Below are 1,153,433 nucleotides of genomic sequence, written 5' to 3' on the forward strand. Positions count from 1 at the left end.
GCGCTGAGAGAGAGCGGTGCTAATCACTGTGCTGCCCCGGGAAGGGAGGAGGAGTTAGTAATATTGAGCAAATTCACACCTACAGGACAGGGCTTCAGTAAGGGTGAGAGGGTAATGTCGTCACAGTCCCAGATGACCATAGGCGGCTCTCAATTTGGTTTCAGATAAAACTCGGCACAACATCGTGGGCCGAAGAGCCTGTTCTGTGCTGTACTGTTCTATGTTCCCCTTTGAGTGGGAGAGCTGACTGGTGTTGATTTAACCTGAGGATCACCACACCTCAGCTTGGGGGCAAGGTTGAGAAGGCAGGGCCTTCATGGGCAGCACTGTGGCACAGTGGTTAGCACTGCTGCCTCACAACGCCAGGGATCCGGGTTCAATTCCAGCCTTAATTTGGTCACTGTGGGTGAAAGGAGAAAAGTTTAAAGGGAATATTAGGGGGGGCTTCTTCATGCAGAGAGTGGTGGGAGTGTGGAATGAGCTGCCGGATAAAGTGGTAAATGCGGGGTCACTTTTAACATTTAAGAAAAACTTGGACGGGTTCATGGATGAGAGGGGTGTGGAGGGATATGGTCCAAGTGCAAGTCAGTGGGACTAGGCATAAAATGGTTCGGCACAGACAAGAAGGGCCAAAAGGCCTGTTTCTGAGCTGTAATTTTCTATGGTTCTATGGTCTGTGTGGAGTTTGCACATTCTCTCTGTGTCTGCATGGGTTTCCTCCGGGTGCTCTGGTTTCCTCCCACAGTCCAAAGATGTGCAGGTTAGGTTGATTGGCAATGTTAAATTGCCCCTTAGCATCAGAAGGGTTAACAGGGTAAATACATGGGGCTATGGGGATAGGGCCTGGGTGGGATTTTTGTCGGGGCAGGCTCGATGGGCTGAATGGCCTCTTTCTGCACTATAGGGATTCTATGATAACCTTAGCCAGGGTACGGGAATTGAATCCACGCTGTTGGCATTGCTCCACATCACTAACCTACTGTCCAGCCAACCCCCTTATTTAAGGGTAAATAAGTGGATACTGTAAGAATATAAATTTAACAAGTTGGGTTTTGGGTTTTGCTTATTTCTGCTGATTATGGTTGGTGCAATTCTGGTGGAATCAGCACAACCAGTGCAGAAGATTGGGGAATTCTACAGTTGCTCCCTAAACCATCCACATTCATGTTTTAAACATCCTTTTGTGCTGATTAAAGATTCAATTTGTGCAAATCAGGCTCTGCTCGCCTCATCTCCAGAAAACTATCCACAGGCGTGGAGATCATTGACGGAACAGGCAGAAAATTGTTCTGTCGAAGTGCCGCCTTCAATCCAACACCAAGGTCACTCCAACCTCATCACTGAGCTCCAGTATGGAGGTGGCTCTTGTGTGTGCGCGCACTCAGTCACTGAGCTCCAGGTCATTGTCAACTTCTTCACGGAAGCATACAGAAAAGTGGGCCTTTTGCTTAAAAACCCAGAAAACTAACATCCTCCTTCAACCAACTTCCAGACCCCAATGTGCCCCTCCCCCCTCCCACTCCCCCCCACAATCACTTTGATCCAAGGTGAGATCCTGGAAAATCCTGGACCATTTCCACATTTTGGGATCTTCCTCTCTCTCGGCGGACTCAAACATAGATGGCAAGATTCATCATTACCCTCAATATACCAGCTCACCCTTCATCTGACTGAGAAAAAAAAGAGTATTTGAGGACCAGATGGAGTTTAGAATGATGAGGGGGGATCTAATTGAAACTTACAGAATACTGAGAGGCCTAGATAGTGTGGACGTGGAGAGGATGTTGCCACTAATGGGAGAGACTAGAACTCGAGGGCACAACCTCAGAATAGGAACGCTCCTTTAAAACTGAGATGAGGAGGAATTTATTCAGCCAGAAGACAGTGGATCTGTGAAACTCATTGCTACAGTGGGCTGTGGAGGCCAGGTCATTGAGTGTCTTCAAGACAGAGATAGATAGGTTCTTGATCAATAAGGAGATCAAGGGTTACAGGGAGAAGGCAGGAGAATGGGGATGAGAATCATATCAGCCATGATTGAATGGCGGAGCAGACTCGATGGGCCGAATGGTCTAATTCTGCTCCTATATCTTATGGTCTTATGGCCTTAAAGAAGAGACTAAGGTGATGGTTACTGGGCAGCATTCCTATATGCTTGAGAGACTTGGACAACCTTCAGGTTGAGGGGAGGTAGTGGCATTGTCACTGGCCTAATAATCCAGAGACCCAGGGTAACACTCTGGGGCCCAGGATTCAAATCCCACCATGGCAGATGTTGAAATTTGAATTCAATAAAAATCTGGAATTAAAAGTCTAATGATAACCATGAAACCATTGTTGGGTGTCCTAAAAATCCATCTGGTTCACTAATGTCGTCATATCCTTTCCCTGGTCTGACCTACATGTGACTCCAGGTTAACTTTTGTATGCTCTTGGTAACTTCCAGATTGCGTGAATGAAAAAAACAAGTATCTTCAAGCACCAGCAGTTTCTTCAGAAAATCCTCCAAACCTGTGGCAGAAAAGACAGTCCAACAACAATGTCCTCTCCCAAGGCCATATGCACAGCAGCTCCACCAAGTAGCACATGCCCTTCATATGCCTGACACCAGGCTCCCGAAGCAACTTTATTCATTCATGGGACATTGTCGTCGCTGGCCGGCCAGCATTTATTGCCCATCCTTATTTGCTCTTAAACTGAGTGTCTCGCTTGGCCATTACAGAGTCAACCACATTGCTGTGCCTCTGGAGTCACATGTAGGCCCGGCCAAGTAAGGACGGCAGCTTTCCTTCCCTAAAGGATATTAGTGAACCGGATGGGTTTTTACGACAATCGACAATGGCTTCATGGTCACCTGCAGATTCTTAATTCCAGATATTATTTCATTGAATTCAAATTCCACCATCTGCCGTGATTCGAACCCAGGCCCCCCCAGAACATTAGCTGCGTTTCTGGACTAATAGTCTAGCGATAATACCACTACGCCATCGCTTCCAACTGCTCTACTTTGGTTACAGGATATCGGAACCGTTTTAGGGATGTCCTCAAGTCGCTGAAAGTGTCCACGCTGATTCCTGGGAATCCCTGGCTCACGATCAACCAGAATGGAGAAGGTTCATTCAGGAAAGCACTGATCACCTTGAGGGATTTCCTTGGGAGCAGCCACGCACAAACCGCCAAACAATTCGTCCACCCCACCCTTCAAACATGTGGCAGGGTCTGCAGCACATGCATTGGACTGAACAGCCACCTAAAAGCCCACTGAAATGGAACAGAAGCAAGTCACCCTCAATTCCGAGGGACTGCCGAAGAAGATCTTTTGAATCGGGTTACTCACAGGTGAAGGACCGGACACCCATATTGATCATGTTTATTTTCACTGAATAGCCATTTAATATATCTGCAATAGGTTACTGCTCTTAAATACATCAAGGTATACTTGAAAAAAAAGAAAGTCACGATCAGATTCTATAGCATTAGTCACGGAACATCTTGCCTTCATGATTAATGAACTTTAACTGAAAATTTGAAGCCGAACTTAACCAACACAATTTCCAGCACATAACAAGCATAAATTCCCAATTACATCTGAAGTGGCAACTCTACCCAGTAAAGGATACTCGACTGGTGGGAGTTGTCTACAGATCTGATGTAGTGGCAGAAGTATAGAGATGGAACCACACAACAGAAACAACGCAGCTATAATGGTTCTAATTTGCACACAGACTGGAGGAATTGGAATAGAATCAATTGAATGGTTACAGCACAGAAGGAGGCCATTTGTGTTCGTGCTGGCTCTCTGGGGTGGCACGATGGCACAGTGGATAGCCCTGTTGCCTCACAGCACCAGGGACCTGGGTTCAATTGCCAGCTTGGGTCACTGTCTGTGTGGAGTTTGCACATTCTCCTCGTGTCTGCGTGGGTTTCCTCCGGGTGCTCCGGTATCCTCCCACAGTCTAAAGATGTGCGAGTCAGGTGGATTGGCCATGCTAAATTGCCCCTTAATATCAAGGGGGACGAGCGAGGGTAAATGTATGGGGTTATGGGGATAGGGCCTGAGTGGGATTGTGGTCGGTGCAGACTAGATGGGGTGGCACGGTAGCACAGTGGTTAGCGCTGCTGCTTCACAGTGCCACGGACCCAGGTTCACTTCTCAGCTTGGGTCACTGTCTGTGTCAAGTTTGTATGTTCTCCCCATGTCTGCGTGGGTTTCCTCTGGGTGCTGCGGTTTCCTCCCACATTCTGAAAGACGTGCTGGTTAGGTGCATTGACCCGAACAGGTGCCGGACTGTGGCGACTAGGGGAATTTCACTGTAACCTCATTGCAGTGTTAATGTAAGCCTTACTTGCAACTAATAAATAAACTTTTACTTTAAATGGCCTCCTCCTGCACAGTAGAATTCTATGAATAGCAACTCATCTAGTTCCACTTCCCTGCCTTTGCCCCATAACCCACTGTTCTTTTTGATTCAAATAGTTAACCAATTCTATTTTGAAGGCCTTGATTGAATAAACGTCCATCACCAGCTCAGGCAGAGCATTCCAGCTCCTAGTGGCGTAAGGAGGTTTTGCTTCATGTTACTCTTGCCAATCACCTCAAATCTGTCTCCTCTGATTCTCAACTCATTCACCAATGGGAACAGTTTCTTCCAATCTACTCTGCACCCCTCACTATTTTGAAAACCGCTATCAAATCTCCTCTTAATCTTCTCTTCTCCAATGAGAACAACCCCAGCTTCCCAGGGCAGGTGGGGATTGCCAGTGATCTAATGGGATTTTTGGTTTGATTTATTCATTCACGGGATGTGGATGTCATTGCCTAGGCCAGCAGCTGCCCTTGAGAAGGTGGTGGTGAGCCACCATCTTGAACCATTACAATTCATGTGGTGTACATACACCAACAGTGCTGTTAGGACGGGATCAGTTGCAGTAGACTAATCTAATTGAAGTATGAAGATGATGAAATATTTTGATAAGGTAGACATACAGTGGATGCTTCCTCTTTTGGGGCAATCTAGAATGAGAGATCATAGTTTTAGGATAAGTGGATGGCAGATTTTTGTAGAAACCCTACTGTACAGAAGGAGGCCATTTGGCCCATCAAGTCTGCACTGACAACAATCCCACCCAGGCCCCATCCCCCTAACCCCACATATTTACCCTGCTAATTCCTCTAATCTACGCATCCTGAGAACAATGAGGGGCAATTTAGCATGGCCAATGGACCTAACCTGCACATCTTTGGACTGTGGGAGGAAACCGGAGCACCCGGAGGAAACCCACACAGACACGGGGAGAATGTGCAAACGCCACACTGACAGTGACCCGAGGCCGGAATTGAACCCAGGTCCCTGGAGCTGTGAGGCAGCAGTGCTAACCACTGTGCCACTGTGCCGGTTTAAAACAGATATGAGAAGAAACTACTCTTCTCAAAGGGTTGTGAATCTATGGAATTCACTACCCAGAGCACGGTGGGTACCAGGCATTGAATATATTTAAGGAGGAGACAGACAGATTTTTAATTAGTAATAAGTTGAAGGGTTATGGAGAACAGGCAGGAAAGAGGAGTTGAGGCCAAGATGAGATCAGCCATGATTGTATTGAGTGGTGGAGCAGACTCAAGGGGCTTTATTGTCTACTCCTGCTCCTAGTTCTTATGTTCTTATGTTCTAGTGATCTTAATAGAATGAGGGGATTAGTGGTGATTGAATTAGGAAGATTGACATTGATTCAGTGGAGATGGAAAGCAACTGAGAGGGTGGATTGGTGATGTTCGGGGTGGCAAGGTAGCAGCAGATCCCTACATGCTTTGAACATGGTCTTAGGAGAGCTGGTCAAACTGGTCAGTAATTTTCCCATTTTCCTTTCTGTCTGACAGCTTTCCACCACTGTTTAAATTCTGGGAATGTCAGACTTTGTGGCTTTGTACCTGGAAGTCACTCATTTTCCCACCTCTGTGAGGTTCTGGATCCTCTCGGGGCTCTATCTCCAGGTTCTAGGCACCACACTCCTGCTGTTGACTTTCTCAGCCACTTTCATCTATACCTGCTTAGCTGGAGAGGCTAGCCTCTTCCACCTCTCCTTGGCAAAATCACCTCATGTCACTCCTTCAGATTTCACAGCACAGCCTTTAGTTTAGAGGTTGAAACCTGGGATAAATCCCAGCTCTCCTCTCCATTCCTGTATAAAAGCAAATTACTGTGGATGCTGGAATCTGAAAGACTTGCTGGTTAGGTGCATTGACCCAAAAAGGCGGTGGACTATGGCGACGAGGGGAATTTCACAGTAACTTCATTGCAGTGTTAATGTAAGCCTTACTTGTGACTAATAAATAAACTTTAACTTGGAACCAAAAGAGAAAACGCTGGAAAATCTCAGCAGATCTGGCAGCATCCGTAAGGAGAGAAAAGTGCTGACGTTTCGAGTCCAGATGACCCTTTGGCAAAGCTCTTTTCTCTCCTTACAGATGCTGCCAGATCTGCTGAGATTTTCCAGCGTTTTCTCTTTTGTTCTTCATTCCTGTGTTTGTTGAAGCCACGGAAACTCTAACCAAGGCAGCAAGAAACTACAAAGGGCTGTGAACGAAGCCCAATCCACCACGCAAATCAGCCTCCCATCCATTGACTCTGTCTACACTTTCCGCTGCCTCGGCAAAGCAGCCAGCATAATCAAAGACCCCACGCACCCCGGACATTCTCTCTTCCACCTTCTTCCATCGGGAAAAGGTTACAAAAGTCTGAGAACACGTACCAACTGACTCAATAACATCTTCTTCCCTGCTGCCATCAGATTTTGAACAGACCTACCTTATACTAAGTTGATCTTTCTCTAGCTGTGACTGTAACACTACATTCTGCACCCTCTCCTTTCCTTCTCCCCTATGTACTCTATGTATGGTATGCTTTGTCGGTATAACGCACAAGGAACAATACTTTTCACTGTATACTAATACATGTGACAATAATAAATCAAATCAAATTAAAGTATGGATTCAGCCATTCCAAACTGTGTCAGGCCTGGAAATACCTTCCTTTTAACAGGTTTGGTACACCATCACTCCCACTGCTCTGATTGGGTGGGAGGCTGGAAAGCAGGATGTGAAAGATGTGCTTGAGTTAAAGAGAACAACTAAACAAATACCATCGACTATTGACTTTCCCACTCGGTGCAAGTCAGTTTAGGTAAAATTTGGCATTTCCTGTAACAAAATGCCTCATATTCTTTAAAAAAAGTGATGGATTGAGATAGCTGGTGAGTGCAGTGAGGTTGACGTAATGTATCTGAATTTCTAAAGGACATTCAATAAAGTTCCACATGACAGACTTGTCAGCAAAATTGAAACCCATGGAATTAAATGGTCAGTGGTCGAATGGGTACAAAGTTGACCAAGGTACAGAAAGCAGAGACTAGTTGTGAACTTTTGCTTGTCAACTTAGAAGAAAGTGTACAGTGGCATCCCCAGTGATCAATATTAATACCACAGCTATTTTTGACATGTAAAGAATGCAGACGACAGTAACAGACCTCAAAATGACCGAGGCCCGAATTCTCCAGTCTCACACACCCCACTGCCATGGCCAGCAAGAATGGAGAATTTGGCGCTTAGCCAAATCTCCATTCACTGTAGCAGGACTGGAAAATCCCAGTTGCAGGAGAGGTCGCAGAATCCCGGCCATAGTCAGCCTGGTGTAATGCATGAACATGTGGCAGTTTAACGCTAACACAGAGCAGTGTGAGATGATGTCTTTTGAAAGGCAGAATGATGTGAGGGAATATAAACGAAATGTCTTAATGAGAATGCAGGAGCAGAGAGACTTTCAGGTTTATGGATAGAAATCTTTGTAGGTGGCATGGCAAATTGAGTTGGCTCTTAAGAAAGCATCTGGGATCTGTTGGGATGGTGTTGATTACAGAAATTGGCTGTTAAAGGAGTTGTCGCAGTTTTCTGAATGTTAACAGCAAGTCTTTATTAACTACTTGTAACTATATACAGATATGCAGTAAAGGATACAGGCATAAAGCTCTCTCCATCTTAGGTCTTAACACGTCTCTGGTCAGCACCACACTGACCCTAGATCGAGGTTATGTGCTCCCTTAAATCGCTCTGTGGGTGGTAAACTGTGTCCCACATTGATTCCGTATGTGCCAGGCCCTTCTGTTATGGGATCTATGGATTTATAATGGAGACACAGAGTACAAAAGCAAGAAAGTATGCCAAACCTTTATAAATCTGTGGTTGGTCCTCAGCTGAGGCAGCGTGAGCAAAAAACAACTGCTCACCACGACTCTCGTCATGTACCAATCGACACAAGAACAGCTTCTTTCCTGCTGCCATCAGACTTTTGAATGGACTTACCTTGCATTAAGTTGATCTTTCTCTACACGCTAGCTATGACTGTAACACTACATTCTGCACCCGCTCCTTTCCTTCTCTGTGAACGGTATGCTTTTTTTGTATAGCGCGCAAGAAACAATACTTTTCACAGTATGCTAATACATGTGACAATAATAAATCAAATCAAATCTCTTTTCCTTGTTGTTCAGCCAACTTCATATCCATGCTGCCACTGTCCCTTTAATTCCATAGGCTTCAACCTTGCTGACAAGGCTGTTACGTGGCACTTCATCAAATGCCTTTCAGAGGCCCATATACTCTACATTAACTGCATTGCCCAGCAATGTGGTTCACTCTTAAATGCCCCCACAAGGGAAATTAATGATGGGCAATAAGTGCTGGCCCAGCCAGCGATGCCCACATTCCATGAAAGATTTCAAAAGACAGATGCATCTGTCCATGATAGTTTGGGAGGAGTAATTAAGTCTCTATTGTCTCACCATGATGAGTGGGATAGATCTGGCAACTTAAACTGGGCACCAATGAGGTGCTGTGGGCGATTAGCAGCAGCAAAATTGTATTCAACCACAATGTAACCTTATGGAAAACCCCTCACTCTAGCATTAGTAGAAAGCCGGGGGACCAATCCTTGCTCAATGAGGAGTTTAGCAGTGCATGCCAGGAGCAGCACCAGACATACCTAAAGATCAAATGCCAGCCTGGTGAAGCTGACCACAGGAAACAACATATGATAGACAGAGTTAATGATCCCACAACCAGTGGATCAGATCGAAGTTCTGCCGTCCTGCCACATCCAGTCATGAATTGTTTTTTTGTTTCTCTTCCTATAGCTAGTGGTTCACAAGGCAGACTTTCAGCTGTTCTCATAACCAGGTTTTCTTTTCCCTGGAACAGGTCGCTACCCTGTCACCAGAGGCCGATAGAAACATAGAAACTAGAAGCGGGGAGTAGGCCATTTGACCCTTCGAACCTGCTCTGCCATTCATTTTGATCATGGCTGATCATCGAATTCAATATTCTGATCCCCCCTTTCTCTCATATCCCTTGATCCCTTTAGCCCCGAGAGTTATACAAAGAACAAAGAACAGTGCAGCACAGGAATGGGCCCTTCGACCCTCCAAGCCTGCGCCGATCACTTTTACCTATCTAAACTATTCGTCTATATCCCTCTATTCCCCGTTTGTTCATATGCCTATTAGGATAAGTCTTAAATGTGGGGAACGTAACCTCCTCAACCATCTCACTTGGCAGTGCATTCCAGGCCCCCACCAGCCTCTGTGTAAAAAACTTCCCCCACACATCTCCACTGAACATTTCCCCCCTTATCTTGAACTTATGCCCCCTTGTCTTAGAAATCTTAGAAACCCTACAGCACAGAAAGAGGCCATTCGGCCCATCAAGTCTGCACCGACCACAATCCCACCCAGGCCTACCCCCATATCCCTACATATTTACCCACTAATCCCTCTAACCTACGCATCCCAGGACACAAAGGGCAATTTTAGCATGGCCAATCAACCTAACCCGCACATCTTTGGACTGTGGGAGGAAACCAGAGCACCCGGAGGAAACCCACGCAGACACACGAGGAGAATGTGCAAACTCCACACAGACAGTGACCCAAGCCGGGAATCGAACCCAGGTCCCTGGAGCTGTGAAGCAGCAGTGCTAACCACTGTGCTACCGTGCCGCCCTTGTAATTGTCATTTCTGCCCTGGGAAAAAGTTTCCAACTGTTCACCCTATCCATACCTCTCATAATTTTATAAACTATCAGGTCGCCCTTCAGCCTCCACCTTTCCAGGGAGAACAATCCCAGTTTATTCAATCTCTCCTCATAGCTAATACCCTCCATACCAGGCAATATCCTGGTAAACCTTTTCTGCACTCTCTCCAAAGCCTCCACGTCCTTCTGATAGTGTGGTGACCAGAATTGAACACAGTATTCCAAATGTGGCCTAACCAACGTTTTATATAACTGCAACATAATTTGCCAACTTTTATACTCAATGCCCCATCCGATGAAGGCAAGTATGCCATATGCTTTCTTCACCACCTTTTCCACCTGTGCTGCCACTTTTAAGGATCTGTGGACCTGCACTCCCAGATCTCTCTGTGTGTCTATGCTCCTGACTGTTCTGCCATTTATTTTACAGCTCCCAGTTTGAGGTCACCACTCTGCATCAAGCATGGCTGACCAGGAGTCTCTCCCATTATTACTTCCTACCATTGGCGTGTTGGAAGGATTTTGCAAGTTGATACTCAACCAGTTTTGTCAGATTATGAACACACTTTCCTTGGCCATCAAGTCCTGGGATAGGACTCAAATCCAGAGCTTCTGTCTCAGAGGCAGAAAGGCTACCCACTGCATGACGAGACCTCCTCCAGTCATGAATGATAGTGGACAAGTAAACAACGGACTGGAGGCTTTCAAAACATGCCTATTCTCAATGCTGGCAGACTTGTGCTCTGAATGTAACTCCTCCCTTAGCCAAGCAGGTGCAATATAGCTACAACACTGGCATATACTGTTCCTACTCCCAATCATCATCAAAGTGATGTAAGTCATTGACAGTGTCATCAAGCGGCATTTACTCCGCAGCAACACGTTCAATAATATTGAGTTTTGATTCCATCAGGGCCACTCAACTCTAGATCTTATTAAAGCCTTCATCCAAACATGGACAATAGAACTGAATTCAAGAGGTGAGGTAAGTGCAACAGCCTGTTAAGGCAGCTTTTGGCCAAATGCGGCATCAAAGTCTTCACTACTACAGCCAGGATGTTGTCAGAGCTTATAGCCTTTGATATATCCAGTGCCTTCAGCCATTCCTTTATGTCACTTAGAGTGAATCAAATCAGCTGAAGACTAACATCAATGATGGTGGGATGTCAGGAGGAGGCTGAGATGAATCATCCACTCAGTGATTCTGACCAAAGCCAGTTGCAAGTGTTGAAGCCTTGTCTTTTGTAAGCTAACATGCTGGGCTTTGCCAATTTCAAGTATAGAAATGTTCGATTCTCCCAGCAAAATTGAAGTCAATGTTTGCTCCTCCTTAAGTACTGAGGTAGTCTGTGTTCCTGTGCAACAAGACTTGGACAACATTTGAGCTTGGGCTGATGAGTAGAAAGTGGCTTTTGTGCCACACTAGTGTCAGGCAAAGACCATTCAAATCTAACAATCTTCCCTTAACAGTTAATGGCATTACCATCTCTGAATCTGCCATCATCAACATCCTTGGGGTTACCGGTGACCATGGGCGTCACGGTGGCACAGTGCTTAGCACTGCTGCCTCACAGTGCCAGGGATCTGGGTTCGATTCCCGGCTTGGGCCACTGTCTGTGTGGAGTTTGCACATTCTCCCCGTGTCTGCGTGGGTTTCCTTCGGGTGCTCCGGTTTCCTCCCACAGTCCAAAGATATGCGGGTTAGTTTGATTGGCCATACCAAATTGACTCTAGTGTCAAGGGATTAACAAGGTAAAATATGTGGGGTTACAGGGAAAAGGCCTGGGTGGCATTGTAGTCAGTGCAGACTCGATGGGCCGAATGTAGCATTCAAAACAAGGTAAATGAGTTGACAGCACAAATCATTGCGAACGAGTATGATTTGGTGGCCATTACAGAGACAGGGTTGCAGGATGGTCACGACTGGGAGTTAAATATCCAGGGGTATCAGACTGTTCGTAGGGACTGACAGGAAGGTAAGGGAGGTGGTGGAGCTCTGATATTTAAGGATGACATCAGGGCTGTAGTGAGAGATGATATAGGTTCTATGGAAAAAAAGGTTGAATCCATTTGGGTGGAAATTAGAAATAGTAAGGAGAAAAAGCCACTGATAGACATAATCTATAGGCCACCAAATAATGACATCATGGTGGGGCGAGAAATAAACAAAGAAATAACTGATGCATGTCAAAATGGTTGAGCAATTATCATGGGGGATTTTAATCTACATATCAATTGGTCAAACCAAATCGGTCAAGGCAGCCTTGAGGAGGAGTTCATAGAATGTATCCGCGATAGCTTCCTTGAACAATATGTAATGGAGCCTATGAGGGAGCAAGCTATACCAGATCTGGTCCTGTGTAATGAGACAGGAATAATTAATGATCTTGCAGTTAGGGATCCTCTAGGAAGAAGCGATCACAGTATGGTTGAATTTAAAATACAGATGGAGCGTGAGAAGATAAAATCCAATACCAGTGTCTTGTGCTTAAACAAAGGAGACTACAAAGGGGTGAGGGAGGAGTTGGCTAAGGTAGACTGGGAGCAAAAACTTTATGGTGGGACAATTGAGGAACAGTGGAGGACTTTCAAAGCGATCTTTCACAGTGCTCAGCAAAACTAAGGAAGGACTGCAGAAAAAGAGATGGATATCTAAGGAAATAAAGGATGATATCAAATTGAAAGAAAATGCATACAAAGTGGCAAAGATTAGTGGGAACCTAGAAGATTGGGAAATCTTTAAAGGTCAGCAGAAAGCCACGAAAAAAGCTATAAAGAAAAGTAAGATCGATTATGAGAGTAAACTAGCTCAGAATATAAAAACAGATAGCAAAAGTTTCTACAAATATATAAAACGAAAAAGAGTGGCTAAAGTAAACATTGGTTCTTCAGAGGACGACAAGGGGGATGTAATAACTGAAAATGAGAAAATGGCTGAGGCATTGAACAGGTATTTTGTGTCGGTCTTCACAGTGGAAGACACAAATAACATGCCAAAAATTGATGTCAGGAAGGCTATGACAGGTGAGAACCTAGAAACTATCATTATCACGAAAGAGATAGTGTTGAGCAAGTTAATGGGGCTAAAGATAGACAAGTCTCCTGGTCCTGATGGAATGCATCCCAGGGTACTAAAAGACATGGTGGGAGAAATTGCAATTGTGCAATTAGTGGTAATTTACCAAAATTCGCTGGACTCTGGGGTGGTTACCGCAGATTGGAAAACAGCAAATGTGATGCCACTATTTAAAAAACAAGGTAGACGAAAGGTGGGTAACTATAGGCCAGTTAGCTTAACTGCTGTACGAGGGAAAATGTTTGAATCTATCATCAAGGAAGAAATAGCGAGACATCGGGATATAAATTGTCCCATTGGTAAGACGCAGCATGGGTTCATGAAGGGAAGGTCATGTTTGACTAATTTGGTGGAATTCTTTGAGAACATTACATGTGCAGTGGACAATGGGGAACCTGTGGATGTGGTGCATCTGGATTTCCAGAAGACATTTGACAAGGTGCCGCACCAAAGACTGCTACATAAGATAAAGGTGCACGGTGTTACAGATAATGTATTAGCATGGATAGAGAACATAGAACATAGAACATAGAACACAGAACAGTACAGCACAGAACAGGCCCTTGGCCCACGATGTTGTGCCGAGCTTTATCTGAAACGATGATCAAGCTATCCCACTCCCTATCATCCTGGTGTGCTCCATGTGCCTATCCAATAACCGCTTAAATGTTCCTAAAGCGTCTGACTCCACTATCACTGCAGGCAGTCCATTCCACACCCCAACCAGTCTCTGTGTAAAGAACCTACTTCTGATATCCTTCCTATATCTCCCACCACGAACCCTATAGTTATGCCCCCTTGTAATAGCTCCATCCACGCGAGGAAATAATCTTTGAACGTTCACACTGTCTATTCCCCTCATCATTTTATAAACCTCTATTAAGTCTCCCCTCAGCCTCCTCCGCTCCAGAGAGAACAGCCCTAGCTCCCTCAACCTTTCCTCATAAGACCTACCCTCCAAACCAGGCAGCATCCTGGTAAATCTCCTCTGCACTCTTTCCAGCGCTTCCACATCCTTCTTATAGTGAGGTGACCAGAACTGCACACAATATTCCAAATGTGGTCTCACCAAGGTCCTGTACAGTTGCAGCATAACTCCACGGCTCTTAAACTCCAACCCCCTGTTAATAAAAGCTAACACACTATAGGCCTTCTTCACAGCTCTATCCACTTGACTGGCAACCTTTAGAGATCTGTGGATATGGACCCCAAGATCTCTCTGTTCCTCCACAGTCTTCAGAACCCTACCTTTGACCCTGTAATCCACATTTAAATTTGTCCTACCAAAATGAATCACCTCACATTTATCAGGGTTAAACTCCATTTGCCATTTTTCAGCCCAGCTCTGCATCCTATCTATGTCTCTTTGCAGCCTACAACAGCCCTCCACCTCATCCATTACTCCACCAATCTTGGTGTCATCAGCAAATTTACTGATCCACCCTTCAGCCCCCTCCTCTAAGTCATTAATAAAAATCACAAAGAGCAGAGAACCAAGCACTGATCCCTGTGGCACTCCGCTAGCAACCTGCCTCCAATCTGAAAATTTTCCATCCACCACCACCCTCTGTCTTCGATCAGACAGCCAGTTACCTATCCAATCGGCCAACTTTCCCTCTATCCCACATCTCCTCACTTTCATCATAAGCCCACCATGGGGGACCTTATCAAACGCCTTACTAAAATCCATGTATATGACATCAACTGCCCTACCTTCATCAACACACTTAGTTACCTCCTCAAAAAATTCAATCAAATTTGTGAGGCACGACTTGCCCTTCACGAATCCGTGCTGACTATCCCGGATTAATCCGCATCTTTCTAAATGGTCGTAAATCCCATCCCTAAGGAATGGATTGGTTAACTAACAGAAAGCAAAGAGTGGGGGTAAATGGGTATTTTTCTGGTTGGCGATCAGTGACTAGTGGTGTGCCTCAGGGATCAGTGTTGGGACCATAATTGTTTATGATTTACATAGGTGATTTGGAGTTGGGGACCAAGTGTAGTGTGTCAAAATTTGCAGATGACACTAAGATGAGTGGCAGAGCAAAGTGTGCAGAGGACGCTGAAAATCTGCAAAGGAATATAGATAGTCTAAGTGAGTGGGCGAGGATCTGGCAGATGGAGTATAATGTTGGTAAATGCGAGGTCATCCATTTTGGTCGGAATAACAGCAAAATGGACTATTATTTAAATGGTAAAAAATTGCAGCATGCTGCTGTGCAGAGGGACCTGGGTGACCTTGTGCAGGAATCTCAAGGAGTTGGTTTGCAGGTGCAGCAGGTAATTAAGAAGGCAAATGGAATTTTGTCCTTTATTGCGAGAGCGATGGAGATTAAAAACAGTGAGGTTATGTTGCAGCTGTATAAGGTGCTGGTGAGGCCACACCTGGAGTACTATGTACAGTTTTGGTCTCCTTACTTGAGAAAGGATATACTGACACTGGAGGGGGAGCAGAGGAGATTCACGAGGTTGATTCCGGAGTTGAGAGGGTTGGCTTATGAGGAGAGACTGAGTAGACTGGGACTATACTCATTGGAATTCAAAAGGATGAGGGGAGATCTTATAGAAACATATAAGATTATGAAGGGAATAGATAAGATAGAAGCAGGGAAGTTGTTTCCACTGGCGGGTGAAACTAGAACTAGGGGGCATAGCCTCAAAATTTGGGGAAGCAGATTTAGGACTGAGTTGAGGAGGAACTTCTTCACACAAAGGGTTGTGAATCTGTGGAATTCCCTGCCCAATGAAGCAGTTGAGGCTACCTCATTGAATGTTTTTAAGGCAAGGATAGATAAATTTTTGAACAGTAAAGAAATTAAGGGTTATGGTGAGCGGGCGGGAAAGTGGAGCTGAGTCCACAAAAAGATCAGCCATGATCTTATTGAATGGCGGAGCAGGCTCGAGGGGCCAGATGGCCTACTCCTGCTCCGAGTTCTTATGTTCTTATGAATAGCCTCCTTCTGCACTGTAGGGATTCTATGATTCTATGAAATTTTTAACTGGACCAACCATGTAAATACTGTGTTTACAAGAAAGGGGCAGGGGCTGGGAATTCTATGGTGACACCCCAAAGCTGTGCACCATCTACATGCACAGGTCAGGAGTGTGATGGAACACTCTCCACTTGCCTGGATGAGTGCAGCTCCAGCAACATTCAAGAAGGTCAACATCATCCAGTCAACATCATCCAGTTCAAAGCAACCCCCTTGATTGGCACCCATCCACTGGTTTAAGTATTCATTCCCTCTACTACTGGTGCACAATGGCAACAGTTTGTACTGTATACTGGATGCACTACAGCAACTCGCCAAATTTGGCTGTAGCTTCCAATCCGACAACCTCTACCCAAACCAACTTCTCTTCAATGGTCATCCAACATTGTTCCACTACAGTTTTGTCTTCCAATTTCCCATTCAAATTTACCTGGGACAAATCCATTCCCAACCCACTAAGATGCCAACCTTCCTTCATTAAGTGTTTTCATTCTAGATTGTTCCTTGTCCTTTTGCGTAGCTAATCTACACATTATGGTGTTATGATCACTCTTCCCTAAATGTTCCCCTACCTGCACTTGATCCACTTAGCCCACCTTATTCTACACCATCAGATCTAGCAATGTCTCATTCCTCATTGGGTCAGAAATGTACTGCTCAAGAAAATTCTCCTGAAGTCACTTCAGAAACTCTTCCCCCTCTCTGCCCTTTATACTATTACTATCTCAATCGATGAGATTAAAATCAGCAACAACAAAAAAATAAATTGACTAATTTTGAGGTTTCTTTTTAAAATCCAGGCACAAGGGCAAGGGTGAAGTAATTGGGCTTGTCTGAAGAACAGCATGTCGGCTGGTTCTGCCACAGCAGAGATACAGTTATTTCCATCTGCAATATATTAGCTCCAGATTTAGAATTGGCATTATGAACCTGAACTGCTCTGACTCTGACTGCTACAGTTAAAGCTGCAAATAATATTACTGCAATGGTTCAGTCACCTGGTGAGGTGGGACGCTGGGGAAAATGAAGAGACTTTTCACTGCTTCTGCTCAATAGTAGAAGCAGGATGGACTAATTTGGAAGGGTGGCAGCTTTGTTTAATGTCTGGGATGTGAAGAGAAACAGAAATAGCACAGTGCTATGTTGCATTTCTGAGAATTCTGGCAGTGATTAATTGTTCCAGACTGAAATTATCAATTAATAAGGTGGCACACATCAACTTAAAAGTCTTTAGTTTCCTGCATATGTTGGTTTGGAGTGGTGAAAATGTAAACCAAATACACCCTTCACCGTTAGATATTCTTCAATGTCTCAATTATTCATCCACAATGATGGAAATTCAGAGTTGGCTCATGGGGGCAATGAATATATCTGTTACATCGTGACTCACCTTAAAGCACAACCATACGCACCATATGACCAGACACATTTTATCATTAAAGGTGTTACAGCAACAAATCTGAGGCTTGGATGGCTCCAGAAGCGCCCTGTAGTAAATGTGATGCTTCCTGTTAACAGTTATTAATGGATTTGGCTCTTGTGTGTACAGTGCTCGTAGCTCTTGTGTATCGCTAATAGTGGCATTGCTTTTAAGATTACCACCATCTATCAATTCCTACACTGGCCTGTGAACAATAAAAGAACTGGGAGGGTGATAAGATTCTGAATTAAATTTAGAGGCTGATACTCTGCTGCTGCTTCGACAACTGTGAGGCAGGGAAGTGACTGGAAATTTCTGGATGGCACACTGGGTGGGTGACAACCCTATTTCCTCAGGGATAATGAGGAAAATGATGGTCAGAGTCTCTGTGATTTCCTCCTTTAACAGCTTGGGATACATTTTATTTATTAGTGTCATAAGCAGGCTTACATTAACATTAACACTGCAATGAAGTTACTATGAAAATCCCCCAGTCACCACACTCCAGTGCCTGTTCGGGTACACTGAGGGAGAATTTAGCATGGCCAATGCACCTAACCAGCACGTCTTTGGGACTATGGGAGGAAACCGGAGCACCCGGAGGAAACCCAGGCAGACACGGGGAGAACGTGCAGATTCCACACAGACAGTGACCCAAGCCGGGAATCGAACACTGATCCCTGGTTCTGTGAGGCAAAAGGGCTAACCACTGTGCCACCGTGCCACCCATTTAAATCAGGCTTGGCAATTTATCTACTTTCAAAGATACTAACCCCTTTGTATTTCCTCTCTCACTATGTTTATCCCATCCAGTATTCCCCATTCCTTGGGTGGAATTTTCTCATCCCCCCGCCACAGGAATTGTATTGAGCGGGACACAGTGCATGCAAAGGTCCGTTGGCCTCAGGCGAGCTTTTCTGGCTTTGGGGCGAGCAGGGCCTGAAAATCCTGCTCTTTATCTTTAACTGAAATGTCTACATCCTCACTCTCTTCTGTGAAGATACACAAAGAACCACATCCACATCTTCTGCCTCCACATGTAGGATTCTGGTATCGAATGGGCCTGCCTCCTGCCTTACTCATCTTCCTACTCTCCTTGTATTTATAAAACATCATTGGGTTTTCCTAGATTTCAATTGCCAATACTTTTTAATATCCTCTCTTTACTTTCCTAACTCCCTTTTTAATTTTACCCTTGCACATTCTATACTCACCCAAGCTTTCTGCAGCATTGAGCTCTCAGTAGCTGACACAGGTTCCCCCTTTTTTTGCTTTATCCTACCCTTTGTGCTCTTTGACATCCAAGGGGCCCAGAGTTTGAGAGACCCATTCTTCTTACTTTTTGGAATATATTTGTTCTGAATCCTCAGGATTTCTTCCTTGAATGCTTCCTACCATGACATTGATTTACCTTCAAGTAGTTCTTTCCAATCCACTTTTGTCAAATCACATCTCGGTTTAATAGTATTGACTATTGACAATTATCCCAATTGAGAGCTTTCACTGGCCAGAATTTTCCCATCCTGCCCGCCACGGGAATCGAAGCGGGTGTGGGGCGGACCGTGCAAAGGATCATTGACCTCGTTTCGGGACGAACAAGGCATAAAATCCTGCCCTTTTTCTCTTTTGATTGGCATGGCCACACTGTGTTCACACCATCTAAAGCTCTCAGTTTCTCCCCTTCTATTTGCTCCATTCAAACACTTCTTAAAACCTACCTCTTGGATCAAGCATGTGACCATCTTCCCTAACACATCGCCAAGCAGTTCAGTGTCAAATTTTGCTTGGTAGCGATCCTGTAAAGTGCCTTGGAACAATTTTACCACATTAAGGGTGCTACAGGAAAATCTCTGTTATCCAGCATGCTCCAGAATTGGGAAGTGTGGAAAATCAAAAATGCTGGCTGACTGAGATGTAAAGTGAGGTCTGCCATTGTCACGCAATGGTAAAGCTCCAGGATGATCAAGCGGGTTTGAAGCCATAGAATCCCGACGGCCCATTTGAAGACCATTCAGCCCATCGAGTCTACATCAACTCTACTATCAGACAAACAGTAACGGAGAGACCCTCTGTTGAGGCTGGTGGCTTCAACTGTTTTCCTTGTCCACTGCACCATTCTGCCGAAAAATGGGAAATTTCTGCCCAAAGCATTTGTTTATTTTCATTGCCATTTCCTTATTCCCATTATAAATTCTCCTCTTTATGCCTATAGTGGGCCCACATTTATCTCTGTTGATCTTTCCCTTTTTACATACCTTTAGAGTCTTTTATAATATATTTTTATGTTTCTCGCTAGTCTACTTTCACATTCTATTTTTTTTAATTCATTGGTGGGACATGGGCATCGCTGACTGGCCAGTATTTATTGCCCATCCCTAGTTGCCCTTGAGAAGGTGATGGTGGGCTGCCATCTTGAATCGCTGCAGTCCACATGCTGTGAATTGACCCACAATGCCGTTAGGGAGGGAATTCCAGGATTTTGACCCGGCAACTGCAAAGGAACGGCGATATATTTCCAAGTCAGAATGGTGAGTGGCTTGGAGGGGAACTTGCAGGTGGTGGTGTTCCCATGTATCTGCTGCCCTTGTCCTTCTAGATGGAAGTGGTCATGGGTTTGGAAGATGCTGTCGAAGGATACTAGTCTGTGAGACAGCTCTCCCGATTTTGGCATTAGCCACCAGGTGTTAGTAAGTAGGGCTTTACAGGGTTGACAAAGCTGTTTGTTTTGCCATTGTCTTTTCCGGTGCCTAGGTTGATGCCAGGTTGTCCGTCGATTTTACTTCTTTGTTGAGACTTTGTAGCGATTGATACAACTGAGTGGCTTACTAGGCCATTTCAGAGGGCAGTTGATGTGACTCCAGACCCATATTGCTGTTACATATAGGCCAGACCAGGTAAGGGCAGCAGATTTCCTTCCCAAAAGGACATCAGTGAATCAGATGGGTTTTTCCAACAATCAACAATGGCTTCATGGTCTGCACCTGGGCAGGACTGGAACCAATGTCCGAGGGGGAGTGTTTGCTAGTGCTGTTGGGGTGAGTTTAAACTAATGTGACAGGGGGATGGGTACTGATGCAGGAAGTCAGAAGGAAGCCAGGTGGGGACAGAAACAAGAGGTAGTAAGAGGTAAAGAGGAAGGCAGAGAAACCTAAGACAAAAATCAAAAAGGGCCATAGCACAGAGTACAGAGACTGTGGAGAACTCAGTGAATGGATCCAGGAAGGCGAAGAGAAATAAAACAAAGGGAGATTGTACAAAACATGACAGGACAGATGGTCTGAGGTGTGTTAACGCAAGGAGTATGACAGGTAAGGTGCTTGAACTTAAAGTTTGGATTGCTACATGGAACTATGATGTTGTGGAAATGATGGAAACTTGGGTGAAAGAAGGGCAGGACAAGCATCTTAGCATTCCAGGATTTAGATGCTTCAGGCGAGATAGAGAGGGTGACAAAAGAGGTGGGGGTGTTGCTTTACTGATTAGGGGGAATGTCACAGCTATACAGAGGGAGGACACCTTGGTGGGATGATGCAGTGAGGCCATATGGTAGAACTCAGGAACAGAGCGGTGCAATCACACTGTTGATTTTGGACTACAGACCTCCCAACAGCCAGCAGATTATGGGAAGATGTATAAACAACAGAGTTGTTGTGAAGGCAATTTTAACTTCCCCAACATAAACTGGGATTCCTTTAGTGTCAGGGGCTTGGACGGGGCAGAGTTTGTTCAGTGTGTCCAAGAGTGCTCCCTGAGCCAGTATGTAGATAGTCCAACTCAAGAAGGGGCTATCTTTGACCTAGTTCTGGGAAACGAGACCGGACAGGTGATTGATGTCTCAGTGGGGCACCATTTTGGGAGCAGTGATCACAATTCTATAAGTTTCATGATAATTGTCAGAAAGAATAGAAGTAGGCCCAGAGTGAAAGTACTAAACTGGGGGAAGGCTAATTATGACTGTATTAGGTAGGAGCTAGAGAATGTAGACTGGGGGCAGCTGTTTGAGGATAAATCCACATCTGATATGTGGGAGTCTTTTAAAAGTCAGTTGTTAACAATTCATGACAAGTATGTCCCGGTAAAAATGAAGGATAATGATGGCAAGATTCGGGAACTCTGGATGACAAGAGAGATTATGAGCTTAGTGAAAAAGAAGGAGGAGGCATACATAAACTTTAAAAAATTGAAAACGGATAAGGCTCTTGAGGAATACAAAGATAGCAGGAAAGAGCTTAAACCAGGACTTAGGAGGGCTGAAAGGGGCCATGAAATGTCTTTGGCAGGTAGGATTAAGGAGAATCCCAAGGTTTTTGTGCATTTTTAAGGAGGAAGAGGGTAGCTAAGGAAAGGGTGGGTCCACTCAAGGACAGTGGAGGGAATTTGAGTGTGGAGCCAGATGTGGTGGGTGAGGTCCTTAACAAGTACTTTGCATCAGTTTTCACAAAGGAAAGGGATGTGGTGGATGGTGAGTGCAGAAAGGAGGATGTTGACATTCTAGAACATGTTGAGATTAAAAAGGGAGGAGGTATTGGAGGTTTTGAAAAACATTAAGGCATGAAAACTGCACGCAATATTCCAGATGTGGCCTCACCAATGCTCTCTACAATTGCAGTAAAACATCTCTGTTCCTATACTTAGATCCTCTCGCTATGAAGGCCAACACAGCATTTGCCTTCTGTACCTGCACAATTACTTCTAGACTGTTGTATGAGGACACCAAAGTCTCGCTAAGTATCCACCTTTCTCAATTTACACCCATTCAAATAATAATCAGCCTTCCTATTTTTGCTCCCAAAGTGGATAACCTCACATTTACCCACATTATACTGCATCTATCATGCATATGCCCACTCACTCATCCTGTCCAAATCATGTTGAAGCATCTCTGCATCCCCCTCACAGCTCACCCTCCCACCCAACTTTGTATCATCTGCATATCTGGAGATAATACATCCAGTCCCTCATCCAAATCATTAATATATAATGTGAACAATTGGGGTCCTAGCACAGATCCCTGTGGTACCCTACTAGTCACTGCCTGCCAATTGGAAAAAGACCCTCTTTGCTCTTGTCTGCTAACCAGGATAAAGGGATTATCAACACCCAGCCTTCTCTTAATGCTGCATAAAGATTTTGGACAAACTGGAGTATATCACAGATCGCTGCCTTAAATCTGCCTCTTATTTTCCCTCCAGCACTTTGCCTCTCCACACCTTTGCTAAGGGTGTCCTCCAGGTGACCTGGCTGAACGTTTTCTGAGATTCCTGTTCCTCAGTGGACTTGCATGATCTGTCATTGACCTTACTTCAGCATGCTTTCATTCACCTGCCGGAGCATCGAGTATAATAATTACAAGTTATGTTACGGCGCATTTGGAGTATTGCATGCAGTTCTGGTCACCACACTATAAGAAGGACGTGGATGCTTTGGAGAGGGTGCAAAGAAGGTTTACCAGGATGTTGCCTGGTCTGGAGGGTTTTAGGTATGAGGAGAGGTTGAATAAACCAGGATTGATTTCAGCGGAAAGATGGAGGCTGAAGGTTGACCTGATCGAGTTCTACAAAATTATGAGAGGCACAGAGAGGGTGGATCGTCAGAGACTTTTTCCCAATGTGGAAGGGTCAACTACAAGAGGGTACAGGTTTAAGATCAGAGGTGGTAAGTTTAGGGGAGATGTGCGGGGAAAGTTTTTCATGCAGAGTGGTAGGTGTCTGGAACACACTGCCAGTGAATGTGGTGGAAGCAGGCACATTAGCAAAATTCAAGATGTATCTTGGGAGACACATAAACGGGAGGCAAACAGAAGGATAGAAACCGTGTACTGGTGCAGACTTGGTGGGCCGAAGGGCCTGTTCCTGTGCTGTACTGTTCTTTGTTCTTTTCTTTGTTCTTTGTTCTTTTTAGCAATCCATAGTGTCTTTCAATTGAACTGGTGCACAATATCACCCGACACCTATGCTTCACATTATCAGGACAAGGTAGTGGAAGACAATTGCCTTGCAGTTTGAAAAGGCTATAAAAGACCAATAGGAGCCTAGAATTTATAGAGACGTATTAAATATTAAACCAAGAAAGCAATGCTGAATTTATATTTGTTTGGTCACAGTTGGAATTTATTTTTCTTCATCCGTGGGACATGGGCGCGCTGGCTGGCCAACATTTATTGTAAGAAGTTTAACAACACCAGGTTAAAGTCCAACAGGTTTATTTGGTAGCAAAAGCCACACAAGCTTTCGGAGCTCTTAGCCCCTTCTTCACCTGAAGAAGGGGCGAAGAGCTCCGAAAGCTTGTGTGGCTTTTGCGACCAAATAAACCTGTTGGACTTTAACCTGGTGTTGTTAAACTTCTTACTGTGTTTACCCCAGTCCAACGCCGGCATCTCCACATCACAACATTTATTGCCCATCCCTCGTTGCCCTTGAGAAAGTGGTGGTGAGCTGCCTTCTTTAATTGCTGCTGTCCATGAGCTGTGGGCTGACCCACAATGCCGTTCGGGAGGGAATTCCAGGATTTTGACCCAGCGACTGCGAAGGAACGACGATATATTTCCAAGTCAGGATGGTGAGTAGCTTGGAGGGGAACTTGCAGGTGGTGGTGTTCCCATGTATCTGCTGCCCTTGTCCTTCGAGATGAAAGTGGTTGTTGGTTTGGAAGGTGCTGTCTAAGAATCTTTGGTGAATTGCTGCAGTGTATATTAGAGATATTACGCAATGCTGCTACTGAGAGTCGGTGATGGGGGGAGTGGATGTTTGTAGATGTGGTGCCAATCAAGCGGGCTGCTTTGTCCTGGATTGTGTGTTATTCAGTACATAATTGTCTACACTTCTGTGCAACCTTGAATAGGAAGGATATTGGAAAAGGGATTGAAAAAAATTATACCTCCCAGAAATTGGAAGTTTTCATTCTGCTCAACAGTTGTGCCTTTCTTCATTGGAATATGAGGTGATCAGGGAGGACCTAACGGAGATTTTGAGGGAGTATTGCATCAGTTGGCTCGCAAATGATAAAAAACAGTCACAAAATGCGGATTATTATGCAAAGAATGGAGAATGATGTTTGAAGAGATATTCTATAATTATGACATGTAATCCTGTACTAGAAGTGGCTGTTAAAACATTGATTACAATGATTTAAAAGGGAGTTAAGTATTTGAAAATTAAGAATATAAATGAATATGGGGAAGAAGTGAAGAAATTAGATTACCCTGAATAGCTTCATTTGAGGAGTTGCTGTACAAATTTAATGCCTCTTTCTGTGTTGCGATTGTCTCTGCTGTTTCAGATAAATGTTTACAAATTGAACAAGCATTAACAATGCTTCCTATCTGATATATGTCTTATTTTTAATTAAGTTAACGAGTGGAGCATGAACACTGTATAGTTATAATTATTGTGGTATTAGCAAAAGAAATGTTGATTGCTGAATTCTATTTGCATTTGTATATTTTCTCTTGCATAGTTCCATTATCTTCAGTTCTTCAGATAACATCTGTTTTGCGATGGTAGCTTCTTGTACTTAAGATGTTATTGCTGATAGGCTTGGAAGAAAAACTGAAAATTTATTGCATCATCCAGTGCAAAATACTCTGTGGGGAAATCTGCATTTCAAATATGTTACTCACATTATTCTTTTTATCTTCCTTTATACGGCATGAGTAACTCCACACCACATTCAAACATTTTCCAGTTGATGCAAAAAGTGCTGCAAATTTCCAATGTTATGATCTTTGTGGAGACCAGTTATTTTTAAAAAAAGATGATTTTTCCAATGACCAATCGAGAGAATAATAGGACAGGTTTTCACATTTTAAGACTTGTGCTGTAACAAACAAACTAAACCAACAAAGACTAAGCATTGCTTAACAAGCAACTAATACTCCAAACTAAAGAAAATGTACTTCCCCATCAACTGAAAACATTCCTACCTTATGCCATGCTACCAGCAGATGGGTAGCCTGGAAGATAAGCTCTAAACGCCTCCTTGCTTTTCAGCAAGCTCCCTTCTCCCTGTCATGCTGGGGCAACTATTCTGGTTTCCCTCGAAAATCACTCCACTTAGTCTTCTGTATCCTTGAACTGGCTTCCAACAGAAAGGCTCACGCCAGTGACTCCTGGTTCCTTAAATCTCCACAAGTCCTGGCTTTTCGAATAGAGAACCAGTTTTCACTGGCATCCTGCTTGGTGGCTAACATCAACAGTATTTTTCACTGATTTTCACAGCAGCAGCTGTTTCTGACTTCTTCTCCCCGTCTTTGTGTCAAGAAAACCAACTGCCCTTATTTGTGTCGAGGTGCGAAAGCTGTCACTTGATTTTCTATAGGTTTCAGTTACAGATCAGTTTTGTCAATTTTGTTTTGATGATGCTCCTGTGAAGCACTATGGGATATTTTGCTACCTCAGGATGCCAGATAAATGGCTGCTGTTGTTGGCACAATATTCAGCACCATTCGCGACTCCTCAGATAATGAAGCAGCCTGTACCCAAATGCAAGATCTGGACAATGCCCTGCCTTGGGCTGACAAGTGACAAGTAGCATTTGCACCACACAAGTGCCAGGCAACGATCATTTCCAACAAGAGAGAATCTAACCATTGCCTCTTGACATTTAGTCACATCACCATCACTGAATCCCCCACCATCAACATCCTGGGGGTTACCATTGACCAGAAACTGAACTGGATTAGCAACTTAAATACTATGGCAACCAGAACAGGTTAGAGGGGAGGAATGCTGTGGTGAGTAACTCACCTCCTGACTCCCCAAAGCCTGTCCACCATCTACAAGGCACAAGTCAGGAGTGTAGTGGAATACTTTTCCCTTGCCTGGATAAGCGCAGCTCCAGCAACACTCATTAAACTTGACACCATCCAAAACAAAGCAGCCCATTTGACTGGCAACCCATCCACAAACATCCACACTCTTCATCATGACGGGCAGTGGCAACCATTTGTACCACTTACAAGATGTAATGCAGAACTCACAAAGAATCCTTTGATAGAATCTCCCAAACCTACGACAGCTACCATCTAGAAAGACAGGGCAGTAGATGGATCATCACCTGTAATTATCCCTCCAAGCCACACACAATCTTGACTGTCACTGGGTGAAAATCCTGGAAGTCCCTCCTTTTGGATGTACCTATACCACATGGTCTGTAGTGATTTTAATTTGATTTGAATTGATTCGATTAGATTTGTTTTATTATTGTCACGTATTAGTATACAGTGAAAAATATTGTTTCTTGCACGCTATACAGACAAAGTAGACCATACATAGAGAAGGAAAAGAGAGAATGCAGAATGTAGTGTTACAGTTATAGATAGGGTGCAGAGAAAGATCAACTTAATGCGAGGTAGGTCCATTCAAAAGTTTGATGGCAGCAGGGAAGAAGCTGTTCTTGAGTCGGTTGGTATGTGTCCTCAGACTTTTCTATCTTTTTCCCGACAGAAGAAGGTGGAAGGGAGTATGTCCGGGGTGCGTGGCATCCTTAATTATGCTGGCTGCTTTTCCAAGGCAGCGGGAAGGGTAGACAGTGTCAATGGGTGGGAGGCTGGTCTGCGTGATGGACTGGGCTTCGTTCACGACCCTTTGCAGTTTTTTGAGGTCTTGGACAGAGCAGGAGCCAGACCAAGCTGTGATACAACCAGAAAGAATGCTCTCTATAGTGCACCTGTAAAAGTTGGTGAGAGTCATAGCAGACATGCTAAATTTCCTTAGTCTCTTGAGAAAGTAGAGGCGTTGGTGGGCTTTCTTAACTATAGCGTCGGCATGGGGGGACCAGGACAGGTTGTTGGTAATCTGGACACCTAGAAACTTGAAGCTCTCGACCATTTCCACTTCAGCCCTATTGGTGTAGACAGGGGGCTGTCCTCTACTACACTTCCTGAAGTCAATGACCATCTCCTTCGTTTTGTTGACAATTGAGGGAGAGATTATTGTTGCCGTACCAGTTCGCCAGATTCGCTAACTCTTCCCTGTACTCCGTCTCATCATTGAGATCCGATCCACTGCAGTGGTATCATCAGCAAACTTGAAAATTGAGTTGGAGGGGAATTTGGCCACATACTCATGGGTGTATCAGGAGTATAGTAAGGGACTGGGGACACAGCCTTGTGGGGCACCGGTGTTGAGGATGATGATGGAGGAGGTGTTGTTGCCTATGCTTACTGATTGCGGTCTGTGGGTTTGGAAGTCTAGGATCCAGTCACAGAGGGAGGAGTCGAGGCCCAGGCCATGGAGTTTGGAGATGAGTTTTGTAGGAATAATGGTGTTGAAGGCTGAGCTGTAGTTGATAAATAGGAGTCTGACATAGGTGTCTTTGTCATCTTGGTGTTCCAGGGTTGAGTGTAGGGCCAGGGAGATGGTGTCTGCTATGGACCTGTTGTGACGATAGGTAAACTGTAGTGGATCCAGGCAATCTGGGAGGTTGGAATTTACTCGTGCCGTGACTAACCTATCGAAGCACTTCATAATGATGGATGTCAGAGCCACCGGACAATAGTCATTAAGGCATGCTGCTTGGCTTTTCTTTGATTCCGGGATGATGGCAATAGTGGTTCAAGAAGGCAGCTCACCACCACCTTCTCAAAGGCAATTAGGATGGGTAATAAATGCTGGCTTAGCCAGCGAAGCCCACATCCCTTGAATGTGTAAATAAAACATTCAAGTTTGCTTTTCGAAAGCCAAAACCTGTTCAATCTTTCCAGATCGCTGTAAGTTCTCAGCTGTGGTACCATTGTTGTAAATCTCTTGCATACTTTCTCCAGTGCTTTTGTGTCTTTTTGATAGCACTCTGTGTTATGATCTGGCAGATGGTAATAGCTATGTAAACCAAATCCCAAAGGGAAATCTTAGCAAACGTATTACAACTCTTTTTTTAAATTTCAACCATGCGAAGATATGTTTACTGAATTCACAAGTTCCAATAACATTTTTTGGATTTTAAATATTAAGTTAAAACACTTATTAACAAAAAAAACTTAAACATACACGATTACATTTACACAGCTAAAATTAGTCTCATACAACATTTCCCCAAAAAGAGTTCCCACTTGACCAGACTCACAACTTAATAACCATTAGGCATCCCTTATAGATGTTTAACTATGAAACTCAAGTGGTATTATGCCCAAGGCAGAACTACAGACACTTTAGTCAGGCAAATCACACGATACTTAACTTCAGCTTCCACTCTGCTGTGTAACTTCAAATTTCAGATACCAGACTGCTGTTTACAGCTCCAAGACATTTTTGGCTTAATTAGGGAGCTGATTTCAAACTACTTTCTGAAAAGCAGACACTTCTCTAGCTAGGCTGGAAGGCTGCCTCACTTTACCTCTTCACAGCTATTTTCCCAGCACAGAGCGGCACCCCAGGAGATCTCAGATGGCCACTCCAAAAACAACTCTCAACATCCATAGATCTCTGAAGGTTGCCACTCAAGTGGATAGAGCCGTGAAGAAGGCCTATAGTGTGTTGGCGTTCATTAACAGGGGGTTTGAGTTTAAGAGCCGTGGGGTTATGCTGCAACTGTGCAGGACCTTGGTGAGACCACATTTGGAATATTGTGTGCAGTTCTGGTCACCTCACTACAAGAAGGATGTGGAGACACTGGAAAGAGTGCAAAGGAGATTTACCAGGATGCTGCCTGGTTTGGAGGGTAGGTCTTATGAGGAAAGGTTGAGGGAACTTGGGCTTTTCTCTTTGGAGCGGAGGAGGTTGAGAGGAGACTTGATAGAGGTTTATAAGATGATGAGGGGGATAGATAGAGTGAACGTTCAAAGACTATTTCCTCGGGTGAATGGAGCGGTAACTCGGGGGCATAACTATAGGGTTCATGGTGGGAGATATAGGAAGGATGTCCGAGGTAGGTTTTTTACTCAGAGAATGGTTGGGGTGTGGAATGGACTGCCTGCAGGGATAGTGGAGTCAGAAACTTTAGGAACATTTAAGAAGCTATTGGATAGGCACATGGAGTACTTTGGGATGATAGGGAGGAAATAGCTTGATCTGGGTTTCAGACAAAGCTCGGCACAATATCGTGGGCCGAAGGGCCTGTTCTGTGCTGTACTGTTCTATGTTCTATGTTCTGTCTCTCCTTAAGTATCCTTTTGCCCCTTCCATGTTTGATTCCATTGTCCTTAACCCCTCTTTGATATTCAACTTTCCCAGAATATAATCTCTTGCATGCTCTCCCTATTGTCCCCATTTTCAGATTAAATACAATTTAATAACCTTGCCTTATTTATTTATTAAAAAATTGCAAGCTATAAAAAATCTTTTACTCCTCCTTGAAATCAAAACAACAAATCTCCTATTTGTCTCCTAATGCAAATCTCTACCTGCTGCTTGCTTACTTACAGAAAATTCAACTTGGCCATAGTTACTTCAAGTGCACGTCATAGAGTCATAGAGGTTTACAGCATGGAAACAGGCCCTTCGGCCCAACTTGTCCATGCTGTCCTTTTTTTGTTAAATCCCAAATTGCCCGGATTTGGCCCATATCCCTCTTTACCCATCATACCCATGTAACTATCTAAATGCTTTTTAAAAGACAAAATTGTACCAGCCTCTACTACTATCTCTGGCGGCTTGTTCCAGACATTCACCACTCTCTGTGTGAAAAAATTGCCCATCTGGACCCTTTTGTATCTCTCCCCTCTCACCTTAAACCTATGGCCTCTAGTTTTAGACTCCACTACCTTTGGGAAAAGATATTGACTATCTAGCTGATCTGTGCCCCTCATTATTTTATAGACCTCTATAAGATCACCCCTCAGCCTCCTACGCTCCAGAGAAAAAAGTCCCAGTCTATCCAGCTTCTCCTTATAACTCAATCCATCAAGTCCCGGTAGCATCCTAGTAAATCCTTTCTGCACTCTTTCTAGTTTAATAATATCCTTTCTATAATAGGGTAACCAGAATTGCACACAGTATTCCAAGTGTGGCCTCACCAATGTCTTTTACAACTTCAATAAGTCTTTCACAATTAGACTCCTTTGATGTCCTAAATATTGTAGACAATCAATCCCCAGCTTAATTACACACACACATACACACACACAATAAACCCCCAATATACAATATCTTTCATCACAAAAGAATAACAACATGCACCTTTCTTCTCATTGTTACTCCTATTTCTTCATTAGTATCCCAGTTCCTTAACTATTATGCTGTCCCTTCACCATTACCACTGTCACATCACTATTACAAATATCTGGAATAAGGTGACACTGTCCATTTTGAATGGAGTATGATCTGGGAAAATATATCATTGTTCATTTTTGCAGGACAAATTTTTTAAAGCATATTTTATAAATTGTGTAAGATTGCAAAGCTCTGAGATTCAGAGGGATCTGGGTGCCCCAGTGAATGAATCACAAAATGTTAGTATACTTGTACAGGAAATAATTAGGAAAGTTAATAGAATGTTATCATGGGTGGCACAGTGGTTAACACTGCTGCTTCACAGCGCCAGGGACTCGGGTTCGATTCCCAGCTTGCGTCACTGTCTGTGTGGAATTTGCATGTTCTCCCCGCGTCTGCGTGGGTTTCCTCCGGGCGCTCTGGTTTCCTCCCACATTCTGAAAGACATACTAGTTAGGTGCATTGACCCGAACAGGCACCGGACTGTGGCACCTGGGGGAATTTCACAGTAACTTCATTGCAGTGTTAATGTAAGCCTAACTTGTGACTAATAAAGAAACTTTACTTCACTTCATTTATTGTGAGGGGGGGGGGAGAAATGGGTACAAAGTAGGGGGGTTATGCATCAGTTGTACAGGGCACGAGTGAAACCACATTTGGAGAACTGTGTACTGTATTGGTCACTTATTTAAGGAAAGATGTAAATGCGTTGGAAGCAGTTCAGAAAATGTTTACCAGACTAATTAGTGAAATGGGTGGATTGTCTTATGAGAAAAGGTAGACAGGCTAGGCTTGTAACCTCTGGAGTTCAGAAGAGTAAGGGGTGACTTGATTGAAACCTTTAAAATCCTGAGGGGTCTCGACAGGGTGGATGTGAAGAGGATGCTTCCACTTGTGGGGAAATCTGGAACTCGGGGTCGCTGTTTAAAAATAAGGGGTTGGTCATTTAAAATGAAGCTGAGATCACTTAGAGGGTTGTGAATCTTTGGAACTCCCTTTCTGAGAAGGTTGTGGAATTAGAGTCTTTGAATATTTTTAAGACAGAGGTGGATAAAATCCTGGTAAGCAAGGGGGTATTAATTTATTAGGGGTATGTGGGATGCAGATTTGAGGTTACAATCAGATTAGCCATCATTTTATTAAATGGCAGAGCAGGCTCGAGGGGCCGAATGGCCTATTCCTGTTCCTTGTTTGTATGTTCATTTAACGGGGAAATAGGGTCAGAGCTCTGATGAAGGATCATCCGGACTTGAAACATTGGCTCTATTCTCTCTCCACAGATGCTGTCAGACCTGCTGAGATTTTCCAGCATTTTCTGTTTTTGAACCCTGAGTAGAAAGGTTTGAATCGAAAGACAGCTGAGGACAACATTCTTCCTTGACTTGGAGATACTGCGATTGTGATCAAAGGACTGACAGTGGTATATAGAAAAAAAAAATTGAAGCTCTAACGCAAGCCTGCCTGAACACAGTGCTGGAAATAAGCAGATAGGTGTTTGGGACAAAGTCCCAGGAATAGATTTATTGTTGCAGGAAAATATAAAAGAATGTCTGGGCTTTTAAATTACATGCAATCAACCAGCACTAATCAGAATTGCTGTCGCACACAGAACATGCTCATTATTGAGTTATTTTTGAAAAGGTTAGATTGAGAAACCTTCGAACTTCACCATCAATTCTATCTGATGTTGAGCCAGCTTATCAGTCACTCGCAATTACAGAAATAACTCCAATAAAACCCTTATCTTTTTATAGAATAGAATCCAGACAGTGCAGAAGGAGGCCATTCAGCCCATTAAATCTGCACCAACCACAATCTCACCTAGGTCCTAGTCCCATAACCCCATGCATTTACCCTGCTAATCCCAGACACGAGGGCCAATTTAGCATGGCCAAACAACTCTACCCACACATCTTTGGACTTTGAGAGGAAACAGAGCATCTGGATGAAGCCCACACAGACACGGGGAGAATGTGCAAACCCCAGACTGTGACCCGGTTCCTTGGCAATGTGAGGCAGCAGTGATGACCACTGTGTCACTGTGCCACCCATTGCAGACGCCATTTCTCTGGCCCTGCACTCAACCATGGAACACCTAAATAACAAGGACACCTATGTCAGACTCCTATTTATTGACTACAGCTCAGCCTTCAACACTATTATTCCCACGAAACTCATCTCCAAACTCCATGGCCTGGGCCTCGGCACCTCCCTCTGCGACTGGATCCTGAACTTCCGAACTCACAGACCACAATCAGTAAGGATAGGCAACAACACCTCCTCCACGATCATCCTCAACACCAGTGCCCCACAAGGCTGTGTTCTCAGCCCCCTACTATACTCCTCATACACCCTTGACTGTGTGGCCAATTCGATTTTCAAGTTTGCTGATGACACCGCCGTAGTGGGTCGGATCTCAGACAATGACGAGACAGAGGACAGGAATGGGATAGAGAATCTGGTGAACTGGTGCGGCAACAATAATCTCTCGCTCAATGTCAGCAAAATGAAGGAGATTGTCATCGACTTCAGGAAGCATAAAGGAGAACATGCCCCTGTCTACATCAACAGGAACGAAATAGAAAGGGTCGGGAGCTTCAAGTTTTTAGGTGTCCAGATCACCAACAACCTGTCCTGGTCGCCCCATGCCGACACTATAGTTAAGAAAGCCCACCAACCCCTCTACGTTCTCAGAAGACTGAGGAAATTTGGCATGTCAGCTCCGACTCCCACCAACTTTTACAAATGCACCATAGAAAGCATTCTTTCTGGTTGTATCACAGCTTGGTATGGCTCCTGCTCTGACCAAGACTGCAAGGAACTACAAAAAGTCGTGAATGTAGCCCAATCCATCACGCAAACCAGCCTCCCATCCACTGACTCTGTCTACACTTCCTGCTGCCTTGGCAAAGCAGCCAACATAATTAAGGACCCCACGCACCCCAGACGTTCTCTCTTCCACTTTCTTCCTTGAGGAAAAAGAAACAAATGTCTGCGGTCACGTACCAACCGACTCAAGAACAGCTTCTTCCCTGCTGCTGTCAGACTTTTGAATGGACTTACCTTGCATTAAATTGATCTTTCTCTACACCCTAGCTATGACTGTAACACTACATTCTGCACTGTCTCGTTTCCTTCTCTATGAACGGTATGTTTTGTCTGTATAGCGCACAAGAAACAATACTTTTCACTGTATGTTAATACATATTACAATAATAAATCAAATCAAATCAAATCATTGCATCACATTACATCTTTAAAATTACTTCCTTAAATTTATATGCTTTCTTCCACTCCCTTTGCATTAAATTTTAGTCCAAAGAGCAGTAAGGCAACTTGTTGCTGAGTCTCTATCAAATACCACTCTGTAACTGGCTACAGAGAAATACATATCAGTAGCATCAAGGAAGGCTGACTTTTATCCAGTGCCGTGCCTGGGATAGATTTTGAGGAGGCCCATAGGTTTAGTTCCAAGTTTAAAATGCTTTAGTCACCCAGATAGACTTAAAGATCTGATTCTATGTAGTTAATAGAATGGTCTCCTTATCTGAAGAAGGATGTCCATGCTATAGAGGAAGTACAGCGAAGATTTACCAGGCTGATTCCTGGGATGGCAGGTCTGCCTTGTGAGGAGAGTCTAAATCGGTTAGGATTATATTCACTGGAGTTTAGAAGAGTGAGGGGGGATCTCACAGAAACACATAAAATTCTAACAGGGGTAGACAGGGTAGATTCAGAAAGAATGTTGGGGGGTCCAGAACTAGGGGTCATAGTTTGAGGATAAAGGGTAAATCTTTTAGAACTGAGGTGAGGAGAAATTTCTTCACCCAGAGGGTAATGAATGTGTGGAATTCACTACCACAGAATGTAATTGAGGCCAAAACATTGTCTGATTTCAAGAAGAAATTAGATATAGCTCTTGGGGCTAAAGGGATCAAGGGATATGGGGGGGAAGGGGGGATCAGGATATTGAATTCAGCCATGATCAAAATGAACGGCAGAGCAGGCTAGAAGGGCTGAATGGCCTACTCCCGCTTGTAGTTCCTCTGCTTCTATGGTGACGTGATTGAGATCCACAAAATAATGAAAGGACTTGAATGTGCAACAAATGAATTCAGTTTGATGAAGTGGGGAGGACCCGGAACTCACGCATATGATTAACATGAGGAAAGAAATAAGTTTAGATTTTTGACTTCAGGTGGATCTTTACCCAGAGACTAGCAGACCCATGGAACAAGTTGCTGCTTTTGTATTCTGAGTGTTTATTCACTCTGTACTTTCGGAGAGGGCTGGACTGGTCCCTTCATGAGGAGAATGCATCATACAGGAGGTAGGTGCTGAATAATACACAACATGATCCTAGAGATAATTTGAACAGCCTTGGGAATGGCGAGGAATCACCGGATCCTTTTATTTCCCAATTGATTGTGGGGTTAATACTTTGTTTTTTCCCCAGGAGATTATATGACATCTCGGGACATGCTGAATCCCATGTCATGGTGCATAAAGCATCATACTTGTATGGGACAGCCTAGATGCAGAAGCTTTTTAATATTGTATACGCCTGAATGTGTCTTATTTCTTTATGTACAATGCCGATTCACATTCATGTAGAAAATAGTTACATATAGTCATACTTAATTTCTTAGAATCCCTACAATGCAGAAGGAAGCCATTTGGCCCATCAAGCCTGCACCAACCACAATCCCACCCAGGCCCTATCCCCGTAACCTGCTGGTGCCCCTAAGGCACTAAGGGGCAATTTAGCATGGCTGAAAAACCTCACCCACACATCTTTGGACTGTGGGAGGAAACAGGAGCATCCAGAGGAAACCCACGCAAACACGGGGAGAATGTACAATCTCCATGCAAGCCAGGATTGAACCCAGGGCCCTACCACTGAGAGGCAACAAAGCTAACCATTGTGCCACCGTGCCGCCCATGCCATTACATAGATTTGAGGTTATGGACAGGAGGTTTAGGGGAAATTTGAGGAAAATCTTTTTTCACCCAGAGGGTGGTGGGAGTCTGGAACTCACTGCCTGAAAAGGATGGTAGAGACAGAAACCTTCATAACACTTCAGGAGTATTTCGATGTGCACTTGCGATGCCAAGGCATACAAGCCTGTGGGCCAAGTGCTGGAAAATGGGATTAAAATAGTTGTGTGGTTTGGCTTTGACAGGAGCAAACACACTGGGCCGAAGGGCCTTTTTCACTGCTGTAGACCTCTATGACTCTATGACATTAGAGTGATCCAAAATTCCAAGTAATAAGAAAACAAAAATAAGAAAAGAGAAATCAAAAATAAATTGCAGGAACTGGGAAGTCGAAACAAAAATAGATAACGGATTATACCTGGAATATGAACTTATTTTTTTCTCTTTCCTGACAAATGATGCCAGACCTGGAATGAATGTCCAGCATTTTATATCAAGGAATATACGGATTTCTGGTAAAGCTTAACAAGGGGAAATTGGATAACTTTGACTTACCAATTCATTGAGCATTCATCCCTCGCTCCAACATTAAAAATGCTGCCTAATCCATTTTTGTTACCTGACCTCTCAATATCATTCTGTACTATTCTGGTGCGACACTCTCAGTAACTCATACTAATGGCTCCCTGCATCCCCATTGCTACTTTCAGATCAATTGTGATCTCATTCAGTGTGCCCCAGGATGACATCAACTAAATGAAGTTGTCCTTGATTTATGCAGAAGGTTGTCCCAAATAACTGCTGGAGGTATCAAATTACTTACTCAGCACTGGCTTAATCTTTTGATTTCAACACCAAGTCTGCACAATATTTGCGCTGACTATTTTATATGGTTGCAGTGTAGGACAAGTGTGCTTTAAAGATGAAAATTTCTACTCTGAAACCTGAGTCTGTAAATCACTCCACGCACCCTTTACAGCTGCCAATTTCCTGTGACTGTTTTGCAAATCCAAAATAAGTGCAGTTCGTACCAATTAATAGGAAACATTAGTGCTATGGACACAATCATCTTGGAATTTAAATTGAGGCAGGACAAGTGTTTTTCATCAGTAGCCTCCTGATAGATCATATAAAATAGATTGGAAGCAGTAGGTATTCAGCTGGGTTGTCCTCGCACGGCCTTTGATGTGCGCTGACCTGTGAGATACTTGGCTCCCTCGCTGTACCAGTCCCTCTGCCTGTGTTGTGTCCTTGGGCTTGATTTTGATTAATGTTGAACTGCCTTTAAGTTGGCATGACCCAGTGAACCAAAGGGGATATGCCAACAAATATGCCAGCAGGCAATAGCAGGAAATGCCGTCAGGTGAGGTGATGCTATGTTGCCCCATATGGAAGTGTTTAAAATTTCTGCGACATTTATGTTCAGCGATTTATCATCCAGTGGAATGATACGAGTGCACAGCAGGTCTGTCCGCATCTGAAAAAAAGGGAAGGATAAATATGGCAGGAAAATTATAGGCTGATGATGCTAATCTCCCTGCTGTACTCTCCTTGCCTGTGCCAGGAGCACTGAAGCAGGAAATCCTGGTCCTGTAATCCAATCGGAGGCATTGGATAAGCAGTAAAGAGCGTGGATTCTGGTTGATGCATTTCTGCGCTTGGCTTAGGTGACAGCAGTGGCTCTCTGGTAAGCTCACATCTCTGACCTATAACATCATGGGTTCATATCCACTTCATTGACAAAATATAGGTTGCAGAATTAGGTGGGGGGCATTTTGATGATGGAAGTGCCATTTCTTTGGATGAGACTGAACCATGTCTTAGGGGAACGTAAAAGATTCCATGGAATTCCAACCACTGCCGTAAATATTCACTCCATCCACTGACGCACAGCAGCAGCCGCGTGTACCATATACAAGATGCATATCAGGAACTCACCAAGACTCCTTCAAATGCATCTTCCAAAGAAACAGGTATTTTTAAAATTCATTTATTCTGGCTACATGGCTCCAACATGTTCAGATGTTTCCCTGAAGTTGAAAGCCTGAGGTTTATCGTCATTCTTCAGTTGGACACCAGCATGTTTTGCCCACCCCTAGTTGCCCTTATTCAGAAGGCAGCTGAGAGTCAAATACATTGCTGAGGCTCTGGATTCACATGCAGGACAGACCAGGAAGGGACGGTAGATTTCCTTCATAGAAAATCATAGAAACCCTACAGTACAGAAAGAGGCCATTCGGCCCATCGAGTCTGCACCGACCACAATCCCACCCAGGCCCTACCCCCATATCCCTACATATTTTACCGCTAATCCCTCTAATCTACGCATCCCAGGACACTAAGGGGCAATTTTCGCATGGCCAATCAACCTAACCCGCACATCTTTGGACTGTGGGAGGAAACCGAAGCATCCGGAGGAAACCCACGCAGACACGAGGAGAATGTGCAAACTCCACACAGACAGTGACCCAAGCCGGGAATCGAACCCAGATCCCTGGAGCTGTGAAGCAGCAGTGCTAACCACTGTGCTACTGTTTCCTTCTTTAAAGGATACTAGTGAACCAAATGTTTTTTTTTCCTGATAATCGACAATGGTTTTATGATAAATTCTTAATTCCTGATACTTTCTATGGAATTCAAATTCCCCCATCAGCTGTGGCAGGATTCGAACCTGAATCCCCAGAACACTAGCTGAGTTTCTGGATTAATAGTCTAGCAATAATATCACGAGGCCATTGCCACTGTGCAGGATTTGTCTGTCTAATTTGTACACATCAGCCAATAATATCTGCGTGCACTGCTCCAATGTGATCATTTTGAATGCTGCCTATCTAACATTGGTCCAGTTTATACTTGCTACGTGGCTCTGACATGTTCAGGTCTTTCCTGAACATGAAAGCCTGACCTTTACCGTCATTTCCATTTCTCAAAACCTTTTTGCGTTGTGGTGTTTAATCCATCTTCAGTCTCTCTCTCTTGAGATATCAGATTTGTGTCCTTGCAGAGTGATCCAGCAAGGGCAGCAGAGCGGCGACACTGATTGGCTGTTGCGGGGAAGATTTGCATAGGCGCAGTCACTGCTTCCAGAAAGTGGACCTCCAGAAGACACTCTCTGTGTTTGTAAAGGAGTAATCCAGTAAGGGAGATGGGGGAGTGAGTGAAGGCAAGTATCCAGTAAGGGAGATGGGGGAGTGAGTGAAGGCAAGTATCCAGTAAGGGAGATGGGGGAGTGAGTGAAGGCAAGTATCCAGTAAGGGAGATGGGGGAGTGAGTGAAGGCAAGTATCCAGTAAGGGAGATGGGGGAGTGAGTGAAGGCAAGTATCCAGTAAGGGAGATGGGGGAGTGAGTGAAGGCAAGTATCCAGTAAGGGAGATGGGGGAGTGAGTGAAGGCAAGTATCCAGTAAGGGAGATGGGGGAGTGAGTGAAGGCAAGTATCCAGTAAGGGAGATGGGGGAGTGAGTGAAGGCAAGTATCCAGTAAGGGAGATGGGGGAGTGAGTGAAGGCAAGTATCCAGAAAGGGAGATGGGGGAGTGAGTGAAGGCAAGTATCCAGTAAGGGAGATGGGGGAGTGAGTGAAGGCAAGTATCCAGTAAGGGAGATGGGGGAGTGAGTGAAGGCAAGTATCCAGTAAGGGAGATGGGGGAGTGAGTGAAGGCAAGTATCCAGTAAGGGAGATGGGGGAGTCAGAGGCCAGCAATCAGGCTGTCCTGTGATCTGGAGGCTGTCAATGCAGGGCTACTGTGCATATGCTAACCTTGGCACTGACAAATCAGTGCATGTGCAGTGGCCTGCTCAGCACTATGCTGCTGGCCTCTCCAGTGGGAATGGGCCCCACCACTGAGTTTCAGTATAAATCATGCTAGGGCTCTCTGCAGTGCTCAGAGTGTCGGAAATTCATTCTGAAAATCCCATTAAAATAATCGGCAGGAGTTACTCCAGTTTTCGCACAAATTTGGCACTTAGAAATTTTTGGGAGAATTGCCCCCTGTATGTTTTCGCGAAGCAGTTGGACGCAGCACTTGAGGCAAAGGGGATCAAAGGATATGGGGGGAAAACGGGGGATTAGGCTGATGAGTTGGATGATCAGCCATGATCATAATGAATGGAGGGGTCTTCTGCTCCTATTTTCTATAACTCTATGAGAACAGGCTTGGTTTATTTTTGGGATCTGTGGGACAGGTGGGTTTGATGTAAGGTGTAACTGATAGCAGAGCTGTAGCTGTGAATGTCTGTGAATAAATAATAAGAATACCTTCCAGAAAAGAGTTATCGCTGTAGCCTTATTACTCTGCTGTGCAGACCCCGACCATATTATAAGGATAGCAGTTCCACTGACAGTTTAAGTACCGCAGCAGAACTAAACATCAGCTCTATGTAAAAATCAGAAAATAGCACCTTTGGGCTGAATACAAAGGGGACTAAGTTTCACAGCTCAGAAATCAGCTCAGCGCAATTTAGTAATATGTCAGAGCATGATAGAGTGTTCCTGCTGTCAACAGTGGGAGATTGAGACAGGGCACTTTCCCGAGAGAGAGGGGGACAACACCAATTGTTGCTATTCATCGCAGTCACGCCCTCCTGGACCCTGAACACTGACCAAAGCAGAAGATCCTATCCTCAGGATTGTGACTGCCTCCTGGTACAAAGCATCCAGGGAATTTTCCCCCTCCCTGATGTGTCGCAGTGTCTGCAGCTCGGCCTCCATCTCAATGACTGAGCAAAAACTCCTTGAACCTCAAACTCTAACTGCAAACAGGATTTGCCCTGGATCATCCAGGAGCTCCCACATGCTGCAGCTGTGACACATCACCTGTTCTGCCATTAATGTGTTTCAATTAATTACTTAATTACATTACTCACTTATTCATTTTTCCTTTTTTTATATATTTCATTCAACTTACTCCCAATTTCTATACTATTTTAAACCCTAGGAATGGAAGAGGTTAAGCATTTAGCAGAAACTTACCAAATGGCTAGCTTATTTCCCTGTGGTAGAATATAGAATCATAGAATCCCTACAGTGCAGAAGGAGGCCATTTGGGCCCATCGAGTCTGCACCGACCACAATCCCACCCAGGCCCGATTCCCATAACCCCACATATTTACTCCGCTAATCCCCCTGACACTAGGGTCAATTTAGCATGGCCAATCAACCTATCCTGCACATTTTTGGACTGTGGGAGGAAACGGGAGCACCCAGAGAAAACCCACGCAGACACGGGGAGAACATGCAAACTCCACACAGTGACCCGAGGCCAGAATTGAACCTGGGTCCCTGGTGCTGTGAGGCAACAATGCTAACCACTGTGTCACCATACCGCCCAGTAAGGATACATTAGAGCTATCAAGAATGTAGCATTGACTACAGCTCCACCTTGTATCTGGGGACAAATAGAATGGAGACATAATAGTACCTTACCCTGGAACGCTCTCCCTCCATCGGCAAATCTGGAAGTCAATGTGGAGCCATTGGGCTCCCCTCATTCCAATCATGGCATCCTCAGGCCACCCCTCGTAGGTGAAGGTTCAAAAGTGGCTGAACATCCCCTTCCAGCATGATTGCACACTCTCAAAAGAGCTTTGATCGAGGCCAATACAGCCATGTGTTCTCACCCTCAGCCTGCTTCCTTTAACTTCGGCACTGGCCCAGCTGCACTGCAAGCATTGTGTCCTGTTAGCCATCACCATTGAAATGATTATGTGGGGCCTTGTCTAGAGCGTGTTGTTTATATGCAAGAACTATGGCCCCTAATTGTTTGCAACCTTCCCTCCTTACGGACATGCGGGCAATCGAGCCAAATCTAATGTTTCCCCAACAGCTTCTCCCATGAATGCAGTCCATGGGTTAAGGTAGCAAACTGCTTCAACTGGCATCAGACACACGTTAACATTTGATTTTTTGATTTGATTTATTATTGTCACATGTATTAGTATACAGTGAAAAGTACTGTTTCTTGTGCTATACAGACAAAGTAAGTAGTCTCACAACACTCGGTTAAAGTCCAACAGGTTTATTTGATAGCACGAGCTTTTGGAGCGCTGCTCCTTCATCAGGCCCCTTCATCACTAACCTGATGTTATGAGACTTCTTACTGTGCCTACACCAGTCCAATGCCGGCATCTCTACATCATGGCTATACAGACAAAGCATACCGTTCACAGAGAAGGAAAGGAGAGGGTACAGAATATAGTCTTACAGCCATAGCTGGAGAAAGATCAACTTAATGTGAGGTAGGTCCATTCAAAAGTCTGATGGCAGCAGGGAAGAAGCTGCTCTTGAGTCGTTGACAGATCTCAGTTAAGTCATGATGTGAAAGTTATTAGAGTGCCTCTTGAAATGGCCCAAAATTGCAAGTCGTTGACTCCTTGCCTCCACCCTCGGACCCCACCCACCCTCAGCATCTTTCCATGCTTCATTTTTAACTGTGTCATTCCAGCTCCGACTCATTGGGGCTGCACCCTCCCCCTCCTACCCTCCAGGTCCCCTCCTATCCTCCTCCACCCTCACCACATCCAATATCCCCTTCCACTCATTATTAACCTACCGCCCACTATAACCATCCAGCCAATCGTGATTGGTAGTTGAAATTCCTGCCCTCCTTACTGAAGACTTTTCTGTTGATGTCCCAAAGCCTTATATCGGCCTAACCTCTCCCCTACATGAGGCCACAGAAAGTTTATTTATTAGTCACATGTAGGCTTACATTTACACTGCAATGAAGTTACTATGAAAATCCCCTAGTCGCCACACTCCGGCGCCTGTTCGGGTACACTGAGGGAGAATTTAGCATGGCCAATGCACCTAACCAGCACATCTTTCCGACTGTGGGAGGAAACCGGAGCACCCGGAGGAAACCCACACAGACACGGGGGGAACATGCAGACTCTGCACAGTTAGTGACCCAAGCTGAGAATCGAACCCAGGTCCCTGGCGCTATGAGGCAGTAGTCCTAACCATTGTGCCACCGTGCCACTCTGCACCGTTTAACCTCCCCCCCGATTGAGATGCTCCAATACCTGCCCATGACTTACCAGCTCCCCACTTTGCCAGATGCAGACACATCTCCTGATCATTACTGTGCCATCTGTTTCCCAATATGAACCCTCCAAACCCCAAGACCAACCTCTGAGGCACACTGATCACACTGCATGCTTTGCTTGCCCGCCACTGCTCAGAGAGGCCTTTCCCCTCCCAGACCTGGGACCAAGACAGGTATCCTATGCAGAGTCTCAAGCATGGACTACTCAAACCCAGGACTGCCTTCTGATTCTGCCCAATCCCCGACAATGTGGCCTCAGCCCCAAGGCAGTCTTGCAGTACTACCCTCAAACATCAAACCCAACCTTCCCCCCACCCCCAGATGTGCCTCTGCCCTTCCCCCTTCCCTCCCTTACTCCACTCATTGTCCTTCCCAGTCCTGCTTCTGCCCTCCACCTCCCAAGTGCTATTGCCTTCCACACAGCTGCCTTGTCACAGCTCCTTAGGAGCATCGAGATTTCACAGCAGCACTCTGAAAGCTAAGTGAAATAAATATCTAGAAGCCACAGAGTCGTGAGTGAAGTGAAGGTTGCTAGGAATATGCCCCTTATACACTGTCGTGAAACAGGCAGTTCCAAATATCCGTGAGTGGGGCATTTAAATTTGGAGGGAAAACGTGATTCCGATGAGTTGTATTTTTAACGAGCATCCAAGGGATACAAAGGTGGTTCCTGACACGGATCAGTGGGAAACTCAAACTGCCATGAAAATTAGGAGAACAAAATTCCAAACTAATTTCCCAATGACGGGAATGGGATGTTCCAGCCCCGCTGCTGCCAGGATCATCCAGTCCCGCCAAAAGCCTATGGACCTTGGCTGAGCTGCCGAATCTCTCATGGTGGGTCCCACCACAACGGGGATGGAAAATCCCAGGGTGTGTTTTGTGAACTCAGTGACGTGTGATGTGGCCGTGTTGTGAGTTCCGGTGAATGCAGAAACTTTGTCGGGAAGAGTTTCACTGCCAACTGACACACCAGAAATCGCAATTACGATATTTTAAAAAATAGAATTGTAATAGTTTTCAGTCTACTGCAGTTATTACATGCATGGGTGGCATGGTGGCACAGTGGTTAGCACCGCTGCCACACAGCGCCAGGGGACCTGGGTTCAATTCCGGCCTCAGGTCACTGTCTGTGTGGAGTTTGCACGTTCTCCTCGTGTCTGCGTGGGTTTCCTCTGGATGCTCCGGTTTCTTCCCACACTCCAAAGATGTGCGGACTAGGTTGATTGGCTATGATAAATTGCCCCTCAGTGTCAGGGGGATTAGCAGGGATAGGGCCTGGGTGGGATAGTTGTCGGTGCAGACTCGATGGGCCAAATGGCCTCCTTCTGCACTGTGGCGGTTCTATGATCTGGGAATTGCATTGAAAAAGTGCCGGCAAGTTAACAAAGCTCTAACTCGCTGCTTTCAATAAATCCACATTTGAAATATTTTTTTCAGAGTTCCTTTCTCCCACCCCACAATTAGACAATCGGTGGGAAGTCACTCGGCAGAATAGCGAACACAGGCCGGATCGACATTTCTGACTTGAGGTGGTATTTCTTAATTACTGTAAGTTAGTTAGAAGTCGATGTAAGCGATTGATTGTAAATGTAGGACACAAGAGGTTGAAAGTTGTTCGAAGAGAGGGAGAGTCATCATATCTGTCTCAGCACTGAAACGTGATAAACCCTTTGTGGCCCAGAATTCTCACCTTTGAAAGTTGGATTGAAAGGGAAATATGCTAAGAGGTTGACTCATGACATATTTGCGAGTCTCAGATGGCTTTGCAACATTACATTCCTTTTACAAAAATCTGCTTTAAATTATCTTGTAGGCATGAGAGTGTAACGAACATATTACCAACAAAGGGAAACTCAATATTGCATCTTCAAATTTCTTGTTCTTTTCTGTTTTTGCCTTTGCTTCTCCACTCTGCTATAGATTGTGTCATGCAACTCCAGAGGCAAATACAACTCTTGGATAAATTACTGAAGAGACCATTCTTCATGTGTGAGAGTATGCAGTGAATATTAGCAGACGAAATATGACAATGGGAAACATCAGACCCAAACACGATTTGCCCGTCTTTTCAGGAGACACAGCGTAACAAGTGGGAGCACAAACCCTAACTGATCATATTACCCTTAGTCTTTAAAGTTTATTTATTCGTGTCACAAGTAGGCTTACATTAACATGGCAAAGAAGTTACTGTGAAAATCCCCAAGTCGCCACACTGCGGCGCCTGTTCGGGCACACTGAATTTAGCATGGCCAATGCACCTAACCAGCACGTCTTTCGGACTGTGGGAGGAAACCGGAGCACCCGGAGGAAACCCACACAGACACAGGGAGAACGTGCAAACTCCACACAGACAGTGACCCAAACCAAGAGTCATAGAATCATAGAATCCTACAGTGCAGAAGGGGACCATTCGGCCCATCCAGTCTACACCGGGCACAATCCCACCCAGGCCCTATCCCTATAATCCCCATGCATTTACCCTAGCTAGTCCCCCTGTCACTAAGGGTCAATTTAGCATGGCCAATGCACCTAACCTGCACATCTTTGGACTGTGGGAGGAAACCGGAGCACCCGGAGGAAACCAACGCAGGCACGGAGAACGTGCAAACTCCACACAGACAGTGACCCAAGCCGGGAATCGAACATGGGTCCCTGGTGCTGTGAGGCAACAGTGATAACCACTGTGCCACCGTGTCACCCCTTAGAAATTTTAGAAGGGCCAAGGCCAATTTAAACATCTCAGCTGCCACCCTGGCTGGCTAAGCTAACTTAGCACAGACTTCGGGTCAAACCTGGGATCCTTCTGGCCCAGTATCACACCATCAAAACTCCAAACCAATCAACAAGAAATGATTCATCTACACTTGAACCGTTGACTCTGTCTCTTAGCAAATATCTATTTCTCACATTATCTGATTTCATCACAGTTTCCAGGATCTGCATTTCAAAAACCAAAAATCAGCCAACCCTGCGTTATGTGATTTCTGTATCAAAATACCCTACGGTAATTAAACACAGAATAGTTTGGCACATCCGTTGTGGCAATGGGTTGCTGCTTTAGAATCCATCATGGGAATGTAAGGGCTGGCTACGTGGAATAATTCAGATTCCAGGATCTGTACTAATTGTCTTTCGTTAATACTTTGGCTTTGATGAAGTGTTAGCTGGGGAATTCAGAAAAAAAAAAGATATTTCACAATCGACCACCAAGTCAAAGTCTGGCAGGAAAAGTGAGGACATTTCAAGTTGTAGATCAATATGAATTCCACTCTTGTTTACCTTTCAACTCAACACACAGTGCCCCCTGGCAGTGCATGGCTAATTATGGAGGGTTAGAAAAGAAGAAAGAACAGACTCAGATCAGATCTTTATTCTGTAAAATTGTCCATAGATTGGCAAATATCTCAGCCTTAAATTATATGCGTTTCTAAGTTCTGTAAGTCAATCAACAATTAAAGTTGCTGCTGATTTAAGCTTCTGGGACATAAATCAGCACAAATGTCAGATTCTAAACTGCTTGGCATTGGCAAATTTGTGCAACTTTTTAGAATCATAGATTCCCTAAAATGCAAAAGCAGGCCATTCAGCCAGTCAGACCTGCACTGACTCTCTGACAGACCATCCCACCCAGGCCCAAACACCGTAACCCCACCTATTTATCCCGCTAATCCCCATAACCTATCAATCTTTGGACACTAAGGGGCAATTTAGCACTGCTCCGAAAGCTCGTGATTCCAAATAAACCTATTGGACTTTAATCTGCTGTTGTGAGACTTCTCACTGTGCCATCTTTGGACTGTGGGAGGAAATTGGAGCACTCAAGAGGAAACACGTGCAGACATGGGGAGAACGTGCAGTCTCCACACAGACAGTGACCCAAGCCGGGAATTGAACCCGGATCCCTGGCACTGTGAGGCAGCAGTGCTAACCACTGTGCCATCACATTGCCAGCTTTTTGAAAAGTATCATGTAGTCATAGTTAAAATGTTACTGGATTCAATACAAATGAAGCAATGACGGAACAAATTCTACAGTTCCTGTCTGGCTGCAGAAACACTTGTGACCCACTGTGAGTTTAAGGAGTGCGGGGGAGCTCAATTCAAAAATTATCCCTGGGCTGGGAAAGAACTGAGATCAAATCATTAGATATTCTTGCAAGGAGCTCTTAAGGAACCTAATGACACCTACCAACCCCTCTATTTTCTCTTGGGGCTCAGTAAATTTGTCCACTACGACTCTCACCAATGTTTACAGATGCACCCGAGAAAGTATCCTTTCCTGATGTATCACAGCTTGGTATGGCTCCTGCTCTGACCAAGACCGCAGGAAACTACAAAGGGTTGTGAATGTAGCCCAGTCCATCACGCAAACCAGCCTCCTATCCATTGACTCTGTCTACACTTCCTGCTGCCTCGGAAAAGCAGCCAGCATAATCAAGGACCCCACGCACCCTGGACATTCTCCCTTCCAGCTTCTCCCATCGGAGAAAAAGATACAAAAATCTGAGGTCACGTGCCAACCGACTCAAGAACAGCTTCTTCCCTGCTGCCATCAGACTTTTGAATGGACCTACCATATATTAAGCTGATTTTTCTCCGCACCCTAGCTATGACTATAACACTATATTCTGCACCCTCTCCTTTCCTTCTCCCCTATGCACTCTATGAACAATAGCGCACAAGAAACAATACTTTTCATTGTATCCCAATGCATGTGACAATAAGAAATCAAATCAGCTTACCTTCATTTTAATGGAGCATCATTGAGGTAACACAGCCATTACCTAGGTAACCAATCACTTTGTCGATGAATTCACACGTAGCTGCACTTGTTTTCCAGTGTGCAATTGCCAACAACAATAACAACTTTGGCTGAATTCTCTGACCTTACCTGCGTCTGAGATTCTCCAGTCCCGCTGCAAATTCTCTGTTCTCGCTGGCAGCGGTAGCGGGGCGTATGAGACCTTTATTTATGTATCACTTTGAATATCATGAAACATCCCAAGCCGCAGGAGCATCGTAAAACAGAGTATGATACCCAGATGTCTGATAAACCAGGACTATCAACCCTGTTGCTAACACGCACTGGGCAGGATTTTCCAGCTACGATTCCCATGGTGGGCGGGACGGGAAAATTGCCCCCACTATCTGCATGCTGCAGGGGCACAGGGGATAAACCTGCCATCAGGAAATTGAGTGCAAAATGAGCTGCTCAATCCATTTGTCAAATGTTTGAAGAAAGAAATGAATCTGAAGCCAGCCTGTACCTTAACAGCAGTTTATTTCCAAGACTGCAGAGTAAATACACAGACTCTTCCAGTTCCCCCAACACCTAGTGGGAACATGTATTTGTTTTTTAGGTTCATGGGCGGTGGATTTAATGTTTCTTCTCCAGTTTACAAGAACACTTCAGCCTGAATACTTCACCTACTGGGGCCGGATTCTCTTAATTACCACTGTAAAGCATCTACTGAATCGCAGCAGAGTTTCAACATTCACACAAACTGCCAGTTCAACATTGCCATTTGTACCAATATCAATCCTGGCCAACAGCCCCATATCACTGAGTCTGAAAATCTGTCCGGAATAATTGCAAAGCCATTTGATAAAGACATAGGTAAAGATTTCAGAGGACAGATGGAGTTAGGACTGGAAGTGGGACAGAATGCAGAAGCAGAGGTCTTGGTAAGAATGTGGTTTTTAAGTTCATCTCAAGGCCAAACAGAAGATTGTAAGAGGGAGAGAGATTGATTCAGTGGCCAAGATGATGGAGGATGAAGAGAAAGGATTTTATGAATATATATGAAGGATACGAATGGGGAAGACAGGATGGTGGTAAAGTCCGAGGAGATGGAGGTGGAGAGTTGAGGTGTAGGTTAAAATCGCAAAGGAGTAGGATTAGAGACTTTGGTACAGTGTCTGAAGAAAGGGAGAAAGATGAACATCTCAACAAGGGTATCAGAGTGGACTCTGGGGACAATCAGCAGCAAGGGCCAGAAGTTTCCGGCCGTTCATGCCTTGCTGCCGCTGCCAGCGAGAACAGAGAACTCGGCACTCAGCCAAATCTCCGTTCACTGCAGCAGGACCAGAAAATCTCACCGGCATGAACACCTGGAAAATTCCGGCCCTTTTTAAAAAAGATTAATGAGAGATGGAAAAGATAAGATGATCAATGAAGCAGAAAGTGCTAGAGGAGGAAAGGTCTTTGTGAGGGGACCACAATGTTATCATGACAGTTTGGTGTGACTTCAAGCCAAAAGTAAGCTAAGGTGAGACGGGGGAGTTTCTGAAAGGACATTGTCGGCCCAAATGTATGTTTCTGTCAGAATAAAAATGTCAATAACATTAGCCACAATCAAGTTGGTGAACGGCAAGAGTATTATTTGCCAGTTAGTAAAGATCTGAAAAACTATTATTTGTTGTAGTTTTGGCGAGTATGAAGAGTTGACCAGAGGAGTTTGGCAGAGGAGTGCCCAGGGTAACTTGGTTGCTGGGAGGGAAAGATGAGCCAGTTTGTATTTCTGCTCTTGGACAGCCATCGATAGCTCCCTCAGTTGACTTGACAACAAATGTGAGGAGAGGCACAGAGGGAAGCAACGATAACTTCCTTTGGAAGAGATTGAGCATGTGTCAATGGCAGGAGAGAAGCTAGTCTTATGAAATAGTGATGGAGCAGATTGAGTCCCAGGAAACCGTGAGCGCTCCAGGCACCCATGAGGCCAAAGAGCAGTAGGAGCTCAGCCAAGGAGATCATGTAATGGATGAATAAATATGAAGAAGGGGAGAAAATGGCAGATGGCTCAACTCAGCAATGTGGCAAGTGATCAATACAGAGTAATCTTTCTTTGATTAACTATTTATGTAGTCATTTAGAAAAGCAAATGAATACTAATTGCACACTTTCACAAAAATAAATCTACACCCCTTGCCAAAGGCATGTTAATGGATTGGAATGCCTTTTTATTCATGAAATGGGAGGCAGAAGGGATTGGGGCCCTAATGATCATTTGCAAGCAATCATGGCCTGAGCTGTTGAAAACCCTGTCATGATAAAAATTCATTGCTGTGGATTTCTGTGGGGGGAATTATCGAATGAGATTCTCCTGTCAAACAAGATATCCATTAGCTGCTTGATGCATTGGTCCAATGCTGCTTGGACGATTTGGTTTATATTCTTTGCTGTTGCTTGGAAGGATCCTAAGGCATAAATGTTCAAAGCACTCGTCACACCGATCGCTTAGCCATGCCTCTCCTAGAACTGTTCTGTGAAATAACTCCTCAGAGGCTGGTGTCCCTTCACCAGATTTCCTTTATTTACAAACTTATCTCCGCTCCTAACAGTGCTTCAGGTACAAAGCCAGAATCCAGAGTGTCAGTAGACCTGACACTCCTCATTACATGCACGGATGAGACTCCATGATAGGGCAAGCAGTCATTACCTCAATCAGGGAGCTCATACTCTGAGGGTCAACCTCATGGACCTCGTAATGGAGGTCATTACATATTGGCTCCGGACAGTACATATTTATGTCATGAGCTTCCTTGTGAATTGTAGCCATCCAATGGTGATGTTCTTTGGTGCATCAAGATCAGTGTACATTCATCTCTACACGAGTGATTGGATAAAGGTAGGTGAGACATGGCCATGAACGGTGTAAAATTAGCTCCCTTTTATTCCTCCTTAGATTCTTCTCTTCCTCCTCCATGTCATGCATCGATATTGATTCTTGGTAGCTTCACTAAGCACTTTGTATTAATACATTCATGTATTCACCGGAAGTAACCTCACAGGTCGCTCACGCAGGAAACTATCAGAGTGAAGAAGCAGCCAGATAGTGAACGCCACCCTGTAAATAAAGCTCCACTATTTCCATGCTTCCTGGCATCAATTCTCCAATATACAACACTCTGGAACTAGCAAAATTGTTATTTTTATTTTTTAAAATTATTTTTCTCAAGATGGTGCCGGAGCGTGGAGACGTCTTGCAAGCTATGCTCGGCCTACCTTCTAATTCTATGCCTTTTAGCTTTGACAAAATACTGCAGATGCTGAAATCTGAAACAAAAACAGAAAAAGTCGGAGAATATCTGACAGCATCTGTGGAGAGAGAATCTGGACTCGAAATGTCAGCTCTTTTCTCTCCTTACAGATGCTGCCAGACCTGCTGAGATTTTCCTGGATTTTCTCTTTTGTCTTCTAATTCTATCTTTTACTCTTGTTCTTTGCTTCTAAAACTTCATTCTAATTATTTTAAACTCTCTAACAATGCTCTAATTAAATCTTTCTCCACACCCTAGCTATGACTGTAACGCTACATTCTGCACTCTCCCCTTTCCTTCTCTATGAACGGTATGCTTTGTCTGTATAGCATGCAAAAAACAATATCACTGCATGCTAACACGTGACAATAATAAATCAAATTGTTGTGGAGTAGCCAGTGATTTTTTTTTATTCTTTCATGGTATGTGGGCATCACTGGCCAGACAGGATCTGGAGTCACATGTAGGCCAGACCAGGTAAGGACGGCAGATTTCCTTCCCTAAAGGGCACTAATGAACCAAATGGAATTTTCGACAATCAACAATGGTTTCAAGGTCATCATTAGACTTCTAATTTCAGATTTTTATTGAACTCATATTTCACCATCTGCCGTAGTGGGATTTGAACCAGAGTCCGCAGAATATTACCCTGGTCCTCTGGATTACTAGCCCAATGACAATGCCAACACGCCACTGCCACTCCTAGGCAGACATGATCCTATTTAGGTCTGTGGTATCTGTGGTAAACTTGCCAAACACCCATCCATAAGAGAAAAGGGGCTGGAATTCCCTAATCTTGTATGTCCTGCTACCACTGCCAGCGTGAATGGAGAATTTGACGAAGAGACAAATCCCCATTCACTGCAGCGGGAGTGGAGAGTCCCAGCCCGGGCAAGGTCGGAGAATTCTGGTCAGGGTCTTGATTGAAAATACCAACAATTAATGTGATGGGGCAAAACTAAAAAATGACAAATGCATCAGGCAAAATAGCCATGCCAGCATTGGACTGGGGTGGGACACAGTAAGAAATCTCACAACACCAGGTTAGAACCCAAGAGGTTTCTTTGGATGCCATGTTTGTGAACCCAAAAGTTCGTGATTCCAAAGAAACCTGTTGGACTTTACTCAGGCAAGATAGACAGGGAAATTTTAATTCCCTTTAATAAAACGAGTTCCAAAATGGCTGAAGTGACTTCTGGGTAGTGTTCCTCTCACATGATGCATGAATAAGTGCTATTTGTTTCTGACACTGATCCAGCATTAGGCTGGAAATACCTCCTCTATAATTTGTCAATGGCTTCGTGAGAGGAGTGCACACTGTGTGTACCTGCCCTCTGCTCCTCTGTCGCTGTCAGACTACAGTATGGCATGTTCAGCGCTTTAGGAAAATGATCAGCTGGGACCTGACTGTCTGATAATGCAGATCCCACTTATCATAGAATTACATACAAATCACCACATAGAAGCAGTCTGAGTTGGTATTTATCATAGAATCAAGCGATTCCCGGCTTGGGTCACTGTCTGTGTGGAGCTTGCACATTCTCCCTGTCTCTGCGTGGGTTTCCTCCGGGTGCTCTGGTTTCCTCCCACAGTCCAAAGATGTGCAGATTAGGTGAATTGGTCATGATAAATTCTCCCTCAGTGTACCCGAACAGGTGCTGGAGTGTGGCGACTAGGGGGTTTTCACAATAACTTCATTGCAGTATTAATGTAAGCCTACTTGTGACTAAGAAATAAACTTAAGTTTAAGAATCATGAGTTAGAGAATCACTACAGTGCAGAAAGAAGCCATTCAGCCCATCGAGCTTGCACCGACAACAATCCCACCCAGGCCCTATCCCGTAACCCCATTATTTATCCTGGTAATTTTCCTGATACTAAGGGGCAATTTAGCATGGCCAATTGACCTAACCCGCACATCTTTGGACTGTGGGAGGAAACCAGAGCACCCGGGGAAACCCACGCAGACATGGAGAGACAAAGGCAAAATACTGTAGATGCTGAAATCTGAAACAAAAACAGAAGAAGTCAGAGAATATCTGACAGCATCTGTGGAGAGAGAATCAAGCCAACGTTTCAAGTCATGATGACCTCTGGTCAGAGTTGGGGAGAACGTGCAAACTCCACACAGACGGTTACCCGCAGCCGGAATTAAACCTAGGTCTCAGGGGCTGTGAGGAAGCAGTGCTACCGATTGTGCCACCATGCCGCCCAGCTTTTACATGAACAATTATCTTTGTAACTGTCGTCTATTTGCAAGTACGAAGGTATTGGGGCACGTAAATTCCACCCCACTACCTACCTGCTGAAATTTTATGGGGATGGGGATGGAGATGGGGATCAGGTAGTCTGACCATGCTTGGACCTATTGAAGCCTTTAAATAGCCAATTACTGGCCACTTAAGGGCCTCATCCTGTTGCTGGGAACTCTCTAGCTCAGCTGGGCAAGCATTAGATTTTTAACCTGAGGATCCAGGGTTCCAGTCCCTGGCTGGGTGCTGCTATTGGCTCAAAGTGTTCAATTCCATTGTCCTGTTTTGTACACGGAAGTAAAAGAAGTATTTCTTCAAGTTGCAAAAAATCCTGCCTGGTTGGTATTTTACCCTTGGCAGCGGGAGGCACACATTATGCAGAAAGCCCAGCCAGCTTTAGCTGATGTCAGGCAAGGGATGGCCTTCTTTGCAAGTGCCCAGAGCCCAACAGAGGTACTCCTCGCCTAAGGTCACCCCTCCCTTTACCCCTCCCCACCAGCCCCCCCCATGCCCCACAGCTCCCTTGCTGAAACCCCTAATTGCCTGGGGTCCTCGGTGTGGTGGGCCTGCCTGTAGTCCCAGCAGTGACCACCACTCCTGGCTAGTGCTGCTGGGACAACAGAACTGTTGGCTATCTAATTGGCCAGCAGGTCTCTGAGGCCAGTGTTCCCCCTGAGAAAGGGACAGGAGTCTCGCCTGAGGGCAGTTAATATTGCTGGATGCAATATTAACTGCAGTAATTGGGACAGCCATCGGGGGATCATGGGTGGTTTTTCTCCAACCTGTTAGCTGGCTCCCCTTAAAATTCAGCCTTTTGAGACGTCCAGTGGTCATAAATTAAAGTCTTTATTTACATTTTCTTATCTCACTGAAGTTTGTATTTTATAACCTGTAACCTGACCCTTCAGAGATAGAGAATCTGCTGAGACATGGGTTCACTTGGTCCCAGCCTGTACTGAGAGTATTCACAATGCTCTCTCAAGGGCAGAATTCCAGACAACTAAATAGCCGGAATGTTACCACCATTCATGCCAGCGGGATTTTCCCATCCCGCCGCAGTGAACGGAGATTTGGCTGGCCGCCAAATTCCCCAGCCTCACTGCAACAAGAACATGGCATGAACGGCAGGCAAGATCATGTCCAATGTCTGAAATGTGCCATTGGGCGAGACTTTCCCCAGGATGCATAGATTCGAGGAATTAGCAGGGTGAATATGTGGGGTTACGGGGAGAAGGCTAGATGGGATTGTTAATAGAACATAGAACATTACAGCGCAGAACAGGCCCTTCGGCCCACGATGTTGCACCGACCAGTTAAAAATTAAAAAAAAATAAAAAAACTGTGACCCTCCAACCTAAACCAATTTCTTTTCGTCCATGAACCTATCTACGGATCTCTTAAACGCCCCCAAACTAGGCGCATTTACAACTGATGCGGGCAGGGCATTCCAATCCCTCACCACCCTCTGGGTAAAGAACCTACCCCTGACATCGGTTCTATAACTACCCCCCCTCAATTTAAAGCCATGCCCCCTCGTGCTGGAATACTCCATCAGAGGAAAAAGGCTATCACTATCCGGTTGTCGGTACAGACTCAAAGACCGAATGGCCTCCTTCAGCTCTATAGGGTTTCTATGATTCTATGACTTTCAAGACGCGCTCAACCCAAAACCGGAAAATCCTGCCCGAGGTCAACGGACATTTGCAAGGGCCAGCCTCCCCGCCTGCTACGATTCCCGTGGCGGACAGGACAGGAAAATTCCAGTCATTGTGCCTTGGGCTAATATCACACAAAATTAAATGTGTTGATCTTCCACTGATCCCACATATGCCAGTGAGGTCAACATGGAGGCCTGGTGCAGTTACCTGGCACAGTTAATCAGTAATGGAATCAAGAGTTTTGGGGATAAGCCGGGAAAGTGGAGTTGGGGATTATGTCAGATCAGCCATGATCTCATTGAATAACAGCAGACTCAAAGGGCTGAATGGCTTACTTCTGCTCCTATATCTTTTGGTCTTATGATTGTAATGAATGGTGGAGCAGGTTTGAAGGGCCAAATGGCCTCCTCCTGCTCCCATCTTCTATGTTTCTATGTTACTTGCCATGGAGTCTGTGGCGAGGTCTTGCGCATTGACGGTTTTGACTCTATCACTCTTACCACCTGCCATGGGGGTATCGGGTGGATTTACAGTTCGACAATCAACTCCTTAGTCTCCACGAAGGCATTTTCCGTGACCATCAGTTCCTGGGATGGAATGCGAATGTGAAGGCTGCATTCCAATCATTATTCTGTAAATTAAGTTTGTGTCTCTGTATGCCCTGTTTGTGAGCATTTCTCCACTCCACCTGACGAAGGGGCAGCGCTCCGAAGGCTAGTGGCGTTTGCGACCAAACCTGTTGGACTTTAACCTGGTGTTGTTAAACTTCTTACTGTGTTTACCCCAGTCCAACGCCGGCATCTCCACATCATGGAATGCGAACCCAGGGTTTCTGTCTCAGAGGCAGTGATGCTACCCACTGTACCACAAGAGCTCCTAGTGTATCCTTCAGATTCTCAGGGGCGAATTTTCCTGTTCCCCCTGCACGGGAATTGGAGCGGGCGAGGGGCGGACCATAGAAATGTCCGTTGACCTTGGGCGGGATTTTCCAATTTTGGGGCGAGCGCGGTTGGAAAGTCTCGCCTCAAACAATGTCTCCTAATGCTCTGGTGGAATTCCTTGGGATAGTTTACTATGCTTAAAGGTGTTATATAAATGCAGATTGTTGTGTTGTTTTAAAAGTAGTAGAACCGTCAGTAACTTGCTATATTTTTCTGCTCCAGGAGTCGATGCCTTGTAAATAAAAAGGGTGAATAATCATGTTCAAAGATGCCGAGGTGCATCCCACACAAAGAATCAATTGAATAAAAGCGACCTTGCATATTTATTAATGCTTTGGACGAGTCTAATTAGATTAACACCAAGGACAAAGTGACCTGACTCCTCTGGAGATCAAAGAACCTGCCTGCATTCTTATAGACTGCCGGTATCCATTTTGATGGTTAGTCAGTGAAAAACACAGCTTCCTTCTCAACCCTAGTTACTTTTAAACCAAATTTGCCATGTTTAGCTGAAAAAAGTACAAAATAAAACACAAATTTCTTTTCCTGTTTGGTCCAGGGGAAAACGCACTGCTTTTCTCAAACGCAATATCAATTTATTCAGCGCCTACTGGAACGGGTTTCTGCCCCAGGGGCTGAACTATATCCTTATTAAACAGTACAGCGTTAATCCGTTAAATGAAACTGTTTTTAATTTTCTATCAGAAAGGTGCGCTGATCCGTAATTAAACTCGAGGTCATTTGAACAAGTCCGCTTTTGTTTGCACTCTTTTACTTCCTGGCACCAACTCGAGATGTGGGAATACCTGTTTTAAAACTTGTCAGCTCCAAGAGAGTGGAGAGGAAGGACAAAAGGGCTAGAATTTGTCAAACGGAGTCTGGCCCGCTGGTGTTACATGCACTGCTGCCTCACAGCGCCAGAGAGCTCGGGTTCGATTCCCAGCTTGGATCACTGTCTGTGCAGAGTCTGCATGTTTCTCCCTGTGTCTGCGTGGGTCCCCTCTGGGTGCTCCGGTTTCCTCCCACAGTCTGAAAGATGTGCTGGTTAGGTGCATTAGCCATGCTAAATTCTCCCTCAGTGTACCCAAACAGGTGCTGGAGTTTTTTGATTTGATTTATCATTGTCACATGTAGTAGTAGACAGTGAAAAGTATTGTTTCTTGCGCACTATACAGCCAAAGCATACCGTTCATAGGGAAGGAAATGAGAGAGTGCAGAATGTAGTGTTACACTCGTAGCTAGGGTGTAGAGAAGGATCAACTTAGTGTGAGGTAGGTCCAATCAAAAGTCTGATGGCAGCAGGGAAGAAGTTGTTCTTGAGTCGGTTGGTACGTGACTTCAGACTTTTGTATCTTTTTCCCGACGGAAGAAGGTGGAAGAGAGAATATTCAGGGTGCGTGGGGTCCTTAAGTATGCTGGCTGCTTTTCCGAAGCAGCGGGATGTGTAGACGGAGTCAATAAATGGGAGACTGGTTTGCGTGATGGATTGGGCTACATTCGTGATCTTTTATAGTTTCTTTCGATCTTGGGCAGTGCAGGAGTGTGGTGACTAGGGTATTTTCACAGTAACTTCACTGCACTGTTAATGTAAGTCGACTTGTGACACTAATAAATAAACTTGAACTTAAACACGGGGCAGACCTGCTACAATAAAGTGTCCTTAAGGCATTGCAGTCAGCATTGGGCCTTCTCCATAATTGAGGCCCTCGGCAGAGGATGTCCCACCTGCTGAGAGCTCCAGCCAGTCAGAGGCCAGCAACTTCTACTCGCCACGGGTGGGAGCTGATAGCACGACACCCACCACAGGCCCAGGCATGTTGTGGGCCCCAGCCCAAAGGCGAGTGAGTGAGTTAACCTTGGCATCTTATAGTCTGCCGAAGGAACCAGGTGATGGAAGATATAATAAGAGTTACATGATTGTACTGTGTGGTACTGTATAACATTGTGAATGATATACTGTTGGAGAAGACAGCATGCAGAGCTATTGCACGTACTGTTGCAGAGTATGCAGAATATCTAAGGATTGTGTTTACTGTTGCAGAATCAACATTGTGAAAGTATTGTATGTACAACTGCAGGATGCACCAGAAGACACAATGGTTGGAATTGTACCAAAACAATTCGAAGTGTCAAATTCACATGAAAATTGGAATAAATCACGCTGGTTTTTTTCAGCGTGTTCCCTGAAATGAATCTCCCACAATGTGTGCACTGCAGAGACCACCAGGGGGATTATCATTAAAAACCAGGGGACAGGGCCTCTTCCCACTGAAAAGGCTGAAATCAGTGCGATGAGCGGGACCCTGCGCGTGCGCGCATCTCTGGGGGATCGCTAAAAAGACCTCCCAGCATTGAGATCGCTGGCCACAACCCCCCACAAACATTGCTGGCCTCTCATCTCCCCCCATCCCCCACGGACGTCGCAGGTCTCTCTCTGCCCCCGTCCCCCCCACATACATCACTGGCCCTCCTCATCCCCCAGTGGTCCTAACATCGCTGGTCCTCTCCATCCCCCAGTGACCCAGACATCGCTGGCCCTCCCCATCCCCCAGTGACCCAGACACAGGCATTGCTGGCCTCCTCATCCCCCATCCCCCTCTCCCCACTTCACACATACTGGCCTCACTGCTACCTTGCACACAAATAGCGCTGTGCTGCCATGCACACCCCCTGCCTGTGAGCATTCCCCCTTGTTGAGTGAGAGCCTTCAGCATTGCACCCCCTCCCCCCTGGGTGCAGTACCTTATTCAATGAGAGCCAGTCAGCACCCTGGCAGATGGCTCACCCTCAATTGAAGACAGGTTGCCTGTACATTTCTCACAATGAATTGTTAATAACAGGCCCATGACTGGCCCAAGCTAACTGCACCTGGACTGCCTCTCCCTGGAGATCACATGGTCTGGAATGGGGTGGTGGGGGTGAGTTAATAGGTTGTAATGAACAAAGCATCGTAGCTGTGAGGGACAGCTCGGTGGATAGGATTTTGGTATGTAGATAGGCTGGAAAATTGGGCGGGGATCCTGGATTCAGGATTCAATCCTGGACCGGGGAGCGGCGCGGGCTTGGAGGGCCGAAGGGCCTGTTCCTGTGCTGTATTGTTCTTTGTTCTTGTTTGTTCTTTGCCCTAACAGTGGAGAGGATCTCCAAGAAGATCGCACATATCGACACAGACATCAAGTTTCTACCATCATGACTGCCCGAACAGGCCAGAGCTGTATATAAGCTGCAATAATGGACACACAGCCAGTCACGCCAGGAAGGTGGCTGGAAAGAAACCAGCCCCGAGGTTCTGCCAGGCTGACTGGGCCTGCCTGATGGACGCAGTGGAGGAGAGGCGTCAGCTGCTGTTCCCCACTCAGGGCCATCGCCCAAGGGGTCATGCCGCAAAGGCATTCTGCGGGGAGGTGGCAGCTGCAGTTAATGCCAGGACCCTGACATCTCGGTCTGCAAAGCAGTGCCACAAGAAACTGAACGACCTTCTTTGGGCAGCAAGGGAGAGTGGGCATCCCATTCTGAAACCTGCACAGACACCTGAAGGGCATCCAACAACAGTGCCCCCCCTCTGCCCCCCCGCCCAGAACTGCATCCAACCCTTTCCCCCCGCAATTAGCACTCCCAGTGGTGACCCATTTCTCCAAAACAACCAACACAAGCTCCAAAACTCAGGCACACAGCAACCCATGCACTTCAATATATCCATGCTTTCAATCCCCCTTATGACCCACAGGAGAAAACACGCACAACCAGCGAGAGAGGGCACAAACTGGTGGCGGTGTGCATGAGCTGCGGCACCTGACGGTCTGTGAGCTGCTTGCCCTGGAGCTGGCACGGGAGACGCCTAGAATGGTGACCGACAGCCAGGTTGGTGTCCATCATGCAAGTGAGCATCAGCTTAACCCTCTTCCTAAGTCCTCTTTGAAGTAAGTGTTATGCTGCGTGGGCTGTTTTCCATCCCTTCCCTTAATGTGAGTTCTTTGTTACAGTCCTGGACCCTGAGGAACCAGGCCCTTCAGGTGTCGGCACCCCCCCTGCTACTCATGAAAAAAAACCCCAGGACACCTCGGAAGACACGTCGGAGGGAGGCCGTGAAGAATCCTCCGAGGATAGCACCAGTGAATCGGCACAGGCATCTACCACACAACACACCAACACTGACATTATCATGACGGTGGGTCACGTTAGTGCTGAGGCTTCTGGGTCACTTACTGGTGAGCACATCACAGAGTCTGATGCACATCGGATGGAGGGGAGCACATCCGAGGGCTCGGGCACATGGAAACCTGCCGAAGGTGAGGAATCAGCTGGCCCCAAGCCAGATGCCAAACCTCAGGTTTCGCTCATCCCAAGGCTGGTGGAGATGCGTCAGCAAACCCAGGGAGTTGTGAACGGACTGTCAGCAACCATGCTGCAACTGCAAGGCTGGTTAGAGGAGTCAAACAGAGTGCTGTCGCAGGAGGTGACAACCAGGCCAACACTGCAAGGGTGGCGTCCGCAGTGGAAAATCTGGGTCAGGGATCAGGCCTCATGGGTGACAGTGTCCAGGTCATCCTGTCGACACAGCGTGCCATGGCAGATACCACAGCGGGCCACGGCAAGGGGTATCGCCAGCATCCAGGGGGCACATTGGTCTGTGGCCATGGGTGTCGGGGGCATGTTGGAGACACTGGTGGCCATGGCTGCGACTCTCGCTGGCATTCTGCAGACAAAGCAGGCCATGGCTGTGAGCCTCAACAACTTAGCCCAGGCTCAGAGGGTTAATGCTGAGATGCTCCAGAGCCTGGCTTGCTCACAGAACGCTGTGGCGGAGAGGCTTCAGAGATTGGCACAGTCTCCGAGGGCTAGAGCTGAGGGATCACAGACCATGGAGCAGATGCATCTTGGCCACCAAGACTGGCAGAGTCAGGTGAGGCCGGAGCTTCTGGAGCTCAATCCAGCTACCCTGGCAGCCCATGGAGTGTCCCTGAAGTCTCTGGGCACCCTGAGGAAGGAGGAAGTGCTAGAGCCCATGCCGGGGCCTTCCAACCTGGAGACTCCGGACATCCCGAGACCTTCCAATTCCCCCCTTCCTCACACCGGGACATCTCGGGGTCAGCTGGATGAACAGGGTGGCATAGAAACAGTGTCATCCACAAGTCAGCCGGGGCCCTTCAGGTCTCAGCCACCCAGGGAACGGCCACTAAGGGCATCACAGGCAATGGGGTGCGGATCACACCTGGACACCTCCAACTCTGATGTGCATTCTGGGGGAGCGCCGAGACGAAGCAGTAGGCCACACAAGATTAGAAAGTTGTAGGTTCACTAAGAGGGCATGGGTGAAGGTCACCAGTAGTATATCTTTTTAACCAACCAAATAAACTAAATCAAATTAACTGAGGAATAATTTAAAAAGGGGAGTTCCCAAAAAGAAGGGAACCGTCCGAAACAAAAGACAAAGTAGAAAGGAAACTTAAAACATCAAACTAAAATGTGATTAAAGGGATTGATAATACACTCCAGCCCCTGCGGTGCCCAACGAGCATGGAAGAACCCGACAGTGCCTCGGACACCACATGTTCTCTCTCCAGGGACACCCGGCCACGAACGTAGCCATGGTAGGGGGGCAAACAGTTAGGCCGAGGTCACCAGTAGTGAATTTTTTTGACTAAACAATTAAAATAAATTAAATTAATGAGGGACCAATTAAAAGGTGCAGCCCCCAAAAAGAAGGGAGCCGCCCAAAAAAAAACCAAAGTATAGAATGCACATTGTATTTTCTTTGTATTATCTGTTGGAGAATGCACAATATGTAACCATTAGGTACCACTGCAAAAGTGCACTGTTTACACATTACGGTTTTGAAATTCCATTTTTTGTACATGTCCTGCTATAATTGTAAACAGCAACCCTGGAAAATAGCAATAATTGAAATGGATGGGATAGAGATTGTTCAGTGACAAAGGGCGTGACCTACCCGCTCCTCTGTAACCCTGTGGTAGGGTTACAGAGGAGAATTTTCCTTGTATGTACATAGTAGAAGGGGTATTTCAAAAGACTGATCCTGGCGTAAAAACAAAACCTGGAAGTTTTTTTTCACACTTAAGATTTAGAGAACATTGTGTAACTGGGTTTCATACAGTTTAGATAAATATAAGTTCACAAGCCCATATTTCAGCATGTTTGCTATGTAGAGGTTGGAATCTAGGAATTATGACCTACTACATTCCTGAGTGTCGTATTTTTACACAAATAGTTGGTAAATGAGTTAACACCTATTTAAAAACAGCCACACAGGAATGCAGCAGGAGTGCGTTAACCATTCACACGTGAACTTGTCAATGATATATCTACACTTCAGTTTTCAATGAAGTCCATTTTAAAGAGTGAGGTAGTTTTACTCAGTGTTACCTTGACATCTGCATTGCGAAGTGTTTGAGAATTTTCACTAATTATATTCTCATGTCGGTGCAGACTCAATGGGCCAAAGGGCCTCTTCTGCACTGTATGATTTTCTGATTCTATGCATGCAAGGGATGTCAGCGCAGGGGAATAGAAGCTTTTGCATTTCAAATGTGGAATAATTTCTGTGCCAACAATGTGCAGGGTGAGGGGAGCAGTTATAACTCGAGTTAATGGGTGGGATTCGGATGGGGAAGGGGAAGCTTAAAAATAAGATTCCCGAGGCAAACACGTCTCCAACACACTCAATTCCAGCTTTAACTGAAGAAGATGGGTGACCCCCCCCCCCCCCCACCCACTTCACCATTGAACCCCCACCAACTCCATTCCCACCATGGGAGCCAACCCATCAAGTCCCCTTTGTCCCCCGGCATGAAGTTATCTTGTCCGGCTCAACGTGGAGGGAATCTCCGACCTTGGATTCCCCATGACTCTCAACTCCAAGCATTGATGGCTGGTCCGGCCAGTAAAATTCCGCACCGACATGTCTCAGTCTCATATTCAGAAGAGTATCCCTTCCTGACCAAGTTTCCATTGTCCACACCAACAATCTTGTGGTATGATTGAATGGGGATGGAGTGTTACATTTTGCAGTGGCAACATGCACTTTTATATGCAATGTTGTTCTCTGGAGCCATGGATAGAGACAGTAGAGACTCCAACATTATTTTCATCACATGGTTGACCAGGAATCTCTTCTGCTCTTACCACCTGTGGTTAGGAAGGATTTGCAGGTGGACAATCTACCTGTTTTGTTGCATTACAAACTCATCTTCCTTGGCTGTCAAGTCCTGGGGTGAGATTTGAACCCAGAGTTGCTAGCTCAGAGGCAGCAACCCACCGTGTCACCAGTCCTCCATGCCGCTGTGTAAACATGTCAAATTAATGTCTTGCGCTGTGGCCCCGCAGTACCATTAGGAACTGGACTGAGATTGGTCAAATGTAACTAATTAATGGAGAGCTTTAAGTTTCTAGGTGTCCAGATCACAAACAACCTGTCCTGGTCCCTCCAAGCTAACAGAAAATCCACCAACACCTCTACTTTCTCAGGAGGCTAAGGAAATTCGGCATGTCCGCTACGACTCTCACCAACTTTTACAGATGGACCATAGAAAGCATCATTTCCAGATGTACCGCAGCTTAGTATGGCTCCCACCAAGACCAGAAGAAACTACAAAGGGTTGTGAACGTAACGCAGCCCATCACGCAAACCAGCCTCCCATCCATTGACTCCGTCTACACTTTCCAGTGCCTTGGAAAAGCAGTCAGCATAATCAAGGACCCCATGGACCCCGGACATACAGTCTTCCACCTTTTTCCATCGGGAAAAAGATATAAAAGTCTGATGTCACGTACTAACCGACTCAAGAACAGCTTCTTCCCCGCTACCATCAGACTTTTGAATGGACCTACCTTGTATTAAGCTGATTTTTCTCTACACCCTCACTCGGACTGTAACACTATATTCTGCTCCCTCTCCTTTCCTTCGCCCCATATACTCTATGAACAGTATATTTTGTTTGCATAGTGTGCAAAAACCAATACTTTCCACTGTATCCTAATATATGGGCAGCATGGTGGCACATTGATTAGCACTGCTGCCTCACAGCGCCAGGGACCTGTGTTCAATTCCTGGCTTGGGTCACTGTCTGTGTGGAGTTTGCACATTCTCCCCGTGTCTGTGTGGGTTTTCTCTGGGTGCTCTGCTTTCCTCCCACAGTCTGAAAGACGTGCTGGTCAGGTGCATTGGCCATGCTAAATTCTTCCTCAGTGTTACCCGAACAGGCGCCGGAGTGTGGCGACCAGGGGATTTTCACAGTAACTTCATTGCAGTGTTAATGTAAGCCTACTAGTGGCAAATAAATAAACTTAAACATGTGACAATAATAAATCAAATCAAAGAGGAAACTTTCATAGTTTCAGCCTTTAACTTCCGCCCCCGCTGCGTAAAAGACAAATGTTTGAAATCACTTTTTTGAAACTGAAGATTCCAATTTAACAAAGCCAACTAACTGCTTTTGTGAAAGTTCTTTTGCTCTGCATTTCATTATTGCTGGCTGATATCTGTGGAGCTGACTGTTCAGAGAGAAAAAGCTGTTAAGCTCCTTGCCAATGGAAATCTGTGGAATATTATCCCGGCAGTTTTTAATTTCCCTTGCGTCTGCTGTGGTCAAATTCTCACTCTGAGTCAGAGAGTTCATAATGCCCACTCCAGAGTCCTGAGTGCAAAATCCAGATTGACTCTCCTGTGTAGTACTGAAGAGGAAGTGCTGTACTACAGGAACTCTGTTCGGATGGACCACTCTCATATGCTGCCCAGTGCATCAGAAATGATGATGTATGAAATGGGTAAAAAGAATTTCTAAGAATATACTTCCTTCTCAAAAGTTGTTAAGGCACATTACTCAACGGCTCAACCTTAACGTGACATGAAGTGCAAAACAGATCAGTTGTTTCTCGTACAGTACGAGATATATTGAGGTGCCTTGCCACACTTGCAGTAATGGGTTATACTTACAATATTCATTTCATGTTAATCGTACAGCTCAAGATGCTTTAGACGATAGGTGGTGACACAGTGGTTAGCACTGTTGCCTCACAGTGCCAGGGACCCGGGTTCAATTCCGGCCTCGGGTCACTGTCTGTGTGGAGTTTGCCCATTCTCCCCGTGTCCGCGTTGCTTTCCTCCGGGTGCTCCGGTTTCCTCCCACAGTCCAAAGATGCGTGGGTTAGGTTGATTGGCCATGCTAAATTGACCCTAGTATCAGAGGGATTTGCAGGATAATTTTGTGGGATTACGGGAATAAGGCCTGGGTGGGATTGTGGACAGTGCAGACTCGATGGGCCAAATGGCCTCTTTCTGTACTGTAGGGATTCCCATGGCCTTTTAGACCCCTGGCCTTTTAGCTAAAATCAAGTGTAGGATCAAGCCCGAGATCAGGTGCAAAGTCTGTTCTTATCAGTTTTGATCTAGTATGTCTCTATTGTGGGGACCATGAATTGGATTGAATTTGAATTTTTTTTGGAGCAAGCAATGAGATGAATTAAGGGTTTTCCTTGTCTACTCTGTGCATTGGATTTGTAACTCTGAGAAATGAATTAAAAAATTTAAAAATTCCCAACCCCTCATTTTCTGACAGGAGGGCCTCAGATTTGTGCCTTCCTCTGTTAAGCCTTTGCAGCGGATGCCCCGAGCTTTACAGCATGTAGTCTTAGTAAGCAAGTCTCACAACACCAGGTTAAAGTCCACCAGGTTTATTTGGAATCACGAGCTTTTGGAGCAGCGCTCCAAAAGCTCATGATTCCAATAAACCTGTTGGACTTTAACCTGGTGTTGTGAGACTTCTTACTCTGCCCACCCCAGTCCAACACCGGCATCTCCACATCATGTAGTCTTAGACTTTGAAATGTGCCAGTCTGCAACACTTTCACTAGAAGACCAGCAAGTTTCAGGCAACCAAAAGAGCAACTTTTGTCGGGTCGTTGGTCTTCAAAATGGATAAATCGCTGATGAAATGATGCAGTTTATGTCTAAACGCTGTATCCCAAGTAGCTTTTCACTGGTGGTTGCAGCACTCATTCCTCTATTATGCACACCATCATTTCTGATGCATATTGGTGACCCCGTGTGGCACTGAACAACCAACAGAACATTCCAGTGGCTCGGTCATGAGGAAGACAAGCTGTGCCACGTAAACTGCTGGTCCAGAGGCCACGGGTATAAGAAGTTGTTCAGGAATCGCGTCTTGACAGCTAAATGATAAAAGGCAAAATCTGACTGCTGATAAAATATCCAGATCTTCCCTTTTCACCCACGCAGAGCTCAGCACTCCCCCATCGCTGGCAGCCAGGACACAGAAGCAAAAATGTGCAAAACATTTACATGGTCTGAGGTGAAGTGGATCGTCAGGAATTTAAATCACTCCCAGTCACGTCTTTGAATTTATTGTCCAGAGAAAAAGTAAAGGCATTAGATGAATTCTTTGCATAGATATAGTTACAGTGAAGGATCACTTGCCGCTACCTGATCCTGTGTAGAAAAAACATGTTCACACCTAAAATTCTTTGCAGTTCCAAGAAAAACATTGCATTCATGATGGGCCAAAAGTTCCAGACCAGTATCTCTTGCAAGGGTTTTTGCTGAACCAGTTTCCTTTACCAATAGATCACAATGAATCCAAGTGCAAACTGAATGTTTCTTTAAAAATTGAGGAACCTTCCATCACAATTACATGGTTGCCATGGTGATTTGGATTAGGTATTGGCTCCATTGCATAAGAGGTGGAAGGCAACTGCAGCCTACTAACATGGAACTGAAGTTTTGATTTCTCATTTTAATCACATGTGAACTGAGAATTTAAATGGACAGTTATTGTAGTAGCCATTGAAGGAGGGCGGGGGGGCATGTTCCGAGGACCACATGACTGGCGAGGACCCTGTGGATCGCTCCGGCAGGAAGCTGAGCCAATCGGCAGGGAGGAGCGGACAACAGGCCGAGGAGCGACTGGCAGTTGGAGTCCAGAAGAACAGTTGCTCTTGCAGTCTAGTCTTACCTTGCTCTACATGTAAATACTCTGCTGGCAATAAAGCCTTTTTAGTTAAAGCTGCATTGAGTCGCCCACAATATTGGCGACAAGGATGGGATCAAAGACGTCAAGGCCCGCAGTGTCCAATGAGAGGGGGAGGAGACTTGAGTGTCGAGAGTAAGAAGAAGTAAGGTACACTCATTTCGCAATGCCTATGATATGAAGGATCAAGCCATTCGACCCAGAGGTCGATGACTGGGAACAATACATGGAAAAGCTGCAATATTACTTTCTTGCAAATGAAGGAACCACGGAAGACAAGAGGAAGGTTATTTTGTGAACAGTCTGTGGCTCACAGACTTACAGCTTAATGAGAACAGTAACATTACCACGTACTCCAGACATGAAGTAATTTGACCAGATTGTGGAGCTGGCCAAAAATCATATTAACCCCCTGCCCCTCAGTCATTATGTTGAGATACAAATTTCATACAGCAATCCGTGAGCTAGGGAAATAGAATCCTACAGTGCAGAAGGAGGCCACTTAACCCATCGAGTCCGCACCGACCATAATCCCACCCAGGCCCTAACCCCATAACCCCCTGCATTTACCCTAGCTAGTCCCCCTGACAGTAAGGGGCAATTTAGCATGGTCAATCCACCTAACCCACATATCTTCGGACTGTGGAAGGAAACCGGAGCACCCGGAGGAAACCCATGCAGACATGGCAGGGGGGAACGTGTAGCCTCCACACAGACAGTGACCCAAGCCGGGAATCCAACCCGGGTCCCTAGCGCTGTGAGGCAGCAGTGCAGATCATTTCAGGTTTTGTGGCAAGATTTAAGGGATTGGCAGAACACTGCGTATTCGGCCCAGAATTAACTGAAATGTGAAGGGACAGAATAGTCTATGGGAGAATCAGCTCAATAATTCAAAAGTTACTGGCGGAGACAAAAATCACCTTCAAGAAAGCTGTGGAGCTGGCCAAGTGACTGAAAGCCCGAAACAGGGAGTAACAGAGTTGTAAGTTTCGCAAGGAGTGCCGAACGAGGTATATCATTTGTGGCAGGAAATGGCTGGGGTGCAAAGCAGCCCAGGAGAAGGTGCAAGAGTGTCTGATAGAAGAGGTGCAACATTGAGGGCTGAAATGTGTTTTCGATGTGGGGGCGAACACGCCCAAGAAGCTTGTTGATGTAAGAACTATGTGTGCTTCAAGTGTAACAAGAAAGGTCACTTAAAGTCATTGTGCAGAGCAGATCAATCAGGGAAGTCAGCGCAAAAGGGAAAAACAGCAACTGCTAGCTTAGCTCCTGTAACCAATCTGGATGGGAAGTCCAGCAAAGGATTTGAGTCAGTCACCCTAAACCAGGTCCCGCTAAACAAAATGCCCCAACAGAGATAACTTTGCTGGTAAATGGCAAAGCATTAAAAATGGAAGTGGACACAAGGGTGGCTGCCACAGTCATAGGGGAACAGGCATTTTGTTATCTTCAAAAAGGACTCCTACCATTGAGACTAAGGTGCTACTTTGTCCACATAAACTGGAGAGTCACTGCAGACTTTAGGTGCAGCAAGAGTATCAGTGGCATATCAGAACCAGATGGCAAAGCTGCTAGTATTGGTAATCGAGGGCCACAGACCTTTTCGGAATGCGATGTGATTGGTTAAAAGAGATACGGCTAAACAGGTTGCAAATACTAAGGCTGAGGAGGAGAGCAGTAATGGACCCAGGAGATACCCAGCTGATCCTCACAGTTAGTTTGTGGCTGCCAAGTCTGGCTACTGGAATTTCGATGGAGAATATGAGGCCCTGAGTATTTCCTGATGAGAGATGGTGCAGCCTAAAGCTGCCAAAGAGCCCCTAGATCCAGGATTAATGAGCCTGCGGTTGTCCTCTGTCCCCACTTGCCCTATATATGCAGCTAAACCTGCTACCGAAGTGAGGCACTGTGACGGAGCCAGGATGGCCCCAGACTATTTGAACCTTTGAAGGGTTTTCCTGAGGTTTTCTGGAGACCCTTTTTGTATAAGAACCTGTGATGCACCCGCTAATGTTGTTCTTTGTTTCTCCTGAGCAATGTTTCGGGTTTTGGAGGGAAGGAGTGGAGTGGCATGGTTCTTAAGGGGGGGAGGGGCATGTTCTGAGGGTCACATGACCGGCGAGGACCCTATAGATCGCCCTGGCAGGAAGCTGAGCCAATCAGCAGGAGAGAGCGGACCACCGGTCGAGGAGGGACATAGAACCCCTACAGTGCAGAAGGAGGCCATTTGGCCCATGGAGTCTGCACCGACAACAATCCCACCAAGGCCATATCCCCACATATTTACTCCACTAATTCCTCTAGCCTATGCATCCTAGGACACTAAGGGTCAATTTAGTTTGGTCAATGTACCTAACCCACACATCTTTGGACTGTGGGAGAAAACCAGAATACCAGGAGGAAACCCACAAAGACACAGGGAGAATGTGCAAACTCCACACAGACAGTGACCCAAGCCGAGAATCGAACCCAGGTCCCTGGTGCTGTGAGGCAGCAGTGCTAACCACTGTGCCACCGTGCCGCCCCTATAACAGCACCTCTTTTGTGTTTGTAATTTTGTAATTAATTGATTCAAAATAATTTCTGGTTAATAATCTTTCCTCATTGTATATTCTTCACAAACATTTTAATAAGTTCGGGTGGCCCTGCACTGTTTATGTAAGTGTGGCCCTTGCTCTTTTCCCCGGGGTTTTTGGACATGCAGGCCGGATTGCCTCTACCTATAAGTGCAGATCACCAATACCCATCCCAGCCATACCGAATTCACCCTTTCTAAAGTGGAATGAATCATCCAAAGTCCAAGGTGAGTTGAAGCAGTTTCAAAGATATTTAATTCCTCAGATATCACTGTAGCCTCTTGATACCAAAGAAGGCAAGGAATAACTCTGCAAATAATTACTTTATTCTGGTAATGGTTTAAGGCTATAGCAAAGAGATTCCTGCCAATTCTCAACTGGCGTGCTCTGCCAAGACCTTTCAAGGGCATAATCGTAGGACTTTGCCGCAGGGGCGCAGAACTCCTCTAAACATATTCACTTGATCAGGAAAGCATGGGTGGGAAGATTTGCCATTGTCCGATAACAGGAGTTTGAACAGGGTGGAACCCTATCCATATTGAGCTCCCCCAGAGAGAAAGGGAAACACCTGCGCCCAACTCAAAGATTTCCAAATAAAAGACTGTTAAGCAATTATCTGGATGGGACAGCAATTTGTGACAAATTATTCTTTTTTCAGGATGTGCAAAATGCTTAATCATAGAATCTTACAGTGCAAGAAGGAGGCCATTTGGCCCATCGAGTCTGCACTAACAACAATCCCACCCAGGTCCCATCCCCACATATTTACAGTCCTAATCCCCCTGACACTAAGGGGCAATTTATCATGGCCAATCAACCTAACATCTTGACTGTGGGAGAAATCCGGAGCACCTGGAGGAAACCCAAGCAGTCACAGAGAGAATGTGTAAGCTCCACACAGACACCTGAGGCTGGAATTGAACCCGGGTCCCTGGCACTGTGATGCAGCAGTGCTAACCACTGAGCAGCCCGAATGGGGATGGACATTAAATGAATGCTGAAGAAAGTTCAATTTCTCGAAATAATGAACAGAATCATTAAAATGGATGCCTTGAGAGATCTGATGAAAAGGGAACATACATATGCTTGTGGGAGGGTGAGCTGTGAGGAGGATGCAGAGATGCTTCAGCGTGATTTGGACAGGCTGAGTGTGTGGGCATCTGCATGGCAGATGCAGTATAATGTGGATAAATGTGAGGTTATCCACTTTGGTAGCAATAATAGGAAGACAGATTATTACTTGAATTGAGAGAGGTGGATAGTGAACGAGACCTTGGAGTCCTCATGCATCAGTTGCTGAAAGTAGGTGCGCGGGTACAGTTGGCAGTAAAGAAGGCAGATGGTATGTGGGCCTTCATAGTGAGAGGATTTGAGTATAGGGGTAGGGATGTTTTGATGCATTTGTATATTGTGTTGGTGAGGCCACGCCTGGAGTATTGTGTGTAGTTTTGGTGTCCTAATCTGAGGAAGGATGTCCTTGCTGTAGAGGGAGTACAGTGAAGGTTTACCTGGCTGATTCCTGGGATGGCAGGTCTGTTATATGAGGAGTGAATAAGTCAGTTAGGATTATATTCACAGGAGTTTAGAAGAGTGAGAGGGGATCTCATAGAAACTTATAAAATTCTAACAGGGTTAGACAGGGTAGATTCAGAAAGAATGTTCCCGATGGTGGGGGAGTCCAGAACTAGGGGTCATAGTTTGAGGATAAGGGGTAAACCTTTTAGAACTGAGATGAGAAGAAATTTATTCTCCCAGAGAGTGGTGAATGTGTGGAATTCACTATCACAGATTCCAGTTGAGGCCAAAATGTTGTCTGATTTCAAGGAGAAATTGGATATAGCTCTTGGGGCTAAAGGGGGTCAAGGGATATGGAGGAAGGGGGGGGGGATCAGGATATTGAATTCGATGTTCAGCCATGATCAAAATGAATGGCGGAGCAGGTTCAATGGGCCGAATGGCCTACTCCTGATTCTAGTTTCTATGTTTCTATGCAGTGGGAACATGTACTGTCATTCACTAATTTAAGAAGAATGACCTTACCAGAAATGGTAGTGGATGTTCATTTATGATAGCTATGAAAAGATGAACAAGTAAATAATTAGAAAAGATAAAAACAAGAGGAATGAGACTACATTGGTTGCACTTAGTGAGTTAGCACAGGTATTTTGGGCTGAATGGGCTGTTTCTGTATTACTTTTTCTCTCCCGGCCCCGTCTACTTGTGCTACTAAACTTACCAAATGGCAGTCAGGATACTCACATCATTACTGAAAATATCAGTTCAACTTAGAATCACCTATTTTGCTTTGAGTTACCGATGTATAAACAGCCTGTCCCCTGGTGCAGTAAATGCAGACTCATTCAGAAAGGGGATGGGATTTACTCACAATTCGACAAGGAGTGGAGGGTGTGTACAGGAAAAACATTTTTTATTGAACGGTCAGTTTGGGAATAACTTCACAAAGCCAACAAATCAGAAGAATGGAGTGAACTGAAGTAAATGAAGTGAACAGGAAGAAGGAGCTGAGAGGAATGAATGGCCTTTCCTGTTCCTACATTCTTGGCTTCTAATGTAACGCAACTTGCATAGCACAGCACCTAGGTGTGGTTCAGTTATTTTTGAATATGGTAAACAAGCAGCCTGATGAGCATGGGTTGGTCATTTGATTGGTTGCTCATTCACCAAAGGCATGAAAGGTATGTGCCAATCAACATGAATGAACATCCCTTTGTATAGAATCATGTGGCAGAACTTTCCCGTCCAACCCGCCACAGGAATTCTAATGGGAGGGACACGGGTCATGGCAAGATCCGTGGACCTCGGGCGGGATTTTCCGGGTTTGGAGCGAGCGCGGCTGGAAAATCCCGCCCATAAAATCAGAGAATCCCTCCAGTGCAGAAGGAGGCCATTTGGTCCATCAAGTCTGCGTCAACTCTCCGACAGAGTATCTTACTCAGGCTCTATCCCTGCAATCCCACGTATTTATCCCGCTAATCCCCCTAACCTATATATCTTTGGACACTGAGGGGCAATTTAGCATGGCCAATGCACCTAACCTGCACATCTATGGACTGTGGGAGCAACCGGAGGAACCTCATGCAAGACACGGGGGGAACGTGCTAACTGCACATAGACAGTCACCTGAGGCCGGAATTGAACCCGGGCCCATTGAGCTGTGAGGCAGCAGTGTTAACCACTCTGCCACTAGTCCATCGCGTCAGGAAGCAGCAAAGCACTTCACAGCAGAATCCTTTCGAAGTGAAGGCGCCATGCTTTGTTGTCCAACAGGGACACAAGCACTGAGGGATAATTGTTAAAAAGGACACCTGTCCCTCTATATATATAGAGAGAGGGAGAGAGAGAGCAACTTTCACAACTCTGAAGTTTTTAATCTCCAATTTAACACCTTTGACGTGCAGTCACTGTTGTAATATAACAAATAAAGCAGCTAATTTTAATTATTTTTCTTCTTTACTCACTCTTGGGATATGGGTATCACTAACAAGGCCAACACCTTTGACCACCTTTAGTTGCCCTTGAGAAGGCGGGGAGCTACCTTTTTGAACCTCTGAACGCCGTGTTTTGTAGGTACATCCATGGTGCTGTTAGGTAAGGAATTTTAGCATTTTGACCCAGTGATGGTGAAGAAATGGCGATATAGTTTCAAGTCAGAGTGATGTGTGACTTGGAGAGGATTGCAGTTGACACAGTTCCCAAGCACTTACTGCCATTGCCCTTCTAGGTGGTAGACATCAAGGGTGGAATTTTCCCATCCCGCCCACCATGGGAGGGGCAGTGGACCATGCAAAGATCTGTTGACCTCGGGCGGAATGTTTTGGTTTTGGGGCGAGTGTGACCGGAGATTTCTGCCACAAGAGTTGGAAGGTGCTGTCAAAAAAGCCTTGGTGAGTTTCTGTAGTAGATAGCACACACCACAACCACAGTGGACTAGTAATGGAGGGAGTGAATGTTTAACGGCGTGTATAGGGTGGAGATCAAGCTTTGTCCTGGATAGTGACAAGCTGCTTGAGTATTGTTGGAGCTGTGTTCATCCAGACAAGTGCAGAGTACCTTGAATGTGGTGGCGAAGCAGCGGGGAAATCAGGAAGTGAATCACTTGCCACAGAATCCTCAGTCCCTGATCTGCTTAGAGAACATAGAATCCCTACAGTGCAGAAGGAGGCCATTCGGCCCATTGAGCCTGCACCGACCACAATCCCACCCAGGCCCTATCCCCATAACCCCACATATATACTCTGCTAATCCCTTGACACTAGTATCAATTTAGCATGGCCAATCAACCTAACCTGCACATCTTTGGACTATGGGAGGAAACTGGAGCACCCAGAGGAAACCCACACAGACATGGGGAGAATGTGCAAACTCCACACAGACAGTGACCCGAGGCTGGAATTGAACCCGGGTCCCCGGCGCTGTGAGGCAGCAGTGCTAACCACTGTGCCACCGTGCTGCCCCATGTGCTTTAGCACTCATAGAATTTGAGTGGCTAATTCCATTAAAATTCTAGCCAATGTTGACTCCTAGGATGCTGATGTTAGTGGATTCAACAATAGCAAAGCCATTGACGTCAAAGGGACGTGGTTGGATTATCTCTTGTTGGAGATGGTAATTGCATAGTACTCCTGAGTCATAAATATTAGTTGTCACGTATTTTCACAAGCCAGGACGTTGTCTAGTTTTGCTGCATGCGGGCATAGATTACTTCATTACCTGAGGAATTGAGCATGGAACTGAACACTTTTAAAAAATTCTTTCCTGGGATGTGAATGCCACTGGCAAGCCGATCCCTCATTGCCCTTGTGAAGTTGGTGGAGAGCTGTCTTCTTGAACCGTTGCAGTCTGTGTGGTGTCCTTGTTTTTCTAGGTGGTAGAATTTGTGGGTTTGGGTGGTGCTGTTGAAAGAGACTTTAGGAATTGCTGCGATGCATCTTGCAGATGGTACACACTGCTGCCAATGTGTGTCGGTGGTGGAGGGAGTAAATGTTTAAGGTGGTGCGGATGGGGTACTGATCAGGCGGGCTGCTTTGTCTTGGATGGTATTGAATATCACGGCGGCACGGTGGCACAGTGGTTAGCACAGCTTCCTCACAGCACCATGGACCCGGGTTCAATTCCCAACATTGGACACTGTCTGTGTGGAGTTTGCACATTCTCCCCGTGTCTGTGTGGGTTTCCTCCAGGTTTCTTCCCAACGTCCAAAAATGTGGGGGTTAGGTGGATTGGCCATGCTAAATTGCCCCTTAGTGTCAGGGGGATTAGCTAGGGTAAATGCATGGGGTTATGGTGATAGGGCCAGGAGGGATTGTGGTTGGTGCAGACTTGATGGGCCAAATGGCCTCCTTCTGCACTGTAGGATTCTATGATTCTTGAGTGTTGTTGGAGCTGTGCTCATCCAGGCTAGTGGTCAGAATTCTGTCACACTCCTGACTCGGGTCTTGTAGATGGTGGACAGGCTTTGGGGAGTCAGGAGGTGAGTTCCCACCGCAGAATTCCCCACCTCTGACCAGCTCTTGTAGCAGTTGAGGAACATCTGCAATGTCTTGGGACTGAGGTGATTGGTTTCCAACAACCACAACCTTTTGAGTTGAGTATGACTCTAACCAACGGAGATTTTTCCTGGCAATTTCCATTGACTTCAATTTTACGAGGCCTCCTTGATGCTAAACTGGATTAAACGTTGCCTAGCTGTCAAGGGCAATCACTCTCTCCTCACCTCTGGAATTAAACTCTCTTGTCCATATTTGGACACAGGCAATAATGAGGTCCAGAGCTGACAGACTGTGTGCTTATGAATGTAACACTGCCTTTGGAGGAATATGGCAATACCTTTGCAAGATTAGGATTCTCTGGAACAGCCTGATATCGATACAGGTGTGGTACTGAGACTGAAGAGGAAAGTATAGTGGTAGATAGGGAGAGGGGCGTTACAGATGCTAACATGACGTGAGGGAGGACTGGAGTGAAAGTTGTTAGTGAGAAGTGAAAGAAGCCAGCATAAACTGAATGGCAACAGAAATAAAAGTTGTAGAGGGCTAATATCAACTGAAAGGAGTGAGAATTGGGAATCTGGGGAGAAGGTTGCGAACTTAAACAGGAAGCTCAAAGGGATGCTAGGCTTTTGTAATGAGGAGGTGACAGTCAGAAGCAGAAAACTCCTCTTGAACTGAAGTTAAAGTTTATGACTTACATTAACACTGCAATGAAGTTACTGTGAAAATCCCCCAGTTGCCACACTCCGGCACCTGTTTGGGTACAATGAGGGAGAATTTAGCATGGCCAATGCACCTAACCCCAGCACGTTTTTCGGACTGTGGGAGGAAACCGGAGCACCCGGAGGAAACCCACGCAGACACGGGGAGAACGTGCAGACTCTGCACAGACAGTGACCCAAGGCCGGGTATCGAACCCCGGTCCCTGGTGCTGTGAGGCAGCAGTGATAACCACTGTGCCACCGTGCTGCCCACGGAAGGAAAATGGATAGAGGGAGAATGCCTTTGTGAAGGAAAGAGAGTGATTGTTAAAGTATTATTTGATGGTTGGGTTCACCTGTAAAACATGAATATGGCAAACACCATTCATATCTTTCCTATTACCATTACATTTAGAAAATCAATTGTTGAATAAAAATCAAGCCATCATTTTCAATACAAAAGCTCTCTCTGGGTGCATGACCTCAACCAAGTTAAAACAGAAAGTGCTGGAAAAACTTCACTTCTGAAGAACAGTCAGATTATAGACGAAACATTGGGTACAGAGTGTTAAATCAGACAAGAAAAGCGGTGTGAAACTCGCAGGCTTGACAGCTGCATTTTCTCAGCTGGTTTAACAGCACTCTGCAATTTCAGAGTGCTGGCGAGGATCACACAGCCAGCTGGAGGGGCGGGGCCTAAACATGCCGGCGATACCAGGATGCTGAGATTGGTGGGGCGGGCAGGTGGATGGGAGGGCGGAAGTAATGGCGCTAAGCCCATTAATCATAGTTAAATTTATTATAATTTGTGATAACCAGGTTCAAGGGTGGGGTGGGGGGGAGATCGCGCTCAGGATTCTCTCTGGTGGAAATCCCGTTTTTGGCCCCTTGCGATACTTACCGGTCATTAGAGGATTTGCGCCATACCACTGCTACTAAATCACAGCCCATCACTCTGTTTTTCTCTCCACAGATGCTATCATAACCTGCTGAGTTTTCCCAGCCGTTTCTCTCTTTATTTCAGATTTGCAGCATCCACAGTATTTTACTTTCATGTCCTTGTCCGGAATGCGTGAATGCAACTTTATATTTGCTGCATGTGACCTGGATTTAACCTGGAGCCACTGTTACCTATTCAAGGACCCCACGCACCCCGGACATACTCTCTTCCACCTTCTTCCGTCAGGATAAAGGTACAAAAGTCTGAGATCACGTACCAACAGACTCAAGAACAGCTTCCTCCCTGCTGCCATCAGACCTTTGAATGGACCCACCTTATATTAAGTTGATCTTTCTCTACACCCTAGCTATGACTGTAACACTACATTCTGCACTCTCTCCTTTCCTTTTCTATGCACACTATGCTTTGTCTGTATAGCGGGCAATAAACAATACTTTTCACTGTATACAAATACATGTGACAATAATAAATCAAATCAACTTAGGTAGGTACTGAGTAAATTCAATGAGCTATATTGTGGCTTATTTAAAGTAAACAGTCAATGGTAAAGAATAGTTGATTCATGGAATCTTACAGTGCAGAAGGAGGCCATTCGGCCCATCGAGTCTGCACCAACCACAATCCCACCCATGCCCTATCCCCGCAACCCCATGCATCTACCCTCGCTGGTCCCCCTGAAATTAAGGGGCAATTTAGCATGGCCAATTCACCTAACCCACACATCTTTGGGTTGCAGGAGGAAACTAGAGCACCCAGAGAAAATCCATGCAGACATGAGGAGAACGTGCACACTCCACACAGACAGTGCCCAGGCTGGGATTCAAACCCAGGTTCCTGGCGCTGTGAGGTAGCAGTGCTAACCACTGTGCCACCGTTACATTAGCATCTAATCATCAACAAACTTGCCATTCAATTCCATAAACAGGAAAACCTGTTTTGGTTTGCACCATGCCAGAAGATATTGGAATCCAGTCACCATGCTCACTGAATCTGTTTGAGAAAGACATTTCTCTTAGTTTTTTTGCCTTCATACAGACACCCACATACTTAGAAATCTGAGGCTCCTTAACAAATCTTTCTTATCCATTCAAAAGGTGTGCCGAAGCATCACTAACATGATAGTAGAAGGTTTCTTTTTCTTCCAAGGACAAATTCAACCTTTTGACAAAGAAGCCAGTGTTACCAAGTATAAATCATTCCAGTCTGAGCCAAATTCAACTCAATGATGGAGCACCACCTACTGGCTTCTGGGAGACTCTTACTCATGATTCGATGTCGCAGTTTATGGCTAATTTCAAGTTGCTTTGAATCTGACGATTTGAGACAATATTAAACTTCAATTTCACTGCTAATTTTATTGTTCAGTTTGTAGTATCAGATCTTTCAGTCTTTGCCTCAAAAACAGCTCAGGAATCGACTAGTTCACTCAGAACTTCAAATTAACATATTTATTTTCTCATATAATTTAATGAAATGATAAAATCCCAAACAATAAGGTAATTCTGATCAGCCCATGCACATTTAAATCAATTCTTGGGAGGTGTTTGTCACTGAAATATAAAGAGAAAATGCTGGTAAATCTCAGCAGGTCTGGCAGCATCTGTAAGGAGAGAAAAGAGCTGACGTTTTGAGTCCAGATGGCCCTTTGTCAAAGCTTTGTCAGCTTTGACAAAGGGTCATCTGGATTCGAAACGTCAGCTCTTTTCTCTCCTTACAGATGCTGCCAGACCTGCAGAGATTTTCCAGCTTTCTCCCTTTTGGTTTCAGATTCCAGCATCCGCAGTAATTTGCTTTTCTTCTGTCACTGAAATGTGTTATCTTGTCCCTGATTGCCCGAGGTGAAACTGGTGAACATTTTCTCAAACTGCTGCAGTCTGCGTGACGAAGGTACTCCCAGGGTGCTGTTGGGTAGGGAGTCCCAGGATTTTGACCCAATGGTGATATATGTCCAAGTTGAGATGGCGGGTGTACCTCATCACTCCCGCTGCTCTTGATCTTCAAGATGGGGGAGGCCATGGATTTGGTAGTCGATGGGAACAAATTGGCAACTCGGCGTTACTTGTGATAGTTAGAATCAGTTCTGGTCACCCTATTATAGAAAGGATATTATTAAACTAGAAAGAGTGCAGAAAAGATTTACTAGGATGCTATCGGGACTTGATGGTTTAAGTTTTAAGGAGAGGCTGGATAGACTGGGATTTTTTTCTCTGGAGCGTAGAAGGCTGAGGGGTGATCTTATAGAGGTCTATAAAATAACGAGGGGCATAGATCAGCTAGATAGTCAATATCTTTTCCCAAAGGTAGGGGAGTCTAAAACTAGAGGGCATAGGTTTAAGGTGAGAGGGGAGAGATACAAAAGGGTCCAGAGAGGCAATTTTTTCACACAGAGGGTGGTGAGTGTCTGGGACAAGCTGCCAGAGGTAGTAGAGGCGGATACAATTCTGTCTTTTAAAAAGTGTTTCGACAGTTACATGGGCGAGGTGGCTATAGATGGATATGGGCCAAACGTGGACAATTGGGACTAGCTTAGGGGTTAAAAAAGGGGCGGCATGGACAAATTGGGCCGAAGGGCCTGTTTCCATGCTGTAAACCTCCATGACTCTGTGACTCTATGATCCTAATCACTGGAGAAAGTGTTTCACCACACATCCACACACTGATGAAATGCACAGCCACATGGCAAATGAAATTCAATGCAGAGGAGTGTAATAAGATACTTTCTGGTAGTAAAATTGAAAGAGAGCAATGTTAAATCTTTGGTCATACTGCACAAAGCAGGCCCTCTGGCCCACCATGTCTATATCAACCATTAAATGCTAATCTATACGAATTCCATTTACCAACACTTGGACCATAGCCAACTGTGTCTTGGAGATTTAAGTGCTCCACCAGATGCTGCTAAAATGTTGTGAGAGTACCTGCTTCCACACCCTCTCAGGCAGCACATTCTATATTTCCACCACCCTCTGGGTGAATTTTTTCCCCTCAGATTCCCTCTAAACTCCTCACCTTAAACCTATGGCCTCTGGTCTTAGGCACCTCTGCCATGGGAAAAAATTCTTACGATGTACCTTCTCCGTGCCTCTCATAATTTTGAATACCTCTATCAGATCCTCCCCCTCAGCCTCCTCTGCTCCAGGGAAAACAAACCCAGCTTATCCAGTCACTCCTCATAGTTGAAACTTTCCAGCCCGGGTAACATCCTGTGAAACTCCCTCTGCAGTTCCAATCACATCCTTCCAAAAATGTGGCAACCAGAACTGTACACAATATTCCATCTGTGGTCTAACCAATGTTTTATATGGTCGTACCAAGACCTCCATTCTCCTATATTCTATGCTCCATCTAATGAAGACAAGCATTCCGTATGTCTTTTTTATTACCATATCTACCTATGCGGCCACCTTCAGGGATCTACGGACTAGTGCACCAAGGTCCCTTTGTTCCTCAATACTCCCGAGGGACCTACCATTCATTGTGCATATCCTACCTTCATTAACTAAGAAGAAAGAAAAGTATAGCACAGAAGCAGGCCCTTTGGCCCTCCAAGCCTGATGCCCTAACTTAATTTAAAAAAACTTCTGGCCTTACTCGGTCCATATCCCTCTATTACCTTCCTATTCATGTACCTATCCAGCTGCCTCTTAAATGTTGCTAATGTGCCTGCTTCCACCACTGCCTCCGGCAGTGCGTTCCAGGCACCCACCACTCTCTATGTGAAAAACTTCCTCTACACATCTCCCTTAAACTTCCCCCTCTCACCTTGAATCTGTATCCCCTTATAATTGACACTTCCATCCTGGGAAAAAGCCTCTGACTATCAACCCTGTCTATGCCCCTCATAATTTTGTAGGCCTCTATCAGATTTCCCCTCAGCCTTTGTCTTTCCAGTCAAAACAATCCTATTTTCTTCAACCTCTCCTCATAACCAACACCCTCGAGACCAAGCAACATCCTGGTTAACCTTCTTTGCATTCTCTCCATAGCTTCCACATCCTTCTGGTAGCGTGGCGACCAGAACAGCATGCAATATTCCAAATGCGGCCTAACTAAGGTTTTCTATAGCTGCAACATGATTTCCCGACTGCTGTACTGAATGCCCTGGCTGATGAAGGCAAGCATGCCATATGCTTTCTTAATCACATTGGCCACCTGTGTTGCCACTTTTAGGGAACATGATCTGCGCGCCCAGATCCCTGTATATGTTAATGTTCCTAAGGGTTCTGCCATTGACAGTTTAATTCACACCCTCCCAAAATGCATCACCTCACACTTATCAGGAGTAAATTCCATCTGCCATTCTCTGCCCAACTTACCAGTTGATCAATATCAGTCTGTAGCCTAACCCCTCACTATCAACAACACCACCAATTTTCGTGTCATCTGCAAACTTACCAGTTATACTTTCTACATTCACATCCAAGTTGTTAATGTTTATAACAAACAGCAAGGTTCTCAGCATCGATCCTTGTGGTACACCGCTGGTCACAGGCTTCCAATCATGAAAGTAATCCTCCTCCATCACAATTTGCCTCCTATTAACAAGCCAATTTTGCATCCTATTTGCCAACTTGCCTTGGATCTCATGGGCTCTTTGGACCAACCTTCCACGTGGGACCTTGTTGAAGGCCTTACTGAAGTCCATGTAAACCACATCAACTGCACTATCCTCATGTATTTATGATGTATTTAGTTACCTTTTCAAAAAACTCAATTAAATTAGTTAGATAGGATCTCCCAACAACAAATCCATGCTGACTATTCCTGATCAATCCCTGTCTTTCCAAATGTTAATTAATTCTGTCCCTCAGAATTTTTTCCAATAATTTCCCTACCACTGACGTTAGACTAATTGCCCTGTAATTACCTGGCTTGTCCCTGCTGCCCTTCTTGAATAAAGGGCATTAGCTACCCTCCAGTCATCTGGAACTTCACCTGTGGCCAGCAAGGTTTTAAGTATCTCTGTCAGGGCCCCTGTAAACTCCTCCCTTACCTCCGATTGCAGCATGGGATACATCTCAATGACTCTGGGGATTTATGCACCTTTATACCTGCTAAAACATCTAATACTTCCTCCTTATTGATCTTAACATGCTCCAGAACTTCACTGTCCCATTTGAAATCTCCAGCGACAATGTATTTCTCCTCAGTGAATATAGGTGAAAAATATTCATTTAAGACCTTGCCCATGTTCTCTGGCTCCACACACAGATTATTTTAAAGGAGGCACAGGAACAGAGAGACCTGGGGATATATGCAGGTTGAAAAGAATGTTAAAAAAAGCATGGAATCTGTGGCTTTAAAAGCAATGAAGTTACACTACAACACTATAAAACACTGGGGAGGTCTCAGATGGAGCATTGTGTTCACTTCTGGGCACCATACCTTGGGAAGGATGTCAAGCCCTTTGAGGCGGTGCAGCAGAGATTTGCTCGAATGGTACAAGGAATGAGGGACATCACATCTGTAGCAGAATGGAGAAACTTACATTCTAAGCAGTGTGCTGTGACCTGTGGTGAGGTGCCTGAAAATGTGCGGAAGCAGCCACAAAATAACTTTCAAAAGAGGTAAGTACTTGAAGGGGAAACAGTTAGCAGAGGTGTTAGGAAATAGACAGGGAATGGAACTAATTGGATCACTCCACCAAAGAATCATTGCTGACCTGAGGGGCCAAATGGTCCCCTTCCGTGCTGTATCGTTCTATGACTCTATGTTTGGTGACGACCAGATTTTTAAGACTCCTAGATTATGGAATAAGTAAATATCTCCAGCAGGGTGTTATTTTTCCTGGACAGTTTTGAATAGAAAATTCCTTTTTGTAGATTGGGAAAACAATGGCCAGGATTCTCCCAAAACATTTCCAAGTGTCAAATTTGCGTAAAAACTGGAGCAAATCCCGTTGGTTTTTTCAGCAGGACTTTCAAAATGAATCTCCCACACTCTGTGCACTGCAGAGTGCCCTAGCGTGAATCTCGTGAAAAATCAGTGGGCGTGGCCTATTCCCACTGGAGAGGCCGGCAGCATAATGCTGAGCGAGCCACTGCGCATAGGCCGATCTGTCAGCACCGAGATTGGCGCGTGCGCAATAGCCCACACTGCCGGCCTCCTGATTGTTAGCCAGCTCGATTGCTAGCCAGCCCCGCAACCTCCGCATCGCTGGCACACCACATCCCGATCGCTGCCCCCAGACGTGTCCAGACCAGCCCCGACCCCCCACCCCTTCCAGGCCCATGAGCCGCTCCTCCCCTAAAACTCAACCCCCTCCCTCCAGAAATCTAGCAGCTGGAGCCTTGCGGAGGTTGTGGTGCCCACCGGGGAGCTCGTGAAACGGCCTCTGCTTGAATCTCCCTGCTTTAGCAGTGCAGTGGGCTGGGAGAATCCCCCCACTCCCCGCCATCATTTTACATGTGGAAAGCGATTGCATTATCTGGACCTTGAGTTTTTTATTTGAAGAACGGTCACAAGTTCAGCTTTGGACTGGGTGCAAGCCTGTATTCCCCAAAAAATCATCTGACCCAGCATGGTACTTGATGGGGAAGTGCTGTTTTGAACTGCAATCACCTTAACTAATGGGGAAAAATCTAGCAAAGGCTAGTGATTTACAGTGAATCACATGACAGAGACAAGTTTTAAGATTTGGACCTGTTGTTTTTGAAGCAGTGTGTTTTGGGGAATAAGGAGGAAGGCTGCCCTAACACCCTGCCTTACCTGAAATTGATGTGGAGTTGCCAGCATTGGAATGGGGGTGGGCACAGCAAGTAGTCTCACAACACCAGGTTAAAGTCCAACAGGTTTATTTGGTAGCACGAGCTTTGTTTGTTTGTGAACCAAACTCTTCACTCACCTGATGAAGGGGCAACGCTCCGAAAGCTCGTGCTACCAAATACACCTGTTGGACTTTAACCTGGTGTTGTGAGACTACTTACTGTGCTTACCTGAAATTCCATGTCTCGTTATCAATCTGCAGTCAGAGAGAATCCTCATCTGAATATAACCTGCTTGCACTTGGAACCCTGCAAAGCCGAGGTAAGAAGAATTGATCCAGCTCTACATTTTCCTCCAGACCGAAGCTGTATTGGTGAGAATATCCGGCCATCTACTGGTCATTACACGAGGGAGATCCAGGTCAGCAGCATCAAAACCCTGCAAAAACGTGCGAGTTAGGTTGATTGGCTATGCTAAATTGACCCTAGTGTCAGGGGATTAGCAGGGTAAACATGTGGCGTGACAGGGATAGGGCCTGGATGGGATTGAGGTTGGTGCAGACTCAATGAGCCGAATGGCCTCCTTCTGCAGTGTAGGGATTCTATGATTATCCTTTATTTTCTAAAGCCTATCCTCCAAAACCCAACTCTGCAGAGAACATAACTGTTTACCCTTTGTTTGTGTGTATCTGTGTTTGTGTTCGTGCTGGGGTACTTTTGACAAGGGATAGATAGTTATACTTCCGGAGTACCATTGTGTGTTAACCAGTTCTTGAAGTTTTGGTTTATAATAAATCAATAATTCTGATTTTATTGAAAGAAGCCTGGTTAATGTTTCTTTTATCCTGGGTCTAACAGCAGTGAAGGTAAATAATTGGTCATTTTGTTGAGTGAATTTAACTGCTAAACCAATAGTGTGACCTGTGGATGAGCGAAATTCAGGATTTGAATCTTGCAACAACGAATATTTGCGATTGCTCTGCCCACTGTTGCTCAGTTTCTGTATGGCAAATGCTGCTCTTCTGCCCAGTAACTCTATAAAGCTATCAAGCCTGTTGAATACTCCTCCCAAATCTGGAGAAGCAGCTCTAATGTTGCTGTCACATAGGAATTAGGAGCAGAAGTAGGCAAGTTCAGCCCTTCGAGCCTGCTCCGCCATGGCTGATCTCTCCCTGGTCTCAAATCCACCGCCACACCTGTTCCCCATCTCGCATTCCCAAAGATTTCATTTGACTCAACCCCCAACTCCATGTTTTGCCGTTTTCCACCCCCTCTCCATGCAGACTTTTCTTCTCTCCCTTTATTTTATCATGATGTGGACTTGCTGGCACTGGACTGGGGTAGGCACAGTAAGTAGTCTCACAACACCAGATTAAAGAGCAACAGGTTTATTTGGTAGCACAGGCTTTTTGAGCGTTGCCCCTTCATCAGGTAAGAGGTGACTCAGCTGAGGAAGGAGCAACGCTCTGAAAGCTCGTGCTACCAAATAAACCTGTTGGACTTTAACCTGGTGTTGTGAAACTACTTACTTTATTTTATCAACCATTCAGCTTGTTCCTACTAGATTCTGCTCTCCTGACTGTGCAGAATTTAAAATGCATCATACAGAATCCTGTTGGAAGATAACCTCTGGAATATAAAGACTGTGGAATTTGTTCCCACAGATGATAAATCCAGATGTGCCACAACAATCACATCTGCATCAGCAACACAGGGAGCAACTTGAAGGGGCGGGGCTAAGGCCTGACCCCGCCCCTGTACAAGCGGCTAAGTAAGAAGTTTAACAACACCAGGTTAAAGTCCAACAGGTTTATTTGGTAGCAAAAGCCACACAAGCTTTCGAGGCTCTGAGCCCCTTCTTCAGGAGCCACTCTGGCCCCGCCCACTGAGCGAGCAGCTCAGACCCCGCCCACTGAGCGAACTACTCCGACCCCGCCCACTGAGCGAGCAGCTCAGACCCCGCCCACTGAGTGGGAATCTCCTACCCGGCCCACTGAGCGAACTACTCCGACCCCGTCCACTGAGCGGGAATCTCGGACCCCGCCCACTGAGCGAGTACCTCCGACCCCGCCCACTGAGCGAGTACCTCCGACCCCGCCCACTGAGCGAGTATCTCCGACCCCGCCCACTGAGCGGGAATCTCGGACCCCGCCCACTGAGCGAGCAGCTCCGACCCCGCCCACTGAGCGAACAGATCTGACCCCGCCCACTGAGCGGCAATATCGGACCCCGCCCACTGAGCGAGTATCTCCGACCCCGCCCACTGAGCGGGAATCTCCGACCCCGCCCACTGAGTGGGAATCTCCGACCCCGCCCACTGAGCGAGCAGCTCCGACCCCGCCCACTGAGCGGGAATCGCGGATCCCGCCCACTGAGCGAGCAGCTCCGACCCCGCCCACTGAGCGACCAGGTCCGACCCCGCCCACTGAGCGAGCAGCCTTGACCCCGCCCACTGAGCGGGAATCTCCGACCCCGCCCCCTGAGCGAGCAGTTCTAGCCCCGCCCTCTGTGCGAGCGCGGCCCCGCCGTTGAGCGATCCGCTCCGCCCCCTCTGCAGATCGAACGGCTCTGGCCCCGCCTCCGAGCGGTCTGCCCGCCCCTCAGCGTTGGGCCCCGCCCCTCACCCCTCAGTCCTGGGCCCCGCCCCCCACCCCTCAGCCCTGTGCCCCGCCCCCTCCGCGCTGGGCCCCGCCCCCCCCTCCGCGCTGGGCCCCGCCCCCCCTCCGCGCTGGGCCCCGCCCCTCCTGAGGGAACCGCCATGATGCTTGGTTCAAATGGTGGAGAGGAGGAAATTCCCAGTGAAATCCACATGGAGAAAGATTTCAAACCGTCCACAAATCACAGGTAAATTACTGTACATATATTAACATGCTGACTTTTACTGTAACTACAATGCATTTCAGTTAATGTAAGGAAGTAAACAGAAGCAGAACATTCTGGAGACGTTCAAGCAGGTCTGACTATCTGTGGAGAGACTGGAGTCCGCAGGATCATCCTGACTCCAAATGATGGCTCCATTGTCTCCCTACAGATGCTGCCAGTCCTCATAGAATCCCTACAGTGCAGAAGGAGGCCATTCGGCCCATTGAGTCTGCACCGAGCACAATCCCACCCAGGCCCTATTCCTGTAACGCCACATATTACCCCACTACTAATCCCCCTGACACTAAGGGGCAATTTAGCATGGCCAATCTACCTAACCCGCACATCTTTGGACTGTGGGAGGAGACCGGAGCATCCGGAGGAGACACGCGGAGAATGTGCAGACTCCGCACAGTCACCCAAGCCGGGAATCGAACCTGGGTCCTGCTGAGACTTTCCAGCATTTTCTGTTGTTTCAGATTCCAGCATCTAGTATTTTGCTTTTAACATCTAAAAGGAGACTTGGTGATTGTTTTGACAGGGAACTACAGGTAACATTACTTTAAAGTTTATTAGTGTCACTGGTAAGCTTACATTAACACTGCAATGAAGTTACTGTGAAAATCCCCTAGTCGCCGCACTACAGTGCGGGTACATTGAAGGAGAATTTAGCATGGCCAATGCACCTAACCAGCACATCTTTTGGACTGTGGGAGGAAACTGGAGCACCCGGAGGAAACCCATGCAGACACGGGGAGAACGTGCAGACTCTGCACAGACAGTGACCCAAGCCGGGAATCAAACCTGGGTCCCTGGTGCTGTGAGGCAGCAGTGCTAACCACTCTGTCACTGTGCAACTGTAATAAACTACAAATCATGCTTGAAAGGGAGGTAAACTACAGTAAATTTTCTTCGGTAGTCCCAAAGGCTTGACGATGACTTCCTCTCTATTCAATGGGTTCTGAGATGGCTGATAATGTGTGATCTGCTGACTGTGCCTTGTTGTGCTCGGAGCCTCTGGTGCGTTAACTCCACTTGTGTGTGCTCTCCTAGTGATGTCTCTCAATGTATTTAGTTCCTTCCTCAATAAACCTTATCTATTTTAGAATCATAGAATCATATCATAGAATCCCTACAGTGCAGAAGGAGGCCATTCAGCCCATCGAGCCTGCACCAACCACAATCTCACCCAGGTCCTATCCCTGTAACCCCATGTATAGAATCATAGAAACCCTACAGTGCAGAAAGTGGCCATTCGGCCCATCGAGTCTGCACCAACCACAATCCCACCCAGGCCCTAACCCCTTATCCCTACATATTTACCCACTAATCCCTCTAACCTACGCATTTCAGGACACTGAGGGCAATTTTAGCATGGCCAATCAACCTAACCCACACATCTTTGGACTGTGGGAGGAAACCGGAGCACCCGGAGGAAACCCACGCAGACATGAGGAGAATGTGCAAACTCCACACAGACAATGACCCAAGCCGGGAATCGAACCCAGGTCCCTGGAGCTGTGAAGCAGCAGTGCTAACCACTGTGCTACCGTGCCGCCGATTTTGATCAATCACAAGCCAGGGACTCCCAACGAGTCAGTGGGGATTTTTGGTTTCTTCAGCTACTTTGTGGAATTCAATGCCAGTAAAACCATTCTTGGCTGGGGACGACAGCATCAACAGAATTCCTCTCTTCTATTTTTGAAACTCCACCCTAATATGTGCTTGGTTTGTTTTTGCCATGTCTGGAGACTGAATATTGCAAGGATTAGGAAATTCTCCCTAAAATTCAGTGGTTGGTATTCTCCAACTGTTCACGCCGGCGGGAGCTTTTGATCCCACCAACTGTGCACCCCTGCTGCAGTTTCCTGGCGGCATGCGTGCGGTCATTGGGACATCCCATTGACAACGGTGGGAAGAGAACATCCTGCTGCCAGCGACTGGCACACTGCCTCACACTGTGGGGCGTCTGGAGAATCCCACCCTCCCCAGTATAAATGGGATAATTTTGACTGACGATTGTTATTGACTTGAAGGGAATGACAGTATACACATTCATTTAAAGCAGGTTTTGCTGGATCTACTCAAGCAGGTGAATCAGCGTTTGAAAGAAGATTGGTTAATTTAATTAATTCAAAAGCTTCCTTGTTAAGATTCTTCAGGTCGGCACGGTGGCACAGTGTTTAGCACTGCTGCCTCACAGCACCAGGGACCTGGGTTCGATTCCCAGCTTGGGTCACTGTCTGTGTGGAGTTTGCACGTTCCCCCCGTGTCTGCGTAGGTTTCCTCTGGGGGCTCCAGTTCCCTCCCACAGTCCAAAGATGTGCGGGTTAGGTGCATTGGCCATGATAAATTGCCCTTTAGTGTCTCTGAATGCGTAGGTTAGAAGAATTAGTGGGATAAATATGTGGGGCTACGGGGATAGGGTCCAGGTGTGATTGTTGGTGGTGCAGACTTGATGGGCTGAAAATCCTCCTCCTGCTCTGCACGGTTTCTATGATTTCTATGAACCTGCAGTATTTAAGTTCCTTTACCTTTCTACATGATGATGAGTTTGCTCCGTAATTCCAACTTTCTTTTGGCTCTATTTCCGTTTCCTTCCAGACTTGGGTCTGACCTCCTGACTTTTTGGAAGCTAAATGCAGAATCTTTTCAGTGGCACGCCATTCCTGGCGGCGGAACTGGAAGTGTTCCCCACATCCACTCTCTTTCTTTTTGCTGAGCCCCACATATAACAAATTAAAATTTAAAATGCTTGTGGTGTGCACAGGAAGACAGATGCAATCACATGGCAAGGGGTGCATTTCAGTGATGAGACCTATACAGCAGGTACAGGGCAAGCTGTACAAAAGCCTCCAGGCCAACATCACAGTCACAACTTCCCTGCCCAGCTCCATTGCTGTGAACGTGAGACTTGAGAGCATAAAGGAGAGCATGGGAGTTTTTCCAAATTAAATTTCACTTGTAAATATTTCACATCATATTGGCCTCACTTTATTCATGGGTGCATCATCGCTATTGATTAAAACTAGCTTGGTCAGAGAGTTAACTGTACTGGCACACCTCATGGTTGGCATGGATTGATGGTCACAGGGGAGTTAAGGACATGTCCTTTCTTGTGGAAGAAACATCGATGTGTTTTATGTGTTTACTGAATGTTAAAATTTGTGTTCCTTGTTGTATTTGTCACTTCGTGGGACATGGCTGAGCCTGCAGGCTCAGCTGGTCCTACCTTCTATGCATTAGACAGGGCATTGATTGAGATCATTCTCAGCAAGGAATAATTGAAATGTTGTTGGTGAACTCGAAGCCCTGTAAACATTCTGTCATGATGTGGAGATGCCGGCGTTGGACTGGGGTAAACACAGTAAGAAGTTTAACAACACCAGGTTAAAGTCCAACAGGTTTATTTGGTAGCAAAAGCCACACAAGCTTTCGGAGCTCCAAGCCCCTTCTTCAGGTGAGTGGGAATTCTGTTCACAAACAGAGCATATAAAGACACAAACTCAATTTACATGAATAATGGTTGGAATGCGAATACTGCGAATTGTCTGGAGACAATACACATCTTTTTAGCCTGTCTTGATGCTCTCTCCACTCACATTGTTTTGTTTCTTAAAGACTTGATTAGTTGTAAGTATTGTGTGGCTTTTGCTACCAAATAAACCTGTTGGACTTTAACCTGGTGTTGTTAAACTTCTTACAACATTCTGTCAGCCAACACCCTGAGATGGAACCACATTGATGGGATTCACCTTTTCCTTTGGGCTCCTCAATTTCTTGGCTGACTGTTCCCAGCACACCCAGGGTGCCAGGCTCTTTCCACTTCATTCTCCATGCCCCCACCGCACCCTCTGCCCTCCCTTGGAACCCTCTTCCACTCCTCCAATCTCCTGACTCCATTCTACACATTCCCTCATCATTGATCCACTGTTGTTAGTCCAGAGTCTCCATGCAATCTGACGTTCTCCTGCTCCGTTCCCTTGTGCCACAGAGTTCATCAGGGAAGACTGCTGACCTCGGACACAACAGCACAAAGCCAAGTGGTGCACGGCACCGTTAAACAAGTGTGGTGATAAAAAACAGCACAAGGCTCGTAGCCTCAAATGCACCCCAGACTTTGCGCTTTGACAAAGGGCCGTCTGGACTCGAAACATCAGTTCTTTTCTCTCCTTACAGATGCTGCCAGACCAGCTGAGATTTTCCAGCATTTTCTCTTTTGGCACCCCAGACTTAATCTCTGCATCTCAACCTGCTGTCGGGAAATCAAAATCTCTCAACCTGCCAAATTGTTTACAATTTACATAGATGATTTGGAGTTGGGGACCCCAAGGGTAGTGTGTCAAAGTTCGCAGATGACACGAAGATGAGTGGTAGAGCAAAGTGTGCAGAGGACACTGAAAGTCTGCAGAGGGAAATAGATAGTTTAAGTGAGTAGGAAAGGATTTGACAGATGGAGCACAATGTTGGTAAATATGAGGTCGTCCATTTTGGTAGAAATAACAACAGCAAAATGGACTATTATTTAAACAGTAAAAAGTTGCGGTATGCTGCTGTGCAGAGGGACCTGGGTGTCCTTGTGATGGAGTTTAAAAACAGCGAGGTTATGTTGCAGCTGTATAAGGTGCTGGTGAAGCCACACCTGGAGTACTGTGTACAATTTTGGTCTCCTTACTTGAGAAAGGATGTATTGGCACTGGAGGGGGTGCAGAGGAGATTCACTAGGTTGATTCCGGAGTTGAGAGGGTTGGCTTATGAGGAGAGACTGAGTAGACTGGGACTATACTCATTGGAATTTAGAAGAATGAGGAGGGATCTTATAGAAACATATAAAATTATGAAGGGACTAGATTAGATAGAAGCAGGGTGGTCATTTCCACTGGCGGATGAAACTAGAAATAGGGGACTGGAAACTAGAAATAGCCTGAAAAAATAAGGGGAAGCAGATTTAGGACTGAGTTGAGGAGGAACTTCTTCGCCCAAAGGGTTGTGAATCTGTGGAATTTCCTGCCCAGTTGAAGCTACCTCGTTGAATATTTTTAAAGCAAAGATAGATTTTTGAACAATAAAGGAATTAATGGTTATGGTGAGTGGGCAGGTAAGTGGAGCTGAGTCCACAAAAAGATCAGCCATGATCTTATTGAATGGCGGAGCAGTTTGAAGGGCCAGATGGCTTACTTCTAATTCAGTTACCTCTGTTTCAGATTTCTAGCATCTGCAGCCTTTTGCTTTTATTTTAGTGTTTGATTCACTGCCACTTTTTTTTCCAGAATTGCCTTCCCTGAAGATGATCTGCTCTTTTCTCTGACAGGATTTTCAATTTTCTCTTTCACCATGTTTGCCTTCATTGCCTATCCTTTGCCTCCTGCTGTTTGATAAGGTGTTTATACCTTTGTCAAATCTCTCCGAGCTCCCTGACCTTCTATTTTACTCCACCTGCTCCACCCTCTCTTCAACAGTATAAGATCCATCACATTTCTCCCTCTCTACAGCTCTGAAGAAGTCATATGGACTTGAAATATTAACCCTGTTTCTTCTCTCCACAGATGCTGCCAGACCTGCTGAGTTTTATCAGCTTTTTTTGTTTTAATTTCAGCTACCACACCCACAAACTGCATTCCTGCTCTTGAGGGCTCCATAAGATCCTCCCCCATTCAAACTCATTGCAGTAACCAAAAGAGAAAATGCTGGACAATCTCGGCAGGTCTGGCAGCATCTGTAAGGAAAGGAGCTGATGTTTCGAGTCCAGGTGACCCTTTGTCAAAGCTTTTACAGAGGATGGAGAACGTTAGGGACTCCAGCTTTGACAAAGGGTCATCTGGACTCGAAACGTCAGCTCTTTTCTCTCTTTACAGATGCTGCCAGATCTGCTGAGATTTTCCAGCATTTTCTCTTTTGGTTTCAGATTCCAGCATCCGCAGTAATTTGCTTTTCTTTTAGACTCATTGCAGTGTCCTCCTCTAGCATATTCTCTCGATCCCAAAGCCTATTGTACTCGTTTCCAATGTATTACCTTGCTCTCACATCCCATTTGTGTTTTTTCTTCATCCCCTCCTTGTTTCTTCTACAAAGTATAAATTATTGAAACTGTTGAAGAATCATTGATCTTTAAATCAATCAGCTCATTGTGTACCAACACAATAACACACGAATAATATGTGAGTAATCTAACAAAACTGCAGCATCTGCTAACAGCTGAATTGAACAGTCCCTAACTGAAATTTTAGATTATTTTTCTCTGCGGGTGTTCTGTGAAGTTCCAGCATTTGTAGTTTTTTTTTCCTCAGTGTTTTATCTCTGAATTGAGTGACTAACGGTTGGATTTTCACAGCTTTTACAGAGGATGGAGAACGTTAGGGGCTGATTTTCAATTGCTTGTCACTGCTCACCAGTATAGAAGCAATCCCATGTGAGGTTCCCTGTGATTTATGCATGTTTGTCACAATAGCTCTTGTATTGAATAATGCAAAATCAAATTAGAACAGTGGCTCAACCAGTGCATGAGTGATGAAATTGTATTTAATTTCACAGGGGTGATGCAGGACCATGCAAAAAACGGGAGGGGTACATTGAGTGGTCGGACTATTTCATGGCAGTTGCTTTTCTATCAGCTCAGAGGAGCAAGGATCCAAACTCCCAGGTAAAAGTCAATGAAAATGAGGACCTTCAGCTCACAAATGGTGCTCAACTCGCACACAATGTGGGATTCAGTTGCTTGCTCATTTCACTGTCTTTGGGCAAGCTGTGAGCAATGACTATTTATTTTTGATAATGACTTTTGTTGGAGATTGTTGCCTGGGCATTTCCTCTCTTGTCTCTCTCTCTCTCTCTCTCTCTCACTCTCGTTCTCATCTCTCCAGTTTATCACCACTGTTATGCTCAGAGCTCCTCTGAACTTGCTTTTTGAGTTCCTTGAACGTGCTGTTCTTTGTGCTTTTTCCATCTCTTTGCATCTCGGTTAAGCAGTCAAAAACCAGTTTGATCCACACCAGTATATTGATAAAGTATTTGAGTTCAAATCACCAGTTTCAATTTAAAAGCCTGGCCTTGACACCTGAAATTCAAAAAGTACAGCACAGGAACAGGCCCTTCAGCCCTCCAAACCTGTGCTGATCATGATGCCCTAACAAAACTAAAAAAAACCTCTGCCCTTATTCAGACCGTATCCCTTTATTCTCTCCCTATTCAAGTACCCATCCAGATGCATCTTAAATGTTGCGAATGTTCCTGTTCCCAGCGCATTCCAGGCACCCACCACTCTCTGCGTGATAAACTTCCCCCGCACATTTCCCTTAAACTTTCCCCCTCTCACCTTGAACCTGTGTCCCCTTGTAATTGACGCTTCCACCCTGGGAAAAAGCCTCTGACTATCCACCCTGTCTATGCATCTCATAATTTTGTAGACATATATCAGGTCTCCCCTCAGCATCCGCCTTTTCACTAGCCACTGCAGCATATTCTGCAGAGTAGAATTGGCCAAGATGAGGTGACTTGATTTTTCAAAGCAAACTATGATCTGGAATGCACTGTCTGAATCTGGAACTTGGGTCTTTCATTAGCGAGCTTTATTGTTCCTGGGTAGATATGAAATGATGGCGTCAGATGGAACTGTTTTACACAAAATAAAATGTGTGCTATGGCTGCGCAAAGAGAACGAATGTTTCACTGAATGCTAATAACCATTCTGTTTACTATATCATTATAAATCTCATTGTTTAAATAGACTGGGTTATGAAACCTCTATGGTGCATATGAAATATGACGTCACATTATATCGACACAACTCTACCAATGTGATGGTGATCAATATTTGATCCAAATGCAGGTTGGCGCTTGCATCGTGAACCCGGAAAACAAGATAGTCGGCATAGGGTACAATGGGATGCCAAATGGATGCAGCGACGACATGTTACCGTGGACAAAAAATGCTACAAATAAACTGGACACAAAATACATGTATGGTAAGAATTGTGAAGACGAAAGAGATTATTTGGGACTGTTTCTTCATAGAATGGCTCCACAGAATGATTGAAAATAATAACAAGGGTCGAAGAAAGGTAGCCTTGTACTGGTGAAGAATTAAGGCTGATAAAATACAATGGGGTTTCATTAATCTCCATCTGATTCTGTTGTCCCAAAGCCAAATGGTGTTTAAGGGTCTAGGGCAGTGGTGGGCAAGCTGCGGCACTGGAGCCACATGTGGCTCATCTGTGTTCTGAGAGTGGCCCACAAGACATTTTGTTGACTATTGCCCATGTGCAGCGTTGCTGCATTCAGCTGATCTCTGTCTGGGCAGTTTTTTTCCTACTGGGATGACTGAAGTGATCCGTACACAGAGCAAGGGCAAGTGAAATGAGGTGCATGCTGATTACACACAAAATTGAATGAGAGAACCGTGTGCTCCCTCTGCATCCAAAGTGTAAATATTTCTTTATGTTTTAGCCATTTGAAGTTGATCGTTCTATTAATGTATAAATGATTAAGCATTTTCCATTACTCGTTATGAAATATTCGGCATGTGTTAAAGGTTTATAATCTTATTGATGGGGTCATAGGAACAGAAGTAGGCCATTCAGCCCATTGAGCCTACACCACCATTCATAAGAACATAAGAAATAGGAGCAGGAGTAGGCCATCGAGCCCCTCGAGCCTGCCCCGCCATTAAATAAGATCATGGCTGATCTGACGTGGATCAGTACCACTTACCCGCCTGATCCCCATAACCCTTAATTCCCTTACCGATCAGGAATCCATCCATCCGCGCTTTAAACATATTCAGCGAGGTAGCCTCCACCACCTCAGTGGGCAGAGAATTCCAGAGATTCACCACCGTCTGGGAGAAGAAGTTCCTCCTCAACTCTGTCTTAAACCGACCCCCCTTTATTTTGAGGCTGTGTCCTCTAGTTTTAACTTCCTTACTAAGTGGAAAGAATCTCTCCGCCTCCACCCTATCCAGCCCCCGCATTATCTTATAAGTCTCCATAAGATCCCCCCTCATCCTTCTAAACTCCAACGAGTACAAACCCAATCTCCTCAGCCTCTCCTCATAATCCAAACCCCTCATCTCCGGTATCAACCTGGTGAACCTTCTCTGCACTCCCTCCAATGCCAATATATCCTTCCTCATATAAGGGGACCAATATTGCACACAGTATTCCAGCTGCGGCCTCACCAATGCCCTGTACAGGTGCATCAAGACATCCCTGCTTTTATATTCTATCCCCCTCGCGATATAGGCCAACATCCCATTTGCCTTCTTGATCACCTGTTGTACCTGCAGACTGGGCTTTTGCGTCTCATGCGCAAGGACCCCCAGGTCCCTTTGCACGGTAGCATGTTTTAATTTGTTTCCATTGAGATAGTAATCCCATTTGTTATTATTTCCTCCAAAGTGTATAACCTCGCATTTATCAACGTTATACTCCATTTGCCATATCCTCGCCCACTCACTCAGCCTGTCCAAATCTCTCTGCAGATCTTCTCCGTCCTCCACACGATTCACTTTTCCACTTATCTTTGTGTCGTCTGCAAACTTCGTTACCCTACACTCCGTCCCCTCCTCCAGATCATCTATATAAATGGTAAATAGTTGCAGCCCGAGTACCGATCCCTGCGGCACGCCACTAGTTACTTTCCTCCAACCGGAAAAACACCCATTTATTCCGACTCTTTGCTTCCTGTCGGATAGCCAGTCCCCAATCCACTTTAACACACTACCCCCAACTCCGTGTGCCCTAATCTTCTTCAGCAGCCTTTTATGGGGCACCTTATCAAACGCCTTTTGGAAATCCAAAAACACCGCATCCACCGGTTCTCCTCCATCAACCGCCCTAGTCACTTCTTCATAAAAATCCAACATGTTCATCAAGCACGACTTTCCCCTCATGAATCCATGCTGCGTCTGATTGATCGAACCATTTCTATCCAGATGCCCTGCTATCTCCTCTTTAATAATGGATTCCAGCATTTTCCCTACTACAGACGTTAAGCTGACCGGCCTATAGTTACCCGCCTTTTGTCTCCTTCCTTTTTTAAACAGCGGCGTAACATTAGCCGTTTTCCAATCAACCGGCACTACCCCAGAATGCAATGAGTTTTGATAAATAATCACTAACGCATCCACTATTACCTCTGACATTTCTTTCAATACCCTGGGATGCATTCCATCCGGACCCGGGGACTTGTCCACCTTCAGTCCCATTAGTCTACCCAGCACTGCCTCTCTGGTAACATTAATTGTATTAAGTATTTCTCCTGCTGCCAACCCTCTATCGTTAATATATGTCATGGTACACATCGGTACAAATGACGTAGGTAGGAAGAGTGAGGAGGTCCTAAAGAGTGAGTACAAAGAGGTTGGAAGGAAGTTAAAAAGCAGGACCCCAAGGGTAGTAATCTCAGGATTGCTACCTGTACCACGTGCCAGTGAGGGTAGGAGTAGGATGCTTGGGCGGATAAACACGTGGCTGAGGAACTGGTGTAGGGGGCAGGGTTTCCGATCCTTGGATCATTGGGACCTCTTCTGGAGCAGGTGGGACCTGTACAAGAGTGACGGGTTACACCTAAACTACAAAGGGACCAATATACTTGCAGGGAGATTTGCTAGTGTTATTGGGGAGCGTTTAAACTAGATTTGCAGGGGGATGGGAACCAGAGTGCCAGAGCAGATAGTGGAGCAGGGGTAAAAAGACAGGTTAGTTTAAGCAAAATCACAAATGGAAGGGTTGAGTGTGGTGGAAATAACCTTTTGAGGTGTGTCTATTTCAATGCCAGGAGTATTGTGGGGAAGGCAGATGAGCTGAAGGCGTGGATAGACACATGGAAATATGACATTATAGCCATGAGTGAAACTTGGCTACAGGAGGGGCAGGACTGGCAGCTCAGTGTTCCAGGGTTCCAATGTTTCAGGCGGGATAGAGGGAGAGGGATAAAAGGTGGCATTGTTGGTCAGGGAAAATGTTACAGCGGTACTCGGGCAGGATAGATTAGGGAGCTTGTCTACAGAGGCCCTATGGGTGGAGCTGAGAAACAGGAAAGGTATGACCACATTAATGGGGTTGTATTATAGACCACCCAATAGTCAGCGAGAATTGGAGGAGCAAATCAGCAGAGAGATAGCTGACAACTGCAAGAAACACAAAGTTGTGATAGGGGATTTTAATTTTCCACATATAGATTGGGACTCGCATACTGTTAAAGGTTTAGATGGGGTAGAGTTTGTCAAATCTGTTCAGGAGAATTTTCTACATCAGTATACAGAGGTGCCAACTAGAGAGGATGCGATATTGGATCTCCTATTGGGAAATGAGTATGGGCAGGTGATGGATGTGAGTGTGAGGGAACACTTTGGATCCAGTGATCATAATGCCATTAGTTTCAACCTGATCATGGATAAGGATAGATCTGGTCCTCGGGTTGAAGTTCTGAACTTGAAAAAGGCCAAATTTGATTAAATGAGAGGGGATCTGGGAAGTGTGGATTGGCACAGGCTGTTCTCTGGTAAGGATGTAAATGGAAAGTGGGAGGCCTTCAAAGGAGAAATTTTGAGAGTGCAGTTTGTATGTTCCTGTCAGGATTAAAGGCAAAGTAAATAGGAATAAGGAACCATAGTTCTCGAGGGAGATTGTAGCACTGATTAAGAGGAAGAGAGAGTTGTATGAAATGTACAGGCAGCAAGGAACATATCAGATGCTTGAGGAGTATAAAAAGTGCAAGAAGCTACTCAAGAGGGAAATCAGGAGGGCTAAAAGAAGACATGAGGTTGCTTTGGCAGACAGAGTGAAGGAAAATCCAAAGAGCTTCTATAGGTATGTTAGGAGCAAAAGGATAGTGAGGGATAAAATTGGTCCTCTTGAAGACCAGAGTGGTAGACTGTGTATGGAACCAAAAGAGATGGGGGAGATACTAAATGGTTTTTTTGCATTCGTATTTACTGAGGAAACAGGCATGGAGTCTACGGAAATAGGGCAAACAGGTAGGGAGTTCATGGAACCTTTACAGATTAAAGGGGAGGAGGTGCTTGCTGTCTTGAGGCAAATCAGAGTGGATAAATCCCCAGGACCGGACAGGGTATTCCCACGGACCTTGAGGGAAGCTAGTGTTGAACTTGCAGGGGCCCTGGCAGACGTATTTAAAATGTCAGTATTCACGGGGGAGGTGCCAGATGATTGGAGGGTGGCTCATGTTGTTCCGTTGTTTAAAAAAGGTTCCAAAAGAAATCAGGAAATTATAGGCACCTCTATATACTGATGTAGAAAATTCTCCTGAACAGATTTTACAAACTCGTCGGTGGTGGGCAAGTTATTGGAAGGTGTGATAAGGGATAGGATCTACGAATATTTGGATAGACAAGGACTTATTAGGGAGAGTCAACATGGCGTGGTAGGTCATGTTTGATCAATCTATTAGAGTTTTTCGAGGAGGTTACCAGGAAAGTGGATGAAGAGAAGGCGGTGGATGTTGTCTACCTGGATTTCAGCAAGGCCTTTGACAAGGTCCCTCATGGGAGGTTAGTTAGGAAGATTCAGTCGCTAGGTATACATGGGGAGGTAGTAAATTGGATTAGACACTGGCTCAATGGAAGAAGCTAGAGTGGTTGTGGAGGATTGCTTCTCTGAGTGGAGGCCTGTGACTAGTGGTGTGCCGCAGGGATCGGTGTTGGGTCCACTGTTGTTTGTCATCTATATCAATGATCTGGATGATAATGTGGTAAATTGGATCAGCAAGTTTGCTGATGATACAAAGATTGGAGGTGTAGTGGACAGTGAGGAAGGTTTTCAAAGCTTGCAGAGGGATTTGGACCAACTAGAAAAATGGGCTGAAAAATGGCAAATGGAATTTAACGCAGACAAGTGTGAGATATTGCACTTTGGAAGGACAAACCAAAGTAGAACGTACAGGGTAAATGGTAGGACTCTGAAGAGTGCAGTTGAACAGAGGGATCTGGGAATACAGGTACAGAATTCCCTAAAAGTGACGTCACAGGTGGATAGGGTCGTAAAGAGTGCCTTTGGTACATTGGCCTTTTTAAATCGGAGTATCGAGTATAAAAGTTGGAGTGTTATGGTAAGGTTATATAAGGCATTGGTGAGGCTGAATTTAGAGTATTGTGTACAGTTTTGGTCACCTAGTTACAGGAAGGATGTAAATAAGGTTGAAAGAGTGCAGAGAAGGTTCACAAGGATGTTGCTGGGACTTGAGAAGCTGAGTTACAGAGAGAGATTGAATAGGTTGGGACTTTATTCCCTGGAGCGTAGAAGATTGAGGGGAGATTTGATAGAGGTGTATAAGATTTTGATGGGTAGCGATAGAGTGAATGCAAGCAGGCTTTTTCCACTGAGGCTAGGGGAGAAAAAAACCAGAGGGCATGGGTTAAGGGTGAAAGGAGAAAAGTTTAAAGGCAATATTAGGGGGGGGCTTCTTCACGCAGAGAGTGGTGGGAGTGTGGAATGAGCTGCCGGATAAAGTGGTAAATGCGGGATCACTTTTAACATTTAAGAAAAACCTGGACGGGTTCATGGATGAGAGGGGTGTGGAGGGATATGGTCCAAGTGCAGGTCAGTGGGACTAGGCAAAAAATGGTTCGGCAAAGACAAGAAGGGCCAAAAGGCCTGTTTCTGAGCTGTAATTTTCTATGGTTCTAAATAAGAGTGAAAAAGGAAGTTTGGGGTGAAGGAAAGCCAAGTGACTAAATCATGTTTAAAGACACTTCCAATAAATACTGACAGCTGTTGTTGCACAGGAATATATTGAAAAAAGCCTTATGGAGACTCCCTGTAAAATGAATATCGAACATAACCTTCATGTAGCCGTTAAATTGACTTCCCATTCAGCTTGAACCTTGCATAAAATGAATTATTAAGACATTTTAATTTGCTTCGGTGGTGCAGTCTAATAAAGAACAAGGCTCGTTAAATCAGGCCATGCAAATGGTTATTTTATACAGTGTGTTACAACCTTAATGCACTTTATCTGATTCCTTTGAAAACTTCAACAGGCCACTTAAGCAAAATGAAAATATAAATGACTGCTTGTTTTTATTATGAGAATGGCCTCATTCCCGATTTCTCGAGGATATCTGACTGTTGTGACACTTGTCTGTTTTCCCCCATCAGTCCTCCTGCGTGCCTTCCTGAGCAACTGATTCTTGGTGCCAAATTGGGGGTAAATACCTGTCTCATGCAAGGCCACATCTACTCAATAAGGGAGTCTGTGATCTCGTCTGTCTGAGCTGGATTTAACCCCCAGTAAGAAGTTTAACAACACCAGGTTAAAGTCGAACAGGTTTATTTGGTAGCAAAAGCCACAAGCTTTCGGAGCCTTAAGCCCCTTCTTCAGGTGAGTGGGAATTCTGTTCACAAACAGGGCATAGAAAGACACAAACTCAATTTACAGAATAATGGTTGGAATGCGAATACTTACAGCTAATCAAGTCTTTAAGATACAAACAATGCGAGAGGAGAGAGCGTTAAGACAGGTTAAAGAGATGTGTATTGTCTCCAGACAGGACAGCCAGTGAGACTCCGCAGGTCCACGCAAGCTGTGGGGATTACAGATAGTGTGACATGAACCCAATATCCCGGTTGAGGCCGTCCTCATGTTTGCGGAACTTGGCTATCAGTTTCTCCTCAGCGACTCTGCGCCGTCGTGTGTCATGAAGACCACCTTGGAGAACGCTTACCCGAATATCAGAGGCCGAATGCCCGTGACCGCTCAAGTGCCCCCCAACAGGAAGAGAACAGTCTTGCCTGGTGATTGTCGAGTGGTGTTCATTCATCCGTTGTCGCAGCGTCTGCATGGTTTCCCCAATGTACCATGCCTCGGGACATCCTTTCCTGCAGCGTATCAGGTAGACAACCTGGACCTGCAGAGTCTCACTGGCTGTCCTGTCTGGAGACAATACACATCTCTTTAACATCTCTTCACTCACATTGTTTGTATCTTAAAGACTTGATTAGCTGTAAGTATTCGCATTCCAACCATTATTCTGTAAATTGAGTTTGTGTCTTTATATGCCCTGTTTGTGAACAGAATTCCCACTCACCTGAAGAAGGGGCTTAAGGCTCCGAAAGCTTGTGCCTTTTGCTACCAAATAAACCTGTTGGACTTTAACCTGGTGTTGTTAAACTTCTTACTGCGTTTACCCCAGTCCAACGCCGGCATTTCCACATCATTTAACCCCTTGTCCCAGAGCGAAGAACCAGTAACTTTCCTGCTTTCCTCTGCAACCAATTTGAGGAGGTTTTTCAGCTTTGCTCTTTCTCCATGGCAAAATAGACCCTTGATATTTCTGCATCTGCAAGGAGTTGAGTCTTTGCTGTGCTCGCAGTCTGACACCCTTGTTTGTTTGATGGATATTGCTTTCTTCTGTCTCACTTGTCCAGTGCCTAATTCAGATCACCAGTAGAGGCCACTGCTGCATCAGGCTTTATGTTGAGTTGGCTTTTTCATTGCACGTCTCTCAACCAGCAGTGTGTTTAGAAGGGTGGAATTCAGGTCAGTGTTCGGGGCTGCTGCATGGTTTTCTGCAGCCATGGCAAATCAGCGGGCATTTTGTTGTTGTTTGGAAGTCTTGTCGATCACTGCTACAGTTCTCAGCAACACGTCCGGATTTAAGGTTTTAGTCAGTTGTGAAAATGTGGCGAATTCTCCTTTCTGATGAATGTTTTAAAAATCAAAATGAGAAGTGTTTATCGGGAGCTTCATGATCAAAAGTCTGAGAAAAATTCTCAGTTTGCTTTGTTTAATGTTTAGCTGCAAAAAGTGATCAGTGCAGAATAAATTTCCCTCTCTCCGCTCGGTTGGAATGATAGCAGAAGGCCAGAATTTGCTGGCAGCATAACAGTTCAGCAACGCTCACCATAATCCATGTGTAAATTGTCCAAGATTTTGTTGCGAGCGAGAGATGGGGCATGAGTTGTCAAATTGATGGACAAATTTTGCCTTGTGAGAATTGGTGCTCATCCTTAACACTCCCACCTGCCACAACTTCAGGAAATTGCTGCATTTGCACATTAATTACCAATTAAGCTCTGCTTTTTAACAGTGTATGTGTATCTTTTTAATCAGATTTATGTTCATTTAATGTCACTGAATTTCCCGGGCCCAAAAAGAGAACAGTTGACACAGTGAAGTCTCATTGCTGTTCGCAGTAAAATTTGCAGAAATTATTTGCACTTAAAATTGAATACTTTAAATGTTTTTTCTTACTTTTCCTTTCTCTTTTGCTGTTTCATTCTTACGCTCTTTTCATTTTGATTTCTGATTTGATTTTAATTCCACCATCAATGACCTTCAGCAACCTAATCCTAAACATTAGTTACCTAAATCCTAAACCCTGGAGTTTCCTCCTTTACATCCCTCCACCTGTCTTTCCTTCTTCAGGATGATCCTTACCTCCTATCTCTTTGACAAAGCATTTGGAACCTGCCTTCATAAATTTTTTTAAAGTTTATTTTATTAGTGTCACAAGTAGGCTTACATTAACACTGCAGTGAAGTTACTGTGAAAATCCCCTAGTCGCCACACTCCGGCACCTGTTCGGGTACACTGAAGGAGAATTTAGCACGGCCAATGCACCTAACCAGCACATCTCTCGGACTGCAGAAGGAAACCGGAGTACCCAGAAGAAACCCACGCAGATACGGGGAGAATGTGCACATTCTGCACAGACAGTGACCCAAGCCGGGAATCGAACCCCGGATCCCTGTTGCTGTGAGGCAGCAGGGCTAACCACTGTGCCATTGCTCACTACATATGTGGCTTGGTGTCAAAATGTTGCTTGATAGTGTGCCTAGGAAGCGCCTCTGGATGTTAATGGTGCTATCTAAATAAAATTTGGTGCTGACACTAATTCACTCTATTTCCTTCTCCATCATTTCTCTGGTTCTTTCTTAATCTCTAAATTTCACTGGCTGGAGAGTTACCCAATCGTTATTGGTAACTTTGTCCAAGGTCTCATATGCACTTTTTACCCCATTGCACTTTATCAGCTCAAAATCCAAGCAATTTACAGAACAAATATGGGCATTGCTGAGTAGATCAACATTTGTTGATTGTGGGGATTCAGAAATGGTAATGGCATTAACAGTCATGGGTAGATTGTTAGATTGTTTCTTGATGGATGTGGCCATTGCCTGGAACATGTGTGGCACAAATGTAGCTTGCCACTTATCAGCCCTAGCCTGAATGTTGTCTAGCTCTTGCTGCATATGGACATGGACTGCTTCACTATCTGAGACGAGAATGGTGTTGAACATTGTGCAGTCATCAGCGAACATCCCCACATCTGACCTTAAGATGGAGGGGAGGTCAATGATAAAACAGCTGAAAATAGTTGTGCCTGGGGCACTACCCTGAGGAACTCCTGCAGCATTGTGCCCGGGTTGTGATGAATTGCCCCCAACAACAACCATTTTTCTTGGTGCTGGGTTTAACTCTAACCCATGGAGACTTTACCCCCTGATTCCTATTGGTTTCAGTTTTGCTTAGGCTGCTTGATGTTAGACTCGGTTAGCTGCAGACTTGATATCGAGGGCAGTTGTTCCCACCTCACCTCTTGAGTTCAGCTCCGTTGTCCATGTTGGAACCAAGGCTGTAACGAGGTCTTCTACTTGGCAGAACCCAAACTGAACATTGGTGAGCAGGTTATTGCTGAGTAGGTGGGGTTTTTATAGCAGTGTTGATAATACCTTCAATCACATTGCTGATGGCTGAGAGTGGAAACAGCAGCTTTTGTTTTTGGTTTGCATATCTAATCTATAAATGATTACAGGAAATAACTTTATTTGCCATTGTTCCCCTCTCAGTGAGACAGTAGGACATCTAAACCGGGTGGACTGTGAAAGCTCAGAGTACCTGGTTAGGGATTGCAGTGTTATCTCTCGGCCTCCCTCGCACCAGCTTTTGAAATCAGGAAACAAACCCTAGTTACTGACATGAAATCCAATTATATTTTTCTCCTCTTCCACAGTTAAGATTTTAACTAGTAAATTTGTGGAAAAGGCAATTGGAGAAAATCCAGAAAGTGCTCTTAATTTTGAGTACTTACTTAACATCTCATGTTTTGAATTGCAGCTGCTCCATGGTTTACACGTTCCCCTATCATCCTCCAGCTGTTTGCCTGGTGCGTGTCATTGTTAAGTTGCTCTTGCTTTTCTTTGCAAAGTGGCACACCACGCAATAAGGTTTAGCAGCCTCACACAGTCCTCATAGAGTCTCTGGTGGAATAAAGCTGCAGAGATAGATGGAGCTACCATCTCTGTTGGAAATCACTTGGGATTTTTTTCCGTGAAGAGATAAAACTGCATTAATGTTAATGGCTTGGTATAAATGTTGCAAGACATTGAAAAATGATATCTACTTTTTCTAGGCTGCCTTAAAATGTCATTAGCAGTTGCTTTTACAGCGCGAGTCAGTGCCTTCATGTATTCTGAGGTGGGTGTGTGTATTTGTATTTTTTCCTTCTGTTGCCTTCTTCACAGCCACAATCCTCAGGAGGATTTGGTGGTTGCAGCACTCAACTGCTGACAAAGACATTCTGAATCCATCGGAGCTGACACTCGAACTTCCTTCCCCGGCAGGACGAGTGTCTGTGGGAAGCTGAGTAAATTCTTGGGGCGGAGGGGAGAGAAAGATGGAATACTGCAAATTGAAAGCTTTAACAGACAATGTGTAAAAATTACAAAATGGCCACTGTATTTTTGATGAGATGGAAGCCAGAGATAGTGGGGAAGGAAACTTATGCATCCAGATGGTAACCCTTGTTTAGCTGGAGAAGTAAGGAGGAATGTGAGGAAAGGGTGTTTTCATCTGAGCTCAGTCTTACTTTCAGCATTCAACCTCAGTTAAAGTTTAAAGTTAAAGTTTATTTATTAGTGTCACAAGTAGGCTTACATTAACACTGCAATGAAGTTACTGTGAAAATCTCCTAGTTGCCACAGTCCGGCGTCCGTTCGGGTACACGGAGGGAGAATTTAGCATGGCCAATGCACCTAACCAGCATGTCTTTCAGACTGTGGGAGGAACCCGGAGGACCCACATAGACACAGGGAGAACGTGCAGACTCCGCATTGACATTGACCCAAGCCAGGAATCGAACCCGGGTCCCTGGCGCTGTGAGGCAGCAGTGCTAGCCACTGTGCAGCCCCTATAGCACAGCACATTGGAAACCCGTTTTTGGACTGTACATTTCATGATTCCTGCTACATACTGGAACATGCACTACCAGTGGCAGAAAATAAATGCTGTTTGAGCAGGTCTATAAATGTTAGCAATATCATGAGAGCGAAATGCTGTGGATACTGGAAATCCAAAATAAAAACACAAAAAGCTGGATCAACCTATCAGGTCTAGCAGCATCTGTGGAGAGAGGAACGGAGTTAGCATTTCGAGTCAAATATGACACTTCTTCAGAACACTAAACGTTAGTATTCTCAGTCATCTCTGTTAATCGCTGAGTTCAAGACAAACTTCAGAGGCAGACAACCCAGTACTATACTGAGAGAGCTTAGCAGGAAAACAGTGGGTTTTTAGTCGAAGCATGAACTATAAGACATTAAGATATAGGAGCAGAAATAGGCCATTCGGCCCATCAAGTTTGCTCCACCATTCGATGAGATCATGACTGATCTGATATGATAATCTTCAACCTCACTTTCCTGCTTTATCCCCATAGTCCTTGATTCCCTTACTGATTTAAAAACTGCCAGACCTGCTGAGTCTATCTTGGGCCTTGAACATACTAAACAAACCAGTGGATAAATATTTCGCATTTTGCAGAGAGTCGATCTAAGTTCCTTGGCTGAGCTGTGGTTGAGTTCCTGATCATAGCAAGCTGAAGAGGTAGTGAACGGCAGCCTCCTGCTGAGAAACCTTCTGCTGTAGAAGGAGGACCATTGGCTCGAGCTGCTGTTGCCCATCACCGAATGTCATCTTGAACAATGGTGATGGAACCCTTGACGTTGTTCACCTCCCACCTCTTCCAGTATCTCAGGATAGCTTGCGGGGATTGGAGGAAAAGAATCTTGGACTTTCAGCTAACATAAAAGGGAATCCCAAGGTCTTCTATAAGCATTTGAATAATAAAAAGGTGGTAAAAGAAAGAATAGGGCCGATTAGGGATAAAAAAGGGAATTTGTATGTGGAGGCAGGAGAAATAGCAGAAGTAGTTACAAATACCTCGCATCTGCCCTTAAAAAGGCAGAAGCTGCTACCCAAGCCGAGGTGACAGAGGAGGTAATTGGTACACTAGAAAAATTTACATTTGAGGAGGAGGAGATATTAGAAAGATTATCTTTATTTAATACTGATAAGCTACCAGAACTGGGTCAGATGCATCCAAGATTACTGAGGGAAGTGAGAGTGGAAATATCAGAGGCATTAGTGATAATTCCCAAGCTTAGACACCAGGGTGATGCCAGAGAACTGGAGAATTGTGAATGTTACACCCTTGTTCAAAAAGGGATTCAAGAATAATGCTAGCAGCTACTGACCAGTCGATTTGACTTCAGTGGCAGAGAAACATTTGGAAACTTTAGTTCAGGGCAAATTCAGTAGTTACTTAGCCAAGTGCAGGGTAATTAAGGAAGGCCAGCATGGATTTATTAAGGGAAAATCCTGTTGAACTAACTTGCTGTCGCTTTGTGAGAAGGTAACAAAGAAGGTTGATAAAGGCAGCACTGTTGACGACAGTGCAGTGGGTGTATATGGGTTTTCAAATGGTATTTGATACAGAGCCACACAACAGACTTGTGAGCAAAATTCTAGCTGACGGGATAAAAGGGAAAGTCGGCACTTGGATACGAAACTTGCTGAGTGACAGGAAACAGAATAGTGATGAATAGCGGTTTTTCAGATTGGAAGAAGGTTTGTAGTGGACAGGGACCAGTGTTGGGACCTTTGCTTTTCCTGATATATATTAATGACCCAGACTGTGGTATATAAGGCATAATTTCAAAATGTATGGATGACATGAGGATTGGAGACGTTGTCAACTGTGATGTGGATAGTCTTGAACTTCAAAAGGACATAGACATGTTGGTGGATTGGGCAGTCAAGTGGCAGATGATGTTCAATGCAGAGAAGTGTGAGGTGATTCATTTTGACAGAAATAATATGGAGACTCAGTATAAAACGAAGGGAGAAATTCTGAAGGAGATGTCGGAACAGAGGGACTCAGGGTAGAGTACATAAGTCATTAAGATGGCAGGGCATGCCGAGAGAGTAGTTAATAAACTATGTTGTATCTTAGGCGTTATTAACAGGGGCACTGAGTACAAGAGTGAGGGGGTCATGTTGAACCTGTATTAAACAATAGTTAGGCATCATCCTCAGTACTGCATCCAGTTCTGGGTGTCATACTTGAGGAAGGAAGTTAAGGCATTGGAGAGTGTATGGAGGATATTCATAAGAATGATTCCTGGGATAAAAAACTGTAGCTATGAGGATATATTGAACAGATTGGAACTGTTTTCCTTGGAGAAAAGAAGGCTGAGAGGAGACGAGGTAGAGGTATTCAACATTCTGAGAGGTATGGACTGGGTAATTAGTGACAACCTGTTCCCATTCAAGAGAGCATCAAGGACTGGAAAGCACAGAATCAAAATAATTGACAAAAGGAGTAAAGTGATGTGAGGAAATTTTATTTTTCCACCCAGAGGGTGGCTGGAGTCTGGAACAAACTTCCTGAGAGGATGGTGGAGGTAGGTTCGATTGAGGTATTAAAAGGTAGAACCTGATCCTCTCATCACATGCACTTTCCAGCAGATGGTCACCAGATAGTGGGGAGTGGAACCCTGACTGACCCTATTTTAATCCATGATTTCAGGGCACTGTGGTTCATCGTATTGCATCTAATGTCAGAGAGCTGGTGCAGACTCAATGGGCCGAATGGTGTCCTTCCGCACTGTAAGGATTCTGTGAATGACTTTGGCTGGTGATCTCTGTTGGTTGGCCATGTGGTAATGGGTTTTGACCATCATAAAGAAGGACAAACATCCTGCTAAAAAATGTTTAAGACAGAGACTGAGATGTTAAATAGACCCAAACATCCAGAAATGTTTTTTTTAGCAACTACATAAAATTGTTTCCAAGTGGTTGCCATCCTATGTAATTGATAGAACAAATTGTCTGCTTACTAAAAAGCAGGATGGAAAATGGGATTTTGTTTTTAGATTGTCTTTTGCAGTTTATATGACCTTCTGAGCCCCTTGATCTCTAACGAGAATGTAAGGAACTAGTTGTTTAATTCCAACTCTGACAGAAATCCCTCCTCTTCAAAGGTTGTGTGGAAGCACAAGGCCAGATGAGGATTAATTGGAGTGCTGGCTGCTTTGCTTATGCATCTTATTTTTAATTCTCTTATGACTTTTTATTCTCTCCTCCAGTTTGTCACGCAGAATTAAATGCGATTCTGAACAAGAACTCTGCTGACGTTAAGGGATGCACGATGTATGTGGCCTTGTTCCCCTGTAATGAATGTGCTAAACTCATCATCCAGTCAGGTAAGGATTTGCAATTGCTCCACTTTCGATTTGCTGCGTTTATATACCAGCATGTAGCTCAATATCTCATTATAGAGCAAGTATTTTTTTAAACTGATAGCGTTTGGTTCAAATTAATCATACAATCAGTTGTGCAAAAATTATCCCTTGCTGTCACTGAGCAATGTCAGGTTCCCAGTGACTAATTGCTCCATGCGCGATCCTTAACATGTTTTTAATTTAAATCAGCAACCTCCTAAAACATGGACTGCCAAATAAGAACTCAAGCCGTGCACATAATTAATGTCAGGTTCGTGTGCTTTAAAGATCCTGAGCACATCTTCGAAAGATTAATGGCGAAACTATAGTTGGAAACAGATTCCATTGACACATGACCACTTTCTGCTCCATTCAGGATGTTGGTAAAGCAGGTAAGATATGGTCACTTACCCAACCCCATCCAATATCATCATCTCTCCCTGAAAGTGTTGACTGTTGTTGGGGGTAGGACTTCCTTTGGTAACTGACCCAAGTAAGCCATTCTTGACAAGTGAACTTTGACTTGTGATTGGTCCAGGCTTATTAAACTATGATGGACATCAACAGTTGAGCCTGATCCTCTCATCGCATGCACTTTCCAAATAGTGGGCAGCGGAACCCTAACTGAACCCATTTCTTTTAATCCATGGTTTAAGGACGCTGTGCTTCATTGCCCTTCACCTTGTGTCAGCCTGGCTAAGGTTAGCAGAGTTGTTTGCAACCCAGGCATCAAAGCAGCTGCCTCCCTGGTTGGAAATGGTCGAGGGTCTTGCCAGGTGGTGCAATTCACCCACTGTACCGTTTGGAACTAAACTGTGATGTTAAGAGGTACAACCTGTGTCTGATATCCATTTTTTCATTCACTGAAAGAATACAAGGGTAAATCATGGCCTGTTGCACTCCCAGTGGAGAGCCACACACGAAGGATATAGAATGGGCCCTCTAGCATTGCAGCCTCATCTCCATTCAAACCTTCAAAGATTCCTATCCACTGGGAGTGCGGCATCAGTGAATCTGATCGTGCACTGCAGTTCAGAAGCTAATTTATTGAGAAATAGCTTCCCCTGTAATGGTGTTAAAGTTTGACGAATTCTTGGCATTTACAGACGGTTGTGAAGTGATGTTGGATAAGGATTTGCAGTGGTAATGATTGAGGCTATTAATCTAGTGACGCATTCACATTGTTCAGCGATATGCCCAAGTGTCAGAGCAATTTACATCTAACAAGCAGGCTTCCATAAAAGTGAATGGATAATATCTTTGCTTAAATGTTGTAGGCTCTTGCGATGATTTAACTGATTAAGGAAATAAGGAGCTGAACCATTAAAAACAATGACACTCAATCCCTAGTCTGTGCTGTCTGAGCTAGTTCATCTCAGTAGGGCTAGTGTCAGGGATACTTTAATTGGTGGCTGCCCCCGAATTAGGAGAGGACTGTTTATCCGGGTCCCCTTTCTCATTCTGCTGTGCAGTTAATCTGGTTGCTAATGTGCATGTGGACGCTGGCTAAGAAAGGTTAGGTTAGGACATCCTGTACGTCTGGTGAAGTTAGGAGGGCTGGAGAGGGTGATATGGGTGTGTTGGGCTGGCATTTAAATATTGTGCTTGGACCTTTGAACCCACCGGGTGGTGGTGAGTGGACGAAACAGCTACCGACCCGCCAGGAGATTTGGAGGGAAACTCACCTGTGCATAATTAATAAGGTTCCAAGCACAGAATCTGGCACGGGGTCCTGCCATTCTTGCCAGTGGGAAAGGTGCCACCAGAGCCTCCCATCCTGCACTTAGTCACAAAAATGGAGAATTCTGTCATTTATTCCAGTTGTATAATAGAGACCAGAACTGTACAGAGTATAAGTGTGATCTATCCAAGATTCTGTACAAGTTTAATATAATTTGTCACAGAGCCACAACAGGAGACATTATAGCTGATGACCCAAGGCTTGGTCACATGTAGGTTTCAAGGAGTGTCGTCAAGAATGGAAGAGAGCCAGAGAGGTTTCAGGAGAGAATTCTAACATTTGGGGCTTGAGCAGCTGAAGGCAGTGGTGGAGTAATTGAAATCGAGGATGCGCAAGAGACCAGCAATGAGCGATGTCACGATGATGGAGAAAAAAAAGAGTAAGAAGTTTAACAACACCAGGTTAAAGTCCAACAGGTTTATTTGGTAGCAAAAGCCACAAAAAAGAAACATGGAATTGTACATGGAGATATTGGATTTTGAAAAGACCTGAGTTTTATATTTTAAAATGAACACAAACCCTGAAGATTGCTGAGAATATACAGCCAGCCACTGATAGGAATGGTTGCGGGGCGATTGTCTAAGGGACAATGGAACCCCTCCTGTTTTCAGACAAGGTACTCCTAAAAACACCCAGAGTCTGATTACCATCGCCAGTAAAGACAAAGATATATAATGGCCATCCCATCTCAAAAGATCCTGTATGTAATGCCTAGACGGACCAGTGGATTCCAGTTTCCACTTGGAATATACAAAGAAGGGGCTAAAAGCTAGCTGAAAGAACTGCCCCAGTGCCAGTCTGTCCGGGTGTGCTGTAAGAATGAGTAGTTGGAAGTTGTCCATACTGAAGGTGTGTGATACAGTAAGAGAAGCAGGAGGTCTGCAAAAATAGCCGTCTTTCGCAGGTATATTTCGAGTCTCTCTCTCTCTCTCTCTGACTGTGGAAGTCAACCAGCTACAAAAGGATCACAGCAGGAAAGAGAACGGAATTCTCTCTACTAAAGCACAGAACACTGGAATTGAAGAGTTAACCATTCACCTCCAGAAGTCAACTCTATTGGAATCAATTTGTAACAGCCGCACACTTCTTCATCTACTCCTTGCAAGTCAAAGACTTTCCGTATAACTTTTCATTTACATTTACTTACTGTTGGACTGAACTGGGGGAGGCAATGGCCTCGTGGTATTATCACTAGACTATTAATCCTGGGATTCAGCTAATGTTCTGGCGACCTGGGTTTGAATCCCACCACACCAGATGATGAAATTTGAATTCAACAAAAGATATCTGGAATTAAGAATCTACTGGTGACCATGAAACCATTGTCGATTGTCGGAAAAACCCACCTGGTTCACTAATGTCCTTTAGGGAAGGAAATCTGGCATTCTTACCCAGTCTGGCCTACATGTGATTCCAGAGCCACAGCAATGTGGTTGACTTCCAACTACCCTCGGGCAACTAGGGATGGACAATAAATGCTGGCCAGCCAGTGACAGCCATGTGCCACAAATGAGTTTAAAAAAAAACCTCACTTGTAATTTGTATGGGTATGTATGCATGTGGTTCGCCATTTTGTTCATTCCTTTTTAATAGTGATTAAACTCGGTCTATCTTTAACTCAAGAAAGCCTGGTTGAATTGGCTTTTTTAAAAACATAACTATTGAGTATGAAAAAGGACCCACAGGAAAGGGAACCTTGTTGCTACCAGCAAGGCAGAAAGGGGGAGGACGGGGAGAAGCGGGATAGGGGTGTTGAACAACAACAGGACTCCAGTCACCTCTCCTCACTCCTGGTTTGTAACAATTTGTGGCTATCCCATCTGGATGGTGACAAATTGAAGGATCTCTCTTCGATCAACAACTTTTGGGGAACTTCACTTGGGGGTGGTTGCAACAGCGAGCATAGGTATCTTGGAAGGGGAGGATTGAAGTGCTGGAGGAGATTAAAGACATGTGGGGAGCTGATGATGGGATGGGTCATGAGGCCACAGAGCGATTTGAAAAGCAAAATCGAGTTGTCGTTTAACTGGGAGCCAATGTAGGTCAGCAAGTACACAGATGCTGAGTGAATGGAACTTGGTGCAAGTTCAGACACAGGCAGCTCAATTACCTCAAATTTACTGAGGGTGGAACTTTGATGCCATCCAGGAATGTGTTGGAATGGTCATATCAAGTGTATAGATTAATTTGATTTCAAGTTATTTACTGATTTCTTTGATTATTTATGTATGGCAGATTCTTATTAAGTCCAAGCAGGAATCCCTTTACTGCTGGTTTCTTCCACTTGGTTCATTTTCTCCCCTCATAGATATTTATTCTGTTTACCTAAAGGATGTTATCCTCTTAATACTTAGATTAATGATAAGTTAACCACTTATGTGGATCTCCAATTAGGTTGTGCTGCTACCACCTCTGACAATCTCAGGCTGCCACCTCTCCCACTTGCTTAGATATCACTGTGGATCCCCATTCTGCTAAAGTGGAGGCTAAACTCCAGAAATATTCAAGAGGCATTTAATTCCTTTGATGAGGACCAAGGGTATTGTAGGCATCTATGGATAAATGAGACAGATGGGCTGACTGGCTCCTCTCATCTGACCTGGTTGTACGTCTCGGGTTAGCAGGCTGTTGGTAAACCCTTGTGTGGTAAAGATGTCTAACCAGTACCAGTTGGTTAGGCAGCTGGGAATTTGCCACAGGTTTATACATTCCTACCTCGGAACAGAGGCGGAATCCTGTTGGATATTTTTTTTATTCATTCATGCGATGTCGGCCTTGCTGGCTGGGCCATCATTTATTGCCCATCCCTCAGAGTTTAAGAGTCAACCGCATTGCTGTGGATCTGGAGTCACATGTAGCCAGACCAAGTAAGGATGACAGATTTCCCTCCCTGAAGGACATTAGTGAACTAGGTCGGTTTTTAACGACAATCAACAATCTTTTCATGGTCATCATCAGACTTTAAATTCAAGACTCAAATTTCACCATCTGCCATGGTGGGATTCGAGCCTGCTCTCCCCCCCCCCCCCCCCCCCCCCACACACCCCCCCCCCCCTCTTTCCCCCCCCCCCCCCCCCCCCCCCCCCCCCCCCCGGCATTATCCTAGGTCTCTGGATTACTAGTCCAGTGACAATACCACTACGCCACTGCTGTCCCTTGACATTAATCGGTCATGTCATTCCGTTCAGGGCACAGGGTGAACATCAGCCCTGAGGGAGCAGATGGAGAGGAGAGTCGTCTCCAGGCAGCTGAAGCGATGCCGTTTACTCTGTGCTGCTAAGAGTTCGGGATCACGAGGGTTTAGAAGCTGTTGCTGGCAGCTACATGGCTGAGAAGCTGGGACCATGCCCGTGTTTAGACTCTGGAGTATAACCTGGCCAACACAGGGGCGAATGCAGTCTCAGTAGGAGGTCAGTTCAGCTGGAAAGGAAGATTAAGAAGGCTGGAGCTGGGAACATATGCGAGAGAGATCTGGAATAGTGTGCTTTTTGGGTTAAGATTATACATAGAACAGTACAGCACAGAACAGGCCCTTCGGCCCACGATGTTGTGCCGAGCTTTATCTGAAACCAAGATCAAGCTATCCCACTCCCTATCATCCTGGTGTGCTCCATGTGCCTATCCAATAACCGCTTAAATGTTCCTAAAGTGTCTGACTCCACTATCACTGCAGGCAGTCCATTCCACACCCCAACCACTCTCTGCGTAAAGAACCTACCTCTGATATCCTTCCTGTATCTCCCACCACGAACCCTATAGTTACGCCCCCTTGTAATAGCTCCATCCACCCGAGGAAATAGTCTTTGAACGTTCACTCTATCTATCCCTTTCATCATTTTATAAACCTCTATTAAGTCTCCCTTCAGCCTCCTCCGCTCCAGAGAGAACAGCCCTAGCTCCCTCAACCTTTCCTCATAAGACCTACCCTCCAAACCAGGCAGCATCCTGGTAAATCTCCTCTGCACTCTTTCCAGCGCTTCCACATCCTTCTTATAGTGAGGTGACCAGAACTGCACACAATATTCCAAATGTGGTCTCACCAAGGTCCTGTACAGTTGCAGCATAACCCCACGGCGTTATAACCCCATGTGGAACTCAAGCAGAGTAGAGCTGCTGTCGACTACCTTTTGAAAGAGAAAACCTTTGGGAGGAAGACAGAGTCTTAAATATTTTTAGTGACTCACTGACATTCGGATGTTGCTGGGGTAATTGGGGTGACTCAGTCTTGGTTGTGTCCTATTTGTCGTGTGTGTTCGCCCACAGTTTGCCTGTTAATTCATGTTTACCCCATGTTAATTCTATATGTTATATGATAAGAATATAGAATGTTTGTTTTGTTGATCTTTGTACAGTAATTTTTTTTTTCTGTTCATTTGAAACTGTGAGAATCCTTCGGTTTTATTCTTAGTAACTGAGCTTTCAGATTTACTTTACTTTAACACAGAAAGATTAACTAACCAGATTGTAACAAATTTTTGGGTCTCATCTGGGAACGTAACAAGATTCAGGAATTTGGCCTTGGATTGCAGTGTTCAGACAAGTTAAGTTTCAATTGGGAAGCAAACAAATGCTTGCAATGGGCTCACCCGAGGTTGTTGACAACTTCCCAGCTTCCCGGCTCCTAATCCCAGTTGATCAGCTGTTTTATCTGATACCTTTCCCGATTCTTTTGGCCCTTCATTTCTATATATTTTGATTTCAAAAGAAGAAACCGAAGATGGAACGCTGTCTGTGGATGGTGAAAGGTCATGAGGAAGCCATCGGATATTATTGCATGTGCGCTGCTGAAAGATGGGAGATAGAGTGGGAATCAATAAATAACACAGCCCGTTGAGATGCTAACTCTGACCCTGTGTATTCAGGGGAGTGTGAAGTGAGCAGCATTTCCACTGCTCTGCCACTGTGCCTGTGATCAGCACAGTTGTCTCTGGGGGAGAGATGCCAAGAACGGTAAATGTAGTTTTAAAAAGAAATTGCACATTAGCTGTGTGAGGCATAACAGTATCTGTCAGCTAAATATTTTCTTTCTAGCATAACAGTTATAGCATCAAAAGTAAATTCTTACGTTTAAAAGCAATCCTTTTTAACCGGCCGTTTCTATGTAAGCCATGGGTCAGGATTTTCCGCTCCCTTTTTCGACAGGCGGATTCGGTGATGGGGTATAAAATCTCGTGAGCTGTCCAAATCGTGCACCTTACCGAATGGCTTTTAGAAATCCAAGTATACTACGTTCACAGGTTCCCTTTTATCTTTCCTATTAGTCACACTCAAAAATAAATTTGTTAGACACAACTTTCCTTTCATTAAAAACCTTGTTGACTTTGATCGTACTTTTTTTAGGTGCATTGTTAGACTTCCTTAATTATAGATTCCAGCAATTTCCTGATGTCTTTCAGGTTAACTGGTCTGTAGTTCCTTTTCCTCTCTCCCTTCCCTTTTTCTCTCTCCCCTTCCTTTCTTGAATAGTGATGTTACATTTGTGAGCTTTCATTCTTCTGGGACCGTTCTAGCAAAAGTCTACGGTTGCGTACCTATCGACTCAAGGACAGCTTCTTCTCTGCTGCCGTCAAACCTTTGAATGGACCTACCTTGCATTAAATTGATCTTTCTCTTCACCCTAGCTGTGACTGTAACACTACATTCTGCACTCTGACGTTTCCATCTCTATGAACAGTATGCTTTGTATCGCGCTCAAGAAACAATACTTTTCACTGTATGCTAATTCATGTGACCATATTAAATCAAATCTAGGGAATTGTGTAAAATCATAGCCAACACGTCCACTAAAGCAGCGGCTCCAAACTATTCCTTTATGTCATGTTGCATTTATATCTGGTCTGTGTTGGCTGTTCTAAGTGGAGCTGGTATGCATACACTGCAACATAGCAATCGCTCACTGGCTGCTTGACCTAATGTTTCAATTGACACTGAGCCATGAGGTTTGCAAGCATGGCACCAATTAATACAATTGTATTTATTTCCTCGATCTTGACATCTCTGTTGCAGATAAGGCATTTAATGATGTTTGTAGACCGACAAAGCTGATACTGGGGGATACAATTTCTGACGGTCTTGATTCAATGCACAGAAAATACATGGGACAAGCACGGGAACTCCTGCTGTTAAATCTTTGCATGTGAAACAATTGAGATCCGAGGTCAGAAAACAGCCTTTGAACATAAAATGTGTGAATCTCCTATTTTGCACACTAATTAATTCAACGCTGCATTGAAGTGTGAGCTTTCGTTACCAGATCATTAATTACAAAGGGAAAGGCATTCTTTTTAACAGAAATATCCCCCCCACCACCACCCCACAATGCCCCCTCTCCAAAGAGCTGGTGTTTTAAGCTATCTGTTAAAATCCAAGGTTGTTTGCTCTTTGCAGCTGAACGCCAAAAAGTTAACATGAATAGAACATTACAGCGATGTGCTGGATGATTTAAAAGGAGTTATTTTACTTGTCTGATGGACCTCATAAATCATTAACACTGTTTGTCAAGTGAGTGATGAGCTCTCTGCAGTATTGACAACCCAAGACCACTTTTCAGTATCTGCTAGCACTTTGATCTTTTAATAATTTCAAAATGAAACCGCAACTGTCACACTGGGTTTGGAAGGGGCGGGGGGGGGGGGGGGGGGGGGGGGTGTTGGTATTGGTTGGTTGTGAGAGATTTTGCCCAGCATAGTGGAGTGCAATCTGACTGAACAGTGGTCTCATTTATTAGAACGTTTTTTGCATTCCTTCTTCTGCACAGCTCGACCCCCCCCGCCCCCGCCACCACCACCACACCCTGCCCCACTAAAACTAGTTATTCACTTGCACTCTTGGAGCCCCTTGAATCAGTGGCTGTGATCATCTTGTTTTTTTAGTTTCTGATCGAGCCATGATCTCTTTATTTCTCTCTATCTAATTGGAATCAGCGCCTACAGATGACAGCGTTTCCCTTTAAGCTGTCTCTTTGTAGACTTATGTAGCTCGAGAAAATGTATGAGTATTGTACATGAATTAAGCAAGTGAGATGTCACCTGTTGAAAACTTAATCTCGTAATGTCCAAACTGGTGTTTAGCAACTGCTTCTGAGGGAACTGAGCTACCGTTTGGGTTTCAAAGTGTGCCGTATTGAATTAACTTTGTTAAGTAATGAGCATGGTATCTTTTGAGCTCAGAAGACTAGGTTTCAAAATGCAATGCAAGAGCACAGAATTGAGGCTGACACTTCAGTGCAGCACTGAAGGAGGGCTGTTTTATCAAAAGGCTGCACTTTAATTGAGCTTTTAAACCGAAGCCCTGCCTGCCTGTTGTACGAGCTTACCCGGATGGTACCGCTCCAATCTCAATCTTTGGAGAAAGGGCAGCGAGTTTGCCTGGTGTCCTGCTGAACACTACAACGACAAATTGCATTTATTTAGCATCTTTAACATGGTAAAATGTCCAAAGGCACGTGAGCATTATCAATCAAAATTTGCCATTGAAGCACACAAGGAGCTATTAGGACAGGTTGGTTCAAGAAATAGGATAGAGGGGTTTACGGAGTGAGTTCCAAACCTTGGGCCTAGACAGCTGAAAGGATAGATGCCATTGGGGCAGGGCAATGGGGGATTGAAATCGAGGGGTGCGCAAGAGGCCCGGATTGGAAGATCTCAGGGTTAGTTGTAAGGCTGGGGGAGGTGCAGAGATAGGGAGGCAGGTTTGCTGGATAAAGCTGCCATGTTTGTCCACATAATAGGAGTTACTGAACATGTCAAAGAAATTCAAAGAAAGAACAGTACAGCACAGGGACAGGCCCTTCGGCTCTCTAAGCCTGTGCTGATCATGATGCCTGCCTAAACTAAAACCATATGCACTTAGAGTCCTTATCCTTCCATTCCCATCCTATCCATGTCTGTGTCCAGTTGCCCCTTAAATGCCGCTATCGTATCTGCTCCCACCACCTTCCCAGGCAGCGCGTTCCAGACATTTAACACCCTCTGTGCACCTTTAAACCTATGTCCCCTAGTACTTGACTTTTCTACCCTAGGAAAGAGCATCTGACTATCCACTCTGTCCATGCCACTCATAATCTTGTAGATCTCTATCAGGTCACCCCTCAACCTCCGTCGTTCCAGTGAGAACAAACCGAGTTTATCCAATCTCTCCTCATAGCTAATACTCTCCAGACCAGGCAACATCCTGGTAAATCTTTTCTGTACCCTCTCCAAAGCATCTACATCCTTCTGGTAATGTGGCGACCAGAATTGTACACGGTATTCTAAATGAGGCCTAACTAAGGTTCTGTACAGCTGCAGCATGATCTCCAATTTTTATACTCAATGCCCCGACTGATGAAAGCAAGCATGCCGTATGCTTTCTTGACTACCTTGTCCACCTGCGTTGCCACTTTCAGTGATCGGTGGACATGTTCGCCCAGATCTCTCTGCCTGTCAATACTCCTAAGGGTTCTACCATTTACTGTATAATTCCTACAGGCGTTGGACTTTCCAAAATGCATTATCTCACACTTGTCCAGATTAGGCACAGTAAGTAGTCTCTCAACACCAGGTTAAAGTCCAACAGGTTTAGTTGATAGCACGAGCTTTTGGAGTGCCGCTCCTTCATCAGATGAGTGTGTTGCTGTTTCCTCCGACAATCCTCTTCACGATCCACAACTCCGCCAATTTTTGTGTCATCTGCGAACTTACTAATCAGACCAGCTACATTTTCCTCCAAATCATTTATATATACTCTGAACAATAAAGGTCCCAGTACTGATCCCTGTGGAACACCGCCAGTCACAGTCTTCCATTCAGAAAAACACCCCTCAACTGCTACCCTCTGTTTCCGATGGCCAAGATGTGGAGATGCCGGCGTTGGACTGGGGTAAACACAGTAAGAAGTTTAACAACACCAGGTTAAAGTCCAACAGGTTTATTTGGTAGCAAAAGCCACACAAGCTTTCGGAGCTCCAAGCCCCTTCTTCAGGTGAGTGGGAATTCTGTTCACAAACAGGGCATATAAAGACACAGACTCAATTTACATGAATAATGGTTGGAATGCGAATACTTACAGCTAATCAAGTCTTTAAGATACAAAGAACGTGAGTGGAGAGAGCATCAAGACAGGCTAAAAAGATGTGTATTGTCTCCAGACAAGACAGCCAGTGAAACTTTGCAGGTCCAGGCAAGCTGTGGGGGTTACAAATAGTGTGACATGAACCCAATATCCCGGTTGAGGCCGTCCTCGTGTGTGCGGAACTTGGCTATCAGTTTCTGCTCAGCGACTCGGCGCTGTCGTGTGTCGTGAAGGCCGCCCTGGAGAACGCTTACCCAAATATCAGAGGCCGAATGCCCGTGACCGCTGAAGTGCTCCCCAACAGGAAGAGAACAGTCTTGCCTGGTGATTGTCAAGCGGTGTTCATTCATCCGTTGTCGCAGCGTCTGCATAGTTTCCCCAATGTACCATGCCTCGGGACATCCTTTCCTGCAGCATATCAGGTAGACAACGTTGGCCGAGTTGCAAGAGTATGTACCGTGTACCTGGTGGATGGTGTTCTCACGTGAGATGATGGCATCTGTGTCGATGATCCGGCACGTCTTGCAGCGGTTGCTGTGGCAGGGTTGTGTGGTGTCGTGGTCACTGTTCTCCTGAAGGCTGGGTAGTTTGCTGCGGACAATGGTCTGTTTGAGGTTGTGCGTTTGTTTGAAGGCAAGAAGTGGGGGTGTGGGGATGGCCTTGGCGAGATGTTCGTCTTCATCAATGACGTGTTGAAGGCTCTGGAGGAGATGCCGTAGCTTCTCCGCTCCGGGGAAGTACTGGACGACGAATGGTACTCTGTCCACTGTGTCCCGTGTTTGTCTTCTGAGGAGGTCGGTGCGGTTTTTCGCTGTGGCGCGTCAAAACTGTTGATCAATGAGTCGAGCGCTATAACCTGTTCTTATGAGAGCATCTTTCAGCGTCTGGAGGTGTCTGTTGCGATCCTCCTCATCCGAGCAGATCCTGTGTATACGGAGGGCTTGTCCGTAGGGGATGGCTTCTTTAACGTGTTTAGGGTGGAAGCTGGAGAAGTGGAGCATTGTGAGGTTATCCGTGGGTTTGCGGTACAGTGAGGTGCTGAGGTGACCGTCCTTAATGGAGATGCGTGTGTCCAAGAATGCAATCCGATGGCCAAGCCAGTTCTGCATCCATCTTGCCAGCTCTCCCGTGTGACTTCACCTTTCGTATCAGTCTACCCTGAGGTACCTTGTCAAAGACTTTACCGAAGCCCATGTACACAACATCCACTGCGTTTCCCTCATCGATCATCTTTGTCATTTCCTCGAAAAAGGACTAAATTCAGTGGTTGCATGTCAGCGCATTGAGACATGAGGCAAGATCTAGAATAACAAGTCCTTCTTCATATTTGATTTGGTAACTTGGGTTTTCTGATTTCTATCTTGGCATTTTTCAGCTTCACCTAAAACAAATTCTGGGAAAAGTTGTCAAAGGAAAATAGAATGTTTATTTGACATAAATCTGACTTCATGATAAATATTACAAAAACAGTGAACATTGTCAACCAATAGCAGTCTGATCAAATGGTCTACTGCATTCTTTGCTTCCAAATGGTGACTGGATGGTTCCAGCAGTTATAACATTGTGTAAATCATTAAAATGTGCTATTTCTGTTGTGTAATGCTTATTTGGATAAGTATCAATGCCTATCCTGCTTCTTGTGAGCAGCTTCAGGGTTGGGGCTGTGGGTCCCACAGGGCACTTTAGTAGTTTCTTGAGAATCATTTTCACGTGATCGTGCGGCGAGTATGTTATCATCGTTAGTCCAGATTTCCTTTGTTAAAGTTTATAAAACACACAGAGCCTGGTCCGCAGGATCATCAACGTGGGTGGAAAATTCAGCGAGAACCGGAAAATGCAAATCTCATAGGTACAATTCTAATTTTCAATTCCCTCCCCCCCCACCTTTGCGGCAGACTAACGCAAAAGTGACATGGAAGACTGGAACCTCAATTTAATACATACCATAGCATTACCAAGCACTCACTCTGGACATTACTGAATGTGATGTCACCCTCACTGAATATTCAGCGGGTGCCAGCATGATGTCACACACTGGCACCATTTACAACATCTGAATAAAAGCGAGAACCTGGCAACCTCACCTGCGAAGGGGATACCGGAGGTAAGCGCTCAGGTCGCCATAACCCTCCAGGGGTGCAAAGGGGGACAAGGAGAGGATGTAGTGGATCCAGATAAGTTCAACTCTACGGTGGTGCGGGGGTGGGGGGTTCAGTTTTGATCAAGCCACGTTTTATTCTTTTCAACTCTAGTGAATGCAGACCTAATTTGCCAACCTCGTAAGATAACCTACCTGTTACAGAATGTTCTTGTGAGCGCTTCTCACTTCTGAGCCTGTGCGAGCTCTGGACAGGACTCCAGGCTGCAAGAGGTTCCTGCACACCTGTTCTTGTGCTCGCGGAAAGCTTGGAGCAAACAGAGGAACATACTTACATCTTCCTGTGGCAATAGGAAGAGGTCGGGTTTGTTTGGGTATGATTGGCTCAGCAAAATTCAATTGAACTGGAGTGATATCAAGCACACAATGCTGATGGTTGTCAAGAAGTATTCAGACGTATTCAAGAATGAACTGAGTACACTGCATGGTATGACTTTGGAGTGGCCTCTTATCCATTAACAGGGGAGACTAGGACGCGGGGGCACAGCCTTAGAATAAAAGGGAGTCACTTTAGAACAGAGATGAGGAGAAATTTCTTCAGCCAGAGAGTGGTGGGTCTGTGGAATTCATTGCCACAGAGGGCTGTGGAGGCCGAGACGTTGAGCGTCTTCAAGACAGAAATTGATAAATTCTTGATTTCTCGAGGAATTAAGGGCTATGGGGAGAGAGCGGGTAAATGGAGTTGAAATCAACCATGATTGAATGGTGGAGTGGACTCGATGGGCCGAATGGCCTTACTTCCGCTCCTATGTCTTATGGTCTTATGGTCTTATGGCCTGACAGGCCGTGGTCCAAACAGCATGTGGACTTTGCGGGACTTTTCGTGGAACACATGTTTTTGGTCATGGTAGATGTGCATTCGAAATGATGTGGAAGCACATATGAGTAATAATATAGCTCCTGTGACCATAGAGAAACGACATCAAATTTTTTGTAACCCATAGGTTACCGGATTCACTTGTTTCAAATAATGACACTCAGTTTGCAAGCGAGGTGTTTCAGGAATTCATGCAAAAGAATGGTACACGCCATGTGCACACTGCGCCGTTACATCCAGCTTTGAGTGGTTTTGCAGAGAGCGCTGTTTAAAATCTGAAGGAAACATAGAACTTAGGCGCAGGAGGAGGCCATTTGGCCCTTCGAGCCTGCTCTGGTATTCATTAAGATCATAGCTGATCGTCCAACTCAATAGCTTAATCCTGCTTTTTCTCCATAACCTTTGATCCCATTCGCCCATTCCAGCCGCCTCTTGAATGCATTCAATGTTTTGGCATCAGCTACTTCCTGTGGTAATGAATTCCACAGGCTCACCACTCTTTGGGTGAAGAAATGTCTTCTCACCTCCGTCCTAAATGGTCTACCCTGAATATTCAAACTGTGACCCCCACCATCGAGAACATTCTCCCTGCACCGGCCCGAACTAGTCCTGTTAGAATTTTATAAGTCTCTATGAGATCCCCCCGTTTCGTCTGAACTCCAGCGAAAACAATCCTAAGCGAGTCAATATCTCCTCATACCTCAGTCCCGCCATCCCCGGAATCAGCCGTAGGGATTGAAGAGAATGGAAAGTGATACTTAGAACATAGAACAGTACAGCACAGAACAGGCCCTTCGGCCCACGATGTTGTGCCGAGCTTTATCTGAAACTAAGATCAAGCTATCCCACTCCCTATTATCCTGGTGTGCTCCATGTGCCTATCCAATAACCGCTTAAATGTTCCTAAAGTGTCTGACTCCACTATCACTGCAGGCAGTCCATTCCACACCCCAGCCACTCTCTGAGGAAAGAACCTACCTTGGACGTCCTTCCTATGTCTCCCACCAGGCACCCTATACTTAAATAACAAAGCTCTCAAGATTTTTATTTCACTTAACATAGATGATTTGGAGTTGGGGACCAGGTATAGTATATCAAAATTCGCAGATGACACTAAGATGGGTGGCAGAGCAAAGTGTGCCGAGGACGCTGAAAGTCTGCAAAGGAGTATCGATAGTCTAAGTGAGTGGGCGAGGGTCTGGCAGATGGAGTACTATGATAGTAAATGTGAGATCATCCATTTTGCTAGGAATAACAGCAACATGGACTGTTATTTAAATGGTAAAAAATTGCAGCATGCTGCTGTGCAGAGGGACCTTGGTGTCCTTGTGCAGGAATCTTAAGGAGTTGGTTTGCAGGTGCAGCAGGTAATTAAGAAGGCAAATGGAATGTTGTCCTTCATTGCTAGAAGGATGGAGTTTAAAAACAGCGAGGTTATGTTGCAGCTGTATAAGGTGCTGGTGAGGCCACACCTGGAGTACTGTGTACAGATTTGGTCTCCTTGAGAAACGATATACTGGCACTGGAGGGGGTGCAGAGGAGCTTCACTAGGTTGATTCCGGAGTTAAGAGGGTTGGCTTATGAGGAGAGACTGAGTAGACTGGAGGCTATACTCATTGGAATTCAGAAGAATGAAGGGAGATCTTATAGAAACACATAGGATTATGAAGGGAATAGATAAGATAGAAGCAGGGAAATTGTTTCCACTGGCCGGTGAAACTAGAACTAGGGGGCATAGCCTCAAAATTTGGGGAAGCAGATTTAGGACTGAGTTGAAAAGGAACTTCTTTACCTAAAGTGTTGTGAATCTGTGGAATTCCCTGCCCAGTGAAGCAGTTGAGGCTACCTCATTGAATGTTTTTAAGGCAAGGATAGATAAATTTTTGAACAGCAAAGGAATTAGGGGTTATGGTGAGCGGGCGGGTAAGTGGAGCTGAGTCCACGAAAAGATCAGCCATGATCTTATTGAATGGTGGAGCAGGTTCGAGGGGCCAGATGGCCTACTCCTGCTCCTAGTTCTTATGTTCTTATATCACGCTACAATCCACAACTGGCTCTCTCCTGCGGGATTGTTGTTCGGCCAGAGGCTGAAGTCTCACTGGGACCTGCTTCATCCAGATTTCAGAGTGAAAGCAAACAAGGGACAAGAGAAACAGGAGGAGGGACATGATTTCCATTCCAAAGAGAGGCAGTTCAAACCAGATGATTAGATTTGCATCAGATGTTTTGGCAGTAACCAGTGGTGGTTATCGGGAATTGTTTCAAACCAAAGTTGTTCAGTATCTTGGGTAGGGAGACTGCAAAATGGAAGAGTTGTTCACATACACCAAGACCATATTCACTTGGGGTCTGACCCCCGAGTCAGGAAAAGTTTCAGAGTCAGCAACCATTACAGATAACATGGCAGAAGGTAATGTTGCGCTGGACGTTCACCAGGAAGTGGTTCCTGTGTTTCCAGGTTTGCCAGTAGACTCTGCTTGGAGGAGGAAGAGGAATGTTCATGTACAGATTCTCAATCTGCCTCTTCACCTATGACTCCAAATCCACCAGTGGTATTGTGTAGGTCGCAATGCAACCGCAAAGCTCCTGGCAGACTTTCATATCGTTAAGACATTACTTTTGTTGTATTTCTGTCCTAACGGGGGATCGAAATTTAAGACGGAGAGTGTTGCAATATTCTTAAAAGCCTTCCTCTCTTCCGAGCTTGGGCGGGGCTTCAGTCTGCAAGAGAGTCCTGCAAGTCCAGACTTGTTCCAATGCTCCTGTTTTCTTTTGTTTGCTCCTGTTTTGTTAAACTTTGTTATTTATTTAAATAAATAAGATCCTCTTTTTAACAAAGCATTTGAGGACTCAAAGTTACAACACTACCCGTTCTTTGTATTAGTCTAGTGTAGCTCCTCTGAGTTGCTTCTAATGTATTTACAATTTTCCTTATTTAAGGAGACCAATACTGTGCACAATGCTCCAAATGTCTCAACAATGCCCTGTACAACTGAAGCCTGACATTAAGCGGAAATTTATCCTGGCTAATCAACCTAATCTGCTCACCTTTGGACATCATTCCCCTCGCAATAAACTATAACATTCTTTTAGCTATCCTAATTACTTTTGTAATTCATGCACTAGGACACCCAGATCCCTCTGCACCTCAGAGCTCTGCAATCTCTCGCCATTTAGGTAATAAAACTTTTTTATTCTTGCTGCCAAAATGGACAGTTTCACATTTGCCCACATTGCACTCCATTTGCCAGATTTTTGCCCACTCATTTAACCTACTTTCCTCTGTAGCCTCCTTACATCCTCTTCACAATTTATTTTCCTATCTTTGTGTCGTCAACAAATTTAGCAACCATACATACCTTCAATCCCTTCATCAAGTTATTGAGATAAATTGTTAAAAGTTCAGGCCCCAACACTGACTCCCATGGCACACCACTTGTCACATGCTGCCAACCAGAAAAAGAGTAAGAGTTTTAACAACACCAGGTTAAAGTCCAACAGGTTTATTTGGTAGCAAACACCATTAGCTTTCAGAGCGCTGCTCCTTCGTCAGATGGCGTGGAAATGATTTTACATCAAAAGACCCATTGATGCCAATTCTCTGTTTCCTGTTAGCTAGCCAATCTTCTATTCGTGCCAATATTACCCCTATATCATGAGCTTTTATTTTGCGCAAGAACCTTTGATGTGGCACCTTATCAGTTGCGTTCTGGAAATCTGATCTAGTACATCCACCGGTTCCCCTTTATGCACAATGCATGTAACTCTTTCAAAGAATTCTAATAAATAGGTAAAACATGATTTCCCTTTCACAAAACCATGTTGACTCTGCGTGTTTACCTTGCAGTTTTCCAAGTGCCCTGCTATAACATCTATAATAATGGCTTCTACCATTTTCTTTATGACCGTCTTTATATTACTGCCTAGCTTCCTCTTGTGCTCTATTTTTTCCTCAACAATCTTTTTGTCATTTTTTTGATGTTCCTTTTATTCTTTCCACCACCTTCAACTTGTGTCCCCTCGTTACTGACCCTTCCACTGAGGGGAACAGCTGCTGCTTATCCACTCTGTGCATGTCCCTCATAATCTTGTACACCTCGATCAGGTCGCCCCTCAGTCTTCTCTGCTCCAACGAAAACAACCCAAACCTATCCAACCTTTCTTCATAACATAAATGTTCCATCCCAGGCAGCATAGAACCATAGAAAATTACCGCTCAGAAACAGGCCTTTTGGCCCTTGTCTGTGCCGAACCATTTTTTGCCTAGTCCCACTGACCTGCACTTGGACCATATCCCTCCACACCCCTCTCATCCATGAACCCTGTCCAAGTTTTTCTTAAATGTTAAAAGTGATCCCGCATTTACTACTTTATCCGGCAGCTCATTCCACATTCTCACCACTCTGCGTGAAGAAGCCCCCCCTAATATTCCCTTTAAACTTTTCTCCTTTCACCCTTAACCCATGCCCTCTGGTTTTTTTCTCCTCTAGCCTCAGTGGAAAAAGCCTGCTTGCATTCACTCTTATCTATACCCATCAAAATCTTATACACCTCTATCAAATCTCGATGAATCCCGGTGAATCTCCCCTGCACCCCCTGTAATGCAGTCACCACCCCAATAACATGCCCTTCCGCCTTTCGAGATCTACGGACAAACACGCCAAGGTTCCTTTGTTTCTCAGAATTTTCTAGTGTCATGCCATTCGTTGAATATTTCCTTGTCAAATTACTGCTTCCAAAGTGTATCATCTCACTCTTTTCAGGGTGAAATTCCATCTGCCACTTCTCGGCCCATTTGACCATCCCGTCTATACCTTTCCGTAGCCCAAGGCACTCAACGTCACTGTTAACCACCCGGTCAGTCTTTTGTTTTTTCCGCAAACTTACTATTCCTACCCCCCCACATTGTCATCTATGTCGTTAATATAAATGACGAATAATAGGGGACCCAGCACAGATCCCTGTGGTACGCAATTGGACACTGGCTTCCAGTCACTAAAGCAACCTTCTGTCATCGCCCTCTGTCTCCTACAATTGAGCCAATTTTGAATCCATCTTATCAAATTACCCTGTATCCCATGTGCACTTACCTTCTTAATAAGTCTCCCATATGGGATCCTGTCAAACTGAATGTAAAATTCAATTATATGATAATCTTTGCTACCTAGGGGTGCCTTTACCATCAATTAGTTATCAATGAATCCTATCTCATTGCCCAATTCCAGGTCTGGTATAGCCTGCCCTCTGGTTGGCTCCAGAACGTACTATTCTAAAAAAACTATCTGAAAACATTCAATGATCTCCTCATCTACGCTACTTTTTCCCATCTAATTTTTCCAGTCTATATGTAGATTAAAATCCCCCATGATTATCACTGTGCCTTTCTGACAAGCTCCCATTATCTTCTTTTACACTCTGTTCTACCATGTGGTTACAATTACAAGACTTCTACGCTACTCCTACAAGTGGCTCCTTGTCTTTATCATTTCTCACCTTAACCCAAACTGCTCCTACATCCTGATTTCCTGAACTTGTGTCATCCCTCTGTAATGTGTTAATACTGTCGTTAATTAGCAGAGCTGCTCCTCCACCTTTTCTTAACTTCCTGTGCTCCCTGAATGTCACATACCCCTCAATATTTAGGTCCCAATCTATGTTATCCTGTGGCCATGTCTTTGCAATGGCTATCAGATCATACTTATTAATTTCCATTTACACTGTCAGTGAATCTGTTTTGTTTTGAATGCTACGTGCATTTAGATACAGAGCCTTCAGTTTTGTTCTTTATTATTTTTGTAGCACCTAGCCTGACCCGATTTACTCCTAGATTTCTACACTCTGTCGCTCTCTGCCACGATCTGTTTATCATTTCCTATAGTAGGACCTGCCTGTCTTGCCTTGTCTCTACTCTGGAATACCACATTTTCCCAGATTTAATTGCTTGCCGCCACTGTTCAGTTTAAAACTCTCTCTACTTCCCTAGTTATGTGGCTGACTAGAACATCCGTCCCAGCAGGGTCTAAATGTAGACCGTCCCAGTGGTACAAATCCTACTTTCCCCCGCACTGGTGCCAGTGCCCCATGAACCTGTACCCACTTCTCCCACACCAGTCTTTGAGCCTTGTATTCATCTCTCTAATCTTATTTGTCCCATGCTGATTTGCATGTGGCTCAGGTAATAATCCAGAAATTATTACCTTTGAGGTCCCGCTTCTTAGTTTGGTGCCTAGAACATAAGAAATAGGAGCAGGAGTAGGCCATCTAGCCCCTCGAGCCTGCCCCGCCATTCAATAAGATCAGTTCCACTTACCCGCCTGATCCCTATAACCCCTAATACCCTGACCAATCAGGAATCCATCTATCCGTGATTTAAACATATTCAACGAGGTAGCCTCCACCACTTCAGTGGGCAGAGAATTCCAGAGATTCACCACCCTCTGGGAGAAGAAGTTCCTCCTCAACTCTGTCCTAAACTGACCTCCCTTTATTTTGAGGCTGTGCCCTCTAGTTCTAGCTTCCTTTCTAAGTGGAAAGAATCTCTCCACCTCTACCCTATCCAGCTCCTTCATTATCTTATAGGTCTCTATAAGATCCCCCCTCAGCCTTCTAAATTCCAACGAGTACAAACCCAATCTGCTCAGTCTCTCCTCATAATCAACACCCCTCATCTCTGGTATCAACCTGGTGAACCTTCTCTGCACTCCCTCCAAGGCCAATATATCCTTCCGCAAATAAGGGGACCAATACTGCACACAGTATTCCAGCTGCGGCCTCACCAATGCCCTGTACAGATGCAGCAATGCATCTCTGCTTTTATATTCTAGCCCCCTTGCGATATAGGCCAACATCCCATTTGCCTTCTTGATCACCTGTTGCACCTGCAGACTGGGTTTTTGCGTCTCATGCACAAGGACCCCCAGGTCACTCTGCACAGCAGCATGTTGTAATTTATTTCCATTTAGATAATAATCCAATTTGCTATTATTTCTTCCAAAGTGAATAGGTTTTTGCGCCTCATGCACAAGGACCCCCAGGTCCCTTTGCACAGTAGCATGTTGTAATTTTTTTCCATTTAGATAATAATCCAATTTGCTATTATTTCCTCCAAAGTGAATAACCTCGCATTTGTCAACGTTATACGCCATCTGCCAGATCCTCGCCCACTCACTCAGCCTGTCCAAATCTCTCTGCAGACCTTCTACGCCCTCCACACGATTCACTTTTCCACTTATCTTTGTGTCACCTGCAAGCTTTGTTACCCTACACTCAGTCCCCTCCTCCAGATCGTCTATATAAATGGTAAATAGTTGAAGCCCCAGTACCGATCCCTGCGGCACGCCACTAGTTCCTCATACTGACTATGCAGAACCTCCTTCCTCGCCCTGCCTGTGTCATTGGTACCTACATGGATCACAACCACTAGATCCTCCCCCTCCCACTGCAAGTTCCTCTCCAGCCCGGAGCAGATGTCCCGAGTGCCATTGTGACAAATGTGCATAAATCACGGGGAGCCTGGCATGGGATTGCTTCTATACTGGTGAGCAATGACAAGCAATTGAAAATCAGCCCCTAACGTTCTCCATCCTCTGTAAAAGCTGTGAAAATCCAACTGTTAGTCACTCAAGTCAGAGATAAAACACTGAGAAAAAAAATACAAATGCTGGAACTTCACAGAACACCCGCAGAGAGAAAAATAATCTAAAATTTCAGTTAGGGACTGTTCAATTCAGCTGTTAGCAGATGCTGCAGTTTTGTTAGATTACTCACATATTATTCGTGTGTTATTGTGTTGGTACACAATGAGCTGATTGATTTAAAGATCAATGATTCTTCAACAGTTTCAATAATTTATACTTTGTAGAAGAAACAAGGAGGGAATGAAGGAAAAACACAAATGGGATGTGAGAGCAAGGTAATACCTTGGAAACGAGTACAATAGGCTTTGGGATCGAGAGAATATGCTAGAGGAGGACACTGCAATGAGTCTGAATGGGGGAGGATTTTATGGAGCCCTCAAGAGCAGGAATGCAGTTTGTGGGTGTTGTAGCTCAAATTAAAACAAAAAATGCTGATAAAACTCTGCAGGTCTGGCAGCATCTGTGGAGAGAAGAAACAGGGTTAATATTTCAAGTCCATATGACTTCTTCAGAGCTGTAGAGAGGGAGAAATGTGATGGATTTTATACTGTTGAAGAGAGGGTGGAGCAGGTGGAGTAAAATAGAAGGTCAGGGAGCGAGGAGAGATTTGACAAAGGTATAAACACCTTATCAAACAGCAGGAGGCAAAGGGAAAGCAATGAAGGCAAACATGGTGAAAGAGAAAATTGAAAATCCCGTCAGAGAAAAGAGCAGATCATCTTCAGGGAAGGCATTTCTGAAAAGGAAATGGCAGTGAATCAAACACTAAAATAAAAGCAAAAGGCTGCGGATGCTAGAAATCTGAAATGGAAGTGACTGAATTAGGCGGGAGGAGAGATTTTGATTTCCCAACTGCGGATTGAGATGCAGAGATCAAGTCTGAGGTGTGTTTGAGGCTATGAGTCTTGTGCTGCTGTATGCTGGTTTCCAATAATTCATACTCATTAGCATAAAACCTTTAAAAAATAAAGTCCTATCTCCTTGATAAAGACAACAGTGCATGCGAATGAGTAGTTGAGGATCGTTGTGGGGTTTGGAGGGGTGTTAGGATGGGATGGTGGAGTGGAAGAGGGTTCCAAGTCAAGACACAGGATGGGGTTGGGGTCATGGTGGAGTGAAGTGAGAAGCGCCTGGTGTCCTGGGATATTAATGCTGGCCCAATTTTCTCTGCCCTAGTTTGAAATTCTACTAGGTATCTCGAATGTGCTTTATTTTTCTCTGCAGGCATACATAAAGTCATTTACATGTCAGACAAGTACCATGACAAACCAGAAATGCGGGCCTCCAGGCGTATGTTGGACATGGCCGGTGTAGCATGCAGGTAAGTAGATGGCATGCAGCATTGTAATCTAAGCTCCACATACAACTTCGGAAATAAGTCAAACAAGAAATTTCTGCAGGAATAATGCCTCACTGCACTAATATTATACATAACGTATTATATATGGGCGACATGCACAGTGGTTAGTTGGCACTGCTGCCTCACAGCGCCAGGGACCCAGCCTTGATTCCAGCCTTGGGTGACTGTGTGACTTTGCACGTTCTCCCCGTGTCTGCGTAAGTTTCCTCCGGGTGCTCCGGTTTCCTTCCACAGTCCGAAAGACGTGCTGGTTAGGCAGATTGACCATGCCAAATTGCTCCTTAGTGTCCCAAGTTTTTTAGGTGAGATGGATTAGCCGTAGTAAATGTGTGGAGTTATGGGGATAGAGCAGAGGAGGGGGCCTGGGAAAGATATTCTGTCAGAGAGTCGGCGCAAACCTGATGGGCTGAATGGCATCCTTCTGCACTGCAGGGATTCTATGATAACCTTTTTCATGCTGAAGTGGCATTAAATGACAGATTTAATACAGTCACAAAATTGTCACGGATTGTGGTTTACGATTTTAATGAGGTGATGTTCTGTTTCACAAACTGCTCGTGGTGTGAAAGATTGATCACATGATTCAGGTTTACCATCCAGCACTGTCCATCTGTCTCCCTCTCCCCTCCCCAGCCCCTGTCGATGGTATCCTGGCAGTTCTGAGGCCACAAGATAAATCAGTTCATTCGCCTAACTGATTTGAGGCGCTGCACTCCAGGCCAAGCAATTGTATCCTTTAAAGTGTCTGGGAACGTTTCTGTCAGATGATCTCTTGACATTAATTTGACCTAGTTCCTTTTAGCCCGTTACATTTACTCCATCAAACCACAATTTCCTAATACCTTCCAGCTGTATCACTAATCCTCTGTGGAGCTTTCTGCAGTTTCTGAGTTCCTTTGCCTGTATGCTTCAGGTGACACGAGCTGTGAGAAATGTACATTGTGCAGACCGCAGCACTCCCTCCATGTGAGGATGCAGTGCTTCACAACCCAGTGAGGGAGGCATCGCGCATTCTGCCTTTGGCCGACTTGTGAAAAATTCTAAACCGTCAAGAAGCCATCTGCATTCTCCCCTTTTTAAAAAATATAATAAAACTATTCCACACCAGCTGGATTGACTTTACTCTTAGCACATTCCCCATAGATTTGCTTTTCTCTGTCAGTTCAAGTATGTTGCTGCTGCTTTTCCTCTGCTTTGGAATTGTACACAGCTTCCTCATGCTGATATTGACACTCCTTTCCCTTACCCTTGTATCTACACTGATTCTTCTTGCCATCCCTGTTCCACTTGAATTAAACGCTCACGAGTTTACTTTGAGCTTCCCTGCTTTTGTGCTTTCTGCTTGTATTTCTGGCTAGTATGCATATATTACATAGTATTTACAGCACACAAATAGGCCATTTGGACGGAGTTCTGTGTCACTGTTTATACTCTATTTTCACACCCCAATTCACCCAGTGCAAGCAACGCATCCTTCAATTTCTTTCTCCCTCATGCACTTATCTAGTTTCCCCTGAAATCCATCTATGCTCTTCTCCTGAACGAATTAGACTTGATGGGCTGAAGGGCCTCTTCTGCACTCTATGATTAATCCTCGTAGTAGCAAGTTCCACATTCTAACCACTTTCTGGGGGAGAAATTTTCTCCTGAATTCTGTAGTGTATTTATGAGCGACTTCCTTTATATTCCTGGGCCGTATTGTTTTGTTTTAAAAAAGCAATGCACTGCTGAACTTTCCTATAATAGCCTTTAAACCAACTCTAAACATCAGGAACATGGTAGTGGCGAGCTACATGATCAGACAAATCAACAGCAGTCTGCACATATGAGGATGGATTTATTATTCTAAGTGTGAGATACATCCAACTAGGTGACATCAAAATGATCATATCTCATTCCAAATGAGTCAGAATCCTACAGTGTAGAATGCGGCCCATCGAGTCTGCACTAATCACCATCCCACCCAGGCCCTATCCCCATAACCCCATTCATTTATCCAAACCAGTCTCCCTGACACTAAGGGGCAATTTAGCATGGCCAATCTACCTAACCTGCACATATCTGGACTGTGGGAGGAAACCGGAGCACCCAGAGGAAACCCACGCAGATCCAAGATGGGAATCGAACCTGGGTCCCTGACGCTGTGAGGCAGAAGTGCTAAACGTGCCTCGGCCATAGAATGGGAATTGATGGGCTTGTAAATTATTTGATGAACTTGCTGCTTTGGATAGGTATCACTAACAGCAGAAATGTGTAATACCTCAATGCCGCACATTCGCAGCAAGGTTGTGTGTTTGAAATTCAGCTTGGTCTCGAGAGAATCTGCCTGTCCATTTGATGGTTCCTCAAATCTCTTATTTTTGAAGTGTCCTGCGGTCGATCTGTGAGGCTTGTTGCTATGAGTTGCACTATACCAGCGGTGCTTCATCTTTTGATTTTACTCACATGGGAAGATGAAGTACCCCAATGTGTACGAAGGATTTTTTTCCCCCCCAGCACCAACACTAGTCCGGCTGATGAGATTAAACACAAAAGGTAGCTCCATGTAAGTAATGTCAGGCACTAAGATGCTTTCCTCAGATCACAGTTCTCTACTTTAAGGTGTTAGTGCAAGATAAGCCTGTAGCATAAATAGCTGCAGTGCACAGAAAGCTGATGTGGACATTTCAGTTTCTTCCCGAGGCCCCTCTCTGAGTGGGGAAGAGAAAGCGTCAAGTGGTCAAAACATCTAATTGAAATCACGTTCTCCGTTGTAAATTTTGCAGATTTTGTTGCAAACGAAACTGTTTGCCCTCTTCCTTTGACATGCAATTCCTCCCTTCCAAACCCTGCTCATTGACAAATTCACATCGGCTGGGCGTGCATTTTAATTGCAATTTGTGAGAACACTTTCACTTTCAGATGGGGCATCACGCTGGCACAGTGGTTAGCACTGCTGCCTCACAGCGCCAGGGTCCTGGGTTTGATTCCCAGCTTGGGTCACTGTCTGTGTGGAGTTTGCACATTCTCCCCGTGTCTGCATGGGTTTCCTCCGGGTGCTCCAGTTTCCTCCCGCAATCCGAAAAATGTGCTGGTTAGGTGTATTGGCCGTGCTAAATTCTCCCTCAGTGAACCCGAACACGCACCGGAGTGTGGCGACTAGGGGATTTTCATAGTAACTTCATTACAGTGTTAATGTAAGCCTATTGTGACTAATAATAAATAAACTTAAAATTAAACAGATTGGCAAGAGCTCCTGGCGAATGTTTGGATTTTTTGAATGAATATTAAAACCGAACTATTTGGCTCATCGTACAAAATTGCCTGTGGTTTTTAAACAATTTCACAAAGTGAGTTTTTATTTGGTTGAGACTTGAAAGTATTGATCGAGCGCGTGCGGGTTCCACATTCAAAACGAACGAAGAGCTTTCCAACTTGGACTGGTGCAATAAACAAAGATCGATAGTCCGCTCACGCTGCAGCCACCTCCCAGAGGTATAGACAGATTGTTGTGGCCTTTTATTGTCAGGGCTGACATTTCATTCTGGCCTAGGGATGAGTTCTTCACCTGCTTGTAAAGGCTCCGGAAGACAGTTTTAACGTTGCTGCCTTGTGGGGGTCTTCATATTATGTCAGTTTCACAGAGCTTCAGACAGCTGTTTGCATCTTAGTGAATCCAACCCGCAGTATTAATGTGGATTTGACAAGCTGGATCCAGCCAGACCGCATTGTGATAGTGCTTCCACTGGAATTAGCCCCATGATGTCAATCCCAAAGGGCCACCATTGTGATTCAGTGAGGTGGTTAAATCACTGAGTCCGAATTCACTCGTTTTCTGTTTTGGTATAAATGAACTCCCCCGTGACAAATCCTTTCCACAAATCAAGCGCCGGTCGAGTTGGCAGGCAGCTTTGTTAGGTTGCTCAACAAAAAGCAGGGAGTTCTGATGACTGTGTAAACAGAAAATGTTGAAAATACACAGCAAGACTTGCAGCATCTGTGGAGAGAGAAACTGTTAACAGCTGGAATCCTGTACCCTCCCTGTGGCAGGTTTGGGTAGCATGGGGCGTTTAATCAAGTGTGAGGCTGGTGGGTAGGGACCCAACCGCCTCCAATCTGTTTAAGTCCACAACGGGAAGACCTGTGGATGGTCTTCGTCGCTGGCATTAACTCAGCAGTGGGCATACCATGCAGAAGTGGCCTCGGGGGTGGGGGAGATGGGGGGGTTGCCTTGGGTGGATGTCTTGCCAGCAGCTGCCACTGCCTCCCCAGTGGTGCTGTTGTTCAATAGCTCTCAGTGAGCGAGCCCTCTGACCCCAAGGGAAGGTCCACCACTGACCAATCAAAGTGCCTGAGTGGAGCAAAACTCATCAGTCCTTCCCAAAGAGGCGATACTGGGCTCTCGCCAGCTCTCCAGCCAGTGGCCAAGACCCCTATCACCTCCGCAAGTCTCAGACTAACATTACAGGTCAGTGAACTTTCATTAGAACAGAATAGACCTGAAACATTAGCAGGCAATGAGTCAAGGTCCTGTTTTCAGACCCATGAATGAATAAATATTGTATAATATATGTATCTGTGTGTAAATAATTACGTATCTGTGTGCGTTGGTTTAAAAACTAAAACCATATATATGTACCAATCTACTTCTTTCTTTTGTTTTGCAGCCAATTTACTCCAAAGAGTAAAACAATTACCATTGATTTTGATTCAATAAACAGAAGTGGAAGTTGTTAGGAATGTCCCAGCCTGCTTCAACAGCATTGCCATGAAGCTGAATCCTGGAGAATGTCATTTTCTACTTCCATACTTACAAAGTCTTTTTTTTCTGTTCTTAGTCTTTTAAGCTGATGTCCTATAAACATGAAGCTGCTGACAACCTATATTCTAAACGGTTCAGATGGATCAGTGCAAGTATCCCAAATATGTTACAATCTATTTTTTTGCGGTTAACACTGAGCTGCTATTTGTGCTTCAAATTTTCTGTTTCTGCATTTAGTTAGTTTTCTATGTTTGCACAAATAAATCTTTGGTAAGTCATTAGTCACCAGAAATCTTGCGTTTCGCGGGAAGACAGGAATAAGGCAAAGTCCTGACCTTTCCTAGGAGTTCTATTTGGGCTTCCAGATTTAGTCTGGACACCTGGATGCTCTCAAATGTTTCTTTCTGCCTCCCTTAAGAAACAGGGTTGATGGGCGCATTAGGGTAAGAACAGCACTGCCCCTCCTGTAACTAGCACGTTCTGTTGTGGTTTGCAGCTTCCTGGGCAGATGCACCCCTTGTGGTGTGGGTAGCCACCCAGAGCTTTTTAAAATGAGGTCTCCTCTCTAACATGCGAACCCTAGGTCAGGTTTTGGTTGGGCTGTTTATGCTGTATCCCTGGGTTTTCCACTGGCTTCCTGACAAAATTGTGGCAAAGAACTCAAGTGGGATTTGGGGGCCAATGAATCAGTCACCCCAGACAGCTATTGCCTGCAAACCATCTTGCATTTAAAGACACTCAACAGCCCTCAAGCAACGAGGGATGGGCAATAAATGCTGCCCAACCAGTATCGCCCATGTCCCACAAATGAGTAAAAAATAATATTGATACAGGAAATCAATCCATATGCCCCTTTGAACTATTACTAATATAACAATATGCTGTTTTGGCCAGACAGTTTGAATTATCCCAGCATCTACAGCCTTCCAGGAGAAGACTATTCCAGATCTCTCCCACTGTTGTGAGAAGCTGCGTTTCCTCATTTCACCTCTGAATGGCCTGGCTCTGATTTTATATTTATGCCTCTTTGTTCTGGATTCTCCCACCAGTGGAAATAGTGGCGAGGATTTTCTGGCCTCTCCTCAGCATGTTACTCATGGTAGCTGGCAGAAGGATGTTCTGGTCCCGCTGCTGTCAATGGGATTTCCTGTTGACTGCACTTCAGGATGCCCGCGGTGGGGGTGCGCTGTCGGCGGGACCAGAAGATCCCGCTGACGTGAACAGCTGAAAATTCTGGCCAGTTTCTCTCTTGTCAAATCTTTTTAGCATTTTAAACACTGCAGTTGGATACCCACCTGGTCTTCTACACTGAAAGGAATGCAAGTCATAACTTTACCCTTTATGTCCCCATCTCATTCTGAATCCGGCTGGGCTTCATTCTGTCTAGTTGACCATTGTATTTTCTATTTTGTATTTTTCTCTCTTTGGTTCTCCAAAGGTGCCTATACAAAGTACAAAGAAAACTACAGGAACAGGCCCTTCGGCCCGCCAAGCCTGCATCGACTGTGCTGCCTGACTGAACAAAAACCCCCTACCTTTTCGGGGACTATATCCCTCCATTTCCATCCTATTCATGTATTTGTCAAGACGGCCCCTTAAAAGTCACTATCGTATCTGCTTTCACTACCTCCCCCGGCAGTGAGTTCCAGGCACCCACCACCCTCTGTGTAAAAAAACTTGCCACATACATCTCCTTTAAATCTATGCCCCTATACTTGAGGGAATTCATCTCTTCCTATAGAATGAACTTCCAGTGATTCTGTGACCATTGGGCAGAAAAAATAAGCAATTTGTTAAGTAATCATTGTCTCCGTCTTACTTTAATTTTTTTATGGATTGTTCTTTAACTCGGGTTTAATAAATCCTTTGTTTCTGGATGTGCGTTGGCTTTGGTGTGGCTATTTAAAAGTGGGGTGCTTCTACCACAAATCAATCTTGTCTCTGTGTGAGATTTAAGAATAGAAAAATGCAAAATCCTTTCCCCATATGTTGGGCGGCAAGGTGGCACAGTGGTTAGCACTGCTGCCTCAGAACTCCAAGGACCTGGGATTGATGCTGGCCTCGGATGACTGTGTGGAGTTTGCATGTTCTCCTCGTGTTTGCGTGGGTTTCCTCCGGGTGCCCCCATTTCCTCCCACAATCTAAAGATGTGCAGATTAGGTGCATTGGCCATGCTAAATTGACCCTTAGTGTTCCAAGATGTGTAGATTATGTTGATTAGCCATGGTAAATGTGTGTGGTTATAGGGATAGGGCGGGGGAGAGGGCCTGGTTAAGATACTCTGTCGGAGAGTCGTTGCAGACCAGATTGGCCGAATGGCCTCTTCTGCACTGTAAAGCTTCTGGGTGGGATTTTCCAGCCGTGCTCGGCCCAAGGCTGGAAAATCCCGCCCGAGGTCAACGGAGCTTTACTTTGTCCGTGTTCCGTCCGCTACAATTCCCATGGCGGGCAGGATGGGAAAATTCCACCCTCTATATCTGAAACGTATGCTTTCAGTGATCTGCAAATCCACCTGCATTCAGTCCAAAAAAGGGCAAACATTGTGCTTGACACTTAATGTTCCTCAATGAGCACCTCCTGTCTGATACAAAACAAGTGAAATTTTAATCTCTATATATTTGTGTTTGTCAGTGTACTGCTCGAAATGGTTCCTAAACTGCTGATCAGAAGAGCAACAACATTTATTGTGTTTAAGGATTTCAATACTCCAATAATGCAGCTGCCTCTTATTTAAGAGGGCTGCTGTATATTCCAAAAACAAAATGAGCAATTATTGGAAAGGGATCAATTCCGAATAACCCTTTGTTTCCGAGAAGTTTAAAAAAAAACCCTCTTAAAGCTTAATAAATAAAGTTAATACATTTAAATAGCATGCATCAATCCAGATAGACGTCATAACCTGACACCCTCAGAAAGGCTAAATGACATGATAATCATTTTATCCTCACCATCAAGCCAAGCCATTAAGATCCTGGAGAAGGAAATGAGCTCTCTGGGGAAATAAACATGTTTCACTTCTAGCTTTTGTTTACCGTTTCATTATAATCTGAGTGATGCGCAACCAGGGCCAAGTCTTTGCAACTTCAGCAATCTGTTAACAACGCTGGATAATCATCTCCCTTTTTGTCTTCAATGTACTGAGTGCAGGCAAAATGGAAACTCTTTGCATATTTTGTCTAATCTACTCAGATTGCCTCCTGGCCTATTGGGGGCTTTCATTATATACGGCAATTGGCATATGAACTGTTGATGATAGCTTTCATATTCCATCTAATCTGTGGATTGCAAAACAGCTTTCAATTCATTTTTGAGTTTCAGTCTCGAGTACGTTTTTTTCTTGGACCGATGTCAGCTTATTAATGTGTAACTTTTCCGGTGGCAGCTCCGAAATGCCAGCAATGATCAGGCTCATGCGATCAAAGTGCTTTTGCTTTTCAGTATTTCAATTCACGAGTTTAAGAACGCATGTTCCGTGTATTCTTTGAATTCCAATAATTATAGTATGGCTCTCAAGATACTCAGTCAAGCCTTTTCCTCATGTAGTAATTAGTCTGAATTTAACTTGTCAGTGCTACTTCACTTACTATTTTCCTCTGAGGCCTTTATTTAAAAAAAAATCTTTCTGTAGTATATACAAGCTTCAGAAGTGTTGGCAGTGTCTTGTGGGAGTTTTGTACCCAAAGATTCTTGCAAACATTGATAAATGGTAGTTATGCTTTATGTGAATCCGTCACTCGATTCCTCTGTAGAGTGTTAGTTATGTCAGATTTCAGATCCAAGTCGGATGGGGGTGTTGGTAGAGGCAACAGATCTTTTCTGTTAAAATGTAAAGGGAGATTTGCATTTATATTACAGCTTTCATCATGTCCCAAAGTGCATTACAGGCAATTTTTGAAGTGCAGTTGCTATTGTAATGTAGGAAACACAGCACTCTGGGAACTCCCACAAACAGCAGTGGAATAATGACCAAATCTGCTTGACGTTTTCATCTGAAAGACAGCACCTCGAACAGTGCAGCACTTCCCCAGTTTGATTTTTATTCATTCGTGAGACATGGATGTCGCTGACTGGCCAGCATTTATTACCCATCCCTCGTTGCCTGAGGGCAGTTGCTGTGGTTCTGGAGTCACATGTAGGCCAAACCTGGTAAAGACGGCAGATTTCCTCCCTTAAAGGAAGGACATCAGTGAACCAGATGGGTTTTTCCGACAAACGACAAAAATTTCACGGATATCTGTAGATTCTTAATTCCACATTTCTTTTCCATTGAATTCAAATTCTGCCGTGACAGGATTCGAATCCGGGTCCCCAGAACATTAGCTGAGTTTCTGGATTAATAGTCTCGCACGAAGCCATCCTGGACCAGGATTTACACCCACAACTTTCTGACTCAGAATTGTGTGTGCTACTCTTCCTGTGCACTGCCGACTGAGTTATCAGAGCCATTTGGAGGGATCAGTTGGAGTGGCCAAAAACTTGTTCAAGGAAATGGGTTTAGTTAAACATGAATATCTCATATTCAAAGAATCGCATTCTGCCGGATTGATCCACTTATACACTTTGACCAGTGCCACTAGGGACACAGATAATCTGGTCATCTATCTCCTTGCTGTCTGCAGGACCTTCTGTACAGCACGGCTAAACTTGAAAAATAATTCGCCTTGAAGTCGAGGAATTTTGATTTGATTTATTATTGTCACAAGTATTAGTATACAGTGAAAGGTATTGTTTCTTGCATGCTATACAGACAAAGCATACCGTTCATAGAGACAGAAAGGAGAGGGTGCAGAATGTAGTGTTACAATCATAGCTAGGGTGTAGAGAAAGGTCAACTTAGTGCGAGGTAGGTCTATTTTAAAGTCTGACAGCAGCAGGGAAGAAGCTGTTTTTGAGTCGGTTGGCGCATGACCTCAGACTTTTGTTTCTTTTTCCCAACGGAAGAAGGTGGAAGAGAGTACGTCAGGGGTGCGTGGGGTCCTTGATTATGCTGGCTGCTTTTCCGAGGCAGTGGGAAGTGTAGACAGAGTCAATGGATGGGAGGCTGGGTTTCATGATGGACTGGGCTACATTCACGACCTTTTGTAGTTTCTTGCGGTCTTGGGCAGAACAGGAGCCATACTAGGAGATTGTGAAAAAGCACAATGTGAATGAAGGCTCTTGCTTTCCCATGCACTTTCTCAGTTTGTAATCTGTAAGTAGGCAAAGTTTGAGTGGCAAAGTATTGCAAAGACTTTTCTATAGATGGAGTAACATGCCCTTAACACAAATAATGGAAATTATATTAGTTGCTGAAATTGACTTCCTGTAAAAACTAATTTGCCAGTAGATTACTGTTTACAAGAGCGGTTGTTGGATTGTTTTGCTTTTTATGAGCTTTAGCAATAACGGAATAATTTTAATGACTTTAATTTTTGTAAAGGCAATCCTGAATAAGGGAGAAACTGCTAACAAATGTGCGGCATAATGAAATTTTTTACAAAAAAATTTAAATATTTAAAACTCCCCCGTTCCGTGATTTAAGAAATAATTGTAATTTTTAACTTGCTGTCTTTTTTAACTTAATTCCTATTTTGTTGGATCAGAGCCGCCATGAATATTAAAGAAGAATAAACACGAGCTGGTGCCTGCCCCACAGAGACGACATCCAAATAGACTTTCATCGTGCTTTGCACTCTATTATTCTTTCATTATATCAGCAGAAGATAAAGCATCTGCCCAAAATCCAGAGGGAAAGAGTAACTGTCTCCTGTAATGGCTGTGGCATAAAAGCGGAGGTTTTTAGTGAGCTTCAGTGCCATTGTAGGTGAATGGCAAGTAGTTGATTTTCTGCAAGTGAGTGGAGAACGGACAGTTTATTTATTAGTGCCACAAGCAGGCTTGAATTCACACTGCAATGAATTTACTGTGAAAATCTAGTCGCCACACTCCGGCACCTGTTTGGATACACTGAGGGAGAATTTAGCATGGCCCATGCACCTAACCAGCACGTCTTAAAGACTGTGAGAGGAAACCAGAGCACCTGGAGGAAACCCACACAGACACGAGGAGAACAGTGGCCGGGAATTGAACCCGGATCCCTGGCGCTGAGAGTCAGCAGTGCTAACCACTGTGCCACCGTTCCACCCAATCATAGCATACCAATTATAGCATGCCTCAATCATAGCCAGCCTGCTCAGATTGAAGCCCTTTACAAACTCCCTCTTTCTCCGTGCCCAGGTAGCTGGCTCTGTTGCAACACATCATATGGTTGGTGGTCATTTAAACCCTATTAATCCTTTAAATCCTATTAACCCATTTTTATTATTGTATTCTTATTATCATTGTTGTAATAATTCAGGAAGCCAACTGGAAAGGAAAGGTTTTATTTTATCAAACAAAAGTTTAAACCACAAGCCTGTGGTGTGTGTACACAAGTCCCATCTGGAACGCTATAATAAAGGCCCGCATAGGGGCCCGCTTTATAAAGGGCTCTGCCCACTTTACAAAGGCATTCCACCTGTTTAGGTCATTACCTATCACTGCAGGAACTTGTATTCTACGAGTCCTACTGGGAGGTCAATCAGGGATTCTCCATGTAAGTCCTGTGGGTTATCACCATTTTTAATTTTAATTTCTTCCATTGTTTCATTTGTCCACTTCTAAAGCTCACTTTCCATTTTGTTCCTTCCCCCACCCCCACCCCCATTCCCCTCCCACCCCTGGCTAGGGCCATCTGCCACATGCCTCAGGTTGTCCTGAGACACTCTGCATCTTTGTTCTGCCACTTACACCTTCTGATCTCTTAATGGATACTATTAGCACCATCCTCAGCCTTTAACACCACCATTTACCCTCCCTTTGTCTTTTTGTCTATGACATCTTGGTCAATTACACAAACCATCCCCACCCCGCCACACACTCCCCTCACCATTGCAGTATCAATCTCATCCTATTTTCTTTGTTTTCAATTCTGACAAAGGGTCATTCTGACTCAAAACATTGGCTCTATTCTCCCTACACAGATGCTATCGGACCCGCTGAGGTTTTCCAGCGTTTTCTGTTTTTGTTGTTGTTTTGTCAGAACGAGTGGGCAATGATGGTGCTCCCGATTACAGTCACTTAGGGCTGAATCTTCTGAAGAATGATAATCACCGTCTGACCACTCCCCTCGACTATTTTCTTATGCAATGCCGTAGCTCCACATTTCTGGTTCAGACTTCTGAACCAGACCTCTTCAGGAATGCAGGGAGCGTACCTGTTCTCCTCAGAGTTTAGGATAATCATAGGAAGTCAAACCACACTCCAACACTCCCCCCCCGCCCCCCCCCTTTCCCATTTACCCTACCTGCTGTCGTAATCTGATAGGTTTTCATTCACTAACTGAAGAGCTTTGGGCACAGCAAGAAGTTTCAAAGCACCAGGTTAAAGTTCAACAGGTTTATTTGGAACCACGAGCTTTTGGAGCGCTGCAGTGCTCCGAAAGCTCATGATTCCAAATAAACCTGTCGGCCTTTAACCTGGTGTTGTGGGACTTCTTACCGTGCCCACCCCAGTCCAACACCGGCATCTCCACATCATGAAAAGCTTTGGGACATTTAAATAGCTTTACAGTGTGTCAATAAATGAGTGTGAGGTAGGTGGGTAGATGGCAGAGAGGGTAGGATGCCAAATGGGTAGGGTGGCAGAGTCGGTAGCGTGGCAGGGTGGGGGGATGGAATGGTGGTGGAGTGGATCATTGATAGGGTGGGTAGGTGGTAGTATGACAAGTGGCAGAGTGGTACATGTTGTGATATCACCAGTATGCCATTGTAATTTCCCCTTGTGGAGGAATCAATGACCAAGGGGCATAGATCATAGAATTCCTACAGTGCAGAAGGAGGCCATTTGGCCCATCGAGTCTGCACTGACCACAATCCCACCCAGGCCCCATTCTCACAACCCCACGTATTTACCCTGCTAATCCCCCTGACACTAAGGCCAATTTTAGCATAGCCAATTAACCTAACTCGCAGATCTTTGGACTGTGGGCGGAACCTGGAGCACCCGGAGGAAACCCACATAGATATGGGGAGAATGTCCAAACTCCACACAGACAGTGACCCGAGGCCGGAATTGAACCCGGGTCCCTAGCGCTGTGAGGCAGCAGTACTGTCCACTGTGCCACCATGCCACCCATAATGTAAGGTAAGGGGCAGGAGGTTTAGAGGGGATGTGAGGAGAAACCTTTTCACCCAGAGCACAGTGGGAGTCTGGAAGCCTGAAAAGGTGGCGGAGGCAGAGACCCTCATAATATTTAAGAAATATTTAGAGGTGTACTTGCAGTGCAAAGGCATACAAGGCTATGGGCCAAGTGCTGGAAAATGGGATCAGAATAGTTAGGTGGTTGTTTTTGACCGGTGCAGATGTGATGGGTGAAGGACCTTTTCTGTGCTGTAGACCTCTATGACTCTATGACTTTTGGATCTTGTATGTCTTTCTTGTGGCAATCATGAATTGGATTCAATTTGAATTATATTTGGAGCAAGCAAGGGGATGGATTAAGGGTTTGTCCTGTCCACTCTGCGCATTGGCTTTGTAACTTTAAGGATGGAGTAAAAAATTTTTAAAAGTCTGTTGACAATTATTACAACAATGTTATTGTAAATGTGTTAAATCAGTTGAACAGAGGAATTTTATATACAATCTTTAAAGTTGGGGAGGCGATGGCCTAGTGGTATTATCGCTAAACTATTAATACAGAAACGCAGATAATGTTCTGAGGACCTGGGTTTGAATCACGCCACAGCAGATGGTGGAATTTGAATTCAATAAAAAACATCTGGAATTAAGAGTCTACTGACCATGAAACCATTGTCAATTGTCGGAAAAGCCCATCTGGTTCACGAATGTCCTTCAGGGAAGGAAATCTGCCGTCTTCACCTGGTCTGGCCTACGTGTGACTCCAGAACTACAGCAATGTGGTTGACTCTCAACTGCCTCTGAAATGGCCTAGCAGGCACCATCACCTTCTCAAGGACAACTAGGGATGGGCAATAAATGCTGGCCAGCCAGCGACGCCCATGTCCCACGAATGAATTTTTAAAAAGTGCTTGTTTCTAAAATTGAATAATCTCAACATCACTGCCCGCCCCACCCTCAGCTCAAGAGCTTTGCAAAGTTGGATCTGAGCAGTGGACTGAGAATAATTTGGAATCAGATGAACCCCAGATATCTGTTTTAACAAAAGAAGTGAACAGCAATATGTTCCAGATTGACTGCTTCTTGCTGTCGAAGCAGCCCCGTCTCCGTGAGAATGTTTTCAGAGCATATCAGTGGTAGTGCATCTCACTATACAGAAGAGTCGCAACATTATGGGGGGTTATGACAGGCTGGAGAGTGCGAGAGTGAAATGTCCTTCTGTGCAATGCTACTTTGAGTAAACAATCTTTCTCATCGCGTCAGCCTGCCTATCTAGAGTTGCTGCGACAGCAGGAAGCTGTGTTTCTTAACGCTGCATAATGGAATAGGACAAACATACACAAAATATGGTGTGTGTCAGCGTGCCAGAGCACACAGACTCAAGCATGACAAATGGCTGTTAGTGCAGTAAACCACAAGTTCAGTAGGAGCTATGAAAGGTGATAATAAACATCCTGATTATTACCGGCGCAGAGAGCTGAGATGCTTCATGTCCTTTGTGAGCAGTGTTCATATTTCCATCTAATGTTCTCAATTTCCCACTTGGCGCAATTCCATGAACATCATCCCATCAAAGGTAAAACAAAGGTATAAATAATGTTGCGCCCTCTCATTCTCCATTAGCCTCTGTTGTCAGATAATTCACACGCCTGATGTTAAGTTCCGTCAGCAGCGAGTTACCCTGCAGGAAGAGTGACATAATTGTCTTAGACAACACATCTGTTATTTCCCATTTATGAACAAATGTGCTGCAAAAAACACTTCAGATCATGACAGATACATATGGGGCAATAAAATTCTCTTGCTGCAGCTATGCTAACAGCTTTTCAGTTCGTAATGGAGTGCACTATTTATATCCATTGTCAACAATGAGTGCCAGATTCAGTGGTAGCCATCTTGAATTCAACAATTTCACCCACAATGCATTACGATTGTCATCCTGACTTCCCCCCTTACCCCCACAGCATGCATCCAATGTTAAACAGTGTAAGATTAAATTAAGATCTGCATCTAAATCGCATCTGTCAACACCGAGGGGCTGCAGTGAAATATCCGACCAATTCTGATCACATTTACATTTAATTGGCAGAAATCATTTTTTAAGTACTTAAGTTACTCTGTGCAGCTTTTCAGAGCACTTCATAGAATTAATTATTATTTAGAATTAGTAACTTTAATACTATCTAGTTAGTGCACTCTGGGGCGGCACAGTGGTTAGCACTGCTGCCTCGCAGCTCCAGGGCCCCTGGTTCAATTCCGGCTTTGGGCCACCGTCTGTGCGGAGTTTGCACGTTCTTGCCGTGTCTGCATGGGTTTCCTCCAGGTGCTCTGGTTTCCTCCCACAATCCGAAAGATGTGCGGGTTAGGTTAATTAGACATGCTAAATTGCCCCTTATTGTCAGGGCAGGGTAAATATATAGGGTTACGGGGATGGGGCCTGGGTGGGTTTGTTGTCGATGGGCCAAATGGCCTTCTGCTTTGTATGATTCTATGAACTCACAGCAATGAGGGCGGCGGAAGCAGAGACAATCAATGATTTCAAAAGGAAATTGGATGGACACTTAAAGGAAATAAAATCTGCAAAGCTGTGGGGATCAACCAGGGGACCGGGACTGATTGGTTTGGTCTATAGGCAGCTGGGATGGGGCCAGGTGGACTGAATGGCCATAAATGACTCTATGACATTAAAAGTGAAATGTAAAAAGACTACCAGGCGATAATTTTAAACGTTGGCGTCATAGCAATTCCAGTATAACCAGCAGTGAAGGCAAACCGAGAACCAGAGGGAACCAAGTTAATGTGATTGGCAAAGCAAGCAATGATGGTGTGAGGAAAAGCCTGCTTTTACACAGCGAGTGGCTGGGACCTGGAGTGCGCTGGTGGAGGTGGATTCAGTCGCGGCTTTCAAAAGGGAATTGCATTAAAAGACAGGGCTGCAGCAAATAGGACAATGACACTAGATGAATTGTTCTTTCAAAGAGCTGGCACAGACACAGCGGGCTGAATGGCCTCCCTTTTGTGACTGTTCTCTGATTCCTTTCCATTAGAATGAACTTGGCTTTACAGATCTTGCCTAAATTTGATTTGCACGACTGCGTACCCAAACTACCAGTGAAAATCAAAGGACAATTCTGCAAATGCTGGAAATCTGACTTAAAAACGGAAAATGCTGGAAAACACTCAGCAAGCCGGCAGTGTCTTGGAGAGAGAAAAATGCCGGCATTGGACTGGGGTGGGCACAGTAAGAAGTCTCACAACACCAGGGTAAAGTCCAACAGGTTATTTGGAATCACAAACTTTCGGAGCGCTGCTCCTTCATCAGTTAAGTGGAGAGGTGGTTCACAAACATGGCATATATAGGCAAAGACACAATTGCAAGATAGTTACAGATTGGAATGTGAAGTATGGTTGGAATGCGAGTCTTTACGGGTAATCAAGTCTTGCAGGTACAGACAGTGCGAATGGAGATAGGGCTAATCACAGGTTAAAGAGGTGTGAATTGTCTCAAGTTAGGACAGTTAGTAAGATTCTGCAAGCTCAGGCCAAATGGTAGGGGTTACATGTAGTGTGACATGAACGCAAAATCCCGTTTGATAGCCATGTTCCGCACGTCCTCATGCATGCAGAACTTGGCTATCTGTTTCTGCTCACCGATTCTGCGTTGTCATGTGTCTTGAAGGCCACCTTGGAGAACACTCACCCGAAGACTGGTAAGCATTCTCCAAGGCGGCTGTCAAGTCACACGACATGACACACGACTGTCTGTATCTGCAAAGTCTTGATTACCTGTAAAGACTCGTATTCCAACCTTTCTTCACATTCCAATCTGCAATTATCTTGCAATTGTGTCTTTGCCTATATATGCCGTGTTTGTGAACTAACCTCCACTTACCTGATGGAGGAGAGGCGCTCCGAAAGCTTTTGGTTCCAAATAAACCTGTTGGACTTTAACCTGATGTTGTGAGACTTCTTACTGAGAGGGAGAAAGAGAGAGAGAGAGACAGGGAGAGAACGACAGAGTTAACGCTCCAAGTCATTGACCTTCCATCAGAAATGTGTAAACTAAATTATACCATATTCCTCAATGCCTTAATTCACCCTGATTAAACCCCACATCTCTTTGTCACTGGGAGTGTTTTCTTCCACATCCAAAGAAGTACCCATTATGCCTCTACTTCACTCCCATGGTGGCTGATATCTATACCCCTCATCTTCTCAGGTGCTGGCCTTCCTGACCTTTTCTTATCAAAGTTACACTGGGTCAATTTTCAAGTTGCTGCCTGGTGTAGAATCTGGTATTTAAGATTGTCCAACGTCTGTGGAAATTTCCCAACTCTCCTTTCTCCACTATGCCTAAGAACTGTAAACACACTGGCCCATGTCCTCTGAGAAAATGTATACCTCTTTCCATGATCACACAGTGCCCCAACAGATTCATTTCAAGGTCTTTGTTAAAAGAACTGTCCTCACCTGAAGTAATCTCGAGTTGTTCGCTCCAATGTGGCATCCTCCTTTCTTACAGCTGCAGATAATCTTTGTTCCCTACCTTCTCTACTTCACTGCCACCCACTCACCTGCCCTTTCAGAGCCACTTAATTTCATTAAGATCAGCACTGTCAAACTTGCAAATGCTTGGAACAAAAAGCCATGTGTCTAAAAAAAATTTCTAACCACCAAAAAGGCCAGTTAAGTACTATTAACAGTTTGTATTCTCACAATACATTGTTCAGAGATAGGCAGAGGGACGTGCACACAACTAGCATGATTAAATGTTCATTTATAGGTCTACTTTCGCACAACAATGCAGTTTGAGAAGAGAGTCGATATACACTTACAACAACTCCTCCAGCCCGCAACACACACCCACCTTTTTGGCTGGAGGTGGTGACCGTGAGCTGGATTGCTCTTCTCCAAGCAGTTAGGGTTTAATCTTGGACACTCCCTGATCCTCAGCATTGCTCGAGTGGTCTGTTCAATTAGTTTGGATTTTATCTGTACACCTCCTGAAATCTAGATGACCTCATTGGGGGAGCTGATGGCCTAGTGGGAACATAGAAATCATAGAATCCCTACAGTGCAGAAGGAGGCCATTCGGCCTATCGAGTCTGCACCAACTCTCTAACAGCATCTTACCCAGGCCCATCTCCGTCCCTGCCCTACTCCCACAACACCACGCATTTACCCTGCTAATCCCCTAACCTACACATCTTGGAATACTAAGGGACAATTTAGCATGGCCAATGCACCTAACCTGCACATCTTTGGACTGTGGGAGGAAATCGGAGCACCCGGAGGAAACCCACACAGACACAGGGAAAAACGTGAAGACTCCACACAGACAGTCACCCTGGCCGGAATCAAACCCGGAGCTGTGAGGCAGCAGCGCTAACCACTGTGCCACCGTGTCACTGGACTAGTAATCCAGAGACCCAAGATAAGGCTCTGGGAGCCCAGGTTCGAATCCTGCCACAGCAGATGGTGAAATTCAAATTCAATATCAATCTGGAATTAAAAGCATACTGATGACCATTAAACTGTTGTCGATTATTATAAAAACCCATCTGACTCACTGTTGTCCTTTAGGGTTGGAAATCTGCCGTCCTTACCCCATCTGGCCTACATGTGACTCTAAACCTACTGCAATGTGGCTGACTCCTAACTGCCCCCTCAAGGGGTAATTGGGATAGACAATAACTGGCCCAGCCAATGATGCCCACATCCCATGGACGGGTATAAAAACAGCCTTGACTGTCAGGGAAATGGACCGAAGAGTCCTGTGTACAGGATTATCATGGGAACAGATGCATAGCCAGTAGGCCACTATGTAAATCAGACAGTTTGGATGCACACATCAAAGGAAGTGAAAAAGGAAAAAAACATTCCCAAGTACTGATCATGATACTGGAAGCCGGCAAAACACCGAGCCACAGAAATGTTTGTCACAATTGCTGCACGGTGTCTTTGATGTGCAGATGGGGTAACTGGAAAAATGCCCACTGCTTACGTGACGATTTGACTTTTCTTAAGAAAAAAAAGCACCGACTCACGCAAATCATTGGCACTGAACCAAATATTTCGGAAGCAATCTGAATCTCCCAACTCAGGTTCGTCAGGTTTAGAATTGTTTTCAATGATACCTGAAGACACAGTTGCAGATGTGTTGTCCGGAATAGAATTGGACATACAGTCCACCCACCCCCATCCCACCACCCGCCCCATCCCCCGCTCCCACAGCTGATGAATCAGTACTCCTCCATGTTAAACATCACGTGGAGGAAACACTGCAGGAGGCAAAGGCACAGAATGTATTCCAGTTGGGAGACTTCAAAGCCCATCACCAAGACATTTGGTATCTGTGCTTGGCTGAGGAGCCAATGGTGCGAATGACTGAACGCTTATAAGAACATAAGAAATAGGAGCAGGAGTAGGCCATCTAGCCCCTCGAGCCTGCCCCGCCATTCAATAAGATCATGGCTGATCTGACGTGGATCAGTACCACTTACCCGCCTGATCCCCATAACCCTTAATTCCCTTACCGATCAGGAATCCATCCATCCGCGCTTTAAACATATTCAGCGAGGTAGCCTCCACCACCTCAGTGGGCAGAGAATTCCAGAGATTCACCACCCTCTGGGAGAAGAAGTTCCTCCTCAACTCTGTCTTAAACCGACCCCCCTTTATTTTGAGGCTGTGTCCTCTAGTCTTAACTTCCTTACTAAGTGGAAAGAATCTCTCCGCCTCCACCCTATCCAGCCCCCGCATTATCTTATAAGTCTCCATAAGATCCCCCCTCATCCTTCTAAACTCCAACGAGTACAAACCCAATCTCCTCAGCCTCTCCTCATAATCCAAACCCCTCATCTCCGGTATCAACCTGGTGAACCTTCTCTGCACTCCCTCCAATGCCAATATATCCTTCCTCATATAAGGGGACCAATACTGCACACAGTATTCCAGCTGCGGCCTCACCAATGCCCTGTACAGGTGCATCAAGACATCCCTGCTTTTATATTCTATCCCCCTCGCGATATAGGCCAACATCCCATTTGCCTTCTTGATCACCTGTTGTACCTGCAGACTGGGCTTTTGCGTCTCATGCACAAGGACCCCCAGGTCCCTTTGCACGGTAGCATGTTTTAATTTGTTTCCATTGAGATAGTAATCCCATTTGTTATTATTTCCTCCAAAGTGTATAACCTCGCATTTATCAACGTTATACTCCATTTGCCATATCCTCGCCCACTCACTCAGCCTGTCCAAATCTCTCTGCAGATCTTCTCCGTCCTCCACACGATTCACTTTTCCACTTATCTTTGTGTCGTCTGCAAACTTCGTTACCCTACACTCCGTCCCCTCCTCCAGATCATCTATATAAATGGTAAATAGTTGCGGCCCGAGTACCGATCCCTGCGGCACGCCACTAGTTACCTTCCTCCAACCGGAAAAACACCCATTTATTCCGACTCTTTGCTTCCTGTCGGATAGCCAGTCCCCAATCCACTTTAACACACTACCCCCAACTCCGTGTGCCCTAATCTTCTTCAGCAGCCTTTTATGGGGCACCTTATCAAACGCCTTTTGGAAATCCAAAAACACCGCATCCACCGGTTCTCCTCCATCAACCGCCCTAGTCACATCTTCATAAAAATCCAACATGTTCTAAGTCAGAAGCCCGCCTAAAAGTTGGGAGACTTCAAAGTCCATCACCAAGAATAGCTCAGTAGAACTACTACTGACTGAGTTGGCCATGTCCTGAGGGAATTAACTGTCAGATTAGGCATGCGGCAGGTGAGAGAACCAATGAAAAACCTACTTGACCTTTTCCTCATCAACCTGCCTGATACAGATGTATCTCTCCACGACTGTATTCATAGAATCCCTATAATGCAGATGGAGGCCATTCACCTCTTCGAGCCTGCACCGACAACAATCCATAACCCCACAAATTTACCCAGCTAATCCCCCTGACACTAAGGGGCAATTTAGCATGATCCGTACACATCTTTGGAGTGTGAGAAGAAACCAGAGCACCCTGAGGAAACCCACATAGACACGGGGAGAATGTACACACTCCACACAGTCACTCAAGGCCGGATCTGAACCTGGGTCCCTGGCATTGTGGGGCTAACCACTGTGCCACCATGCCAGCCCTTGTCGAGACAGTCCTTGTGGAGACAAAGCACTGAGGGCATGTTAGAACATAGGAACTAGGAGTAGGGGGCGGCACGGTAGCGCAGTGGTTAGCACTGCTGCTTCACAGCTCCAGGGTCCCGGGTTCGATTCCCGGCTCGGGTCACTGTCTGTGTGGAGTTTGCACATTCTCCTCGTGTCTGCGTGGGTTTCCTCCGGGTGCTCCGGTTTCCTCCCACAGTCCAAAGATGTGCGGGTTAGGTTGATTGGCCAGGTTAAAAATTGCCCCTTAGAGTCCTGAGATGCGTAGGTTAGTGGGATTAGTGGGTAAATATGTGGGGGTAGGGCCTGGGTGGAATTGTGGTCGGTGCAGACTCGATGGACCAAATGCCCTCCTTCTGCACTGTAGGGTTTCTATGATTCTAGGAGTAGGCAATCTGGCCCCTCGAGCCTGCTCCAAGATATTGTTTGGAATTACCACTGTGCTAAATGGGATAGACTCAGAACATACCCAGAGGCTCAAAACTGGGCACCAATGACGTGCTTACAATGAACTCTGTACCAATCTTCCAACTCTGGTTCAATGAGGAGACTAAGAGAGCAGCATCTGGCATACTTAAAACCGAGGTATCAATAAGGTGAAGCTACAACACAGGATTGTATACATGCTTAACAGTGGAAACAGAATGCTATAGACAGAGCTAAGGGATTCCATAAACAACAGGTCAGATCAAAGCTCTGCAGTCCTGCCAAGTTCAGTCATCAATGGTGATGACAGTTAAACAACCAACCGTAGAGCGAGGCTCCACAACTATCCCCATCTTCAATGATGGTGGAGTCCAGCACATCAGTGCAAGAGACAGGCTGAAACATTTACAACCATCTGCAGCCAGATGTGTGGGTGAATGATCTACCTTCAGCCTTCTCTGGGGGTCCCCAGCTTCATTGATGCCAGATTTCAGCAAATTCAATTTACTCCACATGATATCAAGAAATGGCATGAAGGTTACTGCAATGGCTAATAGTCATTGAAAACATTTTGTCAGTGCTACTGAAGACTTGTGCTGCTGAACTAGCTCACCCTCATCAATCTGTTATAATCATAGAATCCCTATAGTACAGAAGGAGGCCATTCGGCCCATTGAGCCTGTAACGACAACAATCCCACCCAGGTCCTATCCCTGTAACCTCATATATTTACCCTACTAGTTCCCCTGACACTAAGGAGCAATTAATTTATCATGACCAATCCACGTAACCCACACATCTTTGGATTGTGGAAGGAAACCAGAGCACCCGGAGGAAACCCATGCAGTCACGGGGAGAACATACAAACTCCACACAGACAGTCACCCGAGACCAGAATTGAACCTGGGTCCCTGGCACTGTGAGGCAGCAGTGCTAACCATTGTGCCACCGTACCGCCCAATAAATCTACAGCACTGGCATCTGCCCAACAATGTGGAAAATTACCCAAGTATTTCTGGTGAGCAAGAAACCGGCCAATTACTAACCCATCAGTCGACTCTTAATCATCAACGCTGCTATGGAAGTTGTTATCGACACACCATTCAGTGGCACTTAAAATAAATTGCAAAAAAACTGCTCACTCAAGCTCAGTTTGGGTTCATGACACACAACAAAGGTATATCCCTGTGAGGAAGAAGGATTCCAGGAAGGGGATAAATTCACCATGGATAACGAAGGAAGTTAAGGGTAGTATTAAACTGAAAGAAAAAAGACACAATGTGGCAAAGATTAGTGGTAAGGCAGAGGATTAGGGAAGTAAAAACAAAGCAACAAAAGATAACCAAAAAACTGATAAGGAGGGAGAAGATGAACCATGAGGTAAACTAGTAAGTAATATAAAAACAGACATTAAGAGATTCTGTAAATATATGAAAAGAAAGCGAGAGGCCAAAGTGAACATGAGCCTTAGAGAATGAGACTTGGGAAATAATAATGGGGATCCAGAAAATGACAGAGGAGTTAAATAAATACTTTGGGTGGGACTTTGTAGCTTCATTCGTCCCGAAACCATAAAATCCTGCCCGAGGTCAACGGACCTTTCCATGGTCCGCCCCTCGCCCGCTCTGATTCCTGTGGTGGGCAGGATGGTAAAATTCGGGCCTTTGTGTCAGACTTCACATTAGAAGACACTAATAGCGTTCCAAAAATACTAAATGAGGGGCAAAAGCAGGGTGGAAATCAATACAATAACTATAATTAGAGATGATGTGGAGATGCTGGCGTTGGACTGGGGTGGGCACAGTAAGAAGTCTCACAGCACCAGGTTAAAGTCCAATAGGTTTATTTGGAATCACGAGCTTTCAGAGCACTGCTCCTTCACTCACCTGAGGAAGGAGCAGCGCTCTAAAAGCTCGTCATAGAGGTTTACAGCATGGAAACAGGCCCTTCGGCCCAACTTGTCCATGCCGCCCTTTCTTTTTTAAAACTCCTAAGCTAATCCCAATTGCCCACATTTGGCCCATATCCCTCTATACCCATTGTACCCATGTAACTATCTAAATGCTTTTTAAAAGACAAAATTGTACCCGCCTCTACTACTCCCTCTGGCAGCTTGTTCCAGACACTCACCACCCTCTGTGTGAAAAAATTGCCTCTCTAGACACTTTTGTATCTCTCCCCTCTCATCTTAAACCTATGCCCTCTAGTTTTAGACTCCCCTACCTTTGGGAAAAGATATTGACTATCTAGCTGATCTGTGCCCCTCATTATTTTATAGACCTCTATAAGATCACCCCTCAGCCTCCTACGCTCCAGAGAAAAAAGTCCCAGTCTATCCAGCCTCTCCTTATAACTCAATCCATCAAGTCCCAGTAGCATCCTAGTAAATCTTTTCTGCACTCTTTCTAGTTTAATAATATCCTTTCTAAAATAGGGTGACCAGAATTGCATACAGTATTCCAAGTGTGGCCTTACCAATATCTTGTACAACTTCAACAAGACGTCCCAACTCCTGTATTCTATGTTCTGACCGATGAAACCAAGCGTGCCGAATGCCTTCTTCACCACTCTGTCCACCTGTGACTCCACTTTCAAGGAGCTATGAACATGTACCCCTAGATCTCTTTGTTCTGTAACTCTCCCTAAACTAAGTAAGTCCTGCCCTGGTTCAATCTACCAAAATGCATCACCTCGCATTTGTCTAAATTAAACTCCCATCTGCCATTTGTCAGCCCACTGGCCCAATTGATCAAGATCCCGTTGCAATTGGAGATAACTTTCTTCACTGTCCACTATGCCACCAATCTTAGTGTCATTGCAAACTTACTAATCATGCTTCCTATATTCTCATCCAAATCATTAATATAAATGACAAATAACTCGTGATTCCAAGTAAACCTGTTGGACTTTAACCTGTGTTGTGAGACTTCTTACTATAATTAGATAAAAAGTACAAGGGAAATTAATGGGCTAAAGACTGGCAGGTCCCCTGGACTTGATGGGTTGCATCCTCAGATATTAAAGGAAATAGCTACAGTGATGAGGGATGCACTGGTAGCAATCTTCCAAGAATTCATAAAATCTGAAAACGTCCCAGAGGATTGGAAAACTACCAATGTAACAGCACTCTTATTCAAAAAGGGAGGGAGACAAAAAACAGGTAACTGTAGGCCAGTTAGCTTAACCTCTGTCATTGAGAAAATGTTACAGTCCATTATAAAGGATGTAAGATCAGAACATTAAAAAATATATAATATAATTAAGCAGAGTCAGCATGGTTTCATGAAGGGGAAATTATGCCTGACACATTAATTAGAATTCTTTGCGGTGGTAATGAGCAAAATAGATAAAAGGGAACCAGTAGATGTAATATACTTGGATTTCCAAAAAGCATTCAGTAAGGTACCGCACTACTGAGTAATTTGAGAGCCCATGGTGTTGGGGGTAGTACATAAGCATGGGTAGAGAATTGGCTAATTGATAGAAGGCAGAGAGTTGGCATAAGAGGGGCATTTTCAGGATGGCAACTTGTAACTAGTGGAATGCCACAGGGATCCGTGCTGGGGCCAGTAATGACTTTGACGAAGGAAGTGAATGCGTTATTACCAAGTTTGCGGGTGATACATGAACAGGTGGGAAAGCAAGTGGTGAGGATGACACATAGAGTGGAATTTTCCCGTCCCACCCGCCACAGGAATCGTAGCAGGTGGGGGCCGACCATGCACAGGTCCGTTGACCTCAGGAGGGAATTTCCGGTCTTGGGGTGAGTACAGCCAGAAAATCCCACCCATAGAGTCTACAGAAGGATACAGATGGGTTAAGTAGGTGGCTAAAAACTTGGCAGATGAAATATAATGTTGGAAAATGTGAAGTTATGCACTTTGGTAGGAAGAATAAAGAAGCTGAGTCGTATTTAAATTGAGAAAGACTGCAGAAAGCTGCAGCCGAGTGGGATTTGGGGGTCTTTGTGCATAAATCACTAAAAGCCAGCATGAAAGTTCAGGGGATAATAGGGAAGGTAAATGTAATGTTGGCCTTTATTTCAAACGGAATGGAGTATAAAAATAAAGAAATCTTGCTAAAACTATACAAGGCAATAGTTAGACCACACCTGGCATACTGTGTTGTTCCACTTATCTAAGCAAAGACATACTGGCATTGGAGTCTGTCCAAAGAAGGTTCACTAGGTTGATCCTGGGTATGGACAGATTTTCTTATGAGGGGTGGTTGAGTATGTTAGGCCTGTACTTACTGCAGTTTAGAAGAATGAGAGGTGACCTTATTGAGACATACAGGATTCTCAGGAGTCTTGACAGGGTAGATGCTGAGAGATTGTTTCCTCTTGTGGGACAGACTAAGACCACGGGCGTGATCTCAGAATAAGGGGTCGCCCATTTAAGGCAGAAGGAGGAATTTCTTCTCTTAGAAGGTAATGAATTTGTGGAATTCTTTACTGCAAAGAGATGGAGGCTGGGTTGTTAAGTATGTTCAAGCTGAAATAGACAGACTTTTAATCAGTAAGGGAATCAAGCATTATGGGGATTAGGCAGGAAAGTGGAGTTGAGGATTATCAGGTCAGTCATGATCTCATTGAACGGCACAGCAGACTTGATGGGCAGAATGGCCTACTTGTGCCCCAAGACGTTTTATGGTCTTATGATCTGGCTGGAGGTAAAGATCTTTCGTTCAAAGTACTTGTATTAATTTTAAACTATGCACAAGATTACAGAACATAAGGAGATAATTACAACTCCTCTCTTAGGTTCTTCTCACTCATCTCTCTGAGTGCTATCATAATGACATTGCTCCTTATGTTCAGTAGCTATTATTAAAGTAGTGTTAGTTAACCCTTTAGTCTCAATCTACACCCAAGTCCTTAACTCATCATTATTATATACACATCCTCTTACGCCTCTTTCCAAAGTCTCAGGGTGGGATTTTCTGGCCGTGCTCACCCCGAAGTTAATGGACCTTTGCATGATCCGCCCCCCCTGCCCCCCCTCACCCCCCCCTCATCCCCACCACCCCCCACGCCCCGCCCGCCCGCTACGATTCCAAAAGCAGGTGGAACGGGAAAATTTCCCCCTCAGTTTTTAAAGGGCTAGTCTACTTAGTGGTTTCACTAATCACCTTGAGAACTGTGTTCCCTTGATCCCTTTAGCCCCAAGCGCAATATCTAATTTCTTCTTTTGGCCTCAACTACATTCTGTAGTAGTGAGTTCCATAAGTTCACCACTCTCTGGGTGAATAAATTTCTCCTCACCTCAGTTCTAAAAGGTTTGCCCGTTATCCTCAAACTATGACCCCCAGTTCTGGGCTCGCCCACCATCGCGAACATTTTTTTTTTAATCCACTCTGCCTAATCCTGTCGGAATTTTATAGGTTTCTATGCGATCCCCTCTCACTCTTCTAAACTCCAATGAATATAATTATAACCGATGTAGTCGCTCCTCATTTGACAGATCTGCCATCCCAGGAATCAGCCTGGTAAACCTTCAATGTACTCCATCTATAGCAAGAACATCCTTCCTCAGATAAGGACACCAAAACTGCACACAATACTCCAGGTGTGGCCCATTGCCAGAAATGACAATATATGGAGTCTTGCATGTGGAAAATATTCTCTTTAGAGAGACCAGTTTCAGGGGTGAGGCCATGTAGCTTTTGCGCCTCTACCCAGCGGGAATAATAATCAACAATGATGAGAAACACTTTCCCTTTGAAGTCACATAGATCCATTCCAAGGTATTCCCATGGCCTGGTTGGGAAAGACAAGGGCAGACATGTTTCTTTCTGATGCAGGTGATGCAGATGGAGACCATGTCTTGAAAGAGTGTGAGATACCTGGCCACCATATGGACTGTTGTGCCCTGGCACGACTCTTGGGATACAGAATGTCCTTGGTGAATCATCTGGAGGATTTACAGGTGGATGCTCATGATAGCGCCAATTGGTCATCCATGATGCTGATGTGACAATGTTATTCAAAGTACTGCCTCAGGGCAGGGTTATTACGAATATACAGTGACCATCCATCAAGGCAACATCTACAAATCTGCCCACATTCATTATTCGCTTTTGAGCCTCTCAAAATTCTATCAACTTATTTTTTGTTGCTTGCAACTATCGAGTGGATGTCATGAAGGTTTCAATGAAAGCTTTACCTTTTTGTTCTGGGTAGTTTGTTGTCATTCATGAGGAAGTTAAAACTAGAGGACACAGCCTCAAAATAAAGGGGGGTCGGTTTAAGACAGAGTTGAGGAGGAACTTCTTCTCCCAGAGGGTGGTGAATCTCTGGAATTCTCTGCCCACTGAGGTGGTGGAGGCTACCTCACTGAATATGTTTAAAGCGCGGATGGATGGATTCCTGATCGGTAAGGGAATTAAGGGTTATGGGGATCAGGCGGGTAAGTGGTACTGATCCACGTCAGATCAGCCATGATCTTATTGAATGGCGGGGCAGGCTCGAGGGGCTAGATGGCCTACTCCTGCTCCTATTTCTTATGTTCTTATGTTCTTATGATAAAATGTTGGCAATAGTTTGGTATTTACTCTGCACATAACCACAATGTTTACAAAGATTCTGAGCCTGATTGACAGCTATGGTTTCTTCAAAGGGAATAAGTGGTCTGCAAAAGAGAAAGTGAGACCACTTAACCACTTTGAAGAAACCACAGCTGTCAATCAGGCTTAGGATCTTTGTAAACATTGCGGTTAGGCACAAGGGGGATACTTGAGATGCATTCAAGCGTAGAGGGAAAGGTAAATAGTCACAGCTGACTGGAGGCTGAGTAATAAACCATTAGGCTGTCAATCAAAGCCTATTTCAAAGCACTGCACAAGGAAATTGAAAGAGATCAAAGCTTTTCAATGGAATCGAGGGGGTTTCAAAGCATTTGAGCTTTCTAGGAAGGCTCAGAGACTTCAAATAAAATCTGTATGAATAGATTGGGGTTGAGTGAACAGCTGTGGAGAAGCAACCCTCCTGTGATGATATTGACATCTCCTCTCTGTCAAAGGACTTCACAGGGATCCGGTCACATGTGCAATTTCTGACAGAGAGGATGGGAAATCCATGTTGCAGAATGGAGTGCTGCTGTGATTTAAATGTCTGCCAGTTGTCTAGGAAGCATGGGGGTTAAAGTGACCAGGCCATTTCAAAGTTTTCACAGCTGAGAGGCAGGAATGATGTTGATCACTGATCTGCCTGAAACCACCATTCCAGGAGTGATCTTCAGATCTGCCAGGGCGAGAAGGGGCAGTCCAGCCATGGAACCCCCATCCCAGGAGAGAGTGACAAGAGCAACCCCTTGACCCCAGCCCAAGCCCACCCATCCCCGGGACCCTTGGGGACCCTCCCTCTACAGCCTGGCAGCAGCAGAGGGGCAAGTGACCACTGGACCTAGCTCCTAGAATGCCCTTATTATCCAGCAAGTCAGATCCATGCTGGTCATTGCCAGCACTGAAGCCTGCCCAATGCAGTTCATGCTGGGGAGATGGGTGAATGTCGTGAGGTCACTGCATCGGGGTTCCATCCAGATAATGAAATTGAAATGAGAGATTTGGAATAATAATTGGGTTGTTGCCTGCTCTGAACGGGAACCCGATCAGGGCCAGTGGGGCAGTGAACCCTGATTGCCTTCATGCCTGTCCGGAATCCCAATTTTTGGCCAACGCCCTATTCGACAGGGCATCAGATTCTGCCATGGCCATCTGATGAGTGTGGAGAAATGCCGCAATATCTCAAAATATCTCCAATATCTCAATTTTGTTTTGATTCGGTCAAATGTTGATGTTGGTGCTTTGTCCAGCACCACGACCAATCTAGTGGCAAGAAATTTCCTCGCGGCTCATTGATTTAGACCATAAGACCATAAGACACAGGAGAAAAATTTAGGCCACTCGGCCCATTGAGTCTGCTCTGCCATTCAATCATGGCTAATATTTTTCTCTTCCCAATCTCTAGCCTTTTCCCCATAACCCCTGGTCCCCTTATGAATCAAGAACCTATCTATCTCTGTCTTAAAGACACTTAATGACCTGGCCTCCACAGCCTTCTGCGGCAAAAAGTTCCACAGATTCGCCACTCTCTGGCTGAAGAAATTCCTCCTCATCTCTGTTTTAAAGGATCGTCCCTTTAGCCTGAGGTTGTGCCTTCTGGTTCTAGTATTTCCTACTAGTGGAAACATCCTCTCCACATCCACTTTATCCAGGTCTCACAATATCCTATAAGTTTCAATAAGATCCCCCCTCATCCTTCTAAACGCCAACGAGTACAGACCCAGAGTCCTCAACTGTTCCTCATGCAACAAGCCCTTCATTCTAGGGATCAATCTTGTGAACCTCCTCCGGATCTTTTCCAAGGCCAGCACATCCTTCCTTAGATGCGGGGCCCAAAACTGCTCACAATACTCCAAATGGGGCCTGACCAGAGCCTTATACAGCCTCAGAAGTACATCCCTGCTCTTGTATTCTAGCCCTCTCGACATGAATGCTAACATTGCATTTGCCTTCCGAACTGCCGACTGAACCTGCACGTTAACCTTAAGAGAATCTTGAACAATGACTCCCAAGTCCCTGTTTCTGATTTCCGAAGCATTTTCCCATTTAGAAAATAGTCTATGCCTCATTCCTCCTTCCAAAGTGCATAACCTCACACTTTTCCACATTGTATTCCATCTGCCACTTCTTTGCCCACTCTCCTCACCTGTCCAAGTCCTTTTGCAGTCCCCCTGCTTCCTCAATACTACCTGTCCATCTGCATATCTTTGTATCATCTGCAAACTTAGTAACAGTGCCTTCAGTTCCCTCCTCCAAATCGTTAATGTACATTGTGAAAAGTTGTGGTCCCAGCACTGACCCCTGAGGTACATCACGAGTCACCGGCTGCCATCCTGAAAAAGACCTCTTTATCCCCACTCTCTGCCTTCTGCCAGTCAGCCAATCCTCTATCCATGCCAGGATCTTATCCTTAACACCATGGGTTTTTAACTTAGTTAACAGTCTCCTCTGCAGTAGGAATTTTCCCAGTTGCTTGACCATACCCATAAAACGTTGTAATTCCATGTCATTCCGGGGCAGCAGGAATTCCCTTATGGCATTTGTCCTCTGCCTGCAGGTCTCCAGTGATTCCTGCAGCTGAGATAACGTGGCCTAGGAACTTTATCGTTATTCCGGAAAACTCACACTTCTGGTTGAGTGTTAAGCCAACAGTGTTCTTTATACTTACTCTTTTCTCATGTTCTTCCTTTGTTGAGTCATGGGTTCAAATGTCTTTCATATCTTCCATACCTTCTATCATGTTGGGCTTGGTCCATTTCTGACATGGATGTGATACCAAAAGGCAGACGGTTGTAATGGTAATGTCCAAATCTAGTTATGAAGGCGGCTAGAAGTTTTGATTCCTGATTCAACAGCCACTGCCAGAATTTCTCTTCTAACTTTCATCTCATTCTAGTTCACCGACTTTCAGAGTCAGGTTCAGAGCTATACAGACATTTCTGCTCAATGAGTCACATTCCTAGTCCTGAATGATAAAGAGGGCTTAAAGCTATTATGGAGAGGTGGTCAGAGTTGGAATACCACTTAAGGGTTTCGCCTCTCTCTGGAGATCACATGGTCTGGAATGGGGGGGTGGGGGTGAGTTAATAGGTTGTGATGAACAAAGCATCGTAGCTGTGAGGGACAGCTCGGTGGATAGGATATTGGTATGTAGATAGGCTGGAAAATTGGGCGGGGATCCTGGATTCAGGATTCAATCCTGGACCGGGGAGCGGCGCAGGCTTGGAGGGCCGAAGGGCCTGTTCCTGTGCTGTATTGTTCTTTGTTCTTTGTTCTTTGTTTAATGTCTCATCTCTTACCTGGAAATATTCTCAATCCTGTCTCACCTGGTGGCACAGTGGTTAGCACTGTTGCCTCACAGCACCAGGGACACGGGTTCGATTCCCGTTTGGGTTACTGTCTGTGCGGAGTCTGCACGTTCTCCCTGTGTCTGCGTGGGTTTCCTGTGGGTGCTCCGGTTTCCTCCCACGGTCTGAAAGATGTGCTAGTTAGGTGCATTGGCCATGCCAAATTCTCCCTCAGTGTACCTGAATGGGCGTCGGAGTGTGACGACTCAGGAATTTTCACAGTAACTTCATTGCAGTGTTAATGTAAGCCTACTTGTGAGACTAATAAATAAACTTTTTTAAAAACCTGACCTTCAGACCTTCTATGTTTCTCTAGGGCTCAAGGGAAATGGGGGAATGGGGGGATCAGGATATTAAATCAGCCATGATCATAATGCATTGCAGAGCAGGCTCAAAGGGCTGAATGGCCTACTCCTGCTTCTAATTTCTATGTTTGAGGCACAGGCCTGGTTATTTTTTTAAAAGACATGGGAACTGAAAGCTCAAGAAACAAGAAAAGTTGGCTGCATTTGTAAAGAAAGTTTTTGAATGGTTTGCCTGGAGGTTGTTTACGTTTAGTTAAGAACTCACAGTCAGTGAAATTTTACACTGTGTTTATCTTCTCTGCTTAAATAAATCTTCCATTGTTAATTTATCCTCCTTGCTGTGAGTGTTTTCACCAAAGATGAGATAATGTTGAGACACCGTTGAGATAATGGGCACCAAACTGGCAGAGACTGCATCGCTCCGTGTTTGTAACAGAAACATATTCATTTGTAAACAAATTCACTTAATTACTTGCAGTGATGTAAAACCTTGTAAGGATAGGAGGGACATTAGGAAAATGAAGCAGGATTCGCAAACTGGATTCATTTGTACGGACTCCCAAATATGCAAGAATGAGTTGAAATAACTTGGTTGTTAGCTGTAATCTGTCGCCAATCTTAGAGGTGAAAATACCCCCAATTTAGTGCCACTAGCTGGAAAGTCAAATGCTCCTCAAAAGAATTTTAGAGGCTGGATAGGCTGGGACTTCTTGCCCTGGAACTTAGGTAGATGAGGGGTGACCTTATAAAGGTTTATAAAATCACGAGGGGCATAGATAAGGTGAATAGCTATGGTCCTTTCCCCAGGGTAGGTGTGATGACTTCAGCCAGGCCAATGAGGTTGGCTTGCTAGAGTATGAACTCCCTGATGAGTCCCCCTTAAAAGAAATACCTGATGAGTCCTCCTTAAGTTAATTTGAGTTTGTTTATTTGTTTGGTCTTTAAAAGAGATACCTGATGAGTCCGAATTGATGGTTAAATCAGGGAGCCTTATGCTCCCTATTTAAAGCAGGTGTGTCAGACTCCCAGCCTGCATTCAGCAGAGGGCAACTGGACAGCTGGCTGTGCACAGATGTATGGTGTAAATAAAGTAACTTGGTGATAGGACTTTCGCCTCCGTGGAGTTATTACAGCAGGGGAGTCCAAAGCTAGAGGGCATAGGTTTTCGTTGAGAGGGGAAAGATTTAAAAGGGACCTGAACATAGAACATAGAACATAGAACATTACAGCGCAGAACAGGCCCTTCGGCCCACGATGTTGCACCGACCAGTTAAAAAAAAACTGTGACCCTCCAACCTAAACCAATTTCTTTTCGTCCATGAACCTATCTACGGATCTCTTAAACGCCCCCAAACTAGGCGCATTTACTACTGATGCTGGCAGGGCATTCCAATCCCTCACCACCCTCTGGGTAAAGAACCTACCCCTGACATCGGTTCTATAACTACCCCCCCTCAATTTAAAGCCATGCCCCCTCGTGCTGGATTTCTCCATCAGAGGAAAAAGGCTATCACTATCCACCCTATCTAAACCTCTAATCATCTTATATGTTTCAATAAGATCCCCTCTTAGCCGCCGCCTTTCCAGCGAAAACAATCCCAAATCCCTCAGCCTCTCCTCATAGGATCTCCCCTCCATACCAGGCAACATCCTGGTAAACCTCCTCTGCACCCTCTCCAAAGCCTCCACATCCTTCCTGTAATGTGGGGACCAGAACTGCACACAGTACTCCAAGTGCGGCCGCACCAGAGTTGTGTACAGTTGCAACATAACGCTACGACTCCTAAATTCAATCCCCCTACCAATAAACGCCAAGACACCATATGCCTTCTTAACAACCTTATCTACTTGATTCCCAACTTTCAGGGATCTATGCACACATACACCTAGATCCCTCTGCTCCTCCACACTATTCAAAGTCCTCCCGTTAGCCCTATACTCAACACATCTGTTATTCCTACCAAAGTGAATTACCTCACACTTCTCCGCATTAAACTCCATCCGCCACCTCTCGGCCCAACTTTGCAACCTGTCTAAGTCTTCCTGCAAACTACGACACCCTTCCTCACTGTCTACCACACCACCGACTTTGGTGTCATCAGCAAATTTGCTAATCCACCCAACTATACCCTCATCCAGATCATTAATAAATATTACAAACAGCAGTGGCCCCAAAACAGATCCCTGAGGTACACCACTTGTAACCGCACTCCATGATGAATATTTACTATCAACCACCACCCTCTGTTTCCTATCCGCTAGCCAATTCCTGATCCAATTTCCTAGATCACCCCCAATCCCATACATCTGCAACTTTTGAGGGCAACTTTTTTACACAAAGGGTGGTACATGTATGGAATGAGCTGCCAAAGGAGGTGCTAGAGGCGGCTACAATTACAGCATTTAAAAGACATTTGGACAGGTACATGGATAGGAAAGGTTTAGAGGGATATGGGCCAAACGCAGGCAAATGGGACAGGTTCAGTTTAGGAAACCTGGTCAGCATGGACAGGTTGGGCCGAAGGGCCTATTTCCATGCTGTATATCTCTATGACTCTATGACGATTGAATTTGGACCACATTTTACCAAGCTGCTGTCTGACCCAATAGGTAGGTGTGGGAACTGATCTGCAAGGAGATTGGCAAGGCCAGCAGGGTGTGTTTTGTGCAGCCTTAGCTGGGCGGTCGTTGAGGGCAAACACTTTGCCAAGCTAACAGGAAAGCAATAGGTATAGATGGTAATTATACTCAATTTTTGTAACTTTTTCTGTTTGAGGTGGGAAGGGGATAACACACAAACTGATAAATGAAAGATAGTTGTGCACTGCATATGAAGGCACTGCTAAAATCAATAAATCAACCATTTACATGTTAGTGGCAGTGGTCACGTTGTTTGATCGTAACATCTGCTGAGTTCAGATCAAGAAGTTCAAATACCCGGCAATTTCAGGAAGCAGGAAAGATTGCGGATACATGAGAGGGAAGGAATTCCACAGTTGGTGGGGGGTGGTGGATAGAACCATCTGGACTATGAACACAGTCTGATGAGTCTGGCTTGCCACAGGGTGGATGTGGGAAGCGACAGGAACTCATCCATTGACACCATTGACATGCATTGACTCCGTCTATACTTCCTGCTGCCTCGGAAAAGCAACCAGCATAATCAAGGACCCCCCACACCCCGGACATACTCTCTTCCAACTTCTTCCGTCATGAAAAAGATACAAAAGTCTGAGCTCATGTACCAACCGACTCAAGAACAGCTTCTTCCCTGCTGTCATCAGACTTTTGAATGGACCTACCACTTATTAAGCTGATCTTTCTCTACGTCCCAGCTATGACTGTAACATTATATTCTGCACCCTCTCCTTTCCTTCTCCCCTATGTATTCTATGAACAGTGTGCTTTGTCTGAATAGCACAAGAAACAATACTTTTCACTGTATGTTAATACATGTGACAATAATAAATCAAATCAAATCAAATCAAAAATTTGGAGAAGGATTTCCCAAGCTTATACCCCCTAAATTGGCATTGGATATTTCATGCATTGTTTTAAAATTTTCCCTCTCCATGGGCTTTCCAAAGCTTGCTGATGGTTGGCTTGAGAGTCCTGATGCATGATGCACCCCCATTGTGTGGGGCTAGGTTCAAAGGACCAACACCCCTTTTCCTATCTGTTATTTCCTCATGTGTGCATGAGTACACTGGGTGGAAACAACTCAGATGCAAAAGCACAATGGGTCGTTCAGCACAGGAAGGTGAGCTTTGCAGAAAAATCATCCGCGGACTGTTGCATAAGCATACAGGTCGGAACTACCATTGTACGAGCACCGATAGATGATGTGCCCATATAGCAGGAACGTAATAGGGCTTGAGGATGCTAGAGGGCTTCAGGCAATGTTAGAAACTACGAGATAAAAGTTTGAACACTTTATAATTATAATCTTGGACACACTCCCAGACATGTTTTCATTTTATCTATAGCTAACATGCAGACGTTTTTCTGCATTAGTAAGCTATCTCTGTTCAGTGTGAATAAGAATGCTCATCTTTTTTCTGTTAACATCATCAATTTTTCTATATTGCCACTTTTTCATTTTTTGTTCAATGACAAAAAGAAAGATTTTATTGCAAAATGATGCACTTTATTTTCCCTGGGTCAGGATGTTCATATATCTGGAGACACACACATACCTATATATATATATCTATATAAAAAACTGTGCATTAAATAGGAATTAGCTGCACTGATCACTTTCAATTTACCTTCGCTGTTTCTCCAGTTCTGATTTTCTCATTATTAAATTGCCGGTGGAGACCCAGGGATTTTGCCATAGGTTGCCAATTTTGTTTCATTTTACACAAAATGTGAGCTTTCCACCTTACATACAAGCAGACAAACATCCAAAATAGGAGCCATTCGGCCCCACCAGTCTGCCCTGCCCTTCAATATGATAACGGCTGATCCGTTTTTCATGAGGAGTGAAAAGTGTGAGGTGATGCATTTTGGAAGGAGTAATTTGACAAGGAAGTATTCAATGAATTGTAGGACACCAGGAAGTTCTGTAGAACAAAGGGACCTTGCCGTGTTTGCCCCACAGATCTCTGAAGGCGGATGGGCATGTTAATAGATTTGATTTTGATTTGATTTGATTTATTATTGTCACATGTATTAACATAGAGTGAAAAGTATTGTTTCTTGTGCGCTATACAGACAAAGCATACCGTTCATAGAGAAGGAAACGAGAAAGTGCAGAATGTAGTGGTACAGTCATAGCTAGGGTGTAGAGAAAGATCAACTTAATACGAGGTAGGTCCATTCAAAAGTCTGATGGCAACAGGGAAGAAGCTGTTCTTGAGTCGGTTGGTACGTGACCTCAGACTTTTGTATCTTTTTCCTGATGGAGAAAGGTGGAAGAGAGAATGTCCGGGGTGTGTGGGGTCCTTAATTATGCTGGCTGCTTTTCCGAGGCAGCGGGAAGTGTAGATAGAGTCAATGGATGGGAGGCTGGTTTGCATGATGGACTGGGCTACATTCACAACCTTTTGTAGTTTTGGGTGGCTAAAAAAGCAAATGTGATAGTTGCCTTTATCAATCAAGGCATAGGTTACAAAAGCAGGGAAGTCATGTTGGAGTTGTTTAGAACTTTGGTGAGGCCACAACTGGAATACTGTGTACAGTTCTGGTCACCACATTATAGGAAGGATGTGATTGCACTGGAGGGGGTGCAGATGAGATTCGCCAGGATGCTGCCTGGGATGGAGCATTTAAATTACAAAGAGAAGTTGGGTAGGCTTGCGTTATTTTCATTGAAGCAGAAAAGACTGACGGGCGACCTGATTGAGGTGTACAAGATTATGAGGGACACGGACAGTTGAAGGGTCAGTCATGAGGGGACATAGGTTCAAGGTGAGGGGCAAGAGGTTTAGAAGGGATGTGAGAAAACCTTTTTTATTCAGGGCTTGGTGATGGTCTGGAATGCGTTGCCTGGGAGGGTGGTGGAGGCGAGTTGCCTCACATTCTTTAAAAAGTACCTAGATTAGCACTTCGCACATCATAACATTCAGGGATATGGACCAAGTGCTGATAAATGGGATTCGGTGGGAGTTCAGGTGTTTCTCGTGTGTTGGTGCGGACTCAATGGGCTGCAGGGCCTTTTCTGTGCTGTATGATACTATGATCCTATGATTCTATATTTGTGTTTCAAATTCCACATTCCTGACTAGCCTTGATAACCTTACTTGATTGATAAATATGATTGGAGCAGTCAAAGAAGAAGAACGGAGTATAGGTAATCTTGGGGTGGTTGGAGTTACTTTGACTTGATTATTAATTCAATACCAACATATTGGTTAAAATGGTCAGTTTGATTTTATATGAATGTCTTAAAGCGATCAATCAGGAACTTGACCCAGCAACAGTGAAGGAATGGTGATATAGTTTCAAGTCAGGATGAAGTGTGGCTCCAAGGGGAACTTGCAGGTGGTGGTGTTGCCATGCATCTACTGGCTTTGTTCATTGAGGTTGTATAGGTTATGCATTTGGAAGATGCTGTTGAAGGAGCCTTGGTGAGTTGCTGTAGTGTGTCCTGTAGGTGGTACACACTGCTGCCACTGTGTGTCAGTGGTGGAGGGAAGGATTAGAACATAGAACATTACAGCGCAGAACAGGCCCTTCGGCCCACGATGTTGCACCGACCAGTTAAAAAAAAACTGTAGGTGTGGTGCCAATCAAGTGGGCTGCTTTGGTGTTGAACTTTTTGAGTGTTGTTGGAGCTACATTTACTCAAGCAAGTGGAGAGTATTCCATCACAATCCCTGACTTGAACCTTGTAGATGGTGGACAGGCTTTGGGGAGTTAGAAGGCGAACTACTTTCCCAGCCTCCGATTTGATCTTGTTGTCGCAGTATTTATAAAGCTAGTCCTTATCTGAGGAAGAATGTCTTTGCTATAGAGGGAGTACAGCGAAGGTTTACCAGGCTGATTCCTGGGATGGCAGGTCTGTCATATGAGGAGAGACTAAGTCGGTTAGGGTTATATTCATTGGAATTTAGAAGGCTGAGAGGGGATCTCATAGAAACTTATAAAATTCTAACAGGGTTAGATTGGGTAGATCCAGAAAGAATGGTGGGAGAGTCCAGAACTAGGGGTCATAGTTTAAGGATAAGGGATAAACCTTTTAGAACTGAGGTGAGGAGAAATTTCTTCACCCAGAGGGTGATGAATGTATGGAATTCGCTACCACAGGAAGTAGTTGAGGCCAAAACGTTATCTGATTTCAAGAAGAAATTAGATATAGCTATAGAGGCTAAAGGGAACAAAGGATTTGGGGGGGGGAAGGGGGGGGATCAGGATATTGAATTTGATGATCAACCATGATCAGAATGAATGGTGGAGCAGGTTTGAAGGGCCGAATGGCCTACTCCTGCTTCTAGTTTCTATGTCCAGTTCAGTTTCTGGTCAATGGTAAACACCCCCAGAGGGGAATTCAGTGATGGTATTGGCATTAAATATCAAGGCAGATGGCGAGACTCTCTCTTGTTGGAGACTTGTGTGAATGTGATATGCTACTTATCAGCCTAAGCCTGAATGTTGTCCAAACCTTACTATGTGTGGACATGGACTGTTTCAGCTCGGGCTGGAGTGGCTCTGAATCTGAGGTGCTCAAACCGTCAGAAAGGGTTCAAAAATTCATGTTCCCAGGACCTCATTGCGCAGAAACAAAGACAAGCTCTCTGTAAATCATCTGTAAATGAAAAAGCTCCAGTAGGTGGCATAGCCAGAGCACAAGGATATCGGAATGGAAGCATCCATGACTGGGGTCGAACGTGTTGAACTGTACCCAAAGCTCAGATGGAAAGTGAAAATCAGATGAGTGGTTCAGTTACGTCTGGTACATAAAGGGTTAGTGCGAACTGAGTACAGTACCGCCCACACAGTGAGGTAAGGAGCACATGGCCCAGGGCCAGGGTCAGTCCAGAGATGGACAGAGATGGGTAAAGATCTAGGATGGAGTCTGCTCTATAACAGTTCTATAGTGCCCTATACTCTATAGGGCGGCACGGTGGCACAGTGGTTAGCACTGCTGCCTCACAGCTCCAGGGACCTGCGTTTGATTCCCAGCTTGGGTCACTGTCTGTGTAGAGTCTGCACATTCTCCCCATGTCTATGAGGGTTCCTCCAGTGCTCTGGTTTCCTCCCACAGTCCAAAGATGTGCGGGTTAGGTGCTTTGGCCATGCTTATTTGCCCCTTAGGATGTACAGGTTAGAGGGTTTAGTGGGGTAAATATGTGGGGTTACAGGGATAGGACCTGGGTGGGATTGTTGTCGGTGTAGACTCGTTGAGCTTAATGGCCTCCTTCTGCACTGTAGGGTTTCTATGATTCTATAGCTGTACCTTCTGCTGTATTTATGTATATTGTTATGAGTTGTTAATAAAGACTTGCTATTAATATCCTCCAGATTACAAAGCCTATTTCATGGTGTTTGAAGGAGGTGACAGCTTCTGGATCAAAAATCCTCTTCCTCACAAGAAAGCAGAAAAACTAAGAAAGAGGGACATCTTCAATGGATTCTGCACTGAATCAAACTCCTCACCCAAGCTACAGACGGAGAGAAAACTCATCAGGAAGAAATAGCTCCAGAGAGAGAAGAGTCTGGAAGACAAAACGTAAGAGTTTTACTCCAGCATAAGACTCTCTTGGAAATCCAGCTTCAGCAAGCAAAGCTCATAGCCCGCTTGGGTGAGATACATCTTTTTAAAATACCAGCTCAGCCAGTCAGGGAGAGGTATCGTTTGAAAGAAGCCTTTCTCCGAGTCTCAACACAATATAAAGAATTAATTTTATCTTCTTTGGGTACCTCGATGATTAGGAGAACCCGAAGGCGTTCTATAAATATGTGAAGAGGAAAAGGATGAGACGTGACGGAATAGGGCCGATAAAAGGTGAAGGCGGGAAAGTCTGTACGGAACCAGTAGAAATGGCAGAGGTGCTCAATGAGTATTTTGCCTCGGTTTTCACAGAGGAGAAGGACCTGGGTGGATGTACTGCGGGCGTGCGGTGGACTGAAAAGATTGAGTATGTGGACTTTAAGACAGAGGTTGTGCTGGAATCTTTGAATGGCATCAAGATAGATAAGTCGCCGGGTCCGGATGGGATGTACCCCAGGTTACTGTGGGAGGCGAGGGAGGAGATTGCAGAGCCTCTGGCGATGATCTTTGCGTCGTCGATGGAGACGGGAGAGGTGCCGGAAGATTGGAGGATTGCGGATGTGGTTCCTATTTTCAAGAAGGGGAATAGGGATAGCCCAGGTAATTACCGACCGGTGAGTCTAACCTCAGTGGTTGGGAAACTGATGGAGAAGATCCTGAGGGACAGGATATATGAGCATTTCGAGAGGTTTAGTATGCTCAAGAATACTCAGCATGGCTTTGTCAAAGGCAGATCGTGCCTTATGAGCCTGGTGGAGTTCTTCAAAAATGTGACTAAACACATTGACGAAGGGAAGGCGGTAGATGTGGTTTACATGGATTTTAGCAAGGCGTTTGATAAGGACCCCCTTGCAAGGCTTCTAGAAAAAGTAAGAGGGCATGGGATCCAAGGGGCTGCTGCCCGGTGGATCCAGAACTGGCTTGCCCAAAGGAGGAGTGGGTATAGATGGGTCTTTTTCTAAATGGAGGTCGGTCACCAGTGGTGTGCCCCAGGGATCTGTTCTGGGACCCTTGCTGTTTGTCATTTTCATAAATGACCTGGATGAGGAAGCGGAGGGACGGGTTGGTAAGTTTGCCGACGACACGAAGGTTGGTGGGGTTGTGGATAGTCTGGAGGGATGTCAGAAGTTACAGAGGGACATAGATCGGATGCAAGACTGGGCGGAGAAGTGGCAGATGGACTTCAATCCAGATAAATGCATTGTGGTCCATTTTGGTAGGACAAATGGGATGAAGGAGTACTACATAAAGGGAAAGACTCTGAGTACGGTAGAGGATCAGAAGGACCTTGGGGTCCGGGTCCATAGGACTCTGAAATCGGCCCCGCAGGTGGAGGAGGTGGTTAAGAAGGCGTATGGTGTGCTGGCCTTTATCAATCGAGGGATTGAGTTTAGGAGTCCGGGGATAATGAGGCAGCTATATGAGACCCTCGTCAGACCCCACTTGGAGTACTGTGCTCAGTTCTGGTCGCCTCACTATAGGAAGGATGTGGAAAAGATTGAAAGGGTGCAGAGGAGATTTACAAGGATGTTGCCTGGATTGAGTGGCATGCCTTATGAGGATAGGCTGAGGGAGCTCGGTCTTTTCTCCTTGGAGAGACGAAGGATGAGAGGAGATCTAATAGAGGTATATAAGATGTTGAGAGGCATAGATCGGGTGGACTCTCAGAGGCCTTTTCCCAGGGTGGAAATGTCTGCTACGAGAGGACACAGGTTTAAGGTGCTGGGGGGTAGGTACAGGGGAGATGTTAGGGGTACGTTTTTCACACAGAGGGTGGTGGGCGAGTGGAATCGGCTGCCGTCAGTGGTGGTGGAGGCGAACTCAATGGGGTCTGTTAAGAGACTCCTGGATGAGTACATGGAGCTTAATAGGATGGAGGGTTACAGGTAGGTCTAGAAGGTAGGGATGTGTTCGGCACAACTTGTGGGCCGAAGGGCCTGTTTGTGCTGTAGTTTTTCTATGTTTCTATGTTTCTATTACCCTCTTTCTTAAACAGCAAGCCTATGGTTCTTTTTTGCATGCCCAACTCGCAATACCGCTGATTAAATTAAGTCGGCAACTAGCTAAACCATGCGGCCATTGCGGACCCAGTGTGCAGAAACACACTGTTGTCATTTTGAAAGCATGCCGAAAACCAGCAAGCACAGGAAGATCCACTCTTTGGCATTGAATGGTAACACGGCGGAACAGTGGTTAGCACTGTTGCCTCACAGCGCCAGGGACCCGGGTTCCATTCCTGGCTTGGGTGACTGTCTGTGTGGAATCTGCACATTCTCCCCGTGTCTGCGTGCGTTTGCTCCGGGTGCTCCGGTTTCCTCCCACAGTCCGAAAGGCGTGCTGGTTAGGGTGCATTGGCCATGCTAAATTCTCCCTCAGTGTACCCGAACAGGCGCCGGAGTGTGGCGACTAGGGGGTTTTCACAGTAACTTCATTGCAGTGTTAATGTAAGCCTATTGTGACACTAATAAATAAACTTTATATTTAAACTTCAAACCATCTTGGAAGCCTCTAATCTCTTAAAGCTCGACCAACGCTTGTAAAATCTTCAAAATGAGCCACAAACCAACTCACTGGGCCAACACAAAGCCCGAATCAACAGGGCACTTGGCATCATGGAGAAGCAATTTTTCACATTACTTAAGTACATCAGACCTCATTAAAATTCTTTAACATTAAAACTGCTTTACTTAAACTGATTTGGAGATCTTGAGGCTCTCGTTCTCCTGATGCAAGGCACTGATGAATCCAAAGCTATCCTTTGATTAATATTTGAATCTCCATCTGAGGAGGAGAATTCAGAGCTTAAATCCACAGCAAAATGATGGAAAGGCAAAAGACAGCACACGAGCGAACTACACAAGAGCATCAGAGAAATGTGGATCTTTCCGGAAGCCCCGGTGATTTATTTTCATGGGGAGCCCAAGGCAGAAGCCCCACAGGATTTCCTTTTCAAAGATGCGGACAGATTTGGAGAACTAGACCAGTGACTGGCAATGAACAACAAGGAAAAAGCCCTGTGCCAGGTGCACCAAGAAAAAAAAGAAATTCACTCAGAAAATGTTTGCATCAAAGATGAGTTGGACGAACTCGACCTCAAGTATAGCTCGGCATGACAGCAGACAAGAAAGCCTCTTGCAAAACTCATCACCTTGAAAGACTCTAAGGCGAGCCAATACGGGCACCTAAAAAAACCCAAGGGCTGGAATTCTACTGCCCCGCCCGTCGCGGGAATCGGAGTGGGCAAGGGGCGGACAGTGGAAAGGTCCATTGATCTCAGGCGGGATTTTATGGTTTCAGGACGAACAAGGCCGTAAAATATCACCCAACGAGTTGGAAAAGATAGAATCCCTACAGCACAGAGGAGGCCATTCGGCCCATTGATTTCTGTACTGACCACAATCCCACCCTCGCCCTATTCCTGTAACCCCACACATTTACCCCGCTAGTCCCCCTGACACTAGGGTCCATTTAGCACGGCCAATCAACCTAACCCACACATCTTTGTTCTGTGGGAGGAAACCGGAGCACCCAGCGGAAACCCACACAGACACGGGGAGAAATTGCAAACTCCTAGGCTGGAATTGAGCCTGAGTCCCTGGCGCTGTGAAGCAGCAATGCTGACCACTGTGCCACTGTGCCGCCCTGATGGTAAAGGCTACTTCAGAATGAACCGTGTTCGAACCACCTTCAATGACAAAGCGATACACAGATTTAGAAGGCAAGAACTGAACTAGAAAATAAACAGTTGAAAGACCAGCTAATTGTCCTTCAAGATCAAACTCAAAAACAATCCGTTATCCTTCAGCAACACAAAGGGTGGCACGGTGGCACAGTGGTTAGCACTGCTGCCTCACAACACCAGGGGCCTGTGTTCGAGGAGATTTTCCACAGGAACTTCATTGCAGTGTTAATGTAAGCCTAATTGTGATGCTAAGAAACAAAGAACAAAGAACAATACAGCACAGGAACAGGCCCTTCGGCCCTCCAAGCCCGTGCCGCTCCCTGGTCCAAACTAGACCATTCTTTTGTATCCCTCCATTCCCACTCCGTTTATATGGCTGTCTAGATAAGTCCCAGTGTGTCCTCCTCCACCATCTTGCCTGGCAGCGCATTCCAGGCCCCCACCACCCTCTGTGTAAAATATGTCCTTCTGATATCTGTGTTAAACCTCCCTCCCTTCACCTTGAACCTATGACCCCTCGTGAACGTCACCACCGACCTGGGGAAAAGCTTCCCACCGTTCACCCTATCTATGCCTTTCATAATTTTATACACCTCTATTAAGTCTCCCCTCATCCTCCGTCTTTCCAGGGAGTTTAAAGAACTTTAAAGAAAACCCTGAGGAACAAAATCATGGAAGAGCAGAACAGGCTGCTAAATTATAAGAAAACTCAAGATGACGTACTAGAGCTTTGCAATGAAAGGGAAAACCTTTGTGGGAGGCAGTAGCACAGTGGTATTGTTACTGGACTAGTAATCTAGATTCCCAATGTAGTGCGCTTGGGTTCTGGGTTCGAATCCCACCATGGAAGATGGTGAAATTTGTATTAAATAAAGTTCTGTAATTAAGTCGAATGGTCAGGGGCAGCATGGTGGCACAGTGGTTAGCACTGCTGCCTCACAGCGCCAGGGTCCCAGGTTCAATTCTGGCTTCGGGTCGCTGTCTGTGTGGAGTTTGCACGTTCTCCCCATGTGTCTGTGTGGGTTTCCTCCGGGTGTTCCAGTTTCCTCCCACACTCCAAAGATGTGCGGGTTAGGTTGATTGGCCACCCTAAATTGTGCCTTAGTCTTAGGGGGATTAGCAGGGTAAATATGTGGGGTTACGGGAATAGGGTCTGGGTGGGATTGTGGTCGGTGCAGACTCGATGGGCCGAACGGCCTCCTTCTGCATTGTAAGGATTCTATCACTGCAAAACCATTGTCAATTGGGCATAAAAACCCAGCTGGTTCACTTCCCTTTAGGGAAGAAAATCTGCCATCCTTACCTGGTCTGGCCTACAGATCTACAGCAATGTGATTGGCCTCGCAATCCTCTAAGTTTAATAGCAATTCAGGATGAGCTTGCCAGCCAGCGACGCCCACATCCCATTAGTATAATTTAAAAAAAAACATGCTACGTTATGAAATGAGACAAGATGAATTTAATGCCACTCTGAAAGAACTGACTTGGCTTTCAGAGCAGACTCAGGAATGTTGACTATTCCGGGACGAAGCCGAGAAGGTTCAGGAATGAGACTGCAGCGCTGAAGGAAACAGGTGCAAATATGGAAGGAACCTTAGAAAACATTACATTTCCAAAGAGGCATAGGAAAGATGAGAGTGCAGGGGGGAGGCGGTTGCCTAGTGGTATTAATCCAGAACGTTCAGCTAATGTTCTGGGGACCCGGGTTCGAATCCCGCCACGGCAGATGGTGAAATTTGAATTCAGTAAAAAAATCTGGAATTAAGAATCTACTGATGACCATGAAGCCATTGTCGATTGTTGGAAAAACCAATCTGGTTCACTAATGTCCTTTAGAGCAGGAAATCTGCTGTCCTTACCTGGTCTGGCCTACATGTGACTCCAGAGCCACAGCAACGTGGTTGACTCTCAGCTGCCCTCGGACAATTAGGGATGGACAATAAATGCTGGCCAGCCGGCGACACCCATATCCCACAAATGAATAAAATAAAGAACATGGGATGGCAAGTAGAGGTGGAGGTTTTCACTCAATGTGAGGTCTTCCAAAAACAATTGGCAGAAGCGAAATTACAGAATGTGATCTTGAAGATTAGCACAGAGGAATTATATTCTGCCAAGGATAAATTGATCTGTGGAGAGAACACAATGTGGAGCAGCAAACTAATCTTTGTACATTGTCCAGAATCAGCCTTTCTCTTCTGAGCAGGGATGCGAGTAGTCCTAGGTCTCCTTCAGATGGCAGATGTCAAGACTGCCACTGTTGTTAGCCAATCAAAATGACACTCTCCTGAGTCCTCAAGCCTGGGATTTTCAGGCTTGAGGACTCAAGTTATTTGCATTGAAATTTTCTGAAGCCCAGGCAAGCAGGCGGGCGGGAAATGATGGGTAGTGAAAGGTTACCTCAGAGTTGGAAGCTTCAATGTTAGAACAGCCATTGGTGCTGAGGTGGGAGGGGGACTCCTTAGACCATGGAGTTTCCGTCAAGGAGGGCCTCCACTCCAAGAACCTGCTGGGATGCCATCATGGGTGGCACAGTGACACAGTGGTTAGCACTGCTGCCTCACAGTGTCAGAGACCCGGGTGAAATTCCGGCCTCGGGTCACTGTCTGTGTCGAGCTTTCACGTTCTCCTTGTGTCTGCGTGGGTTTCCTCCGGGTGCTCTGGTTTCTTCCACAGTCCAAAAGTGTGCAGGTTAAGTGGATTGGCCATGCTAAATTGCCCCTTAGTGTCAGGGGGACTGGCAGTGTAAATACGTGGGGTTACGGGTGGGATTGTTGTCGGTGCAGGCTCGATGGGCCAACTGGCCTTTCTGCAGTCACCCCATGCAGTGGCAGGCCCTCACAAAGTGGATAATATAGCCCCGGGAGGCACAGGAAGTGACCCTTAATTAGGCCCTTAAATAGCTCAATTGGTTGTCCAGTAGGCAGCCACATTGCTGAGATTCCCACTGCTGGTCATATGGCAGGGGTGAGGGGACTTTGGGCTTGTCTCACAATGCCTGACTAATTTATAGGGTCACAATCATTTCTGTAATTTTAGTAGATTTGTTCATTTATGGGATGTGGGTACCACTGGCAGCCATGTCCAGCCTCCTCTCAGAGGCTCACAATATGATAGCAAACAGTCAGTTTTCAGGATGACGTTGAAGAAATGGTGGCTGTTTTTATTAAGTAAGGGTCTTAATGGTTTCTTTGACCATTTGAATTCTGAATTTCCCCTCTGCCACACACAATGCTTCATACCATGAGTGAACACACATTCCTTTCTTTTCAGCATTGTTAGGGTGCCAGTAATGGACATCTTTTGCATGAATAATCTGCCTATTTTTGGGTACAGGAAATCTGCATCCTCTGTCATTCCTGCCAGAAAAAATCTGGGAAGTGGCAGGGACTTGTGGAACTTGCAGGGAAGGATTGGGGGTGGGGGGGGGGGGGGGGGGGGGGGCGGTGGTGGCACAGTGGTTAGCACTGCTGCCTCACAGCGCCAGGGACCCGGTTTCGATTCTTGGCTTGGGTCACTGTCTGTGCGGAGTATGCACGTTCTCCCCGTGTCTGTGTGGGTTTCCTCCGGATGCTCCGGTTTCCTCCCACAGTCTGAAAGACGTGCTGGCTAAGTGCATTGACTCGAACAGGCGCTGGAGTGTGGCGACTTGGGGAATTTCATAGTAACTTCATTGCAATGTTAATGTAAGCCTTGCTTGTGACTAATAAATAAACTTTAGACTGGGAGAAAGCCCAAGGAAAGGCTTGGGAGGAATTTGTTGCCGCAATCCAATGTTAAATTTAGGGAATTGTTTGTGGATTCAGCTATCTTGGAATCATACATTCATTGATTAATGCAGCGCAGAAGGAGGTCATTCAACTTATCGTGCCTGTGTTGGTTCCTTGAAAGAGTTATCTAATTAGTCTGATTTCGCCACTCTTTCTCCTAAACGTGCAAGTGTTCCCTTTCAAGCATATATACAGGGCAGCAGGGTGGCGCAGTGCTTAGCACTGCTGCCTCACAGCACCAGGGACCCAGGTTCAATTCCCGGCTTGGGTCACTGTCTGTTTGGAGTTTGTACATTCTCCCTGTGTCTGCATAGGTTTCTTCCAGGTGCTCCAGTTTTTTTCCCACAGTCTGAAAGACGTGCTGGTTAGGTGCATTGGCCATGCTAAATTCTCCCTCAGTGTACCCGAACAGGTGCCGGAGTGTGGCGACTGGGCGATTTTCACAGTAACTTCATTGCAGTGTTAATGAAATCTATTTGTGACAATAATAAATAAACCTTCAACTTCCTTTTTGGAGGTTACTGTTGTATCAGTTTCCATCACTCTTTGTATAATGCACTCTAGAAGCTAAGAATATGCTGGGCCATTTTACGATGTTAAGGCTCTATATAACTCCAAGTTGTAGTTGTTCATTAAGAGGGATTCTCCTCATCTCCCTGCTGTTTCATTTTCAGTTGTATGAAGGAGAAAAATGGATTGAAGCAATTAAATACTAATGATGATTCAGCTTTGAATGGGTTGCATGTGTATATCTCTATCACCAGATGTCTAACAGTATCAGTACCGAGCGAATGATACCCAGTTCATAGGAACATAGGAATTAGGAGCAGAAATAGGCAATTCAGCCCTTCGACCCTGCTCCGCCATTCAATCAGATCATGGCTGATCTCTCCCTGGTCTCAAATCCACCTCCCCACCTGTTCCCCAGATCCCTTTAACCCGTTTTTTTATCAGAAATATATCTACCTCCTTCTTGAAACCATTTAATATTCAGACTCCACTGCACTATGGAGCAGCGAGTTCCACAATTTCACCACCCTCTACAAGAAGTAGTTCCTCCTCATCAGAGTTTTAAATCTACCACCTCTCAACCTATGCCTGTGACCTCTTGTTCTAGACTGCCCCACGAGGGGAAACAATTGGGCCAGTATTTTACGACCTCTCTCGGGCGAGACCTGTAAAGTCCCGCCCAAGGCCAACAGAGAATTCTGTTCTGCAAGCCGCGCCCACTCTGATCCCGGGGCAGGCGTGGGTGTAAAATTCCAGCCTTGGTCTTCGTTTACTCCCTTTTAGAATTTTATATACCTCGATCAGACCCCCTCCCATCCTTCTGAACTCCAACGAGTATAAGCTTAAACTGCTAAATCTCTCCTCATACGTCAACCCTTCCATCACCGGAATCAATCTGGTGAACTTCCTCTGCACTGCCTCCAATGCCACCATGTCCTTCCTTAAATAAGGAGATCAAAACTAGACACAACGGCTGGAATCTTACCGGCACGCCTACCCTGGAATCAGCACGGACAAGGCTCGCAGAGCGGCATTCTCTGTTGGCCGCGGGTGGGATCTTACGAGCCTCGGGCGGGCAAGGCAAATTCTGGTGAATATTCCAGATGTGGCCTCACCAACACCCTATACAATTGCAACAACACTTCTCTTCTTTAATACTCCAATCCTTTTGCACTAAATGCCAACATTCTGTTTGCTTTTATATTACACGCTGCAACAGCATACTGACCTTCTGCGATTCATGAACAACCTGAGTCTTTCGCTGAAAGTACCATATATTTGGCCTTTAAAAGAACATTGTGGGGAAGACGCATTGAAAATCATTTCCAGGAAAGATGCGATGCTACTTTATATTGTTCACAGACAGCTGCCTTGTCCAGTGGGACAGCAGCAGTTAATACGATGATGCAGGGATGTGTGGCACTTTGGGCCAGGTGCAAAGCTGAAATAAAATTTTATTGCAAAGACTATATTACCTTCCGAGCTGATGGCCCCTCTTCATTTTTCATCTCTTCAAAAATGATTGTGAAAACAGCCTAATGGGTGCAATCATTCCAAGGCATGAGAGAGCTATTTGTAAATTAGAAACAAAAAGATCACAGAGAGGTAAGTTTCAACTTCATTTTCTTTGAGTTGAGGAGGCTGGGAGATTTCGCTGGAAGGATTGCAAGCGCTATTTTTGTGAGCCATCCCTTGGGTATTACTTTAATTGCCTTGATTGTAGCATAGTATCTGCAGTGTATAAAAACACCATAAAATCTTCACATAATTACTTCTGTACTATTGGGTTCCTTCACAATTACCATTAAGCTACTGCTGTATTACCATTTAATTACCCAGTTTTGACTATTCAAGCTGGAGAAAATTGTTGTGGAATCTCTACATAATTACTTTTGGTTCATCATTTACTTTATTCATAATTGCCAGAGTCAATGATGAATATTGATTCAGTCACCATGTTTCCCTCACTCAGCCACCTTGTTTTACAGACTTAAATTCTTCTTCAGTTTGTGATGAGTCCCAATATTTATTGTATTTATAGAACAACCGGTCCTCGACGCAATTTTTTTTCTCTGCGCCAGCCACGAATTTGCATTGCCAGCAACTCCGTTATACTTAACACCCATTGCAAATGATTTCTCCTGTTATGTCAGGAAGACATGGTTGCTTCAGGTGACCCTTAAGATTCTGCGTCAACTCGCAGTACACAGGCAGAGGACAGGTTCACTGCTTATTCATCATATCTTCGGCTGGTGGGACTCATCCGAATAGTATCATCGCCTAGAACTCTTGTCATCTTACACAGGAATATGAATGTGGAGTCAGGCATTAGTTGATGAAGCAGACTTGGGGCAGATGTTTTAGGTTAAGTTTGGCCTTGACACTCTGGCTGAAATTCTACAGCCATTCAATGCTGTCATCATGGTACCACAGTGGTTTGCACTTCTGCCTCACAACACCAGGGACCCAGGTTCAATTCTGGCCTTGGGTCACTGTCTGTGTGGAGTTTGCACGTTTTCCCCGTGTCTGCGTGGGTGTCCTCCGGGCGCTCCGGTTGCTTCCCACAGTCCCAAGATGTGCAGGTTAGGTGGATTGACCATGCTAAATTGCCCCTTAGTATCCCCAGATGTGTAGAGTGGATGGATTGGCCATGCTAAATTGCCCATTAGTGTCCCAAGATGTGTAGGTTAGGTGGATTGGGCATGCTAAATTGCCTCTTAGTGTCCCAAGATGTATAGGTTAGGTGGACTGGCCATGCTAAATTGCCCCTTAGTGTCCCAAGATGTGTACGTTAGGTGGATTGGTCTTGCTAAATTGCCCGTTAGTGTCCCAAGGTGTGTAGGTGAGGGGGATTAGTGAGGTAAATATGTGGGATTACAGGGATAGGGCCTGGGTGGGATGCTCTCTCGGAGAGGCAGTGCAGACCTGGTGTGCTGCATGGCCTCCTTTTGCACTGTAGAGATTCCATGATTCAATCATTGGAATTAAATTCTGTACACACTAAATCTGGCTTTGGTGTCATTTACTTCCAACTGCACCACATTGCTGCAAATAGAGACAGCAATATAAAGATGACATACTTTGATCACTCTTCATCCGATTTGTGTTGACAAGTGAGTGTAAATGATAATAGTTGTCTCCATGAAGTATAGAATCATAGAATCCCTATGATGAACACAATATGAACAGTCAGTCCAAAATACTCAAAAAACTGGTGTCTTTCCACCTGCTTAATCACAAGACTGGACTCGGGATTCACTGGGATTTTTATGTTTGTGGCTCTTTGCCTAAGGAAGGATATACCTACCTTGGAGGTTGTGCAATGAAGATCCCACAGAATTGATTTCTGATATGAGAAGGCTGCTGTATGAGGAGATACTTTGATTTGATTTGATTTGATTTATTATTGTCACATGTATTATTATACAGTGAAAAGTATTGTTCCTTGCGCGCTATACAGACAAAGCATACCGTTCATAGAGAAGGAAATGAGAGAGTGCAGAATGTAGTGTTACAGTCATAGCTAGGGCGTTGAGAAAGATCAACTTAATGCAAGGTAAGTCCATTCAAAAGTCTGACAGCAGCAGGGAAGAAGCAGTTCTTGAGTCGGTTGGTACATGACCTCAGACTTTTGTATCTTTTTCCCGAAGGAAGAAGGTGGAAGAGAGAATGTCTGAGGTGCGTGAGGTCCTTAATTATGCTGGCTGCTTTGCCGAGGCAGCAGGAAGTGTAGACAGAGTCAATGGATGGGAGGCTGGTTTGCGTGATGGATTGGGTTACATTCATGAACTTTTGTAGTTTGTAGATAGGTGCCTTTATTCGTTGGAGTTTAGAAGAATGAGAGGTAATCTCACCAAAACCCTGTGTAATTCTTAGAGGGCTTAACAGCGACAACATGGAGAGCTCTAATGCCGCCTTGGCTGCAGAGTCTAGAATTTGGGGCATAGTCTTAGGATAAGGAGTTGGCTATTTCGGAGTGAGATGAGGAGAAACTTCTTCGCTCAAAGGGTACCCCAGAAAGTTGTGAATGCTTAATCATAGAATCTCTACAGTACAGAAGGAGGCCATTCAGCCCATCGAGTCTGCACCAACCACAATCCCACCCAGGCCTTACCCTGTAGCCCCACATATTTACCCTGCTAATCCCCCGACACTAAGGTCAATTTAACATGGCCAATCAACCTAACCCACCACACATCTTTGGAGAGTGGGAGGAAACCGGAGCACCCAGAGGAAACCCACGCAGACACGGGGAGAACGTGTAAATGCTACACAGACAGTGACCCGAGGCTAGAATTGAACCCGGTCCCTGGTGCTGTGTGGCAGCAGTGCTAACCACTGTGCCACCGTGCTAAATCATTGAGCGAGAATTAGGTGGGAATGAAATTGCTTGATATCTGAGGGAGAATCGAGTTGATAACTCAGGAAAGTGGAGCTGAAAGTGAGCTGAAAGTGCCACGATCTTATCGAATGGCAGATCAGGCTCCCGGGGCAATTTGTATTTCTAACATTGTTATGCGTGTCAGACATTATCGCGTATAATGAATAAAAATGGAGGATTTCTTAGCTCTTGTGTTTGTTGAATAGCCTGAAGCTAGTGGTTTTTTTTGGACTGTCAGGAGAAGTGCTGACCTGTTTCAAGAGTGATATGCTTCAAAAAGGTCAGTCACCAAAATTAAGCTGGGTTGCTCCAATTCTGCTATGCAAGTCAAAATACATTCCTATCTGCTGCAGAAAGGCAAGCGAGTAATGGGGAGGCAGTGGTGTGGTGGTATTGTCACTGGACTAGTAATCTAGAGACCTGGAGCAATGCCCAGGTTCAAATCCCACCAAGTCAGATGGTGAAATTGGAATTCAATAAACAATCCGAATTAAAAGTTGCATGATGACCGTGAAACCATTGTCGATTGTTGTAAAAACCCATCTGGTTCACTAATGTCCTTTAGGGAAGGAAATCTGCTGTCCTTGCCTGGTCTGGCCTACATGTGACTCCAGACCCCCCACAGCAATGTGGTTGCCTCTCAAAGAACAAAGAACAGTACAGCACAGGAAACAGGCCCTTCGGCCCTCCAAGCCTGTGCCGCTCCTTGGTCCAACTAGACCAATCGTTTGTATCCCTCCATTCCCAGGCTGCTCATGTGACTATCCAAATGTCTTCTGAAATGGAGAACAGTTAGGGACGGGCAATAAATGCTAATCCAGCCAGCCATACTCACTGTTTTTTAATTCATTTTACAGGGAAAATCATGCCCTGTAAAATGAATTAAGAAAAAAGATGCCTTATTGCATGGCAGAGCTTTCGCAGAGGTTCAGCACAAAAACTTCAATACATTTTCCAGTGGTATCAGAGCACAGTAAAGCTCAGCGATATATTTCTTCACATCTACAGTGATTCTTTTAACTCCGAGTAAAAAGCATGCATGAGATTACGACGCATCACGTACAACTGTGAGCAATTATTCTGTATGTGAGGTGAGCAGATGTTGGAGGAAGTTGACACTGGCACCCACTCCTCCCATTAAAACAATAAAAGATGTGAGTGCTGATGCAGAAGTCATTCTGCCCGAGGCAAGATGCACTCCGTTATTGCTCGGATGTGTTATAAAACATAAATATGTCAGGCACTGTGTCTGATTTTTGCTGCTGCGTGGTCGGAAATGTTGCTTAATGTTTGGGGAGACCGGATCTCTAGAGCATTACTCCGTCCGAGGCTGTTTAATCAGTGCGGCAAACATGGTGGAATGAGACATGACTTGTAAAAACCAAATATTAACCTGCAGTTGGCACTAAATGGCTTCCCGAAGCTTGTCGACGCCTCACAGTGAGGCCTGCGTCCTCCTTTGCCAGTCAAGCAGTTTAAATGTCAAATGAGGCAAGATTCTGGAGCACTTTCTGAGCTTACATTAATTTTTGTGTTCTCATTACGGGCGCGGAACGACTCTCGGGAGATGTGTTTCTGCAAACTGAGAGCGCTTTCTAGACCGTAAAGTAGTTTAAAGATAAAGGAAGATGTCCCCTGTGGTTTAAAGGCATCATGTAACATTCCAGTTAATATGCCTTTTTGTTGCCCTGTTAAGGCAATTAGGATCTCACCCTTTACAGCTTCAGAATGGACTTTTGTACACAGGATCGTACACCTGCCCTCATTGTTTCACATCCTTATTTTTTTTTTCAAATGACTGTATACCTTACATGGTACATGTGTTAAATTATTTGTGTTCAGAGAATAAGTGCAGCTTGTTACCAGGCTTCAAATAACATTTTTTTTTCCTGATGCTTCGCAGAATGTTCAGCACATTCAAAGCCACTGAGGGATTTCTGTACAAAATACAGCGGCTGCCTGAAATCTGAAATAAAGACAATGTTGGAAATACTCAGTAGGTCTGCCCGCATTGGGTGGAAAGAGAAAAGTGGAGTTAACGTTTCAGGTCGCCACTAAGAGTTCAGAACATCAGTTGCAAGCAGTGGTTGTAAATTTAAGGTTGTTTGGGTTTCATACCTCTTATGTGTGTTGGGTTGGTGGGTGGGTTTAGCTCAGTTGGCTGGACAGTGATGCCGAGCGACACCAACAGCACGGGTTCAATTCCCGTACTGGCTGAGGTTATAGAATTGTAGAATCTTAACAGCGCAGAAGGAGGCATTCGGCCCATCGAGTCTGCACCGACCACAACCCCACCCAGGCCCTACCCCTGTGACCATATTTACCCTGCTAATCCCCCTGACACTAGGGTCAGTTTACCATGGTCAATCCACCTAACCCGCAAATCTTTGGACTGTGGGAGGAAACCAGAGCACCCGGAGGAAACCCATGCAGACACGGAGAGAAGTTGCAAACTCCACACAGACAGTGACCCAAACCGGGAATCGAACCCGGGTCCCTGGCGCTGTGACGCAGCAGTGCTAACCACTGTGCCACCGTGCCGCCCCTGAGCGATGATGGTCCCACCTTCTCAACTTTACTCACTCACTTGAGGTGTAGTGACCCTCAGGTTAAATCTCCACCAGCCTATGGTCATCTGGGCCAAAGAACTTTACCTTTATTGTGAGTCCGCTTGGCTCAGCTGATACCCTGACTCAGAAAAGAGCAAAGGGTCCATCATCGTAGGTTTCGACTGCCACGTGTTATGCCACTGGGCTGCATCACTGCGATGCGTGAGGCTTTGGGGGGGATTTTTGCCAAGTTGTAATGGCTCGGGAGCCCTTTAGAAATTACAGGGGGGAGGTCCCGATTCCAAGATTCCCAACCCCATTCCTGGTTTTTCTGATTTACAGGAATGCTTTTGAAGGGTTTGGGTTGGTTCTGGTTGTGAGCCTCTACTCTGCACTCCCGAACTGGCCGGCTCCACTGTGGGACAGGCAGCTTTTTTAAGAGTCGGAGGTACCGTGGACCATAGTGTGTATGAGGTAAGTTCAAAAGGTGCCCCCCTGCCCCAAACCCACCCACAAGGCAAGCTATGCTCCAAGACAATCCTTATGGCCTCATGTCCTCCGTGCTAAGCTCTGGCACTTCTATGCCCATTCACCTACTATACATTCCATAGGACCAATGAACATCATTGTGATGCTAGAATGTGTAAAACAAAACTTAAGGAAAACACAATCATTCATTGATAACTTCCACTCTTTTAATGAAAATTTCCTTTATGTCACAGGCCATTGATGGTGGCACAGTGGTTAGCACTGCTGCCTCATAGCACCAGGGGCCCGGGTTCAATTCCCGGCTTGGGTCACTGTCTGTGTGGAATCTACACGTTCTCCCCGTGTCTGCATGGGTTTCCTCCAGTTGCTCCGGTTTCCCCCACAGTCCGAAAGACATGCTGGTTAGGTGCATTGGGCATTTCTCCCTAAGTATAAAACTTAAAAGTTTCACTTTTTAAAGCATCAAAAGCTGGAACTGCAAGCATTAGAAACCATTACATTGTGATAGCTGGAGCTGCCAGTCAAGCAATGTTTCCCTCGGGGCTCAGGTATTTCAACAGGCCCGTGGAGCTCTCAGCCGAAACTCATTATATATTCCTGGCTGTGAACACTTTCACCCATTAGAGTACAGAAACACCTGAACCCCAGGGAAAACATTGCCTGATTGACAGCCTGTTTTAAAATTTACACTGAGGTGCTCACTTTCAATCATCGAGCAAGAGACTTTTTTTTATTTGAGAACTGGGAAACCATCATGGCTGTGAGCTGTCAGACAGTGTTTGAAAACTCTGTCTCCCAGTAAATTCTGAGTTGGAAAATAGAGCACATTGGATTCCAATTAATGAATCGGTGATAAATCCCTTTTTTAAAAAAAGTTTTCACATTGAGTAATGTGAAATGACAAACATGTTGCTGACAATCAGTTGCTGCTGTAAATGTATATTGTAACACATCCATACATCACTATATAAGGTAGTTTGAATTGCCAGAATGAGACACCTTTGTGCTTTTGCCAGCATTCAAATAAGCCACAGGGGGCTCATCTTACCAGAAGTGTTGTCAACATTTTTAAACACAATGTGTGCCCATTTCCCCGGTGTGCAACTTAAATATGTACAGCAGGCTTATCTATTATTCTCAAGTTGATTTACATAAGTAAACTCACACAGCTTTAGGCACCTGATTGTCTGTGGAGACTAAGCATTGGTAAGAATTCTATCAACAACAACTTCTTTAACGTCCCAAGATACTCACAGGAACTCTATCAAAAGGGAAACGCCAAGCCACATAAGGAGACATCGTGGCAGATGACCCAAAGCTTGATTAAAGAAGTAAGTTTTAATGAGCGTCTTAAAAGCGGAAAGAGAGATAGCAAGATGGAGACAGTCATGAAGGTAATCCCAAGGCGTGGGCCCTGGCATGTGAAGGCATGGCTGCTAATGGTTAAAATTGGGGGTGTGCAAATGGCTAGAATTGGATGAGTGCAGCTATGTTGGAGGATTAAGGGGCTAAACAAGATTACTTCTGATTAGATTTGATTTATTACTGTCACATGTATTGGGACACAGTAAAAAGCATTGTTTCTTGTGTGCTATACAGAGAATAGATGGGGGAAAGGAAAGGGTGCAGAACATAATGTTGCAGTAATAGATAGGGTGTCGAGAAAGGTCAGCTTACTATATAATAGGTCCATTCAAAAGTCTGATGGCAGCAGGGAAGAAGCTGTTTTTGAGTTGGTTGGTAAATGATCTCAGACTTTTGTATCTTTTCCTGGATGAAAGAAGGTGGAAGGGAGAATGTCCGGGGTGTGTGGGGTCCTTGATTATGTTGGCTGCTTTTCCAAGGCGGGGAATTGTAGATGGAGTCAACGGATGGGAGGCTGGTTTGCGTGATGGACTGGGCTACATTCACAACCATTTGTAGTTTCTTGCAGTCTTGGACAGAACAGGAGACATACCAAGCTGTGATACATCCGGAAAGGATACTTTCTATGGTGCATTTGTAAAATTTGGTGAGAGTCGTAGTGGACATGCCAAATTTCCTTCACCTCCTGAGAAATCATGGAGATGGGGTGAGGCAAGGCCATAGATGGATTTGAAAAAAGGATGAGAATTTTAAAATCAAGGTGCAGCTTAACTAGGGAACTAATGTCAGCCAACGAGAACAGGGGTGATGGATGAATGCACGGTAGAGAGTTAAGAGGTTGGTCAGGAGTATTTGGAATAGTCAAGTCTAAAGGTGGGGGTTTCAGCAGCAGAGGAGCGGAGCCAGGGCCAGAGTTGGGCAATGTTATGGAGCTGGAAATAGGTGGCCTTGGTAATTCTGTAGCCAGAAGATCCTCTCAGGACCATGGTTGTAATCTCTCTGGTTCAACCTCAGGCAGTCGCCAGGGAGGGGGCTGGAGTCAATCACTGGAACACAGAGTTTGTGCAGAGTTGGCTACATTAGAGTGTCATGTGGTGTGTAACAGAACCAGTTCTAACCAGTCCTCCTTTTGGACAAGACAGCGCGGCAAATATTAATCCTAAAGAGCTTTCATCTTTCCAAGCTTAAAGTTATTATTACCAACATCCAGGAACCAATAGACAACAAGAACACAGCATGACAGTAAATGTCTGTGAGTAAACCTGAAGAATTTAAAATTAATTCAGTGCTGATTTAAAGAATCGACCCACATTAGTGCCTGAAGAAAATCTGAGCGAATTGTGTGCAAAGGAAAAGCGAAATGTTGATGGGCACAGCAATATATGTGTGCACATCTGTGGAAGCTGGTGCTTCAAACACATTTACAAAGTTTAACCAAAAATGAGAATAAACAGAGTCCATATTCGACCTGCACCAGAGATAGCGAAGCAGCGAAGACCAGCTACAACACTGGAAATATTCAGGAGACAATGTTAACAACAGCACCAGTTTCAGTCTCAGCAGGTCTCCTCCTTGTTCGGAGAATGTGTTCCCTGGTTCTAGACTTCCCAGTAAGAGTTTTAACAACACCAGGTTAAAGTCCAACAGGTTTATTTGGTAGCAAATGCCATTAGCTTTCGGAGCGCTGCTCCTTCGTCAGATGGAGTGGAAATCTGCTCTCAAACAGGGCACAGAGACACAAAATCAAGTTACAGAATACTGATTAGAATGCGAATCTCTACAGCCAACCAGGTCTTAAAGATACAGACAATGTGAGTGGAAGGAGCATTAAGCACAAGTTAAAGAGATGTGTATTGTCTCCAGACAGGACAGCCAGTGAGATTCTGCAAGTCCAGGAGGCAAGCTGTGGGGGTTACTGATAATGTGACATAATCCCAAGATCCCGGTTTAGGCCGTCCTCATGTGTGCGGAACTTGGCGATCAGTTTCTGCTCAGCGACTCTGCGCTGTCGTGTGTCGTGAAGGCCGCCTTGGAGAACGCTTACCCGAAGATCAGAGGCTGAATGCCTGTGACCGCTGAAGTGCTCCCCCACAGGAAGAGAACAATCTTGCCTGGTGATTGTCGTGCGGTGTTCATTCATCCGTTGTCGTAGCGTCTGATGCAGGAGGGATGTTTCTCCTGGTGGGAAGTCTAGATGTGGAGATGTCGGCGTTGGACTGGGGTAAACACAATAAGAGTTTTAACAACACCAGGTTAAAGTCCAACAGGTTTATTTGGTAGCAAATGCTAGGACAACCGATGAATGAACACTGCTTGACAATCACCAGGCAAGACTGTCCTCTTCCTGTGGGGAGCACTTCAGCGGTCACGGGCATTCAGCCTCTGATCTTCGGGTAAGCGTTCTCCAAGGCGGCCTTCACGACACACGACAGCGCAGAGTCGCTGAGCAGAAACTGATAGCCAAGTTCCGCACACATGAGGACGGCCTAAACCGGGATGTTGGGTTTATGTCACACTGTCAGTAACCCCCACAGCTTGCCTCCTGGACTTGCAGAATCTCACTGGCTGTCCTGTCTGGAGACAATACACATCTCTTTAACCTGTGCTTCATGCTCCCTCCACTCACATTGTCTATATCTTTAAGACCTGGTTGGTTGTAGAGATTCGCATTCTAATCAGTATTCTGTAACTTGATTTTGTGTCTCTGTGCCCTGTTTGAGAGCAGATGTCCACTCCATCTGACGAAGGAGCAGCGCTCCGAAAGCTAATGGCATTTGCTACTAAAAAAACCTGTTGGACTTTAACCTGGTGTTGTTAAAACCCTTACTGTGTTTACCCCAGTCCGACGCCGGCATCTCCACATCTAGACTTCCCACCAGGGGAAACATGCCTCCTGCATCAGTCGTTGAGCCCGATAAAAATTTTGCATTATTCAATGTGATCACCTCTCATTTTTCCAGACTCTCGTAAATACATGGAATCATACAGTGCAGAAGAGGCCCTTCAGCCCATCGAGTCTGCACCGGCACGTGAGAAACACCTGAACTCGCACCTAATCCCATTTACCAGCACATGAATGTTAAGATGTGCCAAGTGCTCATCCAGATACCTTTTAAAGGATGTGAGGCAACTCGCCTCTACCATCCTCCCAGGCAGCGCATTCCAGACTGTCACCACCCTCTGGGCAAAAAAGTTTTTCCTTACATCCCCCCTAAACGTAGGATGAGAGGAGACCTAATAGAGGTATATAAGATGTTGAGAGGCATAGATCGGGTGGACTCTCAGAGGCTTTTTCCCAGGGTGGAAATGGCTGCTACGAGAGGACACAGGTTTAAGGTGCTGGGGGGTAGGTACAGGGAAAATGTTAGGGGGAAGTTTTTCACACAGAGGGTGGTGGGCGAGTGGAATCGGCTGCCGTCAGTGGCAATGGAGGCAAACTCAATAGGGTCTTTTAAGAGACTCCTGGATGAGTACATGGGACTTAATAGGATGGAGGGTTATAGGTAGGCCTAAAAGGGAGGGATATGTTCGGCACAACTTGTGGGGCCGAAGGGCCTGTTTTGTGCTGTAGTTTTTCTATGTTTCTAAACCTCCTGCCCCTCACCTTGAACCTATGTCCCCTCATGACTGACCCTTCAAGTAAGGGCTTCAATTTCAATACAGAACCAATGTCCTTAATCTTTCCTCATAGGACAATCCTACCATTCCATGAACCAGTCTAGTGAACCTTTGTTGCACTCCCTCTGCGACAGGTATATCCTTCCATCAGTAAGAAGATCAGAACTGTATACAGCACTCCAGGTGCAGTCTCACCAAGACTTACCCTTGTATACACTTATCACCTATTGTTATCTGACCCATTTGAGCGGTTATGTCTCAGACCTTTGCATGGGGTATTGAAAGGCTATTTGACTACATGGGGCCTCAAAGCCAAGTGAATTCCTATTGTTAACCCATGTTCATAACTATACACTTTTTAATAAGGGTCACCAGAGAATAAGAACCCTGGCTAATATTCTCGGAAGGGAAACATAGACTAATTTTCAGCATGCTACTGTTAGTCTGAGCTCAATTAACACAACATAGGTTCGCAACACTAACTCATCAAATCTCGCTGGCAAGTCTGAATAGTTCGGCTTTAAGAATGAGTGCCCAGCCACCATTTTCCTACGTTGGAGCTTGGTATTTAAGCAGGGCAGAGGTTTTCTGCCAACAAGAACCAATCCACCAATGATTGATTCTAAATCCTACCTGTTCTGTAGCTGTCTGCTGATGCAGGACCAGGAGTGGAGCATGTATACACGTAGCAGGGCCTTGTAAGCTTTGGCTAAGACACTTTGAGATGCCCTCCCCATCCTTGCCTCAGAAGTCCCCACCCCTCACAATGAGTGGGCCGGCAGCATCAAGAGTTCATCCACTGTTCTTAGTTTGATTTGATTTATTGACACATGTATTGGGATACTGTGAAAAGTATTGTTTCTTGTGCACATGATACAGACAAAGCATACCGTTCATAGAGTACATCGGGGAGAAGGAAAGGAGAGAGTGTAGAATGTAGTGTTACAGTCACAGCTAGGGTGTAGAGAAAGATCAACTTAATAAATGGTAGGTCCATTCAAAAGCCTGAAGGCAGCAGGGAAGAAGCTGTTCTTGAGTCGGTTGGTACATGACCTCAGACTTTTGTATCTTTTTCCCAATGGAAGAAGGTGGAAGAGAGTATGTCCAGGGTGCGTGGGGTCCTTGATTATGCTGGCTGTTTTTCCAAAGCAGTGGGAAGTGTGTATGAAGTTGATGGATGGGAGGCTGGTTGTATGTGACGGACTGGGCTATGTTCACACCCTTTGTAGTTTCTTGCGGTCTTAGAACAGGAGCCATTTCAAGCTGTGATATGTTTTTGATTTGATTTATTATTGTCACATGCATTAGTATACAGTGACAGACAAAGCATACCGTACATAGAGAAGGAAAGGAGCGGGTGCAGAATGTCGTGTTATAGTCATAGGTAGGGTGTTGAAAAAGATCAGTGGTTAGCACTGTTGCCAGGGACCCGGATTCGAATCCTGGCTTGGGTCACTGTCTGTGCGGAGTCTGCACGTTCTCCCCCTGTCTGTGTGGGTTTCCTCCGGATGCTCAGGTTTCCTCCCACAGATTGAAAGATGTACTGGTTAGGTGCATTGGCCAAGCCAAGCTGTGATATAACAAGAAAGAATGTTTTCTATGGTGCATCTGTAAAAGGTGGTGAGTTGTAGCGGACATGCCAAATTTCCTTAGCCTTCTGAGAAACTAGAGGCATTGGTGGGCTTTCTTAACTAAAGTGTCGGCGTGGAGGGACCGGGACAGGTTGTTGGCGATTTGGACACCTCGAAATTTGAAGCTCTGAACAGTTTCATCTTCATCCCCGTTGATGTAGAAACTTGCATGACATCCACTACGCTTCCTGAAGCCGATGACCATCTCCTTTTAGTGACATTGAGGGAGGTATTATTGCCACCGCACCATTTCACCAGATCCTCTGTGTCTTTCCTGTACTCCGTCTCGTCATTGTTTGAGATCCGACCCACTATAATGGTCTCATCAGCATTGAAAATGGAGTTTTAGCGGAATTTGGCCACACAGTCATAAGTGTATAAGGAGTACATTAAGTTGAGAGGACACAGGTTTAAGGTGCTGGGGAGTAGGTACAGAGGAGATGTCAGGGGTAAGTTTTTCACTCAGAGGGTGGTGGGTGAGTGGAATCGGCTGCCGTCAGTGGTGGTGGAGGCAAACTCGATAGGGTCTTTTAAGAGACTTCTGGATGAGTGCATGGAACTTAATAGGATTGAGGGGTATAGGTAAGCCTATATATAAGCCTAGGTAGGTAGGGACATGACCGGCATAACTTGTGGGCCGAAGGGCCTGTTTGTGCTGTATTTTTTCTATGTTCTATGTTCTATTAAGGAGCTGAGGACACAACCTTGCGGGGTGTTGAGGAGGATGATCGTGGAGGAGGTGTTGTTGCCTAGCCGAACTGATTGCGGAGTGTGGGTTAGGAAGCCTGGGATCCAGTCACAGAGGGGGGAGCCGAGCCCCAGGCCACCATGTTTGAAGATGCGTTTTGTTAGACAAGCCAAGATGTGGCCAATTTGGAGACAACCTCTGGTAAAGTCACAGAGCTGATGCTGCTGCCTGCGATTGCAGGTTCGAGGACTCCCACTCTGTCCTGGCAGCAAGATCCCGAAACCCGCAGAAAACTTAGCCCAGTGAGTCATTGCAGAAGGAGGTGGGATGAAAGGTGGTGTCGTGATTGGAAGGAGAGGGAAGGCAAGTGGGGGAAGGGAAGAATTCAGGAGGTGAAAAACAAGAAAGACAGAACAGAACTAAACTCTCTGTCCCTTGCACTCCCAGTAGTGTGCTATTTCAGATATGTGTCCAATCTTCCATTAAATGATGTCTATGGTTCTGCCAATCACTGTAGCAAAACATGCTATGCTCACACAATCCTCCGTGTAAAGATATTTCTTCTAACCTCTCTCCTCACTGTCTAATTGATCCCTTGCAACTGACAATACAACCAAAGGAAATTGCCATTCCATATTCGGTCTATCAAGACGCTTTATTGTTTTAAACACCTCCATTGGTTCCTTTTCCCCCATTTATAACAGACTAAGTATCTCAGCTATCTCAAGTTTCTCATGACTCTAGATTGCCATCCCAGGAGTGTGATCCTGATGAAACATTTCCATATGGACCAACATAAACTGCACACTGTACTCTAATTGGCTAACCATTACTTCATATTAATGTGTTATTTTGTACTCAATGGGCCCGATTTTATCATCAAGTTGCGCCCGTTTTCAGGCGCAAAAACTTGGTAAAGGGTGTGAGGCGAGTAGTGCGAGCCGTGCCCGCTTCTGTGCTGGTTCCCCCTTTACTAACGCCCAAAAATGGCCATGATTGGGACCACGCCCAAAAATGGGCGCAACTGCCATTTAAATGAACATAGAACAGTACAGCACAGTACAGGCCCTTTGGCCCTCGATGTTGTGCCGAGCTTTGTCCGAAACCAAGATCAAGCTATCCCACTCCCCATCATTCTGGCGTGCTCCATGTGCCTATCCAATAACCGCTTGAAAGTTCCTAAAGTGTCTGACTCCACTATCACAGCAGGCAGTCCATTCCACACCCCAACCACTCTCTGAGTAAAGAACCTATCTTGGACATCCCTCCTATATCTCCCACCATGAACCTTATAGTTATGCCCCCTGGTAACAGCTATATCCACCCGAGGAAATAGTCTCTGAGCGTCCACTCTATCTATTCCCCTCATCATCTTATAAACCTCTATTTAAATGCATCCATTTGCATACATTTAAATTGACTTAATGGGCTGCACGCCCAACCTCACTGGCACTTCCCCCTTTATCACCGCATTCGCCCATCCAGAATCAGCACGAAACAGACGTGCTCCACAAAAGTCCGATTCGGGTGCTCCATTTAGTGAGGAGGTAAGTGCCAAGCATCCGATGGCTCTCTGCTTGAGATCAGTGTGGGGGGGGGGGGGGGGGAGTTGGGTCTGCTGCCACTCTGCTTGAGATTTGTGGGGGGGGGGTCTGCCATCGGTCTGGGTGGTGTGGGGGTGGGGGGGATAAGGGAGTCAGTAATGTTGGGGGGTGAGGCAATGTCGGGGAGGCCAGGGGGAAGCATTATCCGGCCCGGGCGGATGTGGCAGAGGAGCCGCATTCTATCATTTTTTTTCTGCGCATGCGCAGTTAGAGCGTCCAATGCAGGACTTTGGGCGTGTTAAGCCCCGCCCACAGGCTTGTGCAGCGCGATTCGGAATCGCTGATATTTTTTCAGGCAGAGTGCGTATGGGGGCACCTGAGAACGGGTCTAAAAGCCGGATCTGAAACACTCCCAGTTTCAAGTCCGCCCAACACTTAGGGTCTGATTTTACCATTGTGTCGCGCCCGTTTTCAGGCACAAAAACGTGGTAAAGTCAGGTGTGAGGCCATTAACGCGATCCGCGCCCGCGAAGATGGCCACTTTACCGAGGCCCGGGAATGGCCGCGATCCGATTCGTGCCCGGAATGGGCGCAATGGCGATTTAAATACATTTGCATGCATTTAAATTGAGCTTCCAAAGGCTCTCTAACTCAGATCGGTGGTGGTGGGGGGGGGAAGGAGGCGGGCCAGATTATTCTCTGGTGAGGGGGGGTGAGGGAGGAGGGAGGCCCGATCGTTGTCTGATGGGGGTGGGGGAGGTGGAGGTGGATCAGATGTACTCTGGGGGGGCGGGGGCGAAGGGTGGGGTGAAGGGAGGCCAGATCATTCTTTGGGTGGGTGGGTGGGTGGGTGGAGGGGGTGGAGGGAAGCCAGATCATTCTTTAGGGGGGGGGTGCACTCTGTGGGCAATCGGTGGCAGGGGAAGGGGGCAGGGGGTCTCGATCAGTCTGGGTAGCGGAGGGGGGGTGGGGGACAGTGATGTCTGTGGAGGTTGGGGTGATGTCTGTGGGGGCCATCGCTCCCGCTTTTCGTTCCCGGGCTGCTTTCTCCGCTTTCTGCAGCTCGGGAGTGATCTGACACGGGCGCGCTTTTTCAAATTTCTTTCCAAGTGCGCAAGCGCAGTTCAGAGCTCCAATCATTTCAGGCGCGCTAAGCCCCGCCCACAGCATGATTCAGACCTGCGGTTTTTTTTTCAGGCTGAGTGCGTATGGGGGCGCCTGAGAGCAGGTTTCCAAGTCGGATCTGAATTGCGCCCAGATTCAGCACTTGGAATGAAAATGGTAAAATAGGGCCCAATTACTCCATTTATAAGCCAAAATGGAAGTCTCATGACTTTATCTAACTGTAATCACACTTGCAGTGAATAATATATTTCAACACTTAAAGTTTCTCTGTTCATCCACTTTGTTCACTATTTTTTCATTAAGCATCTCATCCAATTTCTTGCTTTTTCTTTCAAAATTACCTCGCATGTACCCAGAATTAAATTGCATTTGCCACCTGTTTGCCCATTCTGCTAACTAGTCTCTTCCTAATTTTTTGCAGTCCTCCTCACTGCAAAGTTTCCAGCTTCTGTGTGGGGTGGTGATGGCCTAGTGGTATTATCGCTAGACTATTAATCCAGAAACTTAGCTAATGTTCTGGGGTTCGAATCCTGTCACAGCAGATGGTGGAATTTGAATTCAATAAAAAAAACTGGAATTAAGAATCTACTGATAACCATGAAACCATTGTCGATTGTCATCAAAACCCGTCTGGTTCACTTCAGGGAAGGAAATCTGCCTCCTTACCTGGTCTGGCCTACATCTGACTCCAGAACCACAGCAATGTGGTTGATTCTTAGCTGTTCTCAGGAAACAAGGAATAGGTCAATCAAGTGACGCCCATGTCCCATGTCCAGAGTGGTCCCGGAACAAAGTGATGATGTGGCTAAATACTCATATGACAGGAGCACGGGAGTCCTCCTGTGATCTTGGGTGGGGCACAAGTACAGTCTGTAGCTGTTGAGCTTGGGAATGAACTGTCTTTGTTGGAAATCCTTGGTGTCAGTGATTTGAGGAACCCACAACATTCTCCAAGAACAAAGAACAATAACTGTTGCCATACACTACCATCACTTTTCTAGTTTGAGCAGTACCCATTTACCCTCCGATTCCTACCCATTAACCAACTTTCTACTCTGCCATTCGCTACTATATTTCCTCTCATACCATCCGATCAATTTTGACAAACCTCTTTTGAAGCTCTTCATTAAACATCTTGATAAAGGTCCTCTTGAATGAAGGCCCTAGTTTAGTGCAAATCATCTGCAAGTCTAAGGTAGATTGAGCGTCATTGAATCTACGGCACGGAGACAGGCCCTTCGGCCCAAACTGGTCCATGCCGATCAAAATGCCCATCTAAGTTAACACCATTTGCCTGCATTCAGCCCATATCCCTCTAAACCTTTCCTATCCATGTATCTGTCCAAATGGCTTTTAAATGTTGTCAATGTCCCTGCCTCAACCATTTCCTCCGGCAGCTCAATCCACATACATACCATCCTCTGTGTAAAAAATGATTCTCCTAAGGTTCCCATTAATTCTTTCCCCTCTTAACTTAAACCTATGCCCTCTAGTTCTCGATTCCCCAGCCCTAGGAAAAAGACTGAGTGCATTCACCCTATCCATACCTCATGATCTTACACACCTCTATAAGATCACCCCTCAATTTCCAAAGAAAAAAGTTCTAGCCTGTCCAATCTCTCCCTATAACTCTATCCCTTGAGTCCTGGCAACATCCTTGTAAATCACTTCTGCACTCTCTCAAGTTTAATAACATCTTTTGCATAGCAAGGCAACCAAATCAGCACACAATATTCCAGGTGTGGCTTCACTACCGTCCTGTACAACTCCAATATAACTTCCCAACTTCTATACTCAATGCCCTGACTGATGAAAGCCAGCATGCCAAAAGCCTTCTTCACTGCCTATCTACCTGTGAGTCCACCTTTCGAGAACCATGCACCTGAACTCCAAAGTCCCTCTGTTCCACGGTACTCCCTGAAGTTCTACCATTCACTGTGAAAGTCCTACCTTGATTTGACTTTCCAAAATGCAACACTTATCTGTATTGAACTCCATTTGCCATTTCTCGGCCCATTTCCCCAACTGATCAAGATCCTGCTGCAATTTTTGATAACCTTCCTCACTGTCTCCAATACCACCTATTTTAGTTTCATCTGCAAACTCACTGATCATGCCTTGTACATTCTCATCCAAATTGTTGATATAGATAACAAACAGCAATGGGCCCAGCACTGACCCCTGAGACACACCACTAGTCACAGGCCTCCAATCCGACAAGCATCATTCCACCATTACCGTCTGCTTCCTACCATCAAACCAATTGTATTTCCAATTTGCCAGCTCTCCCTGGATTCCATGTGATCTAACCTTCCAGAGCAGCCTACCATGTGGAACTTTATCAAAGGCCTTACTGAAGTCCATATAGACTACCGATTACATCTACCTTCCTGGTCACTTCATCAAAGAACTCTAACAAATTTGTAAAGCATGGTCTCCCATGCACAAAGCTGTGCTGACTACTCCTAATCAAACCCTGTCTTTCCAAATGCCTGTATACCTTATCCCTCAGAAGCCTCTCTAGTAACTTACCCACCACAGATGTTAGGCTTACCGGTCTATAATTCCCAGGATTTTCTTTGCAGCCCTTCTTAAATAAGGGCTCAACATTTGCTACCCTCCAGTCTTCTGGTACCTCATCCGTGGCTCACGATGTTGCAACTATCTCAGCCAGTGCTCCCGCAATTTCTTCTCTAGCCTCACACCGTGTTTTTGGATATACCTGGACAGGGCCAGGAGATTTATTCACCATGCACACACGCACAGCTTTTCCACTTGGAGAATAATGGGAGCGAGTGGTGGAAGGATTCCTGAGCTGCTTATCAGCCTATTGAACACTCCTTCCATGGCCAATAAGTCCTGGCGTTGGACTTGAACCCAAAGCATCTGGTCCAGAGGTAGGGGCACTACCACTGTGCCACAAGGCCTTTCTGCATGATTCATTAACCTCTGCAGTAGTCAAAATGATTGGGAGTTACGAGACAAGGATATGTATTAGGCAGAATGGAAACTCTTTATGCAGTAAAGAAAAAAATGATTTCTATCACAATCTCAGGTTGTTCTAAAGTTCCTTACAGCCAATGAAGTATGTTCATCACAACTATAGGGCAGGAAAGCTGTGCACAGGAAGGTCCCACCTCCGAGCAAAGATTAAAACTGGTTTTGTGGTGTTGAGTGAGGCATAAATATTGGCCAGGACACCTGGAGAGCTCCCTTGCTCTTTTATGGAAAGAGCATCCGTGGAATATTTGACACCCAGCCGAGAGGGCAGAATAGACCTTGGTTTAAAGGGCGGAATTTTATCGGCACATCCACCCAAGGTCCGTAAGATCCTGCCCGAGGCCAACGGAGAATGCCGTTCTCCGAGCCTTGCCCGCTCCCAGAATTGGGGTGGGTGTGCCAGTAAAATTCCGACCAAAGTCTCACTGAATAGATGGCACCTCCAACTGTGCAGCACTCATACCCAGGTGACTTGGTAGGAAATGAAATATAAGATAAGTCACACAATTAGTGATTTACTTATAAATGACTTCGAACAGTGGCTGGCATAAATTGAACTAAGTTTTATCTTTTTTTTGCAATTACTCTGTACAAATTGAGGAACAGTTTCTGCATTATTTGCTCCGATCTTCCATGGTGCACGTTCCTTTTCAGATTCGAAAACTCACACCAAAGGGCGCGATCTCACCTGCCATTCACACCACGCTCCCGCTGCCAAAGTCGGAGGACTTGGCGGCCAACCAAATCTCCATTGACTACGGCAAGATGGGAAAATCCCACCAGTGTGAACGGTGGTAAGATGCCAGGCCAAATCTTTCATGAACATCAATGAAACTATACCTCAGGCACTATGTTTAATTTAGCAATGGAGTTTCCTCATTCTGTTTTATTTCCAGAATAAATCAAGATTGGTTTTAAGAGGTAATAAAGGGTGACAGATTTGAACCTGGAACTCTGTAGTGAAAAGGATGGGATCTCATTACCCCCTTCCATATAATTAAAAGGCAGGTTACAAGGCAGCATCTGTATTTTAAAGATTTTATTTTCAAGTATAAACTTCTTTGAAACACTTTACATAAATTAACATCTTTTGAGACTAGTATCTGATGAACAGTAAATTGGAATTCATATAAAAACTCCATAAGGTACTGGTCTCACACACTTTACAAAAAAGAAAAAAAGTATTCCTTCGCTTTGCTGTGAGGGCGATCTTGTCCGTCGCGTAGCTTCCCAAAGGCAAAACCCCATGGCGTTGCAAAATGGAAAAGAGTAGTTTTCTGTGGGTGCCACAGTCAATACTACTTTGCACAAAATGTCATTGTAGAAAGCAGCACGGTTGAAAGCAAGGGGGGGAAGAGACCCTCCACTCCACAGTACAGAGATAAAACCGCATTGTTTCTGTTCGGTGCCCCACGGGTCCAATGTGTGACACTGCTGACTTGTGAGGAAAGATTAAGACTACTTCTGGTAAGCAAAGGTTACTCATGTCATAATACACAGTTTAGTTTCTGTATCCCGGACACTGATTCTAATGCTTAATACAGTGTTTCTTAAACAACAGAAAACAGTCAACAGATTTGGCCAAGTACAAAACAGTTAAGCTTTTTTTTTACATGTTAGTTCAACCTTGGGTCTGAGTGTAGTGGCATTCAACTGTAAACAATTTTTTTTTGAAGCAGTTGACAATCCTGTTTATCGAGAGTGATTTGAAGATTCTTTTTGCAGTAAACCACCTTTGTAGGTTCCAGCTGAGCAGGAAAAAGAAGAGTTCCACCAAGTCCGACAGCTCTAAGAAAGAACTTGTGCTACAGATAGATTTGAATAGAGGTCTAGCTCAGGCTTCAGTTATATTTCAGTTTCCTCAGTTTACCATGTGGTAACGAAGGGCAGAAAAACTAATATCCTGTTCTCCCAGAAGGAGAAGACAGCGTTAAGTTTATTTCTTTGGCAGCCACCAACTCGCCTGTGTGTTACCTCTTCCCGATTTCGTTCTGTCTTAAGAACTGAATATTGTTCGCACTGTCTGCCAGCTCTGGGTATTGCTCCACGGAGAGTACATAGTACCCATCATATCCTTGCACTTTGGCAGCGCTCAGCAGCTGTCGCTTTTCTCCTTCTGTCCATAACCTGATCCCTTCTTCTCCATCTCTCACCCGCTGCTGCTCCCTGATCCACGCGCTCACCAGTGCCCTCTGCCTGGCCTGCTCCAGGACGCGCGCCTTCTCCTCGTCCAGCGTCGTCCCGTAGCGAACGTGGAGGGACAACGCACTGTACTGCATCTCCACGTCGGCAAACCTGCGAGTCCTGCCATTCACCACAGTGGTGGACTGGGAAACAGTGACGTTGATGCCGTTTTCTAAGGCCTTGCGCCCGCTGGTCAGCCTCAGGGTTCCGAGGTCACTTTCGGGTGAGGCAGCTTTGATGAAGTAATGGGTGTCCTTGCCCTCGATGGTGTAATGCAAATTGTCCAAGTAGTACGCTCCATTGAGCACGGCCGCAACCTTTATGCAGTCTTCGTTCGCAATGTTGAGCACGTTGGTCGTCACTTTTCCTTGACTGACTGCAAGCATGACCCCCTTGCCGACCAGGGACTTGACCGTCCCGAACCAGAGCCATGGCTTCTCTCCACTGGCCTTGTGTTTGCCAGTCTGAATTTCTGGCATTTTTCCCAGGCCCATAAAAGCCTTTGCTTGTCTTGCTACAGTTTGTTGCACGCCAGACAAAAACTAGAAACAAGATCAAAAAAGGCTATGAGAATTACCTTGTGAGTGAGCGCAGCAACAGTTGCCTATCTGTCCCGTAACATCACAGAATAATAAAGCTGAACATTTTTAAATTAAATGTAGTATTTACAAGGGAGAAACATTTCCAAAAAAAAAGCAGATCTCAAGAAAGGTCAGTGTAATTTGGTAAATGTAAATCAGTGCGTGAGGATTGTGAAACCATCCAGTTTCGTTCTAAGAAAGACAGATCAGAGTATTTTCTAAATTATGAGAAGCTCAGAACTGTGGAGCAGAGAAGAGATTGGGGGATAAAGGCAAATGAGTGAACTGAAGAGACTCAGAACTTTGGCTCTATCTCTCTCCATAGCTGCTGCCGGACCTGTTGAGATTTTCCAGCATTTTTCCTTTTTAGAATCATGGAATCCCACAGTGCAGAAGGAGGCCGTTCGGCCCATCGAGTCTGCAACGACCACAATCCCACCCAGGCCCGACCCCCATAGCCCCATGCGTTTACCCTAGCTAGTTGCCCTGACACCAAGGGGCAATTTAGCATGGCTAATCCACCTAACCTGCACATCTTTGGGCTGTGGGAGCAAGTCGGAGCACCCGGAGGAAAGTCAGAAGCTTTATCCCAGGGTGGAAGAGTCAATTACTCTTAGCTTTAAGGGGATAGCTTTAAGGTGCGAGGGGCAAGGTTTAAAGGAGATGCACGAGGCAAATATTTTACACAGAGGGTAGTGGGTGCCTGGAACTCGCTGCCGGGGGAGGTAGTGGAAGCAGATACGATAGTGACTTTTAAGGGGCATCTTGACAAATACATGAATAGGATGGGAATATAGGAATGTAGTCCCCGGAGGGGTAAGGGGTTTTAGTTCAGTCGGACAGCATGGTCGGTGCAGGCTTGGAGGGCCGAAAGGCCTGTTCCTGTGCTGTAATTTTCTTTGTTCTTTGAAACCCACGCAGAGGAGAATACGCAGACTCCGCACAGACAGTGACCCAAGCCGGGAATCGAACCTGGATCCCTGGCACAGTGAGTTAGCAGTGCTAACCATTGTGCCGCCGTGCTGCCCTTTTTTTTCATTTCCAATTAGAAACCAAACTGGCCCAATCAAAGTCCCGACAAGAGAGACGTTACAGATCCAAGCTGACAAGACAGGCCCCACTTTTCCTGTCTTGGGCTTGAACAACAAGATCCAAGCTGATAGGAGGAGACAGTACAGCTCCTCCTGGGTTTGATCTGAGCTTCATCTTAGTCAAAAGGCCTCGATGGTTGAAGAGATTCAAGGGCCCATGTATAGAACTCACTAACATCTAAAGGACAGGTACAACAAATAATGTAAATGGTGAATTCAATGATGGCATTTACCTAAAGGGGACAGAATTACAAAGGAGTTGAAGTTGTGCCTTAGTTGTTTAAGGCTCTCCTTGGACCCCATCTAGTGTACTGTGTCCCATTCTGAGATGGGCATTTCAGGATAGGCCTTGGAGGGGCTGCAGTGCGGATTCACCCGAAGGGTACCGGGATTAAAAGATCTATATTACAAGGATAGGCTGAGCAGGCTAGGCTTGTGCCACCTGAGTACACAGGTTTCAGCGTGATTTAAAGGATGTGATAGGGTAGATTGAGAGAAACTATTTCCTCTGCCTGGGGGAAGTTCAGGGCAACCGGGCATAACCTTAAAATGAGAGTTCAGCTGTTCAGGGATAACGCCACATCTTCACACAGAAGCTGGTAGCAGTAGAGGTGCAACAATAGAACCATAGAATAGAACCCCGACAGTGCAGTAGGAGGCCATTCAGCCCATCGAGCTGCACTAACTCTCCGAAGATACCCACTCCCCATCCCCGTAACCCTCTGCATTTCCCATGGCCAATCCACCCAACCGACACATTCCTGGACGCTAAGGGGCAATTTGAAATGGCCAATCCACCTAACCAACACGTCATTTGGACCGTGGGAGGAAGCCGGAGCACCCGGAAGAAATCCACGCAGACATGGGGAGAACGTGCAAACTCCACACAGACAGTAACACAAAGCTGGAATCGAACCCAGTTCCCTGGCGCTGTGAGGCAGCAGCGGTAATCACTGTTGCCATCATGCCACCCTTGGGAGAATGTGGGCATTGATCCCACTACCTCTCACATGCAAAGCGAGCGGTCTACCACTTGAGCTAATGATACACTTCAGTGTACGCGGGCCAGGAGAGAGCTCCTGCTCTCCATCAAGTAATATCATGTCGGGTCAGGCCAAGATGCGCATCCTCCATGGCCGAATAGCCCACTTGCAAAAAAACACTCAATGCCCACACATGAACAGCTGCCATTCGAGAAGGCAATGGAAGGGGTGCCAGTTTTCCTTCTGAGTGAAAAATCAGCGAGACATCACAGCATTCACTTCAACAATCAGGACAATCAATAAATGAATCATCCATTGAAAACTATGGATAGAATCATTTCTAAATGGGCAGCACGGTGGCACAGTGGTTAGCCCTGTTGCCTCACAGTTCCAGTGACCTGGGTTCGATTCTCAGCTTGGGTCACTGCCTGTGCGGAGTTTCCACATTCTCCCCGTGTCTGTGTGGGTTTCCTCCGGGTGCTCCGGTTTCCTCCCACAGTCCAAAGATGTGCGAGTTGGGTTGATTGGCCATGCTAAATTGCTCCTTAGTGTCACGGAATGCGTAGGTTAGAGGGATTAGTGGGGTAAATATGTGGGATTACGGGGATAGGGCCTGGGTGGGATTGTTGCCAGTGCAGACTCGATGGGCCGATTGGCCTCCTTCTGCACTGTAGGGTTTCTATGAAATAAATAGAGCACTTTAAAAAGATCAGTGAAAATAACTGAACATCTGTTTTGTCAGCAGCTGATGTGATGCATTATTTCACTAATTGAAAAGGAAATGATGATGTTTCAAACATTTAGAGTACATCTGCATTATTTTCTCACAGTTTTGGCTACTGGGGAGAATTTAAACTAGATAGGTTGGGGGGAGGGGAGCTAGAAGAGTTGACTAGGATCAAGGAACTAATTGATGGGGGGGAGGATGCAGGGGTAAGGGGAATTACAAAATTAATGGTAGAGGAGAGGGTGCAAGTGAATGAAGGCGGTAATTTAGATAAGGGAGTAGAGGGAGAGGGTGTTCGCGACTCATCAAAGCGGGTCCAGATAAAAGCTGGAATAAGGACACTTTGCCTGAATGCACGAAGCATTCGGAACAAGGTAAATGAGTTGATGGTGCAAATCAGCACAAGTGGGTACGATCTAGTGACCATTACAGAAATGTGGCTGAAAGGTGACCAGGACTGGGAGATGAATATCCAGGGGTATCAGGTGTTTAGGAAGAATAGACAGGAAGGAAAAGGTGGTGGGGTCGCGCTATTAATAAGAGATAATATCAGGGTAGTACTGAGGGATGACATAGGCTCTGAGGAACAAAACGTGGAATCATTATGGGTAGAGATGAGGAATAGTAGAGGGAGAAAGACACTAGTAGGTGTGGTATATAGGCCCCCAAATAATAATGTTGAGGTAGGGAGGGCTATAAACAAGCAGATAAGGGATGCGTGTAAAAACGGAACGGCAATAATCATGGGGGACTTCAACATGCACATTGACTGGCAGACTCAAGTCGGTAAGGGTGGAATGGAGGAAGAGTTCTTAGAATGCTGTCGGGATAGTTTCCTTGAACAGCATGTTACGGAACCGACGAGGGAACGAGCTATTTTGGATCTGGTATTGTGTAACGAGGTAGGTAGAATTAAGGATCTTATTGTGAAGGACCCTCTTGGGTCTAGTGACCACAATATGGTCGAATTTCTGATTCAGATGGAAGAGGAGAAAGTTTGGTCCCAAACCAGTGTCCTCTGTTTGAACAGAGGGAAATATGATAGGATGAGGGATGAATTGGCTAAGGTAGACTGGGAGAGCAGGCTGGCAGGTAGGATAGCTGAGGAACAGTGGAGGATTTTTAAGGAGATCCTTTTCAGTTCTCAGCAAAAATATATTCCAGCAAAAAACAAGGATTGTAAGAAAAGGGAGAACCAGCCGTGGATAACGAAGGAAATAAAGGAGAGTATTAAAATAAAAACAGCTGCGTACAGAGTGGCCAAAAATAGTGGAGAAACAAGTGATTGGGAAAAATTTAAGAAACAACAAAGAGAGACTAAGAAAGCGATAAAGAAAGGAAGGATAGACTATGAAGCTAGGCTAGCAATTAATATAAAAAATGATAGTAAAAGTTTTTATAAATATATAAAAAGGAATAGAGTGGCTAGAGTGAATGTTGGACCCTTGGAGGACGAGAGGGGGGAGTTAATAGTGGGAAATTAGGATATTTAAATAAGAGATAATATCAGGGTATGAGTCTTTAAATAAGTTTTTTGTGTCGGTCTTCACGGTGGAGGACACAAATAGTTTGCCAAATATTAACGATAGAGGGTTGGCAGCAGGAGAAATACTTAATACAATTAATGTTACCAGAGAGGCAGTGCTGGGTAGACTAATGGGACTGAAGGTGGACAAGTCCCCGGGTCCGGATGGAATGCATCCCAGGGTATTGAAAGAAATGTCAGAGGTAATAGTGGATGCGTTAGTGATTATTTATCAAAACTCGTTGCATTCTGGGGTAGTGCCGGTTGATTGGAAAACGGCTAATGTTACGCCGCTGTTTAAAAAAGGAAGGAGACCCTGGAGTTTTCACTCTGGGTTTTCGCCTCTCCCTGGAGATCACATGGTCTGGAATGGGGGGGTGGGGGTGAGTTAATAGGTTGTGATGAACAAAGCATCGTAGCTGTGAGGGACAGCTCGGTGGATAGGATATTAGGATGTAGATAGGCTGGAAAATTGGGCGGGGATCCTGGATTCAGGATTCAATCCTGGACCGGGGAGCGGCGCGGGCTTGGAGGGCCGAAGGACCTGTTCCTGTGCTGTATTGTTCTTTGTTCTTTGAGACAAAAGGCGGGTAACTATAGGCCGGTCAGCTTAACGTCTGTAGTAGGGAAAATGCTGGAATCCATTATTAAAGAGGAGATAGCAGGGCATCTGGATAGAAATGGTTCGATCAATCAGACGCAGCATGGATTCATGAGGGGAAAGTTGTGCTTGACGAACATGTTGGATTTTTATGAAGATGTGACTAGGGCGGTTGATGGAGGAGAACCGGTGGATGCGGTGTTTTTGGATTTCCAAAAGACGTTTGATAAGGTGCCCCATAAAAGGCTGCTGAAGAAGATTAGGGCACACGGAGTTGGGGGTAGTGTGTTAAAGTGGATTGGGGACTGGCTATCCGACAGGAAGCAAAGAGTCGGAATAAATGGGTGTTTTTCCGGTTGGAGGAAGGTAACTAGTGGCGTGCCGCAGGGATCGGTACTCGGGCCGCAACTATTTACCATTTATATAGATGATCTGGAGGAGGGGACGGAGTGTAGGGTAACGAAGTTTGCAGACGACACAAAGATAAGTGGAAAAGTGAATCGTGTGGAGGACGGAGAAGATCTGCAGAGAGATTTGGACAGGCTGAGTGAGTGGGCGAGGATATGGCAAATGGAGTATAACGTTGATAAATGCGAGGTTATACACTTTGGAGGAAATAATAACAAATGGGATTACTATCTCAATGGAAACAAATTAAAACATGCTACCGTGCAAAGGGACCTGGGGGTCCTTGTGCATGAGACGCAAAAGCCCAGTCTGCAGGTACAACAGGTGATCAAGAAGGCAAATGGGATGTTGGCCTATATTGCGAGGGGGATAGAATATAAAAGCAGGGATGTCTTGATGCACCTGTACAGGGCATTGGTGAGGCCGCAGCTGGAATACTGTGTGCAGTATTGGTCCCCTTATATGAGGAAGGATATATTGGCATTGGAGGGAGTGCAGAGAAGGTTCACCAGGTTGATACCGGAGATGAGGGGTTTGGATTATGAGGAGAGGCTGAGGAGATTGGGCTTGTACTCGTTGGAGTTTAGAAGGATGAGGGGGGATCTTATGGAGACTTATAAGATAATGCGGGGGCTGGATAGGGTGGAGGCGGAGAGATTCTTTCCACTTAGTAAGGAAGTTAAAACTAGAGGACACAGCCTCAAAATAAAGGGGGGTCGGTTTAAGACAGAGTTGAGGAGGAACTTCTTCTCCCAGAGGGTGGTGAATCTCTGGAATTCTCTGCCCACTGAGGTGGTGGAGGCTACCTCGCTGAATATGTTTAAAGCGCGGATGGATGGATTCCTGATCGGTAAGGGAATTAAGGGTTATGGGGATCAGGCGGGTAAGTGGTACTGATCCATGTCAGATCAGCCATGATCTTATTGAATGGCGGGGCAGGCTCGAGGGGCTAGATGGCCTACTCCTGCTCCTATTTCTTATGTTCTTATCCCATAGTGTCAGCAACTAAACCGACCTCTGACCATGGAAGATAATAATCTGGCACCATAATAAAACAATTCTAAGAGCACTGTTGCAAAGATGCTATTGGCTCAAATCAGTCCATCTCTGAATCAAACACTCTTGTCTGTAAGGTTATATGTGTTAGGAAAATAAAGATAGTTTAAGGGGATTAATATTTTATTGATAAACATTAGAAATAAAGTATAATTTTAAGTGGGTTTAATGCAATGTTTCTGTGAAAGGGAGGGTAAAATGTATAGTTGGATTCATGTTGAACAAAGGTGTTCGAATGTGTAGGGGTTGGTTTGAATTCCATCTGTGCTTCTATTGTGCTTAGAGAGGGATATTGCGTGAAGAGTAAATAAGCCAACAGAAGCATGTGGGCATGCTTAGCAGCTGGGGTTTTCTTTAAGATAGAAAGGTTTAAAGTTTATTTATTCGTGTCACAAGTCAGCTTACATTAACACTGCAATGAAGTTACTGTGAAAATCTCCTGGTCGCCACACTCCAGCGTCTGTTCGGACACACTGAGGGAGAATTTAGCATGGCCAATGCATCTAACCAGCACGTCTTTCAGATTGTGGGAGGAAACCCGAGCACCCACCGGAGAACGTGCAGATTCTGTGCGGACAGTGACCCAAGCCGGGATTGAACCCGGGTCCCTGGCGCTGTGAGGCAGCAATGCTAACCACTGTGCCACCGTGCCACCCTTTTATTGAATTTAATCTTAATTGGATCTAGTACAGTTGAAGGAGCACACCAGCGAGGGAACATCTCTCAACTCTGCCAGGAGAAGCTGGACCAGATAGGCGAGCTGCAAAGAGGCAGACATCCCAAAGAAGCAGATGCAGTCCTGATAACTAGGGCATTAGGACAGAAAGAATTCCTTAAGAAGACTAAAGTTAAGAGAACAGAGACCAAGGTATTGCTCAGGAGTATTCAAGAGAGAAATGGACAAAGTGTTGTAAGTGAAAGAAACAGCTGCTGTAACTAGAATTAAGGTAGGAAAGTAGACCTCAGAGGTAAATCAAAAGTTTGATGCCACCTTAATAGAGTCTGGGAATCGAGAGTTAAAGCAATTGTGAACAGTTTGTACAGCAGTCAAGACAAACAAATCCTGAAGGGGAAGGTGTAAAACCTAGATACTGGATTCATTGTTTAAAAGTGGAATGGAAGCTTTGTTTAGAAGAGTCATTTGGAAAACCTGGACTGGATTTAGGAATGCAAACCACTGATGGAAAGTAATCATGTGACAATCATCTGCGGCGGGGGGGATGGGGACGCGGCAAACATGAACTTGGGTTCAGAGTGGAGAATATCTGAAACAGCCAGTCTGTGAGTTTAAAGGGATTTTGTGTCACTGAAACCGTTGGAGCTTAAGATACATTTTGTAATTGGTGTTAAACTTAAAATTTATGTGCATTTGTTAAGCTAAGGAGTAGTAAGGGAGTATTGCATCATAATCTAAGCTTTCATGTTTATTAAATGTTTTATTAAATGCTCCTCCAAATTAAAAAAAAGTTAAAGTTACGGGACCGAATTCTTCGGCTGTTCATGCCAACGGAATCTCCGGTCCCGCTGGCAGTGCACCCTCTCCCGTGGGTTTTCCGGCGGAGTGGGGTGAGATTATTATCTTCAATGAGAAATGTGATTGACAGCAGTTGAACCAGAGAATCTCGCCGCCAGTGAACAGCGTGTTGTCTCCGGCTGCCGAGAAACACGTGGATGGAAAGCCGGAGAATTCTGCCCACGGTCCTCTGGGCTCCACTCTGGGATCATAACAGTATGCGTGACTGATAATAGAAAGGAATTCTCTGGAGCTCAGATTTGATGTGGACTAACAGTGCAGGTGGATGGGAGGGAAATCCGCCATTTGCATGCGGCAGGAGGGGAAGGAGCTACCTCTGGTAAAACTGGTGGCAGCCAGGGAAAATCCAGCTCAATGGTAACACTGGTCGCAATGTCCCAGCTGTCCCTCATTCTGAATCCTCTGCCCAAGGACAGCACGGTGGCACAGTGGTTAGCACTGCTGCGTCACAGCACCAGGGACCCAGGTTCAATTCCAGCCTCAGGTCACTGTGCAGAGTCTACACGTTCTCCCCGTGTCTGCGTGGGTTTCCTCTGGGTGCTCCGGTTTCCTCCCACAGTCCAACGATGTGCGGGTTAGGTTGATTGGCCATGCTAAATTGCCCCTTAGTGACAGGGGGGCTATCTCTGGGCTTACAGAGATAGGGCCTGGATGGGATTGTTGTTGGTGCAAGCTCGATGGGCTGAATGGCCTCCATTTGCACTGTAGGGATTCTATGATTCTATGAATCCAGGCCTAACTTTACTATGAAGCAGGGACAGGTTGGTTGTACCCAGTCGTCTATTTCTTTTTCCGACGGATACTTGAAGCTGCTTCCTTCTGGTATTTTATCTCACAATTCCACAAAAAGGGGAGGTAACAATGGGGTTCAGGAATGGGGTTATCGTCCCATCTCCTCCTTGACACCGTCTCTGCTCTCAGGGGACAGAGGGTTTGTTCTATATATTGTTTAGTCAAGTTGTTAACAGTATTGACCAATCTTACCGGTACATCATCCCATTCTTGACTCCTCAAGAGCTCGTATGAAGGTTCCTCCAGCCCTTGCTTGGGCACAGGAAAACCAGGAATAACATTGTGGAGCTGGAACCCAAACATCAGTAGCCAACTGTTGACGTCTGTGGAGAGAAGATCATTTTGAGAAGAGAGATGCAATGAAGGTGTGGTACATTCAGCACTTTCAGAAGCAGGTGATTCACACACTACAAACAGAATGCTTATCTTTATACACACTCGAAACACCAGCGTGTTTGATGGGTAAACTCCTCCATTATACAATTTACAATCACAACCATTTTTGGGAACAATGTTCCCCTCCAGGCTTCACACAACTCTCCTTTGTTAATGGCTGAGTATAAACTTTTAAAAATTAATTTATGGAACATAGGTGTCACTGGCAAGGCCAACATTTATCGCCCATTCCTAGTTGTCCGTGGGCAGTTGAGAATCAACCACGTTGCTGTGGCGCTGGAGTCACATATAGGCCAGACCAGGTAAGGACAGCAGATTTCCTTCCCTAAAGGACATTAATGAACCAGATTGGTTTTCCAGACAATCGACAGTGGTTTCATGGTCTTCGGTAGATTCTTAATTCCAGATATTTTTTATTGAATTCAAATTCCACCATCTGCCATGACGAGATTCGAACCCGGGTCCCCAGAACATTAGCTGAGTTTCTGTGTTAATAGTCTAGCGATAATACCACTGGGCCATCACCTTCCCCAAATGGGAAGTATGATGGCAGAAGGAGATGTGGCAGGAGGGGTGTGACATTAAGCAGTGCAACATCAGGGGTGTGGCATCAGTGTGTGGTACTCGGGGGGGGTGTTACATTGGTAAGGGCTGCGTCATTAGGAAGTGTAGCATTAAGGAGTACAGCATTAGGATGTGTGGCAGTCAGATGTGTGGCAGTGGGAGTTTATTTTTATTCATTAGTGTCACACGAAGGCTTACATTAGCACTGCAATGAAGTTACTGTGAAATTCCCCTAGTCGCCACACTCCGGCGCCTGTTCGGGTACACAGAGGGAGAATTTAGCATGGCCAATGCACCCAACCAGCACGTCTTTCAGATTGTGGGAGGAAACCGGCGCACCCGGAGGAAACCCACGCAGACACGGGGAGAATGTGCAGACTCCACACTGACAGTGACCTAACCCTGGATCCCTGACGCTGTAATACAGCAGTGCTAACCACTGTGCCACCGTGCTGCCACCGTGTTGTGCTAGGAGTGGCATTCGGAGTGTGGCATTTCTTAGGGGGTGTGGCTTTATGGGGTGTGCCATTAGTTACGAGTCTTGCACTGGGGTTGTAGCATTAGTTAGGGCTCTGGCATTCGGAAGTGCGGCATTAGATAGATATGTGGCATTAGTTTGGGATGTGGCAATAATTCGGGGGTGTGGCATTCGGGCTCTGTGGCATTAGTCATGGATCTGACATTAGAGGGTGCAGCATTAGTTATGTGTCTAACATTGGGGGTGTGGCATTAGTTAGGGGTCTGGCATTACTTATGTGTCTGGAATTGGGGGTGTAGCTTTGGTTGCGGTCTGGCATCAGGTGACAGCACTAATTAGGGTCTGTGGCATTAAAGGGCGCAGCATTAGCTCGGAGGTGATGGAGCGTGGCATTCGGAGATGTAGCATGAGAGGGTGTGACAGTAGGAATTTGCCAGTGAAGATGTTAGGAGGAGATTTTGCATCTGACCAAAGACTGTCACTAATTCCATTTTACTCGCATAGTTTTTTCTCTCCAATTGTCTCAAATCCATTGGCTCTCACTGATTTGGTATCAAATGGGGCTCTTCATCCTAGAGTTTCTCACTCAATTGGCCATTTCCACATGGGAGCCTCGAAAGTGCGGATCTTCATCACAGTTGAAGCTATTTCTATCCTCATTTGGAATATACATATAACCGTTAGCACATTCTGCAGGGTAAATATATATATATGTATACACACACAAACACACACACACATACATACACACACATAAACACGCACACACACATGTACAGAAATACACACACGCAAAACACACACACAAGCACACCTGCACATAGCCAGCATCAGGGCTTACAGACTGGAGAAGAAATGAAGACCAATTAGCCTCCTCTATTTGAGAGCACTTCAGCTAATTGTAAGGATTAGATTTTTAAAAATACATTTTTACGTTGAAACAAACTGCAGTCAATGTTTGTATCTTTTTATTTGGGCTTCATACTAATCCATGGTTTAAACAAATCCACCGCTGTAAGTGAAACGTCGATAAATGCTTGAATGCAGTCAATAAACTATTGAAAATTACCGTGCCTGGATGCACAGCACTCGCTGAAGCTTTCCTTATGGATAAATTTCCAGGTATATTGTGGGGTGCTCAGCGACAGGTTCGCCTGGCTGCAGCTTTCTCCTCGACTGGTTAAGGAGGCTGCAAAACCACATCTCTGTCAATAAAAACTGCGACTGACTCAACCCAGAATGGAAGATTTGTTCATCCGACAACTGTGCCAGGCAGGGGTACGTTATATACAGAGTGTGGGGGAACAATTCATCAGACAGCCTGGCTCACTAGTCATAGAATCATAGACTCCCAGGCTGGAATTTTACCGGCACGCTCACCTGAGACTCGTAAGGTCATGCCCGAGGCCAGCGGAGAATGCCATTCTGCGAGCCTCGCCCGCGCCGATTTCAGGGCGGGGCATGCCAGTAAAATCAGGGCCTTAGAATCCCTACAGTGAGAAGGAAGCCATTTGGCTCATCAATCCCACCCAGGCCCTATCCCTGTAAGCCTACTTATTTAGCCTGCTAATCCCCCAACTCTAAGGGGCAATTTACCACAGTCAAACTTGAACATCTTTGGACTGTGGGAGGAAACCGGAGCGCCCGGAGGAAACCCACGCAGAGACAAGGGGAACGTGCAGACTCAGCACAGACAGTGACCCAAGCCGGAAATCGAACCCAGGTCCCTGGTGCTGTGAGGCAGCAGTGCTAATCACTGTGCCACCGTGCAGCCAGTGACATCGGTGTCAGTAGCCCTATCACAAGGGGGGAGATAACCCTGCCAAGCAGTACTTCGATGGGTACAATGATGCTGGTTGGTCAAGTAGCAGGAAGTGACATGTTCCCAGCAGCATCTCTGTGTCTCTAGGTCTAAGCAGCTTACTGACATGCATCGGAGCCCGTTGCACTCAGGCAATTCAGGTGGGTTCTTACAAGGAGGGGCTTCAGGGAGGAAGCTTTATTTGTGTGGCAGACACACAGCTGATCATAACTTTGCCCCACCCACATTGCTTAAATATTTTGGACAACAGTAAAGTTTATTTATTAGCGTTGCAAGTAGGCTCACATTAACACTGCAATGAAGTTATTGTGAAATCCCCTAGTCGCCACACTCCGATGCCTGTTCGGTTACACTGAGGGAGAATTTAGCACGGCCAATGCACCTAACCAACACATCTTTCGGCCTGTGGGATGAAACTGGAACACCCGGAGGAAACCCACACAGACACAGGGAGAATGTGCAAACTCCTCACAGACAGTAACTCGAGACCGGAACTGACGCTCTGAGGCAGCAGTGCTAACCACGGTGTCACCTTGCCACCCAATAGTGGTAAATGGGATTAGTACAGATTGGTATTTGGTGGTCGGCATAGAAATGGTGGGCCGAAGGGCCTGTTTCTGTGCTGGATGACTCTTATGAAAATCTATAATGGCAGCTACACTAAATTCACCAAAATAGTCATTCAATTTTTTTCTCACCGTGTGATAACCGCATCACTTCATTGTGCTGCACAGATTTTGACGGTAACCATGGTAATCTGTTCCAAATAAACATGGAATATCATGCCCTATTTGTGGTCAACAATTTCCTCTGCACAAGATGATTTTCCTTTGCTGCATTTTCATGTATAATACAGCACATCTAACAGTTAAGGTCAAATCCTGTTCCAGGTTCAGAACTGCAGACTCTAATCTCAGCATCGAGCCACTGAACATGCTCCTATCTCAGTCTACCACTTTATCTCTCAAATTCCAATCATTCGCTGTTGCCTCACATCAGAGAAACATGAGGAAAAAACCCGCTCAAAATCTAAAAACCAAAAACAGGATGGGCTCTTGCGTTGATGTAAAGTTGATAGTACAAAGCCATTTTAAAATTAAATAAGGTTCCCGTGGTTTCTGTAAGCTGCCTAAGAGATGTCCCTACCTTGCTATTACACAGGGGAAGAGATGAGGGATAGAATTTGAGCTTTGGAGATGTGAGGCGTTGCTCCCCACACAGGAGGCAGAATTTTCAAATCAGAGTCAGGAACCGGACACCCAGATTAATTCCAGGTTTGTTTTTTTATTTGATTTATTATTTTCACATGTACTAGTATACAGTGAAAAGTATTGTTTCTTGCGCGCTATACAGACAAAGCATATCGTGTACATAGAGAAGGAAAGGAGATGGTGCTGTAGTGTTACAGTCATAGCTAGGGTGTAGAGAAAGATCAACTTGATAGTGCACAGCTATTGGGTTCACTGCAGGGCGAAAGAAAAGTTCTTCTTATGATGGTAAAACGTGTGGGGTCCGAAAGTGATCTCAGCTAAAATGGTTTTTTTATTCATTCGTGGGACATGGGTATCACTGGCTGGCCAGCATTTATTGCCCATCCCTAGTTGCCTGAGGGCAGTTGAGAATCAACCACATTTCTGTGGCTCTGGAGGTAAGGATGGCATTCATAAGTCTGATGGCAGCAGGTAAGAAGCTGTTCTTGAGTCGGCTGGTATGTGTTTTCAGACTTTTGTATCTTTTTCACAATGAAAGGAGGTGGAAGAGAGTACGTCCAGGGTGCATGGGGTCTTTGATTTTGCTGGCCACTTTTCCAAGGCAGCGGGAAGTGTAGACAGAGTCAATGGATGGGAGGCTGGTTTGCGTGATGGACTAAGCTATGTTGAGACCTGCCACTGCCTTGCCAAAGGGAGCAGCTCATCAGAGGGCCAGGAGGATAAATATTGACTTGGAGGTTGACCAGGCCAAAAGTAACGTGGGAGGCAATGGCCGAATAGTATTATTGCTAGACTATTAATCCAGGAAACGCAGCTGATGTTCTGGGGACCCGGGTTCAAATCCCACCACGGCAGATAGTGAAATTTGAATCCAATAAAAAATATCTGGAATTAGGAACCTACTGATGACCATGAAACCATTGTGGATTGTCGGAAGAATCCATCAGGTTCACTAATGTCCTTTAGGGAAGGAAATCTGCCATCCTTATCTCCAGAGCCACAGCAAAGTGATTGATTCTCCACTGCCCTTGGGCAACTAGGGATGGGCAATAAATGCTGGCCAGTCAGCGGCTCCCATGTCCCACGAATGAATGAAAAAAACATTCCAGCTGAGATCACTTTTGGACCCCACATGTTTTACCATCACAAGAAGAACTTTCCTTTTGCCCTGCAGTGAACCCAACAGCTGTGCACTAACCTGCACCAAACAGTATTTGTTCGCTGAAAATAAAATTTACAAATGCCTCCTTGAAGGCCCCGGGTCTAACGGGCTGTGAATTGGTGGTGAGTTGGTTCCCTCCCTTCCACCCCACTTTGAAAATTTGAAACTATCTTGGAGACACTGGGATCCAGTGGGTGAACTTTGGGGCCTGCACTAGGGCCCTGAGCCTGCTAAAGTTTGAAAAACCAGCCCAGGGTGACACCTGATGAGAGCATGAACAGCAGAACCAAAGGTCAACACAGCCGATCAACTTAATATAAGGTAGGTCCATTCAAAAATATGATGGCAGCAGGGAAGAAGCTGTTCTTGAGTCGGAGTCCAGTGGGTGAACTTTGGGTCCATGCTGTCCTGAGCATTCTGGCATGGTAAGCTCCAAGAGAGTGAGGTTCCACACCGTGAGTAGAGTTTTGCCATTTCAGATCTTCCGTGTTCTCTTGGCATGAGTTTTATGCTCCCCACCTCCCCCCATCGGTGGACTCTGAAGCAAGGGTTGGGGCGGGGAAAAGGGGGCGGGGGAAGAGGGTTTTAAGACTCTGAACTGGCAACTTAACTGCCACTTGAGGGCCATTTTCCACCCAGCCTCAATTGTTAGGTTGGCTGGTGGATGACAAATTGGGGTGGGCAGGGGGCGGTGGGGGTGAAGAGGGGGTGGGTGTGGGTTGGGAGGACTACTGGAGTCGGCAGGAATGTGTTCCCTGCCAAGAGCGTTCAAATGGTTATTGGATAAACATATGGATGATATTGGAATAGTGTAGATTAGAGGGGCTTTAGATTGGTTCCACTGGTCGGTGCAACATCGAGGGCCGAAGGGCCTGTACTGCGCTGTAATGTTCTATGTTCAAACTCTTCAGATGAAAATTCTGACACTTGACTTTTCTCATTTTAATATTCATAAAGTACCTTTACATCACATTAATTTGCTCCATCAACCTAATGGCTGTAAAGCTACTTGCGATGTATAATGCCAGGAAAACCATCACTGTAGAAGCTTTCTTCTCCTCATCAGGACTACCTAATGCCTCCTTTTTCATTATTAAACAGAGGTAAAACATCAGTGACACCAGCCAAAGTAAAATCAGTCAGTGAAGAGTTTTTCTCAGTGGGTTAGAGGATTAATGTACACAAATATCGAACCAATTCATAAACACCCAGAAATTCCTCACGTTCCGATCTGCAGGAACTTAACTGGGATGCCAAGTGGTGCTGCATTCTCAGCTTAGGAAACAAGAATCAGTCAAGGTGCGAACTTTATTAGTCAGGATTATAGAAGCACACCCATTGGAAAATGCCCAAGACCGCAAGGAACTAGAAAAGGTCGTGAATGTTGCCCAATCCATCATGCAAACCAGCCTCCCATCCACTGACTCTGTCTACACTGCCCGCTGCCTCGGCAAAGCAGCCAGCACAATTAAGGACCCCATGCACCCCGGATCTTCTCTCTTCTACCTTCTTCCGTTGGGAAAAAGACACAGAAGTCTGAGGTCACGTACCAACTGACTCAAGAACAGCTTCTTCCCTGCTGCTGTCAGACTTTTGAATGGACTTACCTTGCGTTAAGTTGATCTTTTTCTACACCCTAGCTATGACTGTAACACTACATTCTGCACTCTCTCCTTTCCTTCTCTATGAACAGTATGCTTTGTCTGTATAGCGCGCAAGAAACAATACTTTTCATTGTATACTAATACATGACAATAATAAATCAAATGTGTCTGTCGGCATCTGAAATGGGCCTAGTTGTAATTGTTTATAGTACACTACATTTAGAGTATCGCTCATATGCAGAGTGTGGACACTGACACAAACAACAATAAATTAGATTTAAGTACGGCCTTTCATGTCATAAGAAGATCCCAAGGCACCTCGCAGGAACATTCTAAATCAAAATGTGCCACTGAGGAGATCATAAGGCCTCTGGCCAAATGAGGTCAAATGGCTGCATTTTAAGGATCGTCTTAAAGGAGGACAATGGGATACTGAGGCAGAGAGGTTTAGTGAGGGTAGTTCAAAGTTTAGGGCCTAGGTAGCTGAAGGTACTGACGGCAGGGCGATTGTAGAAATCACGGATGCTTGAGGCCAGAATTAGAGGAGCAAAATATCTTGGTGGGGGATCTGACATATCTGTGAGCAACGAAGGGGTGGCATGGTAGCATAATGGTTAGCACTGCTGCTTCACAGCTCCAGGGACCTGGGTTCAATTCCCGGCTCGGGTCACTGTCTGTGTGGAGTTTGCACATTCTCCTCGTGTCTGCGTGGGTTTCCTCCGGGTGCTCCGGTTTCCTCCCACAGTCCAAAGATGTGCGGGTTAGGTTGACTGGCCATGCTAAAATTGCCCCTTAGTATCCTGAGATGCATAGGTTAGAGGGATTAGCAGGTAAAACATGTAGGGATATGGGGGTAGGGCCTGGTTGGGATTGTGGTCGGTGCAGACTCGATGGGCCGAATGGCTTCTTTCTGCACTGTAGGGTTTCTATGATCTGTGATTGCGGGCCCAGAGGATAGATTTGAAAACAAGGGTGAGGATTTTAGAATTGAGGTGTTGTTCGACCAGGAGCCAGTGCAGGTCAGCAAGTTTGGGAGTGATGGAGGAACAGGATTCGATTCAAAACACAGTTAAATCCATTTAATACAAAAACATGGATACCTAAGCAGTGGCACAGTGGTTAGCATTGCTGCCTCACAGTGCCAGGGACCAGGTTCAATTCCAGCCTTGGGTCAATGTCTGCATGGAGTTTGCACATTCTCCCCTTGTCTGTGTGGGTTTCTCTTACAATCCAAAGATGTGGTTGATTGGCCATGCTAAATTGCCCCTTAGTGTCATGGGATTACAGGGATAGGGCCTGGGAGGGATTGTTGTTGGTGCAGGCTCAATGGGCTGAATGGCCTCCTTCTGCACTGTAGAATCAATCTATGATGATGATTCTAATGCTGACATCAATTGGGTGTTAATTGTAATTAGACGATGGATATTACCTGGGGGCTTGGGAAGAACAGGCTGGGAGGGGATTTGTTTGTTGGAGGTGCACAATGCGGAATGGGTGTGTGTAAGTCTATAAATAGAAGTTCGTGAGCACAAAAAGACTAAGGGGTGAACTTTCCCATTCTGCCCACCACGGGAATTGAGGGAAAGATCCATTGACTCGGACAGGATATTCCGGTTTCGGGGCGAATGCGGCCAGAAAATCCCGCCCTAAGGGTGGGATCTTCCAATCCACCTCTCAGCGTGGGTTCCCTGGTGACGGAGTGGGTGTGCCCCATAAAACGGTGTCGACATCGGCAGGACTGGAAGACTCTGCCGGCGACCAATGGCGAGTCGCATCTGCTGCTGGAAAACGCACTGCGTGGCGGGGGTGGGGGGGGTGGGAGGAGGAGGGGGAGAGGGGTGGGGGGAGGCAGGAATCGTGTCGAGCCAAGTTCCAACTCCTAATTCCAGAATCACTAACGTTTGGTAGGAAGCAAACAAATGGAATGATGCCAGCGCTGCCTTCAAATGGTTATGTGTACACCAAATGATGCAGTCTGTCTGTGGCAGGAAGGTGGGGGATCTGACATATCTGTGAGCAACGAAGGCACTTTGCTTTTTAACTCAGGCTGGGTTGTAAACAACAGATGTTTTTATTTCCTCTCATAATTTCAGCGTCAGATTTCCTGCAGACCTGTTGCCCTGTCTAGTAAATTACAACCAATCCTCGCTATGCTAAAATACACATCAATCCCATCTTACCATCTCAGCAACAATATGCGTATCGCTCAGCCCTCTCTCACTGTGTCTGTCAATTATTTCCCATCTCCAGGAACTTTTATTCAACCCATTTATACCACCTGCTCAGATGATCTCGGATGATAGGGCGGCACGGTGGCATAGTGGTTAGCACTGCTGCCTCACACCGCCAGGGACCCGGGTTCGATTCCTGGTTTGGGTCACTGTCTGTTTGGAATTTGCACGTTCTCCCCGTGTCTGCGCGGGTTTCCTTCGGGTGCTCCGGTTTCCTCCCACAGTCCAAAGATGTGCTGGTTAGGTGCATTGGCCATGCTAAATTCTCCCTCAGTGTACCCGAACAGGCACCGGAGTGTGGCGACTAGGGGATTTTCACAGTAACTTCATTGCAGTGTTAATGTAAGCCTACTTGTGACGAATAAATAAACTTTACTTTTTACTTTATCTTCACATGACATTTACTTCACAATTCTCCCGCACCCCCATTCTCACTCAAGTCATTTCTAACTCGTCTGATGTCCATACTGAACAATTGGCTTGGTGACATTTTAAAGTTTATTAGTCACAAGTAACACTGCAATGAAGTTACTGTGAAATTCCCCTAGTCGCCACCATCTGACGCCTGTTCGGGTCCATGCAGCTAACCAGCACATCTTTCAGAATGTGGGTGGAAACTGGAGCACCCGGAGGAAACCCACGCAGACACGGGGAGAACGTGCAGACCCCACACAGACAGTGACCCAAGCCGGGAATCGAACCCAGGTCCCTGGCGCTGTGAAGCAGCAGTGCTAACCGCTGTGCCACCGTGCCGCCCACAACTCCTTTTTGCCAGCTCCTCATTCAGTAAACGTGGCAGGTTTATCCAAATTACTTGGGTTCGGTTGACCTTTCTTACCTGTAATGTAATCCTTGATATTCTCGACTTTGCCCACAGGGTTGTTGTTCCTGAACATGTACAGGTTGAATGGCGCCGGGTCGCTGGCCACCTTCGTCCAGACGGTGATGTCGGGCGTCGTCCATCGGCCAGCCAGGATATCGTAGTCCCTCTCTCCGAAGTGAATCAGCTTGGTCAGAGGGTCGTAGAGGCCGCCGTGGAACCCTATCACCAGCTGGAAGTCAGGGTTGGAGTCCAGGTAGGTTTCTCCGTAGGCGGTATACTGAATCTGCTTAATCATCAGGCCATTGCTGCTGAACACGGCCAGTGGCGTGCCAGTGTTGTCCGAAGCAATGTAGAACTCCTCCCCGCTGCTGATCTCCATGGCAAAGACGTGGCCCTGAAGGTCGTAATAGAGGGAGGTGATCTCAGAGCTGGAGTGATTGTAGACGTGAGTTATCCGATTTGGGTAGTTCAGATCGGCATAGAAGAACTGGAGGTGCTGCCCAATGCTGGTCTTGCTGGACACACGTCGCCCCAGGCCATCGTAACGGTACTGTATGTTCCAGCCGCCAGCCTTGCTGTAGACCCTGGTCAGAAGTCCCTTGGAATTGTACTCAAAAATGTCACCCCCTCGCTGATGCAAGAAGCCATCTTCGTCCATCCTGTACTGGACATCACCTAAGCGAGTGATTCGGTCCCGTAGGTCGTAGCGTAGTGGGGTCAGGCGGGCGCTGCTCCCCGGGTTTAGCAAGTGCAAGTTGCCGTTCAGGTCGTAGTTGTAGCGCCACATGATTTTGTCATTTAGGTAGACGGTCTGGAGCTGCCCGTCTACATCGTACTCGTAGCCGTACTTGGTGGTGTTGGCGAAGGGGCCGATCTTCATTTCACGCTTTGTCACTCGGCCCATGTTGTCGTACTGAATGGTGATCCAGTACATCAGCGAGCGGAAGATCTCGTACTGGATCTCCTTGATCCGCCCGTGCGCGTCAAAGTGCTTGGTGTACGTCATCACGGCCGTCGAAATGATCTGGTTGATGTCGTAGTAGATCACGCCAAACTTCCCGAACTGCTCAAACTTGCCCGAGATGTCGTCGAATTGGTACAGGTCGATGGGCAAGGGCGTCTCGTTGATGACCGCCTGCATGCTGGTCACCCGGAAGTTGTTGTCGTAGCTGTAGTCGAAGCGGGCATTGACCATGCCGTCTTCGCTGAAACGGAAGATCTGCCGGTCAATGAGGGGGCCAATTTGGCGGTACCTGATGGTGCAGATAAAGCCCTCGGTCTGCAGGTTGACCGTCTTGAGCACCCCGGCGGTCTCGTCGTAGGTGAAACTGACGCGGGTGCTGTCGTACAGCAGTTCGGACAGCTTGGACATCCGCCGGTACTTGTAGAGGACCCGTCGGCCTGTCCCCAGGTAGGCCGTCTGCAGGAGCAGCCCTTCCTCACTGTAGTCCACAATCATGGAGGCGTTGCTCTCTGGGGGGTTGTAGATGTTACGGTAGTAGCCGATGGAGCGGATGGTCTGCATGGTGTGACGGGCAACGCTGGGCATCGTGACTGCGGACAGACGATCCAGTAAGTCGTACTCAAAAATATACTGGCGTTGGCTGTGGAGAAGTAGCACCATGGACTGTAAAAGGGAACAGAATATAATCGCACACTTAGGAATGGAAATGCAAATTAGATGACAAAAGAAATTAACATTCTGAATGATGATGCATTTGTTTAATTAAGTCATCCTTGACCTACAAGTCTTTAGCAAAGCTTGGCATAATCTACTTGGACATGTAAATGTGAAGCTTCAGATTATTTGCTTCAACTACATAATGTATAACTACACCAGGCTTAGCTACACTTCATTTTGTGTCAGATACACTTAAGAGCACCTGGGTGCCGTCAAACCCTGCCGCATTGAGCAGGTGCTCCCCGTCTCCCTCACCTTGTCGAGGTACGTGTAACTCCAGGTCTTCCCGTCGTTCAGTACGCGGGACACGATCCTCCCCTGGGCGTCGTAATCGATTCTCTCCCCCAGCGGGCCCCGCTGGATGCCAGAGATTTGGCCGGTCGAGGAATAAGTGATGTTGACGGCAGTCAGCCGGCTGCTCGGAAGCCAGAGGGTCGGGTGGCCAGACGGGTCGTAGAGGATCCTCAGCTGGAACTTACGGTGATCGTCGTAGATCCTCTCGGTCCGGGTGGTTCGGTCGAAGTCGATGGAGAGGAGGTTCCTGCCGTTCACCTTATACAAACATATCCAGGATAAATCAATTAGGAATGTTCATGTTCCCACCCCCTTGTAGCCTTGCAGACAGGTTGGCTGCTTTCTAAAGAGTGTTCAGACTGATTGATTCTTCCTCGGTGCAAATTACTTGACAGACCTCTTGATGTCAATGAAGAGTGAATTTATCTGTCTTTTAATATGTTAAAAGGCCGCTTGGCTACTGTTCAGGCCTGTTCCACATTAAACTGCTGCAAGTTGACTGGCGCATTATTAGCAAAAACATTTATTAGCACTAAATCTGAGATTGTCCACTTTCAAGTCTTCCCAAGACACCAACCTGCCTGAGATCCATCAATATCTATAAGGTTTATTCATTTTAAGACAAAGAAGTAAGGTTTGATCTATTACCCAATTTGATTCACAAAGAATAAGGATGTTCCAGTGCACAGAACAACCACAGCAATACCTTGCCAACCATAACCATGAACCAACACATGGAAGTCCATGGTCACCAATGCCCTCTTAGGGCATGATGCCTCAAGAGAATAGAGTACAAAGAGTAAAGTTGGTCAGTGACATTCCCATCGGATTAATGGTGGTTGGGGAGGGCGGGAGGAGGGCAGCCGATCGATGTCAGCTTCACTGTAACATAAATGTGAGGTTAGTGAAATGCCACAAATGGGGGATTGATATTGGACAATCACAATCTCATGATGATGATGCTGTAACTCCAGTGCCTTCGAATATCGTTATAATTCAGCTGCCAATGCCCCAAACCCTGGAATTCCCTTCCTAAACCTCTCTTTTCAGTTTTAAGATGCCCTCTTAAAAACAAACTCCTTGTCAAGCTTTGGTCAATTGCCCTAACATTTCCTTATGTGGTTCAGTTCTCGAGCCTTCATTTTATAACGCTTATGTGAAGTGCCTTGTGACAAATTACTTGGGCACTATCCAAGTACAAGCTGCTGCTGTCATGTGGATCAGTGATAACGTGGCTTCATGAGAAGGGTTTGGAGGGGCTGTCCGAGGTTAGTCAGTCACACTGCTCCTGCAATCTACACTGAAGAGTTGATGATGTTCATTGACAAGTTGATGTTGAGTGAGTGGCACTTTGAGTGTAATATGCATCAAAATGTAGTGCATTGTTCATTATAACTAACACAGGTGTTGCATGACAATGTATTTTTCATTGCAAAAAACAGCCATTGTCTTGAACTTCCAGCTTACGGCATGTATGAAGGGTGATACCACTGAAGGGTGGTTGTTTAAAATTCAATTGTTGCAGGTTGTCAAAAATCGGCCAACCATTATTTACCCAACTACACAAAAACTGGATCGGTGAGTCTTATTTATTTTTCATGTTCGTGGTAAGCAGATCTTCTCCCATTAACCTACTCTCTCAGAATCCTACAGTGCAGAAGAAGACCATTGGGCCCATCGCGCCTGCACCGACAACAATCCCACCTAGGCCCTAGCCCGCAACTCTGCGTACTTACTCAGCTAACTCCCCCCTAACTAAGGGGCAATTTACCACGGCCAATCCGCCTAACCTACACATCTTGGGACACTAAGGGGCAATTTAGTATGGCCAAGTAAACTAATCTGCACACCTTTGGACTGTGGGGGGAACCGGAGCACCCGGAGGAAATCCACACGGACACAGGGAGAATATGCAAACTCCACACAGACAGTGACCCAAGCTGGAATCGAACCCGGGTCCCTGGCGCTGTGAGGCAGCAGTGCTAACCACTGCGCCACCACTCTGACCCGAAGGCCAACACCCCTGCTCTTCTTCAAAATAATGCCACTGGATCTTTTACAGCCAGTCGAGAGAGTAGGATAGCTTGGCCAAAGACACAGCCTACATTGTTGTCCTCAAGTACTGGAGTCGGACTTGAACCCACAATGTTCCGACTTAGAGCCAAGAATGCTACCGACTGAGCCACAGCTGACACAAAGGGTTTTCTTCACAAATTGGACCACCTGCAAATGATGAACAGTGGAAAATCAGAGGAGGGAGCGCACATTCTTGAAGGAGCCCTCCCTCTTCTGTGGTCATTGAATTAATGGCTGAAACATCAGGCTGGTTTTGATAAGGGTTGTCTGTCCCCTCCCTGCCTACTTTTCCTGCCTCTCCTAGTTGCAGGAAGTCCAATAGGCCTTGGCGCAGGAATAGAAATAAATTTGCCCAGCTGTGTGATTTAAGGGCCGGGATTCTCCCAGCCCGCTGCATTGCTCGAGTAGCACAGCGGACCAGGAGACATCAGCAGGGGGCCTTTAGTGGGACTCGCGACCGGCATCTGGCTGATTGCAAGTCTCCCAAGCCCTTTTCTTTTTGGCGTAACCAGTTCCGCGCTGGAAATCTCCCATTTTCCCACCCATTGGGCACTTAGGCTTTTTTTGGGGGAGAATCCCGGCTAATGAATTTACAACAAGAAGTGTAGATGCTGGCATTGAACTGGGGTGGGCTCAGTAAGAAGTCTCTCAGCCAACAGGTTTATTTGGAATTACGAGCTTTCGGAGTGCCGCTCCTTCATCAGGTGACCTAATGAAGGAGCAGCGAATCGAAAGCTCGTGATTCCAAATAAACCTGTTGGACTTTAACCTGGTGCTGAGAGACCTCTTACTGTTTACAACAAGAAGACATTTCAGTTGCTTAACATCTAACCCATTTAAAGAATGGGACGTTAACAGGAGGCTGCTTACCCTCAGCTTGCGCCCAAAGATACTGATCTTTCCTCTGGTCTGTTCCTTTCTGAACCGCCACTCCACCAGGTTCAGACTGTTTTCCACAGGGAGCGTAATGTTGCGCCTGGCGATGATTGGATTCACTGTGCCAGCCAGGATGTGGGGCTCAGTCTGGAAGTTGGTGTCCATACCATTGGCGTACATGACCCGGAGGGAGCTATCATAACCAACCTGGTAACTGTTTCTCAATTGATCTAAAATACAATAGAAAATTAATATTAGTCAAACTGTAAGCGTATATCTAAACATTAATATTCATGCAGTAATAACACAGCCAATTTAAAAGGTGCCCCCGCCACAAGTCTACATTTTCATTTCCAAAGTATCATAATTCTTAAAGAATACAGTTGAAAAATGATTTTTGGTGATGTTATCACTTAATGCCTCTATTGGAGGAACTGGATTGAAATACATTAAATATTTATGTAATTTCTATTCTTATATTTTGCTGCTTCAATGTAAATTGACACTATACCATGTTCAGTTTGAGATTGGCCCCGACTCTTATCAAATCCATCATGTGAATTCAGCATAATTACTTTCGAAACACAAGGGTTATTTTCTCATAGGCCACACACTGGCAAGTCTAACTGGAATCTCAATGGCTCTTTAAATACTTGTCGTGTTTCAACATAATGAAGACCCGATCTTCAGAGACTAAATAACTGAGGGGAAAGACGAACATGAACTGACACAGAAAAGATACACAGAAAACTGGAAATACATTTCAGGATCCAGGGGTGGGATTTTGCGGCTTGCTCATCCCGAAATCGTAAAATCCCGCCCGAGGTCAACGGACCTTTCCATGTTACGTCCCTCACCCATCACTTCCCGTGGCGAGCAGGCTGGTAAAATTCCAGCCAAAGTGTCTCATGCTGCACTGTTAGCTGCTGAACTCACCATCATTATTACTCTAATATGAAGACAGTCAATAGGTGTTTTTGACACAAATTTCTTAACAAAATCCTTTCATAGAATCCCTACAGTGCAGAAGGAGGCCATTTGGCCCATTGAACCTGCACCGACAATAATCCCACCCAGGCCTTAACCCCGTAACTCTTTCTAATTACCCTGACTCTCTGGAGCAAATGGGCATGGCCAACCAATCTAATCTACGCATCTTTGGACTGTGGGAGGAAACCTGAGGACACCCACACAGACACCAGGGAAATGTACAAACTCCACACAGACAGTCATCCAAGGCTGGAATTGAACCCACTTCCCTGGCGCTGTGAGTCAGCAGTGCTAACCACTGTGCCACCATGCCGCCGTTACCTGCGTCACTCTTTTTTCCCATTCCCATCTTACCGGTGACCAAATAATTGGAGCCAAGGAGAAAAAAAACGAGAGAATTTAGGGGCAGCAACAGTGGTTAACACTGCTGACTCAAAGCGCCAGGGACCTGGGTTCGATTCCTGGCTTGGGTGACTGTCTGTGTGGAGTCTGCACATTCTCCCCGTGTCTGCGTGGGTTTCCTCTGGGTGCTCTGGTTTCCTCTCACAGTCCGAAAGATGTGCTGGTCAGGTGCATTGGCCATGCTAAATTCTCCCTTTGTGTACCCAAACAGGCGCCGGAGTGTGGCGACTAGGGGGTTTTCACAGTAACTTCATTGCAGTGTTAATGTAAGCCTACTTGTGACAATAATAAATAGACTTTAAACATCCAGCCATGCTGACTTCTCAGTTTCCCTACCGTTAAGCTGCTGTGAGCAATGCAGACTTTTATAGCTGCCTTAATATTGTAGCAACAGCCTAATCACAACTCTCCCGTCTGACTGACTTTCAAGGGAAGGCTGAGGTGTCAGGAGGGCTGGTACTGAGCTGCTCATGGTATGAACTTCACTGCAACACGAAGAACGAGAGGATTGCAAATCCATCGGGTTGCATTAACCCCAGTTAATATATTAGCATCAAGTCCCTGGGTGGGCATTTCAGAAAAAAAGTTGTTGATTCATTTTTGACAGGTTAATGACTTTGTTAAGGAGTATGCACCGGGATTTCAATTTCAACCCCAGTACTCCAGGGTCTGCTCTTTATATATTTAGAATATGCCCAGCTGTGCTTTATTCTCCTCAGTATCTCTCCCAACTACCGCTGTTTATTTCTTCAGTGCTTTTCTGGTAACAAAAGTGGGAGAGTGGGAAGGCCTTGGAAACCACATGGCTCTCTGAAGGTGAATACAGTATAAAGAAGCTTGTTGACTTATACCTGGTATTATCGCGAAGCTATTAATCCAGAAACTCAGCTGGTGTTCTGGGGACCTGGCTTCCAATCCCACCACAGCAGATGGTGGAATTTAAATTCAATTAAAAAAAGTCTGGAATTGAGAATCTACTGGTGACCATGAAAGCATTGATGTCGGAAAAACTCATCTGGTTCACTAATGTCCTTTAGGGAAGGAAATCTGCCGTCCTTACCTGGTCTGGCCTACATGGGACTCCAGAGCCACAACAATGTGGTTGAATCTCAGCTGCCCTCGGGCAACTAGGGATGGGCAATAAAATCTGGCCAGCCACTGACTGGAGCCCCCGTAGGAAACGCACGCAGACACAGGGAGAACGTGCAGACTCTGCACAGACAGTAAGAATCAGAAATAAGATATTAATCTTTCCTGATTTTTGACACAACTTTTGCTGCACTTCTGCGTTGCCAAGGAGCTCCTGTTTAAGTGGCACAGGCAGGAAATTCCACATGGTTCTCCCAATCTCCCACAATAACAATAAGTTACTGTGAAAACCCCTTAGTCGCCACACTCCGGCACCTGTTCGGGGACACTGAGGGAGAACTCAACATGGCCAATGCACCTAACCAGCACCGGAACACCCGGGGGGAAACCTCGCCCTACGATTCCTGTGGCGGACGGGACGGGAAGATTCCGCCCCATGGGCCTGACCATGACTTTTGCTGAGGCTGATGTTAGCAGTGTGCGGAGTATGGCCACTGTACCTTGAACAAGGGTGTAGAAGGCATCCACTGAAGAGAGATTGGTGGTGATGGTGACATCATCCTCCCTGTTGGACGTTTCAATGTTCACAGTTATCGCCTTCTCCATCTCCCCATGGAGATTCGCGACCACTCCGGTGGGAAACGTAACGTTAGTCAGTCGGCCCTCACTGTCATAGCTGGAGAAAACAGTGCAAAGAGCGGTTCTTTTAACAGAAAGATTTTAAAGGGTTTATTTTCTAAACGCTTTTCCCTCCAAGGCAAATGGCCTTCCCGAAAAATAATAACATTCCCTTCACTTTTGCCTTTGAAAAGCAAACTCTGATAATATATTTTTCAAAGACCCTTTTAAACTCACCTCGAACAGAAATTCTCTTATATAACACTCAACATGCAGAACACTTCCACTGACTGACCTAGAATTTCAGTTGAGATCAGCCCAATGGAGCATGTACAATCTATACTGTCATGGAATCTTCCCGATTTCTTTAACCTCCTGAGGGAGGTGAATAACCACAGGCAACACATCCAAGAATATCAAACCAAAAATTCTCACTGACCTTGAACGCAACTGAGTGAAAAACCTCAGCTGACACAGCTCAGTCTGTCCCACTGTAATAATGTGCAGGGGGTGGGAGGTGGATTGGACAGGGCAAACAAGTCGCTATCACCTACCTTGCTCTCCTGCCGAAGAGACATTTCCTCAGCAATATTCTCTGCGGTCTGAACAGGACTGGCATATGACGGGCAGAGGCTGCCCATCAAAGGCAACTACAAAGGAGACTGAAGAGCCTGGCATGTACCGTCACCACCATCGCCTGGGCTGGCTGGTTTGCCAGCGTGGTCTGGCGTCTGGGCCGCTCCTGAAGGAGGTTAGGTTGGGGGTGCCGCCCCCCAGACCACTACTCGAAGGTAAAGCTTGGGCCCCTATCCGTGCGGAGTCTGCACACACTCCCCGTGTCTGCCTGGGTTTCCTTCCGGGTGCTCCGGTTTCCTCTTACAGTTGGAACGACGTGCTGGTTAGGTGCTTGGCCATGCTAAATTCTCCCTCAGTGTACATGAACAGGTGCCGGAGTGTGGGGACTAGGGAATTTTCACAGTAACTTCATTAAAGTTTAAAGTTTTATCATTGTCACAAGTAGGCTTAGATTAACAATGAAGTTACTGTGAAAATCCCCTAGTTGCCACACTCCGCCGACTGTTCGGGTACACCGAGGGAGAATTTAGAAGGCCAATGCACCTAACCAGCACCTCTTTCGGACTGTGGGAGGAAATTGGAGCACCCGGAGGAAACCCACGCAGACACGGGGAGAACGTGCAAATTCCGCAAAAACAGTGACCCAAACCAGGAATTGAACCCGGGTCCCTGGCGCTGTGAGGCAGCAGAGCTGCGCACCATGCCACCATGCAGTGTTAATGCAAGCCTACTTCTAACACTAATAAATAAACGTTAAAACTTAAGCCAATTGAGGGCAGCACAATTTTCCAATTGGCAGCTGGTCCCCATGTGGTGGCTGAAACATGGCCAGTGAGAGGAGGCGGTCTCTTGGTAACAAGCTCCCCTCATCCCCGGCTGCCGATGCAGCAAAATGGCTATATCCGGAACTGAAATGGTTTCGAGGGAGAATGGAGTAGAACAGCACAGTGTGTGTCCCTACACCACATGGACTGCAGTGATTCAAGAAGGTAGCTCACTACCACCTTTCCCCAAGGGCAAGAAGGATGACCAATAGGAGACCCTCATGTATCCAGGAGTCAGCCCACTGGCTGCAATTGGACGGCAAGCACTTCCTCTGGCCTTTAGTCGACGAATCAAACAGAATTTGCATTAGGTGTGAATAATGGGAGTAGGGAAGGGAAACCTGTGGCGTTTACAAATGCTGCTGCAAAGGGGATAGAAATTGCTGTTCCGAGGGCCTGGAATAGAACTCAATTCCCTTTGGTTGAAGTCTGATGATGGGCTAGATGATGGGCACAACCTGTGCTTGCTAGTTTATGATCAACCAGCAAGTAAAGGCAGAATATTGGGATCTGATGGGTGTAAAAGTTGAAAAATGTCCATATTTGCACATGAGGAAAGGGCAAGGATGTGGATGTCTACCTGTTGATCTGGAACTATGTTCCAGCAAATGGCTTTCACTTTCAGGAGGGTAGGAAGTCTAATGGAAGATGAATGGAGTGGAACAGCACTGTGGGTGTATCTACACCACATGGACTGCAGCGGTTTAAGAAGGCAGCTCAGTGCCACCTTTCCCAAGGGCAGTTAAGGATGGGCAATAAATGGTGGCCTGGCCAGGGAAGCCCGCATCTGAAAAACTAACAAGAACGAAGAAAAAAGCACTAGAAACTCAAACAAAAGTCAACATCAAAATTCACTTATAAGACTTCAAACTTAGTAATGCAAAAAAATTCATCCCAAGCTAATAGGGCCAAACCTTACACTCTACCCATCTTCTGAAAGACACAGTTTTACAAACTGAAAACAATTTAATGCTCTACTTTTTTTGTTTAGTTTTACAAGAAGATAAGGAGACTCTTACTCAAAGAAAGTTGTCCAGCCAGTCTTGTCGCTTTTTGTTGCCAAGAGGCCACTGTAGCTGTGGTAGGTGAGTAACACTAACTCCTGACCCTGGGCTGTCATGCCCTTCAACCCTCCATTGGTCCCAATAGTCAGCCAGATCACTTGGTTGTCCGGCGACACAATCCGCACCGGCATGCGGTTGGGATCCCTTCGGATCCGCAGGGTGTTCCCATTGTTGTCTGTCATGGCGGTGACGTCATTCTCGTTGCTGTAGCTGAAGTTGTAGAGGTAGTCATTGGTGATCAGGCTCTTGGTGTACAGGTGTGTGCCGTTGACGTCAAAGATGTACAGCTCCTGTTCTGAAGGGGAGGCCACCTTGTACAAATTCACCGACGTCAACACCGGCTTGTTCTTGGAGGCCGCTCGGATCCGAATATTCCCCATGTCGGCAATGTAGAGCGTGCCATCTGGGGAGACAGCCAGCGAGGACGGGGAGTTGAGCTTGGCGTCTTTGGCATAGCCGTCGCCAGTCTGGTAGCAGTCGCAGTTGACGTCGTTCTTGCAGTCACAGTCTGAGGGGGCGCCGGCTAGGAGCGCGATCTCCCCGTCTGTGGTTACCTGCCTCACGCGGTTTATTTTCTTTTCATCGGTTTCGGCGATGTAGAGGACGCCGCTGTAGGACACAGAGATGGCACTGGCTGATTCGAGCGCTGTGTGGACCGCTTGTTTCCCCAGTGTGTACTCAACGCCGGGGACCTGGCAGTGCATGGGCCGACCAGCTGCAATGCGCACCTGATGGTTCTCCGTGATCTGCAGCACAATGTTGTTGTCCAGCACGTAGAGGGAGTTGTCCATCGGGTTGATAGCAAGGTCTGTTGGCCACTCCAGGCGAACCTGACATTGGAAACACATTTGTTTTTACAATTGTACACATCACAAATGTATATTAATGAAGATCTCGGCACAGTGGTTAGCACTGCTGCCTCACAGCGCCAGAGACCCGGGTTCAATTCCAGCCTCAGGTCACTGTCTGTGTGGAGTTTGCACGTTCTCCCCGTGTCTGCGTGGGTTTCCTCCGGGCGCGCCGGTTTCCTCCCACATTCCAAAGATGTGCGAGTTCGATGGATTGGCCATGCTAAATTGCCCCTTCGTGTCAGGGAGACTAGCTAGGTTAAATGCATTGGGTTGTGAGGATAGGGCTTAGGTGGGATTGTGGTCAGTGCAGACTCGATGGGCTGAATGGCCTCATTCTGCACTGTAGGGATTCTATGATTGATTCCTCCTGAAAGGATGAAATTGTTCTTTAAGCAAGTTTATCATTTTGCCATAAGAAATTTTCACCCATATGACTATACATAGTGACCGAAGACATTGTTACACCAAGAAGCACCATGCCTTTCAGCTCTGTAATACATTTCCCTCCTCTCCTGAGGCACAGGCTCATGCGTTTGTTTTTAAGGATCTCAAGGGGAAGGCAGTGGTCTAGTGGTACTGTCCCTGGACGAGTAATCCAGAGACCCAGGGTAATGCTCTGGGGACCCAGGTTCGAATCCCACCACAGCAAATGGTGAAATTTGAACTCAATAAAAATCTGGAATTAAAAGTCTGATGGTGACCACATTGTGATAAAACCCCATCTGGTTCAGTGATGTCCTTTAGGGAAGGAAATCTGCCATTCTTACCCGGTCTGGCCTGCATGTGATTCCAGACCCACAGCCATGTGGTTGACTCTCAAATGCCCGCATCCTATGAGTGAATTTTAAAAAATAGTCCTCCGTCGGAGACCATTTCGAGTCACAGATACAGAAAGGGAATATGAGGGGCAAACACGAAGTGTCCTGAACAATTTTGTGGTACTGGATTGTTAATTCAACGTGTCTGGTTCGTGAGGAAGGAAGAGAGAAAGAAAAATGTTCTTTCTCTTGCACAAACCAACAGGGCAAAATTGTGCAATTATTTTAAAAGCACAACAAGTGATGGATGTGGAAGAGGCATCATAGCCCAATCCTCTCGCATCTAACATTCACTCATGCACAATATGTATCAGAGGTCAGCAAACAATGTGGATGTACTTTAACTGCAGTAGAATGGCTGATTTTACTTTATTTTGTTAATCATTCGTGGGAGTTGCTGGCTGGCCAGCATTTATTGGCCATCCCTAGTTGCCCTTGAGAAGGTGGTGGTGGTGAGCTGCCTTCTTGAATCGCTGCAGTCCACGTGCTGTGGGTTGACCCACAATGCCGTTAGGGAGGGAATTCCAGGATTTTGACCCAACGACTGCGAAGGAATGGCAATAAATTTCCAAGTCAGGATGGTGAGTGAGTTGGAGGGAAACTTGCAGGTGATGGTGTTCCCATATATCTGCTGCCCTTGTCCTTCTGGATGGAAGTGGTGGCGGGTTTGGAAAGTGCTGTCTAAGGATCTTTGGTGAATTGCTGCAGTGCATCTTGTAGATAGTACACACTGCTGCTACTGAGCACCTTTGTTGGAGGGAGTGGATGTTTGTGGATGTGGTGCCAATTTTTATACACCTTGATCTATCAACCTAAGTTCGAAATGAATCTGAGCATGTACCGGTAAACCCATTGCATTTTATTGACCTTCACAATAAATTTTCTTTCAATACACAAGTATACAAGATAGTAAGTGCACCTGAACCATAAAAACAACTCACATCACATCGGTAATTTATGACGTGTAGCAACCTGAAGCATTGTATTGTCCTCTGAGGAAAGGTATAAATTTATATCTATCATATAGGGTCTAAGTGATGTTTGTGGAGGATCTGGTTACTGTCTGGCACTGAAGGACTTTTTAACAATAAAACAACCTTGTCCCAATACTTTGCACTATTTTGTATTTGATGGGGGAGGTACAAAAGGCTGCAAGTGAGCAACGTTGGAACTAAGTGCACCCAAATATTTGACTCAAATTCCTCTGTTTGCTATTTTAATGAATGCGGTTTGATTGAACGGACCTTAATGGATGTTTTATTTATGTTGCACAGGCGATGGCCGAGTGGTATTATCGCAAGGCTATTAATCCAGAAACTCAGCTAATGTTCTGGGGACTTGGGTTTGAATCCTGCCATGGCAGGTGGTGGAATTTGAATTCAATAAAAAGTATCTGGAATTAAGAATCTGCTGATGACCATTGTCGGAAAAAACCCATCTGGTTCACGAATGGCCTTTCGGGAAGGAAATCTGCCATCCTTACCTGGTCTGGCCTATATGTGACTCCAGAGCCACACCAATATGGTTGCCTCTCAACTGCTCTCTGAAATGGCCTAGGAAGCCACTCAGTTCAAGAGCAACTAGGGATGAGCAGCAAATCCACCAGATCCAGCCAGCAGCGCCCATATCCCATGAATGAATTTGTTAAAAATACAATGACAACCAGCAGAGAGGGTGGGCAAGGAAAATGTGTTCCCAATGATGGAGAACTAAAATGAAAACAGTTTGATTTGTGGATTGCGCAGCAGCAGGATTTGGGCAGGGCTTGGCTGGGATGGGGCGGAGGGAGTGGCTGGTTCACTCCCTCATCTCCACTTAGTAGGTTGCCCTGTCCGAATGTAGTGAACAATGATAGAATTCTACAACCTGGGGATGGTTAGGAGAGCCCCCAGCCAGTATTGAGCATGAGTCCATTGTCAATTATCAATTCAGCACCCTCCACTCCCTTAAGAACATAAGAACATAAGAAATAGGAGCAGGAGTAGGCCATCTAGCCCCTCGAGCCTGCCCCGCCATTCAATAAGATCATGGCTGATCTGACGTGGATCAGTACCACTTACCCGCCTGATCCCCATAACCCTTAATTCCCTTACCGCTCAGGAATCCATCCATCCGCGCTTTAAACATATTCAGCGAGGTAGCCTCCACCACCTCAGTGGGCAGAGAATTCCAGAGATTCACCACCCTCTGGGAGAAGAAGTTCCTCCTCAACTCTGTCTTAAACCGACCCCCCTTTATTTTGAGGCTGTGTCCTCTAGTTTTAACTTCCTTACTAAGTGGAAAGAATCTCTCCGCCTCCACCCTATCCAACCCCCGCATTATCTTATAAGTCTCCATAAGATCCCCCCTCATCCTTCTAAACTCCAACGAGTACAAACCCAATCTCCTCAGCCTCTCCTCATAATCCAAACCCCTCATCTCCGGTATCAACCTGGTGAACCTTCTCTGCACTCCCTCCAATGCCAATATATCCTTCCTCATATAAGGGGACCAATACTGCACACAGTATTCCAGCTGCGGCCTCACCAATGCCCTGTACAGGTGCATCAAGACATCCCTGCTTTTATATTCTATCCCCCTCGCAATATAGGCCAACATCCCATTTGCCTTCTTGATCACCTGTTGTACCTGCAGACTGGGCTTTTGCGTCTCATGCACAAGGACCCCCAGGTCCCTTTGCACGGTAGCATGTTTTAATTTGTTTCCATTGAGATAGTAATCCCATTTGTTATTATTTCCTCCAAAGTGTATAACCTCGCATTTCTCAACGTTATACTCCATTTGCCATATCCTCGCCCACTCACTCAGCCTGTCCAAATCTCTCTGAATCCTTTTATGCATTTAAAGCCATAGGTGATTTTGAAGCTCATTCTGCCTCTTATAGTGCATCCCACGTTCTCCCCATGTTTGCAGCTCCATTGCTGCCGGAATCCCAGGCAAAAACAGAAGGGGGCAAAAGAGAACTAACATAGAAAGTGGGGCAAGCTGTTAAGAGGATGAAACGAGGGAGAGACGGAGAAAGGGGAAATAGAAGCAAAGGTGAAGGTGTGGGCGATGCAAGTGAGGGAAGAGGAAGGGAACAGCGAGAGGATGAAGAAGGATTTTGACAGTTACATGGACAAGATGGGTATGGAGAGATATGGGCCAAACCCGGGCAATTGGGACTTGCTTAGTGGTTAAAAAAAAGGGTGGCATGGACAAGTTGGGCCAAAGGGCCTGTTTCCATGCTGTAAACCTCTATTACTCTAAGAAAGTGAGGGAGGAGAGGTAGACGTGAGAGTGAGGTGGAGGCGGGTTCAACTGAAGCAATCGAAAGGGATTTTTATCAGAAAAAGCAGAACGTGCAGGGTTACGGGGAGAATGGTACTCGGTGAGTTGCTGGTTCCAAGAGCTGAAGGAGACATGATGGGCCAAATGGCCTCCTTTTACTCTGTAACAATTCTGTGATTCTGTGAAGCGAGAGGAATCGCCAAACAGAAATGATGGAGGGAAAGGTTTTTCTCTATGGTCACCAGTACAGCAAGTACACTTGCCTAAAAGGAGACTGAATCTTTTTGTACAAGGCCCGCCCAAAAGGGTTTGACAACCCTTGAATCCTACAGTCTTCCTCTCGTGCAGTGGTTCCCAAACTTTTTTCATTGGGCCGCACTTTCGGAATAAAAATTTGCTCGCACCACACCGAATTTTTTATTGATAAGAAATACATTCAAAAACAAAAAAAAAACAACTCCTAGCAGTGCTTGATTCATAACATAGAACACAACTACTTTATAATATGATCATGGGACATCCAGAAAGTATAAAACAATGCTTGTTTAAACCGTGTTTAAACGTTTCTTTGATTGCCCTTGAATCTTCCCGCCACACTTGCCATCCTCTCTCGCCGCACCAGTGTGGCGCGCCGCACCCTTTGGGAACCACTGCTCTAGTGCATTGTCGTGAATGACAAATTGGTTCGAGGGACTTTTGAGTGAAGGCATTCAAGTAGAACATTCACGTGGCTGGCCTGCTAACATCTACAAAGCTGAGAGGTCAGGAAGACCTTGGGGATCATGTGCACAAAACCACATCTGGATTTCACTTTCACATTTTTTTTAAAGATGGAAGGGCAAAAACAATCCTCTTCCAGCGCAAGTCAGAGGGAAATTGTTGGCAGAAGTTACACCAATTTACCAGGAGGTGGGGCTACAGCTACACATATAAAAACAAAAGGGAGCAGAAAATGGGTTGGAAGGGACAGAGAGTTTAACAGTGTTGCAGCGTCAGTGGATAAGGTCTGTGCAAAAAATTGTGCTTAAACAACATCATTAAAGATTTTAACTGATTGCACAGGCATTTCCAATGAGATTAGATACACTAGCGGCAAAATAGAGATAAATGGATTTGATCTAATCATCATTATAGATGAGAACAGTAAGAAGTCTCACAACAACAGGTTTATTTGGTATCATGAGCTTTCGGAGCGCCGCTCCTTCATCAGGTGAGTCAACATCATTACAGATGATGTGGAGATACCGGCCTTGGACTGGGGTGGGCACAGTAAGAAGTCTTGCAACATCAGGTTAAAGTCCCAACAGGTTTATTTGGAATCACGAGCTTTCGGAGCGCTGGTCCTTCACAGCATGAGACTCACCTGAAGGAGCAGTGCTCCGAAAGCTCATGATTCCAAATAAATCTGTTGGACTTTAACCTGGTGCTGAGAGACTTCTTACTGCACCATTTCAGAGACATGGGTCTAAGGTGAGCAAGGTGAAATAAAATATTCAGGGTATACAACAGAATGGAAAAGCGGGGAGCTGTAGCTTTGATGGTAAAGGATGTCTTAAGGACAGCAGTAAGAAAGGATCTTGGCACAGACGATCAGGAAACAGAATTAGCCGAGGCTGGGGATTAGGAATGACAGAAAATGTTGGTGGGACTAGCCTATGTGGGCCCTTACAGCAGTTATATGGACAGAACATTGAGCAAGAAAGTATCACAGTTTATGACAATTGCAATGTGACAATCATGGAATTTAAGCTTCATACGGATGGAACAGATCGAACTGGCAAAGGTCGTCTGAAAGGTGAGCTTGTAGACTGCTTTCGCTACGGTTTCCTGGAACACAAGGTTGTACAAGCAACTATGGCTAAACACTATTTTAGGTCCAGTACTGTATAATGAGGCAGGGTCAATTAGTAATCTCGTGGGTTAAAAGGTCTGGGAGAAAGTGGTGGAATTCCTGAGTTAAGTTTGAAAGCGACCCTACTTGTGCCCAAAACTGAGCCTCAAACATAGAAACATAGAAGATAGGAGCAGGAGGAGGCCATTTGGCCCTTCGAGCCTGCTCCGCCATTCATTACAATCATGGCTGATCGTCCAACTCAAAAGCCTAATCCTGATTTCTCCCCATAACCTTTGATCCCATTCACTCCAAGTGCTATATCCAGCCGCCTCTTGAATACATTCAATGTTTTGACATCAACTACTTCCTGTGGTAATGAATTCCACAGGCTCACCACTCTTTGGGTGGAGAAATGTCTCCTCATCTAGTCTTAAATGGTCTACCCCGGATCCTCAGACTGTGACCCCTGGTTCTGGACACACCCACCATCGAGAATATCTTCCCTGCATCTACCCTGTCTAGTCCTGTTAGAATTTTATAAGTCTCTATGGAAAATGGGGAGGTGTAGCCATTCCGTAGATATGAAAGGAGAGCTCGCTAAGGTTGGTTGGGAAAATAGATTGAAAGCTATAGCAGTAAACAAGTGGTGGAAAACATTTAAATAAATTATTAAAAATCTCCAAGGAAGGAAATCGATTTTAAAAAAAACTTCATCCCAGGGGGTCAATTTTAAATTTCGGATGACTCATTGCGGGGGAACACCACGAGTGCACCCAGCCTGGCAGTGAAGAAGTCCACCTCATTTTATGGCCTGGGCTTCATTCAAACAGAACTGGCGAACCAGAAGCATAAAATGGGCATCCTGTTGCAGCTTGCTGAGATGGTACAATAGTGGGTGCACAGCGGTCGCGGAGAGGGAGAGACCGTCATGGTTAAGGGCTAAGGTTATAGAGCCGGGAACACCCCTTCAGCTTCTTCTTGGCCCCACAAAAACACATCGAAAACTCACCTTTCAGGGCCTCGCCAACTCTATTGCAACTCGGAGAGTGAGTGCCACACACCTGAGTCAGTCCTATTCTCAAGTGATAATGGAGGGCGGCACGGTGGCACAGTGGTTAGCACTGCTGCCTCACAGCGCCAGGGACCTGGGTTCGACTCCCGGCTTGGGTGACTGTGTGAAGTTTGCACGTTCTGCCTGTGTTTGCGTGGGTTTCCTCCGGGTGCTCCAGTTTCCTCCCACAGTCCTAAGATGTGCGGGTTAGGTGGATTGCCCCTTTGTGTCAGGGGGAGTAGCTAGAGTAAATGCATGGGGTTATGGGGATAGGGCCTGGGTGGGATTGTGGTTGGTGCAGACTCAATGGTCCGAATGGCCTCCTTCTGCACTGTAGGATTCTATGATTCTATGAGTCCTATGTATGTCGCAGGACAGGAATTTGCCTACTAATAAGACCATACCACTCGCAAGAGTGGGAAGCACTTTGGTCCTTGTTAAAATGACGGATGGTTAAACTGTGGCATAACTCGAACGCTAAAACAATCAATCCCACTTCGAAGTCTTTAGTAACAATTATGCCAAATTAGAATTGACTTGTCGGACCTTGAGTGACGCTCTAACAAAACAGTTCAGTACTAGGGGAGTAGAATATTGACTTTCAGATGAAAGAAAGAAACAGAGGCTCTCTTCAGTTGGATGTTTCTTAAAAAAAAACCCAATAGCTTCACAGCTCAGGGAGATATTCTAGTCTTTTGGTCAAAAGTCTGTCAACCAAAGCTGTCACAAAGTGAGTAACTGTTCATCGATCATATTTGTCGTTCTGATGTTAGAGATACTATATGTTCCTTTTCTCCTTTTCGCACAGTTCTAAGTCTGGCTTTGATGCCTCCTCACCTCATAGAGTCAAAGGGTAGGATTTTACGGCCTTGCTTGGGCAAGATTGTAAAATCCAGCCCAAGGCCAACGGAGATTTCCGTCCGGCCATGGAGTCTCTACAGTGCTGAAGGAAGCCATTTCGCCCATCGAGTCTGCACCGACAATAATCCCACTCAGGCCCTCTCCTCGTAACCCCATATATTTACCCTGCTAATCCCCCTGACTCTGAAGGACAATTTAGCATCCCGCACATCTTTTGGACTCTGGGAGGAAACCAGAGCACCCAAAGGAAAACCCACATAGACACGGGGAGAACATGCAAACTCCACACAGACTGTCACCCAAGGCTGTGAATCGAATCCAGGTCCCTGGTGCCGTGCTAACCACTGTGCCACCGTGCTGCCCACATAGATGTAAGTTTTTTTTTTCATTTCTATGCAGGATTCTGGTATTTGGGGAAAGTCTTTCCAACCCTATCAGCGTTGATCACACACTGTTTCCTGCACCTTCTCCTGTTTAAATGATGAACCATTCCTCAGCACCGTACCTGGCTTATATGCATGGTGGTGTCACAGGTCAAGGGTCGAGCTGACGTGAGGTCATTGGAGCCTAGCAGTGTGGAAATGATTCCATTCTGATCCACCTTCCTGATCATGGTTCCATCCACAAAGTACATCAAACCGTTCTTGTCGATGGCAATTCCTGTCACCAAAAAACAAACATCACTGACACCGACAGGCCTCAAAGCAGGGCGAGGAGAGTCTGCCTTTAGCTCACTCTCAAATAATCAAGCCTTTTATGACTGCTACATTAAATATTGATGTAGTTAAATTAAACAAGCGCCTCATGGCAACTGATCTGCTCGGGCTGGAGGAGGAAGTGTCAGAAAGTGGTGTCTATACCAACTGGGTTTCAGTGTTTTGAACAAGAATGTCCAACTATTCCCCATTCAAGATGTCTGAATTACAGACAAACCGGCAGACAAAGGTTTTGTGATGTATTGGGTTTTTCCTTGAATTCCCCAGCCTTTATACCCAGTTCATTGTTTTGCCACTTCCCTCAGTTTGCTAATATCAAACTGAACATCTCCGAGTGCTTTTATGAAAATTCCATCCAATTATAAGACTCACTTGTGTCACTGAGGGTCTCGGGGTGTTAATGTGGGAATGCTCGCGATCCTCATTATAACGCTCTCGCTCATTGCACTGTCTTTGTTCTAAGGCTACTCCCACTGTGACTCCTGACTCTTGCATGTTCTGGGACATTCACCGCAGCGCAGGTCTCATTATAGCACAGCAACACACAGGTTTGATGGTTTCAGCTCTCGACGGTGAAAATATAAGGCAAAGGTACAAGGGCTGGCACATTCCTCATTTTTAAATTCACTCTCTTAAATCTCTGAAGCGTAACAAGTGATCATAACTCTGGCATCTCCCTGGGTATAATTCAGTCTGCACTAACTCTGCCAATGGGAACGGAGAATTTGGCGCTCAGCCAAATCTCCATTCACTGCAGCGGGACTGGAGAATCCCAGCTGCGGGCGAGGTCGGAAAATTCAGGCCAATCTCAGTTTGGTTTAAGAATACAGAACTTTGCTAGCAAAGGAAGGTTTTTATGAGCGTTGCTATGTGAGTGTGTGTACGTTTGTGGTTTTGAGTGTGTGAATGTTTAGTGTGTGTGTGAGCTTGTGTCTGTGTGCGCGCACACGAGTGTGTGTGTATCTGCGTGTATATGCATATGCAACATACCTTTCGGACTCATCAGTGAAGCTTCTACAGCTTTGCCTCCATCTCCACATCGAGCTTCATCAAAGGGCAGGCATTGCTCTCCAGTCCCTGCTACCACTTCCGAGTTAGCCGTCAGATCCTTCGCACCAATCAGGGATTTTGGGTGATAGATCCTCCGCGTGTTGGTATCTGAGATGTATAGATCTCCAGTGACTGGGTCAGTTGCCAGGAAATACCTATGTGCTGGGTTATTGCTGTAAAAAGAAACATGTTTTAAAAAATAAGAGGTATTTTTTAGAGTATTGAATACAAACGGAGCGATGACCCAGTGGTACTGTTTGCAATGGCCAGAAAAAGCAGTGGAACCTCCTCTAGAGCGGAGAGCGGATGGTACACAGCATCCTTTGTCATGATTCTGTTGAACATTTTAACATATTTTTACTGTAATAGAGGGCAGAAAACTAATTAAGGAACAAGTTGAAAATCAGGTTTAATCATCTTAACATCCACAATGCTAAAGTAGCACTCTCCAGAGTGTTCATTACACCATTCACACAGAGGATTACAGCAAGAACCCCTTCATAGTAGCAGTTTAAGAAATCCCCAAGACTGTTACTCCCACCGAGTGAATTCATTCTTCAAAGTCATTCCTCGTCTCCAGATTACTCCAGTTCTGTAAATCTTCCTACTCATAGCTTCTGCACAGCATATCGTGGGTCTCTTTGATCAGAGATACATGGTGCCTCTTTCACATACTGCTGTTTGTTCTGGGATTTTGGCAATAACCAAGCTTTTTTGTGGAGTGCAGAGCAGCATTGAAAGCTGTCAGAGTTTTGCCATTAGCTTATGGTCCTGAAAGGTTCAACCTAATGGCGAAGGTGTAGTTTCTTTCTTCATAGGAATCATAGAAACCCTACAGTGCAGAAAGAGGCCATTCGGCCCATCGAGTCTGCACCGACCACAATCCCACCCAGGCCCTACCCCCATATCCCTACATATTTACCCACTAATCCCCCGAACCTACGCATCTCAGGACACTAAGGGCAATTTTTAGCATGGCCAATCAACCTAACCCGCACGTCTTTGGACTGTGGGAGGAAACCGGAGCACCCGGAGGAAACCCACGCAGACACGAGGAGAATGTGCAAACTCTTAATTGATGTTCCCTATTTGTCCAGCATCAAGCCTTGCTCCTAGATGTGGGCGTGTAGATTCCTCTCCCCAAATATTTTTGGGGGAGAAATGCTGTTCTTGACTACGGAGGAAAATGATAGCAAAGTATTCTTTAAAGGTTCAAACCAGTTTAAGAGGAATCAAATAGGCAGACGGGGTGAATTTGTTCTACCCCAGAATCACAATGCAGACTTACAGCATTGTATTTAATTTTCATTAAGGGCAATTTGCCATGAGCCTGTTTTGTGCTAACATTTACTTATTAGTCATAAGTAGGCTTACATTCACACTGCAAAGAAGTTACTCTGAAAAATCCCCTAGTTGCCACACTCTGGCACCTGTTTGGGTACACTGAGGGGGAATTTAGCATGGCCAATGCACCTAACTGGCACTTCTTTAGTGCCCATAGTTCTCTCCGTGCCTGCGTGGGTTTCCTCCGGGTGTTCCAGTTTCCTCCCACAGTCCGAAAGATGTGCTCCCAGCATAATATAGAACATCGAACATAGAACATGACAGTGCAGTACAGGCCCTTCGGCCCTCGATGTTGCGCCGACCAGTGAAACCAATCTAAAGCCCATCTAATCTACACTATTCCAATATCATCCATATGTTTATCCAATAACCATTTGAATGCTCTTAATGTTGATGAGTCCACTACTGGTGCAGGCAGGGCATTCCACGCCCTTACTACTCTCTGAGTAAAGAACCTACCGCTAACATCTGTCCTCTCTCTCTCACCCCTCAATTTAAAGCTATGTCCCCTCGTGTTAGCCATCACCATCCAAGGAAAAAGGCTCTCACTATCCACCCTATCTAATCCTCTGATCATTTTGTATGCCTCTATTAAGTCACCTCTTAACCTTCTTCGCTCTAACGAAAACAACCTCAAGCCCCTCAGCCTTTCCTCATACGATTTTCCCACCATACCAGGCAACATCCTGGTAAATCTCCTCTGCACCCTTTCAAACACTTCCACATCTTTCCTATAATGCGGCGACCAGAACTCCAAATGTGGCCGTACCAGAGTTTTGTACAGTTGCAGCATGACCTCCTGGCTCCGAAACTCAATCCCTCTACCAATAAAAGCTAACACACCGTACGCCTTCTTAACAACCCTATCAACCTGGGTGCCAACTTTCAGGGATCTATGCACATGGACACCCAGATCCTTCTGTTCATCCACACTACCAAGTATCTTACCATTAGCCCAGTACTCTGTATTCCTGTTACTCCTTTCAAAGTGAATCACCTCTCACTTTTCCGCATTAAACTCCATTTGCCACCTCTCAGCCCAGCTCTGCAGCTTATCTATGTCCCTCTGTAACCTGCCACTTCCCTCCGCACTGTCTACAACTCCACCGACTTTAGTGTCATCCGCAAATTTACTAATCCGTCCTTCTACGCCCTCATCTAGGTCATTAATAAAAATGACAAACAGCAGTGGCCCCAAAACAGATCCTTGCGGTACACCACTAGTAACTGAACTCCAGGATGAATATTTCCCATCAACCACCACCCTCTGTCTTCTTACAGCTAGCCAACTCCTGATCCAAACCACTATATCACCCTCAATCCCATGTGTCCGTATTTTCTGCAAAAGCTTACCATAGGGAACCTTATCAAACGCTATCACTGCAGAACAGCTGGGGTTCAGGTGTGGGGAGGGGAGGGGAAGGGCATCCAACCAACATTTTCCTCCTAATCTCCAGCCACAACAGAACCGTGGATCTGAAGCAAATTGCAACAGTCAGACATCAAAATCAGTCACCAGTGACAAGAAAGTGGGCACAGCAGCAAAATAGTTCCCTCGACAATAAAACAAATAGCAACATTAATGTGGGGACAGTATAATTTATGGAAGGTGGAACGGACTTTGACTCGTTAAAATGTGGCATATATCTGAGCCACGGTAAGGTACACCACTTAAGGTTTCAAGTTGAAACAGCCTGAGCATTCAATGTTGCACATTGTAAGATCAAACTTCAACATTGACTTCAGGAGAACACGGCCCTGTTTACATAAATGGAGGCAATGTAGAAATGGTCGAGAGCTTCAAGTTTTCAGGTGTCCAAATTGCCAACAACCTGTCCTGGTCCCCCCATGCCGACACTATAGTTAAGAAATCCGACCAATGCCTCTACTTTCTCGGAAGACGAAGGAAATTTGGCATGTCAGCTACGATTCTTACCAACTTTTACAGGTGTCCCATAGAAAGCATCCTTTCTGGTTGTATCACAGCTTGGTGTGGCTCCTGCTCTGCCCAAGACCATAAAAAACTACAAAAGGTCGTGAATGTAGCCCAATCCATCACGCAAACCAGCCTCCCATTCATTGACTCTAATCCCACTGATTTAAAAAGCAGCCAGCATAATTAAGGACCCCACGCACCCCGGACATTCTCCCTTCCATCTTCTTCTGTCAGGAAAAAGAAACAAAAGTCTGAGGACACGTACCAACCAACTCAAGAACAGCTTCTTCCCTGCTGCCATCAGACTTTTGAATGGACCAACCATGCACTAAGTTGCTCTTTCTCTACACCCTAGCTATGACTGTAACACTACATTTTGCACTCTCGTTTCCTTCTCTATGAACACTATGCTTTGTCTGCAAAGCACACAAGAAACAATACTTTTCACTGTATACTAATACAAGTGACAATAATAAATCAAATCAAATCAAATTATATTTAACAGGACATGCATTTATATAGTGCTTTTCATGATCACCAGATGTCTCAAAGCTTCTTCCTGTCAATGAGGTGTTTTTGAAGTGCAGTAGTTGTTGTATGTCGGAAATGTAGCAGCTAATGTGAGCATGGTAAACTCCTGCAGACAGTAACGTGTGAATGACCAGATAATCTGTTTTTGTGATGTTGATTGAGGGATAAATATCAGGTAGGACACCAGGGATCTTCATCACTTCCTGCTTCTTCAAAAGAGCACCATCGGTTCTTGTACATCCACCTGAGCTGGGACCTTGGTTCAATGCCTCATCCCACTCTCTCAGTGCCACAGTGGAGCCAAAGCCTCCATTTTGAGCTTAAATTCTAGAATGGGACTTTAACTTGGATCCTTATGACTCAGAATCATTCATTCGTGGGACACGGGCGTCACTGGCTGGCCAGCATTTATTGCCCATCCCTTGTTGCCCTTGGAAGGCAGTTGAGAGTCAACCACACTGCTGTGGCTCTGGGGTCATATGTAGGCCAGATCATGTAAGGACGGCAGAGTTCCTTCCCTAAAAGCCATTCGTGAATCAGATGGGTTTTTCCAACAATCGACAATGGTCTCATGGTCATCAGTAACTTCTTAATTCCAGATATTTTTTATTGAATTCAAATTCCACCAACTGCCATGGCAGGATTCGAACACGGGAACATTAGTTGAGTTTCTGGATTAACAATCTAGCGATAATACCACTAGGCCATCGTCTCCCCACAAGGCGACAAAATGATGATATTTAAGATGAGTTTAGTCCCTTTAGCTATGATGGCATTGTAGAAATCTGCTAGACGCAGGCAAGAAATGTTAGGGAGGTCGCAGGTCCTTTAGAGGACGAGAAAGGGGATGTAATAACTGGAAATGAGAAAATGGCTGAGGCATTGAACAGGTATTTTGTGTCGGTCTTCACAGTGGGAGACACAAATAACATGCCAAAAATTGATGACAGGAAGGCTATGACAGGTGAGGACCTAGAAACCTTCATTATCACGAAAGAGGTAGTGTTGGGCAAGTTAATGGGGCTAAAGGCAGACAAGTCTCCTGGTCCTGATGGAATGCATCCCAGGGTACTAAAAGAGATGGCGGGAGAAATAGCAAATGCACTAGTGGTAATTTACCAAAATTCGCTGGACTCTGGGGTGGTGCCCGCAGATTGGAAAACAGCAAATGTGATGCCACTATTTAAAAAAGGAGGAAGACAAAAGGCAGGTAACTATAGGCCGGTTAGCTTAACTTCTGTAGTAGGGAAAATGCTTGAATCTATCATCAAGGAAGAAATAGCGAGACATCTGGATATAAATTGTCCCATTGGTAAGACGCAGCATGGGTTCATGAAGGGCAGGTCATGTTTGACTAATTTGGTGGAATTTTTTGAGAACATTACATGTGCAGTGGACAATGGGGAACCTGTGGATGTGGTGTATCTGGATTTCCAGAAGGCATTTGACAAGGTGCTGCACCAAAGACTGCTACATAAGATAAAGGTGCACAGTGTTTCGGGTATAGTATTAGCATGGATAGAGGATTGGTTAACTAACAGAAAGCAAAGAGTGGGGGTAAATGGGTGTTTTTCTGGTTGGCGATCAGTGACAAGTGGTGTGCCTCAGGAATCAGTGTTGGGACTGCAATTATTTATGATTTACGTAGATGATTTGGAGTTGGGGACCAAGTGTAGTGTGTCAAAATTCACAGACGACACTAAGATGGGTGGAAGAGCAAAGTGTGCTGAAAGTCTGCAAAGGGATATAGATAATCTAAGTGAGTGGGCGAGGATCTGGCAGATGGAGTACAATGTTGGTAAATGTGAGGTCATCCATTTTGGTAGGAATAACAGCAAAATGGACTGTTATTTAAATGGTAAAAAATTGCAGCATGCTGCAGTGCAGAGGGACCTGGGAGTCCTTGTGCAGGAATCTCAAGGAGTTGGTTTGCAGGTGCAGCAGGTAATTAAGAAGGCAAATGGAATTTTGTCCTTCATTGCTGGAGGGATGGAGTTTAAAAACAGCGAGATTATGTTGCAGCTGTATAAGGTGCTGGTGAGGCCACACCTGGAGTACTATGTACAGTTTTGGTCTCCTTAATTGAGAAAGTATATACTGGCACTGGAGGGGGTGCAGAGGAGATTCACGAGGTTGATTCCGGAGTTGAGAGGGTTGGTTTATGAGGAAAGACTGAGTGGACTGGGGCTATACTCATTGGAATTCAGAAGAATGAGGGGAGATCTTATAGAAACAGATAAGATTATGAAGGGAATAGATAAGATAGAAGCAGGGAAGTTGTTTCCACTGGCGGGTGAAACTAGAACTAGAGGGCATGGCCTCAAAATAAGGGAAAGCAGATTTAGGACTGAGTTGAGGAGGAACTTCTTCACACAAAGGGTTGTGAATCTGTGGAATTCCCTGCCCAGTGAAGCAGTTGAGGCGACCTCATTGAATGTTTTTAAGGAAAGGATAGATAAATTTTTGAACAGTAAAGGAATTAAGGGTTATGGTGAGCGTGCGGGTAAGTGGAGCTGAGTCCATGAAAAGATCAGCCATGGTCTTACTGAATGGCGGAGCAGGCTCGAGGAGCCAGATGGCCTACTCCTGCTCCTAGTTCTTATGTTCTTACCTTAACACAATGTCATAGAAATATAGAAAGGATATCAAGGAGGCTGGCAGGAAATAGGTTTGGCGACAAATTGGATGTAATAAGGAGTGAGTGAATAGTAATTAAACATGACTGTGCATTGGTGATAGATTCAAATTTATTGAATCTCGTTTACTTCCATCATTTATCTTTCAGATTGCTTTAATATCTTATGTTGACAACCAAGTGTAATGTATCGTTTAATGGCCGATACAAATCATTGGGGCTGCCTGACCCTTTTGACTATGAAGCATCAAGGTCTTCCAACTTTTTTTATCTCAGCTTTTTGGCTTGGGAAGAGTCAGCAAATTGCAGCGTCTGAGGAGTGAACCACAGGTTAAAGATTTGTCATTTGTCCAGACGTCAGGTCAGGACAGACTGGCCTAATTCTGCGCCCAATATCTTATATCTTACGATAGCTGATATTTTGTGCTAATGATCGATTATTGCCAAATCCTTCATAATATCCTCATCTACTGAGGTCACTATGAACATCGACAGCTACAGAAAAGATATGTCAAGGGACGGCACGGTGGCACAGTGGTTGGCGCTGCTGCCTCACAGCACCAGGGACCCCGGGTTCCATTCCCGGCTTGGGTCACTGTCTGTGTGGAGTTTGCACATTCTCCCCATGTCTGCATGGGTTTCCTCCGGGTGCTCCGGTTTCCTCCCACAGTCCAAAGGTTTGCGGGTTAGGTGGATTGGCCAAGCTAAATTTGCCCTTAGTATCAGGGGGACTAGCTAGGGTAAATGCTAGGGGTTTTGGGGATAGGGCCTTGTGGGGATTGTGGTGGGTGCAGACTCTTTGGGCCAAATGGCCTCCTTATGCACTGTATGCTTCTTTGATCTGATTTATTATTGTCACATGGACTAACACACAGTGAAAAGTATTGTTTCTTGCACACTGTACAGGCAAAGCAAACCGTTCATAGAGAAGGAAAGGAGATAGTGCAGAATGTAGTGTTACAGTCATAGCTAGGGTGTAGAGAAAGATCAACTTAATGCAAGGTAAGTCCATTCAAAAGCCTGACAGCAGCAGGGAAGAAGCTGTTCTCGAGTCGGTTGGTACGTGACCTCAGACTTTTGCATCTTTTTCCCGATGGAAGAAGGTGGAAGAGAGAATGTCCGGGGTACGTGGGGTCCTTAATTATGCTGGCTGCTTTGCCGAGGCAGCAGTAAGTGCAGACAGAGTCAATGGATGGAAGGTTGGTTTGCGTGATGGATTGGGCTACATTCACGACCTTTTGTAGTTTCTTGCGTCTTGGGCAGAGCAGGAGCCATACCAAGCTATACAACCAGAAAGAATGCTTTCTATGGTGCATCTATGATTCTAAGTGGGAAAGTGGGTGCAATTACTGTTACACGCTGTTTATAACTTGACAAGGAAAGTGATGAAATTGATAGAATTCTACATTGTTAATACTGTCAGCTCCCGGCAAGTGCATAACTGATCCCATCTTCTAAACAACTTCCAATCAGCTTGATTGAAAAGAACTGCAATCCAAACAGAATGCCTTGATAAACAAATCTACCCGCTTATAAACAGTTATCCTTTGACCGGGGGTGGTGTGGGCGGGGTGCTTGATTCTTGACACACAAGCTAAATCTACCCCTAGCTCTCACTGTGAGACATCAGCAAGTTTGATCAGATGGAACTGTGCCTTAAAGTGGGGACCATTGAATAACAGTGGTTTTAATGGTTGAATTGATCAATCCATTTCAGCATTAAAATAAAGTGACCAAGGAATGGTGTGTGTCAAAATTCAATTTCAAGGCACAAGTCTTTCATTTTATCCATTTAGATTGCAGTGCAAGGATTAAATCGTCCAGGATGCAAAGGCTGTTCGCTTTTTTTTAGCATTTAGCAGCACCATCATTATCTTACTGCTCTTCTAATATCCTCGCAGTTAAGTTGCACCTCACAGAAGGATTAGGTCAGTGAGTTGGGTCTATACTTATATCACTCCACTTCTGGCCTCTGTCTGATGGATCCTCCTCTGGATTTATGGGATCATAAGCAGTTTCGTCAACGAGTTAACAGTGAGGGCGGGGAAAGAGCAGAGACATGTACAGCCACCTCTGTACTCTGAGTCTGTTCTGAGTACAGACTCAGAGTACAGTCTGTTTGATTCGATCAGACAACCATTGGGACGCACGGTCCACATCCCTGGCACCGGACCTGCACTGAAATTCAATGATTGGCTGACTGAAACAAACATTGTGTGCCTCTGGCTGCTTGCAATAGGCAGTGTCCAGACTGTGTTCAAGCAGCCCGCTCTCACAAAACCCAAAGCAAAATATCCACTGTTAGGTGTGTTTCTGCAAATGGGCAGCACTTGTTGAACAATCCTGAACCTGTACCCCTAGATCCCTTTGCTTTGTAACTCTCCCCAACGCCCTACCATGAACTAAGTCCTGCCCTGGTTCAATCTACCAAAATGCATCACCTCGCATTTATCTAAATTAAACTCCATCTGCCATTCGTCAGCCCAAGTACACACCATCCTTTAGGAGTCTGCACGTTCTCCCCGTGTCTGCGTGGGTTTCCTCTGGGTGCTCCAGTTTCCTCCCACAATCCGAAAGATGTGCTGGTTAGGGATTGGCAATGCTAAATTCTCCCTCAGTGTACCAGAAGAGGCGTCGGAGTGTGGCGGCTAGGGGATTTTCACAGTAATTTCATTGCAGTGTTAATATAAGCCTATTTGTGACAATAATAAATAACTCTAACCCGAAACCAGAGTGGGAACCCTTATTTCCGAATGGGGCTTGTTGTGTGACAATGTTCTGTGTTCATTGAAAGGATCCAGACTATTTCTTTCTGAGTGGGGTGGAGGGTGTGCTGATCTTGGCTCTCTGTTCAAACAAGTTATTCAACATTTGCACAATATTTTTTTAAAAATCCCCAGTTCGCCAATCACTGTGGCAAGAGGTCGGCTCCGAAGCAGTTGCTATTCTCCTGGTCAGCAAGAGGTGGCGCATGAGAGCAACTCTGGGCGATCACCTCGAATCTTGCTTCTTCCATCTGACCCCTGCTCACCGAGTTCCCTGCAGATCCAGCTTTGGTTTTGAATACGGTACATCTTACACTTCCATGTTGCAGTATATTGCAGCACCACAGAGCTTTGTACCTGGCTCAGGAAACAGGATTCATGGCGTACGGCAGTGCCAAATAAGCCGAGGTCAACAAAAAGGATATTTTATTCCTCAAACAATTTTAAAATCATCATTCCATGTTCTGTTCACTAAGCTGTTTCAGGCCGTTTGCATCTTATATCGACATTTATTCTGCACGCTGATAAAACAATGCCTATTTAAAACTCACTTGCTATTTGGAATTCGTCCCAGCTCTTTGTTCACCACAGGAGCAAAACAAAGTCTGCCAGTGAAGCAGATTAAATATTGCTGCTGATAAAAGCATAGGGAGGCTGCTGTAGCTGTACAGAAGTTGTTCATCGAAATCTGTTAATTCAGGGGCTCCACAAAGTTTTGAGGGGAATTGACTTTGTCAGGAACACAAGGACGGTGGCACAGTGGTCAGCACTGCTGCCTCACAGCGCCAGGGACCCGGGTTCAATTCCAGCCTCGGGTCACTGTCTGTGTGGAGTTCGCACATTCTCCCCGTGTCTGCGTGGGTTTCCTCCGGGTGCTTCGGTTTCCTCCAAAGATGTACGGGTTGGGTTGATTGGCCATGATAAATTGATCCTAGTGTCAGGGGGATTAGCAGGGTAAATATGTGGGGTTATGGGGATAGGGCCTGGGTGGGATTGTGGTCGGCACAGACTTGATGGGCTAAATGGTCCCCTTTTGTACTGTAGGAATTCCATGAGTCTATCCATGAATTCCATGAGTCTATGGATTTTAGTAAGGCGTTTGATAAGGTCCCCCATGGTCGGCTTATGATGAAAGTGAGGAGGTGTGGGATAGAGGGAAAGTTGGCCGATTGGATAGGTCTGATCGAATCAAACAGACTGTACTCTGAGTCTGTACTCAGAACAGACTCAGAGTACAGAGGTGGCTGTACATGTCTCTGCTCTTTCCCCGCCCTCACTGTTAACTCGTTGATGAAACTGCTTATGATCCCATAAATTCAGAGGAGGATCCATCAGACAGAGGCCAGAAGTAGAGTGATATAAGTATGGACCCAACTCACTGACCTAATCCTTCTGTGAGGTGCAACTTAACTGCGAGGATGTTAGAAGAGCAGTAAGATAATGATGGTGCTGCTAAATGCTAAAAAAAAGCGAACAGCCTTCGCATCCTGGATGATTTACTCCTCACACTGCAATCTGTGGTAAACCACTGTCGTGCCTTCGGCACGGTTGAGCTGTATATATTGTTGCCACTAGTGTTCATATATGAGACACTCCCTGACACCTTTAATTCGGCTGCACCCTTAACTGGATAGGCTGTCTGATCGAAGACAGAGGGTGGTGGTGGATGGAAAATTTTCGGACTGGAGGCAGGTTGCTAGCGGAGTGCCACAGGGATCAGTGCTTGGTCCACTGCTTTTTGTGATTTTTATTAATGACTTAGAGGAGGGGGCTGAAGGGTGGATCAGTAAATTTGCTGATGACACCAAGATTGGTGGAGTAGTGGATGAGGTGGAGGGCTGTTGTAGGCTGCAAAGAGACATAGATAGGATGCAAAGCTGGGCTGAAAAATGGCAAATGGAGTTTAACCCTGATAAATGTGAGGTGATTCATTTTGGTAGGACTAATTTAAATGTGGATTACAGGGTCAAAGGTAGGGTTCTGAAGACTGTGGAGGAACAGAGAGATCTTGGGGTCCATAACCACAGATCTCTAAAGGTTGCCACTCAAGTGGATAGAGCTGTGAAGAAGGCCTATACTGTGTTAGCTTTTATTAACAGGGGGTTGGAGTTTAAGAGCCGTGGGGTTATGCTGCAACTGTACAGGACCTTGGTGAGACCACATTTGGAATATTGTGTGCAGTTCTGGTCACCTCACTATAAGAAGGACGTGGAAGCGCTTGAAAGAGTGCAGAGGAGATTTACCATGATGCTGCCTGGTTTGGAGGGTAGGTCTTATGAGGAAAGGTTGAGGGAGCTAGGGCTGTTCTCTCTGGAGCGGAGGGGGCTGAGGGGAGACTTAATAGAGGTTTATAAAATGATGAAGGGGATAGAGTGAACGTTCAAAGACTATTTCCTCGGGTGGATGGAGCTATTACAAGGGGGCATAACTATAGGGTTCGTGGTGGGAGATATAGGAAGGATATCAGAGGTAGGTTCTTTACGCAGAGAGTGGTTGGGGTGTGGAATGGACTGCCTGCAGTGATAGTGGAGTCAGACACTTTAGGAACATTTAAGCGGTTATTGGATAGGCACATGGAGCACACCAGGATGATAGGGAGTGGGATAGCTTGATCTTGGTTTCAGATAAAGCTCGGCACAACATCGTGGGCCGAAGGGCCTGTTCTGTGCTGTACTGTTCTATGTTCTATCACAAACTGTACAGAGGCAGGCAGGCCACCGACTGTCCCAGACCCATCATGTCTACAATATGTCTTCAGATTGTCTTCTGCCTAAGAGAGGACTCCACCCCTGGGGTGATTACCCACTCTCAGTCCCAATTGGTCCCTCAAGCCAGGTGATCCTCCCTTCTGCTGTGTTGCCCTTGAAAGGAGGATCATCACAGGAATTATATTTTGGGATGGCATGCTCAGGGATCAGGTAAAAACGTCCATGATTGCCCTTATACCATCTCAATTTTATTTCAGGTGTGATAATAACTGGGAAAGACTGCTGAACATGAGAATGAATACTGTGACCAATATGGGCTACAGCTAGTTTGGGGACAGTATTGGAAGTTGATGATTGGTGTCAAACACGCACAAACTCATTTCTCTACATTCATGCAAATTTGGGTTAAGGATTAAGGAAAACGCATCAAATCATTATTATGTCCAATCTTGCTGCAATCATTCAATTTTGCAACTGGAGAATGGTTTTTCACAGAGCTTGGTTTTGGTGTTTGTTGTATAAATGATTTAGGCTTAAATGTGGGAGGCATGAGTGGGAAGTTTGCAGGTGACACAAACATTGACCATGTGGTTGGCAGTGAAGAGGATCGCAGTCGACTCCAAAATGATATCAATGGGTTGGTTGAGTGGGCAGAGAAGGAGCAAATAGAATTCAGTCCAGAAAAGTGTGAGGTAACATTTTTGAGGAGGGCAAACAAAGCAAGGGAATACTCAATAAACGGGAAGACATTGAGACGGGTTGATGCAATCAGAGAGCTTGGAGCGCTTGTCCACAGATGCTTGAGAATGGCAAGACAGGTGGATAAGATAGTGAAGCAAGCATACGGAATCCTCCCTTTATTGGACAAGGTATTAAATACAAAAGCAGGGATGTGATAATGGAACTGTACATGGTGGCACAGTGGTTAGCACTGCTGCCTCACAGCACCAGGGACCCGGGTTCAATTTCGGCTTGGATAACTGCCTGTGTGGAGTTTGCACATTCTCCCCCTGTCTGCGTGGGTTTCCTCCGGGCGCTGCGGTTTCCTCCCACAGTCCAAAGATGTGCGGGTTAGGTTGATTGGCCATGCTAAATTGACCCTTAGTGTTATGGGGACTAGTTAGGGTAAATGGTTATGGGGATAGGGCCTGGATGGGATTGTGGTCAGTGCAGACTTGATGGACAGAATGGCCTCCTTCTGCACTGTAGGATTCTATGATAAAACACTGGTTGGGCCACAGCTGGATTTTTGTGCACAGTTCTGGTCATCACATTACAGGAGGGACATAATTGCTCTGGAGAGACTGCAGGTTTCAAAGAAGAACAGAAAATCTTCTCCAATCTTTCTACCTAACACACTGGTAAATCTTCTTTTTTGACAGCCTTCCTGAGATTACAGATAAAATCATTTCATTGTTCTAAAATTAATTCTGTTTTCAAATATTGGGCTGGATATTCCGGCCGCACACGCCCCAAGACTGGAAATTCCTGCCCGAGGTCAATGGACCTTTAACACGGTCCGCTGAATTCACTGCCCCGCCCGCTACGATTCCCGCAGCAGCTGGGATGGGAAAATGCCTCCCATTAAAGCCTCAGTCAGACTGCTTATTCATTGCTTATAGCAACAGTGTGAGTGGCGGCTCTCTACAGAAATTGTTGTGCCGTAGGATCTGCTTCACTTCGATACATGAACTCAAGATACACGCATGGGGTCCCAGCACTGGTGAGAATCCTCTTGAATCAAAGAAGCTGCTCAGGGAGTTGTCTGGCTTTTGATTGGTACAAAACACAAAGCAGCCCCTTCTATGCCCAAAGGTATACCAGCGCCAGCCAAAACCAGTATTGTTAGCCAACACTAGTCACATGAGCAGCCTGGGAATGGAGGGATACAAACGATTGGTCTAGTTGGACCAAGGAGCGGCACAGGCTTGGAGGGCCGAAGGGCCTGTTTCCTGTGCTGTACTGTTCTTTGTTCTTTGTTCTTTAACACACTTAACATCTCAACAATGCCAAGAAAGGACAACTGTGCGGGAAAGAATAATCCCAAAATCGTGAGCAGTTGGTAATGCATCTTTCGTGTGGTAAGGGCTTCCAAAAGTACTTCACATAGCCAAATCAGTATTTTTAAACGGTGGCCTCTGTTGTCATGTGGGAACATGTGACAGTCAACATTCACACGGTAAGGTCACCAACCATGAGGAGGCTGGTCACTTAATCTGTTTAACTGGCATTGCCTGAGGGAGGAACATTGGCCTGGGCAATGGGAAAATGTCCTGATATTCTGAAATAGAAAGGCTGTGGAATATTTTTTAACCCCCCGCGCCCCCCCCTCTCTGAAAATGCCTTGGTTCACATTAAAATTATAACATAGCATCTCTGACAATCCAGCTTCCCCTCAGCACTGCATTGGAGTGTGAGCCTAGGTTATATGTTCAAGTCTATGGCGGGGATTCGGAGGACGGAGTGGGACCACCAAACCAAGCTGGCATTTAAAAGGTGACGTACAATGAATGCAGGAAATAAAATGGTGGGGATCCATGCGTAGCGCCTCAGCCACATCTGTTACTCTGAACACACAGGGGGAAAGGAAATGGAATTGGAAGAATTGAACTGACCCAACTGCACAACATCTCCAACAGCCAGGAATTAAGCTTCAAGTCTCCTGACACTGATGGTGACAGAAAGGGTTTAATGGTTCTAGTAGGCCCAAATTTGATCATGTTTTTCTTTAATGCAGCAATAACCATTCAGCAACTGGCTGGACTCTAACGGGAAGGTACTTCTCAAAGCTGAGGGAAGTGAGGAAAGGTGACAGCTCAACTGACACGAAAGAGAGACCAAAGAGAGCCAAAGCAGTGAACGGTAAAATGGAAAAACAGAGCATAATAAAACAAGCAGTTTCTGACGCAGAAACATTCAGAAAGCTGGAAGAACTTGAAATTCTATGCTTCACACGAGGGACTTGAGTTGTGCAGAGAGGCTAAAATTCTCCTCAGAACAGAGAAGGTTAAAAGGCGAGAACTAATAGAGGGTGCATGAAATCATAAAGGGCGTTGTCAAAGAGACTAACGGAACAACTGTTTCCAGTGGCTGGATGGTCAGTAACCAATGGACACAGATGTAAGATGATTGGTAAAATATTCAGAGAAAAGATAAGGAGGTTTTGTTTAAAAATTCAACGAGTTGTGATCAGCAATGCAACGCCCGGAAGGACAGGAGCAGGTTCATAATTTAATTTCAAAAAGAAATTGGATATACACTTGAAAGGGAAATACTGAATTTCTCATAGGGTTGGCCAATAGTGGATAGCCTTTCTCATGCCTTTGCCCCACAGAACCTTTCAAATGTTTTGCCCCACAGAATTTGAAATATTAATCTTAAATAGAACTGAAAATGATTGGCTGTTCTCACTTCTTGTGTCCACATAAACTAAACCAAACTTGCATACAATTCTGGTCGCCACACTACCTGAAGGATTTGGAGAGGGTACAGAAAAGTTTTCGCAAGAGGTTGCCTGGTTTGGAGGGTATTAGCTATGAGGAGAGATTGGACAAACTTGGTTTTGTTTACACTTGAATGTCAGAGGCTGTGGGGCGACTTGATAGAAGTTTATAAAATTATGAGCGACATGGGTAGAATGGATAGTCAGAGTCTTTTTCCCAGGGTAGAAATGTCAATTACTCGGGGACTTAGGTTTAAGGTAAAAGGGGGAAAGTTTAAAGGAGATGTGTGGGGCAAGTGTTTTACTCAGAGGGTATTAAGTGCCTGGAATGTGTTGCCAGAGGAGGTGGTAGAAGCAGATACAATAGCAACGTTTAAGAGGCATCTTGACAGATACATGAAAAGGCAGGGAATGGAAGAATATAAAGTAAAAAGTTTATTAATTAGTCACAAGTAGGCTTACATTCACACTGTAATGAAGCCACTGTGAAAATCCCCTAGTCGCCACCCTCAGGTGCCTGTTCAGGTACACTGAGGGAGAATTTAGCACAGCCAATACTCCTAACCGGCATATCTTTGGACTGTGGGAGAAAACCCGAGCACCCAGAGGAAACCCACACAGACACGGGGAGAAAGTGCAAACTCCACATAGACAGTGACCCAACTGGGAATTGAACCTGGGTCCCCTACGCTGTGAGGCTGCAGTGCCAACCACTGTGCCACCGTGCCGCTCCACGGACAGCATAGAGGCAAAAGGTCTTTAGTTTAGAAAGGTGTCATGTGTTGGTGCAGGCTTGGTGGTCCTAAGGGTCTGTTCCTGTGCTGTATTGTGGTGGGATGGAATTTACCAGTCTCCCCGACTGTGGGAATTGCCACAGGGACAGGATGGGAAAGACCGCTCTCCAAGTTTTCCTGTCCCATAAGATCATAAGACAGAGGAGCAGAATTAGGCCACTCGGCCCATCGAGTCTGCTCTGCCATTCAATCATGGCTGATATTTTTCTCATCCCCGTTCTCCTGTCTTTTCTCCATAACCCCTGACCCCCTTATTAATCAAGAACCTATCTATCTCTGTCTTAAAGACACTCAATGACCTGGCCTCCACAGCCTTCTGCGCCAAGGAGTTCCACAGATTCGCCACTCTCTGGCTGAAGAAATTCCTCCTCATCTCTGTTTTAAAGGATCGTCCCTTTAGCCTGAGGTTGTGCCCCCTGGTTCTAGTTTTTCTTACTGGTGGAAACATCCTCTCCTCGGCCTGGCAGTATACTGTAAGTTTCAATAAGATCCCCCCTAATCCTTCTAAATTCCAACGAGTCCTCAACCATTCCTCTTATGACAAGCTCTTCATTCCAGGCAATGCCCGCCACTGGTGGGACTGCAAAATCCCAACCCAAGAGTCTGTTTCTGTCAAGGGTTCATAGAATCATAGAATCCCTACAGTGCAGAAGGAGGCCATTTGGCCCATCGAGTCTGCCCCGACTCGTCGATAGAGCATCTTTCCCAGGTCCCATGCCTGTAACAGCACACATATACCCCACTAATCCTCCCCTAACCTACACAACTTTGGACACTAAGGGTCAATTTAGCATGGCCAATCAATCTAACCTGCACATCTTTGTTATAGAGCAAGAGCAAATATGTGCATGATTAATTGGATAACTCTGTCAAAGATCTAGGTGGGATAAATGCCCCCCTTCCGTGCTATACGATTCTATAAGCGAATGTAATAAGACAAGCTCAAGTTTAATTCTTGAATATTTAAGGAAAGCAATCAGGCTTTGTTTCTGTGTTTTTACGATTTTAACAGTGAAGATGTTGATTTAGACCGATGGCTCCTCCATGGTACACTCTCTGTCTCTGCCCATCCCCCCAAACCCCCAATAGATTATTGAAAGCAAAGACTGATCCACCAGCCCTGGGTGAGTAAAGTTGGGACTCAGACACGATAATGAAAGGACAGTTTATAACGGAGGAGAAAGTTAATTATAACATAGAAGATGCTGCAAACGTAGTCAAGGATACAACAAGAGTTCTCGAAACTTACCTGTGTCTAAAATCTTTATTTCTTAGTACGTAGCAAGAAAGGAAAAGAGAAGAGAAGTGTGAATTAGGTGTGGAACACAAACAAATGAGTCCAGTTTGAATACAGTGCATCTATATCAGTGTGTCAAAATGGTTCAAACTGTTCACGCTGTATTAGAGGAGAAGCCGTCACATCATCTTAATATCATGTGAACACAGTTTCCAGGCAAATCAGTCTTGCTTCACTACAAGTGCACGCTAATAGCAATCTGCAACACAGATTGACTTTGACGTGTTGGCCAGTGCACTGGCCAGACACTTGTTCATTTTATCCTTCATAACAAGGCAGATAAAATTTTTGAAGGCGTAACCCCTTCATAGCAACGGCGCTGTGTTAATGGTTGCCAGCGGTGACCCACATGCAAGCAACGGCAATCTAGATTGCTGTCCGCACGGCAGAAGAAATTCCCATTGAGCCAATGAACTTTCACACCACCTGACATTCCATGAATGCAAATAGCAGCGTAATTTAATGGGCAGTTGAACAAAGCCATACAATAATTTGCGCACGGATTATTCAAATTGTACAAATTAATTTCACCGTGTCAGTTATATATTTGCAACTGTTGAGCTCTGGAAGTGTTCTTTAAAGAAACTGCATGCCCAATTGTATTCTAATGAGTGTGCTTTGAGATGCTGCAGGTTCCTTGCTAGAAAGGGGACTTGAAGCTAATTAAAGCATTTGGCAAAGACCTTATGCTTTAAGTCAGCTCTCTTCCACTCCGCAGCAGTGAACCGTCGCATTCAAATATTTCTGTCAAATTAATCGAGACAGGCACCACTCAAAAGCAACTAAAGTCTACCCGGATCCAATGCTGCAATAGTAGCTTTGTTACTGCCATCTTGACTGATGAAGGGGTAGTTAGACTTTCTCTTGTGTTTTCCCCCCCTCATAGAATGTCAAATGTTAACCTTTAAGAGAGTGGAATGTTTGACTATTCTTTTCTTGTGTCTATTCAAATAAAATCAACACACGAGTTCTACCGAGGTCTGTGTCTACATTAATGTTAATCTTATACTAGGGTGGGTGTTTTAATTTTACTCGTTCATGGGATGTGGGCATCGCTGGCTAAGCCAGCATTTATTGCCCATCCCTGAGGGCAGTTAAGAGTTAACCATATTGCTGTGGGTCTGGAGTCACATGTAGGCCAGACCGGGTAAGGACGGCAGATTTCCTTCCCTAACGGACATTAGTGAACCAGATGGGTTTTTACAACAATCGACAATGTGGTCATCATTCGACTTTTAATTCCAGATTTTTATTGAATTCAAATGTCATCATCTGCCATGGTGGGATTTGAACCCGGGTCCCCAGACCATTACACTGGGTCTCTGGTCCAGCGATAATACCACTACGCCACTGCCTGCCCTTAAGTGGGTGGGGTGGGGTGATGGGTCTTTCATTGGCACAAAATTTGATGATTTTACTTTGCAGGGCCGCTCAGATTCTCTGCCTTGGTGGGAGAGTAGGGGAGGGCAAGGGTTGGAAAGGAGAACATTTCCGAAGCCGCAGCACGCAGGGCAGGTTTTTGTTGTCCTAGACCTACCTCAGCTCGAGAATGCTGGTCACATTTCCTGAAGGGAGGATGCGGCGGATGTAGTTGAAATCACCGACGTATAAGCTGCCATCGATTCCGCAGGCCAGGGCCACGGGCGCCAGGAGCTTGTTGCCGTCCGATTGGCCATTGCAGCTTGGGCACGAGATGCTGCGCCTTCGCCCATTGCCCATGATGCTGTTGATCACAGCCGGCTGCTGAGAGATGAACTGGTTTTCCCCGTTCCCTTTGTACAGGATCCCTAATAGGAAGGTGATAATACTAACTTTATCACTGTCACAAACAATGAGGCATTTTCCTTGATTGCAAAATCATCATCATAAATCATAAAGCCCAATTTAAATTTCACATTAGGCCACACCAATCAAAATAATTGATTAAGACAGGTCGTACCTCCAGCAGTCCTGGAAAGAGAATACAGATTAAATCACTGTTGAATGTCAAGCCTGCATCAATCTCTAAAGGTTAGAATCATTTGACAGTCACCTGTTGCTTGATCAGCTGAAGTATAAACACAACGATTAGATCTTAGCCATGTCTATCAAGCATTCTGGATGAAGTCTGACTTGTTACTCAGGGGAAAGAGGTTAGATGAAAGCAATTTTGTAGCTGATGACTGCTAATTATAAACATTTATTTGGTTATCCTTGTACGGTGGTTGAAGAGCTAGTTATAAACAGCTCTCCCATCTCTCCCCAGACCCACCATGTCTTCCTCGCCTTGACATATTTACTTATTCTTTCCTTAAAAGATTTTGCCTCAACTTGGTCGTTGGTCACTCAGTCCAGTCTCGCAGAATGGATTCCACCAAAGTAAACGTGATAGTAAGGAAAGGATTTGATTTGATTTGATTTATTATTGTCACATGTATTAACATACAGTGAAAAGTATTGTTTCTTGCGCGCTATACAGACAAAGCGTACCATTCATAGAGAAGGAAACGAGAGAGTGCAGAATGTACTGTAACAGTCATAGCTGGGGTGTAGAGACAGATCAACTTAGTGCGAGGTAGGTCCATTCAAAAGTCTGATGGCAGCAGGGAAGAAGCTGTTTTTGAGTTCCCCCCTGTGAGTTCTACAAGCACGGGTTGGCAGGTTTTTAAAAAAAGTATCTTCATCATCCCAATTTTCCATTGTTCTACCCCAAGGCCATGATAGACTAGATTACACTTGCTTGGATACTGGTAGTCCTCTTTTTTGACATTCTGCATTTAGTTGCGACACGGTGGCAGAGTGGTTAGCACTGCTGCCTCACAGCACCAGGGATCAATTCTGGCCTTGGGTCACTCCCCGAGTGGAGTGTGCACGTTCCCCCCTTGTCTGCGTGGGTTTCCTCCAGGTGCTTCGGTGTCTTCCCGCACTCCAGAGATGTGCGGATTAGGTGGATTGGCCATGCTAAATTGCCCCTTAGTGTCAGGGGAATTAGCAGGTTAGATACATGGGGTTACAGGGATAGTGCTTGGGTGGGACTGTTGCCAGAGTAGGCTCAATGGGCAACATGGCCTCCTTCTGCACTATTCTATGGGTGGAATTTTACTGGCACGTCTGGGTTTCGTACGATCCTGCCCAAGGCCAACGGAGAATGCCATCAGGCTGCAAGTAAGGATTATTGGATGGCAATTGGAATCAGGAGTAATGGATGATTTCTTTCTATCCCGTCTATAGTTGGATGTATCAAGGCCAGCCACAGCTCTCCCACATTGGCTCCAACTGAGGCCTGCAGATTCAACATGGTTTGGGATCAAACCCACCCAACATCCTGCTGGCTGCACTGTCCGCACAAGGTCAGGACATTGGATAATAAACTTTACAAGAAGGATGTTTAAAATAAAAACTAGTTTGCATTGTCCGGTATCAGACCACATTTATCCACTGCACCTTCAGAACTGCTTTAATATAACAAGAATGCCTGGAATTATTAACAAACTGTTTCAAAATGGCACTTATCTTTCATTTGATCAGATATCAATATGGCTGATGAAAATACAGCAGATTGTTCTTAGAATGCTGAAGTATTTTGGAAGGGCCTGTTGAATAACTTCGCTGGTCAGAATGAATGAATTGTGCCTGTTTGGGCTGGCGACTAGTTCATAAATTCATAAGATATAGGAGCAGAATTAGGCCATTCAGCCCATTGAGCCCACTCCGCCATTCAATCATGGCTGATATGCTCCTCATCCCCATTTTCCTGCCTTCTTCCCATAACCCTTCAACCCATTACCAATTAAAAATCTGTCTAACATCTCCTTAAATTTACTGATTGTCCCAGCATCCACCGCGCTTTGGGGTAGCGAATTCCATGGATTCACAACCCTTTGGGAGAAGTAGTTTCTCCTCAACTCTGTTTTAAATTTATCCGTAGACCTCTCATCCTAGAAAGCCCCACAAGAGGAAGCATCCGCTCCACGTCTACTTTAGCCATATATTTTATCATCTTGTTTACCTCAATTTGATCTCCTCTCATTCTTTCTAAGTTCCAGAGAGTATAGACCTAAGGTGTTCAATCTCTCTTCATACGACAAACCTCTCATCTCTGGAATCAATCTAGTGATTGTCAGTACTCATTTCAGATCTTAATTTTTGTGCCCATCCCGGGCTTTGACATTCCAGCAACAATTACAACGCTCACACTGTATTACATACCGAGACTGACTCTGTGGGTTTGATTAGAAATCATAGAAATCATAGAAACCCTACAGTGCAGAAGGAGGCCATTCGGCCCATCGAGTCTGCACCGACCACAATCCCACCCAGGCCCTACCCCCACATATTTACCCGCTAATCCCTCTAATCTACGCATCCCAGGACTCTAAGGGGCAATTTTTAACCTGGCCAATCAACCTAACCCGCACATCTTTAGACTGAATGCAACTTTAGAAATGAACAAGTCACAGTAACAACTTTCCACTTCCTGCACTGAATGCATTTATGTCTGTAATTGGGCATGCGTAGGTGTGAAGTACCACGCGCAACACTGTATCCCCGACATTCCAGGATTCGAATCAAACTGACCCCTATAAACATCTAGGTTTGGATGGGCGAATGCGGAGGAACTGATGGTCGCAAGTGGTGAGCAAGCAAAGTTGAAAGTGGGAGCTTTTAACCAACTAGCGTTGAAACACAAAGGGTGAGATTTGACCTGCCATTCATGCCACGCTCCCACTGCAGCGAGGGCGGGGCATTTGATGCCAGCCATATCTCTTCTGTTCACTGCAGCGGGATGGGAAAATTCCATCGGTGTGAACGGTGGTAACATTCCAGCCAAATAGTCATTTTTGGAAATATTGACTTGCAATTTCTTATTACAGCATTTTGCTCTGACTGCAAGAGCTTTTAGATGTATATCTGTATTTATTGATATGTAAAAGTCCAAAGGTGTGCGGGTGAGGTTGATTGGCCATGCTGAATTGACCCTTAGTGTCAGGGGGACTAGCTAGGTTAAATATGTGGGGTTTCGGGTCATGGGGCCTGGGTGGGATTGTGGTTGCTGCAGACTCGATGGGCCAAATGGCCTCATTTTGCACTGTAGGGATTCAATGGGTGGCCTGAAGCAGGAAAAGGCAAGTTGGAGTGCCACTGAGAAAGTAGTCATGTAGGAAGCTACATCCCTGACCTCATACAACCCCAAAGTGTTGAAACAAAAGCCGGGGAAGCTTCGCAGTTCAGTACATTCACATCTATTAGCTTCCCTTGTGGGAACCAGCTGAGCATCTGTCTCTTTCTTCCATGGGCTTGGGGAGGAGAGGTTAATGGGAGGGAACATTTACAGGCAAGGCGAGTGCTAACACGCAGAGTTGCAGCTGATTACATTAATGGGCAAATGTGGGAAGAAGTGTGCGAACTGTTGTGGGCGGTGGGACAGGAAATCTGAAGGTTGCACCTTGTTTTCATCTTCAAAGGAGAACTTCAAAGTCAGAAACACTCTCCTCACACTGTTAAATAATTTATAGCGAACATGATGTTTGCATCTCCAGCCAGCTTGATATTAGCGCTGTTATTTTTTTATTCCCTAAACAGAACAAGGACTGCACATGGAGCCCTGCTGTGTGGCCAGTCTAGTTTAAATTTAGCATGGTTCGTACAGAGGCGGACAAGTGTATAAAACAAGGAAAGGAGGATTGTAACATACTAGAATCTGTGCTCTTCTGCAGCTTAAAGCAATGGCCTAGTGGTATTATCGCTAGACTATCAATCCAAAACTCAGATTTGATTTGATTTGATTTATTATTGTCACATGTATTAACATACAGTGAAAAGTATTGTTTCTTGCGCACTATACAGACAGAGCATACCGTACATAAAGAAGGAAAGGAGAGAGTGCAGAATGTGGTGTTACAGTCATAGCTAGGGTGCAGAGAAAGATCAACTTAATGCAAGGTAAGTCCATTCAAATGTCTGACGGCAGCAGGGAAGAAGCTGTTTTTGAGTCGGTTGGTATGTGATTTCAGACTCTGGTATCTTTTTCCCGACGGAAAAAGGTGGAAGAGAGTGTGTCCAGGGTGCGTGGGGTCTTTGATTATGCTGCCTGTTTTTCCGAGGCAGCGGGAAGTTGATGTTAATGTTCTGGGGACCCAGGTTCGAATCCCGCCACGGCAGATGGTAGAATTTGATTTCAATAAAAAATGTCTGGAATTAAGAATCTGCTGATGACCATGAAACCTTAGTCCATTGTCAAAAAATCCACCTGGTTCACTAATGTCCTTTAGCGAAGGAAATCTGCTGTCCTTACCTAGTCTGGTCTGCATGTGACTCCAGAGCCACAGCAGTGTGGTTGACTCTCAACTGCTCTCGGGCAACTAGGGATGGGCAATAAATGCTGGCCAGCCATCCTTTGTTCCATGAATGAATTTTAAAAAAGGTGCATTGTAGCTCTGAAGCAATAATTTTCCTGTGCAACTTTCAAGTATTGAGAGCATCCATATTATGTGAGATAAGTCTTTTGTGTGGAACAGGGAAGTCGCATGTGAGATGTTATGCTCTGGACAAGTGGGGCATTATTGTCGTAGAATATTTTTTAAATAAAAAGAACTCACCTGGTGACTATCCTGCTCTGATATTTTGCATTCTTACCATCAAACGTAGACTTAAGAGGCTTTCTTGTGATGCAAATTGCTTAGGCCTGTTTTCATGGCGAGTCTTTCCTGGAACAGGTCACTAACCTGCCACCTACAGAGGCTATAGCTTGAGTGTGACCACTCTGCACGAAGCATGGCTGACTAGGCGTTTCTCCTGCTCTAACCGCCTGTCCTAAGTGTAGTGGAAGGAATTCGCAAGTTGATAATTAACCTGTATGACCGTGTTATGGATGCACCACACCAAGGGGTGGGAATCCCAGCCGGAGCTTCTGGCTCAGAGGCAGGGATGCTGCCCGGTATACCACAAGCCCTCCCTTATCATTGGCCAGGAATCCAAAGTCAACAAAAACCTTCCAATCTACAAATGCAACTTTAATTGGCTTCACCTTCCGGTTATCTAACTACAATTTAGACACGGTGGCGTGAGCAGGACCCAACTCTGCTTTTGCAGCAGGATAACATATTGCAGATTATATGGATAAAAACACACCTTGTACATCATTAGACTTACTGGGAGTAAATGCCAGGGGTAGTCCACTGGTTCACGATATTTGAAAACATAATAACCGCAACTCTTTGTTTAATTAAATCAACGTGACAGGTGAAGGGTCAATTCCTGCAGGATTTCTGCCAACTGCTGTAACCTTGGCAGGACTCCTGCTAAAAGGCCAGTTTTGGGATCCCTTTTCCATGCTGGTCAAAAAACCTAAACAGCTGCTTTTACATGTTGGGGCCATGGGTCAGTGACTTCAGTGGAGAGGGGAGAAAACCGAGGGAGTAAAATCCATAAATAGGCCATCAATGGGAAAATTACACAGGGCCTTTGACTGTTTTACAGAGCTATAATTCAAGTGTATGGGAAATTTTCATGCTTCACTCACGTCGGGCCTTCATAGATTAATCTATCCCACAGAACAGCTTTAAAACAAGCTATAACAGCTTTAGTGTGCATTTACAACACCCAACTGTGACAATTACTTTCCCCAAATAGCTAAGCGCTGTAATGTTCATCAAAGAATCCTTCCATGTCAGCATGCTTTGTTATTACATCTGATACATTGTCATTATGATGAGAGATTACTACTTTACAATTTCCCTCCATAAAATACAAAGAGAGCGATGAACAATATTTTATCTCCATTAGAATATTGATCACCATTTTTCTGGGTGTCCGCACAAACACCTGTCAGTGTCTGGATTCTGCTCGGGAATGAATCCCTCCAGCCTACACAGCTTGTCGTCACGACTAATCACTGTGTTTATTCAATTAGACACAATTCACTTCAGAAAAGTTATTGCCTGTCACCGCACATCCCAGAATAATTCAAAGGATCGATTCACCGGCACAATGCTTTTTTTTTGAGAATTGACTTGTGCTAATTTTTTTTTTAATTGCTCCATCCCGCATGTTCTTCAGATCACGATTCAATTAGCCCTTTGTTCCAACTGAACCATCGCTGATGTGGCAAAGTAAAAGCTTCAATTAGGGAAATTGGTAGCCTTGTACAACAAATGGATCGACCGTAGATTTAATCCGCAGTCAAAATGGAGAGAAATGGATGGCTTTTCCACGTTTTGTTCAACTCGGGCCACGTTTGATTCATCTATCCCACTGAACAGTTTTGAAGTAGACCCCATCCACACTTCCAGCTGCCTCGGAAAAGCATCCAGCATAATTGAGGACCCCACGCGCCCCGGACATACTCTCTGCCACCTTCTCTTTTGTTCTCACTGGAGCGACGGAGGTTGAGGGGCGACCTGATAGAAGTCTACAAGATTATGAGAGGCATGGACAAGAGTGGATAGTCAGAAGCTTTTTCCCATGGTGGAAGAATCAATCACTAGGGGGCATAGGTTTAAGGTGCGAGGGGCAAGGTTTAAAAGAGATATACAAGGCAGATTTTTTACACAGAGAGTAGTGGGTGCCTGGAACTCATTGCCGGGGGAGGTAGTGGAAGCGGATACGGTAGTGACTTTTAAGGGGCGTCTTGACAAATACATGAATAGGATGGGAATAGGGGGATATGGTCCCCGGAAGAGTAGGGGGTTTTAGTTAAGTTGGGCAGCATGGTCGGTGCAGGCTTGGAGGGCCGAAGGGCCTGTTCCTGTGTTGTAATTTTCTTTGTTCTTCTGTCAGGAAAAGTTGCATTAAGTTGATCTATTTCTACACCCCAGCTATGACTGTAACACTACATTCTGCACTCTCTCCTTTCCTTCTCTATGTACTGTGTGCTTTGTCTGTATAACGCGCAAGAAACAATACTTTTCAGTGTATACTCACACATGTGACAATAATAAATCAAATCAAATCAAATCAAGGAAAAGGATGCAGAAGTCTGAAATCACATACCAACCGACTCAAGAACAGCTACATCTTCTTCCAAATCATTTATATATATCACAAACTGGATAAGGCATTCTGTCAGAGACAATTGATGCAGATTTGATGGGCCAAGTGGCCTCCTTCTGCACAATAGGGATTCTATGATTCTATTCTAATAACTGTTTAAAAAAAAAATACAAGAACTGTCACGGATTATCTGGAACAGTTCCTGGGACATCATTATCCCCAAGTTTCTCTCCATTCTGACTTGGACATCTGCAGCTGTTCATTTATCGTGACCACTTAAAAATCCTGGAATTTGTTACTTAATGGGAATATGGGAATGCCATCACCAGAATATATTGCAGTTGTTCAAGACAAACACCACGATCACCTGTGGCACATCTGGCCACATCCCAAGCAAGAAGGTAACAGATAAAATGTTAACGAATACAAGTGTCCTCCTGGTGTTGTGGCAAATATTTCTCCCTTGATTAAAGGCAGCAAAAATAAAACCCTAATCAATAGGTATATTTGCTGTTTGTGGAAGGGTCCTACAGTATTCCCACGTTTTCCTTCAAAAGAGTCAACAGTTGGCATTCAGCATGAAAGACACTTTGATGTGATAGCCTGTTACATAGAGACAATTTTTTTCTCCTTTATTCTCCCATGCTATGTCCCTGACGACTCGGGGGCTCCAATGACCTCCGAGCACCCCCCACCCCCAACCTGTGGAGACCAGTGGTCATTCTGGGCGGCTTCCCATTGCGCCGGCTGGTCGGTGAATACCGGAACACCAGGTGAATCCGACTAAAACCTGGAAAATCTGGTTCATGCCCTTGCTTGGCGTGAAGCAGTGTACATCGTTAGCCGGGGGAAGGGTGATTCCCTAAAGGGGGTTCCCCCTGCCACAAATCACGTCATGGCCCCTCTCGCGAAATTTGACGCTATTTGCGCCTGCACGTGGGGGCCAGAGAATCGCCTCCAATATTTATACCTGTCATGAGGAACTGAAGAAGCGACAAAATGCATTCAACATAGGGTTTTTTTTAGATGTAGTGAGCAAATCTGTCTGAGGCAAAATGTTAGAAGCTATTATTAAAGATAATAACATGGCAATTTAGATAAATTCAAGGTAATCAGGCAACGTCACTGTGGCTTTGTGAGGGGAAAATCATGTTCAATCAATTTCTTGGAGCTGTCTGAAGCTTTAACATGTGCTGTGGATAAAGGAGAACCACTGGCTATACTTGTATTGTGGAGATGCCGGTGTTGGACTGGGGTAAACACAGTAAGAGTTTTAACAACACCAGGTGACGAAGGAGCAGCGCTCCGAAAGCTAATGGCATTTGCTACCAAATAAACCTGTTGGACTTTAACCTGGTGTTGTTAAAACTCTTACTATACTTATATTTCCAGAAGGCACTTGATAAGGTGCCACATCAAAGGTTATTATGGAAAATAAAAGCTCATAGCTTAAGTGGTAACATATCGGCATGGATAGAAGATTGGCTGGCTAACGGGAAACAGAGAGTAGGCATAAATGGGTCTTTTTCTGGTTGGCAAAATGTAGCAAGCGATGTGCCACAGGGATCAGTGATGGGCCTCAACCTTTTACAATTTATATCAATAATTTGAATGAAGGGGCGAAAGATATGGTCACTAAATTTGCTGATCACAAAGATAGGTAGGGCAAGTATGTTATGAAGAATACATGAGGAGGCTACAAAGGGATATAGATAGGTTAAGTCAGTGGGCAAAGGTCTGGCAAATGGAGTATAAAGTGAGAAGACGTGAAATTGTCCATTTTTGCAGGAAGAATAAAAAAAACATATTGCCTAAAAGTGAGAAATTCTAGAGCTCTGAAATGCAGAGGGATCTGGATGTCCTAATGCATGAATCACACAAGGTTAGTACACGTGCAGCAAGTAATCAGGAAAGTTAGTAGAATGTTATAATTTATTGCAAAGGGAATTGGATACAAAAGTAGGAAGGTCATGCTTCACTTATACAGGGCACTGGAGAGACCACATCAGAAGTACTGTGTACAGTATTGGTCACCTTATTTAAGGAAGGATGTAAATGCATTGAAAGCAGTTCAGAGAAGGTTTATTAGACTAGTACCTATAAGAGTTAAAGTTTATTTATTAGTCACAAGTGGGGTTTCATTAACACTGAAATGAAGTTACTGTGAAAATCCCCCAGTCGCACACTCTGGGCGCCTGTTCGGGTACACTGAGGGAGAATTTAGCATGGCCAATGCACCTAACCATCACGTCTTTCAGACTGCGGGAGGAAACTGGAGCACCCGGAGGGAACCTAAGCAGACTCGGGGAGAACATACAGATTCTGCACGGACAGTGACCCAAGCCGAGAATCGAACTTGGATCTCTGGCACTGTGAGGCAGCAGTGCTAACCACTGTGCCACCCAAGAGGCAACCTGATTGAACCTTATAAGATCCTGAGAGGATTTGACAAGATGGATTTGGAGAGGATGTTTCCTCTTGTAGGAAAATCTAGGACAAGGGGGTCACTGTTTAAAAATAAGGGGTCATTCATTTAAGACAGAGATTAAAAGAATTTCTCTCTGAGTATTGAGAGGGTTTGGAACTCTCTTCTTCAAAAGATAGTGGAAGAAGAGTCTTTGTGTATTTTTAATGCAGAGGTCGGTGGATTCTTAACAAACAAGAGGGTGAAAGGTTATTGGGGGTAGGCAGGAGTGTGGGGTTGAAGCTACAATCAGATCAGCCATGATCTTATTGAATAGCGGAACAGACTCGATGGGCTGAGTGGCCTACTCCTGCTCCTAATTTGTATCTTCCTATGTATGTTTGCATTAATCATTACTCCATTCAATTCATTATTTCAATAATTGCCTTTTTAAATCAGCCAATAAGTGCATTAATCTGATATTATTAAACGCAGATAGCGATTTTTTAATTATTAGATGCAGTCGTAAATGAACCAAATACGCTAAAATCTGTACATGTTAAAATGAAGGTTTGCTTTTCTGTCGGACGTCATGAGGTTTGAATATTTATTTTCCAGTATTTACAATGCGATATTACTGAGTTCTAGAGAAATCTAATCATCTTGCTTCTGAGAAAATAAATCTAAAAATACATGTGGTTATTGATTTGGGTCCTGAATTTAGACTCTTAGAGTTACTCTGCTTTCCCTCCTCAATTTCAGTGCCTTAAATGCCTGTTTACACCATTTCTCTGGGAAGTTCACCAACATTTACCAACAAGACCGTGGCAATCCTTTAGGAAACCCACTACGTCTTCCAATTTACCAATCGGTAATTCAAGCACAGGTTTTGCAATCAGTGGTGAAGTGATGGCCCCAAAGATCTAACCATCTCTGTTGGGTGGACTTAAGATCCTGAGGGGTCTTGACAAAGTGGATGTGGAGAGAATGTTTCCTCTTGTCAGAGAATCTAGTCCTAGGAGTCAATGTTTAAAAATAAGGGACTGCTCATTTAAGATAGAAGTTTGATAGAAGCCTATACAATTATGAGGGATATAGATAAGGTGAACAGTTGGAAGCTTTTTCCCAGGGCAGAAATGACAATTACAAGGGGGCGCAAGTTCAAGATAAGGGGGGAAAGGTTCAGTGGAGATGTGTGGGAGAAGCTTTTTTACACAGGTGGGGGCCTGGAATGCACTGCCAAGTGAGGTGGTTGAGGCAGATATGTTAGTGACATTTAAGACTTATTTGGGCAGACACATGAACAGGCAGGGAAGAGGGGGACACAGGCGTTTGATCTCGATAGGACAACATGATCAGCGCAGGCTTGGTGGGCAGAAGGGCCTGTTCCTAAGCTGCATTGTTCTTTGTAAGACAGAGATGAGAAGAATTTTTTTCTCTCAAAGAATCATGAGTCTCTGGAATTCTTGTCCTCAAAATGCAGTGGACGCAGGGGCTTTGAATATTTTTAAGGCTGACTGAGATAGATTCTTAGATAATAAGGGGCAGGTGAAAAGTTGGCAGGGGTAGGAGGAATGTGGAGTTGAGGTAACATTCAGATCAGCTCTTGACCCTATCAGATAAAGGAGCAGGCTCGAGGGGCCAAGTGGCATTCTTCTGCTCCTAATCCGTATGTTTATATGGATCTCCCGTCATTAGTTGTGTCAAGTCAAAGGGATCTCCAGGTGGCCAGCAACAATGCTGTTGGCAAGCAGGTTCATCAGCCAATTACAATGAATCATAGAATCCCTACAGTGCAGAAGGGGGCCATTCGGCCCATCGAGTTTGCACCAACCACAATCCCAGCCAGGCCCTATTCCTGCAACCCCACACACTTACCCTGCTAATCCCTTGACACTAGGGTCAATTTAACATGACCAATCGATCTAACCTGCACACCTTCGGACTGTGGGAGGAAACCGGAGCACCCGGAGGAAACCCACGCAGACATGGGCAGAATGTGCAAACTCCACACAGACAGTGACCCAAGGCTGGAATTGAACCCGGGTCCCTGGCGCTGTGAGGCAGCAGTGCGAACCACTGTGCCACCGTGCCGTGAGAAGAATTCTCACAGACAACAAATTGGGATGGCTATCTTCTCTTTTAACTAAATTTTACAGGGAGTGCAATAGTTGATTCGGACATCTACGTGGGATTCAGGCAGAAACTGAAATATTATAAACAAACTATAAAACAGATGTTGATTTTCATCACAATGGTGATATTTGGCATTGCACAAACATAAAATTGGTTTTTCAAGGGCAGTAAAGCTGTCCGGCAGTAATGGTGAACAGAGTACATAATTGAAAACCCTGTTACAATGTCACTCAGTAAGTTATCAAGGGCTTTTACAATGAGATTCGTAGCAAAGAGGGTAAGTTTTCATCAGTTCAGTAATTTCTACTTGATTATAGCCAGAGGAATTCCACCCACTCCATAGAGCAGTGGTTCCCAAAGGGTGCGGTGCGCCACACTGGTGCGGCGAGAGAGGATGGCAAGTGTGGCGGGAAGATTCAAGGACAATCAAAGAAACGTTTAAACATAGATATTTTTCCAAAGTAAGAGCAAGGGCATCAAGTGATGCTGAGGACGATGTCCCAGGATCATATTATAAAGTAGTTGTGTTCTATGTTATGAATCAAGCACTGCTAGGAGTTGGTTTTTTTTGTTTATGAATGTATTTCTTATCAATAAAAAATTTGGTGTGGCGCGAGCAAATTTTTATTCCGAAAGTGCGGCCCAATGAAAAAAGTTTAGGAAGCACTGCCACAGAGAATCCCTACAGTGCAGAAAGAGATCATCGGGCCATCAAGTCTGCACCGACTCTCCGAAAGAGCATCCCACCCAGGCCCTCTCCTCTGGCCTATCCCCGTAACCCTGTGCGTTTCTATCATGGCTAATCCATCTAACTCTCACATCTCTGGACATGAAAGAGGAATTTAGCATGGCCAATCCACCTAATCTGGACATCTTTGGAGTGTGGGAGGGATCTGGAGCACCCGGAGGAAACCCATGCAGACACGGGGAGAATGTGCAAACTCCACACAGACTGTGACCCAAGGCCGGGATTGAACCTGGGTCCCTGGCGCTGTGCGGCAGCAGTGCTAACCACTGTGCCACCGTGCCACCCTCTGCAAAGCTGTTCGGAAGGCTTCAGCAACTGGATTTTCTGCAGATTCCTCCTCCGTAGAGCCCACTGATTTGGATGTCCGGGGAAACCAGAAACCAGATCCTTGTCAGAATGGAAAGGAGGCCTTTCGACACAATGGGGCCTGCTGAAGATCTTTAAATTAGATGATGTCGGGAATGCTGGAAGTTGAGGGAGTGGAAGTCAGGGTCAAAAAGCTGGATTCCCAGCCAACTTCCCTTATGTTTCTGCAGAGGGTCTGAGCATTTTTGGACCCTTTCCAATTTAACCTTCGATCTTGTGGGGCTCCAGTCAAGAGATAACAAATTTCTTTTGGGGTGATGCTGGACCTTATAAAGCTCCATCTTGTGGCATAAATATGGAGCTGCAGGTGTGTCTGTGTGTTAAAGGCAGGAACCCAAATAAGGAGTGTGTGACAGGCAGACAGACAATCAGTGTGTGTTTTTTTTCACTATCTGAATGACTTACCATTTTGAACGTCTAAAACGTGGTGTTTGTTGAGTGACCAGCCACCCATGTTCGAAGAGTCCAACTCATACCCTTGCAGAACAGCTGTTCTCTTCTCCCAGAGGATGAGATCCAGACACGACTCGTACTCATAGCCAACAGAAACTGGACAAAGAGAAAGCTATCATTAATTGACTGGTGGGGCATGAACATTTTCTTTCAAAATTCATCCGGCTGAAAGATAAACAGGAAGCACTTCTTTGCACCAAGCGTAGTAGACATTTGAAACCTTCTCCAAAAGATCATTAAATCCCTACAGTGCAGAAGAGGCCATTTGGCCCATCGAGTCTGCACCGACTCTCTGACAGAGTATCTTACCCAGACCCTCTTTCCCACCCTATCCTTGTAACCCTACACATTTCCTATGGCTAATCCACCTAAGCGACACATCTTGGAACACTAAGGGGCAATTTAGCATGGCCAATCCACCTAACCTGCTCATCTTTGGACTGTGGGAGGAAATCGGAGCACCCAGTGGAATTCCATACAGAATGTGCCAAACACCACATAGACAGTCCCCCGAGGCTGGCATTGAACCCAGGTCCCTGGTGCTGTGAGGCAGCAGTGCTAACCACTGTGCCACCGTGCTACCCCAATACCATGTCAACTGAAACTTTTAAGACTGAGACTGTTGTTTGCTAATGGTATCAAGGAATAGTCAATCAAAGGCATGTAAACAGTGTTGAAATACGAATCAGCTGTGAATTTCAGAGGGACAACTTCTGTTCCTGAGATCCAATGAAGCAAAGTTGGACTTAGGTTTCTCCTAACTGGCATCAGCACAATTTTGGCTCTAGGTTTGATGGAAAATCAAAGCGAAATACTGATTTTCTTCAAGTCTTTTTTCTGCCACTAAGCAGCCTTAGTAGGATAAATAATAATGATGCAAGTTGCCTACAACTCTGGAGGCTTCTGTGTGCTGCAATTTTAATGTGGTATTTGGCACAAAGTAAATACTTAATTGCTTCTTTCTTTCCACAGAGCTGTAGATATCATAGGATCATAGAATCCCTACAGTGCAGAAGAAGGCCATTCGGCCCATCGAGTCTGCACCAACCACAATCCCACCCAGGCCCTATCTCCATGTATTTACCCCAGCTAGTCCCCCTGACACTAAGGGGCAATTTAGCATGGCCAATACACCTAGCCTGCACATCTTTGGAGTGTGGGAGGAAACTGGCGCACCCAGAAGAAACCCATGCAGATGCAGGGCGAACATGCAAACTCCACACAGACAGTGACCAAAGCTGGGAATCGAACCTGGGGTCCCTGGCGCTGTGAGGCAGCAGTGTAACCACTGTGCCACCATGCCGCCCCAAACATAGCTACATAGGAGGAGATCATAAGGTATCTTGTGCCTGTGCTATTAGGGTGCTCGCTCTCCTTAGAGTAGAGAAGGTCAAGTGGAGATTTAATAAAGGTACTCAACATCATGAAGGGTTTTGACAGGTAAATAAGGAGGCAGAAGGGTCAGTAGCCAGATGACACATATTTAAGATAATTGGCAAAAGAACCAGGGGTCAGATGAAGAGATTTTCTTTTTTACACAGAGAGTTGTGATCTGGAATGCACTACCTGAAAGATTGATGGAAGCAGATTCAGTCATAACATTCAAAAGGAAACTGGATAAATGCTCGAAGAGGACAACATTGCCAAGCACTGGGGACTAATTAGATTGCTCTACCAACGAGGGAGGTGGTGGAGTAGTATTTTCACTGGACTAGTCATCCAGAGACCCAAGTTAATAATGCTCTGAGGATCTGGGTTCAAATCCCACCCAGATCAAAAAATGTGGAATGTTTAGTGCAAGAAACCATTGTTGATTGCTGCAAAAATCTAATGTCCTTTAGGGAAGGAAATCTCCTCCTATATGACTCCATTGTGGACATTAAGAGGATGTGTTGGAAATTTTGAATAGCATCAAGATACATAAGTCGCCGGGACCGAATGGGGTGTACCCCAGGTTACTGTGGGAGGCGAGGGAAGAGATTGCAGAGCCTCTGGCGATGATCTTTGCGTCATCGATGGAGACGGGAGAGATTCCGGAGGATTGGAGGATTGCGGATGTGGTTCCTATATTCAAGAAAGGGAATAGGGATAGCCCAGGAAATTACCGACCGGTGAGTCTAACCTCAGTGGTTGGTAAGTTGATGGAGAAGATCCTGAGGGTCAGGATTTATGAACATTTAGAGAAGTTTAGTATGCTCAAAAGTAGTCAGCACGGCTTTGTCAAAGGCAGATCGTGCCTTACGAGCCTGGCAGAGTTCTTTGAAAATGTGACTAAACACATTGACGAAGGAAAAGCAGCAGATGTGGTTTACATGGACTTCAGCAAGGCGTTCAATAAGGTCCCCCATGCAAAACTTCTCGAGAAAGTGAGAGGGCATGGGATCCAAAGGGCTGTTGCCTTGTGGATCCAGAACTGGCTTGCCTGCAGAAGGCAGAGAGTGGTTGTAGATAGGTCTTTTTCTGAATGGAGGTCGGTCACCAGTGGAGTGTCCCAGGGATCTGTTCTGGGACCCTTGATGTTTGTCATTTTCATAAATGACCTGGATGAGGAGGTGGAGGGATGGGTTGGTAAGTTTGCCGACGACACAAAGGTTGGTGGTGTTGTGGATAGTTTGGAGGGATGTCAGAAGCTGCAGCGTGACATAGATAGGATGCAAGACTGGGCGGAGGAGTGGCAGATAGACTTCAACCCGGATAAATGTGTAGTGGTCCATTTTGGCAGGTCAAATGGGATGAAGGAGTATAATATCAAGGGTAAGACTCTTAGCAGTGTAGAGGATCAGAAGGACCTTGGGGTCCGGATCCATAGGACTCTTAAATCGGCCTCACAGGTAGAGGAGGTGGTTAAGAAGGCATATGGGGTGCTGGCCTTCATCAATCGAGGGATTGAGTTTAGGAGTTGGGAGATAATGATGCAGCTTTATAAGACCCTCGTCAGACTCCACTTGGAGTACTGTGCTCAGTTCTGGTCGCCTCATTACAGGAGGGATGTGGAAATTATTGAAAGGGTGCAGAGAAGATTTACAAGGATGTTGCCTGGATTGGTTGGCATGCCTTATGAGGATAGGTTGAGGGAGCTCGGTCTTTTCTCCTTGGAGAGATGAAGGATGAGAGGTGACCTGATCGAGGTGTACAAGATGTTGAGAGGTATAGATCGGGTGGATTCTTGGAGGCTTTTTCCCAGGGCTGAAATGGCTGCTACGAGAGGACACAGGTTTAAGGTGCTGGGGAGTAGGTACAGAGGAGATGTCAAGGGTAAGTTTTTCACTCAGAGGGTGGTGGGTGAGTGGAATCGGCTGCTGTCAGTGGTGGTAGAGGCAAACTCGATAGGGTATTTTTAGTGCGTGAAGTCTGAAGAGATAGGAGAGGCACTAAATGAATATTTTTCGTCGGTATTCACACTGGAGAGGGACAGTGTTGTTGAGGGGAGTACTGAGATGCAGGCTGTTGGACTGGATGGTATTGATGTTCATAAGGAGGAGGTGTTAGCAATTCTGGAAAGGGTAAAAATAGATAAGTCCCCTGGGCCGGATGGGATTTATCCTAGGATTCTTTGGGAGGCTAGAGAGGAGATTGCAGAGCCTTTGGTTTTGATCTTTGTGTCGTCATTGTCTACAGGAACAGTGCCAGAAGACTGGAGGATAGCAAATGTTGTCCCCTTGTTCAAGAAGGGGAGTAGGGACAACCCTGGTAATTATAGACCGGTGAGCCTTACTTCTGTTGTGGGCAAAGTATTGGAAAGGATTATAAGAGATAGGATTTATAATCACCTAGAAAGGAATAATTTGATTAGGGATAGTCAGCACGGTTTTGTGAAGGGTAGGTCGTGCCTCACAAACGTTATTGAGTTCTTTGAGAAGGTGACCAAAGAGGTGGATGAGGGTAAAGCGGTTGATGTGGTGTATATGGATTTCAGCAAAGCGTTTGATAAGGTTCCCCATGGTAAGCTTTTGCAGAAAATACGGACACATGGGATTGAGGGTGATTTAGTGGTTTGGATCAGGAATTGGCTAGCTGTAAGAAAACAAAGGGTGGTGGTTGATGGGAAATATTCATCCTGGAGTTCAGTTATTAGTGGTGTACCGCAAGGATCTGTTTTGGGGCCATTGCTGTTTGTCATTTTTATTAATGACTTGGATGAGGGCGTGGAAGGATGGATTAGTAAATTTGCGGATGACACTAAAGTCGGTGGAGTTGTAGACAGTGCGGAGGGAAGTGGCAGGTTACAGAGGGACATAGATAAGTTGCAGAGCTGGGCTGAGAGGTGGCAAATGGAGTTTAATGCGGAAAAGTGTGAGGTGATTCACTTTGGAAGGAGTAACAGGAGTACAGAGTACTGGGCTAATGGTAAGATACTTGGTAGTGTGGATGAACAGAGGGATCTGGGTGTCCATGTGCATAGATCCCTGAAAGTTGGCACCCAGGTTGATAGGGTTGTTAAGAAGGTGTACGGTGTGTTAGCTTTTATTGGTAGAGGGATTGAGTTTCGGAGCCAGGAGGTCATGCTGCAACTGTACAAAACTCTGGTGCGGCCGCATTTGGAGTATTGCGTACAGTTCTGGTCGCCGTATTATAGGAAAGATGTGGAAGTGTTGGAAAGGGTGCAGAGGAGATTTACCAGGATGTTGCCTGGTATGGTGGGAAAATCATATGAGGAAAGGCTGAGGGGCTTGAGGTTGTTTTCATTAGAGAGAAGAAGGTTAAGAGTTGACTTAATAGAGGCATGCAAGATGATCAGAGGATTAGATAGGGTGGATAGTGAGAGCCTTTTTCCTCAGATGGTGTTGGCTAGCACGAGGGGACATAGCTTTAAATTGAGGGGTGAGAGATATAGGACAGATGTTAGAGGTAGATTCTTTACTCAGAGTAGTAAAGGCGTGGAATGCCCTGCCTGCAGCAGTGGTGGACTCGTCAACGTTGAGAGCGTTCAAGTGGTTATTGGGTAAACATATGGATGATATTGGAATAGTGTAGATTAGAGGGGCTTTAGATTGGTACCACTGGTCGGCGCAACATCGAGGGCCGAAGGGCCTGTACTGCGTTGTAATGTTCTATGTTCTATGTTTAAGAGACTTCTGGATGAGTACATGGGAATTAATAGGATTGAGGGTTATAGGTGAGCCTATATATAAGCCTAGGTAGGTAGGGACATGACTGGCGCAACTTGTGGGCCGAAGGGCCTGTTTGTGCTGTATTTTTTCTATGTTCTATGTTCTATTGTGGTTGACTCTTCAATGATTTAGCAAGCCACGCAGTTCAAATGCTGGCCCAGCCAGTGATGCCCACATCCCCTGAATACAAAGAAGAGCTGATTCTAAAACCGTCCGCATGAAGAAGCTTCATTTAATCCCTTTTAACGTATTGGTTCATTGATCATTTAGAACTCTTCATGTAGAAGCAGAAGACGTGGCTAAAGAATTAAATGATTACTTTGCATCTGTTTTCACAAAGGAAGCTGATAATAAGAAGGTTACACTTAAAGACAAAAGGGAAGCTGTAGATAAGATAGTAAAAGATGGAGAAAATGCAATCAAAATGTTATTACTGAAAATCAGCCTGTCCAGATGGAATGCATCCTGGAGTTGTTGCAAGAAGCAATGGTAGAAAGTGCAGAGTCAGTAGTCATAATTTATCAGTGCAGAGTGGTATAGGACTACCGCTGGACGACTGGAAGAACATTAACATTAGATTAATGGGCGGCACAGTGGTTAGCACTGCTGCCTCACAGCACCAGGGACCCGAGTTCGATTCCAGGATTGGGTGACTGTCTGTGTGGAGTTTGCACATTCTCCCCATGTCTGAGTGGGTTTCCTCCCAGTGCTCTGGTTAGGTGGATTGGCCACGCTAAATTGCCCCTTACTGTCCCAAAATGTGGGAGATTATCTGGGTAAATGTGTGGGTTACGGGGATAGATAAGATGATCCTTCGGAGAGTTGGTGCAGGCTTGATGGGCTGAATGGCCTCCTTCTGCAGTGTAGGGATTCCATAGAAAACACGAGTCAAGAAGGGGGAGAGGGAAAAATCAAGAAATTACGGGTTAGTCAACCTAGATTGGTGGTGGGGAAATTATTGGACACCATTATCAGGGAGGAAATGAACTTTCATTTGAAATGGCATTGATTTGTTGAGGAGAGGCAGCATACAAATCATGTCTGGGAAACTGGACTGAATTATTTGATCAGATAACACAGATTGATCAAGGAAATGTCGCAGATGGTCTTATGGACAGACTTTCGACAGAAAAATAGCTCATATGAGGCTAAAGAAGAAGATAAAAGCTGATGGAATTAAACGGAGAGCGCATACAAAATTAGTTATTTGACAGGAAGGCATGGAGCTCATTCACGTTCGTAGAATCCCTACGGTGCAGAAGAGGCCATTCGGCCCATTGAGTCTGCACCGACTCTCTGACATAGTATCTTAACCAGGCCCTCTTCCCCACCCTATTCGCGTAATCCCACACATTTCCTATGGCTAATCCACTTAACCTACATATCTTGGGACACTAAAGTGTCAATTTAGCGTGGCCAATCCATTTAACCTGCACATCTTTGGACTGTGGGAGAAAACCCTAGCATCCAGAGGAAACCCATGCAGACACGGGGAGAATGTGCAAACTCCACACAAACAGTCACCCAAGGCCGGAATCAAACCGAGGTCCCTTGAGCTGTGAGGCTCAGTTCTAACCACTGTGCTGCTCTCGTGCTGCCCAGATATTTTTCATAGGGGGAGGTGGGTTTACAGTGGTGTTTTCCATGGGTCAGTTGCCCATCCATTGCTCGCTCATTGTTATAAATGACCTAGATTCGGGTATGGGGAGCAGCATTACAAAATTTTCCGATGATATGAAAGTTGACAAAGCAGTGTAATAAATGGTGAAGAGGATAGTTATAGGCTTAAGGGTGAAACAGACAGGATGGCAAAGTGAGCAGAAGCGTGGCAGATGGAGTTCAATATGGAGAAGTGTGAAGTGATGTGCTTTGGAGAGGCGATGATGGAAAGACAATGTACTATAAATGATTCTATTTATTGCAGCGCAAATTGGTAAAGCATGTACAATACAGCACGTGGGTTTTTGGGGTTTATGAATAGGCAACACGGTAGCACAGTGGTTAGCACTGTTGCCTCACAGCGCTGGCGACCCGGGTTCGATTCCAAGCTTGGGGCACTGTCTGTGTGGAGTCTGCACGTTCTCCCCATGTCTGTGTGGGTTTCCACCGGGTGCTCCAGTTTCCTCCCACGGTCCGAAGGACGTGCTGGTTGGGTGCATTGGCCATGCTAAATTCTCCCTCAGTGTACCCGAACAGGCGCCGGAGAGTGGTGACTGGGGGATTTTCACAGTAACTTCGTTGCAGTGTTCATCCAGGCCTACTTGTGACACTCGTAAAAAATAATAAATAAATATAAGCGATCTTGGTAGAAATTCATTATTCATTGGGTAGGCTGCAGCTGGAGCACTGTGGAGAAGCTGGGCACCACATCACAGGGAAGGTGTAAAGGTTTGGAAAAACCTTTTCACGCAGCGAGTGGTTGGGGTCTGGAAAGCACTGCCCGGAAGTGTGGTGGAGGCAGGTCCAATCCCGGCACTTAAGACAGCATTGGATAATTATTCGAATAGGAACAACGTGCAGGGATACGGGGAAAAGGCAGGAAGGTGGCACAAAGTCATGATGCTCATTTGGAGAGCTGTTGCAGACTTGATGGGCCAAACGGCCTCCTTCTGCAACGTAACAATTCAGTGGCTTTAGAAAACATATAGAGGCAGGTTTACTTGGATGCTACGGGAGAAACGGGGCTTCAGTTACGGGCAAAGATTGGAAAGGACTGTTCACCTTGGAACAAGAAAGAATAAGAGGTTTTCAAAATGATGAGAGATTTTTGCTGGAGAAATAATTCCCTTTGGCAATTGCGTCAATAATTCGAGGTCACAAGTTCAAAATCATTGGCGAAATATCAAGTGGGGAGGTCAGAATACAATTTTACACAGAGGGACAGTAGTCATGGTTGGGAAGCGCTACCTGAAGAAATGTTGGAATCAGATTCCACAACTAATTTTAAAAGAGCATTGAACAGCTACTTCAGGATGAGAAACTTGCAAGGTTATAGACAAAAAGTGGGCATGTAAGCATGACTATTCTTTCAAAGAGCCACCACATGCATGTTGGACTAAATGGCCTCTTTCTATGCCGTAAGTGTCTATGATTCTATGACTCCGGAAAGAGTTAAAACAGTCTATTCACCATATCAAAATCACAGAACCCCTATAGTGCAGAAAAAGGCCATTCAGCCCATTGAATCTGCACCAACTCTCCAAAAGAGCATCCCACCCAGGCCTTCTCCTCTGCCCTATTCTTGTAATCCCATACATTTACCATGTCCAGTCCACCTAACCCGCACATCTTTGGACTGTGGGAGGAAACCGGAGCACGCAGAGGAAACCCACACAGACACGGGGGGAACGTGCAAACTCCACACAAAGAGTCACCCAAGGCCAGAATCGAACCCGGGCCTCTGGCGCTGTAAGACAGCAGTGCTAACACTGTGCCACCGTGCCACAGTCTGGTTGGATTTTAAAGGCTTAGTTGAATCCCCTGCACTTTTTATGCGGCAGTAGAAATTGTTTAATTATATTTTTTGCATTAATTTGTTCATGGGATATGAGCGCCATTGGTAAGGTCAGCATTTGCTGCCCATCCCTAATAGTCAAAGAACAAACAAAGAACAAAGAACAATACAGCACAGGAACAGGCCCTTCGGCCCTCCAAGCCCGCGCCGCTCCCTGGTCCAAACTAGACCATTCTTTTGTATCCCTCCATTCCCACTCCGTTCATGTGGCTATCTAGATAAGTCTTAAACGTTCCCAGTGTGTCCGCCTCCACCACCTTGCCCGGCAGCACATTCCAGGCCCCCACCACCCTCTGTGTAAAATACGTCCTTCTGATATCCGTGTTAAACCTTCCCCCGCCTCACCTTGAACTTATGACCCCTTGTGAACGTCACCACCGACCTGGGAAAAAGCTTCCCACCGTTCACCCTATCTATGCCTTTCATAATTTTATACACCTCTATTAGGTCACCCCTCATCCTCCGTCTTTCCAGTGAGAACAACCACAGTTTACCCAATCTCTCCTCATAACTAAGCCCTTCCATACAAGGCAACATCCTGGTAAACGTCCCCTGCACTCTCTCTAAAGCCTCCACGTCCTTCTGGTAGTGTGGCGACCAGAAGTGGACGCAGCATTCCAAATGCGGCCGAACCAACGTTCTATACATCTGCAACATCAGACCCCAACTTTTATACTCTATGCCCCGTCCTATAAAGGCAAGCATGCCATATGCCTTCTTCACCACCTTCTCCACCTGTGACGTCACCTTCAAGGATCTGTGGACTTGCACACCTAGGTCCTTGAACTGAGTAGTTTAATAGGCCATTTCAGAGGGCAGTAAGGAGTCAACGACATTGCTGTGAGTCGCATTTGGCCAGACTGGGTAAGGATGGCAGATTTCTTTCCCTAAAGAGGACCAGACGGGTTTTTAACACCAATTGATGATAGCATGGGTACTGTCAGTGAGACTGGTTTCCAATTCCAGACTTCCTTTGTTGATCAAATTCAAATTCCACCAGCTGCTGTGGTAGCATTTGGACTCATCCCTCCAGAGCATTAGCCTAGGCCTCTGGATTAGTAATCCAGTGACACTGCCACGCCATCACCGTCTCCCCACTGCAGTTACCTTATATCAGTCCTTCTAATGATAACTTACAGCCGGCAACTTTCTTGGTGATCTGGTTGAGAATATAGACGTGGCAAACGCACAGAACATAAACTTTGTTACACTGATTAAATCACAGTGAGTCCGCTTCCTACTTCATCAAGTGTTGGAATCAGTCAGTGGTCAGCGATCACCAATGGCCGGAATTTTACCAGCCCGCCCGCCCGCCCACCACGGGAATCGGAGCGGACGAGAGGTGAAGCACGGGAAGGTTCGTTGACCTCAGGTGGAATCTTACGGTTTCGGGATAAGCGAGGCCGGAAAGTCCCACCCAATATCTCTAATAATGTGACAAAAATAGAGAGCAGCCTTCAGTGAACTCATTTCTGACCTTCCAATTCGACCATAATGCTGGGAGTGAGGGGGTTTAACTCGACATTTGCTGTGGCTGGTAGGGTGATGCCATGGAAAAGGGAACGTCCTTTGACATTAATTTGAAAGTGGCAGAAAACATCACAGCACAGACTTTGAAAAAGCAGAATTTCTTTTTAATAACCACGGGAGTTCTTTTACAGTGAAAAGCTGGAGCTAGTGTTTGCCTACGGAACCTGTATATCCTCTCGCTCTCTGTAGTCTAAAGCCATTTAATTTGAAAAGGCTTACTCGGTTTAATAACATAAATATTCCCTCAGAGATCCTGTGCACTCAATTCTTGTAGTTCATGCCATTAATTAACATGAATGATAAAATCAACTTTTTTTTTTACTTAGAGTTTGGTATTGCTGCAGGGATCTGGGGACCCCCGATGAAAAATGTTTAGTTTGAGCTCTCCTGACTGCGGTGAGTGGAACTGAACCATGCAGAACAATCTAGGTTGACTCAATAAGATTCCGTCAAGACAGTAGTCAGTGCATTCCCAAAGGCACATAGTGTTGAGGGAAGACACTATGGTCTTTAGGAGTGGTGAACACTGCTGTCTCACAGCGCCAGGGATCCAGGTTCAATTCCGGCCTCAGGTTACTGTCTGTGTGGAGTTTGCACATTCTCCCTGTGTCTGCGTGGGTTTCCTCCGGATGTTCCGGTTTCCTCCCACACTCCAAAGATGCACAGTTGGCTGGATTGACCAAGCTAAATTGCCCCTTAGTGTCAGGGGGATTCGCGGAGTAAATATGTGGGGTTATGGGGATAGGGCCTAGGTGGGATTGTTGTCGATGCAGGCTTGATGGGCCGAATGGCTTCCTTCTGCACTGTAGGGATTTTATGATTCTATGAATTGCAGCTAAAGTGCTGTCTCCTGTGCAACGCACCATTGAGATAGTATGGTAAAGATGGGAGAAGCATACATCAGGGCTGAAAGACTTTAGTTATGAGAAGAGGTTACAGAGGGGAGGGGGGGGGGGCTCCTTCCATTAGGGGAGATCCGATCGAGATGTTCAAAACCAGGAGACGTTTTGGTGATGTGAATAGGGAAACATTCGTATTATTGGTCAGTGAGTTGTTAATGAGAGGACAACAATTTAAGATCATTAAAAGGAGCAAAAGGAATGGTTGGGAGAATTTCCTTTAAGCAGTGTCTTGTTAGCCTGCATTGGAAATGATGGTGAAAGTAGAATCCAAACCAGCTTTTTAAAAAAAAAGTGGGATATGTAGAAAGGAAATAAAAACTGAGATGGGATGAAGTGAATAGTTCTTTCAGTCACAATGAACCAAATAATCTCCTTGAAAGATTCTATGATCATAAGCTCTTAGCTTCCTATTATTATGGAAATGATCTCTACTGAAAGCTCACGAGTGGAGATTGAGGGTGAGGGTGGTATTTGGAACTAAAACGATAAATGTTGGAAATACTCGGGAGGTCAGGCAGCCTCTGTGAAGAGAGAGACAGGGTTAACGGGAGAGATTCTCTGGCATCCCCTTTGCATTTTTCTCGGCAATGGAAGTTGGCGCGCTGTTCGCTGGCGGCGGGATCCTCTGGTCCCACCGCTGCCAATTGGGATTTCCCATTGAAGCCACCCCAAATCCGCCGGGAAACCCACAGCAGGGGATGCGCCTGCTACAGGTGGGACCAGAAAATCCTGCCGACGTGAACAGCCGCAGAATTCTGGCCAAGATTTCAGGTTTATGACCTCCCATCATCTGTTCTCATGAAAGGTTCCAGACCTTGAGCAAAGAAAACTACAGCACAGGAACAGGCCCTTCAGCCCTCCAAGCCTGCACCGACCAGGCTGCCTGCCTTAACTAAAACCTCCTACCCTTCCAGGGACCATATTCCTCTATTCCCATCCTATTAATGTACTTGTCAAGATGCCCCATGGAAAAGCCACTACCGTATCTGCTTCCACGACCTCCCCTGGCAACGAATTCCAGGCACCCATCACCCTCTGTGTAAAAGATCTGCCTCGTACATCTCCTTTAAACCTTGCCCCTCGCACCTTAAACCTGTGCCCCCGAGTAATTAACTCTTCCACCCTGAGAAAAATCTTCTGACTATCCACTCTGTCCATGTCTCTCATAATCTTCTATCAGGTCACCCCTCAACCTCCGTTGTCCAGTGAGAACAAACGAAGTTTCTCCAATCTCTCCTCATAGCTAATGCCCTCCATACCTGGCAACATCCTGGTAAATCTTTTCTGTACCCTCTCCAAAGCCTCCACATCCTTCTGGTAGTGTGGCGACCAGAATTGAACACTATATTCCAAGTGTGGCCTAATTAAGGTTCTATAAAGCTGCAACATGACTTGCCAATTTTTAAACTCAATACCCCGGCCGATGAAGGCTAGCATGCCTAATGCCTTCTTGACTACCTTCTTCACCTGCGTTGTCACTTTCAGTGACCTGTGTACCTGTACACCCAGATCCCTTTGCCTATCGATACTCTTAAGGGTTCTGGAATGGGAACCGTACCTCTCTCTCCACAGAAGCTGCCAGACGTGCTGACTATTTCCAGCATTTTCTCCTTTAAATCAGATTTCCAGCACCAACAGCATTTTGCTTTTATTTTGTATGAGGGCAATATTGGGTTTGCTTGTATTCTTCACTATAGTCGATGTGCTGCTAGCAATCATTGAATCCCTAGAGTGCAGAAGGAGGCCATTCGACCCATCGGGCCTGCACCGACCACAATCCTACCCAGGCCCTATCCCCGTAACCTCACATATTTACTCCGCGAATCCCCTGACACTAGGGTCAATTTACCATGGCCAATCAACCTAACCCGCACATCTTTGGACTGTGGGAGGAAACCGGAGTACCCGGAGGAAGCCCACGCAGACATGGGAAGAATGTGCAAACTCCACACAGACAGTGACCCGAGACCGGAACTGAACCTGGGTCCCTGGCGCTGTGAGGCAGCAGTGCTCACCACTGTGCCGCCCTGGTGATAGGGCCAGAATTCAAGGATGTTGAGTGTGGTGTAGCAGGGTCCAATGCTACCTCTTTGTAACTTCAGATGCAGCAAAGAGAAAGCTGGGGGTCACACAATAAGCAAATACGCCAAGGCAAAGCTCCCTTCTCAACTCACCCACTGCTTCAGACAAGCCGTAGACCTTTTGATTGTAGGCATCGGTTTTGTCCCATATGAAGGTGTACGACAGGTTTGGTGACGCCGGGAACCATTTCTGGAACAGCCTGCCCACCACGGCTACCATCAGGTGAACCTTCATCAAATTAAACGGCACTGTGCTCTGGGTCATCGTGATTTTCAGAACCGGCTTGTAGCCGGTAGCACGTGAGCTCAGGTAGGTCAGCTTCAGGTCGGTGCCAGGAATCTCTGTTTCTTCATGAAGCACCTGAAGGAAATATCAGAGAGGGAATCAGAGACAGAGAGAAGATAAAGATAGAAACAGAAACATAGAAGATAGGAGCAGGAGGAGGCCATTTGGCCCTTCGAGCCTGCTCCGCCATTCATCACAATCATGGCTGATCATCCAACTCATTCCTGCTTTCTCCCCATAACCTTTGATCCCATTCGCCCCAAGTGCTCTATCTAGCCGCCTCTTAAATACATTCAATGTTTTGACATCAACTACTTCCTGTGGTAATGAATTCCACAGGCTCACCACTCTTTGGTTGGAGAAATGTCTCCACATCTCTGTCCTAAATGGTCTGCGCTGAATCCTCAGACTGTGATCCCTGGTTCTAGACTCCCCCACCATCGAGAATATATTCCCTGCATCTACCCTGTCTAGTCCTGTTAGAATTTTATAATTCTCTATGAGATTCCCCCCCTCATTCGTCTGAAGTCCAGCAATCCTAAGCTAGTCAATCTCTCCTCATACACCAGTCCCGCCATCCCCGGAATCAGCCTGGTAAACCTTGGCTGGACTCCCTCGAGAGCAAGAACGTCCTTCCTCAGAAACGGAGACCAGGATTGCACAGAATATTCTCGGTGTGGCCTCACCAAGGCCCTCAGAGGGAGGGAGAGAGAGAGAGATAGAGAGTGAGAGACTTTGTTTACAGCTGAAGTATAGGCCATGATAAAGCACACAATCACTGGGGAGAATTTATGACCAAAACAAAGAAAAAAACTCAAGTTATTTCATTTTGATTGTGATTTCTCCTGGGCAGGCATTACCATCAGTCCATTAGACAGTACAGATGGAGCCATCAATATGGAACGGGAAATTTGATTGAAGAATGTAATTATGTCTGTACGCAGTGCCACAAAGTTTGTGTCAGTACAAGAGCCCAGGTGTGTGAATGTAAACCTTGCAATGAAACAATGTCATAGCGCTAAGGTGACAGGGTGATGCTGCACGCTGGACACGTGGCACCAAGACGGAGAGGGATTTCCCCAATCTCCACCGTGTTGGTGGCGACAGACGGTAAGAACAGATGTAAAGAACCTCCACTGCTGCAGGCCGGCTGAGAGAAAGAAGGGATTATATAGCAGCAGTATTAAAAAAAAATGACCTGCAGATTATAAAGTTTTACAAGACGAGAAATCTCCCCAGTTTCGGTGCTGGTCTGCGAGAGGTTAGCTGTTTCAGCAGTGAATGTAGTTTCCACTTGTTTGGGGGGCCCAAAACTAAGGAAAACAAATGTAAGAAAGCCACTATTAACTCCAATAAAGAATTCAGGGGTGCAACAACTTTGAATGGAAAGTGGCAGGAATGTAGAATTTGGTACCTTGAGGTGAATCACGTTGACTCATTTAGGTGGAAGCTATGCAAGTGGAAGAGGAAGAAAGGCAGAGGAGCATATGGAGAGGGTGAGATGAAGTAAGGTGGTGGTGTGGGGGGAGGTGGGAGTGGGAGGATGCTGGGGTGCTCATGTGGAGCACGAGCACTGACGTAGACCAGTTGGGCTGATCTGCTTCGATGCAGTAAACCCCATGCAACATAATTCTGTGTCAAGGTGAAGGGGGTGGACAGGATACACAAGGCTGCACTGTTGAGAACGCAGCATGGGTTTTCCACTGGCTTTTTCTCACCAATCTTTTCACACTTTGTATGACTTCCATGTGCACCCAGTGGGTGAGGAGGGGATCAGAGACCGCAATCGCTGTTTGAGCAGCCTGTTGGATGTGGTGACGTATGTAAACCATTGAGTGAGGGGTCTGCAGGCGCCAAGTGTGGAGATGCCTTGAGGGGAGCAAATGGAAAGAATGGAGAGAAGGGGAAATACGACAGATGGGGTTGCTGGAAGTGATGGTCTAGTGATATTATCGCTCGATTATTAATCCAGAAACTCAGCTAATTGTTCTGGGGACCTGGGTTTGAATCCTGCCATGGCAGGTGGCGGAATTTGAATTCAATAAAAAAAAATCTGGAATTAAGAATCTACTGACGACCATGAAACCATTGTTGATTGTCGGAAAAATCCAACTGGTTCACTAATGTCCTTTAGGGAAGGAAATCTGCCGTCCTTACCTGGTCTGGCCTACATGTGACTCTAGACCCCCCACAGAAATGTGGTTGACTCTCAACTGCCCTTGGGCAACTAGGGATGGGCAATAAATGCTGATGTGGAGATGCCGGCGTTGGACTGGGGTAAACACAGTAAGAAGTTTAACAACACCAGGTTAAAGTCCAACAATGTTCTAAACATTTGACTTTTCCCTTTGGCTTTACAGGAGAAGAATGTGGGAACCATCTACCTGTGTCTCAGGAATAATAGGGCTCTCTGAAGGAGATGATCGGAAAAAGGTGGACAGAGGAGAAGCTAGGATGATGGGATTCGGCCTCACAAATCCGCTCAGGTCGCAGCTGGGAATCTCATTCTCTTCCTTCTTCATGACCATGGTGTCCATGACGTAAAACACATTCCAGGGAATCCACACCGTGTGGTGCTGGGTGATGAATGGGACACGTTCGAAGCACAGGGTGAGCGAGGCCCCACCGTTTGCCACCAAGTCAAACCTTGATCAAAAGAAGAATTACAGAGGTAAAATCAATATTACTCAAGGCATCAAACTACATTATCGAGCTGGGCTTTATCTTTAGGATAACAGAGCACGGCACTTTGAGTCACTCAGTCACATTAAAATCATTCATCATTGTTACCCTGGCTGCGACAACACTACAACAGAATAGAAAGTGGTCATTTTCTTGAGTCTGGCCTGCAAACGAGAAAATACAATTTGCAGAAACTATTCATGTGATTACGTGACCGAGGGCAAAAGTTAAAGTTTTATTTATTAGTCACAAGTAGGCTTACATTAACACTGCAGTGAAGTTACTGTGAAAATCCCCTAGTCGCCACACTCCGGTGTTGTTTGGGTACACTGAGGGGGAATTTAACATGGCCACCATGCAGCTAATCAGCATGTCTTTCAGACTGTGGGAGGAAACCAGAGCACCCGGAGGAAACCCACGCAGACACGGGGAGAATGTGCAAACTCCACACAGACAGTAACCCGGAACTGAACCCAGATCCCTGGTGCTGTGAGGCAGTAGTGCTAACCACTGTGCCACCGAGCCGTATCAGTGAATAAACTGGGCTTAATGTAACTGTTATGTGGGGAATTGTAGAATTGTTTGATCCACAAATATGCAGAGCGGGACCATGGAGGTCGGGAAATTTCAAATTCCTTTCCTGGCTTCCGTGGAGTTAAGCAGCCTCAGCAGTATGGTAACAGAGTACCTACATCTGACCTCAGCGCCCGTACGTTGACCTCGAGGGTTGGGTGGGTGGGGGGCGTGGGGGAGGGGTCCCTCAGTTCGTCAAGTTGACCGAGGGTGGAACATATGAAACCTGCCAGCAATGTTTTAGAATGGTCAAATGCGAAGATACCTAAAAATGGAATATTGTGTACGACGTTGGTCACCCTGTTATCGGAAAGACATTGATAAACTGGAAAGAGTGCAAAGGAGATTTACGAGGGTGTTGTCAGGACTAGTGGGCCTGAGTTATAGGGGGAGGTTGGCCAGGGCTAGAGCTTTATTCCTTGGAATGTAGGAGAATGAGGCGTGACCTTACTGAGGTGTAGAAAATCATGAGGAGCATTGATAGGATAAACGCACATTGTCTTTTTTCCAGGGAAGGGGAATTGAAAATTAGAGGGCGTAGGTTTGAGCTGAGAGGGGAAAGATTTAAAAGGGACCTGAGGAGCAACTTCTTCATGCAGAAGGTGGTGGGTATATGGAATGAGCTGCCAGGGAAAGTGATTGAGGCAGATACATTGGGAACATTTAAAAAGCATTTGGATAAGTACATGGATGGGAAAGGATTAGAAGGAAATCTGCAACCCTGTACCATTCACTGCAGTCGCAATGTCACATCTCTGGTCGTCTCATTCTGTCTTCTGCCCTTACTGTGTCAATGAATTGCCTGAGGCTGACAAGCCAAAAGTCCACCATGAAACCAGAGTATGTGTCTGCAATCCAGCATACTGGGCATTGGCATGACCTTCCACTCGGCACTCCCTGTGAGCATAGTTCCCATATGGGAACATGGGGTCACAGAATCACCCCTACAATCCTAACAGCTAAAACATAACAGGAAATCTTTGTTTTAAACGCACACTACTGCTACACTGCTTTGTCCTTATTAGCTTTATCAGTCCTAAGGTTCTCAACAACATTTCCCAGCCCTGTGGCCTTTGCCACCAAGGAGAACAAGAATTAGGGAACACTTTCACTTCCGAGTCCTCTTTGAACTCACACAGTTTGGACATATCTGAATGTTCCTTCGCTATCACTGGGTCAAAATCGTGGAGTTTCCTACCTAGTACCATTCCGAGTGCACGGTGGCACAGTGGTTATCACTGCTGCCTCACAGCGCCAGGGACCGATTCCCGGCTTGGGTCACTGTCTGTGTGGAGTTTGCATGTTTTCCCCGTGTCTGCGTGGGTTTCCTCCGGGTGCTCCGGTTTCCTCCCACAATCCGAAAGACGTGCTGGTTAGGTGCATTGGCCATGCTAAGTTCTCCCTCCGTGTACCCGAACAGGCGCCGGAGTGTGGCGACGAGAGGATTTTCACAGTAACTTCATTGCAGTGTTAATGTAAGCCTACTTGTGACACTAATAAAATAAACTTCATGCAAGGAGTGCAATAGTTTAAGGAGATGTATGATCACCTTCTCGGAGCAATGAATGCAGCTTTGTTAGCTTTGTTCAGTAGGTCTAGAGGTTCTCCTGTCTCCTTGGGGGTTAATAAATAAACTCATTGTGCTCTCAGGGGAAGTTCCTCAATCTGACTTTCGCCCCTTCCCAGATGGCGACCATAACATCTTTGTTAGGCCATTAAGCGCTGTGCAACTGGATCTCTCCCCCACCCTCCAGAAAACTCTGTCCCTGGGGAAAGTCTGTCTGAGGAGGCCAATGAATTGTGGGACATCATTTTGTTCAGCATGCCTGATCCTTTGTAGTAGTTTTTACTTAGGGGGCATGCGAAATAGGATCAACATTTTGAGATGAAAAGGGAATACTGCAAATACTGGAAATCAGAAAAAAAAACACCTTGACAAATTTACATTTCAGACAGAGACTCTGTTAGAACTCAGATCAACTTTCCTTTCATTTTTCCCATAGAGAAGCAGATCATAGAATCCTTACGGTGCAGGAAAAACCATTCGGCCCATCGAGTCTGCACTCACTGTCTGAGAGAGTATCATACCCAAGCCCTCTCCCCCACCCTATCCCTGTAACCCCACACATTTACCATGGCTAATCCAGCTAACCCACAGATCTTTCGACTGTGGGAGAAAACCGGAGCACCCGGAGGAAACCCAACAGACACGGGGAGAACGTGCAAACTCCACATAGTTACCCAAGGCTGGAATTTAATCCGGGTCCCTGACACTATGAGGCAGCAGTGCTAACTACTGTGCCACCATGAAGCCCCAGATCATAGAATCATAGAATCCCTACAGTGCAGAAGGAGGCCATTCGGTCCATTGAGTCTGCACCAAACACAATCCCACACAGACCCTATTTCCGTAACCCCTCACATTTACCCTGCTAATCCCCCTGACACTGGGTTAATTTACCATGACCAATCAACCTAACTCGCACATAGAATCATAGAAACCCTACAGTGCAGAAGGAGGCCATTTGGCCCATCGAGTCTGCACCGACCACAATCCCACCCAGGCCCTATCCCCACATATTTTTACCCGCTAATCCCTCTAACCTACACATCCCAGGACTCTAAGGGGCAATTTTTAACCTGGCCAATCAACCTAACCCGCACATCTTTGGACTGTGGGAGGAAACCGGAGCACCCGGAGGAAACCCACGCAGACACGAGGAGAATGTGCAAACTCCACACAGACAGTGACCCAAGCCAGGAATCGAACCTGGGACCCTGGAGCTGTGAAGCAGCAGTGCTAACCACTGTGCTACCGTCTTTGAACTGCTCTTCTGAAATGGCTGCAGGTGGACATTTTACAGTGGGTTCAGCACAACTGAAGCACTATCTGCAATGCTAAACACAACAAATTGGGTCATATAAATTGTGCTTGAAGGGGATTCAAGAATTTGGTGGGGTAGGCGTGGCTAACTATTTCCTCTGCTGGGAGATGTCCAGGACAAGGGGGTCAGAACTTTAGAATGAGATTAATGGTGATCCAGGAAATCTGGACCTCTCTCTCTTGAAAAGCTGCTGAGGTGAGGTCAACTGAAAAGTTTTTAAAAAAAGCTGAGATAGATTTTCTTCAGGGAATTGTGTATAAAGGTAGGAAACAAGAGCAGGTAAATAGTGTTCAGATGAAGATCAGCCATAAGAAGGTTCACCAGGATGTTGCCTGGTCTCGAGGACGTTGACTATGAGGAGAGGTTAAATAAACTAGGGTTATTTTCACTGGAAAGACAGAGGCTGAGGGGAGACCTGATAGAGGTCTACAAAATTATGAGAGGCATAGACAGGGTGGATAGTCAAAGGCTAATTCCGAGGGGGCACAGGTTCAAGGTGAGAGGGGGAAATTTTAAGGAAGATGTGCGGGGGAAGTTTCTCACGCCGAGTGTGGTGGAAGCTTGGAACGTGTTGCCAGAGGAGGTGGTGGAAGCAGGCACATTAGCAACATTTAAGAGGCATCCGGATGGGTACATGAATAGGGAGGGAATAGAGGGATACGGACCAAGTATGGGCAGAAAGTTGTTTTTGGATTAGTTAGGGCATCATAATCGGCACGGGCTTGGAGGGCCAAAGGGCCTGTTCCTGCGCTGTACTCTTCTTTGTTCTTTAAAATCTATCTGAAGAGAAGAGCGGATTCCTGTGACAGCATGACCAAATTGTGTTGATATGTTTGAGTGCTTAATTACTGGCCGTCGCATCAGTGGCCGAAAGGGGGACATGCTTTGATCACTGCAATGAAGAAATGGCTGCAGACAGTACTGAAACATTAAGTAATTGTTTTAGTGGCAGAGACTTAAAAGGACAGTCATCAATGCTGGAATGGAACAACCACATTAATATGATTGCTATTCTTGTTCCCATTTCATGGGCAGTTCCAATGCCTTTCATCAGAAGATTACCTCACCAGAAATATCAGTCAGTCACTTGATTGCAGAGAACTTGAATGTTGCTGAAAAGAGAGACGTGTTGTCGAAGCTTTTTGTTTTGCATTCATCAGGACACATGCAAGAATGGCAAATTTCAACCAATCACAACAATTCATACTAGAGGGAAAAGGGGTCCTGACTAGTTGATAGGTCGACTCCGATTGGCTGAAGTGTTGCTCATGGAGAAAGCAACAGGAAAGACCAAACAATAAAACACTAAATATTATAAAACACTAATATTATTTCAGATATTGTGATTTAATGCAGCCATTCCCCGACAACTTATCAATATATATACAGCTCCATTTCCCTGTATTAGAACCATAGAAATGTTACTGTGCAGAAAGAGGCCATTCAGCCCATCGCAACTTTCAAAAACAAGGAAAAAAAGAAACTTGCTGTTCATTTTAATCCTACTTTCCAGCACTTAGTCCACAGCCCTGCTCATTGCAGCACCTCAGCAGATCGAGGTACCTTTTAAATGAGTTGAGTGGGTCAGCCACAACCACCTAATCAAGCAGTGAACTTCAAATGTTCACCGCCCTCCGGGTGGAAAGGTTTCCCCTCATGCCCCCTCCTATCCTTCTACCAATCACCTTCAGGCTGGAATTCTTCAGCTGTTCAGAAAATTCCAGTTGTGGCCCAACCAACATTTTATATAGTTCTCTTATTACATTCCTACTTTAGTATTCAATATCGCACCCAGCAAAGGAAAGTATTCAATTTGTTTTCTTTACCACCTTTTTCACCTCTCCTGCCATGTACAGGGGCCTGTGGACAAGCAAATCAAGGTCTCTTACTTTCTCAACCCCTCGCAATATTTTCCCGTTTATTGATTAGATTTATTATTGTCATATGTATCAACATACAGTGAAAAGTATTGTTTCTTGCGCACTGTACAGACAAAACATACTGTTCATAGAGAAGGAAAGGAGAAAGTGCAGAATGTAGTGTTACAGTCATAGCTGGGGTATAGAGAAAGATCAACTTAATGTAAGGTAGATCCATTCAAAAGTCTGGCGGCAGCAGGGAAGAAGCTGTTCTTGTGTCGGTTGGTACGTGACCCTCAGACTTTTTCTTCCTTTGCTTTGGTTGCCCTCCCAAAATCATGACCTTACATTTTTCCAGATTGAATTTCATTTGCCAATTCTCTGCCCACTCACTTTCCTCTTCACGATCAACTGCACAGCCATTTTTTGTGTCATCTGTAAATTTCTCAATGCTGCCTTCCACATTTAAGTCCAAATTATTAATACATATGAAAAACAACAAATCTCCAGGTCACCCCAGAGTACTTAAGGAAATGGCCCTAGAAATAGTAGATCTGTTGTTGGTTATTTTCCAAAATTCTTTGGACTCTGGAATAGTTCCTACAGATTGGAGGGTAGCTAATGTAAGCCCGCTATTCAAAAAGAAAGGTAGGGAGAAAACAGGGAACTATAGACCTGTGAGCCTAACATTCGTACTGGGGAAGTTGCTTGAGTCTATGACCAAGGATTTCATAACTTGGCATTTGGAAGACAGTGGTATAATCAGACAAAGTCAGCATGGATTTACAAAAGGGAAATCATGCTTGATGAATCTATTGGAATTTTTTGAGGATGTAACTAGTAGAGTTGACTGAGGAGAGCCAATGGATGCGGTTTATTTAGATTTTTAGAAGGCTTTCAACAAGGTCTCACGTAACGGACTATTATGTAAAGTTAAAGCACATGGGATTGCAGGTAATGTCTTGACATGGATGGAAAGCTGGTTAGCAGCTTGGAAGCAAAGAGTTGGCGTAAATGGATCTTTATCTGATTGGCAGTCAGTGACTAGTGGGGTTCTGCAGGGATCTGTGCTAGGACCCCAACTGTTCACATTATATATGAATGATTTGGAAATGGAACTGAATGTATTATCTCCAAATTTGCAGATGATACAAAGTTGGGTGGGAGGGTGAGCTGTGAGGAGGATGCAGAGATGCTTCAGCGTGATTTGGACAGGCTGAGTGTGTGGGTATGTGCATGGCAGATGCAGTATAATGTGGATAAATGTGAGGTTATCCACTTTGGTAGCAATAATAGGAAGACAGATTATTATTTGAATGGGTATAAATTGAGAGAGGTGGATAGTGAACGAGATCTTGACTTCCTCATGCATCAGTCGCTGAAAGGAAGCGCGCAGGTACAGCAGGCAATAAAGAAGACAATAAATATGTTGGCTTTCATAGCGAGAAGATTTGAGTATAGGATAAGAATGTTTTGCTGCAATTGTCTTGGGCATTGGTGAGGCCACACCTGGCTTGTGTGCAGTGTTGGTGTCCTTATCTGAGGAAGGATGTCCTTGCTATAGCGAGAGTACAGCGAAGGTTTACCAGGCTGATTCCTGGGATAGCAGGTCTGTCATATGAGGAGGGATTGTCAGTTAAGATTATATTCACTGGAGTTTAGAAGAGTGAGAGAGAATCTCATAGAAACTTATAAAATTGCAACAGGGTTAGACAGAGTAGATTCAGAAAGAATGTTCCCAATGGTGGGGGTGTCCAGAACTAGTGGTCATAGATTGAGGATAAGGAGTAAACCTTTTAGAACTGAGGTGAAGAGAAATTTCTTCACCCAGAGGTGGTGAATGTGTGGAATTCACTACCACAGAATGTAGTTGAGGCCAAAACATTGTCTGATTTCAAGAAGAAATTAGATATGGCTCTTGGGGCTCAAGTGATCAAGGGATATGGGAGGGAAAGGGGGATCAGGATGTTGAATTCGACGATCAGCCGTGATCAAAATGAATGGCGGAGCAGGCCCGCAGGGCCAAACGGCCTGCTCCTGCTTCTAGTTTCTATCACTCCAAGACTGAGCCCTGTGGAACACCACTGGAAACTTCTTTCCATTCGCAAAATCCACCATTACACCCCATTTTCTGTCACTGAGCCAATTTTGGATCCAACTTGTCACCTTTCCCCCTGTCCCACAGGATCTTACTTTTCTGACCTGTCTGCCACGTGGGACCTTGTCAAGTGCCTTACTAAAATGCATGTAGACAACATCTATTGCACTACCCTCATCAATATTGCTTGCCTTCCTCAATAAATTCTATTAAGTTAGTAGGACACGATTTTCCCCTAACGAAACCATGCTGACTATCCCTGCTCAATTCATACCTTTCGAAGTGACGGTTTACACTGTCTCACAATGGTTTTCAGTCATTTGCCCACTTCTGAGGTCAGACTGACTGGCCGATAATTTTCTGGCCTACCCCTTGCACCCTTTTTAAATAATGGCACAATATTCGCAGACCTCTACTCTTCTAGCATATTGCCTGTATCTAATGAGGTTTGGAAAGTGATGTTATTTCCTCCCTGGCTTCCTTTCACAGGCTGGGATACAATGCAACTGACCCTGGTGATCTATCCCTCTTCAAGGATGCCAGTCCCTCCAGTATTTCCTCTCTCATTACACTTGTTGTATCGAATATTTCACACTCCTTCCCTTTAACTAAAAAGACTGCATCGTTCCTCTCTCTAGTGAAGACAGAGATAAAGTATTCATTGAGAACCTTGTCACACCTTCAGCATCAACGCATAAGTTACCACGCACATCTCTGATAGGCCCTATCCTTTACCTAGTTATTCCCTTGCCCTTAATGTACTGGTAAAACACCTTTGGGTTCTCTTTGATTTTTACCTGCTATTATTTTTAATATCCTCTCTTTGCTTTCCTAATTTCCCTTTTTAACTTCAACCCTGTACTTTCTGCGCTCCTCCAGGCTTTCTACAGCATTAATCTTTTTCTTCAATATTGGCCTATCATTTTTATTCAGATGCTGACTACCCTATTAAAGTATTCATTCCTCTTTTTACTATGAAATATAGAAAGTAAAGTTTAAATCATTAAACATAGTCAGTGATTTGCATGGAGCTGTGAGAGAAATGATCCCTATTAGTTCATTCATTTGGTCTAATTTTGCACCATGGTGCAACTTAAACATTCCTTCTTTTAACCTAATGTCCAATTTTAATACAAGAGAAAATTGTTAAGCATTTCATTCAAAGGCCTGTCAGACTTGCTGCTGTGAACAGGTATGTAGTGAATAGCACGCAGGTACAGCCAGTGGTTAGAAAGGAAAATGGAATGATTTGATTTGATTTATTATTGTCACATGTATTAACATACAGTGAAAAGTATTGGTTCTTGCGCACTATACAAAGCATACCGTTCAAGGGGAAACGAGAGAGTACAGAGAGAGAAACAAGAGGAATGTCGGTGTTTGCTGCAAGAGGAATGGGAACATAAAAGTTGGGAAGTTTTACTTTTTTATTTAGCTTTATTTATTAGTGTCACAAGTAGGCTTACATTAACACAGCAATGATGTTACTGTGAAAATCCCTCAGTCGCCACATTCCGGCGCCTGTTTGGGGACACTGAGGGAGAATTTAGCATGGCCAATGCACCTAACCAGCACGTCTTTCAGACTGTGGGAGGAAACTAGTGTATCCAGAGGAAACCCACGCAGACACGGGGAGAATGTGCAGACTCCGCACAGACAGTGACCCAAGCCGGGAATCGAACCCGGGTCTCTGATGCTGTGAGGTAGCAGTGCTAGCCATTCTGCCACCATGCTGCCCGCAGCTGTAGCTGTACGGGGCCTTGGAGAGACCACATCTGGAATGCTGTGTACAGTTTTGGTCTCCTTATTTGAAAATGGATATAAATGCATCAGAAGCAGTTCATCGAAGGTTTACTTCACTCATTCCTGGGCGGAAGTAGGAAAGGTTGAGCAGGTTGGGCCTCTAACTCCCCATTGGAGTTTAAAAGAATGGAGGTGATCCTGAGGGGATTGAAGAGGGTGGTTACAAGAAGGATGCTTTCTCTTATGGGGAAGACTAGGGGTGAATTTTCCCGTTCCGGGAATCATAGCGGGCGAGGGGCGGACCATGGAAAGCTCCGTTGACCTCGGGTGGGATATCCTGGTTTCAGCGCGAGCGCGGCTGGTAAATCCCACCATAGAGTTGGGGGACACAGTTTAAATTTAAGAGCTCTTCCTTTTAGTATGGAGGTGATTTTTTTATCACCTATGGAGGGTTGTTATTCCTAGAATTCTCTTCTCCAGAAAGCAGTGGGGGCTGGATCACCGAATTTATTCAAGGCTGAGCTAGACAGCGAGCAAAGGGAGTCAAAGGGTTATGGCAGGAAGACAAGAAAGTGGAGTGGAGACCACAATAAGATATAGGCAGAATTAGGCAATTCGGCCCATCGAGTCCGCTTTGCCATTCGGCTGATATGCTTCTCGTCCCCATTTTCCTGCCTTCTCCCCATAACCCTTCAACCCATTACCAATTAAAAATCTGTCTAACTCCTCCTTAAATTTACTCACTGCCCAGGCTTCCATCACACTTTGGGGTGTCAGATCAGATCAGCCAAGTCCCTTTCAAACAGCAGAGCAGGTTTGAAGGGCCAAATCCTGCTCCTAAGTCCTCTGTCCCTATGTAACAGGGCAATGCAGAGGTGGAATTTCAACTGGTTTCTTCTGCGATAGACTGTACACTACAGGCTGATCCTCACCGTCTCGGTGGGGCAGTAGCAGTCTGAAAATCGCAGTCACAGGATTCACCTCACTGTCCTGTCCTCTTTTCAGATGACACACTTATCCAAGCCAGCAGTGAAATAGCGTTCAGTGGAACTGCACAATTTCACACAGGATAACAAAACTTAAAGCACAGCTGGCTCATGGAACAGGGGTGGCACAGTGGTTAGCATTGCTGCCTCACAGCACCAGGGACCCGGGTTTAATTCCCAGCTTGGGGTCTCTGTCTGTGTGGAGTTTGCACATTCTCCCCGTGTCTGTGTGGGTTTCCTCCAGATGCTCCGGTTTCCTCCCACAGTCCGAAAGATGTGCTGATTAGGTGCATTGGCCATGCTAAAGTCTCCCTCAGTGTTCCCGAACAGGCACCAGAGTGTGGCAACTGGGGGATTTTCACAGTAACTTCATTGCAGAGTTAATGTAAGCCGAGTTGTGTCGCCAATAAATAAACTTTAAAACTACAAGAAAGTATTTGAATACAAAACATGTTGCTATTCTGATCAGGTTTAATTCCTGATTCCTGCCTCGAGGGCTTAAATCACGCGCAAGCTGCATCTTATCTCGACCCGTGTAAACTCACATTCCGTCCTGGCGTGTGATGGTGTAGCCATATTGTGGGTAATGCAGAAAGGACACGTTTACTCCAATGAGGGGTGTTCCGTCTGCGGTAAGCACTTGCCCTCTGATGACGGAGCTCAGGCTGTGAGGGGTATGTCAGGGAAGAGAAAAAAAGAGAGGGGGAATCAGACATCTTTCAAAGGAGTTACCCACACAACAGAAATCTTCCACCTAAAAACATGTTCTCTCTACAAAAGAACCATCAAATCAAATGCGATCAAATAATGCCAGCAAAGCCATTGTAAAATAATTCATCTTCATGAAACACTAATATTATTTCAGATATTGTGATTTAATGCAGGCATTCCCTTGACAACTTATCAAGCTCAACATGAGCCATGTTTTATAGTTGGAATATATACAGCACCATTTCCCCATGTGCTTCAATTTCATATGCTATATTTCAACTTAGCATGTGAATAAATAATGATTTGATTATTGAAATTTCCAGCAAATTTGCAAATGAGGTAGGTAGCTGGTGTAGTGAGGGGGGCGGTGGGGAGGGGCGGAAGGAGAAGAAATGGGTAACAGATAGGAGAGAGGAAACAGCCATTCTACAAGCCTTAATTAAATTTAGTGGCTAAGCTACATCAGGGCAATTTAAATGGCTGGAGTTTCTGCTGTACATCAGGTGCGTGTGCACTGTGAATGCACCCGCCGGTTTTGCCTGCATTATATTTCTAGGTCATTACAAATTCATAAAAAGCGCATTAAATAATGTGTGCCCCAGTTACCGCACTTCGTTAGAGAATTGATTAAATTTGCGCCTTACTTCATTAGTCTGCTTTTGAAGTACCTAACGGACTTTTAAAGAGTTATCCATTTAGCCCGAAGCAAGGGAATCGACCAGAGTAGTGGTGGATTTACAATGGATATGCTCCCATCAGCAATCTGACGGCTATGGTACTCGTGCAATTTGAAAATCAGTGTCTGAAGGTCCTGCGATTGTAACTGTTCTGATCATTCTTTAGCAACGTACACACTTTCTTTCGATTCTATTTTTTCTCTCCGTGGAACACATTCTATCTTCCGAGTGAAACCCGTTTACAGGCCCCTATAATCCTAGCTAAAGACAATTCCTCATTCTGGAATCCAGGTGTCGTTTGCTCTGATATTGTTTCCCACTGTTTCCTTGGTCGGGAGATAGGGAGGCTAGTCTCTGTGAGGGTGTATTTAAAAGTCAATGCATGTGCAAAAGCAAATAAGGCTTTCTCCCAAAATGGCACAGCTGTGGATAAGTCCTTGCCATCTCGATTTGCTTCATGTGCTACCATCACATGTATTCAATTTACCCATCTCTTGTAGCCAGCATGTGGCCGAGCAAATACATGGCTCCCACATCCCTCTCTCTAATTTCAACTGAAAGGGCACTACGTCTAAATGTCCACAGTCACCATGAGTCGTCTGACCTGATCATCACAGAGGAACAGCAGGTAACATAGCCCGGATGTCTGATAGAAGAAAAATAACTCCATCTTATTGTTCACAATCACCATGAGATGCGTGACCTGCCAATCACACTTTCACAGAACAGAGGTGGCACTTGATCTCCATTTTGAATTCATGAGATGTAGATAAGCAAGTTCATTTTCTCCCATCTACACACATCACAAGGAGAAGCCCAAAGGCACGGTGGCACAGTGGTTAGCACTTCTGCTTCACAGCGCCCGGGACCACGGTTCGATTCCCGGTTTGGGTCACTGTCTGTGTGGAGTTTGCATGTTCTCCCCGTGTCTGCGTGGGTTTCCTCCAGGTGCTCCGGTTTCCTCCCATGGAGCAAAGATATGCTGGTTAGGTGCATTGGCCATGCTAAATTCTCCCTCAGTGTACCCGAACAGGCACCAGAGTGTGGCGACCAGAGGATTTTCACAGTAACTTCACTTCATTCCTAAATGTAAGCCTACTTGTGACACTAATAAGTAAACCAAAAACTAAATCAAATTCAAGTGGGGAACTTATAAAAAGTCATTCCTAACACAGCAGATTTTAAAGTGGGTCCCAGCTTAAACTAACCCTTTAAGCAAATTATATGCACATTACTTCACACTGCATTGATGAAGTTTCATATAATATGGTAGTTTTTATCAAGCAGTTTGCTGATCATTCAATCTAGTTTCAAAGGTTTTCCATTCTCTGCTGATTCTCATCCCTCCCTCCCTCCTCCAGATTTTCCCCAGTGGTGCTAATGTACTTCTCTCTGGGCTCAAGACAATCTTTTTCTTTACGGACACTGACTTGCTGGGTATTTGCAGTATTTCCTGTTTTATTTCTGAAGTGTTTGTTTCATAAACTGATCGTCCCTATTAGCCAAGACGCAACTTGTAAAACAAATGAGTGGTGCATTGAATATCCCTATGGTGCGCTTTGTGATCAGTTGACTCCGTGCTGTGCACAGTGTGACTTGGTGGTGGGGCAAGGCTGTAGGTCGGGGTAGTGGGTGGTGGACATGGACGAACCACCAAAGCCAGGCCAGGACATACCTGGGGCAGAATTTTCCCCCAAAATTCTAAGTGCCATATCAGCGTGAAATGGGAGTCCACCGCGCCAGTCTTTTCAGTGAAGACGGCACTGGAGTCTTCCGGCACTCTGCCAACTTTTTTGACATCAAGGAGCTTTGCGCCAGTAGTGGGGGGAGGGGGGAGCGGAGCCTAAATACACCGGTGAAGCCAGCTTCAGAACATTTGGCCGCCATTGCGCAGTGTAGCCTGAACTCCTACTGGACCTGGAAATCCACCCCCTCCCCACCCCACAGATATCGGATCACCCCCCCCCCCAGCCCCCAACATCATCGGTGGCATTGTCACCCCCACCCAAACAGCAACACGGGTCGCCGGCATCAGGTCAATGATCAGGCAGGTTGATCTCCCTGGCTAGGGTGGAGTCAATGATCAGGGGGGCTGACAAAGTTTAACCGAGGCGTCGCCTGATGCAATTTCACAAAGCCATCTCGGCCTTTTGGCGAAGGCCAAGTGTCAAATCAAGCCCAAGATGGGGCGCCATGCCTTATCCTGTCAGCTTGGATCTTGTTTGACTCTCTCATGGTGACCATGAGTTGGATTCAATTTGAATTTTGCGTTTTGGATGGAATAAAAAATAAAATAAAAGACCGTCTGATTCACAAGACAAGAGTGCTGCCGCTCAGAGCTTTGATATAGGGGGCCAGAAGTGACATAAAGCAACAATGAAAACACACTTGCAGAATGAAAAATGGTGGCACCAACTCCACTCTCCCAAAATAGACAACAAGCTACATCATAGAATCATAGAATCCCTGCAGTACAGAAGGAGGCCATTCGGCCAATCGAGTCTGCACTGACAACAACCCCACCCAGGCCCTATGTTCATAACCCCATGTACGTACTCTGCTAATGACAGGGGCAATTTATCATGTCCAATCAACTGGGCGGCACGGTGGCACAGTGGTTTGCACCGCTGCTTCACAGCACCAGGGACCCGGGCTCAATTCTGGCCTCGGGTTACTGTCTGTGTGGAGTTTGCATGTTCTCCCCGTGTCTGCGTGGGTTTCCTCCAGGTGCTCCGGTTTCCTCCCACAGTCCAAAGATGTGCAGGTTAGATTGATTGGCCACGATAAAGCGTCGGGGGACTGGCAGGGTAAATGTGTGGGGTTACGGGAATAAGGCCTGGGTGGGATTGTGGTCGGTGCAGACTCGATGGGCCAAATGGCCTCCTTTTGTACTGTGGGGATTCTATGATTCTATGAAAGCATTGATGAGGCTTTCAGCAACACCTTGAGCTGAGATGAGCAACCTAACCCGCGCATCTTTGGACTGTGGGAAGAAACCAGAGCACCCGGAGGAAACCCACACAGACACGGGCGACAACATGTAAACTCCACACAGACAGTCACCCGAGGCCGGAATCGAACCCGGGTCCTTGGTGCTGTGAGACAACAGTGTTAACCACTGTGCCACCCATCACTGTGGGATTAGATTTATCCGCGTCATTTCAACACTGACGGACTAACCTCCTGTTGAAGGGGTTTTCCCCGGGGAGGATGTGGCTGCTGTCTGGTTCAATCAGAAACTTGATACGATCGTGGAAGGACTGGGCAGCTTGCTGAGAAGGTGGCTGCTGGCTTTGACCAATGATGTCCAGTGGGTCGGGAGATCCGCGGCAATAGGGCTGGTTCTGGCAGGTGCCGTGTAGGCAGCAGTCCGGATCCATACAATCGATCAGACCATCTGCAAAACGGAGAAAGCAGTCGAGTGAAAAAATATCTTCGCGCCGTTCTTCAACTACACGTGAAGAGCTTGAACTGTCAGCTTGCTGCCTCAACTCGAGTTCAAAAACTGCTGCGTAGTGCAGCAAAGCGTACAGTTACATAAATATCCATTTGTCGACAGCAACAAAGGCGTCAGGTGAATGTTAGTTTATGCACATTTAATAACTCACAAGCAATTCCTTTGTTTGCTGTTTGAACCCACTTTGGTATACCGGCCTGGTTAAAGGAATGGAAATGGGTTATCATTGCTGATCATCTTCACATTGGCACCCTAGTGAGGAGCCAGGCTGCATTTGTAAAAATTCTGACATGGGGTTTTACACAGGAAGCAGTTCTCTCATTAACATCTCTGTGGGGTGCAGTCAAGCAGCTTGCAGAATGCGAAGCCCTCCTGAAATATTAATCTCTCTCTCTCTTGCTCTCAGATGTAGAACAATGTGAGTTGAGGTGCGTGTGTGAGAGCTGGGTGGGTGGGGCAGGGGAACGTGGAATGCAGGGCAGGGAGAAACTCTCATTCTGTTGTCAATTTTAGCCAGAAGAAAAGCCAGAGGGATTCTTCTTCTTGGGTTTTCTACCCAAAGGGAGGTTCGACCCATCGTGCCACCATGGGTTTCAAGTTTATTTATTTAGTGTCATAAGTCGGCTTACTCAATGAAGTTACTGTGAAAATTTCCTAGTCGCCACACTCCGGCGCCTGTTCGGGTAGACTGAAGGAAAATTTAACATGGCCAATGCACTTAACCAGCACATGTTTCAGACTGTGGGAGGAAACTGGAGTGCCCAGAAGAAAACCCACGCAGACCACGGGAGAATGCGCAGACTCCGAACAGACAGTGACCCAAGCCAGGAATCGAATCCGGGTTCCTGGCACTGTGAGGCAGCAGTGCTAACCACTGTGCCACCCTGCCGCCCAGTAAGGAGGGAGTTCCCAAATCCAGCCCAGCTGCAAACGGCAACGAACACCATGCTGTTGCTACCAATCTGATACACACTGGCCATCCTTCCAACTGAGCCAAACACCCCCCCAAGGAATTTAATCACCATGGCAACATACATTTTGACATGTTGTAGTCTGGAGCTATGGATAGGGATGGTCGAGGCTCCGATTTCTTTCCATCACATATCTTCCATTCTTAGCGTCTACCATATGTTGGCAGCACTTGCAAGTTGATACTTGACCTGTTTGGCCACATTATGAATGGCCCTTCCTTGGTCAATAATTCCTGAAGTGGGATTTAAACCCCAGAGCTTCTGGCTCAGAGGGAGGGACGCTACCTACTGCGTGCCGTAAGACTGCCCCAAAGTGATTACAAAAGAGGAAATTACATTTTGTATTCACATCAAATCTTTTGCCAGAATCATCACCAAATTCAGTCTGCCATTCTTCCCCGCGTCTTTTGTTTGTACTTCAAGATTGTGAGCATTGTGCTTTTTGCTTTATTTTGTTGAGATGTGAATCACAGCCTTTGATTCAAGTGAGGCTGATGACACCTTTCAGGTTTTCTCCCAAATAATCCAAAGGCACACGGTGAAAAATCATTGACTGATGTGCCCATAATTACAATGGATTCTAATAAGAAATTCTATCCTGATTCAATGCAAGTGATTTCCATAAGATATGGAGAGAGTTGCGGTGCCTCATGACGACTGAAGGCTTTGTGATATAGTGAGTGGGAGCTGGTATTTGCCTAGATTCAGATTTGCAAACATCCATCTGTCTTACTCCCTTCAAGACCTGCACTTCAATTTGGAGGACATTCCTTGCCTAAGGTTGGAAAAAAATATCGAGATGATCACAGGTTTCCTCTGAGATAGAGCCCATAGAATCCCAGCTTATAGAATCCCCATAGTGCAAAAGGAGGCCAATTGGCCCATTGGGTCTGCACCAACTCTCTGACAGAGCATCCCACCCAGGCCCACCCCCTATCCCATAATCCCACACATTTATCTCACTAATCTCCCTAACCTACACATCTTGGGACACTACGGGACAATTTAGCTTGGCCAATCAACCTAACCCGCACATCTTTGGACTGTGGGAGGAAACCGGAGCACCCGGAGGAAACCCGCGCAGACATGGGGAGAATGTGCAAACTCCGCACAGACAGTGACCCAAGCCGGGAATTGAACCCAGGTCCCTGGAGCTGTGAAGCAGCAGTGCTAACCACCATGCTACCGTGCCGCCCCAACGTGCAAACTGCACACAGATAGTGACCGGTAATCGAAACCGGGTCTCTGGCGCTGTGAGGCAGCAGTGCTAACCGCTGTGCCACCGTGCACGCTGATAATTCGAAGCTGGAGCAAGAACCATTATCCCAGCCTTAAAATTTTCCTTCAATTAATTATTTTCTAACTGAAGACTATTTGGGGACATCTTCTGAGCTGGTGGTAGGGAAATTCATTTCCTCAAGTGCATAGTTTAAAAACTATGGCCCAGATCTTCTGTCCCCCCACCTCCGGTCCCCGCCAATGAGGTGGCGCTCCATTGCCTGCTGGTGGGATCTTCTGTTCCCAGTGAGGCCTCAGGCATTTTATGACCTCACTTGTCCCGCTGTCAGGGCGGCACGGTGGCACAGTGGTTAGCACTGCTGCTTCACAGCACCAGGGGCCCAGGTTCAATTCCAGTCTCGGGTGACTTTTTGTATGGAGTTTGCACGTTCTCCCTATGTCTCCATGGATTTCCTCCGGTTTCCTCCCACACTCCAAAGATGTGCGGGTTAGGTTGATTGGCCAAGCTAAATTGCCCCTTAGTGTCAGGGGGACTAGCAGGGCATCTGTTTCTATTGCTTCAGAGAAGACCTGGGACAAACGGGGGGCAGTAATGCAGTGGAGTAGTCACTGGACTAGTAATCCAGGGAACAAGATCTGGGGACCCATCTTCAATTCCCACCAAGGCAGATGGTGAAATTTGAATGCAATAAAAATCTGGAAATAAAAGTCTAATGATGACTATTGTCGATTGTCGGAAAAACCCATCTGGTTCACTGATGTCCTTTGGGAAAAGAAACTTGCCGTCCTTACCTGGTCTGGCCTACATGTGACTCCAGATCTACTGCAATGTGGTTGACTCTAAAATACCCCCAGGGATGGGAATAAATGCTGCCCCAGCCTGTGACACGCACATCCCTTGAATGAATATTAAAAAAATATGTGGGGTTATGGGGATAGGACCTCGGTGGGATTGTCATTGGTGCAGGCTCGATGGGCCGAATAGCCTCCTTCTGCACTGCAGGGATTCTATGATCCTGCCATGGGGAGTCACCTTCGGCGGGACCGGAAATCCCGCCAGCAGGAAGGGCTGGAAAATCCCGCCCTGATCCCACAGCTTCCATTTTGTCTCAGGGAGCATTGTGTGAACTGAATGTTCAATATCATCCTTAATCTCACTGCGGTTATGAAAAAAGTTGCCCCGATTATGGCAGCTGTCTTTTTTTCCCCCCACTCTAAAGAGAGATGTTGGCTGCAGCGCTGAGAGAGTTAAAAGTTCTTTCGCAGCTCGGCTGCTACACAGTCCTCTCTCCCTCAGGAAATACAGAAGGGGAGAATGAAGCACACTCAAATTTAGTCATTCATCTTTGTTAGTTTATGTAAAGCAAATGTACATCTGGCACGTAGTCTGCAGGTCATAAAACAGCAAGAGATTGACACCCACAGAACTAATCAGCTGGAAATGCATTTTTACAAGCTGCTCTGGAAACATCAATCAGAAACAAGAATCTCATTTTCAGCTGCTCGGAAGAAGCCTGAAGTACTTGGCTATTTTTCCATGGAGTTTATCAACTACTTGCCTGAGTGAGTGACGGATGACTATGAAACTCTTTTCCCATGACTTGAGAACTTATTCTTCATTACTTGATGCCCTCGTACAGTCGACGTTATTTATTGTTACTCACTCGATTGCACATTGCTTATTGGAAAGTCTGGCCGCTGCTGGCAATGGATGGCTAGGGATCTCTTATTTACCACCAATTGACAGGGTTCCTCCTGACGCCCCCCCCCCCTGCAAAATCTGGTCATAATCAACAAAACACCATCTGAGCTCAAGCACGGCGCCCCTATGCTACTGATCTGCACATCAGCACCAACTGACATGGTGCTTCACTGGGTGTACAACTGTTAGTGTACAATTTCTTTTGTTCTCCAAAGGATTCGAGCATTGCTGGCAAGGCCGGCATTTGTTGGCAAGACCGGCATTTGTTGCCCATCCCGGGTTGCCCTTTAGAAGCTTGTGGTGAGTTGCCATCTTGAACCGCTGCAGTCCATGCAGTGTACCCACAGAACAGGGGAGGTTGGAGAAGCTTGGTATGCTCTCACTGGAACGATGGAGGTTGAGGGGCGACCTGATAGAAGTCTACAAGATTATGAGGGGCATGGACAGAGTGGATAATCGGAAGCTTTTTCCCAGGGTGGAAGAGTCAATTACTAGGGGGCATAAGTTTAAAATGCAAGGGGCAAGGTTTAAAGGAGATATATGAGGCAGGTTTTTTACGCAGAGGGTGGTGGGTACCTGGAACTCGCTGCCAGGTGAGGTAGAGGAAGCGGATACGATAGTGACTTTAAAGGAGCGTCTTGACAAATGCATGAATAGGATGGGAATAGAGGGATTGGTCCCCGGAAGGGTAGGGGGTTTTAGTTCAGAGGGGCAGCATGGTTGGTGCAGGCTTGGAGGACTGAAGGGCCTGTTCCTGTGCTGTAATTTTCTTTGTTCTTTGCTGCTAGGGAAGGAGTGCCAAGATTTTAACCCAGTGATAATGAAGAATCCACCAGATAGTTCCATGTAAAGATGTAACTCGAGGGGAAATGTGCAGGTAGTGGTGTTCCCAAGGTGCTGTGCCCGTGTTCTTCTGGGTGGCAAAGGTCATGGTTTTGGAAGGTGCTGTCGAAGGAGCCTTGATGACTGGCTGCAGTACATCTTGTAGATGGTACACACTGCTGCCACTGTGCATCAGTGGGGGATGGAGTGAATGTTTAAGGAGGTAGGTGCCAATCATGCGAGCTGCTTTGCCTTGGATGGTACTGAGCTTCTCAAATGTTGTTGGAGCTACACTTATCCAGACAAGTGGAGAATATTCCATCACACTCCTGAATTATGCGGATGGACAGACTTTGGAGAGTCAGGTGGTCAGTAACTGCTGGATTCTCAAACTCTTAGCTGCTCCTGTTACCACTGTATGGCTGGTGCAGTTAGGCTTTGGATCAATCGCAAATGCCAGATCTTAATAGTGGGGAATTAGTGATGGTAATACCATTGAATGTCAGGGGAAATGGTTGGATTCTTGCCATTGCTTGGCATCTGTATGACAAAAATGTTACTTGCCACTTATCAGGCCAAGTCTGAATGTTGTCCAGCTTTTGCTGCATGCGGACATGGACTCACTGCTTCATTATCTGAAGAATTGGAAATTCTACTGAGCATTGTGCAATCATCAATGAACAGCTATTAAAATTCAAGGCTGTGGGCCAAGTGCTGGTAAATGGGATTAGGTCAGGTATTTCTCACGTGTCGGTGCAGACTCGATGGGCCAAAGCATCTCTTCTGCACTGTATGATTCTATCCCCACTTTGATCGTCCGCCCTGTCCCTGTTACCATGGCTAATCCACCTGACCTGCACATCTTGGGATACTAAGGGGAAATTTAACATGGCCAATCCATCTGATCTGCATATATTTAGAGTGTGGAAGGAAACCCAGAGGAAACCCATGCAGGCACGGGAAGAACATGCAAACTCCAACAGACAGTCCGCAAGGCTGGAAATGAACCCGGGTCCCTGGCGCTATGAGGCAGTCCCCCCATTAAAAAAAAAATGTTATTAGTATCACAAGTAGGCTTACGTTAACACTGCAATGAAGTTACTATGAAAATCCCCTACTCACCACATTCCGACACCTGTTCGGGTACACTGAGGGAGAATTTAGCATGGCCAATGCACCTAACCAGCACGTCTTTCGAACTGTGGGAGGATACTGGAGCACCCGGAGGAAACCCACACAGATACAGGGAGAACGTGTAGACTCCGCACAGGCAGTGACCCAAGCTGGGAATTGAACCAGGGTCCCTGGCACTGTGAGGCAGCAGTGCTAACCACTATGCTACCATGCCACCCATTTTAAAGTTGTATGTTTATACTTTGTATAATTATTTAGTTTCATGGTGTCGCTTAAAAGGAAGCAGCAAAGTCAAAGAGCCTCATTTGATCGTGACGAGGGGAGTGGGAAAACTGAGGCACAACAGCACCACTGCTGACAGGAGGGTCTATACACCATAGCCAACTTGCATGTGAACGTAGACACGGAACATCACAGAATCCGAAACATTAATAATAACAAAAGCTGACACAGGATAAGGACGCAGGTGTTGGACTTTTAAAATATAATCACAGATGTTTTTCTGGAAGGTAATAGGCAAAAGATGATAGTATGAAAAAAAGTTATACCTGCAAAAATGGGAAAGGCTTTTACTGGAACCTATGGATTTTAAAAAATATAACTGAAAGAAACTAGATAATTTTGTCACTAGTGTTACTCATCGCCTTACAATATAGCACTAAATGCGTTTGTGATGTAGGCGTTATTGGACTGCCCTGAATAAATATCGTGAGAAGAAAGACATGGGGTGGAATTTTCCTGTTCCGCCCGCTATGGGAATCAGAGCAGGCGGGACAGGAACATGCAACGGTCCGTTGATCTCGGGCGGGATTTTCCGGTCTTGGGGGTGAGCGTGGCCGGAAAATACCGCCCGTGGCATCAGGACATCCCAAAGCACTTGACAATCCAATTAAGTTTTCTTGAGGCGTAGCCATCATATTGTAGGAAATAATCTTGCCAATTTACATGTGGTGAGATTCCACAAACAGCAGTGAGATAAATGGCCAGATAATCTGTTTTAATGATGTTGATTGAGGGATAAAGATTGATCAGGACACTGGGGAGGGTTCTGCTCATCTTCTTCAAAGTGGTACCATCGGAGCCTCATGTTATCTGGCGGCATGGACCTCAGCATAACATAGAATCCCTACAGTGCAGAAGAAGTCCATTCAGCCCATCGAGTCTACACCGACCACAATCCCACCCAAGCCCCGTCCCCGCAATCCCACCACATTTACTCTGCTACTTCCCTGATACTAGGGTCAATTTAGCATGGCCAATCAACATAACCCACACATCTTTGGATTGTGGGAAGAAACCAGAGCACCTGAAGGAAACCCACGCAGACATGGGGAGAAAATGCAAACTCCACGCAGACAGTGACCCGAGGCTGGAATTGAACCTGGGTTCCTAGTGCGGTGAGGCAGCAGTGCTCACCACTGTGCCACCGTGCCGCCCTGGTGATAGGACCAGAATTCAAAGACATTGAAAATATGAAACCTCCGACAGCGTAGTACACCAGCAGCAGTGCAGTGTGGATTGTCAGTCCAGATTATAGGCTCAGAGCTCTGGAGCGGGGTTTGAACCTTCAGCCTTAGAAACAAGAACGCGACATCTGCACCACAGTAAACAAGGAGATGTTATAAATTGTGGCAGAAGACAACCCAAATCGAGCACATGACAAGTACATCTGGCAACCTTGAAATGTGCTGGCATATTCTAAAGAGACTAAAAATAAGAAATAACTGTTAAATGTCATTGGCAAGCCCAGCAGTGGTCGGGAAGCTGTGCTGAGTTGAAATTGACCGGAGGGAGCAAATGCATCTGCTGTCACTCCATTGTCATATTCAAAGTAAATTGACATGATGTTACTTGACTCTTACTGGGTTAGGTTGCAGTTTTATGCAAAACCATATCTTGCATACTATTTATACATGTCAAATTCTTTATTTTCACGAGTCACTTTATTTTATCTCTGTGTTTCCCCTCCTTCTCTCCTTGTGGTTCACTCCTGTATGCGGTACAGTAATCACGGACCCCATTCACCATTTTGCTAGACTTGCCACGAATTCATAGAATCCCTGCAGTGCAGAAGGAGGCTGTTAAGTCCATCTAGTCTGTAGCGACTCTCTGACAGAGCATCTCACCCAGACCTTCTACCCCACCCTATCCACGTCACCCTCACACATTAACTGTGGCCAATCCATCGAACCTTCACATCCCAGTCTTGATAGTGAGCTTCGATAGTCAACGATGGCAGGCTTTTTGACTGTGGGATCCAATGCAGGAGAGTTTAATCCTGCCCCAACCTCCACAGATTTGCAGTAGAGGTGATTAGGCAGTGATCAGAAGAAGAGAAGACTCGGTGAACGTTTTCTACTCCGAAACCAAGGGATGATGAAATACTTTGCCTACCCGTCCTGGATGAGGTCACAAAAGTCACTACAGACTGTGGGTAAACTTGGGACTTTGCTAGTCTGGCATTTGGGTCCCAGTTGCCTCAACTGGGACCCAAATGAGGAGGAATTTCTTCAGCCATAGAGGGGTGAGTCTGTGGAACTCTTTGCTGCAGAAGGCAGTGGAGGCCAGGTCATTGAGTGTCTTTAAGACAGAGATAGATAGATTCTTGATTAATAAGGGGATCAGGGCTTATAGGGAAAAGGCAGGAGAATGGGGATGAGAAAAATATCAGCCATGACTGAATGGCGGAGCAGACTCGATGGGCTGAGTGGCCTAATTCTGCTCCTATGTCTTATGGTCTTATAACTTGTTATTGGGAGAGCTCCTAACTTTCATTGAATCAAAATTTCAGATTGAGAGGTTAAAAACATAGATATAATGCTTCTGGAATAAATGTAACCCTCCTTCAATTATTTTTCTTCTAAAAACAGAGAATTCTGGGACTACTCTCAGTTAGTATTTGTGGAGAAATGTGGAGAGTTACCGGATGGGATTTTTCTTCCCCACTCGCCTGTGGTGGGATCTTATGGTCCTGCCATTGTCAACAGTTTTCTGTTAAATGCACCCCTTGCCGCCAGGAAACCGATGATGGGGGTGCACACTCAGTACCGTAAGATACTGCTGGCGCAAACTCAAGCAAGTTTTTGGTCAACATTTCAAGTTGATGATCTTTCGCCAGATACTCATTTTCTGTATTTCCAATGAGAACAGAGACAAGTGCATGAGCAAGTGTACTCTGATCTTACCTCAGGATTCTGGGTTTTAACCAAGCCAAATTAATGGGATGACTACTGTCAGTGTTCCGAGTGAAACAAGTCTCATGCAGGGAAGCCAGAAGGGTGGTTGATACAGGCGGCACGGTGGCACAGTGGTTAGCACTGCTGCCTCACAGCACCGGGGACACAGGTTTGATTCCGGCCTCGGGTCACTGTCTGTGTGGCGTTTGCACGTCCTCCTCATGTCTGCGTGGGTTTCCTCCAGGTGCTCCAGTTTCCTCCCACAGTCCAAAGATGTGCGGGTTAGGTGGATTGACCATGCTAAATTGCCTCTTAGCATCAGGGAAATGAGCAGGGTAAATACATGGGGTTATGGGGATAGGGCCTGGTGGGATTGCTGCTGGTGCAGGCTCAATGGGCTCTTTCTGCACTGTAGGGATTCTATGTTTCGATTCTATGATATGGATATTTCTAAAGGTACACTGTGCATTAGAGGACGCTCCTCTGTAATTGGGAAAAAGGCACACTTACTAGGAATTGTACAGATAATTCTCTACACCTAACCTGGCATCAATCTGCTTGAGAGTTGGGGGTGCTGGAATGAGGACAGTGGGTGACAAAGGCAGAAACTTGCTCTGACCTTAGCACTGATATCTTTTCACTTAGTGAGATAACAATACAGAACAAGCAGAGGAAGATCGTGGCGAAAGACTGCGATAAAAGTTAAAATGTAATTTATGGTTTATTGAGTTGCTAGCTTGCTACGATTCACCTGAACAATCTGCCCGGTCTGGATGCCTATGCAGCAACACAGCAACCTTGAATGAACTGTGAACCAGAAAGTGCTTTTAATCTATTCATGCATCAGCGCAAAATCAATGCCGATGTTCTATCTCGAATCAGTCCTATCTTACATTTATAGGGCAATGGAGGGTGGGGAGCGGACTAATTGGATAGCTGTTTCAAAGGGTCACCCACAGGCTTGAAAGGCTGAATGGCCTCCCTCTGTGCTGTAAGCTTCTAGATCCCTTTGTTCGGATATCTTACATCACAGGTAATGAACTTCAGAGTTTACTTTGATCAGAAAGCATCCTTTGGTGTTTGGCATCCTGTGGATATTTGCCAGCCAGGCATAATCAGAAAGGATAAATAATTGAGATGCATAGTTCCAGGTAGACCTTCAGAGGCGTTAGGAAACATAAGCTGAGTTAGCAGGGGGAGACGGGAAACTTTGTTGCACACAGACACACGCACACACACACACGCGCACCCACACACACGAAATGTAGGGACTATTTGCTTCCTTGAATCGGAAGGAATCGTTGTGTTTTTTTTGTAAATAGCAGTCACACAACAGTGACCCCATTTCAAAGAAGCTCTTAATTGGTTGTAAAGCATGCTGGGACGCATTGAGGGTATGAGAAACGCTATACAAATGGAAGCCGTCCATCTGTTGTTTCCCTTTGTTACTATTCAGTTCAAGGTCAATGTCACTTGCTTGGTTTGGTCTATTCCAGGGCTCTCTGAAGTCAGCGAGATCACAGGTGAGTACAAATGCTAAGAGAAAACACAGTGACAAAAGGCACCTGACCTTGGGCTCACCCTTCGTACCCAGGTATTGGACAGACAGAGCTTGAGGAGTATTGGGCCAAGGCGACAAGACAAAGGCTCCGTTCGAGGTTTTTCACAAAACAGTGAAGGAAACGGAGATGGAAAATTGGAATACCATTATGATGTTACAGAAAGAAATGTGTTGGTTACTCTAAGGAAATGGGAGGCAGGAATACAGATGATGCTGACTCAGTCTCAGGAGTCAGCGCTGGCTCAAACGCGCAAAAGCCTTACTCTTCAAATGTTGGCAGTTATATTAATTGTTTCCACTGAAGCGTAACACCAACTTGTACTAACGGTGGATAGGGTTTGCAATGGTAAACAAATCGCAACCTTTTTTTTAAAGCCTACTTATTAGTGACATATTTAACACCAAATAAAATTACATGTAAGCAGCAACGATTAATGGTAATTGTACACACTGGCAGGGAAGATTAATGTACTGTACATTTATCATTGCCAACCTTACTGTTAGTCAATGGATTAGGAAATCTGGATTACCACCCCAACGGGCAAACTGTTCATCTGTTTCCAATTAGCAAAGTGACATTAATCTACTTCTCTATGCATTTGTACGTGAGTTGCTGTCCTGTACAACTTGGAATGAAGTGGTTCCCTGAATCTGCAACAATGAACAAACTCACTCTGTTGAAACTATTAAGGACACAGAATCATAGAATCCCTACAGTTCAGAAAGAGGCCATTTGGTCCATCGAGCCTGTACCGACAACCATCCCACACATGCCTTACCCCTGTAACCCCACGTATTTACCCTGCTAATCCCTTTGACACTGAAGGGCAATTTAGCATGGTCAATCAACCTATCCCCGAACATGGGAGCGTGGGAGGAAACCGGGGCAGCCGGAGGAAACCCACGCAGACAGGGGGAGAACAGGCAAACTCCGCACAGACAGTGACCCGAGGGGGGAATCGAAACTGGATCCCTGGAGCTGTGAGGCAGCAATGCTAACTGCTGTGCCACCGTGCCGCCAAATTTTACACCATTTTACAGCTGGGAGTAAAATACCTGTGATGGAGTTACAAGACATAATTCCAACCTCCACATTTTACAGTTCGCTAATGTCACACTATCTCTTCGACACACTGCATACAGTATTCCTATGATCTGGAAACTTGGGGTATGATTTCAATCCAGCTCTTTGTCTTCCGAGGACTCAGCTAATGTCACAGGTGTGACTTCACAGGGATGCAGCTATCCCCGTCGTAGTTAATGAGTGCACTAATTGGATCAATAAGCAAAGGTCAACATCCTCCTCAAAATCAGAAATAGTTTTGTGAGGCCCAACCAATATTTACAAAATATTTAGTCAACCTGCCACAGCGATGATGTTCCTCAGCCAGCACAAAGAGTGGACAGCTGATCAAGGGCGGGGGAGATCCTCTTTTAACAAATAAAATGGGTCTATTTTCTTCCATCATTTAAAATATGTGAACAAATTCACACTCTCAAAAACTCACACTTTTCAAAGTTCTGCAATCCCATAATTGCATTAGTGACTCTCAAGGATAAAACCAACCACTCTTGTTTTTAATTTATACTTTTGTGGTATGTGAAAATTGCTGGCTCGGCCCAGCATTTATTATCCATCCCTCATTGCCCTTGAGAATGTAGTTTATTAATTTATTTATCAGTGTCACAAGTAGATTTATATTAACACTGCAATAAAGTTACTGTAAAAATCCCCGTGTCGCCACACTCCGGCACTTGTTCGGATACACTGAGGGAGAATTTAGCATGGCCAATGCACCTAAACAGCATGTCTTCCGGACTGTGGGAGGAAAATGGAGCACCCGGAGGAAACCCACGTAGACACAGTGAGAACATGCAGACTCTACTGAATTAAATGCTAATATCTGTCAGGGCCGAGCTTTGGGGAGTCGGGATATGTGTTACTTGCTGCAGAATTCTTCGCCTCCGACCCGCTCCTGTGGCCACAGCATTCAAACGGTTGGTCAATAGTAACAGGGTGATGATAGTGGGGCATTCAGCGATGATAATGCCATTGAATGTCAATGGGAGAGGGTTAGGTTCTCTCTTGCTGGAGATGGTCATTGTCTGGGATTGGGGTTGTGTTAATCTTAATTGTTGTTAAAAAGAAAGAAATCTGATTAATTAATTTCCTTCAGGGCAGGAAATCTGGGGTCCTTATCCCATCTGGTCAATATCTAACTCCAGGCTCACAGCAATAAGGCTGACCTTTGTTGTCTTCTGAAGTGAATGAGCAAGCCTTTCAGTTGCGGTCACCACCATCTTCCCAAATGCAAGTAGGGATGAGCAACAAATGCTGGCCTTTTTGATAATGCCTACATCTTATGAATGAACAAAGAAGACAGTTCCAGTATGGGCATGATGGGCTGAATGACCTCCTTCTGTACTATAGTGACTCCAGTGAGGACAAGGGATGCACTTATCAAAAAATAATCCCTCTTTGACATTTGAATGTAACGAGGTTGTGACTGGTGAGGGTCGGGAGAAAATAATGAGGTTTTGAAATTTGGTGAAATTGCGGACTTAAATCCATTTTTTCTGTTGCTTCATCATTCTTTACCGCTCATTCCTATATTCCTCCATACTTCCCCCCCTCCCATGTATTAAATTGCATCTGCTATATTTTCAAATGAGCTGCTCTTTCTATTTTTCTTCATGTTCCCTATCAGAGTGCTGAATGCCATATATCAACCCAGTTAATCACTTCACCAGGACATTGTGTTTAATGGAGAACACTCACCATGGTACTAAGTTCTGACTGATGTGGATTTGCGTTTGTAGTTTGCCTTTCCTTATTCATTTTTAAAGGCTTCATTCACTGAGTCTGTTTCATGCGTTCTGTATTCCCAGTCTGCCACGCAGATTTGAAGATTTATTGATTGCAAGGAGAAGGAGACCAGCACTGTAAACCTAAATATACATTAACACTATCGCGGAGTCAATTTATTAGAGTCAATGTATCTGCTTTATTCACAATGCCGCTAGGAAGAAGTTGGAATAATCTCTGAGGCTGGAAGCTAAAGGAATGTTAAGAATATCATGAATAATACAGCTTGTTCCACTGTTCATGACACCACTAATATGCCTTTTCATTGTAATGTCCAAAGATATTCTGACCCTCTGCTAGAATGCTGCATCTGGGAATGGAAAGCAAAATTGGCTGAAAGGTAGCAGTGTGTACTTGTTAAGAGGAGTAACATCAGGGCAGTGGGCATGTTCTGAATTGACTGCCTTGGGATTGTGTTGAGACCATTACAGCTGCTAATTTACAACAATGGCTTGGAGTCAGAATCTCCGTGAAGACTGATCAAATTCTATACTGTACCAGAAAGCTTGGAGAATCTGAAGTACAAAACCGACTGGACAGATCGGTGAGAGGGAAGATGCAATGGCATATGGAGTTCAATATGGGCATGTGTGAGGTGGTCCAAGCTGGGAAAAAGCAATGGTCAACCCGTGTACCTCATGAATGGGCCTAAATAACCTATTTAGGTGGCACGGTGGCACAGTGGTTCGCACTGCTGTCTCACACGCTAGGGACATGGGTTCGATTCCCGGCTTGGTTCACTGACTGTGTGGAGTCTGCACGTTCTCCCCATGTCTGCGTGGGTTTCCTCTGGTTTCCTCGCACACTCTGAAAGACGTGCTGGTTAGGTGCATTGGCCATGCTAAATTCTCCCTTCGTGTACCCGAACAGGCGCCAGAGTGTGGCAACTAGGGGATTTTTACAGTAACTTCATAGCGGTTTTAATGTAAGCCTTACTTGTGCCACTAATAAATAAACTTTAAACTATTGTGAAGTTGAATAAGATCATGGCATTTCAGTCGACTTGGCCCTCAACATGTCCGCTCACTGCGGAGCCACAATCAAGAAAGAGAATAACGGCCTGAATTTTCCTCCAGCCCTTCCTGCTGGTGGGATCTTCCATTCCCATCAACAGCGAACCCCACCCCCCCCCCCACCCCCTCAACCCCCGCACCCCCACAGTGGCATCCCCGGCGGCACGACTGGTGAACTTTGCAAAATGCCATTGACACAGTCATAGTAGTAGAGAACATGCTGGGGTTTGTCATTTTGCAGCCATTTACCAATGAATCCAGTTTTGGTCATGTGTCACTTCAGGGAAACATTCAACAAAACAGATGCACAGGAAAGCTAAAGTCAGATTGTCAGTCTCAGCTCACAGCCCCAACACAATATATTAACCCTTAAAATGGTGGGCAGCGGGGAGGGAGTTGGGGTTGGATGAAGTTTAAGGATCACAAACCTAGTCCAACCTGGCCAAATCTGGTTAACACAGTAAGAAGTCTAACAACACCAGCTTAAAGTCCAACTTTAACCTGGTGTTGTTAGACTTCTTACTGTGTTTACCCCAGTCCAACGCCGGCATCGCCACATCAAATCTGGTTAAACAGAGATGGAACAAGGGCCAGATAGCAAACTCACTCCCAGGAGGCAGGTCGTCCATTTAAGCATTACAATAATGGACATCGATGCTTAACTTACTTTACAAATTTACCACTGGTTGGCTGGTTCTCCCAGGCCTTTTGAAATCTGCCAGGTGCCTTTGTAGAGACTTGAAATGCTTCGCAGCACTGCTTGTGGGGTAGGAGGAGCAGCAGTGATTCCCGCTAACCCAAAAGCTTATCGCTTTCACTGGAGTCACTCCATCGCATGCCCTCCAACAAAGGTCGGGGCCTAAGGGGAAGGGCAGGGCCTAAGGGGAGGAGGTGGGGTTTGAAGGGAAGGCTGCGCACAGTGAGCTGCACACTCTGCAGTCGGGGATTGCTGAGATGGGGGGCAATCGACCAGGGTGGCCGGGGCGGGGGGAAGGGGTGGGTGACAGGTTGTCAACGTGGACAGCGTTGGCCGGGCAGTGGAGGGGTGAGTGGGATGGGCTGCAATGTGACCGGGAGGAGGGTACGTGATCAGTGGGGAGGGCGGAGCAGTCGGGGTGGAAGGAGAGGTGATGTCCGGGGGAGTGGGATATAATACACAGTGCATTGGGAGATCAGGCGAATGAGCAATAGTGCCCTCTAGCAGTCAGCAGCCTTCCCAGTGAGAATAGACTCTGTCTACTCCCCCTCCTGGCGAGAATCACACTTTGCTTCTTTTTTTCTAGGTGCCATAAGATAGCAAATGGGTGCAAATCTCTCCTGTTTTCACGCTCGTTTGGCACTTCGAATGTTTTTGGTAAGATTGCCCCCAGAAACTTTATAATCACATCTGTAACCTTTCCTCTGCCTACAACCTCCGACCACTCCACGATGCCCCACCAACAGCAAATGTGATTCTCCTGACTCCAGCCTCCTGTTCGCATGTTCCTTCCTTTGCTTTGCCATATCCGGCTGAGCCTACGATCACCTAGGTTCCACTCCCTGGAACTTGCTTTATAAATCTCCATCTCCCCCTTTCAGACCTTCCTCTGTGATCAAGCTTATGGCCATCCCTCCTCATCTTTCTTTCTTTAGCCCAACATCAATCTTACTCAGGCCTTTGCTGTGTTAAAATGCTGCTAATGTTACACCAGTAGTTTTGGTTTTCCTTATGGATGGATGAGCCTGTAAGCTGCTTGGCTTTCCTTATCTGGGTGAATCATGCAAACTGGAGTAGATATATTAGGGCATCTTGTGTCAAGTGTTCTAGACCTGTAGCTATTAGCATGCAGTCTAAGGCTATTGAGCCACACAGATCGGAGCTTTCAGCTGGCAGAGACAAAAGCCAGCGATTGCTTCAAGGGTTCTCTTGATCAGTCACCATTCATACAACGTTTCTGCCCATCTTCCGGTGTGAGAATGGTATTTGATCAGAAGAACATCCAAGGAAATCCCTGCCAGTTCTTTTCTCCCCATCGGCCTGTGTTTAACACAAACACAACCCGTCAGAGACTTCAGCTTAAATATTTCCCACGTTACCATAGTGACTGCACTAGAAAAGTACACCATTGGTGAAGCATTTTGGGATGTCTTAAAGTGGTGACTGCCGCCAAATAATTGCAACTTCCTTCTTTCATTCTTTCTTCTTTGAAATATAGATCAGGCTTTCAAGAAAATGTCCAGTAGTTACTTCAAAAATATTTCGCAGTTAAATAATTCTAACTAAAATGAAAAGAAGACACGGTGGCACAGTGGTTAGCATGGCTGCCCCACGACACTAGGGACTCGGGTTCGATTTGGGTCTTGGGTGATTGTGTGGAGTTTGCACATTCTCCCTGTGTCTGCGTGGGTTTCCTCCAGGTGCTCCGGTTTCCCCCCACAGTCCAAAAGATGTGTGGGTTAGGTGGATTGGCCATGTTAAATTGCCTACCAGTATCAGGGAGATTAGCAGGGTGAATATGTGGGGTTGCAGGAATAGGGTTTGGGGGTATTGTTGTTGGTGCAGGCTTGATGGGCTGAATGGTCTCCCTCTGTACTGTAGGGATTCTATGATTCTATGGTTAAGACCAAGTTAGCAGTAACTCAAACCAGCTATTTTGGAAACTTTGCATTATTAATTGGAGTCAGGGCGACTTGCCATACACATGTCATGAATGCAAATTGTTGAACTAATTTCCAAATTAACATTGCAGTCAAGTGTCTTACTTCAAATAATTACCGGCGATCATTTCTGCTGGAAAATCTGTCCACAAGCAAGCTAGCAAGGGAACAACAAAGTGACGTTCCTCACGTGGAGGAAAGCAATACAGTAACACGACTACATTCCACAACATTGGAGCTCATTTTCCAGAGAGCTGAGTTTGCGAAAACTCTGAAGATAGTGACCATTTTGGAAGCAAGTGGAGCCCTTCCCATATCATTTCCAAGATAGACAAGTGTCAGATAACCCTATTCATTAAAATGTATACTTTAGAGCTCCCCTAATGTTCAGAACAAAGAGCAAAGAACAAAGAAAATTACAGCACTGGAACAGGCGGCACGGTAGCACAGTGGTTAGCACTGCTGCTTCACAGCTCCAGGGACCTGGGTTCGATTCCCGGCTTGGGTCACTGTCTGTGTGGAGTTTGCACATTCTCCTCGTGTCTGCGTGGGTTTCCTCCGGGTGCTCCGGTTTCCTCCCACAGTCCAAAGATGTGTGGGTTAGGTTGATTGGCCGTGCTAAAATTGCCCCTTAGTGTCGAGATGGGTAGGTTAGAGGGATTAGTGGGTAAATATGTAGGGATATGGGTGTAGGGCCTGGGTGGGATTGTGGTCGGTGTAGACTCGATGGGCCAAATGGCCTCTTTCTACACTGTAGGGTTTCTATGATTTCTATGAGGCCCTTTGGCCCTCCAAGCCTGCACCAACCATGCTGCCTGGCTGAACAAAAGCCCCCTACCTTTCCGGGGACCATATCCCTCTATTCCCATCCTATTTATGTATTTGTACAGATGCCCTTTAAAAGTCACTATCGTATCTGCTTCCACTTCCTCCCCCGGCAGCGAGTTTCAGGCACCCATCACCCTCTGTGTAAAAAAACTTGCCAGTGGGTACCTGGACAATGATGAGGGTGGCCATCCCAGTTTTGATCCCCATTCTGAGCTGATTTCAGCTAGGCTAGTGGATGTTACACATGGCTTCAGTACATATGAATAAAGCATCAGAGATCTATGTGACTCATTGTCTTTGAGAGAAGGTGCTGGAAGCATTTCTGCCGATGGCAGATGAGAACAGGACAAGGCTTTGACCGTCTGTTAACGCTCAATGTTAATTGATATGAGAATAATGGCCACTTGGTTACAATATTAGTTGATGATCAGTGCCTATGGGAACTGAACCCAATGAAGGATTTCTGCTGGAATTAAGAGAAATGTTGCATTTATGTACTGCTGCTCATGGGAATAAGGACTTGGTTGAACATGAAGGACTGCATTAGACTGGACTGGACAGTTAGGGCTGGAGGAGATAGCGAGAACTGCAGTAAAGTTTTAAAGTTTATTTATTAGTGTCTCAAGTAGGCTTACATTAGCACTGCAATGGAGTTACTGTGAAAATCCCCTAGTCGCCACACTCCAGCACCTGTTTGGGTACACTGAGGGAGAATTTAGCATGGCCAATGCACCTAATCTGCATGTCTTTCGGACTGTGGGAGGAAACCGGAGCACCCGGAGGAAAGCCATGCAGACACGGGGAGAATGTGCAGACTCCGCACAGACAGTGATGTGGAGGCTTTGGAGAGGGTACAGAAAAGATTTACCAGGATGTTGCTTGGTATGGAGGGCATTAGCTATGAGGAGAGGTTGGAGAAACTTGGTTTGTTCTCACTGGAGAGATGGAGGTTGAGGGGAGACCTGATAGAAGTGTACAAGATTATGAGAGGCATGGACAGAGTGGATAGTCAGAAGCTTTTTCCCAGGGTGGAAGAGTCAATTACTAGGGGGCATAAGTTTAAGGTGTGAGGGGCAAGGTTTAAAGGAGATGTCCGAGACAGATTTTTTACAGAGGGTGGTGGGTGCCTAGAACCCGTTGCCAGGGGAGGTAGTCGAAGCGGATACGGTAGTGACTTTTAAGGGGCATCTTGACAAGTACATGAATAGGATGGGAATAGAGGGATATGGTCCCCGGAAGGGAAGGGGGTTTTAGTTAAGTCGGGCAGCATGGTCGGTGCAGGCTTGGAGGGCCGAAGGGCCTGTTCTAGTGCTGTAATTTTCTTTGTTCTTTGTGACCCAAGCCGGGAATCGAATCCGGGTCGCAGGCGCTGTGGGGCAGCAGTGCTAACCACTATGCCACCGTGCTACCGTGGACTAGACTGGAACATTCGGGTTGGACATAAGAACATAAGAACATAGGAAATAGGAGCAGGAGTAGGCCATCTAGCCCCTCGAGCCTGCCCCGCCATTCAATAAGATCATGGCTGATCTGACGTGGATCAGTACCACTTACCCGTCTGATCCCCATAACCCTTAATTCCCTTACCGATCAGGAATCCATCCATCCGCGCTTTAAACATATTCAGCGAGGTAGCCTCCACCACCTCAGTGGGCAGAGAATTCCAGAGATTCACCACCCTCTGGGAGAAGAAGTTCCTCCTCAACTCTGTCTTAAACCGACCCCCCTTTATTTTGAGGCTGTGTCCTCTAGTTTTAACTTCCTTACTAAGTGGAAAGAATCTCTCCGCCTCCACCCTATCCAGCCCCCGCATTATCTTATAAGTCTCCAAAAGATCCCCCCCTCATCCTTCTAAACTCCAACGAGTACAAACCCAATCTCCTCAGCCTCTCCTCATAATCCAAACCCCTCATCTCCGGTATCAACCTGGTGAACCTTCTCTGCACTCCCTCCAATGCCAATACATCCTTCCTCATATAAGGGGACCAATACTGCACACAGTATTCCAGCTGCGGCCTCACCAATGCCCTGTACAGGTGCATCAAGACATCCCTGCTTTTATATTCTATCCCCCTCGCAATATAGGCCAACATCCCATTTGCCCTCTTGATCACCTGTTGTACCTGCAGACTGGGCTTTTGCGTCTCATGCACAAGGACCCCCAGGTCCCTTTGCACGGTAGCATGTTTTAATTTGTTTCCATTGAGATAGTAATCCCATTTGTTATTATTTCCTCCAAAGTGTATAACCTCGCATTTATCAACGTTATACTCCATTTGCCATATCCTCGCCCACTCACTCAGCCTGTCCAAATCTCTCTGCAGATCTTCTCCGTCCTCCACACGATTCACTTTTCCACTTATCTTTGTGTCGTCTGCAAACTTCGTTACCCTACACTCCGTCCCCTCCTCCAGATCATCTATATAAATGGTAAATTTCATCATTGATGAATAGAAAAGTAAGGCTGACCTCTTTGATTCTTACCTTCAGCTGAATAATATGTCTACATGTTGGAATGGGGGCATAGATTTAAAGTGACAGGTAGAATTGAATTGATTTATTGTTGTCACATTTATTGGGATACAGTGAAATGCATTGTTTTTTGCGAGCTTTACAGACAAAACATATCGTTTATAGAGGACATGGGGAGGAGGAAAGGAGAGGGAGCAGAATATATCTAATGTCCTTTAGGGAAGGAAATCTGCTGTCCTTACCTGATCTGGTTTACATGTGACCCCAGATCCATAGCAATCTGGTTGACTCTCAGGTAACTAGGGATGGGCAATAAATGCTGGCCAGCCAATGACGCCCATGTCCCATAAATGAATGAATAAAAAAAATATAGTGCTGCAGCTACTGATAGGGTGAAGAGAGAGATCAACTTAATGTGTGATAGGACCATTCAAAAGTCTGATGGCAGCAGCAGGGAAGAAGCTGTTCTTGAGTCAGTTGGTACGTTTTTTCAGACTTTTGTATTTTTTTCCCGACAGAAGAAGGTGGAAGAGAGAATGTCCGGGGTGTGTGAGGTCCTTGATTATGCTGGCTGCTTTTCCGAGGCAGAGGGAAATGTAGATGGAGTTAATGGATGGGAGGCTGGTTTGCGATAGGAAGATTAGAGGGGAGATGGGGATAGATTCTTTTCACCCAGTGGGTTGCGAGGGTCTGGAACTCACTGCCTGAAAGGGTAGTCGAGAAAGAAACCATCAATGCATTCAAACAGTGACTGGATATACACCTCAGGGCTGTGTAACCCTGCGGGGCTATGCAACAAATGCTGGAAAGTAAGATTAGGCTCGATGACTCATTTCCAAGCTGGCACTGACACAACGGGCCAAATGGCTGCTTTCTGTGCCGTAAACATTCTCTGATTCTATAAAAGGTTTTACCACACTTCTGCAAAACCCTTTATTTGTTTTTGCTGTGAAACCGTATTTGAATTGCACATTGTTTAACTCAATCACCTATTCTAATTCCGTCTGCTTAACATGCATGAAAGGCTCCAGAAAGTATCAAACATTATTCCAAAGCTCGAGTCAGTTGGCTGTAAATCTGTACCAATGTTTTGTGTCATTCATTGTTAACCTTTTTTTCGGGCGTGGACAGTGGCAAGGGTCAAATGTCTGTGTTCTTACCTCCTTCGTTGTCCTTGCTGTCAGAGCATGCAGTCTCCATGGCAACGTCGCACCCGGCTCCTCTCCACCCCATCTGGCAAACACAATGCCAGCCATTTTGGTCCAGGGTGCACCTCCCATTACTATTGCAAAGGCCAGGGCAACCCTCTGGGAAAAAAAATACAGAGAATAAATGCTAAAGATAAACCTCTGTTGCTGCGGTATGCAAATAAACACTCATGGGGGATCACTAGCTCGAAGCCTTTTATTGAAGCACAGATACCATAATTTCACATGGATAAACCGTACCCTTCTGCATTAGAAATGATGAATATTTGTCACTCTTTGAAAGGCACAAATATCTTTCAGTCCATAGAAAATCATTGTGTGGTAATTGCAGTATCATATCCAAATGTGTAATCTATGCAAATATAGTTGGCTGAAGGAGTATGATGAAGTCACATTTTGATGAAAATTATGTTACACCCAGGAATCTTATAAGGAATTTCAAATTATCCATAATTCTCCTTCGTATTATTATGGTTACCAGGGAGACCAAATATGTGCCTGTGGAGGCCTCCAGTCAGAGTGAAGATTCAATAGAGAGACAGCACAGAAAATAATGGAAAGAAGTGTGAATTGTAACAAAATGCCTTTTCCAATTACAAGAAGGTGAAATTCCAGGTTAGGTCCAGTAAAGGTCAATTCAGTTCCTGTGAAATTCACTGAGATTTCCTCAGAACTGTGGCCCATAACTTTGCCAACATGGTTTTCTGTTGCTCATCCAGTGGAATTATGGTGATGGAGCGGGAACAGTTGCGAGGAAATTCCGCACCAGGGTGCCTCTGGACGAGATGGCGTGCGAGTACACAACATTGTCCCTTTTACCTGTCAGGACTAGATGCAAGTACAGTCAAGGCAAGGAGACAAAAATTCCATCACTCCGTTGCCTGTTAAGAAAGGCAAGTGAATTGTGGTTCAATCCATTACCCAATGGACCAGTTCATAGTAAAGAGATGATCCAAATTCACCACGACTCCATGGTTCTGAGACATTCCCAGAGCAGACAGACTAATTGCTAGGCTGAGTCGTAGGTGCATGATGAGGAGTGGGGGGGACATTCTGTCCTTTTACTACTCCTGATAGAAAGCCTTGACTGTTCACTAGACATAAGGGGCGAGATTTTATGGCCTTGCTTGACCCAAGACTGGAAAATCCCAGCCAAGGTCAACGGACCTTCCCACTGTCCGCCCCTTGCCCGCCCCAATTCCTGTGGCGGGCGGGGCGGTAGAATTATGGCAAAAAGCACGTATGCATTTTAAAATTTGATGACTCCCGTTAAAGTTTGAAAAGGCAATAAAAGCCTTGTAACTAATTACAATTTTTAGAACAGAACACTGGCTGCCACCCAAAGATTCCTTTCCCAATGAGTTCCCTTGAGTCTGATCTCATTGAGGAACATCTGGGAAGGTGAAAGAGAGGGAATTTTGTTGAAATTTTCCTGCATCTCCCAATTACCTTCGGTGGAGGCATGGGAACAGGTCTTCACTGTCAGTGACCTGCAGTGTGGCAGGGCATTAACAGGGAAAAACATTAAGTTGGGGCGGGGGGCGGAGGACATTAAATTGCAACACAAGATAACCAAGAACAACAAATGGTTGGTCAGTGTGTCTAATGTGTTTAGTCCTTATGAAACTAGGCAAGATGTATGAGGAGAGATTGACTAGCTTAGGATTGTTTTCACTGGAGTTCAGACAAATGAGGGGGGGATCTCATAGAGACTTATAAAATTCTAACAGGACTGGACAGGGTAGATGCAGAGAGGATATTCCCAATGGTGGGGGGTGTCCAGAACCAGGTGTCACCAGTCTGAGGATTCGGGGTAGACCATTTAGGACAGAGATGAGGAGACATTTCTTCACCCAAAGACTGGTGAGCCTGTGGAATTCATTACCACAGGAAGTAGTTGATGCCAAAACACAATGTATTCAAGAGGGGGCTAGATATAGCACTTGGGGCGAATGGGATCAAAGGTTATGGGGAGGAATCAGGATTAGGCTATCCAGTTGGACGATCAGCCATGATCGTGATGAATGGCGGAGCAGGCTCGATGGGCCAAATGGCCTCCTCCTGCTCCTACCTTCTATGTTTCTATGTAAGTGCCAGTCAAACTGATGGAATGATCTGTTTGCAGCTACAGGCTTAGCATGTGAACTACGTCGTTCAGGCTTAACCTGAAGAGACGTCTTACCCACTGTAAATAAGCACAGAGTGCCCAGATTTTACACTCGTGCTATGATCTACCTGCCTTCCTGATGCACCAGGAACTGATGATCCTGGATCAGCAACCCTGCCACTGAGTGTTCATGCAGTAGCAGCGTAGTTTCTTATCACTCCACTCAATTTCTCTCCTCCTTTTCTCAAAGCACTTCTCCTCAGCTGTCAGAAGGTTCTGCAGGTGCCAGTCCTCCCCACCCCCTAAGACCTCATTCCGGTCATTCTTTATGCATGAGGAAAAATAGTTAACCCTTAAAAATGGAACCTCAGCCTCATCAAAATCCTCTTCCAGCAAGTGTCACTTGTGATCCATTGCGTATGGGTGATTATATATGGTGATCTAATTGAGGGTATTCAGATGGCCAATGAATTGAATAGGGGGGATAAAAAGGAAGTATTTTCTCTAAAAGACATAGGCATCATCTTAAAACTAGAAACAGGGATGATGTGAGGAAGCACTTCTGGACCTAAAAGATTATACAATTCTGGAACTGACTCCAATTAAGGCCAAGTCAGTTGAAAATTCCAAAGCTGCAATGAGTAGATTTTTGTTAGGGAGGTATGTTAAGATACCAGCCGGGTAGATGGAGTTAATATGCTCAGCAGCCATTATCTACACAGAAGATAGGACAGGTTCCAGGGCCAACCTTGTTCCTCTTAAGGAATCAAAACCTCAAATACTTTTCCCATTCCTAGCTGAGGAATTCTGAATTGCAGCCTTCAGTTGCTGTCTGTGTAGAGATGAGAGCACGGAGAACAGGTCAGGAATTCAATCTGGCTCCATGTGGTTCACATCTAAACCGGACAGTGCTTTACACTCAACCAGTTAAACATCTGAAGGGCTTTGTTAGGCCTCATTTAGAATATTGTCTACAATTCTGGTCACCACACTACCAGAAGGATGTGGATGCTTTGGAGAGGGTACAGAAGAGGTTTATCAGGATGTTGCCTGGTCTGGTGGGCATTGGCTATGAGGAGAGGTTGGATAAACTCGGTTTGTTCTCTGGAACGACAGAGGTTGAGGGGGTGCCCTGATAGAGGTCTGCAAGATTATGAGTGGCATGGACGGAGTGGACAGTCAGATGCTCTTTCCTAGGGTAGAAAAGTCAAGTACTAGGGGGCATAGGTTTAAGGTGTGTGGGGAAAAGTTTAGAGGAGATGTGCGAGGCATGTTTTTTACACAGAGGGTGGTGAATGTGTGGAACGGGCTGCCTGGGGAGGTGGTGGGAGCAGGGATGATAACGGCATTTAAGGGGCAACTAGACGAATACATGAATAGGATGGGAATGGAAGGATATGGACTCCGTAAGTGCATACGGTTTTAGTTTAGGCAGGCATCACGATCAGCGCAAGCTCGGAGGGCCGAAGGGCCTGTTCCTGTGCTGCACTGTTCTTTGTTCTGAAACCTTGGGATTTGTTTCCGAAGAACGAATAGACCTGGCATGCATTTTCTATCCATTTTCCTCTGCTTTCATCCTCTTGTGGACAACTCTTCAGCACAGGACAATGTGGATTGCCGGACAACTCCCCCGCATATAAAGATTAGCACACCAATTCGGCATGAACCATTTGGAGGCAAGGACCGTATCTGGTTCTGTCTCCAGCCACATTCCCCCCCCCCCCACCGTCCCCAAACCATCCCCACCACCCCTCCCACACTTCAGACAGAATCTCCTGCTTCGTGGGCCTTTCCAGTTGGTGCTTATTCATGTGAAATCATGGTAACTGAAATAGATGAACAAAGTATAGGTAAGGTGTCGATAACTATACTTTATTGTATTTAAAAAAAAAACTTTTTAAGCTTGAAAAATTCACATTCCTTTCAAAGGAGGAAGCAAAGGCCAGGAAACAAGTGAGCGCTGAGCACCTAATCAAGGCTGCGGATGGGCTGAACGGGACAGACAAGGTATTCAACAGAAACAGCAGCTTGGCATGTTGAACGACTTAAGACGGACAGAACGCAATAACCATAAGAACCACAATGAACATAGACTAAAAGCCTGAACAGAAAAAAAAAGTCAACCAAAGAAACGTGAAAATGGGAAAAAACAAAATCACGCTAAATGACGTGCTTGAAGACAGATAGCAGAGAGGGATTGTCCGTAACAATCTCCCCGGGGCTTTTGTCTTTACCTTTATATCCTATCTTGTCTGCTATTATGGACAAGGAGGAAAATTGTGGAAAACATAATTAAAAGTAATGGCATATTCAGAATCTGTATTCATACAAAACAGAAGAAAAAGGATGCTCGCAATTACAAAGATATGAGTGAGTCGAACAAAACTCCTGCCCTTAATAATGAAGGCTGGTTTTACTGTCAAAGCTATCAGTTTAAATAAGACACGGCTGGAAATGCGGCTACAGGAACGTTCCTGCAAGCTAAGTAACATATTTCAGAAATGCTGTTGAAACACATAAATACTATTGATGAAAGATGAGGAGGTGCCACCATCATTAAACTTGTATCAAATTTACCCCGAGCCACTTAACAGTTTCACAGATAGCCACTAACAGTGCTTGATATTGTTACAAATGATTTCTTCCTGCAGGATGGAATTAATCCTCAAACATTCTGCGGCTCATTTTTTTTCCTCCTGCGTCGACTATTAATGTGTAACGGGGATGAACTGCTCTCAATTACTTTTGAACAATTTTGCGGGTGCCACAGTAGGTGAGTTAGAATCTGTGACAACAGCTACAACGAGAGAGCAAATGAATCTCACGCAAATCTATTTGCGCCTTGAAAGTTTATCTATTAGTGTCGCAAGTAGGCTTACATTAACACTGCAATGAAGTTTTACTGTGAAAAATACCCTAGTCGCCACACTCCGACGCCTTCTCGGGTACACTGAGGGAGAATTTAGCATGGCCAATGCATCTAACCAGCACGTCTTTCGGATTGTGGGAGGAAACCGGCGCAGACATGGGGAGAACGTGCAGGCTCCGCTCAGACAGTCACCCAAGCTGGGAATTGAACCCGGGTCCCTGGCGCTGTGATGCAGCAGTGCTAACTACTGTGCCGCCCAGCTAATTGCCTTTAAAGATTTTCAGGTACTAATTGCTGTAACAAATATTGCAGACATAACTCAGTATAAATGCCTCATTAATGCGTTATCTGACAAAAGCTTGAACAATGAAACCATGATGCAAACAAAGAAAAAGTCAGTTACTTATTTACTGTATATACAGAGACAGCATAAAAAGAACAGCAAAAGAAAACATGCAGTACCTTTCACTATCTTATCCAGAAAGTGTGCTTTGGAAATAAAACATACAGACATTTAAGAATAGCAACATACAGTCCAGGGAAATCTCTACATTCTTGACTTTCACGTGTATTCTCAGAACTGTTTTATGTATATACTCTTAAATTGCAGTTGTTCCCTAGGTACAACACATTACCACATATTGCATGCAGTATACAAGATTCTGGAGGCCTGAATCCCTTTCAGGGCTTAATCTTAAATTCAAGCTACACTGCTTCGGGGTGATGTCAGGAAGCACATTTTCACACAAAGGAGAGTGGGGTTCTCCGAAGGCAGGTGGATACAGTTAGGATACAGATCAGTGATGATCTAATTGAATGGTTGAATAGATTCGAAAGAATGAATCTACTCTTGTTCCGCTGTTAGGATAGTAATCCGGAGAGAGAATTGCTGTTCATCTTTTTCCTAGTTGAGGGATGCTGAAAGCAAGTGAAGCCTCCTGTTGGTTGCCCTGCCAAAATCACAGAATGGGGTAGCAGGTCGTTCCACATCAGTCCTTGAAAAGTGACCCTGGGTGTCTTACACTGGAGCATGACAGCTATAGAGCTGGTGTGTTCAACAGGACTAGCAACATAGATGTGGTACTAAAGGAGGATATGGCAGGCAAATCAAATTCAACGTGGCTTTTTGGTTTTGCACAGTTTTATGAGCTTAGTTTAGGTGCGAACAAGCTATTTTCACAAAGGATAAACAAGTAAATGATTCGTCAACTGTAAAAGGCTTGGCAGCTACATTAAAAAATTGCTTTGGACAAAACCGGGGAGGTGAAAACAGTCTGTGGAAGATTTTGCCTTATTGTTAAGCGTTGGTGGTATCATCAACACAGCAGGAAGATTCCCTCTGATCAGTGCCTCTAGCTAAGAGCTAAAAGGTATTTTAAAATGCAGAAGGGAAAAGCTGCTGCAGTCACCAACAAGATATATCATCATCGTAAATCCATTCTTAATCATATGTATTTTTAAATAATAAGTGATTAATCTTTGAAAAGAATTTGACATCCGTGTCACAATTTGAGATTGCTCTGGTATTTTCACCGTTGTGACACTTAGGCCGGAATTCTCCCATGTCGCCTGCCGTGGGAATTGTTGCGGGTGAGACAGAAAATTCAGCGGACCATTAAAAGGTCCGTTAAGCTGAGGCATGAACTTCCGGTCTTGGGCGCGCACGGCTGGAGAATCCTTCCCGTTCCGCCCGCCACACGAATTGGAGCAGGTGAGGGGCGGACCACGGAAAGCTCTGTTGACCTCGGGTGGGATTTTCCAGTTTTGGGATGGGTGCAGCCAGAAAATCCAGCCTTTAGTTTTTCTTTTGAAAAATTCCACCCACTTGTGCACGCCAGGAATGCGCTGCCTGAATGTGTGGTGCAGGCAGGTACAATCGAGGCCTTCAAAAGGGAATAAACTGTTAATTAAAAAGGGACAATGTGCAGGGTTATGGGGAGAAGGTGGGAAGAGGCACTAATTAAACTGTTCACTCAGAGAGCTAGTGCAGACACAATGGGCCGAATACCCTCTTTTTGCCATGAATTCTGTATTCAGCACTGTTTCTTTAATAGATTTGTGTCCTAGCGAATCATATTTTTAACAATTACAGAATTCTCTTTTTAAGATAGCGCTAGTGCCTAGCACATCTACTGTGTTGCATAACATATAAAAGTGGAATGCTGATGGTATTCATGTTAAAAAAGGAACTATGGCCTTAATCCCCCCAAACCTCATAAAAGATTGAAGTATCTCCAGTGGCTTTTTATTTTTATTAATTTGGGTCCTGGCTACAATAGAACATAGAACATTACAGCGCAGTACAGGCCCTTCGGCCCTCGATGTTGCGCCGACCAGTGAAACCAGTCTAAAGCCCCTCTAACCTACACTATTCCAATATCATCCATATATTTATCCAATAACCATTTGAATGCTCTTAATGTTGACGAGTCCACTACTGCTGCAGGCAGGGCATTCCACGCCCTTACTCTCTGAGTAAAGAACCTATCTCTAACATCTGTCCTATATCTCTCACCCCTCAATTTAAAGCTATGTCTACTCGTGTTAGCCATCACCATCCGAGGGAACAGGCTCTCGCTATCCACCCTATCTAATCCTCTGATCATCTTGCATGCCTCCATTAAGTCACCTCTTAACTGTCTTCTCTCGAACGAAAACAACCTCACGTCCCTCAGCCTTTCCTCATACAATCTTCCCACCATACCAGGCAACATCCTGGTAAATCCCCTCTGCACCCTTTCCAATGCTTCCACATCTTTCCTCTAATGTGGCGACCAGAACTGTACGCAATACTCCAAGTGCGGCCGCACCAGAATTTTGTACAGTTGCAGCATGACCTCATGGCTCCGAAACTCAATCCCTCTACCAATAAAAGCCAACACACTATCTGCCTTCTTAACAACCTTATCAACCTGGGTGCCAACTTTCAGGGATCTATGCACATGGACACCCAGATCCCTCTGTTCATCCACACTACCAAGTATCTTTCCATTAGCCCAGTACTCTGTATTCCTGTTACTCCTTCCAAAGTGAATCACCTCACACTTTTCTGCATTAAACTCCATTTGCCACCTCTCAGCCCAGCTCTGCAGCTTATCTATGTCCCTCTGTAACCTGCCACTTCCCTCGCACTGTCTACAACTCCACCGACTTTAGTGTCATCCGCAAATTTACTAATCCATCCTTCTACGCCCTCATCCAGGTCATTAATAAAAATGACAAACAGCAGTGGCCCCAAAACAGATCCTTGCGGTACACCACTAGTAACTCCAGGATGCATATTTCCCATCAACAACCACTCTCTGTCTTCTTACAGCTAGCCAATTCCTGATCCAAACCACTAAATCACCCTCAATCCCATATGTCTGTATTTTTTGCATTAGCTTACCATGGGAAACCTTATCAAACGCTTTGCTGAAATCCATATACACTACATCAACCGCTTTACCCTCATCCACCTCTTTGGTCACCTTCTCAAAGAACTCAATAAGGTTTGTGAGGCACGACCTACCCTTCACAAAACCGTGCTGACTATCCCTAATCAAATATTCCTTTCGAGATGATTATAAATCCTATCTCTTATAATCCTTTCCAAAACTTTGCCCACAACAGAAGTAAGGCTCACCGGTCTATAATTACCAGGGTTGTCCCTACTCCCCTTCTTGAACAAGGGGACAACATTTGCTAATCTCCAGTCTTCTGGCACTGTTCCTGTAGACAATGACAACACAAAGATCAAAGCCAAAGGCTCTGCAATCTCCTCTCTAGCCTCCCAGAGAATCCTAGGATAAATCCCATCCGGCCCAGGGAACTTATCTATTTTTACCCTTTCCAGAATTGCTAACACCTCCTCCTTATGAACCTCAATCCCGTCCAGTCCAACAGCCTGCATCTCAGTACTCCCCTCGACAACACTGTCCCTCTCCTGTGTGAATACCGACGAAAAATATTCACTTAGTGCCTCTCCTATCTCTTCAGACTCCACACACAACTTCCCACTACTGTCCTTGACTGGTCCTAATCTTACCCTAGTCATTCTTTTACTCCTGACATACCTATAGAAAGCTTTAGGGTTTTCCTTGATCCTACCTGCCAAAGACTTCTCATGTCCCCTCCTGGCTCTTCTTAACTCTTTCCATACCTTTGCCAATGGCTCCATCCCCCTCATTGACCACTACCTCAGTGTATGGCAAATTGGTTTCCTACTCAATGCCATAGCTTCTGTCTTCAAATCCCCTCCATCAGAAAGATTGCCTATTCCTACCCTTGTAACATCATCCACCATTAACTCAATCCATTATCCACTGAAATCCTCCTCCAAGCAACATCTCTAATGTATTTGATCCAATGCCAGTTCACTGCCCAGCAGATTCAGGCTAACCAGTCCTCAATGCTATTAAGGGCGGCACAGTGCCACAATGGTTAGCACTGCTGCCTCACAGCGTCAGGTACCCAGGTTTGATTCTGGCCTTGGGTAACTGTGTGGAATTTGCACATTCTCCCTGTATCTCTGTGGGTTTCTTCAGCCTCTGTCTTTCCAGTGAAAACAATCCTAGTTTATTCAACCTCTCCTCATAATCAATGCCCTCGAGACCAGGCAACATTCTGGTGAACCTTCTTTGCACTCTCTCCAAAGCTTCCACACCCTTCTGGTAGTGTAGTGACCAGAACTGCACCCAATACTTCAAATGCCACCTTACCAAGTGTGGTGAACCATTGTTGGTTCCCACCAGGTAGTGCTGAGCCAGGGCCTGGCCAGTACTATGAGTCTGTATATATGTTACTGTTGGGGTTAGGGTTGGGCTGTTCTACATGTTACTGTTGGGGTTAGGGTTGGGCTGTTCTACCTGTAATATAGTTCTTATGGTACATCCCAGTCGGGCTCCACCTCCTGGGAGAGGTATAAAGGTCACTGCTCTGTCTGGGACCCTTTAGTCTGGGATCGTGTATTATATATGGTAGCTCTATTGTTGTAGTCAATAAAAGCCTTTATTTCCCCAAGTACCTCTAGCCTCGTGAGTTATGTCGCGCGTCACCAAGGTTTTATATAGCTACAACATGATTTGCAAACTCTTGTACTCAATACCCCAGCTAATGAAGGCAAGCACGTCATACGCCTTCTTAATCACCTTGGCCGCTTTGTTGCCACTTTTAGGGAACTGTGGACCTGCACGCCAGATCCCTCTGTATGCAAATGTTATCTTCTTTTTTGCTATTTGTCTTTTACCACTATAGTCCGAAAGCTTATGATCAGACATTATAACATTCAAGTGATATGTCAGTGCTGGACACTGAGTCTGAGCCTTTGGTTCGTTGTCTGATTTCAAGAAGAAATTAGATATAGCTCTTTAGGCTAAAGGGATCACGGGATATGAGGGGAAGGTGGGATCAGGATGTTGATTTTGATGATCAGCCACGATCAAAATGAATGGCGGAGCAGGCTCAGAGGGCCGAATGGCCTCCTCCTGCTTCTATTTTCTATGTACCAAGTCCAACACTGAGGTAAAACAAAGTGTTAAGAATATTTTTCCCTTCTGTGGATGACTTCCTTCACAGGGTAGTATATCATTATAATAACATTTGATTTAGTTCAGCTCCGAAGTTGAGGGAACACAGCATCCATCACTCCCTTGTTAATCTTCTAGCACTGTAACTACTGCTGTAAGAATAAAAAATAAAACACTGATATGTCTTGAATTCAGTTCTTAAGGAATTGGAGATTTACTGCCAAACAGGTTTCTAATTTCAACCTCATGAACAGATTCTTAATTATATTATTATTCAACTGATTTTATTTGGTTGCTTGTGCAGTTTGGACTCTCGAGTTAGTCCGACTAATGCATCAAATAACTCACTGGACTGAATTACATATTTTGAGTGCCTACCCTCGAGTATTCCATTATCATTTCAAGGCATTTTCGCAGCACTTCAGTTTTGTACATCCATACAAATCAAGGTGCAGCAGATCTAAATTTAAAATTTATCAGCATGTTGTTCTTAGCAGGTACCCACTGTGAATTACAACAGGGAACACCATATGGTCCAACCAGTGCTGTTGAAGGAACCTCGGCAGATTGCCACAGTGCATCTTACAGACTGCTACTACGGTGCGCCGGTGGTGGAGGGCATGAATGTTTACCAGGCTGATTCCTGGGATGGCAGGTCTGTCATATGAAGAGAGACTAAGTCGGTTAGGATTATATTCACTGGAGTTCAGAAGAGTGAGAGGGGATCTTATAGCAATTTATAAAATTCTAACGGGGTTAGACAGGGTAGATTCAGAAAGAATGTTCCCAATGGTGGGGGAGTCCAGAACTAGGGGTCATAGTTTGAGGATGAGGGGTAAACCTTTTAGAACTGAGGTGAGGAGAAATTTCTTCACCCAGAAGGTGGTGAATGTGTGGAATTCACTATCACAGAATGTAGTTAACGCCAAAGTGTCTGATTTCAAGCAGAAAATAGATGTAGCTCATGGAGCTAAGGGTAGATTCAGAAAGAATGTTCCCGATGGTGGGGGACTCCAGAACTTAGGGGTCATAGTTTGAGGATAAGAGGTAAAACTTTTAGAACTGAGGTGAGGAGAAATTTCTTCACCCAGAGGATGGTGAATGTGTGGAATTCATTACCACAGAACGTAGTTGAGGCCAAAACGTTGTCTGATTTCAAGAAGAAATTAGATATAGCTCTTGGGGCTATAGGGATCAAGGGATATGGGAGGAAGGAGGGGGATCAGGGTATTGAATTTGATGATCAGCCATGATCAAATTGAATGGCGGAGCAGGCTTGAAGAGCCGAATGGCCTACTGCTGCTTCTAGTTTCTATGTTAGGCTGGTGGATGGAGTGCCGATCAAGTCTTGGATGGTGTTGAGCTTAAGTATTGTTGGATTTGTACTCTTCCAGGCAAGTGGAGAGTGACATGTACCTTGCAGATGGTGGAAAGGCTTTGGGGAGTCAGGAGATGAGTTGCTCACTGCAGAATCGCCAGCCTCTCAACTGTTCTTGTAGCTACAGTATTTATACGGCTGGTCCGGTTCAGTTTCTGGCCCATGGTAACCCCAGGATATTGACAGCAGGCAATTCAACCTCATGAAGATAGTTAGGTTCACTCTTGTTGGTAATGGTTATTGCCTGACTTATGTGGTGCAAATGTTACTTGACACTTAACAACCCAAGCCCAAATGTTGTCCAGAACTTGCTGCATATGGACATGGTACGCTTCAATTACTGAGGGGCTGTGAATTTCTTTTTTATTTATTCATTCACGGGATGTGGGTGTTACTGGCTGGGCCAGCATTTATTGCCCATTCCTAATTGGCTTGAACTGAGTGGCTTGCTAGTCCATTTAAGAGTCAACCACATTGCTGTGTGTCTGGAGTCACCTGTAGGCCAGACCAGGTAAGGACAGCAGATTTCTTTCCCGAATGGACATGAGCAAACTATAGAATCATAGAATCCCAACAGTGCAGAAGGAGGCCATTCAGCTCATCGAGTCTGCACCGACTCTCTGACAAGAGTCTCTTACCCAGGCCCTCTCCTCCGCCCTATCCCCGTAACCCGACACATTCACCATGGCCAATCCATCGAACCTACATATCTAGGAACACTAAGGTTCAATTTAGCATGGCCAATCCACCGAACCTGCACATCTTTGGAGTGTGGGAGGAAACTGGAGCACCCAGAGGAAACTCATGTGGATATGGGGAGAACATGCAAACTCCCCACAGAGAGTCACCCAAGGCCAGAATTGATTTGGCCTGCTTTCTGAGGACAGGACATACCTGGGCAATCTTCTCAGGTGGATGCCAGTGTTGCACCTTTGTTGGAACAGCTTGGCTAAGGACATAGCCCTTGCTATCACTTTGACTTGACTTCTATCAGTAACTCTCATTGTGCATCATACAGCCTCATCTCCTGCCTTCTGATTCAAATATTTATTTTATATTTATTCTCATATCAACGTTTGTGCTCCTGTTCCAGAGGACAATCTTACAGTCTCTCTACAGTGTTCCATCCATTCAGAATTTTAATCACTTCTACAAAATCATCCTGTAATCTGAGATTTAAACACAAACTGCCCTCAATTTTTAAAGTCTTTCTTGGTTTTATCTCAATACAGAAAGCATTTGAGTGAATCTGTACTCTGTCTCTTCCATTGACGCAACATTTGCGCGGCATGGTGGCACAGCGGTTAGCACTGTTGCCCCACAGCGCCAGGGATCTGGGTTCGATTCCCGGCTTAGGTCACTGTCCGTGCGGAGTTTGCACGTTCTCCCTGTGTCTGCGTGGGTTTCCTCCGGGTGCTCTGGTTTCCTCCCACAGTCCAAAGATGTGCAGGTTAGGTTGATTGGCCATGCTAAATTGCCCCTGAGTGTCAGGGGGATTAGCTAGGGTAAATGTATGGGGTTATGGGGATAGGGCCCGGGTGGGATTGTGGTCGGTGCAGACTCAATGGGCCGAATGGCTTCCTTCTTCACTGTAGGATTGTATGATATTCGATGATATTTGTCCATAAGTTACAAGCTGGGCATGATACTTCGATGGATGTTTTGCGAAGGTTATATAGTGCAATGGATTGATGGCAATGAGTGCTACAGATCATGGTGTAACTGACTTCAGCAGTCATGTGCTAAACATGCGGGAGAGAGGATGGAACACATGAGCACGATCTTACTGGCCGTTCACGCCACGCAACCACTGTAGCGAGGTCAGAGAATGTGGCATCCATACAAATCTCCATTCACTGCAGCGGGATGGGAAAATCCGACCGGCATGAACGGTCGTAAGGTTTCGGCCTCTGTACTCTGCAACCTGTTTTATTCAGACCTACTCTCTAACCTGTTTTATATATAGCCTTAATAACCCAGTTTGAAGTAACTCCCTGAGTCAGGCCAATGATGAAGCTGAGTTAGACCAGGTAACCAGCATATGAAGCAATACAGATTCCCCACGGTATCTCAACTTTGGCATTCTATTCTTCCAGCCACATATTTGTATTTCAGTGGCTTGTTACAACCTCATCCGTTTGAGGTCTAACCTGCACACTCAAATCCCTTGCGCTTCCAATTTTAATTCATCTTAATCAAAATGCACCACATAACATTTACTGGGGCGGCACGGTGGCACAGTGGTTAGCACTGCCGTCTCACAGCACCAGAGATCCGGATTCGATTCCAGGCTTGGGTCACTGTCTGTGTTGAGTCTGCACCGTGTCAGTGTGGGCTTCCTCCGGGTGCTCAGGTTTCCTCCCACAGTCTAAAGGTGTGCGGGTTAGGTGGATTGGCCATGCTAAATTGCCCCTTAGTGTCAGGGGGATTAGCCAGGATAAATGCATGGGGTTATGGAGATAGGGCCTGGTGGGATTGTGGTCAATGAAGACTTGATGGGTGAAATGGCCTCCTTCTGCACTGTCAGATTCTATGATTCTATACTGACATTGAGCTTCACTGGCCACTTCTTCGGTCATTCTCCCACCTTGTTATCCCCTTGTTGTTTCTGTCAGCCCTCAGAATTATTGGCTATGTTCCCTATTTTTAGAATTGCCTCCAAATATGGGTGCCAATCCCTCCCACACTCAATTCAAATCATTCTTGTACACAGTGAACAGAAGCAGTCTCAGGACAAAGCCTTGCACCACTTCTCGCCACTCTGAGAAACTAAATTTAACCCTTACTCTTCCCTTTCTTCTGAAATCCAATTTCCTACTCTACACCTAACACCACACTCCATAATAGAATCCTGTTTGCAGTTTGCCAACAGGTCTTTGAAAGTTCAAATGCAACATGTCCATGACACATACCCATCCATCATTTGATTTGGTTTGATTTATTATTGTCACATGTTTTAGTATAGAGTGAAAAGTATTGTTTCTTCTGCAGACAAAACATAGAGAAGGAAAGGAGAGAGTGAAGAATGTAGTGTTACAGTCATAGCTCGCATGTCGAGAAAGATCAACTTAACGCAAGGTAGGTCCATTCAAAAGTCTGATGGCAGCATTCTTGAGTTGGTTGGTACGTGACCTCAGATTTTTGTATCTTTTTCCCAACGGAAGGAAATGGAAGAGAGTATGTCAGCGTGTGTGGGGTCCTTGATTATGCTGGCTGCTTTTCCGAGTAAGTGGGAAGTGTAGACAGTGTCAATGAATGAGAAGCTGGTTTGCGTGATGGACTGGGCTTTGTTCACAACCCTTTATAGTTCCCTGCGGTCTTGGACAGATTAGCTCTGTCACCTCCTTCAAAAGCTCTATCAGGTTTGTCATGCATGAGCTTCCTTGTTGAAATCACTGATGACTGCTTCTAATTATCACCTCTTCATCTAATAATTTTCACTTTTTAATTCTCTGACCATGGGTGTCATAGTAACTGCCCTAGAATTCCAGGGTTCGATCAGCTTCCTTTTTTAGAGAATGATTTTTCATTGGCTACTTTCGAGTTCTTTGGGCACATATCCAACACAGCCCTGAAATATAGGGCTCATTACTGTAGTAACTGGCCCCATTAAGGGACGCCCACTGGGTGAGTCATGTAACCTGGTTACCCAATAGGGAACAAGTGCGGGGGTCTTGGTGCAGAGCGCGGGCTTTTGCAACCAAAGTAGATCCTGGAGTTAGAAGTGATAACATCGTGAAAGCACTCTATATATTTATCTGCTTGTACATAAACCATTATAGTTCGTTAAACTAACTGGTGGTTGCCAATCCTTCCACTTATTACACTGGCGAAGAGGTAATGCACCATAGAAAGCATTCTTTCTGGTTGTATCACAGCTTGGTATGGCTCCTGCTCTGCCCAAGACCGCAAGGAACTACCAAAGGTCATGAATGTAGCCCAATCCATCATGCAAACTAGCCTCCCAACCATTGACTCTGTCTACACTTCCTGCTGCCTCGGCAAAGCAGCCAGCATAATTAAGGACCCCACGCATTCTCTCTTCCACCTTCTTCCGTCGGGAAAAAGATACAAAAGTCTGAGGTCATGTACCAACTGACTCAAGGACAGCTTCTTCCCTGCTGCTGTCGGACTTTTGAATGGATTTACCTTGCATTAAGTTGATCTTTCTCTACACCCTAGCTATGACTGTAACACTACATTCTTCACTCTCGCGTTTCCTTCTCTATGAATGGTATGCTTTGTCTGTATAGTGCGCAAGAAACAATACTTTTCACTGCATGTTAATACATGTGACAATAATAAATCAAATCAAAATCAAATCAAATCAGAGCCAAGAGAAAGTTGTTGCAACACTGCAGAGTGAATCAAATCGATCCCAGCCTGTAAGGGAGGGAGCAGGCATGCTCTCTTTGGGATGCAAGATGCCTTAGTTGTGACCACTGGCAATTGGAACGGTTGGAGTTTTTTTTCAGAGCTAATGAAGTAAGTACAAAGAAGAAAAGTACAGCACAGGAACAGGCCCTTCAGCCCTCCAAGTCTGTGCTGATCATGATGCCCTAACTAACAAAAGCCTTCTGCCCTTATTCAAAGAACAAAGAAAAAAGAAAGGGAAAGTCAGAAGAAAGTCAATTTGCGCCATCTTCCAGTGAAGGATGGAGAATATGTTGCAGGGTTTACCCAGAGCTGTTTTTTATTCGGATTACATCCTCATAACAGGGTCCACTGAGGAAAAACATTGGACAAATTTGGATCAGGTTTTGAGGAGATTCCAGAAGGAATCTAAAAAGAGGAAAAATTGCACCTTCCAATTAGATAAGGTGGCTTATCTTGGTTATTGGGTCGATGCTCAAGAGTTACACCCAATGGAGGACAAAGTCAGGGCGATCAAGGAGGCACTGTTCCTTAGAAACACCACAGAACTCAGATCCTTCCTTGGGATGGTCAACTGTTGCAGGCGGTTCCTCCCAGATCTATCAACATTACTAGCACTGTTGCACATGCTGTTAAAGAAGCGCCAGAGATGGTGTTGGAAAACACACAAAAAAGAGGCTTTTAATCAAGTTAAGCAGACACTTCAATCTCCAAGTTTATCAGTGCATTTTGAGCCCTCTAGGAAGATAGGACTTACATGTGATGCATCACCGTATGGGGTTGGGGCTGTGTTATCCCATACAATGGATGATGAGTCTGAGAGACCCATTGGAAGAATCTTATCAGATGCGGAAAGAGGATATTCCCAGATAGAAAAGAAGGCCTCACTGTTATCTTCAGCATCAAGAAGCTTCATACATATACGGGAGACACTTTACTATCATCACAGACCACAAGCCACTTTTAGGGCTTTTCAGGGAAGACAAAGCGATTCCACTAATTGCCTCTGCTCGAGTACGACGATGGGCAATGTTCTTGTTGGCGTAAAACTATACCTTCAAATATTGGCCAGGAGCTCACATAGCCAATGCTTTAAGTCTTTGTTACCAGAAAACACGCCACCCCCTTTAGCACCGCAAGAGATTGTAATGGCCTGAAGCTTTCTGGACTCTTTGCCTGTCACAGTACAGCAAGTCAAGTACTGGACTAACAGGGACACTTTGTTGTCAAAGATTAAATGTATGATATTGGGCCATGTGACCCGGTCTCCCAATGGGGAACAAGTGCGGGGATCTTGGTGCAGAGCGCGATCCCAGAGCTGGAAGTGAGAACATCATGAAAGTACTCTGTATATTTATCTGCTTATAAACATACCATTATAGTTTGTTATGCACTAACTGGTGGTTGCCAATCCTTCCAAATACTACAGTTACATTCACTACTCATGCGGAAAACAATTAAGGTGTGGCTGATCCATTTGGTCTTCTCTATATTGATTTGAATGGAATTACCAGGCAGAATAGTGACTATTGCAATGCTCAAAGTGCAGGTGGTGCTATAGAGGGATACCGAGGGTATTAGAGGGATTCATTTCAAAGGGTGAATTGGCCTATTCTTGACATTTTTAATCTTCTTGGTAAAAAATACTTTCTCCTGATATATTTATATGAAATTTATTTTCACCAATTTCTAATTCTGATCTCTGTCCTACATTTCTGATGTTGAAGTAATAATGAGGGTACCTCATCTGTACCATTTATTAATAATATTAGATGTACTTCACTGAGGTCATCCCACCTTGACACTGGCATTTTTCTGGGCTGGGGAATTTGCGTTCGTTAACCTTCCCACAGTTTTCATTAATTTCCAATTGGGAACAGCCTTGTGGGTTTTTTTTTTGCTGGACTCTTTCAGATGTATGTCTATCAATTTTGTGATGTAGGATTTTGAGGGAATAAAATATAGATGACTTTCCATTTTGGATTTTTACCCTCCTGATTCATCAAAGATTATTTTCCCTTCAAATATGCGCAGGATCTGAAGGCCATCCTCGAGTTAATTATCTTCCTGAATGGCCAGTAAAGACTCTTCATTAACAATTAACCTCACTCTTACAGCAATCTTTGCAATGAATAGTAACGACTGTCATTAATGCTCCATTAAGGAAATAAATAGACGGAACTCATCACCAGACCCAGATTATTCACTGTCAGATATTAATAGGTATGATGAAATGGTAATAATGTACAAGTGGGTATGCATTAACTGTGTTCAGTTCAATCATTGAGCCCTGAATCTGATTAAGTTGCTCAAGTGCTGCTTCTTCGTCACTTAATTATTATTCATCACACAATTCTGCCACTTCGCAAACACAGACACATTTATAATAAATTATTTTTTATTTTGCACATATTGAGCAATTTTGTTCTCTGAAAATTATCAGCCAATCTTATTAGGCTCCTTTTCAAGTTCATCTCTTTCCATACATGGTTGTATTCTGCATTATGATCAACATCAGCCCAGATTCATTTATGACAGTCATCTCATCTGAATCCTTTTATCACTGTCCCAGCGCCCGATTTAGCTTGCTGCTTGAATCTCAAAAGGTTGTTTTTCCTTCATTTAACAATGACACTAGTAATTAAATGCGGAATTGATGCTGCAGTGTGACAACTGTTGTAATGTTGTAAGATGTAATAGATTTTGGTAAAATGAAAAACAGGCTAACATGGAATAAGTTTGTACTATAAGTGGTCCAATATGTAACAGAAACTGTAATACAACAGGCATCGGAAGATCATGCACAATGCCGGAATTCTCCGGCCGTTCACGCCAGCGAGATTCTCCGTTCCCCCCAGCAACGCACCCCCTCCCGCGGGTTTCTCGACAGCGTGGGGTGACATCAGTGGGAATTCCCATTGACAGCCATGGGACCAGAGAATCCCATGGCCAGCAAACAGCACGCCGCCTTCCATCACTGGGAAACACACGGCTGGGAGGCCGGAAAATCTCGCCCTTATGTGCTGCTTAAATTTAAAATCCGCATCCTCGTGTTTTTGTGCACGTCCTCTCCCTTTATCCCACCATTGGAAGCTGTGCCGTCAGCCACCTAGACCGGTGTTCTGGAACTCCTTCTGTAAATCCCTCTGTCGCTCCACATCCCTCCCCTGCTTTGAAACCTTCCTATCTCTTTGACTAAACATTCAATCAATCCTACCATTACCTCCATATTTTTGATCAGGCTTCTGGTGAAGCACTCTGCACGGTTATCTAGCGCATGAAAAAAAATTATTAGTCATAAGTAGGCTTACATTAACACTTCAATGAAGTTACTGTGAAAATCCCCCAGTCGCCACACTCTGGCACTGCTCAGATACACTGAGGGAGAATTTTGCATGGCCAATGCACCTAACCAGCATGTGGTGGGAAACCAAAGCATCCGGAGGAAACCCACACAGACATGGGGAGAACGTGCAGACTCCGCACAGACAGTGACCCGGGAATTGAACCTGGGTCCCAGGTGCTGTGAGGCAACCACTGTGCCACCGTGCTGAGCTGTTAAATAAATTCAAATTGTTGTCAAAAGATTGGGAGGGACAATTTTAAGAGAGTCCATTCAGTACTCTCAACGTGACCTAACATGTCATATAATCCCTACAGTGCAGAAGGAGGCCAATCGGCCCATCAAGTCTACACCGGCTCTCCAAAACAGCATTCCACATAGGCCCAAATCAGGAACCACCTTCAGGGTACAGGACAAGATGTAAACTACAGCAAATGCCGCTACCTTTCATTCTGCTCAGAATAAAGAGGAAAATGTGAAGTTTAAACACCACTGAACTATTGCTTCCAATAACCACAGGGGGGAATAAATAATAAAAACTACAAGGCTGACATTTCGCGACAGTTGCGAGATTGGTATTTAACCACCCTGTTTCCAAGTACACGTACATATATGGGTCAAAATATTAATTCTAGTCATGGCCGCACTCTTCCAAAGACGAACAATGAAAGAGTTCGCAGTTAGTACCTCACAATGTGAGTAAAAAGCTTCAGGCTGATTATACAAACAGATGGTATCAACCTCCCTTGTTTGATGTTAAAAACCTTTATTTTAAAGCAAGATTGACAGGCCACAACAATGAAGCAAAGGACTGTAAATGGACCCATTTGCATGTAAAATTAGTCCAAGTTTTAGTCAGCACTCAGGCAAGGAAAGTTACAGCACACTGGAGAATGGATCAGTTTTAGTGCAACTAATTAGGTTTAAGTTTTAAGTTTAAATTTTAAGTTTATTTATTAGTGCCACAATTAGCTTACATTAACATGGCAATGAAGTTACTGTGAAAATCCCCTAGTCGCCACACTCTGGCACCTGTTCGGGTACACTGAGGGCAGTGGGCGTGAAAGGATTTATTAATCATTGTTCCAATATAATTTATGTTAGTTTGATAAAAAGTAGTCCTATCTCCAATGGCACAGTGCTTCTATCCGGTGAATTGGATCAGCCTTTCAGATTTCACTCTCTGTGTTGAGTTGGGTGGTCTCAGTTGATCAGCAATGGGGGTGTTACAATTGCCCTCAGCCTCCCTGAGTTAATGAGATGAAAATTGGCTTGGATTTTCTTGTCGTGATCATTGTGGAAGAGCTCCAGCTGGGAAAATTACATGGATGGGTTTGAGCGAGAACCGTGTCCTATTCGGTGAAGATTTTATGAACAAACAAATACTCTTTATCGCACTATCGATTGTCAACCAGTGAATGGGGAACTATGCAGAAAGTAGTCAATGCCTCACGGCGAAGAGGACAGGGCAAGGGAGAAAATTCCAAGAACAATTGCCCATTTTATCATCACTCCGCAATATGTGCAGCAGATAGCCCATAGGAACTCAACAAGTGTCAAGTGCAAAACCAACTAACAGGTACTGAGAGCTCCATTAACATTCATTCTATACCATTGTGAGTTGTGTCCCCGTATGTCAGTTTACTGTGGTGTGGAGATGCCGGCGTTGGACTGGGGTGGGCACAGTAAGAAGTCTCACAGCACCAGGTTAAAGTCCAACAGGTTTATTTGGAATCACGAGCTTTCAGAGTGCTGTACCTTCCTCGGGTGACTCACCTGAGGAAGGGGCAGTGCTCCAAAAGCTCGTGATTCCAAATAAACCTGTTGGACTTTAACCTGATGTTGTGAGACTTCTTACTGTGTCAAATTACTGAGTAGATAAGCAATCGTTCTCAGCTCAATAAAAACAAGGAACCCAAAGCCATAACTTCCACTCAACGAACTGGCCACCACATTAATGTCACAAACTGAGTACTAATTGGGAGAGGGGGAGTAATGACAACTGCTTCACAGGGGACATTTTTTGATCGACCGACTGACTCAACCTCACTTAAAGTGGAAGGGATCTGCTTCATGAAATGATCTGTTAAATGAGGAAATTCATCCTAACCAGGAAATCCCAATTAATGACTGTTGACTGCACCCTCCAGAGTTCTCCTCTCCTCCTCAATGAAAAATGTAACCAAAGAGCGGTCGCAAGGAAGGGCATACTGTAATAATTATTAAAAAACACACCTCTGGCCCATAATAACTTCCAAACACGGAAGGTACTAATGTCTCCCTGAACACCATGCGTGCTAATGTGTTACTGATGGATCATTCAGCACCGCTGGCTGTAACTTTGTCAAAGAAAACAGATCAGCTCCTTGCCTTTGTTAACGATCCGGTTCCCCGCTGCATCGAAGCGTTAGAATGAAAGCAAGATTGCTGACTGTATTCCCCACCTCCCCCCTCCCCGGCATCACCTTTGTGCACAGCTTAAAGGAATTAGGATCTCCCCGAGGCCAGGGCCTGTTTCAATGCCAAACTGACGAACATGGAAATCAATGTCAGTCGATAAACATGAAAGTGGTGAAGGCACTTAGGGGAAGTGAGTGCCAGAACAGGATTCTCACTGAATCAAAACATTTTTTTTTTGTAAATAAGGGAACGTTTGTTGGCCTTCCCAGATTGCAGCTGGTGCAAGAACATGCTGTGGAGTGGAGGAGTTGACAAGTAATGGAATAGCACATTCCGAGCTCACTCACGTAAACTTGCCCATTTCCTGCGACTGTACAGTATGATTTATGATGTAGACAATATGACGTAGACAATATGATTCTCTACATCAATGGGAACGAAGTAGAAATGGTCGAGAGCTTCACGTTTTTAGGTGTCCAGATCACCAACAACCTGTCCTGGTCCCCCCATGCCAACACGAGGTTTAAGAAAGCCCACCAACGCCTCTACTTTCTCAGAAGACTAAGGAAATTTGGCATGTCAGCTACGACTCTTTTACAGATGCACCATAGAAAGCATTCCTTCTGGTTGTACCACAGCTTGGTATGGCTTCTGCTCTGCCCAAGTCCGCAAGAAGCTACAAAAGATCGTGAATGTAGCCAAATCCATCACACAAACCAGTCTCCCATCCATTGACTCTGTCTACACCTCCTGCTGCCTCGGAAAAGCAGCCAGTATAATTAAGGACCTCACGTGCCCTGAATATACTCTCTTCCACCTTCTTCCATCGGGAAGAAGAAACAAAAGTCTGAGGCTACGTACCAACCGACTCAAGAACAGCTTCTTCTCTGCCGCCATCAGACTTTTGAATGGACCTGCCTTATATTAAGCTGATCTTTCTCCCCACCCAGCTATGACTGTAACACTACATTCAGCACTCTCTACTTTCCTTCTCTAGCATGCAAGAAACAATACTTTTCACTGTATACTAATATATGTGACAATAAATCAAATCATTCAAATATGATTTAGATTACATTGATCGGAAACTGGTGGTACTTTCAGTCAGTGGGGTGGGGGGAGAGGGGGTGGCCATGAAGGGATTTGAAAACAAGGATGAGAATTTTATAATTGAGCCATTGCTTAACTGTGAGACAATGCAGGTCAACGACCACAAGACTGATGGGTGGGTGAATTGGACTTGTTGAGAGTTTGGGCGTGAGCAGCAGAGCTTTGGGCTAGCCTTATGTTTACGCAGGGAGGCCATCCAAACATCGACTGAACGTCCTTTGCAGATGGGGAGTGACGAGGAGAAGATGTCAGATTGGAATGTGATGATATAGGCAGTGGGTAGGAAGGCAGTGTGGTTTACTGAACTTCCAACATGTTCCGTTAGGGATACAGATCGCTGGCGTCATGGAGTGGGAAGGAGGCAGATGGTTGGAGCAGCAATCGCTCAGGTAGGGGAAAATGGCACAGGGAAAATTAATTTAGAGACTTCAGAAGCCTATGATGATTGGCTCAAAACAGGCAATGTAAAATTTGGATGTTGAATGCAACTTGCTTTAGCCACTCAACCATCAAATTTTCTGAGCTTTAGCGAGAGATAAAAGAGAAGATTGAACCAACTTGATTGAAGTCTCCAATAACAATTTTTGACCACTCTTTGCGAGGGATCTTTCAGTTTATTCACAGACTCAAAAATGACTCCGTTTTGAGAGACATTGGAAGGAAAAAAAATTGCAGTATAGCTTTCCAGGACCAAACTTCTCAAAAGGTCACGGTGATAGCCAGATATGATTCAACGCATTTCTACAAAATTGCTAAAACTGTCATTCTGAATTCCCTCTGACATAATGGGTGATATTTAATGGAGGTTGCAGGGATCTCGCCCACTGGCGAGAGCCACATGTCGCCTCCTTCTGTGAAGGTTCATCAAATTAAGTACCACTCAGGCACTTGACAGGCTGGGGGTGAGCCTCCACCTCAGGTACCCCAGCAATGGAAGTCCTGCCTGCCAAGGACACCAATGCCACCCAGGTGGCTACTGCAGGTACCCACTCATCCGAGGCCCAGGTTTGTGGATGGACCCAAGTCACAGATGAATGATGGCGGGTGGGCATGCACAGGATGTGAGTCACTGGGGAAGGGTAAGGTTAGGGTCAGCAGCAAGGGCAGGGAGTTGTCTCTCAGCTGCACCCTCCTACCTAGTGCCAGGTCCCTCGATCAATCATTGAATGCCTTTGATCAAGGGACCCCTCTGGCAGCAAGCAAGCAAGTCCGCACAGATTTGCTCGCCATATTTCTCACATGGTGAGCTCCCCGTCTGCCTCTGCATTAATGTGGAGGCTTTGCAGAGGATGCGGAAAAGGTTTACCAGGATGTTGCCTGGTTTGGAGGGTATTAGCTATGAAGAGATTGGACAAACCTGGTTTGTTTTCACTTGAGTGTTGGAGCCTGGGCGGGGGGGCAACCTGATAGAAGTTTACAATATTATGAGAGGCATGGATAGAATGGATAGTCAGGAGTCTTTTTCCCAGGGTAGAAATGTCAATTACTTAGGGGACAAAGATTTAAGATAAAAGGGGGAAGTTCAAAGGGGAAGTGAGAGGCAACTTTTTTTATTTTCTATGCACATACTTATATATGGATATGCTTTCTGAGGATAAAGGTTATTTTCACAACCATTATTTGCAAAGGAAAAATTACTGTCAGTCTGTTGTGTTGAATACTATACGTAGTATGGACATCCAATGCTTCAGGGAGAAACCGCTTCCCCCACCTCCCCCAGTGATAGCCATACAGAAGTTTCACTGTGTAGCTTTGATGAGATTTTCCATGAAAATTAGGAAAAAGAAAAATGTCAATTCAACCCAATGCTCTTATAAAACAAAATATATTGTATACAGGTGTCAGAAACAGTATGAGAGTTACCACCGAACATTCTCATTACTGCACCGCAGGCGTTTCTATAGTACAAGATGGCATAATCCCCAATACTCTCAACTAAGGGCCTACCTATGGTGCAGTGTTCACCGTTCCAGCCCTGGTTGCATTCACATTTGCCATCTTTGCAGGTTCCATGTTCCAAGCAGCGGGGGTGGCATGCTCTCTGGTCACAGGCTGCACCCGTCCAGCCTTCCTCACAGCGGCAGGCACCCGCCAGGCAAACGCCGTGCGTTCCGCACTCCACGGCACAAATTTCTGCGGGAGAGAAACAGACCCAGCATAGTCAGCGCACGTTCCAATTTCAACCAATGCACAAATGTTCGCGGACGGTACTAGATTTCTTGCTAGATTCCTCGAATCAAGCTTGTAACAATATACCATTCAAGCTTGCATGTGGTACAACAGATTGTTCACGAGTAAAGAAAAATATTGCACTTAATGTTCTTCCATCAACACCACCCAATTATTTTACTATAAAAATACTCCTGTTTCATAATAAACACAGTAATTATTTCTTACCAATTATATGCTTACATTTACAGATTTTGTAATTAGCTGGCGTAAACCCACATTAGGTTCCTTGACTACATGCTACGCACCAACAGATGTTCGCGGCTACCAGACAGCCTGCCTCGTTGTTGCACCATGCCTGGGAGTATGGAGGAATCCATAATGTGCATGGCATCAGCACTCTGAAGCTTCCCATGGTGTGTGTGTAGTCGCCTCAATGGATGCTGAAGTCAGGCTGCGTGATAGTATCTCTTCCTAATCTGATCAAAGCTCAAACTGGTGTCACTCAGGCCCTGAGCTTGACATGTCTGTCACCTCCGTAAAGCTGGAGGCAGCCTGATAGGGGCTTCCATTGCATCCCGGATCTCAGAATTCTACAATTCAACCGGAACATGGAGAGAAATCGCTCCCCCCACCTCCCCTGGAGATAGCCAAACAGAAGTCTCGCTCTGTAGCTTTGATGCGTTTATCCATGAAAATTAGGAAAAAGAAAAGTGTCTCTTCCACCCAATGCTCTTACAAAACAAAATAAATTGTACGCAGGTATCAGAAACTGTATGAGAGTTACCACTGATTTTCCGGTCTTGGGGCGAGCGTGGCTGAAAATTCCCACCCTCTATTTCCTCTGACATTCACCGAAGACAGTTGTTCCGGTATGACTATGACCTCAGTGAGATGCAGTAACTCAAAACAATCCTCTTGTTACATTTGATCTGTAAGGTCATGTTGAAACTTAATCGCAAAAAAAAACATGTATGGGCCGTGCATTTGACTCTGGGAATGCAGTTCTGTCAAAAGGAATCAGGTGCAGTGATCTTCAGGATCAATGGGAATGCTGAGTCACAGCTTTACGCAGTGAGGGACGGGGTGGAGGGGGGTCTTTCTCTCTGTAAGGATGACAGCACATCTTCTCCCACGTCAACCCTTCCTATCACTGACCAGGGCTGGGCTGAAATGCTGAGCACTGCGGCTGGGCCCTCTTTGACCTGAGCTCCTGGAGGTTGCTGACTATGAGCATGTCAAGGCCCCTCACCTGAGCATCAGTCGCTTTCTATCATCCACAACGAAACCAATGGAGGAGCAAAAATGTAACTTGATAAAGGCACGATGGGCCAACAATAATGTTCAACAGCTATTGTGTAAGGCACTAAAAGTCATACTGTGATGGAAATGATGTCTCAATCTGCAAGCTGGTTCTATAGGCCTTGCTGAAAGCTGCAATGTCAGGTTCTGTACATATTCGTGTTAGTCAATGGTTGGAAATACTCAACTTGAGGGTAAGAATAACTGGAAGGAGATGTGGATCAAACACCACGGCAAGAGGGAGTAGTTCAGATGAAGCAATGTTGATCGACTATTGCCAAAGAGATATGGCTGCTGGTGCGGCTGCACCTCTGCTCAATCATTTTTTTTGAATTCATTCGTAGGACATGGGTGTCACTGGCTGGCCAGCATTTATTACCCATCCCAGTTGCCCTGGTTATTACTACATTGTCACTATCCAAGTACAGTCTCAAGGCTCAAGTACAGAAATGAGATAGAGAATCTGGTGAACTGGTGCAGCGACAATAATCTCTCCCTCAATGTCAACAAAACGAACGAGATAGTCATCAACTTCAGGAAACGTAGTGGAGAACATGCTCGGTCTACATCAATGGGGATGAAGTAGAAAGGGTCGAGGGCTTCAGGTTTTTAGGTGTCCAGTTCCCCAACAATCTATTCTGGTCCCCCCATGCCAACGTTATAGTTAAGAAAGCCCACCAATGCCTCTACTTACTCAGAAGACTAAGGAAGTTTGGCATGTCAGCAATGACTCTCATCAACTTTTACAGATGCCCCATAGAAAGCATTCTTTCTGGTTGTATCACAGCTTGGTATGGCTCCTGCTCTGCCCAAGACCGCAAGGAATTACAAAAGGTTGTGAATGTCACTCAAACCAGCCTCCCATCCATTGACTCCGTCTACACTTCCCGTTGCCTCGGCAAAGCAGCCGGCATAATTAAGGACCCCACGCGCCCCGGACATTCTCTCTTCCATCTTCTTCCTCAGACAAAAGTCTGAGGTCACGTACCAACCGACCCAAGAACAGCTTCTTCCCAGCTACCATCAGACTTTTGAATGGACCTATCTTGCATTAAATTTGATCAGCAGCCCGAGAAGGCCCAACCTCCAGCCTTAGCAACGACACACCCGGTCAGCACTGCAACCATTGTGCGTACGCTGCAACTCTCAGCTGATGCTCAAAAGCCACACACGAGATGCTAGAACCTTTGATTGTTTGATTTGATTTGATTTATTATTGTCAAATGGATTAACATACAGTGAAAAGTATTGTTTCTTGTGCGCTATACAGACAAAGCATACCGTTCATAGAGAAGGAAAGGAGAGAGTGCAGAATGTAGTGTTACAGTCATAGCTAGGGTGTAGAGAAAGATCAACTTAATGCAAGGTAAGTCCATTCAAATGTCTGATGGCAGCAGGAAAGAAGCTGTTCTTGAGTCGTTTGGTACGTAGTCTATGACTTCTGTATCTTTGTCCCAACGGAAGAAGGTGGACGGGAGAATGTCCGGGGTGTGCTGGCTGCTTTTCCGAGGCAGCGGGAAGTGTAGACAGAGCCAATGGATGGGAGACTGGTTTGAGTGATGGACTGGGCTTCATTCATGACCCTTTAGAGGGCAATTGAGAGTCAACCACATTGCTGTGAGTCTAGAGTCACATGTAGGCCAGACCAGGTAAGGATGGCAGATTTGTGGATAGTTTGGAGGGATGTCAGAAGTTGCAGCGAGACATAGATAGAATGCAAGACTGGGCGGAGAAGTGGCAGATGGACTTCAACCCGGATAAGTGTGTGGTGATCCATTTTGGCAGATCCAATGGGATGAAGCAGCAGTATAATATGAAGGGTACCATTCTTAGCAGTGTAGAGGATCAGAAGGACCTTGGGGTCCGGGTCCATAGGACTCTTAAATCGGCCTCGCAGGTGGAGGATGCGGTCAAGAAGGCGTACGGCGTACTGGCCTTCATTAATCGAGGGATTGAGTTTAGGAGTCGGGAGATAATGCTGCAGCTTTATAGGACCCTGGTTAGACCCCACTTGGAGTACTGCGCGCAGTTCTGGTCACCTCATTACAGGAAAGATGTTGAAGCCATTGAAAGGGTGCAGAGGAGATTTACAAGGATGTTGCCTGGATTGGGGGGCATGCCTTATGAGGATAGGTTGAGGGAGCTTGGTCTCTTCTCCCTGGAGAGACGAAGGATGAGAGGTGACCTGATAGAGGTTTACAAGATGTTGAGAGGTCTGGATAGGGTAGACTCTCAGAGGCTATTTCCAAGGGCTGAAATGGTTGCTACGAGAGGACACAGGTTTAAGGTGCTGGGGGGTAGGTACAGAGGAGATGTCAGGGGTAAGTTTTTCACTCAGAGGGTGGTGGGTGAGTGGAATCGGCTGACGTCGGTGGTGGTGGAGGCAAACTCGTTGGGGTCTTTTAAGAGACTTCTGGATGAGTACATGGGATTTAATGGGATTGAGGGCTATAGATAGGCCTAGAGGTGGGGATGTGATCGGCGCAACTTGTGGGCCGAAGGGCCTGTTTGTGCTGTGGCTTTCTATGTTCTATGTTCTATGTTCTATTTCCTTCCCTGAGAGGGGATTAGGCTTTTTATGACAATTAACAGCCACTGTCATGGTCACAATCATTGCTGAGACTAGCTTTCAAATCCAGATTTTATTAATTGAATTTAAATTCTCAGAGCTGCCACGATGGGATTTGAACCCCTGCGCTCACAACATTAGCCAGGGCCTGTGGGATTACTAGTCTAGTGACAATACGCTTGTCACCACCTCTCCCCCCTGCCCTACGATAACATGCAGCTATCAGGGGGCATAAAAAGCAAAGTCAAATGTCTAACTGAATGATCTGAAAGAAAGATTTCACTCAAGACGGGCTGCAGTCCTCGATTGCTTCATTCAATGATCAGTAAAACCTATCCAACTGGGACGAGTCACAGCTTCATCAGTTGCTACCTCTTGCGGTGCTTGGGGAATGGACTGCCTGTTCCCTGCACTTCCAACAATTTCTTTATACATACTCCGCTCTCTTCTGAATCAAGCTTTCAATTAAGGACCTCGGATGGGCTGATTAACCTCAATGCAGCAAAATATTAACTCGGCTTTGCGAGGAGAAGTTTTTTAAAATATCCTGAGCCTTGTTTCTCCTGTGAATCAATCTAATCAATTTTTCATTAGCGCCAAGGTGTTTATCAGCCTTTAACACACCACCTTCCAGCACGGTCATGTCAATCTTCGCTACAAACTTATTAATTGGAGTGCATTTAATTGAAGCAAAATTGTGCAACTAATTAATAGCTGGTCTTCTGCGTAAAGATCAAATAGTGTTTCGGCAACATCAGTTTCCTCACGGAAGACTGCGGCATCGTAACAGTGCCTTGATGGAGAGACAGTGGGAACTGGTTTGTGCCAAACCGGTGGGCCTGATTAGGCAATGGTAGACGGAGCTCAACAAGCAACCTAAAACTGAACCCACCCATTTCATACAGGCCAGGACTCCTCCAACTGCAACAGCCAATTCTTTAACCTTCGTGTAGGATTGAGGACAATTGATGGGTATGTGGGTTCAGATTGATACATCCATTATCTGGTTCCCATCATTGCTTCCCTGATGCATTCGAAAGAAGTCGAAAGGGGCGGCACGGTGGCACAGTGGTTGGCACTGTTGCCTCGAAGTGCCAGGAACCTGGGTTCAATTCCCGGCTTGGGTGGCTGTCTGTGTGGAATCTGCATGTTCTCCCCATGTCCGCGTGGGTTTCCTCCAGGAGCTCCGGCTTCCTCCCACAGTCCAAAGATGTGCAGGTTAGGTTGATTGGCCATGGTAAATTGCCCCTTCGTGTCAAGGGATGTTAGGGAATACCCCAATTGCCCCGTAGTGATGAATATGTGGGATTACAGGGTTAGGGGCTGGGTGGGATTAATTGTCGGTGAAGGCTTAATGGACCGAATGACATTCTTCTGCACTGTAGGGATTCTGTGAGCCTCATCATGAAGATATTACTGGCAAAATGACTGTCAATTAGTCAAATGGCCGCAACTGCTTACATTTGATTGGCGGCGTAGCCTACAGGGATATATTTGCTCTCTTGTTTTATCACTGTTGCTGTTCCATCCTGACTAAATATTGTGTAAACATCTATTGCTCCACTTGTTGGATCTCTCCCACAAGTTGTTTCTCACAATTCCATCCCTGCAATTGAACTCAGCCAGATTCTGAAATCAAAAGATCCTTCGGCCCATCCAGCTGGCTCTGTCACTCCAGGTTCAGCCTTGGGTTTCCCTTTCATCTTTTCCTCCTGCCTTGCACTCGGTCCTGATATAATGGGCAAGATTCTCCGGCCTCCCACCCACGTGTCTCCCGCCAGCGGGAGGTGGCGCGTTATTTGCTAGCGGTGGGATTCTCATGTTCCGCCGTTGTCAATGAGAATTTGCATTGGATGTCATCCCACACTGGCAGGAAACCCACGGGTGGCAGTGTGCTGCCGGCGGGACTGGAGAATCCCACCGGCATGAATGGCCGAAGAATTCCGGCCAACATATGGCCTCACGAGTCCTGTCCTTATATTTCCTAAATCCTAAATTGATACTAAACTATCCACAAAGCAATTTATAATTTCATGACACACTACTCATTTCATCCAATAAAGTTGGCAAAAGGAATCTTAACAAACTTTGTCTAAACTGAAGCACACCATCTGATGGGGAGTCAATGGCAAGCTCGATGCAAATTTTCCTTTCCAAGTGGGCTTCCTTTTGGGCGATGTGTTAAATTCAAAAGATTGCCTGGTTTTAAACAAATGACTGTGCATGTATCTCCCAAAACTCCTTTCACTGCTGATGCACACCAGAAACCCCAAACCCATCAAATTCCAACGTTAAAACCTGGAATTAAGCAGCAAATCGTTCAACGCAGAGGGAGAACAGGATACCCCAAGTGATGACCAGCATGAAGAAACCGTAACAGTATGGAAATCACCAATCAGAATCCAAATTGTTTGGAGGTCCAAAGATGTGCAGGCTAGGTTGATTGGCCATGTTCAATTCTTGCACCATGGAATCCCTAAAGTGCATCAACACCATGCCGAGAGCGATCCCGCCCAGGCCCCGTCTGTAAACCCATGCATCTACCCTGCTCATCCCCCTGATAGTAAGGGGCAACTTAATATGGCCAATCAACAGATCTTTCGTTCTGTGGGAGGAAACCAGAGCACCCGGAGGAAACCCACGTAGACACGGGGAGAACATGCAAACTCCACACAGTCACCCGGGTTCAGAATTGAACCCGGGTCCCTGGCACTTTGAGACAACAGTGCTAACCACTGTGCCACCGAGCCACCCTAGTGTCTGGGAGATTAGCAGGGTAGATGTGTGAGGTTACGGGGAGAGGGCCTGGGTGGGATTGCTGTTGGTGCAGCCTCGATGAGCCGAATAGGAAGGCGATGACCTAGTGGTATCATCACTGGACAATTAATCCAGAAACCCAGCTAATGTTCTGGGGACCCAGGTTCAAATCCCACTACGGCAGGTGCTGAAATCTGAATTCAACAAATAATACCTGGAATTAAGAATCTACTGGTGACCATGAAACCATTGTTGGAAAAACCCACCTGGTTCACTAATGTCCTTTAGGGAAGGAAATCTGCCGTCCTTACCTGGCCTGGCCTACATGTGATTCCAGGGCCACAGCAATGTAGTTGACTCTCAATTGCCCTCTGAACAATGGCAACTAGGGATGGGCGATAATTAATGGCCAGCATGCGACGCCCATGTCCCACGAATGAATAACAAAAAATGCACTGTAGTGATTATATGATTCTGATTAGCAGGGTAGATGTGTGAGGTTACGGGGAGAGGGCCTGGGTGGGATTGCTGTTGGTGCAGCCTCGATGAGCCGAATAGGAAGGCGATGACCTAGTGGTATCATCACTGGACTATTAATCCAGAAACCCAGCTAATGTTCTGGGGACCCAGGTTCAAATCCCACTACGGCAGGTGCTGAAATCTGAATTCAACAAATAATACCTGGAATTAAGAATCTACTGGTGACCATGAAACCATTGTTGGAAAAACCCACCTGGTTCACTAATGTCCTTTAGGGAAGGAAATCTGCCGTCCTTACCTGGTCTGGCCTACATGTGATTCCAGGGCCACAGCAATGTAGTTGACTCTCAATTGCCCTCTGAACAATGGCAACTAGGGATGGGCGATAATTAATGGCCAGCATGCGACGCCCATGTCCCACGAATGAATAACAGAAAATGCACTGTAGTGATTATATGATTCTTCGAAAAATCCACTCAACAGAGGGTTGGGGGAGGTTCTATTATAACTGAGCATCAAACTTATCTTAAGGAAGAAAATTCGCATGAGACATGTTCAGTTTCAGCTTTTCATTCAGAAGACCACTTAATTTCCTCACAGCTGAAGCCTTATCACGTTGACATCTGTACGAGCAACATTATGATTAATTGATATTTCTGCCATTAATTAAGTGCGTTGGGATCCACTAAACTTTTTTCTGAGTTCAGTAATTATTTTTTGTTGTAGTCATTTCCCTTTACCCATTTCCTTTTTTTTGCGTGTGTGTCTGATCTTATTTTCATATCTGACCGTGGAGAGATAAATTTTTAAAGCATATAATTTTACAATTCAGCGAATTTCAAAGCTGCGCTTTTTTTCTTATTGTTGCTTCGACCAACTCGTCAAGACGTCAGCGGCAAGCAGGACCTGAAAGCAGATTTCTTCCAATAATACCGTAGCAAATGGCTTCGAGGGAGGTAGAGTTATTCTGTTTCAAGCAGCAAGCCACCGCAAGGAATTTTACCGAGTGCTTTTTGTCTTCAAACTGGGAATATATTGAGTATGTTACAGATCACACATGGAGCGGGGCGAACTGCGGGCACAACCCTTATGAAGGAAGGAAGTCCTCAGGACATCCCAAATTGTTTTACCGCCACTGAGGTACTTTTGAAGTCTAGTCACTGTTGTAATATTCAAAATGCGGCAGTCAATTTGCAGGCAGCAAACTCCCACACAGCAATGTGATAACAGCCAGAAAATCTGTTTAGGTGGTATTGGTTGAGGGATAAATGTTGGCCCTGGCATAGAATTGTAGAATCAAAGAATTCCTACAGTGCACAAGGAGACCATTCAGCCCATCGAATCTGCTCCGGCTCTTACCTAGGCTCTATCCCCGTAACCCCACGTACTAATCTCCTAACCTAATCTTGGGACACTAAGAGGCAATTTAGCATGGCCAATCCACCTAATTTGGACTGTGGGAGTGAACCGGAGCACCCCCCGAAGGAAACCCATATAGATACGGGGAGAACGTGCAAATTCCACACAGACAGTGACCCGAGGCCGGAATCGAACCTGAGTCCCTGGTACTGTGAGGCAGCAGTGCTAACCACTGTGCCACCGTGCCGCCCCTTATATATAACTCCCCTAGGGGGCATAACTCCCCTACTCTTCTTCAAAATAGTGCCATCGAATTTTTTTCAGGGCATACGGGTGTTTGGTTTAATGCTTCACTCTGACAACAGCACCTCCTCAATACCGCACTGGAGTGTTAGCCGAGAAGTGATGCTGTAGTCGCTGGAATGGGGCTTAAAGTCACAACCTTCTGATTCAGACAAGAGATTACCGCCAACTGTGCCACAATGGATAGCAACGGGCATCCTTGAAGGATACAACTCAATGGAAACTTGACAAAGCAAGCAGAATTTAAAAAAAAGAATTGCTGGTTAAAAATAAATATTCCAGTTGTTCAGTTCCCGGATCAGCGACTGAAATTTAATGCCTTTAAACAACACAGAATTGGGGTTAGACTAGGATTTTTTTCTGTAATGGAATTTTGATAGGTTCACTGGCATATGGAGAATTGATAACAATGAATGCAAAGTATGTAGACTTAAGGTGACATTGTCAGAAATGCCCAGCTTGCAAGCTGGAATATTTACAGGCAAGAAATCGTCAGATTGCAGTATTAATATTAATAAGGAGAAAATAAAACCAGTACCACTTTTACAATAAAGACTCTTCCTCTGGCATAGACTACCCTGAGCAGGAGCTATCCTTCAGTATCTTGGCCAAATAGTCAGCAGTAATGTGCGGATCTTTGACAGTAACTGGAAAATATTCAACCATTGCACCTAAGCCCAGTCCTAACTCGAACATGGACTGCAGCAGTTCGAGAAGACAGCTCATCATCACTTTCTCAAGAGCAAATAAGGATGGGCATTAAATGGCGGTCTAGCCAGCGATGTCAACATCCCATGACTGAAGTAAAATGCATTGTAGCAAGGTTCACTGGGGAGTGGTCATAAACAGGCAGACAAACTCTCACTAACCCAGAGAGAGACAAGCCCAGTTGCCTCAGAGGTTCAGCACAAGAGAGCACTTTGTCTCCTGTGTGCCTTAGTAGCAGGCCAGCTGGCAAATTGACCCACCTTCTCTCGGGCAATTAGGGATGGGCAATAAACGCTGGGCTTGCCAGCGATACTCTCTTATCATGAATGAGTAATTAAGCGAAACCATGGCAGGAACATCTTGGGAACGTTGTTCAAAAAGTGCATAAACATTTTTTAAAAAACAAAGGAAGATCTTTATTGCATAGCCCAGACTTTGAAAGAAAAGTAAAGTCTATTTATTAGTCACAGTGGGCTTACATTCACACTGCGATGAAGTTACTGTGCAAATCCCCTAGCCGCCACACTCCAGCACCTGTTCGGGTACACTGAGGGAGAATTTAGCATGACCCCAATTCACCTAACCTGCATATCTTTGGACTATGAGAGGAAACCGGAGCACCCGGAGGAAACCCATGCAGTCACAGGGAGAATGTGCAAACTCCACACAGACAGTGACCCAAGCCGGGAATCGAACCTGCGTCCCTAGGGTTGTGAGGCAGCAGTGCTAACCACTGTGCTGCCTAAAAGTAATTGTACTGTTGACTGGTTGCTGTTTCTAGAAAGAGGTTTCTCACCTGCCCACTGCAAGAATTTGGCCTCTAAAAAAAGAGAGAATTTGCTAAGTACCTCAGACCATTAAAATGAATGATGGATATGCCGGGGTAACCTATCCACTGATAACGAACATCACCAGGTTACTGTGTAACTCAGTAAGTACGCTGCTGCTGCATTAGACCCTTTGGGACTTCAGGCTCTCAACATTTCACCACTTATGAGCTGATTTGCCAAGGTATCCTCTGTCTACTAACCCGCTGAGCAGTCTGTGCCTGTCCAATTTGGATCACAAGTGCAGGAACCGCTCTCCTGAAGGTAGGTCCCGTGGCCAGAGCACTGATCGGGACACATGGTTTTCGAAGTCTCGCAGTTTGCGCCGCCCCATCCCGAACTGCAGTGGCATTCCCCGTGGATGCAGATCCCGTGGTTCGAGCAGGTGGGATTGTAGCAGTCCGCTGGAAGAAAAACACAAAATCATCCTTTTGCCCGAGGAGATGAGAAATAGCAGAGGCTGGCAAGACTTGGTCCTCTAATTCACTTTAATGTGCTTTAGATGATGAGATCTAATTTAACAATTTGACTCAATAAAACTTTACACTTGTAGGGTCAACGACCTGAAAATTTAATCTGTTCAGCACTAATTGCCTTACTGTATGAACAAAGATCAATAAAATCAATATTTCGGGGGTAGGGAAATTGGATTTTGCATTTGAAAAATGAACTGATCTTTCATAGCTTCCTCCTCAATACCATGATTATGATAGAAGAACAAAAAGGTGACCAATTGTCATCACAATTTACCAGCATCAGCTATCTTGTCAGTTCTTCCCGCTGACTGAATAACTACAGTGCATGAGAGTCGACTATCAATATATTTGGCTGAGGCAATTCTTCACTCTGTGATGTGAAACAAATATTAATGTCTCCTCATTGTTTCGTCACCTCAAAGTGAAGAGCATTACTCAGACTTCCTTCAGTACCTGTACTAAAAGAAATGGCGGGGGAAATAGCAAATGCACTCGTGGTAATTTACCAAAATTCGGGTGGTTCCGGCAGATTGGAAAACAGCAAATGTGACGCCACTGTTTAAAAAAATGAGGTAGACAAAAAGGCGGCTAACTATAGACCAGTTAGCTTAACTTCTGTCGTGGGGAAAATGCTTGAATCTATCATCAAGGAAGAAATAGCGAGATGTCTGGATAGAAATTATCCCATTAGAAAGACCCAGCATGGGTTCACAAAAGGCAGGTCGTGTTTAACTCATTTACCGGAATTCTTTGAGGACTTTTCGAGCATGGAGGACAATGGGAAACCTGTGGATGTGGTGTATCTGGATTTCCAGAAGGTGCCAAGCATTCGATAAAGGAGCACGGTGATACGGGTAAAGTATTAGCATGGATAGAGGATTGGTAACTAACAGAAAGCAAAGAGTGGGGGTAAATGGGTGTTTTTCTGGTTGGCGATTAGTGACGAGTGGTGTGCCTCAGAGATCAGTGTTGGGACTGCAATTATTTACAATTTACATAGATGATCTGGAGTTGGGAACCAAGTGTAGTGTGTCAAAATTCGCAGATGACACTAAGATGAGTGGCAGAGCAAAATGTGCAGAGGATGCTGAAAGTCTGCAAGGGGATATATATAGTTTAAGTGAGTGGGCAAGGGGCTGGCAGGTGATTACAATGTTAGTAAATGTGAGGTCATCCATGTTGGTTGGAATAACAGCAAAATGGACGATTATTTAATTGGTAAATAAATGCTGCATGCTGCTGTGCAGAGGGACCTGGGTGTCCTTGTGCATGAATCGCAGGTCATAGAGTAATAGAGGTTTACAGCACGGAAACAGGCCCTTCGGCCCAACTTGCCCATGCTGCCCTTTTTTTAAAACCCCTATGCTAATCTCAATTGCCCGCATTTGGCCCATATCCCTCTATATCCATCTTATCCATGTAACTATCTAAACGCTTTTTAAAAGACAAAATTGTACCCGCCTCTACTACTCCCTCTGGCAGCTTGTTCCAGACACTCACCACCCTCTGTGTGAAAAAATTGCCCCTCTGGACACATTTGTATCTCTCCCCTTAAACCTATGCCCTCTAGTTTTAGACTCCCCTACCTTTGGGAAAAGATATTGACTATCTACTTTATCTATGCCCTTCATTATTTTATAGACCTCTATGAGATCACCCCGAAACCTCCTTCACTCCAGAGAAAAACGTCCCAGTCTATCCAGCCTCTCCTGATAACTCAAACCCATCAAGTCCCAGTAGCATTCTAGTAAATCTTTTCTGCACTCTTTCTAGTTTAATAATATCCTTTCTATAATAGTGTGACCAGAACTGTACACAATATTCCAAGTGTGGCCTTACCAATGTCTTGTACAACTTCAACAAGATGTCCCAACTCCTGTATTCAATGTTCTGACCAATGAAACCAAGCATGCTGAAGGCCTTCTTCACCACTCTGTCCACCTGTGACTCCACTTTCAAAGAGCTATGAACATGTACCCCTCGATCTCTTTGTTCTGTAACTCTCCCCAACGTCCTACCATTAACTGAGTAAGTCCTGCCCTGGTTCAATCTACCAAAATGCATCACCTCGCATTTGTCTAAATTAAACTCCATCTGCCACTTGTCAGCCCACTGGTCCAATTGATCAAGATAATTGGTGCAGAGGTAATTAAGAAGGCAAATGGAATTTTGTTCTTTGTCTGGAATGCGCTGCCTGGGAGGGTGGTATAGGCGGGTTGCCTCACATCCTTTAAAAGGTATCTGGATGAACACTTGACACATCACAACATTCAGGACCATGGGCCAAGCGCTGGCAGATGGGACTAGGTAGGAGTTCAGGTGTTTCTGATGTGTCGGTGCAGACTTGGTGGGCCGAAGGGCCTCTTCTGTGCTGTATGGTTCTATGATTTAGATAATAATCTGCGTTTTGAGTCCTCCTACCAAAATGCATGACTTCACACTTCCCCACATCAAACTCCATTTGCCAGATTTTCGCCCAGTTACCCAACCTATCTATAATCCCATCACAGAATCACAGCATCCTCATCACAACCTGTCTTCCCACCTCCAAACTCTTGAATAACTGTATAGTACTACTAGACAAACCACTTCTTGTTGGGGAGATTTTCAATTTACTGCCTCAGCGTTAAGCTGATAACGCGACGGGCACCCTGTAGAAACTGCTCAATTTTCATTTCCAAATTGAAAATGTATCCGTTTCAATGTGCATTGAACTGCTTTGCGAATGGCCCAGTTATTCCAATTACCTGTTACTTCTCATTCCCAACCTGGTCACACAGACATCTCCACCCTCTCAATGACTGACTCGTGAATTGCTTTCAGCTAATAAGCCGCAAAGTCACCTCCACGTCACCTTACTCTTTACTGTGAGCCTCCGCTTACTCTGGGCACATCTCCGGGATGCATATATTTCCACATGAGAAGAGAGGGGAAAAACGGAGACAAACCAGAATCTTAGCATTGGTTTCTCTCAACTTACACTTGTCAGTTAATGCCCAGTGGCTGTATTAAAAATACTGCCTTGGACTTAGAGTTCACACAATGCACGTTTAAACAGTGCTCACTTTATATGAACTCCCTACCCCTTTAAAACAGCAACATTTTGGCATTAAGGTGTTTTGGTTAAGCTTCAGTTAGTTGGTCATGCCATATTTGCTCTTGGGGGCACTCTCGACACGGGCTACTGGAGCAGAACAAAAGTTCCATTCTACCCTGCTCAAGTTACTTTTAAATAGCAGCCAGCTTTTTGGGCGGGATAGATGCGCTGCTTTTGGAGCCACCACCACTGCAAAATGCCAATGTTGTCGAAAGCATTATCATCCTCAACTTGGATAACAAAAATTCCCATGATTGTTCTCAATGGTGGGGGAGTCCAGAACTAGGGGTCATAGTTTGAGGATAAGGGGTAAACCCTTTAGAACTGAGGTGAGGAAATTTCTTTGCCCAGAGAGTGGTGAATGTGTGGAATTCACTGCCACAGAATGTAGTTGATGTCAAAATGTTTGATTTCAAGAAGGAATTACATGTAGCTCTTGGGGCTAAAAGGATCAAGGGATATGGGGGGAAGGGGGAGGGGGATCGGGATACTGAATTTGGTGATCAGCTATGATCAAAATGAATGGCGGAGCAGGCTCGAAGGGCCGAATGGCCTACTCCTGCTTCTAGTTTCCATGGTTCTGTGAACTGGTCCTAATGAGGGCTAAAAAGGAGAAGCACCACTTCGGTTGCTGAAAACAAAAGCTGCAAATTCGGAGGTCTGTTCGTATTTGTAAAGGGAAGTGTCTATCCTTTAGTTTTAAATCTGACTGGAAATGTTAGCTTGCCCTTTTCTCTTTCCTGATGCTGATGGGTCTGCTGTCTACTGCCAGTGTTTCAGGTTTGCACCGTCTCCAGCCTCTTTCTCTCCATCGCAGCCGCTGTGACTTTCTTAGTTTGCAGTTTAATCCCAAGGTTTAACAGAGTTTTAACAGTTTCCAACCAGAACCAGCTGGGTTGAAATCTTTAGTACTCAGAAAACTCGCTGCCCTACCTTACAATATCCACTAACATTCAATCAGAATTGCCTTTTTATTTAAAAGAGTCATTGCATTTTTTATTTGAATCATTAATAGCTCTGCTACAAAGAGATATATGTAAACAGGGGTCACCAGATGATTTATTTTGAACTTATCAAAATGTCCAGCTGCAGAGGTAAAGATGGCTAACATTCATAGAATTCTTATAGTGCAGAAGGAGGCCATTTGGCCCATCAAGTCTGCACTGACCACAATCCCACCCAGGCCCTATTCCAGTAACCCCATAAATTTACCCTGCTAATCCCACCGATCTATGGTCAATTTAGCCAATCAACCTAATCTGCACACCTTTGGACTGTGGGAGGAAACCGGAGCACCCAGAGGAAACCCACGCAGACATGGGGAGAATGTGCAAACTCCACACAGACAGTGACCCGAGGCTGGAATTGAACCCGGGTCCCCGGCGCTGTGAGGCAGCAATGCTAACCACTGTGCCGCCCACCCACTGACTGACCAATGCATCAGCCTCATTATTAAGACAGCAGTATCTTACATATCTAAATTTCTACACAGAAGTGAAGGCGGAGTTTCTGACCTCACCCACGGCTGGGATTCTCCAGTCCCGCTGCTGTGAATGGAGATTTGGCTGAGCGCCAAATTCTCCGTTCTCGCTGGTAGCATTGGGGGGGGGGGGGGGGGGGGGAGCGTGTATGTTTTTACGACCGTAAAATTCTGAAGAGACAGATTTAGAAAGATTGAAAATTTACCACCCCACCCACACACATTTGGAAAAGAGACATTCAAACCCATTGCTTATTGTATCCTGGATAATGGCCACAACATTTTCCAGTAATTCAACAATAGGTTATTTTTCTATAATTTAGCAATAGTCTGCAATTCTCCTGGCTGCACAGAAATTGATTTCACAGGGGAGAAAAAAAACAGCTGCTCTATAAAATTTATAGTATAGTACACAGACAAATAATAGGTAACCCCACGTAATTACAAGGCAGTAAGCCTGAATTGACATGACAATTAAAACAAACACTTGAGGTACAGTTGACGACAACATCTGAACTCTCGTTTATATGACTGCATAGTAATCACTCTCAGTTACCCGTTAATCTTTCTATAATAATTATCCTAATATTTCATACATGCTAGTGACAGGACTAAACAAGTGAATAAGGAGCTTTGGAATGAAACACATGATTCTGGAGATATGCCCTTGAAGGTTTCCGCTCTGCCATCAGTCTTGGCGAAGTTACTTTCCAGCTTTTAGCAAAATGAACACTAAAACGGTCCAGTTAGCTGAGATGTTCTTGCGTTTGCTCCACAAGACAAGCTCCTCATTTGAACTAATGGAGCATGTCTCATTTTGTGGTGGGATTAATTGCATTGGGTTCACGCCATGCTGGCAGAGTCCAACTCACCTGTCTGTGAGTGATATTAAATAATCTGTCTTACAGATTGTTCTCATTCTTTGGAAAGGGCTCATCAGCTGCATGCAAATAACTGGAAGTAACATGGCAACTGACGGAAGACTATTCTCTGATTTTATTTTATTCATTGTGGATGTCGCCGACTGGGCCAGTATTCACTGCCCTTCCCTAATGTTGTGTGATTTCAAGAAGAAATTAAAGATACAGCTCTTGGGGCGAAAGGGATCAAGGGATATGGGGGGAAGGGAGGAATCAGGATATTGAATTTGATGATCAACCATGATCAAAATTAATGGCGGAGCAGGCTTGAAGGGCCTGCTTCTAGTTTCTATGGCATTGCCCTTGTACTGAGTGACATGCTAGGTCATTTCAGAGGGCAATTAAGAGTCAACCATGTGTTGAGCCAGATGCAGGCCAGACCAGGTAAGGATGACAGATGAGTGAACCAGATAAGTTTTTACGACAATCAACAGTGGTTTAAAGGTCATCATTAGACATTCCACATTTTGTATTGAATTGAAATTTCACTATCTCCTGTGGTGGCATTCGAACCCAGGTCCCCAGCATCTGGGTCTCTGGATTACTAGTCCAGTAGCAATACCACAACATCATCGCCTCCCTGTAGTATGCCGTCACTTCCCCATTGAAATTTGTCAGCCTGGAAGTGCTATCCCTACCTCCCTCTTGCTACAGATGCTGCCTTGACCGGCTGAATGTTTCTGACATTTTCTTGTTTAACTTCAGATTTCCAGCATTCATCTTTCTTCCTGTAAACTAAAAGCCACAATGATCTCACCCAGTTAGCACCGATTGCCATGAGGTCCCTTTTTAGTATTCTGATGGAAGTAGAGGTTGAAGGCACTGACTTAATACGACAATGGCAATTACAAGCACAACAATGAGACACAGGGTGCAAGGTGGGAGGAAGCTTTGCAGGTGCAAGATGAATTATGTTCAAAGAATTAGGAATATAGTGACTGGACCTGCTCCTTAATTAGCCATCCTCTACATGCCTCATTGGTACAAGTACATCTTTGAATAACTGCAAAGACATTTCCAGGCCAGCAACAGTGTGCATCAGCCACACCACACTGATCAAGGAAATATTTGATTTGCAAAAGCATGCCATTAATTGCAACTGAACGTTTTCCCAGGAAACTGACGATAAACAATACAGAGCAGAGATGCTGATAGTAAGGCAAGGGTGCCTCCATTTCAGGTGACCTCAGGTGGCCTTTGGGTGGCACGGTGGTACAGTGGGTGGCATGGTGGCACGGTGGCACGGTGGCACAGTGGGTGGCACAGTGGCACAGCGGGTGGCACAATGGTTAGCACCACTGCCTCACAGCGCAAGGGTCCCAGGTTCAATTCTGGCCTTGGGTCACTGTGTGGAATTTGCACTTTCTCCCCGTGTCTGCTGGGTTTCCTCCGGGTGCTCCGGTTTCCTCCCACAGTCCAAAGATGTGCGGGTTAGGTTGACTGGCCGTGCTAAATTGCCCCTTAGTGTCAGGAGTATTAGCAGGGTAAATGAATGGGGTTATGGGAATAGGGCCAAGGTTGGATTGTGGTCAGTACAGACTCGATGGGCTGAATGGCCTCCTTCTGTACTGTAGGGATTCTATGATTCTCAGCATCCCCGATCTATCTCAGCTGCATCCACCTCTCCTGGTGGGACCTTCAAGGTTCTGATGCTGACTAGTCTGGACTCGGGGCCTCCGTTTGGGACTGTGGTCTTGGCTCTGAAGCCTTTAGTAAAATCCAGTCCGTAGTTTCAGGGTTAGTCAGTGCTGATCAACCTTGTTGTGGCAAGTTGCAGGATTCACCATTGTAAAGTGACTCAGAGTCTGACTGCCCATACTATGATGCAGTATGAGCCAAAATACTGTTCTAGACTCTCTGACAGTGTTTGAACTGGACTTAAGCATGAAGAACTGAGAGGTACCATCATTCTTCCATGATCATTTTACAGTGTAAGACCGCAAGGAACTACAAAGAGTTGTGAACAAAGCCCAGTCCATCACTCAAACCAGCCTCCCACCCATTGATACTGTCTACACTTCCTGCTGCCTCAGAAAAATGGCCAGCATAATTAAGGGCCCCACATACCCCGGTCATACTCTCATAGAATCCCTACAGTGCAGAAGGAGGCCATTCGGCCCATCGATACTGCACCGACCACAATCCCACCCAGGCCCTACCCCCACATATTTACCCGCTAATCCCTCTAACCTACGCATCTCAAGACTCTAAGGGGCAATTTTTAACCTGGCCAATCAACCTAACCCGCACATCTATGGATTGTGGGAGGAAACCAGAGCACCCGGAGGAAACCCACGCAGACACGAGGAGAATGTGCAAACTCCACACAGACAGTGACCCGAGCCGGGAATCGAACCCGGGACCCTGGAGCTGTGAAGCAGCAGTGCTAACCACTGCGCTACCGTGCCGCCCTCTCTTCCACCTTCTTCCGTCGGGAAAAACATACAAAAGTCTGAGGACATGTACCAGCCGACTCAAGAATAGCTTCTTCCCTGCTGCAATCAGACTTTTGAATGGACCTGCCTCACATTAAGTTGATCTTTCTCTGCACCCTCCTATGATTGTCACACTACATTCTGCACTCTCTCGTTCCCTTCTCTGTGGACAGTATGCTCTGTCTATATAATGTGCAAGAAACAATACTTTTCACTGTGCAACAATACATGTGACAATAACAAATCAAATCAAAATCAAATCAAATCCTGTTCAGAAGCAAAGCGTCAGCAGAATGCCACAAGAAGTTAATATATGTGGCAAGATAATGCGGGCAGTATTAATTTCTCGAAAGACTTGATAGCAGGCTATGCAACCTGTGAATCCAACCACCTCCACGGTCTTCTGAACAAACAAAGTCAAACCAACAGGTTGACCTTTTCACCAAAGAACAGAAATTCAGAATTTAAAGCATGGGAAGTGCTTTGCAGGAGTTTGCAAAGTGTAAAGTGGTTAATTTAATTGACCAAAGCAGGACAAATTGGGAGCAGAACTAATAGCTCACCCCTCCTTATGAACCAATAGTAGAGTATTACAGCTGGCAGTTGGAATTGACTGAGAGTCTACAATAAGGACGGCTCATGGACGGCCTGTGCGTGCGTTTCGGAGGATCACTTCCCTGATCACTTCCCATGTTTGCGCCATGGCCTATTCAGGATGGTTTTCTCCAGCATTGCGTTCCGGTGCATATAAAAACAGCCACCAATGTGCAGAGGAACATGCACTGGAATTCTACTGTCCCACCTGTCACAGAATCGGAGCGGGCGAGGGACGGACAATGGAAATGACCATTGACCTCGGGTGGGAATTTCCGGTCTCGCTCGAGCGAGGCCATAAAATCCTGCCCATGACGTCCGAATTAATGAATCAATGGAAATGGATGTAAAATGTTGCAGGTACACATAAATTCAGGAGAACAAAACAGGGAATCTGAAGTTTGGACATGCAGACGCACAAACAGAAATGATCCCCAGGAAGTGATCAGCTGCTCCATCAAGAATGCCTCACACTCACAATGGCTGGAGCATCATGACTTTGGCACTTATAACCTAGATATGGCCTTTGTAGGGTAGGCAGTGGCTTAGTGGTATTGTCCCTGGACTAGTGATCCAGAGACCCAGGGTAATGATCTGGGGATCTGGGTTCGAATCCCACCATGGCAGATGGTGAAATTTGAATTCAATAAAAATCTGGAATTAATGATGACCACAAAACACTGTCGATTGTCATAAAAACCCATCTGGTTCACAAATGTCCCTCGAGGATTTTTTAAAATCTGCGATCATGTGACTCCAGATCCACGGCAATGTGGCCGACTCTTAAATGCCCTCAGTGATGGGCAATAAATACTGGCCCAGCTAGCAATGCCCACATCCCATGAACGAATAAAAAATAACCTCCTGGGAGTGGTAAAATGGTGCAAAATCCAGCTCAAATAAAGGGGAAAATATTCAATGGAAAATCCAATCAGAATCTAGTCCAGGAAAATAACACAAAGATTTGTGTGAACTTTAATCCATTTACTGGCTGGAATTCTTCGACCTCGCCCGTGGCTGGGATCCTCTGTGAATGGAGATTTGGCTGAGCGCCAAAAATTCTCCGTTCTCGCTGGCAGCGGCGGCATGCCATACGACATTGGAGAATTCAGCCACCATCTATGCGATGCAAAACTTAAATATTTCACTTCTGACAGTGGAAAGGGAGAACTGCTGTGTGTGTGTCATTGTATTAAATTAGAGATTCATAGAACAATACAGCACAAAGGGAGACCATGTGGCCCATCGTACCCATGATAGTACTACCCAATTAGACCCAACCATCTGCTCTTTCCCCATTGCCCTGCACTTTTTTTCACCATTAAGTACGTATTCAATTCCCTTTCCAAAGTTTCAAATGAATCTGCTTCCATCAGGCAGTGCACCTCAGACCACAACTCACTGTGCAAAAAGAATGTTTGTTGCCTCTTGTTCTCTTATCAATCACCTTAAGTCTGCGCCCTCTGGTTACTGACCCTTCAGCCACTTCCCTCCACCAAATTAATGCATCATTGTGAACACTTCTCTTCAGCCTCCTCTACTCTAAGGAGAACAATCCCATTGCCTCAGGCTCTCCACATAACTGAAGACTTTCAGACCTTTTGCCATACTTTTACATCCACTCAAAGGCTTGGACATCCTTCCTAAAGTGTGGTGCACAGAAATACCCCAGTGTTTGCTAAAGATTGAATCAAAGTGTCTTGCTTTTGTACTTTATAAAGCCAAGCATTCCATATTGTTATTTTAACAACCTTGTTCACTTGCTCTGCCACCTTCAAGAATTTGTGTTTTTACATCCCCAGATCTCTCCAATCCTAGAATTCCTACAGTGCAGCTAATTAGTCAGGACAACAGTGCATTCGGCTCATCATATCTGCACTAACTCAGCAGCTTCTCCAGATCCCACCCTACCCCCCATCCCAATACCTTGTACATTTCCCATGGCTAATCCACCTAATCTACACATCTTTTAACACTAAGGGACAATTTAGCATGACCAATCCATGTAACCTACTCATCTTTGGATGGTGGGAGGAAGCTGGAGCACCCGGAGGAAACCCACGCAGACATGGAGAGAAAGTGCAAACTCCACACAGACACATGAGGCTGGAATTGAATCCGGGTCCCTGGTGCTGTGAGGCAGCAGTGCTAACCATTATGCTACCGTGCTGCCCTTTAAATTGCATCATTTAGTTTGAATTGCTCTCTCCCCGTTCTTCCTCCCAAAATTTACTTCATGCTATAAGCTTTGAGGTTCAGAGTCAATATCACTGCTGTCTCCTGCTTTACTGCTACTTCAGTGAAGATAGATACTAAGTACCCATTTAATATGTCAGCCAGATTCTGTGCTTCTGGAAGAAGGTCGCATTTTTGGTTCAAATTGGCCCGAACCAAGCCATTTCCTTCCTGCAGATCCCCCACTGTTCAGTTCTTGTTTTGACAACAAATTTTTGATTCCAATTGGCCTGGCTCAGGTCTTTTCAACTCACTGAAGCCACCCCTCCCGCAGCTATGTATTTTTACTCTTGGATGTATTGTGCCCTTTTTTTCCATAACCATTCCAAAATTGTGTTATGATCACTGTTTCCAAATGCTTTCCCACTGCCACTTGCCCCACTTCATGCTACAGAAACAGACGCAGCACAGCTTCCTTTCTTGTCGATCTTTGAACCACACTGATGAAGAATGATCTCTTATACATATTTCAGGAGTTTCTCCCTCTCGTTGCTTGTTTCTACCCCAAATTAAATGCATATTCAGGAAAATAATATAAGCATTCAATCATTCATGAACTTTGCTGATCAGAAGATGTACATTAATATCTCCATGTTTCGTGCCATATTACACTTTGAATTTATTTCCAACAAGTCACTTCCCGTGACTTTATTGCTCTTTTATTTCGCTGTACCTTGCTCACAGGTTTCTCCTTTGTAACCCGAGTTGCAAACACAGGAGCCCATGATGCAGACGCCGTGTGCTCCACAAAGAGGGTCGATGCACTGGGTTGAGGGCACATCGCACTCCGTCCCTTTCCAGCCACTGTAACAAAGGCAACGCCCCTTGGAATATTGGCCATTGCCGCTACATAATATTGGACATGTTGCTATACAAGAGAAATGAGAGTATGTTACACCAGGTCGGAAATAACACTACAATTAAATGTGCAAATAGGCGGATATCAAATTTTCTTATCATTAAATGACCACACACTCTTTTCTGCAACAGTTGCAGCAATTCTCAATGATAGTCAACTTGATTGAGCTTCAAAAACAAAGATCTTCCACAAAAGAATGATTAGTATTGCAGACTCAGCGCTGGATTTTCACTACTGAGATGGGTAGCATGGGTTGGGAAATTATTTGTTGGCTCACCTTGGTTTAAAGCACATAGTCACACACAATTTTCACTATGGTGGCTGCTGCAGGACGTAACCAGGTCCACCTACCACAGAAGCAGATCTAAGACAGTCATGGGGGATGGAGGAGTGCCGAGGTGGGCTGGTTTGAAGGCCTGCCTCGGTTTGCTGGAACTTTGTCTCAGTTGGAATAAAAGGAGTTAGGCCCTCGTACCTTCACCCATACATCTCTTCACAATTCCAACCACTCCTCACGGCCTCTCTTATCCTTCATGCTAACTCATGCTCCTCATCACTGGCCATGGCCTCTCTTATTCTTCATGCTAACTCATGCTCCTCAGCCACTGCCCATGGCCCTTCATAGTCTCCATGCTAACTCATGCTCCTCATCACTGCCCATGGCCCTTCATAGTCTCCATGCTAACTCATGCTCCTCATCACTGCCCATGGCCCTTCATAGTCTCCATGCTAACTCATGCTCCTCATCACTGCCCATGGCCTTTCATAGTCTCCATGCTAACTCATGCTCCTCAGCCACTGCCCATGGGCCCGTCACAGTCTCCATGCTAACTCATACCCCCAGCCACGTCCCCTGACCCTTCATACCCCCCATGCCAACCCCAACCATTCTCCATGTCCCCTCATGCTCTTGATGCCATCTCATGCTATTTCCATGCTCATTCACCCAGCATCCACTGTGTACGTAACCAAGGAGCCATATAACAACAATGGCAAGCGTGGGATAGCTGACAGAACCACCCATTCAGAAATGTCTTTGAAAAAACCTGATGTTCCTTCAACCCTGTAGTTGTTAGTCAGACTGACCATTGAAATATCAATAACAGAGACTTCTAACACATCACACTCTTCATCATGTCCAAATAAACGTTCAGGCAATGACAGAGGAAATCTTAGAACAAACTTATTATAATAACTTAAAGATGTCAATCAAACAATGTTAACTTCAATTGTCTAAACAGATTCACAGCTGGGTGAATGTTTTTATTGGTTTGGGCTCTCAGGCAATCATGTAGACTGAGAACAAATGAAAACCCAGTCAACATCCCAATGTTTATTTGGACAAGGTGAAGAGGTGTGAAATATTTGAACCCTCTGTTATTGAAACTTAATGGTCTGTCTGATTGACACTTTTATTGCAACAGCAATGCACAATTGTGCGGGCGAGGAGATCGCTACCCACAGATTGGAGCTGGCCAGGTTGGCAGTGCAGGGCATGGCCTTGCAATCCACTCCCTTACACACGCTGGTGAAAAATGCTCGCGCCGGGAGTGGGTATGGGAATCCGGAATCGGGTCCTGCTTGCCATTTTTAATTGGCACCGGAGTTGGCTAGACCCTCCAGATATCAGGCCCTCAGGAGTCTGTTGCCATGTAGGACATGACCGTAACTAGGGGAAACATCTCAGGTTATTTTGCACCATTCCCAAAATAGCTCCACTCTCTGTGTGCGCACAATCTCCTGTCCTGACCGACAACACACAAATAGTTTGGGATCCTGAACAGGACCTTTTACATACCTCTGGCACAATCCGGTCCAAAAAATCCAGGAAAACAATGACAAGCTCCAGAAACACATTCCCCATTTCCGTGACAATTCCGTGGACATTCCACTACAGACTCTGCAAACAATCCAATCTTTACATTACACTAGATTCTCACTCTGGAAAAGTACAATGACAGGTCTCGCAAAACCTTATTTTGATAAAAACTTCATTATGAAAATAATTCCCTTCAAAGAAAAGAGGAATTGGCAAATTGTAAAGATCCAACAAAATATGGCCTTTCATATTTGGAACATTGGAATTGTGGACCTAATGTTGCAGACAAATATCATAAACAGAATTTAATTTTTAAAGAAAGAAGTACTTTGAGTTTACTTAGCACCCTTTATGACCTCAGGAAATCCCAAAATACTTGAGTGTCCATGAAGCATTTGTGAATCGTAATCACTGGTGGACTGTCGGAAATACACCCAATTTACACGCAGCAAGCTCCCACAAATAATGATGAGATAATAAGCAGATCATGTGTTTTTGTGATAGAATCATATCACAGAATCCCTACAGTGCAGAAAGAGGCCACCTGACCCATCAAGCCTGCACTGACAACAATCCAACCCAGCCCCTATCCCCATAACCTTGCATATTTACCCTGCTAACCTCCCTGACACTAAGGGGAAATTTAGCATGGCCAATCAACCTAACCCGCACATCTTTGGACGATGGGAGGAAATCGGAGCACCCAGAGAAAACCCACGCAGACATGGGGAGAACGTGTCGGGCAGCACGGTGGCATAGTGGTTAGCACTACTGCCTCACAGCGCCAGAGACCCGTGTTCAATTCCAGCCTCAGGTCACCGCACATTCTCTCAGTGTCTGCGTGAGTGTCAGGTGCTCCGGTTTCCTCCCAGAATCCGAAAGGCGTGTGGGTTAGGTTGGTCGGCCATGCTAAATTGCCCCTTAGTGTCAGGGGGATTAGCAGGGTAAAAACGTGGGGTTACGGGAATAGGGCCTGGGTGGAATTGTGGTTGGTGCAGACTCGATGGGCCAAATGGCCTCCTTCTGCACTGTAGGAATTCTATGATTCTATGACACCCAAGGCCGGATTTGAACCCCGATCCCTGGCGCTGTGAGGAAGCAGTGGCAACCATTGTGCCACCATGCGATGTTGGATAAATTTTGGCCAGGGCACTGGGGAGATCTCACCCTGCTCTTGTTTGAACACTGTGATGAGATCTTTTCATGCACCGAGGAGGCAGTAAGGCTCCCAGTTTGGTATTTCAGTTTTAATTGGTTAAGAGATTGATTGATTTCAGATGAGATTAGTCTGATAACGTGTTGTCCTACGAGCTGACATCCAGTGCTAGGCTTTGTCTTGCTAATATTCTGCCAGGTGATCAGGAAAGTAGATAATGGAGAACGGAGGCTGCACCATGCAAGTAATTTATTTCCAGACAGTATTAGACTGTGAACAACATTATGGGATACTTGTTCATCACAGCACATAAGATACTACAGGTACGACCAGGGTTCACCCGATCTTCCGTCAAAATTACAGTGGATATTCGGATGAACTCAATGAAAATCCAGCTTAATTACTTATTGTCTGGAATCAATTCAAAACCGTGAGTGATTCAGAGGCAGATTTACAACAGGGACAGATTCAAAGTAATTGGCCAAAGAAGCAAAGGCAATGTGAGAAAAAGCATTTTAAAAAGGAAATGGCTAAAGTCTGGAACGTACTGCCCAAGAGTGTGGTGGAGACAGATTCAATCCAGGCATTCAAAAGGTGAAATCATAGAAATCATAGAAACCCTACAGTGCAGAAAGAGGCCATTCGGCCCATCGAGTCTGCACCGACCACAATCCCACCCAGGCCCTATCCTCATATCCCCACATATTTACTCGCTAATCCCTCTAACCTATGCATCCCGGGACACTAAGGGGCAATTTAGCATGGCCAATTAACCTAACCCGCACATCTTTGGACTGTGGGAGGAAACTGGAGCATCCGGAGGAAACCCATGCAGACACAGGAAGAATGTGCAAACTCCACACAGACAGTGACCCAAGCCGGGAATCGAACCCAGATCCCTGGAGCTGTGAAGCAGCAGTGCTAACCACTGTGCTACCGTGCCGCCCCTGTGCTACTGTGCCGCCCTGAATTAGATTATTATTTGAAAATAGATCATCTGTAGGGTTGCAGGGAAATGGTCGGAGAATGTTTTTTTCTCATTTGGAGAGCTGGTGCAAACACGATGGGCTGAATGGCCTCCTCCGAACTCTAACAATTCTGTGAGTCTGCGATTCTGATCGTGGGCACGGACATCGAAGTCTGAGTCCAGCACTTTGGTTTAAAGCAAGATAATCCCTGCTTCCATCCTTCATTTTAACCCAGATATGAGATGTTAACCAGGTTGCATGTTAGCCTTCTATCAGCTTCTTGTCACTTGCAGCTACACGGAAGAGGTAGCTCACTGCCCCATCTTCTAAGCAGGTCAATTTAAAAGGAGACGCCAATGGTTGGATAATGAAAGCATGAGAGGATTTCTTTCTAAATTGAAAGGGAAAGGTGATAAAACTTAGTGCTTCTATTTTAAATGAAGATCTAGCAGGTGCAACACTACATCTGTTGCATTATCTGCATGGACGACTCATTCCCAATGCAGCTACGAGGATTTTAAAAGTTTTTAAAATGTATTTATTAGTGTCACAAGTCGGCTTACATTAACACTGCAATGAAGTTACTGTGAAAATCCCCCAGTCACCACACACTGGCGCCTTTTTTTTGGGTACACTGAGGATGAATTTAGCATGGCCAATGCACCTAACCAGCACGTCTTTCGGACTATGGGAGGGAACCGGAGCACCCGGAGAAAACCCACGCTGACAAGGGGAGAACGTGCAGACTGCACAGACAGTGACCCGAGCCGGGAATTGAACCCGGGTCCCTTGTGCTGTGAGGCAGTAGTGCGAACCACTGTGCCTCCGTGTCGCCCCATGTGCCAAGTGGAAGCCAGGTCTCCTCGAAGAAAGGGAATAAATATGGAAGGCGAGTGGCCCCAGGCCTTTACCCTGGTGCTACCTACTGTTCTTCCATAATAGTTTTGGAAAAGGCCCACTCAATCATTGAAAGAAAATAAACTTGTGTTTATTATACACCAGGTCATGACTTCTCAGAAACATCCTATACAAGTAATTACTCTAAAATATGGTCACGATAAGTGGCAGACATTTTGTGCACAGGATGACTGCATAATAGACATTGGATTGAATGGCCGGCAAATGTCTTTCTGCATACAGGGCAGTTTGAAAATGAAAGGAAGCTACAATAATCCCTTCAAGAATGACCTTGTCTGGTCTGAATCCACGTGACTGAACATTACACCAACAGCTGCCATCAAGGGGGAGATTCTCTGGCCTCCCCTTAGCAGTGGGAGGCAACGCACAATTCACTGGTGGCGAGATCCACCACTTCAATGAGAGAATTCCCATTGAAGCCACCCCATGCCTCCGGGAAACCCACGGCAGGGGTGCACTGCCAGCGGGAGCAGAGAATCCTGCCGGCATGAATAGACAGAGAACTCCAGGCAAAGTCTCACTGGACACGGAATCGGAACTTCCCAATAACTTTGAAAAGTCATAACTATAATCATCATAAAGATTACGAAATATATCAAATGCCCACCGTTCAATACACAAAACCTGATTGTTGTCAAATTGATCAGAAAATTCTATACAGTATCGAAAATCATTCTAAAAGTAAAAGTAAATTTATTAGTTACAAGTAGGCTGACATTAACACTGCAATGAAGTTACTGTGAAATTTCCCTAGTGGCCACAATCTAGCGCCTGTTCCGGTCAATGCGCCTAACCAACACATCTTTCGGATTGTGGGAGGAAACCGGAGCACCCGGAGGAAACCCACGCAGACACGGGGAGAATGTGCAACCTCCACACAGACAGTGACCCAAGCCGGGAATCGAAGCTGGGTCTCTGGAGCTGTGAGGCAGCAGTGCTAACCACTGTGCCACCGTGAAGTGTGTGTTAGTCAGTCACTGCTCGAGCCAATGCTTTCGTCAATCCATGCACACGCGTTAGTATCAGTGCCTACCTATGACGATGGTATTAAAGGACACATGTTCGGCAGTTTTCCCATCATTGTAAAAAGCCAGGTGCCAGATTCCGGAGTCGAGATACTGGACAAAGCCGGCCTCTTGGAGGCTCACCGCCCTGATGTGTCGTTTTGCGTGCTCAGAGTCAGATAGACTGCGCTTTTCTCTGGCGATCAATCTGCTGCCATCAAGTAGCTCCACAAAATCATACTGAGAGGCAGAGGCACAAAACAGTGAATCAGACATGAATACGGAAAGCAAAGTAAGGTACAATAGGTCGCAATTGTTTGGGGCGAGAACCTCACATACAGGCTGCCCGTGAAAGATAAAAACATTTTTTTTTATACACCTGTTAGTCAGAAAATGATTTCAAAGGTGATAGTTTTCAACAGCTCGCTTTATTTTTGTATCGTAAGCCAGATAAAGGAAACACATTCATTCTGAGTTGCATTCACCACCTGACACGCACTGGAAGATACGAATAAGGAGCACAGGCTTTGGCCTCTGTCTAATATTTGAATGGATGTGAATGCATTTGACAAGGATGGAAACGGTGAAGATAGATTCTTTTCAAAAGACATCCACAGACCAAATTCCACAGTTTGACTCGATCTCTGGAGACGGACCAGCACTGATTGATGTGAATTATAAGATATGAATCATAACTTCCTAGACTTCAAGGAGGCGAAGACTACAAAAGCTATAAAGCTGTTGTAAACATATACAAAATATTCATCAAGCCCCAGCTGAAGTATTGAGCAGGATTCTCCGGCCGCGCACGCCTCAAAACCAGAGAATCCTGACCGAGGTTAATGGACCTTTGCATGGTCCACCCACACCCCCGTCCGCTACAATTCCCGTGGCTGGCGGGACGGGAGAATTTTGGCCATTGTGTCCAATTCTGGGCCAGACACTTTAGGAAGGATATGAAGATTTTGACAAGCATTAAGAGATGAAGACTTAGGCAAAGGTACGGAAGGGATTTACAAGGATGGATCTGGAGATAAGGGATTACAATTATGTGGACTGAGGAAGAGACTGGAGAAGCTGAGTGCTCGCCTTAGAGCAGAGAAGACTTGGAAGAAGTTTAGCTCTTTAAAATCATGAAGGGCTTAGGTTGAAAGAGTCGATAACCATATCTCAAAAGGAGATTGGCAAAAGAAAACTGGATAAATATTTGGACGAGGGAAAACCTTTGGGATGTTGGGAAAGAGCGGCACAGGAGTACAGTAGTTAGCACTGCTGCCTCACAGCGCCAGGGACGCAGATTCAATTCAAGCCTCAAGTGACTGTCTGTGCGGAGTCTGCACATTCTCGCCGTGTCTGAGTGGGTTTCCTCCGGGCGCTCCGGTTTCCTCCCACAGTCTGAAAGATGTGCTGGTTACTTGCATTGGCCGTGCTAAATTCTCCTCAGTGTACCCGAACAGGCGCCGGAGTGTGGCGATAGGGGATTTTTCACAGTAACTGCAGTTAACTGCATTAACTGTAATATAAGCTTTCTTGTGATGCTAATAAATAAACATAAACAAAACAAGAGTGCGGGCATGGGGCTGGTAGGTATTAGTTCTTCAGCCTCTTCATACTATTCTGTACAGATTCAATGGGCTGAATAGCCTCCTTCTGTGCTATACGGTTCTATGATTCTATAATAGAGGATTCTATTTTTACACATCAAAGACATAATATTTTCCACAGCTATCAAAGTAAAGGTTATTTCATTCTTTCTCATTTTGAAATGTAGTCCTTTATGATATCAATTTTAAATATAGTTTCTCTTTTATAGGAATTAAAACTGAGACCTTCAATATACTAAGCGTCCAGTGAAAATGAAAGAAAAGATTAAATATATACAAAGGGTTCTTAAGCTCTAAATAAGATCAGAACAAAAAAATGGGCAAACGTTTCGCACTGAGCTTCGATTAGCCACGCCTCAGGGATAGAAGTCATTACATTGCTGCAGACTTAACATACGGAAAACAGGCATGACGTGACAGAAGAGAAGACTTGCTATCAAGCGTGTCAAGTGGTGCGTACCCACTGAGCTCAAAAAGAGATTAGTCCATTTGAGGATTAACTTGTGTGAGGTACAGCTGGAACCACAAGTCTCTGGCTACCTTTCCTCCCAATTTCCTTTCCCTTCATGCACTGAAGGACATGGCCTTTGTTGAGGTACAGCCCCACTGATACTGGCTGCTCTCCAGAACCCAATCTGGGAATAGCCTTGATGACGGTACACTGCAGCTTAGATCCCATTCTCAATCGGCATCCGTAATTTACAAACTCTCCGGTAGGGATCACTAATCAGCCGGGCTGGGGAATGCCCCCCCCCCCCCCCCCCCCCCCCCCCATCCCCTCGATATTTCCTGCAATGCCTCTGGCCCCATGTTATTCAACTAATGCTTAAACTAAGACCAGCTGATTCAGCACAAGCAGCGATTCAAAGAATCTTGCTTACTTAATAACACTCACTACAATTTCAGTCTGATCAAAGTGTTAGGCTTCACCTCACTGGCACATTTGAGCAATTAGTAAGACTTACATTATGATTTTGTACTGTACATAAGATTAGTGATGAAAAGTCTTAATTTGTATGTACTATTCAGACGATTAATGAATTTTGGGGTTTGTTGTGGAGGAAGTCTTAAAGTTGGCAACTTTTTAAGTGTTAAATAGTGTCAGGTAGTTTTAAGAAAGAAGTCTTGGGTCCTTTTGGGACTGAATTGAAGTTATGCCTGGGACACATTTGCACATTTGGGCTCCAGTGAGTCTAGCTTAGCAGTAAAGAGAAGCCAAAGCTACAATATTGCTCGGTCAGGAAGGTGAAGATGTTTCAGGCCTCTGGTCAAAGATACACATTTGGCAGTTAGGAGGGATGCCACGGCTGCAAAGCTAATTGGCTGGAAGAATGGTGTTGGGCCTGGCAAGTTCCAAGGGCCTCATGTTAGAGAAAAAGTTAAGGTGAGATTGTTGTGGGGGAGAGAGAGGGGGACAGAGAGAAAGAGGGACAGTGAGAGAGCACTCAACATGCAACTGTGAAGTGTTTATCTTCAGCAGGTAAGGGGGACTACAAGCCTCAGCAATTAAGGGAGGCTGGGAAGTTGTGGATTGGAAAAAGATCCACAGGGGAGGCGATGGCCCCGTGGTATTACTGCTAGACTATTATTCCAGAAACTCAGCTAATGTTCTGGGGACGCAGGTTCAAATCCCACCACGGCAGGTGGTGGAATTTGAATTCAGTAAAAAATATCTGTAATTAAGAATCCACCATAAAACCATTGTCGATTGTCGGAAAAACCCATCTAGTTCACTAATGTCCTTTAGGGAAGGGAAATCTGCCGTCCATACCTGGTCTGGCCTACATCTGACTCCGGGAGAGTCATAGCAACATGGCTGACTCTCAACTATCCTCTGAAAAGGCTAAGCAAACCAATTAGTTCAAGAACAATTAGGAGCAATAAATGGTGGACAGCCAGTGGCACCCATATTCCACAGATGAATATTAAAACAAACTAGAGTTAAAGTTGTAAAGAGATGTGTATGTATGTGAGAGATAAGTTGGCTAAGAGATCGGATTCATGAAACCAGGATCACAGGAGCCCCAAGATCCACAGGAAAAACAGATCAACAGGTGTTGAACTCCTGCATTGTGCTCATTAAATTTTAAATATCAATCCTTATTGTCCAATAAGCCCTGTTAGTTTGCATTCTAGTTTAGCGATTGTCCTTTTTTGTCAATATGGTTATTCCTCAGCAAGAATGTTCTTACTCTGGGGCTCAGTATAGACTCCAAATCCCTCCAGAAGCTTCAGATATAAAAGCATTCGATATAAAAAAGATGTGCGGGTTAGGTGCATTGGCCATGCTAAATTGCCCCTTAGTGCCCTGAGATGCATAGGTTAGAGGGATTAGCGGGGTAAATAAGTGGGGTTATGGGGATAAGGGCCTGGATGCGATTATTGTTGGAGCAGGCTCGATGGGCCAAATGACCTCCTTCTTCACTGTAGGGATTCTATGAAAAGGAAACTCCAGGTCCCAATGTCTGAGTAATACTTGGGGCGTTCCACCTTTCCAAAAATGAATGTGTCATTTTGCATTAAATAGTTTATAATAAAGGGCGGCACGGTAGCACAGTGGTTAGCACTGCTGCTTCACAGCTCCAGGGACCTGGGTTCGATTCCCGGCTCGGGTCACTGTCTGTGTGGAGTTTGCACATTCTCCTCGTGTCTGCGTGGGTTTCCTCCGGGTGCTCCGGTTTCCTCCCACAGTCCAAAAATGTGTGGGTTAGGTTGATTGGCCATGCTAAAATTGCCCCTTAGTGTCCTGAGATGTGTAGGTTAGAGGGATTAGTGGGTAAAATATGTAGGGATATGGGGGTAGGGCCTGGGTGGGATTGTGTTCGGTGCAGACTCGATGGGCCGAATGGCCTCCTTCTGCACTGTAGGGTTTCTATGATTCTATAATAATAAATACATTATTTCGGTAATCACTGCATTAGAGTCGGAACATTCAAATATCTAAAGCGAACTGAGGCGTTTGATCATAATGTTCACACTAATTATGGAGCCCATTTCCACTTGATGATGAAGAAGAAAAAGGTGCAAGTTGTCTTCTCCACGCGAGCGGCGATAATCTGATTTGAATGGAATGAAACTTGCTCAAAAGTGGGCACATGATCCAACCCGTCAGATTACTGCTCACCGAGTGAAGATGAACATTTTCCCCACTATATATTGTCTTCTTCTTAAAGAAGTAGGAAAATTCTTCCTGAAAGTTTAGTCTGTTGAACTCAGCTGCAAGCTAGTTGAGATTTTCTTTGTCGATAAAGTAAGTGTAGATTGACAGCTCACTTGCACGCCACTCCCTGGCAACAGTTGTGGCTGTTACTGTATCGCAACAAGCTGCCCCTAGCAGTTTCTAAGTTTGCTGCGTCAAAACAGCTTCTGTTCCGACCATAGCAGGATGCGGCTGGGAAGAATACAAGGGCTGAGTCTGGGTATAGGATGAGGTCGATGATTTTTAGACGCGAGATTCATGGACTGACTCTCCACCCACCTGATGTGGCTGGCAAGAGATTGAAGCTATTCTGAAAGCTGGGCATCATTAACATGTTGCTGGCCAGCTGAGACAAAGGGTGGAATCCTATGCCCTCCCCGTGTCGGGTTTTCTGGCAGAGAGGCATTTAATCATGTGGGAGGGTGGCGAGTGGCGAGAGCCTACCAGCTTCCTGCCTTCACTCTGACTGAGTCTGTGGCGGGAAGGCCTGTGGATAGTCTTACTACTTCACTGCCAACTGGGGCCCTTAAATGCCAACAAATGCCTGCTTAGGGATCTCATCCTACCACTGCTCATATTAAGCCAGAGGCATCATCTGGAGGAGGGGGTGGTGAGGGGGTGATGGTGGGGAGGACCCTTTGGGAATCCTAGTGTACTTTCTTGTGGACTCCAGGAGAACTCTCTAATTCAGAGGCACTCAATAACTGACAAAGGGACCCAGTATCGGCAAGTGGGGGTTGTTGAAAACTATCCTCTTGTTCTTGATGCTGATCCCCCTCTCTCCTCACAACCCCCATCATCACCAGTTCCTGCCTCTTCAATTTGAGTACTCAGGTAGGTGTAGTACCAGCAGCGGCTACTACCTCGCTAGTGGTAGTCATTTCCAGACTACATTATAGAAATGTTACCATCGATGGTTCATTGTTGTCAACAGAGCATTTAAGTTTAAGTTTATTTATTAATGCCACAAGTAGGCTTACATTAACACTGCAATGAAGTTACTGTGAAGATCCCCCTGTCGCCACACTCTGGCGCCTGTTCGGGTACACTGAGGGAGAACTTAACATGGCCAATGCACCTAAGCAGCACATCTTTCAGACTGTGGAAGGAAACTGGAGCACACGGAGGAAACCCATGCAGACACGGGGAGAATGTGCAGACTCACACAGACAGTGACCCAAACCGAGAATTGAACCCGGGTTCCTGGCGTTGTGAGGCAGCAGTGCTAACCACCGTGCCACCGCTCACAGTTTCCCCTTGCAGTATGATCCAAGTACATTTTGCTGCTCTGGAAATGTTGGGGTTTTTATTCTGCAGCGAGGAAATTGTAGACCAGCAATTGAAAATTGGCAGGGTTTGTGGTGGGGCAAGGGGAACCCCACTTAGGCCACTGGATTCATGACAAAATCCGAAATACCTTACCTTGCCGTGGCAAACTTACGCAAGGATGTATTTTTAGTATTAAGACTGCAAACTTCTCTGTTCCTGATTAAGATTCAGTTCTTGTTCTCATGTCAATATAAGACCGTTCAATTTTTTAGATTTCCATTGTGAATTGCTGGTGGGTATGTGTGGATGCATGTAAAATATTGTTGAGAAGACAAGAGCAGCAACAACTACAAAAATATTAATGAATCAGAATTTGAGCAATACAGCTTTTCCACTGTAATATATAATTGGAACCCTGGGCCTGCACAAGTGTTTAATGTAACAGTGTATTAAAGATACATGAAGGAGACAGAACACTACATAACTATCAGTGACACAGCACAGCCAGAGTTTGATAGATTCTATGCAAAGTATCCTAACCATTCCTTTCCTCCAGCTGCCCCAAGCTGATCAGTGATGCCTGCGCCAGGCTTTCGATAACGAGGATTTTTCATCCAAAAGTAACTTTCAGATTGAGATTTGATCTAAACCTCTCAAAGCAACAGCTAATTGTGTAATTTTAATCTAATGCTTTTGTCTACTTCCATCTGCTCTTCCGAACTGGGCAACACCCTGAGCTCTCAGTCCCCACTTGACAGTCTATTTAGTTTCCCGACCGTTTGTCTTCCATCGCTGCTATTTTTTGAAGACGCCTCATGAGTCAACTTGCTGAACATTCTTTAAAAATATACTAATTTCACTGACTGCTTTTTAAAAAATCTATTTAACTGGTCAAAAATTTTCAAAAATCTCTGCTAAATTCCGCAAATCATTTACCTTTGATAAAGCTTTGTGAAATTAAAGTGTGTGGGATTGGGGGTAGTGTATTGAGATGGATATAAAACTAGTTGGCAGGCAGGAAACAAAGAGTAGGAATATACTGGTCTTTTTCCAAGTGCCCATCTGGAGATTTAAACTTCTCGGGAAATTCCCAGGCAGGTTCTTCTTCAAATGGGATCAGAAGATTCAGGCCACCCTTTACATGGTTACCTTATCAAATCTCTTCCTCATTTTCAAAACCACCATTTAATAGGTCGCCCTTTAGCCTTCCTATCTCGTGAGAAATGAGGTCCAATTTATTCTGTCTTTCCTGAATAATCCATGCATTTCTCAGAGCTCACTTTTCTAAACGTTCGCTCCCATTATTTTATCTCCAGTTATTAGTTCTATTTGTTTGGCAGCAACTGACATTTGACTAACGAGACTTTAGTCACCCAGTTAATTTGCTGGTTATCTGGTTTGACCCCCTCTTCCTTTTTTAAAAAAGTTTATTTATTAGTGTCACAAGTAGGCTTACAGTAACACTGCAATGAAGTTACTGTGAAAATCCCCCAGTCGCCACATTCCGGCGCCTGTTCGGGTAACACTGAGGGAGAATATAACATGGCCAATGCACCCAACCAGCAAGTTTTTTCAGACTGTGGGAGGAAATCGTAACACCTGGAGCAAACCCTTGCAGACACGGGGAGAACGTGTAGACTCCATCCAGACAGTGACCCAAGCCAGGAATCAAACCCAGGTCCCTGGCGCTGTGAGGCAGCAGTGCTAACCGCTGTGCCGCCTTGTTGTGACATTAGTCACTCCCTTCTGACACAACACAATCTGCATATTTAATATTCATTATATAAGTTTGCACACAAAATAAAGACCCATGGATAAGTTAGTGGGCAGTGGTCTATGCCCGTGACTCCATAACCCTATGGGTGTCAACACCTTCAAGAAAAAAGTGAAGAACATTGGAGAAGAAGATCATTTTAAAAGAGGATGCTTTTTTTCTGAGCAAAGCTTCTAAAGGACTTTTTCATTGTAGCTTCCAGTCACATTGTTTTCTTGTGGTAAAATGGCAAGCTGAGGTATTGAAAAAGGCCCATGCAACTGCTTCTTTATTAGGTGACCATGATGGACAAGCAAATTAGTCAAATAAACTGCATGACGGTACATGTGGCCAATGTGACCTTTAGATAATTGGGGAATATATTGAACTAGCTCCGATAAAAGCAGATAACATCATACCATGTGGTGAAAATGGTCAGCGTGGATTCTCATTAAGAATTTAGGTTAAGTTCTGAATAGTTTGTATTGTCCCTTTTACTCTGAACAAAGGGAGCTATTGATCTGCTGGCTACATTCAAATTAACATTTCCAGAGAGCACTGTGCAGTGATTCCAGTTGATGCTTCTTGTATCAATCTTCTTTACCATCTACATTGACCTAAGTTATTTAATAAAGCTTCAAGCAATCTCAAGTGACAGGAGAGTGGCACTTTGTCAAAGGTATGAACGACATATTCTCATTTGCTGAATGAAACACGGGGGGCCACTGAAAGGATTGGCAGGTACACACTTGGCATCCAGGTTGTAGGTGGCCAACTTCTCTTTAGCAGCTATATGGAGGGGTGGTGGATGGTGGGGCTTAGTACTGGTGAAAGGGACTAGTGACGGGTGCAATCTTGGGGCTTTATTGAACTGAAGCAGGAGCCTATATTCTGGAGTCTTGACATTAGGGGAGGCGATGGCCGAGTGGTATTATCGTTAGACTATTAATCCAGCAACTTCAGCTAACATTCTGGGGAGTCGGGTTCGAATCCCACCATGGTAGAACCTGAATTCAATTTTTAAAAATCTGGAATTAAGAATCTACATAACCATGAAACCATTGTTGATTGTTGGAAAAACCCATTTGGTTCACTAATGAATGTCCTCTAGGGAAGGAAATCTGCCATCCACACCTGTTCTGGTCTACTTGTGACTCCAGAGCCACAGCAATGTGGTTGACTCTCAACTGCCGTCTGAAGTGGCCTAGCAAGCCATTCTGTTTCAAGGGCAACTAGGGAGGGGCAATAAATGCTGGCCAGTCAGCCATGCACATGTTTCATGAATGAATAAAAAAAAGCATGAGGAGGATTTGAAGGGCCTGACAGCACAGGGATCGGGGTCTGGAGTTCGGCAACATTTGAGGGATTGTCCCTGTTGCTTTGGCAGCATTGGAGTGGAGGGCTGCTGGGGGTTTGATAACTCTGCGGATGGGTTAGAATCATAGAATCCCTACAGTATTCAAGGAGGCCATTTGGCCCATCGAGTCTGTATCAACCACAATCCCACCAGGCCCTATTCCCGTAGACCCACGCATTTACCCTCTAATCCCTCTGACACTAGGGTCAATTTAACATGGCCAATCAACCTCACCCGCACATCTTTGGACTGTGGGAGGAAACGGGAGCACCCAGAGGAAACCCATGCAGACACGGGGAGAACGTGCAGACTCCACATAGACAGTGATCCGAGGCCAGAATTGAACCTGGGACCCTGGCGCTGTGAGGCAGCAATGGGTAGGAGAACCTGGGGTTGGCAGTGCAACACACGGAAGTGTAACACACGGAAGTGTGGCGGCCTTGTTGCTGGGGAAACCCGGCTCTGGCCACAACAGGATGAGGATCTCGGGGGTCTGGCAGTGATGGAGGAGGCTCCAGAGAGCAGCAAAGCCAAGTGGAGATCCTGGTGTTTGACAGGGAAGCGAGGGAAGCAAAGCAATGTGACCCCTCATTTTGCCAATACAAGTCATTGATATTCCGCCAGACACCTAACACCCCCATTTCAGGTCTTAATTATCTTTCCGTTCTGAATCAAGCATTGGTTTAGGAATTGTAATTCAAAACAGATACACAAATATGCTTTTTTCAAAAAAAAATGTATGATGTTCTGCTCTGTATAATCCTGACGCAAGGATGTCAATTCATTGTCTTTACCAAGATTCGACTGCAATGCTGATTTATAAAATGAAAAGAACAGCGGGCAATTTCTTGTTGCACAGATCCAAGAAACCAAGAAAGTGATCTGTTATTACGATGCCAAGGTGACGCAGAGACACTCCAGCAATCCTCAGGGGTTTATCATCTGTGAAACTAATGCTTTGCAGAATCCAAAGCAGATTCTTTTTTAAAAGAGACTGCACAGTCTCCACATCGAACAGGGTGGAGAATTTCAATCAGTTTGGCACGGTCAATTTACAAGGATTGCAAATAAAAGTCTGGAGAATTGAAGACAAGCATATCTGCCTCTAAATTAAGAAAGTGTGAATGCCAATGAACAAAGAATGCACCACAGCCCCCCTTTCATTGGTGATGACTCAGTAAGTAGTCCCACAACACCAGGTTAAAGTTCAACAGGTTTATTTGGTAGTATGAGCTTTTGGAGCGCTGCTCCTTCCTCAGGTGACTGCATCGTGAAGGAGTAGCGCTCTGAAAGCTCGTGCTACCATATAAACCTGTTGGACTTTAACCTGGTCTTGTGAGACTACTTACTGTGCCCTACCCCAGTCCAACGCCGGCAACTCCACATCGGTGGTGTTGATTGTCAGCAAGCAAAAAGTGCTTGTCTCAGAGAGCTTTATGCGTTGGCACTTCACTGAGCGTTAATAAACAAAGTGAAGAACTGGCAAATATTACACAGTGGTTAAGCAGGAATGCTCCCATAAATAGTTATGGGGTAGGGGAGGGGAGGGGGGGGGGGGGCGGGATTTGTCCATTTTGGCAGGAAGAATATAAAAGAGGCATGTGATCTGAATGGTGAGGGATTGCGGAGCTCTGATGTGCAGAGGGATCTGGGTGTCCCAGTGCATGAATCACAAAAGGCTAGCGCAGCAAGTAATTAGGAAAGTTAATAGAACATTTACATTTATCCATGAGGGGAATTGAATTAAAAGTGGGAAGGTTTTACTTCAGTTGTACAGGGCACTAAACGAGACCGCGGTCAGAAATCTCTGGCTGTTCTCACGTCCCGCTGCCGTTCTGCCAAATCTCCGTTCATTGCAGCGGGACCAGAGAATCCCGCTGACGTGAACGGCCGGAGAATTCCGGTCCATATCTGGAGTACTGTGTACGGTATCGGTCACCTTATTTAAGAAAGGATGTAAATGTGTTAGAAGCAGTTCAGAGAAGGTTCACCAGACCGATACCTTATATAGCCAGGCTGCCTCATTAGGGAAGGTTGGACAGGCAGGGCTGGTATACTCTGGAATTTAGAAGAGTAAGAGGTGACTTGATTGAAACAAATAAGGTTTTGAGGGATCTTGATGGGTGAATGTAGAGAGAATTTCCTCCCCTGTGGGAGAATCTGGAACTAGGGGTCACGGTTTAAAAATAAGGGGTCTCCCATTTACATAAGAACATAAGAAATAGGAGCAGGAGTAGGCCATCTAGCCCCTCGAGCCTGCCCCGCCATTCAATAAGATCATGGCTGATCTGACGTGGATCAGTACCACTTACCGCCTGATCCCCATAACCCTTAATTCCCTTACCGATCAGGAATCCATCCATCCGCGCTTTAAACATATTCAGCGAGGTAGCCTCCACCACCTCAGCGGGCAGAGAATTCCAGAGATTCACCACCCTCTGGGAGAAGAAGTTCCTCCTCAACTCTGTCTTAAACCGACCCCCCTTTATTTTGAGGCTGTGTCCTCTAGTTTTAACTTCCTTACTAAGTGGAAAGAATCTCTCCGCCTCCACCCTATCCAGCCCCCGCATTATCTTATAAGTCTCCATAAGATCCCCCCTCATCCTTCTAAACTCCAACGAGTACAAACCCAATCTCCTCAGCCTCTCCTCATAATCCAAACCCCTCATCTCCGGTATCAACCTGGTGAACCTTCTCTGCACTCCCTCCAATGCCATCATTTAAGACAGTGATGAGACAGGATGTTTTCTCTCAGAGGGTCCTAAGTCTTTGGAACTCTTTTCCTTAGTATAACTGTGTTCTGCACACGAACAGCATCAGAAAATTGCAAAATTTCCTAGCTGAGGAACAACAGCGTGAAAGACTGAGGAAGGAATTAAATATGTCAAATGGTGTATTCAGCCTGTGAACTCCAGTAGTTTAACTGTTCAGTTGATAGCCAATAATCTACAGTCACGTTCAAGACAGATCCCAGTTTTTTTTTTTAACTGGTCGGTGCAACATCGTGGGCCGAAGGGCCTGTTCTGCGCTGTAATGTTCTATGTTCTATGTTCTATGTTCTAAATGCAGGGTATTATGAGCCATACCTGAGTGTGAGAAGGAGGGAGCCCTTTCCTGCCATATACTCCAATCAACGCATCCTTCGGAAGAGATATGTTGAACTTCAGGAACTGGGGCTGATCAATAAAAAGTTGAGATCTCCAGAAGACTCCAGGAGGCACCTCCTGTATCGTCCACCGACCCAAGTCAACCTCGCCTGAATCTATGGTGTTGTTTTCTTGATAAGTGATGCCAAGCTTTCCTTGAAATAAAGAAAATACTTTCAGAATGCAAGATTCCAAGTCATGGGGGTTTGAGTCAAGACATCAATCTTTGGGTTGTGAGTCTGGAGGTGATGCTTAATCATGACCATCTTCCTCCAGGCTCCTTCTTCAGTCCCAGTGCAAGAAATGTACTGAGGTGCACCAATTCTAGGTTGTGGGGTCAAATCCCATCATGGAATCGAGTTCATACAGCTGCGGTAATAAATGAATTATCAGTAGACAAAATCATGTTGAAAATGTGGGAGAGGAGGCTGAGCTCAGCATGGGGTTGGCCAGGGGACCAGAAAAATTAGCACATCATCAGCAGCACCCTTACTGTAGACTGACTGTCTCTGCATATACATGAAATAGATAGCGCAGACAAACGTAGATGTTTCATTATATCTATCAACAGGACACAGCAGAATGTCCTTGATAACAACACCAAAACTATAATAAAGGCATGATTAGGTGACCATCGTCTGAACGGACATTCCATCCATCTACCACCAAAGATTATGACATTACCGATGGGACGCGATTAAACAGCTATTGTCTCGCGCCTACCTCTTTGTTTCATATGTAAATAATTTACCGGTGTGCGTGACAAGGAACAATTATCTTTACTAGAGGTTGTGAGAAATGCCCTATAAAAAAGGCTAACTGTACACATTTGAGGAGAGCCTTAGGAATTTTCCAGTTCTCTCCTTACCGATAAGAAGGCAATAAAGGATCCATCACTCGCGAATGCTTTATCCGACTATCTTGCAAGCCCCGACAAAACCTGTCTTGTTTTTTAATCCGCATGGTACCTCAGATATGCGATTCAAGAAAGGTGAATCTACCTGGTCTGCATGTGACTCCAGACTCGCACTCTCTGCTGGACTAATGTTCCATGAATTGACTTAACACGGTGGCACAGGGGTTATCACTGCTGCCTCACAGCACCAGGGTTCAGGGTTCGATTCCCGGCTTGGGTCACTGTCTGTGCAGAGTCTGCACGTTCTCCCCGTGTCTGTGTGGGTTTTCTCCGGGTGCTCCGGTTTCCTCCCACATTCTGAAAGACATGCTGTTTAGGTGCATTGACCCAAACAGGCGCTGGAGTGTGGCGATTAGGGGAATTTCACAGTAACTTCATCGCAGTGTTCATGTCAGCCATACTTGTGACTCTAACAAATAAACTAATAAATAAATTTTAACACATCCCTCAACTGAGCAAAAAACTGTGTCAGGGAAGTGGCCCACCCACCATCTTTCTCAGGACAAATTAGGAAAGACAACGAAGGCACCATCGCTGCCATTTTAAAAACTATTCGAACCACATACAACACAACAGCTTGGTCTGTACTGCTAATGAGTTCCAACTTGATGAGGAGCTCACTGAACTTATTGGGTTCGCAATTTCAATCATGCTATTTGGAGGCGACAAGCAAAGATGGCAAAGATGTGCAGGTTGGGTGGTTTGGCCGTGCTAAATTTCCCCTTAGCGTACAAAAATGTGTAGGTTCAGGGGATTAGCAGGGCAAATACATATAGGGTTAAGGGAATAGGTTCTGGGTGGGATGCCCTGTCAGAGAGTTGGTGCAGACTTGATGGGCCGAATGGCCCCTGCTGCATTGTAGCGATTCTGTGATTCTATGATTTCCCATTTGTGGTCGAGTCTCTAAAGTAAGTAAACTGTCTTGGATACTGCCTTTTCCAAAGGCAATGAAAGGGAATGAAAAGACCATTGGTCCCTCCAGCTGACTCATTTAATTTGCTATATTCACTCTTGCCATTCATGGACTTGAGGGTAAATTTGGCAAGCGAATGCTCCCAGTGAGAAGGCTGTGTTTAAGATATGATGTGGCTCTCGAGTCCAGCTTCCCAGCCCTAGAAGCATGGGCTTACTGAATTTGCCCTTTAATCTCTCAAAGACTAGTTCTGCATCAATAATTCATCATCCCCAAAGATTGTGAAGCAGAATAGTCATTCATCTTACCTACTGAAGCCTGGCCCTCCATCCTCCAGTCAAACAGTCTCTCTGGTAGGATGGAACCCAGGTGGGAAGAGTGCACAAATAGCCAGATCTCACCATATAATTCGGAATGGCCTTCAGAATTTGCTAAAGTCTTCTTTTTTACTTATATTTAACTTGAAGCACTTGGCAATGCACATACATAGCTGTTGTACAAACTAATGCTAGGGCACCTATCCCTATTGCTCCCCGTTGCTGGGTTATGTCTTAATACAACTGTATGATCAGAATGGAGGCACAGTGGTTAGTGCTGCTGCCTCACAGCACCAGGGACCCAGTTCATTTCTGGCCTCGGGTCACTGTCTGTGTGGAGTCTGTACGTTCTCCCCGTGTCTGTGTGGGTTTCCTCTGAGTGCTCCGGTTTCCTCCAAAGATGTGCGGGTTAGGTTGATTGGCCATGCTAAATTGCCCCTTAAGTGTCAGGGAGATTAGCAGGATAAATATGTGGGGTTACAGGGATAGGGCCTGGGTACCTAAAGGAGAAAATGCTGGAAAATCTCAGCAGGTCTGGCAGCACCTGTGAGGGAGAGAAAAGAGCTGACGTTTCAAGTCCTGATGACCTTTTGTCAAAGCCTTCTCACTGGGAGCATTTGCTTGCCAAAGGGTCATCTGGACTCGAAATGTTAGCTCTTTTCTTTCCTCCAGATGCTGCCAGACCTGCTGAGATTTTCCAGCATTTTCTCTTTTGGTTTCGGATTCCAGCATCCGCAGTAATTTGCTTTTATATAGGGTCTGGGTGGGACTGTTGTCGGCGCAGGTACGATGGGCCGAATGGCCTCCTTCCGCACTGTCGGGATTCTATGTATGTTAACATTTCCAAACAGTGTACTCACTCTGCACAGTAAGTACACATTTTCACAGTGTAATTCCAGAGATCGCTCATTGTACCAATCATCAGTCAACCATCAGGACCCAAACAGCGGAACATTAAAAATGGAATTTCAGGATAAACATGGCAGGGCATTTGTTTAGTTTAAGGCCAATTGACTGAGACCTTTGTCTGAATTGTTGGAAAATTAAAGGAATTCTTTTTACCAGATTTCACTGGCACGTCTCTAAAACAAACAAACATGGAATGATCAGAGAATCTGATATCTCTATGAGAAGGAGCATGGAGTTAATCCCTGCTCCAGTCCTTGCTGCTGTGACAGAAAATTGGAAAAAAAAAACTTGTCTGAAGTGCTTAAATATTGAGGTCACTTTAATTTCACCAGCTTTATTTTTGTATGTTAGCTTCTGGTACTGACTAGCCCAGTGGGCATATGTCCTGGGACCACTGTGTGTGGTGTCGATAATGCACACAATCAGTTCTCATTCATGCATGTATCCGTCACCCCTGACTCAACAAATGTTGTAAATGATATCCCACAGCATGGGATAAATGAGCAACATGTGGGGCATTGCCATTATGTGAAAAGTAATATTACTTCTCGGCCAAGAACAGTAAGTCAACATTTTAAAAAACTTGAAAGCCACAATGCTCCCAGCTATGCTTTTTTTTTGCCTTTTGCTCCCTAAAAGGGAGATTCTTTTTTCAAATGCTTTGCTGCGCTGTTTTTTGGCACACTTAGCGGATGCAAGTTTCTCCTGGGCTCATCTGCTTCTTGCCCCAGAATAAGATGGGCAAATGCCCATCAATTTAAATGGGTGTCACGGTGGCACAGTGGTTAGCACTGCGGCCTCACAGCGGCAGGGACCAGTGTTCGATTCCTGGCTTGGGTCACTGTCTGTGCAGAGTCTGCACGTTCTCTCCGTGTCTGCTCCGGTTTCCTCCCACAATCCGAAAGACGTGCTGGTTAGGTACATTGGCCATGCTAAATTCTCCCTCAGTACCCGAACAGGCGCCGGAGCGTGGCGACTAGGGGATTTTCACAGTAACTTCATTGCAGTGTGAATGCAAGCCTACCCATGACAATAATAAATAAACTTTAGGGTATCCAGATAACGGTAACAGTTACAAAGCGCCAGAAGACAAGACTACATTTCGGAGTAGTTCGCGCAACTTTGTGCTTTTTAATAGTTAATTTAAGTGATGTGGACACCGCTGGCTAGGCCAGCCTTTATTGACCATCCCTAATTGTCCTTAGGTAGGTGGTGTCAGTTTTGATACAACTTAGTTTATTGCCAAGGCATTCCAGAGTCATAGAGTCATAGAATCCCAACAGCGCAGAAAGAGGCCATTCAGCCCATTGAGTCTGCACCAACTCTCTGAAAGAGCATCTTACCCAAGCTCTCCCCACCCTCTCCCCATAACCCCACACATTTTCCATGGTTAATCCATCTAACCTTCACATCTTCACACACTAAGGGGCAATTTAACATGGCCAATCCACCTAAACTGCACATCTTTGGACTGTGGGAGGAAACCGGAGCACCCGGAGGAAATCCACGCAAACACGGGGAGAATGTGCAAACTCCGTACAGGCAGTGACCCGAGCCGGGAATCGAACCCGGGTCCCTGGCGCTGTGAGGTAACAACGCTCACCACTGTGCCACCGTGCTGCCCAAAACTCCATTAAATCAAGAAAATGTTGTAAAAACTGATCTGAAACTTAGTGAGGCTGAAGGGTTTTTCACAGCTTCCGTGCGATTGGAGAACTTTCAATGTTAGCGCTGTAAGTGACACTAATTAACATGTCAGGAAGTGGAATAGGCAATCTTCTATTAATCAATGTAAATGGAACTCCACATTCAATGAAATAGGAGTACCTCTGACCCGCCTACTGTGAGCGGTCAGCAGAAACGTTACTAACAGAAAAGAATGCCATCCAGTGAAATTGCACAAATCTCACTGATCCACCATTCACAACACTGGTTTCTCTATATTTCCCCAAGTGACTTTACACAGGACCAAATCTGACCTCTCCAACCCCAGGCTGCGTGAAGGTTTTAAAAAGAAGGCTGCCATTGAAAAGAGCAACATTAACTGGATTAACTATGAAAATTCACAGCAGGTCCATAAAACGCGAGAGGTTTTGCTGATTCGAAACAATGAGTATTTAACATGAAATTAGATCCCTTTCTGGACTTCTCATTTGAATCAAATGGACTATTGCTTTCAACGTAGGTTCAACTGACAAAATAACACATCCCAGAATGTTCTGGGAAGCTTCAGTGTAACTGCAGTGTTATGCCAACTTTATGCCATTTCTTTTCCTGAGACAATTTGTGTTTTACTATTTTATGCTGGTTTTATGCCAAAATGGTATTAGTGCAACCTAGGCCATACAACGATGAAAGCTCTTGCTTTAATTCACACGCGTGGAAAAGTGGATGACGTGATGATTCCTTCTGCAGACTGTATACTATCTCAAGGGCAATTAGGGATGGGCAATAAACACTACCGTAGTCATTGACACCCGCATCCTGAGAATAGTCATTCATTCTATATCCCTCATTTCAACTTCTCATTTGATGCTCCCTGATTCCGTAGAAACATAAAAACTAGAAGCAGGAGTAGGCCATTTGGCCCTTTGAGCCTGCTCCACCATTCATTATGATCATGGCTGATCATCGAATTCAATATCCTGATTTCCCCCCTTCCTTCCATATCCTTTGACCCCTTTAGCCCCAAAAGCTACATCTAATTTCTTCTTGAAAAGAACATAGAACATAGAACAGTACAGCACAGAACAGGCCCTTCAGCCCACGATGTTGTGCCGAGCTTTATCTGAAACCAAGATCAAGCGATCCCACTCCCTATCATCCTGGTGTGCTCCATGTGCCTATCCAATAACCGCTTAAATGTTCCTAAAGTGTCTGACTCCACTATCACTGCAGGCAGTCCATTCCACACCCCAACCACTCTCTGCGTAAAGAACCTACCTCTGATATCCTTCCTGTATCTCCCACCACGAACCCTATAGTTATGCCCCCTTGTAATAGCTCCATCCACCCGAGGAAATAGTCTTTGAACGTTCACTCTATCTATCCCCTTCATCATTTTATAAACCTCTATTAAGTCTCCCCTCAGCCTCCTCCGCTCCAGAGAGAACAGCCCTAGCTCCCTCAACCTTTCCTCATAAGACCTACCCTCCAAACCAGGCAGCATCCTGGTAAATCTCCTCTGCACTCTTTCCAGCGCTTCCACATCCTTCCTATAGTGAGGTGACCAGAACTGCACACAATATTCCAAATGTGGTCTCACCAAGGTCCTGTACAGTTGCAGCAGAACCCCACGGCTCTTAAACTCCAACCCCCTGTTAATAAAAGCTAACACACTATAGGCCTTCTTCACAGCTCTATCCACTTGAGTGGCAACCTTTAGAGATCTGTGGATATGAACCCCAAGATCTCTCTGTTCCTCCACAGTCTTCAGAACCCTACCCTACCCTTACTCAGTAACCCCCACAGCTTGCCTCCTGGACTTGCAGAATTCCACAAGCTGTTCTGTCTGGAGACAATACACATCTCTTTAACCTGTGTTGAATGCTCCCTCCACCCACATTGTCTGTACATTTAAGACCTGGCTGGCTGTAGAGATTTGCATTCTAATCAGTATTCTGTAATTTGATTTCTGTGTCTGTGTACTGTTTGAGAACAGATATCCACTCCATCTGACGAAGGAGCTCTGCTCCGAAAGCTTATGGTATTTGCTACCAAATAAACCTGTTGGACTTTCACCTGGTGTTGTGAGACTTCTTACTGTGCTTACCCCAGTCCAACGCCGGCATCTCCACTTCGATCAGACAGCCAGTTACCTATCCAATCGGCCAACTTTCCCTCTATCCCACACCTCCTCACCTTCATCATAAGCCGACCATGGGGGACCTTATCAAACGCCTTACTAAAATCCATGTATATGACATCAACTGCCCTACCTTCATCAACACACTTAGTTACCTCCTCAAAAAATTCTATCAAATTTGTGAGGCACGATTTGCCCTTCACGAATCCATGCTGACTATCCCGGATTAATCCGCATCTTTCTAAATGGTCGTAAATCCCATCTCTAAGGACCTTTTCCATCAATTTACCAACCACCGAAGTAAGACTAATCGGTCTATAATTACCAGGGTCATTTCTATTCCCTTTCTTAAACAGAGGAACAACATTCGCCATTCTCCAGTCCTCTGGCACCATCCCCGTGGACAGCGAGGACCCAAAGATCAAAGCCAAAGGCTCTGCAATCTCATCCCTTGCCTCCCAAAGTATCCTAGGATACATTTCATCAGGCCAGGGGACTTATCGACCTTCAGTTTATTCAAAACTGCCAGGACATCCTCCCTCCGAACATCTATTTCCTCCAGCCTATTAGCCTGTAACACCTTCTCTTCCTCAAAAACATGGCCCCTCTCCTTAGTGAACACTGAAGAAAAGTATTCATTCATCACCTCGCCTATCTCTACTGACTCCATACACAAGTTCCCACTACTGTCCTTGACCGGCCCTAACCTCACCCTGGTCATTCTTTTATTCCTCACATAAGAGTAAAAAGCCTTGGGGTTTTCCTTGATCCGACCCGCCAAGGACTTCTCGTGTCCCCTCCTAGCTCTCCTAAGCCCCTTTTCCAGCTCATTCCTTGCTAACTTGTAACCCTCAATCGAGCCATCTGAACCTTGTTTCCTCAAATCAGACAATGTTTTGGCCTCGACTACAATCTGTGGTAGTGAATTCCACACATTCAGCACTCTCTGGGTGAAGAAATTTCTCCTCACCCCAGTTCTAAAAGGGTTACTCCTTATCCTCAAACTATGACCCCTAGTTCTGGATGCCCCCACCATTGGGAACATTCTTTCTGAATCTACCCTGTCTAACCCTGCTAGAATTTTATAAGTTTCTATGAGATCCCCTCTCACTCTTCTAAACTCCAGTGACTATAATGCTAACCAACTTAGTCTCTCCTCATATGACAGATCTGCCATCCCAGGAATCAACCTGATTGTTGCCAAAAGGCAACAAAAGTTAAGGGCAATTAATCAAACCCACAACTCTCAACTTTCTACCCTCTACAACCTAAACAGCTTAACACCTGGCCCACCTTCAGAATACTTAGGAGGCCACTTATTACTGAGTCCAGGTAAAGTAGAGGTACAAAGGGATCAGAGCATAAATACACTAATCACTCAAATTTGCACCACAGGTTAGCAAGGCCATTTTAATAAAGCAAAACTAAGCACTTTTAATAAAGCAAAACACCTGATAGAGGTGTATAAGATGTTGAGAGGTATTGATAGAGTGGATTCTCAGAGGCTTTTACCCAGGGCTGAAATGGTTGTCACGAGAGGCCACAGGTCTAGGGTGCTGGGGAGTAGGTATAGAGGAGATGTTAGGGGTAAGTTTTTCACTCAGAGGGTGGTGGGTGCGTGGAATCGGCTGCCGGTAGTGGTGGTGGAAGTGGATTCGATTGAGTCTTTTAAGAGACTTTTAGATAGGTTCATGGAGGTTAGTAAGATAGAGGGTTAAAGATGAGCCTAGAAGGTAAGGAAATTGTTCGGCGCAACTTGTGGGCCGAAGGGCCTGTTTGTGCTGTAGCTTTTCTATGTTCTATGTTCACTAGACTTTATTTGTAGTGGGACAAAATTGAAAAGTAAGGATGTTAGGCTAAACCTGCATCAAATCTTGATTAGACCACACTTAGAATACCACATGCACTTCTGTTTCATAGTCATAGACTCATAGAGGTTTACAGCATGGAAACAGGGGCTTTGGCCCAACTTGTCCATGCCGCCCCTTTTTTTACCACAAAGCTAGTCCCAATTGCCTGCCTTTGGTCCATATCCCTCTATATCCAAGTAACTGCCCAAATGTTTTTTAAAGGGCAAAATTATACCTGCCCCCACCTCTGGCAGCTCGTTCCAGACACTCAACACACTGTGTGAAAAAATTGCCACTCTGGATCCTACCAAAATGCATCACCTTGCATTTATCTAAATTAAACTTCATCTGCCATTCGTCAGCCCACTGGCCCAATTGATTTGGGAAATTAGGAAAACTATGTGGAGGCATTGGAGAGGGTGCAGAGAGGATTTACAAGGATATCAGAAATGCATGGATATGTAGATCAGGAAAAGATGAAGAAGGCTCAGTCTCTTCTCCCTTTAAAAGAGAAAGCTGAGGGTGACCTCACAGACCTTTCAAATGATGAAAGGTGTTGATAAAGAGAATTCAGAGAAGAATGTTTCCTCTTGTGGGAAACAGCAATAGCGAGAAGCCATCAATCTCAGATAGTCACTGTGGAATCCAATAGGGAATTCAGAATAAACTTTGTTACCCATCGAGAGGTGAGAATGTGAAACTTATTACCACAGGAAGTGGTTGAAGTGAATAGTGCAGACGCACTTCAGGGGAAGGCAGAGAAATTGATGATGGAGTCGGGAATGGATATAGAATCCCTACAGTGCAGAAGGAGGCCATTCGGCCCATCGAGTCTGCACCGACCACAATCCCACCCAAGCCCTATCCCCATAACCCCACATATTTACCCTGCTAATCCCCTGACATTCGGGTTAATTTAACATGGCCAATCAACCTAACCCGCACATCTTTGGACTGTGGGAGGAAACCGGGGTAACCGGAGGAAATCCACGCAGACACGGGGAGAATGTGCAAACTCCACACAGACAGTGACTCAAGGCCGGAATTGAGCCCGGGTCCCTGGCGCTGTGAGACAGCGATGCTAACCACTGTGCCACCCTCCTTTACTTGCGAAAAAAAGGGAAGAAACTCGATTGGATGCTGCAAGGACTGGTTTGACTGAATGGTCTTATTTCCAATATCCCGTGTATCCTATTTAGTTTGATGCTTGGTTGTCAAGTGTAAAAAGATTGAATAGTTTGGATAGAGAGAAAAAAGTGCTGGAAAACTCAGCCAGTCTGGCAGCATCTGTGGAGAGAGAAACAGAGTTAACGTTTTGAGTGCAGCATTTCTTTGGAACCATTCAAAAGAAGAGTCATATTGGACTCGAAAAATGGGCTTAATTTTACATGCTCCTGCTGGGTGTGTTTTCAATGGGGTGTGGGGGTGAATGTGTATAATAGCGTAGCACCCAGCCCACCGCCTTTCCAACCATCCTCATAACATGGTAGACAGGTGGACACTGAAATTGACAGCCCGTCTGCCATATTTAATTAAATAATCATGGGTCAATTGAGCTTCCTAAGTTGCCAATTGACCCCGCTAATACACTGTCCATGCAGTTGGTGAGGGTTGTCAGGCGGGAGAGGACAGAACGTTTTGTTTAATAAGTTTTTAAGGAGGCAGCCCCTGGAAGGTCACAAGCCCCCTCTCTTGCTGTCCGCCTGCTCTGAAAAACCCACAACCCTCTCCCCCCCAGCGTCCTCCCCCTCCCTAAGCAGCCAAAACCTCCACATCCAAAACCTCAGACTTACCCTACACCAGGATCCATCTGGCCTCTTGCTTGGGAGTTGCTGCAAGCCCTGTTGTTTTTGTTTATTAATTCATGGGACATGGCCGTTGCTGACTGGGCCAGCATTTATTGCCCATCCCTAGTTGCCCTTGGCTAGCCCATTTCAGAGGGCAATTGAGAGTCAACCACACTGCTGTGGCTCCGGAGTCACGTGTAGGCCAGACTAGGTAAGGACGGCAAATTTCCCTTCCTAAAGGACATTAGTGAACCAGATGGGTTTTTCCAACAACCGACAATGGTTTCATGGTCATCAGTGGATTCTTAATTCCAGATTTGTTTTATTGAATTCAATTTTACCATCGGCCGTGGCAGGATTCGAACTCGGGTCCCCAGAACATTAGTTGAGTTTCTGGATAGCGAGAATACCACCTCCCCAGTGCAGTGCAGTGCTCACTATTGAGATCTTGAGACTGCTGGGAGTGTGGGAGCTGCTGGCCAATTGGATCAGCCAGGGTGGGCCTTCCTCAGCAGTGAGGGGTGGCAGACCCATTTTTGGACACGTTAGCCCACACACACAACAACCACTGTGACATGCAGCCAACTGTTTCTCTCTCCACAGATGCTGCGAGACCAGCTGCATTTTTTCGGCATTTTCTGTTTTCCTTTCAGATTTCCTGTGTCCACACTATTTTGCTTTTAAATGGTGGACACTTGGGATGGATAATCACAATCTGTATCTGTTCCTGTAACCTCCCACTCTGTTTCCAGCTAGATATTTAACCAACTTCTTTTTGAAAGGAACATCAATTGCCTTTGTGTTGCCTGCTCAGTATATCCACTATTTGAAAAAGCAAAGGGAAATTGTTCCATCTGTAACATTGCTTGTGGCTTGATAATTGTGACCACTCTTTTCATGCCTGTGTATTGGCGTGACTGTGATGGAATGAAAGAAATGATGACTGGCTAAATTCTTGGGCAAACGTTTGGAACCATTGCAACTTGTGCGGTACAGAAATCCAGAAAAACCTCTCTTTTAATAAATTCTTCCGTCCACTGTGGGAGCGCCATTACCTCATCAAATGGTATGTTCCAACCAAAGCAGAAGCCTTGGCGTGTCAAACTCACGCTATGTTGATGTGTAGCTGATAACACTAACTAATCTTTCCGCAAGTAAGAGGTCAACAGCTAGAACTTTCCCTTTCTTGGTCGAGGTTCACCCTAGAGCCACACAACACAAGAGAATCGTAATGGTATCCTTCCCAGAATGCACTGGAATCAAGGCAGGGTGGTTCGGGGTTTAATGGGACCTCTTAAAAAAAAACAAAGACTGGCACTTATAAAGGTCTTTCCTTGACTATATGACATCTCAAAACTCTTTATAGCCAAAACACTACTTTTGGAATGCCATTACTGTTGGAATGTCGTGAAAATGGCAGCCAATTTGTGCGGAGCAATCTCTGAAGAACAGCAATGTGATAACGACCAGATGGTGTTCACTGAGGGTTAAATATTGGCCAGCACACTGGGATGATTCCTCGCTCTTTGACAGGACATCACTGAATTTCTCACATCCACCTGAGCAGGCAGATGGGGCCTTGTTTTATCATCTCATTGAAAACATGGCACCTCCGACAATGCAACACTCCGAGTGCCAGTGAAGGCTTTTGTGCTCAAGCTCTGGGGCAGAACTTGAGCCCAGAACCTTCAAGCTCAGGGGTGAGTGAGCTTGCCACTGGGCCACAGCAAAAACTGTCTTTAAAATAAATTAAATGTACTGAAGCGACACGGTGGCACAGTGGTTAGCACTGCTGCCTCACAGCGTCAGGACCCTGGGTTCGATTCTTGGCTTGCTCACTGTCTGTGTGGAGTTTGCATGTTCTCCCCTTGTCTGCATGGGTTTCCTCCGGGTGCTCCGGTTTCCTCCCACAGTCCAAAGATATGTGGGTTTGGTTGATTGGCCGTGCTACATTGACCGTAGTTTTGGGAGGATTAGCAGGGTAAATGTGTGGGGTTACGGGGATAGGGTGGGGTTGTTGTCGGTGCAGGCTCAATGAGCCGAGTGGCCTCCTTCTGTATTGTAGGGATTCTGTTCTTAGAGAAAGATTTCATACAGTGCCGAAAGGGGACATACAGCCCAGCGAGTCTGCACCGACTTTCTGAAAGAGCATCTTACCCATTCCCAACCCTATCCCTGTAACCCCACCATTTACCTTGGCTAATCCACTAGCCTACACACCTTTGGACACTAAGGGGCAATTTATCATGGCCAATTCAGTTAACCCGCATGTCTTTCAGATTGTGGGAGGAATCCGGAGCACCCGGAAGAAACCTACTCAGACATCGGGAGAACGTGCAAACTCCACATAGTCACCCAAGGCCAGAATTGAACCTGGGTCCCTGGCGCTGTGAGGCAGCAGTGCTCAACACTGTGCCACTGTGCTGCCCAGTGTGGTGTTCCACAACTCAGAGTTGAGAACATGCAGGATAAGTATCTGATTTCGTTCATGAGCTCACAGCCACGCAAATGCGGAAAATTCATATTTTTAAAAATTGTTAATTCAATGGTTTTGCTGAAAGCTATATATGCTAACTCTATAAATATCCAGGCTGCTCTTGGCCACCTAAAGATGTTGTTCATGCTAAACAAGTGATGGCCATCATTGCCGACTAATCCAGAAACAATCTGCAGCTAATTAGTAGGAATTCCTATGGCCCCTTGCTTCAGGTCTGCCTCCTTGCCAAGCCCAGAGTTGTCTATTTGGAAGGACGCCATGGGAAACTGCAGGAATCATGGCTTCAAACCTCTCTGAGGTTTGGCTGTTATGGAGTAGCCCAGCCCTTGGAAACCACATCTCAGGGGCAAGGATGTGGATTGTTATTGGAGCCAGGAAGCTCGGACTTAACTCAGTTCTTCCAAGAGAGAGGAGATCAACTTGAGGCTCTTCTGGTTGGCAAGGCAACTGACATTTTAATTAAAATGTCATAAAATGTCAGAGGGAATTAAAAATGATTATTTTCTCCCATGAATTGGAAGAGAGCTTTGAACAAAAGAAACTGTGCTGTGCGTTCGTTCTTTTGCCTTGATTAGGGAGGATTTGTGTGATGATGGAAGTCCCATTTGCAGGTTACTATCTCAGTCAATGATTAGCATGCAACTGGATTGACATTTATAAATGCAGAGAATTTGGTTAATATTATTTATTAGTGTCACAAGTAGGCTTACATTAACACTGCAATGAAGTTACTGTGAAAATCCCCTAGTCGCCACACTCTGGCATCTGTTCGGGTACACTGAGGGAGAATTTAGCATGGTCAATCCACCTAACCAGCACACCATTCGGACTGTGGAAGAAAACCGGAGCACCCGGGGGAAACCCACGCAGACATGGGGAGGATGTGCAGACGCCGACAGTGACCCAAGACCGGAATTGAACCCGGGTTCCTAGTGCTGTGAAGCAGCAGTGCTAACTACTGTGCCACCGTGCTGCCCAAATTGCGAAGGAAAGCTATCATGCATGGTGCAGCCATAAAGTATACCTAACATCTCACAATTGACAGTTCCAAATAACAGTGCAAAAGTCATGTTCTAAACCTACAGCCCGTTTCTGTTGACTCCCGTGTATTCAGGACCTTGGAGCTTAAATCACCATCAGACTGTTGACAGTTACAGACCGGAATTCTCCAACAGCTGGGATTCTCCAGTCCCGCTGCTGTGAATTGAGATTTAGCTGAGATCGAGATTCTCCATTCTCACTGGCAGAGGTAGCGGGACGTACAAGACCGGAGAATTCCGGTCACTGCCTCTCGCTGAATAGTATTCGCCTTTAATAACGGCTCTCAGAATGAACAAAGAACAAAGAAAATTACAGCACAGGAACAGGCCCTTCGGCCCTCCAAGCCTGCACCGACCATGCTGCCCGACTGAACTAAAACCCCCGACCATATCCCCCTGTTCCCATCCTATTCATGTATTTGTCCAGATGCCCCTTAAAAGTCACTGTTGTATCTGAAGGCTGAATTGAAATTTAATAAAGGAAAGTACTTCATTCTTCGTAAAGCACTTTGAGATGTCTGGTGAGCATTAAAAGGATTACATGAATGCAAGTCTTCCTTTTTCCACCATTAACTCCTTCACAACCTTGCCTTGATTCCAGTGCATTCTGGGAAGAACAGCATCACCGTTCACTTGTGCTGTGTAGTGTGAAACTCTCCAAGAGATATTCTCTCCACAACGAAAAAGTAAAATTCTAACGATCAACCTCAAACTTTAAGTTTAACGGCTGAATGTCCTCCTGTCGGCAACGTAAGATTTTTTTTCTGATGGGGGGAGGGGCTTGACACCTTCCGCGAAAATTATTGCCTCTTTTCCAGCTGCAGTTCTAGAAACAATTATTCAAAGGTCATTAAATTAAAATTCAGTCAAAATTCAAATAAAATTTGAAATGTGCTAATTGTGATTGTGAACAGGAAAGGGTTTTCAATATCTCTGATGCAGCTTCCCATGGCACTGCTTGTGCCAAACCAAATGATGTGCTGTTTCATAAAGTCGACAGGAGCATTACACCTTGCGAGACCCAACCAAATCTTCTGCGGCTAAAGTGGAGCTGAGCTACCTTTAACTGGCCTGTCCCTTTAAAACTTGTTCTGTGAATAACCACAAGATGAGGTTGTTCGGCCATGCCGAATTGGCCCTTAGTGTCCCGGGATGCGTAGATTAGAGGGATTAGTGGGGTAAATATGTGGGGTTACGGGGATAGGGCCTGGGTGGGATTGTGGTCGGTGCAGACTCGATGGGCTGAATGGCCTATTTCTGCACAGTAGGGATTCTATGATTCTATGAATATGGCCGATTAATGTGGTTGCAGATTGAAATGGTGCTTGGAAAATAAAGGATGCCATTCATTCTCTCTCTTTTATGCTTCCTACAGTTTGACGGACAGGCTGGATTTCCTTCTTCCCAGCAGAGCTTCTGCTCAACCCTCTGCCATTAAGAAAAATGAACCCGCCTCCCGGGTAACTTAGTTATGGGCGGCCACACCTGGTGGGATTCCAGCTTCTGTAAATCAGGGAAATCAGGATGGGATGTAGACGGCTACAGCATCTGGAGGCTGCAGCCTAAGCTGAACCTTACATAAGTTGCCAGGTCCTTTTTTGGGGAGCATGGAGTTTCTATCACAGCTTCTCTCACTGTCCGGAGCCTTTCGGGGCAAGACCACAACTATCCCAGGTCTAAGGATGCCTCTTAGCAGAAGGTCCAGTGAGCAGAGTTTAAGAAGTGGACGTGATGAGAAATAATTGGGGAGACTCTCTGTCAGCATTTGCATGCGGCAAGAACAAACGGACACTTGGTTGCATTCCCGTGAGGGACCAATCGTGAAAGGTGACAGGAGATCCCACCATCTCATCTGACTGACAATGATGTTGCTACCCTACCCAACGTAGGGCAGGCCGGCCAATAACATCCAGCCTCTGATATACAAAGTGCAGATGCAGCTGTATGTGTGTGAGTAGTTGTGTGCATGTGATTGTCCGTGTGTATCATTGTGTGTGTGTGTGTGTGTGTGATTAATCGTATGTGTGTGTGGTTGCGTGTGTGATAAATTGCATGTGTGCGATTATCTGTGTGTGCCATTGTGTGTGTGATTGATTGTGTGTGAGATGTGATTGTGCATGTGAGAGATTGTTCGTGTGTGATTGCGCACGTGAATGTGTGTGTGTTTGTGGATGAGAGTGTGTGCATGTGATTGTGTGTGAGAGATTGTGTGTGTGTGTGTGACTGTGTGTGTGTGATTGTGTCTGTGTGTGATTGAGTGTGTCTTTGTGTGTGTATATGTGTGTGCGTGATTGTGCATGTGAGTGTGCGTATGTGATTGTGTGTATGTGATTGTGTGTGATTGTGCATGTGTTTGTGTGTGTATGTGACTGTGTATGCGTGTATGTGTGCATGTGATTGTGTGCATGTGATTGTGTGCATGTGATTGCGTGTATGTGATTGTGTGCATGTGATTGTGTGTATGTGATTGTGTGTATGTGATTGTGTGTGATTGTGCATGAGTTTGTGTGTGTATGTGACTGTGTATGCGTGTATGTGTGCATGTGATTGTGTGCATGTGATTGTGTGTATGTGATTGTGTGTATGTGATTGTGTCTATGTGATTGTGTGCATGTGATTGTGTGCATGTGATTGTGTGTATGTGATTGTGTGTATGTGATTGCATGTATGTGATTGTGTGCATGTGATTGTGTGTATGTGATTGTGTGTGTGTGATTGTGTGTGTGTGATTGTGTGTATGTGATTGTGTGTATGTGATTGTGTGTGTGTGATTGTGTGTGTGTGATTGTGTATGTGAGTGTGTGTATGTGATTGTGTATATGTGATTGTGTGTATGTGATTATGTGTATGTGAGTGTGTATGTGATTGTGTGTGATTGTGTTTGTGTGTGTGTGTGACTGTGTATGCGTGTATGTGTGCATGTGATTGTGTGTATGTGATTGTGTGTATGTGATTGTGTGCATGTGATTGTGTGCATGTGATTGTGTGTGATTGTGTGTGTGTGATTGTGTGCATGTGATTGTGTGCGTGTGATTGTGTGTGTGTGATTGTGTGTATGTGATTGTGTGCATGTGATTGTGTGTATGTGATTGTGTGCATGTGATTGTGTGTATGTGATTGTGTGCGTGTGATTGTGTGCATGTGATTGTGTGTATGTGATTGTGTGCATGTGATTGTGTGTATGTGATTGTGTGCATGTGATTGTGTGTATGTGATTGTGTGTGTGTGATTGTGTGCATGTGATTGTGTGTGTGTGATTGTGTGCATGTGATTGTGTGTATGTGATTGTGTGCATGTGATTGTGTGATTGTGTGCATGTGATTGTGTGTGTGTGATTGTGTGCATGTGATTGTGTGTATGTGATTGTGTGCATGTGATTGTGTGATTGTGTGCATGTGATTGTGTGTGTGTGATTGTGTGCATGTGATTGTGTGTGTGTGATTGTGTGCATGTGATTGTGTGTGTGTGATTGTGTGCATGTGATTGTGTGTATGTGATTGTGTGCATGTGATTGTGTGATTGTGTGCATGTGATTGTGTGTGTGTGTGATTGTGTGCATGTGATTGTGTGTGTGTGTGTGTGATTGTGTGCATGTGATTGTGTGTGTGTGATTGTGTGTATGTGATTGTGTGCATGTGATTGTGTGCATGTGATTGTGTGTATGTGATTGTGTGTATGTGATTGTGTGTATGTGATTGTGTGCACGTGATTGTGTGTATGTGATTGTGTGCATGTGATTGTGTGCATGTGATTGTGTGTATGTGATTGTGTGTGTGTGATTGTGTGCATGTGATTGTGTGTGTGTGTGATTGTGTGTGTGTGATTGTGTGCATGTGATTGTGTGCATGTGATTGTGTGTATGTGATTGTGTGTGTGTGATTGTGTGCATGTGATTGTGTGTATGTGATTGCATGTATGTGATTGTGTGTATGTGATTGTGTGCATGTGATTGTGTGTATGTGATTGTGTGCATGTGATTGTGTGTGTGTGATTGTGTGTATGTGATTGTGTGCATGTGATTGTGTGCATGTGATTGTGTGCATGTGATTGTGTGCATGTGATTGTGTGTATGTGATTGTGTGTATGTGATTGTGTGTATGTGATTGTGTGCACGTGATTGTGTGTATGTGATTGTGTGCATGTGCTTGTGTGCATGTGATTGTGTGTATGTGATTGTGTGTGTGTGATTGTGTGCATGTGATTGTGTGTGTGTGTGATTGTGTGTGTGTGATTGTGTGCATGTGATTGTGTGCATGTGATTGTGTGTATGTGATTGTGTGTGTGTGATTGTGTGCATGTGATTGTGTGTATGTGATTGCATGTATGTGATTGTGTGTACGTGATTGTGTGTATGTGATTGTGTGCATGTGATTGTGTGTATGCGATTGTGTGCATGTGATTGTGTGTATGTGATTGTGTGCATGTGATTGTGTGAGTGTGTGTGTGAGTGTGTGTATGTGATTGTGTGTATGTGATTGTGCGTATGTGATTGTGTGAATGTGTGTGTGTGATTATGTGTGTGTGTGATTATGTGTGTGTGTGATTGTGTGTATGTGATTGTGTGAGTGTGTGTGTTTGTGAATGTGTGTATGTGATTGTGCGTATGTGATTGTGTGTATGTGATTGTGTGAATGTGTGTGTGTGATTATGTGTGTGTATGTGATTGTGTGATTATGTGTGTGTGTGATTACGTGTGTGCGCGCATGCACACGTGTTTTGTTATGTAAAATTGTTTTACAATTTTGCACAAAATGCACCCAACTGAGCATCAAATTTTAAATTGCTATCGTTGAAAATAACATTCCATTACACAGTAGGCTTTTAGCACCATAAAATGTAAACAGGGTGAATATTTGAGATTTCTAAGTAAAAGATCACTGATACGAGAATGTTCATCTTCACAGAATTTTACTTAAAATACCAACATTTGGGTTAGTGTGCTGAATTCAAAAAGGAACATGATGCACGGATTCAAACTGATTTGCAAATGTGATATTAAAAACTAACTCAGCTCATAAAAACTAACAGATTGAGAGAAATATTGCAAAGAACAAAGAACAGTACAGCATAGGAACAGGCCCTTCAGCCCATCAAGTCTGTGCCAACACTGATGCCTCTCTAATCTAATATTTTCTTGCCTCTACGTGGATCATATCCCTCTATTCCATGCCTATTCATGGATGTATCCAGGTGCCTCTTGTAAGTTGTTATAGAATCTGCTTCCACCACCTCCTCCGGTCGCGCGCTCTAGGCATTCACCACCCTCTGTGTGAAAAACTTGCCCCTTACATCTCTTTTCAACTTTACCCCTCTCACTTTCAGCCTATGCCCCCGAGTAATTGACCCTTCGACCCTGGGAAAAAGACTCTGACTATCCACTCTATCCAACCCTGTCAAAATCTTGTAAACTTCAATCAGGTTCCCCCTCATCCTCCCGACACTCCAATTAAAACAATCCAAGTTTGTTCAACCTTTCTTTATAGTCCATATCCTCCAAACCAGGCAACATTCGGGTAAATCTGGTAAATCACTTCTGCGCCCTTTCCAATGCATCAACATCCTCCTGGTAGTGTGGCAGCCAGAATTGTACACAATACTCCAAATGCAGCCTAACCAAAATCTTACACAGCTGCATCATGATTTTCCAATTCCTATACTTAATGCACCGACCGATGAAGGCCAGAATGCCATATGCCTTCTTGACCACCTTGTCCACCAAAGTTGCGACCTTCAGGGAACTATGGATCTGTACGCCTAGATCCCTCTGTATGCAAATATTTCTAAGGGCTCTACCATTTACTGTATACTTTCCTTCTGCAGTAAACCTTCCAAATGCATCACCTCACATTTGTCAGGTTAAATCCCACCTGACATCTTTCGGCCCAGGTCTCCAGCCGACTTATATCCTGCTGCATCCTCTGACAATCCTCCTCACTATCCGCTACTCTCCCAATTTTTTTATCATATGCAAATTTCCTAATCAGACCACCTACATTTTCCTCCAAATCATTAAATAAATTACAAACAACAGAGATCCCAGCACTGATCCTTGTGGAGCACCGCTTGTCACAGACCTCTAGTTTGATAAGTACCCTTCCACTGCTACTCTCTGCTTTCTACGTCCAAGCCAGTTTTGTATCTATTTGACCAGCTCACCTTGGATCCCATATGACTTCATTTTCTGTATCAGCCTGCCATGAGGAACCTTATTGAAGGCTTTACGAAAGTCCATGTATACAACATCCACTGCCCTGCCCTGGTCAATTCACAATTCACCTCTCCTTCACAAAACCATGCTGCCAATCATTAATAAGCCTATTCGCTTTAAGATGTGAGTACATCCTGTCTCTAAGAATCTTCTCCAATAATTTCCCCACCACTGATGTAAGGCTCACAGGCCTGTAATTGTCTCTTCTGCCCTTCGTAAACAGAGGAACAATGTTAGCTACTCTCCAATCCTCTGGTACCTTGCCTGTGACTAAAGAGAATACAAAGATTTTGGGCCAAGGCCTCAGCAATTCCTTCCCTCATCTCTCCCAGTAATCTGGGATAGATCGATTTGGATTGAGGTGGAGACTTGTCCACCTTAATGTTTTTCAAAACCTCCAATATCTCCTCTCTTTTTATCTCAACATGTCCTAGAATGTCAACATCCTCCTTTCTACACTCACCATCCACCACATCCTTCCCCTTTGGGAAAAATGATGCAAAGCACTCATTAAGAACCTCACCCACCTCATCTGGCTCCACACTCAAATTCCCTCCACTGTCCTTGACTGGACCTATCCTTTCCTTATCTACCCTCTTCCTCCTTAAAAACACATAAAAAGCCTTGGGATTCTCCTTAGTCCTGCCTGCCAAGGACATTTTGTGGCCCATTTTTGCCCTCCCAAGTCCCTGTTTAAGCTCTTTCCTGCTATTTTTATATTCTTCAAGAGCCTTATCCGTTATCAATTTCCTGAAGTTTATGTATGCCTCCTTCTTCTTTTTCATTAAGCTCACAATCTCTTTATCTTTCCTTTTTACAGGGACGCACTTGTCCTGACTTTTAAAAGACTCCCACATATCGGATGTGGATTTATCCTCAAACAGCCACCCCCAGTCTACCTTCCCTAGCTCCTGCCTAATACCATCGTAGTTAGCCTTCCCCCAGTTTAGTACTTTCACTCTGGGGCTACTTCTATCCTTTGCTACAAGTACCTTGAAACTTATAGAATTGCATTCACTATTCCCAAAATGGTCCCCCACTGAGACATCAATCACCTGTCCAGGCTTGTTTCCCAGAACCAGGTCCAGGATAGCCCCTTCCTGAATTGGGCTATCTACACAGACAGCTTTTTCACACAGAGGGTGGTGAGTGTTTGGAACGAGCTGCCAGAGGTAGTAGTAGAAGTGTGTACAATTTTGTCTTTTAAAAAGCATTTAGACAGGCATAGAGGGATATGGGCCAAACGTAGGTATTTGGGACTAGCTTAATGGTAAAAACTGGGTGGCATGGACAGGTTGGGCCAAAGGTCTTGTTTCCATGCTGTAAGCCTCTATGACTCTATATTGGCTCAAGAAATACTCTCGGGCACACTGAACAAACTCTGTCCTGTCTAAGCCCCAGCACTAAAGGAATTCCAGTCTATGTTGGGGAAGTTAAAATCGCCCATCACAACAACCCTGTTCTTTTTACATCTTCCCATAATCTGCTGACATATCAGTTCCTTCACTTCACACTGGCTGTTGGGAGATCTGTCGTATAATCCCAGCAGTGCACAGTATTAGAGTAGAACAATAAAGTTATCACAGATTAATGTTAGGGTGACATATCAAGGTAGGTCGCTCTTTCAATGTTTATGAAGAGCAGACCTGATGATGGTATGGCCTGTGATCTAAACGTCTTTTTAATTTCTTCATATAGAAATTCATCATATGGGGTGGCACAGTGGTTAGCACAATTGCCTCACAGCGACAGGGACCCTTTTTCGATTCCCGGCTTGGGTCACTGTTTGTGTGGAGTTTGCACATTCATCCTCTCAGGTGGATGTAAGAAATCCCTTGGCACTATTTTGAAGAACATGGAGTTATCCCTGGTAGGACACCAGAACAGTCATTATTTATCCCTCAATCAACAGTTTATCTGGTCACGACCGCATTGCTGTTTGCAGTATGTAAATTGGCGACCATGTTTCTTACATTACAACAGTGACGACACTTCAAAAGCATCTAACTGGCTACGAAACTCTTTGAGATGTCCATTAGTTGTGAAAAATGCTACCTAAATGCAAGTCTTTTTTTTGTAAAAAGATGAGCCATCTCCCCCTGTGTTAACATCAAAGAATCGGAACCTGAATCTTAGGAAGGGAATGCTGAGGTGCTTCAACTTGTCATCTCTGTCATATGAGCCAGAGTTATGGGCAACAAACAAAGAGACTTCTGACAAGCTGAATGAATTCGAGATGTGGACATATGGAAGGATGTTCCGCATATCCTACACGGACAGAAAGACTAATGAGGGAGCGCTGGAATTGGTTGGAGGAAAGAGGAAATGAGTGAGTAACATCAAAGGGGGCAAGATATAATATGTCAGTCACAGTAGACAGTAGGTCAAAGTGTTTATTGGAAGGGAAGATCGATGGAAAGCGTAGAAGAGGGAACCAAGGGAGAAAATGGATGATAGAAATAACGTACTGGATGCAGAATGTGTACGGATATACAGAATGTGTATAAAGTTGAGATAAAGTTGAGATCCTCAAAAGTCAACCTTCTGGGGAGAAGATGACATGAATAAATGAACAAAGCTCCCCCCCCTCAATGCACATGAACTATCAGTATTCTTTTGATTTACATTTTTCTCTATACTAACCCAAGTCATTGCTTACCACTGTCGCCTGAAGTTGATGTCACTGCGTTGGTCGGTGAGCTTTCCGTCTTCACTTTCCCATTTTCAAACATGTAATTTTCGACCTGCTGCAGCTGCCAGTTCAGGCCGAGTAGATGCATCGCTGATTAAATAAAAAATGTGTCAAAAACCAGGAAGGTCAAGGCAACATTTCAAACCAAAAGAATCATCTGGGTTGGAAGAAATCAGAACTTGCGGGGGGTGACATCTAAGCTTAAGTTTTTTTTATTATTGTCCCAAGTAGGCTTACATTAACACTGCAATGAAGTTACTGTGAAAATCCCCTGGTCGTCACACTCCAGCGCCTGTGCGGGTACACTGAGGGACAATTTAGCATGGTCAATGCACCTAACCAGCACCTCTTTCGGACTGTGGGAGGAAATGGAGCACCCGAAGGAAACCCATACAGACACGGGGAGAACGTGCAAACTCCACGCAGACAGTGACCCAAGCCAGGAGTCGAACCCTGGCCCCTAGTGCTGTGAGGCAGCAGTGCTAACCACTCTACCACAGTGCCTCCCCTTTTGTGAAAGTTCTGCCAGGGGTATAAAACTCAGAGGAAGTCGTGAAGTGAGTAACAAACCAGCATGAGGAGGAAAAAATAACCTCAAATATCCCAGTCAGTCCCTCCCTGCTCCCTTCATGAAAAAATCAGGCCCCGGGTTATTCCAACATGTCTCGTGTAGTGTATTGGCAAACAGGGTCAGTCCAGGCACAGCTGAATAGCGTGAGTATGTTATTTTTCTGCTTTATCAAGCCTTCCCGAATGGAATCTAATACATCTGCAATGTATCCAGAGAGAAGCATTTACTGGAAGTCCGTGAGGGAAAGAGTATTCTGCATGAAAAAAGTATTCTGCACTGAGGTGCCGATATCAAGCAAATCCAATAATGGTTTTATCATTTAAAGAAAGACTTCACATTCCATTTTCCCAAGACTTCGAGAAAAATTCCATAAAAGTGGGTGGCACGGTGGCACAGTGGTTAGCATTGCTGCCTCACAGCGCCAGGGACCCGGGTTTGATTGCTGGCTTGGGTCATTGTCTGTATGGTGTTTGCACGTTCTCCCCGTGTCTGCGTGGGTTTCCTCTGGGTGCCCCAGTTTCCTCCCACAGTCCAAAGATGTACGGGTTAAGTTGATTGGCCATGCTAAATTTACCCTCGTGTCAGGGGGATTGGGATTGTGGTCGGTGCAGACTCGATGGGCCAAATGGCCTCCTTCTGCACTGTAGGGATTCTATTCTATAGCCCTGCTAAATTCTCCCTCAGTGTACTCGAACAGGCACCGGGGTATGGCAACTGAAAGTTTTCACAGTAACTTCATTGCAATGTTAATGTAGTAAGAAGTTTCATAGCACCAGGATAAGGTCCAACAGTCCTTCATCACCTGATGAAGGAGCAGTGCTCAGAAAGCTCGTGATTCCAGATAAACCTGTTGGACTTTAACCTGGGTGTTGTGAGACTCCTTACTGTGCCCACTCCAGTCCAAAGCCGGCATCTCCACATCAATGTTAATGTAAGCCTACTTGTGACTAATAAATAAACTTTAAAATTTCTCATACTGTACATTTTTCAAGATGTACATCATTGAGAAAGCAAAGCATTTTTAACAACATTTAACACGGTATATTCCACACGAGCTTCTCTTAAGGGGCAACTTTCGCCTGTTACAATCACCCACAGACTTGCCTGTCCGTTTTGCCTCCTCCTTGCGTTCTCCATTTTTCCACAAGCAGGGGAAAAGGACGCTGGCTGAAAATTGCTCAGGCCAGATTTTCAAAATGAGGTCAAGAACCCAACCCCTTAATGAATTCCAATTAGTGGCGCTAAGTGCTTCCAAGAGACAGGAACTGTCAGCCTGGTGCTAGTGGCAATGGCATTTGCTACCAAATAAACCTGTTGGACTTTAACCTGGTGTTGTTAAAACTCTTACTGTTGCTAGTGGCAAAGACAGGGGACAGCCATGTTGGAGGCTGCTACTGCCTTGCCGAAGAGAGCAGGTCGCCCCTTACAGGGTCAGCGCCATTGACGGGGCTGAAAGAGGCCATGCAGTAAATATAAAAGCACAGAGCTCACACTCGTCCAGATTGATCCATGAAAATAAAGTTTCGACACAACAACAAATAAACTTTACTTGGCCCGGCGGCTATCATAGAATCATAGAATCCTTACAGTGCAGAAGGAGGCCATTTGGCCCGTCGAGCTTGCACTGACAACAATCCCACCCAGACCCTATCCTCACAGCCCTACATATTTACCCTGCTAATCCCTCTGACTCTAAGGGGCAATTTAGCATGGCCAGTCCACCTAAGCTGCACATCTTTGGACTGTGGGAGGATACTGGAGCACCCGAAGGAAACCCACGCAGACACGGGGAGAAAGGGCAAATTCCACACAGTCACCTGAGGCCGGAATTGAACCCAGGTCCCTGGCGCTGTGACGCCACTGGACTAACCACTGTGCCGTGCCAGCTGTGCACCAGCATTCACCAGAGAATTCGCTTTCACCCAAACAAAATTTCAGATTTCGATTCCTGCTATGGACAGGTCCTTTAACGAGCTGCTTAAACAGATTAATGTGTTGTTGATTGACAGCGAATAGGGTCTCTTATTCACCCGCGCCACCAAAGCCAGCCCTTTGAAAATTACAAACTTCTGCAGATGTTAGGATCCAAGACAACATCTGAGACCATGATTTTGAAAACACACCCACAAGGGGTCCCAACCCCACAGCCCTTTGAAAATCAGAGCTCTGACAAAGGGTCATCCAGGCGCTATTCTCTCTCCACAGATGCTGTTCGACCCGCTGAGATTTTCCAGCATTTTCTGTTTTGGTTTCAGATTCCAGCATCCGCAGTATCTTCAGTCTCCTCCCCACACTGAATTGAGACCTTCCTGAAATCCTGTGTCCGCAACTTACCTGAATGCCAGGCACCAATCCTTCACACCAGCCACCCCAAAAGTGCTGACCTCCTGCCATCTAACAGTTCCCTCCTGCCAATCCCCCCCCCCCCCCCCCCCTGCTTTCAGTTGGCATGGGCATGCTGATGAGGCCTGGGCATTAAGATCACTTCATAGAATCCCTACAGTACAGAAGGAGGCCATTTGGCCTATTGAGTCTGCACCGACTCTCCGAGCATCTTACCCAGACCCACTCTCTGCCCCATTCCTTTAACCATTTACCCCACTAATCCCCCTAACCTCCACATCTTGGGACACTAATTTAGTATAGCCAATCCACCTAACTTGCACATCGTTGGACTGTGGGAGGAAACCGGAGCACCCGGAGGTAACCCACACCGACACGGGGAGAACGTGCAAACTCCACACAGACAGTCATCCAAGGCTAGAATCGAACCCGGGTCCCTGGCGCTGTGACGCAGCAGTGTTAACTACTGTGCTACCATGCCACCCATTACTTGGATCTCAGGCTACTTGGGTACACAGTTTGGCTCCCTGAATTCATGCCTTGTGTTAACATCGGGCCTTTACTCTTTCGGTTATGGTGTTGGAAAAAAAAACCTTGTCCTTTTACACTGAAAGTAGCTTGTCACAGAGTAGATTTAGCTGTTGCCACTTTGTGTGGTAATGTTCTTGTGTATATGGGCTTTTAATGACCACTGGAAACAGAAAAAGAAGAATCCAATTCACAGCAAACCATAAAGTTGCATCCTTTTCCTTTTCAAGTGAGTCTTACGCTGACCGGCATGGAACTATATTGAAGCAGTAGAGAATAATTGACTATGTTGGAATGGGAAGAAATGTACCTCACGTAAGCCTGCAACTGCTGGTTAACTAACAATGAAAAGGCGCTGCTTTCACAGTGGTTCATACTGTCATTGCTTCATTATTAAATCATTCGCAAAAATCACAGGGCTGGTTTGGATGAAGCGAGTCTGCAGTCCATTTGATCTGACTCAACCAGAATCTCAGCTCCTTCCCACGACAGCAGCTCACTGATCCTAAAATGAGTCCTGGGCTCAAACGCTCTTCCTAACAACCCGTCCCAGCTGCTGATCTCCTCTTGTGTAGAGGCCACAATGTTTAAGGAACTCCCCAAGGATGTGTTTCTCCCCTCGTTAAAGTTTATTTCCTTAGTCCCAAGTAAGGCTTACGTTAATACTGCAATGAAATCGCTGTGAAATTCCCCCAGTTGCCACACTACAGGCTGATGCACATCTTTCAGACTGCGGGAGGAAACCCACGGGGAGAACGTGCAAACTCCGCACAAACAGTGACCCAAGCCAGGAATCGAACCCGGGACCCTGGCGCTGTGAGGCAGCAGAGCTAACCACTGTGCCGCCGTACCTCATGCTCTGAGAGGCAGAAATCAGCCACCTTTTCCCAACTACACAGAGCCAATTATAACCATGTCTGTGTGATAGCAAAAGGCAAAAGAAAACTCATTATATTTCTCTCTCTATATATGTATAAAACATATCTTGAGGAGGGTGAAAAAGAAGAAATGAATCAATGACATCGCAGTGTCTGTAAAAAAACAGGCAATAGATAGGCAGACAGAGCAAAAACACCAAATGGCGCATCGCCAAGTGATCTTCCGCCAAGTCATTTGCATGTTGATGACAGATAAATGCTGCACCTGATGAAAAGATTTAATATCAAGCACAAAGGGGTCAGATTAATTTAATGCTAAATGACACACTAGGCTGCTGATTTCCTCTTTTTTTTTGTTGTGCAATAGTCTGTGTGCATATTTGGAACTCATGAATAACTTAACATACGGTTACAGGTTTACTTTCATGTCCCGTATTAAATCTGACAGGATTTCACACAAAGCACAACGTGTGGCTTATAAAGCTTTGAGCAAAGCAGGAAGCGAGGCTTTCAAAATACGCGGAATACCATAATCAAAACAAGAAATGAAGATGAAGTGCGCAGAAGGGAAGATGCATAGTCATGTTCACCCCTTCTGGGGTTTGTGTGTGATTATGCTCGCATAATTCTCCATAAATTAGCCTTTATCTCAAACCTCCCGCTGAGTTCATATGCTTCCTGACTGATAGCAAGTGAATTGTAGAGTAAGTTTTCAGACTATTATTGCATGTTGCGCTGTTTCCAATAACAGGGCCCTCACCCTAAATGATTTTAGTTTTGAGTTGCAAATATCGGGGCTTCTTCGCTACACACAGTGCATTCTGGGTCTGCCTTGGATGTATTGACTTCAAAACAAAAATGCGGCACCAGAGATTTCAAGATTTTTTTTCTAGTTTATAAATCTTTACCTTACTCTTACTGCACCCTGAGGAAATTTAAACTCAGAGAAGCACTGGAAATCTTTAAGCGAGCCCAGAGGATGAGGAAAAAGATGGAGATTAAGGACTGCCAGTTCTGTCACTGTAATTGTTATTAATGCTGCATTATCAATTAGTGCAGTCAGGAATAACAGAAAAATCACTTGGCTTGTAACCCAAGGCTTGGGCATTTACTAAGCTTCTGGCATCCCACATGTATCCAGGAGCATTCAGTTACCCACTTCAGTTAATCAACGTCATTCTTAAGCTCTGCCGCTCCGTAACAAGTGGCAAGGTTCAACAAACTGCTCTGAGCCAGAAGCAGCTAAGAGGTTTTATCATGGGGCAACTTTTGTGCTTGCCAGCTGTTTCATCTGGAATTTTTTTCGGGCATTATTCCACAGTGTCAACGGTGGCGCAGTGGGTTAGCACTGCTGCCTCACAGCACCAGAGACCTCGGTTCGATTCCTGGCTTGGGTCGCTGTCTGTGCGGAGTCTGCACATTCCCTCACCCCCCTCGTGTCTGCGTGGGTTTCCTCCGGGTGCTCCAGTTTCCTCCCACTGAAAGATGTGCTGGTTACGTGCGTTGGATGTGCTCAATTCTCCCTCAGTGTACCCGAACAGGCGCTGGAGTGTGGTGACGACTGGAGGATTTCCACAGTAACTTCATGGCAGTGGAAATGTAAGTCTATTGGTGTTTAATAAATAAACAAAACAAACAAACACTCCAGCTCCTTCCCAGTGGCTGCTGATAGCAATGCACAAACTGCAGATGATAGCAAGGGTACATGCGGTCAGAGGCCCATAGCCCACAGGCGCCAAGATGCAACAAAGCACACTCAGCATTGCAATCTCCTAGCAACTCACAGTAAAAGTATAAAAAGGAGAAATAAAGGGCGGAATTTTCCCGTCCTATCCACCACGGGAATTGTAGTGGGCGGGACATGGAGCATGCAAAGGTCCGTTGATCTCGGGTGGGATTTTCTGGCCTTCGGGTGAGCGTGGTCAGAAAATCCCGCCCAAAGGCCAGGATTTTACTGGCTCTCCCTGCCTATCGATGGGCAGAGCGAGCCAGTAAAATTGCACGGGAGCCGAGAAATCAGGATCACGCCCGGTTTCTCGGCTCTCGCGATCTTACGAGAGCCGGATTTCCGCGAAGGTCAACCTCTCGCCGGAAAAGGGTGAGGGGCTCAATAAATTGTTAATTTATTCTAATCCTCATTCCCCTGTGATTAGTGAGCTCGACACTCAATCGTCCGGACTCACTTCCCTTTATGGTCTCGCCGGGAGAGGTTCTCTCCGGCGAGGAAAGCACCTGCTCCCTATGAATGGGGAACAGTCGTGTTGCTTTCGTTGGTAGAACCAGAGGCCACTGAGGTCCCCGGGGGGGGGGGGGGGGCAAGGGCAAGGGGGCTGCCCCTTGGGCAGTGCTAACCTGGCACCTCGGTAATGCCCACCAGGCACCTTGGCACTGTGCACCGGAGGGAGGGTGGGGTCTGAAGGGGCAGCCCGATTGGAGGGGGGCTGGGGGGGTGAGCCACTGCGCACTCTGCCTGTGATCGGATCGAAAGAGGAGAGCGGGGGCCTGCTATCACTCTGCAGGCAATTGGATCGGGGTGGGAGGTCTACGCATGTGCAATCGCTCCCTCTGCAGGCTGGTTGGTGAATTAAGCCCAGTCCACTGCCTGCAGTGGCTAGAAACCATCCAGCCCATATTTTCAATGTCTCAGTCCGTAAGATTGAGAGTGAAAACTCGCTCAAAAAACACATCAGGAACTCTCCCATTTTCACACTGGCTGGACACTTAGAATCATTTTCGTAAAAGTCCGCCCAAAACTATGCATACACCACATCTTTCACAATCTCAGGATGTCCCAGTGTACTTACAGTTAACGAACAACCTTTGAAGAGAAGTCCCTGTTATCAGGTAGCGTTGCCTAGTGGGATACTGGGGTGGTGCTCGGACCTGAGCTGTTCACAATATGCATCAATGATCTGGATGTTGGGCACCAAATGTAATATTTCCAAGTTTGCAGATGACACAAAGCTAGGTGAGAATGTGTGTAGTAAGGAAAGCAGCTTCAAGGAGTTTTGGAATGACTTAGTCCGGAATTCTCCCATCCCGCCGCCACAGGAATTGTGCGGGTGGGGAGGGGGCAGACTATGCAAAGGTCCATTGACCTCGGGTGGGATTCTTCAGTTTTGAGGCGAGCGCGGCCGGAGAATCCCGCCCTTAGTGAGTGGGCAAGAGCATGGCAGATGAAAAAGTATAAGGTTATCCACTTTGGCAGGAGGAACAGATGTGCAGAGTATTCCTTAAATGGTAAGTAAATCTTTGAAACTCTCTCCCCAAAGGGCTGTGGAAATTCAGTCACTGAGTGTGTTTAAAGCAGAGGCCAACAGATTTCTAAATACTTAAAGCTAAAGGAATGTGGGATAAAGGCATTGATAGATGATCAGCCATGATCATATGGAATAGTGGAGCAGGCTCGATGGGCTGAATGGCCTACTCCTGCTCCTATGTTCCTTTGATAATGCCATGCTCTCAAGTCTCAGAACCACCAATGAATGGGAATCCAACAGCACCTAGTATACTCTGACAAAGGGTTATCCTGACTTGAAACGTTGTCTCTATTCTCCCTCCACAGATGCTGTTGGACCTGCTGAGTTTCTCCAGCATTTTCTGTTTTTGTTTCAGATTCCAGCATCTGCAATTTTTTTGCCTTTTACCGAGGACACAGCTGGCCCACTGTTTTGGTGCTCTCCTATAACGAGGTCTCCTGGATGATCTGTTACATCAAGCAGATTGCATTACTATCTCTGCTACTCAATGCCCACTTACATAGAAACATAGAAGATAGGAGCAGGAGGAGGCCATTTGGTCCTTCGGGCCTGCTCCACCATTCATCACGATCATGGCTGATCGTCCAACTCAATAGCCTAATCCCGCTTTCTCTCCATAACCTTTGATCCCATTCGCCCCAAGTGCTGTATCCAGCCGCCTCTTGAATACATTCAATGTTTTGGCATCAGCTACTTCCTGTGGTAGTGAATTCCACAGGCTCACCACTCTTTGGGTGAAGAAATGTCTCCTCATCTCCGTCCTAAATGGTCTACCCCAAATCCTCAGATTGAGATCCCTAGTTCTGGACACACCCACCATCAGGAACATCCTCCCTGCATCTATCCTGCCTAGTCCTGTTAAAATTTTATAATTTTCTGTGAGATCCCCCCCTCATTCGTCTGAACTCAATCCTAACCAAGTCAATCTCTCCTCATACATCAGTCCTGCCATCCCCGGAATCAGCCTAGTAAACCTTCGCTACACTCCCTTGAGAGCAAGAACATCTTACTACCACATCTGACCGGGTGTCCTTGCAACCAGTCACATTTCCCTATTCCCCTGCTCATGTTCACTGGTTTCTGCTCAAGGAACACCTTGATTTTAAAGCTTCCATCTTCATCTTCAAATTCCTCCCTCCTTATAGCATTAAGTAGTGACAGCAATGCCAGGAATCTTTTTGATTCATTCACAGGGTGTGGGCGTCGCTGGCTGGGCCAGCATTTATTGCCCATCCCTGAGGGCATTTAAGAGTCAACCACATTGCAGTGGATCTGGAGTCACATGGAGGCCAGACCAGGTAAGGACAACAGATTTCCTTCCCTTAAGGACAAGAGTGAACAGGATGGGTTTCTACAACAATTGACAATAGTTTCATGGTCATCACTCGATTTTTTAATTCCAGATTGTTATTGGATTCAAATTTCACCAACTGCCATGGTGGGATTCGAACCCACGTCCCCAAAGCATTACTCTGAGTCTCTGGATTGTTAGTCCAGTGTCAATACCACTACATCGCTGCCGCCTCAACGTTCCAGTAGCCAGAACCTCATGGCAAGGTTCGACGAAGCAATCACAGTTAAGGCTTAGAAGCAGCGCGACATATATTCACCAAGGGCTGCACCTTTGGCTGGGGGGGGGTGGTGGAGGTTGGTGAGGCAACAGAATTGACCAGATAATTACAAATAGGATTTATTGTGCTGCATAATGTAATTAGGGACCGAGATGCCAAGGCAACTCAGGATGTCAAGGTAGACGCAGCATAGGAACATTTTCAAAATGCAAATACTCCTGACGCTTGACAGCATCTCCTTCGAAATAATAATTGGTTCGATGTCTTGACGCTCACTTGTTAGAGGCAGGTTGAGCTGGGTCATGCTTCTGGGTAACGAAACGATGTTTTTATGCTAATGCCAAACCGTTTTGCAAATGTCAAACATGGCATAAATGCCAGCAGATGAGGCACTGGAGATCCACGAGGTAACTGTAGGTTGCGCTTGGCAGAGCAGTAAAGTGAACAGGTCCATTTAGCAGCAGAAAAATGATCAGCCAAGAGCACATTGAGGAGTTAAATGGATAGTGCAGGTTGCAGATTATTGGCACACTGTCGCTGCCAAACGTTAAATTACAGTCCCTGTACCACTCTCAAAATTGCATTGCAGCGAAAGACTTAATGCTGTGTTCCGGTGGCCCATTTGCATCCTGGTTCCTTTAGGGACTTGTGCTGGACCACTCTCAGTTGCAACTTGCTGCTTCAGGTTGAAGATTATTTTGCAAGTTGTTGCAAGAAGCAACGAGTAACAAAACAAAAAATTCCCAAGATGAATCTGACTAAGCAGCCGAGTTGTGGTCTCTCTGGGCACTTCCTGTTGGCAAGAACATCACTGTTTTTCCCGATGCTTTGGCTGGCTGTAATAATCTTGCCCATTGAGCGTACAATCCCGATCGGGCATGGCTGGTTTGAGTTAAAGTTAGGGCTGCTATGAAAGGTTTTCATGACCTTATACGATACGTGGATTGATAAAGGAACCAACAAAGCTTGTGTTACAATTAGGAGGTTCAGAACACCGTTATGTTTTTGGAATATCTTTAAATTTAGGAGAGAACAAAGGGAGCTGTTTTGAAGTCTGCCCAGCAGTAAGTGGGTGGTTTGATCATTAGAGAACAAAGAGAGGCTTTGATTGTTTTACTGTGAAGAAAATGCAACGTATTTATGCTGATGACAAATGCAGTGGCCTTTCTGTTAGCAGCGGTCAGTCTCCAAAGTCCCAGAAAAGTGTTGAGGATGGTGGGCTGTAAACAGCGATGCTTTAAACTTTCTATTTAGTTCTTCGATGGAAGCGAGTTGGGCTCCCAAAGATTTGTACCCAGATACAAGGCCCATGTGGTTCACGTTGCCAAGGGGGAGGGTGCAGAAGAAATCACTGTAAATATCAGGTCACAGACTTTCCAAGAATACCGCAGGCTATGCTTTTGAGTCTGCCTGAATCCAGGAGAGAGGGAGCAGCTAGAAGTTCAAAGATGTGTGGGTTAGGTCAATTGGCCATTCTAAATTGACCCAAGTGTCAGGGGGATTAGCAGGGTAAATGCCTGGGGTTACGGGAATAGGGCCAGGGTGGGATTGTGGCCAGCACATGCTCGATGGCCTGAATGGCCTCCTGCAGGGATTCTATGATTCTATGAAAAAATAGTTTATCCAGTTCACTGTGCAGGAATGCACGTGGGAGCTTGCACTCAGGTTAAAAAGATCAAATACATGGGGAGTTAAAATGAGGCTGGAAGAATTGCCCAGCTTGGGCTCAGGGGAGAGTCTCTGGAAAAAGAAATTTTACTGTGAATGGCAGTTCTAAGGTTACAAGCTACCAGGCTAAGGAAAGAAAAGCAGAATAAGGAACTCCGAATCGCTTTGGATTGATTCTGGGAAAACTGAATGTCCAGCAAAGGGCAGTGTAAAGTATGCTTATGAAGTCTGTGTTTTTTTTTGGTTTTGCAAAAAATTAAGTAAAGGGTATTCTGTTCTGCGGTTTAAAATGTATGCTGCCCTCAAAAGTAATATTCAGTCAATAATGCTTTCGGAACATTGTCAGAGCAAACGTGAACTTTGACATGTCATTCTATCAACTATTGACTCTGTGAGGAGATCTATGTTGCTGGATTTTCTGTAGGATTTCTGGCAGAGGCTGAGGACTACAAGTCCCTGCATGCCCTAGAGCTCCGCAGCAAGTGCTGAGTGTGGCAGGGAGACAGGCATTCTGTTTTGGATTGGGCAGTGTGCCTGTACGGAGCTCCGGCATCAAACAATGACCAAGGGATTAGGATCAGGCATTAAAACTGAGCTCTCCTGACAGGAGACAGTCAGAAGCTGAAGAGGTGGCTGAAACAGTCACTAGCTCGGTGCAACTGGGAATTAGCAAAGCCCAAGGAAATCTGGGGCTCAGAGAGGCCCTGGGGCAGTGATAACTCCATGCTGCTGAAGAGCTAGGGCTCAGAGAAGCCCTGGGGTAGTGATAACTCCCATGCTGCTGAAGGGGTAGGGCTCAGAGAAGCCCTGGGGCAGTGATAACTCCATGCTGCTGAAGAGTCAGGGCTCAGAGAAGCCCTGGGGCAGTGTCAGCTCAGTAAAGCTTAAGTGCACTTGTCTACTCTATGGGAGCAGTTGTTGCGGTAGTGGGGCAGGGGAGCTGGGACTGTGCCTGTGTTTAAATGCTGGAGTGTCTCCTGACCAACACAGTGGAACGTAGTCTCATAAATAGCTCAAGTCAGCTGGAAAAGAAGAACAAGAATGCTGGGTCTGGGAGTTGATCAGAAAGAGATTTGGAATTGTGTGCCTTCTGGTGATGATCCCTGGAACTCAGGTGGAGTAAAACTGCGGTCGGATGGGGCTCTTTGAAGGAGAACAGCTGAAATTTCTCACGGGGTGGGCAGAGTTTTAGAGACAAAACTAAAAGCAAAATACAGTGGATGCTGGAAATCTGAAATCAAACAGAAAATGCTGGAAAAATTCAGCAGGACTGTTAGCATCTGTGGAGGGGGAAGCAGAGCTAATGTTTGAAGTTCAATGTGACGACAGAGAAAAGACACATTGAACATGTTGGGCGTGGCTTTACACCCTCGCTCGTCCCAAAGCCACAAAATCCCACCCGAGGTCAACAGACCTTCCCATTGTCCACACCTCGCCTGCTCCAATTCCCGTGGCGGGCAGAATGGTAAAATTCCGGCTGTTAACTCTGTTTCTCTCTCCACATATGCTGCCAGCCCTGCTGAGTTTATCCGTACTTTCCATTTTGATTTCAGAGTTTCAAAGAATAATGTGACTCACAGTGATCACTGATGTCTGGGTGGGTTGCTGAGAAAGTCAGTGGGATCCATTCTGATAATGATTGCCATTGAATATACAGTTCGTGATCTGTTCAACCACAAAGTTCCCACAAATTTTTGAGTACAAGACAGATAACACTGACTGTTTGCTCTGTTGACTCTTGGATTGTAAAAAAAGTATTTCTGTTGGGTTTAAATGAATACTTTGCATCAGTATTCATCAAAGAGAAGGACTCGGTGGATGATGAGTCTGGGGAAGGGTGTGTAGATAATTTGAGTCATGTTGAGATCAAAAAGGAGGAGGCATTGGGGTTCTTGAGAAACATTAAGGTAGACAAGTCCCGAGGACCTGATGGGATATATCCCAAAATACTGAGAGAGGCAAGGGAGGAAATTGGTGGGGCCTTGAGAGAAATCTTTGCATCCTCACTGGCTACAGGGGAGGTCCCAGAGGATTGGAGAATAGTCAATGTTGTTCCTTTGTTTCAGAAGGGTAGCAAGAATAATTTAGATAATTACAGGCCGGTGAGCTTTACTTCAGTGGAAATTACTGGAGAGATTCTTCGAGACAGGATTTACTCCCACTTGGAAATAAGTGGACGTATTAGCGAGAGGCAACATGGTTTTGTGAAGGGGAGGTCGTGTCTCACTATCTTGATCAAGTTTTTCGAGGAAGTGACGAAGGTGATTGATGCGAGTAGGGCAGTGGATGTTGTCTATATGGATTTCAGTAAGGTCTTTGACAAGGTCCCTCATGGCAGACTGGTGCAGAAGATGAAGTCGCATGGGATCAGAGGTGAGCTGGCAAGGTGGATACAGAACTGGCTCGGTCATAGAAAACGGAAGGTAGCACTGGAAGGGTGTGTTTCTGAATGGAGGGCTGTGACAAGTGGCGTTCCTCAGGGATCAGTGCTGGGACCTTTGCTGTTTGTAATATATATAAATGATTTGGAGGAAAATGTAACTGGTAAGTTTGTGGACAACACAAAGAATGGTGGATTTGCGGACCATCAGAGAGGATACAGCAGGAGGAGGCTTGGGCAGAGAGATGGCAGATGGAATTTATTCCAGACAAATGTGAGGTAATGCATTTTGGAAGGTCTAATAAAGATAGGAAATATACAATAAATGGCAGAACCCTTAAGAGTGATAGATAGAGGGATCTGAGTGTAAGGGGACACAAGTCACTGAAAGTGGCAATGCAGATGGGGAAGGTAGTCAAGAACGCATACAGCATGCTTGCCTTCATTGGCTGGGGCATTGAGTTTAAAAATTGGCAAGTCATGTTGCAGCTTTATGCAACCTTAGTTAGACCGCACTTGGAATATAGTGTTCAATTCTGGTTGCCACACTACCAGAAGGATGTGGAGACTTTGGAGAGGGTACAGAAAAAATTTACCAGGATGTTGCCTGGTATGGAGGGCATTAGCTTTGAGGAGAGGTTGGAGAAACTTGGTTTGTTCTCACTGGAACGATGGAGGTTGAGGGGTGATCTGATAGAAGTCTACAAGATTATGAGAAACATGGACAGAGTGGACAGTCAGAAGCTTTTTCCCAGGGTGGAAGAGTCAATTACTAGTGGGCATAGGTTTAAGGTGCGAGGGGCAAGGTTTAAAGGAGATAAACGAGGCAACTTTTTTACACAGTGGATGGTGGGTGCCTGGAACTCGCTGCCGGGGGAGGTGGTGCAAGCAGATACGATAGTGAGTTTTAAGGGGCATCTGGACAAATACATGAATAGGATGGGAATAGAGGGATATGGTCCCCGGAAGGGTAGGGGGTTTTAGTTCAGTCAGGCAGCATGGTCGGTGCAGGCTTGGAGGGCCGAAGGGCCTGTTCCTGTGCTGTAGTTTTTTTTGTTCTTGGTTCTTTGTTCTAAAAGCGTGGAATTTTGTGGCTTTATTCTCTGAGCAAACAACTGGAATTTCAGGTTTTGTCTACTTTACGGCAAAAGTTTGAATTTCTTTTTAAAAGTTGTCGGTCTCCATAGGGATTTTAACATTTCCCACTCCAATTAGGTGTTCAGTGACAGCACTCACACCTCTGATTTGAAACTTTCAGTGTATGAATCCTACTCAAGAGGCTTGAACGCATCATCAAGGGTCATATTTCAATCCTGAGAAACTGATGCACTGTTGGAGATGCTGGCTTTCTGTTGAGGTGGAAATCGAGACCACGCCTGCCCCTTCAGGTCAACGTAAAAGATCCCATGGCACTATTTCAAAGGAGTGCAGCAGAGTTCTTTCTCATACCCTGGCCGACATTTATGCCTCACCCAAACATCGCAAAAACCCGTCGTCTGGCCGTGAGTAATTTGTTCTTTATCGGAGTTTGCTGTGTGAAAACTAGCTGCGGTATTTGCTGCGTTACAACTGTGGCTACATTTCGGAAATACATCATTGGCCACAAAGCACTTCGGGGCCCCCTGAGGCTGGGAATGGCGCTATATAAATGAATGTTCTTTCTTTTTCTCTCCACGGTGAAAACATTGAATCCGTGGGTATCAGTTAAGGATAGCACTGTGTTTGACACGAGTGCTGCTGAAGGTGCTACCTCTTGTGTCTATATCGGAATCTGACGTAGAGTGTGATAAAAGGCGTGGGTTTGTGTTTCTAGTGCTTCTTTTAATGTTACCGATTCCAAAAACATGTCAAAAAACATTCATAACGGATAATAATTAATGTCTTCACATCCTGAGACACAGAAGTAGGTATGGATTTATATTCAAAGAACTATTTCTTTTTGCATGGAGTGGCGCAGTGCTTAGCACCGCCACCTCACAGCTCCAGGGACCCAGGTTCGATTCCCAGCTTAGCTCACTGTCTGTGAGGAGTCTGCATTTTCACCCCGTGTCTGCATGTGTTTCCTCCGGGTGCTCCGGTTTCCTTCCATAGTCCGAAAGACCTGCAGGTTAGGTGCATTGGCCGTGCTAAATTCTCCCTCAGCGTACCCGGAGTGTGGCGACTAGAGGCTTTTCACAGTAACTTCGTGACAGTGTTAATGTGAACCGACTTGTGACACAAATAAATAAACTTTAAAGCTTGAGTTGACCCACATTGCAGTGTTAATGTAAGCCTGCTTGGGACACTAATAAATAAACTTGGAAATTTTCTGAATTCCTGGTCCAAACTTAAACAAGTGGTAATCTTAGATGTTTCTTATCCTCCCACTGTCAATCCTCCCCTTCAACACTTAACGCCCAGGGTTTACCCATTGCCACCTTGAGAACACCCAGTTTCTTTGGAACCATTCCAAAGCATGGAGCGAAGGTTAAGGGAAGATGTGTGACGTAGACAGTAACTGTGGTGTAAGAGCTCTAAATTGCAAGCTTACCTTTTGAAGCAATCACAGTGTGAAACCGGAGCACTTCCGGGAATAGGAGGAGTGTTCAAAAGGTTTTAGAAAGATCACACACAAATTGGTTTCTAGGTGTTAAAACCTGTGTTACGAGTTCTTTTGATCACGTTCCAATGGAACACATGCGCTTTGAAGTAGAGGGGAGCACAGCCACCAAGGGGAGCTGGCCCAGAGCCAATGGTGCACATTCAAACCAGAATCATTCATTTTCTCTGTCATCTCGTCGGTCCCACAGCTCCTTGGCACCAATACAAAATTTGAATCCTCCGATACTAACAGAGAGGTTTTGTCCCCCAGGCCTCAGCTAAGCATTCAGGCTCCTGCTCCTGGCCAAAACCAGCTGGGATCTCTGCCTAGCTGGCAGAGGAAAGGGAACCAAAAGAGAAAACGCTGGAAAATCTCAGCAGGTCTGGCAGCATCTGTGAGGAGAGAAAAGAGCTGACGTTTCGAGTCCAAACGAACTTTTGTCAAAGCTTTGTTATGAGCATTATTTATGATTTATGAGCATTTGGAGAGGTTTAGTATGCTCAAGAATACTCAGCGTGGCTTTGTCAAAGGCAGATCGTGCCTTACGAGTCTGGTGGAGTTCTTCGAAAATGTGACGAAACACATTGACGAAGGGAAGGCGGTAGATGTGGTTTATATGGATTTTAGCAAGGCGTTCGATAAGGTCCCCCGTGCAAGGCTTCTAGAAAAGGTGAGAGGGCATGGGATCCAAGGGGCTGCTGTCCTGTGGATCCAGAACTGGCTTGCCCAAAGGAGGCAGTGAGTGGGTATAGATGGGTCTTTTTCTAAATGGAGGTCGGTCACCAGTGGAGTGCCCCAGAGATCTGTTCTGGGACCCTTGCTGTTTGTCATTTTCATAAATGACCTGGATAAGGAAGTGGAGGGATGGGTTGGTAAGTTTGCTGATGACACGAAGGTTGGTGGGGTTGGGGATAGTCTGGAGGGATGTCAGAAGTTACAGAGGGACATAGATAGGATGCAAGACTGGGCGGAGAAGTGGCAGATGGACTTCAACCCAGATAAATGCGTAGTGGTCCATTTTGGCAGGTCAAATGGGATGAAGGAGTACAATATAAAGGGAAAGACTCTTAGTAGAGGATCAGAAGGACCTTGGGGTCCGGGTCCATAGGACTCTAAAATCGGCCCCGAAGGTGGAGGAGGTGGTTAAGAAGGCGTATGGTGTGCTGGCCTTTATCAATCGAGGGATTGAGTTTAGGAGTCCGGGGATAATGATGCAGCTATATAAGACCCTCGTCAGACCCCACTTGGAGTACTGTGCTCAGTTCTGGTCGCCTCATTACAGGAAGGATGTGGAAAAGATTGAAAGGGTGCAGAGGAGATTTACAAGGATGTTGCCTGGATTGAGTGGCATGCCTTATGAGGATAGGCTGAAGGAGCTTGGTCTTTTCTCCTTGGAGAGACGTCGGATGAGAGGAGACCTGATAGAGGTATATAAGATGTTGAGAGGCATAGATCGGGTGGACTCTCAGAGGCTTTTTACCAGGGTGGAAATGGCTGCTACGAGAGGACACAGGTTTAAGGTGCTGGGGGATGGGTACAAGGGAAATGTGAGGGGGAATTTTTTCACACAGAGGGTGGTGGGCGAGTGGAATCGGCTGCCGTCAGTGGTGGTGGAGCCAAACTCAATCGGGTCTTTTAAGAGACTCCTGGATGAGTACATGGGACTTAATAGGATGGATGGTTATAGGTAGGCCTAAAAGGTCGGGATATGTTTGGCACAACTTGTGGGGCCAAAGAGCGTGTTTTGTGCTGTAGTTTTTCTATGTTTCTATGTATTAACCCATTGAACAATTGAGCTTTGTTGCTGAGCATATTGCCTTGTCAAGTGAACGGCACAAAGTTGATCTGGTGGTCTCAGGGAGCACGGAATATCTTGAAGAAATAGTTCCAACAGGCAACTAATATTCCATTATACAATAACATAGAATCCATACAGTGTAGAAGGAGGCCATTCGGCCCATTGAGTCTGCACCGAACATAATCCCACCCAGGCCCTATCCCTGTAACCCCTCATATTTACCCCGTTAATCCTCCTTACACTAAGGTTAATTTGGCATGACCAATCAACCTAACCTGCACATCTTTGGACTGCGGGAGGGAACCGGAGCACCCGGAGGAAACCCACGCAGACACGGGGAGAATGTGCAAACTCTACACAGACAGTGACCCAAGCCAGGAATCGAACCCAGGTCCCTGGTGCTGTGAGGCAGCAGTGCTGACCACTGTGACGCCCTTATATCCCCTTGCAATGCTATTCAACAAATGCTACAACTTCCTGAGGGAAACTGGTCAGTGAACAGATGCAGAATCTGGCATCCTGTTCTGAAGAAGCAGCTGACCTTTGTATTGTAACTGGTCTGGTAGTTCAAGAGAAAATTGCCCCTTCGTATCAGGGGGACCGGCAGGACAAATACACGGGGTTACGGGGATAGGGCCTGGGTGGGATTGTTGTCGGCGCAGGCTCGATGGGCCAAATGGCCTCCTTCTGCACTGTAGGATTCAATGCTTCTATGGCCGGAATGTTGCCACCGTTCACGCCTCTTGTGGGATTTTCCCATCCGGCTGCAGTGAAAGGAGATTTGGCTGGGTGCCAAATTCCACAAACTCGCTGCAGCGGGAACATGGCATGAACAGCTGTTAAGATCAGGCCCTATGAATCTACGATACCTGACAACCATTCAACATCGGGACCTCATTCTGCTTAACTCTATCCAACTGCAATAGAAATTGCAGCTGAAGTTGCCTGTGACCCTGATAATATTTTACCAAACCCACATGATACACAGAGGAAATGAACCAGTATTCAGGCGACACGATGTTATCTAAATATGTCGAAAAGCAGCAGGCGACGGAATTGAGACAGATGGTTAATGAGTATAAATTTCAGCCTCTTTGGGCACTGTTGATCAGACGGATAGGGTGCAGAGAGGTACCACCACAAATATAAAACACCCTCTCCCGATGCCTTTCCATAGGGACTCGAGCCATAGGCTTTGCACACCTACAAACTACTTCAGCACACACAATGAGGCTTCTGCCAAGCTCCGGTTACATTCTTATTTTGCTTGGCAATGAAACATTTCTTTTCAAATTTAAATGAACTTCTTTCACTCTATTTACTAAGAGCCAACTTGGCTCAGTATCAGCACGATTTCCTCGGAGTCATAGATTCTAGTTTCATTTCAGGAATTGAGTACATAACCAGGATCAGTTTTATTTTTCATTCATTCGTGCGACATGGGCGTCGCTGGCTGGGCCAGCATTTATTGCCCATCCCTGGTTGCCCGAGGGGCAGCTTAGAGTCAACCGCATTGCTGTGGCTCTGGAGTCACATGTAGGCCAGACAAGGTAAGGACGACAGATTTCCTTCCCTAAAGGACATTCGTGAACCAGATGGGTTTTTCGGACAATCGACAATTGTTTCATGGTCATCAGTAGATTCTTAATTCAAGACATTTTTATTGAATTCAAATTCCACCATGTGGTGGGATTCGAATCCAGGTCCCCAGGACATTAGCTGATAGCAATATTGACTTGTGTGCTGCATGGTTGGAAGGTTGGGATGAAAGATTAAACTGAGGCCCCAGCGGCCCTCTCAGATGCATATAAAAGATTCCTGGGCTAGAATCTATGCAGAGGCGGTGTCCTTACCCACACCCCTGGTTTAAAAGTTGGCAGCCATCCTGCCGCCATTTGGCTAATTTGCTGCGAGTCAATTTTATGGTTGACGGGCCACTAATCAGGTTAGGTGATTCTTCCACCCTCAACAGGGAGGGAACCCATCTCCGAGAGGTGCCAGCCAATCAAACGGTTGGCAGCTCTATTGTGCCAGCAATGCCATTGGGAGTGGTGGCCACTGCTCAGGTGACGGAACATCCCCAAGAGCCTGGGAGCCAAATTAGAAGGTGAATGTGGGTTTTTACCAAGGCCAGTCTGGTACCCCCCTGGTGAAGGGGTTGGAAGTTCAGGCTCGAGAGGGTAGAGTGTGAGAAACACGAGAAGATGGGGAATAATTTGGGGAGAAAGGGGGTGGTGTGGCTAGACTGGAAGGATGCCCAACCAGAAGAAAACAACAGTCTGCTATAAGGCCACAGCTTAGCAGACTCGATATGTGCCCTGTGCAATCCCATGGAGCCGGGTGGGCAACGGGCACAGCACTGCTACAATGGCGCATGATTTTACACAATGCCCCCCTCCCCGATTGCCCATTCCTGGAAGAGGGCGATGTTAAATTCCACCTTATGCTACCATTTCAAGAGTAAGGATGGTGTCCTGTCCAACATTTATCCTCGACCAAAATAGACTAGCTGATCACAGCTTATTACTGTTTGTAGGATCTTGCTTTACACAGACTGGATACCAAGCTAACCAACAGGTCAACAGTGACTGTACTTCACAAGCTGTTTTCTGACTGAGCATGCTTTATGAATGCATGATTTTTCCTTTACACATAAAATAATGTTTCCTGAAGTATTTGTATATATAAATAGTGCTTCAAAATGAAATTGAAAGGATATAAAATCCACTCAAGAAGTGCAAAGCAAAAACTGAACAGCTATTAGTGTCAATGAGTTGCTGCCGTTGTTGACAGGCGGAATGAGGAATTCAATATCTGGAGTCCCTTAAGGGCCACCTTTTCTCCCAAATCTGGAGACTCATTGAAAAGCAAGTCAAATAAAGTCGACAAGACCCTACCCATCTCAAAGAATATATTAGACACCTGGAAATGAGAGGATTTAAACTGCACCATATGCTACTAAAGACCGATTAAGATTCCAGGTTTGACAGCGGCACGGTGGCACAGTGGTTAGCACTGCTGCCTCACAGCTCCTCCAGGGATTGGTTTCAATTCCCAGCTTTGGTCACGGTCTGTGTGGAGTTTGCATATTCTCCCTGTGTCTGCGTGGGTTTCCTCCGGGTGCTCTGGTTTCTTCCCACACTCCAAAGATGTTAGGTGGATTGGCCATGCTAAAGTGCCACTTGTTGTCAGGGGATGCATAAGTTAGAGAGATTAGCGAGGTAAATGTGTGGGGTTGTGGGGATAGGGCCTGGGGTGGGATTGTTGTTGGTGCAGACTCAATGGGCCGAATGGCCTCCTTCTGCACTGTAGGGTTTCTATGATTCTATATTCACAAACATACCAGGCCTCTGGTAGAATGAGTTTAAGATACCAAAGCCATCAAGATCATGGAACTTACTCTATTTAGTGCAAGCATTCCAAAGGTACATCCTAGCTTCAACTTTGACAAATGACAGCAAAGTGCGGTCTCTCATCAGCCAACTTAAACTAAAAGGGTGCCAATGAGTGTGGACCATATGGGTCGGGAGTATTCTCAGAACAGTTACTGCTCTTTTCCAGCTGTGTGGTGAATGCTCCACACTTCTAGTGAAGTGACGGCAGTCAGGTTGGCATAGCTCGGAGCCTTTCCACCATCTGTGGCCCTCCATAATGCAAAGCATTTGTCTCCCCAGTGAGAGACCCTATTCCTCGAAGTGCTGACTAATCCTGGCTTGAGATCCAGGGGTGCCAGCTGTTCCCTGATACCTCATCCAAGTGGCTCAATGCTTGTGTGAAGCTGGACAGTAGGTAACAGAAAGGCATTTGTCCATGGAGATCATTAGTTAAGCTTGATCTGTTCTCCACTGGGTGCCTGCACTTAAACAGATGAGACTAGAGGGCTAATAGTAGGGAACACAGAAATGGCAGCATTGCTAAATCAATATTTTGCTTCAGTTTACACGGTGGAGGACAATAGTACCATCCCAATATTAGCAGGCAATGCAGAGGTAATAGGAGGGGAGGATCATGGGCGGCACGGGGGCACAGTGGTTAGCATGCTGCCTCACAGTGCCAGGGACCCGGGTTCAATTCCAGCCTCAGGTCACTGTCTGTGCGGAATCTGCACATTCTCCCCGTGTCTACGTGGGTTTCCTCCGGGTGCTCCGGTTTGCTCCCACAGTCCGAAAGATGTGCGGGTTAGGTTGATTGGCCATACTAAATTGACTCTCGTGTCAAGGGGATTAGCAGGGTAAATATGTGGGGTTACGGGGATAGGGCCGAGGTGAGATTGTGGTCGGTGCAGACTCAATGGGCCAGAAGGCCTCCTTCTGTACTGTAGAGATTCTATGATTCCATGATCTTAGAACAATCACCATTAATGGAGAAATAGTACTCAACGATCTATTGGTGTTGAAGTGAGACAAGTCCCCAGGGCCTGATGGCCTATATTCTAGGGTATTAAAGGAAGTGGCAGTGGATATAGTGGATCTATTGGTTATATTATTCCAAAATTCCCTGGGTGTAGGAAAGGTTCCAGTTGTTTTGGAAAAATGCTAATGTAATGCCCTTATTCAAAAAACGAAGGGAGGCAGAAAGTAGGAAACCATAGACAGATGTTAGTTTAACATCTGTGGTTGGGAAATTGTGAGAATCCATTATTAAAGAATGACAAGGCATTTGGAAAGTCAAAATGCAATCCAACAGAGTCAGCATGGCTTTATGAAGGGTAAATCGTGTTTGACTAATTTGTTAGAGTTCTTCAAAGATGTAGCAAGCCAAGTGGATAATGGGGATGCTGTAGATGTAATATATCTGGACTTCAGGAGGTACTTGATAAGGTGCTGCACGGAAGGTTAATACACAAGGCAAGATCACATAGGGTTAGGGGTAATTTATTAGCTTGAATAGAAGATGGCTAACTGACAGAAGGCTCTGGTTGGCAAGGTGTATCTCACGGGTGCCACAGGGTTCAGTCCTCGGGCCCCAACTAATTGCAATTTATATTAATTACTTAGATACAGGGATAGAAGATACGACAGCTAAATTTGCAGATGACACTAAAATAGGTGGGATAGTAAACTGCAATGAGGAAATAGGAAATTAGATACGGATAGGTTAGGTGAGCCGGCCAAAATGTGGCAGGTGGAGTTTAATATGGATAAGTGTGAGGTTATCCATTTTGGTCGGAAAATGGAAATGCAACTTATTATCTAAATGGAGAGCGACTTTGGGGTGTTATAGTGCAGGGGGATATGGATGCCCTCATGCATGAATTGCAGAAAGCTTGTATTCAGGTACAGTAAGTAATAAGGAAAGCAAATGGAATTTTGGCATTTATAGCTAAAGGAATAGAGTATAAAAGTAAGAAAGTGTTGCTGCAACTGTACAAGACATGGTGGGACCGCAGCTGGAGCACTGTATACAGTTTTGGTCCCATTATTTGAAGAAGGAAAAAGTGGCACACGAGGCACCTCAGAGGAGGTTTATTAGATTGATTCCAGAGATGAGGAGTTTGTCTTATGAAAGTGCTTGAGCAGTTTAGAAAACTCTCTGGAGTTTAGAAGAATGAGAGGAGATCTAATTGAGGTATAAAAGGTGAAAAAAGTAGACGTAGAGCAGATGCTTCCTCTTGTGGGACAATCTAGAATAAGAGGTCATAGTTCTAGAATTTGTAAAATGCATACTGGAAGGTTCTTTGGAACAGTATGTAGATAGCCCGACTAGAGAGGGGGCGAGATTGGACCGAGTTCTGGGAAATGAGCCCGGTCAGGTCGTCAAAGTTTCGGTAGGGGAACATGTGGCAAATAGTGACCACAACTCTGTTAACTTTAGGATAGTAATGGACAAGGATGAGTGCTGTCCTACGGGCAGGGTGCTAAATTGGGGGAAGGCTAACTATAGCCGGATTAGGCAGGAATTGGTGGACGTTGCTTGGGAGAGGATGTTCGAGGGTAAGTCCACGTCTGGCATGTGGGAGTCTTTTAAGGAACAATTGATAAGGCTGCAGGATAGGCATGTGTCTGCGAAAAGGAAAGATAGGAAAGGTAGGATTCGAGAGCCGTGGATAACCAGGGAAATTGAGGATCTGATTAAAATGAAAAGGGAGGCGTACATTAAGTCCAAGCAACTAAAAACAGATGAAGCTCTGGAGGAATACAGAGAGAGTAGGAAAGAACTCAAACGGGGAGTTAGAAGGGCAAAAAGAGGCCACGAGATGTTCTTGGCAGGCAGGATTAAGGAGAATCCTAAGGCATTCTATTCATACGTTAGGAACAAAAGAGTTGTCAGGGAGAAAATCGGACCTCTCAGGGACAAAGGAGGGGAATTATGCTCAGAACCCAAGGGAATAGGGGAGATCCTAAATGAATACTTTGCATCGGTATTCACGAAGGAGAGGGACGTGTTAACCGGGAGTGTCTCGGAGGGAGGTGTTGACCCGTTAGAGAAAATCTCCATTACAAGGGAGGAAGTGTTAGGTTTTTTAGGGAACATTAAAACTGACAAAGCCCCAGGGCCTGATGGCATCTATCCTAGACTGCTCAGGGAGACGAGAGATGAAATTGCTGGGCCTCTGACGGAAATCTTTGTCGCTTCTTTGGACACAGGTGAGGTCCGTGAGGATTGGAGGATAGCGATTGAGATCCCATTGTTTAAGAAGGGTAGCAGGGACAACCCGGGAAATTATAGGCCAGTGAGCTTGACGTCCGTGGTAGGGAAGTTGTTGGAGAGGATCCTTAGAGACAGGATGTATGTGCATTTAGAATGGAATAATCTCATTAGTGACAGACAGCATGGTTTTGTAAGAGGGAGATCGTGCCTTACAAATTTGGTGGAGTTTTTTGAGGAAGTGACAAAAGCGGTTGACGAAGGAAGGGCCGTGGATGTCATCTATATGGATTTCAGTAAGGCATTTGACAAAGTTCCACATGGCAGGTTAGTTAAGAAGGTTAAGGCTCATGGGATACAAGGAGAAGTGGCTAGATGGGTGGAAAACTGGCTCGGCCATAGGTAGCAGTTGAAGGGACTTTTTCCAGCTGGAGGTCTGTGACCAGTGGTGTTCCGCAGGGCTCTGTACTGGGACCTCTGCTATTTGTGATATATATAAATAATTTGGAAGAAGGTGTAACTGGTGTTATCAGCAAGTTTGCGGATGACACGAAGATGGCTGGACTTGCGGATAGCGATGAGCATTGTCGGGCAATACTGCAGGATATAGATAGGCTGGAAAATTGGGTGGAGAGGTGGCAGATGGAATTTAATCCAGGTAAATGTGAAGTGACGCATTTTGGAAGAAATAATGTAGGGAGGAGTTATACAATAAATGGCAGAGCCATCAGGAGTATAGAAACACAGAGGGACCTAGGTGTGCAAGTCCACAAATCCTTGAAGGTGGCAACACAGGTGGAGAAGGTGGTGAAGAAGGCATATGGTATGCTTGCCTTTATAGGACGGGGTATAGAGTATAAAGGCTTGAGTCTGATGATGCAGCTGTATAGAACGCTGATTAGGCCACATTTGGAGTACTGCGTCCAGTTCTGGTCGCCGCACCACAGAAGGACCTGGAGGCGTTAGAGAGAGTGCAGAGAAGGTTTACCAGGATGTTGCCTGGTATGGAGGGTCTTAGCTATGAGGAGAGATTGGGTAAACTGGGGTTGTTCTCCCTGGAAAGACGGAGAATGAGGGGAGATCTAATAGAGATGTACAAGATTATGAAGGGGATAGATAGGGTGAACGGTGGGAAGCTTTTTCCCAGATCAGAAGTGGCGATCACGAGGGGTTACGGGCTCAAGGTGGGAGGGGCGAAGTATAACTCAGATATTAGAGGGATGTTTTTTACACAGAGGGTGGTGGGGGCCTGGAATGCGCTGCCAAGTAGGGTGGTGGAGGCAGACACGCTGACATCGTTTAAGAATTACCTGGATAGTCACATGAGCAGCCTGGGAATGGAGGGATACAAACGAATGGTCTAGTTGGACCAAGGAGCGGCACAGGCTTGGAGGGCCGAAGGGCCTGTTTCCTGTGCTGTACTGTTCTTTGTTTGTAATAAGGATAGAAGATTTGAAACAGGGATGGGGAGAAACTATTTCTCTCAAAGGGTGGTGAATCTGTGATTTTCACTACCCCAGAGTGCGGTGGATGCTGGGATACTGAGTACATTTAAGGAGGAGATAGATAGATTTTTTAACTGGAAATGGTCTGGAGGGTTATGGAGAATGTGCAGGAAAATGGCCACGGCAACATCAGCCATGAGTGAATTGAATGACGGAGCAGGCTTGAGGGGCTAAATTTCTTATCCCTGCGCCTAGTTCTCATGTTCTTATGTGCCAATGGTCAGGGACCAGGAGCAAGACCCTTGACTTGCTTTGCTGAACCCTAGTTAGAGGCATGGAGGTCAATTGTTGTTAGTCAACTGCACGAGTTGTAAAGGAAGCACTATTACCCTTACAAAATGCACATAGTTAAAAATTACACACATGGATAAGGTTAGAAGTGCAAGTATACATCCATCATTTCCATTACAAATGGTATTTTCTTTAAAGATGTACAACAATCGCAACAATAAATACATTTTGATCTGTCGATGATTTATTTATTTTGTATTCTCTTTGGGATTTGTACTGCAGCCTGAATTTATTTTGATGTAAAATTCCAAATTTTTCTAAACGGCTGAGAGAGAGAGAGAGAGAGAGATTGAAAACCTGCTTCATTCCAGGATTCAGTGAGAAACTGCACTGGGACCCTTTCCTGTTTCCAGAGGTAACGTTTTCATGCTTTTTCGATCTGAGCTGATATCCGTTCATCAACTCATGTAAGTGACTGGGTCATGCACTAAAAAAATCTTCAAATATCAGCAGATCTCACGAGGGTACCCATCAAAATGAAACAGCAGCAAGAGAAAGCGTACCCCAAAGGGGAAGATGCTTCCATCATGGTCGCTGCTGTCAAACCTTTTGGAAATACAACAACAATGTCTCTAATATTAAGCGTGACCTTTCGATATAAATAATGCCACAAATCATTCAGAAATCATGCGTGCTTCCTTCAGAGACAATAGAAAAACACGACCGAGCTAATGATGTGCGGCTAAGCACCTACCTATGAAGTAAGACAGCAGTACGGCCAGTATGACTGACACACCGACTGCACAAAGGGCTGTGCACTTCCAACTGCAGTACTTGGACGATTTCTTGAACTTAAAAGCACTTCTGGAAAGAGTGTTCCTGGGCAGTGGGCGCGGAGGCGGCGAATAGACGGCACTTGAGGCCATGGTGTAACCGGGCGAGGCTGTGCTGAATAATGGCGTCGTCCCTGTTCCGGTTTTGAAGAGGAAATGCCTGGAAACAAAAGAGTGGAGAAGACTTGTGAAGATACGCAAGCGAGCCCTGACGGACACAAGAGCCACACGGGGTGGGTGCTTGATGATAAGAGTGCACAAAAGCAAGGGTTTTCGCACAGTGGGGTTGAACATACAAACATGCCAAAGCGCAGGGGATAAACATGGCAGCTTAAGATGGTCGAAAGGGCTTGGAAATGGCATTGGGGGAAAAGGAAAACGCACTCCAAGCGGTGTTCACACAAAAACCCAAGTGACTGATTCCACAAACAGAAATACTCCTCAAGGCATCTCCTACACTGAGTTAAAGGGAATATTTACTCAACACATTGGCTGGAATCTTACTACCGTTCATACCGGCGGGATTTTCCCATCCTGCCGCAGTGAACGGAGATTTGGCTGGCCACCAAATTCTCCGATTTCGCTGCAGTGGGAGCGTGGCGTGAACGACAGGTAAGATCGCGTCCATTAAGTCTTCTTGCTTAACATTGAGGTTGGGAAAAACAGGAGTACGTTACCAGGGGACTGATCCCTTTGACTGTTTTAAAAGTGCATAACCACCTACTTTGCTTGAACACAATAGTGCTAAGTAACTGTTTAGCTGCTCATATTCTGAGGAGTGATTTAAAAATTCTGACAGTTTTTTATTGAAAAAGTCAAACCAGTGTTCCAAAGAGATTTAATTTTTGTTTGCAGGATTTGCCTGTTTATTTGATTCAACTATTGCATTCTGGCATGACAAAATGTTTTGGGCTTAATCTGCCAAGAAAAAAATCAGTCCAGAGTGAAACTTCCCAATTTGACATTAAAAACGATCCAACTTAAAAGAGCTCGATGTCACCTACCTCAGGACTCAGCAACACCAAGTCCAGGACTCAGCAACACCAAGTCCAGTCCTGCAAATGTGTCTCCAGCTGAGAGAAGTGTCCTTTCAGTCACTCATAGAAACATAGCAAAAATAGAAGCAGGAGGAGGCCATTCGGCCCTTCGAGCCTGCTCCACCATTCATTATGATCATAGCTGATCAGCCAACTCAATAGCCTGATCCCACCTTCCCCCATACCCTTTGATCCCCTTTGCCCCAAGTGCTACATCTAATTCTTCTTCTTCTTGAAAACGTAATGCTTTGGCCTCAACTGCTTTCTGTGGTAGCGAATTCCACCGGCTCACCACTCTCTGGGTGAAGAAATTTCTCCTCATCTCAATCCTAAAAGGTTTACCTCGTATCCTTAGACTTTGGCCCCTGGTTCTGGATTCCTCAGCCATCAGGAACATCCTTCTTGCCTCTACCCCATCTAGACCTGTTAGAATTTCATAGGTTTCGAGAAGATCCCGCCTCATTCTTCTGAGCTCCAGTGAATATAATCCTAACTGACTCAATCTCCCCTCACACGTCAGTCCCACCATCCCAGGAATCGGTCTGGTAAAACCTCCCTGCACTCCCTCTACAGCAAGAACAAGTCTAAATCCAAAGGCAAGTTCAGAGATAATGGCAACATCTCTCTCATCAGCCTAGGGCAGGGCAGTGCAATTCCTGCAGGCCTGGTTAGGGAGGCCGGTCACTCTTTTCACACTGAACCTTCTGGCAATGTTAAGTGATACTTTGCAGTTGAGTATATTGCAGCCCTCTCAAAATGAGTCACCTGCTGAAGATTTGGTAAAGGGATTGAAACTAAGAGGATGATTTGAAAACCCAATATTAACACAGTGGTCCCTCTCAGTTACCACCCACTCTTGCACCAGCTATACACACAAGAACTTGTTTGGTTTTAGACTCTGTCCTGCCCAATTTCACATGCTGTTCTTGCATTCCCTACGATGATTAAGGGCGGCACGGTGGCGTAGTGGTTAGCACTGCTGCCTCACAGCGCCAGGGACCTGGATTCGATTCCTGGCTTGGGTCACTATCTGTGTGGAGTTTGCACGTTCTCCCTGTGTCTGCGTGGGTCCCCTCCCGGGACTCCGGTTTCCTCCCACACAGTCTGAAAGACGTGCTGGTTAGGGTGCATTGACCCGAACAGGTGCCGGAATGTGGCAACTAGGGGAGTTTCACAGTAACTTCATTGCAGTGTTAATGTAAACCTTACTTGTGACTAATAAATATACTTTACTATAAAAACTTTTAAGTCCTCTCCATCCATTACTTAGGAACATCAGACTTTGGAGCAGGAGGAGGCCATTTAGCCCTTTTAGCCCACTTGGCCACCCAATACGATCATGGCTGATCTGATGTTTTGACACCTGCCCCTCAGAAGCCTGGACTCCCTTATCGATCAAGGATCTGAGTAATTCTGCCTTGAATAAATTCATGATGTGGAGATGCCGGCGTTGGACTCCAAGCCACCAAAATGTGGCTTTTGCTACCAAATAAACCTGTCGGACTTTAACCTGGTGTTGTTAAACTTCTTACTGAATAAATTCAACAGCACAGCCTCCACTACTTTCTGGGGAAGTGAATTCGACATACAAACGACCTTCTCAGAGAAAAGATTTTTCCTCATCTCAGTGTTAAGTGATAGACCCCTTATTCTTAAACTGTGTCCCCTTGATTCTACCCTCTCCCAGATCTCCCAGTGGAATTAAAACTTCTCCAACATCAGTTTGTGGCACATGACATGGGTACATACTTGACAGTGGATCAACACTGACAAAAGAAATATATTGGGAGGTAAAACATATGAGACAAGCACCAGTTCTTCCGCTGCTGTGTCTCGGAAATCCTTAACTCACTCATTTATATTTCCTCGCCCCTTCCCTTCCTCTCATGGATAAATCAACTACAAGGGGGCACAGGTTCAAGGTTAGAGGTGGTAAGTTTAAGCGAGATGTACGGGGGAAGTTTTTCACGCAGAGACTGGTGGGCGCTGGAATGTGCTGCCAGAGGAGGTGGAGGAAACAGACACATTAGCGACATCCAAGAAACATCTGGATATGTACATGAATAGGGAGGAGATAGAGGGATACTGTCTAAGTAAGGACAGAAGGTGTTTTTTTAGTTTAGTTAGGGCATCTTGATCGGCATGGTTTTGGAGGGCCGAAGGGCCTGTTCTTTGTTCTTTAAACCGCACGCAATATTGAATAAATGTCTCTGGGTCAATCCCTTTATCCCTTCCTGTGTTCAGTTAAAGTTTATTTATTAGTGTCACAAGTAGGTTTACATTAACCCTGCAATGAAGTTACTGTGAAAATCCTCTAGTCGCCACACTCCGGCACCCGTTCGGGTACACTGAGGGAGAATTTAGCACGGCCAATGCACCTAATCAGGAAACCGGAGCACCCAGAGAAAATGGAGACATGGGGAGAATGTGCAGACTCTGTACAGACAGTGACCCAAGTCGGGAATCGAACCCAAGTCCCAGACGCTGTGAGGCAGCAGTGCTAACCACTCTGCCACTGTATCTCAGCCAGGTAGCAGTAAGCACGCTTCAATTGATCTCTCAGCAGATAGAAGTTAGGAAACAGGAGTAGAATCAGCCTCTCTGTTCTGTAGTCACCATCCGGTGACCTCATGTTAAAAAGTGTGAATGCTGAATGAGATTGAGACTGAGTGGTAAAAACCTAGCGGCATGGGCAAGTTGGGCCAAAGGGCCTGTTTCCATGTTGTAAATCTCGATGATTCTATAACTCAGACACGATATTTCCACAGACAAATATTCTGTCAAAACTCACTGCCTTAGTCCGGACCTCTGTATGGAAATATTTAATTACAGCAGGGGTTCAAAACAGTCAGCCACACCACAACCTTGGAGTAAGCGAAAGGGACATTTCGGTGGAGGGCGAAGTGGCCGTTCAAAATGCTGCCGGCCATCTTGTGCCCCAGGGAAGTGGAATTTCATCCCCTTGGAATGGTCATTTGGAAGATGTGCCCAAGGGACTGTGGAACCACAGCCTGATGAGAGTTACAAAACCCAATGGAAGAGAGAAATCAGGGGATGAGGGAGAGTTTGGGGACTTTTCCATTAGGACAGAAGTCCTTAATGTGACATTCAATAGCTTCCCGTGGTGTAGAGTGACCTTCAGCTTTCTGAGTGGTTACATTTCAACTGGAGAAGTTCCTGTCAGACATTTCGAATGGGACATCCCCATACTATGGTGAAGAACATGATCTCACCTGGTCACGATTCAGTCTGTCACTAAAATGTCTTATATCTGTATGTGAAGTGCAGCGAAAGACTGGGACAGAAATCGTCAAAAGAGCAGGACAGGGGGTTCAACTCCACAATGGCATATCTGCGCAGAGTTTACTTTCTGGTACCCTACTACTGGAAAGGAAACTGCTTACTGCACTTTGGAGCTGTGTGCACAGTCTGGTCACCACACTGTGAAAAAGATAAAGGAGTACTGGAGAAGATGCAAACAAAATTTACAAGAATGATACTAGATCTGAGAGACTATTACTATCAGGAAAGACTGAACAGACTGGGGCTCTTTTCTCCGTGAAAGAGAAGGTGGAGAGATAACCTGATAGGGGCTTGACAGGATAAAGAAAGAAAAAATAGTTACACTTACTGGGCAATCCAAAACTAGCAGTCATTAATATAAGATGGTCACTAATATATCCTGTAGGAAATTCAGTATTGGTTAGAATGCAGATCTTGCAACCATAAAGTTTAAAGCTTTAAAGTTTATTTATTAGTGTCACTGCAATGACATTACTGTGAAAATCCCCTGGTTGCCACACTCTGGTGCTTGTTCGGGTAACACTGAGGGAGAATTTAGCACGGCCAATACACCTAACCAGCACGTCTGTCGGACTGTGGGAGGAAACTGGAGCACCTGGAGGAAACCCATGCAGGCACGAGGAGAATGTGCAGACTCCGCACAGACAGTGACCCAAGCCAGGAATCAAACCCAGGTCTCTGGTGCTGTGACGCAGCAGTGCTTACCACTGTGCTGCCCCCACATACGGTGGTTGAAGTGAAAAGCATTAATGGACTTAAACAGAAGATAGAAAAGTAGAATAGTGAGAAAGGCATGGAATGATGTGCTCATTGAGTGAGACAAATTAAGGTGGGAAAAGGCTCATTTGGGGCATGCAACACCAGAGATCCACTGGGTCAAATGGCCGTTAATTCTATTTGTGTGTAAAGTCTCTCTCCAGTGCAGTAACAACTCTCTTGAAATGAGCTATTTCATTCTTTTGACATGCAAGTTGATGTTACCTCACTGATAAGAATACCTGTCCAACCTCCATTCAAGAAGTCTTGTCATTAACCATAAACAGTTACGATATGCATGATGCCAGAGCAGTGCCTGGGGGCCGTGGAGCTATTATTCACATCACCAAGCTTGTGATGCCCTCAAAACAAATTTGCTTAAAAATGACTGCTTTTTATTTCTGCGGTTTAAACAGAAAGCTTGATGGACATTAGTAAGGTATGATAAATGTCTCCACTGATGAGACAGTCCAGAGCTCACTTGTTACCTCCAAGCTTGTGAGCAACCCAGGCAGCTTCACATAATGTTATTTATGAGATCCTACCATTTACTCAAGCAAGTAATCCTAAGACATCGGAACAGAAGTTGGCCATTCAGCCTATCAAGTCTGCTCCGCCATTCAATGAGATCACGACTAATCTGATATGATAACATTCAACTCCACTTTCCTGCCTTATCCTCATAACCCTTGATTCCCTTATTAATTAAAAATTTGTTTACCTCAGCCTTGAATATAGTTAACAACCCAGTCTCCACAGTTCTCCCCGTGTCTGCGTGGGTTTCCTCCGGGTGCTCCGGTTTCCTCCCACAGTCCAAAGATGTGCGGGTTAGGTTGATTGGCCATGCTAAATTCTCCCTAGTGTCAGGGGGATTAGCAGTGTAAATATGTGGGGTTACGGGGATAGGGCCTGGGTGGGATTGTGGTTGATGCAGACTCGATGGGCTGAATGGCCTCCTTCTGCACTGCAGGGATTCTATCATTCTTTGATTCAGCTCTCCGTGGTAAAGAATTCCACAGATTCACCACCCTCCTCCTCATCTCGGTTTTAAATGGACAACTGCTTATTCTGAGATTATGCCTTCTGGTCCTAGACTTTCCCACAAGGGGAAGCAATCTCTCAATATCGACCCTGTCAAGCCCCCCGAGAATCCTTTATGTCTCAATAAGGTCATCTCCCACTCTTTCAAACTCCAGTGAGTACAGGTCCAACCTACTAAATCTTTGTCATCAGACTTTTGATTGGTCCTATCATATATTAAGCTGATCATTCTCTACACCCTATCTATAACTGCAATACTCCAAAGATGTGCGGGTTAGGTTGATTGACCATGCTAAATTGCCCCTTAGTGTCAGGGGGTTAGTAGGGTAAATAAGTAGGGTTATGGGGATAGGGCCTGGGTGGGATTGTGGTCGGTGCAGGCTCGATGGGCCAAATGGCCTTCTTCTGCGCTGTAAGGATTCTATGATTCTATTACATTCTGCACGTTCTCCTTTCCTTATCCCCCATGTACTGTATGAACGGTATGTTTTGACTATATCGCCTGCAAGAAACAATATTTTTCACTATTTCCCAGTATATGTGACAATAATACATCAAGTCAAACCTCTTCTCATAATAAAATCCCTCCATACCTGCGATTAATCTAGAGAACCTTTTATAGGCACTGCACAGTGGCACAGTGGTTCACACTGCTAAAGATGCTGCCTCTTGCCAAGTCTAAATCTGAACCTGCCGTGGAGTATGATAAAAGGAGGTGGGTTTGTGTTTTTAGTGCTTCTGTTAATGTTATTGATTATAAAAACATGTCAAAAAACATCCATAACTGATAACAACTAATGCCTTCACATCCTGAGACACAGAAATAGGTATGGATTTATATTCAAAGCACTAGTTTTTTGCAACGGATGGCACAGTGATTAGTACTGTTGCCTCACAGCTCCAGGGACCCAGGTTCGATTCTCAGCTTGGGCCACTATCTGTGCATGTTCTCCCCGTGTCTGTGTGGGCTTCCTCCAGTTTCCTTCCACAGTCCGAAAGATGTGCTGGTTAGGTGCATTGGCCATGCTAAATTCTCCCTCAGTGTACCCGAACAGGCACAGGAGTGTGGCGACTGGGGGACTTTCACAGTAACTTCATTGCAGTGTTAATGTAAGCCTACTTGTGACACTGATACTCAAACTTCTCTGGACTGCCTCCAATGCCAATATATCTTTCCTTAAAAAAGGGAACAAAAACTGTTCACAGTAACTGTTCACATTCTTAAATTTCTCGATACATTCCTATTTTTAAATGTCCCAGTTTCTGGGTGTGTCCTCCCTGATCCTGGGGTACTATTCACGGGCACTGTACAAAGTGATCATTCTTCATGCAGACAGGGAGCATTGGTGGGCAAGCCAGGTCCAGTCAGAAAGAGACTGAGCAGAGAGCCTTTACCCCTACATAGTCCCCGGGCATTGAAGCCTATCTCAGCACTCCTCCCACCATCACAACCAGCTTATGCATAACAAAGTGGGGGTGGCCAAGGGGGGAGTCGAATATGCAGTCTTCCTGAGCTAATGCATTCCATTCCAGGCTGTACACATAGTAACTCAATGGGTACTCCATTTTAACCAACATAGAAACTCTGACAGATTTGCTTAATACAATATGAACAATATACGCGAATAATGGTTTAAAAATACCAGGCACAACAACTACAACTACAGAGACAGCAGCACAGGGAGATAACTGTGAGAAGCATTTTTTAACTTTCATGCAGACAGCACATAGAAAAAGAACGTCACACAATGCAAGGGTAAATTTCAGGCCTCTTTTATCAAATTAAAAAACATTCAGGCCAGTTCGCTGCGGCAAATGGAAGATAACTGACTAAAGAACAAAAAAAAAATTAGCAAAGTGACGCAATCCTCAACTTTTCTTGGAGACATCAATGCAAACAGCTACCACATTTCAGGATTGTAAAGGTACAGACAGAAAATGATGCAAGCCGTGACACGAGCAATCAGCATGTCAAAAGATCAAAATTGGCTTCGGGGTAAAATCAGGTTGCACTTTTGAACAAGTTGCATTCATTTCTCAAGGATGTTAGCTGGTATATAATCCAATTAAGTTTTACTGCAACCTCCAAATTAATCAGTCTATGTCCTCAAAATTACTTTGCCATTATAATGCTAATGCCTGGGCATTTTTAATGAATATGCCTTGTGAGTTCGTTAAAAAAAAATCACTCATCTGCTAGCCAGGGAAATGGGATTTTTAGGTAAATATATGATTCCAACAAATTAGTGCCCTTTGATGTTTCTGGGGTTATTACGAGTTGCCGTTACTTTCGCCCATTCAGATCTGCAAGCAGCAGGCTGTGTTAAATGAAGGCATTGCGCCAACACTGCTTCACCATCTTCCCTTGCCCCTGTCCCCACAAATTCTATTCTTCAGACCCCCATTCTCCTTGCCCTTTTCCAAAGCCTCCTCAAAAGCGGCCGTTTCCGATTAGGCTTGCAGTCACCCAAGCCATTTCCTCTACCTCATTCTACAACAATAGGAACCTAGCATTCATATAGTGCCTTTGCCGCAGGGAAAGAAAGTGTCCGCTAGTGCCTCAAGGGGACACGAAGAACACAGATGAAGAGCCAAAAAAAACAAGGGATTCGGAGAGGCGACAAAAAACCTCAGTCAGCGATGTGTTTCAAAGAGGATCTTAAAAGGAGGGGAGGAAGCTGAAGAAGCAAGATCGGTATGGGAGGCATTTTACCTGGGCCTGAACTTAAGAATATAAGAACGAGGAGCAATTGGCCCCTCAAGCCTGCTCCACCATTCAACAAGGTTTTGGCTGATCTGGTTGTGATCTCAACTTCACTTTCCTGCCTGTCCCCCATAACCCTGGAAGATCAAAAATCTGTCTAACCTAAATATATTCAATGCCTCAGCCATCACAGCTCTCTGGGGTGAGGTTCCAAAGATTAACACTTAGAGAAAAAATTCCACCCCATCTCAGTCTTTTCCTCTTTTTCTGAAACTGTAACCTCCCCCCCCAATCCCCAGTTTGAGATTCCTACAGGAGACGAAACATCCTCTTGGAACCTAGCCCCTCAAAATCTCATGTTTCGATAACCATAGAACCCCTGCAGTGCAGAAAGAGGCCATTTGGCCCACTGAGTCTGCACGGACTCTCCAAAAGGGCATCTTACCAAGGCCCACCTATTCCCCCCTCCCCCACCCCAACCTTCATCCTATCCCCATAGTCCCACGCATTTGCCATGATCTACCCAAACGACGCACCTTTGGACACTAAAGGGCAATTGAGCACGACCATTTCTCCTAACCTGCACAACTTTGGACTGCGGGAAGAAACCAGAGCACTTGGGGAAAACCCATGCAGACACGGAGTGAACGTGCAAACTCCACACAGACAGTGACCCAAGGCCAGAATCGAACCTGGGACCCTGGTGTTGCGATTTTCTACACTGTTGGGGTTCTATGGTTCTCATTACTGAACTGAAGCACTTTAGAGTGCATCTCGATAGATGGATTCCTGATCGGTAAGGGAATTAGGGGTTATAGGGATCAGGCGGGTAAGTGGAACTGATCCATTTCAGATCAGCCATGATCTTATTGAATGGCGGGGCAGGCTCGAGGGGCTAGATGGCCTACTCCTGCTCCTATTTCTTATGTTCTTACGTTCTTATGTTCGATCTCTGGAGAAAATGTGAACATCATTGGACTTTCCTGTTGTAACAATTTAAAATGTTCTGTAACGTGACTTTCAGATTTATGTGAATAAAGTATATTTTTTCAAAAATAAATAACTTGATAGCCTAATCTTGGTGGAGACCAGTCCATTACTGAGGGATTGCCAGCAAACACAAAACATTAAACTGAGGACTCTACCGCCTGTTCAGGGGAACGTGAAGGAATGATGCAGGAAGGACAGAAAGAAACTTCCTTTGATCCAACATTCCTCATCTAAAATGTCCATCTCAATTTCAGCGTGTGTGTTCTCACTGTGTGTAAATTGGCTGCCATTTTTGTTTGCGTAACAATAATGGGCGGCACGGTGGCACAGTGGTTAGCACTGCTGCCTCAGAGTGCCAGGGGCCCAGGTTCAATTCCGGCTTAAGTGACTGTCTGTGTGGAGTTTGCATATTCCTCCCGTGTCTGCGTGGATTTCCTCCCATGGCCTGAAAAATGTGTCGGTTAGGTGGATTGGCCATGGTAAATTGCCCTTTATTGTCCAAAAATGTGTAGGTTCGATGGATCAGCCATGGTAAATGTGTGGGGTTACGGGGATAGAATGGGGTGGTGGGCCTGGGCAAGATACCCTGTCAGAGAGCGGGTGCAGACTCGATGGGCCAAGTGGCCTCCTTCTGCATTGCAGGGATTCTATGAAGCATGGGCATGGGCGGTATGATGGTTGACCGTTTAAAAATGTCAATGTTTCTTCACTAACTCAGGTTCAATAGTATGTAATCTTGACTATGTTCCAGCTGCAACTTTCTTTAACTTCCAGGAAATCAGGTGGAATGCAGCCCAATGGCCAACTTAACTGTCCATCCTGGAACTTTACAACGGGGCTGAGGAGGGGAAGAGAATTGGAACCACAAACTCCTGGTTGAATATCCTACAATTACACAGTAGAGGCCAGACTTTCCCGTCTCTAGGAGGGATGGAACAGAAGTGGCACGGCAAAGAAAATGGCGTCTGCGGCTCATGTGCTGGCCTGACGCCTCAGTTCCCGACTCTGCTGTCTTTCCCAAGGACGGGGAGGGGTGGTGCACAGGAAATTTGAGGTTGCCCACCTCATTAAGTGGGCGTGCTGAGTTCATCTGGATGTTTAAGATCTTGCCTTCTGACACATCGAGACTATCACTGGAGTGGGCAGCTGCTTGGAGCTCTCAGCTCCATCCTGATGAGGACGTCAGTTTTATTTGATGGGAAATTTCATCTGGACGAGAAAGCCACTGAGAAGCTATGGCATTTTGACAACTAACCATTCCCCACTCTAACCCGAGATCCCGCTCTCCGTTTACCCCAGCCACTTTGATAAGGATTTGCTCATTTTTTGTTTCTTTAAATGAGCGTGTCAGAGCAGTGGTTGCCGATTCGAGTCAGAATGTAGACCCTGATTTCCCGCCTCCTTGGCCACTAACCGGACGACAGAGTCATCATAACCCCGGCTCCATGAAAATCCCACTGCTCAGCAGCCTAGCGACAGGGAATGCCAGCTGGAATCAGTCCTGCCTCCCATTTCCCATCTCGATCAGAACAATCAGATCCAAACCTCCAGTTGGATGATTTGAGAACCAGCAAGCTCCCTCTCTATTGGAAGATTGCTAAACATCCCCATCGTTTTCCTTCAAACAGTCTGGCTGTTCTGGAAGATTGCATTGAAGCACCATGAAAATCATAGAATCCATACAGTGCAAAAGGAGGCCATTCGGCCCACTGAGTCTGCAACGACAACAATCTCATCTAGGGCCTATCCCTGTAACCCCAAGTATTTACCCTGCTAATCCCTCTAACCTACGCATCCCGGGACACTAAGGGCAATTTAGTATGGTCAATGCACCTAACCTGCACATCTTTGGGCTGTGGGAGGAAACCAGAGCACCTGGAGGAAATCCACGTAGACACAGGGAGAACGTGCAGACTCCACACAGACAGTGCCCCAAACTGGGAATCGAACACCAGTCCCTGGAGCTGTGAGGCAGCAGTGCTAACCACTGTGCCACCGTGCCACCAGGATGTACCTGTCACAAGGAAAACCTCCTCCACCAACCATGGTGGCACAGCGGTTAGCACTGCTGCCTCACAGCGCCAGGGACGCGGGCCCAATTCCAGCCTCGGGTCACTGTCTGTGTGGAGTTTGCATGTTCTCCCCGTATCTGCGTGGATTTCCTCCGGGTGCTCCGGTTTCCTTCCACAGTCCAAAGATGTGCAGGTAGGTTGGGTGGCCATGTTCTATTGCCCCTTAGTGTCAGGGGGGTTAGTAGGGTAAATATGTGGGGTTACGGGGATAGGGCCTGGGTGGGATTGTTGGCGGTGCAGACCCGATGGGCCAAATGGCCTCGTTTTGCACGATAGGGATTCTATGATTAATCATGGCCATGCTTCCTCCACCATACGCATTTACAATTTCAGTCATGTTGGGACTGAACATGCTTACCGCTGAGCAACATGCTGGGGCCACCTTAATTAAAGTATTCTTAAAATGACCTATTCACAAAATAGCACCCCCTCCCCCCCCCCCCCCCCCCCGCCCCCCATCATCAAACTAGACTTTATTTTGCAGAGCAAAGAAATCATGGACGGGGGAAAAAAAATCGGAAAGTAGACAGCCGATGACAACGAAGGGAACAAAAAGATTTAAGTTGCTAACACAGGTTTAACGGTTATTGTTGTACAATAGCAGATCAGCTTGGGTGGCCGGGAAGTGGAGTTGTTACAAGGCAGCCAGACGAGTGATTTCCTTTATTACCTCGTTACATAATGTTTCCATGGTCAGTAATTTAGCCTGTTTGTACTCGAGAGAAATCAGAGAAAAAGGTCTCCGGGCTCACAAACGCCATCAACGAGAAAACAAAATTCAAGAATTTATTGAAGAAATTATAGTTGGTTCTCTTGTTACATTAATATACAGGACTCTGTGCTGGCGGCTCACGTCACTGACTGCTGGAATTTTTCGGAATGACGTACCCGTCCCCGTAACTCCCATCGTGACACGGTGGAGTAAAAACATCCATCTCTATAAGGTTGTCATGCCCATTTTCAAGAACTGCCTGCTTTGCTAATTTTCTATGTGCAGAAATGAGATATAAAATGTTAAAGGAAGTCAGGGGAAGCATTTACCATCAGCATTATAAACAGCAATCAGGGAACTACGTATACATTTTAAAAAGAAAAGACATAGACTGCGTTTGAACGAGTTGTTTTCTGCAGTAAAGGTGCCATTCAGGTTAAAAGGAAATACAACAACGCCATTGCGACGCTCTGTGTGGTTGGAGACTGCTGGTGCTGTTTTGGTTTACAAATCTCCTCACTTGTGAAGCCGGATAAAAGAGATGTTCAATATACATGCGCGGTTCGAAGCCAGCGGCTCGGGTGATGAGTTGTGGTAATTATTGCCACTTGTCAGGGCGATCCACAATTCCTGCCTCACTGAGGTGTTCCAGAGACAGCTTTGTTTGTGGGGATATTTGTCATGCCTCACTGCCGGCCTAGAAACATCCACTTATTTATTGCTCCTTCATGGCTGCGGGAAAGAAAGATCATATTCCCAGTCGAGCTCCAACACTGAGGTAATGATGTCGCCAGCCGCTTTGTGCGATTTCTCAGAAGTCCGATGAAAATTATCGCTGCGTGCTGTGTATGTACATGTGTTATAAATGGAATGCAATGGAGATGACAACTCTACACGTTAGTTATTTCCACTCATGAGGTGGCTCAGGCTTTGCTTCTGGGATTACACGACTGGCTTCACTCTCCAAAGATAAAACCCGCAGTGCCATCCAATTCGATCTTAAATGACGGTAAGGGCAGGAGCTTGATTTTATGCTCCTCCAGCAGCAGGTATGAAGGCAATGGGCCTTGTAAAATCCTGCGTGTAGCTGCCCCACCATCCGCCTACACATTTGCCCGAGCCCAGGCTAACGTTTTATGGAGGCCACAGGAAACGGTGCGCCCATCCTAGGGTAAATTAAGGACCTCCTCCCAGCCCCTCTGATATTTCACCTGTAGTGGGGGTGGCCTATACCAACTGTGAAATCCAGCAGCTGTAACTGTGCAGGTTGCTGTCGGACAAGGGGAATTTGCGCGGGGCACAAACTTAATTTGGGGGCCTCTTGGACGCATCAAGGGCACCCTCCCCACCACCAGATCATTCCCCCATCAAACACTCCTCCCAAGCCTTTTGAACCTGCCCCCACCTCCCTCACTTAGACCCCTGATTCAAGACACACCTGGGCTACTTGACATGGTGGGACTGTCTGCAGTTCCAGCCACGACCATCACAACGGTCTGGTGCAGCTGGGATGTGAGCGCCTCTGGTCAATTCCATCAGACAGGGGTGGAAGTCAACGCTAAGTCACTGCAGGGCAGATAGCGAGGTAGTCGGCGGTAACTGCCCCAACATTTTAGCTGGGAGAGCAGGGACCATGGTGCACCATAAATCTCAGCCCCATTTTTGTCTTCTTTATAACATGATAGAATGTACAGCACAGATACAGGCCATCTGACACAATTGCTCTCTGCCAATGTTGATGCTCCACACAAGTCTTCCTTTTTTTTATTATTTGTGGGACATGGGCGTCGCTGGCAGGGCAGCATTTATTGCCCATCCCTAGTTGCCCGAGGGCAGTTGAGAGTCAACCACATTGCTGTGGCTCTGGAGTCACATGTAGGCCAGACCAGGTAAGGACGGCAGATTTCCCTCCCGAAAGGACATTAGTGAACCAGGTTGGTTTTTCCCGACAATGGTTTCATGGTCACCAGTAGATTCTTAATTCTAGAATTTTTTAATTGAATTCAAATTTCACCATCTGCTGTGGTAGGATTCGAACCCAGGTCCCCAGAACATTAGCTGAGCTTCTAGATTAATAGTCTAGTGATAACACCACAAGGCCATCGCCTCCTCTCACCCTTCTTCACTTAACGCTTTTGGCACAACCTTCGATTCCTTCCTCCCTCACATGTAATCATGTTAGCAGCAATGAGGAACAATTTGAGGTAATAAATTAAGTGTCACAAAACATTAAATAATGCCATTTTGGCCGCTTCTAAAGGCTGTTAATAATAAGGGTGTATAAAATGCCTTGTGACATCACTGGAAAAACAATTGTTATCATTTGGAGAAATACAGACCACTTAAAGAAAAACTGAACAATTTTCAGCTGTGTATGGTAATTATGAGTGCTGCACTGGGGTTATAGTAATTAGGAACATAGGAACAGGAGCAGGTCACTTCCAGCCCCCTCCACAACTCCAGTGTGCCTGTTCTGCCATTCATTGAGATCAAGGCTGTTCTGTGACCTAAATCCATACAAGTGCCTTTGTCTCTTAACCCTTAATAATCTTTGGGGCAAAACAGTGGTTAGCACTGCTGCCTCACAGCACCAGGGACCTGGATTCGATTCTGGCCTTGGGTGACCGCTTGTGTGGAGTTTGCACATTCTCCCCATGTCTGCGTGAGTTTCCTCCGGATACTCTGGTTTCCTCCCACAGTCCAAAGATATGCAGGTTAGGCGGATGGACCATGCTGAATTGCCTCTTCGCGTACAAAGGTGTGCAGGTTAGGTTGATTGGCCATGATAAATTGTCCGTTAGTGTCTGGGGGACTAGGATTGTAAATATAGGGGCTATGGGGAGAGGACCTGGGTGGGATTGTTGTCGGTGCAGGCTCGATGGGCCAAATGGCCTCCTTCGGCACTGTAAATTCTATGATTCTATGAGAAGTTAGGTGGATTAGCCATGGTAAATGCGCAGTGTTATGAGATTAGTGGGGGGGGGGGGGGGGGGGGGGGGGGCGAGTGTGGGCCTGGGTAAGATGCTCTTTCAGAGAGTTAGTGCAGACTTGATGGGCTGAAAGGCCTCCTTCTATACTGTAGGAATTCTATGGTTCTAATAAATCCTATCAATCTCAGATTTGAAATTAACAGTTGGTCTACCATCAATTACCATTTGCAGATGACAGTATTTATGTGAAGAAGTGTTTCTGACTATCATGCCAAAAGCCCTCATTCTGTTTTTCATATTTTAGCAATAGATCCCAACTTGCAGAAAGAATTTATCCACATTTAACCTCTCTGTTCCCCTGTAATCTTGAAATTTTCAATTAAACCTCTTAAACTTTAAAATTCCAGGCAATACAACAATGGCTTGCTATGAGTCTAATCTCTACTCAGAGTGATTAACCATTGGATTCCAGGAGCATTATTGCAGTAAGTCTACTTTGCACTCCTTCCAAAGCCAACTGCCGGAATTTTAACGACACGTCCGCCCCAAGGCTCGCCGAATGGAATTCTCCGTTGGCTTCGGGCGGGATTTTACAAGCCTCGCCCGAGCAAGGTCGTAAAACACCGGCTAATATATCCTTCCCAAGATGTAGTATCCTGAACTGCTCGCAGTACTCCAGCTATGACCCAACCAGGGCTGAAGCATTACTTCCACCCTCTTGTTTTCCAGTCCTCTTGATGCAAGGGCAGTGGTTAGCACAGCTGCCTCACAGCGCCAGGGACCCAGGTTCAATTCCAGCCTCGGGTCACTGTCCGTGTGGAATTTGCACGTTCTCCCCATGTCTGCGTGTGTTTCCTCCGGGTGCTCCGGTTTCCTCCCACAGTCCAAAGATGTGTGGGTTAGGTCGATTGGCCATGTTAAATTGACCCTAGTGTCAGGGAGATTAGCAGGGTAAATATGTGGGGTTACGGGAATAGGACCTGGATGGGATTGCGGTCGGTGCAGACTCGATGGGCCGAATTGCCTCTTTCTGCACTGTCAGGATTCCATGATATAAAGGGCTTTTTGATTGTTTTCCATACCTATTCATGACATATTAAAGATCTGTGCATCTGGATCCATTTGGTCCTGCACTGTTTCTAGCCTTTCCTCATTAAGAAAGTGCCCTGTTAGTGATACATTTAATGCCAGTTGCCTCAATTTTGACAAACAGTCTCCTCATGAAGGACTATATCCAATGCCTTCTGGAAGTCCATCAAGTTCATTAAGTGACATCAATAGACATTTCCCCGTCCACTGCTTTCATCCCCTTTTCAAAAAATTCAGTCTGATTTGCCAGGAATGAATTACCTTTCATTAATCCATGCTGGCTCTCCCCAGCCTGATAGAAGTTTTCAAATGACCACTGCACCTTCGGGTGCTCTAGTTTCCTCCCGCAGTCCGAAAGACGTGCTGGTTAGGTGCATTCGTCATGCTAAAATTCTCCCTCAGTGTGCCCGAAGAAGCGCCAGAGTGAGGCAACTAGGGGATTTTCACAGTAACTTCATTGCAGTGTTAATGTAAGCCTACCAGTGACACTAATAAATAAACTTTAAACTTTAGAGATGTGTAATTTTTGAGTCAAGGCCCTCTTCCTCATCCATCTCTCAGTAAAACATAGCTTATCATCCTTGCCCCTTCACCCCCCCCTCCCCAGCCTTGAATATTGTATTCCCCTCTTGCGGAATTGATTGACTCATGCTGGGACATAGCTTTGTGGCAGTGAGACATCCTCAGGTTTTTTTTTCAGGTACCTAATCCCTGTACTGAATGGTTTGTGAAACACTGGTTAGGTCTCAATTCTGCCCACCTCACTTGAGGAAAGAATGTGAAGTCTGTAGCAAAGGCATAGGAAAGGGTTCTGAGAATGATTCCAGCGACAATGGGCTTCCGTTATGTGGATAGTTTGGACAAGTTGGGGTTCTTCTCCTTAGAAAAGCAAAAAATTGAGACGTGTTTTGATAGAGGTGTTCAAAATTATGAGAGATCTGTGCAGAGAAGACGAGGAGAAACTGTTCCCATTTGTGGGAGCCTCAAGAACCAAAGAGCACAAATTTTAAGGTGATTGATTTTGATTTGATTTATTATTGTCGCAAGTATTTGTATACAGTGAAAAGTATTGTTTCTTGCACGCTGTACAGATAAAGGGGAAGGAAAGGGAAATGGTTGGATTCACTATTGTTGGAAATGGTCATTGCCGGGCACTTGCGTAGCACAAATGTTACTTGCCACTTGTCAGCCCAAGCCTGTACATTGTTCTGGTCTTGCTGCATATGGTCAGGGACTGCTTCAGCATCTAAAGAGTTGCGAATGGTGCGAAACATTGTGCAAGAATTCGTGAACATCCCCAATTCTGACTTTATGATGGCAGGAAGGTCAGTCATCATATCCTTAATTAACCACACCTGCAATTTCTCATCAACCAATGTTAGGCAATCTGGCCCATAATTTTCTTGTTTTCCTCTGTCACTTGTCTTACATAGCAGAGTAAGATTAAGGAACCCGGGTTCGATCCCCGGCTTGGGTCACCGTCTGTGTGGAGTCTGTACATTCTCCCCGTGTCTGCGTGGGTTTCCTTCGGCAGAATGTAATGTTACAGTCATAGCTAGGGTGTAGAGAAAGTTCGACTTAGATCCATTCAAAAGTCTGATGGAGCAGGGAAGAAGCTGTTCTTGAATCGGTTGGTATGTGACCTCAGACTTTTGTATCTTTTTCCCGACAAAAGGTGAAAAAGAGTATGTTCGGGGTGAGTGGAGTCCTTAATTATGTTGGCTGCTTTCCCGAGGCAGTGGGAAATGTAGACAGAGTCAATTCACGCGACAGTGACCTGATGAAAAACTTTCTTTTTACACAGAGAGTGGTTAGGATCTTACACTACTTGGGAATGTGGTGGAGGCAGATAAGGTGGCAGCCAGAATCTTATCACCGTTCACGCTGGTGGGATGCTCCCATCCCATTGCGGTGGATGGAGATTTGGCTGCCTGCCAAATTCTCCGACCTCGTTGCAGCGGGAGGTAAGATCACGCCCTGCGTCTTTCAAAAGGGAACTGGACAACTACCTGAAGGGAAAATGTTAGACTAGAGGGAACGGATGGGGGAGTGGGAATTAACCAAGCTGCTGTTGCAGAGGGCCAGCATGGAACTGATGGCCAAATGGCCTCCTTCCTTGTGCAAGCATTTGGTTATTCTATAGTTCCAAAGGGACCAGTGCAGTGCGAGAGGGTCTGAAGAAGCAGAGGAAGATCGAGAGACTCAAAAAAAGGTGGCAAGGTAGGCTTCTGAAGAATCAAGATCAAGTTGAACCCAGGGAAACGGATTAGGAGATTTTGAAGGGCAATACGGAAAGAGAATGAAACGCAGAACAATAAACCCAAGGGAGGAAGAGCCAAATAGCCCCATAACTGGAGACTTGCAGAGTGAGAAACTGATTTTAAAAATAATTGTAATCAAACATAAAAGGATAATAAAATAAAGGCATTAAAGTCTCTTTAAATTTAGTTCCATGGAAAATTAGTTTTAAGCTAATAGGTTTTCAATTAATTTATCACAATTAACCTATATTCATGAAGGGCTGATATCCTGTATATAGGTTATGATTTATTGTACTGATTCATAATTAATCTAATTTTCTATTGGAGTGCAATGCTCATTTTAACTTTATTAAAGGAGTTATTAAGCAAGTTAATTTGTTTTTGCTGCTAAAAAAAAGTCAATACTCAAAACTTGTACTCATGATAAATGAACCGTGGGTTGTCCATCAGGGTTGAGGTGACAAATGCCCTCAATCGCCCACTGATGCTGGGTATGTGGACTTTCAAGTGACGTTTGATAAAGTGCCATTTAATAGATGTGTTAACAAAAGTGAAGCCCTTGGGACTAAAGGGGCAGTGGCTGCGTGGATATGAAATTAGCTGAGAGGCAGAAAGCAGCGAGTGATGGTGAATAGTTGTTCTTAGAAAGTAGGAATATGCAGCGGTGTCCCATTCATTGACTCCGTCTACACTTCCCGCTGCCTTGGAAAAGCAGCCAGCATAATCAAGGACCCCACGCATCCCTGGACATAGGGCCCGATTTTATCAAAAATGACAGTCAAAAATTTGGGAAAATATTTCAAAATATATATCCCCCCATCCATGTTTTGAAATATTTTCCCAAATTTTTGACTGCCAGGTTTTTAGTTCCTGCAATTATAATTTTGACATTATCTTCCAAAGGAAATTCCTCTAATTCTGTTCAGATGAAAACAAGATTTAGTAATCTCCTTGAATCTTATTTCCAACCAAGTTCCACCACAGGGACAATTCTTCCAAGTTCACCGCAGGACTCTGAACATTTGAGCATCAGCAATCCAGTTACAGATCACAAATGTATTATATAGGTCACTAATTACTCACTAGGACACTGTAGTTTAATTACCTTTCTCATAGATAATTAGGCAGCACAAAGAAGATGCTGCATTATTTGCAGTTTGCAAGTCCATCCTCCCCCCCTCTCTGCTGTTTTTCCTTTCGCGCCCGGGCGTGCTGCTTCAGATTTTTTTCAAACTGCGCATGCGCAGTTCAGAGCTCCAATCGGTCCGGCAGCGCTAAGCCCCGCTCACAGCGCGGTTCGGACTGGAGCCGGCAAAACACGTATGGGCGCGCTGGAAAGAGGATTCCAGGCTCGGATCTATTTGATGCCCAGATTCGGCACTTAGACTCAAAATGGTAAAATCAGGCCCATACTCTCTTCCACCTTCCTCCATTGGGAGAAAGATACAAAAGTCTGAGATCACATACCAACCAAGTCAAGAACAGCTTCTTCCCTGCTGCCATCAGACTTTTGAAGGACCTACCTTGTATTAAGGGCGACCTGACAGAGGTCTACAAAATTATGAGAGGCATAGACAGGGTGGATAGTCAGAGGCTTTTTCCCAGGGTGCAAGTATCAATTGCAAGTGGCACAGGTTCAAGGTGAAAGGGTGAAAGTTTAAGAGAGATGTGTGGGGGATGTTTTTCATGCAGAGAGTGTGGGTGCCTGGAATGCGCTGCCAGAGGAGGTGGTGGAGGCAGGCACATTAGCAACATTTAAGAGGCATTTGGATGGGTACATGAATAGGGAGGGAATAGAGGGATACGGTCCGAGTAAGGGTAGAAGGTTTATTCTTTAATTTGATTTGATTTGATTTATTAATGTCACATGTATTAACATACAGTGAAAAGTATTGTTTCTTGCGTTCTATACAGACAAAACATACCATTCATAGAGAAGGAAATGAGAGAGTGCAGAATGTACTGTTACAATCATAGCTAGGGTGTAGAGAAAGATCAACTTAATGCAAGGTAAATTACAGCAGCAGGGAAGAAGCTGTTCTTGCGTCGGTTGGTACGTGACCTCAGACTTTTGTATCTTTTTCCTGAAGGAAGAAGGTGGAAGAGAGAATGTCCAGGGTGCGTGGGGTCCTTAATTATGCTGGCTGCTTTGCCGAAGCAGTGGAAAGTGTGGATAGAGTCAATGGATGGGAGGCTGGTTTGCGTGATGGATTGGGCTACAAAGGGCATCATGATTGGTACAGGCTTGGAGGGCCGAAGGGCTTGTTCCTGTGTTGCACTTTTCTTTGTTCTGATCTTTCTCTACACCTTTGCTATGACTGTAACACTATATTCTGCACCCTCTCCTTTCCTTCTCCCCTATGCACTCTATGAACGGTATGTTTTGTCTGTATAGTGCGCAAGAAAACATACTTTTCACCATATCCCAATACATGTGACAATAATAAATCAAATCAAAATCAGATTATGGGTCAGTATTTGGACCACTACTGTTCTGATACATCATAATGACGTGGACTTGAGTAAACAGGGAATAATTTCAAAGTTTGAAGATAATACAGAATTTGGAAATGTAGCAAGCAATATAAAGGATAATAACAGACTTGAGAAGAATATAGGTAGACTGGTGAAATGGGCAGAGGTGTGGCTGATGAAACTTAATGCTGGAAGTGTGGAGTGATGTACTTTGTTGGGAAGACTGAGGTGAGGCAATATGAACAAGATGGTACAATTTTAAATTGGATGAAGGAGCACAGAGCCCTTGGGGGTGTATGTACACATGTCTCTGAGGATGGTGCGACAAGTCCAAAAGTCTGTTAAACAGCACAGGTTGGGATACTTGGCTTCATACATAGATGCTTACTGGACAAAAGCATGGAATTGATGATAGACCTTCAAAAGACACTGGTTCTGTTACTCTCTTTCCCCCTACTTCATCCCCCTTTCCTTCCCTTTTCTCCCCCCGCTTCCCCTTTTCTACATTCTTCCTCTGTCCCACTTTTCCCCACCTCCCCCAACATCTTCACCTGTCACAGTTTACAGCTTCTCTGCCGTTTGGCCATTCACGCTCTTTATTCTCTCTGTGGACTACCATTAGCAGTCTTCTCCTCTGGTATCTATGGCCATGACTCATCTTTTATTCCCTCCCCCTGCAGTATAAATATCTCCCACTTTCTATGCCTTTGAGCTTTGACAAAGGATCATCTGGACTCGAAACGTCAGCTCTTTTCTCTCCTTACAGATGATGCCAGATCTGCTGAGATTTTTCAGCATTTCCTCTTTTGGTTTCTGGTTCTGCCTCAGCTTGACCACTGTGTCCAATTCTGGGCACTACACACTTTAGGAAGGATGTCAAGACCGAGAAGAGTGTGCAGAGGCAATTTATGAGACTGATACCAGAGATGATGAGACTTTTTATAAAGTTTATTTATTAGTGTGACAAGTTGGCTTACATTAACACTGCAATGAAGTTACTATGAAAATCCCCGAGTCGCCACACTCTGGCACGTGTTCGGGTACACTGAGGGAGAATTTAGCATGGCCAGTGTACCTAATCAGCATGTCTTTTGGATGTGGGAGGAAACCGGAGCACCCGGAGGAAACCCACGCAGACACAGGGGGGAATGTGCAAACTCCACACAGACAGTGACCCAAGCCGGGAATCGAACCCGGGTGTCTGGCACTGTGAGACAGTTTGCCACCGTGCCGCCCAAAGTGACTTCAGCTCTGTGGAGAGATTGGAGAAGTTGGGGTCGTTTTCCTTATAGCAGAGAAGTGGCGTTCAAACTCTTGATGGGGTTTTGGTAAGATTCAGTCAGGAGAATCTGTTTCTAGTGGCAACCAGAAGGACACAGATTTATAACAATTGGGAAGGGAACTAGATGTGAGATAAGATGCTTTTTTAAAAAAAGGCATTTAGTCGTTTTGATCTTTAATTTGCTGCCTGAAAAGGTAGGTGGAAGCAAATTCGATGGAAACTTTCCAAGGGCAATCGGATAAATATTTCAAGAGGAAAGGTTTACAGGATTTTGGGTAAAAAGCAGAAAAATGAGAATAACTGGTCAGCTCCAAAAAGAATTGATGTAAACACACTGGACTGAATGATTTCCTCCTGTGCTGCCTTACTGTTGAATGATATTTCAAATAATTAATGACAGCGTTGATTTTCCTCCTTCCTTCTGGGAGCTAAATGAGAGTAAACACAATGAGGGAAAGCAGAAAATTACCCCAAGATGTGTTCAATTTGCTGTGCCCATGTCTGGGTGCATTGGGTCACCTGGTTGTGCTGCAAACAGCAAGGAACAGGAACAGGCCATTCAACATCTTGAGCCTGTTCCACCATTCAAGAACAAAGAACAAAGAACAGTAGAGCACAAGAACAGGCCCTTCGGCCCTCCAAGCCTGCGCCGATCATTCATTGAGATCATGGCCACTTCTTAACGCTTTTCACTCATCTTGCTTCGATGCCGTCTAATACTCTTTAGCTCAATCTAAAAATCTACCAATCTCATACAAACAAATTAATTAGGAGCAGAAGTAGGCCTCTTGGCTCCTTGAGCCTGCTCCGCCATTCAATAAAATCGTGGCTTATCTGATAGTCACCTCAACCACATTCCTGATTACCCCTATTAACCTTTCACCTCCTTATTAATTAAGAATCTGTGTAGCTGTGCCTTAAAAATATTCAAAGACTGCTTCCGCTGCCTTTTGAGGAAGAGAGTTCCAGAGATTCACGACCTACTGAGAAAAAATAATTCTCCTCATCTCCGTCTTAAATAAGTGACAACTTATTTTTGAATAGTCACCCCAAGTTCTAGATTCTGCAACAAGAGAAAACATCCTCTCCACATGTACCCTGTCAACACCCCCTCAAGATCTTAAAGGTTTCTATCAAGTCACCTTTCACTCTTCTAAACTCAACCTAACGTCTCCAACCGTTCCTCATCCCATCTTTGAAATTTTCGATTCACCCACAGCCCCAATCCCAACAGCATTTAAAGAGAGAGCATTCCTGATTTCATCCAGTTTTTGTATGAAGTTATCACTCCTGAAGGGCGTCACTTTAATTTTACAATGATGCTCCCTTGTTCTAATGGAGATCTTCAAGGTGATAGGGTAAGTACAAAGAAACTATTTCTTCGGGTGCCGAAGATCAGATCATCTGTTAACCTTCTGTACTCAAGTTCAAGCTTATTCTACGCAACTGGTACTCACCATTTAACCCCTTTAGCCTCAGTATCATTCTAGTGAATCTGCAATACACTACCCTCCAAAGCCAGCATATATATTTCCTGAAGTCCGAGGCCCAGTTCATGCATACCCATTCGAATGTCCTGTTTGTTCCAATAACAAATTTTGGCTGGAATTCTCCAAAGTCAGACGTCCTGCCACCACTGCCAGTGAGAACGGAGAATTTGGCGCTCAGCCAGAACTTAATTCGTTGCAGCGGGATCGGAGAATCCCAGCTGCAGACGAGGTTGGAGAATTCCAGACCGTAGTTGCTTTTTAGAGGGTAAGAGGATACCAAACGTAATATCACAAGAAAACAATATCTTGTTCGAATCACACTGCTGTTTGTGGGATCTTGCTGTGCACACATTGGCTTCCACAATTCCTACATTACGACAGTAATTACACTTCATTGGCTGTAAAGTCATAGAATCATAACAGTGCAGAAGAAGGTAATTCAGCCCATCAAGTCTGCACTGACTCTCCAATGGAGCATTGTACCCAGGCCCTATCCTCGTAACCCCACATATTTACCCTGCTAATTCCCCTAACCTATACATCTTGGGATACTGAGGGAGAATTTAGCATGGCCAATCCACCTAACCTGCATGTCTTTGGGCTGTGGGAGGAAACCGGAGCACCCGGAGGAAACCCACGCAGACACGGGGAGAATGTGCAAAATCCACACAGGCAGTCACCCAAGGCCAGAATCGAATCCGGGTCCCTGGCGCTGTGAGGCAGCAGTGCTAACCACTGTTCTGCCCTAAAGATTATTAAGGGTTAAGAGACAAAGGCACTTGTATGGATTTAGGTCACAGAACAGCCTTGATCTCAATGAATGGCAAAACAGGCACACTGGAGTTGTGGAGGGGGCTGGAAGTGACCTGCTCCTGTTCCTATGTTCCTAATTGTACTATAACCCCAGTGCAGCACTCATAATTACCATACATAGCTGAAAATTGTTCAGTTTTTCTTTAAGGTGGAATGGATTTCTCCAAATGATAACAATTGTTTTTCCAGTGATGTCACAAGGCATTTTATACACCCTTATTATTAACAGCCTTTAGAAGTGGCTGGAATTGAACCCGGGTCCCTGGCACTGTGAGGCAACAGTACTAACCACTGTGCCACTGTGCTCACTATTCAGGGATATCCCAAGATTGTGAAATACACTGTAAATATGCAAGCTTACCTTTCTTTTTGCCTTTCTAAATGAGTTTCTACTTTATTCAATTTATGTTCTGCCCACTAGCTTACCCACTACTGATGCTGGGTGACCCCTTCTACAGTTACCTAATTTATCCCTTTCATCGAATCATAGAATCCTACAGTGCAGAAGGAGGCCATTCCACCCATCAAGTCTGCACCGACCACAATCCCACCCAGGCCCTATCCCCATAACCCGATGCATTTACCCTAGCTAGTCCCCCTGACGCTAAGGGACAATTTACCATGGCCAATGAACCTACCCGCACATCTTTGGGAGTGTGGGAGGAAACCGGAGCACCCTGAGGAAACCCACGCAGACACAGGGGGGAATGTGCAAACTCCACACAGACAGTGGCCCAAGCCGAGAATCGAACCCGGGTCCCTGGCACTGTGAGGCAGCAGCGTGAAGCACTGTGCCACCGTGACACCCCTTTTCTCCCACTGAACAGAGATGTTACGCTGCCCACACCACCTCTGTCCCCCCCCACCCCCCCCAACCCCCGTCTCTCAAACAACTTCCATGTCCAAGGATGATCTAAAGTGCTAGATGTGATTCTTCAATGAAAGACTGTCATTCCTTCACTCTGGGCTATATTTAACCTAGGTGCCCAAACTACAAAGCTTTATTCTAATAAAATAATAGCTCACTTCTTCCTGAATATGCAAAGCTACAACGATTAAATCCATCAGTGTCATCATTTCTTCAGCTTCACTTCATTTGCGGAGGGGGGAAGAAGCATCTGATAGTATTTTGTCAGCTAAGATAATTATCAAGTTCATGAGCAATTCTGCAGATCTATCAAGAAACCTCAGTCTGAGCCTGCTGCAAGGTGCGTGACATTTCACTTTTCAGGCAGATTAGGGCGGCATGGTGGCACAGTGGTTAGCACTGCTGCCTCACAGTGCCAGGGACCCGAGTTCAATTCCGGCCTCGGGTCACTGTCTCCCCTTGTCTGCGTGGGTTTTCTCCGGGTGCTCCAGTTTCCTCCAACAGTTCAAGATGTTAGGTTGATTGGCCATGCTAAATTGCCCCGTGGTGTCAGGGGGATTAGCAGAGTAAATACGCGTACGGGAATCGGGCCTGTGTGGGATGGTGGTCAGTGCTGACTCCTTCCGCACTGTAGGGATTCTGTGGATTAAATTCTGGGTACCTGCCTGTGCAATAGGTGCAAATGTATCACTGAAACCCCACAGTGCAGGAGGAGGCCATTCAGCCCGTCGAGTCTGCACTGACTCTGTCTGTGGTCTCTGTCTGTACCCCAGCCGAGGCTCGAAGAAACCGGGAGAGAAAATGGAAATAACCGTGTAACAAGGAAGTTCCATATTTTAAAGAGCTTGATTAAATAACTTCAGACGCAAATACTTGTCGGTGCTTGCGGAGATTGAGGTCCTTCATTCCAGTGCAGCTGCATAGGTTGTGGCTGACAATAGTTAACTGGAGAGCAACAAGCGCTGTCACAGAGAAACCAATTATCTTCCTTCATTGATCTCAACGTGAACTGAAGTTTCCATCGGTGAAAGCCAGAGGCTGTATCTAATGATGAGACACGTTGCGTGTACTCTGAGCATGCTACGAGGGCAAACGTCTTATAAATCATGCAGCAGCCAAACTATGAGCTGCCACCTCCCTGTAATACATAGTGTACAGGTGTCTCATTTGTGGGACATGTGAAAAAGAAAGCTCCGTATGTTTGCTGAGTTTGAATGCCTTGTCACACCATCGACTGGGGAATGGAAAACATACAGTCTGGCAATTTGAACTAGATTTTGCATGCATATTGACCGACAGCGAGGCAGAGTTTAGACATGTTTGTCATGTATAGTTTGAGATAGGGAAGCATCTATGTGTTTTGGATTTATCAAAAGGACGTCAAATCTTTGCTGAAAGAATTAAATTGTTTGAAGGCTAAAGGGCTCTTGCTGAGCACTAACTGTTCTTATGTCCGTTTAAATACTCGGGAATGGAACATTTACTGCCTCTTGTATTTAAGTTTAAAGTTTATTTATTAGTGTCACAAGTAGGCTTACATTACCACTGCAATGAAAGAAACACTGCAATGAAAGAAAGGAAACTAGAACTAGAGGGCACAGCCTCAAAATAAAGGGGGGTCAGTTTAGGACAGAGTTGAGGAGGAACTTCTTCTCTCAGAGGGTGGTGAATCTCTGGAATTCTCTGCCCACTGAAGTGGTGGAGGCTACCTCGTTGAATATGTTTAAATCACGGATAGATAGATTCCTGATTGGTAAGGGAATTAGGGGTTATGGGGATCAGGCGGGTAAGTGGAACTGATCCACTTCAGGTCAGCCATGATCTTACTGAATGGCGGGGCAGGCTCGAGGGGCTAGATGGCCTACTCCTGCTCCTATTTCTTATGTTCTTAATGAAGTTACTGTGAAAATCCCCTAGTCGCCACACTCCGGCGCCTGTTCGGGTACACTGAGGGAGAATTTAGCATGGCCGATGCACCCAACCAGCACGTCTTTTGCACTGTGGGAGGAAACCGGAGCACCCAGAGGAAATCCACGCAGACACGGGGAGAACATGCATACTCCGCACAGACAGTGACCCAAGCCGGGAATCGAACCTGGGTCCCTGTGAGGCAGCAGTGCTAATCACTGTGCCGTCGTGCACTCTCGGAGCCTCAAGCTCTCACAGAGGTCAGGTACAGTTCAGATTTCAGGAACAGATTCATTCAGCTTCCCCCAGCTGTGTCCTATATGACCCCAAAGTCAAACGGACCACGTGAGACTGGCAGTTTGGGATCTAACTATGATTGGACTGACACTGGATATTCTCCACTGGATTGAATCAAACTCTCGTCATTGGTAAAGAGAGATTTCTAGTCAATATTAGTTTGGGTAGTAAACAAAAACTATGATTAACTCCCTGTACCGCACAATTCTCGTACATAGTGTGACGATACTGTGCCTTTAAGAAATGTATTTTTATCATGTTTTTTGTAAGGGGTATGTTTAGAATTCAACTCCATTTATACTGTGCCAATTTGTCTGCACCAGGCAGTTCACATGCTGAGAATGCAGACTAATAATTGATCTTAGCTAATGGGCTGTTTGTTTCAATCTGAGTAAATGTATTTGTGCTTATTTTTGTTGTTTTCCCCTGGGTTTTCAGAGTAGGGTTTGATTAGGTTGATTGACAAGGGACAGAGTCATGTGCTAATGGGAAGAATTGGGTTTACAGGAAAAAAAGGTTAGTTTCTGCTTGGTTCTGAAAGAAGCAAGAGGTCTCTCTCTCTCTCTACTGCCTGCTGTTTGGGAGCTGTGAGAAGACAGGTATCTCTCTGACTCTCTCTCTCCTGAGGTGTTCAAGGGCACTAGGACTGTTAACAAGTAAGTAAAAGTTAAGATAATTCATTTGTTATAGTTAAACTGTATTGTTAAATAGAGGTCGTTTTAATAAAAGCTTCCTGGTGTGTCAATGGAATCACAACTGGATTGAAACATCTTATCCGCACACCAATGTCAAAATAAAACAAAACTGTTGGGGTCTAGTCAGGCTTCATAACATACCTTGGGGTTTCTGCTGAGGTACCCTAACAGTTGCTGGACATATACTAAACGGGGAGATGGTGATGAAGTGGTAATGTCACTGGACTAGTAATCCAGAGGCCTGGGCTAATGCTCTGGGGACATGGGTTCAAATCCCGGCATGGCAGCTGGCGGAATTTAAATTCAATCAATAAAGAAAATCTGATTTGAAAGTTAGTCTCAACGACAGTGCCTGTGCTATCATCAATTGTGGTAAAAAAAAAACCTCATCTGATTCTCTTGTGTCCTTTAGGGAAGGAAATCTGTCACCCTTACCTGGTCTGGCCTACATGTGACTCCATTTACTGCCCCCTGAAATGGTCCAGTAAGTAAGCCACCTAATTCCACAGCAATTAGGGATGTGCGTCAAATGCTGGTCCTGCCAACATTGCCCACATCCCATGACAGAATTTTTTTTTAAATTGGCATCCTGTTCCTAAAGACTGACACAAAAAAATCTCCCGCTGACAAATCACCAAAAGACAATCCAGTGCAATTGTTTTGCCACAAAACAAAGCACCTGTACGTACCTGAAGAATGTTCGCGGCAATTCTGTGAACAAGAATTCCCAACAAGCACTGTTAACATAAGCTTAAACCTTGACTCAGAAAAATCCATCACCGGGGGGGGGGAGGGGGGGGGAGGTGTGATGGTATTAACAATTGTTTAAAAACTGAAGAACAGTTATCCTGTGCAGACACAATCTGTCAAACAAACAAAGAGTTGTGGTTGAATAATTTCTCCTTTAAAACTGTAGTCAGCAGATAATCACTTGCCCGTCAAGGTCACCAGGCAACAGATAGATAGAAACCTCTGTGAATTCAGGGTGATTTAGAAGCAGGAATGATGAATGAGGATGAAAAAGATATCCAACAATCCCTTTATTGAAAAGGATTCACCCACTTTCACCCTGCTCCTTCCCAGCAGGCATTGCTGGAAAGGCCTCATTTAGATTTTGCATCCAGGCTGAGGCCAGACCGCATTTATTTCCCATCTTTAGTTGCCCTTCGAAGCAACTGGTGAGAAGAAGTTTAAAGTTTGTTTGAGCACATGCCCAGAGCTGCAATGTGCTGGTGCATTGATGGGAAAAGACAAGGGTCTGTCTGTGGGCGTTCTATGATAAATTCAGAGTCTGTCATGCTGTCAGGAAGACACAGCCACTGGAGGGAAAATACTTATAGACAGGCAGCAAGAAAATAATCCAGAAAGTGAGTCAATATTAACCTCACTTGGGTACTTATTAGTGTCAACAAGAAAGAAAGGCTTGCATTTCTCAAGCACCTTTATGGCTCTCATTGGGCAGTAGGGCTTTCAGATGGATTTTGTTGGCATTTCTATCCATGTAAACCTGGCACAGAATGTGTGACTTATAATTTGGAAGCATCAAAGGTTTAGGATAATTAATCACAATTTTTTATCATACGCAGTGTTAATTTGGGAGGCCAAGTAATGGCTCCATTCCAACATGCTCCCAGCTTAATTTGTCAAAAGGCAGCAACTCTGACAGTGGCTCACAAGAACCTCCACCTGCTCTTTCAATAAACCTGAAGGGATCACTAGCTAAAACACTGGTCGGGATGGATAGAACAACTTTAAACCCATTTCCGTCGTATGTTTCCAGCAGTATGTGCAGGTGACCAACAAAGCAATGGACACTGCTGCAGCAGTGGCAGTGAAGGCTACAAATGAACCCCAGGATAACTAAATTGGCTGTTTTAATACAAAAAAATACATTCTGATATTACCAGGTGCCTGCATTTGGGTGACACAATGGGTGGGACTTTCCAGCCATTCACGTCAGCGGGAATTCTCCGAGAGCCAAATTCACCACCCTCGCTTGCAGCGGCAACAGGGCGAGAATAACCAGGAAATTCCAGCCAATATTTCATACGCCTCAAAACAGTCATTGGCCAAATGTTATGGCCGTTCATGCTGGCGGGATTTTCCCATCCCGCCGCAGTGGACGGAGATTTGGCTGGACGCCAAATTCCCCGACCTCGCTGCAGTGGGAGCGCGGCATGAACGGCCGGTAAGATAAGCACCCATTAACTCTGCCAGGTTTAAAAGATTTTGTCACCGATTCCCCTTGCGAGTCACCTCAAAGCAATGACTTTATAAATGACAGAAAGCAAAGGCTACTCAGAACGCATCTAAAACACATGAAGCCTTATCTGCATAACAGATGCTCCACATACAATGTGGTGCTAAAACACAAAACTGACCAAGCACGTTAATTGTATGGTGCCCTTTTAATCGAGTTCATCTATAAAGACTATTTATTGGAAAATTATTCTTGGCCAGCTGAAAATTGCCGAAGAATCACAGCCACGCAAAAAAGGTTCCATTTCAGAGCTGCCCGAGAGGTCAAGGATATAATTTGATCAAAAGAATCAGATGATAAACGTAAGCTAAGCTGCATCTCATTTGTGAGTGATAATGTACAGTGCAGTTGATTGGTTAAATATACTTTGTTTTCACTGCGGGGTTTTATTTTGCAGACCCTGAAGGGTTAATAATTGCAATTTACATTTATCGAGTTAATAATGTGGGGAATAGTTAGTCATAATTATGCCAAGTTTCGCACCTCTTACATGGATCCAGGCACCCTGCTGTCTTGCCCTGAGGATGTGCCGTTTGACATATTGTCAAGCGACTGTGAACTTTACATATTTGAAAGTCAAAACCAGAGGCATGTGAACACCACCTCCGCTGATCTGCCCTTTCGGTCTTCCTCCTTTGGAAGCGCTTTCAGAAACCTTTCCAAACATTCTTGTGACAATCAATAGCTCCCTCTCTGATTAAAGATTGTGAAACTAAGGCCCTTATTAACTTTAGTAATGGGCCTACCAACAGCCTTTTCTTTCGGTTCATTGTCCTCTACCCCAGGTTGTCTCTCCCTCTATCTTGGAACAAATTAATTCTACTGGGATACAGAATGGCTATTCCTGGTATGGGAGTCTTATGTGTGTTGACAAGCAATTTAATATTCAGTGGGGAGGGGTGTGGCGGGGGGTGGGGGGGGGGGGGGTGATGGGGGGGAACAGATGAGAAGAAACGTTTTTATGCAGTGAGTTGCTTGATCTGGATTTCACTGTCTGAAAGTTGGCTCGAAGGAGATTCAATAACTTTCAAAAGGTAATTGGAAAAATATTGCAGGGCTATAAGGGAAGGACGGGTCACTGAGACGAATTAGAAAGCATTTTCAAAGAGCTGGTACACACCAAATGGGTTGAATGGCCTCTATGCTGCACCTGTCTATAATAATAATCAGTGTACTCTGGCTGATAGTTTTCTCCTCTCCAGTACAAGGTTACTGGAGAATATTCAGCATATTCCCAAATTTGGTCAGATGAGTCACAATATTTTCATAGATTCCCTGCAGTGCAGAAGGAGGCCATTCAGCCCATTGGGTCCGCACCAACCCCAATCCCCCACCAAGGCCCTATTCCCCTAACCCCACATACTTACCCTGCTAATCCCCTGACACTAGGGTCAATTTAGCCTGGCCAATCCACCTAACCCGTGCACATCTTTGGAGTGTGGGAGGAAACCGGAGCACCCGGAGGAAACCCACACAGACACGGGGAGAACGTGCAAACTCCACACGGACAGTGACCCGAGGCTGGAATCGAACCCGGGTCGCTGGCGCTGTGAGGCGGCAGTGCTAACCACTGTGCCACCGTGCAGTCCAGTCTTGTGCATTCCCGAGATCCAAATGCGTCCCAGGATTCACCCAAATTAATTATAACACAACCCCTCTTTTCTTTAGCTGAGACTGACTTAATGTTTATTCCATCTGGCAGTATCCCTCTCTGTATAACTCAGCACTTAACCACTGCCACAGGAATTGGTGCCTGGATTTCAGATGAAAGTATCAGGGCAGATTTCTCAAAGGGAGTGTGAATGGAGTTCACTAGAGCATTGCTACAAATCGATGGAAGGACATGGAACCAGCTCTGCAATTTTCTGAGGTACACTTTCCAATTGCTGAATTCACATATAAAAGCTTGATGTCACACTGCAATCCTCTATTTCTTGTTTTAAAGTGGGCATTAATATCTGCCCAGTGTAAAGTTTAAAGTCTGAAAGAAGTGCTGGTTAGGTGCATTGGCCATGCTAAATTCTCCCTCAGTGTACCCGAACAGGCACTGGAGTATTTTCACAGCAACTTCATTGCAGTGTTAATGTAAGCCTACTTGTGACACTAATAAATAGAACTTTAAACAACACCCAGATAGTGGAGACAAGCATGTCGCCAGTCAGCCTGAGCTTTGCCAATCTGAAAATATAACCGTCTATATGTTAAATCAGCGATGCCTTTTTTACTCAAAAGAGTTTTTAATAGGCGGAACTCACTACTACATGGAACCGTTGAAGTGAGTAGCATTAATGCAGTTCGAGTGAAGCTGGATAAGTACACAGGGGAGCTGATACAGATGACATGAAGTACAGTAAGAAGAGGCTCGTGCACAGCATAAACAACAATATAAGGACATAAGAAGTAGGAGCAGGAGTAAACCACGCAGCCCTGCTCCGCCATTCATTATGCTCATGGCTGATCTTGGGCTTCTGCTCCATTTTCCCACTTGCTCCCAATATCCTTTAATACTCTGAAAGATCAAATCTCTCTATCTCAGCTTTAAGTGTCTTCAACATTGGAGCGTCCCTAACACTCTGGATTACAGAATTCCCTTGGAGTAAAGAAATTTCACATCTCAGTCCTAAATGGTCGGCCCCTTACCCTGAGACTCTGTCTTTGTGTTTTAGATTCACCAACCAATGAGAACAATTTCTCAGTGTCAACCCTATCAAGCCCCTTCAGTACTTTGGAGGTTTTATTGAGATCACTCATCTTCGAGCCTTTCATCATTGAACAACCCTCTTGTGCCAGGGACCAATCTAGTGAACCTTCGCTGTACCACCTCCAATGCAAGTGCATCCTTTCTTAAATGCAGAAAATAGTACATCAAATGTGGTCTCACCAAATCCTGTACAAAACCAGCAAGATTTCTTTATACTTATGCTCCAATTCCATTGCAATAAAGGCCATTTGCCTCCCTAACTGTTGCTGCCCCTGCATGCAAATGTATCAGCACACACACCCAAGTCTCTCTGAACATCAACACTTACAAGTTTCTCACCTTTTAAAAAAATTCTGCTTTCTTATTCTTATAGGATCCTACAGTGCAGAAGGAGGCCATTTGGCCCATCGAGTCTGCACCAACCATAATCTCACCCTATCCCCATAACCCCATGTATTTACCCTAGCTAGTCCCTGTGACACTAAGGGGCAATTTAACATGGCCAATCCACCTAACCCGCACATCTTTGGACTGTGGGAGGAAACTGGAGCACCCAGAGGAAATCCACGCAGACACGGGGAGAATGAGCAAACTCCACACAGACAGTCACCCGAGGTCGGAATTGAACCTGGGTCCCTGGTGCTGTGATGCAACAGTGCTAACCACAGTGCCACCATGCCACCCATTTTGACCAAAATGAATAAATTCACATTTCCTCCATCTATCATCTCACTCACCTAACCTGCTTCTCTCTCTCTTTGTAGCCTCTGTGTGTCCTCCCCACAGCTTACATTTCCACCTAGTTTGCTATCATCATTGAACTCAGATACATTACCCTGTCTCTTCATCTAAGTCATTAATATAGGCAGGGAACAGCTGAGGACCTGGCACTGATCCTTGTGTCATTCCACTACTCACTGACTGACAACTTGAACAAGCTGTTCCTATGCCCACTCTGTTTCTTATCCATGAAACAAACCTCTATCCATGCTAACATATTGCTCCCAACTCCAAGAGCCCTTATTTAGCTGATAACCTTCTGTGCAAAACCTTACCAAATGCCTTTTGGAAATCTGGGTGTTCTACATCTAGCTTCCCTTTTATCGAGCAAACTAGTACATCCTCAAAAAAACCCAATAAATTTGACAAACACCATTTCCTTTTAACCATGTTGACTTGCTCGAATAAAATCATAGAATCCCAACAGTTCAAAAGGAGGCCATTCGGCCCATCGAGCCTGCACTGACATCAATCCCACCCAGCCCCTGTCCCCGTAACCCCAAGTATTTACCCTGCTAATCCCCCTAACCTACACATCTTGGGACACTAAAGGGCAATTTAGCATGGCCAATCAACCTAACCTGCCCATCTTTGGACCGTGAGAGGAAACCAGAGCACCCGGAGGAAACCCACACAGACATGGGGAGAACGTGCAAACTCTGCACAAACAGTGACCCAAGCCGGGAGTCAAACCTGACCCCTGGCGCTATGAGGTAACAGTGTTAACCACTGTGCCACCATGCCACCCATACTATGCTTTCCTTCATGAATTGTTAAGACTTTCTTCATAATAGATTGCAGTATTCTCCAAACAACAGATAGAAGACGAACTGGCTTGTACTTCATTCCTCCTCATTTCTTGAAAAGTGGTGTAACATTTTTCAATTTCCAATCTTGGCGGACTATTCCTGGATCTAAGGAATTTTGGAAATTCATAGCTAGCACGTTGATTATCTCTGCAGCTATCTCTTTTAGAATCCAAGATGTCACGTCATAAGGTCCCAGGAATTTGTCAGAGTTTAGTCCCTTAAACTTCTCCAATACTTTATCGCTGCTGAAATTATTTTTCCTAATTTCCTCAGCATTTTAGCCTCTAGGTTATTGTCAATTTTTTGAAATGCAACTTGTGCCAGCTACTGTGAAGACAAACACGAAGGGTAGAATTCTCCTGCCCTTCCTGCCGGCGGGATGTTCCGGCCCCGCTGAAGCCGACCCTCACCGCGGGTTTTCCAACAGGCGAGGAATGGAAATTGCCACCGATTTTGCCGGGACCAGAAGATCCCGCTGGCAACCGATGGTGAGCTGCCTCCGCCATGGGAAAACCCGCTGGGAGTGGGCGGGTGCTAGAGAAATCAACCCAAAATATTTGTTCGATGCCTCTATTTCCTTATTCCCAATGATAATTTCTCAAAACTATTCAAGAAAGACATGTTCCAGTTATGGCTTTTTCATGCAGAGAATAAATCCTGCAGACTTAAGTATACCTTATGGAATTACTTTGCACCTTCTCTGCTTCTAAGGGCCTAATGGTTCCTTTAGCTACTCTCTTCCTTTTTATATACTTTTAAATTCTCTTTCAATCTGTTTTTATATTTTAGGCAAGTTTACTCTTGTTCTATTTTTTGCCCTTTTGTCAATTTTTTGGTGGTCCTTTGCTGGTTTCTACAACACTCCCTATCCTCAAACTTGTGACTGTTTATAGCAAAGCTGTAAGTCTCTTCATTTAATCTAAAAGAATGTTTCCTCCCATAGTCTAAATATATCTAGGTTAGGTGGATTGGCCATGCTAAATTGCCCCTTAATGTCCCAAGATATTAGGGGGATTAGTAGGGTAAATATGTGGGGATAGGGTGGTTGGGGGGGGGGGGGGGGGCTGGGTAAGATGCCCTGAGAGTTGATGCCAATTCGAAGGGCCGAATGGTCTCCTTCTGCACTGTAGGGTTTCTATGGTTCTAATACTATCCTATTATATTAGGATAGTATTACTATTCTGATACTTTAGCCCACATAAATTAGCTGGGCTGAATGGCCTGTTCCGGTACTGCAAAATCCGATGTAATTTTTTTTAACACAGGTCTCTGGTACTCTACAAAGAATGCTGGAGAGAAAACAGACTCTGCTTTCCCTTCCTACATATGCTGCATGAACTTGGAGGGCTGAAGGGCCTGTTCCTGTGCTATACTTTTCTTTGTTCTTCACTGGACCTGGTGAGTTTTTCCAGCATTCTCTGTTTTTGTTTCAGATTTCAGCATCTGCAGCATTTTGCTTTTACTGCAGTATTCTAGTTCAATGCACATAATTGCAGCGGAACTCCCAAGACCAGCTCATCTTAGTGAGTATCACATTTATGGGAATGGGAATGGAACTGAACAATTTAATATGGGGAGTGAAGACAAGAGCAAGACAACGTCACTTCTGCTAAATGAAAGGACACGTGGATGAATCACCCCTGTTCCCCTGATTAGCATCTACATTGACCAGAGTGTGCAAATTCCATCTAATCGGTTGCTTGTATGTACACAGCAAGCAAGCAGTTTCAAAATCCAATGCATTTTAATTTCTCTGTAATTTTATTTTGCAACTGTTATATAATTACCTTAGAATATCTCACCAACTTTTAGCATTCTTTCTAGTTGTATCACAGCTTGGTATGGCTTCTGCTCGGCCCAAGACCGCAAGAAACTACAAAATGTAGTGAATGTAGCCCAATCCATCACGCAAACCAGCCTCCCATCCATTGACTCTGTCTACACTTCCCGCTGCCTCAGAAAAGCAGCCAGCATAATTAAGGACCCCATGCACCTCGGACATACTCTCTTCCACTTCTTCTGTCAGGAAAAAGATACAAAAGTCTGAGGTCACGTACCAACCAACTCAAGAACAGCTTCTTCCCTGCTGCCATCAGATTTTTGAATGGACCTACCTGGCATTAAGTTGATTGTTCTCTACACCCTAGCTATGACTGTAACACTACATTCTGCACACCCTCCCTTCCTTCGCTATGGATGGTATGTTTTGTCTGTATAGCACGCAAGAAACAATACTTTTCACTGTATGCTAATACATGTGTCAATAATAAATCAAATCAATTTTTAAAAATTCATTCGTGGGACATGGGTGTCGCTGGCTGGCCAGCATTTATTGCCCATCCCGAATTGCCCTTGAAAATTCAAAGCAAGGCTGCTAATTCTCCTGCAATCATGCTTGAGTATATTTGAGTCTAGCGCGCAAGAAATTATACTTTTCACTGTATGCTGATACATGTGATAATAATAAATCAAATCAAATCAAATCAAATTGAGAACTGTGAAATGGTTCTCATATTCGCTCCTGTGAATCCTTTCAAGCAGTAATGTCACCAGAATAGACTGAGGCCGAAATCTTACCCCCATTCACGCCGGGGGGATTTTCCCATCCTGCTGCAGTGAACGGAGAGTTGGCTGATCGCCAAACTCTCCAACCTCGCCGCAGCAGGAGCGGGCATGAACAGCAGGTAAGATCACACCTTGAGCCGTCTACACTTCAATGTCAATTTTGGCTGTGTTAACATGGGCTTCCTTTCATCAAGGACATTGCAGACATTTGAGTATGTGTTTTTGAAAAAACAAACTGATTTTTGAGATAGCTGTTTAGTCCCAGGCCTCAGGTCACACCCATGAACCAGGCCGACCTTTGCTCTCACTGTTTAGAATGCCATCTAAATATCCAAGATTGAATCACCATCGCACCCCCATACAATCCACCCCCAACACTGTTCAGCCCCAGCCACACATAATTCTACATTTCAACTGGGGCAAGTGTAGCCAACGTGGCTCTTGTTAGAAAAAGCGATGCACCAGGAAAGGAATGCAAGCAGCTTCGTGCACATCGTGGCTGTGCTTTTCAGAATTATTCATTCATGGGATGTGAACATCGCTGGCTTCACCAGCATTTATTGCCCATTCCTAATTGCCCTTGAACTGAACGGCTTTCTTGGCCATTTCCGAGAGCATTTAAAAGTCAACCACCTTGCTGTGGATCTGGAATTACATGTCGGCAAGACCTGGTATGGTTGGCACATTCCTCCCCTGAAAGATATTAGTGAACTGGATGGGTTTTAAGGCAATTGACAATGGTTTCACGGTATTTACTGAATTCAAATTTCAGCAGCTGCTCTGGTAGAATTTGAACTTTGGTCCCCTATGTCTGTGGATTAGTAGTCCAGGGACAATGCCATCGATTCCATTCTTTTATAAATTTGAGAAAATGAGGCTGAGGTTCAATTAAATCATAGAATCTCTACAGTGCAGAAGAGGCCATTTGGCCCATCGAATCTGCACCAACTCTCTGACAGAGTATCTTGCCCATGGCCAATCACCCTAACCTACAGGCCCTGGGACACAAAGGGGCAATTTAGCATGGCCAATCCACCTTATCTGCACATCTTTGGATTGTGGGAGGAAACCAAGAGACCATGCAGGAGACCAGTGGATTGAAAAATGTGGAATAGAATCATAGAAACCCTACAGTGCAGAAGGAGGCCATTCGGCCCATCGAGTCTGCACCGACCACAATCCCACCCCGGCCCTACCCCCACATATTTTACCCGCTAATCCCTCTAACCTACACATCCCAGGACTCTAAGCGGCAATTTTTTAACCTGGCCAATCAACCTAACCCGCACATCTTTGGACTGTGGGAGGAAACCGGAGCACCCGGAGGAAACCCACGCAGACACGAGGAGAATGTGCAAACTCCACACAGACAGTGAGCCGAGCCGGGAATCGAACCCGGGACCCTGGAGCTGTGAAGCAGCAGTGCTAACCACTGTGCTACCGTGCCGCCCTAAGAGATGAGGTAGAGAAAGCAGTGGTTCAGTTGGTTTGCAGGGAAAGCAGATGGTGGGCTGAAGTTCAAACGTTATGATGCTGTCTCCTATTCTCCTGTAAAAAGCTCCAAACTAAGGCCACTTCATTGTGATTTTATGTAAATAGATCTATGGTGATTCTTAGCAACACCAACATTTGGACAAAATAAAGTAACACATATTTCTGTTACTATTAATGCAATAAGATGCTTAGAATGAGATGTCATTACCTGTTCCTCCATATCAGGTTTTGAACAAACCAAGTTAGCTTTTTAAATGTTTATTAAGATTGTACAATTAATAAATACCACAAGTTGCACTGCCTTTTCCAGCATAATTCACGTAAACTCAGCCCAAAGTCCAGCACAAAAGTCTGAGGTCTTTCAAGCACAACTTATATCCAGCACTGATCAAATGTCCATGATCAAATCACTGTGCCTGCCCACGGAACTGCCCACACTCCCGGATTGAGTGAGGCCCGGTAACAGAGTGTATTGTGATTTTAAGTGAGATTGCCAGGAGGTAGGAGAGTGTGCATGTTTAGTGTTCAGGAGGACCGTTCAGCAAAATGGCCTTGGTAAAATGGCAAGAGGAAAAGATTCTGATGGGGATAGAGAGGTTTCAGACGAGAGGTGAAAGGAGGATCACCAAGCCGATGATGAACATGAATGAATGCCAGAGGTGAGCAACAGGATGAAAGGTGGCAGATTGCTTTGATTGTTCGTGAATTACATCTTGTGCATTAAGTTTTAAAGTTTATTTATTAATGTCACAAGTATGCTTACATTAACACTGCAATGAAGTTACTGTGAAAATCCCCTTGTCGCCACACTCCGGCACCTGTTCGGCTACACTGAGGGAGAATTTAGCATGGCCAATTCACCTAACCAGCGCGTCTTTCGGACTGTGGGAGGAAAGTGGAGCATCCGGAGGAAACCCACGCAGACACGGGGAGAACGTGCAGATTCCACACAGACAGTGACCCAAGCCAGGAATTGAACCCGGGTTCCTGGTGCTGTGAGGCAGCAGTGCTAACCATTGTGCCACCAAGTAAGCAACAGAAAGATGATGGAGGATATAACCTGTCACTGTGATCTCTTTGGAGCAGTTGGAATCAGCTGCAGCAGCGTTTTCTTGTTTTGTGAGTAAATGCAGCGCAGAACTCCACACGGACAGTGACCCGAGGCTGGGAATCGCCGTGAGGCAGCAGTATAACTGATAGGGTAGGTTTCGATTGGAGGCACGTAACAAAACATTTATTAATGGTCAGAAAATCAGGCGGCTCTGTCGTGGGTTCAAAACCCTCTCCAGCTGAATCGCCCCTGGGGATTATTCACTGGTGGATCATGTAATCGATAAATCTGCCCTGGCATGCACCTTTAAGGCCTCTTACAGGAAATCAATTATTCTCACATTAACTCACTGACGCTCAAGATGTTAGCTCAAGACAAAAAAGCAGAGGCTGCCCAGAGTGTATTGCCTGCTGTGGTCCTTCCTCGGTATGTAGTGAATTGGCTTGGGGCTGTATCCCATGCAAAGCATAGCCGGCGAGCTATCCCAAGCTAAATGCTGGAGAACTCAACCCCATCATTAGTCAGTGCCTTCAGGCAGAGGAAGAGCAGAGAAGGAGATTGAGGAAAGAAAACAAACCTTTTAGCCAGGAACAAAGCAAGGCATCCCATAATTGGGGCTGCTGCACTAGAATATTAAATAAACCGTACTGTCACCTTATGTGGCTTGGTCCTGAGTTTTGCTTTTATTTATTATGCCTCTGCGAAATGCCTTATGGTGATAAAAGGGCTATATAAATATAGATGGTTGTTGTTGACCCCCCTTCACCCTGTAAGCCAAACAACAACACTTCTTACCGAGAGACACATTGGTAAAGATTATCCTGTCTGTCAATGAGAGGCCAGAGGGCTTAAAATTTACTGCTTAAAATTATATCCAGCCCAATATGACCCACAGGATTCTTCTTCCCCTCGGTTGAAACCCAAATAAAGCCAGCCAGAAATTAAATTATTCAAAATAAAGCCTTTCCTTTTAAACAGTCGCTGAGGAGGCTGTGGCTGAATTCGACTGTTGCTAAGAAGCCCTAATCTGCGCCAGTTTCCCTCTTAAGTACCTCAACTTCAAATAAAAAGAGAAGGGATTACCACTGGCTTTAAAGAGACACTTTCAAATAAGAATGGCTCCTTAGAGATTGACCTCTGAAACTCCTTGCTCTCCGTGACCTATCTCATTGAGTGCAATCAGCAAGATATGTCTCAAAAAGACTGATGAGGCAGGACAAGAGCGAGTGGATGTTAAACAGCGCACGGCAGAATTGAAAAAAGAAAGCCAATCTGGTTATTTTTCAGCATAATTCTGTGACGACAATGTTCAGTGAGGTCCATAAAATGGCTATAATACAAAACAGTGCCAAGTGCAAGAATCCACCTCTTCTCGATGTGTGAGGGTAATTCCACGGTACAAACTTAATTAAAGCAGCAAATACCATGTTTTTAAAACTGGAATATTAAGGGTTTTTTTTTTCAAGGCAAGGTAAATGGGGTTAGGTTACACATGAGGCGCCATCTAACTGAATGACCAAATAGGCTTGAGGGGCCTACTCCTGTTCCTTTGTATTTTCTGATCCCACAAGCATGTTGATTCCTATAAGAAAGCTACTTATGTTTTTAATGCTGGCACTCGTATAGTTAGGATCGTGAGAGATTGGAGCCCGTGTGTAGCCTGCCCTCCCACCCCCGACCGCCCCCACCCCACCCCATTCCCACCACCCCCACCCCAACATTGCAGCGCTTGCAAATTAATTCCAACTCTCCGAATCCAGTGGCAGAATAGCAAGCACTGCGAAAAGGGGAAGCCAATCCCAGCTTAGCAGCTTGGAGACCACCTCAGAATCCCAGCCAAGCAGGTGCCATCATTAAACAGGAATTGGGCCAACACGCATCGATCCTTGCATGAAGCACTTGTCACAACATTATGCTCTTGCCTTGTTTGATACGGCAAGCCCTCTTGGCCGGTGAGCGAGGGTGTTTAGACTGGGCTCACGCACGTACCTGGTCTCCAGTGGCACATTGCTGCCGAGAACCCAGCTGTCCTGCAGCTGGACGGATTCCGGCGTGGTGGGCAGCTCGTTGGGCAGGACGGCCGCGGGGGCCGGGCTCTGGTTCCTCCTCTGGCTCAGTGAGTTCCTGTTGAGCGAAGTGATGGAAGGCTGCTGCTGGGTCAGGTGCTGCTTGTGCACAGGGGGCAGCGGCTGTAACGTCGACTGGCTCTGCTGGTTGGGTGGTTGCTCTAAAGGGAGAGGGACAGAAGAGAGGGAAGGAGGAGGGTGGGGAGAAGGAAAAAAATCGAAAAGAAAAACATCAGTGTGTGTTGGGTCCATTCATTCGTATGAAGAGACGAGAGGACAGCACTGGTACGAGTTTTAAAATAGTTTTCTTTTATTGAAAAGAACTTTAAAAATTAACATGACAGAAGCAGAAAAAGGCAAACTTGGAGACTGGCTTCTCAGCCAGTCCCTCTAATCTAAGAACTGAACTGAACACTCTAAAATCAAATATATTTCAATCCCTATCTCATTATTGGATGTGTTTTTCACATGCTGTCTCCATCTAGAAATATCAATCGTTGCAGCTGCTGTTATGGGAAACTGTTGTTTGCCTGCATTGTGCACCCTTCAGGAATGCAGTCAATTTTTAGCTAACCCATCATGCCTTCTGATTCTACATGTAGTCAAGTTAGCTACAATTGTTCAGCTTAGCAGAATTAGTTAACCCCTACAGTCTAGCATTTAAATATAATTCTGCATAGGCAGAAATATCTTAAAATGAAGTCTTTGCATAGGCTGAAGCAAACAGGGCTACGCATATAAGGATCCCTCAGTGTGCTTCGATCTTTGACTGCTGGAGTCCTGGCATGAATGAGGGAGCGCAACTCGGATTGACTCCCTTGGTTTTTACAACTCCACCTTGCTCGCATGCATTCTCATTCAGCCTTATTTTATAGATATGTCGGAGTCAGCTGGTCTCTGGAGCTGAAACTCAAACCATTCATGGGTGAATGTGGCAACTTCACAGTATGAGATGACTCAATGTCAAATCAGCTCCCTTATAGAATAACACAGCGCAGAAAGTCATTTGGCCCACCACACCTGTGCTTCCTCTTTGGAAGAGTTATCCAATTAGTCCTACACCCTGCTTTTTCCCCACAGTCCTGCATTTTTGAGTAGCACAGTAGTTAGCGCTGCTAACGGTAGCACAGTGGTTAGCACTGCTGCTTCACAGCTCCAGGGTCCCGGGTTCGATTCCCGGCTCGGGTCACTGTCTGTGTGGAGTTTGCACATTCTCCTCGTGTTTGCGTGGGTTTCCTCCGGGTGCTCCGGTTTCCTCCCACAGTCCAAAGATGTGCGGGTTAGGTTGATTGGCCAGGTTAAAATTGCCCCTGAGATGCGTAGGTTAGAGGGATTAGCGGGTAAATATGTGGGGGTAGGGCCTGGGTGGGATTGTGGTCGGTGCAGACTCGATGGGCCGAATGGCCTCCTTCTGCACTGTAGGGTTTCTATGATTTTTCTTTCTATGATTTTCATAGCGCCAGGGATCTGGGTTCGATTCCCGGCTTGGGTCACTGTCTAGGTGGAGTTTGCACGTTCTCCCCGTGGCCGCGTGGGTTTCCTCTGGGTACTCCGGTTTCCTCCCACATTCCAAAAGACGTGCTGGCTAGGTGCACCGGCCATGCTAAATTCTCCCTCAGTGTACCCGAACAGGTGCTGGAATGTGGCGACCAGAGGATTTTCACAGTAACTTCATTGCAGTGTTAATGCAAGCCTACTTGTCTCACTAATAAATAAACTTTTTCAAAACTTTTTTGAGGATTTCTCAAATTCCCTTTTGAAAGCTATGACTGAATCCTTTTGAACCACCTTTGAAAGGAGTGCATTCCAGGTCGTACGTCCTTGCTGCATACAGAAATTCTCATTCCTCTCCCTGCCACCTCTTATATCCAGTTCCTCTGCTGGACACTTTGATCTCCTTGTATTGTGCCATTTTCTTGAAACCTGCACAACGTGCTTTTTGAAGGAGATTGGGGGCACTGGCTCTCGGGAGTGGTGAATAGACTCAAACTGCAACCAAAGACATTGCATCTCTGCTAATGTTTATTAAATTCTTTGGGGTGGTTGGGCTTTCTTTGTGTCTCCCCTCTGCAGTTTCACCCAATGAGGTACAATAGGACTTAGGCCATGAAAAACACAAAAGCTGGAATCTTAACACCATTTAGCGAAGGTTTACCAGGCTGATTCCTGGAATAGCAGGTCTGTCATATGAGAGACTAAGTAGATTAGGATTATATTGACTGGAGTTTAGAAAAGTGAGAGGGGATCTCATAGAAACTTATAAAATTCGAACAGGGTTAGACAGGATAGATTCAGAAAGAATGTTCCCGATGGTGGGGGAGTCCAGAACTTAGGGGTCATATTTGAGGATAAGGGGTAAACCTTTTAGAACTGAGGTGAGGAGAAATCTCTTCACCCAGAGAGTGGTGAATGTGTGGAATTCACTACCACAACATGTAGTTGAGGCCAAAATGTCTGATTTCAAGAAGAAATTAGATATAGCTCTTGGGGCTAAAGGGGTCAAAGGATGTGGGAGGAAGGAGGGGGATCAGGATATTGAATTCGATGATCAGCCATGATCATGATGAATGGCGAAGCAGGCTTGAAGGGCCGAATGGCCTACTCCTGTTTCTAATTTCAATGTTTCTATGTACACGCCGGCAGGATTTTCCCTTCCCGCTGCGATGAACGGAGATTCGGCCAGGCGCCGAATTCTCCGACCCCACTGCAGTGGGAGCGTGGCATGACCCGGCTGATAAGATCGCGCTCTCGAACTATGAAGTAAATAGCCTGAAGTAGAAAAAAAGAGCAACGTCACAACTTGGATCACGCTCTCTGGTGGTTCGACCACGGGACGTGGTACTGAGTCAAGCAGGACAGGAAGGACACAGATTTGATTCCCAATACGTATTGAGTAAAAGCATTGACATAGTGTTGACAGCTTGCAAGACTTTCACTTGTTGAGCAGGTGCGCATGCTGCCGACACCATGTTGGTAATGCGACATGTTCCACTGAGTGAGCAGTAGTATTTCACACACACGTGTTCCATTTGGCACAAGCCCATTCTACGGAGCAGATGTTCTTTTGTGCCCATTTTACAGACTGCAGCACACACTGATTACCGCACTCAAAACATCATGTACCTAATGACCATTAAATCCATTAGGCTGCCCGTCTCCTCGACACAAGCTGCACAATTTTCCTGAGTTTGCAGGAGGCGCACGCTGGGACGCCCAGCCTGGAGCGGGGGAACTTCCACCAAGCAGTTGTTAGCGTCTCCATCACTTACGCGGCTGCCTCCTGATTAATACTCCACTAGATTGCCAAGGGAGGCAGCACTCCTACTCTTTGTACACAGCTTCAAAGGGCACTGCCAGATGAATTAGGCGGCTTGTACATTGGCTTGCTTCCTGAAATAGCTGACTCTGCACTTCCGTTGGTACGCTAAGCTTGCTCGGCATTGCAAACAGTATCGGCCGACAGCACAGACTTTTACAACCCAAGCGTTGCCAGTTTTACACACAGTTTAACAAAGACTGAGGTCAAAAATAACAGCAGCAGAAATGACTGCATTGTTTAATTTTATAACGCAGCATGAATTCTTGCATTTTTATAGTGAGGGCGAATCCATCTTGAGCAGCCAGGCAGAACAGGTGATTAAGAACAAACAGCATGTTTTACAGCTTGCCAAGACATCGGCAGGGGTACGAAGGGGCCTTCGATCTTTTCACACATAATTGTGTTAATGCCCATGTTCAGCGTCACCTCTCTTCCCCCCTCCAGTGTCTGGCAACGCCACAACATCAGTGCTTACGCAACTGACCACTTATCAAACACAGTCAGTGCCAATATTCAGGCAAGAACAGAACCAATAAAATAGTCTTACATGATACATTTAGCAGATTAAAATGTTTGTCTTAGGATCAACTTTCACATGTTAAAAGGCACCGCATAAATACGAATTATTGATGCATGTTGATTCCTTTCAACTACTTGGAGCGGCGCGGTGGCACAGTGGTTAGCACTGCTGCCTCACAGGGCCAGGGACCCGGGTTTGATTCCCGACTTGGGTCACTGTCTGTGAGGAATTTGCACGTTCTCCCCATGATTGCATGGGTTTCCTCTGGGTGCTCCGGTTTCCTCCCACAGTCCGAAGCTGTGAGGCGCATTGGCCATGCTAAATTCTCGCTCAATGTACCCGGACAGGTGCCGGATGTGGCGGGGATTTTTACAGTAACTTCATTGCAGTAAGCCTATTTGTGACTAATAAATAAATACAATTTTCATTGGAGTTCACCATGTTCTACCGATGGTGAACAGCATATTGAAGCAGCGATCTGTAGGACGTACGGTGAAGAATGTTGGAAATTATTCTCACCAGTTCGAGTCTTGGAGACTCAGAGAGACTCATAGGCTGGCTACAGCAGTGATGGAGGCCATTCATGTCTGCACTGGCCCTCTGAAGGAGCAATTTAATCTAGTACCCCCTCCCCCCCACCTTTACCCCTTAGCCCCGCAAATTCTTTCCTTTTCAGATAATGATCCATTCCCTTTTGAAATAAAAACAGAAAATGCTGGATAATCATAGCAGGTCTGGCAACACCTGTGCAGAGAGAAACGAGGGACAACATTTCGAGTCCGTATGAGTCTTTGCCAGAGTGGGCTCGAAAGGTTTCCCTCTCCACAGATGCTGCCTGACCGGCTGAATTTTTCCAGCATTCTCTGTTCTTATTTCAGATTTTTAGAAATCGCAGTATCTGTGCTTTCACTTCCCTTTTGAAGGCTTCGATTAACCCTGCTTCCACCACACCCTGAGGCAGCGCATCCCAGATCCTAACCACTTGCTGCCTGAAAAAGCTTTTCCTCATTGTGAATGAAGCCCAGTCCATCACGCAAAAAAGCCTCCCATCCATTGACTCCGCCTACACTTCCTGCTGCCTCAGAAAAGCAGCCAGCATAATCAAAGACCCCACGCACCTCGGGACATTCTCTCTTTCACCTTCTTCCATCGGGAAAAAGATACAAAAGTCTGAGGTCACATACCAACCGATTCATAAGAACATAAGAAACAGGAGCAGGAGTAGGCCATCTAGCCCCTCGAGCCTGCCCCGCCATTCAATAAGATCATGGCTGATCTGAAGTGGATCAGTTCCACTTACCCGCCTGATCCCTATAACCCCTAATTCCCTTACCAGCTTCTTCCCTGGTGCCATCAGACTTTTGAATGGACCTAACTCGTACTAAGTTGATCTTTCTCTACACCCTAGCTATGACTGTAACACTACATTCTGCACTCTCTTGTTTCCTTCTCTATGAATGGTATGCTTTGTCTGTATAGCGTGCAAGAAACAGTACTTTTCACTATATACTAATACTTGTGACAACAATAAATCAAATCAACAAATCAAATTAAATCAAAATGTTTAGGTGCCGAATGTTTCTGTGTTGCAAATAAGTGTGAGCTGATAATGCTGGGCTGACAGTGTTGCGTTAAGGAAAACTGGCCCTTCTTCATCTCAGTGGACTGCAAGATTGAAATCAGGCTTGTTCACCAACCATGACCTCATGAATAGGATCGAGTACATGACAAATATTTCATGACGAGTTCCAGAAAAGGCTGAAACATTTATAGATGAATAGAACGTTCATCAAGATGGTAAAACAAAATATTTACACTTTGGAAGCAGAGAGCGCGCACGCCTCTCACAGTCAATGCTCACAGTTAATGTTGTGTAAAATCAGCACGCTCCCCACTTCGCTTGACCTGGCTTTAAATGCATATCACTTCAGTCGGGAAAAAAACTACACGGATGGAATCCAGCAGAATCCACCTCACACGTGGACAACAGTCAACAAAATGTCTCGTGGGCCTCACTCAGAACCCAGATAGGCCACGTGGCCCCTGGGCCGCAGGTTACCTTGTTTAACCGCACAACTGCCCCTTGCCTTAAGTTACCGTACCGTTTATACATAAATAACAGCAAGTTCCACTGGCTTCACCGTTAGTTTGATAGAAAATGGTGGCCCATTAAATTGCACAGGGAGTCGTTCAGACTGAGAAGATATTTCTTTCAAAAAAAAACCTCCCCAGAGAAAAATATTAGAACATGAACCCCTCCACCCACCTCCCAACCAGACATTTCTTTCCATTCTGCTTCATGTTTCCCACACCACCCACAGCTACCACAAGCACTCTCTTCGGTCATTATCTGAGAGAGCAGAGAGGGTGGCACAGTGGCACAGTGGTTCACACTGCTGCCTCACAGCGCCAGGGACCCGGGATCAATTCTGGCCTCGGGTCACTGTCTGTGTGGAGTTTGCACATTCTCCCCATGTCGGCGTGGGTTTCCTCCGGGTGCTCCAGTTTCCAGCCACACTCCAAAGGTGCGCAGGTTAGGTTGATTGGCCATGCTAAATTGCCCCTTAGTGTCAGGGAGATTAGCAGGGTAAATACGTCGGGAAACGGGGATAGGGCCTGGGTGGGATTGTTGTCGGTGCAGGCTCAATGGGCTGAATGGCCTCTTCCTGCACTGTAGGGATTCGATGACTCTGTGAGAGTAAGCTCACTCCTATAGTTAACAATGCAGAAATGTAGATGAGGTTTCACCTCTGGCTGGTCCCCATAATTTCCACCTGGCTTCCATCCGGAACCTTCTCCTCATCAACGGCACAGACGTAATTGGGAGCTGGCAGTCCACAGGTGTGGTAGACAGTCGAATGTTTGCAGAGTTTGGATTGTGAGAGAATGATTTCCAGGAACCTGTGGCAGCTCCATTAAGCTGACAGATTACCCTTTAAAAGTAGGAGCGCAGAATTGGATTTTTGCCCTTTAACCGTGGGAATTATAAATCTCTGGCCTTGAATGGAGAAAGGAACTCGCAGGATGTCAAACATTTCCATTTCAGTAGTCTCCTGGCTTAATATATAGTGGCCAATGGAACGATTGCCAAGCCCAGCTGGCACTGAATATTTCAGTGGCACAATTGATTACTTCTTTAGCTGGGTACCCAATCCTGCTATTCTATGATGCCAGCTGGAAGACCATAGTAGGATTCCTATCTGGGAGGACAAAATATCCTGTCATAGAGGAGACATTAGAAATCATTTTGTCCACATTTTCTTGGTAAAGTTTAAACAAAAACACAGGTAAATGTCTTTGGTTTGCCATGGGCATGATTCTTGAAGCATTTCCTTTACAAACATTTAGGTCATAGATTTTGGATTCTTTCTGGTTGTATCACAGCTTGGTATGCCTCCTGCTCTGACAAAGACTGCAAGAAACTACAAAGGGTCGTGAACGAAACCCAGTCCATCACGCAAACCAATCAACCATCCGTTGGCTCTGTCTACACTTCTTGCTGCCTCAGCAAAGCAGCCAGCATAATTAAGGACCCCACACATCCCCGGACATAATCTCTTCCACCTTCTTCCGTTGGGAAAAAGATACAAAAGTCTGAGATCATGTACCAACCAACTCAAGAACAGCTTCTTCCCTGCTGCCATCAGACCTTTGAATGGTCCTATCACAAATTGAGCTGATCTTTCTCTTTGACATTGATAAACAAAATAGATAAATCTTCCCTATCTGTAACTATAACACTACACTCTGCACCCTCTCCTTTCCATCTCCCCTATGTACTCTATGAACGGTATGTTGTGCCTGTAACAGCTTGCAAGAAACAACACTTTTCACTGCATCCCAATACATGTGACAATAATAAATCAATTCAATCAATTCAGTTCAATTTAAAAATGTATTTTTGGAGAGAGAATCAAGATTGGGAGCTGGGAAATGCTAGAAAATTGAGAGCGCATTCCCTCAACGTCTGAATTATTATTTATTGTCGAATGGTGTCACGTGGCGTTCCGGTGAGAGGCAGCAGGAGTAGGCTATTACTTGGTGTACTGCGGTAACTCTGAGTGACAGGCAGTTATAGTTCAGAGGAGCCAACAGGGATGTCAACCGCATAAAAAGAGCAATTTATTAGCAGGTAGAGAGGAGCTGCTTTTTTGAAAAAGAAATTTTTTTAACTGCACCATCCTGCAAACCCTCAGCATGGAGTTCAATGACCATGGTTAAGGGGAGGACTGGGACCAAATGGGTCTGTGATTGATTATACTCTACTTGGCTACTTAATGCATTAGGTACAGATGCCAAAATACAGAGCAGATCATAGCGTGGCCTGTAAGGATTACAAAGTAAAATTTATGGAGCAACTAAAAGAATTCAGATTTCTACGGAGAACAGAAACCTGATTACAAAGCATGTGCGTTGCTGACTAGTTTTCAATGTCATGCTGTCATGGGGTGCCTATCAGCGGGCTGTTGTTTCAAAAGCTTTTGATTAATATTTCATGGAAGAACTGAAATTACATCCTTTGTAGTTTGCTCTTTTAATGGGGCTGAGTGGTATCTGGCAAATATCTTTTTGCGGCCGTGCCTGGCTTAATTTGAGGCCACTTCCGCAAATCGCACTCGGTTGATCAGAGAGCCTTTCAAACTTTGCTGTTAACAAATCAAATGCTGCAAAGGTGAGGCAAATCACGCATCACGCAATCTCATCACGCAAACCAGCCTCCCATCCATTGACTCTGTCTACACTTCCCACTGCCTCGGCAAAGCAGGCGGCATAATTAAGGACCCCACGCACCCCGGACATTCTCTCTGCCACCTTCTTCCGTCGGGAAAGAGATACAAAAGTCTGAGGTCACGTACCAACCGACTCAAGAACAGCTTCTTCGCTGCTGCTGTCAGACTTTTGAATGGATCTACCTTGCATTAAGTTGATCTTTCTCTACATCCGATCTATGACTGTAACACTACATTCTGCACTCTCTCCTTTCCTTCTTTATGAACGGTATGCTTTGTCTGTATAGCACGCAAGAAACAATGCTTTTCACTGTATGCTAATACATGTGACAATAATAAATCAAATCAAATCAAATCAAAGGTGATCGGCAGCTACAGTCTCGAGAAAGCACATGGAGCCCAAACCCAACAGGGGAAAAGCGACTTCAATCCAGCTCAAAAACCAGTGAAGAGGGGATTCCGTAGAGGTGGTGTGTTGCCACCACGCTGTGTTAACTCCACGTTGTTGCAATTACCCAGCTCTTCCTGGAGGCTTTTCCCTGCTTGGTGGAGGCCCTGTGATGCACGATATAACACACGAAAGGCTGGATGTACTCGGGAAATAAAGGCTTTTATTGCCAACAATAACAGAGCTACCATATACAGTATATGATCCCAGACTAAAGGGTCACCAGGCAGAGCAGTGACCTTTATACCTCTCCCAGGAGGCGGAGCCGACTGGGGTGTACCATAAGGACTATATTAACAGGTAGAACAGCCCAACCCTAACCCCAACAGTAACATATCTACAGACTCATAGTACTGGCCAGACCATGGCTCAGCACTACCTGGTGGGAACCAACAATGGTTCACCACACCCTGTAACCATAAAGCTGAAACAGAACCCCTTTTGCTTAGAGCTTCCATCACACAGAGAAGGCTTGAAGCCAATTCACATTCAACAACCTGCTCTGAAAACCCTGCCTGCATTTTGACAGCTGTGAAAAATTGCACCACAATCCACAACATTCTAAAATAATCAACAACATTCTACATCAAACAACCCACAACATTTGAAAACAATGGATACAATTCCAACCAAAATAACCCACAACATTCTAAAAGCAAAAGTCAATTTGGCCCATATCCCAGTGTTAACAGATTCTTTGAGAATAATTCCAGGATCCAGATTTGCATTTTCCTTGGGCCATATGCTACCTGCATATCAAATTCTGTTGAAATCTTATCTATTTGCCTTTGAGATATAGGGGCGAATTTTACTGTTTCGCCCGCCCCGGGAATTGGAGTAGGCGAGGGATGGCGGATCATGGGAAGGTTCGTTGACCTCGGGAGGGATTTTCTGGTTTCGGGGCAAGCAAGGCTGAAAAATCCCGCCCGTACAGTTTAAAACAGCCTGACTAACGGGAGCAAAAACATGACAATTGCCTATCTTCAGTGTCAGGAGGCAATTTATAAAAAGAAACATTGTTTAGAAGAATGCGAGACTTCCTCATTGAGACCTATCTGCCAGAATTCTCCGATCTCATACGTTCTGCCACCGAGAACGGAGAACTTGGCACTCAGCCAAATCTCCATTCACTGCAGCAAGGTTGGAGGATACCAGCCGTGGGCAAGGTTGGAAAATTCCAGCCATACGATTCTCAGGAGGTTTGACAGGGTAGACGCTGTGAAATTGTTTCCCCTTGTGGGAGAGTCTCGGACCAGAGGGCACAATCTCAGGGTAAGAGGTCACCCATTTAAGACAGAGATGAGGAGGAATTTCTCTCTCAGAGGGTTGTGAATCTGTGGAATTGCTTACCACAGAGAGCTGTGGAGGTTGGGTCGTTAAGTATGTTCAAGGCTGAGACAGATTTTTAATCAATAAGGGGATCAAGGGTTATGAGGTTAATGCGGGAAAGTGGAGTTGAGGATGATATCAGATCATCATGATTTCACTGAATGGGGCGGAGCAGACTCGAAGGGCCGAATGGCCTCTTGACACTGATGCTGCGCAGATGTCGTGTTTTTGCTGGTTGTCTATAAACAATATATCTCAATGGTGGATGGACAGATTTCAGAAGGGACTTCTGCTCCGATGTCTTACGGAATTATTCTCCTTACCACCAATCAACAAGGTAAATATGAATTATAGCAAGTGACCATATCACTGACTGGGACAATTCTAACCCTACCAGCTCAGAAGAAAATACGTGGGCAGGCAGTGAAAATCGACCATCATCGAGCTGCCAATGAGCTTCTCTGATCCCACACTCCGGAATTTTAAACTTGCTTACTGAGCCGACAGCAAGCACATGTGTTTGAAGCCAGTAGGGTTCTTCTTTAAATATCCAACTTAATGTTTATTTATTAGTGTCGCAAGTAGGCTTACATTAACACTGCAATGAAGTTACTGCGAAAATCCCCTAGTCACCACACTCTGGTGCCTGTCCGGGTACACTGAGGGAGAATTTAGCATGGCCAATGCACCTAACCAGACTGAGGGAGGAAATTGGAGCACCTGGAGGAAACCCATGCTGACACGGGAGAACATGCAGATTCTGTGTAAACTTTCACCTAAGCCGGGCATCAAACCCGGGTCGCTGGCGCTGTGAGGCAGCAGTGCTAACCACTAATCAGTCCTTACGCCTTGGCTGCAGTTTTAAGTGTCCGTAGCAGAGATGTTCAGTGAAAAGAGGACCCAGGAGCAGAGGATAGGATCTGGTTGGAAATTCGTGGCATAGTAATCATGTTATTGGACTGGTAAATCAGAGACCTGGACTAATACTCCAGAGAGGAGAGGCAATGACCTTGTGGTATTCTTGCTTAACCATTAATCCAGAAACTCAGCTAACGTTCTGGGGTCTCGGGTTCGAATCCTGCCACGGCAGATGATGGAATTTGAATTCAATAACAAATATTAGGAATTAAGAATCACGACCAGGCAAGGTGGCACAGTGGTTAGCACTGCTGCCTTACAGTGCCAGGAACCTGAAATCAATTCCGGCCTCGGTTGACTGTCTGTTTGCATAAACTCCCTGTGTCTGTTTGGGTTCCCTCCAGGTGCTCCGGTTTCCGCCCACAGTTCAGAGATGTGCAAATTAGGTGGATTGACCATGCTAAATTGCCCCTTAGTGTCAGATAGATTAACAGGGTAATTGCATGACGTTACGGGAACAGGGTTTCGGTGGGATTGTTATCGGTGCAAGCTCGATGGGCTGAATGGCCTCCTTCTGCATTGTAGGATTCTATGATTCTATTGTGCGCACACATCTGTCTGTGTGATGTGTGGCGTGTGTGTGACATCGTCAGTGGAGGGCAAGATCAGGCCTGTGTTGGCCCATATGACTGAACAGACACTTCTGTATGCTGTTTGAGTGAAGTACCTGAGGGCTGCAAGCATCCTCTTGGCAACAGTCAATACCCTTGGAAGAAGAGAGGAAACTGTGAAGGAAAACGGAACAATACTGGGGACAGAATTTGGGTTTTTATTGTGAATGAAGACATTTTTCTTATTATGAGAAGAAAATGTCTGGAGTAATGCTCCCTTTAAGATGGTGGATTCTTGCTACAAGCATTGTCAACTCATTTCCCCGTAAGGCATGCTCTTTGAATGCTGGTAAATAAACCTCTTTGAGTGCTGGTACATAGCTGCGCACCATATGAATATTAATGGACAAAAAAATACACCTTTGGATTTTTAGATAATTCTCTATCCTTAAGAAATGGACGAGTGATTTATGTTGAAATAGGGAGGCACAGAAAATTGTTTGCAAAAAGTGTGAAGAAGCATTCTCAAAGTTTTTTTCTGCATTGGACTAAAATCTCTTGTCAAGCAGAGCATTCACTTCCTCGCACTGGAGTATTTGAATGCAGGGTTGCACTCATAAATTGTCTGGAGAATTTGGTGCCTCGAGGGCAAATGTCCCTCAATACCTTCCTGCTATCTTCGACACGCTGAGTTTGTCAGCTGCCCTGATTTCTGCGCTTGTGATATTAAATCCCCCCAGTTAGGAAACAGGATCCCTTCAGCGCAGAAGGACACCATTCGGCCCATCGCGTCTGCACTGACCACAATCCCACCCAGGCCCTATCCCCGTAACCCCATGTATTTACCCTGCTAATCCCCCTGACCCTAGGGTCAACTTAGCATGGCCAATCAAACGAACCTGCACATTTTTGGAGTGAGCGAGGAAACTGGAGCACGCGGTGGGAACCCACGCAGACACGGGGAGAATGTGCAAATTCCACACAGTCACCTGATGCTAGAATTGATGTGGAGATGCCGGCGTTGGACTGGGGTAAGCACAGTAAGAAGTCTCACAACACCAGGTTAAAGTCCACGGTATTTGCTACCAAATAAACCTGTTGGACTTTAACCTGGTGTTGTAAGACTTCTTACTGTGCTAGAATTGAGCCCAGGTCCCTGGCGCTGTGAGGCAGCAGTACTAACCACTGTGCCACCATGCCACCCTATACCTTTCCACGTTATGATCTTGCCGCGTAGCTGCGTGTAAGTAAAAGTGAGACAATGTTGCTGGTGATAACCAGGCAGTCAGTTGGAGGCATCAACAGTTTTTTAGGTGAACTTTCCAGTTTGTTTTGGGTGGGAGGGGTGGGGGGAGGGGAAATTGATCAATTAATTTGATTTATTATTGTCACATATATTAGCATATAGTGAAAAGTATTGTTTCTTGTGCGCTGTACAGACAAAGCATACCGTGCATAGGGAAGGAAAGGAGAGAGTGCAGAATGTAGCATTACAGTCATAGCTCGGGTGTAGACAAAGATCAACTTAATGCGAGGTAGGTCCATTCAAAAGTCTGATGGTGATGGTGGGCAAAAAAAAAGGGTGTGTCCCGATTTCTCATTTTCTCTGAATACTGATCTGGCTTCAGTAACGTTTCAGTTCTGTAGGTTCAATCCCACCTCAAAGTGAGTCTTCAAAGAGTTTGTAAACCAGCATACTAGTGCACACTGCAACACAGGTTTAAACTTGAAGAATAAATCTATTCCCTTTCATCATTCAATCTGGGATTGTAACCAATGCGAAAACAAATTCACCACAAGACAAGTTTTTACAAGTTCAGAGAGTTTGGTGCCTTGGGAGCGAGTATGGGGAACTTGGTGGGAGATCTGCTTACCTCACCCTATCCGAGAGTTACGCAGGGTGCAAAATGGGAAATGTTTGTGTTTCCTGCAGCAGGTTTGAAATGCAAACATTCCTCTTTTATAATATTAAATTGAGCTTTGCTCTGATATGGACACCTCTCTTTGCCTCATGAGTTTCTCTACCCATCTGAAAGAAAAGTGCACCACTGTGTCAGATACATAATTGAGCAGAACAAGCTGAGTGGAATAAATCACTTCAAAACCATGGCAGGATTGCAGAAGGATCACCCCACTGCAATTTGACCTCAGGTCACGAAAACCAACTTCAAAAGCAGCACTGCACATTCTGATGTGCCTGATTTGTGCAGTGTGTCAGCGTCACTTCCTGTGCGATAACTCTCAACTACAGTTCTCACATCCTACAATATTTATTATTCCCCCAGACCCGGGTTCGATTCCCAGCTTGGGTCACTGTCTGTGTGGAATCTGCACCTTCTCCCTGTGTCTGCATGGGTTTCCTCCGGGTGCTCCGGTTTCCTCCCACAGTCTGAAAGATGTGCTGGTTAGGTGCATTGGCCATGCTAACTTCTCCCTCAGTGTACCCGAACAGGCGCCGGAGTGTGGCGACAAGGGGATTTTCACAGTAACTTCATTGCAGTGTTAATGTAAGATGCTTGTGACTAATATAGAAACATAGAAACCCTACAGTGCAGAAGGAGGCCATTCGGCCCATCGAGTCTGCACCGACCACAATCCCACCCAGGCCCTACCCCCACATATTTTACCCGCTAATCCCTCTAACCTACGCATCCCAGGACTCTAAGGGACAATTTTTAACCTGGCCAATCAACCTAACCCGCACATCTTTGGACTGTGGGAGGAAACCGGAGCACCCGGAGGAAACCCACGCAGACACGAGGAGAATGTGCAAACTCCACACAGACAGTGACCCGAGCCGGGAATCGAACCCGGGACCCTGGAGCTGTGAAGCAGCAGTGCTAACCACTGTGCTACCGTGCCGCCCCAATGAATAAACTTTACTTTATTTTAATTCTCTTGTCCCTTTTTCTCCTCTTCTGTCCTGAAGGAACCAGTCTCGCTATTATCTCATCCCAGTGACTATTTCCTTTTATTCATGGGACATGGGTGTCACTGGCTGACCTGCATTTATTGCCCATCCCTAGTTTCCTGAGGGCAGTTAGGAGTCAACCACATTGCTGTGGCTCTGGTGTCACATGTAAGGACGGCAGATTTCACTCCCTAAAGGACATTAGTGTTGGGTTTTTCCAACAATCGACAATGGTTTCATGGTCGCATTAGATTCGTAATTCCAGATTTAAAAAAAAATTGAATTCAAATTCCACCAACTGCCATGGCGGAATTCGAACCCGGGTCCCCAGAACATTAGCTGGATTAATAGTCTTTCGTGATAATACCACTAGGACATCACCTCCCTTTCATGTGTCAACCAAGACAGGCAGCATCAGCAGGCACCTCAACCTTGGAGGACATCGCAGTGAAGTGAATTCCGTTATCGTCAGGTCTCCATGCCTATAGTTGCACTTTTCTGTCGTGCCAAGTGGAAAGTTATCGGGGTTAAGGGGACTGCGCGGACTTCCTTCACTAAGAGGTGGTAAAGCCATTTATGTACATGACACTGAAACCCTCACTGGATTACACCACTTGGCACAGAGGAGGGAATTCAGTCTATAAAATTCACGGCACTGAGGCGTATATTCTGTGCAGCCAACTGCTAACAAGCTCAATTTATGAATGGTACATATCCTTCCCAGTTCAAAGTACTTCCAGGGAACAACAACAAGGCTATTATATTTTGCTTACCCAAAAACCTTTCCTGACGATCTTTAAAGGTGTTCATAGAGGCGTGAAGCAGGCAAAGCATGAGCGATACCTCACACTTGATTTGTGCAACAAAAAAAACTATCCTCAGGTTACTGCAGACCAGGTCAAAACAAAATGCATCCAAGGACAATTGCTTGATAAAATATTGATGCAATTCTAGGAGTTGTTTCGTACCAACAGATAAGCGTTGTGATCGAAGTGGCAGATTCACACAGTGGCAGCCTTAGAACAGGGTCTAGCTGCTCATATGGAGATAAGATGGGGCCCTGAATTTCCTCGGACTTGCTGCTGCTGTGCCATTGGAACTACGTCGGAAGTGTGGATTAAATAAGGTTTCCGGTCAAGCAGTGGCAGAAAGATGGAAAGTTCCATCCCTTTATAGATTGCATTTGGTTTTTTTTCCCCCTTTAGAATACCAAATGATGCATTCTCGAGTCATCTTTTAGAAACACAATATAATAAAACAATCCTCCAAATTTCCAGCTACATAAACCTCAGAAAACTCTTCATCGAACCGTACAGTGCAGAAGAGGCCCTTCTGCCCATTGAGTCCACACCGACATGCGAGAAACACCTGACCTCCCACCTAATCCCATTTACCAGCACTGGGCCCATAGTCTTGAGTGTTATGACGTGCCAAATGAACCTTGGCTGTATACCAAGGCAATTATGTCCTTCCTTAGATATGGAGACCAAAACTGCACACTGTGGGGGTGATTCTCCCATCCCGATGCCCTGCTTTTGTAGGGCAGCAGAGCGGGAGACTCTAGTGGAGGCCGTTTCGTGGACTATCCGCTGGGCGCCACGGCCTCCACGAGTCTCCGGCAGTTGGATTTCTGGCACCATCAGCTCCGTGCCGGAAATCGGTGCGGTGCTGCATAAATTATGCAAAGTCAAATTTAAATATATTTTAAATATCATTAGCGGGCCCAGTACTGAAGTCTCTGAAGCGGCCCGACCCCGCTAAAGTGAAGGGAGGGGGGGACATCGAGGCCCCCGCCACCCCCCCCCTCCTCCAGAGGGTCAGGTGCTGGGGGTTGCCACCTGGGCATTGCCACCTTGGCAGTGCCAGCCTGGGCCCCGGCACTACTCAAGGGGCAAAATGCCAGTGCTCAGGGGGCACCATCGATCATCAGGCAGTGTCATGGGGGGGGGGGGCCTAATGAGGGCAGGGACTGATGGGGGCAGAGCCCCTGGGGGCAATCACTGGAGACGGGGGGGTCTCGCTGCAACTCTGCATTTGGGCTGAGTGACAGAGGGAGGGAGGCCAGCGATTTGTTGGGGGGGCAGGGGAGGGGCTGCAGCAGGGGCAGGGGTCGTCGGGGCTGCCGGTGGGGATGGGGATGAGGGGTGGCAATGGGGGGGCAGTGGAAATTTCGGGGGGGGGGGGGGATTATTTGGAGATCGGGGCTGCGGTTCGCATGGCCAGCGATCAGACCATGGGAAGGCCAGATGGCCAGCGGTGCAGGGTCGCGGGGCTGGCCGATGATCGAGCTGACCAGCAACTGGGAGGCCAGAACATGGGCCACTGCGCATGCGCCGATCTCGGCTCTGACAGATCGGCACATGCGCAGTGGCCCACTCAGCGCTATGCTGCCGGCCTCTCCAGTGGGAATGGGCCCTGCCCACTGGTTTGTGGAGTGATCTACGCTGAGGCACTCTGCAGTGCAGAGTGTGGAAGGTTCATTTTGAAAATCCCGCTGAAAAAACCAGCAGGATTTACTCCATTTTTTACGCGAATTCGACACTTCGAATTGTTTTGGGAGAATCGCCCCCAGTATCTTTATATAATTGGAGCAAGGCTTTTTATTCCTATATCCCGATCCCCTTGGAATAAAGCTCAACAGGCCAACCGCCTTCCTAATTGTTTGTAGGACCCACATGTTAACTTTCTGTTTTCTTTGTACCAGTATATCCAGGTCTATCTACATATCATAGAAACCCTACAGTGCAGAAGGAGGCCATTCGGCCCATCGAGTCTGCACCGACCACAATCCCACCCAGGCCCTACCCCCACATATTTACCCGCTAATCCCTCTAACCTACGCATCCCAGGATTCCAAGGGGCAATTTTTAACCTGGCCAATCAACCTAACCCGCACATCTTTGGACTGTGGGAGGAAACCGGAGCACCCGGGGGAAACCCACGCAGACACGAAGAGAATGTGCAAACTCCACACAGACAGTGACCCAAACCGGGAATCGAACCCGGGACCCTGGAGCTGTGAAGCAGCAGTGCTAACCACTGTGCTACCGTGCCGCAAGGGCAGCAAACAAAAGAGAACATCAAGGATGGCGTTCTCCCATCTGGGACTAAGTGTTGTGGCAGGGGTAGAAACGTGATAGTTTTATGATGCAGAGGGTGGCGGGAAACCATGCCATATCTTCCAGCCCTATCCCCACTCGTTATGCAACCAGGATTTAGGGTCGTATTCTCTGGTGGGGCAGGGACGATGGCACGAGTCCCACCATCATATTTGGGTACCATATTTAAAAGTCACCCAACATCACTGACCAGCCAGTTGTTAAAGGTAGGAGGCAGTCCTCCTGAGAAAGAAAATGGATCTCCAGGAACACTCCAGGAACACTCCGATGCTGGAAGATGGACCTTCCCAATGACACTGAAGCTGGAAGGCCCACCTGATAGATGTTCTCCCCGCCCACTGCTGCGATGTCCCGGGCTCCAGTCTTGCTGGCCGTCTCTATCCCGAACTCTGGAGGCAGTCCCAGGCATTGTTTAGGTGAGTCCCAACTTCTGCATGCCATCTTGTCCCAGACTTGTATCAAAATTATAACCACAAAATAGGCGTTCGCACCTAAACTACAAATAATGTGTGTATTTGCTACAATTCAGATTTTCATTTCTTTTATGTACAAGTTAGTTGGTCCTGTATTGATATGAATGACAACCATTACAAGGAACTGACACGGCTGCCAATGCAATTATGTCATTGTGTCACCAACTGCATCACCCTGCTTTGCCGTATTAACCTTTTAATCGTCTTTCAGTACCGGCTATCAGATACCAAGGCCCTTTCAAGTGTGACTCTTATGCATGAAGCAATGCCCAGTCACAGGACTGACTACCTGATGCCCTTGTTCCTCAGAGTGAACGGAAACAGCTATTGCAATCATTTCATTTTGCTCTTTCAATATTGTCCCTTTCTTTTCTTGAAGTGACTACCAGGACCAGAAGCAGCAAATTTAAAACTGTACATTGACGGTGGCACAGTGGTTAGCACTGCTGCCTCATAGCACCAGGGACCCGGGTTCGATACCGGCCTCGGGTGTCTGTCTGTGTGGAGTCTGCACATTCTCCCCGTGTCTGCGTGGGTTTCCTTCGGGCGCTGCGGTTTCCTCCCACAGTCCAAAGCTGTGCAGGTTAGGTGGATTGGCCATGCAAAATTGCCCCTTAGCGTCCCAAGATGTGGAGGTTAGGGGGATTAGTGGGGTAAATATGTGGGGTTACAGGGATAGGGCCTAGATAAGATGCTCTGTTGGAGAGTCAGTGTCGGCTTGATGGGCTGAATGGCCTCCTTCTGCACTGTGGGGATTCTATGAACATCATGATTCAATTCTATGCACGAGTGCTGATCAAAGTCATTGTTGCTCGTATTTCTTTTTTACACCAGTCATTGAAAGCAAGGATGCAGGTATAGCAAGCAGTTTGGAAAGCCACTGGTATTTTGGCGTTCATTGCAAGAGGACTTGAGTACAGGAGCCGAACAAGTGTATCTAACTGCAACTGTTCAGGGCCTTGGTGAGACCACACCCGAAGTATTGTGAGTAATTTTGGTCTCCTTATCTTCGGACTGTAACTAATCTTTTTCTAGTAATATACTTTTAGAAGCTTTTACAGTCCACTTTTATGTTACTTGCAAGTTTATTCTCCTGGTCTAATTTTCCCCTCTGAATCAATCTCTTGGTCCTCCTTTGCAGATTTCTGGACTGTTCCCAATCCTCAGGTTTGCTACATTTTCGAGAAACTTTACATGACTCCTCTTTAGAGCCAATACTATCCTTAATTTCCACTTGCTGTGTTGTGAACCATGGCTCCTGTTCCCTGCCCTTAGCCCAAGCCAATTCTATTTGTCCCCACCATTATCCTGACTGAAACAAGCAGATTCACCGCAAATCAGGGATCAAACCTGGAATGTTCCTCATCAATAATGGTCAAAGGGTACCACATTTGCTCACTGAATGATTCAAATGGTTGACAGCTAATTATTGCAAGGTCAATTTGCCTTGTGTGATGACATTGTGCCTTTAAGAGGTGCACCTGTGACAAGTTTCTTGTGATGGCGAGGTTAAGATTCAACTCTTGTTAAACGGCGCCGATTTGTCTGCATCTGGCAGCCCACATGCTGCTAATGCAGAAAAATGATTGCTCCCAATTACTGGGGTGCTTATTTTGATCTGACTTAATGCATTTTTGATTTTTTTGGGGTTGTCGCCGAGGGTTTCAGAGTAGGGGTTTAACCTGGTTGATCGACAAGAAGAAAGTCCTCTGAATGGGTGGAGCTAGGCTTACAGAGTGAAAACAGGCAGCTGCTGTGTAAATTTGAAAGGAGCAGCTCTTTCTCCCTCTGGAAATTGAAGTCTGGAACCTGCTAGAAATTAGGCGGGGGGGGGGGACACTCTCTCATCCTGACGCGCACATTTTTTGGCGCGTCAAGATGGGAGAATCACGTGTCGGCCATTTCACGGGATTCGCGCATGCATTCCCGATGCAGTCGGCATCGCGCTGGAAACTGGCGTGAGGAGAGGTAAGTCATTTAGATCTGTTTTTCATGTATTTTTAATCTCATTATTGGGCCCGGCACGGAATTCTCTGGGCCCGATAGCATTTCCCACCCCGCCAGGAGTATTTCACTCCGGTGAGGTTTAGAGTAGCTCCCCACTTGCAGCGAACTAGCAGGAGACCCCGCTGGAGTGAAGGGGGGCAATCAGGGAACCCCAGGGGGTCTGCTGGCAGGGGGGTAGTGCCCGCGGGCATGGGCACCCTGGCAGTGCCAGCCTGTGCCCCCAGCATTGCCCAAGGGGTAATGTGCACATGCCCAGGGAGCACCTTGGCACTGCCCACCAGGCATTAGGCAGTGCCAATGGAGTGGGGCCGGGGACGGGGCCTAGGGGCGAGGCCGATGGTGGGTAGGGTCAAGGGCGCAATCAGTGGGGGTGGGAGGATTCTGCTGCCACTCTGCATTGGGATCGGTCAGGGCCGGAAGGAGGCCAGAGATTGGGGTGGGCTGGTGGGGGTGGTCTGCAGGGGAGGGGTGTCTGTCTCCTGGGGGGGTGATCTGCTGGTACGGGTCTGCCTCCCAGGGGAGGGGGTCAATGGGGAAGGGTCTGCTGGGGTAGGTGGGGAGGGGGTGGGGGATGGTGACTGTTAGGGGGGCTGGAGATCAGGGCGCTCCCGGACAGGGGGGGGTGAGTCGGGGCTGGCCTGGGAATGCTTGCATGTGCAAAGGCCCGGAACTGTCAGACTCCGGCGTGAATCGTGAATAGGAGCCACCTCCTGAGCTTTTAATGATATTCACGATTGTGACCTCTGCATTGCGCAGAGCGTGGAGATTTGGGTCTGAAGTTGAACTGAAAAAAACAGTTGTGATTTACACCAGTTTTCACGCTAATTCAGCACTTTTGGGAGAATCGCCCCCAAGGTGTCTCTCTGGAGGTCTGCCAAAGGCCAAGAGGTGTTTTCACCCTTTCTCTCTCTCTCTCTCTCTGGAGTTCTGCCATTTGAAGACAGATCTTTCTCTGTTGGCTGCTGTCTGAGAGTCAGAAGATGCGTGTCTCTCTGTACCTCTGTCCAGAGTTGCAAAAAGACTGGAGGAGTGGCAACTCAAATAACCCTGCTGTGTTGCTAACTGATTTTGAAGAGGAGTTTATGTCTATGGGGCGGCACGGGGGCACAGTGGTTAGCACTGCTGCCTCACAGCGCCAGGGACCTGGGTTCAATTCCCTCCTCAGGTCACTGTCTGTATGGAGTTTGCACATTCTCTCTGTATCTGTGTGGCCTTCCTCCGGGTGCTCCGGTTTCCAAAGATGTGTGGGTTAAGTTGATTGGCCATGCGAAATTGCTCCTTAGTGTCAGTTTGCCAGTAGGGTAAACATGTGGAGTTGTGGGGATGGCGACTGGGTGGGATTGTGGTCGGTGCAGACTCGATGGGCCAATTGGTCTCCTTCTGCACTGTTGGATTCTGTGATCCTATGATTCTATGAAGTGTATTGCTTAAATTGGAACCAATAGAGATAGCTATCAGTTAAGAATCATAACCTGTCACGGTTAAGTATTTCATTTGGTAAAAGTTATGCTAGTTCCTTTTTGTTATAGTGAAACTGTTTTGTTAAATAAAGTTTGTTTTAATTAAAACTTCCTAGTGAAGTCAATAGAATCACTCCTGCAGCAGAACACCTGATGCTCCCATTAAGGTCAAAATCAAACACAGTTGGGGCCTAGGCTAACTTCATAATATACCCTGGAGTTTCCGACCTGGTCCCGAGCACTTATTGATAATGACCTGAGAAGGAAGCTGCATTGAACTGGGGCAAATCCTTGCCGACATTCTCAGGCATCTACCGAGCTGAAGGGACAACAGAAACCGCCCCCTCATTTGTTGCAGGGACTTGGCATCACTGAGTGCAAGGAAGGTAAGACTGGCAAACTGACTCAAGGAATTCTTCAAGCTTGCCTGGGGAATATGTAAAGAGATCACCATGGGAACCAACTCCAGCTGAATGATGCGAGCAGCTCCTGAAAGGTACATGTCATTCATCATCAAACAGCTGCAAAGATTATAATTTGGTAAATATACATTACAACCACCGCATCTCCCTGGCTGCTTCTGCTCGAAGTTTAATTCAGATTCAAGGAGGCCGATGTTTGTGATCCATCTCTCAAAGGTTATACCACTCAATCCTGCTATTGCAACGTTAGAATAGCACAATCAAAATCTTGTACACTTGCGATTATGCCACAAGATGAAGGGACCCAGGCCTAGCTATCCTAGCCAACATGGGGAAATGGTGTAATGGTAACATTGGTGGGCTAACAAACCAGAGGCTAGGCTAATGATCTGGAAGTGATGGGTTCAAATCCCACCATGGTGGCTGGTGGACTTTAATTAATTAATGAGCTAATTAACTCATTAACTGGGGCGGCCTAGTGGCTAGCACAGCTGCTTCGCAGCGCCAACGACCCGGATTAAATTCCCAGCTTGGGTCACTGTCTGTGTGGAGTTTGCACATTCTTTCCGTGTCTGCTTGAGTTTCCTCTGGATGCTCCGCTTTCCTTCCACAGTCCGAAAGACATGATGGTTAGGTGCATTGGCCGTGCTAAATTCTCCCTCAGGGTACCCAAACAGGTGCCGGAGTGTGGCGACCAGGGGATTTTCACAGTAACTTCATTGCAGTGTTAATGTAAGCCTACTTGTGACTAATAAATAAACTTTAACTTAACTTTAAAAAAATCTGGAATTGGAAAGTTAGTCTCAGTGATAGTGATTGGGGAACTAGCACGATTGTTGGAAAAAGACCCATCTGGTTCCCTCGAGGGAAGGAAATTGGCCATCCTTACCCAGACTGGCCGATGTGGGACACCAGACGCACAGCAACTGCCTTTTGACATCGCCCAGCAAGCCACTCAGTTTAAGGGCAACTAGGAATGGGCAACAAATGCTGGCGTTGCCGGTGACACCCACATCCCATAAAAGAATAAAGAAAAAGTGTGTGCCGTGGATGGTATTTGGGGCAAACCAGCACCCGTAGCATTGAAAAGCCAGGTGCTCCAAAGGCAAAGTTTGAAAACTTCCTACTCCTCTTTGGCTCTGGTTGTCATGGGGGGGACATGATGAATGTCTTCATTAAGGTATGGTCCGGTTGATGTTATTAGTCAAGTTATAAACAACAGTGCTTTTAAATCAGTGGAAAAATCACCAGTCTCACATTGTGCTGAACGCAATTTGCACTTAAAATCCCACGCTTGTTTTGTAGTGGTTACACCAATTACACCCAAATTACACGGAAGAAACCAATGCTTTGAACAGAAACTCCGGATTCAGTTTCTTGTCTGCACCAAATTGAAGACAGTTGTGTGTTCTTGACTCATGGCCGTTGTCAATCAACCTAATCAAGTCCTGCTCTGCAAAACCCCAGGGAAAATCTCAAAAATAACATCTCTGCATTAGTCCAGACTAAAACAAATATTGTAGCAACTAAGATCAATTATGCGACTGCAATAATAATACACGATGCTGGTCACATACAACACAGCACTGACCATAACTAAAACATATCGTGCACAAAAAGCATGACTAAAATACGTTTCTTAAAGGCACAGTATTATAGTGTCATCACACTATTAGTATTGGGTTGAGGCTGTTCAAATATTTAATTTGCACCTTTACTATTTTTTAAATTCTTTTTTTTATTCATTCCTGGGACGTGGGCATTGCTGACATCCCAGCATTTATTGCCCATCCCTAGTAGTCGAGAGGCAGTTGAGAGTCAACCACATTGCTGTGGCTCTGGAGTCACATGTAGGCCGGGCCGGGTAAGGAATGCAGATTCCCTTCCCTAAGGACATTAGTGAACCAGGTGGGTTTTTCCGACAATCAACAATGGTTTCATGGTCATCAATGGAATTAATGAATTCCAGATTTTTAAAAATTGAATTCAAATTCCACCATCTGCCACGGTGGGATTCGAACCCAGGTCTGGCTCAATAGTCTAGTGATAATAGAACCAGGCCATCACCTCCCTTTAATAAATCTAAGATGATTTTCCCCTATTTGTTTAGACTGGATTCTAATTTAAAAACACCTGGAGTGACTCGACCAATACTCTCCAGCCAACCTACTACCTCCATATAAGCCTCTGCACATCCAATGGTCCATTGACCATTCGATGGACCGAATGACCTCCTTCTGCACTGTAGGGATTCTTTGACAGTAGGCTATCCTGCACTAAGTCCACAGAATCCCTCTCAATTAACATAGGCTCCTGGTCCTGCAATGTTTCAACTTGAAAATTTGTAAACTTGTGTTTAAATATAGAATCATAGGATCCCTACAGAACAGAAGGAGGCTATTCGGACAATTGAATCTGCACCGATCACATCCCACCCAGGCCCTATTCCCATAACCCCACACATTTGCTCTGCTAATTGATGCGCATCAATTGGACACGAGGCTCAAAGCTTCAGTAAAAGAAGGCTTTTATTAACTAACAATGGAACTATCAGAACTTTAACACACTATCCCAGACTGAAGGGGTCCCGTCTGAGCAGGGGGTCTTATACCTCTCCCAGGAGGCGGAGCCCGACTGGGATGTGCCACAACAGTAGCAACCACAGGTGTATCAATCCCACCCTAGCCCAACAACAACATTAGTACAATCGCACAGTAACCTATATACATTCCTATAGTGCTGGCCAGCCTTGGCCCAGTACTATCCAGTGGGAACCAACGATGGTTCACCACACTAATCCTCCTGATACTAGGGTCAATTTAGTATGGCCAATCAACCTAAGCCACACATCTTTGGACTGTGGGAGGAAACTGGAGCACCTGGAGGAAACCCACGCAGACACGGGGAGAAAGTGCAAACTCCACCCAGACAGTGGCCCGAGGCCGGAATTGAACCTGGATCCCTGGCGCTGTGAGGAAGCAGTGCTAACCACTGTGCCAACGTGCCACCCATTTTAAACATGCCCAAGACTGGGTTCTCCCTGGGCCTGCAGTGTCTGATATTATGGTGGTTCAGAGTTTTTTTTAGTGCTTTTTTGGTCTGCCTTCCTCTGGGATAATCCACTGTGCCGCTCAGTGCACCTGATTACCACTTCCTAACTGTTCCCAAAAGTTCATTAATGTCGAACTCAAGGATCAAATAGAAGATGTCAGTAGGTTGATGTCTTTTTTCATGAAGAAATAGGATCTCAATACAAAAGAGTGATCACAAGCAGTGAAACAAAACACCATCCACTCGGGGTCAGCTCGACAACTTTTCAGACAATCTCTTAAGCGGCTTTAGTCGAAGCAGCCTAAGGGATTACAAGTCTGTTGTAATCCTGCCTGACTTTTTTTATTTTGGTGCAGGGCTAAAGAACACACTAATTTTTAAATATCATGGCCATATCAGCATAGACACCACTTTGAACTTCCACTCTCATAATACTTACCATTAAATTGTGTTAACATTGCATACTGTAACAATTAGCTCTGAATTATCATTCACAGGATCCCTGCTGCTTTTTTTAACAGTACAGATAGTGACACCAATTCCAGGAAACTGCAGTAACACATTCCCTAACCCATTTAAAACATGCCGGGCTCCACACACTTCTCCATTCTTTTCCCTCAAGTGCAAAATGTGGGCAGTTTTAAAGGTTGATTTGCCAAAGATTGAGGCTTTAGTGTTGTTAGCCAGCAGGGTAATTTGATTTCCCTTCCCCTATCCCAGTGCTACATCTTCTGTCTGAGCCACTTCCACTGGATGGAGGCTGAAGAGATGGGAGCTCTCCCACCTCCAGGCAAGGTGGGTGAGTAAATGGGGATGGAGTGGGATGGGAAGGCGTGAGTGAATGAGTGAGTGATTGAGAGAGAACGCAAACCGGCCTCCCATCCATTGACTCTGTCTACACTTCCCGCTGCCTCGGAAAAGCAGCCAGCATAATCAAGGACCCCACGCACCCTGGAAATACTCTCTTCCACCTTCTTCCATCGGGAAAAAGATGACAAAAGCCTGAGAACACGTACCAACCAAATCAAGAACAGCTTCTTCCCTGTTACCATCAGATTTTGAATGGACCTACCTTAGATTAAGTTGATCTTTCTCTACACCCAAGCTATGACTACAACACTACATTCTGCACTTTCTCATTTCCTTCTCTATGAACGGTATGCTTTGTCCCTATAGAGCAAGAAACAATACCTTTCGCTATATACTAATACATGAGACAATAATAAATCAAATCAAATTATAGATGTACCTACACCTCAGGGACTGCACTGGTTCAAGCAGACAGCTCACCACCACCTTCTGATGGACGACTAGGGATGGACAATAAATGTTGGCCCAGTCAGCAACACCCACATCCCGTAATTTGTTTTAAAATTGGGGACGGGGAGTGGGGATGGGCGGGAAGGGATGGGTGAATGTATGTGTTGGGGGTGGGAGGAAGCCTAATGATCATTTTTGATGCCGAGTGATCACTTATGATGCCTTGTTCCAAATTACATCTTTTGACATCAAGTAATATTACTGAATGTTTAGAGTTCATTTAAACACAACTAATAAAAATAAAATTCTGGAAGGCTGGGACTCAGGAAACTCTACTCCCAAATATAAGCCCCCCCATGGCCACTGCCAGGGAACGTCAGGACTAGCTGAGAGGGAAAAACTGGGCGGCATGGACAAGTTGGGCCGAAGGGCCTGTTTCCATGCTGTGAATCTCTATGACTCTAAGCCAGTGTTAGGGAGAACCGGCTAATACCTGGAAACAGGAACACAGAACTGGAAGCAGGAAAAAGAGGAATGCGGGCCAACAGTGCAAGAGGAATGTTACATGCAAATAATGATGGTCAAACGAACAGACAGGCAAAGCAAATGTAATTGTCTGATATTCCCCATCAGCCTTGCTGTGTGCAAATTGGCTGCTGTATTTACCTAAACATCAATTAATTATGTATGATATACTGGGATGTCCTGAGGCCATTGAAGTCACTTTATAAATGCATTTTCTTCCTTTAGTGTGCCCTCACGACCTGGAAATATCACGGCGCTTGGGGTTTAACTGCTCCCCTGTTATGCACCTTGAGGTTGGGAAGGCTAAAAATCTTTAAGTTTGTGCCTGTCTCTGTGATGCAGTCAGCGTATTCCGACACATTCAGTTCACTCGTGTGTCAGTCACTGCAGTTGATCTGTGGGGACTATGAACCAGCTGGGTTATAACTGCACCAAAACAAATCTAACAAGAAAACAAATAACGATAATTGCTTGAAACCGTACCCTCCAGAGAAATCAGGGTACGACTACCCTATCAAAAAATATAAATATAAAGTAAAGCTCCTTTCGCATCATTAATTCCCTTCTCTCCACATTATATTTAATATTGAAGGGAACAAACTACTCGTCGTTCAGGTCATCCCAAAGTACCGCACAGTATACTTCTGAAGAGAGTCAAAATTGGCAGCTAATTTATGCATAATGTCACGCTTGTGCCGACAAATTGATGGAAAGGATGGACACTTTATTGTTAAATGACAAAAATGTAAAGGGGTCCCATGGAGTCCAGCGGTTATCGCCAGTGGAGTTAGCAGGTACTACTGTCTAAATCTCGATAGAAAATGATGTACAATGGTTGTCCCAATTTAGTGTCCACAGATTAACTTAGCTGCGTAAAAAGTTAAAGTTTATTTATTAGTGTCACAAGTAAGGCTTACATTAACACTGCAATGAAGTTACTGTGAAATTCCCCTAATGGGTGTAAGCACAAAACATTCAATCACAATGCAACCCAAATAGCCGAGATTCAAATCTTATTGTGTGTCCATGCGAACACCATCAGTTATCATTTATGTGGACAATGGGAATTCCGACACTGTGGCCACACGGCAGAAACTGGGTTACGCTAAGAACCAGCTTATTATCACACATCTTGAGCAGTTCAGGGCAGTCAGTCTGGGAGACACAGACACAGTTTAAGTTTCATTTCAAGTTGAAGCTTATTTATTAGTGTCACAAGTAGGCTTACATTAACACTGCAGTGAAGTTACTGTGAAAATCCCCAAGTCAACGCACTCCGGCGCCTGTTCGGGTAACACTGAGGGAGAATTTAGCATGGCCAATCCACCTAACCAGCACCTCTTTCGGATCGTGGGAGGGAACCAGAGCACCCGGAGGAAACCCACGCAGAAACGGTGAGAACGCACAGACTCCGCACAGAGAGTGAGCTGGGAATTGAACCCGGGTCCCTGGCGCTGTGAGGCAGCAGTGCTAACCACTGTGCTACCCCAGAAGGAAAAGATCCAGCTTGGCAAAAGGGAGGACTCTTCCTGGTATCCCCCCACAGGTGGAGAAAATTTCCTGCTGAAATATAGAACTGAACTAGAAACCTACTATTGCCAGGAGAAATGACTGTGGATTAATTGCATGAAACTTCCCAACTCCATTGTCTTTACTGTATGTGTGCGCCTGTGTGTGTGTGCACATGTGTGTGTGTGCGCGCGTGTGCGTGTGTGTGTGCATGTGTGAGCGTATTTGTGTGCGTGTGCATGCGTGTGTGTGTGCGTGCGTGTGTGTGTGTACGTGTGTGTATGTGTGCGTGCATGCGTTTGTGTGCGCACGCGTGTGTGTGTGTGCGTGTGTGTGCATGTGTGCGCGTGTGTGTGTGCACATGTGTGTGTGTGCACGTGCGTGTGTGTGCGTGCGTGCGTGCATGCGTTTGTGTGTGCTTGTGTGTGTGTGTGTGTGCGCACGTGTTTGTGTGCGTATGTGTGTGTGTGTGTGTGCGTGCATGTGTGTGTGCGTATGTGTGTGTGTGTGTGTGTGTGTGTGTGTGTGTCCTGTGTGAATGACTGCTTACATTGCAGTTTTTGAGAAACCAAATGTTTATCCCTTTAATTTAAACTTGCAAGATCATGGAATCCCCATGGTGCAGAAGAAGCCATTCGGCCCATCGAGTCTACACCGGCTCTTCAGAGCATCTTACTCAGGCCTTCTCTCTCCCCGGCCTATCCCTGTGACCCCACACATTTGCCATGGCTAATCCCCTTAACTTACAGACCTTGTGACACAAATGGGCAATTTAGCATGGCCGAGCCACCCAACCTGCACATCTTTGAACTGCGGAAGGAAACCGAGGCTCCCGGAGGAAACCCACGCAGACACGGGGAGAATGTGCAAAATCCACACAGATTGACAGCCTGACATCTATTTTTGAAAGTCAGCCCTTGAGGGATAAAACACTTCTTTAAAACACATGCTTTTGCAGTTTGTCATCTCTCCCCTGTCTGTACCAAGGTCCCACAAATGAAAGAGACAATTGAAGGAGAAAAGTGGGTCAGGACAGGGGGAGCGCTTTCTGCTCTTCTTTGAACAGTGTTCCTGTATCCTTTACAGCCTCTTAAACAGACAGGCTGGGCTGGAGCGAACATGTCAGGTGAAAAAATATCACCGCCAAAAAATGCAGCTCTCCCTCAGCACTGCCAGCTTCGATTATGCGCTCAAGTCTGTTATGAGACTGAAAACTACAACCTGAAATAATCAGCATTTTGCCTCCAGCATCGCTGTTTGACAAGGAAGATCACAAGAGCAGGTGTCCCACTGTGTGGACCAACAAAATAGTGGGGTTAGGTTTAAATGGAGAAAATAGGAATGGTGCAATAAAAAGTAGAAAGGTTGTACCTGAACCTGAAAGGACAAGGTAGGTTTGATCAAGAGCACTCACGGTCACGCCAGCTACATTTGTGTTGGAGACATGGGAGGTGCAAGGAGGTGACTGTCAGCTGTTAGGACTCAGATGTGAGCAAGACTTTGGACTGAGAACACATCATCTCAGTTTTTCCAAAGGAACATAGTTTAACCATTCTAACAAACCAATCGGATGTGACGTTAAATGCTTGTTTTGTACTGCAGTGTGTGGAAATATATACGCTTGTCCCACTAAGACAGAGTATGATATTTCCAACATTGAGTACTTTCCATTACAATATTTTCCCATGGTAGAAATTGCAGTGAATACACCACACAAACAATATATATATAGATTTATTATAAACACCTCGACGGTATTCTGTTCCATTTCTCAGGGTGATTTGAAGGATAAAAGGTAAAGTCGTCATAGTCCCAGAAGACCAGAGGCTACCTTCCCCTTTGAGAGGGGAGAGCTGACTGGTGGTGATTTAACCTGAGTGTCACCACACCTCAGGCGAGGGGGCAAGGTTGAGAAGGCAGGGCCTTCATGAATAACCTCAGCTGGTATGGGAATTGAACCCACACTGTTGGCATTGCTCTGCATCACAAACCAGCTATCCAGCCAACTGAGCTAAACTGACCACACCCCACCCTCCCTCCGAATTGAGGGATACAGCTCTGATGGAAAGTCATGACCCTGAGATGTTAACTCTTTGTTTCTCTCCCGCCAATGCTGCCTGACCTGGTTTAGTTTTAGCACTCTTGTCTCTCAGACAGAGGTGGGGAATTTACGGCCCCTCCTGTTGGTGGGGTCTTCTGGTGATTGCTCAGATGTAAGTTTATCAGTGGGTCTGTTATGGAAAAACAGTGAGCCTTTCAGCTGGGCTCAGTAGTAGCACTTGGAGCTCTGCATCATGGAGCACTGGTTTCCATCTCAGTGAATTCATCAGCATGTCTTTTGAATGATGTAGAAGTTCTATTCTGTTTCCCACTTGTCTACCAATTTTCTCTCCTAACGTTAGCAGGTTTTGTCTGCATAGCGCGAAAGAAACAATATTTTTCACTGTATCCCAACACATGTGACAATGAGAAATCAAAACAAATCAAAATCTCATGTTCTGGACTGGATGCTCTGGATGAAAAAGATTTTTCCCCGAAATAAAATATACATAAAATCAGGGGACACCTTGGCACTGCCCATCGGACATGGAGCAGTGCCAAGGGGGCAGGGCGTGTGGGGATGGGAGGTCCCGCTCTCACTCTGCCATTGGGGTCAATGGGGGCAGGAGGGAAGCCGGCGATCAGATGGGTTGGGAGGGGGTCCCGCCTGGGGGGAGGGGAGCACTTGAGGCGGCCCGGGAATGGTCGGGGGGCTGTGTTTGGGCCATGGGATGGGGGGGAGGGCCGTTTGAGAGGGGCAGCACTGTGATGATTTAGAAGTATGGAACTATCTGTTCAGGTGGATGCATGAGATAGCATTACTTGAAGGTCAAAATAATTTAAAGTTAAGTTTATTTATTAGCATCACAAGTAGGCTTGTGTTAACACTGCAATGACGTTCCTGTGAAAATCCCCTAGTTGCCACACTCCGGTGCTGTTCGGGTACACTGAGGGAGAATTTAGCATAGCCAATGCATCTAACCAGCATGCCTTTTGGACTGTGGTAGGAAACCGGAGCACCCGGAGGAAACCCACGTAGACACAGGGGGAGAACATGCAGACTCTGCACAGGCAGTGACCCAGGCCAGAAATTGAACTCAGGTCCCTGGCGCTGTGAGGCAGCAGTGTTAACCACAGTGCCACCGTGCTGCCCAATCTTTGAGTCGAGATCAGGAATCACCATTGGCTGTACTGGACCTGGGATCTCTGAAATCGTGTTGAAATCAGTGTGACAGACGTGGTTGATAGATCAAGGTTCTGGAGAAGTCAAAGGTATGCCTTAAAGTCATTTAGCAATACCCATACACTGATGAGGGACAGGCAGAGTGAAAGGAACCAAATGGAAGGAGAGATCTTTTGCCTTTGGCACTCGCGGTGTTTTGGAAAATTGCACATCCGCAGCTCATGACTTTCCCTTAATTTTACTAAGTGGAAAATGATGGGCTGGGAGCATGTAATTCCCAAGCATACACATGTAACAAGGTGGAAAATCTGTCTTGTAGTGCCTACATTCAGAAACGGCAACACACCTACACAAGCAACTACTACCTTGTAAGCCTAATGTCAAAATCAGGGAAAGTAATGCATGTTATGGTAACGGCCGTGGTGCAAGTTACTTCAACTGTACAGCAACAAAACAGCAGTGTAGAATTAATCGGGAAAGAAGCTATTTAACAAGCTTCTTTTGACCCCATCACAAACAGAGAAACCCCTCTCAAATAACTCATTTGGGCTTTCAAAAAACGTTTGGCAGCTGCATTCATCAAACAATTCTAATGAAACAAAAGCATGTTGTTGACCGAGTTTTGGGCACCACTTCAACAGTGTGGGATAGGTGGCCCGTGCACAAAATGGCTGCCGACTTGACCTCAATTTTCAGTGCATGGGCGGACTTGCGATGGCTGCTATCATGATGGACCAATTAAACAGCGCCTTCAACCTGATATGCGTCTGTGCTGCCCCACCAGCGCCAAATGGAAAAAACACCTTTGACCACAAGTCCATCAGGTGGTCCCCACGTAACCTCCTTGAGGCCTTGTGAGAAAAGAATTCCATCGGATGGTTTCTTGAGCAGACGATCAAAGTCATTTGGCAAAATGTCTCATCATCAGAACTTTCAAATAAACACCAAAATGGTTCAGCTTATTTGTTGGTGTCACAAGTAGGCTTACATTAACACTGCAATGAAGTTACTGTGAAAATCCCCTAGTCGCCACACTCTGGCGCCTGTTCGGGTACACTGAGGGAGAAGTTAGCCTGGCCAATGCACTTAACCAGCACGTCTTTCAGACTGTGGGAGGAAACCGGAGCACCCGGAGGAAGCCCACGCAGCCACGAGGAGAACGTGCAGACTTGGCATAGACAGTGACCCAAGCCGGGAATCGGACCCGGGTCCCTGGCGCTGTGAGGTAGCAGTTCTAAGCACTGTGCCACCAGCTTGACTGGTGGTGAGATTGGCCCCCTCCCCAGCAGGTCTTTCCTGCATGCACCGGAAAATGACTGCCTTCACACACTGCCCTCAACACGACTGCGTGTGGAAGAGACTATCAGCCACCTTCTCATGGAATCTGTCTCTGAAAGGAAAGATGTTTGTTGAGGTCTTTGTTGAGGTTCAGCCTGAGCAGCTCTGTAACACAGGACTCTGTGCTTCACAGGCCATTTACAGGGCTGCACACTGAGGTGAACATCAACTATTGCTGGTGGACCATTGGCTTGGTGAAAGACGCTCTTTGGTTCACCCGAAACGGGTTGGACTTCCAAAGGAAAGAGCTGTCGATGATGAAGTCTTGCAGACTGACATATTCCAAAGGTCCAGGACTGCATGCTGAGGGAAGCACTAAAGCTTGGAGCAGCTACTCAAAAGACTCATTGGAAAAGACCTTCCTACCATTGGATATTGAGAGGGTGGAAATCATCTAAAACCCTTTGGACTGGACGCAGCTGGGAATGTTGGACATAAAGGGTAGAATTCTCCCAAACAAGTTTTAAGTGTCAAATTCGTGGGAAAACTGGAGTAATTCACTCTGTTTTTTTCAGTGGGAGGTCACACTAGAATCTCCCATATTCTGTGCACTGCAGAGGCCACCAGCGTGAGTATCATTAGGATTCAGTGGGTGGGCCCTTTCCCACCCAGGAGGCTGAAGCCAGCCGGCCTCTGCACATGCGCAGTGGCCCCAAACTGTCAGCCTCCCGTTTGCTGGCCAGCTCGATCACAGGCCAGCTCGGGACCCGACAGCGCTTGCCCCCTAACCCCCCCATGGCCCGATCGCGGCCCCCCCTGACCATTCCCGGGCCACCTCGAGTGCCCCCCCCCCCCCCGCAACCCAACCCAATCGCTGCGCTCTCTCCTGCCCCCTTCGATCCCAATGGCAGAGTGGCAGAGGGACCACCCCCACTCCCACCTTGCCCCCATATGCCCCATCCCCTTGGCACTGCCCCATGCCCGATGGGCAGTGCCAAGGTGCCCCCTGATTTTATGAATATTTCATTTAGGGGGAAAATGTCTTTTTCATCCAGAACATCCAGTCCAGAACATGGGATTTTGACTTGATTTGATTTATTATTGTCACATGTATTGGGATACAGTGAAAAGTATTGTTTCTTGCGCGCTGGAGGCAAAGCATGCTGAGATGTTAGGAGAAGAAATTGGTAGACAAGTGGGAAACAGAACACTGGTGAGAGGAGAGAGATCAGAGTGCAGTGAAGTGTTGAGTGTTAGTGTTCAGAATGTTGTTGTTTCTAATCTACATTAATGAGCTGGATAACAAAAGTAAATGTTTTTTGCCTGATTTCCTGATCATGTTAGAGCAGGAAAACTAGTTGAGACAGAGGATGCCGCTTAACATCTGCAGAAGGGTTTGGATCATTTCTGCAACTGGTCAAGTGGTAAATTAAATTTCACATTGTAAAATGTAAAGCATTGCCCAAAAGTCACAAAATGTACAGTAATCAGTACTAAATTAGCACGGGGAAATTAGAAAGGGAATAATCAGAGATACGTCAATTTCAATCTCTCAAGAATGTGATTTAAAATGCTAATAGGATGCTGAAATATATCACCAAATTAGTAAAGTACATGCCTGTGTTGGCCATGCCAAAGTATCATACTACCCTGGCAAGATCAAAATACGGGCGGGATTTTACACCTCACTCATCCCAATATTCTTCCTGCAGAAATGAATTATCACAAACTGCTCCGCATTGAACTTCATCTGCCACTTGCCTGCCCAATGCACCTCAGCTGGCATGATGGCATGGCACCCAGCTCCCTGACAATGTGAGGAAGCAATGCTAACCACTATGCCACCGTGTTGCCCCTGGAGGGATCCTGAATGGTGGATAAACAGCATTACTTTCTCAGTCTGCTGCTCGGTTTTCAGGAGGAGAGTGATGTTGCTGGCATTTTTGTGGGAGCTTGGAAAGAGCCAGATGTGTAGAAGTTCACCTCTGCAGTGACCTTGCCCTCCTGCATTGGAGACAGGTCGCAGAGCAGACTGAAGTAGGCAACCTCCATCGTGAATGCAGCCTGTTAAGGCAGTTTAGCTCGGGTGTGCGTACTTGAAACTGTAGATATTGAATCCCTGCAGTGCAGAAGAGGCCATCCTGCCCAGTGAGTCTGCACCAACTCTCCGAAAGAGCATCTTACCCAGGCCCTCCCCTCTGCCTCATCCCCTAACCCCACCCATTTCCCATGGCTAATCCACCCAATCTACACATCTTTGAACGCGAAGAGGCAACTTAGCATGGCCAATCCACCTATGGCTACGACTTGGTGCAAACAAACCTGGTGCCCCATTTCAGTGCCTTCATTTGTGAAACGGCAGAAACAATTTCCAGGTCCAGATTCTTCATCGGAGCAATGAAAAATCTTGGGGCAGCACGGTGGCACAATGGTTAGCAGTGCTGTCTCACAGCACCAGGGACCTGGGTTCAAATCCTGCCTTGGGTCACTGGCTGTGTGGAGTTTGCACATTCTCCCCGTGTCTGCGTGGGTTTCCTCCGGGTGCTCCGGTTTCCTCCCACAATGCAAAGATGTGCGGGTTAGGTTGATTGGCCATGCTAAATTGCCACTTAGTGTCAGGGGGACTGGTAGGGTAGATACATGGGTTGGGGGGGATAGGATCTGGGTGGGATTGTGGTCGGTGCAGATTTGATAGGCTGAATGGCCTCCTTCTGCACTGTTGGGATTTTATGATTCTATTGTGGCAGAAAATGAGGGGGAAAATTCCTTCAACAAACAAACTTTCCAAATTGTACTCCCGTAAACCCAGTGTTGAAGTTCACTTTTATAGATGATCATAATTAATAAAGTACAGTTTCTTCCTCTTTAGACTCTGTCCTCCTGTCACCCCATCTTTGACAAGGTGCTGCATAGGAGGCTGTTAAATAAGTTAAGAGCCTATGGTGTTCAGTGTAAGATTCTGGCATGGATAGAGGATTGGCTGACTGGCAGAAGGCAGGGTGGGGATAAAGGGGTCTTTTTCAGGATGGCAGCCGGTGACTACTGGTGTGCCTCAGGGGTCGGTGCTGGGACTACAACTTTTCATAATATACATTAACGATTTGGAAGAAGGAACTGAAGGCACTGTTGCTAAGTTTGCAGATGATACAAAGATATGTAGACTGACAGGTAGTATTGAGGAAGCAGGGGTGGCTGCAGAAGGACTTGGACAGGTTAGGAGAGTGGGCAAAGGAATGGCAGATGGAATACAATGTGGAAAAGTGTGAGATTATGCACTTTGGAAGGAGAATGGGGCATAGACTATTTTCTAAATGGGAAAATGCTTAGGAAATCAGAAGCACAAAGGGACTTGGCAGTCATTGTTCAAGATTCTCTTAAGGTCAACGTGCAGGTTCAGTCGGCAGTTAGGAAGGCAAATGCAATGTTAGCATTCATGTCGAGAGGGCTAGAATACAAGAGCAGGAATATACTTCTGACGCTGTATAAGGCTCTGGTCAGACCCCATTTGGAGTATTGTGAGCAGTTTTGGACCCCGTATCTAAGGAAGGATCTAAGTAAGGCCTTGTAATGGGTCCAGAGGAGGTTCACAAGAATGATCCCTGGAACTAAGGGCTTGTTGGAGTTTAGAAGGATGATGGGGGATCTTACTGAAACTTACAGGATACTGCGAGCCCTGGATAAAGTGGATGTAGAATGTTTCCACTAGAAGGAAAAACTAGAACCAGGGGGCACAACCTCAGACTAAATGGGCGATCCTTTAAAACAGAGATGAGGAGGAATTTCTTCAGCCAGAGAGTGGTGACTCTGTGGAACTCTTTGCCGCAGAAGGCTGTGGAGGCCAGGTTATTGAGTGTCTTTAAGACAGAGATAGATAGGTTCCTGATTTATAAGGGGATCAGGGGTATGGGTAAAAGGCAGGAGAATAGGGATGAGAAAAATATCAGCCATGATAGAATGGCGGAGCAGACTCGATGGGCCGAGTGGCCTAATTCTGCTCCTATGTCTTATGGTCTTATGGTCGAGGCTCACGGCCTGTTCTATTTGGGCAGAGAGCCCAAAACTCTGGGTCTGTACTCTGGGTCTGTATTTGGGCAGAGAGCCCAAAACCCATGAGGACAGTGGGACATCCAGTTCAACTGCATTCCATTATCCCAGAGTATGACTTGAAACAGTTCTTTTTTTGGTGAGAGCACTTCTGGCCAACCTAATTGGCCAATTAATGACACACAGTAAGTGACAACCTGCTGACAGAACAATTTTCGCCCCTTGTGTCCATCTACAATAGTATCACCGACCATGCAGACAGGAGACCTGCCCTTTCTGAACTCCAGCTGACCTTCTTTTCCCCAAAGCTTTGATGTTATTATTCTACAACTTGCCATTTGGAATATATTCTCCCTCAGTCCCATTGATGAAGCTCTCAAATAAACAATCTTTTTATATTGCTACTGTGTCAGTCTTTGCTCAGTGGTAACATAGAAACGTAGAAGATAGGAGCAAGAGGAGGCCATTTGGCCCTTCGAGCCTCCTCCGCCATTCATTACTATTGTGGCTGATTGTCCAACTCAATATCCTAATCCTGCTTTCTCCCCATAACCTTTAATTCCATTCGCCCCAAGTGCTACATCTAGCCACCTCTTGAATACATTCAATGTTTTGGCATCAACTACTTCCTGTGACAATAAATTCCACAGGTTCACCACTCTTTGGGTGAAGACATTTCTCCTCACCTCCGTCCTAAATGGTCTACCCCGGATCCTCAGACTGTGACCCGTGGTTCAGGATCTGGTTGCACTCTTGCCTCTCAGTTGACGGTTATGGGTTAAAGTCCCAGCCCAAGAACAGCCTCGATTATATGCTCAAGTCATGATCTTATTGAATGGCAGAGCAAGCTCGATGGGCTGAATGGCCTACTTCTGCCCCTACATCTTATGGCCTTGAATTGGTTAGGTTGATTGGCCATGGTAAATTGCATCTTAGTGTCAAGGTGAGTAGCAGGGTAAATACGTGGGGCTACGGGGATAGGGGCTGGGTGGGACTGTGGTTGGCACAGAATGGGCTAAATGGCTTCCTTCTGCACTGTAGGGATTCTATGATTCTATGAATGCCGAGAGTGTGCTGCAGTGTCAGAGGTGCCATTTTTTAGATGAAAGTTGTCTTTCGGATGAGCCATTAGTCCGAGGCCCGGTCTGCTCTCTCAGAGGGATATAAAAAATGCCATGGTATAAATTCAAGATGGAACAGGGGAGCTTCTGCTAGGCCAACAACTATCCTACAGAGCAAAACAAGATTGCTGCATCTCTCTCCATTAAACAGTGACTGCACTTAATTGACTGTAAAAGTGCTTTGAGAAATCCTGAGAGCATGAAAGATGCTTTGTAAATGCGAGTTATTTCTTTCTGTCTATGCAATGAGAAGCATGCTTGACCATCATCAGTTCTTAGTTATAGCTCTACACTCTGATTGATACCTCCGTGCACAAAGAATTTTCAAGTTTGCAAGTATTAATCTTTAACGTCAACATTTAACAAAATCACAAAAGACAAAAAAAATGAGAAGCTGGATTAAAGGGACATGCAGGGTTTCAATGCATACATCCAGAACCCACAACGGTGCCAGTCAATGGGGTATTCCTTTTAGTCTACAATCTCTTACAGTGATTTGATATTTGATAAGGAGCAGTGGTTCCCCTCAGTTGAAGGGTCAGTCACAAGGAGACATCGGTTCGAGGTGAGGGGGCAGGAAGTTTAGCGGGGATGTGAGGAAAAACTTCTTTACACCGAGGGTGGTGACGGTGTGGAATGCGCTGCCTGGGAGGGTGCTGGAGGCGGGTTGACTCATATCCTTTAAAAAGTACCTGGGTGAACACTTGGCACGTCATAACATTCAAGGGCCAAGTGCTGGGTAATGGGAGTCCAGGTGTTTCTCGGGTGTCGGTGCTGACTCGATGGGCCGAAGGGCCTTTTCTGCATCGTATGATTCTATAAAACCGGTGGCTGACGTTGAACTGCCAGCAGTTGCAGTCAGCAAAGGTCCGATCATTGGAAACTAAGAACTATTAGGGGTGGCACGGTGGCACAGTGGTTAGCACTGCTGCCTCACAGCACCAGGGACCTGGGTTCAATTCTGGCCTCGGGTAACTCTGTGTGGAGTTTGCACGTTTTCCCTGTGTCTGCGTGGGTTTCCTCCGGGTGCTCCAGTTTCCTTCCGCAGTCCAAAGGTATGCGGATTAGGTTGATTGACCATGCTAAATTGACCCTCGTGACAGGGGGATTAGCAGTGCAAATATGTGGGGTTATGGAAATAGGATCTGGGTGGGATTGTGGTCGGTGCAGACTCGATGCGCCAAATGGCCTCCTTCTGCACTGCAGGGATTCTATTCTATGATTCTATACACTTAAAAAAACCCACCAAAGTATGTATATCATATCTGTATTCTAATGGCAAAGTGAGATAATCCAAATATGTAGTCAAAACATTGAAATGTTCCCCTAGTAGTGAACAAAAACCTTCCGCAAAGCACAAAGCTTCTCATCTATTGTGGTGTCTTTTTCCTTTCCAAATGATTGAAAAGGGAAGGCAGCTAAAAGTCCCGCCAGGCTCCCAGGGCTGTGGTTAAGCAAAATAATCATGCACTAAAATATGTAATCACTGCACTCCCGGAAGAAAATTAGATTGCAAAGGAAGAGAGCCCTGACTGGGGTTATTGCTGCGTGTTCCATTCAGATCGAATACCTCCTCCATTGCTGGATGAAAGGATGCTTTCACAATGGTTCCTTTCCCTATACAGCAAGCCAATAGCTGTGCTACAACTTCCCGATTTTTGAAGTACTTTTTTTTTAAACTGCAGTGGCCGGCAAACTACCAACAGATCTGGTGCTGAGGTACAAAGGCACTGATCAAGCAATCCCTACTTGTGGGCACGGTGGCACAGTGGTTAGCACTATTGCCTCACAGCGCCAGGGACCCGGGTTCAATTCTGGCCTCGGGTGACTGTCTGTGTGGAGTTTGCACGTTCTCCCCGTGTCTGCGTGGGGTTTCCTCCGGGTGCTCCGGTTTCCTCTCACACTCCAAAGGTGTGCGGGTTAGGTGGATTGGCCGCACTAAATTGACCCTTAGGCTGGAATTTTACCACCCCGCCCGCCCGAGACACGTCAGATTGGGCACGAGGCCAACGGAGAATGCCGTTCTGCGAGCCTCGTCCGCTCCAATTCCGGGGCGGGCGTGCTGGTAAAATCAGGGGCTTAGTGTCAGGGAGACTAGCAGGGTAAATACGGGAATAGGGCCTGGGTGGGATTGTTGTCAGTGCATGTTTGATTAGGCCGCATGGCCTCCTTTTGCACTATAGGGATTCTATGATTCTATGTTCCCAACACTGCCTGCTGAAGGAAACATCGGAATTTCCTTATTATGTTGCAGAATTCCCACTTCTGTGCCCATTGTACCTGGCAATGGCAATCCTCAGTTAAGTAGCGAGCCTGGTTGTCGACAACTCGGATCTGAATGTGCTTTAACAAAGTGGGGTTAGTACTCGACACGGCCTTTAATGGGTGAAGTGACAACAAAGTGTACGTCAGTCGTGCAATCTGACATAGGAATGAGGCTTGACGTGCAATAAAGCTTCTTGTGAGGAGTAAATGAGGAGAAGAGTGGTTTAGTAAGTGGCTGGGAGGTAAATCGCCACGTCGCCCAGTCCTCCCAGACCTCTTCCAGCTAAAAGAATCGCTCAGATGTTAGAAAGTGCCAAGAAACAGGAGGAGTTGACAGATGCAGGCGATTTCTTACCATTCCCGGCCACACAGACTGTGCCCGAACTGGCCTGAGCTAGATATGTGTTTGCATTGTATTCCTCATCGTCTGTGTCAGAGTCATGAACCGGCTGCGTGCCGCTGCTGTTGCCGAGCAGCCGTCTTTGATTGCCATTGGCATTGGGCGATGAAATTGGGGAAGCAGGCTGCTCAATGGCTGATGGACTGGACGAGGAGGAGGAGGATGGCATGGGAGGACCTGAGGAGAGACAAAACCAGGCTTTTGATGTGTGATGGTCACGACAAAAAGCATGTTTTTAAAATAAAAAGATGCACAAGTGAGACAATCAAAAGCAAAATGAAAAGCAATGGATTCAAACACTGGCAGATAAAGAAACCAATTTGCTTCTATCCTCCTGTGTTACACAGAGTGAAATAAAAACTCGAACAAGATAGATACAAGATAGATGCTTTCTGCATGCTAATCCCTTTGCAAAGCGCTGTTAGATTCGGAAGAAGTTTACTTAATAGTGTCACAAGTAGGCATACATTAACACTGCAATGAAGTTACTGTGAAAATCCCCCAGTCGCCACACTCCGGTGCCTGTTCGGGTACACTGAGGGAGAATTTAGCATGGCCAAGGCACCTAACCAGCATGTCGTTTGGACTGTGGGAGGAAACCAGAGCGCCCGGAGGAAACCCATGGAGACACAGGGATAATGTGCACAGACAATGACTCAAGCCGGGATTCAAACCCCAGGGCCCTGGTGCTGTGAGGCAGCAGTGCTAACCACTGTGCAAAAGTACACCAACTTAAATTATTATGCACACTAGCTAGCTTCAATAAAAGTGCGTAGCTTCAAATGAACACAGAAAGAGCCACTTGTGTTTTTTATGGCTTCTCTGGACATGGTTGAGCTCAGGCTGGCAGAAGGATTGTATCTGAGCTTTAAGCTGCTTTAGTTTTGCTGTGTTTCTTACTCCCAGTTCAGGAGACTGGTTTCTCTGAGCTGCCCTGCAGGGTTTTGGTCCCCACGTGCTTTACAGTTCTGATATCAAATGTGGAGATCTGATTGCTGAAGACTGCAAACACAAAGGGATAACCCAGCCTGCCACAAATAGCCCCTTCATCCAACAACAGGCTCTCGCAGTCCTACCATCCTGTGGTGATGTGGTGCAGTTAGCTCCCTTTGCTGACTCCAGGCATTCTTTTTAAGTTTATTTATTAGTCACAAGTAGGCTTACATCAACACTGCAATGAAGTTATTGTGAAAATCCCCTAGTCGCCACACTCCGGCGCCTGTACGGGTAACACTGAGGGACAATTTAGCATGGCCAATGCACCTAACCAGCACATCTTTCGGACTGTGAGAGGAAACCGGAGCGCTGGAGGAAACCCACGCAGACATGGAGAGGACATGCAGACTCTGCACAGACTCCGCACTGGCCCAAGCCGGGAATCGAACCCACCGTGAGACAGCAACATTAACCACTGTGCCACCATGGAGCCAACAGTGGGAGAACCTCAGATGAGGAAAGACGCCTTGGTTAAGGAGTCAATCACGAGGGGACATAGGGTTAGGGTAAGGGGCAGGAGATTCAGAGGGGATTTGAGAAAAAGTGTTTTCACTCGCGAGGGTGGTGGGAATCTGGAATGCACTGCCTGGGAAGGTAGAGGAGGCCGGAAAAATTACAACCTTTAAAAACATATTTGAATGAGCACTTGAAGTATCATAATATTCAAGGATATGGGACAAGTGCAGGAAAATGGGATTAGTATGACTTCAGTGGTAGCTAATGTTGGTGGAGACTCAATGGACCAGAGGGCCATTTCCGCACTGTACGCCTTTATGACTCTAAGACATTCTGATGTTGCTTTAGCAGGGACCGAATCATTAGTGCATGATTTTGGAGCCCAGTACTTTGAAGTGTTACTGAGGTTGCCCTGCTCACCTCTTGGTGTCAGGACTAAGCAGTGAAAATCAAGAGGATATTACCAACCGACAATCACTGTCTCTATCAAAAGTGTTCTGTATGTAGGCAGCTTGGGAGGTGACACTTCCAGTCAAAATCGAGTTCTCCAAACATCTTTTAAATAGCTGTCCTGTCCCCACATCACACACACGGCGGTGTCAGGACGGGGCAGCTGTTCCAGACATGCTTGCCGACGGATAGCCTTTCAGGGACCAGTGTCTGCGCACTTCATCTCGATTACACTGCCCACACGTTCAAACCCATTCAAATTATATGTAACATTTAACCCGAGATGACAACTGTAGAAATCTGCCAGGGTCAAAAGCTGCATCAGAGTTAAAATAACAGAAGCTGCGCTGTACTAATAGAGAAGGCAAGGTTTCGGAAGGAAAGGATTATGACAGCTTTGATTTAGGGCCATGCAAAAAAGAATCGTGTCCCTTGAGTACGCAACAGTCAGTACGGATGAACACTAAATCCAAGCCTGTCACTCCCCTTTAACCTGCCAGTTTAGTGTTTGCACACCAAGAACAGTCCATTCTCAGCTTTGTGAAATAAAAACATACATAGGGAAATAAAATCAGGAAATATTTGTGGATACAGAATAATGCAATTCAAGCTAAAAACAGGAGCTACAAATCTACAGGACGAGGGGGCACAATGACTGCCCTTTAACTTGCAAGTGAAAAAGTAACTATCTTGGCTTTGTCCCATGCGTCAAGCCCTTTGACAGCTACTTTCCCTGAAACAGCAGCGGACTAAAAGGGATTTCCATTTTAATCCAAACCGGACGGTGGGTTCAGTGGGAGTTGTGTAGACAAAAGTAAAACCTTCTCTTATTTCTTGAGTGAAGTGATGGTTTGGAGTTTGCCTTGCGAACAATTCTTATGTCACCTCACTCGGAGATGTTAAGACTGTGAATTTTCCACGCATGTGACATATAGAACCATCTGGAAGCAGCTAAAACCAGCTCTGATTTCTGATGGATCCCTAATTGTCCCTGATTACCTGCGTGGGAATGATTCCCACCGGTGGCAAGCATTGTAGAAACTCAGCAACTTACAAAATTCTAACAGGCTTAGACAGGATAAGTTCAGAAAGAATGTTCCCAATGGCAGGGGAATCCAGAACTAGCGGTCATAATTTGATGATAAGTGATAAACCTTTTAGGACTGAGGCGAGGAGGAATTTCTTCACCCGGAGAATGGTGAATGTGTGGAATTCACTACCACAAAAAGTTGTTGAGGCCAAAACGTTGTCTGATTTCAAGAGAAATTATGAGGTGGAGATGCTGGCATTGGATTGAGGTGGGCACGGTAAGGTCACTCAGGCCCTATCCCCATAACCCCATGTATTTACCCTGCTAATCCCCCTGACACTAAGGGGCAATTTAGCATGGCCAATCAACCTAACCTGCACATTTATCGGACAATGGGAGAAAACCGGAGCACCCAGAGGAAATCCATGCAGACACGGAGAGAAGTGCAAACTCTGCACAGTGAGGTGAGGGGAGGGGGGGGGGGGGGGTTAAAAATCAGGCCTTTCCGTGTTGGCGTGTATCTCAACAGCAGAAAATACCACGTGGTTCCGGCCTGGCAACAGTGCGCCACAGCATTGGTCAGAGGCTAATGATTAGGACTGGGAACTCTGACTAGTGCCAACCTGTCGCCGTGAGCCCACCTTAGGCCTCCCCAGTGTGTTGGCTAACTGTAGCGCTCTCCTCCAACACTGTACCCATCCCATCGCCCCCCCCACCCAACCCCCTCATCCCCATCACGGCGCCCGCAGAGCGGGACACAGCACACAAGGGCCAAGGGCTGCTGCTGCTTTCGAAATTATTTTCCTTTCAAGTAAGGGCGAGGGAGGGGAGGGTTAAAATGAAAATCCAGCTGGTGCGATTGTCGGAGAGGCGAACGACGTGTCGCGGTGGAGCATCCTGTGAATTTCCACACCTTTTCCTCAAAATTAGTTCTCGGGCCGTGGGCGGAGCTGGCACCGTTGCATTTATTACCCATCCCTTGATGCCACCACCCAGCCCCCCTCCCCTCACCCCCACCATTGCTGTAGATTTTGCCCGTATCCTGCAGTGTCACATTAGAGGAGGCGGCGAACATTCCAATTGCAGAACAGATGGTGGTGGTAACAAATCATTTGCCATAATCATCTGCCATTCTCATTTTTAGACAGTGCATCCTCTGCAGAAAGTGATTTTTGTTTTGCACTTCAGATTATGAAACAGTTATTGGCCCCGACAGCAGTTTTTAATAGGGGATATAGCCGGCTGCAAAATATTTACCGCCATTTCATCACATCGCCCGAGCTGTCATCTCTCGTCCACAATTAGCATGTAGAATTACAGCAGTCAATCCAGTATCATTCTTACATCCTTTTGTTGCAGGAAACGCTATCTCAGGCTATAGTAATTGCTTCTTCCCATATGGAATTTAACAGACAGAAGAGGCTAGAGATAAAACGCTATTCTCCTTTAATTAATTCACATTTGGTTAATGACCAAAATAGGTTTTTGTTCCAACTGCACTGCATAAAACAGATTGAGAGAGAGAGAGAGAAAGAGTATAACAATGGCAGTTCGCCTCAAAAATAAAGTAATTTGTCTGGCACTAGTTTGCAATAATGAATACACTTTAGGTCACACACAGAAACCGAGAGTCTAATCTCTTCATGATGAATACTTCATGAGACGACTTCAATTTAACAATATTTTGACACAAATAATGCTGAGGTGGCTCCACATTTATTTCTTATTCTGCGAACGTACGTCTGTGATTTTCCCCCGCCCGAGCTTGACGAACCTGTCAGCAGGATCGAGGGTGCATTTTCCTTCAAAGGGAGGGGCGTCTTTGAAACGCGGGAATGTGTGAAATGAGAGAGAGTGTGGAAGGAGAGAGAGTGCGTGAAAGTAGAGAGCGTGTGAAAAGAGTGAAAGGAGGGAGTGCGTCAAAGGAGAGAGAATGTGTAAGGAGGGAGTGTGTAAAAGGAGAGAGAATGTGTAAGGAGGGAGGGTATAAAAGGAGAGAGTGTGTAAAGGGAGGGACAGTGTAAAGGGAGGGAGAGTGTAAAAGGAGAGAGTGAGTGTGTAAATGAGAGAGTATAAAAGGAGGGAGAGAATATCAGTAAAAGGATGGAGTGAGTGTGTAAAAGGAGGGAACATTTGTCCGTATGCTGCAAGACGATATTGACAGATTATGATGACAGGGATAAACTTGGGTGTCGTAACAGTATCTGAATAGCAACATAAAAAGGATTGTGAAGCACTGATGCATGAAAAATTATTTTTTAAATCAAGGAAGATAATGCTGTGTTGTCACCAGCCTTATTTATTGTGTAAGTACAATAAGTGATATGAAAATTAACCTGAAATTGCGCATTTGGAAGCTAGATACATTTCTAATGTGATCACTTCAAATTACTGCCATCAGCTCTTAACCATTGATGGCGATTTCCAACCTATGTTCGCTGTCGGGGGGAACGGCGACGCAGGGTGAAAATCCAAGAGAGTTGGGAAACGCGATTCTCTTTGGATAGATCACGTTCTGTGATTTTCCCCACCCCTCGCTGGTGATGTCACGAGGTTCACACTCAAAGAACAAAGAACAGTACAGCACAGGAACAGGCCCTTCAACCCACGAAGTCTGTGCTGACACAGATGCCTCTCTAATCTAATATTTTCTGGCCTCTACATAGTCCTTATCCCTCTATTCCCTGCCTATTCATGTATCGATCCAGATGCCTCTTGAACATTGTTACACAATTTGCTTCCACCACTCCCTCCAGTAGCGCATTTCAGGCATTCACCAGCCTTTGTGTGAAAAACTAGCCTCTTATATCTCTTATAAACTTTCCCCCTCTCACTTTCAACCAATGCCCCCGAGTAATTGACCCTTCGACCCTGGGAAAAAGACTCTGACTATCCACTCTCTCCGAGCCTGTCATAATCTTGTAAACCTCTATCAGGTCCCCCCTCACCCTCCAACACTCCAATGAAACCAATCCAAGTTTGTTCAATCTTTCTTCATAGTCCATATCCTCCAAACCAGGCAACATCCTGGTAAATCTCTTCTGCACCCTCTCCAATGCATCGACATCCTTCCGGTAGTGTGGCAACCAGAATTGTTCACAATACTCCAAATACAGCCTAACCAAAATCTTACACAGCTGCAACATGATTTTCCAATTCCTATACTCAACGCCCCAACCAATGAAGGCCTGCATGCCATATGCCTTCTTGGCCACCTTGTCCACCTGAGTTGCCCCTTCAGGGAACTGTGGATCTGTACGCCTAGATCCCTCTGTATGCTAATATTTCTAAGGGCTCTACCATTTATTGTATACTTTCCTTCTGCAGTAGACCTACCAAATCGCATCACCTCACATTTGTCTGGGTTAAATTCCATCTGCCATCTTTCGGCCCAGGTCTCCAGCCGATTTATATCCTGCTGTATCCTCTGACAATCCTCCTCACTATCCGCTACTCCCCCAATTTTTGCATTGTCTGCAAATTTACTAATCAGGCCACCGACATTTTCTGCCACATCATTTATATATATTGCAAACAACTGAGGTCTCGGCACGGATCCTTGTGGAACACAAGGGAGGGAAAAGGAGAGAACCTCATTTTAATGAATTTACATTCATCCTAATATAATTATCAGGCCACCCACCCTATTTCACCCCCTCACCGTATTTTCAAATTTTCAGTACCAACCTGGCAGTGCCAAATTGTGCCAGGGTGCAGTGTCAGGGGATGACCCGAGTGGGAGTCTCATTGTGGGAGGGTCCTGACTGTGTAGTGGGGTGAGGGAGGCTGTGCACTGAAGCGGTGAGGAAATGCTAGTGATGATTGGGGGGGGGGGGGGGGGAGGAGAAGGAGATGCTGGCGCTGACTTGGGGGGGGGTGGTGTCCTGGGAATGCCACCAATAAATGCTTGGGGAGGGGGGAGAGGGGGTGTAGAACCCCTGATACCTCAGTGGTGGGGTGGGTGGAAGATTATTTTCTGCTCTGATTGGGGCACCCTTATGCAAAGACTGTGTTCATTGTGGAGCCTGGTTTTGCCGCCCCAGCTCCTCAAAATGACAGCGTGAAACATGGCCCACTGATCCCGCCCCCCCCCCCCCCCCCCCCCCCCCCCCACCACCACCACCAAAGCACACAATATTTCAAGAAGCATCCAGAATTCCCAACGCTGAAACGTTTAGAATTTCAGGATTCTCCTCACTTCCAAGTGTCACCTCGAATGAGAAGCAAAATGTTCTGTGTCATATAATTACAGAGGTTAGTGGACATTTTCCACGTTTCTATATTTGCCAAAGGACGAGATTTTATGAAAGCAAAACACTGCAGATGCTGGAATCTGAAACGAAAACAGAAAGTGCTGGAAAATCTCAGCAGGTCTGACAGCGTCTATGGGGAGAGAATAGAGCCAACGTTTCGACCCTTCATCAGCTCTGACATGCATGCCTGAGATTCAAAAGGTTCCATTCATCGCAAATTCTGAGAGTGGCGTGGGGAGTGAAGGTGTTCAAAATAAAAACATTAACATTTTTACATGTGCAGACTTGACATGGTCCCTCAGAGCAACAAGTAGGGGTTGCTCAATAGTGTAACTCAAAAGCTTTTAGCAGGAAAATAATTATACCATTTACCAAAGTCTGGACAGCCCCTTCAGTAGTCACACCTGGGGACTGACTCGGTCAGTTGAACGAGAAAACGTGCTTCGATGTAAGTCAGGTTCAGTCTCCCATGCATTGTACCTTGGGTGAAAAGTGACCTGACCTGAACAGCAAGAACCTGCTGCTTAAGGGAGGCACCATGGCAAGGTTAAACTTCATTAGAAAAGGCAGCTTTACAAATGCCATTTTGAGTCACTTAACCAGAAAATATATATAATTAAAACTCAAATGCAAGCTAAAAGCTTCGAGACACTAACTCACAGCGACAAGAATGATCTGAGACTGAAACTCCAGTCTCCCTCAGTTACGCAGCAAGTAACAGGTCAGAAGTTGCTCCAATCTTCAACCACTATGGGCTACAGTGCAAGATATTGATTTCATTTCATTTCTAACTACTCAATTTCAATCTCAAATCAGAAAGGACTTCATTGTTAGAGACATATGTTTCCTCTCATTTCTATCCCTTCCCTTGACATCCACTTCTTAAAAAACAATGTATTATAAGTTCATAAGATATAGGAGCAGAATTACGCCATTCGGCCGAATGAGTCAGCTCCGCCATTCGATCATGACTGATATACTCCTCATCCCCATTTTCCTGCTTTCCCCCCATAACCCTTCAACACATTACCAATTAAAAATCTGTCTAACTCCTCCTTAAATTTACTCGTTGTCCCAGCATCCACCACACTTTGGGGTAGCGAATTCCACAGATTCACAACCCTTTGGGAGAAGTAGTTTCTCCTCAACTCTGTTTTAAATTTGCTACCTCTTATCCTAAGGCTATGACCTCTCATCCCAGAATGCCCCACCAGTGGAAGCATCTGTTCCACTTCTACTTTATCCATGCCTTTTATCATCTTGAAGACCTCAATTTGATCTCCCCTCATTCTTCTAAATTCCAGAGAGTATAGGCCTAAACTGTTCAATCTCTCTTCACACGACAAACCTCTCATCTCTGGAATTAATCTAGTGAACCTCCTCTGAACTGCCTCCAATGCCACTACATCTTTCCTCAAATACGGAAATCTTCCTGACTTGGAACAACACATCTCCATGTCACATTGCTTGTAACTAATCCCCCCCAACCTACAATTCTCGAGACACTAAGGGGCAATTTAGCATGACCAATCCATCCAACCTGCAGATCTTTGGAGTGTGGGAGGAAACCGGAGCACCCGGAGGAAACGCACGCAAACATAGGGAGAACGTGCAAAATCCACAAAGACAGTCACCCACGCCGGGAATTGAACCCGGGTCCCTCGTGCTGTGAGGCAGCAGCGCTAACCACTGTGCCACCGTGCGTCTCCGTGATTGTGTACTGCATTTGTATGGCATTACCTTCAGCAGCACGACTGACCAGGATTCTCTCCTGCTCTCACTGCTTGCCATCAGACATACTGGAAGGATTTACCGGCTGATAATCAACCTGTTCTGGCCACATTATCAACACACCTTCCACGACCATCAAGTCCTGAAGTGGGACTCGAACCCGGGGCTTCTGATCCAGAGATAGGGAAGCTACCCACTGCACCACAAGACCTCCTCATTTACCTGCCGCTGTAGGAAAGTGTGATTCACATCCCATATAACACCCACAACATTCCATATAGACAAGGTAGATAGTCAATATCTTTTCCCAAAGATAGGGGAGTCTAAAACTAGAGGGCATAGGTTTAAGGTGAGAGGGGAGAGATACAAAAGTGTCCAGAGGGGCAATTTTTTCACACAGAGAGTGGTGAGTGTCTGGGACAAGCTGCCAGAGGTAGTAGTAGAGACGGGTACAATTTTATCTTTTAAAAAGCATTTAGATAGTTACATGGGTACGATGGGTATAGAGGGATATGGGCCAAATGCGGGCAATTGGGATTAGTTTAGGACTTTAAAAAAAAAAGGGCGGCATGGACAAGTTGGGCCGAAGGGCCTGTTTCCGCGTTGTAAATCTTTATGACTCTATGACTCTATAACTGGGTCCCATTCAATCGTGGCATTGTTTTGGGCAAAGGTTTGCAGATCACCACTGATTGTATCTAATGGGCACTCCTCTAGGTCCAATGCCACCCTCGAACACCACAACATCTCGTAGCTTTTGAGTTTTTACCTGCTTGCTTGATTGATGGCCCAGACACTGAAGGGGCATCTGACCACACTGACCGACCAGGCTGAAAGCCAGTATGTTTTCCCAGCTCTGCATTCAGTGCATTTCTTAACTACTTGTATTCCAAAACACAGAACAAGGGGAACAATATCTCAGCTACCATCGTGTGGGATCCTCTGTATGGTTTGCCTCAGTTAAAAAGCTTAATTCCGAGATATTTCTGCCGAATGTAACTAATCATGCTATGCTTTAAAGTTAACTTAAACTAAGTTGGCCACATTTTAAAACTCAGCTTGGAATTCTGGGTTCAGCCAAGAAAATTGGCTACATTATTTGAAAATGCAATGTTAACAAATGGTTCTTTTCATAAACAAGCTTTCATGGTCACAGCTGCGAATTGTTTTTTGAAAGTTCCAGGCATCATTTGTACTGTTTGTATCTGGTAACTTCATAACACAGATAAGAATTCACATATATTGTAGTTAGTTATATGTTTTGTTAGTTCGGTTGTGTTAAATCCTGTACAAGCTTTTGGATCAAGTCTGTTTTGGCTCTTTCTCTCTCTTATCAGTAAACTAATATCTTTCGCTTTCTGTAAATGCTAATTTTAAATGATGCTCAATAAATGAAGTTTTACTTCGGACCAGTTGAGCCTGAGTCTATTCTAAGAGGACAACAGACCCTACACACACAGGCTAACCAAACGACCTGCTGTTCTTTGAGGGATTTAGTTTCAAAATAATCTGGAATCATATTGAAATGTTGTGGAAAGCTCACTACTCAAAAAGAAAACAGTTGAGAAACATAGACTAAGACACCACTTTCTCTCTTCATCTTTCTCTCTCCTTCTGGACCATCATGATATGATAAAAACATGTTTTCCACAACACTGAGGAAAATAATAATTTCACTTGCTCACCAGTTCATGTTTTTGACAATTGCCCCTATCTTAAACTAGTCACTGAATTGAACTGTCATTCCACGAAACAGCTTCTTCACATGCGTTCAATCTCTTTCCAATACCATCCTCAAAGTGATTGCTAATGCCGGGACATAAAATCGCTCACAGCATCACTGCTTTTGGAAAAGTTACTGCCCCGCATAGATGAGGGCTTTACTGGTGAAAAGAGGAAAGCTGGCCACTTAAAGGAGAAAACACTGGACAGCAATATCCGTACTGCTGTGAGAACGTCCCGGGTTAACAGGTTCGGAATGAGACGCTGAAATATGCCAAAGCCAATAAATGGCTACATTTCAGGACACTTTATTAAACTGAGACAGACAGACAGAGAGAGAGGGAGAGAGAGAGACAGAGAGAGAGGCTCTGCTATCAAATGTAGGAGAAACCCTAATTCCAAATTCGTTCCCTGAAAATTGAAGCCTTTACGATTCCCATCCTTCAACTCAGTCCAAAGAACGGAACCAATAGTAGTGTCACAGTGCTCATTTGTGAAGGAAAGTGAACAGAGGATTATTCTCATCCATAGATGCTTCCTGGATTCCCTTTTGCAATATTCTATTCATCATGCTGCACCCTTTATGCCTAGCCTTCTCCTAACAGCAAACATGGACTGAAATGTGTATTATAATAATTTCAATTAACCCACCCATGCTGTTGAGAGCCTCATAGGAGAAGGGGGGCATTAAATTGAAACTTATGCGTCCAATGGAGCAGAGGATGCTGGGATCTGGGCGCATGGGTGCACAATTTTACACCTCAGCCTAATCCACCGTTCCGACTGTACGGAATATTCTTAAAACAGCGCAAACGCAGAACACCGCCAGGAGAAATGCCGTAGATCAAAGAAGAATAAGGCAGCAAAAAAAAAAGCACTTAGTGCGGCTTGTGTGTAGAAGTTAAGAGGGCTGAGTCGCACAAAACTGACAGGCAAGGAAGGAATGATTAAAATTAAACAAGCATCAAAGTCAGAAGTTTGTGCAGCATGGAAATCGGCCGTACAGCGTGGCGCTGACTTTAGAATGACAGGCAATCCCTAGCATCAATAACGCAGATCTACCCAGCTGGCATGGAGATCCACAGCTGGGAGGACAGCGAGGACAAGTGGGAAAACGCCTTGGCAACTCACCGGGCTGACAGTCCATTGCCTTGTCACTGCTAACATCCACGGAGTAAATGACAAAGAAAGTTTGCTTCCCTGCTGCACCGAGTTTGTTGTTGATCCAGTCCTGCCATGTCTCCAGAGGGCAGCTGCCGAGAAGTGTTCGGGTTTTAATCCTCCCTGCCTGATGGTGAGGACCACTCGGAGCTCTCTCGCTCCTTCCCTCAGTCGACTTGGAGACGACGGCACAGATCAATCCATTTCTTACACATGCATCGCAGCATGAGGCGGGTCAGCATTTCAGTGAGAAGGCAAGGGCCAAGGTGAATAGCAGACAAATAACAGCATTAGGGACGGCTGGAAGAGAGCATTCTCCGGAAAATTATTTGGCTATTATAATAGCTTTAAATGTTGCCCCTTTGGCTAGCTCAGAAAAGCCTCTCCGAGTTGTACGCACTTAGAGCGAGCATCGCCAGAGCTTTTATTTTTTGCCATTGAGTGTCTTCAATTAAGTTGTATCCTAAAAACACTGAACTGAAACCTTTCTGCCCTGCCGAGTACAAGGCCTGTCATGATTCATTAGTAACAGTGCTTCGCTCAGGCGTCCATCAAGCAAGCAACCTCCAACAAAACTGCTGAGTGAACAGCAGTCTCTCCTGAGACACTGGGAGCACTCTGCTGTGACTTGCCAGGATCTGTGTAGCCAACTGTCTCTGGGATGGACAACGTCAGTGACCTCTGACACTGGCCTGAAATGGTGGTGGGTGGATGGGGGGTGGGGGTGGGGAGTGGGGGTGGGGGTGTGCGGGGGGGACGGGGTGGGGGGGGGGCAAATATGGAAGCGGATAAGGGGAGTTCTGCACTGCATTTACTTACAAAACACTGCTGTAGCTGATTTCAACTGCCCCAAAGAGATTGCACTGACAGGTTATATACTCCATTATCCTTTGGTTGCCAATTGGTGGCACAATGGTTAACATTGCTGCCTCACAGCGCCAGGGGCCGGGTTCAATCTCCGTCTTGGGTCATTGTCTGTGTGGAGTTTGCACATTCTCCCCGTGTCTGCCTGGGTTTCCTCCAGGTGCTCTGGTTTCCTCCTACAGTCCGAAAGACGTGCTGGTTAGGTGGATTGGCCATGCTAAATTCTCCCTCAGTGTACCTGAAAAGGCGCTGGAGTGTGGCGACTAGGGGATTTTCACAGTAACTTCATTGCAGTATTAATGTAAGCCTACTTGTGACACTAATAAATAAAGTTAAAGTTTAAACTTTAAGTGACAAACCTAGACCATAATCGAAAAAAAAAACACCCTGCTGATACTGAAGACAATCTTCAGCAATGAACAGTGCAGAGGGACAGCAAGTGGCTTTGATTCTGAGACCCGTTCAAATATCATTGCTATTACTTCCCTTGAGATTCAAATTTTACATTCGGATGAATAGGCAGTGATACATGCTTAGAGATGTTTAAATTGCCCCAACTCGCACACAATTTACCACTGACGAGAATAAACTGACAGAGCTTTGATTAAATATCTTCAGGACAACATTAATCGATATTTAAGGGGGTACCGGCTGTTATCGAGATGAGGTGAGTAGTTACAGTAAGATCTGAAACTTGCCAAGGCCTTTGTGCTACAGGCCTGCATGCCTCTCTCATTGCTCTACATGAAGCTAAATGAAGACTTGCAACGTCCCTTTCCTCCCTCTGACCTGGGAGGTCCTCCCTTTTTTGCAGTGCACTTCAATGTCCTTGCACCACCTCACACACTTGGACCAACTATTCATTGGAAACCAACATGTAAACCTTGGCATGTTAGTCATCCTTGGCGAATTGTGACTGATGACTGATCCTGTCCTTAATCTATGACCATAGCCATTCAATAGGATCATGGCTGATCCAAAATTTCTCATATCCACTTGCCTGCCCTTTCCCCATAACCCTTGACTCCCTTACTGATCAAAAATTGATCTCAGCCTTACACTGTCTCTGCCCCCACAGCTCTCTGTGGCAAGGAGTTCCAAAGACACAACTCCCTGAGAGAAGAAATTCCTCCTCATCTCAGCCTTAAACTGATGTCCCTTTATTCCGAGGCTATTCCCTCTGGTCCGACACTCTCCCATGAGGGGAAACATCACTCAGCATGTACCCTGTTTACATGTTTAGGAACATAGGAACATAGGAATTAGAAGCGGGTATAGACAATTCAGCCCTTCTGGCCCACTCTGCCATTTAACATGATCATGGCTGATCTTACCCTGGTTCTACTGCACTTTCCTGTCCGCTCCCCAAAGCCCTTTATCCCACTTTTCATCAGTAATATATCTATTTCTTCCTTGAATCTGTTGATTGATTCTGCCTCCACTGCTCTCTGGGGCAGTGAGTTCCACAGATTCACAACCCCCCCGAGAGGAGTAGTTTCTTCTCATCTCAGTTTTGAACCCACCTTCTCTTACTCTATATCTATGACCTCTTGTTCTAGATTGTCCCAACATCCACCTTATCGATCCCCTTCAGCATTTTATATACCTCGATCAAATCCCCCCTCATTTTTCTTATCTCCGCCGACTGCAAGTCCAAGCTATCCAACCGCTCCTTATACGCCAGCCCTTTTATCCCTGGGATCAATTTGGTGAACCTCCTTTGAACTGACTCCACCGCCACCGCATCCTTCCTCAAAAGAAGAGACCAAAACTGGACACAATACTCCAAGTGTGGTCTCACCAATGTCTTACACATTTGTAACAACACCTCTTTCCTTTTAAAATCCAGTCTCTGCCCTTGGCAATCGATGCCAAGATTCCATTTGCCTTTCTTATTATATTAGGAGACCTGCAGGTTAGGTGGATTGGCCATGCTAAATTGTCCCTCAGTGTCGGGGGATTAGCAGGGTAAATACATGGGGTTAAGGGGATAGGGCCTGGGTGGGATTGTTGTTGGTGCAAGCTTGATGGGCCGAATGGCCTCCTTCTGCACTGTAGGGATTCCATGGTTCTACGCTGCACCTGCATACCACTTTTTGCATTCATCCCATCCCAGCTGCAATCACTGGATAGTGATCAGAAGCAAGAGCCCTGGATGGCTATTGATTCCCTCTCAACCCACTCCTTGCTAGTACAGAGATCTAAAGCCAACTGCAGCATCCTTTACAGGGACTTGGGATGAGGTCAGCTACCTAAGCGAAGGCAGACTTTCTAACCTGGAACCTATCTGCCATGTCTGGGCTCAGGGGAATCAGACAGGCAAAGAGTTTGTGAACTGAGCAAGGGGATGGCAGGACTGATGTATGAGGAGAGATTGACTAGGTGAGGATTGTTTTCGCCGGAGTTCAGACGAATGAGGGGGGATCTCATAGAGACTTATAAAATTCTAACAGGACTAGATAGGGTAGATGCAGGGTGGATGTTCCCAATGGTGGAGGTGTCCAGAACCAGGTGTCACAGTCTGAGGATTCGGGATAAACCATTTAGGACTGAGGTGAGGAGACATTTCTCCACCCAAAGAGTGGTGAGCCTGTGGAATTCATTACCACAGGAAGTAGTTGATGCCAAAATACTGAATGTATTCAAGAGGCGGCTAAATATAGCACTTGGGCGAACGGGAGTTATCGGGAGAAAGCAGGGTTAGGCTATTGAATTGGACCATCAGCCATGATCGTGATGAGTGGCGGAGCAGGCTCGGAGGGCCAAAATGGCCTCCTCCTGTTCCTATCTTCTATGTTTCTATGAGCCCTCGAAGGACAGGTTCCTGATACCTCGATTCAAAAGCAGTTGAAAGGCTTGGTGACCAGCTTCACTGAAATGGTGACGAGATAAGTGACCCGGAGGCATTGTGGATCCAGCTGAATGAGCCGTTCATTTCTAGCAGTGAAGTTCGGTCCCGCCAGTCAGAAATTTGTGACCAAATTGCTCTTGGACCACTTGTGTAGCTGCCAGAGCGTCTCATGTGGACATCGCTCAGTGCGTGACCTACTTCCAAAACCAAATACGATTTAATCAAAAATATTTATTTAAAAATAGCATTCCTCCTCCAGCATGGCCTGTTGCGAGGCGTACAATTTCCGCTTTTATCACGCCAGACTGCTGGAGTGGGGAACGGAGTTTTTAAACTAAACATCTGTGACACACTTCAAATCAATTCTGACTCTTCAGACGAAATTGAACTGCAGCCTTTATAATCTCAAAGTCCAGTCACCGTACATCACAAATAAATATTCAGACTTCAGTTCTGAACTGATGCAAGTGCAAGACCAACGTTTAAGTGCAGATTCCACTCCAGGGCTCAGTAAAGTGGCAATGTCCAGCACTAATGTGGCAAGGCACACTTTCAACCCATCAGACGCAGAACACCATTTCGACTCTGTCCTTCTCCGCAGGTCAGAAGACCCACTCTGCATCGTTTGAGAAAGAAAAATGCTTGCGTTTATGTAGCATCTTTCACGGCAAATGGACGTCACAGAGCACATTACAGCCAATGAAGTACAATTTTGCAGTGTAGTCACTGCTTTGAAATAGGGAGCGTGGCAGCTAAAATGCACAACAGCAAACTCCCAGAAACAGCAATGTGATGATGACCAGATAAATCTGTCTTTGTGACGTTGATTGAGGTATTGATGCTGTTCAGAACACAAGGGATAACTACCCAGCCCTTCATTGAAAAGGTGGATGGTTCCGAGAAAGGTGCACGGAAGAATGGACAAAGAGACAAAATGGAAAGGCAAGGGTGGGGTGGGGGGGGTTTGCAGGAAATAAGGCACAGTTTCAGTCAGAGAACTGGCCGGAATTCTCCGGTCTCGTATGCCCCACTGCCAGCGAGAACTGAGAATTTGGCGCTCAGCCAAACCTCCATTCATAGCAGCAGGACTGGAGAATCCCAGCGGCGGGCGAGGCCAATTTCTCCAGCAACTAAAAAGATTGCAATTGGACTTACTTTGTGTATCTAATTTAATTTTCTGACTGCCATCCTGAAAGGAATTAAGCAGAGATGTTTCCTCACTAAATGCACTTTAAAAAAAAAATTGTCCCAAGCACCAAAGAATCGAAGTGTGAAGAAAACTACTTGAAAGTATTTTTTCAAAGGAGAACGTTACTTTGTCTATTGAACACTTTCCTTTCATGGGTCCAGTGGATTTCTGCCTCCCTCAAAAGGGTAAGCTCAAAAGAATTACAACTTAAAGAACAAGGAAAGACCAAAGAGCGTTCCTCACTTTTCAAAGAAAGAAATTACTGTGATATCTCTAACTGTTCCAAAAATTTCATAAGTTAACGTTTATTAATGCTGCAATAAAGTTACTGTGAAAATCCCCTTGTCGCCACACTCGGGCGCCTGTTCGTAGAGTCATAGAGTCATAGAGGTTTACAGCATGGAAACAGGCCCTTCGGTCCAACTTGTCCATGCCGCCTTTTTTTTTAAAAACCCCTAAACTAATCTCAATTGTCCACATTTGGCCCATATCCCTCTATACCATCTTACCCATGTAACTATCTGAATGCTTTTTAAAAGACAAAATTGCACCCGCCTCTACTACTACCTCTGGCAGCTTGTTCCAGACACTCACCACCCTCTGTGTGAAAGAATTGTCCCTCTGGACACTTTTGTATCTCTCCCCTCTCATCTTAAACCTATGCCCTCTCGTTTCAGACTCTCCTACCTTTGGGAAAAGATATTGACTATCTACCTTGTCTATGCCCCTCATTATTTTATAGACCTCTATAAGGTTACCCCTCAGCCTCCTACTCTCCAGAGAAAAAAGTCCCAGTCTATTCAGCCTCTCCTTATAACTCAATCCATCAAGTCCCGGGAGCATTCGAGTAAATATTTTCTGCACTCTTTCTAGTTTAATAACATCCTTTCTATAATAGGGTGACCAGAATTGGACACAGTATTCCAAGTGTGGCCTTACCAATGTCTTGTACAACTTCAACAAGACGTCCCAACTCCTGTATTCAATGTTCTGACCGATGAAACCAAGCATGCCGAATGCCTTCTTCACCATTCTGTCCACCTGTGACTCCACTTTCAAGGAGCTATGAACATGTACCCCTAGATCTCTTTGTTCTGTAACTCTCCCCACGCCCTACCATTAACTGAGTTAGTCCTGCCCTGGTTCAATCTACCAAAATGCATCACCTCGCATTTGTCTAAATTAAACTCCATCTGCCATTCGTCAGCCCACTGGCCCAATTGATCAAGATCCCGTTGCAATTGAACATAACTTTCTTCACTGTCCGCTATGCCACCAATCTTGGTGTCATCTGCAAACTTACTAACCATGTCCCCTATATTCTCATCCAAATCATTAATATAAATGACAAATAACAGTTGTCCCAGCACTGATCCCTGAGGCACACCGCTGGCCACAGGCCTCGGGTACACTGATTCGGGTACACTGATTCGGGTACACTGATTTATCATGGCCAATACACCTAACCAGCACATCTTTCAGACTGTGGGAGGAAATTGGAGCACCCGGAGGAAACCCAGAAGACATGGGGAGAACGTACAGACTTCGCACAGATAGACACCCAAGGCTGGGAATCGAACCTAGGTCCTTGGTGCTGTGAGGAAGCAGTGCTAACCACTATGCCACCGTGCAGCCCCTTTCTAATTCGATGGTGGGGGAACTTAAAGAAACAATAATATGGAAAAAAAACTCAACAAATGTGAATTAATTAATCCATTTATGTGAAGTTGGCATCACTGGCTGGGCCAACATTTGTTGCCCATTCCTAATTGCTCTTGAGCTGAGGGCAATTGAGAGTCAACCACATTGCTGTGGCTCTGGAGTCATATACAGGCCAGACCAGGTAAGGACGGCAGATTTCCTTCTCTTAAGGACATTAGTGAACAGATGGGTTTTTATAACAATTGACAATGGTTTTGTGGTCATCATTAGACTCTTATGTCCAGATTTTTATTGAATTCAAATTGCGCCATCTTCCATGGTAGGATTCAAACCCAGGTCCCCAGGTCATTACCCTGGGTCTCTGCCTTAATAGCCCAATAACAATGACACTAACACCTTCTTGAGGGTGGCTAGTGTGGATTTACGAACAACAATTATGTTTAACTAACTTGATTGAGTTTGTTTGATTTCCAGATTTTAGTAAGGCGTTTGATAAGGTCCCCCATGGTCGGCTTATGATGAAAGTGAGGAGGTGTGGGATAGAGGGAAAGTTGGCCGATTGGATAGGTAACTGGCTGTCTGACCGAAGACAGAGGGCGGTGGTCGATGGAAAATTTTCAGATTGGAGGCAGGTTGCTAGTGGTGTGCCGCAGGGATCAGTGCTTGTCCTCTGCTCTTTGTGATTTTTATTAATGACTTAGAGGAGGGGGCTGAAGGGTGGATCAGTAAATTTGCTGATGACACCAAGATTGGTGGAGTAGTGGATGAGGTGGAGGGCTGTTGTAGGCTGCAAAGAGACATAGATAGGATGCAAAGCTGGGCTGAAAAATGGCAAATGGAGTTTAACCCTGATAAATGTGAGGTGATTCATTTTGGTAGGACAAATTTAAATGTGGATTACAGGGTCAAAGGTAGGGTTCTGAAGACTGTGGAGGAACAGAGAGATCTTGGGGTCCATATCCACAGATCTCTAAAGGTTGCCAGTCAAGTGGATAGAGCTGTGAAGAAGGCCTGTAGTGTGTTAGCTTTTATTAACAGGGGGTTGGAGTTTAAGAGCCGTGGGGTTATGCTGCAACTGTACAGGACCTTGGTGAGACCACATTTGGAATATTGTGTGCAGTTCTGGTCACCTCACTATAAGAAGGATGTGGAAGCGCTGGAAAGAGTGCAGAGGAGATTTACCAGGATGCTGCCTGGTTTGGAGGGTAGGTCATATGAGGAAAGGTTGAGGGAGCTAGGGCTGTTCTCTCTGGAGCGGAGGAGGCTGAGGGGAGACTTAATAGAGGTGTATAAAATGATGAAGGGGATAGATAGAGTGAACGTTCAAAGACTATTTCCTCGGGTGGATGGAGCTATTACAAGGGGGCATAACTATAGGGTTCGTGGTGGGAGATACAGGACGGATATCAGAGGTAGGTTCTTTACGCAGAGAGTGGTTGGGGTGTGGAATGGACTGCCTGCAGTGATAGTGGAGTCAGACACTTTAGAAACATTTAAGCGGTTATTGGATAGGCACATGGAGCACACCAGGATGATAGGGAGTGGGATAGCTTGATCTTGGTTTCAGATAAAGCTCGGCACAACATCGTGGGCCGAAGGGCCTGTTCTGTGCTGTACTGTTCTATGTTCTATGTTCTATGTTTGACCATTTATTTCCAAATTGCTTGATGAGAGAACAGAGGGGGTTGATAAGGGTAATGTAGTTGATGTGATGTACATAGACGTTCAAAAGGCCTTTCATAAGTTGTAACATAACAGACTTGAGAACAAAGTTAAATAGAGCCCATGGAATAAAACGAACAGTAGCAGCTTGGTGACTAGAATCAGAGAATGTGATGAACAGTTTATTTTTGGACAGGAAGAAGGGGAATAGGGGGTGGGTGGCATTCCCCAGAGTTCAGTGATCGGACCCCTGCTCTCCCTGAGAGGTGAATGACCCGGACTTGGGTGTGCAGGGCAAAATTTCAAAATTTGTGATTCGGAGGGGATTTGAGAAAAATAAATCGCTCAGAGGGTGATGGGAATCTGAAATGCACGGCCTGGAAAGGTAGTGGAGGCTGGAAACCTTACAACCTTTAAAAAATATTTGGACCAGCACTTGAAATATCATAACATTCAAACATTTGGGACAAGTGTAGGAAAATGGGATTAGTACGACTTTGGTTATTGTCAGTGCAAACTCGAGGGGCTGAAGGGCCTTTACTATGCACCATGACTCTATGGCCGGGATTTTCCAGCCGTTCCCCCCCACCAAAGCCGGAACATCCTTCCCGAGGATAACGGACCTTTGCATGGTCCGTGTCCCTCCCACTGCAATTCCCGTGGTGGGTGGGAGAGGAAAATTCTGCACTACAACACTATGGTACTGGATACTCCAATGGCTATGGGCCTTAATAACAAACCAACAATAGAACCATAGAATCCCTACAGTGCAGGGAAAGGCCATTCGGCCCATCGACCTGCACCAACAACAATCCCACCCAGGCCCTATCCCGTAACCCCAGGTATTTTTCCGGTTGGAGGTCTGTGACTAGTGGTGTTCACAGTAAGAAGTCTCACAACACCAGGATAAAGTCCAACAGGTTTATTTGGTAGCAAAAGCCAGTGTGGCTTTTGCTTTTGCTACCAAATAAACCTGTTGGACTTTAACCTGGTGTCGTTAAACTTCTTACTGTGTTTACCCCAGTCCAACGCCGGCATCTCCACATCATGACTTGTGGTGTTCCACAGGGCTCTGTTCTGGGACCTCTGCTGTTTGTGATGTATATAAATGATTTGGAGGAAGATGTAGCTGGTGTGATCGGTAAGTTTGCGGACGACACAAAGATTGCTGGAGTTGTGGATAGTGATGAACGTTGTCAGAGAATACAGCAGGATATAGATAGGCTGCAACATTGGGCGGAGGAATGGCAGATGGAATTTAATCCAGATAAATGCGAAGTGATGCATTTCGGTAGATCTAATGTAAGGGGGAGCTACACAATAAATGGCAGAACCATCAGGAGTATAGACACACAGAGGGACCTGGGTGTACAAGTCCACAGATCCTTAAAGGTGGCCGCACAGGTGGAGAGGGTGGTCAAGAAGGCATATGGCATGCTTGTCTTTATTGGGCAGGGCATAGAATATAAAAGTTGGCATATGATGTTGCAGCTGTATCGAACGTTGGTTCGGCCACATTTGGAATACTGTGTCCAGTTCTGGTCACCACACTACCAGAAGGACGTGGAGGCTTTGGAGAGAGTACAGAGGAGGTTTACCAGGATGTTGCCTGGTATGGAGGGTCTTAGCTTTGAGGAGAGATTGGGTAAACTGTGGTTGTTCTCCCTGGAAAGACGGAGGATGAGGGGCGACCTAATAGAGGTGTATAAAATTATGAAGGGCATAGATAGGGTGAACAGTGGGAAGCTTTTTCCCAGGTCGGAGGTGACGAACACAAGGGGCCACGGGTTTAAGGTGAGGGGGGCAAGGTTCAACACAGATGTCAGGGGGACGTATTTTACACAGAGGGTGGTGGAGGCCTGGAATGCACTGCCAAGCAAGGTGATTAAGGCAGACACGCTGGGATCGTATAAGACTCATCTAGATAGCCACATGAACAGACTGGGAATAGAGGGATACAAACGAATGGTCGAGTTGGGCACATGAGCGGCGCAGGCTTGGAGGGCTGAAGGGCCTGTTCCTGTGCTGTATTATTCTTTGTTCTTTGTATTTACCTGCTAGTCCCCCTGACACTAGGGCATTTTAGCAGGGCCAACCCACCTCACCTGCACACCTTTGGACTGTGGGAGGAAACCGGGGCACCCGGAGGAAACCCACACAGGCACGGGGAGAATGTGTAAACTCCACACAGACAGACACCCGAGACTGGAAATGAACCCGGGCCTCTGTTGTGTGAGGCAGCAGTGCTAACCACTGTACCATCTGCTGCGTACTTAATAGTACTTAAGACTAGTGCTCCATATCTAGTTGTGCCCCGAGCCAAGCTGTTCCTATGCAGTTACAACACTGCCATCTACCCAGCAATGTGGAAAATTGCCCAGGTATGTTCTGTCTACAAAAATGCAGGACAGATCCAGCCTGGCCAATTACTGCCCCATCAATCAACTGTCGATCATCAGCAAAGTGATGGAAGGTGTCACCAACAGTGCTATCAAGCAGCACCTACTCAGCAATAACCTGCTCACTGATGCTCAATTTGGGTTCTGACAGGGCCATTCAGCTCTTATTGAAGGGGAGGAGATACATGGGAACACCACCACCAGCAACATCCCCTCCAAGCCACTTGGAACTCTATCATTGTTCATTCCCTGTCACCAAGTCAAAATCCTGAAACTCCCTCCTCAACACCACACGGACTGCAATAGTTCAAGAAGCAAGCTCGCCACCGTCTTCTCGAGGGCAATTAGGGATGGCCAATAAATGCTGGCTTAGCCAGTGACGCTAATACCCCATGAAAGAATAAAAGAAAATGGGGTCGTCACAATGCTGGTTGAATCCCCTCGATATCAATCATTGCTTTTGGGATTTGGCAGGTGGTTTTACAGCCGGATGTCCTGCCTGCTGCTTACCTTCCGCTTTTATCCAGAGTTAGGAACCAGAGCACGGTTGGCCAGAAGTCTCACCCGTTCTTATCACCTACCATAGACTTGCTGGGAGGATTTACAGATTGACAAACAATCGGTTCAGCCACTCTATAAGGGCCCCTTTCTTGGTCACCAAGTGCTGGAGAGGGACTCGAACCCCGAGTTTCTGGCTCACTACCCACTGCAGGAAAAGTTGCTACATAAATGCAATTTTTTAAAGTCGTGCTCGAAATCACAATCTCAAAACTGAAATTGATAAGATTGTTGTTAGGCAAGGGTCAAGAAGAGTTAATGGAGTAGGATGGTAGAATCTTCCAGCACATCAGCTGTCCATATAAGCAATTGTGCCTTTGGCGTCACTTTGGAAGCGCTATCAAATTGGTTCCTCTCCCCTGATCTTTCATCATAGCTCTGCTATTGCTTAAGTATTTACCCAATTCCCTTTTGAAAATTATGATTGAACCTGCTTCCCAATCTTAACCACCTTCGGTGTTGCTCAATTGCCAATTCTCTCGAACCTGTGGACTCCAGTTAGTGACTTTTCGCCCACTGGACACCACTTCTTATTTACTCCCTCAAAATAAGAACAGAAGAACATACAAATTAGGAGCAGGAGTAGGCAATTCAGCCCTTCGAGCCTGATCCGCCATTCAATGCGATCATGGCTGATCTCATCTCGGTCCCATTTCCACCTTCCTGCCCATTCCCCACAACCCTTAATCCTGCTACTAATTAAAAACCTATCTATCTCCTCTTCAAATTTGTTTAGTGGTCCGACGTCTACTGCACTCTGGGGTAGAGAATTCCACAGGCCCTTTGAGTGAAGTAATTCCTCCCCATTGCTATTTCAAATCTGCTACCCCTTAGTCTAAAACTATGGCCTAGAATTCCAACAAGGGGAAACATCCTCTCTATATCTACCCTGTCAATCCCCTTGAACATCTCATGTACCTCAATTAGATCTCCTCTCATTCTTCTAAACTCTAGCGGGTATAGGCCTAAACTGCTCAATCTCTCTTCTTAAGACAAGTCCTTCATTCCTGGAATCAATCCAGTGAACATTCTCTAAATCACCCGTAATACTTTTACAGCCTTCCTCAAACAAGAGGACCAAAACTGTGCGCAGTACTCCAGATATGGTCTCACCAATGTCCTCAACAGTTGCAACAGCACTTCTCCATGTTTGTACTCTATTCCATTAGTAATGAATGCCAAAATTCCATATGCCTTCCTTATTACCTGCTACACCTGCACACTAACTTTCTATAGTTCATGTACAAGGACACCAGATCCCTCTTCAACAAGGCATTTTGAGCTTTCTCTCCATTTAGATAACAAGTTGCCTTTTCATTCCACCATCTAAAATGGATAATCTCACACTTATCTACGTTAAATTCCATCTGCCAAATTTTGGCCCACTCACCAAACCTATCCATATCCATTTGTAAATTTCTTATTTCCTCAATGCAACTTGCTTTCCCACCTATTTTAGTGTCATCTGCAAATGTGGCTATATTATATTCTATCCCTGTACCCAAAATGCTTCAAACTCTTGAATGAAGTAATGTCTTGTAAAAGTAATGTAGTGCTTTTTATGACCTTTGGATGTCTCAAAGTGCTTAATAGCCAATGAAGTAATCAATGTTTATAGTGTAGGAAGCATGGCAACCAATTTGCCCACAGCAAACTAGCAATCCAGAGACCCAGGGTAATGCTCTGGGGACCCGGGTTCGGATTTCACCATGGCAAATGGTGAAAGTTGAATTCAATAAAAATCTGGAATCAAAAGTCTAATAATGACCATGAAATCATTGTTGATTGTCATTAAAAGCCCATCTGGTTCACTAATGTGCTTTAGGGAAGGAAATCTGCTGCCTTTACTGGTCTGACCTACATGTGACTCGAGAGCCACAGCAACCTGGTTGACTTTCGACTGCCCTCTGAAATGGAGGGCAGTTAGGAATGGACACACATCACCTGAACGTAGAAGAATAAAGCTCTCATCTGAAAGACAGTGCCCCACTCCCTCCGTACTGCATTGGAGTATCATCCCCAAGTTGCACACAAGTCCTAGAGTGGGACTTAAACCCAGAACCTTGTGACTCAGATGCAAGAGTGCTACTAGCTGAGGCACAGCTGACTCAACTGCCTCTATTAAACCTCCCCTTCACCTCTTCTAACCGAAGGAGTCTCTCCAGGTAAACTCTGTTCCTCCTGGTCCCATAAAGCCTTTAAAAGTAACTAACCTTTTTGGAAGAGGCTGCTGGTGGTCACTTCAAGGCCCTCAGCACCTGTATAAAGTGGGACTGGCCATATACCCAGTGCGCTTTGCCTACGCCTCCTTGAAAATTGGAATCGGAATCAAAACCATGATTTCTGCATAATTAAATGGCCTCCTGCCTATTTCTCCCCAGTTTTTACAGATGCACCATAGAAAGCATTCTTTCTGGATGTATCACAGCTTGGTATGATTCCTGATCTGAGCAAGACCACAAGAAACTACAAAGGGTCATGAACGTAGCCCAGTCCATCGCGCAAACCAACCACCCATCCACTGACTTTGTCAACACTTCCCGCTGCCTCGGAAAAGCAGCCAGCATAATCAAGGACCCCAAACTCACTGGAAGTACTCTCTTCCACCTTCTTCTGTCAGGAAAAAGATACAAAAGTCTCAAAACACGTACTAACCGACTCAGGAACAGCTTCTTCTCTGCTGCCATCAGACTTTTGAATGGTCCTAGCATTTATTGAGCTGATCCTTTTCTTCACCCTAGCTGTAAATAAGACGATATTCTGCACCTTTACTTCTCCCCAATGTGCTCAATAAATGGTACGTTTTGTCTGGATAGCGTGAGAAACAATACTTTTCACTGTATCCCAGTGCATGTGACAATAATAAATCAAATCAATTTTTGGATGGAAGGCTGCAGGGCTTTCATTTAAAGGCCTGTTTGCAAGTTGATTCAGGTGGACAAATGAGGACACAGAGCCCGAAGCAGATTTCCAACCCCGGTTGCCGAAAACAAATGAAGATTAGTCAGGGGGGTCTTTCTCTCAGTTGACGGAGATCAATGGGAAATTGATCCACGCATAAATAAAGGCTCAGTAATTAAGAAAGTATTTCAATTTTACTGTCGCTTAGGCCGACAAATCCAATAAATCACGACTGCTTTGGCATTCAGTCCAACTTCATTCAGGTGGCCAAAGTGCTAAGAGGTTTAAAGACCGGCTTACAGCAGAAAATGCTCCTCCAGGCAAAGGTCGTACAATGCATTCCAATGAAGGAGAGTACGGGCTGGCTTACCATTAACCTTTCAGCTCTGGCAGGCATTGTTTGCACTGCAGATGCCATTGCACTTTGAAGGGTTGAAGAAGTCAGAATGATCGGAAGCAAGGAGTCAGCAATTTCGACTCAACGCGTCCCCTTTAAGAAAAGAAGACCTTTGACCTCGTCCCTTTCTTTTCTTCAGATTTGCGCTTGTTAGCAACTTTGCTGTGACATTCTTTTTCTTTCTTTCTAAGGGGGAGGGACCTGCCTCCCTGAGACCAACAAATCTGGCAGCAACGTACTGCATGCAGAACGCTTTCTTTGGGACTGCCAGCAATTGTTTACACGCTGAAGAACGAAACAGGTAAAAATATACCATCTCCATTCAAAGAGCCCCTTTAAAGGATACATCAAAAGAAGCCTTGACAATTAATCAAACGCTTATTTATCTCTCCGTCCCACCCCCACAGATTACTCTTCCTCCAGTCCTCAATTCTGTTCCTGTTAGGATCTTTTGGGGTTAGCTATACATAGAGTCGTATAGTGGTAGAATCATACAATAGCGAAGAAGCCCTTCGGCCCATTGAGTCTGCACCAACAAAACTACACTAAATCTACACTAATCCCATTTTCTAGCACTTGGCCCCACAGCCTTGAATACAATCCAAGGAGGCCATTCAACCCATCGAGTCTGCACCGACAACAATCCCACCCAGGCCCCATCCTCGAAACCCCACTATCCTCCTAATCCCTCTAACATACACATCCCGGGACACTAATGGGCAATTTAGCATGGCCAATCAACCAAACCTGCACATCTTTGGACTGTCGGAGGAAACCGGAGCACCTGGAGGAAACCCACACAGACATGGGGAGAATGTGCAAACTCCACACACAGACAGTGACCCAAGCTGGGAACTGATTGCGGGTCCCTGGAGCTGTGAGGCAGCAGTGCTCACCACCGAGCCACCGTGCCACTCACAATGTTATGATATTTCAAGTGCTCATCCAGCTTTTAAAGGTTGTGAGGTTTCCCGCCTCTACAACCCTCTCTGGCAGTGCATTCCGGACTCCCATCACCCTCTGAGTGAAAAAACCTCTTGCAAATCCCCTCTAAACCTCCTGCCCCTCACCTAAAATTTATGCTCTCTTGTTATTGATCCTTCAGCTAAGGTGAACTGCTGCTTCCTATCCACCCTGCCTATATGCTTCATAATTTTATACTCCTCAATCACGTTCCCTCTGCTCTAAAGAAAACAACCTGAGCCTTCCAGCCTGTCTTCATAACTCAACTGCTCCATCGCAGGCAACACTCTGATGAATCTCCTCTGCACCCTCTATAGTACAATCACATCCTTCCTGCTGAGGTGACCAGAACTGCATAGCGTACTCCAGTTGTGGCAAAACCAACGTTTTGTGCAGCTCCGACATAACCTCCCTGATCTTATAATCTGTACCATGACTGGTAAAGGCAAATGTCACGTATGCCTTCTTAACTATCCTATTCACCTGTCCTGCCTCCTTCAGGGATCTGTGGACAAGAACCTCACAATCTTTCTGTTCCTCTGAGCTTTCCTAGTGCCCTGCCATTCATTGCGTACTCCCTTGTCTTTTTACTCCTTTCAAAGCCCGTCACCTCACACTTACCAGGGTTAAATTCTATCTGCCACTGATCTGCTATCTGACCAACCCATCCATAATCTTCCTGCAAACTAAGGCCTTCTTATCACTATTAACCACCAAAGAAATTTCTCCTTGACGATTTCCCCTCCCCACTCCAACCACAAAGCACAGATGGATTTACAGGCAAGTGAGGTAAGTACTTGAGGGAAAAATGACAGAAGGATTTGCTGACGGGATGGATGAAGTTTGGAGGAGGCTGATGTGGACCATCAATGTCGGCATAGAGCAGTCTGTCCGGCTGTCCTGTCTGTGATGCACTTTTCTATGTGACCCCAAATAACAATAGCAAATGTCTCCACTGCATCCGTCAGCCTTGAATATTGGTTTATTAACTCACTGTCCCATTAACCTCGATTGTCTGTCTATGCTAAGCGACTAGAAACAGTAAGAGTTTTAACAACAGCAGGTTAAAGTCGAACAGGTTTATTTGGTAGCAAATGCCATTAGCTTTCGGAGCGCTGCTCCTTCGTCAGATGGAGTGGATATCTGCACATTTCCACTCCATCTGACGAAGGAGCAGGGCTCCAAAAGCTAATGGCATTTGCTACCAAATAAACCTGTTGGACTTTAACCTGGTGTTGTTAAAACTCTTTCTGTGTTTACCCCAGTCCAACGCCGGCATCTCCACATCAAGCTACTAGATCCCAGCTGAGTCCACAATTGCGGTGCTAGATCTGGCCTGAGACTTCCAGAGCTAGGGAGGGATGCGAGAACTATAAAAACCAGTCAGGATCTCCTGCTCCTCAATGCTCTCTGCTGACGTGGGGAGGCACGGTGGCACAGTGGTTAGCACTGCCGCCCCACAGTGCCAGGGACCCGGGTTCGATTCCCGGCTTAGGTCACTGTCTGTGTGGAGTTTGCACGTTGTCTGTGTGGGTTTCCTCCGGGTGCTCCGGTTTCCTCCCACACTCCAAAGGTGTGAAGGTTGGGTGCATTGGCTATGCTAAATTGACCCTAGTTTCGGGGGATGAGCAGGGTAAATAAGAGGGGTTACAAGGATAGTGTGGGATTGTTGTTGGTGCAGCCTCGATGGGTCGAATGGCCTTCTTCTGTACTGTAGCGATTGTACGACCATTGACATGGAGTTACCAGGGATTGAAATTTGATCTCAAGGAGACTGCCGCCAAAGTACCCACAAGAAAAATCAGAATGGCATTTAAAAAATGATATTATCTTCTCTCACGTACTTTGCAACATTTTTGTTTGTAAGTTGGAAGAGTGTTGGAAATGGAAGAAAGCTGTTTACTTGACAGTCAGGAATCATCCAGTTGGGTAATGAAGAATCTAATCACTTTATAACAGGAGTGGGAAGGAAGTGTGCCAAGAGGATAGATGTGTTAGTATAAAATAATAATACATTCAGAAGAAACTTCTTTACCCAAAGCGTGGTGAGAATGTGGAACTTGCTGGCCCAAGAAATTGTTGAAGCAAATAGTTTAGATGTATTTAAAGGAGAAGGAATTAGAGGGTTACCATAGAAAGTCATAGAAACCCTACAGTGCAGAAGGAGGCCATTTGGCCCATCGAGTCTGCACCGACCACAATCCCACCCAGGCCCTACCATGATGGACTTAGATGAGGAAAGACAGATGGAGAGTGACAGAGACAGACAGACAGATAGATAGATAAAGGCAAAATACTGTGGATGCTGGAAGCGAGTTAGACAGGTAGATAATTGGTTTATTGAAAAATCATCATGGCGGCATGTCCCGGATTATGATAATGACTACAAGCAATCATAATTCATAACATTCTAGACAATTATAATAATAAAGTATAAAATAAAAATATTTCACAATTATGAGAATTTCAGTATACAAATAATGCGCACCCTTAAATGCTAGCCCTAACTGCTTGAGTGAAATGGCCCGTTTCTGTGCTAGATATCTTTAATTTAGATGTAACCCTATGTGTTGCCAGTCAATGAGAGGGCACTTGAGGGTGGAAGGTCATGTGATGAAACCTCCATGATTACGTGAAGCAAGACTTGACTGGCTGAGCCAGAGGACTGGGCTGGTCTCAGCGGTTGAACAGTTGGCCAACATTCTCACCTCAGCTCACCAGTTGTCAGTGATCTGCTGCAGTCTATGGGACGTGATCCAACACAGATCAAGAGACGAGGAGGACGAAAACAGAGAAAATTGGAAAACTGAACCACCTGCTTGATATTTTTTCCCCCAAATATTGTGATATCCTCTGGGGTGCCCAATGTCTATAATCACCACTGTGCTGCAGTCTCTGTTTGATAGCTTCTTCTGATTTGCTTGATCTGATCTTCTCTTTTCTTCCCTCTCTTGAAGAAACTCGGTGGATTGACCAGATGAGTAGGGAGTGAACCTGAAGAAAATGTGACTCCAGAAACCAAGGCCGGCTACCAAAAAACACACACCTTGGAAACAGAATGCAATTTGATTCTGGGAGGCGTTTGAAGTTACTCTCACCCAATGTCTACGCATATGCTGTTCCAGTGAGGACTGCTGGATGACAAAAGGAACTCTGGTTGGTTTGATTTCCCTCCAAGTAATGGGCGTAGCATTGAGGGATAACTCTTTGCCATGTTGGAATCTAGCTAACTCAGTGACACACTGATTGGGAGAGCTAAGCCACAGGCATTCTCAACGTCCCAGAGCTCTCTATAAAACCAGAATGCAAGGTCAGTGAAATGTGTAGAAAGCTCTCAACTTTATAATTGGAATAAATAAGTAATGAGGTTAACTTCCATTAAATTATGTTGCAATGATATTGCCGTCTAGCCAATGGGTGTGGGACTGATTGTAGTGCCGAGCTCTTATTTGAAACAGGTGATGCCAGTGTCCCGAATGGCCTGGATATCCATTATGATGCTGAATGGCATCTCTCTAGTCTAAGTTATCAGTACAGCGATGGGGTCTTTCCAGTGTTGGCACCAACTTTGGAAGAGTAACCAATGGGATGCACCCCTTGTGGTGGTGCCATAACAAACTTAACCGGGGGGCAGGAACAGGCTGGTGGTCAGCATGAAGAATGTGCAGGTTAGGTTGATTGACCATGATAAATTGCGCCTCAGTATCAGGGAGATTGGCAGGGTGAATACATGGGGTTACGGGGATAGGGTCTGGGTGGGATTGTTGTCTGTGCAGGCTCGATGGGCCGAATGACCTCCTTCTGCACTGCAGGGATTCTGTGATTCTTGTTGTACTCATATTGAATTCCCATCTCTCCTATATACGATGCTTTAACCTGTTGATATGATTGTGCTGATATTGCGTTGTATGATTGTGTTGTATGATTATGTTGATATGATTGTGTTGCTTTGATTTCATTTGAATTTTCACCCTTATGGGGTCGAAGGAGTAACTTAAATAGATACTAAAGAAGGACAAACTTGAACAAAATCAACAGTCCTCAAAATGGAAGAGAAGGGCAATTGATAAGGTAGCAGAAAAGAAAGACAGAGTATACAATGTTTCAGGGGAGAAGGGATTCACTTCAAGAGTGTAGGAGTTTATGAAAGCATGTTATAGGAGGAACAAAAAGATCCTCTGGACAAGGATAGCAAAAGAAGCTCAGTTTTAATGATGATCTTCCACAACTTTAATATCAAAGCGTTTGAGACAGGTAAAACTCCACAAAGGATAAGCAAACCAATGAAGACATATAATATTTGAATCATTTCTCGATGTATCGAATAGAAAGTGCAATGCAAAACTATTTAATTTCAGAATTTTAATATAATCTGGCAGCGCTATTGGACACATTAAAGAGATTTAAGACAAAACAGTCTCCTGAGTCTGATGGTAGATATGTTAAAGCTCCAAAATAATCCAGGGAGGAAATATGTGGGCCGCTGGTTGCTATCACGAGGGAATCATTTGAGTGCTGATGAGACTCTACAGGGCTGAGAACAAGCATACATTGACCAAACCTGACCTCTATAATGACGGAGCCATTAGCCTAGCATCAGGAACAGGTACTGGAATTTAAGCGATTCAAAAGGAACCAGTTGGAAGAGCATCTGCACAGCAATAACTTAAGATAAAGGTCGTAAGCGAATTAACCTGCCTGACAAATATGTCTGATTGCTTTCAGGATGTTGCACGGTGGCACAGTGGTTAGCAGTGCTGCCTCACAGTGCCAGAGACCCGGGTTCAATTCCCGGCTTGGGTCACTGTCTGTGTGGAGTCTGCACGTTCTCCCCGTGTCTGCCTGGGTTTCCTCCGGATGCTCCGGTTTTCTCCCACAGTCCGAAAGACGTGCTGGTAAGGCGCATTGGCCAGGCTAAATTCTCCCTTAGTGTACCTGAACAGGCGCTGGAGTGTGGGCGACTCGGGGATTTTCACAGTAACTTCATTGCAGTGTTAATGTAAGCCTACTTGTGACACCAATAAATAAACTTTAAACTAAAGTAGGTGGTGAACTCCCCGTGCCAAGACTTCATTTCAACAATTGAAAAACATTGACTGAAGTTTCATGAGACTTCAGGTTAAAATAGCACTCCTCCACCTCTCCCTCCAGCGGTCTCCCTTCCCATGTGACAGACTCGCAGACCTATGCAAATATTGGGCAAGGGAGCTGGATATCACCGCAGAAATGAGAGGAGCCAGCTCACCAGCGCTGCTCTCCCAGGATATGAATTGACACAGGCAGAAGAGGTGGAGCATCTATCAAAAAAATCCAGGCAAATTTCACCGTTAAGATGTCAAATAATAAATTAAATATACACAGTTGTGAAGCAATGTACTTGGTTTTTCTAGTTACGGGTCTTGTCGCTTGATAGTGCAAAACGTGAACATAGCTGAAAAAAGAGACATGCTGCCAAAGCTTTGCATCTTGCACTCATCAGGACAGAATCACAAGAATACCAAATTTCAAAGAAACAACAAGTTATACTGCATGAGAAGAGGGTGCTGATTAGTTTTACAAGTGGAGTCCGATGGGTAAAAGCATGGCGATGGAGATCGCACCAAGGAACAGTTAACTACCAAGTTTTTGTTTCAATTCAAACCAGGCAAGTTGACTCTGATGATCAAGGCATTGCCATGGGGAAAGGGACCAACCCACTCCTCCACTGCTCTGTTCTCTCCACCCCCCCCGCAACCCCTCCCTGGATCTCAGTGGCATAGGATGGATAGATGTTGTTAGACTCTGGCTGACTCGTTGCATCGGGATGCCCAATTGGCATCCACAACTTCATCTAGATGAGGCCTGGAGCTCCAATTCAAGGGGCCATCAACTTCTGGCCATGTGGTCTCCCATTCACAAATGGGAGTTGCAATTACTTAAGAAGGACAATGTTTGAAGGGCCAAATGGCCTACTTCTGCTTTTATTTTCTATGCAGTTCGTTGCAGCAACCGGCCCGAGTTCAACGTCTTCCTTGAAAGTACCGAATAACATGTTACGTAAAGTAGCCAAAAGACAAAGATGTGTGATTCATGGATTTTCATCATCTTCACTGCGGCCAAAGGCATTCCCACCCCTCACAGAAACTGCTCGATCTCCAATCCATTTTGGTGAAGGTAAAAATGTACTCTTATACATACGGCACAGTGGCACAGTAGTTAGCACCACTGCCTCACAGCGCCAGGGACCCAGGTTCGATTCCCCCTTGGGTCACTGTCTGTGTGGAGTTTGCACGTTCTCCCCGTGTCTGCGTGGGTTTCCTCCAGGTGCTCCGGTTTCCTCCTACATTCTGAAAGACGTGTTGGTTAGGTGCATTGGCCGTGCTAAATTCTCCCTCAGTGTACCCAAAAAGGCGCCAGAGTGTGCTAACGAGAGGATTTTCACAGTAACTTCATTACAGTGTTAATGTAAACCCTCTAGTGACACTAATAAATAAACTTAAACTTAAAACAACTTCAGAATTGGTGCCGCAACTTCACAGTATCAGCTGTGGCTCAGTTGGTAACACATTCTGAGTTCCCACTCCAGCACTTACAAATAAAAATCAAGGCTGATTAAGGGAGTGTGGCACTGTTCGAGGTGCTCTCTTTGGGTGAGGTATTAGACCAAGGCCGTGTCAAATTGATGTATGGGCTGTGTGGCACTATTTTAAAGAAGAGCAGGGAAGCTCCCCTCAGTGCCCTGGCCAATTTTTATCCTTCAATCAACATTGTGCAAACAGATTATCTCGTCCTTATCCGATTGATGTTTGTGAAAACATGCTGTATGCAAACTGACTGCCATGCTTCTTACATTACAGCAATGATTATGACGGTAACACTCCATTCTGCACTCTCTCGTTTCCTTCTCTATGTACGGTATGCTTTGTATAGCGCGCAAGAAACAATACTTTTCATTGTATGCTAATATATCACAGAGTCATAGAATCCTACAGTGCAGAAGAAGGCCATTCAGCCCATTGAGTTGCAACGACCACAATCCCACCCAGGCCTTATTACCGTAACCCCACATATTTACCCTGCCAATGCCCTAACACTAGGGTCAATTTAGCATGGCCAATCAACCTAACCCGCACATCTTTCAGACTGTGGGAGGAAACTGGAGCAGCCGGAGAAAACCCACGCAGACATGGGGAGAACGTGCAGACTCCACACAGACAGTCACCCGAGGCCGGAATTGAATCCGGGTCCCTGGCGCTGCGAGGCAGCAGTTCTAATCACTGTGCCACCATGCCGCCCTCATGTGACAATAATAAATCAAATCAAATGATTACACTTCAAAAAATGGTTGTAAAGTACCTTGAGATATCCAGCGAAAGCATGAGAGAGAGTACAAGGGAGATTTCCCAGAATGTTGCCCAAGTAGGCTTATATTAACACTGCAATGAAGTTACTGTGAAAATCCCCTAATTGCCACATTCTGGCACCTGTTCAGGTACACTGAGAGAGAATTTAGCATGGCCAATGCACCCAACCAGCGCTGCTTTCAGACTGTGGGAGAAAACCCACGCAGACACAGGGAGAACGTGCAGACTCCACACAGACAGTGACCCATGCCGGGAATCGAACCCGAGTCTCTGGTGCTGTGAGGCAGCAGTGCTAACCACTGTGTCACACCAATCTGACTGCAAGAGTAAAGGGGATGAGCTATGAGGAAAGATTAGAGGCACTTGAGCTGTCTAGTCTAGAAAGAAGGCGCTTAAGGGAGGCACAGAAAACATCAAGAACATCAGTTCAAAGTTAGACCAGAAGACATAAAAATTAAATGAGTGAAAAGTAATTTAAAACACATATTAGGAAGAACATTTGTTCAAAGGATGGTAAGTATTCAGAACAATCTGTCAGACAGAATTGTGGAGATAAAAAAAATTGGAAACATTTAAATATATTTTGATGCTATAATGGGAGAGTTGGAGTACCAGAGGGATAAGCTTTAATGGACCAAATAGCTTTTTCTTAATCTTAAACTTTTTTGTGTGTGTATTTGGCACTCCGTGATCTGTAAGAAAAAAAAACCCCCAAAAGGCAACTTCTGATTTTTGTAAGTCAAGAAAGGGGAAGCCAAGCAAATATTCACTTTTATTTCAAACCAGCCTCTATAGAGCTCACTTCATTACGTTTGCAATGCACCAGGGTATCGCAAACTGTCTTGGTCAATGTTAAAAATGTTACTGTGACACATTTAAGATTCAGATTCTATTAGAGATCTAAAACTGACGGGTTTTATTTTCACAGCACCTGCAAATTTCCCGTCCCTGCGTTTCTATTGCAGCTCTCATTCGCAACAGAGATCTATCCGCTGTGACCCATTTTCAATTGAAATGTTTGCCAGCCACGAGGGACCCATAAAAAAAAACACAGGTCTCTCAAGCTTGGATGTGTTCACTTATAAAACTTGCCTAAACCTGCCTTTGGTGTTTTATTTTCAGAATAATTGCCGACTTCAAAGCACAAATCTCCAAATGAAACGAATTCCACCTACTCGAAAATGTTCCGTTAGCAGGGACTCAAGGGCCATAGTCCTGGCTGCGTACAATATGGCAACATAGGACCGATACAATAACGGAGAACAATCTCACTGAATGCTTACATCTGCAGTGACTGCAGCAGAGGAAAGAAAGATGACATTGGAGAGGGATAAGTGAGCCGAAGATGAGATGTGCCATGAAGAGTCCTTATTCTAAGGAAAATGATTTACCGTTCAAATAACCAACCAAATTCAAGTTCATTACCAGTAACACCTGGAGAAATTTCTTCATGATGTGGAGATGCCGGCGTCGGACTGGGGTAAACACAGTAAGATTTTAACAACACCAGGTTAAAGTCCAACAGGTTTATTTGGTAGAAAATGCCATTAGCTTTCGGAGCGCTGCGCCTTCGTCAGATGGAGTGGTGAATGTGTGGAATTCACTACCACAGGAAGTAGTTGAGGCCAAACATTGTCTGATTTCAAGAAGAAATTAGATATAGCTCTTGGGGCTAAAAGGATCAAGGGATATGGGGGGAAAGGGGGGAATCAAGATATTAAATTTTATGATATGATCAGCCATGGTCATAATGAATGGTGGAGCAGGCTTGAAGGGCCGAATGGCCTACTCCTGCTTCAAGTTTCTATGTTTCTAACACAATCTGCCACATCTGACTACTTGAGCAACAATGTCACCCCCCCCCCCCCCCCACCCTCATGTTTTTTTTTGTTTATGGTTGAGCCAGCATTTATTACCCATCCTAATTGCCCTAGAACATTTCACAGGGCATTTTAAAAGTTAACTAGTCACATGTAGGCCAGACCAGAAAAGGACGGCAGATTTCCTCCCATAAAGGACATTAGTGAACCAGATGGGTTTTTATGACAATCGACAAAGATTTCATAGAGTCAGTCATAGAGGTTTACAGCATGGAAACAGGCCCTTCGGCCCAACTTGTCCATGCCGCCCTTTTTTTTAAACCCCTAAGCTAGTCCAAATTGCCCGCATCTGGCCCATATCCCTCCATACCCATCTTACCCATATAACTGTCGAGATGCTTTTTAAAAGACAAAATTGTGCCCATTGTTTCATGGTCATCATTAGACTTTTAATTCCAGATTGAATTCAAATTTCCCCATCTGCCACGGTGGGATTCGAACCCAGGTCCGCAGAGCATTACCCTGGGTCTCTGGATTATTAGTCCAGTGACAATACAACTACATCACCATCTCCCCTGGCATTGGACACTTGAGATTACCAGTCTGCAGTGACCAAATTTACTAGTCATACGTCTTGCTGGATTGCATATAGAGTTGGATATTACATCAGTTTCCATGGGATTAGCAACAATAACAGAATAAGTCAAGTCAACGTTGACTATGCTGAACAAGATTTCTTAAATGTCCTGGGACCAATAAACTGCATGCACAAGCACATTCGCACACGAACTGAGAAGGATTACATCCCTCGCAATCTAAAACATTACCAATCTGCAACCGTTCTGGGTTCTGCGCATTACCAAGGACAGGATCATTAGTTTTTAATAGGAGCAAGCCGGCGCCTTTCTGGCATCTGAGTCAGTGAGCAACTTAGCAATCAACGTTCTCCATTACACTCCTTTGCACAGCCTATACCCTCACCATTCTTCCAAAGGGAGCAGCTATAAATTCTGGATGTGGCTATCTGTTCCACAGAGAAAATCATGCAATGTTGGTCAAAGAGCAAGCCCAACCTTCAGGCTGCCTCAGAGGATTTATGATCTGGTTTTTGCAAGGTTGTCAAAATCTCTGGTGGAATGTTCAGCAACCAGACACCACGGTGCTCACTTTTGCCAGGTTAACTGGTTCGAATCATTTGACATATGTTTCATTGGAACTAACCTGATGGGAAATGTGAGAAATCTGTGTCACAGCTCAAATGTAGAGCTGTCCCAGCATTTAGAAGGTAAGCGGTTGCATGTGAAGGCAAATATTGAAGCCTTCATAATGATTCGAAGGTGTTTTTAATTCTTTGTCCACCTTTGCTGAGGCTGAGGTGGGCACAGAACTGATGTCAACGGAAACTCAATATAAAGGCACCAAATGGAGTCTGTAAAGTGGCAGAGGGAATCATCTCCATTTAGATTCGGAAAGAAAATCGGGCAGACCGCTGCCACTAGATTTCCATCCACTTCCCAAGTGAAAGGGCAAGTGTGGCTGCATAAAGCACCCCTCTCTGATGGCTGGCCAAGTGGAGGCACTACCACCTGATGTGGGCATGGGAAAAGTTGCCCTGGAGTGCCCTCGGGAGTTACGGTGCATTTCGCATCGTACGTGGGCTTGCAAGTCGTGACCACATTTCAGCATCCAGTGTTGCTAGGGGTGGATCATTCTAAATTTCCAATGGCTTCTTGAAATCCGATTGCAATCAATTGCAGGGCAGTCACTGTGCTTGGCTGACTTGCCAAATGTATAATTACCAAAACATGTGCCACTTGTTCAGCTTCCTCAAGCTGACTGGTCACACACGAGGCCACTGATTTTATTTCTGATTTATTTTCCCACTTGCCCCCTTGTGGTTTCTCACTCCGGTTAAGCGCTATTCCTCCTTCAACCCTCACCCCCATCGCTCCGACTCCAGTCTTTACAAATCAGATGACTGAAAGAGACATTAGGCAAGACGTTATTTCTGCTTGAGATCAGAATTAGTCTCACCAACACCCCCCCACCCCGCCCAGTTACAGAAATATATATTTGCACAAATACATTCGCCTTCACAGCTTAATTTAGAACAAGCAAGTTGAAAGAAGCACAGGGAATGTCCTGACACCTGAATTTTCTCGATGCTCTTAAATATCAACAAGTCAATTGCTCCCAACCACCGCGCATTGCTGTGCACAGATTGACTGCTGCATTTGTCCACATTACGGTGACTACTTTTCAACATTCCACTGGCTGTGAAACAACTTCAGAAGATATAAAAGGTTCTGTATGAATGCAGGTTCTAGGCATTTGATTTGATTTGAGTTACCAATATCACATACTGGGATATAGTGAAAAGCATTGTTTCTTGCGCACATACCGTTCATAGAGTACATAGGGGAAAAGGATAGGGTGCAGAATATAGTGTTACAGTTACAGACGCCACCAACATTCTTCAAGAAATCACCTATGATGGTGAAATTCATAAGTCTTTTGAAAATTGGTTTTCAGGTTCTTAATCTAAAAAAGATCACTATATTGCAGATTCTGTCCCAAAGCAATCAATGCATTGAGCAAACAGAAAGGTTACCTTTCCTTGCTCCATTGATCACACTAATGATCCAATTAGGCTTAATGCCAGGACATCGGATGTTTAGTGTAGCTGGGTCTGTGTATCACATTCCAACGTTTTTGCCTTTGAGTTCATAATGGTCATTGCTAGAAAGTAGATTAAATTTCAAACAGCTTCACAATTGATCAAAAATTGTTTGGATTTAAACGTCCTGCTGCTGTTCATTGAGTGACCAAGCAACTGGTTTCCAAGAACTCATAGTTTTTGATGTTTGCAGGTATTTTGATGGCGGCTGATTATCGCCGCTTAAGCACAATGACCGACACGTGTCCCATTTCTCCTCAGTCCTTGTTAGCATCCATTGCTTTTTCCTCACTTGTACTAATCAGGGCGGCATGGTGGCAGAGTGCTTAGCACTGTTGTCTCATAGCACCAGGGACCCGGGTTCAATTCTTGGCTCGGGTCACTGTCTGTGTGGAGTCTGCATGTTCTACCCATGTCTGCTTGGGTTTCGTCCGGGTGCTCCGGTTTCCTCCCACAATCCGAAAGACATGTTGGTTAGGTCCACTGACAAGCAAAATTCTCCCTCAGTGTACCGGAACAGGTGCCAGAGTGTGGCGACTCGGGGATTTTCACAGTAACTTCACTGCAGTGTTAATGTAAGCCTACTTGTGACTCTAATAAATAAAACTTAAAAACAAAACTCTGGGAGTGGGCCAGAGTGGAACAGGTTCCGTCCTGTCTGAAGTCAGAAGGGTTGTGAAACTTCACTCTTCATGCACTGCAGTCTGGTTCATGTTGGCACGAGTGGACACATGGGCCATCGCAATGCGCAATTGAAAGGATGTGGATGGACCGACTGCAGCTAGACTGCTAGACCATCAATCGGTATTAACTATTGCCAAATAATGTCTGACAGAAACTATCTGCTCCACTGTTCTTTAAACAGCAATCGCAATGGAAGCACAAAATGTTCCACTTTACGAAGATTTGATTTGATTTATTATTGTCACATGTATTAGCATACAATGAAAAATATTGTTACTTGCGCGCTGGACAGACAAAGCATACCGTTCATAGAGAAGGGAAGGAGAGGGTGCAGAATGTAGTCATAGAATCATAGAAACCTTACAGTGCAGAAAGAAGCCATTTGGCCCATCGAGTCTGCACTGACCACAATCCTACCCAGGCCCTACCCCCATATCCCTACATATTTACCCACTAATCCCTCTAACCTACGCATCTCAGGACACTAAGGGGCAATTTTAGCATGGCCAATCAACCTAACCCGCACATCTTTGGATGTGTTACAGTCATAGCTAGGGTGTAGAGAAAGATCAACTTAATACAAGGCAGGTCCATTCAAAAGTCTGACAGCAGCAGGGAAGAAGCTATTCTTGAGTTGGCTGGTACGTGACCTCAGACTTTTGTATCTTTTTCCTGACAGAAGAAGGTGGAAGAGAGAATGTCCGGGGTGTGTGGGGCCTTTGATTATGTTGGCTGCTTTTCTGAGGCAGCGGGAAGTGTAGACAGAGTAAATGGATGGGAGGCTGGTTTGCGTGATGGACTGGGCTTCGTTCGCGATCCTTCATGAGTGTACACATGGGGATTAAACCCCACTCTCCCTTTTCCACCCATTCTTCTCCACACCCATCTGTTTGATAATACTGCTCAATTTCCAAATGCACCTCTTTTCTTTCACTGTGAGGACAGCATCTTTTCATGTTTCCTGCAATCAGCCTGTCGGCAATACAATTCCTTTCCTTCTCTCCCTCACTCCCAAACCTCACCGCACCACCGCCTTCCCCTCCCCCACAGCACATCGATGGAAGGCCACACTCCAGTGACCTTGCAAACGTGTGCTGAAAATGAGCCACCCAAGAGACAAAGCACATCAAAGTGACGAACAACCCTACGATTCAGCCCTGCATCCCAACGTTGCTTAACTTGCCGAGAGAGCGACGTGCAACTTTGCTAAGACAGCAGCGCAGACTGTTTCTGAAGTGCCACTGTATCGGGACGGCTGAGAGAGGAACAGCGCAAATCGAGACAGTCAGATTTCTGCTGACTGGGAGCCGCAGCAAGGGTGGCTACAAAGGGCACACGGCCATCTCAAACAAATCAATCTGCCTTTCATCTTCTATAACAGTCGCCGCAGTATCACACAATTCCCTGCTTCACGTTAGCATTCATCCCTGGTATTCCACCACTGTGAGAATTCCTGGAACGTTTGCCAAGCTGGGTTGGTTAGTTTATTGATTTTCGGAGCAAATTGAGGAACAACGGCTAAAATGTGACTAATTGAATAATAATCGATTTGGTCTCATAACCAATCAATCAGCGAAATAAATAACCTTCACACCCTTAATGGATTATACTGTGCTCTGAGGAACACAACAGCACATAATGCTGACAGTAAGCCCCTTGCACTGGTTTCAGCTTTCGTGTAAGTGCCTGCTAATATGCTTTTTCGGGAAAAATTATTCTCAAATGATATTTCAGAAGATGCCATACTCGCGAGAGGAAATAAAAAGGAAAGCCCATCAAAATCGTTCCCAGCAGATCTAGGAGAAGTACAAATCTTGGGGTACACAAGGGTTTAAAGAGAGATATGCGGTTGGATACATAGTGCCCAATTTCCCTGGGTGGGGGAATTAGGGCGGCATAGATCATGGCAGTGGGGGGCAGAGGGGGCAACCAAAATAAAATGGCGGCGACATCGTGCTCCATGATGTTAGACTCAGAGAGATTAGCAGCCCAAAAAGAAGCCTTTCGGCCCATTATATCTGCACTGGCCATCAAGCATCTCTCTATTCTAATCCCATTTTCCCGCACGAAGTCCATAGCCTTGCATTCTACGGAGTTTCAAGTGTTCATCTAAATGTTTCTTAAATGCTGGCGTGTTTTCCTGCCAGTCACCGCAGCGGGAAACACTCCATGTCCCCCCCCCCCCCCCCCCCCCCCCCCCGCCCTACCCATCCCACCACGGCACTTAAGTCTCAAAATGGGAGAATTCCGCCATAGGTGTTCTCAGAGTTTTCTCCTGCCCAACTCCCACAGTGGGATTTTCCAGACCTGTCATGGCGGAGTCGCTGCGGTGACTCCACCAAAAGTCCATTGACTGTCAGCAGGACCGGATGATCTCAATAGTGGACGGGGCTGGAAAATCCTGCCCTTAGTCATGTGACTCTCTCTGACATCATCAAGTGAGTGGTATTGTATCTCCAGTCCTACACATTAACCCTTTCAGCCCTGAACACAACAGACAGGGTCAGTTTAACACCTCGTTTGAAAGGGTGACATATTATAGGGGTGATTCAGTGGCCCTGTACTCCCAGCAGCTGAGTTAGAGAATCCCTACAGTGCAGAAGGAGGCCATTTGGCCCACCGAGTCTGCACTGACCACAATCCCACCCAGGACCTATCCCAACCCTTCATATTTACACCTGACCTAATTTAGCATGACCAATCCACCTAACCCGCACATCTTTGGACTGTGGGAGGAAACCGGAGCACCCAGAGGAAACCCACGCAGACACAGGGAGAATGTGCAAACTCCACACCGACAGTGATTAAGGCTGGAATTGAACTCGGGTTCCTGGCGCCATGAGTCCGCAGTGCTAACCACTGTGTTACCGTGCCATCCCAACCACTGTGCCACCCCGAGTCACATTCACGGGGAGCACAGGTCGGAGATGGCACCAAATATTTGTCTTGATCAATGTCAACACAGTTTTCTTCTGTGAGCACAGTTCTGAGAGTGTTCAAAATCACAGACTCAGGTACCAAAATACAGCTTAATCCCAAACCTTTCTAACTTAAATGAGCATTGGTGGACTTTGTGATGCTGCATTCTGCTCCCTGTTAAAGTCATGCAATCTATGCATTTTAAAAGGCATTGCAAAAAGTTTTTGATATTTTTGATATTCTTCTCATTTTCTACTGAGCTTTTAAAGCAAAAATGTGCAGATGAGATGCTGCACTGTGCCAAAATGCCGTGTGTGCCAAACTACAGGGTGACATAATGATAAGAAGCCGGATTCGCTCTCCAAATAAATCACTGTGGGGGACTCACATTTTATTATGGATTGCACAGATTGTGCAAGGTTGGACAATATCCATGTTTCAAAAAAAGAAACCCACTGGAAAATTAGTAGAAACTTAGCGCTAAATTGGCCTATAAAAAAATTAGATTCCACGCATGCCAATCCAATCACATGCCATTCAGAGTTCTCTTTTCCATTTAGGTGTTAAATTTAATTAGGTGTCCACTTTAAATTCCAATCCCAGTGGGTTAATGCCTGATTCCATTCTTCTAATTCTTAACCTTTTTGCCGATGGAACTCAAATCATAACAATTTAAGCAACCGTGTTAGTTTTCATGGTCGTCATTTTGCAAAGTTAAAAGTGGAGCCTGTTATTCTTTTGTGTTTTATTTCCTTTTCTGAATGAAACGATATTGTGTCCTTTTATTCTCTGTTCAAGTTATTTATTTTTAAACCAGTCCCCTCACCCGACCTGTGAAATGTGTCTTTCTGAAAGTTGAATCAAGAACCCCACAAGAAAATAAAAATGCAGCAACAGTCATAGTCAAAGGCCGGGATTCTCTGGCTGTTCACGTCAGTGGGATCTTCTGGTCCTGCCGACAGTGCATCGTTGGAGTGGGTCTCCCAGCGGTGTGGGGTGTAATAAATGGGAAATCTCATTGACAGCGGCGGGACCAGAAGGTCCCGCCACTGGTGAATAACGCCCCACCTCTTGCCACGAGAAACACACTGAGGAGACCACAGAATTCCTCCCCCACTCCCCAGAGTGCCCTTGCGTATTTTCCAACTACCCAATTCAAAGTGGCAGCATTAGAGGCCTCAGTCCATTGTGGTCTAGAATGCAAAATAGCTCACCCCAAAATTACACCCAAACCTCCATTATCCACGTAGCTGTTGCGGATTGAGTGAGGCACGGTGGCACAGTGGTTAGCACTGCTGCCTCACAGCACCAGGGACCAAGGTTCAATTCCGACCTCAGGTCACTGTCCGTGTGGAGTTTGCACATTCTCCCCATGTCTGTGTGGGTTTTCTCCAGGTGCTCCGGTTTCCTCCCACACTCCAAAGATGTGCGGGTTAGGTTGATTGGCTATGCTAAATTGACCTTAGTGTCAGGGGGATTGGCAGAGTAAATATGTGGGGTTACGGGAATAGGGCCTGGGTGGGATTGTGATCGGTGCAACCTTGATGGGCCGAATGGCCTCCTTCTGCACTGTAAGGATCGTATGACATCGCCTCATTTCACGAGTTCATTTGTTACGGCTGATTCAGTTCCCTTTTGTTTCATTTTTTCCTTCTTCAAATCTAAATTATACTCCTTCTGTTCATATACTTTTTACTCGTCTTTATTCCCGAGCTTCCAGTCCAACTGTAACACATGGAGATCAAACACGTGGTGACGCTCCTGGGGAAGGGGGAAGGGACAGTGACCACCACGGGGCAAGAGGTTGGGCATTTCCGCCGGCTGTTAGTCCTGTGCCGACATCAGCTGCTCAGTGGGGAGGCAGTGGCACAATGGTAATGTCACTACGTTGGTAATCCAGAGGACCAGCCTAAAGCCCTAGATACAGGTTCAAATCCTATTGCTGCAGCTAGTGGATTTTAAATTCAACGATTAAATCAATTAATAAGTCTCAATGAGCTATCATCAATTGTAATAAAAACCCATTAGGTTCACTAATGGCCTTTAGGGAAGGAAATCTGCCATCCTTGCCTGGTCTGGCCTACATGTGACTCCACAGGCACAACAATGTGGTAGAGTTTTGATTTCTCTCTGAAAAGGCCTAGCAAGCCACTCAGTTCAAAGACACCAGATGTAGACCTTGCTAATGATGCCTAGATCCCATGAAATGATAATGGGAAAAATCAAATAAGGAGCGCTATGAAAATCGTAATCATAGAATCCCTACCGCGCAGAAGGAGACAATTTGACCCATCAAGTCTGCACCGACTTGCCGACAGATCATCTCACCCAGGTCCTATTCCCATTGCCGCATGTGTTCACAACGCCACTCCACCTGACCTTCATATCTTGGGACACTAAAGGGCAATTTAGCATGGTCAATCCACCTAGCCTGCACATCTTTGGACTGTGGGAGGAAACTGGGGCACCCAGGGAGAGCATGCAAACTCCACACAGTCACCCAAGGCTGGAATTGAACCTGGGTTCCTGGAGCTGTGAAACAGCAATGCTAACCACTGTGCCACCATGCCTCGCCCAAACTCATGTTGTTCTGAATTTTATCTTTTTACTTATTTCATCTTGATAAGCTCCAACAAGAAAAATCATTTTATTCACTGTTCCAAACTATGACAATGGGAAAACACACAAAACTAATGAGATATTGTTTAAAGTACGCTCAAATACAATGTTAAGATTTTGCGTTTCTTAAATGCAAACTGGACTAATTTACTTATTATTGATGGCTATTGAACACAGAAGCAAAGTAAAGCTGCTGTAGTCATTTGGTTCCCAAAATTAGGTTATGTATTGCAGTTTAATCAGAGTATACTTCACAGTGATGCTTCAGTAGATTATTAAACGTTATGAAGATAAAAACACTGAGTATAAAAAAGTTCAAACCACATAACAGGGACAGCACTTCAAAAAGGAATTCAATGGATGTGAATTGCTTTGGGTGGCCAAAGAGATTTAATAAGAAGCTCTTATAATGCAAATGCTTCCTTTTCCTTTCTTTAGTCAATGATATCTAAGGAAATAAAAGCAAAATACTGCGGATGCTGGAATCTGAAACAAAAACAGAAAATGCTGGAAAACCTCAGCAGGTCTGACAGCACCTGTGGGGAGAGAATGGAGCCAGCGTTTCGAGTCTGGATGTTGGTTTCCTCCCACAGTCCGAAAGACGTGCTGGTTAGGTGCATTGGCACCTCAGTGTACCTGAACAGGTGTCGGAGTGTGGCCACGAGGGGGTTTTCACAGGAATTTCATTGAATTATTAATGTCGGTCTACTTCTGACACTAATATATAAACTTCAAATGAACGATGTGTCTCACTCTGTGGAGCAGGTTTTGAGTGACTAGCATCTCAATACTGGGTATGGCTTGGGAAAAGATGCTCTCTTTCTTACCACACATTTGGAAGGTCTTGTGAAGGCACTGCTGCTGGCACGTCTCCAGTGCTCAATGTGCCTGCTGTACGTTGCCCAAGTTTCTGAAGTATAAAGGAGCGCGGGGATCAGTGCTGCCCAGTAAAGGACACCATCCGGGTATATTTAAGACATTCAGTGACATGCTTCCTACAAAACCTTGGTGGTTGGACGCAAGGAAACAGTTTCAAGCCAATCAGAGTCAAACTTAGTAAGAAGTCTCACAACACCAGGTTAAAGTCCAACAGATTTACTTAGAACTGAATCTGAAAATTCACCTTCACGCAAGGAAGCGGAATGGCTTCCGGGTCAGACTGAGGAGGCAAAAACACCGGAATCTTTAAAGGGACAATTAGTGTCACTTCTAGAACATCCATAATTGTTCAGTAAGTGCTGCCCAATTACAGAATCACATCTAACACGAGGCACTTTGTTTTGGGTTTGGCCAACACAGGCTGCTTGAGTCTGGTCTGTTCCCTGCCTATTAGAACCCATCGAAGAAACACCCTTGTTTGATTTGATTTCTAGGATGTGCGGCCTACCTAGAGTCATAGAGGTCTACAGCATGGAAACAAGTCCTTCAGCCCAACTAGTCCATGCCATCCTTTTTTTTAAACCACTAAGCTAGTCCCAATTGCCCACATTTGGCCCATATCCCTCTATATCCATCCTACCCATGTAACTGTCTAAATGCTTTTTAAAAAACAAAATTGTGCCTGCCTCTACTAGTACCTCTGGCAGCTTGTTCCGGACACTCACTACCCTCTGTGTGGAAAGAATTGCCCCTCTGGACCCTTTTGTATCTCTCCTCTCTCTCACCTTAAACCTATGCCCTCTAGTTTTAGACTCCCCTACCTTTGGGAAAAGATGTTGACTATCCAGCTGATCTATGCCCCTCATTATTTTATAGACCTCTATAAGATCATACATACACACCTGACATCACACCGGCACTGAACTTAATAGACCGTGTTGCTCAACTGTGCAGTCAGCAGAATGTCTTTTTGGACTGACGGGAACATCATGTTCATGAAAAATACCACATGTGTAGTGACTGCACAGAAACAGCATGAAACGGCTTGCTCCTGTTGTTCAAGTTTTTGAATTTCTTATGAATATTTATTAATTCAGTGCAAATAAAACAAAATAACTCTCCAGGAGTTTTCCTGTATTCTTATTAATTGGTGCATTTCTCCCCCCTACCCTTGCACCCTCCACAATCTCTCACTGTTCCGTAAATAATTCCAGGGTTTTGGTTTGCATGAAGGATCAGTAAACAAAGGTACCCAACTGAGAACTACAGCAAGAGCTCCTATCTGACTTTCTACTTTACACTCTCCGTGATCGACTGCTCCCTGACTGGCCCGAACTCTTTAGTCCGTGATGGGCAACACAGTGGCATAGTGGTTAGCACTGCTGCCTCAGAGTGCCAGGGACCCAGGTTCGATTCCCGGCTTGGGTGATTGTCTGTGCAGAGTCTGCACGTTCTCCTGTGTCTGCGTGGGTTTCCTCCGGATGCTCTGGTTTCCTCCCACAGTCCGAAAGACGTGCTGGTTAGGTGCATTGGCCATGCTAAATTCTCCCTCAGTGTACCCGAACAGGCGCTGGAGCATGGTGACCAGGGGATTTTCATAATAGCTTCATCGCAGTGTTAATGTAAGCCTACTTGTGATGCTAATAAATAAACTTTATCCTCATGGCCTTCCCTAGCTTTGTCCATTAGTCCGTCCTAGTTTCAATGTTTGCTCGGTGTGGAATTACCATATATTGCGGCATATAAATCGACCCGGGATATAAAACAACTTCATTTTCAACTCACGCATGCCCTGTACATAAGTTGACCATGCCCCTACCCCGCCCCCACCTTTTCAGCCACAACACACTCATTTTTTAACCAATAATTTTTTACTGATGAAAAAGGCTGTGTTGCAAAAATGTGCAGGAGTTTACAACAAAGATATATCATAGATGAGTCAACCCCCATTTTTGGAGAAATGTTTTTACCGTTAGTATCAATGCCAGGGCCTACGTTTTTAGGATGGTGGGGGCTCTGGCTAGTCAGATTAGATGGCAGCTCTCCAGCTCCTCCAGGCACAGTGTTACACAGGCCGGATTAGGTACTGCAACGAGCCAGAGAGAAGGTAAGTGGCAGGTGTGTGTCGGGGGCAGCTGTGGGGAGGGAGTTACACCGGGGGATGGGCCCAGAGCTCTCGCTCCTGCCTGAGATGTCAGTATGGTCATTTTTTTTGTTCCCTCACCCCCTCCCGCCGTCCCGTACCGGATTTGTCTATGGCCACTTGAGGGCCTCATTTAGGGGTAGGTGCATGGGGGGGGGGGGCTCCCCCCCACACCTCAAAAGCTTGGAGCATCCCGGAGGGAATCTCATCCATGAAATTTCATGCTCCCCACCCCCCTCAAAATCCATCGGGGTTGTGGGAGTGTAGAATTCCGATCCAGGATTTGATGGCCCTGGAAGGTGAGTTCCTGACGCAGCTAGACTGGTTGATTCCCAACCTACAAATCCTTCTGATACCAACAGGGATGGCCTCAGAGTCTTGTGAGGCCATTCAGCCCATCCAGTCTGCACTGGGTCTCTAAAAGAGCATTCTACCTTGTCCCATTCCCCTGCCTTAATCCTTGCACATTCTCTCTTTTTAGATAAGAATCCAATGAATGTGATATGCTGTGATTGCTATGATCTCTGCACTATTGTTTGCTGTCAATCCTAATTTTCCTGTTCCAGCTTGATGTTTGAAAGCACCCAAATTAGAAATCAACTCCAGACGAATCATGGACTGAACACCCATCAATCGATGGGTCAATGTGTGTAAATGGGTGGATGAGAGAAAATTCCAGTCAGAAAGGCTCACCATAACAAATGAGATGTCTGTAATGTGTCCACGTGGAGTGTTCATTAACATATACACACGGGGTTTGGCGAGGGAATTACCTCATCAGTGCAATGTTTCCACCAACCTTCTGATACCACTGTGGTGGTCGGGAGAAAGCCCATGGAAACTTCTACCTCAGTGTTACCATGACAAGAACAAACATGAACACTCCACAACAGAAATTTTCCTGTGTCCTACGGAGTAAACTACAGAATGCTACACCACATCAGCAAAATATACGTGCACGGTGGCACAGTGGTTAGCACTGCTGCCTCACAGCGCCAGGGACCTGGGTTCGATTCCGGCCTCGGGTCACGAGTTTGCACATTCTCCCCTTGTCTGTGTGGGTTTCCTCCGGGTGCTCCGGTTTCTTCCCACAGTCGAAAGATGTGCGGGTTAGGTGGATTGGTCATGGTAAATTGCCCCTCAGTGTCAGGGAGATTAGCAGGATAAATATGCATTGGGTTACGGGGATTGGGCCTGGGTGGGGTTGTTTTGTCAGTGCTGGCTCAATGGGCCAACTGGCCTCCTTCTGAACTGGAGGGGTTCTACGATTCAATTATTCATTGCTGGGAATGGGCCACTGAAGACAACGTATTACTTGATGGCCTGTTGGAAGGCCTATTAAACAACTATTGCTCATTAAAATTGCCGCAGGAATGCACCCTGCAAATGCACGTGTCGGCTTGAGTAAAAAAATGGATGACCTGAGGAAAGCAGATCAGCTTCTGTAAATCCCCGGGGAGCTCTTAAATGGGCAGATGTGGAATGTACATCTATCAGCACTCCAAATTTATCAAAATCTTCATTCCCCGGTATGTACATTGCAGAGACTATCCACAGCCAGTAAAGCCGACCAGAAAGGCAAGTCACAATGTGTTGAACATAGGCAGAGTGAAAATCAAATCTAATTCAGGCATATCATGAGTTTTATATCAAGAAAATTGAAATCTTTCATTCTTTTAGTTGTTAAATTGCTTTTGTTTATTCTGTAGTTGTAATGCATTCTGTCGCCAGAGACTCCTTAGATGTGCAAATGGTTTCGCAGGGATCCATCCAGCTCCCTCCTCACGAGATGAGGTTTGACACATTTGGTTTCTTTTGGTGTTCAAAGGCAATAAATATACTTTTCTTCCCCCTCCTCCTCCACCTGGAGATGGTGTGCTGAGCTGGCTCCCAGTTTGATATGTTAACAGCCCTCAAGTACATCTCAATAATGAGTGTCAGATTGTGTCCATTTAAAATTGATCTCAAAGGCAAAGAAAATGGAGGGATCAGAAGAAATGACTTCATGGAGGTGAACAAAGGGAGGTCCAGATCTCGGGAGGGGGTTGGTGGGGGCGGTGGGGGAGGGGGGTGGGGCAGGGGGATCCTCGTTCTGGCAAGCCCGAAAGTTCAAAAACAAAATGCATAGCTCACGAACCACATTCATCAATTAATCTTATTGCCAAATACCTGTCCAACTCTGCCTGGTCCCTCCACGCCGAAGCTATAGTTAAAGCCCACCAATGCCTCTACTTTCTCAGGAGACTAAGGAAATTTGGCATGTCAGCTACGACTCTCACCAACTTTTACAGATGCACCATAGAAAGCATCCTTTCTGCTTGTACCACAGCTTGTTATGGCTCCTGCTCTGCTCAAGACTGCAAGGAACTACAAAGGGTCGTGAATGAAGCCCAGTCCATCACGCAAACCAGCCTCCCATCCATTGACACTGTCTACACTTCCTGGTGCCTTGAAAAAGCAGACAGCATAATCAAGGACTCCACACACCCCGGACATTCTCTCTTCCACCTTCGTCTGTCGGGATAAAGATACAAAAGTCTGAGAACACATACCAACCGACTCAAGAACAGCTTCTTACCTGCCGCCATCGGACCTTTGAATGGACCAACCTTATACTAAGTTGATCTTTCTCTACACCCTAGCTATGACTGTAACACTACATTCTGCACCCTCCCCTTTCCTTCTCACCTGTGTACTCTGTGAACGGTATGCTTTGTCTGTATAGAGTGTGTAATGCATGTGACAATAATAAATCAAATCAAATCAAATCAAAAGTCTTTAAATCACCAAACTTATCAATCTCCGACTGCCTCCTTAATAATTCCATTTCAAATGTACATGTCCCGCATGTGAAATAGGTGTACCTGATTTGTCCATTTATCTTCCCCTATACTGAGTTTTGTCCTCAGGTTCACCTTGCTGATCACAGAATCACAGAATACGACAGTGCAGAAGAGGCCCTTTGGCCCATCACGTCTGCACTAATGCCCTTAAAGATTCTGAATACAAGAATATGATCACCATCCAAGCCTTCATTTGCTCTGGTTTCTGTATTCTCTGGCTCAGATGTCTGCTGCAAGGCGTCAAGAATGCTGCACTTTTAGCTGTACCATATAGACGGGGTAGATTCTGAAAGAATGTTGCCAATGGTGGGGGAGTCCAGAACTAGGGGTCATAGCTTGAGGATAAGGGGTAAACCTTTTAGAACTGAGGTGAGGAGAAATTTCTTCACCAGAAGGTGGTGAATGTGTGGAATTCACTACCACAGAAAGTAGTTGAGGCTAAAACATCGTGTGATTTCAGGAAGAAATTAGATATAGCTCTTGGGGCGAAAGGGATCAAGGGGGGGGGATCAGGATATTGAATTTGATGATCAGCCATGACATGACCATAATGGATAGTGGAGCAGGATCGAAGGGCCAAATGGCCTACTCCTGCTTCTAGTTTCTATGTTTTGATGTAGTCCACTCTGACATACTATGTTAGGAACTGCATCTGGAGATAAACCAGTGTTGTGTATAGATTCAGCATCTCCTCCAGTGGTTTGTGTTTTCTCCCATGAGCTATTTGCCTCATCTACCACACCTGCATGCCGCATCTAATTTCAGCAAACTTGGGGACAGATTTTGTCATATTTTGGTCACGTCACACTCTTGTTTATTCCACCCAGTTCTGATCACCATGAAATGAAGGAGACCATTAAGCCTGTTGGCAGTCGCAAAAAGAGCACCAAGATTGATTGCTGGAGTCAGGGATCTGAGCTGTGTCGAACGGCTAGAGAAACTTGGATGTTTGGAGACCGGACAGCAGATCTTTGGGGCATGGGGAAGAATAATATAATAGAATCCCTATAGTGCAGAAGGAGGCCATTCAGCCATCGATTTATCAGGATGTTGCCTGGTATGGAGGCTATTAGCTTTGAGGAGAGGTTGGAGAAACTTGGTTTGTTCTCACTGGAACGACGGAGGTTGAGGGGCGACCTGATTGAAGTCTACAAGATTATGAAGGGCATGGACAGAGTGGATAATCTTCCTAGGGTGGAAGAGCCAATTACGAGGGGGCATAGGTTTAAGGTGCGAGGGCAAAGTTTAAAGGAGATGTATGAGGCAAGTTCTTTACACAGAGGGTGGTGGGTGCCTGGAACTTGCCACTGGGGGAGGTCGTGGAAGGAGATACGATCGTGACTTTTAAGGGGCGTCTTGACAAATACATGAATAGGATGGGAATAGAGGGATATGGTCCCCGGAAGGGTAGGGGGTTTAAGTTCAGAAGGATAGCATGGTCGGTGCAGGCTTGGAGGGCCTGTCCCTGTGCTGTAATTTTCTTTGTTCTTTGAGCCTGCCCTGACTAAAATTGGAAGAGATTACTGTATTGAGGTGTACAAGAGAGGTACGGTAATTGTAGAGGTGACCGCAAAATATTTTTCAGGAGAGTAGGACAACATAGATTCAGCTGCCATAAAGTCTGCTATCACAAAATTCTGCTTCACATTGGGGGCAACAGACCTCGGAATCAGAAGGTCGTGGGATCAATTCTAGAGAATTGAGCAGAAAAGTCTCGCCTGATATACTCGTGCCACATTGAGGAGTGCTGAACTGCCGGATGCGCTCTCTTCCCCACAAGATGGTCTAAATGTTTTTAAGCATTTGACTGATTGCACTCCAGGCATCAACAGCACTTTGTCCCTAATACCTCGGTAGGGTCTAGACTGAGGATGCCTGGACTGCACCTGAACCTGCAAAGAGCCTGGGGAGCAAGTTTCATCTCGAGAAGAAATCCAAAAGGGGAAAATAAATTCATTGATATCTTGATAAAAGTAACCATCAGAATCTCGCAGCTACTTCAGCACCATATCTCTCTGGGTTTTGAAATGCAATCGGGTCTTATCTGATCATCTAACCTCTGCAATGAGGGACTCCCTCCAGGCAGCCCAGGGAATCCCTGCAGGCAGCCATCTTGCATTCAGTTCAATAAAGAGACTACAATAGAAAGATTTTGAGCTCATATTCTCAGCAGGAATGTGCAGGCAAAGCTACTGATCTGAAAGGAAAGGATCTTCCTCTGTTAACTCAGGTTAAATGAGGCTATCGGATGGTCTGATAGCCATTCATCCACCGAGCCAAGTGACTGAGACAAGTAACGGTCCTTACACTTCACCATCTGTGACTGGGAGCTGGTACAATAAGTGATGAGTAACTTTATTCATTGCAAACCTGTTAAATCAGATCGAAACGGATTTGAAATGAGTTTTATCTGCAGCTGCCTCCTCAGTCTGAGAGCTCTGTTTTCCTTTCCAAGGAGATTTCAACATTTCTGAACCTGCTCCAGCGATACGCTGCTAGGAGCTTTGTTCAAAATACTACAAGTTGCAATTGTGCAATATATAGTTGGCATGGTAGCACAGTGGTTAGCACTGCTGCCTCACCCCGCCAGGGACCCGGGTTCGATTCCTGGCTTGGGCCACTGTCTGTGCGGAGTTTGCACATTCCCCCCGTGTCTGTGTGGGTTTCCACCGAGTGCTCCAGTTTCCTCCCACAGTCCAAAAGGCATGCTGGTTAGATGCTAAATTCTCCCTCAGTGTACCCGAACAGGCACCAGAGTGTGGCGACTAGGGGATTTTCACAGTAACTTCACTGCAGTGTTAATGTAAGCCTACTTGTGACACTAATCAATAAAATTTAAAACATTAGCTCACCTTCCATCAAGGCCCAGCTGAGCCAGAAACAAAACCTTTGTTTACCTCCAACATTTTGGCAAACCTATGGAAACGCATTGGACGTCTTGGGACACAGCGTTAAGTAAGAATTGGGCTGAGCACGGATGAACATCCATGAACATCCTATTCGTGACGTAAAATGCCGAGTTTACTTCTGATTACCCAGGAAGGGTAAGGTATCTCAAAAATTTGAACAGATAAAGCTAACCATTTTACGCTGTTACTATGCAGTAGTAACATGAGTGGTATTCGTCATGAACAGGATGCAGCCCTCAAGCCAAAAATACACTCTGCCTACTGCACATGTGAGTAATGCAGTATGTGAATTTCAGCGTCGTCCCAAAGATTGTATCAAACAACAATTTGATATCCAACAATGGGAAGGTGATGGCCTAGTGGTATTATCGCTCGACTATTAATCCGGAAACTCAGCTGATGCTCTTGGGCCACAGGCTCGAATCCCGCCACGGCAGGTGGTGGAAGTTGAATTAAATAAAAAATATTTGGAATTGAGAATCTACTGATGACCATGAAACCATTGTCGATTGTCGGAAAAACCCATCTGGTTCACTCATGTCCTTTAAGGAAGGAAATCTGCTGTCCTTATCTGGTCTGGCCTACATGTGACTCCAGAGCCACAGCAATGTGGTTGACTTGCAACTGCTCTTGGGCAACTAGGGATGGGCAATAAATGCTGATCAGCCAGCATCGCCCATGTCCCACGAATGAATAAAAACACATGTCCCAGTAGAAGCATCACCCATTTGTTGTAAGCTATTCTTTGGCTCACTTTTCCTTTGTTGATACACAGAGGGCAGCTTACTCAGTGGATTCAAGTGCAAAGATAATTGCCCAAGGACACAATATATGAACATTGCAAACTCAAATTAATGTGCGCATCCACTCAATGACTGAAGGCGAAATCTCGCTGTTGTGCAGATAGTTCTGCCTCGTGAGGGGCAGAAGTAGCCTCCGAGTTGGTGTTTCAATTTTGAAGTGAACTGAGCGAGCTTGGACAATAATTTGGGACCCCCAGATAATAAAGCGCCTTTGCAGGGCTCTTAAGTTAGTAAGATGGCACGGCATGGTGGCAAAGTGGTTAGCACTGCTGCCTCACAGCTCCAGGGACCTGGGTTCGATTCCCGACTTGGGTCGCTGTCTGTGTGGAGTTTGCACATTCTCCCTGTGTCTGTGTGGGTTTCCTCCAGGTGCTCCGGTTTCCTCCCACAGTCCAAAGATGTGTGGGTAAGGTGATTGGCCATGCTAAATTGCCCCTTAGTATCCCGGGATGCATAGGTTAGAGGGATTAGCGAGGTAAATATGTGCGATTGTGGGGATAGTGCCTGGGTGGGATTGTTGTCGGTGCAGACCCGATGAGCCAAATGGCCTCCTTCTGCACTGTAGAGATTCTATGATTCTATGAAGACTCAACAGCGCTATACAAAGGATGAAAACTGGCCATGACCCCACGGAGGAGATCTAAGAGAGGAACGAGGGGCAGGACTGACTGCATAGGTTTTGGAGCAGATGTTTAATTGCAGGGACAATTGTAGAATCAGTAACTAGTAAAGCACAGGAGTCCATTCGGCCCAGCAGGAGGAAGGCAGGCCTCAAGATTTCCAGAGAGGGCATCAGAAACAGTTCCTCACAAGACTTTGCAAAAGATTTTTTGAAAGGAGCTTTGAAGGAAAGGACAAGACAACCTCAAAATGATCCTATCTGTCACAAACCATTAAAGCTAAATCTGATAATATTTCCAATTAATTTGACAATTAATCAAAAGTACACTGTGAGTAGGCAGGAGCCATTAAACGGAGATTGAAAAGTCTCCAATGTTACTTGATGGAGAAGCATTTGCTTTGATTAATAATAGAGACACGTAAATGAAATGAATAATTTCAATTCAGTTCTTTTGACCTCGGATAATAATCCTGTCTTATATTTAAATAATGTTAGTTCATGCTTTGCCAGTCTGACTTAATTCAGATCATGCTTTGTGAATACATCTTTTCCTCTGTCATTGCTCCACGTGGGACCTGGGTTAAACAATGTGTGTTTTGTCATTCTGGCATAGTGTCAATAAAGTGGAACTCCTTCAATGGAGACAGATCTTTTTGCTTTTGTGTCAGGAAGTTTAAGAAATCAAGGGTTGAGCAAGATTGCCATTGGTTCCATTTTGATTCTACTTTCATCCAAACAAAAATCTCCAGCCCCAACCCACCGTCAAATTTCAAAAACACCAGAAGCGCTGAAGATTTTGCGCAAAAAAAACTTGCACTTATAAAGCGCTTTACACGACCAGAAAAGCGCTTTATAGCATTTTCAAGTGTCATCATTGTTGCAATGTAGGAAAATGCAGGAATGCACAGAGGGCAAGACTTTCCGGCCACCCTCATCAAGACCAGAAAATCCCGCCCGAGCTCAAAAGACCTTTAAACTAAAGTATATTTATTAGTCACAAGTAAGGCTTACATTAACACTGAAGCAATGAAGTTACTGTGAAATTCCCCTAGTCGCCACATTCCGGTGCCTGTTCGGGTCAATGCATCTAACCAGCACGTCTTTCAGAATGTGGGAGGAGCACCCGGAGGAAACCCATGCAGGCACGGGGAGAAGGTGCAAACTCCACACAGACAGTGACCGAAGCCAGAAATCGAACCCGGGTCCCTGGCGCTGTGAGGCAGCAGTGCTAACCACTGTGCCACCGTGCCGCCTTTGCATGGTCTGCAAAGTGGCAGCAGGCTACAATAAACAGTCCCCGAGAAGCTGAATAACTGCAAACTGTTTAATGCTAAGTATTACAAAAGAAGACCGACAAATCAACACGGCTGGTTAATAGTGAGATATGGATTCTATTTGGGAGCAAAACTGCGGTTTAAAATACATGAGTCTTACACTTAAAAGCATGTGACTTGACAGGCCTGCATTGACTCTCCAGTTTGGTATTAATTATCTGGGATATGGCTGATTTAACTTGAAAGCTCACAGCAGGATTCTTACAATTATAAGAAGAAACATTCAGTGCTGCTTTTGTTATGTGCAGTTGGCCGACAAATAAGTGAATTTTATGTCCACACTGGAGTATAATTTCTGAAATTTCAGTCGCAACGCACAGGATAGCAAATGTCAAGTCTAATAGATAGATATCATAAGTCCCAGCTAGACATTTGCAAGCTCATTTGTCACTGAATAAACCAAAATGGGGTCATTCTCCTTAGCTTTCCTCTCGTGCAAGCAACTTCCATGCAACATGAAGGGCATGATTTTCCATTTTACTGGTGCTTTTATCCGTGATTCAGAGGAGCGCCCAATGGGACACATTTTCCTCTTCTAGTTCTGACCTCCTAGACATCTCTCATTTCTTTTTGCTCCACCATTATCATCTGCTACTCCCAAAGCTCTGAAATTGCTTGCTATAACTCCTCTGCCTCTCCTTCCTCCTCCTCCAATCGCACCCTCAAGTCAACCTCTTTGTTCAAGCTTTTTTGGCTAGAATCACAGAATCCCTACAGTGCAGAAGAAAGCCATTCATCGAGTCTGCACCAACCACAATTCCACCCAGGCCCTATCCCCATAACTCTCCTTATTTATCCTACTAAACCCCTGACAGTAAGGGGCAATTTAGCACGGCCAATCAACCTAACCCGCACATCTTTATGGTATGGGAGGAAACCGGAGCACCCGGAGGAAATCCCCGCAGACACGGGGAAAATGTGCAAACTCCACACAGACAGTCACTCAAGCCGGGAATCGAACCCGGGTCCCTGACGCTGTGAGGCAGCAGTGTTAACAACCGTGCCACCGAGTCACTAGCTGGGCCAATATCTTTTTACGCACTTGGGTGTGAAATTTTGTCCAGTAACATTCCTTTTTGTTCTATTCTTTCATGGAATGTGGGCATCGCTGCCTGGGCCAGCATTTGTTGCCCATCCCCAACTTCTCTTGAACTGAGTAGCCTGCTTGGCCATTTCAGAAGACAGGTAAGGGCCAAGCACATTGCTGTGGGTCTGGAGTCACATGTAGGTCAGATAAGGATGGTATATTTCCTTCCCTCATGGACATTACTGAACCAGATGGTCAATGGCTTCATGTCATCATTCAACTTAATTCCAGATTTTTATTGGATTCAAATTCCAGCCGTTTGCCAGCATCTTCCGGTGTTTAATTATGTGAAAGGCCTAATATAAATGCAAGGAATAGTTGTTGTCATTTTTGCACTTGAGGATACTCAAATCACCTGAGCACAGCTCATAGAATAGAATTATAGAATCCCGACAGTGCAGAAGGAGACCATTCAGCCCATCGAGCCTCACCGACAACAATCCCACCCAGACCCCAACCCCATAACTCCGTGTATTTACACTGCTAATCTCCTCACACTAAGGGACACTTTATCATGGCCAATCCACCTAACTTGCGCATCTTTGGACTGTGGGAGGAAACCAAAGTACCCGGAGGAAACCCACGCAGATACGGGGAGAACGTGCAAACTATTTACGGACTGTCACCCGAGGTCGGAATCAAAGCTGGGTCCCTGGAGCTGTGAGGCAGCAGTGCTAACCACTGTGTCACCGTGCTATCCACACGGATAGAAGAAAACTGGACAGGAGGGCCACTCTCATTATGGAGCCCGTTCAACATCCCATCTATTTACTGCTGTATCTGACATACCCAATCGATTCTCCTCTATTTGCTGCTTCCCGTTGAATCAGGATGACTGGTGAAAGAACAGGAAGAGCTATCAATGGGCCCGATTTCCCCTCCCCACCCCTCCCGCCACTCTGCGCCGTGTGTTTTCCAGTGGCGGAGGCGGCTTGCCACTGGCCGCCGGCAGGATCTTTTGGCTCCACAGACATCCATGGTGTTTTGCGTAGCCTGCCCGCCTTGCCGCCAGGGAACCAGCCAAAGGGGGTCGTGCTGGGTGGGACAGGAAGGTCCTGCCTGCAAGCTTGACTGGAAAATTTTGCTCTATATTTCTCTTGATGGCAATGTCATACCTGAGGAGGGTTGCTTCCATCAAGAACACATGGACCAACTTAAAACAAAAGTCTGGAAGCAATGCTTTATAAGTAAATTCATTTCCTACTTTTTCATACCAGGCAGCATTGTGGCGCAGTGGTTAGCACTGCTGCCTCACAGCGCCAGGGACCCGGGTTCGATTCTCGGCATGAGTCATTGTCTGTGTGGAGTCTGCACATTCTCCCTGTGTCTGCGTGGGTTTCCTTTGGGTGCTCCAGTTTCCTCCCACACTCCGAAAGACGTGCTGGTTAGGTGCATTTGCCACGCTAAATTCTCCCTCAGTGTACCCGAACAGGCGCGGAGTGTGGCGACTAGGGGATTTTCATTGCAGTGTCAATGTCAGCCTACTTGTGACACTAATAAATAAATTAAAGAATACAAAACTGCAGAATGCGATGATGAGAAAAGCAGATGTGAAGGGTCGGGACTGGGGTTCCGTATAAAAGTATTTAAATGCCTTTTACTTCTAAGCAAGTCCACTGGGAACTTTTGTCACTCCACAATGGGTCAGGTGGTTAGACAGAAAATTGCCCTCCAGTTCACACATTGGCTCCTAACTGATTTCAATGGATGAAAATCCTGAGGCAGAAGTGTTCCTCAGAGTTGAAGATCCTTTCTCTAACATGATTATCCAGCTTTTGCTGAGGACTCCCAACTTTGCCTCACTTTTGATCATCCATTCTGTTGGGTACTCCATTTTGCTTTCAATGTCATTATGAGCTCATAAAAAGTCTATCAAACCCCCACAGGGTGTCATTTTCAATCTGGGAAGTAATCTCTAATTAGATTTAACAGCTAAATAGAAATAGCCAGTCAGGGGACTGACTCTCAGAGCACCAAAAGCACTCAACAAATCATCAGTTGATACATCGCACAATTATTTAGTCCCTGTCAAAGCAGGCTTCTGTTGGTACGTCACCATGGTTTGGTGTGCAAGAGACCTAATTGGAATGGGTTCAGGCAGAAAATTGCAACCTTGTGGCATCTCATCTGGTAGTCAAGTCTCAAATATATCTATCTATTACTGTACAGCATAACATCTCATCCATGAAGATTATGGATTGATTCATGACCCTTGCTCAGAAAAAGACCCGCTTCAGTTTAGTTCACTCGATAGAAATGTGTGATAAAAATAGACAAGTAAAAAGATAGGAGAAAGTATCTCTGCACAGAGGCTCACAACCATGGAATAAAGCTATTTGCTGGACAACTGTGATGCATCCAGAAAGAATGCTTTCTATTGTGCATCTGTATTTTTAAAATATTGATTCGTAGGACATGCGCGTCGCCGGCTGGCCAGCATTTGTTGCCCGTCCCTAGTTGCCTGAGAGCAGTTGGGAGTCAACCATGTTGCTGTGGCTCTGGAGTCACATGTAGGCCCGGCCAAGTAAGGACGGCAGATTTCCTTCCCTAAAGTGAACCGGATGGGTTTTTTTATGACAACTGACAATGGTTTCATGGTCATCAGTAGGTGCTTAATTCCGGATATTTTTGATTAAATCAAAATTCCACCACCTGCCTTGGTGGGATTTGAACCAAGGTCTCGAGAACATTAGTTGCTGGATTAATACTCCAGTGATAATGTCACTAGGCCATCGCCTAATTTCAGATTGGTTCCCACTCATGATTGTCAAACAGGCTCCAACATCTGAAGAACATCCTGGCTGCTGTATCTGGCTCAATCATATTATCAAGCCTGTGATGAGCCATGTGCTGGGAAAAGCCTTTTTCTCTCGTGCAACATTCCTTGAAGATCAAATTGGGAGCATTCTGAAAGAGGGTTAATTGGTTTCCTGATTATTACATCCTTAGGTTCCAAGAAATGCCCACGCGGCTTGAGATTGCCACGGGGATCAACAGAATGGAAACTGCAGTGGGGTTGGGCCAACCAGTGTTTTCTGTTTGGCAGTTAAGTACACACTGAGAACTCATGTAAAGAGGAAATAAGCAAGGTCGTTTCCAAATGGCAGTCTTCAAACAGATCCTGGTGTTGAAGCAGGTCTCCAAGAATAGAGCAGAGACTGTGTTACTTTGCATGTATCATACTGTTGGAAAGAGCAGAGAGCGAAGGACAGGAAGGGTCCTGGGGATTCCTTGCCATAAGGACTGCTGGAACCTAAGTGGGGGAGGTTTTGCAGATATACATTTGTTGCTGGTAATCGTGTCTGGATGGAATAAGCTGCTAATGAATGTGACTCAAGGGCTGAAATGATTGAGTGGGAAGTGAGAGACCTGCACTGTTGCATCAAGATGGAAAGACCCCCCCCCCCCATATTACTGCAGTGGTCCTTCATTTGTGCTGGAAGTCATTTGTACACTTATAATTACGTGAGGCATATCTTCATTATATCGACTATTTAAAGTGAGACTTACCTTGTGATCTGAAATATCCTTCCCTTGTTAATTAACGTTTGATTTTAGTTGGTTTGTGACAGTAGAAGCTTTGAAAAGGGAAATCTGTTCAGCAGTTTTCTTTCTGTTGGCATTGCGGTAATTCCTTTCTTTTTACAAAATTATTGATCTCGACAGGGATTGTCACAGGTCCTTATGCTCTGACTGTTACTGAGATATTAATCAAGAGATCTGGCCTAATGGTTTGGAGATGTGAGTACGAATTGCATCATGGAAGATGGGAATATAAATCTGATCAAATTAAATAAATCAGGAATTGTAAATGTCAGTAATGGCAACCGTGAAACTTTGGATCATCATAAAACTCATCTGGTTCACTAATGTCCTCGAGAGGAAGAAATCAGACATCCTTAATCAATCTTGCCGATTTGTGTTTCCAGATTCTCTGCTATGTAGCTGATTCTTAACCGTCCTCTGAAATAGCCTAGCAAGCCACACAGTTGTACAGAACCAACTATCCTTGCAGTGGTTCAAGAGGGTAGCTCTCCACTCCACTCCCTTCTCAAGGGCAATAAGTGCTGGCCTTGCCAACGATGCCAACGTCCATGAATAAATAATGATTTTGAAAAGTCATGAGTTAGTAATAATCTTTTTAAAGTTATCAAACACTTTAGGGGGGATTACATCTCCGTGCTATGTGCAGTAAAATGTCATTTTGGTGAATCTGTCAGGCATAACATGAAGAGAAAATCTTCCTCTCATGATCTGAGGGCAAACATTCACCGGAAATCCAACTTCCGTCCTGAAAGATACACTGAAGTGCAATGAATCAATCAACACAATCAAGATCAGACACAGGAAAGGTGAATGCATCAACTTGATCCCACCAAAATAATACTGGCCAGAACTTTCCGCTTCTGCCAGTGGCGAGAATCGTCATGGGCGGGGCTGGAAAATTTAGAGAGTAGCCAAAAGTCCATTGGCTTTGGGCAGAAATTCCGCCCATCGACTGGGTACACAATGTTTTTCAGAACAAGCCACTGGCCACTCCCCTCAGCTCATCTTGTCATCAATTGCTATTGCTCCAGTCTATCAGAGAGCAAAGGAGATAGTTAAGAGAAACATGAGGCAATCAAAGCCAGACTCTTGACACCTCAAGGTCAGTGGTTATGGCCTGTGACAGGAAAATTCTTGGAGGTCATGGTATCTCAGAAATTGTTTCAATAGCTAAGCTTCAGCACCTTACAGCTTGCTTTCCAATTTAGCTTTGGAATTTTGCTCGCAAATGCCGCGAGCTCATTTAACCATCAGATCGACCAACAAGTTGTGCTTTTGTATCACATCTGACAAAATATTGGAACTGTGCGTGTGTCGGATTTTAAAGAGGTGACAAATTCTGGCTTATTTATGCTAATTGAATTGATTTATTATTGTCACATGTATTGGGATACAGTGATTTTTGCGAGCTGTTGCAGACAAAGCATACCATTCATAGAGTACATCGGGGAAAAGGAAAGGAGAGGGTGCAGAAAATAGCGCTGCCATTATGGATAGGGTGAAGAGAAAAATCAGCTTAATGTACAATAGGATCATTCAAAGTTCTGATGGTAGCGGAGCAAAAACTGTCCTTGAGTTGGTTGGTACGTGTTCTCAGACTTTTGTATCTTTTTCCCAATGGAAGAACAAAGAACAAAGAACAGTACAGCACAGGAAACAGGCCCTTCGGCCCTCCAAGCCTGTGCCACTCCTTGGTCCAACTAGACCAATCGTTTGTATCCCTCCATTCCCAGGCTGCTCATGTGACTATCCAGGTAAGTCTTAAACGATGTCAGCGTGCCTGCCTCCACCACCCTACTTGGCAGCGCATTCCAGGCCCCCACCACCCTCTGTGTAAAAAACATCCCTCTAATATCTGAGTTATACTTTGCCCCTCTCACCTTGAGCCCGTGACCCCTCGTGAACGTCACTTCTGATCTGGGAAAAAGCTTCCCACCGTTCACCCTATCTAACCCCTTCATAATCTTGTACACCTCTATTAGATCTCCCCTCATTCTCCGTCTTTCCAAGGAGAACAACCCCAGTTTACCCAATCTCTCCTCATAGCTAAGACCGTCCATACCAGGCAACATCCTGGTAAACCTTCTCTGCACTCTCTCGAACGCCTCCACGTCCTTCTGGTAGTGCGGCAACCAGAACTGGACGCAGTACTCCAAATGTGGCCTAGCCAGTGTTCTATACAGCTGCATCATCAGACTCCAGCTTTTATACTCTGTACCCCGTCCTATAAAGGCAAGCATACCATATGCCTTCTTCACCACCTTCTCCACCTGTGTTGCCACCTTCAAGGATTTGTGGACTTGCACACCAAGGTCCCTCTGTGTTTCTATACTCCTGATGACTCTGAAGATGGAAGAGAGTATGTCATGGGTGCGCAAGGTCCTTGATTATGCTGGCTGCTTTTCTGAGGCAGTGGGGAGTGTTGATGGAGTCAATGGGTGGGAGGCTGGTTTGCGTGATGGACTAGGCTATGTTCATGACCCTTTGTAGTTTCTTGGGGTCTTGGTTAGAGCATGAACCATGCCAAGCTGTGATACATCCAGAAAGAATGCTTTTTATAGTGCATCTGTAGAAATTGGTGAGAATCGTAGTGGAAATGCCAAATTTCCTTTGCCTCCTGAGAATGTAGAGTTGGTAATTTCCTGGAGCATCATGTATCTTCCAGCTCATTGCTGCCTCTTCACCAGTCATGATGTTTGCCAAATCTCACTGCAACAGGGCATCTAACGGTGCCTACCATTTGACGTGTCCTTGCACACTTAAGTTTTTTTACATTTAAGACATGGTCCGTGACTGAAATGTGAGCTGATAACATCACATTGAGGGAAACTGAGTATCTGAGTATGGCAGACCAGCCAGCAGAACTAGCAACAGCGCAACGGCTTAACCAATCAGACTGAAGGATTGAGAAATAAACAGTGCCAGGACTGAAAAGGATTAGAATGGGTGAATTCAGTCTGTAGAAAGTTGAATAAAAGTAAGAAAGGAAGTGAGAAAGGGTAGTTAAAATAGTTGTTTATTTACTTCATGCTTTTAACATCTCCAGCACCAATTAAAGCCTGAAAGAATGAGAGTCCAGCTTTGTCAAGTTCATCTTCATTGAAGAGTGATGAATTGGGGCAGGAGAATCAGTCAGAAGGCCCCATAATTGATCCCTTCAGACAGGAGAACTATCCCCAATTAAGTCGGAGACGGGAAAGCCCTGACATGGGAATCCCCGACAGGATGGCAATTCGACTCACAGATCCGTCATAGGACCAAATATTCCAGAAAGTAGTGGTGGCTGAGGGATTTAGCAGGACTTGCATGGATCTCCCGTGACTCCCACAGGCTGCCCAGCAAAACCTGCCAGGTTTGCCAGGGGTGGAGGGTGCCAGCCTCTTCCCAGCTCCTTGCCTCCACCACTACCTCTCTACATCCCTCCAGCCTCCTTCAGCGACCCTCTCACCCCATGACTCCCATCGCGTTCCACTCGCCTGTTTCGGTCCCATCCAAACTCCAATTGGTGGCTGGGGGGCCGGGGGGGGGGGGGGGGGGGGTGGTGGGGGGGAAGAGTGGTGAATGGGTGAGTGGGAGTGCGGTGGTGGGGTGGGGAAGAGTGGTGGGGGTGGGGGAGGGGCGAAGTGATGGGTGGGAGAGAATGGTGGGTGGGTGGGACAGAGAATGTGGTGGGTGGGAGAAAGAAGGGTGGTGGGTGAGGAAGGGTGGTGGGTGAGGAAGGGTGGTGATGGTGGGGGGGGGGAGGTGGGAGCCCATATCACTGCAACTTAATTCTACCTATTGTCTCAGCTGATCACGATCCATTCTTCAACAGATTCACAAGCTATGTCAATAAATAAACCGCAACCAGTCACTGCAGATAGGCATTGGAAAACTTGACAATAGGTGGGAAGACAATAAATCATTTTCAAGTGAAAAATCTGTTTGAGATAGATCGATGACCAACAATTGCTTGCTTTCCTCTGTCCTACGGGCACGTCAACCTTTGGAATTCTAAACTTTCTGCTGCTTGACTTGGATGTTGAATCTGAGGTGTACATGGGACGAACAAGAAACATGCTGGAGGCTGTAAGTGTATCCTACTTGTTGCTGTTAGAAACTCATGCCTACACCTGCCTGGTGATGAAATATTGCAGCTCTTTTATAGCCATTATCGAGCAATGTTACCTCATTAACATTGCTGACTAGCCACAGCTGTGGCTACACAGTCACTATTTTAGCCACATGCCCCAGTGTTGGTAGAAAACTCCACATACACACTGGGGTGGATTTTACACAGCTCACCATTATAAAATCTGGCAGCCCTGCAGTGATAATACAATGAGGGTAACTTTAATTACTGCAGAGTGGGACTTCCATCCCTCAGAGGCAGGACGTCCTCTTGGACAAAGATGCTGGCCAATCTGCAGCTCCAGAAGACAGTAGTGGCCACTGCTGGGACTACAAGCCATCCCCACAACAAAGTGAAGCCATCTCCTGGTCTTCTGGCAAGTCCGAGGATGTTGGGCGGGTGTGGCCGGATGAAGCCAGTGAGCGGTGGGGTGGGGAGTGGAGTTTCAGTCCAAGGAGACCAGAGTTGGTGGGGGGAGGAGCTGCACAGTGGCAGAATGGTTAGCACTGCTGCCTCACAACACCAGGAACCTGAGTTCAATTCCGACCTCGGGTAACTGTCTGTGTGGAGTTTACACAATCTCCCCGTGACTGCGTGGGATTCCTCTAAGTGCTCCGGTTTCCTCCCACACTCCAAAGATGTGTAGGTTAGGTAGATTGACTGTACTAAATTGCCCCTTAGGGTCAGGGGGACTAGCAGGGTAAATACATGGAATTACAGGGATGGGGCCTGGGTGGGATTGTTGTCGGTGCAGCTTTGATGGGCTGAATGGCCTCTTCCTGCACTGTAGGGATTCTATGAAAACTCACCCTACTGAATACTGAGTGGAACGTACATCATATGTACAAATTGGACCCAAGCATCTATCACTATTCTGTAAACAAGGATCTGAAGCACTCTCATCAGTTACAAGACTTTGGTACAGTCTGCATTAAGCGATTCCACTTTACCAACAGTTGTACAAAAACTAAAATATATATGCATACACTTTGTGATTGTGCTTAACAAGAGTGTCCATTACTCGTTTTTAGTTACTCATCAGAATTGCAATGAGCTACATTGGAATTCTCAGTTCGCTTTGTTTAAGCTAATAAGTGGACAGAAACAACTTGTTCCATAAGAACATAAGAACTAGAAGCATAAGAACTAGGCCATCTGGCCCCTTGAGCCTGCTCCACCATTCAATAAGATCATGGCTGATCATTTTGTGGACTCAGCTCCACTTACCTGCCCGCTCATCATAACCTTAATTCCTTTACTGTTCAAAAATTTATCTATCCTTGCCTTAAAAACATTCAATGAGGTAGTCTCAATGCTTCACTGGGCAGGGAATTCCATAGATTCAGAATCTTTTGGGCGAAGAAGTTCCTCCTCAACTCGGTCCTAAATCTGCTTCCCCCTAATTTTGAGGCCATGCCCTCTAGTTCTAGTTTCACCCGCCAGTGGAAACATGTTAGAGCCCTTTCTCAAAATGGAGACAAGCAGTTTGGCTGCGAATGCTACAGAGTGCCAGCATCCCCCGTGAAAGTCAAGCTAACGGGATTAACACTGGGACAACGCTGGATAAATTATTCTGCTAGCCGTGCGCATTCAAGTCAGGGAGATAAAAGTCACTGCAATCCCAACCATCTGAACTCAATCATTTTTTCGCAAAAGCCACACAAATCACTTTCTCTGCCTGAGCCCTCCGAATGTGCCACCGGCTGCCACTTGCTGAGATGTAATTCTATATAAATATAAGTGCTGTAGGAAACCTGTGACTTCCCTAACCTCATTTTAGTGCAATTTCCCAAAGTTTTTTTGGTATTATGAGAAACTATCAGGAAATTTATGAGGTGCCAGCCTGGTTATGGATACGTCTGCTGAATGCTACTGAAATCTTCTTAAAAGCAAGAAACACAAACGCCCTCCTGTTTTCACCAATGGGAGCCTCGAACAAGGGGACATAGCTACAAGATAAAGGGCCGTCATTTAAAACTGAGGTGCGTAGAAATTCCTTATCTCTTCTCACAGAGTGTGATAAATCTCTGGAATTCTCTACCCCAAAGGATAGTGAAGGCTGGATCATTAGAAGAATTTAAAGTGGAGGTGGGTAATATTGGATAGATCGAGGGCGATGAGGAAATGGCACAGAAAAGGAGTTGAGGCCGGCATTGTTCAGCCATGATCGTATTGAATGGCGGGGCAGGCTTGAAGGACTGGGTGGCCACTCCTGCTTCTATTTCTTGTGTTCTTGTGTACCCACAGGAACTGGTTTCCCTAAAATATAAGTAGGATTTAATCCAAATTACACCGCAGAATAGTAGTGAGTAATCTCCACTTTCAAAGAGGGTAACAACTGTTGGGTAAGATAGTCAAATTGGCAAAAATGAAGGTTGGCCAAGCCTCAGATTTAAATTTGTAATCCACAGTCCTACATCAAAGTTGCAAGGGTACCGTCTCCTGATATAAACCACTAAGCCTTTGCGAACAGCCCACATCATTTGAAGTAAATTGTACTTTTTTTCTCCACCACCCTTGGCCCATACTCCCTCAACAGGAAGACACTGCAACTTTGATGAACAGAATTCCGTTCTCTGAAGAAGATTCAAAAAGGACTTGAAACGTTAACTCTGGCCAGAGCTTTACTGGCATGCTTACCCCGATTTCGGCGTGGGTGAGACTCAGAGAACGGCATTCTCCATTGGCCTCGGGTGGGATCGTACGAATCTCGGGCGGACGTGCCGGCAAAATTCCACACTCTGTCTCTCTCCACAGATACTGCCAGGTGTTGAGTTTTTCCGGCACTTTCTGTTTTTATGTCAGAATTTCATACTGCCAGCATCAATGCATGAAGGGTTAATAACGCACAGGCCAAAAATAACCACCAGGGTCCCAGGCTCATTAGGATGTAATGTCAGCCTAGCTCATAGGCCCCAGGGTCTTTCGGCTGAGGAAATAATCAGTAAACGAAACTGCAAATAGCCGTCTACCCATACACCTTGTTGAAACCTTATTCTGAGAACCATCTCGGGGCCCGAAAGCATCAAAGCAATAGAATCACTGTAAGCAAACTAGTTGACATTTACAGACCAATTCTGTACACTCAAAATCTCTGACTTGATGACTTTCATACCCAGCAGCCCTCAAACCACCACCCCCCCCCCCCCTCCGCCCCCAACCCCGCCGCCCCCACCACTCGCCCCCTCCTTGGAGGTAGAAATTGGTCCGTCAGTAAAAAAATAAAGATGTACTTTAACAATGTGCTAACCCTTCTGGGGAATAAACTATCTTTAAAATTGGCGACTTAATGGACACACTCGCTCATTTTTTTTGTGGAATTCACTTCCAAAGCCCCAAGAAAAGGGTATTCTGAAACTCTAATTTTCCGGCACGCAATATTAGTCCCAAGGTAAAACAAAACAATTTAATATGTTGAGATCAATCATCGTGATTTGCCTCATAGTGCAGGCAAGTGAGTTTTCTCAATTTCAAAGCGAAAGATAACACTTTGGGAACTGCCTGGAATTCGACACAGCAGGAAATGTCTGTCCAATTGTTTTTTTATTTATTCAGGAGCGTCTACTCAATGACTGATGGACCTTCTTCGGGGATTCAGCTGTTCTGAAACATAATTTGTTCCCCTGGGAATGCTTTAAGGAGGATTTTAAATGTTTCTCTGCTACAGTTGAAGAAGCCTCCTGTTAAACGCTTTTTTTTTCCCAGTGTCGGCAATCATTGCTCAAAAGAAAATGCATTTTCTTTTTCCCCCAATCATAACGCGATGGTTCTTGCAGCATGCACCACTTGTTTATTGCAGGCAGGTCGGGCATGAGATGGTTTAGTTTACTTTCAGAGTTCATTCATGAATGCTCCAATGCTTTAACCCTGGCATTATAAGTGCACCCCATATACTTCAATAGCCTCAATTTCCTCCAACAGCCATCCTTAACAGCCTCTCTTGAGCAAGATTGCCCAATTAGCGCTGAATCACAGCTAGTTTTGTACAGTTGTACGCTTGTTCATCATGCAATTCGCCAGGGCTGACCAACATCATGTCACACAATAGCCGTCAGGAGAGAACTTTTCATCACATTATTCTGAACTGGATTCATCTCGGGTCCGAGACTTGAGACAGCCCATCGTAACACCCACAGATTCTGCTCTTCACACCTACTCACATCTGTAAAAATATTTTGCCTTTGATAAAGAGGAATTAAATGATTAGGAAGCAGACTCTTAAATGATGTAATGGCCAAAAACCTACCTTCCGGGTTGGGCGAAGTTCCCAGAACAGAAATCTCTGTTGGCCTTGGGCGGGATTTTACGATCTCGCCCGAGTGAGGCCATAAAATCCCACCTAATGCGTCAGGATACAAAATGCTCTTTATTCATAAAATGCTGGAAAATCTCAGCAGGTCTGACAGCATCTATAGAGAGAGAATAGAGCCTATGTTTCGCATCAGGATGACCCAGACTTGAAACGTTGGCTCTCTTCACAGATGCTGTCAGACCTACTGAGCTTTTCCAGCATTTTCTGTTTTTGTTTCAGGTTCCAGCATCTGCAGTATTTTTCCTTGCTCTTTATTCATGTTGTGACTTGATGGGGCACCTAACATTGTCTGACCGGCTCACCTAGAGCACAGAGGGCAGGATTAATGCAGGACCGAAATGTAGAGTGAAATTCGCAGTTGTCTCCTTCAATGATTCCCAATCCCAACAGTAATTCACACTGTTGAGTTTCTTTCAGAAAGTGACATGAAATTCATGTTCAACCTAATATTAAAAATCTGCCTGAAAACAACTCTGATCCACAGATCAAGGACACAAGTAGTTGCAAAGACTTTAATGTCCACACAACTGATAGCTGGTCTGCATGCTGGCACAGTGGTTAGCACTGCTGCCTCACAGCGCCAGGGACCCGGGTTCAATTCCGGCCTCAGGTGACTATATGTGTGGAGTTTGCTCATTCTCCCTGTGTCTGTGTGGGTTTTCTCCGGGTGCTCCGGTTTCCTCACACACTCCCAACGTGTGTGGGTTAGGTTGATTGGCCATGGTAAATTGCTCCTTAGTGTCAGGGTGATTAGCAGGGTGAATACATGGGGTTACATGGATAGAGCGTGGGTGGGATTATTGTCAGTGTCGGCTCAATGGGCTGAATGGCCTCCTTCTGCATTGTTATTTATTCTTTTTTAAAAATTCATTCATGGAACCTGGGCGTCACTGGCTGGCCAACATTTAGTGCCCATCCCTAGTTGCCTTTGGAGGGCAGTTGAGAGTCAACCACATTGCTGTGGCTCTGGAATCACACGTAAGCCAGACCAGGTAGGAACAATAGATTTCCTTCCCTCATGGGCATTAGTGAACCAAATGAGTTTTTCTGACAATCTGCAATTGTAGCGATTCTATGATTCTATTTGGGCTAACTATTGCTCATCCCGTAAGCTCCAACTCATTCCACATCAATTCCCATTGAAAAGAACTGTAAGATGGCCAACAAGAACCCACAAAAAGCTGTGAGGGAATGCAGTGCGATACCTCATGATATATTTTTGTCCTTTTATTCTGCAGGGTGGTACCTAACCTCAACAACATTCCCCTCACCCAGGCAGCTTTGCTGCAATCAGTGAGGAGCAATGAGTGAAATAAATTCTCTACGCGCTTTGTGCTACAATGCCTTACTCCCTCCCCTTTCACTCAGCTGACCAAATAACAGTGATTCTATCAGTTTGGAGATGTTTGGGCTGGATGGCACAGATTAATATTAATTATTTTACTTGATTGAGTTTTGAAACTTATTTCTAGTATTAGTATTATTCCAGCTGTTTTTTTACCATTTACATTGACTAAGCAATGGATGCAGCTCAACTAATCAACTTTTTTATTCACTGATGGCTATGGGCATCACAGGTAAGGCCAGCATTCATTGTCCATCCCTAATTGCCCTTCAGCCTAATTAAGAGTGAACCACATTGCTGTGGCTCTGGAGTCACATGTAGGCCAGACCAGGTAAGGACGGCAGATTTCCTTCCCTAAAGGACATTAGTGAGCCAGATGGGTTTTAAAAACAATTGATGATAATTTAATGGGTTTTTGTACTAATTAAATTTAAATTCTACCAGCTGCCACAGTGAAGTTTGAACCCACGTCCCCAGAGCATTTGCCTGGGCCTCTGGATCACAGCGCCAGTGACACTGTCACTGCATCACCAGAGATTTTGCCTGGGCTTCTGGATCACAGCGCCAGTGACACTTCCACTGTGTCATGGTCATAGAATCATAGAATCCCTACAGTGCAGAATGAGGCCATTTGGCCCATCAAGTCTGCACCGACCACAATCCCACCCAGCCCCAACCCCCATAACCCCACGTATTTACCCTGCTAATCCCCCTGACACTAAGGGGCAATTATAGCATGGCCAATCAACCTAACCCACACATCTTTGGACCCTGGGAGGAAACCGGAGCACCTGGAGGAAACCCGTGCAGACACGGGAAGAATGTGCAAACTCCACACAGACAGTGACTCAAGCCAGGAATTGAACCCAGGTCCCTGGCGCTGTGAGAAACAGTGCTAACCACTATGCTGCCTGGTGATCACCAGAGCTTTTGCCTGGGCATCTGGATCACTGTGCCAGTGACATTGCCACTGTAGCCCCAGAGCTTTTGTCTGGGCCTCTGGATCACTGTGTCAGTAACAAAGCCACTGTAGCCCATCTCTTGAACATAATTAGTTTTCTGAAACAGAAAGGTCTCAGGGTGATTTGAACAAAATCTTAGTCCGCTTAACAAAACTCAAAAGAATAAGAATGGCTGGTGAAACCTAAATAATGTGAATGCCAGTGGGAAACGAAGCAGGAACGCGGCCAATGTGGACTTGATTTGATTTGGCAGTGTTCAACCTCACGAGACCACCAAGGACAACAGGCTCAAAGCTGCTGCACAATCAACGATGAATGCAAAAACTTGGCTCAACTCTCCTTCAGCCCGTACAAATCCTTATTGTATTCAAGTCTGGAGTGAATGAAGGAGTGGGTTCAGACAAATACCAACTGAACATTTTCATCACCGTTCAGAGGAGCTTCCATTGTAGTGACCCAAGCTACCTAATGTTAAATAACTGACCCAAAACAAGTGCAAATCTTTCAGGTTGCTGTCCCATTATGTCCCACTCACCTGAAGAAGGGGCTTGCAGCTCCGAAAGCTTGTGTGGCTTTTGCTACCAAATAAACCTGTTGGACTTTAACCTGGTGTTGTTAAACTTCTTACCATTATGTTGGCCAGTTCTTAGCAAAACTAAAAACATAGAAACATAGAAGAGGCCATTTTGGCCCTTCAAGCCTGCTCCGCCATTCATCACGATCATGGCTGATTGTCCAACTCAATAGCCTAATCCTGCTTTCTCCCCATAACCTTTGATCCCATTCGCCCATTCCAGCCGCCTCTTGAATGCATTCAATGTTTTGGCATCAACTACTTCCTGTGGTAATGAATTCCACAGGCTCACCACTCTTTGGGTGAAAAAATGTCTCCTCACCTCTGTCCCAGATGATCTACCCTGAATCCTCAGACTGTGACCCCTGGTTCTGGACTCCCCCACCATCGGGAACATCCTCCCCGCATCTACCCTGTCAAGTCCTGTTAGAATTTTATAAGTCTCTATCAGATCCCCCCCTCATTCGTCTGAACTCCAGCGAAAACAATCCTAACCTAGTCAATATCTCCTCATACAAAACTTGATTCAATTTTTTGTAGGCTTATTTTTGGGGTTCTGTTTTATGGGTGTTGGAGTGGAATTCAGTACAGACAGCGTTCGGGCTTTTTCAAGCAGTTGTCTTGATGATCTTGGTGACTTTCCATCTCACTCCATCCTTTTCTGTGTCCTTCAAACTTTTTCAATTGAACATTCAGATGTATAACAACCAAAGAGTCTTTACAATTTTCAATGACAGAAAAACAATTACACCCAGTTTGGCAACTCTATTAGTTCAGCTAGTCAAATACACAGAAAAGAAGCGATGACTGATGTTTTTCGTTGACAAGATAAAAATCCCTGATGTATTATGAAGCTGAAACTGCCTCTCCGTAACCTTTTAACTGTAGCAAGCTGTGTGGAAATTGCACTGCACGTACAAACAAAACACAATAGTCTAGATTTCTTACCAATCCTAGCACCCAAAGCAATTGTGTTCACACTGAGACCCAACATAGCTCACGTGTCAGTGTATCCTATCAGAGACGGCTCCTCAATCCATCTCTGTGCAGTGAAATACTAGGACTAAACCAATCAAACATCAACCACGGACCAGAACTTGAATGCTTGAGTGCACTGTTAGTGTGATTTGGGAATATATTACTCATGAATCATCCTGTTATGAGTGTAAACACACCCCGGGTCATGTTAGAATAAATGGAAGAACAGAATAGGTGTACTTTTTATTTTACATCAGCGCTCTTCCTGTGCTGATTTTTAATCCAACTCTAGCACAACTGGTGTTTTTACAATTCCTGAATGTAATTTTCCCAGGCTCATTTGTGGCAAACAAGACTGTCCATAGAACCATAGAAAATTACAGCTCAGAAACTGTCGGAACAAAAAACGCTGCCATTTTCTAGGATTTTGTTCGTTTGCTCTGTTGCCACATGATTGGATACTTTCAGGCTTTTCTCTTCATTCCAACTCTTCGCTCTCATTTTTTTATTTATTCATTTTTACAGGATGTGGGCGTCGCTGGCTGGGCCAGCATTTATTGCCCATCCTTAACTGCCCTCCATTTCAGAGGGCAGATGAGAGTCAACCACATTGCTGTGACTCTGGAGTCACATGTAGATCAGACCGGGTAAGGATGGCAGATTTCCTTCCCTAAGGGGCATGAGTAAACCAGATGGTTTTTTTTACTACAATCGACAATGGTTTCTTGGTCATCATTCGACTTATAATTCCAGATTTTTATTGAATTCAAATTTCACTTCTGCCGTGGTTTGATTTGAACCCGGGTCCCCAGAGCATTACCCTGGGTCTCCTGATTGCTCATCCAGTGATAATTCCACTGTGTCACTGCCTCTCTTCCTGATGATAATTTGCAGCCTTCAGCACAGCGAGTGATGTGAAATGTTCCTTTATTTCATTAAATTTTCCCTACACCTCCCTTCTTCCTAAAGCCTGCAGAGTTTTACGGGCAGAGCATGGCGTCCCCCTAAATCTCTCCATTTACATGATGGTCCTTTCCAACTCCATATAAAAGACAGATTTGCATTCACATAATGTGCGGAATTTTCCCGTCCCGTCTGCCACCAGAATCTCAGCGGGCAGGGCACAGACTATGCAACGGTAAGTTGACCTCAGGCGGGATTTTCCAGTATTGGGGTGAGCGCGGCTGGGAAATCCCACCCAATGCCTTTCACAACCTGATTTACAAGGATGTTACCGGGATTGGTAGGTTTGAATTATAAGTAGCGGCTGGTTAGGCTGGGACTTTTTTTCCCCTGGAGCGTAGCTGGCGGGCAAGTGCCACCCTGTTTCTGAGAGAGGGCAGGATTAGAATTGCCCCTTGAATGACAACAGGATACTTGACAATGGAGAGATCACGGTCAGGACCGATCCTGGCCTCAGTCCAAAGATGTGCGGGTTTGGTGGTTTGGCCATGCTAAATTGCACCTTCGTGTTAGGGGGACTAACTAGGGTAAATGCATGGGGTTGTGGGGATAGGGCCTGGGTGGGAGTGTGGTTGATGCAGATTTGATGGGCCGAATGGCCTCCTTTTGCACTGTAGGATTCTATGAGGTGACACCAAAACATCTTCCAGTGAGAGTCACTGGACAAAGTCAGAGAAGGGAATGATTCTTTCAATACAAAGCAATGTGATAGCCCCTCCATCACTGAACAGTTAACTTGATGCAGTCAGTAGCTTTGAACCTGGAACCTTCTGGATGTGGAGGTCTGTTTACTCACTGTGTGTCACAAATAATCAGTTAATGAGAAGGATACAGACTGAGCTGATAAATGGGCAGCAATACAAACACTAATGGAATAGGAAGAGAATCCTTTTCCATATCTCAATACAATTGTGCCGCATGAGGCATTGCTCACTGAAGTGGGAAAGCTTTTTCCAATGAAACTTTCTGACACACACGTACAGACACACACACGCCGACACATACACACACGCAGACGCATGCACACAGACACACGCACATGCAGACACACACACATACTTGCACACACAGACGCACACACGCAGACACATACACATGCAGACACACACACACGTGCAGACAACCACACGAGCACACGCAGACACACACTCAGACACACACTCATGCATGAACACACGTATAGTCACACACACACATGCACAAGCACATACGCAGAGACACAAACACACACAGACACGCACACAGACGCAGACACACACAGACATAAATATTCAACTAAAAGAAGCTTACAAGCTGGACTTGTCCTGAACTATGGATGAAATTGGGCCTGCTGTCATCACAACATAGGTTGTGAAGTTGTACAAATGCTGATTACAAGCTGAAACAACAACGTCCTTCTGAGACAGACATTCTTCCAGCTGCTTTCAAAAGTTGCAATTAATCGATTCGAGATTGGGATCTGGCATTGATTTCCACACATCACAGCTAAATAACAGAAGTGAGCGCTTTCTCTCTTCTCCATCGACCTGCAGTCCACCAACCAGGTTCCCTCAGCATTCACCCCCTGCGAATGGGGAACAATATTACCAGGACAGGAGTGCTACCTGATTTTACTGCGTGCCGAACTGAAACTGTATAAGCAGCATTGAGTGCAGTGCAAACAGATTCTACTTCTGTTCAAACCTTATTCAAACATACACACTGCTTTCTACAGAAGGAAGTCAGTCTAATTAATGATCTACTCCAAAACCACTTAATACAGCACAGAGTATTGGACATCGCAAAGTCAGATTTGAGTTTTATTGCTGTTACTCAATTGAAGAAGGAATATTAATTGCTTCTGGCCAGGGTCCATGGGAAATTAGGCATTGTGTATAGCGCATTCAAACTGATGTATTTCTTTCCCAGCAGAGTACAGGACCATAACTATCCAGGGTTCAAAATGGAACAGATTTAAAGAGCCACGCTAATCATAGAATCCTACAGCGTAGAAGGAGGCCATTCGGCCCATCGGGTCTGCACTGATAACAGTACCACCCAGGCCCTAACCCTACAACCCTTCGTATTTAACCTGCTAATCTACGCATCCTGGGACACTAAGGAGCAATTTAGCATGGCCAATCAACCTAACCCGCACCATTTTTGGAGTGTGGGTGGAAACTGGAGCACCCAGAGGAAACCCACGCAGACTTGGGGAGAATGTGCAATCTCCACACAGACAGTGACCCAAGCCGGGAATTGAACCCGGGTCCCTGGAGCTGTGAGACAGCAGTGCTAACCACTGTGCCACCGTGCCGCCCTTCAGACATAACTGGTATCTCATGCAGCTATCAGCCAGCCAGCTGGCATCAATATCTTGTGACAAAATGATACGACTGATCTCTCCGCGTTCGCTGCTTTCTTTTCTTCCTTTAAATTGTCAGGACCACAGAGATTCAGTCCTGCATCAGTTCGTCTTCTCTGTCCCACACACTTGGCTATCATCTTTACCGCAGTGAACAGATTGGTTGTTGCCAGTGTGGGAATTAAGTTGTAATTCCAGCTATGGCCAAATATTTAATTCACTTTGTTCTGCAAGATTAAAGATGCTCATTTCAAATAAAACACCATGGGGTTGCTGGGACTTGTGAAACTATAGTTAAAAGCAGTTAAGAACTGCAGAAGGTGGTAAGGAAAAATTAAGTTACAACAACTTAAGTTATGACAAACAACTCTGTCAAGTAATGGGAAATGTTTATTAGCAAACAAGGACTTCAGTGAGGCCAGCGCTTACGTACTCAGGACAAGAGACTAATCTAACCTTATGTCAGTTTCATAAACACTGCATTCCAGAGCTAGGATACAGGATGAAAACAAAGACAAGTTACCATGACAAATACCAAAAAACAAGAAAGGTTGACATATCACGCTAATGAAGGAGACGGTTTTCTATTGGCTAAGAAAGGGCCAAAAAGCTATGCTATGATTGGTGGACTATGTATGCAAATGAAGGGTTAAAAAGTTGCTTGTTTCTCATTTGCTGTAATTAAGCATAACTGCTAATTACCTGTATGAATCGACACAACACCATTGTGAATATCACCATTCACTGTGTCTGTTCTCCTTGCTAGCAGGTAATAAAAAAACTTGAAAAGGTTTGAGTACTCAACGTGCATTATTTGGGTTAATCCTCAACACCGGCAAGGTTAATGTCAACCATTTGATTTGGCAGGTGAGCGTACATGCCCCCTGGTTTCCAGAGTCACCATCCTTGATAATACTTTCCCCGGGGCAGTGAACCAGGGATCAGTGTGTGCTGTATTAGCTGCTCTTACATTGACTGGTGCTGCTGGAATTGGAGACGTCATATAAGAGTTCTCCGCAAACCCCAATACCTTACCTATTTCAAAGTGCCTATGTGCAGACAGCAGATGGGAATAGTAGGGGGCTCGGGACTGAGAAGCTGCCAGGAAGTCAAACAGCTCACTGTTCAACTCACATGTTACAAGGGTGAGATCATGAGCCTGGGCACCCCTGCCGCCACCAGCCAGCCTTTGGGCCCACACCCCAACATAAGGGGAGCATAGAAAATGCTATGGTATGAGGGGTGCGAGAGGAATCTAGGAAGTGGATAATAATTTACTCTGGCAAATTCAACATCAAGGTCTGTGCTGAAAAATTCAAAGTATTCATTAAGTTTGAAGTAAGTAGCACAGTAAAGGGGGAACTTAGTCTGATGAAACAAAATCAAATGATCAGAAGAGTTCACATCAACTGACTTTGAATGAAGAGGAATAGAATCAGAGACTTTCTCTGAGTTTAGTCTGAAGCAGTGCGGAGGCTGGGATTTGTCCTTTGACTCGATTCCAGAGAGCCAGGCAGTTGGAAAATTAATTATTAATAAACCTGTGATAGTTTTCATAATTGCTGCTAATAAAGTGATATCCAGGCGCTGTGTACAAACATTTCGGATGTTATCTGCATCTCATCACCACTTCAATATGAAATTGGTCTCGGAAACTCTTACATGTTAAAAAAAAATGAACTTGACTAGTTTTTGGACAAGACGCTGTCACAGCAGCCATTGTAGAGTGTTAATGGACACATCGTTTTGATTTGATTTGATTTATTATTGTCACCTGTATTAACATACAGTAAAAAATATTGTTTCTTGCACGCTATACAGACAAAGCATGCCGTTCGTAGAGAAGGAAACGAGAGAGTACAGAATGTAGTGTTACAGTTATAGCTGGGGTGTAGAGAAAGATCAACTTAATGCAAGGTAGGTCCATTCAAAGGTCCGATGGCAGCAGGGAAGAAGCTGTTCTTGAGTCGGTTGGTACAATGACCAACCAAATAGGTAATCTGTATCTTTTTCCCGACTGAAGAAGGTGGAAGAGAGAATGTCCGGGGTGCGTGGGGTCCTTAATTATGCTGGCTGCTTTGCCGGGGCAGCAGGAAGTGTAGACAGAGTCAATGGATGGGAGGCTGGTTTGCGTGATGGATTGGGCTACATTCATGACCTCTTTTAGTTTCTTGCGGTCTTGGACAGGGCAGCAGCCATATCAAGCTGTGATACAACCAGAAAGAATGCTTTCTATGGTGACGGTTGGAGGGGGGTGTGCGTTGGGGTAACGGTCCTGAAGCTACTCAGTGGGGGGGAGGTCCCAGGCAGGAGCACGAGATGGTTACGTTTATCGATGCTGTCGGGAACTCTTGCTGCTGCCAACTGTTTCAGCAACTCTAACAGATTGTGAATAAAAGTGTAACTGAAGTCGTGTGGTTTACGTTTCACACATCTTCAGGTCTCACAAGGGCCTTCTGATGTCAAGGGAGAAAGAGAGGGTGGGGAGGGGGGAGAAAAAAACCTTACACGATATTAAAACAATCCTTTCAAAAATAAGATAACTGAATATCAATATTGAGCACTCTAATTATGCAATATGTCATAAGGGAGAACAAAGTAGTTTCATTTAGGAGACTGTATTCTGGTTTAAAAAGACTCGCCTGCATATGATATTTTAATATTGTCTCTTAGAAACATCTCACATCACTACACTAGCCATTAATTACTCTGGAGTGACTGTTGCTAAAGAGGCAAAGGGACAGTACAAAACAGTAACAAAAAAAAAGACAGCTGTACTTGCATTTATATAGCATCTTGTGTGACTCAGTGATAACTCAACGGGCTTACCAGACATTTGAATGCTTCTGAAGTGCAGCTACTTTTGTCGTGTCACCTGTGGTTCAGTGTGTAGCCCTCTTACCCTGACCCAAACATTTGTGTGGTCAAGTCCCAATGCTGGGACTTGTCCACAAAATCAAAGCTGGCACTCATGTGCAGCACTAAGTGAATGCTACACTGCTGGGGGAACTTATTTCGCATTAAACAGAGACCCTGGAGGGGATCCAATGGGTCCGATAGGGGTCTCACCCATCGGTTCGTGGACTGGTGAAGGACCCCCATCAGTTGCATTGCAGAGACCTGACGGAATTAAATGGCCTTCAGACACTTTACCGGCCATTGCGTGGCGATCCCTTGGATTGAGGACCCCAGGGTTGGGAATCCCGGCCACTGCTGGCTAATCAGAAGCCAGCAACTCCTCCATCTGTGCCACTGGGTGCAGTGGTGGCACCCACCAAAGGCCCAGGATCAGTCAGGGACACCATGCCAAAGGTGAGTGAGGGTGGGATGGGGGTTGCAGGAAGGCGTCACGGAGTGGGAGCGTAGGCAGAGAGGTCAATGGCAAGGATGGGTGAGGGTGGCTTTCAGTGTCCTTCCTACTCACTGCTGGGATCCCGCGACCTGGCACTGAGTACCTGACAACAAAGTACGCCCAGGGGACTGCTGGCACCAGCAGGTAAGAAGGGTTGTGTGGAGCACAGTTAATCTCCGAGTCCACACTAAATTGTGGTGGGCTCAGGGATTATTGGTGCCAACTGGCTCGTAACGGACATCCCAGCAACAGCGGCAGGGACTTCTGGATATGGCCCTTCCTGCCCCTTCAACTTAACTGGGGGCAATTTCCCTGACACTGGGAATGTGATGCTCTTGCCCAATTCTCCCACCAACCGCCATCTCACCCACCACCACCCGCCCCCCCCCCCCCGCCACCCCCCCCGCCCCCGCCAACCCTCCCCACTTCGCAATCATGCCCTCACTGGTGGGCTCAATCAAGTTCTGCTGCCCCCCTGTTCCTTTTCAAATCCATTTAAAAGGTCCCAAGGCATTATTTTGAAGGAGAGCAGATGCATTCTCCCTGGTCAATGTGTATACCTCATTTAATATCACTGACATAAAATTGGCTGATGTGTGCCCTACATTGCAATGGTGGAAAGACCTCAGACGTATTTCATCAGCTGAGGGATCTTCCATTTCAGAGACTTAATCATTTTGATTGAATGTCAAATCTAAAATCAGCACCTCCGACCATGCAGCACTCCATTAGCACTGCACTGTCGTGTCAGCAAAAAGGGTCAATTGTTTCTGCAGGACTCCCCGCTCCTTGAAAAGTGCCATGGAAACACTAATATATACAGCGACGGGAGAACTCATGTTCTGCATGCTTTTCGAATGAAGGACAATCCAATACCACAGCAGTACCACAAGACTGCAGTTTCAGCAAAGAATCTCACCCTCTGACCATACCTACTGGGATATCACAAGACCCGCTGCCAACTTGGTGAATTAATACTTAAATCCTAGGGGGGGGGAATCTTTAACCCTACAAACGACAGCCACTGCTATTGAGACATTTTCTCTGATATCTGTACAGTATTAATATTCATCTGCCTGTTTGCTCAAGTAACTTACCACGAGCTGTGATCATTTATTGTACAGGGGTGAGGGGGGCTGATGGCCTAGTGGTATTATCGCTAGACTGTTAATCCAGAAACTCTTAAATTCTGGGGACCCGGGTTCGAACCCCGCCACAGCAGATGGTGGAATTTGAATTTTTTTTAAAAATCTGGAATTAAGTATCTACTGATAACCATGAAACCATCCACTAATGTCCTTTAGGGAAGGAAAACTGGCCTACATGAGACTCCTGAGCCACAGCAATATGATTAACTTTCAACTGCCCTCTGGCAACTAGGGATGGGCAATAAACGCTGGCCAGCCAGTAACGCCCATGTCCTACAAATGAATTTAAAAATACGATCAGAAAAACTATGGACAGGAATAGGCCATTCAGCCCCTTGAGCCTGCTCTCCCGCCATTCAATAAGATCGTGGCTGATCTGAATGGGCCCTTAACTCCACTTTCCTGCCGGTCCCCCATAATCCTGTCAAAGACAGGAAAATGCCCAGCTCAGCGTTAAATATATTCAATGGCCCAACCTCATTGCTCTCTGTGGAAGAGAACCCCAAAGATTGACAACCCTCTGAGAAAGAGGATTCTTACTCATCTGTCTGAAATGGGAGACCCCCTTTTTTTTTAGGGCCTCGTGTTTACATTTCAATTTTATGTAACATTGGGTGTAGAGATATCAGAAGCTGCATCCAGATAAGTTTATTTTTTGGAAAAGCTTTCTTATTCTTAACTGGTCCTGCAATGCAAACAGCGGCACTCTTATAGAAGCCATCACACACTAACATCAAAACTCAATGACAACCGAGTCCACCCAAATAATTACTTTAATGAAGCTAATGCTTTACACATAGCAAAAAATTGTAAATTCGCACTTTAGAAACCAGCCTATGGTTTCAATTCACAAATGTAGCTACAAATCAAGAAACATCCAGGACAAAACAGCCCACTTCATTGGCATTCCTTCCACAAACACTCACTCCACTGCCGAGGCACAGTGGAAGCAGTGTGCATTATCTATAAGATTCACTGCAGGAATTCACCAAGGATCTTTAGACAGCACCTTCCAAACCCATGACCACTCAAAGGACAAGGGCAGCAGATGCATGAGAACACCACCCCACATGCAAGATCCCTTCCAAGTCACTCACTATCCTGCCTTGGAAATATATCGCTATTCATAGAACCATAGTGTTGAAGGAGGCCATTAGGCCCATCGAGCCTGAACCGACTCGTTGACAGAGCATTTTCCCAAGCACTATCCCTGTAACCCCATGCATTCATCCCGCTAATGCCCCATAACTTGGGAATCTAAGGGTCAATTTAGTATGGCCAATCAACCTAACGTGCACATCTTTGGTCTGTGGAGGAAACCGGAGCAGCCGGAGGAAACCCATGCAGACATGGGGAGAATGTGCAAATGTTGTTTGGTCAAAATCTTGGAACTCCCTCCCTAAACAGCATTGTGGGTGTACCTATAACCACAAGAACTGCAGCGGTTCAAGAAGGCAGCTCACCACCACCCTTTCAAGGACAATTAGGGATCAGCAATGAATGCTGGCCCAGGCAGCGATGTCCACATTCTTTGAAAGAATTTTTGAAAACTCCTATTCTCTGCTTTTCGTTGTAAGAAGTCTCACAACATCAGGTTAAAGTCCAACAGGTTTATTTGGAATCACAAGCTTTTGGAGTGCTGCTCCTTCAATAAGTGAGTGGAGAGGTAGGTTCACAAACACGGCATATATCGGCAAAGACACAATTGCAAGATAATTGCAGATTGGAATGTGAAGAATGGTTGGAATGCGAGTCTTTACAGGTAACCAAGACTTTACAGGTACAGACAGTGTGAGGAGAGAGAGGGATAATCACAGATTAAAGAGGTGTGAATTGTCTCAAGCCAGGACAGTTAGTAGGATTTTGCAAGCCCAGGCCAAATGGTAAAGATTTTTCTCCGTACCATTAGAATGTGCAATGCACTATCAGGAGTGCCTATTGTGGCCAGCCATCTAATGGAGAATTAGATAAAATATTTGAAGAGAGAAGATATTGAAGAATACAGGGGAAGCACAGGAAAATGAGGTGAAGAGTCGATAGCTCCAGTGTGCAGTTAACCTGGAAATGTCATGATTGGCCAAATGACCTCTTACTGAGTGGATGTTTCAGTGGTTCCAAAAACAAGTGGAATGACTAATTTTGATGATCAATATGAAGTAAGTTGCTACAAAACCATAATTGCAAATGGCACCGAATCAGTCCAGCTCTCCTTCCAGATAGGAATTTAAATCTCCCTTCAAAACATAAATAGATTAACTGCAGGAAGTGGAAATTTCCATTCTGCAAAGTACATTTACCAGGAATTTATTTTATTTGTTCACTCAACATGTTTTTTTTCAAAAGAGTAGTTTTTTTTTTAGTTTTATTTAAGTAAGGGATTGGCACTTGGGCTCCATCTTACCCTGAGGCTCCATCTTGCCCGGAGACTGACAGTAACTAATGGCTATGAGTTCCTATGTATGTTACATTCCACCCACAGATAAAGTCAGAGCGACTTTGCCCGTGAGGTGAATGTAACTCGTGCAGAAATTTCCACACATAAACCTCAAAAGTTAGTATTTCAGAAAAAGATGCCAAAAAGAGGGAAAATAAGAGCCTTTTATTATTGCAGCAATGAGTGCAGATCCTCTTCATCTGTTACTTATCTTGTCACAGTATAAATTGTTGAGAGTGTCTATTTTCTGTCGAACCTCCGAAACAGTATTTAGGCAGACCTATGCAGCGCGTATCTCTCCTTTGTGAGAGTTTATTGTTCAAAATATACAGGTTCCAGTTTGATCGGAAGCTTATTGCCCGAGAGGCAAAACATTTTTTTAAAATCAAAGTTGTGGATCTACACATGACCCTTTCGGTTTATGTGCTCTGGGTTCGAAGACAAGTCATTGACACTAAAGGCACTGTGGTGATATCTGGTGGGGGAAGCCTCGAGGCTCTGATATGGGACGCACAACCCAGAGGTCTCACGTTCAAATCTCACTGTGGTAAGATGTAAAGCTGAATTCAGTAAATCATCTAGGAATTAGAACCAGAGTAAGTTTTGGCCAAGAAGGTCATGGAGGCTGACACAATAAGACATCGAGCACAATCATGCCATTCGGCCCGTCGAGTCTGCTCCACCATTCAATCATGGCTGATCAGTTTCTCAACGCTGATGTCAATCTAAATAAGCTACAAGGGTTGGTCTTTGCTCCAGTATCCTGGCTTAATGTGAGATCATGATCTGGATGCACCTTCTCTACAGCATTGAATATGCTTCATCGGAATTGAACAGATAACTGGCTACATCACAAAGGGAAATACTAGAGAATTCCCTCCTGGAATGTCTCCTCCAAGTGCTTATGAGAACCCAAAGGATGATGGAGTAGTGTGTACAATTCTGATCACCCTATTATAGAAAGGATATTATTGAACTAGAACGAGTGCAGAAAAGATTTATTAGGATGCTACCGAGACTTGATGGTTTGAGTTATAAGGAGAGGCTGGATAGACCATGAGTTTTTTCCCTTGGAGCATGGGAGGCTTAGGGGTGATCTTATAGAGGTCTATAAAATAATCAGGGGCATAGATAAGGTAGATAGCCAACATCTTTTCCCAAAGGTAGGGGAGTCTAAAACTAAAGGGCAAAGGTTTAAGGTGGGAGGGGAGAGACACAAAAGGGTCCAGAGGGGCAATTTTTTCACTCAGAGGGTGGTGAGTGTCTGGAACAAGCTGCCAGAGGCAGTAGAAGAAGTGGGTACAATTTTGTCTTTTAAAAAGCATTTGGACAATTACATGGGTAAGATGAGTATAGAGGGATATGGGCCAAATGTGAGCAATTGGGACTAGCTTAGTGGTAAAAACTGGGCGGTATGTACTAGTTGGGCCGAAGGGCCTGTTTCCATCCTGTAAACCTCCATGACTCTCCATCTCCACTGCTACATATGAGCTACAGGATGCTTCCTTGGGCCAAGTTGCCATACCTCAATCCTGCACCCTCCAGGGTTGGAATGTTTCTCAGTTCCAGGAAGTCTGAATATTACATCACCACACCGACGGAAGGTTTATCATTGGTGTCAGAAACTGTGCACAGTGATCAGGGAGATTCTAATAATGGCCTATGCAGGATTAGCATGGCAGATCTTTCCCAAGATGGCGCCGGAATGAGGCGACTTCTTGCAAGCTGTGCCCAGCATACCTTCTAATTCTATCTTTTATTTTCATTCTATGCTTCTAAAACTTCACTCTACTATAACTGTAACACTACATTCTGCACTCTCTGGTTTCCTTCTCTATGAACGGTATGCTTTGTCTGTATAGTGTGCAAGAAACTTTTCACTTATGCTAAAACGTGTGACAATAATAAATCAAATCAAATCTAATAGACTTGCTTTTAAAATGACGCGGGCAAGGAGTCCAGATGAAAAATTGACGCCACTTACGGGGTTGCAATTGGATTCTATGAAGAAGGATGGTCGGATCTTTCAGGATGGATGAATGAGCAATTTGTACTATTATCTGATATTTACAGAACCGAAACAGGCCATTCGACCCAACAGGTTTATGCCAACGTTCATCCACCATGCTTGCTCCCTCCTGCCTTAACTTCATCATGTATATGTATACACACATAAAAAAATTAAAATTATTCAACTATGTTGATTGCTTGAAGAGCCTCCTGACTTACTCTGCTTCAGTTGTACCTGATACCGAGATGAGCAACTTTCGGCAACCATGCAGCTGTGTCAGCCCATCAGGCTGCGACTACTGGACTCGAAAGGTGTCAAGGGGCATGGGGAGAATGCAGGAATGTGGCGTTGAGATAGAGGGTCAGGCATGATCGCACTGAAAGGCAGAGCAGGCTCAATGGGCTGAATGGCCTGCTCCTATTTTCTACGTTTCCACGCCACTGCTCTCTTCCTGCGAGAGGTTAAAAAGAAGCGACAGCATAGCTGAAGAAAAATGGCTCACATTTCAGTGCACTCCACTCCTAGGTATCCACAGAGATAAAAATCACCGTCTAGGATCAAACAAAGGGCATCTGTGTTACGGACTGACACCAGAAAATTGATCTATGACACAACGAGCATTATTTAGTCAGCATCTGTTTCCAGGCTATCTCACAGCGTGCTGGGATAGAGATCTCAGCTTCAGACTGTTATTTCAACAGTCTAAACCATCAAGCCCTGACAAATACACAAGTCTTAACATGAACAAAAAGAAAAAAGATATGGTACCATTTCTAAAATCACTGACACGCTGAATTGAAACATGTTGGACCCAAAGTTTATTCACAGACTCAAGCCTCTGAACTATAGTGATGAGTATCAGCACACAATCTCTTAAAGTGTTCCAACAAAATTCTTTGCCTATAGAATCTCTACACTGCAGGAGGCCATTCGGCCCATCGAGCCTCAACCACCAACAACAATCCCACCCAGGCCCTATCCCCGTAACTCCATGTATTTACTCTGCTGACCCCCCCTGACACTGACGGGCAATTGAGCCGATGGCCAATGCACCTAACCTGCACATCTTTGGACTGTGGGAGGAAACCGGAGCACCCGGAGGAAACCCACGCAGACACGGGGGGAACATTCACATTCCACACAGACAGTGACCTAAGGCCGGAATTGAACTTGCGCTCTTGGCGCTGTGAGGCAGCAGCACTGTGCCACCCTGCCTACGCTTCCAAGGGAGGTGTTAACCTGCGTTCATTGTGTAGTTCCTTTGGTATTTACATAGATTAAAGCTCTCACAAAAAAAGTGGACTAACACTGCATTGGTAGACAGGATAACTTCAAGGCCATTGTGGTTTGGGTATTGCAATTTGTCAGCACTTACAGGATAAAAACTTGGAGTCCAGCCAGATTCGTCTCCCTCAGGATATTTCAGAAAATTCTTGCCCTCTTAACAAGTTCTTTTTGTTCAAATTCTGAATTTGTAGTTTCTGTGCAAATTAATCCTTTTTTGGATCATTCATTTCATTCCCAAGAAAAGCACAGAGCCCCACAATACTTTCTATTTTTTCCCTTGGATTTAGGCGACATCAATGCATGGATTTGATTCTTAAAGGGAGATTCGCTCCGATAACTTCCTGCCCCATCTTCACTGGGTTAATGGTTTTCACGCCTGAATGTAACTATCACCCTTTTTTCAAATACTGAGTTAGACATTGAAAAAAGGTAATGTTGTATAAGCTGTGATCTAATGTACCACATTTTCAGGGAGCAGAATGCTAAATGTTACCCTGGGTTTTTCCGTTAACTGAATTCCCTGTCTCAGCCTGTAATAGATTGGAACATGGGATCAGGAGAAGGCCATCCAGTCCCTCGAGCCTGTTCAGCCAATCAATTAGAATCGAAGCTTCTCCGTATCTTAACTCCATGTCCCAGCCTTGGTTCTGTAACACTTAATACACTTGCCGCACAGAAATCTATCACTCCGAGCTATACACGCCTCACAGCGTCAGGGACCCGGGTTCAATTCTGGCATTGGGTGACTGTGCGGAGTTTGCACATTCTTCCCTGCCTGCCTGGGTTTAAATTTATTCATTAGTGTCACAAGTGGGCTTACATTAACACTGCAATGAAGTTCCTGTGAAAGCCACACTCCGGTGCCTCCTCCGGGTGCTCTGCTTTCCTCCCACACTCCAAAGGTTAAGTGGACTGGCCATGTTAAATTGCCCTTTAGTGTGCCAAGATGTGAGGGTTAGATGGATTAACGGGGTAAATGTATGGTATTGCAGGGATAGGGTGGCGGAGAGAGCCTGGGTAAGACACTCTGACAGATAGTCAGTGCAGACTAGATGGGCCGAATGGTCTCTTCTGCACTGTAGGGATTCTATGATTCAATAACAGACAGTAATTGTAGAAATGTCTTCACCAAGTACACGCTGATTCCACTAACACAGGAAAACGTCACTGACAAATACATCGGCCGTACTTGTACAGTAGGCAAAACACTCCAATATTGTTCAATATAAATCGCTAACACTATAATTTCAAACTTGGAAAGAAAGAAATGTCCCATCAAAGTGACAGACAGAGCCTGATCATTCGTGGGGTTGAAGAACAAAATAATTCAGCCATTAAGTCTTATGTTTCCTCTCCTTGATGACTCCAATTGATCCGTTTGGCTTGACCTGGATGTCAAATTTTTCATAGACGGATGTGACCCAATAGCCACGGATCCCTTCAATTACTATACCTCAAACATCCTGCCAGAATCCTTCACAGAACCTTTGAAAATATGACAAGACATGTGAGAATTACCGCAACACGCGGCCACAAATCCTTTGCACAATTCCAGAGGCAGAGTGTAGCGATCTCAAAGGCAAGATCCAGCAGGGATTAAAGTCAACAGACAAGTTCTATATCAAAGAGGCAAAAAAAAATCCCATGATATTTTAAACTGCAATATACAAAATTCACCACTAATGGGATCACTGAGTGTAGAAACAGATTGCTCAGGTGCACTATCTTCCTGTCTGCACTCTGCTTGCTACACTAATGCCTTTGAAGTCTCTTTATGGTCTCTGTCTCACGGTGTGCATGGTATCCCATTTAGACAATTGCACACACTCTACAATTTGGTGAAATAGATGCAATCTCCTGAGTTTGACGCTGAGCATTGCGGGGGGCGGCACGGTGGCACAGTGGTTAGCACTGCTGCCTCACAGCGCCAGGGGCCCGGGTTCAATCCGGGTTTTTGACAAAGGATCATCTGGACTCGAAACGTCAGCTCTTTTCTCTCCTTACAGATGCTGAGAGACCTGCTGGGATTTTCCAGCGTTTTCTCTTTCGGTTTCAGATTCCAGCATCCGCAGTAATTTGCTTAGACCCGGGTTCAATTCCCAGCTTGGGTCTGCACTGTCTGTGCAGTGTGCGCACATTCCCTCCATGTCTGTGTGGGTTTTCCTCCGGTTTCCTCCCACAGTCTGAAAGGCGTGCTGGTTAGGTGCATTGGCCATGTTAAATTCTCCCTCGGTGTATCCGAACAGGCGTGGCGACTCGGGGATTTTCACAGTAACTTCATTGCAGTGTTAATGTAAGCCTATTTGTGACACTAATAAATAAACTTAGACATGGGTTTAAGATGTGTAATGCCACTGAAACTCATCTCGGCTCAAGCATTTGCAAATGTATTCTACCCTATTCATTAATGTGGGGCAGATATTTGCAGCCAGACTGTTGGAAATGTTGACAGCCTACATGATTGAGACATCAGAGCTTTTCTCCACTGTAGCAGAAGAGCATTCTTTCACAACCTTATTTTCATCTTTTTGATCCACTTAAGTACTACTGATGGATGGCCTGGCCTTTTAAGCTCTTTGAAGGCCACTAGCGTGCCTGCCCCATCCCCTCCCGAAATAATGTGATTGGAATATTTCATTTCCTTTGAGTGTATCAGGCGGCCACCCTCTCTGTTTGCTCAATCGCACCCCTGCCAATGGAAGCAAAAACGTTTAAATCCAATATATTGCTCCTTTACCTTCCTCGCTTGAAGTCACTGACCCATGGTGACCTTGGATTCCTTGGCAGACCTCCAGAGACTCATCCAAGTGGTCATTCTTCCGTGTGCGAGCCTTCACCGTAACCAATCAGAGCTGGGCTGAGCTATGATGCCGGCTGCAGATGAATAGCCCAGTCAAAGCTGATTGCACAGGCTCACATTTGAAGGATAGCCGCTTCTACAAGCTACCAAAAGACGGTTGCCCTGTATCAATACTTCAACAGGAGTGGACACTGACAGGAGACAGCCAACACTGACATAAATTAATAAATACAATTCTGAATAAAGTAGAAAAGAATTCAGAAGCTGACATTTTCCCATGAGAATCATATTGCTGTACATTTTATCATTCACACATTTGACTGTGTCAGTTTGACTCAGTTGACAGCAGCCTTACCAAACATTCAGAAAGTTGTGGATTCAGGCTTGAACGTGTAAACTAGGCTGACACTTCAGTGCCGTACTGAGAGGTTGCTACTTTGTTTGGATATGGCACCTTTCCGATGGGATGTTAAACCAAGATTCACACGGACTACAAACGATGGAACTCTTCCTGTGAACCAAGTGTTTCTGGTGTGCCCTGGCCATCACTTATGCTGTGGAGATGCCGGCGTTGGACTGGGGTAAACACAGTAAGAAGTCTCACAACACCGGGTTAAAGTCCAACAGGTTCATTTTGTAGCAAACGCCACTAGCTTTCGGAGTGCTGCTCCTTCGTCAGGTGAGTGGGAGTTCTGTTCACAAACCGGGCATACAGAGACACAAACTCAAAATGGTAAATTTCTGTAAATTGAGTTTGTGTCTTTATGTGCTCGGTTTGTGAACAGATCTCCCACTCACCTGACGAAGGAGCAGCGCTCCAAAAGCTAGTGGTGTTTGCTACCAAATAAACCTGTTGGACTTTAACCTGGTGTTGTGAGACTTCTTACATCATTTATGCCTCAACCGACATCACTAAAAACAGGTTAAAAGTGGTCAATTATCTTCTCTGTTGTTTCTCGGACGTTGCTGTGTACAAATTGGCTGCCGGCACAACAACAGCGAGAACACTTCAAAAGCAACTAATTGGCAGTGAAATGCTTTGAGATGCCATTAGGATTTGAAGGGAACGTATAATTGCAACTCTTTTCTTTCCAATATAATTTGCAAGACAGTGAAAAATGCCACATTAAGTGACAGTATTTTACTAAATTAAAATTATGAGCACTGTGTGAGTGTTACACAAAATTATCTTTCTATGTGTTCCAGTTAAACATCCGACGTAATTCAACAAACACACAGGGCTAACACTTACCTCTCTCTCCCGCCTCTCATTTTCTGATTTGCTGAAGTTCTCCTCCTGTCTTTACTGCCCTGTATGTACCAACCGACTCAAGAACAGTTTCTTCCCTGCTGCCGTCAGACTTTTGAATGGTCCTATCATATTAAGCTGATCTTTCTCTTCACCCTATCTGTAGCTGCAACACTCTCTTCTGCACCCTATCCTCCCCTCCTCCGCTCTGTACCCGATGAATGGTATGCTTTGTCTGTATAGCGCACAAGAAACAATACTTTTCACTGTGTCCTGATACGTGACAATAATAAATCAAATCAAATCATTCCACGGGACAGCTTTGCTTGGCTTAATTTTTGCTTGGGGATTTGACTGTTGTGGACAAATCACACAAAATCCAATAAGGCATGTTGTTTCACAGCTTCTAATAAATTCCCCTATGTTAGCTTTGAAATCCTACAGGAAAGCCAGCAAGGGGCTGCCCACAAAGGCTGCTTAATAGTTTTCTATTGATCTTTGAAATTATCGAGATTTGTCACTGCCAGGGGAATTCATCAATCTGTTAAGCACAAGGTGACTTCAAGGGGGATAGTGATGATGGATTTGGGAGAGGTATTTAGACAAGTTCTATATCTGAGCCCAAACAAGAATTCTTTCAAATTTAAGGAGTGAATTTACAATGAACCATTAAGTGACTCCATCAAACCACTCATGTCAACCGTCGGTATTCATATCTTTGTCTCGGTGGATCACGTGTCAAACTGAACCAGCCAGATCTTACCACTGGATAGCAGAAAAAGAACCATCGCCTCTGTTCCCTTTAGGATTAACAATACCTTTGCATGTAGACAGCATACTTAACGTTGCTTTACAGAGACTACCAAAACCTACTGCCTTACTCTCAAACAAGGCCAGAGATCAGCTAACATTCCCTCCTGAGCGTTACCGTCCTGATCCTGATGAATATACGATCAGAATGTGTCTGTTATTCCCTCCTGTGAGGGAACTGTTCAATATTATTCACTTCCACACCAAGGCACTCAGGTTAGGAGAACACACACTTCATTCGATACAAGTCATAATTCACCGACATGCCACTAGAATCATTGACAACAAAAAAAACACTCGTTCAGGAAATGTATCAAAACCTATTGAGAGGAACGAAAAGCCTTTTAGATGGCTGAAGGAACAGCCTAAAACCATTGAACCATGCGAAGAATACTGGAAAGCTAATTCATTGAAGGAAACATTTGATAACTGCCAATTGACGTTCTTGAAATGAGTTATTTTTAAACGTTCCGAAGAATGGTTACCACCCTTCAACTGTGATTCAGTGAGTTGCACTCTATTGCCAGGGCTTTACTGGCAGTCCCGCCCCAGAATTGGCCTCGGGCTGGCGAGGCGGTAAAATTCCAGCCTATGACTCAGAAGGTCGTGAGTTCAAGTCCCATTCCAGGACTGGAGGACAATAATCAAAGTTGACGCTCTGCTGCAGTATGAAGGGAGTGCTGCATTGTCGGAGCTGCCGTCTGTCAGATGAGATGTTTAAAGCAAGACCCTCTCTGCCCCGCAAGTGGAAGTGCATGTCCCATGGTACCTATTTTGAAGAGGAGCAGGGGAGTTATCCCCAGAGAATATAGGGGGCATGGTTAGTAGGTTTGCAGATTACACCAAGATTGGTGGCATAGTGGACAGTGAAGAAAGTTATGTTCAATTGCAACGGGATCTTGATCAATTGGGCCAGTGGGCTGACGAATGGCAGATGGAGTTTAACTTCGACAAATGTGAGGTGATGCATTTTGGTAGATTGAACCAGGGCAGGACTTACTCAGTTAATGGTAGGGCATTGGGGAGAGTTACAGAACAAAGAGATCTAGGGGTACATGTTCATAGCTCCTTGAAAGTGGAGTCACAAGTGGACAGAGTGGTGAAGAAGGCATTCGGCATGCTTGGTTTCATCGGTCAGAACATTGAACGTCTTGTTGAAGTTGTACAAGACATTGGTAAGGCCACACTTGGAACACTGTGTGCAATTCTGGTCACCCTATTATAGAAAGGATATTATTAAACTAGAAAGAGTGCAGAAAAGATTTACTAGGATGCTACTGGGACTTGATGGATTGAGTTATAAGGAGAGGCTGAATAGACTGGGACTTTTTTCTCTGGAGTGTAAGAGGCTGAGGGGTGACCTTATAGAGGTCTATAAAATAATGAGGGACATAGACAAGGTAGATAGTCAATATCTTTTCCCAAAGGTAGGGGAGTCTAAAACTAGAGGGCATAGGTTTAAGGTGAGAGGGGAGAGATACAAAAGTGTCCAGAGGGGCAATTCTTTCACACAGAGGGTGGTGAGTGTCTGGAACAAGCTGCCAGAGGTAGTAGTAGAGGCGGGTACAATTTTATCTTTTAAAAAGCATTTAGATGGTTACATGGGCACGATGGGTATGGAGGGTTATGGGCCAAATGCGGCAATTGGGATTAGTTTAGGGGTTTTAAAAATAAAGGGCGGCGTGGACAAAGTTGGGCTGAAGGGCCTGTTTCCATGCTGTAAACCTCGACAACTCTATGACTCTATGTTTCTTGACCAATATTTACCATGCAAGCAACGTCACAAAAATTGATGATCTGTCCATTATCATATATCTGTTATATATGGGAAGTTGCTTTGCGCAAATTAGTTGTTTCACAATTCATACATTACAACAGCGACTACGGGCCCGATTCTCCCATCGCGACCTGCAGCTTTTCTGGCGGGTCCGGTCTGGAAAATCACCTGCCGGCCTTTTTCCCGGATTTGCACATGTGCTGGGAAAGCATGCACGCATCCCAGAGCCAGTGAGCAGACGCAGTTCAGTCTGTGCTGGCAACCGGCGGGAAGACAGGTACGTCATTTGAATCTTTTTTTAACGTTGTTTAAATAGTTTAAATCATTATTGGGAACTTGCCGGTCCCGATAGAATCTCCCACCCCGCCAGGAGTACTTCATTCTGGCGGGTTTTAGAGCAGCTCCCCACACTCGGGGAACTAGCGGGAGACCCCGCCGGAATGAAGTGGGGAGCAATCGGGGACCCCCCCCAGGGTGTCGGGCGGCGGGGGGTGGTGCCCCCGGGCATGTGCCCCCAGCACTGCCCAAGGGGCAAAGTGCCCATGCCCAGGGGCACCTTGGCACTGTCCACCAGGCATCGGGCAGTCCAAGGGGGTGGAGCCTATTGTGGGCGGGGCTTGGGTTGATTGGTGGGGTTGGGGAGTCCTGCTGTCACTCTGCATGGCGATTGGTCTGGGTTGGAGGGAGGCCAGCGTTTGAGGCTGGCTGGGGAGGGGCGGGGGGGTGGGTGTGATGGTCTGCCAGTGGGTGGGCCTGCCTCCTGGGGGGGTCTGACCCCGGAGGAGGGGTCAGCCGGGGGGTGGGAGGAGGGGTCTGCCGGGGTGAGGGGGGATCGCCTCTGCTGGGGAGGGTGGGTTGGACATCGAGGGGCTCCGGGGTGGGGGGGGGGGGGTGGGTTCAGGGCTGGCCCAGGAATTGTTGTGGGGGCTGCGATTGGGCCGTTGGGGGTGGGGGGGGTGCTGGAGGGGTAGCATTGCGGGGGTCCTGGGCAGGCCAGTGATCGAGCTGACCAGCAAACAGGGTGACTGACAGATCAGGACCACTGCGCATGTGCAGAGTTCCGGAGCTGTCAGACTCCAGCGCGCAGAGGCTCCACCCCCTCCTGGGTTTTTAATAAGATTCACGATTGTGACCTCTGCATTGCACAGAGTGCGGAGATTCGAGTGTGAAGCTGCACTGACAAAACAGTCGTGATCCAGAACAGTTTTCCCACCAATTCACCACTTTTGGGAGAATCGCCCCCTACATTTCAAAAATTGGCTTCAGAGTGCCAGCCTGTGGTTGTGAAAGGTGCTACATCAATAAATGCATCTTTGCTTATCCTTTTGTGCATTCAGTTGCTACTGTCTATCACAGACAACAATAACCAATGAAAGGTGAGGCCCTTTGCAAGTTTTTGATGAGAATTTTGTTTTATTCATTCGTAGGACATGGGCGTCGCTGGCTGACCAGCATTTATTCCCCATTCCTAGCTGCCCTTGGAGGGTAGTTGAGAGTCAGCCACATTGCTGTGGTTTTGGAGTCACATATAGGCCAGACCAGGTAAGGACAGCAGATTTCCTAAAGGACATGAGTGAACCACATGGTTTTTTCTGACAATTAACAATGATTTCAAGGTCATCAGTAGATTCTTAATTCCAGACATTTTTAATTGAACTAAAATTCCAACATCTGCCGTGGACGGAATTCGAACATTAACTGAGTTTCTGGATTAACAGTCTAGCAATAATACCACTAGCCTCCCTCAATAAAAAAAAATTTCAAATGTTTTACTCATGAAAGCCATCATTTTATTTTGTGGACAGACCGGCCATTCCAAATCCATTGTGAATAAAAATAAATCCGATCTCAACTTTCAGTTGCTCCAAAAGTAACCAAAATTGGTCTAGAACAAAGAACCAAGAAAGTTATAGCACAGGAACAGGCCCTTCGGCCCTCCAAGCCTGCACCGGCCATGCTGCCCGACTTAACTAAAACCCTCTACCCTTCCGGGGACCATATCCCTCTATTCCCATCCTATTCATGTATTTGTCAAGACGCCCCTTAAAAGTCACGATCGTATCTGCTTCCACTACCTCCCCCAGTGGCAAGTTCCAGGCACCCACCACCCTCTGTGTAAAAAACTTGCCTCGTACATCTCCTTTAAACCTTGCCCCTCGCACCTTAAACCTCTGCCCCCTAGTAATTGACTCTTCCACCCTGAGAAAAAGCTTCTGACTATCCACTCTGTCTATGCTTCTCATAATCTTGTAGACTTCTATCAGGTCGCCCCTCAACCTCCGTCGCTCCAGTGAGAACAAACCAAGTTTCTCCAACCTCTCCTCATAGCTAATGCCCTCCATACCAGGCAACATCCTGGTAAATCTTTTCTGTACCCTCTCCAAAGCCTCCACATCCTTCTGGTAGTGTGGCGACCATTGGGAAAGTTTAAACCAGTACGACAAGCTGGAGTGCTCAGCCCCCATTATTAGATTCTGTTCTTGTTTTGTTGCATCAGCAGCGCTATCATCAGCCAAAAAGCACCTTAAAGTACTTTTGTATTTCCCTTTTTTCCATACTCTTTGGCACTCAAACCTTGCAGTCCAGATATGAAAGGGTCAATGCAGATTGAGAAATTCCCCAGCCTCAACAGTCCCAATATAGTACATCTTCTGAATACAGGATTGAGGGGAAATGTTAAAGGCTGCCGTGTATGCTGTAAAACACTTGCAATACCCTCAGGAACACCAACATAAAACAGATCGCATTGCACTGCAATACCTACTTGCGACTGGAGACATGAATAGACATGTTCACATGCTCTCTATAGCAGCAGCTGCAACTCAAAAGCTCTGAGGTAACATCGCTGTGTTATTATACTTTAACAGTTACATTTATTCCTGTTACATTGCACGTGGGGCCTGAACAATAAATCAATGGATTAATACATGTTGTTCATGTAAATCTAAACCGCATTCTTTAATCTAGCCTTCTCAACTTTCACACCTTCCTGAAGGTGTTGGCTCCCTGACTGGGCACAAATCCACGGGTCGCAGTCGCCATCCGCTACTTTCTTGTATGATGTTGAGTGCTATGTGACTACAGAGAGCACTACCCACCATGTGAGATTCTCTCTTCCCCTGGCACCCATGCACTTCTCCACCGTTGGTTGCTGGATTGGGATAGTGCATGGGAGCTCTTATTGGTAAGTTTATTCCCTAACAGAGGTTGGTGTGGCCAATTGTGATGTCCCAAACCTTCATGTGCACACGGGTCAACACCATAGGACTGACAACATTTAGGGGATAGGTTCTGGGTGGGATTGTTGCCGGTGTAGGCTCAATGGGCTGAATGGCCTCCTTCTGCACTGTAGGAATTCTATGATTTCTATGAACATGGTAACAGGCAGTTCACCCATCCAGTCCATGTTGGTGTTTATCCTTCACATAAGTCTTAGTCTTAATTCCACATCACCTCCAAGTTCCTACATGCCTTTGCCCTTATTTCCTTCAACCTATCTAACCTACTCTTAAAATCTTTGCTCCAATCCTCATCTCCAGTATTGCCTTCCACAATCTCTCTGTAAACATCTTTCTCCTACTCTTTGTCCTAAATTCCTACTTTTTAAAAATTGTCACATATAAAATGAAAAATATTGCTTCTTGCGCTATACAAAGCATAACATTATTGGAGTACACTGGGGAGAAGGAAAGGAGAAGGTGCAGAAGATAGTGTTACAATCATAGCTAGGGTGTAGAAAAAGATCAACTTAATATAAGGTAGGTCCACTCAGAAGCCTGACGGCAGCAGGGAAGAAGCTGTTCTTGAGTGGGTTTAATTGTACTTATCTCAGTTCCTCATTCTAGACTGCTCAATCACAGCAGTCTGTTTTCCAAATGCTCCACCCCATTCCTTCATAATTGTAAAATACCATCAAATCATCATAAATCTCTGTTCTGACAGAAATATCCCCAGTTTGACTCTGGATTGCTTCATAAGGGGAAAATCCTAGTGAGCTAAGTATTCAAAGCTTGCAGGACTCAAAACATGCAGGCTCTCAGCTGCACCTTGTAAGTTTTTTTATTTAAGGAGTTCTGTTGAGGGCAGATTCAGTCACCTCACCATCAGTGGCTTCCATCAGCGCACAGTGGTTAGCACTGTTGCCTCACAGCGTCAGGGGCCCGGGTTTGATTCCTGGCTTGGGTCACTGCCTGTGTGGAGTTTGCACATTCTCCCTGTGTCTGCGTGGGTTTCCTCCGGGTGCTCCGGTTTCCTCCTACAGTCCAAAGATGTGTGGGTTAGGTTGATTGGCCATGCTAAATTGCCCCTTAATGTCCCAGGATGCATTGGTTAGAGGGATTAACAGGGTAAATATATGGAGTTACGGGGATAGGGCCTGGGTGGGATTATTGTCAGTGCAGACTCGATGGGCCGAATGGCCTTCTTCTGCACTGTAGGGATTCTATGATCTATGATTCTATGATTATGGGCATCGCCAGAGACCTGTGAGCATTTGAAGCTAATGGGTGTGCAGTCATGTTTCTCCTAAATGGGTAGAACTGGGTGTCATTCAGTGTGTATACAGGGTCAGTTAGCTCAGTTGGCTGGATAGCTGGCTTGTGACGCTGAGCAACACCAACAACGTGGGTTCAATTCCTGCAGCGGCTGAGGCTATTGATGAAAGCCCTGCCTTCTCAACCTTCACCTGAGGTGTGGCAACCATCAGGTTAAATCACTATCAGTCTGCTCTCCCCCTAAACAGGGTAATCTGGGACTATGGCACCTTTACTTTATAGCATATATACTGTGGTGCGACCAATGTCCACTATTCTGCAATTGCAACGTAACATGAACGTTCTGCGTGCTTCACAATTAAATGAGTCTGCAGTTGCCCCCTGAAAAAGCTACAACTACATATTTCAAAATGTCTTGTAATTGTGATTTTGCATCCTGGATTGCGCGTGCACAGCTTTGATCATCATGGGAAGGATGTAGGACCTGGAGGGGGAACAAACACAGTCTCCAACCTGCCTGAGTGAGTAGTGGCTGGGACAGCACTAACCCGAGGTAAAGAACAGACAGTGGCACACAAAGGTCAGGGCCTGTGACTGCGAAGCATCCTCCCAGTCATCTGTTAAATATAAAATTTCTTTTTTGTTCCAAGCACTCACTCACAAATCCTAAATACCTAACTTTCTTTGCCCATCTGCCCCCTCCGACCATCAACTCCATCCCTCTCCCTCTGCACCACCCGAACTTGAGTTAAATTAAAAATAAGTAACCTACCATCAACACCTCCTCTGCAGTATAATTAGGTGTAATAGGGTGCAGCAAGGTGGCACAGTGGTCAGCACTGCTGCCTCACAGCGCCAGGGACCTGGGTTCAATTTCAGCCTTGGGTGATTGTGCAGAGTTTGCACGTTCTCCCCATGTCTGTGTGGGTTTCCTCCAGGCGCTCTGGTTTCTCCCACAGTCCAAAAATGTGCGGGTTAGGTGGTTTGGTCATGGCTAAACTGCCCCATATTGTCCCATTATGGGTAGGTTAGATGGGTTATCCATGGCGAATGTGAGGGGTTAGAGGGATAGGATAACATACTCGTCAGGGTGCAGACCTAATGGGCCAAATGGCATCATAGAAACCCTACAGTGCAGAAGGAGGCCATTCGGCCCATCGAGTCTGCACCAATAACAATTCCACCCAGGCCCTATGCCCGTAACCCCACATATTTACCCCACTAATCCCGCTAACCTACGCATCCCGGGACACTAAGGGGCAATTGAGCATGGAACTGTGGGAGAAAACCGGAGCACCAGGAGGAAACCCACGCAGACACAGGGAGAACGTGCAAAAACCACACAGACAGTGACCCAGCCGGGAATTGAACCCAGGTTGCTGGAGCTATGAGGCAGCAGTGCTAACCACTGTGCCACCGTGCCACCCAGTGCATCCTTCTGCACTGCAGGGATCCTATTCTATGATAAGCCTCAATGATTATTTAGTATCAGGCAAACTCCAGCTAATGTATTCATATATGCTGCTCAAATGGAAAGAAAAGATTTGGAAAGTCTTGTTTGCACAAACATATCTGCATCAGTGCAGAATACCATATTGTTTGCAAATTTCCATCAGAAGATAGCAGGATTCTATGTCTGTCCAAAATATAATTACAATGTATTTACTGCGTCAACATAGACTGACGATATATTTATATATAAATAAATGCACACAAACTTTTAAGCACTTCCCCAAAGTGGAATGCAAGTCCTTTCACACTAGATAATTGCATCCAGCTTGGATCATGGTCGTGTGATCAAAATGTAACCTTGTAAACTTCACCACTCAGCTGGACAGGATCAAATTACTGACCTGATCCATGTGCTGCTAGCCAGAGAGCTCCGAATCACGACTGCCAACACTTCAGCCAGTCTCCAGTCCTTATTACTTTGCAGACAGCTCTCGGGATAGAGTGGGAGCATCCTCAATTCCCCGTGGAGAAAGAGCCGAAGTAGCTACAAATGCACCATTTTTTAAAAAAGCTGTCCTGCCCACACCTCTGTGGCTGGCGCTGTCCGCCGAGGGCTAACAAGGCAGCACGGTGACACAAGTGGTTAGCACTGCTGCCTCACAGCGCCAGGGACTGGGGTTCGATTCCAACCTCGAGTCACTGTCTGTGTGGAGTTTGCACGTTCTCCCCGTGTCTGCGTGGGTTTCCTCCGGGTGCTCCGGTTTCCTCCCACAGTCCAAATATGTACAGGTTATGTTGGTTGGTTGTGCTAAATTGTCCCTTAGTGTCAGGGGGATTAAGAGGGTAAATATGGTGGGGTTACGGGAATAGGGCCTGGGTGGGATTGTGGTCGGTGCAGAGACTCTGTGATTCTAAGTGAAAGAAAAAAAAATCGGCTCCGGCCAAAGTCAGCTCAGGTCATTCATTCTCTGTGATAGTCCTTCCCCTTATTATTGAAAACATGTTCAGTGCTGGCTCGGCACTAATGGGCTAATGACTGAATGAAAATCCAGTAAGTGACTAGGACGAATACATACAGCAGCATGAAATCTTTACGCTAAAGAAGGTACAATATTTACATTCCTGTCCTTCACCATTTTCACCAAAAATAAGAGAAGAACTGGGCTGTGGGTTTACTGTTCCCAGAGTTGCTCGAATATCAACAATCTTGACATTGAGGATGAGGCGACACTATTAGGCACAGGTACAATTTCAGGTCTAATTATAGTCTGTAACAAAACTACAACGTCTAAATGTGAGGAGTCCTGATCCCTGAATACACAATTCTTTGACATGACAAGGTAAAATGCGGGGCCACTTCATCACCTAAAGAATGGGACGGAGAGATAATGTTCAAGGGTTAGGAATCTGGTAACCTGACAGCACATCAAACATCCAGCAACTCTTTGTAAAAGCCACAACACTGAACCTCCCTCCTGCCTCCCTCCCGCATCCCCCCCCCCCCCCCCCCCCCCCCCCCTCCCCACTCTCTCAAAACCTCCTTTCGATTCCGGAGTCCCGACCTGATTCTTTCTTCTCCCTGACAATTACCTGAGAATTGACTGGCCGCTGTTTCAGCTCCTGAAGTCATGCTGCTGCTGCCGTGAAGTGCGCGAGCAGGAATTCATTGTGTAGCCAGCAGCCTCCTCCCATTCAGAAGCTCCTTTTTTGCCCGGAGATGCTTGAGAGAGCCCGTATTCCCAACCTGGGCTTTGCCTGCACAGTGAAATGCAGGGGAGCTGGAGGAGGAGGAGGAGGAGGAGGAGGGATGGGGAAACAGCAGAAAAGAATGGCCAGGTCTGAATGGCAAGCAGGAATACTCTGTCACTACCAAGAGATCCTCCACTGCAGCATTATTTAGGCTGAAGCACGTGATTCGCAGCTACTGTATTGTGAAGCTATTAACTTTCAATTTTTTTTTTTGGTTTTCAAAAAACAAGCAACACTGACAGTCAGAAACAAACTGCAGACGGATAAGGTATCCCGATCGATTCTGCCGGCACAGTTTCCAGATGTTGCAAGCTTTAGGTGTTTGTAACTTCTTCAGACAGTCACTTCCCACACACACACATACACGCCGACCCAGAGCAGAAACAAAACTGTCCATTCAGCTACTCCATTCAGCGATGCAACCCTGCCGAGCTTTATCCATCTATCAGGAAGAGCTGGCAAATAATTAACATAGCCTCGCAGCCTGCTCTAACCTAGCCACAATGGCACACCAGTGGTTGTTCACTTAGATTTGCCCAGGCGATCTCTCCCTCCCTCCCTCACTTCTACTTCTCTTTCTCTCTCTCCCTCTCTCTTTCCCTTAAGATTGGAGGCACTTAAAGAATTTGAACTGAAGTCCCAACGCGTCAACATCCATCTACTGAGAAATATTAACTTTCTGCTCTAAATTTCTCAAGCGGCGGGCTCAAGTGCCTCTCTCAATATAAATTTCAGATGCTTCAAGCACATTTTAAACATTCCAGCAATTGTACAAATACACTTCACGCCAAACACTACCCCCCCCCGCCACCTCCAAAAAGCCCACCACGGAGAATATGACAACACTATTTGAGTCGATGTATTTAACCCGTCTAAGTGACACCATTCCCCTTTTAACTTTCAAAAACCCCTCAGGGGTTGATCATTTTGACTTTATACGATACCGCTGTAAAACTGTGAAATCATTCGAGGCAAAGGAACTTCAAACAATCAGCAGAGATGTAAAATGGACTGTCGATTTTGCTGTTGTTTTTATAAACAGTATCACACAAAGTCAAAATAAACCCCCCGTGCCAAAAAGAATCTTTGACACGAATCAGGCTCGATGAATCCTGAGTATCATAAGGGATCATTTGAAACCCAAGCCTTTGTATATATACCACAAGGGATAATCGGGAGGAGAATTTCCATGTTATCACCTCCTAGTTATGACTGCATTCTAAAATGAATTTCTGTATGTGGTAGAATTGTGCAATTGAGACAGGGAACCTGCAGAAGAAAGAGCAGGCTTATCTTACAGAGCTGAGGTGAAAAGGCAAAGGAGACGGCAAATTTATTACAGGGACCCCAAGATGGATTCTGATTACCACAGAACCACAGAACTGCGCAACGCAGAAATAGAGTTATAGAGTCATGGAGGTTTATAGCATGGAAACAGGCCCTTTGGCCCAAATTGTCCGTGCCACCCTTTTTTTTTTAACGACTAAGCTAGTCTCAATTACCCCGCGTTGGGCCCATAGCCCTTGATAGCCATCTTACCCATGAACTGTCTATTACGCAGAAATGGAGGAGTGTAGTGTTAATGTCACTGGGCTAGTAATCCTGAGGCGCATGCTAGTAACTCAGGGGCCCAGGCTAATGCTCTGGGGGCAGGGTTCAAATCCTCTCATGACAGCTGGCGGAATTTAAATCCAATTAAATTGGAATTGAAGCCTGGTTTCAGTAATCGTGACCATGATGTCCATCCTCGATTGTTTTAAAAAACAATTCATTCACCAACATCCTTTAGGGAAGGCAATCTGCCATCCTTACTTGGTCTGGCCTATATGTGACTCCAAACCCACAGCAATGTGGTTCAAAGAGCAAAGAACAGTACAGCACAGGAAACAGGCCCTTCGGCCCTCCAAGCCTGTGCCGCTCCTTGGTCCAACTAGACCAATCGTTTGTATCCCTCCATTCCCAGGCTGCTCATGTGACTATCCAGGTAAGTCTTAAACGATGTCAGCGTGTCTGCCTCCACCACCCTACTTGGCAGCGCATTCCAGGCCCCCACCACCCTCTGTGTAAAAAACATCCCTCTAATATCTGAGTTATACTTCGCCCCTCTCACCTTGAGCCCGTGACCCCTCGTGAACGTCACTTCTGATCTGGGAAAAAGCTTCCCACCATTCACCCTATCTATCCCCTTCATAATCTTGTACACCTCTATTAGATCTCCCCTCATTCTCCGTCTTTCCAGGGAGTTCATTCTGTACTGCCCTCTGAACTGGCCCAGCAAACCATTCAATTGAAGGGTAATTAGGAATGGGCAACAAATGCTGGCCTTGCCTGCGACATTCAAATCCAATGTAAGAATTAATAAAAATAAGCACATTTAATTTGTGATGACTCTTCCAAAGAGTAATCTTTATAGCTGAAGATGAGCCATAAGCTTACTGAATGGCGGAGCAGGCTTGAGGGGCTGGATGGCCTACTCAAAGAACAAAGAACAAAGAAAATTACAGCACAGGAACAGGCCCTTCGGCCCTCCAAGCCTGCACCGACCATGCTGCCCGACTTAACTAAAACCCCCTACCCTTCCGGGGACCACATCCCTCTATTCCCATCCTATTCATGTATTTGTCAAGACGCCCCTTAAAACTCACTATTGTATCCGCTTCCACTACCTCCCCAGGCAACGAGTTCCCGGCACCCTCTGTGTAAAAAATCTGCCTCGTACCTCTCCTTTAAACCTTGCCCCTCGCACCTTAAACATATGCTGTCCAGTAATTGACTCTTCCACCCTGGGAAAAAGCTTCTGACTATCCACTCTGTCCATGCCCCTCATATTCTTGTAGACTTCTATCAGGTCGCCCCTCAACCTCCTGCTCCTAATTCTTATGTTCAGTCCCATTTCCCTGCACTTGGCATTATTTTTCTCCCAAGTATTTCTCCAAATCTATTTTAAAGATGACTATCGAATCTGTATCACCAATACAGTGCATTCCAAATCCTAATTATTCATGTTAAAATGTTTTTCCTCATGTCACCTCCAGTTCGTTTGCCAATCATTTTAAATCGATCCCCACTGGCTATCGATCCAGTCGTCACTGGAAACAGTTACTTTTTATTTACTCTACCTAAACCCTTCATGATTTTCAATACCTCTGTTAAATCTCCTCTTATCCTTCTCTAATCCAAGGAGAACAACCCAACTTCTTCCGTCTATCCACATAGCTGTAATCCCCGGTCCCTGGAGACATTCCAGTAAAACTCTCTATACTCTCTCCAAAGCCGTCACATCCTTCGCAAAAGGATGCTGCTGGGAATTGGATGCAGTCCTCCATCTGGGTTCAAAATAGTATTTTATATATAACTTCCTGCCTTTTATAATCTTTGTCTCTTATTATAAAGCCGAGGATATCATACGCTTCATTAACCATTTATCTACCTTCAAAGATTTGTTAAAAGTACCCCCAGGTTTCTCTCATCTTGCACCCTTTTCAAAGTCATATGATTTAGTATGCACTGTCTTTCCTCATTCTACCGAGCAAATCATATCACTCCATATAATCTCCACAGTGCAGAAGGAGGCCATTCAGCCCATTGAGCCTGCACTGACAACATTGCTACCCAGGCCCTATTCCCATAACCCCACGTATTTACCCCGCTAATCCCCCTGACACTAAGGGACAATTTAGCATGCCAATCCATCTAACCCACACATCTTTGGAGTGTCGGAGGAAACCTGAGTACCTGGAGGAAACCCACGCAGACACGGGGAGAATGTGCAAACTCCACACAGACAGTCACCCGAGGCCGGAATTGAACCCAGGTCCCTGGCGCTGTGAGGCAGCAGTGCCAACCACTGTGCCACCCTTCCATCTCTCATTTAGCAAGTGTCCAAGTTTCTACCCAATCTCGACAGCTGACCTGTTTCTGCAGCTCTGGAAGATTAAGTTGGGTCTTTTCAACTAGTATATTCTTGGTTACTTACATGGACAAACAATTTAATTCAGCAAGACATGATTTTAAAATCTAATTATACTAGGCATCAATATTACTTTGCGAGAATTTTGAAAACTCCTGTTAGTAACAGTTTTAGGATACAATGTCAGTCATGGCTCACCACGAAGCTACAACGTTCTGGGTTCAACTCCATAACTTCAGCACAAAATCTAGGCTGACCTAGGTATCCTATACTATTGGCCCTACCATTTCGGATGAGATGCTAAACCAAGCCTCTTTCTGTTCTCTAAGGTGAATATGAAAGAGCCCAGGCATTATTCGAAGAACAACAAGCCAGGTCTCCCAGTGTCAAGACCAATGGATATCCCTCAACCAACATCAATAAAACAGACTGTCAGGCTATTTATTGCACTGCCGACCTTACTGAGTGAGTACAGATTGGCTGCAACATTTACCGAGAGTATAACACTTCAAATGTATTTTCTTGGCTGTGAGGTTCTTTGGGAAGTCATGAGGTTGGCAAAGGTGCCAGAGAAATGCAAATTATTCCTCTCTGCCTTACAAATTAAAAGCTGTTGGTTTCAGAATGATGTTTAACTACAAGCTTACAACTACAAGCACGGTGGCACAGTGGTTAGCACTGCTGTCTCACAGTGCCAGGGACCCAGGTTCAATTCTGGACTTGGGTGACTGTGTGGAGTTTGCACATGCTCCTCGTGTCTGTGCGGGTTTCTTCCGAGTGCTCCGGTTTCCTCCCACACTCCAAAGATGTGTAGGTTAGATGGATTGGCCATGCTGATCTGCCTTTTCAATGTCCCAAGATGTGTAGGTTAGGGAGATTAGCCATGGGAAATATGTGGGGTTACAAGGATAGGGCAAGGGAGAAGGCCTGGGTAAGATACTCTGAGTCAGTGCAGATTTAAGGGGCTGAATGGCCTGTTCGGAATTGTGGAGATTCTATGAAAAGTCGGGAGACACTTTGCTAAGTTTTTAAAGTGTAAAGGCTTCCACTGAGAGGACTTAACAATACAGATAGGGAATTGGGGTAACATGTTGAGGAATAAGTTACCCAGGAAGCTCAATGAAATGGGCAGTACATGGGCAGTACATAAATGGGATTTGTAGTTACTGGATATATCGAATGAGAGGAGGTTTTGATGACTAGGTGGCTGAAGTGTCAAAATAAATGGGGTTTCTTAGTTCAAGTGCTGCTTTATATTATTATAGTTCTCACTCGCTTTTCCTGTCGAAGTAAGCTTAATGGTTTCACTGTCTTATTCTTGGGGGATGGAAGGTGTATGTGGGGGAGAAAGATAAAGTGAACTTTGCAGAGTAATCTGGTTGGTGTCTCTTGGAGACACTGAAGAGTAGGCATTACTGGGATCTGTCTCTCTGAGGCAGGTGCCCTAAGCGGTTGTCTGACCCTACAGATGGTGAATAGGGCCAATGTGAAGTTACAACTTGAGGCAAAAAGTGAAGAAATAGTTCAGAAGTGAAAACTAAAACATAGCGCAATTTTTCTAAATCATAGAATAGAATGATAGAATCTCTACTGTGCAAAAGGAGGCCATTCAGCCCATCGAGTCTCATTGACTCTCCGACAGAGTATCTTACCCAGGCCCACCCGTTGCCCCATTCCTTTAACCCCATAGATTTACCCCGCTAATCCACCTAATTTAAACATTTTTGGACACTAAGGGGCATTTTTGCATGGCCAATCCACCTAACTCGCACATCTAAAGGATATACTGGCACTGGAGGGGGTGCAGAGGAGATTCATTTGGTTGATTCCGGAGTTGAGAGTGTTGGCTTAGAGGAAAGATGAAGTAGACTGGGGTTATACTCATTGGAATTCAGAAGAATGAGGGGAGATCTTATAGAAACATATAAGATTATGAAGGTAACAGATAAGATAGAAGTAGGGAGGTTGTTTCCACTGGCAGGTGAAACTAGAACTAATAGCCTCAAAATAAGGGGGAACAGATTTAGGACAGAGTTGAGGAGGAACTTCTTCACCCAAAGGGTTGTGAATCTGTGGAATTCCCTGCCCAGTGAAACAGTTGAGGCTACCTCGTTTAAGGCAAAGATAGATAGATTTTTGAACAGTAAAGGAATTAAGGGTTATGTTGATTGGGCGGGTAAGTGGAGCTGAGTCCATGAAAAGATCAGCCATGATCTTAATGAATGGTAGAGCAGGCTTGAGGGACAAATGTTCTTATATCTTTGGACTGTGGGAGGAAATCGGAGCACCCAGAGGAAACCCAAGCAGACACAGGGAGAACGTGCAAACTCCACACAGTCAATCAAGGCTGGTATTGAACCTGGGTCCCTGGCACTGAGAGGCAGCAGTTGCGAACCACTGTGCCCACCCAAAGTGAAACCGAGAAGCAATAGTGCTACTGAGAGGGGTGTTAGAATATGGAGTGTTTGCAACGCCAAGAGGGAATTAAATATAGCATTCGAGCAACGAAAGAGGAAAAATGTTAAAGTGTTTGGGAAGTGAGCAGGGAGTAGGATTAGAATAAATTGCTCTGATGTACAGCAAGCGCTAGCGCAAGCATGTCGGATTGAAAGACCTCTTCCGCTGCTGAAATTTCTATGAATCTACCATCATGACCACTTGGGAACTGCAGGATATTTTCACTCAAGAGGCCAGGAGATTTTCCTTGTGGGTCAGAGGTTCCATAAACTCCAAGATAACAGCCACCTGGCAATTTCTCTCATCACGGAGCACTGTAGCATCAATGCAGCAACCCAGTCATAACACACACAAAAACAAACACAGATCTGATGCAGATAGTTTTACATTCTCTGGGTGAGAAGTGCTGGCGGGCACTGTATCCAGTGTAAAAGGCTGTTGTAAAACAGGTACTTGGCAGATACTTCATGCATTTATCTGGAATCAGAATTTGGTACTGCTCCACACAGGCAATAATGCACTACATCAATAGATTCTATGATCAACTATAGTTCAGAAAGCTCACCAACGCCTCTACTTTCTCAGAAGACTAAGAAAATTTGGCATGTCAGCTATGACTCTCACCAACTTTTACAGATGCACCATAGAAAGCATTCTTTCTGGTTGTATCACAGCTTGGTATGGCTCCCGCTCTGCCCAAGACCTAAGGAACTACAAAAGGTCGTGAATGTACCCAATCCATCACGCAAACCAGCCTCCCATCCATTGACTCTGTCTACACTTCCCGCTGCATCGGCAAAGCAGCCAGCATAATTAAGGACCACACGCACCCCAGACATTCTCTCTTTCACCTTCTTCCGTCGGGAAAAAGATACAAAAGTCTGAGATCACGTACCAACCGACTCAAGAACAGCTTCTTCCCTGCTGCCGTCAGACTTTTGAATGGACTGACCTCACATTAAGTTGATCTTTCTCTACACCCTAGCTATGACTGTAGCACTGCATTCTGCACTCTCTCGTTTCCTTCTCTATGAGTGGTATGCTTTGTCTGTATAGCGCGCAAGAAACAATACTTTTCACTGTATGCTAATACATGTGACAATAATAAATCAAATCAAATCAAATCATAGCAGATTGTATGATACCCAGAAGCAACACAACACATCTAGCTAAGCCCAATATTATGCCAATACACTGGCCAGAGCAGCGCCAATGGGCACATTGCTTATTGCATTTCACATGCCATGTGAACAAATGGGTTGAATGTGATCCTTCTTTGGAGTCAAAATTGATTAATATCCCCAGGAGCTAGAATGCCACATACTAATTTTATACAGTTTTTTAATTGCAAAGAATGAATGTCATAAAGTGCCTCGAACCTTTTTTCTAAAATTGGATGGCTTCAGAAATATCCACAGGTCTTCCTAATGAATTGCTGAAATAGAATCTTTTTGTAACAGTTAAAAATCTGAGATTTTAAAATAATAAGGACTTTCATCATTTTAGGTGGATGGGTATTTGGATTATCATTCAAGATTTAGGGCATTTCTTTAAATGTCGGGCAAATTGTGGTTAGCGCCGCTGCCTCACAGCACCAGGGGACCCGGGTTCAATTCCCGGCTTCGGTCACTGTCTGTGCGGAGTCTGCGCGTCTCCCTGTGTCTGCGTGGGTTTCCTCCGGGTGCTCCGGTTTCCTCCCATAGTCCGAAAGACATGCTGGTTAGGTGCATCGGCCCTGCTAAATTCTCCCTCAGTGTACCCGAAGAGGTGTTAAGAGTGTGGCGACTAAGGGATTTTCACTGTAACTTCATTGCAGTGTTAACGTAAGCCTGGAGGAACTTCTTCGCCCAATGGGTTGCGAATCTGTGGAATTCCCTGCCCTGTTTCCTTCCTTACTGTAAGCCTACTTGTGACACGAATAAAACCTTAAACATCAGGCAAATTTCTTTATTGTGTGACGCTATGTTCTCAGTCGGCGAATAAATGTAATATACAGGGGAGAACCGCAGAGGTTTATTGCAAGAAGGGGGCCATGAGACTGAGCAAACCTATCTGTGCTACCCCCTTGACGGAGCATTCAGAAGTTAATCTGATCATTCTGCTTTCTCTTTGTGGCCTTGTGGTCTCTGCCCCCTTCACTGCTTACAAGAAAAGCATTCTAGCCTATGAATTTTAAACTGATGACATCCAGAGGAAATAGTTTCTCTGCTCACTCTATCAAAACCATTCATCATTTTAAAAACCTCTATTGAAATCTAAGTGATACCAGGAAAGGCCTGACATTCGATCCATTGTCTGGGGTTGAGTTACCCGATCTGACCCAGGTAGCAGAAGTGGTCGACTATTTGCCTCGACAACCCTAGGCTCAGAAAGAGAAAAATAAGTCAGTCCCCCTGCTTCCTAATGGGTTATCAATAACTTGTCGGGAAGAATGTGTGTGTGTGTGGGGGTGTGTGTGTGTGTGCGCATATGTGAAGAAGACAGGATATGTCTTAGCCACAGTCCTCCCAAGATGGCTAACCCTCTTGTCAAAAGATCACACATGACGAATAGCTACTCAGCAAGGTATGGGAGGGCCACAATCATCTGCGGAATTATAAATCCGATGAGAGCCAGTGGCCTAGGTTTTCCAGATGTTACCCTGACAGTAAGCCATTAAAATGAATGGCTTACAATCAGAATTATGATCCGAAATCCTATGCCTGCGCCTTTATGATCGGGGACAGAAGATTCAGGGGCTGGGGAGTAAGATGGTAACTAAGAGGATGATCTTCTGGAAGTCCTACTACGCGAATATAAAGTACAGCTCTTAATAAGCAGCTGCAACAATTCTGTTACATTTATAATGAAGTGCTTGTTTTAAAAATCGTGCACTGCAGTTCTGAAGATCATTAACTGAAGATAGATACAATAAAAGGGCACTGACTGACGCCAAGCAAGAGTGAGTCTCAGGCTGGGCAGATTTTGTACCCCAGGGGAGGTTCTGGAGGAGTGCCCAAAGCCTTACACACACACACAGGCACTTAGAGAAACAAGAGCCCCGCGGCAGCACCGACAAAGAGCCCAGGCCGCGCCGGTTTACACTTAACAACAGCAATTCCAATCACAAACACCACAACACTTAGGCTTGCACGCAGGGATGTTTTAACAAACTGGTGATGCCTTTTCTGTCAATTTGTAAAAGTCAGAGTAAACAAAGGCTGGCAGCGCGGGTTACAGACAGACATATCGATTGTGTGCCCCACGCAAAACTTCGGCATTCTGACTTTTTTCCAGGTTCTATTTCTGAATTTTCCTCGTGTCCAAAATGTCTTTCATTCCAACTGCGAGTGGTGATGGTATCATTTGGAGACGACGTTTGGAAAGGGTTATTGAGCAGAACGGTGTGTCAGAGGTGGACTTAAGTGGCCAGATCCATTGAGGTTAATCTGGTTCCTTCTCAGTCAGACTCGCTGACTCCACCAGCCTGGTTCTCCACAGTCAGGGCCAGTCCTTTTATATATCAACGTAACATAATGAACAGGACATTTATTCAGGAGCAATCTCAAAGATGGCTCGGTAATTCTGATGTCAGTTAAGACTCAGTGATAGCACTTCCAGCTCAGCCGAGCTTAACTATTTGAAGCGCAGTGAGGGAGAGCTCCCTGGTGTTCATCGAATCATAGAATGCCTACAGTGCAGAAGGAGGCCATTCGACCCATTGAGTCTGCACCGACCACAATCCCACCCAGGCCCTATTCCCGTGACCCCATATATTTACCCTGCTAATCCCCCTGATACTAAGTGGCAATTTAGCATGGCCAATCAACCTAACTCGCATATCTTTGGAGTGTGGGAAGAAACCGGAGTACCCGGAGGAAACCCACGCAGACACGGGGAGAAAGTGCAAACTCCACACAGACAGTGACCCAAGCTGGGAATTGAACTGAGGTCCCTGGCGCTGTGAGGCAACAGTGCTAACAACTATGCTACCGTGCCGCCCCAAATCAAAGTGGAGAATGTATTCTAACCGATATTTATCCCTCACTGAAAAAACAGATCACCTGGTTATTATCACATCGCCCTCCTTGCGCAAATTAGTTGCCGTGTTCCTGACATCACAAAGGTGACTATACTGGGAAAGTATTAGCTGCAGAGTGTGATGGGACCTCCCGAGGCCATGAAATGTGCTCTATGATGCGCTTTCTGCCAAAGGACCATTGATGCGTTTGTAAGGGGAGGAGGTTTAGCATGGCCAATGCACCTAACCAGCACATCTTTCGGACTGTGGGAGGAAACCCACGCAGACACGGGGAGAACGTGCAAATTCCGCACAGACGGTGACCCAAGCCGGGAATCGAACCCAGGTCCCTGGCGCTGTGAGGCAGTAGTGCGAACCACTGTGCCACCGTGTTCCTTCCATCTTTCATTTCCTCAAAGCTTATTACATTCCTGGCTTCATTCAGTTCTGAAGAAGGGTCATGAACCTGAAATGTTAACTCTGTCTCTCTGTCTCTCCACAGATGTTGCCTAAACTGCTGGGGAAAACCAGCACCCTCTGTTTTTGATTGCAACTATTTCAGTCAGGACTGGCTCAGGGAAGGCTTGATGTGGAGATGCCGGCGTTGGACTGGGGTAAACACAGTAAGAAGTTTAACAACACCAGGTTAAAGTCCAACAGGTTTATTTGGTAGCAAAAGCCACACAAGCTTTCGAGGCTCTGAGCCCCTTCTTCAGGTGAGTGGGAATTCTGTTCACAAACAGAACTTATAAGACACAGACTCAATTTACATGAATAATGGTTGGAATGCGAATACTTACAACTAATCCAGTCTTTAAGAAACAAAACAATGGGAGTGGAGAGAGCATCAAGACAGGCTAAAAAGATGTGTATTGTCTCCAGACAAGACAGCCAGTGAAACTCTGCAGGTCCACGCAACTGTGGGAGTTACAAATAGTGTGACATAAATTCTGATTCTAGGATCGCATGATAAAGACTCAGGAGGAAAAAAGCAGAAATATTTATGTGAAATAGTGTGACATAAACCCAATATCCCGGTTGAGGCCGTCCTTGTGTGTGCGGAACCTGGCTATCAGTTTCTGCTCAGCGACTCTGCGCTGTCGTGTGTCGCGAAGGCCGCCTTGGAGAACGCTTACCCGAATATCAGAGGCCGAATGCCCGTGACCGCTGAAGTGCTCCCCAACAGGAAGAGAACAGTCTTGCCTGGTGATTGTCGAGCGGTGTTCATTCATCCGTTGTCGCAGCGTCTGCATAGTTTCCCCAATGTACCATGCCTCGGGACATCCTTTCTTGCAGCGTATCAGGTAGACAACGTTGGCCGAGTTGCAAGAGTATGTACCGTGTACCTGGTGGATGGTGTTCTCACGTGAGATGATGGCATCTGTGTCGATGATCCGGCACGTCTTGCAGAGGTTGCTGTGGCAGGGTTGTGTGGTGTCTTGGTCACTGTTCTCCTGAAGGCTGGGTAGTTTGCTGCGGACAATGGTCTGTTTGAGGTTGTGCGGTTGTTTGAAGGCAAGAAGTGGGGGTGTGGGGATGGCCTTGGCGAGATGTTCGTCTTCATCAATGACATGTTGAAGGCTCCGGAGGAGATGCCGTAGCTTCTCCGCTCCGGGGAAGTACTGGACAACGAAGGGTACTCTGTCCACTGTGTCCCGTGTTTGTCTTCTGAGGAGGTCGGTGCGGTTTTTCGCTGTGGCGCGTTGGAACTGTTGATCAATGAGTCTAGCGCCATATCCTGTTCTTATGAGGGCATCTTTCAGCGTCTGGAGGTGTCTGTTGCGATCCTCCTCATCCGAGCAGATCCTGTGTATACGGAGGGCTTGTCCGTAGGGGATGGCTTCTTTAACGTGTTTAGGGTGGAAGCTGGAGAAGTGGAGCATCGTGAAGTGGAGCATCGTGAGGCTAACAGTGAGCGTACTGGCAGAGGAGTTAAAAAGTAAACTTGTACAGACAAACAGGTGGGCCCCTGCCTCCATTCTGCCAGGACCACCATCATTTTTGCATTGACAGTGCACCAAGGACAATGCAGCTGTACAGTCCTGCTTCCAACCAGCTGTGGCACATTTACTAACTGAAGTAGCAGAGCAGATTCTGGCAATGTGTTGCAAGTGGGTTAAGGGACGACAAATGGGAAACACCATCAGGAATGTTTGTCTCACCGAGAACAAAGCAGTGACAACTGAAGATTATACGCATGCAATCTGATTTTCAACAGCGCAATTTCTGAAAAGGTACAATGAATGTTGACAACGCCAGTGCCGTCAGCAAGTTCTTTAGGGGTAATGCCTGGGTTAAAACAGCGGACAGAGACTTTCGCTGGAATTCAGGCGGCATGCTGGCACAGTGGTCAGCACTGCTGCCTCATAGCGCCAGGGACCCGGGTTCAATTCCCGGCTTGGGTCACTGTCTGTGTGGAGTTTGCACGTTCTCCCCGTGTCTGCGTGGGTTTCCTCCGGATGCTCCAGTTTCCTCCCACACTCCAAAGATTTGCAGGTTAGGTGAATTGGCCATGCTAAATTGTCCCTAGTGGCAGGGGAATAGCAGGGTCAGTATGTGGGGATATGGGGATAGGGCCTGGGTGGGATTGTGGTTAGTGCAGGCTCGATGGACCGAATGGCCTCCTTCTGCACTGTAGGAATTCTATGATTTTACTGCCCCACCTGCTACGGAAATCAGAGCAGGAGAGGGTGGACAATGGGAAGGTCTGTTGACCTCAGGTGGGATTTTCCAGTCTTGGTTCAAGTGAGGCTGTAAAATCCCGCCATTTGGTTCTAAAGTCAATCAAACACCCCCGTGCTCCGACTGCATGCAGCAATTCCTCAGAAAAACACGGAAAGTGATAGGAAACAAGAGAAAATACTGGCGCAACACAACAAGCAGCACAAGAAAAGCTGGGTTAACAGTTTCAATCACAGAATCTCCACAGTGCAGAAGAGGCCATTCAGCCCATCGAGTCTGCAGCAACTCTCCAACAGCATGTTTTACCCAGGTCCTCTCCCCCGCCCTATCCCTGTAATCCCATAAATTTACCTTGGCTAGAGTCATAGAGGTTTACAGCATGGAAACAGGCCCTTTAGCCCAACTTATCCATGCTGCCCTTTTTAAAAAAAAACCCCAAATCTAATCCCAATTGCCCGCATTTGGCCCATATCCCTCTATACCCATCGTACCCATGTAACTATCTAAATGCTTTTTAAAAGACAAAATTGTACCCGCCTCTACTACTACCTCTGGCAGCTTGTTCCAGACACTCACCACCCTCTGTGTGAAAAAATTGCCCCTCTGGACACTTTTGTATCTCTCCCCTCTCACCTTAAACCTATGCCCTCTAGTTTTAGACTCCCCTACCTTTGGGAAAAGATATTGACAATCTAGCTGATCTATGCCCCTCATTATTTTATAGACCTCTATAAGATCACCCCTCAGCCTCCTTCGCTCCAGAGAAAAAAGTCCCAGTCCATCCAGCCTCTCCTTATAACTCAATCCATCAAGTCCCAGTAGCATCCTAGTAAATCTTTTCTGCACTCTTTCTAGTTTAATAATATCCTTTCTATAATAGGATGAGCAGAATTGCACACAGTATTCCAAGTGTGGCTTTACCAATGTCTTGTACAACTTCAACAAGACATTCCAACTCCTGTATTCAATGTTCTGATCGATGAAACCAAGCATGCTGAATGCCTTCTTCACCACTCTGTCCACTTGTGACTCCACTTTCAAGGAGCTTTGAACATGTACCCCTCGACCTCTTTGTTCTGTAACTCTCCCCAACACCCTACCCTTCACTGAGTAAGTCCTGTCCTGGTTCAATCTGCCAAAATGCATCACCTCGCATTTGTCTAAATTAAAATCCATCTGCCATTCGTCGACCCACTGGCCCAATTGATCAAGATCCCGTTGCAATTGGAGATAACTTTCTTCACTGTCTACTATGTCACCAATCTTAGTGTCATCTGCAAACTTACTAACCATGCCTCCTATATTCTCATCCAAATCATTAATATAAATGACAAATAACAGTGGACCCAGCACTGATCCCTGAGGCACACCGCTCGTCACAGGCCTCCCGTTTGAAACACAACCCTCTACAACCACCCTCTGGCTTCTGTCAAGAAGCCAATTTTGTAATCCCGTCTAACCCCCACATCTTAGGACACTAAGGGGTAATTTAGCATGGCCAATTCACCTAACCGGCAAATCTTTGGATTTTGGGAAAGAATCCTTGGCCAGCACTGCAAACCTGTCCTTTTCCCCCTTGGGTAAGGGCTGACCTTGAAACATGATATTGAAGGTGAGCCACGATGTTACTGAACTACATAGCAGGCTTTGGGTTGGGGCGGGAGAGGAGAGAGGGCGGGCGGGGGATCTATACGGTGCTCCTTTGTTTTACGTTTACCGTTACTTCTGAAAATGTGGAGTGGGCATGTTTTATTTTTCCACACACAAGCTGCTGCACCAAGAAACCAAAACCTTAACCACGGTAGGAATCAGAAGAGACCAGCTCTGTCACTGTTGCTGCAGTTGTTTGACGTCATCACAGATATAGTGACCACTTGACTTAATCACTGGGTAAGAGCTATCGCCCTTTAAAATAGGCAAACAACCGGAGCAAACAACACTGAACGCTTTTGGACAATCAGATCTCAACGTTCGCCCCATCACAAAAGAAATCATGCAACGAAGAGTTGTCGACCTGATGATGTGTGCCTGTGGAAACCAAGAGCATTTACTGGTGCCAAATATCTCGCTTTGCGGTTGCCAGAGATAAACATGTCCCCCCTTTAACTGGCTGGTAACATTTCACTGTAATGCTCCTATTTTTGCTGATATATACTTCAGCTCTTTTCACTGCTAATTGGAAAACGCAGATTGTCCTCAGCTTCGAGTGCTGTCACCCAATGTTTCTTTTCAAACAGAACCAACTCTTCCAGTCGACTCTGCCCCTTCCTGGCTCCATCCCTCAGATTGAGAAGATAAAATTGGTCACTGGGACTGGAACAGACCCCTTCACAGCTCAGCCGGAGTCTGGTGCACAGCACAAGACTGAGCCACACACCTCACAGTCCCTGTGCTGAAATAGATGACCTTCGCTTGTGCAATGATTTGTTTTGATTTATTGTCACATGTATTGTTACACAGTGAAAAGTATTGTTTCTTGCACGCTATACAGACAAAACATACTGTTCATCGAGTACATAGGGGAGAAGGGAAGGAGAGGGTGCAGAATATGGTCATAGAAAGATCAACTTAATATAAGGTAGGTCCATTCTAAAGTCCGATGGCAGCAGGGAAGTTCTTGAGTCGGTTGCTACGTGCAGGGGAGTAAGGACAGGAAAGAGAAATCCAGCAAATCCAGACAGTGACAGAAGGGAGAGAGGGGTAAGACAGAAGAAGGTGGAAGAGAGAATGTCCAGGGCATGTGGGGTCCTTGATAATGCTGGCTGCTTTTCCGAGGCAGCGGGAAGTGTGGATGGAGTCAATGGATGGGAGGCTGGTTTGCGTGATGGATTGGGTTTCATTCACAACTATTTGTAGTTTCTAAATAAAAGCAAATCACTGCAGATGCTGGAATCTGAGACCAAAAGAGAAAATGCTGGAAAATCTCAACAGGTCTGGCAGCATCTATAAGGAGAGAAAAGAGCTGACGTTTCGAGTCCAGACGACCCTTTGTCAAAGCTTTGACAAAGGGTCGTCTGGACTCGAAACGTCACGTCACGACAGAGCAGGAGCCATACCAAGCTGTGATACCACCAGAAATAATGCTTTCTATGGTGCATCTGTATAAGTGGTGAGAGTCGTAGCGGACATGCCAAATTTCCTTCGTCTTCTGAGAAAATGCAGGCGTTGGTGTCTTTTCTTCACTGAAGCACAGGGTGGAGGGACCAGAACAGGTTGTTGGTGGATGTGGTAGAAGGGGGCGGGAGGACACTCATCATGGGCATCTGCATTCCCTGGGCTGAGATAAAGCAAACCAGTCAGTAATCCAGTGCCTAATCATTATCCAGTGTCCTCATGCCAGAGTGTGAGTGTTTGCACGCAAAGGGGATACGGATTGTGTCAGCTTCAGACTATACTGAGAGGCCATTAGTAGTCAAATAGCCTGTCATTACTCAGTGTGAATGTTCCTACGTGAAGGTTGTACAGTGGGAAGTCTGGTACTTCTGACACTTGGCTATGAGGCCCAACTCAAAAAGCAGATTTGCTGCGGAAACTCCCTCAGCCCAGGCGAGAGGGATAGAGATTTGCAATTAGAGGGCAGCTAATCACTGTGAAACCCAGGCTGCAGCAACAGCCGCCCTCTTCAGCAGATGAGGGGGAGACAAGCGAACAAGAAAAACATACACAACACCCACAGAAGCTCACTGCACACGTTCCCCTCGTGCCACACACAGACACACACACACAGACACACACACACACAGAGACACACACACACACACAGACACACGCACACACACACAGACAGACAGACACACACACACACACACACAGACACACACACACACACAGACACACGCACACACACACAGACAGACAGACAGACACACACACACACACAGACACATGCACACAGGCACACACACAGACAGACACACAGACAGACAGACAGACACACACACACACACAGACACACACACACAGACACACGCACACAGACACACGCACACAGACAACGTACAGGGCACTTTGCGACTTGCTAAGTACCTGTATTAGATTTTCAGATGGGGCCTAAAAACTCCCAATTCTAGTGTCAGGGCTTCCTGTCAGCTCTTGATTAATGACAATCAGGCAGAAGTTAGCGGAAGAAAGCTGCGAGGGAGACAGTGATCAGTAACGCTTGACAGCCCCTCTCCTGTGAAGAGAGCTCTGAATGGCCTCAAAAGTAACCAGGCGGCCTTTCCCACCCAAACCAAGGTCGGGCTCCACCTCTGACAACTGTGCTGAACAGGAACGATGCACTGAAACACTTTCCCAGCCTTTATTAATCCAAACGGTCTTGTTTAAAGAAGCCGGCCTTTTTTTTGTTTATCCCTCAACAAGTAATTATTATGATTGTGAGAGATTTGCTCCTTGCCTGCCCCACTCCCCTCATCCCCTATCAATACAGCACTCCCTCAACGTACACTAACTGCTTTTTGAAGCGTCAGCAGACCCAGCTTGGATGGTGAATGGGGATAATATATATTCAGTCGGGGGAAGGAAGGTGGACATCTGAGATGTAACTGCTGAAACATCAGTTGTGCGCTATCAAAGCCTAATGAGTCATTTGGCATGAGAAGAGAAGAGGTTGCTGATTTGCGGTTTTTCAGGGAAAATAGATGGAATCATTGAATTCAAATATGATATATTTTTATATTATTGTATCATCAAACTTGTCTGGCTTTGAATATATGTGTGAAGTATATGTCCATCAACATCAGAGTAAATGACCTGTACAAGCCGACCGTGAGACACCGAGTGACTTACATTATTCATGATTTGATTTGATTTGATTTATTTTTGTAACATGTATTAGCATACAGTGAAAAGTATTATTTCTTGCGCGCTATACAGAGCATACCATTCATAGAGAAGGAAACGAGAGAATGCAGAATGTAACGTCACAGTCATAGCTGGGATATAGAGAAAGATCAACTTAATGCAAGGTAAGTCCATTCAAAAGTCTGACAGCAGCAGGGAAGAAGATTTTCTTGAGTCGGTTGGCCCGTGACCTCAGACTTTTGTATCTTTTTCCCGAAGGAAGAAGGTGGAAGAGAGAATGTACCGGGTGCGTGGGGTCCTTAATTATGTTGGCTGCTTTGCCGAGGCGACGGGAAGTGTAGACAGAGTCAATGGATGGGAGGCTGGTTTGCGTGATGGATTGGGCTACATTCACGACCTTTTGTAGTTTCTTGCGGTCTTGGGCAGAGCAGAAGCCATACCAAGCTGTGATACATCCAGAAAGAATGCTTTCTATGGTGCATCTGTAAGAGTTGGTGAGAGTCGTAGCTGACATGCCAATACAAAATACTGCGGATGCTGGAATCTGAAACAAAAACAGAAAATGCTGGAAAATCTCAGCAGCTCTGACAGCATCTGTAAGGAGATAGAGAATAGAGCCAACGTTTTGAGTCTGGATGACCTTTTGTCAGAGGTGCTGGTGAAGGGTCATCCAGTCTCGAAACGTTGGCTCTATTCTCTTTCCACAGATGCTGTCAACCTGCTGAGATTTTCCAGCATTTCCTATTATTCAAGCCAAAATGGTTTTCACCAACTTCTACTTAATTCTCACAATGGCCAGAATTCTCCGGTCTTGCACCCCCTGCTCCCGCCTGTGAGAGCGGAGAATTTGGCGCTCAGCCAAATCTCTGTTCACAGCAGCAGGACCGGAGAATCCTAGCCGTGGGCGAGGTCGGAGAATCCGACCCCAGATCCCATCCCAGTCATTGATCATCACACAAGGCCGTACTCTCAACTGTTTTGCCAGTTCTTAAGACAGTGAATCATAGTCTAGCAACAAAGGGGGAGGTCACTCGGTCCATCTGAAGAGGAGTCTGGACTTGAAATCTGCGTCTCTCGCTCTCCACAGATGCTGCCAGACCTGCTGAGCTTTTCCAGCTCTTTCTGTTTTGTTTCAAGTCTCCGGCATCGGCGGTATTTTTCTTTTAGTTTGCTTTGCATTGTTGATTGAAGGGCAAGTATTGGCTCAGACACCAGGGAGAACTCTCTCACTCTGCATGCCATGGGGCTTTTAAGTCAACCTAAAAGGGTAGTGCGCCTCTCGATTTAACATCTCAAGGAAGTTGGCAACTTCAGAAAGAGTGGCACTCCCTCGGTACCCCACTGTCCTGTCACCTTATATCACAGAATCCCTGCAGTGCTGAAGAGGCCATTTGGCCCATCGAGTCTGCACCGACTCTCCGACAGAGTATCTTACTCAGGCCCTCTCCTTAACCCTATTCCCGTAACCCCACACATTTCCCATGGCTAATCCATCTAATCTACACAGCCTTGGACTATGGGAGGAAACTGGAGCACCCAGAGGAAACCCTGGGTGGGGACAAAGTGCAGACTCCGCACAGTCACCCGAGGCCGGAATTGAACCTGGGTCCCTGGTGCTGTGAGGCAGCGGTGCTAACCACTGTGCCGCCATGCTGCCTATTTTGTGCTCAAGTCTCTAGAGTAGGACTTGAACACACAGCCTTCTGACGAGGCCAGGCTGGTGCCAACTGAGCCACAGCTGACACAAGACTGGACGTAGGACCAAACCGTCACACCGGCAACATCAATCTTTCTTATACTGGGCTTTTTGTGGTTATCAATTGTAATCCAGTGCACGTAGGCCAGATTCAGAGAAACATCTCAGGCTGGCTTTGTCATCGTTACTCGTTGCTGCTGTTGAGTGATGATCAATTTTCTGCAGATCCTTCCTCGAACAGTTTTTTTTAACACATTTCGATCCCTGTGCAGCTATTCCCCGCACTGGTGAGGAGCTCGATTGATCCTGAGATCAATGGGAAGGGAGGATCCTCTTGGGGATTTTTGTAGGAGATTACAAGCAGCTTCAGAAAGCAAGAATGAAAAACTTGACCAGCTGGTGGAACGCAATGGGATCTATTTCTGCAACCCAACTTCGACTGGACTGGACACAGCCCTAGAGTAGAGGCAGCTCTCAAAGGTGGGGGATGGGGCAGGAGTGGGAGGGTGTCAGATGCCCACTCTGAAGAGGAAACAGTCACCTGTGATTTCTCCTGAATTGGCGAATTTAGGGATAGTACGGTGGCACAGTGGTTAGCACTGCTGTCTCATAGCACCAAGGACCGGGTTCAAATTCAGCCTTGAGTAACTGTCTGTGTGGAGTTTGCACATTCTCCCCGTGCCTCTGTGGATTTCCTCCGGGTGCTATGATTTTCTCCCACAGTGCGAAGATATGCAGGTTAGGTGGATTGGCAAGCTAAATTGCCCCTTAGTGTCCAAAGATGAGTAGGTTAGGTGGACTGGCCATGCTAAATTACCCCTTAGTGTCAGGGGAATTAACACGGTAAATACATGGGGTTACAGGGATAGGGCCTGGGTGGGATTGTTGTTGGCTCAATGGGTCAAATGGCCTCCTTCAGCACTGTCGGGGTTCTGTGATTCTAGTGGCCAGAGGGCAGCTTGCCATGCAATTAAGGATGATGGGTGGGCTCTCGAAGCTGAGGATCAGTAGAAGATCTCCCAAAAAGAATAACTTTATAGTACCTTTAGTGTAACAATCTGTCATTATACTGCACTGTCAGCTTTGTTACTTAAATCACGGAGTGGGATTTGTAACACATCACCCTGGGACATAGTGGGAAGAGTTCTACCAACTGAGCCACAGCTCACACTAAAGCTTTTCAATTTACACAAAGCTCAAGTCTGCAGACACTAATTGACCTTGTCTTTCTGATTCAGGATCAGTCCACCAGTGAGGGCAATGGTGCTGAAACTGCCCTCTCCAAATGGACAAGATCCCAAACTCAGTTCATGCAAACCAGGTAGTGGGAGGCAAAATAGGTAAAGGAAGATGGGATTTGCCTGTGTTTCATGAGCCAGATTGGCATGGATGGTGGGCCATCTGAGCCTCCTGTGCCATAGTTAGGAGAAGGCAGGGTGTAGGAAGCTTTTACTTTTTATGTAGACCTCCTGTGTACACGGTTAAAAATTACTCTCTTTGCAAACATAGAAACGGAGTCCCAGAACAATGTTGCTGTCCAATACTGCTGATCATAGAACCATATAATCCCTACAGTGCAGAAGGAGGCCATTTGGCCCATTGAGTCTGCACCGTCCTCCGACAGAGCATCTTACCGAGGCCCACGTCTTGCCCCATTCCCTTAACCCCACAGATTTACCCTGTTAATCCCCCTAACCTACACATCTTGAGACACTTAGGGGCAATTTAGCATGGCCAATCTCCCGAACCTGCACATGTTTGGACTGTGGGAAGAAAGTGGAGCACTCGGAGGAAACTCACGCAGACACGGGGAGAATATGCAAACTGCACACTGACAGTCACAGCAAGACAGAATCATAGAATCATTAGAAATTGAAGTTGGGGTCCCTGGCGTTGAGAAGCAGCAGTGCTAACCGCTGTGCCACCCTGAGGGAACCAGGAGTTATTTTCAGCAGCATAAATGAGGGGAGATAGTGCAAGGACATCACTTTTCCATGAGCTGTGCTACAGAAGCACTGTACAGAGAGTACAGATTGCATCCCCAATCTTCCCTGGCGTTGGCACGTAGACTCAAGAGGAAGCTGTGCTCAGAGTCTCACCCACTGACAGATATGCTGATGCCTGGTTAGTGGAGAATGACCCTGATCTGAATAATTCATCGCGAGTTAGAAAGTGCACAAATATTGCGGCTGATGGTTGTTAGAGTAACTGAAGTTTTAAGTCCACGCAATCACAGGCTGTCAGGTCGCCTTGCTTCCGATGGAGTGGCAGCCGGACAAGAAATGAACTGCCAACTATTGAATAATCACAGAGGTGTCTCTAGACTGTCACCCCACTGGAGTATATTTTCACAGTTGTTGCCAGTCCCCTTGTGCCTCATCCAGTGACTACCTGCAGCAATGGCCTTAGATGGTGACCGCTGGCCAATTATTCAGTCATAATGGCCATTAGTGCCAAGTCTGATGTTGCTCAACATCCTCACATACACCGTCCCCAGCAAGAGTAGTGACAACCCTAAGAGCTTTTCCTCAAAACTGTCAGACCGCTTTTGCAAAGCTCTACCTGCACCGCGGCCCTGTGGAGAATGCTGGCTCCTAAGGGGGAGGTTGACTGAGCCACTTAGCGTGCTGAAATATTACATAACTAGTCCCACGTGTGAGTCACCTTCCCAATAGATAGTGACTGGAGATTTGCACACCGCACTCACACTGGGGAGCTCCCAATCCCTTGACAGGGTCCCATGGAACAAAGGTGGGAGATTAGAACTCCCTGTTGAATATAACCCCATCTAAATGACTCACTATCATTTCAATCAATGGATGAAACAGCAAACTGCAGAAGTATAGTTTCTACCTTACATTTCAGAGAAGGACCAAGAGATGTCATAAATTGTTACGGTGCAGAAGGAGGCCCACTGTGTCTGCACCGGTGCTCCAAACAAGCATCATGACTCATTGCCATTCTCCTGCCTTGTCCCCACAAAGCTGTGTTTACTGTGTTTATCCCAGTCCAATGCTGGCATCTCCACATCATGCCCACAATCTGTTCAAATAATCATCCAATGCCCTCCTGATTGCCTCGATTGAACCTGCCTCCACCACACTCCCAGGCAGTGCACTCCAGACCCCAACCACTTGTTGTATGAAAAGGTATTGCGTTTGCTTCTTTTGCAAATCACTTTAAATCTGTGCCCTTTCATTCTCAACCCTTTTATGAACAAAGAGTAAAGAAAATTACAGCACAGGAAGAGGCCCTTCGGCCCTCCATGCCTGCACCGACCATGCTGCCCGACTTAACTAAAACCCCCTACCCTTCCGGGGACCATATCCCTCTATTCCCATCCTATTCATGTATTTGTCCAGATGCCCCTTAAATGTCACTATTGTATCTGCTTCCACTACCTGCCCCGGCAGTGAGTTCCAGGCACCTTCCATCCTCTGTGTAAAAAACTTGCCTTGTACATCTCCTTTAAACCTTGCCCCTCGCACCTTAAACCTATGCCTCCTAGTAATTGACTCTTCCATCCTGAGAAAAAGCGTCTGACTATCCACTCTATCCATGCCCCTCATAATCTTGTAGACTTCTATCAGGTCGCCCCTCAACCTCTGTCGCTCCGAGAGCAAACCAAGTTTCTCCAACCTCTCCCCATAGCTAATGCCCTCCATACCAGGCAACATCCCGGTAAATCTTTTCCGTACCCTCTCCAAAGACTCCACATCTTTGTGGTAGCAGGAGCAGTTTCTCCCTATCCACTCTGTCCAGTCCACTCATGATTTTGAGCATCCCTGTCAAATCTCCTCTTAGCCTTCTCTTCACCCAAGGAGAACAGTCCCAACCTCTCCAACCTATCCTCATTGCCAACAAGTTTCCCATCCCTGGAATCATTCTTGTCGACCACTTCTGCACTCTCTCCAATGCTTGTGTCATTGGGAGGGCACACTTGGAGCTGTACCCCAGCAGGAATCACCAACTTCAGATGGCGGGGGTCGGGGATACTTGAGGGGAAAATAAAAAGGGCAAGTCATGCAAAAGAATGACTGGAACAAAGAAAGCATAAAGATTATTAAAAAATCTGAAATAAAGCATGCTGGAAAAGCTTAGAATCTCAAAGCAGCATCTGTAAAGAAAGGTAACGAGGATAAGGGTGATGAACTTTTACCAGATCGGGTGGCAACTGAGCACCATAACATTAATACCCTGTTAGGGAGGGGAAATCTCTCAGTCAAGGTTCAGACACCTAATTGTTAGCTGCTCGCAAGTGTGCAAGTGCTCGATGAGAAATGAATCCGACTTGCCTGAAATTCTGCCCCGCTCTGGTCAAATGACCTGTGCACAGTCACCCCCTTGCCTCGTACATGATGATTGGTCACTCAAATGAGGAGGAGCAGGCGGTGATAACTTTGCGTTTATAACTTTGACTTTATGGAATCTACATCAACGGGGACGAAGTAGAAATGGTCGAGAGCTTCAAGTTTTTAGGTGTCCAGATCATCAATAACCTGTCCTGGTCCCTCCATGCTGCCACTATAGTTAAGAAAACCCACCAACGCCTCTACTTTCTCAGGAGACTAAGGAAATTTGGCATGTCAGCTACGACTCTCACCAACTTCTACAGATGCACCATAGAAAGCATTATTTCTGGTTGTATCACAGCTTGGTATGGCTCCTGCTCTGTCCAAAACCGCAAGAAACTACAAAGGGTTGTGAACGAAGCCCAGTCCATCACGCAAACCAGCCTCCCATCCATTGACTCTGTCTACACTTCCCGCTGCCTCGGAAAAGCAGCCAGTATAATTAAGGCCCCATGCAACCGGACAGACTCTCTTCCACCTTCTTCCGTTGGGAAAAGGATATAGAAGTCTGAGATCACGTACCAACTGACTCAAAAATAGTTTCTTCCCTGCTGCCATCAGGCTTTTGAATGGACCTACCTTGCATTAAGTTGATCTTTCTCTACACCTTAGCTATGTGTGTAACACTACATTCCGCAATCTCTCCTTTCCTTCTCTATGTACAGTATGCTTTGTCTGTATAGCGCGCAAGAAACAATACTTTTCATTGTATACTAATACATGTGACAATAATAAATCAAATCAGATCAAATCAAGGAACACCAGAATGCCAACTCAATATTGCTTAGTGCCTTCTGAAGAGGGAGAGAACGGGGAGGGAGAGAGGGAATGAGAGACGTAAAGGCATGGTGTCATGTATCCAATTGCACATTCATTGGGGCAGCATGGCGGCACAGTGTTAGCACTGCTGCTTCACAGTGCCAGGGACCCGGGTTCTTTTCCTGGCTTGGGTCACTATCTGTGTAGAGTCTGCACGTTCTCCCCGTGTCTGCATGGGTTTCCTCCGGGTGCTCCGGTTTCCTCCCACAGTCCGAAAGACGTGCTGGTTAGGGTGCATTGGCCATGCTAAATTCTCCCTCAGTGTTACCCGAACAGGCGCCGGAGTGTGGCGACAAGGGGAATTTCACAGTAACTTCATTGCAGTGTTAATGTAAGCCTACTTGTGACGAATAAATAAACTTTACTTTACTTTCATACATGGTTCACAAGTAGTTAATACAAAAGGAGTTCAAATCCAGTAATTGTTCAGCTCTATTCGGCTGCTGTTTATGGAATCTGAATCATTCACGTGATGTAATGGAGTGAAAACGATGCTGGAATTCACATGCACACAGTTAGAGAACTATTCCAAATATCCAGTAAGGAAACCTGCCCTGGATTCTTCTATAACTCTGCCACTCACCAGGCAAGGCAAACAAACAGATCAGTCTTCTCACAGTTAAAATTAACATTCTTTCCCCTTAATGCGATTGACACCGATTTAAAAGCTCACCGAATTACTACTTAGTCGAGGCAGTGAGCAAACTAAAGAATGCTTATCCAATACAGGATCTGCAAAATCAAATATCTAATCCATTAATGGAAAGCAGAAAAACTTCTATTCAACAGAGCTTTAGGTGGCTTTGTAAAAAGATTATAATAAGAAAGATTTGCATTTATATAGCACCTTTCATGACCTCCAATACCCTAAAGGGTGGTGAATCTGTGGAATTCGTTGCCACAGGAAGCTGTGGAAGCCAAGTCATTGAGTGTATTTTAAGGCAAAAATAGATAGGTTCTTGATTGGTAAGGGGATCAAAGGTTATGGGGCAAAGACAGGAGAATGGGGTTGAGAAACATATTAGCCATGATCGAATAGCAGAGCAGATTCGATGGGCCGAATTACCTAATTCTTCTATATCTTATGGTCTGATGGTCGAAAACGCTTTATGTTAATTAGGTACTTGTGAAGTGTGGGAACACAGGAATTAGGAGCAGAAGGAGGCAAATTCAGCCCTTTGAGCCTGCTCTGCTATTCAATCAGATCATGGCTGATCTCTCCCAGGTCTCAAATCCACCTCCCCACTGGTTCCCCATATCCCCTTATCCTTTTTTTATTAGCAATATATCTATCTCCTTCTTGAAACCATTCAATGATTCAGACTCTACCGCGCTTTGGGACAGCGAGTTCCACACATTCACCACCCTCTGCGAGAAGTAGTTCCTCCTCATCTCAGTGTTAAACCTACTGCCTCTCAACCTATACCTGTGACGTCTTGCTCTAGATTGCCCCACAAGAGCATTTGATCTACATTTACTTTATCAATTCCTTTAAAAATTTTATATACTTTGATCAGATTCCCTTTCATCCTTCTAAACTCCAACGAGTACAAGCCCAAAATGTTTAATCTCTCCTCATATGTCAACCCTTTCATCCCTGGAATCAATCTGGTGAACCTCCAATGTAGTCATTGTTATAATGTAGAAAACCCTGCAATCAATTTATCCACATCAGTTCTCACAGGCAACAATGTGATAGTGACCAGACGATCTGTGTTAGTGGTGTTGGGAGAGAGATGGGCATCATCCGAAAACATGGGGACAACTCCCATATGCACTTTGATGTCACGCAGCCCTCCCATTCTACTACCATGTCCGGCACTCCCCTGCAACCCTCGCACTCCCAACCCCACTTCTTCTTTATTGCCAGATTCCTTGTCTGACATCCAGTCCTGAATGAGCTTCAATTTCTTCCAGTTCAGCTCTGGAAAGACCCAAGTCATCGTCTTTGACTCCCTGACACGACCTCCATATGATTGTCACTAATTCCTACCCCTCCCAAGCTGCTGTCTCACGCTGAACTGGACTTCTAACAATCTTGGAGCCCTATGTGACCCTGAGTTGAGCTTCTGACCCCCATGTTATCCTCAACTCTGCCCTCTTCGACTCCCTCCACCCACATCACTGGTGCCTTCAGCAATCTGGGCCCCACATTCTGGAATTTCCTCTCCTAGACTTCTCCACTTCCCTCGCCTCCTTATGACCCACTTCTCGTCTGATTCTGCTTCTGTGACAAGACGTGGGATGGCTTTCTGTATTAGCCAAGTGCAAATTTCTGCTGTCTTGCTGCTAATTTAAGAGTTACTTTAACGGGCAGAAAAGCAGAGGCTCCACAATGAACCCCACGATGAGGAAATAAATCCCAGCAATGAACTCCAAGGAAGAAGAACAAATGATATTCAAAATCTGAGCTCTATGCTGGCGTGCTTTCCATCCAGAGAGAAAATCTCAAACTGAGCCATGTTCAGGGTCTCGATCTGCAATCAGTGCTCGAGTGTAAGGCCCCCCACCCCGCCACCACACACATTACGGCACAGGGCGGCACGGTGGCACAGTGGTTAGCACTGCTGCCTCACAGCTCCAAGGATCTGGCTTCGACTCCCGACTTGGGTTACTGTCTGTGTGGAGTTTGCACCTTCTCCCCGTGTCTGCGTGGGTTTCCTCCGGGTGCTCAGCTTTCTTCCCACAGTCCAAAGATGTGCAGGTTTGGTGCATTGGCCATGCTAAATTGCCCCTTAGTGTCCCGGGATGTGTAGGTTAGAGGGATTAGCGGGGTAAATGTGTGGGGTTATGGAGATAGTGCCTGGGGTGGGCTTGTTGTCGGTGCAGATTCAGTGGGCTAAATGGCCTCCTTCTGCACTGTAGGGTTTCTATGATATCTATGATTACTGGAAAGCAGACTTTCCGTAAACAATTATGGCATGTGAAAATAGTTAGAAAGGAACAGAATTAATATGGCACCTATCAAACCATTCACACATCCCTCACAGCCAACTGAATAGAAACCGGTATGCCTCATGACCATCTCCCAGCTGGCCCAATTTGGCATTGGGGTGGTCTTCATGAGCAAGAATTGGCTCAGTTCAAGAGGTGCGATCACTATTCACTGAGCCACACTGCTTTCAAGAATGAAAGGATGCTTATATATGAGTTACTTGTTTAGCCTGGATGTTGGACCAGCAGTTGCATTGATATTTTTGCCGACACCAACAAAAGAGTTGGGTTGTAGTCGAGTGCAGGTCATTGAGCTTTGTGATTTTGTACCTGTGTGAGAGAGTGTGGTAAAGATGCACTCACAATGGGTATTGAAAGAAATAGTTCAAAAGCTGATGCTTACCCACTGCACAGTTACTTTGAATATCGTAAGTAAACGCTCCTTCACCTCAGGGAGGCATTGACGCAGCGCTATTGCGAATTATCCGGAGGCTCAGGGTAAAGCCCTGGGGGCCCAGGTTCAAATCCCACCACGGCAGATATAAAATCTGGAATTCGAAGTCTAATGATGAGTGTAAACGATTGTTGCAAAAAACCCATCTGGTTCACTAATGCCCTTTAGAGCTGCACGATGGCACAGTGGTTAGCACTGCTGCCAGGGACCGGGGTTCAATTCCAGCCTCGGGTCACTGTCTCTGTGTGGAGTTTGCACATTCTCCCCGTGTCTGCGTGGGTTTCCTCCGGGTTCTCTGGTTTCCTCCCACACTCCAAAGATGTGCGGGTTAGGTTGATTGGCCGTGCTAAATTGACCCTAATGGTAGGGGATTAGCAGGGTAAATATGAGGGGTTGTGGGAATAGGGCCTGGGTGGGATTGTGGTCGATGCAGACCTGATGGGCTGAATGGCCTCCTTCTGCACTGTCGGGATTCTATGAATCTAAAGCTGCTGCATTTGGATGAAGTGAAGCTTTATTTATGATTGCAAGCCAAAGGAGATGGGGCAGTGGCAGACAGGTTGACAGCCTGAGCTTCAGGCATTGAATGGTCTCACTTCACACTAGACCTATTCTGGCAGCGCCTCACCCATGTGAGCAACTGCGCGTGCACCAGCGAATGCGCTGTGAGCATCCACAACTGTTCCTGCCGGCAGCCGGAGGAGCCACAGGGTAAATGAAAAGCTAACTCAGTTTCTTCTCCAACAGGAAGCCTTGTCACTTTGGTTGATGCATCTGCCTTGTTCCTCTTCCACACGCAATTATTATTCTTTGGAGTTATCACGTGTTGTATCACAGAGACTCCGGTACCTTTGTCACTGGGATCTGTACAATGCAACCCACGCAATTTGTCTTACTGACAGGAACTATACAATAACAAAGTCCAGCTCTGAGCAGTTGCACAGCTGATAATACACTGGAAGTGTTCAGAAGGCATGGCTTCATAATTGAAGATGGGTGGGTGGGGTGCCGGGGGTGGGGGTGGGGGGGGGGGGGGGGTGCTGTGTGCACTGGCACAATCTGGGCAGAATTGGCCAAATTAACACAAAAGTTGGGGGAATAGTTAGGGCAAGTGAATTGCGGCCAAAACCACTTAAAAGTTCATGTTTGTCTGTAATCTTTCCCACCGAGCACAAGATTAGGGGCAGCACGGTGACACAAGTGGTTAGCACTGCTACCTCATAGCGCCAGGGACCCGGGTTCAATTCTGGCCTCGGGTCACTGTCTGCGTGGAGTCTGCACGTTCCCCCCTGTGTCTGCGTGGGTTTCCTCCGGGTGCTCCGGTTTCCTCCCACAGTCTAAAGATGTGCAGGTTAGGCGGATTGGCCATGTTAAATTGTCCCTTAGTGTCAAAGGGATTAACAGGGTAAACACATGGGGTTACGGGGATATGACTTGCGTGGGATTGTGGCCGGTGCAGGTTGGATGGGCCGATTGGCCTCCTTCTGCACTGTCGGGATTCTATGATTTTATCAGCTTGGATCAGACGGGCGCACAAAACTGAGCAGGCAGCAGGTCAGCATTGAGGGACCCGTTTAACTGTGCTGATTTGAAAAGGACTTTCCAAAGTAATGCTCGCCTTCTTAAGCACACTATCAACAGCAAGTGAATATAGTAATACTTTAAACCCTTTCAATACATCTTTCATTTACTAAGAAACTTACTGGTTTACACCAATTAAACTATTAAGTTTAAGTTTATTTATTAGTCACAAGCAGGCTTACATTAATACTGCAATGAAGTTACTGTGCAAATCCCCTAGTCGCCACACTCCGGCGCCTGTTCAGGTGCATTGAGGGGGAATTTAGCATGGCCAATGCACCTAACCAACACGTCTTTCGTTCTGTGAGAGGAAACCAGAGCACCCGGAGGAAACCCACGCAGACACGCTGAGAATGTACAAACTCTGCACAGACAGTGACCCAAGCCGGGTCCCTGGCGCTGTGAAGCAGCAGTGCTAACCACTGTGCCACCGTGCGATGGTCCAGTATAGAACTTTACAGTTATTTTCAGAGATTTTCATGCCCCATTTACTCAGAAGTGGAGGCCACTCTTATGAAAATGCTTAATTTCGGTGACAACCTCAGTTGCAGCTGAACTAATAAGACTGCACCAGGTTACCATTCTGAACACTTCGACTGGAAAGAGAAAAAAAAGAAATAATTCCATCTATTAGACTGGCTCACTGAAGATTTAACATTTGTTCAATTAGACAAATGAATCTCATTGTAAATGTGTACCGCAACTGAACCAGCTCAATTTCAATCACATTTTGGCTACAATTTTCCAGTTGAACCACCCGTTCTTCTTTTAAATTATTAATTTTTTTTAAAACGCTCTTTCTGTGTCCATTATTTCTCTTTCAGGTCCAGCCAGCCTGCCAGCACACCTTGCTATCCTCTCTCTGGCAGGAGACCTGGAGAACCACAGATATCCTCATGACGTGCACTGCATTTAGCAGCCAGTAGGGGGAGCTTAAGTATAAGTCCCACAAGATGGAAAAGACAACCAGTGTTTGCTCCCCTCAGCTGAACAATGCTTCTTTCTAAACCTCGGGTGCTGCCCATACAAAGCTGTCAACTTTCCACCTGAAACCAAGGCAGGGTCTGCGGTTCTTCAAGCCCTTGATGCTGCAGTTCCCCAAAATGATCCACGCCTATATATAGATAATTGTAACGGTGCAGACAGAGGCCGTTTGGCCCATCATGTCTGCACTGGCTCTCCAAACAAGCATAATATATGTATATATTTACATATAATATAAATTTTCATTTAAAGTTTCATTTAAAGTTTAAAGTTCATTTATTAGCATCACAAGTAGGCTTACATTAAGGGCGACATGGTGGTACAATGGTTCGCACTGCTGCCTCACAGTGCCAGGGACCCGGGTTCAATTCCAGCCTCGGGTCACTGTCTGTGTGGAGTTTGCACATTCTCCCAGTGTCTGCGTGGGTTTCCTCCGGGTGCTCCAGTTTCCTCCCACAGTCCAAAGGTGTGCGGGTTAGGTTAATTGGCTGCGCTAAATTGACCCTAGTGTCAGGGTAAATATGTGGGGTTACGGGAATATATCTATATATATATATATATTTATAACATATAAATTTTCATTGCATTTATATATATATATATACATATACATACACACACATAAACTTTATATAGGAAAGTTTAAATTTAAAGTTTATTTATTAGTGTCACAAGTAGGCTTACATTAACACTGCAATGAAGTTACTGTGAAAATCCCCTAGTCGCCACACTCCGGCACCTGTTCAGGTACACTGAGGGAGAATTTGGCATGGACAATGAACCTAACCAGCACGTCTTTTGGACTGTGGGAGGAAGCCGGAGCACCCGGAGGAAACCCATGCAGACCCGGGGAGAACGTGCAGACTCCGCACAGTGACCGAGGCCGGAAGCGAACCCGAGGCCCCAGCACCATGAGGCAGCAGCAGTGCTAACCATTGTGCCGCTGTGCCATCCCAGAGCCAGAAACAGGATAAGCGGCACGTTTTCTTAATCGTACTGTGCATATATATATATATATTTTCATTTTTCTGTCCATAAAAGCATTGAAATTAGTGAATCATCATAACCTCTGCTTAAAAAGGCTAGAATGGGTAATATAAGCATTCCGAGGGGCAAGGTAACCAAATTGCCAAAGAGCGGTGTCCACATGGCGGTCTCATTTGGAGGCAGATACATTTTCCTGAGTTAGTCAGAAAAGTAAATAAATAAAATAAATAAAGCTACTTTGCCCTTCGTGTCTATTTCTTTGTTGGAATGGGCAAACAGAGTAGAATTTGCTGGTGATCCCATTACCAGCTGCAGAGAGCAGATCCCTCATGCATTCCACAGCCATACCTTCAAGTAGCTGACATTGATTGCAATACAAATTAACTGCACACACACACACACACACACCTCAATAACCAGCCACAGATATTAAGCACTGACCTGCTTCATTTCCTACTTTATTAAGTTGAGCTGTTTCAAAACAGGAATCAATAAAGTCATTAAAATCCAATAGGTTTAAAAAACAAAACCAAAGCTATTATTTCTGTCTCTCTCTCTCCCAGTCATGCTGTAACAGAGTGCAAGTTCCCAGTGTGATACCCCTCCCTCCCCAGGGGTCGCCATTACCCATGTTAAATCCTGTAGGGATCCAGGGTTCGACTTTGCTTTCTGGTTCTGCTGGTTATGGAGGCGGGGGGGGGGGGGGGGGGCGCAGGGTGGGGGGAACATTCATTAAAGTGGCCGCTTAGTTACAACGGGCAGATGGTTCAGCTTCCTAAGCTGCAAGTTCTAATGAGGGCACTGCCCAGTACCTACAGCAGTTTAAACCACTTCACATTAGACACAATCAATCACTTCAAAACACATAACGAAGTCAATTCAAGAGAAAAAGAGATCGCACACACACGCACACACTGCCCCAATTTCTCTGGATACAAGTAGGAAGCAAGCACAAGGTTGAACATCAGTCTATATATATATATATTGCACTGTCCAGAAAGTAATGTGTCCTGAATGTATGCAAACAACCTCCAATGTAACATGTGCTACATCCTTCATTCCTTTCAAGGGGTTAAAACAACAGAAAAACCTCGCATGTGAATGTTAAAAGTCCATTTTGATTCAGATTACTTGCACATTCCTCACCCCCCCCCCCACCGACCCCCTCCACCCCCCACCTTAAGCAGCAACTCCCCGGGAAGGCTAGCTTATGTTGGCAACAAGAGATATTAATGAGTCTACACCCTGCCAAGAATCACTGTTTATCCTGGTTTGCCCATTAGGTCAAACAGCCAAGCAACTGGTCACCCACCTTTCTCCGCCGACTCTTCCGCACTGTGTGAGAACAGCTTGAGAGCTCACACAGTGTCTGTGGGCTTTACCCAACACTATCCTGGATCACATTACACACAGGCCGGCTCCGGGGGAGCGAGGACCTGCAAGTCAGTCAGGATAGGCTGAAGCTCCCAGCTGTTTCTCCCAGTCATGGAGAGAGAGAGAGAGAGAAAGGGCTGGCGCTAAAACTACCTTCAACATTTTCTACCGAGGTTAAAATAATAACCACGGAGTACGTAGGCACATCACAATCTCCTTTAACAATGGGACACTGGGGAGGAAGGGAAGATCTGTAGTAGCGTCTGGTCCCTTCGTGAGTGAAAGGATCAGCTTGCAGGGGTGGGGAGGGGGGGGGTGGTGATTTGAATAAAATAGAATAGAACCCCTGCAGTGCAGAAGGAGGCCATTCGGCCCATCGAGCCTGCACCAACAACAATTCCACCCAGGCTCTATCCCCATAACTCCACACATTTACCTTGTTGATCCTCCTGACAATAAGGGGCAATTTAGCACGGCCAATCTCCCCAACCCGCATTGTGGGAGGAAACCGGAGCGCCCGAAGGAAACCCATGCAGACACGGGGAGGACGTGCAGACTCCAGACAGTGAGCCAAGCTGGGAATTGAGTGAGTTATATGGACTGCTCTGGGTCAGCTAGTTCTCTCTCTCTCCATTCGCCACCTTTATTCAAGACAGTCGGGGGTTTCCCAACAGTTTTCCATTTCAATTTTGTTCTACATGTCTGAATTCAACTAAATTAGTTTTGTCTGCACGCACACGCACAAGATCAATCGCATCTGTTTGCACTCTGGGGCTGAATTAATAAAATATGAGACAGAATTAGACTGTAGGTACAGAATGCGTAAATCTGTCTCCATCAGTCTCGAATAAACCAGTTTATAATCAAAACGCTTCACACACACACACACACACACACCACACACACACACAGCACACTTACACACACACACCACACACACACCACACACACACACACACACACACACACACCACACACACACACACACACAGCACACTTACACACACACACACCACACACACACACACACACACACACCACACACACACACACCACACACACACACACACACACCACACACACACACAGCACACTTACACACACACACCACACACACACACACACACAGCACACTTACACACACACACATACCACACACACACACACCACACTTACACACACCACACACACACACACAGCACACACACACACACAGCACACACACACAGCACACACACACAGCACAGCACACACACACCACACACACACAGCACACTTACACACACACACCACACTTATACACACACCACACACACACAGCACACACACAGCACACACACAAACAGCACACACACACCACACACACACCACACACACACAGCACACACACAGCACACACACAAACAGCACACACAGCACACACACACCACACACACAAACACACCACACACACACCACACACACACACCACACACACCACACACACACCACACACACCACACACACACACACCAAACACACACCACACACACACCACACACACACACACCCACACCACACTTACACACACACACTTACACACACACTTGCACACACCACACTTACACACACACACTTGCACACACACACACCACACTTACACACACACTTGCACACACACACACCACACACACACCACACTTGCACACACACACACACCACACTTGCACACACACTCACACACACACACCACGCACATCACACTTACACACACACACCACACACACACACATCACACTCACACACACACACCACACTTACACATACACGCACCACACTTACACACACATCACACTCACACACACACCACACACACACACCACACTTACACATACACACACCACACTTACACACACATCACACTCACACACACACATCACACACAACCACTTACACTCACACACACACATCTCACACTTACACATACACACACACCACACCTTACACTCACACACACACATGCAAGCACACACACTCTCTTTCACACACACACCACACACACATGCACGCACACACACTTTCTTTCACACACACACCACACACAAACACACACCACACACACACACACCATACACACACACACACACACATGCAAGCACACATGCCACACACACGCCACACTTACACACACACACCACACACACACACTCTCTTTCACACACACACCACAAACACACGTGCGCACACACATGCACACACGCACCACTCACACACACACACGCACGCACACGCACACACATGGACACATACCACACACACACACTCTATGGTGTAGGATTTTCTCAATCAGATCGCTGTGAATTAAGTTATGGTTTGAGAGGCCACATTGAAAGCAGTCTCCCTGATCATTGCCCCCAGTTCTGTGTACTGCCACTCACTAAATATTAAAATAAAACAATGGCACTTATTTTCCAGCTTTAACATGAGGCATTGTGAAATACTAACTTTTGAATGGACCGAGCTTATATTCAGCTGATCTTTCTCTGCACCCGAGCTGTGACTGTAACACTACATTCTGCACCCTCTCCTTTTCTTCTCCCCTACGTACTCTATGAGCGGTATGTTTTTGTCTGTATAACACACAAGAAACAATGGGTTGGATTCTCCCAAAACATTTCGAAGTGTCGGATTTGTGTAAAAACTGAAGTAAATCACGCTGGTGTTTTTTCAGCGGGATTTTCAAAATGAATCTCCCGCACTCTGCACACTGCAGAGTGCACAAGCATGAATCACATGAAAAATCAGTGGGTAGGGCCTGTTCCCGCTGGAGAGGCCGGCAGCACAGCGCTGAGCAGGCCGCTGCGCATATGCCGATCTATCAACGGCGAGATTGGCGCATGTTGCAGTGGCCCGCACTACTGCCGGCCTCTCGATCGCTGGCCAGCCCCGCGGTCCCCGCATCGCTGTCCCTCCGACACACCCAAGGCCTGATCACGGGACTCTCCCATTCCCACCGATCACCCCCAGAGGCCCTGCCCCCATTACACGCTGCTCCCACTCTGGCCGTGCTCCCTGTGCATTGTCACTTTGCCCCTTGGGCGATGCCAGAGGGCCAGTATGGCAATGCCCAGGGAGCACCCACATTCCCCCTAACCTCCTTGGGGGGTGGGGGGGGCCTCAATGGCCCCCCTTCACTCTAGCGGGGTCGGGTTGTCAGCTCCCCACAAGTGAGGGGGGGGGGGGGGGGGGGGGGGCTATAATTATATGCAAATCATCATTTAAATAAATTATACAGCTCCGCACCAATTTGCAGCACGGAGTTGAGGGCGTCAGAAATCCGGCAGCCAGAGATTCGTGGAGGCCGTGGGGCCCAGCAGGAAGCCCACTAAACGTCCTCCACTTGAGTCTCCCGGCCCGCTGCAATCGCCCCCAATAGTTCACATTCTATCTCAATGCATGTGACATTATAAACCAAATCAAATCAACTTTTGCTCTCCCAATAAAGTAAGGTTAAGTAAAGTTTATTTACTAGTCACAAGAGGACTTGCATTAACACTGCAATGAAGTTACTGTGAAATTCCCCCAGTTGCCACACTCCGGTGCCTATTCGGGTCAATGCACCTAAACAGCACGTCTTCCAGAATGTGGGAGGAAACCGCAGCACCCGGAGGAAACCCACGCAGACACGGGGAGAACGTGCAAACTCCACACAGACAGTGACCCAAGCCGGGAATCAAACCCGGGTCCCTGGTGCTGGGAACGTCTCCACAATCTTCAAATTTGCATTGCAGGCAGCATGATGGCACAGTGGTTAGCACTGCTGCCTCACAATGCCAGGGACCCGGGTTCAATTCCCGGCTTAGGTCACTCGCTGTGAGGAGTCTGCACGTTCTCTCCGTGTCTGCGTGGGTTTCGTCTGGGTGCTCTGGTTCCCTCCCACAGTCCAAAAGACGTGCTGGTTAGGTGCATTGACCATGCTAAATTCTCCCTCAGTGTACCCGAACAGGCGGCAGAGTGTGCCGACTGGGGGATTTTCACAGTAACGTCATTGCAGTGTTAATGTAAGCCTACTTGTGACACTAATAAATAAACTTAAACACTTTAATTTCCACAATTCAGTAGCTATCAGAGGATCCTGCCCCAGGTTTGGGAAGACTGGGGCTGGATTCATTTTCGCTTGAACTTGGGGCTGTTCAGCTCCTATAGCAAACTCTTCAGAAATTTCTAAAATTGCAACTTGGCCATCAAGCGTGCACTTTTTTTTGGAACTGTTCAACTGATCATCTGTTTTCTTTCATTCCTCTGGACCTTAGAAGCGTAGAATCCCTGCAGTGCAGAAGGAGGCCATTCAGCCCATCGAGTCTGCACCGACCACAATCCCACCCAGGCTCTATTCCTGCTAATCCCCCTGACACTAAGGTCAATTTTAGCATGGCCAATCAACCTAACCCGCACATCTTCGGACTGTGGGAGGAAACCGGAGCACCCGGAGGAAACCCATGCAGACACGGGGAGAATGTGCAAACTCCACACAGACAGTGACCCGAGGCCGGATTTGAACCTCTATCCCTGGCTTTGTGAGGCCATGATGTGGGGATGCATGATTTGTGAGGCAGCAGTGCTACCCACTGTGCTGCCCCTACTGGTAGCATTGTACATGGCTGCAGCGTGTGACATTATCATCTGCTTCTCTCTGCTGTCATCACATATCAAGACCACATGTCAATTTTGTGCTATAGGCTGTAGAATTTACTCATGCACCTTCGCTACAGGGAAACTGTTTTACAATGTCAGGGATTGTGGAGTGTGCTTCACCCTTTGCAGGACGTGCCTCTGCGCTGGGGGAGGAATAGCTTCATGACTGCAGATGGTGGAGAAAAAAAACACAGCTCAGAGGAGAAGAGAGAGCAAAAGTGAAACCTCTGGAATTATTTAAGAAACGGTTTGATGTCACTTCAGGTCTTTCTGGATGGATGAACTAAAATGGGCCAGATCGTCTTTCTCATCCATATTTATCTGGTGACACAAAATAATGACCTTACGAACTAGACTGCACCAAATACATCGTGGCAACCTTGGATTTCAACAGAGCTGCTGATTGCTTACAGATTTGTACAATTCGTTGATTCGGCTGCAGTTAGAACACGGTGTCCAGTTTCAGGTGCCTTCCTGGAGGAGAGATGTAAACATGCAGAAGGTACCCAGGAGAAGAGTTTTTAGTTGTGAGCAGAGAATAGAGAAACCTGCCTTATTTTCTTCAGATCAAAGGTGAAGACTTGATGTGATAAGAGTGCTGTAAATCACCGGAGCCTCTGATGCCGTGAAGAGGATAACTGTTTTCCACTGGTTGGTGGATTGGTAACCAGAGGGCGTGAATTGAAACAAAAACAGAAAATGCTGGCATTGAGACATTGGGCGGGATTTGCCGGCCGCGCTCGCCCCAAACCTGGAATATCTCACCTGAGGTCAACAGACCTTTTCATGATGTGTGTCCTGCCCGCTACAATTCCTGTGGTGGGCGGGACGAGAAAATTCCATAGAATTTTCCATAGAATAGAATCCCGACAGTGCAGAAGGAAGCCATTCGGCCCATCGAGTCTGCACCGACCACAATCCCACCCAGGCCCTATTCCCATAACCCCCACATATTTATCATGCTAATCCCCCTAACACCAGGGTCAATTTAGCATGGCACATCTTTGGAAAGTGGGAGGAAACCGGAGCACCCAGAGGAAACCCACGCAGACAATGGGAGAATGTGCAAACTCCACACAGAGAATGTGCAAACTCCACACCCGAGGCCGGAATTGAACCCAGGTCCCTGGCGCTGAGAGGCAGCAGTGCTAACCACTGTGCCACCATGCTGCCCCATTATCTCTGTTCTCTCTCTCCAGATGCTGTCAAACCTGCTGAGATTTTCCAGCACTTTCTGCTTTTGGTTTCAGATTCAAGTGTCCGCAGTCTTTTGCCTTGATCTTCGCCCGCAAGCCGAACGTTGTTGCAAGAGAGTAAAGGGACTGGTTAGAAGTGTTCTTTCAATGTAGAGAACTACAAGGGTGTGGGATATTTCACCCCAAGTAAGCGTGGAATCCGTAGTAGCTTTTTAATAGGGAAGCGGTTAAATATTTGTGAAAGAATTAATAATTAAAAGATAAGAGGAGGAAGGTGACTGGTCGCTCAAAGAGTTGCAAAGGTGGACCAAATAGCTTCTGGTGCTGTGGAATTTTATTCTTTTATAAATCTAGATTGCCATTTGTAATGCTAGTGTACCTTTAAGAAAGTTTTTTTTAAAATCATGATCTCTGCAGCTCTCACAGTTTCAGTATTTTCTTAGCTCACAGCCTCAGCTGATGTCATTTGTTACTGGCTTGACTGGAGATGTCCTTTTATTGCTACTTCAATAGCTTAATTGGGTTCTGTTTATTTTAACTCTGGGTTGTTTTACAATCCTGCATTGTTAGGAGGACGATCATGTGTTTTTGGACGCTTTTTTTCCCCCTTTCCAGTGAGTTGAAGGTTTCATTTTCTGTTTGCATACAGTTCGAGTTAGTTTTAGGAGGGACAGGAAGCTGAAAAGAAGTCTCTCTCTCTCTCCCTGGTTTTGGAAACTCTGATGGTTAGCTGAAAGTAATGTCTTGCCTTTCTGAAGGGGGAAATCGGCTATTGGTGGCTTGCTTAGAGTACCTGGTGTTTTGGGCAGCAATTCTGACTTCAAACTGTTCTGAGTCTATCCAGAGAACTGCAGACTTCATCCAAAGGACTCAAGTCCAGTATCACGAGAGCATTAGTCTTTGCTGTGTTAAACCCTGTGAAAAGGGTTTTTGAGTACGGGATTGGTTTGATTGGAACACATTAGATATATTTGTTAAGGGTTATACATTACAGTGGTTGTTTAGTTTCTTGTTTGTAATTGATAAAGGTTCTTGCTAATTTTCTTACAATACATGTTAACTATATACTTAAATAAATTTTGTTTGATAAAAGCTCCCTAGTGGGTCATTTGAATCAGACCTGAAGTGAAACATCTTATGCTTATCCTAGCCAAATTCAAGATGCAAAACCAATGATCCAGGCGGGCCCCATAAAACGTTTTGGAGTTTCTGACCTAAATTATAACACATTCAAGCCCGTTTGCCGTAATTAAGCACAGATTGTCTCAGTTGCTAGCGTTTCTACCCGAGTAAAAAAGGTCATGAGTTCACACCTGAATCTGTGCCTTGGGGCCACAACCTAACCTGGCACGTCGGAACAATGCTGAGTGGCTGCTGCATTGTTGGAGGTGTCATATTTCAGATGAAAATTAAATCACGCCACTAGCCCAGGTGGATCGACATCAGGGCTTTATTAAAATAGAGCAGCCTAATCGCCAGTACAAAGAAATCAACCAAATGAACTGATCCATCAGCCCATTGTTATTTGCGGAACCTTCTGTAAGAAGTAGCTTCCCGTAAATGAAGGAGTTGATTGCACTTCACAGTAACTCATTGCATATGGAGAGCGTTGGGCTGATTCTGAGAGGCGGAGCTGTACAAACATAAATCTTTTATTGCTGCGCGTTGCGAGGTGATGCTGCGGAATTGCTCCCTTTCATGTTCCCGCCTGCGAACCAGGCCGAGGAGTGAGCCAGACACAGGGGTGACCTTGAATGACGCAAAGTCGGAACTTTGTCTGCCTTTACAGCCCCCCCCCCGTCCCCTACTGCAGCACCCACCCACCTCCCCTTCCGTGCCTGGCCCTCAGAGGAAGGTTGGGACCAATTTAATTAAACACTCACTAGAAGCGGACACACGACTGTATCTCCCGAGAACATGAACAATAGCATTATTCAGCAAAATTCCCTTCCGCTTTGCTGCCCTGCTCACGAACAACATGGATAATTGTCATCGATGGGCACGGCCATCAAACACATGTTTTTTTTCCCCCCAAGGCTGCGTTTTGATCATCATCAAACTTACAGCCACCCTGAATAATAATAAGCGTTTTTCTGAAAAAAATAAGAGGGCTAGCAGAAATAAAGCTCCAGTTGAAGTTAATAAGAGGGACTGCTGTTTTATGGCTGTGGGTTTGCAAAGGTCTAACAGTAGGGAGCCAGGGCCCATTAGAGAGCCTATTAACAGCACATACATGGAGCAGGTGCAGTTGGAATTTCCACGCTCACCCAAAGCCACGGAAAAGCAACATGAAATTGGTTTTAAAAAAAAAACAGGTAAAAAAAAAACAGCAGGTGAACAGCGAACCTATTCATTTTACTGCTCTCTCGATAGTTTGCAGCTAATGGCAAATGCTCTTTCTACTCCAGGGTGCACTTTGGAATACAACTAAGACAATGGAGAGACCCACTTACAGCCGGCTGCTGGAACAGGCAGTTCTGGAGTTTGCCTGGGTCCATTTGATTGCCATTCAGTGCAACCTCAATTGCTCTCCTCAAAGCAGCTCTGCGATCAGGAAAGGGCTGCATCAACCTTCCACTTACAGCCTCAGGTTTATTCAACAAACGACTTTCATCTTAAACAATACAGTTTTTGGACTGGGATATTTTGGACGCATCGTCAACTTAGTACAATTAGATTTGCAACCAAGTCAATCAATCTGTGCACTTAATCTTTGCTCTGTTGACCTCTGAAAATTAACACATTGGACTGGAGAATGTGGCGCATCAACGGCGGACAATCAGGTTGGAAATGTTTCACACCTCTTTCTCGCAGAAATGTGGTCAATTACTGAATAATAAATTAACAGTTTTGCACCTTTTTCAGAGGTGCGGATAACAGGGATGTCACAGTTAGTAGCTCAGTCATTCTCAGTCATGCTTTCCCTCAGATCACCTCACTACGACATTTCAATATGTGTTCAGTACAGTTTCAGAAACCTGTGATACAGTTAGTTCCATTTACTTGCTCCTCGTTTCTTTATTTTTCTGAGGCCATTCGGCCCATCAAACTCGCACTGACTCTCTGATCCAGCATCTTATCCAGTCCCTCTCCCTGGCCCTATTCTTGTAACCCGACACATTTTACCAGGTCTAATCCGCCTATGCCACGCATCTTGGACACTAGGGTCAATTTAGCATGGCCAATCAATCTAACCCACACATCTTTGGGCTGTGGGAGGAAACAGGAGCACCTGGAGGAAACTTACGGAGACACGAAGAGAACCTGCAAACTCCACAGGGAGAGTCACTCAAGGCCGGATTTGAACCCTGGTCCCCGGCGCTGTGAGGCAGCAGTGCCATCCACCACTGTGCCACCATGCCGCCCCGATTCAATTGCAGGCATCTGATATTGTCCGAAGAGCCATGTCCGTGGGCATCGGCCGCCGGTTTCCCGCCACTACTTTGGCAGAAGATCAAGGGAAATTTGTCTTGTGGCTCAGTGGCAGTGTCGCTGCCACTGGATCGGAAGCTCCGGGATTTTTGGGCCATGGAAGGAATGTTTGTAAAAGTTCAGTAGGCTGATAATCAGCTTGGGAATCCTCCCCCCCAACCGCCCCCCCCCCCCCCCACCGCCGCCCCCCCCATCTGCCGCGCCCCCCCCCCCCACCACCCCCCACCCCCCCCACCCCCGCCGCCACCCCCCCCCCCCATTCTCCAAAGGCTTAAAAACTGAATGAATTCTCCCATCTTAACACCAAGTGCCACGATGGAGCTCGGAACGTGGGCTGCTTCCCGCTGTGGAAGCCGGCAGGAAAACATGCCGAATCGTCCGGACCCAACCTCGTTAATTATGCCTCTGGGTGTTTCACGCTGTATTCAGTGGAGGGACGGGCCTGGATGCCGCTTAGTCCGCCATTGTATCTGGGTGCCACATGGAAAATGTGCCCAACATCACTGACCTACTGTTATAGAAAGGAAGTGGACCACCTGAAAGTGAAGGTGGATCTCCAGGAACATTCTGAGGCTGGAAGATGGACCCCCTTCAGGACACCAAATCTGGAAGATCCACCTGCAGATGTTCCGTTGACCCACTGCTGTGTTCCAAGGACCAGGGTTGCTGGTAGCCTTCATCTTCAACTCCAGAGGCATCCCCAGGCTTTGTTCGGGTAATTATGGTGTGGCACGGTGGCACGGTGGTTAGCACTGCTGCCTCACAGCACCAGGGACCCGGGTTCAATTCCGGCCTCGGGTCACTGGCTGTGTGGAGTTTGCACATTCTCCCCGTGTCTGCGTGGGTTTCCTCCGGGTGCTCCGGTTTCCTCCCACAGTCCAAAGATGTGTGGGTTAGGTTGATTCGCTTTGCTAAATTAACCCGAATGTCAGGGGGGTTATCAGGGTATATATGAGGGATTACGGGAATAGGGCCTGGGTGGGATTGTGGTCAGTGCAGACTCGATGGGCCGAATGGCCTCCTTCTGCACTGTAGGGAAGAAAAGTAAAGTTTATTTATTAGTCACAAGTAAGGCTTACATTAACACTGCAATGAAATTACTGTGAAATTCCCCTTGTCGCCACACTCTGGTGCCTGTTCGGGTCAATGCATCTAACCAGCACGTCTTTCAGACTGTGGCAGGAAACCGGAGCACCCGGAGGAAACCCACGCAGACACTGGGAGAACATGCAAACTCCACACAGACAGTGACCCAGCCGGGAATCGAACCCTGGCGCGGTGAGGCAGCAGTGCTAACCACTGTTATTCTAAGTCCCAACTTCTACACGCCACATTGTGCTGAACGCATTTCACACCGGCGTGTGTTTCCACCACCATCGCTGCGAATCTGGCGTGAGGAGGAGGGTGGTGGTCGGGCCTTCATCTGCATCCCATTAATGGGATGCAAATGAGGTCCACGCTGTCCTGTGACGGGTTTTTTGAACCACCATGGCAGGCACCAGTGAAAGATTCCACTGTAATAGATGCTGGCGTGAAACTGATTTCTGGACCACACGCCTTATTTCCCCCTGCATCACCCATCAAACATGGGGCGGGGGGGGTGGGGGGTGCTTTGGCAGAATTCCACGCAGTGTGTGCGGCTGTGAAGATTGTTTACTCCGAGGATGCTGTAGGAAATCCAGAGGAAACTGGCGGAACACCACTTCCCTCCAAAATGATATTTTGTTACAGAGACAGTAAACGATCGAACAATGAGTTGTTTGAAGTCTATCAGAATTTAAAATGCACACTTAGCTTCTTATACAGTGTTCCGTACATGGATACAATTGATGGGGCAGATTTTCACCCCTTTACACTCCTCCCTTGTGGGGGGGTGCTTCTGAATCACAAAGTTTAGGGCGGCACGGTAACACAGTGGTTAGCACTGCTGCCTCACAGCGCCAGGACCCAGGTTCGATTCCAGCCTTGTCTGTGCGAAGTTTGTACGTTCTCCCCGTGTCTGCGTGGGTTTCCGCCGGGTGCTCAGGTTTCCTCCCACACTCCAAAGATGTGCACGGGTTAGGTGAATTGGCCGTGCTAACTTGCCTCTTAGTGTCAGGGGGCTAACAGTAAATATATGGGCTTAGGTGGTTAGAGCCTGGGTGGGACTGTTGTCGGTGTAGGTTGGATGGGCCGAATAGCCTCCTTCTGCACTGTAGGGATTCTATGATGAAAGTTCCCCTGGCATCTGGATTATGTGAGCACCCAATTCTTCCCTCCACCTCGTCACCACCAATGCCCCCCCCTCCCCCCACCCTACACACCCCTCACCTCCCAAGATCTGTAACGCATCCCAAATCCCAAAATCCCACCTAACACCAAGGGTAGCTGACTCGGGACGACTTGGGGACTGAAGTCCACCTCCTCGCTTTTCAGCATTGCTCTCAATGTCACACTGTATGGTCCATCGACTCACAAAGCACGACTGACAAAGGACAGCTTCAGCTCTGTTATTCGCTGGAGGTGGGCTGCACGGTGGCACAGTGGTTAGCACTGCTGCTTCACAGCGCCAGGGACCCGGGTTCGATTCCCGGCTTGGGTCACTGTCTGTGCCCAGTCTGCACATTCTCCCCGTGTCCCTACAGAATAGAAGGAGGCCATTTGGCCCATAGGGTCTGCACCAACAACAATCCCACCCAGGCCCCATTCCTGTAACTTCCTGTGTTCCATAGAATTTACAGTGCAGAAGGCTATTTGGCCCATCAAGCCTGCATCGACATCAATCCTACCCAGGGCATATCCCCATAACCCCACATATTTACCCTAGCTAGTCCCCCTGGCACTAAGGGGCGACTTAGCATGGCCAATCCACCTAACCCGCACATCTTTGGAGTGTGGGATGAAACCGGAGCACCCGGAGGAAGCCCATGCAGACACGGGGAGAATGTGTAAACTCCACACAGACAATGATCCAAGGCCGGAACTGAACCCGGGACCCTGGTGCTGTGAGGCAGCAGTGTTAACCACTGTGCCACCGTGTCGCCCCCTGGAATAGGTCTGATGGTTTCTCATTCTGCTTTCGCTGATTGTCGGGTGTGAGGGGTGGCGGGGGTGGGGGGGAGGGGGGGCAGCAGGCAGAGAAGACAAGATGTCACAACAGAGTGGATAGGAGGAAAGGGAGGGCTGGAGGAAGGGGAGAGAGAAAGATGAGGGGTAAGGGAGAAGAAGAGAGCTGATGAGGGGCAAGGTGGTGAAAGTTGAGCGCTCCCGATGTCCCAGTGAACGGTTCCATTTCACTGCCCCATTGCAACCTCTTTCACTGTGAGAATGTCATGTTCTTTTGAGGGGGAGGGGCAGCAGGAGAGAGGAGTAAAAGAGAGAGCAGAGTGCAACAGAGGAATAGCATGGGATATCTGGCACAGGAAGCGGCCATTTGGCCCAACCAGGGTTGATGCTCCACTCCAAACTTTCTCCTATCTTTTCTCACCTAAATCCACCACTGTAACCATCTCTTCCCTTCTCTCTCATATACTGGCCCAGTTTCCAGAGGGAGCCATAGAAAAACAAGGCTAAGAACTGTGAGGATCCTTAGTTTGAAGGGACAGCCCACACATATGTGCATTCTGCTGCTACTGCACCCCATTACGTCTTGCAACTGCCTAATCCCGGCATTTTACCGGGATTTGATAGTTTGTGTTATAAGGGGAGGCTGGATAGACTGGGACTTTTTTCCCTGGATCAGAGGAGGCTTAGGGGTGATCTTATCGAGGTCTATAAAATAATGAGGAGCATAGATAAGGTTGATAGTCCTAAGGAGGGTCTTGAGTGTCTGGAACAAGCTGCAAGACACAGTAGTGGAGGCGGGTACAATTTTGTCTTTTAAAAAACATTTAGACAGTTACATGGTAAAGGTGGGTAAAGACGGATATTGCCCAAATGCGGGCAATTGGAACTAGTTTAGTGGTAAAAACTGAGTGGGGTGGACATGTTGGGCCGAAGGGCCTGTTTCCATGCTGTAAACCTCTATGACTGTGACTCTATTTGCTGTAGCCTCTGATGACCCTCAGACCAGCAGCTGGTAGGCACCTCCGAAGATTTGCCAGATTCCTAACACTGCAGAAGGCCCCTGTGACGCTTGCAAACTTGCGTCACTCTCAGGAGCTGGCAACGCCTTCATGACCTTGACAGCCAGTCTGCCCCCACTCTCCCCCCCTCCACCACCATCCACCGCCCCCCCCCCCGCCCCCCCACAACCCCCACTCCCACTCCGGAGAACCAACACAGAGTCACCACCACACCAGGGAGCCATCTCAATGGTGTTTACTGCTACTTTCTAGACCCCCACCCTCAGCTCAGGAAAATTCCCCCCTCCTGCCAACTCACTTCCTGTCTCTGCAGATGTTGTGTATTTCCAGCATTTTCTGTTCTTGCTTCAGATACAATCATCCTTTGCAATACCGGCCCTGTGGTGCTCAAAGGGAGTCAAGCTAAAATCTCTGGATGCTTATCCATCTGAAAAGGCAAGAGATGTATCTTCTTTCCTGATTCCACATGGCTTTGTGAAGTCTGGCTTGGCCACTTTAAAAAAGATCATTGCATAACAGAAAACAATGATGTGCGGAGAACAGGCCATTATTGTGGTACACATTATATGGAGCCCTTGATAAAAGATACAAATTCAATCTCTCTTCCTTGATAAATGAGTTGAACATGTTAAGCAGAGGGTCGCCTCTTTGTGTAATAATTATAAGGTGGTTCTAGAGTTATAAATTTGCCCTCTCTGCAAATCTGCATGGGCAGGCCAACTGGAGAGATACGGCTCTTTAAAGCACAGAACCTCTTCTCTCATAAAAGCAAATTACTGCGGATGCTGGAATCTGAAACCAAAAGAGAAAATGCTGGAAAATCTCAGCAGGTCTGGCAGCATCTGTAAGAAGAGAAAAGAGCTGACGTTTCGAGACCAGATGGTCCTTTGACAAAGGGTCATCTGGACTCGAAACATTAGCTCTTTTCTCTCCTTACAGACGCTGCCAGACCTGCTGAGATTTTCCAGCATTTTCTCTTTTGATTTCCTCTCTCACTGTCCCTTGAACCCTCTTCACTACTTCCCTGCGCCATCAGTCAATCGATTCATGCCATTTGCTTCTACATTGGAAAAAGGAATCATGTGTTGACTTGAAACAGCCAGTGTTGTCTGCACAACAAGACACTGCCCGCTTCTGAAAAAATTACAGTACTTACCAACCCAGCACAAGTAATACCTTCCCTGTGATTGCATCTTCCACTTCAGGGGCAATGGGCACTTTGCATCCCTGCTGCTGAAAAACGGGCCTTACACATCAACCTTCCCAAGTTAAACCCGGTGGATCCTTACCAGGGAAGATTTTTTAAATTCATGTCCTCCAGTTGACAAGTTTAGTTATGGATGATGGTGGATACGTGGGGTTGCACACTATGTGAATGTGCCGCCAACACTAATCTAATACAAATTCTGCTCTTCATTGGCACTGCCTGAGGTGGGCTCAGTTAGCCATGATAACGGCTTAAAGCAGCTCCTGATCTGGCAACCCCAGCGCCAACGCTGCTCCTGGCACTTCTTCGCGTGTTCTCAAGCAGTGCTGCAAAAGAGGATTAGGTGTGCAGCCCCGACAACTGGCTCCCGAATTTGGTGATTTGATTTCACGCTGATGATTTGCTGGGAGAATCGGACCATAATTTCCATGTGTCAGAAATGCTGAGTTGAAAGTAAAACCTGGCCCAGTTCTTGCACTGAGTCTGCAATGAGTCTGCAATGAGTTCTTGCAGTGAGTCTGCCATGCCCCGGTCCCAATTACAATCCAGCCCGACAGACAACGTTTTCTCCACAGGGAAACTCTTTCCAGTCATTATTACAGCAATTTCATTTTTGAAACGGCACAACCAGCCTTTTCTCCGGCAGTGACCAAGGTGCTTTTTCATTTGCCGTGGATGGAAGAGGGCTGGTGATTTGAATTTGGAGTTGATGTTTAGGCCTGAATGATGTGCCTGGAACACCCTACAATTTACAGTGGGCTCCAAGCCTGCGTGTGATTTTTTTTAAAGAACAGCTAAGTCTCTCTATTCACAATTAATTCTTATCGTTAATATTTTTCGATGAATTTGCACCAGTGATGATGGAAATATCAGGCGCGTGACCCTGCTTCCCCTGTCTGTTTTGAGATGTGCCAGTCTGAGCAATGGCGATTTCAGCAGCAAGCATATTCCTTCATGCATGCATGCTCTGCCCAAAGGCAGGTCCTTAGCTCATCATGTGTCTGCCACACTTCATCCTCAGCTGTTTCCCTTGCACAAGGCTGTAAAAGGCTCGCGGTACTTATTACTAGGGAGGAACAGTGACAGAGGAACAAATATTTGACAAGAGCTTGACCGAGCGGATTTCTTCTCTTTAATGGTTTCCAGATCATTTCTTTTTTAAGAAGCCCTTGAACCAGTCTATCAAATCCTAATGGCGGCACAATGGTTAACACTGCTGCCTCACAGTGCCAGGGATCTGGGTTCGATTCCCGGCTTGGGTCACTGTCTGTGCAGAGTCTGCACGTTCTCCCCGCGTCTGCGTGCGTTTCCTCCGGGCTCTTCGGTTTCCTCCCACAGTCCGAAAGACGTGCTGGTTAGGTGCATTGGTCATGCTAAATTCTCCCTCAGTACCCGAACAGGTGCCGGAGTGTGGTGACTAGGGGATTTTCACAGTAACTTCAGTGCAGTGTTAACATAAGCCTACATGTGACTAATATATAAACTTTACCTTTTATCCCAGGAGCTGTATCTGACACAATCAGAAGATCAGACTCTGGGCTGAACCTTCTGGTGTGTGACATTGCCCTGATGGCGGGATGGTGAGGTACACTCCACCTTGTCAGAGTGCATGCTGGTGCAACTTTCTGGAAGGAGTTTCTGACCCACACCCCCACACACACTCCCTCTCCCACCAACACACTCTCTCCATCTCTCCATCTTCCCACCTCCCCCCTACCACACACTCCCTCTCCCAACAGATGCACACACACACATATGCAGCACGGAATCAGGACCTTTGGCCCAACTCGTCTATGTCGACCAGGTTTCCTAAATTGTGCTAGTCCCATTTGCCTGCATTTGGCTCAAATCCCTCTAAACCTTTCCCATCCATGTACCTGAACAAATATATTCTAAGTGTTGTAGTTGTAGCCGCCTCTACCACCTCCTCTGGCAGTTCATTCCATATAGGCACCACCCTCTGTGTGAAAAGGTTGTCCCTCAGGTCTCTTTTAAATCTTTCGCCTCTCACCTTAAACCTATGTCCTCTCATTTTAGACTCCCCTACCCTGGGGAAAAGACCTTGGCTATTCATCTTATCTATACCCCTCATGATTTTATAAATCTCCAAAAGTTTTCTATACACTCTCCCTCTCTCCTTCTCTCAAAGAACAAAGAACAAAAAAAATTACAGCACAGGAACAGGCCCTTCGGCCCTCCAAGCCTGCACCGACCATGCTGCCCAACTTACCTAAAACCCCCTACCCTTCCAGGAACCATATCCCTCTATTCCCATCCTATTCATGTACTTGTCAAGACGCCCCTTAAAAGTCACTACCGGATCCGCTTCCACTACCTCCCCCAGCAACGAGTTCCAGGCACACACTACTCTCTGTGCAAAAGATCTGCCTCGTACATCTCCTTTCAGCCTTGCCCCTTAAACCTCTGCCCCCTATTAATTGACTCTTCCACTCTGGAAAAAAGCTTCTGATTATCCACTCTGTCCATGCCTCTCAGAATCTTGTAGACTTCTTTCAGGTCTCCTCTCAACCTCCGTCGCTCCAGTGAGAACAAACCAAGTTTCTCCAACCTCTCCTCATAGCTAATGCCCTCCATACCAGGCAACATCCTGATAAATCTTTTCTGTACCCTCTCCAAAGCCTCCACATCCTTCTGGTAGTGTGGCAACCAGAATTGAACACTATATTCTAAGTGCGGCCTAGCTAAGGTTCTATAAAGCTGCAACATGACTTGCCAATTTTTAAACTCAGTACCCCGGCCGATGAAGGCAAGCATGCCGTATGCCTTCTTGACTACCTTCTCCACCTCTATTGCCACTTTCAGTGACCTGTGTACCTGTACACCCAGATCCCTTTGCCTATCGATACTCTTAAGGGTTCTACCATTTACTGTATAATACTCTCATGTACACTCTGACTCTCACACATTCTCTGTCTCACACAGTCACTGGCCATGAGTGTTTTCACCCTGTGCCCTGGGTAGTTAGTTCCAGCTTGTTCACCCTGGGTCTCTCGTAGCCAACCTCTTTCTCTCCCTCGATCCAGCCTCCCTGAAATATTCACTACTCCTCCAATCAGAGGCAGTTTTACTCCCACGTTTGCTAATCAGCAGCAAACATGAGAGTGGAATGGCCTCTGGTTGGAGGGACAATTCCTTGCATAATCTTCCATTCCACTTACCTGTCTGGCCGGCATTTTGAACAGTGGCTCCAGGGAGGTGTTGATGGCACCTTAACACTCAACAACCACCGTCACCCACCCCCGACCACACGCACCACTCCCTCAGACCTCCTGCCATTAGGTCTCCTCAAGGCACCTGGTGCGCATTGACTGTGGGGGTCAGTTCGCCATTGGGAAGATCGAAATGGCTTCAGCAACTTGTCCCAAAGTGGGCATGTAACTTTTCTAATTGGCTATTCGTTGCCGCTGTGTGGGTTAGCCAGTTTAACTCAATTTCTGACAAGATGCCTCAAAGGCAGGAGGGAGCATGTTGGCCAGGAGACCAAGTGTGCTCTTTTCTCATTTTGCTTCCAGTCCTGCCTCCTAACTCATCCCGCTGGACTGGGAAAATTCATAAGTTCATAAGATATAGGAGCAGAATTAGGCCACTCGGCCCATTGAGTCTGCTCTGCCATTCGATCATGCCTGATATGCTCCTCATCCCCATTTTCCTGCCTTCTCCCCATAACCCTTCAACCCATTACCAATTAAAACTCTGTCTAACTCCTCCTTAAATTTACTCACTGTCCCAGCATCCACCTCATTTTGGGGTAGCAAATTCCACAGATTCACAACCCTTTGGGAGAAGTCGTCACTCCTTAAAACTCTGTTTTAAATTTGCTACCTCTTATCCTAAGACTATGACCTCTCGTCCTAGAATGCCCCACAAGAGGAAGCATCCGCTCCACGTCTACTTTATCCATACCTTTTATCATCTTGTATACCTCAATTTGATCTCCCCTCATTCTTCTACATGCCTGTCGCAGTGACAAATTCTAAAAATGCCGGCCATTACAAGATGGAGGAACCGAACCCTGGTCCTGCGCAAGGTCTTCCCCCATAAGCCAACATTGCACATGGAGCCAAGCTTAAAACTGAATACCGGGGAGGTGAAACATTCTTCCAGAGCACTGAAAACACGTCAGCATGAACAGGTTGGGAATCTCACACTCGCACAGGGTCTCCCTCTGACTTCAGTGCACTTTGCAATTACATGGCTGATTTTAACTTGTTATTTTCGCCAAAAGCATGAAAAAAGAACCAGATGTTTGATGCCCTCTGACCCAACGGCTAAACCAAGAACGGACCAAGGGTTCATTAACATCAAGCCAATCAATTACTTTCACAGCCAGAGTGTCACTCCGAGATGCGAACTGTGAGGTTGCCATGGTTATGATCATACAGTTGTGAATGATTTCAATATCCATCTCACTGTCTGTTACCTGACGATTAATATGACTTATATGTTATTAGTGGCAAACTGCATGGTCAAGAACACTGAAGAATAAATGAGATTGGTATCATTATAGTGACAGTTAAATAAAAGACTTGCATTTATTTAGTGCCCTTCATGACTCCAAGATATTCTATAAGGTTTCACAACTGGTGGAGTGTCGTAATGCAGGAAATACGGCAGCCAATTTGTGCAGAGCAAGCTCCCACAAACAGCAATGTGATAATAATCAGATCATCTGCTTTTTGGTGCTGGTTGAGGGACAAGTACATTAAACCGGGCTGGAGCTCAGCTGCTCTTTAAATAGCACCACAATATCTTGTAGTTCATAGAATCCCTGCAATGCAGAAGGAGGCCATTCGGCCCATCGAGACTGCACCGAACACAATCCCACCCAGACCCGATTCCCATAACCCCTCACATTTACTCTGCTAATCCCCCTGACACGCTAAGGTTAATTCTTGCATGGCCAATCAACCTCACCCACACATCTTTGGACTGTGGGAGGAAACCCACGCAGACACGGGGAGAAAGTGCAAACTCCACCCAGACAGTTACCCAAGCCGGGAATCGAACCCGGGTCCCTGGCGTTAAGAGGCAGCAGTGCTAACCACTGTGCTACCATGCCGTCCACCTGAAGGAGCAGGTGAGGGCTTGGTTCAAGGTATGAGCCAAAAGACAGCATTGTTAACAGCACTTCTTCAGTATTGCACATTCTAGATTCTGTTTGCAAGTCCCAGGAGTGGGATTTAAACCCTCAATCTTCTGATTCAAGAGACACAAGGCAGCTACAGCTGGCAACTGAGACCAGGGAGGCCCTAATTCCACAAGCGGTGTTATTGCCAAAGGTGCCAAGACCAAAGTTAAAAAGAGCTTTCACGGTTAACTCTGGAGAGAAGCACCAGTGCCCATCCCACAGAGTGACACGTAGATGCTGCCATCGGACAAGTTGACATGCCTTTGCCGATTGAGCCCTTGATTCTCTCAGAGGGATCTTCAAACAGCTTTTAGACACCAGGGAAGGTATAGCTGGCAGAATATAAAACACTGTTCAAGGCTAGCATGTGCGCAGGCTGTGCTCTGCAATGTAATTTTAAAAAATCCACTTGCAGGATGTGGGCACGGTAGGCTAAGCCAGCATTTATTGCCCATCCCCAATTGTCCTTGAGGAGGTGGTGGTGAACCATCTTCTTGAGCCCCTGCATTCCTTGCAGTGTAGGTACACCCATAGTGCTGTTAGGGAGGGAATTTCAGGATTTTGAACCAGCAACAGTGAAGGAATGCAGATATATTTCCAAGTCAGGATGTTGAGTGACTTGGCGAGGAACGTGCAGCTGGTGGTGTTCCCATGTGCCTGCTGCTCTTGTCCTTCGAGATGGTAATGGTGTTCAATCGTTTCAGCTTCAGACACTTATGGACTTGACGTCAGAGGATTGTCATCGCTCCACACCCTCTTTCTGATAGTCTCACCAGCCACTAAGTGTCAAAAAATAAAACCAGCAGTGGAGCTCGTGGACTACAACAGCTTTTCCTGCTTGGGCTCATAGAATCCTACAGTGCAGAAGGAGGCCATTCGGCCCATCTAGTCTGCACCAACCAGTGCCAATCCCATCCAGGCTCTATCCCCATGTATTTACCCTAGCTCGTCCCCCTGACACGAAGGGACAATTTAGCATGGCCAATCCACTTAACCCACACTGAACTGTGGAAGGAAACCAGGGCACCCAGAGGAAACCCATGTAGAGACGGGGGGAATGAGCAAACTCCACACAGACAATGGCCCAAGCTGGGAATCGAACCCTGGCCCCTGGCGCTGTGAGGCAGCAGTGCTAACCACTGTGCTACTGTTGACACACAGTCAAAAAAGTGATAAAATTCTGCCCAGTGTGTTTCAAAATGCATTCCTCCCCTCACTCCGTCCCAGGCATCCGCAACCCAACCTCAGCTCCTGAAGTCATTAACACTGCCAGGGAGAGCTCAGTCCTTCCTCACTCCCCGACCCCCATGTGTTCCTGGTCACTGGTTTGCCAATTACTGAGATTGAGACGTTGGCTGAGGACTCAGTCACTGCCAGATAGTCACACGTGCTCCAAAAAGCATCAGGTTCAGGTTTCACATTTCTATGGAAGACAGTGCTTTAAATATTTAATCAATGGCTTTTGTGATTTATTTGAGTTGCGCCACATTTTATGGTTTGTGCACTTTTCACAGATGAGGCATAAAAACTGGGGAATGAGAACGGTATGAGAAACGAAACATTTCTCGGCTCTGTTATTTCACCCTTAGTGACTTCCGCGGGTGCTTGAAGCTGAACTGGATGAATGTGCAGAATTTTTAAATATTTTCCATGGGTGAATGCCCTCGGACTCTCTGTTAAACAGAAAATGAATGACTGCTGAACTCGCCATTATTGCTGGGAGCTGGCTTTCTGTGGTGTCTGCTGTGCACAGGCAGCTAGGCCCTCAGCCTATTTGCTTTCTGTGTGACCTCGAGTTCCTCAGTAACACCTTCCTCCCTTCTTTGTGTTCAAATTTTCCTGCCATACACGGTACCCCCCACCACCTCCCCCCTTCACCCACCTCCCCCCCTCACTCACACAAACACACTATTCCTCAGCTTCTCGTGGGCTGCACAGTGGCACAGCGGTTAGCACCCGCTGCCTCTCAGTGCCGGGGGACCCGGGTTCAATCTTGGACTCGGTCACTGCGTGGAGTTTGCAAACCCGTGTCTGCGTGGGTTTCCTCCGGGTGCTCCGGTTTCCTCCCACAGTCCAAAGATAGATGTGCGGGTTAGGTGGATGGGCCATGCTAAATTGCCGCTTACTGTCAAGGTGGACTAGCAGGGTAAATACCTGTGGGTTACGGGGATAGGGCCTGGGTGGGATTGCAGGCTCGATGGGCCGAATGGCCTCCTTCTGCACTGAAGGAGGCAGCATGGTAGCACAGTGGCTAGCACTGCTGCTTCACAGCGCTAGGGGCCAGGGTTCGATTCTCAGCTTGGGTCACTGTCTGTACAGAGTCTGCACATTCTCCCCGTGTCTGCGTGGGTTTCCTCCAGGTGGTCCGGTTTTCTCCCACATTCTGAAAGACGTGCTGGTTGGGTGCATTGACCCAAACAGGTGCTGGAGTATGGCGACTAGGGGAATTTCACAGTAACTTCATTGCAGTGTTAATGCAAGCCTTACTTGTGACTAATAATAAATAAACTTTACTTTGCATGATTCTCCTAACCGAAGCAAATAATTTGCCCAATTCCCATTTCCAAACGTTGCTTTGCAGTGTCCTCCCTAAATGCGGGCTTCTTTGTTCTGAAGCTAACAGTGGGTTTACTGTGAGCTGGTTCAGTACAACACAGTCTGTGAGGGATTACTTGAGTCCAACATCAACCACAAATTTCCCCCGCCCGCACCCCCCCAATCCCTGCCCACCCACCCCCACCGACAGCTGACTAATATTTGACAGAGGAAAATTCGGAAGTTGACAGGGAAGGGGAAAGAAGCGATTCATGAATGAATTACGAGTCGGAAGACAACTTCTCAGACAGAATCCCTGAAGAAACATATAACCTGCGGGTAAGTGCATGCAAATTTGAACTGCCCTGGACGAACCACGGTACTTAACAAGGGCACGCTTTCTGAGGACTGCTCCTGGGAATACACTCCAGGAAGGTGCAGAGAAGGTGGTGGATAATCAGATGTATGCGGCAGAGTGCACTGAATCCAATGCCGATGAAGACAAACCTCGTCCTTTTACTAATGACAAACTTCAGAAACTCGGCTGAGCTTCCTGTTTTTTATTTTGCTGATGGCCGATGTGGCTCCACATATTTTCGTGGCTAACAAATCGCTGGGCGGATTAACCAGAGTGGTTAAAAAGATTTTCCTTCTCGCTTTCACCAAAGAAATCAATCGGCTCCCAGCCTGTGAAGATGACACGATAATACATTCAAGTTTGAGGCTTAAGATCTCTGAAGCTTTGTGTGTGATTAATCAGCAATCAATGATTAGATCATGCCTAATAAACAGCGTCACTTTGAAATAATCTTCAGTTCCTGGATGAAAGCTTTATTACTTTTATCTGAAACAGCACCAAAAGAATTTGTCTTGTATTGTACTCGCATTTCGGAACTCCAGTGGAAGTTAAAAGATCATTATTCCCCCTCATCTCCCTTGCAGTTTTATCGCCATTATAATTGTTTCCCCGTTTCTATCAATTTAACTGTCTTTTCCTTTCACTGGTGATTGGCAAATTGTACAATTTCCCAGCCAGAGAAGAAAAGACCATGACCACCGGGGATCTCAAGATGCTTTAACCACACTGTCCATTTTGAAATGCGGTCACTGTTTAAATGTGGGACGCGCAGCAGGCAATACATGTGAGCAGCAAACTCCCACAAACAACACTGATATAATAACCAGATAATCTCTTTCCGTGACATTGACTGATGGATAAATGTTGTCCAGCACACCAGGAATAACTCTTCCAAACCCATGTGGGCGGCACGGTGGCACAATGGCACAGTGGATGGCACTGCTACCTCACAGCGCCAGGGACTCGGGTTCGATTCCCAGCTTGGGTCACTGTCTGTGTGGCGTTTACACATTCTCCCCGTGTCTGCGCGGGTTTCCTCCGGGTGCTCCGGTTTCCTCCTCCCACAGTCCAAAGATGTGTGGGTTAGGTTGATTGGCTTTGCTCAATTGACCCCAGAGTCAGGGAGACTAGCAAGGGTAAATGCATAGGGTTATGGGGATAGGGCCTGGGTGGGATTGAGGTCGGTGCAGACTTGATGGGCCGAATGCCTCCTTCTCCACTGAAGGATTCTATGAAGCAGTTTAACTTCTCACCCCAAAGCCAGCGCCTCCAACAGTGCAGCATTCTCTCAGTACTGCATTTGCGAATCAGCCTCCATTTTTAGGTTCAAGCCCTGGGGTGAGAACCCATCAAAACTGCCTATCTGACATCCAGGACTGGATGAGCAGAACCTCCAATTAAATATTGGAGACACTGCCACAAATTCTGCTCCCTGGCTACCAACCCCATCCCTCTCTTTGGCAACTGTCAGAGGCTGAACTCTGTTTGCAATCTGGTCATATCTGACCCTGAAATGAACTGCCAACCACATATCTGTGCCATCACTATGACCATTTTCACTTGTGCGGCATTGCTCAATTTGACTCTGCCACAGTTTATCTGCTGCTGAGACCATCATTCAGAATTTTGCTTCCTCCAGAATTGACTACTCCAAAACACACCTGGTTTGCTTTCATGTTATACCCTTTGTAACCTTCCAAAACACTGCAGCTCATATCCAGAAACCCACCAAGTCTCGATTGCTCATTGTCTCTGTGCTTCTTGCTCTATTGTGGCTCTATTGTGGTATTTGCCCTGCTAATCCCTCTAACATACACATTCTGGGACGCTAAGGGGCAATTTAGCATGGCCAATCAACCTAACCAGCACATCTTTGGGCTGTGGAAGGAAACCGGAGCACCCAGAGGAAACCCACACAGACACGGGGAAAACGTGCAGACTCCACACAGACAACGACCCAAGCCGGGAATCGAACCCGGGTCCCTGGAAATGTGAGGCAGCAATGCTAACCACTGTGCCACCGTGCTGCTAGTGTTCTATGATTCTATAAACTTAACTTCCATTTCCCCCATTTAAAATCAGCTTGCAGGCTCTCTCGATATGCAGGGGGTGTCTTTGGAACAGAGAAAGACTTTAATTTGGAAGACCTGAGGATGTAGTCTCAGAAAGATTATTCGACTCTCCACCCGTTTTTAAAACAACAAGCAAATAGAAACAGTGAATTTCTGAAGGAACGTTGTCAAAGTCTAACAAAATGGACAGATTTTGTTCTGTGGCTGGAACTTGCCTCCCCTCGCCCAGAGCAACTTGAATTGTTTCTTGAAGATGTGAGGAGGATGACGGTGCAACAGTTCCTCACTAGACAACACTTCAATGCATCTGCTTCACGAAGCAGCTACCCATTTTATTCAAATGTTTGACGGGTTTAAAAGGAAGTACATTAACTAAAGGTTAATGGTTTTGATCGTCACCCTTTCCCAGCTCCTTCTCTTAACCTCCCGTGTCCCAGAATGAACTGGGAGTTGAACGGACTCTCATTCCTTTGCTGCCTTGCAGGCAAACACCACCAGAAAACCACAGAGCAGGCCTGTTCACACTGCGGTGGCTGCCAAATGTCACGGAATTCAGCAGCATGAATTTTTAACTATTATCTACAAATAAACACAAGCAGCTGTGAATCCGACGCATGCAGCTTCATTTCTCGCAGTTTTTGTCAGCCTGGCACTTTTAATGGCGATTACTGCTCATTATTCGGCGTCAAGGAATAAATACTGATCAATACACCTCCTTGGGAATAACTCAAGGGGAGATGTTTGGCTGGATCCTGCTCTCCGCACTGGGTACCACATTGCTGCAGCCCATCCAAAAGGGCCTTGCGTCCTTGAGTAGCATAGCTGATGCTACTCAAGGACACAAGGGGACACAAGGGGATCTCACATCCCCCTCAGATTGCTGTAAGAAACACATTGGCCCGTAACTTCCTTGGTTAAAATTAAAGTTTATTTATTAATCGCAAGTAAGGCTTACATTAACACTGCAAAGAAGTTACTGTGAAATTCTCCTGGTAGCTTGTTCGGGTCAATGCGCCTAACCAGCACGTCTTTCAGACTATGGGAAGAAACTGGAGCACCCAAAGGAAACCCACGCAGACAAGGGCATAGTGGCTGGCACTGTTGCCTCACAGCGCCAGGGACCCGGGTTCGATTCTCCGCCTTGGATCACTGTCTGTGAGGAGTCTGCACGTTCTCCCCATGTCTGCATGGGTTTCCTCCGGGTGCTCCAATTTCTTCCCGCAGTCCGAAAGACGCGCTGGTTTGGGGCATTGGCCATGTTAAATTCTCCCTCATTGTGCCCGAACAGGTGCCGGAGTGCGGCAATGAGGAGATTTTCACAGTAACTTCATTGCAGTGTTAACATAAGCCGACTTGTGACATTAATAAATAAATAAAAATCTGTGGCAGATTGCTGTTCCGCAACCACTTACCCTCTCTGGGATTCCTAAGCCCCTGTCTCGCCTGACCATCCTCACTCAGGCCTGCTGAGACCGGAACCATAAAGCGGGTTCTAGCTGCCAGGGATGAAGGAGCGAAGCAAAGGAGGCTCCACTCTCCTTTTACAGCACTACGCCACAAAGCAGGTGAGTTTTAAGCGACCATTGAAAGGGAGATGATAGGTTTGAAAAGTAAATAAACGGGATGTGGGAGTTCAGACATCAGTGGGGGGGGGGGGGGGGGGGGGGGAGGGGGCGTGTCATGGGTCAGACCAGGGCAGGGGGTGAGGTGTGTTGAGCTAGGGGAGTGGCTGTCAGGTCAGGGAATGGGGGAAGGCGGGGTGAGGGAGGAGTGTCAGGCAAATGGGGGTGGGTGCTTGTTAGCACTGGGTGGCCCTCTGGGGGATGGGTGGGGGGGGGGGGGGGTGGAGATGGGAGTTGTCCTGTGCAGGGGCTCAATCTGGGTTGTTAAAATAGTTACACTGAAGTTAGAAGTGCTTTTTGTACTTTCTAACTCTTTCAGAGTAACTATGAGGGTAAAACTAGCAGAACCATTCCCCCCCCTACCCACCCACCCTTAACGGACACTCCCGCCCCCCCACCCCACCTGCCACCTGAGTTAAGCCTCCAGGGTGGAAGATTCTGTCCTTCTGCTGTCACGTTAAGCTCTCCTGCTTCAGTCATTACAGGGGAGTCACTGTGGTCACTGTCTCTCTGCATGCCATAATGGAGCCCATAATGGAGGCATGATCCCGACACTATGGGGCGAATGTTCCCGTTCCGCCTGACACAGGAATTGTCGCGGGCGAGGGGCGCACCATGGAAAGGTCCGTTGACCTCGGGGCGGGATTTTATGATTTTGGTGCCAACGTGGCCAGAACATCCGCCTCCAGTGTAAAAATGAGAGGGCACAGGCCATAACAACCACATCCCCAAGCTGCTTCCACTAACCCAGTGTAGCAGTCATAAGATAAAAATGACTGGAAAAAGGTACAATCTACAGCACAAAAACACCTTGCATTAACAGGAGAAAGCTTTACTCAATTAAGTGCTGGCAAATGCTGTCTAATCAACCTATTGGGCTTTAAATGTGAAGGAGGCTTTGAAGATGCATGTGCCACAGCTCTAATTGATAAAACTGGAATCTGCGCTTAATTACTGTGTTGAAATTTTGCTTTAGTCTTTATTCCACATACTCAAAAATGTGAAGAGCTCTGCAGCCAATTCTGAAAGAGTCCAACAATGTACATATCCATGTGCCACAAGTCAATGGTCAATTCTGTAAAAACCAGGGCAACCTGATTTTATTACTGGAAGCCTCAAATCTCTTCCCTGCCATTCAGTGATTTGTGGCTACTTGAGGTCCAATTTTAGAGACCAGTTACTGAATATGCGTGTATTTTCTCTTGCAAAAAATCAAATGCTTAAGAGTTTGAAGTGATGCTAGTCGGTGCCAAGTTAGTTCCAGGATGGCATCTTCAAGTTTTGGGGCGGCACAGTGGCACAGTGGTTAGCACTGCTGCTTCACAGCGCCAGGGACCTGGGTTCAATTCCTGACTTGGATCACTGTCTGTGTGGAGTCTCACGTTCTCCCCATGTCTGCGTGGATTTCCTCCGAGTGCTCCGGTTTCCTCCCACAGTCCAAAGATGTGCGGGTAAGGTGCATTGGCCATGCTATATTGTCCCTTAGTGTTCCGGTATGTGTAAGTTAGAGGGATTAGTGGGATAAATATGTGGAGTTACGGGGATAAGGTCTGGGTCGGATTGTTGTCAGTGCAGACTCGATGGGCCGAATGGCCTCCTTCTGCACTGTTGGGTTTCTATGATTCTATGATTCATGAAAGTAGGAGCCATCCTAATCAGAACGATTGGGCCTGGATTGGAAAGTATCTGCACAGCAAATGCCCCATTTGGCAGGTACAGTCAATTCTCACCCACAGAACCGCCCAAAAGCATTCCATCTGAAACTTACGCTCCAGATTGTTCAATCCTTCATGGTGATGCCAGGAAGGAGTGGGGAAGACGTCAACATAAACAAGGCCATTTTTGTTGGTTATATTGGTTGAAAGAGCGACATGACATTGGGGAACAGCAATCTTCAAACCACTCCCGCTTTGGCAGATGGCCCTAAATGGGCACTGAAGCAGTCTGTAAATTGAGAGCGGTTTGACTTAGAACATAGAACATAGAAAAACTAAAGCACAAACAGCCCTTCGGCCCACAAGTTGCGCCGAACATGTCCCTACCTACTAGGCTTACCTATAACCCTCTATCTTACTAACTTCCATGAACTTATCCAAAAGTCTCTTAAAAGACCCTATCGAATCCACCTCCACCACCACTACCGGCAGCCGATTCCACACACCCACCACCCTCTGAGTGAAAAACTTACCCCTAACGTCTCCTCTGTACCTACTCCCCAGCACCCTAAACCTGTGACCTCTTGTGGCAACCATTTCAGCCCTGGGTAAAAGCCTCTGAGAATCCACTCTATCAATACCCCTCAACAACTTATACACATAAGACTTGCATTCACATATCGCATTTTGTGACCTCTGTCCATTTTACGATCACTTAAGAGCTTTTGAAGTGCAGTCAAAGTTAAAGTTGAAGTTTATTTAAAGTTTTAAGTTTACTTATTAGTGTCACAAGCAGGCTTGCATAACGTGCAATGAAGTTACTGTGAGAATCCCCCAATCGCCACATTCCAGCACCTGTTCAGGTACACTGAGGGAGAATTTAGCATGGCCAATGCAGCCAACCAGCACGTCTTTTGGACTGTGGTAAGAAACTGGAGCACCCGGAGGAAAACCGTGCCGACGCGGGGAGAACGTGCAGACTCCGCACAGACAGTGACCCAAGGCCAGAATCGAACCTGTTTAACGTTCACTGTTTTATGGTAGGGAAAATGGCAACTGATTTGGATGGCACAGTGGTTAGCACTGCTGCCTCACAGCGCCAAGGACCTGGGTTAATTCTGGCCTCGGGTCACTGTCTGTGTGGAGTCTGCATGTTCTCCCCGTGTTTGTGTGGGTTTCCTCTGGGTGCTCTGGTTTCCTGCCACAGTCCAAAGATGTGCGGGTTAGGTTGATTGGCCATGCTAAATTGTCCCTTAGTGTCAGGGGATTAGCGATGTAAATATGTGGGGTTACGGGAATAGGGCCTGGGTGGGATTGTGGTCTGTGCAGACGCAATGGGCCGAATGGCCTCCTTCTGCACTGTAGGGATTCTATGTTCTATGATTTCCTCACAGCGAGCTGTCACACACAACAATGAAACACATGATGCTGGTTGTGAGGTGAATGTTGGCCAGGACTTTGGGGGAAGCACCCCTGCTCTTTTTTTAGACAGCACCATGCATTTTGATCCAGACACCTGAGAGACTGGACAGGAGCTTGGTTTAACACGTCATCAGAAAGATGGCTCTTTGACAGTGCAGCACTCTTCCAATACAGTACTGGAGAGTCAGTCTAAACTTTGTGCTCAAATCTCTAAGGGGGAAGTTGAACCCACAACCTTGTGACTCAGAGGTGAGCATTCTACCGTGGCCGACACTTCAGACCAGCTCGAATTTATTCCCTTTCTTTTTACACACGCTGAATTACACATATCTGCCTCAATAAACTATAAATTCCTAGCAGTGATAGAACCCGGAGAGGTTTATTAGGAGGATTATAAATGTCACAATAGAAAGGCTAATGTTTGCTGCAGAGGTTATTGTTGTTACACATCATTGGGAAGGTACTGATGGATGCCATTTAGAAACAAATTTGCTGGCTTAATAAAGAGAAACAACCTGTGGAAGTTGCACCAAAGGTCTCGCTGAAGACTTCTGAGTATCTTGTTGCAATATAGCTGCTTCAAAAAGAGTTTAGATGAGATTGCTGAAAATAAATTCACTGTGACATACTGTTGGGCGGTGCGGTGGCACAGTGGTTAGCACTGCTGCTTCACAGCGCCAGGGACCCAGGTTCGATTCCCAGCTTGGGTCACTGTCTGTGCAGAGTCTGCACGTTCTCCCCGTGTCTGCGTGGGTTTCCTCCACATAGGGTGCTCTGGCTTCCTTTTGCAATCTGAAAGACGTGCTGGTTAGGTGCATTGGCCGTGCTAAATTCTCCCTCAGTGTATGCGAATAGGAGCCAGAGTGTGGCAGCTAGGGGATTTTCACCGTAACTTCATAGCAGCGTTAATGTAAGCCCACTTGTGACACCAATAAATAAACTTTGAAGTAAATACGACACAAAATAATAAGCCATGTCCAAAGAATGTGGAGGCTGAATAACAATAACTTGCTTTCCACAATTGACAATTTTTTAATTGCTTCCTTATTGTTTCCAGTCCACTATCCTCAGCGGCATGTAAAGTCAAACAATATTTTCTGTCCTTGTACCTATTTTAAGTTAATTCCACCGTCCTTTGTTGAGGTTTGTGGGCAGTCACTGGAGAGCTGTAGGTGATGGGGGACTAAATTTGATGGGAGGCTGAATACGCATTTTTTAACAGAAGGCAAGATATGTGAAACCCATTTGTGGACTGAGGAGCAGTCACAAGCTCCCCCCTCCCCTTTCTACCCCAGCTTAAGACTATCCAGATGGCCCTGCTGAATTGTTGAAGCCGATTGAAACATTCTGTCCGCATTTGAAAACACTCTTCACGCAAACCTTTCCTTTCCTTGTTCCCCACAGCAGTAACCTCTTTCCCATTCTGTACCATCAGCAAAACCTTGAGCTAAATTGGTATTCCAAAGTGTGTATTTGTTCTCAGCAGTTAACACAGACAACCAAAAAAGCCTTTGCCTCATAACCCTGGTTAATAAGTGGTCACAATTCCAGCCATGGTGTACATGGGCTTTTGGACATAATTACGTGGCCCTTGTGCTCCAGCATTATTTAAACTGGCTCTCTCTCCAGTTAGGAAGTAGCAACTCCTGTCTTGAGTATTTGCTTTGTGTGGTATGTGAATGCCTCAGCTCACTACAAAAGCCTGAAATTTAGTCCCCCATCACCTACAGCTCTCCAGTGATTGCCCATAAACCTCAACAAAGGACAACAGAATTAACTTAAGATAGGTACAAGGAAAGGAAATATTGTTCGACTTTACATCCCGCTGAGGAAAGTGTAATAATAAGGAAATAGTGTGGAAAGCAAGTTATAGCATTTTACAGCACAGAAAGAGGCCATTCGGCCCATCATGTCTGTGCCAGCCGTCAAACACCTTTATTGAAGTTTTTTAAATTAGTGTCCCAAAGCAGGCTTACATTAACACGGCAATGAAGTTACAGTGAAAATCCTCTAGTTGCCACACTCCGGTGCCTATTCAGATACACTGATGCACCTAACCAGCACGTTTTTCAGACTGTGGGAGGAAACCAGAGCACCTGGAGGAAACCCACGCAAACACGGGGAGAATGTGCAAACTCCACACAGACAGTGACTCAAGCCAGGAATTGAACCCGGGTCCCTGGCGCTGTGATTCAGCAGTGCTAACCACTGTGCCACCATACTATTCTAACCCCGTTTTCCAGCACTTGGACTGTAGCCTTGTGTGCTATGGTGTTTCAAGTGCTCATCTGAATGCCTCTTAAACGTTGTGGAGGTTCCCACCACTACCACCCTTTCAGGCAGTGAGTTCCAAATTCCCACCACCCTCTGGGTGAAAACATTGAACCAAAAGAATGCTTATTTTAGCTATATGGGCTGAAAAAGATTGAGTGTTCAATGGAGGATAATTGGACTGGATACCATTAGGAAAATATCAGGAAATGGCCCTTTTTAAATTAATTTTTCACAAGGTCCAGGACTACGTGCTGAGGGACGCACTAAAGCTTGGGGCAGCTGTCACAGAGGCGCAATGGGGGAAGGTCGCTGTCTAAGAACTTTCAGTCATAGTGAACTGACGGGAGGGGAATTGTATCGAACCCCCTCAGGCTGTATGACTCACGCTGAATGTATACAGTGAATGCTACATGTATCACAATTGTATTGAAGCACCTCAGAGTGCAACTTGATCCATGTCGACAACTTAAATGCCTTTGCACCATTTGTAATGACTATTCTGAAGTGTCTGTAATGTTCCCTTTACTGTACTGAAGAAAGCTCAGAGTGCAACTTGATCTGTGCAGGAAACCTGAACATGATCGCACTTTTGTGAGGGCCATTTTGAAATGTCTGTAACATTCTTTCAGATAGTTTACGAATAAAGTATTTTTTTTTTTTGCAAAAATTTATTTTTCATAAATGTCATTAGTAAACAGTTTTCACAAGTAGTTAAAAAGCGGCTGAGGAATTTGTAATCTTTTTCACATAAGTAGTATGAAACCTTATCACTTCAAGAAAGAACATTTATTTTCTGCCCTTTTGACCTAGGTTACCACAATTGAGAGTCAAGTATTTAGCCTGAAATTAGGCATCTGGTCATCATTTCTCATCTCTCTGTCTGTGCCTTGGCACATGTACAGTTTCCTTGCGCCTCTGCGGAGCTTTCTGAGACATTGTTCCAATCAGTCAGGTTTTAATCTAAATGTGAGTTCTTGTTGTGTTGATATTCCTCCCGGCAGTCACTGATTCACTTTGGGATACAAAGCAACTTGATGCTGAGACCAGAGGAATCTTGACTATTCCCTGCAACTTGGCCATTTTCAAATCATTTGGCATTCGCGACCATGGTTAGTTACGAAAGGGAAAGCCAGCTGAACTGAAATGATCTGAATTGGAACAAATTCAAATCCTGGCAAACTAACTCAGCTTAGCCCAACTCAGGTCACATTTGCATTCAGTTGGGTCCAGCATTTATTCATACCACAGTCTAGCTCTTGGATATGACGTATTGTTTATTGGCCTTTCATTAGGAGAAAAACGGTATAAAGCCTTCACTGTGAACACAGTCTGACAAACAGGGCCCGCCATAATTCAGTCAGAGACAGCTTTAAGAGCCTGGATGCATTTTATATCTAATCCCAAATGGCACACACTCTCGGGCAGACTTCAGGAGGGGAGCGGGGAGGGTGCAGGTCAGGGGTAGGCTCTTGGGCTACAACAGGTTAAGTTAACTTCCCTGGCGCACAGGCTAATAGCAGAAATAAATCTTCAAACAAATGAGCCATTGTTCTTGCTGGTGTCCTGGCGTTTACCCCAGGACACAACTGGGAAATGAATCTGAAACAGTGGTGATGGGCCTGCTATGGCAGGGACATACAGCACACATCATCCATCAGGCATTCTGCAAGTGATACTGTACCGATGGAGGAGAAGGCTAGGGCAGAGAACAGTGCAGATGATGCACAGCCCCAAATCTATTCACTGCTGCGAATTAGATGGATGGATTACAGTGCTGATCAGTGAGTCATAGAATCATAGAATCCTACAGTGCAGAAAGAAGCCATTCTGCCCATCGAGTCTGCACCGACCACAATCCCACAACCACATCATATTTTCTGTTCTGATCCCCCAGACACTAGGGTTAATTTAGCATTGCCTATCAACATAACCCCAACATCTTTGGAGTGTGGGAGGAAACCGGAGCACCCAGAGGAAATCCATGCAGACATGGGGAGAACATGCAAACTGCGCACAGACAGTGACCCAAGGCTAGAATTGAACCCGGGTCCTTGGCGCTGTGAGGCAGCAGTGCTGACCACTGTGCCACCGTGCCGCCCGTCCTCTCCTGTCCTGTCAATCAGGAGGTTGTAGCAGCTACTGACATCTCCGCTTCAACACAAGTGGAGAAAGCGTGTTAAAAACTCTACACTTTAGTCGCCAATTTCCTGTGGTGATGCACCAAAAACCTATCAAGACTGAGGGCGGGTTTCAGGTGAAGGGAAGTGGGGCAGGGGATAATTGGACCAGGGCACAAAGGTGCGATTTTAAAATCCTGCATTCCGCCATTATCTTGCACGATGCTTTTCGATATTATTTATGGTTAAATGCCAAGGCAATCTCTGAAGCAGAGAAGTAGAATTGGTGCAGCCTGAAGGAGGTTGACTACAGTACAGCTCTAAGTGCTGGGAGTTGTAAAACTGTGCCTCTATGCACCAGAAGCAAGGGATTGTAAATGCAGTGTGTCAAGGTTATATAGGCAATTTCTATTATACACACAGACAGAGAAATTTATAATGGGAAAAGCTGACAACTGGCATAGGGAATAAGGGCATTTGTCGACAGGAAATACACAAAGGTGGAAGAACTTTTGGATAATATACACATGTATTAAAAAATTTGTCTAAACACTATACTGGGAATAGGAGATACAAAGGGGCTAAGTTTCCTCTGCTTTGTGTCCAAGGTGAGTGTACTTCCAGTAGGGCTGGGATCTGCTACAATGGAAATATGCATTTCAGCTCATTTCTTGAGCTAGGGGCATCCTGAAAAGAGCGGCAGAGAGGGATATCCACCCGAAACAGGCGAACAGCATGTTATTCAGCTAGAAATGACACCAAAGTGTCACCTTGGCCTCTTTCAAAATAAAAACTCAGCAGATCCGTGGAGAGGGAATCACAGAGTGACCTTTTCCAGTCCAATGTGATTCTTCTTCAGATTTGGTTCCTGGAGTGGGGCTTGAACCCACGGGGGTGAGGGGAGGGTATTTTTCTGTGCTGCCCGCCATGGGGACCGCAGCAGGCGGGGAGCGGACCATGGAAAGGTCCTTTAACTCTGGTTTTGGGGTGAGCACGGCTGCCACGATGTTCCCAGAGCCAAAGGTGTTATCCACATCCATCGACCCCGCCTGCACTTCCGCGGGAAAGCAGCCAGCATAATCAAGGACCCAATGCACCCCGGACATACTCTCTTCCATCTTCTTCCGACGGGGAAAAAGATACAAAGTCTGAAAACATGCACCAACCGACTTAAGAACAGCTTCTTCCCTGCTGCCATCAGACTTTTGAATGGACTTACAATATATTAAGCTGATCTTTCTCTTCATGGCATGGTGGTATGGTGGCACAGTGGTTAGAACTGCTGCCTCACAGCACCAGGGATCTGGGTTCAATTCTGACCTCGGGTCACTGTCTGTGTGGAGTTTGCACTTTCTCCCCATGCCTGCGTGGGTTTCCTCCGGGTGCTCCGGTTTCCTCCCACAGTCCACAGAGGTGTGGGTTATGTTGATTGGCTATGATAAATTGCCCCTTAGTGTCGGAGGGATTAGGCGGGTAAATATGTAGGGTTTCAGGGGTGGGACCTGGGTGGGATTGTCGTCAGTACAAGCTCGATGGGCCAAATGGCCTCCTTCTGCACTGTACGTTCTATGACCCTATCTGCAACACTATATTCTGCACCCTTTCCTTTTCCTTGTCCCCTATGTACTTCATGAATGGAATGTTTTGTCTGTATAGCGCAAGAAACAATACTTTTCACTGTATAGAACAAGGAACAAAGAAAATTACAGCACAGGAACAGGCCCTTCAGCCCTCCAAGCCTGCACCGACTATGCTGCCCAACTTAGCTAAAACCCCCTACCCTTCCGGTGACCGTATCCCTCTATTCCCATCCTATTCATGTATTTTTCAAGACGCCCCTTAAAAGTCACTACTGTATCCGCTTCCACCACCTCCCCCGGCAACGAGTTCCAGGCACCCACTACTCTGTGTATAAAAAATCTGCCTCGTGCATCTCCTTTAAACCTTGCCCCTCGCACCTTAAACCTGTGCCCCCTAGTAATTGACTTTTCCATCCTGGGAAAAAGCTTCTGATTATCCACTTTGTACATGCCCCTCATAATCTTGTCGACTTCTCAACCTCCGTCGTTCCAGTGAGAACAAACCAAGTTTCTCCAACCTCCCCTCATAGCTAATGCCCTCCATACCAGGCAACATCCTGGTAAATCTTTTCTGTACCCTGTCCAAAGCCTCCACATCCTTCTGGTAGTGTAGCGACCAGAATTAAACACTATATTCCAAATGCGGCCTAACTAAGGTTCTATAAAGCTGCAACATGACTTGCCAATTTTTAAACTCAATGCCCCGGCCGATGAAGGCAAGCATGCCGTATGCCTTCTTGACTACCTTCTCCACCTGCATTGCCACTTTCAGTGACCTGTGTACCTGTACACCCAGATCCCTTTGCCTATCAATACTCTTAAGGGCTCTGCCATTTACTGTATACTAATACATGTGACTGTAATAAATCAAATCTGAAATCAGAAATCAGAACTGAGCCCCAACTGATGGGGAAGTTGCTTGGAGCAACGTAAGTGCAATTCATCAGCACTGGAACATCACCGGTCCGCATGTTAACAAGCCTGTAAACAGCTGTGAACTACTGTAGAGGAGGTCAGGCTGCAGAAGCTTCTTTATTTTTCTTTGATAATTCTTTTCCTGAGGCAAGCCATAAATAGAGACACCAACTATTCTTTGTCGTCAAACATCTGGCCCGTGTAATCAGCAAATATTCGGGTAAACAGCAAACTCGATATATATTTTTTTTTAAATTGAGTTTGTGTATTATTTCTCTCACAACCATGAAAGGTAATTTTTCTTCTTTATTCTTTCATAGGATCTGAGTGACAAAGCCAGAATATGATGCCCTTCTCAACCGAACATTTCAGAGGGCAGTCAAGAGTCAACCACATTGCTGTGGGTCTAGAGTCACATGTAGGCCAGACCAGGTAAAGACGACAGATTTCCTTCCCTAAAGGGTATCAGTGAACCAGATGGGGTTTTATAGAATCTTGGAATCCTACAGTGCAGAAGGAGGTCATTCGGCCCATCGAGTCTGCACCGACCACAATCCCACACAGGCCCTAATCCCCATAACCCCATGCATTTACCCTAGCTACTCCCCCTGACACTAAGGGGCAATTTAGCATGGCCAATCCACCTAACCCGCACATCTTTGGACTGTGGGAGGAAGCTGGAGCACCCGGAGGAAACCCACACAGGCACGGGGAGAATGTGCAAACTCCACACAGAGTTTCCGAGCCCGGATTTGAACCCAAATCCCTGGCGCTGTAAGGCAACAGTGCTAACCACTGTGCCACCGTGCTACCCCATACACGATGTACACCATGAATAGTATGTTTTACGACAATAAATGATAGTTTCAAGGTCAACATTACTGAAGCTGGCTTTAAATTCCAGATTTATTGAGTGAATTCTAATCCGGCCACCATGGTGGGATTTGAACTTGCACCCTCTGAGTATTGGCCTGGGCCTCTTGATTACTGGCCCAGTGACATTTCCACTGTGATGCCATCTCCCCCTGTCATCAGATTCTTCTAGCTTTTTCCCTGAGCTTAAAAGAAATTTGGCTATAGCTAAGCAAAGATAACTCATTGTTATAAAGCTCGGCACAACATCGTGGGCCGAAGGGCCTGTTCTGTGCTGTACTGTTCTATAATAGCCCAGTCTATCACGCAAACCACCCTCCCATCCACTGATTCTGTCTACACATCCCACTGCCTCGGAAAAGCAGCTACATAATCAAGGACACCACGCACCCCGGATACCATCTTCCACCTTCTTGCGTCAGGAAAACATACAAAAGTCTGAGATCACGTACCAACCGATTCAAAAACAGCTTCTTCCCTGCTGCCATCAGACTTTTAAATGGACCTACCTTGCATGAAGTTGATCTTTCTCTACACCCTAGCTATGACTGTCACACTACATTCTGCACTCTCTATGAATGGTATGCTTTGTCTGTATAGCGCGCAAGAAACAATACTTTTCACTGTATCCCAATACATGTCATGATGTGGAGGAAGCTGGAGCACCCGGAGGAAACCCATACAGGCATGGGGAGAGTGTGCAAACTCCACACAGAGTCATGAAGTGGCTTGTGGCTTTTGCTACCAAATAAACCTGTTGGACTTTAACCTGGTGTTGTTAAACTTCTTACTCCCAATACATGTGACAGTAATAAATCAAATCAAATCAAATCATTGAATTGAGACAATTCAATTAAGTCCCATTGGTAATGTGAACACTCTTTCAAAGGGAAAAATTCACTTTGACTTGGGGCAAACGTGTGAGACTTACAATAACACTTGAAGTATATCCTGAAAATAAGGTGAATCATAGAATCCTACAATGCAGAAGCAGGCCATTTGGCCCATCGAGTCTGCACCAACCACAATTCCACCCAGGCCCTATCCCCATAACCCCATACATTTCCCCTAGCTAGTCCTCCTGACACTAAGAGGCAATTTAGCGTGGCCAATCACCTAACCTGCACATCTTTGGACTGTGGGAGGAAACTGGAGCACCCGGAGGAAACCCACGCAGACACGGGGAGAATGTGCAGACTCCACACAGACAGTGACCCAAGCCAAGAGTCAAACCCGGGTCTGTGAGGCAGCAGCGCTAACCACTGTGCCACTGTGCCGCTAGTCCTCTCAGAGAATAATTACGAAACTGGTACCCCTCCAGCAAGAGCTAGAGTATGCTGAATAATTATTAATATTATGAAAATATGATCACGCATCAACAACCCTGGTCTCTCCAACAGCCAATGTAAGCATAAAACCAGACCAAAACACAAATGCCCTGAACTTAGAAAACAATACATACAAGCATGGAAGTAGAGTCAAAATCTGCTGGCCACAATTCCCCCTCCCCTGTTTCACAGTAAAAATAATTTCTGCTGAGTAATGAGTTTCAAAACAGCTCTCATAATCTGAATATGTATGGCCTGCTTCAAGATACTTGGCACCGTTGAGATTTGCAGAGTGAGTGTCAATATTCAATCTCAACATATACTCCATGCAGTGTGTGCTAAATATGTTCATTTTGAAACAACTGCACCAGTGAGAAACGGGATAATAGTGTAAGTTAAGACTGCATTGCAAACAAAGATACAGTAATGGAAGCCAGATCAGGTTGGTGGACTGGGACTGAATTATAAGCCACCTTTATGTTTACCAAAGGTCTTTGCGAGTTTGGTGTACAAACAGAGACCTGCCCTATTGCATGCACCACTCTCTCTTGTATAAGTCCCGACATTCCCAATCAAGGCTTATTTGAAGCTTTAGGGCCCCAGTTCCAGCAACTAAAAAGAGGAATGGGGCAATGTAACTTGTTTAATTTGAACTGGAGCTATTACTGCAGTTCATCAAGTGTGGGTCCCTGATGCAGTGGGGTCTCCACAGATCAGGATCTTTACACAATGGTTGGCAACTGATGGTCAGAAGAATCACACATTTGCAATGGAGCACTTTGCTTTTCATGAAAAGTTGTCGTAAGATACGCTGACTGAATTTTACTCGCCCTTTGGGTATGAGCTGGAAGGCAGAGTGACCGGAAAAATGGCAAGGATCAGGCGTGCCTGACATTTTCTTGCTACTCTGTCGTTTTGTGAGTGGCAAGAAAGATGGCCAATGGACAGTGAGCCCACCCTGAGCCCAGTTGAGCCACTTAGGTTGGGCCACTTCCTACCTCCACTGGCATGTCACCAAAGGCTGCGAGCCTCCAGTCACCAGCATGCTCTGGTGGGGGGAATGTGACTCTCCATTTTGGGCACTCCTCGGCACAGGTTGGGGGCCAACTGGCAGCAACAGCCACCCCCGCAGCAATGTACCGTTCCTCAGAGACCAGGCCTTCCCACACCTCGTTGGGGCCTACCTATCCCTGGCACACCCGACCCTAGCTTACCGGGCTGGGAGGGCACGGGGCCCTCACCTTGCAGGTAACCAGGTGCTGCCCCAGCAATGGCCAACACTCCCAGTGGTGCTATTGAGCTTCTGGCTCTCTGATTGGGCGGGCAGCAATTGAAGCTGGGTTGTCGTCCTTAACAGATGACTTAATTAGCTGCTGCCAGCTGCCGCAGGCACTGCCACCCAGCTTCCGGAGTTCTGTCACATCTTCCTGGTCGTCCTCTCTACCTTGCTCTTTCAGCAATAATGTACCTTACAGTATTCCCTGAGCAGCTTTTTTTTTACTTTGAATTTGTTATGGGGATCTGGGCGAGGCCATCATGTTCCCATGTCTAGGCCAGTGAAGGTGAAATAACTCCTCACAGGCTGGTATCCCTTCAGCAGATTCCCCTTGTTTGCAAACCCAATTCCACTCCCAAGAGTGCTTCAGGTCCAATGTCAGAATCAGGAGTGTCAGTAGCCCTGACACTCCCATATTGGTATACACAGACAGTTACGGCCTCAATCAGGGAGCTCATACTTAAGAGGCCAACCTCAAGGGTCTCGTTGAAATCATTGCAGCAAGGACTATGATGTTGTCAGTGAGGGAATTTCAAAAGGTTGACCCAGATGCATGAAGGAATGGTGAGAAGTGCCCTGGCCAATATGGTGTGTGGCTCAATGATCCCAAGGGAGCCCGTAGCAAATTAACTGCTGTTCGGAGGCAGGGAACAAATGAAGCCTCTCACAGAGCAGTTGGTGAGGTGGGCGGCATGGTGTGTGGTTAGCACTGCTGTCTCACAGCGCCAGGGACCTGGGTTTGATTCCTGCCTTGGGTCACTGTCTGTGTTGAGTTTGCATGTTCTTCCCATGTCTGCGTGGGTTTCCTCTGGGTGCTCCGGTTTCCTCCCACAGTACAAAGATATGTTGATTAGGTGGATTGGCTATGATAAATTGCCCCTTCGAGTCAGGAGGACTAGCTAGGGTAAATGCATGGGGTTGTGGGGATGGGGCCTGGGTGGGATTGTGGGCAGTGCAGACTCCATGGACTGAGTGGCCTCCTTCGGCACTGCAGGATTCTATGATTCTTTTCTTTTTAGACAAAGAAACTTAATGCATTTTCAGCTGGGTTGCCAAATATACACGGGCAACCTCAATCAGGGATATAATTGCAATCACATCACGACTCACCCATGTAAATGCAACACCAATGCACCCGATAGCAGCCCTAGGAAGTAGCAAATGGGTTTGGTCATTTTTGTCAGACGTGAAATTCAACCGGAAAAGAGGAATTCTGTTTGAACTGGATGTCAATCTCTGCATCACCATCCATGGGATTTTCCCAGGTTGGGGGCGAAATTTGGAAACCTATCCCAGACAACAAGGTTTTGTTCAGTTGGAGCAGCAGCTAAGATGGTTCTGTTGCTCTCAGTGCCCCCGGGCTAGGGAGGGGAAAACAGAACTCAACAAAGAATCAAAGAGATGATGAGGTTTTATTTACGTGGTGCCTCCTGTGGGAAGTTTAAGTTTAAGTTTATTTATGAGTGTAACAAGTGAGCTTACATTAACATTGCAATGAAGTTACTGTGAAAATCCCCTAGTCGCCACACTCCGGTGCCTGTTCTGGTACACTGAGGGAGAATTTAGCATGGCCAATGCACCTAGCCAGCACGTCTTTCAGACTGTGGGAGGAAGCTGGAGCACCCGGATCAAACCCAGGCAGACACAGGGAGAATGTACAGACTGCACACAGACAGTGACCCAAGCCGGGAATTGAACCCGGGTCCCTGGCGCTGTGAGGCAGCAGTGTTAACTACTGTGCCACCATGCCACACCCAGCAGTAGAAGCAGATTCAACAGTAACTTTCAAAAAGGAATTGGATAGATTCATGAAAAGGAAAAAGAAATGTGCAGGACTATGAGGAAAGAGCAGGGGGCGTGTGTCTGACTGGATAGTTCTCTTCAGCTTAGAACTGGCACAGGCCTGATGGACCGAATGGCCTTCTTCTACACTCTATGATCTCCTTTCTAATTGAATCCCAGTTGCCCGCTGATGAATTGACCACATTGGGCATTAGATGAGAACAGGATTAGGGGTAGGGTCAGGGCTGTGATGCCCGTCATGATCCAGCAGCCTCCGTTTCGGATCGCAAAGCAAGGCCGGATTAAATGCTGGGCAAGCAGTTTACAACAGCAGAACCCCATCACAGCAAGAGACAGCAGCCTTGGGTGGGGGAAGGAAGAAGATTAAGAGGGCAGTGTATGCACCCCCATCCCCTCCACTGTGCTTTGCAAAGGTGCATCTGGCTACCAGGAGAGCAGAGGGTAGATTTGAGTGCTGGAAAATGATGGGCCGAATGGCAGTTTAAACAATTATGTTTTTTTACAAGGGGCAATTCTGTCAATGAATCTATGTGGTCAGTGAAGGAAACAATTGAAGTAATTTGATCCACGCACTCACACATTACCTAATCATGTTGCAAACCCATTACTGCAAAACGTCATAGATTTTCTGACACTCACAATGTTCATGTTGGTTGATTGATTCATGAAACAGCACACATCAGTGTTCCTGCTCACTCACGCGATAATAAATGGCTCAAAAATCAGACTGATTCAGGTGGCGATCGTGTGAAAGCAAATCAGCACGGGTGCTTGACAAATTTCCCCATTTGTTTCATTTTCATTTTGCCAAGTCAGTCTGTGGCAGGATCATTTCTTGTGCGAGCATGGGGCAAATTTTTTTTTCTGCTCCCAGGCCACGACGTGCTGTGAGAAGGCAGGAGCACATAACTGGGCTGCTGCACAATGGACGCGACGTGAACAAAATGAGAGGGAGCCTTGTTTTCAGTTTTCACAGAAAGACAGCACCCGCCTCCCAAGCACAGTTAACCAGTAGTGACGAAATTGTGTAATTCCCACAGCGCTGTTGTGCGTTCAGCTTGGTGAAAATATTGAATTCCTTCAGGGAGCTTCCACAAGGCAGAATTCCATTACTGCTTTCACGCCACACGAGCAAGCACCCTCAGGACGGGAGATGTGAAATTTATGATCCTTGAGAAGTTCTCGAAGTGAATTGCCCCGACCCATAGTTTTAACATTGCATAAAGGGCGGCACGGTGGTTAGCACTGCTGCCTCACAGCACCAGGGGCATGGGTTCGATTCCTGGCTTGGGTGACTGTCTGTGTGGAGCCTGCACATTCTCCTCGTGTCTGTGTGGGTTTCCTCCGGGTGCTCCGGTTTCCTCCCACACTCCAAAGATGTGCAGGTTAGATGGATTGGCCATGCTAAATTGACCCTTCGTGTGTCAGGGTGAGTAACTAGGGTAGGTGCATGGCGTTATGGGGATAGGACCTGGCTGGGATTGTCATCGGTGCAGGCTCGATGGGCCGAATGGCCTCCTTCTGCACTGCAGGGATTCCAAGAAATATTTATCAGAGTGGCCTCCACTTTGGATTTTGTGCAACTCTGCATAACGGATCTTGGCGAAACTGCTGGCTCTTTCGCACCTCGTCCTATTTTCTAATCCCATTGCTGATTTGCTATTGCCCATTTTACACCCCCAGGTAAAGTGGTGAAACCTAGACCCGGGTGCCCAAATTTGGATGAGTAAATGGGGCTGCGAAATGATTAAAGAGCATTATGGTGCATTCATGGCTAGGTGGCAGTGCTGAATAACATTCTCCTCTCAGTTGCTGCCTCACATGCTGCAGACACTGCAATTCAACTGGTAAAAGTTGTCGGGAGGGCTTTGCTAATTTTAAACATGGAAAACATGAAAGGAGTAAAAACTTCAGGGAATAAAGTCACCTCTTTCATTGCGTTACCAGTTCCTGTTTGTATTTTAGTCGCTGTGTTGATGTCTCAGACATTCCCCGTCCTACCCTCATCGCACTCTCTCTCTCTCTCTCTCTCGCTTTGTCTAGCTGATCGGACAAAAGACACATTTGTCCTGGGCGACTGATGAAGGATTTTGCTCAAACATTGGTTTATTTTGAGAAATCTTTCTCTGTTTAAACAAAGGGTGTGTGAAATCTTGTCAAACGGTTCTGTTACAGAATTACTTCAAAGCAAATTTGTGTGAAAGGACTTAGCAAGTCCTCTCTGCTGGGTAGTAAGCTGTGAGCTAATTTTTTTTTAAATTTCGGCTTCTTGCATTACTTTCCCAGGAGACAGAGAATTACCAAACTGTTCTGTCGGTGAAGACAGTTTATTTTCTGAAAGTGTTACTTGCAAGTTATTTTATGAAACATTACTTTCAAGAATTTCATCTGATTTGTTTGCCGTGAGAGTATGATTCTCTAGCACATTTAAGGGTGAGTTTGATCAGCTTTTGTTCAGTTTATATTGTTCCGTTTGTTAATGTTGTGTCTCCTTTCTGTGTCTATGCTGCACACTCTTACCCAAACCGCGGGGTGAACGGGAGGGGAGAAAAAAAATACTCTTTGATGATACGTGAAGTCATATTGAAATGACTGTGAGAACGAATCCCAACGAATCAAACTGCTTAACTCCTTGAGAAAGCCGCTTTGGCAACAACTGGAATTTTTAGAGAGAGCTAGTATTTCATGATTGCGGTTATTGTGAGAACCAATGCCAACTAACTCAAAATGCTCAACTTCTTTAAAAAGACATTTTGGCAAGAAAAGGAATTTCAAGCGAGAAGAAGTGTTGTATTATTCATTCATTGGACATGGGTGTCGCTGGCTGGCCAGCATTTATTGCCCATCCGTGGTTGCCCGAGAACAATTGAGAGTCAACCACATTGCTGTGGCTCTGGAGTGACACGCAGACCAGACCAGGTAAGGATGGCAGATTTCCTTCCATAAAGGATATTAGTGAACCAGATGGGTTTTTGTAACAATCAACAATGGTCATTAGTAGATTCTTAATTCCAGATTTTTTTTATTGAATTCAAATTCCATCACCTGCCGTGGCGGGATTTGAACCCAGGTCCCCACAACATTAGTTGAGTTTCTGGATTAATAGTAGCAATAATGCCATGAGGCCACCGTCTGCCCTGTAGGCCATCACCATTGTATGATTGTGGCTATTGTTGGAACCAATTCCAACTAACACAAAATGGAAGTGTATCAAACACATTGAGATTGTTGCCATTCCAGCTTTTCCAATTCACCCTTGCCCTGCCTGGGACAGCAGATATTTAACGTTTAGATGCGAGCTCAGCCGAAAGTCAAATGCTAACTGAGCTGAATAATAGGGGCAGTTCAAATGCGTTGTTAACTCCACGAAGCAGTCAAATCCATCTCAAAGGGTCGTGAATGAAGCCCAGTCTATCACTCAAACTAGTCTCCCACCCATTAACACTGTCTACACTTCCCACTGCCTCGGCAAAGCAGCCAGCATAATTAGGGATCCCACCCACCCCGGGCATTCTCTCTTCCACCTTCTTCTGGGGGGAAAAAGGTCCAAAAATCTGAGGACACGTTCCAAACGACTCAAGAACAGCTTCTTCCCTGGCTGCCATCAGACTTTTGAATGGACCTATCTTGCATTAAGTTGATCTTTCTCTACGCCCTGGATATGACTGTAACACTACATTCTGCACCCTCTCTCCTTCTCTATGATCGGTATGCTTTATCTGTATAGCGCGCAAGAAACAATACTTTTCACTGTATGTTAATACATGTGACTCAAATCAAGTCAAATCAAATCAAAACCCTGTTAAGCTGGTTGGGTGTTTTCCTCCAGCCTTTCTGGGCAGTTCAACACAACGAGATCCCACCACTACTTCAGACATACTTCCTCTCAGCAACATAGGCCTTGCCAGGGTTAGGGTGGGAGAGCTCCCAGCACTGACTGAAATCATAGAAATCATAGAAACCCTACAGTACAGAAAGAGGCCATTTGGCCCATCGAGTCTGCACCGACCACAATCCTACCCAGGCCCTACCCTCATATCCCTACATATTTTACCCGCTAATCCCTCTAGCCTCCAGCTAGAGGACAGTTAGTGAGATTTTGCAAGCCCAGGCAAGTTGTGGGGGTTACAGATAGTGTGACATGAACCCAAGATCCCGGTTCAGGCCGTCCTGATGTGTGCGGAACTTGGCTATCAGTTTCTGCTCAGCGATTCTGCGTTCTCTCTCCTGGCTGGAGACAATACACATCTCTTTAACCTGTGCTTAACCCTCTCTCCACTCACATTGTCTGTATCTTTAAGACTTGATTACCTGTAAAGACTCGCATTCCAACCATTATCTAGTAAATTGAATGTGTGTCTATATATGCTCAGTAAGAAGTCTCACAACACCAGGTTGAAGTCCAACAGGTTTATTTGGTAGCAAATACCATAAGCTTTCGGAGCTTGCTGCTCCTTCGTCAGATGGAGTGGTCTCTGTTCTCCAACAGTGCACAGACACAGAAATCAAGTTACAGAATACTAATTAGAATATATGCTGTCTATATATATGCTGTCAGACCTGCTGAGATTTTCCAGCATTTTCCTGTTTTTGTGCAAACGATGCTGTTGGAGGAAGTACACTGAGGGTGTTGTGGGAGGCGGGGGAAGACCTCACTGTCTGATTTTCCCCACTGTTACCATCACTCAATCTGAGGCTTGAGAAAGCCAAGGGAAATCCTCCCTAAATCAGTTATGAAAGATGCTTACTTCCATAGATTGTGCAGACCCGAGTCAGCCCATACATCCAACTGCACTCAAGGCAACTGTCTCCCAGTTTCCCGAATGCAATTCTTGGTCACATGCTGTGTTAATGAAACGTCGGCTGTTTCTTACCTTATATTTATGACTTAAAGTCCCACAATTTCAACAGAAGTTAAATCATTTTTTTTTTAACCTTGACAGGAATTTAAGTTTACATCTCATTCAGTCTGTGTAAGTGAGCCGTACAATGCGATTCCCTTTTATTTCTTCCTTTACGCTGCCCAGCTGATGCTCTTAAAGCGGCACACAATAATTCCTTCAAGCTGTTAGTTTTATACCAGTTCCAAATTGGTTTCTCATTGGATTCTACCTGTAGAAATTGGCAATTCAAAGTGAAATCACTTGCTTTCACACAATTCATCATGTTTGATGCAGCAAAGGTCAGCAGACATATGCTGGAGTGTGACACAAGCTGCAGTAAGCATCATGTTCAAGTACTTCAATCAAATGTTGTTCTGTCTGGCAGAGTCAGGAAGTGAGCTCGTGTCACTTGGGGAAATTCTGTGCAAGGAGCAGACACACACACAAACTAAAACCCTGGAGCTTAACTCCGAACTAACAAGCCACATGATCGGATTCCACTGGTCTTTTCACGAAACTAGGCTCTCTTTGCATTTCTCCCATTAAGAGTTGCGTGAAAGGTCAAATGCTTAAGCGTAGTTTCTCCCCACCCACTGTGGGTGGCACGGTGGCACAGTGGTTAGCACTGCTGCCTCACAGCGCCAGGGACCCGGGTTCAATTCCGACCTCGGGTCACTGTCCGTGTGGGGTTTGCACGTTCTCCCTGTGTCTGCGTGGGTTTCCTCCGGGTGCTCCGGTTTCCTCCCACAATCCAAAGACGTGCAGGTTAGGTGGATTGGCCATGCTAAATTGTCCCTAGTGTCAGGAAGATTAGCAGCGTAAGTTGGTGGGGTTACGGGAATAGGGTCTGGGTGGGACTGTGGCTGGTGCAGACTCGATGGGCCAAAGGGCCTCCTTCTGCACTTACAATTCTATGACAAGCGATCTTGTGTTGCAGCTCAGCACAGGAGGGAGGAAGGAATAGAAATTTACCCTGATGGGGTGAGATGAATTTTATTTTTATTTTGTTTATTTATTAGTGTCACATGTCAGCATACATTAACACTGCAATGAAGTTACTGTGAAAATCCCCTCATCGCCACACTCCGGTGCCTGTTCGGGTACACTGAGGGAGAATTTAGCATGGCCAATGCACCTAACCAGCACATCTTTCAGACTGTGGGAGGAAACCGGAGCACCCGGAGGAAACCCATGCAGACACGGGGAGAACATGCAGACTCCGCACAGACGGTGACCCAAGCCAGGAATCAAACCCGGGTCCCTGGTGCTGTGAGGCAGCAGTGCGAACCACTGTGCCACCGTGCTGCTCATGGGGTTGAAGACTTGTGTGGAATACTGGCACTCGAACTGCCTGGACATACTTTGGCCATAATAAACAGATGAAACTGGGTTGGGAAAGAAAACCAGTGCTCGAAACTTGGCACTAAATAAAACCCCGAAGAATATGCTTAACAATAAGATGGGAAGAGAATAGGAGCACGGGTAGGCCATTCGGCCCATTGAGCCTGCTCTGCCATTTTATCAGATCGTGGCTGATCTCACTGTTACCTTAACTCCACCGTCCTGCCCACCCACTCCCCTCAACCCCCGACTCCCTTGCCTATCATGAACATTTTGGCTGGAATGTTACAGCCGTTCACGCCAGCGGGATTTTCCTGAGGCAGCGAAAGGAGATTTGGCGAGGTGCCAAATTCGCTGCAACGGGAGTGTGGAATCAACCTTGGTGAGATTGCGCCCTTCGAATATATTCAATGACCCCACTTGCACTGGGGAAGAGAATTCCAAAGACTAAAGGCACTCATTGAGAGAAGAAATTTCTCCTCACCTCACTCTTAAATGGGAGAGTTCTTGCTTTGAAACTGTGCCCTAGTTCTAGAATCCACCCCCACCCCCCCCGAAGCCCCCGGCATTAAAAGCAAAAGTCTATTGTTGAATGGTACTTGTGCACAATTTCTCTCCACAATTCCATAGACATCGCCAACTGCCAATTCTGTATGGTGATACAAGTACACTTAATTAAAAACCCTTCACAAACGGTCAGATCAATGGTAATTTTACAGCAAGGTACACAGTCGTCCACTGTGAAGGAATGTTTCTGCAGTGTAACAGGGTCGGGATACTTCCACTCTGCAGCCACAATATACTGTTACCTACTCTCTCAGAAATAACTTGGCAGGAAGCATGCTAATCCAGTACACACTCGACAAAGTTATTATTGAATAAAGGACATTTTGTATGCTGCAAGAATTGGCATACGCTGTCCCACTGGCGTCAACCATATTTTTTGGCCAGCAAGAATTTGATCTTATAGCAACAATGTCGCAGGCCCACTCCCCTGCTCTTCCCCACCTTTTTCCGACAACTTTTTTCCCTTTAAGTATATCACCATCATCTTCCAAACACGCGCTCTCTGCCACCCAGAAGAGCGAGGGCAGCGGATGCATGGTAACCAGCACATGTATGTTCCCCTCCAAGTCACACACTTGGAAATATACCACCTTTCTTTCTTCTCCGAGGGGCCAAAATCCAAGGACGCTATCCTGAACAGCACTGTGACCAGAATTTTCTGGCCATTCTCGCCAGTGGGTTCTTCCGGTCCCTCCGATGACTAACACCCTCCATGGGTTTCCTGGCAGTGGGAGGGTGTACAGAATGTGAAACCTTGTTAGAATCATGGAATCATGACAGTGAGGAAGGAGGCCATTCGGCCCATCGAGCCTGCACCAACAACAATCCCACCCAAGCTCTCTCCCCATAACCCCACATCTTTACGCTGCTAACCCAACAATAATTCTCATTGTTCCAGAGGAACAGCTAGAGTGGTGGTTCAAGTGAGGAGAGCTAGTAGGTAAGAGGTATTTTTAACTTACTCTTTTTTTCAGAGTTTTTTTTCTCTAAGGCAACTGGGAGTGTAAAACCGGAAGTAGGCCCCAGTGAATTTTTTGAGTCGGAGCAAGGGAGGCAGCGAGTGGAACGCGAGACTGCGCAGGCACCTAACGTCAACCAGTAGCGCGCGGAAGGTTCAAAAAGCAGGCCACTCTATTCAGCAGGCAGTGTTGTGAGCGGACGGCGGAGTGAGAGGGAGCAGAGTGGGATGGCTTTGGCTCAAACAGGCCAAGGTTCCGGTAAGTTGTTTTTGTTTCTTCAGAGTAGAAAGAATGCCAGGCAGGATGTTGGAATGCTTCTCTTGCAGGACGTGGGAAGTCAGGGAGACCTCTGGTGTCCCTGACAACATCACCTGCAGAAGGTGCATCCAGCTGCAGATCCTAACCAACTGCGTTAGGGAACTGGAGCAGGAGCTGGATGACCTCCGGATCATTCGGGAGAATGAGGAGTTTATAGATAGTAGCTTCAGGGAGGCAGTTACGCCAAAGACACAGAGCACAGGTAATTGGGTTACCATCAAGTGAGGGAAAGGGAAAGGACAGGCAGAGCAGGGTTCCCCTGTGGCCATTCCCCTCCACAACAGGTATATCGATTTGGATACTGTTGTGGGGGATGCCTTACCTGGGGCAAGCTGCGGCAGCCGGATCTCTGGCACTGAGTCTGGTTCTGCAGCGCAGTGGAAGAAGAGGAGAGCGGTAGTGATAGGGGACTCGATAGTCAGAGGTACAGACAGGAGGTTCTGTGGTCGTGCCAGAGACTCCTGGATGGTGTGTTGCCTCCCGGGTGCCAGGGTCAGGGATGTCTCTGATCGCGTGCACAGCATTCTGAAGTGGGAGGGTGATCAGCCAGATGTCATGGTACACATCGGTATCAATGACGTAGGAAGGAAGAGCGGGGAGGTCCTGAAGAGTGAGGATAGAGAGCTTGGGAGGAAGTTAAAAAGCAGGACCCCGAGGGTCGTAATCTCAGGATTGCTACCTGTGCCACCTGCCAGTGAGGGTAAGAGTAGGATGCTCGGGCGGATGAACACGTGGCTGAGGAACTGGTGTAGGGGGCAGGGTTTCAGCTTTCTGGATCATTGGGACCTCTTCTGGGGCAGGTGGAACCTGTACAAGAGAGACGGGTTACATCTGAGCTACGAGAGGACCAATATACTTGCAGAGAGGTTTGCTGGTGTTATTGGGGAGGGTTTAAACTAGATTTGCAGGGGGATGGAAACCAGAGTGCCAGAGCAGATAGTGGAGCGGGGGTGAAAATAAATGATGTTAATAGTTCATGCAAAATCACAAATAGAAGGGTTGTGTGTGGTGGTAATAATCTTCTGAGGTGTGTCTATTTCAATGCTAAGAGTATTGTGGGGAAGGCAGACGAGCTGAGGGCGTGGATTGACACATGGAATTATGACATTATAGCCATTCGTGAAACTTGACTACAGGAGGGGCAGGACTGGCAGCTCAATGTTCCAGGGTTCCGATGTTTCAGATGTGATAGAGGCAGAGGGATGAAGCGTGGGGGGGTGGCATTGATAGTCAGGGAAAATGTTACAACAGTGCTCAGGCAGGACAGATTAGAGGGCTTGTATACCGAGGCCATATGGGTGGAGCTGAGAAACAGGAAAGGTATGACCACATTAATGGGGTTGTATTATAGACCACCCAATAGTCAGCGAGAATTGGAGGAGCAAATCTGCAGAGAGATAGCAGACAACTGCAGGAAACATAAAGTTGTGATAGTACGGGATTTTAATTTTCCACATATAGATTGGGACTCCCATACTGTTAAAGGTCTGGACGGGTTAGAGTTTGTAAAATGTGTTCAGGAAAATTTTCTAAATCAACTAGAGAGGATGCAATATTAGATCTCCGATTAGGAAATGAGTTAGGACAAGTGACGGAAGTGTGTGTAGGGGAACACTTTGGTTCCAGTGATCATAACGCCATTAGTTTCAACTTGATCATGGATAAAGATAGATCTGGTCCTCGGGTTGAGGTTCGAAACTGGAAAAAGGCCAAATCTGAAGAAATGAGAAAGGATCTAAAAAGCGTGGATTGGGACAGGCTGTTCTCTGGCTGTTCTCTGGCAAGGATGTGATTGGTAAGTGGGAGGCCTTCAAAGGAGAAATTTTGAGAGTGCAGAGTTTGTATGTTCCTGTCAGGATTAAAGGCAAAGTGAATAAGAATAAGGAACCTTGGTTCTCGAGGGATATTGGAACTCTGATAAAGAAGAAGAGAGAGATGATTGACATGTATAGGCAACAGGGAACAAATAAGATGCTTGAGGAGTATAAAAAGTGCAAGAAACTACTTAAGAAAGAAATCAGGAGGGCTAAAAGAAGACATGAGGTTGCTTTGGCAGACAAGGTGAAGGATAATCCTCAGAGCTTCTACAGGCATATTAAGAGCAAAAGGATAGTAAGGGATAAAATTGGTCCTCTTGAAGATCAGAGTGGTCGGCTATGTATGGAACCAAAAGAAATGGGGGAGATATTAAATGGGTTTTTTGCATCCGTATTTACGAAGGCAACTGGCATGGAGTCTATGGAAATAAGGCAAATAAGTCGGGAGGTCATGGAACCTAGACAGATTAAAGGGGAGGAGGTGCTTGCTGTCTTGAGGCAAATCAGAGTAGATAAATCCCCAGGACCGGACAGGGTATTCCCTCGGACCTTGAAGGAGACTAGTGTTGAAATTGCAGGGGCCCTGGCAGATATATTTAAAATGTCGGTATCCACGGGTGAGGTGCCGGATGATTGGAGGATAGCTCATGTTGTTCTGTTGTTTAAAAAAGGTTCAAAAAGTAATGCGGGAAATTATAGGCCGGTAAGTTTGACGTCAGTAGTCGGTAAATTATTGGAAGGAGTACTAAGAGATAGGATCTACAAATATTTGGATAGACAGGGACTTATTAGGGAGAGTCAACATGGCTTTGTGCGTGGTAGGTCATGTTTAACCAATCTATTAGAGTTTTTCGAGGAGGTTACCAGGAAAGTGGATGAACGGAAGGCAGTGGCTGTTGTCTACGTGGACTTCAGTAAGGCCTTTGACATGGTCCCGCATGTGAGGTTAGTTAGGAAGGTTCAGTCGCTCGGTATACATGGAGAGGTAGTAAATTGGATTAGACATTGGCTCAATGGAAGAAGCCAGAGAATGGTAGTGGAGGATTGCTTCTCTGAGTGGAGGCCTGTGACTAGTGGTGTGCCACAGGGATCAGTGCTGGGTCCATTGTTGTTTGTCATCTATATCAATGATCTGGATGATAATGTGGTAAATTGGATCAGCAAATTTGCTGATGATACAAAGATTGGAGGTGTAGTGGACAGTGAGGAAGGTTTTCAAAGCTTGCAGAGGGATTTGGACCAGCTAGAAAAATGGGCTGAAAAATGGCAGATGGAGTTTAATGCAGACAACTGTGAGGTATTGCACTTTGGAAGGACAAACCAAGGTAGAACATACAAGGTAAATGGTAGGACACTGAAGAGTGCAGTAGAACAGAGGGATCTGGGAATACAGATACATAATTCCCTAAAAGTGGCGTCACAGGTAGATAGGGTCATAAAGAGTGCTTTTGGTACATTGGCCTTTATAAATCAAAGTATTGAGTATAAGAGTTGGAATGTTATGGTGAGGTTGTATAAGACATTGGTGAGGCCGAATTTAGAGTATTGTGTGCAGTTTTGGTCACCTAATTACAGGAAGGATATTAATAAGGTTGAAAGAGTGCAGAGAAGGTTTGCAAGGATGTTGCCGGGACTTGAGAAACTGAGTTACAGAGAAAGGTTGAATAGGTTAGGACTTTATTCCCTGGAGCATAGAAGAATGAGGGGAGATTTGATAGAGGTGTATAAAATTATGATGGGTATAGATAGAGTGAATGCAAGCAGGCTTTTTCCACTGAGGCTAGGGGAGAAAAAAACCAGAGGACATGGGTTAAGGGTGAAGGGGGAAAAGTTCAAAGGGAATATTATGGGGGGCTTCTTCACACAGAGAGTGGTGGGAGTGTGGAATGAGCTGCCAGATGAAGTGGTGAATGCGGGCTCACTTTTAACATTTAAGAAAAACTTGGACAGGTATATGGATGAGAGGGGTGTGGAGGGATATGGTCCAGGTGCAGGTCAGTGGGACTAGGCAGAAAAATGGTTCGGCACAGCCAAGAAGGGCTAAAAGGCCTGTTTCTGTGCTGTAATGTTCTATGGTTCTATGGTTCTAATCCCACGACACTAAGGGGCAATGTAGCAAGGCCAATCCACCTAGCTCACACATCTTTGGATGTGGAGAAGACCGGAGCGCCCGGAAGAAAGCCATGCAGAGATGGGGAGAACGTACAAACTCCACACAGACAGTGACCCGAGGCCGGAATTGAACCCGGGTCCCTGGCACTGTGAGGCAGCAGTGCTAACCACTGTGTCAACATGCCACCCCAGTGGTGGGATCAGAAGGAACGTTCCATGGTGCGCATGAAAATCCCGTCCTGCGAGTGTGCATGGATTGCAGTGGTTCAAGATGGCAGCGCATAAACTGGTGTAATTCATGAACTGAAGACAACGAGTAATTTCTAAATACTAAATTGGCATTACCACAATGGGCTTCATGGGCACTGCTACCAAGTTAATTCAACTAGATGCAGCCCACACCTCAAGGCTGCCAAGTTATCTGATTACCAGTATCAGAATCCCCAAAGCCTCTCCTGAAGACACAAGAAAACATCCATCTGGTCACTAATGTGGCAAAGTATTTCTAATTTAATGTCCTGTGACTAGATTGGCTGCAAAGCTTCCCTCAGGAAACACGTCCCGTCAGTCATCCATTTGTGGGACCTGGGCATCACTGTCTGGCCAGCATTAATTGACTATCACTGGTTGCCCTTGGACGATAGTTGAGGGTCAACCACATCGCTTTGGCTCTGGAGTCACATGTAGGCCCGACCAGGTAAGGATGGCAGATTTCCTTCCCGAAAAGGACCTTAGTGAACCAGATGGGTTTTTCCTGACAATCAACAATAGTTTCATGATTATCAGTAGATTCCAGATCTTTTTTTATTGAAATCAAATTCCACCACCTTCTGTAGCGGGATTGGAACCATGTTCCCAGAACATTAGCTGAGTTTCTGGATTAATAGTCTGGCGATAATACCACTAGGCCATCACCTCCCCTCCAACATGCATCCCAAGTTTGAGACAGGTTGCAAAAATCCAAAAGAAAAAAATACTTGGCAAAGTTGGCAAAAGATAAAATAATGGATTGAGAAAAAGCGAAGAGAAAGCTAAGGGGAAATCAGAGGTAATGCTTCCCTGGTTATTTATATTAATAATAGTCCATGAATATTCGAATTATTAAGTTAGAATTGCAATCTAAGCTGCATTATTACTGCAAATATTTGAAGATTTGGCAGTGTCGCAAAGCATGAGCTAAAACCTGAAAATCCACTCAACTGAGTCTACAAGCCAGCAATCTCAATTCCCTGGAAATGCCAGCCATTGAAATAGAGAAATTAAAAAGAAACGCTCTAACATACAGTAATTCTTTGATGCTGCAGGGTCAAGTGACACCATTGCACTTGCCTTCACGTGGCTTCATTTTCCCAGTGCTCTATTCTCAGTCCGGTACTTGATGCCTTTCTGTCAAGTTGCTATGTGCGCAACAGTCGAAACAGAGGTTTGACAGCAAGGCACTGGCCAGTCTGATAAAAGCATCAGACAGAGGAAACTAAGCCCACACGGGGTAAGGACTGACTGGCCGCTATGCGCAGTGTACATGCACTCGTGAGCAATCCTTGATTTTCTGTGAAATAAATAAAAGTACGAGTGGCATGGTGGCACGCTATCACAAACTGAATGCCTGACTTAATCTCCAGCGAGATTGTTCTGCAAAACATCATCCCCATCAATATATGAGCGAAATTCAAAAATATGTTTCACGCATTTGCAACACCATTATTTAAGTATGACCAGATATTTTGCCTGCGGGAGGGGCTTGGGTGGCTGCTTGTGTGGAGTTTGTACGTTCTCCCCGTGTCCGTGTGGGTGTCCTCCGGGTGCTCCGGTTTCCTCCCACAGTCCAAGGATGCGCAGGTTGGGTGGAATGGCCATGCTAAATTGTCCCTTATTGTCAGGGGGATTAGCAGGGTGAATATGTGGGTGTAGGGGTTAGGACCTGGGTGGGATTGTTGTCAGTGCAGACTCGATGGGCCAAATGGCCTCCTTCTGTACTGTAGGATTCTATGATTTTGCTCGAACACTACATTGTTTTTTTGTGGCATCACAGCACACGTTTCCTCCCCACCCAACTCCCCAACCAACATCACAATGTTAATTGGTGAGCACCTTCCCATCCACTCGGGATAAAAGGCTGGATTTAAATCCACAGGTTGAGGTTCAGAAGTTGCACACTGCAGTACAGCCAGTGCTGTTAATCGACTTATGGTTCGGAGTGGAAAAGGCAATATCTGATGTCTCTACACTGCCAGCCTAAATTGCCAGCAATGAATATAAACTGAGGAACCACACAGGGGGCTGCAAGCTGACACTTTGCACTCTTGTGCACCTTTCCGTTCCTGCACCTCATTAACGCAGTGATCCATGCAGGGCTGCCCCTTGCACCTGTCTGTAAGATGATAACTCCAGCGCTGCCTCTCCCAAGAGTGCAATACAGCTCCCAAGTCAACCTGGCTCCTGTGAGCAAGGTTGTCAACCAGTGTAGGAACAAACTATCCACTGTCGTTGCATGCTTTCTGAATGCAAAATCTACCGTGATCTTTCGAATGGCCACAGCACTGCAAGCAGAACTCTCAGCATCCTGAGCACATGACTTCAAAACTCTCAATTTTATTTTCAAATCTTGCGGTTCAATACAGATAAATGTGAGGTGGTAAATTTTGGTAGGATTAATAGAGGGGTGATTTATGGCTCGGAGGATGTGAACTGAGGTGGGGTAGATGAACAAAGGGAACTCAGAATATATCACTAAATCACTAATCGCTAAAAGTTGCACCACAGATTAGCAAAGCCATTATTAAAAAAACAAACTGAATACTGGGTTTTATTTCTGGGGGGATAGAATGGAAATCATAGAATCATAGAACTCCTACAGTGCAGAAGGAGGCCATTCAGCCTATCAACCTGCACAGACAACAATCCCCCCCAGGCCCTATCCTTGAAACTCTACGTATTTACCCTGCTAGTTCGCCTGACACTAAGGGGCAATTTGGCATGGCCTATCAACCTAACCTGCACATCTTTGGACTGTGGGAGGAAACTAGAGCACCTGGAGGAAACCCACGTAGACACGGGGAGAGTGTACAAACTCCATACAGTCAGTGACGCAAGGCCAGAATTGAACTCGGGTCCCTGGAGCTGTGAGGCAGCAGTGCTAACCACTGTGCCGCCCTTATGATAGACTTAGATGAGGAAAAATAGGAGAAGGCTTGAATGGAGCATAAACAACAGCATCGTCTGGTTGGGCTGAATGGCTTGTTTTAGTGTCCATATCCTAAGTAAGCTCTTCATTGCCTCATCCTTCCCTCTCTCACTGATCTACTCTAGCCCGAGGGGGCTCTGAGATCTCTGTACTCCTTCAGTTCTGGTCTTTTGCACATTTTCAATCTTAATCGCACCACAACCTTCAGCTGGCTGGGCCCTAAGTTCTGAAATTCCTTCCCTAAACATCTATATCTTTCTCTCTTTTCCTTTAAGACGCTCCTTGGAACCTACCTCTTTGATCAAACAATTGAGTACCTGCCCTAATATCTCTTCACTTGCCTCAATGTTAAATTTAGTTTGATCTTACCCTTGTGAAGCACCTTGGGATGTTTTGCTGCATTAAGGGTGCTATATAAATGCCAGTTGTTGCTGTATTTGCCTTTGGATTACATAGCCAGTGGGGTATGGCTACCTCATGTTGGAGATACACCTCTTCTGTCACTGATAGGGATGCATGGATGTGTAGGAAGAGTGTCAGTGTTGGAGAATCACTGCTTACTCAATCATTTATTGATTAGTTTTACTGATGCATGGCTCTAGGTATTTGTGCAGGGTCTGCACTGCTTCCTAGTGATGGGATGCACAGAGAAACCACTTCTGTCCAGACTACGGATGCACAGATTGTTTCTCCTTGTGGGAGAGTCGAGGGCCAAAGGAAGCAATCTCAGAGTAGGGGATTGCCCATTTAGGACAGAGATGAGGAGAAATTTCTGCTCTCAGTGCCTTGTGAACCTGTTCCAATTCTTTATCACAGAGGGTTGTAGAGGCTCGGTCGTTAAGTATGTTCAAGGCTGAGATAGACAAATTTTTAATCAGTAAGGGAATCAAGTGTGACACGGTGGCAGAGTAGTTAGCACTGCTGCCTCATAGCTCCAGGGATCCAGGTTCAATTCTGGCCTTGGGTCTGTGTGGAGTCTGCGCGTTCTCCCCTTGTCAGCGTGGGTTTCCTCCAGGTGCTCCAGTTCCCTCCCACAGTCCAAAGATGTGCATTAGGTGGATTAGCCATGCTAAATTATCCCCTCAGCTCTGAAAAAAGGTAATCTAGACTCAAAACGTTGGCTCTACTCTCTCTCCACAGATACTGTCAGACCTGCTGAGATTTTCCAGCATTTTTCTGTTTTTCTTTCTGATTCCAGCATCTGCAGTATTTTGCGTTTATCTCAATTGTCCTTTAGTGTCCTAAAATGTATAGGTTAGATGGATTAGCTGTGGGAAATGTGTAGGGGATAGGGCAGGGGAGTGGGCCTGGGTAAGATACTCTGCCAGAGGGTTGGTGCGGACTTGATGGGCCGAGTGGCCTCTTCTGCACTGCAGGGATTCAATGAAGAGTTATGGGGATAAGGCGGGAAAGTGGAGCTGAAGATCATCATCTCAGGTCAGTCATTGAATGGCAGAGCAGGCTCGATGGGCCGAATGGCCTACTTCTGCTCCCACATCTTATAGGCGACAGAAGTATAAATTCTATAATCCAGGATAAAAACTAGGAAGAAGGGGCCCTTGATAAAGCACATTAAATAATAAATTAAGTAGATATGCTTTCGCCCAGAGAGTAAAACTGGAGGAAACAAATTGAGACTAATGGAGAGTAAATTTACAGCAGATTATAGGACAAATGTCTTTACTCAAACAGTGGTAAGTAGTTGGAATGATCTACCAAGCAAGGAAATAGAGGTTAAAGTATTCAGGCAATTTAAAATATAATTAGATACGTGATACGATAGTTAAAGATGAGGCTCGATGTGATAAAAGACCGATTCTCAGTCCTGATTTTTCTCCTGTTCTTATGTTCGATGGCTGTTCCTTGGCAGAACATTTCACCACAAGCATGGTATTTTTTAGAAGCTGTAATTTGCAGCCTCAGTTATTGCTTTTGCTGCAACATTCTCTCTGATTTGCCTTCGCCATTTGTGGCACAGTGTGGTCCCTTTAAGATTGCCTGCACCCAACTTAAAGGAACCACTGCTCGAGCATGGCCTGTTTATCCCCTGCGCGACACATTCCCGATTGAAACATAGAAACTAGAAGCAGGAGGAGACCATTCGGCCTTTTGAGCTGCTCCACCATTAATTTTGATCATGGCTGATCATCAAATTCAACATCCTGATCCCCTTCCTTCCTCCCATATTCCTTGATCCCTTTAGCCCCAAGAGCTATAACTAATTTCTTCACAACGTTTTGGCCCCAACTACTTTCTGTGGTAGTGAATTCCACAGATTCACTGCTCTCTGGGTGAAGAAATTTCTCCTCACCTCAGTTCTAAAAGTTTTACCCATTATCCTCAAAATATGACCCCTAGTTCTGGATTCCCCCACATCGGGAACATTCTTTCTGAATTTACCCTGTCCAATCCTGTTAGAATTTTATAAGTTTCTACGAGATCCCCTTTCACTCTTCTAAACTCCAATGAATATAACCCTCACCAATTGTTGTGCAGCTGTACACTCACAGAGATTAGAGAGGGAATGCTGGCTTGCTTCCACTCAAATCTCAGACTCGCTGTGGGTCTAAGATCACTCAGCAGTTACCCTGACAATGGCTTTTGTTCCCCATTTTCAAAATATGGAGGCAACACTTCCACCCCGAGGTGTAATCAGTCTTCAGAGGCAGAAGTCCCTTCACCAAAATCCCTTAATTTACAATTCCAACAGCAGTACAGAGTGCTATCAGTCAGCAATCTACCTTTGGGAGTGCCCGAGGGACTGACACTTCCAGTTAAATACAAGGAAAAGACTCCCTGACTGGCCCATCAATTGACTCATTAATCACAGAGTGTGGTGAACCATAGATGGTTACCACTATGGGTACTGAACCATAGATGGTTAGCACTATGGGTAGTGGTACATATGTTACTGTTGTCACTGTTGGGGTTAGGGTTGGGGTGTTCTACCTGTTGGTATTGTTCTGTGGTACACTCCGGTTGGCTCCGCCTACCTGTAGGAGTATAAAGGTCACTGCACTGCCGGGTGACCCTTTAGTCTGGGATTGTATTGTTATATAGTATACTCCATTTTTGTTACTAATAAAAGCCTTTATTTCCCGGGTACGATCCAGCCTCCCGAGTGATTTAATCGCGCATCACAGAGTTCATATTCCAACAGGCCAACCTCAATGGACTGAAGTTGTTACACGAGGTGCTTCAGTTTATGTCAGTACTGGATGCTGGAATTCAGCAAGATTTAGCATTTAAACACAGAATTGAAAGATGGATTCAGTCTGATTTCCAATGTCAGAAAAAAAAACTAATTCTCACAAACTGGGTGCCTCTGGCAAAGCTGTCAATCATTGTCCATCACTAGTTGCCCTTGGGGTGGTAGTTTTAGACCACTTACTTGAAGTGTGGCAGTTATTGGCCGGAATTCTCCCATCCTGCCCTCCACTGGAATTTTTGTGGGCGGGCTGCGGACAATGTGAAACCCCATTGAGAGTTGGGTGGGAATTTCCGGCTTCTAAACCAGTGCGGCTGGAGAATTCCACCCATTGTGTTTGTGGTATTTCCTTGACACTGCTAGGTAGGGAATTCCAAGAGTTTTCTCCACCAGTATGAAGGAATGGCGATATGCATTGTTAGGGACCAGATCAAAAACTCCAAGACATATTGTGAAGTTAGCCTCGACTCCAACATTTTTCATTTTGGCATTAGGGCGAGCATAAGTTTTATGATTCAATTGACCCACGAGGAAGCTTTTATTAACACAAACTTTATTTAACAACGCAGCATATATAAATATAACAAAAAGAATTAGCATAACTTTTACCAATTGAAAATACTTAAACATGACAAGGTATAATTCTTAACAGCTATCTATCTCTATGGTTCCAATGTAAGCAATATCCCTGTGGACATAAATCCTATTTCAAAACTAATGAGCACTAAAAACAGACATGCTCACGTGGATGCTAAATTTTCAGCCTTTTAACTCCTCTGCACAGATACAGAAAGACACTTGCGTTCTGACTCCCATAAAGCAGTTTCCAGAGAAAGATCTGCGTTCAAGCAGCAAAACTTCAGACCAATGTTCTGGCAGTTTCCAATCTCCACAGAGAGAGAGCAATCTATTTTCTTCTCTCTACAGCTCCCAAACAGCAACTGAACTGGAATTCTTTCTGTGACCCTAGCCCCACCCAGTCACATGACATTTCCTGACAAAACCCAAAACAAACCCCACTCTGAAAAACCTCAGGGGAAAACAGTAAAATAACCACCCTGCATTAGTCCAGATTAAAACAAGCATTTTAGCAATTAAGATTAATTATGCTGCTGCACTAACATCAGGGGCTGCTGTGTACAGACAAAGCGGCACTGATAACAGAACTGACTCCACCAATTGAACTCTGCGACCCGGCTGGTTAGAGATTAGGAGTTAAGTTCTCAATGGTCTCCTGGTGAATCTGGAGTGTCAGTCATGAATGTTCATCATAAATAGTCCGTTCACCCAAGTTATGCTTTCCCATGGACGTTGATAAAGAATGGATACCATTGAAAAAGGATCCCTGTTTGAGAACATTTGTGCTGTCCATGCACCTGAATTGCATGTTACATCTGCATTAGCCAAAATATTTTGACCTATTTTATCACTGAATCATAAAGCGGTGCAGCACAGAAGGAGGCTCCTCGACTCATCGAGCCTGTGGCAGCTCTTGAAAGACCAATCATAGAATCCAAAGAATCCCTCCAGTGCAGAAGGAAGCCATTTGGCCCATCGAGCCTGCACCAACCACAATCCCACCCAGGCCTTATTCCCGCAACCCCTCATATTTACCCTGCTAATTCCCTGACACTAAGGTCAACTTAGCATGGCTCATCAACCTAACCCGCACATCTTTGTGGGAGGAAACCAGAGCACCTGTGTGGTGGACCTCATTTGTGCCTTTGTCCTATATGGACCACCGTTGTGTGTGTTTGTCATACCTGGACACATCCCCTTCCAGTTTGGTTCCTCCCCTCAGCACCTAGTATAAAGGTGGCTGTCTCCTCCCCCTTGTTCAGTCCAGGTCGGTTAATTGTTGGGATCTGCTCCTGATTCTGTTGTGAATAAAAGCCTACACTTATATTGGCATATCGGTAGTCTTTCGCCTTATTGACAGCGCATCAACCTGGAGGGAACCCATGCAGACACGGGGAGAATGTGCAAACTCCACACAGAGAGTGACCCGAGGCCAGAATTGAACCCGGATCCCTGGCGCTGTGAGGCAATAGTGCAAGTTAGTCCCAATCACCTGCTTTTCCTTCTTTGCCCGACAAATCTTTCCCCTTCAAGTATTCATCCAATCCCCTTTTGAAAGTTACTATTGAATCTGCTTCAGCCTCATTTCAGGCAGTGCATTCCAGATTGTAACAACTTGCTGTATAAATTCCTTTTCCCACATGTCATGTCTGATTCCTTTTTCAATTTTAGCTCATTATTGCAAGAAAAGTTTCAACCATGTGCCAAACTAATCATCTGATAGCACCTTCCCTTCTGACTGTCTGCCACAGCACAGCAGGGAAATCTGCTTGTAATAACCCTGGGTGTCTACCCTTGGGTTTATTTATCCTTGAATTTAATGCAACCTCTGACTGGGGGAGGTTAGTGTATCATGTAAACCTGCAGGCCAGTTGTGCCTCCGAGTGATGCTCTGTCCTCTCTATTCTCTGAACAAAATATAAACCACAGCTATGGTATGTTTGTATTTCCATAGCTGTCACTGCCACCTTCCAATGTTGAAGAGTTGTTTCTAGAATCCATAGAATCCTACAACCTCTACAGTGCAGAAGGAGGGCATTCGGCCTATCAAGTCTGCACCGACAACAATCCCACCCAGCCCCTATTTCCATAACCCTATGTATCCCCCTGACTAAGGGGCAACTTACCATGGCCAATCCCCCTAACCGGCACATCTTTGGAGTGTGGGAGGAAAGCGGAGCACCCGGAGGAAACCCACGCAGACACGGGGAGAAGGTGCAAACTCCACACAGACCGGGATTGAACCGTGGGGCTGTGAGGCAGCAGTGCTAACCACTGTGCCACCGTGCATTTTTAAATCTCTGTCCACATCCGATTCGATACAGGGAGCTTTATATGTATCTTCCCCTTTCGCTGAATAACCGCTCCATACAATGACCCGGACATTGGCTCACACTTCCTGCCGCTGCTCTGTAATGTGACGAAATTCCTGCCAAAACGGAGTTTCTGTTGGAGGTAAAGATCTGGCAGCACAGCGGCTGCAAGTCCAAGGCAATTCTGGGTCAGTGAGAACGTTGTCTGAATAAAAATTTCAAAAAGGCAATTACATCTCAATGGAACGCAGTATCTAATTCAACACCATGGCACAGCAGTTATATATATTTTAAATAATCATTCCAATCCCATCAAAGCACGCCTTTTGAGTTGTCTTGGCTTTTGTTGCAGCAAGCTGCTGCAATCAAACTAAACCATGATTGAGCATTTACAGAGTAATTGCAGAATTAATGAAGCATCACGTTGTAGATTGCTTGTATTCTGCCCATCTTTCATACCGTCTGTTTAACTTTACTGCCTGGATATAAGGCCTCCATAGCAACAAGCAGCTGAGGGCACACTCATCCAGTCACATAATGCTGCCCTGTACATAGTCCACGGTTTGTGTTAACTGAGGGGTTTGGGTCGGACAATGATCTGTGAGGTTAATGGCCAATCACAGTTCTTCAGTCGTGCATCTGAAGAGAACATCTTTCTTCAATCAAGCCAAGATGAACTCCTGCACGTGCTCAACTTCTCTACAGAGATTCAAACGTCATCACGGAAAACCGACAAAGCTTTGAATCCTGCAAACACGAGGCCATTGTCATCGCTCTAGCCCAGCAGTGCAAAGGTCAATTCCATTGCCTCTACATCACGGGGCAGCACGGCAGCACAGTAGTTAGCACTGCTGCTTCACAGCGCCAGGGACCCGGGTTCAATTCCGGCCTCGGGTCACTGTCTGTGTGGAGTTTACACGTTCTTCCCGTGTCAGCGTGGGTTTCCTCCGGGTGCTCCGGTTTCCTCCCACATTCTGAAAGGCGTGCTGGTTAGGTGCATTGACCCGAACAGGTGCCGGAGTGTGGCGACTAGGAGACTTTCGCAGTAACTTCATTGCAGTGTTAATGTATGCCTTATTTATGACTAATAAAGAAACTTTACTTTTTAAAAAAATCACCTGATTCAGCTCAGCACGGACCCGGGGGTTGAGGTTTCAGGAGCCAGAGTCCCACATCGGGACTCCGACCCCGTGTCGCAGCCGCCCTTAACAGCTGATGTCATCTAGAGCAAGCAGGCTAACAAGTGGCCAGGGGGTGTGCTTGCCATCCAATTAAGGGTGGGTGGTACACTGAGGCTGGAGGCTCTCCAACACTGAACGGTGGTCAGTGCCGTCGCCAATGTCTAACCGTCAACAACAACAAAACACAACGCCAAACAGATTAACTCATCACTTACTTTACTTACATGTCTGTCATCAAATCATAAAATCCTTACCGCGCAGAAGCAGGTCATTCGGCCTATTGAGTCTGCATCAACTCTCCGACGGAGCATCCCAAACCCTATCCCCCTAACCCCACCTATTTACGCTGCTAACCACCCCCCCCCCCCCCAACCCGGCCATTCTTTGGACACGAAGGGGCAATTTAGTGTGCCCAATCCACCTAAACTGCACATCTCTGAACTGTAGGGGGAAGCTGGAGCACCTGGAGGAAACCCATGCAGACATGGGGAGAATGTGCACACTCCAACAGTCACCCTAGGCCAGAATGGAACCCAGGTTTCTGGTGCTGTGAGGCAGCAGTGCTAACCACTGTGCCACCGTGCTGCCCATGTGCTAAAACTGATTTTAAGCACTTTTTATGCAGAACAGTGACCGCACACTTCCATTCATTGGCTGATGGTCTAAATGGCCTGCTCAGGTTTCAATGCCGTAAAGCACTTGGGCTGCAAGACTCTACTTACTATCCCTTTAAAATATTGACCAATCATCACAGTCATTGCCATTTAGTGTCCGTACCACCATCGTGATAGAAAATTTTGTGAATATATCAGTCCTCAAGTTAGAAACTCAGCATTGTTTCAAATTGTAATCACAGTGCTCACTTGGTAGTGTTCTCCCCCCTCAATCTTAACATTGAGTTCAAGAGCTACTCCAGACTTGGGCACAGAAACCCAAGCTGACAATTGAGTGCATTACTGAAGGAATGAGAAGCTGTGTTTCAGGTGAAATGTCAAACCGAGGTACTGCCTGCCTATGATTCTAACCCTAAGTTAGAATCATAGAATCGTAGAAACCCTACAGTGCAGAAAGAGGCCATTCGGCCCATCGAGTCTGCACCGACAACAATCCCACCCAGGCCCGATCCCCGTAACTCCACATATTTACCCTGCTAATCCCTCTAATCTATACATCCTGAGACACTAAGGGGCAATTTAGCATGGCCAATCAACTTAACCCGCACATCTTTGGACCGTGGGAGGAAACCGCAGCACCCGGAGGAAACCCACGCAGACACTGGGAGAATGTGCAAACTCCAAACAAACAATGACCCAAGCCGGGAGTCGAACCCAGGTCCCTGGAGCTGTGAGGCAGCAGTGCTAACCACTGTCACCGTGCCACCCGTTGTATGCTGGAAATCCTAGGGCACAATTCTGAAGAGGAATCAGGGACTTCTGCCGCATATCCTGACCATTATTACTCCCTCAGCCACATCCCAAAAATAGATTGGCCCGTAATGTTCAAGTTCCAGGTCAATGTATCTGATGTGTCTGGAGGGTACGCCAAAGATGCAGGGGCACCCCCCGGGACATGATTTGCAGACAAGGGGTGGGGAAATTGGACCCGTGTAAACTCCATTAATTTGGCGCTGGGCCTTGACAGGATGAGTTGCTGGGGACCATAAAGCGTCCTGCCACAGCTCCTGATTTGGGAAGGTTGGGAAATTGATTGGCTTTCACAGAGTTTGCTGGCAGGTCTGGGATCAGGGAAGAGATCAATCCCAATGGAGATGAGGGAGGACCTCTAATTTGCCAACTCCAAAGCAGTCAGAGGATATTCTCTGCAACCGTCTCCTTCCTCCCCAACTCTGGAACATATCCTCCAATTCCACAAGAGGTTTAAGTGGGACATCCTGGGCTAATGGGTGTTTTTCAAAAGAAAGGCTCGGTTTACCCTAGAGTACTCGTTCCTCACTGAAAAGATTTCCCAGTGCCAAACACCCAGTTAATTTGAAATCACTTTAATGGTCTTTCTTTGCTCTGAAGAAAATAGTTTTCAATACATCTAGACAAAACAATTATTCCCATCAGAGTGCTCTGCAGTTTCTGTCTCAGTAATCCACTGATGCAGAATGGATACAAATGGAAAATAATTGATGTATCTCACACAGTTTGGGACCACGTTATACAAGCTGTGTTTCTACAGATTAACAGCTTCAATATTACCTTTCAATATTTCAAAGTAATAATAATACTTGTCAACTCACTTGCATCAGCCGCATGCAATGACGGCCTGACAACTAATATCTCAATTATTTCAAAGCCATCACATGAAAATACCTCATAATGTGCCACAAACTGTTTATCTCGCTTCGTGAACAATTACTCCAAATCACTGGCGTGCTGAAGGGAGGTGATGATGTTACCAGACCAGTAATCTGGAGACATGAGTTCAAATCCCACCATGCCAGCAGGGGGTTTTACATTCAATCAATCAAATTTAATCCGGAATGTAAAAGGAAAAGCTGGTACAGTGAAAGCTAGCCTATGAAATTACTGGGATTATCATAAATCCCATCTGGTTCACTAATATCCTTTAGTGAAGGAAATCTGCCACCCTGAGTTGGTCTGGCCTACAGGTGAATCTAGATCCTCCTCAACACAGTTGACAGTTAACTGCCTTCTAAAACTGCCTAGCAAGCCATTCAGTTGTATTCAAAAAGGCAGCTCACCACTACCTTCTCTGGGGCAATTAGGGATGGGCAAGCGATGTGTCCTTACCAATGATGCCCATGTCCCGTGAATGAATAAAAGAAAATATTTTTCTCTCAGATACATTTACGCTCCACAACCATTAACCAAAATTTACCATAGATGTGATCATTTACCGCAGTAATTTAATCAATGGTCACTTAACGGTCTGACTACCCCTGTTGGTTCCAACTCTGATCAAACTCAACAGGAACTCTGTTAAAAGCCCACATCCTCCGGGATTAGAACATAGATCAGTACAGCACAGGAACAGGTCCTTTGGCCCACGATATTGTGGCAAACACGATGCCAAATTAAACTAATCCCTTCTGCCTGACCTTGGTCCATATGTCCCTCTACTCCTTGCATATTTACATGCTTATCGAAAAGCCCTTTAATGCCCCTATCGTATCTGTGGTGTGGACCTTGAATATAAAGCGTGTGTGTTCATGGGTTTCGAGGATGGTGGCTGACAGGTGTCTCTGCACCATGTACAATAAAGGTGAAACAAGGAAAGGTTTTTCAATGTTTGTACTTTTGATATTTCAGAAGCAATGTTGTTGGGGAATTACACTCTGTTTGCATACCTTTACAGGAATGTTCGATGGTCATGTTCTCTTTGGCCATTTCCTTGAAAACGGTGCTTTTGTTTCTCTGATTCACTTTCCTGAGCTGAAGGCAGTGATCATGCAAATACTGCTCACGTTCTGATACTTTGCCAATTGGTCATTATTGAACCCTGAATTGAATGTCAGCAGGCTGCGAAAGACCAGCACAACTTCTCCACACATGCTTTGTTTTTAATTCTTACATGGGATGTGAGTGTTGCTGGCAAGGCCAGCGTTCATTGCCCATCCCTAATTGCCCTTGAACTGGGTGGCTTGCAAGGCCATTTCAGAGGGCAGGCAAATGTGTTTGCTGGGGGTCTGGAGTCAAGTCATCCTCAACTCCGAGAGACTGCCTAAGAAGGAGAAGAAGGATCTGGACTCACATCTAAACCAGACCAAGTAAGAGTGACAGATTTCCTTCCCAAAAGGAAGAACGTTAGTGAACCTAGATCTATTCTGTGACAATAGATGATGGCTGTCATGGTCACTAGTTCTATATTCCATATTTTTTTTATCAATTTGAATATATTCATCATGGAGTGCGGTTACAAGTGGTGTACCTCAGGGATCTGTTTTGGGGCCACTGCTGTTTGTAATATTTATTAATGATCTGGATGAGGGTATAGTTGGGTGGATTAGCAAATTTGCTGATGACACCAAAGTCGGTGGTGTGGTAGACAGTGAGGAAGGGTGTCGTAGTTTGCAGGAAGACTTAGACAGGTTGCAAAGTTGGGCCGAGAGGTGGCGGATGGAGTTTAATGCGGAGAAGTGTGAGGTAATTCACTTTGGTAGGAATAACAGTTGTGTTGAGTATAGGGCTAACGGGAGGACTTTGAATAGTGTGGAGGAGCAGAGGGATCTAGGTGTATGTGTGCATAGATCCCTGAAAGTTGGGAATCAAGTAGATAAGGTTGTTAAGAAGGCATATGGTGTCTTGGCGTTTATTGGTAGGGGGATTGAATTTAGGAGTCGTAGCGTTATGTTGCAACTGTACACAACTCTGGTGCGGCCGCACTTGGAGTACTGTGTGCAGTTCTGGTCCCCACATTACAGGAAGGATGTGGAGGCTTTGGAGAGGGTGCAGAGGAGGTTTACCAGGATGTTGCCTGGTATGGAGGGGAGATCCTATGAGGAGAGGCTGAGGGATTTGGGATTGTTTTCGCTGGAAAGGCGGCGGCTAAGAGGGGATCTTATTGAAACATATAAGATGATTAGAGGTTTAGATAGGGTGGATAGTGATAGCCTTTTTCCTCTGATGGAGAAATCCAGCACGAGGGGGCATGGCTTTAAATTGAGGGGGGGTAGTTATAGAACCGATGTCAGGGGTAGGTTCTTTACCCAGAGGGTGGTGAGGGATTGGAATGCCCTGCCAGCATCAGTAGTAAATGCGCCTAGTTTGGGGGCGTTTAAGAGATCCGTAGATAGGTTCATGGACGAAAAGAAATTGGTTTAGGTTGGAGGGTCACAGTTTTTTTTTTAACTGGTCGGTGCAACATCGTGGGCCGAAGGGCCTGTTCTGCGCTGTAATGTTCTATGTTCTATGTTCTATAAAGCTGTCCCCAGAGCACTAGTCTGAGTCTCTGGATTCCTTGTCCAGCAACATTCCCACAACATCACCATCGCCCATTCCCACATCAATCGCTGAACAGGAATCGGCAGAAAGAACTCTGCCTCCTAACTCAAGGAAGCTGACATGATAGCACGGCCATATGCTATCCCCAGTAAAGATCAGCAAACCCAGCAGACATCAGAGAGTGAATCTGAGCTTTTATTTGTCCATAACATGAAAGAAGAATCTTAAGACTGGAGACAAACTGAGGGTTCCTGCGAATGCTTAGCCCTGTTTGCTTCTGTCTCTGCAAAGACTACATTTTAAGATATTTCTGCCTATGCACAATTACATTTAAATGCTAGACTGTAGGGGGTTAACTAACTCTGCTAAGCTGAACAATTGTAGCTAACTTGACTACATGTAGAATCAGAAGGCGTGATGGGTTAGCTAAAATTTATAGCTACACCCTAACTATGACTGTAACACCACATTCTCCACTCTCGTTTCCTTCTCTATGAATGGTATGCTTTGTTTGTATAATGTGCAAGAAATATTACTTTTCACTGCATACTAATACATGTGACAATAATAAATCAAATCAAATCAAACCAAATCAAATTTGACTGTATTCCTGAAGTATACACAATGCAGACAAACAACAGTTTCCCATACAGTAGCTGCGAGGATTGGTTTTCTAGACGGTGTCGGCATGTGAAGGGCACTTCCAATAACGAGATAAGGGTTGAAATATATTTTGGATTTCAGAGTGTGTGCGTTCAGTGTGTTAAGTTCAGTTCAGTTCAGACTGGCCGAGAAGCCAGTCTCCAAGTTCGCTTTTTTGCTTCCGTCATGTTTATTTTTAAAGTTCTTTTCAATAAAAGAAAACCAATTCGAAACTCGTACCAGTGCGGCCCTCTCGTCTCTTCAGATGAACAAATGGGCCCAACATAGACCGAGGAGGGCTAATATCAAAGAGTGCTTGATCACAAAAGAAGTTCTGGAGACCTAGAATGGTTTCTCTTAAAAAGCTTTTGAGGCTGAGTCCATAGAGAATGTCAAAACTGAGATTGATAGATTTTTCTTAGGTAAAGTTATCAAGGGACATGGAAGCAAGGTGGGCAAATGGAGTTAAGATGCAGATGAATCACGATCGAAGTGAATGCTGGTATAGGTCGAGAGGGGCTGAATGGCCTACTTCTCTTCCTGCGTCTGTGTAATAATATGACCCAAAGTGAATCAGTTTGCTTTGGCTGAGAGAAGAACAGGTTGCTGAGAGGTAGAAAATGCTGTAGAAACGTGTTGAAAAAACTGGGAAACAGGTTTCTCACAGTTTGATGAAATGCGCAGTCCGCAAAAACCTGGTTCAGAAAGTGATACTTAAAATCAAAACTTCTGTGTGAAGGGGCAGGCTTGCAGGCAACACCATTGTCTGTGAGAATGTTTTGCAGGCAGGATACAGCAGGGTGTGAAGATTGCCCTAGTATCTTGTGCAGACCTTTTGGATCTGACACAGGATGGAGTACAGCTGCAGCAACTCTTGGGTTCCTGGCAGAGATGGAAGTCTAGCTTTTAAGCATTAGCAGCTCCTGTGGTGTTATCCAAGTTAGCCAAGTCAGTCAAGCTAGATCTCTCCACCACAATGTTAAATTCAGGATATGCACACACACAGATGCACCATAGAAAACATTCTTTCTGGTTGTATCACAGCTTGGTATGGCTCCTGCTCTGCCCAAGACCCGCAAGCAACTACAAAGGGTCGTGAACGAAGCCTAGTCCATCACTGAAACCAGCCTCCCACCCATTGACTCAATCTACACTTCCCGCTGCCTCAGAAAAGCAACCAGCATAATTAAGGACCCCACGCATCCCGGACATACTCTCTTCCACCTTCTTCCATCGGGAAAAAGATACAAAGGTCTGAGGACATGCACCAACTGACTAAGAACAGCTTCTTCCCTGCTGCCATCAGACTTTTAAATGGATCTACCTCACATTAAGTTGATCTTTCTCTACACCCTAGCTATGACTGTAACACTACATACTGCACTCTCTCATTTCCTTCTCTATGAACAGTATGCTTTGTCTGTATAGCTCGCAAGAAACAATACTTTTCACTGTATACAATACATGTGACAATAATAAATCAAACACAGACACATGCTCGCGCACACGTACATACACACCCATCCACATACGCACACACACACATGCACACATACATACACACACACGCACACATACACTCACTCACAATCTGCACTCATCGATGTCTGGGCAGCAAGGTGCAGCCTACAAATGGAAAAAGTAGCATTTATTCTGCTTATACATCTACTTGTAGGCCCTTGAAACCTGCTGAGCCACTTCACAGAAAACAATTCACACTGAGGCTAGGATGGAAATATTAGGAGCGGAGATGAAAAGCTTGGTCAAAAATGTTGATTTTGAGGGCAGCCTTCAAAGGAAGAGAAGGAGTCAAAGAAGCTTATCGGGAGGGAATGATTAGTGCCTAGACATGTGCAGGCATTGCCACTCATGGTGCAGCAAAGAGTGGAAAAGAGGGCAGACTTGGAGGAATGGAATATTCTCAGAGGATTACACAGTTGCATGAGGCGACAGAGATTGCAATGATGCACGCTACAGACTTCATCAGGAGCTCAAAGGATATTTATTAACAAGGAAAAACTGTACAGAGAAGACAGCAACCCATCGGCTACTCCAGTCCCGACACTTCGACTACATGTCCTCAAATTGGCTTCTGCCCAAGAGAGAGCTCCACCCCCTGGGGTGGTTAACCAGCCTCAATCCCAATTGGTCCCTCAAGCCAGGTGACCCCCTAAGGAGGGTCCTGAGTGCTTTAAAGCTGAGGTTTTGATGGACCCAAAGATGATCTAGGTCAGCAAGCATGGGTGATGAGCAATGTTCCTGCTCTGCTGCATGGGTGCATCACTGCACGGCAGGCCAGGTTTGGTTATAAATATGGTGCATGCGCAGCTGCAACAAAAAAATGAAAGGGGCTTTGCACCGAAATCACTGGCCAAGCAGAATAGCATTTTAAATGGGTCATTGGTTTTGAGTGAACAGAACACATTGGAAATAATGGACTGAATTATGAGGCTTCATTTATTGATCTTTATTGCCACACAGTATGGAGGCCGATGGGTACAGTACTTCACCCTCTGGCTGAGGTGCTGTTCCTGAGCACAATCCTGCCCCTGATCATTTTCCTGAAGGATTGGTGTTAATGGGGGCAGGGGGCATGCTTACTCACCTGCAAGCACGGATCGAGGTGCAAGGTGCAAGGGGCAAGGTTTAGAGGAGATGTACGAGGCAAGTTTTTTACACAGAGGTGGGTGCCTGGAACTCGCTGCCAGGGGAGGTAGTGGAAGCAGATACGATGGTGACTTTTAAGGGGCATCTTGACAAATACATGAATAGAATGGAAATAGAGGGATATGGTCCCCGGAAGGGGAGGGGGTTTTAGTTCAGTCGGGTAGCATGGTCAGTGCAGGCTTGGAGGGCCAAAAGACCTGTTCCTGTGCTGTAATTTTCTTTGTTCTTTGTTCAGTTTGTCTCCTATTGTTAGAGGCCAATAAGGAGTTTCCAACTCGACCTCCAGGTCCCCAGTGGCATTGGGGAACAGTGTGGCACACTGCAGGTGGCCTCCTTGCCAGGGATACAGCACTGCACGCGGGCCTGCTGCCTTCCTGCCCTCAGCGGCATCGCAGGCAGGCCTGTGGAAGGCTTTCCCCCATCTCAATTGTGACCCGGTTGCTAATGGCTTTTTCAATTTTAAAAAAAGTTGGAGATGGGGCACCTCAAAACATGATGCCTTCCCTCATACCTGAAAACTCAGGCGGCTGCTTTTTTAGGGTTGGAGGTTCCGCTATTGCCCCTCTCGCTTCCAGGGCCCACCAACATGCTTAACTGGAGAGCAAATCTGTCCTCTCACCACTAATTTCTCAATTAGGAACATAGGAGACCATTTAGCCCCTTGAACCTGCTCCGCTCAGCATTCAGTTGGATCATGGCTGGTCTGCTACCTCAGTCCATATATTCCATGATGTTTCTCAGATCTAAACATCTATTGGCCTCTGTCTTCTTGAACGTACTCAAATGACTGAGTGTCTACAGTCCCCCTGGGGTCAAGAATTCCAAAGATTTACCATCCCCTGAGTGAAGAAATTGCTCTTTACCTCAGTCCTAACTGGGCCCACATCTTATTCTGAGACTGTGCCCCCGGTTCTAAACCCCACCCCAGCCAGGGGAAACATGCTTCCTGCAGCCACACAGTTGTGACCTGTTAGAAGTTTGCACCTTTATAGTATCATAGAATCCCTACAGTGCAGAAGGAGGCCATTCAGCCCATCAAGCTTGCACTGACAACAATCCCACCCAGACCCTATTCTCGTAACCCCATGTATCTATCCTGCTAATCTCCCTGACACTAAGAGGCAATTTAGCACGGCCAATCCACTTAACCCACGCATTTTTGGACTGGGAGGAAACCGGAGCACCTGGAGGAAACCCACGCAGACACGGGGAGAATGTGCAAACTTCACACAGACAGTGACCCAAGATTGGAATTTAATCCATGTCCGTGGCACTGTGAGGCAGCAATGCTAACCACTGTGCCACCATGCCTGCTTTAAATTTGGGTAAAATCACACCTGGGTGACTGTTTCCCACACAGTGTGAGCTTCCAACTCAACTTTTGGCCCTGACGACAGGGTCCTGAAGCCGATGGTGAAAATCCTGCCCAATACAATTGGCATGGAAAGTTAATTCACTATTTTAAAGTCAGTTCTTCCCTTGTGGTTCAACATTTGTATGTTTTATCTTCCTGGGAATTAACTGCAGCCTCTTTTCATCAGGAAAACCTCTTGTATATACAATGCTAATCAGTCCTCATGGTCACATGCAAATGAATCAAATCCACACAGTTGCCCAAGTAACTGGAAGGTAAACCAATCATTTTGAATGGAAATTATGGTACAAATGAGGAACTTGTCAGATGGCTAAGTGAGAGAGGTGTGGGCATATTGAGTTTGATAATAACTGCCATGGCTGTGGCTAAGATGCTGCAATTTGCATCAGATCCATTGGGCAAAGGGTGGACAGACATTCCCGTCCCTGGATGTTCTTTTGGATCATCCCTGGGAAAAGCCCGTGTGGGTGTGATGGTCGGATGAGGCAGAATTGGGTTAAACTCTTAACACACTTTTCCTCTCACACATTAAGCTGATCTTTCTCTTCATCCTCCAGGATTGCAACACCATATTCTGCACCCTCTCCTTTCCTTCTCCTCGATGTACTCTATGAACGGTATGTTTTGTCTGTATAGTGCGCAAGAAACAGTACTTTTCACTGTATGCCAATACATGTGGGGGCGGCACGGTAGCACAGTGGTTAGCACTGCTGCCTCACAGTGCAAGTGACCCAGGTTCAATTCCTGGCCTGAGTCACTGTCTGTGCGGAGTCTGCACATTCTCCCCATGTCTGCATGGGTTTCCTCTGGGTGCTCCGGTTTCCTCCCACAGTCTGAAAGACGTGCTGATTAGGTGCATTGGCCATGTTAAATTCTCCCTCAGTGTACTCAAACACGCGCTGGAGTGTGGTGACTCGAGGATTTCCACAGTAACTTCATTGCAGTATTAATGTAAGCCTACTTGCGACACTTATAAATAAAAATGTGACAATAATAAATCAAATCAAATTACCTTCCCTCTACCAAACTCCCTTCCATGGATGAATCGTCACTTGGCATGGGGGTCTAGGTTTACACCCAATGGATGATTACTTGGTTGGGATACTCAAGATGGCAACACAGATAGAACCATACCTCTGACACCAAGGGGCAATTTACAATGGTCATCCACTTAACTCTTTGGACTGTAGTAGGAAACCGGAACACCCGGAGGAAACCCATGCAGACACAAGGAGAACATGGAGAACTTCACCTGAAATATAACATTCTTTCACTAACAATACACTGTCTGGGATTTTGTAGCCACTGACATGCCATTATGTTGCCTGTTGGTCCCTGATAAGCAGAAAAACCTAGTAAAACAGCCCCTTCGATGATACTCATGATCACTGGTTCTACCAAGTCAGAACGATGGCAATATTGGAAGAGGTTGCTGTACCTCTGCACCGTCAGACTTGCTGACAGACAAGCCATGACCTCCCGGATTTCCCTTTGATATGAAAATATTATTTGTCTGTAAAAGAGGAAAATTGATTGAAACACGGGGCCTTCGGCTGGAGCTTGGGAACTGGTCCTTTAAAAGCTTTCTTGTTTGCGGATACCTTTGGCACATACTGATTGACATACTTTATGTCATGCTGTCAAAACTGTATTGCAGTAAAATGTTAAGCTGACATTTCAAATTCAGGCTGAGGAAAGTGACAGCTGGACGTAATAAAGAGATAGAGTTGAACAAAAAAAAGGGGTTGAAATAGAGTTGTGCATTCACAAATGACCTTTATATTCATGAAAAGCTCGAGTCTCAACAGAGCTCCCCCGCAAGTTACATCTGAACGTATCTCTAATTTATCATGCGAGGCAAACTAACTTGACAGTATAAGCCAGTAATCTATTTTAAGTCCTTGGCAACAGAAAGTGCCAACTACAATATTGGTCCCCATTATAGGAGCGGGCTGTCTGTCTCAAGACGTGGACAGTGCTTAGCACTTGCCCTGCCAAACTCTTCATTGATATTATCAACACATTGGCCTTCAGATCACAAAGGCAAATCAAACGAAAGGGGCAAGGGAATGCCACTCAGTTTCCCGGGTGATAACCGCGCTTGCTTTCTGCTCCGATAGCCTCAGTGCAGGACGACAGGGCGGGTGACAGGTGGAGGAGGCGGAAGTTGACACCCTACCAGAATGCAATTTGACAATCTTTAGCAGGGGTGGCCATAGCACTAAATTACACACAGGAAATTCTCAAAGAGAGACACCGTTAGGACATTGGCATGGAAGATGGAGGGGAGAAAAGCTAGATTGGCTGAACGGTTACTTTTTGGAGGTTAGAGTTAAATCACTTGTCAGGGTATAGTAGTTTACTCTGTACATTTGTACGTAGCGGCAGTTCCCATAGGCAAGACAGTTGGTAATGAGAGGACACAGATTTAACACAATTCTTGCGGATAGCGATGAACATTGTCGGACAATACAGCAGGATATAGATAGGCTGGAAAATTGGGCAGAGAAATGGCAGATGGAATTTAAGCCAGATAAATGCGAAGTGATGCATTTTGGAAGAACTAATGTAGGGGGGAGTTATACAATAAATGGCAGAGCCATCAAGAGTATAGAAACACAGAGGGACCTAGGTGTGCAAGTCCACAAATCCTTGAAGGTGGCAGCACAGGTGGAGAAGGTGGTGAAGAAGGCATATGGTATGCTTGCCTTTATAGGACGGGGTATAGAGTATAAAAGCTGGAGTCTGATGATGCAGCTGTATAGAACGCTGGTTAGGCCACATTTGGAGTACTGCGTCCAGTTCTGGTCGCCGCACTACCAGAAGGACGTGGAGGCGTTAGAGAGAGTGCAGAGAAGGTTTACCAGGATGTTGCCTGGTATGGAGGGTCTTAGCTATGAGGAGAGATTGGGTAGACTGGGGTTGTTCTCCCTGGAAAGACGGAGAATGAGGGGAGATCTAATAGAGGTGTACAAGATTATGAAGGGGATAGATAGGGTGAACAGTGGGAAGCTTTTTCCCAGGTCGGAGGTGGCGATCATGAGGGGTCACGGGCTCAAGGTGAGAGGGGCGAAGTATAACTCAGATATCAGAGGGATGTTTTTTACACAGAGGGTGGTGGGGGCCTGGAATGTGCTGCCAAGTAGGGTGGTGGAGGCAGGCACGCTGACATCGTTTAAGACTTACCTGGATAGTCACATGAGCAGCCTGGGAATGGAGGGATACAAACGATTGGTCGAGTTGGACCAAGGAGCGGCACAGGCTTGGAGGGCCGAAGGGCCTGTTTTCTGTGCTGTACTGTTCTTTGTTCTTTGTGTCCTTTAGGGAAGGAAATCTGCCATCCTTACCTGCTATGGCCTACATATAGCTCCAGACCCATAGCAATGTGGTTGACTCTTAAATGCCATCAGGGATGGGCAATAAATGCTGGCCCAGCCAGCGACGCTGACATCCCATGAGTGAATAAAAACAAACTGCAGAAACTCAGGGGTCAATTGCCTAAATACCAGTGGAAACTCAGGAATTCCACATTGTTAAATCGGAAAGTGATATATTCAATTGCTGTAAATTAGTACCCTTGATTATATGAAAAATATGAAAGGAGATGTTTATGTGGTCCACAGATTATGATCCCTGTGGTAGTGGGTCTCATGGAAGGGGCGGCACGGTGGCACAATGGTTAGCACTGTTGCCTCACAGTGCCACGGACCTGGGATCGATTCTCGACTTGGGTCACTGTTTGTGTGGAGTTTGCAAATTCTCCCTGTGTCTGTGTGGGTTTCCTCCAGGTGCTCCAGTTTCCTCCCACAGTCCAAAGGCGTGCTGGTTAGTTGCACTGGCCATGTTAAATTCTCCCTCAGTGTGTCCGAACAGGCGCTGGAGTGTGGCGAATAGGGGATTTTGACAGTAACTTAATCACAGTGTGAATGTACGTCTACTTGTAACTAATAAACAAACTTTTTTTTACTTTTTTAATCCCCACTGCGCAGAAGGAGGCCATTCGGCCCATGAGACCTGCACCGACCCACTTTTTAAAAAACTTTACTCAGGTTCTATACTGTATCCCCACATATTTAGCCCACTAATCCCCTTAACCTACACATCTCAGGACACTAAGGGGCAATTTAGCATGGCCAATCCACCTAGCCTGCACATCTTTGGACTGTGGTAGGAAACCGGAGCACCCGGAGGAAAGCCATGGAGACACGGGGTGAATGTACAAACTCCACACAGACAGTCAACTGAGGCTGGAATTGAACATGTATCCCTGGCGGTGTGAGGCAGCATTGCTAACCACTGTACCACCGTGCTGCCCACAAAGGCATGCAGGAAGTCTCAGAAGACCTCCTGCATGCCAAATATCTGGTCATACTTGAATAATGGAGCTGCAAATGCGTGAAACATATTTTTGAATTTCGCTCATATATTGATGGGGATAAAGTTTTGCAGAACAATCTCGCTGGAGATTAAGTCAGGCATTCAGTTTATGTTAGTGTTGATTTTCCATGTTCTGTGGAAATAGTCTTGATGGCTTGATTTGTCGATTCATATCCAACATCCTAGTCATTATTTATCCCTCAACCAATATTGCTCAAAGCTGATAATCTTGTCATTATCACATTGTTATTGGATCTTGGCTGCATAACATGTTTCTTACAGTGACAATGCATCAAAAGTAGTTAACTGACTTTAAAGAGCTTTGTGAAAGGCATAATATAAATGCAAGTTCGGTTCTTATGCCAAGGAATACCATGTCTGGCAAGTGGAAGGACACTGTGAATTGTAGCCATTCTTCTGTTAGGTGGCATAGGTCAGGATGACTTGAAGTGTAATCATGGGAAAGAAAAGAGATAGAAACATAGGAACAGCCTCACAGCCACAGGTTGGCTACATTCACGACCTTTTGTAGTTCCTTGCGGTCTAGGGCAGAGCAGGAGCCATACCAAGCTGTGATACAACCAGAAAGAATGCTTTCTATGGTGCATTTGTAAAAATTGGCCAGAGTCGTAGCTGACATGCCAAATTTCCTTAGTCTTCTGAGAAAGTAGAGGCGTTGGTGGGCTTTCTTAACTATAGTGTCGGCATGGGGGGGATCAGGACAGGTTGTTGGTGATCTGGACACCTAAAAACATGAAGCTCTCGATCTTTTCTACTTCATCCCCATTGATGGAGACAGGGGCATGTTCTCCTTTACACTTCCTGAAGTCGATGACAATCTCCTTCATTTTGTTGACAGCAAACCTGAAAATCGAATTGGAGGGGAATTTGGCCGCACAGTCATAGGTGTATAAGGAGTATAGTCGGGGGCTGAGAACACAGTCTTGTGGGGCACCGGTGTTGAGGATGATCGTGGAGGAGGTGTTGTTGCCTATCCTTACTGATTGTGGTCTGAGAGTTAGGAAGATCAGGATCCAGTCGCAGAGGGAGATACCGAGGCCCAGGCCACGGAGTTTGGAGATGAGTTTCATGGGAATAATAGTGTTGAAGGCTGAGCTGTAGTCAATAAATAGGAGTCTGAGTTTCTCCTCATCCCTGTCCTAAATGGTTTACCCTGTATCCTCAGACTGTGACCCTGGTTCTGGGACATATTTTTCATAATCTCAAAGGGTCGTGAATGTAGCCCAGTCCATCACGCAAACCAACCTCCCATCCATTGACTCTGTCCACACTTCCCACTGCCTCGGCAAAGCAGCCAGCATAATTAAGGACCCCACGCACCCCGGACATTCTCTCTTCCACTTTCTTCCATCGGGAAAAAGATACAAAAGTCTGAGGTCACGAACCAACCGACTCAAGAACAGCTTCTTCCCTGCCGCCATCAAACTTTTGAATGGACCAACCTCGCACTAAATTGATCTTTTGCTCCACCCTAGCTATGACTGTAACACTACATTCTGCACTCTCTCCTTTCCTTTTCTATGAACGGTATGCTTTGTCTGTATAGCGTGTAAGAAACAATACTGTATACTAATACATGTGACAACAATAAATCAAATCAAATCAAAAATCTCAGGATATCTCAAAGAGTTTCACAAACATTTCTCAAGTGTTGTCACAGTTGTAACACAGTGAAGTGTGGCAGCCAATATTCACACTTCAAGGTGCAAAAATACAGTCAGACAAATGACCAGGTCATTTGCTTTGGCCGCATTCGCTGAGAGGAGAATGTTGTCAGGACTTGGGCAGAACTCCTTGGCTCTTCTTCCAACAGTGCCGGGGGATCTTTGATGCCCGCCTGAGCAGCAGTCGAGACCTGGTTTTAACATCACCCCCCCCAAAAGACGCCACCTCCGACAGTGCACTGAACTCAACTGACAGCCAGCATCATATGCTCAAAAGCCTCTGACTCAGAGGTGAGAGTGCTACCACTGAGCCACGTCTGACACCTAGAGAGTAGCAAATCTGTTGCACACCAGCAAGTGCGAGAAGACTGGAAGAGACAGATTAGATTGATCAATTGCAACAATTTTGGGCAAAATTTTAAGTTAATTTATTAGTCAACACGTAGGCTTACATTCACACTGCAATGAAGTTACTGTGAAAATCCCCTAGTCGCCACACTCCAGCGCCTGTTCAGGTACACTGAGGGAGAATTTAGTTTGACCAATGCACCTAACCAGCACATCTTTGGAGTGCGGGAGGAAACCGGAGCACCCGGAGGAAGCCCACGCAGACACGGGGAGAAAGTGCAAACTCCACACAGACAGTGACCCGAACCAGGAATTGAACTTGGGTGCCTGGCGCTGGGAGTCAGCAGTGCTAACCACTGTGCCACCGAGCTGCCCTTAAAATCTTAAATAAAAGTACGCCAGAGGAGAAAGATTATTCTGCCACGGCACAGAGCATGCAGAGCAGACATCTTCCCTAGAAGCGATAACTTGTTCCTGTCTATCCTTGCCATCATTTCATTTATTTTTCTGTTTTATAATTCACAGCAGTAAGGATAACATTGCTGAATCAACCACAGAGCATAGACATTGCACTGGCATTGCTTGAACTCCCTAAATTGGTCCCTAAATGTTCTTAAATCATTATATAATATTTTGAAATGATATGGCGGGATTCTTTTTAATGTCATTATTGAAATGATTTGCACTCATATTGCTGACTCCTCTGTACTGGAGGAAAAAAAACCTAATACGGCGTTTAAATAAATTAGGCCAGTGAAAAATTGCCTGATAACTTTGTTGTGGGATTAATTCTGCAGGATATATCATCAAGAAGATTACCTTTGGCATCCCTTGTGCCGAGAACTCATTTTTGTACATGCAAAGCCTACTAATGCTCCAGTATCAGGTGCCAGATATTGAATGATCTGTCACTATTCGATATTTAATCCAGCAATTGATGCCACTAAAAGGATGCAGGAGGCATCAGGATGAATGAATTTTGACCTCAAAACTCACAAAAAGACAACACAAACAATTTATCTTTCTGACCTTTGCTGCAAGCTGCCTGCGCACGATTGCGACTGTTCGGGAGATATTAAAATGAGGCTTCCTCAAATTTGGGATTTGGAGATTGATCAATGCCACATTAGTCAAATAGCAAGGACACAGCCTGGGGACTTGTGCAACCTCCTGCGTCTGCTTAAGGAGCACTCTTGAGTTAATTTGGCTTAATCCACGTTGAGTGATAAACTGCTCTCACGTGCTGTTAAGTGAAAAACTCAGCTGTAGTTTAATATCAAGAAATGGCTGCTTAGATTTCCTGAAGGGGGATGAATTGTAAAGTAACAGGCAGATCAGACAAAACCTTCCTCCCACCCACCCCACTCCCCACCCACTCCAAACTAAAGCAATTGAATACTTGCTAATGTCCACAGCAAGGATAATACTGAACGCAAGGATAAATGCAAAATACTGCGGATGATGGAATGTGAAACAAAAACAGAAAATGCTGGAAAAACCCAGCAGGTCTGACAGCACCTGTGGAGAGAGAATAGAGCCAGCGTATTCTGCGTCAGAACTCCAGGCTCTGACAATCTTGATTTTGATTTTATTTTATTTTGATTTGCTTTGATTTATTATTGTCACACGTATTAGTATACAGTGAAAAGTATTGTTTCTTGCGCGCTATACAGACAAAGCATACCGTTCATAGAGAAGAAAACGAGAGATTGCAGAATGTAATGTTACAATCATACCTAGGGTATCGGGAAAGATCAACTTAATGCGAGTTAGGTCCATTCTAAAGTCCGATGGCAGCAGGGAAGAAGTTGTTCTTGTGTCAGCTGGTACATGATCTCAGAGTTTTGTACCTTTTCCCCAATGGAAGAAGGTGGAAGAGAGTATGTCTGGGGTGTGTGGGGTCCTTAATTATGCTGGCTGCTTTGCCGAGGCAGCGGGAAGTGTGGACAGAGTCAATGGATGGGAGGTTGGTTTGCGTGATAGATTGGGCCACCCCAGGGTCATCCAGACTCAAAACGTTGGCTCTATTCTCTCTCCAATGCACAATGCACATCTCTTCAGCCTGTGCTTGGCCCTCTCTCCACTCACATTGTCGGTACCTTTAAGACTTGATTACCTGTGAAGACTCGCATTCCAACCGTTATTTTGTAGATTGAGTTTGTGTTTTATATGCCCTGTTTGTGAACAGAACTCCCGCTTGTCTGATGAAGGAGCAGCGCTCTGAAAGCTCGTGGGTTTTGCGACCAAATAAACCTGTTGGACTTTAACCTGGTGTTGTGAGACTTCTTACTGTGTTTACCCCAGTCCAACACTGGCATCTCCACTTCATGTCTATTCTCTCTCCACAGATGCTCTCAGACCTGTTGAATTTTTCCAGCATTTTCTGAGAATTTTCAGCACCCTGGTCCGATATGTACTCAATAAAGTGTGAAGTACCACATCAGCCCATGACTTATTTTTACAAATACACACCTGTCAGAACAGGTATCCCTTAAAATGAGGAGTATATCCATTAACCTTCTTCCACCTGAACCATCGGACAATTGCAAAGGACTAGGAGGTAGCTTGTACAAAAAAGGATCTTTAAAGCTTTCTGTAGATAACTGCCTGCATGAACATCATGTGCTTTGCAGCTTGGCGATTGCAGATAATGCCCAAAGGGATTGTAAGAGAATACAAATGACTAAACAGCTTTCCCCAAGAACATCAGCATTGGGCACTACAAAGGCTTGATATGTCCTGTCAAATGCAAATGCATCTGTGATTCTTGGAAGAATCACTCAAGCTGAGGAACAGCTGGCTGTGCAGTTTTCAGTGTCACCTGGGAGACACTCGCCGCTGTCTGTCATCTCCAGGTACGGTGCCAATCCTGCCTGTAAAACACAAAGCCCCATTGAGGGACGTGGCTCACTGCCCTCCTTGGAGATTTGCAACAGTTTTATAAACTGACCCCTTCAGAGCTTGTGTGGTGCTAAAGAGATTAACAAGGGCAGGGAAGCAGAAAAGTCCCTCTCAAAAGTGGCCAACTGCTGCTATCCAAAAGAAAATGTCCTCTTTATTCATGCGGGCTTTCTGCCCAGTTAGCTTTGGCAGCCGTGGCGCAGTTGGTGCCACTCTTGCCTCTGAGACATAAAGTTCCCGATCCAAGACCTACTCCAGGGCAAGAGTTGTGACTCTGACACGCTGGCGCAGTGCTGAGGGAGTGTTGCAGGTTTGGAGGTGCCATTGTCCAATTGAGGGGAGTTGTTTCCAGTGGCCCAGCCGATACTTATCCCTCAAGCAACACGACAGACAGATTATCTGGTCATTAGCAAATTGCTTTTGCTGTGTGGAAATTGGCTGATTGGATTTTCACATTGCATGAGTGACTACACTTCAAATGTGCTTCATTGGCTGCAAAGTGTTGGCAGTGATGAAAAATGCTGTATAAATATAAATCTTTCTTTCTCTATTCACTAATTTTAGAATGCCACTGACTTATAATTTGATTACTTCAATCCTTGTGATGAGTTGATGAAACCATTGCGGTTTTTTCTTACTTTCCAAGGGTTTAATCAAGGGGCGGATCTGTACAGTAATCTGGGAACAAATTACCAATCCCATAAAAGGTTTCATTTTTTTTCTCTTTTGTTGTGTTTCTTGCCAGTGTGTGTCAATTCACAACAGCAGCTTCAACAGCCATATTAACTTGGAATGAACTGCAGTGGATCTAAACCAGAAAGGCTCCCCATCCCTCTCACCAAACTAGTGGAAGAGGCCACTTCACCTCTCGAGGGGCGACACGGTGGTACAGTGGTTAGCAGAGCTGCCTCACAGCGCCAGGGACCTGGGTTTAATTCCTGGCTTGGGTGACTCTCCGTGTGGAGATTGCACATTCTCCCTGTGTCTGCCTGGGCTTCCTCCGGGCGCTCCGGTTTCCCCCCACAGCCCAGAGATGTGCAGGTTAGGTGGACTGGCCATGGGAAATTGCCCCTTGAGGTCCCACGATGTGTAGGTTAGGTGGATTAGCCATGGGAAATATGTGAGGTTGCAGGGATAGGGCGGAGGAGGGGGCCTCTCTGGGATGCTCTGCCAGAGAGTTGGTGCAGGCTCAATGGACTGAATGGCCTCCTCTGCACTGTCGGGATTCTGCTTTGCTCTGAGTCCACACCCAGGCTTAACCAATCATGCAAAGTGAACACTGATCAGTCACCAGATTTGCATAATCAAACACGGGGCAGTAGAACAATTGAATGCCATGCTCATAATTCTCTCCAAAATGAACAATGGTACTTAACAGCAAACATCCTTTTCATCAGAACCTCCTTCACCAGATATAGAACTGCTGGATATAATACACCAGAGATACCTCCTGGTGAAAGTACAACACTTCCACCTGTTCTGTAAGCTTATTTTTTTTGACCTATACCTATTGGAGTCTAGAAGAATGAGACGTGATCTCATTGAAACATGGTGGGCGGAATTCTCCGACCGCGCTAGTCTAAAAGCCAGAAATTCCCACCCAACCGCCAGTGGTATTTCACATTTTCTGCAACCCGCCCGCTAAAATTCCAGTGACGGGCGGGATGGGAGAACTCCGGCCATAGAAACTTGTGGGGACTGAACAGGGTGGATTCTGAGAGTTTGCTTCCACTTACGGATGAGTCTAGAATCTGGAGACACTTTAAAAATAAGAGCTCTGCCATTTCAGATCTTTCTCCCCAAGGGTCATTAGCCTGTGTAACTTGTTTCCTCAGAGAGCAGTGGAGAATGGGTCATTGAGATATTCAAGTTTGAATGAGAGAGACTCTTGATTGACAAGGGAGCCAAGTGTTGGGTGGTGGTGTCCGGCAATGAGAGAGGCAGACTGGAAAGTGGAGGTTATCCCATAGACAGATCAGTAATGGCCTTATTAAATGGCGAAGGAGACACGAGAATGGCCTCTTGTTCCTAACTCGTATGTCCCTAGAACAAAAGATCAAAGAAAATTACAGCACAGAAACAGGCCCTTCGGCCCTCCAAGGCTGCACCGACTATGCTGCCAGACTGAACTAAAACCCCCGACCCTTCCGCGGACCATATCCCTCTATTCCCATCCTATTCATGCATTTGTCAAGACACCCCTGAAAACTCACTTCCACTACCTCCCACAGCAGCGAGTTTCAGGCACCCACCGCCCTCTGTGTAAAAAACTTGCCTCATACATCTCCTTTAAACTTTGCCCCTCGCAACTTAAACCTATGCCCCCTAGTAATTGACTCTACCACTCTGGGAAAAAGCTTCTGAGTATCCACTCTGTCCATGCCCCTCATAATCTTGTAGACTTCTATCAGGTCGCCCCTCAACCAGTGAGAACAAACCAAGTTTCTCCAACCTCTCCTCATAGCTAATGCCCTCCATACCAGGCAACATCCTGGTAAATCTTTTCTGTACTCTCTCCAAAGTCTCCACACCTTCAATGTAATGTTTCCCCGAATCTTTCCTTTTGTATATTGCTTCCTTCCTCTGTCTGAAGTACAAAGAACAAAGAAAATTACAGCACAGGAACAGGCCTTTCGGCCCTCCAAGCCTGCACCGACCATGCTGCCTGACTTAACTAAAACCCCCTACCCTTCTGGGGGCCATATCCCTCTATTCCCATCCTATTCATGTACTTGTCAAGACGCCCCTTAAAAGTCACTACCGTATCTGCTTCCACTATCTCCCCCGGAAACAAGTTCCAGGCACCCACTACTCTCTGTGTAAAAAAATCTGCCTCGTACACCTCTTTTAAACCTTGCCCCTCGCACCTTAAACCTGTGCCCTCTAGTAATTGACTCTTCCACCCTGGGAAAAAGCTTTTGACTATCCACTCTGTCCATGCCTCTCATAATCTTGTAGACTTCTATCAGGTCTCCCCTCAACCTCCGTCGCTCCAGTGAGAACAAACCAAGTTTCTCCAACCTCCCCTCATAGCTAATGCCCTCCATACCAGGCAACATCCTGATAAATCTTTTCTGTACCCTCTCCAAAGCCTCCACATCCTTCTGGTAGTGTGGCGACCAGAATTGAACACTATATTCCAAGTGCGGCCTAACTAAGGTTCTATAAAGCTGCAACATGACTTGCCAATTTTTAAACTCAATACCCCGGCCGATGAAGGCAAGCATGCTGTATGCCTTCATGACTACCTTCTCCAAGTATTGGAGACGTCAACATTACTGAAACAATTCAATCTCTCGGGACAATTACTGTAAACAGCTTCTGTAAACAAATTGACACTTTAATCAACCAAAAAGCTGAAAGTTCATTCAAACATCTCCCTCCCCATATCCTTGTAAATGTAAAGATAACTCCCATTTCCCGAAAGCAGGAATATATGAAATGGAAACATCTTCCCTCAGCTTTTTACACGCCGCACTTTTCCCACAGACCACAATGTTTCAAAACATTTGCTGAATTTTTATTTTAAACTCTTTACCAATGTCCTTACAGGTTTAGTGTGAAGGTTTGTGTTCCACACTGAGCCCCTCTCAGTCTCCACACGGAGCTTGTGTGTGTGCTGATGCTCCTGTCATTTTGGATGGATACTGTGTGAAGCTGCCTTCTCTCCCAGTGAGTTTCTGATCTATTTCCCTCTCTCTGCAGGTGAAGCAGTGTGCAGCAGGCAGCAGAGGATGGCATTGTATCACTGGCAGCACAATACAGAGAAACAGCCTTTACATTAACCTCAGGTTGAGAGGTTGCATTCTTCCTCCACTTCACTTGTGATTGTAAAGGAACTGTGCAAGTAAGCTCAGTCTGATCATTTCAGGTAATATTTCAATGCGTTACTAGTTAAAGTGTATTTATTAGTGTCACAAGCAGGTTTACACTAACACTACAGTGAAGTAACTGTGAAAATCCCCCCGTCACCACACCCTGATGCCTCTTCGGGTACACTGAGGGAGAATTTAGCATGGCCAATGTACCTAACCACATGTCTTTCGGACTTTGGGAGGAAACCGGAGCACCCGGAGGAAACCCACGCAGACACAGGGAGAACCTGCAGACTCCACAGAGGCAGTGACCCAAGCCGGGAATCGAACCCGAGTCCCTGGCGTTGTGAGGCAGCAGTGCTAATCACCGTGCTACCCAACAGTATATCACAATGCAAAAACTTTCCCAATAGCATCTGTGAAAGGAAGCTGAAGATAAATCTGCTCCAATTTTTCTCCCCTTCCCTCTTAGTCATAGAGTCGTATAGCACAGAAAAGACTCTTCGGCCCATTGAGTCTGTACCGACAATAACCACTACTGAAATCACACAAATTCCATTTTCTAACACTTGTCGCTGAAGCTGTTGACTTGATAGGTACCAATTACCTCCCTAATACATCACCCAAGTAACTGTTATTCGCATGGCCCTTGATATGGAGCAGGCTATTAAACTTCAGGGGGTATCGCAGCCACAACTGGTCCGATGAACATTCAATCTCCATTGACTCTGTCTACACTTCCCGCTGCCTCGGAAAAGCAGCCAGCATAATCAAGGACCCCACACATCCCAGACATACTCTCTTCCACCTTCTTCCATCGGGAAAAAGATACAAAAGTCTGAGGTCACATACCAACCGACTCAAGAACAGCTTCCCTGCTGCCACCAGACTTTTGAATGGACCTACCTTATATGAAGCTGACCTTTCTTTATACCGTAGCGATGACTGTAACACTACATTCTGCACCCTCTCCTTTCATTCTCCCCTATGTACTCTCTGAACGGTATGTTTTGTCTGTATAGCATGCAAGAAACAATACTTTTCACTGTATCCCAATGCATGTGACAACAATAAATCAAATCAACATCCACATCTTTAGGTGTCGCTAGAGAGCAATCTGGATTGGAAGCTCTTGCTGAATTTTCCCTCCTCAACCTTGTGGTTCTGGAATCAACTGTTGCATGCAGATAACAATCCAGACTGAGTGCCAACCAGTTTGATCCGCCATTCGCTTCGACTGCCGGTGAGCTAATTAATATCCTCGGTTATAGAATAGCAACAACTTGTATTCAGAAAGTGGCTTTAATGTAAGAAAATGTCCTGAGTGCTTCACAGGAGCATTTATAAAGCAGAACTTGATACTGGGCCAGAAAAGCTGATAAAGGAGCAGATGACCAAAAGAGTTAGGGGGCGAACTTTCCTGTTCCGTCCTCCACGGGAATCGTAGCAGGCGAGGGGTGGACCATGGATAGGTCCGTTGACCTCAGGCAGGATTTTCCGGTTTCGGGGTGAGTGCAGCTGGAAAATCCCACCCATAGAATTCAAAGAAAGTCTTAAAGGAGGGAAAGAGGATCAGCGAGACAGAGAGATTTCGGGAGGGATGTCCAAGAGCTGAAAACCTTGGCGGCTGTGTCGGTGGAGGGATTCAAATCGGGGAGTTAAATGCTCAAGAATTAGATGAGTGCAGATATCTCGGAGGGATGCGGGTGGGTGGGGTGGGGGGAGAGATGATAGAATTAGGGAGGGGTGAGGCCTTGGAGGGATTTGAATATGTGGACGAGCATTTTGAAATCAAGGCATTGCATCATCAGAATCCGACGTAGGTCAGTGAGCACAGGGGCGATAGGTCAGTGGGGTTTGGTACGAGGAAGGACATAAGCAGCAGAGATTTCGATGCGCTCAGGCCCACAGAGGGTAGAACGTGGAAGGCCAGCCAGAAATGCATCGGAATAAAGATGTCCACAGGGTTTCAGTGGATGAGCTGAGGCAGGGATGGAGTCAGCCACAATGTAGAGATATAGGCCAGTACTTTACGACATTGCTTGGGTGAGGGCCGTAAAATCCCATCCGAGGTCAACGGAAAATTCCGTTCTGCAAGTCGCGCCCACCCCGATTCTGGGGTGGGTGTAGTGGTAAAATCCTGGCTACAGACACACCGCAAACAATCAAAAAAAATAGAGATGAAAGTACATTTAAGCAGCAGACTGTGATTTAACCAAAGGCATTCAATCTCAATGACCTAATGAAACATCGAATATGGACCCCAGTGTAAATTCAGGCTTTACGCCGAAAACCTCCACCCTCGTTCAAGGCTGGGATTCTCCAGTGCCGCTGAAGTCATTGGAGTCAATAGAATGCCAAATTCTCCATTCTCACTTAAAGTCGGGGAAGGGGGCAGAGGGGGGACACACACACGGACGATATCGGAGGATCCTGTCTCTTGTCTTTGGAAATTCGGACTGAGCTTGGCACTTTATAAGCTTTGCACCTGTCACCATGACCACCTGTGCTTGTAATGATGCCACACCAATGGTGCCCACAGAACTCAGGCAAACTTTTTCCCACCCTGTCTGTCATTGGGCAGCATGGTGGCACAGTGGTTAGCGCTGCTGCATCACAGCGCCAGGGACCCGGGTTCAATTTCGGCGTCGGGTCACTGTCTGTGTGGAGTTTGCACGTTCTCCCCGTGTCTGCGTGGGTTGCCTCTGGGTGCTCCGGTTTCGGCCCACACTCCAAAGATGTGCGGGTTAGGTTGATTAGCCATGCTAATTTGACGCTAGCGTCAGGGGATTAGGAGGGTAAATATGAGGAGTTACGGGAATAGGGCCTGGGTGGGATTGTGGTCGGTGCAGACTCGATGGGCCGAATGGCCTTCTTCTGCACTGTAGGGATTCTATGATTCTCTGAGGTCAGGGGTCACGATTGGCAGTCCACGATCCAGTTAAGATTCAGCTGGTTAAAAGCAGCCACTGAGGCTGAGAAAATGGCCTCTCCGACCTTCAGTCACAAAGAGAAAAGCAAAACCCGGGAGTGAAGAGAAATAAAGAATCGAAAAATCTGAGCGGTTTGTGAATAAATATCTGAGTACCATAATTATCTCAGCTTCTTACACAATACTGAGGGGAACAGGTTTGCAAGTGGAAAAATCATTTTCAGAGTTGAAGGAATGAGACATATTCTTGCTTTCCAGAAAAACATTATGACTTTAAAAAAAAAATAAACTTGCTGCTGTGACACACAAACTGTAAACATATGGCAAATATTGCTGCAAGTTTCGTTTGGCAATGAGCAAAATGAAAAGCAATGTAAACAGTCTAATTTGTTTTGGGTGCACAAGATGCAGTTTACAGCAAAACATGCAAAACATCAACATATTTTTCAAAAAATAAAACATTTCAGAGTGATTGGCTCGAAAGTGCTAATCGCGATGGATTCCATTTCCCGAACCATCACACAGCTGCAATGCAGAGACAACTCTCAATAAGAGACCAGCCAGACACCACCTCAAACAGCACTCAGATTTGTTTCTGTTTCAGGTGATATTAAAACCTGAGTTCAGGACATTTCAGACACTGGCAGAAGCTTCTTTTGACAGCACCTTAGGGGCAGCACGGTGGCACAGTGGTTAGCACTGCTGCCTCACAATTCCAGGGACCCGGGTTCGATTCCCGGCTTGGGCCACTGTCTGTGTGGAGTTGCACATTCTCCCCGTGTCTGCGTGGGTTTCCTCTGGTTGCTCTGCTTTCCTCTCATAGTCCAAAAATGTGCAGGTTAGGTGAATTGGCTGTGCTAAATTCTCCCTCAGTGTACCCAGAGTGTGGCAACTGGGAGATTTAATTGCACTTAACTTTAATTGCAATTAACTTAATTGCAGTGTGAATGTAAGCCTACTTGTGACTAATAAATAAACTTTACTTTTTACTTTACTTTGCTCCCAAACTTACAACCTCCACCACCTGGAAGAACAAGTGTTTTAGGTGAATGGGAACCTCCCCCTACCTCCAGGTCACCCATCGTTCAAACTTCGACACTTATCATTGTCCCTTCATTGTCACTGGGTCAAGATCCCAGAATTCTCTCCCTCAGTAGCACGGAGTGAACACCTTCCCTCCGTAGAAAGCAACGATTCAAGAAGGTGGCTCACCACCACCTGCTCAGGGTCAGCTAGCGATGGGCAATAAATGCTGGACTGGCCAGAATGCCCATGACCTGAGAATTATAGAGTACGCAGCACGAAAAGAGGCCCTTCGGTTCATTGTGTCAAGCACCTATCTCTTCTAGTCCGATTATCCAGCACTTGGTCCATAGCCTTGCATGCTATGGCGTTTAAAGTAAAGTTTATTTATTAGTCACAAGTAAAGTTTACATTAACACTACAATGAAGTTACTGTGAAATTCCCCTAGTTGCCACAGTCCGACAACTAGTTCGGGTCAATACACCTAGCCAGCACGTCTTTCAGAATGTGGGAGGAAACCCACGCAGACACGGGGAGAACGTGCAGACTCCACACAGCCAGGCCGGGAATCGAACCAGGGTCCTTGGCGCTGTGAAACAGTAGTGCTAATCACTGTGCTTACTTGCTCATCTAAATACTTTCTAAATGTTGCAAGGGTTCCTGCCTCCACCATCCTTTCAGGCAGTGAGTTCCAAATTCCCACCACCCTCTGAGTGAAAAAGTTTTCCCTCACATCTCTGATAAATTGTTCCTTCTTTGTACAAAGAGGCCACTGAAAATTTGTAAACACTGGCTGTGAGAGTCAAGATGGCTGTTTTTCTGACTCCCGAGACTAAGGACACAGTGACAAAGTTCAATGTCTCCTTCATGCCTTTCTAAGATCAGTTTAACTAGCACAGAATTAGATTTCATTCTGGGAAGCCCAATTTTATCCAGTTGGGGAGGGCAGGGGGCTCAAACTGGTGTTTGGCCCCCATTTGTAAATTGACTGGAATCTAATGCCCATTTCAGGCATGGGCTCTGGACATTTTTTCAGGCTTTACCAGTATTCGGGGCAATGAATTTCGAGTGTGTAATGGGCAAGAGTGCCCAAACTGCCATGTTCGATGCTTGGATGGTCACACGGCATTTGAAGAACTACAAATTGCTAGGCCTAAACCCAGCTGGGCAGGATGTCTACGGGCATTGAATTGAGCCAACACCTGAGAGAAATAAATTCTTTCATAAGACTAATTTCAGAAGAAATCCATTCCTTACCAAAACTAAATTGATTAACTTTTTTTGTCAAAAATCGATGAGTTTGATAGAGTCAGAAAGAATGATTAACTTTGAGAAAACACCCTGTTTGTTTTCACTGGAAGTTCAATGAAAGCTGCGAGGATGAAGATAAAGAATTGATTCTACCAGCAACTGTATTCAGCGCCAATCAATGAACTCACAACAATTTCTATCTACATTAAGGACAAAAAGGCCTCAACATTAGTTTCAACACCTGTATCGCACCAGGGCTGATGCTGCACAGTGCAGTTGAAAACAACATCTTAAGGTTATATAATTGTGTGGAGTAGGTGCTGGTCTTAAGTTTGTCTTGTGTCTTAAATCACACCCGTACATGCAAGTCTTCATATCTGCCAAAGCTTTTGTCCATGCTTGGGAAATTAGCAGGATAACCTGCTTGGGAATTGCTTTTCGCAATTAGATTTTTAGCATGCCTTCCTTAGATCTCAATCCATTAGACAGGCTTGTCAGTTTCACATTTTAATATCTTATGGACGATGAACAAGGATATATGTAAGATTCACACACAGTTATGCTGCATTTTTGTAGCATTTATTTATGTATATATTACACATATATATAGCACTACACTTTCACCTATCCGCTTACTCCAATTCAGGGTCGCGGGGTGTGAGAGCTTGTCCCCACAGACACTGGGCAATAGGCAGGGTACACCTGGGATGCCAGTCTATTGCAGGGCACACACTCACACTCACAAACTGAGGGGCAATTTAGCATGGACAATCTACCTAACCTGCATGTCTCTGGACTGTGGGAGGAAACCGGGGCACCTGGAGGAAACCCACGTAGACACGGGGAAAACATGCAAACTCCACACAGTCACCCGAGGCTGGAATTGAACCCGGGTCTCTGGTGCTGTGAGCCAGCAGTGCTAACCACTGTGCCACCGTGCCTCCCTATATATCAAATATGTATATATAAATACAAACAGCCAATGCTTGTGGCCAGAACAATCCAAACTGCTTGTTGGAAACTTCAATTCAACATTTCTCTCAAACAAACTCATTTCTTCTTTCAATAAAATTCCAAATTAAATCCCAATTTAAGTACACCTTTTTATAATCCAAAAAAGGCATCAAGATGTCAGAGATTTTGATTAATTAACCACAAAAATTTGAAACTGAACTTTATGTCATCTACAACCAGAATCAATCGTGCAATCTTTGCAATATTTTTTAGTTTTCATCATTCCTCCTTTGAATGTGTAAGCAATGAAACTTGCGATATTATGCTAGGATTCTGAACGAGTCTTTTTTAATGTTACTGAAGTATTAGGAGTACATTTAAAGTAACTGGCTCAAAGTAGACAGCTACTTCTTTTGTCAGAGGCCCCTTTCAAAATGTAGCAGACTACAAAGGAAGATCTGATCTCCTTTGAGCTCTGACAAAGGGTCACCTGGACTCAAAACATTGGCTCTATTCTCTCTGATGTGGAGATGCCGGCGTTGGACTGGGGTATTTTTGAAGTCTGTGTCAATATGCGCAATCTTCTTGGAGATCCTCTCCACTTGGGGCCGGCAGTTTGAAGGGGCAGTGCTCCGAAAGCTTGTGCTGCCACATAAACCTATTGGACTTTAACCTGGAGACTTCTTACTCTATTCTCTCTCTACAGATGCTGTCAGGCCTGCTGAGATTTTCCAGCATTTTCTGCTTTTGTTTCAGATTCTAGCATCCGCAGCATTTTGCGTTTAAGGAAGATATGGTGACTGGCAGCCCATTAACTAATGTCCATTTCACTGTTTCTGTTTTAGCTCTCCGACCTCACCTCCCCCGCCACCCATGATTATACTCAATTTACGGGAATTCTTTTCCAACTCAAACTGAGTACATGTGGTAATGGTCTGGGGTCAGCTCACATATGGGTGGTACCACATTTCCTGTCTTCTGTTGACACTATTTCCTCGTTTACATCTAGTTTGCAATTCCTATGGATTAATTTAGTAACCAACTGGCAGAAGACAAGACACCATAGATTGCCAATGAAAGAGAGGGCCAGTTAGCCTGATGTTAATGGTGTTGGTCTGAATCAGTGTGTTGGATTGTGGCACTGATGCCACTCCATGGCATTTAATAACAAGGGGTTCATTCTTGTCTTCAACACTGGGCAGAATCAATCACTCGCGTGTTATTGTTCCAGTCCAACCTTAATTCCAATCAACATCTCCATCCACCTGAACAGGCAGACAATCCATAAGTTTCGGGTTCATCCAAAGGCAGTACTTCTTCAATTTTGTATCCAAGCATATGGAATGCACACATCAGGAGTGTGATGGAATACGTTCCACTTGCCTGGATGAGTGCAGCTCCAACAACACTCAAACAGCTTGACACCACCCAGGAGAAAGCAGTCTGCTTGATTGGCAGCCCATTCACCAACATGAATGCCCTCCAACCCCAATGCATAGCAGAAGCTCCAGGTACCATAGTAACTTCATTGCAGTCTTAATGTAAGCCTACTTGTGACACTAATAAATAAACATATACCAGGGCCTGGGAGAGTTGGGCACACAAGGCGCCCTCGGGGGCAGGCTCAGCTTTTGCCTTTGCCTTTACCGGCAGCACTGCCCCATGTCACTTCAAGTGGTTGCCTCTTGCCTTATGTGCGAGCACAAAATTAAATTGACTCTTCTGAATCTGGAAGGCCCCCCACTCCGAGCTCTGCTCTGGGACAATGTTCCAGCACTCGAGACCCAATTGTCCTGGTTTGAGAGTCTGAGTCTGTGCTGCCATTTGTTTTGATTGGGTGCATTCTAGGTGATGTAGTCCTCCTGCGGAGTTCCGGCCCACTAGGGCGGCACGGTGGCACAGTGGTTAGCACTGCTGCCCCACAGCACCAGGGACCTGGGTTCGATTCCTGGCTTGGTTCACTGTCTGTGTGGAGTTTGCATGTTCTCCCCGTGTCTGCGTGGGTTTCCTCCGGGTGCTCCGGTTTCCTCCCACAGTACATAGATGTGTGGGTTAGGTGGATTGGCCCTGCTAAATTGCCCCTTAGTGTCAGGGGGGACTAGCTAGGGTAAATGCATGGGGTTATGGAGATAGAGTCTGGGTGGGATTGTGGTCAGTGCAGACTCGATGGACCGAATGGCCTCCTTCTGCACTGTAGTATTCCATGATTCTAAAGGACTACAGGACCCAAAGCACATCGCAAAGGTGCTCGATGTAAGGAGTGGACGAAAGCAACAAAATTTAATCGGTGTGATAGGCTCGAGCAGTTCATAGGAATGAGGTAAAAACAATTCTTGCAATGATACAAGACTCTTCTTATTATTTCAGGAAGTGGTTTAGATAATCTGAACAATTATAAATAAAAATTCCGAGACACAGAGGCATTCTTTTCCACGTCATGTCCTAGCTCGTTTTCAGGTTATTTTATTGAAATTATTGCAGTTGTTCAGTTGAGTTCCTTGTCAAAGACCAAAGAAAAGTACAGCACTGGGACAGGCCCTTCGGCCCTCCAAGCCTGCACCGCTCATGATCCCTGCCTAAACTAAAACCGTATGCACTTACAGAGTCCGTATCCTTCCATTCCTATTCTATTCATGTATTCGTCCAGTTGCCCCTTAAATGCCACTATCGTACCTGCTTTCACCACTTCCCCGGCAGCACGTTCCAGATATTCACCATTCTCTCTGTAAAAAACTTGCCTCGCACATCTCCCCTAAACTTTTCCCCATGCACCTTAAACCTATGTCCCCTAGAACTTGACTTTTCTACCCTAGGAAAGAGCATCTGACTATCCACTCTGTCCATGCCCCTCATAATCTTATCGACCTCTCTCAACCTCCGTCGTCCCAGTGGGAACAAACCAAGTTTATCCAACCTCTCATAGCTAATGGTCGATGAAACTGGGTTCGAAGTTGGTGCTGTATTTATATTACCGTTTAGTCACTTGACTTCACTTGTGTAACCAAGTGTGTTTTGTAAAAGTTGTTCATAGCAGGAACATTGTGATATTCAAATATCTTTCTCAACTTCACCAGAATGCTTTTCAGTGACTGAAGTATTCTTGTACTCAATGTGAGTATGTAAGAAATTTATTTGATACGTAACATGATGCACAAACTGAAAGGACAATATGCTGGGGGTGAATTTGGAATTTTGGGTGCTACGAGATCGCTTAAAATCCCAAAATGGAGTTGGCCACACATGCACACAAGTCTGTTGCAAAGTGTGCCAGATGCTATGTTAGTGGGGAGTTAGTGCACATGTTTCGAGGCTGGATTTTACAAGAGGTGTGCATTGCTCACCCTGTCCCTGACTAAAACGTTGGTCAAAAACTGACTGGTGAATAACGCGCAGCGGACGGCAACCACAAGAAAAGTGTGGGACATCCGACCCCTTCACTGGGAGAAAGTGCCGCCCATGGCAGTGGGAGCTGTCGGGACCGGGATAAAGGTCCCCATGGATACCGGACTGAGGTAAGTCAGGGGTATTGGATGGGGAGCGATCGCACACTTTAGGGAGTGGCGGTGGGGTGGGGGAAGGTGGGGTGGGGATGTATGTTTTGCTTTGCAGTGCAGGTGGATAGGAAAGGAGGGGAGGGGGGGTCATTATCTTCAGGTGGCGTCCCCAATGTGCAAAGGGTACTATCCCCCACGACACGAAGGTCGTACGCTACTTCCTTCCTACCCTTTTAAAATCTTTTTTTGACAGAATAGGTTACAACTCCCGCCTGCTTGCCCAACCACCGTGTTACGGCATTGACAGTGCAATACTGGGGTCAACTGAGTTTGTTTATCTCCCTATGGTGGGCGGGCTGCAGTAGGATAGGGAACGGCTTGGGGTGGGCGAAAAGGTGGTGGGTTAGCCCCCAAACCAGTATGTTGTCAACAGGCATTGCACGTGCCCCTATTGACAACACGTTGGGAAGGGGGCCGTAAAATCAGTCCCTCCAGTTTCTCAGAAATATACAGAGTAGAATGACGACATCACTCAGCAAGTAACACTGACCTGACACCAGCGCTGCCATTTTGGAATAACAGGCTTTAACATGCATCCTGTCTTCACCTCACACAGCTGAACACATGTTCAGCATGTATAGAATCATAGAAACCCTACAGTGCAGAAGGAGGCCATTCAACCCATTGAGTTTGCACCGAGTACAATCCTACCCAGCCCCTATCCCCACAGCCTTATTTATTTCCCCTGCTAGTCCCCCTGACACTAACAATCAATTTAGCATGGCCAATCAGCCTAACTCGCACATTAGAACAGCAGGGATAAGGATCCTGGAGACAAGAGAAGCACCAGGGCCCTGATTTCTCTCCCTGGCCCTGTTATGAACAGGATGCTCAGGAATGACTCTTCAATAGCACCTTCCAAACTATCAATCTCTTCCATCAAGCTGGACAAGGGCAGCAGATGCAAGGGAACATCACCAAATTCTTCTCCAAGCCATACTGACTTGGACCTACACCGCCATTTCTTCTGAATCCTGGAACTCCCTTCCTCACAGCACTGTCGGTGTACCTACACCAGATGGACTGCTGCGGTTCAAGAAAGTGGCTCAGCACCACTTTGAAGTTTATTTATTAGTGTCACAAGTAGGCTTACATTAACACTGCAATGAAGTTACTGTGAAAATCCCCCATTCACCACGCTCCGGCGTCTGCTTAGGTATGGACAATGCACCTAACCAGCACATCCTTTGGACTGTGGGAGGAAACCGGAGCACCCGGAGGAAACCCACATGGGGAGAACGTGCAGACTCCACACTGACTGTGGCCCGAGCTGGGAATCAAACCTGGGTCCCTGCCGCTGTGAGGTAGCAGTGCTAACCATTGTGCTGCCCGCCACTGTCAAGGGCAATTAAGGATGGGTAACTAATGTGGGCCTTGCCAACAAAGCCCACATCCGATAGAAGAATTAAAAAACAGGTTTTGATCACCGTAAGCACTGATTATTTCAAACATTTACCAATATCACTAAAACCTTACAACTATTTGAACAAAGCAGGCATATTAAGCATAGGCACAAGCAAATGTCCAACAAACTGTTACACGATTGTAAAGGGCTAAGTTTGAAAGATAGTTACAGCTACAACTTTCTAATTGCAACAAATTGCACTGATTGGTAATTCAGTGCCATATCTTTCATGTGTAATGTGGACTGTTTTGATCACATGTGAACTGGAGGCTGCCATTAATTCTTTCTTCTGGAAGCTCCCCTCAATGCTTTCAAGGAGAAGGTACTGTCTGCTTCGGTATTGAAGCGTGCACACAAAGGGAATCCTCCTCACTGACTCTATCACCACTTTCAGCTGAGTAAGCTGTCCTGTTTTAATCTTCCTCTCCTGTAGGCAGTGACTGATCTTGGGAGTAATGGCTGTCAAGCCAGCAACAACTCTCCAGTGCCTTGCCCAAGTGACGATTATTTATTTCAGAGCACTGACGGTGCCTCTGGGCTACCTGGCCATAAGGCGCCATCACTAATAAGCCTGCTGACAATCGGGGCACTTGCTGCAGGCTCTGAGGATCAGGGAAGCTTGGTCATTTCTGCCTTTTGCTACACTGATACCGTTGTAACATCTCGACTGCCGCTCAGGCTGCCATCAACTCACTCAGCATTAGAAACCAGGGAACAGAGTCTGCTTAATCTACATTACTCAGTGCAATAAATTAGAATCATAGCATCATAGAATCCCTACAGTGCAGAAGGAGGCCATTCGGCCCATTGAGTCTGCACCGAGAACAATCCCACCTGGGCCTTATCCCCATAAGCCCACATATTTACCCTGCTAATCCCCCTGATGTCAAGGGGCAATTTAGCATGGCCAATCCACCTAATCTGCACATCTTTGGACTGTGAGAGGAAACCAGAGCAGTCAGGGCATCGGGGAGTCCAACAAGTTTTTCTTTTTCCTTTCATGGGATGTGGGTGTCGCTGGCAAGGCCACAATTTTTTGCCTAAAATACCTATATTGCAGAAGAAGGCCAATCGGCCCATCGAGTCTGCATTGACTCTCTGACAGAGTCTGCGTGGGTTTCCTCTGGGTGCTCCGGTTTCCTCCCACACTCCAAAGTTGTGCAGGCTAGGAGGATTGGCCATACCAAATGGCCCTTTAGTGTCCAAAGATGTGCAGGTTAGGAGGATTGGCCATGCTAATATTGTCCCTTAGTTTCCAAAGATGTGCAGGTTAGGGGGATGGTAAATGGTTGGGGTTACGGGGATAAGGTAGGAGAGAGTGCCTGGTGAGACACTCTGTCAGAGAGTAGACTTGATGGGCTGAAGGACCTCTTCTGCATTGTCGGTGTTCTATGGTTAATGGACAGATTTTGTTTGATAGGGGTATTCAGGGCCACAGAGCAAAGGGTTCATGAAGTTGAGGTGCAGATCAGTCATAATCACACTGAATGGTACAATTTGAGGAACTGAATGGCCTCCTCCTGTTCCTGTATTCGAGTGGTTATAACGGCACTGGTCCCTACTGCAGATAGCCTGGGCATAACATTGAGATAACAATGACTTGAAAGTATCAGAATAAGACTCAATCCTGAGTGTTTGCTTAACAATAAATATAGATTGCGAATAAAGTTTTCAAGGCAACCGAGTTATCAAAAACTGAAGTGAAAGAAGGCAGGGTGAAGATGAACATGTTTTCATCAAACAATGGTTACATCCTCTCCGGATGTATCACAGTTTGGTATGGCTCCTGCTCTGCCCAAGACCGCAAGAAACTACAAAGGATTGTGAACATGGCCCAGTCCAACACACAAACCAACCTCCCATCCACTGACCCCGTCTACACTTCCCGCTGCCTCGGCAAAGCAGCCAGCATAATCAAAGATACCACACACCCTGGACATTCTCTCTTCCACCTTCTTCCGTCAGGAAAAAGATACAAAAGTCTGAAGACATATACCAACTGACTCAAGAACAGCTTCTTCCCTGCTGCCATCAGACTTTTGAATAAAGCTACCATATATTAAGCTGATCTTTCTCTACGCCCGAGCTCTGACTGTAACACTACATTCTGTACCCTCTCCTTTCCTTTTCCCCCATGTAATCTCTGAACCGCGGCACAGTGGTTAGCACTGCTGCCCTCACAGCGCCAGGGACCCGGGTTCGATTCCCGGCTTGGGTCACTATCTGTGCGGAGTTTGCACGTTCTCCCCGTGTCCGTGTGGGTTTCCTCTGGGTGCTCCGGTTTCCTCCCAAAGTCTGAAAGACGTGCTAGTTAGGCGCATTGGCCATGCTAAATTCTCCCTCAGTGTACCCGAACTGGCGCCGGAGTGTGGTGACTGGGGAATTTCCACAGTAACTTCATTGCAGTGTTAATGTAAGCCTGCCTGTGACACTAATAAATAAACTTTAAACTTTGGCTGTGTAGCACACAAGGAACAATACTTTTCACTGTATCCCAGGACATGTAACAATAATGAATCAAATCAAATCTCTGTCCCCTTTCAAGACAGGGGCTTTACTTTCCTTTCTCTCTTTTCTTCATATAATCGGAGGGAAATAAAATGTCGGCACCAGCACTTTTTGGTGCACTGCAAACCATTAATTAAAGATTTCACAGGTGCCAAAGTCATTGTCAAGGACGGCAAAGATACATTTGAAATCGAGAAGAGCAACCTCATCACTTTGCGAGATTTGCAGCATACTCGAATCCTGACTAACCAGGGAACCCCCTCCACCTCCCTCACCACCCCCCTTCAAACATCACTCGAGAGAAAAGACAAGTACTCCCTCTTTCCGAAACAAGGCCCGTTCTTCTACTGGAGGACCGGTGGGGGGGGGGGGGATATTTGAACTGGATAAATAAGATGAAGCATAAAGATCTTTGGCAGCGAAACACAGATTATCAAAAGTGATGCCTCTAACCTTCCCCATATTTTACACAAAACTGAAGCTATGCGGGAAGATTGCTTCTCAAGGCAAATTATCAGTTATCTTGTGTAAACTAGGTATTTTTCTATCATGAGTGACGGTGACCGCAGCAATACCTCTGGTTTCACACAAGATTACATACTGTCAGACACTGATTATAGTGAGTGGTTAGAAAACAGAACCCTCAATCCACGCCCCGTCATTGATGTTCTTTGAAAAGACATAGATTTCTTGATTGGCTGCGGAATCCGTGCTGTAACAAGGCTGCGAAACCTCGTGGGAAGGGAAGTACAAAGAAATAGCACTGTACAAGAAAAACATTGGGGCCCTTTTATTTGCAAAACAGACCCAGGTGAATGTGCTCAGCCTGGGGAGCCAGCAGAGTCCTTTGGGCATTCTGGAGATCGAGGTACATCAAATACAAGAACCTTGTTCACAGGCAAGGATAGACAGGTAAAAATCATAGAATCTCTACAGTGTAGAAGGAGACCATTTGGCCCATCAAGTGTGTACTGACCACAATCCCACCCAGGCCCTATTCCCGTAACCCCACACATTTACCCTGCTAATCCCCCGACACTAGGGTCAATTTAGCATGGCCAATCAATCTAACCCGCACATCTTTGGACGAAAAAGAATAAAAAGCAAAATAACGAACCCAGCCAATAACTAGAAAACTGACAAAGGATTGGAAATGATGGAGGCGTGCAAGCAATCAGTCAATATTAGTGGGACAACACCTTTAATCATAGAATCTCTACAGTGCAGAAAAGGCCATTGGGCCCATTGAGTCTACACCAACTCTCTGACAGACTATCTTATAAATGGTCCCCAACACCCCATATCTGGGTATCAATCTAGGGATTCCATGATATACCTATACCAGAGACATAGATTCAATTCTATCCTTGGCTCACTGTCTCTTTGGAGTTTGCACTTTCTCCCTGTGTCTGGGTGGGTTTCCTCCTGAACTCCAAAGATGTGCAGGTTAGGTGGATTGGCCATGCTAAATTCCCCGTTAGTGTTAGGGGAACGAGCAGGGTAAATGCTTGCATTTATGGAGATAAGGGCCTGGGTGAGATTGTGGTCAGTGCAGGCTCAACAGGCCAAACAGCCTCCTTCTGCAATCTAGGGATTCTGTGATATACCTGTAACCCCACACATTTACAATGTCTAATCCATCCAACTTTGACATCTTTGGACACTAAGGGGCAATTTAGCATGGCACATCCACCTAACCTGCACATTTTGGACTGTGGGAGGAAACCAGAGACCTGGAGGAAACCCACGCAGACACGGAGAGAACGTGCAAAGTCCACACAGGCAGTCGTCCGAGGCCGGAATTGAACCCGGGTCCTTGGAGCTCTGAGGCAGCTGTGCTAACCACTGTGCTACCATGCCACCCCTTTCTTCTGAGCCTCAGTTGTAAGGATACTGACCTGTTCTCTCCAGCTTTGTTGCCTGATCTGTTAGACAGAAAGCTACGGTTCAGGTGGCTTCCTCCAGGAGAAGGGAAATTTGATTTTTTATTTTTATTTAAATCTAGGCCAATGTACAGGATCAATTAGCAAAGGCTTGGGAGAACAACAGCTAAAATGTTGAGAAAGTTTTTGATAAGCCATCTTTGAATCAGCGCAGGCTTGGAGCCTGCTGGGTGCAAGTGGGCCCCGCTCTTAAAATGAAAAGAGGCACCAAAGCAGTGAAGTAGAAAGTCTAGAGGCAGATTTTAGCTTAAAAATTCAAGCAACGCGGGACAGCACAGCAGATCCTTCACAATTTCAATTCAATCCCAGAAAAGAAGCAGACTAAGCAATGCCTCCAGACACTAGCCAGTTGCCCTGGGGGAAAAGGGAGTGGGAATCAAAAGGTATCTGACTGCAATGTGGAAGAGACCACACTGACACAACGGCACACGGATTGAGGGCCAGTTGAACAGCACAGATCTAAAGCCACTGCGATGCATTCTAAATATCTGTTGTATGTCACTCTGTCCCAGACAATGTTCATTCTACACAGTGAGCAGAGGTTCAGAGAGGCTACAGCTTGTAAATAGCATTTCTTATGACAGGTTCAGGTGTAAGCAATGCTTAAAAGCATTGCAGCAACTCGTTGAGATACAGGACAACACTTCCACTGCTCGTTTTAAGCACTTTGAGTTGCTGCTCTCGATGTGGAGTGAGGAATATCTGGGATTTAGTAAATGCCTGTTGCATTGGATTTCTGTGAGCAGTTATAGAACTGTAATCAAATCAAGGGAGTTAAAATGCAGTTGAAAAGCACAAGAATTAAATGCGTAACTGTTGTCTGAGTGGTGATATTAGATTTTTAAAAATGTTTTACATATATATATAGTCACAAATAAGTAAATGTTCGATTTGTGCTCAGTCTCTACACTGGCAGCAGTTCAACCTGCAAGCCATAGTGAACAAAACATGTTGTCATGGGATTAACTATCCAATAAGGGTGGCACGGTGGCACAGTGGTTAGCACTGCTGCCTCACAGCGCCAGGGTTCAATTCCAGCCTCGGGTCACTGTTTGTCTGGAGTTCGCACATTCTCTCCATGTCTGCATGGGTTACCTCTGGGTGCTTCGATTTCTTCCCACACTCCAAAGAAGTGCGAGTTGGGTTGATTGGCTCTGCTAAATTGACCCTTGCGTCAAGGGATTAGAAAGGTAAATGTGGGGTTACTGGAATAGAGTCTGTGTGGGATTGTGGTCGTTGCTGACTCAATGGGCTGAATGGCCTCCTTCAGCACTGTACGGATTCTATGATTCTATTCCATTCCATGAATTACCACACACAGCTACTGGCATTATTTTCGTTCTTTCCCTTTATGTCTATTTTGTCAATGTGCACTTTACTGTGCCATTGCATTGACACCTTTCTGGTAGCTTGCCATTTCTTCACACATACATCTAGATGAAGGAAGGTGGGGCCCATGTATGGTCCCTGAACCCTGTTAATTTGGGCTTGCAAAGCCCAGGCTATACTTTCCTATTTGCATTTATGTTTGTTAACTGATGCGTGGTCCTTCTTGCACCTTGAGATATATAGGGCTGTTTGTACCACCATTGTCTCATTGACAATAAACCAAAGAACAAAGAAAAGTACAGCACAGGAACAGGCCCTTCGGCCCTCCAAGCCTGTGCCGATTATGATGCCCTAACTAAACTGAAAAAAACCTTCTGCCCTTACCCGGACTATATCCCTCGATTCCCTCCCTATCCATGTACCCATCCAGATGCCTCTTAAATGTTGCTATTGTGCCGCTTCCACCACCTCCTCTGGCAGCACGTTCTAGAATCTTGAATCAGAATTCCGCACTCTGTTTGGAAGAGCAGCTTGGGCTGCATACAAAGGAAGAGGAATGTCGTTCTGGTCGGAATTTTCCGTCCATCCTCTGTCAGGTTTTCCAGGTGGGTGGACTGGTGACCTTTTCCACTGGGTTCCTCATCCGCTTCTTCGGTTATTTGAATTATCGCCAGCAAGGAGGGGATAACGTCCACTCAAGATATGGATGGGGATATTTTAAAGATGAAGGGTGGATATATGTGCTCCCTTCTAAGGCTTAAGCACATCATGTTGGCTGTCACTTCAGTGAGGTACTGAAGGGCTAACACATCGGAGGAGTTACTATCTTTCAGACGTGATGTTCAACTGAGGTCCACGTTGCTGTTTGTAGAGTGCAGCGTGCCAACTGGTTACTGCACATCCTTAACTTTTTTTAAATTCATTCATGGGACATGGACGTTGCTGGCTGGCCAGCATTTATTGCCCATCCCTTGCTTCCCTAAGGCAGTTGAGAGTCACCCACATTGCTGTGGTTCTGGAGTCACATGTAGACCAGACCAGATAAGGACGGCAGGTTTCCTTCCCTGAAGGACATTAGTGAACCAGATGGGTTTTTCCCGACAATGGTTTCATGGTCATCAGTAGACTCTTAATTCCAGATATTCCTTTTATTGAATTCAAATTCCACCATCTGCCGTGACGGGATTCGAACGCGAGACCCCAGAATATTAGCTGAGTTTCTGGATTAATGGTCTAGCGATAATACCACTAGGTTATCACCTCTTCATAAGTTACATAAGACTGACTCTATTTCGAAAATACTTCATTCACTGTGAAGGGTGTTGGGAATTTGTGAAAGATGCTCGAGAAACGAAAGTTCTTTTCGTACCCACTCGGTTATTAGAGGAGCTTTTTATTCAAATCTAATCAGCAAACAATGACTGCAACCTTTCTTAGCCAAGCTGCAAAGTAATTGATTTATTTGGAATTAGTCAAATTCTGAGAGAGAAACCTGAGCATTTATCTGAACTAAGGTCAAAGGATGTCCTTTTGATATGATCAAATGAAATCTGCAACTTTCATGGCTTCTAATTAGCGTTAAGATCACGATTCACAACTGCTAAAAAGGGAATTAAAAAAAATTATTTCACAGGATGTGGGCACCGCTGGCTCAATTAGCATTGATTGTCTACTCTCAATTGCTCTTGGGAAGGAGGTGTTGAGTCGCCTTCTTGAACCGCTGTTGTCCATCTGGTGTAGGTACACCCACAGTGCTGTTAGGAAAAGAGTTCTGGGATATTAACCCAGCCACTGTGAAGGAACAGCGATCTAATTCCAATTCAGGATTGTGAATGGCTTGGAGTGGCTTGGAGGTGATATTCCCATGATCCGCTGCTCTTGTCCATCTATAGCAGAGGTTAGAGGTTTGGAAGCTGCTGTTGAAGGGTCCTTGCTGAGTTGCTGCTCTACATCTTGTAGATGGTACGCACTGCCTCTATCAGTGGTGCATCAATGGTGGAAGGAGTGAAGGTTTAAAGTGGCGGATTGGGTGCCAACCAAGTGAACTGCTTTGTCCTGGATGGTGTCAAGCTTTGTCGAGTTGTTAGGGCTGCACTCACCCACACAAGTTGAGAGTATTCCATCACAAGCCTGTTTTATGCCTTGCTAATGGTGGGCAGGTTTTGGGGAGTCAGGAGTTGAGCGACCCTCCACAGAATTCCCAGCCTCTGACCTGCTCTTGCAGCATGGTATTTATGTGACTAGCCCAGTTTAGGTTCCGGTTAATGGTAACCCCCCAGGATGTTGATAGTGGTGGATCAGGGACGGTAATGCCATAGAATGTCATTCAATGGGTGATGGTTAGAAATTCTCTTGTGGCACTTGGGTGGTGCGACTGTTACTGCTAGCTGTAAGCTTTGCATTTAATTGAAGACCTGAAACCAGCTCCTCAAACATGTGGCAAGGTGGTTAGCACTGCTGCCTCACAGCGCCAGGGAACTGGATTCAATTCCAGCCTTGGGTGATTGTCTGTGTGGAGATGATACAATCTCCCCGTGTCTGCGTGGGTTTCCTCCGGGTGCTCCGGTTTCCTCCCACAGTCCAAAGATGAGCAGGTTAGGTTGATTGTTCGTGCTAAATTGCCTCTGAGTGTCAGGGGGATTATCAGGGTAAAAAGTGGGGTTACGGGGATAGGTCTTGGGTGATTCTATGATTCTGCACTGTAGGAATTCTATGATGATTCTATGAGTGTGTCTCCAATTCCATAGTTCCAGTGTCTTGCGATTGGAACTATTATATGGCAGGATGTAGTGTACATCTCCTAGCAAGAGCTTTCCTTCAAGTGCATTTTGCATTCTGAGGGGAGGGGACAGAAGGGAGAAACTGAGAGTGATGGAAGCAACTCAACCAGCTTCATCTCTCCACCTTCCCCCAACGAAACCCATCCACCCATCCTGCTACTGATGATTGGCTTTGAAATTTCTGTCTAAACCATGAATGTTGATGACATTAAGGGAAGTGGCAGCAATGACAGAGCCTGGCAGAGTAAGGGAGCTGAATTAATATCAGTAAAGACTCCACCATTAATCTAAGACACTTTATTGATTCTGTCATTTCAACTGTACACGTTATTGATGTAACTTCCTCGCCTTGTCATTAATGGTCACGAGCAGTAACTCCCTTCCCAGTTCACTCAATTAAGTCATTAGCATTTAGCATTTCATAGAATCACAGAATCCCCACAGTGCAGAAGGAGGCCATTCAGCCCATCAGTCTGCACCAACAATACAACAATTTTTTCATACAGAGGGTGGTGAGTGTCTGGAACAGGCTGCCAGAGGTAGTAGTAGAGGCGGGCACAATTTTGTCTTTTAAAAACCTGTTAGACAGTTACATGGGTAAGATGGGTATAGAGGGATATGGGCCAAATGCGGGCCATTGGGATTCGCTTAGAGTTAAAAAAAAAGGGCAGCATGGACAAGTTGGGCCAAAGGGCCTGTTTCCATGCTGTAAACCTCTATGACTCTAATACCACCCAGGCCCTATCCCCATAACCCCATGCATTTACCCTAGCTGGTCCCCCTGACACAAAGGGGCAATTTAGCATGGCCAATCAACCTAACCCACACATCTCTGGACTGTGGGAGGGAACCGGAGAAAACGGGGAAAACAGACACGGGGAAAATGTGCAAACTCCACACAGACAGTGACCCGAGGCCGGGAATTGAATCGGGGTCCCTGGCACTGTGAGGCAGCAGTGCTGACCACTGCGCCATCGTGCCACCTTCATCAGAAGCAAAGAAGAGAGAACAGATTGTTCAATATAGATCCTAATTTTTATTCATTTTGATCTTTAGATTGCTTTAGATTGGTTTCACTGGTCGGCGCAACATCGAGGGCCAAAGGGCCTGTACTGCGCTGTAATGTTCTATGTTCTATGTTTTATCTTCCATTCTGCAGTTATCCGCTTCCTCTGTCAGGAAATGCGGCGGGAGCATCCGAGAGAAAAGAGAGTTCACGAGTGTACCACCCGCATCTCCATCCAAAGCTCTCAGGAAAAATATCCTCTGCTCACCTCCTGAAAGGGCTGATTGAACTGTTGTACGATTCCCCAGACGTCAGCGAACTCGCTTCACCATCATTGCACAGTTCATGCCGTGCAGGGGTGAATCTTTCATGAACTGCTGGAAATTAAATGCAACAGTATTGTAACACTCGGAGGAATGGGATGCCTTCCCTGACCAGCCCAGACTCAGGCGAACTCGCTAGCAACCTGAGAAGAGCCTGGAAGCAGAAAAGGAGGCCCTGTCCAATTGGGCACCGGGGCTTTATTAAATTCAGCGAGCTGGTTAGATTTGATGAACCAGGTACACAGATCGCTCAGTGTGGACAGAATGAACTTGCAATTCGACCATGCTCCTCACAAACTCAGGATCTCTGAGGCACTTCACAGGGAATAAACTATTTTGCAGCACACCTGCCAATTCCTTCACTTCACCATTGATGTCTGTGCCTGCACAAGCCTGGGCCCTAAACTTTGAAATTCTCTCCCTAAGCTTCCCCCACCTCTCTCATCCGTTAAAGCTGTGCCTCTCACACTCTGTCTCTTTGGCGAAGCCTTTGGTCACCTGTCTTATTATCTCTTTATGTGATTCAGTGTCAAATTCCAGCTGATAATTACTCCTTTAGTTTATTTTATTTGTGTCACAACTAGGCTTACATTAACACTTCAATGAAGTTACTGTGAAAATCCCCCAGTCGCCGCGCTCCGGTGTTTGTTCAGGTACACTGAGGGAGAATTTAGCACGGCCATTGCACCTAACCAACACGTGTTTCGGAGTGTGGGTGGAAACCGGAGCACCCGGAGGAAACCCACGCAGACACGGGGAGAACGTGCAGACTCCTCACAGAGAGTGGCCCAAGCTGGGAATCGAACACGGATCCCTGGCGCTTTGCGGCAGCAGGGCTAACGACTGTGCTGTGAAAGGCCTTGAGACATTTCACTATGTTAATAGCTGAATGGAATGACTTGATGAATTCTTGAAAATGAAAAACTTACAGGGTGCAAAGAGCGAAGGAGAGAAATTAATCGGATAAATGGTTTGGAGATATGATGGGCCCACGGCCTCTATCTTTGCTGTAAGATTCTACATTTTATCTTTTCGAGAACAATAAGATAGGAATTAGAAGTGGGAACCTTTTGGTTTCCCTTTGTTGAAAGCAGAAGGCCACAAACCTGAAGGCCGTTACTCACTTCGACTGATTTTGTTTCCGAGCACAAGGCCCATGAGCCCAGCATACATCAGGACAAATAACTTGAACTGACAGAATACTGGAAGGTTTAGATCAGAAATAAGGGTGCCTTTGAAATGACAACTATTGGCAAAAAAGGTTTGCTTCGTGTAAAAGTTGGGTGGCACGGTGGCACAGTAGTTAGCACTGCTGCCTCACAGCGCCAGGGACCCGGGTTCAATTCCCGGCTTGGGTCACTGTGTGGAGTTTGCACATTCGCCTCGTGTCAGTGCGGGTTTCCTCCGGGTGTTCTGATTTCTTCCCACAGTCCAAAGATGCGTGGGTTAGGTTGATTGGACAGGCTAAATTGCCCCTTAGTGTCAGGGGGACTAGCTAGGGCAAATGCATGGTGTCATGGGGATAGGGCGTGGGTGGGATTGTGGTCGGTGCAGATGCGATGGGCTGAATGGCCTCCTTCTGCACTGTAGGATCTACGATTTTATGATCTGATTTGTATTAAAGTGGATCTGCAAAGAGCTACAATATCATTTCCTCAGAAAAGCAAACTTCAGTTGATTACTGAAGGGGAGGGAGATTCGATTTTTGAATAATTTTATCAGAAACAGAGAGGAATATAATACAAGGGATCATATGTCACGTCCAATATCTACACGCCTAGGCAGCGATACAGTACACCTGTCATTAATGTGGGACTAATAGGAACAAATGTCGCTGAACAAACACATGATTTGACTTGTAAAGTTTAGTTTATTTATTACTGTCACAAGTAGGCTTAGATTAACAGTGCAATGAAGTTACTATGAAAATCTCCTCGTCGCCACACTCCGACGCCTGTTCGGGTACACTGAGGGAGAATTTAGCATGGCCAATGCACCTAACCAGCACATCTTTCGGACTGTGGGAGGAAACCGAAGCACCCGGAGGAAACCCACGCAGACACGGGGAGAACGTGCGGACTCCGCACGGCCGGGAATTGAGCCCGGGTCCATGGCACTGTGAGCCACTGTGCCACCGTGTCGCCCACTGTTACCACGATGAGTGATATAATCTCAAATAAAACATTACAGGCAGAAATCTCTTGGACGTGATCAGGGTCTTCACTTTCCACACTGCTCTACACGGTGATGGCGGAAATAGCAAAGCCCCGAAGGCATGACAGTCACAAAGCTGACCATCCCGCACTTGTCTAAAGCACAACATTTGATGCAACGCAATTGGCTTTTTGAGCAGTTATTGGTACTTCATACCTACATGATTGAACTAGTGGATGTGGAGATGAATTCACATGCATCTGGCACTGTAGTTAATGCAACAGGCTGGCAAATACCAATAATTCTTAAACTTCTGTATGGATTTCTTTGATCTTTCCCCCACTCCCAGTTGTAAATTGTTGGGTACATGAGCAGAGTCACTGAAATGTGCTTCAGAAGCCTCTTGAATTAGAGGGCTGAGATTCAGACTGATGCCAGCTTTGATTTTGTAAATAATGATTTCTCTTCCCAGAAATAAAAATGCCCAACTTTATGGAGATAGTTTTGGAGCCTTGCAACCTCCTCCATCCTTCCGGTGCATGGCAGAATGGGACATTCGGGCATCCTGTTTTATAAGCCCCACTTTTAACCTGGAACGAGAAGCAGATAGGGGGCTGATGGACTGATTCACAGCCAAACTGACCTGGGATGAGCCAAAGGCTGGTTGCAGAAGAAGACTTGGCTTCAAACAGGGACCCCAGCAGCCAGGTAAGTGTATTTGGGCTGGGGAGTTGGGGGGTTCCGATGGGAAACTTGGGCATTCAACAGGAAACTCCGTTGATAACGGCGGGACCTCCCGTCAATGGTGGGTCGCCCCCAGCCGCCGCAAAGCACAAGGCGGGTGCGTGAAATCCCTCTGGGCTGCAGGCTTTCTGCAGTCTTTCTCCATTTGGATAATATTCAGCTCCTTTATTCTTCCTCCCAAATGGCAAATGTTCCTACATTATATTCCATCTGCCAATCTTTTGCCCACTCACTTAACCTGTCTACCTCTACGCCAATAAATGTGCGTGCTCCTTTCACTCAGACTGTGGGGCTCAAATCTGATTGTTGAGCTGAGTTCTGTGCACCAGCACAGCGCCGTTAAGCACACTGATGCCAAAGAACGGGCCTGGCAGGTTGACGCAGCCGCTGAGGGGAGTTTTGACTTACCCTGTGGCAGGTCAGACCTGGGATAGACTCCAGTGCTGTCAGACAAATTGCCTGCTCACTTTGATGCTGCTGTCAACTGCGCACGGGCCCCTGCGTCAGGAGTTAGTAGCACCACTCTAATGTTAAAACACCTTCAGAGGTGAAGACATTAAGCTTTTTTGTGCTGTGGATCAAAGCCGGTACTCAGTTTACTGACCTCCAGAAGCTGCTCTAACATCTGCTCCTCACAGTCCTCAAGGCACGCATTTTAAAGTGCTTTCAGCTCCTAATGGAACACTCTTTCAATCGCATGCATTGCCTTTGCTTTTTAAACATGATGAATTTGTACTCCGACTTCCAATCACCCCCATCCTCTCCGCGACTGCATCATTAACAAACTGCCCTCTGAGGTTACTCATCCATTCCCAAGAATCCGCACATTTCTGCTGCCTATCCTTGATGAGGAATATACAAAGACGCCTTTGATTTTGGGGAAAGCCCAGGGGATCATTTTCTCACCGTGAGCGGTGCCTCTCTGCTGCGAGTGCACAGGTGGCACGAGTGGATATAAATCTTGCTGCCTTCTCCCCTCCCCGTCGCCCTCCCCACTTTCAAACCAAACCCATCAAATCCTCATCAATCTCCCAGCGGCTCCTGGTCCCTCAGCCCAGGCTGACAGCGATGCCATCAGAGGATCCGTGAGGCAAATTAATCATGATTTAGACAGTGCTCCATCTCAAAGATATATCCAAGATCACGATGGAGGTCCCTGGCATTATGCAGCTCATCCGGTTGTTACATATTGATCTGTTGCAACGACAGTACTCAAGGACATGATATCCATGGAAAAAATATGACAAAAAGAAGATTTGTTCCTGCGAGGGTTGAGAAAGATAGCGAGAGAAAACTACTTGGAATTTTAAAGAAGCTTCTCAACTCACCGTTCTCACTGTCTGACTTGTTGTTCTCGTGCTCCGTGTCGGTGAGCGTGAGGGCCGAGTTGGAACGACTGGATAGGCAGGAGCTGCGTCCGGATTTGACTCCCCTGCCCCAGAGCCTCATGGCGTGCTCCGGGGACATCACGCCTTCGTTTTCTGTGTCGGCGTCTGATCCTGCGTTCACGGAGTATCCTCGGTGGGGGAGCCCCATCTCCGAGCAGAACGCCAGCCCACGGCGAGTGGCAGGCTCACAGATTCCCAATTCCCTCAGGGAGAAATTTGCCCCTGTCATGGGAATAATAGCGGAAGTGAGCTTTGTCTTCCCCCTTTACACACACGTACGTGCACACGCACACACATGTGCACGTGCACACACACACATGTACACACATGCACATGAATGCACATACACACATGCACGCACACACATGCGCATGCACACACACATACATGCACACACACACAACATTCACACACAACGCACACTTATACTCACACACACACGCATACATGCGCAAACACACACATATTCACACACAAATACACACTCACGCGCACAGACAACACACACTTATACTCACACACACACATGAACACACACACATATTCACACACAAAGGCACACTCACATGCACAGACAACACACACTTATACTCACATGCACACACGTGTGTGCACACACGCACACACACACACACATACACACACACACAGATTCCATCAAACATCACACAAAGGCGTCTTGTTAAGCTTGCGGTGTGAGGTGACCAAGATTGGTTCTTTTGTCTGCCGCATTCCACGGCTATTCACACACAACATAGCAGCTCAGCCCTGCTTTTGTCATCTCAAGCCCCTATCACCTCCATTCAGGTGTCAAACACAAACAAGCTGGCAGCTATAGAAGAAGCTGGGGGGGGGGGGGGGGGGCGGGGGGGTTGGGAGAATGCTTCACCAGGAGCTTAGGGACAATCAAGGGAGAATTGGAATGTGCAGGAAAGGTGTGAAAACCGATAGCAGGCCCTTTGTCTCAACTCCTCTTAAACCTACTTCAACAATGCTTTCGGACTTTAGCCACACTGCATTAGTGATGACACCTGTCATGAAAGAGCAGAGAGGAGGATTGAAGGCTGAGATCTCTATCTGACCATTTAAAAGAATGTTCCGCACTCAGTCTGTTCCAGCCCATTAGAGTGATGATAGAACAACTAAAAACTGCTCGTCAGAAACTCTTTTAGCTTTGCTTGTTGAATGCTTCACCTCGTTAAAAAAATGTTTTTTTAACCACTCTGGGTCCTAACCTCTGTTTCAGCACATAAACCTGTTGGACTTTAACCTGGTGTTGTTAAACTCCCTACTGTCAGCACATCCAGCAGCCTGAATACTATCATTTTGTGTCATCTTGAGTTATGAGCCACATGCTGTCGCTGTTCAATGGGAGAATCTTGGCCAAGAATCACTAAATCTTACCTAATAGCATAAAGACAGCCATTTAAATTACTTTTCTCATCCCCCCCTCCACCTAAAGTTTAAAGTTTATTTTAATTAATTTCACAAATAGGCTTACATTAACACTGCAGTGAAGTTACTGTGAAAATCCCCTAGTCGCCACACTCTAGCACCTGTTCGGGTACACTGAGGGAGAATTTAGCATGGCCAATGCACCTAACCGACACATCTTTCAGACTGTGGGGGGAAACCAGAGCACCCAGAGGAAATCCACACAGACACGGGGAGAATGTGCAAACTCCGCACAGACAGTGACCCAAGCCGGGATTGAACCCGAGTCCCTGGCGCTGTGAGGCAGCAGTGCTAACCACTGTGCCACCGTGCCGCCCTGGCTGATTTCCCATTTTATACCCTTCATAAACTAGGGGTCATCCAAAACCTTTCACTCTCTGTTCTAACTCCCACCATATCTCGTTCACACATGACACCTGTGCTGACTGACCTGTCGCTGACTCCCACGTAAGTAATGGCTTTATTTTAGAATTCTGAATCTTGTTTTCAAATCTCTTTATGGCCTAACCCCTCTTGATCTCTCTCACCTTCTCCAGCCCTACAGGCCTCGGATGACATTCGTTGCAACAGATGACAATCAAGATACAGAATCAGTTTGGGTAGAGGTAAAACTTAGCAAAGGTAAGCGTCACTTGTGGAAGCGGTTTATCGGCCGTGGTTACACTGTTGGATAGAGTAGACAGGAAGAAATAATGGGGGCTTGTAAGAAGGGTACTACAACCAGAATGGGTGAGTTAATCTTTTTGTAGACTGAATGAATCAGAGTGGCAAAGGTAACCTGGAGGATGAGTTCATACAATATATTCGGGACAATTCCTGTTCTAATTACATTCAAATATGACAATCATGTTCCAGTGCCAACCAGGACAAAACTTTTGCAGGTGGCGTGTAATGTCAGAAAATATGAAACACAGAAAATAGGAGCAGGAGTAAGGCCATTCGGCCCTTCAAACCTGCTCCGCCATTCATTTTGATCATGGCTGATCATCCAACTCAATATCGTGATCCCACCTTCCCTCCATATCCTTCGACCCCCTTCGCTTCAAGTGCTATGTCAAATGGTTTCTTGAAAATGTACAATTTTTTGGCCTCAACTACTTCCTGTGGTCGCAAATTCCACAGACTTATCACTCTCTGGGAGAAGAAATTTCTCCTCCTCTCTGTCCTAAACCATCTACCCTGTATCCTCACGCTGTCACCCCTGGTTCTGGACACCCGCACCATTGGGAACATCCTTCTTGCATCTACCCAGTCTAACCCTGTTAGAATTTTGTAAATTTCTATGAGATCCCCCCTCATTCTTCTAAACTCCAGCGAATACAATCCTAACCAACTACATCTGTCCTGCCATTCCAGGAATCAGTGAACGTGTCTACTTTGCCAGGGAGAATAGAAAAGCAGCAATTTACTTGAATGGAGAGAGATTGCAGAACTTCCATCGAGAAGGACAAGGCAGCAGATACATGGGAACACCATCACCTGCAAGTTCCCCTACAAGCCACTCGCCATCCTGACTTGGAAATATATTGCCGTTACTTCACAGTCACTGGGTCAAAATCCTGGAATTCCCTCCCTAACACCATTGTGGGCCAACCCATAGCCTGCAGCGCTTCAGGAAAGCAGCTCACCGCCAACTTCTCAAGGGCAACTAGGGGCATTCATCCCACAAATGAATTTTTTAAAAGTGCAGAGGGATCTGGGTGTCCTGATACATGGAATCACAAAAAGTGGACACACTTCAGGAAGGCAAATTAAATGTTGGCGTTTATTGTAAGCAAAACCGAGTATAAAAGTAGGAAAGTGCTGCACGACAGGACCTTAGTGCGACCACATCTGGAGGACTGTGTGCGGTTTTGGTATCCTTATCTAAAAAAGGATATTATTGCATTAGAAGCAATTTCTAAGACATGATTCACTGAAGTAGTTCCTGGAATTAAAGGGTTACAAGAAAGGGTTGAGCAGGTTGGGGCAGCACGGTGGCACAGTGGTTAGCAGTGCTAACAGTGCCAGGGACCCGGGTTCAATTCCCGGCTTGAGTCACTGTCTGTGTGGAGTTTGCACGTTCTCCCCATGTCTGCGTGGGTTTCCTCCGGGTGTTCCGGTTTCCTCCCACAGTCCCAAAGACGTGCTGGTTAGGTTCATTGGCCGTGCTAAATTCTCCCTCAGTGTATCCGAACAGATGCTGGAGTGTGGTGGCTAGGGGATTTTCACAGTAACTTCATTGCAGTGTTAATGAAAGCCGATTTATGACTAATGAGTAAATAAATAAACTTTATATATCCATTAGAGTTTAGAAGAATGAGAAATGATCTTATTGAAACTTACAAGATCCTGAGGGATCTTGACAAGGTGGATACTCAGGATGTTTCCCTCTGTGGGAGAATCAATTTAAAAATTGGGGGCCTTTAGATAAAGAGAAAGAGGGAGCGGGATTCTTTGCCACCCCCCACAAGAAGGCATATCCCAGGGGGGGGAGATGGCCCACAATTGGCTGGTGGCAGGATCCTCGAGTCCTGTCGATGTCAATGGGATTTCCCATTGAATCCACACCGATGCTGCCATGAAACCCGCGGTAGGGATGCACCATCGGCGGGACCAAGGATCCCATCAGTGGGAAGGGCAGGAAAATCCTGTCGAGAAAATCATTGGTTTTTTGAATTCCTCTTCCCCAGAGAGCTGTGGAGGCTGGGTCATCGAATATATCCAAGGCTGAGTTAGATTTTTTGTTGACAAGCAAGTCTAAATTATGAGGGGAGCGAGACAGGAAAGTGGTGTTGAGGCCACATTCTTATTGAATGGCGGAGCAAGCTCAAGGGGCTGAATGACATAGTCCTGCTCCTAATTCTTGTTTTCTTGAGATATCAGCACTCTCCCCTTTCTAGCCTCATGAAAGTCCTTGGTGGCTGTGTCTTCAGTTGTGTGGGCCCTAAGTTTGAGAATGCCCTCCTTAAACCTCCCCACCTTTCTTCCTTTGTGAAACCTCTGGAAACCTACCTCTTGCACCAAGCTTTTGATCATTGGCCCTAATATTGCCTTATGTTGACAGAGTGTGCCTGATGCCCCAACAGTACATATTTCTCTGGGATTTTCCGGCTGCGCTCACCCCAAGGCCGGAAATGACCACCCGAGGTCAACGGACCTTTGCATGGTCTGCACCCCCCAACCTGCTACAATTCCGGGAAAATTCCGGCCTGTGTCTCTAATCACACGTGCGGGGGTTCACTGGCAATACATTACTAAGTCTATGACTAAGTGTGCTGAATTACCTGACAGGGCATGTCCCTTGAGTCCCTTCCGGTATCTGACCATGTCCCTAGCAGCATGTGTCTGAATCCCTGACAGATAGATGTAGTCAGCCCCTGCCGTTCCGTGACTAATGTGCCAATGATGGGTGTCCAAGTCCCTGACTTACGTGGACGCACAACATGGTCGGGCTCCCTGATCACTGGTGGATATGCCCTCAGTATTCGAATATTGGAATTAGGAGTGAGGGAGGATTTAAATTCGAAACCTTCTCAATTGAAAGTTTAATTAAACGTTCATCATCCCTGGAAACAAGGAGCTGCGGATTTCAGTGATGCTGTGTGAAAATCTGCAGTGTGGGGGCCAGGAGGTCAGAGATGAGGGTGGGTGAGGGCGTTGGAAATAGCTCTAATCTTGCTCACCTTCTCATTTGCACACGGAAACAATCCCCAATGGAGTTTCATTCCAGCAACATCTTGGCTGACTTAACATTAACTCTGCCTGTTAATTGGTTCATTGCCCTGGTCATATCACCCTACACCACTCAGCACTATCTGGAGCCTCGAATGTTAAATGGGGTCTGACAGCGAGACTCATAAATTATGAAAATCAACTGCTATAATTAACTGCAAATCAAACATCAGCTGTCACAGATTTGCAATGCAGGAATACCTTAACTGATTACTTGAGGGACCTAATGAAGTGAAACAAATAGAAAACAGCCAAATATCAGTCTCCAGTGCAATGTCACGCTTTCAAACAGTGACACTGCCCAGCTCAAGAGGAGCCTGTTAACTTGAATTTCATTTTTCTCACGTGCTTGTTGCTGTTTTCCAACAGTTGCTATGGCAAATTGCTACGGTTTCTGGTTTAGTTTACTGACCCTTTAAGGAACAAAACATCTTCTCAACAAAAAGAAGTTTCTCTTTAATTCTCTCCCACCTCCTTCTATCCTCAATTGCAGATTCCTGGTTTGCATTGCTCCACTGTCGCTGGTCACGCCTGTGTCCCACACCCGAGAATTCCCTCCCTCAGCCTCTTTTCCGTATGTTTAAAGTTTATTTATTAGTATCACAAGTAGGCTTACATTAACACTGCAATGAAGTTACTGTGAAAATCCCCTAGTCGCCACACTCCAGTGCCTGTTCGGGTACACTGAGTGAGACTTTAGCATGGCCAATCCACCTAACCAGCACATTTTCCGGATTGTGGGAGGAAACTGAGCACCCGGAGGAAACTCACGCAGACACTGGGAGAACGTGCAGACTCCACACGGACAGTGACCCGAGTTGGGAATCGAACCCGGGTCCCTGGTGCTGTGAGGCAGCAGTGCTAACCACTGTGCCACCCTTGTTACTTGTTCCGTGTTACTTCTTTTCCTGACTGTAAGATGCTCCGTCACTCTTGGGGTGGAATTTTCCAGCTGCGTTCGCTCCAAGGCCAGAATGTCCCACCCGAGGTCAATGGACATTTGCATGGACCGCCCCCACCCGCTACGATTCGCTACACACACACACCGCCCACCCCCGACCCACCCCACATCCAGTGGAGTATGCTTTCTCTCATTTAGTGATTGGCTAGCTCGCATACATGTAGGGTCGTCGCCAATCAAATCTGAGCCTCCAGATTGAGCAAGCTGAATCAGCACAGACATGTGGTTCTGTCACCATCAAACAATCCTCAAAGGGGAACTTAGAGCACAACACACTTGACAGTGTTCAGGGACACAGTGTTCGGGGTGGCACGGTAGCACAATGGTTAGCACTGCTGCCTCACAGCGCCAGGGACCCAGGTTCGATTCCCAGCTTCGGTCACTGTCTGTGTGGAATCTGTATGTTCTCTCCGTGCCTGTGTGGGTTTCCTCAGGATGCTCCAGTTTTCTCCCACAGTCCAAAGATGTGCAGGTTAGGTGGATTGGCCGTGCTAAATTGCCCTTTAATGTCGGGGCACTAGCTAGGGTAAATGCATGGAGTTATGGGGATAGGGCCTGGGTGGGATTGTTGTCAGTGCCGGTTCGATGGGCTGAATGACCTCCTTCTGCACTGTCGGATTCTATGACAGCATCTCTGGCTGAATTTCCCTTCCCTTCATAGCTTATGGGAATCTGCTGTGCACAAATTGGCTGCCGTGTTTCTGACATCACTGCAGAGACGATATTTCATTGGCCACGAAACGCTTCAGGTTGTCCTTTTTTTGATTCATTTGTGGGACACGGGCATTGCTGGCTGGCCAGTATTTATTGCACATCCCTAGTTGGGCAGTTGAGTGTCTACCAAATTGCCCAAGGGCAGTTGAGAGGCAAACAAATTGCTGTGGCTTTGGAGTCACATGTAGGCCAGACCAGGTAAGGACGGCACATTTCCTTCCCTAAACGACATTAGTGAACCAGATGGGTTTTTCCAAAAATCAACAATGGTTTCATGGTCACCAGTAGATTCTTAATTCCAGATTTTTAAAAATTGAATTCAAATTCCACTATCTGACGTGGCGGGCTTCGAACCCGGGTCCCCAGAACATTAGCTGAGTTTCTGGATTAATAGTCGAGTGGTAATACCTCCTGAGGGAATGGAGCATAAGTTCATCGGATAAAGGAACAGAATTAGGCCATTTGGCCCATCAAGTCTGCTCTGCCATTCGATCATGGCTGAAATGCTCCTCATCCCCATGCAAGCTCTGTATTTGATGCAGCAAGGTTAATTCTATGACCGTCCCTCCCCCATCCGCACTCCCCACTAACTGCAGCTCCAGCTGAGATCGACTGACTCAAGTATATACTGGTAACTGAAGCAGCATGAAACATTTTCTTCACTTTTGAAATAGGCACATACGCACATCAGTCGAAATCGATCTTCTGAAAACTGTTAAAAGAAAGATACTCAACAAGGTCTCTGGTCTGATTCCCGCTCTCTTCTGAGTCTAATCCAGGTCAACCCCCAGGGGAATGCAATTTGCCTGTGGGCTGCAGACAGGAAAATCTCCTGATCGCTATTTTGTGATCCCTTTAGCTGGAGTGTGAATCGAAGCTGGAGGCTATTTGTTCACTCCCATACCTTGGGAAGGTGCTGGGGTGCAAGTCCTGCTCCAGGGGATTGAACACAAAATCTAGCTGAGTCTCCAGTCAAGTACGGTGGGTGGCAAGATGGCACAGTGGTTAGCAATGCTGCCTCACAGCGCCAGGGGCCCGGGTTCGATTCCCGGCTTGGGGGACTGTCTGTGTGGAGTTTGTACATTCTCCCTGTTTCTGTGTGGGTTTCCTCCGGGTGCTCCAATTTCCTCCCACTGTCCAAAGAGGTGTGGGTTGAGTTGATTGGCCATGCTAAATTGCCCCATAGTCAGGGGATTAGCAGGATGGGTGGGTGGGGTTATGGGGATAGGGTCTGGGTGGGATTGCGATTGGTGCAGACTCGATAGGCCAAAAGGCCTCTTTCTGCACTGTAGTGATTCTACGATTCTACACTGAGAGTGTTGCACTATCGGAGACACTGGCCGGAATTCTTCGGCTGTTCACGCTAGCGGGATTCTCCGCTCCCGCCGGCATCGTGCCCTCGCCCGCGGATTTCCCGCCGGTGTGGGATGATGTCCATGGGGATACCCATTGTCAGCGGCGGGACCAAAGAATCCTGCCGTCAGCAAACAACGCGCTAACTCCCGCTGGCAGGAAACACGTGGCTGTGAGGCTGGAGAATCTGCTTTGTATCAGAACGGAGGCACTGTGGCACTTTGCGACATTGCAAATGCTTGTACTGCAATGAAGTACATGTCTAGACTGCAAAGCTGCCCAAAATGTGGCACTGTTGATTCAGCTTTGGAGAACCTGGAGCAATGAAAAAACCACCAGCACCACTGGCTCTGAGGAACGTACTTATAGACAGCAAGGGTGGGATTTTCCAGCTACGCTCGCCCCAAGAGCAGAAAATTCTGCCCAACATCAATGGATCTTTGCATGTCCCTGTTCCCGTTGGCGGGCGGGATGGGAAAATTCCGTCCCTTGGTTTTGTTTTGATGCAGGAGCATTGCTGTGGACCTCAAAGGGTTAAGAGTTTGACAGCAAGTAGCATAAATTGCTCTTGTAGCATGGGATTGAAAAATCTTTAGAAGCAGCAGTCAAATCAATGACAGCATTGAGCATTTATCCTTGTTAGAGCAGCCTCTTTTACCAGGTCCTGAAGCTTTGTGAAGATGGGGAGAGGGTGGCTAGCGGGGACAACGCCAAGTTCACAGAATCTCTCCAGAGGCCACGCAAACTGTCTCGAGGAAACACATCTGATCCTCCTGACTCCAAGGAGAAGAATCTGCTTTGTAAGGATGTGGAGTGCACCCTCCCTCCTCGCCAAAGCATCCAGAGCAATCGGAGCTGACTCCAACCTTGGGGCATTGTATTTACAAAGGGCTGGTACCCAGCATAATCAGGCAACAGCGTCAGCATTGCTTTTGAGTCAAACAAGCTTTAGAGCCTGCTGATTCAGGCACTCAGGCCAGAATTCTCCGGCCATTCATGCCCCGCCACTGCTGCCAGTGAGGATGGAGAACCTGGCGCCCAGACAAATCTCCGTTCACTGCAGCGGGACTGGAGAATCCCGCCGGTGGGAGCAGCGGAAAATTCTGGTCTCAATCGCAAGGAATCCCTCGGCCTCTGCAACTTTGGCTGATTGTCATGGAAACTATTTTTAAAAATTTATTAGTGTCACAAGTCGGCTTACATTAACATTGCAATGAAGTTACTGTGAAAATCCCCTAGTCACCACACTCCGGCACCTGTTCGGGTACACTGAGAGAGAATTTAGCGTGGCCAATGCACCTAACCAGCACGTCTTTCAGATTGTGGGAGGAAACTGGAGCACCCGGAGGAAATCCACGCAGACACGGGGAGAATGTGCAGACTCCGCACAGTGACCCGACGTCAGAATTGAACCCGGGTCCCTGGTGCAGTGAGGCAGCTGTGCTAACCACTGTGCCACCGTGCTGCCCTATCACAGATTGCAGCATCCCGGCTCTAATAATTAGAGATCATTCACACAGGTTCCTTGCTGCAACCTTCATCTGCCAAATCCATGCGAGAGTGATCAGAGACCCCTGCCTCTACCCCTTCCCATCCAGCTCCAGCCCTTCAATTGTCATATTTTTAAATCTCTGTGCCAATGGGCTTTTCTCAAAGAAGTTTATTTAAAAGCTGTTTTTCTTGAAAAGGAACAATTACTGTACACATTCCAGAGTGTCTGCACAGATGCTGCAAGTTAGCCTAAGGTGTGAATCCTGGGTTGATTCAGTGGGTTGATAAATACAGCTGGAGAAACACAAGAACTTCACCGTTAACCATTAGTTTCTTCTCTGACTGAAACTGGAAACTGTGTTGTTGCCTTGACACTGATTCACAGATCAATCACCCACAGGATGTGAGTGTTGCTCTGGAAAGGTACCAATTATTGGCCATCTTCATCATGAACTGCTTCATGAATTATTCTTTAAAGTTTATTGATTAGTGTCACAAAGTAGGCTTACATTAACACTGCAATGATGTTACTGTGAAAATCCCCTAGTCGCCACACTCCGGTGCTTTTCCAGATATGCTGCACCTAACCAGCACGTCTTTCGATTGTGGTAGGAAACCGGAGCACCCGGAGGAGACCCACGCAGACACAGGGAGAATGTGCAGACTCCGCACAGTGACCCAAGCCAGGAATCGAACCCAGGTCTCTGGCGCTGTGAGGCAGCAGTGCTAACCACTGTGCCAGCGTGCTTCCCTTTTGTAGCGAGTTGACACAAGTATGTGACCTGCTTGGCCATCTGGTTCACTAAAGACCTTTTGGGGCAGAAATCTGTCATGGGGCGGCATGGTAGCACAGTGGTTAGCACTGCTGCTTCACAGCTCCAGGGACCTGGGTTCGATTCCCGGCTTGGGTCACTGTCTGTGTGGAGTTTGCACATTCTCCTTGTGTCTGCATGGGTTTCCTCCAGGTGCTCCAGTTTCCTCCCACAGTCCAAAGATGTGCGGGTTAGGTTAATTGGCCATGCTAAAATTGTCCCTTAGTGTCCTGAGGTGCGTAGGTTAGAAGATTAGTGGGTAAATATGTAAGGATAAGGGGGTAGGGCCTGGGTGGGATTGTGGTCGGTGCAGACTCGATGGGCCAAATGGCCTTTTTCTGCACTGTAGGGTTTCTATGATTCTTCTATGATCTTTGCCCAGCCTGGCCTACATGTGACTCCAGACCTGCTGCAACATGGTTGATCTTAAATGTCCGCTGAAATGGCCTAGTGAGCCACTCAGTCAAAGCAAGGGATGGTCACTAAATGCTGGCACAGCCAATCGCACCCAAATCCCATGAATGAATTTTAAAAAGGCCGCCTTACAGAACAGTTAAGGGTCAGAGACATTGGTGTGGGGCTGGAGTCATAAAGCAGCATGTAAGGATGGCACATTCCCTTCCCTAAAGGGAATTCATGAACCAGTTCAGCTCCTACAACAATCTGACAGTTTCATGAACACCCTTATTGGTTCCAAATTATTTTCTGTATCAGAGATTTAAAGTATATTAAAATTCTCACATTGCCACAATGTGATTTCAGCTAAATATCTCAGGGTTACAAATAGAACCGTAGAAAGAACTATTGAAAGGTTACAACACAGAAGAAGGCCATTCAGCCCATCTTGTCCATGCCGGTCCGATGACACTTTTCTAATCCCAGCTTCCTGCACCCAGTCCATAGCCCTGTAGCATGGAGCACTTAAGCTGCAGATCCAGATACTTGTTGAAAGAATTTAGGGTCTCTGCCTCCACCAACAACTTGGGCAGTGATATCCAGACACCCTTTGGGTAAAAAAAGTTCTTTCTCAGGTCCCCTAAACATTCTGCCACTTATCTTGAATCTATGTCCCCTGGTTCGAGAATTCTCCGTCAAGGGAAATAGCTTTATCCTGTCCACCCTATCTCTTCCTCTCATAATTTTGTACACCTCAATCAAGCCACCCCTCGGCCTTCTCTGTTTCATGGAAAATAACCCCAACCTATCGTCATAGCAACACTTTTCGAGCCTTGGCAACATTCTTGTAAAACTCCTCCGCAGAGCCAACTCTCTCCAGAGCAATTACATCCTTTCGGTCATGTGGTGACCAGAACTGCACACAGTTGTGGCCTCACCAGTGTTTTATATAATTCCAACAGGATATCTTTACTTTTATATTCTATACTTCTGCCAATGAGGGAGAGATTTCCATATGCCTTCTTTACAACCTTGTCTACTCGAACTACTGCCTTTACCTGTGTACTTGTACACCAAGATCTCTCATCTACCCCTCTTAGTGTATTCCCTATAACTGTTAGACCTCCCTAAATGCATGACCTCACACTTTTCTGTCTTATAGTCCATCTGCCACTTTCCTGCCCACTCCACCAACCCATCTATATCGTTTTGGAGATTCTAGCTGTCCTCTATTTGAATGTAACAAATGATAACATGGGATCAGCTGTAGTGTGACCAATGGTAACAAGCTGTAAGGGTCAGCTGACCCAGTAAACTATGTAACCAATGACAAAATGATGTGGTGGAGAGCTAACCAGCTGATTCAGTATAAATAAGAAGCTGCTGGGGTTGAGGGAGCTTGGAATGGCTCAGAGCGAGGTCTCAAGTGTTGGAGTAATGAAGTTTCTTTATTAAACCTTTCTCTTTGATTTATAAGTTGGAGTAAGTCTTGTTTTATTTTGTTGCCTACAACTGAAGAGTTCCTTCTGGTGGATCAACATCCTCTACACTGTCCACTACTCGGCCAATCTTTGTGTCATCTGCAGATTCCCCAATTGTGCCCCCCATGTTCACATCCAAGTCATTAATATATAACACAAACAGCAAGGGTCGCAACGCCAAGCCCTGTGGAACACCACTCGAAACAACTTTCCTTTCGCAAGGGCATCCATTGACCATTACCCTTTGCTTCCTGTTACTAAGCTAACTTTTGATCCAGTTTGCCACATTACCCTGTATCCCATAGGCTTTCACTCTTTTGAACAATCTGCCATGTGGGACCTTGTCAAACGCCTTGCTAAAATCCATGTACACACCATCCACTGCACTACCTCCATCAACCCTTCTTGTCACTTCCTCGAAGAATTCAATCAAATTTGTGGAGCAAGACCTTCCTTTAAACCTGGGCCTACTATCTCCTGTAATGTAGCCATTATGAAACAGGCCCTTTGGTTGCCATTATGCAACCAAACCCAATGGCATGACATGGCGAACAGAAAGGTTTTGGTGGCTGAGGAATTTTGATCCACTTCCAGCCAAGTGATGCTTCAGCTGCAGCAAGTGCAGACTCACCAACTCAGTAAGGCAGCTGAGGCCAGACTGTGCTTTTCAACAGAGACTACTGGACAGCTGTAGGGAACAGAAACACACAATCAACTAACTTGTCCCGAGGCCCAAGACACCAAACTCTATGTGAGAGTGTAAAATTGAGACAAATAAATCCACTTTACACAATTGTCCAAAGCTGTGCGGGTAGGTGGATTGGCCATGCTAAATTGCCCCGTGGTGTTAGGGAGACTCGTAGGATAAATGCATGGGGTTATGGGGATGGGGCCTGGGTGGGATTGTGGTCGGTGCAGACTCGATGGGCTGAATGGCCTGCTTCTGTACTGTAGGGATTTTATGAATTGCACTGATCTGCCCTCTGAGTGACTGGGGCCAGAGGCACCTTGGAAACCTGGGAATCGACTTGCAAATTTTCAACATCATACAATATCCCAAACTTCAATAACTCACTAAATCTCATTTTCAATTACTGTATAGAGGGATATGGGCCAAATGCGGGCAATTGGGACTAGCTTCGAGGTTTAAAAAAAAGGGCGGCATGGACAAGTTGGGCCGAAGGGCCTGTTTCCATGCTGCAAACCTCTATGACTCTACTTTTAATGTGTTTCCAATCCATCTCAAGTATGTATCACCCTTCCATTTGTGTTTTCCTTTCACAGAGTTACCCTGAGTGGGATTTTCCAGCTGCGCCTCAGACCATAAATTCCCGCCCAAGCTCGACAGACCTTGAAATGGTCCACCAAATTTTCTGTCTCGCCCGCTACGATTCCCGCGGTGAGACGGGATAATTTTCAGCCACTGATGCCAATGGGCAGAACAGTAAGTGAGGTCACAAAACCCCATTTAAAACGTCTCACCATGGCAGCAACGTCAATGCAGATTTACTTCAAAAACCATGCTGAATGCAATCAACAATTAATTGCCAGGTAGGAGATTCCTGAACACACAGTTCAAAATGCAGCCAGGAGCTAATTTGGTTTAGGCGTGACTGTCTTGCTGTTAGATAGATATCAAAACAGAAGCACTTGAAGTTAAAAACAGTATACAAAAGCAAAATACTGCGTGCGGATCCTGAAAATCTGAAATAAAATCCAGGAAATGCTGGAAAAACTCAGCAGGTCTGGCAGCATCTGTGGAGAGAGAAACAGAGTTAATGTTACGAATCTGTGTGACCTTTTTACAGTTCTGCCAAGGGTCACATAGACTCGTAACATTAACTAACTCGAAATGTTAGCCGGAATTTTACCGCTTTGCACGCCCCAGAATCGGGGCGGGCGAGGCTCACAGAACGGCATTCTCCGTAGGCCTCAGGTAGGATCTTATGAGCCTCGGGCAGGTGAGGTGGTAAAATTCCGGCAGTTAACTCTGTTTCTCCCTCCACATATGCTCAGCATGGACAAGTTGGGCCGAAGGGCCTGTTTCCATGACCTGCTGAGTCTTCCCAGCATTTCCTGTTTTTATATTTAAGGTTAGACCGTGTTGTTCAAGACCCCTCTCATTGCAAGTTGAAGTTACTTCCTATCTATGTTACCTTTGATACAGTACCGGTGTAAATGAGAAGCAGCCATTAGATTCAGATTCAGCCACAGCAATGTCCCTCTCAGCCATAGTTCAGTGAAGACTTATCCGCCTCTGAGTGGAAAGATCAGGGGCAGGATTTTCCAGCTTGGGGGCGAGCGTGGCGGAAAATCCCACCTGAGGTCAACGGACTTTTGCATGGTCCGTGTCCCGACCGCTGCGATTCCCGTGGCGGGCGGGGTGGGACTTCAGGTCCCATTCCAAAGACCTGAGCATTATCCAGGTTCAGGTTCCATGAGGGAGCTCTGACATTTCAGTGCAGGAGATTTTAAGTCGAGGCCCCACTTGCTCTGTAAAGTGGATGTGAACGATCCCATGGCAACATTTCAAAGAGCACCGGGGGAGTTCTCCCCTTCCCATGACTAATATTGTAAACGCTGTTTACACTTCACGCTGCCTCGGAAAAGCGGCCAGCATGATCAAGAACCCCACGCATACCTCGGACATACTCTCTTCCACCTTCTTCCATTGGGAAAAATATATAAAAGTCTGAGATCACGTACCAACCGACTCAAGAACAGCTTCTTCCCTGCTGCCATCAGACTTTTGAATGAACCTACCTTATATTAAGCTGATCTTTCTCTACACTCTAGCTATGGCTGTAACATTCTGCAATCTCTCCTTTCCTTCTCTATGTACAGTATGCTTTGTATAGCATGCAAGAAACAATGTTTGTCACTGTATACTAATACATGTGATAATAATAAATCAAATCAGATCAAATATTTATTTTGTAAGCAACATCAACAAAATTATCTGGGTTTTATCGCATTGCTCTTTATGGGAGCATACTATGCACAAATTAGCTGCTGCATTTCCGACATTGCAGCAGTCATAGAAAAATTGTTGAATGTCAACAATACAGAAGGAGGCCATTCGGCCCATTGAGCTTGCACCAATAACAATCCCAACCTAGACCCTCTGCCTGTAACCCACGTATTTACCCTGTTAATCCCCTTGACACTAAGAGGCAATATTAGCATGGCCAATCAACCTAGCCTGCACATCTTTGGATTGTGGGAGGAAACCGGAGCACCCGGAGGAAACCCAGGCAGACACAAGGAGAACGTGCAAATTCCACACAGACAGTGACCAAGCTGGGAATTGAACCAGGGTCCCTGGCGCTGTGAGGCAGCAGTGCTAAGCACTGTGCCACCGTGCTGCCCCATTAACAGTGATTAAATTCACAAAGTACTTTATTGGTTAGAAAGCGCTTTGGCATGTCCTGTAGTTGTCAAGGACGCTATATAAAATGCAATATCTTTCCTGCTCTTTCTAAAATAACAAAATCACCTCACCATCCCTTAACTTGCTGCTGCATCTAATGCAGCAAATATCTCTTGGCAGATGTTAGCTGTGAATGGGAGGGCAGCTTTAAGCTAATCTTTTTCTGGTCTTTTTACTTATTTAATAAAAATCAGACTTGATTGAATCCATAATGTGTTTTTGACTTGTTTTATATGGTTTAAGTCTTTAAAGCCTTCGGAGACCGGAATTAGTAAACCGTCAGTTAATATTAGTGTGAAACCCTTTAGTTTCAAGGGATTTAAATTTTATGGCTTCAGGAACACTGTCACGCTAATTGCATTTTAATTCTCTTGTCTACAAGCTGAAAGGTGCATTATTAATGGCTGACATTTAATTTCACTAGAATTTCATCTTAATGTGTTTCTCTGCACCCCACCACTACTATTATTTGCCTTCCTTTCTTAAAGGAGGAAGGCAAATGGTACATTGGTTTTTATTGTCAGAAGAATTTGAGCTTGGTGAGACCACACCTGGAGTACTGTGTACAGTTTTGGTCTCCTTACCAAAGGAAGGATTTACAAGCCACAGAGGAAGTGCAGTGAAGGTTCACCGGACTAATCCCTGGGGATGGCAGGGATATCCTCTGGGGAGAGATCGAGGAGACAGGGCCTCTTTTCTCAAGAGTTTAGAAGAATGAGAGGTGTTCCCATTGAAGCATATAGAATTCTTACAGAGCTCGATAGGGTGGATGCAGGAAGGATGTTTGCCTTGGCTAGAACTCTAGATGCATCACTCACCTGAAGAAGGGGCTTGGAGCTCCAAAAGCTTGTGTGGCTTTTGCTCCCAAATAAACCTGTTGGACTTTAACCTGGTGTTGTTAAACTTCTCACTGTGTAGAACTCTAGAACCAGGGGACACAGTCTCAAAATAAGGGGTAGAACTGAGGTGAGGAGGAATTTCTTCACTCAGCGGGTGGTGAATCTTTTGACATTCTTTATCACAGTGGGGGCACAGATTGATATATTTCTAGATATTAAAGATAGTTCGGGATATGGGGAAAATGGCATTGAGATAGAAGATAAACCATAATCTAATTCAATGGTGGAACAGGCTCGAGGGGCCAAATGACCCACTCTTGCTCCTATTTCCCAAGTTCCTATTATGAAATCTCCTCTTTCATCTTGAAGCTGAGTAAGACCTAGAATTTGGATGAGAAACCAGCTGAAGGGTGGGAAGCAGTGGATATTTGTTACACTGCTTCAATACTGCTTGATATCGACATTGTCGAGATGGATTCTAAAAATCTTGTTGGAACTTGCTAAAGCTCTTTGATAGTAAGGGTTACTTTAAATCTCAGACAATGCATGCTCTTGAATTAGCTTCTTAGAGGAGTGTGTCTTTTGATATTTCCCCCATCTCTCCCTGGAAGAGGGAAGGGCACAGTGGTTCAATCCACTGACTACATGGCTGAGAAAGTTAAGAAAATGAACCGATAGAAGGTTAAAGTTTATTTATTAGTGTCACAAGTAGTCTTACATTAACACTGCAATGAAGTTACTGTGAAAATCCCCTAGTCGCCACACTCCAGCGCCTGTTTGGGTACACTGAGGGAGAATTTAGCATGGCCAATGCATCTAACCAACACGTCTTTCAGACTGTGGGAGGAAACTGGAACACCCGGAGGAAACCCATGCAGACACGGGGAGAACGTGCAAACTCCACACAGACAGTGATCCAAGCCGGGAATTGAACCTGGGTCCCTGGTGCTGTGAGGTCGCAGTGCTAACCACTGTGCGGTCGTTTGACAACAATGTGTGACATTGATTAACGGAGCTGAAACTGGCACAACCACAATGGACTGAATGACTTCCTGCAATGGTCCCAATGGCTCAGAACTTGTGGAAGAGTAGGTAGAGAGCATCGGTGCAGTCCACCTCTGTCCAACTTGTAGTTTACACAGTCCTTCTATTAAAGAGAAGCCACAATCCTGCTGGCTTTCTACTTGATCCATGTTTCAATGTGAGCTTTCAGTTTCTACAGAGTGCCCGAGTGCGCAGCTGGTAAAGGCAGCCTTTCACGTGGATCCCTACAGATAAGTGAGAGGCTATGCATTGCCATATCAGACAACTTTAGTTAGTGAAAAAAACCCCAACCTGAGTCTTAATTCTGGACCATTTCTAAGAATCAGCATGCCAATAATTGGTTCACTTCATGACACCTTTAAAGAAGCTGGTTTAACATGGTTAGAAGTAGCAGGGGAAATGCTCAAGGGGACAGGAGGCTGGTGTCTATATCTCTGACCTAGAGGCATGGGCTAATCCTCCGGAGCCATGAGTTCAAATCCTGCCAAAGCAGTTGGGGAAATTCATAATCAGTTAATAAAATGGAAATAGAATTGTTATTCACCACGAAACTATTGGACTGGTGTAAAACTCTATCCAGTTGATTGATGTTGTTCAGGGGAGGAAGTCTGCCACAAGAACACAAATTGCCGGGGATACTCAGGAGGATTTCTGCTGCCCTTACAAGTGACTCCAGATCTACAACCTGGTTGACTGGCCTCTGAAATGTTGGGGCAAGTCATTCAGGCGCATCAAGCTGCTACAGAAAAGAAAGTGGGTGTACCTATGCCACATGGACCGCAGCGGTTCAAGAAGGCAGCTCACCATCACCACCTTCTTAAGGGCAATTAGGGACGGGCAATAAGTACTGGCCTTGCCATCGCTGCTCACATCCCACAACAAATAAAATTTACATTGATAGTGAATTGTCGTTCATGGCAAATAATTCACCGAACATTACAGGAAGCTTCACTGTCAAGTCTTATGGGCGAACGAGATACAAATGTTCCCGGGTCAAATATATTTTTAAAATATTATTTCTCATTACATTTAGATATGAGTGACATAAAAGATCCCTTGACACTGCTTGTAAGAAACAAACAGGGAAGTTCCACCCAGTATCCTGACCAATAGTTGTCCCGAAAATAGAAGTAAAATACTGCGGATGCTGGAAATTTGAAATATAAACAGGAAGTTCTGGAAAAACGCAGCAGATCTGGCAGCATCTGTGGTGGGAGAAACAAGGGTTAATGTTTGGAGTCCAATATGGCTATTCTTCTGAACATGTGGTTCTGAAAAAGAGTCACATGGACTCAAAATGTTAACTCTATATTTTTTCGATCCACAGATGCTGCCTGATCTGCTGAGTCTTTCCAGAACTTTGTGTTTTTTATTTCAGTATTTAATCCTGGTTTGAGGGATCTTGCTGTGCACAAATTGGCTGCCAGGTTTCTTACGTTGCAGCAGTGGCCGCACTACAAAACCACTTTGGTGGCCATAAAGAGCTTTGGAACATCCGGAGGTGGTGGAAGGTGCTGTGTAAGTTGCTTTAAGATTGTTAGAAGGAGAAGTGGAAATTCTTAAGGATACATACACTCTTTTGCTTTTAATAAGAAAAATAAACTCAGGTTTCCAGTGAAGATAGGACCAGCACTGTTTGACTTGAGGACAAATGGCATTACTGAAGATCAGCATGGACATGGCACTCAGTATGAGTATGAGTTGTTCTGCTGGGAACAATCATCAAAGTCAGCCTGTCCCTTTTCCACTTTCTCTCCTCCTCCACTGAAGACTTTCCAGATGTATCTCAGTTTGGTATGGCTCCTGCCCTGACCAAGACCTCAAGGAACTACAAAGAATTGTGAATGTAGCCCAATCCATCACGCAAACCAGCCTCCCATCCATTGACTCTGTCTACGCTTCCTGTTGCCTCGGAAAAGTAACCAGCATAATCGAGGACTCCATGCACCCCGGACATACTCTTTTCCACCTTTTTCCATCAGGAAAAAGGTACAAAAGTCTGAGGTCACGTACCAACCGACTCAAGAGCAGCTTCTGCCATCAGACTTTTGAATGAACCTACCTTATATTAAATTTCTTTCCACCCTAGCTATGACCATAACACTACATTCTGTACCCTCTCCTTTCTGAACTGAATGCTTTTTCTATGTAGCACAAGGAACAATAATTTTCACTGTATCCCAATACATATGACAATGATAAATCAAATCAAATCAATCACTTGCAGGTAGGGCTTCAAACCCACTGGCAGCTGCTTTGTCTTTCCATCCTGCGTTTGTGAGTTTGAGGCAGTAAATGTCAGCAGACTACTGATAATTGGGACATCACCACTAATCCAGATCCTAATCTCAGTTGATGCCCATGCACTCAACTTCCAGGGCACTTATTTTTCCTGCTTTTCCTGTAACTCTAAAAATAGATTTTCCATAGAATTCTTATACAGACACAAGGGAACCAAATCCATTTTTCCTGTTGATAAAATATCAAAAACACTGCAGTATTGAATTTTATTCTTTACAGACCTCCTACCATTCTCAGATTCTTATTGCCGTTAAACATTGCTTCCAGCCCATTTTCCATTTTGTCTTCAGTTAACTTTGATGGGTTTTTGACCTCCTCAAACCGGATGAAACTCCCAAATCTCCCAAAATGAAGGGTGGATGTGAAAACCTGAACTCTGTACTTACTTTTCTAATCTAAGACTGAGATGAGAAGAAATTTCTTTGCTCAAAAGGTTGCAAATCTTTGGAACTCTGTACTCCCAGATCATGAGTGTGCTAGCACTGACACACAAATACAAATGGTTCCGTTATATAAAGTGACGTTTTCTTTTTACCTGGCCTTGTGTACTCATCAGCCTCCCTGTGCACCAAATCTTTCACCCTGTTGCCATATAGGAGTCTTGTATCGTGATCATAGGCTTTGAGAGTCTCGCTGGAGCTGTAGGATTTCTGAGTGGGAACTCGACAGTCGTCGTTGTCCACTGACGAGCTTGTGTAGCGTCGCTCCTTATCACGCCTGTTTTTAGTCAGGGAGCAGTAAGGCCTACGTTCCTTCACATCCATACTGCAGGCATTATGTGTCCAACCCTCGCGTGTCTCACTCTGATCTCCTCTCGATGCTCAGCTCAGCAAGACCTGCACAAGAAAAAAAACAAAACAAAGAGTGGTCAAAGAGAGCATGTAGCTAATGCCCACTGCATGGCCTTTGCCATCGCCCACTTTCTCATAACTCTTCTTCTACGCTGCTAAGAGCCTACAACTTATCCAGCAGAGAAATGACGCAGGCACTGCCTTATTGAAATGCAAAAATCTATGGATCCAGTCTATTTTTTTTGCACATTTGAATTTCCCCCATGACTGCAGCATCACCTGCAAAGCACAGATTAATGAAACTGTTTCTTCTTCAGTTCCACATTTGTCGCGCTGGAGAAAAGCAAAACAAAGGAATAGGGAAGCAGTTTAAAAAGCCTTGACAATTGAGAGAGAACGTTTCCATTGGCGAACTGTAGGGAGACGGAAAAGATGGGCCTCAGCTCCCTGTGTTGACTTGGCTCCAATCGAACAGGTTTAGCACCGTTTCCATGACAGCAATTGTCAAATTAATTTTGGGTTCCCAGCTGTCATTCAAAAAAGCGCATGCCTACACCAGTACCAAAATAAAAGTGTTCACCACCTTCTCACCGTCATGATATCTATATGTCTCAGAGACATTTTGAACTGTGGGGCAGTCTTGGAATTTGATTAGCGTAGCCCAGCATCAATGCGAAGTGGGGCAGAAGGGTGGCACAGTGGTGAGCACTGCTGCCTCAGAGCGCCAAGGACCTGGATTCGATTCCCAGCTTGGGTCACTGCCTGTGTGGAGTCTGCACCTTCTCCCCATGTCTGTGTGGGTTTCCTCTGGGTGCTCTGGTTTTCTCCCAAAAATGTGCTGGCTGGGTGCACTGGCCATGCTGAATTTTCCCTCAGTATACCCAAAGAGGCACCGGAGTGAGGCGACTGGGGGATTTTTACAGTCACTTCATTGCAGTGTTAATATAAGCCTACTTGTGACGTTAATAATAATATCAGAAAAGTGGATGAATTAATTTAACTTAAATGACCTATTCTCTCATTCACAGTATCCCACACATGCATCTCTTACGTGGCATCTTCTCACCCACTTGGGGGAATTCAAACTTTACTGAAGTCTATAATTGCGTGTGGTGCTGGGGTCACTGATGACTGATAATGTGCTTAGCTGGATGGTTACCCCACACATGCTGCTAACAGACAAACTGTGATTGAGCATGCTTGCTAATGAAGTGACCTGATGTCACGCACTTAGTATTCCCAGCAAAATCTGGGCCGACCATTTTGGCACAGCTCCAGAGGTTGTGCCCTTTATTGTTGGCATCTGTCATTGTTGGCAATGTTGCTCACCATTGACAGCACTGATCTAATGTAAAATGACCCTGGATAAACCATCTGAAACGTATCCTGGAGTGGTCAATATGAACAGATTTCACATCCATTGGTCTCTTGCTTAGTTGAACACCTGAGGAATATAACTACATACATGCTCAGGATGTTTATTAGCGATGGACTTCAAGGCTATGAGGACGTATTTAGCTGTTCATGATAAACCAATTGCAATGTTTTGTGTTTTATTGATTAAGTAGAAATTGAAAATTTGAACAACCTTTTATCTTCATTGATAGTGCTAACTTCCATCTATTTATTTTCTAGGCTTAATTACACAGTCATTTTCAATATATATCATGACCTTATTCATATTTGTCCAACCAATGTCTATTTGAATTTTGGGAAAACATTGATGAAGTATCACATTAGGACTTAATGGCTAGTAATAAAAGAGGAGGCAGTTCAGGCGAGAGGATTGGTTGAAAGAATTGCTGACGATAACCATGAGTGGGGAATAATGTCGGGATAAAATCACACAGGATTTGGGGCGGGCTGACTGGATAAAATCACATGGGATTTGGGATGGACTGGCTAGATGGATACAGAACTGGCTTGGTTATAGAATTATAGAATCCCTACAGTGCAGAAGGAGGCCATTGGGCTCATCAAGCCTGCACCGACCACAATCCCACCCAGGCCCTATTCCCATAACCCCAAGAATTTACCCCAGCTAGTCCCCCTGATACTAAGGGGCAATTAGCATGGCCAATCCACCTAATTCACACATCTTTGGACTGTGGGAGAAACTGGAGCACCCGGAGGAAACCCACGCAGACACAAGGAGAATGTGCAAACTCCAAGCAAACAGTGACCCAAGCCGGGAAGCGGACCCAGGTCCCTGATGCTCTGAGGCAGCAGTGCTAACCACTGTGCCACCATGCTGCCGAAGAAGACGGAGAGTTGCGATGGAAGGGTGTTTTCAGAATGGAGATCTATAGCTAGTGGCATTCCACAGGGATCAGTGCTGGGACCTCTGTTGTTTGTAGTATATATAAATGATCTGGAGGAAGAGATGGGAGGTCTGATTAATAAGTTTGCAGATGACATGAAGATTGGTGGAGTTGCTGATAGTGCCGGGGATTGTCAGAGGATACAACAGATAGATAGATTGGAGATTTGGGCAGGGAAATGGCAGATGGAGTTTAATCCGGACAAATGCAAGGTGATGCACTTTGGAGGATCAAATTTAAGTGTGAATTATACTGTAAATGGCAGAACCCTTAGGAACATTAACATACAGAGGGATCTGGGTGTGCGCGTCCACAGTTCCCTAAAAGTGGAAACACAGGTGGCCAAGGTAATTAAGAAAGCATATGGCATGCTTGCCTTCATCAGCCAGGAGATTGAGTACAAGAGTTGGGAAATCATGTTGCAGCTGTATAAAACCTTGGTTAGGCTGCATTTGGAGTATAGAGCACAGTTCTAGTCACCACACTACCAGAAGAACGTGGAAGCTTTGGAGAGAGTGCAAAGAAGGTTCACCAGGATGTTGCCTGATCCTGAAGACGTTGGCTATGAGGAGAGGTTGAATAAACTAGGATTATTTTCACTGGAAAGACGGAGTTGAGGGAAGGCCTGATAGAAGTCGACAAAATTATGAGAGTCATAGACAGAATGGATAGTCAGAGGCTTTTTCCAAGGGTGCATGTGTCAATTTCAAGGGAGCACAGGTTCAAGGTGAGAGGGGGAAAGTTTAAGGGAGATGTGCGGAAGAGGTTTTTCACGGAGTGAGTGGTGGGTGCCTGTAACGCGCTGCCAGAGGAGATGGTGGAAGTAGGCACATTAGCAAAATTCACAAAGCACCTGGATGGCATAAGAATAGGGAGAGAATCGGGGGATATGAACTGAGTAAGGGCAGAAGCTTTTTTTTAGTTTAGTTAGGGCATCATGATCAGCACAGGCTTGGAGGGTCGAAGGGCCTGTTCCTATGCTGTACCTTTCTTTGTTCTTTGATCTGATAATTATTTTAACATTTTTGGTACTTGGGCCAGTGTATGGCAGATGCAGTTAAATATTATTAACTGTAAAGTAATTAGTATGGAAGTGAAGAACAAGATATGAAGACATTCCCTAAAATGTATAATATAGGCCTTAAACTGAGTCAAAGCAACATTCGATTTAGCACATTGGCTGCAAATTCAGTAAAGCCAATCTGATGTTTAAGCTTAATCTTTCATCTTGTGGGTAGATCGGGTTTTCCAGTGAAAGTATCAGAGAAATCCATTCAATAGCCTCTTCCAATACTACCCCTGGATTTGAATTTGAGAGAGAGAGGTGGGAGGAGAGAATGTGTGTGAGAGAGAGAGTTTGAGAACAAGAAAGAGAGAGAGAGTGAGAAAGAGAGAACAGAAAGTAGAACAGAATGAAAAGAAAACTTGGCAGTTGCTGGGGAAGTTGTAATTCTGGAACAATGCCCATCAACAATTGGTAGACTATAGGGCAATGACCATATTCTATGCGGACAGGGAGTGAATAGAACAACACAAAGCAAGATCTGTTTTAAACAATTTCATTGCTCGCATCTCATTTTTCTTGGAGACTTAATTACAGCCAACACTTGGCATCTTTGAGAATTAATTATAGCTGTGATGAAGGCTTCAAGAGAGACAAAACATTGATCATAAAATTCACTAAATAAATACATAGGAAGCAGTATATTGAATCCAACATCTACGAAAGAGGTTGATTCCCATTGACTTAAATCCACATCGAATGGCACTTACAAGTGAGCAATTGCTCCTGATAACAGACTGATCTTGAGCACTCAGCTAAGAAAACAGCCTGGTGAGGGAAGCATGATATCTGAAAGATGGGAGGATGTCAACACAAACAACTCTCACAGAGGTCTTAAATGCAGATTGTCTGCTGGGTTTCTTGCCAAGGAATGGAATTTGATAAAGGATTAGAATACAGATTGAGTAAGATAAAGCTGAAAGAGGAGTCCAGGACCTCGTGTTCCCATCTTTCCTGGAAGCATGGGAGGGTTTGCCTTGTCCTCATCTCCCACCCCAGCAGTCTCCTCATTCAACAGACCATCCTCCACCATTTCCATCATCTCCAGTGCGATGCCTCCACCAGTCATAACTTCTGCCCCATTCCCCTTTTGTCTTACTGAAGGGACTGCTTGCTCTGTGATGCACAGGTTAATCCTGCAGTCACTCCCTCCCCTGCCTACTGCATCTTTCTTTGCAAGCAGAGGAAATTCTACATTTACCTCCTCCCTTCTCAGCCCGAACACTGCCTTGCGGTTTACTTGTATTTCCTTCAATTTAGTACATTCTGTCTGTTGCTCAGGATGATCGCTTATAGAAACATAGAACATAGAAAACTACAGCACAAAACAGTGTTGGATCTGCTATTATTGCAACTCTCCAGAATCTGTTTCCCTATCTGCTCCTCCACCTCCCTGTCACTATTGGGCGGCCTATAGATGTTTTGATAGATAACAGCTTATCTTAGCTGCAAGGACCACGTCCAGCTCCCTCTTGAACATATCTAACGAACTGGCCCCAACAGCTTTCTGTGGTAGAGAATTCCACAGATTCACAACTCTCCGAGTGAAGAAGTTCTTCCTCATCTCAGTCCTGAATGGCTTACCCTTTATTCTTAGACTGTGACACCGAGTTCTGGACTTCCCCAACATTGGGAACATTCGTCCCGCATCGATGCCGCATCGTCCAGTCCCATCAGGGTTTTATGTTTCTATGAGATTGTACATGTCAATCAGGTCCCCTCTCAGCCTCCTCTCTCCGAGGAGAACAACCCCAGCCTAACCAGCCTCTCTCATATGTGAAACACTCCAGGCCAGGCAACATCCTGATGAATCTCCTCTGCACCCTCTCGAGTGCAATCACACCTTCCAATAGTGTGGCGACCAGAATTGCATACAGTCCTCCAACTGTGGCCTAACGATTTTATACAGCTCCATCATAACCTCTCTACCCTTACATTCTATGCCTCAGCTAATAAAGGTAAGTATTCCATGTGCCTCTTCTTAACCACCTTGTCTATCTGTCCTGCTGCCTCCAAGGATTTTTGGACATCCCATGGTCCTGCTGGTCCTCTGTACTTCCTAGCATCCTATTATTCATTGCGTATTCCCTTGCCTTATTAGTCCTCCCAAAATGCATCACCTCACACTTTTCATGATTAAATTTCATTTGCCACTATTCTGCCCATTCCATTTGCCATTTGTCCCATTACCACTCACTCTGGTTTTTCCTTGTGAAACCTTGTGTCATTTAATCTCTTCTTCCGCCTTCCACTTTGTTCTTTTTTTCCACCTTTCCCTGCTCTATAAAGACTCATTAACTCCTAAATTTTCTCAGTTCTGATGAAAGGTCACAGACCCGACTTGTTAACTCAGTTTCTCTCTGCCCAGATGCTGTCGGACCCGATCAGTATAATCCAGCATGTTCAGGTCTTATTTCAGAATCCCAGCATCCACAGGATTTCGCTTTTTGTACAGGGGACAGTGCAGTAAATCCAATCACACGTGCAGAGGCCACACGAGCAGACGTCAAGCAGTCAAACCTCCTGGAGTGCAAGTCGGCAAACCGACCTGGTGGCGGCAAAAATGTTGCTCATCTACATAACAGCAGTCACTTCAACCTAATTATACGCAGAATGCTTTTGAGACATTTCTGAGAAATAAACTGCCAAATAAAGTCAAGTTTTTTGTAAACATAAAAGCTTTGTATTCAGTCATTTTTGAAAAACACGATAAAACTTGCACAAAATGTTCCAACTGTCTTTGAGGAATGCATCCAAGACAATTAAATATGTTCTCCTAACCATGAATTCCATCACTAATAAAGATTCTTAGTACGTCCTTTCATGATGCATTATCACTCTTTTTTTACAATAAGTATGTTACAAGGTGATTCCTGGACCCACAGCTTTTTATTTTGCTCTTCTCCCATGGATTTCCTATACCCAGTCCATGCAAGACTTTAATGTCCCTCAGTGCTCGTTTTAGAAAGAGCAAAGGAAGACTTGCATTTATATAGTGCCTTTCAGGACCACTGGACATCCCAACGCACTTTGAGGAATCAATGGAGTACTTTTTGAAGTGTCATCACCTTCGTAATGTAGGAAATGAATCAGCTAATCTGTGCACAGCAATCTCCCACAAATAGCGATGTGACAATGCCCAGGTTATATGTTTGTGTTTGGGGTGTCAACTGAGGGATAAATATTAGCCTGGACTCTGATTCAAATAATTGCATGGGATGTTTTTTTGTCCACAGGAAAGGGCGGACTGGGACCCGGCTGCAGGTCCCATCCAAAAGAGAGTACCTCCAAAAACATAGCATGCCTCAATACTGCATTGGAGTGACAGCCAAGATTGTTTAACTGAAGTTTATTTATTCCCCTGACGAAGGAGCAGCGCTCTGAAAGCTCGTGATTCCAAATAAACCTGTTGGACTTTAACCTGGTGTTGTGAGACTTCTTACTCTGCCCACCCCAGTCCAATGCCGGCATCTCCATATCATTATTTATGAGTAAAGTTTAAAGTTTATTTATTAGTTCCAAGTGAGGCTTACATTAACACTGCAATGAAGTTACTGTGAAATTCCCTAATCGCCACACTCTGGCGCCTGTTTGGAGCAATGCACCTAACCAGCACGTCTTTCAGACTGTGGGAGAAAACCAAACCGGACCACCCTAGAAATTCCCCTAGTCCCCACACTCCGGCGCCTGTTCGAGTATACTGAGGGAGAATTTAGCATGGCCAATGCACCTACCCAGCACATCTATGGAGTGTGGGAGGAATCTGGAGCACTCAAGGGAGAACGTGCAGACTTCGCACAGACAATAGTGACCCAAGCCGGGAATCGAACCCAGGTCCCTGGCGCTGTGAGGCAGCAGCACTAACCACTGTGCTACTGGACCGTGCCATCGTGATCAATTTCAGGGATTCTCTTGAACACACCACCTTTGGAGTCAGGGGTGAGAGTGCTATAAATGAGCCACAGCCTCTGGGCATTTGGAGGGCTGTTGCAGTTACCACCTGTTGTTGTGTCCATCTGTGTGTGGACTTGGGATGTGCATTTGTACCATCGCCAATTCTATACCTGCCTCAGCTTATCTGCGCCTGAAAGCCTGATCTATGTCTTTGTTAACTATAAACCTGATGATTCCAATGCAATCCTGGCCAACCTCCTACATTCTGCCCTTGAAATCATCTCTAGCTTTGCCCACATCCATAGATCAAGCATCAGTTTCCATTCACCAAATCAACTCTGCATTTGCGGACCTATGCTGGCTCCCAGTTGTGCAACCCTTTGATTTTAAAATTCTCATTCTTGCTTTCAAATCCTTTCAGAGCCTCACTTCTCCCCATCTCTGCAACCTTCTCCAGCCTGCAACTCTTTGAGATAACTGCGCTCATCTAATTTTGAATGTTTTTGCAGCCCTGATTTAATCGCTCACATGGGGCCTGATCTCTGGAATACTCTCTCTAAATCTCTCTTTCTTCCTTCAAGTCGCTCATTAAAACCTACCTGTTTGACCAAGTGTTTGACCACTTGCCCTGTTGTCAAATTTTGTTTTATATCATAATGGCACAGAGGCACAGTGGTTAGCACTGCTGCCTCACAGTGCCAGGGACCCAGGTTCAATTCCAGCTTTGGGTGACGGTCTGCGTGGAGTTTGTACGTTCTCCCCATGTCTGCGTGGGTTTCCTCCGGGTGCTCTGATTTCCTCCCAAGTCCAAAGATGTGCAGGTTAGGTGGAATGGTCATGCTAAACTGCCCCTTAGTGTCCCAAGATGTGTAGGTTAGATGAATTAGCCATGGTAAATGTGTGGGGTTAATGGCGATAGGGCGGGGGATAGGGCCTGGGTAAGATACACTGTCAGAGAGTCGGTACAGACTTGATGGGCTGAATGGCCTCTTTCTGCACTGAAGGGATTTTATGATTCAAAGATTGTGGGGTTCTATGATAATAGTTCTGCAAAGGTATTTATCAGTGTAAGTATATATCAATGTAACTCATCATTGCTGCAACCCTCTCAATCAATTAACAGCAATGTTGCCACTAAATTGTAGGGATGCACGTAGTAATCGTGAATATGACGTGCAGGGAACAAAAGAAAGGTTCTCCTTAAGGTGTTCCCATGCCCAGCCCTGTGTCAATCTTAAAGGGACCACGCAGTCCACAAGCAGCAGCGACACAGCAAACAGAAGTTTGAGGGAATGTTGCTCAGTCACTCTTCCTTGCAATGACAAGCCCATTGGAAAGGCAGCCGGCTGCTACTCCCACTCACTGCCGTTGCCAGATTCCGCTGTCATCCAGGTCAACAACTATCTGCCCCAGCTCCATCTCTAAGTTGACGAAGCTCTGAATTCTTTTCATCTCTGAGCCTCTGGTTATCCTGTGCCATTCCAAACCTGCTCAAAATTCCATTTGTGGGTGAACACCATCTGGTATTTAAGAATAATTACAAGCGTCTTAAACAGCAACAGCCCCTGATATTTATACAATGCCTGTAATGTGAAAAATGTCCCCAGGTGCTTTGGAGAGGTCATGGAGAATGGGGTAGAGGAGGAGAGAACAAAATAGATAGGAATGCAAGAAGGAGTGGCCAAAAGCTTGATTAAAAAGTTGGGTTTGGAGACTACTTTTCAATGGGGAGAGAGAGAGAGATATGGAGATGGAGGGCTTTCAGCAGAGTGTTTTGGGGGCTTGAGGAAGTGCAGGCTGTGCCATCACTGGAGTGGCGGAGGGAGCAGAGAGGTAGAGGAATGAGGGCTGTGAAGAGGAGAGGATGGGGGACTGGATGAAGGGGCAGAATTTGAGCGATGTGAGCTCTGGAGGAAACTGAAGATAAGAATGAGGATTTAAATTCTAAAATGTTGCATCAAGAGAACGGGAGCCAATATAGATCAGGAGGGCGAGGGGAGAGTGATACCAAGTGTGGGAAGGAACAAATGTGCTTTCATATTCAATCAATCAGGCAATTGTGTTGGGTTGAGGCGAGCTAAGAAGGCTTTGGAGAAATTGGGGGCGATTCTCCCCAAAAAATTCTAAGTGTGGAAAAATTCACAGTATGAAAACTGGAGTAAATCACGCTGTTTTTCTCAGTGGGAGTTCAGAGAAGAATCTCCCACACTCTGTGCGCTGCTGAGTGCACCAGCATAAATCATGTAAAAGATCAGGGGGTGGGGTGTATTCCTGCCCGGGAGGCCAGCAGCATAGCGCTGAGCGGGCCACTGCACGAGCGCCGATCCGTCAGTGCCGAGATTGGCGCATGCGCAGTGGCCCACGTCTGCCAGCCTCCTGATTACTGACCAGCTCGATCGCTGGCCAGCCCCGCGACCCCCGCAACACCGGCCCTCTGGCCCCACACGGCCCAAATGCTGGCCTGTGAACATGCCCGGGCCCAGCCTCGATTACCCCCATCCCACCCCCACAGCCCCAACCTCCTGATTCTCCCCCCCCCCACCAACCCCCCCTTCCTCCCCACCGGCAGCCCCAACCGCCCCCCGCCCCCCAAGCAGGCTGACCACTGCTACCCCTGCACTCCAGTGGGCAGCCCCGATTGCTGGCCCCCTTCCTCTGCTCGCGATCCCAGTGCAAGAGTGACACTGGAACGCCCCCCCCCCCCCCCCCCCCCCCGCCCCAGAGGCCGCATCAGGCCCCGCCCCCTTTGCACTGCCCCATCCCCTGGGCATTGGCACTTTGCCTCTCGGGCAGTGCCAGGGGGCCCAGGCTGACACTGCCAAGTTGCCAATGTCCGGGGGCAACCTTCCACCACTGATTGACCCCTGTGAGGGCTCCAATTGCACCCCTTAACTCCACGGGGTCGGACTGCCAGGTCCTCGTTAGTGGGGAGCTACTGTAAACCCCGCTGGAGTGAAATACTCCTGGCATCCGGGAAGGGGGGGGGGGGGGGGGGGGGGTGAGGAGGGGCTTATATTATAATTATATGTAAATAACATTAAAATGTCCTCTTGAATACGTAATGCAGCTCCGCACCTATTTCCGGCATGAAGCTGAAAGCGCTGGAAAACCAGCGCTGGGAAACATGTTCGGGGCTAGACGTCCAGAGCGGATTGTGCTAATCCAGCCCCGTTGAAATCTTCCAGCCCGCTGCACTAAACAATCAGCACAGCGAGATGGGAGAATCACTCCCATTGACCCTAACGGTGCTGATGGTGTGATGAAAATACGAAAAAAAGAAACGTGGTGACTAAAGCAATAATGAATCTGATACCAACCCCATCTCCTTTTGCTGCTCTCTCTCGAGTCACAGCTCCTCTTAATTTACCCAGAACATACTACATCATTCTATTAATCCAGAAACTCAGCTAATGGTCTGGGGACCCGGGTTCGAATCCCGCCACAGCAGATGGTGGAATTTGAATTCAATAAAAAAAATCTAGAATTAAGAATCTACTGATGACCATGAAACCATTGTCGATTGTCAGAAAAACCCGATCTGGTTCACTAATGTCCTTTAGGGAAGGAAATCTGCCGTCCTTACCTGGTCTGGCCTACATGCGACTCCAGAGCCACAGCAATGTAGTTGACTCTCAACTGCCCTCTGAACAAGGGCAACTAGGGATGGGCAATAAATGCTGGCCAGCCAGTGATGCCCACGTCCCATAAATGAATTTTAAAAAACACAGACGGGCTTTCTTTCCAACACTGTAACCCTTGGCCCCATGTGGGGTGGCACAGTGGTTAGCACTGCTGCCTCACAGCGCCAGGGACCCGGCTTCAATTCTGGCCTCAGGTGTGTGGAGTCTGCACGTTCTCCCTGTGTCTGTGTAGGTTTCCTCTGGATGCTCCGGTTTCCTCTCACTGTCCAAAGATGTGCGAGTTAGGTTGATTGGCCATGCTGAATTGATCCGAGTGTCAGGGGATTAGTAGGGTTACGGGAATGGGACCTGGGTGGGATTGTGGTCAGTGCAGACTCGATGGGCCGAATGGCCTCCTTCTGCACTGTAGGGATTCTATGATTCTATGACTTGAACCAACTAACCATCCACAAGCCCATATAAAAAGAAACACTGAAGCGATGCCAATAACTCTTGCCCGAAGCAAGTGACAACAAACTAAGCCGGCCACTCGAATGAAAATTTCCACGTCAGCTGATACTTTGTCAGCAACATCTGTAGAGTGAATGTAACTGGAAATGATGCTGGGGGAGGAATAGTGAGTATGATTTGGAGCTTAGATCCACCAACAGTTACAATGATAAAGCCGAATGCCCACTGGCCCGTGATAAATCATCAGTGTCCACACCTCACTGCTCACAATCTTTTCAACTTAACATGTAACGAGCTGCCATTTTACTCATCAACCAACCGACCTGCCAGATATTGCTGTCGGCTGAAGACGGGACACTCAATCCCGAACCACTTAAAACTGCTCACTTCCAGTCATTAGCTTCATCCTTCAGGGGCAGACAAAAGCTCGGGAGTGAAAGAACTCAGCGTGTTGGGGGGGGTGGGGGGGGGGGGGGGGGGGGTGGGGGGCAGACGCAGTGTTTGCCATGAAATCCTTTCACATGAACAATACCTCCTGCATCGAGTTACCATCCCAGGTATTGTGCTACAGAGAGCAGGTTTTTATCGCGAGTAATTGTTCCCGTCACAAAACATTAAGAGAGCAACAGGTAATTGAAAGGTACTGAACAGAACTGTAGCCTGCAGCTCTGTGTTAAGCTATTGTGTCAACCCCATTTCGATATGAAAAGCCAAATCAGTGTCGCCCAGATGTTTGCCACACAAATGATTTCATGTTAAATTATAATTCATGTTACATTAACTGATAGTCGTGTTGCAAGAAATGAAATTCTTCACAAAAGAACCAATGTTTCCAATTCAAGTGTCCCCCCTTCCCCCCCGCCCTTTCTTATTATAGTTTACAGCGGTCCTCCAGGGCTTAGATTTCATCAAGGTTTTATGACTTTTTAAATTAAATACCCCACCCTCAATAGCATTCTTTCTATTTGTGTAATGAAACAGTAAAACTGTTCCAGTTTGTTTTCTTAATTCCTCGGCATTTTGGTTAAGACACTGTTAAAGGACAACTTTGACTCACTTTTAGCATCAAAGGACTTCTACTGGCCACGGAAGTGCTCAGTTTCAATGCTTTAACTCTGGCGTGCGAGGAATATACAACTTCACAGACTGAAACTGGGTTTGTTACTGAAAGATATTTGAACATTTCATAGAATCCTGGAAGATAGGAGCACGAGTAGGCCATTAGGCCTTTTGGGCCTGCCCCGCGATTTAAAATAGAAGTGTACAATCCCTGTAGTACAGAAGGAGGCTATTTGGCCCATTGAGTCTGCATCAAAAACAATCCTACCCAGCCCCTATCCCCATCAACCCATGTATTTACCCTGTTAGTCTCCCTGACACTAAGGGACAATTTGGCATGGCCAATTAAGCTAACCTGCACATCTTTGGAGTGTGGGAGGAAACTGGAGCACCCAGAGAAAACCCACGCAGACATGGGGAGAATGTGCAAACTCCACACAGACAGTGACCCGAGGCCCAAATTGAACCCAGGTTCAGTGGGAACCATTGTGCCAACGTGCTGCCCAATTATTATGATCATGGCTGATCATCCAACTCAATAACCTGTTCCTGTTTTCCCCCCCGATATCCTTTGGTTCTTTTAGCTTGCAGAGTTGTATGTAACCATCTTAAATGTTTTGGCCTCAACTGCTTTCTGTGATAGAGAATTCCACAGGCTCCTCACTCTCTGGGTGAAGAAATTTCTCCTCATCTCAGTCCGAAATGGCTTATCCCATACAGTAAGAAGTCTCACAACACCAGGTTAGAGTCCAACAGGTTTATTTGGTAGCACGGGCTTTCGGACGCTGCCCCTTCATCAAGTGAGTCTCGCCTAATGAAGGGGCAGCGCTCCAAAAGTTCGTGCTAACAACCTGTTCGTCCTGTTGGACTTTAACCTGGTGTTGTGAGACTTCTTACTGTGCCCACCCCAGCCCAACGCCGGCATCTCCACACCATGGCTATCCCATATAGAGGAGGCGATGGCCAATGGTATTATCACTAGACTATCAATCCAGAAAATCAACTAATGTTCTGGGGACCTGGGTTCGAATCCCACCATGGCAGATGGTGCATGCATCTCTTCACATCTGCTATTCTGTTGTGACCATTTATATCTTCCCTGAGCCCACCTCTTGTTCCTTAACTGTTCCATTACCCTTTTGCCTCGCACCATCAGCCATTTTGTCTGCTCATCAGTTCTGCTCCCCATCCCATCCACTGTTTGGTTCTTTCTCCACATCCCACTTTCCCAGATCCACACTTGCTTGCAAGCCGTGAGTCTTTACCATCTTCCAGTTCTGATGAGGTGCCTTCGACCTGAAACATTTACTCTGCTTTTCCATCCATGGGCCTGCTGATTGTTTCCGAGTATTTTCTGCTTTTATTCCAGAAAGAACGATGAAGCAATTACCTGTGCCTGGCCCAAGCGATCTCCTTCTCACTGAATTAAGGGAGGGAAGACAAGCAGCCGTTCCCTTTCCTGCTGCTCATTGCTGTATTGTGATGCCTCATGGAATGGTTCGTGCGTGCATGGGTGTGCGCTGTGTATGAGAAGGCTTCGCTGCGATGGCTCCCATGGGGGAATTGCATGTCGACACTGACTTCAAGCTTCGCATGTGAATAAATGGCCGATTGGCTGAAGTACAAGAGAAGCAAGTTAAATCGTGGAACACTACTCCAGACCTTCAAAAGAGGAGAGAGAGCAGAAACCCAGAGAGAGAAAAAAACAGCATCAATAAGTATTGAAAGCTGAGAATTTATCGAAGTGGAGAAGAGTAGATTTACCCTTGGAGGTTGGGGAGAATGTAGGGTGGAAAGGGGTGGATGTTGACATGGGACACTGGAATTTGGAGCAGTATTTTGATTTCTGTGACCCAGTGTTGAGAGCTGTTGGTTTTACATGTTATTCATGTTTTCGCACCTATCGCTTCACGTCCTGGTCTGCGAAGGGCAGTGAGAAGCCTGTTCAATTGTTAAAGTTCAAATTTTTCCACTTACTGTTAATTACTGTTACTTGACACTTTTCTTTTTACCCTTTTGACTTGTTGGGCGGAATTTTATGAGAATAATTCTAAGCGTCCAGCTGGTGTGAAAATTGGAGAGTTGCAGATCTGTTTTCCACACCGAATCTTGTGCATGTCGTGCATGAAAAGAATGGGCTCGACTATTTCCAGCTACTACAGGCAGTAGGTGGGGCTTGAATCGCCAGCCAGCAACAGAGGGAGCTATTGTGCATGTGCAGACCTCTGTATCTGCACATGCGCAATTTCAACAGCAGAGGGAGCTACTGCACATGTGCAGACCTCTGATGCTGCACATGCACAACAGCAACAGCAAAGGCCTGGCAGAGAGGGAAGAGAGGACGGTCAGGCCTCTGTTGCTGGAGCTAGCCTCAACCAACTCTTCCCCCCCCTCCGCAATCGTAGATGCCCGCGGCCAATTGCAAGCCCCACACCACCCCAAAATATAGCCCTTCCACCACCCCCCCCCGTCACACAGACCGATCATACCCCCTTCCCCCCACTGATCTGATGCAGAGCAGCAGTGAGCCCCTCTCCCTCACCCCAGAGATCAGAGCTGCAGAATGGCGGTGGGTTCTCCTCCTTCTTGATCGATCCACCCTGGCATGGCCCCACCCCTTCCAGGCCCCACCCCCCCCATAGGCCCCACACCCTGCAGGCCCCACCCCCCCCATAGGCCCCACCTCCAGCACTACCCAGTCGTCAGTGCCAAGGTGCTAGACTGGCATCTTAAAGGGCACCCACCCTTGCCCTCAGCTTCCCCAGGGGGCCTCAACAGCCTCCGGCTCTACCGATGAGGGCGACACGACTGTTCCCCTTTCATGGGGAGCAGGTGTTTTCCTTGCCGGAGAGAACCTCTCCCGGAGAGGCAATAAAGGCAAGTGAGCCCAGACAAAGAACAAAGAACAGTACAGCACAGGAAACAGGCCCTTCGGCCCTCCAAGCCTGTGCCGCTCCTTGGTCCAACTAGACCAATCGTTTGTATCCCTCCATTCCCAGGCTGCTCATGTGACTATCCAGGTAAGTCTTAAACGATGTCAGCGTGCCTGCCTCCACCACCCTACTGGGCAGCGCATTCCAGGCCCCCACCACCCTCTGTGTAAAAAACGTCCCTCTAATATCTGAGTTATACTTCGCCCCTCTCAAAGACGATTGAGCACTAGGCTCACGACACAGATGCAAATGTGGATTATCATGAATTTAAATAATTTATTCAGCCTCTCACCGGAAAAGGGCGAGAGTCTGACCTCGCCGGAAGTCCGGTTTTGGTAAAATCACGAGAGCTGAGAAATCAGACGCAATCCTGGTTTCCCGTCTCTCGCGCGATTTTAACAGCTCGCTCGGCTCATCGATGGGCAAGGACAGCCAGAAAATACCACCCGTTATTCATAGAATTCATAGAAACCCTACAGTGCAGAAGGAGGCCATTCGGCCCATCGAGTCTGCACCGACCACAATCCCACCCAGGCCCTACCCCCACATATTTTACCCGCTAATCCCTCTAACCTACGCATCTCAGGACTCTAAGGGGCAATTTTTAACCTGGCCAATCAACCTAACCCGCACATCTTTGGACTGTGGGAGGAAATCGGAGCACCCGGAGGAAACCCACGCAGACACGAGGAGAATGTGCAAACTCCACACAGACAGTGACCCAAGCCGGGAATCGAACCCAGGTCCCAGTGCTAACCACTGTGCTACTGTGCCGCCCTTTATTATCTTTTTAATAGTTAATAAACTTTCTGAATTCATCGTTAAAAGATTTCTATCTTGCCAAGTAGTTAAGTCTCTAGAAGCTGATGTGATTTACAATTGGGGGGCTATTGCAAACAAGTGAACCCCATAAACTTTAGTTTAAATAAATCAAAATTGTTACAGACTGGCGTCCACGGCAGGACAAAACTAAGTTCGAACACTTTGGTGATAAGACTTGATAACATTTCATGTTGCATGTTTGGAAACAGTGAACTGATAATAACAGGCTTTAAGATGAGGCAGAATTTTTCTCTTTCCTCTCAGTACCGAGCCAAGCTCGAGTGTCCGTCTGGAAAAGAGTTTGAGTTATTGCATTTTGAATGTTTATTTAAAACACACAATGTCCGATTTGAGGGACTAATCAACTTCATTTAATGTAAGCTTGACAGTCCGATATGGAAGTCTGCATCTCTTCGTCTGTGGCACATATTGTCGTGCTGTCAGAAGTGATATTATCATCCGAGACAAAGATCAGAAATTCTTTGAGCTCGAGAAATAATTGGGACAGGAGAAAGAACTCCATTCAAAGCAGGTAGCAGACCATTCAAAGCAGCAAGAACATGAGAGAGAGTGAGGTAGAGAGAGAGATGGAGAGAGAAAGATGCTGAGAGGGCGGGGTAGAGAATACTATAAAAGCGCAGAAAGAGGCCATTCGGCCCATCGAGCCTGCACCAACAACAATCCCACCCAGGTCCTATCCCCATAACCCTATGTATTTACTATGCTAATCCCCCTGACACTAAGGGGCAATTTAGCATGTTCGATCCACCTAACCCGCACATCTTTGGAGTGTGGGAGGAAGCCGGAGCACCCAAACCCAGGCAGGCAGCACAGCCATCTGGACGATCACTCTTTGCTGCAGGGAACAGTGTCAATCCCCCTTACTATGTATTGCCCCCCACTACAACTACATTCCTTTTAGTGCCCTGGTTTCCTGTACCGTGGTGCCATGGTCTTTTTGCTCATCCACTCTGCAGCTGGCAAGCAGAGTGCAGCTGGGGAAACTGATTACAGACTGGCTGAGTGGAGGAGTTAGGTGAAGGGGTTTGTTTCCTTTTTCACTCTGTACGGATTGGTTCTTACTCTACTACAAGGCAAGGAGCTACCTGTTTGGTGAGTATCAGGTGAATGGAAAAGTTCTATTTTATCCTTAAGTTTAAAATAGTAAACAAATTGATGATAAAGTTATTAAAATATATAAAAAGCAACATACATAAAAAGCAAATAATATAACAAAGTTAATTTAAAATATGGGGCAGCACGGTGGCACAGTGGTTAGCACTTCTGCCTCACAGCGCCAGGGACCCGGGTTCGATTCCCAGCTTGGGTCACTGTGTGGAGTTTGCATGTTCTCCCCGTGTCTGTGTGGGTTTCCTCCGGGTGCTCCGGTTTCATCCCACAGTCCAAAAATGTGCAGGTTAGGTGGATTGGCTGCGATAAATTGCCCCTTAGCGTCAGGGGGATTAGGAGGGTAAATGCATGGGGTTATGGGGATAAGGCCTGGGTGGAATTGTGGTCGGTGCAGACCCGACAGACCGAATGGCCTCCTGGACTGTAGAATTCTATGATTCTATGAAAACACATTAAGGATGACAGGGCAGATGATGTGTCAAGGCTGCAGCATGTGGGTGTACCTGGATAACACTGTGATTCAAGGCAAACCCGTCTGCAGTTAGTGTTTGTGGCTCAGGGGATTTCAGCTCAGAGTCAATGAGTTGGAGGGTGACCTGCAGACACTGCGACACGTCAGGAAGGGGGAAAATTACCTGGACGCTTGTACCAGGAGGCAGTCACACCACGTAGGCTGCTCCCATCCAAAAGACACTGGTCTGAATTTCACATTCACCTGCTAGCAGGTTCTTCGGCAGAGGAGCACAAAACTGAAGGGGTGGGTTTCTCTCTCGGTTCCACGCACCCCGAACTTACAGCAATTTTTCGTTGCGGGGTTGGGGGGGGGGGGGGGGGGTGGCGGGGGGTGCAAGGCCTTGGAGAGGCTGCGTGCCCTTGACCCACCCTCACCAATTGAGGTCCTATTGGTCACTTAGGGGCTGTTTTCCTGCCCAGTCTTCTTACATTGTGTGCACCACCGCAACACCCCCCCCCCCACCCCCCTTCGTCCAAGTGGTTACTCCCTTTCCTCAAAACACCAAACGCCCATTTTCCAACATCCCAGGCCTTCCCTGCCCTGGAACCACTGGAACTTACCCTTTCATCCAGTCCTGGGACTTAGACTTCAGGAAATTCCCCTTCGCTGTAGGGACTAGGCAGCAACTGGCCAACTGCAGATCTCCATGGTGGGATTCCTTCCCAAGTGAGAGGCGGAACACCCTCCTACAGCCATCCAATGCTCATTCGCGTGGCAGTGGGACAGCTTCGGGAAGGGAAACCCCATCATCTGATATACTCAGGCCACCATCTCTGACAAAGCAGCACTCTCTCTGTACTGCGCTGGATTTATGTGCTCAGGTCTCTGGGCGCAGGTTGAACCCACAACATTCTGAGTCAGGGTGAGGGTGCTGCCATTCAGAACAATACACAACAGTTCATTTACAATACAGACAAGGAGTATGTAAAAATAACTTCTGGATTTAATTGGCTTTGCACTGCGACTGCGGTTACAGGTGGGTTGTGGAATGAATAATCAAGTTGGTATTACAATGTTGGGCAGGATGCCACATTCGCTTGGAGATATAATGTGGTCTTTCATCTGCTGCAATATACCCTTTGTTGCTTCATCCTGATTCCCCTGTGGAGTTTATTTGCAGTCTGGCAATGGATCATTATAAATTAGACCACAAGATAGCAAGAAATGGGAACAGGAGCAGGCCATTCGGCCCTTCCAACCTACTCTCATTTAATAATATCATGTCAGATCTAGCACTCAAAAAGTCCATTTTCCTCCCTATCTCCAGAACACTTAATTCTCCAACTGATTAAAAACCTATCGATCTCAACCTTGAACATGTTCAAGGACTCGGCCTCCAAGCCTTAAGAACGTAAGAACTAGGAGCAGGAGTAGGCCATCTGGCCCCTTGAGCCTGCTCCACCATTCAATAAGATCATGGCTGATCTTTTCTCGTGGACTCAGCTCCACTTACCCGCCCACTCACCATCACCCTTAATTCCTTTACTGTTCAAAAATTTAACTATCCTTGCCTTAAAAATATTCAATGAGGTAGCTTCAACTGCTTCACTGGGCAGGGAATTCCACAGATTCACAACCCTTTGGGTGAAGAAGCTCTTCCTCAACTCAGTCCTAAATTTGCTCCGCCTTATTTTGAGGCCATGCCCTCTAGTTCTAGTTTCACCCGCCAGTGGGAACAACCTCCCTGCTTCTATCTTCCTGGAGTAGAGAATTCCAAACTTTTGCCACTCTTTGAGAGAAGAAATTCTTCCTCAAATCCATCTTCAATGAGCACCCCTTTATTGTGTGACTATGCCCTCTGGTCCTATACTCTCCTCTGAGTGAAAACATCCCTGTCTCACCTCCTAAAATTTTAAATATGTTTTAATCATATCATCTCTCATTCTTCTGAACTCCAAGGAGTACAGACCCAACCTGCTTAATCATTCCTGATATGGCAGTCCCTCCATACCCGGAATCACCCCGGTAAACCTCCTCTGTACTGCCTCCAATGATAATATATCTTTCTTCAAATAAGGGGACAAAAACTGTACACAGTATTCTAAATGTAGCCTCACTAATACCTTGCACATTTGCAGCAACACCTCTTTACTCTTATACTCCAGCCCCCTTGAAATAAAAGCCAGCATTCCATTTGCCTTTCCTATTACCTTCTGCATCTGTATGCTAGCTTTTTGGGTTTCATGAACAAGGACCCTCAAGTCCCTTTGTGCTACAGCTTTCTGCAGTCTTTCTCCATTTAAATAATAATCTGCTTTCTCATTCTTTCTTCCAAAATGAACAATCTCACATTTTCCCACGTTGAATTCCATTCGCCAATTTTCTGCCCATTCACCTAGTCTGTCATTGTCTCTCTGCAAACTATTTGCATCCTCCTTACAACCTGCCTTCTCCCACTTTTGTTTGACCCACAAATTTGGCTACAGTGCACTCTGTTCCTTCCTCCACATCATTAATATATGATGTTATGAGCTGTGGCCCCAGCATTGATCCCTGCGGCACTCCACTGGTTACTGTCCTCCAACCTGAGAAACCCCCCCTTGTTGCTACTCACTGCTTTCAGTTAGTCAGCCAATCCTCTATCTATGCCAGAATATTACTTCCAACACCATGAGCTCCTATCTTGGGTGGCAGCCTTTTGTGTGGCACCATATTAAATGTCTTTTGAAAATCCAAATATACAACATCCACTAGTTCTCCGATATCTACCCTGGACATGATTTCCTCTTCATGAAACAATGCTGACTCTGCTTGATCAGATTAGGACTTTCCAAATGCACTGCTATTCTCTCCTTAGTAATCAATTTGAATATTTCTCCAATAACTGAAGTTTGACTAACTGGCCTGTAGTTTCCTGCATTTTGCCTCTTGACTTAACTGTTCAAAATACAGCTAAGTGGAGGCAACAGATCTGCAAGGAGCTGTTCCTCCAATCACAGGTCTTTTTGCTCCCACATTTGCTGTTGAAAAGCTTACCAGTGATTTTTTTTTCATGCATCCTATTGTCGCTATGGGGTTCATTGGTTCTATACATTGAATGGGCAAGGAACTGTCAATATAGGCATGGAGGGCATGAGGAGGCAGAGAGAGGTGGTGGGGGCATATCTTGCCAGGGGAGGCGTGAGGGACCATAGGGGGTGAGTGAGGAGGCATGCATTGGCATGGGAGGCCTGAGGTGGAGCTTTCAATCTTACCTTTGCAATGGTTCCCACATGCAGGCTGTGGGCGGGAATTTACGGCCTCGCTCATCCCGAAATCGTAAAATCTCGGCCCAGGCCAACGGACATTTCCATTGTCCTTGCTCGCTCCGATTTTGTGGCGGGCGGGGCGGTAGAATTCTGACCCAGGGGTCACGACTCCTCTGAGACGGTGTGAAACATGTCTCATTGAAAACCTGGCCCAACTCCACAAAAATTGCAGCGATCCAGGACACGCTTGATCCCACAGTGAAGCTGCTAGGGTTTGGAGTACAGGTTGCAAGCTTGCAAACTATACCAACCTGCACCCTTAACAGGCAATACTGAAAATCTGAAACCCTGGGAGTGGGCCAGGAACCTCCAAATTGGATCCCAACCACCCTTTTCAAAAGACTCCCGAATCACCCGGTCTCGGTGAAAATCCAGGCCTCAGAGTGCAGTGGTAGAATTAACTGCTTCAAAGGGTCAGTGTTCCTCTCTGTGAGAAGACCTTCGAAATATGGGGCGGCATTTTCTGGCCGCCCTCGCCCCAAAACTTGAATATCCTGCCCAAGGCCAACGGATTTCTGCATGGTTCCCCCCACCGCCCCCCCCCCCCCCCGCTCCCCCGCCCCACTCTGATTCCTGCGGCAGGCGAGACGGGGAAATTCCCCCCGTAGTGCCTACAAAGTGCTTTGATTGGTTGCTATTGTGTATTCTGTGATTTCTTTGCAGTGCGCATCACCACCATCATCAAGGACCACCCCCTCGCCCCCCCTGCCCACCGGGCCGAGGTAAGAAGAGCGATCCAAGATGGAAAATTCTGGAAGGGTGAGTATGGGTAAGGCCCAATTTCAGAAAGATCTTCGGCTTCCTATACGCTCCTCATGCTGTACCAAGCCTGGATCTAAATACAGACACTCCATTTCCACGTCCTGTAATTCCTTGCTGTTTGCTGGACCTTGTGCATAAAGTGGCAGCTACATTTCCGTAAATGACAATGGCGAATACATCTCAAGCATGTTTGATTGGCTGCAAAATCCTTTGGGAACATCCTGAGGTCATGAGAGGCACTAACTAAATGCTGGCTCCCTCTTTCAACAAGCACAGGGTCATTCCCTCGACTTCTGATTTTGATTTGATTTATTATTGTCACATGTATGCAGTGAAAAGTATTGTTTCTTGCGCGCAAGACAAAGCAGACCGTTCATAGAGAAGGAAAGGAGAGAGTGCAGAATGTAGTGTTACAGTCATAGCTAGGGTGTAGAGAAAGATCAACTTACTGCGAGGTAGGTCCATTCAAAAGTCTGATGGCAGCAGGGAAGAAGCTGTTTTTGAATCGATTGGTACGTGACCTCAGACTTTTGTATCTTTTTCAAGATGAAAGAAGTTGGAAGAGAGAATGTCCGGGGTGTGTGGAGTCCTTGATTATGCTGGCTGTTTTGCCGAGGCAGCGGGAAGTGTAGACTGTGTCAATCGGTGGGAGGCTGGTTTGCGTGATGGATTGGGCTACATTCACAAACTTTTGTACTTTCTTCCGGTCTTGGGCAGAGCAGGAGCCACACCAAGCTGTGATACAACCAGATAGAATGCTTTCTCTGATGCATCTGTAAAAGTTGGTGAGAATCGTAGCTGACATGCCAAATTTCCCTGCTACTGACAGCCCAGTGTGTTGATTTGATTTACCTCCAGTAACAACAGATTGTTTTTGCCTTCACTTTTGGAAATTGAGATACATTTCTGGCTCTGACAAATTTCGCATCTGTGTTGCAAAGCGATGGATGTATAGCTCTAATTGGAAGAGGGAGATAGATCTGTAGACGAGGTGAAGATGCGGAGACGAGTAAGTGAGTCTCTGATTTAGATCGGTAGCACAATGTTTATGTGGAAGCTTGTGTTTCCCCCAGCTGGTTCTTTCCATTTGGAAAATGATGGGACAATATTTATCTGTGACCAGCTACTCAGAGAATATTAACCGCCAGCCACATAGTGTGAAATTGGACTCAGTGGAAGGCCAGGCGAGGAAGATTTGACAGATTCCTTTTCTAAATGGCATTTAATGAATCTGTTATTCCTCCTCACAACCGCATTTATTAAAATTCTATTTGATAATTTGCCATGGTGCGATTTGAACTCACAACCTTTGGCTTGCAGGCCTAATACCGCAACCAAAGCCTCACAAATCTTGGCCTTTTGACTGTTTTGATCTGTGGCCTTCTAACTTTATACAGTTTCACCTTTGTTTTCTCAGTGGCTGCTTTTCTTTAATGCCTGTATCTGTGTAATCAAATGGATTTTCCTTTTCATCTCCAAAGATGTGCAGGTTAGGTTGATTGGCCTTGCAAAATTACACCCTAGCGTCAGGGGGATTAGCAGAGTAAATACGTGGGATTACAGGGATGTTAGTTCAGTGCAGGCTTGATGGGCCATATGGCCTCCTTCTGCACTGTAGGGATTCTATGATTCTATGAATCTATGATTCTGTCTAATGCTTCTCTATCTACCTTCCTTCCATCTCAATCTTGATTTACACTGTCATGCATCAATGGCTGCTGTGGCTTCTTTCTCTTCTGAGAACTTGTCCTCTCTTCTCTCAAGCCATTTTATCAGCCTTCCCCAAGCCTGCAATCCGTTGGCAAAAAATCACAAAAAAAATATTGACTTCAGCCTTTTAAGAATTTGAGCCTGGACCATGGCAATCAGGGAGATCCCAGGGTCTGATCCATGCTCCAGTGTCCATGAGTGGCACAGTGGTTAGCACTGCTGTCTCACAGCGTCAGGAACCCGGATTTTATTCCTGGCTTGGGTCACTGTCTGTGTGGAGTCTGCACGTTCTCCCCGTGTCTGCATTGGTTTCTTCCCCCAGTCCGAAAGACATTTGGCAATGCTAAATTCTCCCTCGGTGTACCTGAACAGGCACCGGAGTGTGGCGACTAGGGGGTTTTCACAGTAACTACATTGCAATGTTAATGTAAGCTTACTTGTGACACTAATAAATAAACTTTAAACTTAAACTGTTTTCGGGGCTACGGTGAATGCACGACCATTGAGCTCAGTAACCATCGTCTAGAGCAGTGTAAAAAAATTGCTTATATTTGCGTGTTTAATTCACTGTATTTCTCTTCCAGGAATGCCTTCCTTTGAAGAAGTACTGTTCTTCTCTCCAATGGGAAACCACGTTACCTTCATTACTTTCCATCTCACGTTTGGTGTTTGACAAGGTGTTTATAAAAACTCACTTCCATAATCACATCTCTGAACAAAGAACAAAGAACAAAGAACAGTGCAGCACAGGAAACAGGCCCTTCGGCCCTCCAAGCCTGTGCCGCTCCTTGGTCCAACTAGACCAATTGTTTGTATCCTTCCATTCCCAGGCTGCTCATGTGACTATCTAGGTTAGTCTTAAAGGATGTCAGTGTGTCTGCCTCCACCACCCTACTTGGCAGCGCATTCCAGGCCCCCACCACCCTCTGTGTAAAAAATATCCCTCTAATATCTGAGTTATACTTCGCCCCTCTCACCTTGAGCCCGTGACCCCTCGTGATCGTCACTTCTGATCTGGGAAAAAGCTTCCCACCGTTCACCCTATCTATCCTCTTCATAATCTTGTACACCTCTATTAACTCAGCAATTGTCTCACCATTAACACTCTCCTCTGTCTTATATCTACAACACCTTTGTCAATCTCGGCCTTTACCTTACCCTATCCAGAGGGTGGTGGTTGATGGGAAATATTCATCCTGGAGTTCAGTTACTAGTGGTGTACCGCAAGGATCTCTTTTGGGGCCACTGCTGTTTGTCATTTTTATTAACGACCTGGATGAGAGCGTGGAAGGATGGATTAGTAAATTTGCAGATGACACTAAAGTCGGTGGAGTTGTAGACAATGTGGAGGGAAGTGGCAGGTTACAGAGGGATATAGATAAGCTGCAGAGCTGGGCTGAGAGGTGGCAAATGAAGTTTAATGCGGAAAAATGTGAGGTGATTCACTTTGGAAGGAGTAACAGGAATGCAGAGTACTGGGCTAATGGTAAGATACTTGTAGTGTGGATGAACAGAGGGATCTGGGTGTCCACGTGCATAGATCCCTGAAAGTTGGCACCCAGGTTGATAGGGTTGTTAAGAAGGCGTACGGTGTGTTCGCTTTTATTGGTAGAGGGATTGAGTTTCGGAGCCAGGAGGTCATGCTGCAACTGTACAAAACTCTGGTGCGGCCACATTTGGAGTATTGCGTACAGTTCTGGTCGCCGCATTATAGGAAAGATGTGGAAGTGTTGGAAAGGGTGCAGAGGAGATTTACCAGGATGTTGCCTAGTATGGTGGGAAAATCATATGAGGAAAGGCTGAGGGGCTTGAGGTTGTTTTCGTTAGAGAGAAGAAGGTTAAGAGGTGACTTAATAGAGGCATACAAGATGATCAGAGGATTAGGTAGGGTGGATAGTGAGAGCCTTTTTCCTCGGATGGTGATGGCTAGCACGAGAGGACATAGCTTTAAATTGAGGGGTGAGAGATATAGGACAGATGTGAGAGGTAGGTTCTTTACTCAGTGAGTCGTAAGGGTGTGGAATGCCCTGCCTGCAGCAGTAGTGGACTCGTCAACATTAAGAGCATTCAAATGGCTATTGGATAAACATATGGATGATATTGGAATAGTGTCGATTAGAGGGGCTTTAGATTGGTTCCACTGGTCGGCGCAACATTGAGGGCCGAAGGGCCTGTACTGCGCTGTAATGTTCTATGTTCTATCCTTGTTCTTCTCCTCCACCCACCTCTCCCACTAAATAATCCAGAGAGCCATTCGAACTGCTTCTCTCCCTGTACCGTTCTTGCTGGTGTGCCCCAGGGAACTACCCTTGGTCCCCCTCCTATTTCTCATCCACCTGCTTCTCCTTGGCAAATTCATCCAAAAGCACAGGGTCGGATATTACGCTCACCCTCCCCACCTTCCTTCCCCACCAGCTGGTTTGAAGGTGGGGATGGGGCATGTAAAATCCAGCAGGCGGCCTGCCCACCACATACTGCCCACCTCCGCCCAACCTGTCTGAAATTTTATGGGGCATCAGATGGCCCAGCTGCCCTTGGACCTATCGAGGCCTTTAAGCAGCCAATTAATGGCCACTTAAGGGCCTCATTTTGCCACCTCTGGCACTTACCCCACAACAGAGATGGGGGGCATGCTACACAGGCTGGTATTGGGCAAGTGGGAGGGAGTTGGTGGACCTCTTTTGTAGGCCCTGCCATTAACTCTCCCCTCTGGCCTCTTGAACCCAGTCCCTACCCCCCACTCACACAGCTCTCTGCGAATCCCAGCCATGGACCCAGCTGGGCTCCTCCATATTTGGGACTGATTGTCCTCCCACTAGCAGCCACCATTCCCAGCTGGCATTGCTGGAGCTAAAAATCTTCATAAATATAAACATAAATCTTCACGTATGCTAAAAGCTGTCCGGTCATAATTCAATATATAAACAGGGTGAGATGAAGTAAAGGGAGAGTGAAGTTGGGGGTAGGGGGGCAGAGACTCATGTGGAGCATAACGTTAATCCCTTGTCTGTTCCAGAATGTTTGATTAATTTAAGGTTGTGTCAGCAGTGCGGTGGCACGGTGGTTAGCACTGCTGCCTCACGGCGCCATGGACCCGGGTTTGATTCCTAGCTTGGCTCACTGTCTGTGTGGAGTTTGCATATTCTCCCCGTGTCTGTGTGGGTTTCCTCCGGGTGCTCCGGTTTCCTTCCACAGTCTGAAAGCCATGCTGGTTAGGTGCATTGGTCATGCTAAATTCTCCCTCAGTGTAGCCGAACAGGCGTTGGAGTGTGGCGACTAGGGGATTTTCACAGTAACTTCATTGCAATGTTAATGTAAGCTTACCTGTGTCACTAATGAAGAAACGTATTCACAGCTATCACTGCTGCAAAGTATGTTTAGACCCTGCCTTCTCCATTCATTGATAGAGGGAGAGAACACGGCTCAAACGGGACTACCCTTTACAGCTGAAGAACTTTTACTACTGTACCAACATATCGCACTTTGTGTCTGACACGGACCCCACCCCTCTGAAAAGTCCTTAAGATTCTTTAGTCCTTTTCATCTCATCCTTTGAAAGAAACGCAGGAGTTTTTTTTAACAAGTGGCTGAAACGACAGATTTCTACAAGATTTAATCTAAAGCAACCCAGGCTATTAGCATTTTTACACTGATTGATCTAGAGCAAGCATTTTAAAACACTCACATACCGAACGCATTAACTCAAGTAGTCCAATCTGAAACCAGAGTTCGGGTCAATAGATAGGTTTACATTTACCATTTGTGGGAAAAAGCAGAGGGCTTCAGCGAGGCACAAAGACTTTTTAATTCCACGGTTTCCAGCTTATCCTGCTCAAAGTTCATTTCGATGAGCACACTAAATTGGATATGTTCCCTTCCTGACCTTTGACATCTCTGCTCTTAGACTGGGTGGGTTCCAAAAGCCAAGCTATCAGATCCAGCAATGCGCGCATTGTTATATACCTGAGCAGAAAGAAAGCCAAACCAACTTAATTTCTGCTTTTAATGGTCAGAATGACACATATCAATCATGACACCATGTTTAAACTCTTTTTCTTTGAGGGAAACTGCAGCATCTTTCCATTCTGGCCACACTGAGAAATAAAAGAAATTCGATTGTATCGTTCAAAACGCTAAGAGGAAGGCTGTGCAATCTATCTCTGCTCGTCCATCCAAAAAAAGCTCTTCCTGCAATGCCATGCGACTGTTAGTTGGAATGACTTAAACATGGGGGACTAGCAGCCACAATTCTGCTGTCGTGATAAGGGAATGGGATTTACCAGTGCAAACATGGTAAGTTTTTGCACATGCTCCGAAGTAGACAAGCACCAGGGGGCAACTTTCCGACCTTGCCACACCTGCCGCAGGTTGCGCCGATCCCGCAACATTTTGTGCGGGCTTAAAAATCAGTTTTGTGCCAGGCGCCAAACAGTTTGCAATCGTCCCGGCCCCTGTCTGATGGCGCAAACCGGATGGTGCCCAGAAAGGGTGGGAGGCCTATTAGCATATTTAAAGCAGCATTTAAATATGCAAAGCCCGATTGACGCCGGATTCTCCCAGCTCCCGGGATTTCCCAACCTTCAGGGACAGCGCGAGAACGACGAGAATCACTACTAGTCTCCGTAAGCGGAGACCAGGTGCGATGGCAACACCGGGGTGCTCGGAGGCCATTGAAGCCCCTTGGTAGTCGGGGGCATGGCAAAAATGGAGGCAGTTTCTGGCATGAACCCTCTGCTGCATATTTGTACATAGTTCTAGTCGTTGATAAAGACTTACAGCTAACCTATGTATGGCTACAACAACTTCCGCAGACCTACCAAAATGCAACCAATACCCGACAACACATTTCTTTTGAAGAACATTGTGACATATTTATGGTAGTTGCAGTTGGTTTCAAGGGAATTTGAACAATTTAAAAGATTGATCAGTGTGTGCACATCGTGTTCAGGTACACAGTGAGTCAGTATGGTATATAATTGAAAAATGGCAGTGAGGACATATGTGGGGATGAAGGGGCGCATTCAATCCTAAGAAAGAAGACGGGTGTCATTCTGAAAATGGCTGAAAGCAAACAAAACAGGATGTGAGAATAAAGTCAATGTTTTTCTTAACATGATGAGCCCAGATGCTTTTGAGGTGGTGTCTAACCAATGTAGCCCTCAAGACCCCAGTCCTAAAGACCATCCTGAAATTGATGAGATTTGAATTCACGTTATGGCATGGCTCGGAATGAGATTGCACTGAGAGAGTTATGTTCTTTCAAAGGAAACAGTTGCTGAAGGTGACATTCTTGAATTAAAGAAACTCTCTCGTCATTTAGGGCATGGCACAAACTTAGAAATCAATGTTTGTAGGAGGCCTACAATCAAGGCCAAGCTTTTGAGCGAAATGTAATGAACTGATGTGGAGGGAGGCTTGTGGCGAGGCCACAGCCATGCAAATGGCAGAAAGAGGTAGTTGCAAATTGCACTTTTCCTGAGTGGGCAAGGGAGTCATACTCCTAATTTGTGCTTTGTAGATGGTGGACAGGATATAGTGAGAGAAGAGGTGAGCTATTCTCCACAGAAATTCCAGCCTCTGACCTTCTCTTGTCGCCAGTTCAATTTCTGGTCAATGATAACCTCCAGAGTGTTGATATGGGGGATTCAGTGATGGTAACACAATTGAATGTCATGGGGAGATAGTTAGATTCCCTTTTGCTCGAGATGATCATTGTCTGGCATTTGTGTGGTGAGAATGTTACTTGCTCTTCATCAGCCCAAGCCTGGATATTGTCCAGGACTTGCTGCATACGGACATGCACTGCTTCAGTATTTGAGGAGCCGTGAATGGTGCTGAGCATTGTGCAGTCTTCAGCGAACATCCGCACTTCTGATCTTATGATGGAAGGAAGGTCATTGTTGAAACAGCTGAAGATGATTGGGCTGAGGACACTGCCCTGAGGAGCTCCCGCAGTGATGTCCCAGGACTGAGGTATTTGACCTCCAACAAGCACAGCTGGTTTAGCTGTGAATTACTGTGCACACAGATGGCATCCAGGCATATGAATAAGGAATAGGAGTAGGCCATTCAGCTCCTTAAGCCTGTTCTGTCATTTGAAACGATCGTGGCTGATCTGACTGTGGCCTCAACTCCACTTTCTTGTCCACCTCTATATCCTTTGATGGTCTTGTCAATGAGAATCTATCTAACTCAGCCTTATAAATATTCACTGACACAGCCTCCACTGTTCCATGGGGCAGAGAATTCCCCAGACTAGAGAGAAAAAGCTTTCTCCTTATCTCCCGTCTTAAACAGGATACCCCTTATTTTTAAACCATGTCCCCTTGTTCTAGTCTCTCCCATAAGGGGAGTGGGTGGGGGATAAGTAGGTAATTGGGGGATAGGCCAGCAGGGGGAGGGAGGCCTGAAGGTGTCTGATCCCTCAGTGAGAAGGGGGTTTCCGATGGAGGCATCACCCCAGCTTCCTGCTTGAGATTCCCACCCTGGGATGTCCGACTTACGCCAGCCTGAAAATTGATGCGGGATAATGGGAAAAGGCCCTTAAAGTGGCCACTCACTGGCCACATAAAGGCCTTCATAGGAGCAAGGGCTTCCTGTCCCGAGGCCCTGGCCAACTACTATAAAGTCAAATCCGGGCCTGGGCACATGGGAATCCCGGTGGGAATTCTGTCCATGCAATTACTCACTTCACCTACCCTGTCTCAAAACTGGCCTTGGAAGTGGGGGGGGGGCGGGTGAAAAATTCAGCCCCAGATGTGGTCTCACCAATGTTCTGTACAATTGTTAGTGTCCGTCAGAAAAAATCATGAAGAAACCCGTGAAGAGATTGTGTTCGATTAAATCTCGAAGGGCTCAAGAGGCTTGAAGGGCCAAATGGTCTACTCCTGCTTCTAGTTTCCATGTTTTTAAGTCATGAACAGCAGGCCTAAAGAGTACGAAAGTGAGAAACTGCAGGATTAATTCACATGCAGAAATGAACTGAGGGTTGCTCAAAGATGTCTCCTATGGGATTTAAGAGATCTGGGGAACTCTTTTCCCCAGGGAGCAGTGCAAGCTGGGTCATTGAATACTTTTAAGGTTGAGTTAGATAGATTCTTATTGACAAGAGAGTCAAAGGGTACGGGAGTGTAGACAGCAAAGTGAAGTCAAGGCCACAACTGGATCTTCAGCCAAGGATTAGTGAGAGATTGTCTGAGGAACTTCATCAAGAGCACACGGGGATTGTCTGTACGGAAGCAGTAGCAAGTAGCTATTTTTGGTTTTCAAAGGTAGATAGAGACATTGAAGAGTTGGTGAAAGGTTGTGAAGTGTGCCTCAGGATGAAAAATATTCCAATCAAGGCTCCTCTCAATTTATGGCCAAACAGAAGAAGACTGTGCGAAGGAGTACATTTTGATTTTTTCGAAGTGGAAAGGTGAGTACTTTGTTCCACTGATAAATATATCAAGTGGATAAATGTTGACACAATGCCTAATACCACAAGTGACAAAATCATTGAGGTTTTGAGAAGTTGGTTCGCATTTTATGGGCTGCCAGACGTGTCAATATCAGATAATGGTCCACAGTTTACCTCAGAATGATTTGAAATATTTCCCAGTAAGAATGGAGTCAAACACACTCTCTATCATCCAGTACTGAATGGTGCTGCAAGATGAAGTGCACAGAATGTGAAGAGGTCTTTGCAGGAATATTTGCTTGGTGACAAGTAGGCAATAATTTCCATGTTTCTCTTTGACACAGGTGAGACTATTTTCTCTTCTCTTACAGAATAAGCCCACGCTCTACAACAGGTTGTTCACCTTATGAGTTAGTGTTTAAACACAGTCCTTGAACAAGGTTAGTTTGCTTAAGCCTGACATCAATAGCAAAGAAAGAGAAAAGCAAGGCAAAGTGTAGATGATTTTGATTTGATTTGATTTATTCTTGTCACATGTCACATTTATTATGATCATAAGAGGAGGCAATGGCCTAGTGATATTATCGCTAGACTATTAATCCAGAAACTCAGCTAATGTTCTGGAGACCCGGGTTCGAATCCCGCCACGACAGTTGGTGGAATTTGAATTCAATAGAAGTGCTCCGGTTTCCTCCCACAGTCCAGAGATGTGCAGGCTAGGTTGATTGGCCCTGCTAAATTGACCCTAGTGTCAGGGGGATTAGCGGGATAAATGTGAGGGGTTACGGGAATAGGGCCTGTGGTCGGTGTAGACTTGATGGGCCGAATGGCCTCCATTGTAGGGATTCTATGATTCAGGTATTGCGGATGGTGGTTTCATCATGTTGCGTTCTGGGAAATTGTGTACGAGTACCATTTTACAGTTTGATGGAGAAGTCGTTTTTATTAACTGGAGAGGGAGTGTAGCATCGAGCACTCTCTGTCGCCTTCTCTGTTGGGAAGGTGGAAATAAAATTAGTTCAATAATGGCTGCCTGCTGTGTGCCAACATCTTAATCTTTTCTCAGTGCAATATGCAATGTTAATGGAACTGAACATTGAGGGTGGTATATAAAGGGCAGCCAAGGTGATACATCCCATTTAGAGCTACCAGCGAAGATAAACCTGGACATCTTTAAAGGATTTCAAGAGGCCGACACTTTATTAGCTGTTACTAAAGCTGAAGTGACAAAGGCAGACATGGATGGCAACATTCATCAATCAATGAGCTCCAATGTGCCAGCTCAGCCTTTTACCCACTGAGGAGAAACATAGAAACATAGAAGATAGGAGCAGAAGGAGGACATTTGGTCCTTCAAGCCTGCTCCACCATTCATTACGATCATGGCTGATCATCCAACTCAATAGCCTAATCCTGCTTTTCCCCCCACAACCTTTGATCTCATTTGCCCCAAGTGCTATATCCAGCCGCCTCTTGAATGCATTCAATGTTTTGGCATCAACTACTTCCTGTGGTAATTAATTCCACAGGCTTGCCACTCTTTTGGTAAAGAAGTGTCTCCTGCTCTGCCCAAGACCGCAAGAAATTGCAAAAGGTTGTGAATGTAGCCCAGTCCATCACGCAAACCAGCCTCCCATCCATTGACTCTGTCTACACTTCCGACTGCTTCGGCAAACCAGCCAGCATAATTAAGGATCCCACGCACCCCGGACATTCTCTCTTCCACCTTCTTCAGTCGGGAAAAAGATACAAAAGTCTGAGGTCACATACCAACCGACTCAAGAACAGCTTTTTGCCTGCTGCCATCAGACTTCTGAATGGACTTACCTTGCATTAAGTTGATCTTTATCTACGCCCTAGCTATGACTGTAACACTACATTCTGCACCCTCTCGTTTCCTTCTCTATGAACGGTATGCGCGCAAGAAACAATGCTTTTCACTGTATGCTAATACATGTGACAATAATAAATCAAATCAAATCAAAATCATCTTCCATCCTGGGGCAGTGTCGGAGGATACATAGCAACATAGGAAATAGGAGCAGGAGGAGCTCATTCGGCCCTTTGAGCCTGCTACGCCATTCATTATGATCGTAGCTAGTCATCCGACGCAATAGCTTGATCCCGCTTTCCCTTCATATCCTTTGATCCCTTTACCTCAGATGCAATATCTAACAGCACTAAGGAGAAGCTAGCTCAAGTCTGTCATTTTGCTCCGATGACCACAGCTCAATTGTAAGCTTGTACTCTGAGTTCTGACCCAATGTCACTCGAAATAGCTCATCTAGCCTTCTCCTCATTTTCTCCCACTCACTCACTCACTGCTTGTTTAATTAACCACTCCACTGTTCCTTCTTGCAGCCACTAATTTGAACTAACAGCACGGGTATCTTTGGACCATCTGGGTGCGAAATTTCAATTGATGTTTTGGCTTATCGCAAGAAGAAAGTGCCCGAACCAGAACATCTGGACCACATACCAAGACAGATTATTTAAACGGAGGGGGAAGAAACACTCTTTGAAATCGAGGACAATAGGTTCAACATACCCAATAATTTGCTCTAATTAACTTTAGTGTAAAAAGTGCAGCAGTTAATTAGACGTGTATTTGAAGAATGATTGTTGCTCCAAGCTTGAAATCTGACTTTATCTGCATGAAGTGTGCTTCAGCAGAATTGAACTTAATCTGAGGTCTAGACTCACAAAGATTTCAGCAGGAAATGTGAAAACCTCGAGTGAGACAGTTTTTCAATTTGCCACTTGCCTGTCAATTTTCAAGGCATAGAAATGTCGCTGATGCACCTTGAACAACTTACATAGAAACTTGAAGCAGGAGTAGGCCATTCGGCCCTTCGAGCCTATACTGCCATTCATTTTGATCATGGCTGATCATTGAATTCAATATCCTGATCAACCCTTCCCTCCCAAATCCCTTTAGCCCCATGAGCTATATCTAATCTCTTCTTGAAATCAACTACTTTCTGTGGTAGTGAATTCCACACATTCACCACCCTCCCTGGGTGAAGAAATTTCTCCTCACCTCAGTTCCAAAAGGCTTAGTTCTAGACTCCCCCACCATGAGTAACATGCTTACATCTTGTAACATAATTAAAAATCCCAAAGGGTGCTTCACAGCTTGGTATGGTTCCTGCTCTGACCAAGACCGCAAGAAACTACAAAGGGTTGTGAACAAAGCCCAGTCCATCTCGCAAAACAGCTTCCCTCCATTCCCCACTGCCTTGGAAAAGCAGCCAGCATAATCAAGGACCCCACGCACCTTGGACATTCTCTCTTCCATCTACTTCCGTCAGGAAAAAGATACAAAAGTCTGAGATCACGTACCAATCAACTTAAGAGCAGCCTCGTCCCTGCTCCATCAGACATTTTAGAAGGGACCTACCTTATATTAAGTTGATCTTTCTCTACACCCTAGCTATGACTGTAAGATGACATTCTGCACCCTCTCCTTTCCTTCTCTATGAACAAGGTATGTTTTGATATGTTTTTTCTGTAAAGCGTGCAAGAAACAATCCTTTTCACTGAATATTAATACATGTGACAATAATAAATCGAATCAAATCACAAATCAAGGCCAAGGTAGGAAAGGAGAGATCAAGAGGCATGTGCCGTCATTTGAGCGAGAACCTAAATATAACCCTGTCTACCTGTTCCAGTGAGTTTTTAAAGGAATATAGGCTTCGCTGGCGAGGCCAGCATTTATTGCCCATCCCTAGTTGCCCTTGAGAAGGTGGTGATGAGCTGCCTTCTTGAACCGCTGCAGTCTACGTTGTAAATAGTTGAAGTAACATAGGAACAGAATATAAAAGCAAATTACTACAGATGCTGGAATCTGAAACAGAAACGGAAAATGCTGGCAAACCTCAGTGGGTCGGACAGCATCTGTGGAGAGAGAATAGAGCCAACGTTTCGAGTCTGGATGACCCTTCATCAGAAACATAGAAACTAGGAGCAGGAGTAGGCCATTCGGCCCTTCGATACTGCTCCACCATTCAATACGATCATTATTATTCATTATTCATTCGTGGAACATGAGTATCGCTGGCTGGTCAGCATTTATTGCTCATCCCTAGTTACCCTTGGAGGGCAGTTGAGAGTCAACCACATTGCTGTGGCTCTGCAGTCACATGTAGGCCAGACCAGGTAAGAACGGCAGATTTCCTCCCCTGAAGGACATCAGTGAACCAGATGGGTTTTTCCGACAATCGACAATGGTTTCATGGTCATCAGTAGATTCTTATTTCCAGATATTTTTTATTGAATTCAAATCCCACCATCTGCCATGACAGGATTCGAACTTGGGCGCCCAGAACATTAGCTGAGTTGCTAGATTAGTAGTCTAGCGATGATACCACGAGGCCATCGCCTCATGGCTGATCCTCTATCTCACCACCATACCCCTGCACTCTCCCCATAACCCTTGACACCAGAGTCCAGAAATCTAACTGTTTCTTTTTTAAATATATTCAGTGATTTGGCCACCAAAGCCTTCTGTGGTAGAGAACTCCACACGTTCACCTCCCTCGAGTGAAGACAATATCCTGAGACTGTGACCCCTTGTTCGAGACCCCGCCCGCCCCCAGCCAGGAGAATCAACATCTTTGTATCCAGCCTGTCCATCCATAGAGTCATTGAGATGTACAGCACAGAAGAGAGCCCTTTGGCCCATCACATACGTGCCAAAGACAAACCACCTAACTATTCTAATCCCATTTTCCAGCACTTGCCCCACAGCCTTGTATGCCTTGGTGCACATCTAAATACTTAGCTCGGCACAACATCGTGGGCTGAAGGGCCTGTTCTGTGCTGTACTGTTCTATGTTCTATGTTCTACTTCTTATGAGGGTCTCTGCCTCCACCACCCTTTCAGGCAGTGGGTTCCAGACTCCCACTACCTTCTGGGTGAAATAATTTTCCTCATATCCTCCTAAACCTCCTACCTGAAATCTATGCCCCCAAGTCACTGATCCCTCCACCAAGAGGAGTAGTTTCTTCCTGTCTACTCTATTTATGCCCCTCAATCATCTCAAAGAGTGGGGGGTAAATGGGTGTTTTTCTGGTTGGCGATCAGTGACTAGTGGTGTGCCTCAGGGATCAGTGTTGGGACCACAATTGTTTACGATTTACATAGATGATTTGGAGTTGGGGACCAAGTGTAGTGTGTCAAAGTTCACAGATGACACTAAGATGAGTGGCAGAGCAAAGTGTGCAGAGGATGCTAAAAGTCTGCAAAGGGATATAGATAGTCTATGTGAGTGGGCGAGGGTCTGGCAAATGGAGTACAATGTTGGTAAATGTGAGGTCATCCATTTTGGTAGGAATAACAGCAAAATGGACTATTATTTAAATGGTAGAAAATTGCAGAGGGACCTGGGTGTCCTTGTGCAAGAATCACAAGGAGTTGGTTTGCAGGTGCAGCAGGTAATTAAGAAGGCAAATGGAATTTTGTCCTTCATTCCTAGATGGATGGAGTTTAAAAACAGCGAGGTTGTGTTGCAGCTGTATAAGGTGCTGGTGAAGCCACACCTGGAGTACTGTATACAGTTTTAGAGTCATAGAGGTTTACAGCATGGAAACAGGCCCTTAGGCCCAACTTGTCCATGCCGCCCTTTTTTTTAAACCCCGAAGCTAATCCCAATTACCTGCATTTGGCCCATATCCCTCTATATCCATGTAACTGTCTAAATGCTTTTTAAAAGACAAAATTGTACCCATCTCTACTACTACCTCTGGCAGCTTGTTCCAGACACTCACAACCCTCTGTGTGAAAAAATTGCCCCTCTAGACCCTTTTGTATCTCTCCCCTCTCACATTATGCCCTCTAGTTTTAGACTCCCCTACCTTTGGGAAAATATATTGACTATCTAGCTGATCTATGCCCCTTGGTCTCCTTACTTGAGAAAGAATATACTGGCACTGGAGGAGGTGCAGAGGAGATTCACTAGGTTGATTCCGGTGTTGAGAGGGTTGGCTTATGAGGAGAGACTGAGTAGACTGGGGTTATGCTCATTGGAATTCAGAAGAATGAGGGGAGATCTTAAACAAACATATAAGATTATAAAGAGAGTAGGTAAGATAGAAGCAGGAAAGTTGTTCCACTGGCAGGTGAAACTAGAACGAGGGGGCATAGCCTCAAAATAAGGGAAGCAGATTTAGGACTGAGTTGAGGAGGAACTTCTTCACACAAAGGGTTGTGAATCTGTGGAACTCCCTGCCCAGTGGAGCAGTTGAGGCTATCTCATTGAATGTTTTTAAGGCAAGGATAGATACATTTTTGAACAGTAAAGGAATTAAGGGTTATGGTGAGTGGGCGAGTAAGTGGAGCTGAATCCACAAAAAGATCAACCATGATCTTATTGAATGGCGGAGCAGGCTTGAGGGGCCAGATGGCCTACTCCTGCTCCTAGTTCTTATGTTCTTATCTCAATCATGTGCCCCCCTCAGCGTCCTCTGCTCCAAGGTACACAATCCTAGTCTCTCTTCATAACTAAATCTCTCCAGCCCAGGCAACATCCTGGAAAATCTCCTCTGCACCCTTTCCAATTGCATCATATCCCTCCAATAATGTGGATTCCAGAACTGCACACACTACTCTAGCTGTGGCCTAACCAACATTTTATGTAGTTCCAAAATTTCAATACATTTCAATTAGATCCCCTCTCATTCCTCTAACTTCCAGTGAATAAAGGCCTAGTCGACCCAATCCCTCCTCATACGGCAATCCTGCCATCCTGGGAATCAGTCTGGTGAACCTTCACTGCACTCCCTCTGTGGGAAGTATATCCTTTCTTAGATAAGGATACCTAAACTGCACACAATACTCCAGGTGTGGTTTCATGCACCAGGGCACTGTACAGCTGCAGTACGATATCTTTGATGCAATACTCAAGTCCTCTCTGAAGGCCAATATGTCATTTGTTTTCCTAACTATAGAGTAGAGTTTCGTGAGTGATGTTCTCCCCAGCCAACACCATTCAAAACAAATTAACTGATCGTTCGTCTTGGAAGGAAAAACCGGCTTAACTTGGAAATTAAGAATGCAGGTAAAACCTGTCCAAGAATGAGCTTGGACACCTTAAAATGGAAGTCCGGCACTGCTGGTGCACGCATTACTGATTTTCTACCGCGATGTGAAAAGAACAAAGAACAGTACAGCACAGGAACAGGCCCTTTGGCCCTCCAAGCCTGCGCCAATCACGTTCACTTATCTAGACCAACTGCTTATATCCCTCTATTCCCCATTTGTCCATACCTCTATCAAGATAAGTCCAAATTTTAAACTGTCTCGCTGTGTGCAAATTGGCTGCTGAGTTCATTCAAGAAACCACAAACATCTGCCTGCAAAGTAATTCTTTGTATATGTAAATATTCACTAATGCCCTTGAGGGAAGGAAATCTGTCCTTATCTGGTCTGGCCTACATGTGACTCCAGAGACACAACAATGTGGTTGACTCTCAACTGCCCAACAAGGGCAACTAGAGACCTGCAATAAATGCTGGCCAGCCACGAATGAATAAAAAAAATATGGTGCAGAGGAGATTCACCAGGATGCTGCGTGGGTTGGAACATTTAAGATATGAAGAGAGGTTGGATAGGCTGGGTTGTCTTCATTGGAATCAGTTCTAATTCATTCTAATCAGTATTCTGTAACTTGATTTTGTTGTCTCTGTGCCCTGTTTGAGAGCAGATTTCCACTCCGTCTGACGAAGGAGCAGCGCTCCGAAAGCTAATGGCATTTGCTTCCAAATAAACCTGTTGGACTTTAACCTGGTGTTGTTAAAACTCTTATTGTCTTCATTGGAGCAGAGAAGGCTGAGGGACAACCTGATCAAGGTGTACAAGATTACGAGGGACAAAGTGGATAAAGGTTTATAAAATGATGAAGGGGATAGATAGAGTGAACGTTCAAAGACTATTTCCTCGGGTGGATGGAGCTATTACAAGGGGGCATAACTATAGGGTTCATGGTGGGAGATATAGGAAGGATATCAGAGGTAGGTTCTTTACGCAGAGAGTGGTTGGGGTGTGGAATGGACTGCCTGCAGTGATAGTGGAGTCAGACACTTTAGGAACATTTAAGCGGTTATTGGATAGGCACATGGAGCACACCAGGTTGATAGGGAGTGGGATAGCTTAATCTTGGTTTCAGATAAAGCTCGGCACAACATCGTGGGCCGAAGGGCCTGTTCTGTGCTGTACTGTTCTATGTTCTATAAAGAGCAGCTGTTCCTCTTAGTTGAAGGGTCAGTCACGAGGGGACATAGGTTCAAGGCGAGGGGCAGGAGGTTTTGGGGGGGAATGTGAGGAAAAACGTTTTTACCCAGAGGGTGGTGACGGTCTGGAATGCGCTGTGTGGGAGGGTGGTAGAGTCAGGTTGCCTCACATCCTTTAAAAAGTACCTGGTTGAGCACTTGGCACGTCATAACATTCAGGGCTTAGGGCCAAGTGCTGGCAGATGGGATTAGGTGGGAGCTAAGGTGTTTCCAATATATCAGTATGGACTCGATGGGCTGAAGGGCCTCTTCTGCGCTGTATGATTTTATGATTTTGTAATTCAGGAGCATTTTGGGAGCGCTCTGAACAAGGTGATGCAGTGTCGAGATGACTTTAAGCTTTTTTGCCGCTCTTGCTCCTCCTACTGCCGGAGCCAGTGACAGGATTTCTATCCTAACCATGACCCAACTCAAACTGCTGCCTCGAGAAACAAGACAAGTTTGCAAAGTAAAAATCCCTCGGTGGGATTTTCTTTCAGCGTTTAGGTGCAACCAGCACTCGAGGTTCACACGCTCGCCCAAGCACCTCGTTGAGACTCAAGCAACGACATTGATAATCCTTCTTCCTCTTTGCTAACCACCCTCCCCCGTCAACCCTCCCCGCATCCCAAGTAGGTTCTTCTGTTGGATTGGGTATTCACTCAGTGTCAGTAGAAACAGAGACAAGTCTCCTTGTGACTAAGCTGACCCTTTCATTCAGCAACATTTCAATGAAAATGAATCCTCTGGTCGCAAGAGATCTTGTTAAGGAAAGAATTCCACCCCTTGCCCACCCGTCCCCCCACACCTCCCCAGTGGTCAGAAGTTTTTTTGTTCTGGTTGAATTGGGAGCGATGTTACAGAACAGAACAGTAGCTCAGTGTGGTCATTCGTGGTGAATTAGTCCCGCTGGAGAGGTTCCTGTGTCAAGTTTCACCCATCATGTAATTTGAGTCATTTGTCCAGTCCACTGTCTAAAGTTTGACCACCTCCCTCCACCCCCCCCGCCCCTGCCCACCAAGTGAATTTGCAACTATATATGATTGCTTCTGGTGTTTTCTTTGTGCTGAGAGCTCCAGTCAGTGAATGAAACTCAAACGTGCTCCAGATGGTCAGGGAAAGCCACACCTAGCAGCTGACAAGCATTAACCACCGCAGCCAATAAAATATATTTCCTCGGCTCACAACAAATGGTTAAGCTTCTGTTGTTTTCTTAAACTCCCCCCTTCAGACTGGGAAAGCTAAACCCCTCTGCTTCTGACAGAACCACACTAACCCGCTTCGGTCGGGTGACAGGGTCAAAGGTCGGAATGTAAGACAAACAGAAGGGTGTTGCACTCACATTTCAAGGCATAACTGATTAAAAAATATCATCAGGCAAAGCAAAGTAACTTCCACGCTGCCTTCATCCTTTGGCAGTTTTTGCTCCATGCTTATGTTCTGGGGGGTCATTCGATTTTGTTTTATTTATTCAGGGGATGCGGGCATCACTGGCTGGGCCAGCATTTATTGCACATCCATAAATTGCTCTTCAATTGAGTGGCATTTAAGAGTCAACCGCATTGCTGTGGCTCTGGAGTCACATGTAGGCCAGATCGGGTAATGAAGGCAGATTTCCTTCCCGAAAAGGACATTAGTGAGCAGATAGGTTTTTAATTACAATCAATAGCTTGATGATTAGACCTTCAGATTTTTACTGAATTCAAATTTCATCATGGTGGGATTCGAACATGGCTCCCCAGATTCCTGGAGTCTCTGAATTACTCATCCAGTGATAATATGGGCAGCACGGTGGCACAGCTGCCTGACAGCGCCAGGGACCCGGGTTCGATTCCCGGCTTAGGTCACTGTCTGTGTGGAGTTTGCATGTTCTCCCTATGTCTGCGCGGGTTTCCTCCAGGTGTTCCGGTTTCCTCCCACAGTCCGAAAGACATGCTGGTTAGGTGCATTGGCCAAGCTAAATTCTCCCTCAGTGTACCCGAACAGGCGCCGGAGTGTGGCGACTGGGGGATTTTCACAGTAACATCATTGCAGTGTCAATGCAAGCCTACTTGTGACTAATAAATAAACTTTACCACTACACCATCACCTTGCCTCATTAATGGTATTGCATGTGGACTTCCAAAAGGTGTTTGATAGAATTGCCACATAAGTGGCTTGTCAATAAGATTCACATCCATGGAGTAAGAGGGACAGTGGCAGAATGGATAGCAAAGTGGCTGAGTGATAGGGGACAGAGGGTATTGGTGAACGGTTGTCTTGCGGACTGGAGGAAGGGATACAGCAGGGTTCTCAGAACACAGGCCACTGCTTTACTTAATATATATTAGTTAGGTAAAGTTGCACAGGGCATAAATTCAAAATTCGCAGCTGATTCAAAACTGGCAAGTATTATGAACTGTGAGGAGGGAAGTGATAGACTTTCAAGAGAAGCTGGAGCAATAGGTGGACATGTACCAGATCAAGTTTATTAGACATAAGTGTGAAGTGACGCAAGTTGATAGAAAGAATGAGAGAGGCAATATAAAAGAAAGGATGCAATTCTAAAGGGGATGCAGAAGCAGAGAGATCCGGATATATATGCACTGAGGATGACAGTGTAAGTTGCTAAGGTGATTAATAGGGATACTAAGCTTTATAAACAGAGCTATGGAGTAAAAAAACAAGGACGTTCTCAAGAGCCTTTGTAAAAAATACTGGATTCAAGGCCTCAGGTGAATCCAGGGGTGGCATTTAATGCCCCTCCCTGTGGTGTGATTGGTGATGGGGGGCATTTAAACAGGTGGGCAGGTGGTGGGAGGTGCCCTCCTGCCACTGCCCCGATTAAATCAGTCGTGGAAAGTCTTGTGGCAGCCTTTTGACCCTAATGTCAATGAAGGCTTTTAAATGGACAATTAACATCCTGCCACTGCTGGTATTCACCCACTTGTGGTCTCACCATGTGGAAAGCCTGAAAGGTTTGTGGGCTTCCAGCAAGCTGGGAGAGGGTTCTCTCAATGCCTGATCAAGGGACCCAGCATCAGAAAGCGGGCATCCAGTTGAGAGCCACACTCTTCCCCACCTCACCATCACTAAACCTGTGCCTGGGCCGATGGCCATCCTAGGCCTTGGGTGGGTGTAGTATTGGCAGCAGCCACTGTTTCCCCAGGTGGCACAACTGAGCCTCTTGACTGGCCAGCAGCTTATGGTGGGCAGGGTTTCTGTTACTGGGGCCCTTGATTCCCATGGAAGTCCCGACACTGCCCTAAGTGATTGGCAGTTGGTGCGGTGACGCAGCGATCTTGTCAGTTCTCCAGCCAGCAGCCAAGACCCCCATCACTTCCACTAAATTACGGCGCCCACTTGTGTCCAACTGATGGAAGGATCGAGAATTAGACAGCACAGATTTAAGGCAATTAACAAAAGGACCAAAGGTGATATGATGAAATTGTTTCACATAATGAGTGGCTACAACCTGGGATTCAGTGTCTGAGCTGGAGTCCAATGGTGGAGACAGACTTAATCATGGCTTTCATAACGGAATTGGATAAGCATCGGGGAGGTGGGGGGTGGGGCGAGAAGGGGGGGGTGAAATAAACTGCAGGGCTACAGGGAAAGGGCTGAGGAGTGGGACGAGCTAAATTGCTCTTGTGGAGAGCTTGCACAGAATTGATAGGCAGAATGGCCTCTTTCTGTGGTGCAAGTACCTTATGATTTTATGGTGCTGTGGTCTACTACCAATTCAAGCAAAATCAGGAAGTTAAATGTTCTTTTGTTGCACTTTAATTTGAGAAGAAGAATCCATCTCTCTGGCAACAGTCTGATGTTAAGCCAGATCAAAGCCGTGACATCACATTTGATCCTGAGATGAACTTCCAACCTCATAAGAACATAAGAACATAAGAAATAGGAGCAGGAGTAGGCCATCTAGCCCCTCGAGCCTGCCCCGCCATTCAATAAGATCATGGCTGATCTGACGTGGATCAGTACCACTTACCCGCCTGATCCCCATAACCCTTAATTCCCTTACCGCTCAGGAATCCATCCATCCGCGCTTTAAACATATTCAGCGAGGTAGCCTCCACCACCTCAGTGGGCAGAGAATTCCAGAGATTCACCACCCTCTGGGAGAAGAAGTTCCTCCTCAACTCTGTCTTAAACCGACCCCCCTTTATTTTGAGGCTGTGTCCTCTAGTTTTAACTTCCTTACTAAGTGGAAAGAATCTCTCCGCCTCCACCCTATCCAGCCCCCGCATTATCTTATAAGTCTCCATAAGATCCCCCCTCATCCTTCTAAACTCCAACGAGTACAAACCCAATCTCCTCAGCCTCTCCTCATAATCCAAACTCCTCATCTCCGGTATCAACCTGGTGAACCTTCTCTGCACTCCCTCCAATGCCAATATATCCTTCCTCATATAAGGGGACCAATACTGCACACAGTATTCCAGCTGCGGCCTCACCAATGCCCTGTACAGGTGCATCAAGACATCCCTGCTTTTATATTCTATCCCCCTCGCAATATAGGCCAACATCCCATTTGCCTTCTTGATCACCTGTTGTACCTGCAGACTGGGCTTTTGCGTCTCATGCACAAGGACCCCCAGGTCCCTTTGCACGGTAGCATGTTTTAATTTGTTTCCATTGAGATAGTAATCCCATTTGTTATTATTTCCTCCAAAGTGTATAACCTCGCATTTCTCAACGTTATACTCCATTTGCCATATCCTCGCCCACTCACTCAGCCTGTCCAAATCTCTCTGCAGATCTTCTCCGTCCTCCACACGATTCACTTTTCCACTTATCTTTGTGTCGTCTGCAAACTTCGTTACCCTACACTCCGTCCCCTCCTCCAGATCATCTATATAAATGGTAAACAGTTGCGGCCCGAGTACCGATCCCTGCGGCACGCCACTAGTTACCTTCCTCCAACCAGAAAAACACCCATTTATTCCGACTCTTTGCTTCCTGTCGGATAGCCAGTCCCCAATCCACTTTAACACACTACCCCCAACTCCGTGTGCCCTAATCTTCTTCAGCAGCCTTTTATGGGGCACCTTATCAAACGCCTTTTGGAAATCCAAAAACACCGCATCCACCGGTTCTCCTCCATCAACCGCCCTCGTCACATCTTCATAAAAATCCAACATGTTCGTCAAGCACGACTTTCCCCTCATGAATCCATGCTGCGTCTGATTGATCGAACCATTTCTATCCAGATGCCCTGCTATCTCCTCTTTAATAATGGATTCCAGCATTTTCCCTACTACAGACGTTAAGCTGACCGGCCTATAGTTACCCGCCTTTTGTCTCCTTCCTTTTTTAAACAGCGGCGTAACATTAGCCGTTTTCCAATCAACCGGCACTACCCCAGAATGCAACGAGTTTTGATAAATAATCACTAACGCATCCACTATTACCTCTGACATTTCTTTCAATACCCTGGGATGCATTCCATCCGGACCCGGGGACTTGTCCACCTTCAGTCCCATTAGTCTACCCAGCACTGCCTCTCTGGTAACATTAATTGTATTAAGTATTTCTCCTGCTGCCAACCCTCTATCGTTAATATTTGGCAAACTATTTGTGTCCTCCACCGTGAAGACCGACACAAAAAACTCATACTTTTATCATTTCTAGAGGCCGCCTTTTTCCACCTCCAGGTGGCACGGTGGCACAGTTGTTAGCACTGCTGCCTCACAGCGCCAGGGGCCCGGGTTCGATTCCCGGCTTGGCTCACTGTGTGCAGTTTGTACATTCTCCCCGTGTCTGCATGGGTTTCTTAGAGCTCATGTTTGGAGGAAGTTGGGAGGATGTTTCCACTTGCAGGAGAGTGTTGAACCAGAGAGCACAGTCGCTCAATAAGGGGGTGCTCATTTAAAATAGGTTAGAGGAAGAATGTCTTCTCTCAAAGAGTGGTGAATCTTTGGAATTCTTTACCCCAGGAAGCTTTGGAGGCCGAGTCCTCAAACATTTTCAAGGCTGAGATCGATATGTTTTTAATCAGTTGGGGAATTAAGGGTTTCAGAGATAAGGCAGGATAGTGGACTTAATGAATGTTAGATCATACATGATTTTATGAAAGACGGCTCAAGGAGCTGAATGGCCTACTCCTGCTCCAATTTCTTATGGTCTCATATTATGGAGAATCAGAGAATCCCTCCAGTGCAGAAGGAGGCCCCTATCCCCATAACCCCACATATTTACCCCGCTAATCCCCCTGACAGTAAGGGGCAATTTAGCATGGCTAATCAACCTAACCCGCATACCTTTAGACTATGGGAGGAAACCGGAGCACCCGGAGGAAACCCACGCAGACACGGGGGGGGAGAATGTGCAAACTCCACACAGACAGTGACCCGAGTCCGGAATTGAACCTGGGTCCCTGCTGCTGTGAGGCAGCAGTGCTAACCACTGTGCCACTGTGCCAATCCACTGTGCCACCGGGCTGCGACAGACAGATTTTTAATCAGTAAGGGAATCAAGGGATAAGGCGGAAAAGTGGAGATTATCACATCAGATCAGTCATAATCTCATTGAATGGCTGAGCAGATTGAATGGGCCAAATGGCCTGCTTCTGCTCCTTCATCTGATGGTCTTATGGACTTTGCTTTTCTTTGCTTCCAATAAGTGCTGACTGAGGAAAACCATGCAGCACCGATTGTTTGGTTTGAACATAATTCAGTTCATTTTTCTATTCTGAGAAAGAACTACAGGCATTTAGATTGAAAAGGGAACTGGCGACAACATACAAACTGGACCAATCATACAGCTTCACCCAAGCTTGAGTTATTTCTCTCTCCAGCCTCAAAGTAATAAAACATGTAACACTGTCACTACGGGGAACTGAATTGCCGTTGGTTTGTGAGAAAGAAAGACTTGCATTTTTTACCACCTCTTCCAACCGCAGGATGCCCCAAGGCACTTTACAACCACAAAGCACGTTTGATTGTAGTCATTGTCGCAATTGGGGAAATATAGCAGGCGTAGCAAAGTCCCACAAACCGATCTGTGATTCTGGTCAAACTATCGATATTAATAACGTTGGCTTGGGTGTGGGGGGGGGGGGGGGGAAACCACATCCCTGCTTTTCTTCAAATAGCAACAAGAAATATTTTGTTTAATTTATTAGTGTCACAAGTAGGCTTACATTAACACTGCAATGAAGTTACTGTGAAAATCCCCTAGTCGACACACTCCAGCACTTTGTTCGGGTACACTGAGGGAGAATTTAGCTTGGCCAATGCACCTAACCAGCACGTCTTTCCAACTGTGGGAGGAAACAGGAGCACCCGGAGGAAACCCACGCAGACACGGGGAGAATGTGCAGACTCCACACAGACAGTGACCCAAGTTGAGGAACAAACCCTAATCCCGGGCTCTGTGAAGCAGCAGTGCTAACCACTGTGACACCATGCCACCCAGGCATGTGTTGGAGGGTCTGGAACACTTATATAGTGTTAACTTTCGTGTTAGTCTGTGCAGGGTGATGTTAGGATTCAATTCTTCACACAAAGGGTAGCAGAAATCCCTGTGAATCTCTCTGAAACAAAGGCAGACAAATAGAATCCAGATATAGATCGACTATCAAATCATAGGATCATCGTGTCCCTACAGTGCGGAAGACGGCCATTTGACCCATCAGGTCTGCACTGACCCGTGACAGAGTATCTTACCCAGGCCCTCTCCGCTGCCCTAGCCCCAGAACCCATGGCTAATCCATCTAACCCACACATCTTGGGACGCTGAGAGGCAGTATAACATGGCCAATCCACCTAACCTGCACATCTTTGCTCTGTGGGAGGAAACTGGGGCACCCGGAAGAAACCCACGCTGACATGGGGAGAACGTGCAAACTCCATGCACAGTCTCCCAAGGCCAGAATCGAACCCGGGTCCCCGGAGCTGTGAGGCAGCGGCGCTAACCACTGTGCCACCATGTTCTGAATGAATGGTGAATCTTCTCAGGGGATTGAATTGCCTCTTCTTTTTCTATGTTCTCAAAACCCGCAGAAGCACAGCATATTTAAATAATGTAAAGCGATAGTTTAAATATTGCATTTTATGGCAACCCATTTTTGTGAAAATTGTAAGGGGACTCCTTAATATTCAGAAAATGTAAAGCAGCCACACAGCACAAAAAGGTGAGAGTACCTCAGAATGGCCCTGAGCAAATCCATTCACTTAGAATTAAAGGCACTCGCCTGTTTAAAATAGACCATTATTATGTGTGTAGCTGTGGGACAAAATTGAGAAGTCAGCAATGAGTTATCCCCTGGGTGGTTTTGATGTTCTTACTTGGTAATGGTAAGCAGCTCACAAAAAGATAGACTGCAGTATGGAGGAGAACATGCATACTGTCTGAATTCAGTTTTCTATTGACAGTCTTTCATTTTGGGTACTAGTATTGGCTAAATCTGGCTCTCTTAACCTCAGGGCACTCATTGACCCATAAGAGATGGGGGCCAAGAAATTCTGATGGAGGCCGTTTGGGGATAGATCTGTCTCGAGGGCACATCTGGTTGTATTCCTGATTGTGACCTATGTCCCAGGATCATTAGTCGCCTAAATAGGAACACACGTCCGTGGGAAGAGCTGTAAAAACCAAAGCGTTCAAAAGCTCAAGTTGAGGTTCCTACTTCACTGGTGTTGACAGTGGCTCAGTGATAGCACTCTCCCCTCCGAGTCAGATGGCTGTGGGTTCAAACCTCGCTTCAGAGTCTCGAGCACGTAATTCACATTTCAGTGTAATACCGGGAGAACACTGCGATGTCAGAAGTGCTGCCTTTCAGATGAGATGTTAAGCTAAGGGCCCATCCTCCCTTTCAAGTGGGCACATGGGCGACGCAGAGGTTAGCGCCGCTGTCTCACAGCACCAGGGACCAGGGTTCGATTCCCGGCTTGGGTCACTGTCTGCGAAGTCTGCACACTCTCCATGTGTCTGCGTGGGTTTCCTCTGGGTGCTCCGGTTTCCTCCCACAGTCCCAACAGCGGTACTGGTTAGGTGCATTGGCCATGCGAAATTCTCTCTTAATGTAAGCCTACTTATGACATGAATAAATATTTACATGATGAGTTCACAATATTTTCACATGTTGTCCTTGATGAATAGGTGCCATGGTTCATGTACGTGAGAAGAAAATGATCTTCAAGTTCTCCAATGACTGAGCAGCTCAATTTCATGCATGGCATAGAATAACCAGCAGCAATCAGGAAGGTGCAGACTCAATCATTGGGTTGCGGCGAGCTAATCTTCCGTCAGGCAGTTTAAGTGCTACCAAACATATGAAAATAATGGGCAGCAAAAGAATGGCTGTCTACCAAGTCAACCCCACACTCATTGTGGCTGGAGCATCATGCTGAGGCATTCCCCAACCCCTTGAGTCGCTGCCTCAGCTAACCTGCTGCTGTAACACTCTCACTGCCTTTCTTATCTCATAGAGTCATAGAATGTTTTCAAGGCAAGGGTAGATAAATTTTTGAACAGTAAAGGAATTAAGGGTTATGGTGAGTGGGCGGGTAAGTGGAGCTGAGTCCATGAAAAGATCAGCCATGATCTTATTGAATGGTGCAGCAGGCTCGAGGGGCCAGTTCTTATGTTCTTATTTATGATCTTAATGTATGACACGGAGACAGGCCCTTTGGCCCAAACTGGTCCATGCTGACCAAAAAGCCCATCTAAGCTGACCCTACTTGTCTGCATTTGGCTCGTATCCCTCTAAACCTTTCCTATCCATGTATCTGTCCAAATGCCTTTTAAATGTTGTCAATGTCCCTGCCTCAACCACTTCCTCCGGCAGCTCATTCCACATACGCACCACCCTCTGTGTAAAAAAGTTGCTTCTCAGGTTCCCATTAACTCTTTCCCCTCTTAACTTAAACCTATGCCCTTCAGTTCTTGATCCCCCACCCCTAGGAAAAAGACTGAGTGCATTCACCCTATCCATGCCTCTCATGATCTTACACACCTCCAGAATATCACCCCTCAGTCTCCTACGCTCCAAAGGGAAAGGTCCGAGCCTGTCCAATCTCTAAAATTGACTATTCCAGGGCCTCCTTCCATCTTCCGCCCTCTATATCACAGAGCCCGCCAAAATCCACTGCCTGTATCCTTATCAATGTTAGGTCCCATTCACCCATTGAATCATAGAATCCCTACAGTGCAGAAAGAGGCCTGCACCAACAACGTTAATTTTGAAATTCAATTTATTTATTAGTGTTACGAGTTGTCTTACATTAACACTGCAATGAAATTACTATGAAAATCCTCCACTCACCACACTCTGGCACCTGTTCGGGTAACACTGAGGGAGAATTTAGCATGGCCAATGCACCTAACCAGCACGTCTTTCGGACTGTGGGAGGAAACTGGAGCACCCGGAGGAAAGCCATGCAGACACGGGGAGAATGTGCAGACTCCACGCAGACAGTGGCCCAAGTCGGGAATCGAACCCGGGTCCCTGGCGCTGTGAGGCAGCAGTGCTAACCCACTGTGCCACCGTGCCGCCCCCTAATCATGTGTGTGCTTTGAAATCATTCCATAGCCTCATCTCTCCCTATCTCTATGACCTCCTCCAGCCCTGCAACCCACCAAGATCTCTGCGCTCCTCCAGTTGAGACCTCTAATCCATCCCCAGTTCTGATTGCTCCATGATTGGTGGCTGCGCCCAGGGCTGCCAAGGCCCAAGGGGTGCCATCGATTAAATAGGGTGTCTCCTTGAATTTTCGCATGCTGTGCGGCCAGATTCCTTTCTCTCCAAGGAAAACGTTCCCGTTCTTTTAATAAAAGAAGACAAAACCTCCCACAAAATTAGATCCCGCTGGAAACATATGCAAGGCATTAGCACATGTCACTGTTTGGCAACAAAATGAAACATAATTTGCCGATATTTTTTTAAAAATCACAATTTTCAATGCCGCAAAATTAAAGGATTTCAGCGAGGAAGGGAAACAGGCAATTTTGTGGCAAGCGTGGGACTCGGAAAGTTTCAAAGTGTGATGTTGTTTATATTAGATGTGATTCTCTATAATTAGCTTCTCAGGGTATAAATGGAACAAGCGGAAAATGAAAACTAACTCTGCATATTGGTCAGCAGAGTTTAACTGTGGCGGAACTCGGAACACAATATGTACATAGAAACTCAACGAAATGATGCTCACTGTTCATGGTTTCCCCCCTCTGTTAATAGAGAATCAGTTACAGGACTTCTCTGTAATGTTCCCCACACTAAAGTCTTCCCTTTGTGCGGCTCCCAAAGACTATGTTTGGTTGTACAACAGTTTTATTGTGTCATTAAGCACAAATAAAAAAGTGCTTTTGTCTGATAGAAGCTCAAGTACAGAAGAAAGGAACTGTCCTTTATAAACTCTCTTAACCCCTAGAATTTCATAGAATCCTACAGTGCAGAAGGAGGCCACTCGGCCCATCGAATCTGCACCGACCACAATCCCACCTAGGTCCTATCCCAATAACCCCAGGTATTTATCCTAGCTAGTCCCTCTGACACTAAGGGGCAATTTAGCATAGCCGATCCACCTAACCCGGACATCTTTGGATTTGATTTGATTCGATTTGATTCATTATTGTCACATGCATTAACATACAGTGAAAAATATTGTTTCTTGCACGCTATACAGACAAAGCACACCGTTCATAGAGAAGGAAACGAGAAAGTGCAGAATGTAGTGTTACAGTCAGAGCTAGGGTGTGGAGAGACCCTATTGGAGCGTGAATGGAGGAAACTGGAGCGCCCGGAGGAACCCACGCAGACATGGGAAGAATGTGCAAACTCTGCACAGACAGTGACGCAAGCACGGGAATTGAACCCAGGTCCCTGGCACTGCGAGGCAGCAGTGTGAACCACTGTGCCACCGTGCCGTCTCTAATTTAAAAAAAAAATTCCACAGTGTGATGGATTATGTTTCTAGATTAAAGGATAGAGTTACTGTTTTGGGTGTAATCATTATTCCACATACAAAATTACACTAGTTTTTCAAATTGGTTTCATGCTTCAAGTCTTTGCTCAAACTCATTCGCATGCTGTCAAAGAAAATCTCTCACTGGGCAGTTCCATTGGGTGCCGATGTGTAGAAACTTAATAATTACTCTTCTAGAATGCAACTGTTGATTATTTGGTGGCATTAAAAAATATTCCTTGATATATTTAAGAGTGGTGACCTGGTGCAGTGTTATTAATAATGCTACAAACAGGTTTGACATAAAAAAATACGCATTTCTAATCAGGGTCTAGGTGGAGAATAACCTATGAGTAACCTGTTTGCACTAGCTGCAAATTACTTAAAATAAACGACACCGAGTGATTTGATAGGTTTATGGATGTGCAGTAGTCAGTTACTGAGTAAATGAGATGTTTTTGAATATTTAAAAGGTTTTAAAAGGTGCTTATGGATGCCCTTGCTCCTATAAAGCAGCTTAATTGTTTTAAGAGCCTTCTCAAAAGCCTCAAAACAGGTGCAATTAGCAGAAACCTGCCATGTAAAAATGTCAACAGCGCATTCGAAACAATTGCCTCCATTTTTTTGTTTCCCCTCCCTCTCGTTTGACTTTGCGTTGAGGCGATAGATGCGACTTGCTCTTTTTTCTGGGTCTCCGCTACTCAACTCAAAATTTCTTCCCCCTTCACAATCCTGTCAGAGGGAGAGGGCACTGAAATGAGGGATTGCCCTCATGCCACCACTGAAAATGGACGTGAGGTTTGTCTTTTTAGGGGAGCATGCAAGCAAAAAAAATGAATCATCTGAAAAATCTTCGGGTCCTGCACAAGACTGCACTTGGACATTTTGGTTTCCCTCCCACTTTGATAAAAATTCAAACTCCGGTTCCAAATTGTGACCTGGGTTATGGTCTGATCTACTGATGCAAGGGGAAAGCGAACAACGTTTGAATGGTAATACTGTTACACTGAAAACAACAATGTATTGATTTTGTGAAATGTGTCTGCTGGTCCTGTTTCCTGCAGCAAGAAGCAATCGAACATAGAACAGTACAGCACAGGAACAGACCCTTCGACCCACGATGTTGTGCCCAACATGATGCCAAATTAAACTAATGCCTTCTGCCTGCCCTTGATCCATAGCTCTTTATTCCTTGCATATTCATATGCTTATCTACAAGCCCCTGAAATGCCCCAATCGTATCTGCCTCCACCACCACCCCTGGCAACGCGTTCCAGACACCTATCACTTCGGGGAGCCTAAAAAACCTATCCCCCACATCTCCTTTGAACTTTCCCCCTCTCACCTTAAGTGCATGCCCCCAAGTATGAGACATTTCAACTCTGGGAAAAAGATTCTGACTGTCAACCCTATCTACATCTCTCATAATGTTATAGACTTCTACCCGGTCTCCCCGGGTAGAATGTCATTCCAGAGAAAACAACCCTAGTTTGTCCAGCTTCTGCATATAGTTCATACCCTCTGAGTATTTTTTGGTTAAAACCTTACCAGAGAAATAAGATTGAAGCCAAGATTTTATGGGTTTGATTTGATTTGATTTATTATTGTCATGTATTCGTATACTGTGAAAAGTATTGTTTCTTGCGCGCTATACAGACAAAGCATACTGTTCATAGAGAAGGAAATGAGACAGTGCAGAATGTAGTGCTACAGTCATAGCTAGGTCGTAGAGAAAGATCAACTTAATATCGAACTCAAAATTCTGATGGCAACAGGGAAGAAACTGTTCTTGAGTTGGTTGGTACGTGACCTCAGACTTTTGTACCTTTTTCCTGTTGGAAGAAGGTGGAAGAGAGTGTATGTCCGGAGAAGGTGGGGTCCTTGATTATGCTGGCTGCTTTCCCGAGGCAGAGGGAGGTGCAGATGGATTCAATGGATGGGAGGCTGGTTTGTGTGATGAACTGGGCTTTGTCCATGACACTTTGTGGTTCATTGCAGTCTTGGATGGAGCAGGAGTCATATGTAGCTGTGATACATTGGGAAAGGATGTTTTCTATGGTGCATCTGTAAAAGATAGTGAGAGTCGTAGCGGACATGCCAAATTTCCTTAGCCTCCTGAGAAAGTAGAGGCGTTGGTGGGCTGAAGAAATCCTGCTGGCGTTATACACGCACTGTATGAACTCAAGAACTGGGTGATCTCTCGCGGCATTGCTCATGACTCGACTGCCAACATGGTAACTGTGCGAGTGCTTTACTTGTCTCATGGCCCTGTGTAAAACCTTAGTTACCCTCTAATTGTCAGTTCTCTACATTACTCGGTGGAAACTTGATGGCACTGAACACATGACACTTGTACACCCCTCAACCAACACCTGTTTCACAAAGGATGGGCTTAAAAATAAAGGAAATTGTTTTAAATTATGAAGGGAGGGAGGGTGAGCAACAATCAGAAGAAGAACCAGGTTGGCGAAAAAAAACCCCAACGGTGTAGCTAAGCAGAAAACACGAGTCTGTGGGATTAGAAAATTGAGAGGAAGCACGGAAGACCTTCGAAAAGATTGGTGGCAGCTGACGTATTCCTGGAATGAATTAAATGAGGAAAGTTGATGATTCGGAAATTGTGCGTGCAGTCTGGAAGAAATGGCAAGATTTCACAACATTGAGGAGATGACTGAATTCATTTCCATCTACCCACAAACCCCGCAAAACCTCCTGCTTGGATCCCTGTCAAATAAATTCCTGCTGACTTTTACCAGCACAGGACAAGTAACATTCTCATATTCTGAACAGGATGAGGGTGTCACTGGCAAGGCCAGCATTTTTTGCCCATCCCTGATTAATGTGAACTGGGCGACATGCTCAGAGAGCATTTAGCAGTCAACCATGTTGTTGTGGATCTGGAGTCATATGCAGTCCAGAATGGGTAAGGACAGCCGATTTCCTTCCCTAAAGGATATTAGTGAACCAGATAGGTTCATGGTCAACATTGCCAGGATAGCATTCTATTCCAGATTTATTCACTGAATTTGAATTCCACGAGTTACTGTGGGGTGACACGGCGGCACAGTGGTTAGCACTGCAGCCTCACAGCCCCAGGTTCAATTCCAGCCTTGGGTCCACTGTCTGTGTGGAGTTTGCACATTCTCCCCGTGTCTGCGTGGGTTTCCTCCAGGTTCTCTGGTTTCCTCCCACAGCCCAAAGATGTGCAGGTTAGGTTGACTGGCCATGGTAACTTGCCCCTTGGTGTTGGGGGATTAACAGGGTAGATACATGGGCTTATGGGGGATAGGACCTAGGTGGGATTGTTGTGGGTGCAGGCTTGATGGGCCGAATAGCCTCCTGCTGCACTGTAGGGATTCTGTGATTTGAACCCACGTCCCCAGATTACGAATCCGATTACTTTGATATTACGTACCATTTCCCCACGTAGCAATGTCACTTCATCAGTCTATCGACTTCAGGAAGCGTCGTGGAGAACATGCCCCTGTCTACATCAAGGGGGATGAAGTAGAAATGGTTGAGAGCTTCATGTTTTCAGGTGTCCAGATCACCAACAACCTGTCCTGGTCCCCTCATGCCAACACTGTAGTTAAGAAAGCCCACCAATGCCTCTACTTTCTCAGAAGACGAAGGAAATTTGGCATGTCTGCTACAAGTCTCACCAACTTTTACAGATGCATCATAGAAAGCATTCTTTCTGGTTGTATCACAGCTTAGTATGGCTCCTGCTCTGCCCAAGACCGCAAGAAACAACAAAGGGTCGTGAATGAAGTCCAGTCCATCATTCACCTAGCCTGCTATCCATTGACACTGTCTGCACTTCCCGCTGCCTCGGAAAAGCAGCCAGCATAATTAAGGACCCCACACACCCTGGACATTCTCTCTTCCACCTTCTTCCGTTAGAAAAAAGATACAAAAGTCTGAGGTCACGTACCAACTGACTCAAGAACAGCTTCTCCCCTACTGCCATCAGACTTTTGAATGGACCTACTTCACACTAAGTTGATCTTTCTCTACATCCTAGCTATGACTGTAACACTACATTCTGCACTCTCTGCTTTCTTTCTCTATGAACAGTATGCTTTGTCTGTATAGCGCGCAAGAAACAATACTTTTCACTGTATGCTAAAACATGTGACAATAATAAATCAAATCAAATATTATCTCTATATTAACAAGTGTATCATTTCTCTGAAATATGCAATTCAGTGTTTTTATTTATAAGTTTATTTATTAGTCACAAGTAAGGCTTTTGTGAAGGGGAGGTTGTGTCTCACTAACTTGATCGAGTTTTTCGAGGAAGTGACGAAGATGATTGATGAGGGTAGGGCAGTGGATGTTGTCTGGTATGGAGGGCATTAGTTATGAGGAGAGGTTGGAGAAATTTGGTTTGTTCTCACTGGAACGACGGAGATTAAGGGGGAACCTGATAGAAGTCTACAAGATTATGAGGGGCATGGACAGAGTGGGTGGAAGAGTCAATTACTAGGGGGCATAGGTTTAAGGTGCAAGGGGCAAGGTTTAAAGGAGATGTACGAGGCAAGTTTTTTACACAGAGGGTGGTGGGTGCCTGGAACTCGCTGCCGGGGGAGATACTGGAAGCAGATACGATGGTGATTTTTAAAGGGCGTCTTGACAAATACATGAATAGGATGGGAATAGAGGGGTATGGTCCCCGGAAGGGTAGGGGGTTTAGGTCGGTCAGGCTAGGAGGGCCGAAGGGCCTGTTCCTGTGCTGTAATTTTCTTTGTTCTTAATGAAGTTAAGGCCAGTTGACTTTGAGGACATGTTGATCAGCACTATGCTCTATTTCCTAAAATAATTGCTGTCCACAAACTTGTAAGCTTGACCATGTTGTCAGCAGTGAAAGGGTTTCTTTGGAAAGATGAACCAGGAAAGCAGGGTGGTTTGACTTTGCCCTGTTGGAACCTGGTGCTTGAACAGTTTTAACCCATGACTGGCTGCCGAAGAAGAGACCTCAGGGTACTGCGGAGAACCTTGCATCACTCCTCGAGGGTTACTTAAATTATTTTAATCAGCAAGATGTGCAGGGCACGGAGATGAGATCAATGCTGCTGAGCCCAAGGCTATGGTGTGAAAGTGCACTTGACAGTGAAGAAAGCAAGCAGTACATAATGTGTAAAAGCACTGCAAGGCCTTATGTGACAATGGAGGCCCCTTACATAGTGCCTGCCATTCATAGTAACTGTTTCGCTATCATGTTCTCCTTGCATTAAAATCACAATGCTCTGGTGAAATGATGCAAGGACATAGAAAAATACAAACTTGGAGCAGGAGTAGGCCATTCAGCCTCTCGAGCCCATTCCGTCATCTTTTAAAAATTCATTTGTGGGATGTGTGCGTCACGAACTGGCTGGGCCACAGCCTTCATTGTCGATCCCTGAGAGCATGTAAGAGTCATTGCTGTGGATCAGAGCAGGTAAGGACGACAGGTTTCTTTCCCGAAAGGAGATCAGTGAACCAGGTGGGTTTTAACAACAATTGACAGTGGTTTCATGGTCATTGTTAGAGACTTTTCATTTTAGATTTTTGCATTGAAGTAAAAATGTCACTATCTGCCATGGTTGGATTCGAACCTGGGTAGCCAGAGCATTATCCTAAGCCTCTGGATTACAGTCCAGTGACAGTACCATTGCCAGCTGCCCCACACCCCTTTGATAAGGTCACGGCTGATATGAATGTGGTCTTTTCTCTCCTGTCCTGTCTCTATCTCTTTTCACTCCTTTGTCCGTCAAGATATGAAGGGTCCATAAAATGGCTCATAATGATTTGGCAACTCATTTAACATCTCTCCCCAATTTAATGGCGGTTAAAGTAAATCACAATTGGGAGGCCTGTGACGTGGGCTGCTTACTCACTGTAGCCTGTTTCACACTAGTCACAAAGCCAAAAATTATCCCAAACACATTGTTCACCTACCTTCTCAGAGGAACATAATGTATGCCTCATTGAAAAGAAGCACTCTTTAATGCTGCCATGTATTTACAGAAAATGTGAGAAGTGGGAATCACTGAAGTAAAATTAAAGTTTATTTATTATTTATTAATCACAAGTAAGGCTTACATTAACACTGCAATCAAGTTATTGTGAAATTCCCCTCGTCGCCACACTCCGGTGCCTGTTCGGGTCAGTGCACCTAACCAGCACGTCTTTCAGATGGTGGGACGAAACCGGAGGAAACCCACGCAGACACGGGGAGAATGTGCAAACTCCATACAGACAGTGACCCGAGCCGGGACTCGAACCCAGGTCCTTGGCACTGTGAGGCATTTTATGAAAGCCTTTAGTTGGGCTTTCCATTCTCATGCACATTTTTTTGTATACAGTCACCACTGCCTCAAGCAACAGAAAACATCATGATTGCTCCCTAAAGTGTGTTCCCGTCCTCTGACTGATCATCTTACTGCCTTTAAAAAGCTCGCTAATGGACAGTGCAGTGATATTCCTGGAAGGTAAAACCAGTGTAAACCTTGGACAGATTCAAGTATCAATAACTGCCATGCTTGCTGATGGTAGAAATGCTCCGTCTTTTAGGACAGTTGATGTGTATTATTAGAGCCGAGGCTATAGCTCTATCTCAATCTTTAAAGCCTCTCAAAAAATACTAATGGAAGTGACGGCTCTATAAAAAAACCTGAAGAAGAAAACACCAATCAAACTCGTGGTGGAGTAAACCAGGATGAGACAAATCCCTCACTCTTTGGCACGTTATATACACCTATGTGCACCTACTCCTACAAGGAGATAGAAAGGGACTGATGTTGAAATGAGGCCTTCAAAGAAAATGGATGCCCCCTGGAGCCTAATCCCAGCTGCCACCTGCATGTCTATGAATGTGCAATACCTTGGTTGCACTTGGTATTATTGGTTGCTTGCATTATTTAAAAGTCCACAGATCAAAGGCAAAGAGATCTAGAAGTATAGGTTCATAGCTCCTTGAAAGTGGAGTCAGAAGTGGACAGAGTGGTGAAGAAGGCATTCAATATGCTTGGTTTCATTGGTCGGAACATTGAACACAGGAGTTGGGACATCTTGTTGAAGTTGTACAAGACATTGGTAAGGCCACACTTGGAATACTGCGTATAGTTCTGGTCACCCTATTATAGAAAGGTTATTATCAAACTAGAAAGTGTGCAGAAAAGATTTACTCGGATGATATCGGGACTTGAAGATTTGAGTTATAAGGAGAGGCTGGATAGACTGAGACATTTTTCCCTGGAGCGCAGGAGGCTTAAGGGTGAACTTATAAACGTCTATAAAACAATGAGGGGCACAGATAAGGTAGATGATCAACATCTTTTCCCAATGGTTGGGGAGTCTAAAACTAGAGGGCAGGGGTTTAAGGTAAGAGGGAAGAGATACAAAAGGGTCCAGAGGGGCAGATTTTTCACACAGAGGGTACAATTTTGTCTTTTAAAAGCATTTAGACAGATACATAGGTAAGATGGGTACAGAGGAATATGGGTCAAACGCGGGCAATTGGGACTAGCTTAATGGTAAAAACTGGGCGACATGGACAGGTTGGGCCCAAGGGCCTGTTTCCATGCTGCAAACCTCTATGACGCTAAGGCATTGGCAATGACAGCCAAACAGACTGTGCTGGCAAAAGGTACACTTTTTTTGATTTGTTCATGGGATGTGGGCATTGCTGGTGGGGCCAGCATTTATTGCCCTGAACTGAATGCTTTGCTCAGCCATTTCCGAGTCAACCACATTGCTGTGGATCTAGGGTCACATATTGGCCAGACCAGGTAAGGAAGGTAGATTTGTCTTCTTCAAACCGCATCAGTGAACCAGATGTTTTTTTTACAACAATCGTTTCCTGGTTATTAGACTTTTAATTCCAGATATATATTGAATTTAAACTTCAAATCTGGCATGGTGGGATTTGAACCTGGGTCCCCAGAAGATTACCGTGGGTCTCTGAATTAGTAGTCTCGTGACAATACCACTATGCCATTGCCCCCCCTTATACATTTCAAAAGCTGAAGAACCGTGTCATTTCAGAGCAGGCTCGAGGGGCCAGATGGCCTACTCTTGCTTCTAGTTCGTATGCACACTTCCTCTGTAGCGTGTCATCGGTAAATTGTTGTTCGGCTGCATTGGAAGGCTGACATCTCAAAACCTGGCGAGGTTTGACTATAGTGATTGCAGCAACTTTGTAGACACAGTTTCTTCCTCGCGCCTTTGTTGGGTTGTGGGCAATTTTTGAGGCATCCCCTTAAGGTTGCACTTAAGGTGAGAGGGGGAGAGTTCAAAGGAAGTGTGAATGGCACGTTTTTTTACACAGAGTGGTCAGTATCTGGAACGCGCTGCCAGGGGTGCTGGTGCAGGTGGATACAATAGGGGTGTTTAAGAGGCTTTTAGATAAGCCACATGAATATGCAAGGAATAGAGGGATATGGACCAAGGGCAGGCAGAAGGGATTGGTTTAATTTGGTGTCATGCTCAGCACAACTTTGTGGGCCGAAGGGCCTGTTTCTGTGCTGTAATGTTCTATGTTCTTTAGCCAATTCCTTTCGGACCGCTGATCGCTGGATAATATCCCCCTGCACCAAAAGGAATTGTTGTTGTCTGCAGCCCATCTGGAATGAAGCCAAGCAGCTTCATTGACTTGCTCCAACACTTCGCCACCCCCTCAATAGCACACACTGGGAATTCAGTCAGGAACTCAAGGCACTCATTTCAAAGACTGCATCTTCCATGCCCCCGAATTTCCAACTTACATTCTGGTCACACAAAATTCTGCTTGGTATATGTTAAGTCATAAAAGTTACTGCCTCTTGTTTTACAACAGAACAATTCTAGTCCTCAACATCTGTTGCCAATAAAAAAAAGTTGATTTTCATGTAAATATTTACAGATGACTCCAAGAACTACTAATGCCCTCTATCCCCCTGTCAAGAATATTCCACCGATGACAACTACAACAATTACAAGTGGACCCTAAGATGAGTCATACTCGACCTGTGTTGGGAATGTTTGACTTCTTTTAACATATATGTCTCGGTTTTGCACTCAGTTCTAGCCAGTGGGCATAAAACAAGGCACTGTCAGTAGGTGAATGTCTACTTAGTCTACATGTGTACCCCTAGGGTTGTCAACTGTGATTAAATATATTCTGGTGGTTTCATCACATGACATGTCCCCACATCACAACCAGTGCTGCCCATTGATCTCTCTCCCTGGCCGGCAATGGCAAAGTGGCTTACATTTCCTTTCGCTGATGCACACATTGCTAAAATGGAGTTTCAGTGCACTGAAGGAAGAATAAACACACCAGAGGGAGGGGTATTCTGTCAGGTGGAAGCATTTGTAGAAGCATGTTTCAGCGATGCAGGCAGGCTAGGGAATCGGCCTTTTACACATCAGTCCTGCTCTGTCTCGAGGGTTCACACATTGCACCCTCACATACCGAGTCTGTGTTGACTGGCAGAGTGTGACACTTGTTGATAACGACAGGAATTTCTCAGCCTAGCTGATCGAGCCGCAGTCAAGAGCTATTGAAAATACAAACTGCGTGGAGCTGGGATTTGCAATTTACCCATGCAAATTGAATGCTGATTAAATTTATAGCAAATAGTAGAAAAGGGCAAATGGGTGAGTTAAGCTGAAATGAAGTTACTTCCCACTGTTTGCAAGATATATTTAATCTGAGCACTGGACCAATTTGTATACTTCAGCTCAACTCTTAACATGTTACAGAGGTCAATGTACTTGGCCACGAATCAGAAAGTGATAAGTTCACTGCCTGAAGGCTCCTCTTACTAATGGCTGGTGTAGGGAATCAACAAAAGTGCCATTCTTGTGCAGTAGGGAGCACCCTGGAAGTTGGGGCTGAAATACCTTTCTGAGGCTGGGGAGTAGGTGCTTTTTGCTTCATCTGCCTTGTCCCCCAACACGGGAGTGTTTGATTTGATTTATTAGTGTCACATCTATTGGGATACAGTGAAAAGCATTGTTTCTCATGCGCTACACAGACAAAGCATACTGTTCACAGAGTACATAGAGGAGAAGGAAAGGAGAGGTTGCAGAATATAGTTCTTTAAAAATTCATTTGTGGGACATGGGCTTGTTGGCTGACCAGTATTTATTGCCCATCCCTAGTTGCCCTTGAAGAGCAATTGGAAGTCAACCACATTGCTGTGGCTCTGGAGTCACATGTAGGCCAGACCGGGTAAGGATGGCAGATTTCCTTCCCTGAAGGACATCAGTGAACCAGATGGGTTTTTCCGACAATCGACAATGGTTTCATGGTCATCAGTAGATTCTTAATTCCAGATTTTTAAAATTGAATTCAAGTTCCACCATCTGCCATGGCAGGATTCACACCCGGGTCCCCAAAACATTCGCTGAGTTACTGGATTAATAGTCTAGCGATGATACCACTAGGCCATCACCTCCCCATTTATAGTGTTACAGTCATAGCTAAGGTGTAGAGAAAGGTCAACGTTCTATATTGGTCTTGTACAGTACTTTTTTGTGTTTCAATAGAACTAAGAGCATTTTTTTATTCAAGGTCCATTATTAAATTAAATGGAGCAATATTAAAAGGATAGATTAGTGCCTAGCTAAATATATTTTGTTTTAACATGGCGGTAGGGCCTGGGTGGGATTATGGTCGGTGCAGACTCGATGGGCCAGATGGCCTCTTTCTGCACTGTAGGGTTTCTATGATTCTAATATGAGGTAGGTCCATTCAAAAATCTGATGGCAGCAGGAAAGATGCTGTTCTGGAGTCAGTTGGTACGTGACCTCAGACTTTTGTATTTTTTTCCTGATGGAAGAAGATGGAAGAGAGAATGTCCGGGGTGCGTGGGGTCCTTGATTATGCTCGCTGCTTTTCCGAGGCAGCGGGAAGTGTAGACAGAGTCAATGGATGGGAGACTGGTTTGCGTGATGGATTGGGCTACATTCACTACCTTTTGCTGCTTGGCACAGAAATGGGAAGAGTTTTAACCACCAGATCCAAATCTCTCCTCCCCACGAGTGTTAAAAATAGGACGAGTCATTTTGAAAAATCCTTTCGGCGACAGTTAGAAAGTCCTCTCCAGATCGCAGTGTTTGCCATTCCAAGCTCTGCTTTGCTGCAAGTGCAGCAAACCTTGTGTTTGTGATGTCTTATCAAAATCCCATTAACTGACCAAAAATAACAGCAAAGGTCAACACATTGCATTGCTCCTGCTTGGAACTGCTGTCAGCAGACAACATATTTGTGATAGATGTGGTGGCACCACAGAAACTGGGAGTGTTGGGTGCGGATATTGGGAAGGGGTGTCCTCCCTCATCTTGCCCAGCATCAAAAATGGGAATAACCATTTCTCAAAATGCTTCTCTAGTCAGTTGAGGCACCACATCGCTTTCGCTGACAAATGCCACATCTGGCGTTCCAGAATCTTTGAATTGATTTGGTTTGATTTGATTTATTGTTGTCACATGCATTGGGATACAGTGAAAAGTATTGTTTCTTGCGCGCAATACAGACAAAACATACCGTTCATAGAGGGGAGAAGGAAAGGAGAGGGTGCAGAATATAGTGTTGCAGTTACCGATAGAGTGAAGAGAAAGATCAGTTCAATGTGTGATCGGACCATTCAAAAGTCTGATGGCATCAGGGAAGAAGCTGTTCATAAGTTGGTTGGCACAGGATCACAGACTTTTCTTTTTCCTGACGGAAGAAGGTGGAAGGTGGGTGGCACGGTGGCACAGTGGTTAGCACTGCTGCCTCACAGCGCCAGGGATCACGGTTCAATTCCTGGCTTGGGTCACTGTCTGTGCGGTGTCTGTACATTCTCCCAGTGTCTGCGTGTGGGTTTCCTCCGGGTGCTCTGGTTTCCTCCCATAGTCCAAAAGATGCACTGGTTAGGAGCATTGGCCATGCTAAATTCTCCCTCAGTGTACCCAAACAGGCGCCGGAGTGTGGCGACTCGGGGATTTTCACAGTGACTTCATTGCAGTGTTGATGTCAGCCTACTTGTGACACTAATAAATAAAGAACAAAGAAAAGTACAGCACAGGAACAGGCCCTTCGGCCTTCCAAGCCTGTGCCGATCATGATGCCCTAACTAAACTCAAAAAAACCTTCTGCCTTTAGTCGGTCTATATCCCTCTATTCCCTCCCTATTGATGCAATATTAAACTTAAAGAGTATGCCTGGGGTGCGTGGGGTCCTTGATTATGCTGGCTGTTTTTCCGAGGCAGCGGGTGGTGTAGATGGAGTCAATGGATGGGAGGCTGGTTTGCGTGATGGGCTGACTGGGCACAATGTTCACGTGACATTGTTCGGGATGGAAGAAGAGGAAGAAATCTCCTTTCTCCCCCCTCTTACTTTTCCATTAGGTTTGTTTTGTGCTCTGTGCATGGATCAGGCTTATTCTCTCCCCCGACCCCAGCAATCAACATCACACCTATTTAGTAAGAAGTCTCACAACACCAAGTTAAAGTTCAACAGGTTTATTTGGTAGCACGAGCTTTTGGAGCGCTGCTCCTTCATCGACTCACCTGATGAAGGAGCAGCGCTCCGAAAGCTCATGCGACCAAATAAACCTGTTGGGACTTTAACCTGGTGTTGTGAGACTTCTTACTGTGCCCTACCCCAGTCCAACGCCAGCATCTCCACACCACACCTACTTGGCACTCACATAAATGCAGCATATAAAACTCAAGGCTTTCAATCCGGCAAGCTATGTATTTCTTTAACTCAAGAAAACCCAGCGAATATATTCCGACTTTTACAGAGTAAGTGAATCTAAAGTAAATATTATTTAGGTGAATGTTTTGTTTGTCTTTCTGAATTTAATTCCTTCTGTACCTTTCTAATATCAGGAGCCTTGCATGGTATTATGTTAGGAACATGAGAAGGGCTAGAAAGCTTTTAGTTTACTTTGAGAAGAAAGCCCAAAGTAAATAAAACAATATTTTCTCGTATAAATTTAAATTGAGAGTAAATTAGAAAAAGCACCGGAAAACGAACCTAAGTGCATTTCGAGGACACCAAGTCCAAATTGAACTGAGATTAGCTGGAACTCAATTCAAAGTGAAGCTGGAGGCAGGAGGGGGACGCAGAAGTCTAGCAGACACTGAAATGCTCAAGAGACCTGGAGAAGATTTCAAAAGGGGAGTGCACCAATGAAGTAAAAAATATTGCCTAAGCAAAAGATTGCAGCGTTAGAAAAATATTGAACCACCCAGAAGAATGGGGAGTCTGTAGTTGTTTTTTATTCTTTCGAGGGGATGTGGACATCGCTGGCTAGGCTGCCCACCCCGAACTGCCCTTGAGAAGGTGGTGGTGAACAATAGAATTGCTGCAGTGCAGAAGGAAGCCATTTGGCCCATCAAGTCTGCATCGACTCTCAAAAAGAGCATCTTACCCAGGCCCACCCCTCCCCCCCCGCCCTATCCCCATAACCCCATGCATTTACCATGGCTAATATCCCCCCCGCCCCCTCCCTGACTCCTTCTCACTAACCTACACATCTTGGGACACCAAGGGGCAATTTAGCATGGCCAATCCACCTAACTCACATATCTTTCAACTCTGGGAGGAAACAGGAGCACCCGGAGGCAACCCACGCAGACACGAGGAGAATGTGCAAACTTCACTCAGTCACCCAAGGCCGGAATTGAACCTGGGTCCTTGGTGCTGTGAGGCAACAGTGCTAACCACTGTGCCATCATTGCGCCACCGTGCCATCCATTTACATGAACCGCTGCCGTCCCTGTGGTGTAGGTACACCGTAAGAAGTCTCACAACGCCAGGTTAAAGTCCAACACGTTTATTTGGTAGCAAAAGCCACTAGCTTTTGCTACCAAATAAACCTGTTGGACTTTAACCTGATGTTGTGAGACTTCTTACTGTGTTTACCCCAGTTCAATGCCGGCATCTCCACATCATGTGTAGGTACACCCAGTGCAGATGGGAAGGGAGTTCCAGGATTTTGGCCCAAGAACAGTGAAGGAAGAAGTCTAAGTTCCGAGTCAGCATGGTATCTGACTTAGAAGGATATTTTCCTTCAAAGTGGGAGAGATCAGCGGTTTGGAAGGTGCTGTTGAAGGAGCCTTGATAAGTTGCTGCAATGAACCTTATTGACAGTATACATTGCAACCACTGTGCGTCGGAGGTGGAGAGAGTGAACGTTGAAGATGGTGGATGGTGGTTCTCTGTTGCTTTCTCCATGGCAAAGTCTTGCCCAATCAGAGTTGACTTGCCAACCAATCAGCACCCTTTTCTCCTATCGTATAAATTGTCCTGATTGTTTGAAATTTGACATTCTTGTGCTTGTCCTGATGAGTGCAAAATGAAAAGCTTCGGCAACATGTCTCTTTTCAACAACATTCGAGACTGAAGAATTCATGTTGGACCTTTCATAACCCCATGGCATCTCAAAGTGCTTCAAAGCCAATGAAACACTCTTGAAGTCTAATTGCTGTTGCAAGGATGCCAAAGGTAAATTTGCGCATAGGATTTGCTGAGATCAATGGATAATTGTCGAGAGAAAACCTGCACAGATCTAGGGAAGGCCAGCGATCAAAAGACAGAGTGGGAAAACATGTTGTTTCAAAATAATTTAAAGGTAAGCATAAATACAGTGCTTGCACTGAGCTGAGTGTCCTTGACACAAATGATTACGTCCTTAAACCAGGTGATCACAGGCCTTCCCCGCTGAATCCTGCACTGCGACACAGAACAAACCCCCAGTGAACATTCACCAACCGACCGGTCACAAGCTGTGAGAATGGAATTCTGGACCAGCTTCATGTATAGGATGTTGCCTGGTCTGGAGCGTATTAGCTCTGAGGAGAGGTTAGATAAACTTGGTTTGTTCTCACTGGAACGATGGAGGTTGAGGGGTGATCTGATTGAGGTTGACAAGATTATGAGTGGCATGGACAGAGTGGATAGTCAGATGCTCTTTCCTAGGGTAGAAAGGTCAAGTACTCGGGGAAATAGGTTTAAGGTGCGTGGGGAAAAGTTTAGAGGAGATGTGCGAGGCAAGTTTTTTACACAGAGGGTGGTGAATGTCTGGACCGCACTGCCCGGGGAGGTGGTGGGAGCAGGGATGATAGCGGCATTTAAGGGGCATCTAGATGAATACATGGATAGGATGGGAATGGAAGGATACGGACTCCGTAAGTGCATGCGGTTTTAGTTTAGGCAGACATCATGATCGGCACAGGCTTGGAGGGCCGAAGGGCCTGCTCCTGTGCTGGACTGTTCTTAATTCTTTGAGCAGGGAATTCTGCCTCTGCGAGTCTGACTGAGCTTACCTGCAATGGCGGAGGTGAAACCTGCTACACAGTGTCCCATTCAGGGGTCTCACTTATTGCCTATCAGGAGCGAGATCATTGTTAAACTTCTCAGCAGAAGTGGATTTACAATGAAACACACCATGCCTAGACACAGGGCCACGATCACTGCCATGGTGGGATTTAAACCCTTGTCCCCAAAGCCAGCCTGGCTCTCTGAATTATTAGTCTAGTTATATTACCACAATGCCACCATCTACAAAGCATCATTCCAAACTGTGTAGATGGCATGAAACTTGTACATTGAATCATTGTGCCGGTCCATGCACTGGGCATCCAGTCAGAGAATGATTTCACTCTGCATTTGCTGACAGGGCCTAACAGCAGGCGATGTAGAGTGAAATCTGGTGAATCTGAAAGAGTGGGAAAATACAGGCCCGAACCACACGGACGGTTCACTTGAAGCAAACACGTGCAGCGACTCGGTGAGGAGGGAGAGGGAGAGGCTGCTGAGGTTTTACCATTTTTGCAAAATGCGGAGCAGGTTTGCGACTTGACTCAGGGCAGGCGAGCAACAGTGAGGCGCAAAGCGCCAAAAATCACAATGAGGTAGGGGGTCAGCTGCCGAGGGGAGCAGCGGGTGAGGCAGGCAGGTGACTGGACCCAGGACCGAGGACAGGTCAGCAACTGTGAGGCGCGAGGCGCTGAATCAAGCCTCAGTCACGAGGCGACAACTGGTGAGTGACGAGGTTGGTGTGACTGTGAGAATTGGAGAGTGTGAGGGCTGGGGGGGAAGACTGTGAGGTGATGGGGATGTGGGGGTTCAGGGGAGGAAAGCGTGTGAAGAGGTTAGCCAGATTTGCAGACTTGCAGGAAGGGGGAGCGGGGTGAGGCCGGGGGAGGTGGGGGGTATGGGGCACCAAAAACAAAGGTGAGTGCGGGGCCCCACAAACTGTAAATCAACCTCTGCTCCTCAGTGAGCCTTCAGATTGTTGACAGCCTGAACAGCCATGGGAAGTATCTCTGTTGAGAACAGTCCTACCTTAGCCTAATGTCCATTCATGATTTTGACCTTCCAGGGAAATATACCCATAATGTGCTGCAATGAGTGAAGATGTGAATTATGAAGCTTCTTTCTTTATTAGATGGAAGTGTTTTATGGCCATGTAGCAAAGTGTTTAGAACACAAGCCTTATGAACCACGGGCTTGGTTCTAAGGGTCAGTTATTCCATGTATGTTCTGTGAATCAGCCAAATGTTTAAGCTGCCTTCCCTGTACGTGTATCAATTTCTACATCAAGGGTCTGTCAATGTGGAGTCAAGGTTGCAGGAATTTGCTCACCATTTCCAAAGCATTCTTTCTGGATATATCGCAGCTTGGTATGGTTCCTGCTCTGACCAAGGCCTCAAGGAACTACAAAGGATCATGAATGGAACCCAGTCCATCACGCAAACCGACCTCCCATTCATTGACTCCATCTACTTCCCGCTGCTTTGGAAAAACAGCCAGCATAATTAAAGACCCCACGCACCCCAAACATACTCGCTTCCACCTTCTTCTGTCGGGAAAAAGATACAAAAGTCTGAGATCACGTACAACCGACTCAAGAAAGTAAGCGAGTGGGGAACATAAAAACTGACTGTTTACATAAAGATATGTAAAGAGAAAAAGATTGACAAAAATGAATGTAGGCCCCTGACGGTCTGAAATGGGAGAATTCATAACGGGGAATTTAAAAATGGCCGAGGAATTAACTTTGTACTTTGCTTCAGTCTTCACAAAGGAAGACTTGAATAATGGACCAGAAGTGCTGAAAGAAACATGTTTTAGTGAGGAGCTGAAGGAAATCAGCATTAGCAGAGAAATAGTTTGGGGGAAATTGATGGGGTTGAAGGTGGATAAATCCCCCGATCCTGATAATCTTCATCCCAGAGTAACAAGGAAATGGCCCTGGAAATAATAGATTCATTGGTGGCTATTTTCCAAAATTCTTTGGACACTGGAATAGTTCCTACAGATTGGAGGGTAGCTAATATAAGCTCACTATTCAAAAAGGGAGGAAGAGAGAACACAGGGAACTATAGACCAGTGAGCCTAATGTCGGTACTGGAGAAGTTGCGAGAGTCCATTATCAAGGATTTCATAACTTGGCATTTGGAAGACAGTGGTATAATCAGACAAAGTCAGCGTGGATTTACAAGAGGGAAATCATGCTTGAGGAATCTATTGGAATACTTTGAGGATGTAACAAGTAGAGTTGACCGAGGAGAACCAATGGATGTGGCTTATTTAGAATTTCAGAAGGCTTTCGATAAGGTCTCACATAACAGACTACTATGTACAGTTAAAATACATGGGATTGCAGGCAATGTCTTGAGATGGATAGAAAGCTGCTCAGCAGATAGGAAGCAAAGAGTTAGTATAAATAGGTCTTTTTCTGATTGGCAGTCAGTGACTACTGGGATTCCGCATGGATCTGTTCTCGGACCCAACTGTTCACATTATATATTATTGATTAGGAAGAGGGAACTGAATGTATTATCTCCAAATTTGCACTTGATACAAAATTGGGTGGGAGGGTGAGCTGTGAGGAGGATGCAGAGATGCTTCAGCATGATTTAGACAGGCTGAGTGTGTGGGCATCTGCATGGCTGATGCAGTATAATGTGGATAAATGTGAAGTTATCCACCTTAGCAGCAATAATAGGAAGGCAAATTGTTACTTGAATGGGTGTAAATTGAGAGAGGTGGATACTCAATAGGACCTTGGAGTCTTCGTGCATCAGTTGCTGAAAGTAAGTGTGCAGGTATAGCAGGCAGTAAAGAAGGCAAATGGTATTTTGGCCTTCATAGCAAGAGGATTTGAGTATAGGGATAGGGATATTTTGCTGGTATTATACAGGGCATTGGTGAGGCCACATCTGGAGTATTGTGTGCAGTTCTGGTGTCTTTATCTGAGGAAGGATATCCTTGCTATAGAGGGAGTACAGCGAAGGTTTACCAGGCTGATACCTGGGATGGCAGGTCTGTCATATGAGGAGAGACTAAGGGCCTGACTTTACTATTGTGTTGTGCCCGTTTTCGGGCATGGAAACTTGATAAAGTCAGGCGTGAGACGGGTAGCGTGATCCGCGCCCACCTCTGCGCTGGTTCCCCCTTTATCAAGGCCAGAAAATGACCGCGATCGGGACCGCGCCCGAAACGGGCAAGGGCTCTCAGGCAGGAGAGCGAGCATGCATTTAAATTGACTGAATGGGCTGCACGCCCAACTTTACCAGCACTTCCCCATTTACCACTGCTTTCGCCCATCCGGAATCGGCGCAAAACGGACATGCTCCATATAAGTCCGATTTGGGCGCTCCATCAGTGAGGGTTAGTGAGGAGGTAAGTGCCTTGCGTCCGACGGCTGTCTGCCTGAGATTGGTGGGAGGTGAGGAGAGGGGGGAAAGGTGGGTCGGCTGCCATTCTGCCTGAGATCAGTGGGGGGAAGGGAGAGGGTGGATAACTCTGCCTGAGATTGGTGGGGGTAGAGTCATAGAGTCATGGAGGTTTACAGCATGGAAACAAGCCCTTCGGCCCAACTTGTCCATGCCACCCTTTTTGCTTAAACCCCTAAACTAATCCCAATTGTCCGCATTTGGCCCATATCCCTCTATACCCATCTTACCCATGTAACTGTCTAAATGCTTTTTAAAAGACAAAATTGTACCCCCCTCTACCACTACCTCTGGCAGCTTGTTCCAGACACTCACCACCCTCTGCGTGAATAAATTGCCCCTCTGGACACTTTTGTATCTCTCCCCTCTCACCTTAAACCAATGCCCTCTAGTTCTAGACTCCCCTACCTTTGGGAAAATATATTGACTATCGAGCTGATCTGTGCCCCTCATTCTTTTATAGACCTCCATAAGATCACCCCTCAGCCTTCTACACTCCAGAGAAAAAAGTCCCAGTCTATCCAGCCTTTCCTTATAATGCAAGTCCCGGTAGCATCCTAGTAGATCTCTTTTGCACACTTTCTAGTTTAATAATATCCTTAAGGGGTAAGGGGACCATGATTGGTCGGGTGGCCCTAAGCCTGTTAGGATTATATTCACCGGACTTTAGAAGAGTGAGAGGGGGTCTCGTAGAAACTGATAAAATTCTAACAGGTAACAAGTTGTGAGCATGGGAAAGACACTCCAGGAGTTTTTGTAGTTGAGTTTCTGTGTGGGCAATGAGCACAGGGGGAGGGGGAATCCAGAATCAGGGGTCATAGTTTGAGGATAAGGGCTTTTAGGACTGAGGTGAGGGGAAATTTCTCCACCCAGAGGATGTTGAATGTGTGGAATTCGCTACCACAGAATGTAGTTGAGGCCAAAACATTGTCTGATTTCAAGAAGAAATTAGATATAGCTCTTGGGGCTAAAGGGATCAAGGATATGGGAGGAAGGGGGGGGATCAGGATATTGAATTCGATGATCAGCCGTGATCAAAATGAATGGCGGAGCAGGCTTGAAGGGCCGAATGGCCTACTCCTGCTTTTATGTTTCTACGTTAAGAACAGCTTCTTCCCTGCTGCCATCAGACTTTTGGATGGACCTATCTTATATTGATCTTTCTCTACATCCTAGCTATGATTTTGACATTACATTCCGTACCCCCCCGCCTTCCTTCTCCCCTGTGTATCCTATGAACTGTATGCTGTGTATAGTGCACAAGAAACAATACTTTTCACTGTATACCAATACATGTGACAATAAGAAATCAAATCAAATCAAACGGGGTATGAGTGGGGCAGAGATACAACACCTTGCCTCATGAGCAGGGGTTCCTTTATGCCTTATAGTGAGGGGTAACAAGTTGCGAGCATGGGAGAGACACACCAGGCGTGTTTGTAGTTGAGTTTCTGTGTGGGCAATGAGCACAGCATCGTCAGTGTAGAGGTTTTTCCCTGATCAAGCACCGTTTTGTATTTGCGTTCAGTCTCGATGGATTGTCGAGCTTGCTGTCTGACCTAGTATGCAAGGATCTGATTCGGCACATCCGTAGGGAAGGCTAAGGTCAGGAGCATGGAAAGAAGATGCAGAGACCTCTGTATTAATTTGTTCTTTCTAGTCAAGACAGTTCAACTACCAATTTACCAGACGGAACAAACATACCCCAGGAGATCATTAAAGTAATATTGCATTCTGAGATTTCAGTGGCTTCGGGAGTTTAGTAACCACCACATTCCTCACATCATTCAATTATCTCACTCTATTTTCCAACTTATATTCTGATAACATTCAATTCCATTCTTTCCAGATGCTTACTAAGCTTGTTTTTGAAAGAATTATCTGCTCTATCTGCGACTCTACTCCATATCCTTCTACTTTTAGCAGCAACAAAAGAGAAAACAGTGATAATCTATAACACCACTCTGACTCGGCATTGGAGCTCAAATTAAAAAAAAGAACATTTAGAACATAGCAAGAATTGGAGCCTTGCACAGTTGGCTCGAGCTGATGTGGACGCACAGAGACCCCCTTTACAATGGAACACTCCCCCAGGGATCAAGTGATAGATAAATAAGAAATGGCCTTTTCATTCCAGGCTCGGTTACGATGCTTTCTGGAAACACTGCCACCATCCTCAAAAGGGTTCGCCACAAATTAATTACATTATTAATTGTTTCTCCAGGATGACTCTTCCTTCTTGCATTCAGCTTGTTTTTCACAAAACCGAGAGGAAAAGGCCTGTCTCAACCTGCTCAATGCCTCTAACTCACATCTGAAGCTGACAAGAAGGTCAGACTAGAGTAAAATTAATCAAGCCCTTGTAAGAATTAACTAATCTTTGTTGACAAACTGAATTACCAGACAGCATGCTGCTGGCACTGAATGAATAGCTGGAGGACTGTTACTTAAAGCTGCAGAACTTCATTAGTCCATGAACACAATAGCTTATCTCTTCCCCATTGAGCAACGGAGTAAAATAATACACCGGGTTCTGAGTGCAAGGGTTATTGAGAAAATGAGACCGCCAATCGCTTCTCTCTTAATTACTGAAGGGCGACACGGTGACACAGTGGTTAGCACTGCTGCCTCACAGCGCCAGGGACCCGGGTTCAATTCCAACCTCGGATGTGGAGTTTGCAAGTCTTCCCCGTGTCTGCGTGGGTTTCCACTGGGTACTCCGCTTTCCTCCCACAGTCCAAAGATAGAGGTCATACAGTCATAGAGGTCATAGAGGTTTATGACTCAGATGCGCAGGTTAAGTGTATTGGCCATGCTAAATTATCCCTTAGTGTCCCAATGTGTGTAGGAGAATTAGCGGGGTAAATATGTGGGGTTATGGGGATGGGGCCTGGTTAAGATGCTTTTCAGAGAGTCGTGCAGACTCGATGGACTGAATGGCCTCCTTCTACACTGTAGGATTCTATAATGTGCAGATGCCACTTTGCCAAAAGATCTGATTGGGCAAATAACTGCGGTCACCTTAAATTTAATGACGTCCTTTTATTTTTGGAATAAATTATATTTCTAGGTCAAGCAAAGGTAACTGATCTTTTACAACAAAATCGTAGTTGTGGTGGTGAATTAATTGCCTGAAACTTATTGGTCTTCCAGTGCAAAGAGATGTTCCCAACCGAATACTGCAGACTGGCACATTCCAAAGCTCGGGATCACGTGCTGAGGGATGCACTAAAGCTGGGAACAGCCGCCACAGAGATGCAATGGGGGAAGGTTGCTGTCTAAGAACCAAAAGGTAGGGGAGTCTAAAACTAGAGGGCATAGGTTTAAGGTGAGAGGGGAGAGATACAAACGTGTCCAGAGGGGCAATTTTTTCACACAGAGGGTGGTGAGTGTCTGGAACTAGCTGCCAGAGATAGTAGTAGAGGTGGGTACAATTTTATCTTTTAGAAAGCATTTAGATAGTTACATGGGTACGATGGGTATAGAGGGATATGGGCAAAATGAGGGCAATTGGGATTAGTTTAGAGGTTTAAAAAAAAAAGGGCGGCATGGACAAGTTGGGCCGAAGAGCCTATTTCCATGCTGTAAACCTCTATGACTCTAAGACTCTATAACCACAGTGCACTTGATGGGAGGGGAATTGCATCGAAACCCCTCAGCTGTATGACTCACATTGAATATATATGTTGAATGTGACATGTATCACAATTGTATTGAAGCACCTCAGATTGCAACTTGATCTATGTGGACAACTTAAATACTTTTTGCACCATTTGTAACAACCATTTTAAAATAACTAATGTTTTTTTGATTGTATTGAAGCACCTGAGTGCAACATGATCCATGTAGAAAACTTAAATATCATTGTTGATTTTTGAGTTTATTTATTATTATTATTTATTTGTTACACTGTCTGTGTTGTTTGCACGTTCTCCCTATGTCTGCGTGGGTTTCCGAGGGATGCTCCGGTTTCCTCCCACAGTCCAAAGATGTGTGTGTTGATTGGCCATGCTAAATTGCCCATTAGTGTCAGGGGAATTAGCAGGGTAAATGGGAGAGGTTGCGGGGATAAGGCCTGGGTGGGATTGTGCTTGGTGCAGACTCGATGGGCCAAATGGCCTCCTTCTGCACTGTAGGGATTCTATGGTTTTATTAGTGTCACAAGTAGGCTTACATTAACACTGCAGTGAAGTTACTGTGAAAATCCCTTAATCGCCACATACCTGCACTTGTTTGGGTACTCCGAGGGGGAATTTAGCATGGCCAATGCATCTAAACAGCAGTTATAAAACCTCAGAATGAAACATTATTGATGGAGAAAATTTCAATATCATTGCACATCAATGGCTCTCTGTGAGGGCCATTTTGAAATGTTTTGGAATGTTCTTTCAGATATTTTACAAATAAAGTATATTCTTGCAAACCAAAAAGCTAGTAGTGCTGGGGAAGAGACTGATGCCCAACTCCTTGTGGAACGTCCCTTTGCAAAGCGAGGTGCAGTGTTTTTGTCAGGGTTCACCTTAAGCAGCTCCATGACATGGGACTCTTGTGCTCCACAGCTGCTCCCATGGATACCATGATGTGGATGGATACCGACAGGGATAAGCAGCAACTGCAGCTGGAGGATCATCCACTCAGTGAAAGACACTGTTTGGTCTGTCGTAAACCTGTTGGTCTTCCAGTGCAGAGTTATCCTCAACCAAGAGTTGCAAATGAGCCACATTCCAAGGTCCAGGATTACGTTCTGAGGGATGCAACAACGCTTCAGGCGTATTATCACTGGACTATTAATCCAGAAACTCAGCTAATGTTCTGGGGACCTGGATTCGAATCCCACCATGGTGGGATGGTGAAATTTGAATTCAATAAACAATATCTGGAATTAAGAATCTACTGATGACCATGAAACCATCGTCAATTGTCAGAAAATCCCATCTGGTTCACTAATGTCCTTTAAGGAAGGAAATCTGCTGTCCTTACCTGGTCTGGCCTACATGTGACTGCAGTGGCACAGCAATGTGGTTGACTCTCAACTGCCCTCTGAAAATGGCCTAGCAAGTCACTCAGTTCAAGGGCAATGAGGCTCTATTCCCGGCTTGGGTCACTATCTGTGCCGAGTCTGCACATTCTCCTCGTGTCTGCGTGGGTTTCCTCCGGGTGCTCTGGTTTCCTCCCACATTCTTAAAGACGTGCTGGTTAGGTGCATTGACCATGCTAAGTTCTCCCTCAGTGTACCCAAACAGGCGCCAGAGTGTGGTGACTTGGGGATTTTCACAGTAATTTCCTTGCAGTGTAAGGAAATAAGCTTACTTGTGACTAATAAACGCTGGGCAGCCAGCGACCTGCATGTCCCACGAATGAATAAGAAAAAGAACATTGCCTGGCACAAGGGGGAAAGGTCACTGCCTAAGTCCTTTCAGCTACAGTATACAGTGCAGTTGGAAACTGTATAAAGCATCTTGGGCTGTATGCCTGACAAAGAATGTGAATATTAAGAGTATTAAAATTGTGTTAAGGCACTTCAGAGCACAGAGAAAGTTGAATTCTATTGAACTTTCCGTAATTATCAATTTGAAATGTCTTGCCCTCAGGCAGTATGCCTTATGTGGAGTGTGTATTGCACATCGAAGAGTATTACAACTGTATTGAGGCAGCTGAAGGCAGGAACATACTGCATGGAGACAAGTTAAATTTTATTGCATGTTGTGTAACTTTCAAGTCGGAATGTTTTATAATGTATTCTTACAATTTTATGAAGTATATTTTTTGAGAAAGACACAATTGCTTCCAGCAAACAGACTGTTGCGCATCTGCGACCAATTTGAACTGGCTTCGGGAACCAAAGTGAATCATGATGAGAGCAAGGCCATGTTTTTTGCGAACTGGGCTGATCACTCCTTTGTCCACTTCACGGTCAGATCAGATACCCGTCGGCGCCTGGCATATGCTTCAGAGGGGACATGTGAGAACCAGCTACAATAGTTTTCTCCTGCAATGTCTCCATTCCTGAGTTTGGGGTAGATTTATTTATTGGTGTCACAAGTAGGCTTACATTAACACTGCAAGGAAGTTACTGTGAAAATCCCTGAGTCACCACACTCCGGCGCCTGTTCGGGTACACTGAGGGAGAATTTGGCATGGCCAATGCAGCTAACCAGTACGTCTTTCAGACTGTGGGAGGAAACCGGAGCACCCAGAGGAAACCCACGCAGACACGGGGAGAATGTGCAGACTCCGCACAGACAGTGACCCAGGCTGAGAATCGAACCCGTGTCCCTGGCGCTGTGAAGCAGCAGTGCTTACCATTGTGCCACCGTGCCGCCCCAGAGGAGGGCACAAGGAGGCCATTTATTCTGAACTAAGTCGGAGAATCAGCAACCCCCTGCCCCCCTCTTGTTACCCATGCAGTGAGCCCACCCAAGAGCAACTGATTGAGAGAGGAATTTAAGTAGAAAATGTTACAAAGACACAGCAAGCCAATCGGAATTTGCATTCATGTTTCAGGTGTCCATCTTGCATCAAAAGTGAGTTACGATAAAGGATCTCTGTCTCACGCTTAACCGATTAACCCATCTTTACAGATGTACTTCCGGCATTCTTTATCTTTATTTTAGTTTAGTTACTATCAGTCCCAGTTCTTTTTAAAACTGTGCTGTTAGATATTCTGTTCCCTCCTCCAATAACTCGACAATAGCGAGGAATCAGGAAAATCCTCTAACTAATCGAGGTGGGGGAGAGAGGGAGAGGGTGTGGAAATTTAAATGGGGGGGGGGGCGTGGAATTAAATGGATGGGAGTTAAATACATGCGATAAAATAAGGCAAGAAGGGAAAGACAGGAAAAATCCTGGCAGGAAGCTTCATGTTAAAAATTAAACAAGAAGTCTTCGTACTAATGGGCTGATTAATAGCTTTTGCAGACTCGCTTCTATTACTATGATAGATAATAGGAAAAAGATAAAGGAAAACAGTTTACAAAATGTGAACTGTTAAAATAAATCAGGTGTCACTAGGTGTATAATTCCCATACAGAATCATGAGAAATGTGAACTGAAAGAAACTTTGAAGACTTTAAATATCTTTCAGTTAAGTGCTTTCAAAATCACCAGAAGTAAGAGCCCGAATGGGCCATTCTGCTACATAATAAAATCAAGGCTGATCTTCTGCCTGAACTCCACTTTCCTGCCCCATTTCCTCAGCCCTCAATACCCAAAAATTCATTGATCTCTATATCGCTAAGGAAATTTGGCATGTCCATTGCAACTCTCACCAATTTTTGGAGATGCACCATACAGAGCATCCTTTCCAGGTGTATCACAGCTTGGTATGGCTCCTGCTCTGCCCAAGTCCGCAAGAAACTACAAAGGGTCGTGAACGTAGCCCAATCCATCACTTAAACCTGCTTCTCATCCACTGACTCTGTCTACACTTGCCGCTGCCTCGAAAAAGCAGCTAGCATAATCAAGGATCCCACGCACCCCGGACATTCTCTCTTCCACCTTCTTCCATTGGGAAAAAGATACAAAAGCCTAAGATCATGTATCAACCGACTCAAGAACAGCTTCTTTCCTGCTGCCACCAGACTGCCTTATATTAAGTTGATCTTTCTCTACACCCTAGCTGTGACTGTAACACTATGTTCCGCACCCTCTCCTTTCCTTCTCCCCTATGTACTTGAACCCGAGTGTACCCAAACAGGTGCCGGAGTGTGGCGACTAAGGGATTTTCACAGCAGCTTCATTGCGGCTTTAATGTAAACCGACTTGTGACACTCATAAGTAAAGAAATAAATACTCTATGAACGGTATGCTTTATCTGTATAGCGCACAAGAAACAATACTTTTCATTGTATCCCAATCCATGTGACAATAATAAATCAAATCAAAATCAAATGTAGAACATGAGGCAGTGGCAGTGGTTAGCACTGCTGCCTCACAGCGCCAGGGACCCGGGTTCGATTCCTGACTTGGATCACTGTCGGTGCGGAGTCTGCACGTTCTCCCCGTGTCTGCGTGGGTTCTTACTGGGTGCTCCGGTTTCCTCCCATAGCCTGAAAGACGTGCTGGTTAGCTGCATTGGCCATGCTAAATTCTCCCTCGGTGTACCCGAACAGGCGCCGGAGCGTGGCGACCAGGGGAATTTCACAGTAACTTCATTGCAGTGTTAATGTAACCTTGGTTGTGACACTAATAAATAAAGTTTAAAACATACTCAATGATGAGCAGACACTGCTTCTGTACAGGGATTGTCAACCTTCCAGGGATATTCCTGGAACCGCCAGGAATTGATAGCAAATCTCCTGGGCAAGCAATACCCAGAGAAATAATTATCAGGGGACCAATGAGCATTCTCCTGCAATCTGAACAACTGAAATACCAACCAGAGAATAGGCTTTTCACACAGCACTGAAATTGAAAACAATGACCCAGTTCCTTGATGTGTTTCACCTTCATTTCGAGGTTGCTGCTCCAATTGGTTGGAGGATATTTCTGTTTCCTTACCAGTCCCAGTGCACAGTTGACTCTGATTTCACGAGCAGAGGGTGCTGCAGATTGCCTGGCTAACGACTGAATGTGGGAGAGTTTGGACTCCCACCTCTTTAAATCTGATGCCTCTGCTTGGCCGTCCTGACTTCTGGGGAGCAGCACCATGGTGCAGCCTTTTGATTTTCTTGTTTGCAAAACAATCTCAAGTGATTTCCATCAGATGATTCAGCTGTTCCTCTTTCAGTCTCTGGTCAGCAGTCAGAGGGTGGGCAATAACGCAATTAATTAGTGTCACAAGTAAGCTCAGATTAACGCTGCAATGAAGTTACTGTGAAAATCGACTAGTCCCGAACAGGCACTGGACCGTGGCGACCAGGGGAATTTCACAGTAACATCATTGCAGTGTTAATGTCAGACTACTTGTGACTAATAAACAAACTTTAACTTTAACTAGTTACCGCAATCCGGCACCTGTCTGGGTACACTGAGGGAGAATTTAGCATGGCCAATTTACCTAACCAGCACGTCTTTCGGACTGTGGGAGGAAACCGGAGCACCCAGAGGAAACCCACGCAGACACGGAGAGAACATACAAACTCGACACAGACAGTGACCCAAGTCAGGAATCGAACTCAGATCCCTGACGCTGTGAGGCAGCAGTGCTAACCACTGTGCTGTCATGCCACTTAGAGTCATAGAGTCATAGATGTTTACAGCATGGAAACAGGCCCTTCAGCCCAACTTGTCCATGCTGCCCTTTTTTAAAAAAACACCTAAGCTAATCCCAATTCCCCGCCTTTGGCCCATATCCCTCTATACCCATCGTACCCATGTAACTTGTGCCAATTGTTATCATACAGTGCAGAAGGAGGCCATTTAGAGTATAGGGTCATAGAGTCATATAGGTTTACAGCATGGAAGCAGGCCCTTCGGCCCAACTTGTCCATGCTGCCCTTTTTTTTAAAACCCCTAAGCTAGTCCCAATTTCCCGCATTTGGCCCATATCCCTCTATACCCATCGTACCCATGTAACTGTCTAAATGCTTTTTAAAAGACAAAATTGTACCCGCCTCTACTACTACCTCTGGCAGCTTGTTCCAGACACTCACCACCCTCTGTGTGAAATAATTGCCCCTTGGGACACTTTTGTATCTCTCCCCTCTCACCTTAAACCTATGCCCTCTAGTTTTAGACTCCCCTACCTTTGGGGAAAGATATTGACAATCTAGCTGATCCATGCCCCTCATTATTTTATAGACCTCTATAAGATCACCCCTCAGCTTTCTACGCTCCAGAGAAAAAAGTCCCAGTCTATCCAGCCTCTCCTTATAACTCAAACCATCAAGTCCTGGCAGCATCCTGGTAAATCTTTTCTGCACTCTTTCTAGTTTAATAATATCCTTTTTATAATAGGGCGACCAGAACTGTACACAGTATTCCAAGTGTGGCCTTACCAATGTCTTGTACAACTTCAACAAGACGTCCCAACTCCTGTATTCAATGTTCTGACCGATGAAACCAAGCATGCCGAATGCCTTCTTCACCACTCTGTCCACCTGTGACTCCACTTTCAAGGAGCTATGAACCTGTACCCCTAAATCTCTTTTTTCTGTAACTCTCCCCAATGCCCTACCATTAACTGAGTAAGTCCTGCCCTGGTTCAATCTACCAAAATGTGTCACCTCACGTTTATCTAAATTAAACTCCATCTGCCATTCGTCAGCCCACTGGCCCAATTGATTAAGATCCTGTTGTAATCAGAGATAACTTTCTTCACTGTCCACTATGCCACCAATCTTGGTGTCATCTGCAAACATACTAACCATGCGTCCTATATTCTCATCCAAGCCATTAATATAAATGACAAATGATATTTGGCCCATCAAGTCTGCACCGACCACAATTCCACCCAGCCCTATCCCCTTAACCCTATCTATTTACCCTGCTAGTTCTCCTAACACTAAGGGGCAACTTAGCATGGCCGGTCAACCTAATCTGCACATCTTTGGAGTGTGGGAGGAAACAGGAGCACCCAAAGGAAACCCACACAGACACAGAGAGAACGTGCAAACTCCACACAGACAGTGACATGAGGCTGGAATTGAGCCCGGGTACCTGGAGCTGTGAGGCAGCAGTGCTAACCACTGTGCCACCATGCTGCTCTACCTTACCCGCAGTGTTACTGGAACTTGCTTACTGCAAAACCTGATATTTCTGTGAATGCAAACCAGAAATACCAGAATATAGACCATAAGACATAGGAGCAGAATTAGGTCACTCTGCCCATTGAGTCTGCTCCGTCATTCAATCATGGCTGATTTTTTTTCTCATCCCCATTCTCCAGTCATTTCCCCATAACCCCTGATCCCCTTATCAATCTCTGTCTTAAAGACACTCAATGACCTGGCCTCCACTGCCTTCTGTGGCAATGAGTTCCACAGATTCACCACTCTCTGGCTGAAGAAACTCCTCTTCATCTCTGTTTTAAAGGATCGTCCCTTTAGCCTGAGGTTGTGCCCTTTGGTTCTAGTTTTTCCTACTAGTGGAAACATCCTCTTCACGTCCACTCTATCCAGCCCTCGCAGCGTCCTGTAAGTTTTAATAAGATCCCCCCTCATCCTTCTAAACTCCAACGAGTACAGACCCAGAGTCCTCAACCGTTCCTCATACGACAAGCTCTTCATTCCAGGGATCATTCTTGTGAACCTTCTCTGGACCCTTTCCAAGGCCAGCACATCCTTCCTTAGATATGGGGTCCAAAACTGCTCACAATACTCCAAATGGGGTCTGGCCAGAGCCTTATAGAGCCTCAGAAGTACATCACTATAAAGATCATTTGCAATGGTATATGCTGAGAGATTAAAAGGTTCAGGTTTTAAGTGCATGATCCACCAATGTCCTGTGCTGAAGCGGAAAAAGAACAATAAAAGAGTTTGTCTGTGAGGAGGCGGTATCTTTGAATGAACTAGAGTTCATCTCCCTGTTCTGGTGGATTTATAAGATCCTATGGTGCTATTTGAAAGAAACCAAGGCATTCTGACCAGCATTTCTCTCCCCACTATTGGCATCAGTCAATAATGAAGGCTCAGTTGAATGAAAAACCAATAAATTGACGTTTTGCCCAGAAGGAATAACAATTCAATGGTGCAGAATATCTCTGGGTTGCACTGAAGATGTTACCGAGGGTCACAAAACTGCAGAAGCGTTCTCCTGAAAATAATGCAGATTAAAAATTTTGAAAAGCTGCGGTCAGAAATATAGGACCGTGATGAGAAATTCCTGGGCTGGCACGGTGGCACAGTGGTTAGCATTGCTGCCTCACAGCGCTAGGGACCCGGGTTCAATTCCTGGCTTGGGTCACTGTCCGTGTGAAGTTTGCACATGCGCCCCGTGTCTGTGTGGGTTTTCTCCAGGTGCTCTGGTTTCCTCCCACAGTCTGAAAGAGATGCTGGTTAGGTGCATTGGCCATGGTAAATTCTCCCTCAGTGTACCCAAACAGGCGCTGGAGTATGGCAACTAGGGGATTTTCACAGTAACTTCATTGCAGTGTTAATGTAAGCTTACTTGTGACACTAATAAAATAAACTTTAAACTTCATTCAAAGGTGTGGGATTCTACTTAATTCTCCACAGCACAGAGAAGTGGATGTTCCATTGTTGAGTATATTCGAGTCAGAGATCAGCAGGCTTTTGGACACTAAAGGCAGGATTTTTCCAGTCCCGCTGTCACAGCTTCCCTGGTGGCGGAACTGGCGAGCCAGGCATGGACATCAGCAGGAGCGGAATAACCTGCCGTTGGCCAATGGCGAACCGCCTCTGCTGCCAGAAACATGCCCCCTCCAGAGGGAGGGGCGGCATGCCAGAAAAATCCCACCCTGAGGGAAATATCGAAAAGCGGTATAGTTTGATGGACCGAATGGTCTACGCCCATTTCTATTCCTATTTCTTATGTTCTTGTGTTACTGCAAATGCAGGGATGCCATGCTGGGAAACCTCTCAACCAACTGTCCAACAAGAAGGATTTTCTTTGAATTCAAGTTCTAATTCTTGTCGCTTCTGCTATGCAAAACAATCTGGGAATGATCATGGATGAATATCCATTTTTGCTTCACAGCTAGAAATGGAATCGCATTCTCCGAGATCACATTTTTAATGTCACATTCGACGAATGGTTAAATACATACAAAATGTGAATTTTCAACTCAGAGAGCAGTTGCACTTCCCCACGGTGTCGCCATATTGACTGGAGGGGTGGTGCTCTCTCTGTCACTGCAACTTTGGAAAAAAACTCAATCTACATGGGTAAATGTGGGGCAGAATTTAATGGTGGCAAGATTTTCTGCACCTCTGCCAATGTCGGCTGCCCCGCAGTCACTTAATGCTCTGTGGAGCCGCCAGGAATACTTGGAATATCGTGCTCCATTCTGGTCGCCACACCACCAAGGTACAGAAAAGATTTACCAGGATGTTGCCTGGTAATTGGGGGGTATTAGCTACGAGGAGAGGTTGGAGAAACTTGGTTAGTTCTCACTGGAATGACGGAGGTTGAGGGGCGACCTGATAGAAGTTTACAATATTATGAGGGACATGGACAGAGTGGATCGTCAGATGCTTTTTCCCAGGGTGGAAGAGTCAATTACCAGGGGGCATAGGTTTAAAGTGCAAGGGTCAAGGTTTAAAGGAGATGTATGAGGCAAGTTTCTTACACAGAGGGTGGTGGCTGCCTGGAACTCGCTGCCGGGGAAGGCAGTGGAAGCAGATATGATAGTGACTTTTAAGGGGCATCTTGACAAATACATGAATAGGATGGGAATGGAGGGATATGGTTCCCTGGAAGGGTAGGGGGTTTTAGTTCAGTCGGACAGCATGGTCTGTGCAGGCTTGGAGGGCTGAAGGGCCTGTTTCTGTGCTGTAATTTTCTTTGTCCTTTGTTTTGTTCTTTGTTCAGGAGTGGTCTGCCACTGCTGAGATTACAAGCAGTCCCATTTGTCTAAGTGCCGAGCGAGGGATGGAGACTAAGTACAGGGAGTACCATGGAGGGGAGGGGAGGGGTGACCTGGGGATGGAAGAAGTTCAGGGTGGTTGAATTGAGACAGGAAGTCAGTGATGGAGGCCCTCTCCTGAGCATGCTCACCTACCAGACTTGCCCTCCACTCCCTCCCATCCTGGACCTCTTCCCCCCACTCACCTCAAAAATGTAGCTGGACGCAAAAGGGACAAAAGTGGCCATTAATTGGCCGGCTACCCAGTGACCACTGCATGTATGTTGGTGCCAGGTGAAGGCAGAGTCATGTGTAGTTGTGAAGCCTTCCACAATCATGCAGCCTCATGGGGTTTTTACTAAGGATAGTTGCTGGCTTGCCACTAGCAGCTGACCAGTGTGAGCCATTATCTCAGGAGAGACAAGTGGTTCAAAACAAAAGTGAAAATGAGTTTGTGCAGTATTGAAGCTTTAATAGTAAGCAGTTTACTTTCATTTAGAAAGGATATTTAGAAAAATGCATCATAAAGTCTGTGCACTTATTCCTCCTCAAGGGAGGAAGATATGCAACTGTCTTGGATTTTGGTATCTGAGGTAGCTGGTCCCCACTTAGTGAAGGTTCACAAACATTTCACACTGTTTATTTGATTGTGTCTTTCTGAATGTGTGCTCCTAGTCTCCCTAAGTGCTGATAAACTAAGCAAGGCTGATGCAGCTTACATTGCGGAAATTTCTATCCCTGCCATTTTCTGAGGGGTGGACAAAAGGTTGGGAGTGGAGGCAGTTGGGGGAGGGGTGTGTGTGTGTGTGTGTGTGTGTGTGTGGTGACGGTGGAGGTTGCTGTGTGTTGCTGGATGGGAATAGTGTCCTAACCATGTTCGGGGTTGTGGGTTCAAAACAAAAAGAAAAAGATGTGGAGGATGATTTCACGGGAGACATCAGCAGAGGCCGTTTAGTGGGCCCCCTGCTGAGTGACACGGCCTCTGTGCATTTCCGGGCCCCGGATTTCCGGCGGTGTCAGCTCCGCACTGGAAATCAGTTTAAATATTGAAATCAGCATTTTAATATCATTAGCGGGCCCAGGGATGAAGTCTCCAGGGCTGGTAGCCTCCCCCACTCTGCCAGGAGTGGTTCACTCCAGCGGAGTTTACAACAGCTCCCCACTAAACCCACTGGAGTGAAAGGAGGTTACGGAGGCCCCCCAGGGGGTCAGGGGTAAGGGGAAGGGTGCCCCCTGGACATTGCCAGCCTGGCAGTGCCAGCCCGACCCTCTGGCACTGCAAAGGGACAAAGTTGCATTGTCCCAGGGGACACCTTGGCACAGCCCACCGGGCACCGGGCAGTGTTAAAGGAGTGGGGTCAGAGGGGGCTGGGCCTGTGGGGAGCAGAGATCAGTGGGGGTGGGGAGTCCCTCCACCACTCTGTAATTGGGATCGGTGGCAGAGGGAGGGAAGGGCTGATTGGGGCTGGGCATTGGGGTGATGTGGGTGGGTGGGATCAGGGCTGCCGGGTGGAAGGGGATGCAGAGATCGAGGCAGGCCGGTGGGGAAGTGGGGGGTGGAGATCAGGGCCTGGCCAGGAGACATCCAGGAGGGCAGTGATCGGGGGGGTGGGGAGAGCGGATGGGTAGCTGTGGGGCTGGCCAGCGATTGAGCGAGCCAGCAATCGGGAGGCTGGCAATGTGGGGCTACTGTCCATGCGCTGATCTCTACTCTGACAGATTGGCGCATGCGCAGTGGCCCGCTCAGCGCTATGCTGCCAGCCTCTCCAGAGGGAATAGGCCTCAACCTCGGATTTTCAGTGTAAATCTCTCTGAGGCTCTCTGTAGTGCACAGTGTGTGGGAGATCCATTTTGAAAATCCCGCTTAAAAAAAACAGTGGGCGTTGCTCCAGTTTTTACGCAAATTTGGCACTTAGTTTTTTTTGGGAGAATCCTGGCCGTGATTTGCACACTTAGATTCAAACTAACACGCAGATTTTATTGAAAGAGATGTTCCACGGACTGTTCAGAGTACAAACAGCAGCCTCTCCAACACACTGATGACATCCCCATCAAATCATGTGATCAGTTCTTCAAGCAACCATGCAAGCATTTAAATGTGTAACAGTGGGGAAAACATTGAATGAATCATAGAATCCCTACAGTGCAGAAGGAGGCCATTCGGCCCATTAAGTCTGCACCAAACACATCCCCACCTAGGCCCTATTCCCATAACCCCTCGTATTTACCCTGCTTGTCCCCCCGACACATTAATTTAGCATGGCCAATCTACCTAACCCGCACATCTTTGGACTGTGGGAGGACACCGGAGCACCCGGAGGAAACCCACGCAGATGCAGGGAGAATGTGCAAACTCCACACGGACAGTGACCTGAGGCTGGAACTGAACCCAGGTCCCTGGCACTCTGAGGGAGCAGTGCTGACCACTGTGCCACCATGCTGCCCCAACATTTTTTTTCAAATGGTGTGGCTTTTAAATATTCAGCGTCTAAGAGTCACAGTTGCTACTGGAAAGCAGAGAAAGAATGAGGTGAAACGACGGATGAACCCAGTTAGGTCAAACCAACTTCTCCGATCTCTTGCTTTTATTCTTACACCTCACCTGCTGTTAACCATGACTTGCATTTTTGCCAGCATCTTTAAGGTATTAAAACATCACAAGGTGCTTCACAGGAGCTGTTACTGATGTTAATGACGCTTTGTGTGGAGCCATAGCACTGTAACCATAGCACCATATATAACCCTGTAAATACAGCTGAAGTGCACAGTTGTGTTTTCTGGCTGAGGTTCCTCGCCAAAGACATGTAATTACTATAAATCGTTTTTTATCAGGAGGTCTCATATCCGGGGGAGGTGATGGCTGCTACATTATGTTGATGAACGGTACTTTCCAGATAGGAATGGTATTTAAATTCACTGTGTCATTGAGGGAAAAAACTGCCCGATCTTCAGGAAAGGAATTACATTGCAATTCAATAACCCTGCTCTCCCAACGGCAGCCACACTTGAAGGGAATGCAGGTCAGAGAACCAGGGGAGACACAGCCCTTCAGGTTCTGAATAAACAAGGCAAAAACTGTATACAAGCCTTAAAACATTGCCAAGCAATATATTACGGTTAAAATGCCATGAAATTTGATAACTGCTCTTAAAATGTTCACATATGAACCACTTTTTGGTCGTTCAGCAAGAACTATTGCTCTCATCGACTTTTCCTCGCTGCGATTTGATACGGTGTTTGTGGTAAGCATTAAGACAATCGAATAATGTCAAAAAACATGAAGGGCAAGGCTCAAATGGGCCATCATAGACTTTGTTGCTGCCTTTAACTCCGTTATGAGGATGGTCTACAATCCACTCTTAAAATACTTCTGTCGTGTGATCCAATATACCTCCAGGTTCCTACGCCAAAAATCCAATACACTTCAGATGTTGGGTCATAAAATCAGTCAGTCATTCTCTTTGTCTTACACTGTGGCATTACTTTCATCTTCAAACGGTATTGGAAAAGCTTCACATTAAACAAACTGCTACATTAGCATGAACCATTTTAAGGTAAAACTGGTGCTGCCCATGGCTTGTTGGAGGATATGCCTTTTTTTTCAAGAAAGACGCATTTTGCCACATGCTGCACAATGCATTTTGGCACATTGACACTCGAGAGAAGTTGGGTGCAACCTGTCCTGTGCCTTCAAGGCCTCATTGCTGTTGGTCAGTTTGGAGGTCAACATTTTCTTGCGCTGAACAGGTTTCTCTGAAGCCAGCATAATGTCAATGCTTTCGCTCAATTTTTAATATATTTATCCTGAATGAAATTGCCAAGTGTGGTAAAATGAGATATCACAGATCAAGGAGGAGGCAGACTCAACTCGGAGACTATTCCCAGCGATCTGATCTCAGCTGAAAGAAACCATGGGTGAGCTGTGGCGTGCAAAAGCTTAAGGGGAGATTGTGACACAATGGTAATGCCACTAGAATATTAACCCAGAGATCCTGACTTGCTCTGGATTCAAATCCCATGTGGACAGCTGTTGGAATTTAAATTCAATTAATAACTCAGGAATATAAATACATGAATAGGATGGGAATAGAGGATACGGTTCCTGGAAGGTTAGGGGGTTTTAGTTCACACAGGCAGCATGGTTAGTGCAAGCTCCAAGGGCCTGTTCCTGTGCTGTAATGTTCTTTGTTGTTCTTTATAAAGCAGGACTCAGTAATGATGAGACTGAAACCAGCTCTGAAGGAGAGTCACATGGACTCAAAATGTTACCTCTGCTTCTTTCTCCGCAGATGCTGCCGGACATGCTGAGTATTTTCTGTTTATATCTTGAAGCCAGTATCAATTGTTTTAAAAACCCATCTGGTTCATTAATGTCCTTTAGGGAAGGAAATCTCCCATCCTTACCTGGTCTGGCCTACATGTGACTCCAGATCCACAGCAATGTGGTTGACTCTCAACTGCCCTCTGAAATGGCCGACAAGCCACTCAGTTCAAGGGTGATTAGGGATGGGCAACAACTGCTGACCTTGCCAGTGACATCTGCATCTCATGAATGAATGTATCTCCAGTCAAGCAAGAAGTCAGATCTCCACTCTTTGGGTGGGATTTTCCAGCCATGCCCCCGCCACGCGGCATGTTTTCCAGCGCGGAGGCGGCCGTCAGCAGGGGACCGGGGTCTTCTTTGGCGGGACCGGGAGATTCTGCTAGCAGGAAGGGCCAGACAATCCCACCCTTGTTGTGAGTGACATCTTATCTTTGGGTGAAGGTGAAAAATGGAATACCTTTTAAAAATACGTCTCACACAACTTAAAATTTCTGAGCAAATTATCAGCAAGTCTTTTCTTAGTCTTTCTCAGAAGACTAAGGAAATTTGGCATGTCAGCTACGACTCTCACCAACTTTTACAGATGCACCACAGAAAGCATTCTTTCTGGTTGTATCACAGCTTGGTATGGCTCCTGCTCTGCCCAAGACCGCAAGGAACTACAAAAGGTCGTGAATGTAGCCCAATCCATCACGCAAACCAGCCTCCCATCCATTGACTCTGTCTACACTTCCCACTACCTCGGAAAAGCAGCCAGCATAATTAAGGACCCCACGCACCCCGGACATTCTCTCTTCCACCTTCTTCCTTCGGGAAAAAGATACAAAAGTTTGAGGTCACGTACCAACCGACTCAAGAACAGCTTCTTCCCTGCTGCTGTCAGACTTTTGAATGGACTTAGCTTGCATTAAGTTGATCTTTCTCTGCACCCGAGCTATGACTGTGACACTACATTCTACACTCTCTTGTTTCCTTCTCTATGAACGATACATTTTTGTCTGTATAGCGCGCAAGAAACAATACTTTTTACTGTATGTTAATACATGAAACAATAATAAATCAAATCAAATAAAATCAAATATACAGCATTGAAGTAAAACCGTGGTTATACCCAGTGTTCTGTTGCTGCAATGAATTCAATCAATTATTTAGCAGGGACTTTGGGTTCAAACCCCCAGAGGCCCATGTGTTAAACCACTTCTGGTTGCTGCCTTTTGTTACTATCTGGACTAACAAATGAAGTACAGCTAATCTGGTGGGATATCACAGATTGCCCATGGGAATCAACATCTTCAGGAGGGGAGGAAGGAAACATGGAGGAGAAGTAAAGGAAACAAACAGGTTGTAATATGTATGCATAACAGAAAAAGATATATAATCCAGAAAACTACCATTTACTAGCAGGTTTACAAGGATTACAACTAAATCACAGACAATAAACAGCAATAATTACTACTGTGAGGAGGACAAGAGAAAGCCGTCGCTTTTTCCATTTGGATTTACTTAATTAAAGTGGTAATGCTCCATAATCAATTTATCCTGTGCGACAATAAATAATTAAAATAATCTACTCACCGAATAAAAACTGAGCTTGCAGTGGGAGCTGAAGCAGAGATATTTCTATTTTCTCCAGGACAGAGGGAAATTTCACATCCGCCAAGTGTTTACAAATTACACAGATGTCGATCCATTCTGCCTTGATTGGCAGGAGTTAGTGTCACAGAATCAATGCTGCCATCATTTGTAAACATCGCAATCGCCGCCTGTCTCAGCTCAGGGAGGCATACATTAACGGACAGGACCCGAAAATGGGCTGTGAGACCACCTGACATCCCTTCAGCTAAGGGTGTGCTGTGCAAACTGCTAAAGTTCTGCTCTCAATCAAACTGCCTCGCTAAATTTCTCACCATGCTTGAAGTTCTGAGGGGCTCACGATTGAGGCCCATTCAGATGATCGCAGGATGTCATGTCGCACGGTTCCTGTGTGCGCGTTCAGCTTGGCCTGATTTTGAGGGGCATCTTCCCAAGAGCTGCTTCAATCCCCAACGGAATATCCCACCAATCCCTCTTTCAGTGTGTTTTCATTTATTCGTTCGTGGGACATGGGCGTCGCTGGCTGGCCAGCATTTATTGCCCATTCCTAGTTGCCCTTAAGTTGGGTCGAATCTTCCGAGGAGTGGCAATCACCACCGGGGTTACTCTTTCTCTCCTGTTTACTTAACTTGCAAGGGAGCTCCACATTTCTTGTCTGGACTTCCGAGCTGGACCTCCTGGGAAATGTGGAACATACCTGCTCCTGGAGTCCTCCCTTGTAGTGCGGTCATGTCGGGCAAAGCCAAGTCACATCCCCTTTTTATGGTGCTAGCTGCCATATACCCGTTTAAATGCCCCATTAGAGTATAAGACCATAAGATATAGGAGCAGAATTGGGCCATTTGGCCCATCAAATCTGCTCCACCATTCGATCATGGCTGACAGGTTTGTCAACCAAATTCCCCTACCTTTTCCCTTTAACCTTTAATCCCCTTACCGATCAATAACCTATCTATCTCTGTCTTAAATACATTCAATGACTTGGCCTGCGCAGTCTTCTGTGGCAATGAATTCACCGCTTGCCAACTTCATCAGATTATGATGCACGGAGGCAAAACCAAGCTTTGCCCTCAAGAGTTCTTCTGGACTGCCCGTGGAAATTCAGATCCAAATATTTTGCCCTTCACTCATGCAAGAAGCAGAGCTGAAAGAATTAGAATTGTGGCTGGGATTTTGACCGGGTTTGGAATAGGTTGGAATGAGACCACTCATTCATCCTTACTCTGAAGTAAGTCTTTTGCGCACCCCCTCAGTCCCATCTCCCCCTCTCCCCCTCCCCCTTCCTCCCTCCAGCTGCATAATCAGCCTCACAATGGCCAATGACGTGGTTGGCTTTGTGTTCGCCAAGTGTACTAGTGTAAAAAGGCCAACGTCAGCGTTCCAACCTCTCAGACTGATTTGCAAACTGCAATCGCATTCGCAGTATCGTATAAAATGCCTTCATCACTATTTGGGCAACTCATTACTGATATGTTTCCTCCCTGGCAGTCTGTCAATGTGTCACAACAAGCTTTGAAATACAGTTCAATTGTAAACTCTTAAGTGGGTGGACAGCAATAAGATCACTGATCGTGAGCACAACTCAACAGACATTACTGCTTCACAAGTTTAAAATAAACAGCAGCCCGAGAAAATCCAAGCGAAAGTTGTGATAAACTCAGCCATTGTTTTAACTGTGACAAAACAAAGATTTCAAGATGTTTCTTTGGGATATATCTTACTTGTATTTGATTCTTAATCTTGAATGTATTCAAGAGGCGGCTGGATATAGCACTTGAGGCGAATGAGATCAAAGGTTATGGGGAGAAAGCAGGATTAGGCTATTGAGTTGGACGATCAGCCATGATCGTGATGAATGGCAGAGCACGCTTGAAGGGCCAAATGGCCTCCGCCTGCTCTGATCTTCTATTTGATTTGATTTGATTTAATATTGTCACATGTATTAACATACAGTGAAAAGTATTGTTTGTTGTGCACTATACAGACATAGCATACCGTTCATAGAGAAGGAAATGAGAGAGTGCAGAATGTAGTGTTGCAGTCATAGCTAGGGTGGAGAGAAAGATCAACTTAATGCAAGATAAGTCCATTCAAAAGTCTGACAGCAGCAGGGAAGAAGCTGTTCTTGGCTCGGTTGGTACGTGACCTCACACTTTTGCATCTTTTTCCCAACGGAAGAAGGTGGAAGAGAGAATGTCCAGGGTGCGTGGGGTCTTTAATTATGTTGGCTGTTTTTCCAAGGCAGCGGGAAGTGTAGACAGTGTCAATGGATGTGAGGCTGGTTTGCGTGATGATTTGGGCCACATTCACGACCTTTTGTCGTTCCTTGAGGTCTATATTTCTGTTTGATATAACATGGGTTTCATACACTATTTTAATGGAGAAAGAACTTGCATTTCTGAAGCACTTCACGTACCTCTTAAAATTTGAAGTTTATTTTTTATCATCACAAGTAGCCTTACATTCACACTGCAATGAAGTTACTGTGAAAATCCCCTCGACGTCACTCCAGTGCCTGTTCGGGTACATTGAGGGAGTATTTAGCATGGCTAATGCACCTAACCAGCATGACTTTCGGATTGTGGGAAGAAACCAGAGCACCCGGAGAAAACCCACGCAGACACGGGGAGAACGTGCAGACTCCACACAAACAGTGACCCGAGCCGGGAATCAAACCCGGGTCCTTGGCATTGTGAGGTAGCAGTGCTAATGACTGTGCCACCTTGCTGCCCTCGAAATATTCGTAGGCACTTTACAGCTAATGAGGTACTTTTGAAGTGTCGTCACTGTGGTAATCGAGTAAATGTAACAGCCAATGCTTGCACAGCAAGGGACCACAAACGGCAATGTGACAACGACCACAGGAAAATAAGAAAGTGTCCATTAAGTGATCAGAATGTGAGAATGGCAGATCAGAGGTGCAGATTGTTAAAGGACTGCCTGAGGAATGGGGCTGGGGGGGGGGGGGGGGGGGGGATGCTGTTCCTCTAGTTTGCATTGAGGTTCGCTAGAACATTGCAAAAGGCCAAGGACAGACATGTGGTGTGTTAAAGTGACAACTGCCACATTCTTCAGGCAGTCCTTTAACAATCTGCATCTCTGTTCTGCCTTTCACACATTCTGATCCCTTAATGGACACTTCTACCACCTTCTCAGCCTTCTGTATCCTCATTTATATTCCCTTTGTCCTATTCCGTTACCCCACTAACCCTCACAGTATAAATCTCTGCTGATTCTCTTTGCTCTCAGCTCTGACGAAGGGTCGTCGAGACTCGAAACGTTGGCTCTATTCTCTCCCCACAGATGCTGTCAGACCTGCTGAGATTTTCCAGCATTTTCTGTTTTTGTCTCTCATATATTGAACTGATCCTCTCTGCACCTTTTCTATCGCTTTAACACTATATTTAACATTCTGTTCTACTACCCTGATGTGCTTATGTATGGTGTGATTGGATGGATAGCACGCAAAACAATAATTTTCACAGTATCTTGCCACATGTGACAATAATAAATAAATCTAAATCTAAAGTCAAAGACCAAGTCAGGAACTATATTATCGATCTTGCACTGTCATGGGATCAACATCCTGGGACTCCCTTCCTAACAGCACTGTGGGTGCACCTGCACCAGATGGAATGCAGTGGTTCAAGAAGGTGGCTCACCACCATCTTCTCAGAGGAACGCTTTGCCAGTGATGGCCACATCCCGTGAAAGAATACCAGAAACAGTCTTTGCAGGGACCCGGGTTCAATTCCAGCCTCGGCTGACTGTCTGTGTGGAGTTTGCACATTCTCCCCGTGTGGGTTTCCTCCTGCTGCTCCGGTTTCCTTCCACAGCCCAAAGATGTGTCGGTTAGGTTGATTGGTCATGCTAAATTGCCCCTTAGTGTCAGGGGGATTGCCAGGGTAAATATGAAGGGTTATGGGGATAGGGCCTGGGCGGTATTGTTGTCAGTGCAGACTAGATGGGCTGAATGGCCTCCTTCTGTACTGTTGGGATTCTATGATTCTATGTTGCTGTGGAAAGAAAGTGCAAACTCCTTGTCGTCACTGACAATTTCCCGAAACAAATGTTCATAAGTTTGCATCAGAAGGAGTTCGACCACTTTTCTGTGAAGCCTAATGTCTAGACTGTAGAATTGCTCAACATCTGGAGATGCCACACATTGACATCCAACAGAGTTTCCTCCAAGTTACATCAGGAACTTAAGAGAAATAAATTTTAGGTTACTGCCACTTAATTGCGCAAATTGTAAAGGAGGCAATTTCTCTGCTCCACTGATTGTCAGATGAGCCAATGTTAAAATAATGTCTGAAGCAAGCAAGCCAGCTTGTATATCAGCTGCATTAAGATAAGGCTGTCGCCAGTGGAGTGGTTCTGCATTTAGAGACTGCACAGCAAAGCAGCAGCCACTTTGATCCCAGTGGTGACTCTCTCAATAGAAAGCGGGGTCACTTAATAATACAGCTGTCAGAGGCCTGAGCAATTCAGCACTTCCTGACTTCAAGCCAGCCACTCTCCCAGTTCATCAACAACCTCCGAAGTTGTCATTACAACCGAAGGTATGTTTTGAGGCATATATTGTCCTGCTTGACAGATGGTTTTACTGGTATCCTTTATCAGTTTCAGGGAGAAGGAGAAGAAATACAAGAAATGCGCATTTAACCAAACTTCTTAGAACCATAGGATTGCTGCAGTGCAGAAAGAGGCCATCCGGCCCATCGAGTCCACACCCACCCTCTGAAGGAGCATCCCACTCAGGTGCTCCCCTCTGCCCTATCTCCATAACCCCATGCATTTACCTCAGCTAGTCCTCCTAACCTAGACATCTTTGGACATTAAGGGGTAATTTAACACAGTCAATCCACCTAACCCCCACATCTTTAGACAGTGGGAGGAAACCAGAGCGCCCGGAGGAAACCCACACAGTTGCAGAGATAATGTGCAAACTCCACACAGGCAGTCAGTCCCCCAAACCGGGAATCGAACCCAGGACCCTGGTGCTGTGGAGCAGCAGTGCTAACCACTGTGCCACCTTGCAGGAACTCATCAAGTGAATTCCAATTACACTTTTTAAAATTGCTGTAATAGTCTAATGGATTGGATTGCAATCATGTTGGCTGCCACGGCTTTCTACTTTACTATCAACTAGGGTGCAGGTTGTCATGGGTGTTTGAACTGCAATATATTTCAGCAAAGCGCAAATAAACAAACCCAAAAATCCTTTGAAGCTAGTGATATAGAAATTCTGACTCACGGCGGCATGGAATTAGTGCAGTTTGGACAAGGGAAGCATTTCAGGTGGAACACATTTTGAGCAGGTTCCCATCTTTTCATAGAATCACAGAATCCCGACAGTACAGAAGGAGGCCATTCAGCCCATCAAGCCTGCACTGACAATGATCCCATCCAGGCCCTATTCCCGTAACCCCACATATTTACCCTGCTAATCGCCCTGACACTAATGAACAATTTATCACGGCCAATCCACCTAATTCGCACATCTTTGGACTCTGGGAGGAAACTGGAGCATCCGGAGGAAACCCACACAGACACGGGGAGAACGTGCAAACTCCACACAGACAGTGACCCAGGCCGGGAATCAAACCCGGTTCCCTGATGCTGTGAGGCAGCAGTGTTAACCACTGTGCCACCCTTTTCTTATTATCCTTCTCTTGAGACTGGTGATTCCCACAGTCCCACGGACAACAGCCTTTTGATATTTCCTCCAAAATATTTCATGCAGCTTGTGCGCAGGTGGGCACCTGCATGAGGAGGTTATCCCGCAAGGTCAATCCCTGGCTCCTCAACACACACACCCGACCAGACTGTCACTAGGGATTGCTGGAACGCAAGCGGTTCACCAACTCTCTGCTCCCCTACCCCTCCCCCCTCCCCCCTACCCGCAGCCCCCATCCCATTCCTCATCAGAAAAACCAAGGCCAATTGTAGGTGCCCAACAACTCAGCTAAGATCAGCTAACTCATTGCAGAAGGCAGACTGTCCTTCCTGGCCTCTGGGGCAGTTAGCACCACACCACACCACGTGCCACACAGTCTACTCAGCACCACTTGCTATCTTAAACACTGGCCCTAGTGAATTAGCCCAAATGTTAGAGCACTCAGATTGTTGTTGTCATATTAAGTGATTGAGTGAGAGCTTGGAGAATTGTAATACCAGTGATTCTGCTGTTTGGAGAATTGAAACATTAGTAATTAGATTACCAAGGCCACCAGTGTAAAGTACACGGTTCTTTTCAAGTTAAAACAACACAAATGATACACCTACATCTCACTGAAGGCCCAAGCTATTTACAGTTACGTCAACAGTCAGAACAATAAAACAGATGTTCCCATTAGCACGACAAAGCTCTTCCTATTCCATTTGCTTTCAAAAACACAACAGACATATAATCGTTGTTACTTTTTATTTAATCATGCCAGCCATTTTTGCCCTTCCCTGATTGCCCTTGAACTGAGTGGCTTTCAGAGGTCAATCAAGAGTTAACCACGTTGCTATGGGTCTGGAGTCACATGTAGGCCGGACCAGGTAAGGTCAGCAGATTTCCTTCCCTAAAAAACATTAGTGAAGCAGATGGACTTTTATAACAGTCGATGATAGCTTCATGGTCACCATTACTGAGACTAGCTTCATATTCCAGGTCTATTGGTTGAATTCAAATTCCACCATGGTGGGATTTGAACTCATGTCTCCAAAGTATGTCCTGGACCTCTGGATGACGAGCTCAGTGATGTTTAATGATGACCATGAAACCATTGTCGATTGTCAGAAAAACCCATCTGGTTCACCAATGTTCTTTAGGGAAGGAAATCTGCCGACCTTACCTTGTCTGGCCTACATGTGACTCCAGGGAGGCAATGGCCTAGTGGTATTATCGCTAGCCGATTAATCTAGAAATTCAGCTAATGTTCTGGGGACCCGGGTTCGAATCATGTCATGGCAGATGCTGGAATCTGAATTCAATAAAAAAAATCTGGAATTAAGAATCTACTGATGACCATGAAACCATTGTCGATTGTTGGAAAAACCATCTGGTTCACTAATGTCCTTTAGGGAAGGAAATCTGCCGTCCTTACCTGGGCTGGCCTACATGTGACTCCAGAGCCACAGCAATGTGGTCGACTCTCAACTGTCCTAGGGGAACTAGGAATGGGCAATAACTGTCGGCCAGACAGCAATGCCCATGTCCCACGAATGAATAAAAAAATAGACGCACCGCAATGTGGTTGACTCTCAACTGCCCTCTGAACAAGGGCAGCAAGGGATGGGCAATAAATGCTGGCCAGCCAGCAACATCCGTGTCCCCAGTGAATAATTTTTTAAAAAGTTATCGCTCTGCCACCATTTCCCCCGTATCGGAAGAGGCCAACGAGAGCCATGCACAAAAGGGAAGACTTGTTTGGATTCTGACACGAGAAACTGAGGCGGGGACAGAGTTGGACTTGTTGACTGGAAACTGGCAGCCCCTCTTTTCTGCTGGCATGAAATTCTGTTCTCCTGCTCATTTCCAGTGCTGATTACAACTGCACTGGCTCACATCCAAATAACGAAAAACATCGAGGAGTCTATAGGGAGATAAAAATGCACGAGCGATGGAATAGTGAGACTGATGACAATCACGTCATTCTCCTGCAGTTTCCTGTTAATAACTGGCAACAGTAGTGAAGGAAAAATGTGCAGCTGCTTGTTCTTATTGCCGACAAATGAACATAACTCAAATAGCAGACAAACAAATTTACCTCAAATTGCAGACAAACAAATTTACCTCAAATTGCAGACAAACAAATATACCTCAAAAAGGTTAAAGGTTATAGCCACAATTGCTGTCAGATATTGTACAATGTTTGCATCATGGTGAAGAAACAAGCGATAAAATTATTGGGAAAATAACCTGCGGAGAGAGAGGAAGAGTTCTTTTGCGTAGCAGGTCATTATGGAATGGAAAGTACTGCCTGAAAGGGTGGTGGATGCAGATTCAGTCGTAACTTTCAAAAGGGAGCTGGATAAATATTTGGAAAAGAGAAATTTGCAGGACAATGGGGAAAGAATTGGAAAATGGGACTAATTGGATAGCTCTTGCAAAGAATACCAATTAGAACCAATGCAGGCACATTAGGCATCCGATTGCATTGACTGATTCGCTGAGATGACCAAACATCCCGCTTATTAGTGAATTAAGCTTCTGCGGGTAGAAAGGTACAATTTTGGCAGATCTGTCAGCAGCTGTGTGCCCAATCCTCGGGGCTCAGCACCATGCTGGTTGCCTTTCAACTAGGAATAGGGGAAACTAGAAAAAATTAATGGCATTGTGAAATGGTATTTACAGCACAGAAACCAGTCCAATGGGGTCCACGCCAATGTTTATGCTCCAAACAAGCCTCCTCCTGTCTTCTTCATCTGACCCCATCAGCCTCACCTTCGGTTCCTTTTTACTTTCCTGTGTTTCTCTAATACTCCATGTGGTCATGATTTCTACATTCGAACAACTTAATGGATTCATCAGTCACTATCGTATATTTACAGACCCTGGTTGTGATCTCCTCTGCAAATGATAACACCTCTACCTCTGCTTTATCAAACCCTGTCATAACCTGAAAGACCTCCCTCCGGGAATCCCTCAGCCTTTTATTTTCTGGAGAAAGTGCCCAAGCCTGTTTGATCTTTCCTGATAAATAAAACCAAAATAGAACGCTTCAGCTCAGCAGAGACTCAAAGAATCCAATTTGTTATCAGTGCCCCACTCACCTGATGAAGGAGCAGTGCTCCGAAAGCTCGTGATTCCAAATAAACCTGTTGGGCTTTAACCTGGTGTTGAGTGACAACTTACTGTGATCATTGCTGAAAGTCTTCACTCAGATCTTTCTTCCCAAGATCCTTTTACAGATGCACCATAGAAAGCATTCTTTCTGGTTGTATCACAGCTTGCTATAGCTCCTGCTCTGCCCAAGACCGCAAGGAAGTACAAAAGATTGTGAATATAGCCCAATCCATCACGCAAACCAGCCTCCCATCCATTGACTCTGTCTACACTTCCCGTTGCCTTGGCAAAGCAGCCAGCATAATTAAGGACCCCACGCACCCCGGTCATTTTCTCTTCCACCTTCTTCCATCAGGAAAAAGATACAAAAATCTGAGGTCACGTACCAACTGACTCAAGAACAGCTTCTTCCCTGCTGCTGTCAGACTTTTGAATGGACCTACCTTGCATTAAGTTGACCTTTCTCTACACCCTAACTATGACTGTAACACTACATTCTGCACTCTCTTGTTTCCTTCTCTATGAACGGTATGCTTTGTCTGTATAGCACACAAGAAACAATACTTTTCACTGTATGTTAATACATGTGACAATAATAAATCAAATCAAATCAAATCAAGGCAGAGGTTCCAGCTGTTGGCTTCACCGGGGTCCTTTCTGCCAAGCCTTCGTGCCAGCTGCGAATAACCTCATCTTTGGGCTTGGCCACGCTGATCAGGAACCCCAGGCCATGGCTTTGCTGATGCTTTCTGAACTCTTTGTGAACTAGCACTTCCGCTCACAGTCACAGAACATATTTTGCCAAATGGGTCCTTTGTTCAGGTGCCACAGCTCAGTGGGGGTGCCTGAAACTGAATCTGCTGATTGTCGCACTGACGCCCATGATTACTTAATGGTGTAGTACTGCACATACTAATAATAACATAACGCTGTTTTACACTCACAATTAGAATGGCAGCTGATTGTTAGACATAAAGGTTCCAATTTCTCTGATGCACAATGAGCACATGTGACTTTGCTGGGTGCATACGTATTTATATTTGTTAATGTTTGCTCTTGTTGCGTCTCATAAATCAAATTTTATGGGCAAGTTCTTGGTGGGGGTGGGGGGAGGGGGGGGGGGGGGGGGGTTATACAAATATCCTGTCCAATACATACAAATATTGAATTCCACATTCCAAATTCTCTCATTTCTATATTTGTCCTACAGAATCATTGAATTGAACAATGATTTCGTCTCGAGTTAGAATCATAGAATCATAGAATGGATCATAGAATCCCTACCGCGCAGAAGGAGGCCATTTGGTCCATCGAGTCTGCACCAACAGCAATCGCACCCAGGCCCTATTGCTGTAACCCCATGTATTTACCCTGCTGGTCCCCCTGACACTAAGAGGCAATTTAGCATGGCCAATCAACCTAATCTGCACATCTTTGGACTGTGGGAGGAAACTGGAGAACCCGGAGGAAACCCATGCAGACACGGGGAGAATGTGCAAACTCTACACAAACAGTGACCCGTGGGGCGGCACGGTGGCACAGTGGTTAGCACTGCTGCTTCACAGCTCCAGGGTCCCGGGTTTGATTCCCGGCTCGGGTCACTGTCTGTGTGGAGTTTGCATTCTCCTCGTGTCTGCGTGGGTTTCCTCCGGGTGCTCCGGTTTCCTCCCACAGTCCAAAGATGTGCGGGCTAGGTTGATTGGCGAGGTTAAAAATTGCCCCTTAGAGTCCTAAGATGCGTAGATTAGAGGGATTAGCGGGTAAATATGTGGGGGTAGGGCCTGGGTGGGATTGTGGTCGGTGCAGACTCGATGGGCCGAATGGCCTCCTTCTGCACTGTAGGGTTTCTATGATTTCTATGATTTCTATGACCCAAGGCCGGATTGGAACCCGGGTCCTTGGTGCTGTGAGGCAGCAGTGCTAACCACTGTGCCACTGTGCCAGTTCTCTGTCCAAAGGTAGGTCCGAATCATAGCAACACAAGCTATACCACAGAGAGGGCAATGAGGCAGGTCCCAAATCCACCCCAGCTGGAACACAGATTGAACGTGGTGCTGTTGTCCCGAATCTGATCCACACTGGCCTTCCAGCCAACCAGCATCCCAAAGGAGAGAAGGTTGCTGTGACAGCATACACTTTTGCAAGCATGTTGTAATTTGAAGTGAGAAATAGTGATGGCAGAGCCTCCAATTTCTTCCCAACACATTAAGAAATCTCATAACACCAGGTTAAAGTCCAACAGGTTTATTTGGAATCACGAGCTTTCAGAGCGCTGCTCCTTTGTCAGGTGAGAGGAGAGGTAGGTTTCACAAACATGGCATATATAGACAAAGACACGATTGCAAGATAATGGTTGGAACCCACCCCAGTCCAATGCCGGCATCTCCACATCATGGCTTTCCAACACACGACTTAGCATGAGTTTCTCTCACTGTTACCAGCTGCCATTGGCATATATCAGAGGGATTTACAAGTTAATTCTCAGCCTGTGCCATGTTCCTTGGTCATAAAGTCCTGGAATGGGACTTGAACCAACAGCTTCTGGCTCAGAGGCAGGGACGCGACCCACTGTGACCCACTGCGCCATAAGACCTCCACGAACAATGATATATGGGCCCCTAAATCAGTCAGAAATACGCAAGAAAACTGCCTATCATAGGGAACCAAGGGTAGAGGAAGTCACTGTGATAGCAATGAAGTTATTTTTGTCTGTGATATACCAGGACATTAGCTTCTTTCTTTCTGTTGTGGTACATACGCAGTTAAAAGGCAAATTCATTCAAAAAGGACTACCCAACAAAAGAACACAAGTCAATGTTATTCCTGTTCCAGGAATCTGAAGGCAAGGCCACGGCATTTGATTCAAATACAAGCAACTTGTGAGTTTTGTTCTTGGTTTGACTGACAGCCCTTCCCTTTCATGTCCTTGAGATTTCCCAGGGCACTTCATCGCCAACGAATCATTTGTTTTTAAGATGCTGTCCCTGTTGTTGTGCAGACAAACATGACAGGAGACAGGGGTGTTATCACTGAGCCAAGCCAACATTTTTGGCAATCCATCATTCACATTTACTTTGCTCTGAATGTTTCTTTGGAAAAGGACTTGCATTTTTAAATTGGTTCATAGGGGCAGCACGATGGCACAGTGATTAGCACTGCTGCCTTACAGTGCCAGGTTCGATTCCCGGCTTGGGTCACTGTCTGTGTCGAGTCTGCATGTTCTCCCTGTGTCTGCGTGGGTTTCCTCCGGGTACTCCAGTTTTCTCCCACAGTCCGAAAGACGTGCTGGTTAGGTGCATTGGCCATGCTAAATTCTCCCTCAGTGTACCCGAACAGGTGCCGGAGTGTGGCGATGAGGGAACTTTCACAGTAACTTCATTGCAGTGTTGATGTGAGCCTACTTGCGACACTGATCAGTAAATTTAAAACTTATCATTTAGAAGCTTTCAGAGGGAAATGGCTGGGCCAAAGAGAGTGCGTGAATGGCCAGCGACAGACCAGCAAACACAGGCTTGAATTCAAGAACCCGCAACAGGGAGATTCCTCAGAGGTGCCCTTGCTCTGCCATCACCACGCCACCACACTGAGGGCAAAGTTATCCAAAGCAGCTGCTAGATAACTCCCAGCTGTATCCAGCCTAGTTAACATCACAGTTTAGTCGGTGCGACTGTTTGTTACTTTCTACTTTCCGAAGAGAGATAGCCACACCTGTAATTACTGAGAACCAACAATGTGTCGTTGCTTTTGTTCGCTCATCCATGCTCTCTTTAATAAATTGCTTTTGCAGTTTATGGTCGAAGCCATGGTCCAGTGGAGTGTTTGTAATGCCTGCACTCAAGTTGAGGAAGATCATGTGAGAGAACTCAGTGTAGCTACTAACGTGAAGTACAGTAATAAAGCTTCTCCAGTCAATGACTGGACTTGCTACCAATGATTTAAGGAGAATGTGTAGGTGAAGGAACACTGCATGGATGATAGGGGACATTCAAACCAAGAAAATAAATCCCAAATAAACCACACCCACCCCCCACCCCCCCCCCCCCCCCCCCCGGCCCCCCCCACCCCACCCCCCCCCCCCAATCCCCCGCCCCCCTCCATCTCCAGACAGCGATGTCAGAGCAACCTTCTCAAAAGTTAACCCACGGGAAGTAAATGGCCCGGATCAGCATTCAGGTCCTGCACAGACCAGCTGGCGTGTGTATTCGCGACATCTTCAACCTCTCTTTGCACCAATCTTCTTCTCTATCACTTTTATGTACTTGTCTCGTCATTGTTTGAGATCTGACCCACAACGGTGGTGTCATCAGCAAACTTGAAAATTGAGTTGGAAGGGAATTTGGCCACACAGTCAGAGGTGTATCAGGAGTATAGTAGCGGGCTGAGGACACAGCCTTATGGAGCATCGGTATTGAGGGTGATCGTGGTGGAGGTGTTGTTGCTTATCCTTACTGACTGTGGTCTGTGGGTTAGGAAGTTCAGGATCCAGTTGTATCGAGAGGAGCCGAGCTCCAGACCGTGAAGTTTGGAGATAAGTCTCAGAGGAATAATGGTCTTAAAGGCTGAGCTGCGGTCTATAAATAGGAGTCTGACATAGATGTCTTTGTTATCTAGGTATTCCAGGGTTGAGTGTAGGGCCAGTGAGATCTGCTGTGGACCTGTTGCGGCAATAGGCAAACTGTAGTGGATCCAAAAAGATGACCATGATCCCGGTCCCAAAGAAAAGCCAGGCAGCATGCTTTAATGATTATCGTCCGGTGGCTCTGACATCCATCATTATGAAGTGCTTCAAAAGGTGAGTCATGGCACGGTAGCACAGTGGTTAGCACTGCTGCTTCACAGCTCCAGCGTCCCGGGTTCGATTCCCGGCTCGGGTCACTGTCTGTGTGGAGTTTGCACATTCTCCCTGTGTCTGCGTGGGTTTCCTCCGGGTGCTCCGGTTTCCTCCCACAGTCCAAAGATGTGCGGGTTAGGTTGATTGGCCAGGTTAAAAATTGCCCCTTAGAGTCCTGGGATGCGTAGGTTAGAGGGATTAGCGGGTAAGTATGTGGGGTGGGATTGAGGTCGGTGCAGACTCGATGGGCCGAATGGCCTCCTTCTGCACTGTCGGGTTTCTTTGATCTTTGAATCAATTCCTGCCTCCCAGCCTGCCTGGATCCACTCCCGGCCATACGGCAGAATTATCCCAAATTGTGTCAGAGAGTGGGATCTTCAAGTCCCGCCAATAGTGCACCCTCGCTTACTGACTACGGGGAATGGATTCAATGGGAAATCACATTGATAGCAGCGGGACCAGAAGATCCTGCTGTCAGCCAATGGCAGGCCAACTCAGGCCAGAGGGAAACACATCGCGGGGAGGGTTAGAGAATCCCTCCCAGATCCCGTCAGGTTCAGACTGAAAACCAGTACGAATCTCTTCAGAAGCACAGCTGAGTTTTCATGCCAGATGTTCTGGCACTCAGTGCACAGAGAATCAGTGGGTGTGGTTTACTCTGTCATTCTGATGGGGAGGGGCCTCGTAGAGCCAGTGAGGCCAACTCCACAGAAATTGAGGCGCCGTCTTTAAAGGGCGCCCCGATCTGCGCTGAAAATATACTTCCCCCCCCAACACCCCCCCCCCAACACCCCTCACAGATACGGAGTCCCACACAATTACATCCATTCATTGCCTCCTCCCTACTGAAAGTTAACATGCTTTGGTTTTTAAATAAATAAAATGCCTCACAATTTCTGCTGTGGTGACATCTCAGAGGAAGGGACTCACATGAACCAAACCCACAACTTTTCGTACAGAGAACCATGCGCAAGCAAGTATGGAACTCACAAAGACTCTAAAGTTCAGGTGGGTTGTCTCAGAACATTAATGCTTCGATCGCCCACTCTCTCAAACATCGATCCAATTCTTTCTCGACACCATCTGCCTCTCTGGCAGTCTGTTTCAAATCCTCCCCCAGTGAAGTTTGGAACTTCTTGCATAATTCATAATTCAATTTGAATACATATTCCTGAAGGAATTTAAGTCCCCACTGGAGAAATAGTCTGACCATGACTAACAAGGGAAGTTCCATTTAGTATTAGATTAAAGGGAGAAGTTTATAACATTGCCAAAAAGAGTCGTAAGTCTGAGGCATAAAATAGATTGTATAAGTCTCTATAGGTATGTAAACAGGAGAAGATCAGCAAACGTAAACTTGGATCCCTAACCGGCAGGGAAAGGAGCAATTGTAATGGAGAATAATGAAATGGCAGCTTCAACAAATACACGTATCTGTCTTCACTGTTGAAGACACAAAAACATTTTGAGAATAATGGGGAACTGTGGGTCTAACAAAAATGAGAAATTTGAATATATTTGTAAAGAAATAGTACCAGTGAAATTAATGAGGCTAAAAGCAATCATATCTCCTGGGCCTGAGATTAGGATTTTAAAAAGGTGGCGACAGAAATAGAACATAGAACAGTACAGCACAGAACAGGCCCTTCGGCCCACGATGTTGTGCCGAGCTTTATCTGAAACCAAGATCAAAATAGTGGGTGGAGTGTTCTCATATTTGTTCAGAGTGTCAGGCTCTGACTGAAAACCGATGCACAGCGCTGCAGGTGCACAGTCCAGTCTTCACCCCAGATCTTCAGCCTCTCTGAGTAAGAAAAAAAAGAGAGCGGGGTTTACGCCGTCACTCTGGTGGGACGAGGCCTGATAGAGACGGCAAGGCTGGCTCCACTGTGACTGGTGTGCCATCGTTAAAGTGGATCCTGATCAGAACATAAACTTAACAGCCTCCAGCCCTCTCCCCATGTTTACGTTAGAGTCCCCCTCACATGCATCGGGGGGGAGCGGGGGTGTCGCCCCTCCCCTGCCACCACAGCACAATGGATGGAGCTCTCCTCCGCATCCCACAGTATAAGGGCAATCTCCCTCCCCCTCTTGCAGGCATCATGGAAACCCCCTCTCATTCCCACCCCCGTTGCAGGCAGAGGGGTGACCCCTTTCGTCCCCCACTCCCCCCCTGAAGGCAACCACATGGGGCGGCACAGTGGCACCAGGGTTAGCATTACTGCCTCACAGTGCCAGGGACCCGGGTTCGATTCCTGGCTTGGGTCACTGTCTGTGAGGAGTCTGCCCGTTCTCCCTGTGTCTGCATGTGTTTCCTCCGGGTGCTCCAGTTTCCTCCCACAGTCCGAAAGATGTGCTGGTTGGGTGCATTGGCCATGCTAAATTCTCCCTCAGTGTACCCGAACAGGTGGAGTGTGGCGACTAAGAGATTTTCACAGTAACTTCATCGCAGTGTGAATGTACGCCTACTTATGACTAATAAATAAACTTGAATTATAATGGAAAATCATACAGGAGTGATTGACCTTATCAGGCAAGTTTGTAAATTCCGGGATGCGAGTGTTGATTTGTGAATCTGATCCTATATGTGAATAATCTGACTGCGATAAACCACTGAGCACAGCCACCTGACATAACTTCAAAAGCTGCTTCACAAAATGCTTAATGGTATACATTTGTGGTAAAACCCAACAGAAATATGGAAAGAATATCTGTGTGCCATTCAGTTGGGATTTCAATATATCCAGAAAAAAAAAAGTTAGAAGTAATAAAACTCAGATGCTGGAACTCTGAAATAAGAACAGAACATGTGGGAAATATCCTTGAAGGGTCCACACCCGGATTGTTAACTCCTCTGTTTCTCTCCACAGACCTGCCTGACTGCCTGGGCCTTTTTCAATCTTTGACTTTGACATTTATGTGAGTTGTGTAATGAAGTGGTACAACGTGGGGCTGAAGTTAAAAGCTGAGTTCCTGTCCAGCTACAAGTGATCAGCTGTCATCATGTTCGTAGGTCTTGGCAGAAGACCTCACCGAACTTGACTTGAAGCCCAGGATTTATTCAACCCAGAGTCCAGAGCCAAAAATCCTGAAGAATGGTTTGCTTGAATGTTGCTCCCACTGGCCTAATATATATATAAAAATATAAAAACTTGTGTCCAAATGTTTTCCACTCTGCAATCCCAGCTCCAGTTGCAGAGATTAAGTTTTTTTAAGAATACTTTTATTGAAAGTTTTCATCTTACATTTGCCACGAAATGCCACAAATCCCCCAAATCTGGTACAGCACAGAGTGATCATTTATCCATATTAACATACAGAAAAGACCATATTCATACTCATGAGTCTAATTATCTATCATTGTAATCATTGTAGTCATATGGGTAAAGAAAGGATATCAGTTAGAGTGGGGGATCTCAGGGTAATGGGATGAAATCATGAGCCCTTGGCCTCATGGTGCACACCTTCCTTCACTGGATTAACATAGACAGGCTACAAAATATACAGGATCCTTGATGGAGTAATATACAACAGTCTAATTCAACATCTCAGGACCTCCAGGCAATGAAAAAATAACCCAGGAAAGAGGGAACATCAGGGTACCGCGCCATTGTTACAGGCTAGAGCATAGCAGCGTATGCTGTCATGTATAGGAACCAAAAAGCCAAGGACTCTCGCACCTCGCCCAGGCCCGCGCAGCGTTACACAACCTCCCTCCTCTCCACCCAAATCAGAGGCACTGATCACATTCCCATCACCGGAAAATTGTAACTAATTTCCTCCAAGGAAACACTACTGACAAGGAGAAGAAAGATTGTCAAGACACCCATCAACAAGGCATCTCAGAGAGATACAAGCCTCCACCTCCTGACAGGATAACCCACTGGGATAAACTATAACAAATCAGAACTTGTATCAAAAACCCAGCTAACCAGATAAAGAGAGGAAGCACCAAAACGAGAGGAGCATCAGGATTGTACCAGTAAACCAGTCTTTCAGCACACACTTTCACAAGGATACCATGGACAGAGCAACACAGCATTACCACAAACAGAAGACTGCAACCTCCCAAGGGGAGCCCAAACCTGGAAGTCGAGCAGACTGGAAGTCTCCATATAAGACCACTTGGAGGAGGCGACCTACTCCTCCAAACAGCCCAATCTCCAACTGAAGAAAGACTTCCACAATGCAGAACCACCACACCTAGATTCACACCCGGGCCCTGCAACCAACATGGAACCACAACAAACACCCTATACAATTGCAGTAAAACATCCTTATTCCTATACTCAAATCCCCTCACTATGAAGGCCAACATACCATTCACCTTCTTTACTGCCTGCTGTACCTGTGCACTTTTAGCGCCTGATGCACAAGGACACCAAGGTCTCACTGAGTATCCAGCTCTCTCAATTTACACCCATTCAAATAATAATCTGCCTTCCTATTTTTGCTACCGAAGTGGATAACGTTACATTTATCCACATTATACTTCATCTGCCATGCATATGGGCACTCACTCAGCCTGTCTAAATCACGCTGGAGCATTTCTGCATCCTCCTCACAGCTCATCCTACCACCCAACTTTGTATCATCTGCGAATATGGAGCTAATACATTTAGTTCCTTCATCCAAATCATTGATATATAAAGTGAACAGTTGGGGTCCTAGCACAGATCCTTGTGGTACACCACGAAGGAGACCAAAATTGCACACATGACACATGGTCTCACCAATGTCCCGTGCAACTGAAGCACAATTCCGAATAAAGGATAGCATTCCATTAGATTATGTGCGGTACCTGCATGCTATCTTTTTGTGACTCATGCAATAAAACAACCAGATCCCTCTGCACCTTGGAATTTTGCAGTCATGCTCAGTCTAAGCAACACTCTGCTTTTTTATTCTTCCTGTCAAAGTGAACAACTTCACATTTTCCCACATTATAGTCCATCTGCCAGGTTTTTGCCCACTCCCTCAACCTATCGATATCCGTCTCAAAGTGGGCCAGTTGAACGCTGCAACTCAGTGGAGATGAGGGGTACAAGTGGCCCTGTGCAGTGTGCTGAGTACACAGTGAACTGCGACACAAACCTACCTTCTGGCCCCACAGCGGACAGAAAACCAACTCAGCTATATGGGTCCCCCCAACAGGTGGCCACTAACAAATCCACCAGATTCTCCCGCAGTGAATACAAGTCTTCTAGATCCAGCTGCAAGTGGGCCTCCCTTTTTAATCTCATTAAGCGTCGTTAACAGAGGCATGGAGGTTTTGGAAGGGTCATGCCCTGCCTTCTCACCAAGGAGAAGCCAAGTAAATGCTCAGGACATTTTCTGGAAGATGGTTTGGAAAAACACATTTGAATAAAAATGTGACTCTTTTATAACTGAAATATGTTACATTTTGTTAAAATCATGGAATCCCTACAGTGCAGCAGGAGGCCATTTGGCCCATCGAGTCTGCAGCGATCACAATTCCACCCAGGCCCGATTCCCATCACCACATGTATTTAACCTGCTAATCCCCCTGACACCAAGGATCAATTCACACTATCTCTTAAAGTTTTAAGCTTATTTATTAGTGTCACAATCAGGCTTACATGAACACTGCAATTAAGTTACTGTGAAAATCCCCTAATCGCCACACTCCGGCACCTATGTGGAAAATGATCAAACCTCTTGACAGGATAGGTGCCAGGAAGAGGAATGTGAATCAATGGAATTTTCTCCTGGGGAAAGTTGCAGATGCTCAGACTCATGGAATCGCTCATAGAATTCCCACAGTGCAGGAGGAGACCATTTGGCTCATTGAGCCTGCACTGACCACAATCCCACCCAGGCCCTATTCTCGTAACCCTACATATTTACCCTGCTAATCCCCCTGACACTAAGGTCCATCTGGCACGGCCAATCAACCTAACCCACTTTGGAGTGTGGGAGGAAACCAGAGAACCCGAAGGAAACCCACGCAGACACGGGGAGAACATGCAAAACTGCAGACAGTCACCCTAGGCTGGAGCTATGAGGGAGCAGTGCTAACCACTGTGCCACCATGCCACCCACTAGCAGTTTTCCTAATGCAATGTTTTCCTGATTCAATGCAATTCCATGCCCACATCTCCAAACATTCCTGTACAGAGCATCCTGCTTTCCAAATAAAAGGAAATAATTTCCTGTGATGGTTGGAAAGGGGCAGGTGTTTGGGAGAAGAGCTAAACAAAAAAGGTACAATTTTGCAATTTGCTCCGGGAGATATGTTCCCAAATCACAATATTTAGATTGGTCCAAACACTGATGATTGGTGAATAGGGGAGGCGATGGCCTAGTGGTATTATCACTAGACTATTAATCCAGAAACTCGGCTAATGTTCTGGGGACCCGGGTTTGAATCCCGCCACGACAGATGGTGGAATTTGCATTCAGTGAAAAATATCTGGAATTAAGAATCCACTGATGACCATGAAACCATTGTCGATTGTAGGAAAAAAACATCTGGTTTGTGAGCGTCCTTTAGGGAAGGAAATCTGCAGTCCTTACCTGGTCTGGTCCATATGTGACTCCAGGGCCACAGCAATGTGGTTGACTCTCAACTGCCCTCGGGATGGACAATGAATGCTGACTCATCAGCGATGTCCATGTCCCACAAAGGAATCCCAACCGTCAAGCTATTATACACAACTTGTTCTTTTTCAACATAATTCCTTTTTAAATTTGTAGAAACATTGATCCCCTCTCCAATTTACCTGTCTAGATGAACATGACCTTTGACATAAACGAGCCAATTCAAAGGAAAGTGAGCTTTGGAAAATCGTCCCAGTGATCTACAGTCTTAAATTATTGCAGATTTTATCTTCAAAGGCTTCATAAGTGCACAGTAAAATATTCTCCGAAGCCAGCCCAGCCTCCTGAAGGGATTTACTTGTCATCTATTATAGTCTGTAAAGCTACACGTTCCTTTCCTACAAGAGATTAACAAGTATAGCCTCAGGTTGGATGTGCTCCGGTCTTATCAGCTGCCCTGGCCTAATTCAATCACAATGGGCTCTGGCTGCTCACACATATTTTATCGAGTGTCATTCACAGGGCAAGCAAAACTCTTTCATGACATTTGTGCTCAAATGTCAAAGGCACTGGCCCTGGATCTTTGTCAGTCAAAAAGGCTGCCATGTTTCTGAAATAGGATTCTGACAGCCTTGGTCTCTTCAACTACCGGATAGTTGACAGCAAGTTTACGGCCGTCAGAAACGTTCATTCACGCCAAAGTACCCCTTTATTGGTTGTGCTGATATTGCAGCAAATATGTCATCATGCCACAAGTTCCCTCGGCTCCATAATCATAACAAATGGGCCTCGCGGCTCCCTCACTCATCTCTGACAGCGGTGGCCTTTATCCTTAAGGGCTCTCTCATTTAATCGTCTCGTTGAGAAGTTCTGTGTTGTCCTGTGCGGTGCACATGAGTGATGTACCAGTCAAAGCTCGCTTGAAACGAGGGGGCACAATAAATACCGTCACGACCAATTCATGGCAAGGGTGATAACTCCATTTGCCATGACTGCAGAGCAACATGTCCGTCAAATGGATTGCAAGACAATTTGAGGCACAAATCAACAGGATGTGCAGTACTCCTATTGTATGTGCACAGATGCCAATAGTTCAGCTGGCTACAGACTTGACACCATAGAACTGTCGCTGATGATTATATCATGATTCCAGCTGATTGACATATTCAAGCCTTTGATAAATAGCATGCTGATGATAGAGGAGCATTTACTCTGTCCCACCACGGGAAGCAAACAGAGCCCACCTGGAACTACAAACCTATCACTTAATCCTTTGGAAATGAGCCATGCTGCCCAGTTTGGGATGGGGATCCAGTTCCTCGTTGCACCAGCTGCATGTGCATTAGGTCCCTTTTACAACCACCCCGTTCATGTGGATATGCATAACCACAATTGTACCTTGCGTACTGGCCTAGAATTCAACTCATTGCTGACTGGAGCCCTTTTCTTTCCAGCCTGTAACACAGGTTCAGTTTGAGCTCACATCATAAAGGTTCGGCCTCACGGTTCAGCGAAAGGGTCAGCCAGGGTAAGGATATACGATAACAAAATAATGGTCTGAGCAGGAGAGACATGTCTTAATCCACCATCTGTTTCTTTACTATGCGTCTGGAACTAATAGGCCGGTATCCCATATCTGAACAGGAATTCACTCAGTCCTTTTTTTGAAATCTGCTGCTATTTTTTTTGGTTTCACAATTCCACTGCACTTTTGTTTGAAAAAAGTTGCCCTGTTTTCCTAATTTCTTCTGACACACTTTAAGTTGAAGTGGTGTCCCCGGAACTCAAATCTTGTGCCTGACAGAAGTTTATGTGGATTCCAAATTTTCCACTTTCACAAAAAACTTAGACATCTCTATTCAGCAAACTGATCACAAATTTCTCAAAACGGTAAATATCCAAAGGAAATGCTTGTTCCTCAAGGTTTAGCCCTTTAAGAACCATATTCCCACTCCCTCCAATACCTCCACATTTTTCCTGTAATGAGAGACTCAAACTCAATGCATTACCCCAGATGCAGTTTAATCAACTTCAACGTAACCTTCTCAGATTTAAGTCAAGATCTTATCTATGCATCTCAATGTTTTACTCGTTTCCCCCATCAACCGTGAACGCTCCACTAATTGCTTTAATGAACAATCCATCAAAACGTCCAGATCCCTTTCGCCGTCTGCTCCCTCAAGCAGGCTGCCATTTAATAAATCAGCCACATTCGTACTTTGGTGGTTCACCTCATTGGGAAGGAAAAGATCAAGCAATGTCCCTAGTGCTGATTGTCTTACAGTGACCTTTGCTGTAAAATGCACAACACATGGTTCAATTTGATGCTGGTGCTCCAGTGATCGAAGAGCTTGCCATCAGTTTAGATTAGTTCATTTATTTATTAGTCACAAGTAAGGCTTACATTAACACTGCAATGAAGTTACTGTGAAATTCCCCTCGTCGCCACACTCCAATGCCTGTTCGGGTCAATGCACCCAACCAGCACGTCTTTCGGACTGTGGGAGGAAACTGGAGCACCCGGAGGAAACCCACGCAGACACGGGGAGAACGTGCAAACTTCACACAGACAGTGACCCAAGCCGGGAATAAAAACCTGGGTCCCTGGCGCTGTGAGGCAGCAGTGCTAACCACTGTGCCACTGTGCCTCCCAAATCAACGGGTATGTATCCCCGGCTCAACTTCCAACTCTCGCTCTCTTTGGCTGCATCCCTCATATGGGGCTGTTATTCATTGTTTCGATAGACCTTCATTCAGCCCTGCTTCAGGGGAGGCTGGTTTTCACCAATCAGCACACTTTAGCAAGTCAGCAGTTCATTTTTGTTCATTTGCAGTGCCCCATTCGTCCTGAAGAAACGGAGAGCCTAAAGTGGAGGGGGAGGGGGGCAATAGTTTTATGTGTTTTGGTACTTTTTGTAAATCTGCAAAGAGAGCAAAAGAAAAGGCATAGACAAATCGGTTATTCATCAATGGCTATTTGTAAAACACTGCCAATGCAGAATGATCATCATGATTGGTCAGCACAGTGGCACAGTGGTTAGCATTGCTGTCTCACAGCACCAGGCACCCGGGTTCAATTCCAGCCTTGGGTGACTGTCTGGGTGGAGTTTGCACATTCTCCCTGTGTCTGCATGGCTTTCCACCGGGTGCTCGGTTTCCTCCCACAGTCCAAAGATGTGCGGGTTAGGTGGATTGGAAATACTAAATTGCCCGTAGGAGTCCCAAGATGTGTAGGTTCGGGGGATTGGGAGGGTTGCGGGGATGAGGTCTGGTGGGTGAGATGCTCTGTTGTAGAGTTGGTACAGACTCAATAAGCCGAACAGTCTCCTTCTGCATTGCAGGGATTCTATGACTGCTGAGCTAACAGTCAATAGAAGTATCTTTTTTAAAAAAGGCTCGTTCTCTGAAATAATTCATCACATGCGAGATGACGATTTGTTACAAAACAGTATATATTGAAACCTCCCCCTCCCCAGCAAGCTGCTCTGTTTGTTAAATCTCCTACCAAGGTCAAAAGCTTCTTCCAGGGCTGCCTGCTGGACCATGCCTTCAGTTACCTACTTGAAATCTTCATTGACTGTTTTACAGTGCGATTCTGTGAAGCCCTTCGCCAGGTTTATTATTTTAACAGCGCTGCATAAACAGAGGTTGTGCTGGTACTCAAAGTCGAGCCAGCTGTTCCTTTCTAGTTTAAGAAACATTGGACAGAATCTCAACCCCATCTGGAAAAAACTCCATTCAGGCTATAACACCAAGTGACATGGCCCACTGGGAGTGTTCAGGTTGCCAATGATGGATAGTGTAATGGCTTCAATCAGGCCATTGAGATTGGCCATTTGAATATGAACTCCCTGATTAAACATAGATCATAGAACATAGAACAGTACAGCACAGAACAGGCCCTTTGGCCCACGATGTTGTGCCGAGCTTTATCTGAAACCAAGATCAAGCTACCCTATCCCTATCATCCTGGTGTGCTCCATGTGCCTATCCAATAACTGCTTAAATGTTCCTAAAGTGTCTGACTCCACTATCACTGCAGGCAGTCCATTCCACACCCCAACCACTCTCTGAGCAAAGAACCTACCTCGGACATCCTTCCTATATCTCCCACCATGAACCCTATAGTTATGCCCCCTTGTAATAGCTCCATCCACCCGAGGAAATAGTCTTTGAACGTTCCCTCCATCTATCCCCTTCATCATTTTATAAACCTCTATTAAGTCTCCCCTCAACCTCCTCCGCTCCAGAGAGAACAGCCCTAGCTCCCTCAACCTTTCCTCATAAGACCTACCCTCCAAACCAGGCAGCATCCTGGTAAATCTCCTTTGCACTCTTTCCAGCGCTTCCACATCCTTCTTATAGTGAGGTGACCAGAACTGCACACAATATTCCAAATGTGGTCTCACCAAGGTCCTGTACAGTTGCAGCATAGCCCCACGGCTCTTAAACTCCAACCCCCTGTTAATAAAAGCTAACATACTATAGGTCTTCTTCACAGCTCTATCCACATTAAGGAGTCAATAGATGGGCCAATCATGGAGTCTTTGCCTTGTATTTAACTGGGAGTGTCAGTTCCTCTGGCACTCCTGAAGGTAGACTACTAACACACTATATACTGCTGTTGGAATTGGAAATAAAGGGATTTTGGTGAAGGGGCTTCTGCCTCTGAAGGCTTATTAAAGATACCAAACATGATTCTGGCTTCATTTAGCTGGTTAACCGACACAAATAAACCCAGGCAAAAATTGTGCTGCAGGTTCAGGAGTTGGCACACGGAGATTCCAAAACACGACCACACATGGAAATCTTCCATCACCTTCTGCAACACCAATGTTTCAAAGTAGCATTTTGTTATTCACGGGCCCTACTCCCGTCAGAATGCAGTATAACATTTACAAGCAATTTGGCAGTGAGCCAGACTGGATGGCCTCTATGGGAAAGAAGTGGAGGAAATGACACTTCCTGCAAGTACCTATAATATGTCTGGAAAGACGAAAAGTGTGCAATGAAAGTTGGAGAGGGGTACCACTCAATGAGTTGTTTTTTTTTGGAGGTGGCATGGGGGGACCGACATGCAATAGAGACAGATGTGGATAATTTATTTTAAAACAGACAAGTTGTTTTGCTTTGAAGAGATTGGAATTTGATCCCTGAAGCCGGTGCATCACACCTCCTTGTGTAATGTTATCTGTTCGGCAATCTCTCCAGCTGTTTCTAAGACTGGCTTCACGCTAGGCCGACAAATTCAGTGAACTAAATATTCCCTCACTTTTTGATTGTTCTGGCTATTAAACAACACTCTTGATTTATTATTGTCACATGTATTTGGATACAGGGAAAAGTATTGTTTCTGGTTTGTTATACAGATAAAGCATATCGTTCATAGGTTAGGTGCATTGACCCGAACTGGCGCCGGAGTGTGGTGACCAGGGGAATTTCACAGTGACTTCATTGCAGTGTTAATGGAAGCCTTACTTATGATGAATAAAAAACTCTTTTTTACCTAAGGGAGAAGGAGAGGGTGAAAAATATATGCCGGGATTCGACACCCCACTCGCCACGGGCATCAGAGCGGGCAAGGGGTGGACAATTGGAAGGTCCATTGACCTCGGGCGGAATTTTACGGTTTCAGGACGAGCAAAGCTGTAAAATACCTCCCATGGCATTATAGTCACTACTTGGGTGTAGAGAAGGATCAGCTATATATAAACTGCCAGAGGTAGTGATCGAAGCAGGTACAATTCTGTCTTTTAAAAACATTTAGACAATTACATGGGTAAGATGGGTAGAGAGGGATATGGGCCAAATGCGGGCAATTGGGACAAGCTTAGGGGTTCAAAAAAAAAGGGCGGCATGGACAAGTTGGGCCGAAGGGCCTGATTCCATGCTGTAAACCTGTATGACTCTTTAAGTTAGGTCCTTTAAAAAGTCTGATGGCAGCAGGGAAGAAGCAGTTTTCGAGTCGGTTGGTAATTGATCTCAGACTTTTGTATCTTTTTCCCGCTGGAAGAAGGTGGAAGAGAGTCCGGGGTGCGTGGGGTCCTTGATTATGCTGGCTGCTTTTCTGAGGAAGTGGGAAGTGTAGACAGTGTCAATGGGTGGGAGACTGGTTTCCGTGATGGACTGGGCTACATTCACAATCCTTTGTAGATTTTAATGGTCTTGGTTAGAGCAGGAGCCATACCAAGCTGGGCCCTACTCCCGTCAGAATGCTTTCTATCGTGCATCTGTAAAAATTGGTGAGAGTCGTAGCTGAATTTCCTTAGCCTCCTGAGCATGTGGAGGTGTGGGTGGCGACCTAACTTGATATCAGAGGTAGAATATCAGAGTTGGGACAGAAAATGGAGCATTTGAAGTCACCTGCATCTTCAAGACAATAAGACGTGAAGTGAAAATTGATAAGGTTGGGAGCTGCACTTTTGGCTGTACCTGACTGCTGCTGGAGCTGAGAAAAAGGCTGGGAATCTATCAATTTCCCCCGGTCTGAAACACTGTTGGGCCTGAGCAGGGTCACGCGTTTACACCATGGATATTCATCTGACTGAAGACAGGCTGAGTCTCGGCCTTTGGTCACATGGGGCAGGACATCCAGCGAGGTAGTGAGATCTGGAGTGCAGGATTATTTCCTTCTCTTCCCTGCCTCATCGCAAAGGCCACTAGAACCCAAAGTGTGTCGCTATTTTGAACAATCGGTCATCAAAATCAAAGTGGACATACTTCGAGAAGAGCTCCAGAGTCTTTGAAGCATTTTCTTTGTCCTCCCCAGTACATTTGACAGTTGAGAAAACAGTGCCTGACAGGGGAGACATTTGTCAGCCATGTGGATGCAGTGTCCAGTCCATCGTTGCTGATTCTGCATGAGTATTGCCCGAATATCTGGTGGAGCTGACTTCGGGAAAGACACTCATATGTGGCGGTCTTATCATTGTATATGGAGAATGCAATGGACTTGACTGGTGGAATTGCTGATAACACAGTTCAGGTCTCCCAGTACAGGAACGCGGTGATGACAATGTAGCCCAGTCCACCACGCAAACCAGCCTCCCATCCATTGACTGAGTCCACACTTCCCGCTGCCTCGGAAAAGCAACCAGCATAATCAAGGACCTCACGCATCCTGGACATACTTCTTTTCACCTTCTCCCGTCAGGAAAAAGGTACAAACATTTGAGGACACTGGGGATGGGATTTACCGGCCCTTCACACCAGCGAGATGGAAGGTGACCCCCACTGTGGTGGGACCTCAGTGGCAGGATGGGCGAGGCATGCAAAACGCCACAACCCTTGGTGGGAATGGAAGATTGTGCCGGTGGCCAATGGTGAGCTATCTTCCCTGCCAGAAAACACGCCCTGCACGAGGTAGGGTGGCGGTGGGGGAATTCCCCTTTTGCTTCTGAAGCATTTGCACATTTTTTCCCCCCCCATTTTGTAAGGATAAACCTGGGCTGGAACCACCTCTCCCACCATGGTATCGGCGTGGGGGAGGGTCCGACAATGGAAATCTCCATTGACCTCGGGCGGGAATTTCCAGTCTCGCCCGAGTGAGGCTGTAAAATCCCGCCCCTGATGTGTTTAATTAATGATGGAAAGCCTACATTGGCCCTTATAGGAACACAATGTCAGAGAGATAAGTTCAAAACTAGGGACAGGTTAGGAGTCAATCATGTGGGTGTGGATGTGGAGTAGACTCGTAAAGGAGGCAAATCAAGGAAGGACATTTATGAACCAGTTGGGCTTTTATGACAATCTGACTATGTCATGGTCACCGAAACCAGGCCTTCATTTCCAGACTTATTAAAGTGAATTCGAGTTCTCAAATTGCCACGGTGGGAATTGAACTCACATTCCCTCGATTAATCCAAAAGCTCGAGTCTAGCAGCATACACACCGCACTGCTGCACCCACTGCGTTTGGGGTTCTTGGCTCCATGAAAATAGCACAGGAATTTATACAAATGTGTTAACACGGCAGTAAAAATAGTGCAGAAAGGAAATGAAACCTGCAGCTGGTTTAATGAAAAAAGGTGAATGTCGTGACAGTAAACTAGACAAGCGTGGCTAATGTTTTTATAAACACACTTCAATCCCTGCTGTGCATAAGGAAACAACCCTGGGAAAACGTAGGAAGCATAATGATTTGCCTGTACTTAAACCACCTTCAGTGTTACACAGATCTGAAATGCGTTCTGCAGGTGCCTACTCAAACAGTGGTAATTATGAAGTGCACCATAGATACAGTGGATGACGTTAGTCGACCAGACGTGATTTATGGATAGCATCAATGAGCCCTAATGGAAGTGTCATACCCCTGAAGCAGGAATTATGTAGTTATTACGCTGGATGTACAGACCATGACATGTGACAAAAGAAATGAAAACTGAGACGCACCTCAATTAAACTGTTCAGCATTCTTGTGGTTGTGGCTTTTTTTCTTTTATTCGTCCTTAGGACATGAGCGTTGCTGGCAATGCCAACCTTTGCTGCATGTGCCTTATTGCCCTCGCAAAGAGGATGGTGAGCCGCTTTCTTCAAACGCTGCAGTCCATGTGGTGTAGGTACACCCGCAGAGCCATTCGGGAGAGAGTTCCCGGATTTTGACCCACCAGCAGTGAAGGAACGGCGATATACCGTCATTCCAAGTCAGGAGGATGCATGACTAGAAGAGAGACTAGATGTAGCTCTGAACTGCCCTCTGCAATGGCTGCACAAACCACTCAGTTCAAGGGCCAATTAGGGATGAGCGACAAATGCTAGCCTTGCCAGCGACGTCCACCTCCCATGAAAGAGCTTTAAAGAAAAGGTGGTGGTGCTCCCATGCCTGTGACGACACAGTGCCTTTAAGAAATGTATTTTACTCGTGTTTCTTTACATGTTTTTCAAGCCGTTCCTTTGCAAGATTTTACTGTTGATGAAATGTCTGGAAGTGGTGACCTCTAATTGTTGCTGAAGCAATATAATGGACTTTGTGTTTGTTTTTAATCTGGACTAATGCAGTGTCCTGGGGTTTTAATGATCCCCTGGGATTGCTGACTGGGGCTTGATTTGGGGATGATTGACAGGACAGGTGATGCCTGGGGAACAGTTTTTTTCCCCACAGAAAAGTCCAAGGCCTTCGTTTCATTTTGCTCAGAAGCTGTTTGAACTTGAGACTGAAAGCATTGTTTCTTGTTTCCCTCGCTCCAGAGTTGGAAATTCTGCTGCCTGTGAGCTGCTAGTTAGAAGCTGGTGGAGGCAGGCAGTGTCTTTGCCACTCTCTCGCTCTCTCTCTCTCTCCAGGGGCATGATAAAAGTTCCAGGACTGAGAAGCCCCAGAGTTGTAATCCCGACATTTCGAACGACCAATACAACTATTGGTGTTAAAAAGCCGCAAAATCCAGCATCACCGGAGCATAGTTGCTTTTTGTGCTAAGTCTAGCAAGGGGTGTATGTTTGTGGGATGTTGTTTGACTTGGAACATCATAGTTAGCTGTTAAGGTACATTGTGTCATATTTGATTTGATTTGATTTATTATTGTCACATGTATTAACATACAGTGAAAAGTATTGTTTCTTGTGCGCTATGCAAAGCATACCGTTCATAGAGAAGGAAAGGAGAGAGTGCAGAATGTAGTGTTACAGTCATAGCTAGGGTGTAGAGAAAGATCAACTTAATGCAAGGTAGGTCCATTCAAAAGTCTGACAGCAGCAGGGAAGAAGCTGTTCTTGAGTCGGTTGGTACGTGACCTCAGACATATATATCTTTTTCCCAATGGAAGAAGGTGGAAGAGAGAATGTCCGGGGTGCGTGGGGTCCTTAATTATGCTGGCTGCTTTCCCAAGGCAGCGGGAAATGTAGAGAGAGTCAATGGATGGGAGGCTGGTTTGCGTGATGGATTGGGTTACATTCACAATCTTTTGCAGTTTCTTACGGTTTTGGGCAGAGCAGGAGCCATACTAAGCTGTGATACAGCCAGAAAGAATGCTTTCTATGGTGCATCTGTAGAAGTTGGTGAGAGTTGTAGCTGACATGCCAAAGTCTGAAACTTGTAATTGGTAAAAGCTATGCAAATTTTTCTTATTATATGTTAACTGTTCTTAAATAAACTTTGTTTGATAAAAGCTCCCTATTGGATCACTTGAATCATACCTGGAGTGAAACATCTTATGTTCACCCGTGCAAAATTCAAAGCTAAAAACTTAGGGTCTAGGCTGCCTTCATAAAACACTTTGGAGTTTCTGGGTCATTCCAGCTGCTTTTATCCTTCTAGGTGGTAGAAGTCACAATTTGGAAGGCACTGTTGAAGGAGGATTGGTTAGTTGTTGACATGCATCTAGTAAATGGTACACACTGTGCGTCAGTGGCAGAGTGAATATTGAGGATAATGGATAGGGAGCCTATCAAGGGGACTGCTTTGCCTTGGATGGTGTTGAGCTTCTTAAGCACAGTCCGTGATGCAAGTGGAGAGCATTCCACCACATTCCTGACTTGCGCCTTGCGGAGATCAGGTGAGATCTCCCACTCACCTGATGAAGGAGTGGCGCCCCGAAAGCTAGTGGTGTTTGCTACCAAATAAACCTGTTGGACTTTAACCTGGTGTTGTTAGACTCCTTACTTCAATTCCAGCCTCAGCCACTGTCTGTATGGAGTTTGCAAGTTCTCCCCATGTTTGCTTGGGTTTCCTCCGGGTGCCCTGGCTTTCTCTCACGGTTCAAAGATGCGCAGGTTAGGTGGATTGGCCATGGTAAATTGCTCCTTCGTGTCAGGGGGATTAGCAGGGTAAATGAGTGGAGTTATGGGATAGGGCCTGAGTGGGATTGCTGTTGTACAGGCTCAGTGGGCCTAATGGCTTCTTTCAGCACTGTCGAGATTCTATGATTTTATGAAGTGCTGGAGAGCTTTCCTGACACATTGCTCTGGTCCTTTATTTGGAATCCTTCCCTTGATAGATGGACGCATCATCCTTCCCTTCTTAATTGGTTAAAGAACATGGAGTGGGAGAGGGGGGTGCCAACTGCTTGCTTCTCACAAAGAACTGGAGATGCTATGTAGAGCGTCAAGTTGCAAACTGAAAACCCTCCATTCCAGCAGGGTCTAAGGGCGACAGGATTCTGCCCACAAAGGGTGGTCTTAAGTCTTACAAAGACATGGTGAGCTCTGTGGGAATAAGCCTACTTTGAGTGAAGATGGAATCACAGAATTCGGGGTGAATTCTGTCAGTGAACTAAGAGAGTAATTGACATAGGCAGAGCCACCACAAAAAAGGTACGAGGATAATTTCTTGGGAGTGTCAAATTGCTGAGGAGCCATGTTCCATACACGCACAATAACTATAGATAGGTGTGAAGAAAAATCAACGACAAGTTCAAAGATTCTACATTGCAAGCACCAATGCTTGTCTGCAAAAAGGAGTTCAAATGCTGTATGGCTCAGGAAGACTGATGAGTAGAAAACAATGGGAAGTTCGTTCACTCAAAGATGAACTAAATTCAAATCCTGATGAAGTGTATCCCAGGACGTTGTGAGAGGCGAGGGAGGAAATTGCGGGTCCCCTCGCCGAGATATTTGAATCATCGACAGCCAATGGTGAGGTGCCTAAAGATTGGAGGGTGGCAGATGTTGCGCCTTTGTTTAAGAAGGGCTGCAGGGAAAAGCCTGGGAACTTCAGGCCGGTGAGCCTCACGTCAGTAGTGGGTAAGTTGTGAGAAGGTATCCTGAGAGATAGGATCTACAGGCAGTGAGAGATGCAAGGACTGATTAGGGACAGTCAGCATGGCTTTGTGAGTGAAAAATCATGTCTCACAAATTTGATTTAGTTTTTTGAAGGGGTAACCAAGAAGGTCGATGAGGGCAGTGCAGTTGATGTTGTCTACATGGACTTCAGCAAGGCCTTTGACAAGGTACCACATGGTAGGTTGTTGTTAAATCTCATGGGATCCAGGGTGAGGTAGCCAAATAGATACAAAATTGGCTGGTTGACAAAAGACAGACGGTGGTTGTAGAGGGTTGTTTTTCAAACTGGAGGCCTGTGACCAGCGGTGTGCCTCAGGGATCAATGCTGGGTCCACTGTTATTTGTCATTTATATTGATGATTTGGATGAGAATTTAGGGGGCATGGTTAGTAAGTTTGCAGATGACACCAAGATTGGTGGCATAGTGGACAATGAAGAAGGTTATCGAGGATTGAAGCGGGAACTTGATCAATTGGACCAGTGGACTGACGAATGGCAGATGGAGTTTAATTTAGATAAATGCGAGGTGATGCATTTTGGTAGATCGAACCAGGACAGGACTTACTCAGTTAATGGTAGGGCATTGGGGAGTGTTATAGAACAAAGAGATCTAGGGGTACATGTTCATAGTTCCTTGAAAGTGGAGTCACAGGTGGACAGAGTGGTGAAGAAGGCATTCAGCATGCTTGGTTTCATTGGTCAGAACATTGAATACAAGAGTTAGGACGTCCTGTTGAAGTTGTACAAGACATTGGTAAGGTCATACTTGGAATACTGTGTACAGTTCTGGTCACCCTAATTTGAAAGAATATTATTAAACTAGAAAGAGTGCAGAAAAGATTTACTAGGATGCTACCAGGACTTGATGGTTTGAGTTATAAGGAGAGGCTGGATAGACCGGGACTTTTTTCTCTGGAGCGTAGGAGGCTGAGGGGTGATCTTATGGAGGTCTATAAAATGATGAGGGGCATCGATCAGCTAGATAGTCAACATCTTTTCTCAAAGGTCGGGGAATCTAAAACTAGAGGGCATAGGTTTAAGGTGAGGGGGGAGAGATACAAAAGGGTCCAGAGGGGCAATTTTTTTCACACAGAGGGTGGTGTCTGAAACAAGCTGCCAGAGGTAGTAGTAGAGGCAGATATAATTGTCTTTTAAAAAGCGTTTCAACAGTTAGATGGGTAAGATGGCTATAGAGCGATACGGGTCAAACGCGGGCAATTGGGTCTGGCTTAGGGGTTAAAAACAAAGTGGCGGCATGGACAAATTGGGCCGAAGGGCCTGTTTCCATGCTGTAAACCTCAATGACTCTATGACGCAAAGACACAGTGAACTGTCTCAATAATGATCCTGCTTACACCATGTAGGTTCTTTCCCAAACCGTAGACCCTGAGTCACAATCCTTTGTCACACTTTCTATGTCAACACTTATGACACAAAATCCCAGGTAAACCGTTACAAATCCGATTGAAATAGAGTCACCATGTAGTAGCAATCTCCAGCCACTCAGTGGCACTGTGGCGGCACAGTGGCACATTAGTCAGCGCTGCTGCCTCACAGTGCCAGGGACCCGGGTTCGATTCCTGGCTTGGGTCACTGCCTGTGTGGAGTCTGCATGGGTTTCCTTCGGGTGCTCCAGTTTCCTCCCACAGTCCGAAAGACGTGCTGGTCAGGTGCATTGGCCATGCTAATTTCTCGCTCAGTGTACCCGAACAGGCATCGGAATGTGGCCACTAGAGGATTTTCACAGTAACTTCATTGCAGTGTTAATGTAAGCCTACTTGTGACAGTAATAAATAAACTTTAACTGGGTGGCTTCAAGACCATTTTGAGTGCATATGCTTAATGGCCTCTTCCTGTGCTGCACTATGCTATAATTCTAAACTCCTGACCATACGGCCCAAAAAAAAGAAAGGCCCCAGAAAGACAAATAGACAAAGGGAAGAGAACTGGAATAAAAATGGAGGAGATCCTGAGGAAATGTACAAAGAGATGAGGAAAGTAAGAGAGAAGTTGCACATCAGTCAAAAAAAAAAGAGAACGTGTCACCTGATTTAGTGTGAGCAACATCACAGGAGAGCCATTAGCAATATATCAAAGTTGCGTGTACTATGCACGTCTGTAAGCGTCACACTTAAATATATTTTCTGACTCACGCTCGGCTGCACTGCAGGAGACTTTTCTGGATCGAGATCAAAATTAGCTGCAAGTCACTATTTGAAAAAAAGCTCCCTCACTCCCTGATTGTCCGTGATGAGTAGAAAATTACAGAAATAGGAACTGCATGTGACGTACGGTTCTGTAAAATGAATGCATGCAGCTGATAGCTTGGCGTGAGACCCTGGTGAAGATTGTCGGAATGCCAGTGATGATGAAGTAACAGCATATGTGCACAGCTTGACAGCATCAGTCCCAGTGTCTGAACAGGGACTTGGGCAAATCAGGCAGGAGGCTGCCGAGGACAGAGCTATACGGATTCTCTGAGAGCCTGCACAAAATAGAGCAATGCCGCTTCGAGGAAACAGTGGCCTGCACAGGATGACAGAGGCAAACGCACGGGGATCAAAGATTCTTTTTCAAGAGGGAGTACAGCTGTAATTTATTTTTGCAGCCCACTTTTTGATGAATGGAACTGTATGGTGTTTTGACATTAAGAAGAGCGAGTAAGTCCCGTGAGGTTCACTGCTGACCAGAACTAGACCAAGATATAAGCAATCCAGAACTCCATGTCTCATTTATCAGACGTGGGGAACAGATCTGTGTCCAGTTAACACCAAAGCATGACAGCAAGTTGCTTCAGCTCCCTCGGAATGCAAGAAAAGTTAGTTGGTTGTCATCCAATTATCCAGTGGTCTGCTCATTGACAAATGAGGGTCAAAAATGAATCATCCAAGCATTGAAATCAACAAAGAGAAACCAGAAAATCCAAGTCTGGATAATATGACATTTACTACCTTTGTGGAAGGGATGAAATAGTTCCTCTCTGGCTCCCTTTTATGATTTCAGACTCCTCAGTTCGAACACCTCTTCATCTATATTCAAAATGAGCAACATGGAGTTTGCACATTCTCCCCGTGTCTGCGTGGGTTTTCTTCGGGTGCTCCAGTTCCCTCCCATTGTCCAAAGGTGTATGGGTTAGGTTGATTGGCCATGATAAATTGTTCCTTAATGTCATGGGGATTAGGAAGGTAAATGTGTGGGGATACGGGAATAGGGCCTGGGTGGGATTGTGGTTCAGTGCGGACTCGATGGGAGGAATGGCCTCCTTCTGCACTGTAGGGATTCTATGATGATTCTATGATCTTCTCATGATTTAATTATCTTAATAATCCTCTCATGATACACAGAATTGGACACAGGACTCCAAATTGGATTGAATTTACGCATCTCTTTGGCCGGAATCTTACCACCATTCATGCTGGTGGGATTTTCCCATCCCGCATTTTCCCATCCCGCTGCAGTGAACAGAGATTTGGCTGGTCACCAAATTCTCTGCCTTCGCTGCAGCAGGAGTGTGGCGTGAACAGTCGGTAAGATCGCGCCTCCATTCCAGCTCCCTTGATATAAAGGTTAACCTGCTATCGCTTTATTGATTGATTTACATTGCTGTCTGTTAATTACAACAACTTCTTTATGTTCGGCCCGGAATTTCTTGGCTTCTTCCTTGCTCCCGTTGGTCCCATTCTCATGGCTCAGTTTGTTGACTGACCGTAGCTACGCTGCACAAGGAAATATCCACCCTCCTCCCCTAGTTTTATGCAATCTCCGCTGACTTTGGATGGACGAGCAGGATTGGATTGAGGGAAGGGGGCAAGGACCTCATGTTCAAGTGGCCTCCTACTGGGAGAGAATATGGATGTGATTGAGTCCTGCTCCAATGGCCCTCACGTGTGTCGACCATGGTTCAGCTGGTAGCACACTCATCTGTGAGTCAGCAGGTTTTAGATTCAAAGTCCAATGCCAGGACTTTCACACAAAGATCAAGACTGATAATCCAATGCAGTACTGATGGGAGTGCTGCACTGTTGCGAGGTGTCATTCGTTTGGAAGAGACATTAAACTGGGGCCCAGTCTACCCTTTCAGGTGGGCGGCACGGTGGCACAGTGGTTAGCACTGCTACCTCACTATGCCAGGGACCCGGGTTCGATTCCCGGCTTGGGTCACTGTCTGTGTGAAGTCTGCACCTTCTCCCCGTGTCTGCGTGGGTTTCCTCCAGGTGCCCCGGTTTCATCCGACAGTCCAAAATACGTGCTGGCTACGTGCATTGGCCATGCTAAATTCTCCCTCAGTGTACTCGAACAGGTGCCGGAGTGTGGCGACTAGGTGATTTTCACAGTAACTTCATTGCAGTGTTAATGTAAGCCTACTTGTGACACGAATAAAATAAACTTAAACTTAAAAGATTCTATGGCACAGGTTTGAAGAATAGCGGGAGAGTTATTCATGGTGTCCTGGCCAATATTTACCCTTAAATCAACACCGCATAACCAGATTATCTGGTGATTATCACAGAGCTGTTTATGGAAGCTTGCTATGTACAAGCTGATCTTTGCCTACATCGCAACAGTAACTACACAACGTAAATCATTGGTTGTAATAAGCTTTGGGATGTCCTGTGGTCACTAACGGAGTAATATAGACGCAAGTCTTTCTTTTTCTTGCCTAGTGACTCAGAAATACACTGATCTCTGAAGCACAACATAGTGAACATACTGAGTTTAAACTCCCAAAATTAACACCTCATTATGTCACAGTCCAAAGCTGACAATAATCCTTACTGTTTTCTGGTTGAAACTTCTTCATGCAACGTATTTTCATCCTGTAGTTGCCAGCATCGGAGGAGTCTTTAACCTGAAACATAAAAAGGAAGGACATCACAACTCAAGAACCACTTTTTGTCTCAGAGTAGCCACCCACTCCGCCGCACAGATAGATGCACCATAGAAAGCATCCTTTCCGGTTGTATCACAGCTTGGTATGGCTCCTGCTCTGACCAAGACCGCAAGAAACTACAAAGGGTTGTGAACGTAGCCCAGTCCATCACGCAAACAAGCCTCCCATCCATTGACTAAGTCTACACTTCCCGCTGCCTCAGAAAAGCAGCCAGCACAATCAAGGACCCCATGCATCCTGGACATACTCTTTTCCACCTTCTTCCATTGGGAAAAAGATACAAAAGTCTGAGATCACGTACCAACCGACTCAAGAACAGCTTCTTCCCTGCTGCCGTCAGACCTTTGAATGGACCTACCATTTACTAAGTTGATCTTTTGCTACACTCTAGCTATGACTGTAACATTACATCTTACACCCTCTCATTTGCTTCTCTCCTATGTACTCTATGAATGGTATGCTTTGTCTGTATAGTGCGCAAGAAACAATACTTTTCACTGTATACCAATACATGTGACAACAATAAATCAAATCAAATCAAATGGAAAGAGATGGCAGATAACCCTTAATACAATACAGCAGAGGAACAGGCCCTTTGGCCCACCACACCTGTGCCAATACATGGTTTCTATCCCTCCGTTCATGTGTCTATCAAAAGCTATGAAGCCATGAAGATGGCGTTTTTAAAAATATGTCTTCCATTAAATTTATCTCATCATGCGAATTGTGCACAACGGTGGCACTTACAGTGCTTCAACATGATACAAGTCAGTGGTTTCGTGCAACAGGAGGCAAAGCGACTGAGCACCTCAGACTAACGTGTTGATGGAGTGGAGATGCTAGCGAGCAGATGTAAAGTTACGATGGAAAGTTGACTTAGGATCACTCCCGTACTGGGTCTCCAAGTTGCGCCTGAAAGGGGTGGGCACGGTAAGAGTGAGCCAAGTTCCGGCCTTTCTGCAGCTGGAAGTGGGAAACCGTATTTGAAAAGTGTCGTTCAGGGAGTCAGTCAGTGAACAGACACAGGTCAAGTGCCCTTGTTGGACATACTGTTGGATATACTGTTTCACATTGAACTAATGGCACGCACTTGACTACTAATGGACCAGGCTCTGGAAGGCCAGTGCTCAAATATTTCACTGATAATTCTTCAGTTACTTAACAGGAGTGGTCTATTCAGCTCCCTCGTAAATGAAGGGAGAAACTGAATCACTCCACGGTCTGCAGGTACTCGACTTGCTGTTTCCACAATCTCTTGGAATACAAAAGCAGCACTGTACCCCGAGGACTCGTTCTGATTCAAGGCATTGGTCGTAATATCGCAAAATAAAATGCACCATCTCTGCGCCTGAGAGATCGGAACAATTGCACAATCTGCTGCTGAGGCTCAATAAAAAGATACAGATGCTTTTCGAACCAAACTCCCAGACATACCACACAGCAAAGGCTCGCTGGCATCAGCCTCCCACTGCTGGTCTGACCGCAAGATATAATTTTTATGATTTGTGAATCAAAGGAGTTTCAGGTACAATGGGCTGTGCTGTTCCAAGCACCTGGGTTTCTTGTGTCCATTCCAATCGACAAGGTTAAAAACAATCTAAAAAAAGCATACTGCTCTCGCCGGTAATCACCTTCTTCGTTTCTGCTTGTTTTAGCTGCATCTAAACCCATAGGACCCGAAATTTAGGTGTCAGGTAAAACACTAGCTCTCTCCGAATTGTAACAAAGATGTGGTCATCTTGGCTTATTGGTAGCATCCTCACCTCTCAGTCAGCAGAACTCAAGGTCTAGCTGCACCCCCCTCCCCGCCCCCCCCCCCCGCCCCCCCCCGCCCCCCCACTCTCCCCCCAGGATTTAAGTACCATAATCTAGGCTAACAATTCAGTTCAGTGAGGCTGTGCAGGACTGTCAGAGTGTATATATCTTTCAGGGAAATCATCTGCCTGGTCCAATGAGCATTAAAGCTCACATGGAATTATTTGATGAAGAATAGGGGAGTCCTGCTATTGTCCTCTCCAACATATATCCTTCAACCAACAATTCTTTTGACCAATGACACCAAAATGCAGGTTAACTGGCTATTTATCTGTGCGAAATGGTGACTGCATTTGTCAACATATCCATAATGACGACACTTTGGGCGGCACAGTGGCACAGTGATTCGCACTGCTGCCTCACAGCGCCAGGGACCCGGGTTCAACTCCCAGCTTGGTTCACTGTCTGAATGGAGCCCGCACATTCTCCCCATGCCTGCGTGGGTTTCCTCCAGGTGCTCCGATTTCCTCCCACGTCCCAAAGATGTACGGGTTAGGTTGACTGGCGATGATAAATTGACCCTTAGTGTCAGGAGATTAGCAGGCTAAATACGTGGGGTTACAGGAATAGGGGCTGCGTGGAATTGTGGTCAGTGCAGACTCGATGGGCCTTCAGGGCTGTAGGGATTCAATAATTCCATGACTTGAGAAAGTAATTTATTGCCTGTGTGAAGTGTTACATGATATCCCGAGGATGTGAAAGTCAACACGTCAATACAATTATGGGAACATACGACTTAGGAGTGAGGGAAGGTCAGTTGCCCCTTCAAGCCTGCTCCGCCATTCAATAAGATCATGGCTGATCTAGTTGTGGTCTCAAATCCACTTTCCTGTCTGCCCCTTGACTCCCTTGTGCATCAAGAATCTATGTAACTCTGTCTTGAATAAATTCAATGACCCAGTCTCCACTGCTTTCTGGGGAAGAGAATTCGTCACGTCAATGGCCTTAAGAACAAAGAGCAAAGAAAAGTACAGCACAGGAACAGGTCCTTCAGCCCTCCAAGCCTGTGCCGGTCACGATGCCCTAACTAAACTAAAAAACAACCTTTTCCCCTTACTCGGTCCTTATCCCTCTATTCCCTCCCTATTCATGTACCCACTCAGATGCCTCTTAAATGTTGCGGATGTGCCTGCTCCAACCACCTCCTCTGGCAGCACATTCCAGGCATCCACCACTCTCTGCGTGAAAAATGTCCCCCGCACATATCCCTTAAACTTTCCCCCTCTCACTTTGAACCTGTGTCCCCTTGTAATTGATCCTTCAAACCTGGGAAAAGGCCTCTGATTATCCACCCTGTCTCTGCCTCTCATAGTTTTGTAGACCTCTATCAGGTCTCCCCTCAGCCTCCGTCTTTCCAGTGAAAACAATCCTGGTTTATTCAACCTCTCCTCACAGCCAACACCCTTGGGACCAGGCAACATCCTGGTGAACCTTCTGAGAGATTTTTTAAAAAATCTCAGTCTTAAATTGGCGACTCCTTATTCTTAAACTCTGTTCCCTAGATTTGTTCTCTCCCACAAGAAGAAATATCCTGCCAGGATCTACCTTACTAAATCCTCTCAGCGACTTATTTGCTTCAGTAAGTTTAGCTCTCATAATCAATGGGTGAAGGCCCAGCCTGTTCAGCCTTTCTTTATAGGATACGCCCTACATCCCAACAATGAGCCAAATCAATTTATTTTTCTTCACAAACCATCACCAGGTTTGCGACCATTTTCCTTGCGGTAGATAAATCTGTTCTTAATACTCTGACTCATGGAGCTACATTTGTCTTCTTGACTGTCAAGTAGTTCCCCGCTGTCACTCATACAAGGCTAAATTCATTGATTTTGCTTCCCAAAAGGGGAATTGGAAATGGAGTGCAGTTTGGAGAATGGGCATTGCTCTATTACAGCCTGATCAGCAAGGCCCAGCCAGGAGAATGGGATTGGAGAATCTGTCCTGTAATTTCATATCCATGGTTAAAATGTTGCAATGGGGCCAAGAGATTATTCACAATCATGAGTTGCCTGGTCAGAGTACGGAAGAGAAACTGCTCCCATTTGCAGAAGAGTCAAGATCCCGAGGACACAGATTCAAAGCCATAAGGCCCAAAGGCGACATGCAGGAAAAACTACATACAGTGGTTAGCACTGCTGCTTAACAGCGTGAGGGGCCCCAGGTTCAATTCCAGCCTCGGGTGACTGTCTATGTGGAGCTTGCACGTTCTCCCCGTGTCTGCGGAGGTTTCCTCCGGGTGGTCCAGTTTCCTCCCACACTCCAAAGATGTGCGGGTTAGATTGATTGGCCATGTTAAATTGTCCCAAGGTGTGTAGGTTAGAGGGATTAGCAGGGTAAATGCATACGGTTGCAGCGATAGGGCCTGGGTGGGATTGTTGTCAGTGAAGGCTTGATGGGCCAAATAGCCTCCTTTTGTACTGTAGCGATTCTATGTTTCTATAATTCTATGGTTTATGCAGCGAGTGGTTAGGATCTGGAATGCACTGCCTGAAGGCACATTCAAATGTGGCTTTCAAATGAGCATTGGATAATTATTTGAAGAAAGAGACATTTATAAGGCTGCAGGCCAGACCAGGTAAGGATGGCAGATTCCTTGATAAAGGACATTCATGAACAGACAACAATCGACAAGGGTTTCATGGTCATCATTAGACTTTTAATTCCAGGTTTATACTGAACTCAAATTTCACCATCTACAGGGGCGGGATTTGAACCTGGTCCCTGGATTACGAGTCCAGTGACAATACCATTACGTCACTGACTCCCCTTAAGGCCTTGGCAGCTGATGGCACAGCTGCCAGTATTAAAGTGAAATAGGGGATGCACAAGAGGCAAGAATCAGAGGCGTTCAGTGACTTCAAATACTGACAGGATCAGAGACCCATGAAAATGTGCGCCCACGAGAATTGGATTAAGGGAACCAACACAGTAAATGTGAAGATGGGATCCTGGTTCAGCATTATCTCTCTGTGGGTTTCTTCCGGGTGCTCCGGTTTCCTCCCATAGTTCAAAAGACATGCTGGTTAGGTGTATTGGCCATGCTAAAATTCTCCCTCAGTGTATCCGAACAGGTGCTGGAGTGTGGCGACGAGGGGATTTTCACTGTAACTTCATTGCAGTGTTAATGTAAGCCTACTTGTGACACTAATAAATAAACTTTAACACTTTTGATTTAATTTATTATTGTCACGTGTTAGTATACAGTGAAAAGTATTGCTTCTTGCACGCTATACAGAAAAAGCACACCGTTCATAGAGAAGGAAACAAGAGAATGCAGAATTTAGCTAGTGTGTAGAGAAAGATCAGCTTAATGCGAGGTAGGTCCATTCAAAAGTCTCATGGCAGCAGGGAAGAAGCTGTTCTTGAGTCAGTTAGCTCGTGACCTCAGGCTTTTGTATCTTTGACCAAGAAGGTGAAAAAGAGAATGTCTGGGGTGCATGGGGTCCTTAATTATGCTGGCTACTTTGCCGAGGCAGCGGCAAGTATAGACAGGGTCAATGGATGGGAGGCTGGTTTGCGTGATGGATTGGGCTAAATTTGTAGTTTCTTGTGGTCTTGGGCAGAGCAGGAGCCATACCAAGCTGTGATACAACCAGAAAGAATGCTTTCTATGGTGCATCTGCAGAAGTTGGTGAGAGTCGTAGCTGACATGCCAAATTACCTTCCTTTCTTCCTTTCTGATCTCAATTGCAGAAACATGAAAAATGAAGGCACTGAAAGCTTAACAATGTGGTTGTGTCTACGCCTCAAGTCACCAGTTACAATGTGAGCATGGGTGTACAGACAGGGATTAAATTTGACTCTGCATTTCCCAATGCAATATCTGAACAGTACTTTACTAAAGTGTAGGTTTAATTACCTCTGAAAGAATACTGTCTGAAGGCAGTGACGCGACAGATCTTCAAAAGTCTTCACTCTTTGGCAAATAACCAGATTTGAAATAATGAAAGCTCTTATGCACAGGTTCTTTAAATGTCTACCCTGGAGCCATGGCAATAAAGACAAAACAGAGACCACATCCTGAAGGCGTGGCATGTCTGCATGTAAGATTGTGAGCCAGCATTGTTATTCTTGGGTTGCGTGTTTACACTTGTTTTACAATACTTTTTCTAATTAAACTGTTCTTTCTCGAACGTTCAGTTACGGAAACAAAGCCAACTACCGGTCGGAATAATTTCAAGTGTTTGGGGCATGGAAGTGTATGGTGCACAGATGAATGACTTCCATTGTTAAGGATGCTCACAAGTCAGGCTTACACTAACACTGCAATGAAGTTACTGTGAAATTCCCCTGGTTGCCACACTCCGGCACCTGTTTGGGTCAATACACATCTTTCGGACTGTGGGAGGAAACCAGAGCACCCAGAGGAAACCCACGCAGACACGGAGAGAACATGCAAACTCCACACAGACAGTGATCCAAGCCGGGAATCGAACCCGGGTCCCTGGCGCTGTGAGGCAGCAGTGCTAACCACTGTGCCACCAAATAAAAGACATGGAATGGGATGGATCTAAGTGTCGCAACAGTCGTTGGCACCAACAATTTGTAGAAACAAGTACAGAAAAAAAGTAATCTAATTTATTTGATTGATATAAATAGTCGGAAGTGTCAAGATTTGACAGCTGGTTTATTGATTCGGAGATTAAGATACCTCTTTGCTTGGTGGAATGTGTCAATTTACTGAACAATCTGAATATTATATGGACAAAGGAGCCAGCTGTGGCAGCACTCTTAGCTCTGAGTCAGAAGATTGTGGGTTGAACCCCATACTTTGAGCATTTCACAGTAACTTCATTGCAGTGTTAATGTTAGCCTACTTGTGACACTAGTAAGTAAACTTAAAACTTAATCAAAGCTGACGCACCAGTGCATTACTGAAGGAGTTCTCCATCGTCAGAAGTGCCATACTTTGGCTGAGACATTAAGCCAAGGCTCCAGCTTGGGTGGATGTGAATGGTCCCATGACACTATTTCAAAAAAGAACAGGGAAGCTAGCCATGGTGCCCAGGCCAATATTCATCCCTCAATCACCATCACAGGAGGAAACGTTATCTGGTCATTATCATAAAGCTGTAATAAACAGTGGCATGGTGGCACAGTGGTTAGCACTGCTGCCTCACAGTTCCAGAGATCCGGATTCAAGTCCGGCCTTGGGTAACTATTGGTGTGGCGTTTACACATTCTCCCCATGTCTGCGTGGGTTTCCTCTGGGTGCTCCGGTTTCCTCCACAGTCCAAAGATGAACAGGTTAGGTGCATTGGCTGTGCTAAATTGTCCCTTGGTGTCCAAAGATATGTAAATTAGATGGATTAGCTGTGGGAAATGTGTAGGGTTACGGGGATAGAGCCCGGGTAAGATAGTTGGTGCAAACTTGATGGGTCGAATGGTCTCTTCTGCGCTGTAGGAATTCTATGAATGCCGATCAAAGAGTGAATTGTTTGTCTATTCGGCTCTATAATAGAACTTCTATGTCAGCACATCGAAGAAAACAAACAAACATTCTCCAAAGTTGCTACTTCAGACTATCAAAGAGAATGTGAATAAGCAAACCCAATGTGGCTCTCGATCCCGCGTTGCCACAAATGTAAAACACTCACCTCCATGTCCCAGTTCCTCCCTATCTCTGTAAATTCTTCCGGCCCTACAACCTTCCAAGACCCCAGCGTGTTTCCAATTCTAGCCTTTTGTGCATCTCCAGCCTCCATTTCCCCACTACTCGTGCTTACGCTTTCCTCCATCCAGGCCCAAAGCTTTGTAATTCCCTCCCTGAATCTCTGCATCTCACCCCACCTCTCTCTCTTCCTCGAAGACAGGTGCTGAAACCTATTCTCCGACCAAAATTCAGTTACTTATCCTAAAGTCTCCTTCTTTGGCGTGGTATTTTTTTAATACACAATTACGTTCTGTGGGAGGGCCTTATGACGTTTCACTATGTTCAAGGTATGACATAAATGCAGGCTGTTGTTTTGGACAATAAATCTTCCCCGAAACTCCAGTTTTCATATAGGGAGTAAGGATAGCAGTCCGAAGAAAAAATAAGATTTATATTAAGAAACACACAGCAAGTTTGATTCTCATCTCTGCTGCTACCTGTTATTTTCCTCAGTCAGTACTGTTGCTATGGTAACAGCAGACGCTGCTCCTAGACTTTATTGACTCCACACCACTTCAATCCCTTGCGTCTAGCATGGCTGAACATTAAGTATTGGTGTTTTTTTCTTTTCTCTTCATCTTTTTAAAAGCTTGTTTTTGTCCAAAACTTGGCTGTTTCTTCCCGCTGGAGGTCAAGACTGATGTAAAGGGTCTAGTAAAGCAGTCTAGTGATTCTGTTTATTCATTCTTGCGATGAGTGTGTCGCTGATAGGTGTACTCCAACACCAAGGTAAATGAGTTTGTTTTTCCACCCTGGCAAGTTGTGAAATTCTTGTGAAATTCTTGTGAAAAACTGGGTTACTTGTGGACTAGCAGCAGAAAATGATCACAAAATGTTAGATTACTCTAAAAATCCAACTGGCTCACTAATGTCTCTAGGGCAAGGGAACCTGCTACTGCTATCCAGGTCTGTAAGTCACTCCCAGACCACATAGTTTGGCACGGTGGCACAGTGGTTAGCACTGCTGCCTCACAGCGCCAAGAACCCGGGTTCGATTCCCAGTTGGGTCACTGCCTGTGCGCGTCTGCATGGGTTTCCTCCGCGTGCTCCGGTTTCCTCCCACAGCCTGAAAGATGTGCTGGTTAGGTGCACTGGCCACGCTAAATTCTCCCTCAGTGTACCAGTGTGGCGACTAGGGGATTTTCACAGTAACTTCGTTGCAGTGTGAATGTAAGCCTACTTGTGACTAATAAATAAACTTTAATTTACTTTAGTCCGCACGTTCATCCCGTGTCTGTGTGGGTTTCCTCCGGGTGCCCTGGTTTCCTCTCACAGTCCGAAAGACGTGCTGGGTTTGTGACACTGGCTGCAGGAAGGGTTTGTGACACTGGCTGCAGGAAGGGTTTGTGACACTGGCTGCAGGAAGGGTTTGTGACACTGGCTGCAGGAAGGGTTTGTGACACTGGCTGCAGGAAGGGTTTGTGACACTGGCTGCAGGAAGGGTTTGTGACACTGGCTGCAGGAAGGGTTTGTGACACTGGCTGCAGGAAGGGTTTGTGACACTGGCTGCAGGAAGGGTTTGTGACACTGGCTGCAGGAAGGGTTTGTGACACTGGCTGCAGGAAGGGTTTGTGACACTGGCTGCAGGAAGGGTTTGTGACACTGGCTGCAGGAAGGGTTTGTGACACTGGCTGCAGGAAGGGTTTGTGACACTGGCTGCAGGAAGGGTTTGTGACACTGGCTGCAGGAAGGGTTTGTGACACTGGCTGCAGGAAGGGTTTGTGACACTGGCTGCAGGAAGGGTTTGTGACACTGGCTGCAGGAAGGGTTTGTGACACTGGCTGCAGGAAGGGTTTGTGACACTGGCTGCAGGAAGGGTTTGTGACACTGGCTGCAGGAAGGGTTTGTGACACTGGCTGCAGGAAGGGCCTCTGACTCAGCTGATGTGGGAGGCACAGACTGCAGACTTGGTGCATCAGCCTCTGTGGCAGTTGGCAGGGCTGGTTCAGGTACCTGAAGCAGATGAAGCCAGTTCCTGATAAACGTGGCACCGTCTGAGGTGACCCATGTAGTCGTTGAGTTGGGGAACATGGCTGTGCACAACAGCCAGTCTGTCATAACCCTGCCTAGTTTGCATTCTGACTGTCTGGCCCAGCTCCAAGGTCTGGAGTTTGTGGGCGTTGCAGTCATTGTAGCTCTTCCCTCTTTGTCGTTGTTTCATAAGGACTTCCTTCACATTTATTTCCACTTTAGGCTGCAGCAGGGATCATGGTCCTGGTGCATCGGGAGAACATTCTCTGTGCTGACGGGGGCACATCTTCCATTGGCAGGTTGCACAGTTTAAACAATGCAGCATAACAGTCTTGAGTTGTCACTGAGGCATTTTCTTCAGAGGCGCACTGCTGAACGCACTGCACGCTCCACCAAACCATTCGATTGTGGATAAAGGGGGGGGGGGGGGATGCTTGTAACATGTTCAAAGTCCCACGTGTGCACAACTTCCTTGAACTCCCTGCACACAAACTGCCAGGCATTGTCCATCATTAGCCAGTATGGAGTGTTTCTTCAGCTTCCGGATTACTGCGGTGTTCTTCATGTCAGGTAAGTAATCAACATCATACCACCCAGAATGAGCCAACAAGAACCAGATGCTGCCTCCCATTCCAGTCAAATACATCAGCTGTGGTGGGGGACCATGGAAGATCTGGAATCTCAGGGAGGTGGTTCTTTGGTTTGGTGAGGCCTGAGCATATTGCGTGGTGCACATCTGGACACCTCCCTCTCTCTGTCACCACACATTGAAAATCCCTCCATGCCGACTGTCTCCAATGTCAGTATACCTTTCCTTAGATAAAAGGACCAAAAAATACTCAGTCTTCCAGGTCTCTGGCTTCATCTGTATCAGGTACCTGAACCAATCCTGCCAACTGCCACAAAGGCTCCCTGTGACACCGACAATTCGCTGGCCAACAGGACAACCGAGTGACCTATTTCACCCGATAAGTACTGAAGAGGTCTTGTGGCATAAAAATTAGCGTTCCTGTCTCCAAGTCAGAAGCTCCGGGTTTGAGAGCCAGGACTTGATGAGCACAGAAGGTGAGCTTGTAACACGGTCAAACAGGTTGAGTGTCACCACTCCACCACTCAAGCTACAATCTCTGGCTTCAGGCTAATGACCTGATCCAGAAAAAACAAGCCACAGAAAACAGATGCAGGCAAGTGTTTTTTTTTCTGCCTTGTGTGTCTTGAGACACAGGAAGTCTTATTATTTCCCTTTTCAACAGAAGTTATATTATTCGTTTCAATACCATTGTCGTTTATGAGTGTACTTTATTTTCAAACATCTTGGCATCACTATTAATAAAATGTTTCCAAAGCTAATAAAAAATATTTAATAATAAGAAGTCCTGCAGATTTTCTAGACCTTGGGAGCATTGTACTTTCAACTTAAATAATCATCGACTGTGGAGCCATTTAATTTGCCCCACTGATTCCTTATATTAAAGTACTTAATGATTTGAACATCTGGCCTGAACTATATATACACACACACACACACACACACACACACTGCAACCATTTCACTCATCAGTTGATATGGCAAATACTTTTCAATTACTGGTTCCCACATCTTTCGTTTGCAATTGCCCTGGTGACAACCTTGAATTCAAGAGGCTATGGGGACTTGTTAACATGTCACCCATAAGTGACCTTTTATGTGCAACATTTCTAGCTTTAAGCAGGTTCGAAAGCCTTGCCACAGCATAGCCACTGACAGAACTGATGTCTGAGAAACATGTTTAATGGCATAACTATCATCGATCTCATTTATCTGAAGGAAAGGTGAAATGCTTACCTCTAAAGATCTTTGTACAAAACAGAAAGATCCAGGATGCTTGTTGAAAGGGGGTATACTTTAAAAAAGAATGTTTTATTGAACAATATGGACTGTTCATTGTAGTGAAAGTTGTCTTGTTTCAACAGAGATCGAGTTATCTATTCTTCTGCCCCCTGTAACACCTTAGCTAAGAGCTGACTCAAATGACCCAATTTAGAACCATGCATCTAACCTTAAGGAATAGGTTGCATTTAGATAGAGCCGCAGGATGTCCAAAGTGCTCTGTATCTTTTAAGACACTTTGGATGTCGGGTCACAGCCTTTTGGAAAACATGGCAGCCAAATTGCATTTAACAAGGTCCAACAAGCAGGAATAAAATAATGTCCAGATAATCATTAGCGGTGTTGGTTTAGGGATAAATATTGGCAGGAGGATTATGGATTACGAGCTTGGAAGTGGGAGCAGTTGGATAGCTCTTTCAACAAGATAGCACAGGCAGGATGGGTAGAGTGGCCTCCTTCTGTGCTGCCTGATTTTTGGACACAGGACAGACTTCCCTGCACTTCTTCAAACAGCACCATGAGATCTTCGGCATCCACCTTATGCAGGAGACAGGGTCGCAGTTTAACATCTTGCCACAGTATGAAACTCCCTCAGTACCACGTACTGGAGTTGTCAGCCTGGATTATGTGTTCAAGTCTGCGGATTGGGGCTTGACAGAGATGAAAGGGAGCCAATGCTGACACTTGGTCCACCCATTACTTTTCAATCAAATGGCAGGTGTTTCATCTTTTTAGAATGATAAACGATGGGATTTGTTTTTAAACTGGATGGTGGAAGCTTCAACATGGTTCCTGATTAGTGATGATACTAATTGTTGGTTGCGTTGTTGAAGAAATAAATCTCTTGCTGTCACCACTTCCTCATCCGCTGCCATTTAAAACATTTTTTTATTCATTTGTGGGACATGGGTGGCACTGGCTGGCCAGATTATTGCCCATCCCTCGTTGCCCTTGGAGGGCAGTTGAGAGTCAACCACATTGCTGTGGCTTTGGAGTCACATGTAGGCCAGACCAGGTAAGGATGGCAGATTTCCTTCCTGAAAGGACATTAGTGAACCAGATGGGTTTTTCCGACAATGGTTTCATGGTCATCAGTAGATTCTTAACTCCAGATATTTTTTATTACATAAGAACATAAGAACATAAGAAATAGGAGCAGGAGTAGGCCATCTAGCCCCTCGAGCCTGCCCCGCCATTCAATAAGATCATGGCTGATCTGACGTGGATCAGTACCACTTACCCGCCTGATCCCCATAACCCTTAATTCCCTTACCGATCAGGAATCCATCCATCCGCGCTTTAAACATATTCAGCGAGGTAGCCTCCACCACCTCAGTGGGCAGAGAATTCCAGAGATTCACCACCCTCTGGGAGAAGAAGTTCCTCCTCAACTCTGTCTTAAACCGACCCCCCTTTATTTTGAGGCTGTGTCCTCTAGTTTTAACTTCCTTATTCCACCATCTGCTGTGATGGGATTCGAACCCGGGTCCCCAGAGCATTAGCTGAGTTTCTGGATTAATAGTCCAGCGACAATACCACTAGGCCATTGCCTCCCTTGATTTTCCTTGCTATAATTGGCTTCAGCCTCATTACGCAATGTGCCACTGCGCAATGCTGCTCACTTTCAATCCTGATATTCCTGTTTTCAAAATGAAAAATAAATACTTTGACTGCAACTTTCGATACAAGAAGGGAGTGGGGGTCGTGGGCGGTGGTGGCAATAGAGTGAGATGAAGAAAGCTGACTCTTACTGAAGTACCAGCAGTTTTAATGAACTGAACTGCAAAAACAGACCTGGGATCCTGCTGTATAACTTATCCCCACACATTCACTACATTTCAGGCAGCACAGTAATTTGCTGCAGCGTGTTAACTTGAAACATTGGTAGTGCTATCTTCATTGTTATCTGGCTGCACACATCAGCAGGCATTGTGAATGACTCGTGGCACTTAAAGGCAGCCTTGATCTCTTAAATGGGAGTTATCTTACGGCTGTAAGAAGTGGGGAACGGCTTTTGAAAAGTGAATTTGGGATGTGATGCTTTGAGGAGTGACTGAACCTATGAGAACAAGTTTATTGAGATGGGAAAAGAGAAAGACATCCTGTATCCATAGGGGGTAAAGAGGCTCTCCGGCCACATGCTCGGGAAGCAATGGGAAAAAGAAGCAGCAAAAGTCAATGCCTGAAGTGCTGTTCCAAGAACATGGGTGCAAGCAGCTTTATCAACACTCATGACTTGGCAAAATCAGTGAATTCATCTTCATAATGGCATCTGGTACCAAACATGCGGCACGGTGGCACAGTGGTTAGCACTGCTGCCTGACAGAGGCAGGGACCCGGGTTCAATTCCGACCTTGAGTTTGCACATTCTCCCCGTGTCCGTGTGGGTTTCCTCCAGGTACTCTGGTTTCCTCCCACACTCCAAAGATATGTGGGTTAGGTTGATTGGCCATGATTGGGGCGGCATAGTGGCACAGTGGTTAGCACTGCTGCCTCACAGTGCCAGGGACCCGGGTTTCGATTCCGGGCTTGGGTCACTGTGTGGAGTTTGCACATTCTCCCCGTGTCTGCGTGGGTTTCCTCCGGATGCTCCAGTTTCCTCCCACAGTCCAAAGATGTGGCGGTTAGGTGAATTGGTCATGACGAATTCTCCCTCAGTGTACCCGAACAGGTATCGGACTGTGGCGACTGGGGTAATTTCACAGTAACTTCGTTGCATTGTGAATGTAAGCCTACTTGTGACTAATAAATAAACTTTTAACTTTAACTTTAAATTCTCCAATGGCAACCCAGCATCATAAGAAGTTTAACAACACCAGGTTCGGCCAGTTTTTCTGGTGTTGCTCCTGGGACTACAGAGCTGTTAGCCATCCAATTAGCCGGGAGTTATGTAAGGCAGGACTTTCGACCGAGATAGGGCCGGAGGTTTCACTTTAAAGCAATTAAGGCTGCTCCAGACATGAAATTGCTGTGAGGAGGCTATTGGGACAATGGGAAGGTTCCCCCCCCTTGATGTTTTAGCTGGAGGGGTGAGAGGCCGACACCAGGTCATGCCTTAAAATCCAGTCCAATGTATCAGGTGGAGTTTGCACATTCTCCCTGTGTCTGCATGGGTTTCCTCCGGGTGCTCCGGTTTCCACCCCAAACAGTCCAAAGATGTGCAGGTTAAGTGGATTGGCCATGCCCAATTGCCCCTAAGTGTCAGAGGGACAAGTAGGCTAAATACGTGGGGTTGCGGGGATAGGGCCTGGGTGGGATTGTTGTTGGCGCAGGCCTGATGGGCCGAATGGGCTCCTTCTGCACCGTAGGGATTCCACGACTCTATGATTCCTCTCAATTCCTCGTTGCTGTTTCCAAAGTTGACACAATGATGCTCAAGAGGCTGCTGCGCGTGTAAATTCTTGACCTTGCTAAACTACTGTGAGGATTCTGGTCCACATCGCATTCAATCCCCTGCCGCGGTTATAAGTGAAGGAGGAACCGCAAGCAAAGAGCTGCAGCTAAAGGGAAGAGGTGCAAATTACTGTCCTTGGAGGAAATTGGCACTGCCTTCAAAACCACAGTAAGAAGTCTCACAACACCAGGTTAAAGTCCAACAGGTTTATTTGGTAGCAAAAGCCACTAGCTTTCGGAGCGCTTTTTGACAAGTGGTTGCAGTCAACTCAGTTTCAATTGCTCTGGGATCAGCAAGAAGTGAAGTCAACTCGGGGCAAATTAACATTCGGAGTGGCTTTTGCTACCAAATAAACCTGTTGGACTTTAACCTGGTGTTGTGAGATTTCTTACTGTGTTTACCCCAGTCCAACGCCGGCATCTCCACTTCAAAACCACACACATGAAATCCTAATGATGGCATGCAGGCATTCAAGGTCTTCATTCTAGAGCTCTGAATTGAACAATAACCTGCCAAAGTAAATGTTGCTGCTCTTTTGATGCAAGCCAGGCAAATATTGAAGCTGTTTCCAAAAGGAATAAAACGAGAATTGTTCAGAATCCAGGATAATAAAAAGAAATTTAGGGAGTTGGTTTAGACCCTGGTATCTCAAGAGTGAGCAGCTGCTCTTTCTGAGTCTTATCTTGTTACAGAATGTAGTGATAAGGAAAGTCAGGATCCAACCTGCACTAACAAGCCCCTTAAAACTGGCTTTCCCTTCCGCAGTTAAAATTACAAAAGCTTTTATGTCATCCAAATAAAACAGGAAGCACCTTTATCTCAGGAATATCGCTGGCCCTGGGTGCGATGAAACTGACATGACACCACATCTCAAACGGTAAAAAGCCTCTTAAGTGAATCCTCAAGCTAACAGCAACTCTTAAAACAATAAACCTTCTGACAGCCAGTCTCTTAGTAAGAGGCAGCGCTGAAAACTTCCTCGTCTCAAACAGAATCACTTGGATATGTTGTCATTCAGCCCCTCCCAACTCCGCTCCCCGCCCTCCGCCACCCCCACCTTGTCTCAAGTGCATGCACTTGTTTGAACTGATACAATCAAAGCATTTTCTTGTCAAAAAGTAGCAGGGTTGCAGTCAACATGACTCAGTTTCAATTGCTCTGGGATCAGCAAGAAGTGAAGTCAACTCGGGGCAAATTAACATCATACTAACATTTAACCACATGCCACTTTGTAAATTATTCTTCAATATCCTACCCTCTTGATGTCGTTTCATCATTTGACACAATTTCTTCAATGTCTGAGGACCTTTGGTGATATAAGTCTCCCAAGTATATGCTGGCAGCTCGTCCAAATGTGGAGGAGCATTAAGTTGGTACAAATTTGGGGCATTGAAAAGACAGCAGACAAACAAAAGCTTGGGATACGAACACTTCCACCAAAGATCCTTAGACAGCACCTTCCAAACCCGTGACCACTTCTATTCCCAGCACAGTGGCACAGTGGTTAGCACTGCTGCCTCACAGCGCCAGGGACCTGGGTTCGATTCCCAGCTTGGGTCACTGTCTGTGCAGAGTCTGCACGTTCCCCCGTGTCTATGTGGGGGGTGCTCTGGTTTCCTCCCACAGTCTGAAAAACATGCTGGTTAGGTGCATTGGCCATGCTGAATAAATAAATTAATAAAAAAAAAGCTTACTCTCTGATTTCAGTTTCTTTGTTGTTTGGCCATTCTCACCTTCTATTCTCTTCATGGACTGACATTAGCAACTCTTAGCCTTTCCCCTTGTTTTTGTGGCTATGTCTCATCTTTCATTCCCCCACCCTGCAGTATAAATATCTTCAACTTTCTATGCCTTTTAGCTTTGACAAAGGGTCATCTGGACTCGAAACGTCAGCTCTTTTCTCTCCTTACAGATGCTGCCAGACCTGCTGAGATTTTCCAGCATTTTCTCTTGTGGTTTCAGGATAGACTGCTCATTTTTCCACGCAAATGGCTGATGATGTCATCAACACATCAGGTGACTGAACTCTTAAAGTGAATTTTGAATTCATTTTTTCAAATTCATTTGTGGGACTTGGGGGTCGCTGGCTGGCCAGCATTTATTGCCCATCCCCAGTTGCCCTTGAGAAGGTGGTGGTGAGCTGCCTTCTTGAATCGCTGCAGTCCACGTGCAGTGGGTTGACCCACAATGCCCAACAACTGTGACGAAACGGCGATATATTTCCAAATCAGGATGGTGAGTGGTCTGGAGGGGAACTTGCAGGTGGTGGCGTTCCCATGTATCTGCTGCCCTTGTCCTTCTGGATGTTTAAAGATTATTTATTAGTATCACAAGTAGGCTTACATTCACACTGCAATAAAGTGACTGTGAAAATCCCCTAGTCGCCACACTCTGGCGCCTGTTCCGGTACACTGAGAAAGAATTTAGCATGGCCAATACATCTAACCAGCACATCTTTCAGACTGTGGGGGGAAACCGGATCACCTGGAGGAAACCCACGCAGAGATGGGGAGAACATGCAGACTCTGCACAGACAGTAACCCAAGCTGGGAATCAAACCTGGGTTCTGGCACTGTGAGGCAGCAGTGCTAACCGTTGTGCCACCGTGCCGCCCAGCTCAAGCACTTGCTGAGTAACTGAGAGTTTGAATGCAGCACCCGGTTTCTCTCTCTATACAAGTTCACCTTTTGTTCACACTCTCTAAATCACATTGGACATTATGGAAGTTCATATCATTGTTCAGTTGCAAAGAAGTTAGTTCAAAGTTCCTGCATTCACTTTCGGGATTACACAATCTTATACTGAATGTTATGATTCGTATTTGGTACTTGCAAGCAATCAGAGTTTAAAATAAGCCATTAATCATTCCACTTGGGAATCATCATCAGGAGTTGTCAAATCCAGACCTTTCACTGGCCTCTTGTACTCTGTCACTTCCAATGGGAAATCTCTCATCCCCAGCTTAGCCCATGACCACCAGTTTATGTATTTTATTCAGTTGTGTTGCATTAGCGATTTGTAATGGTTCAGTTTAAAGGAATCCTCAACTGCTGGTGGCTCTCCTGTGAGTAACATTTCTTTCCACCAAGTGATGGATAACCTCAGACTTCAGACACAGAAGAGTCCGTGGCCTCCTTAACAGGAGGGCAATCGGGAGAAGATTGGTGGGATGAGGTATGACAGGACAGACTGCATGAACAGCTTACAGAGGCAGAGGTTTCCTTTTTAACTCCTTCAAGTGGATTTCAGGACATGAAATACTCCAGATGTGAAGATATCTTCAACTATTCCACTGAATAGCTTGCCAAATTTAAAATAATAATTTCCACTTCATAAATTGTCTAATAGAGGCTGAGACAATGGTAGCTTGTATTTTTAAGGATTTTTTTTTTACTGAGGAGGACATTTAAGTGTAATTTACTGGCAATTCTTCGGCATGTCTTTACTGTGATGCGTTTTCATGAACCTTGCTGCACTGTGGGTTTGCAGGTTAGCTATGTGACCCTTCCATCGGGCAGCCTCCATTAAAAGCTGCCACGTTCCACTCCTCAGGCCCTATCTCTTTCATGGAACAACTTAGCGATGCATTCCATTCCCGTGTCAGACTACAATCAGACAGAAACATGTCAGGAGAAAGAGACCTTTTGCCTTTTTTTTGTTTCAACTACAAGCCCTCCATTTCATATCCTTCCAATTTCTGAAGTAGAAACTGCATTGGAACTACAGTTCAATTTTCAACACCCCCCTCCCCTTCACCACACCACCTCAACACAAATGCATTCTAAGTGAAGAAGAAGAAGAATTGTCAATAGTTTGCAAAAAAATAATTTGACCGCTGAGTTTTAGTTCCCTTAATAACTCGGAATAAGCTGGAGATTTTGAAGTTACCATGAATTATTTTAATAAAAGAGCCCAGTTCAGTTACCCTTTTACGGAAAAATAAAATCATGAATTATTCAGCAAAAGGAGCAGTCAGACGTAAATAACTAAGAAGTAAGCCTATTCTGTTGTCCAATGTCTCCTGCATTATAAAGAAATGTGTCCGGCATGTTAGATGAAGGCAACATTCTTTGACTAGGCAGATAGATAACAGCAATATTCATAACAGATTGTTAGAACCAGCATTGTGCCAACAAAAATAACTCTTTCAAATGCTGTTGTATGAGTTACAAATTTCTAATTCATAAGTATTCAAGTACCAATAGAATGGCTAGCATTGCTGCCTCACAGTCCCAGGGATCCAGGTTCGATTCCCAGCTTGGGTCACTGTGTATGCAGAGACTGAACGCTCACCCTGTGACTGTGTATGCAGAGACTGAACGCTCACCCTGTATCTGTATGGGTTTCCTCCGGGTGCTCTGGTTTCCTCCCACAAATATGTGCAGGCATTGGCCATGTTAAATTCTCCCTCAGTGTACCCATACAGGGTGCTGGAGTGTGGCGGCCAGGGGATTTCACAGTAACTTCATTGCAGTGTTGATGTAAGCCGACTTGCGACAATAATAAATAAACTTTAACCTTAAAAACATTAAAACTTTGAACCAATAGCTCAAAGTTCCAGTCAACGGTAAACAAAATTTGGAATCACAACTACACTGCCCCTAACACTGCTGCACAACGCTGGAAATAGCTGCAAAATCTTACTTCTTCACACTTGTGATCATTTAAGGCGCTCTTTAAAACCTACCATTTTAACCAAGCTTTTGCTCATGTGTCCCAATCACTCCTTCTGCATCTCGGTGTCAAATCAGCTCAGACAATGCTGCCTTGAGGCTCCTCGGAGCATCTTAATACTTTGAAGGCTCTATCTAAATGCCAGCTGTTATAGCCACGTCCTTTAAATACCAAGGTTGTGATCGATAGTCGAGCATGATTTATGGAGTGGGCTTTTCCAGGACCAAAAATAGGCTTGATTCAGAATACGAACTTTGTAATAAATATGAAGTTTCATTTCAGCTGCGGTGTTGGGACTGCCAGAGCATCAAGCATAAAGGCCCCATCAATATACCTACCTGACTATCAGGAGATGGATTGAGCGGTAGGTACAGGATCATTGTCAGAGAATGTGGCCTTCTTTGAGGACTCCATGCCAAAGGAAGGGGAGTTGTACATGCGCAAATTGAGTTCAACGCACAGCGCAACTCACCAAATTCATTACTCAGCTTCAACAATGAAAAGCACAGACGACATAAAATGTTGACAGCTTTGTTCTACTATCGCCACTTATTCGGAAATACATTTACTGAGTATAAATTTAGACAAATAAAGATTTTCTTGTCAAAACGATTTCATGGCATTTGTCAGCTGGGCTGAATTTCTCCTGTTGCAGTTTGATGATAATTGTGAAATGTAAAGACTCCACGATGTATTTCAACATTCGGCAGCAGAGAGTGCAAGGGAAATTGTCATTTTCTTTACATTGTTTCCCAATTTGTGGGGGGGCAATGGCCTAGTGGTATTATCGCTAAACTATTAATCCAGGAACTCAGGGTTCGAATCCCGCCACGGCAGATGACGAAATTTGAATTCAATAAAAAATATCTGGGATTAAGAATCTACTGATGACCATGAAACCATTGTCGATTGTCCGAAAAACCCATCTGGTTCACTAGTGTCCTTTAGGGAAGGAAATCTGCTGTCCTTATCTGGCCTGGCCTACATGTGACTCCAGAGCCACGGCATTGTGGTTGACTGTCAACTACCCTCTGAAGTGGCCTCGCGAGCCACTCAGCTGCATCAATCGCTCAACTCACAGCAAGTGGACAGCAGTGTTTCAGGAAGACAGTTCACCACCACCTTCAGAAATGCAACTAGGGGTGGGCAATAAATGCTGGCCAGCCAACGATGCCCCTGTCCAACGAATGAATGAAAAAAAAGTTCTCTTCCACCTTCCCTTCTCTCTTAAAGGCACTGATTCCTTAATTGGGTATGGTGCTCAGGTGGACATTTTTCACTTGTAACTCCTGGCATTGCGGGCATAGTTTATTGACGGCACACTCTGAGCCAGTGTCTCAGCCACTGGCAGTGTGAATCAGAAATATTGGTTTCCTACTGAGGGACAACTAGGGATGGGCAATAAATGCTGGCCCAGCCCACATCCTGTGAATGAATTTTTTAAAAAGTAATGGTAGCGGCACGGTGGCACAGTGGTTAGCACTGCTGCCTCACAGTGCCAGGGACCCGGGTCCGATTCCCGGTTTGGGTCACTGTCTGTGTGGAGTTTGCACATTCTCCCCGTGTCTGTCTGGGTTTCCTCTGAGTGCTCTGGTTTCCACCCACAGTCTAATGATGTGCTGGTTAGGTGCATTAGCCCTGCTAAATTCTCCCTCAGTGTACCCGAACAGGTGCCGGAGGGTGGTGACTGAGGGATTTTCACAATAACTTAATTGCAGTGTAAATGTAAGCCTAATTGTGACGAATAAATAAACCTTAACCTTAACTTTTAACTGAGTGCAAACCAGCTGAGTAGCAGAATGGCTGATGGATCAGTAAGCTCATGTAACAACATGCGGAATTTTTCCCGTCCCACCTACCATGGGAATCGCAGCGGGCAGGGGACAGACCATGCAAAGGTCCATTGACCTTGGGCAGGATTTTTCGGTTTTGGGATGAGCCTGGCTGGAAAATTCCGCCCAATGTGTCCACTTGTGCATCAGTAAATTAACAGCTGGAAGGCTTGGGTCTCTTGCGGCAAAAATGAGTGGGTGGCAGAGGTGCCCCGTCACACTCAGTCTCCATCGGTAGTTAACATTAGCCCTCATACTTTATCAGAACAATTCTGGATGCATCACTGAATCTTTTGCCCAAGGGTTCGGTAGGCTTATTGGAGTAGCTTTGCACCTGATAATTTGGAACACCAGCACTGTGGGCTGAACAAGAATTTATATTAGTACTGAGGTTAGTGGTGTAAATCTGACTCTAAAGTTAAAAGATATTTGAGGAAATATGAGAAACAGAAGTAGGCCACCCAACTCCCAGAGCTTGTCCTACCATTGAGTTAGATCAGGTCTTATGACTTAGAGAGCTGAGATTATGGTGCCTTTGCTATGCTACTCTGAATCATTGCAATTCATTTTTAAATCTCAAAACAAATGGCAATTACATTGCTGTAATTAGCACAGCCTCCTTTCAGGGATGCATATTAAGATTTAATTTTGACTTTGAATTCCGTGATTCTAAATGCAAGAACTCAAACAGGCATTCAATTGATGCTCCTGTCAGCTTTGGATCACTGGCAGCATTCTTAGTCTAAAAGAGTATGGGGTTTAAATCACACAAAATGCAAGGCTGACAATGCAGTGCGGTACTGAGTGAATTCTGCACTGTTGGAGTTGTCATCCTTTGGATGAAACATTCAACTGAGACCCCATCTGTCCACTCTTGTATGTGTTGAATGTTCCTGTAGGGCTATTGTGAAGAATGGAATGGGAGTTCTTGGCCAATATTTGTTGCTCAATCAATATCACAAAGAAAACAAGACTGTCGCTTGGTGTACAGAATTTGAGTAATGCTGAAAAGGAGACATGCTGTCAAAGCTTTCCGACTAGCACTCATCAGGACTGATGCAAGAATGCCAAATTTCAAAGGGACAACAATTGCATGAGAAAAGGGCTGCTGATTGGTTGGCCGGTCAGCTCTGATTGGTCAAGACCTTGCTGTGGCGAATGCATCAGCTAGTTATTGCCCTCAGTGCTTTGGTTTATTCAAAAAATGGTGCACTGTTTGGACATGCTCCTGTTCCCTGCAAAGGACAGGTTGCTGTACAGTAGTTTGGGCAACTTAAAGTTGTGGGAGCACTACATAAAGCCAGACTTTAACATTTGGTGCTTCTAAACAAATGACTGAGGGCAGTGATTGATACATTTCGTTAGAAAATGGCTTTCCCTTCTGGAACCTTCTGTCTTCTGACTGTAAATATCTTTTGTGAAATAATTTTAAGTAGCTTCAATCCGTTTCCCAGTGGACACTAACCAATGGCACAAAACGTTATCCAATTGACCTAACCTCATCTAAATTATCAGCCTACTTTCTTGATATTAAGTACTAGATGAGTAGAAAATTCCTCCAATTAAATCAAATGGGGAGACCAATACTGCACACGATACACAATACTCCAGATGTGGTCTCATCAAAATCCTGCACAACTGTAGAAAGACTTCTTTATTCTTACACTCCAATCTCCTTGAAATAAAGGTAAAATGCCACTTGCCTTCCTAATTGCTTGCTGCACCTGCAACCTAACTTTCTGTATTTCTTTGAAGATCAACATTTTTGATTTGCAGCGAGCCCCATTCCCTGGTCACCCCTGTGCTCACTGACCTATGTTGGTTTCCAATCAAGTAATGTCTTTATTTTCAAATTTTCATCCTCTTTTCAAATTCCTCAAATGCCCTCCTCATGCCTGTAACTCTCCCTCATCCCGGCAACGCTCACAGATATCTGCAGTCCTCTAATCCTGGCCACCTTTGCACCCCCATTTTAATTGCTCCACCGTAGGGCTGGTTATCCATTCAGCTGTTGAGATTATGGTGCCTTTGCTATGCTACTCTGTGAGAAACCCTCCCTGATCCTCTCTAGCTCACATTCCTCATGTGAAACGCTCCTTAAAGCCTACCTCTTTGACCAAGTCTTTTGGTCACCTAACTAAGTATCACTTTATATGGCTCGGGGCACACTTTACTTCTGTGATGCACCTTGGGATGTTTGCTCCTGTTAAAGTAAGGTGAAATGTATTCCTGGGGGTTTCATCACATGGCTAGCCCCCATAACCCCAGGCCAACATATCCATCCTTGTACCACATCTTGAAGGAAATTTGGTATATCAGCCATGGACTCTCACCAACTTTTACAGATGCATCATAGAAAGCATTCTTTCTGGTTGTATCACAGCTTGGTATGGCTCTTGCTCTGCCCAAGACCGCAAGGAACTACAAAAGGTCGTGAATGTAGCCCAATCTATCACACAAACCAGCCTCCCATCCATTGACTCTGTCTACACTTCCCGCTGCCTCGGCAAAGCAGCCAGCATAATTAAGGACCCCACGCACCCCAGGGTGCGTGGGGTCCTTAATTCTTCCACCTTCTTCCATCGGGAAAAAGATACAAAAGTCTGAGGTCACGTATCAACCGACTCAAGAACAGCATCTTCCCTGCTGCTGTCAGGTTTTTGAATGGACCTACCTTGCATTAAGTTGATCTTTTTCTACACCCCAGCTATGACTGTTACACCACATTCTGCACTCTCTCCTTTCCTTCTCTAAGAACGGTATGCTTTGTCTGTATAGCATGCAACAAACAATACTTTTCACTGTATGTTAATACATGCGACAATATTAAATCAAATCAAATCACTGCCTTTCGACGCCAATTCGAAAGCAAAAAGGCTTATTACTCAATTGGATGATGCTTCACTCTCATCCAAACAGTCTTTGTTCCCCCCTCTGGTAAAGGAAAGGTTCAAAGAAAATGAAAAAAAGAATCTTTTTAATGTCCTGATAATTTTTCTCCAGACAGCAGTGTCCTGGAGATTGACTTTCCATCCCTGGAGACTCCAGGCAAATCCTGTTAACTCTGCACTAACGGCAGTGCTACAGGAAGTCTGATGGCACAGTGGTAACGTCCCTACCTCGGGACGTTAGGAAGCTTTAGGTTCAAGTCCAATGGCAGGACTTGTTGGCCATGGACGGAGCATTTTGGTTTCACAGGCTGATTATCTCGGGAATTTTTTCATCCAAATCCTATTCCCCAGAGGGGAAGAAAAGATAGGTTAATAAAATTGCAATCCAACAACTTTGACCTTTAGCATGAAAGGTTTAACATTCCAAATGGATCACAGCCATGCACAACAGTGGCGGCACGGTGCCACAGTGGTTAGCACTGCTGCCTCACAGCGACAGGGACCTGGGTTCGATTCCCGGCTCGGGTCACTGTCTGTGAGGAGTCGGCACATTCTCCCCGTGTCTGCGCGGGTTTCCTCCGGATGCTCCGGTTTCCTCCCATGGTCGAAATGACATGCTGGTTAGGTGCATTGACCATGCTAAATTCTCCCTCAGGGTATCTGAACAGGTGCCGGAGTGTGGCGACGAGGGGATTTTCACAGTAACTTCACTGCAGTGTTAATGTAAACCTACTTATCATACATACATACATACAATTCTTACAGTGCAGTCAATTTAGCATGGCCAATCAACCTAACCCGCACATCTTTGGACAGTGGGAGAAAACCAAAACACCCGGAGGAAACCCACGCAGACACAAGGAATGAATTTTTAAAAAACGAATGAATAAAAAAAACATTTGATTCCCAGCTTAGGGGACTGTGCGGGATCTGTACGTTCTCCCCGTGTCTGCATGAGTTTCCTCCGGATGTTCCGGTTTCCTCCCACGGTCCGAAAGATGTGCTGGTTAGGTGTATTGACCACGCTAAATTCTACCTGAACAGCTGCCGGAGTGTGGTGACTGGGGGATTTTCACAGTAACTTAATTGCAGTGTTAATATAAGCCTACTTGTGACTAATAAATAAACTTTAAAAACAACAAGCAATTTGGAAGAGTTCAAGGGTAGAGAAAAATATAGAACAGTATTCAGAAGATATGCAGTGAGAAGGCCTGGAGGGATGGCATGGGGTGAAGCATGGATTCATTTGGAGACATGCATCAGGATTTTGGACATCTGGGGAGACAGCGAGTCACCTCAGATCAGTAAGGACATGGGTTAAGCTGATATGAGCAGCAGAGTTTTGAACATGCTGAGAATCATAGACATGATGTGGAGATGCCGGCGTTGGACTGGGGTAAACACAGTAAGAAGTTTAACAACACCAGGTTAAAGTCCAACAGGTTTATTTGGTAGCAAAAGCCACACAAGCTTTCGAGGCTCTGACTCAGAGCCTCGAAAGCTTGTGTGGCTTTTGCTACCAAATAAACCTGTTGGACTTTAACCTGGTGTTGTTAAACTTCTTACTGAGAATCATAGAGTCATAGAGGTTCTATAGAATCATAGAATCCTACAGTGCAGAAAGAGGCCATTCGGCCCATCAAGTCTGCACCAACCACAATCCCACCCAGGCCCTATCCACATATCCCTACATATTTACCCACTAATCCATGCATCCCGGGACACTAAGGGGCAATTTAAATGGCCAATCAACCTAGCCCACACATCTTTGGAGTGTGGGAGGAAACGGAGCACCCCCGTAGGAAACCCACGCAGACACAGGGAGAATGTACAAACTCCACACAGACAGTGGCCTGAGCCGGGATTCGAACCCAGGTCCCTGGAGCTGTGAAGCAGCAGTGCTAACCACTGTGCTACCGTGCCGCCCGTTTACAGCATGGAAACAGGCCCTCAGCCCAACTTGTCCATGCCGTCCCTTTTTTTAAGTACCAAGCTAGTCCCAATTACCCGTATTTGGCCCATATCCCTCTATACCCACCTTACCCATATAACTGTCCAAACGCCTTTTAAAAGACAGAATTGTACCCACCTCTACTACTGCCTCTGGCAGCTTGTTCCAGACACTCACCACCCTCTGTGTGAAAAAAGTTGCACCTCTGGACACTTTTGTATCTCTCCCCTCTCACCTTAAACCTATACCCTCTGGTTTTAGACTCCCCTACCTTTGGGAAAAGGTATTGACTATCTAGCAGATCTATGCCCCTCATTATTTTATAGACCTCTATAAAATCTACATTCCAGAGAAAAAAGTCCCAGTCTATCCAGCCTCTCCTTATGAAGAGTGGTGCGCGTGTTCTAACAAGGGGATTGCTGAGTTGGTTGCATTTAGAGATGGTGATGGTGAGGCTTAGGATTGCACTGGCCGAAAGGATTGAGGAGTGGGCTATGCTGGGAGTATGCGATCTTGCTGATGGAAAAGGATTTGCAGTTTAAAATACTTCAAGTCAGCATCAAACAGGTTGGTGAGGTTTTAAGAGAATTTGATTCAGTCTCAGACAGTATCTAGGAAGGGAAATGAGTCACTGGCAACACTATGTCGCAGATACTGGAGATAAGGGCTTTGCCCTTCTCATTGTTCAGGTGGAGGGAATTTATGACTCGTCTACAGATACCAGACAAGCAGTGTGACACAACACAGGAATTCGATTGGCCAGTGATGTGGTAGATAGGTAAAGCTGAGTGCCTCTGGGATACAACTGAGACCTGACCCCATATACAAAGAAGTTCATTTATCACTAACTAACAATATTAGTCAGATACCAATATTAGTCAGAACAAGAGTGGGTTGTGTGGTAAATGTGAAAAACGTGACAATGGTGTAATAAGAACAAAGTTCAAAGAAAATTACAGCACAGTAACAGGCCCTTTGTCCCTCCAAGCCTGCACCAACCATGCTGCCCGTGTGAACTAAAACCCCCTCCCCTTCCGGGGATCTATTCCCATCCTACTCATGTATTTGTCCAGATGCACCTTAAAAGTCAGTATTGTGACTATATCCCTATCATGATTATATCACGATAAGAGGTATGTTTTTGAGCTTGGAGCTGGGTGTGTTTTTTGGGATGAATAAAGGCAGTTTAGCTTCTCATGCTACAGTGGTACACTTGGCTGATGTTTGCTTGATGTAGCCACTAGATGCCTGAAGTGGAATCTGCTACATTGACCACTAAGGGCATCCCTTACCTGGCGAGCCCATACACACACTGGGAAACGGAAAATATCTTTCGGTTGTGCGGAAGAGGGCAGGTATTTCAGGTCAGGCCTCGACAGCAAAAATCAGTGACCTATCTAGACATGGGAAATGTTACCACTGAACTGTGTCCTCACCCGACTTCCAACCACATAGTAGTGGCACTAGAAAGTGATTAGAGTACAGATATTTGCTGGTATTATATCAAAGGGCGACACGGTGGCACAGTGGTTCGCACTGCTGCCTCACTTTGCCAGGGACCCGGGTTCGATTCCAACCTTGGGTCATTGTCTGTGTAGAGTTTGCACATTCTCCCCGTGTCTGTTTGGGTTTCCTCCAGGTGCTCCCATTTTCTCCCACAGTCCAGAGGTATGTAGGTTAGGTGGATTAGCCATAGTAAATGTGGTTATGGGAATAGGACGGGGAGAGCAGCGGAATGGACCTGGGTAAGATACTCTTTCAGAGAGTCAGTGCAGGCTCGATGGGCTGAATGGCCTCCTTCTGCAATGTACAGATTCTATGATACACATAGTGTACCGCATGCAGTTGTAGTTGCCGTATTAGAAAATGGGCACAGAGGCACTGGAGAGGCAGTGGAGAATATTTACAAGGATATATGTGTCTAGGATGGATCTTATCTCTTGTATAAAGAAGGCTGAGGGGTGACTAGTAGAGATCTTTAAAATTGTGAAAGGCTTTGATAGAATGGACAGATAAAGTTTCCTCTTGTGGGGGACAGCATAACTAGAGGTTATCAATATAAGATAGTCACAGTAAGGAATTCAAACAAAACTTCTTTACTCAAACAGTGATAAGAAAGTGGAACTTGCTACCTTCGGGAGAGGTTGAAGCAAACAGTTTTGAGGGGAAACTAGATTAGCACATGAAGGAGAAGGGAATGGATGGTCGCGGTGGTAGATTTAGATGAGAGGAGATGGGAGGAGGCTGGAGTGAAGCATAAACACCAGCACGGACTGAATGGGCTGAACGGCCTGTTTCTAAGCTGGATCGCCCACATAATTCCTCCCTCCCGAGACCTGAACTGATTCACTAAGATCCCATTAGTAGCACAGCCGAAATCAGTTGACACAACATCGAAGAGAGAAGGAACATTGAAGGTTCTGAGTCCGTGTGGCTCAGTGACATGTCACAGCATCGTGCAGCTAGCTGTTGGTGGGCAGCTATTCGCTGTGGATTTTACTCTGCTGCACGCTTCCCTGATACAAGTGACAGCTGAATTCTTTTGCCAAACTGAAACTCATTTGAAAAATCAAAACTGTAGAGAATTTCCAACTCTTTTAATAATAAATGTCGAGAAAACTCAAAAGCGCTTTGAACCCTGAGTGGTTGCTTTTGCAGCCTTCAGAACATACATCTTGTTGCCAAATACATCTTAGAGAAAGAAAGGTTATCCCGCAAATTACTGCCGGTTTGATACCTCAAGGGTCAGTCAGAAAGCATTGCGACAGAATAAAGCAGATGCTGATTAATATTCTCAGAACAAACTAATATTCTTAATTTGATCTCCCCCTCCCCTCCAACTCAGCGCCCAACTCTACCCTGCCTTTCATGTAGAATTGTGACTCCATTCCCGGGAGAGTTGTTAAAATCAGACTGCAGTAAATCTGCCTTTTTAAACTCAGCAGATTTCAGGTGTTTCTAACAAGCTGTGGTTGGCAATTGTGGCCAGTGGGGGAACATCAAAACGGGCACCCCCTGCCAGCTGCAGCCTTGATCATGCCAGCTCTGGTGGCTAAGATCATGATGGGAGAATCTTCTGTCAGCGGGACTCAACTTGCAAAGAAAAAAATCTTCAAACCTCCACACTGCAATTGAAGAAGCCATGATGTCATCACAAAGCTTCTGATCTCCAAAGCTTCATTAGAAGCCAGACCGACTGCGACAGTCAATTGTTTCTGTTTTGTTGTTGTTCTGATCAATGTTATCAATTCAAAATCAACCTGGCGTTGACCTAGACAGGACCCAGTATCATCGATAAATCCAAGCACTCGCTGAAGGACATGTAAACTTGGGCGGCACAGTGGTTCGCACTGCTGTCTCACAGCACCACGGACCCGGGTTCAATTCCCGGCTTGGGTCACTGTCTGTGTAGAGTCTTGATGTGGAGATGCCAGCGTTGGACTGGGGTAAACACAGTAAGGAGTCTAACAACACCAGGTTAAAGTCCAACAGGTTTATTTGGTAGCAAACGCTTTTGGAGCGCTGCTCTGGCGTTTGCTACCAAATAAACCTGTTGGACTTTAACCTGGCGTTGTTAGACTCCTCACTGTGTCGAGTCTGCACATTCTCCCCGTGTCTGAGTGTCTTTCCTCCGGGTGCTCCCGTTTCCTCCCACAGTCCAAAGATGTGCAGGTTAGGTGGATTGGCCATGTTAAATTGCCCCTTAGTGTCATGGGAACTAGCTCGGGTAAATTGCATTGGGTTATGGGGTAGGACCTGGATGGGATTGTGGTCAGTGCAGACTCGATGGGCCGAATGGTCTCCTTCTGCACTGTAGGGATTCTATGATTCTATGAAACTCAAATTCAATCCTCCCCCTCTCACCCAACCCTCCCACCAATCACCAACTCATCCTCACCCCCACAACCTCCTCCACTCCAACCAACAGCTCACCCCCCCACAAAAACCAGTTCACCCCCTCACAAGCTCAGCCACTCCCCAACCACTAGCTCACCCCCCCCCCAGCCACCAGCTCAACCCCACCAGCCACCAGCTCACCCCCCTTCCCTTCAACCACCAACTCATTGCAACATTTTCCCTTTGATCATTTATCCAGTCCCCATTAGAAGGTTACTACTGAATCTCCATCCACCATCCTTTTAGTCTGTGCAGAGCAGATCATAACCATTCCCCTCATATTACTTTCTGTTCATTAGACAAATGCATTAAATCTGTGTCATCTGGAAAATCAAACCGTTCGCATTCACTTGGATGTTTCATCAAGCTCTCAGGTGGGATACTCTCTGAGAGAAAAAAATTCCCCGCATCTCAGTCTTATCTTTTAAACTGTTTATTTATTAGTGTCACAAGTAGGCTTACATTAACACTGCAATGAAAATCTCCTAGACGCCACATTCTGGTGCCTGTTTCGGGTACACCGAGGGAGAATTTAGCAAGGCCAATGTACCTGACCGTGCTGGTTAGGTGCATTGACCCAAACAGACGCCGGAGCGTGGCGACTAGAGGAATTTCACAGTAACTTCATTGCAGTGTTACTTGTTATGTTATTGTTATGTTATTGTTATGCAGTTATTTATTAGTTGCAAGCCTTACTTGCAACTAATAAATAAACTATACTTTACTTTAAATCAGCACGTCTTTCGGATTGTGGGAGGAAACCAGACGGGAGGAAACCCACACAGACACAGGGAGAACGTGCAGTGACCCAAGCCGAGAATCGAACCCAGGATCCCTGGCGCTGTGAGGCAGCAGTGCTAACTATTATGCCATGGTGCTGCCCTTTGTGTTCAAAGTCACTAACAGCACTATATATATATTATATGCAAATTATTTCTTTCTATACACTGGCATAAATCACCAGAACCTTCCGAAGTGAAAAGGGAATCAGTAAAGGTGGAAGGTGAAACTAGTTAACTCCATTCTCATGGAAAGGTGCATCACACCCCTTCTTACCAGGTCCCATTTTGGATTTAGCACCGACATCATGGTCTGAAGATTTACAGCCCTTTCATCCATTCCGACCTACTGCACGGAACAGATTGCACTGTGCTTGCTAGAGCTTTATGGACATCTGTTAACAATTATGCTTCGCAGAGTGAGCTGCAAAATGCTATCCTGGCTCATGCACTATCAAAAGACCGGGAGGCAGATGAAGGTGATTGGGATGCCAAGTGACTCAAAATGGCACTCAGGCCGTCGAAACTTGCTCAACTTTCACGGATCAAGAATCAAAACAGAAGCTGAAATCTCTTTAATGGAGCGAACGCCTTCACAGAGTTAGCGCCAGGGCTCAGGGCGTGAACGCGGCGACGATCAAAAACTGACAATCCAGAGAACCAGATCTGCGCTTGTGTGAGGAAAGGATTGTGCCGGTCGGCCCTAGGTCAAATGTGATAACTTCATGGCCTTGAGTCCGACGGATTGAAGTAAGTGAGTCAGTCAGAATCAACAGTGTAAAGAATTAGTGGAGGCCGCATTCCTCTACCTATTGTCCAAAGGGATTGTCAGCTGGAGCTGTGGAACAAAGCTTTCTCTGCTTTCATGCTTTCCAGTATATAACTGGCACCGGGTAGCAGTGCACAGCACTCCAAATTCAAGGTTTAATTCAGCCACGGGCCTCAGAAGTCTTCCTCGAATCTTTTGACCAGAGCCTTCACTGGAGGTCAGTGTTTTTTTCTTTCCAACTGAATACAAAAGTCTTTGTTAACTGAGAAACAAGTCCAAAGCAGCTGCTGAGGAATGAAGCTAGGCTTTGATATAGCTGCAGTTGAGATTTTGGAATGATCAGATTGTTTCTCTGCACCTGCCAACCGGAGTCTAATCTCACACCATATATTGAGTCAAAGAGGTTTACAGCATGGAAACAGGCCCTTCGGCCCAACTTGTTCATGTCACCCTTTTTTTAACCCCTAAGCTAGTCTCAATTGCCCGCATTTGGCCCATATCCCTCTATACCCATTCTACCCATGTAACTGTCTAAATGCTTTTTAAAAGACAAAATTGTACCCGCCTCTACTACTACCTCTGGCAGCTTGTTCCAGACACTCATCACCCTCCGTGTGAAAAATTGCCCCTCTGTACCCTTTTGTATCTCTCCCCTCTCACCTTAAATGTATGCCCTCTAGTTTTAGAGTCCCCTACCTTTGGGTGTACTGCCCCTGAACGACTGTTCCGAGTATGTAAAGCTAAATCTTCCTCAACGCGTACGGTAAATAATTCTCTTTAAAGTCTCTTGTTCTCAGTAGGCTAATTGTCACTTCCAATTGGGTTTTGTGTTTGGTAGTTTGAGGAGGATGAACCAGGCTGCAAGCAAGTGAGTCAACACTTCATCTTCGGAGGAACACTCTGCCCCTTTGCGAAAAGAAAAATAAGAAATAAATCGCATGTCCCTGGAGCACTTGTACACATTCGCAAAGGTTGGAAGTGAATTCCTCCAGACATGCTGAATCCCATTTTCAGCGTTCCACAGAAACCGACATGCATGAGTGGAGGGACTAAATGCCCATCTGTGTACGCAGAATGCCACTTTCATTTTCTGTCAACCCTCCAGCTGGCAGGCAAGGGTCTGTGGATGGAACCACAGCAGCTAATGTGGAGCCTGATTCTCTTTTAAAGTATTTATCCCATTTGGTGTGTGCCTAATGCGTGCTGGGGAAGGAAGAATGTCTGCCCGGCCACTGACAATAATTTGGGGTACGTGCCAGTCCTTGTTGGCAGCCTAGTCAGGCAAGTGGGCACGTCCAGCTGCCTTGAATGTCCAGGGAGGCCTGTGTGCCAACGTGGACATGGGCATCATGCTTTGGATGCTTTCCTCCACCAAAGGCAATCTGTTAATTTTCCACTGAAGAGCTCATTTTGAGTGCAGAACAACAACAACATTGTGCATTTGCGTCGCATTTTAACACAGTCAACGCTCCAAGGAGCTTCGCGGGATCATGGTTAGCTTGTTGTTGAGGCAAGGAGACTTTTATGCAACTTGCAAAAAATTTTCAACAAAAAAAATGAGTGTAAAAATTTTGTCACAGGAATCGAGCTATTGAAAAATATTGGAACATAATTGGCAAGACCCAGCTTCAAACAGCGTTCTGTTGCCAGCCATGGCTTCCTTGAAATGCCACACTTGCAAGGTCACTCAGCAGCAGCTCCATCATTATTAGACGGATTAACAAGAAATTCACCTTCGATGTGGAAAAATAATGTCCCAAGTACTTCACAAACGGTGGAAGAAAAATGGAGGCCACAGTAAAGGAGATGTCGGTGGAATTCTCCGAACGCGTCCGCAGCTGGGATTCTCCAGTCCCGCTGCTGTGAATGGAGATTTGGCTGAGCACCAAATTCTCCGTTCCCACTGGCAGGAGTAGCACGGTGGTACAGTGGTTAGCACTGCTGCCTCACAGCGCCAGGGACCCGGGTTCAATTCCCGGCTTAGGTCAGTGTCTGTGCGGAGTCTGCATGTCCTCCCCATGTCTGCGTGGGTTTCTTCCCCAATCTGAAACACGTGCTGGTTAGGTAGATTGGCCATGCTAAATTCTCTCTCAGTGTACCCGAACAGGCGCTGGAGTGTGGCGACTAGGGGATTTTCATAGTAACTTCATCGCAGTGTTAATCTAAGTCTACTTGTGACACTAATAAATAAAATTTAAACTTTAGGGCGTGTGTGAGAGTGGAGAATTCCGGCCATTAGGAGCTGTGATTAGCAACACGGTCAAAGTGCTGGATTTTAAGGAAGTTGATGCAATGTGGAGATTGAGGATTTTGATTTGATTTATTATTGTCACATGTATCAGCATACAGTGAAAAGTATTGTTTCTTGCGCGTTATACAGACAAAACATACCGTTCATAGAGAAGGGAAGGAGAGAGTGCAGAATATAGCTTAACAGTCATAGCTAGGGTGTAGAGGAAGATCAGTTTAATACAAGATAGATCCATTCAAAAGTCTGATAGCAGCAGGGAAGAAGCTATACTTGAGCTGTACTTGGTATGTGTTCTCAGACTTTTTTGTATCTTTTTCCCGACAGAAGGAGGTGGAAGTGAGAATGTCTGGGGTGCGCTGAGTGCTCGATTATGCTGGCTGCTTTTCCGAGGCAGCAGGAAGTGTAGGCGGAGTCAATGGATGGGAGGCTGGTTTGCGTGATGGACTGGGTTACGTTCACAACCCTTTGTTGTTTCTTGCGGTCTTGGGCAGAGCAGGAGCCATACCAAGCTGTGATACAACCAGAAAGAATGCTTTCTATGCTGCATCTGTAAAAATTGGTGAGAGTCGCAGTGGACATGCCAAAGGAGGATGACAATTCCAATGCGAGGCATTAAGGTGAGAGAAAACACAGGAAGCTAATTTGGGATAAATGGACATTTTCTCCCGACCTTTTACTGAACTCAAATTGCACCATCTGCCATGGTGGGATTTGAACCCGGGTTCCCAGAGCATTCGAACCATAGAATCCCTGGAGTGCAGAAGGAGGCCATTGAGTCTGCACCGACTGTCTGCAAGAGCAACCCACCCAGGCCCACCACTCCCTATCCCCGTAAACCCACACACTTACCATGGCTGATCCGCCTAACCTGCACATCTTTGGACTGTGGGAGGGAACCGGAGCACCTGGAGGAAACCCACGCAGACACGGGGAGAACGTGGAAACCCACGCAGACACGGGGAGAACGTGCAAACCCCATGCAGACAGTGACCCAAGCCGGGAATCGAACCTGGTGCTATGAGGCAGCAGTGCTAATCACCGCACCACCGTGCATGAACCTGGATCTCTGGATTACTCGTCCAATGACAATATCACTACACCACTGCCTCCCCCCAACCCGACTCAGAGCCAGTCAGGAGCAAAATCATCGGGGTGTGAAAAAAGCAAACTGCGTGTGTGTTTTTAAAAAATATTTCTTGCAACTTTTGCGTTTGTTATAAAAATACCAGAGATGCAAAAATGTTAATATTGCTTAATTGCCTCCAATTTATTTTAAAAATAGAACCAATTGCTCCTTTTTCAGTTCCGGGGAGGTGGGGGGGTTGGAATCTTCAGGTGCATTATTCTCTTGACAAACCTGAAAGCTTTTTTGGCAGAATATTGCGAATTACTGATAGAATTTTCCATTCCTTGCCTTCAACCGTACACTGTGTAATCATTATCCGTTCAATCAATCACATAACTGGGACTCATTCTCCTGTCATTTTAGTAATATACTGTTAGTGTTGTAATGTCATGGGACCACATCGCTTAAATCAAACACATGTCTAGCATCAATGAGATTACAATAGTACTGTTGTGCATTTTTTAACAATGTGTAACAAGTTTTACAATATTGATTCGACTGATAATGAATTAATTTGATGATGATTAATTGCAGGGTTCCCTTTTAAAACGGCATTCTGCCACAATTAATTTCTTTAAATCACCAGCAGCCTCCTTTATCCATACCCTCATTACAAAATTTACAATTTAAACCCATTTGCAGTTCAAGCTCGCTTCCCTCTTTACAAGGACCCTGAATAGTACTATCAGACAGGGCAATGCACCAGGGTAAAAGGGCATGGTTCCTTCAGTGAAGGGCAAACTTTGGACAAAACCTCTGGAGGCTTTTCGTACAGGCAGTCAAGAACAGGAACGGGTTTCTGGGAAAGATGTGGACACCGAACTCACTTAAGGAACAGAAGATGTGGTCAGGAGATGTTACTTTTGTATTCTGAAAGGATGCAATCATTGTTGTAGGGCCTCTTTACTCAAACCAATCTTGTGACCACTTTGACATTCCCGCTGGGTAGGTGATGGCCGAATGGTATTATCGCTACTATCAATCCAGAAACTCAACTAATGTTCTGGGGACCTGGGTTTGAATCCCGCCGCGGCAGATGGTGGAATTTGGATTGGTTTAAAAAAAGTCAGGAATTAAGAATCTAATGATGACCATGAAACCATTGTCAGAAAAATCCATTTAGAAACATAGAAAAACTACAGCACAAACAGGCCCTTCAGCCCACAAGTTGTGCCGAACACATCCCTACCTTCTAGACCTACCTATAATCCTCCATCCTATTAAGCTCCATGCACTCATCCAGGAGTCTCTTAAAAGACCCTATTGAGTTCGCCTCCACCACCCCTGACGGCAGCCAATTCCACTCGCCCACCACCCTCTGTGTGAAAAACTTACCCCTAACATCTCCCCTGTACCTACCCCCCAAGCACCTTAAACCTGTGTCCTCTCGTAGCAGACATCTCCACCCTGGGAAAAAGCCTCTGAGAGTCTACCCGATCTATGCCTCTCAACATCTTATACACCTCTATTAGGTCTCCTCTCATCCTTTGTCTCTCCAAGGAGAAAAGACCGAGCTCCCTCAGCCTATCCTCATAAGGCATGCCACTCAACCCAGGCAACATCCTTGTAAATCTCCTCTGCACCCTTTCAATCTTTTCCACATCCTTCCTATAGTGAGGTGACCAGAACTGAGCACAGTACTCCAAGTGGGGTCTGACGAGGGTCTTATATAGCTGGCTCACTAATGCCCTTTAGGGAAGGTTATCTGCCATCCTTATCTGGTCCGGCCTACATGTGATAGTCACAGCAATGTGGTTGACTCTCAACTGCCCTCTGAATAAGGGTGACTAGAGATGAGCAACAAATGCTGGCCAGCCAGCGATGTCCATGTCCAACAAATGAATTTTTAAAATCCTACCCAAAATCAGGCGCAATCAAGGTGAGGAATCCCTTTCCTGTTCTGGTTGGAGCTTTCCATTTTTGTGCCACCCATTATTCAAACATTCCAAAACAAAATAAAAATGAATGTGTACACTCCAAACATTGAACAAATGGGAGGCCATTTATTTGACATCCCTCGGTTTCTGATCAAAGTCATGTTGCCGTGGAAACCTCAAGCCCTGTTTTCGCATCACTCCCTCCCCTGCTCCTCCTCCACTCTGAGGAAAGAAATTACAAAGGGTCGTGAATGTAGCCCAATCCATCACGCAAACCAGCCTCCCATCCATTGACTCTGTCTACACTTCCCACTGCCTCGGCAATGCAGCCAGCATAATTAGGGACCCCACGCACCCCGGATATACTCTTTTCCACCCTCTTCCGTCGGGAAAAAGATATAAAAGTCTGAGACCACATAACAGCCGACTCAAGAACAGCTTCTTCCCTGCTGCCAGCAGACTTTTGAATGGACCTACCTTGCATTAAGTTGATCTTTCTCTACATCCTAGCTATGACTGTAATACTACATTCTGCACTCTCTCCTTTCCTTCTCTATGAATGGTATGCTTTGTCTGTATAGCACAAGAAACAATACTTTTCACTGTATATTAATACATGTGACAATAATAAATCAAATCAAATCAAAAATCAAAACAGAAAATCATTGCCTCCTGAAAATGGTGGTGACAGAGACATGGGATCAGCTTATCTTACTGACTGCAGAATGTGGATAGTCCAGTGAGAAGGGGTGGGGGGTGGGGAGGAGGGTACACTGGGGAGCGGAATAAAAGACAAAATAATTGGGATGCATACCCTCAAAAAGTAAAGCAAAGTGATATAGGGCCATTTCTTGAGTGCAACCTAGAAATTACAACTTGGAAGCAAACTTTATCCGGCCCCAAGCCCCTCCCCCCCGCACCTCCTGCTACCCAACACCAACTCCCTGCCTCCTAACTAGCCCGTGTTGGCATTTATCCTCCATAAGAGCAAGACATACTTGCATGTGTTATGATCCTAGACCAGACCCGAGGTTTTTGGTAAGATTTGGTTGGGGAGCAATAACATTTTGTTTAAAGCAGACAAAGTTTGAGATTTAAGACACTTGCTCAGTGAATAAGGCCACAAGATTCCAAGGGCTTTGAACAAACAAAAATGAAGATTACCACACAAGGTCAGAAAGATAAAAATAATTTACAATATCTAGCTTTTACTCTAATATTGAGAGTTAGGGTGCAGTACATGTAAATTAACAGGCAAACTGTGGTTAAAGACATCACACTATACACCAAATGGCAAACGTGACCAAAATGGAGTCCACGGATTTCTCAACAGTACATCCAGATGGCAGTAACACTATGAGTTAACCAATCTCATAAACTCTGTCTCTCACATGAGGAATTCCAGTCTTCATCTTTGAAGATCTAACTTGGGAATTTTCTCCAAACATTACTCAAACTCAGACGGCAGCAATGATGGGTCCACCTCACAAGCGTTTCAATCTCATCTTCCGAGATTCCATCCTCCCAAATTCCTGAGCATGCACTCAAGCACACACTCAAAAGCACAACTTCAGCTCTTTGGCCGTGCCAAGCAGAACACTACTGCTCCAAAGGTGTACCTTTGCCCTTTTGGCCCACAACACTGAATCACCAATCTTCTACTGCCTTCTGGGATCTTCAGGTCTTTCCCTGAGCCCTCTCTGATTGCCAGAGCTTCTCTTTAGCCCGGTTCGCAAAGTTTGCTAACTCCGGCCCTTTTCCTGCTTGGAGCCTCTTTCTCTGCACCCGGTAGTTAATTTAATGTCTCAAAACATTGGAGGAGTTAATTCCACTATTCAAAATCAAACTAGGATTCATTTTGGCTTTAATGAAAAATATAAGGGAACAATTTTAGTTAATCTTAGTGCATAAACATCAACACTTTTTTGGAAATTGCATTGTGAACTGAACCCGGTTTCCTGTGGGGACTCTTCTTCTGCGATCTCCCCCGCTCCCCCTCTCTCTTTTATGATCTACAGAATCATAGAATCCCGACAGTGCAGAAGGAGGCTATTCAGCCCATTGAGCCTGCACCAACCCACAATCCCACTCAGGCCCTATTCCCATAACCCCACATATTTACCCTGCTAATCCCCCTGACACTAGGGTCAATTTAGCATGGCCAATCAATTTAACCTGCACATCTTCGGAGTGTGGGAGGAAACCGAAGCACCCGGAGGAAACCCACGCAGACATGGGGAGAACGTGCAAACTCCACACAGTGACCCGAGGCCAGAATTGAACCCGGGTCCCTGGCGCTATGAGGCAGCAGTGCTAACTACTGTGCCACCGTGCCACCCAGCCTCCTCTCTCTTCTGGGATCTCTCCCTGTCCGCATTCCATGTCCTCTGCCTCGGACATTTGTCCTTAATGGTGCTCCGCTCCCTGTCACATGACTTGGATTGTTGCACTGTTCTCTTTTATTCACAATTGCTGTGGGTCGACCCTCAGCTCAGAGAACTTAAAAATGCAGAACTGCACATGTGCAGCCTGCTCCCAGTCTGCATTTGCACAGAAACTGCAAGGTTTTGGATTTATCAACTTCTGCTCTCAGCTCCAAGGTCAGCTGTATCCCATATCTTTTTACTTCCTTTTTTTGAAACCACCTCTCAAAGTTGATGTAGGCCCTGCACTTTCTGGGGTTTTCTCCTGCCCCTTTCTTGTCGCAAGCAAGATAAAATATTGCGAGTAAACAGTGTTTCCACTAAGCTTCTGATAAGGTTATGGAGCAGAGTGGGAGCAGCTCCAAGAAGTTTCCTGACAATGGTCTTTGCTTCAATAACTAACTCCAGATGCACTGCAGCAATTCACCAAGGATCCTTAGACAGCACCTTCCAAACCCACGACCACTTCCATCTGGGAGGACAAGGCCAGTAGATACATGGGAACACCACCACCTGCAAGTTCCCCTCCAAGCCACTCATCGTCCCGGCTTGGAAATATATTGCTGTTCCTTTCCAGTCACTGGGTCAAAATCCTGGAACTCCCTCCCAAACGGTATTGTGAGTCAACCCACAGCACGTTTCAAGCAGCTCACCATCACCTTCTCCAGGACAACTAGGGATGGGCAATAAATGCTGGCCAGCCAGTGACACCCATGTCCCATGAATCAATAAAAAAAATAGTCCATTCCACAGAGACTCACAACCTTTGAGGTAAAAGTCTGGTTTTCATTCTCCTTCCACCAGCTGACTCAATGATATGAAGGCTTGACCTCCATTATTCCAAACTATTTTCCAAAATTAATTCACAAGATGTGGGTGATTGTTGTCCATCCCTAATTGAACAAGTGTCTTGCTAAGTCATTTTAGAGAGGGCAGTTAAGAGTCAACCATCATTAGTTGAGGCCAGGGCATCTGATTTCAAGAAAAAATTACATATAGCTCTTGGGGCTAAAGCGATCAAGGGATATGGGGGAAGGGGGGGGATCAGGATGTTGAATTTGATGATCAGCCATGATCAAAATGAATGGTGGGGCAGGCTCGAAGGGCTGAAGGCCTGCTCCTGCTTCTAGTTTCTATGGGTCTGGAGTCACATGTAGGCCAGACCAGGTAAGGGTGGCAGATTTACTTCCCTCAAGGACATCAGTGAATCAGAAGGGTTTTTACAACAATCGACAATGGTCATCATTCAACTTTTAATTCCAGATTTTTACTGAATTCAAACTTCACCATCTGTTGCGGTGGGATTTGAACCTGGGTCCCCAGGGCATTACCCTGTGTCTCTGAATTACTAACTACGCCACTGCCCCCCCATTGCCTGATTGTGCTTTGTTAAACAGGTTGAGGTAGTTTCATTCGAAGGCCCAACTCAGGCCTCCAAACCTTTCTTTCAAAATGAAACATAAATTTGGATGAGGTCCCAATGAGAAATAAACACCACTACTCTTTTGGCATCAGGTCTTTTTCTCTCAGGCATCAAATGGTCTGAGCCTGTTTGAAAACACAAAGTTCACTGAGCTTCTTTCACGCTTCCATTGCAGAGAGAAAAACAACACACAATTGAACTATGATGTATCAGCTACTCGGAGCAAATCCGTACTGCCCTCCCGACCCTCTGGAGACATCCTGCACCTCCGCACCCATATCCTGAAGGGCTACAGAGTTTCATCATAATTATTCACGTCCTATGGGGCGACACGGTAGCACAGTGGTTAGCACTGCTGTCTCACAGCGCCAGGGACCCGGGTTCGATTCCTGGCTTGGGTCCCTGTCTGTGTGGAGTCTACGTGTTCTCCCTGTGTCTGCATGGGTTTCCTCCGGGTGCTCCAATTTCCACCCACAGTCTGAAAGACGTGCTGGTTCGGTGCATTGACCCGAATAGGGGCTGGAGTGTGGCGACTAGGGGAATTTCACAGTAACCTCATTGCAGTGTTAATGTAAGCCTTACTTGCGACTAATAAATAAACTTTTAATTACAAACTTTTAATTACAAACAGGAGGATGTTGTCCACAAAATAAATTGATTAAACACCAATGTAAAAGAGGCTGTTAAAAGGTGAGAAAAGATCGTATGGAAATGCGACTCAAAATCTTTTGGCATTCTCTTCTAATATTTGAAAAGAATTGTTGCTTCTACGTAGCTACGCTCTGCCCATGAGATCTTACAGGGTGCAATGGTAACATGGTTCAAGAGGAGCTGAGAGAAACGTGCTGGGCGATGTCTCGTTGGGCAGTTCCGCTTAAATCACATTCAAAACAAGCAACACAAAGAGCAATTTGTTCTCTGTAGTTCAAGCGTTTACCAGGAAAATTCTGTGCTGAGTGAGTAAATTGGAAAACAAAAATCAGGTAAGGTCTACCACACCGAGGCTACAGCAACATTTTCCATCTGATTATTATGAGGAAAAGGATGATGGCAAACAATGCTTCACAAAAGCAGCACCTTGCATCATCAGGTATATACTGGGACTTGCAGGCAGCTGAATGCTGGCTTGAGATTTATTTTTATTCGCAAAGCAAACAATTGGCAAGGTGACATGGATGCACCCACAGCTCATGCAAGTGGTGGCCTAGAATCCCAGCAAAATGTTACAAAGTCCAAGTAACTTTGTTTAAGAATCAGGGGAAAGTCTCGTAAGGAGTGTAAGTGCTGGAACTATTTGCACGATGTTGATAAAAAGTTCAAATTGGCATTGATGCGCGATTGATTCACACGGGAGGCTAGGATGTACCCGGGAATAAAGGCTTTTATTCACAACAAGATTGGAGCACACTACTTAACAATACTATCCCAGACTAAGGGCTACTAGGAAGTAGCAGTGACCTTTATACTCCTGTAAGAAGGCGGAGCCGAACGGAGTGTACCACATAAACAATGATAACAGGTGGAACACCCAAACCCTAACCCCAACAGTAACAAGAGTAACATATGTACAAGTACCCATAGTGGTAACCATCTATGGTTTACCACAGTCATAATTCCACATTTGTGAGCATCATGGGGAGGTGATGGCCAAGGGGTATTATCACGACACTATTAATCCAGAGACTCAGCTAATGTTCTGAGGACTTGGGTTCGAGTCCTCCCACGGCAGATGGTGGAATTTGAATTCAGCGAAAAAAAATCTGGAATTAGGAATTTATTGATGGCCATGAAACCACTGTCGATTGTTCGAAAAACCCATCTGGTTCACTAATGTCCTTCAGGGAAGGAAATCTGCCATCCTTACCCGGTCTGGCCGACATGTGGCTCCAGAGCCACAGCAATGTGGCTGATTCTCAACTGCTCTCGGGGAACTAGAGATGGGCAGTAAATGCTGGCCAGCCAGCGATGCCCATGTCCCACAACTAATAAAACAAAATCACCAACTTACTGATTATATCTGGCCTTACTTTTATTTTTCAAATTTAGACCAGGCAAGATGCTGGTAAGAATTTTGTGATACTTAGCAGCAAACTCGGTGATTAACATGGTTAAAGGCTGCTGCACATCATAGCATTATGCTTTCCTTGGTTTTACAAAGGGATATTTAAAGAGATTCAGTGGCGATGATTAAAAGAAAACATTTTGAAGGAATTCCCAATTCCTGGATCAAACCACTTCACCCACCCAAACTCAGGATTTACTTTTGTTCAAACTGAATCCCGGGAGAAATGAAGCTATTGATCGCTTTGGACTGTCAGTTGAGTTCATTCAATAACATTCCAACCCTCTGCACTGTGCTGGGAATTAAACACACGGAAAACAACTCGTATTAAATAAGAAGCGTGACCAAATTATTACAGCTCACGGTAAGCTAAAAGAGAAAGGAATTGTCGTGCTAGAGTGAAAGCACCTGGTGATTCTGTGCCCCATCCTTATAGAGGGAGGGAAAGTAAGTAAAAACTATCAAAGTCATAGGGACATCGGAATTAGAATCATAGAATCCTACAGTGCAGAAGGAGGCCATTCGACCCATCGAGTCTGCACTGACCGCAATCTCACCCAGGCCCTACCCCCATAACCCCATGCATTTACCCGCGCTGCACCCTTTGCAACATGGTCGGTGCAGGCTTGGAGAGCCGAAGGGCTTGTAATTTTCTTTGTTCTAATCGCCCTGACACTAAGGGGCAATTCAGCATAACCCACACATATTTGGAGTGTGTGAGGAAACCGGAGCACCCAGAGGAAACCCACACAGACACGGGGAGAATGTACAAACTCTGCACAGACAATGACCCAAGCTGGGAGTTGAACCCGGGTCCCTGGCACTGTGGGGCAGCAGTAACCACTGTGCCACCGTGCCACGCACAGCAGCAGAAGTAGGCAATTCAGCCCTTCGATCCTGCTCCCCATTCAACCAGTCCATGGCTGATCTCTTCCTGGTCTCAAAAGTCAGGATGTAAATAACATTAGAGAAGAAGAAAGGAAGACTAACATTCACCAACTCAGGGTGTCCAAAGTGATTTTTACAGCCAATTAAGTACTTTCAAAGTGTAGTCACTTTTGTGAAGTGGGGCAGAGTTTTCGCTGGCATGTTCGATGGCAAGCAAGGTGTTAAGAATATGTTGGGTGGCCCAGTAATCATGCCCATGTGAATTCACTTCAAATGAAGGCCTGACCCTGCTCCCCATGCCAGATTCTCCGTGATGGTGGCGGGAAAACATGTCAGTGTGAAATAGGTTCGGAACTTCATAGTGCGCAAGATGTCGGGATTCACCTGAACAATGCCCGGGGCTGGCTCTGGAGTTCAGGATGGAGGCTGCCATCGACCCTGGAACACCGCAGCAGTGGATCAGGGGGCATCTGCAGGTGGACCTTCCAGATTCGGTGTCCCAGAGAGGATGCATGTTCCTGGAGATCCAGCTTCGTTCGCAAGTGGTCCAGCTTCCGGTGATCCACCTCCATTTTCAGGCAGTCTACCTTCTTTCAATAGTGGGTCAGTGATATTGGGCACCTTCTCTGTATGGCACTCAGAATCAATGGCGGCCTATGCACCATCCAGGCCTGCCCTGCCACTGATTATGGCGTGAAATGGCTGGGTGCATAATTAAACCGGTCAGGGGTGGAAGATTTGGCTAGTTTCCCTGCTGGCCTCTGCAGGGGAAATAACTCCATGTTCCCACCCCTGCCATGGTACTTAGTCTCAAAATGGGAGAATGGCAGAAAAGATGGCAACCAATTTTTATTAGTGGGAGGCACGGTGGCACAGTGGTTAGTACTGCTGCCTCACAGCTCCAGGGACCCGGGTTCGATTCTGGGTTTGGGTCACTGTGCGGAGTTTGCACATTCCCCATGTGTCTGCATGGATATCCTCCGGGTGCTCCTGTTTCCTCCCACTGTCCAAAGATGTGCAGGTTAGGTTGATTGGCCATGGTAAATTGACCCCAGTGTCAGGGGGATTAAATACATGAGGTTGCAAGGGAATAGGGCCTGGGTGGGATTGTTGTCGGTGCAGTTCTATGGGCTGAGTGGCCTCCTCCTGCACTGTAGGGATTCTATCATTCTATGAATTTGAGCACAAAAGGGCCCCACAAATAACAACGTGATAATGATGAGATATTCATGTTGTTAACGCTGGGTGAGGAACACCGGGGCGAACCCACCTGTTCTTCACAAAAAATAACTTTCATGAGATTGTTTACATCTATTTGAATGCAGGCTGGCAAACGCCTTGGCTTGATATTTAATCAAAAAGATCACATCTCTGACAATGAAGTACTAAAGTGTGAGAATTCATCATCATGTGGGCGCTTCCAAGAGGCAAGTCCTTAGCGATCTGCATGTCTTGTGTCAGTCTTTTCACTTTCCAATAGCTTCTGTTAATTATCAAGCCATCCAGCATTGATATTCTCTTCCTTCCCCAGCCGCCCATCCATTGACTCTGTCTACACTTCCCGCTGCCTCGGCAAAGCAACCAGCATAATTAAGGACCCCAGGCACCCCGGACATTCTCTCTTCCACCTTCTTCCTTCGGGAAAAAGATACAAAAGTCCGAGGTCACGTACCAACCGACTGAAGAACAGCTTCTTCCCTGCTGCTGTCAGACTTTTGAATGGACTTCCCTTGCATTAAGTTGATCTTTCACTACAACCTAGCTATGGCTGTAACACTACATTCTGCACTCTCTCATTTCCTTCTCTATGAACGGTATGTTTTGTATGCCTGTATAGCGCGCAATAAACAATACTTTTCACTGTATACTAATACATGTGATCATAATAAATCAAATCAAATCAAATCAAAATTGTATTCCTCGAAATCTTCTCATCATAACCTCTCGAACAAGTTTGTTACTGTTATACATGTAAATGGTTTAAATGGTTGCATGATTGTTTTAAGAACTGATCACATGATTTGATGGTGCTGTCATTAGGATGTTGCGCAGGCTGCGGTTTTAGTTTCAGTTTGAACTCTGAGCAGGCAAGGCCTCCTCAAATAAATCTGTTGTTGTCAGTTTGATTCTACTTGTGCAAACTATGTTTTTTTCTTTTCATGTAAGACCCACAACCCCTAACATGGTTAGGACATTACAGTTTCCTCTTAAGATGTGCCCAGCTTGGTCTCTCTCTGCCTTCTCCTAATTACATTCAATAATTTACTTTGTTCGTTCGCTCTCCTCAGCGCTTTATCATTTATTACTTTTCTTTGTCCAGCTGATCCTTTCCTTTCTTCTCCAAACTCACATTTCAAAGGTATTTAGCAAGTTGGTCTCCACTTTCCATAAGGTCCAAGTCTCACATCCATACAAAGTAATGCTCTAAATCAAGCTCTTTACAAGCAACTTTTCTGATGAATGACAGTCGCTTCTTACAAATACAACCTTTTCCATTGCTGTCCTTGGTCTTAGTTCTTTGTTGGAGACTTGGGCACAGAGATGGCAGGTGGAATTGAATCCAGACAAATGCGAAGTGATGCATTTTGGAGGATCAAATTTAGATGTGAATTAAACTGTGAGTGGCAGAACCCTTAGGAACATTAACATACAGAGGGATCTGGGCGTGAAGGTCCATAGTTCCCTAAAAGTGGCAACACAGGTGGCCAAGGTGATTAAGAAAGCATATATCATGCTTGCCTTCATCAGCTGGGGCATTAAGTCCAAGTGTTGGCAAATCATCTTAGAACATAGAAAAAATACAGCACAAACAGGCCCTTAGGCCCACAAGTTGCGCCGGTCATGTCCCTACCTACCTAGGCCTATATATAGGCTTACGTATAACCCTCAATCCTATTAAGTTCCATGTACTCATCCAGAAGTCTCTTAAAAGACCCGATCGAGTTTGCCTCCACCACCACTGACGGCAGCCGATTCCACTCACCCACCACCCTCTGAGTGAAAAACTTACCCCTGACATCTCCTCTGTACTTACTCCCCAGCACCTTAAACCTGTGTCCTCTCGTAGCAGCCATTTCAGCCCTGGGAAAAAGCCTCCGAGAATCCACCCGATCTATACCTCTCAACATCTTGTACACCTCTATCAGGTCACCTCTCATCCTTCGTCTCTCCAAGGAGAAAAGACCGAGCTTCCTTAGCCTATCCTCATAAGGCATGCCAACCAATCCAGGCAACATCCTTGTAAATCTCCTCTGCACCCTTTCAATCTTTTCCACATCCTTCCTATAGTGAGGCGACCAGAACTATGCACAGTACTCCAAGTGGGGTCTGACGAGGGTCTTACAAAGCTGCATCATTATCTCCCGACTCCTAAACTCAATCCCTCGATTGATAAAGGCCAGCGCACCATACGCCTTCTTAACCACCTCCTCTACCTGCGAGGCCGATTTAAGAGTCCTATGGACCCGGACCCCAAGGTCCTTCTGATCCTCTACACTGCTAAGAGTCTTACCCTTGATATTATACTCCTTCATCCCATTTGACCTGCCAAAATGGACCACTACACATTTATCCGGGTTGAAGTCCATCTGCCACTTCTCCGCCCAGTCTTGCATCCAAACTATGTCACGCTGCAGCTTCTGACATCCCTCCAACCTATCCACAACACCACCAACCTTCGTGTCGTCGGCAAACTTACCAACCCATCCCTCCACTTCCTCATCCAGGTCATTTATGAAAATGACAAACAGCAAGGGTCCCAGAACAGATCCCTGGGGCACTCCACTGGTGACCGACCTCCATTCAGAAAAAGACCCATCTACAACCACTCTCTGCCTTCTGCAGGCAAGCCAGTTCTGAATCCACAAGGCAACAGCCCCTTGGATTCCATGCCCTCTCACTTTCTCGAGAAGTCTTGCATGGGGGACCTTATCGAACGCCTTGCTGAAGTCCATGTGAACCACATCTACCGCTTTTCCTTCGTCAATGTGTTTAGTCACATTTTCAAAGAACTCCACCAGGCTCGTAAGGCACGATTTGCCTTTGACAAAGCCGTGCTGACTACTTTTGAGCATACTAAACTTCTCTAAATGTTCATAAATCCTGTCCCTCAGGATCTTCTCCATCAACTTACCAACCACTGAGGTTAGACTCACTGGTCGGTAATTTCATGGGCTATCCCTATTCCCTTTCTTGAATATAGGAACCACATCCGCAATCCTCCAATCCTCCGGAACCTCTCCCGTCTCATCGACGATGCAAAGATCATCGCCAAAGGCTCTGCAATCTCTTTCCTCGCCTCCCACAGTAACCTGGGGTACATCCCATCCGGTCCCGGCGACTTATCTATCTTGATGCTATTCAAAATTTCCAACACGTCCTCTTTCTTAATGTCCACATACTCAATCTTTTCAGTCCGCCTCAATCCTGTAGTACAACCACCCAGGTCTTTTTACACCGTGAATACTGAGGTAAAATATTCATTAAGCACCTCTGCTAATTCTTCCGGTTCTGTACAGACTTTCTCACCTTCACCTTTTATAGGTCCTATTCCTTCATATCTCATCCTTTTACTCTTCACATATTTATAGAACGCCTTAGGGTTCTCCTTAATTTTACCTGCCAGGCCTTCTCGTGACCCCTCCTGGCTCTCCTAATTTCTTTCTTAAGTCCCTTCCTACAAGCCGTATACTCATCTAGATCCCTATCATCGCCTAGCTCTCGGAACCTTTTTACGCTTTCCTTTTCTTTCTCACTAGGTTCAGCGCAGCTTTCGTGCACCACGGTTCCTGTAACCTACCAACACCTCCCTGTCTCATCGGAACGTTGTCATGCAGAACTCCAGACAAACATTCCTTGAAAATCTGCTACCTTACTTCAGTACTTTTCCTTGAGAATGCCTCCTTCCAATTTACGCCTCTAATCTCCTGCCTGATGGCTTCATATTTCCCCTTACTCCAGATAAACACTTTCCTAGCTTGTCTGATCCTATCTCTTTCCAATGCTATCGTAAAGGAGATAGAGTTATGATCACTATCCCCAAGATGCTCCCCCACTGAGAGATCCGACACCTGTCCAGGCTCATTAGCCAGTACCAGATCGAGTACAGCCTCTCCTCTTGCAGGCTTATCCACATGCTGTGTCAGGAAACCCTCCTGAACACACCTAACAAACTCCACCCCAACCAAACCCCTTACCCTAGGGATATTCCAATCGATGTTTGGGAAATTAAAGTCTCCCATCAGGACAACCCTGTTATTCCTACATCTCTCCAGGATCTGTTTCCCTATCTGCTCCTCAATATCCCTGTTACTATTGGGCGACCTGTAGAAAACACCCAGCAAATTTATCAACCCCTTCCCGCTCTGAACTTCCACCCACCGAGACTCCGTAGACAATCCCTCCATGGCTTCCACCTTCTCTACAGCTGTGACACTATCCCTGATCAGCAGTGCCACTCCCCCCCCTCTTTTGCCTCCCTCTCTGTCCTTTCTGAAACATCTGAAACCTGGCACCTGAAGTACAAGGGGGAACAGGTTCAAGATTAGAGGGGGAAAGTTTAAGGGAGATATGTGGGTGAGTTTTTTGAGCAGAGATTGGTGGGTGTCTGGAATGCACTGCCAGAGAGAGGAGGTGGTGGAAGCTGGCACATTAGCAACATTTAAGAACATAAGAACATAAGAAATAGGAGCAGGAGTAGGCCATCTAGCCCCTCGAGCCTGCCCCGCCATTCAATAAGATCATGGCTGATCTGACGTGGATCAGTACCACTTACCCGCCTGATCCCCATAACCCTTAATTCCCTTACCGATCAGGAATCCATCCATCCGCGCTTTAAACATATTCAGCGAGGTAGCCTCCACCACCTCAGTGGGCAGAGAATTCCAGAGATTCACCATCCTCTGGGAGAAGAAGTTCCTCCTCAACTCTGTCTTAAACCGACCCCCCTTTATTTTGAGGCTGTGTCCTCTAGTTTTAACTTCCTTACTAAGTGGAAAGAATCTCTCCGCCTCCACCCTATCCAGCCCCCGCATTATCTTATAAGTCTCCATAAGATCCCCCCTCATCCTTCTAAACTCCAACGAGTACAAACCCAATCTCCTCAGCCTCTCCTCATAATCCAAACCCCTCATCTCCGGTATCAACCTGGTGAACCTTCTCTGCACTCCCTCCAATGCCAATATATCCTTCCTCATATAAGGGGACCAATACTGCACACAGTATTCCAGCTGCGGCCTCACCAATGCCCTGTACAGGTGCATCAAGACATCCCTGCTTTTATATTCTATCCCCTTCGCAATATAGGCCAACATCCCATTTGCCTTCTTGATCACCTGTTGTACCTGCAGACTGGGCTTTTGCGTCTCATGCACAAGGACCCCCAGGTCCCTTTGCACGGTAGCATGTTTTAATTTGTTTCCATTGAGATAGTAATCCCATTTGTTATTATTTCCTCCAAAGTGTATAACCTCGCATTTCTCAACGTTATACTCCATTTGCCATATCCTCGCCCACTCACTCAGCCTGTCCAAATCTCTCTGCAGATCTTCTCCGTCCTCCACACGATTCACTTTTCCACTTATCTTTGTGTCGTCTGCAAACTTCGTTACCCTACACTCCGTCCCCTCCTCCAGATCATCTATATAAATGGTAAATAGTTGCGGCCCGAGTACCGATCCCTGCGGCACGCCACTAGTTACCTTCCTCCAACCAGAAAAACACCCATTTATTCCGACTCTTTGCTTCCTGTCGGATAGCCAGTCCCCAATCCACTTTAACACACTACCCCCAACTCCGTGTGCCCTAATCTTCTTCAGTAGCCTTTTATGGGGCACCTTATCAAACGCCTTTTGGAAATCCAAAAACACCGCATCCACCGGTTCTCCTCCATCAACCGCCCTAGTCACATCTTCATAAAAATCCAACATGTTCGTCAAGCACGACTTTCCCCTCATGAATCCATGCTGCGTCTGATTGATCGAACCATTTCTATCCAGATGCCCTGCTATCTCCTCTTTAATAATGGATTCCAGCATTTTCCCTACTACAGACGTTAAGCTGACCGGCCTATAGTTACCCGCCTTTTGTCTCCTTCCTTTTTTAAACAGCGGCGTAACATTAGCCGTTTTCCAATCAACCGGCACTACCCCAGAATGCAACGAGTTTTGATAAATAATCACTAACGCATCCACTATTACCTCTGACATTTCTTTCAATACCCTGGGATGCATTCCATCCGGACCCGGGGACTTATCCACCTTCAGTCCCATTAGTCTACCCAGCACTGCCTCTCTGGTAACATTAATTGTATTAAGTATTTCTCCTGCTGCCAACCCTCTATCGTTAATATTTGGCAAACTATTTGTGTCCTCCACCGTGAAGACCGACACAAAAAACTTATTTAAAGACTCAGCCATATCCTCATTTCCCACTATTAACTCCCCCCTCTCGTCCTCCAAGGGTCCAACATTCACTCTAGCCACTCTATTCCTTTTTATATATTTATAAAAACTTTTACTATCATTTTTTATATTAATTGCTAGCCTAGCTTCATAGTCTATCCTTCCTTTCTTTATCACTTTCTTAGTCTCTCTTTGTTGTTTCTCAAATTTTTCCCAATCACTTGTTTCTCCACTATTTTTGGCCACTCTGTACGCAGCTGTTTTTATTTTAATACTCTCCTTTATTTCCTTCGTTATCCACGGGGCTGGTTCTCCCTTTTCTTACAATCCTTGTTTTTTGCTGGAATATATTTTTGCTGAGAACTGAAAAGGATCTCCTTAAAAATCCTCCACTGTTCCTCAGCTATCCTACCTGCCAGCCTGCTCTCCCAGTCTACCTTAGCCAATTCATCCCTCATCCTATCATATTTCCCTCTGTTCAAACAGAGGACACTGGTTTGGGACCAAACTTTCTCCTCTTCCATCTGAATCAGAAATTCGACCATATTGTGGTCACTAGACCCAAGAGGGTCCTTCACAATAAGATCCTTAATTCTACCTACCTCGTTACACAATACCAGATCCAAAATAGCTCGTTCCCTCGTCGGTTCCGTAACATGCTGTTCAAGGAAACTATCCCGACAGCATTCTAAGAACTCTTCCTCCATTCCACCCTTACCGACTTGAGTCTGCCAGTCAATGTGCATGTTGAAGTCCCCCATGATTATTGCCGTTCCGTTTTTACACGCATCCCTTATCTGCTTGTTTATAGCCCTCCCTACCTCAACATTATTATTTGGGGGCCTATATACCACACCTACTAGTGTCTTTCTCCCTCTACTATTCCTCATCTCTACCCATAACGATTCCACGTTTTGTTCCTCAGAGCCTATGTCATCCCTCAGTACTACCCTGATATTATCTCTTATTAATAGCGCGACCCCACCACCTTTTCCTTCCTGTCTATTCTTCCTAAACGCCTGATACCCCTGGATATTCATCTCCCAGTCCTGGTCACCTTTCAGCCACGTTTCTGTAATGGCCACTAGATCGTACCCACTCGTGCTGATTTGCACCATCAACTCATTTACCTTGTTCCGAATGCTTCGTGCATTCAGGCAAAGTGTCCTTATTCCAGCTTTTATCTGGACCCGCTTTGATGAGTCGCGAACACCCTCTCCCTCTACTCCCTTATCTAAATTACCGCCTTCATTCACTTGCACCCTCTCCTCTACCATTAATTTTGTAATTCCCCTTACCCCTGCATCCTCCACCCCATCAATTAGTTCCTTGATCCTAGTCAACTCTTCTAGCTCCCCTCCCCCCAACCTATCTAGTTTAAATTCTCCCCAGTAACCTTAGCCAACCTACCGGCCAGGATATTGGTCCGCGTGTGATTCAAGTTCCACCCGTTTTTTGTATAACATTTAAGAGGCATCTGAATGTGTACATGAAAAGGGAGGGAATAGAGGGATATGGACCGAGTAAGGGCAGAAGGTTTTTTTTAGCTTAGTTAGGGCATCATGATTGGCACAGGCTTGGAGGGTCGGGTCAGTGCTGTACTTTTCTATGTTCTTTGTTCTTCTTTGTTCTATCTGCAGTTATGTTATGCTTCCTAAATACTTGAATTCTTGCACCCGCTTTGGTTCTCTGCCCTCTATGAATATATGGATACGTCTTGGTGATTATGAGATACACTTCGGTTTTGCTGATATTCACTTTAATTCCAAAGTTCATGCCTGCTGCTATGTGTCGAGCTACTAGTTCTTGTAACCTTCCTTCTGGGCTTTGTCATCTGCAAATCTAATTGATGTTATCATTCCTCCCCCCTCCCCATCCCACTCCACAATCTTAATCCCAGATTCTGTGTCTCTGAATGCTTCTTTGATCATTGCTTCTGCATAGACATTGAAAAATGACAAACTATACCCTAATCAAATTTATCCTCCAATGAAGAAACATGGTCCCAACTCATTTTAGAATCAGATCTGATTCAGAAATGAGTATGCTATCTACTATGACACAAAATGGGAAAGCACAACCCAAGGGCGGCATGGTGGCACAGTGGTTTGCACTGCTGCCTCACAGCGTCGATTCCCGGCTTGGATTACTTTCTGTGTGCAGTCTCCACGTTCTCCCCTTGTCTATGTGGGTTTCCTCCGGATGCTCCAGTTTCCTCCCACAGTCTGAAAGATGTACTGGTTGGGTGCATTGGCCATGCTAAATTCTCCTTCAGTTCACCTGAACAGGTGTTGGGGCATGGCAACTAAGGGATTTTCACAGTAACTTCATTGCCGTGTTAATGTAAGCCTACTCGTGACATTAATAAATAAACTTTAAACCTCGCAAAAGACAATTGCTTACAAATTAGGACCATGTATGATGACAAGCCAAATTCTTTCATTGCCTTGTATCTGCCTTGATGCCACTATGTCTTGCAAATCCGCCAGGAACTATTTTTGTTTATTTGGCAGTATGCACATCATTTGTACTGCCAAACAAACCGCAAACAAAATCTCAAGCTTCTTTTGGAGAAATATCCTTGTACACTACATCACAAAGGCAGAAAAAGCTAAAAGAATAAAAGGTTTCCTCTTTCAACATCACAGCCATGAGGTGACAATGTTTTTCTGATGAGCATATGTGACACTCTATTGTATTTTTAACTTTCTCATTGCTCCCCATCACATGCGTACTTAGGGAGTGCCACACTGTGGGAGCTGTGGTCTTGTGGATGAGACAGTAAATCAAGGTGGACATAAAAGACCCCATGGCACTATTTCGCAAAAGAGGCAGGGAGTTCTTGGTGCCGTGGTCGATATATATCCCTTAACCAACATCACTAAAGCAGAGTGTTGGATCATTTATCCTTTGCTGTTAGTGGGATCTTGCAATGTTCAAATTTAGTGCTGGTTTCGCGACAGTGCTGACTTCATTGACTGTAAATTGCTTTGGGACATCCAGAGATTGTGTGAGGGGTGACTGGATGTCAAAGCCTATATGTGCTCTATACTGCCAGTTCGTCACTTAGATATGAAACTGTATTGATAATGAAACTTCTTTCATACCCTCAACTTGGTCCTAAGCTCAGAAAGTCACTCCCTCTCTGCCTGAACTTCTCCTCAACTCCTTAAACTCTTGAACATGCTTGTAATCATCTGCCCTAATAATGCCTTATGTGGCTCAGTGTCAAATTTAGCTTCATAATGTGCATCAAAGTGCCATGGGTGTTTTACAACATTGAAAGGCACCGCATAAATACAAGCTGTTATTGTTGAGGGGTGGCTTGCAAAGAAACCAAATTGCATCGTCAATGAGAGATAATTTTATGAAACATCATTCTGGGTATAGTATGTTGGAAAAATGTGTGGAGGTGCTTGCATGAATTGTCGCCATGTGCTCCTGGATGCCAGTGTTCCTTGTCAGCTGCTGAATATCATACAACGAATTTCCCTAGAATTCCAGTCCATTTTCTCTTCATGTGAGGGAAAGCCAATTATATACTAAACTTTAAAATTCTAATTTGTATCTGGTAGTACACATATTGTTGAAGCTCTCTATGGTTAAGCAATGTTGTCCCTTTGATAACCAACTTATTTTTTATTCATTCCTGGGACATGGGCGTCGCTAGCTGGCCAGCATTTATTACCCATCTCTAGTTGCCTCAGGGCAGTTGAGAGTCAACCACATTGCTGTGGATCTGTAGTCACATGTAGGCCAGACCGGGTAATGACGGCAGATTTCCCTAAAGGACAGAAGGGCTTTTCCAACACTCGACAATGGTTTCATGGTTATCAGTAGATTCTTAATTCCAGATATTTTTTATTGAAGTCAAATTCCACCATCTGCCGTGGCAGGATTCGAACATGGGTCCTCAGAACATTAGCTGAGTTTCTTGTATTCATAGCCTAGCGATAACATCACTCGGTCATCGGCTCCCGTGTGAGGAGAAAAACTTGAATCCAATGTTTCCATTAGTGTATGTTACAAGACTAGGAGAATGGATATGCTTCAATTAATAAGTTAGATGAGGTAAAATGCCATGGTGTTAAAAGGGTACCTAAATCGCTGAGGAGGGGGAAGGGTGTTAGAGACCATCCTTCAACACAACCTCTGCCAGTGAGCCCCTCCGAGCCCCCTGCCTCTCCGCAAACAATTGCACAAAGAGTTGGATTTGTGAACGTTTGCTTCTTATCAGCAATTAAACTATAAACACAATTTTGCACATCACTCGTTTAGCGGTTTGATAATCATTACCTCAGTAAAAGAACATTATATGAGGATGGTCAAGGCAACAGCATAAAGGTCTAGGAAACAATTAACCAGCAAAGACCAACACTGCAATCCCATCACGTCTACAGGCTGTCCTTGTACTGACTGTGAAGTCAGCAACAAGCAACTCAGAATCAAGGTCACAGCGCAGTGACAACATGATTCACGATAAAGCTTGCAGTCTCACAGAAAGAAAAATTAAAATACTGCCGCAAAGGATCACACATTGCAAATGCAATTTTTGGCATACAAAATGATTGAAACTCAATTTTTCAAAATAGTTAAAGTGCTCCTCGGGAACCTTGCAGTTTGCATCCAAGCAAAATTTATTTTCGTTAGGAGAGCAGAATTTTCTTTTTTATGATGTGTCGTAGTTTTAAAAACAGGTGGGAAGGAAAAAAATGATTTCCTCGTGCCTCCAGCATCATCCATTTCAATCCACACCAGCTTTTTCCTTTGCAGGGGCCGGGCTTCCAGGCATCATCAGACATGGGTAATAGTGGAATTGCTGGATTAAAAGTTTCCACGCCCCAGAGGACCTGCCTGAGGCCATCAACCTAACCCCTGCACGATAAACCACTAACAAAGCTGATTCACCCAAACATACAAATGTGGCAGGCAGTGAAAAGACCAGCTGATCCACTGAAGTCAATGAAAGGGAACAAATCCTCGGTAAATGTGTGGGGAGAAATATCTGGGACACACACTTCCAACCTCCGATACAATCAAAACAAGTCCGAGGAGATCGGTGACCATGAGACACTGCGGCCACGCTCACCCCAAAACCAGAGGCCATTTGCATGGATGGTCTGCCGTGCCCCCCCCCCCCCCCCCCAGCTACGATTCCCGTGGCGGGCGTGCAGGACGGGACAATTTCCCCAATGTCCCCCTACTTCTTGTAAGCTGTATATTGTCCATAGTTAGCAGCTTGTCCAGCTCCCTTTAGAAAATTTACAGCGAATCTAGAACTAGAACCAGAGGGCACAACCTCAGGCTAAAGGGACGGTCCTTTAAAACAGAGATGAGGAGGAATGTTTTCAGCCAGAGAGTGGTGAATCTGTGGAACTCGTTGCCGCAGAGGCCAGGGTCATTGAGTGTCTTTAAGATAGAGATAGATAGGTTCTTGATTAATTAGGGGATCAGGGGTTATGGGGAAAAGGCAGGAGAATGGGGATGAGAAAAATATCAGCCATGATTGAATGGCGGAGCAGGCTCGATGGGCTGAGTGGCCTAATTCTGCTCCTATGTCTTATGGTCTTGTGAATCGTACTCATTGTGTAAGCCAGGCACTTCTTCCAGAGGTTGATAAGCTTTTGAAAAAAAAACCCACCTGATACCTAATCTAGTTTTCTGCTTATGTAGTGTACATGCATACCCTCTGATCCTTCCCAGCCTATATAACTCAAATTGTGTGCACAGGCTAATCCCTTCATTTTCTTGCTGTCTATGATATTTTTCAACTAAATTGCTAAATTTTACATGGTATCCAATAGGAAAATTAAAGGCTTTTAAGTTAGGGGTCAGTCCTATAAACCTTCTCCAGGTTTTTTTTTAAAATCACTTCTCTTCTGAGGTGAACAAAACTAGACACATTAATCCAGATGAGGGCTAAGCAAAGTTTTATACAAAGAATAAACTCTTTTTGTCGAATTGGATCATCCCAACAATATGTTGTAAATTTATATTTGCTTGAGCTATGGACTCACGACAATGACAGTGAACATTAGGAGATTCATTTACTGTAACATCTAGGTCCCATTCCGGCTTCACAATCAGATCCTGCATGAAAGGCACGAGGTTGGCATTAGCAATGCTCACATGTGCAAGTGTACATGCACCTCTATTAAATGCCAGGTGGAGGCTCATTCTGCCATCGACGCTTGATCTGAGTGTCAATTTTTTTGTTCATCAAAGCTTCTAACACTTGCACAAATCTTTGCATCGTTTGCAAACATTGTGAACAGGATTCCACGCAAAAGCTTTGCCCAAATTATAGAATCACAGAATCCCTACAGTGCAGAAGGAGGCTATTTGGCCCATCAAGTCTGCACTGACCACAATCCCACCCATATCCTATTCCAATAACCCCTCATATTTACCCTGCTAATCCCCCTGACACTAAGGTTAATTTAGCATGGTCAATCCACCTAACCCTCACATCTTTAGACTGTGAGAGGAAACCGGAGCACCTGGAGGAAACCCACGCAGATACGGGGAGAATGTGCAAACTCCACACAGACAGCGACCTGAGGCCGGAATTGAACCCGGGTCCCTGGCGCCGTGAGGCAGCATTGCTAACCGCTGTGGCAACGTGCCACCCTACCGTTTCATTATGAGCCCAACTTATACATATTGTCATATGGGGCCACTTCAGGAAAGCACAGGTAATTTTTCTTTAAGTTTTTATTTATTATTGTCACAAGTAGGCTTTCAGTAACACTGAAATCAAGTTACTGTGAAATTTGCACACTCCGGCGCCTGTTCGGGTACACTGAGGGAGAATTTAGCACGGCCAATGCACCTAACCAGCATGTCTTTCAGACTGTGGGAGGAAACCGCAGCACCCAGAGGAAACCCACGCAGACGCGGGGAGAACATGCAGACTCCACAAAGACAGTGACCCAAGCCGGGAATCAAACCCTGGTACCTGGCGCTGTGAGGCAGCAGTAATATTTACTTTTCCAATGCCCATTGTGAAAGACCAAATCGGTGGAGCCCTTTCACTGTATTCCCTTACATTAAAAATATTCCACAAACACGGTACATTTTTTCCTGTCTTCTACTTCCACTTTACATATGATGGCTATTTTAAAAAGTGTGGATCTATAATAAGACAGCTGCACTATGGATCTATTACAATCCACAGTGGCGATACTACTACCAACAGCATCATTGTCGATCATAATTCTGGGGAACATAACCAAGGAAGGTCCAGCAATAAATTTTAAGAATCCATTTATCGTGCAAAAGAATCAAGTGGGCAGGCTCTTTTAAGACCTTTAAATATACAGAGGCCTCAACTTCCATAAGGGAGAGACCTGATGTTTTCATATCCTTTGATCAGGCACATCATCCCTGTCTACACAATGATTCAATTGTAAAAGCTTGGCGTGGAGTTTTTCAAACACAGTGAGTGTTTGGAAAGGCGGGCAAGTTTGCTCTTAGATACCGCAGACTCAATATATAAAAAAATCATTCAGCTTGTGATCAGATGTCACAGACAGGCACCACTTTAAATAGGCGGAACATGCTGGGTGCGGGAACAAGTGGTCCAACAAAACAAAAGTAAGTGTAACCTAGGCAGTTCAAACCCAATGATGAAACGCCATCATCTCTCCCCATCTAATAATTCTGACACATTGACTAATAGTTCTATTGTCAACAAATGACAAAAGTACACAACAGTTAAGATGTAGGGGTTCCACATGTATTCAAACAACAATCAATCAGTACTGGAAATCAAAAGGCAGGGCTTTCTATTGTTGGAAAGCATTTTGTCCATACAATGAATATTAATTTTTAATCGTTTTTTCTCTCTGCCAATTTCCCCCCCTCTTCTCTCCTGAAGGCATCGACTCCTTTTGTTGTTTGTTGCCAACAGTTCCGCAGCTGCCCTCTGGATTGCTTCGCCCAATTGGGCACCACTCACGTGTGAGCTGTTTGAGCACACGTTAGGGGATACCAGTGAGGAGGCCGGGTAAGCATCGGAACTGAGTCCGACACCATCTGCACCCAACACCCATGCGCGTGAAAAAATATTGTCAGGGAGACCCTCTGTAGCAGTGATGCAGCCCAAATGTCCCTCTCTCTGAACTATACTCAGACCATCTGCAGTGCCCCGACTACCAAGTTCAACTGAGGTCAGCAAACACAAGGAGAAGTGCTGGGATTTTCCTTCACCCCTGTATCTATAATGGACTGGCCCTTGTGCAAATGATCTTTTTGATCCTGTTTTAAAACAAACTCTGCTGTTAATAATGTAATGGTTTGAGTGTTGTTGAAATGACCTTCCTGTTCAAACAAGACAGTGCTTGTAACTGATGAGTAACTGAAATTTGTAAACGACTTTGAGGGGGCGGGGGGGGGGGGGGAGGGGGTGATGTTTGGTGGTGCATTGTCCAGAAAGAATTGATAAGATAAGGTGAGAAATGTAATAGCAAGTGAAGGCAGCATCTGACTAAAGGGGGTAGAAAGAAAAAAACCCTCTTCCCTGTCTGGACAAAGGCAGCAGGACATATAAAACAGACAAGTTTAAACTAACTGTAGACAAGAGATGATTGAATGTCTGCGGTCAGATGGTCAAAGCAGATTAGCGTTTTGGGACACACAAGAAGAAGGATTGTGAACCATCCATGGCAGAAATAATGGAGAAGATGGAATCACTTGACTTGCACCTGGAGATTAACACCTACCAACTCTCTGTCTACACTTCCTGCTGCCTTGAAAAAGCAGCCAACATAATCAAGGACCCCACGAACCCCGGACATTCTCTCTTCCACCTTCTTCCATCAGGAAAAAAATACAAAAGTCCGAGGTCACGTACCAACCGACTCAAGAACAGCTTCTTCCCTGCTGCTATCAGATTTTTGAATGGACCTACCTTATATTAAGCTGATCTTTCTCTACACCCTAGCTATGACTGTAACACTACATTCTGCATCCTCACCTTTCTTTCTCTATGAACAGTATGCTTTGTCTGCATAGCGCATAATGAATAATACTTTTCACTGTATGTTAATACATGTGACAATAATAAATCAAATCAAATCAAGAAACAGACTCTATCAGGCCATAGCATATTATTCTGCCTCGTGACAAAATGGGTAATAATTAATCAGAGTTATAAATTCTGGCCTTGATATACTACGTTGTATTGATCCCTGCAATAATTAGTCACCAATTGGTATCAGGTTGGATCCTTATGATTGTGTGACACAGTTCCTCAGTGGATAAACTCACTGAGCTAATTCCAAGGTTAAATATCATGGAATACAAACAGCAAAAGTGATCTGAAATAGGTGTCCAGTGAAAGTAAGCAGGCACAATTAGACAGTCACATACTACCACTGATAGGGTGTATTCCAAGGTGCAGTTCAACGTAACAAAGAGAATGTTTCAAAGGGCATGAATCGTTTATAGTAGGGGTGCTTTAAACATGGCTTTTAAATGAATAATTTAGGAGCATGGAATGGAAATAAAGTAATTGTAAATTATACTAACTTAGGTGTTAGCTTAGCAACGGCCAATTCACCAAAATGTTTCCCTGCTGAATTCCATCCTGCACGCTTTTCAAATGGGTTTTCTTTAATTGAAAAGGTTATTGCCCTAACCATCTTTGCTGAATGAATGAAAGCCTTTTCCACAAACAGTCTGAAACTGCTGAACGGAAAAGCTCCTTTTCATTATTCATTGCAGTCATTCAAGCACATGAAACTTTGGATCTGGGTTTTACTGATGAGTTCGAGATCCCAACACCAGGGCCATTTCCAGGTCACATGGATAGTGGGGCCTCTGCGGCAATTTTCCCACATGTAGCCAGTTAGCATCAGGGCTGCAAGGAGGTGGGGAATGAGCAATAACCCATGGCTGGTGGGAGTTAGTTCCAGCAGGGAGCCTAAGGGCACCATTTTGAAAGGGCAGTCTGCAGCCTTCGTACCAGCTGTACACCGGGGAAAGTACAGAAGGAGGTGCAGTGGAAGGGTTGTGAGGAAGAGTCACTCCACGCTTCAGTGACACCTCCCCGGAGATGCCCCTGTAAGTGGCGAGGGACAGTCCCAAAGGACGGGAGAAGGAGTCCAACCAGCCTCATGAGAAAGGCCCAGTTGGAGGTGGCCAAAAGAATGAGCAGCCACAGGATCATGGCACCAATATGAGTGCAGTGCAGGGGATGCTTCAACGGCAAGGCGAGTGGCATGCGTGGATTATACGGCGGTCAAGGCATACTCAGCAACATGGACAGGCCATGCACAGGGCCTCAACTTGGACCTATGCACGCTACATTAAAGAGGGTAGCATTGGGCCAAAACACCCATGTCTGTCATTAGTTCTCAATGAACTGTTCGGTTAGGTTGATAGGTTGGGTTGGCCGTGTTAGTTTGATTGACCATGCTAAATTGTCCCTTGGCGTCCCAAGATGTAGGTTTAAGAGAATTAGCAGGATGAATATGTGGGGTTTTGGGGATAGGGCCTGGGTAAGATCTGGGACAGGAAAGGTCGTGTAAGACTCTTTCTTGATGCCATTAAAGGAGAACAATGGAAAGCAGCAGAACTGGATGAGTAGTGGGGTACCATTTCTCACTCTGCTGTGCAGATGGAGGCGGTGGCAATGGAGATTAATAAGGACAGGTCAGATAGTTGCAGAGTGTGAGGGGGTTCTGGAGACCAGGTAGAGTAAGAGAAGTAATGGCAGGGGACACAAACCCTTCTCTTTTGTCCCTTTGTGTGTGGCTTCTGTGGTTCATGATGAACATATGAAGCCCCACCAATGTGACAGCATCAATGCTGGTGGAGGATGTTTGACCCACCAGTCTAATGTGAACGTGCATCCTCAGATGGTGCCTCTTCCTTTGGGGTTTCTGACTCTGATGCCTGCTGCTGTGCATCTTCACCCCTGGCAATAAGTGACAGGTAAGAATGCTATTAATGGTATCCCTTTGCTCTCCTTGTTCCGAGCTGTAATTACTCTTGAGCTAAACATGGCACACAGCAAGTTACCACAAACAGCAGTGCAATGATGACCAATTGATCTGATCTTATGAAGCTGCTTCAGACATAACTATTGGGCAAGACAAGTCTCTACTCTTCTTTAAAATAGAGCTATGAGACGTTTTACAGCCAAAGGGTGAAGCAGACAAGACCTCAGCGTAACATTTCAGCTGAAAGATGGAGACTCTGACAGGGCAGTACTCCCTCAGCACTGCACTCGAGTGGATTTTTGCAATTATGAGTGGGATTTTCCAGCCCTTCCCACCGGTGGGATTTTCGGGAATAAAGCTGAAATAAAAATAGAAAACGCAACGAAAACTCAGCAGGTCTGGCAGCATCTGTGGAGAGAGAAACAGAGTTAACGCTTCAGAAGTCATATGGGCTCGTAAGGTTAACTCTCTTTCCCTCTCCACAGATGCTGCCAGACCTTTGGAGTTTTTTCTGTTTTTGTTTTCAATTTCCAGCATCTGCAGTAATTTGCTTCTTATATAAGGAATAAAGCAATGTTGTTTATAATGCCTGACAGAGGATTATCAACCTTTTAGAGAAGAACATTTGATTATTTTACTCCCACTAAATTTCTGGTTGACAAGGCCAGATCCCTGGAGCTTTTGATTTGAAGATTCACTACTTATTTTACCAATACCTAGGTTAGCTTGAAAACACAATTAGCATATTCTGCGCCGTTTGAGTACTTCATCTTCAGAAGCACATTGAGTCACTTAAGAGGGTTCAGAGTGACAGAGCTGGTACTGGGAGTTAGTGCAAAATGAAGAGGTCAGAATACAGAGGTGGATTTACTTTTGGAGAAAAGGAGCATATGGTTCAAGTTTTTAAAATACTGACATGAGTTGAGGGGTTCCTGTGGAGGTGGCAGCGGGGCGATGGTAACTGGGGAGAATCCCAGGCTGCAGAGCAGACCATCAACAAAAGCAGTTGTGGCACATCACTTAACTCCTTTGATATGGTGCCTGGGTGGCATGCTGGCACAGTGGTTAGCAGTGCTGTCTCACAGCGCAAGGGACCCTGGTTCGATTCCAGGCTTGGGTCACTGTGCGAAGTCTGCATGTTCTCCCTGTGCCTGCATGGGTTTCCTCCGGGTGCTCCGCTTTCCTCCCACAGTCCGAAAGACACAGTAGTTAGGTGCATTGGCCGTGCTAAATTCTCCCTCAGTGTACCTGAACAGGCGCCGGAGTGTGGCAATTAGGGGATTTTCACAGTAACTTCATTGCAGTGTTAATGTAAGCCTACTTGTGACACTAATAAATAAACTTCAGTAACTGTGATGATGAACTACAAATGGGAAGTGGTTACCCCTGTGAAGAACCTGGAGTGCAGAAAGGCAGAATTCGATTGTAAAGGTGCAGGACAGATGATTATACTGATTTGACTATCTTTGGGTATGTGGTGATTGCCCCTTTAAGGGCAACACAGCAGAGTAAGGGTCATCTGGCCTGGATGGCCAATCAGGACACAGTATGTGGAATCGCCCCAGAGGGAGGACTTCTCCTTGGATGGAGGTCTCTTTAGAGCTAGCAGCAAACATGCGACTGCTCCTTGAAGATCACTAAATAAATTACAGGCAGCACGGTGGCACAGCGGTTAGCACTGCTGCCTTACAGCACCAGCGACCCGGATTCAATTCCAGCCTCGGGTCACTGTCTGTGTGGAGTTTGCACATTCTCCCCGTGTCTGCGTGGGTTTCCTCCGGGTTTCCTCCCACACTCCAAAAATGTGTGTGTTAGGTTGATTGCATATATTGGGCGGCACGGTAGCACAGTGGTTAGCACTGTTGCTTCACAGCTCCAGGGACCTGGGTTCAATTCCCGGCTTGGGTCACTGTCTGTGTGGAGTTTGCACATTCTCCTCGTGTCTGCGTGGGTTTCCTCCGGGTGCTCCGGTTTCCTCCCACAGTCCAAAGATGTGCGGGTTAGGTTGATTGGCCATGCTAAAATTGCCCTTAGTGTCCTGGGATGCGTAGGTTAGAGGGATTAGTGGGTAAAATATGTAGGGATATGGGGGTAGGGTCTGGGTGGGATTGTGGTCGGTGCAGACTCGATGGGCCGAATGGCCTCTTTCTGTGCTGTAGGGTTTCTAAGATTTCTAAACTAGAAAGAGTGCAGAAAAGATTTACTAGGATGCTACCAGGACAAAGGGTGGTGAGTGTCTGGAGTCTGGAAGCTGCCAAAGGTAGTAGTAGAGGCGGGTACAATTTTGTCTTTTAAAAAGCATTTAGATAGTTACATGGGTAAGATGGGTATAGAGGGATATGGGCCAAATGCGGGCAATTGGGATTAGCTTACGGGTTTTTAAAAAAAAGGACGGCAGGGACAAGTTGGGCCGAAGGGCCTGTTTCCGTGCTGTAAACCTCTATGACTATGACTCCATAATAAACACTGAAAGTGCATTATTACATGTCCTTAAAGGGACAATCACCACTGTGATTAAAGAGTACTGATAGAAAATTGTCCCCTTCTATTGAGGAGACTAAGCAGATAGGGTAAAGGCAGAATTGGATGGCACAATACATTAACGCACAAGTCTTTCACTTTATTGAGCTGCGTTTGAACAAAGCCCAAAATTAACAGAGAACAACCTCCTCTGAAGATTTTCTCTCTCATGCCTGTTGTGAAACAAATTTAACAATTTCTGTACAGATATAAAGCACCAACCTCGAGAATGGCAATCTCCAAAGAGTAAATGTGGGAAATAATAATGATCCTGTGAAGTTGGTGTTAAGAGACATCATTACTGTAGAAGAGAAGAAACTTTGATTTTACTTGGAAACTAACTTGAAAGGTACAGTGCTGCCAAAAGAAGCTGCAGTTGCATTAACAGATCAAGCTTCAGTTCAAATCATCAGTTAATGACCATTTCTGGTGAGGTGAATCCAGCATTCTTGTGCTATCGCACTTACAAGCGCTTCGAATGTCCTCAGCGCTCAGCATTTTAATATAGATATTTTCACAAAGAAGTCAAAAGAAAAATAACAGTAAACAATAACAGAGATAAAAGCCAACTCTAATTCCTTGGAACAAGGCTTTTATTTTTGATTGCATGTTGTTTGCTTGCATGAGTATGTGATCACATGAGAAAGCATACACAGGGTGTTTGTGAAGATGTTGCCAGGACTGGCAAGTTTTCACGATCAAGGAAGATTGGATAGGCTGGGACTTGGAACAGAGGAGTCTGAGGGGAAGAGTTAATTGAGGTAAATAAAATTGTGAGAGAGCGAGATTCAGTAGATAGAAAGGAGATGTTTGCCTAAGCAGAGAACTCAATAATCAGCGGTATAGATTTCAAGTGGGCGGCACTGTTGCCTCAAAGCGCCAGGGATCCGGGTTCGATTCCCAGCTTGGGTCACTGTCTGTGTGGAGTCTGCACGTTCTCTCTGTGTCTGCGTGGGTTTTCTCCAGGTGCTCTGATTATAGAAAGGATATTATTATACTAGAAAGAGTGCAGAAAAGATTTACCAGGATGCTACTGGGACTTGATGGATTGAGTTATAAGGAGAGGCTGAATAGACTGGCACTTTTTTCTCTGGAGTGTAGAAGGCTGAGGGGTGATGTTATAGAGGTCTATAAAATAATGAGGGACACAGATCAGCTAGATAGTCAATATCTTTTCCCAAAGGTAGGGGAGTCGAAAACTAGAGGGCATAGGTTTAAGGTGAGAGGGGAGAGATACAAAAGTGTCCAGAGGGGCAATTTTTTCACACAGGGTGGTGGGTGTCTGGAACAAGCTGCCAAAGGTAGTAGTAGAGGCGGGTACAATTTTATCTTTTAAAAAGCATTTAGATAATTACATGGGTACGATGGGTATAGAGGGATATGGGCCAAATGCGGGCAATTGGGATTAGCTTAGGGGTTTCCTCCCACAGTGCTGGTTAGGTGCACTGGCCTTGCTAAATTCTCCCTCCGTATACCCGAACAGACGCCGGAGTGTGGTGGCTACAGGATTTTCGCAGTAACTTCATTGCAGTGTTAATGTAAGCCTACTTGTGACACTAATAAATAAAGCTGGTTAGGTGCATTGGCCTTGCTAAATTCTCCCTCCGTGTACCCGAACAGACGCCGGAGTGTGGCTACAGGATTTTCGCAGTAACTTCATTGCAGTGTTAATGTAAGCCTACTTGTGACACTAACTTTAAGTCATAGGCAAAATGTTTAGAGGGTGGTTTAGGAGAAATTATTTTACCCAGAAAATGGTGGTGGGTCCAGAACGGCTTTTTCAAATTCTTTCACAGGATGTGGGTGTCACTGGCTAGGCCACCACTTTTATTGCCTATCCCGAATTGCGCTCGAGAAGGTGGCTTGGAAGGAGAGGAGAGGGAAAGGTTCTCAGCTCATTTAAAAAAACTTGAAATATGCAAGCGCGCCACACCTTACAGAACTATGGACCAAAAGGGCAGCACAGTGGTTAGCACTGCTGCCTCACAGTGCCAGGGACCTGGGTTCAATTCCGGCCTTGGGTCACTGTCTGTGTGGAGTTTGCACGTTCTCCTCGTGCCAGCTTGGGTTTCCTCCAGGTGCTCCGGTTTCCTCCCACATCCCAAATGTGCGTGGGTTAGGTTGATTGGCCCTGTTTGATTACCCCTTCGTGTTAGGAGGATTAGCAGGGTAAACACATGGCGTTACGGAGACAGGGCCTGGGTGAAGTTGTTGTCGATGTGCACTCGGTGGGCCGAATGGCCTCCTTCTGCCCTGTAGGATTCTCTTTTCTCTACTGGATGGATGACTCAGGCTGAGGTATACTCCAATATGCAGCAGGGTTCCACCAGTATTTTGCCTTTCTTTTGTGAAATAAGTGTCGGGTATCAGTCAGATTCTGCCTCCCACAAGAATTCCGTGCAAACATTCCAGCTGAGGTCACAAGAACAGTGATAACGAGTGGAAAACCCGAGCAGATTTTTATTCCTCCTTCTCTAGCTCAGAGATGGTGTGAAGAATAATGGCACTACCCCACCCCCAACCCACTGCTCTCTCCCAGGAGCCAACTGAAACCAGCTAAATGAGAAACTGAGGCGTTGGTTATTCTGGATCTTTCCCATTCAATGCACAAGATGCCACGGGAAAGGCAATAGGATCTTTGGGGGTGATTTTTGCCTTTGCTCCCAGGCACTCAGAAGATTGCTTGTCTCCAAGCCTGGACGGTTTAATTTTGGTGATCCGCTCTGCAAGTTTGCCAAGTAACTTTTATTTTTAAATAGAGTACAATACATTGATGGGATACCCATTTATTCATTTATTCTCATCAGGTCTCATTCCCCGCTCACCCCTGGTGCTTGCTGATGTACACGGGCTTTCTGTTAAGCAAGGTCTTGCTTTTACAATCCTCATTCTCGATTTCAAATCTTGCTGTGGCTTCAACCCTCCCTTATCTCTGTAATCTCCTCCAGTCCCACAACCTTCCGAGATATCTGTGATCATTCAATTCGGGCCTCTTGAGCATCCCCAATTTTAATCACTCTGCCAATGGTGGCTGTGCCCAGGCCCTAAACCTCTCTGCCTCACTTTCTTCATTTAGAACACCCCTTAAAACCTACTTTTTTGACAAAGCTTTTGGCAATCTGATCGAACATCTCCTATGTGGCTCAGTGTCAAATTTTGGTTTATAATGATCCTGTGAAGTGCCTTGGGAAATTGTAACGGCACTTTATAAATATTAATTGTTGCTGTTGTGGTGCTCCACATCCTGTTATTGCGAGGGAGTAGACACATTTGTCAATAATGGATGAGTGTTGCATCTCCTTGTTTGCCAATGTACCATTAGTTACAGGTGAATGGGTCTACTTGTGCCGGGGCATTAAGTACAGGAGTTGGGAAATCATGTTGGAGCTATATGAAAAGTTGGTTAGGCCGCATTTGGAGTATTGCGTGCGGTTCTGGTCACCACACTACCAGAAAGACGTGGCAGCTTTGGAGAGAGTGCAAAGAAGGTTCACCAGGATGTTGCCTGGTCTCGAGGGTGGTGACTATGAGGAGGGGTTAAATAAACTAGGATGGTTTTCACTGGAAAGACAGAGGCTGAGGGGAGACCTGATAGAGGCCTACAAAATTATGAGAGGCATAGACAGGGTGGATAATCAGAGGCTTTTTCTCATGGTGGAAGTTTCAATTACAAGGGGGCACAGGTTCAAGGTGAGAGGGGAAAAGTTTAAGGGAGATCTGTGTGGGGAGGTTTTTCACGCAGAGCGTGGTGGGTGCCTGGAACGCGCTGCCAGAGGAGGTGGTGGAAGCAGGCACATTAGCAACATTTAAGAGACATCTCGATGAGTACATGAATAGGGAAGGAATAGAGGGATACGGACTAAGTAAGGGCAGAAGGTTTAGTTAGGGCCTCATGGCCGGCACGGGCTTGGAGGGCTGAAGGGCCTGTTCCTGTTTCTGTACTGTACTTTGTTCTTTGATTTTACTGGGATGATGGCACAAACAATATGATTGGCTGCTATGCCCCAGTAGAGTGCAAAGGGGAATATGAGCTCAGACACTAAAGTGTTTAGTGCCCTCCGTATTTATCAGAATGGAACATGACATGGCTGCTCCCAGTCAGTGCCTCATGGCAGTGGGCACATGACTATGGCAAGTGACGTGACTACACCAAGGCAGGTAGGATCTTCAGTACATGATTACAGCTTAATCCAAACAAACACAAACTAGAATTGCCACTCTAGATTGCCACATCTGCTGAAAATTGCATGTAAATAAAGGCGTGGGGAGATGACGCGTAACGTGACCGAATAGCTGTCAAAAATGTCTGCGGCTGATGTGCAGCTTAACTAAATACACGAGAGACGATCACCTAAATCAGACAACTTCAGGGGACATGGAGTGGAGGGACAGGGTTCCTGCAGCTCTATAACCCAGTATGAATCAGCACCTTTGGGAAACAGCAATTGAATAAGACAAGGCACAAGTTAATAGCTTTATTTTCAAACATCGATACAGGACAAGCTATCACTGAATAAGATCAATGCTAAACTCCATTTTTATGCAGAGTAAGTGATACTCCCTGACACAGCGTTCCTTGTCGCTCTCTTACACGCACTCCCAGACAATGAACAAAAGAGACAGGTTCTGATTAATAAAGCCTCACTGATCAAGCTTCATCTCCAATCTAAACTTACATGTGTAGACGACTCAATGTTGCTCTGTACTTCCGAAGCTGAATCCTTTGCTGATGGCTGCCTTTTATTTCCCCTCATTATCATCTAATTATTAAAACTGAAATGATGCACTCTTGAGATTAGAATGCGAGGTTTTACACATACATACCACTTAAATGATGTGATCATCCTTTAATTGCTGGTAAATTTTTAATGTTGATTTCTCAGCACAGGCGAGTGCAGACCTTTAATATTCGAGTCTTTGGATGGCCAATACTGAGAAAATGAAGTGTTTGCGATCACAAGAAGCAGAAGGTGTTGATTAATAACAAAATTATGCATGATATCATCCAAAAACAATGTGCTACCATAATTGCTTTATTACCAAAGGTAGTTGGTGTTTGTACAGGATTGAGGGACTTGATGTCTGATTTGTAATTAAAGCCAAGGACTATTGGAAATTATTCCTCTGAGTCCATATTAGGACAAGCTTCTCAGACAGTCTCAAAGTCTTGAAGTGCATTCAAGAGCTCAAGATTGAGGCACACAGTACACATTGTTACTTCTCCCTTAATGTGATAACTGTGAGAATTATCTTCAGCCTCTGCACTTGGATGCAATGCATTGTCAATTGGCTGGCCTGGCTCTGTGCAGGTCTCAAACTGTCACTCTGGCAGGAGACCAGAGGAACTCCCGCAAAACCCCACATGGCCTCTCCTCGCTCCAGAGGGAGATCTGCCACAGTACCTCAGAGAGCCCCCCTCCCCCACCCCCCCCCCCCCCCCACACCACCATGAGGAATTGCAGAGTTGTTACATCCAGGAGTGTGTCTTTTTATTCCTCTCCGTCAGTATTTTGGGTGGTCCGTTAGAGTCATACAAAAGGAAACGTGTTACAGGCGTGCATTTAAAATGTTTTTTTATGGGATTAATGAGCAGGTTCAGAAACAATCTGCACTTCATCAGATAGTGGTGAACCAGAGTGTCAAACTGAGACTCAGGATGCTTCATTTCCAGTGAATGGTTTCACACCTTGCTGATAACAGCCACCTAGTCAGTATTTTCAGCTAACGTGTCTGGACAAACCGGTTTCCAATTTGTTGACACAAAAATACTCCCGCAAAAATAAGGAGTGTCTTCACCAGCACTGTTTTTAATTAACCAATCTTTAATGCTTTACTGTCACAAGTAGGCTTACATTAACACTGCAATGAAGTTACTGTGAAACTCCCCTAGTCACCGCATTCCGGCGCCTGTTTGGGTACACTGAGGGAGAATTTAGCATGGCCAATGCACCCAACCAGCACGTCTTTTGGACAGTGGGAGAAAACCCACGCAGACACGGAGAGAACATGCAGTCTCCACACAGAGAGTGAACCAAGATGAGAATCGAAACCAGGTCCCTGGCACTATGAGGTAGCAATGCTAACCTCTGTGCCACCGTGTTACGCTATCTTCTGCACGCAATTGAGATTGCTACTAACTATTCAAACAAATGTTCAGGCACATCAAACCACCAAATAAAGCACTCCCAATGCCTTGGTGCATGAATGCACTGCTCAGCATGCTACAGAGGCGTAGAGACCATCTGGATGCAGGGCTCAATTCCCAGTTCCTATTGACTTGTCTGATCTTAATTAGGGGTGGCACAGTGGTTAGCACTGCTGCCTCACAGCGCCAGGGACCTGGATTTGATTCCCAGCTTGGGTCACTGTCCGTGCGGAGTCTACCCATTCTCCCCATGTCTGCATGGGTTTCCTCCGGGTGCTCCGGTTTCCTCCCACAGTCCGAAAGACGTGCTGGTTAGGTAAATTGGCCATGCTAAATTCTCCCTCAGTGCACCTGATCAGACACCGGAGTGTGGCGACTAGGGGATTTTCACAGTACCTTCATTGAAGTGTTAATATAAGTCTACTTGTGACCAATAAATAAACTTCACCTTTAAACTTTAATCCTGAGATAACACAACTACCTCTGCAGTTCTAGATTGGCATGAACAAATCAGCCAATATTCCTGCTCCCAATAACTCACGTTATCCTTGCTGGAAAAATGCAAATGCCCAGTTCCAGGCACCCCACTTTTGTAAAGGTGGTAGAGAATGTACGGGAACGATTCTTGAGAATGGTTCCAGGGATTAGGACCTCCAGTTGCTGTGGATAGACTGGAGAAGCTGGGGCCGCTCTCCTTGGAGAAGAGTAGATTGCTGGAAGTTTTGATAGAGGCTTTCAAAATTATGAGGGGTCCGGTAAAAGTAGATAGGGAGAAACTGTTCCCATTGGTGGAAAGGTCAGCAACCAGATGGCAACAATTTAAAGGTGATTCGTAAAAGAAACAAAAGGTGATATGAGGAAAAACTTTTTTATACAGCAAGTGGTTAGGATCTGGTATGCACTGCCTTATATTGTGATGGAGGCTGATTCAATTGTGGCTTTCAAAGGGGAGTCGTTGGTTAATTATCTGGAGCTAAAGAACTTGCATGATTACAAAGAAAAGCTGGGCAAAAGAGACCAGGTAAGTTGCTCCTGCAGAGAGCCAGTGCAGGACATGATGGCACATGTGACTGTATTGTTACCATTCTCTGATCCGATTTTATATGCAGAATACTATGGTACAAGTAGCGCATTGGTTAGCACTGCTGGCTCACAGCGCTGGGGACTCAGGTTCAATTCCAGCCTTGGGCGATTGTCTGAAGTTTGCACATTCTCCCCTTGTCTATTTGAATTTCCTCTGTGCGTTCTAGTTTCCTCCCACAGTCCAAAGATATGCAGGTTAGGTGAATTGGCCATGCTAAATTGCCCCTTAGTATCCAAAGATGTGCAGGTTAGGTGCATTGGCCATGCTAAATTGCCCCTTAGTATCCAAAGATGTGCAGGTTAGGTGCATTGGTCATGCTAAATTGCCCCTTGGTGTCCAAAGACATGTAGGTTAGGTGAATCAGCCATGGTAAATGGGTGAAGTTACGGGGATTGGTGGAGGGTGGGCCTGGATAAGATGCTTGTTCGGAGAGTCGGTGCAGACTCAATGGGCTGAATGGTCTCCTTCTGCACTGTAGGGATTCTATGGTACGAGGGCAGAACCGACACAGGCCGGATGCCCTCCATTCTTGAACAGCTTGGCAACACTCAGAAGCGAGATTCACAAGATGAATGGCCACTTGCTTTTTCTGGGGCCTGTGGAGTTGTGTGGCCCAACAACAGCTATCACCTTCAGGGCGTGAGTGAACAATGAATGCCGGCTCATCAGAGTTGAAAAGGAGCTCTGGAGAAAGATGCACTGAATTGTCTGCACAGTTAATGACACACAGAATGCAGCTCGATTCACTCTCATCACACTATTGAACAAGCGTATGTCTGTTACCAGGTTACTAAATTAAAACTTCAAAATAAATTGGTGTGCTTGTTTTTAATTACAGCAACACAGGCAGTCCTGTGTGAAACAGGATAAGAGCAAGCAGATCAAATACGTGTCTGGTTCTGTCATTTCACCATGACTGTACCACATAGGCCGGCTTAATGGCAAGTCCATTAATCAGCATAGTGTTACAGGTTAACTGTTTGCCTCCAAAGCTGAATAAAAGTTTTCCTCATATAGCTGAATCCATAAATCTGTATCCTCCAGTTCTTGGCCCCTCTGCCATTGGGAAAAGTATCTTCCTATCTGTCCTGTCTAGAATCATAGAATCCCTACAGTGCAGAGGGAGGCCATTCAGTCCATACCGACTCTTTAAAAGAGCATCTTACCCAGGACCACCGCCCCGTCATACCCCCCGTAACCACACGCATTTACCATAACTAATCTCCCGAGCCTACACATATTGGAACACTAAGAGGCAATTGTTTCAACAGACTTGACACTGCCCGCTATTTACTCTCGAGCACTAAGCAGAATATGCGGCAATGATTGTTTTTAATAGGACAGGGTCAAGGCAAAGGGCAATCATTTCCAGCATGTGCTGAACAAAAAGAATTAATTCTTAAATAAGCACCACTCGTATCCTTCCAAATAAAACCACTTTGGATGGTTGATTGGCACAATGAATTACCAATATCTGAAACATTCACTTTCAAAGATCCAATGTCAATAGTTCCATTAAATCAAAAAGGCATCATTTGTTCAACCCAAAACCTCCAACTAACTATGACTTGTCACTTTCTTTGTTGAACCAAAGGGTGCGAAAAAGATTTACTAGATTAGTTCCGGGGATGAGAGAGAGTTCAGGTCGGGGCTGGAGAAGCTGGGATTGTTCTCCTGAGAGGAGACTTAATAGAGATGTTCAAAATTGTGAGGGGTGGTTCGCACTGCTGCTTCACAGTGCCAGCGACCTGGGTTCGATTTCAGCCTTGGGTGACTGATTTGATTTTGATTTGATTTACTCTTGTCACATGCATTAACACAGTGAAAAGTATGGTTTCTTGCGCGCTATACAGACAAAGCATATTGTTCATAGAGAAGGAAATGAGAGAGTGCAGAATGTAGTGTTACAGTCATAGAGAAGCATAGGATGAGAGTAAAAGATAGAATTAGAAGGTATACTGGGCAAGAAGTCGCCTTGCTCCGGCATCACTTGTCTGCCTGTGTGGAGTTTGCACGTTCTCCCCGTGTCTGCGTGGGTTTCCTCCGGGTGCTCTGGTTTCCTCCCATAGTCCAAAGATGTTAGGTGGATTGGCCATGCTAAATTTCCCCTGAGTGACCCAATATGTGTAGGCGAGGTAGATTAGCTATGGTAAATGCGTGGGGTTACAGGGATAGGATTGGCAGGTGGGCCTGGATAAGGTGCTCTTTTAGAGAGTCGATATGGGCTGAATGGCCTCCCTCTGCACTGTAGGGGTTCTTTGGTTCTAGACAGAAGAGATAGGAATAAACTTTTCCCAATGGCAGAGGGGCCAAGAACTGAAGGATACAGATTTCAGGTGAAAGGCAAAAGAACCAACATGCTACATGAGGAAAACTTATTATGCAGTAAGTGGTCAGGATCTGGAATGCACTGTTGGAGGGTTTGGTGGAGGCAACAGTGCAGTTGTGGTTTTCAAAAGTGAATTGAATAGGTACCCGAAGACAAAATAAAAAACAGTGCTGGATAATGGGGAAAGGGCCAGGGTGTGGGACTATCTGAACTGCTCTTTCAGAAAGAGCAGTCATGGGCAGAATAAGCCCAATGGCTCCATTTGTGCCTGGAACTGTATGATTTTAAAATTTTAGGAAGCCTTGTTGCAGAAATGGCAAGACATTTTAGAATCACAGGAATTAAAGGACAGGAAGCGGCAGTGGGACCTCAGTGCAAAGTACCAACATAGGCAGGAGGGTCGATTAGCCTGCTTCGACACCATAAGTTTCTCTGAAAGTGGAATACTCGTAATGCTTCATCAGCAATGCCTTTTTAAAGAAAATGGGGAGTTTAATGAGTGACACGGCAGCACAGTGGGTAGCACTACAGCCTCACAGCGCCAGGGAGCCGGGTTCGATTCCTGGCTTGGGTTGCTGTCTGTGCAGAGTCTGCACGTTCTCCCCGTGTCTGTGCGGGTTTCCTTGGGGTGCTCCAGTTTCCACACAGTCTGAAAGACGTGCTGGTTAGGGTGCATTGGGCCGTGCTAAATTCTCCCTCAGTGTACCCGAACAGGCGCCAGAGTGTGGCGACTAGGGGATTTTCAAAGTAACATCATTGCAGTAAGCCTACTTGTGAAAAATAAATAAACTTTAAAATACAATGTGTGTAGCCAAAAATTGTTGTTCGAAATCAACAGGCAACCACTGTGCCGATGAGAACCAATCTCTCAGCCATACCTAGATGAGGAGTCAATCATCCAGCTGCCTAATAACGTCAATATCTCGCTGATAAACAAAGAACAAAGAACAGTACAGCACAGGAAACAGGCCCTTTGGCCCTCCAAGCCTGTGCCGCTCATTGGTCCAACTAGACCATTCGTTTGTATCCCTCCATTCCCAGACTGCTCATGTGACTATCCAGGTAAGTCTTAAACAATGCCAGCGTGTCTGCCTCCACCACCCTACTTGGCAGCGCATTCCAGGCCCCCACCACTCTCTGTGTAAAAAACGTCCCTCTGAGATCTGAGTTATACCTCGCCCCTCTCACCTTGAGCCCAAGACTCCTCGTGATCATCACCTCTGACCTGGGAAAAAGCTTCCCTATCTATACCCTTCATAATTTTGTACACCTCTATTAGATCTCCCCTCATTCTCCGTCTTTCCAGGGAGAACAAGCCCAGTTTACCCAATCTCTCCTCAGAGCTAAGACCCTCCATACCAGGCAACATCCTGGTAAACCTTCTCTGCACTCTCTCTAAAGCCTCCACGTCCTTCTGGTAGTGCGGCGACCAGAACTGGACGCAGTACTCCAAATGTGGCCTGACCAGCATTCTATACAGCTGCAACATCAGACTCCAGCTTTTATACTCTATACCCCGTCCTATAAAGGCAAGCATACCATATGCCTTCTTCACCACCTTCTCCACCTGTGCTGCCACCTTCAAGGATTTGCGGACTTGCACACCTTGGTCCCTCTGTGTTTCTATACTCTTGCTGGCTCTGCCATTTATTGTATAACCCCTCCCTACATTAGTTCTTCCAAAATGCATCACTTCGCATTTATCTGGATTAAATTCCATCTGCCATTTCTCCGCCCAATTTTCCAGCCTATCTATATCCTGCTGTATTGTCCGACAATGTTCATCGCTATCCGCGAGTCCAGCCATCTTCGTGTCATCCGCAAACTTGCTGATAACACCAGTTACACTTTCTTCCAAATCATTTATATATATCACAAATAGCAGAGGTCCCAGTACACAGCCCTGCGGAACACCACTGGTCACAGACCCCCAGCCGGAAAAAGACCTTTCGACTGCTACCCTCTGTCTCCGATGGCCAAGCCAGTTTTCTACCCATCTAGCCACCTCTCCTTGTATCCCATGAGCCTTAACCTTCTTAACCAACCTGCCATGAAGGACTTTGTCAAATGCCTTACTGAAATCCATATAGACGACATCCACGGCCCTTCCTTCATCAACCGTTTTTGTCACTTCCTCAAAAAACTCCACCAAATTTGTAAGGCACGACCTCCCTCTTACAAAACCATGCTGTCTGTCACTAATGAGATTGTTCCGTTCTAAATGCGCATACATCCTGTCTCTAAGAATCCTCTCCAACAACTTCCCTACCACGGACGTCAAGCTCACCGACCTATAATTACCCGGGTTATCCCTGCTACCCTTCTTAAATAACGGTACCACATTCGCTATCCTCCAATCCTCAGGGACCTCACCTGTGTCCAATGAAGAGACAAAGATTTCCGTCAGAGGCCCAGCAATTACATCTCTTGTCTCCCTGAGCAGTCCAGGATAGATGCCATCAGGCCCTGGGGATTTGTCAGTTTTAATGTTACCTAAAAAACCTAACACTTCCTCCCTTGTAATGGAGATTCTCTCTAACGGGTCAACACCTCCCTCTGAGACACTCCCAGTCAACAAGTCCCTCTCCTTTGTGAATACCGATGCAAAGTATTCATTTAGGATCTCCCCTATTCCCTTGGGTTCCAAGCATAATTCCCCTCCTTTGTCCCTGAGAGGTCCGACTTTTTCCCTGACAACTCTTTTGTTTCTAACATATGGATAAAATGCCTTAGGATTCTCCTTAATCCTGTCTGTCAAGAACATTTCGTGACCTCTTTTTGCCCTTCTAACTCCCTGTTTGAGTTCTTTCCTACTCTCTCTGTATTCCTCCAGAGCTCCATCTGTTTTCAGTTGCCTGGACCTAACGTATGCCTCTCTTTTCTTTTTGATCAAATCCTCAATTTCCCTGGTTATCCACGGCTCTCGAATCCTACCTTTCCTATCCTTTCTTTTCACAGGCACATGCGTATCCTGCAGCCTTATCAATTGTTCCTTAAAATACTCCCACATGCCAGACGTGGACTTACCCCCGAACAGCCTCTCCCAATCAACGGCCATCAATTCCTGCCTAATCCGGCTATAGTTAGCCTTCCCCCAATTTAGCACCCTACCCTTAGGACAACACTCGTCCTTGTCCATTACTATCCTAAAGTTAACAGAGTTGTGGTCACTATTTGCCACATGTTCCCCTACCGAAACTTTGACGACCTGACCAGGCTCATTTCCCAGAACTAGATCCAGTATAGCCCCCTCTCTAGTCGGACTATCTACATACTGTTCCAAAGAACCTTCCAGTACGCATTTTACAAATTCCTCCCCGTCCAGACCCCCAGCCCTAAGCACTTTCCAGTCTATACCAGGGAAACTGAAGTCTCCCACTGCAACAACCCTATTTTTGCTGCACATATCCAGAAAATTGTTCTAATAAAAGGCTCAACACCTGAACTGTTAACCTGCCCATTCTTTCCACAGATGCTGACTGATCGGCTGATTGCAACCCTGCAATCACAGCCTTTTCTTTCGGATTTCCCCACACTTCCAACCTTCAGTTTGCTATTCATTGGGCAACAATCTACGACTTGCATATCAATCCGTGCAACTGTTCACCGCGTACAGCAGGGTGGGGAGGGGGGGGGGGGGAAGTAACGTGCAGCATTTTTCCGCATGAAAGGCTTTGAGAGGATTAAAACAGGCACAGAGACTTACCTGATTTAAAGCAGCTCTGATGCCTGCAGTTTAGTTGTGTGTGTTTTTCCGTTCAGCCAGCTCGATCCCCTCACAGGTCCCCTGGGTTTGGATCATCAATCTCAGCCTGCCTGTTGGGTGCATTAAAAATTAAAACTGACTACCAACGATAAATTGTTAACTTTCCCATTTTGGTTATTCTGTGCTTAATAATTGATATTGTTCAAATTCATAAAGAAGTCAAAATTATTCAGAAGATCATGGACGCTGTACAACTTTCATTTTTACTAATCATGGAACCATATCAAAGCAATTATAGTTTGGAAGGAAACCTGTGCCACTGCAACTGACTCAAGTCTTATTCCCTTGAACAAAGAACAGTACAGCACAGGAACAGGCCCTTTGGCCCACCAAGCCTGCGCCGAGCATGGTGTCATATCTAGATCAGCCGCCTGTATCCCTCTAAAGTTTAAAGTTTATTTATAAGTGTCACAAGACGGCTTACATTAACACTTTAATGAAGGTACTATGAAAATCCCCTAGTGGCTACACTCCAGCACCTGTTCAGGTACACTGAGGGAGAATTTAGCACGGGCCAATGCACCTAACGTCTTTCGGACTGTGGGAGGAAACCAGAGCACCTGGAGGAAATCCATGCAGACACGGGGAGAATGTGCAGGCTCCGTACAGACAGTGACCCAAGCCAGGAATCGATCCCAGGTCCCTGGCGTTGTGAGGCAGCAGTGCTAACCACTGTGCCACCGTGCTGCCTCCCCAGCAGTTCACGTGCCTATCCAGAGAAGTCTTAAATGTCACTAACATAACTGCCTCAACCACCTCACGTAGGAGTGCATTCCAGGCCACCACCATCCTCTGTGTAAAAAACTTTCCCCGCACATCTCCACTGAACGTTTCCCCCCTTACCTTGAGCTTGTAATTGTCATTTCTGCCCTGGGAAAAAGCTTCCAACTGTTCACCCTACCTATACCTCTCATAATTTTATAAACTTCCATCAGGTCGCCCCTCAGCCTCCGTCTTTCCAGGGAGAACAATCCCAGTTTATTCAATCTCTCCTCATAGCTAATACCCTCCTTACCAGGCAACATCCTGGGAAACCTTTTCTGTACTCCCTCCAAAGCCGCCATGTCCTTCTGGTAGTGTGGCGACCAGAATTCGACACAGTATTCCAACCAGTATTTCAATCTTCCCTCCCATGACCATCTATATTCCTCTTTTCAATATGCTTACACAATTCCTTTTTCAAACACCATCACAGCTTATGCCTCAATAGCCTGATGCGCGATTAAATCACTCGGGAGGCTAGATTGTACCCGGGAAATAAAGGCTTTTATTACTAACAAGAATGGAGCACACTATATACAATACAATCCCAGACTAAAGGGTCACCAGGCAGTGCAGTGACCTTTATACTTCCCCAGGTAGGCGGAGCCAACTGGAGTGTACCACAGAACAATATCAACAGGTAGAACAGCCCAACCCTAACCCCAACAGTGACAACAGTAACATATCTACAAACACCCATAGTGCTGACCATCCATGGCTCAGCACTCATAGTGGTAACCAACTATGGTTCACCACACAGCCCCTTGTGGCAAAATATAAGCCGGAATTCTCTGGTCTTGCATGTCACCGCTTCCAGCGAGAATGGAGAATTTGGTGCTCAGCCAAACCTCCATTCGCTGCCACGAGACCGGAGAATCCCAGCTGTGGGCAAGGTCGGAGAATTCCAGCCGTAATTTGGTATGGGGGGAGGGTGGGTGGAGTTTACACAGCCTTGTGCTTTCACTTGCCCGAGAACTCAAAAGGTGGAAGTTACCAGTCCCGCCCACCATGGGGATCGTAGCGGGTGGGGGCGGACCACGCAAAGGTCCGTTGACCCCGGGCAGAAATTTCTGGCTTTTTGGACAAGCGTGGCTGTAAATTCCCGCCCAAATTGTTCCGAGACTCTCAGCAACTTTGGTTTCAGGGCAACGCAATTAACATGTGGTGTGCTGCCACTAACGTTATTTGCTGTCAACGTCTAAGATCTTTTTATTTCCCCAGGCAGAAATTAACAGATTCGAGGGCGCACGGTGTATGGAAGTGTGAGGTGATCCAGGAAAATGACCGGGAGAATGAGAAAAGGACAGACGATGAAGGAATAAAAAGGAATTATAACATTTCATGAAAAAATAAAGTTTTTGGAATTCCAATGAATTAATATGCTCAACAGTTCTGAAGATTATTTTAATGGAAGCTGTCATATCTTCAGTGTATACGGAAGGGTAGGGCGTTTTAGTTCAGTCGGGCAGCATGGTCGGTGCAGGCTTGGAGGGCTGAAGGGCCTGTTCCTGTGCTGTAATTTTCTTTGTTCTTTGTTCTTTGTATCCGCAATGTATTTTATTTTTGTTTCAGTTCTGTAGTTTTTTCGTTTTAATTTATTTTCACAACAGCGCAACAAAAATGTACTTTTCAAACATGCAAGACTTCAATAACACATTTGCTAAGAACCAAAATAACTTAGAACCAAGGACCATGGGGCAAACATGAAAGAGGAATAGAAAAGAATGTAGGGAAAGGCTCATAACGTAACTGTTAATATGTTTCTTGGCTCCACATGCTATATATACATGATAGAGGTTTACAAGATGAGGAGTGGCATGGACAGAGTGGACAGTCAGACGCTCCTTCCTAGGGTAGAAAAGTCAAGTACATGGGGACATAGGTTTAAGGTGCGTGGGGAAAAAGTTTAGAGGAGATGTGCGAGACAAGTTTTTTACACAGAGGCTGGTGAATGTCTGGAACGCGTTGCCTGGAGAGGCAGTGGGAGCAGGTACGATTGTGGCATTTAAGGGGCATCTAGATGAATAAATTAATAAGATGGGAATGGAAGGAAACGGACTCCCTAAGTGCAAATGGTTTTAGTTTAGGCAGACATCATGATCGGCGCAGGCTTGGAGGACCGAAAGGCCTGTTCCTGTGCTTTTTATGTTCCTTGTTCTCTTTGTTTGTACCTATTCAGTTGGGTGACTGCTATTCAATTCTTGCATAATTTGTTTAAGGTTGGAAAACAATGGGCGGAGTTTCCAGCCCTGTGCCCCCTCCCTGTGACGTATTTTCCTATGGAGGCGACTTGCCGTCAGCCTTCGGCAGGATCTTCCAGTCCCGCCGACGGCAATCCACCGCAAGGTGTTCACCAGCGGTGGAGGGGGTGAACAGCAGGAAGCCCCGTTGACAGGGGCGGGGCCAGAAGATCCCACCGCCAACCAATGGTGGGCTGCCTCTGCTGTGCAATGCACACCATGGCAGTGGGGGCAGTGGGGCGCGTGAGGGGGTGGTGGTGGGCACAGAAAGTAACACTGTGACACTCATTGTTTTTATGTAGCATCATAACATCATAGCATGAATGTCCCAAAGTGTTTTACGCCAATTGAATACTTTTGAAATATAGTCGCTGTTCTAATGTGAGGAAGCACAGCAGCCAATTTACACACAGCAAGATCTCACAGAGCGAAATGTGGTAATGACTGGGTATTCGGTTTTACTGGTGCTGATTGAGGGATAAGTATTGGCTGGAACAGCGAGGAGATTCCCTTGGGACCTTTCACATCTGTCTGAATGGGAAGACAGTTTAACGTCTCAGAAAAATCCCACCCTCAATCTGAGTCCCACCAGGCCTGTAAAGTGCCGGGATGGGGTGGAGTGGAAAGGGAAGAAGGAAATAGTGTGTGGGTGGGCCGGGGAGTCATGTCAACTGAAGGAATTACTTTTAAAACTGTTGCAAATCTCTCTCCAAGCTCTAGTCCAAATATTCACTGGGAGTTAATAGTGTGGGCCCCTCTCTGAAAAGTACATTTTTAGTACTCCTGCCCAGTGATATAGAAGAGACACTATTTATGAAGTGTCCCACTCTTCAATTACTTCCACAGCACAGAAAAATCTGCTTTGCTATCCAATGGCTCAAATGTCCCAGCAGTTGATATAAAAAATAATCACACACATATTTCCACATTCTTTTTGGCAAAAATAAAATTAGAACCTAATTATTTCCAGATACTTCGATACATGGTGCGCAATGTAGGTTGAGATATATATAGGCAGTGGTGTGTGGATATGCAACAATAATCATTCACACATCATATTAACCCTTTCAAAAAAATGATCCAACAAAATCTGTACCTTTTCAACCTTTTTACTCTAACTTGAACAAAAGCTGTAACCCGGACTAGAATGACAGGTATGTACCTGGGGTTAACCAGAGCAACCAGAATCGAACACAAACCAGCTAGAAAGCATTTCACCCCTGATTTTGTCATCCAATTTAGGCTATGTCCAGTTGTGATTTTTAAAAAATCATTCATGGAATATGGCAAGGGCAGCACTTAATGCCTGTCCGGGCCGGTGGGGGACGGGGGGGGGGGGAGACGGTGGACAGTGTTTAGCACCTGGGTTCGATTCCTGGCTTGGGTCACTGTCTGTGTGGAGTTTGCACATTCTCCCCGTGTCTGCGTGGATTTCCTCCGGGTGCTCCGGTTTCCTCCCACAGTCTGAAAGGCGTGCTGGTTAGGGTGCATTGGCTATGCTAAATTCTCCCTCAGTGTACCCGAATGGGCGCCGGAGTGTGGTGGCTAGGGGATTTTCGCATTAACTTCATTGCAGTGTTAATGTATGCCTACTTGTGACACTAACAAATAAACTTTAACTTTGAATTGTCCATGAGAAGGTGGTGATGGGGCTACCTTCTTGAACCGCTGTTGTCCATGTGGTGTAGGCACACCCACAATGCTGTTAGGGCCAGGATTTTGACCCAGTGACAGCGAAAGAATGGCGATATACTGCCGAGTCCGGATGCTCAGTGGCTCAAGGGGTGCCTGAAGGTGGTGATGTTCCCATGTGCCTGCTACCCTTTGTCCTTCTTGACAGCAGTGGTTGTGGGTTTGGAAGGTGCTGTCGAAGAGCCTTAGTGAGTGCAGCTGGGGAGTTTTGGACAGGCCGAAGTCATGCATGCCCCTTGCCCCAACACTCGGACTCTGATGTGACCCTATACCTCTGATTTCTTTGTGAGTTTTGGGAAACTGTACAATTATCAGCCTGATGCCTATAAGAAGGTGACTGCTGCTCGATTTGCAATCTGAAAAAAATGCCCATTTCCAAAATGAAAATCCATCATATTCTGAATTTTGTTTGCGCTCATTGAAATGACAGAACTGGCAACATGACCATACATGGAGAATTGCCACATATTGAACCATACACCAAGACACAAGAAATAGGGAGGGATGTGGCTGCAGACATGATGGCTGGATCCATTGTAACTGGTGCACATGTGGAGTGGATACCTCTACGGCCAAAGTATTGCTGAAGATGGGGAGGTGGAGGTGGCAGAGAGGAAGAGGAGGAGCTGAGAGGAGGAGAAGAGGAAGAGATGGGATGAGAGGAAGAGGAGGAGCTGGGGGGAGAAGAGGAAGAGATGGGATGAGAGGAAGAGGAGGAGCTGGGAGGGGGAGAAGAGGAAGAGATGGGATGAGAGGAAGAGGTCGTGGTGGCAGAGCCAAATAGAGGCGATCTCAGCACTCAGAGAAATCTCACCTTGATGAGTGTTCTACCCCTGGGAACCTCATCCATCCTGACTCCACCTCGCTCACTCACCCTCAGTCACTCACATTCCCTCATGCATTCACTCACCCCGACTCACTCACTCACCCTCCATCACCCTCTAGTCCTCAATTAGCTACCTTCACCCACCTATCAACCCTCACTCACTCTTTCATTCACTCACCCTCAGTCACTCACATTCCTCACGCATTCACTCACCCTGACTCACTCACTCACCCTCCATCACCCTCTAACCCTCACTTAGCCACCCTCACCCACCTATCAACCCTCACTCACTCTTTCACTCACTCACCTTCAGTCATTCACATTCCCTCACGCATTCACTCACCCTGACTCACTCACTCACCCTCCAACCCTCACTTAGCCACCCTCACCCACCTATCAACCCTCAGTCACTCTTTCACTTACTCACCCTCAGTCACGCACTTTCCCTCACGCATTCACTCACCCCGACTCACTCACTCAACCATTAACCCCCACTCACCCACTAACCCTCAGTCACCCACCCTCACCCAACTATCAACCCTCACTCACTCTTTCACTCATTCTCACTCCCTCAACCCTTTGGGATCACATAATGGTCATTACACCAAAGGTGACCACTTGGCCCATTGGGTCGGATTCGGCTCTCTGTCGGAACTACTCAACCAGTTCAGGAAAACACACCAGGGGTTTTTGGCCAGATAGCTTTGGAGCTAAAGAGACATTTTAAAGTCATTCAAAATAACTACAGAAAATTTGTGGGAGCGGAGTGAGAAATAATGCCATCAACTCCACATCTCACTGGCACAGCCATCAGCTGGGATAATATTTGGATTTGATGAATGTGACCTGGATGGGATTTCTTGGCTGTTGCTTTGAAATTACGATATGAAATGGTCTTTAACTGGAATGCTGATCGTGAATGTGATTCTTGTTTGCTGTACCATGGTGCTGACTCCTGAATACCCGCTGCCAATAGCGTGGCACGACGCCTGCCTTGTAGTCAAACAAAGCTATTTGGTAAAGATAATGAGTTCCTTGAAGCAGAAAACCAAGATTGTTCTTTTTAACGGATTAAAATGCTCCGAACAATTTTGACTGCCTGGGAAGTTCAGAAAAGTCCCAAGGCACCACCCTTAAAATAAACCTTTTATTTTAAATGAACGCGAGGAAAGTCAGTGTAGTCAAAGAGCAGCGGTCCGAGAATATAGTTAGATTTGCAAAGCATTTCGTTTTCGAGCTGGTTTTCAGGTGAAATTGAAAATGGCTTTTCCACTTTATTTTATTCCAGATCATTACTTCCATGATTTATCGTCTGTTTTCATAGAGGAGATCAAAGTTGGGAAGATTTGTGGATTGCGAGAAAAGAAAAAAGCGGAGAGGGAGAGGTTGTACGTTTAGATGAGATGTTTAAATTTATTTATTAATGTCACAATTAGGCTTACATTAACACTGCAATGAAGTTACTGTGAAAATCCCCGAGTCGCCACACTCCGGCGCCTGTTCGGGTACAGTGAAGGAGAATTCAGCATGGCCAATGCACCTAACCAACACGTCTTTCAGACTGTGGGAGGAAACAGGAGCACCCGGAGGAAACCCACGCAGACACAGGGAGAACATGCAGACTCCACACAGACAGTGACCCAAGCTGGGAATCGAACCCGGGTCTCTGGCGCTGTGAGGCAGCAGTGCTAACCACCGTGCCGCCCATGAACTTGCTGCAATTTGTGTTTTCCTGACTTGGTCTTCGACACAACGCCTGGCAGATTGCTCGAAACATTGTTGACCTGCGGAATTCCAAAAAAATGGGCCATAAACTTAAAAAGTAGAGGTGGGCCATTGAGGTGCAAATTCAGAAAGCACCGATTCCACACAAAGGGTAGTGGAAATCTTTCCCCCGAAACGCTGCTGTTGCTGGCTGTGACCAACACGGCAATCGACAGATTTTTCATTAACTCAGCACAGTGAGGGGAGTGGCACAAAGGCAGCTCAATGGAATTGAGGTAAAATCAGTCACAAGTTCATTGAATGGCAAAAAAAGGCTTGAGGGGGTGAATAGCCGACTTCTCTTCCCAATATGTCTGCTTTAAATTTATTTTTATTAGTTTAAATTGCCGGTCCTACTGCCTGACTTCTTATGAATTTACTTCATTGTAACAATTAATACTGAATGAGATCTCTCATTACCACCCTTACAGCAAGTGTGCAGCACCAACTGGTCTATGTCACCATTTAGGCTCCATTCAAGCTTCCACCCACCTATCTTCATTTAACCCTGTCAATATATCCTTTGCTTTCTACACTTTGTATTTATCTGGCCTCCTCCGAACGCATTTGTGCATTTACTCCTTGTGCGGAGTATCCATATTCTCCCCGTGTCTGCGTGGGTTTCCTCCGGATGCTCCTTTTCCCTTCCACAGTCCGAAAGACGTGCTGGTTAAGTGCATTGGCCATGCTAAATTCTCCCCCGGTCTACCCGAACAGGCACCGGGAGTGTGGCAACTGGGGGATTTTCACACTAGCTTCATTGCAGTGTTAATGTAGCCATGATGTGGAGATGCCGGCGTTGGACTGGGGTGTGCACACTAAGAAGTCTCACAACACCAGGTTAAAGTCCAACAGTCTCACCTGGTGATGGCGCAGCGCTCCGAAAGCTTGTGCTACCAAATAAATCTGTTGGATTTTAACCTGGTGTTGTGCGACTTCTTACAATGTTATTGTGATACCAATAACTAAATTTTAACTTTAATAATATCATAACGTCAAATTATAACATTACTATCCGAGGGACCTGGCTGTGGATAATTTGACTGTTGTCTTTTCTACATTACAACAATCAATACACTTCAAAAGTGCTTCATTGGCTAAGAAACACTGAAACATCCGGAGGTTATGAAAGGTGCTGTAACTGCAAGGTCTCTCTTTTTTTGTAAATCACTGCCTATCAAGAAAGTGATCACTTTGGAATTTCAGACATTTGCATATTAAGCACCCCGAACCTGGACCCGTCTTTTACATTTCTTCCAATGTTTCTCACGCTGGAAACGCATGTCCTTGCAACCTTCAGCAATGCATTGTACTTAGCCTCTTGCAGTCAGGCTTCTTGAGAGGAAACCTTCGGTGTTTGAGATGCACAATGAGAAAGAACACAGCACTCTGCCACCAGCGCAACACCTCTCAAGTCACAAATTCAACACAGCCACTTTGCCTTTGATGTTTATGCAAAGACAGTGGCATGACAATGGGGTGGCACGGTGGCAGAGTGGTTAACACTGCTGCCTCACAGCGCCAGGGGCCTGGGTTCGATTCCTGGCTTGGGTCACTGTCAGTGCGGAGTCTGCACGTTCTCCCCGTGTCTGTGTGGGTTTCCTCCGGGTGCTCCGGTTTCCTCCCACAGTCTGAAAGACGTGCTGGTTAGGTGGATTGGCTATGCTAAATTCTCCCTCGGTGTACCCAAACAGGCGCCGGAGTGTGGCGACTAGGGGATTTTCACAGTAACTTCATTGCAGTGTTAATGTAAGCCTACTTGTGACTAATAAAATGAAATGTAAATGATCCTTCCTGAGAGGGTTAATAACAAAGGCATGTTCCAATTTTGATAATGTACAGTTTCTGTACATCAGCCTCACCCCCCCACACAAAGACTGAGCCCAGTGACTGCAGGGTCCGAGGGACAGACCCTGGGTGGGTTAAGATTTCACTGCGGGATAGAAAAGACTGTTTTTTGAGAGAGAGAGGGAACCTTTAATGGGTCAAGTTCACCAAGAGTGAACTGATCCATAAATGATTAAGATGCAGTTAGCCCCATCAATCTTCCGCCCGCTTTTCGCCACAGTTTGCAGAGGGCTTTTGTTATAAGTTTGCCAACCAAATTATGCCTTTGTAAAGTGAAACAGTGCTGTAGTTAACAGAATAGATGGCGCCTTTAACCTAAACTCCCAAGCGATTGGACTTATATTTCATATACAGATGATAATGAGGGCAGTGAGAGAGCTGATGGTGACCGAGCAGGTCTGACTCGCCAATGAATCATCCTCGCTTTTCATTTGGAAGAGTTTTTTTTCCCTCTGCTACCCTTTGTTGTAACAAAAAAGGTTGAACGTTTGTTGTTCCTTAAAAAATCTGGTTTCATTCTCCAGTTTGCAAGTGGCAGAAGCACATTATTAGACACTGTTAACAAGCAGCGCCCAAGGCATCCTGTTCTTTTTTAAGTGTCTGTTGAAGAGGAGGGAGCTTGGCCTGGTACGCACTCGGGTCTGGATAAGATTGCACTGGGAATAATTGTGTTTGCATCACGTCCAGCCACATACAAACACAAACAAGCATTTCCCAGGCTACAAAAGCCGCCTTCAATCTTCCCCCATTTTACAAGGCAGGAGGCGGACATACTGAACTTCAAATCAGCCGCTAAAGTTATTTTCTTATATACAGCGTTTTATGATCCTTTAACTGTGCACCCCAAGAATTCTCATCAGAGGAAAAAACCCCAAAAGTGCAGCCAACACACGCAGAACTTTTATTACACAGCTCCCTTGTGCCACCTTTTAAAAGAGTACACGAGACTGCTGTCCAAATCAGAGGGAAAAAAAATCAAAAAAATCACACTGTTATCTGTGAGACTTCTTTATGTTTCGCGCATGCCAATTGCTTGCCCCTTTGAAGGTAGTTATTTTCTTCACAGTTCCACTTGGCCTTATGAAATCCAGAGTGACTACTTCTCTTTGAATTCTACCCTGGTCATGCTAGAACAGGATGGTGGGGGCCCTGTGTCCCTTCCCCTCATAAACACATCGTTGAACAGGAAACGATTGAGCCATAATTACCGTACAATAGGAGGTGGATGTTTAACCTGTTTAAACTGCAGCAGTGGGTTTTTTGAGGTGAAGGGTTTTGGATCAGAAGAAGTTGCTTTGCGTTCAGGGTCGGAGCTGGGTGTTTGGTGACTCAGTCAGTTGCCATGAGGAGTCAGTCAGTTGCTATGAGGAGCGGGTCTTGCCCAGCCAGTGTCCTCCCCAGTGTAAACCCCCTGGATCTATCTGCTGGGGATAATCAGTTTCATAGTCAGCCTGGCATTTTGCCACCAACCACAGAAAACAGGAGGTGGTGCAAACTTCATGTACTGGCACCAGTACAGGTTATTTCCTACACTACAACAGTGACTACACTTGAAAAATAGTCTGCTGGCTGTAAAGGGCTTCCAGACATCCTGAGGTCATAGAATCATAGAATCCCGACAGTGCAGGAGGAGGCCATTCAGCCCATCGAGCCCACACCTACAACAATCCCACCCAGGCCCTGTCTCTGTAATCCCACGTATTTACCCTGCTAGTCCCCCTGACATTAAGGGGCAATTGAGCATGGCCAATCCACCTAACCCGCACATCTTTGGACCATGGGAGGAAACCGGAGCACCCGGAGGAAACCCAAGCAAACACGAGGAGAACGTGCAAACTCCACACAAACGGTGACCAAAGCTGCGAATACTTGGTCCCTGGCACTGTGAGGCAACAGTGAACCACTCTGCCACCGTGCCATCATGAAAGTTGCTGAGAGGAAGGCGATGGCTTAGTGGTGTTATCTCTGGACTATTAATCCAGAAACTCAGCTGATGTTCAAGGGACCCGGGTTCGAATCCCACCATGGCAGATGGTGGAATTTGAATTCAGTAAAAATGATCTGGAATTAAGAATCTACTGATGACCATGAAACCATAATTGTCGGAAAAACCCATCTGGTTCTATAATGCCCTTTAGAGAAGGACATAGATCATAGAAGATCATAGAAACCCTACAGTACAGAAAGAGGCCATTCGGCCCATCGAGTCTGCACCGACCACAATCCCACCCAGGCCCTACCCCCATATCCCTACATATTTTACCCGATAATCCCTCTAATCTCCGCATTCCAGGACACTAAGGGGCAATTTTAGCATGGCCAATCAACCTAACCCACACATCTTTGGACTGTGGGAGGAAACCGGAGCACCCGGAGGAAACCCACGCAGACACGAGGAGAATGTGCAAACTCCACACAGACAGTGACCCAAGCCGGGAATCGATATGCCATCCTTACTGGTCTGGCCTACCTGTGACTCCAGAGCCACAGCAATGTGTTTGACTCTCAACTGCCCTCTGAAATGGCCAAGTAAGTCACTCAGTTCAAGGGCAATTAGGGATTGGCATTAAATGCTGGCCCAGGCAGCGATGTCCGCTGAGTGAATTAAAAAAATAAATGCCAAGTTTCATCTTCTTCCTTTATTCAGGGGTCAGGTTTGTCCAGATTCTACTGCCTGTGTCCTAACTCTCACCAAGCCCCGTCTACTCAACGGCTCTGTGATCCTTCTTCATCTCGATTTTGAAGTTTGAATCCATCGCCGGAACTCTACCACCTCACCCGCCATGGAATCGGAGCGGGCGATGGTGTGAGAATGGAAATCTCCATTGACCTCGGGCAGGAATTTCTGGTCTCACCCGAGCAAGAGCCCCATGTATTCGAATCCCACCCATTGGCCCCTTACATCCCCTCCCCTGTAACCTCCTTCAGGCCTTACAACCTTCCAGGAACTTCAATTCCTTCAATTCTGGTCTCCAGCAGCATCCTCAATGAGTTGCGTCTTCAGCTGCCTATGGACCCTAAGCTGCAATTGCTTTCTTAATCTCACTCTGCTCCTGTTTAAAATCTATTTTGCCAAACATTTAGTTGCTTGCCCAAATAGCTCCTTATGTTGCTTGGTGTCAAATTTTGTCTTACTATGCTGCTTTCCTAATGTAATGGTGAAAATTAAATGTAGGTTGTTGTCATCATATTTAGGAGAGGAGAGAAAGAAACAAGCCAGAGGGTCATTCTTTTGATGCAAATTACCTTTGTATTATTTTGAATTGAATTGTGCAGCACCATACTAAGTGGGGCAACATTCAACATAAGTCTGGCGAAGACTGGGCAAGAAAAGGCTTTGTTCAGAATTCTTTGTTACCTCAATATTTGGAAGTTTTACTGGTGATCAAAGTGTCATTCACACTCATTCTCTCTTGCGAAACGAGCAGAATACGGGGGAGGGAGGTACACCTTTTGAGTCCTGAATCCTCAAATGGTGAAAGGGGATCGGAACCTCATCGAGAGCAAGTGTTGCACAAACATCTGCGAAACCAAACTGTGCAGGCCAACAAAGAGCGACACCGCAGCTTTCTGTCCCATTCAGCCTCTGTGCCACTTACACGGTTCAGGCGCATTCAAATCAGCTGCAAATACAGAGAGGCTGAATTAACTGGCTCAATGCAAATCAACCGTTCACAAACTAATCCAAAGCCTGCAGAGTTTGAAAGGAGGCAGGCAGCAGACTGAGACAATCCCCAGCACCTGGCTCGCAGGGACCACCAGGGGAATACGTGAGATCACTAAAAGCAGTCAAAACATTAAGCCAGGTTTTGGTGCAGGGCCTTATCTAACCCATATCCGTGCTCCGAACCGATGGGAAAGTTTGTTTTTGTTAAAATCTGATACTGAATTTAGTGCAGTTCACAGACACTGCCGTGTAAACGTAGACATTTCCTTAAAAAAAGTTTCTGCCGATTCCACTTATGCTTAAGTCTCCATTCAGTATCTCGAGGCTTGGAGACAGCTTCCGAAAAACATTTGGCGCCACCTTATATCTTGAGTACTTCACCTATTTTCTATTGCAGATCATTGCCAGCGTCTCCTTTGTTTCTGCCAGAGAGTTTAATAAACAGCACAGTAAAGCTTCATTTAACATAAATGGGCCAATTTTAACAGGAAATCAAAATTTCTTGAAAGACTCAGCATTTCAGGTGTGAGTTCTTCCCCAGAACTTATCATAGAATCCCTACAGTGCAGAAGAAGGCCATTTGGCCCAGCGAGCCTGCACTGACAACAATCCCATCCAGGTCCTATCCCCGTAACACCATATATTTACCCTTCTAATCCCCCTGACACTAAGGGGCAATTTAGCACGGCCAATCCACCTAACCCACACATCTTTGGACTGTGGGAGGAAACCAGAGCACTTGGAGGAAACCCACGCAGACGCGCGGAGAATGTGCAAACTCCACACAGACAGTGACCTGAGGGCGGAATTGAAACCAGGTCCCTGGCGCTGTGAGGCAGCAGTGCTAACCACTGTGCCACCATGCCGCCTAATTATCAATTTAATGGAAATAGCATTCAAGAGTGGGATGGCTGAATCAGTATTTATTTGTTGTATGCTATTGCCCCAAATGGAAATTACCATCAGTCAGTGCCACTGTCGCTAATCGTACATTTCACAATGCTTCTTAGAAATCATAGAAACCCTACAGTACAGAAAGAGGCCGTTTGGCCCATCGAGTCTGTACCGACCACAATCCCACCCAGGCCCTACGCCCACATCCCTACATATTTACCCACTAATCCCTCTAACCTACACATCTCAGGACACTAAGGGCAATTTTTAGCATGGCCAATCAACCTAACCCGCACACCTTTCAGACTGTGGGAGGAAACCGGAGCACCCGGAGGAAACCCATGCAGACACGAGGAGAATGTGCAAACTCCACACAGACAGTGACCCAAGCCGGGAATCGAACCCAGGTCCCTGGAGCTGTGAAGCAGCAGTGCTAACCACTGTGCTACCATGCCGCCTTCTTATTGCTACACAATGCAGGAAGAGGTTTCACCAGAGCTGGTGCAACCACTGGGTAGACTCGGCAGTTGCCTAGGGTGGCAAGGCTGGTTGGCATGGGGACATAGGAAAGTGAACTGAAACTACATAGATCTTTCCAACAATATAAGCAACTTCCCAAGAGTGCCTGGGGCTCGTATCGATTTAAAATTCGATGTAGTTTTAGTTCAGTCCCACCGGAATTTTCCAGCAGTTTATTTTCTCCAGCCCTGCCATGCCCCCCGCCACCTCCCTACCCCCACCTCCACCGCCCCCCTCCCCCTACCCCCCCCCACCTCCACCGCCCCCCCCCCCCCACCCCCCCGCCCCACCCCTGCACATGTGGATTAATAAAATCCTCCCAATAATAAAAGGTGCATTGGCCATGCTAAATTCTCACAGGCACCGGTGTGTAGCAACTAGGATTTTGACAGTAACTTCATTGCGGTGTTAATGTAAGCTTTGTACTGTTCTATGTTCTATTAAGCGGTTAGTGGATAGGCACATGGAGCACACCAGGATGATAGGGAGTGGGATAGCTTGATCTTGGTTTCAGATAAAGCTCGGCACAACATCGTGGGCTGAAGGGCCTGTTCTGTGCTGTACTGTTCTATGTTCTATGTTCTAAACTTAAACTTATTTCCCTCCGCATGCTCACTGACCATCCCATTCCTTTCCCTTTCCTTGCCCCCAATACTCTTCCCCCCACCCCTGCCTCCAACCTCCCCACCCCCTTCGGCAAGTGTTCACTGATCCTCTCCCATCACTTGAGGTTTCCACCCTTTCCTGTAATCCCGCAAGTTGTTCTCCAGCACTGCTCGTGCTTTTACCATCACGCCATTGATTTGGATGCTGAGTCAGGCTCAGCTGCTCGCGGCACAGCTCCGTCCTCCAACCGAATCCACCCGCCTTCACCCAGTGATTTGCAGTGGGAGGAGCTCACATTGCTGCTCGAAGGTCATGTCACCGGCCTTTGAACCTCCTCTGGACCCTCTCCAGGGTCAATACATCCTTCCTTAAATATGGGGCCCAAAATTGCTCACAATACTCCAAATATGGTCTGACTAGAGCCATATAAAGCCTCAGAAGTGCATCCCTGCTCTTGTATTCTAGTCCTCGCGAAATGATGCCAACAAGCCCTGGATTTAATGTGCTCGCAAGGATGGTGAAAGTAACTGGAAGCAATGTTCCTTGTCCACAATCTGTCACACTTTCTCAAACATGACCTTCCTCCTGGCCTTGGAGGATAGCACAGAGAGTAAAAGCCATTCAGCCCAATCAGTCTGCAGAGGTGTTGACCTTCGACTGAAAGCAAGGAAGTGATGCATTTAACACAGTGGCATCCATGACAGCAACATATCCCAGAGACATCCCTTGCCCTGTGCCTGCTTAGTTCCCATGTCCTTTCATTTCCGTTTCTTTCGACCCAAGTTAACTTAGAAATGGCAGCAGGGATTGAGTCTGACACTGCATTTCATTGCCTGTGTAAAATAAAAAGTTACTCCTCGCTTCAATCACTTGATTTAACTTATATCTCCAGACCCTGCTTTGAGACCTGTGACAAATGAATGCAATGCCACAATCTAAATATTGAGAATCGATGAGGGCAAGATTAAATCTGGAATCATTAACTGGATGGTGGAAACCTGCACTATACACGACATCACTGCCATCAATGCTGCTCTTTATTGACTGCATTCCACTGTCTGATCTGACATTGCCTGCCATGTAGCGGTAGCGCTGAAAGGAGATGTGCTTAAAGGAAGTTGCACAAACAAGCATCAGAATCATGGGATAGAGGCAGACACCAAGCTGAGCAGGAGGTTATCAGCTTTCTCTAATGTTGTGAACTCTCTTTGCGAAGGTTACACTATCATAGAACCCCTTCAGTGCAGAAGGAGGCCATTCGACCCATCGGATCTGCTCGAACTCCCCAACAGAGCATCTGTAACCCCGCGCATTTACCATGGCTAATCCCACTAATCTACATATCTTGGGAGACTAAGGGGAAATTTAGCATGGCCAATCCACCTAATCTGCACATTTTTGGAGTGTTGGAGGAAACCGGAGCACCCGGAAGAAACTCTTGGAGACACAGGGAGAATGTGCAAACTCCACACCGACAGTCGCCCAAGCTGGGATTGAACCCGGGTCCCTGGCGCTGTGAGGCAGCAGTGCTAGGGCGGCACAGTGGCACAGGGCAACACGGTGGCACGGTGGTTAGCACTGCTGCCTCACAGCTCCAGGGACCCAGGTTCGATTCCCGGCTTGGGTCACTATCTGTGCAGAGTCTGCACATTCCCTCCGTGTCTGCGTGGGTTTCCTCCCACTGTCCAAAAGACGTGCTGGTTAGGTGCATTGACCATGCTAAATTCTCCCTCAGTGTACCCGAACAGGCGCCAGAGTGTGGCGATGAGGGGATTTTCACAGTAACTTCATTGCAGTGTTAATGTAAGCAAACTTGTGACACTAATAAATAAAGTTTAAACTAACCACTGTGCCATCGTGCTGCTCGAGCTCTGACACGTGCTCTAGAAACCCTGTCACTGGAGGAGGAACACCAATCTTGAAGACATTATAGAGTGTGCGCAAGAAGCAAGGCTTTGCAGCTTGGAACTAGAAAGGCCACAGGAAATAAGGAATTTGGAAGCAAGATGCCAAGATGAAATTGGCAAAGGCAATAGTTTGTGCAGTATAATGCGGGATGCCAAAATGCAGCATTGGCCAATGCTCTTGCTCATTGCTTCCTACGGAAATCACCTAAATATTTAAACACCTAAACAAATTTTTATATTTTCTGACATGTGTTTTCTGGTATGGAGGACATTAGCTATGAGGAGAGGTTGGAGAAACTTGGTTTATTCTCACTGCAATGACGGAGGTTGAGGGACGACCTGATAGAAGTCTACAAGATTATGTGGGGCATGGACAGAGTGGATAGTCAGAAGCTTCTTCCCAGGGTGGAAGAGTCAATTAGGTTTAAGGTGTGAGGGGCAGGGTTTAAAGGAGATGTACGCGGCAAGTTTTCTTTTACACAGAGGGAGGTGGGTGCCTGGAACTCGCCGTCGGGGGAAGTAGTGGAAGTGGATACGATAGTGACTTTTAAGAGGCGTCTTGACAAATACATGAATAGGATGTGAATAGGGGAATATGTTCCCTGGAAGGGTCAGAGGTTTTAGTTCAGTCAGGCTGGTGGAGGCATGGTCGGTGAAGGCTTGGAAGGCCGAAGGGCCAGTTCCTGTGCTGTAATTCTCTTTGTTCTTTGACATTCTAGGCTGATTTTGAATTGGGTTTGTGGCAGTTCCACCTCTGACGGAACGTAAAGGCAGGCAGGGCAGTTTTAGCACAAGAAAACCCAACCTAATGCATTGTACTTCCACATCATAAACGAGTTGCATTATTGGTTCAATATGGTTGCACAAGGGTGTTCTTCAACAGCAAGGTTAATTTGGTCTGAACACAGTGCAGTATTTTGAATAAGATTTTGATCTACCAGAGTGAACACTTGTTATCTGTATGCTCAGAGTCTGCTTTATTTTACTATCCATCCCGCTCCGAAATTTAACTTCATATCAGAAGCTAACAACTCACTGCGTAAGACTAAACACTCAATTACCCATAAACTTTCATTGTCAATCATGAGAGAATCCTTTCGATATGGCTTGTTACAGACGGGAAGAGATGTGGGACAATTTCCCCATTTCCCACCTCTCGTCTTGACCGCACAATGTATTTTTGTAGGAGTGTTTTAACCCCTTGAGTGCTGTTTCTTTAAAAAGGACACAAGACAGGCTTTCTTAGATGTTCATGTGAAAAGAAAGGGTTCATTACACCACACACACGCATGCACACACGCACACACAGTTTAAAGTTTATTTATTAGTGTCACAAGTAGGCTTACATTAACACTGCAATGAAGTTACTGTGAAAATCCCCAAGTCGCCACACTCCGGTGCCTGTTCAGGCTCACTGAGGGAGAATTTACCATGGTCAATCTACTTAACTTGCACATCTTTGAACAGTGGGAGGAAACCGGAGCACCCGGAGGAAACCCACGCAGACATGGGGAGAACGTGCAGACTCCGCACAGACAGTGATCCAAGCTGGGAATCAAACCCGGGTCCCTGGCGCTGTGAGGCAGCAGTGTTAACCACTGTGCCACCGTGCCACCCCTGCACCATGCCATGGACACACACACACATATGCACACACAGACACACACACAGACATTTTGAGTCCCGAAACAGCTTTTACACCAGTGGGATACCCCCGCTCGATTGTCCCTGCACCCCCACTACCCCTCTCCCGATCACCACCCACCCCCTCTCTATCAATGACACAACGGGAATCACAATTTTAAAAGTCAGGATCCCCATTTACATCAATTTTTATTTCATTCTTAAATCTTTACACCTGATTGGCATGCTCCTCCCCACATTAAATTGTCCAATCACATTGGTGTGAGGGCATGCCGACGTGAATCACGACTGGATCCCCCCACGAGGTGCATCTGGCGAGCAGAACCCATCAGAAGGCACACAGTGGGGAGAGGCCCGGACACTGCCCCCTGGCACTGCCTGAGCACTGTCCCTGGACACAGCCCTGGCTGTACCAGGGGGCAGTGTTGAGGAGAGGGGTGAGGGGATTGTTGCCTGGGGCGGTTCCTTGGGTGTTCTTTCTCTATTTTTATTAAAGCGGGGCACCCTGATCTTCCAGAAACCTAAGTTATTGGCAGGCTGCCCTCTGTTTTTCCTATCCAGGACAACAACACTTTGTCAAAAATTCTGACATTTCTCCCTCAGATTAACTGACTGTTCAAAATATGTCAGTTATAAAGTTTTTTTTAATCACAAACTTATTTCAGTCATGTGACGATGGTGGAGGTTTTCCGTTGTCCACAGGATGGGCAGAATCCTGTTAAGGAATCAGGGATCTCGCCTGCCTACAGGAGCGACTGGGACACCCATGCATCCTCTTTTCAGGAAGGCATGTCAACTCACATGCCAATCAGGCAGTGAAGAGGCCAGCAGGGGGTCTTTCCCTGGAATCAAAGCCCCAGGGGCAGAATGTTCGCCCACCGAGAGCTGCCAACCAATCACAGGCCGGCAGCTCTTTTGGCTCAGCAGCGTCACTGCGGAGGCAGTGGCTGTTGCTGGAGGGGCAGGCAGCGGGATCCCAGGATCATGGGGCAACCCAGGCCACCGCTCAGTAATGTGAGATGATCTGGTAGTTTCACAGGTGGGAGGGAGGGGGGTCATTTGATGATGGATGCAGAGGAGTTCAGCAGCAAGAGCATGGGGGTGGATCTCAGACACTAAAGCCTTTGAACAAGAACAGCCTCCCCTCCGCCCCCAGGGAGATGACAAGCTGTTGTGCTCAGTTCTAGCTATTGTGCACATTACATGGTGACAGTTCCACCTACTACCCACCCTCAAAGGGTCATTAATTGGCAATAGGGTGTGCAAGTTCACCATTGGCTACTCCGCCTGGAACTAAATTCTGGAGGAGGTAGGGAGGCAGCGCGATTGAGATATACCACTATCCCACCCAATTACATACCCTTTCCACCTCCAACCTTGCCAGTAGCGGGCGCAGAAGATTCCACCCAATGTTTTGATGTCATGAGCCATCAGACAACATCCCAGTTAAGACTAGCTTCCGAATGTTCTTGGGTATTTTGATCTTCCTAATAAGTGTTATGGGTCTCTGACCTGACTGCAACAGGCCAATAATTTTCTCCCAACCTCAACTGAATTCAATTCAACACACCCTTTTTTTTGTTTACACAGGACAGGCAAGAAGAGACAGAGTAGGGCTTGACTCTTACAACTGGGTTTTAATGACAGTTTTTATTTGGAAAAATGTAAATCCAAATGTTTTCTAAAACTTCATGACACAAAAAACATATGCACGGCTACACTGCTGAGCATTCAAATGTTTTCTCCATTTGTGGCACTGTTGCTGAGACTAGTACCCTGACTGGCACTCTCACCCAAAGCTAACACCTGTGCCAGGTGTCGTGCAGGTGGCACGGTGGCCTCATAGGGACCCTGGGTTCGATTCCCAACTTGGATCACTGTCTGTGCGGAGTTTGCACGTTCCCCCCATATCTACGTGGTGCTCCGGTTTCCTCCCACAGTCTGAAAGACGTGCAGGTTAGGTGCATTGGCCATGCTAAATCCTTCCTCAGTGTACCCAAACAGGCGCTGGAGTGTGGCGACCGGGAATTTTCACAGTAACTTCATTGCAGTGTTAATAGAAACATAGAAAAACTACAGCACAATACAGGCCCTTCAGCCCACAAAGTTGTGCCGAACATGTCCCTACCTTAGCGATTACTAGGCTTACCTATAACCCTCTATCTTACTAAGTTCCATGTACTTACCTAAAAGTCTCTTAAAAGACCCTATCGAATCCACCTCCACCACCATTGCTGGCAGTCCATTCCACACACCCACCACCTTCTGAGTGAAAAACTTACCCCTGACATCTCCTCTGTACCTACTCCCCAGCACCTTAAACCTGTGTCCTCTTGTGGCAACCATTTCAGTCCTGGGAAAAAGCCTCTGACTATCCACTCGATCAATACCTCTCAACATCTTATACACCTCTATCAGGTCACCCCTCATCCTTCGTCTCTCCAAGGAGAAAAGGCTGAGCTCACTCAACCTATCCTCATAAGGCATGCTCCCCAACCCAGGCAACATCCTTGTAAATCTCCTCTGCACCCTTTCTATGGCTTCCACATCCTTCCTATAATGAGGCGACCAAAACTGAGAACAGTACTCCAACTGTGGTCTGACCAGGGTCTTATATAGAACATAGAACATTACAGCACAGAACAGGCCCTTCGGCCCACGATGTTGTGCCGACCTTCATCTGAAACCAAGATCAAGCTATCCCACTCCCTACCATCCTGGTGTGCTCCATGTGCCTATCCAATAACCGCTTAAATGTTCCTAAAGTGTCTGACTCCACTATCACTGCAGGCAGTCCATTCCACACCCCAACCACTCTCTGCGTGAAGAACCTACCTCTGATATCCTTCCTATATCTCCCACCATGAACCCTATAGTTATGCCCCCTTGTAATAGCTCCATCCACCCGAGGAAATAGTCTTTGAACGTTCACTCGATCTATCCCCTTCATCATTTTATAAACCTCTATTAAGTCTCCCCTCAATCTCCTCCGCTCCAGAGAGAACAGCCCCAGCTCCCTCAACCTTTCCTCATAAGACCGACACTCCAAACCAGGCAGCATCCTGGTAAATCTCCTCTGCACTCTTTCCAGCGCTTCCACATCCTTCTTATAGTGAGGTGACCAGAACTGCACGCAATATTCCAAATGCGGTCTCACCAAGGTCCTGTACAGTTGCAGCATAACCCCACGGCTCTTAAACTCCAACCCCCTGTTAATAAAAGCTAACACACTATATGCCTTCTTCACAGCTCTATCCACTTGAGTGGCAACCTTTAGAGATCTGTGGATATGGACCCCAAGATCTCTCTGTTCCTCCACAGTCTTCAGAACCCTACCTTTGACCCTGTAATCCACATTTAAATTAGTCCTACCAAAATGAATCACCTCACATTTATCAGGGTTAAACTCCATTTGCCATTTTTCAGCCCAGCTTTGCATCCTATCTATGTCTCTTTGCAGCCTACAACAGCCCTCCACCTCATCCACTACTCCACCAATCTTGGTGTCATCAGCAAATTTACTGATCCACCCTTCAGCCCCCTCCTCTAAGTCATTAATAAAAATCACAAAGAGCAGAGGACCAAGCACCGATCCCTGCGGCACTCCGCTAGCAACCTGCCTCCAGTCCGAAAATTTTCCATCCACCACCACCCTCTGTCTTCGATCAGATAGCCAGTTACCTATCCAATCGGCCAACTTTCCCTCTATCCCACACCTCCTTACTTTCATCATAAACCGACCATGGGGGACCTTATCAAACGCCTTACTAAAATCCATGTATATGACATCAACCGCCCTACCTTCATCAACACACCTAGTTACCTCCTCAAAAAATTCTATCAAATTTGTGAGGCACGATTTGCCCTTCACAAATCCGTGCTGACTATCCCGGATTAATCCGCATCTTTCTAAATGGTCGTAAATCCCATCCCTAAGGACCTTTTCCATCAATTTACCAACCACCGAAGTCAGACTAACCGGTCTATAATTACCAGGGTCATTTCTATTCCCTTTCTTAAACAGAGGAACAACATTTGCCACTCTCCAGTCCTCTGGCACCATCCCCGTGGACAGCGAGGACCCAAAGATCAAAGCCAAAGGCTCTGCAATCTCATCCCTCGCCTCCCAAAGAATCCTAGGATACATTTCATCAGGCCCAGGGGACTTATCGACCTTCAGTTTATTCAAAACTGCCAATACATCCTCCCTCCGAACATCTATTTCCTCCAGCCTATTAGCCTGTAACACCTTCTCTTCCTGAAAAACATGGCCCCTCTCCTTGGTGAACACTGAAGAAAAGTATTCATTCATCACCTCGCCTATCTCTACTGATTCCATACACAAGTTCCCACCACTGTCCTTGACCGGCCCTAACCTCACCCTGGTCATTCTTTTATTCCTCACATAAGAGTAAAAAGCCTTGGGGTTTTCCTTGATCCGACCCGCCAAGGACTTCTCATGTCCCCTCCTAGCTCTCCTCAGCCCCTTTTTCAGCTTAACATTATGCTGCAACATTATCTCACGACTCCTGAACTCAATTCCTTGATTGATGAAGGCCAGTACACCATACGCCTTCTTAACCACAGCCCCAACCTGCACAGCTGCTTTGAGCGTCCTATGAACTCGGTCCCCAAGATCCTTCTGATCTTCCACTCTGCCAAGAGTCCAACCATTAATATTATATTCCGCCATCCTATTTGACCTGCCAAAATGAACCACCTCACACTTATCTGGGTTGAACTCCATCTGCCACTTCTCCGCCCAGTCTTGCATCCATGTAAGCCTGCTTGTGACACTAATAAATAAATTTGAAAATAATGTATCAAGACCATTGAGTACGGCCTTTGAGCTGCAAGTTCACCCCCCTTCCCCACCTGAGTATCACAGTGAACAGAAAGCCACTGGAATTCTCGGCATGGGCAGATGTGTAACACAATTGCCACCTTGAACAGGAATCAGCCAGGAGTATTCTTTAGCTTGTGATAATGCAGCAGTGAAATTGATCTTATTGTTGTGGAAATGAATATTGGGAGCTGTGCAAAACACAGAGACGATTCACTATTGCCCAATTTTCACTGCCGCCCAACCAATTTCAGCCCGCCACTTCCTTTGTTTCGGGCGTTTCACCATGTTAGCTCGTTAAATACAATGGGTAAAATGTTCTGTGGCTGATAAATCACTTTGAATTTTTGTTCTATTCTTTTAAATACACTCATTAAACTAAGTAGCACTGTGCCAAAACAATTGGTATCGCTTTGTAGAAGCTCCTTTCGTTCAGTGATGGTCACGGGGAGTTTAAAAACAAATCAGCTACAGTCTGAGAGCAAGATTACTCAATATAAATGTTGTTCATGCACCAATGTGGTGCAGTGTTTGCTTCTCCTTTCTCACCATGATATGGAGATGCCGGTGTTGGACTGGGGTAAGCACAGTAAGAAGTCTCACAACACCAGGTTAAAGTCCAGCAGGCTTATTTGGTAGCACGAGCTTTTGGAGCGTTGCTCCTTCATTAGGTGAGTGGCAGCGCTTGAAAGCTCGTGCTACTAAATAAACCTTTTGGATTTTAACCTGGTGTTGTGAGACTATTTACTGTGCCTTTCTCACCAGTTAGCTCTTTCAAATTTCACCCCTGCCTTTCCCATTGATTCTTTGATCGGGTACACTTCCATGGGCGCAAGACACGCTCTCCCATCTTGGCCAGCTGGCTGGTAGTCATGCATAAGCCTAATGGGTATCAGACCTGAGAACGATCATGACCTCATGAACTTCCACTTCCAATGGCAATTGTTCAAATTCGTCATTCTGGCTGGTTTTATTCTTATTAATTTGGTGCAAATGTGGATCAGACTTTTCCAAACTGCCAGAAGCCTGTCAGTTACAGCCCAACCCAATGAACTTTGGCAGGATCTGTGGCAGATGCCACTGTGTGGAACCTTTGAGGGGAATTATGTCACCATACACAATTCATCCTTTCTGGTTGCATCACAGTTTGGTATCGCTCCTGCTCTGTCCAAGACCGCAGTCATCATAGAACCATAGAATCCCTACAGTGCAGAAGGAGGCCATTCGACCCACCGACTCTGCACCGACCACAATCCCACCCAGGCCCTATTCCCATAGCCCCATATATTCACCCTGCCAATCTCCCTGACACTCAGGTCAATTTAGCAAGGCCAATTAACCTAACCCACACATCTTTGGACTGTGGGAGGAAACCGGAGCACCCGGAGGAAACCCATGCAGGCATGGGGAAAATGTGCAAACTTCACACAGACAGTGACCCGAGGCCAGAATTGAACCCGGGTCCTTGGTGCTGTGAGGCAGCAGTGCTAACCACTGTGCCACCATGCCGCCCCAGGCACCTTACATTAAGTTGATCTTTCTCTACACCCAGCTATGACTGTATCCTCTCCTTTCCTTCTCCCCTATGTAGTCTATGAACGGCATGCTTTGTCTGTATAGCATGCTAGAAACAAGACTTTTCACTGTGTCTGATACATGCGACAATAATAAATCAAATCAAAATCATGAACGTTTGTGGCCCCTTTTGCTTCTTCCTGCACATTATGTGTGCGGCACGGTGGCACAGTGGTTAGCATTCCTGCCTCACAGCACCAGGGACCTGGGTTCGATTCCCGGCTTGGGTCACTGTCTGTGTGGAGTTTGCACATTCTCCCCATGTCTGCGTGGGTTTCCTCCAGGTGCTCCAGTTTCCTCCCACAGTCTGAAAGATGTGCTGGTTAGGGTGCATTGACCCGAACAGGCACCGGAGTGTGGCGATTAGAGGAACTTCACAGTAACTTCGTTGCAGTGTTAATGTAAGCCTTACTTGTGACTAACAAATAAACTTTAAAACTTTTACTTTATGGTTGAAGTTCTCCTTTCATTTTCTTCAGTAACAACAGGAACACTAAGTCAGGATTTGTGCAGTTCCAGTGTGGGTTTGGAAGACAATTCCTGTTTTCACTGGAGAGGAGAGGAAACTAACCCTCAGGGTGTTCATACAAAATCAATATGATTCCTCCCTCAATTTTCAAACTCCTACTGTTTACATTGGGATAAAAGAGGTGCTGCTGATGAACATGTCCAGTAAGGAATCTGATCCGTGGACAGGTGGGTCCCACTTGGGACATTCTTGGCTCTGTTATGGCCTTGAGTAAGAGGTCAGCTGAAGGCAGGGCGCACCAGGGAATAGTACTCACAATCACGAAATACAACACTGGCAAACCTCACAGCATTCGGCTGCATGAATATTTATTATCTTATGTCTTGCCTGCTTTTAAAAAAAAAGAGAAGGATCGGTTTTACTGAACAAGCCATGAAACAAGCAAGAAGAAAATTCCAAGAGCCATAACTGAAAACTCCAACATGGACCTCAGACAAACGCCGTGTCCCTTTTACAAATGATGAAAATGTAATAGGAGCACCTATTCTCAATTTTATTTACAAGCGTTTAATTGACAAAGCCATCCCTCTCTCCATTACACGGTATTCCGTCGAATAGAAAATACTGCTTTATACCTCGGGAGCATATTAACTCTCTGTCATTGTGAACATCGTGATTTTCCTGCAACTCTCAAGTCTTCGCCCCATACTGAGCTAAATTCTCACTAAACAAAATTATCCAGGCTGTGAGTTTCCTCCTTGGGTGCGCCTGAAGTCAGAGCTAAAATCACGTCCAATATCACACTCCTTTTACTCACTAGGTCGCACACAAGTATTGTCCTAATCTCATGAGAATGCACTTGACCTTACTCTCACCTTAAGTATGAAGGGAACTCCCAGGCTCCACAGGCAGAAAACCACATGCCAAATTCTCTGGCCTCGCACAGCCCACCTACGCTGCCAGCAATAACGGAGATGGGCGGTACGGTGGCACAGTGGATAGCACTGTGGCCTTGCAGCGCGAGGGACCCGGGTTCAATTCCCAGCTTGGATTACTGTCTGTGCGGAGTTTGCACATTCTTCCAGTGTCTGTGTGGGTTTCCTCTGGGGTGCTCTGGTTTCCTCCCACAGTCCGAAAGGCGTGCTGGCTGGGTGCATTGGCCATGCTAAATTCTCCCTCAGGGTACCCAAACAGGCGCCGGAGCGTGGCGACGCGGGGATTTTCACAGTAACTTCATTGCAGTGTTAATGTAAGCCTACTTGTGACTATTAAATAAAATTTAGAATTTGGAGTTCAACCAAATCTCCCTTCACAGCAGCGGGACCAGAAAATCCCAGGCACTGGGAGGTTGGAGAATTCCAGCCAGTGTTTCATGCGAATGAGGACTTCGGGCCTGCAACAGTTGCAGGTTCTGTCATCTGAAGAAACCGCCCCCCACTTCCCCAGAATCCAAGAACAACACAAACAGAGTGGTGCCCTGACCTCTTTTCCTGGTCTTTTGACTTTGGGATTAGGTAGCCCCAGGGCCGAGGTTGAGGAAATGGAACTTGGAGACAAGTAGACTCGAGGTCACACTCTGCTGTTGTTGAAGGACACAGCCCTTTTGGTGCAGGTCAACGTGAAAAGCAGGTTGGTAAGTCAGAAAGCACAGGAAAGTAATGTCTGTCAGAAGTTAAGACGATCTACCGCACACTCCCTCAGGCTGTTTGAAATCCTGTGGTCTCTGATATTCATTGTCTTGGTTCACACACGAAGAATGGGCACTTGGGGATGCAGAGGGATAGGAGGAAAGATGGGGGAGCCCTTCAGAACTGCAGCGCAGCCCAAGTAAATAGAATCATATATTAGAATCATAGAATCCTACAGTGCAGAAGGAGGCCATTCGGCCCATCGAGTCTGCACCAACCACAATCCCAACCAGGCCCTATCCCCATGCATTTACCCTAGCTTGCCCCCCCCCCCCCAACCCCCGACACTGAGGAGCAATTTAACATGGTCAATCCACCTAACCCCGTGCATCTTTGGACTATGGGAGGAAACTGGAGCACGCGGAGGAAACCCACGCAAACACGAGGAGAATGTGCAAACTCCACACAGACAGTGACCCAAGCCGGGAATTGAACCCGGGTCCCTGGTGCTGTGAGGCAGCAGTGATAACCACTGTGCCATCGTGCTGCCCTAAATGCCCTAAGCAAAAGAGTGGGGAGGTCGTGGGATGGGGCTGGGGGATTTGTGGGAGGGCAGTGGGGTGTAATTGTCCAGGAGGTAATACAATTGCTTAGATCTTGAATCAGTCGGAACAGACTATCCAGTATCTGTGGCTTACCTTTAACACAGACCACTTCAGGTCAATATTCTATAACATTGCTTCCTTTTATCAATTAATAACAGCCAAAGCTCAACTGGGCTGCCTTTTTCTGCAGAATAGAGATTTGTCATCATTGTCAATAACTGAAAGATAAACCATTGCTGAAGGCTTTGTGTAACCAGCCATTCAGATACACGGGGCTGATAGACAAACTCCTGCAGAGTCTGGAATATGCTGGCTGGAGGCCACTGATGGTATTTTTCCACCCAGAGGGTAGAACAAAGTAAGCTTGCTGTAATTGCATTTACTCGAAGGGAGACAGATCATATGAAGTTATTAAATCTTCAATTTTTAATTTCCTATGGTAGTCCAAGAGATCGATATCAACTTACCCCCTGTTCCAACTCAAATGTGTGCTCAAAAACATCTCTGTTGTATTGTTTTATTTATAGGTATTGGGGGGGGGGGGGGGGGGGGGGGGGTGGAGTTTCATAGACTTAACCTGCCACAGAAATGCTCATTTTACCTAGTTGAGGATCATATATTCATCAAACCCTCTAGCCGATACTGTGTCCATTTACTTCATCAAATTACCTCAAATTTAGAGACCTGGAGAAGGCCATTCAGCCCTGGTACTATATTGATACTCAATATTCCATATGAGCCTCTACTTCACGGTGGCACAGTGGTTCGCACTGCTGCCTCACAGCGCCATTGACCCAGGTTCAATTTCGGCATCGGGTGACTGTGTGGAATCTGCACGTTCTCCCCGTGTTTGCATGGGTTTCCTTCCACACGCCAAGGATGTATGGGTTAGGTTGATTAGCCATGCTAAATTGCCCCTTAGTATCTGGGGCATTAGCGGGCAAGTACGTGGGGTTATGGGATGGGTCTGGGTAGGATTGTTGTTGGTGCAGGCTCGGTGGACCAAACGACCTCCTTCTGTACTGTAGGAATTCTATTCAAAATGGACCTACCTCACACTTAGTTGATCTTTCTCCACATTCTAGCTATGATTGCAACACTACATTCTGCACTCCTTTCCTTCTCGATGTACGGTATGTTTTGTCTGTATAGCATGCAAGAGACAATACTTTTCACTGTGCACTAATACATGTGACAATAATAAATCAAATCAAACAATTCTACTATTAAGCCCAATCAACATATCCTGCTATCTCTGTGTCTTGCGCATGCCTATCTAGCTTCACCTTTCCATGCATCATGTTCCAGGCTTTGGGTTTCTATTTCCTTAATTCTAAATTTATGTACATGATAGTAAAGTTTTTTTTTAAACTTCTGCCAATACATGGTTATAATTAATTCAGACTCTGCGTTGGTTCAATAATTAAATCAGGAACAGATGGACTTTCAATTAGCTGCCCCTGGCTGAGGGACATTTGCATCTCAGGCAACCTCAATCCTCTCCTGACTTGGTGTATAGATTGCACGCCAATCTTTCTCTTCTCCTCATCGCACCTCGGGCTTTAGCACCTCAACCTCGGGAGCTTACTCATGATTGAGCAAATTGGTTAAGTGACCGTAGATTTAAAATCATTGGCAAGAGATCTAGAAGGGAGAAAAGGAGGGATGTTTTCACTCAGAGACGTTGGGAACACTTGACCTGGCAAAAGTTGAATCCATCAGTGGGTTCAACAGGGAGTTGGGCAGGCGCCTGAAGATAAGGAACTTACAGGATTACAGACAAAGAGCAGGGATGTGGGACCACACAGCTGCTCTACCAAACAGCCAGGACAGGCATGTGGGGCCAAATCACTTCCCCTCCAGGTCTCTATGGATCTGTGAGTCATGACAGAGAGAGTCCGAGGGTTAAATTCCCCTTGTGGGGTAAAAAAGAAAAATCAAGTCAGCCAAGTTTGGTCCTGTCTTTTTCCTAGTGCCCACCCACACACACACCCACCCACACACACACACATACACACACACACATACACACACACACATTCAGCTGCTGCCTACTGGATTGCGGCCAGGGGTGCGGATCGCTGGCCAATTCATCTCTTCCTAAACCCAGGATGACAGGGGCCAAATTAAGCTGCTGTTCAGGCTGTCATCAGCTCACTCAGCAGACACGGGGGTCCGTGAACTTGGGCAAATTGCCTGAGGGGGAGTGGGGGCTGCAAGGTGTGGGGGAGTGGGGTCTGCAAGGTGGGGGGGGCGGGGGGGGGAGTGGGGGCTGCAAGGTGGGGGGGGGGGGGGGAGTGGGGGCTGCAAGGTGGGGGGGGGAGTGGGGGCTGCAAGGTGGGGGGCGGGGGGGGAGTGGGGGCTGCAAGGTGGGGGGGGGGGAGTACGGTCTGCAAGGTGGGGGGGGGGAGTACGGTCTGCAAGGTGGGGAGGAGTGAGGGCTGCAAGGTGGGGGGGGGAGTGGGGGCTGCAAGGTAGGGGGGAGTGGGGGCTGCAAGGTGGGGGGGGAGTGGGGGCTGCAAAGTGGGGGTGGGGTGTGGGGTCTGCGAGGTGAAGGGGAGTGGGGTCTGTGAGGTGGGGGTAGTTAGGGGTCTGCAAGGTGGGGGGGGGGTGTGAGGTCTGCAAGGTTGGGGGTGTGTGGTCTGCAAGAGGGGGTGTGGGGACTGCAAGGGGGGTGGAGTGGGGTCTGCAACGTGGGGGGGGGGGGGGGGAGTGGGATCTGCAAGATGGGGGGAGTGGGGTCTGCAAGATGGGGGGCAGTGGGGTTTGCAAGGTGCGGGGAGTGGGGTCTGCAAGGTGGGGGGAGTGGGGGCTGAAAGATGGGGGGAGTGGGGTCTGCAAGGTGGGGGGCAGTATGGTCTGCAAGATGGGGGGAGTGGGGTCTGCAAGATGGGGAGTGGGGTTTGCAAGATGGGGAGTGGGGTTTGCAAGATGGGGGTAAGTGGAGTCTGCAAGGTGGGGGTGGGGATTGGGGTCTGTAAGATGTTGGGGGGAGTGGGGTCTGCAAGATGGGGGAGAGTACGGTCTGCAAGATGGAGGGGGAGTGGGGTCTGCAAGGTGGGGGTGGGGACTGGGGTCTGCAAGGTTGGGGTGGGGGGTCTGCAAGGTGGGGGGAAGTGGGGTCTGCAAGGTTAGTGAGGGGAGTGGGGTCTGTAAGGTGGGGGTGGGGAGTGGAGCCTCTTCCAATTAAAATTATCGAATGTTATGAGTGACGCCTCAGTGGAACGGGGCCAAATGGACCATGACTGTCTCCAGTTCAATCAGGGTCTGTTTGGAGTTAACTTGATTTCAGCTGCGGATCAGCAGGGCCGCTACAATTGGCCTCAGATGCCCTGAAACTAATGAGGAATGAGACTCAGCCTGGATTCACACTCCTGACTGTTAGGCTATCCATGCCAGGAAATACATGTGTGTACACTGAGTGAGGACAGCATTGAGGCTGCTTAATTACATACCTACCTGTCCACACACCGTCCTACCCCACATCATACCAGTACACTATAGCATCTCAAATCCAGCTGCCCAAAAATCACTTTTACAATGTGCCATGCATCATTCTTAATTGAGTTAAATTTAAAAAAACTAACTTACCTGAACAATTTGGCTCAGTCATGTATTGGTGCAAAGTAACACCTGACTATTTATCTCCTTCGCCCCTTGCACCCCAGAGTATTTTCTGGTTCCACCCAACCATTGATCCTGTCGGACCTGGCTGGATCTGAGCCACCCGTGGCCTGAACCACCCGACCCAAAACCAGGCAAGATCTGAAATCCGGCAGAGCTTCAGTCCTGAGGTTGCCGGATTTGAGACACCGTGCCTTTACGGAATTACGGGGATAGGGCCTGGGTTGGATTGTGGTCGGTGCAGACTCGATGGGCCGAATGGCCTCCTTCTTTACTGTAGAGATTCTATGATTCTACCTGTATTTACAGTTTAGGCTCTCATTCTGAGCTTGAGCCAATGCACTCGGTAGGATGGGAGATTGGAAGTAGAAGGGGGAAGCAAGCATAAAAGCAAGAGAATCAAAACCAAACAGATTGCACTGCACATTTACCCTACTACTTGTTACAATCTTCAAAGGTTTTATCACAGGACTAGCCATATAAATACTGTGGCCACCAAAGCAAGTCAAAGGCCAGGAATCCTGCACAAAAACAGAAATTGCAAGAAAATCTCAGGAGACCTGACAGCATCTATGGCGAGAGAATAGAGCCAATGTTTCAAGTCTGGATGTCTCTTTGTCAGAGCTCAGACAAAGAGCTCTGATGGGGCAGGTCTGTCAGAGATTTTCCTGTTTTTGTTTCAGATTCCAGCATTCACAGCAATTTGCTTTAAGCTAGGAATCCTGTGGTAAGTAACTCACTTCCTGACTCCCCAAAGCCTGTCCACCATCTCCAAGAAGTGTGATGGAATACCCTCCATTTACCTGGATCATAGAATCATAGAATCCCTCCAGTGCAGAAGGAGGCCATTCGACCCATTGAGTCTGCACCAACCACAATCCCATCCACATCCTATTCCCATAACCCCACACATTTACCCTGCTAATCCCCTGACACTAGGGTCAATTTAGCATGGCCAATCAACCTAACCCGCGCATCTTTGGACTGTGGGAGGAAACCAGAGCACCCGGAGGAAACCCACACAGACACGGGGAGAAGGTGCAAACTCCACACAGATAGTGACCGCAGATAAGCGCAGCTCCAATTACTCTCAAGTAGCTTGACTCCAAGCACGACAAAGCGGTCCACTTGTTTCCTACCCTTTCCACAAACATTTAATCCCTCCAAAAACAGTGGCAGCTATGTGTACCATCTAAAAGATGCACTGCAGGGACTCACCAAATTTCCTTCGGCAGCACTTTCCAAATCTACAATCATTACCATCTCGAGGGACAAAAGCATCAGAGACCTGAAAACATTGTATATTCCCCTCCAAGTCACTCACCATCCTGATTTGGAAATATATCACTGTTCATTCACTGTCATTGGGTCAAAATCCTGGAATTCCCACACTAACAACACTCAGGGTGCACCTACACCTCATGGGCTGCAGCGTTTCAAGAAGGCAGCTCACCACCACCTTCTGAAGGGCACTAGAGATGGGCGATAAATGCTGGCCTCAAGCAACAATGACCATATCCCATAAGTGAATAAAATAATATGCCTGACCGCCCCTGCTCTGTATTGTGACAAAAGCTCCTTTTAGATGTATTTAAATATTATTAAGAACTAAATAAGCACTTAACAAAGAGATGAAAACATCGTCCTTAAAAATAGGATTCCAAATCAGAGAACCATAGAATTTCTACAGTGCAGAAGGAGGGCATTTGGCCCATTGAGTCTGCACCGACTCTCCAAAAGAGCATCTTACCCAGGCCCATTTTCATCTTTGGGCATCTTTGGATCAAATATCCTTACAAACTCCATTAAAAGATAGCAAATTCATCTAAAATCCTTACAGTTTACTGAGGTTCATCCTTCAAAAGATAGGATCTGAAGTGTAAGGTAAAGATAAAATGAACCATACAAGTATCATAGCTCGGAGGTTTCAGGAAGTCAGAGTGCAGAATGGACTCCAACTCCAAAGATGAGCTCAATCAATGCACCATCTATCAGTGTCTGACATGAGAAATTTTGAAATCTTCCCCGTCTGAGGCTTTGGTGAGATTCGAAGAGCCAAAGATATGAAGATGGGATCAGGATTCTTCAACACTGTCAAACACAACAGAGCCAAAAGAAAATGCAATGGTACCCAAAACATAGAAACAAAAAAACATTGAAAGAAAGAAACTAGAAGCAGAAGTAGGCCATTCGGCCCTTTGAGCCTGCTCCAACATTCATTTTGATCATGGCTGATCATTGAATTCAATATCCTGATCCCGCCTTCCCCCCCATATCCCTTGATCCTTTTAGCCTCAAGAACTATATCCTTCCTCAGATAACAACACCAAAACTGCACACAATACTCCAGGTGTGGCCTCACCAACACTCTATACAATTGCAGCAAAACATCTCTATTCCTATACTCAAATCCTCTCGCTATTAAGGCCAACATACTATTTGCCTTCTTTACTGCCTGCTGTACCTGCGCGCTTACTTTCAGCGACTGATGCATGAGGACACCAAAGTCTCGCTGAGAATCTACCTCTCTCAATTTACACCCATTCAAGTAATAATCTGTCTTCTTATTAGTTATAACAGAGTTATCCCTTCACACATCCCTTCACAGATTAATGACGCTTCTTCATTTTACTCCCAGTTTGCTTTCCTCTTTCGGAGATGCAAGTCCCAAACGTTCTCAGACTTGGAAAGCCACTTTTGCCTGCATTGGTTGGGTTGGAATTTGCATTGAAGTTGCAGGACAGAACCAGGCCAGTTAGCTGGTGTTAATGCTGCACATCCCACTAGATACATCATCACAACCTCGTGACACATTAAAATTTAAAGTTTTTCTTATCAGTGTCACAAGTAGGCTTACATTAACACTGCAAGAAAGTCACTGTGAAAATCCACTAGTCGTCACACTCCAACGCCTGTTCAGGTACATTGAATAAGTAGTCTCACAACACCAGGTTAAAGTCCAACAGGTTTATTTGGTAGCACGAGCTTTCGGAGTGCCGCTCCTTCATCAGGTGAGTGCTCCCAAATAAACCTGTTGGACTTTAACTGTGCCTACCCCAGTCCAACGCCGGCAACTCCACATCACAGGTACACTGAGGGAGAATTTAGCATGGCCAATGCACCTAACCAGCACGTCTTTCGGACTGTGGGAGGAAACCGGAGCATCCAGAAGAAACCCACGCAGACACGGGGAGAACGTGTAGACTCCGCACAGACAGCGAGCCAAGCCAGGAATTGAACCCGGGTCCCTGATGCTGTGAGGCAGCAGCGCTAACCACTGTACCACATTAATTGTAGCATGTCCAGCTTTATGCATCGATCAGAAATTCTGTAGATTTTGGATCAAGTGCATAAAGTGTTCACCCATGAACTATGCAATGTGATGTAATGGAAATAAGAGTTGCATGCTATTTTGTTCATTTGCACCTCTAGCAGCCATGGCTGTAAATCCATGGTGTCCAATGTTACTAGGGCAACAGAGGCACTTACATTTTAAAAAGGCTGAGGTTTCGTGGACTGCCTGCGTGCAGAAATATGGGCCACATTCTTTTTGTATTTTCACCAGAATGGTGCTGTGTAATGTTCTTTTGATTTCCTCTTGGGAATGTAGGTGATCTGGGTGACACAGTGGTTAGCACAGCTGCCTCACAGAGCTAGGACCCAGGTATAATTCCAGCCTCGGGTGACTGTCTGTGTGGAGTTTGTACTTTCTCCCTGCGTCTGCGCTGATTTCCTCCAGTTTCCTCCCACAGTCCAAAGATGTGGTTAGGTGGATTGGCCATGCTAAATTGCCCCTTAGTGTCCCAAGATGTGTAGGTTAGATGGATTAGCTATGGTAAATGCGCGGGGCTACGGGGATAGGGAGGGGGAAGAGGGCCTGAGTAAGATACTCAGTCAGAGAGTCAGTGCATATTAGATGGGCTGAATGGCCTCCTTCTACACTGTAAGGATTCTATGAGCCAGGTCGTCTTTTATTGCCTAACCTTAACTGCCCCAAGATGGTGATGGTGGGATTCCTCATTGAACAACCGCAGCATTTGCAGTGCAGGTGCTCACACAGTAGTTGTAGGTAGAGGAAAATCTCATGCTGTAATTCCTGAGGCATTTGTGCCATTAACGGTGCAGGCACCTACCCTATCAATTCAGGCACACCCTTGAGCCAAGAAAGTGGGACTAGGTCAATGTGCAATTTCCATCCAAGTGGGTAGATATTGTACCCACTTCAGATCCAGCTCTGAAAGGCCATCGAGAGGATTTAAGCTTTGCTGGGTTAGAGTTCCTTGCATATCAATGACCTTCCAATGCCTTGTCGTAAAGACTATTATTCAAATAGCAGCTTAGTTCTGAGCAGAGTAGAGCATTCAACCTTGTTGACGATCAGAATCAAGCTTGATTCCTTATGTTCGGGTCAGATTTGGTTGGATATACAATGATCTTTTTTCCCCCTCGTCAGTCCCATGAGTGGAGTTTATCTCTGGTGCTTGAAGAATTCTTTGAGGAGGAGGGGGTTCAAAAAGAATAGGTGTACTTGCAGCATGTACATCATCTCCAGTACATGCAGAATTTAAGCTTTACTTTGTGCAGGACATTCCCCATGAGAGAAGGTGAAATATGAGTGAACAAAGCTTCTGGACTCAGTTGGGATGTGGAGATGCCGGCGTTGGACTGGGGAAAGCACAGTAAGAAGTCTCACAACACCAGGCTAAAGTCCAACAGGTTTATTTGGTAGCACGAGCTTTTGGAGCTCCTTCATCAGCTGAGTGACTGTTGGACTTTAATCTGGTGTTGTGAGACTTCTTACTGGACTCAGTTGAGGAATGGGAAGGGTTCATTCAATCAGGCTGGCAATGTTTGGGCTTCCACCTTCAACATCCAGCTGTTTAAACAAAATATTCCACATTCCTCCCACAATCCGAAAGACGTGCTGGTTAGGTGGATTGGCCATGCTAAATTCTCCCTTAGTGTACCCGGAGTCAGTGCACTCCGGATACAGGCGCCGGAGTGCGGCGACTAGGAGATTTCACAGTAGCCTCATTGCAGTGTTAATGTAAGCCTTACTTGTGACACTAATAAATAAACTTAAACTTAAAACTCTAGCCCCGAGAGTGGTTCAAAGTCACTGCACCCAACTTTCTCAGCAGATTGTCATGATTCCCAGTCACTGTTAAATCCTGGTTTGCACAGGGTCATTCCCAGGACCAGAATATGCCAAGTAGGATTTGGAGTAGGCCATTCGAACCGACTAGGCCATTCAATAAGATCCTGGCTGATTCTCACCCTCCATTCCACCTTCCCTCAGTATATGACCTTTACCTGCCATTTCAAATGCTTAGAAATACAAATCATATAATCCAGCGTCCTTTTCACAGATGCTAAATTATATTGCTTTGCTTTGTTTCAGTGAAGGTTTGACCCAGGTACCAGCCCTGTTTGGGGCCTACATAATGTGTTCAGCTCAATGCTATACCACACCATTTACTTCCCCACCAAGGCAGTGGGGCATCCTTCCCTTTTCTCATTTAAAAAGCTTCTTGTCTCAATGAAAATGGGGAGGGGGGTGGTGGGGAAAGGGCTCAAATCAGCCTTGAAAGTAATTACAAATCACTCCTTTCAATGAAAACAGTCAACACACTAGGAACACAATACTGAACAGCAGCCGCTGTAACACTGTGTTCCTGTGCACCTGTGAGTCAGGCCATAACTCATTTGTCAAGGGTGAGACCATTTAACATAGACTGCCATTCTGTAGCAGTCCTCCATCTTCTGCAGTGTGCTTATTCACAAAAGGTTCTTTTTTTAACCGTGAGTCTGCTCCCCCTCCTCTCTTTCAGACACCAATTTTAGCTGGGCCACAGTGCCCTGCTCACCATCAGTACGTAACAAAAGCAGTCAATTTATTGTCGGTAAACCCACACAGCGAATGTTAGCTGGTTACTTGACTTGCGGAGGGCATCATAGCTCGAGTCTAATCTTATCCTCAGGGGACATACACACTTGCGCACCTTCCAGCTGGTGTCATAGAGCATAGAACAGTACAGCACAGAACAGGCCCTTCGGCCCACGATGTTGTGCCGAGCTTTATCTGAAACCAAGATCAAGCTATCCCACTCCCTATCATCCTGGTGTGCTCCATGTGCCTATCCAATAACCGCTTAAATGTTCCTAAAGTGTCTGACTCCACTATCACTGCAGGCAGTCCATTCCACACCCCAACCACTCTCTGCGTAAAGAACCTACCTCTGATATCCTTCCTATATCTCCCACCACGAACCAGATAAAAGCATAGTGTTCATAGAGGTCACCGGATACTAACCGAGAAGCTCCTTCCCCTGGACAGCCGGTTAGTACCAGGCCGAGTTAGAACAACTCGTACAGCACAGCCCAGGGATGGACCCCGCGCTACGATACTTGTATGGTTCATTCTCAGTGGCGCGTTGCAGAGTGGTTCCAGCAAGTGAGCCATTGGGTTCCTGATGAAAATTCCTTTGCTTCACCACTACAGCAACACTTGGCTTAAATTTTTGATTTATTATTGTCACGTGCATCGCGATACAGTGAAAAGTATTGTTTCTTGCACGCTATACAGACAAAGCATGTCGTTCATAGGGGAGAAGAAAAGGAGACAGTGCAGAAATAGAGAAAGATCAGCTAAAAATATATGGTAGCTCCATTCAAATGTCTGATGGCGGCGGCATCAGACTGTTCTTGAGTTGGTTGGTGTGTGTTCTCAGACTTTTGTACAAAAGTCTGAGGTCAAGTACCAACCGACTCAGCTTCTTCTCTGCTGCCATCAGACTTTTAAATGGACCTATCTTGCATTAAGTTGATCTTTCTCTACACCCTGGCTTTGACTGTAACACTACATTCTGCACTCTCTCCTTTCCTTCACGGTTAGCACTGCTGCCTTACAGCTCCAGGGATCCGGGTTCGATTCCCGGCTTGGGTCACTGTCTGTGCGGAGTTTGCACGTTCTCCCCGTATCTGCGTGGGTTTCCTCCGGGTGCTCTGGTTTCCTCCCACAGTCTGAAAGATGTGCTGGTTAGGTGCATTGACCCGAACAGGCGCTGGAATGTGGCGACTAGGATAATTTCACAGTAACTTCATTGCAGTGTTAATGTAAGCCTTACTTGTGACTAATAAATAAACTTTACTTTTTTCTCTATGAACACTATGCTTTGTCTGTATAGCACGCAAGAAACAATACTTTTCACTGTATGCTAATACATGTGACAATAATAATTCAAATCAAATCAAAGGTGGAAGAGAGTATGTCCGGGGTGAGTGGGGCCCTTGATTATGCTGGCTGCCTTTCTGAGGCAGCGGGAAATGTAGACGGAGTCGGTGGATGGGAGGCAAATTATCTGGACATTCATCTTCTCCGTATCCAGTCTTTTATCCCCCTCCTTATACAAATCCCGCACACCTACATGTCGTAGCGCTGATCACAGGACAAAGCAATGCTGATTAATCTGTATCAGTGGCAGAACATTTTGTCTTAAATAAAGTTTGACATACTAGCGTCAAGTCTTCTGCCTTCCCAGTCTCAGGGCTATTGTTTATTTTCACCCAGATGGCAAGATCGAATTACATAAACACTGTCAGAAGCTGAAATCCTCTGATGTATTACCTCTCCTCCGAAAGAAGTTCCCAAATAGAAATGGTAATATTCTCACTGACGTGCCGCCACAGCAGGATGTAACCTGACTGGGAAGAGCAAGCGGTACATTTGAGGCATTGAGCACTTCTAACCTACTGACTACATGTGCCGGGGGGGGTTTTGTTGCTGCTCAGATGAGGTCGCGCGCACCAGAAATTAGCGGTAATAGAGGGAGACATCTCATTTCAGTGCTGCGAGCTGAATAAACCTCCAAAACAATTAATTCCTTTCAGGCGGCTGACAAAAACAATGATGGATGAAGGTGTGTACCACATGAAACATGCCAAAGTAACAAGGCAAAGCCAAATGATGGAAAAAAGGAGTTGTTTGTTAGAAGCCATGCATACCCTTTCTCTCTCTGTTACAGCCAGACTGGGTGACGGCAAAACAAGTCCTGTAATTTTACTTAGGTAAACTTCACTTAAATGCGAAATTCACCCAAACACAGCTGGATTTCTTTGTACCACTTATAAGTTTCTTCCCAGTAAGAAGTCTCACAGTACCAGGTTAAAGTCCAACAGGTTTATTTGGATTTCGGCGCGCTGTTCCTTCATCAGGTGAGTTGCCACTCACCTGATGAAGGAGCAGCGCTCCAAAAGCTTGTGATTCCAAATAAACCTGTTGGACTTTAACCTGGTGTTGTGAGACTTCTTACTGTGCCCACCCCAGGCCAATGCCAGCATCGCCACATCAGGTTTCTTCCCAACAGCTAGAGCTGTTTCTGGAGATGTTACTCTCAGTGGATCCTGGGGTATGGCAGTACAGCAGTCCATGCTTATTGTTTGTGCTGTACAGAGATGGTCATGGTTTCCTTACCATGACACAAGGCCTCAATGATTGAACCGGTTATGCCTGTGCAGGTTTTTGAAAGAGCTGTCTAAACCATGAAGTTCAGAATCAATGGGAGGCTTGACATATGAGGAGCATTTGAGGACTCTGGGTCTGTACTCGATGGAATTTAGTAGGATGAGGGGAGAATCTCATTGAACCTTACAGAATACTGAAAGGCTGGGACACTCCCCCACCCCCCGCCGGCACATGTAGTCAGTAGGTTAGAAGTGCTCAATGCCTCAAATGCACCGCTTGCTCTTCCTAGTCAGGTTACATCCTGCTGTGGCGGCACGTCAGTGAGAATATTATCATTTCTATTTGGGAACGTCTTTCGGAGGAGAGGTAATACATCAGAGGATTTCAGCTTCTGACAGTGTTTATGTAATTCGATCTTGCCAAGTGGACGTGGGGAAGACATTTCCATTCGGAGACGAGTCTAGGATCCAAGGGCACAGCCTCAGTGTAAAGGGACGACCCTTTAGAACCGGGATGAGGAGGAATTTCTTCAGCAGAGGCTGGTGAATCTGTGGAATTGAGTCCATAGAAGGCTGTGGATGCCAGGTTATTGAGTATATTTAAGACAGAGATAGATAGGGGTTCTTGATTGGTAAAGGGGTCAAAGGTTACAGGGAAAAGGCAGGAGAATGGGGTTGACAAATGTCAAATGGTGCAACAGAATTGATAGGCCGAATAGCCTAATTCTGATGGGATGGGGAGGGTAGTTGGGGGGAGGGCAGGGTAGTGCGGTGGCACAGTGGTTAGCGCTGCTGCCTCATAACACCAGGGACCCGGTTCGACTCCGGCCATGGGTGACTGCGGAGTTTACAGTTCTCCCCGTGTCTGCGTGGGTTTCCTCCGGGTGCTGCGGTTTCCTCCCACAGTCCAAAGATGTGCAGGTTAGGTGGATTGGCCATGCTAAATTTCCTCTTCGTGTCCAAAGGTGGTGAGGTTAGGTTTAGCTATGGTAAATGCGTGGGGTTAAGGGAATAGGGTGGAAGGGAGGGCCTGGGTAAGATGCTCTTTTGGGGAGTCGGTGCAGACTTGATGGGTTGAATGGCCAATATTTGCACTGTAGGAATTCTATGGCAGTCAGGGGAGTTCCGCAAGGAGGTGGAGGTAGTCGCGGGAGGGATCCTGTTGTGGGGTGGGGGAGGTGTTCAGCAGGAGGTGGTCCGGAGCATGGGGCAAATGAGGACATGGGGTGTAGTCAGAGAATAGCGCCGAGATTCAAGGGGAGTAGTCAGGGTGGTGGGGAATGGTTTGGCAGGGGGAAGGTGTCAGTACTACAGTTACCATTTTATGAGTAAATGTTACTAGAGGATAACCAGATCCATCCAAAGTTTACGATTTACATCGTATTTTGAGATGATTCCCACTGTCTGGCGATTGCCCAATGTAAGTTTGGACTTGGAAGTTACAGGCCATAATGCTGCATGCGCGGCTTTCAGAAACATGCACAACCTCACACACTCACAGGGACTTGAATACTGACACATGGGGAACACAATCAGCCGGACAGTGTGAAAAGGGATCATCAAGAGCAACAATAGTTTTCCCTGATTCTGAAGCTTGTCGTATAGCACACAATATAATAAATAGGGTGGAGTAAGCTGCCATGAACACTGGTGTGCTCTGCACCACTGTGCTATTTGGTCCCAGGAATACCCTCTTTCACAAACATCCCATCCACCTACACAAGCACTCATTCACATAGAAGGATCGAAATGCCTTGCCTTTGGCAGACAAAGCTGGAGACAGTGATGGTTTGGTGATCTCTGTCCAACCCAGACACAAAGAGATTCCCCCACCAAAAGACATCCCGACATTGTGTGAATGCTATTAGACACTGAGATACTTCAACTATATGGCTGAATCAGCCACCAATGGCTTCAGGGACCGGGCAAAAGTAATTAGCCAAGATTCCCACTGTTGATAGGAAAGTAACGGGTTTGTTCGTCAGGTAAGGCTGATGTAGTCCTGGGAAGCCTGCCAACATTCACTGCCCACTTTTACCTGCAGCCAGGCATGGGCCAGATGCCTCATTCAAAACAAGCCTGGTAAACTTTGAGTAGGATGTCCTCCAGGAGAGATAAAGGTGAAATTAGAAAATCTTGCGTTTGTGTAGTACCTTTCACAACCCCCAAAGTGCTTCACAACCAACAAAGTACTTTTGAAGTATAGTCATAGTAAGGTAAAGGCAAAGTCATCAGAGTCCCAAATGACCATAGGCTGCTCTCCCCTTTGACGGGGAGAGCCAACTGGTGGCGATTTAACCGGAGGATCACCACACCTCAAGCAGAGGGCAAGGTTGAGAAGGCGAGGCCTTCACTACATTGTAATATAGAGAAGGCAGCAGTTAATTTGTGCACAGCATGATCTCGCAAAGAGCAATGTGATAATGACCAGAGAATCTGCTTTAGGGATGATGCAAGTGCGTTAAATATGTGCCAGGGCACCAGGGATGAACTCTGCTGCTTTGCTTCAAAATAGCGCCCCGGGATTTTTTACATCTTTTAAGTTTAAGTTCAAAGTTTATTTATTAGTATCACAAGTAGGCTGACATTAACACTGCAATGAAGTTAATGTGAAAATCCGCTAGTTGCCACACTCCAGCACCTGTTTGGGTCCACTGAGGGAGAATTTAGCATGGCCAATGCACGTCTTTGGACTGTGGGAGGAAACCAGAGTACCTGGAGGAAACCCACACAAACACAGGAAGAACGTGCAGACTCCGCATAGAGAGTGATCCAAGCCGGGTATCGAACCCATGGCGCTGTGAGGCAGCAGTGCTAACCATTTTCCTGAGAGAGCAGACATCATTGTGCTGTCCAAAAATTGTACCAACCCATTGTGGCACCAGTTTTTACATTCTCTTTGTTGATGTTTCAATGTATAGATTCCATCCAGCTGCACCCCCTGATCGCTGTAGGGTAAAACCTGGAGTTTCTAAAGTGTCATGTACACAGTCATTACTCTTTCAACGTTGGTTTTTGCTGTCTGCTTGCCCTTGGTGCTATACAAATCTTTGTACACACAGCTCATCAGCTCCAGGGCTGTGCAAGATTCTTTCCTCCAACCATTCAGAGTGTTCAGCTGTAAAACTCGGCTGTGAATAGGGACCGCCTGAACTCTCAAACAGTTCGAACTGTCCACAGGATGAGAGCAAGTCGCCAGCAGCAGTTCCCTCATTAAGCCAAACATTGGAAGGTTCCAGGAGATAAGGGAAAAAAGGGGGGGTGCTTTATTGTGAAGTGTCAAACAAACGCTGAACAAGTCAGGAGAAGCTGAGTGCTTTGACACTTCACCGCTTCTTCATTGGCTTTTAATGATGGATCACAAATTAAAATGTTCGCACAACGTGGGGCGAAGCTTTCTGCTTGTCACCTAGGGGGAAGAATGACCTTCTTCACTATGTGTAGAAACTTCATTAACGCATTCAAAAAGAATAGGCAGACAATGAATTCACAATCTGGCCTTCATGCTTCAACCACCCTGAGTGAATATTGGAAATTCAGGAGGCCAGCTGACTCCCCAGGACTTTCGAGACAAATGGATGGGAAATGCTGCTGATATTCTACGAGGCTAACTACATTACCTTAATACAAGCTGTTGTTGAGCCACTGATCAATGCCCGACCTCCCACATTCCACACTGCGGGAGCTTGAGGTCATTCGAAATTCTGTTCCTTTTCGGGCGGCACAATGGTTAGCACGGCTGCCTCACTGCATCAGGAACCCGGGCTCGACTCCAGCCTCGGGTGACTGTCTATGTGGAGTTTGCACATTCTCCCTGTGTCTGCGTGGGTTTCCTCCAGGTGCTCCGGTTTCCTCCCACAGTCCAAAGATGAACGGGTTAGGTTAATTGGCCACGCCAAATTGACTCCAGCATCAGGGGATTAGCAGGGTAAATATATAGGGTTACGGGAATAGGGCCTGGGTGGTATTGCCAGCATCTCCACGTCATGGTACTGTGGTCAGTGCAGACTCAATGGGCTGAGTGGCCTCCTTCTACACTGTAGAGATTCTATGATTCCCGTGTCCTCACTCGCACTAAGTCCCATTTATCCATCACTCCTCTGTGTTCACTCCCGGTTAACCAACACCTTGATTTTAAAATTCTCATCCTTGTTTTCAACTCCATCCACTGCCTTACCCTCCCCTATATTTTTAATTCCACTAGCCCCACAATGCTCCGAGATATCTGAAGTCCTCTATAATTCTGGCCCCTTGACCAACCCCAGTTTTATTGCTCCTGCCATTGACAGCCATGCCTTCAGTTGCAAGACCCCGAGCCCTGGGACTCCCTCCCTAAACATGCTGCCTCTCTCCTGCTTCCTTTATGAAACTCCCTAAACCTTTTCATCAACTTGTTGGCCATCTGCCCTAATGTTTCCTTCTGTGGCTCAGTGTCAAATCTTGTTGGGCAACGATCCTGTGAAGCACCTCGGGACATCTGTCTACATGTGGCGACAGGTGAGAGCAACATTACTTCCAAAATCCACTGGATGTAAAAGATACCAAGGCACTATTTTGAAGAAGAACAAGGATGTTCTCCTCAGTGTGCTGGTTAAGATCTATCAAACACCACAAAGGCAAGATTGTCTGAACATTATCATATTGCTCTGTCAGCTCTGTCAAAGGGTCATCCAGACACGAAACATTGGCTCTATTCTCTCTCCACAGATGCTGTCAGACTTGCTGTGATTTTCCAGCATTTTCTGCTCTTGTTTCAGGTTCCAGCCTCTGAATTATTTTGCCTTTGCTGTATTGCTGTTTGGGAGCTTACTGTGTGAAATTTGGCTGCTGAATTTCCGACATTAAAACAATGGCCACCGTTTTAAAAGCATTTCATTGTCTCGAGAATTGGGTGGCACGGTGGCACAGTGGTTAGCACTGCTGCCTCACAGCGCCAGGAACCTGGGTTCGATTCCGGCCTCAGGTCACTGTCTGTGTGGAGTTTGCACATTCTCCTTGTGCCTGCCTGGGTTTCCTTCAGGTGCTCTGGTTTCCTCCCACAGTCCAAAGATGTGCAAGTTAGGTTGATTGGCCATGCTAAATTGCCCATAAGATATTGGAGCAGAATTAGACCATTCGGCACAATTCTGCTCCGCCATTCAATTATGGCTGATAGGTTTCTCAAACCCATTCTCCCACATTTTCCCTGTAACCTTTGATCCCTTTACCAATCCCCTGCCCCTTAGTGTCAGGGGGACTAGAATGGTAAATACGGGGATAGGGTCTGGGTGGGATTGTTGCCACTGCAGACTTGATGGGCCAAATGGCTTCCTTCTGCACTGTAGGGATTCAATGAATGCTTGGTCATTCTGAGGGTGTGAAAGGGGTGACATAAAGGCAAGTTCTTTCTTTTTAACGTGAAGTTGCGGCACTTTTTTTTGTAAAACACGATACACAGAGGCTGGTAACAGGGGGTCAAGAACGCTGCTTCAAGAATAAAAAGTAAAGTCGTGCAACAATGGTTAGACTGAGGTCTTCCAATGAAAACACTTTGCATTATTAAAACTTAGAAGGAGGTGAATGAAACCAAGATATTTATGGAAGCCAGATGTAACCTTTCTGCCTGATACTGTGACATGTCAAAATTAATGTAGAAAAAAATGCAAAGAAAAAAACAACTGGAATGTGATCCCATCGTTTCTGGAGCCACAATCTCCAAAGATATAATAACTCACTTCAACAGACTGACCTGGAGAGGTGACATTCATAGGAAGTGATAGGCTGGATGCTGGAGAATCGCACCAGGCAGCTTCTTCATTCTCGCAATTTGCCAACGCAGGGTGACCTTTCTCTTTCAGTACCTATCTCAGCCATGCCAGGAGCAGGCAGTGGAGCCCAAGTCCTGCCTCACTGGGGCTGTGGCTCCCTGAGGGGCCCCACATTCGCCTTCTGGAAGCCAAAGTCACAATGACTGATAGAACATATTTGGTGGAATGCAATTAGAGGTGGGAGAACTCGACTAAAAATTCCAAGATATAAAAATGGGAGATAAGGATCAAATGAACAGCAATCCATTTTATTGAAGGATTACATGTTGTCGGAAACATTTTACGCTGTTCTAAAGTGCTGTGGGCTGGAGTTTCCGGATGGTGGGCTTTCTCACTGCCATTCCAAGGGTCGGCAGGGAATGCATCCATTTCATGTTCCAAACAGCGCTAATTGGCTGGGGGCCCCCTCACTCGAGGAGGAAGACCCACCTCTGAGAATTAATGACCAATCTGACTGGCTATTGTTCGCTGGCCCCCGCAGTATTGTAGCAGTAGTGGCCAGGACTGAAATTACGAGCAGTCCTCATATCCCATGTCCCAGAGTTCAGCAGGGGGCAGGCACCCCCAATGAAAGGGAGGTCCCGCCACCTTCCTAGCTCCTCACCTCCTCCTGTCAACCTCGAGATTGAGTGGAGAAAGCTAAGGGAGACACACAATTGAGGTGTATAAGATTATAGAACATAGAACAGTACAGCACAGAACAGGCCCTTCGGCCCACGATGTTCTGCCGAGCTTTATTTGAAACCAAGATCAAGCTATCCCACTCCCTATCATCCTGGTGTGCTCCATGTGCCTATCCAATAACCGCTTAAATGTTCCTAAAGTGTCCGACTCCACTATCACTGCAGGCAGTCCATTCCACACCCCAACCACTCTCTGAGAAAAAAACCTACCTCGGACATCCTTCCTATATCTCCCACCATGAACCTTATAGTTATGCCCCCTAGTAACAGCTACATCCACCCGAGGAAATAGTCTCTGAACGTCCACTCTATCTATCCCCCTCATCATCTTATAAACCTCTGTTAAGTCGCCTCTCATCCTCCTCTGCTCTAAAGAGAAAAGCCCTAGTTCCCTCAACCTTTCCTCATAAGACCTACCCTCCAAACCAGGCAGCATCCTGATAAATCTCCTTTGCACTCTTTCCAATGCTTCCACATCCTTCTTATAGTGAGGTGACCAGAACTGCACACAATATTCCAAATGTGGTCTCACCAAGGTCCTGTACAGTTGCAGCATAACTCTATGGCTCTTAAACTCAAACCCCCTGTTAATAAACGCTATCACACTATAGGTCTTCTTCACGGCTCTCTCCACTTGAGTGGCAACCTTCAGAGATCTGTGGATATGAACCCCAAGATCTCTCTGTTCCTCCACATTCTCAGAACCCTGCTGTTGACCCTGTAATCCACATTCAAATTTATCCTACCAAAATGAATCACCTCACACTTCTCAGGGTTAAACTCCATCTGCCATTTTTCGGCCCAGCTCTGCATCCTACCAATGTCTCTTTGCAGCCTACAACAGCCCTCCACCTCATCCACTACTCCACCAATCTTGGTGTCATCAGCAAATTTACTGACCCACCCTTCAGCCCCCTCCTCCAAGTCATTGATAAAAATCACAAATAGCAGAGGACCCAGCAGTGATCCCTGTGGTACACCGCTGGTAACTTGTCTCCAGTCTGAAAATTTTCCATCCACCACCGCCCTCTGTCTATGAGATACAGTAAGAAGTCTAACAACACCAGGTTAAAGTACAATAGGTTTACTTGGTCACAAAAGCTGCCAAATAAACCTGTTGGACTTTAACCTGGTGTTGTTAGACTTCTCACTGTGTTTACCCCAGTCCAACGCCAGCATCTCCACTTCTATGAGATAGCCAGTTACTTATCCAAGGGGCAGGTGATTCGGGGGGATTTGAGAAAAAGCTTTTTCATTCAGAGGGTGCTGGGAATCTGGAATGCGCTGCCTGGGAAGGGTAGTCGAGACCAGTAACCCTATAACTTTAAAAAACTATTTGAAACATCATAACATTCAAGGATATGGGAGAAGTGAAGGAAAATGGGATTAGCATGCCTTCAGTGGTAGATATTGTCAGTGTAGACTCGATGGGCTGAAGAGCCTTTTCTGAACTGTATGACTCTCTGAGCTCTCTAATGCAGGATTTCTGCCCAAGTGAGGGCATGAGTCCTGACTCCAGCCGATTAACACTCCTCAGAGTCAGTATCAGTAGGGATACACCCGTCCCCTCACTGTTTGGGTGGCGGGGCAGGAATCACAACAGCCACAAAATCCTGTCCTTAAGCTTCTGCTGTTGCTGTTCCCTGAATTGGGGAGTTGCTGAGTGATAGGGAAAGGAGACTGGCTGGCCCTTCACAATTACTACCCCTCATCTTTCAGCCCATATGGCAAGACAGGAGAGATACCATTTGTTGACATGCACTCTCAGACCCTCAACACTCGACTCATATCTTGTGGTCTACCCAAGACCGCAAGAAACTACAAAGGGTCGTGAACAAAGCCCAGTCCATCACTCAAACCAGCCTCCCACCCATTGACACTGTCTACACTTCCTACTGCCTCAGAAAAGCAGCCAGCATAATTAAGGACCCCACACACCACGGACATTCTCTCTTCCACCTTCTTCCATCGGGAAAAAGATACAAAAGTCTGAGGACACGTACCAGCCGACTCAAGAACAGCTTCTTCCCTGCTGCCATTAAACTTTTGAATGGACCAACTTTGCATTAAGTTGATCTTTCTCTGCATCCTAGCTATGACTGTAAAACTACATTCTGCACTCTCTCCTTTCCTTCCCTATGAACGGTATACTTTGTCCGTTTAGCGCGCAAGAAACAATACTTTTCACTGTACCCCAATACATGTGACAATAATAAATCAAATCAAAATCGTATGAGACACAAGGCACTGGAAATCAGCCCCAACTACTGACCCGTATTCTCGACATCATTGATTTTGTATCATCACAAATGTATTCCACGCCCCAGTTTGAAAACAACCACCTTAAGATATTTATGAGAGGTATAAAGTTCGAGTGTGGCATTAATCCAACTGGTTCTCGCCTGATGAGGGAGAGTGCAGCACCATTGATTGACAGCTCACGACACTTTCAGCATGGCAGTGCCTGGGTATCCATGAGCAATGGACATGTATGAACCCAAATCACTGTGCTGCATTTGTGCAGCCAGTAGCGTACATTGAATTTTGGGAGGTACCATTCGCCGGAATCAAGGCTACCATCTCAATCCTACAACATGCAAGAGAGCTGAACGATTATGTAGCTGGAACAGAATGAATGACCGCAAGTGTTCTCTAAACTGTCTGACTTGTGTAACAGTTATTGAAGGATCCAAGGAGCTGACTGCACAGTGACAACCAGTATTAACATCTGTTGACATCTGGCGTCCAGTCAGCCAACCCACCAACAGTATGCCACAAGTATCGGCAGGTGTAAATACTGAGTTGCCACTTCGCCAGGATGCTGCCTGGGATGGAAGATTTAAGTTATGAAGAGGTTGAATAGGCACGGGTTGTTTTAGTTGGAGCAGAGAGGACTGAGGGGGCGACCTGTTCTCCTTAGTTAAAGGGCTAGTCACGAGGGGACATCGGTTCAAGATAAGGGACACGAGGTTTTAGGGGGGAATGTGAGGAAAAGATTTTCTACCCAGAGGGTGGTGACAGAGTGGTTAGCTCTGCTGCTTCACAGCGCCAGGGACCCGGGTTCAATTCCCGGCTTGGGTCACTGTCTGTGCGGAGTCTGCATGTTCTCCCTGTGACTGCTTGGGTTTCCTCGGGTGCTCCGGTTTCCTCCCATGGTCCAAAAGACGTGCTGGTTAGATACATTGTCCATGCTAAATTCTCCCTCAGTGTACCCGAACAGGTGCCCGAGTGTGGTGACTAGGGGATTTTCACTGTAACTTCATTGCAGTGTTAATGTCAGCCTGCTTGTGACACTAATAAATAAACTTTAAAAAAGTTTGGAATGTGCTGCCTGGGAGGGTGGTAGAGACGAGTTGCCTCACCTCCTTTAACAAGTACCTGTATGAGCAGTTGGCACGTCACAATATTCAAGGGTATGGGTCAAGTGCTGGGATTAGCTGCGAGGTCAGGTATTTCTCGTGCGTTGGTGGAGACTCGATGGGCCAAAGGGTCTCTTCTGCACTGTCTGATTTCATGATTCTATGATATAATTTCCTGCAGATGTCTTGGAGGGTTTTGGGCCAAGAAGACATAGGGAGAGGGGTGATATCATAGAACCATAGGATCCCCACAGTGCAGAAAGAGGCCATTCGGCCCATCGAGCCTACACTGGCAACGATCCCACCCAGACTCCATTCCCGTAACCCCATGTGTTTACCCTGCTAATCCCCCTGACATTTGAAAACACAAATCAAGACGCTGTTCGACCATGAGACCAATAGAGGTTAATGAGCACAGCCATGCCCTGATGGCTAAACAGTATTTGGTGCAGATTCCGGGAAGAATTTAAGCATAGCGAGGTGTAAGGTGGGGCTTCAGCCAGGAGGCTGCTGGAACAGTCAAATCCAGAGGTAAAAAGTCATGAACGATGGTTTCAGCAACAGATGAGCTGAGGGAGGGGAAAGTCGGGGTGACATTACAGAGATTGAAATAAGTGGTGACGGTGCAGATGTGCGTTCAAAACTTATCCGAGGGTCAAATTCGACACCGACAAACCCTTTTATCCAGTCTCAGACAATTGGAGTTGACAGCGAGGGAACTGAGTTTATGACAGGGACTGAAGACAATGGCTTCAGCTATCCCAATACTTGGGAGAAAGTTTCTGCTCATCCAGTACTGGATGTCGGACACTTGGCCGGAATTTCACCGCCTCACCCGAAAGGTCAGCTCTTTTATCTCCTTACAGATGCTGCCTGACCAGCTGAGATTTTCCAGCATTTTCCCTTTTGGTTTCAGATTCTAGCATCCGCAGTAATTTGCTTTTCGACAGTTACATGGGTAAGATGGCTATCGAGGGATTATAGGTCAAACGTGGGCAATTGGGACTAGCTTAGTCAATAAAAAAAAGGGCGGCATGGACAAGTTGGGCCGAAGGGCCTGCTTAAATGCTGTAAATCCCTATGACTCTTTTCTTGAAATGAAAAGTCTTTTTTTTGCTTTTCTTTCTCAACTGGTGTTTATTACATATTTCAAAAACTATGCTAGTGGGTAGATAGGTCACTTTCTGCTTGGCTGGGGTGACTGGAATGCTCGTCACACCCATGTATTTTTCATTATTTTTCCCTCTGAATTCCTTCTGCATTTCAAACAAACGGCATTCTCTTTCTCTCCACAGACTCACGCCGCATGATCCTTCATGGGAGCGGCAATTACGGAAAATAAATAGCACTTTTAGATTGAACTAAATTGATGGTAAATGAGATGTTTAGAGATGGATCATAACTCCTCGTTTCAAACACAGCGCAGGCAGACAGCAAAGCGCTGCAGCCACATGTGAGCGAAATGGCCCATGGCATTTGGCAGGTAAGAAGCCCCTTCCTGTCTCTCTGCTGCTGGGTCCCTCATTTGTCATGCCATATTGAACCTCTTTAAAACAAAATGAGAGCCGTTTTCCTGCAGGAAACAGATGCTTACACCAAATGTGGCAACAGAACGGAGGCTCAGCTGGAAGGGTTCGGTCTGAGACCAGGGCTGCTTGCTACAGCGTCTCCACAATCTCAGACACCAACAATCTCCCCATGTGCGTCTGGAATCACTTCAGCCAAATTGCTATTGTATGGGCCCCAAAGATTTCAGCGCTCTGTGTTTCAGTCCTCACCAAATAATTATTTGAACTTGTCCACCTGATTTAATCAAGTATGGAATTGATCTGATTTGGGTCACTCTTACAATTATTGTTCAAAGAAATGGAAAAAAGCAGAGCTATATCACAGCTGTTAACCTAGATAGGTACATAGAATCCCTACAGTGCAGAAGGAGGCCATTTGGCCCATTGAGCTTGCATCGATAACAATCCACCCAGCCCCTATCCCTGCAATCTCACGTATTTATCCTACTAATCCTCCTGACACTAAGGGGCAATTCGGCATGGTCAATCAACCTAACCCGCAGATCTTTGGACTGTGGATGAGAACCAGGAGGAAACCCACGCAGACACGGGGAGAATGTGCAAACTCCACACAGACAGTGATCCAACCCGGGAATCGAACCTTAGTCCCTGGCGCTGTGAGGCAGCAGTGCTAACCACTGTGCCGTCATGGGGGTTCTGTCACATCTCTGTCCTGCGTTTCTGGAAAATGAGTTAAAGTTTATTTATTCATCACAAGTAGGCTTACATTAACACTGCAACCAAGTTAGTGTGAAAATCCCCTGGTTGCCGCATTCTGGCACCTGTTCGGGTACACTGAGGGAGAATTTAGCATGGCCAATGCACCTAACCAGCATGTCTTTTGGACTATGGGAGGAAACCGGAGCACCCAGAGGAAACCCACACAAACATGGGGAGAAAGTGCAGGCTCCAACACAGACAGTGACCCAAGTTGGGAATCGAACCTGGGTCCCTGATGCTGTGAGGCAGCAGTGCTAACCACTGTGCCCCTGTAAGCTTGCTTGGCTTCTGCAGATGATAATGAGAGCCACAGGTTGTAAGTGTGATGACATAATACCTAACAGCGTTTCTTTCCCCTTCTTTCTCCCCACAGGGTAGTTACTTATGCTGAAGCCATTGGAGGAATGTTTTATTTAATTGTTTCCATCTTTCGGTTCCTCTCACCCTCCCATGAAGACAGTGACCCAGACTTGGGTATGGTTCAAAGTGGCTTGTTCTCATGTGAAGGATGCAGCAATGATTGGCGGCAGTCTCTGAAGGTGGAAGTTGGGTGGTGAAAAAGGCACATGTGACACTTGCCTTTATCAATCGAGGCATACATTACAAAAGCAGAGAAGGCATGTTAAAGTTGGACCGAACTTTGGTGAGCCACAGCTGGAGTACTGTGTACAGTTCTGGTCACCACATTATAGGAAGGATGTGATTGCACTGGAGGGGTGCAGAGGAGATGCCTGGGATGGAACATTTAAGTTATGAAGCGAGTTTGGACAGGCTTGGGTTGTTTTTGTCGGAGCAGAGAAGACTGAGGGGCGACCTATGAGAGGCATGGACAAGGTGGATAGGGAGCAGCTGTTCCCCTTAGTTGAAGGGTCAGTCATGAGTGGACGTAAGTTCAAGGTAAAGGGCAGGAGGTTTAGGGCAGAAGTGAGGAAAAACCTTTTTACCCAGAGGGTGGTGACGGTCTGGAATGTGCTGCCTGGGAGGGTGGTGGAGGCAGGTTGCCTCACATCCTTTAAGAAGTATCTGGATGAGCACTGGACACATCATAACGTTCAGGGCTATGAGCCAAGTGCTGGTAAATGGGATTAGTAGGTAGGTCAGGCATTTCTCAAGTGTTGGTGCAGACTCGATAGGATGAAGGGCCTCATCTGCACTGAGTGATTCGACTGAGTCTAATCCTCACTTCACTTTTATCTGAACACGTGCACTTTGCACCAAGTGTCACTTTCATGGTTGTCCACAGCTGGAGCTTTTCCTTATTCTCTTTTCCCAAGTGCACCGACACCAATTCTGACGCCCCTTAATGTTTCCTCCCACATTGGAGATGAGGCGACATGACCCAGACCATTGGTTGAGCGAGGACAAAGATCATTGGACACGAAGGGAATCAAGGATATAAAGATCGGTCAGGAACGTGTTTAGGTGGATCCACCAATAGAATAGTCGATCAAGCATCAGGGGTGGGAGGACCTAATCCTGTTCCTATTTCTTCTGTTCTTATTGTGTGTTTTCTGGTATGTGTGACCCAATATACTATATATATATATATAAGTTACAGCTCTTACATCGCCCTCAACAACTTGCCTTCTCTCACCCTACCTAACACCCAGTTACATTATGAATGGCATCCTTCTATGCTGCATGCTTCTTTGATACTCTCACTCACTATCCTCAGTTAAGACTATATACAGAGACTCTACTCACACCAATAAACCACTTTCATTTGACATGTGAGTTAATGGGCTCATACACCACTTTTTAAAATTCTTACATGGGATCTAGGTGTCACTGGGAAGGGCAGCGTTTGTTGCCCTTGAGAAGATACTGGTGATGAACTCGTTCTTGAATCACTGCAGCCCACGGGGTGTCAGTACACCTACAGTGCTGTTAGGGCAAGGGAGCTTTAGGGATTTGACCAGCCACAGGGCAGATTGAAGTAATCCATCCAGTTTACTTCCTTTTCAACCTTTCTGCAGCGGTTTAGTACAACTGAGTGGTTTGCTGGGCCATTTCAGGGGGCAGTTGAGAGTCAACAACATTTGTGGGTCAAGTGTCACATGTGGTCATGCTCCTCATTCTATCCTCCTTGGAAGTCCGGCGGACCCATCACTCCTACCACTGTCAACCTTCACTTGTTCCATCGACCAATGCACTGAATTCAAAGAACCCCATTTACAAATTACTTCACAGCCTCTCCCCCACCTTACCCCGCAACCTCCAATGGGAGATATAGGGTGGGAATTTACAGCCTCGCTCATCCCGAAACCATAAAATCCCACCCAAGGTCAACGGACCTTCCCATTGTCCGCCCCTCGCCCACTCCGATTCCCGTGGCGGGCGGAGCGGTAAAATTCCAGCCATAGTCTATGTCATCCTTTCTGATGGTCGAGGATGTTTAAATACATTATGTATATTGTAATAAATAAGTTATACGAGTAAGCGTGCATGTCTTTCTTATCTTGACACCATCATGGACCCATGAAAATATGGATCTGTAATTGTGTCATCACAAAATCCCACATGTATAAAAGGCCAGCTCAAGTCTTTTAAAAAGCATTTAGACAGTTACATGGGTAAGATGGGTATAGAGGGATGTGGGCCAAATGCAGGCAATTGGGACCAGCTTAATGGTAAAAACTGGGCAGCATGGACAAGTCGGGCCGAAGGGCCTGTTTCCATGCTGTAAACCTCTATGACTCTATGACTGAATAGAAAGTAGCCACGACTTTCACAAACATCCTTCCAGCTTTAGAAAGTGTGAATTGAAAGGAGGAGTGTGCGGGGACAAACATTTCTGATGCTTGCCTCAGCAATCTGGATTAACGCACCGACCAAAGGCTGACTCACTCATCAGATGAATGCACTACCTGCTGTGTTATTGAGCTTGAAGATTAGGTAGATCACAGCTTTGTCTTTGAATGTCAATCAATCTTAAATCAGGAGGAGAGAGCGTGGGCGCTGAAACTTCCTGCTGCTGAGGCAGGGAGATCCGAAGCAAAATCGAGCAGCATTCCCATTCCTGATTACCACCCTGCTCCATAGCATTGAAACGCCGAGTGGTGATAGGACTTGGTTTGTTGGCCTTGTCTCTCTCTGGTCAGGTTGGACACTCACTACTCCTGCTTGCATGAGGGCCGGTTTGAGGTAACCAAAGACTCAAAACAGCCGGGAACCATTTCCCTGCATTGTTTTTGGTGGTGGGGGAGGAAGGAAACATAGGAGAGGGAAAATGGTTCAAATACAAATCGAGTCTTTCCACTGACTCTCAATCTCTTGAATCTTTTCAATAAAGACAGGTGTTGTGCACCAAGCATCGCAATTCTTGCACTTTGTACACACATGTAACAGCAGACAGTATCTATTTTAAACAGAGTCGAGACTGATAAGCCGACTGGGATGTGTAATGCGGCAGAGATGCTGCTGATTGCTCAGATACAAGATGGGAGAGATGTGAAAGTCGGTGGACTGGAATGTTCCTTCCAGCACCATAGCGATGAATCACACACAGCGCTGAATACACAGATCACCAGGGGAAAGGATGAAGGAAGAAAAATCATCCCTCTCATTTCTCCACACTGGACTGTGCAGGTTAGTATTTTGTAGGATTTCTCTACCAAGAAAAGATTATTTTCTGGATAGTGTGCTCTTCCTGACATGGGATTTGTCTGTTGAAAATCAATTCAGATTACTATTCGATACAAATCAGACAAAACAACATGTGTAACGAGTCCTCAACCAACATGGATCTGTTCTTTTTCAAAGTCATCCATTGTTTAAGGCAGTGGTTCCCAAAGGGTGCGGCGCGCCACACTGGTGCGGCGAGAGAGGTTGGCAAGTGTGGCGGGAAGATTCAAGGACAATCAAAGAAACATTTAAACATGGATAGATATTTTTCCAAAGTGAGAGCAAGGGCATCAAGTGATGCTGAGGACGATGTCCCATGATCATGTTATAAAGTAGTGTTCTATGTTATGAATCAAGCACTGCTCGGAGTTGTTTTTTTTTTGTTTTTGAATGTATTTCTTATCAAAAATAATTTGGTGTGGCGCGAGCAAATTTTTATTCCGAAAGTGCTGCCCAGTGAAAAAAGTTTGGGAACCACTGGTCTAAGGCATGCTGAATCATCCTTGTGCATACAGGGTATAAGAGCGCACTGCAACAGGCTGTGCGAGAGAACTCTTGAATCTCAACCAATTCTACCTCAGGGAGGCAATTATCACGAGGTTATTAATCCAGAAACTCAGCTAATGTCCTGGGCACCCTGATTCAAATCCTGCCACGGCAGATGGTGGAACTGGGATGGAATAAAAAAAATCTGGAATTAAGAATCTACTGATGACCATGAAACATTGTCAATTGTCGGAAAAACCCATCTGGTTCATTAATGTCCTTTAGGGAAGGAAATCTGCTGTCCTTACCTGGTCTGGCCTACATGTGACTCCAGAGCCACAGCACATCAGCTGAACAAGGGCAATTAGGGATGGGCAATAAATGCTGGCCAGCCAGCGACGTCCATGTCCCATGAATGAATAAAAACAAAATCAGCCTTTTTGGATGAGATGCTAAATTGAGGTCCAATTTGCTCCCATAGGTGATCGTAGAAGATCCGTGTGGCCTGATTTTGAATAATAACAGCGGGATTCTCACCCATGTCCAGGTAATATTTATCCCTCACCGAAGTCACTAAATGGAATAGATACTTGCAGTTAGAATCATAGAATCCCTGCAGTGCAGAAGGAAGCCATTTGGCCCATCAAGCCTGCACTGACAACAATCCCACCCAGGCTCTATCCCCGTAACCCCACATATTTACCCTGCTAATCTCCCTGACACTAAGAGCGGGATTTTACGGGCCTTGCTTGAGCAAGATCGGAAATCCCGCCCGAGGTCAACAGACATTTCCGTTGTTCTGCCCCTCGCCCGTTCCAATTCCGTGGTGGGCGGCGGGGGTAGAATCCCGGCATAAGAGTCAATTTAACATGGCCAATCAACCTAACCCACACATCTTTGCAATCAACGCATTGCTGTTTGTGGGGGTCTTGCTGTGAATCATAGAATCCCTACAGTACAGAAGGAGGCCATTTGGCCCATTGCGTCTGTACCAACCACAATCCCACCCAGGCCTTATTCCTGTCACCCACGGTGCTCAAATTGGCTGCCATGTTTCCTACATTACAACAGTGACCACACTTCATGAAGCAACTTCATCCCCTTTCGGAAGTCCCAAGGTTGTGATAGCATTTGGGTTGGTTCCTTCTTTTATTTTGATGGGTATTCCTTTTGTCCGCTGTTTCAGTGAAGGGGTTAATCCATTTCAAATCAAACCAAGTTAATGCCCGAGTCAAAATAGTCAGAAGTAGTGTCGTATAAATGCATGAAGCGTTCATCCATTAATTTCATTAACAGCCGTTTCTAAGCTCGCCGCATTATGGTGGGGCGGGGGTGGGGGGTGGAATAAAAAGACTCAGGAGGACTTAGCCCGATGCCCATCCCTAATATCTGGTCAAAACAGGAATGCATTCAGACCACATCCCACAACTCCACCTGTTCTCTTGCTCACATTCAATCTGCACGAACAAGATGAAAGCTGTCTTTACCTGGTGCTGCAAGGTTCCTAAATGAAATGAATTGTGGCAGATGTATGAAATAACTGAGACCAGAACTGGTCTCGGGGGACTAATATCTCAGTGTAGAGATAACGTGGATTTGCTCTGAGTTTTGCTCTTGCAGTTTTAACATCATTTGAACACCTTGGTGGGTTACAACCTTGACACATTCTAACTGGTTCTCTTTGCTGTATACTTCAATCTGCACGTCCTTCGGTACGCATCCCATACAAATGCTGCACTTGTGACTGGGAAAATTAATGTAGCTATGCCATCAGTCCTACAAAAACTGGTCACTACACCTGATGGCTCAAACACTATCCCGTTCTTGTGACAAGGTTGGACGGAGGAAGCCCCAGTCTGCCTGAGATCAATAATTTACTCAAACGAGAGTGTGTCTATCAATGTGAAAAATGCAAAAAGACAGGAAGAGAACAGTCTTCCACTTTTGCGAACTCGCCTGGAAGAATAGGTCAAGTCGCAGTGGAATCCTAAACAAAGTTCTTTCCGATTTAATTTACAATCCTGCAGCATGTCAAAATCAAAACAATCCTTTCGACTCATTCACCCCCAGCCCCAACACTCCTTCTGAACAAGATAGGTCCCGACTAGCTAGTGTCAGTCCTAACCGTGTGCTGAGTGTGATGTGCCCATGATGGACATCAGCTTAAGGCTCTGGTTATTTTAACTCCTGTGGTCTCATTATATCATCCACTGCAATGGCCTTCTGTCCAAAACTGGTAGGAATTACAAGGCGCCTGGCAGGCGAGAATCATACATAGCGAGAGGATTTGAGTAAAGGAATAGGAATGTTTTACTGCAATGGTGCATTGGTGAGGCCACACCAAGAATATTGTGTGCTGTTTTGGTGTCTGATGCGCTATCAATAAGGCGAAAGACTACCGATATGCCAATATAAGTGTAGGCTTTTATTCACAACAGAATCAGGAGCAGATCCCAACAAATAACCAACCTGGACTGAACAAGGGGGAGGAGACAGCCACCTTTATACTAGGTGCTGAGGGGAGGAACCAAACTGGAAGGGGATGTGTCCAGGTATGACAAGCACACACAACGGTGGTCCATATAGGACAAAGGCACAACTGAGGTTCACCACAGTGTCCTTATCTCAGGAAGGATGTCCATGCTATAGTGGGAGTGCAGCGAAAGTTTACCAGGCTGATTTCTGGGATGGCAGGTCTGTCATATAAAGAGAGATTAAGTCGGTTAGGATTGTATTCATTGGAGTTTAGAAGAGTGAGAGGGGATCTCAGAAACTTATAAAATTCTAATAGGATTCTGAAACAAGGTTTACAATGGTGAGGAAGTCCAGAACTAGAGGTCATAGTTTGAGGATCAGAGGGATAGGATTGAGGTGAGGAGAAATTTCTTCACCCAGAGTGTGGTGAATGTGTGGAATTCACTACCACAGAAAGTAGTTGAGGCCAAAACATTGTCTGATTTCAAGAAGAAATTAGATATAGCTCTTAGGGCTAAAGGGATCAAGGGATATGGGGAAAGCGGGGTCGGATATTGAATTTGATGATCAGCCATGATCAAAATGAATGGTGGAGCAGGCTCGAAGGGCCAAATGGCCTACTCCTGTTTCTAGTTTCTATGTTAATCTGACTGACAAGGAACTGGCAGGCAGGAGTGGGAATTTGAGTGGTTATGAGTGATCAAGTGGACCACCTCCTGGATCAGAGGTTGTAGAGAGGTTGTGGATGGGGAGTGGTGATGTTCACAGTTGTAGGGAGTGTAGAATAAGCCTGCAGTATCCTTGTGGGAGACCTTGCTAAAAAGGTTAATTTTAAACTTACCCGGGCTTCTTGTAGCCACGATCCAGCACTAGTCTCCAGTGCCTCAACTGACAAATAAATTCACATCAGCGCCCAGCTAACATCATCGGATCCCTAATCTTTAATAGAAATTAGGCTCCCCCTGTCTACTAACATTGTTGCAAACCTGTTCATTAAAAAGGGTGAGAATTCAGTGGGAAACAACTGTTTGATATCCCCCCACCCACCCTCCCCCCGTCAATCCTGTTCGGGGTCAGAGCAGCACTGCCACCCAGTATGAAGAGGAAGGTCGGGTTATGCAGGGAATCAAAGCTTTGCCAGACTGGGAGCTCAGTGGTGGTCAGTGATGGGCAGATGGGACTGGATGTGAGTTGGGTGCAAGCACCACAGTTTGGAGTGATCTCAAGTTTACGGAGAAGGCAAAGGGGGAGGGCAAAAGCATGGATGAGGGTTTCAGCAGCAGATAGGCGGGAACAGAGTTGAACAAGGTCATATCAGGAAGTACAGGGTATCCTGGTGTCCAGCATGCTTATGGGTCAAATTGTGCAAAATATGTCAGAATGTAATCTCCCTTAAGTAGCATCAGATAAAGATCTGGGATCAGCCCAACATATAGAGAATAATTCAGGACAAAGAACAAAGAAAATTACAGCACAGGGACAGGCCCTTCGGCCTTCCAAGCCTGCACCGACCATGCTGCTCGACTGAACTAAAACCCCCTACCTTTCCGGGGACCATATCCCTCTGCTCCCCATCCTATTCATGTATCTGTCCAGACGCCTCTTAAAAGTCACTGTCGTATCTGCTTCCACTAACTCACCGGCACCACCCTCTATGTAAAACATTTGCCTCGTACATCTCCTTTAAAGCTTGCCCCTTGCATCTTTAATCTATGCCCCCTCGTAATTGGCTCTTCCACTCTGGGAAAAAGCTCTTGACTATCCACTCTGTCCATGCCCCTTATAATCTTGTAGACTTCTATCAGGTTGCCCCTCAACATCCGTCGTTCCAGTGAGAACAAACCAATTTTCTCAAATCTCTCCTCATTGCTAATGCCCTCCATACCAGGCAACATCCCTGGTAAATCTTTTCTATGCCATCTCCAACGCCTCCATATCCTTCTGGTAGTGTGGCAACCAGAATTGAACACTATAATCCAAGTGCAGCCTAACTAAGGTTCCATAAAGCTGCAATATGACTTGCCAATTTTTAAACTCAATGCCCCGGCTGATGAAGGCAAGCATGCCGTATGTCTACTTGACTACCTTCTCCACCTGCATGCCACTTTCAGTGACCTGTGTACCTGTACACCCAGATCCCTCTGCCTATCACTACTCTTAAGGGTTCTGCCATTTACTATACATTTTCTATCTGTATTAGACCTTCTAAAATGCATTACCTCATCATGGACATCAGGGATCTAATACTATGATATTTCATTCATATATATTATAGTCCAAGCCTGCTCTTATGCAGGGTTCAGGTCAGCACAGTTTCAGGTCTGATCTCTGATCATCATAGAATCGCTACAGTGCAGAAGGAGGCTATTCGGCCCATCAAGTCTACATTGACTCTCTGACAGAGTACCTTACCGGGCCCTCTCCCCATAACCCCACACATTTACCATGGCTAATCCATCTAACCTACACATCTTGGGACACTAAGGGGCAATTTAGCAAGACCAATCCACCCAACCTGCACATCTTTAGACTCAGTAAGAAGTCTCACAACACTAGGTTAAAATCCAACAAGTTTATTTGGAATCACGAGCTTTTGGAGCACTGTTCCTTCATCAACTGACTCACGTAACGAAGGAGTGTTCCGAAAGCTCATGATTCCAAATAAACCTATTGGACTTTAACCTGGTGTTGTGACACTTTTTACTGCGCCCACCCCAGTCCAATGCCAATATCTCCACATCATCTTTCGACTGTGGGAGAAAACCAGTGCACCCGGAGGAAACCCACGTAGACATGGGGAGAAAGTGCAAACTCCACTCAGACAGTTACCCAAGCCAGGAATCGAACCCGGATCCCTAGCGCTGTGAGGCAGCAGTGCTAGCCACTGTGCCGACCCTCTAGCTGCTGTTTCTAAAGCTAACACTGTCATGTTACAGTGGCGCACGATGGGAACATCAGCCTTTAATTGGTACAATTTCAAACGCTGTCAGTCACTGACCCCTAAAAGTGAGATCAAATTGTGCTCCGTGTAGTTAAACAAAGTTGTCGCTGCGATCACTTGCTTCTTGCCTATGAAGCCAGTTGAATAGGATTCTGTTTTTTCGTTAAGCTTCTCCGAGGTAAGCCATTACGGAACAAATAACACTCATCACCAACAACCGCTTCAGTTTTTTGGCTCCAAGTCATGGCCACCGCTTCCTGCAGTTCTGTAAACCTGCCTCCAAGAATGAATTAAAGTTTGCCAGCAGGAGGTAGTGACTCTTCCGAAAGTACATTTTCATGGAACACAGCAGCTAATTTAGATATGAATTACGAGCAACTATCTTTGCAGTTCAGTCCCATGTTTACCTCCGTGAGGCTGCCAATGTTTTCCATTCCAAACATAATTCTGGCTGATCAACTGCTTCGCTGCATGTCACTGTGCCGAAACGCAAATGAGATTAATTTTTCTCACAATGTGCATGCATGTTTTGGATCATTTATATTCTGTCGGTGATCCAGAATGTGAGGGGGTGGAAGGAAATGGCGCGGGACATGCACAACAACGGTTTATTTACGGGTGTCTGAGAGATCAAAACTGAATGGATGCGTCTGAGTGTTCACTCCCCAATGCGGTTGGTCACCGCACCCCGGGGTGTGTTCTACTGAGTTGGCAAGGCCCAGGTATGACTTTGGCATCTGCTGCATGAGATGACCCCAGTTGGGCCAGCCATGGGAATGCTACAATTACCGACACAGAATCTTACGGTGCACAACCAGGCCATCTGGGCTATTCTGATGCTAATGCTGCACACAAACATACACACAAGGGCGGCACTGTGGCACAGTGGTTAGCACTGCTGCCTCACTGCTCCAGGGACCTGGGTTCGATTCCCGGCTTGGTTCTGCGTGGAGTTTGCACATTCTCACAGTGTCTGCGTGGGTTTCCTCCGGAAGGCTCCGGTTTCCTACCACAGTCCAAAGATGCGCGGGTTAGGTTGATTGGCCGTGCTAAATTGCTGCTTAGTGTCCCGGATGTGTAGGTCAGTGGGATTAGCGAGGTAAATGTGTGGGGGTTGCGGGGACAGGACCTGGGGCTGGGATTGCTAATGGTGCAGACTCGATGGGCGAATGGCCTCCTTCTGCACTGTAGGATTTCTATGTTCCTAAATCTCCTCCCTCAGCCTGTCAACTTAACCTTCTATTTATCTTCCTTCATTTACATCTCCAACTTCCCCTTAACCTCATCTATGTACCCACTGAAAGCAGTTAATTGAATGTGAAAAACACTGGGATACCTTGAGGAATTGCACAAATGTAAGTTCCTTCTTTACTTGGGTGGCAGGATGGCACAGTGGTTCACACTGCTGTTTCAAAGCCCCAGGGACTCAGGTTCCATTCCCAAATTGGATCACTGTCTGTGTGGAGTCTGCACATTCTCCCCATGTCTGCGTGGGTTTCCTCCTGGTGTTCCAGTTTCCTTCCACAGTCCGAAAGACATGCTGGTGCAATGACCATGCTAAATTCTCCCTCAGCGTACCCGAACAGGGGCTGGAGTGTGGCACTCGGGGATTTTTACAGTAATTTCATTGCAGCGTTAATGTAAGCTGACTTGTGACACCTTATCGCCTCTGGGCACAGGAACTCTGGATAGTATTTCCACTCTCTGGCATAAGAGGTGTAAAACTACCCTGAGCAATGATTAGGGATTGAACAGAGAACCTTCATGGGTTTGTGTGGCTAAATTGCGCAATCATTCACTGCGATGTGAGGAAGACATAGAACATAGAAACTAGAAGCAGGAGTAGGCCATTCGGCCCTTCGAGCTTGGTCTGCCATTCATCAAATTCATTATCCTGATTCCCCACTTCCCCCCCTATATCCCTTTAGCCCCTAGAGCTACAATAAAGGAATTTTGTTCAGATTGCTCACCCCTGTAACAGTTGGGTAAAGTCTGTCGGCTTGCAACAACAAAATTGTGTCTGCGACCTGCACTGAGGGAAGGGCCAACTTTGGTGGTGAGTGTCTGTGGCACTTGCAACGACGCTTTTGTTTCGGGGCATTGCTGGCAAGAGCCTTGTCACTGGCAAATTCTTCATTCAGTCTGCGATGAGGAGCTCATGAGGACAAATATTACAAAACGAACAAGATGTTCCTCAGGAGATAAAAGCAAATTACTGCGGATGCTGGAATCTGAAACAGAAACAGAAAATGCTGGAAAATCTCAGCAGGTCTGACAGCATCTGTGGAGAGAGAATGGAGCCAGCGTTTCAAGTCTGGATGACCCTTCGTCAGAACTCAGGTCGCTCCTTAGGAGGCTGATTCAGAGGCATCTTTACAGTCAAGGTGGCACTTGGGTCTATTCTTTTGCCATGAAGCACCCTTTACTTGAGTGCTAAATGACTGACTAAGCCCTCAGTATGGCTGACAGGAAGTGCGTGCATATTTTTGGCTGGAAGAGCATGGGTGCCATGTTGCTGAAAGAAATCAGAACCCATGCAAACAGGCACATGCCAATAAGGGGCATGCTTGAAGGCCTCATCATAATTTTGATTCACACTGAGGCAGTTGCAGCCGGGCTGATCTACGGACTTTAACATCACTGGCTGCTACAGGGCTCCCCCCAATGTGGGGAAAGGTCTATACCCCAAACTATAAGATCCTGAACATGAGTGCAGAAGATCCCATGGCACAAGGAGGTTATGCCTGGTGTCCAGACTAATGTCTATCCCTCAATCAACATTACAATGCTGACTGTGGAGCTTGTTTAATGTCTCATAATATTACATTTGAGTACAGTTCAAAAACATCATAGAATCCCTGCAGTGCAGGAGGCCATTCAGCCCATCGAGCCTGCACCGATAACAATCCCACCCAGGCCCGATCCCCATAACCCCGCGTATTTACCCTGCTAATCCCCCTGACACTAAGAGGCAATTGAGCATGGCCAATCAACCTAACCTGCGCATCTTCGGACTGTGGGAGGAAACTGGAGCAGCCGGAGGAAACCCACGCAGACACGGGGAGAACATGCGAACTCCACACAGACAGTGACCTGAGGCCGGAATCGAACCCGGGTCCTGGCACTGTGAGGCAGGAGTGCTAACCACTGTGCCACCCACATCACAGTCTCACTCACATGATCCTCAACATGGGAACCTGGTAACTGAGAGCCAAAGCGCTTTGAGATGCCCTGAGAGATGCAAATGAATGCGCTTTTTTAGCTTGTGTATGCCCTCCAGCGATCTTCAATGACTTACAGTTTTACATCTGCTAATTAATCAAGCATGAACCCAGACGTTTCGGAAGGTGTTAATAGGCTATTCATACGAGGAAGAATATGCTGAGGAGTCAACTTTCAACAGCCCATGCGGCAAAGGCAACAGGACTTTCCTCATGAGGTGTCTCAATTTAATAATAAGTTTGGTTTGGTTTAAGAAAAACAGGCCACTTCACACTTCAGTGTTCCTGAAAATGGCAAGTCTCCCACTCATACAGATTTCTTCCTCCCTTCGCATTGAGACTGAAAGGTCTTTTGTATTGGATTTCTCTCAAATCATATTCCAACAAGTAGCTGACTCTCGGATTGTTGAGTTCCTAGAAGCCAAATCAGAAGCTGCCCAATATAGAAAACAGCTAAAACCACAGGCAGGAGCTGTTTTTTTTTTGTTAGAAGTATGTGTACATTTCCCATTCCAGAGCATGGACTGCAACTCGGAGGAAGCAAGTATCGGGTGACTGGTTCAACAGCCAGCTATGTTATACTGCTCCACTTCTGGGAGGTCTGTGCTCCATCGGAGGCTTGGCACCAATATCCAATCAATAATTTCCAAAGGAAATTAGATAGGCACTTGAGGGAAATAAACCTGCAGGGCGACTGTGAAAGAATGAGGGAAGGGACTGACTGGATTGCGCTACAGAGAGCTGGCATGGATTTGATGGGCTGAAAGGCATTCTTTTGTGTAGTTATGACTCCATGATCCTGTTCACTTAGCTATAGCACTCGGGACGAAGGAGGTCAAAGGATATGGGGGAGGAAGGTGGGATCAGGCTATTGAGTTGGATGATCAGCCATGATCATAATGAATGGGGGAGCAGGCTCAAAGGGCCGAATGGCCTCCTCCTGCTTCTATTTTCCATGTTCCAATCAATGTGCCCAGGTGGATTGAGGAAACCTCACTGCTGACTAACAATAATCAGCAGATAATAAAACCAAAACATTGTACATGCTGGATATCTGAAATAAAACGAATCCTTATAGAATCGCTACAGTGCAGAAGGAGGCCATTCAACCCATCAAATTTGCACCAACTCTCCAACAGAGCATCTTACCCAGGCCCAACCCCTGTAACACCATGCATTTACCCCAAACCTACACTTCTTGGGACACAAGTGGGCAATTTAGCATGGCTAATCCATCTACCCTGCACATCTTTGAACTGTGGGAGGAAACTGGAGCATCTGGAGGACACGCAACCAGACACGGGGAGAACATCCACACAGTCACCCAAGGCTGGAACCTAACGTGCATCCCTGGTGCTGTGAAGCAGCAGTGCTAACCACTGTGCTGCCGTGCTGCCTGAAACAGTGGACTGGATTTTATGGCGGGCCCTGGTCTCACCCCCCAACTCCCCCTTGGCTAAAACATCAGTGGGGAGCCCACCCACAGTCCCGGCAGCTGCCTCACGGCAATTTCATGTCTGGAGCAGCCTTAATTGCTTCAAGGTGCAATTTCAAGCCCCATCTCGGTGGGAAGTCCTACCTTACAGAACTCCCGGGTAATTGGATGGCTGGCAGCTCTGTAGTCCCAGGAATGCTACCAGAAGCATTGGCCGATGGTGGGTTTCTGTTGGCGGGACCGAATGATCCCACTTGCAGGAATGGCCGGAAAATCCCACCCTGTGTATTTCCGACGTTTTCTGCCGTTATTTGCCATCCCTGGTGTAAGGCAAGCATACCTTGCCTCCAACTTGATTTTGATTAGCCCCAGGTGAACTATCCTCCCAGGATGTTGGCTGGGATGCCCTTTTCCCAAATGCAAACTGAAAATGCCAGAAATACGTAACAGGCCAGGCAGCAGCAATAAAGCAAAAAAAGGGTTAACATTTCAGGTGTGATGATGGTGAGAAACCAACATATCTGTTTGATTTCCATTTTCATAGAATCCCTACAGTGCAGAAGGAGGCCATTCAGCCCTTCGAGTCTGCACTGACCACAATCCCACCCAGGCCCTATTCCCGTAACCCCACATATTTACGCTGCCAATCCCCTGACACTCGGATCAATTTAGCAAGGCCAATCAACCTAACCTGCACATCTTTGGACTGTGGGAAGAAACCGGAGCACCTGGAGGAACCCACGCAGACACAGGGAGAATGTGCAAACTCTGCACAGACAGTGACCGAGGTCGGAATTGAACTTGAGTCCCTGGTGCTGTGGGGCAGCAGTGTTAACCACTGTGCCACCGTGCCGTTTTGAGATGTATCAGAGAGCCAAGCAAAAATAGCCACATAATATGGCAAATGTCACAATAAAGTTAAATGCAAATAGCTGCTTCCATTTCAACTGTGACAGTGGGACAAAGGAGTATGGAATCAAATCAATGAAAGGATAAAGACATTTTTATTGTCCACATTTGGTCAAATTTCTAATGAGACCAGTATCAATTGAAAAGCATCACAAGCTGAAAGAGCTGTGTGTGATAATAATCTCATAGATTTCAACATGATTCACATCAATGTGCATGCCAACGCAATTATTCAAACATGTTTGCACACAAGATACTACATTTTTAATAACAAGTTTCGACTGCTCGTACTGTCTTGCTCGTAAGCTAATCCGCCTGACCTACACATCCTTGGACATGAAGGGGCAATTTAGCACGGTCAGTCCACCTAACCTGCACACCTTTGGATGGTGGGAGGAAACCGGAGCACCCGGAGGAAACCCACGCAGACACAGGGAGATTATGCAAACTCCGCACAGACAGTAACCCAGGGCCAGAATTGAACCCGGGTCCCTGGCGTTGTGAGGCAGCAGTGATAACGACTGTGCCACTCCAGTTCTGAGGAATACCAGCAGTCCCACAGACGTGCTGGGGTTTCAGCAGCATCACATTGTTCTTCAACGATCTGGTTTTGAATGTAAAAAGGCATTCAATTACCAGTCCATAATGTCAAGTCACTTGTGGCTGACTGATATTACAAGAACAATCAGTTGTATAGTTATTTTTTCATCAGATTACAAGACAGCCATTACCAACCTGATTAATCTGTGCTTTTAATCAACAGGTGGGTTTACAGAATAAAGGTGTGTTTTTTTTTGCCACAGTCTCTCAATTTGGAAATAAACCTTTCATTCAGTGACAGCTGCAGTTTCTCTCTGTATTTATACCATCAGTCGGAAATCATGATGTAGTGACAAAAGACTGCTAATGAACTCCCATCAACAATCAGTGCCTGCAATCAATCAGCCACTTCTGAGTCTTGTTTCCAAGGTGTTAATGGAATGGTTAAAAATGAATTGGTGCTGGAGATCTTATCAAATTCCCTCAATTGTTCAGCTCTTGACCAGAGCCAATAGGGGGAAATGAGCCACTAAAGTTTCCACTGTTTAAAGTTTATTAGTGTCACAGGTAGGTTTACATTCACACTGCAATGAAGTCACTGTGGAAATAATCTAGTCGCCACACACTGGCACCTGTTCAGGTACACTGAGGGGGAATTTAGCATGGCCAATGCTCCTAACCAACACGTCTTTCAGACCATAGGAGGAAACCCATGCAGACACGGGGAGAACGTGCAGACTCCACACGGACAGACATCCAAGCCGGGAATCAAACTCGGGACCCTGGCGCTGTGAGGCAGCAGTGCTAACCACTGTGCCATCGTGCCACCCCAGGCATGGTGTAAGCTGTGATAGAAATGACAATAGACTCCCAGGCCAGTATTTTACGATCTCGCTCAGGCGAGGTTCAAAACATCCCACCCGAGGCCAACGGAGAATTCCGTTCCGCTCCCGCCCTGATTCCAGTGGCGGTAAAATTCCGCCCCAGTATCTGAAAATGAAGACTGGGCAACAGGGCTGCTGTTAAGGGCCCCATAGCCAATCTCAGCATTTTGTCCAGTTTCTATGATGTTGAGGTAATTGTGCAGGGAAGCAGTGGTTTTTATCAAGGTTCATCCAGAGCAGCTCTGTACTGCAGGACACTGAGTCATTTTTTGGGGGCTTTGGCAGATTCCCATGCAATTCTCCAACACTAAAACAATTTTCTGAAGGTTGGGGTGATTCGGCCGTCAAATGGATTTGCGGGACTAAAAGACACCGGCAAGTTCGGCTCCTCAGAGGTCGAGGAGCCATTTTTGTAGACCCCCATTTCAAAATCGAAGGAACACTCTACCCCCTCCTCATGGGCATTGCAACCCCGACCACAGATACGGGGTACCCACAAGGCTGGGCCCAGAGGGGCAATTCCACCCCTCCCTTCCCACACCATCATGTCTGGGTCACCCTCCTCCCCAGCATCAGGGCATCACTGATCAGTAAACAGTACGCTACTTTGGGATCACCTAAGACCCCACCTCCTTCAGGCCCACCCCCCTTCAGGCCATGCCCCTTGGTAGTGTCAATTGGACTGTCTCAGCATCCTGGCAGTGTCAATCGGACACTGCCTTGGCGCCCTGGCAATGCACTGCCAGGTGGTCTGTGCCAGGGTGGCACTGCCTGGATGCCATGGGCAGTGCCAGATCAGTGCCCAGTCATAGCCCTGACCACCCATGGTCTGCAATGACCTTCAAGCCCCCGCTCCACATTCCCACCATGCCTGTTCTCTGTATGTGGAAAATAGTAATGATTCATGGTGGGTTCCCATTGCAGAGGGTCAGTGAACCCCAGGAGCCTTGTGACTCCGGCTTTAAAAAGATCCTGCATATTTAAATATGGTTCTGTATCAGGATTTAAATATGCTGATCTGGGTTACACCCTCACTGAGCGTGAAACATTACACTGGCGGGGGCAAAATCCCAATGGGATTCTCCTTGGTGCAAATCGCGTTTGGCTCCTTTCACGATACTCTCCCGCCATTACGCAATTTGCTGCTGGGCGTGGGGGATTGGAGAAATGCCCCCCAAGCGTGGGCATGTGGAGCTGGAGAATCATCCCCCAAAGTATATTTTTAGAAAAAGAAGAGTAATTGTATGACCGTAATGTCCTGATAACCTGAGGAATTTTGGGTCATGCCATCCAACCATTACACCTGTGATGTACACAAAATGGGCACAAATACAGCTGAATTTGTGACCCAGTGTAATATGATGGCAAGAGTGCCCAATGCTTGTCAAAGCGTGTGGAAGCTGACTTTCCATAGATTATAAGGGTCAAAACATCTAGCATCATGAAGAGGGTGATGGCTCCGTGGAACGCCAAAAGAGGGAGATAATTGCTTTTGATGTGGCAGGCCTCTCCCCAAGTACCGCTCTCCTGGAATCCCAACACTCGCATAAGCAGGTCTTTCATAAATGTGTAGCCCATCAGCTAGTGCATCGAGGGAACATAACAGAGCAGGATAAAGGCTAAAGGAACTAATGGCATTGCTTTTGTCTCAAGGGGCAAATGAGCCTTATGTTTAATGGTTTTCAGAGATGAATACTCATCACATTTGGAACGTCACTCTTTATTGTGGCCCTCCAAATGGGAGCTCATGGGTAAAATTTTGCAAACAGGGCAGTAACTAAAGTGTTTCGATGGCATTCAAAGCCTCACTAAAAGCCAGAGCTTTTTTGTTGTTGAGAGGAACACTGAACAACCTCTTGCATACCGATAATTGTCCACGTAGCACTCTGCAAGACCACTCTTTGGGAACTGGCTCATATTCCAGATGTAGTTACTCTACATCCACCGAGGCTGAGTGTTGCGATGGCTTGGAGCTGGCTGGCGGGCACCCGTCACCCAGAACCAGAACTAAAACAGCACCAGGATAAACGTGATGCTCGCTGCAACAGAAGTTAGCCCCAGCTCCACTCACATCAGCAGGTTTGCAATCCATCTCAAGTTTTGTTTTTATCCTTATGAAAATCTCGCTCAATCCACTTACCTTACCAATGGAGTAATGCACTCCTGGTTTCATTCAAAGTCTGCTTGAAGTATGGAATATTCCCCAGTTATTACATTTTGAGCAAAGCGAGGGTACGGAGCATTTGATTTCGAAAGGTAATGATTGAGGTGCATGAGAATATGGAATTGACACTCTTCCCTGCTTGACCTTCCAAATCAGTCATTGAGTGTCTTTAAGACAGAGATAGATAGGTTCTTGATTAATAAGGGGATCAGGGGTTATGGGGAAAAGGCAGGAGAATGGGGATGAGAAAAATATCAGCCATGATTGAATGGCGGAGCAGACTCGATGGGCCGAGTGGCCTAATTCTGCTCCTATATCTTATGGTCTTACAAATATCAAAGCAAACATTTGCTGATGAAAAGTATTTGCTCTTCCTTCATGTGACACACTGCCGATCATTTTCCAATCACTTAAAATACTCTCAACAAATTGTAGAGTAACCCAACAAGGCTAAAGTTAGTGGGACAAGAGGTCAAATTCTGTGAGGCCTACGACCCACAGCCACCTCCTGCAAGGCTTTGCGCCAATAGCAAGGCCTCAAAATCTATCCTGGTCTGCTCCGAGCATCTGACAGGAAGGGAAAGACCAGCGAGACCAACAAGTCTACCCCACTCCTTGTTGGCTGGGGCATAAGGACGAAACAGCCCCTCCATTACCCCCCCCAACGCCACCAACTGCTCCCTCCCCTGCATCACCACTGATCCACAAGCCCAGCACAGCCATTTAATCTTCAGGAAAAGGCAATGGTTGCATTCTGCATTCACAGATTTGGGTTGAGGTACTCCTCCATTGGTCTAGCACTTTTTCCTCTCCACTTCCATTTGACCCTTGAAGCCATGAAGCCAGGTATGGAGAGGAAGCAACAAGTTACCCAACTGCGCTGGTTCCTGTACAAGATTCCTGTACCGGATGGCACGGTGGCACAGTGGTTAGCATTGCTGCCTCACAGCGCCAGGGGTCTGGGTTCGATCCCTGGCTTTGGTCACTGTCTGGGCGGAGTCTGCACGTTTTCCCTGTGTCTGCGTGGGTTTCCTCCGGGTGCTCCGGTTTCCTCCCACAGTCTGAAAAGACGTGCTGGTTAGGTGCATTGGCCATGCTAAATTCTCCTTCAGTGTACCCGAACAGGCCGGAGTGTGGCAACTAGGGGGTTTTCACAGTAACTTCATTGCAGTGTAAATGTAAGCCGACTTGTGACACTAATAAATGATAATAAATAAATTTGAAAAAAATGTATCAAGACCATTGGGTGCTGCCTTTGGGCTGCAGATTCACCTCCCCATCCACCTCTCCCCTCCCAACCCCCACCTGAGTACCACAGCGAACAGAAAGCGAACTAGAATTCTTGGCATGAGCAGATGTGTCTTAATATCACTGAGATGTGGGTTCAATCTGCTGTAGATAGGTAGGATCATACAGTCACAGTCACTGCCAGGGCTGTCAACACTGGGGAAATGTGTGGAGTGAGATTTATTATTGGCAAGAGTGCATGTGTTAAATCATATTTAAATAAGAGTTGCTAATTGTCACTGGTAATAACTAACATTTTTGCAGAGAGACCTTTGATGTTAAAAACGGGTATGATATATTTTCTACTTAGGTGTGGCACGGTGGCACAGTGGTTAGCACTGCTGCCTCACAGCGCCAGGGACCCGGGTTCGATTCCCACCTTGGGTCACTGTCTGTGTGGAGTCTACATGTTCTTCCCGTGGCTGCGTGGGTTTCCTCCGGGTGCTCCGGTTTCCTCCCACAGTCCAAAGATGTGCTGATTGGGTGGATTGGCCATGCTAAATTGCCCCTTAGTGCCAGGGGGACTAGCTAGGGTAAATGCGTGGGGTTATAGGAATAGGGCCTGGGTGGGATTGTGGTCGGTGCAGATGTGATGGGCTGAATGGCCTCCTTCTGCACTGTAGGATTCTATGCTACTTTCTCTTGGCCTGAGAATGCTGGCTCACGCTAACACAGGATGCTTTGTGTGCTGTCTGCTCTGCGCTATTTCACACAAGTGCTTATTTGTCGTCTGGGAACTTGGATCACAAGTGATGCTTTTTACCAAGGAGGCAATGTATTGTAAGTAGCTTTGATCCAGTCCTCAGACAATTGCTGCCCATTCACCTTCTGACAGAAAGCTAGTACTGTGTTCAGGAACAACAACTCAGGCTGATTTTCTTTTTTTGGTTATCCTTCCCACTCTTTAGACAAACTGCACAATTCCAACGAGGATAGCCTTACTCAACACTGACGATCAAGTCCAGTCTGTCTGATCCAGTCAACCCAGCCAGTGCGTTTGTCCGCCAATCCATTGGTGCGACATAATAAAGCTTTTGTTAAGGTTTAAATTTGAAGCTGTGTAAATAACATGCATTGCCGCTGCTTTTCCTTCTACTTTAAACATATTGGGGTTGTTGGAGCTTTATAGGGCAGTTTTGTTCCTCTTAAGTTACTTCCATGTATTCTTGGGTTCCACCCTTTCCCAGAATAACGAAGGAACATTGCATTTGTTGCACACCTTTCATAAACTCAGGCTATCCCAATCGCTTCAGAACCATCTACCTTTGATTTTAGTGATATCAGGTGAAGATAAGGGACACCAGGAGAGCTCCCCGGATCTCCTTCACATACCCTGTGTTCTTTTGTATAAAGCTTGTTTTTAAACATCTTGCTCAAAATGTAGCACCTCTGACAAAATGGCACTCACTCAGTGTTACATTTCAAACTCAGCTTTGATCAAGTGCTCAAACTGGAATCAGGCTTTAACTGCAACCCCCCCCCACCCCACCCCACCCATTGGCCATGCCTGGAAACAGGCCCTTTGGCCCAACTTGTCTATGTCGTCTTTTTTTTGAACCCCTAAGCTAATCCCAATTGCCCACATTTGGCCCATATCCCTCTATACCCATGTAACTGTCCAAATGCTTTTTAAAAGACAAAATTGTACCTGCCTCTACTACTACCTCTGGCAGCTCGTTCCAGACACTCACCACCCTCACCAGTCTTCTGACTCGCGTCCCATTGAGCCAAGGACTAAAGCTAATCCTTAACAAAAAATGGCTAATCATTTGTGAAGGGACTAAGACCTCATCATGTATATTTGTCTAAAATAATACAAATATCCTCATGGCTAATTCTAAAATGTAAAAAACTGGCTAATACCTTTTAAAATGGTTGAATCTATGTCTGACTGTGACCATTAAATAAATGGAGCTTTCTAGTAGTTTCAGGGAAACTCACACCTTGTTATCTCTGAAGAGACGTGGGCTGTACAGACCAAATTTAAAGAACTATAAAAAGATTATCTGCATTTCATAAGCCAGGTTGGCCAACCCAAGGCCTATTTTGTGTCTGCCAGGACCCCGCAGCCCTCCTTTCTTAACAGTTGGAAACTTTAACCCTCTTGGGAACCCAGACGAGGGATAAACATCCCCTGTCAAGGACAATGCGGAGAGGTGGGTGTCATGTAACATGAGCCTCTCAGTTACAGAAAGCCCAGTTATAGTGCTTGGTCGTTGTGCAAACTCAGTCTGCCATTTTACCAGATGGAGCACAGAAAAAGGACTCTGCCCAGGCTCAATAACTGGCCTCATATATACTGTCACTATCGGAACTTCCACACCATTGCCCAGAAGACTGATTCATTTCAACTCATCTCTACATGCCCATCTCACTGAGTAAAATCAATTTCACTAGAGAAGTTTTCATCCTGCCAATCTCACAGAATCTCTACAGTGCAAGAAGGAGGCCATTCAGCTCATCGAGCCTGCACCAACAACAATCCCACTCAGGTCCTATCCCCATAAGCCCACATATTTACTCTGCTAATCCCCCTGACACTAAGGGGCAATTTAGCATGGCCAATCCACCTAACCCGCATATCTTTGGAGTGTGGGAGGAAACTGGAGCACCCGTAGGAAACCCACGCAGGCATGGGGGAAACAGACAGTCCACCCGAGGCTAGAATCGAACCCAAGTTCCTGGTGCTGTGAGGCAACAGTACTAACCACTGTGCTGCCCATGAAGGAATGTCCCCCCATTGGACTTTGATACCCATGTGAAATAATTATTATTTTCTCTGTGGTCTTTGCCCTGTAAATCAATCTTTTTGCAATCCCTGTTCTACTGTATGACTGCACAGGGAGGCTACATTGCAAGACCCCCCTTCTCTCCGCTCCCGCGTTTATGTGTGTACAAATAAACTAACCCTTTGAGTTTATCATATCTCAAGTTTGCTGTGGGGTTATTAATCGAAAATTGGAGAGCTTGGGAAATACCCCACCACGTACAACAGGGGGAGTAAATCAAAACACCTTTCTGTTTACAGATGGGCGGGAAGACAGGGAATCAGTGCTGTTTAAATGAACCCTCCTGTCCACAACACATTCTTTAACCCAAATCCAATTTGAGCACTTAATCAAAGCTGAGTTTTTAAATGTAGCTACTGATGGAGTGCCACTTTATCAGAGATCAGCTGCTCCCATGCACTTGACACTTGGATCAGCTGTTAAGGGATGAGAAAGTCAGGAATACATTCCTAACCACAACTCTCCCCGACACCCCCCACACCCCCCCCACCCCGCCCCTCTCCACCCCCTCCCCAGGGAAACCAGTTCTTCACTCAGTGTCTGCCTCTAGATAGTGAAAGTGAGATCAGGAACTTGAACCTTGTGAATGACGGAGATCATTGTGATGAGCAGCTGCCACGTTTGGCAATGTACTGACTGTCACTGTACATCAAAAAAATTAATGCATTGCCTCGGGCTCCTTTCAGACAGTTTGACGTGAAGAGCTGTGTATAAATACAACAGCCTTCAAATTAGATGGGAAACTAAGCATACTCAAACTCCTCACAGAGGCCAAACCCAGCTTATTGTGGTACGGTTAAAGTTCCACTGAAATAAGACCGGAATTTTGGACGACCGGGTCAAACCTCCGCGGGTTAATCCCGTGTCTGCGCGGGTTTCCTCCGGGTGCTCCAGTTTCCTCCCACACTCCAAAGATGTGCGGGTTAGGTGGATTGGCCATGCTAAATTGCCCCTGAGGGTGAGGGGGATTAGCGGGGTAAATATGTGGGGTTCTGGGGATGGGCCCTGGGTGGGATTGTTGTCGGTGCAGGCTTGATGGGCTGAATGGCCTCCTTCTGCACTGTAGGGATTCTATGAGATTGGCAGGATGAAAACCGATGCTGTATAATTCACCTGTCCAGTGAAATTGACTCCAGACAGTGAGATGGGCATGCAGAGATGAGTTTCGTTTTGGAGTATTATTACATTCCCATTTGTTGGTTTGGTAAATGTGAGTACACATTGTAAGGAGCTATATTTCATACTAATTCCATTGTACTCTTGTTGCTCCTGTCATCCCGTGGACCAGTGCTTGGCTAACAGTGAGCTGGAATTCATCCTCAGTTTTTATCAATGCTGTTCTGTAGCCAATTATACACAGGGATGTGGAGGAGCTGCATATCGATTTATCTTGTCTGCGAAATATTCGCCCGGGCTCGGGAAAACCTGGCCTTTGCGCTTTCATGCGTGCAAGATGCACACCCGATCCATGTGTGACTTTGCGAGGGATTTTCATCTTTTCACAAAGGGGTTGGGTTTACACTACCTTCCATGAGCCACGGTAAAGTTCATTTGAAGTGTAGCTGCCTGATGTGCGAGTTAGAAGGCTCCACCGTGGCTCTCCAACACAACAGTCCAACTCTTGATTCCTCTAACCCTTATCCACCCTCATGCCTTCCCTTGGCAACTCATATTCCCTGATGCCACACCACCAGATAACCCCATGACATCGCTATGTTCCCATGCAAGCTCCTGAGCCAATCACCCAGTATGCACTCTATACGGTTCTCAGAAGCCAAGCAATAGCTATGGGAATCACTTGAAAATTATTGGAAAAACATTAATGCTGGAATTCTCCAGCCATTCACAACCTGCTGCCGCTGCCAGTGGGAGCAGAGAACTTGGCGCTCAGCAAAATCTCCGGACAGATTCTCTGACCTCCCAGCTGCATGTTTCTTGGTGGCGGGACGCGGTGCGCTGTTCGCAGGTGGCGGAATTCTCTGGCCCCGCCACTGTCAAAAGGATTTCCCATTGAAGCCACCCCACCCCGTCGAGAAACCCGTGGATGGGAGTGTGCGGCCGGAGGGCCCAGAGAATCCCGTCGGCGTGAACAACCAGCCTCCATTCACTGCAGCAGGATGGTAAAATCCCAGCTGAGGGGGAGGTCAGAGAATGCGACCATAAATCTCCAACAATCTAAGAAAACCCTGAATTCATCGCAATAAACCCAAGGGAAAAAAACTTGTAAACTTTTAAGTACCCATTAGGTTCATTGACAAACAAGAAACTTCAAAGTCATGATCTGTTATTACCGGAAGATAAAATATACACACATTTTTGAATAAGACTACCTGGTGAACTGAAGGTCTTGAAACCCAGTCAAACATTCATAGTGGAACAGCTGTCATAACAAAGTCTTCCAGCTTTACTGACAGAGCAATATTCATTTTCATTTCAAAGCGCATTGCCCATCAATCAATTGAGGATAAGCAAGCACAGACATTTTTTCTACCTTCTGGGGCAGGGATATTTTTAAACAGCCTAATCCGCCAATTCAATGAAATCAGAGCACAAAAGCATGACAGCAAAGGACATTGGGTTTTACGTCTTTTAGTACTTTATGGCACTTTCACCATTGGAAAAGTACTATAAGGCATGTGGTCAATTACACAAGACATGGGTGGGAAAAGGGATGGGGATGTAAGGCAGAAATTAGGGATGGGGATGTAAGGCAGAAATTCAGGGAGTAGGGTGGCTACTGAAGTTCCGCACACATGAGGATGGCCTCAACCGGGATCTTGGGTCCATGTCACACTATCTGTAACCCCCACGACTTGCCTGGGCTTGCAAAATCTCACTAACTGTCCTGGCTGGAGACAATATACATCTCTTTAACCTGTGCTTAACCCTCTCTCCACTGACATTGCCTGTACCTTTAAGACTTGATTACCTGTAAAGACTCGCATTCCAACCATTATTTTGTAAATTGAGTTTGTGTCTTTATATGCCCTGTTTGTGAACAGAACTCCCTCTCACCTGATGAAGGAGCAGCGCTCTGAAAGCATGTGGCTTGTGCTACCAAATAAACCTGTTGGACTTTAACCTGGTGTTGTGAGACTTCTTACTGTTTTTTTTAAAAGGCCAGGGGGTGGTTAAATCCAATGTCCCAGTCAATACTTAGCCCTTAACCAACATCAGAATAATAACAGATTATCTGGCCTTTCATCCATCATTGCTTGTGAAAGTTTCCTGTGCAAATTGGCGATTGTGTTTTCTACATTGCAACAGTGATTACACTTAAAAATACTTCATTTTCTTTATATAAAGCATTTAGGGATGTCTGTGATTGCAAAAGGTTCTATATAAATGCAATTCTTTCTTTTATTTTTTATCCTCCGGCTTGCATTACATATTAACCTTTAATCTGAACAATGGACGTGGTTTTACCTGCTGTTCACGTCCCGCTCTAGCTGCATGGAGGTCAGAGAATTTGACGCTCAGCCAAATCTCCATTAATTGCAGCGGATGGGAAAATTCCACTGGCGTGAACATCTGTAAGATTCTGGCCATAAATTTAAAAGTCGGTTCAGTAAGGTACCCAGTGTTTTTACACAGCAGTTGCTACAATTCAAGTTCTCTGACAGATTTTTATGAATGATCAGTACAATTATTAATTCCAAAACACAATATTACCCTAATTATATACGAGAATAATCTAATTATCACATGATTACAGACACACTGTACAGAACCATTGTCTTTGTCATTGTCTGGGGTGGCACGGTGGCACAGTGGTTAGCACTGCTGCCTCACATCGTCAGGGACCCGGGTTCAATTCCCGGCTTGGGTCACTGTCTGTGTGGAGTTTGTGCGTTCTCCCCGTGTCTGCGTTTCCTCCGGGTGCTCCAGTTTTCTCCCACATTCTGAAAGACATGCTGGTTAGGTGCATTGACCCGAACAGGTGCCGAAGTGTGGCGACTAGGGGAATTTCACAGTAACTTCATTGCAGTGTTAATGTAAGCCTTACTTGTGACTAATAAATTAACTTTAACTTTCTTTTAGTGCAATATAGATTGGATTCGCATTGCTCTTTTATCTTTCCTGGTTGTGGCACCTTCAGGCCAGTCACTCCCTTTAACCACACACCTAATGCAGGTGTCAGCAATCATTCAAGTAGCCCCATTTGTCTCACTCTGTGACAGTCTGATCGGTTAATCCCTTCACATCTGGTTTGCCCCCCTCTTTTAACCCCTCTCATCTCTCCCATGTCATTTTTGTCTGATTTCGGTGCCCACGCTGGGTGTCTCTTCGCTGTCTCTTTGACAATTTTGTTTCATTCCATTCTTGTTTCTGCTCTTAACCTTTTGCTTCTCTCTGTGAGCCAAGCAGTTCTGGCTGGGGAAGTGCAACAATAAAGTTGTGTCTTGTCCCTGTGGAATTGGCAACATGAAGGAGGAGTGCCCTTATTTTGTCTTCATCCCAAACGTATGTAAGAAATGGGGAGATGATTCATCGGGCCACTCATTGGTGGGACGGCGAGTGGGGTGGTGGGGGGCCGGATGGGGTTGGGGTTTGTTTCTGTGAATCTGTGCAAGGCTGGCAACTCCACCCAGTTAGAGCGTTGTGGGCAAGTTCTGAAGAAAGCCAAGCATTTTTCTCAAGATGATTCCTGTCTGTTTTCATGTCCCTCCCTAAAAATTTAAGATACTGGAATGCTGTTGGGAATGCAAAGGAAAGGATTTACCTTTGAAGATGGAAGACACAGTGCGGAATTTTCAGATACCTTTTTCAAAGCATCAGGGTCTGACTGAAGAACGGTGTTTATCTCTCAAGCCAAAACATAACAAGAATCTAGTCCACCGTCCCCCCCTCCCGCAAACAGGATCTGCCCCTGACACAGGCTGGCACTGCCAGATTGGCACTGCCAACATGTGCAAGGGGGCAGTGCCAGGGCACATCCTTCCCCCCGCTCTGCCTCCCTCCCCCGGGACTATGCTTCCCTTTGCATCTCAGGTGGATTCCTTTGATGTCAGGTCAGTGAGGTTTCAATATTCTGTGGGGCGGGGAGGCATCGTATGCAGGGGAGGCCCTTTAAACAAATGTAAAATCATGAAAGCATGGGAATCTCGTTAAGTCATTCACAAGGCGCAGGGAACAAGATCTCACCGGCGAGAATCTTGTTTCATGACTCTCGTCAGAATTTGCGCCCATGCCACAGCAAATGCTGGCACAAAACCGATCCTGGCCACCACCCCCCCCCCGCAGTTTCATGAGTTGCCATTGTCAACTGCACGGTGGCACAGTGGTTAGCACTGCTGCCTCATAGCGCCAGGGACCCGGGTTCAATTCTGACCTTGGGTGACTGTCCGTGTGGAGTTTGCACATTCTTCCCGTGTCTGCGAGGGTTTCCTCTGGGTGCTCCGGTTTCCTCCCACAGTCCAAAGATATGCGGGTTAGGTGGGATTGGCCATGCTAAATTGCCCCTCAGTGTCCAAAGATGTGTGGATTGGCCATGGGAAATGTGTTGGGTTATGGGATAGGGCGGGGGGAGAGGGCCTGGGTAAGATTCTCTGTCAGACAGTCGGTGCAGACTTGATGGGCCGAATGGCCTCTTCTGCATTGTAGGGATTCTATGTTTGTATGTTTGGGGGAATGGTGAGAAAACAGCTGCCATATTGTCTATATAACAACAGTGACTACATTTCATTAACTGTAAGGTGCTCGGATTGTCCGGTTGTCATGTAAAGCTCTATATGAATTCTATGATTCTACTTTAATATATTCTGAGAGTCCAGTGTATGGCCAACCACCCAATCCAATCAAACAGCTCTTTTCTCTCAATTCAACAACGGCAACCTATATTTAATTGGTACCTTTATCATAATAACATGTTCCAAGAGGTAGCTTTGAAGAAGGTAGAGAGGTACGAAGGTTTAAGGAGGGAATAGCAAAGCTTTGGACCCAGGCAAAGCTACCTCTATTTTGGAGCTAAGAGGTGAAAATGATCAAAGAAAATAAGAAAAGCAGATGTCAAGGAAAGGAAGGAAGATAATGCCAGTCCTTAACAGCAACAGTTTGCATTGCATTTTTGCCAACGTGCAGGCTATTATTGCTGCTATGACTATAAGGAATGGCTCGATGTTGAGCACTCAAGTCAAATACAGTGTATAGGTGCGAGTTCAGATCACTCCATTCAACTTCAAATGAAAATCTCCTAAAATGCACTCAGAGTGAAATTGCTGTTTCTCACAACAGTTACCCCTCCTGAAAGTGAGTATCAATTTACTGACAAAGGACTGGAACCCACAAGAACAAAAAACAGAATGATGTCAAAACAGCTGCACCAATTGCTGACATTGCTACAGAAATTAAATAAATGCCTCACCTTTCATGTCCTGCTTTCCAGTACCACATGTAAGCAAGGGAAACACTAAACTTTATGCATTTTTTTGCAATTGTAGAATCCTATAGTGCAGAAGGAGGCTATTCAGTCCATCTTACCCAAGCCCTAGCCCGTAATTCCATATTTTTACCCACAAATGTACCCCGCTAATCCCTCCCTAAACATATTCAGACACAAAGGGGCAATTTAACATGGCTAATCTACCTAACCTGCACATCTTTGGACTGTGGGAGGAAACCGGAGCACCCTGAGGAAAGCCACGCAGACATGGGGAGAACGTGCAAACTCCACACAGTCACCAAGACCGGAATTGAACCCGGATCCCTGGCACTGTGAGGCAGCAGTGCTGACCACATGCGAGCACCTTCTGCTTGAGTTTTTAAATATCACAAAAATTCCCACCCGAACCAGAGTACCATATTCAGATTGGCTGATTAAATATTAAAACCCAAGCCTAGCATCAAAGTTGAGGGATTGGGTCGAATGTCGAGTAAAGCTCCGACAATTGACTGCAAGATTTGATGATTACCCTTACTGTGCAATACCGTTTCTCACATAGGGCAGGATATTCCGGCCACGCTTGCCTCGAGACCGGAAAATCCCGCCCGAGGTCAACGGACCTTTCCATGGTCTGCCCCTCACCCATTCCGATTCCCATGGCGGGCGGAAGGGGAAAATTCGCCCCATAGTCTCAGAATAAGATTGACAAGACTTTTGTTCGGTCAGATTATTAAGGGATTGTTTTTTTAAAATTCTTTTGAGGAATTTTGGCATCACTGGCAAGGCCATCATGTATTGGCCATCCTTAAATGAAGCATGAAGCCAAGGCAAGTAAGCGGAATTTAGGCAAGGATTAATTATGATCCAATTGAATGGCAGAGCATGCCCGAAGGGTTGACTGGCTGACTCCTGTTCCTATTCCTTTTCTCTGATGAAAGGGAGGGCCAATTTCGTACCACAGGCTCCATTCCACAATAAACTGGAATGAAGCTGCCCAAACATACTTCACAAAGTAGCCTTACAACTGGCCAAGAAAGACAAGTCTTGTTCTATTTGTCTGGGTTACACAGAAAACCAGGGTCTATCGATGAAAGGGCAACGTTTGAATCCACTGCGCCATTCAGTTCTCAAACAGAGTCGCCTCTGGTGAAATAAAAGCATCCGTGATAGGAATCCAAAAGCAGCACATTTTTAATATCAGGGATCCTGGCAAGCCTTTAAACTTGTTGCCTTAAGTAGCAACTGTTTTTACAATCTGGCAAGGGCAGAGCAAGTGTGGGGGGGAGGGGGGGGGGGGCGTGCGTTGTGCCAGCCGCATTCTTTAAACAATCCACTCACTTTACTCAGTGCCAGTTCACAAATTAGCCAATTCATTAAAATAATTTCCACAATTCCTCATGGTGGGACTCACTATACAAGTCGACTGCTCTTGGTGGGAGATGACAATCAAATCAACCAAGGAAAATATAGATGTATACAACCAGATCCACGGATGCACCATATAGTATAGAACTTTCTAATAAGGAACAAACACACTAAAGTCCTGTTTCTGATATAACTACCTCTGTCTCTCATATCCTGTGCCTCTCAATCTTCTTCCCATCCCCTGCAATCTATTTTACCACAAATGGCAGAGGTATCACTCAACATGCTCTATGGCGGACACGTTCTTCACCACCTTCTCTCACATCAAAGATTTCCTCAAAACCTTAGAATCTCTGCAGTGCAGAAGGAGGCCATTTGGCCCATCGAGCCTGATCCAATAACAATCCCACCCAGGCCCTATCCTTGTAACTCCATGTATTTACTCTGCTGATCCCCCTGACACTAAGGAGTAATTTAGCATGGCCAATCAACCTAACCCGCACATCTTTGGATAGTGGGAGGAAACGGGAGCACCCGGAGGAAACCCACGCAGACACAGGGAGAACCTGCAAACTCCGAAGCCGGAAGTGAACCCGGAAATGAACCCTGAAAAACTGAGGCCAGAAGTGAATCTGGGTCCCTGGGGCTGTGAGACAGCGGTGCTAACCACTGTCTCACCAAGCCGCCCACTGTGCCACCATGCCACCCTTTAGAATGATTCCTCATCTACTCCCTGCTCACAATGCATTATTCTTGCCTCAAAGCTGTCAAGGGACAGTCTGCTCCATGAGAAAAAAGTGGATTGACAACCGGCGGACACCAGTGATAATGGGTCGACTGCTCGATCAGGGCAACTTACCTTTCCACTGAAATCAGTGGAAGGGAATCTCAGGCCTTGTGAAAAATAAACAGCCAGCCCACTGCTGCCCACATCTTCTAATTTAAAAATATTCATTCAGAGGGGGTATGGATGTTGCCAGCTGGGTCAGAAATTATTGCCCATCCTTAATTATCCTTATGATGGTGATGTGCCACATTCTTGAACCGCTACAGTTCCAGTGGTATAGGAACACCCATGGTGCTGTTAGGGTAGGAGTTCCGGGATTTGAGCCCAATGACACTGAAGGAACAGTGATACAGTTTCAAGTCAGGATGGTGTATGACTTGAACAGGAGTTTGCAGGTGGTAGTGTTCACATGCACCTGCTGCCCTTGTTTTCTAGGTGGTAGAAGTCGCAGGTTTGTAAGGTGTTGTTGATAGTAGTTAGCACTGCTGCCTCACCGTGTCAGAGACCCGGATTTGATTTCCAGCTTGGGTCACTGTCTGTGCAGAGTCTGCGTGTTCCCCCCATGTCTGTGTGGGTTTCCTCCGGGTGCTCCAGTTTCCTCCCACAGTCTGAAAGATGTGCTGGTTAGATACATTGGCCATGCTAAATTCTCCCTCAGTGTACCCGAACAGGTGCCGGAGTGTGGCGACTGCGGGATTTTCATAGTAACTTCATTGCAGTGTTAATGTAAGCCTACTTGTGACAAAAATAAATAGACTTTAAAGGAATGGATGGAAAGGTTAGAATTAACGCTGCTGAAAGCTTCTGCTTTTAGTGACCAATTTAAGCATCAATCATTGAGGCTATTTCGATTTTAGAATGCATTTGCATCAGCAACAAAGCAAATCTTGGAACTAAGAATCATAGAATCTCGACAGTGCAGAAGGAGGCCATTTGGCTCATCGAGGCTGCACTGACCACAATCCCACTCAGGGACTATCCCTGTAACCCCATGTATATAACCTGCTAATTCCCCTGAAACTAAGGTCAATTTAGCATGGTCAATCAACCTAACCTGCACATCTTTGGACTGTGGGAGGAAACTGGAGCACCCGGAGGAAGTCCACGTAGACACGGGGAGAACGTGCAAACTCCAGACAGGCAGTGTCCCGAGGCCGGAATTGAACCCGCATCCCTGGTGCTGTGAGGCAGCAGTGCTAACCATTGTGCCACCATGCCACTCCGTGATCCTAACCCCAGAAGTGCCCACCCCATCCTGTCCAATCACCGACTTGGAAGCCCTTATTACAGGGTTGGGAACGAGAACATTTGAGAAGCGTTTTTCAACACTAATGCACATGGCATTTGCAATGGTGGACACGAAGCTTTCATTAACATGAATTTCGGAAGAAGGAATGCTGCATTTATAGTGGCATAAAACTTGAAGTGGTTTGAATAGTGCAATAAAATGACATTTTAGATGCTGCAGTTCCAAGTGTATTCTTAAGATTGCTACAAGAACTACTGCCACACATCTGCTCAAGCTGCACTAAGACCAGCTACCAATTATCCGTAATCTTCATCTCCTCCACGAAATCCCAGTTTGGCTGGCCAATGAACCACCAAACAGAACTCTTTTTTTTTTTAAAGACATTGCAGTAAGTCAGCTAAAACCATTCTGAATTAAGGAAGTTAACAATGAATACAAAATATAAAATGCATGCTGCAGATTTTCCACTCCTCAGCTTAACATTTTTCTAAAACTATAATCCACTTATCCATTTGCCTGTACGCTATTTATTTTGAAAGCAAAAGAACAGCCCGTTCTTGAACAGTGAACCGGACAACTACAGATTGTTCAGTGTCCTCTGTGGACAATCACAACTTGTATTTATATTACATCTTTAAAATGATAAAACATAAGAACATAAGAACATAAGAAATAGGAGCAGGAGTAGGCCATCTAGCCCCTCGAGCCTGCCCCGCCATTCAATAAGATCAGTGATCTTATTGACGTGGCAAGACGTTTCAAAGAGGCATGATAAAAAAAAGAATTGACACCAAGCTACGCAGGGATATTTTGTGACAGAGTACATGGAATTTGGACAGATGACCAAAAGCATGGTCAAAGAGGCAGGTTTTAAGTAACGTCTTTAAAAGGAAAGAAAAGTAGAGGCTGGGAGGTTTAGGGAGGTAATTACAGGGCTTAGGACCCAGTAAGGTACAGCACCAATAGTGAAGGCTGCACGCTGGCACAGTGGTTAGCACTGCTACCTCACAACGCCAGGGACCCAGGTTCAATTCCAGCCTTGGGTCACTGTTTGTGTGGAGTTTGTACTTTCTCTCAGTGTCTTGCGTGGGTTTCCTCCCACCGCCCAAAAATGTGCGGGTTAGTTGATTGGCCATGCTAAATTGACCCGAGTGTCAGGGGGACTAGCAGAGTAAATGTGTGGAGTTAGGGGAGTGGGGCCTGGGTGGGATTGTGGTCAGTACAGACTCAATGGACCAAATGGCTTCCTTTTGTACTGTAGAGATTCTATGATTCTATGAAGTGACTAAAATTATTAGGCAGCTCAAATTTGGAGGAGTGCAGATATCCAGAGGACTTAGAGGCTGGTGGAGGTTACAGAGATAGAGGCATTTAAAAACAAGGATGAAAATATCAATAGCAAGGCATGGCTGAACCAGGAGCCAGGGTAGCTCAGCGAGGACAGGGGTGATGAGCGAATGGAAGTTGGTGCGAGTTAGGACACCGGGAGCAGAGCTGTGTACAATCTCAAGTTTACGGAGAACAGAATGTGTGAGGCCAGCCAGGACTGCACTGGGATTGTCAAACTTACAGCTAACACAGGCATGGATGAGGGTCTCAGGAGCAGCTAAGTAGAGATGGAGCAGAGTGGAGAGAATATGTGGCTGGAAGTTTATCGCAGGGTCAAAAATGACACCAAAGTCACAAAGATACATGAATGCAAATACATATTTAACCTGTTTTTTTTAAATATTAGAAACCAAAGTAAAAGGTCCAAGGACACTGTACAGGACAGTATGAGGCATAAAAAAAACAAGCAGTAAATTCTGACCAGGTTCAGGCCAAGCTTGGTTTGAATAACCTGAAGAACATCGGCACGGTGGCACAGTGGTTAACACTGCTGCCTCACAGCGCAAGAAATCCAGGTTCAATTCCCGGCTTGGGTCACTGTCTGTGTGGAGTCTACATGTTTTCCCTATGTCTGCATGGGTTTCCTCTGAGTGCTCTGGTTTCCTCCCACAGTCCAAAAGACGTGCTGCTTAGGTACATTGGCCATGCTAAATTCTCCCTCAGTGTACCCGAAAAGGCGCCAGAGTGTGGCAACTAGGGGATTTTCACAGTAACTTCATTGCAGTGTTAATGTAAGCCTATTTGTGACACTAATAAATAAACTTTAACTTTAAAATGTCAAAGGAAGGATAGAATTAGGTATTTCAACCTCTCATTGTTTCTCAATATGAGTAATTGTTCCTGCAAATCCATGCCTTTTTGTATAATCAGTTTGGACAGTGCTCCTCAGTGAATTCTTTTTATCTTTCGATTTTCTCCCCCTTGGGAAACCGACATTTGGAAATTTGGAGGTAGAGTCAAAAAGGGATACGAAGGAAGTGGAGACACAGAAGAGGTTTGGGCCCCCAATAGTTTTGAGCACCATGCATGTCAATGGTCAGTCACACCAGCACCAGACATTTATTGCCTCCCTCCCTCTATCATTTTTCAAATTAATCGGGTCAATGGCAGGGTGGTTTGAACAGGGAGGCCTTTGTTACTCCACATCCGAAAGAATGGATCTACTACAGGGATGAACAATATTTCTGCAAATCCTTTTAACCGGAGCAAGTTAAACAAATGTCTTCATGGCGTTTATGTGCAAATGGTTTCTGACAGAATCCACCTGAGTCTAGGAATGGAGTCTTAATATTTCCTCTGATAGAAACATAGAAAATAGGAGCAGGAGTAGGCCGTTCAGTCCATCGAGCCTGCTCCACCATTCAGTATGCTTATGGCTGATTATCCAACTCAATAGTCTGATCCCATTGCCTTTGATCCATTTCACCCCAAGAGCTATATCTAACTCATTCTTGAAAATGTACAAGGCGGGATTTTACGGCCTTGCTTGTCCCGAACCCATAAAGTGCCGCCCAAGGTCAACGGTCCTTTCTATGATCCGCCCCTCGCCCACTCCGATTCCCATGGCGGGCAGGGCCGTAAAATTCCAGCCACAATGTTTTGGGCTCAACCACTTTCTGTGGTAGTGAATTCCACAGGCTTACCACTCTCTAGGTGACAAAATTTCTCCTCATCTCAGTCTTAAAGTGTTTACCCCGTATCCTCAGGCTGTGACCCCTGGTTTTGGACACCCCCCACCATCGGGAAAATCCTTCCCTCTTCTATCCTGTCTAGTCCTGCCGGAATTTTATAGGTTTCTATCAGATCCCCCCCTCATTCTTTTGAACTCCAGCGAATATAATCCGAACCGACTCAATCTCTCCTCATACGTTAGGTCCTACTATCCCAGGAATCAGTCTGGTAAACCTTTGCTGTACTCCTTCTATAGCATGGACATCCTTCCTCAGATTAAAACACCAAAACTGCACACAATACTTCAAGTGTGGTCTCACCAACACCCTATACAATTGCAATCAAATATCCCTATTCCGATACTCAAATCCTCTCACTATGATTCCTACCTTCCAGACTCTTTGTTATTCCCACCAGCGGCCAAACTGCACACAATATTCCAGGTGTGGCCTCACCATGGCCCTGTATAACTGCAACAAGACATCCCTGATCCTGTACTCGAATCCTCTGACTATGAAGGCCAATATACCACTTAGCTTCTTCACTGCCTGCTGCACCGACATGCTTACCTTCAGCGACTGTTGTAGGAGGACACCCAGGTCTCACTGCCTCTCTCTCAATTTTTGCCTTTCCGATAATAATATGGCTTCCTGTTTTTGCTACCAAAAAGTGGTAGCAAAAACAGATTTATCCACATTATACTGCATCTGCCATGCATTTGCCCCATTCACTCAGCTTGTCCAAATCATACAGAGGCATCTCACCCTTCCAACCAGCCAGTATACTATAACAACAGGTGCAACCACACTTTAGCTATCCCAACACAATTGACAACTATTGATTTTATACTCATCGCACGTAATTACCCATAATGAAACCATTCAACTTTAAGGCTGACTTAAATTGTCCAGTGAGCAGGCCAAAAAAGTATTTAGCTCTCCATAAAAATTCCTCTCTTGGATGAAAGTTCATATTTTTCTTGAGCAGGATACAACCTATCCTTAATAAAACTCCCTCAGTTCCAACACTACCCATGCTGTGAGACCAATGGGTCCACCTTGCAATTTTCTCATTAGATTGTAGGCTGAGCTGTGGGACATTCACAATAGCAAGTACCTTGTTGCAACATGCCAAACACTTGGCTTTCAAAGCCCACACTATAATGAGGGTTGCCGGTATGTTAGCATTTTAATTATGAGGCTGTATATCCATGGTGATTACAGAAGTCACTTTAAAGATCAGCGCATTATCTAAATTGCTAACTAAATAACAGAGAAACAAACCATTCATTAAAACATATAACTGTAACAGCTTGGATGAAATTGGCTGAGGAATTCCTTTTAAACTAGCATTTCGTTTATTACTGCAAGGCAAAGTTGAACTCCAGCCCAGGAAAATCAAACCAAGTACTGCTCTCACTGGCAACGGTGGAAGGTAATGGGATGATATTCAGTGGTCCTGCACTGTGAATTCTGTACGTGAATCCACTGCAAAAAGCAAAGGCACCTCTTCCGCCGACAATGTGCTTCAGATACAAGGGGTGAGTTGTTCTCCCGGTAGCCAGTGACATGATATCAACGGGAAAAGTTCTGTGGAGCAGTGACTGGATCTTAGCTTCCCAGTCGGCCCCAAGAGCAAAGGTCACAGAAAAGAAAAATAACCAACCTCTCCAACTTGGGGGAGCGGACCACAACAGAGGGAACGAGAAATGGAAGCGTGGAGTTCAGAGGTCAGAGGCCCCTACTCCAGTACCATTTCCCCAGAGTATCAGAAGCAAAGCAAAAGTTCTTTTTCTTATTTCTGAAATACTGGTGAGTCATTCAGTTTCCAGACACTGAAAAAAAAACACTTGATGAGATCAACTGAGGCCTGATCTTGTGATGATGAACTGTACCAATGTAATGTGGGTTTTGTACAGCACTTTTAATGACGCGCATCAGTCTGTGGCTGCATGGAATCAAAATGGGTTGCTCTCCAACATTAACACTTCATTTCAATGCACACCAAGAACATTCTATACACAGATTAATTCACAGAGGGAGGTCGTGGTAATGTCACCCGGCTAGTAATCTAAGAGGCCCAGGTGAATTTTCTGGGATGCGGGTTCAAATCTCATCATGGAAGCTGGAGGAATTTATATTCACTAAATCTGGAATTGGAAAGCTAGTCTCAGTGATAGAACACAGAACATTACAGCGCAGTACAGGCCCTTCGGCCCTCGATGTTGCGCCGAACAGTAAAACCAATCTAACCTACACTATTCCAATATCATCCATATGGTTATCCAATGACCAGTTAAATGCCCTTAATGTTGGCGAGTAATGGCCAGTGATGGCGGCCATGAAACCGTCATCAATTGCTGTTAAAAAAAAACCCATCTGATTCATTACTGTGCTACCTGGAAGGAAATCTGCTATTCTTACCCTGTCTCGTCTACATGCAACTCCAGAAACAAAACAATGTTGACTGACTCTTAACTGCCCTCTGAAATGACTGAGCAAATCACTCAGTTTAACCGCAATTAGGGATGGGCAATAAACGTTGACTGTGCCAGCGATCCCCACATTCCATAAAAGAAAAAGGAAAAAAAAACACCAGTATTTCATATGTGCTCAATATTCTCACATATGGGAATAATATTCTGGAAGCTTTTACGAATTCTGACAAATGAAGAACAAGCTATTTTAGGATTATTTCCTGTAAACATATTAAGAATGTACTTCTGGAACTGGATGTTGGAGAACATGTAGAAATATACATTCATCTGGTCCATAGAAAAGAAGAGCAGGAGAAGGTCGTTCGGCCCTTCGAGTCTGCACCGTCATTCAATATGACTATGTCTGATCCTCTATTTCAACATCATGCTCTGATCCTCCTCCCATAACCCTTGATACCTTGAGAGTCTCAGGATCTATATTTCTTTCTTAAATACATTCAGTGACTTGGCCTCCACAACCTTCTGTGGTAAAGGATTCTACAGGTTCACCACCCTCTGAGTGAAGAGGTTTCTCATCATCTCAGGTCCTTAATGGCCTACCCCGTATCCTGAGACTGTGACCCTATTTACTAAACCACCCACCCCACCCCCAAATCAGAGGGAACATCATTCCTGCATCCAGCCTATTCAGCTCTGTCAGAATTTTGACTGGAATTTTCCAGACGTTCATGTCGGCAGGATTCTCCAGTCCTGCTGGCAGCGCACTCCAACCACCGGGTTTCCAGCTGGCGTGGGGTGACATCAACGGGAATTCACCTTGGCAATGGTGGGACCAGAGAATCCCGCCGCTAGCAAACAACGTGCCACCTCCCACTGGCGGGAAACACGCAGATGAGAGGCCGAAGAATCTCGCTCCATGATGTGCTTCAATAAACTCCTCTCTCATTTTTCTAAATTCATGAATACTTTCTCGGAAGACTAAGGGAATTTGGCATGTCAGCTACGACTCTCACCAACTTTTACAGATGCACCATAGAAAGCGTTCTTTCTGGTTGTATCACAACTTGATATGGCTCCTGCTCTGCCCAAGACTGCAAGGAACTACAAAAGGTTGTGAATGTAGCCCAGTTCAACACGCAAACCAGCCTCCCATCCATTGACTCTGTCTACACTTCCCGTTGCCTTGGCAAAGCAGCCAGCATAATTAAGGACCCCACGCACCCTGGACATTCTCTCTTCCACCTTCTTCCAGCGGGAAAAAGGTACAAAAGTCTGAGGTCACATACCATCCGACTCAAGAACAGCTTCTTCCCTGCTGCTGTCAGACTTTTGAATGGACTTACCTTGCATTAAGTTGATCTTTCTCTACACCCTAGCTATGACTGTAACACTACATTCTGCACTCTCTCCTTTCCTTCTCTATGAACGGTATGTTTTGTCTGTATAGCGCACAAGAAACAATACATTTCACTGTATGTTAATACATGTGACAATAATAAATCAAATCAAATCAAATCAGGCCTGAACAACTCAATCTCTCCTCATGTGACAATCCTGCCATCCCAGGAATCAGTCCATGTGAGCACTGCTGTTCCTCCAGTTTTTACAAAGTTCGCTTGAACCTATTCGCTCACCCAACCCCACAAAGACACCTCATTAATCAAAGAGTCATGCCAAAATTCAATAGAGAAACAAACCATGTTGTGTTAATCTGAATCAATTCAGATTTATTCTCACATGGTCATGGTGGTACAGAGGTTATTTAACTGAACAGAGGACTGATCTGCTCATCAAATCTAACCATGAGGAATTTGAAATCAGTTAAATAAATCTGGAATAAAAGGCAATAGTGACCATAAGATCATCAAAAAAAAACTGGTTCACTAATATTTTTTAGGGAAGGAAATCTGCAAACCTTACTTGGGCTGGCCTACATGTGACTCCAGAATCACAGACACATGGTTAATGCTGAACTAGGTGCTGGAATAGCCTAGCAAGACACTCAATTGTCTCAAATGCTGGTCTTACTTCACTTCTCGGTCTTTTGGCTGAGATCAAGCATCAGATCATGCCCAAGATGGGGTACAATGCCTCACCTTGTCAGCTTGAATCTTGTTTGTCTCTCTTGTGGGGAGCTCGAATTGAATTCAGTTGGAATGTGAATTTGGATTTTGGAGCAGGCAAGGAATGGATTTGGGTTTGCCCGGTCCACTCTGAGCAATGGCTTTGTAACTTTAAGAATGGAATAATTTTTTAAAAAATGCTGCCCTTACCAGCAATGTCCAGTGGGGCATCTCTTGCAGCTCGGTAGGACAATGCAGCATAAATTTGCATTACAGAGCCTTACTGGACAGCCAAAGATGGAAATGTATGCATTATATGACACCCTTACAGGACATATCGCAATATGCCTGACTATCAATGGATTACATTCTGATTGTGCAGTGACTGGTCTAGAAATTGGTCAATGCTGGTGTAAAAAATGAGTGCCAAATCCACGAACATGGCTTTTGCGTGTGCATTCATCTCAGCAAATCATTAAAGGCAGGAAACAACCACCCAGAGTTCATGGGGGATTTCAGATGTGTGAGCCACAGGAAACATCATCACTCAAGTCCAAAAGTTTAACTCAAGCAAGACTCCCTGAAGAATGGTTAGCGTGTGAGACTTGTTACCACAGGGAGTAGTTGAGATGAATAACATCAGTACTGTTTTAAGAGGAAAAGATAGATAAACACAGTATAAAGAAACAAATAGAAGGTGATACAGATAAGGTTTAGATAACAGTATAGCGCAGTTGGGTTGAATGGCTATTTCAATGCAAGTCTATGCAACTCAATATTTCCTCTTATTTTCTTGAAGAAGAGGAAGGAGAGTATCTGACTTTCTTCAGAGAGCATGAGTGAGGGATTAGAGTAGAATGGTGGTCTGTGACAAAAGGGATGATGCCTCCAAATTCTGCCAAGTCTCGGAAAGATCTTCCATTTGCAGACTTTACTCTCCTTTTGAGGGAGGGGGAGATTTGATCTTCATTTTGGCGCAGTGAAAAATGAATCCACATTCCTAACCTTTGGTTTTTCTCCACAGGAAAACATTTAGTCTATATTTCTGAGCCAAGGAAATAAGTGATCATAAAATTCAAATGAAACTTGTACCAGAAAAAAATGACACCCGTGCCAAGGACTGGAAGCAACTGAGAGGACAATTCTACACGTGGCCTGGACTAAACCCAAGTGGATTGGTTGATGAGATAAAATCAATAATGAGTACCTCAGAATTGTTTCGACAAAAGTTGATGGTTTGGACACAAAAAGAAACAAACATTTTGCTGACACCAGGGCCAATTTCAGTGAGTAATTAAACCTCACATCAAAATGTTGTCTGGAAAAGATCTGGCCCAATATTGGGTAAGGCGATTTCGCATGCATTTCTGGTGATAATCTAAAACAGACATTAGACCCTTTGCATATGTAAATGAGGAGCTTTACATTTGTATTTGGCCCATTGACATAGGGCTGTTCAAATATACAAAATAACCCAACATCCAGAAGCTTATCGTATTTTGCAGTGTGCGAACCTCCACCTGCCACCATTCACATTTCCCACATGCCATGGGACCCAAGGGCCTTAGCTTCAGTCTGCTGATGAGGGTCAGAAGATCCAAAACTAATTTCTTCAAACTGGATAAACTCCTTGAGGAGGCATAACAGGGGCCATCAGCATCATGAGCTAATACCAAGCGAGGCTCCAGGCCCAATCCTAGATTGTTGAGGGAGGAGTTACTGTTGCCTTGCCCCATCCACCCCCACCTTCATGCCTAAAAACAGCAGGTGCCAACAAATTTGTACTCCTATATCTGTTTTCATCTTTCAAAGTTTTTGAATAATGAACAAGGGCATGCAGGGATTGCCAATTGATTTTTAAAAAATGATGCCAAGGGAATAAAAGGAAGAACAGGACTTGTTTGGTCGACGGTGGCACAGTGGTTAACACTGGTGCCTGACAGCTCCAGGGACCTGGGTCCGATTCCTGGCTTAGGTCACTGTCTGTGTGGAGTTTGCACATTCTCCCCGTGTCTGCGTGGGTGTCCTCTGGGTGCTCCAGTTTCCTCCCACAGCCTAAAAGACGTGCTGGTCCAGTGCATTGGCCATGCTAAATTCCCCCTCAGTGTACCCGAACAGGTGGCGGAGTGTGGCGACTAGGGGATTTTCACAGTAACTCCATTGCAGTGTTAATATAAGCCAACTTGTGACACTAACAAATGAACTTTAAAAAAACCATGAGAGAGCGTCTCATAATGTATGGCAGGAGGTGCTACTTCACGCAAGTGTTGTTTCCAAACCCAGAACACATGGCTGAAAAAGACTGAGTAGTTTGGCAGCCTCACTGAGGGAAAACAAAACTCATATTTACGTGGCACCTTTCACAACCTCAGGGCACTTGTTGGAGTTAATGAAGAGCAGTCATTGTTGTCATGTAGGAAATGTAAATTCAGGTCTAACTAAGAGTGACGACTTCAGAAGGAATTCCCTGGTTACAAAGCATTTCTAATGCACATCACAAGGCAGTATAGAAAAGCAAATTTTCTTCCTCACACTTTCACTTAAAATATACAGCGTGACCTGGGTATCCTTGTGCACCAGTCATTGAAGGTAAGCATGCAGGTGCAGCAGGCGGTAAAGAAGGCAAATGGTATGTTAGCCTTCATTGCAAGAGGTTTCGAGTACAGGGGCAGGGATGTGTTGTTGCAATTATACAGGACGTTGTATAGGCCACACCTAGAGTATTGTGTGCAGCTTTGGTCTCCTTTTCTGAGGAAGGATGTTCTTGCTCTCGAGGGAGTGCAGCGAAGGTTTATCAGGCTGATTCTGAGGATGGCTGGAATGATGTATGAGGAGAGATTGACTAGGTTAGGATTGTTTTCACTGGAGTTCAGACGAATGAGGGGGGGATCTCATAGAGACTTATAAAATTCTAACAGGACTGGATAGGGTAGATGCAGGAAGGATGTTCCCGATGATGGGGGTGTCCAGAACCAGGGGTCACAGTCTGAGGATTCAGGGTAGACCATTTTAGGATGGAGATGAGGAGATATTTCTTGACCCAAAGAGTGGTGAGCCTGTGGATTTCATTACCACAGAAAGTAGTTGATGCCAGAACATTGAATGCATTCAAGAGGTGGCTACTGCCACACAAGGCAGTGGAGACCAAGTCAGTGAGTGTATTTAAGACAGAGGTAGATTGGTTCTTGATTGGTAAGGGAATGAAAGTTTACGGCGAAAAGGCGGGAGAATGGGGTTGAGAAACTTATCAGCCATGGTTGAATGGCGGAGCAGACTTGATGGACCGAATGGTCTAATTCTCCTCCAATATCTTATGGCCTAAAGGGTCAAGAAGCCAAGTGGCCCACTCTGCTCTTCCTTTTGGAACCTGCTGGAGTGAAGCTTTGGAAAGTGTGTTTAATGCAATGATTTCTTGGTGGTATCGCAACTACTGTTGTGCCTTAACAGAAAGAATCCCCAAAAAATCTACGCTCAAACTCGTAACTACAAAAGCATGGATACAGAAGCAAAATGAGTGGGAGTGATTAATGCAGATGAGCAGCCAATCATAAAATCTACATTGGAGCAGAAGCAAGCAGGAGTCAAAGCAATTCAACGGCTTAGCCCACCTTACCCCCCAGTACGACTACGCTGGAAAGCTTCGCCTGAGATTTTCAAATGGCTGACTGTAATCCGCCCACTCATTCTCCCCCCCCACAACCAATGAAAGAACTTGCAAGCAAATAACAGATCACCACAGGACGTGGAATTGGAGAGGAGTGTTCAAAATGGCCAAGGCTATCTCTGTGTAACAGAATGGGAGAGAAGGGGGAGATTATTTTTGGAAACGGTAGGTGGTACTGCGAAATCCCTCCAGACATTTCTGAGAGACGTGATAAGGCATTTTCCTTGCGCACATCAAAGAATGGCAAGTATAGCCATTTTGCAGAGCCATCGTCAACAGCCTAATCCACCCACAATGCAACAAATGGTCACAGGGACAGCAGGGAAGAATGTAAAACAGGCATCGTTTTTCAAAGTAGCCCCTTACGTGCAATTTAAGAGAACGGCTTCTTAAAAAAAATTGGACAGCCCTTCCAAGATATTCTGTTAAATAAGATGGAGGAAGCGGTTGCTGTGGCGAGTGTTGGTTTTCAAAGATTAAAACACACCATTCATATTAGCCGTTGCTGACAATCTCAGGCAATTAATGAGCACTTGAACTGTGTAAGGGGACAATAAAACATGGGAAACAAAAATCACATGACATTAAGAAGAAAATAGATTTTTTTTTAAATCGCAAAAAGGGAATGTGAAAAATAAGCTAAAAGGATATAGTCATTCGAAAGCAACAGCAGTAAAACTCATCTTTCAATTCAGGTTCCATAACTTAATAAAGTTTATTATTTTTTATTAATGTCAGAAGTAGACTTACATTAACATTGCAATGAAGTCACTGTGAAAATCCCCTTGTCGCCACACTCTGGCACTTGTTTGGGTATACTGAGGGAGAAGTTTAGCATGGCCAATGCACCTAATCAGCACGTCATTTGGACTGTGAAAGGAATGTGGAACATTTTGTTTATTTGTTAGTGTCACAAGTAGGCTTACATTAACACTGCAATGAAGTTACTGTGAAAAATTTCCTAGTCGCCACATTGTTCGGATACACTGAGGGAGAATTTACCATGACCAATGCACCTAACCAGCACGTTTTTCGGACTGTGGGAGGAAACTGGAGCACCCCGGAGGGAACCCACGCAGACACAGAGAGAATGTGCAGATTCCGCACAGTGACCCAAGCCAGGAATCGAAGCTGGGTCCCTGAAGCTGTGAGGTAGCAGTGCTAATCACTATTGCCACCAGTATTACAAATTCCTCTTTCCATGACTGCATGATTCTGTTGTTTGGAAGAATTTGGTAGGAGAACATTACCATTAATCTCTTTAAGGTTTGTTTCAAACTCTGTATAAAGTTTCAGTATGATGATTTAGTTTTACTTGCATTATAGTTTCAAATGTTCCGGCAAGCCTGTTCCAACAATGTACAGCTTACTGCGTCAGGTATCAAATACTGGATAGGTTGCCAAGCGTCTTTTTGTGCTAATTTCTCCTTCCACCCTGTGATGTGGAACAGCCGACATTTATTTTTACTCCTCAACTTTACAATTGCTCCAAGAAAAGCAAGACAGTAGCACAGTGGTTAGCACTGCTGCTTCACAGCTCCAGGGACCTGGGTTCGATTCCCGGCTTGGGTCACTGTCTCTGTGGAGTTTGCACATTCTCCTCGTGTCTGCGTGGGTTTCCTCCGGGTGCTCCGGTTTCCTCCCACACTCCAAAGATGTGCGGGTTAGGTTGATTGGCCATGCTAAAATTGCTCCTTAGTGTCCTGAGATGTGTAGGTTAGAGGGATTAGTGGGTAAATACATAGGGATCTGGGGGTAGGGCCTGGGTGGGATTGTGGTCGGTGCAGACTCGATGGGCCAAATGGCCTCTTTCTGCACTGTAGGGTATCTATGAAGACATTCACCACCCTGACTTGGGATACATCGCCTTTCCTTCACTGTCGCTGGGTCAAAATTCTGGAACTCCCTTCCTGACAGCACTGCGGGTGCACCTACTCCTCAGGGACCGCAGGGATTTAAGAAGGCAGCTCACCACCACCTTCTCAAAGGTCAATAAATGCTGGCCTAGCCAACGACACCCACATCCCGTAAATTAATTTTAAAAACTTAGTGTGTCCATTTACCACTAGAGATGAGCTCTATCCGTGCTAATATCAGAAACAGTGTCATCTTGGTGAACTATGACATTAAACACACCTTTTTATTGCTGCAGCAAGTACACGCTCCTCCAGAGGATTGAAACACCATTAGGACACCATGTCCAAACTATATTACACCGTTTAAAAGGTTCCAGTTTGTTAAGCTTGTGCAGAGGAACTTGTGTTCATGGTCAATTGTACTGAATGGCAAACTGCCATTAGTGTGCTTGCTATTTCAACATATTTCAACATTCTCTGAATAAAGCCTTGGCCGTAAAAAATTGCCAGCACTGGGGACGTGTGCAGAAATCCCGGATTCAGGTCCCACCTGGCATTTTTAAATGGTTCCTACTCTGCAAAAAATGTGGCCCTTAATATTATTTTGAACGAGTTTAATGCCACCAGACAATTTATTCCTTGTTCAGAGGAAGCATTTATTGGTCACACGAATCAACAACTGGCTGGACCCCTGGCATCCCAGCTACCCCTACTGGGCAAAATAGTTAAATGAATGCTGGTGCAGTCCATCAGATCCCCGAACGTTAAAAAAAAGAAGCCACGGGGTGCTGAATACTACGTGACTAGCTGAGTAGTCTCCTACAGCAGTCGTGGGGAGTTGACTGCCACAAATCTTCAAAAGATCAAAACTTCATCGGAGCATCTCAGCTGCACAAGGCAGTACTGATGAACCCATTTCGCCACTTTCGACAGCAGCTTTGGCCGTTCCGCTGTATCTAGCCGGAACCCGGGCCACTGCACTGACAAGACTGTGGTATCTCTGTGCGTGGCCCAGTGGACGGTTCGTGGAGCAGCAGCGGCAGAATCTTCTGGCTTGCGATTGCACCCTGATTGACTGCATTTGGCAAGATCAACAAGGCAGAGAGTGGATTTTGTCTGCAGGAACCATGAACTGTCCATCATGCACACTGCTCGTCCCGCAGACTATATTGCTGTGAAATTCTTTACCAGCTGAGTGCCTTATGACTAATGATTATCAGAAAGAACTACAAGCCTTCAGTGTTACAGCACCGTGACTATAACCACCATCTCATCCCTTCAAGTTCCAAGGCACTCGTGCTATTGTTTCAATCTGTTTGCTCTGTGGATTTGCTGTAGGATATTACTTAAAGACAATCCTCAAAAGCCTGAAGTCAAGGCACAGATAGTCACTGTCAGAGGCTTTTGCACAGCTAAAGAGAGTTTACTTGTATTTGATTACAACTTAAATAACATCCTGGGACTTAATGATTGAAATATAAACTTCATTTTGCATAAATTCCCTAACAATCGGACTCAAAAGCGACCTTCTGCCACCTGCCCGATTTGCCTGTCTGCAAATTAGACCAGAATCAAAGCAATCCGACAGAAACCATCAGATTATAGAAACCGGCAGTCAGAAATAATAAACACTGACTACAATGAAGAACCACGCAGAGAGAGCAAAATGGGCAAAGCACAGTTTGATCATGCAGGCAGAGAGGGAAGAAGTGGAAAAGCTATTAGTATGACCTGGTGGACAAGCAGGTGATAACTGTCAACACGGGCGTCCAATTATTGCCATTGTTTTGTGCAGCAGTAAGTTTTCTCTGTGACTGTCTATTGAGATCACACTTTACAGGTTTTCCTCAAACGGATCATATGTGCCTTAACGCGACTGAATACTGCAGGAATTCCCAAATAAGGATTCTTATGAATAACGATCCTATGCAGTTCACTGGCTAAGGTCAATGACGAGTGCCCTTGTCTTATCTTAAAGGAGTAGAACCAGCCTCCAAGACCGCAAGAAACCACAAAGGGTTGTGAACATAGCCCATTCCATCATGCAAACCAGCCTCCCATCTATTGACTCTGTCTACACTTCCCGCTGTCTCGGAAAAGGAGCCAGCATAATTAAGGACCCCACGCACCCCAGACATACTCTCTTCCACCTTCTTCCCTCGGGAAAAAAAGATATAAAAGTCTGAAATCACATACCAACCGAGTCAAGAACAGCTTCTTCCCTGCTGCCATCAGACCTTTAGAACATAGAACATAGAAAGTCACAGCACAAACAGGCCCTTCGGCCCACAAGTTGCGCCGATTGAATGGGCCTACCATATATTAAACTGATCTTTCTCTACAGCCACACTACATTCTGCACCCTCTCCTTTCCTTCTCCCCCATGTACTCTATAAACAGTATATTTTGTCTGTATAGTGCACAAGAAAAAATACATTTCATAGAATCCCTACAGTGCAGAAGGAAGCCATTCAGCCCATCAAGCCTGCACCAACAACCCCCAGGTACTATCCCCATAACGCTACATTTTTACCCTGCTCGACCCCCTTATCTTAATAGGCAATTTACCATGGCCAATCAACCTAACCCGCACATCTTTGGAGTACATCTTGGAGCACAAGTATCTAAAGTACCCAGCAGATTTAAACAAGAGGTCCTCAACCTTCAAATTAGTAGGATGTCAATAATGTCTTGAATGCCATCCCCACAGGTGATCCCAAAATAACTGAGCCAGCTGCTGCCATGGAGTCCTGCCCTCCACAATCGGTGACACCACTCGTCATCCTCTCCCTCCTTTTCTGAACCCCTATTGGAATCACCTGGCAAAATGAAATGGCAGCTGCCCGACAGTCAAAATCTACCATTTGTGGGCATTCTTTATACACAAGCCCGGCCAACAAACAGCGGCGTCATGAAAAGGATTATATAAATGCTAGCCTTTCTTTCCTTTTTGCTGCACTGTCAGGGGTACCAACTTTCAGATGAGATGTTAAACCCAGGTCCTGTTTACCCACAGTAAGGGTGGAATTTTCCCATCTTACCTGCCACGGGAATTGTAGCGGGCGGGTCAGGATTGTGCAAAGGTCTGTCGATCACGGGCGGGATTTTACGGGCTTGGGGCGAGCGCGGCCTGAAAATCCCACCCATAAACTGAAAAGATCCCATGGCACCATTTTGAATAATGCCAAGAAAGTTATCCCTGGTGTCCTGGTCAATCCCTCGATCAACATTCCCGATGATTGTCTGGTTATTTGATCACATTACTGCCTGTGGGAGCTTGCTGTGTGTAGATTCACTGCTGTGTTTCTGAAATGGCAACAATGATTATGCTTCAAAAGTTTTGAATTCGCAATAGAGTGCTTTGGAATTCCCCCAAGGTCATGGAAGGCACTATATAAATGCAAGTATTTCTCTTCTTGCACGAAGACCAGCTGTACACAACGTACTGCAGAATCTAAACCAGGAACTGAAGCTACCTTGCCTATCCAGTCGTATTCCGCACCAGGCAACACATCGGCCGAGGCAGCTAAAGCAGTTCCTAACTTTGAAGGAACAACGTACATGGTTTAAAACAACAAATCCGCAACAACAGTGCAGGTTCACTCTACTGCCTACAAAGTCGATTTATTAGTGTCACAAGTAGGCTTATATCAACACTGCAATGAAGTTACTGTGAAAATCCCCTAGTCGCCACATTCCAGCACCTGTTCGGGTACACTGAGGGAGAATTTGGCATGGCCAATGCAACTAACCTGCACATCTTTCAAACTGTGGGAGGAAACCGGAGCATCTGGAGGAAACCCACGCAGACACGGGGAGAACATGCAGACTGTGACCCAAGCCGGGAATTGAACCCGGGTCCCTGTCACTGTGAAGCAGCAGTGCTAACCACTGTTGTACAAATCCTTGGTGTTACCTAGCCAGTAAGTGCAAGATTGGTTGGCACTCAAGCCAGCGAGATTGCTGCCAACCACTCTCTCCTGCCTCAGACCAGATCCTAGATGGGCTCACAACAATGGACATGTGTACAGAGGCACCTCAAGCTGAAGACAGTGGTGGGAATGTCGACAACCCTCACATCACCAACACTGTACGCCTCAATCAAATGGAGAGACATTGGGCGATTATGGCGCTCTATAACTTTTGTTTATGCGCAAACCATGAAGCGGCACGGTGGCACAGTGGTTAGCACTGCTGCTTCACAGAGCAGGGACCCAGGTTTTATTCCCGGCTTGGGTCACTGTCTGTGAGGAGTTTGCATATTCTCCCCGTGTCTGCGTGGGTTTCCTCCGGGTGCTCCGGTTTCCTCCCACATTCTGAAAGATGTGCTGGTTAGGTGCATTGACCCGAAAAGGTGCCGGACTGTGGCGACTGGGGGAATTTCACTGTAACTTCATTGCAGCGTTAATGTAAGCCTTACTTGTGACTAATAAATAAACTTTAAACCATGAAGTGCCGTGGAAATTAGTTTTTTCCTAAATTACCCATGGTGAATGAAACTAGATAGTAATTAAGTGGAATTGCAGGCTGATATTTTCAAGAATGGGCTATTTTGGGAAGTGCTTTCCAAATGAATAAAGAAAATTATGGGGTCGTACAGCTTTAATGAGCCATCAATTTTGTTGTTCATGTTACAGCTGCAGCAGACTAAATACACGTAAACAATCTCCCTGCAACGTGAAATTTGTTTAAATTGAATTCTAGTTAAAGCTGCAGCTCATCGTGAATTTGTTCATGCTGTATCAAACCTCAGGATTAAATTACTGCTCTTGATTCGCCAAAAATCAATCTGTAAGTGCTTCTGAGATTTATTTCCAATGCAAGACAGAGACTAAGATCACACCTACATCACACTTGTCAAAGATTTCCGCATTGACACCAGCCATACAGTACTGGTTTTCCCTGTTGAAAGAACCAGGATTGTACACTGATTGCTAAAATAATGGTGATCCCTTATTTTACTGTAAAATTCTACAATAAGATGTTTATTTATCCCGAACAGTCGCTGGAGTGTGGCGACTCATGGATTTTCACAGTTACTTGCAATGTGAATGTAAGCCTACTTGTGACGAATAAATAAACTTTAATTTATTAGTATCACAAGTCGGCTTACATTAACACTGCAGTGAAAATCCCCTAGTCGCCACACTCTGGCGCCTGTTTGGGTACACTGAGGGAGAATTTAGCATGGCCAATGCACCTAACCAGCACGTTTTTTGGACTGTGGGAGGAAACCGGAACACCTGGAGGAAACCCACGCAGACACGGGGAGAATGTGCAGACACTGCACGGACAGTGACTCAAACCAGGAATCGGGTCTCTAACACTGTGAGGCAAACTGCATTCCTGTGGCAACTGTAACCTGAACGATCTCAAGGCACTACACAGGAGCAATCAACAAATTTGACAATGAGGCAAATACAGGGGTATTAGGACAGGCTTTGGTGGATTATAATCCTTGCCATTCTTTTGGGAAAATCCCAGATTAGGAGCACCACCCAGATGGCTTCTCTGAACTGTAAGTTAAGAAAAACAGATCCCAAAGATGCTAAATGTATCAAAAGTACAGAGTCGGGGCTTCGAGTTAACAATACAGCAGACTGTGTGAGGCCACATAAATTGTAAAATATAAATTTGTCGAAGAACCAAACATGCAATTCAAAGTCAGATGGAAACAGTCATTTGCAATGTTAAATAAAATTTATTTATTCGTGCCACAAGTAGGCTTACATTAACACTGCAATGAAGTTACTGTGAAAATCCCCTAGTCGCCACACTCCGGCATCTGTTTGGGTACATTGACGAAGAATTTAACATGGTCAATGCACCTAACCAGCATGTCTTTCAGACTGTGGGAGGAAACCGGAGCACCCGGAGGAAACCCACGCAGAAACAGGGAGAACATGCAGACATCTGCATAGATAGTGACCGAAGCCGGGAATCGAACCCGGGTCCCTGGCGCTGTAAGGCAGCAGAGCTTACCACTGTGCCGCCAATGGGTCATAGGAAGAGAGAATTTGCAATCTTATTTCCAGTAGATAATCTAGTTTCAAATTTTAATTATTGTTACAGTAAAATATTACAAGTAGGATATCTATCAATTATTGTAAAATAGCATTTACCTTAATTCCCCAAGTAAAGAGTACAGAGTTAACGAGATGACTCTGTCCCTGTTCAGAAGAGAAATTTATCTTTGCGGAGCCTCAGCAGTTGAAACTTTATCCTCAAGAGGAGAGATGACTTTGCGAGTTCAGCAAATCTGCGAATCTTCTGTCTTTTCTTGATATTTGTAGTTTTCTTTTGAGACTGTATGACTGATTGCAATTCGGGGTGGTGCCTTAATTGCAATTAAATGCAGCCCATTTATGTTCCAAATATGGTTTTTGATCACTGTTACTTCCTAGTTCTAAGAAAATTTATTTAACTGTATTTAACAAATACAATATAAGCTCTGGTTCTCGGAATTCAAGCTTGCAAGGACTCTGGTGGAGCATTTATTATTTGTTCTGAGTAGACTGTTTAAGATTTACAATGTGGCTATAGGATCCCTACAGTGCAGAAGGAGGCCATTTGGCCCATCGTGCCTGCACTGACAACAATCCCACCCAGCCCTTGTAACCCCTGACACTAAGGGTCAATTTAGCATAGCCAATCATCCTAAACCCGCACATCTTTGGAGTGTGGGAAGAAACTGGAATACCACACACGGAGGAAAGCCACACAGACACGGGGAGAGAGTGCAGACTCCGCACAGTCACCCGAGGCTGGAATTTAACCCTGGCCCCTGGCGCTGTGAGGCACCAGCGCTAACCACTGTGCTGCCATGCCTTTGTAGGTTGTAAAAATTCCAGTTTGACTGTGGCATATTATCAGTATAAACTAATCTTGTCAAATCCTAAATTGTATTGTCTTGCCTGCCAATGTACAAAAAAATTAAAAGATGCTGGTGTACAAATTGTGGATTGTGTATCTTTCTTATCAAGGCTTTTCTTATTGCTGTAAGAGACAGAAATCTATACTTGCCTGTTAGACATTATTCTGCTTTTTATAAAAATAAGCCCTTATAAATTCTTTAAGCTTTTATTTACAGGAAAACATTTCTTTTGCCCTTAGAACCCTTTGTTATGGCTGTATTTCTTTACATGTATTGCTTCACAAGGACGTCCTTGTGAAACTGAGGTAGGTTTTTTTCTTTATTCATTTACAGGCTGGAAGGATGGCTCCCAAGGCCTGTACTTATCCCCATCATCGTTAGACTGTGAGAAGTGGTGACCAACCCAGAGGAGACTTGCAGGTGCTAGTGTCCATACGGACATACAAAGTTTATTTATTAGTGTCACAAGTAGGCTTACATTAACACTGCAATGAAGTTACCAAGAAAATCCCCCGGTAGCCACACTCTGGTGCCTGTTCGGGTACACTGAGGGAGAATTTAGCATGGCCAATGCACCTAACCAACACGTCTTTTGGACTGTGGGAGGAAACCGGAGCAACCCCATGCAGACACGGGGAGAACGTGCAGATTCCGCACAGGCAGTGACCTAACCCGGGAATTGAACCTGGGTCCCTAGTGCTATGAGGCAGGAGTGGTAACCACTGTGCCGCCCTCAAATTAGCAGCCAGGAGTAGGCCATTCGACCTCTCTCGCCTGCTTCATCATACAGCAAGATCGTGGCTGATCTGATTGTAACCTCACATTCCCATCTACCCTCAATAACCTTTCACCCCAGTATGTATCAAGCTTTGCCTTAAAAGTAGTCAAAGGCTCTGCCTCCAGTGCCTTTTGAGGAACAGGGCAACAAATGCTGGCCTTGCCAGCGACAACAGATCCCGTGAATTAATGTAAAAAAAACTAAACTTACTTTTCAGCAACAGTCAACTGATAGCATCAAGCACTTAAAGGTTTTACTTCTGTGACAACCGTGGTCGGCGAATTTAATGCGGGCAGGAACTGAACCAGGGGTCTCTGTTCTGTCCCACTGAAGCTCCACACCAGACAGTTCAATTTGCCGCTGAACTACTGGAGAGATCTGGCATCGCAGCTTTAACCTATTTCCTCCATCTCCGACGTAGCACTGTCAATTCTTTTAAAATGTTGATTTTTAAAAAAACAAAGAACCGATGTCACAAACAATGAGAGACAGGCCTTTCAGCAATCAAATTGCCTAGAACAGACCAAATCAAATAGCCTCGCCTTAACACCCTCATCTAGTGGGTCTTTGATGCAGCACACATTCTAAACGAGCCAGTCATTCATGGAAAGATAACTTCTAAAAATACCCAGTGTATCAGTGCATATCAGAGCTCTTCAAACTGATAGCCAATGGCTGAATTGATGAATTGGAAATGGCAAAATGTATTTCTGATTAATAATAAAAAATAATAGACACCATCATTGGATTTGCATTCTCAGAACCTGCAAAATTTCATTAATATATTTAAAACATTAAGCGCCGCCTCTTCATGCCTCAGTAAAACTCAGAAATCAGCTTTCCAGCCCCCACCCGCCTCGGAAATTTTGTCAACTGACCACTCACACTAGTCACCCGATTATAGAAAGGATATTATTAAACTAGAAAGAGTGCACAGAAAAGATTTACTGGAATGCTACCGGGACTTGATGGTTTAAGTTATAAGGAGATGCTGGATGGACTGGGACCTTTTACCCTGCAGCATAGGAGGCTTAGGGGTGATTTTATAGAGGTCCATAAAATAATGAGGGGCATAGATAAGGTAGATAGTCAACATCTTTTCCTAAAGGTAGGGGAGTCTAAAACTAAAGGGCAAAGGTTTAAGGTGAGAGGGGAGAGACACAAAAGGGTCCAGAGGGGCAATTTTATCACTCAGAGGGTGGTGAGTGTCTGGAATGTGCTGCTGGAGGCAGTAGTAGAGGTGGGTACAATTTTGTTTTTTAAAAAGCATTTAGACAGTTACATGGGAAAGATGGGTTCAGAGGGATATGGGCCAACACGGGCAATTGGGACAAGCTTCGCGGTTAGAAAAACTGGGTGGCATGGACAAGTTCGGCCAAAGGGCCTGATTCCATGCTGGAAACCTCTATGACTCTATGTCTTGTCCATCCATCTTAAAATTCCCCCTCAATTGATCAGAAGTTACGGACATTGATGAAATTGATGATTCCTGGTAGTTTCATTCAGGCAGACATCAATTATTTTCTTTCAATGTATGACAAGCTTGAAATCTGCAAAGCCAGAATGCTGATCCAGAAATTGTTTCTTCATTGAAAGACACTAACATAGGCTGAACAGGAAAGTGTGGAGGTTAATAACTTCTGATTCCATCAATTAATCACAGCGTTAAAAAAAAATCACAAGGCGGGGGAACTTTTCCTTAGTTTTTCGAATGCTATAATGTACTAATGGTGGCACAGTGGTTAGCAAGTAGGATGGCGTGTGACCTGGAAGGGAGTTTGCTGCTGGTGACATTCCTCAGCACCTGTTGCCCTCATTCATCTTGGTGGTCGTGTTGGACGGTTAGAACATGCTGTTGAAGGAAGCTTGGCAAGTTGCTGCATTTTGTAGGCGACATACACTGCTGCTACTGTGCGTCCGTAGTGGAGGAAGTTAATGTTTAAAGAGGTGGATGGGGGTGCAGATCAAGTAGGCTGCTTTATCCAGGATGGTGTTAAGCTTCTTGAGGATTGTTGGAGTTGCCCAGGTAAGTGATGAGCATTCCATCACACTCCTGACTTGTGCCTTGTAGATGGTGGCAGTCAGCCATCCCACTCCCAGGAGTTGAGTTGGCGGCTTATACACTTGGAAGTTTTACAGTTTTTTCTGATGCGGACATTGCAGCAAATAGGCAAGTGCCTTCATAACACTCCTTAGCGCTTGAAGAGACAGAATCACCAACCTCTGGCTGGTTCTTGTAGCCACAATATTTATGAAGCTAGTCTACTCAGGTTGCTGATAAATGGTAACCTCTCTTGGAAGTTGATGGTGAGTGGATTCAGAAATGGTAAAGCCACTGAAAGACAAATGGTTCTATTCCCTCTTGTTGGAGAGGGTCATTGCCTGAAATGTGTTTGTTGAAAATGTTATTTACCACCGGTCAGCCCAAGCCTGACTGTTATCCAGGCCTTGCTGCACATGTGCGTAGGCTATTTCCATATCTGAGGACTTACGAATGCTTCTGAACACTGGGTAGTAACCAGTGGAGGAAAGGCCATTGATGAAGCAACTGGCAAAAGAAGCAATGACAACATGAGGATTCTTTTTTCCCCTGCAGCAAGTGGCCAGGATCCAGAATGCACTGCCTGAAATTGTGGTGGAGGCATGTTCGAACAAGACTTTCAAGATAGTTATCTGAAAAGGAATAACAGACGGGACAATGGGGAAAAGGCAGGGGAATGGCCCCTCAATAAATTGTCCCATGGAAGTTGGCACAGACATGGCGGGCAGGATGGCCTCCTTCTGTGCTGTATTCTGTAAAGCAGCTGAAGATAGTTGGGCCAAGGATACTGACTTGAGGAACTCCTGGAGCAATGCCCTAAGGCTGAAGTAATTGGTTTCCGACAAACAATATCATCTTCCTTTATGCTGGGTATGGCTCCAGCCTGCATGGATTTTGTTTGTCCAATATCCATTGACTTCTATTTTACTAAGCCTCCTGGGAGCCACACTTGGTCAAATGCTGCCAAGATGTTGAACGCAGTCACTCTTACCTCACCTAACCTCTGATATTCAGCTCTTTTAGCTGTGTTTGGGCGAAGACTTCAATGAGGTTTGGAACCCAGTGGTCTTGGCAGAACACAAAGAATGAACAGCTTACTGGTGTTCACATTTCTTTGAGAATGTCTGTCCATGCCAGCAACCCTGCAACCGAGCAAGAATCAGAGCAACCTTGGATGAATTAATAACGTTCAGTCGTTTTTTTCTACATTCAAATTAGGAGCAGGAGGAATAGGCCACCAGGCCCCTCGAGCCTGCTCCGCCATTCAATGAGATCATGGCTGATATGATTGTAACCTAAGGTCCACGTTCTCACCTACCCTCGATAACTGCTCACAGTCATCATCAAGGGTGGCACAGCACTGCTGCCTCACAGTGCCAGGGACCTGGGTTCGATTTCTGGCTTGGATAACTATCTGTGCGGAGTCTGCATGTTCTCCCTATGTCTGCGTGGGTTTCCTCCGGGTGCTCCGGTTTCCTCCCACAGTCCAAAAGATGTGCTGGTTAGTTGCATTGGCCATGCTAAATTCTCCCTCAGTGTACCTGAACAGGCACTGGAGTGTAGCGACTAGGGGATTTTCACAGTAACTTCATTACAGTGCTAATGTAAGACTACTTGTGACACTAATAAGTAAACTTTTTTAAAAATCTATCGAGCTCAGCATTAAAAATATTCAAAGACCCTGTTTCCACCGTCTTTTGAGGAACAGAGTTCCAAAGACTCAGAATCCTTGGATAAAAAATTTCTCCTCACCTCTGTTCTAAATGGGGTAACCCTTACTTTTAAACAGAGGCCCCTAGAAGTAGAAGTAATCTATAAAGGAGCACAGAAAACACTAGGTTAAAATAGGAGCACCACGACTTCTGTCTGTATGAAATGACTGGAAGCCAAACACAAGAACATCAGGAATAAGAACAGCAGCAGACCAAATAGTCCATCGTTCCTGCTCTGCCATTCAATACAATCACAGTTTTTTCTACCTAATCCCCATGTGCCTTGATTCCTCAATAGACCAAAAATGTATCAATCCCAGCCTTAAACTCACAAGAGTCAACAGCAAATTTTCAATGGTAAGCGGTCTTGTTTTCAGCCAGACTTTCCCCACGGAGACTAATTGACGCTGAATTTGTACACTGAGGTAATTTGCCCTTTTCATCTCGCACTTAAGAGAAAGAAAACTTCCACGCTGCAGTGGAGTTTCTATTTTTGAAACTAACTTTTATCATTGTGTGTAGCTGGCAGTGCGACATCACGCAAAGACAATCCTGGAGCCATAATTGCTTTAGCCACTGAAAGAAAGAGGCACAAATGTATATTCTGCCAGGACATCCAAACTGAAGACATGTTTTGGTGAAGGATGAATAGGGACACTATGAGGAACATTGGTTCATCTCAACAGTTAGCTACAATCATCAATGAAATCATACTCCCAATAGCTCAGCTGGTTTATCCAATAAATAACCTAACTGGGTAAGAAGATCCCAGACTTGATTTGTACTGAGCCTGTTTTAGCCCTAATAATTCCACTTAACCGCATAGTCCTGAAATATCCCAGATTTGATCCCTACACCGTATTGAGTCTGTTTTAGCTCGATTAATTCCCCCCTCCCACAGAAGTGACCACTAGCGCTCACTTTAATGCATGGACAGGAGGAATGGCCACTTGAATGAGGCGATAGGAAAAGAGGGGAGATCATTAGGAGAAGGAAATGGCACTGGGATAAATCAAGACAAAATCATTAGCTTTTATCAAAAGTTTGGCATCAGCAAAAAAAAAGAATTGCGAGTAAAACGAATGACAGGTGACTGGCAACGTGAAATGACTATCAAGAGAGAGAAACTTTTATTTACATATCACCTTTATCAGCATCCCAATGTCCAAAAGTAGTTTAGAGCCAATGAACAAGAACAAGGGAGGCGATGGCCAAGTGGTATTATTGCTAGGCTATTATTCCAGAAACCCAGCTAATGTTACCAGGTTCGAATCCCGCCACGGCAGATGGTGGAATTCGAATTCAACAAAACAAATTGGGAATTAAGAATCTACTGATGACCATGAAACCATTGTCGAATGTCGGAAAAACCCATCTGGTTCACTAATGTCCTTTACGGAAGGAAATCTAGTGTCCTTACCTGGTCTGGCCTACATGTGACTCCAGAGCCACAGCAATGTGGTTGACAAGGGCAACCACAGATGTCCCATATCCTATGAATGCATTAAAAAAAGAATAGCCAAATGCCAGGATGAGGTTTTCAAGATTATGAAGAGCATGCAGAGTGGATAGGGAGCAGCTGTTACCCTTAGATGAAGGGTCAGTTACGAGCGGACACAAATTAAAAGTGAGGGGTGGGAGGTTTAGGGGGGAATTTGAGGAAATACATTTTTACCCAGAGGGTGATGACGGTCTGAAATGCGCTGCCTGGGAGGGTGGTGGAGGCGCGATGCCTCACATCCTTTAAAAAGTACCTGGCTGAGTTCTTGGCGCGCCATAACATTCAAGGCTATGGGCCAAGTGCTGGCAACTGGGATTAGGTGGGCAGGTCAGGGCCTTTCATGCATCGGTGCAGACTCGATGGGCCGAAGGGCTTCTGCTGCACTGTAGTATTCTGTGTTTCTGTGTCACCAGGACTTATACAAGAGGGTATTAGGGACAGATGAGCAATGGCTTGTCAAAGAGGTAGGTTTGTGAAAGATGTGGGAGTGTGGTGTCAAACTCACTGCCAGGGTGCAGGGAGAGATTGGGGGGTGGGGGGGGGGGGGGGGGTGTAGTTAAAAAGAGAGGAAGTCTCACCCTGAGGGAGAAAAGGTGCAATCACCAATGGAAACCAGGCTAACTGCATATATTAATAGAATGTATCAGCATAAATTCTCCAACGTCAGAAAAACCACTGACATCCATTTTACTGATTTTTAAAACAGTAAAGTTACTATCATGTGAACGAGGCTTATGAAACAATTGCTCTGCATAAATAAATACCTAGATACTAAAAATTAATTAATTTCAAAACTCCCGTTATCTCTGTAGCACTTTGCAAAGTTAATTAAACTGCTGAAGTAGAAAGGATTTGAAGAGTTGCACCGTACCCCTCTCACAGAAGAGATATTCCCTCTGACTGACCCAGCATTTTACAGTTCATCTTGAGAACACTGGAAATGCCGAATTACACCAGGAAGAAAACTTCAGGCTCAAGTCAGTCACCAATAATACTTTTCTTTTGGCAAGTTCTGGATAAAATAATTTTCCAATCAGCAGAGTAAAGGGAATTGATTTCCTTAACCCTCGGTGAAGGTGCTAAATCAAATACAACAGATTAACTCACAACAGCTGACAAAATACAAGCCGACAAAAATATTGTAAAAATAGTCCAAAAGCAATAGAGATATTCAGGCTGCTCACCTTCATCTTAACTGCTGCCCTGTGGCTCTGTCTGCTCCACTTGTACTATCCGATGTATGGTTTAACAATTCAATGTTTCAAAGGTGTAGTGGGAAAGGATCCCAAAATAAATGCAAAATATTGGTGAAAAAAAGCATAGCCTGCTTCAATGACATCTACATCAATGCAGTCCACACATACACTGAGTGTACACTGTTGTGGTGTGTTCCAGAAATGTGTAATTAAAGGTATACAATGGGCGCAGGCCTGAACAATTTGGGAGCAGGTTTTACTGACTGGACATAGTGGTCAATTCAGTGACTTCTAGGGTGATTTGAACTGTGCCCATCCCAGTCCCAGTTTTTAAAAAAAAATTACTGTTATTCTTCGAAACATAGATATTTTACACTGATTACATTTTGTGACTCCAATTTCTCATTTAACCCCGTATAGTGTCATGACATTACAGAGATGTGAAGTATTATCCTAGATTTTGGATTCAAAATAGGCATATTTTGGGATAGATGGTATGGCATGTTTTGTGTCAATTGTGGTGGCAAAGGCTAATTCAGGGAAATTGGGGCTATTTTGTCAACTTTTTCCTCAATTTCAACACCACACTGCCAACTGACTTTGTGTGGTGTCTTAACAACAACGTGATGTGGAGGTGCCGGCATTGGACTGGGATGGGCGCAGTTAGTAACAATAGCAGAAAATGCTGGAAAATCTCAGCAAGTCTCTGACGGCATCTGTGGGGAGAGAACAGAGCCATCTTTTCTAGTCTGGATGACCCTTCATGCTTGTGTGACTGCATTTTCCATAACCACCATCATTCAGCTCTCTCTAATGCTGTTTTGCATCAGTTATTGTTTTCATTCTGGGTGAACAAGGCTGTGGTGATAGGCAAGTTGGATGCAGTAGTGTGACAGTAGAAACTGGTTGATGGATGCCAATGACCCGGCATCTTTTTAAAGTTTTACTCCATTCTTAAAGTTACAAAGCCAATGGTCAGAATGGAACGGGCAAATTCAAGCTTGTTCCAAAAACCAAATTCAAATTCCAATTGAATCTAATTCAAGGTCTCCATAAGAGAGATAAACAAGATCCAAGCTGACAAGATAAGGTATTGCACCCGGTATTGTAATCAAACCGATGCCCTATCTAAAATGAAGTCTCACAACACCAGGTTCAAGTCCAACAGGTTTATTTAGAATCACGAGCTTTCGGAGCTCTGCTCCTTCATCAGGTAAGTCTATCTAAAGGTGGTCATCACATTCAAGGGTGATTCTGCACCCTACTAAACATAGAAAAACTACTGCACAAACAGGCCCTTCGGCCCACAAGTTGAGCCGGTCATGTCCCTACCTACCTAGGCCTAGATATAGGCTTACCTACTCTGGACCAGAAATGAAACAACATAAATTAAACTCGCATAAGTTTCCTCTTGTCAGAAAGAAGACTTTATCCTTTCAATTGCCTCCATTTGAATCCGGGTCTTGGAGGTGAATGGGTAGTATTCTAACCCTTTGCTCCATACAGTCCCTGCCACTTCCCTCTTTAATAGTTAATTTCAATCTATTGCCATTAGCTGCTATTGCAAGAAGTAGCTGCTTACATCAAGACACCACTCAGGATTCAAAATAGACCCTTTTCACAAAGGCTGGCCGCTGCCCTTATCTAGTCCCTATTTACTCTGAATTGTAAAACTTTCAGGAGCGAACAAGCTTCGAGACAATGGCAACTCGCTGCAAGCATTCAAATCCTCTTCAGCATCTCCTGTCCCTCTTCTGCAACAAATGGCATCTTAATATGCACAAGTGCTTCAATCAATCACCAACAAAGTTAATACAGCCTAATAACACCGGTTTGGATAGAGACTGACGAAGAACAGAGGAGCTCATTTGAAATTGATTACGAGGATAGCACTCAGCATTCACAATGAACGCAGCCCTCCAAAGCATTACCGTGCACAAGAAAACCATTAATCTTCATTATTCGCGGGGATACATAATGAAACTACTCAGAATGAAAGAATTGGGCAGTGGTTTGAGAATCAGGTTTCTATTAATGAGCAGATAAAACGTAAATTTCAAGTAAATGATAGTAAGTGGGCAAAATATCAAACCAAGCCTGCTTCCTGCTCTGCTAAAGAAATGGAAATGTGAACCCGCAATTAAAACCCCGCACAACAATAACAGCACAGCATGAGATAAGTTGCTGGAAGAATTTTTTTTAACACTCATTTGACATATTAAACAGTTAGCAGTCAAATTCGGTTGCATGTACACACACGAAATATTGGAAAACTTACAAGAAACGTTTATGAAACAGTCTGTGTCGATTTGCTCCTTCCAAGAGGCCGGAGTTTAAGTTTCCCTTGTGTACTATCACAGTCATTTTAAAAATAGCAACTTAAAATGGTGTGACCGAACCAACAAACTCAAATTTAAGCAGGAGCGGCTTTATTATTACATTACTTATAATATACTGTTATGAAACAGGGGATTTTCACAGTAACTTCTTTGCAGTGTGAATGTAAGCCGACTTGTGACATAAATAAATAGATTAAATAATAAAATAAATAAAGCCATAAATGATGGCGTTAAGTTCAAGGCTGGATTCTGATGGTTGCCATCGCTTTTGAGAACGTATTTAGGGCGTGAGTTGCTTCTTTTTCATGTGGTGCTGTTTCGGCAATCTGTTTGAATCCAGCACACCACGAGGTAAGAGTTGTTTTAAGTGTTTTCCCCTGATGCGACACCAGCATTTATTTTCATGTTGCAATGATGAAACATAAAGAAGTTTGAATGTGCTGTAAGATGCAAAAAAAAGATTTCATCGCTCACCAGCGAGCAATCTTGGTGCATGTTATCTCAGCGAGTAATCTTGGTGCATGTTATCTGAGTAACCAGAGGTAAACCGCTCACCCCCCGCCCCTTTAATTGAAATCCTTATTCTCCAGGCTCACTGTACAATGGAGACAGACTTTACAGCGGCACTACTCATGGGTCTATCGGAAACACAAAGCTACCAAATTTTCACGCAGGGAAAAAAAGTGTCCATTCCCATTTTATTCCTTCCTGGAGCTAGAAATTAACCCAGGATTTTCACAGTAACTTCGCTGCCATGTTAATGCAAGCCTACTTGCGACACTGATAAATAAAGAAAAGTTACTGTGAAATGTTGTGGAAATTATTTCCAAAATCTCAAAGTACATTATCTCATGTGCTAGTATTGTCGAGTGAGTTTTGATTGCGGGCTTTCTATAAACCAGGAAGAACGCTTCCCTTGGTATCTTGCCCTTTTACTATCATATGCCTGAAATATAGGTTTTACCTGCTCCATTGATAGAAATCTAATCCTGAAACCAGCACTCCTATTAATGCATGTTCCCACTGTTGCGGCAATCCTTTTCTAATCTCCCAGAGTACCTGTATTCGACACTTAGCATTGGCAGATTAATAGGCAATAAGGGAACTCTTTTTTTCTCTTTTTTTTCAATAGGCAATAAGGGGCAACATTGAGCTACGCCTGATACTGCCCTTGTGTGATTCCCACAAACACAAGAACATCTGACTGGCTAGCCATCAGCAACAGGACTTCTGGACGGAATCACCCCGGTCTGTCTAACTGTCTTCAGTGAAATTCATTTAGCCGGGATAGGAAAAAAAGGTTAAAAGCCTTGAGGTCCTCAAGATCTGCATTGCTTGGTAGCATGACATGTAAACACACGTGCCTACTAAATCATGAGCCGAGGTCTAAAACATTTATGGATCAGCATATCCCTAGCTACAATCCACCTTCCCTCTGCTACGCTGTCCACTTTTACACCCGTGCCACATTTACACAAGAAAAAACATGTTTCGCTGATTCAATTATTTATTTTGCCAAAGATCTTGTAAAAACAATGTTTCCTTGCACTAATAATGTACACAGTACGAAAGGATGATTGGCTTGTCCCCATGTCCCGTGAAAAACAAATGAGAGGAGCGGCACATTTGATGGGGTAACTGGGGGCAAACAAATCGACTCTCCTGTCTTTCGCACTGCCTTTCAGTCACAAAACAATCTCAACTCACCACTACTCACAACGGTCCAGAAACCTCTGATGGTCAGCAACATTCAGGACTCACCGCATACAGGCGACCAGCAAACATCATTAACTCGAGAGTGCCGGCTGCATTCAAAGTCGATGCTGAATGCTTTACTTCAGAAAGTGGCACTTACAAAGGCACCCCTCCTCCCCCACCTCTCCCTCCTACCTTCTCTGCAGGGTACCTCGCTGCCGGGACGCGCAATTGGAAGATATGCAGAGTTCTGAGGACTGATTGACGTACCCCTCCTGTCTGTTCATGCGACTTTACACTATTATATCAAAGTTTTAACTCCATGCCTTCTGCTTTTTACCTTATCCTCTTGTGCAAAGAAGGGGAATTTCACGCTAAATTATTCACCTCTAACCCCCTCCCCCCCACAACAAAATGCCAGAAATTCTGTCCCCATGGGAAGACAACTTCACTTAAAACGCATTCCTGCTTTATTATGTTCATATATAATATAAATATTTCTATAAATAATATATAATCCACTTATTAGAGTCACAGGTATTGTATGCAACTGTTCATAGTGTGTAATGCAGGTAAACATTTAACATTATTATCCCAACAATATAGCCTTGATATGGAGTTGCCGGCGTTGGACTGGGGTGGGCACAGTAAGTAGTCTCACAACACCAGGTTAAAGTCCACCAGTCTCACCTGATGAAGGAGCAGCGCTCCGAAAGCTCATGATTCCAAATAAACCTGTTGGACTTTAACCCGGTGTTGTGAGACTTCTTACTGTGTCCTACAATATTAACCATTAACCAATTCTTCCTGTGGCAATAACAACAGGGTCAACTTTTTCACACAGAACAACTCTGCACCTCACACACGTCGCATTTCCTCTGTCGTCTGGCACTCGTCTGGCGCAGTGTGAGGCTAATTTCTTTCTGCATTGCCCCCCCCCCCCCCCCAATCATTTAAAGCGGCAATAACTGTCAAACGCACTTCAAAAATTGCAATTCTGACCTGATTCTAGAGAAAAAAAGCAACACAGAAAGCTCGGATTACACTCTCCTTCATTGCGACCAGGAAATGACTACATAAGGGCGGCAAAACCTACGAAAATAAAATTGGTAATCAGAATCATAAACAGGGTCTCTGAAACTGACACATGAAACATTGAAATGCCCAGAAAAGAAGGAAAATCCTTGACTCATTTTCTCCTAAACCCAAGTCTCCCAGCCGCAGTTGCTTAGATTAACTCCCAATGATTTGAGAAATAGCTATCAATTTGAGGAAAGTGGAAACACTAAAAACTACAACAAAAAATGCATCAGTCTCAATTTGCCAAAATCAATCAAGCTATTTAATTGTACAACCATGGGCAGCCTTTCTGGAGACGACAACATAGAAGTGTCTTAATCTCCTATAAAACATCAAGTTGCTTTGAGGATTTTGGGATCTGTACTCAGAACATTAAGAACTTATTCCACAGGGCTCCTCAACCTTCCCGTCAGAGATTCCTTGATTACTTTTTGACGACACAAGGTAACACCTTTATAGCATCTATTTCGAGATGCCAACTGACCCCTTTACCAGCATTTTCTGCGTTTGTCCTCTTGTTTTAGCATTTGCTCCTTTTACCCTGTTATATCTCAGGTTTCAAAACTTCTGAAATGTTGCCTTGGTTATTGAGCTCTGCAATTCAACATAAAAAGGGTCTCTGTACTGTTTTGTTATTAAGTCCAATTTTTTAAGCTCTTGATTTCAAAATTTATCAGCGCCATCACAGCTGGGTGACATTTAATGGGGGTATGAATATGGAAGAGTTATTGTTGGGTTAGGACTTAACTGCACCTTGTAAGTTACAAGGAGCAGTGAGCAAAAGTAGTTTCCTGAATTCGGGGGAGGGCGGATAAATGTATTCCTTTTGGGCAACGTTCGCATACCACTGCCAATTTCCCAATAATCTGGTCCCAACAATAACCCCTTGACCAAATTAAAATCTAAGCTTTCGCGGATACCTTCAATTCTCCACCCACTGTCAACAGAATGATAGGACCTCGCTTCTCTCTCCTACTAAACTTCAGGAAGTTTGACTCAACACTCGAAATCTCACTAACCTGTTGGACCACTCTTTCATAGTTTGTGGAGGGGGGCGGATGGGGGCACGGATATGAATATAGGCTGTGTACAAATGCAGATGTATTTCCAAACACAGAAAAAAAGATTTGTATGCTGGGATTTAACTTTTCCTTCCCAAATAAAACTAAATATTATTGGTGAGTCACAATCCCCGTCCCGTGAACAGTGATGTGGGGAGTGAGACGGGGAAGGTGCGGATTGTGGTGGCTTTGTGTGGTTATGTGCGCCACGAGTAACAGGGGGAGTGGAGAAAGAAGAAAAACACGTCTCTACCTGGAAACTCGGCGTTGAATAAGGGGTAGGCGGGGAAGGGAATGAAGATGGGACGCTTCAAATGAAGATGGGACACTTCAAACGTGGCCCGGGAAGGATAGTACAGATTGCCATGTGTTAAGATCAGGAGGAATGGGGAGAAACCCCTTGTTCGGGATACATATATATAGTGCGACGGTATCGTGTCTCCATCTTAAGGCGCTGTCGGAAATAAGTGTACTAACTGCACTTAGAACATTAGCACCAAAGCCACACGGAGTATATCCAGTGTCCACACATTGCAATCAGATATGGTCAGAGTTAGCAACATCGCCTGATTCCTTAACCCTACCCTAACCCTCACGAGTTCGGGTATAATATGTTCCAAAGATGGTGAGGAAGAAGACTATGATATGGGTCAGACCAGATGTCCCTTTTTTTTCCTATGGACCTGCCCTGTGTGTGTGTTTGTCTATATATTATTATATATTTTTCTATATTTCCTTTCAATGCCATCGACTCTCCCGCTGTAAGTACAGAGGAATGAGTCGCAGTGGGTGAGGAGAGGTGAACAGCACAGTTCCTGGCCACATGCAACAGTGCGGAGCTATTTCCTCGGCTTGGCAAACTTGTGCGCCAAAGAGAGGGAGCAGGCGTTACAACTCATTGGGGGGCGGGGGGCGGTAACACGGCACCAAACATTCAGCACAAACTTTTACAGATGCACCAGAGAAAGCATTCTTCCTGGTTGTAACACAGTTTGGTATGGCTCCTGCTCTGCCCAAGACAGCAAGAAATGACAAAGGGTCGTGAATGAAGCCCAGTCTCCCATCCATGTCAATACACTGTCTACACTTCCCGCTGCCTCGTGAAAGCAGCCAGCATAATTAATGACCCCACGGACCCGGACATACTCTTTTCCACCTTCTTCCCTGGGGAAAAAGATACAAAAGTCTGAGGACAGGTACCAACCAACTCAAGAACAGCTTCTTCCCTGCTGCCATCAAACTTTTGAATGGACCTACCTCGCATTAATCTGATCTTTCTCTACACCCTAACTATGACTGTGAAACCACATTCTGCACTCTCCTTTCTCCCTTTGTATAGCTGGCAAGAAAGAATACTTTGCATTGTATACTAATACATGTGACAATGATACATCAAATCAAATCAAACTCACTCTCCAGAGTAACTGTTTGGAAGTTAGTTGTAGAGTCGCTGGTCATTGCTCAAGTCAGTTGTGTTTACGTTTTGGCTTCTTTGCAGCCATTGAGGGAGTTGACGAAAGGATTACATGAAATGACCTGTTTCCCCCCACCCCCCTCTCCCAGGCTCTGTAAACCACTTCACACCCACCCAGGAAAGGGACCCCCAGATTCCAGTCAAAATAATCCCATTGTTTCCCTTCAGCTTGAAACAAAAAGCGCCGTGTGTCCCTTTTATATACACGAAAAAAGCAAGTCAGTGACTGAATCACACATGAGGAATCAGGTAGGTGGCATTATATGTGTTGGGAAAATAACATTGCAACTTCCGGAAAGCACTGAGCCAGAGAGGCAGCCGAAAGGAATAAATAAATCACACTTAAATGGCTGTGGGGGAGAAAATGAAAAAAAAAAACCAAAACAGAACGTAATTATAAACAAGTTGATTCTTCAATTGCAATTTCCTCCTGTCACCCGGAACAGGGCAGCAAGTCTCTCTCTGTCTCTCTCTCCCTGCCTGTATTACACTCTCACACACAAGGTTTGGCCACGTCGATCCCACACAAAGAGACACCAGAGCGAAGGAGAGAGGGAACAAATCTCCACTAAAAAGTTTGCAAAACGATTTAAAGTCTCCCACAACTTCATTCCGCAGCCTTTATCAGCACACTCCGGGCTGGCACGGTTTCTAAAGCATGCCGCCGTTCGCAATTTGCACATTTAAGTAACAACAACCAGTGGGAAAATAAAGCTTCTTTTAAGAGAGATTCATTGCTTCTAGATTTAAAATCAAACCTTCTTTCAACGTAGCATGCAGATAATTAAAGGATGCACACACAGATACTCACAGTGAATGTAGAGAGAGACAGAGAAAGGAGTGAGAGAGAGAAAGAGAGAGGGAAAGCGGGCTCCAGGACCGCGATGTGCTAGAACAGCTCACAGTCGCTGTGTGAATGGAGCGGCTCCAGCGAGCTGATCCTTGTCTAGTTCACTGACAAGCACAAACACATGGCAGAGCGCCGCCACAGGACCTTACCTAGCAGCTGGGGCCAACGGGCTTCCCCCAAACCCACATCCACGGCAAAAAAAAACAAATAAGATGCCACTTCTCCCCACCACCACCACCGCTCCAGGCGGTGCCAACAAGAGCCTCTTGGACGGAGGATTGGAGGCGGCTTTGAGTTCAGCTTTTGTCGGAGGTGCTGGCGGTTTACAGCGTGAGCGGGCTGCAAGCTTGCATCCACCCCCTTCTCCCTCTGTCTGTCTGCCTAAGCCGATGCAGCGCGCCCGTCCCCCCCATACTGTGTCCAATCAGTGAATCTACCATGCAATGATTCAAGGGGTCAGCCATAAATAAACTTGGTGGTGAATTATAGCTTTCTGCCTGTTTTCTGAAGCTGCCGTGCGATGGGATGCAGCTAATTACAAACAACATATATATACATATATATGTGTGTGTGTGTGTGACAGTCTTAATGCTTAAGCGCCGTGTGCTCTGGTTAACCCCTGTGTGACAGCGCCTAGTATCCAATAAAGCTCTTCAAATGGCCTCTTATATATTGATGTTGTGATTGGAGAGCTGTTTGCCTTTGGGGCAGATATTATTGTGGTGAGAAATGTCCACATCAGTAATCTGTTCACGCCAGCCCAGATTTTCCTCTGGAAACAGAGCGCACACATGGCAGGGAAAGGAATGTCTTCCCAAACCCAAACTGAAGAAAGTTGTGAGCTGAATGTTGCACTTCCAGTGAAGTGGTCGGATAATTAATTGAGCTTCCCATACACACCTCCCCATGCTCCCTCTCAAGTGTCTCTCTGTCAAGACCAGTCTTCAGGGGTTATTAACCCAGATGTCTTTCTGCAGTGTCGATCTTTTTTTTGCATGTTGGTGCACCACATGGAGACTGAACATTTGGGGAAAGCGGCGCAGCAGTGACTGAGTGATGAAAAGTTCACAATCCCAGATGGCAAGTTGCGGAGGGGAGGGGGGGTGGGGGTGGAGGTGGGGCGATTCTCCCCCCAAAAATTCTAAGTGTCAAATTCGTGTGAAAACTGGAATAGTCACGCTGTTTTTTCAGCGAGGTTTTCATAAAATCCCTACAGTACAGAGGAGGCCATTCAGCCCATCAAGTCTGTACCAACCACATTCTCACCCAGGCCCTACTTCTGTAACCCCACACATTTACCCGAAAGACTTTTTGAAAGTTCATTTATTAGTCACAAGTAAGGCTTACATTAACACTGCAATGACGTTACAGTGAAATTCCCCCACTCTGGCGCCTGTCCAGGGCAATGCACCTAACCAGCACATCTTTCAGACTGTGGAAGGAAACCGGAGCACCCAGAGGAAACCCACGCAGACACAAGGAGAATGTGCAAACTCCACACAGACAGTGACCCAAGCCGGGAATTGTACCCGGAGCCCAGGTGCTGTGATGCAGCAGTGCTAACCACTGTGCCACTGTACCGCCCCAGCTAGTCCCCCTGACAAAGGGTCAATTTAGCATTGCCCTTACACTTAACCTGCACATCTTTGGACTGTTGGAGGAAACCGGAACATTTGGAGGAAACCCACGCAGACACAGGGAGAAGGTGCGAACTCCACACAGACAGTGACCTGAGGCCGGAATTGAACCTGGGGCCCTGGCGCTGTGAGACAGCAGTGCTAACCACTGTGCCACCGTACTGCCCATTTTCGAATCTCCCACACATGGTGCTCTACAGAGATCACTAACATGAGGGGGCATCAAATGAAACTTTGTGGGTAGAACTTAGGAATAAAAAGAGGCAGCTACATTGCTAGGTGTTTATTATAGACCCCCAGATAGTCAGCGGGAAATTGAAGTGCAAATATGTGCGCAATTCGTGGAGGGGTGTAAAAATAATAAGAGGGTAATTATATTAGGTGATTTCAACTTTCCCAACATTAATTGGGATAGCCATCATGTTAAGGGCTTGGATGGAGTAGAGTTCTTAAAATTCAAACAGGAAAACCTTTTAGGTCAATACGTAGAGGATCCAACAAGGGATGGCACAATGCTGGACTTAATTCTGGGGAATGAAGCCAGACAGGTGGTTGATGTATTGATGGGGGAGCATTTTGGTGATAGCGACCACAGCATGGTTCAATTCAAATTTGATATGGACAAAGAAATAGACAAGTTGCAGAAAAAGGCTTTGGATTGGGGGAGAGTAGATTTTAACAAAATAAGGCAGGATCTGGCCAAGGTAGACTGGAACACGTTACTTGTGGGGAAATCTACAGAAGAGCAGTGGGGGGCATTCAAAGATGAAATGGGAGGGTGCAGGCCCAACATGTCCCCTCTAGGGTAATAGGAAAGTGTAACAAACCCAGGAGAACCATGGATGACCAGAGACATTCAGGATACAATGAATAGGAAAAGAGAGGCTTTTAACAAGTATAAAGGGAGTAAGTTTGCGGAGGCATTAGTGGAGTACAGAAAGTGCAGAATGGAGCTTAAGGAATCAATTAGGAAAGCAAGGAGGGGATATGAGAAAACCCTGGCTGGTAAAAGTAGAGAAAATCCTAAGATATTCTGTAAGTATATCGATGGGAAGAGGATAACCAGGGAAAGAGTAGGGCCCATTAAGAACCAAGGGGGAAATCTGTGGGTGGAGGCAGAGAACATTGGTAGAATGTTAAACAAATATTTCACATCCGTCTTCACCCACGAGAATGAGGAGGTAATTATGGAACTTGGGAGAAAGACTGTGAGACTCTAGAGAAAATTATCACAGGGAGTGACAAAGCATTGGAGGGCTTAAAAGCGGTCAAGTCTCCAGGTCCAGATGAATTGTGTCCCAGGCTGTTGTGGGAGGCAAGGGAGGAAATTGCAGGGGCTCTGACCCAAATTTTTCATTCCTCTCAGGCCACCGGGGAGGTGCCAGAGGACTGGAGAACAGCTAATGTGATCCCACGATTTAAGAAAGTTGGAGAGACAAGCCAGGAAACTACAAACCATTGAGCCTCATGTCTGTGGTTGGGAAACTACTGGAGAAGATTCTGAAGGAGAAAATCTATCTCCATTTGGAGAGGCAAAGGTTGATCACAAAATCACAGAATACTACAGTGCAGAATAGGCTCTTCAGCCCATCACGTCTGCACTGACGCATGAAATGTCCTGACCTGCCCACCTAATCCCAATTGCCAGCACTTGGTGCATAGCCTTGAATGTTATGGTGTGCCAAGTATTCATCGAGGTACTTTTTAAAGGATGTGATGCATCCCACCTCCAACACCCTCCCAGGCAGTGCATTCCAGATCATCACCTCTGGGTAAAAACGTTTTTCCTCAAATCCCCCCTAAACCTTCCACCCCTCACTTTTAACTTGTGTCCCCTCATAACTGACCCTTTAACTAAGGGGAACAGCTGTTCCCTATCCACCTTGTCCATGCCCCTCATAATCTTGAATACCCCAATCAGGTCACCCCTCAGTCTTCTCTGCTCCAACAAAAACAACTCAAGCCGATCCAACCTCTCTTCATCACTTAAATGTTCCATCCCAGGCAGCGTCCTGGTAAATCTCCTCTGCAACCCTTCCAGTGCGTTCACATTCTTCCAATAATGTGGCGACCAGAACTGCACACAGTACTCCAGCTGTGGCCTCACCAAAGTTCTATACAACTCCATCATGACTTCTCTGCTTTTGTAATCTATACCCCGATTGATAAAGGCAAGTGTGCCATATGCCTTTTTCACCACCCTATGTTAATAGGGTTTCTGCCTTTCTGCCTTTAGAGATCGATGGACAAATGCGTCAAGGTCCCTTTGTTCTTTGGAATTTCCCAGTGTCACACCTTTCATAGTATACTTGCTTGTCAAATTACTCCTCCCAAAGTGTATCACCTCACACTTGTCAGCGTTAAATTCCATCTGCCACTTATCCACCCGTTTGACCACCTCGTCCATATCTTCCGAAAATCCAAGACACTCAACCTCACTGTTAACCACCCGGCCAATCAGGGATCGTCAGCATGGTATTTTCTGTCAAAGGGAAGTCATGCCTAACAAATTTGATTGTATTTTTTTAACATGTAACCAAGCGTGCAGATGAGGGCAGTGCGGTTGATTGTATTTTACATGGATTTCAGCAAAGCCTTTGACAAAGTCCCACATGGGAGACTTATTGAGAAGGCAAACGCACATGGGATGCTGGGTGATCTGATAAGGTGGATTCATAATTGGCTTAGTGGTAGGAGGCAGAGGGTGATGACAGATGGCTGCTTTAGTGACTGGAGGCCAGTGACTAGTGGCGTACCACAGGGATCTATACTGGACCCCTATTAGAGTCATAGAGTCATAGAGGTTTACAGCAAGGAAATAGGCCTTTCGCCCCAACTTGTCCATGCCGCCCTATTTTTTAAACCCCTAAGCTAATCCCAATTACCCGCATTTGGCCCATATCCCTCTTTGCTATATTCCATATCCCTGTTGTTTGCCATTTATATAAATGACATAGATGACTATGTGGCGGGGGGGCAGGTTCAGTAAGTTTGCCAATGACACAAAGATTGGCCGGGTGGTTAACAGTGAGGTTGAGTGTCTTGGGTTATCGGAAGATATGGACGAGATGGTCAAATGGGTGGATAAGTGGCAGATGGAATTTAACCCCGACAAGTGTGAGGTGATACACTTTGGGAGGAGTAATTTGACAAGGAAGTATACTATGAAAGGTCTGACACTGGGAAGTTCCAAAGAACAAAGGGACCTTGGCATGTTTGTCCATAGATCTCTGAAGGCAGAAAGGCAGGTTAATAGGGTGGTGAAAAATGCAATATGGCCCACTTGCCTTTATCAATCGGGGAATAGATCACAAAAGCAGAGAGGTCATGATGGAGTTGTATAGAACTTTGGTGAGGCCACAGCTGGAGTACTGTGTGCAGTTCTGGTCGCCACGTTATAGGAAGGATGTGATAACACTGGAAGGGGTGCAGAGGAGATTCACCAGAATGCTGCCTGGGATGGAACATTTAAGTTATAAAGAGAGGTTGGATAGACTTGGGTTGTTTTCTCTGGAACAGAGAAGACGAGGGGTGACCTGATTGAGGTGTTCATGTTTATGAGGGGCATGGACAGGGTGGCTAGGGAGCAGCTGTTCCCCTCAGTTGAAGGGTCAGTTACGAAGGGACACATGTTTCAAATGAAGTGTGGGAGGATTAGGGAGGATTAAAGGAAATATTTTTTTACACAGAGGGTGGTGACGGTCTGGAATGCATTGCCTGGGAGAGTGGTGGAGGCGGGATGCATCACATCCTTTAAAAAGTACCTGGTTGAGTACGTGGCACGCCATAACATTTAAAAAAGTCAAAGTTTATTTATTTGTCACAAGTAGGCTTACATTAACAATGTAGTTACTGTGAAAATCCCCCAGTCGTCACACTCCGGCGCCTGTTCGGGTACACTGAGGGAGAATTTAGCATGGCCAATGCACCTAACCAGCACGTCTTTCGGACTGTGGGAGAAAACCAGAGCGCCCAGAGGAAACCCACGCAGACATGGGAAGAACGTGCAAACTCCGCACAGACATTGACCCAAGCCGGGAATTGAATCCGGGTCCCTGGTGCTGTGAGGTAGCAATGCTAACCTCTGTGCCACCGTGCGTCCCTAGGTTATGGGCCAAGTGCTGGCAAATGGGATTAGATGGGCAGGGCAGGGCCTTTAATGCATCGGTCCAGACTCGATGGGCCTAAGGGCATCTTTTGCACTGTAGTATCCTGTGATTCTGAAACTGCCGGATTATTGTGCAATGGTCTATTCATGTGCTTCAGAGAAGGAAATCTGCCACTCTTACTCGACTGCTCCATGCAAGATCCCAGAAAGGAATTCACTCGGAATGCACTCAGGCAATCTGGTCAACCTTGCCAGCTGCATCCAGGAACCAAGAACCATATAACATGATAAAGAAAGCCATCAAAGAACAAAGAACAGTACAGCACAGGAAACAGGCCCTTCGGCCCTCCAAGCCTGTGCCGTTCATTGGTCCAACTAGACCATTCGTTTGTATCCCTCCATTCCCAGACTGTTCATGTGACTATCCAGGTAAGTCTTAAACGACGCCAGCGTGTCTGCCTCCACCACCCTACTTGGCAGCCCATTCACAAGTGATTATTTATCATAATTTACTGTGATCCCAAATAAATAATGTGTGTGTATATATAAATATGTATATGTAATGTGTATATTTAATGTGTCTACATGGGAGGATTATATGATTGTGCAATAAAGACATGCTCACTCCTTTAACTCATCATTCTTTTCTTCCCTCCCAAGTCTTCCTTCCCCTTTTCATACACTTCTTTAGTTGAACAGTGCAAAGGCTGGCAGGATGTCCACAGCCCACGGTTATTTTAATCCCTGCTCACTGCCCTTCCAATTCCTTTCCCCAGCATCCAGCAGATACCTGGGGTTGAATGGGGCTTGAGAATAGTCGTGGCAGCCAGCCAGCCAGCCAGCCAGCCTGCCAGCCAACGCCCCTGCTCCCAACACTGACTGTCTTTGCCAAGGTGAGTTCAGGGCAGCAGAAGAGCTGGGCCCTCCTCAACCCCCACACAAGGCATCTGGCCAATTAGGCTCATTAAGAGTCTCATTAAGTTCAAGGAGGCTGCCTGGGATTTTCCACAAGCATCTCACAACTTTCACACTAATGTTTTCCAGGAAGCATCGCAAAGGGGTTTTTACCTTGCTTCATGTGTCTCTGAAAGCAAGCAACTCTAATCCAACATACCAAACTGATAAGGGGGACACACTGGACATTTTATTTTATTATTTCATGGGATATGACCGTTGCTGGCACAGCCTCATGGTCTATCCCGAATGAAAGTGGTGGTGAACTGCCTTCTTGAACCGGTGCTGTTTATGTGCTGTAGATTCACCCACAGTCCTGCTGGGATGGGAGTTCCAGCATTTTGACCCAGTGACAACGGTGGTGCATTTCAAAGTTAGAGTGGTGTGCTGCTTGGAGTGGAACCTGCAGGAGGCAGTGTTCCCATGCATCTGCTGCCTTTGTCCTTCTTGGCCGGAATGTTGCAGATTTGGATTGTGCTGTCGAAGGAGCCTTGGTGAGTTGCTGCAGTGCATCTTGTAGATAGTACACACTGCTGCCACTGATTTGATTTGATTTATTATTGTTGCATGTATTAATATATGGTGAAAAGTATTGTTTCTTGTGCGCTATACAAACAAAGCATATCATATATAGAGAATGAAAAGAGAGATTGCAGAACGTAGTGTTACAGTCATAGCTAGGGCATAGAGAAAGATCAACCTAATGTGAGGTAGGTCCATTCAAAAGTCTGATGGCAGCAGGGAAGAAGCTGTTCTTGAGTCGGTTGGTATGTGATCTCAGACTTTTATATCTTTTTCCCGACGGAAGAAGGTGGAAGAGAGAATGTCCGGGGTGCGTGGGTTCCTTAATTATGCTGGCTGTTTTTCTGAGGCAGCGGGAAATGTAGACAGTGTCAATGAGTGGGAGGCTAGTTTGCATGATGGACTGGGCTTTACTCACAACCGTTTATAGTTTTTTGTGGTCTTGGACAGAGCAGGAGACATACCAAGCTGTGATACAACCAGAAAGAATGCTTTCTATAGTGCATCTGTAAAAGTTGGTGAGAGTCGTAGTAGACATACCAAATTTCCTTAGTTTTCTGAGAAAGTAGAGGCATTGGTGGGCTTTCTTAACTATAGTGTCGGCATGGACAGGTTTTTGGTGATCGGGCTACCTAAAAACGTGAAGTTCCCGACCATTTCTACTTCATCCCCATTGATGTAGACAGGGGCATGTCCTTGACTATGCTTCCTGAAGTCGATGACTATCTCCATTTTGTTGACATTGAGGGAGAGATTATTGTGCATTAGTGGTGGAGGTATATGAATATTTAAGGTGGTGCATGGGCCATTGATCAAGCAGGCTGCTTTGTCTTGGATGGTGTTAAGCTTCTTTAGTGTAGTGTGAGCTGCACTCCTCCAAACAAGTGGAGAGTATTTCATCACATTCCTGACTTGTGCCTTGTAAATGGTGGACAGGCTTTGGGGAGTCAGGAGGTGAGTTACTCTCCAAAGGGTTCACAGACTCTGACCTGCTCTTGTAGCCACAGTACTTATGTGGCTAGTTTAGTTCAGCTCATTTCACAAATAAGCAATTTACAAATGGGTGTGGATAGGTTAGGTGAGTGGGCCAAAATTTGGCAAATGGAATTTAACGTGAATAAGTGTGAGGTTATCTATTTTGTTAGATAAATAGAAATGGAGTGAAACTTCAGAATGCTTTGGTGCAGAGGGATCTGGGTGTTGTTGTGCATGAATTGCAGAAATCTAGTATGCAGGTAGCCCAGGTAATATGGAAAGCAAGTGGCATTTTGACATTTATCGCTAAAGGAATAGAGTATAAAAGCAAGGAAGTGTTGCTGTAATCGTACACAGCATTAGTGAGATTGCACCTGGAATATAGTGCAGTTTTGGTCCCCTTACATGAGGAGGGATGTAGTAGCATTGGAAGTAGTTCAGAGGAGGTTCAATAGTTTGAGATGAGGGGTTTGTTTTGTGAAGTGAGGTTGAGCAGTTTAGGCCGAGACTCGCTAGAGTTTAGAGGAATGAGGAAGAGATCTAAATGATATATATCAGATGCTAAACGGGATTGATAGGGGAGATGTGGTGAGAATGTTTCCTCTTGTGGGGCAATCTAGAACGAGATGTCAGAATTTTAAGACAAGGGGTAGCAGATTGAAAACAGAGATGGGGAGAAATTACTTCCCTCAAAGGAACATGAATCTTTGGAATTCACTACCCCAGAGCGCAGTGGATGCCAGGACATTGAATAAATTTAAGGAGGAGATAGCCCAACTACAGGTCGGTTAAGGTGTAAAGTGCAACTCGCCATGTCATTGACAACCACTGGTATGGGTAATTTAAATCCATTTCAGCCTTGTTCTATTTTAATTTCCATTATACTTTTCTTTCCCCTGCAAATACTCATCCAAGAGAGAAAAGAACACAGTCGATTCCAGCCTGTGAAGAGACTATCACTATTACAAACCCACTCTTTTGAAATGGATATAGTTCGACTCCACAGTGGCAGCCAATCATTAAGATTATTACGAAAATGAGCAGAGAATGAAAACTGCCAGTTTTGCGGCCCTGAAGTGGATAACAGCTTTCGCAGCTGGAATTTGGAGCCAAATGCTTACCTCTATTATAAATAGAGTCGGGAAAAGGTGCAATTCATTTCATTAGCTGTCTGACGTAGTCCAGAAATTGGACAGAAGTCATTTTGTATCAAAGAGAATGGGTAAAGCATGATCCGTTTGATCTCAACCTTCCAGACTATCAACGCAAACATATTTTCATTACCGCATTCAGCCATTTCTTAATTGAACTCAATGTCATGACCTCAACCATTCTACCTAGCAAAGCATCCCAGCTGTGGATATGCCCTGTGTAAATAAATACTTCCTGACATTTTTAACAAAATCTCATCTTTCACAACACTAACCATTTTTCTCTGTACTGAAGTATTGTTCCAGATTTATTTCTGCCCTGTTACATGAAGAATCAGCAGCACGGTGGCACAGCGGTTAGCACTGCTGCCTCACAGAGACCAGAGACCCAGGTTCGATTCCCGGCTTGGGACAGTGTCTGTGTGGAGTTTTCACATTTTCCCTGTGTCTGCGTGGGTTTACTCCGGGTGCTCCAGATTTCTCCCACACTCCAAAGATGTGCGGGTTAGGTGGATTGGCCATGCTAAATTGATCCTTTGAGTCAGGGGGACTAGCTCGTGTAAATACTTGGTATTATGGGGATAGGGCTTGGGTGGGATCGTGGTCGGTGCAGGCTCGATGGGCCGAATGGCCTTCTTCTGCACTGTAGGATTCTATGATCATAACTTTCCTCAATTAGAGGTTTTTCTTTTACAATCTTTTGTACATCGATGACCTACATTCATGATGCACATGGACAGATTAATTCAACTCTTATTCAGCAGGTTGACGCAAAGAGATTTTGTTTCATGTGCTTGTTAAATTGTGGTCTGGCTCTTTAAAAAAACAAGCCCGCCTTGCATTGGCAAGACCTTACTGGAGTGAATCCAATGAAGACTCTCTGCTGGCACAAACTTAACACGAGTACAAACCCTTCACACTGGCCTGGAGCCAAGGTGCAAATGCACCCTGCTGACTGTGGTTTTTAAACAGGTAAAATCAATGGGAGCTTAGTCTGATACAGAGAAAGCCTTTGATGTAAACGATGTATCTCTGAGATCCAAGGGAAGACTAAAGTGATGCCAACCCATGGCCATCTGCACCAGTCAGCATGTGTGGATTTAAAGGGCAATGTATTAAGAAGTTTCTGCCAAGGCTCTTTTCAGTCAAGAGCAGTCTTCTCTGAAAGCTGTCCTATAACAGTGTGATGTCAGGAGACTTCGCACTACAGCAGATGCCATCGCCATCATAATTTTCCAAAGTGGTTCTTTTTTGTGTGGGGTTTTAAAATGTGTGGAAATAATATGAATGAACACCCGCCCTTCTCCAATCCCTGCGCTATAGATGTGGTGGGGATGAATCCTTGTTCGTTCAGTAAAAACTGACTTTATTTTTCTCTGCAGCATTCTCCTCCTTATCTGTAAATGCCGGAGTAAAACTCATCGATCTCATGTGGGTCTTGATGATAAGTGTCAGCCTGTGTTCTTTGTCAATGGAAAGGGAATACTTTGCAATGTACCCTTGTGATAACAGTCTGCAGCAGAGCGGTCAATACTAATCAATGGTGTCACAAAGTACAATTATTACTGATGCAAAATAAGTGGAAGCTTTAACCTGAAGTGCAACACTCATTGGGTGCCTGTTAATGACAGCCATTTGGATCATTGGCAAAATAGCCCAATACAAATATAGCAATGTATGAAAAGCAGAATGCTGCCAGATAAGGTAAGTTGGGCGATACATACCCGGGCGTACTATCAACGACACAAACCTACATTGTGGGAGTTTTACAGCACAAAAGTAATATAAAAGCATCATGTGATGGTACTGTGCCTTTAAGAAATGTATTTTAATCATTTTGATTATGATTTGATTTGATTTGTTATTGTCACGTGTATAGGGATACAGTGAAAAGTATTGTTTCTTGCACATTATACAGACAAAGCATACCATACATAGCGAAGGAGAGGAAAGGGTGCAGAATGTCATGTTACAGTCATAGCTAGGGTGTAGAGAAAGATAAACTTAATGCGAGGTAGGCCCATTCAAAAGTCTGATGGCAGCAGGGAAGAAGCTGTTCTTGAGTCGGTTGGTACATGCCCTCAGACTTTTGTATCTTTTTCCTGATGGAAGAAGGTGGAAGAGAGTATGGCTGGGGTGCGTGGGGTCCTTAATTATGCTGGTTGTTCCTCTGAGGCGACAGGAGATGTAGACAGCGTCAATGGATGGGAGACTGGTTTGCATGGTGGATTGGGCTACATTCACGACCCTTTGTAGTTTCTTGTGGTCCTGGGCATGTTTCTCTGCAGGATGTTCAAGCAGGCCCTGGCATTTTATTGGTGCAGTTTTGTCTGTAACCAGTATCCTTTATTGCTGCTGAGGCAGTATAAATGACACCATGCTTATTTTTAATCTGGCCCAATGCAGGATCCTGTGGTTTTTAGTGTCCCTTGGGACTGTTGAGTGGAGCTTGACCGAGGATGATTGACAGGTCAGGTTATATGCTTGGGGACGGTTTTATTTTTACATTCCAAGTTTTTAGTTTTGTTTCAGTTGCTGCTAGAAGCTAGTGGGAGAAGGCAGTGATTCTCTCTCTCTCTCTCTCTCTCTCTCTCTCTTCAGAGGCTTTCTGTAAGTTCCAGGACTGGGGATCCTCGGAGAATTGATCCGGCATTCAAAGGACCAATTCACCGCAGGTGTTAAAAAGCTGGAACTCCAGCATCAGGTGAGTATACTTCTTTCTGTGCCAAGTCTGAAGAAGGGTGTATGCCTGTGGGATGGTATTTAACTTGGAACAGCAGAGATTGTTGGCTGTTAGGAGTTACACTGTGTTATGTTTAAATTTTGTAATTGGTAAAAGTTACGCTAATTCTCTTTGTTATATTTTAACTGTGTTCTTAAATAAACTTTGTTTGATTAAAGCTTCCTAGTGGGTCACCTGAATCATACCTGGAGTGAAACATCTTATGCTCACCCCCATGCCAAAATCAAATGTAAAACTTAGGGTATCAATTACCGCATTCTTTTGATTTGATTTGATTTATTATTGTCACATGTATTAGTATACAGTGAGAAGTATTGTTTCATGCACGCTATACCGACAAAGCATACCGTACATAGAGAAGGAAAGGAGAGAGGGCAGAATGTAATGTTACAGTCATAGTTCGGGTGTAGAGAGTGGGTTGGTATGTGTCCTCAGACTTTTGTATCTTTATCCCGACAGAAGAAGATGGAAGAGAGTATGTCGGGGTATGTGGGGTTCTTAATTATGCTGGCTGCTTTTCTGAGGCAGCCTCTGTAAAGGTTAGTGAGATTCATAGCGGACATGCCAAATTTCTTTGGTCTTCTGAGAAAGTAGAAGTGTTGGTGGCTTTTCTAACTATAGTGTCGGCATGGGGGGACCAGGACAGGTTGTTGGTGATCTGGGCACCTCAAAACTTGAAGCTCCCGACCCTTTCTACTTCGTCCCCATTGATGTAGACAAGGGCATGTTCTCCACGAGGCTTCATGAAGTCGATGCTATCTCTTTTGTTTCTAACAAATCTCTGAATAAAGCAGTTTCTCTTGAATTCCTTATAGGACTTATTAGTGACTATCTAATACTTAAGGTCCCTATTTCAGACTCCTTTACACACGCAGTCAGTATTTGACAAAGAGCTGCTAATCAGCAGTGTTTACGCACAGCGATACAATGCTTTGTAACTGATCTTATGGAGCGTTAAAAATACAACTTTTTGTCCTATTCCTTTGACAGGTGTGGGCATCACTGGCAAGGCCAGCATTTGTTGCCCATTCCCATTTGCCCTCGAACTGCAGAGCAAGCTAGGCCATACCACAAGAGCAGTGAAGATTCAATCCTATTTCTCAGATTGTCGAAGAGAAGTGTCTGTATTTACACTGGTGAAAACAGTGGGTAGGAACTCATCTTGACACTGCTGCTAAATGGCTATCAATGGGAATCAATGGACTCAAGCCTCCTCTTCCCCACCCTTCCGTTTGTGATGTGTACCTCATTGAGAAAGACTTGTTTTAATGTTTGGAATCTTATGAGTAATGAACAGAAAAGGACAGCGATGTAAATGGAAATGTTTGTGTTATTCAACAGGTGGCACTCATCTGTTTACCGCAATGTAACTAAAAGTTAGTGAATAATGAATAAAGCACATGTAATTTTTACGAAGTAAACAGTGAAATGTTTTATCACCATCTCTACCTGTTGCAATAGAAACCTTTGGTCACCAAGGTTGTTATATTTGCTGACCCTTCATGAACCTGAATTCATCCTAAACTCCGCTGCCTATATCCTAATTCGAACTATGTCCCATTCAGTCAGTACCTCAGAGCTCACTGACCTACACTGCTTTCCGATCCACCAATATCTGCCCCCTGTGGTAGCCACATGTGCAGAGGACTTGGAGCAAGTTGTAACTACTGTCGTTTCAACTGGGTCAGCGGCTCAGTATAAATTTCTGATGAAAAGGAAAAGTTATCCAAGATGGCGTCGGACTGAGGCGACTACTTTCAAACTGTGCCCAGCATACCTTCTAATTCTATCTTTTACTCTCGTTCCATGCTTCTAAAACTTCATTCTAACTCTTTCAAACTCTCTAATAATGCTTTAATGACAATAACAGCATATTCTGCACTCTCTCATTTCCTTCTCTATGAACGGTATGCTTTGTCTGTATAGCACGCAATAAACAATACTTTTCACTGTATACATGTGACAATAAATGAAATCAAATCAAATTAAATCAAATCATAGAATCATAGAATCCCTACAGTGCAGAAGCTGGCCATTTAGCCCATTGAGTCTGCACCGACCACAATCCCAGCCAGGCCCTATCCCGGTAACCCCATATATTTACCCTGCTAATCCCCCTGACACTAAGGGGCAATTTAGCATGGCCAATCAACCTAACCCGTGCATCTTTCGACTGTGAGAGGAAACCGGAGCACTTGGGGGAAACCCATGCAGACACAGTGAGAATGTGCAAATTCCACACAGTCACCCAAGGCTGAAATTGAATCCTGGTCATTGGCACTGTGAGGCAGCAGCGCCAACCACTGTGCCACCATGCTGCCCTGATGGAAAGAAATGAGCAAATCCAAGAATTTGATTTGAAACTTTTAAAAGGGCTCTCTCTTGTGCTTTGTAATTCCAGTATTAAAACTCTTGATCACAAGATGGTGATTTATTTTTCCAACTAACTCTTGGATTAAGTGCTGAGTAATCATAGTGGGGAAATCTTTCCAGTTTAATATGCAGCTACAAATTTCTCCCACCAGAACTGCATGTGCAGGAGTTTTGGCTGGAAACAGCTATCAGAGGGATTGTTCGAAGCAAGTGGCAGTTAGTTTCACTGATAATTGGAATAGGGGACTCAAAATATCCCCTCAGCCAAGTGGAAACAATGTCCTGAATTTCTCAGATGGCAGGGGTTCGGCGCTGATTGGCTGCAGGCAAGAATTTCACCCCTCACTTGGGTGGAAGTCCTGCCTTAGAGCCGATCCAATTGGATGGCAGCTCTACAGTCCCACTGCAGTGGACAGAAGAGGAACTACATGGATCTACCTTAGCTGAAGAGCCAGAGGACAAGAAAAGTGTAAGGGCTTCCAGAATGGGGAGGGTAGGGAAGGCTTGGTGGAAGCGTGGGGGGGGGAAGGGGGGGGGGGGGGCGGCGGGTAGGGAGAAGGGGGAGGTGATGCTGGTGGGATTTATGAGGGGGGTGATCAGGGTCTTGGGGAAGAGACGCCAACGTTAAGAAAACCCAGCAATGCCTCTACTTTCTCAGGAGGCAAAGGAAATTCAGCATGTCCGTTACGACTCTCACCAATGTTTACAGACGCAACAGAGAAAACATCCTTTCCGGATGCATCACAGCTTTGCATGGCTCCTGCTCTAACCAAGACAGCAAGAAACTACAAAGGTCGTGAATGTAGCCCAATCCATCACGCAAACCAGCTTCCCATCCATTGACTCCATCTACAATTCCCACTGCCTTGGAAAAGCAGCTAGCATAATCCAGGACCCCATGCACTCGGACATACTCTCTCCCACCTTCTTCCAAAGTCTGGTATCGTGTACCAGCTGACTCAAGAACAGCTTCTTTCCTGACTTTTGACTGGAGCTGATCTTTCTCAATTGCCTTGCAATGACTATAACACTTTATTCTGCACCCTCTCCTTTCCTTCTCCCCGATGTACTCTATGAACGGTATGCTTTGTATAGCGTGCAAGAAACAATACTTTTCACTGTATACCAATACATGTGACAATAATAAATCAAATCAAATCACTGGCAGGGGAAGAAAGAGCGGGTAAAAGGGAGATCTGGAGGTCACCGGGCTTCAAGGGGATCTTCTGATGAAGGCGCACCCCACCTCCACCACGCGCCTTCCTCCCCAGATCCCATTCTGATTCTTTTTAGCCTTTCTGCCTGGAAGTTCAATGTTCCTGCTTGCCGAAGAATTGAACTTGGATTGGAAATTGCCCTTTTTAGTGGTCTTTAATTTGACACATAAGTGCCTCAACTGGGGCAAGGGCAGGCTTCCCATCCCAGGCCTTGCCCGCCCCAGCATAAAATCACTGGAAATTTCAAGCACACCCCTGCCTAAAAACCCACCAGTGTGGGAGTGTACACTTCAGGCCAATATGACTGACCTAATCATAATGACTTCAGATGTGTGGATTAGGTGGATTGGCCATGCTAAATTGACCCTTCGTGTCAGAGGGATTAGCAGGGTAGATAAGTGGGGTTACGGAGATAGGGCCTGGGTGAGATTGTTGTCAGTGCAGTCTTGATGGGCCGAATTGCCTCCTTCTGCACTCTAGGGATTCTATGATTCTATAAGTGTGTTGCGTTTTGCTTTCAGAATATTCTTAGTAGTACAGTGAAGACAGGCTCACTTCAGTGATCTTGTAACTTTTCAATAAATCAGTTTGAATCAGGGATGTGGCCTATGCATTGAATACATTTTTCTTCCCTCGAGATGTTCTCATGAAGTGCGGCCTAAATGCAGGGCGTTCCGAATACTGACATGTTGGCAGCTTGATAACATTCCACAGCACAGGGCAAATAGCATCAGTTTATTTTACCCACTTTAACTGTCATCTTTTACCTTAAGACAGAAACATTTTGGTCCTGAGGGAATAACATGAGTTAAAGGTTGGAATTTAGTGGGCCCGGTCGCCATGGGTGCAAATCCTGTTAGGGCTGCAAAATCTCACGGAAGGGCCATAATGGTATTTGCTCTGTTGAGATTTCAGAACTTGATCTTCCCTGCCCCTCTTCAGTAACATGATCATCTTCATCCCAGAAAGGGTGCCTGAATTTCCATGAGTAGGAGAGACGAGCAGTCTCAGAGAAAGTTCCTCCTCATCTCACTTTAGAAGGGCCAAAAGGCCTGTTTCTGAGCTGTAATTTTCTATGGTTCTTTTTCTAACCGAGATGAGGAGGAATTTCTCCAGCCAGAGAGTGGTGAATCTATGGAGCTCTTTGCCACAGAAGGCTGTGGAGGCCAGGTCATTGAATGTTTTCAAGACAGAGATAGATAGGTTCTTGATTGGTAAGGGAATCAAAGGTTATGAAGAAAAGGCGGGCGAATGGGGTTAAGAAACTTATCAGCCATGATTGAATGGTGGAGCAGACTCGATGGCCTGAATGGCTTAATTCTGCTCCTATATCTGATGATCTGACATAGATTTTAATGTAATTAAATGGCTTTACATCATAATGTTCAGCCATGTTGAATCCTCTCCCCTTGATGTCACACCGTTGCAACTCACTACTGATTTTTGAAAACTAAAACTCGTGGTTTAGCCCCCAGGTGGTGAGGGACAAGCTGGGCAGTGCCCTGTCACTGACCCCTGGCACCCAGGTGTAGCCAACCTGGAATGCTGGCACTGGCAACTGGGCACCTTGGCACTGCCAAGGTTGGCACTGCCAGGGATGGACCTCTGGGGAGCCCTATTGCGGATGTTCCCCTTATGTGTGGATGTGGGGCTCAGTGATTGACATGGGGTGGGTTTATCTGTGCATTGGGGTAGGGGAAACCGAAGACTATGAATAGGGGGAGCCGGAGATGACGAATAGGGAGAGCCAGAGATTGAAAGGGGGTGGGAAGCCCTCTGATACTGGTAGAGGAGGGAGTGGGTGTAAGGTCACTCTGATGTTTGTGAGTGTTGGGGGTGTTCCTTTGTCTGTCAGGTGGCCCAATATCCATAGGATGTGGGGCGGGGGGGGGGGGGGGGGGAGGTTAATTCCCAATGTTGTGGGTGGGGAAGGGGGGGCCTTTAATTTAACTTTGGGATTGGGGTGTCCTTTAAAACTAGCCCCCCGATCTCTGAGTCCCTGCTCTGACAGTGTGTTTAAATCCCACCCCTCCAGCTGGCTGTGTGATCCTCATCAGCATTCTGAAATTACACAGAGTGCTGTTAGAACAGGTGAGGAAAGGCAGCTGTGAAGCAGGCGAGTTTCACGCAGCTTTTCTTGCCTGATCCAACACTCCGTGCAATTTTGGGAAAACGTCACTAGGTAGAACTATAGAAATATAACCATTGCAATTAAAAATGCCCTTTCACCTCTGGCATTTGAGATTGTGTCTGACAAGGTGAGGGGCTTCTTGTTTGTACTTCCAGCTGTGGACTGAATTGGACTCTCTCACTCTGGTTCCTAGTTGACATGGGCCTTGAGATGGAACTGTTCATAAATTGGGATTCACATAAACTGCCAAGATATCAGAGAAACATAGAAATTGCCTGGCATGGTAAGTGAAAAAATGCACTTAAACTGAACTTAGATAAACATTTGAGGGAGAAGAGAAAGTTACGCTGAGAGGATTAGATGATGGTGAGTGGAAGGATGAGCATAAACACTGACTGGGACCTGTTGAATGAATGCTTGTCCTGTGTTAAATGTCCTTTGTAATTCACACCATATTAGGGGCTATTTTCTCCTGTCTACATAGAGCCAAGTACACTGTGGAGTCATTATTCTTTTAACCCATGTTTCTGCTTCCCATAACCCAGCTTAGACCTGCATGGTGCTTTTAGCATAAACATCACAAAAGCACTTGGATAGCTGATCTCACGATATCACTTTTTGGGAACAGCCACAGTGCTGTGCTGTGTCATTTGGGTGCCTCCTTGGAGAAAAGGCCTCAAAGCCAAAGAATAGAATAGAATCCTTACAGAGGCCATTCAGCCCATCGAGCCTGCACCGACAACAATCCCACCCAGAACCTAACCTTGTAACCCCATATATTTACCCTGCTAATCCCCCTGACACTAAGGGGCAATTTAACATGACCAATCAACCTAACCCACACATTTTTGGACTGTGACAGGAAACCGGAGCACCCGGAGGAAACCCAACAGGCAGGGGAAGAAATTGTAAACTCCGCACAGACAGTGACCCGAGGCCGGAATCAAACCCGAGTCCCTGGCGCTGTGAGGCAGCAGTGCCAACCACTGTGCCACCCTGCCGCCCACTCCGCCACCGTGTCACCAAAAGCTTCCGGAATGAAACCACGAATGGGAAAGTGAAGGGAGACTTGGTTTACTGAGGTTCCTCCCACTGCAGCATAGAAAGCAAAGAGGGGGTTTTGAGGTATTTAAACATATGAAGAAATTCAACAGAGTGAATGATTCAGCTGCTGGTGGAAGCAACGGGAAGATATTTAACATTATGACAGAGAGTGGGGAGAAAGGCTGGGGGAAATATTTTACAGACACCATTAAATCCTGTAAGGGAAAGTTGGATAAATGTTTGAAGCAAGGGCCATCTACTGTTACGGCGAAACAGTAAAATAATGGCATATAACTGAGAGATGGTATGAAAATGATGGACCAAATGACATCCATTTGTGCTTTAAATCTATGACATTTTAGCTTGTATCCTCGGTGTTGAATCATAGAATCATAGAACCCTACAGTGCAGAAAGAGGCCATTCGGCCCATCGAGTCTGCACCGACCACAATCCCACCCAGGCCCTACCCCCAGATCCCTACATATTTTACCCAGTAATCCCTCTAACCTACGCATCTCAGGACACTAAGGGGCAATTTTAGCATGGCCAATCAACCTAACCCAAACATCTTTGGACTGTGGGAGGAAACCGGAGCACCCGGAGGAAACCCACGCAGACACGAGGAGAATGTGCAAACTCCACACAGACAGTGACCCGAGCCGGGAATCGAACCCAGGTCCCTGGAGCTGTGAAGCAGCAGTGCTAACCACTGTGCTACCGTGCCGCCCATTGTTGCTAAGACCCTTATCCATATTCTTGTCACCTTTTGCCACTTTTGCCTCATGTCCTACTTGCCAGCTTTCCAACCTCGATAAGACTTATCTAGACAGCCATATGAACGGAGTGGGAAAGGAGGGATACAAAAGAATGGTCTAGTTTGGACCAGGGAGCGGCGCGGGCTTGGAGGGCCGAAGGGCCTGTTCCTGTGCTGTATTGTTCTTTGTTCTTTGTTCTTCGACAGTACCTTCCAAACTCATGGCCTCTTCCATCTGGAAGGACAAGGATAGCAGATGCCTGGGAACACCACCACCTTGGAAGTTCCCCTCCAAGACACTTCACCATCCTCACTTGGAACTAAATTGCCATTCCTTCACTGTCGCTGGGTCAAAACCCTGGAACACCATCCCCTAATAGCACCGTGAGTGTACCTGCACCCCATGGACTGCATCGTTTCAATATGGCAGCTCACCACCATCTTCTCAAGTTAAGTCAGGGATGGACAATGAATGCTGGCCTAGCCAGTAAACACAGTAAGAAGTCTCACAACACCAGGTTAAAGTCCAGCAGGTTTATTTGGTAGCAAAAGCCACTAGCTTTCGGAGCGCTGCTCCTTCGTCAGGTAAGTGGGAGTTCTGTTCACAAACAGGGCATATAAAGACACAAACTCAATTTACAAAATAATGGTTGGAATGCGAGTCTTTACAGGTAATCAAGTCTTAAAGGTACAGACAATGTGAGTGGAGAGAGCGTTAAGCACAGGTTAAAGAGATGTGTATTGTCTCCAGACAGGACAGTTAATGAGATTTTGCAACCCCGGCAAGTCATGGGGGTTACAGATAGTGTGACATGAACCAAAGATCCCGGTTGAGGCCGTCCTCATGTGTGCGGAACTTGGCTATCAGTCTCTGCTCAGTGACTCTGCGTTGTTGTGTGTCGTGAAGGCCGCCTTGGAGAACGTTTACTCATAAGACGTTTACGCATCTCATAAGAACATGCCCTCATAAGAACAGGATATGGCGCTCGACTCATCAATCGACAGTTCCGACGCGCCACAGCGAAAAACCGCACCGACCTCCTCAGAAGACAAACATGGGACAAGGCGGACAGAGTACCCTTCGTCGTCCAGTATTTCCCCGGAGCGGAGAAGCTATGACATCTTCCCCAGAGCCTTCAAGACGAAGACGAACATCTCACCAAGGCCATCCCCACATCCCCACTTCTTGCCTTCAAACAACCACACAACCTCAAACAGACCACTGTCCGCAGCAAACTACCCAGCCTTCAGGAGAACAGTGACCACGACACCACACAACCCTGCCACAGCAACCTCTGCAAGACGTGCCGGATAATCAACACGGATGCCATCATCTCACGTGAGAACACCATCTACAGGTACACGGTACCTACTCTTGCAACTCGGCCAATGTTGTCTACCTGATACGTTGCAAGAAAGGATAGCCCGAGGCATGGTACATTGGGGAGACCATGCAGACGCTACGACAATGGATGAATGAACACCACTCGACAATCACCAGGCAAGAGTGTTCTCTTCCTGTTGGGGGACATTTCAGCGGTCACGGGCATTCAGCCTCTGATCTTCGGGTAAGCATTCTCCAAGGCGGCCTTCACGATACACGACAATGCAGAATTGCTGAGCAGAGACTGATAGCCAAGTTCCGCACACATGAGGACGGCCTCAACCGGGATCTTGGGTTCATGTCACACTATCTGTAACCCCCACGACTTGCCTGGGCTTGCAAAATCTCACTAACTGCCCTGGCTGGAGACAATACACATCTCTTTAACCTGTGCTTAACGCTCTCTCCGCTCACATTGTCTGTACCTTTAAGACTTGATTACCTGTAAAGACTCGCATTCCAACCATTATTTTGTAAATTGAGTTTGTGTCTTTATATGCCCTGTTTGTGAACAGAACTCCCACTTACCTGACGAAGAAGCAGCGCTCCGAAAGCTAGTGGGTTTTGCCACCAAATATACCTGTTGGACTTTAACCTGGTGTTGTGAGACTTCTTACTGTGTTTACCCCAGTCCAACGCCGGCATCTCCACATCATGACTAGCCAGTAAAGCCCACATTCCATAAATTAATAAGAAGAAAGATGGTGTAGAACCATGTCGTGGTTACGGTGACAGACTAGAAATCATAGAAACCCTACAGTGCAGAAGGAGGCCATTCGGCCCATCGAGTCTGCACCGACCACAATCCCACCCAGGCCCTACCCCCACATATTTATCCGCTAATCCCCCTAACCTACGCATCTCAGGGGCAATTTTAACCTGGCCAATCAACCTAACCCGCACATCTTTGGACTGTGGGAGGAAACCGGAGCACCCGGAGGAAACCCACGCAAACACGAGGAGAATGTGCAAACTCCACACAGACAGTGACCCAAGCCGGGAATCGAACTCTGGACCCTGGAGCTGTGAAGCAGCAGTGCTAACCACTGTGCTACCGTGCTGCCCAGACTCGAGAGCTTGTGAATTCTGCAATAGCTTGTCATAAAATCTGATCATTTTTGTTTTTCAAGCTCCAGTAAACAAAAGGAGCAAAAAATGGTTTTGCGGATAAATTTCTATCGCTTCTCCCAACCCGAGCTTTATCCATTTCACTTATTTATGTTGCACCATGATTTCTGTGTTGTCGAAGTTACATAAACTGAAATTTTCAAAGCTCTATTCAATTGAAAATTTAAGGACCAAGATCGATAGATTTTAGTTAGCTAAGGGCATCAAGGGAGCTGAAACAAAGGCAGAGTAAATAGAGTTGGGGTACAGATCAATGACCTGTAATTGAGTGGCATAACATTCTCAAGATCCAGCCCCGAAGTAAATGTAAATTGTTGTATGGCTCAGGTACTAATTAGATGACCAAGTAGGGGCTCTTGCAGGAACCTGGTAACAGTTGATATATATATTACATCTGGTACTCACGACAGGATGAGAAAAGTACGGAAATATCCTATTCCCTAGCACTAACAATCCATAGATTTGTCAGCCTAGAAATTAACCCTATATATATTTCAAAATGACCCTAGCGCTGCTGCCTCACAGCGCCAGAATTCCGGGTTCGATTTCCAGCTTGGGTCACTGTCTGCGCGGAGTCTATACATTCTTCCTGTGTCTGTGTGTGTTTCCTCCAGGTCTCCGGTTTCCTCCCACAGTCTGAAAGACGTGCTGGTTAGGTGCATTGGTCATGCTAAATTCTCCCACAATGTATCCGAACAGTGTGGCGACTCGGAAATTTTTCACAGTAACTTCATTGCGGTGTTACTGAAAGCCTACTTGTGACACTAACAAATAAAGTTAAACTTAGCAGTGTGCTACTATAAAAATATTAATACTTTTCCTCTTCACCATACAGGTTTGTATTAAGCTAACACAATTAAAATGACATTGTCCTAAAAATAACAATTTATGTTTCTTTGTTGATAAGTCTAATTCTGATCTCATTCACATCCCTGATTCACAACCATTTCACCCTCGGCAGCTGTGCCTTCAGCTGCCTGGGCCCAAAGCTCTGACATTCCTTCCCTCAACCTCTCCAGATCTCAATCTCTCTCTCCTCCTTTAAGATGCTCCTTCAAACCTCTCTCTTTACATGTCAGATTCTGTTTGCTACCACTCCCCTGTCAAGCATCTTGGGTGGGCCTTACTAGATTAAAAGCACTTTATAAATGCAAGTTGTTAGTGTTGTACATGTCATGACTCTGTAGCATTGCTGCGTTCAACTCCATCCTGAGACACAACCTTTCTGTCTGGTCTTCAATCCCACACCAATTGAAAAAAAATAAATTTCCAGGCACTTCTCCCTGAGGATCTTACTTCTTTAAATTACTAATCCTGGCCATGAGATGATTGGAATAAAAGCTCTTTACAGTCAGGAGACCTTATTTTTCACAGATTATAAATGCAATTGTTAAGAACCGAGTATGAAGGGTGAATCAGCTCCTTTTTAAGGATCGCATTAGTGCATCTTTAATGTGACTTGTCTCACACACACACACACACGTACATAACACACACATGCACACACACTCCCGCACATACACACACACAAACATATATACACACACACATACATAGACACACACGTATGCATCCATACACATACACACACCCACAAACACACACATACATAAACATACATGCACACACATGCGCACAACACACAGGCACACACACACATGCACACGCACATACATACACACACATACACACGTTTATACACACACACACACACTCATGCACACACACACACACACACACATACTAACCTGGGAACTAAAAGCAGATAGTCTGTAAATACACTGCAATCCTGATTAATCTCCCCATTGTGCACAGCCCAACAATCACTATTTCCCGCACCAACAGTGAGGCAATGTAAAAGAAATGATTTGATACAGGTGTAACTTTGTTTCCATAACATTCAGAGGCTTGGAAAAAAAAGCTGTAGCTGCTTTTAATTGTGCACTAGAATTTATCCCACCAGTAAGAAAGAATGTCCTGCCAGGCCTTTTCGCTGACACAGAATGACAGACAATGCCATAACAGTTCAGAATTTCAGCGAAAGGCAGCAGCAATGAACACAGTGGGGATCTGAATGCTGCTCTGACTGTGTCATTTTTTAATCCCCTCCTGGTTTTCTCCTGTGCCTGACTTCACGCTGGGATGAAGTTATCATAGAAGACAGCTTTACTTTCACCAATGAATTCATATCCAAGTCTGCATTATCCCCAGCAGATCAAAACTCCGCTTTCTTCGCCTGGCATTATCTGCATTGAGAAAAGCATGCAATTGCTCAAAAAATTTCACACCAACTAAACAGACCATTCAAGGTTCTGTGGAGAAGTGTAATTCACCAGGGTACACAATCCCAACCGCGCATATGGGCGGATTGATGAAGAGAAGCCCCTTTGTTGTGACTCAGGGAGGGGATTGTTAAAAACCTTTTCTCTCTCCCACCCTCTCCAAGCAGCCCCAACCCCCCTCCATCATCCCCCCCCTGCTCTCTCGTCTCAATCTGAGCGAGTTCCCAAGTGCTGGGAAAAAGAGAATGTCTAATTGTTCAAACACCTTTGAGGAGTTTGAGTGACAAAAAAAAACCTCTAGTTCTGTGCAAAAGCTGGCAATGAAAATTCAAAGTGCAGGTTGAGAGTGGTGCCACTGACTCTATGAGCCATGCTTCTGTGAAACCCAACAAAGCAGCTGTCATTGAAATGACAACATAACACAGAAATGAAGCTAAATATGTCCCGTATAAAAATAACGGGAATATGTCATAATATCTCCTGATTCTAAAATTATAGCGATTAATATATGGATGCGGGACCTGAATTACATCTGCGTTCATGTCAATTTAATTTCTCACTCTTTTTTTCTTCAAATTCCGATTTCTGAAAGATCTGTCGCACATGTTGTGACATGATGACACTTAACATGGAACAGGTCTCACCTTACTGTTCTTAGACTGTGGCCATTGATGTCAAAACAAATGTGCAGCCAAGTGGCACGCTGGCACAGTGGTTAGCACCGCTGCCTCACAGTGCCAGGGACCCGGGTCTGATTCCTGGCTTGGGTCACTGTCTGTGCGGAGTCTGCACGTTCTTCCCGTGATTATGTGGGTTTCCTCCGGGTGCTCCGATTTCCTCCCACAGTCTGAAAGACGTGCTGGTTAGGTACGTTGACCCGAACGGGTGCCGGAGTGTGGCGACTTGGGGAATTTCACAGTAACTTCATTGCTGTGTTAATGTAAACCTTACTTGTGACTAATAAATAAACTTTAACTTTAAAAAAGGTACCTCATGCCTTGATAATATTGTTGCAATATTAGGTTATATTAATTTCTTCTGATTTCTTTACCTTTTTTTAAAACTAGTCGCATTGTTTCTGACTCAACCTGAATGTATAGGGGATAATTGGCTTTGACTGGAATGCATGAAAGTAGCATGAAATTGACATGACATTCAGACCCATCAATGTAGCCATAGAATGTTACACAAACCAGTGTTGGATTGATTCACAGAGCATAATCGTTTCTTTTGAAGAATTCATGTCGAACCATGAAGGAAACATGATATTTTAGGAGTGAATTGAAAGCTGGCTGCTGAGGGGAAACTGGGGCAGACCGACTGAAAAATCTCTCCTTCAGATTCCAATAGGGCGGCATGGTGGCACAGTGGTTAGCACTGCTGCCTCACAGCACCAGGGACCCAGGTTCGATTCCCGGCTTGGGTCACTGGCTGCGCGGAGTCCGCAGGTTCTCCCTGTGTCTGCGTGGGTTTCCTCTGGGTGCTCCCGTTTCCTACCACAGTCCAAAAGACATGCCGGTTAGGTGTGTTGGCCATGTTAAATTCTCCTTCGGTGTATCCGAACAGGCGTCGGAGGGTGGCGACTAGGGGATTTTCACAGTAACTTCATTGCTGTGTTAATGTAAACCTTACTTGTGACACTAATAAAATAAACTTTGAATCCAAACCTGCTTCTCTGAGCAGACCAGAGGGATGCCTAGGGTCAGAAGAGGCCCAAAAAGGAAGTTTTCTTTTGATCTAAAAGTTATTCTAACCACTGAAGTGGGTCCCACAAGGAAAGTTTAGGCTTCTCCTGTCTCTGGCTTCCCCTCCCACATGTCCCAATCATGAGGTCCTCCCAAACCCTTTTCCTATCACGCGCTTCTGCAACTTTCCGCTGGTTTCCAGCAGGAGCCTAATTTAAGCTTTGCAGGTGAGGTGGAAGAGTTCAAGACTAGCAGGTGTCACACTGCTGAGGCTAGGGCAGTTCACCATGCACATTGGCTTCCACCTGACCACAAGGACACAAAAGTTTGGGGGCAAGCGTAGGCCATTCGGCCTCTTCAGCCTGCTCCATCATTTGAAGCAATCAACTTTGACATTTCTGTAAGACACATCCTGAGATAATGTTAAAAGTCCTAATATTGCTAGGGTGAGGAAGGTAAGAAAAAAGGGAGAGGAGTAGGTCATTTAGCCTCCTGAGTCTGCTCCACTTCAGTAAGATGATGGCTGCTCTGATTGTAGCCTTAATACCACTTTCCTGCTTCCCTCCCCCATTACCCTTGACTCTCTTGTCAATCAGCATTTTATTTAACTCAGCCTGGAATATATTCAACGCCTGCACTTTTCTCTGGGGCACAGAATTCCACAGGCCAATGGTGTTCTGAAGGGATGCATTCTGCTCACCTCAGTCTTAAGTAGGAGACCACGAATTTTAAAAATTCTACATCCCATTTCTCACCATGAGGGGGAACATCTACCTGTGTTTTACGACCTTGCTCAGTCAAGGCTCGTAAAATCTGGCCCGAGGCCAACGGAGAATTCTGTTCTGCCAGCCGCGCCCACCCCAATTCCAGGGCAGCCGTGCCAGTAAAATTCCAGTAATCGTCTCAGCATCCAACCAGTCAAGTCCCTTCAAGATCCTGTATGTTGTAATAAGTTCACCTCTCATTCTTCTAAAGTCCAACATAGATAGGACAAAAATGCTCAACCTTTCCTCATAATCTAATCCCCTTCAGCCCAGGAATCAGTTGAATGAATCTTCTCTGAACTGCTTCTAATGCAATTATATTATTTTTCTATGTGGAGAGACCACAACTGTACGGAGTATTCCAGATGCTGAGAAATTTATGTCGATAATCGTGGTTGATTTTAATCTACATATAGATTGGATGAATGAAATTGACAAACGTAGCCTGAAGGATGAGTGTATAGAATGTTTTCAGGACAGTTTCTTGAATAACATCTGCTAGAGCCAACCAGAAAGCAGATATGGTAATATGCAACAAGACAGGATTAATTAATGACCTCATGTTCAAGTCACCCTTCGGGAGCAGTGATCATAACATGACTGAATTTTGGATTCAGCTCAAGGGAAGGAAGAGTGGGTCTAAGACTGGTGCTTTGAACTTAAATAAGGGCAATTATGAGGTTATGAAGATAGAGTTGGCAAAATTGAATTTGAAAATTAGGTTGTGGTATAAGTCAATAGATATGTCAATAGAGACATTTCAGAACACGTAGCATAGGTTCAGTAGAGTGAAAAAGAAAGATTCGAGAATAGGCTTGTCCAAGGTACAGCCCACAGGTCGGATACGACCCACGAGGCCTCACTACATGGCCCCCCGAGTGAGCTAGTTTTCAAAATTCCTGCCAGCCAGCTGAGTTTCAATGCAACATTTTGCTTGGAGCTGCTTCTCCAATCAGAGGCTGTTTTTCTCCCACCTTTGCTGCTGACAGGCTGACCGGTGAACATATCAGCTGCAAATGAATAAAAAGCATTCTTTGATTGGTTGAACAGCTTGTATGCAGGAGAAACAAAGGTCTGTTGGGACTGGAGTGTGGTGGGGCGAGGTGGGGGTAACTGTGTTGGGGTATTACACTGCATTCTTGGCTCACACTGCATTAGAACAGGAGCCTGGGGAGGGGGGGATGGGAGGCATGCTGCATTTGAGCTTGGGCCACACTGCCTTGGGGCTGGAGCTTTTTAAATAATGAACAGGTGGCTACCTTTTTTAATTGACAGCCCAGCAATCTGTTGAGCCTGTGAAGCATTTTGACAGATGGTCATCTGTTCCACTATTTTAAAGTTTAAATGTATTCAGCTCTGGAGGTTTTGTTGACTCTTCTATGCAATAAAATCCCAGCCCAAATGCTTGGCTGAGCTCCAAACCCATAAATGAATTCACCTCATTAGAGGTGTTAATATAGCTGTCAAGGAGGCTGTGAGCTATGCTTTGATTGACAGTTATTAGGATTATGTTTTTGGAGGAGTTCTTGAAAGGCTATTTGTATATTTTGGCGACTTCATTGCCACTTAAGCGGATTTATTTCCCAATTGGAGTTTGAATGGCTGAATGTTTGATAGTCTTATGAACTCCCAAGAGAATTAAAGTTTTATTTGGTGATTTTTGAATAGCTGCTTGCTGAATATATAGACATTCTAAATACTTTTCCATTGTATCAAAGGGCTTATGAGTTTTGCCCATTCTGGATAAAGGGTAACTGAGCGTGAGGAGCATATGAATGGACATGTGAAAATTGGGGACATGAGATATGGAGGGAGAATGGGGGAGATGTGGGGCAAGGGGCATAGGTGGGTATAGAGGGCGTTAAGTGGTGAGGGCAAAGGTGCCTAACACTCATGTATAGAACTGGACCAACATTCCTGTGAATGGGGAAGAGCCTTCAAACCTGCCCGCTTTCGCATCCAGTCCTTCCTTGCCACTACCACCTTGGGAATAGCGTGGACAGCAGTGTAAGGAGGAGGTGGAATGGCAACTTTGGCAAATGGCCCAACTCGTGATGAAAATCTGGGCCCAAGTCTTTAAGTGCATTGGTGCTTTGTGTTTTGTGGCCACATTAGCTGGTTAAAGGAGAGCGAATAGCACAGGAATGGATAGACAGGGGCTAATTTTCCCGTTCCGCCTGCCACGGGAATCGTAACGGGCGAGGGGTGGACCATGGAAAGGTCTGTTTTGACCTCGGGGCGGGACTATCCGGTTTCAGGGCGAGCGTGGCCGGAAAATCCCGCCCATGGTGTGAAACAGGAAGCTAGGGGGTGCTATTATCAGGAGAATCAGCATGGAGAAGTTTGCCCAGAAACACTGAGTTATGAAATCCCACAGCTTTCCAAACCAGCAGTTCAGATTATTAAATAAGTTGCACCCGGGTTTTGCTCTTTGAGGCAATGCAATCGCCGTTAAGTGGCAGCATCCATCTGAAAACAAAACTGTAATAATGGAAGCACCATTGCTAAGTGTTAATCTGAGGTCAGGCGTTTCCCTGAGCATTGAGCAGCTGTTTCTGATAAGAATTTACTTTATTAAAAAAGACAAGATGTACATTTTATAATTAGGTACATATTTTACGTGAGGAACATAGGAAGAAAAGTAAACCGTTCATGCCCTCAAGCCTGTTCTACCACTCAATTAGATCATGTATAGCTGATGCATATCTCAACTCCATTTATCTAACTTGGCCCCACGTCCCACAACCCTCTTTCCAAACAAAAAATGCCTATCGATCACAGTCTTCAAACCGTCAAGTCCCATTAAGGTCTTTAAGGGCCAATAGACAATTATGTCAGGCACCTGAATTCTGATTTGTCTTATATTAAAACATTGCTAAGCTTTGGCTTAAAATGGGTTCTGTCAAAACAAAAAGTGGCTGAAAAAATGCATCAAAACACCACAGTTCTGATGCTAATTGAGAACAGGTATCTATTTTTCATTTTATAGAATCATAGATCATAGAATCATACAGCGCAGAAGCAGTCCTCCGGCCCATCGCGTCCGCACCAACACATTAGATACACCCGAACTCCCTCCTAATTCCATCTGCCAGCACTTGGCCCATAGCCCTGAATATGATGTAATGTGCCAAATGCACATCCAGGTACTTTTTAAAAGGATGCGAGACAACCCGCATCCACCACCCACCCAGGCAGTCCATTCCAGACCGTGACCATCCTCTGGGAAAAAAAGTTTTTCCTCACCTCCCCCTAAACCTCCTGCCGCGACCTTGGGCAGCACGGTGGCAGAGTGGTTAGCACTGCTGGCTGGCAGCACCAGGGACCCGGGTTCGATTCCTGGCTTGGGTCACTGTCTGTGTGGAGTTCTCCCCGTGTCAACGTGGGTTTCCTCCGGGTGCTCCGGTTTCCTCCCACAGTCCAAAGATTTGCAGGTTAGGTGAATTGGCCATGCTAAATTCTCCCTCAGTGTACCCGAACAGGCACCGGAGTGTGGCGACTAGGGGATTTTCACAGTAACTTCATTGCAGTGTGAACTTATGTACTCTCGTGACTAACCCTTCAACTAAGGGGAACAGGTGCTCCTTATCCACTCTGTCCATGTTCCTCATAATCTTGTATGCCTCGATCAGGTTGCCCCTCAGTCTTCTCTGCTCTAATGAAAACAACCCAAGCTGACCCAACCTCTCTTCATAACTTAAAGGATCCATCCTAGGCAGCATCCTGGTGAATATCCTTTGCACCCCCTCCAGTCATAATTACTGGGACCCCTTCCGATAATGTGGCAACCAGAACCACACACAGTACTGTAGCTGTGGCCTCACCAAAGTTCTGTCCAACTCCAACAGCCCATCACAGCTGAAGTGCTTGTAGCTCAAGGATGATCGAACCATGGGTTGACAACAAAAGCAGAAAATGCTGGAAAATCTCAGCAGGTCTGACAGCATCTGTGGAGAGAGAACAGAGCCGACGTTTTGTGTCAGGATGACCCCTTGTCAGAGCTTTTTGTTTCAGATTCCAGCAGCCGCAATGTTGTGCTTTTATCTGAGAGCCAAGGGTTGAGTTGGTTCCCCCGCAGATTCATATTTCACAATGTTTTTCCATTAACATACCAAGCTAGATTTTACGATTGGGTTCGCATGGCTTACAGGTGTGAACTGGGCTGTTCCAAGTGGAAGGCTGGGTGGAGTTCTGCAAGGGCAGACGTCTACCCACTGAAGAGGGAGGTTAGTCAAGAAGCACCTGGCTGAAAGAGGCAGGGGATTATTGTTTTATAAAGAAAGCATTTTGCTGAGGCACCGAGCCATTTGCACATTTTGGCGCATGCAGGATGCTCAGTGGTGCTTGCACCCATGAATAATGAGCACCACGGTTGCTAGGAAATCAACTGTAACCGGCAGTTCATGTAAAAGTCACAGTCAGCAAATTGATTCTGCAGTTTCAAAGCCATTTGCCTTGTTTATCTGGTTCCGTCTCACTGCGGGCGCATAGAAGCCTTTGTGTCAAGTGTTCTCATTTTTATTTTGTCCCAGTAATTATGACTGCCACTGCTGGGATTCCCAATGGGGATCACACTCTCAGCTGTTTTGAAGGAGATGATAAGTGCCAATGGAAGAAGGCCAGCCAGGTCAGGCTGCAAGCAGAGATGTCCATGTACCTGCAGACAGGTGAACATACCTCGCTTTAATGGGTAAATCTATTCCCCAATGACAACAGGATCAGTGGCACCACTAAGTCATGCAAATACTGAAATAAACAACGTTGGATAATTCTCCCAAAGCATCCCATTCAGACGGCATGGTGGCACAGTGGTTAGCACTGTTGCCTCTCAGTGCCAAGGACTCGGGTTCAATTCCAGCCTCGGGTGACGGTCTGCATGGAGTTGCTACATTCTCCCCGTGTCTGCGTAGGTTTCCTCCGGGTGCTCCGATTTCCTCCCACACTCCAAAGATATGCGGGTGAGATTGATTGGCCATGCTAAATTGCCTCTTAATGTCAGGAGAACTAACAGCGTAAATATGTGGAGTTATGAGGGTAGGGCCTGGGTGGGATTGTTGTCGGTGTTGATGGTCCGAATAGCTTCCTTCTGCACTGTAGGGATCTTATGATTTGATACCATGTGCTTTCTGAACACTTAGTGTTCTTGTAATGTTTTGATCCAATGCTTCCTAGACATTTTCCCAATGTGACCCCATTTTAATGCCTCACACTTCCTGTGATCACAGAGTGAAAATAATTGCAGAGGGAATGGGGTGGGGGGGGGGGGGGGGGGGAGTTGGCTGGAGTATGCCTTTAAGAATGTGGGCATATCTCTGTATGCATCACTGGAAGAGAAATGATGTGCATATTGTGTGTTGCAGTTTTACTTTCACTTTCGCTTCAAGTAATAGAATAGACACAGCTCCCAGTGTGCCAAGCTTCACAACAATATTAGGCTATCCTCATGTACTTCGTATTAAAAAGTGAACACACATTGGCTGGAATGTTATGGCCGTTCATGCCAGTGGGATTTTCCTATCCCACTGCAGTGAATGGAGAATTGTCTGGGCGCCAAATTCTCCAACCTAGCTGCAGCGGGAACACAAACAGCCAATAAGATCACCCATAGTGTTTACCCAATCCCTGATGAGTGATTGGTGCTTTGTGAATAACACAGCAAGTAAGCTCACGGATTTATACCACTATAAATACATGACATAGCAATCAGTGATGGCTCCTTCTAAATGACAATGGCAGTAGCTAAGAAACATCTCTGGTAAAAGCCTTGATATACAAGAACACAGGAAATAGAAGCAGGAATGGCCATCAGGCCCTTCAAGCCTGCCCCGCCATTCAATACGATCATGGCTGATCTATGCCGGCCGCAACTCCTTTTCTGTGCCATTTCCCCGTAGCCCTCTATTCATCGATCTAGCAAACCCAGACCCGGGTTTGATTCCCAGCTGGAGTCACTGTCTGTGTGGAGTCTGCACATTCTCCCTGTGTCTGCGTGGGGTTCCTCTGAGTGCTCCAGTTAACTCCCACAGTCTAAAGATGTGCGGGTTAGGTGGATTGGCCACGCTAAATTGCCCCTTAGTGCCAGGGGGACTAGCTGGGGTAAATGTATGGGAATAGGGCCTGGGTGGGATTGTGGTCGGTACATACTCGATGGGCCAAATGGTCTCCTTCTGCACTGTAGGGAGTTTATGAAATGTTTATACAAGAACACAAGAAATAAAAGCAGGACTTGAATATGATGGCAAGGATAGAAAAAGATTGTGCTGCATGGCATGAGAAGATCCTTGCCATTCTGGTAACTCGGCGATGAAGTCACAGCGTTGAAAAATTCAATGTAGTGACTGTAAAGAAAAGCTTTGGGGAAACAGCATTGAGCAAATGCTTAGACAAACAAGTTGGTAAGCAGCCGGGTCTCTCAGAGTGAGAAGGTAGTGTATAACCTGCCAGCTCCATGAGTGGGATAGTAGGTCGAGAGGACCAGATCCCGATTAGCTCAACTGTGAAAGGTGAGCGCCCAGGGTGTTGGCTGGATCAACAGTGAGAAATGGAGAGTCAAAAATCAGCCCGGAGAAAGTTGTAATAATAACAAGCAACATTGGCCGTTGCTGAAAAATTGGTTGAAGAAGAAGTAATAATGTCATTCCTCTGTGTGGTGTTCCCACCACAACTCAACTTTCTGGGTGAAGCTTCATTTGAAATGGCAGAACTCTTAGGAGTATTAATAGGCAAAGGGATCTGGGTGTACAGGTACACAGGTTTCTGAAAGTGGCAATGCATGTGGAGAAGGTAGTCAAGAAGGCATACGGCATGCTTGCCTTCATCGGCCGGGGTTTTGAGTTTAAAAATTGGCAAGTCATGTTGCCGCTTTATAGAACCTTAGTTAGGCCACACTTGGAATATAGTGTTCAATTCTGGTCGCCACACTACCAGAAGGATGTGGAGGCTTTGGAGAGGGTACAGAAAAGATTTACCAGGATGTTGCCTGGTATGGAGGGCATTAGCTATGAGGAGAGGTTGGAGAAACTTGGTTTGTTCTCACTGGAGTGACGGAGGTTGAGGGGTGACCTGATAGAAGTCTACAAGATTATGAGAGGCATGGACAGAGTGGATAGTCAGAAGCTTTTTCCCAGGATGGAAGAGTCAATTACTAGGGGGCACAGGTTTAAGATGTGAGGGGCAAGTTTTAAAAGAGATGTATGAGGCAGATTTTTTACACAGAGAGTGGTAGGTGCCTGGAACTCGTTGCCGGGGGAAGTAGTAGAAGCAGATACGGTAGTGACTTTTAAGGGGCATCTTGACCAAGACATCAATAGGATGGGAATAGAGGGATATGGTCCCCAGAAGGGTAGGGGGTTTTAGTTAAGTCAGGCAGCATGGTCGGTGCAGGCTTGGAGGGCCGAAAGGCCTGTTCCTGTGCTGTAATTTTCTTTGTTCTTTGTTCTTTGTTCTTTGTCTGGGATGGCATGGTAGCACAGTTCTTAGCACTGCTGCTTCACAGCGCCAGGGACCCGGATTCAATCCCCATTTACTGTCTATTTCCTATATGTATTAGACCTTCCAAAATGCATTACCTCACATCTGTCTGGATTAAACTCCATCTGCCATCTCTCCGCCCAAGTCTCCAACCGATCTATATCCTGCTATATCCTCCGATGGTTCTCATTGCTATCCGCAAATCCACCAACCTTTGTGTCATCTACAAACTTACTAATCAAACCAGTTACATTTTCCTCCAAATCATTTATACATATTACAAACAGCAAAGGTCCCAGCACTGTTCCCTCAGGAACGCCACTTGTGAGGCAAGAGAGAGAGATAAGTGAGTCAATGTAATGGAGGTCCGACAGGAAAGTTAAGGCCACATCAAATCTTGGGCAGCATGGTGGCACAGTGGGTAGCACTGCTGCCTCACAGTGCCAGGAACCCAGGTTCGATTCCAGGCTTGGGTGGACTGTCTGTGTGGAGCTTACACATTCTCCCTGTGTCTGTGCGGGTTTCCTCCGGGTGCTCCGGTTTCCTCCCACAGTCCAAAGATGTGCAGGTTAGGTAGATTGGCCATGCTAAATTGCCCCTTAGTGCCAGGGGGACTAACTAGGGTTAATGCATGGGGTTGTGGGGATAGGGCCGAGGTGGGATTGTGGTCGGTGCAGACTCGATGGATCGAATGGCTTCCTACTGCACTGTAGGGATTCTATGATTTTAATTTAGCCACACCCAGCGACAGGAAAGAAAAATATTTGAAGGGCCTTGTAGCTGTCAAAACTCAGATTGGGTTCCAGGGCCGCCATTACTACCTTGGAGCTCCTGACCTCAAAGTCCCATTCTACTGGGGGTCACGCTCCATGGCTTGGGAAACCTGCTTTAATGATAGTAGGTGAAAGTGGCCATTTCAGTTTGACCACCAGTTAGCATACTCTGTTTTCAAAATATAACCACTGATATCTGTTAGCCCTTTGCTTGCCTTGACCATTGGAAACACTCTTTACAGTTTCTGGGTGACAAGAGAGTTCAGTGCAATGTAACATCTGCTGAAAGGATATCAGCAGTAACAATTTGCATTTATACAGCACCTTTAGTGCAGTAAAGGCTGTTAAGGCATTTACCAGGGTGCTACCAAAGAAAGTTCGACACTGAGCCGCATGAGGGTTTGCACATTCTCCTCGTGTCTGCGTGGGTTTCCTCCGGGTGCTCTGGTTTCCTCCCACAGTCCAAAGATGTGCGGGTTAGGTGAATTGGCCATGCTAAATTAACCCTAGTATCAGGGGGATTAGCAGGTTAAACATGAGGGGTTACAGGAATAGGGCCCGAGTGGGATTGTGGTCGGTGCAAACTCGAAAGGCTGAATGGCTTCCTTCTGCACTGTAGGGATTCTGTGATCTGATGATATATTTAAAGTTTAAAGTTCATTCATCAGTGTCACAAGTAGACTTACATTAACACTGCAATTAAATTACTGTGAAAATCCCCTCGTCGCCACACTCCGTCACCTGTTTGGGTACACTGAGAGTGAATTTAGCATGGTCAATGCAGCTAACCAGCACGTCTTTCGGATTCTGGGAGGAAACTGGAGCACCCGAAGGAAACCCACACAGACACAGGGACAACTTGCAAACTTCATGCAGTCACCCAAGCCGAGAATTGAAGCCGGGTCTCTAGCGCTGTGAGGTAACAGGAATAAACCACTGTGC

General features: G+C 45.7%; 2 protein-coding genes across 3 annotated transcripts; one reads left to right on the plus strand and one right to left on the minus strand.

The window, feature by feature from the left end:
• Window positions 1-85,765: 85,765 nt before the first annotated feature.
• Window positions 85,766-141,945, plus strand: dctd (dCMP deaminase). The gene is made up of 6 exons (XM_078215102.1): window positions 85,766-85,891; window positions 92,441-92,549; window positions 93,735-93,870; window positions 108,295-108,411; window positions 131,058-131,154; window positions 135,840-141,945. The coding sequence occupies exons 1-6, from the start codon at window positions 85,806-85,808 to the stop codon at window positions 135,907-135,909; spliced, it is 615 nt and encodes a 204-aa protein (XP_078071228.1). The 5' UTR covers window positions 85,766-85,805; the 3' UTR covers window positions 135,910-141,945.
• A 58,556-nt stretch (window positions 141,946-200,501) lies between these two features.
• Window positions 200,502-793,728, minus strand: tenm3 (teneurin transmembrane protein 3). 2 transcript variants are annotated; one of them, XM_078215099.1, is made up of 29 exons: window positions 793,500-793,728; window positions 772,914-773,195; window positions 526,244-526,465; window positions 485,329-485,566; window positions 455,748-455,846; window positions 442,878-443,116; window positions 416,189-416,311; window positions 393,228-393,442; window positions 380,989-381,199; window positions 376,893-376,994; window positions 374,909-375,103; window positions 363,202-363,402; window positions 352,472-352,657; window positions 327,389-327,535; window positions 305,531-305,747; window positions 301,508-301,627; window positions 290,521-290,782; window positions 287,944-288,211; window positions 274,665-274,808; window positions 261,173-261,422; window positions 242,124-242,356; window positions 240,923-241,077; window positions 231,688-232,562; window positions 229,151-229,326; window positions 226,164-226,399; window positions 223,179-223,475; window positions 221,258-222,869; window positions 211,144-211,274; window positions 200,502-202,195 (listed from the first exon to the last, which is right to left on the minus strand). In XM_078215099.1, exons 1-29 carry the CDS (start codon window positions 793,726-793,728, stop codon window positions 201,440-201,442), a joined length of 8,421 nt encoding a protein of 2,806 aa, XP_078071225.1. In that variant the 3' UTR covers window positions 200,502-201,439. The 2 variants fall into 2 exon arrangements, with proteins under 2 accessions (XP_078071225.1, XP_078071227.1); XM_078215101.1 differs by lacking the exon at window positions 455,748-455,846.
• Between the last annotated feature and the right edge of the window lie 359,705 nt (window positions 793,729-1,153,433).

Source organism: Mustelus asterias, chromosome 6 (assembly GCF_964213995.1).
Source record: "Mustelus asterias chromosome 6, sMusAst1.hap1.1, whole genome shotgun sequence".
Classification (NCBI taxonomy): domain Eukaryota; kingdom Metazoa; phylum Chordata; class Chondrichthyes; order Carcharhiniformes; family Triakidae; genus Mustelus; species Mustelus asterias.

Excerpts from the sequence above, each read along its gene's own strand:
- dctd (XM_078215102.1), top strand. The coding sequence starts at position 85,806 with ATGATGCTTGGTTCAAATGGTGGAGAGGAGGAAATTCCCAGTGAAATC. Across the intron at positions 93,871-108,294 it reads GGACACAAAATACATGTATG|TTTGTCACGCAGAATTAAAT; the intron begins GTAAGAATTGTG and ends TCTCTCCTCCAG. Across the intron at positions 131,155-135,839 it reads ATGGCCGGTGTAGCATGCAG|CCAATTTACTCCAAAGAGTA; the intron begins GTAAGTAGATGG and ends TTTGTTTTGCAG.
- tenm3 (XM_078215099.1), bottom strand. The coding sequence starts at position 793,728 with ATGGATGTGAAGGAACGTAGGCCTTACTGCTCCCTGACTAAAAACAGG. Across the intron at positions 375,104-376,892 it reads TGGACCGGATTGTGCCAGAG|CAACATGTCCAATATTATGT; the intron begins GTATGTAAAAGG and ends TCTCTTGTATAG. Across the intron at positions 261,423-274,664 it reads CGTTTTAGACGTTCAAAATG|GGATCCTGTACAAAGGGAAC; the intron begins GTAAGTCATTCA and ends CCTTCCTATTAG.